Source organism: Anolis carolinensis, chromosome 2 (genome assembly GCF_035594765.1).
Source record: "Anolis carolinensis isolate JA03-04 chromosome 2, rAnoCar3.1.pri, whole genome shotgun sequence".
Taxonomy (NCBI): Eukaryota; Metazoa; Chordata; class Lepidosauria; order Squamata; family Dactyloidae; genus Anolis; species Anolis carolinensis.
Genome location: NC_085842.1, coordinates 38441212 through 39369995, shown reverse-complemented (window position 1 = coordinate 39369995; position 928784 = coordinate 38441212). Strand labels below are relative to the sequence as shown.

Genomic DNA, 928784 nt, shown 5'->3' with positions numbered 1-928784 from the left:
GTGAAGGGAAGTCATAGGGAAGAGGGAGCAAGCTTGTTTTCTGCTGCCCTGCAGACTAGGACACGGAACAATGGCTTCAAACTACAGGAAAGGAGATTCCACCTGAACATCAGGAAGAACTTCCTCACTGTGAGAGCTGTTCGACAGTGGAACTCTCTCCCCGGGGCCGTGGTGGAGGCTCCTTCCTTGGAGGCTTTTAAACAGAGGCTGGATGGCCATCTGTCGGGGGTGCTTTGAATGCGATTTCCTGCTTCTTAGCAGGGGGTTGGACTAGATGGCCCATGTGGTCTCTTCCAACTCTACTATTCTATGATTCTATGATTCTATGAACAACAACAACAACAATAGCTACAATAACAACTACAACTCAGGCCAAAACACATTTTGATGCCTCAAAGATTTGACCCATTTTTTGGTATATTTGACCTGCTGATTCCAAAAAACGGCACCTGCTTCCCTCCATTAGCTCTAGTTTTTTGAGATAGAGAACATATGACATGTGTCAGTCTTTATCTGCTTGCCCATAGAAAATTATAATAACAATATATAAGAAACTAGATATTGATGCATTCTATTGAATGCAATTTTCTGGATCAGTACTGCAAATAACCCCAGGAACAGACCTAAAAACCAAGACACTAAGAAAAACCCTTTTTTGGGTTGGGCTGTGTAATAATACTGTGTAATAACTACCATAGAACCATTAAATCACTTGGAGACAGCTACATGTTATCCCATTATTCAGCAGTTTTTTTTGATGGTTCTACTCTATTTGGAATAAACCATCAGGATTCCAACTTCAGTGTGATCTGACTGTAGCAGCCATGTTGGTTGGGGCATTCTGAAAGTAGGAGTCCAAAAACGTAATGTTCCCAAGCTGTGTCACTGCTATAATTTTATGTGTGTCTACCTAGGAGAAAAATCACACATACCTCACTAGACATTTGAACTGGCTGACCCTGCTTAGCTTCCAGTCCTGTTTATTTGCACCAAGATGGAGCTCCTGGAATACCTCCAGTGCAGAAATCTGTCTTGTTTTGAGTCTTATTGGAGAGAAGAAGAGGGTGGGGGAGATGGGTGACAGAACCTGGCCTTTTTCCTCAGTTACTGACATTAGTTACTACTCAAAAGCCCTGCTGGGCATCCACTTCATTTGGGAGCGAATCCAGCCTCACACCAGCTCTAATAGCACTGTGCTTGGCTCCGTCAAATTCTCTCTCATCTCTTGAAGTCCAGCTAAGCTCTCCTTCTTTGGCAGTGTTAATTCATGGAGCATGGAGACTGGAAATGCAAGCAAATTGACACATGTCACCACCTATTAATCCAATTTGTTTCAAATTTCAGCAGTTGACTTCCTCCTCCCTCCCACAAAGCATGTTTCTTGGCCTAAAGGAGTTGTAGGATTCTGCTCTCCCCTGCCGTCTTACCCGCCCACCCCCTCCCACCCAGTTCCCCATGTTTAACGGGCAATTGTTGTTTTCTTCACGGTTCAGAGTCATGAGCAATGTGCGTATATTTGGCCTGTGTGTACTGTTTTTTATCTGCTTTGGAAGAATGAAGCATTGAAGAAGGGGGCACGTTCACTGTTTAAGGATTATGTTTCAGACCAGATGAAGACATGCAAAGACCCTAAATTATGCTAAATTTAAAGGGCTCCATAGAAATCTTGAAATGTTGTATTTTGTAACTTGTTTATGCTTTGAAGCCCCTTAAGTTGTAATTTACTTGAGTATAAACGTTGCACTTAAAGTGCTGACACCACAGCTTTGTTTGCTGGTGTGAAACTGCCACAGTTCTTCATTCTCCACATTATGGTTCTTTTGTATTGCCTCCCATTACCTGAAAATGAGCAGAGATAATTTATTAACCAATTTATGACCAACTTTCAAGGAACAATATGCATACAGTTTTTAATGTTGCCAAAGGAATAGCGTGGGGTAATCCAAGAACAGGAAGGCTGCATCTCACAGAATTCCTCATTGCAACTCCCATGGATACTCAACAACCTTCCCAACTCCCCTTCCAAAGCAACCAATCAACTAGCCATCCAAGCAGTCTCATGGCTCAGCTGTTGGATTAAAAGAAAGCCAAACTCCTTCCTCCCCTTATAAAATCATGTCCTCCATGCCTTTCTCCTCATATAGAATCACCCTGTATGCAACTGGTCAGATGATGCAGCTCAGAACTGATCTTGCAGCAGGAGATTGGTGCCTGGGCTTCCAGAATTTGTTTAATGATAGATCTTCAGGAATTATGGGTACCAGTGTAAAACACACTGGATTAGAAATGGTAGCAAGGTTGTCATATCTCTGGTTCAAGTAGATATATCTAGAATCTGGTTGTACCCAGGTTCTAGGCATGCCAGCCAGTGCCTATTTGGGTCTTCACATGACCTGGATTCACTACATTCAGGAAACTGTTGACTGACATTTCCACCAACACCAATGCAAACAATTTTCTATGTAAGAAGGAATTGCAACATGAACCCTGCTTCGGCCTGTCACATTAGAGATTGCTCGTGGGAAAGCTGAAATCTTCAGTCAACTGTTTTCTATGATCGGGTATAGACCTCTGTTGCTCACAGTGGCTGCTACCTGGTAAGTGAGAATGAAGGGGAGGGAGGGGAGATTGGACAGGAAGATACTACTAAGGTAGTTATGCATTCATAACTGCCTTATGGAATTCCAACCCAGGTTTTTCTATTCCCAGTACAACACTTTATACTGGTAGTAAGCACTCCTGACCATCACATCTACCTGGATTGACATGTGGAGAAATGGATCAAAGAGCACCACATTGCAAACACCATCCAGAACTGGTTGGACCCTTGATGGCAAGCCCCTCTGACTTGTCTGGATTCAATTTCAATTTGTGTTTCTTCATCCAGCCTATTTCCTCCTCCAGGTCATGAGAATATCATGTTTATACCTAGTACCAGGATAAGTTTTCCAGATGAAACATCTGTCTATGGTGGAAAATTAGAATAACATATAAAGATGTCACAGAACAAAATTCTACTCTGCCTAAGCAAAAGCCATCTCTTTTTGCCAAGTACACCATGTACTGAACTCAGTGATACCGAGGGAATTGGTACAAGATAACAACAATTCTGTATCAGGTGCTTAATTAAGTATGTATATTGGTGTGGGTGTGTACATACATACACAAATACACAGATGCATAAATGTATTGTATGTATTATGCATATTTATATGCTTCTGTTTATCACTATACATTGTGAATATGGATATATTTTTCTTTTTCCTTTTCTGTATTTTCCTCAGATATCTGGCATGTCTTTCTCCATATATGGCAAAAATCTTTGTCCCTCCTTCTGCACACTATTAACAATAGTTAGGCAATGTGCTACTGCTGCTTTTCTTTAAGTGTTCCTCTGCTAGTGTCGCTTCCCAGTATTGCTGCTATCCAATGAGTTTGTTTCTGAAGAGTCTCTATTACTCTCACCCTTGGAACTACAGGTTCAGTTCTGGTGATACAAAGAGGAAGAAATGCTTCTTAGTTTGATTTCTCCACTTTGCATCTTCGGTTTTGGATGACCCGATTAGGAGTCAACTCTCCTGATAGAATGACTTTCAACCTGTCACAGACAGAACGCCACCAGATAAGATTCAACACAGTTTATTAAGGATACAGAACCAAAAATGCCCGTAAAAGACAAAGGGCTAGGCAAAGACTCGCCTTCAATATGAAAAGACACTAAAAAACAGTTCAAAAGATAAACCGGATTAAACGGGAGTTTAATCCGGGTTAAACCAAAAATGCTTACTTCAGCCTGGCTCTTAAAACAAACAAAAACTGGTAAACTAAGATTCAATGAAACGTAAATAACTGGCAGCAGATTACTCTCTGCTACTCAACAGCTGTGGTTGATTAACTAAGTTGTTACTCCTCCGTGCAGCAAGCGAACTCCGGGTCCAAACACATCAATCAGGGCAGAAGCAGTCAGCAGGGTCCCAATCCGGTCCAAGGTCGAAGGCCAGGTACAGATGTCTTTAGTTCACCAGTTCCACTGATAATCACAGAAGGGATAGTCCGAGGTCGTAGTCAGTCAGTCAGTCAGTCCAGCGTCAATCCAGAGTAGGCAATTAATGTCCGTCAAAAAGACGACGGAGGTCCAAGCTATTAAGATTAAACACAAGTTGCACAGGAAAAGCCCACACAGTTCCTCCTGCCGTCTATGCCCAGTGTCCTTGGTAACTTACGTATTCAGCAAACGAATCACACCCGTCTTCAGGAAATTCCCAACAAGAGCCCAAGTGTTCGTCCAGATTACCTTGCCCAACGCAATTAGCCCTGGATTCTAAACCCCATTTTATGCCAGTTTACAACTCCTCATCGCTGTCAGCTGTTACCCTAATTCCAGGTGCCTCATCATCCTCCTCCTCATCAGAGCTAAAACACCTTTGACTACGCCCCACAGCATCCCCAGCTGTGGATCCTGTCCCATCCCTCCAGCTCGTCCACGGGTCTAATCCTGCAGCTCCCCAGTTGCCTCCCATACTATCATTGCCGGTGGCACCCAAATCCTCCCTCACACGAGTCCATTCCATATCATCCTCCTCTGAGCTAACCATCTCTTCCTCCATTCCCTCGGTAAAACCCTCAAAGGAGTCTTCGTCAGTTGGTTCTGCAAATAAGTCCCGCAGCCGTTTCCTTTCTCGCTCCTCAAGAGAGTCTGACTCCCGAGGAGTCTTACGACCACGTCTCCCAGTATCGGAGCCATAAGGCTCAACCATAACACAACCTCTCTGACACAATCAAACCCCTCACTACATAAAGATGTACATCTCAGTGAACAAACATTAATTTAAATTATAGGCTGAGATCCTGCATCAAAAGCTACAATATTGTAGTTATGCTCCATTTCCTAACCTGACTCCTTAACACTGGCAAGGCAAACTAAGGCCCTGGGGCCAAATGCGGCCCCCTGGGCGCCTGTAACACCCCTAAGCAGCGCGAACACTGGAAACCAACACGGAGGCCAATAAACAATCTAATATCTTTATTAAAGCAATAAAAATTCTAAAGAAAAATAAGAAGAATATATAGTCCAGCAGTTGACCTTTTAGCGAAGATCAAAATTAGTCCAATAAAATGAAGTTATATGTCCAGTATTAGAGTCCAAAGTCTATAAACCAAATAACCGAAACACACTCAAACTCCTTGGAAGTTTGATTGGGGAAAGAGCAAGGTTTCACAGGGAGATTCTTGAAGTAAAGTCCAGAACAAGGATTCAAGGCTAGGCATGGTATTTCGTGGTGGATCTGAAATGCAGTCCAAACTTGGCAAGGAGTGGAACACAACTCCCGGTCTACTCGTGAGTAAGCGCACCGAAGGGCCACTTGGAAGCTCAGGAACAAGAGACGATGTTCTTCTATGAATAGTCACGTTGACACCGCAATAGGGAAAGCTCAGTGCAGAACTTTTATGGAAGTTCAAGAGCTCCCCCCAAGCAGGTGTTTGACTCCCCAAATCTTCCCAGAGAACGGAGCTGTTTCAACATCGTATCAGATGCCTGCCTCCCCGAAACTTCCCAAGGGAAACGGTTTAGTCACAATCGTCTCTCTCCGCTAATCTCACGCTTCGCCTTAAAAACTGCTTTTGGGAGCTATGTGTTTTGAGAAAAGCCTTCCTATCAAACACCAAGCTTTCCGGAGAAACAGGCTCTGTTTCAAGGGTGTCCCTAATTGGCTCTGGCACAAAAATGTCAACAGGAGACATCTGGAATGGAACAGAATCTTGCTGAGATGGAAAAAAGCCCAAATCCTCTTCAGTTTGATCTATGATGGTTGTGGGATCATGGGGCAAAGGTCCCTGAGACATCACAGCGCCTACTTCAGGGCCTCCTCATTTTTCCTGTCCTCTTGACATAAGGACGCCCGCTGCATCCTTATGCAGAATGAATGAGGGAGAAAGGCACACAGCAGCTGAGAACCCTCTGGAGCACTCCCAGCCACCATGTGTCTTGCCCTCCTCCCAGCATAAGGATGGTACAAGCCTCAGATGTCGCTTTTCTCGCCTCCTTCCAGCCCGAAGATCAAGGGAGGAGTTTTGGGGAGGAGGATCATGGCAATCGCCACATGTCTCGTTTTCCTCCTGGCATAAGGATGGGGTTAGCATCCCTGTCCTTATGCCAGGAAGACAACCTCAGGATGACCAGAGCCCTGCCCCACCCCCTCCTGGTCCCTCCCTCTCTCTCCCAAACCTGTTCCACCCAGCATGTGCCCACCCACCCACCCTCCCAGTCCAGCCCTCCTGGCCGGGCCCACAATGCGGCCCCAAGGCAAAAAAAGTTTACCCATGCCTGCCTTAACCCTATCTTTAAAGCCAATCAACCATCCCAAATCATGCTGGAGGACCTACAAATGCAGATAAAAGTGTTCTCTCTAGGAATCTCTAGGTCCTCGTGCTCTAGAGATTCCTAGATATAGATCAAATCTGTGAACCATCAGGTCTGCAAAAGTTAAATCCGCAAATGCAGGGGGGGGGGGGTCTTTTTAAAATTAGTATCAGTGCACTTTCCAACTCAGAACAATAACTGTCAATCATTGATACCTGGCAAATTTAGATTTTTTTTAATCCAGATAAGCGTAATCACTTCTGCCCTCTGCCTTATTTTTTCCATCCCTGCTTTTTTGGAACATGGCTTTTAAGATGAAACTCTAGGTCAGATGCCGTGCGATCTCCATTCAGATTTGCATTTACTGTAACAATGCAAATTATGAGCTGGAGAGACCAGGAATGAAATGCAGAGATTACAAGCAATCGGCTGGCAAAGCCCTGTGCCATGATGAAAGTGGCTTGCAAGTCAAAACAAAGGGAAACACCGAGCAACAAATTAGTCCTGGGCTGCAGCTAATATGGAGATCAAGCCGATTAAAATTAATACATGCAACAATGATGGTGGAGGGAGGGATGACCCTGGAATAATGTGAACCCTTAAGGAGATTAAGTCAATAACAGGTGCCAGAAATACAAAAATTAGATTGTGGGTAAAGGGGGGAGACCTCAGAAGCTGAGAGATGGGCAAGGCAATTGCAAAGAACAACATGATTTTGCTGCGCCCATCACAGACATGTTGGCTCATTTGCTATTCAACAAAGACAGTCACTGGAATAAACAAACATGTTGTGACTTATTTGTCTGACTGGGAAGACAGACCAGGTGGTCAGATTGGATCAGACTGACATGAAGGTTGTTTTTTGGAAACAGGCGAAGTTTATTGCTGATCTCACTGAGGGTTCATAATAGGATAGTGCATCTAGAGCAATTCCTGCCCCTCCAGCCTATATATGAGCCACCACAGACTATCCACAAGGGTTTGCCACTATTGCTCTCTGCACTATGTAGATCCTTACAAAATGGCACAAGGGCAGATTGGGGATCTGCATATAAGACCTGAAAGAACTGAAGCATGAGAGGAGAACAATCATGAAAACACTGAATAGCAAGGATATCTGAAGGAAAGCAGACAGACATCAAGAAATAGTCATGGGAGGCCATATGTGACTCAAAAAAATAGAGATGGCATCCTGTTAGTGACATACACCAGAAAAATCCTGCCATATATTTTCTTGGTCAATACAGATGTAGGAATTTGCTATCCCCTTTGCATCATTCCAACTCATAACCCGCCTGCTGGAGCAGGGAACAGCGGAGAAGCATCCAGCTATATGTCTACATAAGTAGTTCTCAACCTGTGGGTCCCCAGGTGTTTTGGCCTACAACTCCCAAAAATCCCATCCAGTTTACCAGCTGTTAGGATTTCTTGGAGTTGAAGGCCAAAACATCTGGGGACTCACAGGTTTAGAGCCACTGCTCTACAGTATAATGACCAGAACATCCTTTGGGATCTTCTAAGGATCTTCTAGGGCACACAACTGGATTTTTTTCTGCCACCTACCCATGCTCCGGTGGCCACTAAATATCTATGGCAGCATAGGTGTTATGTGAGTCCAGCAAGAATAGATAAAAGAAATGCAGTTTGATCTATGTGGAAATTAGACTACTTCTCCACAACGAGGATCTCTGTCCAGGAGCCAATCCTTTGCCAACCATCCCAGAGCTTTACCCCAAAACCTCATTCAACTTAGGGAAGTCTTCTTCTCTGCTCTATTGCTGCCTGGGGTAGAGCAAATGGACATAAGAGGGAGGGTCTTCTCAGGATGGGTGCCCAATTTACAACAGCTTGACTAAAGAGGTGTGACACCCCCTCCCCTCCAAACATTGGCCCATCAACAGGAAGTGAAGATGAATTCATGTCACACAAAAAAAGCATTCTTCTCATTTGGCCTCTATCTTTTGACAGATTAGCAGTTGGTTTGTGCTTGCAGTTTTCTATGGTGCAATCAGTTCTTTTAGACATCGTTAAGTACATTTGGCATCCAAAGGCAGGAGATGAGCCTTTAAATAAATAGCAATAAAACACCCTAGATAGTGTTTACAACACTTTGGATTTAAAAATAAGAGAATGCACTGCATCTCTATGAAGGGAAAATGTTTTCAAAGAAATTAAATAGGAGAGTAAATTTACAGCTAAGAGGAAGGCTGCAGGGAATACTCATGGGTTGCCTAAAAGCACCTTCCGTGTTTGAGAAAAAAAGAATCTTCAAACACTTTTCAAAGGTGATGATGGAGGGAAAAGGCTGTCTGCGGGGAACTGCTCTCTTTGTGGCACGTCCTGTGAAGCTCATTTTGGCTTCCTGGCTCCCATTGTTTCAAACACCACCCACAGCATGACTGGTGAGTATCAGTCCTGGAACAGCAGCCGCAGCCGCCACCTGTCTCTCGATGTCTCCACAAACTGTTGGTAGAAACAGCATCTGCTGGACTTCACAGCCTCATATCCACACAACATTGTCCTGGATGTGGCATCAAGAGTAGGAGGCCTTCAGTTCCAAAGCATTACAGACAGGTGATAAGAAATTTTTGAAGATATCACAGCCATCTTAGGTGGTCCAGAGACCAAAAGTCTTTTCATATTCAAGCTCAACTTTCAACTAAGTTTCAGAAGTGATAATGGTGGTGGTAGAGGAGGAGTTAAGCAGCATTGATGTTTAACCTAGAGTAGCTATCATAACTAGGGCAGAAACAAAGCACCATTAGAGATGTCTGCTGCTCATAGTCATCCCCACTATGGTTTTGAAAAGTTATATTTTGGGACTACAATTCCCAAGATTTGTCAGTTAGCATAATCCATATCCACTGGAGGATTCTGGGAGCTGTAGACCATAGAATCCTAGAACCATAGAATCATAGAGTTGGAAGAGACCCATGGATCATCTAGTCCAACAACCTACCATGCAGGAAAAGCATAATCAAAGTACCCCCAACAGATGCCATCCAGCCTCTGTTTAAATCAGCATTTCTCAACCTGGAGGTTGGGACCCGGGGGGGGGGGGGGTCATGCAGGGGGTGTCAGAGTGGTCACCAAAGACCACCAGAAAACACATATTTCTGATGGTCTTAGGAACCCCTTTGGCAGCGAAGGCTGAATATCTCTCCACCTGTCCTTCCCTTCAACGTCTATTTTCCACATACTCCACCAGTGTTCGAATTTGGGTATATTGAGTATTCATGCCAAGTTTGGTCCACATTCATCATTGTTTGGAATCCACAGTGCTCTCTGGATGTAGGTGAAGTACAGCTCCAAAACTCAAGGTCAATGCCCACCAAACCCTTCCAATATTTCCTGTTGGTCATGGGAGTTCTGTGTGCCAAGACTGATTCAATTCCATTGTTGGTGGAGTTAGAATGCTCTTTGATTGTAGATTAATTATAAATCCCAGCAACTACAACTCCCAAATGGCAAAATTAGTTGGGTGAACTCGATCCCCCCCCCTCCAACCCCACCAGCATTCAAGTTTGGATGTATCAGGTATTTATGCCAAATTTGGTCCAGTGAATGAAGCTACATCCTGCATATCAGATATTTACCTTATGATTCATAACAGTAGCAAAATTACAGTTATGAAGTAACAACGAAAATAATTTTATGGTTGGGGGTCACCACAACATGAGGAACTGTATTAAGGGGTCACGGCATTAGGAAGGTTGAGAGCCACTGGTTTAAATCCTCCAAGGAAAGAGCCTCCACCACACTCTGAGGCAGAGAGTTCCATTGCTGAACAGCTCTTACAGTCAGGAAGTTCTTCCTAATGTTCAGGTGGAGTTGCCTTTCCTGTCATTTGAACCCATTGCTCCAAGTCCTAATCAAACCAAAAAGGAAGACATGCTTGTGCTCTTGCCCAACTCACAAAAGCTTTTTCCTAAAGAATCAAAAGTGAAATGAGGAGAATATATTTATAGGTAAAAGAAGAGAACAGAAATCCAGGCATGTAACAAAATAAAAATAGCACAGTAACTTAGCTGAGACTCTGATAGAGACAGAACATGCAATATCAGGGCATGTTTCCAAGAGAAAATTGTAAGGAAGCTACCACACCATTTGGCAGGTAAGTTTATCTCCATCAAGAGAGAAGAGCAGCCCACTCTCCAAGCATTTGACAAGGACAGCTTCAAACATCTTCCTAATTAAAAGCTGATGCCACAGCCTCATTGCTCCTTGATGAAAAGGGAAAGGATGTAGAAGAAATGACAATGCTTTTTCTTCTTGACATTTAAAGTGATACCTCAACTAGATGCACTGACAATCGGTCTCATGTTGGAATCATTGTTGCAGATCTCCAAAATGCCCCATTGACGGGATAAATTCAGCAATTTTTAAAAACCTTTGCCTGTAACACTTTAGGAAACCTTAGGAATGTTAATTTTTGGACTATTGTTCCTGAGGTAGTAGCCCAAAAATATAACTTTTCCAAGAAGTTGAAAGATGGGAATAAGAGCTAGACATATGCAGGTTGAGCATCTTTTATCCAGAATTCCAAAATCCAAAATTGTCCACATGGGTGGCTGAGATAGTGACACCCTTGTTTTCTGGTGGTTCCATGTACACAAACATATTTCATGCACAAAATTATTAAAATATTGCATAAAATTTCATTTGGGCTATGTGCATTAGTTATACATGAAATAAATGTACTTTGTATATAGACTTGGGTCTCATCTACAAGATGGCTTGTCATGTATGTATATACAAATTCAGGCATTCCAGAATTTAAAACCAAAACCATAATACTTCTGATCCCAAGCCTTTTGGATAAGGGATATTCAACCTGTACAGAAATATGAGCTGACCATACATTTAAAAGTATATGTTTAAAGCTAGTATACATAAAATATCCATACTGTTGTCGTGTGCCTTCAAGATATTTCTGATTTATGAGAACCCTATGATGAACCTAACACTAAGTGTTCTTGGCATGATTTGCTTGGAGGCGATTTGCCTTCGCCTTCTTCCAATGTTGAACAGGATTGTCCACTCAGTTTCCATGGCTAAAAATGAATTCAAACATTGGTTTCCAGCATCATAGTCCAACATTCAAACCACTACACTACCTTGGACCCCGTTCATGCACAGTGAAAGTCATGAGATCTTTCTCATCATTGAACAATGGGTGGTGAATGTTTGTTCTTTGAACTTCGAAGTATTGTGGGAGAGGGGGTTGCAAAGTAAAAGCACTCAGGATCTGACACCATTATCCCTCTGTTACATTCAACAGCACAGGATGTAACTTGAAAAACCATCCTACATCCACACATACAGTAGAGTCTCACTTATCCAAGCTTCACTTATCTAAGGTTTTGTATTATCCAAGGCAGTCTGCCTTTTAGTAGTCATTGTTTTTGTAGTAAATGTTGCAATGTTTTGGTGCTAAATTCGTAAATACAGTAATTACTACATAACATTACTGTGTATTGAACTGCTTTTTCTGTCAATTTCTTGTAAAACATGATGTTTTGGTGCTTAATTTGTAAAATCATAATGTAATTTTATGTTTAATAGGCTTTTTTCTTAATCCCTCCTTATTATCCAAGATTTTCGCTTATCCAATGTTCTGCCGGCCCGTTTATCTTGGATAAGTGAGACTCTACTGTACCAAAGATTTATCTAATACAAGATTAATATATTGGAACACCTCCAATCAAAAAGGGGTAAACACTGAACACGCCACAAGAAAGCATTAACTACATGCCACCACAAACAGTTGAACCAGAGGGTTTCTTTCCAAAAAGGCCCAACATACCTGAATCATCGGTTTCTGATGGATGAAACACAGTTTTAGATCTAAAGAGGTCTTAGGCCCCTTCTACACTGCCATATAATCCAGATTATCAAAGCAGATAATCCACATGATGTGCTTTGAACTGGATTATATGAGTCTAAATTGCCATATAATCCAGTTCAAAGCTGTTAATCTGTATTTTATTTGGCAGTGTAGAAGGAGCCTTAAATATTAAAGTGAGGATAATTTTCCATGAAAAGAACAATGTAACTCTTCATGCCCATGTAAATGGTATTGGCATCATGAAAGTGAAACGATCTGTCATTTAATTAACTTAGGTTTGTGCCTCAGCTATCAGGTAGCAGGACAGGAATTACATGCAATTTTCTGCTCCAGGTGACAAAGACTGGAGTCCTGTTGATTAGTCCCAACTAGAATAAACAATTTGAATCATTTTTTCAACCAGCTCAGAGCCAACATGGTGCAGTGGTCTGAGTTTTGGACAAGGACTTTGGAAAATCGAGGTATGAATTTCTACTCAGCTACTGAAACCCACTGAGTGGCCTTGGGCAACCCATATTCTTTCACAACAAGGCAAAGGCAACCCCTACTCCCAACCAAAACTTGCCAAAGAAACCACAAGAAAAAACAAGCCTTTGGGTCTCCCCCAGTAGGATACAACTTGAAGGCATACAGTAACAAGAAAATTTACACATAGGTGAATTGAACTCATGCAGTCTAAATGAAATTAACAATGGATGTATGTCCCTGGGTTTGCTTTAGGGTCATTATACATTGGGAATGACATGAAGGCACCCAACAACAACAAATCCTGTCTGAAAGTAGTATCATTTGCAATCGTTATTTGGTTCTGGTGTTGGTGGCTAGACCTGACACAGGCCCCTTCCTTCACAGCTCTATAAAATCCACATTGAACTGGATTATATGGCAGTGTGAAATCAGATAACCCAGTTCAAAGTAGATATTGTGGGTAATCTGGGTTATATGTCCGTGTGGAAGAGTCCTGAATGTATGGTGTTGGACTGGCTGGCTTGATCAAGAAGAGGAAGCTCACATATGAATATTTGTAGACAGCAATGTTTAGAGAGTTTAGATTCTGGAACTTGAAGAGGATTCTGAAATTTAATGAAGGGTCCAAATGACTCCAATAAATTAAGGTGCCTACTATGAACAGCTAGGTGTTTGGAAGGCAGTATGCCAAATTGGAGGATACATATATTGTTGAATTCCAGCTACCATCATTTTGGATCATGCTGACAGGGACTGAAGGGAGTTGAAATCCAATATCTGAAGGGAGTCAGATTCCCCATTCCTGCCGAAGAAGACAGAAGCCCAGGGCAAATTCAAATAGCCTTGAGAGATGGATGTTGGCTTCTTAATTTATAGTTCAAAACTATTTCAGTAAACTTGTAATATCTATTGTCACAATTGCATTTTTAATGTGGCCAGAACTCTTTATGTGTGCATAAGTGCTGTAATCCTGGTGCTATGAATTTCTGGCTGCTATTTCCATTAATTCCTGGGACCAATCCCCTTTGCAACAGACAGAAACAAGGCTTGTGGTGCAATTTCCACAACCAGGGAGATCACTGGATTATGGGAATGGCAGCCAGCCATTTCCAGATAAATAGGAGAACAGACCCCAGTTAATCACAGCGGCTACTTCCTGACACTTACCAGATTGGGGGACTTTCATGGTCCTTACATAGGCCCTAACCTACAGACGTAAGGATCATAAATATGTCACAGTCTCTAACTGCAGGTTACACATTCATAACTGCTATACAGGAGTTATAGCAGCTATACAGAGAAACAAATGTATATTACCCAATGCTACACTAATAACAAATACTCTAATTCCATCATTTCTGAATCTTAATCCCCAATCCTGGCAGTCATTTGAGAAATCAGTCATTCTCTGGATACGTGAACAAATTAGGATTATGGTGAGAAATGCTATTAACATTACAGCATTTTCATGCCAAACAGTATTTATTCCCCCAATATTTCCAGTGTTCCAGTCTAACTGGAAGTGTACACACAGGTTCCCAGTTATGTGTGTAGCCCCAAAATTGTGACACCTATGATAGTTCTATGATGCAGTGAGAAAAACACATAATAGCATATCAACAAAAACAGAGGGCTTCTTTACTTACCACAAGGAACTGACGATATTACATGAACTGATGTTCAAATAGGATCTGCCAACATTCAAACTGGGAGCCAGATATTCCTTGGAAATCTGCAGCTCAAGACTTGGAAATGAGAACTGCAAAAAATCATTCTTCCATCAAATTTCACACATACCAACACAGAAGTAAACTATTGCCTTCTAAAGATGTGAAAAACAGCTTTTGTCTGTGGAAGATCAAGGTTCAATATTGACTGGTCATTGAGCCCTTCCTGACTTAATATAGCTGCTGGTGAAAGCTCTCTTTCCATGTTTCAACTATCAATACTCAGCCTCAAAGGGAGAGAAGAGCAGCCTGCATATACTGGAATGAAAGCTCTCCTCCACCAGCAGCCATTTTTCCTCGTATGGCCTGATTTTTAGATTGTGTAAATATGAAGGTAGGGAACTTTCAAATCAGGTTATTAATAAGCTGGAACGTGTCCAGGGAAGGACAACCAAAATGATCAAAGGTTTGGAAGCCAAGCCCTATGAGGAACACCTTAGGTATTGGCAAAAAGAAGGGACATGATAACCATGTTCAAGTTTTTGAAAGGATCTCTCATTAAGGAGGGAGCAAGCTTATTTTCTGCTGCTCTGTGGGACACGGAGCAATGGATTTAAACTACAGGAAAAGAGATTCCCCCTGAACATTAGGAAGAATATCCTGGCATAAGAACTGTTTAGTAGTGGGGTGTGCTGCTTTGGCGTGGGGTGGAGTCTCCTTCTCTGGAGGTTTTGAAGCAAAGGCTGGATGCTCATCTGTCAGGAGTGCTTCGATTGTGTTTTCCTGCATGGCAGAATGGGGTTGGACTGGATGTCCCTTGCAGTCTCTTCCGATTCTATGATTCTAACTGCTTTAAATATGTTGCATTTTAATAGTTTGTTACTCCTCATTTTGATCCATGGGGAGGGGAAGATAATTCGGGGGTGCTTTGAATGCGATTTCCTGCTTCTTGGCAGGGGGTTGGACTGGATGGCCCATGAGGTTTCTTCCAACTCTACTATTCTATGATTCTATGATTCTATAAGAAAGGATGGTGATGATGCCAGAAAGAGTCAGTGTGCTTTTAGGAGCTTTCAGCAAAGGCAGATCTTCTCCCAAACTGAATCTCTGGAGGAATGCATCCCCTGTGGCAAGGCTAGCTCTGCTCCTTGGGGACACATCTCTTGATTAGGCTACAGCACATATGGTGAGTGAGAAGTAATGTATTGAAAAACCTCTGCGCACAGCAAACCAGTTTATTTGAAGAACTGCATTCTTCCATATGAGTTCACCTCTGTTTTGAGATCTTCATGAATACATCTGGTAGGAACATGAGGAGAGGATCTTCTGGGTGGCCGCTCCCATGTCCCAGGACTCCCTTCAGAGAGAGGTGACATTAGCACCTTCCTTGTTAGCTTTCATAAGCAAGTTAAGAGGAGATTTTTGTTTTAGCAGATCTCTGCTCAAAGGAACTGAGTCTCATAGAACTCTACTGTGCATTCTACCTGGATTTTGTTTATTTAAATATAGCTATGTTTTTAACTCATTTTGATTTTATGGATAGTTTATATGTTTAACTTTTGTTTTTGATAACTTTTTGAGTTATGGTTCTTTAAACTATTGTTAGCCACCTTAAGCAGCTTAACATAAAAAGCATTAATATACCATTTAAAATATACAAATGTGCAAATATTAAGACAGAATTAAATATAAACAGTATTTTAAAAATCAGTTAAAATCAATTAAAACGTATTCAAGTTAAAACCATTGCACCTTAGAGACTGAGAGACGAAATGGTAGTATAAGCATCTGAGGAAGTACACTGAGGGTACATTGCAGAATTATTTCAGTTGAACACCATTTTAACTGCCATGACTCAAAGCTCTTCGGCAGGGAGATGGAGTGACAGCACCTCACCCCCACCCCACCCCCATCTGTGGCCAGAACTGAGCACAAGCCTCCAAGATGCCGAAGGTGGGAAAAGCCTATATATACCTCTATCTATGTACAATTGTCTGTCTTGTCAGGTGTATAAATGGCATTGAATGTTTGCTGCATATGTATGTTCTGTGATCTGCCCTGAGTCCTCTTCAGGGTGAGAAGGGTGGAATATAAATACTGTAAATAAATAAATAATAAATAAAATAATTCTGGTGCATTCAAGGAATCAGAAGAAGACCATGATTTGGAAGGACAACTATAAAGGAATCAAGAGAGATCCTGAAGTGTAAAGGCTTATTGTGGAATAATCAAGTTAGGGATTGTCCATTCCATGGTATTTCCAATTTCTATTTATGGTTGTGAAAACTAGACAGTGAAGAAAAGTAATAGGAAGAAAGTCAAATAATCTAACATGTGGTGCTGGAGAAGAGTTCTGGAAATATTGTGTACTCTTAAAGATAAACAAGTGGACCCCAGAGTAAATCAAGCCTGAATTCTCCCTAGAAATCTAGATAGCTAGCACTGAAAATGTGGTACTTTGGACACATGATGAGAAGGCATGTCTGCTGGAGCAATTGAGGTCAGTGGGGCTTACTCGTGCAGGCTTATCTTGTCCTGTCGAAGGCTTTCATGGCCGGGATCACAGGGTTGTTGTATGTCTTTCGGGCTGTGTGGCCATGTTCCAGAAGCATTCTCTCCTGACGTTTCGCCCACATCTATGGCAGGCATCCTCAGAGGTTGTGAGGTATACCTCACAACCTCTGAGGATGCCATGCCATAGATGTGGGCGAAACGTCAGGAGAGAATGCTTCTGGAACATGGCCACACAGCCCGAAAGACATACAACAACCCTTATCTTGTCCATTCACCAATAAGCCCCACTGACTTCAGGAGGACTCATTCCTAGCATGTGTGCATGTATTGCACTCCTGAAGTCCTCTGCAGTCCAGTGAGGCAAAGACAAATTTCCCAGCCTCAAAATGTCCTGAAACCAGGACAACCTTAGATGTGTAGATGATACTACTGTCATGGCTGAAAGCGACAAGTAGCTGAGGAGCCTTATAACCAAGGTGAAAGAAGAAAGTGCAAAAACTGGGTTGCAGTTAAACATCAAGAAAACCAAGATCATGGCAACCAGACTGATTGATAACTGGCAAACAGAGGGAGAAAACGTGGAGGCAGTGACAGACTTTATAATTCTAGGCGCAAAGATTACTGCAGACACAGACTGCAGCCAGGAAATCGGAAGACGTTTACTTTTTGGGAGGAGAGCAATTACCAGCTTTGATAAAATAGTGAAGAGTAGAGAAATCACATTGGCAACGAAGGTCCACAGTTAAAGCAATGGTATTCCCCAAAGTAACCTATGGGTAAGAGAGCTGGACCATAAGGAAGGCTAAGCAAAGGAAGATAGACACTTTTGAACTGTGGTGTTGGAGGAAAATCCTGAGATGTATTGGACCACAAGAAGATCCACCCAGTCCATACTCCAGGAGATAGTGCCTGACTGAACACTGGAGGGAAGGATATTAGAGGCAAAGATGAAGCACTTTGTCCAGATATCCTTGAAGTGACTGGCTTGACCTTGAAGGAGCTGGGGGTGGTGATGTCCAACAGGGAGTTCTGGCGTGGGCTAGTCCATGAGGTCGTGAAGAGTCGGAAGCAACTGAAGGAATAAACAACAGGTCATTGAATGGTTAATGGCCATTCAAGGGGAAGAAGGGTTAGAGCAGGCATCCTAAAACTGCAGCCCTGCAGTTGTTTGGTCCTCCAACTTCCAAAAGCCCTATCCAGCTTGTTCAATGGTCACTGTGAGGATTTCTGGGTAGAGAGACAGAGAAAAGGAGGAGATTGATCTAGTCAGGAGAGAGAGCTGTTATAAATATATTCAGGGACCAAGGATACAGCTACTCTGTAGAAGCAATGCAGTTTGACCAACTTTAACTGCCATGGTTCAATGCTAAGCAATTTGGTGAGGCACCTTCTTTGGTAGAGAAGGTTAAAGCCCTTTAAAAAAACTACAATTCTCAGAATTCCCTAACATTAAACTATGGAAGTTAAAGTGGTGTCAAACTGAGTTAACTTTCCAGTGCAGATGCACCCTAAGAAGGAGGAGGAGGAGAGCAATCCTATCCAGGCTCGCTAGTTAAAGGTACTACCCCAAGCACACATTTACCTGTGAGCAAGTCCTGTTGAACAACCCCCTGAACTGATTCCACTAGAAGGGTGGAATCAACATTGATAGAGAAGAACTATTATTCATTTTTCATGTTGCCAGGTCCTTGAAAATTACTTTCCTCACCAATTCTGAAAGATCCTCAGATCGAGGACTCTTACTAGCACAACGTGTGTTTTCCGTGTCTTCAGTGAAGTTTACGTGTGCGTAGGATAGACTCTAGACAGCTCAAGAACAATGCCTCTATTCATATTCTTAGTGCTAAAGCATTTAGTATATATGCTACTGAAAATGTCTGAGGAAAATCAATTTATACAAGAGGCCATTTTTGCCAGATCATTGCACATGTCCCCCTGGGCTTCTGCTCCAAATACACCATTGGATTCAATAGATCTTGTTTCCAGGTAGACCCTGGGCAGGCTCCCGCTGCTAAAGGAGGAGAGGATGTTGGCTTTAGTTATAAAAGATGGTAATTCCTGCTGCAAATTGGGTGACCATTTAAACAAGAAGTCATAGAATCACAGAATTGGAAGGGCCACCCAATTCAACCCCATTATACCATGCGGGAACATACAGGAACATACAATCAAAGCACTCCCAATAGATGGTCATCCAGCCTCTGTTCAATTTTAGTTTGTGAATTTTATCTGCATTTATCAGTGAACTTTAACCTGCATTTTAACTCTGTGTCCTGTATTTTAATAGTATTTTATCTCTTTATTTTAATGATGTGGTCCCCACCTCGAGCCGCAATGAGAGGTGGGTAACAAACTTATTATTATTGTTACTATTATTATTATTGCTTTCATCATGTTATAGTTGCACCCTTCATTCGCTTGCCTGCACATCCTTCCCCTTTCCAGCTACAAGGGATTTCACTTGACTGTATATGGATTTTTTTCACCACATAATAGTCTCACCTCCCTTTTTTCAGCCAAAAGGAGGATAAAAAGTGCAACTATTATACAATGAAATACAGTATTGCACTGCTAAACAGTGCTTAAGATTCAGAAAAGTCCTCCTAACATTTAGGTAGAATCTCTTTTCCTCCATTGCTCCATGTCCTAGTTTCAAAAGGAGCAGGTCAGATATTTAAACATGGCTATCATGCCCCCTCTCGGCCTTCTTTTCTCCAGGCGAAATGTACCCAGCTCCCCCAGACACTCCTCATCGGGCTTGGTTTCCTGACATTTGACCATTTTTGTCATCCTCCCGTGAACACATTCAAGCTTGTCAGCAATATCACTCTTGATTACGGTGCCCAGAACTAAGCACAATATTCCAGGTAAGGTCTGACCAAAGCAAAATAGAGTGGGACTATGACTTTTATCAATATATAATTGTATTGCCTTTTTTAGATGCCACATCACACTGTTGACTCATGTTCAAATCCCATGATGTCAAATAAAATTAGCTCCCTGTAGTGCCTGGAAAAAACCTAATGAACTCATAAAATCATAGAGTTAGAAGAGACCACATGGGCCATCTAGTCCAACCCCCTGCCATGCATAAAAAGCACAAAGTACCCCTGACAGATGGTCACCCAACTTCTATTTTAAAAGCCTCCAAAGAAGGAGCTTCCACCACCATCTGAGGCAGTGAGTTCCACTGCTGAATAGCTCTTATAGTCAGAAAGTTCTTCCTAATGTTCAGGAGGAATCTTCTTTTATGTAATTTGAACCCATTGCTCGAGTCTTCGTTTCCAGGATGACAAAAAACAAGCCTGCTCCTTCATCCTTATGACATCCTTCCAAATATTTATACATGGCTATAATGTCTCATCTCAACCATCTCTTCTGCATGTTAAACATACCCAGCTCTTTAAGACTCTCCTCATAGAGCCTGATCTCCAGATCTTTGATCATTTTAGTTGCCCTCCTCTGGACACCTTCCAGCTTGTCAATATCTCTTTTGAACTGTGGTGCCCAGAACTAGACACAGTATTCCAGGTGAGGTCTAACCAAAGCAGAATGATGGGGCACCATGACTTGATCTAAACACTATAACCCTTTTGATCCAGCCTAAAATCCCATTGGCTTTTTTAGCTGCTGCATCACATTGTTGGCTCATGTTCAACTTGTTTCCACTAAGACTCCTAGATCTTTTTCACATGCACTGTTGTCAAGCCAGGCACCACCCTTCCTCTATCGGTGTGTTTCATGTTTTCTGCCTAAGTGAAGTATCTTACACTTTTTTTGTTGATGTCAGTTTTGGCCCAACTCTCTACTCTTAAGGTTTAAAATTCTGGTCCTGTCTTTTGGAGTATTAGAAATCCCTACCAATTTGATGTCAACTGCAAACCTGATAAGTTTGCTCTCTAAACCTTCATCCAAGTTATTAATAAAGATGTTGAACAGTACTGGGCCCAGGATGAACCTTGTGGCACTCCATTAGTCACTTCCTTCCAGGATGAAGAGGAACCATTGGTGAGCACTCTTTGGTCAGTTAACCAATTACAAACCATCTAAGAGTAGCATTGTCTGGCCCACATTTTACTTGTTTGTTTTCCAGAAGATCATTGAGAATCTTGTTGAAGGTCTTTCTGAAATCAAGATATGCTGCATCTACAACATTCCCTCCATCTACCAAGCTTGTAACTGTATTGAAAAAATAACTAAGTCTGGAATGTTTTTGAGAAATCCATGTTGACTTTTAGTGTTCACAGCATTCTTTTCTAAGTGATTGTAGACTGCCTCCTTAATGATCTGCTCCAGAATCTTTCCTGGTATTGATGTCAGGCTGACTGAATGGTAATTGTTTGGGTCCTCTTTTTTCCCCCTTGTTGAAGATAGGGACAACATTTTCCCTCCTCTGGTCAGCTTGGACTTCTCCCATTTTTCATGAATTCTCAAAAATTATTTCCAGTCAATAAATTCCATCTTGTTTTAGAACAGTACTATAGGCAATGGAGAGGAGAACTCTACTGAACTGAGTGGGCTTGCTTCGGAGTAAACAGGTTTTGGCACCCTCTGCAAATACGCAAGTGAGGATTAAAAAAAGAGAGAGATCCCTGAGAGAAAGCCTACTTGCTGGTACAGTCTCCAGCATATGCTCGCCAAAGGCAGAAAGGAAAGGAAAGAGGTTTGTAGGAAGCTGTTAAAAGCCCATTTTAGGCAACCTAGGGCCTGACCTGTCAAAAACTATGGAACCAGATTAAATCTGGATTGACTGCTGTCACAATAGTTTCAGCTTTTGGGGGAATAGGCTGATGAAGGCAGTCCACTTTTAGGGACACAAGGGTTTCCCCTTTCCCAAATGTTTGTGTGTTTGTGTGTGTGAGAGGGGGGGGGAGCTTCTCAAATGAATGTGTCACCTTCTGGCTTTTCAAGAATGCTGTCTCTTCCAAATACAAAATCTCCTTTTTCCTTCCTCTCAGATCTCTCTAGCATTGCAAAGGTCTGGTGAAATCCACTTGGGATCTGATGCCATTCCCTTGAATAAGTACCTCACTACAAATCTCAGGATAGCCTCACACTTTGGTGGGTACAATCCCTGCAAGAAATTCTCCCTGGGCCACTGAATATGGGCTGAATGTGTTCAAATGATACATGGAGCAAACCCCCCTCACAGGAACTGTTTAGATTCAATTTAATTAGTTGGAAAAGGCATGGTTTACAGCCTCAGTTCCTGTCTGTAGGGCATACACCCCTTTTTCCTGAGGCTGGATCTATCCTGACGGCCTGACTATATAATGCAGTTTGAGATGCATTAAACTGCATTATATAGTCAGTGTAGATCCATGCAGTGCAATTCAATGCAATTTATGAATGAATGGTATGGTTTTACACTGACCATATAATACAGTTCAATGTAGTTCAAACTGTATTACATGGTCAGAGTAGAACCAGCCAAAGTCAGGTGACTTTGGTGTGTGTGTGTGTGTGTGTGTGTGTGTGTGTGTATATATATATATATATGGGCCCCTGATGGCACAGTGCGTTAAAGCACTGAGCTGCTGAACTTGCGGACCAAAAGGTCCCAGGTTCAAATCCCGAGAGCGGAATGAGCGCCCGCTGTTAGCCCCAGCTCCTGCCAACCTAGCAGTTCGAAAACATGCAAATGTGAGTAGATCAATAGGTACCGCTCTGGCGGGAAGGTAACGGCACTCCATGCAGTCATGCCAGCCACATGACATTGGAGGTGTCTACGGACAAGGCCAGCTCTTCGGCTTAGAAATGGAGATGAGCACCAACCCCCAGAGTCGGTCATGACTGGACTTAAAGTCAGGGGAAACCTTTACCTTGTGTGTGTGTGTGTATGTATGTGTGTGTGTGTGTATATATATACATATACATATACATATATATATATATGGTGCTACTTTCTTCTGGTTGTTATTGTTGCTCTCTATAATCCCCAACCATGAGGTTATCAGAGAGATTGAGCTCCTCTTCACCAGAAGGCTGCCCCTATTTTTTGAGAGTATCATGCGGAACTTTACTCTTGATTCACTTTTCCTTAAAGAGATGACCTGTGTATTATTATGCACAGCTGTATATACATAAGTTTGGTATATTTTGCTGCTACTTTGCATAGGTCTAGGAAGGCGGTTGGATATTACTGAATATTGAATGTTCTCAATTTTCCACCTTGCGTGTACTTTGCAGTTATTATTGAGGAGATTCATCTCCTATTTTAAATGACCTAATAGGTCGCACACTCCAACAACAACAACATCTTGGTGCCTTGGTTTTTATACCTGTTCCTGGGGATATTCAGGGTACTGGTTCAGAAAAATACATTGAATTGCCTGCACCTGCTCTAATGTCTTAGATATGGTTATCATGGTTTTCTATGAGTGACCAGAGAGTGACTGATTGATGGCATATGCTCTGTATCTAAAAAATCAGTGTCGATAGGGGGAAAACTTGTGCCATTTTTGGAATCAGCAGGTCAGATATACCCAGAAACAAGGCACCAAAATGTGTGGCACCAAAATGTGTGTTGGGCAGTGTCATTGAACAAATATGAACATGCTTTTGAGAACTTAAACCTGTTGCGTTTAATATATGAGATTTGGTGAATCTCTTTGAAAGAAGATCTCATGGCACACTAAGGCAGAAGGCAAAACAGAAAAACCAGCCACCTTCCCCCTACTTAGAGTCTAGCAGACAAAAGAACCCAACTTAGGTAAAAGGTATAAAAAGGTGTTTACCCACAGCTTGTGCATAATCACACAGAGATTCAGCTTCTTAAGATAAGGTGAAAGAGAAATCGAGTTTTTCATAGTATCAGGAAGGCTGAAGTGTCTCATTCAGGGAGGTTTGCTCCCCATGTGCTTAATGAGGGTCAGAGAGAGAAGAGTTGAGTGGGCAAACCCATGCAGCTCCAGGGAAAACAAAGGCGTGTGTACCTGATTCTTGAGAAGAGAGGCTGTGAACTAACAAACAAACAAACAAACAAACTGTCAACATGCTTTTGTAAACTCTCATAGGCTCTAACTGCCAGTGAGCTGAGCATGCAAAGGTTGCTCTCTCCAACATTTCATGTTGGTGACATACTTTTGAAACAGCTGATAATGCACAAATATCTATAATAGTACAGAAAAATAATGTATGTGTATACACTCTTGTAACAATCCCAAGAAATGTAATACAATTCAGGTTTCTACAACTCTATATTAAAGTAATTCTCTTCAAACTATATTGCATATAACAAAATTGCTTTCAGGATTTCATAAACAAAGGTACAATATCCATGTCATTCCTTTGAATATTTTACTACAATTGACATTGGCCCAAGATTCTACGCAACTCCAGGAATAAAATGGACTTGGTTGTCTCTTTTTGTCTGTTATTTACTTTTGATATAGTATACTTTGTGAGAGTATGACATGGATATTGTACCTTTGTTTATGAAATCCTGAAAGCAATTTTGTTATATGCAATATAGTTTGAAGATAATTACTTTAATTTAGAGTTGTAGAAACCTGAATTGTATTACATTTCTTGGGATTGTTACAAGAGTGTATACACATACATTATTTTTCTGTATACTTTTGAAACAGGCATCATTTCGCAACACAGTAATCTGGTTTTACTAGCAAACACAAAGTCAAACCAACTCTTTGTAAGAGATACAAACTTATATCCCATTAAACCTTTCATTTATATATATATTTAAAATATATGATTTATTGGTGATTTCACATAGACTCCTTACATTTGTGCTGGAAAGCTCTGGTCTAGGGTGGTACAGGGTGACAAAGGCAAGGACAAACAGACTGAATGATAACTTTTATCCTAGAGCTGTGGCTATGTTGAACTCCATGGTTTCGCACTGATGTGGCATTGGAGGCTGTGTGGTGATGGGGGTGAGGCATGGGTTTGTTGTTTTATTATTTGTGCGGGGGAAGTCCTTGTATAATAGCACCATGCCATTTCCTGCTTCTCAGCAGGGGGTTGGACTGGATGTTCCATGAGGTCTCTTCCAACTCTATCATTCTATGATTCTATGATTCAATAATTCTATGACAAATAAAACTATTTTATTCTATACCAACTCATTATACTATGTAACAAAATTTGAAAAAATCCGTTCCTCGTTTGAGGTGTTACTACCTGTTTAATTGTGTGGTACCTACTTTGAAAGTAGTTGTTATACTCTAGAAACTTGGTTTTTGTGGCTGCCACAAACTATGTTGACTTAGTTGCTGTGAGTTTTCTGGGCTGTATGGCCATGTTCCAGAAGCATTCTCTCCTGAGGTTTTGCCTGCATCTATGACAGGTATCCTTAGAGGTTGTGAGGTCTGTTGGAAACTAGACCAATGGGATTAATATATCTGTGGAAAGTTCAGGTTGGGAGAAAGATCTCTTGTCTATTGGAGGCAAGTGTGAATGTTGCAAATGGCCAGCGTGATTAGCATTTAATAGTCTTGCAGTTTCAAAGCCTGGCTGCTTCTTGCCTGAGGGAATCCTTTGTTGTGAGGTGTTAGCTGGCCCTGATTGTTTCATGTCTGGAATTCCCATGTCTTCTGAGTGTTTTTCTTTATTTACTGTCCTGGTTTTAGAGGTTTTTAATACTGCTAGCCAGATTTTGTTCATTTTCATGGTTTCCTCCTTTCTATTGAAATTGTCCACATGCTTGTGGATTTCAATGGCATCTCTGTGTAGTCTGACATGGTGGTTGTCAGAGTAGTCCAGTATTTTGTGTTCTCAAATAATATGCTGTGCCCAGGTTGATTCATCAAGTGTTCTGCTATGGCTGACTTTTCTGGTTGACTTAGTCTGCGGTGCCTTTCCTGTTCCTTGATTCGTGTCTGGGCAATGCTGTGTCACAGCTGCGCAGTATATGGTAGATTTCTGCACTCTAACAACCACCAAGTCAGACTACACAGAGAAGCCATTGAAATCCAGAAGCATGTGGATTTCAGATTTTTTTTTAGTGGGTCTGTAGATAGTTTGTAGGTTGTGTTTCTTCATCAGCTTCCCAATGCAATCAGTGGTTCCCTTGATGTATAGTAAGAACACTTTTCCTCTGGGTGGATCTTTGTCCTTACTCTCATGGCTTGTTCTTGGCCTTGCAACTCTTCTGATGTCTGTGGTGGGGTATCCATTGGCCTGTAGAACCCAGTTTCTGTGGTTCGGTTCACAGGAGGTTTGCAGTTTTTTGTTGTTGTTTTTTGTTTGTTGTTTTTTTTTCCAAGGTCTGCCAAGGCTTTGATTATGCTTCTTTTTTTTTCCTTGGGTGATGGTTGGGGTTTTTATGTATTATTATTATTATTATTATTATTATTATTATTATTATTATTAAACTTTATTTGTACCCAAGGCCTCAACACACAATATAACAATACAAACAAAGGCAAATTAAAAGAATTAAAACAGTATAAACCACAAGCAATAACAATACGCTAAAACGCAATAGAACTGTAGGTATCTATCCGTGTGTATAAGTTTTCTGTAAACTGTGTGTCCCAATTGTTAATTTGGTTTGTGGATAACTAGGACTTCTAGAAATGGCAGTATTCCTTCATTATCTTTTTCCATGGTTAATTGGATGTTTGGGTGGATGCTGTTGAGGTGGTCCAGGAACAACAGTTTGTGGCAAGGCTCAGACCGCCTTGTAATTAGTGGTCTGTGTGGTTTGCTGTTCCTCACACTTCCATGTTGCAGACTCCACTTTGTAGCCCCATTTCTTAAGGTTGTCTCTGCACCTCGTGGTGCCAGAATGCAGTCTGTCAGTGCCTTCCATGTTGCCCAGTCCTCTGTGTGTGTTGGGGGCGGGGGGAGTCTCTCATCCAGTCTCAGTCATAGATTGAGGTTTTGGGTTTTAGTCTGCCATTTTGGACTTTTGCTTGCTGAGGCGTTCCTGCGAATATCTCTATAGATCTTAGAAAGCTATTTCTTGAGTTAAGGCATTGGCGTGCTGGCTGATATCCGAACAGGGGATGGGCTGGAGATGTCACTGCCTTGGTCCTTTCATTGTTGGCTGTCAGGTGGTGCAATACCTGTTCAACAGTATAATTTCTCCAGTGGTGTGAGGCATAGGCATCCTGTGACAATGTGGCATGTCTCATTAAGGGCCACATCCACTGTTTTAACGTAGTGAGATGTGTTCCACACTGGGCATGCATACTCAACAGCAGAGTAGCAAAGCGCAAGGGCAGATGTCTTTGCTGTGTCTGGTTGTGATCCCCAGGTTTTGCCAGTCAGCTTTCGTGTGATATTAGTTCTAGCACCCACTTTTTACTTGATATGCAAGCAGTGCTTCTTGTAGGTCAGAGTGTGGTCCAGGGTTGTGACTCTATGAGATAGTCACTGAAAAACTATAGCAAAATGTGCAAGTTTTTGCACTTTGATAAGCTTTGTCCCTGTTTTATGGTAGAACCAATTAGGAAATGACATTGATAACTCAGAAACAAAAATCGGGTTAAATATGTAGTGTTATGTGACAGTGTAGATGGGGCCCTAAGATGCACTGAGGTGAAAAGGGAGAGTACATCTGCACTAGAGATCGAATGTGATTTGATCCCACTTGAACTGCGCTGGTTCAGTGCTACTTTGACCAGCTCTTGAGCCCTCTCTGCTCAAGGTGCCTCCCCGAACTACAAATCCGAATCGAGGGATAGAAGAAAACACGGGTCCGCCCTCTGCGTGGGTCCCGGGTCTCCTTCGGCGGCGTCTCCGCGCGGGGCGAAGAAGGCGGCTGGCAGGCAGCGCGGCGCTTTTCTCGCGTGGGAGAGACGGGGAGCGGCTCCTTTCTTTCTTTCTTTCTTCCACCCTCCGCCGTCTTCGGGGAAACCAAAAGGCGCGGGCGAGGCGTTTCAAACCCAAATAGTCTCCCCGCCTCGCCGCAGATGGGCCGGGGGCGGGGTGAGGGATTTTTTTAAGTGGGGGGGGGGAGAGAGAGAGATTGAGATTGAGAGACCTGGGGGACGGGAAGGAGAAGCTGGCGGTGGAGAAGAAATGCTCCAGACAGGGCTTTCCTCGCGCGCTTCGGGTGCGGCTACACTGGGGGATTAATACAGTTTGACCCCACTTGAACTGCCCGGGCTCAAGGCTGTGGAGTCCTCGGGATCCCAGCACTCTTGCAAAACGACAGCTCCTGTGATTTTATGGCTTGGGAGTTAAGAGTGGTGTCAAATTGTAGATCAGGCATGGGCCAACTTGGGTCCTCCAGATGTTTTGGACTTCAACTCCCACCATTCCTCACAGCCTCAGGCCCCTTCCTTTTCCCCCTCGGCCGCTTAAGCGGCCGAGAGGGAAAAGGAAAGGGCCTGAGGCTGTGAGGAATGGTGGGAGTTGAAGTCCAAAACACCTGGAGGACCCAAGTTGGCCCATACCTGTTATAGATGCATCCCTAGCTTGTAAGGCATTCCTTGTGGGAACACTGCTTTTAGGAATCAGAACCTCCAAATCCAGCCAAAGACGGAGCCCCAAGGCGATGGGTGTTCTGGGTGTCCAATTTGCATCACAAAAACCCCACTTCCGGCCTAGGTTTCCAACCCTAACCCTCGCCGTTACTACTACAGATAATAAAACAGCCCAACCAAAAAAAAATTTTTTTTCCTAGTGTCTTCATTTTTAGACCTGTTCCTGGGGTTACTTGGGTTGCTGATTCAGACAATCGCATTGGATAGACCACATCAGCTCAAGGCTATTAAATATGGTTTTCTGTGGGCGAGCAGAGGGGGTTGGTGCTCATCTCCATTTCTAAGCCAAAGAGCTGGCGTTGTCCGTAGACACCTCCAAGGTCATGTTGCCGGCATAACTGTATGGAACGCAGTTACCTTCCCGCCAGAGCGGGAAGATTATTGAGCATGGTGATCAGATCATGATATGAATAAACATGACAGTTTAAATAATAAATGTAAGGCCTTCTAGTGGACCACCCTAAGAATTTCAGGGGGGGGGGGGCTGAAGCCCCTCAAGTCCCCCCCCCCACTACATGCCTGGTCCCTGGTCAAAAAAAAAAAAAAAGGTTGGGAACCACTGATTTAACCCCAAGAAGTGCTCAGTTAAGGACTTCATACGGATGGAAGAGCCCAAGAAGGAAGGGAAAGGAAGAAAGGAAGGGGAAGGAGGGAGAGGAAGAAGGATGAAGAGAGAGGGGAAAAAAGGAAGGGAGGAAAAAGAAGGAGGGAAGGAAAAGAAGGGGAAGAATGGGGAAGGAAAGAAGGGAGGAAGTAGGGAGGGAGGAAGAAAGGGAGGAAGGGAAAGGAGGGAAGGGAAGGGAAGGGAAAGGAAAGGAAGGGGAAGGAAGGAAGGAAGGAAGGGAGGGAGGGAGGGAGGGAGGGAGGAAGGGAGGGAGGGAGGGAGAGGAAAAGAAAACGGAGTGAAAAGGAAGGAAAGAAGGAAAGAGAAAGGGAGGGAGGAAAAGGAAGGGAAAGAAAAGAAGGGGAGAAAGGAAAGAAAGGAAGAAAAGAGAGGGGGAGGAGTAAGAGGAGGAGGAAAAGAAGGAAAGAGAGATGGAGGGGAGAAAAAGAAGGGAGGAGGGAGGGAGAGGAAGGAAAGAAGAAGGGGGTGAAAGAGGGACTGATGAAAGAAAGGGAGGAAGGGAAGATAAAACGGGAAAGAAAAAGGAGGGAAAGAAGGAAGGAAAAGGAAGAGTGGGAAGCCCTCTCCCTCTGGGGAAAGCTACTGCGACAGGTCAGAGATCTCCCCGTCAATCTCTTTGCCCACCCGCTGGCCTAGTCCTCCCCCTCCACCCCATTCCTAGAAGCCCAAAGTGTGACTGGTTTACGTTTCCCAAAAGGGCAGCTTTACGCGCAATCCGTGGTCCTGTTACGCCATTAAACTTAACGATCTTCGTGGAAAGGATTTAGGCCTTTCCGGTGGAGCGGGGTGGGCTTCATCCCCTCTATATCTTTCTTGCCCAGGGATTACGGGTGCGTTGGCATTGTAGAATCCATGCCGTTTGACATGAATTGAACTGCCCTGGTTCAGTGCTACGGAATCCCGGGAAATGTAGTTTTACAAGGTCTTGGGTCTTCTCGGCCGATCAGTGCAAGAGCCTCTCCAAATGAGGAATCCTGTCCGTACCTTTGGGCCGTAGCAGTTAAATGGGTGCCAAACGGCATTAATTCTACAGGCTAGATGCACCCTACAGCAGATCCAATGCCAGCTCTACAAGGCACCACGATATATTTCCCTGGGAGAAAGTGTCCAGGAGTGGAGGGAATCTCCTTCCAGAAAAGCCCGACTTGGAAAGTGGATGGATGCTCTGTTTTGGTGCCCAAGGCGGAGGAAAGGAGGAAAGGGAACGAAGGAAGATGAAGAAGGGAAGAAATGGGAGGGAGGGAGTAAGAGAATAAAATGCGGAAAGTGGAAAAAGAAGGAAGGAAGGAAGGAAGGAAGGAAGGAAGGAAGGAAGGAAGGAAGGAAGGAAGGAAGGAAGGAAGGAAGGAAAAAGAACGAAGGAAGGAAGGAAAGAAGAGGGAGAAAGAAGAAAAGAGATGGGAGGAAGGAAAAATTAAAAGGATGAAGGATAAGGAAAACAGAAAGGAAGTATGGAAAATGAACATGGGAACAAATGGGAGGGAGGGAGTAAAGGAAGGAAAATGGAAAGAAAGGGGAGGGAGGAAGGGAAAGAAAGAAGGAAGGAAGGAAGGAAGGAAGGAAGGAAGGAAGGAAACGAAAGGAGAAAAGGGAGAGGGAGGAAAGGAAGGAAAAGGAAGAGGGAAAGGAAAAGGATGGAAGGAAGGAATGAAAAGGAAAGAAGGAAGGCACTAGATTGCTGTGAGTTTTCCAGGCTGTATGGCCATATTCCAGAAGCATTCTCTCCTGACGTTTCACCCACATCTATGGCAGGCATTTCCAGAGTTTGTGAGGAATATTGCAAACTAGGCAAGTGAGGTTGATATATCTGTGGAAGGTCCAGGGTGGGAGAAAGAACTCTTGTCTGTTGGAGGCAAGTGGAAATGTTTCAATTAATCACCTTGATTAGCATTGAAAAGCCTTGCAGTTTCAAAGCCTGGCTGCTTCCTGCCTGGGAGAATCCTTAGTTGGGAGGTGTTAACTGGCTCTGATTGCTTGGAATTCTGGAATTCGGCTGTCTTCAGAGTGTTATTTATTTACTGTCCTGGTTTTAGAGTTTTTGTAATACTGGTAGCCAGATTTTGTTCATTTTCATGGTTTCCTCCTTTCTCTTGAGATTGTCCACATGCTTGTGGATTTCAGTGGCTTCTCTGTGTGGTCTGACATGGTGGTTGTGAGAGTGGTCCAGCATTTCTGTATCCTCAAATAATAGGCTGTTTCCAGGTTGGTTCATCAGGTGCTCTGCTCTGGCTGACTTCTCTGGCTGAGTGAGTCTGCAGTGCCTTTCCTGATCCTTGATTCGTGCTTGGGCACTCTTCCTTTGGCGACGGAATCTACCAGATCTCTACTAGGACAGTAGATCCCGGAGTCGGTGGATTGTACCCACCAGCGGGAACCATGCGTTTCTTGCTTTTCAAAGGAGAGACCCCCAAGGCGGACCAGGCAGCTAAAAAGGCTAAAAAGAAAGCGGGCGGGCGTTTCCTGGGAGGGCGGGAGGACCCACGGCAACCGGGGCCTCTCTGAGGAATGGCCTCTGTTCAGCCTTATCCACGGGAAGGACGGAGAGCCCAGTGGAGACGTTCTCTTTCCGTGAACCGCTCTTTGAAAACACAGCATAAGAATAAAAGAAGGCAGATTGAAAAATCGAACAGCTCTGTGGCGCGCCTTCCAGTCGCTTCCAACTGAGGGCGACCCTCAAGCCACCCTATCAAAGGGTTTTCCTGCCCATATTTCTTTGCCTTGGCCTCCCTCTGAAGCTGAGAGAGTGTGACTCTCCCTAGGTCAACCCGGCAGAGGGTTCACACTCTGGTCTTCAGGGGTAGCATTCAGAGCCAAGGATGGATATGTTCAATGTGTTGTGGAAGGCTTTCACGGCCGGAATCAATTGATTGCTGTGTTTTCCGGGCTGTAGGGCCATACTCCTGAAATATTATTTCCTGACGTTTACGCCTGCATCTATGGCAGGCATCCTCAGAGGTTGCGAGGTCTGTTGGAAACTAAGCAAGTGTTCCATGTAGAAATTTGCTATGACAGAGCTGAGAGCAACCCAGTAATGATTGTGTTGTGGAAGGAAGGCATTCATGGCCAGAATCTCTGGGTTGCTGTGAGTTTTCTGGGCTGTATGGCCATAGGCGCTCCGATGCAGTCATGCCGGCCACATGACCTTGGAGGTGTTTACGGACAAAGCCGGCTCTTCGGCTTAGAAATGGAGATTAGCACCAACCCCCAGAGTCAGACATGACTGGACTTAACGTCAGGGGAAACCTTTACCTTTACTTATGGCCATACAGCTCAGAAAACTCACAGCAGCCCAACAATTATTGTGTGGTGGAAGGATTTCGTGGCCAGAATCACTGGATTGCTGTGAGTTTTTCGGGCTCTATGGCCATACAGTCCAGAAAACTCACAGCAACCCAATAATTATTGTGTGGTTGAAAGATTTCATGGTCGGGACGTTTCGCCCACATCTATGACAAGCATTCTCAGAGGTTGTGAGTTCTATTGGAAACTAGGCAAGTGGGGTTTATATATCTGTGGAAAGTCCAGAGTGGGAGAAAGAACTCTTGTCTGATGAAGGCAAGTGTGAATGTTGCCATTGGCCACCTTGATTAGCATCGAATGGCCTTGCAGCTTCAAGGTTTGGCTGCTTCCTAAGTGGGGAATCCTTTGTTGGGAGGTGTTAGCTGGCCTTGATTGTCTCCTGTCTGGAATTCCTCTGTTTTCAGAGCGTTATTCTTTATTTACTGCCCTAATGTTAGAGTTTTTTAATACTGGTGGCCAGATTTATGGAGTTTTTGGGTTCTTTGGAGGATACTCTCGATTATGTGATCTCTCTGGCCCCTCTACCCGCACTTCCTGTGGTTTGGTGGTACTGTAATATTAAAACGCCCTTCTGGAAGAGGAAACCCGCACACCACAAAAGGGATGAGAAAGTGGTAAAGGAAAGACAAGGAAAGGGATGAAGAGAGAGAAAAGGAGGAGGAGGAGAAAGAAAAACCGAAAAATGACTCTTTCCAGAACTTAAGTTTGAGAAGAGTCAGGTTTTTGTCAAATCAAGACTCGGGGTGTTCGCTTTTTTCAAAACTGCCCTCCCCCAATTAGAGATGTCTGTTTGTTTGTTTGTTTGTTTGTTTGTTTACTCCGTGTGTTTGCCTGAAACGGATCCGTTGGTCTTTTGGCCGATGTCGAAACTGAGAGAGAGAGAATGAGAGAATGAGAGAAAGCGCGTTAGGCGCTTCCCGAGTTGAATCCGGATCCCCGCCGCCAGGATCTCATTAAAGGCACCAGGCTTTCGTTTAAACGGCCCTCGGGGTGTCGGAGGCGGGGGGAGAAGAGGACAACGCTTGCACTTCGAAACACAAAAAAACCCCAAGCAAACCCCAACACATTGTCAGTCACTTGATCCTCCCGGCTCGCTTGTGCAAGGGATCTGATGGAGGACGCGTTACCCAAAGCCAAGGAAGAAAGCGAGGCTCTGATTCCTTCCAAATCCCACTCGTTCCCTTTCCATGCATTTCAGCAAAGGACAAGAGGGATCCTCTCATCTCTGCAGGCGTCTACCGTACACCAGGAAGCTGTGGACACGTCTACATAGGGACCACCAAACGCAACATTGACCAAACAGGAATCAAGGAACGTGAAAGGCACTGCAGACTAACTCAGCCGGAGAAAGCAGCAATAGCAGAACACTTGATGAACCAACCTGGATACAGCGTATTTTTGAGGACACAGAAATGCTGGAACACTCTAACAAACACCATGTCAGACTACACATACATACATAATTTTTTTTTTACGGTACATGGACCCACAGCTGTTAAGTGACTAACATAGAAGAGTTTACAGAACAGTCAAACCGGGGAAATTGCTTAACAAACACAAACTACGCAAAGTCAGGTAATAGAAGCCACTGAAATCCACAAGCAGGTGTACAATTTCAACAGAAAGGAGGAAACCATGAAAATGAACAAAATCTGGCTACTAGTATTTAAAAAAAGCTCTAAAATGAGGACAATAAATTAAAAAAACATATATGGCAGGCATCCTCTGAGGTTGTGAGGTCTGTTGGAAACTAGGCAAGTGGGGTTTATATATCTGTGGAAAGTCCAGGGTGGGAGAAAGAACTCTGGTCTGTTTGAGGCAAGTGTGAATGTTGCCATTGGCCAGCTTGATTAGCATCGAATAGCCTGGCAGCTTCAAAGCCTGGCTGCTACCTGCCTGGGGGATTCCACAAAACACAGAAATGTTGGACCACCCTAACAACGACCATGTCAGGCTTCACAGAGAAGCCATTGAAATCCACAGGCATGTAGACAATTTCAACAGAAAGGAGGAAACCATGAAAATGAACAAAATCTGGCTTCCAGCAGTGCTGTAGCCAAGGGGGGGGGGGGCTAGGGATCAATCCCCCCTTAATTTTTTAAGGTTTTTTTTATTTTAAAAAACTGGTTTACTCGTGAATTTTAACTGATTAACCAAATCCCCATGAGTGTCCACTGAAGTTTATCTGTCTTGAGTGTCCACTTAAGTCTATGAATGGAGCCTGATTTCTACATTATTTTGCGGTATGGGACTTACTCTTCATGATTTGCTAAAAAAAAAAAAGTTTCAACCCCCCCCCCCCCCCCCGAATTTTTTTCTGGCTATAACCCTGGCTACCAGTATTTTAAAAAGACTCTAAAATCAGGACAGTAAATAAAGAGCAACACTCAGAAAACAGGGGAATTCCAGACAGGAAACAATCAGGGCCAGATAACACCTCCCAACAAAAGATTCCCCCAGGCAGGAAGCAGCCAGACCTTGAAGATGCAACTCTAGTCAATGCTAATCAAGTTGGACAATTGCAACATTCACTCTTGCCTCCAACAGACAATAGTTCTTTCTCCCACCCTGGGCCTTCCACAGACATCTAAACCCCACTTGCCTAGTTTCCAACAGACCTCACAACATCTGAGGATGCCTGCTATAGATGTGAACGTCAGGACAGAATGTTTCAGGAACATGGCTATGCAGCCCGGAAAACCCTCAGCGAGCCTGCTTATGAGTTTATTTATCCCTTCCCCCTTCCCTTCTTCCCTCAGTACAAATAAACCCGGCTTCTTGGTGCTGTTTTCTAAGCGTCTCCCTTCACCCCCACGCGAAACCCATTCCCCGCCCAAAAAATACACACTCACACACACCACCAAGGGCTCAGACAGTTTCCAAACTGGGAAACAAGAGAGGGAGGGAGGGGGCTCTCTTTCCCTTCTCTCTCTCTCTCTCTTTCTTTCTTTCTTCCTTCCTCCCCCTCTCATCCCTCCAGACCGGAGTTGAGCATTGGGCTGGGGAAGGAAACCCTCTCTTGTGTGTGTGTGTGCGTGCGTGTCTTTCTCTCTCTCTCGTCCATCCCTCCGTGCCTCCCTCCCACTCCTCTGTGGCCAAAATCCCCTGTCATTCTGCTCCCAGGGACTCCATGTGACGCCCGCTTTCCCATGTAAGCGGCAGGGATCCGGCGCAGCGCTGGGGAAGCCCCGTCTGACGGCGCGCTCCGAAGGTAAGCAAAGCAAGCCCTTTCCTCTTTCAGATACTGATTCTCACACTCCTCAAAGACGAGGAAGAGGAGGAGGAGGAAGGGGTTCAACCCCCCCCCCCCGAAGGCTATCCGCAGGACTTGGCCGGTGACTTGGCTTCCTTTGCGCCCCTTCTCCTTCTCTTCCTGCCTTCCTTCCTTCCTTCCTTTCTTTGCTGAGCCGCAATCTGGTCTCTCCTGCGCGCCGGGCTCATTTGAATGTCAATGGGGAGGAGGAGGAGGAGGAGGAGAGGCTGGCTTTGGAGGGGGCCGAGGCAGAAAGAGAGGCGCCTTAAATGGATGGCTCTCCTCTCGCCCGCGTCGGAAAGGACTCGACTCTCCGCCTAAGCCTTGGCGCTTTCCGAGAGGTAGATATAGATATATAGATATATACCCTCGCCCCTTCCCTTCCTTTCTACCCCGGCTTCACCCTCTTTTCCCCACAAATGTATGGAGAATTCGTTTGGGAGAGGCCGGAGGGTCCCTTTTCCCTCTCTTCCCCAACTGCACCTCGTCCCCACATTAGCGTTTCCTCGCCTTTGCTTCCCTTTTTTGCCCAACTTTCCCCACAAATTGGTTAGGGTTTTCGTTTCTCCACTCCTTCCCCAACTTCATCCCTCCCCCAAATCGTTTGGGTGGTTTCCTTAACCCCCTTCCCTTCCCTTCTCCATTGTTCAGCCCTGGATCTCCTTCACCAACTTCTTCCAATAGTATAAATATATATTTTTGCTTTGCAGAAGCGTGGAAATCCCCTTTCTCAACTTGCCCTCGTCCCCGCAAACTCAGGCAAAGCTTTGCTTTGTAAAAGCAAGTAGGTCCCCTTTCCCTCTGCCCATCTTCTTCCAAATTTATTATTATTTCGTTTTGTGTTGTCGAAGGCTTTCATGGCCGGGATCACAGGGTTGTTGTGTGGGTGTTGCGTGTTTTCCGGGCTGTATGGGAAGCATTTTCTCCTGACGTTTCGCCCACATCTATGGCAGGCATCCTCAGAGGTTGTGAGGTCTTTTGGAAACTAGGAAAGGGGGGTTGTGAGGTAAAATAAATTGTTTTGTTTTGGAGTGGCAGGTGGGTCCGCTTCTGAATGCGATTTTCCTGCTTCTTGGGAGGGGCTTGGACTGGATGGCCCACGAGGTCTTTTCCAACTTTTCTTTTATTCTTCCCAAGCTCCACTCCCTCACCAAATTTATTAATATTTTTGTGTTGTCCAAACAATAGGCTTGCATGGCCGGAATCACTGGGTTGCTGTATGGGAAGCATTTTCTCCAGACGTTTCGCCCGCATCTATGGCAGGCATCCTCAGAGGTTGTGAGGTCTGTTGGAAACTAGGCAAGTGGGGTTTTATATATCTGTGGAAGGTCCCGCGTGGGAGAAAGAACTCTTGCCTGTCGGAGGCCAGCGTGGATGTTGCAATTAGCACTGAATAGCCTTGAGGGGAGGGACGGAGGAAAGGATGCCATCGGCTCTCCAAAATTCAAATAATGAATGACATTGGGGGAATTAGGGAAAGGGGGAAAGGGACCCACGGGTCTCTTCCAAACAAAACGAAAAAATATATATGTGTCCTTGGAGAGGAAGGAAAAAGAGGAAAGAGGACCCAAATGCCCCTCTAGAGTCGAAGTATAAATTGAGAGCGGGGAGCGGATCCACCCGCCTTTCCTAAACCAAGCCATATCAATCCATTTGGGGAACGGAGGAAGTTGCGGAAGGGGGAGAAGGAAGCCATTGAGACCTACTTGGCCCTCCAAAAAGAATAGATTTGGGAGAAGATAGGGGGAGGGAGGAAAGGGATTCACTGCCTCTTCAAAACAAAAAAATATTTTTAAAAATTGGTGGGGGAGTGGAGCTCGGGAAGAGGACTCATTAAAACAGTTCCTCATGTTGTGGTGACCCCCCCCCCCCCAAACCATAACATTATTTTCGTTGCTACTTCATAACTGTCATTATTCCGGTTTTCATGGCCGGAATCACTGGGTTGCAAGCGTTTCAAAGCTAATCAAGGTGGCCAATTTAAACATTCACGCTTGCCTCCAACAGACAAGAGTTCTTTCTTTCTCCCACCCTGGACCTTCCACAGATATATAAACCCCACTTGCCTAGTTTCCAACAGATCTCACAATCTCTGAGGATGCCTGACTAAGATGAGGGCGAAACGTAAGGAGAGACTGCTTCTGGATCATCGCCATACAGCCCGGAAAACTCACAGCAACCCGGTGATTCCGGCCATGAAAGCCTTCGACAACACATTCCCCTTTCATCGCTATTTTTTTTTAATTTTAGGGAGGCGGGTAGATCCCCTTCTCCCCTTTCTCCCCTTCCCTAACTCCCCCTCCCCAAAAATGTGTTAATCTTGCCGCTTTGCAAAGTCCTTTTTTCCCTGTCCCTCCTTTTTTTCCCCGAACTGCACCCACTCCCCAAATGGATGAATAGTTCTCCTTTGGAGAGCTTTCCTCCTTAACTTCCCCACAAATGTATACTTACTTACTCACGGATGCTTGTTTAGTAGTGGACGCTCTTCCCTTTCTTCTCTCCCTTTCCCTAACTCTTCCCCAAATTAATTTTTGTTTTGGAGAGGTTGGGGGGGGGGGGGGGAGAGAGAGAGAGAGAGAGAGAGAGAGAGAGAGAGAGAGAGAGAGATTTTTTCCTTTCCTTCCATCTCCCCTTTTCCCAATCTCACTATGTAACAAAATCTGAAGAAAAAAAAGAAACCCGTTCCTGGTTTGAAAGTGTTCTTTGCTGTTTTATGGTGCGGTACTTACTTTGAAAGTAGTTCTTATCCTCCAGAAACGTAGTTTTTGTGGCTGCCACAAACTATTTAGAATGGGTTGAGGAGATATTCATTGAAAAACTACAGAAAAAATGTGCTTCAGGTTGCAGTTTAATATATGTATTTGAGGATAGAACCAATTAGAAAACGAACAAAAAATCGTGTAACATAGTGTGTTTCAGTTGTGTAGTCGAAAGCTTTCATGGCCGGAATCACTGGGTTGCTGTGAGTTTTCCGGGCTGTATGACCATGTTCCAGAAGCATTCTTTTCTGACGTTTCGCCTGCATCTATGACAGGCATCCTCAGAAGTTGTGAGGTCTGTTGGAAACTAGGCAAGTGGGGTTTATATATCTGTGGAAGGTCCAGGGTCGGAGGAAGAACTCTTATTTGTTGGAAGTGTGAATGTTGTAGTTAATAACCTTGATTAGCATTGAATAGCCTTGCAGCTTCAAAGCCTGCCTGGAGGAATCCTTTGTTGGGAGGTGTTAGCTGGCCCTGCTTGTTTCATGTCTGGAATTCCCCTGTCTTCTGAGGGTTGTTTTTTATTTACTGTCTTGATTTTAGAGGGTTTTTTAATATTGGTAGCCAGATTTTGTTCATTTTCATGGTTTCCTCCTCCTTTCTGTTGAAATTGTCCGCATGCTTGTGGATTTCAGTGGCTTCTCTGTGTAGTCTGACACGGCAGTAGTTAGAGTGGTCCAGCATTTCTGTGTTCTCAAATCATATGCTGTGTCCAGGTTGGTTCATCAAGTGTTCTGCTATGGCTGACTTCTCTGGTTGGATTAGTCTGCAGTGCCTTTCATGTTCCTTGATTCGTGTCTGGGCAATGCTGCGTTTGGTGGTCCCTCTGTAGACTTGTCCACAGCTGCATGGTAGTAGCATTTGTTGGATTTTCTTAGCGGGTCTGTAGACAGTTTGTAGGCTGTGTTTCTTCATCAGCTTCCCCTTGCGGTCAGTGGTTCCCTTGAAGTATGGTAAGAACAATTTTCCTCTGGTGGATCTTTGTCTTTCTTCTCATGGCTTGTTCTTGGTCTTGCAGCTCTTCTGATGTCTGTGGTGGAGTCTCCATTGGCCTGGAGAGCCCAGTTTAGGTGGTTCATTTCACCTTAGAGGAGGTGGGGTCCGCAAATTCGTTTTGCAGGGTCTGCCAAGGCTTTGATTGTGATTTTTTTTTTTGGACTTGGGTAAAGGTTGGAGTTACTATCTATCTTTGTCTTTACCGGCTTTTTTTTTTGGCCCTTTTTTTCGTGTCAGGAGCGACTTGAGAAACTGCAAGTCGCTTCTGGTGTGAGAGAACTGGTCGTCTGCAAGGATCTTGCCCAGGGGACTCTGAGATGTTTTGATGTTTCACTATCCTGTGGGAGGCTTCTCTCATGTCCCATGATGGGGAGCTGGAGCTGACAGACGGGAGCTCACCCGCTCTCCTCTGAACCGCCAACCTGTCGGTCAGCAGTCCTGCCGGCACAAGGGTTTAATCCACTGCTCCACAGGGGGCTTCTTCCTTCAGAGGTGAAAGGATTTGACTCTGGGCCCTCTTTCTTCCTCATCCCCTTCCCAATGTCATTAATTTCGTAGAGCCGGTAAGTCCCCCAAGGCCATAGCCAGAAAAAAATGTTGGTGGGAGTTGAATTTTTTTTTTTAGCGAATCATGAAGAATGGGGGGGGGGGGGGTCATGAAGCGAATCATGAAGATTAGTTCCATAATGCAAAATAATTTAGAAATCAGGCTCCATGGGTAAACTTCAGTGGACACTCAAGACAGATAAACTTCAGTGGACACTCAGGACCAGGCCTGTAAAGGGGGGGGGGGGGTTAGGGGTTCAAAAGCCCCCCCCCCATTTTTTCAGATTTAAAAAAAACTGGTTTACTCATGAATTTTAACTGGTTGAGATAATCTGATCATGAATTTTAACTGGTTCCCCATGCTAAGTCTATGAGATGCAAAAAATTAAGGGTCCCTCCAAGCACTATCTCAAGCAGATATTGACAGGCCTGTAGAAGGGGGGGGGGGGCGTAGGGGTTCAACCCCCCTCCCCCGAAAATTTCAAAACTCCTTCCGAAAAAAATTTCTGGCTACGGCCCTCCTCAGGACAGATAAACTTCAGTGGCCATTCAAGACATAAACTTCAGTGGCCACTCAGGACAGATAAATTTCAGTGGCCACTCAGGACAGATAAACTTCAGTGAAACTCAAGACATAAACTTCAGTGGACACTCAGGACATAAACTTCAGTGGCCACTCAGGACAGATAAACTTCAGTGGCCACTCAAGACATAAACTTCAGTGGCCACTCAAGACATAAACTTCAGTGGACACTCAAGATATAAACTTCAGTGGACACTCACTGGGATTTGGTTAACCAGTTAAAATTCATGAAATAAACTGAAAAATTGGGAGCTCGAACCCCTAAACCGCCCCCCTCCTTGGCTACAGCCCTGGAGTCCCCTTCCCCTCCTACTCCGTCTCCACTTGGCATTCTGGACGTGTGTCCTGCGTGGGCTTGTCGTCCTCTTCTCCTACTTCTACTTCTCCTTCTTCTTCCCCTTCCAGGCGAGATGGCCTCCTCGGCCTCTCTGGAGACGGTCCTGCCCTCGGCCTGCTCCGTCCGCAGCGCGGCCCCCTCCTCCTCCTCCTCTTCCTCCTCCTCGTCGTCGTCGTCGTCGTCCAACCCGGCCAAGACGCTGGCCTTCTCCATCGAGAGGATCATGGCCAAGAGCTCGGCGGCGGCGGCGGTGGCGGCGGCGGTGGGAGCGGGATCCGGACCCGGAGGCTCTTCCCCGCCCGCGCCCGCCTTCGAGGCGCGCCCCCGCGGCCCTTCTCCGCCTCTCCTGCCGCCCAAGAAGCTGCTCGGCCTGGGCCCTCCGCTGCCTTGCGTGGTGCCCCTCCCGGGCTACGACCCGCCACCCAACAAGGCGCTGATGAACTACTCCGAGTTGTGGAAGAGCAGCCTCCGGAGCTGCGGCTCCTCGGCCTTGGGCGGCGGCGGCGGCGGCTTCTGCAAAGGCCTGTGCTGCAAAGACCCGCACCCGCACCACCGGCACCACCACCATCACCACCACCTCCCGGCCCCGCTGCCCCCTCCGCGCGTCATTAAGCCTCAAGTCATCCACCAGAGCCTCTCCGCGCCCGCCAACGGCTCCAGCCTCTACTACTTCAACTACTTGGAGGCCTCTTCCTACCCGCCCTCGGAGCTGCTCTTCACCTCGGGGCTGCTCCATCCCCAAAGTGCCGCCGCCGCAGCAGCCGCAGCCGCCGCCGCCGCGCTTTCCGCGCACCAGAAACTCTTCCTGCTGGAAAATGCCAAACTGGCCGCCTTGGGCCCGCCGCCCCCGCCCCCGCCTCCGCCGCCTCCGCCGCCTCCTCCGCCGGAAAAGTACCCCAGCGCCCATTATCCCCACAAAGAGCGCCTCCCGGGCCAGCTGGACCAAGTCATGAAGGAGAACCTGGGCGGAGGAGAGAGGCACGGGCTCAAGGGGCACCAGGGAAAGCTCGGGGGGCTCGGGGGCGCCCTCGGAGGAGGAGCAGGAGCAGCAGCAGGAGGAGGAGGAGGAGGCACGCCCGACGGGAAGCCCAAGAACTTCACCTGCGAAGTCTGCGGGAAGGTAAGCAAGAGGATGGATGGATGGTGGGATCTTTGAAGTGACAGGGAGCTCTGGCGTGGAATGGTCCATGAGGCCACGAAGAGTTGGGATCTTTGAAGTGACTGGCTTGACCTTGCAGGAACTGGGGGTTGCGCGACGGCCGACAGGGAGCTCTGGCTGAGGCCACGAGGAGTCCCAGATGACTGAGTGAATGAACACACACACAAGCAGAGGAGGAGGAGGAAGAACAAGAGGGAGGAGGAGGAAGAAGGGAAGAGGGAAGGGAGGGGGGGGGGGAGAAGCACTCCAAGGGACTTTCCTGGGGCATTTATTATTATTATTATTATTATTATTATTATTATTATTATTATTATTATTATATGACAGCAAACAAGATAGATATGCTGGATTTCAGATTTCATTTCACAAAATTACAAGTCGAACACTTCTCAAGTGTCTAGGACTGTGTGATGTATTTTCAGATGATGCGCGCAGTTCCCAGTAGGGTGGCCTTTTGCAGTTGGCAGATCGTGATTTTATTATTTTATTGTATGACACAGCAAACAAGATAGATATGCTGGATTTCGTTTCACAAAATCACAAGTCGAATACTTCCCAAGTGTCTAGGACTGTGTGATGTATATTATTAATATTTGTTGTGTCATACTATGTCGTTATGTGAATAATAATACTACTACAAATAAAAATAATAATGTAAAGATAAAGTTTTTTCCCCTGACATTTTTTTAAAAAAGCCAATGGGATTTTGGCCCACATAAATATAAGTATAGTGTCTAGATCCAGGAAAGTCATGCAACCCTTCTATTCTGCCTTGGTCAGACCACACCTGGAATAGGTAAAGGTAAACGTTTTCTCCTGACATTAAGTCTAGTCGTGTCCGACTCTAGGGGTTGGTGCTCGTCTCCATTTCTAAGCCGAAGAGCCGGCATTGTTCGTAGACACCTCCTAGGTCATGTGGCTGGCATGACTGCATGGAGCGCCTACTTTCCCGCCGGAGCGATACCTATTGATCTACTCACGTTTGCATGTTTTCTAACTGCTAAGTTGGCAGGAGCTGGGGCTAACAGCGGGAGCTCACCCCGCTCCCCGGATTCGAACCGCCAACCTTTCGCTCAGCAAGTTGGGTGCAGTGCCTAAAAACCTTGGCCTGCACTTAAACACAATGGGAGCTAACAAAACTACCATCGGTCAGCTGCAAAAGGCCACCCTCCTTGGATCTGCAGGCATTATTCGATCACTTGGGAAGTGTCCGACTTGTTTGCTGTGTACTCATCTTGTTGTGGCTATAATAATAATACATCACACAGTCCTAGACACTTGGGAAGTGTTCGATTTGTGATTTTGTGAAACGAAATCCAGCATATCTATCTTGTTTGCTGTGTCATAATAAAATAATAATAATAATAATAATAATAATAATAATAATAATAATAATAATAATAATAATGCATTCATTTGTTGCCCAGCTCTCCTTGCTGGCTCTAGGAAGATTACAACATGGTTAAAACAGATAAATGCTTCTGCTAAAGTACACACAACAAAGCTCGCCACTCATAAAATAATAGAACCAGGGCGTTGGGAGTCCCACCCCGTTTTGCCATGCGGGAAGACACAGTCAAAGTTCTCCTGACAGATGGCCACCCAGCCTCTCAAACTTCCAGAGAGTTACCAGGCAGCTTATTTCACTACCGCTGTGAGGAAAACCTTCAACACTAATATTTTTTCCCTGTAATTTGAATCCATTGCTCCATCCTGTCCTAGGCTCCAGAGCCGCAGAAATCAAATTGCCCCTCTCCTCAAAGTCACATCATTTCCAATATCCCAAGCGACTAAGCCTCTCTTCCTTCCCAGCCGCCAAACTCTTCCAATTTCCGTGGAGATGGAGCCGCGGTCTCTTTGAAATTGTCTCTCCGCATTTCTCCACGACGACTACGGCACCTACACTGTGGAATTAATGCAGTTTGGTGCGGCACCCCCAAAGGCGAAGGCGAAGGAGCTTGTACAATTACAACTCCCATGGTTCCGTAACATTGAGCCAAAGCAGTTAAAGCAGTGCCCAAGTGCATTCATTCTACAATGTAGATGCACCCCGTGGTCCTTAAATGGCACAAGCCTTATGGGCAGGAGGAGGTCATCAGTACCTACGGCCTATATTATTATCATCATCATCATCATCATCATCATCATCATCATCATTATCCTGTTGGTTAGCTACAAGTAGAGACGACCCTTCAAATTAATTGGCACAGTCTTCAAGGAGAGGGGGAGGACATCGCCATGCACTGTCTATTATTATTATTATTATTATTATTATTATTATTATTGATAATAATAATAATAATAATAATAATAATAATAATAATAACGACAAAGGCAGAGTATGACACAGAAAACGAGATATATATGCTGGATTTCCTATAATAATAATAATAATAATAATAATAATAATAATAATAATAATAATAATAACAACTAACTCAAGGGCACAGCAAACGAGATATATATGATGGATTTATTATTATTATTATTATTATTACTAACTCAAAGACAGAGTATGACACAGCAAACGAGATATATATGCTAGATTTATTATTATTATTGACACAAAGAGAGTGTGACACAACAAACGAGCTATATGCTGGATTCGTATTATCATTATTATTATTATTATTATTATTATTATTATTATTATTATTATTATTATTGCCGGATTTCTGTTGGTTAGCCCCCAATTGGCGCAGTCTTCCTAGTATTTTCCTATCGTTGTTGTTATTGTTGTTAGCTGGGGAAGGAGTTTACTCCAAGTAAATTGGTTGAATGTTTACAAAGCGCAGTTGGTGCAAGACTTTTGATACTATGTTTTAATCGTTTGAAAGGCTATTCTAATTGATACGTATATGTTTGTACAGTTTTATAATGTTGTGTTTACTGATATTGTTGTCTGAATCTGGCATTGAATTATTGCCATAGCTTGTGAGCCGGGCTGAGTCCACATTGGGGGGGGGGGGGTGTGTGAAAAGGGGGGGGGGGTATAAATGCAGTAAATGAATAGTACTCTGCTATATTTTGGTGGAATTGCCCTAAGTACGGAGGGTTATTTTGAGCCTAACAGCTCAGATTCCCTATTATTATTATTATTATTATTATTATTATTATTATTATTATTATTATTATTATTATTATGCAGCCAGAATCCTGTTGGTTCGCTCCGAGTAGAGCGGACCCTTTAAATCAGTTGCTGAAAAGTCAGTCCCTTGGTCCAGTCTATTCTGTTTGGGCCAAACAATAGGATTTTGACGGTTGCAGTGCTTTGCTAAACGAGGAGCCCTTAGTAGCTGAAATTTTTGATCTTCGGGTAAATAAAAAACCTGGAGAAGTGGAAGCCGGTTTTTCAAACATCCCACGCCTCCGTTTCTGGCTCTTGGCAAGAGATTTATTATTATTATTATTATTATTATTATTGGATTAATATGATTAATAATACACATCCGACTTTGATCTCTGGATTGGGTTTGGCGGGGCTTCAAACGTGTCCCGCTTGGGCGCCTCTCTCCTCCCCGCAGGTCTTCAACGCGCATTACAACCTCACCCGGCACATGCCTGTCCACACGGGAGCGCGGCCCTTCGTCTGCAAAGTCTGCGGGAAGGGCTTCCGCCAAGCCAGCACGCTCTGCCGGCACAAAATCATCCACACGCAGGTACGGAAACGGGACAAGGACGCGGGGTTGTGTGTGTGTGGGTCAGGAGTGACTTGAGAAACTGCAAGTCGCTCCTGGTGTGAGAGAACTGGCCGTCTGCAAGGATGTTGCCCAGGGGATGCTGGGATGTTTGACGTTTTACCATCCTGTGGGAGGCTTATCTCATGTCAGGGTATGCGGTGCTGGAGCTGACAGATGGGCGCTCACCCGCTCTCCCCGAATTCGGGTTGATCTATCGGTATAGTCACCTGTAATCCCCAAGGCAAACTTTAAACAATATCTCCTTTTCCTCATTCTTCTCCTTTATCTCCTCCTCCTGCTTCTTTTTCTCTTCCTTCTTATTCTCCATCTCCCTCTTCTTCTTCTCGTCCTCCTGCTTCTCTTTTTCCTTAATTCTATCCTTTACCTTCTCCTACTTCTCCTCTTCTTTCTCCTCCTCCTTTATCTCCTTCTCCCCATTCTTCACCTTTTCTTTCTCCCCCTGCGTCTTTTTCTCCTCCTCCTTACTCTCCAACTCTCTTCTTCTTCCTCTTCCTCTTCCTCTTCCTCTTCCTCTTCTTCTTCTCGTCATCCTGCTTCTCTTTTTCCTTCTTCCTCTCCTTTACCTTCGTTTACTCCTCCTCTTCTTTCTCCTCCTCCTCCTTTATCTCCTTCTCCCCATTCTTCACTTCTTCTTCTTCTTCCTCTTCCTCTTCCTCTTCCTCTTCCTCTCCTCCTCCTCCTCCTCCTTCCTCCTCCTCCTCCTCGTCCCCCTGCTTCTCTTTTTCCCTCTTCCTCTCCTTTACCTTCTCCTACTCCTTCTCTTCTTCCTTCTCTTCCTGGCTGCAGGAGAAGCCCCACAAGTGCAACCAGTGCGGGAAAGCCTTCAACCGGAGCTCCACGCTCAACACGCACATCCGGATCCACGCCGGCTACAAACCTTTCGTGTGTGAGTTTTGCGGCAAAGGATTCCACCAGAAAGGTATTCCGGGTGAAGCGCTGCTTCCATTCCGATCCTCGCCCGGGGTTGAAATAAGATACTTCCTTTTCCGAAGGGGACTTGGAGAGAGCTTTGGGGTTTTTTTGGAAAGGGAAACGCCGGTTTCGTTTGCATCCCGGAGAGGTTTGAAACAGGAGGGAGAATCCAAACGAATTCGGCATCTAGACTTGTTTTGCAGGCTGATTGAAGCGATTCCGGAGCAAAAAAGAAGGCACATTAACAAAAACAAACAAAGCTTTATTCGAAGTTGGAGGAGAATTAAGCACAGATGCTTCGATTCACTCAGTGGTTCCCAACCTTTGGGCCTCCGGGTGTTTTGGACTTCAGCTGTTAAACTGGCTGGGATTTCTGGAAGTTGAAGCCCAAAACACCTGGAGGCCCAAAGGTTAGGAACCACTCGATTAACTGAACGAAACTAAAGTTCCTCCTAAACCTAGGAACCGAATCGTTACCTTTAGTAACTAAATTAGGAAATATTCCCCTTTTTTTCTCCACTGGAGAAGTTTGGGAAAAAGTCAAACTCCACTTTCTGTGGAACCTGGCAGGAATATATTTTTTTCCCTGGGATGCTGTGAGTTCTCCGGGCTGTATGGCCATGTTCCAGAAGCATTCTCTCCTGACGTTTCACTCACATCTATGGCAGACATCGTTAGAGGTTGTGAGGTCTGTTGAAAACTAGGCAAATGGGGTTTGTATATCTGTGGAAGGTCCAGGGTGGGAGAAAGAACTCTTGTCTGTTTGAAGAAAGAGTGAATGGTGCAATTGGCCACCTTGATTAGCATTGAATGGCCTTGCAACTTCAAAGCCCGCCTTCTTCCTAAGGGAATCCACAGAACACAGACATGCTGGACCACTCTAACAACTATGTCAGACTACACAGAGATGCTATTGAAATCCACAAGCCTGTGGACACTTTCAACAGAAAAAGAAAACCATGAAAATGAACAAAATCTGGCTACCAGAAATTATAAAATCAGGACAATAAATAAAGAGCAACACTCCAAAGACAGGAGAATTCCAGACAAGAAACAATCAGGGCCAGCTAACACCTCCCCAGGCAGGAAGCAGCCAGACTTTGAAGCTGCAAGGCCATTCAGTGCTCATCAAGGTGGCCAATTGCAACATTCACTCTTGCCTTAAACAGACAAGAGTTTTTACTCCCAACCGGGTCATTCCACAGATATATAAACCCCCACTTGCCTAGTTTCCAACAGACCTCACAACTTCTGAGCATGCCTGCCATAGATGTGGTCAACTCAAAACGTCAGGAGAGAATGCCTCTGGAACAAGGTCATGCTGCCCGGAAAACTCACAGCAACCAGGGATTCCGGCCATGAAACGACAACACCGTATCTTATTTCTTTTCCTTGTTAGAAAATGGCTCGCCCAACGAGAACCGGTGTCCCCATTCCCTTCCTCTTCACCCGCCCCTCTCTTTTTCCCTTTTTTTTCTGGTCCTAATCCAGGGTCTCCCATTTGCTCTGGGTCAGGACGCTGACCCGGGCTCTAATTTTTTAATTCGTCGGTTGCCGGCTGCCTCGGCCTTGACGCAGACTGAGTTTGACAACTTCTTGACTGTCCCTTGCAGGACACTTCCTAATGAAGGCTTGCCACTGAAGTCCAGCGGTTGTGAGTGTGTGTATGTGAGTGTGTCTAAGAGAGGGAAGGAATGTGCCTGGGGACGTGTGGCTTTCTCCTAGATCCGAGAAAGACCCCACTTTATTTGGAAATCCCCTTTTTCCCCTATTCCCTAGTTCTTGTTTCCTTCTCTTCCTTTTCCAGACTCTGGACCTCCCCCTTAGAGCCCTGGTTCTCAACCTGCCTAATGCTCGACCTCATAATACAGGTCCTCATGTTGTGGTTGTTGTGGTAATCTCTGAGCGGTTAGACTCAATTTAACCCTCTTTGGGGGAGATTCCACCGGAAGTGTAGCAGAGTAGCAAAAAAGCAAAACTTTCAAATGCAACAGTTACTTACACGCTGTGAGCAATCGATTGCAGAGTCTCAGTAAAAGTTCAAAAGCATTTGTTTAGGTAAAAAGAATTCCATTGTGGATAGAAAGGCTTGGGAGCTGTCTAGTCTATTCTACATTGATTTGTAAGGAAAAATATGAAAGGAAAAAATAACAAACATCTAAATAGTTATATCTTGCCAGGAGAGACAGCAAGGTGCTGCTTGTTAGCTAGAAGAACAAAGGGAGAAGAGAAAACCAAAATGGTTCCAACCTCATGGTCCAGTTTATTGGGGCCATAAAAGACATTCTGACCAATGAGAAGTTAGTGTCCCTGGAGATTCACATTTCTACTAACTTCAAAGTAAGGGATGTGAGGTAAACAGGATAGAGTGAAACACACTAAAACCTATCTAGGCATGCTTTGGAAACAGGGAAAGGATTCCCTCAATCTAACTCTATCATCTATCTGACTACATTTAGACTTGAGTACTCCAGGGTGATTCCCAACAGTGGTGACCCCCAACCATAAAATTATTTTTGTTGCTACTTCATAACTGTAATTTTGCTACTGTTATGAATTGTAATGTAAATATCTGATACGCAGGATGTATTTTCAGTCACTGGAACTAACTTGGCACAAATACCTGATCTGTCCAAATTTGAATACTGGTAAAGTTGGGGCGGGGGTGATTTTGCCATTTGGGAGTTGTAGTTACTAGGATTCATAGTTCACCTACAATCAAAGAGCATTATGAACTCTATCAACTGAACCAAACTTGGCACAGAGAACTCCCATGACCAACAGAAAATACTGGAAGGGTTTGGTGGGCTCTGACCTTGAGTTTTGGAGTTGTAGTTCACCTACATCCAGAGTGCACTGTGGATTCAAACAATTATGGAACTGGATAAAACTTGGCAGGAATACTCAATATGCCCAAATGTGAACATTGGTGGGGTTTGGGCAAAATAGGCCTTGAAGGGAAGGACAGGCGGAGACATCTTCAGCCTTCTCTGCCAAGGGTGTTCCTAAAATCATCAGAAATATGTGTTTTCTGATGGTCTTTGGTGAGCCCTCTGGCACCCCCTCATGACCCCCAATTGAGAAATGCTGCCTTAGGTAGCATTTCATCCAGATCGAAACTAGCATCAAACTGTAGCCACCAGACATCACATTCCCACAAAAGTGCATGAAAGAAAATCCTTGATGCGCACCAGGACACTGTGACCTCAGATTGGTTCCAGGATTTTTCTGTGCAGTCACCTGCATGGTTAAATAATACACTTTCAAAGATCCTAATTTGAAGCTTAAGCGGCTGAGGGGGAAAGGAAAGGGCCTAAGTCTGTTAGAAATTGTGGAAGCTGAAGTTCAAAACACATAGTGGGCCCAAATTTGCCCAAGTCTGGTGTCGATGGAGCCTAAGAGCACATCTACCCTGACCATTTAAAGGTTGAAGGCAGTCTGAAAGTGGACTGTTTAAATGACACACACTGAGAGTGTACGCTGCAGTGCATTTTAAAGGATTTAAACAGATATATTAAGGAATTCTCCAAAATTGAGATCTTAATGCGCAACGGCAAGCATGGCAAAGCTGATTAAGTGCACTTCAGCAACCTGCATATCTGCACTGAGGTGGTGGGGAATTGGAAAAAGATCCTCCAGATCCTGTAACTGGGTCAAAGCCAGCCCCTGTCATGGCCATAAGTACCATCCAGGCCTTGAGTGGTTCCAGGACTTCCTTCTAATAAACCCCAGAACAAAATTATGATACTTCCTTTCTGCTAGTTTCACACAATATCCCCAACATAGGCCTATCCCTGCTTGTTCCTCTGGCATTTTTTGGACTACCGGGCTGTGGCGCAGCTGTTGAGCAGCTGCCTTAAATCACTCTGACCATGAGGTCATGAGTTCGAGGCCAGCCCGTGGCGGGGTGAGCACCCGTCAATTAAAAATAAAAAATAGCCCCTGCTCGTTGCTGACCTAGCAACCCGAAAGATAGTTGCATCTATCAAGTAGGAAATAAGGTACCACTAATAAAAAAAGTGGGGAGGCAAGATTAACTAATTTACGACCTGGAATGAGGAAGTGCCGTCAGTGTGGATGATGAAGCAGCTGCTCCCCCCTGTGGCCAGAATCGAACATCCCCTCAGAAGAAAGTTAACTTGCCTCTGCGTGTGTGTCTCTCAGTCTCTGTTTGATGTGTTTATGGGCATTGAATGTTTGCCCTATGTGTGTTATAATGTGATCCGCCCTGAGTCCCCTTCGGGGTGAGAAGGGCGGAATATAAATACTGTAAATAAATAAATAAATACCGAGAGCTGGGCTGTTGGAGATGCTGCAGTAGCGATTTTGGGATGGGTGTGGAATTTTAATGAATTTTAATATTTTAATGGGTTTAGTTGGCCTTTAAAATGTTATTGTTGTTGAGTTTCATCCCTGAACTGCACAAGTCTCTTGTGTCATCAAGTTTCCAGTCCTCAGTGAGTAGCTAGGCTAGAGACAGGGCTAAGGTGAGGGATTTCTTTCCATACATTCCTATGTATGTTTTCCCAAAAAGGGCTTTGTCGTTCATCCTCGATATAGCAATGGTATTCTGTGAGGGAACTTCCTCGTAAGTTTTATTGCCCTGGGCTGGCCATGTGGCCATTTTTCAGTCTTCTGCTTTTCTTTCTACCTATGGGGATGCACATTTTGCCTCTCTCAGTCTAGGCAAAATGTAGCTGCATGGACTTTTTACCCTTTGACCTCTTTAGAAGATCAGATTTAGTAGGCTAGTTAGCTCCATGCATTTCTTTTACTTCAATAAATATCTTTGAACCTAAAGTTTTGACTCTGCAATCCTAAGCCATCATGAGGAATACCATATCCTAGCTCCCTACACATATGTTTCTGCTGGTTATGAAGTTTACTTCTGGTACTCTGCTATATCTATGGTGGAATCACCCCAACTCAGGGTCATTTTTGAGCCGAACAGCTCAGATTCCCCAACTATTATCAATATTTTAGCTACTTTACATGGTTTTAATTCATATGGAGTCATAGTGATTTATTTATTTATTTATTATTTACAGTATTTATATTCCGCCCTTCTCACCCCGAAGGGGACTCAGGGCGGATCACATTGCACACATATAAGGCAAACATTCAGTGCCATAACACAGAACAGAGGCTGAAACAAACGCAGGCACGGGCTGGCCTCGAATTCATGACCTCTTGGTCAGAGTGATTTGTTGCAGCTGGTTGCTAACCAGCCTGCACCACAGCCTGGTCATCTGGAGTTCTTATATCAGAAGAAAGGTGGGATAAAAAATAATGTCAAAAATTAAAATAAATATTCCTTGCCCAACAGGGAACTACAAAAACCACAAGCTGACCCACAGCGGGGAGAAGCAGTACAAGTGCACCATCTGCAACAAGGCCTTCCACCAGATCTACAACCTGACCTTCCACATGCACACGCACAACGACAAGAAGCCCTTCACCTGCCTCACCTGTGGAAAGGGCTTCTGCAGGAACTTTGACTTGAAGAAACATGTGCGGAAGCTCCATGACCCCTCGGCTGCCCCCCTGTCCTCCACCAAGGAGCTCACCAGGACTGGGCCGCCCAGCTAAAAGAAGATGAATTGGGCAGCACTAGGTCCCAGTGGAGAAGGGCCTCCTCTCGCTTGAACCTCTGTGGCCACATCTACACAATGTGCACATGCCTGGGTGGTACTTACATGCACTGGAGAGGTCAACTGCAAGCTGGTTCCAGGATCTGCAGTATCTGGCTTCAGAGTTCCTCCTTGGGCTCATCTACACTAACATTATCATGCAGCTTGAAACCGGTTTTGCTGCGTGGGTGATTAAGATTGACAGGTCTGGAACTGGTTTGAGGTCAGGTGGGTGATTAGGTCAGGTGGGTGACACAGGCACTATAATTCAGCTTGGAATTGGTTCAAAAGAACCTGGTGATTAGATTGACATGTCTGGAACTAGTTTGAGGGTGATTACATTGACCATAGAACCTGACATCAAACCACTTTGCAAGGGTTTCTCCCCCATTTTTGGTAGAGATGCGCATCAGCGCACCAACTAACAGGGCCAGGTGTCTACAACGCAATTTCACCTGGACCTGGGATCCACTGCTGCAGTGCATTATTTGGCTGGTCAGAGTTTCCTGTGACTACTTTTAATGTGCTGTATACCTTTGAATGTGTGCTGCAGCGCACATTGGCAGCATGTATTGGGCTGACCTGTGGTTTTGAGTTGTTTCAAAATCAAATTATAGTGTCAGTGTAGATGAGGCCCTTTTCCCTTCATTGGTTTTGCCAAGTGATATGGTTTAACTTTGTACCTACCTGCGCTAATGCGCACCTAGCAACCTAATTCAGAGTATCCTAGGTGTGCCTATTCTGGTTTAAGGCCTTGAAGTGCATTCCTCCACTTGTAAGCCACCTTCACTCCACATTAAGAGGTCAGTGTAGATATGCCCTCTAGTCAATTAGTTCCACTGAAGCTGCTGAGACGAGGCCACTTTGGATGTAGGAGGGTCCATAGAGCCACGCACATATATTACACAGAGATATTTAAATATATATAAATATATAAATATATGTATATATGGCTAGTAAACTTATTTAAAACTTTGGATCTGAACTCTTGATCCAGGACTCACTAGAGAGCTGGGCCCTGCTCCTTCTACATATGTATATATGATTGTAAATTTAAATTTTAATGTACACTGGAATAACTGAGGAATATATCATCTATGAGGCAATAAAAAGTCACTTAATAGGAGTCTTATTTCTTCCTGATCTTTCAAGGGCTGTTTCGTTTTGATTAATTTCTTTTAATGAGCACTGGTTAAAATTTTTAAAAACATTGTTTTGTTGTGGAAGACTTTCATGGCCTGAATCACTGGGTTCCTGTGAGTTTTCTGGGCTGTAAAGCCATAAAGCCCAGAAAATTCACAGCAATCTAGTAATTATTGTGTTGTGGAAGCCTTTCATGGCCAGAATCACTGGGTTACTGTGAGTTTTCTGGGCTGTATGGCCTTACAGCTAAGAAAACTCATAGCAGCCCAATAATTATTGGGCTTTCATGGCCGGAATCACTGGATTGCTGTGAGTTTTCTGGTATGTGTGGCTATACAGTCTGGAAAACTCACAGCAACCCAATATTTATTGTGTTGTGGAAGGATTTCGTGGCTGGAATCATTGTGTTGCTCTGAGTTTTCTGGGTTGTATGGCCATGTGCCAGAAGCATTATCTCCTGACATTTCGCCCACATCTATGGCAGGTATTCTCTGAGGTTGTGAGGTTTGTTGGAAACTAAGCAAGTAGGGTTTATATATCTGTGGAAGGTCCAGGGTGGGTGAAAGAACTCTGGTCTGCTGGAGGCAAGTGTGAATGTTGCAATTGGCCACCTTGATCAGCATTGAATGGCCTTGCAGCTTAAAAGCCTGTCTGCTTCCTGTCTGGAGGGAATCCTTTGTTGGGAGGTGTTATTATTTGATTAAAAACAAACAATAATATTGTTTAGCAACAATTATTATTTGTTTACAAACTGAATTAAATGAACATGGGATAGGGTCTTCTTCCCAAGCTTTTGCCCCATCACAGAGGCACAGAACAGTGGGGAAGTGTGAATTGGATTTCAAGGTTAAACAAACTAAATCTGAAGTGGGCAGAAAGAACTGAAAGGAAGGATTCCACTGAACCAAGTGAGGTCAAACTGCATTCATTCTATAGTGTAGATGCATCCCTAGACAATTCTTCAAACCTGTTTTCTTTACAATTGGGAAATAAGGAGGGATTGAAAGTGTATATATGTGTGTGAAAGAGAGAGAGAATTTTTTTTAAAAAAAAATGGACAGAAATTCAGACAATCTGGGCTTGAAATGCCTGAACCAGAGCTTCCCTTCCCTAGGCGTCTGCCACCAACACCCACCACCATCCCTTCTTTTTGCCTCCTTTTTTTTGGATTTTCATTTTTGGGTTTGGGAGAGAAAAAACCTAACAACTTTGTCTCTCAATGGCTTCTTTCTAAGTATTACACCGGGGAAGAGGGAGGAAAAGGGGGACTGGAACTTAGATAAATAAATCATTGTTTTTATAGCATGTTCCAGTAAATTAGAAGCTGAGCTATTCCTCCAAACTGAAGTGGCTTTGAAGACTCGTGGGAGTAATTTATTTCTTGTGAAAATGGATTATTATTATTATTATTATTATTATTATTATTATTATTATTATGTAGTAATATACAACAGGGTGTCCCAATTGTTGCGTACATAGGGAAAACGGGAAATGATAGCTAAGTTTGTCTCTATTTACAAAATATGAATGACACAATTTCACAAAATTAAACATAACATATACGTACTGTAATATAAAATATTAGTTGTGTAAAGGCTTTCATGGCCAGAATCACTGGGTTGCTGTGAGTTTTCCAGGCTGTATGGCCCTGTTCCAGAAGCCTGGCTGTTTCCTGCCTGGGGGAATCCTTTGTTGGGTGGTGTTAGCTGGCCCTAATTGTTTCCTGTCTGGAATTCCCCTCTTCTGAGTGTTGTTCTTTATTTACTGTCCAGATTTTAGAGGGTTTTTTAAAATACTGGTAGTCAGATTTTGTTCATGCTTTCCTCCTTTCTCTTGAAATTGTTCTCATGTCTGTGGATTTCAGTGGCTTCTCTGTGTAATCTGACATGATGATTATTACAGTGGTCCAGCATTTCTGTGTTCTCCAATAATAATGTCCAGGTTGGTAGCCAGATTTTGTTCATTTTCATGGTTTCCTCCTTTCTGTTGAAGCAGCCAGGCCTTGAAGCTGCAAGGCTATTCAATGCTAGACATGAATAAATAAGGGCCAGCTAACACCTCCCAACAAAGGATTCCCCTCAGGCAGGAATCAGCCCTGCTTTGAAGCTGCAAGGCCGTTCAAATGCTAATCAAGGTGGCCAATTGCAACATTCACACTTGCCTTCAACAGACAAGGGTTCTTTCTCCCATCCTGGACCTTCCATAGATACATAAACCTCCCTTGCTTAGCTTCCAACAGACCTCACAACCTCTGAGGATACCTACCATAGATGTGGGCAAAACGTCAGGAGAGAATGCTTCTGGAACATGGCCAGAAAACTCACAGCAACCCAGTATAATATGAGTTTGTTATTTTTTCCTAGATATAGAAAGTTTTGGGACACCCTGTATATGAGTGTGTGTATAATAATATTATATATTATAATACATAATTTATATATATATTATATTATATATAATTATAATAATATATAATATATTATTATATTGTAATGTTATAATATTATAATCATTATCATTAATATATTTAATATTATAATATATAATCATATCATATATTACTATCATATATTATCATTAATATATTTAAAACGTGTTTGTTATAATTTATTATATACATTATATTATATATTATTTATTTATCTATATTATCTATATCTCGATCTCTATATATAGGATATTGCTATATTATACATTATTTATTTATCTGTATTATCTATATCTCGATCTCTGTATATAGGATCTTGCTCTGTTTGATACTGATTGAAAACTTCCCCACCCTTTGGTAGATGTTATATATATTTTATACTATTATTACCACCACTACTACTATTATTATTTTGTCTTAACCCCCCAACTCTCACCGAAAGGCTCTCACGCTTGCTTTGGGCGTAATGACCCAAATGAAGAGAGGCAACGGAGACCCTTCAAACCGCATTGATATATTAATCATGTAATCACCCACCCCGGGACCCTTTGATTGAACCCTCCAGCAAAGAGATGGATAATCAAGGGGTCCCTTCCCTCCCCTAAACGCCTCCTAATCTGCCCGTGTCGATTCTGCCCACCGGATTATTATCATAAATCATCATTATCGTCATTATCCCCACTCTTTTCGCCCGACCGCGCGCGTGCTGCTCAATCCACGCTCGCCAATGAAACGGAGAAACGAAGCGCCGCAATTGTCTGGGGGCCGCGCGGCCGGGCGCTCACCTTTAATTGAGTGGTTAAATGCTGGAAAGCGAGCGGGTTTAATCGAGAGCTGCGCAGAGCTGGCGGACTGAACCACTTTCAATAAAGCGGGGGACGGGACACATAAAACCCATCCGATCTCTTTTCTTTGGTTCCTCCTCGGTGGCGTTTTCACAATGCTTTTAATTGTGATTAGCTTTTTACCAAGTCCTAATGAAGGTCTCTTTAATTTCTTAACGAGGAAATTGTGATTACACCTGGGTGGCTGTGAGTTTTCCGGGCTGTATGGCCATGTTCCGAAAGCATTCCCTCTTGACGTTTCGCCCACATCTATGGCAGGCATCCTCAGAGGTTGTCGGGTTTGTTGGAAACTAAGGCAAGTGAGAAAATGTATTGTCGAAGGCTTTCATGGCCGGAATCACTGGGTTGCTGCGAGTCTTTCGGGGTGTACAGCCATGTTCCGGAAGCTTTCTCTCCTGACGTTTCGCCCACATTTGTGGCAGGCATCCTCAAAGGTTGTGAGGTTGTGAAACGTCTGGAGCATGGACTCACAGCAACCTAAGCAAGTGAGGTTTATCTATCTGTGGAAGGTCCAGGGTGGGAGAAAGAACTCTTGTCTGTGTTAATAGTGCAATTAATCACCTTGATTAGCATTGAAAAGCCTTGCAGCTTCAAAGCCTGGCTGATTCCTGCCTGGGGGAATCCTTTGTTGGGAGGTGTTAGCTGGCCCTGATGGTTTCTTGTCTGGAATTTCCCTGTTTTCCCCTGTGATTAAACTTACCACCAAACCCACCTATTAAAATCGCAGTTATCAGACAGGACCCTATTTTTAATATGATCTTTGCTGCAGAATTAACACAGTTTTACAGCACTTTAAGTGCCATGGCTCAAGGCAATGGTTTACAATAGTTTCACAATAGTGTGCTAGTCTTTAGCCAGGTCTTTAGCCATCTCTGCCAAGGAGTGATGTACAGATCCCTAGATTCCACAACATGGAGCTATAACAGTTTAAATAGTGTCAAACTACATTCATTCTATACTGTAGTTCAGGCAAAGTTTGTTCCTCCAAGTGTTTTGGACTATAATTCCCACAATTCCTAACAGCCGGTGCAAAAAAAAAAAAAAAACCCGACCCTAGCAGACCATGCAAAAAGAATCTGCAAACCCCACCTCCTCCAAGGAGAACTGAACCACCTAAACTGGGCTCAACAGGCCAATGGAGACTCCACCACAGGCATCAGAAGAGCTGCAAGACCAAGAACAAGCCACAAGCCCCAACCGTTGGGGCTCTATGTGTTTTGGACTTCAACTCCTAGAAATCCCAGCCAGCGCACCAGCTGTTAGGATCTGTTGGAGCTGAAGTCCAAAACACTCAGAGGCCCAAAGGTTGGGAACCACTGACCCAGAGGAAGGTGTTCTTAACCATACATCAGGGGAGCCACTGATCGCATGAAGAAACACCTACAAACTATCTACAGGCCCACAAAGAAAATCCAACAAATGCTGCATTCAGCAAAGGACAAGAGGGATCCTCTCACCTCTGCAGGAGTCTACCATATATCATGCAGCTGTGGACAAGTATACATAGGGACCACCAAATGCAGCAGCATTGCCCAAACACAAATCAAGGAACATGAAAGGCACTGTAGACTAACCCAACCAGAGAAGTCAGCCATAGCAGAGCACCTGATGAACCAACCTGGACACAGCATATTATTTGAGAACACAGAAATGCTGGACCACTCTCACAACTACCATGTCAGACTACACAGAGAAGCCACTGAAATCCAAAAGCATGTGGACAATTTCAACAGAAAGGAGGAAACCATGAAAATGAACAAAATCTGGTTTAAAAATTTCTTCAAATCGGGATAGTAAATAAAGAGCAACACTCTGAAGACAGGGGAATTCCAGACATGAATAAATTAGGGCCAGCTAACACCTCCCAACAAAGGATTCCTCCAGGCAGGAAGCAGTCATACCATGAAGCTGAAAGGCTAATCAATGCTAATCAAGGTAGCCAATTGCAACATTAACGCCTGCATCTAACAGACACGAGTTTTTTCTTCCACCCTGGACTTTCCACAGATATATGAACCCCACTTGCCTAGTTTCCAACAGACCTCACAACCTTTGAGGATGCCTGCCATAGATGTGGGTGAAATGTCAGGAAATAATGCTTTTGGAGCATGGCAATACAGCCCGGAAAGCTCACAGTAACCCAGTGGTTCCAGCCCTGAAAGCCTCCGTCAACACCTTAATACAGTTTTACAATGCCATGGCACAAAGCTTTGGTTTTATAGTCACACAAGGTCTTTAGCCATCTCTGCCAAGGAGAGATGTAAAAAAAAAAAACCCCTAGATTCCACAGCATTGAGCTATGGCAGTTTAAGTAGTGCCACTCTCTTCATTCCCTAGATGCACCCTTTTCTCTACCCTCTACCTGTCTGTCTGTCTTTATTTCCTGCTGTCTATCTCTCTATCTATCAGCTATTTATCTCTCAGTCAATCAATCAATCAATCAATCAGCATCTATCTATGTATCTCTTACAGTTCAATAATCCTGACATTATCTCATGCATAACTGACTAGACATTAACTTACCTAACCCTTTTTTTGCAGGCAGTCAAAACTAAATTTCTTCTTGAAACCTAAAATAATCTAGAAGGGGTGATGAATGGTTGGAGAAAGTGACTGCTCCCTTCAAAGCTATTCTTTTTTTTTCTTTTCTGGATTCAGAAAGGCACCCATGTCTTCTTTCAAACCTTCTGAGATGCCTTCTTGCTTGTGTGGCAGCTGCCTGGGTGGGTGCATACTTGGGCAGTCATGTCTTCTGAATGCTTTCATTGGGCAAATGTATACCATCTTAATTCAAATATTCAGGACTTCATAAAACCATCAGGTTTAGGTCTGATTGTTTAAAGCAGGAGAAGAGTCTCTTCCGTTGTCCAGATGTTATTGGATTGCAATTCCCAGCATTCACTGCTCAGCATTCAGTGGGAAGGAACAATGAGAGCGTAATCTGGCAACACCTTATTCAATGTGTTGTTGAAGGCTTTCATGGCCAGAATCACTGGGTTGCTGTGAGTTTTCTGGGCTGTAAGGCCATGTTCCAGAAACATTCTCTCATGACGTTTTGCCCACATCTACAGCAGGAGTCCTCAGATGTTGTGAGGTCTGTTGGAAACCACTATATCAGACCACACAGAGAAGCCATTGAAATCTACAAGCATGTGGACAATTTCAACAGAAAGGAGGAAACCATGAAAATGAACAAAATCTGGCTACTAGTATTTTAGAAAACTCTTCAGATCGGGATAGTAAATAAAGAACAACACTCTGAAGACAGGGGAATTCCAGACATGAAACAATCAGGGCCAGCTAACACCTCCCAACAAAGGATTCCCCCAGGCAGGAATTAGCTAGACTTTGAAGCTGAAAGGCTAATCAATGCTAATCAAGGTGGCCAATTGCAACATTAACACCTGCATCTAACAGATACGAGTTCTTTTTTCCACCCTGGACTTTCCACAGATATATGAACCCCACTTGCCTAGTTTCCAACAGACCTCACAACCTTTGAGGATGCCTGCCATAGATGTGGGTGAAACGTCAGGAAATAATGCTTTTGGAACATGGCCATACAGCAATCCAACACCTTGTTCATTTGGGTATCTGAAACAGGATGTTACACATTTGCCCAGAGAAAGTATTCAAAAGACAAAGTGTGCACATACCTCTTGAATATAATTGTCAGGCAGTCCTTTCGAATGAAGCACCATAAATATAAAGTTGCCTTATACAGACAGGCTGTCTAGTCCAAGTAATGCCTTCTCTCCCTCTTCCTGAGTGGCAAGCTGGCACTTTTTGAATACATAGCTGGCCCTCTTCCACTGAACCTTGGCCCTTCGGATATTTATTACATCACACAGACTCTAGCCATGATAGCTAAGAGCAGACAGCCTAAGTTCATTTTAAATGTGGCAATTGTTCTAGATCGGAGCACATGTACACAGCTGAATAGATCTCTTGGTGATTTGAAACAGACAAGTAATTATTTCTAGCTCCTGGATACAATACTGCACTAGTTGGAGGGTTGGAGCATCACACCACCTTGTATTTACGGTTAAATATACTATTTGTTAACATAGGTTTTCCCAATCCTTCTAAATGTAGTGCAACTGACAGTATCTGGAATGAGATATTAATGGATTTAATCCATTGTGAGCTGCCCCTGTTCCAGTGAACAGTATTTCAGAGCATTAAAAGGAAATCAAGAACTGTTCACTTTATAAGATGCAACAGGGAGTGCACCTACACTATTAAACCAGTTACACCACTTTATCTGCGTGGCTCAATGCTGTGCAATTCTGGAGTTTGTAGTTTGGTGAGGCACCAGCACTCTTTGGCAGAGAAGGCTAAAGAACTTGTGAAACTACAACTCTCGTGATCCCATAGCATTGGGCCATGGCAGTTCAAAGTGTCAAACTGCATTCATTCTGCAGTCTAGATGCACCCCTGGTCCTGGAGGAGATAAATACTGCTGTAAATAGTGGATTACCACATTGGCCTATATTCTGGGGTTCTTGAAAAGATGATCATGAATTCTTATCATGATCAAGGCATTTCAAAATTGTCATTGCACTGCTGATAGTAGCATGCTTTAAGTCTATGCTTATTAGGGCCTATTACCGATGGAAAATCAAGTGTGTGTCTATGTTTGCATGTATAAGTTATTCCAGTCTGAGATTCAGCAGTGAACAGGTGCTGGCCCTTTTGAACACTGTTTTGCATCTGGCCCTAGGTATGGTATGTGTGTATCTATGTCAGGATCCTACCAAACCAAAACTGAGCAGTCAAAGCTGCAGTATGACACAGACATCTACTCGCTAGAGTCACAGAATCATAGATTTGAAGGAGTCTCGCAAGTATTGACTCCAAGCCCCTGATCAATACAGGAGAGCTGTCCAGCCTCTTTTTGAAGATGTCTAAAGCAGTGGTTTTCAACCGGTGGGTCCCCAGATGTTTTGACCTACAGCTCCCAGAAATCCCAGCCAGTTTACCAGCTGTTGGGATTTCTGGAACTAGAAGGTCAAAACATCTTGGGACCACTGGTCTAAAGAAAATCCAAGTACCTTTCTAGGCCATTTGTTTCAATGTTAAACAGCTCTGACTATAACAAAATTCCTTCTAATGTTCAGTTGAAATCTACTCTTCTGTGCATTCAAACCCTTAGACCTGATCGTAATATCTGTGTTAGCAGAAAACCGGCCTGTACCCTCCTCTCTGCAACAGCTCTTGATATATTTAAAGGGGGCACTCATGAGTCCATCTTCCCTTTGCCAAGTTGAACACATCCAGCTCCTCCAACTTTTCCTCATGTTATATAGAGTTCTCTATAACTTTCATCATCTGCATTGTCCTCCTATGAACCTGTTCCAGCTTGTCTATATCCTTCTCAAAATTAAGTGCCCAGAACTGAACACAATACTCCGGCTGCAGCTTGACAAGCATGGAATATAGTGGGAGTATTATTTCTCTTGTCTTGGAAACTATGCTTCTATTATTGCAGGCCAAAATAGCATTTGCTTTCTTCGCTTCAGTGTCACACTGCTAGCTCATGTTCAATGTATTATCAATAATAATCCCAATGTCCTTTTTTGAAAGTAGTACTGCTGAGCCATGTATCCTGCCAGCCTACACCTGTGCATTTAGTTTTTGTGATCAAAATGTGGAATTTTGTGTTTTCTAGTTTATCTAGGTCTGCTCCTATCTAATGTATTAGCCACCCCACATGGTTTTGTATCATCCACAAACTTGATATGGATCCATCTCTCCATCAGACACATCTTTACCAAAAATGTGTTGTGGAAGGCTTTCATGGCCAGAATCACAGGGTTATTGTGAGTTTTTCAGGCTGTATGGCCATGTTCCAGCAGCATTCTCACTTAATGTTTCACCTGCATCTGTGGCTGGTATCTTCAGAGGTTCTGTTGGCAGTAAAGCACGTGGAGTGTATATATACCTATGGAAAGTCTAGGGTGAGAGAAAGAACCCTTGTCTGTTTAAAGCAAGTCTGAATGTTGCAATTAGCAAACTCAAATTAGTATTTGAGTAGCCATGAAGTATATATACCTTGACTTAGCAGCTTCATGGCTACTCAAATGTTAATTCAATTTTGCTAATTACAAAAGTCACACTTGCTTTAAACAGACACAGATTCTTTCTCCTACCCTGGACATTCCACAGGGGTGTGTGTGTGTGTGTGTGTGTGTGTATTTATTTATATTTATGTATACACACACACACACACACTATATATATATATATATACATACAACCCATTACTAAAAATGTTGAAGAGCAATGGTTCTGAGACAGAACTCAGAGCCACTTGAATTGAGACCTCTTTCCAGTTTGAAGCACAGCCATTGATGACAACTCTTGAGGACACAACTCTAGATTTTTCCTTGCTACTTTCTATGAGGATGGAAGATCAGAGGTGGGCAAAGTGCAAGGCTTAGGCTAAGTGTAATCCCAGTTTGTGACCCCTGAGGTCCTCCAGGAGTTCCCCAAAGTCCCCAATGCTTTCAAAAAAATTTTTGATGTCGATTTTTATACAGTGTGTTCATTAAAAAAAACAACAACCCTCCAAACCTCAGAGTCCCAAATAACCAAAATATTGACCAAAAGTATCATTATGTCACTTATGCATAATTATAACTGCCTGTCTGCTTGCTTATCTACTCAACTGTCCGCTTGCCTTTCTATCTATCGACAAATATGGTTGGGTTTTGAAATGCAGTTTGCCGTTCCATGGAGTACAGAAGAAGTACTGTACGTGCTGCAGTTGACACTGCAGAAAAAAAGAGAATGAACACAGTGTAATTTTGGTCAATGACACATTCCTGAAACAGGGTGATTTTTTTCTTTGAAAGCCAGTATTTGCCCTTGGATAACTCGGTTTAAATGAAAACTGATATTGATAAGTGAAAGAGAAAATTCCTCCATCCCTCATAGGAGAATTTGAAACCTGATTGTTTGAAATTTGACTCCTTGTACTGTACCTTGCAAATTAGATGTAAGCATACAGACCACTTACGCATCACTATTTGTTAGTCTACCATTTCTATAAAAGATAAGTATCCTAATTCTTTGATTATAAACCACATTTTTCACCCCATATAAACATCTCTAAAAATGAGATGTATCTTCAAATTGGGGGTGCTTTTTGACATATATAAAAAAGTTTTTTTCTGTTGGTGGTACTGAACTTAATGTGCACCGTATAACTGGTGTCTTAGAATTGATGAAATATGGGCAGGTTGATCTTAAACACATTTAGTTGGAAATAAATGGTTTTGCATTCAATGGGGATGTACTCCCTGGTGTAAACATTTAGGGGTGAGACCTTTGACCTAAATCGATTGTTAAAGCAAACTCACTGTACCAATGGGAGCATTTCTCAGTGGGTGTCTGTCATGGAATTGCATGGAATTAACTCTGGATTTAGATCTTCTTCTGCAATAACAGGCTTTAGACTTCTCAATTGCTGCAGTTGGGATTATTGGATTCTACAGAGAGCATAGCATGCTGGCAGATGGGTGGGTGGCAGAAGTTCCCATCCCAAAAGGTAACCTATACGAACTCATTTCCTCATCTCGGAATTGATGCATGCTTTCTTCTTGGTGACAATCAGAATTTATTTTATTTCATTTTTCCAAAGGTATTTTATTTTCCACATACACTACTTTACCTGGGAGAGGCCACAGGTAGCCTCAATGTCTTCTGCTGTAATGCAGTGTGTTTTATGGTTCAATTAAACTGACAGATAGCTCTCAGTTTGTTAATTTTCACTGAGTGCATCGTCTGTAAACATCTCTTTAGCCCCATCAAAACAATCCATGGTCTTTCGCAGGATTGGAATGTTCCTTTTGACTTCAGTCTCAACCTTCCATGACCCTCAACAGATTGCCTAAACTTCTAGGAAATATTTACTATTATTACTTAGACACATTTATTTAGCTCCAGCAGTGCTGAAACAACAACTCTACAAATGGAGACACATGCATTTAAGGGATTTTGACTTTGCTTTGATAATCTTCTGCAGCAGAGCAATGCACAAAATCTGTTGACTGCTCTGCTACATTTTCCTCCATTTTAGTCTGTGGCAAGGGAAGGAGAAGGAAGTGGGATTTAGAGAATAGCTAGAACATAATTTAAAGTATATTGATATTGAATTACATACTCCCTTCTGCATGTGTGCATATCCAAATGCACAATGACATTTGAACAGAAGTCCAACTGCTTGAAGTGTCTGCAAAAAACTATATGTGCTGTGAACAAAATCAACCTGCAATGAGAACAAGTGTTTTTGTAGAAATCCAGGAAGCTCCAGGCTTCGGAAAAGATGAAGAGGTAGGATGGTGTTACATTTTCAAAAGTTCCTTGCAATTTGTGATTTTCACCAGAGTTTGCAAAAGTTGCTATTTTAGATTATAACTCTTAGAATCCCATAATGGCCAGAAAGTTGCAAAATTCTATTTGTAGTCCAAAAATTTAATTTTTCAAGCTCTAATTTTTCATTTAGACTATAATGGATAAAAAAGCAACCCTCATCCTCTTTCACATCCTCAAAACAACAAAAACAACAATATAAATTTGGGAGGAAAAAAAATCAAAACCCTAGCTTTTTATCTCTGTCCCTTGCAAAATTGCCACCAGCTAGCTGCCCTGCCGCCAGGATTTAGTGCCTAGAAAACCGGCTGGCAGTTTACAGCATGCTTACAGCTGGGAGCCTTTTAAAGTTTCAAGAGGTGCTACTCCAAGCATTTTCTGTCTCATGGAGGTCTGAAAAAGGATAACTCATTCTGTATATTTCACACCAAGTCCTCGTCTCTGTTACACCTGGGAAGGTGATATTTCACATAGGGTTATAATTGCAGGAACTCAGACTAAATGTAGACACTTCAGTCACAATAGAAGAGATCAAGCAATGATGCCTCTCTCACCCAAGGAGTAGCATTTGGAGAGAGATTCGGGGAATTTTAACCATGTGTGTCCCAGGAGCTTGCACATTATGATTTATTGACACAGGAGACATCCTTGGAAGACTGACATAAACTTTTAGTTCTGACACAGAACTATTCATATGTTATGGGTGCAGGACATTTTTTGCTGTAAGATCGGCATTCCAAAAGTGTCCACTGCCAAAGTTAAACAGAGCAGAGCAGAAATTCAAAGGCGGTGGAGCCAAAGCAGAAGTGGCTGGAGTCTGCAAAGTGAGCCAAGGTCTTTATTAAACTTGGTGAGGTCTACATGTGGACCCCAAGCTGCTAGTTCCTCACCTCTGCCCTACTAAAAAAAATCCTTGAGACTATGATGCAATATGAAGCTACTTTAATCCATGGCAAGTGGTGCTGACTTGATGTCCATTGCTCCATTAGCACAACATTTGTCTGCTCCAGACAGAGGCGGTTCAACCACCAGGCCAACTAGGCAGTTGCCTGTGGCGCCATCTTGTTGGGGGCACCATCGAAGCAACTCCTGTCTCCTGCGGCCTGCCTCTGCAAGGTATTGAACTGCTTTTTCTGTTGATTTGTTGTAAAACATGATGTTTTAGTGCTTAATTTGTAAAATCCTAATGTAATTTGATGTTTAATAGGCTTTTCCTTAATCCCTCCTTATTATCAAACATTTTCGCTTATCCAACGCTTTTATTTTTCAGTGATTGGTTGGGGGGGGGGGCGCCAAAATTCTGTTCGCCTACACTTGAAAAATACCTAGGGCCGGCTCTGGCTCCAGAGGAACTTTTAGACTTCCAAATGTTTTGGATTCCATCTTACCTTGTCCCTTATACATGGAGTATTTGGGAGCTGAAGTTTAAAATGTCCAATGCGCCAAATATTCCTCATCCCTGAATTACTCTAGCATCTATAGCTGGTAGGAAGAGCTCTTAGAGATCTGCAAGAGAAGATCCTTCAGTGTCATGCATGGACAGAATGGCATGTGATACACACTCACCACCCTTTAATCCATAATGTACTTAGCTGAATTTGGATTCCAGTTTTTGTGGTCCTCCTTTAGAAGGGGACATGTACTCCTTCATTTCAAAACATGGTAAACCAACTCTGCTCAGTTTGGAAGGCATCTAGCTCATCCTATTAAGTAAGATGCTGCCCTTCCAAGTCCTAGTCTCCCGATTTCTTGACTGCAACCCCATTCCGGTTAATGACTGAGCCAAGATATGGAAAATCTTGAACTATTTCAATATATGTATTTTTAAATATTTACAGGTCATCTTTCTAAATGAAGTCTACTGAAAGCAGCAAACAAATACACTTATAAAATAAAAATGCAATAATATTTATTTATTTATTTATTTATTTACAGTATTTATATTCTGCCCCTCTCACCCCGAAGGGGACTCAGGGCAGATTACAATGAACATATGTATGGCAAACATTCAATGCCATCCGACAAACAACATACAGTATAGACACACACAGAGGCAATTTTAACATTTCCTGCTTTATGAGGGTATGCTCGATTCAGGCCACAGGGGGAGCTGTTGCTTCATCATCCACGAGTGACACTGAGTGCTGTACTTCCTCATTCCTTTCCACGTGCTGCTGGCAGTTTTATGGTGTTGTAAATTAGTTAAATTAGCCTCCCGCATAAAGCATACCAAAATTTCCTAGTTGACAGATGCAACTGTCTTTCGGGCTGCTTAGGTAAACAGCAACCCGGGCTATTTAATGGTTGGGGGCTTAACCCAACCCGGGCTTTGAACTCATGACCTCTCGGTCAGTAGTGATTTATTGCAGCTGGTTACTAGCCAGCTGCGCTACAGCCCGGCCCAATAGAATGGTATAATAACATTTTAAAATTAAAATTCGGCCAGTATCTCTTAATTTTTTTAGTGTCACAAGACAACTGTGAAAAAATACCATGAACAAAGCATTCCAAAAAGTTGATTTTCAAAACAATGTTAATAATCCAGTTGAGAGAGCAAACCACAAATTATTGTGAAACAAAGTACTATAAATAGGAGCTACGGAGAAGGATCTGGACCCAGTGTCCACCACTCTATGAAATTTTAAAGGCAGAACAGCAAGAGATAGACTGAGAAGGATAGGGTACTTCCCTGTAACATGATCATGTGTGCACTCACACAAATGGGTTATATGCACCTGCATAGTGCATCATTCAGAACTTTCTAAAGTTCTACAAAAGTGTTTTGGTGGTAGCCCTTCATCTATAAAACTGTGAACCATCCATGCACACCATGCCAGTACACCTCTTGACTAAAACTTCATTCCTTTGGATGCTACAGCAGGACACAACAAGGGCAGAATGGGTGTGGTTGGATGGATTTACAAATGACCACTCAAAAAGCTATAGCTACAAGTAAGCAACCTGTCCTTCTCCTTTGTGTTCACTATGACTTATACAAATGAGATACCAGCAAGCTACCAACCACAGGAGGTGTCATGGCACAGAGGAGAAAAGCATAGCCCTTTCAAACACAGCCTCTGCCGGAGACATGTCCAGTTTATGAGAGATGAAAGTCAGAGGCTATGACCAGGTAGCAGCTTTACAAATATCTTATGCAGGGACCTTTCTCAAGAATGCATCCAATGCTACCATCACCCTAGTTGAGTGACTTCTCTCTTGGGCAGGAGGCTATTCGCCTGCAAGTTCACAGGTCAGATGAATGGTCACTGCAACCCACTTGGAAAGACATTGTGGTGAGACATGAAGCATTTTCTTTGCAGATGAGTAACAGAATAAAAGTCTCTACATCTTCCTGAAAGAAGCCAAATCATCAACACAAAAAGCCAGAACCCTGAAGAAATACAGTACATGGAGTGAGCATCCCAGGTTACTGGTAGTGTTCAGTAGGAAAAGTGGAAAAATAATTGATTTGGATGGAAGGTAAAGGTAAAGGTTTTCCCCTGACATTAAGTCTATAGTCTTTGGGGTCGGTGCTCATCTCCATTTCTAAGGCGAAGAGCCGGAATTGTTCATAGACACCTCAAAGGTCATGTAGCCAGCATAACTGCATGGAGTGCTGTTACCTTCCCGCCAGAGTGGTACCTATTGACCTACTCACATTTGCATGTTTTTGAACTGCTAGGTTGGCAGAAGCTGCAGCTAACAGCAAGAGCTCACCCTGCTCCCCAGATTCGAATCACTGATCTTTCGGCCAGCAAGTTCAGCAGGTCAACAATTTAATCCACTGCACCACCAGGGGCTCCTGTTGGATGGAAAACAGCTGTCATATTTTGAGTATGGCCACTATAATAATGCACCCTTCATGCTTGTGAACAATGAAATCTTCCAGACCATTATCTAGACAGAACAGACGAAGTAAAGGAGGAACTTTACCTTGACCATGATATCTCATGCCTACACTGTTGATGCCAAGAACAAAGGCTCATCCTTTAAAATAGTCTGACTTGATGGAGTAGCTGAAATCTGAGGCTTTGGAAATTATTCAAAGATCTCCCCAACAGCACAGGTTGAGGCAATTTTTCAAGTGACAATGCCACAGAAATAAGCGTAATGCCCTCAAGGAATACATGGAACCAACTGAAATTGCTACCAACGTCTCTTTCTGTGCAGATTCCATCTGCACTGGATAACTAATGGTATCCCACTGAGATGGAGGAGTAGGATCCAAGCAGACTTGCAATGAAGACAAACATGAGAAAATTAATCCAAATGGTTCACCTTCTTATCCTTAGATCTCTTCTAGTTGTGCTTAAATTGAGACACAAATTCCATCTCTATTTTCTAGGAGTGGTCAGAAGTCGGACCCATGAAAACAATTTAGATTTGATTGGTGCAATGGACCAAGTAGGAGTCTTTACCATCTTGCATTTCACAGAAGCAACATCTGAAACATCTAGGACAGAGGTTCTCAACCTGTGGGTCCACAGATGTTTTAGCCTTCAACTCCCAGAAATCCTAACAGCTAGTAAACTGGCTGGGATTTCTGGGAGTTGTAGGCCAAAACACCTGGGGACCCACAGGTTGAGAACCACTGATCTAGGAAATCATGTAACAGCAACATAGATAGAAGAATCTGAAGAAAACCATAATTGTGGGTCTAGACAAACAGGAAGAGGTTATATATGTCAATATTGAGAAGTACTGGAAGCCTGAGTAGCCACTTTGAGAGCATTCTTGTATGTGAAGTCTCTCAGCCTCAAAGCCCCCTTTCACTCCTCAAGACATGGGTCACATCTACACTGACCACTGAGGGTGAAGGGCCAGCAAATCAGCTCAGTGGCAACTAAATGATGCATGAAGCAGATTCAGATTAATGTAGATCCAGGTTCCTTTAAAGGTGCTTTGAATCACACTAACTCATGTCGCAGGTTGCTCTGAATTCTCCCCCAAAATCCAGAGCACACGACAACTTTGAGCCCATATAAACAGATGAACTGGTTCTGAGATGGAATTGGCCGCATATGCTCACATGGAAAACTGGAGTGGGCAGATTGAAAGGAAATGTCCAGGAGCAGGGCATGGACTGGCTGGGTTCCTGAAGAGCAGGCCCGTAGCCAGGATTTTGATTGTGGGGGGGGAGGGGCTGGGATTTTGGTTGGGGGGGGGGGTGTGAGTCTGAGTGAGAGAGGATCTACTCTAGCAAACCTTTTGTATCGTTATCCCAATACCCCCCTTATGCATATGGGATATATTGAGCATGGTGATCAGATCATGATATGAATAAACATAACAGTTTAAATAATAAATGTAAGGCCTTCTTGCGGACCACCCTGAGAATTTGGGGGGGGGGGCTGAAGCCCCTCAAGCCTGCTGCTACATGCCTACTGAAGAGGAGTCCTTCCCAGTGCACTATTTTGTTATCTTGCAATGTTACGATTTTTAACTGTGTAGAATCGTATATTTTATTGTAAGCCCCCAAAGTGAGAAAGAAATAGTGCTCAACATAATAAATAAACATGGCACAGAGCCTATGTGTTGGTGGATAAGATGTCCTTCCATGTGGAAATGTACATGCAGCCTGTAGCAGTGAAGAAAAAAAGAAATCTAGCAGGTGTTATTTTATTTTATATATATATATTTCACACACACACACACACACACACACATACACACACACACACAGAGGGGTTAGGGAAGGGGAGAAAATCGCCTTCTTTCTGGGTGGGAAGTATTTGCTTTTGGTGACAGCAAACCCCAATCCCACAGGGCTGCTTTTCTCCCCACAACAAGGTGGGCTTGAACACTGATTCCATTCTTCTGTCCAAGGCGACTCTCAATATTAAAATGCTAAAATTGAGGGGGAGAGTATTTCTGTCAGACGCATACACACACACAAGGCTCCAATTATCTTTTCCCCCCACAAGATGTTTCTTCTGTCCATGACTGCTCACACTTCGGCAATCTTGCCAGCAAGCTTCAAATAATGTTGTGGGTTTTTTTAAAATAAAGGGTGGAGGGAATGGGGGGAGAGAAGAAAGAGAAACAAACCCTCTTCCAACGCCACAGTCATGAACACAACAGCTTGCGCAGGCCTAGTGCTTGGAAGGGTGGGGGGTTAGAGGTGCTTCTCTCTCTGCAAAGAGTGACACTTCCAACTTGCCAGCATTTGCAGGCGTGTTGAGGTTCTCCATCACCACCACTCCCAACCCGCCACGCCGCCTCCTCCTTTTATTGGAAAATAAATAAAAATCCAAATAAAGATCCCTTTCGGGAAGAGCAATGATGCTCGGAGAGATCCAAGCCTGGCCCCACTCTTGGAGTCCACCAAGTCGGGCAAACGTCCCCTTTGAGGACCAGGAGGGCTGGATCCTGGTTGCACTGGAGGTGGCAGGAGAGGAGAGGTTGGCCTGGCCTGGCCTGGCCTGGGAAGCAAGGCCCCCACGTTGCCCTTTTCCTGCACTCCCTTCTTCCAACGTCTGAGCAACCGGTCTTGCTGCAAGAAACATGTTAATTGCCAACGGAGCTCATTAAGGCCTCCCCATGCAAAACACAGCGAGGGAGATGAAACTGGACAAAAGCGCAATAATGAACTGTCAACAAGCGAGCCCATCGACAAGACCAGGAGCACTCAAGGAAGAGGCATTTAGAGGCAACAAAGGATTGTCTGGGACAGGAAGAAAGGACGACCTAGACTTTTGTTGAGTCAACACAATTGATTACAAATGAGAGATTAACAGGATAGCTGCGGAGGGTTTTTTCCCCCTTCTTTTTTTTTGGAAAGGAGGCAGAAGAGAAAAGTCCAATTAAGTCCACCGAATGTTAACTACATCGCTTTTTCCACCGCCAGCTCTGGAGAAATTCTCATTAAACCATCCCTGGCGATTGCCTCCTTCTTCTCTCTCCTCCCCCCCCCCCCCCAGCACCTTTTTTTTCCTTTTTGGAAAAGTAATTTGTCTCCCTGATGGAGCAGAGAAAGGGAGAGAAAGAAGCGCCAGTTCTTGGCACAATGAGCTTAGGAGACGCACTGCAAAGAGCCAAAGGGGGAGTTAATGAGCATCTGACAAGCCGCTTGGATCTAGGCCTGGCAGAACCGTGATGAAAAGATGGAATTGGCCAACAACTATTCTTTAGATCAAACATAAAAAGGCCAATCTGAAACAGGCCTGCTCAAAGCTGGTGGGGGGAAAAAGAAAAAAGAAAAAGGGAAAAACAGAAAAGAGAGGCCCGCTGTGGGTATGGAGAGGAGCCCTCAGCTGCCCTGATCGGGGTGGGAAATGCATTGGCATGAAGGGGGCGCATCCTTCAACGGGCCTGCCCCAGCTGGGGAAATGCACCGCAAAGCTTCCCAATTAGAGCATGAATGGGGATTTGCGGTCCTACTCCCTCAAGAGAGAGAGAGACAGAGATAATAAAATTCATGTAGTCTTGTTTAAAATCCTTCCTAAATGTCAAGCGATTGAGCCAAAGCCTTCTGGAAAGGGGCAGGGCTTTGCTTCCCGTCCCCTTCGTCTATTACTGCCCTGTTCCTCTCAGATTGTAAGATGGTGTTCATCTTGGGGAATCTCTGGCCTATGGTAGTAAAACTAGGTAAAGAGATGGATCATGTGGTGGAATAAAAAATCACACGTAGATCACATTTGGCCAGTCCGCTGAGAAAAAATATGCCACGCAGATGATCAGCAAAGAACAAGAAGTTTACTCTTCAAAATGCAGCACGACATATATACAGTCATACGAACAGTTGCACTGACCCACACAACGTCCTTTGAGAGAGATTCAAATAGTCCCTAGATGTCCATGTAAAAGGTCTTCTTTTAGCATCCCAGAAGCAAAACCTTCCATGGTAAGTTCCTGCACAGAAAATTACATGTAACTGTTGCCAAAACTCCCAGGCTCAGTTAGCTCCTGGGTGTAACCAAACCAATCAGCTTTGTGCTTTGCGTTTTCAGTTAACAAACTCACCAACTGATTTTACATGCTCTAACAGGTCATGTGATTTAAAGAGTCAAGACACAGAGAGAAAAGGTTAGCATCTTGGTAATTTTTGGTTGGAAGCACTACGGTTGGTGTCCCCCAGTGCGATAACCATGGTGTCACCCACATGGACCTCCTCTCAAAGCAAACCATACCACATTGTAGCTAAAGTGCTAGAAACATTGACACAATCAGTTATATATTGTACTAATAATAATAATAATAATAATAATAATAATAATAATAATAATAATAATAAATCTAGACTGGAACACAACACACCAGACATCATAGTTGTGGAAAAGAAGAAGGTTTGGATCATTGATGTTGCCATCCCAGGTGACAGTTGCATTGATGAAAAACAACAGGAAAAACTCAGCCGCTATCAGGACCTCAAGATTGAACTTCAAAGACTCTGGCAGAAACCAGTGCAGGTGGTCCCGGTGGTGATCGGCACATTGGGTGCTGTGCCAAAAGATCTCAGTCGGCAATTGGAAACAATAGACATTGACAAAATTACGATCTGCCAACTGCAAAAGGCCACTCTACTGGGATCTGTGCGCATCATCCGAAAATACATCACACAGTCTTAGACACTTGGGAAGTGTTCGACTTGTGATTTTGTGATACGAAATCCAGCATATCTATCTTGTTTGCTGGATCATACAATATAATAATAATAATAATAATAATAATAATAATAATAATAATAATAATAATAATAATAATAATTTTATTCTTATACCCTGCCACCATCTCCCTGAAGGGATTTGGAGTGACTTACATATGGGACAAAATGCCCACAAGACAAAAATACAAAACATCCATTAAAACAAGACACAGATAAAATAAAAAAAACATAGTAAAATATAAAAAACAGCAGTAATGAAAACAACAGCCAGTGCTTGTAGTGAATGCAAATGAAACCACATGATCTGAAACATCATTGCAACTGGATAATAATGACAACTCTGACCAGAGAGCATGAGCATTAGAAGGTTCAAAACGTCAGTTAGCCTATACTTTTTGTCTTGTAGGTATATTGATACAGCACATGTAAACTTTGTGGTCATATCTAGCTATAGGAATATTTTGCGGAAGGACTGCACAAAAATTTAAGAGACAGTCATGGTGGTGTCATCCCTCTGATGGTGTTACCAAGTGCAGTTTGCCCCCACCACTGATGCCATTGGAGACCTGTGGTTTCAAGAAATTCGGGACATAAAGAAGAAGTTGCCTGAACCTAAGTAGTTTTGGGCAGAAAGTAATGGTGTCACTATGGTTGGTCTTACCCAATGTAGTATCTCATGGGGTCACCCTCATGGACCTCCTCCCATATCAGACCACACCATAATATTGCAGCTAAAATACCAGATAACTTGACAAAATCAGTGACTATAAAATACCAGCACCACAAGATTGTACTTGGATAATAATGACACTTTTGACCGAAGCATTAGAAGGTTCAGAAAGTAAATCAGCATAGGCTTTCAGCTTTGTAGAAATACTGTTTTAGTGCATGTAAGCCAATATTTTGTGGTCATATCTAACTACAGGGATATTTTTATTAAAGAAATACTACATTTCTGCTGAAACACTGCACAGAAATGTTATAGACAGTCATTTTGGTGTTGCTCCCTGGTGTTGAATAAGGGCTTTCCTTTTTGCACTTCTAGTGAAACTGGTGTTAGTGTGGGAAATGATTGCGTTGGTATTTAATGGCTTCTTTAGCAGTTAAATACGTCTTTAGCAGCTGCATGTGCATGTGATGGTTAGTGTGAATTTAATAAGACTAGGAGCTACTGACTAAAAACATTAGTGTCTATATACATTTCTATGGATGGACCAATGTTGCATTTATTTTATTTAAAAATACCATTTTATCACACTATTCTAACAAAAAAAATAATCTCTCATGTTAGCATAATGCAATATGTTACAATTGAAACCAGTGCTTCTCAGGCTGATATAAGAAGCCAGCAATTATTTTTCAATACTGTGTTCGTGTCCATTGGGTACAATTGTTTCTTTCTTTCCTGGATATTTGAACTGGCAACCAATGGCTCAGAGATCTGCACTAGTCTACTCTGAGTAGCACTGATGTAATAGTGATAAGACACAAGGTGGAACTTGGTTTGTTTTAAATGGGGACCAAAGTGTTGTAGCCACCTTGAGTTCCCAAAGAAGGAAGGAAGGAAGGAAGGAAGGAGAAGGAAGGAAGGGAGGGAGGGAGGGAAAGAAACCTTCACCTTAACTCAATTGAAACTGTGTGCATGTGTATGTATCAGACGTGTGTCTTACCTAAACCTATTGAAATAAAAAGTATTTGGGGGGCGGGTAATAAAGTAGTATTGGCTTTACAAAATATCTGCTCGTGATGATGGAGATGAAAACTGCCAAAACAGATAAGGATCACATTGCAGTCTGCCATATTTGAATTTTCTTTTGGCAATGTGACTGAGATTATGAGTGCTGGCATTTGAAAACTTATCACTTACTACATCATTGGAAGGTATGAAGAATGCACAGCAATGCAGCATTTTACCTGACGGATGGTCAATAGGTCCAAGCAATAATGGAGAATCTGTACAGGTGTCAATGGCAATTGGACACCATATGTAGAACATATTTTCTGCTTGTGGAATATGCATGAAATCTGTCAGATGAGAGGTAAATTTCCTGAAATGCTGGCCCCGCTTCGGGGAAAGAGGAAGACTGGCTCAATTAAGACTGTCTCTTTTAGCAGAGTTCGCAAGTGGAAGTGTGGAGTCTCTTGTGTCTCTCTGAGACTAGATCTGGCAAACTAAAGCAGACAGGCATTATGCAAATTACCTAACTAAAGAAAACTTTTCTGGCTGCATTGGAAAGTACATGTCAAACATAAATACATACATTGCCTAGGCTACCTAGAGGAGAATTTCAAGTAAAGGGGAAGCTCAGCAGAGCTGATAATCATAATCTCGAAGGAGGAAGAAGAGAAAGAAAGGGAGGAGGGTCTTTTAGGTGGTTGCAGACACACCTGGAAGGTTTTTTTGGTCACCTGGGGTGCATGCTTAGATACATGGATGCATTGATCACCATATCCTTCTGCAATGTGCTTTACATTGGGATACCTCTATACCAAGTTTCGAAGTTCCTATTTGTTCAAAACACAGCAACCAGATCAGAGTGAGTATATTACACCTATACTAGAGTCACTCCACTGGCTGCCAATTAGTTTCCGGGCAAAGTACAGAGTGTTGGTTTTGACCTTTAAAGCCTTACATGGTTTGGGCCCAGGTTACTTAAAGAATCACCTTCTCCCATACAATCCACCCCACTCACTTCGGTCTTCTGCAGGGCGGCTACTCCAACCAGCCAGAACCTGATTGGCCACCATTACCCAGAGGACCTTTTCATCAGCCGCCCCAAGACTGTGGAACCACCTGCCAGATCAGCTGTCGGAATGTAAAACACAATCAAAGATCCATCTCTTCCAGCAGGCCTACCCAGTCCATTTAGTATAATTTCAAGAGCAGGAAGCACTTTATAGAGTTCAAGTTTACTTGCACCCTTATTTATTTCTGTTGTAGTAATTTAGAAACAAACTAACTAAGACCCATGCCATTGACCATAAAGGAATATGAAAAATCTCAAGTTATTTCTTGATATAAGTAAGCTGGTAGGAGAAAATGTCATTCTCCCCGTCATATACTTATTAATTCATCTCTGACTAAACAAGCAAGATTTGTTATTTCAGCCTCTCAGTAGAAGACTTTCTGTATCATAACTATGTCCTATCAGAGGACCCATTGTTCCACCTCCTGGTGTGATCATAGCAGAATATGTACTACGAAGAAGTCAGGAGTGTGTTGTACAAATGAAGACTCTGTGATGGAAGAGTGTGTTCCACTTTCCTGGACCATCCACTAATATGTACTTATTTATCATCACCAGTCCTGGCTTACGGCAGCTGTCTCAGGCAGCTGATTTTGAGTGTCATGAAAAGGAAGCAGATTGTTATTTCATTTAAGATTGCACTTACATTTTTATAGACAGGTGACTTTGTTTTTCTACCTCAGATACCCAAATACCATGTGTGTGCATGTGTGTGCAAGTTTTACCTCAGGCTGTAAGATGTTTTCGTCTGACACTGTTATTTATACTTATAAATAGAATACTTAATCAATCATTCATTATTTTTGTTCTTTTTGTTTTGTTTCTCACACATTTTCCTTAATATGAATTTCACAGACATAGAAGCAAAAAATCACAGCACTGGAAGGCAGCACAAGGATCATGCTACGCCCTGCCATTTGGCCATAAGAAATGGCCATAAACCTCTGAAAGTATTATTGGACACTTCCCCAGTCCAATATCGATTCTATAGTGCAAGTAGCCTTGTGAAATGAAATCGTTATGCAGTGAAGTAAGAGAAATGCTGCTGCCAGTTCCTATTCTTCCACTTTATTTATTATCATTTGTCCTAATGATAAGAAAATCCATCTTTTTTATTTCGGTACTATGTGTGCATTTCCACAGGCAACAGGAGGAAAATGGGACAGCTTAAAGAGCATGCATAAGTGAACTTATCTCTCAAAATGGGTGAAATATAATAAAATCACACTTTTTCTATTCCATGTTATATGGGTAGGGCAGCATACAATGAAGCACAGAAAAGATGGAGATGGAGAACATTTAATAATAGAAAGTCCTTACCCTTGATTCCAATTTCTACCTCTTTGACTCTTCCGGAGTTGGATTAGACGCTGCAAATATTTTTGATACGGTCACTTATTTTTTTTTATTAAACAGTATAACAAAGCTGTGTGTGAAAGGATAATCACAGTCCAGGTTCCAGGAGAGAAAATTCACTTTTTTTGGTTCAAAAAAAGAGACGAGACCAGGGAGTCTGGAGAAGCTGAAGACAACAACCTTGAAGATGACATGCAGCCCCATGGCTACACTTTGCCCAAAGATAAGAAGATAGGGATAGAACTATACTAAAAGGGAAAGAACTATGAAAATATGACCAGATTTGATTTGCAATGGCTCTTGACAGTGCTATTGATTTGAGGTTCTTCACCCTTCCCTGCACAATGGAGAAAGGAGTCAAGGCCCCTGAGATCTATCTGAGTGTGCTCCTTCCATCTTTTTTTATGGAATAAAGAACTCGGAAATTAACATTTGGACTTGGAGACCCCGCTCTAACATGATCAGAACCTGCCCCTTAATCGCTTATGCTGGCTTTTGGCATTACTGAGAGATGTTCCAGTGTGTCCTCACTTGCAACAGAAAGAGACATATTGCAGCAGCCAGGAGGTCTTGGCAATATGCTAGCTCTTCTTCCTAAACTGGCCTCACTATGACGATAAAAGGCATTTTGCGAGACAATGGTAAGCAAAGGAAGGAGATGTGTGCTCTTGGGTCAACTGATGTAGTAAGAGGAACACCCAAGAAGTCTTGGGTAGTCTCTTCTACAAAAATCCCATGAATTGCCAAGATGTCTTTCTCCACTTCCTCCCCTGCTTGCTTTTTTGGCAGTTGCCAAGCAGTCCTGCAGAAATAGAAGCATTTCGTGCACAGCCACCAGCCTCCTCCTTCTGATTCATTCTGTTAACAAAGTGAAGGTGGGGGGTGCATGGATGACACTCCACTTGCTTACATCGTACCATCACCAAAATCCATCCAGCACAAGGAGAAACTGGAGGCTGATGACTGCAGGCACAAAAGCACAATTGGATCCAGCAAATGGCTTGGCAATCAAGGATTTGGGGGTGGGAATGGGAATGGGGGAAGAGGAAGCGTCTGCAAATTTGATCATTGTAGGTCAATGCTGGCTCTAACAACACATTTTAAACATGGTTCATAGACAACACAGAGGCAGAGTGGCAGACTTCATTCAGGCACCAGATCAGCTCTCCCCCCTCACCCCCACTTTGCTCCCAATGGGGGATGTGTCGTCTATCTGACCTCCTGATCTCCTGTTTCCTTACGGTTATATCGTTATTAAGTGGTTAGGAATATACAATTCCCTCCAGGCCCTCTTTTTCTCATATTGAAAAGCAGACTGTTTCAGGTTGATGTGTGGCAAAAGTACAAATGAACGGAATTAACCTATGGAGCCAAATAGGTAGTTTAAGGGAATCAGCTTCCTTTTACAGCAGAAGTGGTATCAGTAACATATAAGTACAGAGTCTGCGAGCTGAAAATTATGGCTCATTATGGTTGACAAATGGTTATTAACCGAATGGGTCTTTATAAAGACTGCAGAATGGAAATGGGGCCATGTTAAAGGCGGGGATGGCTTCTTACAACGTTGCAATTTCTAAAGACTTTGGGGCTATTAGAGTCTGCCTCTCACATACACACCTTCTAATGATTAGCACAATAACTTTACTTCTGGACTAGGCAATGGCCGTCATTATAATGGGTGGGATGCTTATGGACAGCAATGCCTGGGCAAAAAGTGTCACTTCTCAGATTCCATGCTCCTATTATCTCTAAATTGCAGGAAGAACCTGGACATCAAGAGGTTTGACTGACTGTGCAATGCATTGTTCCATAAATCACTGCATCCATTCCATTGATGGAGGCTGAGCCACTTAGTGTCAGGGATGATTGTGAAGTTAGCACCTCATCACACCATTCTCCAGTAGTTAATATTTTCCCATGGAAATGAAAGCTTTTCATTTTATCCATTTCTATCAGAGAATGCAAAAGGTGAGGGAATCCAATGATTGCATTGTTGAAGGCTACCATGGCCAGAATCACAGGGTTGTTGTGTGTTTTCCAGGCTGAATGGCCATGTTCCAGAAGTATTCTCTCCTGACACTTCGCCCACATCCATGGCAGGCATCCTCAGAGGTTGTGAGGTATGCCTGCCATAGATGTGGGCGAAACGTCAGGAGAGAATACTTCTGGAACATGGCCATACATCCCGGAAAACACACAACAACCCAATCCAATGATTGATTACAGATCCTACTGCATTCAATTTTTTCCTCTTTGACTAGTCTTTTGGAGTACATTGTGATTAATCAACTAGTAAAAATATGAAGATGTTCATCAACAGATGGCAGGCCAGCAAGTGATGGATTGACCGTTGGGACTATGAATACAATGTTACATGAAACAGCTGTGATCTGGAGTATCGGAGGAGCTATCCATACCACTGAAATCACAGGCACTCAATTTTGTAAATTAGATAGCATATTTACCCACCCACCATATATATTTGAATAGGAGTATCATTGTTCCATCTGAAACAGTCCAGGCTAGAAACAGATTTGGTATTTCCTGTGCTGTTTTCAATTGTGTAGTGTCCTATCAGGTAAAGTTGTGATTGTGTCCCAAACAGTTCTACACACAATCATATTTTCCAGACAAGTATTCACATTTTCAATATCGGTCAAGTATATCTTGCTAACATTGAGATGTGGGGATTCCACACAATGAAAGGCAGGGCTGAAAAATTATCTTTCTGCCAAGCAACACTTAAGAAGAAAAGACTGATACAAATAATGGCGACAAAGAAACTGGAAGTTACACATACTCTTTGGGTATGAGATTATGCTCATTGCTGATATTGCTGAATGGCATGTACAATCATATTTTTATTCACATAGTACATTTCAGGTAATCTGCACATTACATAGATTGTGCGCAGTCAAAGAGTGACTCTGGTTGGCCAACACAAAATGAAGATGATCTGGCAAAAGTCAACAGGAAGTAAAAAAATTTATGACTAGGAAAACTTTTGAGGACTGAGAAATTGGAAGAAAACCATCTTCCCAACTTCACATTGGCATGTGGGGTTTCGAAACTAGTTTTTTCTAAAGAAGCCACCGTTACAAATCATTTTCAAAAAAGGAAGGGAAAGTTCCTTTGGGTCTCATAGGAAAAACATACACAAGTCTGAGAAGACAGTATACTCATTCCTGTCATAATAAATTATGATGTATCATGTTATCTGCATTTTGCCATCCCCTATATCAGGGTTTCTCAAATCTTTCCCACTTGCGACCCCTATCCATCTGAGAATTTTTACACGACCCCAGGTATATAAAATAGGCATAAAAGAAAAAACCCTGAAAATAAATCGTCATTTTCAAGGCTTGCTAAGTTGGCTGATTTTCCTTTTTGTGGAGTACGGCTGAAGCATTTTCTGCAGAATCCCCTGAAAATGCTGCAAGTTGTTGCTAACAGATTCATGTAAATGTCTAGGTGGCATTCAGAAACCTTGTACTGTTGCCAATTTTTTCGTGACCCCAATTTCGAGCCAAGGGGACCCCATTTGGGGTTGGGACCCACAGTTTAAGAAACAGTGCTTTGCACTAATTGCTAGGTTGCATATTTAATGTAATGAGATTCTTTTTTTAAAAAAGGTCTTGAAGTAAGCAAAAAATATATCAAATGCAAACCTGCCTCTTTAACATCACTTGATAAAGCAACCGAATACTCCATATATAGAACATACAGTATGGAAGGATTTATAGCAGCATTTCTTTGGGCCAAAAGGCAGCTATATGTAGTTCTCTCTTCAACAAAACAGGACTCTTCTTGAATCTTTCTCTGCCCCTCCCTTATCATCTTACCTTCCTGTTTTCTCTCTTTTCCAACTACTCAAGGAAAGATAACTTAATAGTTTGGAAAATGGCGGATCTAAAGAAACCAAGTGCTAGAGTAGCAGCTATGTTCTCAAAGCTTTTATTTTCCTCTCCCCCGCACGGAGTCATGTAAATTATAAGTCTAACATATTTTAGAAAAAGCTTAAGGAGATTGTCTGCAGAGATGCATGAAGACGAGATGTCTATGTCCTTTTGAAAAATCACCCCCAATGAGACAAAACTTGTGTTGTCTTCAGCCTCCTACATTCTGTGGCGTTTGTAAAACCCAGCCATGGATCAGCTTTTCATACTTTCTCCTTATTCAGTTACATGGCAGAGGACCAAATCTTGCAGAAGAAAACATTACCAACTTGTCTTCATGACAGAACACTGAGTAGGTATAAAATTGCGATGGTCTCTATGCCAGGTTTTGTTTTTGTTTTTTTGTGTTTCAAAAAAAGCTTCCCTGCTTCGAGGATGAAAGCCTAATTTGATATTTTTGTAGTTATATAACAGTAATATTTTGTGACATTTTGTATTGTGACACTATAGATGAAATTGTCATCGGACTGACACCCTTTACTGTTTATTCCTTAATTACAACTGTTAACAACACTGCAGAGAAGCGTGCTAATCTGCCATCACATATTATGAAAACAACGTTATTGTTACAAACACCAACACCCACTCAACAGGATAGATCTAAGATGGCAGTTTCTGTTAAAAAAATTAGAAAACCTGATTAGTTTAATGGACACTTCAGCAGGAAAGGGGGGAGAAAGTTGACAGCAAACTTCTAGCAGTCTTTTAAAAATGGAACCATTTGCGAAATGGCAATGTTAGAGGAATTCTTAGTATTTTTGAGTAATTGACACTTACATATTCAGGATAACAGAAGCAAGCAATGCAAATAGCCTGACATTTTGGGAGGTACATTGACACCTTTCACTCCTTTCAACCTTTGAGAAAATGTGGTTGTAGTATGCCTGCTCCCTCTGCTGGATGTGCCTGAAGCTACTGGCCTTTTGGGAACATCTCCTATCTTTAGCCCCAGTCTGTCCTCCAGGTACAACATATTGCTATCTCCCAGTTAATAACTTAAAGAGCAAAAGCTCAGCTCATGACATGAGCCAATTTTATCACTGGAAAGCAAAAGACAAGGTCGATTAACAGGGCAGCAAAAATGACTGCTTGGTTCCCCAGGTCGACCTCAACTCTCTCCCTTATTGAAATGTGTGTGTCTCCCTCGCCAATCTAGAGGAACAGGCCATTCTTCTTCACAAAGAACCCTTATACATAATCCATAGCAGTGTGGGGATATGTGGTTTTTTAAAAGAGCCGTTTTAAATAAATGAATATGCTATAACGCCAATATGATTCAGAACATTGCTCTTACATCAGGAAAACCCAGAATCCAAGTTTCAGCTTAAGCTGAGATTTGGCTGTATCTGTGGGAAGCCTTTGTTGCTACAAATGTTTTGAACACCTCTCATCCCTTTGGCTAGTTGAGGTTGACGGGAGCTGCAGAATGGAGCATCAAAGGTTTCCCACTCTGGTTCATCTTGGGCGAGCTTCTTAGATGCCGCTACACTAGAAATAGTGTAAAATAGAAATAGAAATTTAAAAAAAAATTCCGCTAAATAGAAATAGGGAGCCCCCGGTGCTGCAGAGGGTTAAACCACTGAGCTGCTGAACTTGCTGATCGAAAGGTCAGCAGTTTGAATCCGGGGAGCAGAGTGAGCTCCCGCTGTTAGCCGCAGCTTCTGCCAATGTAGCAGTTTGAAATGTTGGTAGATCAATAGATACTGCCTCTGCAGGAAGGTAATTGTGCTCCCAGCCACATGACCTAGGAGGTGTCTATGGACGACGCCGAGTCTTCATCTTAGAAATGAAGATGAGAACCAACCCCCAGAGTCTGACAAGACTAGACTTAATGTCAAGGGAAAGCATTTACCTTTATCTTACACTAAAAATAATGTAGCTTGACTACACTTTTACAATCATGGCTCAATGCAATGGAATACTGGGATTTGTAGTTGAGTGAGGCACTTGCACTCTTTGGAAGAGACCTTCTAAAACTGCAATGCCCAGGATTCCATAGCACTGAGCCATGGCAGTGAAAGTGGTGTCAAATTGCATCAATTCTAAAGTGCAGATAGTCTTTTTCCAACTCAGTTTAATTTACCTCAAAGGGTTATTGCGTGGGTAAAAAAAGAGTGCTGGAGAAAAAAATAGGAGTATCCAACCTATTATTCTTGGAGTCACAAGTTACCCTTTCAGTTCAAGTGGTTAAATATATTTGTGTCATTTTAAAGTTCTTCTTGTGAAAGCTGCACAGGTTTCTAATGATTTAGATGGATTAGGGCTTCCAATGAATTAAGAGTCCCAAGGAAATGCATGAGAAATGAGAAAATGTATATGGACACGGATTCATAATTTACACACACGGGATTACAAGCATCATTTGGGCGATTATGAACACACGATATGTCTAAGAGAAGCAATATACATTGGGCTGTTTTTATAGTCTGCTCAGTGCTGACATTTTTCAGCCTAGGTTATACTAAATTAAACATAAAGATGTGCAATGAATCTGTTTTTTAAAAAATATGGCAGCTTCTAATATGTCACTAAAGCAATGCAGTCTTTGGGTTGAAAAATTATTCTAACTCCTGCCCTAGATGTATATACATATGTACATACAAACACCTAGAAAGTAAGAATACCATGGGTGCTATTCTCTACCACTTATAATACATTTCTGTCCATGCATAAAATCTCTTGGTCTAACAGCCTAACTGTCTGTTACGCCTCACATTTCATACAAAATGGAAACTTCTTATCTTTGCCTTGCGTCTGGGCTTTGAGGACCTCCACACCTCCCACCCGCTACCACTTGTGAATTCCAAGATGCTCACTTGACAATACAGAAATCCACGTCCTTGGTAGTAAAGTACAAAAATGCATATATAGCTCTTAACCTGTTGTTTATACTCCACATCTCCGAACTGCCGAACGAAGCTTACAGAAAGAAGGCTGGCATTACTATTCATTTCAAGATGTGAAAAACCGTAGACGTGCTTGTTTTTTTTAAAAAAGATGTTATTTTGAGGAAATATGTTCGCATAAAAATGCCTCCTCTGATATGGTCTTCTGTTGCTGCATACATTGTTAAAGAACGGATCCCTCGCACAAAGCCTTGCACATTCAATGCTGCAGAATTCTAAAAAATCCTATGGTTAAACCCTGTCACAGCAGATGGATTGCATTGGAAATACTCTAAGAAAGCAGAATATTGTGTCCACAGACCAAATGTGACTGAGAAGGAAGGCGCGTGATTAGGATGAAAGCAAATGAACAAATTCGGGGGGTCCCCACTTGAGCCTCCATTGTTTGGGATTCTATTGAGCCAACAGCCACCCATTTTATGTTCAACTTGCCAACATGCTGCGAAGCACATGCCCTCCCATGAAGAACATTTTCTTAAGGGACAGACAATCTGATTGAGGTCTGCTTCCACTTTTATTAGGAAAAGATGAAGTATGAGTGACAGAGTTCACATTATTTCTCCATCTCGGCAAAGCAGATGAGCAGCTGAATTCCCCTCCTGTAGTTTTTCTTCCATGCTTGAAATGAAAGTCACTTCCATGTAGGTAATAACTCTTTGGTGAAGAGCTACCGAATGCACTTTTAGAATTAATGGTGCTTATCCAACAAATATTTAACAGAGCTGCTTTATGATCCAATATTTGGAGGCCTGCTCAAGAGCCCAGTCAGATTTTTGGTTTTTATTTATCTTGGCACCGATCCTTTTTGGGGACTTGTGTCCTGCTTTGCCAACTTAATGGTTTTAACACCAATTGGGGCTTGCGTCTTTCCTAAAAAAAATGGCTCCCAGTTTGGAATTGCCTCTTCTACTTTTGCCCAGTAAAGAGTCTGAAAAGATATAAAATGACACACAATTTCACTTTGCTCCTTGACATAATGTTTACTAGCCGTTCAACAAAACAATCTGAACATACAATGTGTTATTAAAGCTTTTTTTATGTGTGAAGTAATTGAGAAAAGGCCAAATGACTTTGGTGCTCAATCTCAAATCCCTCAATTATACAATATAATGGAGGCTGGAGGGATTTCAATGCCCAGAGTAAATTTGCAATGATTGGTTGTGCCCTCTTGTGGTGAATGGAGTATTAGAATGGTAATCCTTGAACTGTGTAATTGTTTCCTTAAGCTATGCAGCAGTTGTTTCTCTGAACCACAATACTAGTCCCAAATTCTTATTATAATCCTTTTTTAAAAGAATGGTAATCATTTGGGCCTAAAATGGCTTGGCATTTGCATAAAAATACACTGTATTTTTAACCCAATAGCTGGAAATTATTGGGTTAAAATAGTTTTGAGGATAAAGTATGCAATTGCATACAATAAGCTTACAGTGTCAAAGGAATGGCATTAAACTTGGAGAACTGTTCAGACAGTCTACAAACTATATCTGGTTTCAAAAGTGGTGATGCTCTAAGGATCTGGTGGATAAGTCACTTGCACTGCCTCCTAAGTCTAGACCTATCCTAATATTTCCCTCCACATAGTGATATACAGAGAATGGTAGGACAGACCTGCAAAAGATACTTTGGTTTTTAATTCAAAGGCACATGTGGGGAGTCAGATATTCTGAACGTAAAAAGTTTTTGGAACTACATTTAAGAATCAATATTTGTAAAATGTATTCACTGATGGAAAACAGTGCCCAGAATAAATAGCATTTTTAGATTAGGGGATTAAATTAAATAATAGGATATTATTTATTTTTTTATTTACTCCATTTATACCCCACCTCTCTCCCCCATAGGGGATTCAAGGTGGCTTACAACTCTGGCAAGATTCAATGTCGCTTAAAACATAGTAATAAAACATATCCCATCAATTAAAACCAATTAAAACAATTGGGCAAATAAAACATATAGAACAAAACAGATTAAAAACATATAAAGTGCATAATTCTATTCATCCATAATCCTTATTCAGACTGTGTCAAAATCCATAATAACTTATTCTTCAAACGCTTATGTACAAAGCCAGGTATTTAGTTTTTTTCTGAAAACCAGACGAGATGGAGCCTGCCTGATGTCACTGAGGAGGGAGTGCCACAGCCAACGGGCCACCACTGAGAAGGCCCTTTCTCTCGTCTGCAGCAATCGTGCTTGCGAAGGGGGTGGGACCGAAAGCAGGGCATCCCCAGCCAATCTTAAGGCTCTTGTTGGCTCATAAGAGGAATTATTAGAATCCTAACCTGATCTAAGTGTCTCCCCTTGAGTCTAGCTACCAACCCTTTTCTTCACTCCTCCCAGGTCTCTCCTAATTCATCTAATTCAGATCTCCATCCCATCTTTTCATCCACTACTACTTCTTTCTCAACTGACTTTCTAAAAATGACAACTTTGCCCCAGAGCCAACTACCCTTTCATCAGACTATTTTGCTGTCAACTCTCCTTCATATCATTGTTTTGTGAGAGGAGCCATGCAAATTCACTGGGACTCTGGATGTCATTCAGATAATCACCTTAAGCTTCTGAAGTGCCTCCAAAACTCAGTGTAGGCCATGGACAATCCCATTCTTCCCTCCTGAACTCCAAGCAGAAGAGGCCACCTGGCCATTGCCTGTACAGTGCTCTGCTATTGTGGGACTGGGAATATATCAAAGAAAAGCATATTCTGTATGAATCCCAGACTTTCTTTCAAACATGGAGGAAAGGATTGTCCTATACAGTTACACTGTGCTTTGGATGTACACTGGCACACAATGGAATCTGACTGAGGAGACAATACTGTCTCTAATATTTTATTGCAGACTGATTCCTTTAGCCTTACCTCGAGATTAACAATATCGGGATGTAGAAGTAAGTGTTCTCGTGAATGTAGCTTCTTCTCTGCTGCTTCAATATCCTGTAACATATGAAGGACCCTTGTTAAATAACACTTCCAGAACTCAAATATATGTAAACAAATCATGCAAGTCAAAACATATTGCATATTTTCTTATCCAATCGCATCTTACTTATCTGACCGCATCTCCTCATGCCAACCTGCCCAATCCCTAAGATTGTCAGGGGAGACCCTACTCTTGTTTCCGTCACCATCCCAAATGTGGTTGGTGGCAAAGAGAGAGATGGCCTTCTCGGTGGCCGCCCCGAACCTTTGGAATACCCTCCCCAAGGAAAAAAAAGTACCCTCTCTTTCTTCCTTCAAAAAGCAGCTGAAAACCTTTCTGTTTAGGCAAGCCTTCAGTGAAGAAACCTAGACAGAAGTATCAGGAAAGCTAGTTTTTATCGACTGGAGCAAAGTACAATATGATCTGACAAGACTCCACATTAAAGTATATTGTTTTAAAAATGCATATTTATGTTTATTGATTGTTTTATATCTTTATATATGTGTTTTAATTGCTGTTGTTTTGTACTGTATTTAATATGTTGGAAGCTGCTTTGGGTACCTTTGTGGGAGAAAAGTGTGATATAAATAAATAAATAAATAAATAAATAATAATTATTATTTAGTAACCATGCAAGTCAAATATATTTCTATACATTTGTTACGGCTGTATGCTCCCAAGTCATTTCTGACTTATGATGATCCTAAGGCAAACCTATCACAGGCTTTTCTTGATTTGTTTGGAGGGGGGTTGGTCATTGCTTTCCTGAGGCTGAGAGACTATGACTTTCAGGATTTTCCCTGGCTGAGCAGTGACACAAGAATTGTAACTATACTTTCTTTTTCATGAGTCAGACATGAACTGGATTGCTGTTCCAGCTCTACTTGCCACACTTTCAGAAAGACATATCCAGAAGAAACTATGGAGAGGTATCATGATACTACTCTTCAAACAGCTGAAGTTCAGAGAACCATAAAAGTTGGAAGAGTCTCCAAGGGCCATGCAGTCCAACCCTGGTCATGCAAGATGCATGTCTCTGTTTAAAAGCCTCCAAAGAAGGAGTTTCCATCACACACTGAGGCAGTGAGTTCCACTGTTGAACAGCTCTTACAGTCAGGGAGTTCTTCCTAATGTTCAGGTAGAATCTCCTTTCCTGTATTGAGAACCCATATAAGATGTTACATATACGATAACAAAGATTGCTGCCTCAAAAAGCAGGATTACATCCAATAGGCTTGCAATCAAAGAAGAGCAGTTTGAGAAGCTGGAAAAAGTCAAATATGAAATCCACAACATTTTCAACATTAGGTTGACTATTAGGTTCTTAATCATAAGAACATTTATCAACAGAAACAATTCCTTGGAAGAAGACTTTGGTAGAGATTTTTGTTCATAGTGTGTCAGCTTTATCTGGGGGATCCTGTTGGCCTGGATTTCCTGCTTCTGTTGTCAGATAGGACTACATGGCGTATAAAGCTTACATCGCTGCTTTCTGAGAAATGTCTGAATCTCTCTAATGTGGTTATCATTTTATAAGACAAATCCTTGAAAAAAAGAACGTTCATGAATGAGGTCAATACGAAGGTGATTTCAAATGAATCTGCTCTCTGCTGACAAACACACTTAATGGTGCAAAAATTGTTCTTATTGCTGAGGTACTTTTTGTTGAGACCCCGACTGCATGATTTGAACTGCATACGCTGGGGGCAATTTACAGTTAAGATGATTCACAGTTTGGAGCAAAAGCATTTGCTGCACACATGTGATGAAGCCAATATTCTTCCCCAAAGAAAGCCATGAAAGTAACAAAGCCAGAAAGAAAGACAGCAATTTTGCTCAAGCTCTTCCCTGCTCAAGACAAAGATGACTTGCTAATATGCATTCATAACATGTGCACAAAGATGTAGAAAGGCAGCAAGCTGTTCACCAGACATTCAAACTCCAATGAAAACTCACCTCTATTAGCTTTTCTTAGGAAATTTGCACATGGGCTTCCACTTCCATGTGCTGGGTTCACAGAGAACTAGACTCATTTTGAGAGGGGGAGGAAGCGCCTCCTTGAAACTGCAACACTCCCCCTTTTTCCCATGGGCTTTCATACACAAACATTAAAGAGATCAAGCGCAGGCCTTTTGGGCAATTTGAGAGAGATGGGAAGGGGCGTGGGAGTGGGGTGTGAAGGAGCCGGTGCTGAACAGAAATGGAAGAAGGGAGTATAGCAGATGGCATCGTCGGGAGCAGAGAGTGAGTGTGAAGAGTAAGGCATCTTTCAAAATTAAGTTTAAAAAAATAAGAAGGAAATTCCCCAAAGGGACTTCCCATAATTCCCAAAGCATGGCAGCGGAGAAGAATAGGGATCCTATGATAACAGGATCAACAAGACAGGGTGCGCCCAGTGAGCCATGGCGACACTTGGGATACCACTGTACCTAAAAGCCACCCTCCTGATAGAGAAAAGGGACTGTGGGATCAGGACCAAATTTCCTACAGAGAGCAACAAAAAAAGTGACCATCTGAGTGACTGCTAACATGCCAAGACAGGAGAGAAGATGCCAGTTAACTTTCCTTCCTTCCCACACTAATGCATTTATAGCAGTGTAAGACCCTCCTGATCTCCCAAAGAGGGGGGAGTTCACCATGTCAGACTAACAGCTCCAGAAACTAAATGACACCGCAGATGCAGCATGAAACGTAGACACCGAGAACTCCTATCAAAATGTTTCTTCTCTGATCTGAAGGGGAGCCACTGCCATTATCTGAGACCACAGTATCTTGGTGATGTAGAGTACTGCCTCTTAAACTGTGGGTCCCGATCCCAAATGGAGTCCCCTTAGCTCAATGTTGAGGTCAGCAATAAAACTTTGCTGAACTTTTGTCTGTTTTAGACATGTACACAACTCTGTAGTGCAGTGTTCACAGTGGACTCTGCAGAAGATGCTTCAGCTGTACTTCATAAAAAGGAAAATCAGTCTGTTTAGCAAGCATTGCAAATGCTGATTTGCTATTAGTAAATGTTTGATTTTTTATACCATGTTACACACCTTTACACCCGGGGTTATGTAAAAAATTCTCAGGCCAAAAGGGTTCGCAGATGAAAACGTTTAAGAAGCTCTGGTCTAGAGTATTACATAGCAGATAATCATATTTGTTAACGGCAGAATGTTCTGATCTGCAGTAAGGTTTCAGTAACTCTTCCCTCTATTCAATCTAAACCTTTAATTTAGGGTAAGAAGTGTGATTTTGCGGCAAAGCACATGCTTTTTACATAGAAAGGTCCCCTCTTTGATCCCTAAAACCTTCATGAAGGGCTGGAGAAACTGCTGCCTGAATTCCTGGAGAGCTGCTCCCGAACAGGGTCAACAATACTGAGCTCGATCAAATAATCTGACTCACTAACAGGCAGTTTCCTGGGTTTCTAAAAGGACATTTATGATGGTAGGAAAGGAAAGTACTTTGGGGCAAGAAAAAATGGTACTGGCTTGTGTTGATTTTAGCTGAGAAGGGCATTTGGAAGGGCCTACTCACCAGATGTGTCTTTTTGTTGCTCCTATGCAGTTATAGCACATTTTGAAATCCTTTGTCATACAGAATACTGATTTAATGACAGGCACTGACAGAAATTGTTGCTAGAAGCTGAAATATGCCTTTAGCAGGAAAATTATGCTATTGAAAGATTAGATGGCACCTTTGCATGTTGCTGAGAGCATGCGGCAGCCATCTCTCCACCCCACCCCACTCCCCTTTAAGGCTTGGTGACAGGGTTTGCTTTTGGCAATTCTTTTCAATATTTTAAAAGTCAGCAGTACAGACGGTGTTTGGCATTTTACGTCCAGTTTTGTGTACAATGTGTTTTCAAATGCTGCAATTTTATAAAAGTTTCACAGACAGCTGGGAATACAGGGACAAAAAATGCATCAATCCACATTCAGTTCACCTCTTAAACACTACTTACCTGACGCTGATAGTTGAAAAGCCTACAAATCTATAATGCTGCCAGAATAATGCTTTTATTGATTTTAAATACTTACAGAAAAACTTCAGTATTAGCTATAAAGCCTTTAAAAGCTTATTTTATGCCTCATATAATTTTTCCAACTAAATAGAACACACACCGTTATCTTCGGCACATTTTGATCCTTGAGCTTTCATTTCATCATTACTACAATCTCTAGCTGAAAGACAGTGGTTGAAGTTCAATAAGCATGTGAATCCACATAACCAATGATTCAAATCCCACATGCTGCCTTTCATATCAGTTCTGAATAATAGCAATCTAATGCTGAGCAATGGTAAGATTGGATACTGTCAGACCCAGAGATGGCTTTAGCATGTTGTTTCATTGATTCTTCTGAAAAATAAGTTTTGAAAAGTGTTTTTGCCACTCTACATAACGTAGGATCACCCACCAGACGTTTTTTAAAATAAAAAAACACAGAAGGTAGAGGTTAGGAATATAAACCTTAAGCTGACACTTGTGGTGTTTGACAGAAATGGCTAGCTCTGCCAACCATACTGCCCCCTCTGTTTTATTTTAAAGAGAGATTATGGCATGTCAAGAGTCCAAAGGACAGAATGCCTCCATTTCTCTAACAACATAGTATCGACACACGTAGTTTTTGCTCTTGATGGTGAAAAAGTATATTAACTGTGTGAATGGAGAATGTCATTTATGATGATTTCATAACAAACTGATTTTCAGTCTAGCTGCTTCCCTGTCCAGAAAACTATATAGGGACAGTAAATATCCCAATGATTTTAGATTGACAGTCTGATACTTTCTAAAAATAAAATTTAAAAAACCACGAAACTCAGATCCCACTTAATTTCAAGCACAGTACTGCAGCTCTTCTTGAATGCCAAATAATCAACTTACTCTCGTTTTCTTATTCTTCTTTGTTTAATAAAACCAATAGACCATGCCAAATAAGAATATTTCTGTTTCAACCATTTGCTAGTTTTGGAACGAGAAATTTTCAGTTGTTACCAAGAGAGCAAGAATAACTGTTCTTGCAGTTAAAAACAAAATTGAGATCTTTTCACTCCATTTCATTTGAAGGCAGGGAAATACAATGACACCTCATCATGGCATCGGTGTGTTTTTGAGAAAGCCAAATCAACAACTCCCCACATGGTAACTGTGAAATGTACAATGTCTGCTCTTGGGAACAATTTTCTGAAGTTGGCACAAAAATCTGAACCTTATTTTCAAGGTTCTAATATAATATTCTGCGTGGAACTCGTTCCTGTTTTATTTTGTTATCAGAAAGCATCTGCAGTGCTGCATGCCTGTTAAAGCCAGAATAAAATTAATACATCTAAACACACTAATGCTACCGTTTCCTGCCAGACAATTTATTTTGATGGTCATACATATGCTTTTATTTTTTCCACAAATGTTCTAACATTTCTGACACTTGAGGAAATTAGTTAGAGCAACATGACGGTAGACAGAGAAAATTATCGTTAATTATAAATATTTATCCTATAGGTGCATTAGCAGTCTATAGTGGTAGCGACCATTTTAACAGGCACAACTGTTATCTTCTTTAAATTAGTTACTAAAAATACACATGACATAAAATATCTTTGAACAATTTCAATAAAGTGGCCTATGTTTTCGTCCTCTGATTTCACAGTGATCTTCTGTAAATAACATAATCTATGGAAATAGGTATACATAATGAACCTGATTGCTGTAATTATTGATATTGAACCACTAGGTCCTATACAGTATGTCGATATAAATGGGTTTATCTGATATAAAATGTGGACAATTATGGAAGGTCAGTCCTATTAAAACACGATAACAAGTAATTCCCCCATCTGTGACTCCAGCTCCATTTTTTTTTCCTTTTTAAAGATCACATCGGGACTTCTCCAAGTGATAAGCTGCTCTTTCTATCAAAACACAGCCAAATGCCAGTTCCTGTGAAGAACTACGAGTCCCATCATGTGCAAATTTCCCTTTCGGCTCCAGACAGAAATAATCTCATATGCACTGAACTGAAATATGCACAAGAAGGTTACAGAACCCTCCGCTCCAAAAAGAGCAGAGTGGATGAGTGGGTGATCTGTCATAACATGTTTAGAACAAAGCAATTAGAGGGAAGTAATTTCCCATTTTTCAAAGAACGAGGTGACACATCCCGAGTCTTTGAGGCTGCGCTACCCCAGGGAAGTCTCTAGAAAAATAAAACAAAGGCACACTGTCACAAAACATGACACCACACAACATGTAACAGAAGAGCAACAAGGTGAATGTTAAAAGGCATGGTTGAAAATGCATCTGTATCTGCATCTCTGCAAGAAACAAAGCACACATGGCTCAAAAAAAAGAAAAGAAAGAAAGATGGGGAATCATGATGTATTGCCGTTAAGAAGCCTAGTGGTTAACAAATATATGGTGGAGAATAAAAGCAGCTGACCAGCTAGCTTCTTATTTGAAAAGGAAAAAAGCTGACATACCAGAACAACAAAAGACACATCTTTCATGCCCAAAAGGATTCTTGTGTTTATATTCGTCTAAAGGGAAGAGTCAGTAATCAGCCAGTTGGAAATGGTTTCCTTAGAGACAGTAGAACCTGCTGAATTCCAGCCAGAAGAAAGAAAGAAAGATGCTAAGATTTCTCATGCCTTGGCTCCCTCCTAGAGAAATGTTTTGTCATAAAATTTGTGGGGCTAGGCTTTACAGGAAGGGGTGAGCGAGTGTGAAAAAAATAACATGAGCTCATAAGCACCTTCTTTGCAAGTGCCCAGAGGATCCTTACTAAGTGTACTGTCTTAAGATAAAGAGTTCAATCTCATGGCCTAGAGCATGCTCACACTCTTTTTGCATCTCACTGCTAAGTGCTTTAGACATGGCAAGTTGAAATCATGTCCAACTGGCAAAAATAAAATAAAAATAAATCTTTAAGACCTAAGAAGCTGGCAGTCATTTCTCATTTTACTCCGGACTTCATCTTTGTTCTTGAAAGAGTCCTGGGCCAAAATGTAGCCTTGGAAGCTTCTGCTCATATAAAAAAGGCCCACTTGCACTCATTGATACTATGATGGCAACATTACTTCATTTTTCAGAAAAGCAAGCAAACAAACAAACAGTACCTAGTGCCATGACAAGAGAAGGACAGACGTTATTCTTAATGCCTATGGTAAACAGATGCTTTCTTCTCTCTCTCTCTCTCTCTCTCTCTACATATATATCAATGGTATCAATGCACACCTATAAGTAGAATGTATATGACTGCAATTTCATACAACATTTGGTATTAGCAAAATATGTTCACTGCTTTGGACATAGGGAAGAGCAATCTTCATCAATAAGGTTCACACTGGATACATGTACATGATGTGTTGCCATTGAATCTCGTATGGAATTTCCCAATGGACAGTCTCACTTTAGGCATTAGGAAGACAAACAGTTTGCCACTAGTGGTATGTTAAGACTGGGTTTTGACTGCATACAAGGCTAAGCTTTGTGGAAATAGAGACTGTATTGCCCATACTTAAATGAATCTGAAACCAGACTGCAAATACAAATGGTTTTGGTTTTTTAAAAGAATTATCCTTTCTCTTCCAGAGACTAAAAGAGCCAGACAACCAGAAAGCATACTTTCACAGTATGGACTGGTTTTAATTATGATGCTTGTAAGGTGTACTCCATTGTGGGCTTCAAGGATTATGTACTTCGATTACATAGTTTTCATTGTTACTATTACTGAAACAGTTTTACCAGTTTTGTTTCCATGCATCAAGTAGCTATTCCAATTATGCCAGATCTGGTGAACTTCTGACATAATTTTATGAACTATTTTCACAGTGCCATCTCATTGAGGTTTACAAGCTGCAAGAGGATAGGATTTTAAACCAAGAGGGTTTTTAATTTATCCGTCTTAGTGTATGGGTCAAATGCATATATGTATTTATTACAGGAACACAAATGTAAGCTAAGTTATAGCATAATATGGGGATCAGGGGGTTATGCACAAGCTTTCACAAAGAGAGTGTGTTTTTATGAAGAATTTGGGCGCAGTAAGAGAAGTAGATTCCTTACATGAATGGCAGCAGAAGAGAACTAATAGCAGGAGATGTTTAGACAGTTTACTTATTATTTGTAGTTTTAGATTGTTTTAATTGTTAGGAATTATTTGATCAGTATGCTGTCCTAAAATCTTTTGGTATAGGGCAGGATATAAATATTTCAATAAAGAAATACAGATTATAAGAAACAGGAACAGTGGCCTAGTCCAGCAAGACAGTTCTTATGTTCCTAACAGCCTGTTCCATCTTTCCTGTGATAGGGAGAATATAAGGAAGAGTTAAAGACAGAGCAAGGTTAAACTTCTTTTCTATTTCCTTTGGCATTTGATCATAAATTGGTTAGTCACCACTTGAGGAGTCAGCAGAAATTCATGCCTCAAAATGTCACAGGGAGATCTGAATATACAGCTACTGATTAAAAGTCAGGGAAACTTACAGCTAAAAGTACTACATTTCTTTTATGAGCTGCATCAGCTTCTTGCATTTGCCATGTCTTTTCAGCTTCTTTGTCTCCTCGATGACTCTCCATCTGCTGAAGCAACACCAATCTCTGAGACAGGCTAGAAAAGGGAAACATTCTGATAAGTTGGCAGACCAATCTTTCCACACAACATTCAGAAAGACAACCACTCTTTACCCTCCACCCAGCCTTCCTCTAGTTATGTTGAATACAGTGTGGGTGCACTGAAGGAGGGGAAGCACAGAAAGTCCTTTCCTTGCTGTGCTCCCATGGAGAAAGTAACCATCATGTTTTACAATAAGCAGTCTCTGTGCACAGTTGAAACATCCAGAACTGAACACTACAGAAGAAATTGGCTTGGGACACAGTGTTAGGAATCTGTAGCATTACTAGATTAATCAGTTTTTGCAGTTATATGTAGCTCGGCAGATTGAAGCAATATCATGTTTAGAAGGAAGGTTGTTCTGTTCCTAACCTGAGCTTCACCATTGCTTTAACTGATTTGGTTTTTTAAATTATGTACTCCTTTCACTTCCTTGCAATAAAGATTGCTCACACATACTCAGATATATTTGTTCTTCCAGAAATGGGCTTGGTTCTTTCAGAGAAGGGAACACATTTTTCCTATATTTCTCCTATATTCCAAAGTTTCATTGCTATTTCCAGTTTGCTTGCCAGGTTCCAACATGATCAACCTTTCCAGCATAATATCCCTAGATTAGTTGCTTTCTCCTTACTTAATGAGGAGGATAGTGTTGCATTCTCAGAGATAATCTCCCACAGAGAAATCATTAGTAAGAGATTTAATTAAGAATACAGAGAAGTGGAACTGAGACAGGTCTGATGACTGCATGGTGACTTGCCTGGTGTGAAAGTTGTAGGCATCATGATTTGTTTAAGAAGGATGCTAGTGTGAATCAATAGATGTGCTATATGCTGGTAGCAACAACATTATGAAACACTGCCATGAGACTCTGGAGCTACGATGCTGGAATTTGGGACCATCAAGGTTGGAGTGTCACAAATGTTACTGGTTCCAAAACAGAGACACTTGATTATGTGGTCATAATGAATGCGATATTGGAAGGAATGCTTGTCTATATGCACCAGGATAAGCTTCACTTGTACAGAAGAGGAAAGCTGGTGCTTGATTTAAAATGCTGGATATCTTGAACTTGCAATTAAAAGGATTACAGAAACATTCTAAATTATCTTTTGAGATGAAGTGAAGAAAACCTGTGATATGTCTACCTTATATAGTCATGCATAAGTCTCCAAATTTTAATCAAAAAATAAACTCCCAAAACCTGTGCACATGTCAGTGTGAGTTCTGAATCTCAATTGTTGTTGTGTGTTTTCCAGGCTGTATGACCATGTTCCAGAAGCATTTTCTTTTCTTTTCTTTTCTGGAATAATGTCCACTACAGAATCAATGCAGATGGGAATACCAGGCTCCAAAATCAATTCAGCACTAGAAATGTGTAACTATAGGCCTGATAAAAACAGTGATGATGATACTCAGGTAGAGAATTGAATAAGGGAGTCAGGAAAAGAAGAAAATATTCTAGTAATGGGTGACTTCAGTTATCTTCATGTAAGATGGATAAATGGATGTTATCCACATAACTATTTGGTTCTTGATGACTATCATTTGCCGAACATATATTTAGAGGCATTTCCTACTATTGGAACTCAAAAAAGTTACTTTTTGGATGACAACTCCAGTAGAGATCTGCAGCTAGCATTGAAGTTGTAATCCCCCTGTTATGGTTGAGCCTTCTGGCTCCGGTACTAGGAGACGTGGTCGTAAGACTCCTCGAGAGTCAGACTCTTTTGAGGAGCGTGAAAGGAAACGGCTCCGGGACTTATTTGCAGAACCAACAGATGAAGACTCATTTGAGGGTTTTACCGAGGGAATGGAGGAAGAGATGGTTAGCTCAGAGGAGGATGACATGGAGTGGACTCGTGTGAGGGAGGATTTGGGTGTCACCGGCAATGATAGCATGGGAGGCAATTGGCGGGTTGCAGGATCAGACCCATGGACGGGCTGGAGGGATGGAGCGGGATCCACAGCTGGGGATGCTGTGGGGCGTAGTCAAAGGTGTTTTAGCTCTGATGAGGATGATGATGATGAGGCACCTGGAATTAGGATAGCAGCTGACAGCGATGAGGAGTTATGAACTGGGATAAAATGGGGTTTAGGATCAATGGCTAATTGCGTTGGGCAAGGTAATCTGGACGAACGCTTGGGCTCTTGTTGGGGAACTTCCTGAAGACGGGTGTGATTCGTTGCTGGATACGTAAGTTACCAAGGACACTGGGCATAGACGGCGGGAGGAACTGTGTGGGGTTTTTCTGTGCAACTTGTGTTTAATCTTGATAGCTTGGACCTCCGTCGTCTTTTTGACGGACATTAATTACCTACTCTGGATTGACGCTGGACTGACTGACTGACTACGACCCTGGACTATCCCTTCTGTGGCTATCGGTGGAACTTGTGGACGTCTGCACTTGGCTTTCGACCTTGGACCGGATTGGGACCCGTGCTGACCGTCGTTACCCTGATTGATGTGCCTGGACCCGGATTTCGCTCGTTGCACGGAGGAGTAAACAGCCTGAGTTACTCATCTGTAGCTTTTGAGTAGCAGAGAGGAATCTGCTGCCAGTTTTTGTGTTCATTTTGACCTCTGTTTTCCAACTTTTGTTTGTTTAAATTGTCAGGCTGAAGTAAGCACTTTTGTTTTAATCCGGATTAAACTCCTGTTTAATCCGGTTTATCCTTTCGAACCGTTTTAATTCAAACGGAGCTGTTTCTGTTACTTTTCACATTGAAGACAAGTGTTTGCCTAGTCCTTTGCTTCCTACGGGCATTTTTTAGTTCTGTAACTTTAATAAACTGTGTTGTACTCTATTTGGTGGCGTTCTGTCTATGACACCCCCCCCCAAAAAAATTCCAAGCTTTCTTGTGCTGCTCATTTTTTATTGGAGATTGAAAGGATTGAAGTTGGAATTTTCTACTAAACACCATGTGCCCTGACGCTAAGCTACAGTCTTTTCTCTTTAGTGAAATAAATAGCTTTGGTTACTGAAGATGAATTAGTATCAATTGCAGCCAGTTTTTCTTTAAACCAAGGACTTCATGTTTTGAACAATATTGCTGTGATTATCTTTTTCGCCTAAATTAATTCAGTCTATTAAGTCACTACTTCTTTTTACACCCACAACAATTTGTATTGCTTTGTTGTACTTTGCAAGGTCTGCTGTTTCCTCTTTGAGAATAAACTATCAGAAGTGCACACAGAGTTTTCACAGATTTTCTGTACTAACTTATGACAAATTTGGTACTATTTTTACCCTCTCCTAAATATTAATAGTTTCCCTGGCTTTTCAACCGCTGAAACACAAGAAGGCAGAATGTTTGCATTGTCAAATCTGTCAGAGTTCTTCATATCACAGAAACAGAGCTGGAAATAATTCAGCACTCTAGATGTTATTGGACTACAAGTCCCATAACCAACGATGAGGAAAAACAATAGATCAAGCTCAAGGCATCTGGAAGGTCATAGCATTTCCATCCTTAGGATATTTATGTTAACAGGGACTGGCAGTGGCCACAGTATTAAATGGCGAAGTAATTAAACATATACAAAATGATTAAATGTAAGTTGTCCTCGTACAAAAAAGCAGCATGGCTTCCATAAAGCAAACTCCAGCCACATAAACCTTTTCAAGTTCTTTTAGAGTGTCAGCCAATATGCAGCAAAATAGAACTCTGACCTCATTGAGTTTTCTAAGTTCTTTGAGAGTTCCTAAGCAACCTTAGCAGTCAGTGCTGAAAAAACAAGTGCTCTTATTAATTAATAACAGGTTAAAGCAAAGGGAGGACAGTGTAGGAGTAAACTGACAGTTCTTTCAGTAGAGGAAAAAGGAAGAGGTTATTCTAAGAACCCATACAAGAACATGCAGTTTAACATCTAATAAATGATCTGGAGATAGTGGTGTTCAGAAAAATCTCTTTAAACTGGGTTAATGGGCACAAAAAAGGCAAATGGGATTCAACTTAAGAAGGTTCAAACAATACTTACTACATATATGCTGATATGCATGTGTGTGTGTGTGTGTGTGTGTGTGTATACATAGGCATGCATGTATATGTGTGTGTGGTCTAAGCTGGCAGTGACTAATCACCCAATCCCAGCAGGTCTGAGGCAAACAAAAGGAGATACTTCTTTACACAACACACAATGAAGCCATGTAATTCACTGCCACAACATCTGATAACAGTTGGTAGCACAAAGGGCTTTAAAACCAGATTAAACAAATGTGCATAGGTCAAGTTTACCAATGTCTATTGGGACTATAACTCTGAAGATACATGTCACTAAATTCCAGTTGCAGAGGAAAAACAGTAGTGAAAAGGTATATCCTAAAACCTGTTGGCTTTTGCTGGCAATCTTTGGCTTACTTGGGTTGGCACAATATCCTTGCAAACACTTTCATGCATGTGTCAATGTGTTATATGGCATGTTTGGAATTTGTCTTAAAAACAGAGTAGACTGGCTATAAGGAATATAGGTTTCAAATTTCCTTTGAATGAATTCAATCTGTGGGTGGTGGAATCTGTGTATGCGGAATCCGTGGTTACAAACTGTTGTTTCTTAGAGGAGTATATTTTCCACATCAGTGACATGGAAGAAGGTCTAGTACCCAAGACATCCCCTTGGTCAAATCACTGGGTAAGCGACAGGAAAGAATTCAGTCATATAAATAGTTACAGAAGCCACTAATGAGGTCTCCCAATGTATCACTTTGTTAGTCTAATACTGCAAGAATGTTTTTCTTGTAAGAGCAGAATGATCTCTTAGACGCTCTTTTGTTCTTTTTCCTGCCTTTTGTCCAAGCCTTAACAGTATGCATCTAGTCTACAAATATCTAGATCCAGAAGAGCTGACAATGCCATGAAATAAGAAGATGCTGTCCCAACCCAAATTCATCAACAGTAGATGGAGTTCAGCACTCGGACTTCTGTTCACATTTGTTATTTAAAAGAGGTTCTGTTTCTGCTTTAAAATACTTCTGGATGTCGATTTGCTGAAACCACTGAGCTAAGGCTGATCCTCACTCAGCTTATTTTAAGTTGAAATCAGTATCTTGAGCACAGAACTTAGGATTTTAGCCAAAGAATCTCATCAGCCTATTCTCTTTCCTGTTCCGGTTCAGAGAATTCATGCTAGCGTGTTCTTTCCTTAGATGTTTGCCAAAAGTCTCCTGCTATCTCTACTGCTTCAATCAGAGTTGCTCTGTAAGACTGTCTAACTAGGCTAAAGAGAAGGAAAGCTTATGCAGAGGGAGGCAGGGAGGGGACGATTAATGAAAAAATTAGCTCTTCCCTGCAACAAACTATTTGAAATGTTTCCTTGAGCTTTCCTTGACCCATGAAACTTCTCCACTAAGCATTTTTTTCTTCCTATTTTATTTCTCAGCACACTTCAAACTCCAAATGGTACATCTTCAACTCCTGCCAACTTTTGGAATTGCAATCCATCCCTTTATAGCTCACCCAGACCTGATTCTTTCAGTAAACATCTTGAAACATTATGCAGCCATTTTATTCACATATAATAATTTAATATAATAACAATAATAATTTATTTCTTATACCCCACCTCCATCTCCCCAAGGGGACTCGGAGCGGCTTACATGGGGACAAAGCCCTAAAAACAACAGTTGATATATGCATAAAACAAGAAAAATACAGAATTAAAATACATAACAAAAACCAAACAATTTTAAACTTTAAGATAAGCACATAACATATCAGTTAGGCAAGGGGGTGGGGTTGTATAGGATTACATGGGAGGGGCAGAATTGTGCAACATGATTAGTGGAACCAGAGTGGGGTAAAGTGCTAGGAGCCGGCAAGGCGATTTGGACTGTATGGTGAAAGTGCAGCTAATTATTCGAAAGCACATTGAAAGAGCCACTTTTCAAGCTTTTTCGGAATGTGGTTAGGGTCGGTGCTAGTCTGATCTCCCTGGGGAGGGAGTTCCAGAGCTGGGGGGCCACCACCAAGAAGACCACCACTGAGAAGGCCCGAGAAGAAAAAATACTTTTTCTAATAACCCGGCAACACTGGGTACCTACATACTAGCTTTGGGTACCCAGTGTTGCCAGTTATTAGAAAAAGTATTTTTTTTTCTTTTACAAAATGCATAAGGTTGTGGGTGAACTCACATCATACCAGGTTAACCCCAAAAAACGCCATCAGTACTTAAAGTTTATTATATTGGGCAAGTTTGCTCTGGATGCATCATCAATAAGGTATAGTATGCTCTCTGTCTGTAGGGTAAACTACAACTCCCACTATAGTGCGTCAGTCCCCTCAAACCCTTCCAGTAGGTTGAGTTAGTCATGGGGTTCTGTGTGCCATGTTTGGTCCAGGTCCATCATCGGTGGAGGTCAATTTCCCTGCCTGTGAGTGAACTACAATTCCCAGAAAGGAAGGTTAGTTCCGCCCCCATACCCCTCCAATAATCAAATTTCGGCATATCAGGCATGTATGCCAAGTTTGGTCCAGAGCCTTCATGGTTTGGGTTCACAGTGCTCTCGGGATGTAGGTGAACTACAACTCCCCCAAAACAAGGTGAATTTTCCCCAAAGACCTCCAGTATTTTTTGCTGGTCATGGGGGCTCTGTGTGTCAAGTTTGGTTCAATCCCATCTTTGGTGGAGGTCAGAGTGCTCATTGATTGCAGGTAAACTATAAATCCCAGTACCTACACCTCCAAAATGTCTAGGCCAATTCCCCTCAAAACCCACCAATATTCAAATTTGGGCATATCAGGTATGCATGTCAAGTTTGGTCCAGATCCATCATTGTTTGGGTTCATAGTAGGATATAGGTGAACTACAACTCCTCTAACTCCCCCCAAAGACCTCCAGTATTTTTGTTGGTCATGGGGGTTCTGTTTGCCAAGTTAGTTCCAGGTACATCATTTCTGGAGTTCAGAGTGCTCTTAGATTGCAGATGAACTATACATTCCAGTACCTATAACTCCTATAAATCACGGTGAATTCTCCCTAAACCTCTCTAGTATGTTCAGTTACTGATGAATTCCTATTTGCTGTGTGCCATAGGAAATAATAGTAAAGGTTTAAGGGAGAGGCAGGGGGCAGGGTCATGCAAATTCCACACCAATGAAGAGAATAAGAAACATTGGGATGTCTGTGGTGTTGGAAACACATAAAATCTAGGATGAAATTGTTCTCGTCTGAAAGCCTTCACTTGGATAGTGGGCAGTATGGTGTTTGTGGAGGACATTGGCAGGGCTCTTTGACATGTTCATGACTCTCGCTATAACCTGCAATATAATTGGAGGGAGGGCCGTTGGTGTCTCCTGAGTCCCCAGCTACACATGTCTTCACTTTTATTATGTGTATAGATAGTTATCATTTTAAAAGCTCTACCATAGAATTTGCCACTTCCTAATATAATAATCATAAATATCTTGATCATAAATATCTTGATGCTCATGCATTCAATAAAACTTGCCCAGTGAAGCAGCACTGGGAGGATGTGGTTTACTAGGGACAAGGTGTCTAAGGATGCTATTGCCAAAGTTCAAATATTCCATGTCTCTCCAGAGCATGCCTGAGAGACAAAGGCACCCAGCTGGCTATTTTAGGTGACTCTTTTCATGGAACCCTTGTTTGAAAACCCTCCATTATAGATTACTTTCTGCACAAGGATACACAATTATTTAAAATATGGGCGAAACACGCCTAATAATGTCAACTTGTAACCTTTAAATAAGATGTTTTATCGACCAGATTGTATTTTGAGTTCCAAGATGAAGAACTATGTTGATTTTTTTTCATGTCAGGAGCAACTTGAGAAACTACAAGTTGCTTCTGGTGTGATAGAATTGACCGTCTGCAAGGACGTTGCCTAGGGAATGCCCGGATGTTTGCAGTTTTTACCATCCTTGTGGTAGAATTCTCTCGTATTGAAATGAGACTCTACAGATTTCAGAAGCCAAATCCAATTGCTCAGCTGAAATGTAATTGGAAAGTTCAATCTTCGTGTTGAATCTGAAAGACAGCACTGGCAGCAGAGCTCCCCCTACAGGCAATATTTTCCTTTGTCTTTAAAAGAAACAAATTCGAATTTCACTGGTGAGATATTCCTCTAAGAAACTAAAGTTGGCCCTCTGTATCCACAGATTCTGCACACACAGATTCCATCACCCATAAATTGAAAATATTAAAATAATTCAATGATGTGGCCATTTTATAAATGGGAAACTGTTTTCCTACCATGTTTTATGTAATTTGAATAGCTCTTGTACAGAAAACCTTTTGCAAAAACTGTGCATCGAAAAAAGCTATGTTAAAATAATTGCTGGTATCTGTAAAGTACATGTGATTTTGATATCCATGGAAGTCTTAGAACTTATTACACAGTTTGAATTGCATTATATGGTCAGTGTAGACTTATATAATGCAGCTTAAATGAGTCTACACTGACCATATAATACAGTTTCAAACAGTTAATATGGCAATGTAGATGGAGCCTTGGAACTAAAACTCAACAGATACCCAAGACTGACTGCATTGCCTTTTCTGGATTACAGAGTTACAAACATCTTCCATGCAGAACTGCCCTTTTGTTTTTCATTTGTAAACTATATGGGATGACAAAAGTGTTCTGTTAAAATGTAAAGTGGCCTAAATGTACTGTACTCTCTTTTTTCTTCACTTTTCTTTAAAAACTTGTTCTCACTCTTTCGTTGTAAAGTCTTGAAAATTATAATAAAAATTTAAAAAAAGTAAAGTGGCCAAGTAAAACATTTGAATTTTTTTAGCTGTTCATGTCAATCACTCATTTTCTAAATAATACCTTGGAATCTAATTAAATGAACTCATTTTTTTCTAGGATATCTTCTGAAACAAGCACTTACATTTCGTCATGTCTTTTAGCAAGCTGAACTTCTCGTGCTAAATAGGATGCCATCTTTGGTCATGGAAAGAAGACTCCAGTTTTACAACTCTGGTAAAGAAAAGAAGGAAAAGTAACTTGTAAAGAAAGCTAAACTAGGCTTATGTTTTTGGGGGTGGGGATCTGCCTCCTGCCTTTTGATCTATGAAAAAAAGACAAAAGGAAAAATAAGAAAGATAAAAAATAGAACCTTGAGATGCAGATCAGAATTATGCTTAGAAAAACCACACCAAATGTTCCAGCAATGGACATGTCAAATCTAATATCAAACTGGGCTGCATACAGAACCACTTTAGCAAATTCTTGCAACACAAAAGTATTGTAAATTGATTGCTGAGATTTTTTTCTAAGTCTACTCTATAACACTATGGGTCTTCGGGGAGAGGCAGTATAGAAATGTCCCAAATAAATAAAAAATAAATAATAAACCTAAATGCACTCAGCATATTCATGCTTTCAGCAGAATGATTTTTTTTATCGTGTCAGAAGCAACTTGCAAGTCACTTCTGGTGTGAGAGAATTGGCCGTCTACAGAGACATTGTCCAGGGGATGCCAGATGTGTTACTGGGAGGATCCCCGCAAGTTAGAGCTGATAGAAGGAAGCTCATTCTGTCGAACTGGCAACCTTCAGGTCCGCAACCCAACCTTTGGGTCAGCAGTTCACAAGGGTTTAACCCAGTGGTTCTCAACCTGTGGGTCTCCAGGTGTTTTGACACACAACTCTAAGAAATCCCAGCCAGTTTGCCAGCTATTAGTGGGGTTGGTGGGGACAAGGGCTTTCTCGGTGGTGGCCTCCCTGCCTTTGGAACCCCCTTCCCAAAGAGATAAGGCAAGCCCAGTCATTATCCTCCTTCTGCAGGTATCTGAAAGCCTGGTGGTTCCAGCAGGCCTTTGAAAATGATAATCCCAGACCCTAACCTGGCGTCCAGATAAGGCCCCGCCTTGCACTTTACCCACTTCCCAGCCCTCTGATACCTTGATACCTCGTTGCACTAGCCTTGTCTTCTTATAGCTCCCAGCAGGCCTTGAGATTGAATAACCTAGGCCTTATCAGTTTGCACGATATCTATCCCTCGGGTCTATGTTTTGTTGCATTAGCCCTGGCCCAGGCTTTTACAGTGTCTAGGCCCACTCTGGAATGGTGACCATTGGTAGCTGAATTCACCCAAATGGAATAGTTCGGAAACTGGTTTTAAATTTTAATTTTGAAAGAGTATATTTGTTTTAATAGTAACTAATGTCTATTTTTTATTACGCTGTGTTGTAAGTTCTTCTGTGTTGGTATTTAATGCTTTACCAATATTGGAAACCGCTCTGAGTTCCTTTTGAGGAAATAGAGCAGTATAGAAATAAAGTTTTGTTTTCGTTGTTGTTGAATCCATTGCACCCTCGCAGCAATGTTGACATGCTTTTCTGTATCAGATGGGACATTTGGAAACAATAGACATTGACACAATCATGATCTGACAACTGCAAAAGGCCACCCTACTGGGATCTGTGCGCATCATCCGAAAATACATCACACAGTCCTAGACACTTGGGAAGTGTTTGCCTTGTGATTTTGTGATACAAAATCTATCATATTTATCTTGTTTGCTGTGTCATAATAAAATAATAATAATAGCAGTCATTATTGTATGTCATTATTGTATGACACAGCAAACAAGACGAAATCCAGCATATCTATCTTGTTTGCTGTGTCATACAATAATAATAATGATAATAATAGCAGAAACCCCAGGGGCCATCCAGTTCAACTCCCTTCTGCTATGCAGGAAAAGCACAATCAAAGCACCCCCTGGCTGGTGGGAGGAAAATAGGGTTTTGGAAGCAAGGAAGATGGTTGGGGGGGGGGGGGATCTGGGCAGCAAGGGAGGGGGCAAGGGGAAAAGGCTTTTGACAGCAAGGGAGGGGGAGGAACAGGAGAGAGGAGGAAAGCAGGGAGGGAACTGTGAAGCCCTTTGATTTGCTTCACAGAGCCCCAAGGGATCCACGGAACACAGTTTGAGAACCACTGGTTTAGTCAATAGAGTGGGATCTGAAGGAGAGGTGGGTAAGAAATGCCAGTAAACCCATAATTATTATTTTTAGATACTAGGCTTGTGGATAGGGTGTCTGACTTAAAAATGTCCTTTAACCTATTCCCAACCTCAGAGCCATAAGTGCTGTTGGACTGAAATTCTCATTATCCCCGGTCTGCGTGGTGGGTAATTGTATAATCAACTGGATGGGAGTTGTCATTCAGTAACAACTGGGGACCCAAACTGGGTAAAAAACAAAAGAGCACCAACACTATGTAAAAAAATCTTCTCCATCCATGGATCCAGTGGTCCTTTAAGTGGTGCTTCTATTGCTAACAAAAACTGGCTTGTAGATTACCATCCCACTGACCTGTAAAATCTTCCATATTCCTAGCGGTGATATCCAACAAGCCCAGCAGCGTATGGATATTGAACTGCCTTATAGTAAAGGTAAGTCTAGTCGTGTCCAGATCTGGGGGTTGGCGCTCATCTCCATTTCTATGCCAAAGTGTCGGCATTGTCTGTAGACACCTCCAAGGTTATGTGGCCGGCATGACTGCATGGAGTGCCATTACCTTCCCACCGAAGCGGTACCTATTGATCTACAGTAGAGTCTCACTTATCCAAGCTAAACGGGTCAGCCGAAGCTTGGATAAGCGAATATCTTGGATAATAAGGAGAGATTAAGGAAAAACCTATTAAACATCAAATTAGGTTATGATTTTACAAATTAAGCACCAAAACATCATGTTATATAACAAATTTGACAGAAAAAGTAGTTCAATACGCAGTAATGTTATGTTGTAATTACTGTATTTATGAATTTAGTACCAAAATATCATTATATATTGAAAACATTGACTACAAAAAAGGCTTGGATAATCCAGAAGCTTGGATGAGCGAGGTTTGGATAAGTGAGACTCTACTGTACTTACATTTGCATGTTTTTGAACTGCTAGGTTGGCAGAAGCTGGGGATAACAGTGGAAGCTCACTCCGCTACCCAGATTCAAACCAGTAACCTTTCAGTCAGCAAATTCAGCAGCTCAGCAGTTTAACCCACTGCGCCACCAGGTAACTGCCTTACTTACCACTATTTCACCTACAGAATGGTCAGTTCTCACTAATTTTCTTGATTCCATCCTTGTTTCACGTAACTGGACTGTCTTGATGCTGATGTGGCCCTCAATGGAAATGTCTTTGACACCCCTGGACTAGACCTTTATGCACATAATTCCTGACCCACCTCTTCTAATGAAAAAGACCATAAAGAAAAAGACCTGCCCACATTTGCAGTTTTGACTTTTGTGGATTTGATTACAAATGTTATCTCTGGGTTTCTCTCAATCCTCCAGTGGGACTCTATGGTCAACTTCCAGCAGACGTTGACCACAAAGTTGTGCTGGAAGACCTAGAAATTCCTAGTTTTAAAAAAGGCAATTTCTTGCTTCACTTTTCATTTTTTTTAATGGAGGTCCTTGTATCCTTAACTCCAGCAAGCGTGGATGGCTTGGTAAATAGAAGGCAGTAGGAAATAAGATCGCATCACAGCTGGAGAGACTCAGGATGCATCTACACTGTAGCATGAATGAAGTTTAACTCTGCGTTAAATGCCAGGGCTCAGTGCTATGGGATCCTGGGAGTTGTAGTTTTGCAAGGTTTTAGTCTTCTGTCAAATAGTGGTGATGCCTCACCAAACTACAAATCCCAGGATTCCACAGCATTGAACCAGAGCAGTTCAAGTGGTGTTAAACTGTATTCATTCTAAAGGGTAAAAATGCAGTCTTCATCTAAGCACACCCCCGCAACTGGGAATTCGCTCTTCCGTTCTCCCTTTAAACTGCCTCTGTGGAACGTATCATTAAGGAGAACAAGTGGCGTGCAAGCATGATCTCAGCGCACCCCCGCAATTGGGAATGCGCTCTTCTGCTTTCCCTTCAAGCTGTCCCTATGGAACGTACCATTAGGGAGGAAAGGGGGGAGAGTTCTAAAAGCATTAAAAGCATAGATAACAACGGCAAGAGGGGAGGCAACCCAGCTCAAGCTCAATAGGCCTGTAGAAGATACCATAAAGAGAAAAGCGGGGGGGGGGGTGCAGTAAGCAAAGTGGGTCATACCACTATGATGGAGAAAAGCAGCAGCTGCTTCCTCTTCACTCCATTCACTCCCGCTTTGGTGAGATGATCCAATAGCCAGCGCCCCAGCCTCGTGATGTCACCACGATGGTGCACGGGAGAGGGGGGACGGGGACCGGATGACCGCTGAGGCTGATCTCATTGGTCCATCCGCCTAAAAAGGGGCGCGGCTATAGCAAGGCGCGTAAACATTCTTCTTCTTTGACGTCGCTCTGCGAGCGCCAGCTCGCGCTGGTCGCTGAGCAACGGAAAAGGGGCGGGGCATATAGTTTGAAGCGTTTGGATGAAGGAGAGAGAGATATTACTCCAAGGAAAGGAAAAGGCTGAGGCAAATTCGAGGAATTATTTTTTGTCGTACTTTAATGTGTCTTGTTTTGTGCCCTCGCACTGTGAAATGGCAGTAGTTCAAGATTCTCTCTTAACTGAAAAAAAACAAAAACGTTTATATGCTATATACATATATACATATACAGTAGAGTCTCACTTATCCAACGTTCTGGATTATCCAAGGCATTTTTGTAGTCAATGTTTTCAATACATCGTAATATTTTGGTGCTAAATTCGTAAATACAGTAATTACTACATAGCATTACTGTGTATTGAACTACTTTTTCTGTCAAATTTGTTGTATAACATGATGTTTTGGTGCTTAATTTGTAAAATCATAACCTATTTTGATGTTTAATAGGCTTTTTCTTAATCTCTCCTTATTATCCAACATATTAACTTATCCAACGTTCTGCCGGCCCATTTATGTTGGATAAATGAGACTCTACTGTGTGTGTGTGTGTGTGTGTGTGTGTGTATGTATATGTGTGTGTGTGTATGTGTATGTATGTGTGTATATATCTATATATATAAAAGGATAAAGTTGTTTGCACAGTGACTATAACAACAAAACTAAACGTCCCAGAAATACAAAACTTGGCAACACAATGCAAAAGCCTTGCCTCCCGGTTACAACAACACAACCACACCACAAAACCACAATTCGGACCCACAAAACTCACAACAACGCATCATGACTATAACAACACAACTAAACGCCCCAGGAATACAAAACTTGGCAACACAATGCAAAAGCCTTGCCTCCCAGTTGTAACAACACAACCACACCACAAAACCACAATCCGGACCCACAAAACTCACAACAACGCATCGTGACTATAACAACACAACTAAACCGGATGACCATCTGTCTGAGGGGTTTGGGTGGGGTCTTCCTCCATGACAAAAAGAAAGAAAGGGGTTGGACTGGATGCAAACTACAAATCCCAGCAGCCCATGGCATGGAGTTCATGCATTTCAATGAGAGGCCTGTTCCTTCTCCCTTTCCCCGCCATCCAACCCATTGACCCAGTTCCATGGCTCCGCAGGCAGGAAAGGCTGGGACGGATAGAACGAAGGAAGGAGGGAGGGAAGGGAAGCGAAGGAACGCCAAGGACAAGAGCCCTCCCTCTCTGCCCGGAAGGCCAAGAGCAAAAGGGAGAGAAAGACCATTGATCCGGTTATATTTACCCTCCTTTCTGACCAGTGTGTTCTTATCAGCGAGCTCAGGATCGGAGCAGAGAAAAGGAACAGCATAGGAATAAAGGAAACAAGGAGAGCACCCACTCTATCTATCCATCCACTCACCCACTAATAATAAACACCTACACAGGCAAGAATCAGCCATGCACTGAGGCTACAAGGCCATTCAGTGCTCATCTACCTCCCCAATCCCTACATTCACACTTGGCCTCCAAAAAAAACAATTACAACAATGACAATGACAACAACAACAACAACAACAAGAATCAACACCTTCACAGGCAAGAAACAGCCAGGCACTGAAGCTGAGAGGCCAGTCAGTGCTACACCGGGCCTCCAAAAAAACAATACAGTAGCATCTAACTTATCCAATCTTCATCACCACAACAACAATAAAAATAAACACCTACACAGGCGAAAAAAAAAAAAGATTATTCTACCACAATAAAAATATAAACCACACTCAGCAGAAGCAGACGTCTCGATTAACAACAAAACAAAGACAACAGGGATCTCAAGCAATTATCAATCAACACAAAAATTGAAGAAGGTAACAGACTTCAAATACTACTACTAATGTGAATATAAAGAAGGGTGGAGGTCACAGCATAAATACAACCTAATGTAGACTGACCAACACCACCAGACTAAGCCACAGCAACGCGTGGCTGGGCACAGCTAGTATATATATATACTGGCTGGAAAATGCCATCCTCTGTCCTGAGTACCAGAATATATATATATATATATATATATATATATATATATATATATATATATATATCTCAAACTGCATTAATTATACAGTGTAGAAAAGAAAAGTGCTGTAACTTTGTAAAAAAGTAGCATTGCTGCTGCTCTGGAACTTTTATTGCTGGCTGGAAAATGCCATCCTCTGTCCTGAGTACCAGAATATATATATATATAAATATATATATATACAACACAGAATATATATATATATATATATATATATATATATATATATATTATTTTCTGGTTCTCAGGACAGAGGATGGCATTTTCCAGCCAGCAATAAAAGTTCCAGAGCAGCAGCAATGCTACTTTTTTACAAAGTTACAGCACTTTTCTTTTCTACACTGTATAATTAATGCAGTTTGACACCACTTCAACTTCCATTGTTTAATACTATGAAACTCAGGGAGTTTTTAGTTTTGCAAGGCCTTTGGTAAAATACAGTTGGCGTTAAGAAACTAGATTATATGGCAGTGTAGGTGAAGCCTCAAAGGGCCCAGAACTCTTCCTTCCCCTCTCTTTCTTTCCTTCCTTCCTTCTTTCCTTCCTTCTTTCTCTTTTTTCTTTCCTTTCCTCTTTTCATTCCCCTTTCCTTTCTCTTTTCATCCCTCCTTTTTCTTCCTTCTGTTCCTCTTTTCCCTTCTTTTCCATCTTGTTCTTTCTTTCTTTCCTCTTTTCTAATTTTTTTTCATGTCAGGAGCAACTTGAGTCGCTGCTGGAGCGACTCAATACTAATACTAATACAATTCTAATACTCGATCTGCTTTGTTTTTTTTCTATCCCTCTGAAGCCTGTCTCTTTATGCCTTCTTTTTTATCCCCTTTCTCTTCCCTTCTTCCCCTTTCTTCCCTTTCCTCATACCTTTCCCTCTTTCCTTTCTCTTCCTTTCCTTTTTCCTCCTCTCTTCTCCTCTTTCTCTTCCTTTCACCCCCTCCCTTGCTTATCCTTCCCTTTCTCCTTCCCTCATAACATAAGTAACCTTTCTTACTTATGGCAGGTGATAGAGGGCCACTTTACCTACCAAGGTATGAGGGTAGGGAAAGAAAAAAAGTGAAGAGAAAAAGGAGAAAGAAAGAATGAAGGAAGGAAGGGAGGGAACAATGCCTCCTTTTCTATTACTCTGAGGCACTGTTCCCTCCCTTCCTCCTTTCTTTGTTCTCTTACCTTTCCTCATACCTTTCTCCCTTTCCTTTCTCTTCCTTTCTTCATTTTCCTTCATTCTTCCCTCCGTTCCCCTCCCTCTTTCTCTTCTTTTCATCTCCCTCCCTTTCTTAACCTTTTTCTCTTTCTTTCTTTCCTCCCTTTCTTTCTCTCATACACAAGTAACTTTTCTTCCCGAGGCAGGTGATAGAGGGCCACTTTACCTAGCAAGGTATGAGGATAGGGAAGGAAAAGAAGGAAGAAAATGAGAGATAGAAAGAACATAGAAAGGAAGGGAGGGAACAATGCTTCTTTTTCTATCCCTCTGAAGGCCCTTCCAGACAGACCCTGTATCCCAGGATATATTCTCAAGTTTTCTGTTTATCCCAGATTATCTGGCAGTGCGGACTCACCTAATCCAGTTTAAAGCAGAAAAACTGGGATCAGATCCTGGGATATAGGGCCTCCTGGGGCCCCTTCCACATAGCTGAATAAAATCCCACATTATCTGCTTTGAACTGGAATATATGGCAGTGTGGACTCAGATAACCCAGTTCAAAGCAGATAATGTGGGGTTTTCTGCCTTGATATTCTGGGATATAGGGCTGTGTGGAAGGGCCCTGGAAGGACCTCAAGGCACTGTTCCCTCCTTCCCTTCCTCCTCCGTACTTTCTCCCCTTTCTCTTCCCGTCTTTTTATTCTCTTCCGTCATACCTTTCAACCTCTCCTTTCTCTTCCTTTCCTCCTTTTCCTTTCTTCCCCCCTCCCTTTCTCTTCCTTTCATCACCCTTCGTTTTTTACCCTTCTTTTTCTCTGTTGTTCCTCCCTTTCTTTCCCTCATACACAATTAACCTTTCTTTCTTAGGCAAGTGATAGAGGGCCACTTCACCTACCTCCTTTTCTATTCTCTGAGGCATTGTTCCCTCCCTTCCTCCTCCTTCCTTTCCTCCTTTCCCTTCTTTCTTCCTTTCCTCCTTTCCCTTCTTTCTTTCTTTCCTTCCTTCTTTCCTTCCTCCCTTCCTTCCTTCCCTCCCTCTGTTCTTCTTCCCCTTCCTTTCATAGCTTTCTTTATCTCCCCCCCCCATTCTTTCCTTCACACAGTAGTAGTCTAGCAGCCGCTGCCAATCTGATTCACTCCGTTTCTTTCCCAGGAAGGTGATAATTTGTGTGGGACACTGAGTTTTCCAGGCTGTATGGCCATGTTTCCTGATGTTTTCACCTGCATCTATGGCAGTCATCCTAAGAGGTTGTGAGGTTTGTTAGAAACTAGGCAATTGGGGTTTATATATCTGTAGAAGGCCCAGAGTGGGAGAAAGAACTCGTGTCTGTTTGAAACAGGTGCGAATGTTGCAATTGGCCACCTTGATTTGCATTGAATATCCTTTCAGCTTCAAGGGCTCGCTGCTTCCTGCCTGGGAGAATCCTTTTGTCACGCTCACTTCAACGGATCAGTCTGAACGCAGATCAAAGATAGCTGCTCTCAAATCCAATCTTTATTGAAGAATACATGACTTTGGAAAAGTCGAGAATGACCTAATGTTTACATACAGTCAATTTTATCACTTCTGATGCAACGTAATAGCACACGCAAATATCATCATCAAACCCCACCCTCCGGATCACATTACTACCATTCCCACACACTACATCAATTATAATTGTTTATACTTTCAACCCTGAGTTCCCAGGCTCATTTTATCTTCTCCCGCCAGGTGCTTGCAGGGTTGTTTTATGTTATGAAGCCAGATTCAGGGCTTGGAAATCCAGCCCTGGGATTTGGCTCCATGACATGGCGCCCTCGTTTTCTTCGTCCTCCTCTCCGGTTCTTCTTTCATCATAGTCCTGAAACAAATCAAACAATAACTCTATGTGTCCATTTTGTCCAAAGTCCCCATATACTTTTTCAGTAAGCTGCGATGGAATACTGGGTGTATTTTCCCTAAACTTTTTGGCAATGCCAACTGGAAAGTTACTTCATTGATAACACCCTGTATTCTGAATGGTCCAATATATTTGGGGCCCAATTTTCTCGAAGGTAGCCCCAATTTGATGTTTTGGGTACTTAACCACACTAGATCTCCTTTATCCAATTTTTCGCCTTCCACCCTCTTTCTGTCTGCGAACGCTTTATACTTTTTGTGTGCTTCCTTTAAGGATGCAGTCACTTGACTCCAGCATTCTAGCATTTGCGTTTTCCATTTTCCTGCCTCTGTTTCCTCATTCTCTGTCCATCTTGGCAACTGGGGCAAAGGCTGTATCTCATACCCGTAAACTACTTCAAAGGGGGTTTTATTTGTTGCTGAATGTATAGTCGAATTAAAAGCTAGTTCTGCAAAAGCCAACCACCTAGACCAGTCATTTTGTCTCATGTTGGAGTACATTCGAAGGAACTGCCCAAGTGTCTGCTGAGTACGTTCTACTGCCCCGTTTGTCATGGGGTGAAAAGCAGAACTTAGACTCCTTTCTGCTCCTAGCATTTCCAAGAATTTTTCCCAAAATTTTGCTGTGAATTGTACTCCTCTGTCACTGACCACTCTACTGGGACATCCATGCAGTTTGTAAATATGGTTTATGTACAATTCAGCTAGTTTCTCGGCCGATGGCAGTTTCGTCAGTGCTATAAAGTGGGCCTGTTTAGAAAACAGGTCTAATACTGTCCAAATATAACGATGTCCTTTGCTAACCGGCAGTTCCCCCACAAAGTCCATAGCTACACATTCCCAAGGCCTGGTAGGTTCCGCTACTGTTTGTAATAATCCCATAGGCTTCCCTCCTCTCGATTTATTTCTGGCACAATCATCACATTGAACAACATGATTCTTTATGTCCTTCCTCATTCCTGGCCACCAACAATGTTTTGCTATTGCCTTCGTTGTTTTTGTAATTCCTGTATGACCAGCGCTCTGGTTATTGTGAAAACGATGCAAAATCTTAATCCTTAATATTGCTGGGATATACAGTTTCTTGTTAACAAACCAAAATCCCCCCTTCTGCTCCCCCTTTTCTGCGTTGGATGCGATCCACTGATCTCCTTCATAAGACTGTTTCAGTTCGTTTCCCCAATTATCTTCCCCGTCGAGTTCAACAATAGCCGTGTTCTCCTTTTGGGTTTGCGCTCTTGTCCTGACAGCTAAGCCCCATTGTTTATCAGAGAATATTGTCCCCTCTTTTGCTGTGGTTATGCCTTCGTGTTGAGGCATGCGTGAAAGAGCATCTGCCAAGACATTCTGCTTCCCTTGAAAAAATTTTAATTGGAAATCGAACCTGCTGAAGTATTGCGCCCATCTAATTTGTTTGGGGGACAATTTTCGAGGAGACTTTAAATACTGGAGGTTCTTATGGTCAGACCAAATTTCAAATGGGATTCCGCTTCCTTCGAGGAAGTGTCGCCAGCATTCTAAGGCTTTTAATATGGCTAATGCCTCTTTTTCCCATATTGGCCAACATTTTTCAGTTTCGCTGAACTTCCGGGACAAATATCCACAGGGTTTTAAGTTCCCATTTTGATCTTTTTGCAATAGTACTGCCCCGTACGCACAGTCTGAGGCATCGCAATGGATTATGAAAGGGCTTCTGATATCTGGATGTTTTAGGATGGGTCCTTCTGTGAAGCATTCTTTTAGTGTTTCGAATGCCTTTTGGCATTCTGGCGTCCAACTCAGTTTGGCGCCAGGAGCTTTTACTTTTGCTGTCTCCCCTTTCCCTTTTGTTTTTAAAAGTTCAGTAAGGGGTGCGGTTATTTGCGCGAAGCCTTTTATGAAGGATCTATAAAAATTTGCAAACCCCAGGAATGATTGCAATTGCCTCCTTGTTTGAGGTACTCCCCATTCTTTTACATCTGATACTTTAGCTGGATCCATAGCTAACCCTTCTGGAGATATCCTATACCCCAGAAAGTCAATTTGAGTTTTATTAAATTCACATTTGGACAGTTTTGCGTACAGCTTTGCTTCTCTTAGTCTCTGCAACACTTCCCGGACCAATTTCACGTGCTTTTCCTTATCTTCGCTCACAATCAAGATATCATCAAGGAATATGAATACCCCTCTGTACAACAATGGGTGTAGTATTTCATTTATAAGCTGCATAAAGCAACCGCCTCCGTTTTTTAATCCGAAAGGCAAAATTTTATATTCAAAATGGCCGAATGCGCAGGAAAATGCAGTTTTCCAAGTATCCTCCGGTTTGATTCTTAATTTATGATATGCTTCAATTAAATCCAGTTTAGTAAATATGCTCCCTTTCTTCAATACGGTAATTAAATCCTTTACTAAGGGCATAGGGTATTTATTGTCCTTAGTAATTGCATTTAAATTTCGATAATCAATGCACAATCTTAGGGAGTTGTCTTTCTTTCTCCTAAACAACACTGGGGCCCCGAGAGGAGAATTGGATGGCTTAATGAAGCCTCGCGCCAGGTTTTTATCAATATATTTCCTCAATTCCTCCTTCTCCTGCACAGACATGGGATACACTTTTGGTTTTGGTAAGTTTGCTCCTGGGGTTATTTCAATTTCTACTTCTATATTCCTTTTGGGAGGTAATTTACTTGCTTCTTTCTGATTGAAAACATCCACAAAGTCTCTGTATTCAGGTGGCAATAGCTGTGGGTCTATTTCACCTGCTTCATCTCCCTCGTCCTCCTCTTCTGCAATTTTGCTTATCTCCCATTGCGTCTGCTGTTCTTTAAATGCTAGGCTCTTTCCTCTCCAATCTACTTCAGGATTAGCCTGTTCGAGCCATGGTATCCCTAATATTACGTGGTATGCGGCAATAGGGGCTATCACAAAGGATATTCTTCCTTCCCATTTGCCTATTTTACATGGGACCCCCCGTATTTCCTTTGTAGATACTTCCCCAGCAGCAACTGATCCATCTAGCTGCGAAAATGCAATTGGGGAGTCAAGCGCCATCTGCTGGCACTTCAGCGCTCCTGCTAGTTCCGGAGTTATAATGTTCCTAGAACAACCACAATCCACGAATGCCTTGCAGGTGGCCCGATTCTCTAGCCCCGAGATGCAGATTGGCACTACTATCATGCGTTTGTCCCGACTCACCAGTTTTTCCGAAGATTCTGGGGCTTGCACCTCCTCCTCCGCACGCCTCCCGGTTGCTGGCTTGGGTTTTGAGGGTTTTGGTGGTTCCCCCTTCCGTGCCCAACATTCTGCTGCTCGATGGCCCGTCTTCCCACACACAAAGCATCCCGGTTTAGGTTTGTTGTCGTCTCCTCTGGAGGGAATCCCCGGCCTCCCTCCGGACCTTTCCTGCTTCCTCGTTTCTCCTCGGCCTCTTGCCACCGGTCTTTGCTGGCCGCCGCTGCTCCTGAAGCGCTTCACTTGGGCCAGGGTGGACTCAACGCGCCCCGCTAGTTGAATCCATCCCTGGAGCGTTTCGGGGTCATCTCTGTGCGCTGCCCAGCTGAAAACCTCGGGGCGTAGTCCCTCTTTAAATATTTCCACTTTGGTCACTTCAGACCACTCTGGTACCCTTTCCGCGAGGTGGAGGAATTCCTCTGCGTACTCGGGCACCGTTTTGTCCCTCTGCTTTATTCCTTTAAGCTGGTCTCGAGCCCTCAATTGCTCTAGCCGGTCTCTGAACCGGTTTTCCAGTGCGGCGAGGAAGCGGGGCACTGACCTCAGGCATGGGTCGCGTCTGGCATGTAGTTGCACATACCAGCTTGCAGCTCCTCTCTTTAGTGTGTTGCCGATGGCTCGAACCCTGCTTGCTTCGGAGGGGAATGTGTGTGCATTGTCTTCCATGTATCCTCTGATGCTAATTAGAAAAAAGTTCAATTCAGCTGATTCCCCTCCGTATTCTAGTTTGAGATCTTCCCTCCTTGGCATCCATTCTGCGGCCCGTTGGTGCTGTCTGGGAGGCAGGGGGAAGGGTTGCATCGGGTTACCTTGGACGGCCCCTCTGAACACGCCGCGCCCCACTCCGGTGGCCATTCTGCGCGGCTCCCGAAATTCTGCCGCCGCTGTCGGCCCTTCCACCCATCCGCATACGGGCCTCGCTGTAGCCCCCGCATCTCGTCTTCCCTCGTCGTACAGCACATTATCCTCCTCTTCCTGGATCTCCTGCTCCTCTCCGCCTTCGTCTGCTAATCCACTGGACCCGATCCCTGGCCCTAGTGGTCTTTCCACCCCGACGCCCATTCGGGGGGTTGGGAGCTCTGTTGGAGATGGCGGCCTCAGAGTTCCCAGAGCTCGCTGGCGCTCCACTTCGCGTGCCATTCTGTCTCGGAACTCCAGCTCCTGCCAATATTCCTCATCTCCCTCGCCCCTCGCCGCCACGGGACTCTGCGTTGATGCTCGCTGGCCCCTCTGGCTCCAATCTCCTTCTTTACTTGGCTCTCTCTCGGCGCCATATCGGATGGGCTCCTTTTGGAGATTCTCTTCCAATAGTGGCACCAACCTCCCTACGGTTTCCGACAGCCTGGATAAATTTGTTTCCAGGATGGATAACCGCAGGGCCACGGTCTCCGGCATGCTTCCTCCAGATCCCCAACTGGTTTCCGCAGCCGCAGAGACGCCTCTTCCTCCCCTGGGAATCCTCTGGGTCACGCCGTCCGGCCTGGGGTACCCCGTAGAGGAAGCTATGGCTTGCAGCGTCTCTTCTCCCAACGGCCGGGCCCCTTGCAAAGGCCTCCCTGCTCCATTTGGGCTTTGATCTCCTTCTCCACTCATTATCACTTCACTGCGAATTCCGCAGGAGGGTGAGAACGGGATTCTCGACTTAAATGTCACGCTCACTTCAACGGATCAGTCTGAACGCAGATCAAAGATAGCTGCTCTCAAATCCAATCTTTATTGAAGAATACATGACTTTGGAAAAGTCGAGAATGACCTAATGTTTACATACAGTCAATTTTATCACTTCTGATGCAACGTAATAGCACACGCAAATATCATCATCAAACCCCACCCTCCGGATCACATTACTACCATTCCCACACACTACATCAATTATAATTGTTTATACTTTCAACCCTGAGTTCCCAGGCTCATTTTATCTTCTCCCGCCAGGTGCTTGCAGGGTTGTTTTATGTTATGAAGCCAGATTCAGGGCTTGGAAATCCAGCCCTGGGATTTGGCTCCATGACACCTTTGTTGGGAGGTGTTAAAAGGTAAAGGTTTTCCCTTGACGATAAGTCCAGTCGTGACCGACTCTGGGGGTTAGTGCTCATCTCCATTTCTAAGCCGAAGAGCCGGCATTGTCCGTAGACACCTCCAAGGTCATGTGGCCGGCATGACTGCATGGAGCGCCGTTACCTTCCCGCCGGAGCGGTACCTATTGATCTACTCGCATTGGCATGTTTTCGGACTGCTAAGTTGGCAGGAGCTGGAGCTAACAGCGGCTGCTGCCGCTGCTCCCGGAGTTTGAACCTGGGACCTTTTGGTCTGCAAGTTCAGCAGCTCAGTGCTTTAACGCACTTTGCCACCGGGAGGTGTTAGCTGGTCCTTTTTTATTCATGTCTGGAATTCCTCTGTTTTCTGAGTGTTCTTCTTTATGTACTGTCCTGATTTTAGAGTTTTTTTTAATACTGGTAGCCAGATTTTATTCATTTTCAAATTAGACCAAATTAGGTCCAGATCCATCAAGCTTTTTTGATACAAACCAAATAACACTATGTTTTATTTTTGTTTCTGGGTTATAAATGCCATTTTCTAATTGGTTCTATCATAAAAACAGGGGAAAAGTTTATCAAACTGTAAAAAAAACCCCACAGTGTTTTTGCAGGACATCCTTCATCACGTTTTGTTATAGTTTTTCAGTGAATAGACTCTCAGCCAATTCAATATAGTTTGTGGCAGCCACAAAAGCCAAGTTATGGTTATTATTATTATTATTATTATTATTATTATAAAATGCAACTTGAGTATCCACAGATCTAGATATGTGTGGGTGGGGCAGGGAGGCTATGAATACTGAGTGAATACCAAGGGCCTACTGCATTCAAAAGATCAAATACCAAAACATTATTGGTCCTAAGCATTTTGGAGGGATATTCATCCTGTATTTTCCATGCCCAATTAGTATGTTTTTCATATTGTTTTAGGTGTTATTTGCTCCTTAGATTGTTGTTGCCACCAGTTTTGGTAATCCATGGGGTTATCCAGAAAACGGCGAGCCTTAGCTATAGTTCATGTGTTGCGCCAATACAGTTGAATAATAATAATAATAATACATTTTATTACCCGCCTCTCATGATGGCTTGAGGTGGGGTACAACAAAGTCAAAACATAGGAACATAAAATAATACAATAAAATACATAGATAAAAACACACCAATGTAAAAACATACATCAAACACATATGCAAAATTCACATATAGCAGCAGTAGAATGGAAATCAAACTCATGATTGAAAGTTGACTGGGTGGGTCTACCGGAAGACATGGGTCTTCAGTTTCAATAGGACTGTTTCTTGTTTCTTTCACATGGTGCGATTATATCACAATGATTCTACTTTAAGTTCCATAGCTAAATCCTATGATATCCTAGGGTTTATCATTTGAGGAGACACTAGAGGAACTTTTTACACTAGAGTCCCCCTCTCAACTGCAAATTACAGGATTCTGTATATCGAAAGGTGAAATCATAGTGTTACAGTGGTATAATATGAAAGGGGTTGAGGATATTCCATTCCATCCCACATCTGCTCTGGTACACACTGGAGAATTGATGCAGTTTGATGCCACTTTAACTGCCATGGCTCAATGCCATGGAGTCATGGCAATTGTTTTATAATAATAATAATAATAATAATAATAATAATAATAATAATAATAATAATAACAACAACAACTTCTTTATTTTTATACCCTGCCCCATCTCCTCGAAGGGACTCGGGGCGGCTTACATGGGGCCTTGCCCGATAAAACAATCAAATATCAAAACACAGCAATAGAACAATTATACAATAAAAACATCAATATCAATAAAAACAATCATTAAATTCAACATAAAACATACAATATTAACACAGGAGACTAATTCATAGAACCCAGGCAAAGTGCAGAATGGGCCAAAATTGTAAAGACTTTACAAAGTCTTTAGCCTTTTTTGGCCAAAGAGATCTATCTGGTGCCTCACCCAAACTACAAATCCCATGATTCTATAGCATTGAGCCATGGCAGTTAGCAGTGTCAAACTGCATTAATGTAGGTTTTTTTTTTTTGAAATTTTGCAAAATAGAGTTTCAGTGAGTTGATTAATACAGTGCTTCCTTCTTGTGCATGGATGGTGCTATTTTGCCTACATAATGACTGGCACTCAAAAAACTGAGATAGCTGTTAATATATGATGCCACATAAAACCATGCCAGGAATGGTCACACATTGCCTTTCATATCTAGGATTGGGTGTCTGCCTAACTGAGGTTGCAATTAGTAAGTGTGACTTTTGATTAAATATGCCTAGCCTTATGTTGAAAGGCAGTTCTAAGCTCAGTATCAAGAGAGCAGTCACGGAATCCTATGCAGATCTTCTCAGAATTAAGTATAATGGGATGGAATAAGTTTGACTTTCTGCTTCATGAGATATTAGTTTCCTTATTATACCTTTCTTGACCCTGCCATGCTTATTGATATATTGGCCCTAGAAGGGAATCAGCATTTTTAAATATTAATCATATATGTTCACAACAATGAGAACACACTATCAATGTCTAACTAGAATTGTATGAAAGTCTTTTAAAGTAGACCTTCCCTTTATGAAGTTTTCTTTGCTGGATTTGTGTTTTCTCATAAATGAATGGACACTGTTTCTTGCTCTTGTCATAACCTTTCCCATTTGTGTTAATACAGATTGTAAACAGTGGGGAGGATAAGAAAGCCCTATGAATGTGTATCTTGTACCCACCCTCTCCTTCAAATTGTATTGACTGCAAAAACCTCTGTGCTTATTTGCGAAGTCAGTCACCTAGTGTATAATGAGGACAGTGCAAGCTTGACATATACTGATTAAAATGAACTACTGTATATACTCATGTATACGTCTCGAAATTTCAGTGAAGAAATCAATCCCCCAAACCTTGGTTGACTTATCTATGGGTCAAAGTAAGTACCGTACCTTGACTTATCAACAATTGAACCACACCCTTTTGAGTACAGTGGCAAATAGTGAGAGCTTATTTTTTAAAGCAAAACCTGCACACTGTCTGTAGTTTCCCTGAAACAGTATGGTTGGAGGGCGGCATATTCAGGCCTCTGTTTCTGAGAAGCGGAGTTCCCTGCCTCTCAAAATGGCAAAGTAGAAACCAATCCATTGTTCAACAGCCAGAAAAGGAGCAATTGCTCCACTGATTTCTTTCTCCTTCACTCCTCATTCCATTTTCTTTTGCATCATATCTACTATACTGTAAGTCTGCAGGTAGGAGCTGTCTTATCATTTAATTTCCATACATATGCAGTGCTTTGAAAGTAATAACACACATAGTTAACAGTTAACTGTTCCCTAGATAGTGGCTCATAGTGTTGAATATGGTAAATCATATAAAAAATTTGAACTGCTCCAGTCACAGCTATATAACTAAACATGTACTTGGGCAATTGTTCAATTAGTGCCAAACCTCTAAAATGATAAACAGGAAGAGAGGGGAACAACATAGTACTGTACTTTTAAAAGGGAAATAATTTTATTTTGAATAGAGGCATCTCATGGGAAAATCTAATCTCAGATAGGCAGAGAATATTTTAATCCATCACACAGTATGTGAATATTAAGAATAGTGTAATAAAATTTATGAACTTTTAAAATGAGAACAGTTATTGAGATAGCAAATTGTGATTATCCAACTCCTTCTCTGCCCTCCATAAACTTTAAGATTAGAAGGAAAGGCCCCCATAGCAAAACATACATTTTGTCATTTTCTGTGTTCCATATCACAGGTAACATCTAGATGCACGCAGATGAACTTCTGTTAGTTCATATAAGACATTCCTCTCCCTCCTCTGGTTAAAAGTGGCGAGTAAATCTTTAAATAACTCATTAAAACACAGTTTTAGCTGTTGGCATATCACAGCCTCCTTGATCAAACAGAAATTAAAAGATTGACACTCAACACTATGGCCTATGGTCTGCTGATCTTTGGCTGGCTGCACCATCATAAAAGAATATTGTCAGGCTCAATGGGGAAGAACAAGACTTGTGGAGAATTTTATCCATAGAGATTAGATGAAGGAAGAAAGATTTATAGTGGCAAATAGGCTCAAATTCTGTAGCTGGATCTTTCCTCATAGACAGAAGTCTAATTTGGAAGGCCATGGTGTGTGTTGTTTGCAGCTTCAGAAGTCTGTGAAATGCACTATGATAAAGGATTATTTTTATCAACTCTTGTTAACAATGAAAGGATGATGTTCTTTCCTGTGGTAGTAATAAGCTTCTGCTGGTAATAATCTTTTGTGAGCCTTTGTTGCTTTCTACCACAAAGTACAGGGTGACTGACATGTAATCTCTAAGTACATTGATTGGTTTTACTGCATCAAAAAGTATAAAGTATCATAAATAAATATTATGAAATATTATAAATGAGTATTATCAATAAGTGGGACAATTGATTTCAGTGAGATGTGTTGTAATAAGACACAGATTGGACATCAGAAATAGCAATATTAAAAATTCTACTGAGGGGCACTCTTCAGTCTCCCAGGATCTAGAGGTTGGAATCCTGTTGGTGTGCTCTGCCATTGTGAATATACTGGTGAAGGGGCTGGCAGTAGAACAAAGATCACAAGCACTGTACCTAAGGAGGAAGAAAACCATTGAGAAATAGGCTGCTTGGAGACACAGATTTAGTGTGCCGCAGCTGCACAATTCTGGAAAAAGTGCAACCATTAGTGTAGTGTGCCAGTAGGATTTCATACCCTCTCAATATTTTCAGATTTAAAAATAGGAACATGTAAGGAACCAAGCAACATCACATTGTGGTCAAGATGGCAAAAGTTACTGATGGAAAAGAAAGGGCGAGCTAGGAGATGTTGCAGCAGTCCACCTTTAGCAGTTTACAAGGAAGAACAAGATTTACCCTCTTCCCTGCTGCTTAGTCAATTTAGCGTCAACTACTTTTGCACTTTGAACTCAATCTGGAGCAATTTATGTAAGTTGAGGACAAAGAGGATGTGAAGGAGAAGAGAAAGTGGGTCTTTTAAAATGCAGTCAAAAAAGTGCGATGACAGGATTAATCAGGACTGTCCCTGATAGATGGAGAGTATGAAATGGAATCCTTGTCTTCATGATAGACATTCTTGAAGAAAAAAAATATATTGAAAGACAAATACCAACAGTAATTCACCAAATAAGAATTCAATAATAGGTTTAACTTTTGCTTCTGTAGGTAGCATAGGGACAAAGACTTTTTGTTATGCTGGATGCATCGGTTACGTCTCCTGTGTGTGGATGTCTGTGTTACCACTCGGGGCCCATACAGACAGCCACTTTAACACAGGAGTTCCCACAATTAAAAGGGAGCTATCCAGATGACATCCCAGAGAAACATGAATTAATTCGCCATAAACCAGAAAAAACCAGGTTTGTGGGGAATTAATTTGTTGGTTTATTTTGCACCACTCTAATGTAGGTCAAGTGAGTTATTTTACTTTTAAAAGAGGTTTTGGGGTTTTGGGGGGATTTGGGGGAGGGGGTTTGGGTGTCCAGGTGTTCTCCTGGAAATATCCAGGAGCGCATTGGGACAAACACCCCAGAAAGCACACGCTGGGATATTTGTGGATGAGGACCTGGGAAACGCAAATGTTCCCAGGTTAAAGGGCTGTCTGGATGCACCCTCAGATGCTAGTTCTTAAAGTAAGTGTTGCTGTTGGTTTTTGTTTTGTTTGTTTTTTTTTGCATTTTTTGTCATCTGATTGATAACAATGTGTATATGCGTCTGCTATGGATGTAGGCTATGACATGAATTCAAACAGCCATGGCTTCAAAATATTTTTCAAATTCCACAAAACAAAACTTGATTTATTCAATTCTAGCTCATCAACTAATGTAATGTGCACCTCAATTTTCAAAACCTTGAAACCAAAATAAGTATTTGCTGGCAAATGTAATGCGCAGTGGTGAAAACTGCACTTTTTGTAATTTGTTCCAAAAAAAATGTGCATTACAGTTACTACATGCTTAGGATTTTTCTTTTAAAAAGGGTTTTAGAACATCAAAGCTTCCAACGATGAAAAGCCAGAGAAACAGGTAAACCTTCTTTCAAGTAACCTCTCCTGTTTGTCCCACCTCAGCTTCCCTAGGTGAATTATTTCTATAAGAGTCCACATAAGATTCTTTCCTCCCCAGTGTTATCTCCAAAATTTTAAATACATACAGTAGAGTCTCACTTATCCAACATAAACGGGCCGGCAGAATGTTGGATAAGCGAATATGTTGGATAATACAGAGGCATTAAGGAAAAGCCTATTAAACATCAAATTAGGTTATGATTTTACAAATTAAGCACCAAAACATCATGTTAGACAACAAATTTGGCAGAAAAAGTAGTTCAGTACGCAGTAATGCTATGTAGTAATTACTGTATTTATGAATTTAGCACCAAAATATCACGATATATTGAAAACATTGACTACAAAAATGCGTTGGATAATCCAGAACGTTGGATAAGCGAGTGTTGGATAAGTGAAACTCTACTGTATATGTTAAGGTCACTGCGTAACAGGAGATTCATTTCGGTTAGATGTTTCTGATAGATTTCCTACAGACTAAGGTGTATGGTAGCCACATTTTGAAAAAAAATCAAGCATCTTAAATCTGAAATCCAATAAGAAATATTTTCCTCAGAAACTTGAAATTGTCTGCCTCCAATTGTCCACATTTTTATCCTAAATGTCCTTTAAAGGGACATGGGTTAATTTTAACACTAGGTGGCAGTTAAACACAACTAACAATCAAAAATAGCTTTAAACTATCACAGCAGGAAACATTGATATTCAACTCGCTGTTAATTGTATTCTCCAAAAGATGTCATGGACCAGCATTTTCAGATGTATACAAATAATTACAGACAAGTGAAATAAAATGTTTAAGTATATAATGCATGATATATCATTTTGGCTTGTAATATGGTACCTACCACTGCTCTTTTTATGGTGATAGTATTTCAGTTTGTCATTTTTACTAGCATTTAGCACAGCACATTTTATTGTTATGTGCTTTCATTTATCATTGCCAATTGTTGCCATATGCCACTTCTTTTTTTAAAAGAGGGGTTCTGATGTGTATATGTGTTGTATAGGAACTTCTGAGTTGTTTCCCAAGATATAGAGTTAAAGAGCATTATATTTTCAATGTGCATCCATTCGTTTCTTCATATATATGTAAATATCTGAGAGAAATGTGGGTTTCTTGTGTATGTATATCAAGGACATGCATATGAGGAATGCATGTTTTCATCTTGTATCACATAGCTTTGTGAATGGCTAGTGTGGGCACTTGATTTTTCAAGCTAAGTAAAGATAGGTTTGTTGGAAGAGAAACCACTGGAAGACCAGCGCAAGCTGTTTTGTGGTTTTTTAGAAGTGATATGGTATGTCTACTTGACTTCCTACATTATGCTTCCTCCTTCCTCAGCCAGGATTTCTCCATTTCTGTTTCTCATTTTAAAGATAAGCACAGGATATTAATGTAATAAGCAGGCTGCATTATAGATATAGACGGTATGGTTCAGGTGCCAAGCAAGGTACTAAGAACAAAACTAAATAAAATCAAGAGACAAACATAGCACCTCTGCTGATAAGAGTAAGGGTGCATTTGCATTGTAGAATTAGGGCAGTTTGGCACTACTTTACTATTGCCATGGCTCAATGCTATAGAATCACAGGAGTAGTAGTTTTACAAGGTATTTAGTCTTCTCTACCAAAGAGTGAGTCACAAAACTACAGACTCCAGGATTCCATAGCATTGAGTCATGGCAATTAAAGTTGTGTCCTGATGGGATCCCTGCTGAAATCTTCAAAACGGGTGGACCTGAGCTGATACAACAACTCCACCAGCTCATTGAAAAGGTGTGGGTGACCAAGAAAATCCCAGCAGACTTCAAAGATGCCACCATCATCACCCTTTTCAAGAAAGGAGATAGAACAGACTGCGGTAATATCATGGTATCTCCCTCCTAACCTCCACTGCAAAATCCTTGCAAGAATCCTTGCAAACCGCCTTCTCCCTGTCTCAGAAGACACCCTCCCAGAATCCCAGAATGGCTTCCGTCCCTCTAGAGGAACAGTGGATATGATCTTCACTGCTTGACAGCTCCAAGAAAAATGCAGGGAACAAAACCAACCTCTGTACATGGCATTCATTGACCTTGCAAAGGCATTTGACACAGTGAATCGCAGCGCTCTCTGGAACATCCTCCAAAAAATCGAGTGCCCTGACAAATTTGTGAACATCCTGCGGCTCCTCCATGATGACATGATGGCAACAGTCTTGGACAGCAACGGCTCCCAAAGTGACCCATTTAAGGTGGAATCAGGTGTCAAGCAGGGATGTGTTATTGCCCCTACCTTATTTTCTATCTTCATTGCTATGATACTTCACCTTGTTGATGGGAAGCTTCCCACTGGTGTGGAAATCATCTATCAGACAGATGGCAAGCTATTTAACCTCAGCAGACTGAGAGCCAAAACCAAGGTCACCACAACATCTGTTATAGAACTCCAATATGCCAATGACAACGTAGTCTGTGCACACTCAGAAGAAGACCTACAAGCCACTCTAAACACCTTCGCAGAAGCATACGAGAAGCTCGGCCTCTCATTGAACATCAAGAAAACCAAAGTGCTCTTCCAACAGGCACCAGCTAATCCCTCTTCAATGCCAGGAATACAGCTTAATGGTGTAACATTAGAAAATGACCATTTCCACTACCTTGGTAGCCACCTCTCCACAAAAGTCAACATTGACACTGAAATACAACACCGCCTGAGCTCTGCGAGCGCAGCATTTTTCAGAATGAAGCAGAGAGTGTTTGATGACCAGGACATCCGTAGAGATACCAAGGTGCTTGTTTATAAAGCCATTGTCCTCCCAACCCTGCTCTATGCCTGTGAAACGTGGATAGTCTACAGATGTCACACTCAACTCCTGGAGCGTTTACATCAGCGTTGCCTCAGAAAAATCCTGCAAATCTCTTGGGAAGACAGGCAGACAAATGTCAGTGTGCTGGAAGAAGCAAAGACCACCAGCATTGAAGCGATGCTCCTACGCCATCAACTCCGCTGGACTGGCCACGTTGTCCGATTGCCTGATCACCGTCTCCCAAAGCAGTTGCTCTACTCTGAACTCAAGAACAGGAAACGTAATGTTGGTGGGCAGGAAAAGAGATTTAAAGATGGGCTTAAAGCCAACCTTAAAAACTGGCATAGACACTGAGGACTGGGAAGCCCTGGCCCTTGAGCGCTCTAATTGGAGGTCAGCTTTGACCAGCAGTGCTGCGGAGTTCGAAGAGGCACGAATGGAGGGCTTAAGGGAGAAACGTGCCAAGAGGAAGGAGCGTCAAGCCAACCCTGACCGGGACTGCCTTCCACCTGGAAACTGATGTCCTCACTGCGGGAGAACATGCAGATCAAGAATAGGTCTCTTCAGCCATCTATGGACACCCCCCCAAGATGGAAGACAATCATCCTCGAACTACGAGGGATCGCCTAAGTAAGTAAGTAAGTATTATTATTATTATTATTATTAATTTATTTTTATTATTATTTTATTATGTCACAGCAAGCAAGATAGATATGCTGGATTTCGTATCAGAAAATCACAAGTCGAACACTTCCCAAGTGTCTAGGACTGTGTGATGTATTTTCGGATGATGCGTGCAGATCCCAGTTGGGTGGCCTTTTGCAGTTGGCAGATTGTAATTTTGTCAATGTCTATTGTTTCCAAATGCCGGCTGAGATCTTTTGGCATGGCATCCAATGTGCCGATCACCACCGGGACCACCTGTACTGGTTTCTGCCAGAGTCGTCGTCTTCTTCTTCTTCTTCTTCTTCTTCTTCTTCTTCTTATTATTATTATTATTATTATTATTATTATTATATTTATTCCTACACTGCTTTATCCCTCCCGAAGGAGACTCAAAGCAGCATAACATAAAAGCATACAATTTAAAATACAGATATGCAAACATTAAAACAATTAAATATAAACAGTATTTCAAAATTCAGAGTTAAAATCAATTGAAACATATTCAAAAATAAAAACCACAGCAACCCTCTGATTTGATCTTAAAAATATTTATCTTTAAAAGCCTGTCTGAATAAAAGGGTTTTAGCCTGCTGCCAGAAGGACAGCAGAGAGGGAGCCTTTTTGGCTTCCTTGGGCAGGGACTTCCAGTGTCGAGGGGCAGCCACCAAGAAGGCTCTCTCTCTCTCTCGTTCCCACCAACCAAGCTTGAAATGGAGATGGGACAGAGAGAAGGACCTTTCCTGAAGATCTTAGAGCCCGGGCAGATTCATACAAGTGGATGTGGTCAGTCAAATAGTCTGGACCTGAACCGTCTAGCACTATAAAGGTAACAACCAGCACTTTGAATTGTGCTTGGAAACAGACTGGCAGCCAGTGGAGCTCCAGTTCACAACCTGGCTGCAGCTCTTTGGACCAGCTGAAGTTTCTGAGCACATTTTAGAGGCAGCCCCACATAGAACACATTACAGTAATCCAGATGGGATGTAACTAAGGCATGTGCCTCTGTGGCCAGGTCTGGCTTTTCAAACTGCATTCATTCTACAGTGTTGATGCATTCTTAGTTGATCTGTTTTATTCCCTACTCAGGCTTAAAATAATAGGACTGCTATTCTGTTTTGCATCTTTCAGTAGCTTTTGATAGCCTTGTCATAGTATTTTTTGGAAACAGCTCTGGTGTTTGGGAGTAGGAGGCACTGTGTTATGATAGTTCTCTCCTGTCTACAGAGCTGGTTTCATGGAGTGGCACTGGAGAATCCCAACCCATCCCAATGTGTAATGATACAGGCTTCCTTATTATCCTCCATGCAGTTTCATATCTATATGGAGATACTGATGAGGTAGGTTATTCATTGTTTCAGGATTGGATATCCTTAATATACAATAACATTCAGCTCTGCTGTCTTGTCAGAATCAGTTGGAGCAATGTCCGGAGTCCTGTAATGGGGATAACGAGAGCAAATAAACTAAAGGCTAAGAAGGTACTCTGTAGCTGATGGTTCCTAGTTCTGAGGATTGTTTAGCCAGCCTACCCTCAGTGGGATTGCCCTCTTCCTGAGAGAGGAGATGCATTGCTGGGGGGAGAATTTCAAGATCCAACTCAGAAACTGGAGGCCATGTGAAATCAGTGACTATAAGTTGCATTGTGACTAATGACACAGCTGGACCCAAGCCAAAAGAACGTTCAGCTGTTGATGTGTTCAGAAGTGAAAAAATAGCCCAAAGATGGGAATCCCATATTATGGGAATATGAAAAGGGAGAAAAACAACATGGGAAACCTAGACATAGTAAAATGAGAAATGGTATGTAGAAGCATTACAATATTTGGGGTAAGTCAAAGTGGGCAGGAGTGGGGCATTTTGAGAGATAATTATACAGCATTTTACTCAGGAAATGAAAATAAAAATCAGTTGGCATTTAATACTGGGGAGGGATTTATTTATTGTGTCAGAAGCGAACCGAGGGTACAAGTTGTAATGTATTTGAAAATACAAAGTTTTTTAAGAAACAACAACTTGGCATTATACTAAATGTCCTTTGACCAGTAGCTGGCCACTTGGAGTGCTTTTAAAAGGTCCTCCATGTGGCAAGGCTCAGACTGCATTGTAATAGGTGGTCAGTGGTTTGCTCATGGGACATGAGCGAAGCCTCCCTGCAGGATCATGATACAACCGGGCGTCCCCTGGACAATGTCTTTGTAGATGGCTGATTCTCTCACAACCAGAAGCGACTTGCAACATGCAACCAAACATAATGGGGAGGGATGTAACAAAGGTATTAAAAGGATATACAGTAGAATCTCACTTATCCAACACTCATCCAATGTTCTGGATTATCCAACGCATTTTTGTAGTCAATGTTTTCAATACATCATGATATTTTGGTGTTAAATTCGTAAATACAGTAATTACTACATAGCATTACTGCGTATTGAACTACTTTTTCTGTCAAATTTGTTGTATAACATGATGTTTTGGTGCTTAACCTGTAAAATCATTATCTAATTTGATGTTTAATAGGCTTTTCCGTAATCTCTCCTTATTATCCAACATATTTGTTAACCAACGTTCTGCCGGCCCGTTTACGTTGGATAAGCGAGACTCTATTGTAATTCAAATTGGTCTACATAATATCCGTAAGAAAACTCATCAGTATAAAGACAGTTCAAGATTCTGCCCCTTCTACCTTCTTCCCCTCCTGTGTTGATAGTGTGCAAGCTAATAACTTTTGAACTCGGTTTGCATCAACTGAGGAAAGCTGGGGACAAAGTGGGAGTGTGATAGGAGGAGAAATGAACAGGAATATTTTAAAAGCAGCTGAAAAAGTTTAAAAAAGTGGTAGAGCATTAATGTCATGATTGGAAATGTTGCCTCAGTGATTTAGGAGTGATGCCGTTTTTAATTTCTGATTGGTGTTCATTTATTTTCTTGCTTAAACCTTGTTCTGCCTATGTATAATTTGAGCAGGTTATATGAGAACGTACTTGATTCTTTATTGTCTTGGAGTATAAAGCGTCATCAATTACATCCCAGTCTGCATCCACCATTTGTGTGCAGCCCAACTATCAGAGTCTCCCCAATAATGATTTAGTGACCACAGAGGGAAGGAGGATACTAAGGGAGCATCCAGCTGTATTTCTGTAGCTGGATGGACAGAGGTGGTCCATTAAGATGATGCCTGTTTTGTTTGTCTGGCTGTAGCAATACAGTTAAACAGCCTACTCTCTTGACCACCCACACTATAGCAGCTGAAACATATGTTGTGCATGTAGGGATTATTAAACATAGGACCATTAAAAATCACGTAACAGGCATAACAGAATCCCAACCATCATGTTTCATATCAGGATAGTAGGTGTGCAAATGGCCAGACACTCAGTGATACTTTATGGTGTAGCAGATATTCTTTGGACTTACAATACTGTTGCTCAAGTAAACAAGGGGACAGAACAGATAATAATTGGTTGTATCCAACTGGGTTTTATAGAAGGTTCTGGCTCCCACAGAGTTTTGTGAAAAATGAGAGTGGGAAATGATTTTGATGCAGGCACTTCAAAGAAAAGGAGGAATCACTGAAAATCACTGTCTTTGAAATAGTGTTCTGGAAAATCCTTGGTTTTCTCAAATAAGTAACAGCAAAAAGCATTTCTTGAAAGACTGGATTCCTCCCACTGTCAAACATCCTGTAAAACAGGGTTAGGGTACTTCAATCCGCAGAGTGAAATCTGCCTTTTGGTCCCTACTGTTTACCTAGTCTTCTTCAGATGTACCTTCTTCACAAAACTATCATTTGTTAGTTCCCACTTCAAAAAACATTTTTTTTTGTCATTATGAAAAGGAGAAATGAATTTGTCGAGGATTACATAATGATAGTAAGACCTATAAGCTAAAACACTTTAATATGTTTGATCTCATCTATTTGCCTCTGGCCCTTCCATCACTCTAATGTAGTGCCTAAGAACTTTTTTGAAGTCAAATCCAGGCCCCAAGCAGGAAGAAACTGTCCATCCTAAAATGTGTAGCCAAAGGGAAAGAAGGGTATCCAATCAGTTCATGTGTAGCAATGGTAAAGTTCAAGAGGCTTAACAAATATTCTCCATGAGCCCAGATCAGTTCTTCTTAAGTGATTTGATATGGGGAACCAGCATTTTCCCACCAGTCTGCATTGTAGCAGCACTGTACTTCAGTTCATTATTAGTTTATTTTTTGTTTCCTGAAAACTCTCCAGGAACTGGCAGCGGTCCTCCATCTGCCACTTTGAGTAGCACTGCCTTAGATCATTCAGCAAATTCGTTTACAACATTTTGAAGTTTTGTTGTATGCATAATAGGGGTTTTCTGCTTCATAATACAATACTCAAACATTTGAAAATTTTGGAGGCAGTTTTAGAATTCTCCTGCAGGAATGGGACAAATCTGGACACATCCTTAGAGGACAGATCGAAATAGATCCTTGTGGGTGAGTGTGAGTCTAGCAGGCCACATTTTTCTATGCTTTTTATCAAATAGTGAGGATGCTTTTATTTCAGCAGAATTTTAATATATAACACTCAGTTTTATCGCTGCCTATTTTAAAGTCTTTCACTATTGTTACTGTCTTTCACTATTGTTACTGTTATGCTTTGGTTTTTGTTTTTTTTAAAAAAAGTGGTCATAGAATCAGAGAGTTGAAAGAAACTATAAAGGGTATTCAGTTCAGCTCCCTGCCATGTAGAAATACATAATCAAAGCACTCTCAAAAGGTGACCATACATACTCTGCTTAGAAATCCCCAGATAAGACTTGAACACACTCCGAGGCAGCATATTGCCTGTACCAATGTATGAGTAAAGGTAAATTAGCCAAGCTATGGCTAATGATAGTTTGTGCTCTGATGAAGCCAGTGTTAGTGCCTGCCAGACCTCCTGGAGATACGGATATTCCATAAGTAGGTGCTGCAATTAGATTTTTGTATAATGTAAGTTATGGTACAACACAATTGTAGGGCACCGAAAAATACTCCTTCAGCTGTTCTTTTTATTCTGGCAGGTATATACTGAAAAATTATATTCAAAGTGTCAAGATTTCTTCCTTTTTCCTTTCTCATCCACTCTCCTCTTTGCACATTAACAAACCAGTCTCTGTTCAAAGTGGCACACAGAATTCCGGATCAGATTTTATGTTTGAAATGTATATTTTTAATTTATAATGTATTTTAATAGTTTAAACTGTTTTATGTGCTGTTTTATATTGGTTTGTATGGGCATCTAATTGTTGCCACTGTTGTAAGCCGCCCTGAGTCCCTTCGGGTGAGAAGGGCGGGATATAAATGTGAGAAATAAATAAATAAAATAAATAAAAAATATTCCACTGCCGAACGCCTCTTACTGTCCGGAAGTTCTTGTTTAGGTTGAATCTCTTTTTATGCAATTTGAATCCATTTGTTTGGACATGGCTACCATGACAGCTCTTAATCTTCTCTAAGGGCATCGTTTCTAGACCTTTTTTCATTTGATTGCCCTTCTCTGGGCACGTTCCAGTTTGTTGTTATCCTTCTTGCTTGGCGGCGCCCAGAATTAGGCAAGGTCTGATCAAAGCAGAATAGAGTGAAACTATTATTTTCTTTGTTCTAGATGTGCGGATCTCAAACTGTGCTCCATGGAGCCTTTAGGGCTCCAGGATGCACAGTCAGGGGATCCATGGGGATCCCACAGGGTCCCCCTTCCCCCTGCCTAGGAAGCATACTTCCTGTGAAGCCCTGCTGCCACAAGAGGTTTCCCCGCCGCCACCTGAGGCTTCATACGCTGCACTGGGGCACAGACCCTTTCCCCTGTCCCTCGCAGCCCAGAGCCTTTTCCATGCCATCCAACCCTTCCCCCTCCATCTCTGCCCAGACTCTTTTTCTTGCTGTTCCGACCCTCCCCCTGCTTTCCTTGTTTTCAAAACCCATTTCCCACTCACTTCTCAGGGGGTGTTTTTCCTGCAAAGGTTTCTGCTATTATTATTATTATTATTATTATTATTATTATTATTATTATTATTACAAAGGCTAGGTGGCTATGTGTTTGGAATGCTTTGATTGTGTTTTCCTGTATGGCAGAAGGGGATTGGACTGTATGGCCCCTGGGGTCTGCCACTGACAATTTAAATATAGCATTGTTCTTTATTGCCTTTTTTTGTCCTGCGTGAATTAGTTCACACAAGCACTCTATTTGACACTGGTCCAGCCCATGCCTTATATATATGCATAATATATAATATAATATATAAACATTTTTTTGGGCTCCATGAGAAACTTTTGCTTCAAAAAGGGCTCAATGGCTGAAAAAGAACCCCTGATTTAACATTATAGTTCTGTTGATACATATGGGAATTTTGTTGGCTTTTTAAGCTGCCAACTCACAGTGTTGACTTATGTTCAGCTTGTTGTCTACTAAGACTTCTAGATGCCTTTCACATATACTGTTGTTAAGTCAGGTGTCACCCTTTCAATATTTGTGCATTTCATTTTTTTCTACCTGGTTATATTGTTTGTTCTTTGTTACTGTTTTTCAAAATTAGTCTCAGTGGTACATTTATATTATATGGTTTGTGCTTTGGGTACATTTACTTCTGGAGTGAGACATAAAACTACTTTTATTGTAGGCAGAATCTGTTAATTCGGAGCTAGAAGTATGACCAGAGTTTTCTGTACATCAGTTTTAAAAGATAACATTGTTATAGTCTATAATAATGGTAATATACCACATATGGACATGTAAAGTCATAGGGAAACCTAAATGACTTCCTCAGGCATGTTCCTAAATGTTTTTTTACTCAGAGTAGCAAATTGCATGAGATTGCTGGTGTAATTCTCTTTCGATTCTAGTTTCCTGAATTTAAGTATTTGAAAAAATAGTTTCATTTCAGAAGCTGCTGTAATGTAAGCCACACTTCCTTTATTAAATTGTAGTACCAGGCTGTTAATGTTATTGGCAAAAGGTTAAAGAAATAAACATCAAAAAGCCTTCGTTGCAGCTGTGAAGAACAATAATTACAATTAACCACTATGGTGAGGATTTCAACTACTAAAATAATCTTACTGGCTATAAAATTAGTTTAGAAGTAAGAAACCTAGATAGAGAATTATTTCAGATGTTCAAATTGAAGGAGTCCGCCCAAAGAGCATTCTGTAATGGACATTATATCTTTTAAACAATGGCTCTTAAGTAAAGGACTTCACCTCTGAATGTCTATTCTGGGAACGATCAACCAATAAAGGGAAAAAGAGCCATTGAAAACTCTTTGAAAGCTGGTAGTGCAACTTAGCAAGTATTTATTAGATTAAGACACTCTGCCTCAGCATTGCTTTTGCCTTAACACACAGAATGGCTAACAGTGATATTATATGGAACATTAATGCTTTACACTGACAAGGAAAGATGTCAAGAGTGCAGGTACTAGAAAATCAGTAGACTTCCACCTCTGGGTCTAGAATAATAGTGCTAAAATCCATTTCAAATTGATTTTTTTGTATGATGCTTGTAGAAGTGGCAGAGCAGAAAGTAGCCTAACAGTACTTGGCACTCAGGAGAGGAATGTAAGAGGTCTGTATAGTGAAAGAAGATATTTTGTATAATTTTGGATGTGGGGAAAAGAATTTATACATTCTTAGAAAATGTAAGTCAAGGAAGAAAGTGTATAGATGAGAACATGATGCTTTACAACTGGATACATATGAATGCATGGTCATCTAAACCACTGGTTCTTTGTAATTTAAACTGAACAGATGATAAAACTACTTAGTGAACAGGGCTAAGAATTTAACTGGAGAAGTTTTAATACTCTGCAAGGCATCTATCACTAGAAAAAGAGGGAGAGACATCATTTGCCACTTCTCTCCATTCCCTAGCAGTGGGAGAGAAATAATTTATATAATTTCTATCTTGGGAGGGCCTTGAATCTTATCCAGAGCCTTTTCTACTCTGTCTGTCTCACTCCCCTGATCTGTAAATTTTCCCTAAGCTTCAACTTTGGGGAAGTGATGCAGAGGAGTGTAAAAAGATCTGTGGTGCTGGAGAATTGGAGCTACAAGATCAAGTTTTCCTTGTAAAAGTTGGAGCTTCTTCTGATGCATCATATGGCTCCTGGATTCTGTGAAAGGAAACGTTAATTGCAGTCTACTATATTTAGGCAGACTTAAATGATATGGACCGAAGGGTTGCAGGTTTGAATCTAGGGAGCAGAGTGAGTGCCCGCTGTTAGCCCCAGCTTCTGCCAACCTAGCAGCTTGAAAACATGCAAATGTGAGTAGATCAATAGGTACCGCTCTAGCGGGAAGGTAATGCCGCTCCATGCAGTCATGCTGGCCACATGACCTTGGAAGTGTCTATGGACAACGCTGGCTCTTCGGCTTAGAAACGGAGATGAGCACCAACCCCCAGAGTCGGACATGACTGGACTTAATGTCAGGGGAAACCTTTACCTTTACCTTAAATGATACTTGTTTCTTGCACAAAAATCAAGTCAAAGGTCTATAGGACAGTATTAAAGTTATTACATTATGATTCCAGATAGTGTGCCTTTTTTATTCCACACCCTTTTGGGTTTTACAAACTGTACAGGACATTGGATGGTTTTTATAATTTCAAAAGAAAAAAAATACACTTTCTATGGAAGCCAGCCAGTTAGGCAGAGTTGGGTCTCATGCTATTAACTATTTAACATTATGGTTAAGGATAGAAACAGGGACTTGTACCTTTTTTTGTCTCAGGTACAAATTAATCTGGCCTCCTATGGGTGTCATACACCTTGATTTTGGGGATGTGAATGGTGCCATTTGCTGTTCTACTTCAGATAGCAAAATACCTTGGATCATCCAAGTGGGAATATCTGACCATAAGAAGAATGATAAGACTTAGAATTCTAAATTAGGAAGTCATCAGGGAGCACTGATTGTTATCAGTGAAAAGAAACAAACCACAGGTAAATTCCACCTGAACATTAGGAAGAACTTCCTCACTGTGAGAACTGTTCGGCAGTGGAACTCTCTCCCCTGGCCTGTGGTGGAGGCTCCTTCTTTGGAAGCTTTTAAGCAGAGGCTGGATGGCCATCTGTTGAGGGTGCTTTGAATGCGATTTCCTGCTTCTTGGCAGGGGGTTGGACTGGATGGCTCATGAGGTCTCTTCCAACTCTATTATTCTATGATTCTATGAGTTACTAAAGACAAATTTGCTGTGAACACAGCAGGGAACTGACAGGCATCCAATGGAGCTAATACAACAATATGAATCAACATTCTTTTAGAAAACCAATGTCTTCTGAAAATGCACCATATGGCTTTTAAACCCTTGGCATTCTGAATGGTGTGTGTCTTTAAGCTGCTTCGACTCATGGAACCCCTAAAACAAATGTATCAGAGCGTTTTCTTGGCAAGATTTATTCACAGAGGGTTTGTCTTTGCCTTCCTCTGAGATTCAGAGAGTGTGACCTGAACAAGGCTACTCAGTGGGTTTTCTTGCCTGAGCAGGGAACCAAACCTGTGTAAATGTTATTTTTTAAGCATGATTAAATATGGTTGTCAATACTGCCTGAAAACTTTAAAAGCTAAATTTCTGTTATGGTATCTCCATAGTGTTTTTTACTATGTGCCTTACAGAAACAAAGTTGCCAATATCAAAAAGGCCCTGAAAGCACATGGGACTTGCAGAGCTATAGGACATTACTCTGAACACTTCCTGTAAAAGCTCTAGGAAGCAGGACAGACTGATTTCACTAGGTTTATCCAAGGGTCTTTATATGTGCCAACTGAGAAATGAATACAATTTTCCCTCCTCAAGACCCAGTATTTTTTCTCAACTGCATACTTGCTCTTCACCAGTTGCATTTGTCCAGGTAATATACTTGCAGCTGTGTTAGACATAGAATTAATTCATAGGAAGGCTCAATTGCACAATGTAGTTCATTTTGTGCAGAAAATTAAGGTCACAGAATGTGATCCTCCCTTGCTTATTACATGCTACCAAAATTTAATTGGAACAGGGACACCAGAGCAGAAACTTTTCTGTTTGATATACTACTCCAATGTTTCCTCCTCCTCCTTGCATAAATGCTGAGATCTAGTTTCATTCTGTGAGGTGTTCTGTATGAGTAATGGCCTAAAACAGCAGATGCAAGCTTTATCTATCTCCATCTGCTTTGTAATTGGAAGGTACACACTGATTTTCCCAAGTCATAAATTGCAACTGCATTTCTCTTATTTTAAAAATGTATTGCACCAGCCAAAAAAGGCTCTTGTGTCTGTGTTTAGACCAGGATGTATGATACATGCATAGATGCACACATGGATTTCTTACGTTGGACTGGGGGCAAAAACTGTTTAAATGTAGAATAGGGAAAACACCAACCAACTATAGTAAATACATCAAAAACCATACTTTATTTTATGTATAGCAATACAATTTACATATTAAATAACACTATAATAGAATGTTTTGATATACCTTTAAACATAACAAAAAGGAAATTCTTCAAGTTACAAAAAGGAAAAAAACAAATCAAAAAATTAATAACTTCCCCAAACCAAACACCACATTTCCCCAATGGATCAATGAGACAAAACTTATTCAGTGACTGGTTAAGTCTAATTCCTATTGCACACACTGACAATGGAATTGAAAGAAAATCCAGCATTGACAATCACTGTCCCAAAGAAATAATATGTGTTGAATTTTTTAAATTTTTTTTGGAATGTGATGGTATTTCACTACTTCAATACACATAAAGTATGTATTCACATATCCACCACAAAAGGGAAAAAAACTATGAAGAAGTTGAAACTAGAAAAAAATTAGCTTTATATGAAAATATAAAATTCTATGATTATATACCATAGATACAAAGTTCTCAGAAGATGCTTATTCAAGCAACAAAATATTTACAGTTTTAATGAGTTCTGCTATTTAAAAATGAAGGAAATGAAGAGAATGGATAGAGGTGGATACTTAGTTCTTTAGAAACGATGGCTGCTTGCTAGTTTCAAAGGTCCTAACAAAAGAAAGGTCACTACCCCAAATGTTGGAGAGTTGTGACATTTTATAAAATTGACTGTCTCCTCTTTTGGAGACATGTTTATTCTTAAAACTCAAGACATTTTTCTTGAAATTAATTATCCTCTGTAGAAAAGGCTTCCCTTTGCAAATATCTAACAAAAATACTAAAAACAGTCGAACACCTAAGACAGTGTCTGAGGCCAAGTCTTTTTGTTGTGGTTTCTTTGTGTACTCTCTCTCCCTGTTTTGTTTTGCATGCCTTCCCTATACAAATAAGCAAAGCCAATGTAGTATACATTGTTTATAATGGCAACCAAGAAAGCTCAAAGGAGCGACAGGTCAGAGTAGAGAATTACTTCTCGAACAGAAAAGAAATGAAATGCAATGGATAAGCAATGAGGCATTTCCTCTTCATAAAATTCACTGGCACCATTTAAACATAACTATCTATCAGAGACATGGGTAGCAGAAGAGAATGAATTTTGGGGCCATGACTGCTAAGTCATTATCAACACAATTCTGTATGTGTCTGGTCAAAAATAATTCTTCCAATGAGCTTCAGTAGATTTTACTGCAAGGATATGATTATGGCATTGTAACTGAAGACTATTCTCCCTTTTATCTTTTTTTACTTTCTGTTCAGAATTAGAATCATGTTTCTTTGGTCAAACTGATAGCACTACTTTAAAATACAACAGCAGTATTGTAAAAATAGTATTCATAACATGTCATTGTGCTATCATTAAAAAAGGGACAGTATTTTGGTTGTATTACAAGTAGTCTCCTTCATTTTCAAGAAATCATCCAGAAAAATAAAAGAAGCAAACATGCTTTTTCGGTTATAGTTTGCTTACTCTTAGATTTCAACTAATGTCTCTCCATTGTGTGTGCGTGTGTGCGTGTATAGACTCTCTTATACACACTTTCTCCACTTGCTGTTTCTATTCAAAGTTTAAATAGGCAGAGGAAAAGCATTTTTGTCTCTCCTGCTACGCTATGCATGTCTGATGAATTTACTTTATTAATGTCCATGCTCACAAAATCAAAAAGTAAAACATGTATTTGCACTACCAAGGCTGTATTGCTAGAATGCCAACAAAGGGAGATATTATAAAAATACTTTGGACAGCATCCTGATCAGTATTTATGATGCTGTAAGACTTAAAACTTCATAAATATTGGGATTCACATTTGTAGTGGTTGTACCAATACAATAACAAAAAATGTTGCCCCTCACTCCACTTTAGAAGCCAGGCAGCTTCTTCGCCAACATTGAAGTGAAGAGAAGCATTTAACCCTCTTCCTATGGCTGCCTGTTGCAAAGCATCTCACTGCCAAAAGAGACCTGGAAGCAATTAATAGAATCATAGTGTTGATTCGCAAGAGATCCAGTCCAACCCTCTGCCATACCAGTGCTTCAAGAATCCAAATGTTGCTACATCTGTCTAGCTTCTAAGGTGGATGTTGAGGTGACATATTGGGAGAACATCACCATCTCCTGATGCTGAATATCAACCTTGGTTATTTTCTTTTGCTAATAGATCTGGATATAAAGACATACAATTTTGTATGGCTTTGTGGTGATAATCTAAATTCAGAAGGAAGTGAATATGAGTGTCCAGGTTTATTTCTAGACTAATTAGAAAACAAGTTGGAAAAAACCTGATGTTTACAAATTAATGCAATGTCATAAGGAAGTATTTTCTGCCTTATGATGTATATAGAACTTCAGTCCAGTAAGGACAAGTGGTAGTATATAATTAAAATTCTAAATCTGTGAATATTTTTCATATATATATAGAGTTCCAACTCATTAACAAGATTAACAAATTTTCTTCCTCTACTTTTTCCAAATCTGTCAAGTTATATTTATGTGGAATATAGCTGAGAGAAAGCGTTGAATTCCTCATTTCCAGCTCATACTAATGATCCTATTCTGCTGCTGTTTGCATAACCAAAATATGAGTGAATCCAGGCAATGGATAGGCCCTATTTGTTTGGCTCTTATTTTTTTTTTTAGATTTGGGCTCATAGTTCTACACAGCTGCTTTAGGACAAGCTAGGAATTCTAACCTGAAGCTGAGAACTGTAGTCTTTTAATGTCACGGTAAATCTATATTATGACATTTCTTGACTTTTACTTGGAACAGCAAACTGTTCTTCCTAAATGCATCTTTGCTAATCACCTCTTTTCCTGCTAATTGCAGCCTGTTTTCTGTAAGCAGGTAAAAAGAAGGGTTATGAATATTAAATGAATCTATATATTTATGAATCAGTTTATGCATAAATGTTAAAAGAAACATCCTGAAATGACAATTCAGATTGTGTTGGCTTTGCAGAGCAGTTTAACTTTACTGGCCAATATTTTGACTTAAAACCCACATTCTGTCTTTCTCTCTCCCGTTCCGTCTCCCATACTCAAACTTGCAGGACTTAGTATAGATTTAAAGGAATTTACTTAATTGTAGCCAGGCAGTCTTGTCACAAACATATTCATTTTCCTCTGCAGTATCCCATCCACAAAACAAGTTTAAAATGAAAAGTTAGCAACAAAGTCAAATTAATTTCAGGGAAAACAACCCTCTTTTAAATATTCAGTCAGTCATTTCTTGCCACAGAATTTTGGATGTGAAATGATCAATATTCATCTCATGCTCAAAAGTTGTAATTTCCTGAAGCAGCGCCCATTGCCAGCAATGGGAGCACTGCAGTCCCTGATGCCAATGCAAGCAAGTGTGCCTCAGTCTTGGCAGAAGCAGTATAGATGGCAGAATTTGAAAGGGGGTTGAGTGCAGCTTCTGGAAAGTCAATCTGAGGTATGACACAATGTAATGGTTTAATTAAGCCCCTCTCTGGTGAGTGTCCCTTAATGCAATCTATTAATGGGGGGCACTAGATCTTGTGTGTGTTCTAATATACACAAAAAACCCCAAAGACCTCAATGGATTTGTCAAATAATGAAGTAGGATCTTCCTGCGGCTTTGCATTGTAGGTTCTTGAATGCCACATTAATAATTTCATCCAAAAATCTAAAATGGGCAGTAATGTGAGAGAGGAGCATGACTATGTGATTACAAATAATTACAAACTGCTGTTTGGTGGATCAGTTTAAGAATAGCTGTTACTTTGTGGCACCAGTTTCCGACTGATCTGATTCTTTTCACACCTCATTACAATTTAGCAAGAAGTATTTCAAGAAGTAAGCATCTGGTTAAGAAAAAAACAGGATTTGAATAGGCTTGAGGAGAAACTAGAGGATGGAATAGACACTTCAGCTCCTCTGGCAATATCAACAATTCTGAATTCTTCTGAATAAACTGTTCTAGATTTCTTGACTTTTTATGGCAAAGGATTAGACATGTAGCTTGTTTGGTGCAATCTTGATTTCTTCTTAGGAAGAAATCCATGAAAACAATAGGTCATATCTATAGAGGTAATATAATAGAGCTCTGTTTTTGTTTTGTTCATTTAAGTGATGACCATTTATATTAGCATTACCTGATTGTGTGTACATTTCAATGTATGTCCTTTTTTTTTTTTTTTACTATTTCATACATTTGCAGAGAAAACAGCTGAAATCATTCCAAAAGATCATTTGCCCTGTTTGGTCCTGTGGGTATAGACTTAGAATGCATTTCAGCCTATACATTGTAATGACATAGATGCCTACTATTTGCACAGCAATTCCTGTAATATTCAGAATGATTTGTACAAGTGTTTGAGGTTAAATGCACATACCATATATACTCATGCATAAGTTGACCTCATGTATAAGTTGAAGGTAGGTTTTGGGGGCAAACTAAGTATTTTGATCTGTAGATACATCAAGGGTCATATTATTAATTACACAAGCATTTTTTATTGTATCTTAACTGTGTTTTAACTTATATCCATCATACCATATTTAATTGTATTATAACTGTTTTTAATTTTTGAATTTGCTGTTTTTAAATTTATTGGGTTGTGTCATGTCATTGCCTTGAGTCCCCATGAGAAGAAAAGAGGGGAAGAAATAAAGTAAAGAATAATAACTATTATTATTCATCAGAGAGGGGAATGTGCCAGTGCCAAACACACCTTGGTACCACTGCTACTACTTTACTGCACAGCTATTCATAAAGACCAGAAGTGGTGCGTTAGTGGAGACAGCATAAGGGATCAATGCTGTCCAAGAATGAAGTAAATGCTTGATTTTCACCACTCTGTTCAAAGAAATGATGGTTCCCTTTTTTGATAAGTGTTAAGGTACAGTACTTACATTGACCTAGAATGCGTTGGCTCAGGTTTTCAGTGATTATTTAACTAAAATTTCTAGATTTATACATGAGTATATACAGTAGTTTTGTAAGTGTTAATGTTGCTGCATTATTAGAAAATGTTACATTCCCTGGCTGGCATGGAGGAACAATCCATGTACTCTCGGGTTATCCCTCCGTGTCATCTATTGATGTGGAGAATAAGCCCAGAGTATATAGATTGCCCCTGTCATTCAAGAATGACCATTCACAGTAATTCAGTTGTTTTCAATGATTTATTTTCAAAATGAGCGGTTCAAGGTGGGCTTGGATCTATAGACAATTATATGGTGTTATTAGAACATACAGTAACTTAGTTCTCACTGGATTGGTAAATGTGTGCTTGTGCCATTTCAGAGCTGTGGGGTGGGTATCATATGGTAGGACAAAATGGCAGAAGGCAGCTAAGCTAGACCTACCTACATAGCTAAACCTCTAGGCCAGTTTTTTTCTCTCCTGTTACATTATGGGAGTCCCCAAATGCAGTCTGAAATGGTACAGTCAAAGTGACACTCCTATCATTCCAGTGACAGATAGATCAATATCTGTATTGTCTGATCATGAATAATCACAGCCTCTTCTATGAGTGATAACTAGTGGAGAAATAAGTAATAAAATCTGTAGGTAGGAGGAGCCCGTATTCTTGGTCTCTGTGGCCACCAGTCCTTACCTAAATAATTGCATATTTGGGGGTCTTTCTCAAAGAAACCAATTCAGTTTGAAACTCAGAGCACTAGCTGCTTCTACTTGATTAATTTGGGCAGTCATGATTCATTTTAGCCAGTAAAACTCTTGCTGCTAATTATATTGAGAGCTACTTACAGGGAGCAAAGTCCACTCTTCTAATCTTTCTCCAGCGAGCATTCATTTTTCATATATACAGTATATTGACTGCAAATGGTTTTGGCAATGAAACCAAGTCCCCCACTGGAATTTAATTTGTTAATATGTAAGCACATAACTGAACTATATCGAAAGTTTTGAAAAGCAGCAGCTGCAAACAGCATCTTAAAATCATCTGAAACAAGGATTTACATTTTTGGCTAATCAGTGGCAACGAGTTTCCTTGGATTTGAAATAGATTAAGGCTGCAATCCTGTATAGACACCTGGAATAAGGCCCATGACTCAGTCTGACTTAGTCCCGAGTACATGTGAATAGAATAATGCTGTATAGTATACGTGTAATATGTGGGAATGAAACTAAGCAAACTGGAGATGTATGCTAAATAATTTGGTTTCCAAAAAGAGTGTAATGTTATAGGTAGTTTTTTATTAGATCGCTTCACCAGTAATATGGATCAGTATGTTTTAGCACTGAAGTATGAAAATTATACACCCATAAAAATGGCATCTAATAGCTATGAAATTAAGAATCCCATTCTCCATCATGTAACATACTGTACAGATAGAGTTCCTGTTCCAGAAGAATTAAGGAAATATCTGTGTGAAATTGTGAATATGCGATAATTAGCAATATTGCCACTTAAATGCTTTCAGAATAAAAAGACTTGATTGTACACTGTTGCACCTTTTAGTATTAAACTGTCTATTATGGAATCATGGTCAAATATTTTCCATATTGAAATAAAAATCTTATTAAGAACAATTGGGGGCTCGGTGAAGTTATATAAGACTGATTCTTAGATCTGAATTGTTCTTTGTTTGGGGAATGTAATTATTTGTGTTACATAGAAAACAATCCTTAGGTCTCCATGTAAACAAAAGAAAAACCCAAAAGAATGTAAAACAGTTACTCAACCTACACTTGCACTTCAGTCTAGCTAGTGTTCATCCCAGCAATCTTTCCCCACCCCCAAAATTAAAGAATACTCATCCATGTTACCGCAATACAGAAGACCTATAACAATTACCAAACTTACGATATATGAAAATTAAACAAGTAAGTATTTGACGGTGTTGAAGAGTACAGCATTTTCTTGTATTAAAAAATGAATCCCGGTCTAGTACTCAAAACTTCAGAGTCAAGGCTCATAGTAATTAACAAAACTTCATGGCATTTCAACTAATTAGTATCATGTTTGTTGTCATGGAATGTCATCAGGGTTTGTTTGCTTGCTTGCTTTTGTATTACAACTTTATAGGCAGTTAACACTGATCATATAGTGCAAACTAGATAAAATTGCGTTTCACTGTGTGAAATAAACAGAGGTGCAAATGCTCAGTAGGATACCATTAAGACATAAAATGGCAAAAATAAATATCAAAACTTTTTATCAGTGTAAAAAAGTAACTGGGTTATTGTATAACCTAGAGTCTGGCAAAAAAGGCCTCAAAAAGTACACTCAGTCTTCAGAAATCCCACAAATTAAGTGCCTTTTTAATATTCAAATTAGACAAGAGACTCCATGCTTTCTGCAGGATCAGATTCGTCGTTGGCCATAACGGCACCATTTTTGTCCAGTGCCATGGGGCCATTTCCATTTTCTTTAGTGCTGACCAGGCTTAGCATTGCTTTGTAAAGAAATTGGTACTGCTCCTGGAACGGAAAGACCAGAAAGTTTTTTTAAAAAAAAAATCATACAGACTTAATTCTGTTATTACTTGTCATGTCCAGGAGGTTTCTGTTAATATGTCAGCTCTCCCAGAGTCTGATAGTTCCTCAAACAACTTTGTCAGATTTGTATTATGAATATTATTGTCTTATTTTTAAGTCCTTTTCGAAAACTTTGTTTCCCATGAAAGTAATCTTTACTCCCATCTCATTTTCCTGATATTGTCCCATTCAGTTTTATGTTAAAAGAAAAACAAAAACATTGTACAATAGCAATTCTTTACAGCTTAACATGTAAGCAAGTAACCAGATAGTAATGGCAGCACCACCTACGTGGATACTTTTTATTCTTTATTTTTCTATTAGACTATTTTAAAAACCCTCTTTTTTTAATACATCGAGACTCCATCTGTTCTATTAGGTGGCATCAGTTCTAGTTGCTTTTTATCTACTATTCTAGACTATACTTACAGGATCTAAAAAGGAGAGATAATTTCCATCAAAGATGTACAAAAAACCAGACCTGAAATCATGTTTACTGCTGCACTGAGGCTCTCAATTGTGTAGATAAATTTGACAACATTTGTACTGTTTTCAGGTAAAAGCAGATAAACAATTAGGCAATACATGTATACATGTATCCTTAGGAGTAGGTCCCATTGTAGGTCCCTCATTGAAGCCCTGTGCGTGGGGATTGGGAACTACATAATGCATAGGTGTAAATTTCCGTGAACATATTTCCATGGAGTGGCTACTTTGTAAAGAAGATCATTGTATTATAGATGTACAGACTTACAATGTCTGTGAATACTCCAGGCCTCATCAGATTGATCATCTTTGCCACCTGGAAAACATCAACAGCATTTTCATTCTCCAGTTGCTGGGATAGGGTGGTAAGGGCACATAAAGTTCCAGCTGCCACTGCTCCATATCTGCAAATGTACAGAAACATTGCATTCAGACACTCGTAGGTGAACCATGGGAACCTCCTGTCAAAAAGTAATGAAAATTTTATGTCCCCATGACAGCTTTAGTTTTCTTGGATTTGCACTTTATATTCGCTGTCAGATAGATGTACCTGTGCTTGGGATTAGTTTGGTGTTGTATTAATAAATAAAATACATGATGATGTAGCTGAGTGCACCAAAGGAAAATGTTCATTTTCAGCTACATTTCCTCAGATTGCATTAAAAATGGAACATATATTATGTATTAAAGCATAAAAATAAAAATCAGTGAAGATAACAAATAATACAAAAAGCAATTTACAGAAGATATGAGTCAGCACTTCTAGAAACAGGGTGGGTGTTTTGCTCTCATGAAATGCCCAAATCAATAACCGTCTTAATTTTGTAAAGCAATTCTGAATACTGCAAGAGCAGCAAAAGCACTCGAAAAAATAGGTGAGAGCTAAAAGTGGCCACAGCTAAATATAGCTGAAAGCACCTGTGTTTTACATTGTACTTTAGCAAATCAAAATATGGAAAAATAAATATGCATAGATCCCTAGATCACCCCTTTTACAGGGATTACATGGAAGTCCCATCTGTGCAAGGTAGCAGCACATTTGAGTATGGTACTGTCAACATCTCTGAAGAAGAGAAGCAAAAAATAAATACAGGAAGTCCCCGAGTTATACACACCCAGCTTACAAACAACTCATAGTTAAGAATGGTGGTGAGACAACAGGAAGTGAGAGAAGTCTACCCTTTGGAAGGAACATTCACCCCTGGAAGAGTTATCATGGGGAAAAGGCGTTTCCACTGAAGCTTTATCACCAATCCTTGTTTCCATAACAAGCCAAATTTCTCAAACTTCAATTATCACAGGGATAGAAAGTGTGGTGAACAGGGCCACACACAGCAAAACAACCACCACAAGGATATTAACCTATGCTATCCAAAGCCTCTATATATATGTATATATGCACACACACACTTTGGTATATAGAGAGTTACACTTAAAAATGTACCTGTTCTGGCTCACATACAAATTCACTTTAAGAACAAACCTACAGAAATTATCTTATTTGTAACTTGGGGACTCCCTGAAAAAGCTATTTGGAATCAGCCCTTTCACTAGTTGATTGCTATTTGGGCCAGATTTCTTGAATGTTTCTTCAATATACAGTTCTTGCACATCAGGACAGAATGTGTGAGAGAAGTGGTGGTTAAAGAAACATAATAGCTATGGAGCTACAGGATCTGTTTCTGAAAAGGCAACATTTTATACACTAAAGCCTTATGGAGCAGAACTGAGAAGACAATACCTGTGGAAGGTCCACAGCTCAATGAAAAGTTACATGTGTTTCACACAGAACACCTTGAGTTGACTTCATGGCATATCAAATGAAAGGATCTCTGATAGAAAACCTAGGAGAGACATCTACCTGAGATCTTGAAAAGTTGCGGCAACTTAGTATATGGGGGCCAGTGATTTGAATCAGTGTGAATATCAAGCCTAAGATCTTGGATGCAAAGGTAAGCATGGAAATGAGACAGAATTAAAGCTTTCTTAGCAGATGGAATGAGAGGGTAAAATCTGGTATATCGTATTGTACATTAGAGACATACACCAAAAAATCTGTCAAGATCTATCGAGACTATAAAAATGTTTACTTTCACATTGGATGGAACCCTCCCCCCCCCCGGAGAGTTTAGGTGCTTAATTTCCCTCAGTTTAGCGCTGAAACCACAGTGTGCAATGTGGGGTTGTTCAGACTGTGTTTGTGATGGAGTTGCTTCTGTGTTCCTCCAATATGAACATCTTTTGTATCTTTATAACACTGTCATTATTGTTACTATCCTACAGAGCACCATGGGGACATACAGTACATTCTTCAACTGTAATTGGATGGCAACAGTAATAATTCCTTCCCATTGACTGTTGGCTAGGGTTGCCAGTGATAAGAAGACATATCAGGACTGGGCAATCTTCAGCCTGACAAATAGTGATGATTATGTTTAGCATACATCACTGAAAGGTATTTCAGCTACTTATACTAACTGACTTACAGTGTAAAATACAGAAAATAAATGATTGCATTATTTAAAAGAAAGAGCATCTTTGTATAAGTAGGCAACATCTAGAACATACACACACAGTAGTAGTAGTAGTAGTAATAATAATAATTCACACACATAAATAATATTCTATCTTAAGTCCACTGTGTTCTTTCTTATGCAATCTATGCTTATGATCTGATGGAGATACATACTCATCATGAACAATGGTTGGGCCATCTCTTGTTAAGGCCTCTTCCTTAATGACATTGATAAGTTCAAAGGTACTGCTTATTGGAGCATCTGGGTTTGGCCATTTGGGGCACTGAAAATGACGTACTTCCAAAACATAGTCATCCTGAAACGAAAGCCAATCTAGGTATTAACAATTTAATTCTACTGTTTTGCTTAGACTGCACATCAATTTACAAACATCACATCTGTTTTGGTCTTTGAAATTAAAAGTCAGTCGACCAATCTTCTGATTATTATTGATGATTAATATCTTGTTCCTCTTCCAAACAAGGAAGAACTGTCTTTCCATATGAAAGTGAGTTCAACTTATTTATGTCTTAAAGTAGGGGTTCCCCAACTTATTTGGCCTACTGCCCCCCTTTTAGAAAAAAATTACTCAACTCCTCCCTGAAACTCTACCTTCTTTAAGCAAACAGAAGGATGTAATGACACATTTGTGTTCTTTTATGAATCTGTATTTCTACTTATGTCCTACAACATAGTAAATAAAGATTTTGTAACTAAGACACCTGAAGCTTGGAATTTAAAAATATTTATTATAATCAACAATAGTAACATTCACATTACACACAGAAAACTAAGATAACAATGATAATATTAAACACAGCAAATAGCATTAACCAATGAGAAGAATGAACCTGGAATCCTGTTGGCATATCCTCTTGTTATCTTTGTATATGTATTTTGGGGTAAGTGTGCAAAGAGTTATTTATATACTGCTCCCCAAATCATGCAACTGATTTTTCCCATGTCAGAGAACATTTCCATGGCCATTCAGCGTGGAGGAGATAGCATCTGGTAGCAGTTCTGTGGTCATGAGAAGGGAGAAGACCTTATCATCCTGGATTTGTAGTGAGGACACATGGCTGTGATGGAGTCTGGCTGGATGGCATGCTCCCTACGCTCAGATATGGGAGTAATTGGATGTTGCCTAGGTGGTTTTTGCTCTCTCCTAGCCACTCGCTGGCTGAGACAGTGTGCTTTTGCATGAAAAGATTGGTTGGCTCTGTGGTAGAAAGGGAAGAGGGATGAAGTGTGCTGGCAAAGTGTTACGTTCCGCTAGGGTGATGAAATGATCTCTATTAGATTTCTCTTCAGGCAAATGAATGCCTCCAGTTCATAAAGAGGAAGACAATGAAAGCCCTGCCAGCTTTAGAATGAAAAAAATGCATTGTTGGCAGTGGCTGTTCCCTCATATAATTAAAAAGAGAAGGAGATTCTTGGTACTGCTGCATTGCTTTTCTTGCAGCCACCTAAGATACTCTCCAGATGTTGTTCAGAACTGGCAAACAGATTCAAGCCAGCTTACAATTTATGGAAACAGGTGCCCTTCTGCAGAATCTGTGGGGAAATCACCCCATGGATTAACAATTCAATTACTGTATATACTCGAGTATAAGCCTAGTTTTTCAGCCCTTTTTTTAAGACTGAAAAAGCCCCCCCCTCGGCTTATACTCGGGTGAGGGTCCTGGTTGGCTTATATTTGGCTCAGCTTGTACTCGAGAATATATAGTACATTTATTATTTTTCTCTATTATTGTTGCTACTATTACATTTATTTTGCTCTATTTTTATTATTATTATTATTAATAATACATTTATTATTTCACTCTAATATTATTATTATTGCATTTATTATTTTACTCTATTTATTATTACATGTACAGTAGAGTCTCACTTATCCAACACTCACTTATCCAATGTTCTGGATTATCCAACGCATTTTTGTAGTCAATGTTTTCAATACATCGTGATATTTTGGTGCTAAATTCGTAAATACAGTAATTACTACATAGCATTACTGTGTATTGAACTACTTTTTCTGTCAAATTTGTTGTATAACATGATGTTTTGGTGCTTAATTTGTAAAATCATAACCTAATTTGATGTTTAATAGGCTTTTCCTTAATCCCTCCTTATTATCCAACATATTTGCTTATCCAACATTCTGCCGGCCCGTTTATGTTGGATAAGTGAGACTCTACTGAGTTGGACAGTCTTATCTTAAATTTGAGCTTTATGTAAATATTAAAAAACATTTAACTTACAGATGCCTCAATTAATGTAATTTTATTGGTATCTATTTTTATTTCTGAAATTTACCACCCTCGGCTTATACTGGAGTCAATGTTTTCCCAGTTTTTTGTGGTAAAATTAGGTGCCTTGGCTTATATTTGGATCGGCTTATACTCGAGTATATATGGTAATTCAATTTCAGTAAAATTCACCTTAGGCCCAGATATAATAGCTGCATATGACAATGATTACTTAAATATGCAGACCTAGTGACTATACTCTTAACCTATAAAAGGAACTCTGAATTACCTTGTACCGGGTTGTTGAACGATGGAACTTCGAACAAAACTTTAAACAAGAGAAGCAAAAGTGTCAGTAATCCAGCCCTGTGTCCTGAGGGTAAGATAGGGTTTTTTTTGCCAGCCATTCAGAGATCCACCTATGCAACATACACAGGAATTTTCAAATTTTTCTGCTACACTGCATGGTGCAGGCCAACCTGCGACCCATGGATGCTTATGAATGTAGCCCAACACAAAATCATAGGAGAACTTAAAACATTAAGATTTATTTTTTGTAACTTGAGCGTGAACGTTATAGATGACAAGGAATAATCAGAGTATGTTATGTCCACAAATATTAGTATTATCTGTAATTTGCATTATAATTGCAAACTGTTTTGCCAGAAGATCTGCTCGATGATTTTAAAAGACTCTCTGAATAATTAGGATTATTATAAGATAACCTTTTTTTGCTTATCTGTGGTGGCAAATAGAACAAAAATGATGCATGGCCCTATTTTTGTATGCTCATTATTATTATTGTTGTTGTTTTTTATGTGTGGCCCAATACAATTATTCTTCCAGTGTGGTTCAGGTAAGCCAAAGGTCAGACACCCCTGGCATACTGGTTGAATTGCCTAAAAGTTGAGGCAGTCTATAGTTAACTCCATGTTTTGTCTTGGTCTTCTCAGTCACAATCTTCGCTCTCTCTCTGGGCTGCTCTCTAGACTTGCAATGTGCACCCCAGTATTGGAGTGATGAAGGAACAAAATGCAGAATAAGGTGCAAACAGCTTGCTACCATACCTACTAGTAAGTAGATCTTCTTTCAGTTTTTTGCATATGGAACTATTGAGATGGTCATGAAAGAAAAAAAAACTTCCAGCAATTAAATACTCTATTCTGCCATGGAATATTAAAGTGAAGTTAGTATTTCCCCAATAGGGACTTCATAACAATATCATTGCCACCTATGAGCGTCATTAGGCTCATGTGAGACAAACAGCAGCAGTTTTCACCAGTTCCTGAGACATGTCTAGGGAAGAGCTAGTACAGACTTCCCCTTGGTTTCTAAAGGGAGAGACTGAGCAGTCCCTTTGTAAAAGAGAAATTGGGATTATGATGTTATTCTTGCTTGAGAAGCAGTTTCCCTTTGGGATCAGATCAAAACTGAAAACTTACTGTTTTCTATGGAAATGCCAAACTGATATTGACACAAACCTCCAGGGGAAGAGGAAGTGTAGCTGATAACAAGTCCACCTTGCCCAAATAGAGATATTAAACCAATCTCCCTAAAAATACTCTTCTCGGTAGCACTTTGAATGTCACAGATGCCAGGTTCACCTCTGGAGAATGTTTTATATACCTGAGTAGCCTCAAGGATAAAGTCATGGATGATGATCTGCTCCTCATTAGAGAGGCACAGCCTGTCTTTGCTGATAAGGGTCACAGTAAATGCTTCACAATTCATGGATTCCTCCCGACTTGGCCAGTACACAAACTCATCTTCTGCCTGAAGATAAGTGAACCAAACAGAAGACATATGGTTTTCATAATAATTCTTTTAACATTTTACCAGGGTAAATTCAAAGAATCGAAGTGTGGCTTAATAATCGGGATCACAAACTGATTTTCCATAAAATAATTTTGTCAGCAAAATAACTACCATAGAAACGCTGAGATTTCTAACAGGGCAAATTTAAATGTTTAATAGGGAAATGCACATTTTAGAACATTTATACAAATATATTTCACTTGGGTATAAGACAAAAATATAATAATGTCCAATGCTTGATGTCATATGATTTAAGGCAAGCAGGCACCTGTATAAAGCCCTAATAACTAAGTTATCCTTCATGTATATTCTGCTTCTACACAATAGCAGAAAGCCTTCAACAATACAATAGTAGTTTTATTTCAAAACTTCAAATCTGTAACAAAGATTTCCAGGCCTAGAGTGATGGACCATATATACATTTTCACAATAAGCTGAATGAAAGAGAATTATTAAAGTAATTAAAAGTTCTAATAACCCTGAAAAATAAATGTTAAATTTGTTAAAGATACTGCTTATATTCATTTTTAGAATCAAAATCATTTTTAAAAAAATATAAAAAACATTACTAGCGGTGATCCAAAAGGATATGAATCTGGTATGTAAAAGGATTCATTGTCTTGTGCCTTCAAGTCATTTCCAACTTACAGTGACACTAGTGTGAACCTATCATGGAGTTTTCTTGGTAATATTTGTTTAGAGCCTTCTCAGAGGCAGAGTGTGTGTGGTTAGCCCAAGGTCACCCAGTGGCTTTCCATGGCTGAGCAGGAATCTAAACCCTGATCTCCAAAATTGTACTTTGTCACCTTAAATCATTACACAATGCCCACTCATGTAAAATTATACCTGAAAGGGGCAGTGCAACTTTGCTCGGTTATTAAACTGCCAAGATTCTATTTCTTCACAAGGCACAGATAAACTGGAATCAGTACCTTAAAAATAGTAATGACCACCAACTATTCTGGGAATTGGACAAATTTGTGGGAGATCAGTGGCTGCTGGTCAAAGATTTATATGCTTTCTCCTTATTACAGTAGAGTCTCACTTATCCAACATTCGCTTATCCAACGTTCTGGATTATCCAACGCATTTTTTTAGTCAATGTTTTCAATACATCGTGATATTTTGGTGCTAAATTCGTAAATACAGTAATTACTACGTAGCATTACTGTATATTGAACTACCTTTTCTGTCAAATGTATTGTATAACATGATGTTTTAGTGCTTAATTTGTAAAATCATAACCTAATTTGGTGTTTAATAGGCTTCTCCTTAATCTCTCCTTATTATCCAACATATTCGCTTATCCAACGTTCTGCCGGCCCGTTTATGTTGGATAAGTGAGACTCTACTGTACCAGGAGCAATTTGCTCCATGATACCAGTTTCCAAGGGACTATTCTCAGCAGAAGAAATTTAAAAAAATACACATTTATTTGTTTAATACAATAAGGGCAGGGAGATTTTTGGCTCTCATGATTGGTGGGTTGATCAAAGCAGTGTGCACAAAACTAGACATTTCCATATTGATGCTGGTGGAAGATTTAGCAATTTTGTTCCCCCGCACCCACCCAACTTAGAATTTCTTTGGTCATTTGTAACTTACAGAGTTGCTAACTGAGACATCAAGTATACTTTCCCTTTGAAACACCGCCAGTATGTTGCTAAGTGGCCCAGTTCTTGCTCCCTGCTGTGTTACATCATTAATATACAGCGTGCAGAATTAAACAACTTACTAAACTCTGGTTATCTGGAAGCATGACAATGATCTGCGCATTGTGATCCCAGATCATTCTCCAGAAATCTTTAGTTGTGTGTGGCAGGGGATGCTGTGTGATGATGAACTCGTTGCTCCGGTAGTAGCCCTTTGAAAGCAGAGATCATTTCATATTCAGTGAATAGAGTATTTGGGGAACATTAAACTTCATGGATGAGAACAGACAAAACTAGTTGTTAGATTGCTGAATGTTTAAAGCTCCCTGCTGGGTTAATTTACCCTAACAAAAATAATGGATAACATGTCAAAGAAAAATATGCTCGACAAACATATACCATTTAACTCAATACTTTGCACCAGGAATGGCAACCTACTGAGCACAGAGAACCATAGTGGAAACAGATATGATGAGTGGCAGCTAACATTTGTTTACACTAATTAAAAATAATGAGCTCCGGGGCATTCCTATTGGATGCACTGCATTCTTTCTGTGATGCCACTTAGTCCATTGCTGGTACAATAAGTATCACTTAGAATGTTTATGAAAATTTCTCCAGTCGGATGAGATAGTAAATAATGTACCATATGCAACAATGAAAAACTGCATCATCAGTTAATAGGGTATCATGGATCACAGAGAAAATAAAGTTGGAAGGGACTTCAAGGGCCATTTATTCCAACACCTGCCTTTGCAGGAATGCAAATGTGAAGCATCCCTGACAGATGGCCATCTAACCTCCATTTAAATAATTCCAATAGAGGAGATTTCACTCCTCTCTGAGGGAATCTATGTTAAACAATTCTTACTATTAGGAAGTCTCCCTAATATTGAATTGGCACTTCCTTGCTTGTAATTTAAATCCATTGGTTAGACATGTGGGGCATGGCTCATTCCCAGAGCTTGGAATAATCAGGTTGGAAAGAGCCCCAACAACCTGCCTCCTGGCAGTGCAAGAATCTATCATTAAGCACATCTGAGAGGTGACCATCTAACCCAGGGGTGGGCAATGTGTGGTCTAAAATGTCCACTGGCAGCGTGGGGTGCATTTTCACCACTTATCTCCTAGAGCAGGCAGTTGTTTCGGCCCTCCAGTTGTTTTGGACTGTAATTCTCAGAAATCCCAGCCAGCTTACCGGCTGTTTGGAATTGTGTGAGTTAAAGTCCAAAACGCCTGGAGGGCGGAAGTTTGCCCATGTCTGTCCTAGAGGCAACTAAGGACAGGTTTTTTTTTTAAAAAAAAACTTAATTTTATTATATTTTTTGCAGGAGCAGGTGCAGTTCTCTCAAGTTCTCTTAGGAGGGTAATACTTCCCCGTAACTTTCCACAATCACTCATTAATGTTCTAACCTTTTTACAGCTCTAGTTCCTAGCTAGCAAGGCCACTGTTAATTGGGAGATACTGGGAGTTGCAGTCAAAAATGACATTACTGAGTTCAGAATATTGCTCCTGTGCATACAACTCATAGAGCTATGATTAAAAAAGGCTGCTGCTATACAAATTTTATAGCATACTGGCCATTGCCTCAATTGGGAGATATATGGAGGACCTTTAATTCCAGACACTCACTGGCTCACTGGAGCAAACATCTGCCTGGCCAAGTGCCGGCAAGGGAATGAGAGTTAGATTTCACTGAGCCCTAGGGAAAATAGCTCCTCTGAGCTCTTATGAGAATGGAAATTATTTTCTAAACCAAATTTATGATCGTTAATATTGCTTTACATGGTGCTCTTTTTTGAAGTGGCATCACTGTATTTGAACACAAGGCAAAATTCCTGTAATCATCTCTAGATACTGAAACTGTTATTTTCCACTGATTTATTCACAATGAAATGTTGATTTTCTTACCATGATATAAGAGGCATTAATGTAATCAGTCCCCTTCATTCCAGGTAATGGTGCTAATCCCACTCTTGCTCGCTCGGCTTCAGCATTGGGGAAAAAAGGCATCAAAAATCACAACCACAACACTAACACCATAACAGAATACTTAGTTTAGCCTGGGTAAGCTCAAAAAATAATATGTGTTGTTGTGAGTTTTCTGGGCTGTATGGCCATGAAAGCCTTCAATAACACATAATAACATGTTGTTTTTTTTAAAATGCATACATGTAGCACCAATTTGAAGCCCCTCAATCTTTTGAGCTCAAAGAAGATAACATATTTTTAAGTGTGTAAATGTAGCACCAGTTTGAAGCCTCTTTACAATTGAAGACCCTCAATCATTTTATATTTGTTCCAGGTTTGATCCAGATTCATCAAGACATGGAGGATTTGGACCAAACAAGGCACATGGTATATACACACACCTTGATTTATATACTATATAGATTGCTATTGTTCCAGTAGGAAAAGATAATTTCTAGAAAATATTTCCTGAAAAGAAAACCTGTATTGATTTGATGATGGTTATTGAAACATTACTTTAAAAATTATTTCATCAGTATGTAAAGTTGTTACAGGAATGTCCGCAGACTCTAAAAATTCTGATATGCATTTATATATAGGAATGTTTTAACTGGTATCTAAGGTTGATCCTAGAACCCGGAGTTATATTTAAAGAGAGCTTCAACCCAGTGACACAGAACAGTCCAATTCACCGCATGGACCACTCCATGCAAATATAGTTTAGAATTGAGCAGAAAGAATGTAGGCAGGGTAACAATCAAACTTGAAGATATTATTATCTTACATGGCACTACTGATGAGTTCCTATTCTTTTCTTTATTGCAGTCCTTCTGGGCGCTGAAGCACTCCACATATTTTGCATTGCACTGCATAACCAGCTAAGATATTTAAATAAAGCAGAAACAAGTTTGATTAATTCTTTTGTCATTCTTTAAATCACACATAAAAACATATATATGTAGAAACAGGCATTTTACTGGGCTGGCAGGGGGGACCTTGCCTTCCTGAAAAAACAAATTGTATTGCTAGATTTGACAAAATCATTTAAAATGGCGAGGGGGTCTGAATCTTCTACATAGAGAAAGGTGTATATACAAATCCTTTCATGCCCTCAAAGTATAGTTCTTATCTATAGAACACAGAAGAATTTAAATGCCTTTCAAATCAAGGATGCATAATGGTGTAGTAGCTTGAGTTTTGGATTATGATTCTGGAGACCAGGGTTGAAATGTTCTCCTGATCATGAAACTGCTGGGCAAATCATGCTCTCCCAGCTTCAGAGGGAGTTAATGGCAAACCTCTTCTGAACAAATCCCACCCCAACTCATAAAACCCTAACTCTTGTCCCATAGGAAGAAAGTAGTCTTAATATCCAAACCAATTAAAAAACACTCTAGGTTTATAATCAGGATATAACCAAAATATGGCTACTCTCTTGCTGATTTAATTTGTCTGTGCTTTTCAAAAATCTGGATCGTTTTGTTTCCCATTAAAAAAGCAGCAAGGTTGTAGGAAAATAAAGGATCTTGCCTTGAACTGTTTCTCTAGTCGAGTCTTGCCCCCAATTCCAGGTATGAGGATGCTATTAACATAGCTGTGTATATGGTTGGCAGAAACTTCAGTCTCTTTCCCAAGAATGGCTTCCAGCAAGGCATCGTGAATGAAAACATACTGTTCCTGGAATGACCAGAATAAACAAGGTGTGAACAAAACCCAAGTTCACTGAATTAGATGGAGCTTTAGGAAACTACATCATTAGATAATCCCATTTAAGACAACTTTTCAGTCCCTTTCTGGTATTTTGTTTAACATGCATATTTATACCTGTTTTTCTTTTACTTCTTTCACTTTTCTTAATGATGAGAATTCTGTTTCCATTCTTTACAATATTTCAATCTCTCTCCCCCCCCCCCCCCGCAATCAACATTTTTCTTTTAATACATTAAAAAATGTATTTTAGCTTTTAAAAAAGGTAACGTAGTGGTAATGATTTCCATCAAATTAAAACATATTATGTCAATCTTCATGAAAACACCCTGCAACCTATCCACACATTTCTTTTGAGTCCAGTCTCCACTGATTAAGAACCCCACTCTGAGTGGAAGATGCACTGGACAAATTATTCTATATGTAGCAAATTGTAACAAGTGAACAACTTTACAGCAATGACAATAAATGTATTTCTGTATTTTTACCTCTGTCTGGACGAGGTAGTTGCGCTGTGTCCTGATGTGTTTCAAGAAACCCAGGACATTCACTGTGCTTTTGTCTTTTATCTGTTGCAGCATACTGTCTATAACAATGTAGGTACCAGTTCTGCCAACGCCAGCACTGACAGACACAGAAAGGATAAAAAAGAAAGGCCAGATAAATACTTATGCAAGATTGCAATACCATGATTGAATGTTTATTCAGACCCAGGTTTTTTTCTTTGCTAAGGACCTCATCACATTAAAGCTTGAATCCACTTTAAATCCACTTAAGGGAGGGGGCTTTAAATAGCTCAGCCAGACAGGTCCTGGTCCTCACCAAACTACAAACTGCAGAATTCTGCAGGAGGCAGAAACCGGATTTAAAGTGGATTTATGCTGTAGTGTGATGAGGCAGTAAGAAAAAGCAAGTTCCCCCACGGCACTAATGGAAGGGGATTCCTGAAAGTCCTCCACCATCAAGAAGCCTCTCTGGAAATGTTACACAGAGAGTTGGATATCCTACGTAATAATATGAGCTATAATATATAGGTAGCTGTGAGAGAAGAAGGATCCACTCACATAAGCAGCTTCAACCAGGTATATGTGTGTGATGACACACACACACACAAGGTATACTGTGTGTGTGTTGATCCACTCTTTACCCTCAGCTGCCTACACTAGTCAGGATGAGTCTTTGACCCTCTGTATAGCATTTCCAGAGGAAACTTAGTTCACGGAGGAAGGAGGGAGCAGAGAAATTTGCTTCCTGCAAGACCTTTTTCGATTTTCTGTATACTGTGATGGGAAGCTTTCAGTTTTATCTTGTTAAGCAGGCTGACTGAAAGATTTGCATTTGAGGAATGGTTTTTAGTTAAATGGGAAACAAAATTCTAGACTTATGGCTGCATGCCAAAGCTCTGAAGTATTTGCATGGTACTCAAAATATATAGTTCAGTTCTTGTGTATTGTATGGATTTGTGCAATCTTTCTTTTTTGTTCTCTTCTTTTTATATATATCAAATGTATCAATTGTCTGTTCTAGTGAAGCATTCATATTCAAGGAGAGAAACAGCCTCTCCAAGGTTAATGCTAAAAGGCAGATTAGCATGGGCTCCATTGGTGGTGTTCATTTTTTGGTTTGTGAAAAATAAGACTACACAAGAATGCTAACATCTAGGAATCCAGGAATTATGTGTAGGACAAGCTACCTCAAAAATCCTTTTAACCAGGATAGAAGAACTCCAATGCACTGAGATATTCATTTATGGTAATTGCTTTTGCCTGAACATAGAAGTATTTATTTGTGTTGAAAGATTCCCCCCCCCCCCCCGCGACAAGAGTATATGCAGACCAGCTTACAAAAATATCATACAAACAATACAGCATGTCAAAAGTACAATATCTTTAAAAGCTGAGAAATTAAAATGTGTCCACTTGGTGAATTCTTTTGCTGAATCTGCTGCTGGAAAACAGAATTATGTAAAGTACTGGGATTCTTGAGAAAAGGGGTGCCAACTGCTTTAGTCACATATGTTGATGACAGTGAAACATTAGAATATGGAATTCTGTAGTTACAATTCTTGACTTGGAGGGAGAACAGTTATGAAGATATGACACCAACTGCAGCCAAGGCTTAAGTGAGTGAACAGGGGGAGGGCAACAGTTCCTATGATGGGGAATTATTCAGAGGGGGAGGAAAACTGAACATACAACAACAGTGACAACATGGTGGCATTTTGGCAGTGGGGCACAGAAGTGTTCAGGGTGCATTGCTCACCATTACTCTACCCTTCTATGAAAATTCAGTCATTTTGCAGTGAATTATAGAATTCCCAGTTATTGATAAGATATACATAGTGACTTGCCTTTCGTTCTGATGTTTTATAGGAAAATTTCATCCAACAATAAGGTGAACTTTACTTGTGACACTGTGGCTTGGGAGACTTAGGATGAAACCTCGGTTCTGCCATAGATTTTACTGAACAGTCTTGGGAAGTTGCAATTTCTCAGACCCAATTTTCTGTCATATGCTCCCTTCCCCCAGTTACCAGGAGGCATGAAATAAATTGTGAAGCACTTAGTGCACTTCTAAAATAATAGCTACACACACTCTAAGATATGGCACATATGCATTATTAACCCCATGTTGCCCACAAAATGAAACTGCCCACATCCAGGTATACCTGCAATGCACGATCACAGGGCCCATATCAGCAGTTCTGGCTGCAGAAGATCTTCTCACAAATGTCAGCACTGGCAGTGCATACTCAGGCACACCCATATCAGGCCACTGTGTGTAATGGTACTGAATGACTGTCCTTTCATTCTGACGTCCTTTAGGATTTCCCTTTTGATCCAGAATGCATGGCAAAGATGTAAGGAGAGAGAAGAAAAACATTAGTTGGCTACTGGATCATGCCATACTTGTGCAAGTGACAAGCTTTACCCAATACCTATAATCCTTTTCACTTCAAAGACATAAATGTATTAGTCTGGAATATGAATATGCAAAGGAATCTTGTAGCACCTTCAAGATGAAATGCGAGAAGAAAGTTGGTAGCGTAAGCTTATTGAAAAGTTTTTTTTAATGCTACACTTTAGCTCCCAACAAAACTCACCTAAAACACACATAGTTCTAATCCTTAACCCCTTTGTTTGACTTGTTTATCTGAATTGTATTCTGATTGATGGCAATGCACTATGGTCAAGTTTCAGAGTCCATGTCATAGAGCAAATGTGCAAAAGTTAGAGACTATTAAATAGAGCTATACAATCAATAAATCACTTTATTTATATTCCCTTTTTTGCTCAATACTAGTATTCTAGTCTCTTAATTTGCTTGAATAGGATTCTTCACTCTGAGCATTTTGCCCTATTTGTTGAAGTTTCTCGTGTTCAGAACATCATAAAGTTCTCAGAAGGTTTTTATTCCAAGTACTTAAGATGCCTGTATTATTTACCAAGTAAGTCCAAAGTTGATATTTAATTACTTAATTTACACATCCTAGCTATGCTCTTTTTTAACGCAAGCCACACTATAATGATGTTCCTCACCTTTTTCATTTTTGCATTCCTGACTGTGAAACGTCGGACTGTATAGCAAGCATGTACTTTTGTGCTCTTCAGGGTGACAATGATGTTTCCATATTCTTCACTGTTTTCTGTTGGCCAGTATTGGTCACATTTTCTCTGAGGAAAGAAGAGGTAGAATGGAATTAGAACTGGATTCTGAAGCAGGCAACAGATGGATTAATACGTGTTAGAAATCTGGATAGTTTTTTTAGATCAGTAGATGAACTTTAGCACTCTTTCTTCTCCAGATTCTTGCCCCTTTTAACTCAATTTCTCTCCTTTCTTGAGAAAGCTACCAGGAATATGGGCTTTCCTTTGATGAAGGTCTTCTCCAAAAATGCCTTGAAAGGGATATGTAGCTAGTGAATCCACTTCCCTTCTTGCATGGAGAACCCAAGAAAATGCCTGGATAGGACTTGTGACTACTACTGAAGTGAGGAGGAATGAATGGTCTTGACAGTAACAAAGTACAATTTCCTATTATTTTGTGGTTTATGTAATCGTTTACATTATAGTTAAAAGAAATAAATTCTATGCCGTCACAGATCTGAAAAAATGCATTCATGGTGAAATGTGAAAAAAATGGTTGCTAAAAAGCAGTATTGCTCTTACTCTTCCTTTTTCCACAAGGTTTGTAATCATGACGATAATTCCAGTGTTTTGCTCCCAAATCATTCTCCAGAAATCTTCAAATGTTGACTTCAAAGGTCCCTGGGTGGCAATGTAGGCTTTTGCTTTGTTGTAACCCTTCAAAGAAAACCACAATGCAAAGCAAGATGAAAGTATCTGCATGTCAGTCATATTAATAATGTATACACATTGCTGAGATAGATGCCCTTCGTGCTGAATGTTTGAGGAGTTTGAAGAGTTAGTAAACAAACAAAAAAGTCTCTCTACAAGCACTAATAGCTTCTGTTCCTTCCATAGGACAGCTATTTCTCAAAGGAGACAAGAAAGCAAAAATACAAAACCAGAACCTACGTCGACATAATTGGCATTAATGTAGTCACTGTGCTTCGAGTCTTTTCCTGGTAAAGGTCTTAGCTTCACTCTACTGTGATCATCTGCAGGAAATATAAAATACAAAAAACACAAGGTACATATTAGAAAGTCATATTTCTGGAATTTGCTTTCTACAAAATTAATAAACCTTTCCTTTTATCTGCTCCAGAACAAGGAAGAGTCCAGAGAATCTGCACCATTTCCTGACCAGAAAATAGTGACAGTGATACTCAGCAAGTGATCAAGAAGTATTGATTTTTTTCCCCTTGAAAGACATTAAAATGTGACAGACCCATTAGCAAATGTGGGAGGCCACAGAATCCCAAGGATCATAAAATTAGCACTTGGGTGAAATCAAGTGAATGACGACAAAAGGCATCTGTTTAGTGGCATGGGGAAAATACAATTTCTTCTCACACACTGGCTCTTCAAATATCAAATCTCTAGGGGATCCAGTTTGGGGAGCGGTGGAGTTCCATTACACAAGCCCTTTGAGGCAAAATTGCATCACTCCCATTGATTTATGACAGTTGTTCCTTAAAATCATTTTTCAGAGATTAACATGTTAGGGTAAAATGGGAATTTAATCTAGAATATTCGAATACAAAATATTTGGCCAGGTGTGCTCTTTCTAATAAATCCATAAGCATCTAATGCTAGACTATGAATGTCACCTCCCTCTGAAAGCACACTTGAGAGGGTGATTCTGTCCCTTTGATGAAAACTAATTTCAGTTGTTTGAGGTAGCCCCACACTAGGAACACCAGCATTCATGCAAGAGGCATACTTTTTTGCTGCTGTCGTTAACAGATTTATTCAAGGCCTTTATTACTACTCACATGCTAAAATGTTGATATATCTGTTTTTGTGCTTGTTGTCAGGGTGATTGGAATGTTCAGCGGTGATGTTCATGTCGGATGTACAACGCTGCACTTCCTTTTAAGAAAACAATTAAATTGGAAAAGGCAGATGAGCGCAAAACATTTTGTTTGTCTCATTTTGCAAACAGCTCATTCAGAACACATTGAAATGCTGGGGTGTAATTGATTTTTCTTCTCCCTTGAGTATTCTTCCAGCACAGTGCAGTTTAAACATCTTGTTGCTCTATTAAGAATGCTGCCTGGCTCCTCTGTATCTGATCAAATTCTTGGTGATTAAAATTCAATCTGGTGCAAAATCCCTCACGAAGCATTTAGAGTTGTCCATCTTTCTCTGAACAGCAACCTGCAAAGACTACAGTGTGGTCAGAGACCTTTTGCTAATCTTTGCCCATGGCCTTTTTGCAATTTGGACACATTCACAAGCTATTCAAAACTATTCAAACCAGCAATTTGTCAGTTTTTTTAAAAAAAAATACTGGGCCAGTTTTGTGCTTCAGGGCAAAAGGCACTTGAGTAAAAATATAGTGGTCTTGAGGAAATGTCAAGTGGACAGGTAGAGCATATAATGCAATTTTTCTTAAACCGCCCCCCCCCCCCCCAGGACACAGAATTTAACACAAACTGAATTCCTAGCTTATCAAAAGAGTCCCAGTGTCAACAAGGGTCAAAATATATAGTTCAGAGTAAAGTCATATATAAAAAGTATCTCATTGAGATTCCTTGAAATACACTTCTGAAATGAGAAAAAGCAATCAAACGAAAGACTGTTATGGTATATATTTTCTACAGTAGTAAATACAATGCCACAAAGTGTGTAGTATCTTCCAATTCAGCACATCCACATCATAAAATAAAATGTTCAAGAGCCATTTTAAAATACTATTATTCTCTTTTTCAAGGAAAGAGTGATTCCCTCCATATTGGATCTCATCTCAGTGCAAATGGGTTACAATATTTGCAAGCGCTACCTTTTTAATATCTCGTTTTCATCAATATCCTAACATCAAATATTGCTAAGTGAACTAACACAAAAGTATACCTTCCTGCATTCCAGTTACCATTGGCTCTCCATATCCATGGATTCAACCATCATGGATTAAATTACCCACAGCTTTAAATAAAATCTCAAAAGCAAACTCTGATTAGGTCATTTTATGCAAGGGATGGCTTTTTTTTTTTACTATGCCATTGTGTATATTGGGACTTGACCACCCACAGATTTTGGTATCCATGGAAGGGGATGGGGTCCTGGATACAAACCCCAGTGGATACCAAGGGCCTACTGTAATTAGAAACTTTAAACTCTGGAATTTATTTAAAATAATTTCAATAAAGTATTAAAACGATTCAATAATAGCTGTATCTTATACTCAGTTCTTGCTTGTATGTCTAGCTGTCCAGTTACACTTCATCTGCTATTCTCCCATTTCTGCAGGGTACCCACTGTTCTCAGTCCGCCTAAGAGTTACAGTGATATCAAATTGCTTGACACTTTGGGCATCACATGCTAAGACAGAATCTTCTTAATAAGGCAAGTCATTAGTACAGCACAGCTGCTGCAAATAAAAGATCAGGAGTTAAGAGGTAAAGGGAGTTATCAAAGGAAATGTTGGGGGGGGGGGCAGCAGATGTAACCAGGAGTTCAGGATTATGCAGAAATGTCATTAAAGACCTGCACAGCTATTTGTAGGCTCCCCTGGTAATATCCCTTCCCAAAACATTTATATATGTATTGAAAATGCAAAGTATCACAGATCCAAGTAAATAAGGGCATTTATTTCCCCAAGGCAATGAAAGTTCTTTTCCATGGGAAGCAAGCTATTTGGAAAAAACAAACAAACAGCGAATGTAAGGGAATATGAGCGCTAAACCTTTGGCTCAATTGGTTGAAAAAACTTCATGTCTATTGTGAGTTTTTCACATGCATTATGTAGATCAAGGGGTCCTGCCATTCTGCTCCATAGATGTACCTTGACATATGAATTTAATTCATTCTGTGTCCAAGCTCGTAACTCAATTTGCTCATATGTCAAATCAAACATTCCCATTCAAATGAATTGAAATGATAATAATTCATTCCAGCCTCCCAAAAACAACACTAATTTTTTAATGGATTAGATCCAAAGGTGAGCAGTCTGTGTGTCCTCCCTCTCTCCTTTCTCCTCTTTCCCTCCTTTCCTTCCCTCCATTCTTTCTTCCTTCTCCTGCGTATGTGGGGGAATTCTGCATGGGAGGGGTGCACATACGTGCTCGGATTTGGGGAGAAGGGCTGCATGTGCACACGCTGGCTGCCTCCCTCTTGTGCCCAAAACGGCAGTGGATGTGATGACTCATGGGCCATGTAGTCCCGTTCCTAACGCTGTTGTGACAGATGAAGAGGAAAACTTGGGTTTTCCACCATTTCAGCCAGAATTGGAACTTTCCCAGCCTGAATTGGAGCCCTTGCACCTGCAAGAGGTTTGCCTTCCAGAAATCTGCCAAACAAGCCCTGAGTCAGAATCTCCCCCATTTTCTCGCCGTAGTTATTATCAACAACAAAAAGGAGTTCAGCAGGCTAATCGCAGAAGCCTGAGAATCGCAGCCAGGCATTCAGCTGATTAAGACTGCTTCCATGAGAAATTCTAGGGAGTCATGCATCTGGACACAGAGATTGACTTTCGGTTCTGATTCCCCAGAGAAGTGTTCTTTGGTGGGAAAACGAGACCCTATTTAGGTTCCTTGCCCCGAAGGAATCTTGCGGAGTCAATTCGTCAGCTACTGGAGTAGGCTGTGTGTGGACAGCGCTATTCCCGTTTCCAAGCCTCGTTCCTGTTTCCAAGCCTTCGTTCACGTTTCCAGCCTTGTTTCTGCTTCACGGACCTTGCCTTGTTTCCTAGGACTCAGCCTTGCCTTCCAGGACCTTGCCTTGCTTCCCGGACCTTGCCAAGTAATTACCACGGATCTTGTCCCTGTTCCTCGTTCCTTGTTGCCTTGAATCAAGCTATTTCCTTGCCTTGCCTAAGTTTCATGGACTAAAGGACCTTGTCATCTCCCCTCACTTTGCTTGGCAAAGTGAGTGTTTCGGTTACTGGATTACAACTTTGGACCTTACTATTTCATATTGGACATTGTTTTCCTGGACTATATTTGACCTTTCCTGAAAGGACATCTTCTGAACTATATTCTACACTTATTTTTATTGCCTTTACTTATTTCCTTAATAAAGATATTAGATAGATTCTGGCCTCTGTGTATGGTTATTGGTGCTCTGCAGCCTGGGTCGTGACAGTGGAGGAGGCAGCAATCATTGTTTGACAGCCAGCTGATAAAAAGAAGCAAAAGTCTTCAAGCACAAAAACAAAAGTTCCAGTTTTTGTGAACACTGAAAATTCCTTAAGCACACTGAGAAAGTAAGTTTGTACAAAAGATTTCTTTTCATTTTAACAAAGAAACCTAGAAGATAAATTGTGAAAGAAGGTCAGATCCCTTACTTTCTCCTCCTGAAGCGTCTCCCTTATACATAAATATTCAGCTCATAAAAAGAGCGCAGGAAAAAACTACCTAGAAGAACATTCCAAACTAACCAATTTATTTCAGAATAAGGCATAATGGACTACACTACAGCACACTTATATATCTCATTTCTAGTATAAGCCAAACAAATGATAAAGGTTGTCAGTTCCTCAATGTCTACTCTACCACTTCTAAAACCACAACTGCTTCCCATTCATTCAAATTATTAGAAATTACACAGAGTTTAGGGGAAAAAACTAAGATGAGTTTGTTTTCAAGTATAGAAAAGTAGAATTCACACTAAATTCTGTGCTAGTCAGGTCTTGTCTATATACAGTTTGGGCACCTCATATTGAAGAGATAAGTTGGAGCAGGTTCAGAGAAGGGCAATGATGATTATAAGAGTTGTGGAAAACAATACAGGAAAGGTTGAAAGAACTGGCAAAGTTCTTGGTAATAGGAAGACCAAGGGGTGACATGATTGCATTCTTCAAATATCTTAAAGGCTGTCACAGAGAGGTGTGGCAAGGGCTGTTCTCTGCTGCCTCAGAGGGCAGCACCAGGTCTGATGGTTTTAAGTTACAGGAGAGCAGACTTTGATTGAACATCAGAAGGACCTTCTTGACTGTAAGAACACTTTGGCATGGAACCAATTGCCTAAAGAGGTGTGGATTTTCCTTCTCTGGATATCTTCAAAAGAGGCTAGACATACCTGCTGGGGTTGCTATAACTGGAGATCTTTCATTAAATAGGGAGTTGGCCTTGATGGTCCATGAAGCCCCATTCAACTGTATGATTCTATAACTCTAACATGGTTACAATGCTGGGAGTCTTTTCAGTTCATAAAAAAAATGAGCAAGAAAGTAGTTGAAGCCAAAGAGTGGCAGATTCAGGACAATAAATGGAAGTACTTTTTCACACCCAGTGTAGTGTTAACTATGGAATTCATTACTACAAGGCAGTTTTTACTTGGTGCTCATGAATTCTCATGTCACAATCTATTTTAAAAATGGCTTTAAATTGCCTTTCTGTAATTTATTATGATGATGATTATTTTTTACCTTGCATCATCAATGTTTTTGACATTTTATGCAGTAAAGTAAAACAAAAGTAAAGTAAATGTCTTGAGTACAATTTAATTTTTGTTGACCCAGTGCCTTTCTACTATAAAATTTACTGATCCAATTTTATTGTACACTGTACAATAGAAATAATTTCAACAAAGCTAGTGCAATTTTATGCTTGCTCCAAAAAAAGCTAACAGAATTCAGTATTTGCAATGGGATTAGCCTACTATAATTCTAAATAATGCACAGAAAATTGATCAGTTGCCATTGTTCTTGAAGGATTTCCTGAAAAGAGCTGGTTTCTAAGGTCAGTAAATTTAATTAACCTTACTAATGCTTAGAGCTTATGGTTTTCTCCACTGTATTGAAGTTTCAGTTGACATGAACATAACTAATAGAGAGGGGAGATGAAAATATGTGTTTTACGAAAAGAGAACCTGGTCACAATTGACCGTTTCTGTAAAGATTATGAACATGAGAAAATCTAATTTTAGCTCCAAAACATAATAGCTTTTGTTAGTTACATACTCTAGAAGAAATGTTAGAGTTGAACTATAAAAGGACTTAATCCAAAATGCGTATCACAGGGGTGTTCATCTGCCTTCTTGCAGTACATAAAGAGCTAACATAGTGGAATGAAGCCAAATTCAAAGCTATACTCATACCAGAAATTTATTGGATAATTTTGAGACAGTCACTCAACCTAATCTTATAAGATGATTATAAAACACATGTATGTGTATCTTTAAAAAGGGGTGGAATAAAGTACATTGCAAATACTATTATAATATATTTCCTGTTAGTAGAGTTTGGCCTCCTGATGTCCATGTGATCTAAAAACAGATGGACAGTTGAGTTTTCTACCAAGGAAATAAGATCTAATGTTTATTACAATCATTTTTAACTGAAATTGAGGACTACATAAAGCAGACAAGGTCTTATTTGCTGAAGAGAAAATTATTCTAGCTGTTCTTGAAAAAGTTTATTTTTCATTTAGAAAAAAATATTGTAGGGTTGCTAAAGTTTTTGTTAAGAATTGTTGGGAAAAAACACAACAAATGTGATGATAGGATAAACTAGGGTTTCAAGGAAATATTATTCCTCCAAGTTTTGAACTGCAGTTTCATTTGCAGATGGTATGGCCAACTTAGAACACATTTGTAGAAAATAAGAATCTTGCTAATCATTGTTCATTGACTTAATGGTTATTTCCTGAAAACTTACAAATGTGATTTTATATGTTATCTAACACCTGACCCATGTCTTCTTTTAATGGGTTATTGACCACAGACAACAATCAATAGCAGACCTGCACAACATGTGGCCCTCCAGGTCTTTGGGACTCCAGTTCCCAGAAGCCCTAGCCAGCTACTCCAGTGCTCAGGATTTCAGGGAGCAGAAGTCCAAAACATCTGGAGGGCCACATGTTGTGCAGTCCTGTTCTACAGGCTTTCACCTGAAAACTGTGTAAGTCCCCTGCAGACTATCCTCAAAGTAGGAAGATCAGGAGTAGAGAGAGCAGAGCTAACAACCCTGTGCTCCATGCTTATGTTGAACAGAGCTAATATTTATTTCACATCCCCCTCACAATAAAAACAACAGAAATCCTATCCAGCATTTATGGATGATGTTGCATCAGAAACTACAAATAATCTTGGGGCACTTTAAAGACTAGTACTTTTATTATGGCGTATTGTATGGACTTCATGTTTGAATTTTGAACGTGACACAAATACTACCTATTTTATAGTTTTAAAATTAAAACAAAGTTTTCTTCTGTCACAATTTTAACTGAATTACACCTTAGTTTAAATCTACAGTTTGCATTTCTTTTGCCTGTATGCTACTAACAACAGGAAGAAACATGGAGAAGGACTATAATAACCCTTCCTATTCTTAGAAAATAAAGAACTCTTACTATCAAGCTGTGAGTCTAATAATCTTAATGCAGGATCAATGGGGTATAAGCCATTAGTGCCAACATATAGGATTCTGAAGGAAAGGCTTTATGGTTAGTAAGACATGTTGTGATACCAACTCTAGCATTTTTTTTCTTATTTGCTTTTAATCTCTTCAGGGTGGCTATGATAATGATTAATTTTTTCTTGGTGTTCAACTTCTGTGAACATTAATATTGTTTCAAGAGAAGTAGCTGCAATTCATGTTGTCCATTGAAATGTATTGCCAATAACTCTGGAATCCAGTGCCTTTGGTTTTAATTGGCCTTTAGTCATAGTTAAAACAATGCTGTGCCATTATAGCTAATTTAGCTTTTAATTATATTGTCTGTGTTAACCTTGATTGGGGTTTAATATGCACAGGTTTAATGACTCATTCATTTTCAATGTCCCTCTGAAACAAGTTGCTGATTAGTTTTATAAACTTCAAATATTCTTTTGCTAAATTTATGTGTAAAATCTAATTGTTACATGTCTAATAACATGACATAATGAGCTAGAAATTTTCCACAAACAGCTGATTGCACAGACATCCTGATATAACTTCAGACAAGTCAAAAATTATGATCCTGAGACCAGCTAAATCATTGGTGTCCCTGTTAGTCTACAGCAGTGGTTCCCAAACTTATTTGGCCTACCGCCCCCTTTCCAGAAAAAATATTACTCAGTGCCCCCTGAAAAGGGGGCGTGACTTAGAGGGGTGGGCATGGCTCCTGATCAAGAGGGCGGGGCTGAGCCTCTCCCCTAGTCTAAGATGCAGGGCTGGGAGGGGGAGGGGGAGGTGGGCGGGGCCACAAATGGGCGGCCAGGACTGGGATGGGTGGAGTTACAAGCTCTGAGGCAGGGCTGAGCTTCTATCCCTGTCCTGCGGAGCCTGCCAGGACACAGGGGACGGGGCTAGAGGAGGGGGTGAGGCCTCTTCCCAAGTGCCTGATGGGGCTGAACCTCTATACCCCACCCCCGTGTTCTAACAAGAGCCCCAGGGGAGGTGAACAGAGGCTCAGCCCTTTCTCGTGCTCTTGGGAAGAAGCCCCACCCCCACCCACAGACTCGCCCTTTAGTCCTAAAAGACCTCTCAGGAGAGGTATAGAGGCTCAGCTCTGTCTCAGGCTCTTGGAAGGAGGCCCCGCCCCTGCCCCTAGCTCTACCCTCTGTGTCCCAACAAGCGCCTCAGGAGAGGTATAGATTCCCAGCCCTGTCTTGGGCTCTTGGGAAGAAGCCACACCCACTCCTCTAGCTCCGCCCCCTGTGTCCTAACAGGCGCCTTAGGTGCTCTGCCCTGTCTCCGGCACTTGGGAAGAGGCCCCACCCCTCCCCTGGCCCCACCCCTGTGTCCTAATAGGTGCCATCACTGCCCCCCTGGATTGCTGCAGCGCCCACCAGGGGGTGGTAGCACCCACTTTGGGAATCACTGGTCTACAGAAACTGACTAATACACATACAAACATATACTAAGGAAGCAGTAATAATGTACACATGCAAAAGCTGAGGTTCAAAGAAGGACCAGAGAACTCTAGAACATCTAGTGGACAAAAAAGGCTCAAGAAATCCAGTACTTTGCAGATGTCCATGATGCACGGGGGTTCTTTAACACCACAAAGGTCATCTATGGCCCAGCAAATCATGGCATACACCCTCTACGTTCTTCAGATGGAACCAAACTTCTGAAGGATAAATAATAAATTGCACTACATTGGAAAGAGCACTAACATAACCTCCTTAACTGCAGCTCCAACCTGGCCAAAGAGGTTATCTCACAAATCCCACAAAAACAAACCAGGAATGAGCTTGCAGTACTGCCTAGTTTGGAGGAAGTCAGCAAAGCCATCAGTCAACTAAAAAATAACAAAACCAGCTGACCTGATGGAATCTCTGCCAAAATATTTAAAGAGGGTGGACCTGACACAACAACTCCACCAGCTCATTGAAAAAGTGTGGGCGACTGAGAAAATCCCAGCAGACTTCAAGGATGCCACTATCATCGCTCTTTTAAAAAAGGGGGAAAGAACAGACTGTGGAAACTATCGAGGTATCTCCCTTCTAACCTATGCTGGGAAAATCCTTGCAAGAATCCTTGCAAACTGCCTCCTACCTATCTCAGAAGACATCCTCCCAGAACAGCTTCCGCCCCTTGAGAGAAACAGTAGATATGATCTTCAGTGCATGACAGCTCCAAGAAAAATGCAGGGAACAAAATCACACTCTGTACATGTTACTCATTGACCTTGCAAAGGCATTTGACACAGTGAATCACAGCGCTCTCTGGACCATCCTCCAAAAAATTAGATGCCCTGACAAATTTGCAAACACCCTGCAGCTCCTCCATGATGACAACAGTCTTAGACAGCAATGTCTCTCAAAGTGAATCATGTAAGGTGGAATCAGGTGTTAAACATGGGAGTGTTATTGCCCCAACCTTATTCTACATCTTCATCACTATGATACTGCACTTGGTTGATGGGAAGCTACCCACTAGTGTGGAAATCTATTAGACAGATGCCACGTTATTTACTCTCAGCAGACTGAAAGTCAAAATCAAGGTCACAACATCTGCTATGGAACTCCAATATGCTGATGATAATGTAGCCTGTGCTCATACAGAAGAAGACCTACAAACCACTCTAAACACCTTTGCAGAAGCATAACGAAAGCCTGGCCTCTCAATGAACATCAAGAAAACCAAAGTGCTCTTTCAACATGCACCAGCCAATCCTCCTGAAATGCCAGAAATACAGTTTAATGGTGTATCATTAGAAAATGTTGACCATTTCAGCTCCCTTGGCAGCAACCTCTCCACAAAAGTCAACATTGACACTGAAATACAACACTGAATGCAGCATTTTTCCGAATGAAGCAGAGAGTATTTGCGGATCGGGACATTCGTAGGGATACCAAGATGCTTATTTATAAAGCTATTGTCCTCCCAACCCTGTTATATGTCTGTGAAACGTGGACTGTCTACAGACGTTACACTCAACTTCTGGAACGATTTCATAGGCACTGGAATTTAACAGCAGTGGCTGAGGAGAGGAGAGAATATTGGAAAACAAAGGTTTTTTCAGTTTATAAAGGAAAGAATCAGCACAGTGGGCTTTCACTTCAGACTTCCAGTTGGAACTGAATCTCAGTGCCTAGGTCTCCACAGGCAGAACACAATGCTAGGAAGATTATATTCTCTACTACTAATCTTTATAGCAGCAGAGTTTACCAAACCACTAATGTATTCAAGGCAAAGCAATTGACAGTGTTCCAAAATCCAACACATATTATAAACATTCAGTACCAGCTCTTTGGGGATTCCTTGTTTTATCCTATTTCATGAAATATGAAGGACAGAAGTAAGACAATCTTTTCCTCCTAACATTCTAGTTTGAGCCAGATTAAGATTTCCCAGGGGAGAAGGGAGGAAGGACTTTTGCATTAAGAGGGGCAAATATTCTTCTCACACATAAATTCCCCATTGGCAAGTACATTCAGACCTTCTAGAAGGTTGCCAAAATGCAGGAAGAAAACACTGGAGCTGAGAAGCATACAAAATAAATGAACGTAGAATTTTCTGACAGAGAGCAAGAGAACCACAATCCAAATAAAGACAATGCTCTATCACTATCAAGTTGACAGATATTCAAGGCAACTTTAGTTTGTAGATTTGGATGACCATCCAGATGTTTTAGGCTATAATTCTAATAATCCATTACTACTAGACATGCTGGAATGGGATTGTGGGAAACGTTTGGAGGGAAGGCAGGTCTCCTGTAGATCATGGTTTGGGGTAAGAGGAAGGAAATTTTGGACAATTGGTTCCACAAGAAGCAGGGCCCATTCAGACCATGTGATTCCCACTGATTTCCTTCTTTCTCCCTTTTAAGACTGTATGTTAAAACTCTTCCTTTGTACTTGCAGCAACTGAGACTTTTCATGCCTATATCTGGAAGCTGTTAACATAGAACATTATTTCAGAAAGGCAGATATTTAGTTCAGTCCCAAGACCTGCTGCAAAAACACTCCAAGCATAAATGAATGTCTTGGAGATCTCATCATACTTATATGAAGGCAGAGCTCTTTCTGATAGGGGCAGATTTTATATAAAAGGATTTATACAAACTTAGACACCAAGTTGGGGAAACACTCTAAGCTTATTATGACCAACTTTCACCAAGCAGGCAAAGTTTCTGAGAGATTTCACACATAGAGAATAGTAGTTCAAAATGGCACCATCATCAAAATATTCATTCAGTCCTTATATATCACAGACAAAACTTCTGAAATAACTATTTTAGGTTTCCCTGTCCACTGTTGGGTCCCACTGTTGGGAAAAACTAGTAAGACTGGTCAAGACATAAAAGACACACTGGACAAAACTAAAGAAGCCTACCACACACGAAGGCAATAGACTTCTTCCACCATTATTCTCCTCTGACTAGTACACAAATGAAAGCATTCTTTCGTCCTGAAGGCATACGTAGCTGTCATGTTTAGCAAACACTGGTTTATATTTAATTATTTGTTCCTACTTAAAAAGACCCATTTACTCAATGGGAACTTATTTAAATTCATTGACTCAATTGATTTAGTAGAGCTGAGACTAACAATTGGATTTAAGCCAATCATAGTCGATCCCTCGATGAAATTATCCAATTTCTTTTCAAAGCTTTTTAATTGGTCAGCTGGAAACCTTGTAACATATGGAGAACTTAATTGTTGCTCTTGGGTTACTAGTACCCATTGATTCCTCTTGACCATGGTACTGAGAGGGTCAAGAAGAGTCAATAGATACCAATAACACTAGGCCGGCCAGAATCCTGAACGGGATCTTGTTAACAGCTTGTTTATTTTAACTTATTTTGTACCGTGGGTTGTATGTTGTATGTATGTCTATGTGCTAAATGTTTTGATACGGCCGATGGGCTAATCAATTTTAAAAAAAGTGATACCAATAACCCATAGACTGAGGGGCTGTCATAATGAATGGCTCCCTGTTCAAGGAAGATGTAGGTTTGGAAAACAATGTACTCAACCTTGCTTGGCTCATACTCAGCTTCTGAACTACTTATTCAAGTTAACCCTATGAACAGAGAAGATGACATGGAAGTCCAGAAACAAAGAGACCACCACGCCTTATCCAGAAGCACAAGACCAGCTAACCTTGATCTCGGTCTCTGAGGAAAAATCCACATTTTTCACATCCTCCAGATTACTGGAAGGCAACCCTTGAGAACTTCTCTAAAACTGAATTAGGTTCAATGGCAGAAAAGGTTCGCCCACTCTCAACCTACAGGATTGTTTCAAATTCTCCAAGGGAAAAAAAAGATTTGGTTTTGAGATCACAGCTGGAAAATGATTATATTCCTTTTTAATTGAGATGCACTACTTCAGAAATCAAATGAATAGACAAAACAGTCTTTACTGAGTAGCAGGCAGCATGGGAGATAGACATTTTGAAGAGCTATTTTAGTAATACATTTCCCTGCTGCATGATACAGACAGAAGCTGCCTGGCTTTTGGTTAATGCAGTGATTTGGCAGACAGATGAAGCAAAGCCTTCTTTAAGTCAGTGCAAGTTTACAGATGTGTAGCTGATTATTTTGAATAATTAAATGGTGTCAGAACCAGCTGTGATGAATAGGACTGGGGTCTCAATTCATAAATAATTGAGGAGACGGCATTGCATTTGATGATCCCCATCAAATTCAACTCTCCCGAGGATAAATGTTTGTCCTGAATACCATCAACATTGTTAAATGCCTCAATATCCCTGTTCAGTCATCCAGCCAACAGTCAATTTAACTAAATCACTTTTAACACCTCGCACAGCCGCTGTCCTCATGAATACAAAATGCGTATGACTGGCACAACAGGGATGTTTATTCCCTGATTTTTTTTATTTGCCGTGGATTTTTAAAATTAAAATGGTGCAGTTATATCATAAAGCCTATAACCAAAAGGAAGGAAGAACTTGCACAAAAGAGCCATGTTAAGGACAATGGTTGCAGCAGCCTTATCTTTATCATACTGAGCCAAGGGGGCATGCAGGATCCAACTAGCAATTTTTGCTGATATCTTGTTTGTAAATACAGCTGCCTTTTATGACTCAGTCGTGGTATTTTTTATTACTTGGTTATTACAGCATATCAAGCCCCCAAACCACATTTCTCTCCTCTCTCGCCCTGGTGGAGATGGCACTACAGCTGCATGCTATTTTTGGCCCAGAAGGCTTGAAGATCCCGCCTTCCTGACAGTATTTTCAAAGCCCAATTGTGAACAGGCTGAAATAAAGGCACCCGGGGGGGGGGGGCAGTTAATGTTGGCTTTTGCAAACATGTTTTCTGTTGATTAGAGCCTAAGTCTGCCACAATTATTAAGCATGAAATAGTGTTTATAGAAGCCACAGAAGGCCGTAAACTCACACATGAGCCAGTTGTATAGCCAGCTGCAAAACTGTGAGTGCTTCTGTGCTGAAATTGTAAATGCCCTTGCATCTCATGGTTCCCTCTTTCAGTCTCTAATTCCGAACACTTTCCCCTGTTTTGCACTCTTCTGGCACTACAGGAATTTGATTATGTCAATTAATTTGCTTTGCCTTTATGTGCATTGTTCAAGTAAGAAATCATTAATATATTTCTCAGAGATCTATATATTTCAACTTTTTGAACTTCCAAAAGCATGGCAGGGGGTGAGTGGATGGTCCTTGCAGTCTCTTCCATCTCTATGATTCTAGAGTAACAAGCCTTGCCAATAACCATTTTCAACATAGTTTAATCAACATAACATTTTGGGTAGCACAGTTGTGTAGATATATATTATTTGTTCTAGGCCCAGGTTACAATGCACCAAGTCTTGAAAAAAATCTTTAAAAACAGGTAACAAGGAAATAGTTTGCCTGTACTGCTAGTTTCGTTCCTCCTTAGTTTCCCATTATGAGGCTGATAATTCTAAGGAGCCCCAATCTCTAAATGCAGCCCTCAAACCATTATCACACACCAACTGTTCACAGCAGCCTAAAAAAAGCCTTCCTCTGTTCTTTCCGTTTCTTTTTCAGCAGGTCTAGAGGCAAAAAAGTTGCTCTTATGCAATGTCTTATGCCCACTTACCTGAAAAACAGGCTCACTGATTTCTATGGGGTTTTTTTCTAAGTAGGCAAGTGGAGGTGTGATAAGTGTCTTTCCCCTCTCTTGTATCAGGCCCAAGCAATTACTGAATCATGCACATGCAGTTTCTCCTTCCTCATCTAAGACTGCTTTCAAAACAGAATCTAAACACTATGAAGAATATTTTTATGCTAAGGGCTTCTGAGAAAACGCTGAAAATTCAAAAGTTCAATGTCCCCACATACCTCAAAGTCTTCTGAGAATCCATGCTGGTTGTTGGCATATAGTTCACCAATATGCTTAACAAACTGTTTGACAGGAACAGCTTCCATGTCATCTGCAAAATGAAAAAAAGACATTCAGCTCTATAGTTTCTATTTTCCATTAACAAAGCCAGGTGTATTCCCTGAAAGGTTTGTAACACCATCTCTGTCTAATTTCAGTTTTCTAATAAAATTGATTCTTGGACTATATGAAAGACTATTATTATTTTTCCAACGTGGCAGGAAATGGTAACATCTTTGTGCCCATTGGCTACAACTACTCTTTTCCTGGAAAACGTTGGCAGACCAGCACTCAATGGCTTGCAAACCAGTCCAGGTGCCCCTCAGTTTGAATTGCATCAGTTTAGTTGACATTAACCAAAGATAACATGCATTCAGATAACACATAACTAAGTGGGTACTTAAAGTGGTGTAGCTATTACTTTAGATAGTGGCTTTCCATTCATAAGTGAACTGCAGTTGTAAGTTGACATAGCCACTAGTGAAGGCTGATGGGAATGCCATCCAACAAAACCTGGGGAGTCTCTCCTGTTCGAGGCTAACAGCTTTCATCATATGCCATGCTTCTTGCTGCTTGCCAAGATCTCATTTTGTTGATGCTACTGATATTGGAAATGATTATTTAATGGCATCTATTTTGGGATGGAAGAAAGAAAATTGATTCAGACAGAGGAAACATAGTATCCTTGTGCTGGTTGGTAATGAATATACTTTAAAATAGTTGATTTGGGTTGCATATATATATTGCATTGGTTGGGTTTACTTATAGAATGACAAAGGAATTACCAAGTATCTTCATGAGAATACTTTTTGGGTATTGGTAATATATAATAGTAGGATAACTTATGCCTATATTGCATGCGTATTTTACATATTTGGCTATACTTTATTATCAGAGAACAATCCAAAAAGCAGTTATATATTTAAAAGTCCCAGTGAAGACTCTCCCATTGTGTTCAGTTGTACTGTATCTAATTTCTACTACTAAAATGAAAACAGCTGGGTTAAACCATTTTGATAGGAAAACCGAATAGATGACCTAACTATACAGCTTTGAAATATTCCTGTGGACTGTGCCTTGTATGCTTATTGAGAATATGTTGTGTTTTAATAGGAAATTCTATAGTCTGAATAAAAATTACAGATGCCCTTGAATCTTTATGATAATGCTGGATGCAAAGAAACTATTTCCTTGTCTTTCTGGTAAATATCACATACTATTTGCCTCTGAAATCTGGGGAAATCTGAGCTTACACTTGCTAACAGACTTCTTCTTTAACATACAATTATTATCTCTTAATAACATGAGGAAACATTCTTTCAAAAATTCAGACTGGAAATAATAATTTCGTATATGTCATATGACGTATTTTTTGTCAAAATGGATGAAGGGTAAAAAATCTCCTGTAGAATTTTACTCAGCCAAGAATCAGAATTACTGCCATATATCCATGCACACCAGTTTTACCATGTTTTTGTTTTTCAAATTCAGTATGTTGCAAAATTATGATTTAGACACAAACAACAGAGAACAACACTAATATGTAGACAATTCACGTCTGGTTGCTTTTTTGTTGAACTTTTCTCTGACCCCACTGTAGACCTGTGCCCTTTGTGGAGTTGGCACGTTACAAGCCCCACTCAGGCATTCAAATAGCATAACATAAATGCATGAACAGAGGAAGAAGGCCACCCTGACTCTCTCATCAGGGTCCTCTTCACTTGGATAGTCACACTATGGAGAAATGAGCCTTCTCTACAAGTAGAGGCTCTCTGCAAGACACAAAATATTGCTTCTTTTTGTGGATTGTATGAGAGCCTCACACTGCAAAGATTCTTTTCAGATGATCACACTCTTTTTCCAGATGAAAAAAAATGGTATCTCTGAAATACGTGGGAATCAATTGAGACATTACTTCTATGTATTTCAGTAGGTTTACTCCAAGTATGTAGAAGCCTAGATGTATTTTGGTACACTTAGGAATCACAGACTCCTGGACACTCCCCAATTATTTGTAATATAAGATGGTTGGAAAAAGGTCACAAGTAGCTTCCTAATTAAAGAATAGAGTCAAACTACCATGCTGAAGCCAAATATCTATATATGTATCTTCCAGACCCCAATTGTGTTCTGGCAATGATGTCCTTGTTCTCCAATTCAGATTTTCCTCTCTCTTTTCCCCACTCTCTTCTTGGTTTGATTCATCTTGTCTTATGTGTTCTGGCCCATCTTGTCCTACATATTCTGGTCCATCTTGTCCTACGTGTTCTGGCCCATCCTCTTCTTCTTCCCTTTCATCTTCATTTCTGTCTAAACAACAAATAAGGGACCCAGGCATCACTCCTGGCAAGTTGCCCATCCTGTCCTATTAATTTGACCAACAGTGTAAAGGTCAATGTTGACATCGAACACCATGTAACATCATAATGAGATGATCACAACATCACCCCTATCTTGACTGAGTTGCTAGCAGATTAAGGACTTCATCAGGCAGTTTTCCTCCTCCATTTCTATATACTTCAAAGACAGTTCAAAGATGGACTTCCACTGAGGCCATCAAAGGATGCAGGTGGTTGCTCATGAGACTCCATTTCCACAGCATGGAACTCCATCTCCACACCATGTAAAAATGGGAGCATTGTAAACCCAGGCAAAAACTGACTCCACTCCATTGCATGCACACAAAAATGCCTAAAATGGGTATCTGTCCATGGGATAGGAAGTGGTGGATGTCTCCACTTACACTCCGTTTTATGAAGTGTCCCCCATGATCCTTCTGTGCCTTAGTTGTTTAAAGATAATGTGGATCCTACTGAAAGAAGTGTTTCAAATATGTGCTGGTCTGCTCTAGAGGAGAAATGTAAAGAGATCCCATTGAAAAGACTGCTTGAAAACTGTTTGCCAGCCTTTGTGATGGGAAATAAAAAGGATGGTTGATCTAGAAAGGAGAGGAAGTGATCCTGTGTGATGGGTGTGAGTAAATTCTCCATCCTCCCTCCATTGGGATGAGGTCCTAAGAAACACAGAACATGAACCAAATCATCTGCTGCTTGACAGATTTTCTCCTTGAAAACATGGCATTTTCTCAAAAGTCCAAAGAGATATCTGTCACAGTGTAAAAGGAAAATAAATAGAATAATGGGGGAAAAGGAACCTGGTAAAACTTTCAAGATTAACTCATTTATTTTACCAGGAGCTTTCATGAATATTAATCCACTTCTTCAGATGCATTGAGAGTCTCAGCATGAATAAGTGCTCAATTATGTGACCTTGAGATTTAACATCACAATATTACGATTTAACATTCTGATCTACCAAATGTGACTGATGTAGACTTGCAGAGTCTACACTTGAAACAAAAAACTGCCACTTCACATTCATTTTGCCTCTCCCCCCCCCCCCTTTGCCTCCAAAAATAATCTAGGCAATTATTTCATATAGTCTGCCAATATCAGGAGCACTCTATCGTGGAAAAAATGTATCCTAAGACATAAGTAGATCTTGAGAGTTCCACATTCCAAGTCGTTGTCTGAAAGATGCCATCCTATTCTTTGAAGGCATTTGATCTTCTTTGCTCACATATTCTAGATAGCTCCTGAAACACATAAGGCTAAGAGAGCATATAAGCAAAGTACTTCCTCTTAACTAATAGCCACTGTTAATTTTATTTCTCATTTCATGATGAATGTGCTTCAGAGACCATAACACTTTTAGTCTACTGAAGAGATTAATGAAATCCTATACAAGCTAATTAGGAAACTTAACAGTTGATCAGTGCATATTCCCATTTGAGCAATTAGCTTTTTCTTTGCTTAAAATCAGCCCAGAATTCATTTAGTGTCAGAATGGGGGCAAAACCTACCCATTAGTCTCAAGATTTAAGAAATGGAAGATTTCGTAACACCATTGTATTTATTGTTCTCTCCCTACTGAATTTTGTGATTTGTAGTTTTGTGAGATATTTAACTTTCTCTGTCTGATGCCACAACAAACTAGAAATCCCAACATTCTATAGCATTTAGCTAAGGTGATTAAAAGTAGTGACAAACTACTATAATTCTACAGTGTGGATACACAAGGTAGGATTAAAGTTGTGTTTAGCTGTAAAACAGCATATTTAATAAGTAAGGAAGTATATGGATTACAAATAGCTAGTGTACTATGTCCATGAGGTATGGTTTAAAACAGTCTCTTCTCATTAGCTGATAAAAACAGCTCATTTGGCAGGGTACAACATAGTTAAAACAGAAAGGTAAAACAAAAAACTATTAAAACCCATATAACAAATACACACAGGTACAATGCAGTTTAAAATGTACCAATAAAATGCAGGTTAAAATGCACAAGTTAAAATGCAGGTTACATTTCACAAGACTGGGTAGGCATGTCAGTCTTGTGTCTTAAATTCTGACAGCTTGCAACTCACAAGTGATAACAACAGACACACTAATGGACTCGACTGTTCCATGTCATGTTCATTCTCTTTTGCTAAATCTAGGTAATCTTCAAAGTGTTCCCTAATGAACAGAAGAGCAGAATGGAAAGTGAATTACATCCTTTTCCTGATCTAAAGTTATGCTGCACCACTATGGCTTTGAGACTTTCACCAGCCATTTTATCAGAAATTAACTGATTTGTACTTATTTTGTCCCTAGCAAAATCATATTATGTCTATTAGAAAAGATCTCATTTCAAACATTAAAATTAAATCTTTAAAACTAACTTTAACTGTTAAGACAAATTATGGGAGCTTTTACAAACTTCCTCAATTTTCTCTGAGGAAGTGTGTGATCCTTTCCTGTCTGTCTTTAGAGGAGATCTGGGTTTAAAGAAAGGGCTTAAGGAATCTCACTTCTTGGGATCCTTTTCCTTTTAGTGGCTGCTTACCTCCCTGCACTCAACATGTAAACTGAAAAGCAGACGATTTCGACAACCACTGATCTGTTTCAGCTAGTAAAAAAAATGGCGGTGAAGCCCATGCTATTACGGGCTTACAAACCAGCCGAACAAGCCGAAGACAAATGTCCAAAACGAATCCATGCACAAGCCTAGTAATTAGACTTACAGTATCATTTTGTAAATGCAAAAAGGAAATCAACAAAAAACTGTGGCATCTAAAACTCTAATACTTTATTTCTGTGGACTGTAGATGGCTTAAGACATCCTGAAGACTAACAAATAACATATATTTTCATGGGCAAGAGTCCATGAAATACAAAATTTAAACACTGAATGTATACATGGTATATAAGACAAGTTAGAGTATACATTCCCAAGCATATGAAAACATGTATGACTCTTAGCTACCAACAGAGAGAGATGGACTGCTGTCCCTCAGAATGTTAATCTGTTAATTAATAATAATAATAATAATAATAATAATAATAATAATAATAATGCTTTATTTATATTCCGCCCTATTCCCCCTGAGGGGACTCAGGGTGGATTCCAGCATACACAACACAAGGCAAAAATTCAATGCCTAGAAACACAGAAAAAGTAAATGCTTTCCCTTTTCTGGCTCTTGAGCGGTGGTGCTCAACTCCAGCTCTGGGGGTGGTGCTCATCCCCATTTCTAAGTCGAAGAGCCTGAGTTGTCGGTAGACACATCCTAGGATATGTGGCCGGTATGACTGCATGGAGTGCCATTTAACTTCCCCCTATTGATCTACTCACATTTGCATGTTTTCGAACTGCTAGGTTAGCAAAAGCTGGGGGTAACAGCGGGTGCTCACCCCATCCTGAAGATTTGAACAGCCAACCTTCCAGTCACCAAGTGCAGCAGCTCAGTGGTTTAACCCATTGAGCCACCGCTATACATAATGTATCGTATAGTGAAGTTAATTTATACCACCAACATTTGGACAGTATTGGTTCTATTACATTCCAATTATTGACTGAGAGACCAACTGTGTTGCTGTTGATTATATACAAGGAAAATGTGAACTAAGAGTAAACCTCAGCAAAATATTCTCATGTCAGTGTGTACTGCATTGGAGGCGCTGCCTAGAGTGAAGTCTAGAAAAAGTTACCATGAGAAAGATAAGTTCATCTAAATCCCACCAAAAACATTAAGACTTCAAACCACTGTGAAATACTTAACAACACTACTTTGTACATGTCTATAGGACTGTGCTTATAATGCTATATGTGATTCTTATTGGTTCTGTTCTAATGCTCAGCCTTCTTTTACAAGAAGAGGTAGAGCAAAAAAGAAAAAAAGAAAAAAGAAAATGATGAGTAACGCCTGGTCACTTTACTTCCATCAAGATGTAATCTAATGTAGTACTGTGCCAACAGACCTGAAAGAAGGGGATGTGAAATACAGATACAATGTAGACAGAATTGAACCTGAGTACATAAAACGGACCACTCCATTATTATAAAAAGTAGACGTTATATAAGTCAACCCTCTTGAATGTGCAAAACAGAAATGGGATAACTTTGTGGACAATCCAAAATAACCCCATGGGGAAAAATATTTCATTAAAACATAACCTTCAACTGAAAGAAGCTCCCAGAATAGTTTGCAAAATGAAAAGGTTTGACCAGAAAATCTTTGATATGAAAAGGCACTGGATCCATTTTTAACTTTTTTCAGCATGGGCTATGGAGTAATAATGATTTTTTTCCCATGTCAGGAGCGACTTGAGAAAATGCAAGTTGCTTCTGTTGTGAGAGAATTAGCCATCTGCAAGGACATTGCCCAGGAGACGTCCGGATGTTTTTACCATCCTTGTTGGAGGCTTCTCTCATGTCCCTACATGAGGAGCTGGAGCTGACAGAGGGAGCTCATTTGCACTCTCCCTGGGTTGGATTCAAGTGTTTCACTCACTGCGCCACTGGGGACTCCTGATACAATAATGATGCAATGTAATAGTTTCAAAGTTAAAAGCGGGAAATCAATGGAAATTTCTCAATTCATACTCAGATTGCGAAACAGTTTGGCCAGTAACACAGTGCAAAGAATAATTAGGAAATGTGCGCAATGACAATTGGAAAAGCCATGGTGTATGATTTTTGGATCATATGATTTTAATATTTATATTAGGATGTTTTTAATGCTTTGTCTTAGTGTTTAAATGTTGTATATGCCTATGTTTAATGGTATAAATGATTTTAATGTATAGTTATATGTCCATGTCTAGTTACTAAGATTTTTATTATATGTATTTTGGCACTAAATACTTGCCATTAGTATGTTGTAAACCGCTTTGAGTTCCCCCCGGGGTGAAATATACTAAATAAATAAATTAAAAAATCAGTGTTTTCCTCAGGGGCTCAAACTATTTGAGGAAAGGTGGAGGAAAAGGAGGCAAACCAACATCAAATAGGAGAAAGTGGATTGATCAGTGTTCTCATCAGCTGCTATCAGCTTGGACAGCACTCAGATAATGGAATATTGGAAATACTGAAGTGGAATATTGGGAATACTGGAATATGCAGGGATTCAGACCTCAGAAAACTGGAAATAATCAGTTGTCAGTTATATAACCAGCTAAGCACATGTAAATGATTTATATGCCCAATAATAAATGATTGCGACTTAATGAAAGATAATTGCTCTTTACGCAGTGTAAAATATTCATTTTAGTTGATTTTATACAGTATGTTTCAAAAAGATGGACCTGATTTGAAATCATTATTTATTTGCAACCATGAACTGGCCATGAATGAAACCCTTGCCATTTGAAAGGATGGGGCATAGAATTTCAATAGATCACAGCTAGATGCCTTTCCCAGCACACAAACTGCTCCTAGCCTAAGTCATTTGCAAGATGGAAAACCTGCAACATAAGGCTTAATGAGATCTCAATTTGCGGGGTTATTCTTTTTAGATATGTTTCTGGCTCAAAATGGTTAGTAAAACTTGATAACTCATTGAACTATTTGTAACTTATTTTGTAATTGTAACATGTTGCCAACATGAAATATATTGCTTTGAAATTGTGTCCATTATTTTGAAACAACCTGTAGTTATGGCTACATAGCCTCACTATATGGTAGAGGGGGAAGATCACAGGTTTCTCATGCTGGCTCAAGCTGTGCAGGGATTACCTGTTTCCACCCCCAAGAAGGGGAGGAGGACTGTGTACTTTGTATCATAGGCAGCTGTATTGTTGCATTCAGATCTTTTGGAAAAAATGCCTAAAACGAAATATTCTGCTTCTCCTTAAGAAAGCAAAAAGCACTACCATTTGAAAAACTGCAACTATAATTATCACTAATGAGAGGTGTGCAAAGACACACTTTCATCATCAGCCCAGCTCTATCTTGCAGATTTAAGGCCGTGGCTTTCCTGATTGAGTCTATCAATCCAGAATATAGTTCTTCCTTTTCTCCTGCTACCTTCTTCTTTCCAAGAATTGTTGTCTTTTCTAGTAGGTCATCTCTTCTCACAGAATATACAAAGTTCAACAGTGTCCATTTAGTCATTTTGGCTTCTAGAGAGGGTTCAGGCCTAATTTGATCTAAGATCTACTAAATGGTCCATGGTATTCTCAGAATTTTTATCCAGTACTACATTTTATGTGAATTGATTTTCTTCCTATTAGCTATGTTCATTCTCCAGCTTTCACAACCATACATGGCATGGACAAGACTAACTTTAGTATTCAATAAAATGCCTTAATACTTCAGAATTTTATTTAGCTTTCACAGCTGAACTTCCAAATCCTAGTGTTTATCTGAATTCTTGACTGTAGTCTCCATTCTGATGAGTGACTGAGTCAATGTATGGAAAATCTTGAACTGTTTCAATGTCATCATGGTTTACTTTAAAGTTATGTAGATAATCTGTGGTTAATATTTTGGCTTCTTCATGTCCAATTGTAAACTTGGCTTTGCACTTTTTTCCTTCACTTTTTCCTTCACTTTCTTCAGTAATCATTCCAAGTCTTAGCTATTTTCTGCTAGTTGCATAGTGTCATCTTTATCTCTTACATTGTTGATGTTCCTTCCCCCAATTTTCACACCTCCTTCCTCTGAATGTAATTATGCCCTATGTGTGATATACACGTTAAACTGATCATAGTCTTGTCTTATTCCCATGCCAAGTGGAAAGCATTCAGTTTCTCCATATTCTGTTCTAACCTCTTATCTTGACTACACGACAATGAAATGTTGTGGCACATCCATTCCTTTAAGGATGATCCATAGTTTTTCCATGAGCTATACAATCAAAGGCTTTGCTATAATACATAAAGCACAGGGAGATTTTCTTTTTAAATTCTTTTAGCATGCTCCACTAGAATCATAGAATCATAGAGTTAGAAGAGACCACTTGGGCCATTTAGTCCAACCCCCTGCCATGCAGAAAAAGCACAAAGTATCTTTGCAGTATAAACCCTAGTACCTCTTCCTTTCCTAAACCCAGCTTGGACATCTGGCATCTTTCATTCCATATATGGTAAAAGTATTTGTTGTAAACTTTGAGTATCACTTTGCTTATGTGGGAAAATAATGCAATGGCCCTAAGTAATTACTATAAAAATAACTTTCCAGACTCTGTTTCAAAAGCATCCCTGAGCTTTTATCACAATGCATGCGCATCTTTGTTTCTGTGGATAATAATAGTTTGCTGGTACTGATGGGAGTACCAACAAACTGTTTTGTTTTGTTTTTTATAATGTAGATGGGCATTTTATTATTATCTGATCTATTTTTACTTGTTTTGAAATTACAAATCTACAATGAAAAAATCCATGACTAGCTTCATGAAAAGGTTACAGGATCAAACAAAGAGAAATATGAAACAAAGAAAGCAAGGAGGAGCATGTGTATGTGTGTGTGTGTGTGTGTGTGTGCGCGCGCACAAAATGGTTGGCCCACTTAATATTGTTTAATAGGTCTGTCAAGCAGGCACAGTTTTTCTCTTCTCCCCAGGGGCAGGATCCCAGATGAGACTTATGCTTTTTTGATTTATATTGTGTGTAATAGCTGGAGGGCCAACTGAGCTAATGATCCTGTCTGTGCCTCCTTGTTTCTTTAGATTGCACAGTAGAGATAGTTATGCATTGTAATTAGGAGTCTGAGCTCCAGAACATAATGTGCATAGATTAGTGCATGCCTATAGGTTATTTAGTTTCATGCTCAACAATGAAATAGTACATTTATACCGCTGAAAGTAAAGCATATAGGTTATTAGATAATTTTGCACTTGTGGCCTACTGAAATTCTATTATATTGTAAAGCATTTTGAGCTTCCAAGGATCTCAGAAAGCTCCCACTGGGTTAGTTTTTATTTTTTAAAAAAGAAAAATTCAAAAGTATTTCACACTTTTAGATAAACGGGCTTAAATTGTCTCCACTGTAGCTGTACAACCAAACAAAATTAGGTTCACTCAGTTCAATGAAATAGATGTACAGCTCCATAGGGACGCATTTAACTATCCATTTAAGACTACTGCCTAGGGTATCACCAGATAATAAGATTACTTTAAGGAACTAGCGTATGTTAAAATGTCATTTATACTTTACTTCTAGAATCAATAAAGCATAGATTATGTTCTCACATTTCTGGATATCTCCAAAGTTCAAAAGAGCTATCATTTTATCAACATTGTATGAGAATCAAAGGGAAGATTTTTTTCCATTTAACCTTTAAAAGAGCTTTGCAGCAAAACGACCATATAGGAGTTAAAAGTGATGGGCAGGCAGGTGCGAAGAGCACTCAGTAAATTGCTCAGGGCAATGGGATTTGAAGTTATTTCAGGTCTGGTGGGGAAGCTTGCAAAAGGCTCCAGGCAGAAGTCAGGGCTATTCTCTTAGGTCAAGAAAGGGTTGGATTGTGCGCAGGCACATGTTCATTTCTCTATAGATATCTACAGTGTTCCCTCACTTATCGCGGGGGTTAGGTTCCAGGACCACCTGCAATAAGTGAAAATCTGCAAAGTAGGGACGCTATATATTTATACATTATTTTAGCAGTTATTTAACACTATTTTAAGTCTTTATCAACCAATCGTGTGTTGATAAATTGCCTCCTTCTCACATTGCCACTTGGGCTCCTTTTCTCTCCCTTCGGCTTCTCCTTCCTCCCTTCCTTAGGCTGTAAATTGTAATTTTTTATGATTTATAATATTATTTTAGAGTTTATTGAAAAACCGCAAAACAGCGAATCCACAAAAAGCAAACCGCGAAGTAGTGAGGGAACACTGTATATCTATATGCACATTTCTGAACTTCAAGTTTTAATGCACTATCTTGTCATTCATTCATTATTTCATTCATTTATAAACGTCAGTTTGCTTTAGTTGTGCACTCCCATACAACTACAGACTCAGACCTTCCCATTCTAAGACTGTGAAAATCAATGAATCCCAAATGCAGTAGGCTAGGACTCCCCAGTTATAGGCAACTCTGACATGATGGTACTAATTGGATAGTGCATGTGAAGGAAAGCTGTGTCAGAATAGTTTATTGGTAGAACATTTCTGCAGACAATCCTATAAGGAAGACTGAATGGCAATTAGGAATAGGGCTAACCACTCTCAGAAAAGCAATATTTAACATATTTCAAGTGATTTTTCCATGTCTATGTGCAAAAAAAAATTACTTCATAAATGTCATCACATGAATATCAAGGGGCACAACAGCTGAAGAGTCAACCTAAAGTTGTCCACTTTTATTTTACACAATTTTGTACTACCATATTTAACTTGGGCTCATGCCTTAGACATAATCTCAGAGTGGTCATACTTGTTAAGCTTAAAAGAGAGTCAGAAAGAAAACAAAAGTTAACAACAACAACAACATCAGCAACAACAACATTGTTTTTAGCAGGAAAGAGTTTTGCATGCCAGAAATCCAAGGTTCAATCTTAACATCATCACAGATTTACAAGGTCTTCTCAAAGAGTTTGAGAAGGATGTCTCCTCTGAGGATGCCTGCCATATATGTGGGCAAACGTCAGGAAAGAATGCTTCTGGAACATGGCCATATAGCCCGGAAAACACACAACAACCCTCTTTTCAAAGACTTCAGAGGAGACTATCTGGAAAAGCCTCCTGCCTGACACTTGGAGAGCAGTTGCTGGCCATTGAAGACAATACTGAGCAACACTGATCGATCAGTGGCCTCAAGTAGCAGAAGAAAACTTCCCATGTATCTATGAAAGATCCCATTCAACCCTCAAAACATGTTTCTACCTGACTAAAATGATACAATAATGCACAAAGAAACTAAAATGAAAGGAATATAATTATATTATGATAGCTTTTATAGGCTTCCTTCCTATGAGGTCTTTAGATATTGCCAAAAGGAGTAAAAAGCAGTCCTCTCAGCCTCTGGAGTTCTACTTATTTGGACAATCAGCTCTCCCAAATCTTGACCTACCAGCCATATTAGCCAAGGCTTCTGGGAACTGAAATACAAAACTCTGGAGGATCAAAGGCTGAGAACTGTTGCAGGACGGAATGCTCAATTTTTTTACATTTACTGTTGAGAGCCATTCTGTATAGACTTACGCCATACTCCTGGACATAACAATATTGACAACTGTAAGACAGATGATGAGGCAGCCAACATGGAGTAGTGATTTGAGATTTAATTATGGTCCTTGACACTAGGGCTAAAAGTCCCGCTCAGCTATTGAAACACACTGGATGACCTTAGGCAAGTCACACTCGCTCAGCCTTAGAAGAAGACAATGGCAAAACTGCTTCTGAACAAATATTTCCAAGGAAACCCTGTGACAGGCTTGCCTTAAGGTCATCATACATTAGAAATGGTCTGAAGGCACACAACAAAAGGACAGATGATGAATAGCTCTGATAATTGTAGTTTCTAAAACCAAACCAAATCTACTCTAATAGAGACTCTAAGCATGTTTCAATATACATACGTGCCTTCAGGTCGCCTGTCAACTAATGACCCTATGAATTTCATAGGTTTTTCTCAGGCAATGAATATTCAGAGGTGATTTTACAATTTCCTTCCTCTGAAATATAACTTACAGCACCTAGTGTCCCATATGAGTACTAACCAGGAATGACCATGTTTAGTTTCCATGCTCATCGATGGAAGATCCCGTGCCTTTAAAGTATTTAATCTTACTTCTGTTTATTCAGAAGTAGATCCCACAAAGTTCAATGGGTTTTACTCTTCCACAGTACGTCTACTTAACAATTGCATCAAAAAGTGATGTCGCTATTTACCACACTTGCTTATCAGCATACCAACTTATACCAAGATCCCACTGGGCTGCTAATGGTTTGTTAGGATTTAGCTATAGAGAAGAGAACACACCTTTTCTAGACAGGCCACAGCATGGTACGCAGAAACCCACACTTAATTCCATTATTTTCACAACCAGAGTGCCCCAATTCTATGCACACTTGTCTAGAACTGAATGAATAATACCACAAAACTTAATAGAACTTCATTCATAGGGTTGTGCCTAACACTTCCATTTTTTAGATGTTACAGGCTGGTGAAGATCTGGTCTTTGAGTTGTTGTGAACAAGAAGTAGTATGGGCCCTTAGTGACGAGGCAATGACACTCTGGAAAGATGAGGCATATAAACCAAGTGGAAACTTGAATGGGGTAGTCATGTTAGCAAACTGCAACAGAGCCTTTGTGGCATCTTAAAGATGAAGCCAAAGGCCATCAAATTTGTCCATCTCATCCAGACAGAAGTAAAATGGTAGTTGTCTTTCTATGGATCTCTCACCATACCAATACACCATTTTAGAAGACAAGTATTACCGTAAAACACAAAATATTTAAAAGCATAAAAAGACCAGTAATTGAGCAGGTGATATACTAATGCAGGGCATATAATACACATCATGACTTGCTACATGAATTCAGACAGTTGCCTCCAAATCAATTAAGTCAAGAGGTTGGGCCTTCCTTACCTGGAATGGGAATAATGGGAATGGTTTCGTTTGGCACCACTCGAGGTGAACTGCTGTCTTCCACATAGAAGTGAGCTGTCTGGAAACATTTTCTGTGAATGGAACAGAAATGTCATCAGTTCTTTCAGACTTCTGTGATAAAGTTGCCCATGCTGAGCATATTTGGCAAGGAAGATTGTGTGCTTTCTCCCCTCTCCTCCCCCACTCCACCCACAACCACATATAAAGTTATATTTGTACCTTTGCAATGCCTATGACCTTCAACTGGATACTAAAACGTACTGAGATCTTGCACCACAAAGCAAACAACTCATTTGGAGTTGTTTCTTATCTGTTATTAAACATACTGTTACAGGCAGTTTTTATCTGTCCTTAAACACAGTTCTTAAACATACAATTGTTCAGGAAGTTTGGCAGCTGAAACTTGAGACTACTCTAGTGCACACTTGCAAAGTAAAATGCCAGTGTCAATTATTTCTACTGGAGAACAACAGCCTTTTCTCAAGAGAGAATTAAAACAACACAATGTTCCATCTTAAGCAGAAGTGCATTTCATAACACGGGGTTGGAGAATGGCCTGCATCCAGAGAATACAAACAGCTGGAGTTATAGCCTCAACAAGAAACAACTTTGCCTCATTAAACTCCTTGCTGCTTTGCCATGCCTTCCCCAGACTCCTCCTCCTCCTGCAAAACCAGCAGAATCACAGATGCTACTAAGCAAACTCCTGTGGAGATGTCGACTCAGCCCACTCCCATCCCAAAAAGGGACTCCAGGCAGGACAGAACACAAGTCAAAACCAGTGTTTCCTGAACATCCACATCTAGGACTTGAATCTCCCTCCTCAGCACTTTTGAATTTGATCTGGGCATGCTTCCTTTTACCTGTACTTAATGCAAAGTAGGGAGCACAAGCTGGTCATCACGGAGAAGGCACTGAGGAGAAGAGCATCCAGGGATCCAATGAGCCTCTGCATGGTGATGCTAAGTAAAGGCAGGGTTTTCCAAGAGCGGTGGTGGCGGAGGCAAGGCAGCGTCACTGGCTCATTGCTGCCTTAATGAGCTGCTTGAGGCTGGGACTGAATATTTAATGAGCCTTGCTCAGCATGAGCCGCTATTGTGGCAAGCAAAGGGGCTGCTCTCAGCTGTCAGGAGTACTGAACAATAGCCTGGACGAAGCAGCCGCCTCGGAGTTCCCTGCTTCTTGCCTGGATTAATGAACTGCTTCTCCACACCTGTGCAGGGCCTTTCATGGGGTTCACTTGTTGCAACACATGCACGTGCAAGGGGCTGACTTGGCTTGTAAAGGGTAGTAGCGTGTTCTCTCCCCCCTTTTGTGCCACCCATCCTGGCTTCTGGAATTAGGGCCAAGCAGAAAAACCCACACTGTCCTGTCAACTTTGCTGACTCTGTCAAAGCAATTTGTACTGCTATTGTTTGCAGCACAGAGTTACATAGCAGAGGGCTTTCCGGAAAGCAGGGGGAGCAGAGAGAGGGCAATGCAACTCACACAACTTTTCAAAGGCCATGCAAATCCTTTTCAAGGAGTTAAGAGAGCGCACAGAGGTGCTCTATTTGGAGGGTGAGTTTTAGGAATTGTATTGACATTAAAGTGAGTGCCACTAGGTCAGCTCATAAAAAGATAGAGTTCTGTTAATGGTTTTCAAGGTTTTGAAACTTGACAACTCTTGGGGCACATCTACACTGACCACTTAAGTCAACTTCAAACCAGTATTGAAGAAAATGATTTCACTGTGCAGTTGATGACAAGGAAATTCTGAAACTGGTTTGAGGCCCAGATGGTGATTACACAAACCACTGAACACTGATGTGCATTAAGGAATTTTCTTTGCGGACTTTTGTGGGAGTCTGCTATCTAGCGACTGCAATTTGTTATTAAATTGTCAGTGTAGATGGGCTCAGGTAAACTTTACTTTTACCTTCTTATCTTTCTCCCAGGAACCAATGGCAAATGAGTGTCCTGTATGAAGAGCCTGGAAATTTTACTTTTTTGGACTACAAGGGCTAGTCACCATGCTGGCTAGGGCAATCTAGGAACCATAGTCTTGATAGTCTTTTCCATATACTGGTCATCCAGGTGAGCATCTGGAGATATCCTTACATGCAACTGTATGCAGGCAGCATAACACTTATTTGTGAGATAAATGGAAAACTACCTCATTTCTGTCTGTTCTATTTTATTCTAATACACTCTGTCTCACCCTCTCATCCATTCATTTACCCCTCCTGCCAATAACATTATCTGCAAGAAAAAAGCAGCAGCTGTTTCGGAGCCCCTTTCATCTCCAAACGCATTTAGGATGATGAACCAAAAAGAAGGCAGCCAACCCACAAATCCCCTGAGGGTCAGCGATGGCTCCCTGAAAGTGAGTATTTACTTCACACAGAAGTGATGGATGGGGAAAGGGGCACATCCTTCCCTAGACCAAGAATGGGAGAAGTGCATCCCATTAATGCCATCATGGCATCCGAAGCCTCCTATTAGTCAAGTTCCAGAGCCTCCCCGTTTTTAATAATAATTTTTGACAAGATATCAGAATGAAAATTGGCCCAGAATCACACCCACAAGTCCACAAATGTGTGGAAACATGCAATCTTTACTCATTTGCCCTCAGAACCCTGTCCCACCTATCAAATTTTCTCCCTATATTTCACCTAAAAATAGTACTATCCCAATTGCCATTTTGGAGGAATAGTAGGAGGAAAATAAGTTATTTTGAAACAGGGGAGACATGAGGGGGTTGGGGTGAAAACTGCCCCAATTCCTATATTTTTGTCCATTCTGCCCTACACATGTGGGTCACCTGACTCATCCCTAGAAATTTCATGGCTCATTTATACTACATTTAGGGGTATCCACTGCAGCATACATCCTTGTCTTGAGCTCATAGCTTTCAGAGGCAGCTCAGGGCAGGAAAAGTTTGAAGTTCTTCTCAGTGGTTGTTCCCACACGGTGGAACTGCCTTTCAAGGGAGAGTCCCTTTCTTACTTTTCATAATTTCTCTCTGCTGACAGGCAAAGACTGTTTGTAAAGTTTCACAAGGTCTTTAAGCTTCGCTGTCAAACAGTGTTGGTGCCTCACTAAACTACAGTTCCCACAATTCCATATTATTGAGCTATAGCATTTAAATTAGTGTTGAACTGCATTAATTCTATAGTGTAAATGCACTACTAGTATCATTTTACTATATGCTAGAATTGATTTTATATTCTTGTTTATCCATGTTTTGTGTTTTCTATTTAGTTGTGTTTTAATACATAAGCTTATCACATTTTAACTATGTTTTATGGATCTTACCATGAGCCACTTTGGATTCCATTTTAAAGATCAATCAAATGGATAAACAGATTGTGTAAATTTGTTATGCATATACATTTAGCCTTGGGATGCCCAACCACATATTTCATCCTTCCCTGACTTAAAGGAGTTTAGAGGAAACAAACTTATGGGTTACTCTGTTTTTTTGCCTTTTGCTACAGATGTGAGCTTTTGATCACGTCTGCATCAAGATTTGAACTCAAAGTTATCCAGGTTCAAGTCTCACACTCCATTCAATGACACCACAAAGACCTTCAGGACTATCATAACAGGGCCATCTGGCAAGCCCCATTGCTGTGCACTTATAGCACTTTATAAATAATGAAAACCACGGCAGCAAAATTCATAGAATGGCTGAAACAATATGCAGCCACCAAAGATCACATTTCACGGCATGGTTTTATTCAAAGCAGACGGCAATTGCTTCCAGGCAGACTGTCTTTTAATGAATGTACTTTCTTTAATCTGATACTCAGGACTGAACTAATGTTTGGGAGTCCAAGATACGTGATGCATAACGAAATATTCCTACACAATTAGTTTGTTTCATCCCTGAATAGCTTGGCTGATCCTCCCTTCAACTCTTTATTTAAGAGGGGCATGGTTTCCACTTGGGCTGCCTGCCTTTATTTTGAACTATGAGCTCTCTGGGGGCATAAAGGGGAATACATCATAGGGGAAGGGCTATAAATATGGATTAGGTAGAATGTGCATGAATTTGATGCAGTCCAAATTTCCTCCTTTAGGGAAATAAGCAGAAAATCCATGGAGGGCGGCTTCTGACAGTATGCTCCTCATTTAGTATTTTAGATTTTCTTTACATAAAAAGTGATAGAAAAAACAGAAAAAAATAATCATGCCTCACTTACTATCCCTAGAGCATTCTATATAAAAGTAATCAGAGTCAACTATAAAAAAATAGTCTGGTACAATACTTTACATGTCCATATTGAGCATGGTTCATATAGGGGTTCAATATGATTAAGAAAAGGTTGAAACTGCTTTATTGAAATTTGTTACTGGATCACGCCAATGGCTCATAATGCTACCTGGTTAACTAATTAGGGGTTAGGTAATCACAGGGGTTCCTCGTAAATTCTCACCAAACGGGAGCCCTATGCTTATGTGGCTGGGAGCATGTCAAAGTAAAATTAGTGTGATTCATATTAATGCACAGGCCTAGTGTGGCAATGCACATACAATTCTGTTCCTTGAACAAAATGATTCCCTCTGTGTGGGTAGATCAGCATGCATGCACATATTAATATACTCATGTACAGCATGCCACAACAGCAAATGAGTTCCCAAGAACACAGAGAACTGAAACTGAATGGATGAAAAAGACCAGGAATTATTGACTGAAAATGGTCTGGAAGAGAGGCCTGACTGTATCAATTTGAGCAACATGGATTGCACATATCCAATCAGCTCTATCATTATATTTCAGCAATGAGCACATAGTAAAATGAAAGGAGATTTCAGAGGGTGGCTAAAAATTGTGTTACAGAATATTCTGAAGAAGACCTATGTTTCCAACCCATCAAGAACCATACAATACAGGTGAGACATGCTCCATGTTGAAGGGCAAAACTGGTGGTTTCCTTTGTGCAAGTAGTGTAATAAACATTACATATCAGTTAATGAAGATGAGGGACATTTTCATGTATGAGGGCAGGAAATCACCCCAAATGTCCTGTTGTGATAATGCTTAGCCAACTTTAATGATAAACAGAAAATGACATAAGAACGTAAGAGAAGCCAAGACTCCATCAGACCAAAAGGCTATCTAGACCAGTAAGGTTCTCATAGTGGCCAACCAGAAGCATCTAGGAAGCCCTGGAGCCCACAGTCCTAACTTCTTTGTACATAGACTTCCAATCCTGACGTTATATGTGTACATCCATTATGGTTAGCAGCTCTTATGTCCGTATCCTCCATTGTTTGAGTTTTGGACTAGAATTCCAAGTAGCCAGGATTTGCATTCTTGCGCAACCATGAAAAGACATAGAGATCACAGAGTTGCCCTGGATGACTTACACATTCCTAGAGAAGTGTTCTAGCAGGCTAATTTAAAAAAAAAAAAATCATGGTTTTTCCATTTTCACGAGGGTACTGCACATCTAACCTTCTGCTGACACACTGTATTATAAAATTCACATTAATTTACTTCATTTTCTGGATAAACCAAGTGAATGTGAAATTGTGTTGTCTAAGGCTTCAGCCCCAGCCTCTGAGGATGCCTGCCATAGATGTGGGCAAAACGTCTGGAGAGAATACTTCTGAAACACGGCCACACAGCCCGAAAGACATACAACAATCCTGAATGTGAAATTTATGGGACAAGACATTTATATTGCTGGGCATAAAGATTCAAAGTCTAAATTTCACCACAATATCTAAGGTGATATTTGAAAATGTTGGGAAGCAAGTTCAGTTAAAACAAGTTTGTAATTTAGCAGCCACATGGCATTGATCTGGGGATTTATTTTTGCCTATTTCTGATCAGGTAGCACTTATTGCCATGATACTTCATACTTCTAGAATGTTGAACATCAATGTTATGGTATTAAAGCTATGATTTTGAAGTTATTATAAGAGCCACAAAGACATGCTTTGCAGAACCCAAGACAACGGTATCTAGTCACTGGGACATGCTGTCCATGCCTGAATTAACTCCTAAGATATATATCTCAAGGTGAGAATATTGTGTAAGATGTCTATTGAGATGGAAAAGTGAACTCATTTTGAATGACTGCATTTGAATAAAGAGTTAACTCCTTGTGTAACTGGTCTATAGTCTTCCCTAAGTTGATGCTCTCATTTGGGTTTTTAATGATTATAAAACCCCCTGGCTGGACTTGTTGATAGTTGTAGCCCAGCATATCTACAGGGCACCACACTGAGGAAGGTTGTTTTCAATGAATCTGAATGAAATGAAATATTTTTAGTATTGAAGAAAGAAATTTACAATCACATAGCTGGAATGGCATTCTTCATTCTAATTCCAGAAAAATCCAGACAACCTACACATTTTCTGCAAATCACTGAGAACTCTGTTGTCTTTGAAAGAAACCAGTGTGTTTGCTGGAGAAGAACGATCATTCTCTTACTGCCACCTCCTCAGACTCCATATGCCTTATTTTTGTGGCTGGCTTTCCCCAGAGAACAATTACTGTGTGAGATCTCGGACACCAGGCATGCAATTGTGCATACAGGGGAAAAAAGAGGGTGTGTGACAGATTATACTTAGAAATTAAAGCCAAACAAAATAGGCATGGAATGAACATACAAAATTTTGAAAGTACCTACAGGGCAGAGGAAATTGGGAGGGAAATCCTTTCTTTTTCCAATATATCTTTGTAGCAAGACAAACAGAAATAATGTGTGTGCCCTCAAGTCGACTGTCGGCTTATAGCGATGTCATAGCTTTCATAAGGTCTTCTTAGGAAAGGAATATTTAGACATGGTTTTTCCAGGTCCTTCTTCTGATAGGACAGGGGTATTTTATTTTTAAATTATTTATTTATTTATTTACAGTATTTATATTCTGTCCTTCTCACCCCGAAGGGGACTCAGGGCGGATCACATTACACATATAAGGCAAACATTCAATACCTTAACATAGAACAAAGACAAAGACAAACGCAGGCTCCGAGCTGGCCTCGAACTCATGACCTCTTGGTCAGAATGATTTGTTGCAGCTGGCTGCAGCTGGATGCTCACCAGCCTGCGCCACAGCCCGAGACCCTGTTAGAATGTTCTTGTGCATGTATTCATGTTTCCAGTTGACTTATGGTAACTCCATGGATTTTATAGAGTTTAGGCAAGGAACTCAGAGGTGGCTTGCCAATTCTTTCCTCTGAAATATAGCTTACAGCACCTGGTATTCATTGGTGTTCCCCCAAGAATGTTCTCAAAACAATTACATGTCAAATTACAATAAAGGAGTTCTTTCACACTTGCATAAAAATATAAGTGTGAACCCAATGCACACCTATTCTGCTGTACTTTTGGATGTGCAAAACCATCCTATGTATACCCTAATACAGTGGTTCCCAAACTTATTTGGCCTACCGCCCCCTTTCCAGAAAAAATACTACCCAGTGCCTCCTGGAAAGGCGGGCGTGGCTTAAAGGGGTGGGCGTGGCTCCTGCTCAAGAGGGAGGGACTGAGCCTCTCCCCTAGTCCAAGATGCAGGGCTGCGAGGGGAGGTGGGCAGGGCCACAAATGGGCGGCCAGAACTGGGATGGGCGGAGTTAAGAGCTCTGAGGCAGGGTTGAGCTTCTATCCCTGTCCTGTGGCGCCTGCCAGGACATAGGAGGCGGGGCTGGAGGAGGGGGCAGGGCCTCTTCCCAAGTGCCTGACGGGGCTGAACCTCTATACCCCACCTCCGTGTTCTAACAAGCGCCTCAGGGGAGGTATACAGAGGCTCAGCCCTGTCTCGTGCTCTTGGGAAGAGGCCCTGCCCCCACCCCTAGCTCCACCCTCTGTGTCCCAACAAGCGCCTCAGGAGAGGTATAGATTCTCAGCCCTGTCTCAGGCTCTTGGGAAGATGCCACGGCCACTCCTCTAGCTCCTCTCCTTGTGTGTGCTAACCGGCGCCTCAGGTGCTCAGCCCTGTCTCCGGCACTTGGGAAGAGGCCCCCCCTCCTCTGGCCCCACCCCCATGTAGTAATAGGTGCCATCATTGCCCCCCTGGATCGCTCCAGCGCCCACCGGGGGACAGTAGCACCCACTTTGGGAATCACTGCTCTAATACAATGGACCGACGCAGAGCTTATTCCAGACATGAGGCGATACTTGACACAACGTTTGACACAGAGCTTTCCAAACATTCATGTAGGTATTTAGACGTGCATCATTTTGCAAAACAGTAATTCAGTTTTACTAGCAAACCAGAGGTTAAACCAGTACCTTATAAGAGATATGAACACATATATATGAAAACCTTTCATTTATGTATTTTAAAAATAGATGATTGCTGATTGTTTCACACAGACTCAAGAGATTTCTCATTACATTCATGTGACACACCTACACACTGCAGCTGACACACTAAAGTGCCATCACACAATTTGGAAATTCCTGGTGTGACATCTGCCTCATTGTACCTACTTGTAGGGCATCCCTCCACCTACTATGTTTGATGGAAAGCCAGAGAAGGATGGCCAAGGACAAGCATGCAAATTGGGGTCCCGTAGAGAACTCCACAGACTTCAGCTAATCCACATTTTTATAAACAATCATGTACTGATGCGGCCATGTGTAGTAGATACCTTGACATTAAAAACAACTCACAGACATATAATGACATATAAATTGGCAGTCATTCCTTAAGAGGTGTTCTCAGACCTAAAGTTTGAGGGATATAGATCAAGTCCAACCTGGAATTAAACAAAATTAGACATCACATTTAAGCTTCATTGAAGCCAATGGGAATTATAGACTGACAATCTGTTTGTCTGATTGGTTGACTGCGCTTTGGGATGACACCTGCCTGCAGTCTGTGCCGTATTAGGTAGGGTCATCACTCACCAACTTTTACGAGCAAACTGGGTGGGCTCTAGCAATTAAGAAAAAAGGAAGCCCACATGAGCAACCAAACTACTGAATATTAATGAGCACCTAGTCTGTCTGTGTGATATTCTGCTCATGGGGGAGACCATCTGTGTTTTCATTCAAAGAGGGAATAATGAGGTCCCAAAATACCATTTACTAACAGGATTTTGGTTTAAGGATCTGCTTGAAAGCTTCCAAAAGTGGCACAAGATCCACTGTGAGTAGGAAATCTTAAAACCCAAGAATTACATTAAGCAACCACATTTGAACTTCTATAATTAAATCCTTATAGTATACAGATTAGTATACCTGCACTTGATATAGATACAGTAAGGAAATGTCAAAGCATGAGAGAGAGGGAAAGAGGACAGAACTAACACCCTTGATTTGGAATTCTACTCCAAAAACCCAAAATCGTCCACATGGGTGACTGAGATAGAGCAATGTACACAAACTTTGTTTCATGCAAAGATTATTTATAAAATATTATTATTATAATATTTATTATTTTATAAAATGACCTTCATGCTATATATTTATATATGAAACATATATGAATTATGTGCTTAAACTTGACCCCCATCTCCAAAATATCTCATTATGTGTGCATGTAAACACATGTCTTCCAAAATCTGGAAAAAAATAAAATAAAATCCAAAATGCTTGTGGTTCCAAGCATTTTGAATAAGGGATGTTCAGCCTTTACCACACCTGCTTTTGCTGTTCTGGAATGCTTACCTAGACTATTTCTGACAATCCAAATTGCTCACATGGTGGGAAAGAGTTTTGGGTCAGCAAACAAAAGATATGAGGTCTGTTTAGTTTCTAAAATATTGGCAGGCATTAATGTAGTGAAACTGTGCTCACATTAAACAAATTAAAGCCCCATTCAATTTAAGAAATATTTACAAAGTTCACAGTATAATCATTTAATCTGTGTCATGTCATTTCAATAAAATTTATCCACATGCTGAAAACAAACCATTTCATCAATAGAAACATGATGTGCAGAAAAATATATTCCATGTTACTACTCTGATCAGCTTCTCTCCTTTTCCCTAGAAATCCACCAATTACTGTTTCAGATTCACAGACAATTGGCACTTGTCATGGATAACAAGAAGGAAGTCAGCTGAGGAAAGGAGAACCCACTCTTAAGACAATAAGAAAAAATTGAAAGCAAAATGCAATGTTTTCTCAGCACTTGGAAAGGTTACTTTATTGGACTACAACTTCCAGAGCCTTTCAACCAGCACATATCCATGCTTGGTGAGTGACTCTAGAGCTGTGGTTTAATATAAACAACTTTTTCCTTGCTGTATGCTTGTCCAAGAATGCTGATATTAGTATGGTTATTAGTATTAGTATCTGTGTCTCAAAATATCTTTCCATCCCAAGTCTTGTACTACCTGAAACAAGAGGCCAGCCAGTGAAACTGAATGGCAGTAAATACAAAATGGTATTGAGTATTTCAAAGAACACATAATTCACTGGGGCTCTTCAGTTCCACCAGTTTAAGAAGCTTTTTAAATGATTTAGATAATATCACAGATAGGGTATATGGACAGCTAACAGCCATGCTACTCCCGCATGGCTGGAAGCATTTTCTGAATCCATGATCATGAGTATATTAGAGTATTTTACACACTAGTGTCTATTCTGACTACTAATATCTCTCTAAGCTTTCAGTAAGAAATTTTCCTGAGACTTAGCTGGAGATACTAAAGATGGGCCTCAAACCTTTGGTTATATAGAGATATATACAGAGATATAACAGTATGTCACCATATAACGTACTGTTCTATTGACTTCACTAGATATGTACAGTGGGGCCTTGGTATCCATTGCGGTTTGGTTCCAGGATCCACTGTGGATAAAAAAAAAAAATCAATGGAAGCTCAAACCCTGAGCACAGTGGCAAAAAGGAAGAGCTTCATCCACCTTGAGAGAACATAAAAGAAGCACTGACCCCTGCTACTCTCTCCACAGAAGCCCTTCTGAATGCCGGGGTGGGAATATTCCGGACAGGGTTAGCTAGCTCATTGAGGCAGCATTGGTGCTTTTCTCCCTTCTCAGAATGACACTTGTCTAATCCATGGGACATATCAAAATCTATAATTTGGGCACCCAAAATTGTCCTCGGCTTATACAAAGGTCAACATGTACATGAGTATAGGATATTTCTCATTTCAAGCTCTGCTTGCTAGTGAAGGTTGGAATCCATTTAATGCAAGGGAGTTACCCATAATTGCATTGTCTTATCTCACATTTAAAGAGTGGAAGAAAAGAGATAAAGAAATGCAACACAGTTAGCCATCCATATCAATGAATTCTGTATCCAAGAATTCAACCATTCAGTTTAAAAAAAAAATCCAAAAGGCAAACTTTGTTTTTGACATTTTATATAAGGGATGCAATTTCACTATGTTATTTTGTATAATAGGACTTGAGCATCTTTGTATTTTGGCATTCCTGTGTGTATGTGTGTCCTGGAACTAAACCCCAGTGTTAACTGAATGTAAGAATGTGATGTACTCCATACTTTTAATCCCATCCTTTTCTGAAATGGTTTTAGATTCAAAATATCATTCTGCTGTGGGAATTTATTTATTATTATTTATTACATCACTTCTACCCCGCCCTTCTCACCCATCAGGGGACTCAGGGCGGCTTACAATATAAACATATATAAATCCATTGAGATTAAAAATTACAATAAAATTAAGAATATACATTAAAAATATACATAATTATAAATTTAAATATACATTTAAGGTGCTTTCCATGTCCAGGTGGGGTCTGTCAGTAGGTCATATATTCATATCTCATTTTTGCTGCTACTCATGCTCAAATGCCTGGTCCCATAACCACGTTTTTGATCTCTTTCGGAAAGACAGGAGGGAGGGACCCTGCCTGACTTCACTGGGGAGGGTGTTCCATAGGCGGAATTAAGACAGTTGTAATCTTCTTCTGAATACAAACACATCTAGAATGTACTAGGTTGGGCAAGCCTATCTTACTAAATGTTTACCATGAAGGTTATCACTTGAGATAGCTTGGAAAAGGTATTTTTCAGAGACCAACTCCCAGAATCCCTTAACTTCATGGATCTTAGGAGTTAAAGAGTTCAAACTTTTCCAATCTCTATGTACAGCTTGTTCAAAACTGGGACTCATATGGAGTAAAAATCTCCTGCTGTAAGGACAAAAGTTAGAATTCGTGCACAGTATGTTATAATGCAGTTCTCTCTAGTAGAGTCAAAAAGACTGCCCATGCATCCAGTGCTGTAATGCATTTAACAGGGCTCTCTGAATGCACGCAAACAGTGAGATAGCTCTAGCACAAAGATCTTTCTTCTGTCGTGCCAACAGTGTCCTTTGAGAATGGCAAAGACAATTGTGACCTCTTATTTGGGATGACACAATGTCCTTAGCAGTTGGCCGTTATTCTCTCTGTGACCTCTAGCACGACTGAAAAGAGTCAGACTCCCCCTCCATATTTTAAGCAGCATTTTGAACATCTGTGCAGCTTACAACTCAATGGCAAGTGAAAAGGTTTTGTCATAGAGATTTTCTGGAGAAAAAGAAAGGCATGCTCTCTGGACAATGAATTACCAATGAGTTGATATTTCTTTTTAACACCCCACCCCTCTATATATAAATGCTCTTTTATTAAACTACTTTAAAAAGTGGGAATGTTGGTACATCTGCAGTAATTTGACCTAAATTCATATATACAGTTGATTGACTTAAAACTGACTGAGAGAATGTGTTTTAAATTTTGAATATCATCTCTATTAAATCTGCCCTATTACTCTTCCCCACATTAATACCCTTCATCACAACTACAGCGTCAAAGAAGCCTTCATGCAAATGTCTGTCTCTGCAATCTGGGGACTTTCCAGGAAGCTTGCTTAGCAATAGAGGGAAAAGGCATAGCCAAGTATTTTAGCCAATTGGCTTCCAATGTGGGTGAGTGGAATTAATAGATGGCTGCAAACACTACAGCATCTGGCACACTAAATACATTAGATGTATTCATTTGAGATTCAAGGCATTAGGTTGTTTTGAGTTATGTTTTTGCTGAGTAGAGCTAATACATTATATATACGTTTGGCTGCATTTTATACCTTTCCATTTTGAGACCTGTTCTCCATCTTTATCTGTAACTCATAATGAACTGGAAATATTCAATCCCATTACAAGAGTTGTATTCTTTTAAAACCAGGAGGCCATCAATCTAGGCTATGCCTACACAACTTGGCAGTAGTAAGGGGCCAATATTAAAATAGGCTAAATGTCTTTGGGGACACTTGTCCTCCTTCTCCTTCTGTGTTCAGTCTTGATTAGATGCAGCTCCTCTAGTGACTCCCACTCCACTGTGTTATCCTCTCTCTTCCCCCCTCTCACCTTTCACAGAATAGGGAGGCATAGCCTGAAACTTCGCCCCATGCTCCACTCCACTGCAAGGATTATATGACACACCTTGCAGGAGGCAGAATACACTCAAGGGAACTGATGAGAGTGGGGGGGGGAGGGTAAATGTGGCCCATGGGTTGTATGTTGTGCAGATCTGGTCTAGGTCATTCCTCTTGCTCCATCTGTAGGGACCATGATTATGAGCCTGCAGCTCTTTCACACTATGCATTTATAGCACCGTGTTTCACTTCAACTGGCATGGCTCCAACTTATGGGATAGTAATCGGGTAAGGCGCTCTTAAAAGTGAAATCATTTTGCTATAGTTGTAGAGAGTGAAAGGGCCCTTGGAAGTCAGAGTTTAGAGACAAAAGCGAACCGACATTTTAATTATATATTTTAATTTCAAATGTGAGAGCTACTAAGTTCAGCTTCTCAAGAAGCACTAATGATTGTATAAAGGTAGTAAAGGGTCAAAAGATATATTGGATCAAAAGGGAGCCTGTGTCAAATCTCTTTTCTACGAAGTATTTGCATACACACACAAGAAAAGAGGACAGGGTGAAGAATCAAGGGCATCTTTGAAGTTTCAAATGTAGTCCCCAAACACATCCTTCTCAGACTATTAATGGGGAAGCATTTATTATTCAAAGAGCTGGCAAAATCAAGGCATAATGTAACTTTCATGGTTAGAATGATGAGTTTGTGGTAGCTCCTAATTACACAGAAAACACGAATTCCAAGATATTCACACAAGGGATATTTTAAATTAGAAGAATTGCATTGAAATTATAAGGACAAAGGAAACCAAGCTTTTTCTCCTGAGCAATTATCATGGTGGTAGAGGCTCACTAACAGAACGTGTGCTTGCCATACAAATGGTTCCAGGTTCAATTGCCATCATCCCCAAGTGGGTAGGGAAAGATGCTTGCATGATATCTGGAACGGATGATGCCAACCAGTGTGGAAATACCAAGAAAGATGCACCAAGTGACCTGATAACATTTTTATTATTATATTTTAGGACACATGTATTCTACTTAGACAAAATGTTTTATCCCTCTGCCCCAGTGTTGATGCTGAACATATGCAGAATTGTGATAATTAAAATAAAATAAAAAATTAACAATGTTTGAAGTCTGGGGTTGTTTCAAACATTAGGGTTTATGTTCAGTAGGCTCTCCACATTTGCTGGAATTAGGGGCACAGGGCCCCTGCAAAAGTTAAAAAAAAAGTGAATATAATAACACTGAAGGACTGCAAATGCTTAAAGAGGAGTTCTGTCTAGAAATCTCTATGTTTTCTAGTGGTGCTATGGTCGATGTCCATGCTAGAAGATCAAGAGATTCCTATAGAGAACATATTAATCAAATGTGCAAAAGTCAAACCCGCATATATGGAGGATTGAGTGTAGTAATGACGATCATATAGACAAAAGTTCACCTTCCCTCCCCAAATGGCACAAGGTGATGAATAGGGCTGCCCAGTTAGGCTATTCTAGGCCCTGTGATTTTAGGACCAAAACCAAGATCCACCAGCCTTGTGATGTAACAGTGGTGTATCCTGGTCATACCATAAGGATGATGCTATAAAGGACAGCCTCTGATGATGTCATTGAGAATGATTGTTCACATCAATCACAATTGTACAAAATATGCCATTCAATGTAAATAGTGTTTTCTTTTATTCACGTTCTCACTAGGAATCTCTAGGTCCTCCAGTGGGACTGTAAGGTAAGCATGGGAATACTTTGGCCCTCCAGGTGTTTTGAACTTCAAATCCCACAGTTCCTAACAGCTGGTAGAAATACTGGCTGTTAGGAATTGTGGAAGTTGAAGTCCAAAGCAATCCATGCCTGCTGTAAGATCAACTTCCAGTGGAACGTAACCATAGATTTGCACTTGAAAGACCTAGAGATTCTTAGAGAATACATTTTAATCAAATTCATGAATAATCATACCTACAGAAGTCAAGCCTGTAAACACGGATGGCTGACTGTAATGCCAAATAAAGTTGACTGTTTAATAAACCAAACTGACTGGCCCACCAAGCACCAATGCAATTGTGTTCATTCATTCAAATATGACCAAGATCCTTTAACCTGACTAACAGAAAAAGTAGGTTTGCAGGACTTTCTCTTTTAAGGGGAATGACAATAAACCATTCATAACACCAGCCAACACACATTTTGGTGCCTCAAATATTAGCCCTCGTTCTGGGTATATTTGACTTGCTGATTTAAATAATGGCACCAGTTTTTCCATATCAGCTCTTGGTTTTCAGGTGAACACATGCCATCTATCACTCAACATCTGATTGCCCATAGAAAATAATTATAACCATATCTAAGAAACTAGAACCGATGTGGTCTATCCAATGCAATTTTCTGAACCAGTGCTCCAAATAACCGAGGGAACAGAGCTAAAAACCAAGACACCAAGACATTTTTTTTGCTGGGCTTTGTAATCTAAACAGTATCTGGATACACGTTTGTGGAAAGGAATATCTAATTTCCTTCCCTCCTTTCCCTGTTCCTGTTATTAGAGAGTAGAATTTATTTTAAAGCCATGTATAAGCACTCTAGAGAAGGAAAACCCTGAACATGGGCAGTGCAAGTGATCCACGGCCAAACAGGTCCTGTTGCGGCAGCACAACATGTTCAAGCCTAGATCATCGCAGCTGACTAACAAATGAGTCATTTCGATTTCAGAGAGGCATGTGGAGGAATATACCGTGTTTAATTAGCTTGCCTTTTTCTTATTCCCCTCTGCCACGTTTCCCTTACCCCCGGTTGCAATGCACCGATGAAATGCAAAATCTGCCGGGGAGAACAAAGAGCATCCCCTTAGAGAGATACAGGAGCTCACTGCTGGCCAATGGAAATCAGAAAGTGTCCAAGGGAGGAGGAATCCCTGGCTCCAAATTAGCCCTTACCAGCCGATAATCACACAAGGCTGATAACCAGTTTGCTGACAATCTGCCGCTCAAAGACCTAATCGGAATGGCAGAACGGGCAGCCCAACATTGCGGCGCTTGTCGCTTTGTGAGCTCCTCTTCAGCAAAGCCACTTAAAGAGATATTAAACTGTAATTTTTAAAGGGGGCAGCAACAAAACGCCCACCCACGCACTCTGTGTTTTCTCATGCAGATGATATGATCAGCAGCCATCTCATTAATACTTATTTTCACCACTGAATCAGTTATATCGTTCAGCCCTGGTGTTGGATAGGAATGGGTGGAGAAAGCTAAGGAGGAAGTATGCCAAGACCGTTTGGAAAGCACAAACACATGCTGATAAACACAATAAACTGAAGAGCCCTCAAGGAAATATCAGGGTTTGATCATTCGCTGATGTGTGCATGAAGCAACTCTGCCTGTAAGGGATCTGCTTACCTCAAACATGAGCAAAAGGGCAATCTAAAAAGGATTTTAATTGATGTAAAAACACAGTGAAAGGCAGCTGAAAACCATTCTTCACTAGGGCCTAAAGCCTACTTAAAACAGAGAAACAATTTGGTGTCATCTGCAAACTTGATGATCATGCTTTCTAACTCTTCATCTAAGTCATTAATAAAGATGCAAAATAAGTGCTTTTAATTCAGAAATATTTGAGAAAATGACTGAGGCAACCGAGAAATGATGCAAATTTTGCACAGTTCTGTCCTTAAGCAAGTATAAGGATCTTGTAGTGCCCTTGAGTCTTAAATTGAGAGAATAAAGTTGGTATCATAAACTTTCATAGATTAACCACTATTTCATACTGCAAAATTATAACAGTTTGAAACTACTTTAACTCCTGTAACTCCATCCTATGGAATCCCAAGATTTGTAGTTTGCACCAGGACACTCTAACAAAGAAGGATAAATATTTTACAAAACTAGAAATCCCAGAAATCCATAACATTGAGCCATGACAGTTAATGTAGTGTCAAACAGCTCTAATTCTGCAGTGTAGCTACATCCTCAGTCTATTTTCTAAGGTGCTAAGTAAAAGGATAGCAATAGAGAGTGTTTTACACTTTTATTTCTTAACTAGTAATTGTTCTAAATTTTTTGCTATTTTCTGGTAACATTTTAAACTATTGTTTCTTCCCCCAATTTTCACACCTTCTTCTTCTGAGTCTTATCATGCTTATAATCTGTTCTGTATATGACGGTGATATACTATAGTTAGAAACCATGGTTATCTAGTTGGATACACAATTTATTTTCCAACAAGCTTAACAACTCGTTGGTCTGATTATATTTGAGAAATTGTAGTTAACTCTACTTACCCAACAAACAAAGACACAAATATCCATCTTTTCCATTAGGATTTGATCCAGCACTCCCTTTCCAGACAACAATTGCTTTTTTAATATACTGGATTAAATGGTCTCTGAAGTGCCCAATTGTTTCTAAGAAGATGCCAGGATACCATTGCCAGGTCCTTAATCACAAGGGCTCACAAACATTACCATTTCAGAAAATGCAGATGAGATTTACCCTCCTAGTACAAATTCAAGGCAAGCTTTATGTATGAGACAGTTTGGTGACACTAAATGTCCTATTTAAAATAAGTCCTTAATTCCCAAAGTTTATTATCAGATGTTCCAAACACATTTACAAGAGTCTAATGAATAGAATTAATATATCTTTAAAAAGGCCCTAATATGTATGCAAATGAAGAAAAAAGATGTCATTATCTTTTAAAAGATGCCCCTTCATTCTTTTAGAAAATATGCTTTGTGTCTGTAGGAAAAAAATTAATTCCTATCATCAGCATATTTAATTCAGGTATTTTCCATGTAAACAATAGTGTGACTCGAGCCATCTTCTACTTTATATTTAAATTCAGAACTTGAACACTATGTTAATTAAATACTCTATTTAATGATAAAAATGAAGAGCTAGGCTAATTTTAATTTGCAATTTCCCCTGATTATAATGTTTTCCTTTCGAAAGCAGAAATTGTATCTCCCACCTTTTAAGAAAATGAATAATTTAATCATTCCTATTTATTCACCTTTAAAAATATTTTAATTCTCCTTTTGAATAGGGACTGATTTTAATGGAGGTATAATTGGTTTTCTTGACAAAAAGGTTTTCATATTCATTTAAAAGTCACCACAGATAAATGTGATGATACATATTACAGTAATAAATAAATAAATAAATAAATTCATGAGAAAATCCAATTTATTTTAAAATGAATGGGCCCATGTTACTTTCATACATACAGAAAACGTAACATAATGTAAACGTTTATTCCTCCTCAGTTGGGTACCTAAAATGGTTTGAACAGTAGATTGCTGCTGACATTCAAGGCATGATATAAATCTCATCTGTTTGTTCAGTCTTTAAAAGCTGTTGCCTGTGTACCTAGCTTTCCCTTTCTCTCTCAGAGGTACAGGCTTCTACTCAGGATTGATTGATAAAGTTATGTGCATCTGCATTTGATCTCTGATCCGCTCCTGCATCCGCTTACATGTTCTGTTTGGTTGGGATGCCTTGCAAACGCATTTGAATGAATTTATGTTGGCAGAAATGTTTCAATAATGTTGTACAGCCATTTGGATTTTCCGTTTTGTATGTAAAATGGGAAAAAGTTATTGCTGTTTACTGCTGTCAAGTTGACCGACTTTTGCTGACCTCATGACTGGGAGTTCTCCAAGTCATTACCAACAGTCCTGTTCATGACTTGCAAACTTAGGGCTGTAGCTTCCTTTATTGAATCGATTCATCTGGAATGTGCTCTTCCCAGGGTTCATGTATAGCAATGGTTCCCAAAAACTAAAATATGGTCCGTGGCCTCACTGTTACTACACCATTGCAACAAGAGCGACTGGTCTCGCAAAATCCTCTTATAGTGCTGATGCAAGGGGGATGTCGGGTGGGGAGAGGCTGACTACCCATAAAAGGCACTACACCAAGCCTTCTGACTGCTGCTTCTCCTCCTCCCCCCTCCCCATGTGATGCCTGGAAGTGGGGGCGCCTTGGTGACTTCGTTTTTAAGCCTGTTCTTAGGGTTATTTGGGGTGCTGATTCAGAGAGTTGTATTGGATAGATCACATCAATTCGAGATTATTAACTATGGTTTTCTGTGGGTGAGCAAATGGCGACTACTGGATAGCATATGTTCTGTGTTCTGTATTATAAACTAGAGCTGATGTGGTTTATCCAATGCAATTTTCTAAATCAGCACCCCAAATAACCAAACCGAATCTAAAGTTGACCAAAAATTGATTCATAACCCTTTTGGTACTAATGTTGGACAGCGGTCCCTGGTCAAGTGTCCCTGGTCAAAAAAAGGTTGGGAACCACTGATGTATTCCGAGCAGTTTAGCCTAGTGTGAATATATACTGCGTCAACCCTGGATCTGACATAGTCATGCTGACTCTGAGGCTGTTGTTTACATGGCTGGGGAGCCCAGCTGCTCCACTGGGTTGGTATTCTTCTTACCCCCTCTGTGATATCAGGACATTGCTAACATTGGCCTGGCCATGTATGTGCCTCTGCCGAGGTTATAAGAGGGCATCCACGTGATAAGGAAGAAGGAAGGATATAGCCCCGCTCCTTCATGATGATTGTTCAGATGTCACATGAGGCACCCACAACAGTTAGGAGCTTGAATTGAGCTCTGTGCTTAGCAAGGAGTGGTGGCCACACAGCCATTCCTTTTCTCTGCATTCACAAATCAGGTATAATCTGTCTACACTGCCCTGAAGCACAGGCTACTCCAGATATTTCCACAAATTCTGGAGTATCCCCTCACTTTGCTGAAAACGGGACAAAACCAATTTAAACAAAAAACCTCAGGATACTTGCTGGAAGTAGGTGTGCATCATGAAGACCTCCAGCCTTCTATTAAAGACAGATCTGTTTTTTTGTTAGTGCAAACAAGCCCCTAATCTTTGGATGAGCAGGAAACAAGCTTGTTTCATCTTCAATATGACATCCTTTCAAATATTTAAACATGTCTGTTAAGGGCATTTTGAATTCTGATCCTGCCCTCTGCAGCTGAGTGAACTATGAACTGTGGCCTCCAAGAATCCTAGTCCGATACTCAAACCACTATACTACACCGACTTACTCTATATTTGATGCCCCGGCTTGCTTTATCATAGTGTAATTTAAACTAACTGGGATATCATTTTGCTTATATGAAGCTTGATAAAAAGCTACTGTTGTACCTGCTAAATGACATCCAATACTGGTATATTATATATTAAATCTCACAAGTATTGCAATTTTACAATTCCATTCTAGTTTCCAACTCCACTCAATTCTATATGTGAATTAGATTGATGGTGCTAGGAAAGTACAATGTGCTGTACCATTTCTGTAGGTGTACTGTGGAACTATAGTATGAGTGGAGGCTCCTTCTTTGGAGGCTTTTAAGCAGAGGCTGGATGGCCATCTGTCGGGGGTGCTTTGAATGAGATTTTCCTGCTTCTTGCAGGGGGTTGGACTGGATGGCCCGCGAGGTCTCTTCCAACTCTACGATTCTATGATTCTATATAAAATATACTCTGAAAGAAGAAAGCTAGCACAACTAGGAATGCACTGGACTAGAACACCTTCCTGTGATGTACTAGTTTTAAATTCAATGAAGATTTTATGGAGATATATCTAAAAAAAAATCTTATTTATGAAAACAATCAAAATTTCTCTACCTACAATCTGAAGTGGCATGGTCCTTGCAATCTGTCAGCTTACTGAGTTGTTTATATAGATCAGCTCAAACTATTTCAGTGCTGTAATTTTACATGCCAACTGTCTCACTCCAAAACATTGGATAACTGCATCTTTTTAATAGTTCTAATTTTTTAAAAAATATAGGTATTTTTAAGCCACCACTGTACACAAATGTGCCAGAGATGCTCCATGGTTTTGTCTCTCACTTAGGAATAAACTAAGCTTTTTGTATCTCCCAAACTAAAATATGACTTGAAACAGAACCATAAATCCGGGTCTTTGGTTTCCTATTTTTGCTATGTGATTTTTTGATTTAAAAATGTGCCAATACGCATTTGCATGAAAAACCAACACTATACAATGAAATTCATTAAAAAATTAGAAGCCCAAAATCACATAGAGCAGTGGTTCTCAACTTGTGGGTCCCCAGATGTTTTGGCTTTCAACTCCCAGAAATCCTAACAGCTAGCAAACTGGCTGGGATTTCTGGGAGTTGTAGGCCAAAACACCTGGGGACCCACAGGTATCAACATAGAAATTGATGCAGAAGCTAGAATGACCTTGAGATGAATGTTCTTATGATTGTGAAAGTCTCACAGACCAACAAATAGCTATTCACCATTGCTATGCAATCAACTAATAAACTTTTAAAAATCATTGTTTTATATTGTTCATGTACTGTACACTTACTATCTAGAGATCCCTGGTTAGTGGGATGTCTTAAAATACATAAATAGTAAATAAACAAGTAAATATTGAGGTTTCCTCAAAGGCTATTTATAAATATATATTGATACAAAGCATTCACAAGACTACGTCGGAAATATCTGGAAGAAGCAAACCATTCCATAACTTTCCTTCATAATATATAAACGTTGTAGGTAAAATGTTCTCTTATAACGGCAAGAATCATTTAACAAAATATCATCTTAGTCATCTTTTAAAATCTTCAGAAATGTAATGCCACATTTAAAGCAATGGAGCTAAACTGGAGCCAACTATTACTAGCTTGATACGTCTACATCTAATATGCCAGCTAGATAGGCTAACTAATTTTCTTTTTTAAAACTACATACTATAAGCAGCATTTTAGAACAAAGCACTTGCTACAAATCTATTTCATAGATATAAACAAATCAAAGGTTAGTAACATGTCCACCCATTTGATCTGAACAACCCTCACCTGTTCCCCTTCTTTCCTCTGTCCTGAGAAGAAGAGACTCCATGGAAATAGCGGGTCAAGCCCTTGGACTTTATTTTGTTACTCCCTCTAAACAAAGAGAGACAAAAAGTATATAAAACTTATAAACAGAGGTTCTTTGGCATATCCCAAATTAAGTAATGGAGACAGTTCTATCCATGTGGATTGACCTGTACAGATGTCCTGAGTCTTCCCAACTGTTTCATCATTAACCATTGTCTTCTATCTGTCATATTTTGAAAACCAGTACTACATTTCTCTGTTACTACAAGGCTTGTGGTCTGGTGGTCTTTCCCCATTCTAAGTTTTATCCACAATGAGATCAGTAACACGCCTCACCTCCCCCCAATTGAGCACATTGAGGAGATCTAGTGGAGTTAGATTATGAGATCTCCTATTCCTCACAAGACAGAATGGATATGGGAGATCTCACAATGGGTCATGCAAAGTAACTGATATATGTGTCATTGAGCAAAGATACTTGAATGGATATTTTGGATCTACTCGTAGTAGAAGGCAATTCACTCAAGAACAGAAAACATTTCTTCAATTTTAGTGAGATGAACTTTTAATAGTGATGACAAATTGCAAAATGTAAACTAACTAGAAATATAATGGCCAGTATTCTATATTAGCTACCTTGTTAAGTATATTATTTAACTAAACAACCATTCCTGGTCTGCCCCCAGATCTCATGGAAATGTCATTCATCTGTGATCACATTACTTGCAAAATTGACCTCTTTCTCCTCATGTAGCTGATGGTTAGCAAAGTAGGCTGTGAGGAGGGAAGTTACAAACATGGTAATAGTGTCACAATCGTGACTAAGTAGTGATTATGAATATGGAAGACCATCTGAAACTATTCTGTATTAGTTGCTAATTAGTCCATGAGTAATTTAGTAACTAAATAGCTTAAAGAGAATATTGGCCCAATTGCTCTAAAAATCATCAGAGCCAGTAATGATGTCTTAAGAGCAGAGGTGCCATCAGCACACAATTTTAGAGCAGAAGTTTAAGACTCTACCCCAGAGAATAAGAAGGATGTCTCCTTCTTATTGTGTGTATAGAAAATGTACCCTGTTGAACAATTAAATCTAGATTACTTAAGTGTACCATGGATGAGAAGCTTTGTCCTAGAGTGGGTGGGATTGCTCATGATTACTGGTGCCCCCCTCTCACTGCTATCTTCCCTTTTCACAAATCATGAGTGATCTTAGATTTAGTAGTATTTTATTATCTCAGGATAATGGTTGAGGTGGGGAATTTTTTAAAATTTTAATTTCAATCAGTTTCATCTTATTTTAAGATAGCCTTCCGTAAAGTACAAGGAAACAGCAATGATCAATCAAACTCTGGTAGTCCAGATAATAATTTACTGTAATACATTATACAAAAATACTTCTACATATGATACAGAAGCACTTTGAACTGTCATATATTCAAGCCAATGCTTTTAAAAATTCTATAAATCCCAGTAGAAATTGTGCCCTATGTCTTTTAGCTACTAAACTTAGACTGCATTGTTCTGTAGAACATGATATTCTACAGACTTTGGACAATAGCAGCAAAGGTTATTCTCTGCTCAATATTTCATCAGTCATATTGAATAATCTATGAGAAGATTCTCTCTTCTCAAAGGATACTGAAGATCGCAAAAGAAGTATAAGTCACGACCTATTCTTCCAAAACAAGGCAAAACCATTTTCCATACTGGTTTTCCTTCTTTTTTGTCAAATTAGTTAACAAAAGCTGACTTTATTCATATGGTTCAATGTAATTTAATTAACTGCTTTACACCCTGTTATTGCATCTCCAGTGTGTCAGTTATTGTCTGTATTGTTTTCAAGCAAGTATCATGCTACTAGAAACAATAAGGAAACTCAGAAAATTTTGACATACATGAACGCAAGCATGCATATTCAAACTATTTATTACAATAATCTTTAGTGATTGGGGGGGGGGCTGGGGGATTTAAGTGAGGATGAACTGCTTTGCTCAACAGCACTAAATAGATAACTCAAGATCAACTTAGCAGCAGGAGACTTGTTACTATAACAACTGAAAATTCCTGTGGTTTCTGGAAAAAAGAGCAGACTGCTGTTGAGTAGAAGGTTACAAGGAGTTTCTCCCATTAGGATAAATGTGATGAGGCTGCCACTGAAGACAGCTGCACTTTGCTAGGCAGGCCATTCAAGCTCAGAAGGAAAGGAGAAAGGATGTCACAAACCTCAGAGGACGGCTGTGAAATCAGAAAAGGACTCTTTGAATTTATTGTAATAAAGGAACATATCAACACCATCAGGGGAGAATAGCAGTGAACAAAAAAGACTGAGGCACTTCACCTCTCAAATCACATAAGTCTGTCTGAGAAAGGTGGATGAAGGAAACGGTACTTATTTCCTGTTTGTTGTCGACTGGTTTACTGTACCATTCACCTTATGGAGAAACCAAATGTTTGCCTATTTAGCCTCTTCCAAAGAGGACAATAGACTTCTATTGGTATAACTTTACCTCCCTCTGTAGTAATGTGGATATTACCGAGTGCAGATTTATTCTCCAGAACCATAGCACACAAAATGGGAAAATCGGTGACCTGCATTGGAATAGATTCCGTTTGTGAAAGACTTTTTTTTCAGGCTGAAAAACCAACACAAGACCTACATTATAAATCCTTCACCAGGCAAAGGAAAAGTTGACTCTGCTGCTGTATATAGGCCAAAACCATTGACAACAGATTTAATCACATCAGGACCAAACTCAAAGGGTATTTTATTTTATTTATTTTATTAGGGTATTTTATTTTATTTTATTTTATGCATATTTTCTTTTCTGACAATTGCTCAGCAACAGTTACTCATTTAGACATGGATACTGTCTAAAAGGACAGTTTCTTTTAGTCTGACAACAACCCATGGAGTAGGCTTCTTGTGAAAAATCTTAGGTTTTCTGACTAGCAGTCAGCCAGGAGGAACAGAGGGAAGAGTGAAAATAAACAAGCTACAATCTATTACACCACACAAATATACCCCTTTAATTTTCATGGTCACAACCAATGGAAACCTGAGGTTTGTGGTTTTGTGAGGGGCATTTAGACTTCTCAGAGGGTTCTAGTGCCATACCAAGCTGGAAACCCTCAAATTCTGTAGAATTCAGCCATGATCATTACAAGAATCATAGTGCTAGATTTTTGTGGCTTGAAATGGCCAAAGGTTTGCCAGGGACCAGTACCATATTTATGCCATGCTGTTATCATATGTGTGCAGTTTCCTGGAAGCCTGACACAGAGCAGTGGCCAATGGCTAGTGGACCAAAAATCCAAGATGACCACTTTGCAGTGCTGGGCAATAGGACTGTGCATTCTTGATGTTGTTGGGTGCCTTCAAGTCATTTCGGAAGAATGGTGATCCTAAGGAGACCCTACCATGAGACTTTCTAGGCAGAAGTTCTTCACAATGAGTTTGCCCTTGCCTTCATCTGAGAGTAGGAGTCGACCAAGGTCAGACATCCACTAGGATTCCATGGCTGAGCAGGGATTCAAATCCTGGTCTTCCAATCTCCTAATCCACCATCAACCACTACACCATGATGGCTCATGCACTCTCTATACTGGTGTAATCTAGGTTGAGTAGTCTGAGCCCCCTTAGCAGCTACATGCACCAAAAACGTTGAGAAAAAGCACACAATGTCTCGCAAAATCCTGCAACATTTTATGAATGCAACTAACTCACTTTGTTCTGTTTAAGGCAGCAGGTGTACTGCTCAAATTTTCAAGTCCTTTATGAAAACGTATTAGCTTTACATAGGCAGTCCAATTGCACAAATGATGTAATGTAATAGGGGTATGTTGGATCTCAGGGTTGGATGGGTGAAGTAATTCAGATGTGATTTGCGGTGACCAATGGGGGCAGGAGAATTAGAAAACCCAGAAGCTGTATTTGTGAATTAATTTCCTTCTCCTAGCTGGAAGTCAGAGCCTGCTATAATTCAGAAACCATTTAAGAGCTGCTGTGGTCTGAAATGTTAATTGCTTCTTGACATTCTCTACTTATTTCATGCTTCTGAGATACTGTTCTGTTTGCAAAGATTATACATACATATATATGCACATACGCACACATATATACACATACATATTGACTAAAGATTGTTAAGTCACACTGAATGGCTATTTAAATAAAATAATTTGTAATAAAAATTCCATTTGTGTCCATTTTTACAACATTTTATAAATATTTTTTAAAATAAAATAAATAGCATGTTGATCCAAGATCTGAATTCTCTGCATTTTGAAGACATTGCAATGAAAGGATTTGTCTTGCGATCTATAACTACTGAAAACATTATGACCAAAATGTGATGACTATGTGTTACTATGGATGTATAACTAATCAAAATATGTAGTCTGCTAAAGAGATGTGAAATAGACACAACTAAGTGTAAACCTGCATTTGTCAGAAAAGAAATATTACGTACCATTCTAACTGCCCAGAGGAAATGAATGAGAGAACATATAGGACAGATTAAAATTCAGCCCTCTCCATTGGCAGCAAAGGGCTATCTGGAATAGGAAGAAAAGTCCATGAGGGATTTTGTACATAGCCCATTGGTTTTCTGGTGTCATTCTGAATAGAGAGTATATTTTAAAAGGTTCTGTGTAAAGTTGTTCTTGTTGCTGTTGTTTTTGTTACTGTTGGACTGACGCTAGTCACTGAGCACAAATTTGTAAAACAAGAACTCTCAGAGCACCTTGAGTTCTCTAAAGAACCACAAGCTTTTAAGTTCTTCTTTACTTACAAGCATCTACAATTGCTTCTGGAACATGGCCATACAGCCCAGAAAACTCACAGCAACCCAGTGACTCCAGCCTGGAAAGCCTTTGATAACACATCTACAATTGCTTCAGCCAATTAATATCTGACGCAGTCAAAGGTTCAGTAGCTCCAAGGAGTAACTGATCTAAGTGAGGGATTCTAATAACCAAGTAAATAGTGGATTAGGGAGGCAATGATGCACAAAGGACTTGAGAGCCAGATTGCATGGCAGCATGACTCTGAGATTATGACAAACACATCTAACCTTCTCATAAGCATATTTTAAAGCAAGAATAATTACATGAAATAGGACTGAGCTGTAGAATGTTAAAGGTGTACTTTAGAAAAAGGGAAGGATGGGGTTATACTGGATGGCCCTTGAATCGTGTAATCTCTTCCATCACTATGATTTTATGACTTTCTACAGATTTTCAAAATTTTACTTTTGATTGAAATTTTCATGGTCCCCTAAACTCAGACCTGCTTGTTGCTAACTGGGAGTGTGACCCTAGTATAGCCCAAATAAAGGAACTTTTACAAGCTCTGAAATCAAGGGTTACTGAGTTCAAATGAATCATTCTGCTTGGTAAATCTGCAAAGGCTGGCAGGCTAAATTAATCAAATGTATAAAAAGAAATTTGTTTACCACTAATAGTAGAATTCGCAGATTGAAATATCTGTGTTATTTGTGAGGAACAAAGGATGACTATCAACATAGGATCATACGTGCAGATATTTCTCAGAAATTAGAAGCACAGTGCTTGGAATACAAAGGCTCATTGTTAGATATTGCAGGCTTTGAGCCACATGTCATGTTGACCCACTGTGCAGCTCAAAGAGGTGTGAAAAGGCCAGGTCAACATCACCCTAGAAACAGCCAGAAGCAGCAAATGAAAATAGAAAGCAATTTTTGCCTCTATCTCGTACCTTTTCTTCTAGGCTTTCTTAGCAACACACTGATCTTGAAAGTATTGCTGCTTCATCCCACTGCCAAGAATGACAAGCAGTGCTTTGTGCAGAGAACTTTACTCAACCTGTACAACAATTACAGCACATATTGTTTCCCTCTACATTTGTTATACACAAAGGATTGAAAGCTTCAGGAAATCACTCTAAAAAGTATAAGGAAGTTTTTGGAGTAATGCTACTTTCTGACACACTTGCTGGTCCTTTCCAAAGGTGGTCTTGTCTTGGAATAGGATCCCTGTACCATTGGTTAGAGCGGAGGTGAAGACTCTGTTACCTTCCAGTTTTAGCAGGATTTTATTTCGCATCAAGCTGAGTTGGCATCAATTGCGGCAAGGGATAAGGGAGTTGTAATCCAACAGTATCTAGAAGGTCACGGGTTTGCTACTCTTATACCCGCTGATGTTTCACAGATGAAGACTGGGGCATATGTGGTCAGGCAACATCAGTGTGTGGTCAAGATAGCTAAAGTTATTAATCAGGAAGAACATAGAAGCCAAGAAAGGCTGCAGAGGTTTGCTGTTGCCGGAGTCTATTGTGAAGAGCAAGACTCTGTTCCCTCTTCTAATCTCCCTCCTGTTGAGTAAACTGAGTGCAAAACACGTTTTCTGTTTGCAGTAATTTGTTCAGTTTGCAGTAATTAAAGTAAGCTGAGCTCAGAGGGGAAAGTGGGAACAGAAAGAAGCGAAAACATTTTAAAAACAGATTAAAAGTTGGATAACAAAGGATTAATCAGGACCGGAGGGTATGTGTTCTGGTGACTTTATTGAATTTCCTTAAACCCTTTATTTGCATTGCTGGACTAGCTGGAGAAAACAACAGTTTTTGTTGAGTTCAACTAGATTGTTTAATAGTTTCTAAACATGTTTAAAATTCCTGTTAATTATAACTGTTGATTATATCACATTTCTCCTGTTCTAAAACACTGGATAGCCTAGAATAAAATAATGCAATCACTATCTATCTATCTAGTTATCTAGCTAGCTAGCTACCCATCATCTATCTTATCTCCAATATATATTTAACTGGAGGGAGGAGGAAATGTTGTGAAGAGTAAGCATTAGCTTGGTATTAATCACTATCGTTCACGTAACTCAGGCTTCCTCTAACCCAGTGGTTCTCAACCTGTGGGTCCCCAGATGTTTTGGCCTCCAACTTCCAGAAATCCTAACAGCTGGTAAACTGGCTCGGATTTCTGGGAGTTGTAGGCCAAAACACTTGGGGACCCAACGGTTGAGAACCACTGCTCTAACCTGTTGTTGCTGTGGTATTTTAGTATTGGTCATGTTAGACAGGTTCACAGGGCTGGAGACTGATGAAGTTTGTTGCAACAGGATGTACCGTACCTGGAGTGTAACTATTCCTTCTCATAGAATGCTTTAACATTTTCTCTCCTACTAACTCTGATGTCATTAGTATCATAATTACTTATTCTCAACATATGGTATAATGCTTTTCATTTTTCTCTGTTCTGTACCTAACTTGTATGCTATTGATACCATCTGCATAAATGTCACTAACCTTTTTGGCCATCTTTCCTAGGAAAGCTTTTCTTTTCTTTTTCTTTTCTTTTGACAACAGTATGGGGATCACCAAAGAGCTTACCTGCAGCTTATCAGATACTTTCTCCATGAGACTCCAATGAATTACACCTAATACACCATGTTTATCATCACCTTTCATACTGGGACACCCCACTGCTATCTGGAATGATAATCTATGGAATCATGACTATTCAATTTTGTTTTTAAAATTAAAAGAGAAATATATAGGTTCTGGGTAATACTCACTTTTCCACAATTGCCCCCCCCCCCCCCACAGGATGTTCCTTGCAACAAAGCATGCTTGGTGACATGTTGGAAAGAAGCCAAGATTTGTGGCAACATCTCAATTTCAAGTCCATTACCAACAAAGGATAATTCAGAGGCCAAGCTGCGTTATGGTAATACAATCAATTAAGGCACCCAAAAAAACTCAGTTCTACACTATATCACAAGTTGATAGTTTTCATTATCTGAGTGGCCACAGTGATAAAGCAAAGCAAATTCCTGTATTAGATTTTTTTTTCTATCACTTCTGCATTTTGCTCAGGTTTCACAAAGTGGTAGGTAACCCTCTCTCAGAATTTGGAAATTTCACATTTTGGGGAGCACAGAACAGGCAGCCTAGGGCATTCTGGAAACTGTAATTTGTAAGATGCTCCTCCAGGAACATTAAACATTTTTGAAAACTTTGGAAGCTGAAGAAACTGGATCATGCCTTGTCTCCTATGATGAAAGCCCCATCTACACCACCATATAATGCAGTTTCTGGTCCTAGATAATCTGTTTTGAACGGGATTATATGGCAGTGTAAACACATATAATTCAATTCAAAGCAGATAATCTGGGATCAGATAATGAATTATGTGGCAGTGTAGATCCAGCCAAAAACAATGGCAAATGTGAGCCAATAACGCAAAATAAAATGAAGGAAGGATTCAAATGAGGCTCTGTATGTCTTCAAGCACTGAATGGGGCATGCAAGGTTTACTAAGAAGACTTGTCCCTACTGTTCACATGTGCAGCTTTGTTCCTTCTCATGTGTGCTAAATAAAAACATTGCAAGGAGTGCAGTTGGTAGAGGACAGATCTAGCTCCTGGTCTCATTTCATACGTCCCTGAATGTATATATATGCATGTGTATAATTTGCTCCCCACAAGCGCATAAGAAATGTAGTGCTCTGAAATTGTTGCAGTGCTCAAATAAATACTGTTACTGAGTGAGACATTGCTGGCTGTTTTGCTGATGAATATTGCCCCTACTTGACAACCTTTTGCTTGCCTGGTAGCTGGAGCTCCCTAAAATAATTTTGGGAACCCAGCATAATTGCGTTAGTGTTTCAGTTCCTAAAAGAGAAGCTGATGACTGGATGTGCTCAAGCACAAATACAGTTGGCCCTCCCTATCCACGGATTCTGCATCCATGGATTCAATCTACCACAGCTTGAAAAAAATTAATCCCAAAAGCAAATTTTGATTTTCCTTTATATAGATGGATGTCATTTTACTCTGATATTGTGGACGGGGGTGGATCTCCCAAAAGTCAACACCTTCAAATATCTTGGATTGACAATTACTTCAGATGGTAACCTTTTAGATGAAGTCACCACATGGATTAACACATCTTGGCTGAAATGGCACTCGGTAGCAGATGTACTCTGCGGCAAGAAGATGCCTGATCACCTAAAATCACAAATCTTTTGAACTGTCATAGGGCCTGCTGCAATATATGGAGCCAAATGTTTTTGCCAGCAACATTGCCTCAGGAAGCAGAACACTGCTATGTGTTATGGAGATGAAGATGCTATGATTTACAGTTGGTATCACATGCCTCAACCACATCTGCAATGAAGACATCTGGCAACGCTTTGGCATTGCTCCAAATGCAGACAAACTATGAGAATCACATCTCAGATGGCATGGTCATACCCTCCGAGGTGAAGAGGAGTCAATTTACAAGATTGCTCTTGATTTAGAAATGCCTTGCAAGAGACCAAAGGGGTGACTGAAGCAGCGCTGGCTGGACACGTTGCGCAACGACTGCTGGCCTACGCCCTGATCAGGCATCAGATGAAATGGCACCAAGTAACCAATAAAGCAGACCCTGCCATCAAGCAGGACAAACACTGAAGAAAAAGAAGAAGATTGCATATAATGGGCCTTGAGGATCCATGGATTTTGATATCCATGGGGTGCGGATCCAGGAACCAAACCCCGGCAGCCCACTATATGTAAAATTTTATTTAGATCTTTAGGATGCTAATCCAGAGAAGCAGAATACTTTTCTGTTCTTCCATCTGCTCTCTCACATGCTGGAAACCTTAAATTTAAAGGATTAAAGATTTTATTTCTTTCACAATGCCTTGCCAAAGGTGAACTTATTTTGTGTTTTATTATTCTTCCATCAAGAAATTAAAAGCAAGTTGAAGGAGAGACTAGTCAGTAAAAGCCACTTGGTCTAAGAGCCTTGTCACATTTAAGAAGAAATGTTCTTTATCAGTGGAAAAATATCCTTTAAAATATATTTTAAAATATATACTGCTGCTATTCATTGTATTGCTCCATTTCCTTTTTGAGAAGCAACAAGCCCATCTCAAATTCATTTTCATTTTATTCACTTGATGGCCTCATTTACAAAATGATTCCATGTGTTGCCCATTCCACTGTCTGTATATATTGTTTTCCTGGTATTTCGGTTTCAATATCTATTTCCTAACTTTTAAATTAGATTTGTGCTTGAAAATAAAACAAAACATTGTGACAGACTATTAATATTTTTCCTAAGGACAAAGAGTAAACGGAAGGGGAGCCATGGTGCATTATATAAAGCACAAATGATGCAAATGATGGTAGAAAGTGATAATACATACCAAACACTATCTAGTGTATGATTTACATTTTGGTAAACATGCATAGAATATGTAGCATATTTTGTTGTTCTATGAAACATCTGCAAGTGATATTTGTCTACAGCTCATCAAAAAAACCCCAGCCTGCTTTATAAAACAATACAATGAATTAATTTAGAGATGTATAAACCTGGTCTAGTAGCAACTTTCTATACAGACACTGAAGAATTGTATCAGTTATATAGCATCCGAAGATCCAAGGCTGAGAATCACCGCTTGAAGTTGACAGGCAGAGATTTTCCTCAATTTACTTGAAATTCCGAGACTGACCTTGGAACTTTCTACTTATATAGAGCATGCACCACTCATGGCTCTTTTTTCATGATACAAAACCCACAAAGTGGGAACAGAGAAGTATTGTTAAAGGTAACAAGTGAAACAGAAAAAAGAATTGTAAAGCATTTGCAATCACTTTATGTGGGTACTTTGAAAACACTCACCTCCAGTAAACTAGCACAGCAATAAGAAGAATGAGGCACACAAATGTCAAGGCTGAGACTACGATGAGGGGAATGATCCATTCCATTTTTCCAGGAGCTGGTCTTGTTGCCATACTGGAAATATTCTTGTCCGCTGCACATGAAGCAAATTATAACAATCAGAAACTATGCAAAAGAAAACTAACAGAGAATAATTTCATTAGATCTTTGAAGAATTCCTTTTGGGGAGACCACAGGCCCATCTATATGGGCACCTAAATCTGGGGCTGGTCTGAAACATCCGGACCCCGAAATTCTGCAGAGGTGTTTACCCCTCTTTGTTCCTGAATTGCAGTAGCAGGAAGAGGAATGTCCAGTTGGGCGGAACACACTTTAGCCCCTCTGTATGGTCATCCTTATCTTTGGCATTATGTCGCTGCCACAGTGGTCACAGAGCTCCAGAAAGCTCCTGACTGTCAGCCAAAGCCAGCAAAGGCACCTATGTGACTTGGTGAGAGGAGGGGTGAAAAGAGGGGGGGGGGCTCCATGACCGCTGTTGTGGTGACAAAGAATGCAGAAGGCAAGTGCCAGCTGTTTTTACAAGTGCCATCTCCTTTTCTCTGCACCATGGAGTACAGGAAAAAACGGATGGCAGCACTAACCCATCCTGGAGCATTCCTCAACTTCCATCCAGGAGTGACTTTTGGCCTGAGTCGAGTTTTGTGGCTGGTGTAGATAGGCCCAACAACTCTATGAATCTGGGAGTTGTATTCCAAAAAATCCTTCCAAGCATGACATTTTACACTTTGTAATAATTAGGTGTTCCCCACTCAGCATATATTGAAGAAAGTGTTCCAACAAACCATGCCCTTTGACAACATACAGTTGTAAGGACATCTTTTTAAACTTCCACATATTACATGTTTCATAGGTACAAATAAAAATATTAGGTACTTGCTTACAAATCATTTTTAAATAATTAATGGATTTTTCAAGATTGGAGTAATTGAAAACAAAGACCTAAGATGAAAAGACTGGCATTACTTAAGAAGTTTTAAAAAAACATTTTTAGTTCCACATTGACCCAGGTACAATATCCATAAATGTTGTACTCACTGTTTTTGTCATGGTGGACCAGATCTTGTAAGTTGCTTTTAATAAAAAGTAATACAATATCATGCTATCTACAACTGTGCACTGATAAAATTATATTCTTCTTAAACCTAACTTTCCAAGCTTTGTCAAGGACTATTTTCAATTTGTTTTCCTTTCCCCATCCACCACTCTATTAACAGTAATACTGTCGCACCTCAGGTTAGCTTCACCTTGCTGAACACACCAGACTATACACAGGTTGAAGTCTTTTGTAGTTTATTAGGAAATAGAAAATAAATAGTTCTTAAAAAGCAAAAGTAAAGATCCCAAAGATTGTTGCAAAACCAAGGCTATAAAGAATAATCCAAGGAAACATAAGGCATAAAACAAGGTTCCATGAATGCTTGACAAAGTCCCATAACTTGAATACACAAGACTGCAAGGTAATCCAAGAAAGCAAGAGCTAACTTCTACACTCCAAAATGAGATGTTGCTTTTGACAAAGATTTCTCGCCCAGTACACCCTTTAATATTCTCTGCACAGCATGAATGCATTTCTTTGGCCTCTGACCTCTTTCTCTTTCTTGTTTGCTATTCTAACACTCCTGCGCTGAAATTCCAAACGGCCAGCTCGATCCAGAGATTCTGTTTCGTCAAGGCCAGAGAGCTCATTAGCAGCAGCCTCTGTCTGCATGTTATCTAACCGGGTGCTGTCCTCCCTTTGCACCTGGCTAGCTTCGGTATCATCTTCAGTATCAACAACACCATTCCCTGCTGTGGGAATGTCTCTCTGCTCCTCATCTCTCACAGCAGGGAAACGCTGAACCTGAATCCCATAATTCCCATCAGAGTCATCTTGAACCTGAATCCCATCATCTTGAACATCAGGAACCTGAATCCCACAATCCCCATCAGAGTCACTCTGAGTCACAATAAATACTGTACTGCATAAATCATCTTTCGGTGTAGAATCTTCTTAGTGCAGATTGGTCTTTGCAGATGTTGATGGCTGATGAGCATTAAAATCTTATGTTGGAAAAAGCATGAGCTCATAGTTTCTAACCCAAGCTATATGCAAAATATCTTTCAAAACAAAACAAAAAACACAGCAAGATAGAGTGGATAGGAATGACACCATCACTTTAAACCAGTTTGAAACTTCCAAAGATTTCAATAAATTTAGTACAGGCAATCTCCATTCTATATTGATAGCTTGGTTGTCAGCTGGGAGACACACTGTCCTGAGCACATGTACACAAAAGCATATTACACATACATGAACATATGCCTCATACCTTCCCAAATCCTACTGTAAATTGCTGGAATGGGGAGGCTTTACCTTTGTTATTTTACTGACATGATAAAGGATTTATTTGACAGAAAACTCTTGAAGGTTTAAAAAGCATTGGGCAAAAGTGTACCGTGTTTCCCCTAAAATAAGACCTCCCCAAAAAATAAGACCTAGTAGGGCTTTGGGGGGACTGCCAAATATAAGGCCTCCCCTGAAAGTAAGACCTAGCAACTAAGGCTGCAGCAGAGTTCCATTGGGAAGCATGGCTGCAGGCAGAAGCAGCACTCATACACACCGGAGGGAGGGAGGGACAGAGAGTGCTTGCTGGCCTTGCCTTGCCTGTCCCCCAGCCTCCGTGGCTGCTGCTGCGCTGCCGTTTCTTCCTTCGGAGACAAGGCTCTGTCCTGGCCATGCTCCCTTCGCCCCCAAGGCTTCTGATTGACTCCTGGAGCCAGGGCAAGGGAAGGTGGGAGGGAAGGAAGAGGGCTTTCCACTCGTCCTGTCCTTTCTGCTTCTTAAAGGTACAGGACGTATTGGAATTCTCCTCTCATCCTTATTCCTATCCTATGCCATGAAACTTATTATTTTATACTATTATTCTATTACCATATTATTATCATCATATTCTGTTACTATTATTATATCCCATTATTATATTATCCTATTAATATATTTTATATCATTATATTGTATTTTTCTATTATTATATCATTATATTATTATTTTATTATTATTCTATTATATTTTCATATTATTATATTATTATATTCCATTTTATATTATCCTATTAATATATTTTATATCATTATATTCTATACTATCATTCTATTATATCATATTATTTTATTATTATTAGCATATTATGTTATTATTATTATATTCCATTTTATATTATCCTATTAATATATTTTATACCATTCTATTCCATTCTATTATTCTATTATATTATCCTATTATTATTATATTATTATGCTATTCTGTTATTATATCCCATTTTTATATTATACTATTAATACCATATTATTATCATATTATGTTATTATTATATCCTATGACTATATTATCTCATTAATATATTGTATATCATTATTTTATTATTATATTGTCATATTATTATTATAGTATATTATATTATTCATCATTCATGACTACATTGAAACTAGAATAGAGAGAAATCAGCATGGAAACCTTGTGAAACCTAATCTGCAAGAGGTACCATAGATTGTTGTACATGTAAATAATGGTAGTAACAAGAAATTCTTGATAGGATTCATAGTTTGTCTGGTTATGCTGGTTTGTGATGACAACTACTTTACAGTATATAATAAATGTTCATTTTGTTGTTCAACAATAAATGTGAGCTTTTCTTCATGGAAAAATAAGACATCCCCTGAAAATAAGACCTAGTGCATCTTTGGGAGCAAAAATTAATATAAGACCCTGTCTTATTTTTGGGGAAACAGGGTAGGTACTGAAACTGAAGATAAACATTGGGATGGTATATAGATTTGATTTCCAATGAGAACAATCTCAGACTCTTTAATGGAGCATAGTGTTAAAGACCTTCACAGGTAGTATCATGCACCAATTAGACCTAAATATAATAATTGCAATTTAGGAAAAATAAGTGTGGTTTTGATGCCTGGATAGTTATGCGCAATTGGGGTGGTCCTGCCAACTAGTTGAAAAGTCAGAAGTCTTTGAAAAAAATAAGTGTATTGACAGGGCCAACACTGCAATTCTCATCTATTATTAGATGACTCCGATTAATGATGATAGCCAAATAATAGTCAAATATTCACATTTATGTGTTCAGCAGTTCATTTAGAAATAGTTGCAAGCTGGAAAGGATTTCTTACTCTCTCTTTCTAGTCAGATGGAGAAGTATGCACTTTTACACTGATTACATATATTTACATTTATGAAGCTGATGAAGCATTGATGCACTGATTGCCCAGTCCAAAATGTCAAATAAAATACAAATGACATTTTAAAACAGTGTTTTATTACCATGTATTGAATATATCAATACAAATTCAGGCAACATTCACTCTTCTAGGTTGCATGCCAACTACTGGAATGATGCCTTCTTTTCTTAAATATCCTCACTGGAATAGATTCTGTAATTTTGTTAACTTTTATCTTTCTCTGTGGTTACAGATGTTTTGTCTGAGGCTGTGTTGCTATTGTTGGTTTAATCTTGTTGTTTTCTGTTGTTTTTGTCTAACTGTTACTGGAATGAAAAGTTTCAGTTCTTAAAAAAGAACTCTATCCTCAGGCTTTCAGTGCAAACTGAAACTACTTCTGGGAAACAACATTTTATTCAAGCAGAACCAAGCAGAAGTTTGTATCCTTTTAGTTTTACTTCCATCTTCTCTGGAGAGTTTTAAACATTTTTTTTGCAAAGCTACTTAGATTGTGTATTCCTGCACAGCAGGATGGGGTTGGGCTGGATGGATCTTGCGGTCTCGTTCAACTCTTAATGATTTTATGGACGTTTAGCTACATTTCATAGCCACAAGGGGATTGTTTCTTACCTTTGGCAGGAAAATGCCCTGCTCCCATATTTTATTTATTCATTTATACTTATTTATTGCACTTATATACCACTTTTCTCACCCCTGGGGGCGGGGGGGGGGGGTGGTGACTTAAAGTGGTTCACAGCATAATCAGTGGCAAAATTCAATGTTTCACATATAACATCACATATTAACAACATATAACAATAGAATTAAATCCATTAAAACAATAAAACTGTGATAGCTATCACAGACACAGCATAAAACATTTAGGCCTTGCAACACTCCCAGGTGTCTTTCCATATTTCTGTCATTTGCCAAATGCCTGCTTGAATAACCAAGTCTTGAGTTGTTTCCTAAATGCTAGGAGGGAGGGGGCCCGATCTGATCTCACTGAGGAAAGAGTTCCATGGCAAGGGACCACTACCGAGAAGGCCCTGTCAATCGTCCCCACCAATCACACCTGCAAAGGTGGCAGATCTTAACATTCTAGTTGGCTCATAAAGGGAGATGCGTTCAGACTGGAACTGTTTAATGATTTATAGGCCAAAGCCAGCACTTTGAATTTTGCTCGGTAGCAGACTGGCAGCCAATGAGGCAATGGGGGGTTGTATACTACCTCAGGTGAGGAACCTGGCTTCTAACCATTGCACTACTTGAAGCTTCCAAACAGTCTTTGGAACACTTAATATACATTTCTCACAGCACTTCCCCATACCTGGGAAAGCAATGAGGCTGGATCTATACTGACATATACTCCAGTTTTTGAATACAGATTATCTGCTTTGAATTGGATTATATGCATCTACACTGCCATATAATCCAGTTCAAATCAGACAATCTGGATTCAGAAACTGGGGTATATGGCAGTGTAGATCAGCTCTGAGATTAGACTGATTCTCTTCTTCAATCACACAGTCGTTTCCAACTCTTCGTGACCTCATGGACCAGTCCACGCCAGAGCTCCCTGTTAATTTACTATAACACCTGTCCCTATCCCAGAAATGTTGGGTATAGACAAATCACATGACAGAGACAACAACATCCCCATGTACCATAAAGTTCTTGGAAAACAGACCAAAGTGTTTTTAGCAGGCTTTCATAGAAGCAGTAATATTGTTAACCACTTCTTTGTGGCAAAGGAATGCCAATTTTTGCTGTGGAAAGAAGGGTAGGGAGAAACCAAGTGGGACAGAAGTGTAAAGATGTGAGGATTTTACAGGGAGGGTTTAAGTGGAAATTAGGAGCCACCTTGGACAATGAAGGTCTCTAATGTAGGAAATGTGGTCCATGGGCTGTCTACTGTCTGTCTTTGTAGTAAAAACACCAATAAAACTGTCGTTGCTCCTAAGCAATCTTCCCTGTCTTGCACTTTAATTCCCAATTAGTTCCAGATCCCATGCAATGTAAAGCAAAATATTATAACTTGGACATATAGTTTAACTCCCTTCATAAGTGTTTTCTATTTTACTGACCACTCATTATTTTTAGTGACATATTCCATTTTGTAATGCGTCCTTGCTACTTTCTGAAGTTAACTAGTAAATAACAGGCTTGGTAAAAACTGTCATCTGACTTCTATTTCAATTAACCACAGTGACTGATATTTAAATACATTGACATAGGCTTTTAATGTTTTAATTTATTCACCTTAAGCAACAGGAACTTCAAGGTTTTATTCTATGATCCAAGAGTTAATCCAAAATGTTACTTTTGAAGACTAAGGCTTTCTGTACACATGCATGAAAAATTCCTCTATCTCTCCTAGATTCTGCAATAATCCAAGAGTTAATATCTCCTCATTTAACTCATCTCGATTCTGCAGTAATCCAAGAGTTAATATCTCTTGGATTATTGCAGACTTTGGGTGAGTCTGCAATAATCCATGAATGAATACAGAAAGCCCTAGCCTTTCCAAGTAACATTTTGCTGTATAATTTAATTTTTGAAGCAACTGTTTTTTTTTTCAATTGGGCAAATTGTCTATTTGGGAAAAAACTATCTTGAAACTTTCAGTATCACTTTTTGCATTTTCCATCTGAAAGACTGAGGGTGCCATATGAATCCTCCAGCTATGTGCAAGGAAGATGTGTGTTGGCACCAGAGGATGATGTTTCCATTTTGGGCAGTGCAGCAAAGACTCATAAAGCCAGACACTATGTGGGAAGGACTCTGAAGTTAAGTCATAATGCATGATATCCCTGCACTACAGGAAACCAAAACACATGGTTCAGCAAAGCTTATCAAATACTATGTCGTACGTAGGATATCAAACAAGGTCTTTAGTGAATGTGATTAGAGTAAACCAAAACCTTGAAAAGGCCAGGAGAAAACAGATTTGCGGGGAGAACAAATATAAGAAATGACACTATAACCCAACTGTAATTTAATCTTAGCTCTAATTCTCAAACCTTGGGCTCTGTGAGAGCAAACCACCATTAATTCCAAGAACTAAGCTTATCATGTGCATAGTACAGTTTAGTTGGTTGGATTCTGGGCTGAAAGCATGGCAAATTCAATACAGGGTACGTTTATTTATTACAGTAGAGTCTCACTTACCCAAGCCTCACTTATCCAAGCCTCTGGATAATCCAATCCATTTTTGTAGTCAATGTTTTCAATATATCGTGATATTTTGGTGCTAAATTCATAAATACAGTAATTACAACATAACATTACTGCGTATTGAACTACTTTTTATGTCAAATTTGTTGTATAACATGTTATAGCATGTTTTTAACTTGTTCTTTTATCTGACTTTTATGGGAACTGCGATTCCCCTTTTCGGGCACCTGTGCCCATTTCTATATATTCTGGTCATAGACCGTAATAAATTGCTGAACTGAACTGTATAACATGATGTTTTGGTGCTAAATTCATAAATACAGTAATTACAACATAACATTACTGCGGATTGAACTACTTTTTCTGTCAAATTTGTTGTATAACATGATGTTTTGGTGCTTAATTTGTAAAATCATTACCTAATTGGATGTTTAATAGGCTTTTCCTTAATCCCTCCTTATTATCCAAGATATTCGCTTATCCAAGCTTCTGCCAGCCCGTTTAGCTTGGATAAGTGAGACTCTACTGGATTTAAATGTTGAGATCATTGTACAATAGAAATCTTAGAACTGTGCTCATAGAAAATGAAAATAGAAGGAAATGGCCTAAATGTAATTGCAATTCTCGATTAGAACAGACCCATTCATTCAGGAGAATTCACAACTTAACAATTGATTCCACACGTTTACTCTAATTGGGGATTCAAACTGGATTTAGATCAATGGTGCTGGTAAAAACATCCGTATCAAACATTAGGATAGCACCTTTGTGGAGTGCTTTAATTTTTTTTTAAAAAAACCCTCTAATTTCTCTTAAGAGAATGAGCATAATTATTGCGGTATGAGAGAGGGCATTACTGTTTCTACAGAGGCAACTCACATTGGAATATACTGTCTTGGCCAGGTTTACCTATCATGTTTGCAACTAAAACCAATATTTGAAAGAACAAAACTCCATACAGGTCCAACACTCTTTTTATTGGATTTACATACACCAACAGTACAGGAGAACAAAGAAAAAAGATTCAGAGAAAAGCGAGAGAAATTGCTAGAGTATTCTGTATGAACAGCATTGGTGAGAAAACCACTACCATCATCTTGCAGTCTTTTAGCTTTCTAAAGTACAGCAATGACGAAGGTCTTGTAAGATAATTATGCATGCCCAAATGCAATATCTAAAAATCAAGCCATTTAGTTTCTAATCATCTACAGATTCAATAAAGTATACAGCAACATTTCATCTCAGAGGCCGTATGCGTGACAGATATAAGGAATATAGGTCTCTGGTTTCTGCTTGAACCCGTGGAACGTAGAATCATAAGTAGCATGTTATTGCTTGCACTTTATCCTTAATAGAGAAAAGAGCCCAGAAATAATTAAAATTAATCTGTTATCGCTAATTCATTACCATTCTGACATTAATTTTTTAAAATTTGTTGTTCACTTGTTAAGAACTATTATGTTATTTTGAGCAATAATTAATGTTTCTCGTTACTTTAATTTGTTACTTGTCATTTTGGAGTTTAAATGATTCCTAAAAACATTAGCAACTTAGCAATCTGACAAACTAACTAATGATACAATTAAATCAACCTCATAAACTCTTTTTACCATCTGAGTGTTAAAAAATGTGTTGTCATTAATGCTTTTAATATGGATATCTTAATGCTAACACTAACATTTCCAAGATCTAGTAGAGGAAAGGATGTCCAACAAATTCTCTGCACTTTATTATTGCTTCAGATCTTTACGAACTCCACAAGTTCTCCTTTGTCTTCACAGTGCAAGCCTATACTTTTTCCCATTATGATTACATTGGGCCCTCGATATCCGCTGCGTTTTGCTTCTAGGATCCCCCATGGATACCAAAATCCATGGATGATCAATTCCTATTGCATATAATGGCTGTAGTAAAATGGCATACTTTATATAAAATGGCAAAATCTGTATTATGTCTGTTTTGAACAATTTGAAGCTGTTGGTACAGAATGCATGGGTATGGAGGGCCAACTTCATATGAAATAATCAACAAATCTTACCAAGGAAATATAGCCTTTCCACAAAAAGAAAAACCCACAGGTAACTGGAAAGCAAGAGAAGAGAAATAAGAGAATAGACTGAAAGCTGTTTGTAAATACCTATAATTACTACTACTGTTACTACCATCATCATCACACAAAAAAATCCTGACTATGAAGAAGGTAATCCTAAAATATGAAGACATAGCTCCTTCTTAGTTATGGACTTTCTGCAGGACTTCTGTCTGGAGATATCTATGACTGCATTAAGTCATATGTTCTCCCAGACATTTAAATGAACATTGTTATATTAGTCGCTGCTAGTGAATATTTTAAAATATTATTTTTGGTAAGTGATTTGTTTTAAAATTGTTTATATTTCATGCAGGTTCATCATATGTTAGATACATTTTGCTCTGCTATACAATGCTATGGTCTTGAAAGCATGTCTAAGAAATAAAGTAACAACAGTTAGTAAGTGAGTCCCCTTTGGGGTAAGAAAGGCGGGGTATAAATGGGGCAAATAAATAAATAAGCCCCTTGACCAAAGTTGGTCTTCTGAATAAATATGTAGAAAATGTGCTGTTAGATATCCACTGACTCACAAAGATAAGCATGCCTAAATAATTAATGCTAATCAGGGAGTTATAGACAGAGAGGAGAGTGATGAGAAACCTACATTTTTGAGTACCTGTGAATGACAACAAATAAGCAGACACAACACATCATTTCCGGGAATTGATTAATATAATGTTTCCTAAAAGTAGTGTTAGGTGTGGCAATTCATCTTATGTTCTACTTCTACAAATTAAAGCAAAATTAATATACAGCAATAGATACTGTCTATCTAAAGTCAATTTTGACAGACGGGTTTAGAGAAGTGGCTCTTAATTCTACTGTGTTGGAGAGTTATCTGTAAATTACAACATCAAAAATACAATGGTGGTTGCTTAACATTTATTATAATGCCAGTAATGTGTTCTTGTATAGAACCAACATGGGCTCTGGTGTACGTAAAAGTATCCTAAGCAACACAATCAAATATAAAGATAAATTATAGGCTTAGAAGTGTTTGGGAACAAGGAGTTAAGGACGAATTATGCAATAAAAGTCAATACACAACAAGGATGAAGTATGCAATAGAAGTCAATACACAATATTTAAGGAACGTGAAGGTTGAAGCAAGTGTTTCTCAATAGTTACAGAGGTATCACAGAAGCCTTAATTTTAGAAGGATGAGGAGCATGAATTGAAATAAATCTGGGAGGGACACTGCTGGATATGACTTATAAAGCCTGACATGTCTCAGGTTCACGTAATTTGGCAGACTGTATCTCGCTATATGAGCCTCCCAGGCTCTGACGTCCTCAGAAGCCCTCTCCATGTTCCACTGCCATTGCAAGCACAGTTGGTGGGGACATGAGAGAGCGGCTGGATCTACACTGCCATATAATTCAGTTCAAAGTAGATAATCTGCTTTGAACCCGCCTATGGAATGCCCTCCCAAGTGAAGTCAGGCAGGCTTCCTCTCTCCTTTCCTTCCGTAAAAGAGTTAAGACTTGGTTGTGGGACCGGGCTTTCGGACAATAGAGGCAGCATCAACTATAACATATGTTTTAGGATTTAAGTGACAGACCCGATTTTGAACTCAAATGCGCCTAAATGTATGTTTATATGTGTATTTATGAATGTTTTAATCAAAGTTTTAAACTGAATTGAAATGTTATTGTAATTGTTTATATATGTGTTTTATATTGTAAGTCGCCCTGAGTCCCCTTATTGGGTGAGAAGGGCGGGGTAGAAATGCTGTAATAAAATAAATAAATAAACAATAAAATAGTCTGGATTCAGAAACTGGCGGCAGCTTAGACAGAGCCAGGGCCTCCTTGGTGACTATCCTTTCTTGTTCACCTTCCAACAGCAGGCCAAAATAATTTTTTAAATGATTTAGTTAAATTCATTTTTTATTTTTTATCTTTATATGCTTTTAATGGTATAACATTTTAAGTTGTTAGCTGCTTTGTGTCTCAATCTGGAAACAACCCCAGGTTGTTTCCAGATTGAGCACTACTACTACTACTAATATCATCGTCATCGTCATCATCATCATCATCTCAGAATCAGGTTTTGCTTCCTCTTTCAGCAAGATCCCTTAATAGCACTCTCAAGCCCTGCTATAGGTTCCACCTGTGAATTTAGCATTTGTAACACAGTTATACAGTCAGCCCTTCACATTTGCTGCAGTTAGGGGTACAGAACCCCTGAGAAAGTTAAAAACCATAAATAAAGAAGTTGCTATTTTGTTGACTCGAGAGATCGCCTCTCTAAGAACTTGACAACATGACTCTATGGTCAAGATTTTTCTGGAATCTGATCGCAAAATTGCACTGGAGGACGTAGAGAGTTTTGGAGAGGTACTCTCTCTAGAAATCTCTTTCTCCAGCATGACTAAAGGGAGCTGGCCATAGATTTCTAGAGAGAACATTTTCAATCAAATACATAAATACTCAAATCTGCAAAAGTAAAACTACAAACGTGGAGGGATGACTGTATCTTGTATGTATAGTGAGACATAAGATTGGTGATAGGCACAAAGCATGAAAATGTGCTTACTGATAGTTATCTTTAAAAAATATCTCAGAACACCTATTCCCACTTTACCATAACAGCCGTAGCTTATAGTGAAAAATGTAAAAAGAATTAAAGAGCCCTTTAAGACTTTGAAATTATAAGATAATTGTATTTTAAAGGTTCTGCTTTGGGATAAATTAAGTGTATGAACTGCTGTACTGTTATTCAAAGTTAAAATCTGAATATCTTCAAAGGGCTTGGCTGCTCGCAGCTGTGGTCATAAAAACATTAATTTGGACATATTTCATTTTATTTTGATGAAATACATGTTCTGGGTATGTTTGTGTAGGATGGTAGTCTTACAAATTCATGACCCACTGAACATTTCACTGATTTGTGATGAGCATTTGACTATAAGCATTATTGGAAAATTATTGAAAAACCCAGTGCATAGAACATTCTGTACCATGCATTTTATTTCCTGAAGTACGATCCACTATAAAGTGCAAGTCCCAATTTTGTACACTTTACCTTTAATATTAAGATTTTAAAATAATGGTAGAGAAGTAAAAGCAAAATAAATAAATAAATATAATGCATATAGCAGTGCATAAACTATGCAATAAAGTGTGTTGTATCAAGATTGCAACCTGGCTGGAACAAATCTACACTAACCTTTCATACCACAGTTTATAGGAGCTATGGGTGGACTTTAAATTTTATATGAACTGTATATTAGCAAAACATGGCAATTGTTCAGTTTGATTTAAATTTGCCCCAGTTAATCTGTTTTGGATATAATAATAGGGAGACCCCGATGGTGCTGAGCTGCTGAACTTGCGGACAGAAAGGTTGCAAGTTCGAATCCGGTGAGCAGAGTGAGCACTCGCTGTTAGCCCCAGCTTCTGCCAACTTAGCAGTTCGAAAATATGCAAACGTGAGTAGTTCAATAGGTACCACTCCGGCGGGAAGGTAACGGCGCTCCATGCAGTCATGCCGGTCACATGACCTTGGAGATGTCTATGAACAACGCCGGCTCTTCGGCTTAGAAATGGAGATGAGCACCAACCCCCAGAGTCGGACACGACTGGGCGTAATGTCAGGGGAAAACCTTTTCCTTTACCTGATTTAATGTTATGTGTATAATCACTGGATTCAAGAAATCCCTACCCCCAGTGCTGGCATGGCCATATGAAAAGTATAAGCTTTTGCTCCCCTGTTCAAATAACTATTGTTTAGTTCAGGGGTGAAATTGCAAGGATGTTTTTTTCAGCGAATACTATTCACAACAAAGGCAGCAAAAGACAGAACACAGGCCTATTGGTTGACTTATCTACTGGTCAATGTCAGTACTGTACCTTAACACCAGAGCCGGTCCAACAATGAGGCGAATTAAGCGGTCACTTGGGGCGCAAAACATACGGGGGCGCAGTTGAGACTGCTTTTTCTGTTGATTTCTTGTAAAGCATGATGTTTTGGTGCTTAATTTGTAAAATCTTAATGTAATTTGATGTTTAATAAGCTTTTCCTTAATCCCTCCTTATTATCCAACATTTTCGCTTATCCAACGCTTTTACTTTTCAATGATTGGTTTGGGGGGATACCAAAATTCTGTTCGCCTATACTTGAAAAATACCTAGGGCTGGCTCTGCATAACACTTATATAAAAAGGGAACTATCTTCTTCTTTGAGTAGAATGGCAAAAAGCAAGCACTTACTCCACCCCATGAGAAGCTAAAAGAAACACCAAACCTGTCTACTCACTCCTCTGTGGTGCCTGTTCTGGTCTTTTTGAATCTCTGGGTGGGGAAATGGCAATGGCAACTAGGGACGATTGGTCTCAAATTGTCATTGTTGCTTCCCCCTCTCTGTGGAACAACCCTTGATGTATTTCATAGGTCATATCAACACCCATAATTTTTGCCCACAAACCTGTCCTTGACTTATACATGAGTCAACTTATACATGAATATATAGTAATACTAATTCAAGTAAAATTCAAAGCATAATTAATGCAGTTTAAAATAACTGTACAGATTTAGAATCCCATTAACATTCCATAGTGCAGTTTTAAATTTGTTATTCTGTGAACTTAAAGAGCATATTTCTTATAATATTGTATTCCGATGTGCTTTCGGAGAGTAACTATTACACACTTCTTTTGTTACTCCCCCCAACATCTATCCTCTAGATCAGGGGTCCTCAAACTTTTTAAGCCGAGGGCCGGTCCACAAACCTTCAGACTGTTGAGGGGCCGGATTATCATTTGGAAAAAAAAATACAAACAAATTCCGATGCACACTGCACATGTCTTATTTGTAGCGCAAAAACAACAAGAAGAACAATGAAATAACAATACAATATTTAAAAATAAAAACAATTTTAATCAACATACATTGATCAGGATTTCAATGGGAAGTGTGGTCCTGCTTCTGGCCAATGAGATAGTCAAGTTAATTAGGATTGTTGCTGTTGTTGTTGTTGTTGTTGTTGTTGTTGTTGTGTGCCTTCAAGTCATTTCAGAGTTTGGGCGAGCCTAAGTCTAAAATTTATTTATTTATTTATTTACTGCATTTATTTACTACATTTGTATCACACCCTTCTCACCCCAAAGAGGACTCAGAGTGGCTTACAAATTATATGTACATACAATATATTATATTATTAGCATAGCACAATATTAGCATTATATATTACTATCTTGAACTATACCACTATACTGTAATATTATTAGTAATATTATATGTAATATAGAACATATAATTAATATTATTATATGGTATTATTATTAGTGTTATATTGTATTACATTATAATATTATTATCAATATTATATGTATATACAATATATTATATTATAAAACTGAGTGTGGGGGCCAGGTAAATGACCTTGGAGGGCCGCATCCGGCCCCCGGGCCTTAGTTTGGGGACCCCTGCTCTAGATTGTTTTTCTATCTTATGTCCCTGTTCCCCGTGGTTGTATTCTTATCCTTTTCTCACCCCAAGTTTTAACTAAGTGTCTCATGCGGCCCGCCCTGTTATATTGGTTTTCTTTTTTTGATTTTGTGTTGCACTGTACATGATTACTTATTGTATTGTTTAATTGTATTATGATATGTTGTTTTTATATTTTGCTATATTGTACTGTTCTCGGCATGGCCCCATGTAAGCCGCCCCGAGTCCCCGTTGGGGAGATGGTGGCAGGGTATAAATAAAGTTTATTATTATTATTATTATTATTATTATTATTATTATTATTATTATTATTTTCCAGATATGAAAATAGTTCATCACAAACTGGGCTGTGGAGCATTATCCAAACAATTTGCTTTTGATCTCTCTCTTATTTAATTTAATCCAGAAGAGAGAAAAAGAAAGCAATTAATCTTTGGTCACTAGTACACTGGACAGAAAGGCTTTTGGACTCTATTGTGATACTAGAAGTACAGATTATTCTTTGAAACTGATTGACAGTAATTGTGCATTGTCTGAAGAAGTACTTTCCATTGTGTTCCCTGAAAGAATTAATTTCTGAAATTAATTGGTACAAGACATAGTGATGATGGCAATTATTTTACTTGGACAATTGGTAGAGAATGGTTCAATTAATAGCTACTTTATTAGTTTATTTTACATTTAATCCTGTCTTTCCTCTAATGATCTTAAGGCACAAAATCTTGTGCTACTCTTCTTCAGTTTAGCCTAACAATAACACAATGAGCAAAAGTAGGATGAGTATATATGACTGGCCCACGGTCACCCGTGACTTTCATGGCTCAGAACCTGAATCTGAATCCTCTGTCTCCCAGCCCAAAATTTTAACCACTATTCCCCTTCACAATGTTTTTGTTTGGAACATTCATCCAGGTGCTTTGAATGCGATTTCCTGCTTCTTGGCAGGGGGCTGGACTGGATGGCCCGTGAGGTCTCTTCCAACTCTACTATTCTATGATTCTATGATACTATCTAGCATGAGAAGTCTGACTTGTGGGTCCTGCTTATGGGTTTCACAGCTATTTGGTTGATTGCTGCAGGAAACTTAAAGCATATTGGAGAACTTTGCTTTGATCACAGACTGGGCAAGGTTACTTTCTTCACCTACAGTTCCCAGAACCTTTTAGATGGACTACTGAATAATACTGAAGACAATGTACATTCAACAGAAAGACATACAGGCAGTCCCCAAGTTAAAATCATCCAACTTACAAATAGTTAAGAATGAGGGTGGGACAACAGGAAGTGAGAGAAATCTACCCCTCGGAAGGGAAATTTACTCCTGAAAGAGTTATCATAGTGAAAAAGGTTCACCACTTTATCACCAATCAATTTTCCACAACAGGCCAAATGTTTCAAAATCCAATTCTCACAGGGACAGAAAGTAAAAGGAACCGTGGTGGCGCAATGTATTAAACCCTTGGGCCAGCTGAACTACTGATTTGAAGGTTGGTTTGTTGACCTGAATGTTGGCGGTTCAAATCTGTGAGATGGGATGTCCCCACAACTCTGGCTTGCGGGGACATGAGAGAAGCTTCCCAGCAACACATCCAGGCATCTCCTGGGCAATGTCTCTGTAGACGGCCAATTCTCTCACACTAGCAGCGACTTGCAGTATGTTCTCAAGTCACTTCTGACATGATAGGGATAGAAAGTGAGATGAAATCTTCTGAACAGGGGCATAAATAGCAAAATAACCACAGGGGTGTTAACCCTTATGCTATCCAAACTATGAGTTACACTTTAAAAATGTACCTTTCTGACTTACAAACAAATTCAACTTAAGAACAAACCTACAAAACGTATCTTGTTGATAACTTGCGGACTGAATGTAGATCCCATTAGTTCTTCACATTTCAATAACAAAAACCCAGCGTTTTCAGCTTTTTGGTTTTAAACAAAGGCTGCTCAGCAGCCACTAACATACTTTTTGCAGCTTTGCCCATTTTTTTAAAGGGTGAAGAAACTCCAGTTTTGCTAAGAAATGCAAACACTTTTCGGTGGCATATGCCACTGCTGAATTAATTCAGTTTGCCTTTTACTAGCTTGGAATTCATCCCAGTAGGAAGGAATGAAAAAAAAAGAGCTACACACAAATATTACAGTGTGTCTGCTTCAGGTACATTCCAATCCAATCACTGGCATTTCAAAAACCGTTTCTCCACAAACAAAATGCATGGCTTATCCACAGTAATTCCCACCCAAAGAAAATCTCATTCAGCGGTTTTCATCCATTTTCAAATATATATCAGACTGTTAAGTGTGTGTGTTGGGAAGGCATTATGGACAAAGGTTAAGATGAGAAAAGATGATTAGATGAGGATATTAATCTATGGTTTCCCTGGCTGCCTATCATAATAGGCCTGAAAATAAACATGCACTTCTTCTTTGTAAGTAACACCACTCAGGATAACAAGTGATAAATATGGGAAACAACAACCATCTTGGGAAATATAGACCTGCATGAAAATCCTCCTCCAGTCCCCTTCTTGATACTCCCAAAAACAACAATGCTATGGATAATGTGTAATTTTCATTTTTCTAAGAACCATTTCAGATAGACGCTACCAAATAAAATCTTATTGTACTGCAAGAACATTTGTTTATTCCTTTAGCCAGAGGACACTCATAAAAATACAAGAGCATGAACTCCTATGAGCGGAATTATAAGGAGAAAATACAAACAGATCACTGCATCTTCTGAGACAGTAGAAGCCTTTGCTGTAATAGGAGACATTTGGGGCTTTAGGAAAAACATAAACATTGACTAGCTAAAATGCTTTACTCACAGTAATATAACAGGCAGTGGCAGAAGATGCTGTTTTCCATTTAGATTGCAGGTATTAACTCTCCTCTCCCTGAACACCTTAGGATGTCTTTATTCTCCTTGTTTAGACTAGCAACACTTTTCTACTGTGTCATATTGAATGTACACAGTCTGCTGGAAAAATCTGGTCTGATTCTTTCGTTTACCTGCTTACAAACCATCTAGAGCGACCAAAAGCTTTTGCAAGCTGCTGTGCAAATACTTAAGAATCACAAGAAAGTATAATGTAATAATTCTTGCCACATATGGAGAAAGGGGGAAAGAGAAACCTCACAGATGCTTAATTATCCTAATGAGGCTATCTCCAAAGGCACAACGTCAGGCTTACTTCATAAATCTCCATACAACTGAAAGCCATGCAATTCCCCTTAAATATAAATGAACCTTAACAACTACCCATCTTGGTAGACCACAAGGGCTGTGACTTTTGGGGCTCCTGGAAGTAGGATGGGTAGTAGATCAACAGTATCCCAGTTCTTTCCTCCTCCTCTTTTTTCATTTTTCCTCTTCCTCTTCCTCTTCCTCCTCCTCCTCCTCCTCCTCCTCCTCCTCCTCCTCTTGTCTTCTCTTCTGTACTGTCATACTCCAGAGCCTTATTATTTTTTATTTATTTGTTAATTAAAACATTTATATTCTGCCCTTTTCACCCCGAAGGGGACTCAGGGCAGAGCACAACATATAAACGGCAAACATTCAATGTCGGAACATTAAATAAGCTATAAATACATAAACATTAAAATAGTTATCTCCATTTAAAATCAATTGTTTAAAATCATCTCAGGTCAGCCATACTGGATCTGGTCAGCAGGGTGAAATTCCTATTGCTGCCATTATTGCACTGTCCCAAACCCATGGTCCCACAGCCAAATTTTGACCATCTTCCTAAAGGACAGGAGGGCGGGGGCTGATCTAATATCGCCAGGGAGAGAGTTCCATAGGCAAGGGGAGATCACTGAGAAGGCCCTCTCTCTCATCCCTGCCAATCTCACCTGTGACAGTGACAGGACAGAGAGCAGGGCCTCCCCGAAAGAGCTTAATCTCCATGGTGGTTCGTGGAGGAAGATGCATTCTGATAGGTAGATCAGGCCGAGGCCATTTAGGGATTTATAGGCCAAAGCCTATAAAGGCTGGGGAAAATGGAAGGGAAAAGGAAGAGAGGCCAACCAAGGGCAAGATGGATGGATGGTATCCTTGAAGTGACTGGCTTGACCTTGAAGGAACTGGGGACGGCAAAGGCCGACAGGAAGCTCTAGTTTGGGCTGGTCCATGAGGTCACGAAGAGTCAGAAGTGACTGAACGAATAAACAACAACAGGCCAAAGCCAACACTTTGAATTGCGACTGGTAGCAAACAGGCAGCCAGTGGAGATGACGTAACATGGGAGTTGTGTGCTCCCTGTACACCGGCCCAGTCATTACTGTGGATGCCTTGCGTTGGACTATTTGAAGCTTCCGAACAGTCTTCAAGGGTAACCCCATGTAATAATAATAATAATAAACTTTATTTATACCCCGCCACCATCTCCCCAACGGGGACTCGGGGTGGCTTACATGGGGCCATGCCCAGAACAATACAATATAACAGAATATAAAAAGAACAACAAATCATAACACATTGAACAATACAATAAATGATAATATACATTACAACGCAAAATCAGAAGAACAATAAAAACAAGAGCGGGCCACATAAACACTAAGTTAAAACTCGGGGTGAGAAAAGAAATAAGAGTAAAAACCACAAAGAACAGGGTCATAAAATAGTGGTGCAATCTGGAGGATAGATATTAGAGAAGAGCAACAGAGAAGATGTATGTAGTAATTATCTCCAAAAGCACAACGGAAGAGCCATGTTTTCAGGTCTTTCTTAAAGGCTGCTAATGTGGGGGCTTGCCTAATCTCAACGGGCAGTGAGTTCCACAATGTAAAATGCATTGTAGTAGTCTATCCTAGATGTAATGACAGTGTGGCCCACTGTGGCTAAGTCTGACTTCCCAAGGTACAGGCGCAACTGCCACACAAGTTTTAATTGTGTGAAAGCCCCCCTAGCCACCGCCATGACCTGAGGTTCCAGGCTCAGCAATGAGTCTAGGAGGACTCCCAACTGCGAAATTGGGTCTTCAAGGGGAGTATAACCTTGAAGTAGCCTTGCTACTGACCAGGAGGACCTCTGACTCAAACAGCACACCAGGTTGGAAAAATCAGCAAGCAGTTTATTGTAGCATATATATAAGCAAAGCAATAAAAAGTAGTAAAACAGTATGAATCCAAAATCCAAGATAATCCAGAACCTTTAGCAGGAAACCAGGTCCATCAGTACATAGGAAACCATACAACAAGGCACATGAAAGCAAGAGATCAAAATAGCAGGAACTACCAGGCAAAAACTCAATCTCGGCAATAGCTTGATACATGGAACTTGGAGAGCTTGGAAATGAAACCAGCATGTCTTAGAGACGCTGACTCGACTGAAATATTAGTTTCCCATGAATCAATATAAACCCTTTCCAAAAGCCAAAACTGACAGAAAAGTATTCTTTCTCACTCTCTCACTAGATAATGGGTTGCTATCTCCCCTTTGCTGTAAACGAGCAGAACACCTGAGATTCTGACAGTGCTGTCTCTGTTTACTAAAACTCGGCTTTCTGTTCAAGGTTTCGCTACCCTCTTCCCCAGCATCTGCCACAGCAATCTCAGCATAATTTTCAGGCTGCTCTGTGAAAATCAGTGAAAGGTCTTTCCCAGAAATATGACCTTGCTTAGGCTCTTGCTCAGTCCTCTCTTCTGAACTTAACTCTGGCCCGAGCCCATCATCAGGACCAGCATCCCAATTCCCATTATGCATATCAACATGAACATCATTCCCATCATCCTGATCATCATTGCCATCATGAACATCAGACACAATCAGAGACTGAACAGGCTGACATACAACATGTTCTCATTTTCTCCCATGACTGAGACGCCAAGCGGCTTTGACTCAGATCACCTACAAACATCAACTGTGGCCAAGATGGATAGACAGTAAGGCTCACCTAGGTTTTGTGTAGGATTGTGTGGATCCCAAATGAATTTCACAACAGATAGTCAAGCTTTCCATTCCCAAAATTTCCCATATATATAACCAGCTTCACTTATGTAGAATAGGCATATCAACATTATTATTATTTTATTGTTGTTTATTCATTCAGTCACTTCCGATTCTTTGTGACCTCATGGACCAGCCCATGCCAGAGCTCTCTGTCAGCCGTCGCCACCCCCTGCTCCTTCAAGGTCAAGCCAGTTATTTCAAGGATACCACCCATCCTTATTATTAGACTCTGCTTTTTCCCTACCAAAGCGACTTGCAATAAAAACTATAACAATGTGTGAATTAAAACCTAGCACATACTAACGTTAAAAAAGATTAAACACTGGAATATTAAAAATCAACAGTTAAAACCATTAAAACCTTTGAAACAATTTAAAGTCCTTGCTGGTTTTGATAACACTAGGCTGGACACTCAGGAGTGCTTGTATTGATGACTCTTTTCATTCCACTATTCTATAATCTAATGGCAGTTCCATCAGCTGGAAATCTCCTGACTAGACTTCTATAATTCATTCTATGTAGGGCTAGCCTTGAAGATGATCCAGAAGCAATAGTTAGTGCAATATGCAGCAACTCAATTGCTGACTGGAGTGCCGTATTAACACAATGGCACATTGGACTGGTTGATATTACGTCTCCAGTTTGAGTCCAAAGTGCTTGTAATGACATTCAAAGTCCTAAACGACTAGACACTCTGATACCTGAAGCAAAGGCCTTTCTTTATATGTCTGAAGTCTGATGACCAGTGAGGTCAACATATTCTGTGAATTTGATTTTAATCTATTTAAATTATTTCCAAATTTTATTATGTTTATGTCAATCTTATAAGTTTATTAAAAACTCACAATATAGTGCAGAACATGCCTTATTTACTTGAATCTAATGCTCACCTTGTTTAGCTAAATTACCTCACCAAAATTAAGGTGTGCATTAGATTAGCATAATATGGTAATCTCAGTGCTGAGCCCAAGCAAAAGGGGAAGCTTCTTCAGGAGTTACACCTGGAGCTCCATCTTTACAAGGACATCCATAGGTATGATCACAACTTGGAAAATTATATTCCTGTTACTTATTACAGTGCTTAATAAGAAATTTGTTATCCTTACTCATGACATTTAGACAACACAACTTGTTGCATTGCTCAGACGTTTGCTTATTCTGTACTTTCCTCATCCCCCCCCCCCCCAAGAAATCATAGAATCATAGAGTTGGAAGAGATCACATGGGCCATCTAGTCCAACCCCCTGCCATGCATGAAAAGCACAATCAAAGTATCCCTGATAGTTGGCCATCCAGTTTCCAAGGAAGGAGCTTCCATAACACTCCCAGGCAGAAGATTTCGCTGTTGGATAGCTTGTATGGTCAGGAGGTTATTACTAATGTTCAGGTGGAATCTCCTTTCCTCATGGCTCCTAGTTTCAAGGAAAGCAGAAAACAAGTCTGCTCCCTCTTCCTCATTACACCCTTTCACATATTTATACATGGCTATCATGTCTTCTTCCAGCCTTCTCTTCTGCAGGCTAAACATACACAGTTCTTTAAGACGCTCCTCACAGGGCATGGTCTACAGACTTTAATCATTTTAGTCAACCTCTTTTGGACACCTTCCAACTTGTCAATATCTCTTTAAAACTGTGGTGCCCAGAACTGAACACAGTATTCCAGATGAGGTCTAAACAAAGCAGAATAGCGAGGCACCATGACTTCCCTTGATCTAGACACTATACTCCTTTTGTTGCAGCTCAAAATCTCATTAACTTTTTAAGCTGCTGCATCACACTGTTGGCTCACATTCAACTTGTTGTCCATAAAGACTCCAAGATCTTTCTCACATGGACTGTTGTTGAGCCAGGCATCACCTATCCTATATCTTTGCATTGCATTTTTTCTGTCTACCTGTAGTATCTTACATTTGTCCTTGTTGAAATTCATTTTGTTAGTTTTGGTCATTTTGAATTCTGATCCTGTTCTCTGGAGTATTAGCTATCTCTCCTAATTTGGTGCTGTCTGCAAACTTGATAAGCACACCATCTAAACCCTCATCCAAGTCATTAATAAAGATGTTGAACAGAACTGGGCTCAGGAGCAAACCCTGTGGCACTCCACTAGTCACTTCTATCCAGGATGAAGAGGAATCATTGGTGAGCACCCTTTGGGCTTGGTCGCTTAACCAATTACAGATCCACCTAATAGTAGTATCGTCTAGCCCACATTTGACTGGTTTGCTTGCAAGAAAGTCATGGGGACTTTGTTGAAGGCCTTACTGAAATCAAGATATGCTACATCCACAGCATTCCCTGAATCTACCAAGCTTGTAATTCTATTAAAAAAGAGATAAGATTAGTCTGACATGACTTGTTTTTGAGAAATCCATGCTGACTTTTAGTAATCACAGCATTCTTTTCTAAGTGATTGCAGATTGCCTCCTTAATGGTCTGAATCTTTCCTGGTATTGATGTCAGGCTGACTGGACGGTAATTGTTTGGAAATCAGTTAAGGAACAGCATCACATTTGAAAACTTCTTGTCAAAATGCCCCAAAATATCCTTATAAAGTAACTTCAAAAAGAAATTACAGAAGTTGCACTAATAATGTTACTTCACGCCATTTGCAATGTTATTTCAGGAATGCACCAAAGCACCATCCATAAAGACAATGTTACTTCTAATTCACTGCTTCCGAGCTCTAGACAGAACATCAGTGTTTGATTAGCGAAACTTTTCAGTGACAGGTATTTTTACAAGGCATTATGTTTCAAAAAGAAAATTCATCTCTCCTTAAAAAAAGTTTAAAAGCTCAATCATATATTTTTGGCCTCTGCCTATACCAATTGAGAGATTACTTCAATGCAGGCAATACAGAATAGGCAGCACATTAATGGGGCCTCAGGTTGGCAGTGATGCATGATAATCATTTAGTGCAGACAATGCTCCAGGCCCAGCAAGATGGAAAAACTTAAAAGCAAAAAAGGAAAATATGGCTTCTGTGAAATGCAGAAAAAGACATTTCATGCATTCTAAAACAAAGTACTAATGTCTGTTTGAATTTTTAAAGCTTCTGTTATTGTTAAAAATCATACATTGATAATAGGACTATTTCACACAACATTTATGCCAATGGTACCTGATACTATCATTTTGATATAGGTGGGAGATGCTCCATTCAGCAGCTATTTCCTAGTGGTCACCGGGCCATTATTCTACCTTCTTAGTGACCGCATATTTTTCCATACCTCCATCAACTCTTTCTTCCTGATGGTTTACAGCACTGCCATCATATGGCAAATGATTCATGTACTGCCATGATAGCCTTTGTTTAACAGGTCCCTTAAGAAGGTATTGAACTTCTACCATTATAACCAATCAATGAAATGGAATATAGTACTTGGAAAAGAGGTTTATAAAATGAATCACATTGACCAGGAGCTTGTCTACACCAGGGCTTCTTAAACCTTTCCCACTTACAATCCCTTTCTGTCTGAGATTTTTTTTCATGACCCATTTCCGGCCAAGAAATTATTACACAATCCCAGGTATATAGGTATATAAAATAGGTATAAAAAGTAAACTTTTACTGATAATAAATCAGCATTTGAAATATTTGCTAAACAGGCTGTCTTTTTTAAAAAGTACTGCTGAAGCATTCTCTGCAGAGTCCACTGTAAACACTGCATGTTGTTGCTAACAGATTCCTCTAAATGTCTAAATGGTATTCAGAAATCTTTTGCTTGTTGTCAAACCTCAACACCGAGCTAAGGGGACCCCATTTGGAAATGGGATCACCTCTGCTTCTTAAACTATGAAAATAATCCAGCTGCAATTCAGTTTATTTAGCCCTGGAGCTGCACTTAATTCACGCAGTTAATGCCATACCTATGTAGCATTGGAATTGTATTGCACTCCATATCCCAGCTTGGAATAGAGTTGGGCCTGGATATCGTTTCATCTGTTTCTTTTCGTGTATTTGTACCATTCTGTCAGTTTGGATGGCATGGAACAGTACAACCCCCTCCGGAACTGAAAGAGTAGTGAAACGAAAAAAGGGGGGAAACGGTCGGCTGATTTTTGGTATGCCGGCTGGCAGGGCCTACAGTCAAGCATCAGGCTCTCAATGCTTGTAGGCCCGGCAGGCAGGGCCTACAGTTGAGAGCTTGACGCTCATAAGCCTGGCAGCCAAGGCTTACAGTGGATCGGGCGCTGGGCCTGCTCAGATGTAGGCCCTGGTGCTTTGCCACCCAAGGTCCAAAAATCTTCATTTTTTTCAGACCCAGGGCAGAAAAGCTCATTTGTATAGGCGCCTGTTTTCGGAAACAGCGGATGGAAACGGAAATGGGGCCATATGAATAGGACAAACAGAAACGGATAGATTCCATACAAATGCACAAAACTACTTTGAAATCAATACTATTTCTGTTTCTTCCTTTCTTCAAAAGTGATTTGCTTGCTACTGCCTTCCTGGCCAAGCAGCTTCAGGAATAGTTTTGCTAGAGAAGTTGTTTGTTTAGAAGTTAGAACAAGGTGTGCAGCCATGAAATCAGTGGTGAGGAGGTAGGCCCTCATTGCTGATCTCATGGCTGGTCACCTTGTTCTAAGCAAGTGACTTCTCCAGCAGAAAGGCAGCAGAAAAGGAGAGTCAGGGACCTCCCCCTCCTTGGCTGCTTCCCAGTGCAAAAATAAGGAGAACATATTAACAAAATGCAATCAAATCTTCAAAAGTTAAAATTGTAAATGTGGAAGATTGACTGTATAAGAATTTTTTCATGCTGAAGAGCCCTTCTCCCAGCATGACAGTTGAAAGAGAAATCAGGACAACATGGCTTGGAATATAAATGAGAGACTACGGATGCATCTACATTGTAGGTTTAATGCAATTTGACCTGATCTTAACTGCCATTGCTCAATGCTATGAAATCATGGGAGATGTAGTTTGGCAAAGAAGGCTAAATATCTTTTAAAACTACATTTCTCAGGTTTCAATAGCATTGAGCCTGCCTGTATAAGGATTTCAAACCAGTCAATACGCTTTGCAGAAAAGATATGACTTTTCCATAGAAGAAAGGAAATTCTAAAAAGGGAAGGAAAACAATCCTTATGGACACTAGATCACTTTGGGATTCTCCAGGAAAAACCAGTCTGCCCTCTGCAGGTTTATAGGCGATTATGCAACTACTATCATCCATTCCACCATAATATAAAATGACTCTTGTGGATACTACATTCCTAACTACTATTATTGGTGCTACTTCTACATAGAATTATATAGGTCTGGGTTGTTAGGTCCAAGACATCTAGTAAGATTTGGCCATATATTTACTTCTTTCCTATCTTCCGGGTCTATGACTTTTTCCTATAGAGTCTCTATGTGGTAGGTAAAAAGGAGGGAAGAAAGGAATATAGCAGCACCTTAAAGACATTTTAAAAAATCAAAACGGGCTTTTGTGGATATAAATCTGCAAGACTACTATGGCTACTATGTAGTAGTATAGGTAATGTTTCTGAGACTCTCTTGGAAGATCATCAGGAATTCAATCAGTATACTAAGACAGCTTATTTCTAAATTTACTTACTATATTTTATACTTTGTTTTATCAGATACAATCCTGGTAACTATAGTCTATCACAGACAAGCACTCAAAACAACCTTAACTGTCTTAAATTTCCAGAATCCTTTCTAGAGTTAGGATTGTGCACATATGTTTCTGTGAAAGATGGTGTTTTATCAGCCTTTTGTAAATTGCCTGGTATGACAGAAGATGTCAAAAGAAAAAGACAGGACACTAGGCAGTGTTCTACTTTTCATGTGAAAGTGCTCTTTGAAATCTTGGGTGAATACCATCTGGTCTTGGTTAATCGTCATTCTTTAAATCAGCGAATTTACTCTAAAATCTGTCCTATGAATACTTCAACATTTCTTCCAATTCACCACCCAAGAAGAATAGTTCAAGTGTTGGCTATTCTTCTATACCTTCTTTTGTGGCACAAGATGCAAAGAACTCATTTATCCTGTCATCCATGAGTGCTCCTCTTATACATTGGAGGTCTAACAGCTGTACTCATTCTTTTGCAGGATTCTTGCTTCTAATATATTTCAAAAATACCGTGGTAGGTATAAACATAGCTGCTGCTTCTTCAAATTCAATTTTATTACAAACTTACAACACAGTTTCCAGAAATTGTGTTCTTGCTTTTCCTAACATGGATTATACTTCTACTCTTTAAAGGAAGGTGTTTTATCTCTTTTAAGCTTCTATTTTGTTTTCACACAACAGGTTTTTTTTTGCATACACAAACACACAGCACACCTATACCACACAGTCACACTTGAATTTGAACAGAACAGCCTTGAATTTGCGTTGTGACATATGATAAACATTTGCTTGGTAAGACATACAAACTTCTGTGAAAAAATTGAGTTGGAAAGAGGAACAGGTCAAGGATTGTATCCTAAGGTGGTTTCAGAATTTTGGGTCTTAATATTCATGGAACACATTAGGAAAAATGTGGCCAAAGGGAGTGAAATTCACATTGCTTTATGATCCTGAGGAGAATATTTATAAAATATTGCACCATTGGTATTTGACCCCAGGAAACTGGTCCAAATGCATAAAGGGGTTTGGATATTTTATGATAAGTGGGGGAAGACTAAATCCCTTTCATCGTAATTAGATGGAAAGGATTTTAAATGGTAATGCTCAACTGAAACAAGAATTGTTTTTTATTGGGATTGATTGATGATTATATGGAGAAGAAACATGAAAAATTACTAAAATATAGTATTGGCAGATAGAGTGAACGGAGGTAATAGGCTTGGGAGAGGGGAGGGGAAAAGAGCAGGAGTTGGGTGAATGTGAGGTGAGGTTTATAATACTCTATCCAGAGACTCACGGACCTCCCATTTGATTCTACAATGTATGCCTACATATAACATGCAAGGAGAACTTAACTCACTCTCTTACTTCAGCTCATACTCAAAACCCTGCCTTAGTATCAGCTGGCACAGTCCCTTCTTGCTGCTGTTGTGCTCCTCCTTGCCAGCACCACAATCCTGCCCAACCCAGCTCTTTCTTCCTCCATTTCATCCATTTCCCTGCATGTGTGTTCCCTCCGCCCACCCAGGGATCCACACACCCCCTGCCCTCCTTCCTTCCATTCTCCTTGTCTGATCCCAACTAGAGATATTCACAGCTTCTCCGCTTTTGCAGGGACTTGCACTCCTAACCCCACAAAAGCTGAGGGATGACTCTATTGACCTTAAAACTAGCCAACATAGACTTGATGTGTTCCTAGTTGCTCAGAAACAAATTTCTAGATTACTGGGTGCACTGCGAATTTTGAAATAAGCTACTACATTACTAGAAAGATATGGGCAACTGCCATAGTCCATATCGCTCCCGAACGTCCCCTCTCACTGCGTAGAGTCGCGTCGACTCCTTGGTTCACCGAGGAGCTGGCTGTGATGAAACGTAGGAGGAGGGGACTAGAGTGCATCTGGAGGAAATCTCAGGACGTGTCCGACCAAGCACGGGCTAAAGCCGCTATTAAGGCTTACTCCGTGGCTCTGCGAGCAGCCAGGAAAGATTTCACGACTGCCCGCATAGCGTCTGCAGCCAACAGGCCATCGGAGTTGTTCCGAGTTGTTGGGGAGCTCCTGCGGCCTCCCGAGGCCCAGGGGTTTCCTGATGACCTGGCAACTCGGTGCAGCGATTTCGCGCACCATTTTGCAGGCAAAGTTGCTCAGATATGCCGTGAGTTGGACTCCAGCTTAACTGTGGTCCCAGCGGAGGTAACCGAGGTACCTGTCTGTGCGATCTTATGGGATTCTTTCCGGCTTGTTCTTCCTGATGACGTGGAGGGGATTCTTGGGTCTGTGAGGGCGACCACCTGCGCTCTGGATCCTTGTCCTTCTTGGCTGGTGAAGCTGGCCAAAGATGGGTTGTTGGATTGGTTTGTGGCTGTTATAAATGCCTCCCTGGTTCAAGGGTCAGTTCCATCCTGCTTTAAGCAGGCGGTAGTAAAACCATTATTAAAAAAGACCTCGTTAGACCCATCTGTATGTAACAACTACAGGCCAATTTCCAACCTCCCATTTCTGGGCAAGGTTCTGGAGCGGGTGGTTGCTACGCAGCTCCAGGAGTTCCTCGATGACACCGATTTTCTGGACCGCTCGCAGTCTGGCTTCAGGCCTGGGCACAGCACCGAGACGGCTTTGGTCGCCCTGGTGGATGACCTCCGCAGGGAGCTGGACAGGGGGAGTGTGACCCTGCTGGTTCTCTTGGACATCTCAGCGGCTTTCGATACCATCGACCATGGTATCCTTCTGTGGAGGCTCGCCGGGGTGGGACTCGGTGGCACAGTTCTGCTGTGGCTTCGGTCCTTCCTGGAGGGCCGTTCCCAGATGGTGAAGCTGGGGGAAACCTGCTCGGACCCCTGGCCATTGACCTGTGGGGTCCCGCAAGGGTCTATTCTATCCCCCATGCTATTTAACATCTACATGAAACCACTGGGAGAGGTCATCCGGAGTTTTGGAGGGTGTTGCCATCTCTACGCAGATGACACACAAATCCACTACTCATTTCCATCTAACTCCAAGGAAGCCCCTCGGATGCTGAACCAGTGCCTGGCTGCTGTGGCGGACTGGATGAGGAGGAACAAGCTGAGGATCAATCCTGACAAGACAGAGGCCCTCCTGGTCAGTCGCTCGTCGGATCGGGGTATTGGGTGGCAACCTGTGCTGGACGGGGTTGCACTCCCCCTGAAATCACAGGTCCGCAGTTTGGGGGTCCTCCTGGATTCAGCGTTGACGCTTGAAGCGCAGGTGTCGGCGGTGGCCGGGAGGGCTTTTGCACAACTCAAACTTGTGCGCCAACTGCGACCATACCTCGTGAAGTCTGACTTGACCACGGTGGTCCATGCCCTAGTTACCTCTAGACTGGACTACTGTAATGCGCTCTACGTGGGGCTTCCCTTGAAGACGGCTCGGAAATTACAACTGGTCCAACGCTCGGCTGCCAGATTAATAACTGGGGCGAATTACAGGGAGAGATCTACTCCCCTGTTTAAGGAGCTCCACTGGCTTCCGTTCATGTTCCGATCCCAATTCAAGGTGCAGACCATCATATATAAAGCCCTAAACGGTTTGGGACCCACCTACCTTCGTGACCGTATCTCCTACCATAAACCTGCCCGATCTCTGCGATCGTCAGGGGAGGCCCTCCTGTCGCCACTGCCTTTATCCCAGACCCGCCTTGTAGGAACTAGGGAGAGGGCCTTTTCTGCTGTGGCCCCCCGTTTATGGAACTCATTGCCCATTGAAATCAGGCAAGCCCCCACTCTTTCAGACTTTAGGAAAGATCTAAAAACATGGCTCTTCCGATGTGCTTTCGGAGAGTAACTGTTACATGCTTTTGTTACGCCCCCATTATTTATCCTCTAGACTGTCTGCTATCTTTTCCTTAGTTCCCTGTGGTTTTATTCTTATCCTTTTTCTTATCCTTTTCTCACCCCGAGTTTTAACTGAGTGTTAGTGCGGCCTGCCCTGTTATATTGCTCTTTGGATTTTGTGTTGTATTGTATATGATTCTTTATTGTATTGTTGTAGTTGTATTATGATATGTTGTTTTATATTGTGTTATATTGTATTTTTCCCGGGCATGGCCCCATGTAAGCCGCCCCGAGTCCCCATTGGGGAGATGGTGGCGGGGTATAAATAAAGTTTTATTATTATTATTATTATATTCCTCCCCCAGCATACACTTGGCTATCCATTCAGGTTTTATGATATTCCTGTTTTTGTAATCTTGATACTAATCTCTATATTGGAAAATTAATGACTGAAATAATAATTAGAGAGTAAAGTTAATGGCTGAAAATTACGATACATTGTAAGAATTTTTCATTATCAGCATGTCGAAACATGAAGCTTCACACTGTTCGTAAGGTTGGTTTATCTACAGAATGTGCAATAGAACTAATGAAAGAGTGAATCAAGTGGATAATTGTGCAACACTTCAAAAATAGCTGAAAAGCACCTGCAATGTTTCATTGTTATGAAAAATTCTGGTTCTCTTTCAGTCCCCTAACACCATTTTTGCCCACCCATCAATAACAACTTACCTGGATTAATAGTAATAAATCTGTTATCTTTTGGTAACGTTGTCACTGATGCTGTGTCGGGTCTTCGTGGAATTTCACGAGTATATTGTTCATCTGTGAACGCTGGTGGCACTTGGGTGGATGAGACTATTTCAAACTGAGTGTCTATTTCTGTAATTCCTTCTCCTTTGGGCGTCCTACCCGTTGGGAGAATGTTTTGGCTTTGCTCTCGATCAGGTATGGTTTTATTCCCTCCCTCCTCCGTAGTTCTGTTGGGAGCAAGAGTGGTATTTGTAACCTCACTGTTATCCTGTACATCAGCAGCCTCTGTCGTCGCACTCTTTTCTTTCTTTTCTGAATCCTTTTCCCTTTCTTCTTCATGCTCTCTTTCTCCATCCTCACTTTCACTTTTCTCATCCTTCTCTCCATCCTCTGCTCCTTCATTGTCTTTTGGGAGAGCAGAATCACTGTCTGGTCCTGGAGAAGACAATGCCTCAGTAGTGGCCACAACTGGCCTAGCGGACTGCTTGTTGGAAGAAGCAGATGTTGGGAGTCGAGTTGGCCAAACAGTACTAGGAAAAGAGGAAATACCACTCCCGCTAAACCCAAGGCCGGCAAGCAAGGTGCTGGTGACCACTGAAGCCACTGTTGCTTGGCTCCCGCTAGAAGAAGGCCCCATCCCAGTGGCCATGGACACAAAAGAAAAGGGGAGGCCAGAGGAGGTCCAAGTAGAAGATCCAGAACTGATGGGAGCCATGTCGGCTGAAGGTGCCGGCGAAGCTGTAGGCTTGAAGAAATCACCAGGGGGAACAAGAGAAGAAAACACAGCAGAGAGAGCATCAGTAGAGGTACCTGACATGCTACCTCGGCTCTTTTTTCCTTTTGTTTTCCTTTTCTTTCCAAACACTCCATTGTGCCCATTATTCTGTTTAAATAAGACAAGTATATTTAAGCCATTGTAGTTAAATCTAGCTGGCAAAAACATGAAGTTTCACAAGACAAAACAGCACAGACTGCATAAAACAACTATATTTTGTTTTAAATAGGACATTGTACATTTTTTGTATTTAACATGAAATACCAAGTAGGGCACGGAAATGGATTTGAAAGACCCTAGCATTGTTGTCCCCCACCCCCAAGCTTGCAGGTACAATTCATCAAAACCTAAGCTCTTCTAAATCTGATTGGTTTCACTGAGAGTTAAGATGCACATACTTAAACCCTTCCCCCTGAAATAAATGAGATCAAGGAAAACAATAGCTTGTGTGTATACTATTCATAAAACATGAAACACTTTTCAATTATGTTGTCTCCTTTTCTTTCCTTTAGGGGGTTTCTTGTGTGAATTCCTCTCTGCTAAAATATTTTACTTACTTCAGCAAATATGATGACACAATAGTTTTATTCTACTTTTCATTTTTTCCTAATGTTCCATTAACATTTTTCTTTGCCTGTAATTTTACTATATTTAGCAACTGTATTCATTGGTTATTAAAGGCATGAAATTTGTGACATTAGACACTTAACTGTTCTCCCTCAAATAGCAACATCAGTGCTATACTGAGATAATAATCTCTGTCCTGATTTGGTGTATCCAGGGCTTCATCTCCATTTAAGGAAAGGTCAACATATGTATACGAGGTTGACATGCCTATGTTGGAAAGAATGGCATGTCCAAGAAGATATTATAGTGCTGAACTAAGATTGTGATAGTAAGTCTTTTTAGAAATGGAATCATAGTTGATTCAGCTATTTCATGTTCTAATGGACAGAACAGAAGAGGTAAAAGACATAGAGAGGAAAGAAATATAGTAATGCTGAGAATGTCCCCATTCATTATTGCTATTAGACCTCTAAACAGATTTTCTCCATACTATCATTATGTTCCCCACAGTTGTCTACTCTATGAATCTGTAAAATTTATTGCATAATTCAGTTAAATAATGAAAGTTGAACCTCCCTTATCTTGGAAATCTGAAATCCAAAATACTACAAAAATGTGAGTGGAGAAGATCTTTGTTTTCTGATGGTTCAGTGTATACCATTGAACTTAACTTCATGCTCAAAAAACTTTTGTATGAAATTAGCTTCAGTATAAGAGGGATGTAAAGAGATACACTGCTCTTTTTGAATCTTGCCACAGTAAATCTCCATGCTTGCTTACTATGACTACCTCACTAAAACTGAAAAGGAATTTGGAACATCTGGCACATTGCAAGGATGTTTGGTTTATTTTTTTTTACAAAAACTGCTGACTGCGCAATTGCTCTTAAAATCTGCGTAGCCTTTTGCAGTTCCAAATGAGACGAAGTCAAACCAAAACTAAAATGCTGAGTATGTACTCATGTATTGATTCAGCCCCTAGGTTCCTGGATGTTTTTAAATACTCTTCAGTGCATTATTTATTGTGCACAAATTTTTTACACAAGTTCTAATGACTTAATACACATAAATGCAGCAGCATTGCCCCAGGACAATGTGTTGCTTCTCTGAAGTAATATTGAGTCAACTGAGGATGAAAGACAACTCAGAGCTCTTAATCAAAACCCTTGCAAATCCTTCAATTCTAAAATTTGTTTAGAGATTTACTACATTATGCTGCCATCTGCTGGATGAAATTATCACACAAACTTTTATATTTCAATAATTCATTTCACTTACCACTCCTGTTTTTACTATTCTGGTCCCTTCGAAAATCCGAGTTGTGTTATCTGGTGGTGTGGAAAGAGGGAAGCAGAAAGAGAATGAGAATAATTAACTAGATTGTACAACTGGAAAAATGGCACACACACACACATATAGTGCCCTCTATCTAGAAATTTCTGGGCGAAATCAAACATGAAGCGATTTAAGAGGGGAAAAGACCAGGTCATTATTAATGTGTGCTGCCATATGCTACATTACTCATACTGAAAAATAATATGCAGATACTTAAGACTCAGGTTTTTCCTTTCTTGATTGTCACATTGTAGATGTTCAAGTTTCTGACTATTATTCTGGTATACTTCTAAAAGCAAGCAAATACACAGTACAAGATTTTGAATCACCACTAATCCCACAAAACTGCTAGAATCATAATCCCCTTGCCTCTCCTGTCCAACTGCTTCTTATATCTTACCATAATGATGCTCTACGTCTAGGGCAAGGGTGAAAAAGCTCTGTTTCTGTAATTAAAATAAAAGCGTAATCACTCCTAACACAACTACCTCACCTTGAATTTGGACCAGGAAATATTCAGAATCTCAACCAATACATATACAAAGGGCACTCAAGTCAAACCGGGACTTTTGAGTTTATAAAATGAAAGAACAAATTTCAAAGAGTGGAAACTTCATTTATTGTTCGACATATTCCCCTGCTACATTTATACATATTCCAGCATTTAACGAATGCCTGGAAAGCTTCGGCATAGAAAGATTTCCCAATATGCCTGGCTGGCTGCTTCACTTCATCATCAGTGCTGAAATGATGACCTCCAAGGAACTCTTTTAGGGGTTCAAATCACAAGTAGAAATCACTTGGAGTGAGGTACGGACTGTAAGTGGGAAGTGGCAATACTTCCCATCCGAGCTGCTGTAATGTGCACATAGTGTGGTGATCAGTATGAGCTTGTACGTTGTCCTGGAGAAACAGGACACCCTTAGTGATCAAACTAGGCTGTTTTTTCTGCAGACACATATGCACATCATTCAGAACACGACATTACTCAGAGTGCGCAAACTATTTGAAAATGCAAATGTTTGTGAATTATTGTGTTCCCCGTTCCCACAAAAGATCAATCTCTTGTACAATTTCATGACAGGTTATATGTCGACTCGCCAGGATCAGGTGTTTTATGTGCTGAATGTTCACAGGAATGATTGCGGTGGGCTGAGAACCACCACTACCAGTATAATCACTGATGGACATACGGCCATCTTTGAAAAGTTCACACCATTCAAATAGTGTCTCATCATTGTACTATGCTTGAAGTCTTCTGTACATATCTGCAGGTTTTAAGCCTTCATCGACAAGAAACTTCATCAGCACAGAACTGATGTCCCTGAATTTTGGCAGCAAAGAATATGACACAGGACAGAACCCACAGTGAGAAGAGTTCATTTTCTTCCCACAGTTTGAAGGTGAACAAACTCAATATTTTGAGAGCTTGTCATTCTATGAATCATACTAGCAAAAGCTTCCTCCTTTGAATGATGTATTTACTAACTGCATGTGACTGTGAGTTGAGGTAAGCATTCTTCACCAACACCATGCCACAAAAGCCTGCAACAGTAAATCGTAACTATCAATGTATACTGTAAGGGAAAGTTACAAAAGAACAGAAAAATCACATGGTTTTACCTTGAAAAAGCATTGTCTGGCTAAAATCACTGCGCATGTCATTTCGGCAAACTGCTTGAACTCTGAACAGATAAAGGATGTCAGGTGAGACATGGCTAATGATGGCTTTCTGTTTAAAAAAAATAGATATTATTCAGTGTTATCCCTCCCGACAGAAATGATCAATCTGCAAAACAGAAATAATACTTAAAGCACATTTTACAGGAAGGGAAAGCTCGCTTAAAAAAGAGAGAAACTGATCTCATTGGTCTGAATCTGAATGAAGGATTTATATAACTCTTGGGCAGGAGCAAAACGTCAACGTTTATGGAAAAATAAGCAAGGCCCTCCACCATGAAAATGGAAATTATATTATCTGATATATATCAACGTGGCCTAATTTCCTCCTGCCACAGGAATACCTGCCCACATAGGAGAAGCAGTGGCTTTGCAAGGCAGAACTGTCACACAACTTGTCTCTGGCTCAGTGTGCTGTATCTCATAATAATGCTCAAAGGAGCCCATTTCCATCTCTCTATCACACTGTCCTAATGAGACCAAACGTATTTACACATGTTCCAATAATGGAATTGATAAAGCAGCTGAAAATTAATTTTCAAAGAAGGAAGTAGGGATTTGATATTATATCCCTTTGCCACATGTGATTCATTCAGGTGTTTTTAAAGTCTGTAGACTCTTTGAATTGAGGAGGGTTAGTGAGGGACAAAGGGTGCATCTGCACTGTAGAATTGATGCGGTTTGACACTGCTTTAACTGCCATGGCGCAATGCCCGGGCTGTGGCGCAGGCTGATGAAGCAATCAACTGCAACAAATCACTCTGACCAAGAGGTAATGAGTTCGAGGCCAGCTCGGAGCTGCGTTTGTCTCTGTCTTTGTTCTATGTTAAGGCATTGAATGTTTGCCTTATATGTGTGATGTGATCCGCCCTGAGTCCCCTTCGGGGTGAGAAGGGTGGAATATAAATACTGTAAATAAAATAAATAAAATAAATGCTGTGGAATCACGAGAGCTGTAATTTTACATGCTCTTTAATCTTCTTTGCCAAATAGTGATGGTACCCTCTACAGAGATATAAATCCCAGAATGCCATAGTATTGAGCCATAGCAGTTAAAGTTGTGTCCAATAACATTAATTCTACAGTGTAGAGGCAACCAAAGATGTAAGCACTGGCTTCCAACATCATTCTTACTGCTCCCCAAGTGCAAAGGATGACACATAACTTTCTGCAGCAAATGGGATCCTCTAACTTTAAAAGCTTTACATGAAGTTTCAAGCTGTTATCTTTCAAAGTTTTACATTGCTCAAAAAGCCTCTACAGATGTCTTCTATGGATGGCATGTGAAAGCAATGGAGGGGAGTAGAGCTAGCATGGTTTCCTCCACTGCCTTTCCTCCTGTGTAGAACCCACATGCTTTTAAATTGACTGAACAGGGTATCGTTATATTATGTTTGATACAAAAGGTCTCTGCGACCTTCTGACACAACTTGCCTTGGTGTGATTCAGAAGCTATTACAAGCCTGTCAAGAAAAGGCTTACAGGATGTGCTCCGTCAAGCCCATGAGATCTTTGTCTGTGTAATCAAAGTTTACTTTAAGTAGGAATTTCACAGTAACTATTCTGGCTGTTCTTGAATAAGTTTTTGTTGCAAGCATGAAAATACTTTTCTGGGGTCACATACGGGTTGAAGGCAGGTTTCGGGAAAGACAGTGTGAAATGAGATTCTTCTCATCAAAATGAGCTCTCTAGCTATTCAAATAACTTCAGAATTCTTTCACTAGATTCTCAAATTAATATGTAAAAATGTTGGTTAGCTGACACAACTGTTCATGGTTTTGGCTCAAAGGAAAATGTTTCCTCTTTGTAGGGATGTTGCTACTTTTGTTCTTGAAGGAAGCAGCAAATAATTTAGCAATTTTCTTCTCACTGCGAGAAAGCTTTTGAAATTGTGTAAATTGAGATTTTTCCTTCTGCTGCTATTTTTTGTAAAGCTGTGAATATCCCTAAACAGTTGTTCACAGAACTATTAGCAATTAACAGGATGTCAAGAGACGATGGGATAAAATGGCATAATGGGGATAGGTGAATGTTTTCATTGGAGTAGAAGAAATATGGTGGTCAATACCAAAGACCAGATATCCTGATGAAATGATCTAGGAATCAACAACTTGTCTTGCAATAAATACTTTGTCCAATTAGAAAAGTGATAAAAAATAGTCTTATAACTGTTAGAAGAACTGGCATGCATACATCTACAGTATTTGTGTCTGAACCATGAAGGTCAGTTCTGCCCTTTATGAATTAGGTATTAATTAGGTACAGTTGTTTGCTGACCCTGGCGACTTCTCAAATATAGTGGCCTCTTCCACACCTTGTGGACTAATGCGTGGATTGGCTGGTAGTTATCCTTTAGACTATACACGCCTTTCAATATTAAAATGCCATTCTTGGCTCTAAAGTGTTTAAAAATGCAGATTAATTCCTATGTATGAATGATATGGACCAAAAATTAGACAGATTCCTCCAGTCTTCTATGACCCTTGGCTGATAGGGGTTTTTTGTGTCAGGAGTGACTTAAGAAACTGCAAGTAGCTTCTGGTGTGAGAGAATTGTCTGTCTGCAAGGATGTTGCCTAGGGGATGCCTGGATGTTTGATGTTTTACCATCCTTATGGGAGGCTTCTCTCATGTCCCTGCATGGGGAGCTGGAGCTGAGAGAGGGAGCTCACCCACTCTCCCCGGATTTGAACCGCCGACCTGTCAGTCAGCAGTCCTGCTGGCACAAGGGTTTAACCCATTGCACCACTGGAGGCTCCACCCTTGGCTGATCAATGATGGTGAAGATGTCCCATCCTACTTCCAGCTTTCTTTCTACAGAGGCAAAGAAATAGGGAGCACAGAAAAATATACATGAGGAGTGACACCAGAAAAGCCAGGAAATGGAGATTGGGGATGAACACAACACAACACAACACAACATTGACTTGGATTGGCATTCTTTTGGTCACAGACTGGTGCTTTGTGGTTCTTACGTGTCAGTCATTATCACATCTTTAATAGCTGATCAACCAATTATGAAAAAATAAAAATGAAGGAAAATTGTGCACCATCTATTCCTTGGGAGGTATGCCACATATTTGTAACTGGAATTTTTTTCTAATTAATAAACTCTATTTTTATTAATAATCAAAAGAGAAAAACAATATCCCTTCAGTCTGTAAAATGATGACAAGTTTGAAATTACCATGCAGCTCTAACCTTGGGCACCTTTCAAAAGATTACTTTCTGATTTCATGAAGCACATCACACCCTAATGCGACCTAGATAACAACGTCTAGTGGGGGAAAATTGAAAATATAAATGGAAATTAAGTGAAAGAACTTCAGTCTCGGGAAGAATAAGAGACATATTATCCTATAACTGATTGAATGGTACCCAGGAAGTGTGTATTTGCAAAGAAGTACAAAAGATAACCGTCATTAGAAATTTCATTCATTGCGGCTACATTTTTATGTGCATATACAATTACCAATTTCATTATTCCAGAAGCTTGCTTTGATTAACAATAAACTGAGTTCTTTCAAAAATGGAATATGTCACTTTCATTCTATACACATGGAATTTTAAAGACTTTACAGTTGTCAGTTGCCTCTAGAGAGATATTCCAAAAAGCACACAGACTGCTGCTCCTTGTGCTTATGTTTCTTGCAGAATCTGAGACACTCCATTACATAGGCACATCTGCTATAGGACAGATAGTTCTGAAGGCCAAGAAGAATGGATGTGCTAAAGTGAACACTCACAGAAATATTGCCAATGCCATTTTCACATTAGGATCTATTGGCCTTTGTAAAGAGAGCTTTCATTTGGTGCAAAGAAACAGGGTGGCTGGACACCTATCCCCTTCTGCAGTCAACAGCTTCCAAAGTGGATGAGTCCTCATTTTGTTAAAGGAGGAAAAATCCACTTGGTTTCATGCAAAGAAAGAATCAGTTTTAGATGCTTTCATGTTGTGGAATGGTGAGCAGAACCCAACTAATACTGCTCATGTTTAAAAATGGAATTAAGTGGAATCATAAATTTAGCTTAAGCCCCATTTGATTCACATCCCTACCTTCTACTGAGGAAAGACAGAGTAAGGCTATCTTAACACTAATGGCAATTTCTGATGCTGTGGTTTTACCAGGTCCTTGTCACTGTCCTTGGTGAAAGTCTTCTCCTTTTCATCTTCATTTTTAGTCCAGCTGTAGGAAATCATATAGTTCATAATGGGAGGATGATAGATCATCTCTGGTTGATTCCAGGTCACCAGCAAGGCTGTTCTGTTTACTGATTTTACTTTCATGTTGACAGGAGGAGTACTGCAGACTAAAAAAAAGGACAAATTATGAATATGACAAGAATCTAAATTAGGGAAAAACAAAAGGCACATTATTTCCTCTTAGGTTGAGGGAGAATGATCTGCCCAGAGGGTTTTGAGGACTGAGCAGGCATTTGTTTTTTGTCTCCTATAATCTTAGTCCCACAAATCTGAACAAATGTTGTCACGAAAGCCTTGTTCACCTTAGAGTTGACATCATTAAAAGATTACTTGAAAACACACAACGGCCTAGTGAATTTCATGGGTAAATAGTGATCTGAACCTGTCTCCCTGTTCCTCATCCTAAGCTGCCTATGGTGCCTGTCAATGTCATAGGATGAGAGTGCTTCAATTCATGCAACATGTTGCTGTTGTGTGCCTTCAAGTCATTTCTGAATTATGGTAACCCAAGGCAAATCTATCCTCAGTGAGAGATAGGAGATTGTCACTGCCTTATCTTCCTCTAAGACTGAAGGGTGTGATTTCACCAAAGTCAACCATTGCATTTCCATGGTCAAACAGGGATTTGAACCCTGATCTCCCAGAGTCTTAGTCCAGCACTGATTGCCCTATTTGGCACAATGGATATGCATGTTAACATATGAAGCACTACCAACCATACTACAGGAATTTCTCCCAGGAATGCTACTTAACAAGTGCTAAGTGAACAATTTCTGGAATTAGAAAACAACTAGAGACACAGATCATATTAATTAACTGTAGATCAACAGAGGAAGCTGATAGTAAATATATCCATGTTCTAGCTGGAAGCAAGCAAAGTGAATAATTTGTGTGTGAAATAAGAAATATGCTCATTTACAACAACTCAATGGGTTTCCCCCCAGCTTAAGCAACTGAAGTGTAAACATCTTGATGGAGAACACTAGGTGGCACTAATAGGCAAGTGATGGAGGGCCGTGATTTTCCTACCATTAAAGACTGTGATTTTTAAGATTAGGAAACTGTGATTCACCAAAATAAAATCAGGACAGATTCTCAAACGTTTCTGTCCAATTCTAAGCTTAGAACTTTGGAGGAAGGTAGGCAGTCCTGTGTATTAGCTGACAATGGAAATTCAAGTCTTCACTCACTACTTCACATACACATATAATGCTTTTCAAGAGTTTAGTGCACTTTCCACACACTGTCTCAAAGATCCCCATGAGAGCTTTTTGAGGGAGGGCAGTATTCACACTGCCTCTGTTGCAACTTGAGGTTAGGATGCTAAGCCACAGCAGTGCTTGATCAGAGTTAGAAGGTGCTAGATAGTGTGGCATATGACCTGTATGAAATCCTTGTGGGAAATTCAGTACAACTCATCAAGCTCTGCAAAATCCTACTAAGTCCTCAGACATGCCCTGCAAATTGTGGCTAAAAACCCATGCTTTTCAATAAAAGATGAAATCATCAAAGTTGAAAACATCATACAGCTGTTTTCTTTCTGTTTTGGGAAGACACCCTGAAATGACAAAATCCACACAAAACCCCCTACAATTTATCAAGAGCTGAACAGTATTGCCTATGATACCCCAGGGAGATTGTCACCTCCCAATCTCTGAATTATGCCCATTCCTGTACTAGATCCTAAGATAGCACCAACATGAAACACAATCATATAAACCCTTGGGGAACATTTTTGCCTGTGAAGGGTTGTGCCAACATGCAAACAAGAGCAGGCCTGCACTTTTGAGACAAAACTGTGTCATAAAAGCCTCAGATTTTCTTCTCTAGATCTAGACCAGTGGTTCTCAACATGTGGGTCCCCAGATGTTTTGGCCTTCAACTCCCAGAAATCCTAACAGCTGGTAAACTGGCTGATATTTCTGGGAGTTGTAGGCCAAAACATCTGGGGACCCATGGGTTGAGAACCAGTGGTCTAGACAATGGGATCTGAGCATGGGAAACACCTACAAAACTTCATTTTGTTAGTTTCGGCCCATCTGTCTAGTCTGTCAAGATTGAATTCTGCTCCTGTCTTCTGGAGTGTTGGCTATCCCTCCCAGTTTGGTGTCATCTGCAAACTTGATGATCGTGCCTTCGAACCCTTCGTCTAAGTCATTAATAAATATGTTAAAGAGAACCGTGCCGCAGGCTTCCGTCCTGGGCCCGGTTCTCTTTAACATATTTATTAACGACTTAGACGAAGGGTTCGAAGGCACGATCATCAAGTTTGCAGATGACACCAAACTGGGAGGGATAGCCAACACTCCAGAAGACAGGAGCAGAATTCAAAACGATCTTGACAGACTAGAGAGATGGGCCGAAACTAACAAAATGAAGTTCAACAGGGATAAATGCAAGATACTTCATTTCGGCAGAAAAAATGGGGGACGCCTGGCTAGACAGCAGTACATGTGAAAAAGATCTTGGAGTCCTTGTGGACAACAAATTAAACATGAGCCAGCAATGTGATGCGGCTGCTAAGAAAGTCAATGGGATTCTGGCCTGCATCAATAGGGGTATAGCATCTAGATCCAGGGAAGTCATGCTACCCCTCTATTCTGCCTTGGTCAGCCCACACCTGGAATACTGTGTCCAATTCTGCGCACCGCAGTTGAAGGGAGATGTTGACAAGCTGGAATGTGTCCAGAGGAGGGCAACTAAAATGATCAAAGGTCTAGAGAGCAAGCCCTATGAGGAGCGGCTTAAAGAACTGGGCATGTTTGGTCTGCAGAAGAGAAGGCTAAGAGGAGACATGATAGCCATGTACAAATATGTGAGGGGAAGTCATAGGGAGGAGGGAGCAAGCTTGTTTTCTGCTGCCCTGCAGACTAGGATGCGGAACAATGGCTTCAAACTACAGGAAAGGAGATTCCACCTGAACATCAGGAAGAACTTCCTCACTGTGAGGGCTGTTCGGCAGTGGAACTCTCTCCCCCAGACTGTGGTGGAAGCTCCTTCTTTGGAAGCTTTTAAACAGAGGCTGGATGGCCATCTGTCGGGGGTGCTTTGAATGCGATTTCCTGCTTCTTGGCAGGGGCTTGGACTGGATGGCCCATGAGGTCTCTTCCAACTCTACTATTCTATGATTCTATGAAGGGCCCTAACATGGATTTCTGAAGCAACTGACAACATACTGTGGAGTAGCCCCAAGTGCTGATCTCTAAGCATAGACTTTATCTGCATATTGGATTAGCAGAATAATGAATTCACACATCAAAATGTTTCTATGAGGTTTCATTCTGCCTTTTCACTTTGCCATTTTGCAAGTAATTTCACCCCATTCATCACCCCCTGGTTAAGTAATGTTAACAGGAGGGCAACCAGATAAATAGGGCCCCAGGCAAACTGCTAAGCATCTCTTGCTAGGATGGAATACAACATATTCCTATGGTGCTCTGCAGTTCCCTGTAGTAGACTTGGGTAGTAGTCAAAGTTGATGCGATCCAATCTTTTTTATTGAACCCTTAGATCTACCAACAAGAGGCAAGCGCAAAAGGCACATATCTAAAATTGCTGCTTTGAATCTCCTTGTGGAGAGAAAAATTGGGGGTATAAATAAACATAACAACAACAACAACATAATATTTCAGAATATGAGCTTTCAAATTGCTTCTGAATACCAGACCTTTAAAACACTCATACAAAATCACTCCATATTGCACCAGATTTTCTTACATTAAATTACCCCATACAAGATTATCCAGAGACATGTTCATTGCATTGGTCTATCTTGGATGATAGATAAGGAGGAGTTCTTTTGGTGCTGTTCATCTCTACAGAAGGAGGAAGGGTATCCTGCACTCCCTAATGTATCCAACCTGTGCTTTACTAGAAAGCTTTATAGAGAAACCTTCATTATCTACATGCTTTTCTTAGCCATTACATACCGCATCCTTAATTATCTTAAGGAAAGGTTGACTATGATAGGCATTAACTAGAGTATTTGGTGTGGAAAAAAATAAGCATACGGTTTATTAATTTAACTAAACCCTTTCAGGACACAATAGAACCAAAAATGCTTGACCTATAATTCTACCTGATGATTCAATTAAGGTGATACATAATAAGGTAGCTAAAAAGATACCCAATTCACGAAGGACAGAATGACTTAAGAACCATGCAGTAATATGGTGAGCTAAATAATCAGTGGTCTACACATTTTCCATGTTGCTGTTTTTAGTCTTCCTGTCATTATCATAATTGTGTCCAAAGACAAAATGTTCTCTTCCTACCTTCAATTTTAGTAGGGTTCAATAGGTTCAACAACTGAATAGAAAACTTTGAAAGTAGTGGCCTCTTCTGCTTTGTAAGTTTTAGGGATGCTTTAGCTGTAAATACCTGCACTAGCAAGTGGTTGGAATAGATATTCTTGTGGTTTCTTTTGCCTCTGTAATTTTCTGATGCCAGGTCAGCCACATTCTCCCAGAAAAAGGCAAAGGTGATGAGAGTTGGGGAGGGCTGGGGACAATTGTGTTGTTTTTTTACATTCACAGTTTCAATTTAATATTTAAACACGCAAGGCTTAAGCATGCATTCAAGCCTTTCAAACATGGAAAGTGAAAACATTGTGGTTACTTCTGGATTGAAGAGAATGAGAACTTCTTTGTGCCTATGTAAACTACTCTTAGTGAGCTCAGAAATCAACCTATTTACAGTGATGTTGGGTAAATGAAGAATGTTTAACATGTTACATCTGACCCAAAGCATGGTAACTAACAACCTTTACTAAAGACATTTTTGAATGCATGCTCACTGATCACTGCCACAAATAGTTTGCTGGAAGTAATCTGGAGCAGAGAGTAGAACTCTTGGGGTTTGGTGGAAGCTCTTTCTTTCGAGGCTTTTAAATAGAGACTGAATGGTCATCTGTTGGGGGTACTTTGTGCTTTTCCTGCAGGGCAGGGGGTTGGAATTGATGGCCCATGTGGTGTCTTCCAACTCTGCGATTCTAAGTAATTACACTGCTTTAATTCAGGGTGTGTAGCTGCAGAGAGGGAGAGGGCATTTTTCACTTCTGTCCCATGCCAGTATACCTACCATACCCAGAAGTTACAGTGTATCAGTTCTGGTTTCATTTTCAGGTTGTTTTTTTTGAGGGGGGGGGAATTTAAAAAAATCTTGATAATATGGAGGTTTGAGGGGTAAATATGCTATGTTTTGTATTGGTAATACATTTTGGATAGCTCAGAGTGGAAAAACAAATCCCATAATAATAATAATAATAATAATAATAATAATAATAATAATAATAATAATAATAAGACATATGAGATTATTACACAGCAAACAAGAGCACTATGCTGGCTTTTGTATTGGATCACACGTTGGACACTTCCCAAGTGTCTAGGACTGTGTGATGCATTGGTGAATAATGTGTGCAGATCTGAGTAGGGTGACAGCTGTCAGATTGCGATTTTTGTAGCGCCAATTGTTTTTAAGTTTTGGCCAAGGTCTTTAGGCACTGCACCCAGTGTGCCGATCACCACCAGGACCACCTTTACTGTCTTTGCAGTTCGATCTTTAAATTCCCATATCATGTGAGAGGATGATGATGATGAGGATTATTATTATTATTATTTCTGGAGATTGAAAGGGTTTCAGGGACATCAGTTTGGCATATAGCTCACAAACTGCATGTTGCCTACCTTGGTCTTGATGTGTGTGTTTTCAGCCTCTGACATGGGACAGCATCAAGGGATACTGAGCAGTGGATTTGACAAGAAATGCCATTGCTCTGTTGTCTTCATTTACAGTTAAGAAGCAGTTAAAAGATGCCATTTCAACTAAAGTGAGTCTTGATTTCACAGATTCTGGGATTATACACTGGTCTTAACATTTTTCTGCCTCTGGGCACTAGAGAGATTTCTAAAATCAAAGTCAGAACCATAAATTTGAGCAAATACTATGTGGAGAAAGCTCAACATAACTATTCCCTGAGGCTTCTGATTGAGAAAGTTCACACATATCCTTTAATACCCAAAAAAGACTGATCAGGGGGATGGGAGCAGAAAAAAATTCCCAGTCCCACATCTATTTCTTAAGGGAAAGGCTATTTATTTAATTAATGTATACCATCTTTCCGCCACTATAAAACCTAAACGGATTAACAATGAAGATTAAAAAATAGTTTAAACAGTATGCAATGCAAAAGTTAACAAGTGTTAATCAACCAATCCAATGAAAGCACTAGTTGAAAAACATTAAAATTGATTCAAGACACAGTAACATATATTAAAGAAAACAATGTGTACACTGAACATTCTTCTGCCGTAACCAATTAAAGACTAAAAGCCTGTTTCAATAAAAAGATCTTTGCCTACTGGTGAAGAGATCAGAAAGGAGGCCAAGCAAGCCTTCAATAGGAGAGAATTCCCACAGTATTCTTTGGTAATTCTTTATTGTGAACAATGATGATGGTAATGGTAATCACAGTGACAATTTCACTGCTGCAAGAATAATACAGTTGGCTCTCATATTTGTGGGTCTGACATTCGTGTGATTAATTATTTGTGGGTTTGATATTATCTCTCAGCATCTCTACGTAGAATCATAGATTATAGAATCACTGAGTAGGAAGAGACTTCATGGGCCATCCAGTCCAACCCCCTGCAAGAAGCAGGAAAATCTCATTCAAAGCACCCCCGGCAGCCTCAGCTTAAAAGCCTCCAAAGAAGGAGCCTCCGCCACACTCCAGAGCAGAGAGTTCTACTGCCAAACAGCTCTCACAGTGAGGAAGCTCTTTCTAATGTTCAGGTAGAAACCCCTTTCCTATAGTTTGAAGCCATTATTTCGCATCCTAGTCTCCAGGGCAGCAGAAAACAAGCTTGCTCCCTCCTCCCTATGACTTCCCCTCACATATTTGTACATGGCTATCATGTCTTCTCTCAGCCTTCTCTTCTGCAGGCTAAACATGCCCAGCTCTTTAAACCGTTCCTCATAGGGCTTGTTCTCCAGACCCTTGATCATTTTAGTCACCCTCCTCTGGACACTTTCCAGCTTGTCAACATCTCCTTTCAATTGCTGTGCCCAGAATTGGACACAGGATTCCAGGTGTGGTCTGACCAAGGCAGAATAGAGGGGTAGCATGACTTCCATGGATCTAGACACTATACTCCTATTGATGCAGGCCAAAATCCCATTGGCTTTTTTACCGCTGCATCACATTGTAGGCTCATGTTTAACTTGTTGTCCATGAGGACTCCAAGATCTTTTTCACACAAACTGCTATGGAAGCAGGCGTCCCCCATTCTGTATCTTTACCTTTCATTTTTTCTGCCTAAATGGAGTACTTTGCATTTGTCCCTGTTGAACTTCATTTTGTTAGGTTCGGCCCATCTCTCTAATCTGTTAAGATCGTTTCGGATTCTGCTCCTGTCTTCTGGAATACTGGCTATTCCTCCCAGTTTGGTGTCGTCTGCAAACTTGATTATCTTCCAGTGCTGGAGGACCTAGAGATTTTACAGAGGTGTTCTGTCAGGAAAAAAACTATGCCCCTAGCTCCAGCTAATGCATATGGCAGGCTATATTACATTATAATTATGGATATGCCAACATAATTCCAATATCAAATTGGGCTTCCCAAATATCCAGAAAAGGTTTTGACCTGCATAGGGGTGGCAACAGGAAAATGAATTTACCCCCTCCCAATTTCACCAAAACTACTGTTCTATTAGTGGGTGATTCTCACTGGATTTTGGCTATGATTCCTATTTAGCATATTACTTGTGCCTTAATAAGAGGCAAAGCTCAAGCTGTATCATTGTGAGAGCAATGGGTTCAAATTACAGGAAAGAAGATTCCACCTGAACTTTAAAGAGTTTCCTGACTATAGGAGCTGTTCAACAGCTGTTCAACAGTGGAACTCATTGCCTTAGAGTGTGATGTGCCTCCTTTTCAGGAGGTTTTAAGCAGAGGCTGGATGGCCATCTGTTTATGAAATGGAGCAAAAGAACTGTGAAAAGAAGTCACATTACTTACATGCAAATAAATCTAAATCACATGTGTCAATTGCAAGGCCTGCAGGCCAAACCCAGCCCATCATGCCATTTTGTGTGGTCCTCCAGATGCTGGGCTACAGTTCCTATATTCCTTCTCATTAGACATCATGACTAGAGCTGATGAGAGTTTTGGTACAGTAATATCAGGAAGACTGCATAAAAACTAAAGAGCACTGGCCACTATGTAAAAATATATATAGTTGGGCTTCTATATCCATGGATTCTATGGCCCCTTGAAGGCAACAATAAGGCTAATGTGGACCTCAATTAAAATGAGTTTGACATTTCTGTTTTAAATATTTCTTTCCTTCCCATTGGTTTCACTTGAGGCACCACTTTTTTCTTTTCCATGTTTAGTTGAGCCTTGGCATTCTGTAAGAAACCTGTTGTTCACCATGACAGATTCTGTCTATCATAGAAACAAATTTTCCTCATGCAAGAACATAGATGCTATTCTTCTTCTATAGTTCCCATAACTACAAGAAAGATCTTGCTCATATTTCACACAGGGGACAGATCCAGACATCCTCAACTTGCTGTCACACATAGTATATGATAAGCTATATTTAGTTCATAGTGCTAGACATAAAAGAAAGAACTATGAGAACAGATGGAATACTTTTTTAAAAGTCTTTCAGGTTTCTTGATTATTTATATGTGTTTGTCAACATATTTGTTGTACTAAAGAGTGCACTTAAAGCTCCAGGCACCTTAAAGCTAATCTTGATGTTCCAAGCAACATTCTTATCAAATTTAGAGGAAGAAACAAATGTAGGGAACATTGTATTTCCATACAAACGGTTTCAAATTTCTTTCTGCTCAGGTTTGTACCTATAGAAAATTCCAAGGAGTGACAATGCTCCAATAAGAATAAATAATACCTTCAGATACTTTAAAGTACAGTTATTTATTTCAAAATATGTTAATTGGCATAAAAATGTATTTTTCAAGTACATAGGGGGCCCTCAGAATCTACTGGGGTTGGGTTCCAGAACCCCTAAGGATACCAAAATCCATGGATGATGAAGTGCCACGATATACAATGGTGTAGTAAAATGGCGCACAACTACAATGAGTGCCAGAGAGAGCCTGATGATCTGTGAAATGGCAGGAGACTATAGCAGAGTAAGTCTACACATCAGTATAGTGTTTGGCATGTGCCAAAATCATGGTTTTATTTTTGGAATCCCACCTCCCTAATATTTTTGAGCCATTTTTGGTAGAATCTGTTGATGAAAAATCCACAGACACAGAGGACCGACTATATTGAGAAGCTGTGATGAGACGAATCTGGGACTGACAAGAGTCTGCAGTGCAAGACTCTTTCGGTGCAAAGTTTACACATAGCTGAATTTCCTGCATATATAACAGTATTGCGACGTAGAACTATAATTTTCTGCACAGAAAAAAATCTGTTTACGCAATAAACAACCTTGAGCAAGTTTTTTGTAGAAAAACTCTACAACTGTGAATAAGTTGTGAAAAGTACACAGTTTTCGAAGACATTCTTACAGTAGAAATAACATTGCTAAAATTATATATTGCGTCCTTTAAGAAAACAAATAATGAAAAATTACATCCCTGTCCAACTCCCATGACTCGCTCTGCTGATTGGGATAATGGGAGCTGAAATTCACCAATATACAACAAGCTATGTAATCCCTATATATAGCTTATGCCCCCACTTCTTACATTTCAAAGACATATTCTGCTCATTCTAGCGAAAATGATTTAAAAGAAGGCAAATAGCAGATTAACTGATATATGGACATTATTTTAGCAAATTATTATTTTCTAAAGCAGGGGAAGGAACTGAGCAAAAGGTAGACTGGGATCTACTGGGAGACCATGGATTGAAATGCAGTAAAACAGCAAAAGCTTTTGACTCCCAATTGTATTAAAAAATACCAACACATAAAATAGGCTTCTCTACTCCGAAATGAAGAGTGCTTGGGGAAAAGCAGGGAGCAGGTTATGGCTGAAAGAAACATGAACTCAGTTCCACTGCTCTGTACAATTATTGGATTCCTGGAGCATGTGACCCAAGGTTCCCTGTTCGTTATTTCAAAAGAGTGTATCTGGCTCCTAAAATTACTTTTTTAAAGCTCCAGCTGGCAGATTTTGGGGTTTTGTTTTTAAGAAATCAATTCTGCATGCATGCCCATATATGTTCTAATGCATGTCTTACTGTCCAATTTCTAAGTTACTGGAAGGTATTATAAAGAGCAGGGAGGAGGGATATTTGGTCTTCCATGAAGTTACTGGACCATGATTTCCATTATCTCTCCCAAATCAGTTGCCTTGATCTGATATGGTCCAACAATATCTGAAGGGTTTCAAGTTCCCTAGCCATGATATAGAGAATAAAAAACATGGCATTCCATTCTTTGGCTGAGATTAAAGTAACAACACAAATATGGGAAATGAAAATGAAAATGAAAAGCATATGAGAAGACAGCAGGAATCATATGAAATCTATGCATGAAGTAGCATAAAACAAACAACAAGATGAAACAACACTGAAAGATGTTATGTCCGATGCAAGGCATGTTCTGAAAAGCATACAGGAGATAGAAGATAGAAAACCTGAAGGACGAAGGAGGAGAACTCACATGGAATACTTGAGAAAAATCTCCTTTGCTGATTCGGAATCAATGCTACTTGGTTGGTGCAAATGTTGTAAATTATAACTGTTCATTAACTAAGCCTAGGATCACAATTAAAGGTGGCACTCGAAGGCAAATCCCTACTGATGACAAGCAGAGACTCGAGCAAAGGGCAATCAGGCGTCTTTGGTAAGCAATCAGGCATCTGTGCCAGAAAACTCTGATGTCAAGAGCACCCCTCATGGGATTTTCAGGTAAGTGTTGTGAAGTTTGGGAAAGCAGAGTTAATGAGGCCCAAGGCTTTCACAATAATAAAGCAAATATGCTTCTATAAGCAACAGATTGCCACCCTAAATTAGAGATACTATGCCACAGAATTTACTATAACAGAGGGACCATGGTACCCTAAACCTATAACTGGTTTATATCCAAGAACCTGGCCCCTATTTTTTGACATTTTATTATTTACAACAACAATAATAGTGTCCTTTTCACACAATAAATAGAATTTATACATTGAATATTAAATGATGAATTGGGTTACAGCCAACTCTTGGTAGCTTACACATTAGGTGCCAAAAATACGACGGTGCAATAATAAATTTTCTTGATATTGCCTGTTAAGGATTAATCAATGTTAAATCTACACATATAAGCATTTACTCCATTATAGACTGGGGAAGATGGACACAATCCCATGTCTCACTATGTGTATGACACTTATAGGATGCTACTACCTACCACACAGATAGGGGTTGTACTTTAAACACAAGAACTCAATAGAAAGGTGTAAGTCAGGGGTTCTCAACGTGGGGTCCCCAGATGTCTTTGGCCTTCAACTCCCAGAAATCCTAACAGATGGTAAACTGGCTGGGATTTCTGGAGTTGTAGGCCAAAAACATATGGGGAGCCCAGGTTGAAAACCACTGCTGTAGGTCATTATTCAATATTCCCCATTTGTAATTTAAAATATCAATACCATGAAATGTTTGATGCTGTTACTGTCACAAAGGCCAAGTGGAGAAAGAGTACCCAGTGACACAATGGGAAGAGAGATTTAACTCTTGCAATGAGAATCTGTATTAGCAGTAGATCTGAAGTTACTCTCTGATGTCACCAATCTATATGGTTTCTCCTCTGACCAGTAGATTTAGTACGGCAAGGAGACGTCAAAGCATCACAATGCCTGCCAGTTGCATCATAGTATCGTTTGATCAACTAATGTGCATCACCAATAAAATTATTTACTTTTATCTCATAGTTATGTGCCATTTCTTAACAACAAAATAATTCTCAAAGTGGGCAACAGAACACAAGGCGGTTTTATGTTAGTAAAGATACTCATAATCTCATTAGGAAAAGTCTTCTTCATGCAGATCTTCTGTCCTAGAGCAAAGTCTCTTTCATCTTTCATCTAACACTAACTGGGAGGACTCCAGGGTGAAACCTATGGCCAGAGGAGATTTTTGTTGTTGTTTAGAAGGATAGGGTTTATTTCTATGGACAGCTCATTCCATAGGCATTTTACAGATACTTAATTTCATGTTACTGAAAGGCGTGAATTACTATGGTTTGAGGGTTAAGGATAGTTCTAGATTTTGGACCTAAAGGCGACTCACAACTCTGACAATATTAAACTTCCAAAAATGATGCTTTCCTAGCAAAATTATGAACAAGACCGTGCTGGTATTGACAGACATTAATAAAGGCTGGAAAACAGTTTGCTATTTTGTAATCCACAGCCCACTTATTCTGGAGTAGAGTAATAAAATAAAAGTATATGGCACTAAAGTGGGTTGTGGCCGTTCTCCATTACTTAATCTGGGATGTGTGAGTTTATTTACTGCATTTCAGACTAGAATCAATAAATCATATGAGAGCTGAGGTTATCGTGGCTGACAGATCAGATTTGTACATCACTTTCAGATCTAAAATGCTGCAAAGAAGTCACGTTTTCACCTTCTTGACAATTTTAAGAGCCACTCTTGATTTATAGTGACAGGAGACAGAAAATAAAACAACATACTCCAGAAAATAAAAATGGCTTACCACAGTATCTAAGAGGCACCAAAGCCTGGGAAACCAAATGATCAAGGTGCTAAGAATCCCTTTACAGCACTCCTGAAATTTCTCTATTTATGTGTTTCTCCTGACAACTGGTTTGAGGGCCTCCTATGTAGCTTAAATCTAAACTTTATTAGGTGTTGTTGTGTGCCTTCAAGTCATTTCTGACTTACAGTGACCCTGAGATGAATCCATCATAGGGTTTTCTTGGAAAGATTTGTTTAGAGGGAGTTTGCCATGGCCCTCCTCTAGGGCTGACTGCAACTTTTGTAGATTATCCAGTGGGTTGCCATAGCTAAGTGGGATTAGAAATCTGGTTTGCAAATTCCTGGACCAACAATCAAATCATTCCAGTTCCAATGATTAAGTGAAGTGCACTATACTTCAGCATTGGAATCAGACTGAAAAAGCATCACATGTTTACTATACTTACTTGAGTCTAATGCACATCTTTTTTTGGCTAGACACATTGCCATAATTAGGGTGTGTATTAGTATTGAATATTACAGTAATCTAAGTGCCAAGCCAAAGGAAATGGGGAGGTTGCTTCAGAAGCACTATGTGGCTTGCAGACACAGAGCAGTCATGGTGAAAAGAAGGAAAAGACACAGAGAAGGAAGCTACTTGCTTTTAAAACATTATCTGCCTCCCTGCCCCAAGGATAGACTGCTACTAAAGCCAAATGGAGGGCTTGGGAGGTGGGGAAGAAGTCTGGCCAGAGGGGGAGGGAGGGAGAGAGAGGAGAGGCTGCAGTCATTGTTGAACTTGGCCCCATAAAGTGATTTTTTTCAGTTCCTTCATTTGAAATATAACCTACACCAATTGGTATTCATTGAGGGCCTCCCTTTCAAATATTAACTACCACTGACCCTGCTTAGTTTCCAAAATCGGGTAGAACTGACTTATCTTGTTCCACTTAAAGAACCCCTGCAGAATTCTTGGGCTTGCAGTTCAGATCGAACCCAGATCTTCTCTAGCTGAGAAGGGTGAAAGTTCCTCCTTACACTACAAGCCCCAGGATTCTGTAGGAGGCAGCCGCGGGATTGAAATTGGGTGCACACTTTAAATCCTATTTTTTAGTGTGATTGCCTTTGGAGTATTTAGTTCCCATAATTATTTTCAGTAAGTCAAAGGAGTTTTTCAAGAGATTTGCTTGTGGTCCGCTTTTGCAGCTCCAAGTAGATTTGTGAGCTACAGTCTAGGACCCCAGCATAGCCCTCCTGGGATACAACTACATTGAAGAATTAATGCAGGTTGACACCACGTTTAAATGCCATGGCTCAACACTTTGTAATCCTGGAAGTTGTAGTTTGGTGAGGCACCAGAATTCTTTGGCAGAGAACGCTAAAGACCTTGTAAACTATTGCCCCCATGAATCCATAGCATTGAGCCATAGCAGTGAAAGCAGTGTCAGATTGCAAGTACTTTGGAATCACCTACAATGCACCTATAATGTAACAAATGTATGCTGTTTGGTAACACTTTAAATGCCATTATTTAGTGTACAGAATCCTGGGATTTTCAGTTTTGGGAGGCACCAGTTCTATTCGGCAGAGAAGGCTAAAGAATTCGTAGAACTACAACTCACAGGATTCCATAGCATTGAGCCAGGGCAATTAAAGTGGTGTCAAACTGCATTCATTCTACAGTACAGATTTACCCAAGGAGGCTGGGGCAGGGTGAACAGTAGATGCTCCTTGAGGAAAGGGGTATTTCTCTGGTTTTCCTTTCCATTGCTGGAAGATTTGGTGTCTTAACACTTTGGTTTTTAAAGAAGAGATTGTAAGCATGAATGTATGTAATGCACATATTTTTTTGGCCAAATTACAAAGAGTGCATATTCAGTTTCAAAGTTTTGAAAATTGAGGTGTGCATTAGATTTGATAGTGCACAAGATATGGGTCTGAGAGGGGGAAACAGAGTGGCGGAGGGAGCATGATTGTTGCTGCTACTGCTTTTTTGGCACTTGACAGTGCGTGAGGCTTGAATCCCCTGGAAGGCTCCAGTTCAGTCTCCCACTTCCCTCCAGCGAAAAAGCGGAAGGGAAGGGGAAGGGTCTCCTTTTCCTTGGAAGCCCGCATTACCATAGCAAGAAGTAGTTCTTCCTTGCGACAGGCTTTTCCAAAGCCTTGCTGCGAGGAAAGACTTGGCTTTCTGACGGCGAGAGGGATGAAAGGACGACAGCTAGATGCTCAGACATCCAATCAGGCACTTGGCTAACAGGAGGAGAAGAGATCTGGGTTGTTGTGAGTTTTCCAGGCTGTCTGGCCATGTTCCAGAAACATTCTCTCCTGATGTCTCACCCACATCTATGGCAGGCATCCTCAGAGGTTGTGAGGTCTATGAGAAAGTAGGCAAGGGAGGTGTATATTATTATTGTTCTTGTTGTTTATTCATTTCTTATTCGTTGCTTTTTTTTTCTCTCATGGGTGGGACTCAAAATTAATGCTCTTTTATTATACCATATCTCTCCATATCTGACTCCTTGCAGTTCCAGAGGCTCCAAAGGGGAATAGGGAAATGCTACCCTCCAGGAGAGTAATGTGAACATGACGTAACCACTTTTATTTATATAATGACAGCACATTCTATAATTTGATGTTTAATAGGCTTTTCCTTAATCCCCCCTTATTATCCAACATTTTCGCTTATCCAATGTTGTGCTGGCCCGTTTATGTTGGATAAGTGAAACTCTACAGTATGTACTTAAAATAGGTCTAAAAATCAAACATTTTCTGATGACAATCAACATTTACAGGATGATTTTCCTTTTTATGAAGTACAGCTGAAGCATCTTCTATAGAGACCACTGTAAACACTGCACAACACATTCGTGTAAATGTCTAAAACAGCTACTAGGTGACGTTCATAAAGGTTTTACTGTTGCCCAATTGTTAGGGATCCCAACATTGAGCTAAGGGAAGCTGTGATTTATATAATTCCCCAAGTTCCTGAAGGTTGTTGAACAGAAACATCTGCATCTAACAGAGGTTCTATCATTGAGCTACAGTCCTCTCTACGGTTTGACATAAACGCCAGCAAAGCATTTATTGCTTCATATTCATGCTCTGTGAAAGACTTACAATTCTCATCCCACTGGATCAGAATCGTATCATGATCATGATCTTGGCTGTTGTGATCCAGAGATAATGGTACTGTTGGAGACTAAGGCCCTTTCCACACAGCTGAATAAAATCCCACATTATTTGCTTTGAACTGGGATATATGGCAGTGTGGACTCAGATAACCCAGTTCAAAGCAGATATTGTGGGTTATTCTGCCTTGATATTCTGAGTTATATGGCTGTGTGGTAGGACCCTCAGAGACAAATGTTGCCTAAAGTCACAAAATCAGAGCTCAGGTGAGACTTGAATGAAAACACAATTGGTGAAAATCTAAAGGGAAATTAATCTTTGACTGTTGCCAGGCAGAAATCTTTTCAAGGATTTGCAGATATCTAAAGCGATGGCTAAGCAGAAGTGTGCAGTGTCTGTGAGTGTGCATGATGTTCCTTTATGAAGAACAATGGCAATTGTAGCATCCCTGCCCCTTCTCTTGAAATCTTGACTCTGATAGAATTGGGCAGATCTTTATAATTTTAAATTGGCAGACATACTTTTTTTTATTCTCACATGAAAGATGAAACAATTTTATCAATTTTTCTCCCACCTGCAAGATGGTCCTTAAATGTAGTTTTCAAGAACTACAGCTATTTGAATTCCAGGACATAACCTGCTTGAAAAAAATGTAGCTTGTATCTGTGTGCAGAAAATGACAATGTTGTGCAGTAATGCTATTTTCTTCGTAGGAAACTACATTTCTGTGCAGAAAATGTCATTTTCTGCCCCCTCTCTCTAACCACAGAATAAATCCTCAACTGTGCAGGATTTCTTCTCAGTGGAGTTTTCCAACACTCACAAAACCACTTTACTGTTTGAATTTTTGCAAATAATCTTTCAGTCCCCAGTATACGCCATGTTTTATTGAACTGGTCATAATTCAGCTAAAGAAATAAAGGGTAAAACAATGCATTTGCATAAGAGTTCTCTCCTGTTAATAATAAATCTGTTCCCTTGCTTCCATGTGCAGACCCTGTTGTTACTCACTTGTGAGAATAAACTGGAATGCAGAATGGATTTGAAATCTCTTGTAAATTAACCCTCATTCAGAGAAAAGCAACATACCTTCCAGGAACGTTTGTGCAGCTAAATAACTTTCACTGCAATTTATAATTAATTTCAGCTAGGATTTATGAGACCCAGTTTCACAAGTCAACTTTAGTCATGCAAAGTGAGTTCCTCTCTTTCTCTGTCCCTCTCATAAAGACTTCCCACCCACTCCAATTAAAAGGCTACGTGGCAGGCATATCAGAACACACCAGACATGCTGATCTTCCTGGAAGGACAGAGAAGGCAAAAAAAGAAAACCAGGGAAGGTGAGGAATCCGCTAATTAAGAGGGGAAAACTTCATTGGATGTCCCTCAAAGTACAGTGTACCCTCACTTTTCGCGGGGTTAGGTTCCAGGCCTGCCCGCGAAAAGTGAAAAACCGCGAAGTAGCGACACTCTATTTATTTCAATAAATATAGCCCCCTCCCTCCCTCTTTTCCTCTTTTAACGTACTGTACTGTATTTGTTGTTGTTCCTGAGGCGATGAGATGCAGGCAGGGCCTACTGGTGCTGCCTGCAGGCAGCTGAGGAGGAAGCGCAGGCCGGGTCATGTGCCTCAAACTGAGTCCTTTTGTGCCTGTGAGGGGAGGGCGGGCCGGATGGGAAAATCCGCGAAACAGCAAATCCGCAAAACCCAAAGCGCAAATTAGCGAGGGAGCACTGTATTACAATCCACAACATTATGGGGGACTGCAACATTTTATGTAGTATCCTTACAAACTATGAAAACATAATACAATAGGTTGCTCTAGCAAACAATAAAGAAGGGCAAGGAACGCATGGGAAATACCAGAAAGCAGGGCAAATTGCACAGGTTAATCCCAGTAGCAGCAGACTGCACAAAGATGAGCTGGCGAGTATCGACCTTTTTCCACTGATACAATCAACAAGGAGGTTGAGGTGCAATTGCACAATGCTATACTTATTTGCCCCCAGTGGAGTAGTAGGTTAAAGCCTTGTGACTTGAAGGTTGGGCTGCTGATCTGCAAGCTGCCACGTTTGAATCCCACCCGGGGAGAGCGCGGATGAGCTCCCTCTATCAGCTCCAGCTCCATGCAAGGACATGAGAGAAGCCTCCCACAAGGATGGTAAAAACATCAAAACATCTGGGCGTCCTCTGGGCAATGTCCTTGCAGACGGCCAATTCTCTCACTCCAGAAGCGACTTGCAGTTTCTCAAGTTGCTCATGACACGAAAAAAACCCCCTGAAATAATGAGTTGCAAGAGACCTTCCAAATGTTTGGCACTGTAGCTTAATATACTGAACTTAGTGGCTGAATGAAGATGAACTTTCACTTGTGAATTGTGCTATGAAGTTATTTTATTTATATGTCAATGATTGAGGAATACTCCATTTCATTCCTTGCTCACTTTTGCTGAGGCAAGGACTATGAAGAGTCACTTTGCTGTCTCTTGTAAACGAATATGTCATTGCTGTTCCCTCTTGAGGGATGTGTGATAATTCATTTTAGATCAGTAACAATGGAAATATGCATGTCTTTTTAACTTCAAAAAAATACACATAGTGCAGTTGTTCATTTAGCATATAGACCGTTCTGAGATAAATGGATTACACTTGTCACTAGAGATGCAGATAACCACAAACAAGTTACCCCAGAATGAACCAATCTCCAATCACCAATCATTATTCCATGTTTTCCTCTAGAGGTCTGAATGGGTGACTCTTGGACAAACTGAAACTAATCAGACCATAAGTATAAATGGTTAGCTCATCCATTGGCCATGAAATTTGCCTAGAACCCTGTTGGTGCCTAAATACCCCAAATGTAGCAGGTTCTGATTGATCTTCCATGATAATCAGGTTTAAACCTGGCTAGTGCTTGGATGAGAGATTGCTAATGAATACCAAGTGTTGTGGGCTATTTTTCAGAGGACGGAACTGGCAAAATCACCACTGAGTAGTCATTGCCTAAAACCCCTTCTACACTGCCATATAATCCAGATTATCAAAGCACATTGAAGTGGATTATATGAGTTTTCACTACCATAATCAGTTCCAAATGTAGATGGGGCTAAGAAAACCTTAGTAAAATCACGGGACTGGGATAAATTGACAAGTGACTTGAAGGCACACTTAGGCTGGATCTACACTGCTATATAATCTAGGTCAAAATAGATAATTTGGATTTTATATGACAGAGTAGATGTGGCCACAGACACATATCTGTTGGTTAGTCTCATCTATGCTGTTACCACTGTTGCTGTCATGTTTCTGATTAATGGTGATTCTAAAATGATTTATTTATTTTATCTTGGTATGATTTATTTGAAAGGGGGTTGCCTTTGCTTTACCTTGTGGCTGAGAGAATTTGACTTCCCAGCAGGTTTCTATGGCTGAGAGAAAATTTGAACCCTGATATCCAGATTTGTAATACAGTATAATACTCAAACCATTACACTACACTGACTCTTCTCAATTGTAACTCATATACATAGGTAAACCCTAGAATTTAATGGCTCTATCTAGTTGAGACTAAACTAAGACTTAGGTCTATATCTGCAACAAAAATGGGTCAAACCTCCAAGTTTTATTGGGTAGTATATACTCATAACAAAATTCCTGCTAAGAGCAATAACCAAGACTGAGGTTGGTGTGTTTCTAAGAGGGATAGAACAAAATCTCCCAACTGGTTCATAGTCAACTGTTTGCAGCGAAAGCTTCCTCTCTTGCTCAAAGAGAATGAAGTATATGCTCCCACCAAAGATTTTCAGGCAGAGGCGTGCAAACACTTTGGATACTGTATGTGATATATCTCGGATTGTTAAGTTCACAGCCTCATCACAATCATGCAGCAGTGTCTGTTATGCCTACCCACACAAAAACTTTCTGTGTGAATTACATCTTACAGGTGGCTTTGCTCAGATGAAATTAGTCATCTCCCGAAAGCTTTGGAAAACTTCAATCAAAGAGATAGCTTTTGCTTCAAATAGCCTGTGACCAGGCATTCTGAAGTGCAAAGGAGTATTTTTGGTTTAGACTGAACGTAAAATAGACAGAATCCTGTTAGTTCACCATGCTAGCCTAAGTGCAACTTGTGTAGATATAGGCAGCTGAGTTCAAAAAGTGAAGGTCCCAGTGCACTATTAGCCTTCTCTCGCCACTTTTGCATGGCCTGGGAAAAGTGTAAACATTAGCACAGAGCACCAACATGATTCTGGTCCTCAATTTACAAATCTTTGCTGATCTCTAACTATGAAAAAATGATTTGATCCCCCCCCCCCCCACACACACACACACATACACATTATAGTGTGTGATGAAAATCAGAGGCTTCATTAAGTAGGAAGACTTCTCCCTATTAAACCTTTGGTAAGTTGGGGACAATGTGTCATAGCAGTTTGAGAGTTGGATTTGGGTCTTCAGTATTTTTGATATTCCTGCTCAGTCATGAAAACTCACTGAGTGTCCCTGGCCAAGTTACATGCTCTTAGCCCTAGAAAACCCTGTGATAGCTTTGTTGTAAGGCTACTTGAAAGAATGCAATACTAAAGTTAGTAATTATACTGAGAACTTTTTGAAGTGGCAAGTCACATTCTTTTTTCTGTGTATAAAAATAAGCGAGTTTCATCTATTCCAAGTTTCTTGGAAGCAGATTGGCATGTAAGCATGGGAAACACTCCAAACATATTTTAACAGTTAACACACACATATATATTTAAAATCTTGTCTTGGGCCAAGTGGCATCCTTTGCTTCTTCCCATGCTCTTAAAAAGGAAAGAATTATGGCATTATTACGGCTGTTTGTTTGTTTTTTGGCCTTAAACTTTCAGAAGAGAAAATGGGCAACATGGGTAGGAACATAACATTTTTTCATGATGATGGTCTTCAGCAAATTTAGCAGAATGGAAATCAGGCACTGTGAGTTTATAGACCAAAGGAAGATTCAGGTAAGTGGTATTGGAGGCAGCTTTTATAGATATAGGAGCTAAATGTTACTGTCAAGGTTAACCACTACCCAGGCAAACCACAAACCCGATGAGAAGCATTGGCGGTCCGAAATGTCTAGAGAAGTCAGTGTCTTTATTGTGTGATTGGAGTGAAATCCAAACCTCATATGCATCATCTGATGTGTAAAAAAAAGCAGCACAAAAAATATCTGAAGGTTTCCCAATCTCAGAACCCAAGAGGATCAGTACTATGGTAGATGGATGTACAGCTTCTCTAGAAAAGCGGTAGACAACTTCAATTGATTCAGGGAGCAATTAGCTCCTTTGAAATCTATCACAGCCTATGTCCCCACCCAAAAAGATTTCTTCCTCCATTTATTACAAAAGCATACATGACTAGAAGTTTACTTTTGGTTATGAAGCCACCCTGAAAGACCTCCTTAAAACTATAACAAGGTCCTGTAACCCTGACCTTCCAAAGTGGCAATTCTCTCTTCCCAATTTTCTAGTGATAAGGGGTGTTTCCAAGCTGCAAAAAGAAGTAGAGGGTAAACTATGGCCCATGTTCAAAAAATGGCACATCCTTATGTGAGACCACATAAGACAACAGTAGTGGATCAAGATTGGGCAAATTTCCTGTTTCTCAGACCCACTGTGGGCTAAAATTTCACTTTTTTAAAAAAAAAATGCGAACACAACCCATTCAAAGAGCAAATTGCCATTTGCAGAGAATGCTGGGGCAGACAATCCATCCTTTTTTGTGTGTCCAGAAAAAGGGAGGATCGGGGAAGTTGAAGGAGTGTTTAAAAAAACCCCGAGGAATGCATAGTACCCTTGCTGTAGGACTGGATGGGTGTAACCACCACCTACTCTATGGAGCTCTTTCTAGATTGGATAAAGAGTCTCAAAAAAACACAAAAAACCTATTGTGGCCAGAAGCCAGAGATCTGAATAGAGTGAATAAAAATATATACATGGCTTTTGGCATCAGCCATCACGACAAGACATTTACAAAAGCAGTAAAGCATTTGAAATACCACACAACAGATTACCAAAGTGGTCTTGAAAATAAAAACAAGTCCATTTAGTCACTTTAATATAATGTAAGCTATTACGTTTTGTTACTGCCCTGTAGCGAGCAGCTTCCCACCAATAAATATTAATGCTTCTGAATGAAGATGCAACATCAATTCTAATGTCTCATAACCACAGAGCCATTACTATGGTTATGAAATGCTTCATTTTGGATTAACAATATTCTTAAGTTCACTTGCAATTTTACTTGTTTCTCCCAAAGCTATTGTTTCCATGAGCATATGTATGCATTGGCATGCAAAGTGAATATCAAAGTATTCCTCTAATGGGTCTTTCAGTGCAAAAAAAAATGGCCATGGTCTGTTTATTTTGTCCAGGTCTGATCTCCACAAGGCAGATGTCTTCTGAGGACAAACCACATGAATTCATTTTGTGTGTTTTGGATAAGCCATGGATCTAGCAAGAACATGTAGTATCTTACTATGTTACTATTAATATTTCTTAATGTTCAGCTACTACTGGAACCAATCTTGGCTGAAAAGCAGGGTATACATAAATTACAGTGGGGTTTACTCAGGAAAACCTCAATCATTTTTGACACAAACTAAATGGGTTTCAAATGAAAGCAAGCAAGAGGATTGGTGCAACAGCATCACTGGGCCCTTCCACACAGCCCTATATCCCAGAATATCATGGCAGAAAATCCCACAATATCTGCTTTGAACTGAGTTATTGGAGACCATACTGCCATATATCTGCCATATATCCCAGTTCAAAGCAGAAAACGTGGGGCTTTATTCAGCTGTGTGGAAGGGCCCACCAGAAGACATAGCACATTTTTTAAAAGCCATTTAAGCAGAAAGTGTCCTTCGTTTAAGATTTCTGCTTTTTTAAAGCAGTTTTCTGGAAATAAATGCTTAGGGAAAAAAGAGACCTCATTGCAATCTCTGCAAGGACAACAAAATCACTAGCAGTGGAAAGCATTAACTGCCCTATGAATGAGATATGTGCTCTGTTTTTGGTTTGGTTTGAAATCATGGAGGACTTTGCCTAAAGCAATCATGTGGATAAGATATTAAGTCACAAGTAATGAAGAGAAACAAGATAGGTCATAAAATTCTTGTGGCGGAAGCATTTAATCTGTTGTCTTTGGGTATGGGCCTAAATACCCTAAAGGAAACAGATCCCACCTGATTTTGAGAGCTAAGCAGGGTCACCTCTGGTTAGAACTTGGATGGCAGATTGCTAATGAATATTTGGTGCTCTTGGATATATTTGAGAAGAAAGAAGTAGCTTTTTCTTTTGTTTGAGTTGTAATGTGTGCATGTGTGTGACTGGAGACTATTATGATGCAAAAAAAGTTTTGGTTTTTTTTTTTTTTGCCTAAGAAAACACTAGGAAATGTTTAGGGCATCAAAAGGTGACTTGAAGGCATATACACACACTCTGTGTACCACTCTAGTTCAAGAATTCTGAATGGTATAGTACAAAACCCCCCAACTTTTCCAACCTTAGATACCATTGTAGCTTGAAAATGAATCTGCTTTTTACGCTAGGAGAGATTTGCCCAATGTTCTCAGTTAAAAGATAAAGACAGATAGGTTCAATTTCCTGAGATTACGTAATATCCTGATCTTACCTTCTTTCTCATTTCTTGCTTTTAGATTATGAAAATACAAGTCTGATTCCCCAGACTTTTTATAACTGGTTTAATGCTTGACTACATGGTAAGAAGTGTTTAAAGAAAGTATATTAACCAAATGTGTAACAATATATTTACAGATACCTGCTTATTAATTCCTAAATATTCAGAGCTTGGAAAAATTAGTTTTTGGTTCTAGTATCCCACAGCCATCATTAGCCAGTGAGAGTTCTGACAACTGCAGTCCAAAAAGTCATTTACCCAAGATCTACAAATGCTTGCAAATAAACATAAAGCCACAACACACTTTTGCTTGTTCTTCATGGACAACCGAACTCTACCTTTGGAGGCTTCAGTACCAAGAGGATTTTCAAAGATGCTGGTTGAGACTTGGTTCCAAGCATCCTTCACAGCAGACTTGGAAACTACCCTGTTGTTCAGACTCTGTTGAGGCCGGAAATTATTCCTCAGATATTCCACGGATTTGACGTGGTCTTGCTGTTCTGTGGTAAATATGGAATAAAAGGCTTCCAGCTGAACGCAGCAGCCATCAGGATGAGTAGAAGTGGGAAAAAAGAAAAGAAAAGAAAGGGGGTGGGAGGGAAGGACATTAATTAGAAAAACAATGTGGTGAAATCTGGGCAGCTGATAAGAATGCAAAATGGCAGGAAGTACTGATGCCAAGACTGATAAATCAAACAGGAAACCAGGCTGCCCGCTGACATCACTGCCAACAGCCTTATCTAGCCCCATTTCTATTCTGCCAAGCAGCAGAAAAAACACTTCAGAAACCCTCTGCAAAGTTAATCTCTGTGAGAGGAAAGAAAAAGATTCTTCTCCAGTCCCTGTTTACTGGTTACATTTACAAATATATACAGCTCTTTCTTTTGTTTGAGCTGTAACGTGTGCATGTGTGTGACTGGGGTGCTATTATGATGCCAAACAGGGCCACACATTGATTTTCTGCATAATATAAATCACAGCTCAGCATACAGCCATTGCATTTTCCCATTATTTGTATTTATAGCTGTATCTTGAACAACCAGCAGTTCCTAGAGTGCAGGTGCCCACTCTGCTGCACATTATAGATACAATAAAAGCTGGACCCTGGTAGACAAAGATAACAAACCCAGACAGCGAGGGGAGCTACCACTCTGATGAAAGGGTGGAATGCTATATTTTGAGTTTGCTATTGATCTAAGCTAGCCTTCCCCAATTGTGATCCTCCTAATAAGATGGACTACATTTCCAATCATCTTCCACATCTGTAATCCAACACATCTGGAGAATGTAAGGTGGGTTAAAGCTGCTTGAACCACTGAGACACATTATTGTCATATTTTAAGTGCCTTTGCAGAGGTTTTATTCTCCAGAATAGTCTAACAATTTGATCCTAACTCAGAAGTTAGTCCCAATGAATGCTATCTTGCAATAGGTATGTTTAGCATTGCAACTGATTAGGAGAAGTAAGAACAGATTACTTACCTGTAACTATAGTTCCTCAAGTGGTCATCCATGCCTTCATACAAATGGGTTTTTGCACCTGTACAAAGAGTCCAACTGGACAGTTCTACACCTCACTAGCTTGGCGAGAATCCCACCTGTTTCTATCAGCCAAAACTACTGCTCTCCCAGTCCCACTGCAAAATATAAAGGGGCCTGAAAGATAGGGTGTGTAAGGGCAGAGATGACCACTCAAAAAGCTACTGTTACAGGTAAGCAACCTGTTCTTCTTCATGGTCTTTGTGCCTCAATCACAGAAGATCTATCAATAGGAATAGTAGGCTGGAGGGTAGTCTTGAACATTCTTTGGTATTATGTATCAGTTGCCACCATGAAAATCCGAGATTGGACAAAGGCCACCATCCTTTTTGGGACCATAAAATGCTAAGAAAATTATCAGTTACTTCTGTAATGATTTGGAATTTTTGCCACAGCATCCTTTAGTAGTAAGGTAGTAATCTTGTCTATCTGGGATCTGGATGGAAAGGACGAGGAAATGGGAGGAAGCACTGTATGAAGGTAATGGATGACCACTTGAGGAACTACAGTTATTGGAACCAATACAATCAGCTTACCATTCAATCATCTGTACTGTCAAATATAGATGCCTCTATTGAAAAAAGCAGTGCTGTAAGGGTTTGCATAAAATCTGTGATGGTGACTTGGACCTGGACTTAGACATTTGCAGGAGGACTTGAAGGTACATTACTGCTGAGGCGGCACATTGAAGGCAATTTTTTCACTGTCCACCTGATATTGAAAGCTATTCCATGATCTAATCTGCTCTAGCATCAATCAGACCTTCTCCATCAAAAAGCAGATCTTCAATTTGACACCTGGTGTCCTCCCAAGAGCCCACAGAGCAGAGTTATGCATAAAACAATTGGCAACAGCCCTTGACCTCACCTTGACAGTACAGATGATTGAGTGGTGAGCTGATTGTATTGGTTGCATCACCAGAAAATGGGTCTCTTCCTGGAAGAGCAGAAGCTCATTCTGCTGTTCATGTGGAAGATGTGAAATGAAGGAGAACATCTTGTCACAGAGGCACTGTTTGTATGTGGACATGCAGGCCTGCATGTTGGTCATGCGTATTTTCAGGGCTGCAGAAAAGTACAAGGTAGCTCTCAAAGATGTTCAGATGACCGCCTTCTCTGTCAGCTGATATCAAATGATTGACTGAGACACCTCCATAAGACAGAATTCATAATCTGGAAGTTGAAGAGCAAAGAAGTCCCCTCTTTCTGTGTTTTATAGAAGCCTTCCAGATATTGAGAAGTTAGTGGCAATGACGCTGGTTTAAGCCAGGATTGTCTGATGGAATCCTAGAAAGTGGGCGGCAGAAGAATCATAGCTGGAGTAGAAGTCAATCATTTGGGGACTGGAGCTGGTGAAGGTATGTTTTCCAGCCCAAGAGACTTGATCATGTAAGCAAACATCTTGATTTCTTCAAGAAGATGATGTCAAGGCTACTTAGCTTTAGAACATTCAAACTGGGGTCTGTGCGATTGCGAAAATTGTTTTTTGTGAGACACAGAGATCATGAATAGGAACATGCATTCATTGGAAAGAATTAAGTAAAAGAACGCAACATGAAATGCAAAGCAAATGCATGTACAAATGCTTTTGACACAAACTTTAAAATGTTATATTTTGCCACTTCTTGAACTATCTTCATGAATAAATCTGAAGACAGTTGTGATTTTCCTGTAATCTTTAGGCCCTTGAAAACATCTGCTTGGTACAGATCAAAACACTGATTTTTAATATTTTTCCATTACTAACCTATAAAAATTCTCTATATTTTTCAAAATAATAAATGTAATTTAGTTTTTCTAATTTTTTCTTTAAAAATAAATGTGTAGTAACATAGCAAATATAAAACTGTAAACAATTGTGGCCAGAAAAGTATAAACACTTGGAGGTAATTTTTTTCTTTAGAAATGGGAAGGGCTGTAGCTGAAGAGCTGTCAGATTCCTCAGTCCAATAGTCTGCCTTCCTCTCTCCCAGGGAAAGAAAATCTCTCTCTCTCTTTTTGGGGGTTTGCCGGAAGGAGTCTGCTTTTCTGCCTTGACTCAGGAATTCAACTGGGGATAATGCAGTGAGCTTCTCACCTGCCTTTTGATGAACATTTCCTGAACTGTGTTCTTTTATACTCTTTCCCAGTTAGCTGAAATTTTGTGAAGAGAAAAAGGACATTCCTGCTTTCCACTGGGAAGGCTGGGCTTTGTGAGTTTCAATTTCATATGCTTAAGTCAGTGTAAGATTAAAGAAAGAGGCATGGATTGCCAGGAAGTGAAGTCTAAAAATGGAATAGCTATATATTCAACATGCTTGCTATTGAAATGCAGGTTGAGCATCCCTTATCTGAAATCCTTTGGACCAGAAGTGTTTTTTATTTTGTGATTTTTTAAAAAAAGTTGCATATACATAATGAAATATCTAGGAGTTAGGAAATATGTTGGGGGATAAGTGGAATTTTTAAATGATATAGCTGTCATTTTTCATTTGGTAATAAGGAACACTTCAACATACAGCAGAGTCTCACTTATCCAAGCCTCGCTTATCCAAGCTTCTGGATTATCCAGGCCATTTTTGTAGTCAATGTTTTCAATATATCGTGATATTTTGGTGCTAAATTCGTAAATACAGTAATTACAACATAACATTACTGCATATTGAACTACTTTTTCTGTCAATTTTGTTGTATACCATGATGTTTTGGTGCATAATTTGTAAAATCATAACCTAATTTGATGTTTAATAGGCTTTTCCTTAATCCCTCCTTATTATCCAAGATATTCGCTTATCCAAGCTTCTGCCGGCCCGTTTAGCTTGGATTAGTGAGACTCTACTGTATATACTATGAGAGCCACAACCATCAACTAGGTTACAACCAAATTTCCTGGTGGAGAGAAAATGTTGGGTATCCTTGTCATCCTCCTCCCTAAATCATTTAATCTCACTTATTTTGTCATAACCCAGGAGGACTTTGTTTATAGCTCTTCAAAATATCCAACATGTGCAGGTATCATCTTTTGTAAACCATGTTCTATATCTATATATAATTAAAATTAATACAAGATTATTCACAGAATTGGTTGGGCTCGCTAGACTACATTAGACTTTCAGAATTCCCCTCCGCCTCCCTGAATATATTTCCAAGTTGTGGTCGGTTGAATCCATAGAAGCAAAAATCATGGGCATGAAAGGTCAACTGTACTATATTTTAAATTAACTACATTCAGGAAACCTGGAAGGGTTGTTTGTTCGTTTGTTTGTTCGCTGATTTAGAATAGCTCTAACAATCCAACTACAGACAAGCCAACATTTGTTGGCATTTAATTGGAGCATAACTAGACTGATGTTGGAGTTTATCTATATGGGCAGCACACAATTATTCAATTTTAAAAGCTAGACTCCAAAACCTAAACTCTAGTGCCAAAGAGAAGCAAAGCAAAATGAAAAAGGTCTGTTAATGTGATTCAATCCAATCCTTGACAACAGCAGACATTGAAGACAGGATAGTTTAAGTGGTTAAAAAAGGCAAATGATCTTGGTGTGTCCTTTGAGAGAAATGATTGAGAAGCAGCGGGGAAACGGATGGCTTGATGCTTTCATTTGCCTCAATCATGTGAGGGTTGCTGAATATTTACACTCATTCATTCAGATAAATCGGTGACTTTTAGACTCTTAGACAGTTCCAGCCAAGATGCCTCTTGCAGTGGGGTATATTATTATCATGAGCAAATAAAAGGCAGAACAGGTTTCAGCAAGGAGACATTTTGAAAACAAAAGTTTTAAATGTCAAAGCCTTTTTAATTGTTAAAACACTTAGCTGCATTTCCACGTTATTACTCTGGGATGCCTCTCAAACGAAAATGCCACTCATTGCCTTGATCTACAAGAAGGTCTCTTGTGCATTCATTTTTGGAATCTGTACATCAATTCAGAGGTATGTAACAGGAACCTTACACCATTGTTAGCTAATAATAATGAGGAGAGCAGATCAATGAAATGCTTGGGACTAGACATGTTTCGGATTTTATAATACTTGCATTTCACTTATGTACTTAATGGGATGACTTTGAGATGGGACCCAAATCCACATACAACATTCACTGATGTTTCATATACATCTTATTATACACATAGCCAGAAGGCTAAAACTATGGCTTCCATCATTCCATACCATTGAACCAAAGCAGTTCAAGTGGTGTCAAACTGTATTAATTTGACTGTGCAGATGCACCCTAAGGTCACAACAAGATAAAAACCCTTAGCAAATCTTTGATGGTATAAACCTACCTGGCGATAAGAGATGGGAACAGGCATCCGAAAAACTATCCACTCCACAATCTCGCTGCAAGGTGGGGTAGTCAGGGACCCTGCATACCGATAGTAACTTCCCAGAGATGCAGGCAGGATATCTCTTAACACGAAAGGATCCAAGAAGGTCTCTTTCTCTGGAAAACAAGCACAGAAATATGAAATGGAATCAAATGGTGTAACTTCACAGCAATGTTTAGAGCAAAGGTTCTAAATCTTGTTTGCTTTAACCTTTCAGGAAAAAAAAACGTATTCAGCATCCCCTTCTTTAAGCGAACAAACAAAAATATGTGGTAACAAATTTGCGTTCTTTTATGTACCCATATTTCTATCTACATCCTATAGCATGGTAAATTAAGATTATAGAAAGACTCATTGAATATTGAAATTATAAAGGTTATAAAGGAAATTATTAAAATGAACCACATTACACAGAAAACTAATATAATATTCACATTAAAGCAAAAATTATGAATAAACTTAAAAATAATCCTTGAGAAAGATGAACCTGGTGCACTGCTATCAATTTATAAATATTTGAATTTTTTTCAGCAGCATGAATTTAAAAATTAAGTATTTATTGCACGCATGCGATTGTTAACTGCTTATCACACAATTAAGAAATAATCTAAACTGTATTTTATATATGTTGCCTATTTATAGTACAGTATTGCAAGCAAGTCATTAGATGTACAAATTCCTGCCAAAGCATGCTGGACTTTCAGATAACGCACAACACACTCGCCTGCCAACAGATAGATTATAACTTGCATTTTGTGTGTTCACATGGAAAATTATGTAATCACTACAATTTTCACTCTGTTACACAACAGATGAAACATGTATGAAGGGTTTTTCAGATTTTTTTTCTTTCGTTCTTTCTGTTTCAGCCACCCCCTTATTTTTATTCAATTCTGCCACATTGCACCAGAGGGTACAACTACACCTATGGATTGTTCCAGCGCCCTCACTGGGGCAGTATTACCGATTTTGGTTTGGAGCATAGAAAGATCAGACGACATGCAGAAGTCATCCATAACTGAGTCTAACTGAGTTGTAATAGGATGATGCTCAGTTAGCTTAGCCATTGTATTCATTTTTCTTAAAATCTACTTTCTAAATTTGCTTCAAATGACAGACATGGCCAGTAGTCAAAAACTCTTCCATGTTATACGATTACTGTATTTCCCTCTGCTTAAAGACAGCAAATTACATTGATACTGAAGTTAACATACTCCTGCATTTTTGCATTCCTCTGGTCATTATGCTGTGCACATATGAAAATGTTCTCTCAAGTGTTGTACGCTCTCTAACCCTTTAGAGTGCTTCACAATGGAGGAGCAGCACTTTAAAAAGTATGCTTCCATACGCCCAACCCTGCTCCTGCAATGAAACAGGTCCCAATCAATTCCTCCCAAATAAAAGAAAAAGATGGCAAGGCCACAATTTGTTCAAGAAAACCCAACGGAATTGTAAATTTGCAGTTCCATTCTTTTTCAATTGCCATCCTCTTAACCCTGCTGGCATTCACACTTGCAGAAATTCAAGAGTTAAAATGAACATCTTCATAACGCTTTTCTGTATGCAAAGCATCATTCCACAATGGTCAATTCATTCACCGCCAGAAGTAATGCTCAGGGATTTTGAGTATAAAACCGCAATGTATTGCTATTCAAATCAGGCCTGCCAAATCCAGGTCAAATCTTTTATTAGACAGGCTACACTGATAGTTTAAATTTGTGGCAAATATGATTTCCTCAGGCAGAACATGGATGAGCAAGTTGTTCAGCACTGGAACAGTATTTTTTATATCAGACATGTATTCTAAGCTAGACGTTCTACTAAACTTCACATTTTAAGCGCATTTAATTAGCATGATATAAATATACCATTTTTAAAAACCTTGATGTATGAATTTAGATGATGTGTTACACTTGTGCTTTAATATTATGACTATGAAACAACCTTGAAGAGAGGAGCAAAAGAGATAAAATGTGATAAATATAAAAAAGAGCCACCAAAAGAACAGGAAATAACACAAAAATATACTTGCATTAGCAAACGATATCCTCAGGATTTCATTTACAAAGGTAAGAATAAGGAGATTGGTTTAAAATATTTGACTAGTATGGGACAAAAAAAAACCCTAAATGTTGTATATAGTAGCTGAACTATTAGCTAGAATGTTTATTTTCCATTGTAAAAACATGGATATCATATCAACGTTTTTTCCCAAGCATTTTTTAAAAATCTTGGCAAAAAACAAAGTAGCTTTAGGGGACATTTAAGGCTTCAGGAGATTCCACCTGAACATTAGGAAGAACTTCCTCACAGTGAGAGATGTTCAGCAGTGGAACTCTCTGCCCCGGAGTGTGGTGGAGGCTTCTTCTTTGGAGGCTTTTAAACAGAGGCTGGATTGGCCCCATCTATTGGGGGGGGGTGTGCTTTGAATGTGATTTTCCTGATTCTTGGCAGGGGGGTTGTACTGGATGGACCATAAGGTCTCTTCCAACTCTATGATTCTATGATTCATAAATCTTATAGTGAGGCAAATTATAATTCATATGTTCGTGAGTGCCATGGTCATTCTTCCCAGAGTAGAACTATTCAAGGACTGTAGAATTAATATAGCTTGACACTACTTGAACTGCCATGACTCAATGGTATGGAACAATGGAAGCTGCAGATTTACAAAGTCTTTAGCCTTCTCTGCCAAAGAATGCTATTGTCTCATCAAACTGCAGTTCCCTTAATTCCATCGCATTGAGTCATGGCAGTCAAAGTGGTGTCAAAACATATTATTTCTACAGTGTAGATGCACCAAGTCTTCCCTTGCGGCTATTTGTTTGTGTTGGACTTTGTGCTTGGCTCTAAATTCCCAAATGAAACCTTATCCAGCCTACATCATAGTAAACTCACCATCTGGAACAAGATGCTATAAACAAGAGTCATTTCACAATGAGTCAAAAACCACCTGCAGCCAGATCAGAGTCTATCTTGACTGTTTAAGTTGTGTGGTCAAGAATAAAATGAAATGAAAGAGAGAGGACGGGAGTTTTGAATTCATCAAACTGGCAAATATGTTCCACATGATTCATATAAAAGGTTCTGGGATGTGTTGGTTTTATCACATATTACAGATTAGAAGGTGCATCGTTCGAATACTTTTCCTCAGCAGTCTTAATTCTCTGACATTTATCCTCTTTGCTAGAAATTTACATCTTGGAGAAACAAAACAAACATTTAAAGGGGGACGAAACAGTATTGGCAAGGACAGATCTCTGCTTCTCTTTCACAGCTGTTCCCCGTGGTTCTCATGATTAACTGGCCAAATCCCCCACGATTGCCACGAAAAAGGTAACAGCAAGGTTCTTATTAAGTGCTTTATATCTACAGTTGGTCCCTCCAATGGCGCCTCTCCCATGCTGTGCAAGCTTATTTTCCTTCTTATCTGGATTCTGCTTGATAAATTTAGTCAGGTAGGAAACAACAAGATAATCTGGCTTGACTTTCATCAGTATTCTGTAATCTTTGGATGATTCCGCTCCTCTCTCTGACTTATTGGAATATTATACATATTCAGCTAGGGCTGTTGTTTCAGCATTGTCCCAGGCTCCAAATCAAGTAAAAACCTAAGAACAAGGGTGTATCTACACAATAGAATTAATGCAGTTCAACACCACTTCAATTGCCATGGCTCAATGCTATGGAATCCTGTGATTAGATGTTTGGTGAGGCACCAGTACTCTTTGGCAGAGCAGACTAAAGACCGTGTTAAACTACAACTCCCGGGGATTCCATAATACTGAGCTGTGGTAGTTATAGCGGTATCAAAATGCATTAATGTTACAGTGTAGATCAGGTATTGGCAAACTTTTCAAAAAGGGGGCCACGTGTTGGGCTGGGGCTGGATGGCCAGGCCAGGAGGGGGGGACGAGGGTTAACACAGGGTCGGGGGCCAGTTGGTAAAGGGGGGAGGCTGGGGGTGGTTGGCATGGGGGGGGGGGGAGAGGGGTTCACACGCAGCTGTGCAGCACTCTCAGGATGGCCCCACACAGCCATGTGTGCCAGCAGGGCGCTCCTGCGGCTTGCCATGTGCTCCTGTGAAGAGGAGGACTTACACACAGCTGTGCAGAGCTCTCAGGAGAGCTCTGCTGAGCTGTGTGTGACTGGGAGGGCTGGGGCCCAGGCTGGGGTTATGCCATGTGACTGGGGGCCAGACTGGGGCTAGAGCTAAAAGTCCAAAGGCCCGCGGGCCTGAGTTTACCCATGCCTGGTGTAGATGCACTCCTAGAGACAGAATCTGGTGATGTCATTACGCACTATGCATTAAGTACAGATGGCTATTCAAACATAGACAGAACATATTTTTCTATTTAGAAATTGAGGCTGCCATATAATGCAATTGGAACTGCATTACATGGTCAACGTAGGCATAAATAACGCAGTTCAGTGCTGTTCAAACTGAATCATATGGGACTACACCAGGCATGGACAAACTTTCATCTTCCAGGTGTTTTGAACTTCAACTCCCATAATTCCTAACAGCCGGTAGGCTGTAAAGAATTGTGGGAGTTGAAGCCCAAAACACCTGGAGGGGCAGAGTTTGCCCATGCCTGGTCTACACTAATCATATAAAGGTACAGGTTTCCCCGATGTTAAGTCCAGTTGTGACTGACTCTGGAGGTTTGTGATGACTCATGGGCCTTGTAGTCCTGCTCATGACATTGTAATGCCTGATGAAGAAGAAAACTTGGGTTTTTTACCTTCCCAGTCAGAACTGGAATCTTCTCAGCCAGATCTTTCCCAGGCAGATCTGGGAACCTTGCACCTGCAAGAAAGTTGTGTCCCAGAAGTATGTCAAACAAACCCTGAGCCTACATCTCCCGTGTTCTCTCGCCATGAGTTTTGTAAACAACAGAGGGGTTTGGAAGCAGCTTCGCGCAGGAGTGCGAGGATAGCAGCTAAGAATGTACCCAATTAAGTCTGCTTTTCGTGAGAATCTTTAAGGAGTCAGACATCTGGTCTCAGAGTTTAGCTTTCGTTTCTGGTTCCCAGAGAACTGCTTCGGCGGGAAAGTTAGACTCTATATAGGTGTTTTACCCGCGTAGTAACTTCGCGGAGTCAATTCGTCAGCCTCCGGAGCGAGTTGTGTCTGGACAGCGCGCTCCGATTCAAGCCTCGTTCCTGCTCAAGCCTTGCCTTGTTTCCAGCCTCCGCTCCTGTTTCCCAGCCTTTGTTTACCTACGGATCTTGCCTTGTTCCCAGGACTAACCCTTGCCTTGTTTCACGGATTTTACCAAGTTATTCCACGGACCTTGTTCTTGTTCCTCGTTACCTTGTTCCACGTTTCAAGCCTTGTTTCAAGTATCAAGTTATTTCCTAGCCTTGCTCAAGTTCATGGACTAAAGGACCTTGTCATCTCCCCTCACTTTGCCTGGCAAAGTGAGTGTTTCGGTTATTGGATTACAACTTTGGACCTTAATATTCCATATTGGACATTGTTTCTTTGGACTAATTTTGACCTTTCCTGAAAGGTCTGCTTCTGGACTAACTTTTACATTTGCTTTTACTAACTTTATATATTTCCTTAATAAAGATATTAGATAGAATCTGGCCTCTGCGTATGGTTATTGGTGCTCTGTAGCCTGGGTCGTGACAGTTTGACTCCGCCACCCTAAGCACCAATTAACCTCGGCCAGAATGTCTACCGGAACCGTACCTGGGCCGAGCGGCCAGCCGATTACCTACACCATCGACAAGGATGAGGTGGACCGAATCCGTGATAAGCTCAATGCACAGGATGGGGAAATAAAGGGTTTGAAGGAACGCGGAATCCGTCTTCCGGCCATGGCGTTGCCAACCAAGTTTACTGGAGAAGCTTCTAAGGTTCATGTTTTCCGTCGCCAATGCCAAGCTTATCTAGAGGCCCGTGATGCCGAGTTTCCCCAGGAAGACATCAAGGTGGCGTGGATTTACAGTCTCCTAGACGGGCCAGCGGCTAACTGGGCGACGGCTCTGTTCGACCAAGCCTCCCCACATCTAAGGTCAGCGCAACATTTCTTGGACCACCTTAAGGCGACCTGGGGAATCGAGGACAATTTGGAGGCCGCCGGGCACAAACTCCGCCGCCTCTTCCAAGGAGACAGACCCATGTCTCAGTACATAGCCGAGTTCCGAGTGCTGGCCCACAACACCGGCTGGAACGATGTTGCCCTCAGAGGACAATTTCGGGAGGGTCTCAACATTGAAATGCTGGAGGAAATCTCCAAGGTGGATCCTCCCCAAACGCTGGAAGCACTCATCGATCAATGTTTACGGGCTGAAGTCATGATTGCCAACAGAAAACAGTGGGTCCGAGGCCAGAGCGGTAGAGCTGGGGCAAAACCCTCCGCTCCCGCCAGCGTTCAGCCGCGTCCAGTGTGGAGACCCCCACCACCATCCCCATACCCCAGAGGGAGCGAGGAGGTGCCGATGCAGTTGGGCAATGTGCGTCCCAGATTAGATGCCGCCGAGAAGGCCCGCCGCCAACGCCTAAATCTCTGCTGGTATTGCGGGAATGGGGGTCATTTCGCCAGAGAGTGCCCAGCCAAAGGGAAGCCCGCCGCCCGTCTTGCGGCGGCGTCCTCCACGGAGACGATGGCGTCTGAGGCGGCTGGCACACAGCCGGCGGGGGAAGCCAACGACCGGGCGTAGAGAGGCTCGCCAACCCGGTCAAGAAACCCGTTCAAGAGCCGCCAACCGGGGTCCTGTTCCTTCTAGTGGTCACCTTATGGTCAGCAAAAAGGGGACCCGTCATGATCCACGCCATGATAGACTCAGGAGCTACCAACAATTTCATTGATAGAGAGTATGCCGACTCTCTGGGATTACAATATCATGACTTCAAGAATGCCCGTGTGGTGCAAGCCATTGATGGTCGCCCTCTCAAGACGGGCCCCGTAAGCCAGTGGTCGGAACCCACCAGGATGTGGATAAGGGAACATATGGAAGAGATTTCCTTCTTTGTTACTGAGGTTCCCCATTTCCCTGTGATTTTGGGGATTCCATGGCTGACACTTCACGACCCAAGCATCTCCTGGTCCAACAGAGAACTGCAGTTTGCTTCAAAGTACTGCCAAAATCATTGCCTCGTAGCCAAGGTCTGCCATGCCACAGACACCGAGCCCATTATCACTTTGCCAAAGAAGTACTCCGAGTATTGGGATGTATTCAATGAAAAAGAAGCCGAAAGGTTACCCCCACATAGACCTTATGACTGTGCCATTGACTTGGTGGAGGGGGCCCCGATCCCGCGAGGGCATCTCTACTCCCTGACTGAACCAGAGCAAGAAGCTCTCAGGGAATTCATAGAGACAAACCTTCGCAAGGGATTCATCAGACCCTCTCAATCCCCAGCCGCCTCCCCAGTGATGTTTGTGAAGAAGAAGTCAGGGGAATTACGCTTGGTGGTGGACTACAGAGCATTGAATAATATCACCAAGCGGAACAGCTACCCCCTGCCCTTAATCTCGGATCTACTAGACCGACTTCGAGGAGCCAAGGTTTACACCAAGCTGGATCTACGGGGAGCTTACAACTTAGTTCGCATCAGAGAAGGAGACGAGTGGAAGACCGCCTTCCAGACTAAATTCGGATTATTCGAGTCCCGAGTTATGAATTATGGATTATGCGGAGCTCCCGCAACGTTCCAGCATTTTGTCAATGACATTTTCCAGGACTATCTAGATAGGTTCTTGATAATCTACCTGGACGATTTTTTGGTGTTTTCTAGATCACAATCAGAACATGAGAACCACGTCAAAATGGTGTTACAACGATTGCGGGATCATGGACTTTATGCCAAGCTGGAAAAATGCGCTTTTGATCTACAAGAGGTAGATTTCCTTGGATACCGTATCTCGCCTCTAGGGCTCTCCATGGATCCAGCCAAGGTTTCCGCAGTATTGGAATGGCGGGCGCCAACTAACAAGAAGGAGGTGCAGCGATTCTTGGGGTTCGCGAACTACTACCGCAAGTTCATTCCAGATTTTGCCCGCTGGTCTGACCCAATCACTAGCTGCATCCGTGGAAAACGGCCCTTCCGCTGGACTGATCAAGCAGAGAAAGGGTTCCAGCAACTAAAGAAATTATTCACATCCCAGCCAATCCTTCAGCATCCAGATCCTGAAACCCTTTTTGTGGTGCAAGCGGACGCCTCTGATGTGGCAATTGGGGCTGTGCTCCTACAACCGGTGGGAGATCACCTTCATCCTTGTGCTTATTATTCTCGTCAACTAACCGCACCAGAGAGGAACTATACCATTTGGGAAAAAGAACTATTAGCCATAAAGGCAGCTTTTGAAACTTGGAGACATTGGCTAGAAGGGGCCAAATTTCCCATTGAAGTCCACACTGATCATCGGAATCTAGAACATCTAAGAACTGCCCGCAAGCTAAATCAAAGGCAGCAACGTTGGGCTTTATTCTTTGAACGTTTCAACTTCCAGATTCATTATGTGACCCCAGCCCAAACCAAGCAAGCAGACGCCCTGTCACGTAAACCGGAATACGCTGCAGGACGCAAGGAGACCTTTGAATCCCAACTACTACAACCCGAGAACTTTGCCACGCTCACAGTGGGGAACACCAAATCCACTCCCATTGATTCAACTCCCCCTAATCCAGGGCCCATCTGTGCTCAAGAAATCAGGGCTAGTCAGCAAGCAGATGCCTGGGCGCAGGACCAACTTCGTCAAGGTCTGCACTTTCCCTTTTCGCTTAAAGATGGACTGCTTTGCTATAGAAATCATGTTTATATCCCACCCGGACCGGGCAGGGAAAAAGTACTTCGTCTGTGTCATGACTGCAAACCAGCAGGGCATTTCGGACTATTTAAAACCATGCACTTGATCCTAAGAGATTTCTGGTGGCCCAAGATCCGCAAGGATGTGGAAAAATATGTTAACACCTGCCCAGTATGCCAGCGCTCCAAGATAAGAAGGGAGAAGCCCTCAGGGCTTCTACACCCCCTTCCTAACCCATCTCGCCCATGGGAAATAATTTCTGCGGATTTTATCACTGACTTACCACCTTCCTGTGGATTCACCACGATCCTAGTGGTGGTGGACCTTTTCACCAAGTTAGCCCATTTCATTCCCTGTGAAGGTCTTCCCACGGCCCAAGAGACTGCAGATTTATTCCTCCAACATGTTTTCAGACTACATGGATTGCCCAAGAGTTTGGTCACAGACCGTGGATCCCAATTCACCTCTCGTTTCTGGAAGGCACTACAAAAACTATTGGGCATAGACTCTCGTTTATCTTCAGCTCATCACCCCCAAACGGATGGGCAAACGGAGCGCACCAATGCCACTTTGGAACAGTACCTTCGCTGTTATGTAAACTACCAACAGGACAATTGGGCTTCTCTGTTACCACTGTCGGAGTTTGCCTACAACAATGGAGTCCAGGCTTCTACAAAAGAAACGCCGTTCTTTGCAAACTACGGCTTCCATCCACGTTTCTTTCCCCCTGTCATTGAAACTTCAGAAGTTCCCGCAGCAGAAGATTGGCTGCAGGAACTCACAGCGGTGCAACAACTTTTGCTCCAGCAACTGGAACAAGCCAAGGAGGACTATAAACGTCACGCGGACAAACATCGCCAGCCGGGCCCCGAAATCAAGGTAGGAGATCGGGTTTTTCTGTCCACTCGCTTTTTGCCCTCCCACCGCCCTTGCCGGAAGTTAGATGCCCGTTTCATTGGCCCCTATCCAGTGGTGGCGCAATTAAACCCCGTGACTTTCAAACTCCAACTTCCACGTTCAATGCGCATTCACCCAGTGTTTCACCGCTCCCTGCTCCTTCCGGCGGATGGTGTGCGGCCAGATGTAGACCGGCCGGCCCCCGTCCCTATTTTGGTGGATGGGGAGGACGAGTTCGAGGTTCAGGACATTTTAGATTCTCGCTTTCACCGCCGCCGCCTGCAATATCTCATTGACTGGGTGGGTTTTGGCCCTGAGGAACGCTCTTGGGAAGACGCCTCCACAGTCCATGCTCCTGATCTAACCCGTCGCTTTCATCAAACCTATCCCGCCAAGCCACGACCTCGCGCCTCGGGGAGAGAGTCCCAGTTTGGGAGGGGCCTTGAGGAGGGGGATAGTGTGATGACTCATGGGCCTTGTAGTCCTGCTCATGACATTGTAATGCCTGATGAAGAAGAAAACTTGGGTTTTTTACCTTCCCAGTCAGAACTGGAATCTTCTCAGCCAGATCTTTCCCAGGCAGATCTGGGAACCTTGCACCTGCAAGAAAGTTGTGTCCCAGAAGTATGTCAAACAAACCCTGAGCCTACATCTCCCGTGTTCTCTCGCCATGAGTTTTGTAAACAACAGAGGGGTTTGGAAGCAGCTTCGCGCAGGAGTGCGAGGATAGCAGCTAAGAATGTACCCAATTAAGTCTGCTTTTCGTGAGAATCTTTAAGGAGTCAGACATCTGGTCTCAGAGTTTAGCTTTCGTTTCTGGTTCCCAGAGAACTGCTTCGGCGGGAAAGTTAGACTCTATATAGGTGTTTTACCCGCGTAGTAACTTCGCGGAGTCAATTCGTCAGCCTCCGGAGCGAGTTGTGTCTGGACAGCGCGCTCCGATTCAAGCCTCGTTCCTGCTCAAGCCTTGCCTTGTTTCCAGCCTCCGCTCCTGTTTCCCAGCCTTTGTTTACCTACGGATCTTGCCTTGTTCCCAGGACTAACCCTTGCCTTGTTTCACGGATTTTACCAAGTTATTCCACGGACCTTGTTCTTGTTCCTCGTTACCTTGTTCCACGTTTCAAGCCTTGTTTCAAGTATCAAGTTATTTCCTAGCCTTGCTCAAGTTCATGGACTAAAGGACCTTGTCATCTCCCCTCACTTTGCCTGGCAAAGTGAGTGTTTCGGTTATTGGATTACAACTTTGGACCTTAATATTCCATATTGGACATTGTTTCTTTGGACTAATTTTGACCTTTCCTGAAAGGTCTGCTTCTGGACTAACTTTTACATTTGCTTTTACTAACTTTATATATTTCCTTAATAAAGATATTAGATAGAATCTGGCCTCTGCGTATGGTTATTGGTGCTCTGTAGCCTGGGTCGTGACAAGGTTGGTGCTCATCTCCATTTCTAAGCTGAAGAGCTGGCGTTGTCTGTAGACACCTCTAAGGTCATGTGGCCGGCATGACTGCATGGAGCGCCGTTACCTTCCCACCGGAGCGGTACCTATTGATCTACTCACATTTGTATGTTTTTGAACTGCTAGGTTGGCAGGAGCTACACTAATCATATAATGTAGTGTAAATAGCAGTGTATGCCAGCCTAAGACAGAACTCTTGGATAAAGCTGTTGTTCCCCGGTCCAAGATGAAATAGGGGTTTCATTCCATATCAGCTACTTAGAGAAATGGGGTAAGAAATGTTTAATCTAACTGACTTTACCTAACCTGACTTTACCTAACCAGAAGATGGATGCAAGGCAGTCAGAAAAGGAAGTCTAAGTGCTACACTGACTGAAAGGTAAAAAGGAAGCTAAGTGAACTTGTAGAACTTCTAGAACAGGGGTTCTTAATTTTTTTGTTCCATGGGCCCCTTTGCCAATCAGATGAAAACCACGGACCCCTCATCAGAATGTAGCAGCAGATACTTTTATGGCACTCAATAGCAGCATGACTTCAAATCAAATTTCAGGATTATTCAGAATGACCTTTTACAACTTTCCCACAATTTCCATACTGTATAACCTAACATGATGCAACCACTACCTAACAACTACCATAATTTCAATTTATTTTTTGAGATATGCAGCAACTGTAATGTGATATAAATGAATACTACAGTAATTTACTGCTTATATTCATGAGTGAAGGAAATGCTAGATTTCAGTTAGAGGTCAAGAAAAAGACAATGAATTTATTTATTTTTTCAATTCAAGCTCACGGACCCCCTGAAATCATACCATTTCAGAACAAATGAAACACAGTATGTCTTCACACAAAGCATTCAGGGGTTCATTGCCAAAAACAAATTCCTGGAGAATTGTTTCGTCAATTGCATTACAAATGATGATAGGTAAATAAATACACAAGGCAAAGTCACATATTGCTGCATATCTGGCTTACTGAATTAGATAACACATGTTGTGTTAATATGATATCTTTTCCTCAAAGCGGTCATACTGTGGCTCAGGCCAAGAAAAACTAAATATTCAAGGTATCCTAAATGTACTGAACATCCAAGTGGTTGATAGGAAAACACAATCTCTCCTCCTCTGGCCTCAGGGTACTTCTCACATTCAATTTTCCTAGAGAGAGATAATCTCATGCAGAAGATGCACTTACCCAATGTGCAAAATGCACCATGAGTGCCTTTCATCCTTCATTTCATTTTCAAAATAGGCTGCTAATTGGCATACTCAGAAATCTTGCCAAACTGTAACCATAGATGAGGGGGATAAAATCAGAAGTGTGCAATTGGCATTTGCTTTGGGGATAGGAGCGCAGAGGAAATTTCTCCTCCTAGCCTCAAAACAAAATAAGATACAGAACGATCATCTATTTGCACACAATGGAGAACAGTACAATTATGGAATCAACCCAATGTCATTCATTGATCTTTGCTTTGCTATGGCATAAGCATACTGAATTTCTCTACCCTCTTCCATAAGGGAAGGAGATTACTCGTGTGTTTGTTTGTTTTTCGTCTTCCTTTCCAAGAATTGAAACTTTCATTTTTGTCTTCAGGTCATTGCAAGGGCATCCTATGCAAGTTCTAGGTATGTGATACCCAAGAGTCTGGTAAGTTATCCATTCCCTTCTGTCACAGACAAGCCTAGACATGATGGTGTCATTTAGACTTATTTCATGCTTTTGTTGTTACCACCTCACACTTGGGTTAAATTATCAATTTTATTCTGAGAAATACAGCAAGGACACAATGCTTCAAGTCTATCAAGAATGAGGGAGACTTGGGAAATCATACATAGCAACTGAAGGACACTCTTAGCTAATGATGTATGTATGTCCACAAAATTGGAAGGAATGACTCCTATAGGAACCCTTGATACAAGCATATGACTACCAGAACACCACAAGACAGTATTTTTATATTAATTCTCTGGCATTAAACAGTATCCAAGTGAAGCACTGCCTGGACAGACTTTGATTTGTTTTGAGTACTTTTACCTATTTTGCAATGCTCAGTTGGCCAGCTTTAACTTCACGGAGTAGACATGAACATCTCTGAGGTTCTTTCATCCCACAGAGTCAAACTGTACTGCCTCAGTTGGGGAATGCGGTCCCTTTGGAAGCTTGACTGGTGCTAATACTACTCTTGTTTTAATGCTAAGTTAAAACTTGACAATTCAGCCATGTACTTTAAGTTCATGGATTTGTCTCTGATATATCCATCCATGGTTTTGTTCTACTTGATCTGTCAAATTGCTGCAAATGTTTATAAAGTGTTATAAAATGTGTGAATTAATTTAGATTAGGGATGTCAAAATCTTTTTCATCGAGAGCCACATCAGGCTATGGTTATCTTCAAAGGGTTGATGGTAATTGTAAAGCTGTATAAATGTAACTATATTGTCCTGGCATTGAAAACTTCGTGGGCCACATAAAATGGTCCGGATTCACCACATGGACCGTGTGTTTGACATGTGATATTAGGATTATCTTAAGGTATTGTACTATATCCTAAAATCTGATAAAATGAATGAATAAAAATGAGTTGCTGATTCTCAATCTGGTAGCTTGGGGGCAAAATAGTTGAGCAACGGAGGGGGGGGGGTTGCAAAGGGAAATCTGGATACTACAGACGGTTGTTTCCTGTAAATCCATGTCTAGCAGACTGTCCAGGCCAGTCCGCCAGTCTGATTAGCACCAGAAAGCTTTCTCAATGGCAAGTGGATCCCCTTAAACATTAGACAATCTACTGCTGATTTCAAATTAAAAATAATAACTAAAATTCAATTATAACAATCTGTATTTACATTTATATCTACTGTACATTGCTAGTAATACGTACAATATATGTACACTGGAATTACTAATTACTAAAAATATGCATGTATTTTGCAATAATTTTCATTTTAACAATTAATTATTTCTTACAAGGATTACATGATAGTTTTAGAGTTGTCGGCGGGTCCCCTTTGTCCACCACTGAAAACCATGGTATATCTCTCCCCTACTACTGTTCCTCTGATTAGAACCAGAAACAGCTAAGCAATTTGAGTGCTTCTCAACTGTTTCCCATACTAATCTGCTAGGAAGATGGGAGGGACCTTCAGGCCACATGGATGTCGACCACAGGTGCATAACACATTGGTTACACCTGCGACCTTCAGCACACAGTAGATGCCAAGAATTCTCACCACCACAATATTCTAGAGAAGTCTTAATAGACATGAATGTTCTACCAACACTGTATGAAATAAATCAATATTTATGTTTGAAAATAAGGAGATAATGCAATGGAAATATTAATATTAAGGGAAGCTCTGCATACTACAGTGCAAAGAGAGAAATAGCAACATAATCTCAATATGTGGAAATTCCCTAAGGATTTTAGCAGTTCTTTTGTATGTCCAAATATTGTATCCTCATCAACACCTAGAAACTCTGTTTTCACGCTTGTTGAGTTGCATTTGTTCCCATCTTAAAACTTAGGATGACTTCTAATTTGTGTTCAGTACTCAAAATCATACATTGTATTTCAAAAGCTGGACCAATGTATTACATAAAACACTATGCAAATGTGCATTACTCTTTTATCTAAGAGCAAAGCTCATATTCTGCTTCCGAAGATTTTTTTTGGTACCATATGCTGACAATATTCTATTTTAATAATTAATCGTTCATCAAAAGAAAGATGAGCAGGAATGCTAAATTCAAAGTTATTCAGATTGCAAAAATGAATAATGCATGACTTTTATATTAAATACACACTGTAATGTGTAGTCTACATTTCATCTAAGCTTGCCTGTCTTCCATTTTTAAACATTTTGAACTAAAATATGAATTATCAACCAAGAGAAAGTTATTTAGACAAAGGACAGCCTTATTTGAATGCAAACGGGAAGTATCCTGCTATGATTAAATTTCGGTTATCAATTAGATGGAATTTATATTAAATGTCTGGCAAGACATAATCAGTTCTCAGAAGACAGCACCTCTTGCAGCAGGAAAGAAGGCACTGTTGCTGTCACACAATGCAAGAAGGGTGAACAGGTTCACAAATTCTTGATAAGATCTCTGGACATGCTGTCTCCATCAAATAAGGGTTAAGCATATCTTATCCAAAATGCTTTGGAACTGAAGTGTATTGGATTTCTTTGAAATTTGGAATATCTGCATTGCATATACGGTATATACATATGAGATATTTTGGATGTTGCAATCTAAATTGAAAATCATGTATGTTTCATGTACATCTTATACACAGCCTGACACAATATTTTAAATATTTTTATCATGTTTCTTATAGGGAATATTTATTTAACAAAAAAAAATTGGAATCTAAAAGAAAGAGAAGAGCTAGGCATCAACTATTGGTTTCAGTTTCATTAACTACAAAATAGATTCATAAAAGATGCTAACGTAGGCTTTGAAGAAACGGAATTTAAGATGGGGTGCATTTTCGATATGGGAAACAAGGGCCTAATCTCCAGATTATATAAATACATTCTAGAGTACAATTTAGAAGACAATATAATAAAGCTTGTCATGACCTCTTGGGCCAGATACTTGGGGGAAAACATAGAATTAAGAGAAATGGGAGCATCTCTGGAAAAAAGGATTTAAATTCTCAATAGCAGGGTTCATTGGAGAGAACAGATACAAAATGTTTTCCAGAAGCTATATAACCCCAGAGTTACTAGTTAAAATGGACAAAACCCATGAAGGGGATTACTGGTGATGTAAAAAACTGAAGGGTACTTTTTTTCCTTGTTTGGTGGTCATGCCCAATAGTATCAAATTTTTAGAAAGGTGTAGTTATGGAATCAAATAATATACTCACCAGTAAGGTTAAGAAAAGCTCAGTAATGTGCCTTCTAGGTCTATTTAGAGAGGATATAAATCAGAAAGATAAAGACATATGCCAATATTGCTTTGTCACAGCAAGAATGGTTATAGCTAAATCATGGAAGAGAGAAAGAGAACCACTCAAGAGTGATTGGAGAGAAAAATTAATAGATCATATACAAATGGCCAAGCTGTCTAATGGTCTTTGAGGTAAAAAAAAAAAAAGATGAGTTTGTAAACAAATGGCGGCTGGCCTTCACATATCTTCAAAAGAAGGCAAAAGTTAACTTTAAGGATGCTGCAAGGCGAACTATTTAAAGAACTTATATGGGTAGGTATTATAGGGTATAGGTATCATAGTGAGCAGGGATGGAAGTCCAAGGTGGTGTGTTCATGGGTGCGGGGATGGAGAGACTGTATTGCCTACTGTGTTTGTTACTGTCTCTGTATGTTGTGTGCTCTGTTTGTAAATGGATTTCATTTTTTTCTTCTTTTTTAAACTATTTTTTTTTTTAGGGAACCATGATAGCTACTTTTGAAGAATGCAAAAGAAAAAGTTATGTTGTTTAAAAATTGAATGAATGGCGATCAACTATTTATGGGGGACTGAAGCTAATTACTTTTTAAACAGTACACACCTATGCTATGAACAGGAAGCTGTCTTAAATGAAACCAGGCTATTGGTCCATCGAACTCAGTGTTGTCTACTGGACTTCCACGATTTCAATAGAGAAGTTTCCCAGTCCCATATGAGATGTTTGAATTGTTCTTGGAATCTTGGGCATCAAAAGTAGGTGCTCTATTGCTCAGTTATGACTAGTAAAAAGGGCTGAGATAAACTTACGAGTTGATTCAGAATGGAACAATTTTTTCAATGCAAAGGGCTGTCTTTTAATTAGAATGCAAAAATACAGGGTTTCTTCTCAATGGTAGCACAGAGCCAAAATTTGTATGAATAGTTCTAATTTGCTCATGTTCGTGAACCATAGATGCATTCAATGACTAATTCATTGTTGCTAATAGCTTATGCACAATCCTTTGTGATGTGCATGTGTACTAAATGTAAGTCCATCCTTCCAGAAAAGTGAATTGCTCTTTGTGATAGAAAGCCATCCTGAGTGATAAAGGATACTTGGTGATGAATTACCCTTACCCAAGGTCATGGCCATAAAGCAACATCAGGTGAAGCAAAGACTTTTTGTGGGCTTTCAATCTATACCATGCTTCTCTTTCCATTAAAATAATGTTTCTGGATAAGATTGGCCAAGGGGATACTAATGGGATGTAGAGCCTTTTCCTTCCAAGCCAACAGCCTTCTAAAAGCTATAAGTGAATACTATTTGCTAGTTGGTAACAGATGAAGATGGACTCTGGCCATTTTCCTTTGTACAAAAGGTCCAGATCAGCTGGGGGACGGGAACAGGGACGGGGGGATGCTCAATAACAGCATCTATTAGTTACCTCAGCAGAAAGTGCTAAATGGCACATAATAAAGAAGCTCTGAGCCTTAATACTCAAACACTTATAATCCAGCAGCCTGTTACTTTCAGAATTGCAGTTTCATTTAGATAACTGCACTTCACCCATTTTTTTAAAAAACCTTTTTTTAATTCAGTGAGCTTTTGCTAATGCTACTTTGACTAAAGAAAAGGGGGGCAGCAAGATAGATTTGTGCTTTTCCCTGTGGGATAGATGGTTCAGTAAAGTTATTAACGTTTTCACATGTATTTGTGATTCAGTTATATATCGTCTGCTGAAGAGCACTGCAGTTCTGGCTCGGTTAGTGTTCGGTAGTATGCTTCAAATAATCAACCCCAGGGGAGACACTTATTTGTTTAGATATAAATGTTTCAAAGGTGAAAAACCAAGCCCTATGCAGACTTCCAATGTCTCCACATAAGGTCCTCAACTATTCATGCATATGGGGGAGGACCTATCCACTCAAGTCAGCTTCCATTAATGGTCCGCATGTGTAGAATCATAAGTAAGCCTATGGAAGCCCCATACCAGAAAAATCAGTGAGGTGAACTGGTTAAAGCATTGGAATCTGACTGTGGAGATCAGGGTTCACATCCCTGCTTGACCATGGAAAGCTAATGGGTGACCTTGGGCAAGTCACATGCTCTAAGCCTTAGAGGATGGTAAAGCAAACCCCCTCTGAATAAATTTTGAAGAGAAAATCCCATTACAGGTTGTGATAAGGTAAAAATGACTTCAAGGCACAACAATCACCATAACAAACGGATGTTTGTTAGGATACTGTACTAGCATATATTGCATATTCTGCTATGCCTGAAGGCTGGGCACACCACAGAGGATAATGATTCTCAACCCTAGATTCTTTGAACATATAGTTACAGAGTATGAACCAAAAGATATTAGGAAGTATGTTAATCATTCTGATACCTGAGGAGTAATAGAAAGCCCCAGAATCTTCCTCTTTTGGATTTTGTTATACAAGCAAGGTTTTTGGAAGTAGGGCCAAGACAAGGGTAAGCATGGTTTAGTAGTTTAAGTATTGCACTGTGACTCCTGGACTCCAATCCCTGCTTAGCCATGGAAATCCACACAAGTCATAAGCTTTCAACCTCAGACGATGGCAATGGCAAATAATCTTTGAGCAATTTTTTCCCAAGAAAACCTTATGAAACCTTAAGATTGCCATAAAACAGAAGCAAACTGAAGGCATACAACAGCAGCAAGGATTAGGAGCACGTTGCTTATTTTTTAAATCCAAAAGCAGGTTGAAAAAAACACAAGGGACGAACCAACAACTCAGCAATTTAGGTGTCATTATAATAAAGGTATTAGACTCATGTGCAGGACTGGAGAAATCTGGGTTTTCCTCTTCCCTAAGCAAGCTCAGAAGGCAATCATCTGCACTCCAAGCCAGACAAGAGAACAAAGGAGAAAGAAACTGATCAGTATTTGTAAAAATCAACTGTGGAGATTACACATTACAGACTACAGGTTTTATTAAGACTGATTAAAATTTCAAAAGTATGTGCAGGCATTTTTCAGAATTGTTCATTGGTTTCAGTCAGTGTGGTCCAACCTTTAGTTACCTGAGGGCCAATCAAACTTTAGTATAGGAATATGAGGGCTAGAGACATTCCAGAAAGAAAACGAATTATATATTGTAAGTAAGCAGTAAGAAGGGTAAACAATTTTTTTCCAAATGTTAAATTAAAATATTTTTTCAGTAAGAAGGGCAAGGACCAATAAAAATGAATTGCTGAGCCGCATGTGACCCATGGCCCACGGGTTGGACCACACTAGTTTAAGACATTAAAAATAAATAAAAAGAAGGGAGAGCATGATTAGAATTTTTTTAAAAGTCAGATGCATCTTCCATTATTATGAGACTTCCTGGATAGAGGTTATGTAGCTCCATCCAGGAAGTCTGGGTAGGCCACAAGAAGATACTTATGTACACCACAACCTCAAATGTCCTTTTCAAAATCCACTGGTAATTTATATGTAGAGACCTAGATGACATCATAAGGGATAATGTAAAATCTCAGGCAGTATAATGATGCAGCTTTATACAATGTGCCATTCTATATCAATTTCTCTATTTTCCACAACACCGTTTTTTCTGATACATGACAGCCATCTTGGCAGTTTCCTGCACAGGCTCTTCTTTCTCATCAAACCTAATTTTCTTCTAGGAGAAATTGGATCCTAAGCATGTTTACTGAGAAGTTTCGCTGGATTCTGGCGAGACTTGATCCCTAGAACATGTGTTTACGATTGTAGACTTATAGCTCAATGTTATATATGTTCACCGAAGAATAAATACCAAGGTATTTAATAGGGTTTCCTCCCTGTCCCGCCTGCAGCACATGAGTACAGGCTTCCTCTACCTACCTTTTCAATACTTGGGATATAATCAAGTTCATATCAGTATGCATCCAATATTTTTAAAGTATTGGATGCATACTGTATTGGGGCAGGATGCATAATGACTCCATCACACCTGATTGTTACGATTCTTACACTGTGAAAATACTGTACTTTAACTCATTACACCACGGAAGACTGGCTGCTCCCAATCCATTCATATGCCTCCCTACATCACCTTTTAAAAAATAAATAAATACATCTAATATTGAGCATTGATGTAGCCTGGAAGTCTTGAATTACAGTTCTTGCGAGATTTTAGCTGACAGAATGCACACCAATTTTCCGATCTCATGTAAAAATAGCACTCCAGCAATTTATAAAATGATAGTAAATAAAAAAACATAATTAGAATCTCATCTGCAATTAGTTTTGCAACGTTTTGCAGACAGATTCCAACGGATTATTGATAGAATGGGACAGACATCATGTGATAGTATCTCTTTGGAATGTGTCCAAACATCTCAGAAATTGAGTATATCTCAATGTGATAAAGTCCTTGAAAATTACAGAGACATTCAATTAATTTGACAGGAAGTCCCTCATTTTAGCAGCTGTTCTTGTCTATGGAGGGTGCATTGGACTACTTGTGAACATTTGTATGGCCCCAAGTCTTGCCTATGGAAAGCGTGGAACCCCTTGAATGACTTTTGAATGGGTACAAAACACTTTTTTAAAAAGTGATATACCATAGTGTGCTTTTCTGTTGCCAAAATGCATTTGTAAGCTGACAAAACCAGGGTTTCACTTTTCAACTGATTTCACTTTCTGATAGCAGCCTGGTCCCTAACCATCAGATAAGTGAAGGCTCCCTATAGAGTAATGACAAATAAAGATTATGTGGATTCAGACTGATCTATGATTACTTACAATTTCAGAGCAACACTTGGCTTTCAGAAGTCAGGTTTCTATAGGGTATACTTAACAGGATAAGATCATTTAAAAACAGCCATTGAATTTGCTGCACTTCATTTATTCTTACTAATTAACACAACAGTGGTTATTTGCAAAAGGCAGTGAAGCTTGCATTATTTTTAAGTGCCTCCTTTAATGCTTCTAACAGAAAATTAATAATTATCACAGAGGCATCATCAACAAATAAGAAAATGTGACAATAAAACTATAGAGATACCTCCATTTTGATAAACAGAGCTGTTATTTTGGGATTTTTCACAAGGGCAAACAACTAGTACAACCTGAAGGAAATATACTTGAGGTCAATGGGCATTAGTAAGGGGGGAGTGAATATCAATATCCACCTCCTGGTTTTTCTTCAAGCACAACACTCAAGTAGTTTAATTAACAGGTAAATAGAAAAGTGTGAAGACTCTAGGGCCATAAACATAATTTTTGTGGGCTGAAACTGAGAATTAGCATTCAAGGGGAAGAAGGGGCATGCATCCTACAAGAAAATTAATTCTTTATTTCAATATGACTTCTGGTTCTTGATAAAAGATAAAGGTTTCCCCCTGACATTATGTCTAGTCATGGCTGACACTAGGGGTTGATGCTCATCTCCATTCTAAGCCGAAGAGCCACCGTTGTCCGTAGACACCTCCAAGGTCACGTGGCCGGCATGACTGCATGGAGCGCCATTACCATTCCAGGGGCTCCTTGGTTCTTGATACTGACTATGAAAACATAATGTTCTGTCTTCACCTTGTGATTGGGCTTACCATAAGATTCATGGTATTTCAGTATTTTCTTGTCTATGCAGACTATCTGTTACTTTTTAAACTCCATTGAAGGTGGAGTTGATGACCACATAAACTCTTTTTGGGAGCTACAAGCCCAGTATCTCCCAGCCAGCATAGCTAGGGGATTTTGGCAATTGTGGAAAGAAAAAGCAGGGCATAAATAAACATAACATTAGTACAAGGAATGTTACTAACTGGCAACCTTCTGACTTCTTAATTATTCACATGCTGCAGCTGGGTTATAAAATCAATTTATCAAATTAAATAAACATATGCCATTAGCAAGATTGTAAGCAACTACTCATTGACCATGGCTGGTTTCATCCAACCAAAGTAATCTTTAGTATTCCTGTCTCCTTACTTTGCTAATAGGGAAATATTACATTTTTTTTTAAAAAAAACCCCTACTTTTAACAGGAATAATCACTGTTTCCTTCACAGATAATAATCTTTCCTGAATTAGAGGGTTGTTGTATGTCTTTCGGGCTGTATGGCCACACAGCCCGAAAGACATACAACAACCCTGTGATCCCGGCCATGAAAGCCTTCGACAACACATTTCCTGAATTAAGTGGATACTGTTTTCTACAGCATGGAAAAATTTGTCAAAACTTTAATAGATTAAAATTTTCAGCAGCCAATTTGGAATTTATTATTTTGAGTAACAATAAATATTTTATATTATGCTAATTTAGACATCCATGTGGATTGGTTTTTTTGCTCATTTTAATAATTTGAAATTATTTTTATTGATGTATGTAAATATCTGTCCTTTTAAAAATTAACCACTAACACAAAGGATTAATTCACAATTTTCAGTTAATATTTGAAGGTTAGCAGATTTGATAATTCAGTGCAAAAATTTATGTACTAATACTATGGGTTTCAACTTCTGCAATTTTTTGTGTTAACTGACCAGCTCACTGTTTGCCACTTTTGAGGATGCTGAAAATGATCTACTCCAGATGTCAAATATTCTAGGGAGGCTACCATATAGATCATGATGTACAGCTCTCTGATGGCTGAAAATGGACTACTCCTGCACTACAATATGCTTCCAAATTGTAGCACAAGATGGGTGGCACCCTGACACAAAAGCCAGGTCTAGAAAATAAATTGCATTGATTAAAACAGAGAGTATTTCACAGCACCAGGAAAATAAATGTTGCTTCCTTTTAGCTGTATTCTTGTTTCTTGGGAACTAAAATCTCTCAACATCACACAGACGAAATGGCATATCTACACAGAGTTAGCAAATAACTGAGAACAATGAAGGAAAAAGAAAAAAAAATGCAAAGTTATTGTTATGCCGTCTCTATTTCACTAGCAACTGTTCCAAAGATAATACTGAAATATAAAAATGTTTCTATCATTTTCTAGTAAGGGTGGGTCACTTGTGGCCTTCCAGGTGCTGTTAGACTGCAACTTCTATCATCCCTAGACTGTGTTGGATAGTCAACACTGAGTCATAGTCAAATGACTTTTGGAGAGCTACAACCTACTCACCAATACTTGTAATAAGATTGAATTTGCATAATTATATCCACAAATGTATTTGATAAATTTGACAGTTATGCAGAATCAGGCAGAGAACTGAACTTTATAAGATAGAATTATTAAGTGTCTTGGCTACGGAAAAATGAAATCAACATGGTTGACATCTGGCAAATGAAGCAAAATATCAAGAAGCATAGCCATTCTCAAAATCCCTCTTAGTATAAATTTTGTTGGGACTACCATGCAGCAAGAAACTCCTTTATCACATGCCATGGTCCTTTTGACTGCAAGTTAAATATCAAAAATCAGACACATTAAATCCATCTGTATGTTAAAAGTTCAGTCCAATTTGACCATTTATGTGTGCAACGGAGACTGTTAAAGTAGCAAGGAAAGCAAAATAATTATTCCAGATTAAATTGGCTAATTCCATTTCTGTTGCCAAACTACAATGGAGTATTGATATATGCAAAATTAGTACAGACTTAAAAAGCATTGGAAGTAATATGACTGCCAGCAAAACCCCTATTCATATTCACTTGAAGCATATCCCACTAAATTTAGTAAAAGTTATTTTCAAGCGAGTTTGCATAGAACTTATATGAAATTCTGCTGTAGTTCAATTTTCTGCTAGAAACATGGTCATATAAACATGGTGCATATTATTTCTGCTGAATACTCTCCTCTCCTTTTGTTGTATGAACATTATCAAGTTAATTTCTTCTTCTAGCAAACTTAAGCATTTTAAAGTTTACTGCAATATTTTTTGTTGTTATTGTAGTATTATGGACAGTAAACTCACTTTATATTAATCAGAGCTGGTTAATGTCTTTCTTAAACTAACCCAAATATCAGAAAACTATATGAGATTGCAAAGTTCTTCAATACTCCTCTTTGGATTGTTAAAAAACTTAGAGTATGTGGAAAGAAATAACACTTTCAAAAATGTGGCCTGATTATTCTGACTCTGCTGGAGTTTCTGCCAAGATGGAGACCCCAGGTTGAGCAAAGAGCACAAAAATATCAGTTCACACTCAGTGTTATTTGGTGAGGCACACAGTCCAAGCCTGAGAGAAACAAAACCATAGGATGCATCTACTTTGTAGAACTGATGCAGTATGACACCACTTTAACTACCTTTTGGTGGAGCCCCCGGTGGCGTAGTGGATTAAAGCCTTGTGATTTGAAGGTTGGGTTGCTGATCTGAAAGCTGCCAGGTTCAAATCCCACCCGGGGAAAGCATGGATGAGCTCCCTCTATCAGCTCCAGCTCCATGTGGGGACACGAGAGAAGCCTCCCACAAGGATGATAAAAACATCAAAACATCCGGGCGTCCCCTGGGCAACTTCCTTGCAGACGGCCAATTCTTTCACACCAGAAGCGACTTGCAGTTTCTCAAGTCGCTCCTGACATGAAAAAAAACAAAAACAAAACTACCTTTTGGTGACAAATCGGACCGTCATGTTATTTTCAAAGGAATAAATACAGCAAACATTTATACAACTTCTTGGACCTCTCTTTTTGTCTAGGAGGAAGAACTAGACCCCATAAGCCGAGGAAGTGTTAAAGGAGAAGTTGGATACTACCGTAATATTGTAGCTGCAAAATGTTGGCACTGAATTCAAAATTGTGGAATTGAATGAGAACAAGGGTAACCTAGCTAAGTGAGCATTTATAATCTCTATAGTTTAAATCCAGTTTTGTCCCAATTAGCATAACCTGGATACATCAAAAAAATTACGTAAAGTGTTGGATAACCCACTTTCCACTGATCTTCAGTTGGGACTATCAACTGTAATTAGTCTTATAATTCTATGATATTGTTTTTTTTAATGCACCATAGGTGCATTTTCTTTTTCAATACTATTGGCATGAAATAAATATCAGCATGAAATAAAAGAGGGAAAACATTTCCATAAAGATGGTGTTTTATCTAAGAAATTAACTGTATATAGGCTCTTGAGATATGTAGGTGAATCAGACTGAGATTTATGGACAGCTCTGACTTCTTTCATATCTACTACTTGGATCAGAGAAAACGAGAAAATTATTATTTGAATTGCCAAGTGTTTCTGTGACTCCTGTGAAGTGCTCTGATGGTCTCACAAAAGAAATACAATCAATACAGTTGACTTGAAAATGAATTAAAATGTTGATGTTCTAATTCTATATTAAAATATATAATTTCTAAACTCAGAAGAACAAGGCAAGTAGGCTATATTAAACTCACTTTTTACAATATTAAATAGTGTACTTGTCAGTATCACTGAAATGCTCAAAAGTACCATGAAATATTTAACGCTGCATGAAATCAGAATAACACAACCCTTGATTTCGTTTTTACAATATTGCTATTTATTCTTAATATTTCTAAATCCAAACCTCTTAAGAGCAATAATTGATGTAACATTCTGAATTGTAGCAGATGGATTCGGTTAAGATCTCTTCTCAAATAGAATCTAATGGTGCAGTTTAAAAAGCATATATACAAAGCATGCTGATATTATTAAGTTCATAAAGCAAAAATATACAGTGCCCTCAGGTACTCCCTTACTTTTGTAAGCTTTCTACTCTTCAGATACTCAGATAATTTGCTTTAAGTTATACAGTGCCGATACTAGTTGTTTCTTAGGAATAAAGGCATAAGACATATACTTTTTTTCGTGTCAGGAGCAACGGGAGTTGCTTCTGGAGTCAGAGAATTGGCCGTCTGCAAGGATGTTGCCCAGGTGACACCCGGATGTTTTGATGTTTTACCATCCTTATGGGAGGCTTCTCTCATGTCCCCACATGGAGCTGGAGCTGATAGAGAGAGCTCATCCGCGCTCTCCCCGGGTGGGATTCGAACCTGGCAGCCTTCAGGTCAGCAACCCAACCTTCAAGTCACAAGGCTTTTATCCCCTAGGCCACCGGAGGCTCCAACACATACACTAATCTCTAAAGTGACCTGATGTATACATCGGGAATAGGTTTCAGGGCCAAAATTATGAATTTTATTATGATCCATAAATAAGTCATGGGTCATTCCACAAAGAAGGAAGAGCACTGATATAGTCCAGGGGCCAACCACCCCAGCTGCCATCACCATTTCCCCATCTAGGCATTCAAAAAAGCCAGAAGTGGTACCATGTTGGAGAGAGTGGAGGGAGTCAGACATCTTTTAGGGTTTCCTAGGATGGACTAAGCGCTCACCTTTCGCCTCAGAGAAAGAAATGGTTCCGATATATACATCACGAGGTAGAGTACTCACACTGACCCATGAATAAGAGCTTTTTGGATTGATGCTTTAACTAAAATTTCTAGACTTATATAGGAGTATATAAGATAGATCAAATTCTAAGCCTTGTGAAGCACCAATGCATGGAGGGATTATAGAAAACAGAACAAGGCCCTGTTGCCAAGTATCGAGGAGAATCAATTGCATCCAACTCTGTCCCTCGGTGCACATAGCCTCCTTTCCTCCTTGTCCTCTGCATGTATCTATTTTAAAAGTTTTTAAAATAAAAAATAAAAAGGGCATTGGGGTAGAGGCAATGGCATACTAAAGTGGGACCATAGGAGTTATCCATGACAGGTGGAAACAATAAGAGTTTGCTCAGTGAACAGCCACTGGATGTCATCAAAAGGTTATTGAATTGACTAGAAAATTCCCACTAACTTGCACCATCCAAGACAGCAAGGAGACTAGCTATTTTTGAATCAGGATGCTCATTGCCATGTAACTATTTCAGAGGTGGTTTCTCCTTAAGATTGGTTCAGCTCATTTTCCTGTTGGAGGAGAGGAGCAAATTGTGATTCTCACATGCTTAAATCAATGTGTGCAGCACCCAAAATCATTTTGATACCTGAGGCTGAAGAACCTGCTAGCACCCTACCCCACACGCACAGCAGAAATGCAATATAGTAATGACAAAATAACTACAGTAGAGTCTCACTAATCCAAGCCCCGCTTATCCAAGCCTCTGGATAATCCAAGCCATTTTTGTAGTCAATGTTTTCAAAATATCGTGATATTTTGGTGCTAAATTCGTAAATACAGTAATTACAACATAACATTACTGCGTATTGAACTACTTTTTCTGTCAAATTTGTTGTATAACATGATGTTTTGGTGCTTAATTTGTAAAATCATAACTTAATTTGATGTTTAATAGGCTTTTCCTTAATCCCTCCTTATTATCCAAGATATTCGCTTATCCAAGCTTCTGCCGGCCCGTTTAGCTTGGATAAGTGAGACTCTACTGTAGTTCATTCATAAACTACTTGAAACCTACCACTTTTGCCTCTCTCCATGAAAGAAAACTAGCAATATTTATTTTTATTCTTAATCAAAATGCTAGGTTATTGGGGACATTGAAGCATTTCTCATAAAAACTAAGCCTACTACAACGTACATAAGAGTTCCAGGAACTGAATCCCAAGAGATGAAGAAAAAAGACAATTCTCAACAGCAGTCACTAATTCTGCATTGATTTTTATGTTGACATTTCTCTATCATCATTATCAAGCTGGTGACAGTGTGAAGGGCACAGTTATTTATGTTCCATCAAATTAGTCAGTAATTCAAATCCCCAATGAAAACTATAGCCAAGATATTTCCCACTCCTGCAGAATATGATTCTGACATTACAAATCTATACTAATCACTGGAAGGACATGGGAAAGTGAGAAAACTTTGATGAAAGGAGATGTACATGAGACTGCTATTAATAACAGGAACAGACAAATGTTTCATATACATCTTGGTTAAAGGCAGTTTATGTGAATAAGCAGCACAGATTGCCTGCACTGAGAAAGAGCCAATCATTTAGACAATGACAAACTAGAAAACCTAATGTTACCAGTGACACCATTCACTTGGGGTTTGATTTTTTTACTAATATTTCTAGACTTTTACAAGAGTAAAAGAAAATAGGGTAGTTGTAGGAGGCCCTGGTGGTGCAGCAGATTAAACTGCTGAGCTGCTGAGCTTGCTGACCAAAAGGTTGGTGGTTTGAATCTGGGGAGTGGGGTGAGCTCCTGCTGTTAACCCCAGCTTCTGCCAACCTAGCAGTTTGAAAACATGCAAATGTGAGCAGAGCAATAGGTACTCCTCCAGTGGGAAGGTAACGGTGCTCCATGCAGTCATGCCGGCCACATGACCTTGGAGGTGTCTACGGGCAATGCTGGCTCTTCAACTCAGAAATGGAGATGAGCACCAACCCACATACTCAACTAGACTTAATGATAGGGGAAAACCTTTACTTTTACCTAAATGGGGCAGTTAGTCCATGAGACCTTTCCATCTACATTTCGTAAATCATGCTATTTTGTAGTATGCTGGGAGCTGACCATTCCTTTGCATGCCCCACATCATTTGAATTCTACTCAACATGTTCAAATGTACTTAAATGTGTGTGGATGCAAGCCAAGATATATCTACACTGAATTCATAAAACACCTGGATTGCTAAATCTGAGATCTATTGGCCAAAAACACTTAAGAACCTGTCTGAAAGCCCTCTGGACACTGGCTACTTTGCAGAGAAGCTAGAACATGTATGAGTTCTTAATCAGATTAAATATAGAACTCTAGAGTGAAGAAATACGGATACACCTTTTTGCACTGAAGAAGAGGCATGCCACTATTCCATCTACCCCTGAAAAGCGTATTAAATGTTCTGAAACACAAGGAGCTATAGTTGAAACTAGAAGGAAACAGCTTGCATGTCTGCATTTTCCTCTCTTTATTTTTCTTATGGACCCACAGGCCATCTGACAGTTTTAAAAGCAGAGCTTTATAGTACGTATCTTGAATGATCTGGATAGCACAGTGAGAACAAAATGACACAATCATCAGCATGAAATCTAATCCATCGCTAAATCTTTGGAATGCTTGCCATTCACATTGCAGAATGATAGCAGTTTGACTTCATTTTAACTGCCATGGCTATATCCTATGAAATGCTGGGATTTGTCATTGGTTGTGGCACCAGAGCTCTCTGATAGAGAAGCGTAAATATTTCACAAAACTAAAACCCTGCAAATTCCATAGTACTGAGCCCTGGTGGTTAACATGGTGTCAAACTGCTATCATTCTGCACTGTGGATATACAGCCTTTGTTATTATAAATTGACATGGAGTCATACAGTCCTCTAGGCTCAAATTTGCAGCATTCCTTACTGATATGCCAACTTGGACTAATGCTCTCTCTCACCCCCAAAATACACGAGGTTCTCCCGTATGTGTGTATGCACCTTAAAGTCTCCTGGTGATTTATGAAGAGCTCATGAATTTTTTTATAACTTTTAAGGTAAGGAATACTCATATTACATATAAAAAATAGGCAACTGTGGCATAACAAGAAAAACCAATACACACAATACTTTTTTTTTTGGTCCATCTACCTCTTGTAGCATTCAAGGCCTGCTCCAATGTGCTATTTTAATGTATGAAAATACATCTCATGACATTAGGACAGAAACAGCTATCCATAAAGTTTTTGTTGTGAGGCTTATTACCAAGATAAGCAAACCAGGTTAAAATCACTTTATCTTTTTTTGATATTCAGTGTGAATTGTGATGATTATTTAAGCCCACACAGTACTAGCTGTACACAAAAGGTAGTATGTGAACAAAAGATCAAAGGTTTGCAGATGAATCAATATCTACCTACCTACCTACCAACCTATCTTTACAAAATCCCAGTGTGGATCAAGCATATTGAGTAGTTGCTAGTGCAGCTGTTTCATTCATTAAGTATAAAACAGATATAACAAAAATGTAGAAACATATAAAAAGTTACTGTTGAAATATAATTGTACTATCTATAGAATTATTTCAAATATATTTATTTAAAATGGTTTAAAATGTTGGAATCAATTTAGAACACTAAAGAATGTTGTCTGAGATGGAATATTGTTTGACATTACAATACTTTTTTTTTTTTACATTTGTACGTAAGGTCATCAATATCTAACACCTTTGAGACCAATTAATGAATCCATACCAAAATTCTTTGAAGAACTGAAAATAAGATAATGGTCGACTACAGGTTGAGAATCCTTCAAATGAAGTTATTTGAACCAGAAGTGCTTTGGATTTTGGGGTGGGTTTTTAAAAATACATAATGAGATATCTTGGAGATGAGCCCCAAGAATGAACACAGAAGTCATATCCTGATGGTAATTTTATATAAATATTTTAATAATTGTGTGCAAGAAACAAAGTTTGTGCATACTGATTCATAAGAAAGCAGTGGTGTCAGTATCTCAGCCATCCATGTGGAAAGAAATTGGATTTCGGACTATTTCAGGTGAGGGATACTCAACCTGTATACTGTTCTGTTCTCCTGGTATAGCGACTTTTTGATGACTACTCTTGTTAGAGAAAGTATGAACACAATAATTCCAAGTTACTTGGAATAAACCCATTGATATATTTGCAGAGGATAGAAGAAATGTAGAAAAGGAACTCTGAAACCTGCACCATGCATCTATTAGAAAAAGGATTGTGGTCCCATATACACTGACCTTTAAATACAGCTTCAAAGTGGTATTGAAGAAAGTGGTTTCACTGTGCAGGTGATTTATATAGGAAATTCTGGAACCAGTTTGAGGCCCAAATAGTCATTATACAAATAACAGAGCCCTGGTGCACATTAAGGCTTTTCTTTTGTGTGACTTTGGGGAGTTGGTGGTCTAGCCACTGCCATTTGAAGCTAGCTTTGGACTGGTTTAAATGGTCAAAGCAGATTGGGCCTCAACCCTTCTGAGGTTGGACTGAAGAATAATCTTCTAAAGAACTGGATGGATTAAACGCTGGATAAGTAAGACATGAAAAAATGGATGACATATGATGCTGAAGAAAATATTATCTATTGAGAAAGTTGAATTCTCAGGAGGGAAATAGATAGTTAAAAAAAGGTGGGTGGGTTTATGACTGTAGACCAAGGTGTCAAAAAGGCATGGGGTTGTAAAGTCAACAGACTATACAAGCAGTTCCCAAGTTATGAACAAGATAAGTTCTTTAGATTTGTTCTTAAGATGAATTTGTTTGTAAGTCAGAACAGGTACATTTTAAAAGTGTAACTTCAGCCAAACATATATATTCTTTAGCTTTCGATAGCATAGGGAAGGGCTAACACCCTGTGGTGTTACTTTTGATGTTTGTGCCCCTGTTTAAAAGGTTTCATTCACTTTCTGTCCTTGTGATATATAATTATGAAAAAGTTGGCTTGTTGTGGAAAAAAGGATTGGCAATAAATTCGCCTTCAGAGGGGTGAAATTCTCTCACTTCCTGTTGTCTCATCTCCACTTGTAACTAGGAGACATTTGTAATCAGATGTTTGTAACTTGGGGACTGTATGTATTAGGAGTGATAACTGGGTGGCCCTTAAGATGTTATTGGAAGGCAATTGTCAGAATTTCTCACCATTAGATATGGTAGATAGGGCTGCTACATCTGGAAAGCCACATTATTCCCACCTCTGGACCAAATCCTCAGAAGGAAGAGGGCATTTGTGATTTCTGTTGTTCATTCCAGAATAATGATGTCCTTATCTGGGACATCATGACTCAAGCTAAAATGCAAGGGATTAGGTGGCGAATCTGAATTTAACACACAGCTTTGAGCTAACCAATTCTCTGGATGAAAGCTTAGGACATTATTGTAGATTTTCTTTGGTCAACGGTAAATCACTGCTTTGTAGAGTTTGACACTCAAATCGAATGAAGGAAGAAATATTATTTTGTTAAGCTAGCCAAGATACATTTATTGCACTCTACCTAAACCCCAGGAAAAGAAAGTGTTCTACATTCTCATATAATGAAGAAAACAATGTTTCCTTCTGTCTTATTTTTAGATTTTTATTGGGAAGCAGGTTTCTCAAACACATCCATTCATTTCTCCACTTGAGATTGGAGCACCTATTGCGAGGGAAGTAAAATATACATCTATTGCCCACTCGGATTCTGCTCTGTGCAGACAACTCCAGGACTGACAAATGATTATTATGTGAGTAAGGAAAGAGTTTACTAGACCATTTTTTAAAAAGGGGGATGAAGTATAACTGCAAGATACAAGTATGATTAGGCACCAGCAGGTATTCCTGCAGCAGATGGAAAAGAAATGGGATCGCTTCAATCATCTTTGAGTGGGTTGAAACCTTGAAATACAGAATAGGTAGGTTGAAAGACTAAGAAATATTCTGGGTCACTGAAATTGTAGGGTTGACGATAGTGTCAAATTATGTAATCGCCACAATAGCTCAATTTACTTTTCCTGGTTTTTTAAATGCCAAACTCTTCCGTTGCCCAGTGGAAACTAGATAATAACACCTATTTCTGTAGAAAACACCATGGGTTTCAACTCGGGATGTAGGTTTTATTTCACACCCAAAGGCTGCAATTTATAAATGGAAACAAACCTATGGAAAAATCTGTAAATGAAGGCCTCGTCTTGTGTTATCACTGAACCCCTATTTTTCTCTTTCACTAGATTTGTTAGCATCCACAGCAACAACATTAAATGGATCTGAAAGCAGAGCAATTAATCCAGAATCCTATTTGCTTTAATCTAGCACTGTCAACTGGTTTTAGATTTCCAGTCAAGAAGAAAAAAAGTTTGTTAAGCTCCACAGCACAAGCTAATGTGTAAAGACAATCCCCAGGAAAAAAGGTGTGAAGATGTTTTATAGATGGAACAGAGATTTATTAGGGTACCTAACTCTGTTCCTGCAGATGCCTCGTGAATTATAATGAGATTATTAAAACTTTACATATCATTACATAAAAAATGCGACAAGAGTGCTTTTGAAATTAGGCCCTGCCTCGCTGTAATTGCTAATGGTGCATTACCAATGATAAGGCTCTGCGAAAAATTCTCAATAAAAACCTCTTCAAAAATTAAAGATATATTTATTTAATGACCTGCTCTGAGTTCAAGGATAATAGGTTTATGTGCATCAGGATAGCTGAATAATTATATTTATGTCAGTAATAGCAAGATGTTCTCTTGCTGCAAACATTAATTAATTTTCACAGATAGTTAATTTTCTGTTTCATTATCAGCTCACTAAATTTGAGAGACAAACAATTTATAAACAAATACAAAACTTTGAAGAGAGCAAGTATACCTAAAGCAAATAGAAAAACGGCTCTAAGAGTGACAGAAATAGTAATATGCTCATTTGTTAATTTAAAAAAAAATCATTTGCAATAAACATATACCAAAACTCTATCTAAAAAGGATACGTTTCCTAGCATTAGCCTAAACCTATTTCTAGGTGACAAATGAGTTTCGACTTTATGCTAACAGAGTAATAGCTTCAGTGCCCTTAAACATCAGTACATGAAAAATATGTGCCTCAGTATGTCCTCTGAAAGGGTGACCCATTCCATTAAGGACAATATTCTAAGCCTTCTACTTTTCTCAGCAAAAGGTAACTTTAAGTATCCACTTACCATGATGGACGACACCCTTCAACCCGTGGATAATAGGTTCCAGTGCTGGATTATCCCTCTGGTTGACCTATATGTAAAGGATAGAGGATTGGTTATATCTGGCACTAAACTAAAGCAGTGTCTCAATTGAATCTTCTAAAGGAGAGGAGAAAGAAAGATGTTATCTAGCAAGTGGCTTGGTTCTTACCTAGCTTACATTTAAAGCCGGTCCTCCCCAAACAATGAACACATAAGATTTATAATGTAATAAAACAACTGAAAGAGGTTAAATCAAAAAGAAATCCTCAGAAGGCATTAAAACATTAGGCATATCATCATAACCCAGGGTGGGAAGAGTTGATAGCTCTGCACTTACTGCTTTCACTGCTACAGATAAAAATGTCCTGGATAAATATAGAAATATCAAGTTATCAAAGAAGAGTCCCTTTTTTTCCAGATAGGCGTCTTAGAAGGAATATAACAGAGAGTTCAGCTGAAGTCAATTGAGCTGCTGGATTACAAGGAAAGGTCTAACAGCATTGTATGAATTGTATTTATTTGATCTTCTGAATTAATAGGGCACATATCTGTCCTTTCACAATACCTTAGTGCTCCAGTTTCATTGAACTAGAGCACAGCATTATATAGCATGGAATACATAAAAATCAGTGATGATCCAAGATAAATCAACAATGCAGCAATTTCAGAGGAATTTAATTAAGATTTTTGTAGCTGGCTGTTCACATGCAGCACTTTGCTATAAAAGTCCTTTGTCAGCCCTCAAGTTGCAGCAATAGTTCGGTGCCAAAACAGACTTTTGTTTTAAGATATCTACTCTGTTTTGTACTAGAATTCAGATATCTGTGGGGACCAAAATAAATGACCCACTTCATTTTAAGATCCATACACTATATAGATAATGTGCACCAGAATTACGATAAATCTACACTATGGATTGGTGTAGATTCTAAAACAAAACAACAAATTGGCCAGCAGAACTCCAGCAAGTCCTGATTTAAAAGCAACCAATGAAAGGTTAGTCTCATGCATTTGCTTCAAATGCAAACTACGAGTTCTTCAAACTCGTATATAAATAATTTCAGCAAGAGTCAGAAGGTACCTAAACTGATTTCCTCAAAGGGTTGTAGTGTGTTTTCTGGGCTGTATGGCCATGTTCCAGAAGTATTATCTCCTGACATTTCACCCACATCTATGGCAGGCATATCTCCGAGGATGCCTGCCATAGATGTGGGCAAAACATCAGGAGAGAATGCTTCTGGAACATGACCATACAGCCCGGAAATCACACAACAACCTTATGATTCGAGCCTTCGAGAACACATTGATTTCCTCAAAACTTATGTAGATAACACAGGGACTTATTTTGTCCCTGTGTTATCTACGCAGGGATAAAATATACACTAAACACAAACACATGAATGAATGCAGAAACTCTACCTACTTTTTAAAAAGTAAACAACTTTGGGAGCTTTGAACTCTTGTTGCCCTACCTTTTCTGTTTTCATTATAATAATACCTTCCCAACCTTCTTTTTCCCGAAGGTGATTCAGACATATATATTCAGACATACCGTGTTTCCCCGAAAATAAGACAGTGTCTTATATTAATTTTTGCTCCCAAAGATGCGCTAGGTCTTATTTTCAGGGTATGTCTTATTTTTCCATGAAGAAGAATTCACATTTATTGTTGAACAAAAAAATGAACAGTTATTATATACTGTACAGTAGTTGTCATCACAAACCAGCATAACCAGTCAAACTGTGAATGCTATCAAGAATTTCTTGTTACTACCATTATTTCCATGTACAACACTCTATGGTACGTACATTTACCAATCCTGCATGCTCTGGTGTTCTGTTCAGCAGGCATGCTTCCAAACAAAAACTTTGCTAAGTCTTACTTTCGGGGGGAGGCCTTATATTTAGCAATTCAGCAAAACCTCTACTAGGTCTTATTTTCTGGGGATGTCTTATTTTAGGGGAAACGGAGTATCTATATCTCTATCTATCTATCTATCTATCTATCTATCTATCTATCTATCTATATCTGAATCACTCCTAAATTTAAGACACAAGGCATATCTGGAACCCTTGAAGAATTAAAATGATGTCCAGAAAAAAAGGCAATACAGATAATGGAAAAACAAGAGTGAATCTCTCTTGTCCCAGTCTCTCTCCCTCTGCTTCTTCAGTAAGAATTTTTCCTTCTGAAGCAGATTTTCTTTAGAAAAATAGCAAATTTGTTAATTCATAATAAGTGTAATATGTAGTTCAGCCAGGTTGACTACAGAATGTTGACAAAACCATTAATGTCATTGTTTCTTCCTCATTATGGCCTTGAATTTTTACCTTTTAAAGAAAGAAAGCAGAAAACAGAATGAGAACTAGTGTTAGACGCAGCTTACAACTAGCTTAGTTACTTCTGTAGTTTTCACACTCATTTTCTTGTTTTCAAAGAGTGTTTTTCTCACTTATGTTGACGTGTGGCAAACCTATACAAACAAAAAGTAGGAAGCTGAAGTCTAAGAGAAATGAATACTCACCTGAGTGTCAAATAAACATACCGAAAATACGGGTAGGCTTGTCTTCCACAGTTGCAGGAAATGTTTACATTGAGCAGACTGTTACAGAGTAAGATTTTAAAGTGACCAATATTTTGAAAACCCTTCATGCCAAGCTGTCATCTTTACATACTTTTGGAAGCTATTTGCAGCCCATAGGAACTGTACTGGGAGAGTTTCCATCACAAGTCAGTTCATTCTGTACTTTTCTCCTTGTGATGCCTATATTCAGGAAAGAAGTCATTTGTCTGCATCGTTTATACCTTTTGTGCATTTCCCTTTGAATGAAATGCCCATAATTGCTAGGAAATCGCTATTTTTCTGGGACTACTGTGTGTGAGAGGCTCAGATTTTTCTGTTCAATAACGCATACATAAAACGTTATTATAATACAAATCTCTGCCCCATATCCATTACTTGTTTCAGATTCACTTATTACTATGAGCAGCCAGCTGCACACCTGACAAACAGAGTAGTGGTTATGCACAAAAATGATTATTATTCATCATCCTTTGCTCAGCAAATGCATTCAAGAGTGGAATTGCAACAATGTAGTTCACCACCAAAGCCCAACTTCAGTAGAAAAAGAAAGGAAAAAAATGATTCACAGGAAAATTATAATTTGCTTCTATGCTTTTAATTCTACGGTGTCTTTAATCTTCTTAAAGGAGGCAGATAAGTAACCACCACTTTCCTCATAGTAAAAAAAGTATAAGCAAATATAGCCTTATGGTTTGAGTACTGTTACGCTGTTTCCAGTGCTAACAAGACTTTTTCACCTTAGGGTAAATGTACAAAGGTAAATCAAACAAGTGAAATCTCTTTGTTTATCCCCTTTTCTTGCTGTATTTGCTCCCCAGTGAACACACAATTGACTTAGGAAGAGCGAACAGCCAGCACTTAATGTGCTGCATACAAAGAGGCACCCAATTTACAACTCACAACTTAAGAACCTTATTATAAGCTTAACTGGCCACATTACTATACTGCAAAAGAGGGCATAATGCATTATTTTAGAGAGACTATCTGGGCAATCTCAACAGGGGGGACAAAATTAGAGGTATCTTTAACTGATATGAATCACTGGATGCAGAACCACAAACACACAGAGGAATATGGCTAATATAGATATGGTTGTTAAATATGCCTAATTATACTACAACCACTAAAACAAAAATCTGAAAAGTTTGCTGGAAAGGCTAGATTTTTGTTTGGTGAAAAGCCAGTGTTCAACACATTTCATGTACACGGTTTTTGGGGGATTGGGGCACTGAACAGCATGGCTGCCAATATGGAGAAAGATTTGTTCTGTGCTTGCCACTGTGAAGGGTGGGATCTAGAGGAAACGTCTATCACTCGAAAGGCACCAGCAGTCCTAGCTCTGGCATGAAGCACCCTGACTCAATTCTACTGAAACGTGGTGTTCTACCAAGTAACACAGCAAAATGACATGGATCTGAGGAAGCGGGCAGCACTCCATGAAAGCACATGCCAAATAAAAATGATTTGTCCTGAAGACAAGGCTATTATGTTGTTGTTTGGTGGAGTGTGAGCTTTCTTTTAAGCTAGGGTGGGGAGGAAGAAGAGTTATGTAAGAATTAATTTAGTTATATAAAACAATCTCAAACTATGCAGATATCCTGAGATATCTCTAGTGCAATCAGGAAGAGAAGGTGGAAGCTGTGAGTTACTGATAAGGCATAGGTGTAAAACACACACACACACACATGTACCTACACATTCCCATGCCTGTTCCTTTGAGTTAGCCACAGTCCAGAAAATGGAAGCTCAAGAAAATGGGAATGGAAAAGGAAGTACTGTCACATGTGGGGTCAAGCTCAAGGCATTATGCTGGCAAAGGACAAGATAGCATTCCATCTTCCCTGTTCCACATAAAGAAGCTGATGGGTCTGGTCCCTGAATCTTAGTCCAACATAAGGAATGGAACAGTTTTTCAACAACATTGGAACAACATTGGAAGGCAGCAGGCGATTTATGGGGTGGAGGATAGGCTATGTGGCTAACGTATCTTCTCACTACAACAGAAGACCTAGAAGGAATTATTTAAAGATTGCTTATGCTTTCCCCTCCCACAATATTTGAGGCAGTCACCTTACTCTGGGTTGTTTACATTGCAGAACTAATGCAGTTTGACACCACTACAACTCCTGTGGTTCAATGCTATGATATCCTAGAAATTGTAATTTGATGAACCTCCAACCCTCTTTGGTAGAGAAGGCTAAAGACCTTGTAAAACTACAACTCCTGTGATTCCATAGCATTGGTCCATGGCAGTTAAAGTGGTGTGAAACCAGAATGGTTGGTTAGTTATCTCTGAGATCCACAATTAACCTATTCACCAACTTTTCTCTCTTTCCAATGTTTCCCAGCTGTGGGACCGGAGCTTTGCTCAGTTTAAAGCCAAGCCAGAACCTGTGACAGAGCTAGTTCTTCACCAATTGGGCATGAAATGCCCATTTTCCTTCCTATTCCTATCCCCAAAATTCTAGCTGCTTTCAGGAAGTAATGAACTTGAAGCAATTGCTTGCAAGCTCATTAAATGACCTCCAGTACAGTATTAAAAAGCCTTTCCAAAGAGACAAGTTACACACATCACCTAGTCTACTGAAATCTAAAATGAATTGCTATGTTTTTGCAGTGCCTCTCCTCAAGCCTCTCCTCCTCCAAAGCAAATTATAATTTACTCTTTTTCCCCCACCGTGCAACTTTTGGCCCTTGACTTGGAAACCAATAATCTTCAATCTTTCAAATCTTACCCATCTGCTAAGTATAACAGCCAAGACAACTGGCATGCCAAGAATTGGATAAAGCCAGCTGCTTCTGTAGCATCTCAGCACTAATACTCAGAGATTATCCTTTGAGAACTCTACACTTACTCGATATTTTCACAAAGTAACAATTTAAACCGTACCGAAGATATCTGTTTGCATGTTTATTTGTTCACTTCTCCAAGGAATTCGAAGCTGTGATTTAGTCTCAAAATAAATTAGACTAAGAGATAAAACTCCATTTAGTAATTTTTTCTGGCTTAATAAGATTTTGTAACCACATATTTCAGCTGCATGCAAAATAAGCTTTATAGATCCTGTGCCACAAAGGATACATGCTCTACAATTCACAGTATGTACTCTGACCTGAAATAGTAATCCATGGAAAGATGGCTAGGAGAATCACAGTTGATAAAGGATGCAAAGCTTTAGTCAAGAGCACAATTCCTTTGGCAATGACTTCAATATCATCAGATAATATAAATCAGGGACTCTTAAGCAAAGGAAGCAATCCATTAGTAGAACTTCACTTGGTTAGAAAATGTCTGCTTTCTAGAATATTTTCATTTTGAGATAGCTTATTATCTTCTTCAGAAATATTATGGGAAAACTGAAAGTCCTTGATTCTGCTCTGAACTCAGTCATTGTACACGTGTTTTCCACTGAAAAGACTCAAATCCAAATTTCTTTCAAGGTTTAATTTCTTCGTCCAGCTCCTTCTCGTTCTCAGTCTCACAGTGTGTCCAATTTGTCTGCAATTCTTGACCTCAAACATGGCAGAACATGTGAAAAGCTGCCATTTGAAAGCCCCTCCACATGGGAAGTGCAATGAACGAAGCAATGCAAAATATCCCTTTTCAGTTATCCTCTCATGTCTACAGACTCAGGAGTAAATTAACTTTCTACAGTTTATATCAATAAGAGGCGCTAAGTAGTGTAATAAAGATTTAATTTATCCACAGTAAATGGGATGGTTGTAAAAGGGACACATTCACATTTTCATTGTCAATCTGAAATCATTGACTCCAGTGTTAAATGCCAGTAACAATAATCAGAGCAGTTTGCTGCTGATGAAGCAAGGGTTCAAACCATTGCTGTTCAGTACACTGCAGTGTTGCAGTACCTATTTTAATTTTCAATAGAATCCCCAAATCCATCAACTGGAGCCTGGGGCAAAAATTGCCTACAAAGTTAAAGAATCATAGGGTTGTTGTATGTCTTTCGGGCTGTGTGGCCATGTTCCAGAAGCATTCTCTCCTGACGTTTCGCCCACATCTATGGCAGGCATCCTCAGAGGTCACAACCTCTGAGGATGCCTGCCATAGATGTGGGCGAAACGTCAGGAGAGAATGCTTCTGGAACATGGCCACACAGCCCGAAAGACATACAACAACCCTGTGATCCCGGCCATGAAAGCCTTCGACAACATAAAGAATCATAATCTACCAAGTGTCCATCTTCATCCTAGCAAGGCTAGCATCCTTGTAACATGTTGTTAACATGCAACCAATTATCTAGCCATACTGATTTTGTAAAGAAATGGAACAATCTACTTTTCTCACAAGAGAAAAAAAACCTATGAAAGAGAACATGATTTTTGAGCCACAGACAATATTTTTGATCAAACTCTTACTGATTGAATGATGGGTTTTATAGTATAGTGAAGCATCAGCCCTCTGGAAGAGAAGGCTAAAGACTTTGCAAAACTACAATTCCCACTATTTCATAGCACTGACACATGGCAGTTAACTCTACAGTGAACATGCACCCTTTGTTGAAATGACAGGTGCATGAATTAATGCCATTTCAACTGCCATAACACAATTCTATGGAATCACAAGGGTTGAAGTTTTACAAGGTCTTTAGCCTTCTTTGTCAAAGAGTGTGCTGGTATCTCATCAAACTTCCATCCCTAGGGTTCCATAACATTGAAACATAGCAGTTAAAGTGGTGTCGAACTGCATTAATTCTACAGTGAACATGAACTATAGAAGTAACCCATGACACTGAATGGAGAAATAGTTATGGTTGTTCCTGGTGTTATCTCAAAGCAAAGCAATTGATACAGTAATTAAACATTTTTACTTTTCTAGGAGAAAGAGGAGAAACAAGAAGAGTGATCCAAATAGATGTCAGATCATAAAGTGAACCTGTAGCTATTTTACAACTATTGTCAAAAGCAATGGCAAACAAACAAACAAACAATAATGATGTATTGGGTATATATTAAGCTGCTGTCACAACAATAATTTCGCTTTCAGTGACTCAAAGCCAAATGCCACTGCATCACAGATGGGATGCTTGATTCCTTCAGCTTTCAGCTGCTAACAAGCCTGAATCAAGCAAGAGGAACACATTTGGGTTAAGAGTAAGAAAGGTTGAAAAGGCCCCAAGCTTTCGTCGTTATGCAAGCATGTTCATTCAACTGTGTTCACACTGTTTTATGGACTGCACTGTTTCCAAAGGTAGGAGAAAATCCTAATGGCTTCTCAAATGATTACGTTAAATAGAATAATGGGTATGCATCGATCCTTCTAGCTAATTCCCCTTCAAATAATACATCACCCTGAATGAGAGCTTTTGCAGTGATGTATTAACTTAATTCACCGTCACAGCATTAGGAAAAGTATTTAACATGAGATATTAACTAGCAGTGCCAAAGAAAAGGTTACAATTATTTTGCAGGTTATGCTAAAATGGTTTTAAGAGCCACTGAGCACATTTAATATAATTTAGAAGGCCTTATGTACATCAGGTTTTCTGACATCCTTCAATGAGGAATGGAAGAAATCACAGCGTGTCCCGGCTTCACGTGGAATACCATCATTCTCATGTGAAGGAGGCCATTTGACCTTTTTCCAAAGTTGAAGCCAAAAAGCACAACAAGCTTTTATCTACCAGAATCATTTCAGAGTTCAAATAAGGGCTCCTCTGTTTGGCAATGAACTTCAATTTTTTCTTAAGGAAACCAATACTAGTTTGTTCAGGTCAACTGTTGTGATCTAATAGTCTCCCTGAGCAGCTAGGATTATATGTATGATAATTACTGTGGAAGATTATTCTACGTTTGTAAGTGCCTGCTAAAGTGGATGATGCCAGAAAAAGTTGTAGTGACTTACTGCTTTGTTAGGAGATACTGTGAAATGTATACAGTGATGAAGATATTAAATTGGGGATTAAAGGATGTTTCTAGCTTGGATTATTAGGATGAGGAGGAAGATATATGTTGGGGGATATATTTTAAAATGTTCATTTGAGAAGAAGAGAATGAAGTTAAGAGATAGCTGTTTTCCTGCACATTTACTCGATCGTTGTGAATTGTTCGGCACTAAAATATGAAGTCTGAAGAACAGATTCCAATGGAGCCAGCATCTTTTTCTTCATTTTTGTTAAAACAGGGAGCAATTCTGAACCTACAGAATAAACGCAGAGTATACAACTGTAATTAATTATATGTAAATTGTTGATTGCCAATATAATAATGATTTTTAAAATAATTCTGAAACATCCAAAATATACATAGAGTCACAGAGTTGGAAGAGACCACAAGAGTCATCCAATCCAACCCCATTCTGCCATTCAGGTACAGACAAAAGACGGCCATTCAACCTTTGCTTAAAAACCTCCAGAGAAGGAGACTCTACCATGCTTTAGGAGGCAGCACATTCCACTGTTGAACAACTTTAACCAGTCAGAAAATCCTTTCTAATATTCAGGTGGAATTTCTTTTCCAATGGTTTGAATCTATTGCTCTTTGTTCTAGGATGTCATTGGACAGACAGGAGGAAACTGGGGGAAGCTGAGGGAACTGTCTAATATCTCCAGTCTTTCCTAGTCTTCAGGGATGACCAGCCATCCCATATGCTTACTGCTCCTTTCCCCATCTTCACCACACTTTTCTCCACATTCTGCTTCTTAGAGTCAGGTAACACCCAACTTCTGAAGATGGTCTTTGGGCTTTGTTTCCATGTGCTTAGAAAACAGGGTGCAACTGCGTCTCACTGGAAGTGCCCTTACATCATGTGCCTGGAGCCCAAAGACTTCCTGATGAGGTCCCTAGTTTCCGGAGAAGAAGAAAATAAGCTTGCCCAATGCGGCAACAGTTCACATATTTAAACATGACTATCATGTCTCCTCTCAGCCTTTTGTACAAGTTAAACAAACACAGCTTCCTAAGCCACTCCTCATAGGGCTTCGTTTCCATAACTTTGATAATTTTGTTTACAGTTCTCTAGACACATCCCAGCTTGTCATTCTTGAATTGTGGTGCCCAGAACTGGACCCAGTATTTCCAGGTGATGTCTGACCAAAGCAGAATAGAGTGGGACTGTTACTTCTGTCAGTGTAGACCAGATCTGCATGACATGTGGCTCTCCAAAGGATTTTATGTGGCCTGTGAAAAATGTAGAGGATGTGAATGAAAGTGCAGATGTAATAAGTGCTTTGCCCATGCATAATTTGTGCCTCGCAAGTTATGTTATAATATGATTTATTTGCAAAACAGTTATAATATAGTTTATTTGCAAAACCTTTACTTGGAAAGTGAGGCACTAAAAATCTATCTACAGTTCATAGAAAATTAGCTTATTTTAATTTTGGCACCACCTATTGCCATGTTATGTAGGTCTAATCTAGACACTATACTATTAATGCACCCTCACATTGGCTTTTTTAGTGGACACATAACACCGCTGTACAAATTATTGCGATACATCTGTAGGCTAATACCATTTGCAAATATACTCCAGACAATTCCTTTGGGTACTTTTTAGGAAAAGCTAAAAACCTGGCTTTTCCAGCAGACCTTTGGTGAATGATTCCTCGCCCTCTTGACAGGGCTTGTCCTTGTGATCAGTACCATATCTGTTGCACTTTATTCTACTCCTTCAGCTGGAAATAGCTCCTATGTTTACCTTATCCCAAGTCCCTTACCAATTGTAGCAGTTTGGCTACCTACTTCACTCTCTAGTTTACAATCTTCACTCTATGCACTTTTACCAGCCCAGTTCGCTTTTATGAGCTTGCTTGGGTTTTTAACTATTTGTGTTACTTTTGATGTGATTGTTATTTTATTATGTTCTACAGGGATCTGTATTTTATTTGAATGTGTTTACTTACAATGATTTTAATCAGCTGGGCTTGGCCCCATGTAAGCCACCCGAGTCCCTTCAGGGAGATGGAGCAGGGGTATAAAAATATTGTTGTTGTTGTTGTTGTTGTTGTTGTTGTTGTTGTTGTTATTATTATTATTATTATTATTATTATTATTATTATTATTATTATTATTATTTTACTCTAGTCCAGAAGAACTAGACACTGTAAGATTGAAAATACCCCATATAGGAATTTTAGATCCAGATTCCATCTTAGAAGCTGCCTCTGTCTAACACATTTTCATTGAGATATATTTTTGGATTAGGCATAACTTCTATTATGCTTTGTAAATTCTTTTGTTCCTCCCACCTCACCAGATTGGTGCCAAACACTCATCCCTGCATTCAGGACTTTTATCAAAGTCTCAGGAAGCCTCATGTAACCTTTATGATTAAAATCATCTAGGGATTTCCAGCTAAAATAATATATTAAAACACCCATTCCCCATGCATTTTTCTCCCTGGATTTAATTCTGTGTTCTATTTTATCGTCTCTGTATAATCTTTTCACAGAGGATTATTATTATTATTATTCTAAACTAGTAGTTGCGCGATCAAAATACCAGTTATCGGTAACATTCATCCAACAACCACCTTTCATCTCATGTTCTGGAGGCCACAATCTGCTGTTCTCATCCACCTTGTGTGCTTAGTACATTGCAGAAATTGGCCTGCTGTGTTCTGTAAACTATTATGGAGATTACATGGCTTTTGGAGTTGCCAAAGTAATGCTTTTCCGAGACACAGATATATTATAAGAGCCTCTTTTCCGCCCTGCAGTTTCTTAGCGCCAAACCCTGTTTTCATATCTGTAGGACTACTGTTTGATGACAACGAAAATGTAACTAATTACATACCCCTTTTGTTTTTCCCCCCATTTTCAGCAAAATAGCTGTTTGGTCAAATTTTAAGGGAAATAGCTGGTCTTTCTCTTTTTTATTTTGGGCAGATTGTACTGGCACCAAAATACAACCATATTTGAGTTCCGTCCCTCCCTCAATGAGTATTGGGAATGCACTGTATTGCTGATGCTGGTTTTTATAATTTAGGCTTCATCCTGATAAAATGTTACCCCCCAGTGTGCAATTTTTCCAGCTACCCTGTTGGTGGTATTGAAAGATGTAGCACACTGCTGCTTAAATAAATAGGCTTCTGCGTGTGGCATGATTTTCTTGAAGGAAAGCAAAGAAGTTGCAGAACCACCAGGATTCAGCTGGATAGACTTTCAGGGTTTCTTCCTCACTCTTTGTTTAGCTTCAAAGTGTGCATTCTCTCCAACAACCATTCTAGTACTAATGTTTCAGTGTCCCCTTTTCTGCAGTCATTCAAAGCTTCATAACTACAGTTTATGGAGTCTCATGCTTAGCCACAATCCTATATCCTATCTGCTGACTGGAGAGTTGGCAGTTTAAAGCCGCGAGTGGGGGGGGGGGCTCCTGCTATTAGCCCTAGCTCTTCCAACCTAGCAGTTTGAATGCATGCAATATGAGTAGATCAACAGGTACCGCCTTGGCAGGAAGGTAAAAGGGTGCCACATGCAAACATGCCGGCAACACGACTGGAGATGTCTACGGACAACAGACTCCTTGGCATGGACAGATGGAACAAGAGCACCTCCCCATGGCTGGAGTTGAGCATTGCCTCCAGACGCTGGAGATGAAAGGGGAGGCCTTTACCTTCGTCTGTGTATTGTATGTCGTTGTTGTTCACTGTCTAAAAGGCATTGAATGTTTGCTTTATATGTGTATACTGTAATCCGCTTGGAGTCTCTCCGAGGAGATAAAACAGAATATAAATAAAGTGTATTATTATATGAACATGTGAATAAGAACTGGGACTAAATACATTCCCATTCATGTGCCAGCTTCAGCGCAAATATCTTGACTCATATTAATCCTGGTATTCTTGTTGCACATGAACTGGGGAACTGTCCAAATGCTGCTTATATGGTTTATATAAACATGTTTGGCTTGCTCCAGATGCTGGCTTGTTAACAGAAGTTAAAATATGTATCCTGAAGGTGGAACACGTCAGAAGGAGAGGACAAAAGAGCGAGGAAGACACATTCAACAATAATGTTCATTTCTGGTTTCAAAAGCTAAAGTCTATGGAGATATAAACAGTCATTTCAACCAGCATACCTTTTGTTTTCTCTGTTTCTGATCACTGTTATATCTTTTCATCACTGTGGAACATGGCAAAATATTAAACTCAGTGACAGTTCCTACATCAGTGAAGCAGCGAATCCACTATGGGCTTAAGTCTTAAATTTAAAGAGACTATCTAAGCTACGGAACTTGTTTGGTAGATAAAATCTGTATAATGAACATCTCCTTTAAAATTCAGTCTAAAATCTAGAGACCATCCACACTGTAGCATTATAGCAGATTGACACTATTTCTGTTGTCACAATAGAGAAGGTAAATATTTTACAAAACTACAAATTTCAGAATTCTATAGTATTAAACCATGGCAATAAATGTGTCAGTGTATATACAGTGTTCTCTCGCTACTTCACGGTTCACTTATCGCAGACTCGCTCTTTCGCGGGGAAATTATTTATTTATTTATCCCCCCCCCCCGCCGCTTCTCCTCAGGGCTGCCCCCTTGCTTCGTGCCTGGCATGTTCCTCTGGCTGCCTCTGCTCCTGCAGCCAGGGAGAAAGGAATGCCACTCTGCCCGCCCAGTCCTCCACGAGTCCTGCCCCCTCTTCCAAGTCCTCCACATTTCCAACATGGCCCGGTGGAGCGGTGGCAGAAGCACCTGGCCACCTCTTCCAGGCTCCTGCCGCCTGGCCTCACTCTCTCACCCACCCACTCTCCCTCCCTCGCTCGCTTGCTTGCTCACTGACCTTTTTCCCTGGCTGCAAGAGAAGAAGCAGCCAGAGGAACATGCCAGGCATGAAGCAAGAAGGCAACCCTGAGGAGAAGCAGCAATTGAGTAAATAAATAAATATTAAATATTCAAATAATAATAGCATCCCTACTTTGCAGATTTTCACTTATCGCGGGTGGTCCTAGAACATAACACTGTATAGCCCTACAGAGGTTTAATTGTTCCTATTTTCAGGATAGGGTTCAGCACACTGGATAGCTCTTTAAGAGCTTAGACCAAAGCCTTCCAAACTGTGTGTTGTGATACATTAGTGTGTTGGTTGCAGTGCGTACATGGGTCACACAAACGTAACAGAAAAAACTTCTGGGTATGAATTAAGTAATGAATCAGATATTTAAATATATATAAATGAAAGATTTGCATGATACATGTTGTGTCCCCATACATTTTGTTATTACAATTTATGTATGTGTCTCTTATAAGGGTTTGTTTACTCTTTGGTTTGCTGGTAAAACATAATTACTGTGTCGTGAAATGAGGCATGTCTAAAAAACGTGTCACCAATATGAAATGTTTGGAAAGGTCTGGTTTAGACTAAAACCCAGAGTGGATCAATAATAATAATAATAATAATAATAATAATAATAATAATAATAATAATAAAACAACTTTATTTCTACCCCGCCACCATCTCCCAAAAGGGACTTGGGACGGCTTACAAAGCACTCATAATGTAACAATACATACGGTACAATAAATACAGATACATTAATATCAAAGGAAAACATAATTCACATCATCAATACATTATCACAGTAAAATCAATCAACTCATCCCATTGCATTGAAGGTGTAAGCTACTACTGTTTAAACAATTCAAAATGGAGTTAATTTACATTTTTCTCTTATAGAAGAAATTCTTATAGAGATTAATGCCCTTCCAGGAAGCCGTGTTTAATATTTTGTGACTATTACTGCATTTTTGCATATTGAAAATTGTCTTTCAGCCATTACTGTTTCCTTCATGCTTTGGAATAGGTTACTAAAGGAGCTGCAACTATTATGAAAATGGATTGGGCAGAATATGGGAATAGCAAGAGGAAAAAAACAAGAAATCACCACTTAGCTAACTTACTCCACACAATTTTGCAGAACACCAGATAATTCAACATAACAGCATTGCATTTTATTGTTGCTATGTGCCTTCAAGTCATTTCTGATTTATAACAGTCACGAGGCAAACCTATCATGGGGTTTCCTTGGCAAGATTTGTTCAGAGGGGGGTTGCCATTGCCTTTCTCTGAGACTGAGAGAGGAGGTTTCATGGCTGAGTAAGAATTTGAACCATGGTCTCTAGAGTCGTAGTCCAAACCTCAAAGCACTATGCCACACTGCATTTCAGTCAGAGATCTTGTATCTATTGCACAGAAGAATGTGGCTTTCTAAATATTGGATGGCAACTCCCATAATTTCATGCACTTTCCTGGACTAAGGAGTGGTGTAGAGTAACAACTTTGTCCACCTTAGTAATAGAACATGCATGGGTGTCCATGCAGTTCTGCAGGAGTCGTCTGGAGTGTCATATAAGCTTCTTTCCTAGACCTACATCCAAATTCCAGAGATTAAAATGTGACCTTCTGTTCACAAACATGTGTTTTGACTGTGGTCTCCAAGATCTAAAACATCAGCAAAACCCAACATGAGTGCATCTAATAATCCCATGTTTAATATGTCACTCCGACTTCCACTTTGTAACACTGATCTACTTCAGATGTAACAGGACACCAAAATCCAGCTTGTGTTTCACTTGCTTTTTAAGGTGTTCGTGTTGTTGTAAGAACAGAGAAACTACTGGCTCCTCTCCTTAACATGCCTCCGGAGAGCATTGGCATCGATCTTTAAGTGCTAAATGTGAAGGTCTGAAATGAACGGAGTTTCCTTTGTAAGGTCTTGCCATAATCAACATAGCAATTGTGGGTGACTGCGGAAGTAGTAGTTCAGGAGTATCTGGAGGAATACCACTGAACTACAGTAAACACATTTCCTTTTTAGACCACTACACTCAGCCCAGGGCATCTGGCATCAGGTCCAGAAAGAAATTTGTAGTCAGCAAAGGCGTGTTCATCTGGTATTAAACAGGAATGCCCTGCTCACAGTTCAAGCCTTATGTGTTCACTTAGTTTTTAAGTGTTTCCATCCAACTTCCATTGCAGCTAGAAATTTAAAATCCTTCCCTCTGTATTTTCTTTCTCCCGAACATCCTGCTTTCCCCATGCTTAAGTATTTAGTTTTGAACTAGTCCATGAACTAAGCAACAGCTTTAGCAATGAAGGAAAATTATCATGCAGGCCTATGAGGAGTGGCTGAGGGAGCTTTTAGCTTGGAGAAAAGAAGGCTGAGAGGAGACCTGAGAGCCATGTTTAAATATCTGAAAGGATGTCACATTGTGGAAGGGCAAAGCTTATTTTCTGCTGCTCCAGAGACTAGGACATGGAGCAATGGATTTAGATTATAGGAAAAAAAGTTTCCACCTAAACATCAGGAAGATCTTTTTGATAGTGGAACATGATGTCTGGGAGTGTGGTGGAGTCTCCTTCCATTGAGGTTTTTAAGCAGAGGCTGAATGGCCATCTGCTGGGAGTGCTTTGATTGTGTGGTTCTGCATGGCAGAATGGGGTTGGATTGGATGGCCATTGTGGTCTCTTCCAGCTCTATGATTCTATTATTTTAGCTATGTAAATATTCTCTCAGAGCTCTTCAGCTTCTTCAGAAGTTGCTGTACCAAAGGATAATTGTTGGTATAAGTTGCAAATTTAAATTTTATATCACATGGTGCAATGCTGCATACAACAGAAAAGGGTCAAGTGCAAAGATATTAAGGCATTCTTATTTGGATTGACCTAACAATTTGTTTTCGCTTTCTCATAGACACTTCCAAGTGAGTGGGTGCTACATTATACTTGACAAAGGACATTTTGAGATGATTGTATGAAAAGCTCAGGGAACAGGGTTATTTGTTCTTCTCAAAATACAACAAAGAACTACAAAGGCAGCTGTGATGTATTTATCTCGAGTTCATCTCTATTACAGAAGAATGGTGATTGGTTTGAAAACTATTCAGTTCAAGTGAATATCAGTGGCCATAGTGTTTGGTAAAATAGTTTTAAAACTATAATGCTTACTCTCTGGCTTCTCTCATTCCTTCTACTCATAATTTCCTGTGGCACAGATGTGCTATTTATACCATCCCTATCCTGTTGGATGACAAAGAGGAGTAATGTACCTATGGATGTTCCTCCTTTTATTGGTAGTAAACCAAAGTAAAATGAAAGTAATTTTTTGCTACTATTCATTAGAAGTAAAGAGCGATGTTGTTGGGATATGCAGTGGGTTTTTGGTATCTGCTGGTGTTTGGAGTATCCGCATGGATACTATTCTTAGTTTGATAAAAAATAAGTTACTCTTCATGGAGAAAAGAAGAAGAAAATGCTGGAGAAATTCTGGTGCCTTGTTGTTGTTCAGTTGTTGTTCCGACTCTTTATGACCTCATGGACTAGCCCACGCCAGAGCTCCCTGTCGGTCGTCACCTCCCCCAGCTCCTTCAAGGTCAAGCCAGTCACTTCAAGGATACCATCCATCCATCTTGCTCCTGGTCGGCCTCTCTTCCTTTTTCCTTCCATTTTCCCCAGCATCATTCTCTTCTCTAAGCTTTTCTGCTTTCTCATTATGTGGCCAAAGTACTGCATCTTTGACTATAATATCCTTCCCTCCAGTGAGCAGTCGGACATTATTTCCTGGAGTATGGACTGGTTTGATTTTCTTGTGGTCAAAGATACTCTCAGAATTTTCCTCCCAACACCACAGTTCAAAAGCATCTATCTTCCTTTGCTCAGCCTTCCTTATGGTCCAGCTCTCGCATAGTTTACTACAGGGAATACCACTGCTTTAACTATGCGGACCTTTGTTGCCAATGTGATGTCTCTGCTCTTCACTATTTTATTGAGATTGGTCATTGCTCTCCTCCCAAGAAGTAAACATCTGATTTCCTGGTTGCAGTCTGTGTCTGCAGTAATCTTTGCACCTAGAAATACAAAGTCTGTCACTACTTCCATGTTTTCTCCTTCTATTTGCCAGTTATCAATCAGCCTGGTTGCCATAATCTTGGTTTTCTTTATGTTTAACTGCAACCCAGCTTTTGCACTTTTTTCTTTACCGTGGTAATAAGGCTTCTCAGCTCCTCCTCACTTTCAGCCATCAAAGTGGTATCATCTGCACATCTAAGGTTATTAATGTTTCTTACAGCAATTTAGAATCATAGAATCATAGAATCATAGAATAGTAGAGTTGGAAGAGACCTCATGGGCCATCTAGTCCAACCCCCCGCTAAGAAGCAGGAAATCGCATTCAAAGTACCCCCGACAGATGGCCATCCAGCCTCTGCTTAAAAGCTTCCAAAGAAGGAGCCTCCACCACAGTCTGGGGGAGAGAGTTCCACTGCCGAACAGCCCTCACAGTGAGGAAGTTCTTCCTAATGTTCAGGTGGAATCTCCTTTCCTGTAGTTTGAAGCCATTGTTCCATGTCCTAGTTTGCAGGGCAGCAGAAAACAAGCTTGCTCCCTCATCCCTATGACTTCCCCTCACGTATTTGTACATGGCTATCATGTCTCCTCTCAGCCTTCTCTTCTGCAGGCTAAACATGCCCAGCTCTTTAAGCTGCTCCTCATAGGGCTTGTTCTCCAGACCCTTAATCATTTTAGTCTCCCTCCTCTGGAAGCTTTCTAGCTTGTCAACATCTCCCTTCAACTGCGGTGCCCAAAATTGGACACAGTATTCCAGGTGTGGTCTGACCAAGGCAGAATAGAGGGGGAGCATGACTTCCCTGGATCTAGACGCTATTCCCCTATTGATGCAGGCCAGAATCCCGTTGGCTTTTTTAGCTGCCGCATCACATTGTAGGCTCATGTTTAACTTGTTGTCCACGAGGACTCCAAGGTCTTTTTCGCACACACTGCTGTCAAGCCAGGCGTCCCCCATTCTGTATCTTTGATTTCCATTTTTTCTGCCGAAGTGAAGTATCTTGCATTTGTCCCTGTTGAACTTCATTTTGTTAGTTTCGGCCCATTTCTCTAGTCTGTCAAGATCGTTTTGATTTCTGCTCCTGTCTTCTGGAGTGTTAGCTATCCCAGTTTGGTGTCGTCTGCAAACTTGATGATCGTGCCTTCTAACCCTTCGTCTAAGTCGTTAATAAAGATGTTGAACAGAACTGGGCCCAGGATGGAACCCTGCGGCACTCTACTTGTCACTTCTTTCCATGATGAAGACGACGCATTGGTGAGCACCCTTTGGGTTCGTTCGCTTAGCCAATTACAGATCCACCTAACCGTAGTTTTGTCTAGCCCACATTTAACTAGTTTGTTTGCCAGAAGGTCGTGGGGGACTTTGTCGAAGGCCTTACTGAAATCCAGGTAGGCTACATCCACAGCATTCCCTGTATCAACCCAACTCGTAACTCTATCGAAAAAAGAGATCAGATTAGTCTGGCATGACTTGTTTTTGGTAAATCCGTGTTGACTATTAGCAATGACCGCATTTGTTTCTAAGTGTTTGCAGACCACTTCCTTAATGATCTTTTCCAGAATCTTGCCTGGTATCGATGTGAGGCTGACCGGACGGTAATTGTTTGGGTCGTTCTTTTTTCCCTTCTTGAAGATAGGGACCACATTCGCCCTCCTCCAATCTGCTGGGACTTCTACTGTTCTCCAAGAACTCTCGAAGATGATTGCCAGTGGCTCTGAAATAACTTCCGCTAGTTCCTTCAATACTCTTGGATGTAGCTGATCTGGCCCTGGCGACTTGAATTCGTTTAGAGTGGCCAGGTGTTCCTGGACAACTTGTTTCCCTATTTGGGGTTAGATTTCCCCCAATCCTTCATCCATTCCATGTTGCTGAGGTTGAAGAGGGCTTTCTTTTTGTGAGAAGACCGAGGCAAAGAAGGCATTAAGCAGTTCTGCCTTTTCCCTATCCCCAGTCACCATCACCCCATCTTCTCCTTGCAGTGGCCCTATCGCCTCCTTTTTCTTCCTTTTTCTACCAACATAAGCAAAAAAACCTTTTTTGTTGTTTTTTATGTCCCTGGCAAGCCTGAGCTCATTTTGCGCTTTAGCCTTGCAAACCTTTTCCCTACAGGTGTTGGCTATACGTTTGAATTCTTCTTTGGTGATTTCTCCCCTTTTCCACTTCTTGTGCATGTCACTTTTGAGATTTAGCTCAGTTAGTTCTTTGGACATCCATTCTGGCTTCTTTGCATTTGTCTTATTTTTCTTCTTTGTTGGCACTGTTTGCATTTGCGCCTTGAGTATTTCACTTTTGAAAAACTCCCATCCATCCTTAACTCCCTTGTTTTTTAATATTGGCGTCCATGGAATGCCGCTCAGTAATTCCTTCATTTTTTGGAAGTCAGCTCTCTTAAAGTCCAAAATGCGTGTTTGACTTGTCTTAGTTTCAGCATTCCTTTGTATTGCAAACTCCAGGAGCACATGGTCACTTGCCCCTAAGGATCCAACCACTTCAACTGTATTGATCAGGTCTTCCACATTTGTTAAGATTAGATCAAGAGTTGCTGATCCCCTTGTTGCCTCTTCTACCTTCTGGACCATAAAATTGTCTGCAAGGCAAGTGAGGAATTTGTTGGACTTTGTACTCTTGGCCGAGTTTGTTTTCCAGCAGATATCGGGATAATTGAAATCGCCCATGACTACTATATCTCTTCTTTGTGCCTGTTTGGTCAGCTGTTGACAGAAAGCTTCATCAAGTCCTTCATCCTGACTCGGAGGTCTATAGTAGACACCCACGACAAGGTCTTTTTGAGTTCCCTTGATTCTTATCCAGATGCTTTCAAGCTGGCTTCCCGGATTACAGTCTGGCATTTCTTCTGCAACGTAACTGTTTTTGACATATAAAGCTACTCCCCCTCCTCTCCCCTTTGTTCTATTTCTGTGAAAGAGGTTATAGCCCTCAATGGTTAAATTCCAGTGATGGGAGTCATCCCACCAGGTTTCAGTGATGCCTATGACGTCGTATGTGTGGTGCTGTGCTAAGAGTTGGAGTTCGTCTTGCTTATTTCCCATGCTCTGAGCATTAGTGTAAAGACATGTAAGCCCCTGTGACCTCCCCTTGAGCTGTTTATTTGGGATTATTGTGCTCTCTGTACTTGGTCCTTGCTGTGTTTGTGCAGTCCTCCATTAAGCCTTTTGGCGGTTCCCTGTAGTCGTGGGTAATATAGTGTTCGCCAGGCTGTTGTTCCCCTCCTCCAGTGGATCTAGTTTAAAGTGCTCCTGATGAGGTTTGTGAGTCTGTGTGCAAAAAGATGTTTTCCTGCTTGTGTGAGATGCACCCCATCGCTTGCCAGTAGTCCATCCTCTTGGAAGAGTAGACCATGGTCAAGGAAGCCAAAATGTTCCTCTTGACACCATTTTCTGAGCCAGTTATTGACCTGTACTATTTTTCCGGCCCTTGTAGAGCCATGTCCTACAACGGGGAGGAGGGATGAAAAGATCACATGTACATTATACAGTTTTAGCTTTGTTCCCAGAGCTCGAAAATCATTTGTGATCTTTTGAAAAGTATTCCTAGCGGTGTCATTGGTACCTACATGAATCAACATAAGGTGGGGAGGGTGATGGGGCTTTAGGAGCCTGCTGAGCCTCTGAGTGATATGGTGTATTTTTGCCCCCGGGAGGCAGCATGTTTCTCGAGCCATCCCATCCGGTCTGGAAATGATGGCTTACGTTCCTCTAAGGAGGGAGTCACCTACTACCAAGACCTGTTTCCTTTGAGGATTGACAGGGTCCCTTTTGTGCAAGACAGTGTGTATGTCCCCTGAAGAGTGTTCCTGTTGAAGTGAATCATGCATGTGTAAAGTGTTGTCCTCCTCCTCAACACCCCCAGTGCATTCATCAATGACAATCCATTGAGATACATCCGAGAGCCCATTACTCTCCCAAGGATGTTTCCTGTTGCTTCTGGTCTACGATTGGGGATGGAGCATTTGCATGATTACATAAGTGTGAAGGTGGTGATGCACTGTCCCCAGCATTGGATTTGTCAAGCCCTGCACGTCACATGATATGTTCTGCATAAAAGTTGAATAGGTAGGGTGAAAGTACGCAGCCCTGCTATATTCCTATCCCAATCTTGAACCAGTAAGAACTGTGGTCTGTTCTTACCTTTGCTACTTGGTCATTATACAGATTCCTCAGAAGAAAGACAAAGTGACTCGGTATCCTCATATCACCAAGAACTTGCCACATAGTCAAAGGCTTTAGAATAGTCAATAAAACAGAAACAATAAAACAGAGGGGAGCAGAAGAATGTGTTTGAATGTCTTTTGTTATACAAATTCATCTTGGGCAGCCTGTGGACTTTGAGATTTTGCTGTTTCTGTTATTGTTGTTGTTGTTGTTGCCCTGGGGAAGATGCCAAGAGATATTTTATCCTGAATTTGGGTTTTGACATTTTAGGAAGTACTCATAACCAGTACAGTGTTCCTGTCAAGGACAGAACGCCACAAGATCAAAGATAACAGAGTTTATTGGATTTACAGAACTCAAAATGCCCGTAAAAGACAAGGGCTAGGCAACGCTGGCCTTAAAAAGCAAAAAGGGGCAAGAAAAACGTTCAAAAGATAAACCGGATTAAACCGGAGTTTAATCCGGACAAAATCAAAACAGCTTGCTTCAGCCTGAGAATAAACAAAACAGAAACTGGTGAACAAAGAGTTCAAAAGAATGTAACTAATTGGCAGCAGATGCTTCTCTGCTGCCAGCACTATGTTTTGAGTAACTTAGCAGTTACTCCTCCACACAGCAGGCGAGGTTCCAATACAAACACAACAGCCGAGGATTGAAGCAGTAGCGTAGTCCCAGTTCTTTCCGAAGGTCGTAAGGCAGAAGCAGACGTTTGTAGTTCACCAAGTCCAGGTAGGAGAATCCGAGCCCGTAGTCAGTTCAGTCCGTAAATCCAGAGTAGCAGATGGCGTCCGTCAAGAAGACGACGGAAGGTCAAAGATATTGAGATTAAGCAGAGGTTGCACAAACAAAAGCCCACACAATTCCTCCCGCTGTCTGAACCCAAATTCCAAAACAACTTACGTAGTCAGCACACGAAACACACCCGTCTTCAGGAAAACGTCCCACACAGATCCCAAGCGTTCGTCCAGATTACCTTGCCCAACGCAATTTGCAATTGCTCCCAAACCCCATTTTATGCCAGTTACAAATCCTCATCACTATCAGCTGCCCTCCTTAACCCGGGCGTTTCCTCATCACTTTCCTCATCAGAGCTGGAACACCTCTGACTACGCCCCACAGCATCCCCAGCTGTGGATCCCGTCCCATCCCTCCAGCTTGTCCATGGGTCTAGTCCTGAAGGTCCCCAATCATCTTCCATCCCATCATTGCCAGTGGCACCCAATTCCTCCCTTACCCGAGTCCAATCCATCTCATCCTCTTCCGAGCTCACCACCTCTTCCTCCATTCTCTCTGTAAACCCCTCAAAAGAATCCTCGTCAGATGGTTCTGCAAAGATATCTCGCAGCCTCTTTCTTTCTCGCTCCTCGAGAGTATCTGACTCTCGAGGAGTCTTACGCCCACGCTTCCCAGTAGCAGAGCCATGAGGCTCAATCATAACAGTTCCCTCACTACTTTGTTGTTCACTTTTCACGGATTCGCTATGTTGCAGTTTTTCAATAAACTCTAAAAGAGTTTATTAAAAAAATTACAAGTTACAGCCTAAGGAAGGGAGGAAGGAGAAGCCAAAGGGAGAGAAAAGGCACACAAGCGGCAACGGGAGGAGAAGGAGGTGATTTATCAACACACAATTGGTTGATAAAGACTGAAAACAGTGTATAACTACCCTGTTTCCCCTAAAATAAGACATCCTCAGAAAATAAGACCTAGTAGAAGTTTTGCTAAGTTGCTAAATATAAGGCCTTCCCTGAAAGTAAGACCTAGCAAAGGTTTTGTTTGGAAGCATGTCTGCTGAACAGAACACCAGAGCATGCGGGATAGAGTGTTGTACATGGAAATAATGGTAGTAACAAGAAATTCTTGATAGGATTCAGTTTGTCTGGTTCTGTTGGTTTGTGATGACAATTATTGTACAGTATATAATAAATGTACATTTTTTTTGTTCAACAATAAGTGTGAATTCTTCTTCATGGAAAAATAAGACATCCCCTGAAAATAAGACCTAGAGCATCTTTGGGAGCAAAAATTAATATAAGACACTGTCTTATTTTCGGGGAAACACGGTACTAAAATTATGTATAAATATTAAAATAAATATAGTGTCCCTATTTCACGGATTTTCACTTATTGCGGGCGGTCCTGGAACCTAACCCCAGTGATAAGTGAGGGAACACTGTAAGGCTAAAAACTGGTGGAAAAATATACAAAAGGGTGAGAAGTGTGCACAATATATCCTTGGCCAGCTCTCAATTATAAGGTAAACTCAAAACACCAATAATATTTTTTGGAAATTGCAGGAGAGATTTTGGTACAGCTTTAGGCTTCTACCTTATTCCTGGTGTTGGACATAACACTGTTTCCTGTCAAACCCACAATAGGACTTGCGGGGAAGAAAAGCATTCTGTGTAAATATCTGGAATGCAATAAAGATATATCCATAACTTGTTCTTGCTGAATGCCTTCAAGTCATTTCCAACTTATCACGACTCTAAGGCAAATCTATCAAATGTTTTTCTGGGTCTGAGAGTATATGACCCCACCAACAAGTCAAACCCTACTCTCCAATCAAAGCCCACTCTACTTTCCAATCATAGCCCAAACATCATTGGCTCACTATTTTTTATATAGACTTCTTTTTCTTATCATCATCATCATCATCATCATTTTTATTTATATCCCACTTTTTCTCTCGACAAGGAGACTCAAAGCATCTTCAAAGCATTGTTATGTTGATGAGGCAGTGTAATTTTTAACCAAGGCTGGATGGCCATCTGTTGGGGGTGCTTTGAATGCGATTTCCTGCTTCTTAGCGGGGGGTTGGATTAGATGGCCCATGAGGTCTCTTCCAACTCTACTATTCTATGATTCTATGATTCAAGTGTTCAGGTCAAGATAGGTTCTATTTCCATTTTTTTCAACAAGCCACTATCCCTTTCTTTTTGCTTTTCTTCACTGATGTTCTTATCAGCAATATGTCAGGGAATTGATGGCTAGTGCTGACTGGGAGGGGGAGGGGGGTTAGAGGTAAACCCCACTTCTTCAATGACATGTTACTGTTTCTAAAGCTGATTTGGATCCTAGACAACCCTCAAAATCCCACTGCATGGTGAGATTTAAAATTAATAAACCAACAAAGTCAATGTAAGTTCTTGGGATAGCAGCCCATGCTACATTCTGTCCAGCTGTCTGCTATTCAGATCTCTGTTAATTTTACATCTGTCAGTTCAATTTTAGGCGCATTTACCTGGAAGTAAGACCTATAATGTCCATTGCGGCCAACACCCATGTTTCATGCTTTGGAAGCATCTTTATTTGGAAATGTGTCAGTTTTATTCCATCCAGCTAAGGAAACTATGTTTATGGTGCCTACCCTGTCATATTTGTTCTGCTCCCCCATCCTTTGCCATAATGATGTTACACTCTAGCCTTAACTGAGAGAGCGTGACTTGCTCAAGGTCACTCAGTGGGTTTCCATGGTCAAGAAGGGATCTTAACTCTGGACTCCAGAGTTGTGGCCCAATGTTTACACCATTTCACCACACTGACTCTCTTCTTTGATGGTGCCTTAGTATTCTGCTGGGTATCTATAATAGAATAGAATAGCTTTATTGTTACTGTGCTATTGCACAACGAAATTAAATGACCTCCCCAGCACCCGTCACAAAACTACATACCCATCCCTCCATACCCCAGTTACCACCATACAACCCCCAATGCCACATCAATGCAAAACCATGGAGTTCAACATAGTCACAGCTCTTGGACAAAAGCTACCTCTCAGGCTGTTTGTCCTTGTCTTCGTCACCCTGTACCATTTGCCAGATGGTAATAATTCAAAAAGAGAATATGCCGGGTGAGATAAATCCCCCAAAAGGCTCTGAGCTTTCTTAAGGCTGTGGGACCTATAAAGTTCTTCCAAAGAACTTTATAGTTCTCCTTTACAGGAGCAGAATTCAAAACAGTGTATGGGCTGAAACTAACAAAATGAAGTTCAACAGGGACAAATGCAAGATAAATGTCAGGAGAGAATACTTCTGGAACATGGCCACACAGCCCGAAAGACATACAACAACCCAAATGCAAGATACTCCACTTAGGCAGAAAAAAATGAAATGCAAAGATACAGAATTGGGGGGGGGGGGGTGCATGGCTCAACAGCAGTATGTGTGAAAAAGATCTTGGAGTCCTCATAGACAACAAGTTAAACATGAGCCTACAATATGATGCAGCAGCAAAAAAAAAAAAGCCAATGTGATTTTGACCTGCATAAATAAGAGTATAGTGTCTAGATCCAGGGAAGTTATGCTACCCTTCTATTCTGCCTTGGTCAGACCACACCAGGAATCACACTGTGTCCAATACTAGGAACTGCAATTGAAGGGAGATGTTGACAAGCTGGAAAGTGTCCAGAGGAGGGTGACTAAAATGATTAAAGGTCTGGAGAACAAGCCCCATGAGGAGCGGCTTAAAGAGCTGGGCATGTTTAGTCTGCAGAAGAGAAGGCTGAGCGGAGACATGATAGCCATGTATAAATACGTGAGGGGAAGTCATAGAGAGGAGGGAGCAAGCTTGTTTTCTGCTGCCCTGGAGACTAGGACACAGAACAATGGCTTCAAACTACAGGAAAGAAGATTCCATCTGAACATTAGGAAGAACTTCCTCACTGTGAGAGCTGTTCGACAGTGGAACTCTCTTCCCCGGACTGTGGTGGAGGCTCCTTCTTTGGAGGCTTTTAAGCAGAGGCTGGATGGCCATCTTTTGGGGGTGTTTTGAATGTGATTTTCCTGCTTCTTGGCAGGGGGTTGGACTGGATGGCCCGTGAGGTCTCTTCCAACTCTATGATTCTATTATTCTAAGAGGGGAGAAGGCAACCAATGATCCTCTGTGCAGAAGTGGTCACCCTTTGGAGTGCCTTCATGTCTTCCACTGTGCAGTTACCAAATACCGACAGCATCATTTTTTCACTGCCTAACAGACAATACAATATATGCTGCTCCTAGAAAATGAGAATGGTGTAAAGATTAATGTGTCTATAAGTGTGAGCTTTGGATAGCTCAAATGCTAAAATGTGCCTTCTTCAATGTTTGCAGGAAATGATCACCATAATTGTTTTTCCAACCGCTGCTTGGACATGAAATGAATTCCAATTAAAGGATAAACAGTTCTACGGCAAAAGATGATAAACTTATTTACCCGTAAAACCAAGAATGGGCAACAGACTCTTACAAGAACTTTATAAAACTAGTCATAATAATTTTGATCTCATCCCATACAGCCCAGTCTTTGTTTTTGTTTTGAATATCATGTTTATATAGGGAAGAAGGGCTGTATGATTTCAAAAGCAAATATTATTTGAGGTATGATAAATTTCTGGAGAAGTGTACAGAAGTCGGTGATGACTGTTTGCTTAGTGTGATCACTGGCAACAAATTGGCAGAGACAGGATGCTAAATAAATAAATGCAGGAATACCTGTTAAACTAGACTTGAATTTACTTTAGACAGATGTACAGGGAGTTTAAAACTTCCTTACAAATTGAATTACCATATATATCCATGTATAGGTTGATCTCATATACAATATGAAGGCAGGTTTTGGGGCTGCGACATTGGATTTTGCCATGACCCATGGATAGGTTGAGGGTAAAAGCTAGGAGCATGTTTTTCTATATGTTGGCTCACTAATAAATCAAAATGAAGATTGTTCTCAAGAAAGCAGAAGACTGGCAGCTGTGAAGAAATGAGGTAAGATTTTGGAGTATTGAGTTACATAACTGAAGACAAAACACAGATCATATATGCCAGTAGTTCACAACCTTCCTAATGCCACGGCCTCTTGATACAGTTCCTCGTGTTGTGGTGACTCCCAACCATGAAATTATTTTTGTTGCTACTTCCTAACTGTAATTTTGCTACCGTTATCAATTTTAATGTAAATATATGATATGCAGGGTGTATTTTCATTCACTGAACCAAATTTGGCAAAAAATACTTGGTACGCCCAAATTTGAATACTGATGGGGTTGGAAGGGGGGGGGGTTGATTTTGTCATTTGGGAGTTGTAGTTGCTGGGATTTATAGTTCACCTACAATCAAAGAGCATTCTGAACTTTACCAATGAACCAAACTTGGCACACAGAACTCCCATACTGGAAGTGTTTGGTGAGCACTGACCTTGAGTTTTGGAGTTGTAGTTCACCTAAACCAGAGAGCACTGAGGACTCAAACAATGACGGATCAGGACCAAACTTGGCACAAATACTCAACATGCCCAAATTTGAACACTGGTGGAGTTTGAGGAAAATAGACCTTAACATTTGGGAGTTATAGTTGCTGGGATTTATAGTTTACCTACAATCAGAGCCCCTTGAACCCCACCAACGATAGAATTGGGGCAAACTTCCCACACAGAACCATGACCAACAGAAAATACTGGTCTTTGGTGACCCATCTGACACCCTCCTCCCGATCCTGCCAGGGGTCCTGACCCCCAGGTTGAGAAATGCTGACATACGCCATAGTATTCTCAGTTTTTCTCCATGGTTGTGAAATATAGGTAGTGCAGAAAAATAACAGGATGAGAATAAACCCATTTGAAATGTGGATGCTGAAAAGAAGACTTCCACCCTATAGATAGAATTCACTATAGATGAATTACTAGATGTGTTCTTGAGCAAATTATGCCTGAACTCTGAACAAAAGGATAAAATGAGACTGTTGTCATGTGGACATATCATGAGGTTATATGACTCATTTTAAAAAGCCAATAATCCTTGATAAACTGAAAGGCAATAGGAAAGAGGAGAACGGTATTGAAGGTGGGGAGACTCAATCAAGAAAGCTATCTCCCTGAGTGTGCAAGACCTTACTAGGGCTGTTAACAATGAAGTATCTTCGAGTTCCCGCGTTCACAGATGTGACATCTATCTATATTACATCTTCAAGGTCTCACTAAATCCAAAGGGAGAAGCAGGTTAGGAAGGAGGAAGAAGAGGAGGAGGAAATGAAGGATGAAGAAGAGGATGATGATGATAATGAAGAAGAGGAAGAAGAGAGAGGAGAAGGAAAGGAATCAATGTGTTTTGTTGTGAGTGTTGACACATTTATATCATAGCACAGGTGCCTGCCACATCCAGGGATTTAAAGAAATACCGTAACTATAAAGAAACAATCTAAGTTACTTCTGAAAATCAGTAGTTTATTTTTAAAAGAATAACTACTAATTACTTTTAAAGTAACTTTTCAAGTTTTTGTTCTGTCTTCTAATATGTTCTTTTTTCTTCTGAATATCTCTGATAAATGGGGAAAGCAAACCTTTATGGCAGGTGGAGAAACTCTGCCGTTACCCTAGTTTTCTTCCCAAAAAACCATGGCGTCACATATCTCTGCCTGGCTGTATAGTAACCCCATATCAATTGGAGCAGCTGCTCTCCTGCTCCACAAAATTCATGCAGAAATCTCTCATCCTAGCCCATTTCATTTCATAATACGTGATAGCAGCCACAGAACCACAGCTGTACATAAAAGAGACTGTAACTAAACAGGAACATTTTGCACTTGTGTTATTAACAGATGTTTTTCTGAGTTTAACCATGCAATTACAGATTTAAATGTTTAATTATGGTAAAAAAGAGGATAAGAAGCAAAGTTCACATTTACACGAAGAAAAAAGCCAATAAATTACAATTTGAAGACATTTATCCATCATCTGCAGTCAGTTTTATGCCGTGTTAATATTAGTTAGTAAAAACACCTTTTACATTCAAGGACCATTTTAGTTAACTATTGGAAGAAATTTAATAAATAATATATGTTTTTGTACATCTTTTCTTCCAGAAGAATTACTTTGGAAAAAGACTCTAGCACCATTTTAGAATTGTATTTTATTGGCATTGAAAATATCTACCACCTTGTTGCCCAGTAGGATTTGGTATGCTATCAGAGCAAGTCTGTTCAGGAAAAATGTGATACTTTTAGTCTTAGAGATGCAGCAGACAGACAACCTGCAAATTAGGTAATATTTTAATTGTAATCAGTTGTTGCTAAAGTGCATTAAGCCACAACAGCATCCAGTGAGGCAAGTGTGGGCCATTCATGGGTTTTGAGAAGTTGTGTTGTAATTTCCACCACCCATAACCACACTCTATGCAAGTTAGGGCTGTGTATTTTGCTGTCTAAATGCCTGCTTAAGATATGTCATGTGTAGACCCAGTCATATCTTGCCCCAACACTACTCATTGTTTCCTATCCCTAGGTTCCTTCTATGCTAGTATTTACTGCAGATCCTACCAGGGAGCATTCATTTAGAGCAGTAGTTCTCAACCTGTGGGTCCCCAGATATTTTGGCCTTCAACTCTCAGAAATCCTAACAGCTGGTAAACTGGTTGGGATTTCTGGGAGTTGTAGGTCAAAACACCTGGGGACCCACAGGTTGAGAACCACTAATTTAGAACTAGGACATTATGAAGAACATAAAATAAATACAGACTGTTGCAACAATATGCTTAGTGCTGCTAAAACCAATTTGTTTACATTCATAAGCTATAGGAATCAAAGTAACATGTGTCTGTTTTTGTATGTTGTGCGTCCCATACTTTCATTAAACTAAGGTGCCTGAAAACTGGCATGTTTATTAAAGGGAATGTGGTGAGACTGCTCCACAGACTTAGCAATAATTGATACTGATGTGCTCATGTTTGAAGTACCAGCTTCAACCACTAGGGGGTAGACTTTTAAAATCAGTGCATAGGTTTGCTGTCATTAGAGTTTGTAAATAAAGGAGACTTTGTCATAGGGCTATCCCTGTCTTCTGATGTTGGGACCCCTTTTTCATAGTATACAGGTGTCAAGTCCCTTACTTAGGAAGCTATAGGAATATACTATACCTAATGTTGCTCATGCCTGCTCAGGACAGGATGAGCACAATTTATTCAAGTGTAACAGCTCTATAAGTCTGCTATAAGGCTTTGGTATATTAAGCTAAGTACTATTCCTATTTATACTATTCTAACTATGATAAAAAAATTCAATGCAAAATTCAATTTTGTCCATTCACATTTCTATTTGTAATGCAAGCCAATCTTCACTTTATGGATAGCCAATCATACTAAGTAATTCTTAATTAACACTATCTGAATGCATTTTACACTGGTCTAAATAATGAACTCAATGGATCTGAAGTACATAATTAGTTCTAGTTTTCACGGTTGTGCAAAGAAAAATAATGACCTTTACTGACTCAGAATAAATAAAGCAATGCATGTCCAACATTGTTATAAATATTGTAGTGAACATATTTTCTGAACATGGATCTTTATATAGTCAAAATGAACGATCTATATGTTAAAGAGGTTTTTTAGCTGAGTAGGTGAAAGCCATAGGTAGGTTTCTGGAACATGGCCATACAGCCCAGAAAACACACAACAACCCTGTGATTCCAGCTATGAAAGTCTTCGACAATCATAAGTAGTAGCCATGGGACATAAGCATGCTCAGTGGACATTGATGGGCTGGGGACAGGATCAACGAGACTGGTGGATATAAAACAGCTTATCCATAAAGTATATGGCCTTCAAAACTGAGAGAAACAACTTGTTTTCAACTTCGTTTCACGAGTCCCATTTATACATACATACACACACACACACGCACACACACATCAAATCACCTTTGTTTTTACTGTGTGCCTTCATGTCATTTCCAACACATTGGGGGGGGGGGGTTAGCTACAGTCTTCCTCTGAGGCTGAGAAGGTATGGCTTGCTCAAAGTCACCCAGTGAGATTCCAAGCTCAAGTGGGAGTTTGAACTCTGATCTCTGGGAATTCAAGTCCAAAATTACCACACTAGCTTTCTATTCACCCCCATTACATCATGTATATTTTCCATCCTCTTATTCTTGTTCTGTTTTGACTCACTTTGTTCCTGTTCTGCTCCTTGTCATTTCTCTTCTAATATTTCACCAAATAGTTAATTTTATAAATATGCAAAATAAATAATATTGTAATCAGAACAATGCATGCAAATTTAAAAGTTGTTTAATTAACAGTATTTATTCGGAGTGCCAATTTTAGGACTCCAAAAATATTCTTTAGGAAGGGGAGGACACTTTCAGAACAACAAATAAGTTAGTCTGGAATGCCTTGTATTTTTGTTATCATGATGGCTATATACAATCAGTCTCAGACCCCTAGATAGCAAAACAAGTGTGTGTGTGTGTGTGTGTGAATAAAGTACAATCTAAAAATTGCATCCACTTTGCCTTGTACTTGTTCTCACAACAGTGAGTTATGATTTAATGTTACATCAAATTCAAGCACTTGAGGAAAGCCTAGTGGTTTGCCTTTTGACAAGCTGGATTTTATTATGGAGCTGTCGTTAAGGTTGTTCAGACTTGGTGTAGCCAAACCAGTGCCAGAACTTCACATGAATATACCGAATTATTATGCATTTTCAACAAAAGGCAACACTGCTGGTTCTGGTGTGAAACATAACAGCTATTTTCTTTTAGGAAGTCAGAAGGAATGTTCAGGTTTTATTAATTTATCCTGTCAGAAGCAATTTGAGAATACAGTTATAATGTATAGAAAAACCACAAATCAAGTTTGACATTGTACTAAATTTTCTTTGACCAGAAGCTGGCCACTTGGAGTGCCTCTGGTGTCACTGTGAGAAGGCCCTCCATTGTGCATGTGGTAGAGCTCAGACTGCATTGTAGTAAGTGGTCTGTGATTAACTTTTCTCCACACTCGTATGTTGTTGACTTCACTTTGTAGCCCCATTTCTTAAGGTTAGCTCTACATCTCATGGTGCAGATGAAAAAATACTATAGCTTTCTATAGGGCAACTGGTCATGAAATGGCAGGGAGAAAGGTTGTAAACTGCCCTGAGTCCTTCCGGAGAGATGGGGTGGGGTATAAAAATCATGATTATTATTATTAAGATGAGAAAAAGACAAAGTTGCTGTTGACTAATCTTTGTATTTATACAGGAAACCTCCACCAATCTGATGGGACAAGGGCAGAGCTTTCCAAACTGTGTGTCACAACACATTAGTGTGTTGGCTGCATTGTGGACCTGCGTCGAGTGAATATGATGAGAAACCTCTGAGTCTATATGAAGTAAGTAATAAATCATACGTTTATCAAAATATAAATGAAAGGTTTTCACACATTTTGTTATTACAGTTTGTGTCCGTATTACTTATGAAGGTTTGGTTTAACTTCCGTTTGCTAAGAAAACTGAATTATCGTGTCACAAAATGATGCATGAATAAAACTGGTAGGTATGTCACCAACACAAAATGTCTGGAAAGCTCTGTGTCAGGCACTGCGTAAGGCTGTCAGAAAGTAGAATTGGTTAAAAAGTAGAACCTGGATCCTTTTAACTTGCAAATGTGCTTTGTCCCCTGAAAAATGTAAACAAAATACTATAAATCACGTTTGAATGTGTGATAAAGTTTAAAAGGCTTTTGCCTGTATTCAAACATTATTCAGGGAGGTGTCCACTCTTTCCAATTGCAAGCCCTGGGACTGTGCAATCCCAAGCGATCCTCTTAGGCAACAATAACTGACCAAAGTGTGGATCCCTCTTGTCTGTAATTTACAAATATTGAAAGAGTGATTCACCCAAAAACAAGGCATCAAAAGGTAGGAGGAGCCTGTATACAGTTTCTAGCTGACTGCTTTGCATAATACTTATTTCTTTGTTTAACTACACAGCATTAACTTCAAAAAGGACTAGCTTTGGGATCTGGGTGTTGATATTAGTGGAATTGGTGCTACCCAGGGATCCTTTAATGTTTTGCTGCTGTTTTGTATCCTTTACTCACACTGGACTAAGCATATCCAGGCAGCTGCCAGGGCTACAGCAAAGCCATCAAATCACAATGGCAGACAGCTGTGCATCACCAATCATTTTTGAATTTCCCACCATTCCCTGCAGCAAATCATACATCGGGGCATTGTGGGTAATTAAATTGGCATGAAGTTTGCAGCTGCCAGTAAGCCCACAGGCTCTCACTGATGTTAGTTGGGCCAAAAATGCTTAAAGTGTCAAGAGCCGTAATTTGTGGCAAAGCATAAAATGCAAAAAAGTATAACTACAGTTAGGGAATGTCTATCTAATTTCTTTTATTCTAATCATTCTAATCAGCAGGCATCCTGGTTATCAATCTCCCAAATCATAATATGACTGCTGTGACTGACTACTGTAATTTGTACTTATTAGATGCCCAAGTATTATTTGTAAAACTCTGCTAATGAAACATCCCCATAAAGAACAGGCAATCAAACTGGATATCTTCTGCTGTAAGGCCACAAAAGTAATTTCTATTAAAGGCACGGCAGATTTAATTCGTAGAGTAACAAATGACTGCATTGCAAGTGCAGACATTAATAGGGTCTATAAATATTCCTATGCTGCCTTCACTTCCCAGCATTAGAAAATAAAAAAAGGGTTTATTCAATAAGAAAAGTGTAAATAGATACTGAACAATGAAAATATTTTTTTAAACAAACCTAAAAGAAATAGAAGGACTAAGGGTGTAAAAGGAAAATAGTCAATTAATTAATGATCCCAACATTAACATTATCTAAGTATCAAATGCCATCACAATTTTGGGGGGAAAGAGATTATGCAGAAATACTACATTTATTGAGAAGACAGATATATTGAGAGATACCTAGTTTTCATACAAATGTTTCTCAAAACAACTTTTGTGGGATATTCCCCATGTAGAATAATTGCATTGGTTTAATAGCTCTGGTTTAATAAACAAAAACCATACAGTGGATTTGGAAACCGTAACACAAACCACAGCTAATGCATGATATGTACACTGCATTCCCCCCCTCTGCAAAGACACAGGGCTTTGTAATGAAGGAAAGCTGTTCTTACAAGAGCAAGGGAAAAGTGATAATTGTCTCAAAGTGACCAGAAGGTCAAATTGACAAAGCTGCCATGGTATTCACTGAAATAATCCCCTTCTGTCCACAACAGCACATGTAAAATGAATAGAAACACGGATGAGTAAATATACAAAGTGCTCAGCCAAATCCAACTATGCATGGGTGGTTTTAATCCATGGCAAAGGAAGAGCGAGCAAACATCATCATAAGTCCATGGCAGCACATGTTATTTTTATATATTACTTTCTGTGTTTCCCGCAATGATCTCAGGAAAGCCTTTGTGGTTTTCCAAGAACTTTATAAGATCACTTTGGGGGGGGGGGGGGGGGAGAGAGAGAGAGCCCAAAAAGTCACCATGTGATTATCATGGCTCCATAAACAGTGATGTTCCTAGTCCCAGTCCAATGCTCTAACCCAGTGGTTCTCAATTTTTTTTTTGACCAGGGACCACTCTGACCAGGGACCACTCTCCAACATTAGTACCAAAAGGGCTACAAATCAGTTTTTGGTCAACTTTAGATTCGTTTAGGTTATTTGGGATGCTGATTCAAAAAACTGCATTAAAGAGACCACATCAGCTCTAGTTTGTTAAACAGAACTTATGCCATCCAGTAGTCACCATCTGCTTGGCCACAGAAAGCTGTCTAAAAAGGTAAAGGTTTCCCCTGATGTTAAGTCCAGTCATGTCTGACTCTGGAGGTTGGTGCTCATCTCCATTTCTAAGCCGAAGAGCCGGTGTTGTCCGTAGACACCTCCAAGGTCATGTGGCCGGCATGACTGCATGGAGCGCTGTTACCTTCCCGCCAGAACGGTACCTATTGATCTACTCACATTGGCATGTTTTCGAACCGCTAGGTTGGTAGGAGCTGGAGCTAATAGCAGCCGCTCATGCCGCTCCCGGGGTTTGAAACTGGGACCTTTCGGTCTATCCAATACAATTTTCTGAATCAGCAGCCCAAATAACACCAGGAACAAACTTAAAAACGAAGACACCAAGGCGCCCCTGCTTCCAGGTGCCACATGGGTGGCTCCGCTCAGAGGGGAGGGAGGAGGAGGAGAAGCAGCAGCCAGGAGGCTTGCTGTCACGCCTTTCATGGGTAGTCAGCCTCTCCCTTCCCGACATCCTTGTTGCCTCGGCATTATAAGAGTGTTTCGTGAGGCAAGTTTCTCTCGTTGCAACAGTGTAGTAATGGTAACAGACCATATTTTAGTTCTTGGGGACCAATGGTGATCCACTTACCACAGGTTTGGAACCATTACTCTAACTACAATATCACACTGGATATAAACGAAAGCAAACGCTGAATGGGGCTAAATAAAGGATATCCCATTAATCTGGCTCCCATTAAGGAAATTTGCCCTGGCACTTTACTATTGTTCTCCATCCCTAGTTCATTTCCCCATCCTAGTTCGCCCACCCCACGCACTTTATGCTGACTTATGTACTTTATTCATCTGCCCGAATTTAAAGAGAGTTGCGTCAGTCTGCGCATTCTTACCTGGGATTGGACCTTTCACAGGCTCGCTGATGATTAGGTCAAGATTGTTCTCATGTTTTATATCTATGTTATTTTAAATTTTGTTGATTATTATGTTCTATTGTAATGATGTATGTTTTTATTCTTGATTTTACAATGTTATGATGTAGAGTGGGCTCGTTCCCTATGTAAGCTGCTCCGAGTCCCCGTTGAGAGATGGAGGCGGGATACAAAAATAAAGTTGTTGTTGTTGTTGTTGTTGTTGTTGTTGTTGTTATCCAATGCTTAGCCATTCAAGACTGTTTTTCTAACTTATTGCATCAAATATTTAACACCCCACATTAAATCTGTGACAATGTGTTAAGCCCTATGAAAAAATATTGCAATTCCCACCTTATGGATGTGTCTTAGATTCTTAATTATAGATGCCAAAAAACTGAAAGGGGGGAAATGTTTTTAATCCATTTCACTTATTTTTCTAACAGGAGCAGCAGACAAACCGATTCTACTGTTAGCAAGGACCACAGCCATCTCATTTTAATATAGAATGATATTTCTGCACTAACTGGAAACAAGTTACAAAAAAATTCAGAAAACTTTACAGCACATCACCACTTTCCTATTAAGAAAGTATTTTTTCTCCTGACTTTTCTAGTGGTTTCAGCTCCATTTCCCCCCAGTCGTATGCCCAATTATTCAGTCACTAAATGCAGCTGAAATGCAGACTTTAATGTTACAAAAAAGGTTTGAAATCCAGAAGAGCTGCCACAAATATTACTCTCCCTAAAGAGATCAATTTTGCATACAGGCTTGCAAATGAACACAGGGGAATTTCTTTTGAATTTTAACATCTTCATAGGAAGTGGCAGAAAATAGGCCTATCTGAATTGATTTGATTGGCAATTTAAAACACTAGAAACACATATGCAAGACCAGTTCCAGCATGGCATTGTACACGATGTTTTAACTTCAATGGGATAATCAATTTCTTACTTCTTTCATGACCCCACTTTCCGAGCACCTCTTTGAAGCATTTATCCAGCTCTGGTGCACCTTGTACCTGTGTTTGAAAGACAGATTTGTACAAATATGATACTATAGCTAGCAAAATTAATAGAGAGCATGGCCATGTATGGATCACACACACACATGCTTCAAACCTACATTGGAATATGAACTAACAGTTTTCGCTGAGATTTCTTTTTCTGAGTAGAAAGTGAATACATTGGGACCCTGGGCACATCTACACTTAATGCAGTTTGAAAGCAGCTTGACAGCTGTTTGTATGCTGCAAACACGCATTACGGAACTCTTTAAAACCTTTAAACTGGGATAAGCAGTCGAGGAATACTCAAAAATACAGCTGTTAATGCACTTTAGAAGGCTTTAGTATAAACCACATTTCACAGTAAAAGGGATTATAAGGGACAGGGCACTCCTGCGATCCACACATGTGCATTACAGCAGGGGGAGGTTTTTTTTTAAACCCCATATTCTCCATGGCTGTCTATAGCCACAGATCCTGAAACTGGTTTGAAGTCAGCCTCTGTGGTGTGAGGAGTCACCATCCAGACCTTGAACTGGTTCAAGGATCTGGAATGTAGTTTTCCTAACAGTGAAGATTTCTGGTATGCTAGTTTCACCTTGGATTAAGTCTTCAGTGTATACGTGCTCCCCAAACGATGGTTCCCTATCGTTTTATTTACTTGCATCTGACAAGATGCCTTGGTCCTTCAGCATGACTCTAAGGCAGAGCTTTCCAAGCTGTGTGTTGCAACACACTAGGTGTGTCGCTGGTAGTCCACAGGTGTGTTGCCCTGAGTGAGATCTGTGCATTGGGGCATCTGGGCTGTGCCTTGCTGTGCCACTCAACTTCCTGCTGGCTGTCCTGCTGCCGCTGCCAATGACAAAAGGTTCATCCGCCTGTCACCACTGCTCTAACCCTGACTCCTGTTGAGCTGGCCCTGGCCCTGCAGTGGTCCCTCACTGTCACACATCAAAATGTCTGTGGATGGGATCCATGTTAGCAGGTATTTCAATGCAATCTTGAAGAACATCTCCATATGTAGGACAATACAATAATCCAATCTAGAAATAATTAAAGCATGATTGAAAACAGCTAGATCAGAGCTTTCCAAATTCTGTGTTGCTACACATTTATGTGATGACCACAGTGTATAATGTGTCACATGAACATAACAAGAAACATTTGGGTCTATGTGAAATAAGCAATAAAATATATTTTTGAAAGTATACATGAAAGGTGTACATGAGATATGTTGTGTCCTATTACTACAATTCCTATATGTGTCCATATCTCTTATAAGGGGTTAATTTAATCTCCGGTTTGCTAGTAAAACTGAATTACTATGTTGTGAAAGGATGCATGTCTAAAAAGCGTCTCACCAACATGAGGAGTTTGGAAAGCTATGCTATAAGGTATGCTGTCTTCTGTCTAGTAGTGAAGACAAAATCAGTGATATCCTGAGTTGCTCTGGAAATTTTGACATTGACATGGACAATAAAATCACCCAATGTCTTGGGGGTTCCACAGCACTTAGTCCCAGCTCAAAAGTGGAGGCTAATGAGCAGAAGAGTCTGTCAACAGAATCCTTAATATGATAAAACAAATTTTTTTTGTTTACTGCTAGAGGTAGATAGAGAGATTTCTTGTTCCATGTATTAAAGAAATGCCTGGCTGTAGTCACAGCACACACTGTGCTGGGGGGAAAGGGACAATTTACTGTCATATCTCAGGCTGGATCAACACTGCCCTATATCCCAGGATATGATCCCAGATGATCTGCTTTGAACTGAGTTATATGTGTCTACACTGCCAAATAGTCTAGGATAAGGAGATAATATGGGAACAGATCCTGTAATACAGAGTAGTGTAGCTCCAGCCTAAGTCCTAATCTTTTCCTACACATTTTTTTCTGGAAGAAAGAGGGTGAAGTTGGGAATAAATCTCCCCTGAATTCTCTTCCCAGAGAGAAAACCATGCAGCATTCCATTATTCGGGAGGAAATCTCTTATCAGACATTGAGGGGAAAACACTGCATATCTCTTTTAAACTAATTTAGAAGTGCCTACAGATTTCCTGAACCAGAGATTCAGGACAACTCGAAAGATTGATTAGTATAATAAGACAAACATCCAAATTGATCTTGCATCCCTGTGTTCTCTGCAAAGACATTATTATCAGGTCTTTTAGAGTTGCATTCCACAAGAGGATTTTAAATTAAAGTACAATCTTTTCTAAATTCTGCAGCCAAGTCTCAGTTTCAATACTCCTGTGTCTTTCTGTACATAAAAGGGGAGGGAGTGATTTGGGGGCACAAAGGAAGATAGTAGATTACCTTTGTGCTCTGCACAGTCAGCCCATGGATAGAAAAGTTTTAAACACAGCAGGCTGCAACCATTATGATCCAAAGGCGGCAAATGCCTGTTGGCAGAATATAGGCAGGGAAAAAGGTGATTGTTTCCAAGGGCAATATTTATACCTGACACCTCCCAACACTCTCCTTGGCACACTTGCACAAACACAGCTCTCCTGAAATATGTGTACTTGTGCCAGTACAATTCAGTCATCAGTCACTCCTCAGGAAGCTGGCTACTAGTTCTCAATGAACCAAGGCTTTTTCTGAAGTCAGGGATGTTGTTACAATTCGTAAAAGACTTAGGCAATTGTGACATGCAAATAGCCAACTAAGGATATGGGAATAAAATTTGTAGAGTAGAGTACAGTTAATACAATGAGAGTTAGGCAAGATCATGGTCCAGAATCAGAGTCCAAAAGGAAAAAGGGGGAATCGACCAGACTGCAGTTACAATGTATAGAAGTTCAAATTCAGACATAGGTGAGACTTGGCTGAGGTCTTACAACAGTGGTGACTTCCAGATGATTGGGGACCACAACTCCCAGTCAGGAACCCTGAGAGTTGTGCCATATCCCATTGTGAGGTATTATGAGAGCTGCAGTTCCATTAGGTGCCCTTTCAGCCTCAGAGTAAGGTAAAAGCAAGCCTCTCTTTGAACAAGCCTTGCTAAGAAAACACAGTGATAGATTTACCTTTGGGTTGTCATAGTCAGAAACAACATGAAGGCACACAAGAAGGTTCCTTTTAAAACTGCAGCCTCAAAATCATAAAATCTATTTCTTGTTAAAGACAAAGCTCATACTTGAAGAGTCTTGGCTACAAACCCATTGGTTATAAAACATGTTGCAAGTCTGGGTGAGCTTTTTAGCATCTTAAACCAACCAAAGGGGATGATGAGGCAAGTGACACAAGCTAGAGTCCCATGAACTGCACGCAGGTCATTAAAAATGAAATTACAGTGATTTTAGTAAAATTGATTCACAGAAAAATAGCACCTTTTGATGAATATCTCTTTTTCTAAAAAAGAAAGAAAAATAAGCATTTGGAGTTACAAATTCAAAGAAAAAATTATCAGCCTTCAAAGAGACTGAGCAATAGTAACAAAGTGGCACACTTTGCAAGAAAATGAGAATAAAATGAGAGTCATACATAGTCATTAGATGTATAGTCACTCGATGATCTTCTTGAGCATTATAAAGAGATCAAATATCTCCAGAATGTGGAGTGAGACAGCAAAAAAACCCCCAAAAAAAACTGCACAGCAGGGTTCCTGTAAGCATATGATAAGAACAGGAATGAGCATCCAATGAAGTGATCGTTCTGTGTCACATCATCATGCATACAACATTTCTGTATACTGTATATTTTTCCATGAAAGCTAGCTTCCATATTCTTTGATGCCACTAGAAGCAGACAGGGATTCTGTGATGAACTCTGGCCAAGATCCAGCTATGAATTTCTACTGGAACCTGCCTGCTGCTGCTGCCACAATCAGCAATTATACCTTCCTCATACAGTCCCTTGTTTGCATTTAAAAATTTATTTGAAATCTTAGGCAGCCTTCTGGAACAGGCTTTTGGCAAGATAGGCTTCAGTTGTTACTTTTGGTGGTAGTGCACGTGGAAATATACCATTAGATCTTGGCCCAGATGTCATGAAATCGTCACAAAAACAACAAAAGCCAATGTCAGAAAATCCAAGGACTTGATTATACATGTATTTCATTTCATGATTAAATTTCCTCTCTTTTCTCAATAAGATTATGTTTGCTCACATGATCATCAGAAATGAAGATCCAAGTTAATCAGCTATTCCATAACTGCGGAGTTTCACTTCCAAAGTAAGAAGCGAGTAAGCAGGAGCTATTAAATTGCTCCTGACTTATTTTTGTGTAATAATAATGCTAATAACATTTTTAAAAATTAAGTGGCTCTTTATTTAATTAGCTCTGGACTGACATATATGAAAGGGAAGGAAACCCTAAAAATTGAGTATCCCTTAGCCAGAATTATGAAATCCAAAATCCTACAAAATCCAAATTATCCAACTTGAGAGAGGGACAGCTTTGCTTTCTGATAGTTCAGTGTACATAAACTTAATTTCTTGGGGGGAATACCGGTATTTAATAATATTGTGCATAAAATTATCTTCAGGCTATGTGTGTAACTTTTGTATGCAACATAAATAGGAGCCCCCAGATGGCGTAGTGGACTAAGTGACTTGAAGGTTGGGTTGCTGACCTGAAAGCTGCCAGGTTCGAATCCCACCTGGGGAGAGTTTGGATGAGCTCCCTCTATCAGCTCCAGCTCCATGCAGGGACATGAGAGAAGCCTCCCACAAGGATGGTAAAAACATCAAAAAACATCCGGGCATCCCCTGGGCAACGTCCTTGCAGACGGCCAATTCTCTCACTCCAGAAGCAACTCCGGTTGCTTCTGACACGAAAAAAAAATGCAACATAAATAAATGTCTTATTTTGACTTCGGGTTCATCTCAAAGATCACTCATTTTGTATACTGAGCTATTCCAAAACCTGAAAAAAATCCAAAATATGGAATAAGCATTTCCAATAAGGCAGGCTTGTCCAACCTTACTTAAAACATTTTTTGTATGATTTTTGTGTGTGACTCAACTGCGCGGTTCTCAAGTGCAAACACTATAGACAACAACGGAACGGAATGGAATAATCAGAGTATATTACATCTACAAATACTGGAGCATTAACCATAATTTGCATTATAATTGCAAGCAGTTTGACAAGAAGATCTGCTCAATAATTTTAAAAGACCCTTCAAACAGCACATAAATTAGTATGCAACAACTTTTTTGTTTATCTGCAGTGGCAGATATCACTGACCTCATCAGCTGTCATTTAGTGTACTTTATGAGTAGCCCAAGGCAATTCTTCTTCCAACGTGGCCCAGGTAAGCCAAAAAGTATGGGATAACCTTCAACTAGCTTAGAAAATAACTGTGTGCCTTGATTTCAGGAGCTTTCCTCCAGAAAAATAATCTGCCACCCAGCATGTTTCTTTCCCCGAGCACATGAGGGTTAAAGTTGTTCAGATAGAAAGTTTCACCTCCATCCTGGGAAGATAATGTGAACATCTACTCTGGAATGTTAGCTGGGCTGCAACAAGTAACCTTGAATCACATACACCATGCAAACTGATCTGACACTCTTTATATTGAACTGCATGAAAGCTGAACTCAAGGTCTCAATTCCTGGTTCTTTACTTTTTATTGGATATATTGGGTAAGGCAATTCTTCTTCAAAGGAAGAAACAAAGGAATGTTGGAAGCTTACTTTAGATAAAGGTGAACTTTACAGGTAAGCATTAGCAATACAGTAGAATCTTGGTTATCCGACTTCCACTCATTAGACACTCCGTATTATCCAACAGGTCTTAGCAAGGAGGAGGGAGAGGGGAAAAGAAGGTAAGTGAGAGAGGGAGGCAGGCAGGCTGAAAAGGCAACAATGGCAGTAGAAGCAGGAGCCTGTCCGCCTCTTCCAGGCTCTCTTTTTGCCACCACTGTCACTTTTGCCTGCCCTCCCCCCCCCCCCCTGCTCACTCACTCACTCACCTGCCCTCTTTTTCCCTCTTCCTCCTCCTTGCTAAAATCCAGTTGGTGAGTGAGAAAGGGAGGGAGGGCAGGCTGCAAAGGCGACAGTGGTGGCAGAAAGAGGAGCCTGGAAGAGGTGGCCAGACTCCTGCTTCTGCTGCTGCCTTTGCCATCCGCCCTCTCTCACTTGCTAATCACCGGTCCGGGTCTTAGCGGCAAAGGCGGTGGTGGCAGTGGCGGCAGAATCAGGATTTGGCCCGGTGAGTGAGCGAGTGTGAGCAAGGGGGGCCTTGCCCTCCCTATTATCCAACAATTTCGCTTATCCAACATTCTGCCCACCCGTTTATGTCGGCTAACCAAGACTCTACTGTACCAACAAGCAGAAGATCTCTAGAGCAGTGTTTCCAAACTGTGTGTGTTGGCTGCAGTGTGTAGGTGTGTTGCACAAACAAACAAGAAACTTCTGAGTCTGTGTAAAATAAGCAATAAATTATATATGTTAAAAATACAAATGAAAGGTTTTCATGAAATATGTTGTGCCTCCCCCCCCCCCCCCATATATCTTGTTCTTACATTTTATATGTCTATATCTCTTGTAAGGGCTTGGTTCAACCGTGGTTTGCTAATAAAACTGAATTACTGTGTTGCAAAATGATGAATGTCTAAAAAGTGTGTCACCAACATGAAATGATTGGAAAGCTCCGTTCTGATGTTCAGAAAGAAGATGCTGCTTGTGGAAGAAAAAAATAATTCAAAATACATTGATAGTCAAATATACTCAATAGTATTAATATTGACTGATTTTTTTAACAGTCAGCATTATCTCTTAGCAGAATTGTAAATATGTCATAGAAATGACTTGTACATTATCAAATATTTTATAAATATTACCGTACTTACATCTCGTTGCAGGTGTGCATGACTGGGAACTAAATAAATTTTCTTTTCAGCTTCATAGAAGGAATGTAGGCTAGAATTCTTTATAAAACAGTAAAGTCTCTTGCAGAGATGTTTTTATAGAGTTGCTCCATTCTCAGTGTGTAAGTTAACTCCTACTATCTACAGGCAGATTGCATTCTTACAGCTTTTTCTTTCTATTTAACCTTGCAATTTTATTCATTCACCAGGTCAGCTGTGCTGACAGCTGAGCTGAAGAAAGCAACCTTTCTAAGCAAAGCTAACAGTGGAAGAAAATGTCAAAATTACAGCCCACAAGGAGTCACAATCAAGAGCCTGGGCAGAGAAATTTCATCCACAGTATATATGGGTATGAATCAATTTAATTCACAGTACACTGAATTCTAATGGACTGTGTTCATAGTGTTATGCTTTGTTTTTGATTGTATATATTCAACTCTTTGGTAAAAAGAGTGTTATAAATCGCCATTCTTGTTGTTGCTACTACTGCAACTACTATTATCATAGTATGACCCCTGTACTGTGGGATGACACTGCAGTATGATCTAATTGCATCTGATAAAATGGGTCCTCTCTAGAAAGTCTGTAGGTCCTCCAGACACTTCTATGATATGCTTCTGCTGGAAGTCATGCTGGAGGACCTAGCAAATTCCTGTAGGGCAGTGGTTCTCAACCTGTGGGTCCCTAGATGTTTTGGCCTTTAACTCCCAGAAATCCTAACAGCTGGTAAACTGGCTGGGATTTCTGGGAGTTGTAGGCCAAAACACCTGGGGACCCACAGGTTGAGAACTACTCCTGTAGGGAAAACCTCCTAGGGATTTTCTGTATCCTCCAGCAGGATTCGATCGCAACCTCTAATGGAAGCCATTCATTTCAATAGGGTACACTATTATCCATGGTCTCCTGATAAATTCAAGAAAGCATTCTCCATGGATATTAGGGTTGCACTGTGTTATAACACTTATCTATACCAATATATAAAAGTCAAAGTATGCATGTATATTTGTTTGTTTGTACTACAAAGGCTGTTTCTAGATGACGAGGTCCTCTGTGATGTCACTGGGAAATGAAAGGTGACATGAGTATGAGGGGGAGGGAAGATAAAAAGGAAGGAGGGGCCGAGTTTCAATGAGTTAAACTGCTGAGTTGCTGAACTTGCTGGCCAGGAGGTTGGCAGTTCAAATCTGAGGGATGGGGTGAGCTCCCACTTTTAGCCCCAACTTCTACCAACTTAGCAGTTCGAAAACATGTGAATAGATCAATACATATCACCTCGGAAGGAAGAAAACAGTGCTCCATGCAGTTCTGCCAGCCACATGACTTTGGAGGTGTCTATGGACAATGCTGGTTCTTCAACTTAGATATGGAGATGAACACCACCCACCAGAGCAGGAGATGAACATGACCTAGGAGGTGTCTACAGATAATGCAGGCTCTTTGGCTTAGAAATGGAGATCAACATGATATAGGAGGTGTTTACAAATACTGCAGGCTCTTTGGCTTAGAAATGGAGATGAGCACCACCCCTCAGAGCCAGAAGGGGAAGTCTTTACCTTTATCTGTGTTATGATTGTTTTTAGGAGTTGAATGCTTGCCTTTGTATTTGTGTATGCTGGAATCCGCCCTGAGTCCCCTCGGGGAGATAGGGCGGAATACAAATAAAGTATTATTATTATTGAGCCCCAATGGCAAAGTGTGTTAAAGCGCTGAGCTGCTGAACTTGCAGACCGAAAGGTCCCAGGTTCAAACCCCGGGAGCGGCATGAGTGGCTGCTGTTAGCTCCAGCTCCTGCCAACCTAGCAGTTCGAAAACATGCCAATGTGAGTAGATCAATAGGTACCGCTCCGGCGGGAAGGTAACGACACTCCATGCAGTCATGCTGGCCACATGACCTTGGAGGTGTCTACGGACAACGCCAGCTCTTCGGCTTAGAAATGGAGATGAGCACCAACCCCCAGAGTCAGACATGAGTGGACTTAACGTCAGGGGAAACCTTTACCTTTATTATTATTATTATTATTATTATTATTATTATTATTATTATTATTATTATTATTATTATTATTATTATGGAGGGAATTGAAAGAAAGAGAAAGAAGAAAAGAGAAAGGAAGAAAGAGGGAAGGGAGAGAGAAAAAATATAAGAAAAAGAATGGAAAAAAATGGGGAAGGTACATGAAGGAAATGGTAGAAAGAAAGAAATAGCCACAAAGAGAACCTGTCCACCATTACCAGAGTGTTGCCATGAAGACATTGTGAGGTCTTCTTGGAGCGTGAGAAAGCAGAAAGCAGACGGGCAGTGGCCACTCCAACACTCAATCCATGTCAGGTATATATGCTAGTAGTACAATAAAGCTTTGATTGAGTCTGACTCAAAATGCACCTACCTGAGCTCTGAAATCTTCATAAAAGGCCTTTAAATTCCTTCTACCACCTACACAACTATAACTGGTAGGAACACAAAAGCGAATCTTCTCTCAGGCTTTGAAACTCCCTCCCTAGAGATTATGCACGTGATTCCCCCTTGGTGTCCTTTAGTTGGCAGGTTAAAATATTTCTACTGCAAGAGCTTTTAATAGTGTGCTACTCTAGGGATTTTTATCTTTTTGGGTTTTAATGGATTTAACTGTATAAATCACATTAAAACAATAGCGTGTTATGTTTTCATTACACATGCTTTCATCCATATCTGTTTTAATTTTTCTAAGACACCTTAGAAAAATGTGGTATATAAGTAACTAAACTGATAATGATAACCTAAGAATTTACCATTTGGAATTCCAAACGTGTTCCTTAAATTTCACTCCTCTTGAAACAACACAGAAACCCAATCTACTTATATGTCTGTTCCAGAGCTTGGACAAGTTATTTTTTGACTATGGAATCCCCTATTCACGTCACAGTGGCTAAGTGATTCTGGGAGCTGTAGTACAATAAGCAACTTTTTCAGACTTTGATCCACTGTGCCAGTTTTGTGTATTCTGATGAGGAGCAGGCTTTCCAAAATGCCACACACAGGACTTTCCCACCACCTGTTATCTTATTCTTTTACACTATGACACCAGGGAACAATCCTTGCACAGACTATATATAACAGCAAGCCACCTCGGAGCCTCTCTTAAAAGCTGGAAATTGGGATATAAATCTTTCTAGCAGTGAACCAAATGCATCATAATCTTTGTTATTACCAAATATAAATGAAAAGAAAGTAAAAATAACTTTCACTTGCTCCATTTCAAGCCCAGCATAGTGGCTCTTGGCAACTATGTCCTTGAAACCTTGTGTACTTGTTAAGAAAACTTATATATATATGAAGATGAATGATTACGTGAAGCAAAAATGAGAGTTCTTCATTATTTAAAGAGTCACCAATAATTATGCAGTACAGTGTTAACACCCACTTAATATAGTAAATAGTGGATATGATTAGCATGTTTCAAATAGTGATGAAAAATATGACCCAGGAAGCCACTGATTTGAGTCATGCATTAAACACAGATTTATTAGGGGGCTAGAAAGCACTTTTGGGGGGGGGGGATATGAAGGGAAAAAATTCCAAAGTTTCACTGAGGAGCAATAGGGCTCACAATAGCAGTTGTGTAATAATAATAACAACAATAATAATAATAATAATAATAGTAATAATAGAACTTTATTTGTATTCTGTCCTATCTCCCCAAGGGGACTCAGGACGGATTCCAACATATAACTGTAAACATTCAATGCCTCCATAAAACAAAACAAATACTGACATAAAATCCCAGAGAAACCCTGCATATGAAAATAACATTAAAACCTAACATAAGTTTAACATCAAATTAAAGCCTAAGATCAGTAAATTAAACCTAACATCAATAGATTAAACTACACATAATAAAATGAAATTATATAATGACATAAAATCCAAACAGACATCCAGATTAATTTACAACATCCAACTAGAGTTCACAAAACAGTGTGCGTTGGTTGTGTAGTCAAATGATGGTCACTGGGCTGGCGTGGACTAGGTAAAGGTAAACGTTTTCCCCTGACGTTAAGTCCAGTCATGTTCGACTCTGGGGGTTGGTGTTCATCACCATTTCTAAGCTGAAGAGCTGGCGTTGTCCATAGACACCTCCAAGGTCTTGTGGCCAGCATGACTGCATGGAGCGCTGTTATGTTCCCGCCGGAGCGGTACCTATTGATCTACTCACATTTGCATGTTTTCGAACTGCTAGGTTGGCAGGAGCTTGGGCTAACAGTGGGCACTCATTCCGCATCCGGGATTTGAACCTGGGACCTTTTGGACTAGGAAGGTTCAAATACGATATAGTTCTCAGCCAGGGGCCCAGTAGTGATCTCTCATTATCTAATCCTCCTCCTCTCCATATGCTAGTGAGCATAAGTAGGTCTTCAGTTGTTTTTTGAAGAAGAGAAAGAAGAGGGCCAGCTTTATTTCTTTAGGGAGGGAGTTCCAGAGGTGGTGGTGGTGGTGGTGGTGGGGGGGTGACCATGGAGAAGGCTCTCTATCTCGTTCCCACCAGCCATACTTGAGATGGGGGTGGGACCGAGAGCAGGGCCTCTTCCGTTGACCGGAGTGTCCAGGCTGGTTTGTAAGGGGAGCTGTGCCTACCTATTTTGAATTCTTTTAGATAGTTTTAATTCAGTATTTGGTTTTAATACAACTTACCACTTGATCACACGGAGATTGGGAAGCGTTCTAGCATGCTGCCAGGATGCTTCCTTGGCGGAGCCCTCTGGACGACATCACACAATGTAATGCTACTTCTGGCAGGGCTCCGTAGAGAAGCATCCTGGTAGTGTGCTAGGATATTTCCCTGGAAACATGGGAGGCTTCCCGTGTTCCATAGGAAAGAACCGAGGGAAGCCAGGTGACAATGCTTTCCCCCATGTGCTGGGGAAAGCGGTGCAGTGGACCATGTGGAGCAACAGATTCCCTCTAGAACTGGTTTGATGTCTTGATGTTGTTTATATACACCACAGAGGCTGGCCTCTTAACTGTTTCCAGCATCCACAGTATCCACAGCTTCATGGCCATGGAGGAATCTTTTTTTTCACCTCCTCCCAGCACAAAGCACATGAATGCTAAAGTGCTCAGCCCTGAATCAGTTTTACCATGCAATGTGGTTTACACTTAGGTGCACTCATGCGTATTATGCGCTCAATTTCAGTGCATCCCTCAACTCTGCTCATTCTGACTCAAAGCCCTTAATATGCATTGAAGGATGCTTCATCTAATCACTGCACTGCCAAGCCGCCTTGGAACTGCATTAAATGGTGAGTATAGAAGTGCCCTATGTTTAATCTACATCTAATATACATACCCCATTAAAAATTGTGCATGAAATAAAAAGTATTAGAAAGTCAATGTGTTACTCTCTCAGCCACCCATGTGGACAATTTTGGCTATTTCGGATTTCTGGATAAGGGATGCCCAGCCATGAAGTACTGGTGCTTCATGAACAGCTTAACCAACTTCCTCCTTTTCTGCACACAATGAAAATGAGAAGTCGCTATCAAGAAAATTAAAAGGGTGTTTAATAGTTTGATATCATCCCAGGGGAATTCAGTGCTAACTCTTTACAGGTCAAGATGACTTTAGCACTATTTCTGTTCAGCAGTTATATCTCTTTTTAAATTAGAGGTTGTGCTGTGTGCCAGGAAAAATTTTAATAAGAGACTGTCGTCACATTCAATGATAGTTGCATGTGTGTGTATGAGCTTTGAAATCACCTGCTGATTTACGGCAACCTTATCCATTTCACAGGGTTTTCTTGGGCAAGGAATATTCAGAGGTGGTCATCCATACTTAAAAAAAACTACAGAAAAGTATTAACCTTTTCTTGTTTGGATCTTTCCAGTGAGAACTTACAGAGAAATCTCAGTAATATTAAGAATATTTCTCTAATGTTGCATAAAACAAGGTTAAGAGAGAAGCATTCAACCTATAATAGCATAGGGAGAAACCTTTTATTTCATGAGGTCTTCCCAAGATATGGTTCAGTAGCTCTCACTCAGTGAGACGCTGCTGCATGCAATATGCAACAGAGATTACAACCACAATGGAAACCAAATGGAGCATAGAAATAGCCTACAGGAACTCAGGCAAATACATTTTGATATTCAGCCTGACTTTCAAAACCTTGTGTTAGTTGAAACTCTCAATACCAGTCACTTTAATTATACACCAAGTTTATTCTGCATTGTATTCCTTTAAAAAATGTTAAAATGGGTAATGAAACAGAACCGTGATGTGAAATTGTATAGTTTTTCTAAGGTGTTGCAAAAGAATAACCACTTTACCACATCTGCTGAGATTACACTGTATGAGTATTTCACAAGAGAAAGTGTTTAAACCCGTCATATTTCTTCCCCATCATTCAGATAAGTGTTGGCTGGGGAAGACCTGTGCTAGGCAGGTCAGAGTCTGAGCGACTGATAGTAAGACTGAAAGACAGCTTAAATGCAAGGAATGATATGGTTAAATAAAAGATTATCCTTTCTATAATAAATCCAGAAATAATTCATTTTTTTGTCCATATAATAGATCACAGAACAACAAGATCACAATTCCCAGTAATGGAGGTGACTGCAACTCATTCCTCGTATCAGCCATATGTTTTGTGGTCAACTTCATCTCTTAATATGAAAGTTCCAAATAGGCTTCTTATCCATCTATAATATACAATATAGCCATGAAATTCTCAGAAATTCTCAGCTCCTTTCTGCCCCACGTTCCTCTTATACTAGGCTACTTGACTCATTTTTACAAATAAATTATCATGTAGAGAAATAATTCAGCCCATTTTTCCCTCAGCTATATCCATCCTTAGTGGGACCGTGATGGTGCAGCAGGTCAAACCGCGAAGCTCCAGAACTTACTGACCGGAAAGCCAGTGAGCTCCCGTTGTTAGCCCCAGCTTCTGCCAACCTAGCAGTTCAAAAACGTGCAAATGTAAGCAGATCAATAGGTATAGGTATAGCTTTAGCAGGAAGGTAACAACACTTCATGGAGTCATGTCGGTCACACAACCTAGGGGGCATCTACAGACAACGCCTGCACTTTGGCTTAGAAATGGAGATGAGCACCATACCTCAGAGTTGGACGTGACTAGACTTAATGTCAAGGGGAAACCTTTACTTTTACCTTATATCCATCCTTATATAGACTGTTTCAATTTATTTATAACATTTTATCCTACCTTATCATAGACCCAAGGGATGCATCTTTGATTTACCCTGCCCTTATCCACACAAAGATTGACTTTAGAGATAAACATATAATACCATGGTTTATAACAATTACACATAGGTTCTCTGAGGTTAGAAATAGGTTAATAAACAAAAGAAGAAGCCTATCACTCTAATTACAGTGGTGGAAATTCATTTAGTCTCAACTACAATAAACGTATTTAATCAACAGGATCTAAATACAGGCTCATTATGAACTTCCCAGTGATTCAATGGGATTACTCTAGTTGGGGTGAACAACTGGATACAACCTACACACACACACACACACACACACACACACACACACACACACACACAGCGAGAGAGAGAGAGAGAGAGAGAGAGAGAGAGAGAGAGAGAGAGAGGGAGGGAGGGAGGGAGAGCGGGCGCTTGGGAAATTAATTACTTTTGGGACAAGAACTCCCTGAAAAAAGCAGCATCAAATAATTATTTCTAACTATATTTAATTATTGCTCTTGTATGTTTCTGTATATGTGCCTTCAAGTCATCTGTTGACTTCTGGTTGACCCCATTAATTTCATAGGGTTTTCTTAGGCAAGATATACTCAGAGATGGATTCACCAATTCCTTCCACTGTAATGCAGCCTACAGTGCCTGGTTTTCATTGGAGTCCCTCCATCCAAGGACTAACCAGGGCTGCTCCAAGATCAGATGAAATCTGGTGCCTTAGGATCAGTTAAATTGAACCTCACTAAGCAACTGCAATGAATCACTGCAATGAATCACTCTGACCAGGAGGTCATGAGTTCGAGGCCCGCTCGGAGCCTATGTTTGTCTGTCTTTGTTCTGTGTTAAAAAGGCATTGAATGTTTGCCTATATGTGTAATGTGATCCGCCCTGAGTCCCCTTTGGGGTGAGAAGGGCGGAATATAAATGCTGTAAATAAATAAATAAATAAGTGCTGCTTTTATAGCATGTTCGCTACTTTAAAGAAAAGAAAATGTGAACATCAGGTGATAGTATGGTGAAAAATAATATGACCCTTTGTAGATTATCCATGTAGTGCTAAGTGCGTCTTCTTAGTACTTGGCCTCCAAAAACTCACTTCATTAAAAGATTGGCTGCTACATGCTCTTTGGCTACATTATAAATACACATATCGAATGAGTGCAGACTTCACACAAAACAATGTTTTCACCTTTTCTTGTTTCTGTGACCGAATTAATTCAGTGCATTATCTTCTTAGTTGTTAGAACACTCTGTTTAATGTCAAGTGGTTTATTTTTACTGGAATCTGGTTGAAATTAACAGAAAGTCACAGTAAACAGAATTTTTAATATTGATTAGGTTTTGCTTCCAGTTAATGAAAGCAGGCAAGGGGACAAAAATAGCAGCATGTCTTATAGGGAAGAGATCCTGTTGTGTGTTAATGGTGGCAGTATGAATCCTGGTAGAAGTGGAGGAAAGCCATCGCTGGAGAGCCACAAAGAAAAGAAGTTAGATTCAGCATCCTTGTCATCTGGAAAGCAGACTACAGTCAACCTTCTACATTTGTGGGTTTAGCTTTTGGGGATCTGAATATTTGCAGATTTGATTAATATGGTCTATATAGGTCCTCCGGTGGGACTCTATGGTCTATTCCTAGTGGAACTAGACCAGAGTCATACTCAATGATCTAGAACTTCATAGAGAGGTGTTCCTCAGATTATTATTATTATTTTTTTGTATTTTATTCATGGTTTTTCCCCTTTAATAGGGTTTTTCACCCCAGACAATGATCAGAAAGAACCTGCCTTCTTTTTTTCTCCCAGCTATATAGTCGAGATAAAAGTGTACCAACATAATTTAAGTGGTAAGGAGCTATTTTTACTGAGCATTGGTTCCAAAAAAAGCAACTATTGTACAATTCCCAATTCAGCTTTCCCTCACATATTCCTTCAAAAGAATGCTGCTACATCTTGTGCTGTTGCAGCTTCTAACAACTGAAGATGTAGGTACATTGCCTTTGCTGTTTAGTTCTTGCCTTAAACAAAGGAGTTCATAGAATCATATAGAGTTCATATAAGAAACCACCAGGGCCATCCAGCCCAAACTCCTGCCATGCAGGAATACAGAATCAAAGTATTCCTGAGATATGGCCAAGCAGCCTCTGCCTTAAAAAGTTCATAGAAGGAGACTCCATATGACACAGTTATTGTAGTTTAATTCTCATCGCTGCATCCAATGCAATCATGGAGTTTGTAGACCTCCCTGCTGGAATTTCTAAATACTTCTCCCTAAATTCCAAATCCCTGGATCCCATAGAACACTATTGAAATCAAACCTATGTAGTGTGAAAGGACCCCAAGATTGTTGGGTGTTCATTTCCCAACACACTGCTAGAATGAGGGACTCATTTCTGGCTGGGACTTTAGTGGGGACAAATAGTTCATGTCCTTCAATCTCCTACACTGGCAATTTGAAGGAAAAGTGGAAAACAGAAAGATAAACAGAAAACCCTGCACTTGAGGGCTGAACTATGCTGCTGACTCAATGTGCACTTTTGCATTTCTTGTTGAAGCTCTGCATCTAAGAGACTCTCAAGCTTTAGATTCTAATCACATAATTTTTGTCATGTTAGTATTTTTAAGTCTATTGCACATGTTTTTATATACATTTTAACAAATTAAGTAGCTAAGAAAGTGTAAAATATAAGGAGTTTTTTCCAAAACAAAAATACAGACAAGGCAGGTATCTCCCACTCCCAAAGTCTGAGTCTCCTTTGAGACTTGTTACCCTGAAAGGCATAGCTTATGTGAAGATGAACTTGTGGCAGCTTGCTCGAATACAGCTGGACCATCACTTTCACCTCAATTTATCCTCTACTCGGAAAAGGAAAACCATTTCTCCAATATAATGAGACAAAGGAGTTGAACACCACTCCAATTTGACTTGACCTGTCAGCCATCATAAGCAGTGGCCCTTGCAAAGTACCACGAGTTCTCAGGTGAGCTGAACCTGCAAATGAGCTAACTGAACATTCGTATCCTGGCAAAAAGCATTTCGGTAGAAGGGGCTCCATAAATCCACTGACTTGGAAAAACCAGTTTCCTTGAGAAATTTAGTTACCATGACAATTTATAATAAGATACCACTATAGGGAGAAAAAAAGGAGAGGGGAGGAAGAAGGACAGGGAAACTGACTGACGACATTGATTAATATGCTGGCAAGCTGCATCTGAATTTAAAGTTTTCCTCCAGCCAAACCAACCCGTTAATATTCCGAGAACCTGAGCAACCTGCTTCAACAGCAAGGTAAGTTCTATGATAAATGTGTTCTCCAATCTGTGCAGCAGTCAGGCAGCTATAAAAATCAGAATAATTCATGCAAAGATTTCCATTATGTTTCTAAACATACTTATTTACATTTTAAATCACACAGCAGACAATATAAAATATCCTTCATTTGGACAGGTGTGAATGAGAAAACAGATGCGTCCATTAAGCTAGAAACAATTCAATGAGCAACAACAACAAGAGGAAGGAAAAGCAGAATGGGTTGGAGGCTTTGTCACGACTTGACTTTAGGACTAAGGGTCATTTTGAAGCTTACCTGAAAAAAGACAGCCATCGCTCCTATTATTCTTTTCTCTTGGACAGCTGATCCAAAGCTGTCAAAGTCATCAGGATTGTAGAAATAAATCTGCATCTGTTAAAAAAATAGTAGAAAGGGCCATTGTTGAGTAACTGAGGTCAGGATGAAGCAGTGTATATATACGTTGCACTGACACTCAGGAGACTTGAGAGTAAATCTCTGACTAACCTGTGAAGTCTGCTGGATGAATTCTGGAGAAATACCTCTCAGTTCTGATTTTCTTTTCCTCTCTTACTTTATTGCAGTTGTAAAGATTAGATGAATGTGCCCCCATGAGTTAAAAGCACTTCAAAGTGGATGCCACAAGAATTATTCATCATAATAAATATACAAACCTTTTCACAGCGTTGTAGCATGTATTTTTAACCAAGATCTAAACATAAAGACTACAGTGAACCCAAATGCTCATTTCCAGATCTCTGTATTCAGTTATATTTCTGATCATAACTGCTACTTGAAAAACAGTAGCATATATGGCAAACTAAATATTCTTGGATTTTACAGATATGATTATTCACAATTCATTAACATATGCAAGTTCCTCCTACTTTTCTTCAGACATGGATCAGCACAGGCAATGTTTTCAACCTGGTTCTCACCAGTCATGTTGGACATATATCCTATTCTAACCATTCACACACATGATTAATGACCGGAAAGGGTGCTGTACAGACATTTCAGCAATAACAACTTTGTTGTTATTGTTAACTGCTACCAAGTCTACTTTGACTTATGTGATGCCATAAATCATAGATTTTCAAGTAACCCTATTATCTACAGTCTTGCTCAGGCTTTGCAGCCTCCGAGGTGTTGCTTCTTTGATTGAGTCCATCATCTAGAATGTGGTCTTCTTCATTCCCTACTGCCTTCTACCTTACCACACATTATTGTCTTTTCTTGTGAGTCATGTTTTCTCTCGATATGGTCAAGGAATGACAGTTTAAGTCAGTGGTTCTCAACCTGTGGGTCTCCAGATGTTTTGGCCCACAACTCTCAGAAATCCCAGCCAGTTTACCAACTGTAAGGATTTCTGGGAGTTGAAGGCCAAAACATCTTAGGACCCACAGGTTGAGAACCACTGGTTTAAGTCATCTTGACTTATAGAAAAAGTTCATGCTTGATTTATCCTAAGCACCATCTATTTGTCTTGTTAGCAGTCTACAATATCCATGGAACTCTTCTCCAGCAACACAATTCAAATTAGTTATTTTTTTTCCTACCAGCTTCTTCACTGTCATAACCATACATAGAAATGGGAAATACAATGGTATGGGCCATCTTAACTTTAATATTCAATGCTATATCATGACACTTCAGGATCTTATCTAGTACTTTCATCGCAAATCTTCTGAGGTAGACTATAACATTTCTGAATCCTCACACTTGGAAAACCTAAGGTTGTGTAAAGCTTATATAGAGTCTTCTAAAGATGGTTCTTCTTTACTTTGAATGGTTTTTCTTTACTTTGATTGTGCAAATAAAATACAAGTTACAGAAATACCATTTTAAGGCTTTTAAAATAAGGTTTATAACTTCAAAAGTTCTTACACATATTACATGACCCTCAGGTTAAGGAGCCAATGTTTGCTTCCACAGAAAATCTCTAGTGTTCAGAAGAGACCCAAGTAGTAAATAAAGAGTACATTTGAGGAAAACCGATGCTAGGCTGAACAGTTGTCATGGAGCCACATTAATGAGCTATGGTGATGTATTGCTTACGTAAATATGAAAGCAATCAAGAAACAGCTTTACTCCATCTGCTCTCCTACAGAAGCCATTCTAATTTATTAACAGGAATGCACTACAAATTAGGGCATGCATAGAGGCAGCAACATGTGGATGGCCTTCTGTGCTATATAATCAACACCTGTGCATTGACTGCTCTTACATTTACAAACCCTTAGAGTAATAGCAACACCTGCAGTTCAGTATCATTCCTCTACCGCCGTGGAAGGGCTTCATTCCTATGCCTGCTTCTCTGGTGCTCCGAACAGAAGCATCACATTATTGGCAATTTCCACAAGAATAATCTGGTGCAGTGAGGTCACAATAAGTGATGCATACACTAGATAGGGAATTGGATTGAAATAATATGTTCTGAAGTTATCTTAACCATATGTGATTTGGTTTCTGCGTAGCGTAGGAAGTTGCTATGTACTACGGGTACATTCACATTGTATCATTAATGCTCTTTGACATCACGTTTACTGCCATGGCATACTGCTATGGAATCGTGGGAGTTGTAGGTCTTTAACCTTCTCAGCCAAAGGGTGCTGAGACTTCACCACAGTACAACTTCCATAGCATTGAGCCAATGCACTGAGAGTGGTATCAAACTACATTAATTCTACAGTGTGGATGCTCCCCTGTCAGCTAAACAACCAAAGAGCAGCAACATACTCAGAACACATTTGCTCTGTGCCAAATAAAGAACATATAACACAACAAAGTATATATCAATAATTTTAAAACAAAAAATGAAGTCATACCCACATCTACATTAAATATATTTCTTTTAATATATGCATAAGGACAGGTTGCTTACCTGTAACCATGTTTCTTCGAGTGTACTCTGTGAATTCACACTAATGGAGAGGCTGCGCCTGCGCAGGTCCCAACGGAAAACTCTTCCCAAGCTGAAGTTTAAATTTTGGCGGTAGCCACGCCCCTCCGTCCCCGGAGGGCATAAAAGGCAGCCCTCGGCGTCTCCTCCCCAGTTCCTACGCCGCTAAGGCAACGAGAAAGGAAGAGGGTTTGCCAGAGGGGAAGGAAGGGCGGGCTTGTGTGAATTCACAGAGTACACTCGAAGAAACATGGTTACAGGTAAGCAACCTGTCCTTTTTCTTCGTGTACTCTGTGAATGCACACTAATGGAGACTAGCAAGCTTAGGTCTCGGAGGCGGGCTAAGCAAACCCTGACAACGAGAAAATGTCCAAACATATGTTTATTAAACATCAAAACATGGTCCGAGGACCCATCAAAATATTGCATTAACACACGCCAAACACCGAGAGCAACCCGGTAAGGCATGATATAACCATTTAAGAGCACATGTGTAAGTAGGAACATCATTCCCCCAAGGGGGGAAGGCAGTTGCAAATAAGGCACAAATTGTCAAAGAGAACAGTGCAAACATGTACCGAACAGGAAATCGACAAAAGAGTCGCATGAGAAAACATCCACAGAGAAGTCATAAATGCATAAGGTTTAGGACAAGCATGAAGATAAAACTGCCCTAGCAAAGGCTGAATCCTTTAAAGTTTTTTGGTCTACCCTATAGTGAGACACAAATGTAAGGGGGTTGGACCAGATCACTGTCCTGCAAATGGAGTCCAGGGGGATGCCCCTTAGGAAGGCAGTCGACGTGGAGAGACCTCTCGTCGAACGCGGGCGAACCGACGGAGGGGGAGGTCGTTTGGCTAGTTCATAGGCCAGTTCAATGGCCTGAGCGATCCAATGGGACAGTCTTTGCGAAGAAATAGGATTGCCCAGTTTATCTGGAGCATGGGCCACAAAAAGTTTTGGGGTCTTTCGAATGTCCTTAGTACGGTCCCGGTAGAAAAGAAGTGCTCTACGCACATCAAGGAGGTGCAGTCTCCGCTCAAGGGGAGACGAGGGGTCTGGGAAGAAGGCGGGAAGGACAATGTCCTGGTTAAGGTGAAAGGCCGAGACCACCTTGGGAAGGAAGGTGATGTCCGGACGGAGAACGGCGCGGTCATGATGAAAACGGAGGTAAGGTTCATCAACCCGAAGGGCCGCCAGCTCCGAGGGTCTGCGCGCTGAGGTTATGGCCACCAGGAAGGCAACTTTCCAAGAAAGGAGACGTAGGTCGGTCGAAGCCAATGGTTCAAAAGGCGAGGCAGTGAGCTGGGAAAGCACGAGCTCGAGGTTCCACCCCGGAGTAGGAGGTTGAGACGGTGGGCAGATGTTGTTGTACCCTTTCAAGAAGGTTTTGACAAGGTGATCGGAGAACAACGACGGTCTACCATGTTGTTGAAAACACCAGGATAGAACGGCCAAGTAAGATTTCATAGAAGCAAGAGAAAGTTTTTGGTCTGCCAGAGACATAAGGAAGTCCAGCACAATCGGTACCGAGGTTGGGAAGGCAGTAATTCCCCGGGAGCGAAGAAAGGAACGAAAGCGAGAGACTTTATAAGTGTAGGCCCTGGTTGTAGCCGGCTTGTGAGCTGCGCGGAGGACCTCCTGTAGGTTCTGCGGGAGGGAGGTCAGGCGAGAATCCTCCAAGCAGTGAGATGTAGAGAGGGGAGATCCGGGTGCAGGATCTGGCCGTTCTCCCTGGACAAGAGATGAGGTAGAAGGGGCAGAGTGAAGAAGTTCGCTCTGGAGAGATGAAGAAGAGCCGGGAACCAAGGTTGACGAGGCCAGGCTGGAGCTATCAGGATCGCCGACGTCGGTACCAACCGGAGTTTCTGTAGGACCTTTGGTATGAGAGGAAAAGGCGGAAAGAGGTAGATCGGTTCCGCCGACCAGTCCAGAAGGAAGGCGTCTCCCAGGCAGCCTGGAGAGGAGGACGGGGGAAGTCTTGCCCCGTATCGAGGCAGCTGAGCATTCTGGGGAGAAGCGAAAAGGTCTAGAGTGGGGAAGCCCCATTTGCGAAAAAGAGAAAGAAGAGTCTCGGGGTCGAGCATCCACTCGTGGGAGGAAGTCGTCATCCTGCTGAGGGCGTCTGCCAAGTTGTTCTGGATCCCGGGAAGGTGAATCGCCGAGATTTGGATGTTGCGGGCTATGCACCAATACCACAGCTGGGAGGAGAGGAGCATCAGCTTCCTTGAACCCGTGCCGCCCTGTTTGTTGATGTAGAAGACTGCTACTGTGTTGTCTGATTGGACGAGGACAGATCTTTGGGAGATCAGGCGGGAGAAGGCTTTCAGAGCCTTGAAGATAGCAAGGAGTTCCAGAAAGTTTATGTGATTGGCCTTCTCGGAGGGAGACCAGAGGCCTCGAACAGTGAGACCCTTCATGTGGGCTCCCCAGCCGAAATTGGATGAGTCCGTGGTTATGGTGGTGGAGGGGGGAATCGGGTGGAACGGGAGACCCCTGCAGACGTTGGAGAGGGATTTCCACCAGAGAAGCGACCGACAAACGTGGGGCGGGACCGAGAGAAACCTTGAGTTGGGGTGGCGAAACGGCTTGAAAACGTCTATAAACCACCTCTGCAGGGTCCGGAGATGGAGCCTGGCAAACGGGGTCGTGAGGACTGTGGAGGCCATGTGGCCAAGCAGTACCTGGATGGATCGAGCCCGAACCCTCCGGTGGGTCTCGCAGAAGATGATTTGTTGGCGAAGGGCTAGAAACCTGTCGAACGGGAGAGAGACAGTCCGAGCGATTGAGTCGAACAGGGCACCGATGAAGCGAATTTTGTTCGACGGGGTGAGGTGAGATTTGTCGTGGTTTAGCTGGAGACCGAGAGATTCTAGAAGAGAGAGGGTGTAGTCGACGTGACGTCGGAGGAGGGCAGGGTCGGATTCGACCAGAAGCCAGTCGTCTAGATAAGGGAAGACTGTGATCCCCTGGAGCCGGAGGTGGGCAGCCACAACAGCGACGACCTTGGTAAAGACCCTTGGGGCCGTAACGAGGCCAAAGGGTAAAACGGTGAACTGGTAGGTTTGGTCGAGAACTTTGAAACATAGGAAGCGCCTGTGGGCTTCTCGAATCGCTACGTGGAAGTAAGCGTCTCGTAGGTCTATAGACACAAAGTAGTCCCCGCGTTGAAGCATCGGGAGGATGGAGGCGATGGACACCATCCTGAACTTGGTCGGACGTATGAAGGTATTGAGCATACGTAAGTCCAGAATGGGGCGGAGGTCCCCGCCTCTCTTCGGGACCGTGAAGTATCTGGAGAAGAAGCTTTGAGGGTCCCGTACCGATGGAGAGGGCCGAATAGCCCCTTTGGCGAGGAGGGCGTCGACCTCTGCAAGAATTTCTCGAGAAGGGTTGGAGAGGAGAACCTGTCCCGTGGGCGGGAGCCCCTCGAACTCTAAGGCATAGCCTTCTTGGACAATTTTGAGAACCCAGGCATCTGAAGTAATAGATTTCCAACGGTGAAAGAAGGGAGCCAGGCGGTCCAGAAAGAGACCATGAGGTTGATTTGGCGGAAGAGAGAGGTGCAGAGGAGTGAGAGCCGCATCGGTACCGAAGAAAGAGTCTCTGGAGGGAGAGATGGCGTCAGGAGCGCCGGTGAGGTTGACCAGCGGTGGGGGTGGTACGGCCGCGTTGTCTCTGCGGCTGAGCCGCCCGTCGAGGGTGTTGGCGGTTCTGGTTGTTCGATACCGAGGGACGCCTGAAGGATTGTTGGCGGTAAGAGGGAGGCGGGAAGCGCCGAAAACGTTGAGGAAACCACTTGGTGCGGTGTGTTTGGGGTTGGTCACCACATTTAGTGGCCAGAACTTTAAAGTCATGGTTGGTTTTGAGCTTGTCATCCGTACCGGAATTAAAGAGGCCCATGGCATCGAAGGGGAGGTCTTCGATGACTTGCCTGGAGGAGGAAGACAAGCCGGACGACCTCAGCCAGGCGTGGCGACGAATGGCAATGGCGTGGGCGATCATTTTGCCGGCCGTGTCGCCCGTATGCTTAGCCATCTGGATTTGATGATGTGCTAGCGAGTCGGCCTCTTGTTGGAGGGTGGACATGACGGACCGGTCTTCATCAGACAATTTAGAGAAGAAGGGCTGAGCTTTTTCCCAAAGGATCTGCTGGTATGCCCCCATACAGGCCCCATAGTTCGCCATTCTACAGAGTAGAAGGGCTCCGGAATAGAGCTTCCGACCGACCGCGTCAAACCTCTTGCCCTCTCTGTCTGCAGGGGTAGTGGATTCGCGACCGGAAGACTGAGAAGCTTTAACGACCATGGAGTTCGGGTCGGGATGGTGTTTAAGCCATTCTAAAGTGTCGTCATCTGTACGATACCAAGACTCGATCCTCTTCGAGGTAGGAGGGATCGAGGAAGGAGTCTTCCACGAAGATTGGATGACATCTAGGAGATAAGGCAAAAATGGCAACAGCGTGGCTGGAGGGGCCTGGGCTTGGACCCGTTTGAAGACCGGGTCAGTCACTGCCTTGGAAGTCTGCTTGATTTCTAGACCCAGGGCATCAGCCATTCTAATCATTTGCTCGGAGAAGGCCCGAATGTTGTCGGTAGGCGAAGGAGGGTCCACCTCATAGGCGTCATGAGGAGGAGAGAGATCAAGGCCTAGAGATACCACCGAGGCCGAGAGAGCAGAATCAGGGCGATCTATATCGATCTCATCGTCCCCAGCCCCTTGAGGGGACTGAGGGGGAGATGACAACACAGTCTCTGGTGGCGGCAAAGCCTCAAGAGCAGGAGCCATCTGTGGCCGAGTTTCTTTGGAGGCCGAGGCCTGGGCCGCTCGAGCCAGGCGAGTGGTCTGTCTACCCCGTTCCGGTGTTGAGGTCGGGGGAAAAAGCTGTTGACGAGACGAACGATGAGAGACAGCAGGTCGAGGAGATGGCACCCTGACCACTGTCTGAGTGGAGTGGTGGGGTGAGTCCTGCAACTCGCCATCAGAAAGTTGCTGAGGAGAAGGTTGGCGAGGTCGCTGAGCGGGAGCGATCGGAGAGGATCTTCTAGAAGAAGTCGCCGAAGAAAGGACGTCCATCTTGGAGGAAGCAGAAGAGGAAGAGCGTTGGGTTGCCCTCTTCTTAGCGAGCGGTTGTTTCGATGGAACCCTCAGGGATTTACCCGGTGTGGGAGGGACCATTGCTGAGTCGGATTGGGTCCGACGAGCTTCCTCATGAGCCCTTTTGAAGGCGATCTTCATCGCAGAGGTCGACGGAGGAGCCCCGAGATGGGATCGAGCCGAGGATACGGAAGCCACCGAGCTCGATGTCGAGGAAGGGCCGACCCGACCAGAACGTGTCGACACCGTGGCCGTGGTGAGTGTGCACGGTGGTTTAGCGGCTTTAGACGATCTGGAGGCTCTGGACGCCTTAGACGAGACCGAGGGAGCTTTAGCTGTTGGAGCCGACATCGATCCCGGATTAAGCGGCGGCTTCGTGCCCGAAGTCGACGGAGCGGGTTCAGGGGCAAGCGATTTTTCGTAGAGCGCCGCTCTAAGCCTCGCGGCTCTATTTTTCCTAGCCTGAGCCGTTAGGGCCAGGCAGAAACGGCAGGTACCGACGACATGTGCCTCCCCGAGGCAGTAGAGGCACTTGGCGTGGCCGTCGGAATCAGGAATTTTAGCGGCGCACTGAGTGCAACGCTTGAAGCGAGTCGTAGACATGAGAATCCGAAGTGAACCTTGCGGCGGAAAAAAAGGAACTGGGGAGGAGACGCCGAGGGCTGCCTTTTATGCCCTCCGGGGACGGAGGGGCGTGGCTACCGCCAAAATTTAAACTTCAGCTTGGGAAGAGTTTTCCGTTGGGACCTGCGCAGGCGCAGCCTCTCCATTAGTGTGCATTCACAGAGTACACGAAGAAAAAACTGTAAGTATAGTCATAAACATATATAAGGAGCCCCAATGGCGCAGTGGGTTAAACCCTTGTGCCAGCAGGACTGATGACTTGAAGGCTGGGTTGCTGACCTGAAGGTTGCCGGTTCGACTATAACCCAGGGAGAGTGTAGATGAGCTCTCTCTATTAGCTCCAGCTCCATGTGAGGAGATGAGAAAAGCCTCCCAAAAGGATGGTAAAACATCAGAACAGCCAGGCATTCCCTGGGCAATATCCTTGCAGACAGCCAATTATCTCACACCAGAAGCGACTTGCAATTTCTCAAGTCACTCCTGACACACACACACAAAACTTGTATAGGGCCATTTAAAGAACGTTCTCCTTAGGTTCTTCTATACTTTGTGCAAATAAAATAGAAATTACCAAAATACAGTTTTAAGGCTTGTTGAGTAAGGTTTATACTCTTTACACATACAGTAGAGTCTCACTTATCCAACATAAATGGGCCGGCAGAATGTTAGATAAGCAAATATGTTGGATAATAAGGAGGGATTAAGGAAAAGCCTATTAAACATTAAATTAGGTTATGATTTTACAAATTAAGCACCAAAACATCATGTTATACAACAAATTTGACAGAAAAAGTAGTTCAATACGCAGTAATGCTATGCAGTAATTACTGTATTTACAAATTTAGCACCAAAATATCACGATGTATTGAAAACACTGACTACAAAAAAGCGTTGGATAATCCAGAACGCTGGATAAGTGAGACTCTACTGTATTTCATGATCCTCACGTTAAGGAGCCAATATTTATGGTATGTACTATACGAGTATTCAAAAATAATATTCTAGGCTACATGCAACATGAACAAAAATTCCACCGATGAGGCTTAACATTTAATGCATTGGACACCAATGGTTGATGCATAATTGACTTCCGGTTCATGTCCCATTTCCTATATGAGCTTCTCCAGGTGCTAGTCTTTCTAAATCAGTGGTTCTCAACCTGTGGGTCCCCAGATGTTTTGGCCTTCAACTCCCAGAAATCATAACATATAGCAAACTGGTTGGGATTTCTGGGAGTTGTAGGCCGAAACACCTAGGGGCTCACTGGTCTAAATAAAAACAGAGATACTACTTAGTGGAACAAGGGGAAGATTCAGTTCAAAGACATGAAAACATGACTCCGCTAGAAGCTTATACTCTTGCAACATGGGAAGGCAACAGCCACCTCATGACATCACATCAGTACTACCCGCATGCAACTCTGATCACTTCTTTTAGGTATATTGTTCTCATTTGTATTATTTGAAAAATGAGTGTTCTGTCTGTTGAAATAATAACATATATAATCACATTCCTTCTCCAGAATATTTACTCCCAAATACTTGAGAATTTAATTTATTTCAAAATAACATATCTGATTTCTCACTTGCTTCTCAGGAAACAGCACTTTTTGCTGCCGAATAAATCCCAAGCAGGTGGTTTTTGTCTTCTCCACTGATAACTTTATATATTTATGCAGCTTCCCTTCTGAAGCATGAAGCCATTAAACAAGTTACTTATTTAAAGGTGTTTATCTGAAACAGCTGTCATGTGCAAGGTCTTCTTTAAAGGTAACAAACATAATCTAACTGTACAGTTAGCCCCAAGATAGAGAATGTGTCTCATATAAAGATCCATTCTGTCTCCCTTTGAAGGAACAAAAAGGAATGGTCATCACAATTGTATTGGTGTGGAATTACTTAATCTACATACAACAAACAATTTTAAATCACTGTGAATGTGTTTGTGCTTCTAAAAAGCAGTCACAAGAGAGATGTCACTAATTTGTTTTTGTCTTCCACAGATGTTTAGATACACAAATCGTTACACTTCTCAAAGTTTTTCTGACATAAAACACGCCAGATGGGCATGTGATGACATATACTGTCCTCTTTAATGGTATAATTAGAAGGTAAAAAAATGGTTTAACTGAGATGCCCTGTTCCCTGAAGTGGTGAAAGGAGTCAGAACACAATAGTTCTCCTCATTTTAAGGGCCCTTGAATAATTTCAAGACTTTTACAGGAGACAATGTCAGAATGGACCAAAATATCCCTTGTATTTCTGATTTCTAAAACCACTCCAAGAGTGTGCTTTTCAAGCCACAACACAACTAACTATATCACAATAAATTTAAATTACTTTCAAAATAGTATATGAAAGTGATGAATAATGCAACAAACACCTTATATGAGTAGCTAGACTCAGTCAGGTTGTTGTCTGGGTACCATATTAGCATTTTCTTCTTATCTTCTGTCAATGCGGAATAGGTAATACCTCCAGGAAAATTGTTTCAGAACTTTTTCATCCTGTCTTGTCTTCTATCACTTCTGATGTATTCTCAGATTATAAAAAGACCTCTTAGGGGAGTAAAAGAACACAAAGAGAAGCCAAAATTGCCCCCACTAGAGGATGCATGAACATTTAGAGTAAAAAGACACAAAATTTAGAAGACTCAAAAATTGGATGTGGCATAACATCTGATCAACACAGATTGGCACAATTTTGGTGAGGTTTTAGACAGCAGCCTATTTTGGTTTGACCAGGGAGTGCAGCCGGGATTATCCGAATTCAAATCATGTGGTTTTCCACTGAGTAATAGCCCTTTGGAGCCCCCAGTGGTGCACTGGGTTGAACCACTGAGCTGCTGAACTTCCTGACTGAAAGGTCAACTGTTCGAATCCAGGGAGTGAGCTCCCACTGTTAGCCCCAGCTTCTGCCAACCTAGCAGTTCGAAAACATGCAAATGTGAGTAGTTCAATAGGTACCACTCTGGCGGGAAGGCAATGGTGCTCCATGCAGTCATGCCAGCCACATGACCTAGGAGATTTCTATGGACAATACCGGCTCTTCGGCTTAGAAATGGAAATGAGCACCAACCCCCAGAGTCGGATACAACTAGACTTAATGTCAAGGGAAAACCTTTACCTAATACCCCTTTCCATACATTTTCTGTAGTATCTGAGATACATTAGTGCAGGTGGATAAAAATAGCACTCCAGCACATCACTGGACTGTTGTTCCCAACATTCTTCCTCACTGCCCAAGCTGGCTATGATAGAAGCCACAGTTATATCTCAGTTGTATGAAACAAGGGAGTTGGATCTATTTTACAACTGGATCCCTGTAGAAAAGAGTATGTCCAATTAACTTTAACAATTCTAACATCAATTTCTTATAAGTTCTAGTACCTACAGCACATTCTTCTTCACTTCCTTGTATCATAAGTGTGTCTAAACAACACTGGAATGTGGTCAAGATGGGAAATTGTATCCATGAGGAAGAACAGACAAATAAGCAAAGACGATGGGAAACCGCAGGATCATTGGATCATGCTACAACAGTGAATACAAAGACACTCAAAACTCTAAAAAATAATGCTGGGTTAGATGGGTAGAACTTTGGGTGGCATGCTTGGGCCCAATGGTGCCATATGGACAGGACTTTGGGGCCCAAGTCTGTGATCCAACTGAAAAGAATTAAAAGCAAGGGCAACAAATATGGAATAACCACATCACCACATTTTGACCTAGGTAAAATGATACCCAATCCCATCTAAATTTTAGTCAGCACTGTTACTTATTTCTAAACTCTAATGGAAGTTTGGGTGTGAATGATAATAAAGTTCTATACTTAGGGGCAAGGAACCAGCTGAGGTTCAGGGATCTCCTCCACTCATCTTTGCCAGACCGTGTGGGGTTTCAAATATCCACTGCAAGGATTTGGAGGCTACCCACCGCTTCACTGTACCACCCATTCCTTAAAAAAAATCTTAACTTTATACTCTTTAGGGTATGCCACTCCCTATTCACACTTTTATTCTCCAGAGAGACCTTTTTATGAGTAGGATTTAATTTCCTTTATTTTTAAAAGAAATCACTTATAGCTCTAAAACAATGAGGCTTGAATATGGTTAATCATATGGTGAAATTGTTCCCCATGCTCTCAAATTACCTTGGCGTGTCATGCGTGATTTGAATTTTTTAAAAAATTTTTTTACAAATCTCAAAATGCCTTTGGGGAGCCTACGGGATGCACTTTTTCCACACTTGCTCTAAACTGTACCTAACTATGCCACTGCTTCGCCCATCTTTTATCTTTTTATCTCCTGATAAAGACCATGGAAATTCAGCAGAGAATACATTTGCCTGGCAGAGCTGGAGGATACATTTTAATTGTTTTGCCTTCATATTCCCAGCCTCATAGATCCCTGGCAATCTCTTACAAATTAACAGCCTCCAGGTTTGGACCATTCTCAATTTATACAAGAAATTCAACATGAGACATTCATGCGCTGGTGTTAAAATTAAAAACAACTTGGTTTAGGTTACACTGCTTGCGCTCCATTCATCTGAAACAAATAAAGCAAATCCTAAGTAACAGCATTCAGTGACATGTCTTATTCACAGTGAACTAACATCCAAATAAAAATATTCTCAGATAATATTCCTCTAACATATCATGGCAGAAAAAAATCAATAAACTCAGGATATTCAGGTGTCGAATGCATTTCAAGCTATCTTTGCACATAATGTTTTAAAGAAGTAGATATTTGTGTAAGAGTAAAGAGTGTCATGAGTTGAGACTTAATCCTCATCTACTCCAGCTACATCCCTGGCTATTCTGGAGTGTTATGTTCTGGACTGGCTCCAAATTGACTGTGATGATGGTCACACACATCAGGCTGAACCGTCTGTGTTAGGATCCAGATGGCTGGAGACTATATTGGCCACCTGGGTTGGCCCTTTCATTGTATGTCATTGTTGCTGCTCCTCGCTGGTTATGGTGGTCTCTATGAGCACCTGGCCATTGAGATTGCATCTGCTGAGATCATAATGGGTCGCCTTGATGATCAGTAAAGAAGGATATAGAGTGACCTTTTCTGATTGACTTCAGCAGATGTAACCACAATAGTCACATGCTTGCAGGAAGCTCCATGGCCTGCAAGGAGTGGTGGTAGCGATACACAGACAACCCATCCCCTTCCCTGCAGTGTTTTTGTTTATATTGAGAATAAATTGAGCCAAAATAGATTGATCTAGTTATTGAAATGGCTACAAAGCTCATGTATGCTTGTTCCGTTAAAAACTCCGAAGTATCCCGACTTTGATTACTGAGGAGCAAAGTTGGGACAAGAGCTACAAACTACAGATACTTACTAGAAATTGCCATGCATCATGAAACTACTAATGCCGAATTTTGGTTCAATATGGCTGGGGGGAGGGCGTTATACAGATGGCCTTATTACAGGAAATTTATATTTTTGAGGACTTGATATCCATCTCCCATAAGCCTTTGATATTCATCTCCCATCAGCAGAGGCCTCCAGCTTGCTCCTGCTTCCAACAGTGGCAAGTCACATATGTTTGGGGAGCTTATAATGAGGTTATGAAAGAACACTCCTCCCTAGTTCAGACATAATGGAAATCAATGGCTTTCTGAGCTTTGATGAGCCTGAGACTTCATCAATTCCCTTGTCTTCACCTGTTTCACACCCACACGACATGTTAGAAAAATTCTGCTTCGGTTTTTAAGCAGCCACGATTCATGAAGCTTAGGGAACTGTGGCTGATTAGGGAATACAAATATGGTTTCAAATTCTGACTCAAGAATTACATTAGTGTACAATAAAGTTAAACGCAGTGCTGGTCAGAAATATGAAACAGGATATGCTCAATTGCTTGGTGTCATGTGGGTAGATACTCTGGACAACCAGTTCTACACCTGAATGCTGTTGCTGCACATAATGAATGGCTTTGGGATAACTGAGGCTGTGGTATATTTAGAAATGCCTGGCTGGTTTGCTATCTTTCCTCAGCTAATTACCAAATTTGTAAATATAGTTTTTGTAGCAAACAAATCCCTGAGTGTCTCCTCTTTACTCACAAGGAAATTGTACAAAGTACATAACTCAGTGAATTTGATGTTGTTATTAACTGCTGTCTAATCATCTTCAGCTTAAGATGACCCTATGAATTAAACACCTGCAAGTATCAATAACCCTGCTCAAGTCTTTAAAACTCAACGTTGAGACGTACTTGACAGAATCAATTCACCTGTAATGTCAACTTCCTCTTTTCTTATACCTGCCTCCTTGCCAAGCATTATTGCCTTGTCTTTTGGGTAATGTCTCCTCATGATATGCCTAAGGGACGATAGTCATCGAGCCATAGGGAGGGGTGAGTGACAAATAAAATCTATTATTATCCTTATCATCCTCTTGGCTCAGGGTGGGCTCAGGCTTGATTTGCTATAGTGCTCATTTATTTGTCTTTTTGGCAGTCCAGGGTATCCATAGAACTCCCTTCCAGCACACTCAACGTGGTTATTGAGTCTCCAGTGACACGTTCCATCTAATGTGAGTGAGAACAAATATATCTCAATGGAATGGAATCAGAAATCCAGTGTTTATGAGCAATTCTATTACCCTTACCTATTCAAAAGTATCATACAATCTAGTTGCATTCTTTAAAAAGTCTATAAGCTCTTCAAAACAATTCAGTGCTATGATGAACAAGCCAGCTTAATGCAGAGGGAATAGTTAAGTAGGCTGCTGGGGAGTCAAAATATTTGGAGAAGAAGATAGGACTAAAAAGGACTCCGAGCACAGAATACTGAAGAAAGTAGTCTGAACAATTTGCTTTGATTCAGTGGAGCTAAGTATTGAACAGACTAATCTTTAATTATTATTACTTTTCTCAGCTGTAGTGTGGGAAGGAATTTGCTGTGGGATGTGAAATCCCTTGCTCGGAACCAAATAGTATGCAAAGTCTCTATATCCATGTAACTAATTTCTTTGTGAGGGTTTAAGCATAGCAAACTATTTAGGGAATTCAAAGTTTTATCACAGTGCATTCGATTACTTGTAGTTGTGAGATAAACGAACAAATGCAAGCATGACTTTGCAATGTGAATCCTATTTTAAAAATAAATGTAGGTACCTAATGGAGTAATCACTTTTTGGCTACTATCCTGCACAGAATTTAGTATATTTAAGCCCTTTGGTTTCGGTGGGCTTAAGCATACTTAGCAATGTGCTGGACTTTGGTTTATCTTTTATAGTAGGCTTACTTAGTGATAAAATTATAAAATCTGAAGGACTAGGAATTCCAATGGTCCATAAGGGGTGGGGGGGGGAGGGGAAAGATAGTAATTTTTCTAACCTATGCTATATGTACGCAATACATTTCTACTCTACCACTTCAGTGTGGTCCGGAAGTGACCAGGATATGCAGAGCATGAATGTCTAAGACTTTAAAGAGCACACACACATACACACACACCTCAAGAAAAACAGCCTAGCTGTGATGGCCATAGTACCTATACATGGAACAGCTGAGATCTACACGGATGTGGGAAGAACACATTCATAGATATTCAAGGTAGTAACTATGTATAAGGGTAAAAAAGATCAATCATCATCACACTGACCAATAGGGGACTCATGATAGCTTACAAAGAACCAGATGCATATAAAGTTCATATCACACAAATGTCAAAACATCATTAAACTATTATAAAAGATTAAACAAAAGGTAAAAGTATAACTTTTTTTTTTACGAAGGACTGTCAAAGGAAAAAGCCATCAACTGCAGATAGAAGAATAGCAAGGACACCAGTCTAGATTCTCTGTGAAGGAGTTTCTAGTCCTAGGAGCAGCACCAGAACACACCCCATGCAACGTTCATGCTCCAGATGTAAGAATGAGAGTGAAAGGATAGAGATAAACTCAAAACACATGATTGAAGTCTATAATTGTTTCATATGATGCATTAAAGTAAAGGTAAAGGTTTTCCCCTGATATTAAGTCTAGTCGTGTCCGACTGTGGAGGTTGGTGCCCATCTCAATTTCTAAGCTGAAGAGCCGGCGTTGTCTGTAGACACCTCCAAGGTCATGTGGCTGGAGCAATACCTATTGATCTACTCACATTTGCATGTTTTCTAACTGCTAGTTTGTTCGAAGGAGAGGAGAGATTTTTGTGAAGTGAGTATGTTTCTGAAATATCCAGAGGATTCTGAGGTATGTAATGAGCCAACCAGACTGGAAGCAGTGCAAAAGTGCAAACTAAACAGCCTTCCAGACAACTTCCCACATTAACTGTATGTGTGCCTCAAAACTTCCAGCCACAACACAAAGTATAATGGGGCACAGATTCATGTATGCCAGCCATGCTGGGACTATTCAGGAATCAGTTTGTTCCATTGCTGCTTGTAAACTAGTTGTATGGCTCCAAGACTGTCTCTAGATACTTTGCTGCCTGAGGTGGAACATTACGTTCCAAGTCAAGGCATATGCATAACACGAAAGCCAGATCATTTATGATGACAGATTAGGCACAAACTCCCACAAGTACATTTTGCCATCCTTAGCAGTAAAAACGCAGTAACCAGTGTAGTATCACGGTACATACCTATTTATACGTCAAGCTCATTTATACACCGAGGGCAAGTTTTGAAGCCAAAATTATGGATTTTGATGTGACCATGGATAAGTCAAGGGTCATTTTGAGGAGAGGGTAATGCACCAGTGCTGGTTCAAGGGGTTGATCTTCCCGGGCATATAAAAAGGTCAAAAGTGGTGCCACAATAGAGACAGTAAACAGGAACAATGCTTCTTTTAGGGTTCTCTTGGAACAACTAAGCTCTCCCCTTTTGCCACTCTACTTATAGCCATACCTGGGACAGATTCAGATGAGATCTCAAAGGAACTGCCTTTGTTTCTAAGAATGGAGAAACACATTTACTACCTTTTCATGTCTTTGGGTTCTGTACATTTCATGGTCAGCAAGGGAGATGGCTTTATTTCCCTCAAACCCTTCCTTCACCACCATCTTAAACTCAGCATTAGTATCTGCAATTCTGTTACATTCCATCATCACATTTCTTCCCATGTAATAACTCTTTAATATCCATGCACACTGAAGCAGCCCATAAGCTTTGAAAACATCTATATAATTTATTTTGTGTCTTTTGGGTTATCAACACAATGCATTTTTAAAATTCTGCTATATTTTGCACATGGCCAATATAACTAATGCCTGGATATATTCCATGTAAGAGTACGCAAAGAAACCGAAATTAAGATTTTTAGAACACATAGAGCTGCTGTATAGGGCAGTCGAATTCAATAGTGTGTTAATTTCATATGTAAATACAAATGATTTTAACAGCTTTAGTGTTTATGCTTTCCACAACATCAAACTTTTTATCCCCCCTCCTCAAATTGCTTTGTACTCAGAGTAACAACCATATGATTCACCATGAAATGAAGTCTGGAAAATCGTTTTGGATAAATAGAACTATAAATTCAATAGAATTTCCATGACAACATAGACTGCAACACTATGCCGCAAATAAATCCTTATAAATCATTCAAAATCAAGAAGAAATCTGCAATAAGTCTTCTGTTTCAAAGCACACAAGAGCTGTGAATTACAGTGTTGTGGTTATTACTTCACTAGAGATTTACATGTTCACTCCTTTCGCCTTTATAGGTTTTGTTGTGTATGACAAGAGTTCTTCCAAGTTCAGTCAACACTGATAGTAGAAACAGGTGACTTTTGTGATACATAGCAAGGCACATACACACACATTCACTTATACAGTTAACACACATTCACAGGTCAAAGCCTTAGTGGGTAGATGAATGATGATACTCCTGAAATTCAAATAAGATATAGGATGTGTTAGGTTTAGAAAGGTGTTTTGTTTTTGTAATTTTGTTGTTTATTTGTTCAGTTGCTTCCGACTCGGCACCACCCCCAGCTCCTTCAAGGTCAAGCCAGTTCCTTCAAGGATACCATCCATCCATCTTGCCCTTGGTCGGTCCCCTCTTCCTTTTTAGATTAATTGTTGTAAATAATCTTGTTTAAAACCACCAATGATTAACATTGAAAGGAATGTCCTACACAATTCGAAGGACCGCCAATGGGCAATCTTAGGGGAACTTCAAGACTGGTAGCTATTTAAAAGTGCAAATTACTGCAAAATCAGAAAAAAGTCTGAAGTAACCATGTGGAAGCATCTGCACAAATCAAATTCCTCTTGAAATCCTATTAACCATCTTCTTATGCATGAAAGATGCAGATAAAGTTTCCCAGAAGTTGCTCCATAAAGCTGTTGAACTTTCCTGGGATGCCAAGATTAAGAGCTAGGAATGTACCTGATTTTTAAACAGACTTCCAGTATGTATATTCTCAGACTTCAATGGGCCCAGACCTAGGGTGTGGTGGTCAAAATAAGCAAATAATTAAGATTAACATGCTACAACCTCATCTTTTTAAGAAAGCAATTGTTAAAGATATCTTCCATAAACTTCCCATAGCACAATTCTTGGGCTTTGGAACCACATGAAGGTCTTCCTGCCAGGAAACAAAATATCACTCAGGGCAGCCAAACCCTCAAAGACTATTGCCTTCTTGAGGAAAAGCCAGTTAATGCAACATACCAAGACACAGCAAGTGTTTTGATAAAAGCCAACACATTGGCAGTGAGGAAGGAAACTGTCTGAAATGTGAATTTCAAAGATCACCCAAGAGGCACTGCAGTTGATAGAATTTGTCTTCAAAGTCAACAGAAATTGACTTGAGATGTCCAAGCTCTTTTGAGTGACACACCTCTTCCTAAAGGGTCACTAAAGGACAAAGAACATTTACTGGAACAAAGACACTGAAAGAGTGCATTGCTTTGCCACATAGCTCCCAGCCAAAACCTTAAATGCTCTTGAGAAATTTAATGTTTCACATGATTCAAAGATCTGTCAAAATCACACAGTTGGAGGTAGCAGACACAAAGAATATTATGTGATAACATTATCTTCTTCCTCAGCTCTTCAGCAAGGTTCAATGAGCCCTTAGAATAAAATGCCCAAGGGCTGAATGTCAGGGAATCACACGCGGCCCATTCAGCAACTGACCCATTCTGCGTTTTGCTCAGGTCCTATTGAAACTGCATTGTATAATCAGTGTAGACATGTATAATGCAGTTCAATGCAGTTAAACTGCATTATATGAGTTTACACTGACCATTAATGCTGTTTCAATTTACATTATAGGCAGTGTAGATGGGGCCTCAGACTCAGATGTGAGACATGTATGCTACTCTAGGCTACCATAAAGCCCTGGTTGCCTTATAAAGTAAATGTGAACACAATGGATGTGTTTATAAGCATAAACCTATAACCACTAGTGCTTGGGAAGGAACCAAAACACATGCTTTCCAAATAGCCAGGTGCAATCATCCGGTATCTCCAGTTAAAGATTTAAAAAGACATTGATAGTAAAGACTGAGACACAGGAGAGTCAATGCACAGCACAGTGGACTTCTTAGATCAATACTTTTAACCTACACAAAAGACAACTTCATGTTACACTTTGCTAACTTTCTGTGATAGACATGAGCTATAAACTGCCTTTCAAAAATATATGGGAAAATTTAATGTAGGCGATGTTTGACATGCTAGATGGCATGTCAATCATGTGACATTTGTAGAAATCTTTTTTCACAGAATATTGACACTTTAAGAGGTATCTGCTGTTGTAACTTCAACATATTCTATTTAGAAGTTTAGAAGGCTAAACTTGTATTAAGTCAGACCACTGGCTCATCTATCTGAGCATCATTTGTACTAACTGGCAGAGGTCTTGCAGAGTTACACAAAGAAATCTTTTCAATCCTCTCTAGGATTGCACCTTCTACATGCAAAATTGATGGTTGACCATTAATTCTGCTTATGAAAAATCACAATGTAAGATAATGTTAAAAGTCTTTTGAACTAAAACTTGTTTTGATAACACTTCACGGGGCTCTATGTGTCCAAAGGTTTTTTAATTTTTATATTATTCTATTCTATTTTTTTTTCTTTTTACTCCGGTTTCCATCTGGTTGCCTACTACTACACTGGAGTACATACTAAGCAAGGCTGATGACTCAAGGAACACTCAATTAGCTGTTTACACCTCAGAGCTACTCTGGAGCACAATTCTCTGCTAAAGCAGCACAAATCTTAAGGCAAGGAACAGCAGATGGTGTAAGGACTGTAGATAAAGACGAAGTATAACTTTAACATCAAACATCAAAGATAATCTGTAATCCAACCATAGGTTTGCTTTATCAGAGACATTGCAGTAACTCCATCAAACACCAAGTAACTTTTGTCAACTAATACCTACAACTCTTGGTTGTCTAGAGACTGTGGCTTTATTTTACAAGAGTCATTGTAATTAGAACAAGGCAGGCCTACAGAAACAGTGACAAACCCCTGTCTCCATTAATATCATCTCCACCTCCTAGGAAAAGAAAGAAAACAAAACAAACAGAGATAAAAGTCTACTTCTCCCCCATAGTTAAAATGGAGCCGGAGCAAGAACATAATTCCCTCACAGCTTCTCCTCTAGACTGGATCTTAGATCACTGTTGGGTAATTTTTAACCCTTATGAGAACTCAGGCATAAGTATAGCTGAGGAGTTTGCCTTCGCCACTGTTGATCTGGATAATCTGGACGGTAAGGGGTGTGTGTGCAGGAGGTATGTTTTAACATTTCCTGATGAAGATGATGAGGTTCCTATCAATATAACAGAGGGGGACCTGGAATCAAAACTAACATCAGAGGCCCTCAAAGAACCACCCATCACAGAGGATCTGGTCAATCAATTAACCAGTCTGAACTCCGATCAAGCTATTAAGTACTATCTTGCAGAAACCATATACATTAGAGTACTTTCACTGATTTCTGGATAAGTCAAATGGGATTGTCCTTGGGTGTTACACAAATCCATAATTTTGTCCCCCTAGCCTGTTCTCAAGGTGGACTTACATACAAGTCTATATAATAACTTTCAGAAACCAAGTTTTACTGTAGGCCATGCAGACCAGACACAGCTGAAGTGGGAAAAGTTGACACAAGTGTTTTCCTGCACCGTTCTAGTTCATCAGCTCATGAAATGATATGACTCTGCATGGGGAGTTCATTATAGACATATGCAGTATAAATTACGGCTGTCTTTGCCTCTACATCTGTTGACTTCCTACCATAATCCATACTGCACACGCTTGTGATGAAATCTCCATGCAAAACCATGCTATTTCATGAACTGATGAACTAGAATGACACACAAATAGTTTTCTTCTCCTTCCTTCCTAAAAGTTTACTCCATAAAAACCACTAAGATATACTGGATTTACACTCAGCAAAATTAGCAAAGCACTTTGTTAAATGTACTCTGTTCTTAGTCAGAAGTGAAATCTTGCAATGTATTAATATTACCACAATTTGACCACCAATCATTAACAAAAAGTTTCATTATTCTTCGATATTTGAAGAATGCATGTTGTCCAGGCTTTTGGGAAGAGTAAAATTAAATAAGTGGGTGGCTGTGAGTTTTCCAGGCTGTATGGTCATGTTCCAGAAGCATTCTCTCCTAGAACATGGTCATGCAGCCCAGAAAAATCACAGCAACCCAGTGATTTCAGCCATAGAAGCCTTCAAGAACACAAATTAAATAAGACTGGATTGTGCAATTAAGAATCCCCTTAAATATAACAGAGCACAAGTGACCCATAAACATATCTGAGGATATGATCCTAAAAAGTAAGGCGCTAGGGTGGTGCAACTGAAAACGTCCTCCACTTGGTACCTGTCTCCATTCAGATGGCAGGTACAAACAGGGAGGGAATCTAATAGGACAATATTTGACAGATTTTCATTTCATTTCTTTTACCCTGCCCTGGCACCTCAGTATCACAATTCTTTAAATTAATTAATTAAAATAAAAAGGTAGATTGATACAAAGTCCTCATTCCAAACCAGTCACCCTTATGAGTTTCTCATGACCACTTGGATTTTTCACTGATGGAAAATACACATATGCACAATTTAGATTTAAACAAATGCCTTTTCTATTCTCTTGCTGCCCCTAAAAACCCCTCCAGTCTTCCCCTCCCCAATATAGCTTGTCAAAATGGCATTAATTTATGTTTCTCTGTGAAATAAGCTCATACAGGATGTTTTACTGTTTTAACCACAGAGAGAACACTTCTGTAAAGGAGCCAAACTGTCCACCGCAGAAGGGAGGTTTCCTTTATTTCTCAAGCCCATCTCCGGACTCTCTGTGCATAACCAACATTATGGCCTCTAATTTGGATAGCTCAGCCTGGCTGAAATGTTTGCTTTGGCTTAGCCCTGATGACTACAAAGCAGCACACCTAGCTTGAACTGTCTTCCAACAGGAGTTACACAACCAGAACCTTATCAGAGTAATCAGGAAAGCAGCTTGCATACCTAATTGCCATTCTTTCAGCATGTGAAGCTGCTTACACTTCAGCCTATAATGTCTACCAAGAGGAAGCTGCTGTGTTTCGTGTTTACTTTAGACAAGTACAAAAAGAAAGGATCAAGGGCCTGAGGAGCCAAACTCCATGAGGTGTCAACAGAGTGCCCTGAATAATACATAAAGCAGCTACACTCTTATCCCTAAAACCACAGGTGTGAACCAGATGTCATGCTTATCTCCTCTTGAGATTACAGCAAACAAAATTCATGCCTGCTGCATACAAATTGAACTGTGGCTCAGGAAGCCTGAAATATATTAAAAGCCTGGCACTGAAGTTCAAAACACAGGTAATGACTAGCAGATTGCCAAGTTCTGCGGAGAGTGTCTTAAAAGTATTTTTCATATCAAAGTTTGTGGTTTGGCTTTCCTTTTTTAAAACTCTTGCTTGAGTGGTTCTATAGATCATTGTTATTGCCGTTATTGTTATTCCTGATTTATCAGTCTCTCTACAACTCCCCACATATAACAATATCTTGAAATAGTATACAGCCTCCAAAAATACTATTAAACAGCCATTTAAATGCAAAACATTAAATATTCAAAACAACCTTTGGTTCAAACGTTTTAAACTAGAGGTTCAAAATGCAGTTGTCAGACTGGGCAGCGCTCTTAGTTCAGAATCACATTGGTGGAATGATGGGTATTTAACAAGAGCCTAAAATTTGCCACAGTTGGGACCTCCTGAATGCTAGATAAGTATTTGTATTTGGCTGCTTGCGGTGGTGGAAGACATACCAAAAGGTAGATTTGGCCATATATAAGGTATATTTCGAGGTTATCATTAAAATGATGTTGTTGACATATATAAACGATAGATGTTTACTGGGTTGCTGTGGGTCTTTCAGGCTGTATGGCCATGTTCCAGAAGCTTTCTATCCTGACCTTTCGCCCACATCTGTGACAGGCATCCTCAGAGGTTGTGAGGTATGTTGGAAAGTACAGTATCAGAACAGTAAATAAATATATGATTATGTCATAAAGATATGAATCGTATACTGAGACGTATCATACAAAACATATTAAGCAAAGTTCTCCTATATTCTTGTGTTTTTCCTATTTTTTTTTTAAACGAAGCCAATCGTGTCGATGAGCCAGCCTGACATTTGGTTTTCTAAACATTCTTGCACTCTAAAGGGGGCATCTGTAACGTTGTACAACAGACATCAGAAGGAACACCAGCTGTCATAAATGGCAACAGATTTTATTCTGAAGTTGACACTTGGCTCTGGCTCTCCACTTGTCCATTACTCCTTATTTTCTTCTGTCATTCGCTCCATCAAAAAGTAGTTACTATCAGTCGATGAGCACCCGAAAAATGCGGATTATATACACAGTTTACTGATTGTGAATCTGTGACATGTATGAAAAAGGGAAATATACCTGTGACCGTGGCAAAAAGCCCAAGCCTGCCAAGCTGTCTTCAAATTAGAGAGTTAGCACTTATTCTTGCCAAAAGCAGCTGAACCAGAAAGAAAGAGCACGGCCAAAAATTCTACACAGCTGTTGGTTGTCAGGGAGGACAGTGCCATTGCTCTTTGCATCTATTTTATTGTCCTGCTGCAACATCTCTTTCATATTTTCATTTCCAAGCCTCAAGGTAGATGTTAACAAGGCGGCTAAAGTTCTTTTGTCCATCGTAGCCAATGTTTAATTCTCATTAGAGTTAATGAAGGGAGTCTCAAATGACCACAGAATCACATGATCACTGTAATCAAATGCAAAATACAGTCCTCATTCTGCGTCTATCCCTGGACTTTCTCCCGGTCTCTAATCCATTGAGCACAACACTCTGAAAGCAGTCCCAGCTAAGGCTGTGTTTTCCCAGCTGAGGGGCGTCTTTGTCAAAGAGAGAGGCTGTTTCCTATTCTTTCCAGATGTTGCACCCAACACTGCTCTGCTGGCATAAAATTGCCTTCTCAGATTACTAAAAGCTCACCATAATTGCTTCTTATTGGGAAATTCACCACAAAGAGCAGATGGTTTATTTATACTCAGAAAAAGAAGCCACACTTTGTAGTTGCAGTACTTGGTCAAAATGACCCAGAACCACATCTCAAAGTCACACCATATTATGTCCTCATAGACTGCTATGAATTGTATTATTTATCATTCCATGAAAATGCATCTGTGCTACAACTTCCTGGACTCTGGGGTTCAATGTTCATGCCTGAAACCCAGCATAAAAGAAGCAGGCCAAGAGAGTATCTTTGGATAAACCTGCTCTTTCCTCATTCTGTAAAACTTGCAATTACTGTAGGGTACACAGTTGCTGTTGCCCATGGTGTTAGCAAATAAGGACAGTTATTTCATGGAAGTTATGATTCCCAGAATTCCTCAGGCAGCATGACCACTGGATTCGAGTTTCAGTTTTTTTAAAAACCCTTCAACTGCTAAACAGGAAATCTGCATAAAGCTAAAAAGAAAAATTCTAAGGATAAGTCAATGAAGGATAGCTGAAAGACTATATAAGGATATTATGATGAAAAAAAACTCTTGAAAGGAAGATGGGAAATCAAAATAGTTTTTTTTCTTTTTCTTCTATTTACTTTCTCTTGCTTTTTGCTCCCTTCCCTCTTTTTTCCCCTCCTTTTCTTTATATAACATTTGTTCTCACACGTTCATTGTATATATCACTGGAAACTTCAATAAAAACTATCTATTAAAAAAACTAAAAAGAAAAACTACCATATATACCTATGCATAAATTAACCTCATGTATTACTTGAGGGCAGGCTTTGGAGCTAAAATTACAGACTTTGATGTGACCTGTGGATAAGCCGAATGTCATTTCATAGAGAGGGGAAAGCGCCAGTGCCACTTCAAGGGGTTTGTCACTCTTACCCACCACAACCACCATCAATTTCCTACTCAGGCATTCAAAAAGGCCAGAAGCAGCATTGCAGTGGAGGAAGGTGAGCAGGTCAGTGCTTCATTTGGATTCGCCCAGGACAGACTAAGCTCTTTCCTCCTGTTACTCTATTCAGAGAAGGGGATGATTCCTTTTTTGGTAAGATTTAAGGTACAAAACTCACATTAATTCAAGGATAAATTGACCCAGGTTTTTGTGGTCCACTTTTGACTAAAATGTCTAGACTTATACATGGGCTTATATATAGTACTTCTTGGAAGTTATGACTCCTAAAATTCCTCAAGCCACCTGGTCCCTAGGCAAGGCAGGTTCTGGAGGCTACAGTTCAGAAAACTCCCTTTCCCAACCTCTGAATAGAAAATGTACATGAAATTGAACAAACAGAAAAGCTGAGTTTTGAACAATTAGCACATGCAGCTAATTGTTCCAAAACTGTCTCCTGGATGCTCAAGCAGAGTGTGTGCACACCTACTGTGCTCAAGCATGAACATTTGTTCAGTGGAAAGTTCTCAGTTTTTGAGATGCCACTTGATTTATTTATATTTCATCTTTTCATATTTAGTGAGATCAAGGCAATCCTTGAGGTCTCTTTCCCATAATTCATTTAAACAAAATTCCAGTGAAGTAGGTTAGCTTTAGATCAGTGGTTCGCAACCTGTGGGTCCCCAGGTGTTTGGGCCTACAACTCCTAGAAATAGGGTTGTTGTGTGTTTTCTAGGCTGTATGGCCATGTTCCAGAAGCATTCTCTCCTGACATTTTGCCCACATCTAAGGCAGGCATCCTCAGAGGTTGTGAGATATACAGTAGAGTCTCACTTATCCAACACCCACTTATCCAATGTTCTGGATTATCCAAGCCATTTTTGTAGTCAATGTTTTCAATATATTGTGATATTTTGGTGCTAAATTTGTAAATACAGTAATTACTACGTAGCATTACTGCATATTGAACTACTTTTTCTGTCAAATTTGTTGTATAACATGATGTTTGGGTGCTTAATTTATAAAATCATAACCTAATTTGATGTCTAATAGGCTTCTCCTTAATCTCTCCTTATTATCCAACATATTCGCTTATCCAATGTTCTGCCGGCCCGTTTATGTTGGATAAGTGAGACTCTACTGTATTGGAAAAAACTAACCAAGGAAGGTTTATATATCTGTGGAAGGTCCAGGTTCTGTGATTCCAGCCATGAAAGTCTTCAACAACACTCCCAGAAATCCCAGCCAGTTTATCAGCTGTTAGGATTTTTATGGGAGTTGAAGGCCAAAACATCTGGGGACCCACAGGTTGAGGACCACAGCTTTAGACGCACTGAATAGCCCAAGATCCCTTGGTGACCTTTTTGCCTGGATGTGGGAGCTCACCATTCTTAACCAAATGCCCCAATGGTCACATCCGACTGTGGCTTGTAATTTCTGTCAAAAGGTATAGATATTTTTATAGTTTGTAAGCCACTTTGAGTCCCCTTCCAGAGAGAAAATCAGGATAGAAATAAGTAAATGAATAAATAAATAGTCAAGGAGAAGTTCATTGAGCAGCTGAATACAGTGTGCTTCTCTCATCTATATCTGTGTGACATTAGCATTATTGGCTGAATCCAGTGAGGCAGTGTGCTTGGTACAATTGGTTCTCTTTGTGACTGTATGTCAGAATTAGGTCATGTCAACCTGCAGTTCTAAATAAGAAGCATTTTTAGAACAGAATTAATTTTGCGACTGGCAGACTGAAATCACTTCTACTTCCTCAAAGGGATGGAAATTAAAAACCTAAGATCACCCACAATTCTACATTGGCATTAATCAAATCATGCCCACTCTCAATAGAAGAAAGAAGAGATTCAGATAATTGCTATTATCTCTACTCATTTGCTTGCTGCCATATCTGCTATTTTATAGCCCAAATGTTCTTATTTGTTAACACTAACATACCCAGGAGAGCATTTTACCAATGCCACATTTCAACATCTACAATTAAATCTGGTCCTTTTTTCAGAACTGACACTTGTTCATGTTTGCTTCTGCAGTTGATGTTTTCAATATATATAATCATTGTTGGCGCCTTACACGTGATACATTGATTTTCTCACTGTTAATAGAGCTGACACTAGTAGGTGCTGAATGCCACAGTCCCTTGAGCCATTTAAGATAATGTGGAGGCAGGAGCTCACTAATAAGAACGAACAATAATACTAAATATCATAATATGGAATCATTCATGATGAGGTCTCTTAATACTTAAATACTGCACACACTGAAGACATTTACACAACAAGGAGGAGATGAATGCTCAAAAACATGCTTTTGAGTAATAACCCTCTTGCGACGGCACCAATTGCTAAATATTGCCTCTGCTTAATAGCACACAGCTCTTAAGGAACGAAAAATGCTGAGGCCTATTAAATTGCTCGCAAACGTAACAAAGATTATGATAAATATTGTAGCCCGGGCTTCAGTATTGCAGTGGATAAGAAATGAAGTAATTTTGTCTCACTTGTTATCAGACATCTCATAAACCAGAGCGACAGAAAGAATAAGAGGGGAATAACTAGGAGGTTTCTCCCACTTGCTTGACAGGATGGGAGCAGCATCAATTTCTCTCTTAAAGGAATGGTGAAATCCTATGTTCTTAGTGTATCATTAGCCGCTCGCCCAAACAAGTATAGATCTGCTTTCATAACCTGTTGATTCTGGAAATGCTTGTCAAGGATGTGCTGGGGAAATGATTCCTTGTTCTCACAAACTGTTTCTTGACTTACACAAAATTCTTGCTGCAGTCAAATGCCCATTTTCATTGACAGCCAATTTATACAAACTCTTTGTACACAGCCTTTAGAATAAGGCAGCAGAGCAGAATGATAATGAGGGAGAGCTGCACAGCTGCATCATCATCTCTGGAAAAAACAGCCCAGCTTCAGCCCAAATCTGGCCATTGGCTTCTTGGAAGAAAGAAATAAAAGAATCTCTGGGTTTTTTCCTTGAGCAAAGATGTCTAGTGGGTCTCTGGAAACATTAGATGTTTCTGTCTCTAATCTCTCTTTCGTCCTGTGTTATTGTCTTGACTGGTGTCGCTCTCTGCTCCACCAGGGAGCTTTTTGGTCTGAGATTCCTGTCCTGAACCTAAATTCAACACATTGCCATGAAAACAACCTCTGCTTAATACTAAATCCATCCCATTGCATCCAGAATGCAGTTCTAATGGGTTTCTCAACACTCTAAAACTGGGCTTTTAGCTTGCATAGAGGTCTTTTCCTGTTTCCACAGGATTTTATAGTTCTGTAAATAGATTTTCAACACTGGATTCTGACTTTGTTCTCAAATCCCATTTCTGGTTTGTCAATATCCACAATTCCTCTTTGGTTCTAGATAGTGGCTTGCTTTAACTAGCCCTGTGTCCCATTTCATCCTCCGATCATAACTATTTGGCAACCTAGACTTCAGCAGCCTGGCTCACAGAAGACTGTTGCCCACAGTACATCAATCTGAAACTAGTTCAACTGGAAATAGAAGAGAAAAATACATCACATGTGTGGTTTAGAATGGAGTACCTACTTTAACATAGTATTACCATAGCACAGTATGTGTGACTTGGCAGCTTAGCAGCCAGTTTCACAATATGTGAAGAACTTACCAAAAAGGCTTCCAACGCATTTCCTTTAACAGCACTGGCTCCCTTATGGTTTTTGGTTGGGCTGTATGAATACCAATTTCAAAAACCTCTATCCCTTTTGTGATTTATGCATTTAGTCCACCAGAGTGCTTGGTGTCTGGCAGAGTCCAAAAAGTAGGCCCATGCCCCAAAAGGTACGTACAGTAAAAAATTGTTCACTTGCAGTGAAAACAGAGAAAGGGGAAGCAAGAGGCAAAGAGAAAAGACACTTAAGTAGTTTGGTTAACCTACACTAGACCAGGGTTGAGGAGAAGCAATACTTTCCATTCAAATATGGGTTTGTTTGTTTTTTTGGTTAGGGTGATATCACATCATTCTGCTTTGCAGAACTCTATAGTGGATTGCAATACCCAAAACAGACTTAGCATTAATACATACCGAAAGACATGAAGATAAGCTTCTCTATACATAAGGAATGTGGAACCTCTGAATGTCCAGATGTTGTTGGACTCTAGTTACTATTAGCATGGTTGTCTTGACTTGTAAAATGGTAATAGTATGCTTTTTGTATAATATGCTCTCTCTTGTTTTGACTTGCAACATTGGATAACATGCTTTTAGTCTATGTTATTTTCGTGAATTAAAATTGTTATAACTATTAAATTTATTTTATAGTAATAATAATAATAATAATAATAATAATAATAATAATAAAAACTTTATACCCCGCCACCATCTCCCCGGCGGGGACTCGGGGCGGCTTACATGGGGCCATGCCCAGAGCAAAACAATATAACAAGTATAAATACAACATAATATAGAGCAATAAACGATACAGTAAGTAATAATATACAATATACACTACAACGCAATCACAAAAACAGTAAAAACAGGGCCGGCAGCATGAATACAAAAATTAAAACTCTGGTGAGAAAGATAAAGGGAATGGAGACCACGGGGAGCAGGGATATACGAGAGTGGAACCGACTAGAGGAAAGATGTTGGAGAGGAACAAGAAGAAGAATAAAAACAGTTACTCTCCAAAAGCACAGCGGAAGAGCCATGTTTTTAAATCTTTTTTAAAAGCTAACAGAGTGGAAGCTTGCCTAATCTCAATGGGCAGTGAGTTCCACAGTCGAGGGGCCACAGCAGAAAAGGCCCTCTCCCTAGTACCCACAAGGCGGGCCTGGGATATAGGGAGTGGCGTAAGGAGGGCCTCCCCAGATGATCGAAGAGATCGGGCAGGTTTATAGTGGGAGATACGGTCATGAAGGTAGGTGGGTCCCAAACCGTTTAGGGCTTTATAAGTGATGGTCTGCACCTTGAATTGGGACCGGAAGATGAACGGCAGCAACAATAACAGCACCATAAATATTAGAAGCAACAAGAAGCAAAAGCTTGAGTGGCCAGCAACTTGAAGTAATTCTGCCTTTTTCTATATTAATCAGACACTGTTTCATTCAAGCTGTTAGAAGTGTTGGAGATAGCATTATGTAGATGAGTAAGATCTGGCTATAAAAACCAGTGTGGTATAGTAGATTTGAATGTTGGATTAGAATTGGAGATCAGTTGCTTGGCCATGGAAACCCACTGAGTGACCTTAGACTAGTCATGCTCTACCTCAGCCTCAGAGGAAGGCAAATGCATTCCTTCCCAAACAAATTCTGTGATAGATTCATGTTAGGGCCACCATAAATTGGAAAAGACTTGAAGATACACAACAACAGCAGTTTGCTTATCCTAAGGATTGGAATGGATCATAGGGAAGGAATAAGAAAATGAGATAGTTGGTCTTTCATTTATTTTGACTGGTGTATTTTGACTGTGCAGCATTTCTGGATGTATACAATAAAAGCAATAATTTCCCATGTATCTACTCTCTGATCCCTTGGGATAAACACGGATGTGTGATCAGTTAAGAGGAATAGTGCATTTCGGCTACTACATAAATGAACTGACATACAATAAGTCTGTCATATCCAAACATAAATAAGGTAATAAAATCCTAGGATAGCTTTTACAGTAGTTGTTAATGAAAAATGTAATCTTAGATATATGTAATATAGTCTCTTTTAGTGGATCCATATTATGCCATATTTTGGTTGTAGTGACAGACAGAACAAGGAGCACCTGTACAGGTAAATTTCACAGAATATATTCAACAGTGTTTGCCTCTTTCTCTTGATATAAATTAACAATAACCAACTAAATAAGAATTAGCCTGCATGACATATTAGTGTGATATAGCAGAGAAGTTAATTTCAAATCTAACCCAGGTCTTAGAGTCATAGAAACATAGAATTACAAAGAATCACAAGGACAGTGCAGTCCAACTCAATTTTGCTGTGTAGGGACATCCAATCAAAGCACTAGCAAAGTAGCAATAGATCACCATTCAGTCTCTGCTTTGACCCAATAAGCATTCCTAGGCCAGGGATGGGAATCAGATGGCCCTCCAGATGTTGTTGGACTATACCACCCATGATTCTTCAACATTGCCTGGGCTCACTAGAGTGTTTGGGCTTGTGTCCAGAGGGCAGGATGCTTCTCACCACTTCCCTAGGCCATCAATAGTATTTTTAGCTTCAGCTTCTCATTTGTAAAATGGACATCTTACAAATAAGTTATTTAATTAAGATTGTTATGTATGTAACATTTAGGTGCAAGTCGGTTACAGCATATAAAGTAATAGACTACCAAATGAAAGACTTTACTAACAACTCTAAAAATTAAATCTCCTGATAGACTTTTTGAGAAAGAAAGATGTTACAATAGCCATTAGTTTTGATTGTTAATTTGGATTGAATATAAGAAGTGTAATATACAGTTTATTACGAGTGACATGGGAATGTTGTACATATGTGTATAACAGAAAATATACTTTTAGATAAATGTGTAGTTCATCTTGTAGTATATGTATTTTTCGTTCTTTTTTCTTTTTCTTTCATTTTTGTGTAAGTTGCTAGTTGTTATTTAGTTAGGTTAGTTATTTTTTTAGTTGAGTGATAGAGGCTTGTTAGTAATTGTTATTAATTAGTTGTTTGGTATATTTTTATATAGGTAAACCCAAGGAAAAGCATTCAAAACCCTAAAACATATTGTAATCCCATGTCAGGGTACTACCAGCAATTTGAGTTGATTAGTTCCCACTTGCAAATAATCTGTATTTTCTTTCTCTATTTTGCCTCTTTACTCCGACATCCTCACAATCTGTCCCTCAGCTATATAGAGTCAAACAATTCACCGCAAATAATTTAGAAACTGACCTCCTTTCCGATACATGGAGACAACAGTGAGAATTTTCCAGAGGAAAAAAATCTAGGACAAATGTAATTCATTATCTGACAACAGCATTTCTATCTTCACAAACAAAAGGTGAAATACAAAGATAAGCATATTGATCTTTGGCTTTCAATGTGAATTGAGAGCTTCATCTTCAGATAATGGGGTGATGAATTCGAATAGTTCTTCACCTTTCTAGGCTTCTGCTACAATAGATGTTCTATACATCCTGCAAGCTTGGGAATCATTGTGTATTGTTTTTAAATCTTCCATATGGTTGTATTTTTTTAGGTTTTATATTACATTTTGTGTATTGTTTTTATTGCTATTAGCCTTGGGTCTCTTTTTAAGAGACAAAGCGGGATAGTTTGTTGTTGTTGTTGTTGTTGTTGTTATTATTATTATTAGATACACAACAAGATTAGTACACAGCAAAAAAGATCACTATGCTGACTGTTTTATTGGATCACACGTCGGACACTTCCCTAGCGTGTAGGACTACGTGATGTATTGAGGAATAATGTGTGCAGATCCGATTAGGATGGCCTTTTGCAGCTGACATGATGATTTCAATTAGGTACTACTAATTGGCAGCCCTCCCCCCCCCCCATTTTTGGGGCGGTGACTTTGGTTCTGTTCAAGATCATAGCAAGTCCACTTAACACAGGTGATAAATAAATCAAATGAGAGCAATAAAGGCACATTTTAAGGAACTGAGCACTCTTTCAAATGTTCCTACAATCCATTATAAATAAACTCAGAATTGAACAATTCAACTGCAATTAGCAATTCTAACGTAGATAATAGCTTTCCCCAACCAGGGAGGTAACTGTTTCCTCTTCTTGTTTTCAAGGCTTAAAAGGATCAGACTTGTCGGTAATGCCTGAGCCCCCTAGTTGTTGGTTCATTTAAATTTTTTCTTATGTGAGTGATTTCCCATTTGAGAAAATGCTATTTTTAATGACATGGAATAACATTAATTGGTTGTGATGGGAAGTAAACTCTGAATTAAACACTGCATAAGTAATTCACATCTTTCCATCTGGGAAACTTCCTCCAGAGTTGAAAATATGCACTCTAGATCAAAACTTAACACATATTATTCAACTATTTACTTGAGAAACTGGATGATTTGATAATGCATACACACCATTAACAACACACTGGCAGCTGTGACTCCTGATTACATATATTAGTAATTTAACTTAAGTCACAATTTATATTCTGAAACCTACAAATCTTTTCCCTTTCATCTTGAATTAGAACACTTGTGGTTATAAAGGACTGGAAGCACAGATATGAATGGGCTGGAAGCAGCCTATATAGAGTATACAATTTATTCTGTTTTCTTTCTCAAAGTGGAAAATCAGAAAGTCTCATGAAACATTTTCTTCCCATATATCAGGGTAGCCAAATGAGAACAAAATGAGGGTCATTCCCTTTGCTAAATGCCACACAATGCAACTGGAGTTGCGAATGTGTTACTTTCAGGTCCAAATCAGATTTTTCTGATTTTAGCTTGTCCTGGTTGTGGGGGATTCCATGATGGGTGGGGGGATAGAGATGACAGTAGGACCCAAATTGCAAATTTAACAAAACAATTAAATAACTTTTCTATTAATAACACAAAGTTAAATGTACTTAAAACACATTTAAATCATAACTATAAATATATAAAAGCTCTGCCTAAAAAGTATCTGCTTGCCAATGGAGAGAAAACAGGGCACACATAAACCTCCTAAGGTGGGGAATTCGACAACCTAGAAGCAGCCTCTTTTGTTTTCTTGCAAATATGCCTATGATGATGATGAGTTCAACAGACCTCCTTAAGTCTTGGCCAAATGTTTAGCAGTTTTTGGGGGGAAAATGAGGAGGGGGGTCTGTAACGAATGGAATAGCTGTAGCTTAGCCTGTGAGTTGTGTTTTGTGTATAAATCAATACAGGTGAAATCATCAAGACTTCATTCATGTAATAAACTGTATGACTGCAAACAAACAATCAGAAGACTCTATTTTCAAACATATATGAACCTGAGATGGTGCCATTTCAAGGTGACATAAAGAACTGTGATTTAAATCAAAGATATGTCAAAATAGTCCTTGAGGTCAAATTTTGATCTTTGGTTCCCATCAACCCTAACTGGCCTAACCAGTGGTGAAGAATGAGAGGAGTTGTCATCCAAAAATGTTTGGAGGCCCACAATTTTATATGGCCCAGTCTAAATCCATCATTAATTCCAAGTGGAGTGGGCTCATTAAAGGAATGGAATGTATACTTTTGTTGACCTACTCAGTTCCCAAGAAGTCTTTGGATCTTCCTCTCATTAAGGTTAAATATGGGATTCAGACTAAAAGATTTACATTTCTCCCTTGAACAACAAGCACCACATCTGTGCACTGATGAGCTGGAATGTCAAAGCTAACTCTAAGCAAGGAAGTTTATGTTTATAGGAAAATGTATTGTGCTCCCTGGAGGGGCAGAGGGCAGATAAATTAGAGAGCTAGCCAAATTTGGATTCAGCATTCCCAGCATAGAGCTCTTATCCAACCACACAATCCCCCTGCAGACACTTTACCAAATCAATCAGAATTCTGTCATTCAGTAAAGGATTATCAATTCTCCCACTTCAGAAATAGAAATTCAGAAAATTAAATATATGAATACTTTTATACATTTTAAGACATGTTCACAACATATTAAAAATCTAGCTATGAAATATATTAAATAAGTAATAAAGCAAATCCATAAATAAAGTCAATGAAATGAACCAGAAGGCTCATTAAAGTAAGAGTATGTTCTAGAGCTAGGCTACTCAAAGTGATGGTTTGCAGACTAGTGTCCAGTCATAAGCCATCATCTATCGGTCCTTTGAGTGTATTCAAGAAGGACAGCAAGAATTATAACTCATGAGCACAAATATACTTGTCCTTGATACAGTGGAGGCTTATATGCACAGACCTCCTTATTCACTATGAATGGACTGCAGGCTGTACCCATGACACACAGTAGCTGCCAGTGAATACTGCAAGGTTTTTTAAAGCTTTAAACTGACTTTGCCCTATTTTTGACAAGGTCAGGACATACTCCATGGCATGATGGAAACTCCAGAGTACTGTATCTGGTACTTTGGGGAAGGCTGAAAAGTGGGATCAAGTTCTCTCCCTGCTTCTTGCTGTTTGCACGGGTAGAGATTCTCCATTTTGGCACCAACCCATGATGCCTTTGTTGATATAAGAATGGGGTGCCTGTGGCCACCAGTGATGGCCAGGGGCTTGGCCAGAGCTTCATGTTCAGCTAGGACGAAAAGCAAGATGGTGGAGACAGTCTGAACAATGAACCCAGATTAGGCATGGACATGTTGGATCCAGGGATGCTCTAGGGTAGATTTACACTGGGTTAAACAGCCCAGTCTAGATGAGCCCTAGAAAAGAAAAAAAAGTTGATCTTCACACTATCTAGATTAAGAAAGACTATAATATACAGGGATGAAAGCAGAGAGACAGAGCACTGCTGCTTTTGGTGTCAGGTGTTGCTCATCCTTCATAAGGTCTAGTTCCAGGCTCACTTTTTCTAAAGGGAAAAATACAAAGAATCATGCAGAGGCAGGTTTTTCCCCTGACTGTACTACATAATAAATAGAAAAGCATAATGGAAGAATATATTATGCTTGCCTATGTTTTCTATCTTTTCTGTTCTGTTTTTTTAAACTGCATCAAAAAAATCTAGCAGACAATGGAAATAAGTTTTGCTATTTCACCATGCCTCCTGGATATCAAGTGATAAGTTCAGAGCGGAGAACTATTTGCTGCACTTTATTTTTTTAAAAAGGCTCTAAAATAAACCATCTTTTACTTAAGAAAAAAGGAGGGGGGCTTCCCACCCTATTTATCTCCCTGTAAAATGAGCTTCTAGCTTCAAACATCAGTGTGCAGCAATGGAGAGCAGTGCAGGAATAACAAACCTAAGGATAAAAATCATTCATCTGCAGCAATTCAGTCTGAACTGTAGGATACATTATTTTGATTCAGTCACATCTAATTTCTTAAATCATGAAAATTGGCTGCTTGGACATTATTGAGATACACTGAGAACTCAACTCTTCCATACAATTCTCACAAAGGACCACAAACTTTGAAAACACAATAAAGCAAATTAAAAGCTACAAAAACTCCTAGAATCAGTAAACTAGTTATACAGTACACTAGAACTTGAGCAACCCAAACTCTCAAGCAGTAGCAATAAAAATCAAAGTTATAATACATTCACAAAGGTGTTTTATAATGAAGTAAATGTGTTACATTATGCTTGCCTTTATTTGATTTAATTACTATATTTCAATATAAATATCAATAGTTTATGATATAGTATAGTATAGGGTATAGTAAAGGTAAAGGTTTTCCCCAGACGTTAAGTCCAGTTGTGACCGACTCTGGGGGTTGGTGCTCATCTCCATTTCTAAGCCGAAGAGCCGGCGTTGTCCGTAGACACCTCCAAGGTCATGTGACCACATGGAGCGCCGTTACCTTCCCGCCGGAGCGGCACCTATTGATCTGCTCACATTTGCATGTTTTCAAACTGCTAGGTTGGCAGGAGCTGGGGTTAACAGCGGGCGCTCATTCCGCTCCTGGGATTTGCACCTGGGACCTTTTGGTCTGCAAGTTCAGCAGCTCAGCGCTTTAACACACTGCGCCGCCACCAGGGGCCATGGGGTATAGTACCAGCAATGTCTATTTGTAGTAACATTCAAGCAAACAGAAACTACATTTTTCTGGCATCTACCAATCCCTATGGGTGCCAATTAACTGAGAGTCTACTACGGTATATATTACTTTGGGTTGCTAGATTTTCAAGGCATAGTGATATAATTAAATAAGGGATAAAGCTAATGGTAAACACAGAAGGTTGTGAGGTCCTATTAGAAGTCACCCTTTTCAATAAAGCCAGTCAAATATGTTCTTAAATTGTAATCCTATCCAAACATCCCTGGCATTCAGCCCTCTGGAGTAATTGGAACTGATGTCTGAGTGAGCAAAAACAGGTAAAGTATAGTCCTCTAGATTTTGTTTAGTTGGGTTTTTCATCTGCCCTAAGTCCTAGCCAGTGGTGATGAATATTGGGTATTTCAGTCTAACCATATCTAGAGGACCTCAGTTTTCATGCTCTGACATACAGGATTAAACTTTTAATATGATTCATCCTTAGGAAAAAGTAACCATGCAAAAAAGGTAGCAAATGTGTTCACAATGGGCTACCTTTTCTTGAGTTAGAAAGGTTGCACCTATGCAGAAGAACATTGTAGTCAGATTTTCAGGGTTTTTTAAAAAAAATCTGATTTACTCATGAATTTTAACTGGTTAACCAAATCCCCATGAGTGTCCACTGAAGTTTATCGAAGAAGCTTGATTCCTAAATTATTTTGCATTATAGAACTACTCTTCATGATTTGCTAAAAAAAAAAAAAAGTTTCCACCCCCCCTGAATTTTTTTCTGGCTTGGGCCCCCTGCTTGTACTTGATTTGTTTCCATAGACAATTCAAAGTGGAGATTATCACCTAAAAAGCCATATATAACTGTTTGATAGACTGTATCTCCCCACAAGCCTACCCAGGCCCTGGGATCCTGAGGAGAGATCCTTTTCTCAATTCCACCACCATTTGCAGGGGCATATGTTGGGGATATGAGGCAGGGTCTTCTTGGTAGCTTCTTCTAGGCTCTGGAACTGCCTTTCTAGAGGGAAGGAGGTTAGGTTGGCCCCCTCTTTGCTGCTCTTTTCTTAACAGACAAAGATGTATTCAGACAAACTTCTGAGAATCTTTTAAAGACAGGACTTTGTTTGATTTAATTTGTTTGATTTATAAAATTGCTCTTTATCATTTTTATTGTAGCGTTTACATTGTTTTCAAATATGAACGACAGCTTAATTCCAGATTAATGCTGATCTTCCGAATGTCTTGATTCTATTTTAATTTATAAAGCTACTTGAATCCCAGTGTTGTGGGAAAGGTAGGGCATAAATTGAGAGAATGATGATGATGTAAATAATTAGAAGAAGCAACAGCAACAATATCACTTCAGATTACAGCTGAGGCCTTTTGCTTTCCAACACAAAAACCATCCCTTGCACATTGTAAAGCATAGAGTTGGAAGGCACCTTGTGGATCATGGTGCTAGAATATTTGTCTCATGTACATGGGTGCATCTACACTAGTTTGATGCCACTCAAATTGCCATGGCTCAGTGCTATGGAATCCTGGGATTTGTCACCAGTGCTCTTTGGCAGAGAAGGCTGAAGACCTTGTAAAATTTCAACTTGCATGATTCCATAGCAGTAAGTGGTGTCGAACTGAATTTATTCTCAATTTTAGAATGGCAAGGCTTTTTAATACAATGTAGCTACCCTTTCTATGTTGCCTGCATCTTCAGAAAGAAATAATTCAGACCAATAGAATGGACCCCATTTTAGTAAGCACAAGGCAACTTTCACCATACCATCACATACGCAACAGAAGAGTGTAGTTGGCATTACAGCCTTTCTGCTATTTCTGATGGATGTATATGGAATTGAATATCTTCAGCCGAAGAATTTCCCAGTAAAGAGACAACTCTCCCCACTAAATAACTCCAGCACTGGACACATGCATTAATCAGTACCTAAGGAGACCCATATGCCTAGAGGACATTTGTGCTTAAAAGTTGTATCTGCATGCAGTTCTCTTCCAATTGTGTCTCTTCTCTATTTGTCTTTGTCTATTAAACTGGAAAGCCTGAGGATAGGACCTGTCTCTAACCTTATTTATTGTACAGCTATTTGTTTTGAAACCAAACAACTACAAAATATACTCAGATTCTTAAGCACATGCAGGGTTTGGGGAAGTTTATAATATATATATATATATATATATATATATATATATATATATATATATATATATATTTAAAATAATTGAACATTGGTTAGAAATGTATATGTAATTGGAGATTTTGAAAGGCTACTGGCACAAAAGAGGAGGTTACTCTTAATTCAGGCCAAAAGGGTTTAGTCACACAATTTTTGCATAGCCAGGCAGAAAATCAGAGGGAGATGGAAACTAAAACAGATGAATCATAACAAAGCAAGATCTTTTCAGCTGACTATGGGGGTGTTTATAGAGGACATTAAAGAGCTGACCATATAAAATACCCATTGGTTATCAAAACAAAAATAAATTGTACAATGTATTTCTAGAGGTCTGCCAACTGTGGGTTTTCCGGGGTTGGTTGATGCATCAAACTAATAAAATTGCAATAATTAGCAAACAGAAGGATACAAGTTTGTTACTCCTGTTGGGAGGAGTTCCTTCCTTCTCTTCCCGACATTTAAAGTTTTGAATTCTACACTGCTGCAGACTTTGAAAAAATAATAATTAAAATCGTATTTGGTAAAGAACCTTTTATCCATAATTTTTTATGTCCAGTGAATTAGCTTCTTACTTAACCAAGCTGCTGCTTCTGCTTTCTTAGGAACTGTCCAAACCTAAATTTTAGTTTTGTTGACTGATCGATTGCCAGCTTCTTTTCTTACAACAGTAGCTGGCATAAAATGAGAACAAGCAGCAGGGAACCATTCATGCTGTAGCTTCTTCAGCTGCACATGGGACTTTAGAAGCAAACAAAACTCTGCAAGTGCTCAGTTCAACAAACCCTGATTTTTTAAAAAAAGCAGGGCAGAATTCAAACCAATCTATTTCTGAATCTTCTCTCTCCGTTGGTAACCCAGCTCTCCCACAAAGTTTACAAAGATGCCTTTCATGTCATCTTGTGTTCCATGATTTCTTGCCGACATCTGACCGATGGGATATTCTCCATCTCCTGGCCTTAACTGATCAAATGCAGGTAGAATTGGTGATTCTTAGGAAGTGGGGATTGGTTCATTGAGCCTTTATTTCTGTAGTATTGAGATGCTCCCAGATGGGACGGTGCAACTAAAGTACTAAGTTGCATGTGGGTATCAATCATGCTCTTGACCAACTCATTTGATGTGAAAGTCATGGCACCTTTTGTTAAAGTTGAGCCAATGTCAAGACTAGGTAAAAGTCTACACTGACTACTTAAGTCAGTTTCAAACCAGTACTGATGAAAGTGATTTCATTGTGAAGATGAACTCCTGAAACCAGTTTGAGGTCCGGATGATGATTACAAAAACCACAATGCACTGATGTGCATTAAGGGCTTTCTTTTGCCTCCCTTTTTGGGCTATTGTTGTTTAGCCATTGCAGTTTGAAGCAAGCTTCAAACTGCATCACATGGTCAGTGCAGATAGGGCTTAGAAAGAAATACTAAGTTGCCTTTTACAAGTAGGAGTCCTTGTAACTTTTTGAAATAGATTGTCAAATCTTCAAGTATAAAGTGCACAGTACACAGCACAACAGAAGTAAAAAGTGCAGTAAATCCCAAAATATAAATACTTCCGAAACTTGGTAGTCACACTTGCAAAATGGCTGAACATTTTTTTTGTCAGAAACTCAGTATATCTTCCACAAGAAAGCATGAGCACACTGTCCAACTGTTAACATTCAGTTGTCCTTCTAAACTAGATTAGCCACATTTACTACTATCACTTGAGTTGTACTCAAATAGGGATTTTTCAGACTGATGTTATAGTTTGAAACAAAAAGTGGAATCTGGGTGTAAAGCTAAGTACTTCATTGTTAATTTAATGGGCCCCCCAACTGAAGAAGTGCTGATCTGGAGCAATTGGCAACATGCCCAACAACAACACTTGCTTGTAAACAATAGGGCAGAATTTTGAAGAGTTTCGGCTCAAACATAGGCAATGACTTCATAGATGCAGTATAAATGTGCTAATAAAGAAAGATGTATTATCATGCACTTGCTTCTGTTGATCATTTTTAGCATGATGGAATGATGCCCACAGATCCCAATTATATGTATGAAGTTTCTTTTGTAACATTACAGTTGTCCTTCTACATTTGCTGTTGTCACTTTTGAGGATTTGATCAATTATGGATTGGATTAAAATCTTCTTTCTAAAAATCTTCTGATATATATTTTTATTGATTACATTTAAAACTAACATTAAAACTAAAACAGAGAATTTCTAAAAATCTTTAGTCTGTGACTCCATGGCCAACTTCCACTAGTTATGCTGGAGGGCCTAGAGATTTTAGAGACACATCTCTGGCAATCCCTAGGTCCTCCAACATGAATCTATGGCCAGCATTCAGTAGAAGTTAACCATAGAAATTCTCAAAGAAATTATCCCTCAGGCATAATAATAATAATAGCAATAATAAGTATTGGAGAATGAGCACGCAAAGATACTGTTGGACTTCCGAATCCAGATTGACAAAGTTCTGGAACACAACACACCAGACATCACAGTTGTGGAAAAGAAAAAGTTTTGGATCATTGATGTTGCCATCCCAGGTGACAGTCACATTGACGAAAAACAACAGGAAAAACTCAGCCACTATCAGGACCTCAAGATTGAACTTCAAAGACTCTGGCAGAAACCACAGTACAGGTGGTCCCGGTGGTGATCGGCACACTGGGTGCCATGCCAAAAGATCTCAGCCAGCATTTGGAAACAATAGACATTGACAAAATCACAATCTACCAGCTGCAAAAGGCCACTCTACTGGGATTGGCACGCATCATCCAAAAATACATCACACAGTCCTAGACGCTTGGGAAGTGTTTGACTTGTGATTTTGTGATATGAAATCCAGCGTATCTATCTTGTTTTCTGTGTCATAATAAAATAATAATAATACCTTTATTCAAGGTTTTTCACTTTCACAAGGGACCAATGACAGTGGAAAGCTGACTGTATGAGTTATCTGCATGCTACACCATACGTTGTATACTGCAGTGCATAAGAACAGGCTCAAAACAGCTGCATATTTGATTTCTTCAGTGTTTGGGTTTATTAACTAACACCTTAGCTATCTGTCCATGAAATGAAGAGCTAATGTTCTGCCAGTAGAAAGGCAGAGCAAGATTTGTTCAGGCTTGCAGGTGCGGCATGCAAGTTCAAGGTCATCATTTAATTCATGCAACCTGATCCAGAATTCCCCTGAGCTATTTTACCACACTTTTCTACTATAGTAAACCATGTTTTAGAATTTGGCAGGCAAGCTGTTCTGTCTATCAGAATAATTTACAGATGGTGTCTATGTGACACAACATATTTATTGTGCAATATTCTTAGGCTATGTAATTTTCCCTGAGGCTAATGCTGCCTGTACATTTGGCAAAAGGTAGATGAAATTACTTGCTCTTCCAAAACTGTTCATTCACAAAACTGTTTCCTAAACAAAAGTGAACAGACTAAAGAATAACAATAAATACAAGTAGAAACTCTATCTCCTTTTAAAACTGCAAGACGAAGCACACCGAATTGGATCTTTGATCACAGATGCTATTTTTGAACTTTCATTTTGTTCGCAATATTCATTCCCCTATCCTTCAGCTCTGTACACTATGTTTCTTTTCCCCCCTTTTCTTGAATCAAACTATTGTGCTTAGGCTTTTGCTTATTTATGATCCCTTTTTCTGGACCAAGAGCTCAATAAAATGCTTTCGGGGGATTTTTATCTTTATTTTTTCCAGGTAGTTGCATACATAAGTGAACCATTAAAATGGAATCAGTTCAGTGAATCAAACTGAATGACAAAGTAAAAGGAGTAAAAATGCCTCCCAAAGCAACAAGCACATTACTTATTTCTTTCATGCATTCTGAAGGCATTTTCATCATCCCTACGTCTCCTGAAAGGGTGGGTACATATTTCAATTCCAAAACTCTGAAGAGAGGTTTCATCTATTAATTAACAATGGCTGGATCTTCCTGGATCTTTTGGTTGCCTAGCCAAAACCAGATTTTCTATTAGCTGATTTTTTGGGGGGCGGGGGGCGGATCTGAGTACTCAACGAAATTCAGATACCAATAACGGATCACTCTCCAGTCGAATTGCACAAGCCTACTGGACAGATGACTAAAGAGTGACTGTTCTTGTAGGTTTTCCCATACATTATCTTCAACTTACAAAGACAGCTAGAGAATAATATGGCTTCTAGCATCTCTTACAGTCATGCAAAAAGTCGATTAAAGATTTACATAGTCCTCAACAGATTGCCAATTCAAACATGTAACTGTCAATTCTCATCATTATCAAGGGACACATATTTATCCTGCTTCTTTGTAAGCATCCTAAGAACACACAAAAGGAAAAGAGGTGAGAGGGCAGTCCACATTTTCTGCCTTGTGAAAATAATGAAAATCTGTAATCTCAGCAAACAAAGATGTTATGCATCAAGTCAGGTGAATGTGCTGCAGCTAGCCATCTATCTGCAATTTTATACAATGTAGGAGTTGGGCATGGTTCTCATTAAAACAATTCTACAGTTAACATCAAGCTAACAAATGAAAGTAGGGGTTTCTCCTGTGGTGAGTGCAAGCCAACATTCAGTCAAGAAGCGACTAATGTTACTATTATAAAATGATAAATGTCACAGTTATAATCAGAATTCTTCAAGGGCTCTAGTGCTTTTGCTTTTATGCTGAAAGCCAAAACATTAATAAAGCAATTGAAGTAGTCGCATTTAAGTCTATGAATGTCAGTTGCAAGGTTCCACATATGTCACTTTGTAATAATAAAAGACTGCAAATATAGTGCTAGGGCCAAACACTGCTATTTTTATTTTTTTATTAGGAAGCAGCAAGGATAGTAATGCAAGTGAGTAGAAGAGAAAAATGAAGACAATGTCAATTAATCAACTTCCCTGGTGACATTTTAATACCTTATTGGTACAATTATCCCAAAAATGGCCTCAAAGGATCATCATACCTGCCTTTTTCAGAGTTCATTTTTCACTGAAGTTAACAAGCAACCTTTCTGATTGGCTTTCATCTTGGAAAGTACTTTTATCCCTTTCTTCTAATGAAGAATGGAAGAACTTAAAGTGTGAATATCAGGTGTGCCTAAATACAAGATGTTCACAGCAGTTTCTTCCATACACAGCACCTTAGAGGATGTTACTCCCTCCGTTCCTTTATTTTCTGTATTCACTGTGATAACCTTTCCAAAGCAGTGAGAACATAACAGAAAAAAAGGAGCTGGCTAACAGCCAACTCTTATGAAGGCCTGCTTATGAGTAATGGCTTTCTTGAGAATATAAGTCTTACCATAGCAAAGCATTGGAAGTGACTAGACCTTATAATAAGAAGCGGCTAACCCTCTTTATTCTTTCTGCCATATCCTCTTCCTCACAGCAGGCTATTGTTCCTACAAAAAACATGAGGCTGTGTGTCAGGATTGTGTCAGTGACACTTGCTGTAAGATTAATAATTCTGTTGGGAATGACTGCCCTGTGTATAGTTGGGGTGGAGAATCACCCATAATATATCCTCTTTTAAGTCATACAGCAGTCTCACTTATCCAACATAAATGGGCCGGCAGAATGTTGGATAAGCGAATATGTTGGATAATAAGGAGGCATTAAAGAAAAGCCTATTAAACATCAAATTAGGTTATGATTTTACAAATGAAGCACAAAAAGATCATGTTAGACAACAAATTTGGCAGAAAAAGTAGTTCGAATCTACGAATTAGTCTCCTGTTTTTAACACCCTATCCTGCTTGTTGATTTTAATGATTGTTTTTATTAATGTTGATGTCTTTTACTGGGATAATTGTTTTATTGCTTTGTTACTGTTTTGTTTGTTTTATCGGGCCTGGCCCCATGTAAGCCACCCCGAGTCCCTTCGGGGAGATGGGGCGGGGTATAAAAATAAAGTTATTATTATTATTATTATTCGATACGCAGTAATGTTATGTTGTAATTACTGTATTTACGAATTTAGCACCAAAATATCATGATATATTGAAAACATTGACTACTAAAATGCGTTGGATAATCCAGAACATTGGATAAGCAAGTGTTGGATAAGTGAGACTCTACTGTACATGTTATGGTTGAGCCTTCTGGCTCCGATACTAGGAGACGGGGTCATAAGACTCCTCGAGAGTCAGACTCTTTTGAGGAGCGCGAAAGGAAACGGCTCCGGGACTTATTTGCAGAACCAACAGATGAAGACTCATTTGAGGGTTTTACCGAGCGAATGGAGGAAGGGATGGTTAGCTCAGAGGAGGATGACATGGAGTGGACTCGTGTAAGGGAGGATTTGGGTGTCACCGGCAATGATAGTATGGGAGACGATTGGCGGGTTGCAGGATCAGACCCATGGACGGGCTGGAGGGATGGAGCGGGATCCACAGCTGGGGATGCTGTGGGGCGTAGTCAAAGGTGTTTTAGCTCTGATGAGGATGATGATGATGAGGCACCTGGAATTAGGATAGCAGCTGACAGCGATGAGGAGTTATGAACTGGGATAAAATGGGGTTTAGGATCAATGGCTAATTGCGTTGGGCAAAGTAATCTGGACGAACGCTTGGGCTCTTGTTGGGGAACTTCCTGAAGACGGGTGTGATTCGTTGCTGGATACGTAAGTTACCAAGGACACTGGGCATAGACGGCGGGAGGAACTGTGTGGGGTTTTTCTGTGCAACTTGTGTTTAATCTTGATAGCTTGGACCTCCGTCGTCTTTTTGACGGACATTAATTACCTACTCTGGATTGACGCTGGACTGACTGACTGACTACGACCTTGGACTATCCCTTCTGTGGCTATCGGTGGAACTTGTGGAACTTTAGACGTCTGCGCTTGGCTTTCGACCTTGGACCGGATTGGGACCCTGCTGACCGCCGTTACCCTGATTGATGTGCCTGGACCTGGATTTCGCTCGTTGCATGGAGGAGTAAACAGCCTGAGTTACTCATCTGTAGCTTTTGAGTAGCAGAGAGGAATCTGCTGCCAGTTTTTTGTGTTCATTTTGACCTCTGTTTACCAACTTTTGTTTATTTAAATTGCCAGGCTGAAGTAAGCACTTTTGATTTAATCCGGATTAAACTCCTGTTTAATCCGGTTTATTCTTTCGAACCGTTTTAATTCAAACGGAGCTGTTTCTGTTACTTTTCACACTGAAGACAAGTGTTTGCCTAGTCCTTTGTTTCCTACGGGCATTTTTTAGTTCTGTAACCTCAATAAACTGTGTTGTACTCTATTTGGCGGCGTTCTGTCTTTGACAGTACATCTTTTTATTATTTTTAACTGTTTTTTACCAATAGTTTAGAGTGAAAAGGCAGACAATACCTATGACAGATAGATAGACATTTAGCAGTCAATACAGCCAGCTAGGCAAGAACAAGGCAAATGAAGAAGCTGAACAGAAGTCTTGCAAAATGTGTAGATTGTCCAGCTGGAAAGCTGGGCTTCAGATAAAAGCAGATATACCAGGTATAGTAGAGTCAATGTTAGAAGGATCTGAGAGAGTTTGCTTGCTTCACTTGTGAGGTAGAGGTAATTCTAGACTATGCATTTTGATATGTTCCAGCTGATAACTTCTTCAGATGCGGGATACTGTGCTTAGAATGCCAATATTGCCTCACACTAATACGGGTTTATGAACGGGTACGGGTTTATGAACAGTACCTCCTGCCAACAATAGTTTGTTTGACAACCTTATCTTCTTAACATTCCAATGGGACAGCCCCAAACCTTAATCCAATTAAATGCTTATATCTCACCAATGGAAACTAGTCTACCACTGTATGCATTGTTTTAGCTTGAAAGACCTTCTGACTATGAGCCTAGCCCTTAGGGGATACCACTTTACTCAGATTCCCAAGGAAATGATCATATTTCTAAGTTCTGGAAAGCTATGTCTGGTAAAGTCATGACTGAATTACCAAGAACAAAGATGAATCACTAAGAATTCAAATCCAGTAGAAAAAGGTCAAGCACAGCAGGGGCTGAATTTTTCAAAAAGGGAGCTCAGCCAAGGTTAGATAATGTTAACAACACAAGGAATAGACAGCATCACCAAGATTTCAAAATGAAAATGATTGAGAAATGAGTCAAGTCCAACTTGCAAGTTGTTCCAACAACCAACACACTCAAACAACCTCGAGAAAGGCTTGGGTTTCTTAGAGGCAACTATCTCTTTCCATACTATATGATACTTTCTCCCTTAGATGGGTCTACTTTTCAAATCTGTAGCTATCATGGAAGGTGGCTGTGGGGACTTTTGTACTACTGTCCTTGATAACTGGGTGTGACAATATGGCTTCCTCCAGAATCAGGGCCTCTGGACCCAAGGACTGAGAAAAGAAAGATGCCCCCTTGACCATATCTTCTTCTGGATATGAAATGTGTCTGTCAGAAACTTTTATTAGAGGAAGGGAAATCAAAATTCTAGGCCATGATATGTTGGGCCTTTCAAAACATCATTTGAGATTGATCAATTACATATGGTGTACTAAAATAGATGATTGCAATGTACAGTCTTTGCTTTCTCTGTATGTGCAACAGTTTATTTTTTCATTTTTGCGACTGAATTATCCATAGGCTTCTAAGTGCAGATGAGAGTCATTACCTTTCAGTTCTCTGGGAAAGACTGCAAAAAAGATCTTTAATACTACTTCAGATTGTGAAAATGTGTAGGTGGTTAAAGGGTCTTAAGGGAGGGCTAATCTCTTGTGATCTTGTCAGCACTACCTGAAAAAAAAGCAATTTTAGAGCACTTGCATTTCAGTCCCACCTGCTCTTAAGGTGTCTCAGAGATGGTTCATAGATTGAACTAAAACTGGGAAGGAAGAACAAGGTGTTTTACACTCCTACTTTCCTTTCTTCTGTTACTTCCAGAAAATCAGGGCTTGATGGTTTCACATGTTATGTGAATGCCACTATACATATTACATCAAACTTCTCTGAAACATAGGTCCTTTCAACCTGTTTATAGCACAATACATTCTGCTTGACCGTTTATTTTTATATGTATAATACTCTACATATGTTGTTTTGAAACAGAAAGATCAAACCCTCTTTTGGGGCAGCAAAATATATTAAATGGAGGCACAAGGAGCATTTGAACCCTGTTGAACTGGTGCTGTGATCCTCAAAGCAGCAGGATAGAAGGATGCAACTAGACCACAAGAGTTAAAGATCCCCTGCAATGGAAGACTATCATAATTTATATGTGGCATGCTCATAGGTTCAATTCAGTTAAAAGGATTTGCAAAGGGGCGGTCCTGTTAATCTGTTGCGGCCAAAGCCATATTCATTATGGTGGCACCAAATAAAATGTTTTATTATAAGCTTTGAGAGCTAAAACCAAATGCAAATGGAATGATAAGACTGCATATAAGATTGCCTTGGGAATTATACGACTGCTCCTCTCTGAGCATTATGGGAAGCTGCCCTATAGTGAGTCAGACCACTGGGGCCTGTTCTGCCTGCCTGCCTGCCTGCCTATCTAGCTAGCTAGCTTTGGATAGCATCGTGAAGGGTTAACACCCCTGTGGGGTGTGTTTTGCTGTCCTTGCCCCTGTTCAGAAGACTTCACCTCCCTTTCTGTCTCTCTGAGAATTGGATTTTGAAAACATATGGCTTGTTGTGGAAACAAGGATTTGTAATAAAGCTTCAGTGGAGACACCTTTTCCGCATTATAACTCTTTCAGAAGTGATTTTCCCTTCCTGATAGATTTTTCTCACTTCCTGTTGTCTCGCCCCAGTTCTTAACTATGAGTCATTTGCAAGTCGGATGCTTTTAACTCTGGGATTGCATGTACTGTCAACTCTGACTGTTAGTGGCTCCCTAGGATTTCAGACTGTATTTCCCTCTTTGCTTTGCTGGATATTCTTAGTATTCCTTAGTATTTCCTATCCAAGTACTAACCTTTCCCAGCTTTGCTTTGTGCCTTAAATCAGATGAGATAGGGTATGTTTAAGGGTGATATGGTAGTGTCCATATGAGAAAGGACCTTTACCTATTACAGTTGCTCCCTTCGAAGAGGCATTGCAATTCATTTCTTTTTCAGTGGCAGTCAAATACTCGTTTTCTAAAAACATACAAATATACTGTAGGTGCTTACATGTTTTATTTTCCTATGGTGTGTAATCATATTAATTCAATCAACAATACTAAACTATTATCATTTTAAAAAAACTTCGCTTATATGTGTGTTTTAGCACCAACATTTGATGAATTGCTCCCTGTATAAGTTGATATGCTACTTTTACTAGCTGCATTATTTGTGCTTCTTTATTTCTTGGTTATTTCAGCATGTGATTTGACCCAATAAACTTATGTTTTAATATTTTATTTACTATTTGCCACTCCTGAGAATATTTTCATTGCAAAGCAATTCAAACATAATGTAACACAATAAATAAGTGGACCCTGGTCCTTATAGTACGTGTCGCAATAAAATATCAAAGCCTTGAAAGTTTCCAGAATAAATTCAAAAGGGTGTCTCAAAAAAGAAAAAAAAAGTTTGAGAAGCATGGAGTTAATCTATTAAGAAGATTGAGGGGAGAAAGCTGCAATTTGGTTCTTGTTGCAATGCAATGCCATGGTGTGAGATAGCAAGGAGTTCAGGCTGGCAGCTCTTATATAAAAATGGATGATGTCTGCAAGGATTCTGTTACACCTTTGACTAGCATTGGTGGAATGAGGCCATTCTGTGGCAGCAGATGCAGAGAAATAGCGGCAAAGTTTTGAAAGACAGAGCTATGTGTCACATGGCATATCCAGCACCCCAAATCTAGTATATTAATGCAAGTGCAGTGGAACATGCTCTCCCACTTACTGTGTTGCAGAAAGATTTCAATGGCTACTCCCTGCTGTTGGCAGGTTGGCCACTTCCATCCTCTCTGCGTGCATCTCAACGGTGGAATTAGTGCAGTTTTGCACCACTTTAACTGTCATGGCTCACTGCAATGGAATCATGAGAGTTGTAGTTTTACAAGATCTTTAGCTTTCTCTGATAAAGGTTGCTGGTGCCTTACCAAGCTACAACTCCCAGGATTCCATAGCATTGAGTCATGGAAGTTAAGGTGGTATCAAACTGCACTATTCCTATAGTAGAAGCAGCCCCGAATTAGAGGACTGGCAATTCTCAGAATCTGGTCTCTTTTCATCCGTGCTCAAGGCAAGGAGGAGGAATCTCACAGCAAAAGAAGTGCCTTGGAAAGTCCATATATTTTCTTCACACATTAAACTGAGTGTTTTTGTTAGTTTGTAAGGCATATTCTGTGCAACTGTGGCTGATGCTTAGGGTATCACTAGGGCTGTTCCTTGTAACATCACATTTCTAGAATCATGAAATGCTAGGTTTCAGATTCTGGCCCTGAGACCTCCGGCTTTGGGGTAGTCCTAACCTGGCAGCTGTACTACCGTGTTTCCCCGAAAATAAGACATAAGTCTTATATTAATTTTTGCCAAGGAAGGCACGTGCACCTTTCCCTCTTTCTCCTTCGTGGTGCCGTTATATTTGGCAATTCACCAAGACCTCTACTAGGTCTTATTTTCAGGGAATGTCTTATTTTTGGGGAAACACAGGAGAAGCTATTAGTACACTGGCTATAAGGTATACTTCACCAGCTTTATACAAGATCTTGGCTGGTTAATGAGCTACAGTAAAAACCACTGAACTTGGCCACTTCTACATTGCCATATAATCTATATTATCAAAGCAGATAATCTATAGTATCTGTTTTGAACTGGATTATATGAGTCTACACTGCCATATAATCCAGTTCAAAGCAGATAATCTGGATTTTAAATGGCAATGTAGATGTCAACAGGAGCCATGTCATGTCCATAGAATGCCAGGCTCATAGCATAAACATTTTTAGCATATTCTGATGGGCCTGGATCAATACAGCATACAAGTAAAAGTCAACACTGTTTTTGGGGAGATTTTTACAATACCATAATGCGGGAAACAGATTTGCATCCTAACTTTCCTTCCTTCCACAGCTTTTATAGTGGAGGTTGCTGAGATTCCCCTTTTGCTCTACAGCCTTTTGCTCCTCTCTGATTCAATTCTCGGGTCAGGAAACCTTTGGAAATGAGTGAGGATAGAAAATGTGGAAGGGTATTGCTATACATGACAACTGCAGCAAGAATTATCTATGCTCAAAGATGGACAGACTCAATTATTCTGAAACAATAGAATTTGCTTATGAAAATAAGTGAACATGCAAAAATGGATAAACTTACTGTGTTAATCAAGGAGAAATCTCTAACCAACTTTGAGAAAGACTGGGTCTCATTCATTGTGTTCCTCCTGCAAAGATGCGGCCAGGCCTCCATCACTGTTTTTTTTTTTTTTAATGGACTAGAAGAATGTCATTATATGGAGAAAGGATGTATCAATGGTTCTTTTTCATTTTAATGGATGTACAATATTGAGAGGCTATAACCATCAGACAGAGAATGCAGAGCCCTTAGATTAGATAATGTAGATTGTATGTAGTTAATGTTTTCTGACGCTTTGAATGTACAAGTAGTACTAATATATTTTCTTTTATTCTAGAGAAAGTATTTTAACTTTATTTTTGTTTTTTAGTTTGCTTGTTTGTACGTTTGTTTGTATGTATTAATTTGCTTAAAAATTAAGGGAAGATGAAAATGAACCAGGATGTTTTGTACCACAGATGGAGGAGGAAGTTGGCAAGAGTTAACTAGTTTATTATGTGATAAGAGCAACATGAGATTCAAACAATAGATTTTGAGTTTGATTGCTAATGAGACACAGTGATTCAAAAGGCAAAGGCCTGCCGAGCAGCTATAATAAGGTTTTATTACACCAAATGAGGACAATATGTCCCTCCCCCCACAATAAAAATCTTTAATGCCCAAATAGCCTCTAAACTCTTCTTTGATGCAGCCATATGGTATGAAAATTCGACTGTAAACCTAGACAGAGTGTAAGTAAGGTTCATAAGAGTTCTTCTAAATGTGCCTTCTTGTGTACCAAATGCAGTCCTGCTCCTAGAAACGTGTGAAATGCCCATTGAGTACTAAAGCCTGGACTGTGAAAATGAACATATGGTTAAAAACAATGGTATTTAATTGGGAACAGGTTTACTACATCTCCTCCCCATGAAGCCACCAAACCCCTTTCGGTGAGGAGGACTGAACGGAAAGCAGCTCAATTGGACTATCTGCATACCTTTTGCTTGATTTGGGATTCAAAATGGCACAAGAATCCCTGAAGCAAATGTTGTGGGACATTGCCCTGGGAGAGCTTAGAGCCTGCTCACATTCACTCTGCTCCCCCAGAGTCTTAAACATGCCATACCGAGAACCATTTAAGACATGTGAATACCTAAAAAGTCTTACAGTGATCAAATATCACAGATTATTTACAAAGGCGAGACTAAAGGTATTTCCATCAATGCTGCTAAGAGGTAGATTGTCTGGAACTCCTTACTCCCAAAGACTATGCCCCTGTGAAGGAAATGAAGTAGAAACAATAGAGCACATTTTATTGAAGTGCCAATATTACACAGTGTAATGTAGCCAACTTTTATATCCAATTTTGTCCCACATGGCCAGCCATCCCCCACGGGGGATTGTTAGATATCTTTTAGAGGACAAGTGCCACATAGTGACAAAATTCCTCACAGTGGAAACAAAGCTGAGAAAGAAACTAACCTCGGATAGGGATATTACTTGAGACAATGTATACAATAGAGTCTCACTTATCCAACTTCCGCTTATCCAACATTCTGGATTATCCAACACAGTCTGCTTTTAAGTAGTCAATGTTTTTGTAGTCAATGTTTTCATTTCATTGCGATATTTTGGTGCTAAATTCATACATGCAGTAATTGCTACATAACGTTACCATGCATTGAATTGCTTTTAGTGTTGATTTGTTGTAAAACATGATATTTCAGTACCTAATTTGTAAAATCATACTGTAATTTGACATTTAATAGGCTTTCCTTTAATCCCTCCTTATTATCCAACATTTCCGCTTATCCAACATTCTGCCGGCCCGTTTATGTTCTGCCGGCTCGTTTATGTTGGATAAGTGAGACTCTAGTGTATTAATTTTGGATAATAAGATGGGAGAGTTTATTAATGACTGTTTGTTCACTGATGGGTCTATGGACAGTAATAAATATTGTTGTTGGGATTGCTAATGATAGAATATGTAAATACGTTTACTTATTTCAGTTTGAAATATTTGCCCCAACTTTTGCTCACTCTTAGAAGCAACATAGAAAATCATAGAATTAATATGTAATAATACAAAGCCAACAAATCCCATCTGATCTGGGAAGCTGAACTATGCTTAGTACTTATATGGAAGATTGCCAACAAATACCAGAAGTATATTTCAGAGGAAGGTACTAACAAAACCAGCTTGAGTATTTCTTGCCTAAGAAAACCCTATGAAATCTATTGAGTCACCATAAACGGACAGGCAACTTGAAGGCACATATACATACAAACAGACATAGTCCAAATTACAAAAGTAACCTGCAGCAACCCTAAATTCAAGCTACCCGATAGTTATTAGCTTTCTCCAAGGTGATGATGTACAAACATGTTTAATTATAGCCCTACATCATCCACAAGCATAGGCTTTACAAATCATAGAATCACAGAGCTGGAAGAGACCACAAGGGTCATCCAGTCCAACCCCCTTCTGCCATGCAGGAAGACACAGGTCTCTTCTACATGGCCATGTAAAATCCAGATTATCTGCTTTGAACTTGATTATATATATATATATTTTCATGTCAGGAGCGACTTGAGAAACTGCAAATTGCTTCTGGTGTGAGAGAATTGGCCGTCTGCAAGGACATTGCCCAGGGGACGCCCAGATGTTTTGATGTTTTTACCATCCTTGTGGGAGGCTTCTCTCATGTCCCCGCATAGAACTGGAGCTGATAGAGGGAGCTCATCCACGATCTCTCCAGGTTGGATTCGAATTGGCAACCTTCAGGTCAGCAACCCAACCTTTAAGTCAGCAGTCCTGCTGGCACAAGGGTTTAACCCATTGCACCACTGGGGCCTCCTTAACTTGATTATATGGCAGTGTAGACTCATATAATCCAGCTCAAAGCAGATAATGTGGATTATTTGCTTTGATGATCTGCATTATATGGCAGTGTAGAAGGGGCCAGACTCGACTGACCCCTGATAGATAACCATGCAGTCTGTGCTTAAAGAGAAGACTTAGGGCTGATGGTATTTTAGTCTAAAATTAATGTGAAGGGTTCCATATTAAAGAAAAAAGAGACACGCAATTTTAAAACATCCTGCCCAGTCACTGACTGCTAAATGGGTATAACTTTTCTTTGATTACTGTGTGGTGCAAAATGGGAAGCTAGTGAAGCATAATTACTGCAATCATTCAGCATGCTAATGTTGTCTTCCGCACCCTTCTCTTTTCCCCCCCCACAACATCCCTTAAGTCCGTTATTAACAATGGGATTTAATGAAAACCATACATTTCACAATGAGTGCCTGGCTGTGAGTGGCAGATTTGTTTGGAAAGAGGATTACTCCCTTCCAGGAAAATGATGGGAGATTAAATCATTAAAAATGTATGACGTTTAATTAGTTTGTCATTGACCGAACAGTGAATGTTTGTGCAGATGTGTGTTTGTGAGTGCGGAATCTCTCAACAAAACATAATGTGAGATTAATAAAGGATCTCCCGGAAAGACAAATGCTTGTACTGTCGTTTCAGGTACTTGTAACTTGTGGCCTTAAGCTGTATGCTTTTAAATGAATTTGTTACCTGCCCTGATCTCTTAAGAGGAAAGATGGGGAATATATTATCACTATGAAATACAAGAGAGAGACTGCAACAGGTTGATTCACTATAATGGTTTGGATTTCAGTAACTGTAAATAGAGATTCCCTTTTAAGGGGGTTGCTTTCGTAAGATGGTGAAGTTTGTCAAATCCAGCTAACTCAAAGCAGGAGTGGGAGAGACTCCACCTAATGCCCAAATAATTAGTGTTGTTGAAATAACACCATTATGATGATAAAGGCATATCTCAATAACAATGTCTCTGACAAAGAATCTCCTTTTTTTGCAAAGTGTTTTTATGACCACTTGCCTCCCCCTTTTCCTTCTTGTCCTCTGTCTAGCTAGATATTTTTAGCAGCATCAGCACTGGAAGTATTGTGAAGGAGGGCTTGAGAAAGGCATACTTCCAGTATTGTTTTGCAATGGTGTTTCTGTAGTAAACAATGCAGTAAATCTTCAGCTGGGCAAGAGTCGGATTCTGTTTGAGCTGATCCTACTGAAGCCATATGTAACTATCTGCCTACAAAAGGTAAGGTAAACAGTACTTGCCTCTAGAAGCCCATACTCAGAACATGTGAATAACAAAACAGAGGGGGGGAAATTGAACAGATAAGCCTGCCTCACCAATTAACCCCAGTATGTTTTTAAAAACATAGATGAATACATTTGGCAACTAAAATGAAAATAATAATGTAAGCGGAGGTTGGTGAAAGAAAAAAATCATTTTGAATGAAGCTTTCAATTGGTCTCTAGAAGGTTCAATAATTACACTATGTAACAAAATTTGAAACATTTTCTTTTCCTTGTTTGAAAGTGTTATTTCCTGTTTAATTGTGCAGTACTTACTTTGAAAGTAATGGTTATACTCCAGAAACTTTGTTTTTGTGACTGCCAGTTTTAACCTTTCAATGTGCCATTTTTAACCTTTTGTGCAGACCGTAAACACAAAGTTTCTGCAGTTTAACAAACTTTTTCTATGTTTTTATGATAGAACCAATTAGGAAATGACATTTATAACCCAGAAACAAAAATCATGTTACATAGTGTTGTTTATGCAAAGCTTACTTGAGCTGTCATTTCATTTCAAATGTGAATATTGTGAGTTTTGAATTTTAAAAGGCTGTAGAAACACGCTGAACTGTTCTTCATCTTTGTGCTGTACTTCTTCTGTGAAAGAAGTAACACCCAGGACCACATCTATTTCATTAACTGAGGCATACATATATTCAGATTACAAACAAAATTTGGCTTTAAGGTGTATTATTAGGGCTTTCAATTTCAACTCAAGAACGAAAATGCCAGGAAATTGCAGATGTTGAAAGCCACATCTATGATAGGCAGCATGTTATTTAAACAGTCTTGGAATCTTGGTCTGGTTTGGTATGCTATGCTGTTTTAAGTTCAAGCTTATGGAATAGAATGAATCATTTAGCAAGATGGACAAAAGGAAGATCTAGTTTGGGTAAATGGCCTTGGGTCATTTGTTACATAGTCTATAACATTTTTTTATTCTTTTGTGTCAGGAGCAACTTGAGAAAATGCAAGTTGCTTCTGGTGTGAGCGAATTGGTCATCTGTAAGGACATTGCCCAGGGGAGGCCCAATTTTTTTTTATGTTCTACCATCCTTGTGGAAGGCTTCTCTCAGGTCCCTGCATGGGGAGCTGGAGCTGACAGAGGGAGCTCATCCGCGCTCTCCCCTGATTTGAACTGGCAACCTTCAACTCATCAGTTATCCCGGCACAAGGGTTTAGCCCATTACGCCACTGGGGGCTTCACGGCCTATAACATGACCAAAGATTCATGGCTGTATAGATTTTTATAAAGGGGGCTTTTAAGCAAAGGCTGGATGGCCATCTGTCGGGGTGGTTTGAATGCAATTTTTCTGCTTCTTGGTAGGGTGATGGACTGGATGGCCCACGAGGTCTCTTCCAACTCTATGATTCTAAGATAAAGAGCATCGCCCTGCCTCTCCAGTGCCTTGGAGCTGAATGGTTATCAGTAGCAGAGTGATGGACCTATATTTCACTTTTCTGTTCAATGCAGCGGACACATATTCCATTCAGTTTTCTATACTCACTACTCTTACACTGTCATGGTTCATAATAATTTTCTTGCCAAAAATCTTGATGTCTTGATTATAATGATTTTCTATGGGCGAGCAGATGAAGACTAGTATATAACATGTGTTTTGTATCTCAAAAAATAGAACTGATAGGGGAAAACTGGTGCCATTCTTGGAATCAGCGAGTCAAACATACCCAGAAACAGTTCTAACATTTGAGGCACTGAAATGTGTGTTGGCCAATGATATGTGTGTACACTATGTTGGCAAATGAAATAATATTACACCTGTTGTAGTGTGTGGCTGTTCATATTCATGTTAAGTTTCTGAGTATTCCATACGTTGTCTTCTCTTAACCAATGCATAATTTGATATTGAGGGTTGGGGTGCACGTTAGAAGCTGCTTGTTAGAGCAATTAATTGCCCAGTAGACAATGGTACAATGTAATCTCATTAGTTAGGCATTTAGAGATACCATGTTGTGATTGATTTATGCAGTTATTTTGAGAAAGCCAACTGCCCAAGGTCTTTCTCATGTGAAAGTTGGAGAAATGGGAAAAATAATGTTTTACTTGCTTGACTAACAGAAGAAAAGACTGTGAAAAGTGTAAGGTATGGTACATTTTGACAAATGGCAAAATAATCAGTCAAGGATTTGAAATGTGCAAATAATAAAAGTGGTAATATTCAGAAGGTTGCCAGTTCGGCAATGACTGTAGGTATTTCCTGTTGTTTTAAAATAAAACTTTTCTACCTCAAAGTGACTTTATATTTGAAACAGAAGGGCCTACAACTGACACTTTCACACAATTAGTTGAGCTGTTGTCATACCACAAATGCTCATAAATATTCTAATTCGTAAAAATAAATTGTTAATGTAAAATGGGATAAAGAGGACTGTATAGTGGTACAAGGACAAACAAGACTACTGTACCGAGTGTCCAGATGCTTATTTGTTTCAACCTGCATTAAATTGTAGGCATCTTAATTGGTCACATATTGTGGTGATAGTGAATGGTTAAGAAGTCTGAAGCTTGAATTACAACTAACAGCAATTCTTCCGAGGCTTTATGTTTGATGGGGATGAGCAGGAAAGAGCGACTGCCCTTGTGTCTCACATAGCCATTTATTTAGTAATGTTGGACTAGATCACGTGTCAGACTCAAGGCTCATGGGGTACATCTGGCCCTCCATGTCATTTTATGTGTCCAACCAGATGATGTACTACAACTCCTGGATTCCTCATCATTAGATATCATGACTAGAGATGGTGGTAGTTGTGAAACAGTAACATCCGGAAGGCTGCAGTTTGTTCTGTTTATTCAGGAAAGTGGGATTTGAATGTAGTTACAAGGCTTGTAGATAAGATGTCTGATTTGAAAATGCCCTTTAACATTTCCCCAACCTCAGAGCCACAAGTGCTGTTGCAAATCCCATCATCCCAAGTCCACATGATGGACAATCAAAAGTGATTGGAGGAAAAGCTAAGGAGCACCAATCACTAGGTAAACACACACACACTATCCACAGCTTTTCTGTCCACAAATTCAACGGCTCTTGGAAGGCAACCATAAGGCTGATGTAGCCCTCAATGAAAATAAGTTTTATACCCCCCCCCCTACGACTACATGAATGTCCAGCATGATCATACGTAACACAAAAGATATGGAAAAATGAATTGTTAATTTGAATATGTATATAAATCTTCAAGTTTGTTTTCCATGCTAAACCTCAAACTTCAAGAAACGTACGTTTCTGCTCTAGCCATCATTTGCACAACTGGAATGATTAGGCATGAATGTGAAGGCAAGATGACTGAGAAGAGATTGGCAAAGAAGGAAAGGGGTTTATTAATGCTATTTGTAACATGCACATCAAGGTGTTCCGATCCTTGCTAAAAAACCAAAATATTCTATTAGAGCTAGGCAAAGCTGGCATGACATAGCACCTTTAGTACGGTGTTAGGCAGTAATTAACTTGTTCGAGATAAAACAGTAGGCAACTGTGAAATATTTAAACACCATTTTCCCCCTGACCTAAGTGCCACTTGCATAAAACAATTCCACCTGGTGCATCGATAATTGTTGCCAGCTGAATAATATTCCAATCTAACACTTGTCTCTTACTTACATATACTATGCCCCTCATTACACTACGTAACAAAATTTGATTTTTTCCCCCTGTTCCTGGGGTGAAAGTGTTATTCCTGCTTAATTGTGCAGTACTTACTTTGAAAGTAGTTGTTATAATCCAGAAACTTTGTTTTTTGTGGCTGCCACAAAAACCAATGTTGAATTGGTTGAGACTCTATGAGATATTCATTGAAAAACTGTAACAAAATGTGCTGCAGGATGTCCCACAGAAAGAAAGTTTTTGCAATTTAAAAAATATTTTCCATGATTTTATGATAGAACCGATTAGGAAATGACATTTATAACACAGGAACAAAAATTGTGTTACATAGTGTTATTCACGGGTTCAATATCCATAGTTTCATTTTACTTGTACAAAAAAAACCCTCTCTCCTAGAAATGTTTGTGATTCTCTCTAGGCCGTTCACTGTTATTCTATGGCATGCTTTAAGTGCAAGTATGGTCAAAATATAGTGCTTGATTATCTAGGATTTCAGGTATACTTGGAGGTATGTTTGTGTTTTGGAACATATCACCTGTGGGTACTGGGGCTGTATTATACCAACATTTTCACAGCTAAGACCATTCTCGAGGGATCTTTATAACTCAGGTATTACCAAATATTTTCCCCATTATATATTGTAACTGGTAGCTTAGAAAGTTAAGGGGATCTTTGCCTGTCCAACAATCAATGGATTATAGCTCCCACCTGCCCTAGTAAGCACAACAAATGGAGATAATAAGAATTGCATCCCAGTTGTTTTTACTTAACTGCTGTTAATTGATTTTTATCTTTTCAAGAGCACGTTTTAACTGCTCTACTGTGAATAGTTTAATTCTGTTTCAATGTGGACATTTATATGTTTCTGGCTACACTGTACTTGTTATAAAATGTAATTCTTGAGTCCCAATTTTGTGGCAAAAATTGGCCATATCAAAATAATAATCACAATATAACAAAAATCGTAATTCTAATATGGATGAAACCATCTACCAGAGGAGCTCTTGCGAAATATGTGTCTGAGAGATGTCAATAATTTCCATATAATATCCTACAATTTTACCAAGATAACTTAGAATCACATTTCCATGAAGAAAAAGCTAAGTATCTTTTTCTTAGGTTTCTTAATAATAACTGCTTAGTGAATTCCTTAATGCTTACATAATCTTGATTTATTAATACTAGACATTGTTAACTAAGTCACTGGTCTGTCTCATGCTCATTTAAAACTTAGATATGTTTTAAATGAACTATAAAAGAGTTGGTAATGTAACGATGCAATGTATTAAATTTACGGTTATTGCATTTTATTGTTTGTGTTCTGTAAAGCACCTTGAGTATACTTTACTGTGAAAATACAGTGTAAGAATAAATTCAGCACACCAAAACTTTCTTCCTAGTATGCATGCTCATTTTAGGTTTTTTTCTCCCTCTAATTTAAACTGAAAGTATCCACAACCTCAAAGGTTTGGATTCAGGAGCTATACTTTCTTGGGTTCCACAGTCCAGTATTTTTAATAAGTTTTATGGATATGAAAGTATATAAATAGAAGGCAAAAATATGACACAGCAACATATATGTAAGCAAATAAATGGCTCCCACCACAGCTTCTACGACCCCCTTGTAAGCTGGCAATTCACTTGTATTAAGCACAGGAGAGTCATGGGGTCTTAAATAAGTATGACACTGCGGTCAAGCAAAGTGATTCTTTTTGATGGAAAGCTATTGCATTTGTACCCTGAAAGACACAGTGGTGATACTCTCACACATTGCAATGAACTATGGATCAAGAAGACTGTTCTCCATAACATAAGGAGGATAGAAAACAATGTGAATGCAAAACAAATTTGAATTCTCTGTCATTCTTTCTAGGTGAAAAAGTATAATCAAACCTTACAGAGCTTACATTAATAGGAGTATAGTGACTAGATCGAGAAAAGTCATAGTCCCACTCTATTCTACTTTGGTCAGACTTCATCTGGAATAACACAGTGTCCATTTCTGGGCACTGCAATCCAAGATGAATACTGACAAGCCGGAAAATGTCCAGAGAAGGGTGACCAAAATGATAGAAGGTTTGGAAACCAAGCCCTATGAGGAACAGCTTAGGGAGCAGGGTATGTTTAGCTTGGAAAAAAGGAGGCTGAGAGGTGTGATGACTCATGGGCCATGTAGTCCCGTTCCTGGTACTATTGTGGCAGATGAAGAGGAAAACTTGGGTTTCCCACCGTTTCAGCCAGAATTGGAGCCCTTGCACCTGCAAGATGTTTGCCCACAAGAAGTCAGCCAAACAAGCCTTGAGCAGAAATCTCCCCCATTTTCTCGCCGGGATAATTATAATCGAGATAGAGGCGCTAGGGAGGCGAATCGCAGGAGCGCCAGGATTGCTGCCAGACAATTAGCTGATTAAGCCTGTTTCCCTTGGGAAATCTTAAGGAGTCATGCATCTGGACACAGTATGGGTTTCGTTTCTTGTTCCCCAGGGAAAGTGTTCCTTGGCGGGAAAACAAGATCCTATATAGGTGTTTACCCGCAAAGAAATCCTTGCGGAGTCAATTCGTCAGCTTCGGGAGTAAGATTGTGTGTGGACTACGCTACTCCAGTTCCCTCGGACCTTGTTCTAGTTCCAAGCCTGCCTTGTCCCCGGATCTTGCCACGGACCTCGTTCTTGCTTCTTGCCTCTTGTTGCCACGTATCAAGCCTTGTTTGCCAAGAATCTAGTTTGCTTCCAGCCTTGTTGTCAAGCTCCATTGGACTAAAGGACCCTGTCATTTCCCCACACTTTGCTTGGCAAAGTGTGTGTTTCGGTTTTTGGATTATAACTTTGGACTCTAATATCACATATTGGACATTGTTCTCCTGGACTATATTTGACCTTTCCTGAAGGGACTACTTCTGAACTATATTCTTCACTTGTTTTTATTGACTTTATATATTCCTTTAATAAAGATATTAGATAGTTTCTGGCCTCTGCGCATGGTTATTGGTGCTCTGCAGCCTGGGTCCTGACAAGAGGGGACATGAGAGCCGTGTTTAAATATTTGAAAGGATGTCACACTGAGGAAGGGCCAAGCTTGTTTTCTGCTGATCTGGAGACAAAGGACCTCTTCAGGACCGTTTTGGGCTGTGCCATTTTGCTAACAGATGCCTGTGAAAGGGAAGGCACATAGGGTGGCTCATAGCGTCCCGCACGCCCTTCCTCCTCCCATTATACGGTGGGGATGGGAGAAAAGGCAGCAACGTGCATAGCCCCACGGCCCTTGACCCCATCATATGAGGAAAAGGGGAGGAAAGTGCGAGTAGCTCCGTTGGAGTTACCCAAAACACACTTTCCTTACCATCATGGTGGAGGAAGTGCCTTCCGGCTGTGTGTCATCTGATGGCGCATGGCAGGCCCCATCTAAGCCGTGAATAAAGCGGCAAAACGGGGCTATTTTGTTGTGTGTGAAGAGATCATAGGATACAAAGCAATGGATTCAAATTGCAGCCAACATCCATGGGCCATATCAAAATCTATAAATTTTGCCCCCAAACTCGCCTTCGCCTCATAAATGAGGACAACTTATATATAAGTATATACAATATTTTTGCTGGATTTTTAAAATCATTACTATCTCTGAAGCTATCCCTAGCACTGAAATTCAGATAGAAGCCTTTTTTTTTTAAATGCACGTTTTAAAGTGTATGCATGCTGATAGCACTGTATAAATTACAAAATAACATTGAATGTGCTTTACTATGTTGAATCACAGCCAGTCTTCCTCAGATGCCAACATATTCTATCTGCCTTTTAAATGTTGCACTGTAAACACTAAGGGAAAATAAATACTTAAAAAGTAACAGTGCAATCTTAAATCGAGTTGGGAAAGGAGACAAAGTTATGGGAGAAGTGACATAGCTATGCTTAAATGATGTTGGCTGAAATGGAGGTCAGCTACTTCTCTGTAAATTTGCAGGCCACTTCAGAATATAAAGCTTTCCCCACAACTATGGCTGGATAGTCCTGAAAAGTAATACAGTATCTGCTGTGGCTCCTAAGGATATTTACACACACAGCCTGCCCATAAAGGACTGTTTTTAGCGCTTCTTTCCATGCATGTGAAGAAGCAGACTAAGGACCACTTCACATGAGCTGAAAGAGATGGCGACAACGGTTTTTTTTCACTTTCGCCATGGAACCCACCCATCACACACTGGAAAAGTACTTTTGGGTGGCTCCATGGCAAAAGTGAAAAAAAGATCATGCCACTGCCAAAAAAATTGCTGGCGGCTGACGATGGGAGGCTTCCCATCTTTCCATAAGGCAAGTTGGGTTTAGCTGGCTTAAGTAGGCTTCCTACCGTGTGATGAGGTCGGGGAAGCTGGGACAGTGCAGGGTGTGGGACGGGAACTGCCAAAATCACAGTGATTAGCAGTGATATTCGGTGATTCCAGCGGCGCATATGAAGAAGTCCTTAGACACCATCCACACTGCAAAACTGTAGCAGTTTTGCACCGCTTTAACCACCATTGCTGAATCCTATGGAATCCTGGACTTGTAGTTTCTCGAGGTGACATAAAGGGGTAAAAACCAAGTAAAACTAAAAATCCCAGAAGTCCATCACATGAATTTTCTGTCAAACTAAGACAATTCTGCACTGTGGATACAGGCTTAGTCTAAGAAGGCATCTTAGGCAACTTCATTCTCTCGTTTCCGACAATATCCCTTTGCATACTGAGAATTCCTCCTACTATTCCTTTGTACACACACAAACTATCTATACTGTCTATATACAGCTATCTATCCCTCCCAAGAGCCAGAGTCTTGATTTTGTTAATATTTAGTACTGGACACATTGCAGGAAAGAAGAACTGAAAATAGGCAAGCCAACTAAAACTTTTGACAGGTGTCTTTGAAAAAGCAAAAACAAAACCAATAGCATGGACAGCAGGGTGCCAGTCAGAAAGGAAGAGAGATCAAGGATAGATGCTAAGATTCCCCCCTCTAGTTATTTTTAGCAGTAATGGTAAAGGAAGAGGTTATCTGATGTATTTTGCTCTCTTGCACTGAAAAGGCAGATTTAGGGAGTTTATAAGTTCCTGAAAGAGTGAGGGTTAGGCAATTACCCTTCCACCTTTTAAATAACATACTGTCACAAGTCAGTCAATTTCTAAGATATTTGATCTTTTTCTAGCTACTGAAGCACCTTAAGATGAATGAGGGAAAAAATTCTGCATAATTTAACAGACCTGCAAACTAATCAACACGTGATCTTTTTATATGTAACTATGAAAGGTAAACATCTATTACAGCAATTGTCAAATCCCATTCCACTCCAAATGTAACTAAAGTCAATGTCAGCATGGATATTTACATGGTGGTTGATTTATAATGCATAGGCATATTATTTACTGTTTTGAGCAGCCATCATTAAATAATAAATGTGTGGATTACCCAAAATCATTTCCAGCCTCAATAATGAATGTGAAACTGAACAGAACATTATCTAAGTGTCATAGAAGAAGTGCATAATGCATAACTAGCAACAAAGACAAATGGACAAGGAAAATAAAGAGTCATATCTGATTATTTACAATATTGACTTCCAATATGGTTCCATTGTGCCATCAAAGCGTAGAAGCAAAGGAATAAGTAAGCACTTACAAAGCGAGAAGCACAGTTCCTTCAGTTTTATTAGACTATTAAAAGGAATAATCAGCATCGGGATACGATGGTTAAAGTTTCATAACTTATTTATTTTCTTTTACAATGCAGTAGAGCAAAATCGTCGTTTTCCTACACTGCAGTGCTTGAACAACAGTTCAGTTCTGTTAAATGTTTTGTAAGGTACCAGAGCATGTCTGATCTTGCAAGCCAAGCAGTGTCATCCCTTGGTTAGTATTTGGATGGGAGACTGCCAATGAATACTAATTGCTGTAGGCTGCATTTCAGAGGAAGGAAACCACCTCAGATTACAGGCAGGAAGTGAGAGAAATCTACCCCTCGAAAGGGAAGTTATCATGGTGAAAAGGTGTCTCCATTGAAGCTTTATCACCAGTCCTTGACACTTCTGCAAGTGATTTGAAAAAAACAGTTCTTGTTTCTACAACAAGCCAATTTTTTTCAAAATCCAATTATCACAGGGACAGAAAGTGAGTGAAATCTTATGAACAGGGGCACAGACCGCAAGGCAAACACCACAGAGGTGTTAACCCTTCCTTATACTATCCAGTGTGTGTGTTGATGCAGTTACACTTAAAATGTACTTGTTCTGACTTAAATTCAAATTCAGCTACAGAAACTATCTTGCTTGCAACTTGGGGACTACAATACAAAGGAAAGAATCACGAGCTATGTCCCATTTCTCTGGATTCAGCAGAGGAAAACCTGGATTAGTATTTTCTTAAGGCCAATTTCTCATTTGCTTTTCCATGTCAAGCACAGAAAACTAAAAAGCAGCCCCATCATCTAACATGCTACATCAAAATTATCCCATTGTCTGGTACCGTAAGAGGTTCATCAGCATTAACTGGCTTATTAACAATACATTTCTGCTCCATTTCAGGATTCATCTACACTGCAGATGTGAGTAATATTTGCAATATGTATTATTCTTGATGAAAAGTGCTGTTTCAACAAGCCAAGAAGGACTGGTAAGAAACTGTCACCATCCAGAAGAGTTCTTGCCTTCAGTTAAAAAAAATGCATTGAGGTTTTCGGTTTTTGTGTAAACACATTTGTGTAAAATTATGGCATTATTTTTTGTGAAGCAAAAAGTTCTGGCTAATTTATAAAACATGATAATATTTTATAATAAATACAGTAGAGTCTCGCTTATCTGACCTTGCGTCTTATCCAACGCTCTTATCCAACACCCCGCCCCCTTTTCCTCCAGCATTTACCCTCTAGAAACCATGTTTTTGGTTTCTTTCTTTCTTCCCATTTTTGCCGGTACCACTGTGCGGACTCCAAAGGAGGAGCCAGAGTATAATGGTTCTGCCTCTCTTTTCCCCCTCCGCACACAGCAATAGTTCAGTCCGAGTTGGAAAGAGGGGCTGTGGCCATGCAGATGTTTGTAGGAAATACGGGAAGAGAAAAGAATGAAGGTGGGCAGTTGTCTTGAGGATTTGTGTAAGTGTACTATTTACCTTTTCATTACAATTCCTTGTTTGTTGTTCTTTTTCTATCAGTGGTGAGTGAGTTCTCTCCTTGTGTCTGGAATACCAAACAGAAGGAGAATTCACTCACCACTGATCATTGCCAGGATAGAGATATTGTCAAGGACAGAACGCCACAAGATCAAAGATAACAGAGTTTATTGGATTTACAGAACTCAAAATGCCCGTAAAAGACAAGGGCAAGGCAACTTTAGCCTTTAAAAACAAAAAGGGGCAAGAAAAACGTTCAAAAGATAAACCGGATTAAACCGGAGTTTAATCCGGGTAAAATCAAAACAGCTTGCTTCAGCCTGGGGATAAACAAACAGAAGCTGGGAAACAAAGAGTTCAAAAGAATGCAACTAATTGGCAGCAGATGCCTCTCTGCTGCCAGCACTATGTTTTGAGTAACTAGAAGTCACTCCTTCACACAGCAAGGCAAATTTCCAATACAAACTCAGCAGCCAAGGATTGAAGCAGTAGCGTAGTCCCAGTTCGTTCCGTAGGTCGAGAGGCAGAATCAGACGTTTGCAGTTTTCCAAGTTCAATAGGAGAAAGCGAGCCTGTAGTCAGTTTTCAGTCCGTAAATCCAGAGTAGCAGATGGCGTCCGTCAAGAAGACGACGGAAGGTCAAAGCTATTGAGATTAAGCAGAGGTTTTGCACAAACAAAAGCCCACACAATTCCTCCCGCCGTCTGAACCCAAATTCCAAAACAACTTACGTATCAGCACACGAAAACACACCAGTCTTCAGGAAAGCGTCCCACACAGATCCCAAGCGTTCGTCCAGATTACCTTGCCCAACGCAATTTGCAATTGCTCCCAAGCCTCATTTTATGCCAGTTACAACTCCTCATCACTATCAGCTGCCCTCCTTAACCCGGGCGTTTCCTCATCACTTTCCTCATCAGAGCTGGAACACCTCTGACTACGCCCCACAGCATCCCCAGCTGTGGATCCCGTCCCATCCCTCCAGCTTGTCCATGGGTCTAATCCTGAAGGTCCCCATTCATCTTCCATCCCATTATTGCCAGTGGCACCCAACTCCTCCCTTACCCGAGTCCAATCCATCTCATCCTCTTCCGAGCTAACCAGCTCTTCCTCCATTCTCTCCGTGAACCCCTTAAAAGACTCTTCGTCAGATGGTTCTGCAAAGATATCTCGCAGCCTCTTTCTTTCTCGCTCCTCGAGAGTATCTGACTCTCGAGGAGTCTTACGTCCACGTCTGCCAGAAGCAGAGCCATGAGGCTCAATCATAACACTATCCCCTCTCACAAAGGCCTCCTCCCCCGAAGGCGGAGAGGTGGCAGTGATATCCTCCGCTATAGCATTACGACGACTGGAGGTATCCAATTTCAACAGCGAATGATGGAACACTGGATGGACCTTTAAACTAGACGGTAAACGCAAACGAAACGCAACGGAAGAAATCTTTTTAATTATAGGAAAGGGACCCAAATACCGAGGCGCAAACTTTCCCCCAGCCTGTTTAAGATGCTTGGAAGACAACCACACCAAATCCCCTTCTTCCAACTCCTCCCCTGCCTGCCTGCGGCGGTCGGCCTGAGTCTTTTGCGTTGCCTTAGCTTCCAACAGTAAGCGACGGGCAACATCATGCAACGCAGCCATTTCCGAGGAGCGGTACACAGGGTCAGAAGAGACCACATTGGTCGACGGCGCCACACCTCCCCGTGGGTGAAAACCATAAGTCAGTTCAAATGGCGTATGCTGACTAGACGTGTGCACCGCATTGTTGTAAGCAAACTCCGCCACCAGTAGCCACTTCACCCAAGCAGTGGGTTGATCTAAACAAAAACAACGTAAATATTGCTCTAAGAGCCCATTAACCCGTTCCGACTGACCATCCGTTTGCGGATGAAACGCTGAAGAGATGTTTAACTTAGTACCTAAGCACTCATGGAAGTGTTTCCAAAAGCGTGACACAAATTGTGGAGCCCTATCCGAAATAATCACCTCAGGAGCTCCGTGCAAACGGTAGATGTGCTTAGTAAACAATAAGGCCAACGTAGGGGCCGCCGGAATGGTCGAACAAGGAATAAAATGAGCCAGCTTGCTAAATAAATCCACCACCACCCAAATACAAGTATAACCCCCAGACTTAGGCAAATCTGAAATGAAATCCATGGAAATGATTTGCCATGGCCTCTCAGGAACAGGTAGAGACGACAACAACCCTCTAGGGCGCCCAACAGGCGTCTTACTCTGCTGGCAAACAGCGCAGCTGTCACAAAAGTGCAGAATGTCTTGCCGCATCTTTGGCCACCAGTAGCTCCTGGTAATGAGCTGCACGGTCTTGAATCTGCCAAAGTGCCCAGCCATGGGTTCATCATGGTGGGCTCTAATTACCTCTAACCTGAGGGCCCCCACTGGTACATAGACCTGCCCCCTGCGTACCAATACTCCGTCTTGGTCTTGTAGGTGAGGCAGTATTGTACGGTTACCTGCTGACAACAGCATGAGTTGTTCCTGAGTCCACACATCTTCTCTTTGAGCCTCAATGATCTGGTCATGTAACCCGGGCTCATTATCTACAACACATAGAGAGGCAGTAGGCAAGATGGTTTGACATACTACCTGCTCATTGGTCTTAAACTCCGGCTTGCGGGACAAGGCATCGGCCCGCAAGTTTGCCTTCCCTTCCACAAATTGCACCTTGAAGTTAAACCTGGAGAAAAACAAAGCCCATCGGATTTGACGCTGGTTTAACTTTTTAGCTGTTTGTAAGTGCTCCAAATTCTTATGATCAGACCTGACCACGATTTGGTGTCGCGCCCCTTCTAGCCAGTGCCGCCACACCTCAAACGCCACCTTAATCGCCAACAACTCCTTCTCCCATATGGTATAGTTCTGCTCAAATGGTGTTAGTTGCCGCGAATAAAATCCACAGGGACGCAAGGTCCCTGAAGAATCTTTCTGAGACAATACAGCCCCCAACGCGTAGCTAGAAGCGTCCGCTTCTACCACGAACGGTTTGTCTACATCAGGGTGTGTTAGTATGTTGTCTGATTGAAAGCTAGATTTTAGTTGCAAAAACGCGTCGTGAGCTTCCCGCCCCCACACAAATGGCTGCGTCAAAGGCACCGTGAGCTTGGCAAAATTCGGGATAAACTCCCGGTAGTAATTAGCGAACCCTAAGAACCTTTGCACATCCTTCTTGGTCTTGAGCTCCTGCCATGAGTTGACTGCGTCAACCTTATGTGGGTCCATTTTAAGTTCCCTACCTGACACTACATGACCTAGGAACTCCACTTCAGGCACATGAAAGACGCACTTGGAAGCCTTGGCGAAGAGCCCACTAGCCCGCAGGCGGTGCAGAACCTGCTTGACATGCTGACGATGTTCTTTCTCGTCCTTAGAAAAAATCAAGATATCATCCAAATAAACTACCACAAATTGATCAATTAGGTCCCTAAACACATCGTTTATGAACCTCTGGAAGACCGCGGGCGCATTGCAAAGTCCGAAAGGCATGACTCGGAACTCGTGGCATCCGAAACACGTGTTAAATGCCGTCTTCCATTCATCACCTTCCCGTATTCTGATTAAGTTATACGCCCCCCGCAGATCAAGCTTGGTAAAGACCTTAGCCCCTTGCACCCTTGATAGCAGTTCCGAGATTAAAGGTAGCGGGTACCTATCCCGAATGGTGTATTTGTTAAGGATACGATAGTCGCAAACCAACCTAAGGTCCCCAGTCTTCTTGGCCACAAAGAATACCGGCGCCACAGTTGGAGAGCTAGATGGGCGAATAAACCCCTTGGCTAAATTCTCATCTAGGAACTCTCGTAAAGCTTGCCTTTCCGGTACAGTCAAGGCGTACAGCCTTCCCGCTGGCAATCTTGCACCTTCCGCTAGTTTAATGGCGCAATCATACGGCCTATGCGGCGGTAACTTGTCCGCTTCCTTTTTACAGAATACATCAGCGAACTCCCCATACTCATCAGGCACTCCCTCCATATCAGGCTGAGTAGTATTCAGAGTACAACAACCCTGCCTCTTTAAGGTCAACTTACGTGCCACCCAATCCACTTGTGGATTTACTACGGCTAGCCAATCCATCCCCAAGATCACGTCGTATCTGGGCAAGCTCGTAATATCCCACACAAACGTTCCCGTTACTCCCTGCACTTCCCACATTACTGCTGAGGTCTCATGGTTAACCACCCCAGTCTCCAATAGTCTCCCATCCGCACCTTCCACCCACACGTCGCATGCCTTGCGCACTATAGGAATGCCATGCTTCCTAGCAAACTCAATATCTACGTAAGAGACCGTAGCCCCTGAGTCCAGCAGTGCCAAAGTAGAAACAAGTTCCTTTCCCCCAACAGATAACGTAATGGGTACGAAAACATGCTTCTTCCCCTCAGCTGACTGCTTTAGAAGCCCTAATGCGTTGGACTCACGTCGCACTAGGGCTGGCCTTTTCCCGACAGCTGGGAAGGTTTCACATTACAGTTTTTGGCAAAATGCCCAGCATTCCCACAGTACAAACACAACCCCAGCTGCCTCCTACGGTTCTTTTCTTCAGTAGACAGCTTTTTAAAGACCCCAAGCCCCATAGGCTCTTCCCCCATCACCACAGGTGCCTTGGTTACATGCATAGGTGGCGCACACATTGCTTTTGAGTGCTTACGGGACTCGAACCTGGCGTCCAAACGCAGCACTTTAGCTACTAAGGCATCCCAATTTTCAGCCGGCTCCAAGCGTGCCAATTCGTCCTGGAGGTAATCACTTAAACCAGCAGTAAACAAAAGCATGAATGCATTTTCCCCCCAATCCAGCTGGTGACGGTACAAATTAAACTTATTTAAGTAATCCAAAACAGTCCCCTTTCCCTGTTTCAACCGATACAGAGCCCACCCAGCATTCTCCGTACGGAGGGGATCCCCAAAAGTGTCAGTTAGAAGCTTCTTGAAATTATTCAAATTGTCTTTGACTGGGTCATTTCCCAAAATCAAATTGGTGGCCCATTGTCCTGCAGGACCAGTCAACAAACTCAAAATAAATGCCACCTTGCTAGTGTCCGTAGGGTAAGCATGAGCACTGAGCTGAGAAAAATAAAGCTCAACTTGTGCCAAAAAAGTTGGCAGTTTGCACCTGGATCCGTCAAAGCGTTCAGGGGTCAAAACATGTCCTTTAACAGCATGGGCTGCTTGACTGACGTTAAAGGCCGCCTGTAATTGGTCAAACTTAGCCTTTAACTCATCCATCGTCTTCCTGACGAGATTTATTACTGCAGTAAACTTTTTTATGGGCGTTGGGCAATCTGTCAAGGACAGAACGCCACAAGATCAAAGATAACAGAGTTTATTGGATTTACAGAACTCAAAATGCCCGTAAAAGACAAGGGCAAGGCAACTTTAGCCTTTAAAAACAAAAAGGGGCAAGAAAAACGTTCAAAAGATAAACCGGATTAAACCGGAGTTTAATCCGGGTAAAATCAAAACAGCTTGCTTCAGCCTGGGGATAAACAAACAGAAGCTGGGAAACAAAGAGTTCAAAAGAATGCAACTAATTGGCAGCAGATGCCTCTCTGCTGCCAGCACTATGTTTTGAGTAACTAGAAGTCACTCCTTCACACAGCAAGGCAAATTTCCAATACAAACTCAGCAGCCAAGGATTGAAGCAGTAGCGTAGTCCCAGTTCGTTCCGTAGGTCGAGAGGCAGAATCAGACGTTTGCAGTTTTCCAAGTTCAATAGGAGAAAGCGAGCCTGTAGTCAGTTTTCAGTCCGTAAATCCAGAGTAGCAGATGGCGTCCGTCAAGAAGACGACGGAAGGTCAAAGCTATTGAGATTAAGCAGAGGTTTTGCACAAACAAAAGCCCACACAATTCCTCCCGCCGTCTGAACCCAAATTCCAAAACAACTTACGTATCAGCACACGAAAACACACCAGTCTTCAGGAAAGCGTCCCACACAGATCCCAAGCGTTCGTCCAGATTACCTTGCCCAACGCAATTTGCAATTGCTCCCAAGCCTCATTTTATGCCAGTTACAACTCCTCATCACTATCAGCTGCCCTCCTTAACCCGGGCGTTTCCTCATCACTTTCCTCATCAGAGCTGGAACACCTCTGACTACGCCCCACAGCATCCCCAGCTGTGGATCCCGTCCCATCCCTCCAGCTTGTCCATGGGTCTAATCCTGAAGGTCCCCATTCATCTTCCATCCCATTATTGCCAGTGGCACCCAACTCCTCCCTTACCCGAGTCCAATCCATCTCATCCTCTTCCGAGCTAACCAGCTCTTCCTCCATTCTCTCCGTGAACCCCTTAAAAGACTCTTCGTCAGATGGTTCTGCAAAGATATCTCGCAGCCTCTTTCTTTCTCGCTCCTCGAGAGTATCTGACTCTCGAGGAGTCTTACGTCCACGTCTGCCAGAAGCAGAGCCATGAGGCTCAATCATAACAGATATGGACTTCAACTCCCAAAAGCTTCTGCATTATCCGACATTTTCATTTAACCCAACGTTCTGCCAGCCCGTTTATGTCGGATAAACTAGACTATACTGTAGCTAGAAAAGTTCTACTATGCAAGAGCAAAAAGTCTTGTGACCAATAGAAAGTGTTACTTGTCTTGCATGCCATTTCTCATTTCAACACAGCTAAATAGAAGAGATGATTTACCCTGATGTTATGTGAATTAAATTTCTGATCTCTACCACAGAAGAATGAGCAAATGTTAGAATATGAATCAATTACTATAAAAGATTTCAGCCTTAATCAGAGAAATGAAGCTGTGACAGTTAAGTTGGTCCGAACTTGCAATAGAGGTATATCCTCTGGGCTTACTCCAATTGCTAGTCACAAATAGAGTATACTTGTTGAGTCAATTGGTTATTTCTCAAATCGTTCCCTTTGGAGTCTTGTTCTTATAAAAGAAAGCACAGCTTGCAAAAAAAAGAAAAAAGGGAAAAAAAGGGGGAAAAAGAGAGGCTTTTTTGTGTGTGTCATCTTGGCTTTGGACTACGATTCCCAGAATCTGACCTAATTGTATTTCTTTAAGTATCAAGTATTTCCGAAAATTATGTTGGCAATCCAATAGGGCACACAATTAATAAATATGAAGCTCCATTTAAAAACAAACAACTCCCCATCCAACAATGTTATTTTATCCAGAAGCAAAAGTTATCCTTTCATTTTATATTCTCTGGAAGTTAATTATTTTAATTGTTCTGTGAGCCTCATTAACTAAAGGTTTCTTGGCTAAGTCCATTTAATTTCAAAATTGCACACAAAAACCTAATGAATGTCATCTTGGCAGTAATGCTGTCCTTTTCAGGGCCATAAAGTATTTCTGAGAATAAGAGCAGAGGGATAATAAATGAATACCTACAATTTGGATTTAAGAGTTTCAATATCTAAAGTATTAAGAAACTCAAAATGTTTCAAGACATTTGCCATTCTTAAGCTCAAGAGCCTTCCAATAGCTTAGAAATAACTGTCCTTACATAAATTACATGGCAACAACTAATGTTACAGGATCAGGGTCACACAAACCTGTCCAATCATCTGCCCTATTCATTGCACTAGCAGTCCCAACATCAGTATTGCTGTCATTGTGTGCCTTCATTTTTGAGTTATGATGATCCAAAGACAAATCTCTCATGAGTTTCAAGGACATTGTATTCAAATAGGGAGTCCACGGAAGAATGGCTATAGTTGTGATGATTGGAGTGGGAGATTAGAAATTGTTTCTAATCTATACTGAGACGCAGAATCATAAATAAAGTCATAGAATCTTAGAGTTGGAAGAGACCATCCAGTCCAACTCTGTTCTACCATTCAAGAACACAGAATCAAACCACCCCTGGCAGATGGCCATCCAGCCTCTACTTAAAAACTTCCAGTGAAGGAGATTCAACAATGCTCTAAAGCAGCATATTCCATTGCAAAACAACTCTGAACATTAGGAAGTTCTTCCTAATGTTTAGGTGGAATCTCCTTCCCTGAAATTTGAATGCCATTGCTCCGTGTCCTAGTCTCCCGGGCAACAGGTCTAACCAAAGCAGAATACAGTAGGACTATGACTTCCCTTAATCTCAACGCTACTATTGATGCAGCCTGGAATCACATTACCTTTTTAAGCTGCAACATCACACTGCTGACTCATGTTCAATTTCTGACCTACTAAGACTCCTAGATCCCCCTCACATAGACTGTTCTTGTGCCAGGTGTCACCTATATCTGTGCTTTTCATTTTTATTGACAGTGTATAGTATAGTACTTTCTCCTTGTTGAAATCAATTTTGTTAGTTTTGGCCCAGCTCTCTAATTTGTTAAAATCATTTTAAATTCTGACCCTGTCTTCTAGGACATGGAAATTCTTGTGTAACCTTGGGTCAGTCACTTTGTCTTAACCTGATTTACCTAACCAGGTTGTTGCAAAAAATAAATGGGAAGGCTGACAGAATCTATACTGCTTTGTGTTCATTAGATGGAAGGAATCGTTCTAAAAATAACTAAAAATGATTACTAAAAGACAGGAGGGCCAGGTTGCTTGTATGTCTATCTTATTTATTATTGTAACATCTTTTAGTTAATGATTTAATTGTATTAAATCTGAAACAGTTTAATAATTTCAGCAACTTTATTTCTATGTTAATATTTATCTTTCTGTATGTTATTAATTGAATAGCTTTTCAAGTTGTGAGCAACTCTGGATCTCAGTCCTGGGAGAATATGGGCTATAAATAAAAATCATCATCATCATCATCATCATCATCATCATCATCATCATCATCATCATCCCAGAATATTCAGTTGGCAGATTTCAGAAAAATCATGCTCTCCACAGGTTTGCTATTTCTATAAATATTAAAAGAAAACCTTCCTAAGAATACTGCAAAGTATGGACACATGATGATACCAGTACTTATATGTGGTCAAACATAATCAATTAACATTTTTTCAGACCCTCCAAACCACACTGTGTATTTTCAGTCTATACATTTCTGTAATAATTAAAGGTGTTGCCCTTTGGTTAGAATTAAATCTGTATGGACAGAACATAAGGCACTTCTGCTTGTAGGATACATGATCTGAGACATTTAGTGGAAAAACAAAAGCCTGTAATTTTATTTTTTTTACTCACTTTGCTCCCTGCCCCCTCGTTTCAACAGGAATAAACAACAAGAAAAATGCATAGCCTTAGTAGCATGTTAAATACAAGTTGCAGCGAGGTGACTCTAATTCCCAAGAAGGTGTGTCACACCTGCTTTTAGCAAATCGATTTACTCATTGTCCAAAATGCCTATCATCCCTAAAGGCAATTCTCCCACCTATCATCACAGACCAGGGGTCCATCTCCATTCAGAAGAACATTACTCTTGTCAAATAAATTGAAGGTCCTATTCAAATCACAGCTTCCTGCCAACTCTGATCTTTCATTCCATCTTTCACACCATAATCTGCTTAAATGGAAGAAAAACTGCTAGGGAAGAAATGCTGAACCTTCCAAGTAAGCCTGGAGGAGAATCATAGCTGTCAGTCTGCATGTCTCAGCAAAGTGCCCATCAATAATGGAATAGAGAGACAGGTATGTGAGTAGGGAGGGGAGAAGGCTGCCCTTATAATAATGCATGAGGAGGACAGACACCATGGCAGATTTCCATTCCTCTACCTGCAGGGAATAGGCACCTGAACCTTTCAGGTGCCTGAGGGACTGCAAAGATGTCTGCTTCCACGGATAATTCTTTCAAGGAGAGAGGTAATTTGTATGCTAGGATGAGTAACAGGATATGGCAAATAATTCAACAGAATTAAAGAATTACAGGACTTGGAATCCATCTGAATTCCTTAGCAAGGTCTCCATGGACGCCACTGATTAGTCAAAATAATTGCAGGCAAAGCTTAAGATGGCTATTTTTAAATCCAGGATCAGGACTTCTATCCACCCCTTATGCTTCTTTGGCTCAACAATTAATAGATCCCTTTCCACCTAGAGATCAATATGTCCCCTGTTAAAATTACTGTACCTCCACTGCTCCCACAGCAGCAGTGGCTATACAATAGTAGTCCATGACTGACCATGGCCAGCTTCTTCAGTCTGTAAAATGCATTTTATAATAGCTACTTCATTGGGGGAGGAGGTAATTTGGAGGGCAATTTACAAACAGTTAGGAAAGGTATGGGGGAAATGAGAGCACTCAGTAGCAGAGATCATGCATTAGTGTTGGGCTGTCAAACTCTATAAATACTAGATGGGGATTAACATAATTGTCTGGATCTAAAAGAACTCCTTCAGATTATCCCAATGGGATGCTTTACTCCCCCCATTTAAATCACTTGACCTTCACTCCATATTGCTGTTTTTAAATGCTTTTTTCATAGAGGGAGCTGTTCTCCATAGACTTAAAACATAGACCTAGGCTCATGGCACTAGTTTTATGGTTGTTTAGATCCTAAGGTAAAGATAAAGGTTTTCCCCTGACATTAAGTTTAGTACTGTCTGACTCTGGGGGATGATACTCATCTGCATTTCTAAGATGAAGAGCCAGTGCTGTCCGTGGACGTCTTCAAGATCATGTGGCCAGCATGACTTCATGGAGCACCATTACCTTCTCTCCAAAGCAGTATCTATTGATCTACCCACATTTGCATGTTTTCGAACTACTAGGTTGGCAGAAGTTGGGGCTAACTGCGGGAGCCCAACCGGGTCCCCGGACTAGAACTGATGACCTTTCAGTAACCAAGGTGCTGAAACTTATCCCCAAATTAGATTCAGTACTTTGAATAGCTCATGTAAAGTTCAGACTAATACCCCAAGCAGATACTTCAGTGATACAAACGCCACTAGCTGTCATGGTCACTATTTACTGGATTTGATAAATTAAATTGATTTCTTTCTTCATGTTGTGGAAGAAACAGAGGGTAAAAGCAGGACTATCATCAGACTAAAATGTGGAATGGATTGTTGTTGTTGTTGTTGTTAGCTTCTGACAGTGGAGCCTTGGGTTGCATCATGGATATATTATGAATTAGAGTTCTAGGCATAAGGGTAATCTATCTATCTATCTATCTATCTATCTATCTATCTATCTATCTATCTATCTATCTATCTAAAATGAGTAAAACTGGCCAACTAATGACCTTGGGCAGGTTTATTTTAGGATATGGGAACAGACAAATAGCAGGGTGGGGTGAAAGACTAAAAAAAAAACTCAAGGAAAGATGGAGAGCCACTAAAGAGTCACAGAGTACTGGGCAGAGGGTAAAGGTTTGTGATGTGATAAGGCAAGGAAAATAGAGGAAAACATTACAACAAGCAAGGAGAAAATCGCAAAACATAAACCAGGGGTTTAATTGAGATGAAGTGCTCTCATGCACTTCATCTCAATTTGCAAAACAATGAGCAATTACTTTTTTGGACTATAACTCCCAGAACCTTCACCCAGCACGCTCCAAGACCTAAATGAATAGCAAGCATATATGCAGGGGCCCTGCTTTTCTTCATTCTACATTTTTCCAAGTAAACAAATTAGTTATCTTGTGAGCTTGGGATCATCTCTCCATTATAACTTCATGCTGCTGTAAGCATCACTGATCCTACTATATTTTATACTCCACCCGGTATTCATTCACTCTTTTAATCATCATCTCCTTATACATGGAGAACACAGGGATAAATCTCACTCACTGAAACATCAAAGTGGAAGTTGGATACATTAAACAAGGTGCTGGAGTACACAAAAGATCTTTCACTTGGAGATTGTTACAGCATAGACAATCTCTTGGATCTTGAACCATTATATTACTCCGCTAAAACAAGTAGAAATTAGCCAGAGGACAAAATACTATTTCAGGGATAAGGCTTCAGTGAATTGATTTTTAAGTACTATTATCTGATGGCTATCTTTGATTGTCAGGTAAAACTTGCATTGGTGCGATAAAAGAGATGATAGGTCAATGAGTTTTGAAAATTATCCGTACTAATTATACACAAACCAGGCATTTTATCTGATTTGGGATGATTGCCAAATCTTCAGCTTCACGCAACCATAATCCTCTTCTACCAGCTGTCTTTGTCACATGAAAATAAACTGTTTGGGGATACAAGGGGGAGAATGTGAGGTGACAGCCCCTTCTGTTTTGATTCCCCATTTTCAAAATCAATTGCAGGGTGCTTTATTACTCCGATCTCCAAAGCAGTATATCAGTAAAGAGAGCCTTCAATTGCTAATCGCTGCAAGTGCACCCAATTTTTGCTACCAATGTAGTATGAAAGATCTTTTGAAACATACCAACATTACGCTCCCCATTCTTGAGTTGGGATTATAGTAACTGTTTTGGGAGACAGTGATCAGGCATCCGGACAACGTGGCCAGTCCAGCAGAGTTGATGGCGTAGGAGAATCACTTCAGTGCTGGTGCCTTGTTTCTTCCAACACACTGATATTTGTCCACCTGTCTTCCCAAGAGATTAGCAGGATTTTTCAGAGGCAACGCTTATGGAATCGTTCCAGGACTTGAGTGTGACGTCTGTAGACAGATCACGTTTTGCAGGCGTATAACAGAGTTGGGAGGACAGTAGCTGTATAAGCAAGCATTTTGGTATCCCTATGAATGTCCCAATCCTCAAACACCTCTGCTTTGGTTTCCTCGATGTTCAATGAGAGGCCAAGCTTCTCGTATGCTTCTGCAAATGTGTTTAGAGTAGCTTGTAGGTCTTCTTCTGAATGCGCACAGACAATGTTATCATCAGCATATTGGAGTTCTATAACAGATATTTTTGTGACCTTGGTTTTGGCTTTCAATCTGCTGAACTTGCCATCTGTCGATAGATGATTTCCACTCTGGTGGGAAGCTTCCCATCAACAAGATTAAGTATCATAGCGATGAAGATGGAAAATAAGGTTGGGGCAATAACAGTGCCCCAACTGTACTTTGTAGTCTCTTCCCAATCACCAAATGACACTAATGCACTCAATCATATCAAAGACTCTCTGCATGTGCATATGTGTGAAAAATTTCACATGATTTTCAGGAAAAAAAGTTGTAATAGCCCTCTCACCACCAACATTTGATAGAGTAATTGCTTGTACAACATACAGCTCATTTTCCCTGGTTGCATGCAAACAAATCCTGCAAGATGTACTTTGGAGATGTCAAGTATGACATAAGAATTGTAATGCTTTTAAATGATAGACTCTATAGATCCAATATTAGCTGACAAATTTAAACCAAGGTGTGCCATTTTCCCTTATACAATGACAATTTGTAACCGTTTGCAATTTCATCCCAATACTGACCTTTTAATAAGTCTTCAGTAATTGCTCATTTATACCTATATTTTTAATTCCATTGACAGAAAACACATCCAAAGTGTCCCTGCTTTGTGACTCTGACTTTTTAAACTTAACATTTTATCTCATGTTGGCTCTCTAGTACTGAACAATCCAGTCTTTCAAGCAATAGCACCACTGTATCTGTTGTCTTCTATTAAATAGGCTTTCTAACTCTGTCAAATTCTCCAGCCTCCAGTATTGATTTTTCTCCCATTCAAAATAACTCCTTCCTAATAGGAACCTGCTGTCAGTTTTATCTAATATCCTCACCTCCAAGAGATCACTCCTGTTCTCAACAGTTCCTTCTCCCCCACTCACAATAGACTGATTAAACTTGTACAAAATAGGAATTACAATGAGATAAGATACCTAACTTTTAGTCTATCATTATATCATAATTGCAGGGTAGCAGCACTGACACATGGCTGGAGGTGAACTTCTAGGGAAAGAAAAAACTATTAATGGTGCTGTGCCCAATGGAAGGATCCTTCAAAATGAAATTCAACATGCACTTTGACATCTGAGTGATTGAAAGACATTTGCCTCTGGCAGACAGGAAGATGACAATGCTGTAAAACATACTATGCTGTTCCACTCTAGGTTCCTTTCTTAGACTTTGTAAAAGCTATCCTGTAGACCAGGGGTCCTCAAACTTTTTAAGCCGAGGGCCGGTCCACAATCCTTCAGACTGTTGAGGGGCCGGATTATCATTTGAAAAAAAAAAATACAAATAAATTCTGATTCACACTGCACATGTCTTATTTGTAGTGCAAAACAACAACAACAAGAACAATGAAAGAACAATACAATATTTAAAAATAAAAATAATTTTAACCAACATACATTTATCAGGATTTCAATGGGAAGTGTGCTTCTGCTTCTGGCCAATGAGATAGTCAAGTTAATTAGGGTTGTTGTTTGTTGTTGTTGTTGTTGTTGTTGTTGTTGTTGTTGTGTGCCTTCAAGTCATTTCAGACTTTGGGCGAGCCTAAGTCTAAAATGTATTTATTTATTATTTATTTATTTACTGCATTTATTTACTACATTTGTATCACACCCTTCTCACCCCAAAGGGGACTCAGAGTGACTTACAAATTATATGTACATACAATATATTATATTATTAGCATAGCACAGTATTAGCATTATATATTACTTTATTGAACTATACTATAATATTATTAGTAATATTATATGTAATAAAGAATATATAATTAATATTATTATATGGTATTATTATTAGTGTTACATTGTATTACATTATAATATTATTATCAATATATTATATTATAATACTGAGGGCGGGGGCCAGGTAAATGACCTCGGAGGGCCGCATCCGGCCCCCGGGCCTTAGTTTGGGGACCCCTGCTGTAGACCATTAACCCAGCTCCACAACACATTTAAATTTCAAACCATATTCTCTCACTTCCTTTTAATTATCAAAAGGGATTCACAGAAAAGATCAGCCAGATGGAGATTAAATATTTCACAACTGGCAAAAGAAACATTCCGCTTTAAAATGGAACATTTATTGCAGAAAAAAATCATTAATTAAAGACTCAATCCATTCCCTGGTTTCACGGTGGAAAACACAGGAGACAAGCACAAGAGGAAAGGTCCACCAACTATGACTTCAAGGAGAGTACAAAATGCTAGATAATAACAAGAATACCAATTTAAATAAACAGTGGTCTTGGGCAGAAGGGAAACCCAAACTAAATTCCTTTCATGCCTTAAAATTAGACCACACTGAATTCTTTACGAGAAAAATCTCAAGATGTTCATCCAAGCAAAGGGAACACACAGAGGGAGAGACAGAAGGAAGCCAAGAAGACAAGATAGTTTCAGATTATGTTGCCTTACTAGAATACTTTTTATGAATCAATGTGTTCAAACTGCATCATATAATATATGGCTATCTTTATACTTATAACTATATGACTGAAAGGAACTACTTGTCATTAGATGCTATGAAAGATCATTTACCTTTTCTCCCTAGTTGGCTCTCACTCACAAAAATATCCATAAAATAGATCAACCTTGGTCTTTCACTAGTCAATCTACCATTAACTTGGGCTAGAAAACTTTTAGAGTTAGGTTGGCATTCATTAGCCACCCAAAGAAGGTTCAAAAGCTGCAGCCTTGATGTATCTTATTTTTTTTTAATAGAGTGTGTGTATGTGTATGGCCAACAATGCCACCCACGCCATCTAGAAGCATGGATACGATTTAACTCCTCCCTCTGCAGGCCATTTTGAGACCAGAAAATATTTTTTAAAAAAACAGGGGGTAAACTAGTTCAGTTTTGGATCTAGTCTGAAATAACCAAAATGTGGAAACAGTTGTCTTTTATTTCTCTAAGAAACATCAACAAATTGGAATGGAGGGCAGGGGGCACGGGGAGGCTCAAAAGCAGAATTAATTGTTGCATTCCCACAACTTTTAAACCAATATAGTTTTCATTGAATATACAGGTTGACTGTCCCTTATATGAAATGTTTTGGATTTCTCCAGGTTTTGGAATGGCCATATTTACATATACATGCATAATTAGATATTTTGAGGATGGGATCCAAATCTAAACACAAAATTCATGCATGTTTCCTATACACTTTATACAAAAAGGCCTGCTGGTAATTTTGTACAATATTTTAAATAATTTTGTGCTCGGAACAAAGTTTGGGTACATTGAATCATCAGAAAGCAAAGGTGTCATTAGCTCAATCATCCATGTAGACAATTCTGAATTTTGAAGTATATTGGGTTTTGGAATTCTGGATAAGGGATGATAAACCTGTATATCCAATTTTATACCTTCAGTCTTTATTGTCTCTTCACTATGTGGGGACTGTGTAGAATGTAAATAAAACTCACCAAAAATGTTTCTATGCTTTCATTAATTTCAAGTGCACATTTGGCATCCAATATTCTTGATTGATTGCAATCATCATGTGAGCAGAAAATGCCTACTTTATTTTTTTCTGGTCTGAATACTGTTTTCGATATAAATGGACCTTACACAGAGAATATGAAATACACTGTGTTATGATGAGAGCATTAATGAATCAAGACCAGTTTGGTCAATCCTGGTTGCCACTGGCTCTCCAGGCTTTCAAAAGCTATTTTTCAAGTTAGTGAGGGGGGATTTTAGAGAGCATATCTGCCCTTTTGTTTCACGTCTCTATATCTTTCTTTGATTTGTGTACTCAAGTCTTTTTGTTTCTTTCCTGCCTGCAGAGGTAACTTTCCCCTTCTTCCAAAAGTTAGTTAATTCTTTGTCTTCCTTGGTCTGGGAAGTGTGTGTCCACAAGGGTCTTGCCTCAGGATGGACCACCAACCAAAATCCACACGAGAGTCAGGCTTAGGGGCTCTTCTACTGAAATTTAGGTCATCTTATTTTGTCTATCTCCTTTCCCATCCCAAGATGGATTTCCCAAAACAATATTTTTTTATTTTCCTTTTTTGAACCTTACAACAGCATCCTGAGTATTTTCTCCTGTTTTCTTCCACAAGCTCATAGTACACAGATTAAACAACATTACACTTGATATAGATACAAAATATTTCTGAAAAGAACAGGAATAGGTTCCTACTCTATCTAAAAGAAGATTAGTTCAACTTACTTCACCATACTTTTTATTCAGAATTAACAATACTTAAATGTGAAATGAAATTATAAATTTGAGTAAATCTAGCATAAATGTGCCTGTATATATCTGGGCTGTGAACCCCAGTGGTTGCCAACCTTTGGTCCTCAAGACATTTAGACTTTGGTACTTTGGTTCCCAGTTGGCCAAGTCGGAAATACCTGGATGAACATTTAGGAATGGCTGCCCTGGACATTGTGCAACTTAGTTTTTCTTCAACATTACAAGAAGAGAAATCCAACTGACAAATCTGGATTGTATCGTGATTTTGCATGTTCCATTGCTGTACAAAATTAGCTAGCTGAAAATCAACACAGAATTCTTTTCGGTACGTTTTGAAGGCCTGCGAGATATTATGCTCTTTTTAGCATAATTTATGGGATGCATATCCCACTGGCAAAATTTCTAATGATTTCTGTGTTTTTAACAGCACAACCCCCACCCCAATTCTCAATACCAAGTCACACACCATCTTCTTGGCCACTAGTGGGGGCTTCCATTAAGTACACTGAGACTAATGAAAGTAGTTTCACAGGCAGTTTCATATGCATTTGATATATCCATGCCTTCTAGTGCTTGTTCACCAAAATAAGACACAAAACCATGGTTTGAAGCCAGTTTACAATTCTGGTTTAGAAGGAAAAATGCAAACCATCAACTCAATGTGATGCACTCATCTTGCTGAAACTAAGGAGATTTGATGGGCTATCCCATATAAACTAGGACACTTTTGAGTCACAAGAAAATGAAAGTTTATACCTTGGAGTATAATAGTTAACTATGGTGTGCACTAAAAAGAAATTGTCTATTTCAATTTGAGTGTATAAAGAAATGCATTAAATCAAGGTAGATTTGTATAATACAAAATAATGGCCTGATCTTGCATGTGCTCCAGATTAATATGTCTTTTCCTTGCATATGCTTTTCTTCAAACACAACAAACTGGGTTGAATTGGGGTTTTTTTTAAAAAAAAATGCCATTAAAAACAGGAAGGAAGACATCAGGAAAAGGGCAAATGGGTAAAACTGAAAAGCCTTTTAAAAGGAGATGCTTGTTAGAGAGCCTAGCCCTAACACGGTAAGCATGCTAATTTAAAGGATGGAAGGGATTAGGTCTCCATGGCATGCTTGCAGCATGGTCCTTGGAACAAGATTCTCATTTACTAAGTAAATTACTGTACATTATTGTATAATGGTGTTCACATTATAACTGACAATTAGAACCATTAAGACGAAAGCTCATAAACAGCTGAAAGCTCACATCAAATTAACACAGCCATGATTGAAATCACTCTTCTGATTTCTGCTCTTCACAGACATAATCAGCATCTTGCATAGAAATGAACAGGCAATGAGCAAAATCGCAGCCATGCTGCGGCAGAGGTGCAAGCTCCGCTAATAGAGAGGTTCATGGTCTTGCCTACATAATTATGATTATTGAACACATTGTGTCCTTTCTGTACAAACGCTCTTCTGCCGAAGCAGCAGGAAACGTATCAGTTATCAGGCAACGTGCTATTCTCCCGAGTCTCACAAGACTCAACAGGTTCTTAATGAGGAAACTCTTGAATCTGTGTTGGTTTACTAAGCACTACAAAACCCAGAACTTAATTCAACACTGGCACTGTTGTAACAGCCTTGACTAATCCATCGTCTTCTCAAGGGACTAGGGGTACAACTGTTGGATTTCAAACACTGATTGCAAATTATTAACTAATCTCAGTTTTATAATTCTAAATGAGTACTTTCTAAACTTTTAATAATTGAGGGGAAAATATTTTCTGTTGTTCCCAGATTAAAAATGGAGTCATGCTTCACCTAAGCCAGTGTCTGCCATCAGTAATGGATTGAATGGGGGGAAGCAAACTGAAACTTAATTCAGACAAGATAGAGGTACTCCTGGTCAGTCGGAAAGCAGATCAGAGAATAGGAATCCAGCCTGTGCTGGATGGGGTTACACTTCCCATGAAGACACAGCTCTGCAGTTTGGGGGTACTCCTGTATTCATCATTGAACCTGGAGGCCCAGGTATCAGCAGTGGCCAAAAAGGCCTTTGCACAATTAAAACTTTTGTGCCAACTGCACCCATTCCTTGATAGGTCAGATATGGCCATGATACATGCCTTAAGACCTCATTACATGGTCCTTAAGCCGGGGGACAACGGGGAAATTTTATTTATTTACAGCATTTTTATCCCGCCCTTCTCACCCGAGGGGACTCAGGGCGGCTTACAAAGATTGGCAAAATCCAATGCCCAAAATACAGTCATTAAATCCCTCTAGCAGCACGGCAAATCTGTCTGGCAGTGGGGGAAACGGGAATGAAGCATCCCACATCACCAGCATCACCCCCTTCCTCATCACACAGGGGAAACCGTCACCGCCCAGCTTCCCCCGGCACTGTCTCTGGCTTAGAATCATAGAATCGTAGAGTTGGAAGAGACCTCACGGGTCATCCAATCCAACCCCCTGCAAGAAGCAGGGAAATCTCATTCAAAGCACCCCCGACAGATGGGTGCTTTGGTAATGAGAACATGGGTAGCCATCCATGTTCGCAGGGCTCCATCCTACAATGGTTCCAGAATAACTTCCTCCCTACTGTTCTTCTGGCAGGCTAATTTTTTTTTATTCTGGCAGGCTTTAAAAGAAGAAGGTTTTTAAAATCAAGTCGGAGGGTGCTGATGTCTTTAGCTTTGAATATGTTTTTAATCAGTTTAAAGGATTTTAACTGTTAATTTTTAATTAATACCACTGATGTTTAATTCAATTTTGTTTGTATATTTTTGGATTTTAAACTGTATTTAAATGCTTTTAATATAAGCCCCTTTGAGTCGCCTTTGTAGAGAGAGAGAAAGTGGGGTATAAAAAGAAGGAGGAGGAGGAGCAGGAGGAGAAGGTAAGCACAAGCATAGTCAGTTGCAGAGGAAAGGGCTGTCAGACGTTATCTCACAGAGTGCCACTGTATAGAAATGTAAATTCATAGCTCCCCTATGTGTCTAAATTCCTTGCATTCAAAGTAGGTTTGTTGAAATTAGTTCTCATAGAAATCAATGAAACAAAGTAGAAAGGATATAAATTTAAACCAATGATTTAAGTGGGAACAAGGAGGAATGAAGGCCTTTTCTTCACAGGGAAAAAATCCTACTCATTGTGAATTGACCATTGGCAGTAATTATGATGTAGTGTCTGTTAAGTATCCTAGGGGTTTTTTTTCCGCTATCATTTGATTTTGCCGTGTTAGACAAAATCTGAGATACTCCAATTTGCTTGAAAATCTAGGCTTCAGGGAAATCTGGGCAGCTAGGTAAGGTCTGATCCAGTCTCATCCACTGAACAGACTATTAGTCATTGCAGGGAAAGGGGATGGGTCATGTTCATGTCATTGCCACTAGCCAGCCACTGAACTCCATCCAAGAATTTGGCCACTGGCTGTCAGCAAAGAAGATGAGGGATTGGCCCCTTGCTTCTTGCTGGACACATGAGCACCCTGTTCTAGATATTAGCAGAGGTAATCCAGGCACCTTGAAGGCGCTCCATGACCAGGTAGGAGGGGTGGCAGGAATGACACAAAGGCAGTGAAAGCCCACAGGGGAAGATATAGTCCAGGCTGTCTGGGCAATGGTCCAAATCCATTACAAAGCTGCTGGATTTGGGGCTGCTCCAGCCCAGAATTACACTGGACTAACCTGGTCAGTGTAGATGAGACCTTTGTCTGGATCCCTAGTATCTTGGCTAAATTGCTTTAAAATTATGCAGTAACAGTTATGCATACTCTCTGAAAGTGGTACTTCTAATCTGGGAAGAAAGGAGAATCATACTGAACGAAAATGTCCAATTTTGGGGAGAAAAGCAAAAAATATAAAATCAATACATAAATATATAAAAGGCAATCCCACAGCAAAAACTAATGTCATACCATGAATTTTGTAAACTATAATTCACTTTATCCATCCATGATGCATCAGGATGTATGTTACTTATGCCTCAATGATGGAGAAGTGATAGGTAAATGAATATTCATGTTGTTACTGTGTGTTAAGGCACTGTATACTTTCACCAGAACTTGAAAAAAAAATTGGCAGAGAGTAAGCAGCTGTATGTTGTGCAGGTCTCACTTAAATGGTAATCCAGAGGATTCTTCGTATTTGTTGACTTTTGTTCCAGGGCCCCCCATGGACATCAAAATCAATGGATTCTCAAGTCATACTACAGATAGTGGCAAAATAAAATGGTGTCCTATATGCAGAACAGCAAAATCAATGTTTTAGAATTGGGTTGGGATATAGGGGGTTGATTATATCCCTGTACAGATATAGTGAAACCGTGAGAATGGGACTGTGGTTTTGCCTGAGCTTCAAGCAAGCTAAGTCACATCAAATGGTAAGAAAGCTACATTTCTTGTCTGAGCTGAAGACAGATGCCTGCCTACTGGTTGCAATTTCCAAATGCTCTGACAGAATGCTGGTATAATCTGTAGAGTTTACTTTCTCTAACAGTAGCTATGCCAAATGAACCACAATGCTGAATTAAGTTTGAAAAATGTCTGAAATGTATGCTGTAAGATGCTAGCAGCCTATTCTGTATATTGTACATTGTTTTACCTTATTTTTAAAAATAAGGTAAAATATGTATTGGAAATGTTGAAATGCGGCTGAATATAAGTAAACGTCTGAATGACATGAGACAAGGCCTTCACTAGATGAAACCTGAACCATTTTGCAGTACAAAATACTACATATTTTGCCATGGTAAAATAGTGCAAACATCACGTGCCTTGTAAGTTAAATTGTTCCTTGCAGGAAGATAATATTTCTAGGCCTATGTAATGTATATGAAAGCAATATGCTTAACCTATGTAAAATCTATGATAAGATTTATAAACCTAGAATCTGAAAGGTCTATAAAAGCTAATGAGCCTAGACTGAACTATCAATGCAAGAGTATGATGCTCCCCAGGAGTGTATAAACATATAAGCTAATTGCTTTACTTAATAAATTTAAAAGAGATTATAAAGCTGCATGTTTATTCTCCTGTTGTGAAAATTCCATGAAATTCCAAATTTTAAAGGCAAAGGTTGGAATTGATTGGCTTACTGGACAATATTGCTCTTTGCAAAGCCTTGGGAGGTTAAGTTGGAAAAACCATGTTATCCTAGCTAGACACAGACATGGGGAGAAGAAACTTCAACCCCTCAACTACTAAACAGTGGTGAGGAAATTATGTTTGTTTTCAACATCAAAACAAGTAAAATTAGTGTGGAGATACCACAATTCATTTGAATATTGCATAGGGTTAGGAGAAAGTTATACAAAATATAACAGCATGAAATAGGCAATGATGACAAATATGACTGTTTTCATTAGCCTATATTGCAAGGATTCACTGTGCTACAACAATCGGTAATAATGTTTTTACTGAGTTTTACTGAGTGTCATGTTTAAATTTATTGTTTTTTTCTAATTTGGAATTTTTATTATAATGAGTATGTTATTGTCATTTTATACTTTTGATATTAGTGAAGTAGTTGTAGCATTGAATGTTTGCCATTTATATTTAACCGACCTGAGTCTCTCTGGGGAGAGAGGGCGGTCTAGAAATAAAGATAAAATTAAAATAGATTAACACTTTATAACATTGTCCAATAATAATAATAACGAAATCCAGCATATCTATCTTGTTTGCTGTGTCATACAATAAAATAATAATAATAATAATAATAATAATAATAATAATAATAATAATAATAATAATAATAATAATAGGTTTATTTGTACACTACTCTATCTCACTGAAGGGACTCACTCATTTTTATTTTAGTTGCAAGGTGATGATGGAGGATGTGGGGTTTCATAACCAGAGGCTTTGAAACTTTTCATCACAAGTTTTGTTTGGAAAATTTTTTTTTATCTATGGCATCCCAGACAGACACAAACCCAAATTTGGCTGCTCATCAAGTACAAAATGATGTTCCTCTTGATTCTGCATAGTGCTGGGACTGGAAGGAAGGAAGGGTGTTAGCGTTTTTACTTAAGACACCTTTCTTTCCAGGAAACATGCTATAAGCAAACATGTGCATAAGATGGATGCTTTAGAAAAAATGAAAAAGAGCACAACAAGTGGATAAATGCATTGCCTTCGATCTAATTAGTCTTCAGAGAACATGATGAAAAGGATGTTCACATATCTCCTATCTCCTAATTTAACTTATAAATCACTCACACAAATATGATCCAGATGGGCTCAAATGAAGGAAATCAATTAAATCACAATACCGTACCACCTGATGTATTAGTTGTGATGATCAAAACACAAACAGAATAGCCAAACAATAAAGTTCAGTCTCATGTCTGACATTTCGAAGTAGATTTGGTTTTCTGTACACTTCCAAGCCCTGCCCATAGCCTTGGCACTCCCTACAACAAGCACGAATGACATGAATTTTGTTTTCCAGCAAATGCATGTACAAGCTCTGTGATCGCAGAGCAAACTCTATAGATGAAGCAGATTTGTCAACTTTCCCCAGTGGAGCAGTTTTGGAACTAATGTGTGCTTCGTTCCTTCCGCATCTGGTTTCTCAATTAGGTTCCGATAACATTTTGCTTTCAAGTGCTCTAAGAGGAGAACAGTGCCAAACCTGGAGGACAACTCCAGAAATATCTGACCTTTGCCTATGGGCCACCAGACATCAGTAGACCATCACTGCTGCTATTGTTTTCCCTTTATAGGTTTCCTAGAAATGGAGCTTCCAGCATGTGGTATGGCCTTATTTGGCAGGAAGGTTTCATTGTCAGGCAATTAGCATGTCAACAAGTCCCTGCACGTCGAACTACAATTAGCTTTACAGACTAAATGCTGGAACTGCATACAGACATTCCTTATACATAATGAATTTGGGGATCAATTGTGGAAGGCTCTAAGTACACAACAGTCGAGGGAGAAGACTATATACTTTCTTAAAGGGCTATTCTCAAAGGATTCATTACTGGGATAGTTTTACCTTGCATCGATTCCTTTCACCATAAACATTATCATCTGCTTTTTCCATAGCTTATATGCTTAATTCTCTAACCAATCATATCTCTGTACAAATGGCCTGCCCTTAGTTTTTGCTATAGAAAATATTTCAGTGTGGACCGACATAAGTGTGCCATTTTTAATCATTATTGTACATAATTTTCTCATTTTCAAAAGAAATACATAACCCCATTTCCAAAAGAAGTGAAAATAACATTCATGAAATGTAGATATTCAGTGGGACTACATAATTATGAGGAAGTCAGTCCAATTCAGTGTTTCTGCTCATTATCTAGGTTAAGGCAAAATTCAGTATTTCCGTACAAACAAAACGATGCTCCGCTCTTGCACAATTATCTCTACGCAGAATGTACCATTGGCAAAGGAAAATAATATTTAAGACCCAACTTTGTTTACTCAGTATTATGCAAGGGTGAGGACCTTAAAACTCAGTTCTGATTATTGTATCAGGTCTCGACTGCAATTCTGATCTAGTTAGTAATTTCAGCCAAATATTATGTTTTAAAGTATGTTTGTATAGAAACAAAGAAGCATAGTTAAGCCTGCACGCATGTGTATACACTTGTTCATACAAACCATTCTCATGTATACATCTAAAAAATTAGAAAAAAAATCAACACTCCCTCCCCCAAATGGGTTGAGTTATCCACAGTCAATGTGGTTACTCTACCTTAACTCTTGTCAATAAAGAACCTAAAAGAAACAATGACCACCTCCACTCTCTCTGCTTTTTTAATTGTCATGACAAGGAAATAGTGGTAGTGACCAGGAAAAGCTGGCCAAAGGTGGCACTGTTTCTTTTCCCTCTCTGTAGAATTATAATTGACTTGTCCACGGATTACATCAAAATCTAAATCTATAATTTTAGCTGCCAAAACCTAGTCTTGAATTATACATGAGGTTGATTTAGTCTCTTTCTTCAGCTTAAGGATCTGATATGGTAAGAGCACAATCAGGATCTTACTTTCATGATCTCATTTCAATTTACTACAATGAGTTCTATCTAGCAGCCTTCCTCTGCATAAGAACATGAAAAACTGACAGAAGTGGGACTGCAGTGCAAAGCTTCACAGTCATGGTATCTTCCAGATTACAAAACTAGACCAGTGATCTCTGCACAATTTTGATAGCTCATCTTTATAACCCACAGTTATTACAAACTACAGTGCTATGGAGAAATATTCACTTCCCACGCCCCACTTTCCCACTTTTTGTTGTGTCACAGTCTGAAACTGATCTGGATTTAATTGATTTTGTTACCACTTAATGTACACAAAATACTCAGAGTTGTATTAAACCTTTTAAGGTGTCAATGCTTGTGCATTGTTTGGCACTGCTATGACTTTGACATGTCATTACAAACCACATGTGCTTCTGTTTATAATTAGGCAATTCAAATGCTGAAGTACAGAATTTAATAAAACCTAGTTCTTTGGGTCATGGTAACCCAATCTGTGATGCACGTAACTCAAAGAGGGAGAAGGAGTCTATACAGATTGTCTGCTTTCATAAGTCCTTGGCTGGCAACCTGTTCAATATTTGTAAGACTGTAAGCCAGACTTTTAGGTTCCATACTTATAATCATTTTTATGTATTTTTTATTTATTTTATCATAACTCAAAACATTTGTTATATATCATTTGTTATACAGCAGACACATAATATTCAAGTGTGAAAATAACAGTAGATGCAAAAAAAAAAGTATTACATTTTGTATTGAACATGCTTATAATTGTTAACAATTGACAAAATCTGCTCGTAAGTCAGGGAACATCCCTAGCAAAGGGTGCAAAGATTTGGCAAAATGATGATGAGGGTGTTACAACAAAGCTACAGCAGGATACCAAGGGGTCTTTTCATCTCCCCATCTCAAAATGTCATTTAACTGGAAGAATGTGGCAGTAATTATTTCTGCAATGGCTTGGAATCCTTTTGACTGGGGCACTGTCTGGATAAAGACATAGGCTTTTGGGGGACAGGAGGGAGAGGCACATTGGCATATGTAGCTAGGAGGAGAGAGCTTCATTGCTATAACTATTTCTGTCAATGTGGGATCTTATCCTATGTCTTTTGTCCACCAGCATTTTTTGCAACAACTCTCACAGTCAGCCTGACACAGAGCTATACAACTAACTAGGAATCTCTTTACGATACCTTGGTCCTGTAACTACAATGCTAAGCATAAAATCAATCTATTTTGTTCTGTTTTAAAATGTAACTTCAGAACAAGAAATTAAGAAATTTCATGGTTCGTTGCCGGTATCTATTTAAATATTTCAGTGGTTCTCAACCTATGGGCCCACAAGTGTTTCGGCCTACAACTCCCAGAAATCCCAGCCAGTTTACCAGCTGTTAGGATTTCTGGGAATTCAAGGCCAAAACATCTGGGGACCCACAGGTTATGAAGACAGCTAGAGCAAACCCATTAAATCAATGGTAACAAGTTAAATTCCATTGTTTTGGTGGGTTTATTCTAGCCAAGAATAAGAATTGTATTGAGACCTAAACTTTCAGTACATAGAAAGAACTGCAAAGTATACAACCATTAATCTCCTACTGGTCCTATACGCAAGCAATATGTTAAACCAATATGTTTTTCATTACAAAAGTGTGAATATGATTGCTTTCAACTAACCTCAACAGGGAATCTCCTCCCATTGATGCTGTGTTCTGAGCCAGCTGAGCCGTTACTTTGACCCCAGTGAAACTCAATTTTCTCAGCTTTGAATCTGCCTGGGAGTCCAGCACCGCTGATGAAGTAATCATCTTTTAGAAGGATGGCAACTGAAAGAAGAAGGAGAAATAAAAAGTGGACAAGATTGAAAACATTTCTGCTACAGTTGTCAGCTATGAATCTGCTATAACTTATTACAGGGACAATATGGACATTCTTTTAGGCACACATAAATGCACAATATGAGAAGGATTTCCAGTCCTTGTCACTATTTATTCAAAGGCCCTGTTTCATGACATAGTTGTAAAGACTGTACACTCCCATACATTCAGTAGCATTTCCAGAAAATGGAGTGTCTTTACTTCAACACATCAAACATTCGCTGATTGTAGAAGTTAAGGGGATGGATGCAACCATGTCATGCTAGGGATCTTCAGTTAGGACTTGGAAAGAATTTGGCTTGAAACGGTGGGCAGTCTCAGCCAGTCAGAATTGATAATGCCAGTTTAGACAGACCAATGCTTTGATTCAACATATCATGGTCTCTTATGTTCCTACCCATGGCATCTTGAAATCATGGAGCTGGCTAAGGTTAGTGGAGATGATTTTATCACTTCCTTCCATGCAGTCTTTACCACCCTAATGAATATCTGACTGTTCCAGTAAGAACAAGCTTATTAGGCTTCAGGATTTAAATTTTCTTCATATAGCAATTTTTCTATCATTTTATGCTCACAGTTGAATTGTTTTCATTAAGAGCTAGCATGGAAATAAGATTTACAATGCAGACATAAAAATAATTTTTGAAGGCGTGCATTGAAAGTAATTAATTCCTTTTCTAACAGCTAAGCTATGATTACATTATGCTTAACTTACGAAGGCATAGCTTGATTCCTTTCATGATAGAGCCGTAACTTCGTAGTTATTTTAAATCGTTACAGGATGGCCTCACCATGTAGTTAATTTGAATAGTTATGCGGTTATGTGAAGATGGAATACAGCACAAGCTGTGCCTTTTGCTGATAAATGAAAAACATTCAGTTATTTAAAAAATAATTAAAAGCAGGGCTTTTCTTTGCAAAAAAGAAAAGAAAAGAAAATGTACCATGTTTCTTATTTCCCCAAAATACGTACATATAGGGTTGTTGCCAATACATTACTGGACCACACAAACCTAACATTCTCTGTATGCCTTATGATCATATTACTTCTACTTGTGTCATCTGTATCCAGTCCCAACTCAAATCCTTCAAATAACCTCTTTGCCATTTTTATTAAACAAAAACCTAACTGATGTGGATGTCACAAGTCTTGACTGTGCCTTGACAAGTCTGGGAATGCAACTCATTATTTTCAAACAATGACTAAAAGTATTTTGGATTTCTTGGATCAAGCAAAGAATTACTTTTTAAACACTGGAATTACTTTTTAGGAGTAGGAATTGCAAAGCTAACATTACATTTTAAAAGTCACTTTCTAAATTCTGTCCAAATGAGAACAAAATGTTAGAAAGGAAAACAGAAATGACCTTTCTTTCAAAGTCTCTTAACATCATTCAAAACCTTCCAAAACCTTAACTGTTCTTTTGATGCCTGTATCACTGTGGCAGCTCTTTGGTACCTTGAAGTAGATTGTGCCATATTTCTTCATTTCTCATTCAATACTAGGAGTATGCATGTGTGCTTTCAAGTTACCTGCTGATTTATGGAGACCCCATGAATTTCTTAGTTTACTCAGAGTGGGGCTTACCATTCTTTCCTCTTAAATATAGTCTACAGCACCTGGTATTTGTTGCTGGTCTCCCATCCAAGTACTAAGCAGGGCTGAGTATGCTAAACTTAATCAGACAGGATCTGTACCATTCAAATATTGAGTCCTGAGCTGGTACATTGAGTCACCAGTTCAGGTGCATAATTTTATATTGTTTACTGTTCAGCTATCCTGTAAATATTTGTACATAAATTGAGTTTCTTAGGGCAAAAATATGGATTTTAATTTGATCCATAGATACGTCTAGGGTCATTCCATGGAGGGAGGGAAGTATCAGTACTGTTTCAGGGGACATACCCTTGGCCGTGACTGTCATTTCCGTATTGAGACATTCAAAATGGCCAGAAGTGGCAATTTGACAAAGAGTAGAGGGGGTAAGTGCTTCGTTTATGTTCTCCTGGAATGAACTAACCTCTTGCCTTTCATCGCTTTACTCAAAGAAGAGGGTGGTTTCTTTTCTTTTATAAGAATTATGGTACAGTATTCATACTGACTCATGGATAAGTCAATCCAGCTTTTATTGATTTTTGACTAATATTTCTAGACTTATACATTAGTATATACTAGGTAAGTACATTTTTATGCTTCCCTTATAACAATTACGTTCCACCCACATAATTGTCAGATTCTCATTTCTGTTGATGAAGTGTCCCAACTTGATACTATTTGCAGATCTATGACACATGAACGCTCATTGATGAAGTTTTGAATAAAGGTATCATATAAAATAAATTTCAAGAATGATCCTGAAAAATCTTGACACATTATCTTTCTTTAGCTTAAATAAATCTAATCTTTTTTACTTTTTTGTCACATGTTTTAAATCAGTGTGGTCCCACCTTTAGTTACCCAAGGGCCAGTCAAACTTTAATATAGGAATGTGAGGGACAGACATTCCAGAAAGAAAACGAATTGCATATTGCATTCAAAAACTTAAAGTAGTAAGAAGGGTAATTGATTTTTTCCAAACGTTAAATTAAAATATTTTTCCAGTAAGAAGGGCAAGGGCCAACAAAAATGAATTGGTGGGCTGGATGCGGCCCACAAGCTGCAGATTGGACCACACTGTTTTGAATCATAGAATCATAGAATCATAGAGCATCCTTATTTTCATATTACATAACAAGCAGGTCAAGACTTTTTCTGCAAGCAGGCATTTAGAGAAGGATAAGGGACATGTTGTTGGGAAGCTAGTGGGTAGGATTGGGGGGGGGGGGGGGGTTGAGTGTTTTAAAATGCATTTTAATTGCATTTGTTGTATTTTAACTGGATTTTTAACCTAACACACACAGTACTGATTTTTTTAAAAAATTGTATTTGCTTTTTTTAAATTTGAGCAGTGTGTGACTGTTTGCCGGGGAGAGAGGGCGGGTTAAAAATAAAGTTTATTATTATCATTGCCACCTAGAGTCCCCTCGGAAAGAAAGGTAGGGTATAAATAAAGCAAATAATAAATACATTAAAAATTGGTAACATTTGAAGAGTTAGCATAACATTCAATATGGTACAGAAAGGATGTAGTTGTATTAATCTGGAATACCAATCTTGTACCGAAGGAAGCTGATAGCATCTTTTTTGGACTACTCCCTCGTTATTGGTGTTACCTACCTGTGGTTAATCTACGCTACATTATTTTTACTGAATTCCCCCCTAAACTATTCCTTATAATTTAAGAAGCACATAAAACTACTATTTTTATTGTTCAAAAGCAGCTCTTAGATATTTTTATTTGGCATAATTCCCACTCATATTAAAAATTACCTTGTATTTGTAACTGATTAATAATATGCAATAAAAAGTAACCAGCCATATACTCAAAGGAAATAGTAGTAAGGTCATGGGATCTCCAATATAATATCTTACCAAATAAAATCTTTGGTAGACAAAAATATTCCACAATGAGAAAAAAACAAAAAAACAAAATAGCCCATTTAGAGTACATCCCCACCCTTATAGCCTATTTTCTTTTATATATATATTTTATTTTTAGAAAACCACAGTCTTCTGTGGGTACAGGGGCAATTTCATAATATTCCACCATTTTAAGACTACGGAGCTCAAAGCTACAGGTAACAATATGTAACTCTCTGTGTTGAAACAAACTCAATTGGAATAGTGCATAAAGTGTCAGGGGTATGGTGAATCTGTTCTGAGTTTTGTTCCATACTATGGATGAACAAATGGGTTGCTGAACCATATCTCCAAAGCATGTGCAGCACTTTGGATAGCTCCCTTAAAGCCTGGAAGCAGGATTGACTGCATTTCTGACAATGGCTTGGTCACCACTGCTACATTGTGTTCAAACAGCCATACTCCCTGGAAACTGGGCGTGCAGTTGGAGCCTTTTGCTTCAGCTGATCTACTGTGTGGTTTCAAAAAATGAGTAACAGGTAAAATAGATATAACTATTGCCAGACTATATATGTAGGAGGAGCACTGTTCAGATTAGCTTCCAAATTGCAAACAGATTCACACAAGATAGGGGTGATAAACCATTCACTTGGTCTTAGGACTCGCATACTTAGTACCCCAAATGCTGTAAAAAGTAGTAGATCTGTTACTAAGAATAAACAAAGCAAATTATGTAAGCAGGTGTGGAGTTAAGAACAGGATTGCCGTGAAAGTCAAACTGCACTGTTGCATCAGAGTCATAATGTGAAATGAATCCATTTTATCCATTTGCAGACATGATTTTCACATGATTTTATCTCTCCAGTAAGAAAGTCAATTTTCATTAACAGCAGCTAGCTGCAGAGATAAAACGCCAGAGCCCGTGTGACAATATCAAAGGGGACTTTGCATGAAACTCCGCCACTCTTAATTCAAAGAGATCTTCTCATGCATTTGAATTTTCCAGCTGTGTAATCAAAAAAATCTACATGGCTGAGAGTGTGCTTTGGCAAAGTGCTTTAGAAAGAAAATATCCTCACAAAATTGCCATATATAGCAATTATGGACTAACACACTCACTCAACCAGTTGATTTTGAACATTTTCTATGAAGCTCTAAGGTGCAGAAAGACAAAGACTGAAATCCACAATTTCAAATCCACCAACCACTGGAATCAATACTCTAAACCCAACTGCTAATTTCAAATAATGTAAAAGTAGAGGTAAAGGTTTTCCCCTGACGTTAAGTCCAGTCGTGTCTGACTCTGGGGTTGGTGCTCATCTCTATTTCTAAGCTGAAGAGCCAGCATTGTCTGCAGACGCCTCCAAGGTCATGTGGTCGGCATGACTGCATGAAGCACCATTACCTTCCTGCTGAAGAGGTACCTACTGATCTACTCACATTTGCATGTTTTCGAACTGCTAGGTTGGCAGAAGTTGGGGCTAACAGCGGGTGCTCACTCTGCTCACCGGATTCGAACCTGTGACCTTTCAGTCCACAAGTTCAGCAGCTCAGCGCTTTAACACGCTGTGCCACTAATCAGTTAAATCTATATTCTATATACTCAAGTATAAGTCTAGAAATTTTCATCAATACATTAACCAAGAAAAACTGGGTTGACTTATCACTGGGTCGATCTGTGTGATGTATCTCAACTCCTTATTTTAAAAGAAACCATCCTTTTCTCTGAATAGAGTGGCAAATGGCAAGAGCTTAGTCCATCCCAGGATAACCTAAAAAAAAAAAAAGGACTGACACCCCCCCCCCCCCTCTACTCTCTCTGGTCTGGTGTCACTTCTGGCCTTTTTAAATGGCTCATTGGGGAAATGGCAGCAGCAACCAGGAGTGTTCCTCTTCTCTACACAATCAACCTTGACTTATCAATGGATCATACAGCAATCCAAACCTTTGGCACACAAACCTACTGTTGAATAGTACATGGGGTGAACTTATACATGAACATATACAACAAGTGTTGACTTATCAAGTTTCCATTGATTCAACAGGTCTGTTGTAGCTGCGACTGACACTTAAATTCCATGAGTTATTAATACTCTATACTCATTTTCTGACCCATCCAGTAGGTCCATTAGATGAGGGCTTCTTAAAACTTTTTTCACTCATGACCCCTTTCTGCCAGAGAACATTTCAAGTGACTCCAGATATATATAGATATATAAAAATGGAATCTTAATTGAAAATAGATCAGCATGTGCATGACTTGCTAAACAGGCTGATTTCCCTTTTTGTGGAATAGAGCTGAAGTATATTATGCAGAGTCTACTGTAAACATGATACATTATTGTTAAACTTATGCAAATAGGTGGAGTTCAGAAACCTTTTACTGTTGCCAAATTTTTCATGACCCCAATATTGAGCTAAGGCAGTGGTTCTCAACCTGTGGGTCCCCAAATGTTTTGGCCCAGGAATCCTAACAGCTAGTAAACATGCTGGGATTTCTGGGAGTTGTAGACCAAAACACTTTGGGACTCACAGGTTGAGAACCACAGAGTTAAGGGGTCCTCATTAGGAGTTGGGACTCATAGTTTAAGAAGCAGTGCATTAGTAAAATATGTTTAGATGGGAGTGGACACAATACTGTAAAAATCATCTGGAAAGGGGTACATCCTTAAAACTCTTGAGTGAAAAATAATACATAGAAAGCCTTTTCGAAGCAAGGAAATATCTTGTCTTTCAGACATTAAGAGCAGCTGATACAGCTCCAAAAATAAAAGGGGTTATCCTTACAGACTCTTGATATTTAATAACTGAATGTCAGAACAAACTTAAGGTTTGGCATAATTAAGTTATTTACCTTCCATTTGTGCAAAAAAAAAAATCTTCAACTATGATCGTCATTTTTTCCCTATGAAATATTTGGCTAAGACCTCCCTTACCCCTGCAAACAGCAAAGAAGTGGTTTTAGCAATATGAGTGACTATGAGAAAGTCAGATTCTCTCAGTTTAGAGAAAAGCAAAGGCACCCCCCCCCCCCTCACCCCAAGAAAGCCCTGGGATAGGTTCACCGCAGGGCTTCCAAAAGTCAGAAATGACTTGAAGGCACACATACTATATGTGTGAATGAATGAAATGAAGACCAACCAAATGACCTCTCATGGCATCCAACAAATAGAATTCTAAATGAAATCCCTCACAACCATCGCATTGGGTGGAAGACTCTTGGGTTACCTATATTAGATTTTTTTAAAAAAAACTGTTGGGAGAAAAAAGACTGTGCAAACATAATTGACTCTGAGACAGAGATAGTATTTGAGGCTTTTTTTCAAAGTGTGCTTTACGGACAGTATGACAAGAAAGGAGGCTCCTGTGATTCTCTTACAATGCACAGAGGGATTCAGCTGCATTGTATAAATATTTGATGACATCTAAATCATTTATGACTCTGTCAGGGGTCATTTTCCTTGTTTTAGATTAATAATTAAAAGGATAATTAGGAGGATGTACAATCTGAAATGTTCATCTAATTGTTCATTTTATAGTGTCTCTTATAAGGCTGTATAAGATCTCAAAGCCTGTCTGTCTCTCTTCCTCTCTCACCCTCTCTCACACACAGACACAGATACAGACAAAGATGCAGACTGCTCCTGTTATTTAGTAAAATCACCTTCAATCATGTTATGGCCATGAAGTATTTATTGCTGGACTACCTATGGCTTGTGGCAATATACACAAAATCTGGATATTTGGATAGGTTAGGTAAGGGTAAAGGTTTTCCCCTGACACTAAGTCTAGTCATGTCCAACTCTGAGGGTTGGTGCTCATCTCCATTTCTAAGCTGGAGAGTTGGCGTTGTCCGTAGACAACTCCAAGGTCATGTGGCCGGTATGACCACATGGAGCACTGTTACCTTCCCGCCGAAGCGGGTACCTATAGATCTACTCACATTTGCATGTTTTCAAACTGCTAGGTTGGCAGAAGCTGGGCCTAACAATGGGAGCTCACCCCGCTCCCTGGATTTGAACCACCAATCTTTTGGTCAGCAAGTACAGCAATGTACTTTTTACTGAAAGTGAAAATCAACAACAGAGAAAAACATTTAAATCACAAACAGTCAGACACAAAGAAACACATACACACTACTGAACACATCTATTTATTTCAATATTTCTGCCATGATAACTAATATACAATTTTTTAAACTGTAGATTGGCATACCCAGCATTCAATTTTTCTCTTTAGTAAGGCTTGAATTTGAAGTATTAAAACACCAATGTTATCAGTGTTTTGCTTTTCTGAAAAAGCCTTAAAGAGCTTTTTCCCTTCAAATTTTTGACTTTTAAAATGTTTTGCATGTTGGCAATGGGGCTAAGAGCTGCTATTACTTAATTTTGAAAAGAAAACTTGGTGCATTTCAACATTGCATGGGCTTAGTTGTAAAACACATAGATCCCTGCCAAGGTGCTAAGCTTTTATGTTTGTCATGTGTTGGAGCCTACAAGAGCTCCAAGTGCCTAACAGGTTTTTTATCTTCCTGAAATTGGTTTTTCAGATATTGAAGCAAAACATAAATTGTTTAGTTTTGAGGTTCCGAATTTTTAAATATCAGGCTGAATCCACATAAGTACTACAGCTCCAGTGTGGTGTATCCTGCCCCAATGTAACCACATGAATGCTACCCTCACTTGTTTTAATCCAAACTCATTTTGATCTTGGAAGCCATATATTTTCCCTATCTGAAGTCACATCAGTATGAAAAGGTATTTATATCATGTCTCATGTGTTCACTATATTGGATTATTTTAGATCACACAACTGCAGCAGCTGCAGTGCTATCAATGGGGAAATGTATGTGCCTAGACTACAATACTATGTGAATATATGCATATCTGTATCAATCACCAGCTTTCCTTGTTTTTCCTGTCCATTTTACCTGGATATTCTCTTGCCTGCTTTTTTTTCTTTTCCCTCTTAGATCCATGGGGAGCTTTCCACCCCTCTGTGTGCATGCATAAATATGCATGCATGTGTGCCTTGAGAATTAAATGTTTTCATTCAGGTCAAATCACAGCAATGTAAAGTTTCCCCATGACCTTCCCTCAAAATTAACAAAAAGGAAAAGCAAAAGGCGAAAGATTTATACGATCTGAAGAGAAACCAGAGTATGAATTATGAAAGGGAAATATGATATTATATCAATTCAGGAAACACATATTTCTCAGAGACATGGAGCACACTTGGTCAATAAAAGTTTGGGGAATGAATTCTATGCATCAGACATTAAAAAAAAAAGAGGGGTGGTCACATATGTAAATAATAACATTCCCGCAGAATTGAGATTTAAGGATACAGAAGGGAGGGCGGTTGGAGTGGAAATTACAATAGATAATCAAAAAATACTAATTTGTAATATATACGCCCCTAATGGGCCGAAGATAAAATTTGTAAAATATCTCCGGGAACAAATATTGAATACACATTTGGAAAACGTGATTATCTTAGGTGATTTTAATGGAGTCATAGACCCTAAAATGGACAAATCGATAAATAAAAGAAGGAGTAAAGACACACAAAGCACTCTTCCCAAAAACTTTATATCACTAAAAGAAGAATTTGATCTACTGGATGTATGGAGACTGAGAAACCCAAATGTTAAAGATTATACCTTTTTTTCTTGCAGACACGCAGTTTGGTCCAGAATCGATATGATTTGGGCCACAAGAACTCTATTCACAAAAATGGATAAGATTTTCATTCTACCAAGAGACAAATCTGATCACTGTGCGATAGAGATGACTTTAAACCACAAGAGAACCCCACCCAATTGGAGATTTGATGACAGTCTGATGAGGAAAGCGGAAGATATTCAGAGATATAAAATACTCTCCAAGGAATACTTTGAACTGAATGATAGCCCAGAAATCAAGGATGCTACACTCTGGGATACTTATAAAGCGGTAATCAGAGGCCACTTAATACAACAAAAAGCCAGAATGAAAAAGGAAAAAACAAAGAAACTTGATGAGTTAAATCTGGAAATTGGGAAAAAAGAAATTATACTGAAGAAATCACCAAATAATAGCGAGGTATCAAAAGAATTAAAAATCTTGATAAAAGAAAAGTATAGACTAGAATTGGAGGAAACAGCCAAACAATTAAGATTTATCAAACAAAATAATTTCGAGAACGCCAATAAGCCAGGAGCATGGCTGATGAGAAAAATACGAAAGAAAAGACAGAATCAACAAATAACACAAATCAAGAAAGAAGATAAAATTATTACAAAAGACGATGAAATCCTCCAAGAATTTGAAAAATTTTACTCACAATTGTATAAAGAAGAGACCATTGACCCGACGAAAATAGTGCAATACCTTGGGAACCAGAAGTTAGAGAAAATTACGGAGGATCAGAGAGGAATCTTAAATAAAGAGATTTCGGAAAAAGAAGTAAAGAATGCAATAAGATCATTGAAATTAAACAAGGCACCAGGTCCTGATGGCTTCACGGCAGGATTTTACAAAACAATGCAAGAGGAGATAGTGGCATATCTGAAAAGAGTAATGAATAAAGTATTGCAGAACAAAGAATTCCCGGACACATGGAGAGACGCAGAAATAATTGTAATACCTAAGGAAGACCAAGACACCACAAATGTGAGGAATTACCGGCCTATCTCACTATTAAATTTGGATTATAAAATATTTACAGGTATATTGGCGAATAGATTTAAAGAATTTCTCCTAAATTGGGTGGGCCAAGATCAAACTGGATTTTTACCAGGGAGGAAAATGAGTGAAAATGTCAGATGCATTTTAGACATTATAGAATACTATGAATGGAATCATCAGAAAGAACTAGCACTTCTCTCCATTGACGCTGAGAAAGCCTTTGACAACTTAAATTGGTCTTTTTTTAAATTGTTATTTAAAGAGATAGATATTGGCTTTCAGTTCTATAATGCGATAGATACTATATACGAGGACCAAAGGGCTAAAATTAGGATCAATGGGCAGCACTCACAAAATATTAAAATTGGAAAGGGGGTGAGACAGGGATGTCCCTTATCGCCTTTAATTTTTATTTTCGCCTTAGAAGTCCTATTAAAAAATTTAAAAAAGGATCAAAAGCTGAAAGGTACAAAAATAGGGACTCATGAATTTAAAATAAGGGCCTTTGCAGACGATATTATCTGTATTATCGAAGACCCAAGATCAAAGTTACAGTCGTGGTTGTCCAAAATTCAGGATTACGGGGAAGTTGCTGGATTTTATATAAACAAGAAGAAATCTAAGATTTTAACAAAAAATATATCTAAGACAAATCAAGAAATCATACAAAACATGACAGGAATTTCAGTCTCGAAGAAAATCAAATACTTGGGAATATGGTTGACGGCTAAAAACGCGTATCTATTGGAGAACAATTATAATGTAAAATGGAAAGAAATCAAAAAAGACTTACAAAAATGGCAACATTTAAACATTTCACTACTGGGTAGGATTGCAACGATAAAAATGAACATCTTACCAAAAATTTTGTACCTTTTTCAAACTCTACCCATAATTAGGACAATTAAAACATTCACAGATTGGAATAAAGATCTCTCGAAATTTATTTGGAATGGCAAGAAACCTAGAATAAAATATGCAACGATGACAGACAAAAAAGATAGAGGAGGATTTGGCCTCCCTAATTTTAGACTTTACTTTGAAGCCTGTGCACTGTCATGGATTAAGGACTGGTGTAATCTAAAGCGGGAACACATCCTAAATTTAGAAGGCTTTGACCTGAGGCGGGGATGGCATGCGTACATATGGTACGATAAGAAACAAATAGAGAAAAATTTTGGGAATCATTTCATCCGCTCCGCCCTAATAAAAGTATGGGAAAAATATAAAAGATTTATGTATGTTCGGACCCCATTATGGATATCGCCGTTAGAAGAAAATAGCAGGAAAATATTAGGCTGGCCTGAATGGCCAACCTATAAAGAAATTCTATACAAGAGAGATGACAGTTATCAGATAAAACCTTTGAAACAAATTAAAAAGAAATACAAAAACTTGACTTGGCTTCAGTATGCCCAAATAAAGCAAAAATTTGTGGGGGATAATGAAACTGGCTTCACTACAAATGAGAACTTTTGGGATAAGATCCTTCAAAATGATAAGAAAGAAATAACTAAGATATATGAAAGATTATTGGATTGGACGAACGCAACTGATGAAGTCAAAAGCTGTATGTTAAAATGGGCCAAGAACTTTGGCAGATCAATAAGTATGGAGGAGTGGGAAATCTTATGGAAAAAGAAACAAAAATATACCTACGCGTGGGACTTAAAGGAGAACTGGTTAAAATCATTTCACAGGTGGTATATTACACCGAAAAAATTAGGAGAAATGTACAAAGAAACGCAAAACACCTGTTGGAAATGTAAGACTCATATTGGTTCATACTTTCATTGCTGGTGGTCATGCTCAGAAACAGGGAAATATTGGAAAATGATACACGTAGAATCTCAAAAAATACTAAAGAAAACATTCCCATTAAAACCAGAATATTACTTACTGGGGCTGACAGACTCGGAAACAAATTTCAATTTAAATGAAGATAAAATCTTTACATACATCTCCACGGCAGCAAGGATTATCTTTGCGAAATATTGGAAACAACAAGGCGTTCCAACTAAAGATGAATGGCTAGGGAAAATTGATGACATTAGAGACATGGACGAATTAACATTTCTGTTAAGATCCTATAGAGTACAATCAACAAATAAGACTGACTGGAAATTATTTAGGGATTATAGGGCAACTAATATTACTTAATCTCCTTGTTTTTTTTTATTGGAAATTGGTAAAATGATTAGAAGACATAGGTTCTACCAGGACAGGACATTAATATAATATAAGTTAATTAGATTCTCATAAGGGACGAATGGAAGGACAAACATGTTATATGTGTATTAGTGTTTCCTTTTTTTTTGTGCAATCTATATATATATATATATATATATATATATATATATATGTATTTTAAATCTCTCAACCTTTTTCTTTTCATTAGTATTATTATCACTCTTTTTTCCCTACAAAAAAAAAAAAACAAAAAACAAAAAAACAAAAACAAAAAGGAAAAGCTACAGAATGGAACAGTTGGTTTATACACCTATGGCACCAACCCAGAAAAAAATCACAGCCAGATTCTCTCCATGTTTCTTTCTCATTGAAAGGAAGTTGTACTGGCTGGGTGGGTCTAATAACCCTTGCTAGTTCAGTCTTGTGGGAGGGGAGAAGGGGACAGGGGAAAGAAGGGGCAGGAAGGAGGAAAAGTGGTATGCGAGTCTCTGGGAAACATATAGACAACAGAGTAAGGGACAAAAGGAGCTTTTAATAGAGAGACCTACAGTCCTCATTATTGACCCACCAAGTCTAAGATCGCACATGAAACAGGAAAGGGATGAGGCCCATCCTTCCTCCCAAACATGTTTCAAAATCGAGCAGTTAAGCTATCACTTTGAAAAAGGAAAAACTGTTCTACTATCATAGCTTTTGATTTGTTTGTTTTTTAGTAGGACCTTAGACAAAAACACCATGCTCACAAGCTTTGCACGTAGAGCTTCCAGGATAAGAGACAAATAAACTAGTTCCAGTATCACATCTCTGTCCAGCAGATTGAACTAAATGAAGGTAATTTTAATCCCTTTGCCACTGTTATCCACTCTTCCTTACCTATGGGCTATGTTTGCCTGCAGTGTTCATGGGGCAGTTCCATTTGGGGCTTCTCCTTATTGGGTTTGTCCCCATACTAACCTCATCACCAGTCTCCTTCCTCAGAATGAGAGAAGGAGAAACAAACGGTGTCCTTTCAGCAGCTGGGCAGCTACTTTCTAGAGATCCTATACATCCTTCTTTGCACAGGAAAGATGGTGAGGAAGGATTTCACCAGCTTGCATTAGTCCAGACAGTTACAGAACCTTATGACGTTATGAAACGTTTCAGAATTACTTTGAATTGGTCCCAACACATGATGCTTGCCCCATCCTGTCAATATTCCATTGGAATCTGTCTGCAAAGCATCAGAGAAACGGATTATTGCAGACATTTTGATGACCCTGTTAAAACAGAGACAGGTCCTGGTTTTGGGGCTTATTTGGTGGACCCACAGACCCATCGAGACCAACACTGGATGGGAAGGGGAAACACAAGCAGCTTTCTCTTCCTCCTGTCCCACTTTCCACTTTGTAAACCCACAAATTATCCTTTTATGAAGACATCACACCGCCATGTGAAAGGTCTCCATCAAAACACCACACCACATGTTAGCAACATCCAGTGAACAAAATGAAGATAAAAGAAATCATGGTCCTCATTTCATAAAATTTATGAGCTATGAAAAATATAGTGTCCTACCTGTTAACACAGGACTTCACTTCTAAAGCACTCAGTAAATGTGATGCTTCCTTAATAGCGGCATTTCCATTTCTCTTGATATTTGAGCATTTCAGCAAGTCTCGTGTGGCATAACTAAATCTGTTCTTTGCCTCCTCACATTCATATAATTGAATAGTATACTACTTAATAAAATAAAACTACTGCAGAAGATTTTACTTCAGTGAAGTTTATAGCATATGCAGAGAGGGGGTCATCAGATTACAGCAGAAATAAATTTAGTTGGATTTTCATTATTCTAAAGAGTATTTAAAACATTTAAAAGCACAACTATATTCCCATTTAATTGTTTTTGTAATTCCAAAACATGTGCACACAGGGTATGAGTGTTTCACTATATGAATTCTACATGGACAGGGCTAGGGTTTATGGCAAGAGGAAATTCAGAGAATCTGCCTCCATATTCCCACAGAAATATAAAGGGTAAAATAAACAGATCTGGAACATTAAAGAGCACAGGAATGTGTAGGTTGGTGAACAGAGCATCTACTCTGAGTTTTGCCAGCTCCTTCCTCTGAAATATAGCCTACAGCACCTGTCAATATTTTCTGGTATCCCATCTAAGTACTGTCCAGGGCTGAGACTGTTTAGCTCCAAAGATCTGAAGGGATCCAGAGTAACTTAAATAAATGGGTTTTCCATAAATTCCTGTTAGTTCATTATGTTTCCATTATATTAGTACTTTAATAGTGAATTGCCTTGTTTACTACCAGACAATATATCAAGATTAGAGATCTTGTCAGAATATATTAACTGAAGACATTTATGCTGAGTTTATAAAAACCATTAAAAGGTAATTACATATGTCCTAGTCTAACTATTCACATACATGATTAATAACTGGAAGCGGAGCTCTACAGACATTTCAAGCTAATGTATGGACAAGCTTTGTTGTTGTTGTTGTTGTTAAGTGTCAGCAAGTAAATTTCATAACATGGTGACCCTATGAATGAGATACCTCCAACTGCATAGTCTTGCTGACTATGGTCGTAGTTTTCTTTATTGAGAATGCACCTGCTCTGTGGTGTTCTTCTTTTCCTATTGCCTTCTACTTCTATCATTATCTTTTCTAGTGAAAGTTATGTCTTTGCATGCTGTAGCCAAAGTATGGGCCTCAGTTTGGTCTTCTTGGAATCTAGGGTGAGTTGAGACTTGATTTGCTATATGACCCATTTATTATTCTTTTTAGCACCTCACAGTACCCATAGAAGTCTTCTTCAGCACCACATTTCAAATGAGTTGATTTTCTCCCTGTCAGTTTTATTCACTATCTAGCTTTCACAACCAGAAGACAGCTTGAAAACCCTATGATGGGTAGACTTCTGGAACAATATTCCTGGGGGAAAGTCAGAGGGTTCAGATTTGCAAACTATGATTCCAAACCAAATGAATAAATGCTCAACCAGGGCTAAAGTTAACCATGGATGAAAAATCAGTTATATAAACAACCATTTTTAAAAAAGAAAAAAATGTACTCCTTACCAGTTTTCCCAGTATTTTTCATCCAAGTCTTATTTGAAGATTCATTATCAAAACCAACTAGATGTATTTCTTGATATTCTTCTCCAACGTGTGTCTGATGATCAATGATGTCTATTGGAGACTGGTGAGTTCTCCCACAGTCCGAATTTGAACTAACCCAGTGCTCAGGACCGTATGCACCTGTTTAAAAGAAAATAGATATTCTATGTAATGATGGCTCAAACAACAAGACAGATGAAAGATCCACCTAAATGAGCTCATCTGCATCCCAAATTTTGCAGTTTATTGTGTTTATAAAACTATAATTCTGTAGCTAATTTGCTTTTTTTATAGAGTGTTCATTTCTAAAAACAGTTTGCTACTACATTTTATAGTACAATTCGCATATGCATGATATCAAAAGAAGAGAAGTCCAAGCATATGTCGATAGACAGATTCCAGCATCAAAGCCAATTAATTTACAAATCTAAAGTAATAAATGCTATGAGATGAACATTTTGAAGATGGCATTCTGTTTTTATTTTAAATGTTTATGAGGAGACACGTATTTAACAAACACGATTTATATAAATGTTTTATAAAATATAAAATCAAGATGGAAGACTGTAATTGAATCTATTTGTTGCTAATGATTTCAATTAACGGTTAGTTTTTCTGTCCAGCAACACTTGACTGGAGTTTTAATTGAAACTGATCTTCCACTGCAGATTTCAAATTCATTCTTATTCTGAGTGGCTCATGCTCCAGACACCACTGTCTTGCCAAAAGTAAAAGAAAGGAAAAGAAAAGAAATCTGTATCATTACTGAAGGAAATAGAACACTCTCTCCAGCTTGCAGGTATTGATTACCTATTCCCTACATCCAAAGCACAGTACCATTTCCATTTTACACTGTAACGTCTTTTTTCTCCTTCAGTATGGTGTATTTTGTGTAAGACACAAAAAAGCATCACAACCGTCATTTGCATTTATTTGGGCAAGTAGACATTAAACATGAAGGACATTTAAAACTTTTGCTTTAAACAAACAGTTTAAAATAAAAAAGAATGTTGCATTTAGTAAGGACTGCATTAGTCACAGGTTGAGTATCCCTAATTCAAAATGCCTGTCAGTAGCAGTGCTTTGGATTTCTGATTTTTTTTTCATATTTTGGAACACCTACTTTGGAGTATATGTATGTAATGAGATATCTTGGAGATAGAATCCAAATGTAAACCTGAAATTCATTTATGCTGCATCTACTCCCTATACACATAAGAATCATATATAAGCAGTCCCCAAGGTATGTACAAGATAGGTTCTGCAGGTTTGTTCTTAAGCTGAATACACACACACACACACACAAGCATAAGCTTTGGATGTCATATTTATTTATTTATTGCACTTGTATACCGCTACTCCCAATTTGGCTCGGAGCAGTTTACAGAGTTAGATTAAACAATACAATTGGCTTTAAATAACAATAATAACAGAACATAACCCCAAATTTTTCACATAGAGAAGGGTTAATACCCCTGTGGTGTTTATTTTGCTGTCTGTGCCCCTGTTCAGAAGATTTAACCTTACTTTCTGTCCCTGAGATAATTGGATATTGAAAAAATTGGCTTGTTGTGGAAACAGGGATTGGTGAGAAAGCTTGAGTGGAGACACCTTTCCCCCATGATAACTCTTTCAGGAGTGGATCTCCCTTCATAGGGGAAGATTTCTCTCACTTCATGTTGTCTCAGCCCCGTTCTTAACTATGAGTTATTCCTAAGTCAGATGTTTGTAAGTTGGGGACTTCTTGTATAGGAAAGATGTTTTGGGAAGATTTACATATTAGCATAACAATCCATGAAAACAGAAATGCACCCCAGCCTCGTGTTCTGATCAATTTATATGGAAATTGAGTCTTTATTACTTTGGCTGCTAGAAATAGGCAATAGAAGTAGCTATCTGTATCTTGGTATGAGCTACATTATGTTCTTACTTCATTAGACCCCAAATGTGATAATTTTCAATTAAAACATATTATGAAAGAAAATGCCAATGCCGACAAAAGCCCTATTTCTATCTCCATGTTCACAGCTGGAACCAGAATACTAAACCACTGGTACAATGCAGCCTTCTCTGACTGAGTAATCTCCAGATCTGTTAGATTCTCAGACTAACAGATCTTGGCTCCAGATTAGGGAAAGCTAGTCCAATCCACCCAAAAGGCAGTTCTTCTATTGCATGTTAACTGTGAACTCTTTCCCAAATTGACTTTTTGTCACGGGCAATATTTCCTTCTACAGAGAAGGGGAGGAAGAATCCTTGGCTGGACTTTCAGGAATTCACCTTTTTTCTTCCAGCCAAAGACTTCTAAGAGTATTTTTAATAACAGGTTCTTTAACGCAATGCTGTCTTTAAAGAGAATCCAAAAATAGCTTGTTTTCTTATTTGCTACTGTACATTCCAAATAATGATTCCACCCCACTAATGAAAACCCATTAAAATAATGAATTCCATCTAGATCTAATTAAAGCTAATATAAACTTTTAAATGCACCCCAGTCAAATATTTTTTGCCAAACTTATAGATTAAATATATAAATTTAAAAAGTAGTATTAACACCCAGTCACTTAAATTTCCTTCATTTCCATTAACTTTCCAATTACCAGTTTTCTATAAAGTGGCTGTCTGCATATGTTTCTTCACACAATAGGAGCTCTTCATTCCCAAAGTAACCGGATACCTTTTGCTTTTCAAGTGCTTTGTAATGCACACCATATATTTGGCAGTGAATGAAGTCCCAGAAATGGCATTTCTTTCTTTGCGTTTACTTGCATACTTGCACAAATACCCTTTCTATGAACACTGCAGTACTCTAAAGGCTATTCTTTAATCTTACTTTTTATGCTGATCTAAGTAAAACCAGGACAACACAATTGCTTGTATTCTCAGCTGCATATAACAGCAGCATTGGCAAAATGACCCTATCATTTGATGCCAACCATTGCCATTAAAGAACAATTACTACAAAACACATTGTGCACAGCCAAACCAGGAAGAGTCTGGCCCTGGGGCAAGCAGTACAGATCACTGTAATATAGAACAGCATCACAAAGTTACCATTTGGACCAAACCCATTGTTTAACTCAGCACATTCTCTATTTACTAGGCCTTCACACAATGGCCTTCTGAACATCATGCTGGCGGGGAGCAAGTATTTTCTGGTTAGGATTGCTTTTATACTATGAGACAGCTTTATTGTACTGGTACATAGAACCCAGATGGAAACACTCACAGCAGGCTGCCAAGAGATGGCATGGCTGCAGATGTAGGTCATTGCTAATTCCATATAACCCTGCAGGCTCATCGGCACAGGATACCACAGTCTCTGAAAATTTCACTTGCTTTTTTGAAGTTTTGATCTGGCACTGCTACTGCACAAATGTGTCCCTGCACACTACCAGGCCTTAAGGCTCTTTTTAGGAGCCAAAAGTTGGTACATCCATTCACTAGTCTGGCAGAAAAGGGAATAAAATGGCAGCTTTCCTTCACATAACTTTGCTAATATGGTCTTTCCAACCATTTTGTTTGATAAAATGACAGACACTCCATCTGGGCCACTGAGATAATTTGCTACTGATCTGCCAGATCTGTCACATTAAAAAAAAATACTCGGTACAATCAAGCTCAATTTAGGGGGAACTTATTGAAACGACAATGCCATTTTAGTCTGTTTAAAAATTCAGATGTTCAAACACATTTACAAAATTTCTGGATTGACAATGACTGTTGTCCATTCGTCAATAAGTACAGAAACAGGAAATGCCCACGGCGAACATCTTCCCAGTTGATACCTATATTTGATTGCATTTGGGGCAAGTTCCACAACAACAGCATTAAAACGAACTAACATATCACCACATTAGAGAACATTGTTCCTGCTGTCAATGTAAGTTTCAAAGAAATTTTAATTCATAAATTTTACAATTGCTTTATGCATATGGACTTAAGAGTGAGGCACAGATGTACCATTGTGGATATACTTCTGATAAGCAGATGTTATGGATAGAAAGCTAGAAGCTGGGGAAAATACTGTAGCCTGCTCCTGTGTAGGGTTAGATGAATGATGGGGAATGAGTCCTCATGGACGTCTCATCTCCAAGTGTCTAAACTTTTGTCCTTTTAAAATGTCCATGACTTTTGCACAGTAATGTGAAAGTAAGAAGAGGTCTCTGTAAACACATTCAACTGAATGTGGTTGCAGAATTCCCATTATCAGGAAATGTGATCAAATCCCCGATAGTGGGAGGTCTATAACTGTGGGAAGAGCCCTAAAGAAACATATGTCTTCACTGCATGAATGTCTATGATGCTGTTAATTGGATGGAAACATCTTGAGGTGGAGGTTATTGATCGTTACATATGCTCAATATATCATTCTTAAACTGGGGGCCCTGATCCCAAATGGGATCCCCTTTGATCCTTTTGAATGCCACCCATTCACACAAATCTGTCAGGAACAACATGCAGTGTTTACAGTGGACTCTACAGAAAATGTTTCTGCTGTACTCTACCAAAAGAAAAGTCAGCCTGTTTAGAAAGGCTTGAAAATGCTGATTTATTATCAGTAAATGCTTAATTTTATACCTATTATATATACGTATATACCTGAGGTGGCGGGAAAAGGTTTCAGGTGGGAAAGGGTCACGAGTGGGAAAAGTTTAAGAAGCCCTGCTTTAGATTATTGAGTAAACAAACACTGGAATAGAGTTTATGTGCTGTCACTGAACATATTGGATCTCTCCCTACCCCAGAGTTAAATGTCCCTGATGTGATCACTGATAATTTGGAAAATTTACTGTTTTTAAAAAGGGGGAAACAGCAAGAGAGGGAAATGTGGTAGATTTTGATTTCACTCGAAGAATATTTCTAACAATAAAGTGCTGAAATATGTAGCATGTAGCACTTTACAGAACTCTGTGCACCTATTTGAACAATGCTTGCACAGCAGGGACAATAAAATTAATAAGCAGAACTTACTGGAAAGGAAAATAAGTTACTGCCTCAAATATGAACATCAGCAGCAACTTAGTGTGACTAAAACAATTCCCATTTTCTAGTTTTCATAATTTCCTTCATTTAAAAAACACTCTAAAGAAACTGGGTACTTCACAAAATGCTCAATCTTGGTAGTTTGCTACAATGACTTTTTGTAATTTGCTACCACTTGCTTCTTTTAATAAAGGGGGTAGGGTCTTAAAACAAATCATGAAAGATTCAGGATGAATTGAGTCCAATGGGACTTCCTGACAAGTACAATGTTTTGTTTTATTTTATCTCTTCTTTTCTATTTTGGTCTTGGAAGTATACATTGAATAAGACTTCAGATTTGTATGACTGGATTTGACCAAGGTCCATTTAGTCCAGCAACATGAGCCGAAACTAGTGATTAGTCCCAAACAGAACACAACCACAGAATCAGTGCCACTTACATAAACACTAACATAACACAAATTTAGTGGGTATATTTTGGGTCAGGCTACCAATTAGATTTAACCCCATGTTTCTAACTGAAGTTCCCGGAAATGAAAGCTGGACTCCTGTATCAATTAGTTAAGTTGAGCCAGGAACATATACCTAACAAAGTAATCCCAACAGGTCTGACCCTGACCACTACCTGATGCAAAGATTATTCATCCACAGTTCTATCACTGCCAAAATAGAGCTCCCTCTCCATGCAGCCAATGTATGTAAAGTAGGTTTGAAGGTAACTTAAGATTGTGACAATAGTGACTCAGAAATCATCCACACTGCACAAGTATAGCAATTTGAAAACACTTCAATTGCCTTAGCTCCATCCTATGGAATCTTAGGATTTGTAGTGTGCTGTGGCACAGGGCTCTGTGACAGAAAAAGGCAAATGTGACAGAAAAGGGGGCCGGGCTGTGGCGCAGCTGTTGAGCAGCTGCCTTAAATCACTCTGACCATGAGGTCATGAGTTCGAGGCCAGCCCGTGGCGGGGTGAGCACCCGTCAATTAAAAATAAAAAAAAATAGCCCCTGCTCGTTGCTGACCTAGCAACCCGAAAGATAGTTGCATCTATCAAGTAGGAGATAAGGTACCACTAATAAAAAAAAGTGGGGAGGCAAGATTAACTAATTTACGACCTGGTATGAGGAAGTGCCGTCAGTGTGGATGATGAAGCAGCTGCTCCCCCCTGTGGCCAGAATCGAACATCCCCTCAGAAGAAAGTTAACTTGCCTCTGCGTGTGTGTCTCTCAGTCTCTGTTTGATGTGTTTATGGGCATTGAATGTTTGCCCTATGTGTGTTATAATGTGATCCGCCCTGAGTCCCCTTCGGGGTGAGAAGGGCGGAATATAAATACTGTAAATAAATAAATAAATAAATAAATATTTCACAAAATTACAAATCTTTCAGTGGCATTGCATGGAGCCATGGTAGCTAATGTGGTGTCAAAATGGCTATAATTCTTCAGTGTGCACACAGCAAGTAGAGAATATAAAAAGAGTTGTCTAGATTTAGTCTTTCATAACTGTTTTGTATTTACAACCGCTAGTCACAACCTGGTTTTACACAAGCTGGTTTTACACAATCGTCTGATTTATGTTTTCCTGATTATATTTTTAAAAACCGGAGGGGGGGGGGAGAGAGGGAGAAATAGAATGAATATAGGGTGGCATCAACAATAAGAAGAAAAAGCTTCTACCAATAACTTTCATGGAGAAATGTACATTTAAATTCAAAGTAAAATTCCAATTATCATTTGATATTATCAGCTCCTGTTAATGTGACAGCATCTTATATTTGAGAAAGCATGAAAGACGGATATTCACGGGTGTCGATTTTAAAACAAGGATGTTAATTATCAGTTGGCTGTGAAGTGCTCGCTTTGCCTTAGCTGCATCTCCAAGTCTTCTTAATTCAGATCACAAAGGTAGAGCAAAGCAGACAATCCTGCTATTATAGAGACAGTTTATAAGCAACACCTGAGTAATTAGCATTTGCTGAATATTGACCTGATAGAAGGAAGATAGTTTTAAGAGTTAGGAGGAAAGCTTTTTTTCCATCTTGGGGCCTTTAAATAGTGTTGATGCGACAACAGATTATTCAATCCAACTGTCCCTTAGTCTGATATTCAGAAACATAATAGCTCCCAAGATGTTTTACAAGCTATTGCCAGCTCTTATTTAATGACACTTAATACTCCCGGAGCCTGGCTTTCATTAGCATTCTTTCCATATCCCAATCATTAATGTGAAAGCAGAATGAACCGGAGCAAATAATAAGATGCTAAATAGCACTGTTGTTTCTTTTGGATTCCTTTAAGGTCTACAGCAGATGTGACTGGAGTAATACCTGACACAGCCATTATTAACTTAATTTTAAACAATAAATATTCCCCTTTTGCTTTCATGGTGGAGCAGAGCAAATGACACTGTTGACCTCTATCCTACAATTGGATAAAGATTGAGAGATTGGTGTTTTGAAAAGTCTTGACCTTTTCTCTTTTGGGGGGATCGTGTTAGACCCAACCGTCAGAAATGTGTTAGCTTCTTAATTCTACAGCCAAGCCCGAAAATCAGCTGACCAAATGGCTACCACTCCCCCCTTTTTTCATTTTACTGTTGTTGTTTTTCTGTTCAGGAGGGGGTTGTACTGTTCCATGCAATCCAAATGGAAGGAACAGTACAAAACCATGAAAGAAACAGATAAAACAGGATTTGGGCCCAATTCTAATACAATTGGCAACCAAAGCAACAAAAAGCAACTGGGATCTATCCAGAATGACATTTTCTCAGCTATCCTTTTCTCAGTAGTATCCTTTTTGCTAGAGAATGAAGTGTACACCAGGTATGCTCCCTATGTATCACTCCCATGTATCAATCAGAGTAATGCCAATTTGGCAATGACTGCTGTGTCTGAGCATCTTACATACCACCACCCATGTAGAAGTGCTAATAACTCATGTCTTAATAGCCCCTTCATATATATCATACTGAGTGTTTGAGGGAGGCTTACAAACAGTGTCTATCAGCAAAGCAAACTCTTCAAAACATTCAGTAAACCCACATATTAACAAATTACAACAAGTTAAGCTGATTTTAACAGCTAAGAAGTTAAGACTGCTAAGAGTTTGGAAAAGTTCCAATGAACATTTAAAGCAGGCTTTCTTCATATGCATTGGACTAAACCCCTGCTCATGTCTCTCCACTGTGACCCATCCAGCAAGTAGGGAAGATTAATTCGATAAATAATTAATTCTTGCTTGAGATTATTGCTGAAAAGACAGTGCATGTGTGCTACACTTCTTTTTCATGTATTTTTGTGTGATGGGTGATGAGACGCACAATGTTCTCTTTTGAATGCTACTTCTAAATGCTACAAAGAGGAAGAATGAGCCCCTCTCTGTGTTTAAAACTTCCATGTAATATAGGTCTCTTTAGATACAAATCCAATGCTCCTGGGGTCTCAAATGGGCCTTGCTGAAATTCTCTGGGTGGTCATGTCCCTTCCCCAATACACTGTAATCTGGTGGTTTCCACTGCTTGAGTGTGGCTGTAGCAACCTCCTGCAGCTGAGGTGTTGCTGGACTTGTAATGTTCCCCCCCCCCCCAGTGCCCCTAGATTTTTGACCCCTCCTATCAGACTCCCCCCCCCCCCCAGTCCCATAACTGCTTTGTTAAAAATGTTTATAAACAGTAGGTTTTTTTTTCTTTTATTTTCTGTTTCCTAATCTCCTTTATGACTGCCTCTCTAGGGAACTGTTTCCCCATCCCAGGGCATTTGTGCCCCTTTCTGTGCTGGTCATGGACCGTAATAAAGTCTTGGTTGATTTTTTTTCCCATCCAAAACATTGAATTACTGGCAGTAAACTCTTAAACTAAAGAATGTGAGTATTTTGCTCCGCTCCTTTGTCTTTAGCCCCTTCCACTACTATAATGTGACCTGCCTCCAAAATTAAGCTCCAACTACTGAAAGTGAATTTTACTTTTTGGTTAGAAGATCCCTCCCTCGTCTTATAAACTATAGGAGAACGTATTGACATTGGCCAGTCAGACAAAACATTCATTCACTAACTGTAAAATTGAGTCTTAAATTATTACTGATCTATGGACCATCCATTTATAGACCAAATCGTGTGTGGACATGTATTCACAATCCAACTTGTTTTTCTTTCCCATCTACTTCCATTTATTACAAATGGATGAATTGCCCATTTCTCCCATCCTCTAACACACACACACACACACACACACACACATATATATATATAATTTCATTTTCAGAAGAGCTGATGTTTTCCAGACTAAAGCGCAACTAGGTGTCCTCTCTTTATTTATTTAAAGATCTTTGGAAAAACAAACTCAGACAACATCTGCAAGGTACTCTCTAGCTTCTGAAAGGCTCAAATCTAAGCATTCAGGCATCCCTTCAGCAGAAGGACAACTCAAAATCAAACACAGAGGGAATCTTTAAGGTCACAGTAGTAAATCGAAGTGCTGCACCCACCATGTAGGCACTTTACTGTTTTGCAATCCAGGGCCCTGCTGCTGACATTAAAAGTGTACTGGAGCTCCTGCTTCCCTCTTCTAATTAGCTTGTTTGAGATTCTCCTCTTCAGTGGTGGATAAAGTGGATACTAAATATAGCCACAGTGAGTAGGGAGCCAACCAACGGAGGGATGAAATAATGACTGCCCTCCAAATGTAGGGCAGTGTCTTAGGTTCTTTCCATAGGATTGCCTGGCTATGACCCTTTGAGGAGACATTAGAGACAAGAGGCCGTTACAGAGGCCTGAACTGGGATATTCCCACTACTGTGCTGTTCTAGTTTTCCTCAAGACTTCATGCTTCTTTGCCAGTTCTGAAACTACTCAAACTCTCTTATATGCCTTTATAGCACTATAACCAGGACAGCATCAAAAAATGCTTCATTGCAAGGTATATATACTTGAAACTGTGTGTATTCCAGCATAAAGACTAAAACTGGAAGTAGCAAATTACAATTGAGTGTATTAACTTATATAAGTTAGGCTTGTGCCAGATCAATCTCAAAGGAACACTTTGAAATCTAATATAATAAGTGCTGATCTATTAGATCAGTAATAGATTCTACTTAGTTTTACAATGTAATTGTAACAACCATTTTATGGGATTTTTATAAATGTTTTGCCAGGATTTTAGAAAAGAGTTTTATGCTGTCCTCCGATCAATCCTAAACCTGAACACCTCAGGGGAAAAGAAAGAGCATCACACTGAGTAGTAATCACAACAAAGCACCTTTAACCATTATGACAAGCAACAGGGAGCAGATTACTTTTAAAAAATAAAGGTTTTAAGCTCGATCCAAACTAAATCCCCAAGTACCATATCTGAGAAATATGGCTCCAAAAATACAAGCATAAAAAATAATAGTCCACACAGATTGGGTGCTAAAAAGATTGACTCCTTCAGTCACAGATGCAATCATTTAATAGTATAGATGTGATCATTTAATGCAGTTTTAAACTGGTAATGAAGAAAGCGATTCCATTATGCAGATGATTACAGAGGAAATCCTTTACGGTTTGGGTCCAGCCTATTTGCGTGACCACATCTCCCCCTATGAGCCCCCTTGGGCCCTAAGGTCCTCTGGGATGCCCTTCTAACAGTCCCACCATCCTCACAAGTATGTTTGGTGGGAACACGGGAAAGGGCCTTCTCGGTGATGGCGCCCCAGCTCTGGAATACTCTCCCCCCAAAAAATTAGACAGGCCTCCTCCCTAGTTTCCTTTAGGAAAGAACTTTAGGAAAGAACGTGGAAGCAGGCATTCGAAAATGGTTGATCATAATTCTATTGTGATGGTGGTTTATAGCTGCACCAATGCCAACTGGCCTGAGCTGGTTTTGCCTCTGGCCGTGTTTAAATCCAGCAGGAATTTGAAATTTGTGTTATTTTATTATATTATTATTATGTCAATTTGTTGGGTCTTTTGACATTGTTGTTATGTATTATGTTTTTATTTTGTATTTAATTTTATATTGTGGTTTATTCTCTGTTAGGTTTTTAATATTATCGTTTATGTATCATGTTGTAATTCTATGTTTTGCGCTGTGTTTTTACTTCTTGTAAGCCGCCCCGAGTCCTGTTTGGAGAGGGGGCGGGATATAAATATAGATGATGATGATGATGATGATGATTACATCCTGAAACCAGTATGAGGCCCAATGGTAGTTACACAATCCACAGAACACTGATGGGCATTAAGGGCTTTCCTTCATGTGCTTTTGTGGGAGTTTGTTGACTGATGGGCACAGTTTGATGGGCACAGGTTTTTTTGTTTGTTTTTTTAAACCCCAAACGTGGGCTTGAACAGAATATACTCATTCCAAAGATGTGGAAGTTTGATAGGCAGCAAGTATGCTTTCCACTGATACCTCCTCTCCCTCCTGGTTCAACTGTGCAGCTGCGATGAAGCACAGGTTGACACCGCAGAGTCCTGGCAGCATCTTGTTGGCAAGGATGCATTTGATGGGAAAATATTAATGACTCTGGCAGGCAAAGCACTTGCAACCCTGTCTGCTAGCTTTTTGCACGCATACCCTGAAGCATACTCACTGTGCTACCTGCTATTAGATTTATATTGGTGGCTGTGGAGCACTTGCTGAATTGTTTGACTTGCGGAGGGTTGTCATTGCCACCATATTCTCTTAAGATAGAATGATCTGTCTATTTAAAAAAATAACACTATACCTGAGCTTGCTGGGAGAAGGAAGAATCAGCTATTATCGGGGAACTTTAAAAGTTTTTTTAAAGAAAACTACAGCAATGTTTTGGTAGCGATGCTAATCTTCATATCAGTACACAGCCATACCTGGCCTTATCTGCACTGCCAATTCCCAGCTGACAGAGTAGATTCATTAACAACACAATCTCTGGTGACTGAAATGAAGTCTCATTCTTCCTATCACCGGTGCCGTGCTGTTTGTTGTTGCCTCTCACTGTGCACACAAGTAATTAACTTACCATGCTCCACTAGCTTCTGACACACTACTTGGCATAGAAAAATTTGCCGGCAGGTAGTTAAGGATGCAGCCCGGTTTCCAGTCAAACAAACTTTGCCAGAAAGAGATTGGTTTTTAGAGGAGGAAAAGGGAGGGGATCAACTTCACACTGATGCAACCTGGAAAATCATATAATAGGCCCCAATTAAGGCTTGTGGGAGTGGAAGGGAATAATTACAGGAATATTTATGTGGCATATCAGAGCACTTCAACTACTTTGCTATCTTTATCTTTGTCATCCTTTTGCTGACCCTTAAAGACATGCCACTCCTATTATCCAGATTTTGAATGCAAAGGGACTGAGGCTGAGGGAACAATGTTTGTCCTAGGATGCACCTACATTGACATCACTTTAACTGCCCCAACTCAATGCTATGGAATCCTCGGATTTTTAGTTTGGTGAGGCACCAGCACTACTTGATAGAGAAAGCATCCAACTCCCATGATTCAATAGCATTGAGCCATGACAGTTAAAGTGGTGTCAAACTGCATTAATTCCACAGTGTAGATGCACCCCTAGTGAAACCTATTGGTTCAGTTCACATTCACTATCCCATCATAGATGTAAAAGCAGTACCCTGCTCACTAAATCCTCTTCTGAGGTAAGGCAGATTATTCTCTTTTAGTATAAATGTAGGTTCTAGCCATGAATTCAAATGTTTGTCTTGGTTTGCCTTCCGCAAGACCACATCTTCCAAATGTGATGGACTACAAACCCTACCATCCCTATCATCCTGAAAAACCGGTGGGTGGCAATAGGTATTGCTATATCCTTTGGGCATCTGGATGGTGCCAGGAAGGAAGGCTGATCTATGGTTTGGTTTCCAAAGCATAGTTTGTTCAATGCTTGTAGTTTTATTCTTTATTAACTGCATTTGTATCTTATATCACATTCAATGAGCTCAAGGCATCATACATTAGTTTCTTCCTCTATATCAGCGATTCTCAACCTGCAGGTCCCCAGATGTTTTGGCCTTCAATTCTCAGAAATCCTAACAGCTGGTAAATTGGCTGGGATTTCTGGAAGTTGTAGGTCAAAATATCTGGGGACCCGCAGGTTGAGAACCACTGCTCTATATGAAAGCATCCTCTTATATGTGAAACAATTATTTAAGGAACACAAGATCCTACAATTGTTCATTATAGTTTATTCTGTTTACAGTGAAAACTTCTGTTTATTTGCAATACATTGTATAAAGTCACAGTTCCATAATGTTGTGCATTTCCACGTGAGTACAGAACACAACTTTGACAAACAAATGTGTCTGAGCTTAATTCTTCTTCAGGGATGTCTGTGGGAAGCAGTTGATATGGGCCCATGTATCCCTTCTGAATTTTAAAACAAACCTTTGCTTTCTTTTTCTTCTTAACGTGGCAATATAGCTTTGCGGCAAGCTGTCATTTAAGCTGTGGAACAAGTTGCCATGAATGACAACTTCTGGGCAAACAGCCCAGGAAATAATAATGTAATTTAAAGAAGCCCATCTAGAAGCTTAACAAATATTCATCTCCTCTGGAGGAGGACATTTAGTACTAAACATTTTCCTACATTGAAAAGGAGGCTTCTACATTTGCAAAGACATGGACCTCATCCCAAAGATCTGTATATGCACCAGTGTTCAGCACTGTCAACCTTTAACAGCACGGATCATGTGTGTGTTGATTGCTTATTCATTGCTTCCCTGTTTGCCTAGTTCTGCACCCAGAATCCTGATCCAATTGCCAGATAAATGCCAAGTATGATTCTGAAAACTGGGGATGGAAAGGCAGTAGTTGCACCAAATGACAACACTTTCATGCACATATTTCCTGACCAAAAAAGGGTCAGAGCAGCAGGAGAGTCCTAGAAATGGTCCTGATCCATAACATGTAGCTTTGTAACCCTGAGGGTTAAAGAACAATGAAAATGGCACTCTTGATAGAATAATTTCAGCAGCTGCGACTTTAAGAAACACTTATAATTGCAGGCAAAGTGTTACACTCACACAAGTTAACTCTGCACAGCTCCAGGGAGAATATCAAGTATTTTATTTTAATCAACACCTCACCAATTTACTCAAAACACAAGGAACCTGTTTTTGTTTTTTTCAGGGAAATGTGAGAAAATGGGGAGAGCTGTCAGTGAAAGGATAAATATAAACTACATTGTGCAAACAGTTTATCTATCCAAAGACAGATAGACAAACAGACAGATGCATCACTAAAATAGATGCAGAACAGAATATATCAATTTTTATTTGAAGGAAAGTGCTATTTGAAATCTCATACTGGTAACGTAAGGCATCATCATCTTTAATTGTCGAGAAAACAATCCTACCAAAAGCAGACAAGTACGCATATACCGTACTTATGTGTGCTCACGTACACTTTCAGCATGTTAGTATCTTAAAGTAAAACCAAATTGATAGGCTTTTGCTAAGTAATTCTACATACCTTTTAAATGTATTCCTTATGATGCTTCTATGCGTTTACAGATAATTCACTAGTCAATGAACAAACAAATATGCACCAGAAACTTTAAAACAATATATTGGGAGAGTATTGATCCAATTGCCCAGTTTCATTGGATTGACTAATATTTGTCTTTCTTTCCTTGTAACCCAAACAACTGGCACACCATGCATCCTTTGCTTTTTGAAGGTTTTTTTTCCCCCTGGTTGGCATTGATTAGATCCTGCACATCTCAGTTCCCTGCCACTCCTTCCCTTTATTGTGTAACTAGGGTTAGAAAGAAATCTCAACATAAACACCATAATCAGACCAACAGATTACCAAGGAAGAGGAGGAGTTACTGTGATTCGGCACATTTTCACCTTGTTAACAGGAAGAATTCTTCCTGGGAGACATGATTTCAAAAGTTATGTAACCAGTTACCCTAAATAATTAAATCTATTTATTCCTTCCAATCAAGTCTTCTCTTAAATTTTTGTTTATCACCTTTCAGAAAAAAACTGGGACATTTCGGAATATAGGTTAGCTAATTATGTTAAGAAACCCCATTTCTGAGATATGCAGTTCAGAAATGTCTGTGGCTGTTCTTACTTGTGTTAAAAACAATTTCTTCAGTGTTTGAGAGCCTGCATGATGCAGGGGTTTGAGTGCTCTGGAGACAAACATTTGAATTTTCAGTCAGCCATGAAAACATTTAGGGTGACCTTGGCCAAGTCAGATTCCCATAGCCTCTGTAAACGGCAATGGGAAACCCTTTCGGAACAAATCTTGAAAAGAAAATCCCATGATAGGTTCACTATAGGTTCACCATAAGTTGGAAATAACTTGAAGGCACACAACATGGGTGCTCTGAATGAGATTTTCCTGCTTCTTGGTGGGGGATTAGACTGGATGTCCCATGAGGACTCTTCCAACTCTATGATTTTATGATTCTATGATTCTATGAACGTTTGGTGAGAATAGTATCACAAAGGAATTAATTTGCTAAGATTACTGTAAATTATATTCACATACATGCAAAACATATTCAGCTTTATTGTTTCAATCAAACTTTTGAACTATTGTGCTATTTTTCTTTTTAATTACTATATATTCACATCTAGCTGCTTCAAGCTAAGAAACAGGATTTAATCTAGTTCTAACTATGTTCTGTAGGTTCATTTTCTTCTATCAAATGGTGTTAGGCATGATCGCTGAAAACTGCCCAGTGCCTTACCAACAGAATATTAATCTGTTTCTATATCCCATAAACAGGCTAAAACATGGACATTTATATCTCACTGGGTTTTATCTTCAAACACCAGCACCAATATTCATTCCTTCAAATTCATGTCAACCAAACAGAACATGCAGAAAGGGATCAGAAATCAAATGCAGATGCACATAACTTTATTGACAAATGCAGTGTAAAAACCTGTACCTCTGAAAGAAAAAGACAACCGGTTTTAAAGGCTGAACAAACAGATGAAATTTATATCAACAGCTATCTGCTGTTCAAACTACTTCAGCTATTTTCTGCTGGATCATACTTTCTTTTCCAGCAGGCTTGGTAAGTGAGGCACTTCAGTTCATTAAACATCATCCTGCCCTCTGTCATTATCCTATGCTGCACCTCAAATAAATTATACTGTACAAAATAGCAAAGAGGTATTTTATAAAACACATTTTATGGAGCTCGAAGAAATACTCTTCCTAGCCAAAAAAAAAAAAGTCAAAGAGAAACTTTTAAGAGCACAATGGTGTGATACACAGAAACCCACTTCAAAAATTGGGCTCCCATCACCGCCGACAGGGAGCTCTGGCGTGGACTGGTCGATGAGGTCAAGAAGTCGGAAGTGACTGAACAAATAAACAACAACAACAACAAGGTTGGCAGAAGCTGGGGCTAACAGCAGGAGCTCACCCCACTCCCCGGATTTGAGCCACTGACCTTTGGGACAGCAAGTTCAGCAGCTCAGTTGTTTAACCTACTGCATCACTGGGGGCTCCTGTAAATTAACCGTATTCCTTAGTGGAGATGTTTTCACATTTCGAATGCATGCAAATGAGCAGAAATGTTGATGGGATGAATCTCTCTACCAACACGAAAGTACCAACACGAAAGAACAGTGGACGCCCCAAGTGCAATTCTAACAAGCATGCAACCAGCTCATGTGGAATCCACAAAAATCTGCCTACACTGTGTCAATCAAGTATTCATTCTGCAGCAAATCAGAATTTGGAAAAGCTACTTTTTTGGACTATAGCTCTTGGAAAATCCCCAGGCAGAATGGAAATATAGTTTTAAAAATTGTAGAGCAGACTAGTCTGCTAGCAGAATATCCAGAAAGACTTGAGACAATTCACAATCTATTTTAGAAATAGACTGACAAAGCAGAAGAAGAACAACCTGTGAATTCAAGGATTTGCTTGTCAATACAGAGAAACTGCCAAAAGGTTTGTTGTTAAAAGTCTGTCTAATTCTACATTCTTTCCTTCTGTACCTAACCACCAAAAATATAATTAAAATTAAATCAAATCAAACAATGCAAATTGCAATCTGTCATCCCTTGTTCTAGCACTGCATCGTTAGTATTAAAAATTATACAGTGTTGTATAATTATTAATCAAGAAAGTCTGGATCTCAAATACAGAAACGTTGACAACAGGAAAAATGATCTCAATAGTTGTCATTTAGCTAGAAATAAAGGTGTAATGTAAGGAATGAAATGATGTTCTAGAAAATCAACCAGAGAAAGATAGATTGTGAATGTTTACAAAAATAGCAACGTTCAGGTATTGTATATGAGAACCCATATGACATGCCATAGGATACACCAAGACAGCCTATTTTTGCTTTGAATAGTCTTAGATTGTCTTTTTTTCTCACAACAAGCAGACTTATGTATACAGATAATTTTGCTAACCTTTAGAAGGAATTATTTGCCTGAATCTCACTGTTACAAGTCAGAGGGTTCATGTGCATAATGACTCCTTGTTCAACTCTTTGTTTCCAGTGGAGCTGATCTAGTTGGGAATAACCAATAGAATTCTATATTTCTTTTTGCAGCACTGTTTTGAGAGGTAGAGATAAATGATTTTTTTCATTCTCACTCTCTAATCTATAAACTGTAGTTCAACCGTAATGAATCCCAGGACTGTGAACATGTTATTAAGGGGAAGGCACCACATAATGAAAACAAGAACATTACAGAAAGGAGGCATAAAAGCTATTCAACACAAGCATCGGCAAGAACAAATCGGTCAATTTAGTAAATTAATAAATCAATCCATTACTTAGAAGGCTTGTTGCAAAAAGGAATGCTTTGATTTTGGCCCAAAAAGAAGGCAAGATTGACATCAAGCTTGTCTCCCACAAGAGGGGAGCCTAATATTTTGTTTTAGCTATTCTTCTCATATGCCAACATAAGAGTTGATGTTTTGGAAGATTGTCAAATGACACACCAACATGTTAACCTACTCTACACCCTTAAATCTGATAAGGTAATCCACACAGGTTTATACGGAGCCTTTAAAGTGCCAGGTTAGGCAAATATTAACAAAAAGAGACAAAGGAATCTATATGAATCTTGGTTAAAAATGCAGTGATGATCAGTAGGAGCCAACATAGGTTTATCAAAGACAAATCCTGATAAATTAATCTTATTTTTTCCTGATAAATTAATCTTATTTTTTCCATTCAAGTCAGTTGTTTAGTAGATTGTGAGAATGCTGTGGATGTACATATATCTGGATTTCTGCAAATCATTTAATAAGATCCACCATAAATTAGCAAACTTATTAAATGTGGAATAGATGGGAACACCGTTCGATGGATCCACAACTTGTTGGAAAACCATGCTCAAAGAGTCATCATCAATAGCTGTGCTTTGAACTGGAAGAAAGTCTCCAGTGCAGTACCTCAGGGCAGGCCTACTGCTGCCCCCAAAGACAGAACCAGGTCTGATATTTTTAATTTACAGGAAAGTGGATTTTGATTGAAGATTAGCTGGAACTACATGACAGTGGGAGCGACTTGACAGTGTAACAAATTGTTTAGAGGGGTTTTGGAAGTCTCCTTCTTTGGAGGTCTTCAAGAAGAAGCTGGATAGTTACCTGCTTGGAATGGTTTAGCTGAAGAACTCAATGGCCACTAGGCTCTTTCCAACTCAGTCCATCATCACATGATTCCTCTCCAAATCGCCTGAATGCCAAATGGAATTACAAGCTTGGTCAACCAATACAAAAAAAAGTGATGTAGTTACTTTGTAAATGCATCACTTCCAATGCTTCTTGCTTGGGGAAGAGCCATTTAGTACTACAGGAATTGCTAGTGGCTGTTTTCAGACCTCCTCCATGGACAGATGGAGCAGCAATCATAATCACTGCAGGCTCACAATAATATTGTCTCGGACCATAATGCCATGCATTGCATACTATTGCCAAGATTTAGCATAATCATGTCATGTTGAAAAGATAATTCTTTTAAGATTAGACTTTTTGGAAGCAAAGAAGCATGATAGATAATCTAAGATAATATTAGCTTTCATCACTTCTTTGATTTTCACAGCAATTAAATTCAAAGGAAAACAAAGAAGAACCACACTTCAGAAAGGAATGTATCTATTCTGATTTAGTTTTTGTTTTTGTATATAATGGTAAATGAGAGAATTCTGTAAAGACAACTAATTAAAATGATCTGTTACAGCAACACACTATAACAATTCCCTTGAATTTCCATGCTTACAGTCACACTGAATATCTTTTAGAATTAAAAGTTAATATTAGATTATTTTGGGGGGGGGGGGGAATAACTATCCACATCAGAAAAGCAGTGATATAGTAGCCAAGCAATATTAAAGAAGCATGAATGCAGCATGAATGTAATTTTTGTCCATTACAGAGATGAAGTCACATATCGGTAGGGCAAAGCATACAATCACAAGACTCTGCAATGTAATTGACTGCTGGGTACATCAGGCCTCAGTCAAACCAAAGCCCATCTGCCATGTAATGAATGCAACTTTTGTAGGAAGTAACACAGTCTGACTGCCAATGTGCTTATCGATGTTGTTGTGGCTGAGGATCCATCATTGTTATGTTTAAAAAGCGGTTATCTCTGATAAAATACTCCCTTTGGACTGCTCAGAGGGTATCATGCCTAGAACCCAGAGAACTGCATATATCTCTAAATGGAGATGAGCACCAACCCCCAGAGTCTGACATGACTGGACTTAACCTCAAGGGAAACCTTTACCTTTACCTATTGGCTCTATTTAAAACTAACAGTTCTTGTTTGGGGAAAGCAACAAGAGAGTGAAGTATCTGAGCACCTGCAGAATACACTTAAGGTTTCCAGTAGTCTTTTGTTCTTCTAGCTCTTCAAAGCAACAAACTTTCAGCCTTGGCATAGTAATGCTGCTGGGAAGAAATGCCCGCTTAGTACCTGCTCTGATAACTATCACAGGGTTTCCAGGCCAGGAAGCAGCAGTGCCTGCAAGGCAGCCCTGTCGCTAGCAGCACTTCCTTCAGGCTAATAGGAGGAATCACATAGGCTCAGAGACAGAGCACAGACAAAAATGAAGAAGTGTTCAGGGCAGATATAACTCACATTCCTTAAAAATAAGTCTAGGAAAAAAATAGCCACATCCCACTACCACCCAAAAAGGTTGTAACATTTCTGATTTCTACAATTTCAGGAAAGCTGGACAGGTTTTTTTTTGTTTTTTTTTGTTTTGGTTTAGGCGATCCCTCGTAGTTTGAGGATGATGGTCCTCCATTTCTTGGAAGACGCCTGTGCGTGATTTTTTTTTTAATGTGTGGAGGTCGGTGCACGGCCGGTCAACACACAGTCTTCACAGATTGAGGTCCCAGCAGTGGTGTGATTAACACAACGAGAGTGGCTTCTCAGTCTGTTGCAGCCTTCTTCCACCTTCACACCCGTTGTAACATGAACCATGTTATCATCCGCCTGCTCCGCTGTTGAGGTCTTTGGGTCTTCGGATTGTGCTTGGTCTGGATCCTCCCCTGTGGCCACTCCTGGGAGTGTGTGACTCCTGTGCTTGTGCCCGCAGGTTCATTGGAACACGCAAGCCCCCTCACCATGTCAAGGTGACAATGGAGGAAGTTGCTAAGAAGAAAATATGGTGCTGGAGAAGCATTCTATGGACTATAAAAAAGACAAAGAAATGGGTTCTAGAGGAAGGTAAAGTAAAGGTAAAGGTTTTCCCCTGACATTAAGTACAGTCGTGTCCAACTCTGGGGGTTCATACTCATGTCCATTTCTAAGCTGAAGAGCCTGCATTGTCCGTAGACACCTCTAAGGTCATGTGGCCGGCATGACTGCATGGAGCGCCGTTACCTTCCCATCAGAGCGGTACCTATTGATCTACTCACATTTGCATGTTTTCGAACTGCTAGGTTGCCAGAAGTTGGGGCTAACAGCGGGCGCTCATTCCGCTCCCCAGATTCGAACCTGCGACCTTTCAGTCTGTAAATTCAGCAGCTCAGAGCTTTAACACACTGCGCCACTGGAGCCTCCTCTAAAGGAAATGAAACCTAAATTCTCCCTACAAGCCTGGACAAATAAACTGAAAATGCAGTATATCATACATATCATGAGTATGCACTACAAATTAGAAAAAATAATAATGTTTGGAAAGCTGGGAGGCAGTATGAAAAGAGGAATGGCACACTACAAGTGCCTTGACTCGATTAAAGAAGCAACAACCTTATATTTGTAAGACCTAGGCAAGGTTTAATGATGATTGGAAATAATAATAATAATAATAATAATAATAATAATAATAATAATAATCATAATCATAATAACAATAACAACAACTTTATTTTTATACCCCGCCTCCATCTCCCCCAAAGGGGACTCAGGGCAGCTTACATGGGGCCAAGCCCAGATAAAAACAAAAGAAATACAAAATGCATCATTAGACGAAAAACATACACAATTAAAAAAAGATTTAAACATTAACCTATAAAGATAAATAACAAACTTAATAAAACATGAATTAAAAATGGTGAAGTTGTAAAAACAGACTGGGTAAATGCACCGTGTAAAATGTGTAAACACGAAGTAACTGCTAGCTAAAGTGCTGTAAATTCGTGGGACAGCGATTTGGGATGGGAGAAACCATGTGTGTATATCGAGATTAACCAAGAAAAAAAATGTCCATGGTCTCTCATTTAGTATACATTGAAGTTGACTTGATGACAAATAATAACAAACAGCAAAGTAAATGAATGAGAACATAAGTGGTTTGAATGTTGGGCAACTGCTCTAGAGGACAGGATTCGAATTTTCGCGCATGGCGCATCCACTTGGTGACCGTGAATTTATCATATTCTCTCACCCCCATGTGAAGGCAAAGGCAACCCCCTTTCTGAAGAAATTATGCCAAGTGATAGATCTGCCTTAGGGTTGCCATAAACTGGAAATGATTTAAAGGCACACAAACAAACAAAAAACAACCTTCAGAGGAAGTGGGTAATACTCAAGGGACAGCATTTGCTTTGCATGTTCCAAAGTCTATTCCAGGAATCTCCAATTAAAAAGATCTGTGGGAACAGAGCTAAAAAGACTTTTACTTCAGGAAGGAGGAGTATATTACAAACAACGTATGAAAATGGCACTGAAAACTACTTTATGTTATCTTCACATCCTGCCACTAGACCCCAGGAGAGCAACAACAGCAAAAATCCCCACTGCTGTTCTAGGAGCTGGCAGGCTTGGAATTTAATTTTCCAAGAGACACTCGAGCTGTCCCACAGCCCTTGGATTTCATCTTCTTTAACGTGTACTGTACACATTTCAGGCAAAAAAGTAGACAGAACCAGTTATTAATTCTTGTGAATGATACCACCATTCATAAAGATGAGGGAGAGCCAGATATGTTTGATATTTCAGCTTTCAATACGACTGGAGTCCTGACAAGTAGAGTTGCAGAAGATTCAAGACCAGAAGTTCTGGCTTTTCAAAAGCTGAGAAATAATGTGTGTACACCTTTCATACACAAAGGAATATTGCTATAGTTTTTTTCTAAATACACAGCCTGAACAAATCCTAAAGTTTCATCCAGGATCAGAGATCATTCTTCAACAAATGGCTGATTCCGATAATTGTGGAGGCTGTACACAAGTTTCAGAAACCTTTGATGCTCCAGGGATAGCTGATCCTGCTTAAGCGAACAAACACTGTGATGCTAACAGCAACAAAGCAAAGGGAGCAAGAGGTTCTTGGATAAGCGCAAATCAGGCTCAGATAAATCTAGCATTAAAGATTTGGCTGATGGCCATCAGGCACAAAGTTCTCTTGGAACATATGCCTGAAATCTGTATATCATATGCATACATAATAAACCCACCAACAGATTAGTATTGTTATCCTATCTGATGAGCTCTCTTTGTGATCTTTTTCTCTTTCTTTTGCCTTAAGCAGCATTTGATTATAATTTTTCAGACTTAGTGGATGGCAGTGGATGAGAGAACTACTTAGCTAAGTCAATGAATGGAGAGAGAGGGAGAGAGAGAGAGGGAGAGGGAAAGGGAAAAGAAGGAACAATGCACATGTTTGGGAATGGGGACTTTCAGGCACATGGGGCAGTAAACAATAGGCATTAGAATGCAAAACCCGTAAACAACTAAGAGTGGTAGAAAAGTCAGGTAAGAGAACATAAGGCTTGAAGGTCAAATTGTAAACAATGGTGGGAGAAGGGGGGGGGGGGGGGCTATACTCTTGGTTGGTTTCCCGGATCTCAAAATCCATGGATGCTCAAATCCATGGATGCTCAAATCTTATCTCTGAAGGGGATGAGTCTACCTATTGAGATGAGGTGGATTGGCTGCTCTTGTGGTGCAGGGACAACAATCTGGTTCTTAACATCAATAAGACCAAGGAGCTCATAGTGGACTATTGAAAGAGCAGACCAGAAATTCATTCCTAGGTCATAAATGGTGACCAAGTGGAGCAGGTGGCCCATTTTCAGTTCCCGGGTGTCACTGTGAAGAAGGATCTGACCTGGGGGCACTCATACGGTAGTGTTGGTTAAGAGGGCCCAGCAGATACTGTTCTACCTGAGACTTCTAAAGAACCATCTACTAAATGAAAAACTGCTGGTGACTATCTACAACTGTGCTATAGAGATTGTCCTAACCTACTGCATCTGCGTATGGTTTGGTAACTGCATAGTGACAGATAGAAAGACACTCCAAAGGGTCACCCCTTCTGCACAGAGAGTCACTGGTTACCCTCTCCCCTCTTTGGAAGAACTTTATAGGTCCCACAGCCTTAAGAAAGCTCAGAGCATTCTTGGGGATCCATCTCACCCGGCATATTCTTTTTTTGAATTATTGCCATCTGGCAGATGGTACAGGGTGACAAAGATAAGAACAAACAAACTAGGCTTTTATCCTAGAGCCGTGGCTATGTTGGAGTCCATGGTTTCACATGGATGTGGCATTGGGGGCTGTGTGGTGGTGGTTGGGGTCTGGAGGGATGGGTGTGTTGTTTTGTGTTGAGTACTGGGGAAGACATTTACTTTCATTGTGCAATAGAACAATGACAATAAAGCTATTCTATTCTATATAAAGGCATAGAAAAATTGTGTCCCTTACAGAAAATAGCAAAACCCAGGTCATTTTTTTGGAATTATTTTTTAAAAAACATTTTCAACCCATGGATGGTGCAATCTGTGCATTCAGAATCTGTGAATAGAGGGCTGACTGTACAATGGTTTAAAATCTATTTTGCATCCACATTCTTACAGAAAGTTGAAAGTTCATGATCAAGAAAAGAATTGTCATCAGAAAAAAAAACACTAAAAGAAGCACACAAAAACAAGGGTAGCATCTGAGAAGCAGGTTCTCTACAGTTAGAAGAAGGAATTTATACTTTATTGTAGGTTAAGACATTCTGGCTAAGAGTAAGTATTGTAGCAGCAGCCAAAATTCCTTTCCAGAGGGCTTCAAAGATTGTCATGCACCACTCTAATCCTAATTGCTAGAGGGCAAGGTAAAGGTAAAGGCTTCCCCTGACGTTAAGTCCAGTCATGTCTGACTCTGGGGGTTGGTGTTCATCTCCATTTCTAAGCTGAAGAGCCGGCATTGTCCGTAGACACCTCCAAGGTCATGTGGCTGGCATGACTGCATGGAGCACCGTTACCTTCCCACCGGAGAGATACATATTGATCTACTCACTTTGGCATGTTTTCGAACTGCTAGGTTGGCAGAAGCTGGAGCAACAGCGGGCGCTCACACCGCTCCTGGGATTTGAACCTGGGACCTTTCGGTCTGCAAGTTCAGCAGCTCAGTGCTTTAACACACTTCGCCATCGGGGCTCCTTTGCTAGAGGGCACTCAGTACTTTTTTGAAGATTTCCACTCCTATGTACTGATCCATAGTATGTGGACAACTTCGCCCCTTTTTTCTCTCACTGGGAAGAATGCAGAGAATCTACCAGAAGGAGGGAATTAACAGTGGGTCCACACTTACGGAATATCCTTCCCAAAGAATCTCACTACAGACTCATATTTCTTTCCCCCATCTATTAAAATAATCTATTACACATACCCACACGAAAAATCTTGATGTCTTGGTTTCTAGGTCTGTTCCTGGGGTTACCTGCGGTACTGATTCAGAAAATTGCATTGGACAGACTGCATCTGCTCTAGTTTCTTAGATATGGTTCTCATGATTTTCTATGGGTGAGCAGATGAAGACTAGAATACAACATATGCTAAATGTGTTTTATATCTTGAATACTAGAGCTGATAGAGGAAAACTGGTTCAATTGTTGAAATCAGTAGGTCAAAAACAGGAGTAAAATTCGAGGCACCAAAATGTGTGTTGGACAGTGTTATTTTATGTCTGTGTTGTTTTGATAGCTTAACTTTACTGGTCTGTATTAGCTGGGTTTAGCTCTTTAGTTGATACTGTATTTATTGCAATAGCTTTTGTGGTATTTTTAAGATTTTTGGTAGATTTTATGGTATACATTTAAGATAACTGTACAATTTCTTTAAAAGACACATATAGACTTGCTTTATAGCAGTGATTCCAACATGTGGTCCGTGGACCACCAGTGGTCCCCAAGAACTGAAATATGGTCTGCGGCCTCACTATTACTACACTGTTTCAACGGGAGCGAATGATTTCACGAAACCCTCTTAATAGTGCCGAGGCAACAGGGATGTGGGGGGGGGGGGAGAGGCTGACTACCCACAAAAGGTGTGACAACAAACCTCTTGATTGCTGCTTCTCCTCCTCCTCCCTTCCCCTGAGCAATGCTGTTCCACGTGGAGCCTGGAAAAGGGGGGTGCTTTGGTGTCTTCGTTTTTAGGCCTGTTCCTGGCATTATTTGGGGTGCTGATTCAGCAAATTGCATTGGATAAACCACATCAGCTCTAGATTATTAAATATGGTTTTCTGTGGGCGAGCAGATGGTGACTACTGGATGGCATATGTTCTGTAACAGAAACTAGAACTGATGTGGTCTATCCAATGCCATTTTCTGCATCAACACCCCAAATAATTAAACCAAACCTAAAATTGACCAAAACTTATTCGTAACCCTTTTAATACTATTGTTGGAGAGTGGTCCCTGGTCAAAGTGGTTTCTGGTCAAAAAAAAGGTGGGGAAACACTGCTGTATAGGCATTTTATAATACAATCTACCCTCCACATTTGTTGAGCTTAGCTGCAGAGGACCTTCCTGAAAGTAAAAAACAGTGAAGTCCTCCCCCCCCCCCCCCCCACTCCAAGCACACACAGTATTTCTTTTACCTGGGCGAATACCTTCCTAGGAGGTTGAGCATAGAATGGAACTGGATAACCAAAAAAATTCCTAGAGTGAACATTTTTAATTATATCGACGAACATTCAAATCTGCAAAAGTCAAACCCGTATGTATGGAAGGCTGACTCTAAATTTTATAAAAATGTTTCATATTAAAGCTTAAGTAAAATTACTAGAAATGTTCATTTTCAGTTCTACAAACAGATGTACCTGAAACATAAATTCATTTCCAGATAAAAGAACTCAAAATTTCCTGCCATTAGCTTTGAAATGTGAAATGAATTTAGACATTTATGACTGAAGAAAGCTCTTTAACGAGATAAGCACCATCAAAGCAGAGCAGAATAAAATCTAATGTCGAAAACTATTCATTAGATGATGCCTAATTGTCCTTGTTTCAGCTGGCAGCAAGGCAGAAATTATTCTGACAAGTTTAAAAAATCTGTCTTGAAAATTGCACAGTTTGCTTTGTTCACATGATGAAAATGTGACTTTGTGTACCCTGCAAATTTCAGACTTTCAACTGAACGTTTCCCACCTGAAATGGGACAGCTAACCTATATATTGGGATTTTAAAAGTAAGAGAAATGCAGTTTATAGTAATGCAAACTATTCAGTCCAGAGATTCTGCAAAATAATCTTGGAATAAACAGCCAAATCAATCAATGCATCTGTATGAGTTTTAATATTTCTTCTTTCTAAGCACTTCCCATGCACTATCCTCATGAAATAATTATTATTCAGCATCTATAGGAAATATATTAGAATCTGGCAGTAGTGCACTTTCCGGTTCTAATCTGTATGGCAATATTTTAATTTAGAATTAAATTTAAACTCCTTACAGTTGAACAGCCAGAGCTACACATGCCAGATTTTTCAAGCAGGCATTTACAGAGCAGCAATATCCCTGCACACGTTCCATTTCTGCAGCTTAAGAGATGATGTGATCTACCTTAAACGGCAGTTCATCAATTCCTGGATGACAGCTAATGTTTCTGCATATTTTAGTGATATTGAAGCACATGTTAATGGTTGCAGACACATTTGAACACAAACCCCTACAATGTAGAAATCAATAATTCACAGATTTTTAAACCAGAAGGGACTGGTATGATTCATCTTATGAATAAATCCTGCACAAAAGTGCTAAGATGTGGAGAGCTGATCTTTATAGCTGAGGCACCATAATAATTCTTTAAATGCTCAAGGAAATCGACTACTGTCACCTTTCTTTGGCACTTGCCACTTTGGGAATGCTACAACATAATTAGGATGGGAAGGAGATTGGTCTGCAGTTCCTGGCCCCATTTTCTTTCAACTATCTTTTGTTCTATCAAACAAAAGTAGTATTTGTAGAAATGTCAGAACCGTATTGTCAAATGCTACCTAATGACGATGCTAGTTTTCAACTTTGCAACAAAATAGCAGCAGTAATAATACTGCTGCTATTTTGTTGCCCGGGCTGTGGTGCAGGCCGTTGAGCAGCCACCTGCAGCCAGCTGCAACAAATCACTCTGACCAAGAGGTCATGAGTTCAAGGCCAGCTCGGAGTCTGTGTTTGTCTTCTGTCTTTGTTCTATGTTAAGGCATTGAATGTTTGCCTTATATGTGTAATATGATCCGCCCTGAGTCCCCTTCAGGGTGAGAAGGGTGGAATATAAATACTGTAAATAAATAAATAGAGCTGATGAGGTTTGTCCAATGTCAAAAAACCCTCCATCTCCACAAATGCTGGGTTGCTGAACCTGCTGAGGCCAGAACAAAAGGCAGACAGTACGAAAGCAGCTGTTTGTGATTTCCTGATGTTTAAAGGTCTGTATCCTTTTTCACCTGATCAGAGGAATATACATAATGTGTAGCTGAATTCCACAGAGTTCTTCTGAGTCTGTATATCCTTTCCTGATTACTTTAGCTAGATATTACAGCTTGAATCCTGTCAACTAATGTAAAAATAGTTGCACCAGAGGTTGTACTTTCTAAGAGACTCTACAGTTGTTGTTGCTTGTGAATCCAGTTCTTCTGAAAGTATATATACAACCCTCTTACATTCAGGATTTATTGACTAGGGAGCTAATCGAGTGTTGAGCAATGTTCAAAGGCATAGCACCTTTTGAACAATTAGGTAAACTGTGGATCCCAGTGTAATTGTGCTAATGTATATATACATTATACTAAATTATGTAAGATCTTGGCCTTTATGCCTCCTCATTATTCTCCCTGAAGGCCAGTAAATTCTGCTATCTGCAATGCATTTTTCCTCCCCTCAATGAAAGTTGGTTGTAGTGAAGTGAATTTTTCTCTTTCTTGAGAATTATAAGATCCCCTTATCTTATAGTATAGATATATTTAGCCATTGTAATACTTCTCAGTTCAAATGTCATTAATATTTAAATTTATGTGTGCATGTGATTCTGCAAAAGAGTTCACTCTGTATCTCGGACATGAAACCTATCAGGAGTTAACTGAAAACATCTTGATGTCTTTGGCAGTACAAATTTTCCATTTTCCTTTCCATGCAAGAAACTAGAAGCACTTGTTATAGCATAGACCAGTAGTTCTCAACTTGTGGGTCCCCAGATGTTTTGGGTTTCAACTCCCAGAAATCCTAACAGCTGGTAAACTGGCTGGGATTTCTGGGAGTTGTAGGCTAAAACATCTGGGGACCCACAGGTTGAGAACCACTGGCATAGACATTCACCTATACATGAGAAAGGATGCCAAAGTACACAGACCAAACAATTTTGAATGCAGAGGATGAGAGCTTCAATCCTTGTTTTATCAGAATATCTTTATAGTTGCTTTCATACAGGGCTTATAGCTCTGGTGGTGACTATGATCTATAGAAGTATGTTCTGGCATTGTCTTTTCTCCTTACGCTGAGTGAAGTCTACTGGAGGGCACTGGACTGGTCTAGGCCTTATGTCCCCATTTTGTCGCCTATTAAGGATTTAAATGTGATTTGAACAGAGCAGAAGACAACCTGTGGTGAGAGCTCTGCGTGAGGTCAGGTTTCACATCATGAGAGCAGATGAGTTTAGTGGCTAAGTACTAGCTGCTCCTCATTTCACACTCCAAGGTTCAAGTGGCAGGATTTCATCTCTGCAAGAGCTCTACGCAAACTCCTCCTGTCCTTTACCTGCATTCCAGAACCCAAATGTCTAGACTATAGAAGGCAGGGAGGAAAAAAAACCCTCCACTTTTTAAGCTTGCACATTTGAATGCAAAATAGTAAACGCTGACTGACTACAGATTTCAGAAGTTTGGCAAGGGTACGTGGGTTGAACATGTTTCTCTAGCAGTTGTCTTAATAGCAGATGGTGCAATGTTACTGGAGCGTTTTGTGTTTCCTTTAAACTGAATCCATAGTGGTAGCATACATTAAAAGAAGCATATGTAGAATTAATTTTTAAAAACAGAAACAGGAAGTGTCATTGTTGTAACAACATATTAAAAATGTATAAATACTGTTCACTGTAAACACAAGAATACAAGCTGAGATTTTGCTTCCTTTTTAGAAAATGATCAAATGCATAACTATATGAAAGTTGGTTCCCAGGGTAGAGCTCTGAATTATAAGTCCTATTCTTTGTTAAGAAGAAATCATAAAACAGGAAGGCAACAATTAAGTAAAAGGCAGTGCTAGGATATCTGATTTTATAAAATGTGGCACGACTTTGTTTTATACACAAGTCAGAAAAATATTCAACATCCATCAAACTCCTTTCTTGGACTTTAGAAAAGAGAGGAAACGTGAATTTTAGTACAAAGAATCACAAAGGAAATCTCAAAGCCATTAATCTTTTTTATATTTGTAATTGTAAAGTTTAAAAAGAGAATGTGTTAAATATACTATCCCCATTTCAATAATTATACAAGTAGTTCAATATCACATCCTTTTTTCTTTCTTTTAAACAAATATTTTGTTTTCCATCATTGTATTTGGAAAATCAATGCATATTATTTTAAGATAATACTGGGGAAAGAAACAATCTCTTAGTTTCTAAGTATACCTGAGTTATGCTCACAATCTTAACTAATGTAAATTCTCATTTAAGCAAAAACAACTGTCCTAGGATTCCCCATAGTCTCATCATGCATTCATAAAGCAGGGCTCTATTTTCCTATGTATTTTAAAAGGTGCTTACTATTCCAAATATGTTCATCATGATAGTCATTAGCTAATGGCCTCATCTTCCTAAGAGGCAATAATCAACATTAAAAATCAATTTATTTAACATTTGCTTCACATAAACATGAGAAAAGCCAATAATAATGTAAACCCAAGGTCACAAATTAAACGGAAATCCAATTTAGAATATATTTTTTCAAAGACTAATGGTATTTTTTAAAAGAAGACATACATTCAAACAAATATATTGTTTTACAGCAGAATAAATTGTGCCTGATATTCTATAATACTTTTCACTCTACATATACTCAAGTGTGTATGAAGCTAGTTTATACAGGGTCAGACTTTCCCCCATATATTTAGCTCAATCAACATTGTCCATCCAGATGGGTAAAACCAACATCAGGAATAAGAATGATCCCCCCGCCCCCATGCAAGCTGTTGCAGAACTGCAAGAAGCCTAACAATAAATAAATAAATAAATAAATAAATAAATAATTTATTCATCTCTCCTGATGGCTCGAGGCCAGATACAACAAAGTCAAAAACAAATGAAAATAAAATATATAAATAAATTACATAGATAAAAACACAAAAATCTAAAAACTTGCATCAAACACAGGTACAGAATTGATGTATAGTAGCAATAGAATGCAAATCAAAACTCATGAAAGTTGGCTAGGTAGGCTCTGCTGGAAGAGATGGGTCTTCAATTGCATTTTAAATTCCAACACCTCATTTAACTGTCAGAGTTCTTCTGGCAAGTCATTCCACAGTCTTGGGGCGGCCAATGAAAAGGTCCTCTGGGTAACTGTTGCCAGTTGGGTTCTGGCTGATTGGCATAAGCGTTCTCTATCGAACCTAAATGTCCTAAAGGACAAATTGTGCAGGAGAAGGTGATCCCTTCTAGACTCAAACCATTTAGGACTTTAAAGGTCAAAACCAACACTTTGTACTTTGCCCAGAAACTTATTGGCAACCAGTGGAGTGACTTTAATATGGGTGTAATATGCTCGCTCCTCGTTGTTCCTGTAACCAACTTTGGAGTTTCCAAACTTGGTTCAGAGATATCTCAATGTACAGCACATTGCAGAAGTCCAACATTGAAGTTACACACACACACACACAGGTGTTTGTTTGTATTTGTAGACATACCATTACTATAATACCAATTGTATATTACTGACACTACTACATGTTATGGAGTCCCCGGTAGCACAGTGGATTAAACCACTGAGCTGCTGAATTTGCTGACCAAAGGGTTGGTGGTTCGAATCCAGGGAGCGGAATGAGCTCCCGCTGTCAGCTCCAGCTTTGGATAACCTAACAGTTCGAAAACATGTAAATGTGACTAGATCAATAGGTACTGCTCTGGCAGGAAGGTAACGGTGCTCCATGCAGTCATGCCGGCTACATGACTGGCTCTTCGGCTTGGAAATGGAGATGAGCACCGACTCCTAGAGTCAGGCACAACTAGACGTAATGTCAGAGGAAAACCTTTACCTTTACTACGTTATTTGTATTTTCATATATTTCTGAATATGTTGTTTGGGCCTTACAGCGATACTTCTTGTCTTCAAGATAGTTATTTTAGGTAACTTCCTGCATTGTCTCATTATTTGTTATTATCATTGAGCCATGGATGCTCCTGGAGTAGAACATGTCCAGCTGCTCTGATTCTGGTCTGGCTATTTCATCTTAATTTTTAATTTATAAGTTTAATTCCAAACACTGACATCTATAGGACATGCATATATATTCAAATACAGTATGTGTCTCAGTCTCAATTCGCTGCCATTTTGAATTGGCATGTCTAGATTGGGACAATGCTATCTTAATCCATTTAGTACAAAGCAAGTTTGGGTGACCCCAGTTTATGGCTGGTTGATTCACTGAGCCATTAGAAAAGTTTCCAATTCTCCTCATGACATGTTTGTATTGTTTAATCAAACTACTGATAAATGCCTTCTTTTCACTCGAATTGATTTCTTTTCAAACCTCAGCTTTTCCACCTGATTTGTTAAGTACCTGCAGAGTTCACATCTTGCTGACTGGAGATCAACCCTGCTTTCATTCTCTCTCCATTTCCCCCTCCAGGCTATCAGATTTCACTGCAGGTTATTCATTGGCCAATTGTTAGAGCTTATTTTAGTACTTAAAAGGAGTATTGAATGAATGGCTTTTAATTATTCCACTGGAGTCTGCTTTTACAGTGGCTATAGAGTTCTGCACATGCGGAGATATAATGCTCTCGGAAAGCACTGAAAAACCCATCCCCCAGTTGCTCCCTGACAGCTGCCACTGTCAGAAATTTTAAATTACATTTGAATAAAATAAATAGAGCCTACAAGGGCTCTTTAAGCTGCATATATGCAAAACACTTCCTGCTTATCCTGCGTGCCAGGAGAAGGATTTTCTCTCATTCTGCCCATTTAGATTTGCTGTTTTTATCCAATATACCAATAATGAACGTATTTCCAACATGCTATCTGCTTGCAGCCAAACTATGTACTACAGTGTGCAAGCACACCTTCAAGTCACCTGTTGATGTATGACAATCCCACTATTTTCATATGCTTTTTAGGCAAGGAATACTCAGAGATTGTTTTGCCAGTTTGGTCCTCTGAAACATAGCCTACAGCCCCTAGTATTCATTGGTGATCTCCGATCCAAGCTCACTTTGCTTAGCTTCCAACATCAGACAAAATCTGGTGCCTTTGTGAGATTTAGGGCAAAATACCATCTTTCATACACAAGAGGGTGTTCGCTGCATCAGTAAGAGCTTGGGGGAAAAGCATACACATACAATTTAATAAGATAAGGTATCTAACCTCATAGCCAAAAACATCTGGTTAGCCACCATGTGAAACAGAATGCTGTACTTTTAGATACAACAATTCAGCCGCAGCTTTCCTGCCTAGCACGCACTCTCAAGCTCCAGATTGGATATTTCCGTTGATATTCAAAATTGTAAAGGAATTTCAGTTTGTTAGACTCAAAACGTATATTGTTTTACTGATATATTTATGCTGATTGCAAATTATTTCTTACTGCACATTTTTCTTATGCAAGCTACCATGAGATTTATGCTTTCAAAAAGGTCCAAAACCATAACCTGGAAAATTACTTTATTATTAAGTGATATAAAAATTTGCAAAATTCCAAAAAGTAGTTATTTTCTATTGATGCAAAAACCACAACCACCACCCAATCGGTCATTACAGTCTGCCTGCCATATTCTGTGTTGTTGCATGAGAAAACCAGCACTGGGTCCTTGGGATGTCTAGTTTACCTGGGCCAGGTCCCCACTCACTGAAGTCTCCTCCCCCCCCCTCTTTTTTCTTCTTCCTCCCCCTCCTTTCCTTCCATTCTTCCTCCTTCCCTTCCTTTCTTTCTCCTTTCCTCCCTCTTTTCCTTCCTTTTCCCTTTTTCTTCCTTCCTCACTTTTTTTCTTTCCTCCTTTTCTTCCCCCTTTTTCTTCCTTCCTCACTCTTTTTTCCTTTCCCCCTTTTCTTCCATTCTGACTTCCTTCCTTACCCTTTTCCCTCTGGGAAGCCTGGCTTGTTAAAGGTACTTTGGAAAACTATGTCTCTCATGTATATAATTTTCCCTAAATGCTCCATGTCTTTTCCTATGTGTTCCTATTTTGCCTATATGTTGTGTTAACCTAATGTTTTATGCTCCTGAGATCCCCATTCCTTCCCTTGTTCCTGAACCCAAAGATGTCTTGCATCCCACACAATTGCATAGCCTGGGGAAAAGAAACCAAGCTGGGAATTTCCTCATCAATTCCCAACCTCACCCATCTCTTGCACTTCATCTGGACATTGTAACACAATAGCTTACCCAGGCAGGGCAATCACCTCTCCCCACCCTTGGGGAAGAACCAATTTCACCACCTGCACCTTTGATGAACGGGACCTCTCACATCGGAAGGAAATCAGCATGTCTACAGCCAAAACCATCCTCTGTCATTTTTGCAGGATTGTATTACTATATGATGTTTTGTTTTTCTGGAGTCTGGAATCGCCAGCCAGCCCTATTAATTGGCCATGCCATATTCATCTCATAAGACAATAACATTCCTGGGTAGGGCCAGAAAATGCCCTCAATCACTTTGTTATTTTTCCTGTTCAGTAAAAGAAACCCCATTCATTGACACTTAATCATCCCTTGTTCCCAGCCCACACTGGCCAACCAAGCCCCTCTCTGTGACTGGTCAGAATTAGAGGCTTGGCTGCAACCTATGTATAAAAAGGGCTATGAAACTGTATTCTGTATGCTATCTACTTTGAGAATGTATCACTAGCTAGCATCTTATCTGCAGATAATAAAATCTTCCTTGGCTGAAAATCACCTTCTTTCCTTGCTTGCTGGCTAATTTCAATTGGGCCTAATCTGAATGCTCACCATAGCAGGAACTTACTTAAAATGGGCAGCTCAGGTAAATCACTTGCCTGGGTTTCTGCCAACAGGTATCTTCCTGGTGTCACTGCCAGGGGTTGCCTCCTAAAATGAGGTCAACAATATCAATGAAATCAACCATCCATGTCTTGAAAATATTTCTAAAATCCAAAAAGCAGCCCTTGATTTTGCCATTCTATATAACAGGTACCATTTACTACACAGTTGTATCCATAATGGGACCAGCATTTATGAGTTTTGGTATCTGTGGGGGTTCCTGGAGCCAAATCCCAATTATTAAGGTTCCCCAAAATGCTCCTCAAGCATTTTAGCACTACTAAAATAATGAGTACAAATTATAATTACATTGGGGGGAGGGGGAGAAGTGGCAATATCTGTTGTAATTTGTATGTGTATTTTTATGTGTTATAAATATGATTTCACTCTTGTTAAATAACGTGTTGCAGCTAAGCTTCTTACTGTCAAGAAATTACTATTAATTTCTGGACAGCAGTAAATATTAAAATTCAAACCTGAAGGTTTGTAAGATCTTTTGCAAAAGCCTGAAAATATCCCTAATAGCCATTTCATTTTCAGTGTGTGACTTGAAAAATAATTTGAACATTAAAGTGCAATGATAATCTATTTCAACAATCAAAAGGATGAAACACAGCCAATAGGATATGAAAATCTGTCTCAAGTTTCATATTACATGGATTTTTTGAACACTGTAATGAAGTTTTAATACCTTTGGAAACTGCCCTCTATTCTCAAAAGGAGTTTTTTAAAAAATAAAATATAGTTTGCATTTTTGCTATTGTTCAGCATTACTGATCAAGTAAAAAAGATTGCAAACTGTGAAAGGTGGAACTCTCTTTATCAAATAAATAAATAATAATAAATACCCGAAATAAAGAAGTAAAATCTCAACAGGAAATAATGTAATGGCAGTTCTTAGCAACGTGCAACATGCTATAACTGTTATCAATATTGCTATTCAAATTTGACTGCAAAAGTATTTTAATTATGCTTGTCATTTTAAATGTTAGGTTGATGCTCAGTAGCCTGAGCTGCATTTAGTTGAATGCACTTATCTCTCACAGCATTAGACAAAACAGCCATTTTTGGCTATCTGAGGAAAGGCTCAGTCAGTCAAGGAAAATACTGTGTTCATGTGCATGTGGTAAAGTATTATTCAGACATTAGGTCTTTCTGATGGTGAGGACTGCACCAGCAACCCAAGAATAAGTTCTTGGGGTGCATGCACCTTGAGAACACATTTTTGCTCTTCCAAATTCTGGGCATTACTCGTCTGTCTTTCCCTTTACTTTTACTTCTTCCTCCAAGTCCCATCTTCTATTGTGTGCAGACTAGAAGAAAGACCTATTCCAAAATCAACTTCTGTAATCAGGATGCCTGCAATTTGGACTTTGTGGGGCTGCCAAAAAGCACATGAGTCCTGTTGATGTGACTAGCCAGAAGACCAATACTTTTCTAATTCTCTTTTCAGGGTCAATTTCGTATCTGGTGCTGTTCTTTTTGTCACGTGTTGTTTCTCAGCTCAGCGGTGGCGATGATAGTTATTGGTGTCCCTACTATCTAGTGCAAAAAATTTTCAGCTAATGGTGGGGTTCTTGGGGAACAGACTTTTCAACTTTCATCTAATTCCAACTCAGGGTGATAGGTCTCAAAGGTTGTCAAAGAGGAATGGATGCTGCTGCCAAAGTGTATGAGATAGGCCAGAAATGTTGGTTTACTGTTTTTACACTGCAACTCTCTCAATGAGAATACTGCAGCAACACTTTGGTTAAGAGGATCAGGTACTTACTACTTAGTTACTTAGGCAATCCCTCGTAGTTCGAGGAGGATTGTCTTCCATCTTTGGTGTTGTGATGACTCATGGGCCATGTAGTCCCGTTCCTAGCGCTGTTGTGACAGATGAAGAGGAAAACTTGGGTTTTCCACCGTTTCAGCCAGAATTGGAATTTTCCCAGCCTGAATTAGAGCCCTTGCACCTGCAGGAGGTTTGCCTTCCAGAAATCTGCCAAACAAGCCCTGAGTCAAAATCTCCCCCATTATCTCGCCGTAACTATTATCAACAACAAAAAGGAGTTCAACAGGCTAATCGCAGAAGCCTGAGAATCGCAGCCAGGCATTCAGCTGATTAAGACTGCTTTCATGAGAAACTTTAGGGAGTCATGCATCTGGACACAGAGATTGACTTTCGGTTCTGGTTCCCCAGAGAAGTGTTCTTTGGTGGGAAAACGAGACCCTATTTAGGTTCTTCGCCCCGTAGGAATTTTGCGGAGTCAATTCGTCAGCTACTGGAGTAGGTTGTGTGTGGACAGCGCTACTCCCGTTTCCAAGCCTTCGTTCCTGTTTCCAAGCCTTCGTTCCCGTTTCCAAGCCTTCGTTCACGTTTCCAGCCTTGTTTTGCTTCACGGACCTTGCCTTGCTTTCCAGGACCTTGCCTTGCTTTCCAGGACCTTGCCAAGTATTTACCACGGATCTTGTCCCTGTTCCTCGTACCTTGTTGCCTTGTATCAAGCCTTGTGTTCCAAGAATCAAGTTTACTTCCTAGCCTTACATCAAGTTTCTTGGACTAAGAACCTTGTCATCTCCCCTCACTTTGCTTGGCAAAGTGAGTGTTTCGGTTACTGGATTACAACTTTGGACCTTAATATTTTATATTGGACATTGTTTTCCTGGACTATAATTGACCTTTCCTGAAAGGTCTTCTTCTGAACTATATTCTACACTTATTTTTATTGCCTTTACTTATTTCCTTAATAAAGATATTAGATAGATTCTGGCCTCTGTGTATGGTTATTGGTGCCCTGCAGCCTGGGTCGTGACAGGTGTCTTGGGGGTGGGTTCTTAGGTGGCTGAAGAGACCTATTCTTGATCTGCATGTTCTCCCGTAGTGAGGACATCGGTTTCAAGGTGGAAGGCGGTCCCAGTCAGGATTGGCTTGACGGGCCTTCCTCTTGGCACGTTTATCCTTTAAGCCCTCCATTCCTGCCTCTTCGAACTCCGCAGCACTGCTGGTCACAGCTGACCTCCAATTAGAGCGCTCAAGGTCCAGGGCTTCCCAGTTCTCAGTGTCTGTGCCAAAGTTTTTAAGGTTGGCTTTAAGTCCATCTTTAAATCTCTTTTCCTGCCCACCAACATTACGTTTCCTGTTCTTAAGTTCGGAGTAGAGTTCGGGCATTCGGACAACAGGGTCAGTCCAGCGGACTTGATGGCGTAGGAGCATCGCTTCAATGCTGGTGGTCTTTGCTTCTTCCAGCACGCTGACATTTGTCCGCCTGTCTTCCCAAGAGATTTGCAGGATTTTTCTGAGGCAACACTGATGGAAACGCTCCAGGAGTTGAGTGTGACGTCTGTAGACCGTCCACGTTTCATAGGCGTAGAGAGGTTTGGGAGGACAATGGCTTTATAAACAAGCACCTTGGTATCTCTACGGATGTCCCGATCATCAAACACTCTCTGCTTCATTCTGAAAAATGTCGCACTCACAGAGCTCAGGTGGTGTTGTATTTCAGTGTCGATGTTGACTTTTGTAGAGAGGTGGCTGCCAAGGTAGCGGAAATGGTCAACATTTTCTAATATTACACCATTAAGTTGTATTCCTGGCATTGCAGAGGGATTAACTGGTGCCTGTTGGAAGAGCACTTTGGTTTTCTCAATGTTCAATGAGAGGCTGAGCTTCTCGTATGCTTCTGCAAAGGTGTTTAGAGTGGCTTGTAGGTCTTCTTCTGAGTGCGCACAGACTACATTGTCATCGGCATATTGGAGTTCTATAACAGATGTTGTGGTGACCTTGGTTTTGGCTCTCAGTCTGCTGAGGTTAAATAGCTTGCCATCTGTCCGATAGATAATTTCCACACCAATGGGAAGCTTCTCATCAACAAGGTGAAGTATCATAGCGATGAAGATGGAAAATAAGGTGGGGGCAATGACACATCCCTGCTTGACACCTGATTCCACCTTAAATGGGTCACTTTGAGAGCCGTTGCTGCCCAAGACTGTTGCCATCATGTCATCATGGAGGAGCCGCAGGATGTTCACAAATTTGTCAGGGCACCCGATTTTTTGGAGGATGGTCCAGAGAGCGCTGCTATTCACTGTGTCAAATGCCTTTGCAAGGTCAATGAATGTCATGTACAGAGGTTGGTTTTGTTCCCTGCATTTTTCTTGGAGCTGTCATGCAGTGAAGATCATGTCCACTGTTCCTCTGGAGGGACGGAAGCCGTTCTGGAATTCTGGGAGGGTGTTTTCTGAAACAGGGAGAAGGCGGTTTGCAAGGATTCTTGTGAGAATTTTCCCAGTGGAAGTTAGAAGGGAGATACCTCGATAGTTCCCGCAGTCTGTTCTGTCCCCTTTCTTTAAAAGGGTGATGATGGTGGCATCCTTCTTTGGACCTCAGCTTTTGCACTAGCATAGATATTTTTCTTAGCAGCACAGTTGGTGTCTCTCTGCCATGTTTGGAAGGCTTTCCTTTTGTTATCAATTAGCTATTGGATTTCTTTGTCGTTATCGTCAAACCAGTCTTGATGTTTCTTAGTTTGGTATCCAATGGTTTCTTCACAGGCTGTGATGATGGAGGTCTTCAGTTTGTTCCAATGTTTCTCAACATTTTCTGGGTGTTCTGTGGGTAGATGATCCTTGAGTGTTCTTTGGAGAAGGGCTCGTTTGGAGGGCTCCTGAAGGGCTTGAGTGTTCATTTTGCACCTTGTTTTTCTTCCGTGGAGTCTGTGTTTGGGGACGATCTAGATAGCCATGATGGATCAGATTAACCTGTGGTCTGTCCAGCAGGTATCATTGCAGTCAACAGGATCAGGTATCATTGTAGTCAAACTCACCACACTGCTGAAATTTGTAGGCAGTGACAGTAGTGCTAAGGTGGGGCATGGCTGGCATTTTAGTGGGGTTTTTTTTTTTGCCATATTCTTTCCCCCATTGTACTTTAAATGTACTGGTCACTGAAGGCATTCTACCAGTGTGGGACTGGTACATCTCCAATTTGCTCACAACTGCAATAACAGTTTGCTTTGCCCTCATTTCAACTTGTGTTCCCTAAAGGTATGAAGAAATCTGCTTGTCAGTCAAGTTTATGAACCCCATAAAGTGTTTATAGTGTCTGTTAGAGAACAAAAAATGTTTTAAAACCTTCCATAGATTTAATTATATCTGGCTTTTTATTCCTGGAGATCTGTCTCTAGGGCATAGTCTGTGTTAACCGATTTTGATGCAGTCTCTTGTTAGAATTTTAATAACAGTTAAAGCATTTTTCCCATTCCCATACCCCAATTCATGCTATCTTATCCTATCTCAAATAATCTATTGCTAGATAGCCCTGTTCTAAACATCAAAATTTCAAGTAATTACGGTGCCTTTAAAAAAACAAACATTTTAATCAAGTTATAGTGAAAAATGTATATTTCGGTTTCAATATGTCATGGCAAGTTACCCTATATTCTCAAGAGTAAGTCTAGAAATTTTAGTCACAAAAGCAATCCCCAAAACTTCAGGTTGATGTGTCCATGGGTCAATTTGAGTACTGTACCTTAACTCTTATTATAGAAGGAACCATCTCCTTCTCAGAGTAGAGTGTAGAAAGATGAGAGTCCAGTCCATCCCAAGAGCATTTAAATAAAGCACACAACCCCATGGTCTTTTTGAATGCCTGAGTGAAGAAATATCAGGAGTGAAGCAAAGGCAGCAGGCCCCTTGAGGTATCATTGATGCTTTCCAATTTCCATGGAACAACTCTCAACATATCCCTGGGTCATATCAAAAGCCACATTTTTGGCCTAAAACCTGTCCTTAAATTATACATGAGTATATACAGTATAATTACAGGTTGAGTATACTCATAGAATGATAGAATCATAGAATAGTAGAGTTGGAAGAGACCTCATGGGCCTTCCAGTCCAACCCCCTGCCAAGAAGCAGGAAATCGCATTCAAAGCACCCCCGACAGATGGCCATCCAGCCTCTGCTTAAAAGCCTCCAAGGAAGGAGCCTCCACCACAGCCCGGGGGAGAGAGTTCCACTGTCGAACAGCCCTCACAGTGAGGAAGTTCTTCCTGATGTTCAGGTGGAATCTCCTTTCCTGTAGTTTGAAGCCATTGTTCCGTGTCCTAGTCTGCAGGGCAGCAGAAAACAAGCTTGCTCCCTCCTCCCTATGACATCCCTTCACGTATTTGTACATGGCTATCATGTCTCCTCTCAGCCTTCTCTTCTGCAGGCTAAACATGCCAAGCTCTTTAAGCCGCTCCTCATAGGGCTTGTTCTCCAGACCCTTAATCATTTTAGTCGCCCTCTTCTGGACGCTTTCCAGCTTGTCAACATCTCCCTTCAACTGTGGTGCCCAGAATTGGACGCAGTATTCCAGGTGTGGTCTGACCAAGGCAGAATAGAGGGGGAGCATGACTTCCCTGGATCTAGACGCTATACCCCTATTTATGCAGGCCAGAATCCCGTTGGCTTTTTTGGCTGCTGCATCACATTGTTGGCTCATGTTTAACTTGTTGTCCACGAGGACTCCAAGGTCTTTTTCGCACACACTGCTGTCAAGCCAGGAGTCCCCCATTCTGTATCTTTGATTTCCATTTTTTCTGCTGAAATGAAGTATCTTGCATTTGTCCCTGTTGAACTTCATTTTGTTAGTTTCAGCCCATCTCTCTAGTCTGTCAAGATCGTTTTGAATTGTGCTCCTGTCTTCTGGAGTGTTGGCTATCCCTCCCAGTTTTGTGTCGTCTGCAAACTTGATGATCGTGCCTTCTAACCCTTCGTCTAAGTCGTTAATAAAGATGTTGAACAGAACTGGGCCCAGGACAGAGCCCTGCGGCACTCCACTTGTCACTTCTTTCCATGATGAAGACGACGCATTGGTGAGCACCCTTTGGGTTCGTTCGCTTAGCCAATTACAGATCCACCTAACCGTAGTTTTGTCTAGCCCACATTTTACTAGTTTATTTGCCAGAAGGTCGTGGGGGACTTTGTCGAAGGCCTTACTGAAATCCAGGTAGGCTACATCCACAGTATTCCCTGTATTGACCCAACTCGTAACTCTATCGAAAAAAGAGATCAGATTAGTCTGGCATGACTTGTTTTTGGTAAATCCGTGTTGACTATTAGCAATGACCGTATTTGTTTCTAAGTGTTCGCAGACCACTTTCTTGATGATCTTTTCCAGAATCTTGCCTGGTATCGATGTGAGGCTGACCGGACGGTAATTGTTTGGGTCGTTCTTTTTTCCCTTTTTGAAGATAGGGACCACATTCGCCCTCCTCCAATCTGCTGGGACTTCTCCCGTTCTCCAAGAACTCTCGAAGATAATTGCTAGTGGTTCTGAAATAACTTCCGCTAATTCCTTCAATACTCTTGGATGTAGCTGATCTGGCCCTGGGGACTTGAATTCGTTTAGAGAGGCCAGGTGTTCCTGGACAACTTGTTTCCCTATTTGGGGTTGGATTTCCCCCAATCCTTCGTCCATTCCATGTTGCTGAGGTTGAAGATGGCTTTCTTTTTGTGAGAAGACCGAGGCAAAGAAGGCATTGAGCAGTTCTGCCCTGTACCCTGTTTCTCCGAAAATAAGACATCCCCAAAAAATAAGACCTAGCAGAGGTTTTGCTGAATTGCTAAATATAAGGCATCCCCTGAAAGTAAGACCTAGCAAAGCTTTTGTTTGGAAGCATGCCCGGCACCAGCCAAACAAAACACCATAGCATGCAGGGATTGGTAAATGTACATACCAGTTGTATATGGAAATAATGGTAGTAACAAGAAATTCTTGACAGGAGTCACAGTTTGTTTGGTTTAGTTATGTTGGTTTGTGATGACAACTACTGTACAGTATATAATATATGTTCATTTTTTTGTTCAACAACAAATGTGAATTCTTCTTCATGGAATAATAAGACATCCCCTGAAAATAAGACCTAGCACATCTTTGGGAGTAAAAAATAATATAAGACACTGTCTTATTTTCGGGGAAACACGGTACTTATCCAGGATCTTCAAATCCAACATACTTTGAAATCTAAAACTGTACACGTGGATGGCTAAGATAGTACACCTTCTGCTTTCTAATAACTCAATAAAAACAAACTTTGTCTCAGGCACAACATTGTTAAAATATTGCATATAAAATTAACTTAATATGGGTAGGGCTCTACAGGCTAAGATCACTGGGAGTGATGGGACTTGCAATCAGACAACATAGGAAGGACCACACATTCTCCATGACCACCACAAATAACTAGCAAAGACATTTTAAAATTCATGGCCTATCTTGTCTCTGGACATACAACAACTGAGTTCTTATTCGGCACCACTGCTCTAAAGTATAATCACAAATGCAACAATAATCATCATGTTCTTGTAAAGGTAAACCTTTTACTTGGAAATTTATGAGAGAACCTTTAAAAATGTGATCCCTGGCTCTCTATGTTACAAAAATATATTGCTTATTGACAAATGACAAACCAAACAGACTTCTAAATCACATTACAGTTAATCACACGCTCTTCAATCAGCCAGGAGAGTACAAGCCATAGTAATATATAATCCTCACACTTTGTCCTGAATGTCAAAAGTTTCTGCCACTGACAAACCAATGAGGGAAACTAATTGTGAGCCAAAGACCCTCCAGTGAACAGCTTCTCCTTCTAATATATAGGTAAAGCATCATCAACGACGACAAGAAAAAAGACAGACCCATCACCATTCATCAAAGCAGCTATGACAGTGAGTTGACCCTCACTTACTCATGACTCAAGCCACAAAGGACAATGTAGATCGATAACAGAACCTTGAATAGTTGCCTGCAACTGAACATGTATTTATCAAAATGTCATTACTCCTAGTTCACATACCTAAGCAAGTTGTCAACCTTCCCCTAAAGCAGTCATAGTATTTATCTTTGAGAAATTTGTAGAAGGCATAGTGATTGACATAGGGAGTTATGGTAGTCACTGAAAGTTGGGAGGGTGGGACTATCAACACTCATCAGTAATGACTGCTACACATCACCTGTAGTATCAAAAGCCATATGCTTCTATATATCATTTGTTGGGAGCACAAGATAGAAGGTGCATTTTCCCATGAGCAATGACTTGTCTTTGATTTTATCCACATTAGCTCTTCTTGCAATATTATTTATAGACATAGCTGGGTTAGCCTGGATCAGTATTGCAAAGGAATAATAATAATAATAATAATAATAATAATAATAATAATAATAATACTTTAATCATACCCCACTCTATCTCCCAGTGAATCTTATAGCACCTTTGAGACTAAATGAAAGAAATAAGTTAGTAGCAAAAGCTTTTGTAGATAAAAATCTATGACATCAGATGTAAAATCAGATGTAAAATCTTTGTCTCGGTTAGTCTCCACGGTGCAACAAGATTCCTTTGCATACTTCTTGTTATGTACTCTGGGTAGCAATGTGGTGCTCATAGGAGCAGATATGCCCTTGAGACACTTCCAGTGACACTCACCAAGTTGTCAATCTCCCTCTACAGTTAAGTTCACATCACATCAAAGCAATCAGCTTATTTTCTCATTAATGCCTCTGAGACCCACTAGGGCCCAAGATATATCCTTTGAAAGGGGAGAGAATAAGGAGCTGAGAACAGCTCTTTGCCTTTGAAACATTCCCAAATATCTGAAAAAAGAGAGACTCTCCAATGCTACTACCTGGCTAGCTGATGCAGGTGGGGGATATTAGGAACAACAATATGGATAATGAAAGAAACATGTAGGCTATAGTTGGCCATGAGGGCACCCTGAAAGTCTGAGCAGTAGGCCTCTCAGCTGTATAGTTTCAGTTTAGATATAACATTGTTGATGGAGTTGGTGTTATGTACAATGCCCTAAAATCTTCTCTGAAAGGAAAGACAGCTCACAAAATTTTAAAACAAGAATAGGAATGTCAGCCCAGTGCTGGGACTGGGGGGACTAAGGGGCTAAAGAGAACACAGTGGGTTGTCAGTGAAGGCTGGAGAACTCCTAAGGGGTCAAGAAAGCCTGGAAGCACAAGTAGAAAGTATAGGTCTGGGTGACAGGTCTTTTGGAAACCAGTATTGGATTTGTGAGACAAATACAAGGACAACTCAACTCTCTGAAGAGGTGGATCTCACATAGGATCTCTGTGCTCCTGTGACATTTCAAGTCTTAAAGGAACCAAAACCCCAGGCAAATCTCATGATGAGGGATGACTCACTGTGAGATGAAAACTTTACTCTGTGGCTCAGTGTTTAGCCTAGGGAACTAAGGACAATGAGGAGGAAGAGTGTCATGTTAGCTGTGATGCCACCAAATCCCATGCATTTGGTATATAAGGCGTATGGTGGGTGCCGAGATGGCACCTATTTCAAACACAGAGTTTTGGACATCCTACATCAGTCTTATATGGAGTAAGATCCTAGAACACCTGGTAAACCTAGTGTTAAGGATGAAGACAGAAGTTTGGGCACTGTTATAATTAACATCTATACAATGCTTTTTCTCCAAAACTGGGAATCAAGGTGGCTTACTAAAGTATAGATTCTAGCAAGGTAAAATGGAGGAATAGGAGGAGCTGGTTCAGAGTTTGGGGAAAGTGGACACTATGGAGGAACATAGGTGTTTCTCAAGTGGAGTGTGTGAATTTTCTGTCTTCCCCCAATAACCTCTAACCATTTCGTATTGTGGTGGTTTTCTGGAACAGAAAACAGGAGAATTAAAGCTGGCTGTTTCTCTTGCAATCTCATTAGTTTCCCTCTACCATGTTTCAAACTGGCCGCACCTATCACTATAGCCTTTTAAAAAAGCTACAAAGCCATGATGGTCCACACATTACTTTTGCAGTATTCCAAATCCAACCCCTAGTCCTACAAGTTGAAAATTCTACATTGCATAATGCTTGAGAACAGAGGTGGAAAAATGTTTCCTATGAAAAATCATTGAAACATGGGGCTACAGGGAATGAATGTAATTTGCAGAAGTAAATCTATCTTTTCTTCTACGCTCCATCCCCACTTTTCTGTATTTCACAGAGTTCCACATGAACGAACAGGGAGAAATCCAGAGATTGTGCAGAAAAAGGCCTTAAACTCGTTTGGTGCCAACAGTCATATGAAATTTTGTCTGAAGACCAGAGATTTCCCATGACAACTTGAGTAGAATAGACCTCCAGATTTTTGAACTAGACTTCTCACAATAGCCAAGTGTTTTTCTTAAGATGTAGGAAAACTCTAAAGCATCTGGTAGGCCTCCTGCCCACTTTTCTAATATGTAGTGGTGAAAGGTATGAAAAGTGTTTCAGTTTTATAGAACCAATGTTGATGAAATATTTAATAGTGCCAAAGAGTTAAAAAAAAAAGTCTGAGCTCATCACTCCTAAGAAAAGCTTAATTAAGTGGATACCAATGATATCAGAACTATTGTGGCAGGAATAACACTCAAAACAGTTCAAAATTATTCAGGTACTATAAAAAATTGGCCTAGCATAAGCAACGCCAACTGGCAGCCCGCAGGCTGGATGTGATCACCAAGGAAATTTTATCTGTTTCCTGGCAGCACTATGAATTTTTAATCAAGGTGTCCTAAAATGTTTGCCCACAGTTTCACTCACAGGAAAAAGTGGTAAGGAAAAGACACTTTAATGTTGTCTCACTTTCCTCTGGATTTTATCTGTACTACATTTGCTCTATGTAAACACATGCCACTTTTAGAGCATTTGCTCTAGATATTTCATTATGGAATCAGAACCCTTGGTGATTAGGATGGTATTTGTTGATAATAATATCTGTAACCTCTCTCAAGGAAGAAGAGCGAGCCCAAAAATGCTGTAACTGAAAAGTGCTTTTGCACCTCACAATGAGCCATGCTTTTACAATTTGTAGCTTAAACCATTAAATGCACTGTAAACAACAAGTGCATTGTCTTCATGAATTCTGGTTTGTTTCGATCTTGACACTTCTGTCAACTCCTGTTTCTGGAGGTTCGGTTGGACAAACAACCCAGAGAAAAGCATTTGAACAACGCTCCATACAACAAAATCAATTCATAAGCCAACATTAAGCCATGAACTCAGGGTTATGGCAGTTAATAGGCCTTGTTAATGGAGAGGTTCTTTCATCACAACAAGTTAGATTTCAACAAGCCACTGAATGTTGTGATGCATGAACATGATTAGTGCTAGTATGGTTTGATCTGCGTTCCAAATTGAAGGGGAGAGGCTTAGCAAATAAACAGCCCAACCTTCTGGATAAATAACCCAACCTTCTTGACAAACTGGAAAGTGTCCAGAGGAGGGCAACTAAAATGATTAAGGGTCTGGAGAACAAGCCCTATGAAGAGTGGCTTAAAGAGCTCGGCATGTGTAGCTTGCAGAAGAGAAGGCTGAGAGGAGACATGATAGCCATGTATAAATATGTGAGGGGAAGTCATAGGGAGGAGGGAGCAAGCTTGTTTTCTGCTGCCCTGTAGACTAGGATGCGGAACAATGGCTTTAAACTACAGAAAGGAGATTCCACCTGAACATTAGGAAGAACTTCCTCACTGTGAGAACTGTTCGGCAGTGGAACACTCTGCCCTGGAGTGTGATGGAGGCTCCTTCTTTGGGGGAGGCTTTTAAGCAGAGGCTGGATGGCCATCTGTCGGGAGTGCTTTGAATGTGATTTTCTTGCTTCTTGGCAGGGGCTTGGAATGGATAGCCCATGTGGTCTCTTCCAACTCTATGATTCTATGATTCTTCTCAAGAGGTTTTTTTTAAATCACTGAATGCACAGGCAAGTTACCTTTTTTTAATCAGAAAATTTCACAAATGTTACAGATTTGAAAATACCACACTCCAAACATGGCATGTACTGCTCAGGGTCTTTATAGAAGATCACTACATATTTAGATCCAAACTCACAAGTTCACTTACGAAACTGCCAACACTATTCCCAGCAGGTACAATCTGCTGAGTATCAAGTACATGGTGATACAAAAAAAGTAGAATACCTTATATAAAGCACCATATCCTTATTTACACAAGAAAGTAACATGAAAAGGCAAGTCACTAGAGCCAGATGAACTAAATCCAAGAGTATTTGGAGGAACTAGCAGAAGTCATTTCAGAACCACTGGCAATAATCTTTTTTTGATACAGTTATAAGTAGAGTTGGGCCCAAATCCCGTTTCACCTGTTTCTTTTGAGGTTTTGTACCGTTTCTACAAGGAGAAATGTAGGGTACTTTACTTAAGCAGAAAAAAAATGAAATTGAAAGATACAGGATGGGTGATGCCTGGCTCGACAACAGACCATGTGAAAAATTTCTTGGGGTCTTAGTGGACAAGTTAAACATGAGCCAAAAATGTGATGCTGCAGCTAAAAAAGTCAATGCGATTTGAGATGCATCAAAAAGGAGTATTGAGAGAAGCAATTGTGCCTCTCTTTTCTGCTTTGGTTAGATCTCACCTGGAATCACGCTGTATCCAATTCTGGGTACCACAATTCCAGAGGTATATTGACAAGCTGGAGCGTATCCAGAGGAGGGGAACCAAATGATCAAAGGTCTGGAGACCATGCCCTATGAGGAGCAGCTTAAAGAGTTAGCCTACTGAAGAGAAGGTTGAGAAGAGACATGATAGCCATGTATAAATATTGAAAAGATGTCATGAGGAAGAAAGAGCAGGTTTGTTTTCTGCTGCCCTGGAAACTAGAGTTCAGAGCAATGGGCTCAAATTACAGGAAACGAGATTCCACCTGAACATTGGGAAAGACTTTCTGACTGTAAGAGCTGATGAGCAGTGGAACTCTCTACTTCGGAGTGTGGAGGATTTTAAACAGAGACTGGATGGCCATCTGTCAGAGATTACATGGCAGGGGGTTGGACTAGATAGCCAATGTGGTCTCCTCCAACTCTTTCTATGATTCTATGATTCTAAGTAGAAATCTTACATATTGATTTAATGCTACACCACTTGTTATAAAGAATCTTTACTCTTTGACCAAAATTAAGATCAAAAGTGGGTTTTTGTGTCCATGTGTATGCTTTTATTGTACTACATATAAATATCTTTGCATTAGTAAAGATAAATATATCCTTACTGTGTTGTCGAAGGCTGATGAAATACAACCTACAAACTATCTACAGATCCACTAAGAAAATCCAACAAATGTCACGTTCAGCAAACAAGAGGGATCTTCTCACTTCTGCAAGAGTCTACTGTATACCTTGCAACTGTGGACAAGTCTACATAAGGACCACCAAATGTGGCGCCCAAACACCAATCGAGCAAAATGAAAGGCACTGCAGACTAGTTCAACCAGAGAAGTCAGCCATAGCAGAGCACTTGATGTTCCAACTTGGACACAGCATTTATATTTGAGAACACAGAAATGCTGGACCACGCTACAACCTCTATGTCGGACTACACAGAGAAGCCATTGAAATCCACAAACATGTGGACTATTTCAACAGAAAGGAGGGAACCATGAAAATGAACAAAATCTGGCTATCAATATTTTAAAAACTCCAAAACCAGGACAGCAAATAAAGAACAACACTCTGAAAACAGGGGAATTCCAGACATAAAACAATCAGGGCCAGCTAACACCTCCCAACAAAAGATTCCCCCAGGCAGGAATCAGCCAGGCTTCGAAAATGTAAGGCTATTAAATGCTAAACAAGGTGATTAATCACAACATTCACACTTGCCTCCAACAGACAAGAGTTCTTTCTCCCAACCTGGACTTTCCATAGATATATAAACCTCACTGACTTAGTTTCCAATACAGTATACCTCTCTTCTGAAGATGCTTGCCATAGATGTAGGTGTAACGTCAGGAGAAAATGCTTCTGGAACATGGTCATACAGCCCGGAAAACTCACAGCAACCCTATATCCTTACTGGTAAATTGCAATAATATTAAACTTGCTAGATGTATACTGGAAGGCTAGGAAGATCAAAAATCATTTTAACACATTATTGCCACAAACAAGCAGGAGTACTGTATATTCAAATGTCTACAGTTATCTGTTTCCAATAGACTCTTCCTGGAGTAATTATTATACAGCAATTTTTTGTGGATTCATATTCCCTCACTTCTGCAAGCTTCTGACTTTACAATTGAGCCTTAGAAAGGTATAATAGTATAGTGATTGGCTGAGATTTAGATTTGCAATCAGATGTAAATGGCAATTCAATCTTTTCTGTGATGGAGAGCTGAATGCATAACTTAAGGAATTCCATTATGGGAACAAAACTGATAAATAAAGTTAGCAATACATCTACATAACTCCTATGAGGGGAATTTTTTTTTTCATTCACAGTGTTTAGAAGTTATATCAGTTATCATAAAACCAGAAAGTTAAACTATATGCAAATAGTAGAATGGAAGTGTGTGAGTCATATGTGGCATAAAACAAGACTACGCATATTAGAACTGTGAAAAGAACAAGTATTTAAAGACCATGATGTAATCATCAGACAATCTGGGGGCTCTTTTAAAATAGTTAAGCTGGATCCACCTACTGAACCGGCTCCCAAAATTAGAATATTAATCTCAGAATTAAATGACTGATCCTTACTTATTCTAAATGACTGATTCTAATTCCATAGCACTTTAAAACTGATTCCAATTCACAACAAGCCATAAGCTGTTTCACTAGTAGGTAGGGCTGCCAGCTTTGCAAAAAAAAAGAAAGAAAAAAGAAAAAAGAAAAAAGAAAAAAGAAAGAAAGAAAGAAAGAAAGAAAGAAAGAAAAAGAAAAGAAAAGAAAAGAAAAAGGGAAGTGGTTTGGGATACAAAGAAACAAAAATAAAGATTATCTCTGTGCAATATTAAAAGGAGCAGATCTCAGCAGATGGTTGTGAGTCGCTTATTTGGCTGGTGCATGATCTAATTGCTCTCCTAGCAGGAACAGTAGAAGATGAACCAGTGGGAGACATTAAACTAAGATAAAGTCCATTACACATAAGAATCCAAGCACTGTGGCGAAGTTTCACAACACACAACGCCTAAAAGCAACATGATCTTCAATAGGGTCGTCAAAAAAGGTAGGACTGAATGTGGTGCTTGGAGCAAAGAGATAAGGGACCACTATTACCCTTTTACCATCGCATAAAGTTTATTTCTTTGCATTTCATCCTTCTCCCATGGAGTACAGGACTGCATCCTAGAGGTGTGTGCAGTATTTGTTCCATTTGTTTCATTCAGGTATTCATTTCATACCGTCCTTTCGGATGGCATGAAACGAAAGAGTCCATTTTTGGATAAAACAAAAGATGAATGAAAGAGAAAGTTGCACTGTTTCAGTTTCTTTGTTTGGTTTTTGGGCCGCGTAGGTTTCTTCAGGGAGTTCTTCTGCATGCGTCAGAGGAGAAGGAGGTGATGTTTGGGGCTTTTGACCAATCAGAGGCCAAGGAAACTGTGATGTAGCCAGGGTATTTGATGAGGCGACCGCCCCCAAAGTGCCCATTGTGAAACAAATGAAACAAAATGGACGATTCCATAAAAATGCACAAGACTACTGCATCCATGGCCCAGTGGTTTTATCTTCATTTTATCTTCATTTACAACAAATGTATGAGTAGAATCTGGTGCCCAACGTACTCCCAAAGGCATCCAGGAATTAAAGATTAGCTTTATAGCTTCAAGGAGCAAACTTGAACTTGAACCTACATCTCTTGAGTCAAAATATAATGTTCTATCCACTCCTTTACAATGGCTAATAATTTCATATAATTCTCAGCAGCAATGACAAAAATACTGTAGAACAGAACAAACTATCAGAAGCCCCAGAAACTATTTTGAAGATGGCATGAGGAGTCTAGAAGCACAAGGCAGGTAAAGCAGACTAGGAATAATTGATTTCTGAGAGCAGATTAGGATTAATTGATTTCTGAAAGATCTGCTATAGGTCACAAAATGTTCTGGTTCTCAATGTGTCACAGCAAAAACATTTTTAAAAGTACTACCACCTAAATTAGGTTGTTGGAAAAGAACACTTGTGAGAAATGTAGGAATTGATTTTTGTGTTTAAAAATTGTGATCTTGGCTTGGATACTAATAATTAATTCCCTCAGGTATGTGCTCAGGGGATCTGTAACCTTAATTCTTAGTATTTCCCAATCTACCAGAGCTTTGATTTTTGAACCTTTTTCAAACTTGCAGGCCTCAGGGTACTAGTCGAGAAGAGAAGAAAAGAGAAGGGAAGGGACGAGAAGGATTCTCATAGGCTGAAGACTAGTGATCAGAGGTATAAAGTGTGATAAATATATTATTGAACTCACCACTACTTTGCCTCTTAGAGAAATGCAATTGTAAGTATTAAGAGCCATTAATGTAGAAGAATCACATCTTAAGAGATTACTTGAGTAATCTGCCCTGATATTAAACCACCTCACACTATATCAAACACCACAAAACTAGAATATTGTCTCAAATAATTGTAACTTGGCATCTATCACCTTAATTAAAATATCTATACCTGTCATGCAGGTTGTTTGTTTTTTTCTTTCTGACACATGTCACATATATGTGCATATATATTTTCAAAAGGAAGTGGTGGCAGAAAAGAAAAAGAACCCCACAATTGTTTCCTTAAAAACTGTCTTGTTGAAGCTCAACTTTGGGTTGAATAACTGACAAAGGGATGGACTGATATGAAATGTATATTTATATTTAAATGATTACATTTACCAACATGAAGGATGGAGTGGATCATTTATTCCCAGTGCAAACCAAACAGCTTCAGAGGAACAGTTATAGCAATATCACTGAAGGGGAAAGGGTTCATTCTCCCCTACTCATTGAGATCTCTCTGCACCAGTCGCCACTTGTGAGGATTTGATTTTTTTTAGAAGTGTGTACAATGAGTGCTGCACATACACTAGGGCAGGCATGGGCAAACTAAGGCCTGGGGGCTGGATGCGGCCCCCTGGGCACCTACCTCAGGCCCTCATTTTCTCTATCCTCTTGGCATAAGGATGCCTGCCACATCCTAATCCAGAAAGGATGGGGGATGAAGGCACGCAGCAGGTGAGAGCCCTCTGGAGCGCTCTCGGGTGAAGCTTGTCTCACCCTTCCCCCAGCTGAGAGGACAGTCTGAAGATCGAGGGAGAAGGATCAGGGCATTTGCCACATGTCTCGTTTTTCTCCTGGCATAAGGATGGGGTGAGTATCCCTGTCCTTATGCTAGGAGGACAACCTGAGGATGACCCAGGCTCTTGCCCCATCCTCTCCTGGTCCCTCCCTCTCTCCGGCCGTCTCCCTCCCGGGCCTGGCCCTCGTGGTCAAGCCCACAATGCGGCCCCAAGGCAAAAATGTTTGCCCATGCCTGCACTAGGGACACAAATCCCTGCAAAAAAAAAAAACAAACCCTAGGAATTTATCTCTGAATCTCTAAGTCATGCAGCAGAACTCTATGTCCAGGTCTGCTAGAAACTGGCCAGAGAGTCATTCTTGAAGACTAGAGATTCCTGGGGGGGCTGGGGGGGAGATAATCAAATGCATAAATATGCAAATAGGCAAAAGTCAACCCCATAAATGAAAAGGCCTGGCTACACATTAAATGAAAAAAATCCATTTAACTTTAATATTGCATCTAGACTGGCCTGAAGATAAGGTTGGCACCATAATAAGAGTGGGTCAGGAAGAGATGCAGGGATCTGCGCACTAACAATGAAAAGCGAGATGAGAGCCTAATGTGCTACGCAAGCACACTTTTCCTTTACTTTTTTCCTGCCACCATTCCCACTCTTTATTCCCTCTTCCTCATTCTAGCCAAGAGATTACCATTGAGCAGCTTGAAGGGCCTCTCTCTCACTTTCAGATTTATTTCAGTACCCATAACCTAGGAAAGACCTCATAATCTATTTATCCAAGCTAAATATCAAATGACACAAACATTATCACTAGACTGAATGCTGCCCTACATAAAAGCCATCTCTGCATCCTCCAGCAATCCAGAGCATTGTCAGGGTCACTTAATCCTGGTGGGTTATCACCACTATCCATCTGCTCATCTTCTTTCTCACCCTTAAAGCTCTCACACAGTCCCTGATGATTTCTTGCCTTGACTACCAGAGTTATCATTCTTCTGTTTCCAAGACTCTTGCTTCCTCTCAATTCCCTCGCCTTATTCCACCCTCCATTTCACACTAGAGTGTCTATTTAAAGATGGAACATTAGCTTTTCACTGGGCACAGGATTATTTTCCTACAGATTGCTCTACTACTATCAGATTAAGAAGTGGAAACCTTTGTCCCAGAGCGGCAAAGTTCTTGGGTTTGGCTTAGAAATCTTGAAATAGGAGAGACGAGCAGGACTTACACGCATACATCTTTTCCCTCAAAATAGTACCATAAGCCACTTCACGTCAGAAAAGCAGCAGTAAACAACATGGCTACTCTACTTTTCCCCCCCATTTTTGGACATGGACAGCATTAAATAAATGTTCAAAGCTACACACCTAGCAAAGCTTTAAGGAATACAACTTTGCTTGTTTCTCTTCTAATCCCAATGTCAATTCTTGAAAGAGATACTGATAAAGTAACTGTGACCATTCACAAAAACTAGAGAAGGTTGCTACACTCTTAAAGAGTTGGGCAGAAATGGAAATTTCAGCAGGGACATCCTGCCTTACAAATCAAACACGTTGAAATTCTCTCTTCAATGCAAATTTTAATGTTAATTTGTCCATTCAGTAATACTGAAGGCATTCTATCCAGATCAAATGAGAAGGAACCTTCCTCCCACAAACTCTAGAAGTGTAAGGAAGAGGCAGGAAAGGAGAAGGAGCTAATGCATAATGCCAACCTTTGATTCACATGTTTGCCTCACCCTGCACCCCCACCCAGCCAGCCCATTAGCCTCAGATGCCTCAGTGTTGCTCCGCATCCGACTGGACTTAATCTGGTCCTTGCATAGCCACTGGGAGTTTAAGGAAGAGGAGGAGCATAAGGATGAAAGTCCATAGCCACAAGCCAAGGTGGGCTGAATATAGTAAAAGTGGCCAGTTACATGAAAAATGGGTGAGGAATGATACAGTCATCCCTTCACCTTCACTGGGACTAGGGGCATGGGATCCCAAGTTGTTGTTTTTTTTCATGTCAGGAGCAACTTGAGAAACTGCAAGTCACTTCTGATGTGAAAGAATTGACCATCTGCAAGGATGTTGCCCAGGATGTTTGATGCGTTACCATCCTGTGGGAGGCCTCTCTCATATCCTGCATGGGAAACTGGAGCTGACAGACAGGAGCTCACCCCGCTCCCCAGATTCAAACTGCTGACCTTTTGGTCAGCTGTCCTACCAGCACAAAGGTTTAACCCATTGCGCCACCAGGGGCTCCCTGTGAAAATGAAAACCTTCACCAGATACAGGTTGATCCTCCCTTATTTGGAAATCTGAAATCCAAAATATTCCTAAAACTGAAACCTTTTGCAGCCACCCACCCACCTGTCCAGTGTCTGTTAATGATAGTACGTGGAAAGATATGTAAAGGTAAAGGTTTTCCCTGACATTATGTCTAGTCGTATCCGATTCTGGGGGTTGGTGCTCATCTCCATTTCTAAGCCGAAGAACCGGCATTGTCCGTAGACACCTCCTATGTCATGTGGCCAGCATGACTGCATGGAGCACCCTTACCTTCCCGCAGAAGCGGTACCTATTGATCTACTCACATTGGCATGTTTTCGAACTGCTAGGTTGGCAGAAGCTGGGACTAATAGTGGGAGCTCCTTCCACTCCCTGGATTTGAACCACCGACCTTTCGGTCAGCAAGTTCAGCAGCTCAGCGGTTTAACTCAGTGCACCACCAGGGGCTCCAATGGAAGGATAAGCATGCTGGAAATGGACAGCAAGGATGAGTGAAGAGTGACCCATTGGCTGCACCTTTATCTACCCCTCTCCCTTCTAAGCTACTTTGTTAAAAGGGCAGAAAATGTGCTGACAACACCTGGGACATCTGTTTGTTTGTTTTGCAGGAGGCTTGTGCAAGCAGAGTCCTTCCCTTTCTTTTATTTCCACCATCATATAACTGACAATCTGTAAAAACAAAAACAAAAACAAAAAATTGTGGTCCCATATCTTTCAGATGAGGGAAACTCAACCAAATTTTTGATTTTCATAAACTGTACCTCTCCTTTAAAATCTTTCATTAAAAACTTCTACACACAAAGCTCTGCCACTTTTGAAGTTTCTGAAGTTAATACAAAGCTGTAAAGTGAACTGCAACAGCATTGATGCTCACAGTGAAATGCTGAGCCACAGAAGTGTTAGGAAGCCCTGACACACCAGGTGACTGAGACATTTAAATCAACCACCAATACCCAAGTGCCAAAAAACAGGGTTCTAAAAATAAAAGTGGAACTTTTTTATCTGATCGTCAACATTATTATCATTGCAGGGACATTTCTAACAGCTCAGTTTTGGTCTGAGTAGCTTGCACACTTTTAAGCATAACCCATCAAACACGCCCACACAGCACGCTCCAATTCTCTCCATTTCATCCTTTGGCAGTCTTAAAAATAACCAAACACAAACAATGTGCTTGGTCTTTTCAATAAGGTTCTGTTGATGCATAAAATGAGAACAAAGAAGCAAGGCTCACTAAGGACTTTAAATTTAATTATTCCCTTGTATTTCATTATTGCTTTATTGCAACTTAAAGCAAGAGTGTTGCTGACAGCCAAAGTGCCTGGTACATATTCCTGATTGTTCCTGGGACTCTACCTGTGCTGTTAATATGTATTTTTTAAAATTCTGAACAAAACACAACAGGTGCCTCAAATTATTTTTGATGCATTAATGATTGTAACATTGATGCTGCCTCCATTCAAAGCAAAGAAATAATAGTATGCAAAAGGAACAATGTTCCATGGAGTTGCTTGTCATTAAGAATTTCAAATAAGAGAGGCATTGAGTTAATATGTTTTGCTTAATACATTAATGGACACATATGTAGTATTGTGCCTAAGACACCAGTTGTTTCCAAGATACCTTTTGTGTGGATCATCCAAATTGGGAGTTTAACACTGAAATCATCACCTTTCAGGAAACTAATCCAAACACACAAGGAAAAAATGTTCAATCATGGGGCAATTTCTCTCAATTAAAGATCTTTCCACAAAGGAATACAAACAATTGAAAAACATAAGGAAACCAAGTAAGCTGCTCACTTTGCAAATAAATGGTTTGTTCGTCTATATGGGAAATAACGTTAGAATCAAATTGGTGCTGAATGTTTTTTTTAAAATAGATGATTAAATGGGGATGGAATTGGTATTATAAATCAAGCCTGTTTCCTCTTCAGAGACCATATATTTCCCATAATAGGATTTTTCAAATAAAGGATAATGCTTGAAAATGGTGGATAACCTGGTAGACATTCCTTTTATGCAAGATCCGTATTTGATTTGTGTTATTTCCACAGAACAGCACTCTTTACACACCATAAACATTTGACATATTTAGGTGTCTAGATATGGTAATAGGAAATGTCAGGTTAAACAAGCGAAAGCGTGAAGGCAAAAATAGTTTAAGAATGAAGGTGTACAGGAGTGTACATTGACTTCGATTATGCTGGCAATCAATCATTGAGTTTGGGCAGAACTGTGACATTTTATTATATCTGGAAAATGTCATGGTACAGTTGATATCTTTACAGAAACTTACAAAGCTTGAAAACATATATGGCATTTCAACATTTGCTTTTTTATGATATGAAAAGTGACAATGCTCCTGCAAAAAAACCCAATAACTCAGAAGCACCTAGTTTGATGCTACCAGACATATACTTTGTGGTCCAGAATTAGTTCAAATTCTTGAAATGTGATTTCTAATCCTACTTACATATTTTCATTAGTGAAACAAGAAACAGTATTCAGTGAAAAGTAGGAAACATCGTGAGTCTGCCTACTGCATCAGCAATGGATGTTTGCTGCCGGCAAATGACTCCAATCCATTAGACCAGTGGTTCTCAACCTGTGCACAACTAGATGTCTTGGCCTTCTACTCCCAGAAATCCTAACAGCTGGTGAACTGGCTGCCATTTCTGGGAGTTGTAGGCCAAAACACCTGGGGACTCACAAGTTGAGAACCACCACATTAGGCCAATCTTCAAGACCTATGGCAACCTAATACAGATTAGAAGCTTCAACTTCAGACAGGATGTTGAAGGACTTCAGTATTCCAGTGCCTACAATAAACCCTTTAAGACTCTGTATTAAGTAGAATATGTAAATTAGAGGTATCCTACACCTATGAAAGTCATTTTCAAGCTATAGCGACCCTATGGTGATTCAAACATTGGACTACAACTCTCAAGATCACCCAACCATAAAGCCCATTGGGTGATCTTGCACAAACTGCACGGTCTCCACTTCAGAGAAAGACAATGGCAACCTCTTCTGAACAAATCTTGGCAACTTGTACAAAGTTTGCCCAAGGTCACATCGTAGATGTCATGACTGAGTGCTTTCCAGAATGGTAGTCCAGTACTCAAACTGCTATACAACACTGACACTAAGAAATGAAGAAATGGGGGAGGGGAACAGAAATGAAGATAATTAAACAGTCATAATCATTAATTTTCAGGCTGATAGGCCTTGGTCATTCTTCTCTGCAATTGCCTCAAAGACAATTATGTTCCTTAGTTCCCAGTAATCAGAACAAGGCCTTGCCCAAATTATTTTGCTCCTTGGATGCAGTAGCAAACAGCAAATGACCACACACACACCCACATCAAGAAGTGCAGAACCTAATGCCAATCAGGTAATTTGGGCATGAAAATACTCAAGTGCCTTTCCAGTATTTGCAGTAGGCATAAACAAAAAGCAAAATTAAAGAACTAACAATTTGCTCTCCTTTCATAACATCCAAAATCTGATGCCTGGGGTAACTATGTCTACCGAAATATGAAAGCCCATGCAGTCATGCCGGCCACATGACCTTGGAGATATCTATGGACAACGCCGACTCTTCGGCTTAGAAATGGAGATGAGCACCAACCCCCAGAGTCAGTCACGACTGGACCTAATGTCAGGGGAAAACTTTTACCCTTTAACCTAAATATGAAGACTCTCGCATATAATAATAATAATAATAATAAAACTTTATTTATACCCCGCCACCATCTCCCCAACGTATGATGGTTCACAAAAGACAAGACAAAGGCTTTTATTATGTGTAGAGGATTTCAGGAACAACCAAACAGTGAAGCTTATGTGACCTCATCTGTTAGTCTTGTCAAGTGAACAAACATGAGTGCATTAGATTCAAGTTCACAGAAAGATGACAAAACCAGGAGGAAGAGAAGGTGTCTGAGTACATGAGGTCCACAGTAGTATTGTCTCTCCTAAATCAATCTTTGCTTATTACATATCACCTTTCATCTTGGCAGATATACCAAAAACATAAAGAATAAAACAGATGTTTCTCTTCTAACTGAACTCAAAAACCACAGTATATAACTGATTATCATAAGTTCCTATCCATGCCATCAAAATCAAATCATATCAATTGATTTCACTTCACATTATACCTTGTATGAATTGTTTCACATTATGTCCTAAATTAAGAGATCACTTGTATTCACTGTTTTATTCTGAGTTTTATATTGTTGTTACATGCTTATGTGTTTTATTTAATTGTATTTTATTCTATGTCTTATTTCATGTCTTGCTTTTAGGCATCTTGTACCTTGTATAAGCCGCCCCTGGTCTCTTCAGGGATATGGTGGCGGGATACAACAATAAAGTCTTTGCTGTTGTTGTTATACATGGAATATGAGTCTAGCATCAATTTTAAACTAACTGCCAATATATATTATATTGTTTGTTGCTTGCATTCCTGGATAAAGAACTGTATATCTTAATGTCTATATAGCTAAATAGATATCAATATAAATATATTAGCTGAGCATGTTATATCTGGAATTCCAAAATCCATAATACCCCAAAACCCCAGATTGTCCACATGGGTGGCTGAGATAGTGATATCTTTGCTTTCTGAGAGAAAAATGTACACAAACTTTGTTCATGCAAAACAAAAGTATTAAAAGTATTATATAAAATTACCTTCAGGCTATATGTATGCATATAGAACATACATGAATTGTGTGTTTAAACTTGGGCTCCATCTACAAACTATCTCATTATGTACAATTATGCAAATTCAGGTATTCATTAAAAATCCAAAGCACTTCTGTTCCCAAGTATTTTGGATCAGGGTATACTAGAAAGTTATGGTCCTAACCAATCTTAAAAGAAGCAGGTTTCTATAATGCAAGAATTCTTCACAGTGGCTCAGAAAGAAACACAAAATCAGAGTTTTTCCTGACCAGAAAGGTCCACATGGCCTTTGCTATAGGATCTGCTAAGGGATGTTTTTGTACTTATTTGAAAACATGTCATGTTGGTAACACGGCTTATTTTTTTTAATGCTATTATTCAATTTCTGTCTTCCAAAAAGTTATTAGACATTGTTTTATATTATAAAGACATTTTAAAAGTGCAAAAAAGTATAGTCTGGTAGAGAGGTTGTCTCTGATTCTTCCAAATTGTATGTTTATCTTATTAGATCATAACATTTGTCCTAGAGTGGCATTTGGGCTGAACCAGATATGTTTGGTTCACCTCCCAGCCTGAGGCTGGCAAAGAACAGACATGTGGCATCATTTTCCGCATACTACGCCAGCAAAAATGAGTTTCCACCAATGTGATAGATAATTTTCCAAGAGGACATTGGATGCAACACCAGAATGGAGGCATTAGAATGGTTTGATCAGGTATTTATACTGCCTACACAATAATGACAATAATTTAAATTGTAATTAAAATGAAATGGTTTCTACCTTCTCTGAAGTGTGATGAGTATTTCAGTAATAAAGTAAGTTCACCAGTGTTCTACTGATCACTCTTTGTTTTGTCAATTGTTTCACAAAAATCCAATCTCCCTGAACCACACGCCTAACATGGTCAATACATGTCTGGGGATGGACAAGAATAGGGAGTGGACAAGGGGGTTTCTATCCCAGACAAATATTAAGTTCTGCAATGTGGAGACATGTACCTTTGGTGTTACAGCTGCCATCCATGAGAGCCTAAGCCTAGGCAAGTGTTGTGTGTTTGAGCAGTGGTGATGGCAGAAGCAGAGGAGAAGGCAATGCCAGCAATAATCAAATATTCCTGAAAGCAGAGATGATGATGACGACGATGATGATTGTCTCACTTTCCTCTCCTAAAGGAGACTCAAAACAATACTAAAAACAATATGAGAAAGTCTCAAGATCCAACCAATATTCTATTTTATTTTCAGCAGATTAGCATTTGGGGTAAGTTAAATAAATAGCTCGGATACAAGCAGTGTTTTGAGCCCTATTTTCCCCATACATCCTGTTATTTTTGGAGCACAAATTACCACAACATGGACTTTTTAGAACTACAACTATCACAATATAGTAGAAGTTATTATAATCCCCTTGCTACACAGCGTCACCAAATAAGAAACCCAGGTCTTAAACCAATAGTAAGTTCCAGCTAAGACGATCCTTTGAATCAATTGCTCCTTAATAGGTCAATCTTGATTCAATGATTATATCCTAATTGTAATTTTTAGATGATTTTGTTTCAATTTGGTATCTTATTAATTACTTCATATTTTCATTGGTCCTAATAATGGCACTGCCCTATTTTAAGGTTTGAGATATTAATTTAACAGCTCCCAGTGTATTTTGGGCTGTGTTAATAGTTTTCAATTTAGTGTAAAGGTCAGGGGACTTTTTCTTAATTGTATACCATTGTTGTTGGAACCCATCTGAACCAATAGGTGAGACTCCCAACACACCTACTGACAGCCAATCTTGGAGATGAAGCAACAAGTGTGCTGCAAAACAGTTGATACGAGTATATGGTATACAAAACCCTTTAAATTAGAATTGAAGTAAAACTGACCTTAACAGATGTAGGGAAGTGTAGATAGTAGATAGCTATATAACTAGATAATAGATTCTACTTCTTTGAATAACAGCCAAATTAATATATACCATTATTGTGTTCTTCAGTAATGTCAGTTACTCTGGTCTCCCCATTCCCCATTTTATTTTGGAGATGCCTCATAAATCTATATATTTAATCTGGCATCCAAGACCTAACATTGCTTAACATGAAACTGGTTTCAGATACACAGCTGTAGCATGGCCTTGCCTCCCCAACTCATCGCAGAAAAAGACATTTCCAAAGAACACAGAGATTTTCAAAGAGGCCAAGAAGGTGCAGCTTTCCCATGGGTCTACATTTTCCCTCTCTCACCAAACTTGAAAAACTAGAATTTGATGATTTCTTCACTTCCATTCACATGCATTGATAAGCCACAAAATTATCTCAAATGTCTAGGTCTAGAATCCAGATACATCTGTGTGAGAACAGTATATTCCTTTGGAAACGGATATGTATAATTTTTACTACCTTATGCAGTACAGGATTACACTCCACCATGCAGATCCAAGTGAGTATTGAAGGACTCTCACCCAAGAAGATGATTAAGATTCAAGGTTGTCTTTACAAATATTTGCTCCCACCCTAAATGATTTCTGTAGAAGGCATGTCCCATTACAATTCCTCTTCATGATTTGGATGCATGGAGAAAGAACATTTTATTTTGCTACTGCCTTTTGCAGTGTGCACCTAGACTGATAAAATTCCCTCATAGTTTTCTGTTGCTAAGCACTTCCATCAAAGGCTGTAATGAAGAAATGCCTTGCTTCAATATGCTTTTCTGTTTACATTTTGCAGTACGAATTGAAGTAAGCTTCTGGGTGGATTACTAGATGTGAGTAATATTCTAATCTTAGCATGCTACAGGTTGAGCATCCAAGAATCCAAAATGCTTTAAATTTACAAATGGTCCAGACAGATAGCTGAAATAGTGAATCCTTTTTGTGTAACTTTGTTTAATGCACAAAATTATGAAAAAAGTCGTATAAAGTTCTAGCTGTGTATATAAGGGGCACATGAGCTATTAATATGTTAATGTGACATAATATACATTTCCAAGATATCTCATTATGTATGAATATGCAAATACAGGTATCCCAAATCTGAACAAAAAAATCCAAATCCAAAACACTTCTAATCTGAAGCATTTCAGATAAGGGATCAATCTAGTCTTATGGTGCATCTACATTGTAGAATTATTTGCATTTGACACTACTTCAACTTAATGCTATGGACTCCTGGGACATTTCTGGTGAGACACAAGCATTCTTGGGTAAAAAGACACTCAACCTACAACTCCCAGGACTCCATATCATTAAGCAATGGCAGTTAGTTGTGTCAAATTGCATTAATTCTGCAGTGTATATGCACCCTTACGTACACCTAAATATTTGCTTCAGACTTCAAGAAAGACACTAGAACAACCTCTCTGGCTCTCTCTCCTCCATGGAAAGATGAGACAAAAGATCAATTTACAAAATACAAGACAAATAGTACTCAGAACTCCATTCTTTAGTGAAGTCATCTGCTTGCTCCATGTGTGCCCAAAAGCAGAAGTTTGATGCTAATTTCCTGTGATGTATTTCCCAATAATCTATGGCTATGAGCGTGAGCACTGACAGGAAGAAGTGTTGTATTTCACAGCCCCACCGGAGAAGACAGTTTTAAGATCATTTATTTAATTATGCAAATGCTGCTCTCGTGACAACTAGAAGCAGGCTCAAAGTGAAAACCCTGTGCTCAATAATGTAGCTCATACCCAACTGAAGATGCATTGCCAACTGCATTCTTTCCGGCTTTGTAGACATCATTATAGCTTTGCAGCAGCACTGCAAAGTTAAGAATACTAATACCAACTCTTCAAGTTTTGCCACTTTTTTTTCATGTATCAGTCAGAGACCAAGTGCTCTTTATGTATATCTTGTAATTGGTTATTCTCCATGAGGGGACAGGAGGATGAGAGACAAAAATAATGTCAATTTTGATTTTGCTCAAATGCCATTCGTTTCTGAATGTGGGTGGATAATACACTGCATTTTCCTCATATGAGATGACCAAGTTATCAACAGTGGAATGAAATGGGGAGAAAAAAAACCCACAACCTTACAGTTGCTAAGCCAAGTGTTTAAATTGATACAAGGAAGACAGTTGTTGTAAGGGATGTGGGTGGGAGTCATTTTATTATGCTTCACCAAATACATCCTGCACTGTTGTCCCAGCCTTTGTTTACAATAGGTCATGAGACTTTATTTTCTTCTTTCCATACAGAGCTGTAACAATTTTCCCTTATTTATGCACATTTCCCCATTATGCGTTTCTGTGTATTTTTCAATAGGGTTCACTTTGTATGCTTCTTCGAATCATGCTACAAGTCTTCCAAATGCAGGTATTTAAAAGCAAGATGTCGTTTTAAACAACGAGTTCCAGAATGTGCTAAATGGATAATTTCAGGAAGAACCTCAGCTACAATAAAATCATTTTTCATGCCTAACTGTATTTCAACAGAACCAGGGACAACTTCTCAGAATCCAAAGCTGCTGGCAGCAACAGCAGCATTTTAAAAGGGCTTATTTACACAGCATCATTTCTCTCTGTGTATCCAGAATTATGCTAACCATTATTTGCTTCATTTTCTATTCAATATCTACCCCATAAAAATATTCTAATTAAAGTGGAGCTATATAAATAAATGCCCTAGGCAGAAAGGCATTACAAAAATGCCTCAATTTGAGTTAGAAATCCACTCAGAGTGTTATCATCATTCTGTTTCTCTGTCCAGAGTGGATTTTCCAGGTCTTTCATTAAGCCTTTCACAATAATGCAACTCTGCCTGATCATAATGGTACTCTCTAATTTCAGAAAGCCTCATCCCAATATGAAATGTCATTGTCAGGTATATGTAACACTATCTATCTAACCTCTTGTAAGCTTTCAAACCTGCAAACCTGCAAATGATAGCAATTTCTAGATGTGTCTGGGCTGCTCAATGAATCATAGAATCATAGGGTTGGAAGAGACCTCATGGGCCATCTAGTCAAACCCCCTGCCAAGAAGCAGGAAATCGCATTCAAAGTCCCCCAGACAGATAATCATCTAGCCTCTGTTTAAAAGCCTCCAAAGAAGGCACCTCCACCACACTCCAGGGCAGAGAGTTCCACTGTTGAACAGCTCTCACAGATAGGAAGTTCCTTCTAAAGTTCAAGTGGAATCTCCTTTCTTGTAGTTTGAAGCCACTGTTCTGCGTCCTAGTCTCCAGACTAGTCTCCTAGTCTCCCTCCTCCCTATGCCTTCCCCTCAAATATTTATACATGGCCGGCCATTACATCTCCTCTCAGCCTTCTTTTCTGCAGGTTAAACATGCCCACCTCTTTAAGCCGCTCTTCATAGGGCTTGTTCTCCAGAACCAAAGAATCATTGTCAAAGGTTAATGGAAATGTAACTTAATATATCTAAAATGGTGAATGCAAGACAAGTGAAAGCTGAGATAAAAGAGAAAAGCTATAATGAAATAGGTTGAGTATGCATTTGTGCTACTATATCTAGAGTTCACCTGGCTGCTTGAAGGAAGCACAACAAACATCAAAATGAAATCAGGAATGGATTTGGTTCTGCTCTCAGATATATTTCTGATTACATAATCAAAATTTGTACGCAACTGTGAAAAAAATAAAACAACAGCTTTTTAGTTACTCCTCCATCTTTCCATCTGAACTTTACATGGACTGGACACAAATATACAGTATATTTGAAATTCACAAACAAAAGAAAAGTTGGAGTAACCTATCAACTGGAACATCTGAAAATAATGTTCTCCCACTCATCATTAATAACTCAGGATATGCTTAATAGATGCTCACTTCAGTTCCTGTATAGCAAGAGTTCTTAACAGGGATCCATGGAAAGATTTCAGAGATCTGTATGTTTGAACCGAAAACAAACAACTTATTGTCTTTATTTTCTCTAATCTCTGACTGAAATTTAGCATTTCTCTCATATCAGGAACTGAAATTGTGGGGAAGATATGCAACGCAATTATAAATAAACCTAAAATTTAAAGACATTCTAATGTTGAGTGTTATAAAACTATTTGCCAGTATGTTCTGAGAGAGGGTCTTTGTTTTTCACCTGCTGACCAAGAAGTCCCTGGAGCAAAAAGGGTTAAGAATACCTGTTATATAAGGAGCAAACTGAGAGAAAAATGAAGTAAATAAATATATAAAATTAACAGAACTGAAATGTTTCTTTTAAAGAGTAATACAAATAACTAACTAGTTTCCATCCTAATATAGTTCTTTATCAGAAAGAAAGAACTCTATTACAGAGGATCTCCTTCCTTTGAATGTCAAGAGTCCAAGTGTCTAGAGTCATAATAATAATAATACTAATTTTTATTATTATTTTATTTTTTACTCGCCTCTCCTCACGGCTTGAGCAGATGCCATGTTTAAAGTCTGCCAACCCTCTGCTTAGGTCACATAAATCACTTTGATTCTGGCTCCAAATTATTAGCACACTTCTGACCTTGATTAAAGCTTCGACAAAACTATATATGTCAATACAGCTGGTAAGAGAAGACATTAATAAAAGCAAATCAAATTCTTATCTCTGGTATGCATTCCCCTTATCTAATGGACTCCTATTGAATGCCAATCATTTCTTGATATGTCAGTGCCCCTTTCCCCCTTTTGCATATCTGCCAAGACAATTTTCACACAAATTGCTCTTTGTGCCCATTATTTGAAACCCACCAAACCCTGGCCACTCACCTCCCCTCAAAACAAGTGTCCACACGGCATGCTCCTCATTCAAACACTTGGATTTGATTCCAAGTTACCAAGACGATAATAGACTTTATTCTAATTGGATTGTTTGCAATGAGCCAATTTAAGTGTTAAACGCTAAGAATTATTCAGCATGACATAGCAACGCAATGATCTGAATCACTTCAGGGCAGAAGGCTACTTAAGGCCTGAAACGTAATAAGGCAATGCACATCTTTCTTTGGCACGAGTCCACAAGCCTAAATTCATTCTGAAGTAACAGCTGCAACATACCCACAAAGCATTAGATAATATTCTGGAATGCAGTAGCTAGAAGCCAACACACCTGATTAAAAGGATTAAATTAAAAACACACCATCTTTCAGGTATAATCTTGTATTAAAGGAGTTGAATATAATTAAATTATGGGCTTTATAGGTTTGGGGCATCATTTGATAACATGTTTTGTGAATGTGAAGAAACCTCAATGGGAAGAATCCTGGACTTCATAGTTTTGAATTGATTCTGTACAAAATTCTCTCATGGTTATTTTCCAGAAAAAAAATGATCTGCACTGGAAACATCATTTTCTGGACAGAAGATAATTCTTCTGTGCATAGAAATTATTTTTAGTACAGAAAAATGGTCAACTAAAACTATTTTCTAAACAAATCAACCTGTAACATTTGTAGACTAAAACAATCAATTATAGCATATTATGTTCAGAAGGTTATATTTCTGTGTTTAACTGGTTTTTCTGAGCAGAAAATGCTGTTTGCTACAGTTTTATGTTCAAAACAAACACCTGCAAATTTTACACAGAATAAATTCTGAATAGTGAATGCACTTTGAAAAAGATGTGGTTTTGCAAATACTATTTTGAAGCAGGAGGAAAATTGCTAGGATTGCTCATTACTTCATTTGAGAAGTAGTGAATAATTACATCCCAAATGGTACCTTACTGCTTTCTGTTCATACAATATAATATACTATATGCTGGGGAAAATGGAAGGAAAAAGAAAGAGGAGCCAACCAAGGGCAAGATGGATGGATGGTATCCTTGCAGTGACTAGCTTGACCTTGAAGGAGCTGGGGGTGGCAATGGCTGACAGAGAGCTCTGGCATGGGTTGGTCCAGGAGGTCACGAAGAGTTGGGAGTGACTGAACGAACAAACAACAACACAGATCTACTGCATTCCTCTATTCTAAGATGTGATTGATTTAATAAATCTTATTTAGTTACCATTTATAGTTGTATTTAGGCCATTTTCCAATTTTAAAATACCAAAAACACTTTCCTAAATTGCTCTACTAAGTCACTGCTTCTTAAACTGAGGGTCCTGGCTACAAAGCTCAGTGTTGGAGTCACGAAAAAGTTGGACACAGAAAAGGTTTCTGAATGCCATCTATTTACACAAATCTGTTAGCAAAAACAACATACAGTGTTTTACAGCGAACTCTGTAGAAAATGCTCCAGCTGTACTCCACAAAAAGAAAAAAAACAACCTGTTTAGCAAAACTTGAAAATGCTAATTTATTCCCAGTAAATGTTTGATTTATATATCTACTGTATTTTGTATACCTATATCACGTAAATCTTTCTTGGGTGGAAAGGAGTCACAAGTGGAGAAAGTTTAAGAAATCCTGTTGCAAATTAATACATTCTAGTGATCAAACATGCACTGTTGTTTTAAAAACCACATGAAACAGTATGATGGAGGTTAAAAAATTAAATGGAAGTCCTCCTTTGTTGATTCAAATCATTACATGGATCTATCCCAGGGGTCCCCAAACTTTTTAAACAGGAGGCCAGTTCACGATCCTTCGGACCATTGGAGGGCCGGACTATAGTTGGCCACCGAGCAATAATAATTAACAACAACAACAACAATAAAGAGGGTTGGAAGAGACCCTTTGGGCCATTGAGTCCAATCCCCTTCTGCCTTTGTGCGCCAAAAGCACAAGCAAAGCACCCCTGACAGATGGCCACCCAGCTTCAATGTATAATAATAATAATAATAATAATAATAATAATAATAATAATAATAATAATGGTCGTAAGAGAAGAAGAGACCCCTTGGGTCATTTAGCCCAACCCCCTTCTGCCCTTGTGCCTTGGGGGCCGGATAAATAGCTTTGATGGGCCGCATCTGGCCCCCAGGCCTTAGTTTGGGGACCCCTGATCTATCCTGTTGATAATCCTATTGCTTTAAAAACACCAAAAGACCATGCCAAAATTGGGGTGCATCTTAGAATCACTAACACGGTAAAGTGCTAATGTGCCGGCAGGTGGGCAAACACAGGAGAGGAAGAAGGAGTGCACGCCAGCCTCCCTCTCTGCTCTAAGTTTCTGTTGCCTTTGCTGCCTCCTCCTCCTCTTCCGCTCGCACAGTCTCGCCAGATCCAGGGCAGCCCCCACTGGCTATGTGCCACCTTCACCCTCCTCAGGCAGCACTAGTGGGTAGAGGACCAGTTGTGCCTGGTACAAGGAAAGGAGCCTCACCAGCAGCAGAAGGTGGTGGCTCTGGCTCTGGCGAGTAGAGGTGAAGGGAGCAGGCATCAGGAGCGGAAGAAGTGGCGGAGACATCATGGGGTACACTGCCGTTGCCTCTCCGGTGATAGTTTTCTATCTACTACTAATGCAGATGCACTTCTTCCTTTAAATTGATTATTTGAAAATTCAATAGTAAAGCTGTATGTCAGACAAAGGCCTGCCTTCTCAAGAGAAAAATGATGCAGAGCCAAAGTTACAGCACAATAGCTATTACCTATGAGTTCTACCCAGGACAAATGTGCACACAAGGTAAATAATCAATTTTTGTCTCAGACAATCATAATCTACAAGGCACTCACCAGAAGAGCTACAGTGCTACAACACTCATATAATTTGGTAGCCATCTTTTCCTCTTTCTCAGTGCTGAGAAGAATGAGAGCAGGAGACAAGGGGATTAGAACAATTAATTATTTGGCAGCTTGCCTGTACAGGCGTCCAACATTCTTCATCTGGTGGTTACATGAAATGGTATGTATATTTTTCTTTGATAACTAGGGCGACATTAGAGAATAAAGGCTATAGGGAAAGTCATTTCCCACAACTGCCAAACCAACACTGTATTGTCATAAAATGGGGGATCAGAAAAGCTAAGAGCAATAGGTAAACATGAGATTATAAATGATCAAGGTGAAGAACTTAGGGGACTTTTTCAGTGTTATTGCTTTGTGTCTTAGCATGCTGAGAAATGGATTGCCATTTCTACATTATACGATATATGCATATTTAATAAAACTAGGGATGGAATTAAATATATATATATAAATATTGGGGTTGGAGTGGATACTCCTCATGGTCTCGTCCAACTTCATGATTCCATATGGGGAGAGATGGTGAGCAAAAAAGGCATTTTCACTGCATTTTAGTGCCCTTTCAATGTAACACACATACATTTGGGGAAAAACTAGCTTTAACATATACTTTTAACTCTCAGAAACAAAAACTTTGCACACACTTGGGCACATGAGGGAATAAGGCAGATATTATAATGCTGTGGTACAATTAATGCACTTTTGAGGAGCTGAAAGCCATCAAACCACACAAGTGTTATTAACACTCTTTAAGAATTGATTTCATGTATTATACATGGGAAAAACATATAACGTCTTGAGATGTGAGGCAAAACCAGCTGCTCCTCCAATTCTAAACTTATATATATATATAATAGGATAATTATTTTAATAGGCCCAGCTAGATTTTAATAGCAAATTAAATGCTAGTTTGTTTAGTAGACCTGGAAATCAGATTCTTATTCATTCCTTAGCTCTCAAGATGCTTTGGACTACAACTCCCAAAATTCCGTACCATTCCACATGTTGGTTAGGTTATCTGAAAGATGAAAGCCAAAACATCTAGAGGCCAAAGTCTGCCCATCTGCCCATAACTGCAGTCATTTTCTATGTGTTATGTTATAGGTAGGTACAATGCTTTCCATAATATGGCATAGAATCATAGAATAATAAAGTTAGAAAAGACCATGTGGCCATCTAGTCCAATACCCTGCCATTCAGGAAAAGCACAATCAAAGTACACCTGACAGATGGCCACCCAGCTGCTATTTAAAAGCTTCCAAGGAAGGAGTTTCCACAACACTCCCAGGCAGAGTTCCACTGCTGAATAATTAGGAAGTTCTTCCTAATCTTCAGGTGGAATCTCCTTTCCTGCAGTTTGAACCCATTTCTCCAAGTCCTAGTTTCAAGGGCAACAGAAAACAACTCCATCTTCCTTATGGCATCCTTTTCACATATTTATACATGGTTATCATGTCTCCTCCCAAACTTCTCTTCTGCAGGCTAAACATGCCCAGTTCTTTAAGACGATCCTCATAGGGCATAGTCTCCAGAACTTTGATCATGTTAGTTGTTCTCCTTTGGACACCTTCCAGCTTGTCAATACCTCTTTTGAACTGTAGTGCCCAGATTTGGACACAGTATTCCAGGTGAGGTCTAACCAAAGCAGAATACAAAGGTACCATAACTTTGCTCAATCTAGACACTATACTCCTTTTGATGCAGCCCAAAATCCCATTGGCCTTTTTAGCTGCTGCATCACACTGTTGGCTCATGTTCAACTTGTTGTCTATGAAGACTCCAAGATCGGGGTATTGGGTGGCAACCTGTGCTTGACGGGGTCGCACTCCCCCTGAAAGTGCAGGTCTGCAGCTTGGGGGTCCTCCTGGATTCGGGGCTGACTCTTGAGGTCCAGGTGTCGGCCGTGGCCGGGAGGGCCTTTGCACAACTAAAACTTGTGCACCAGCTGCGACCATACCTCGAGAAGTCTGATCTGACCACGGTGGTCCATGCCTTAGTTACCGCTAGACTGGATTATTGCAATGTGCTCTACCTGGGGCTGCCTTTGAAGACGGCCCGGAAATTACAATTAGTACAACGTCCGGCAGCCAGGCTTCTAACCTGAGCGAATTACAGGGTGTGTTCAACACCTCTGTTTAAGGAGCTCCACTGGCTGCCGTTTATTTTCCGGGCCCAATTCAAGGTGCAGGTTATCACTTACAAAGCCCTAAACGGTTTGGGACCCACCTACCTTAGAGACCGCATCTCCCCCTATGAACCTGCACGTTCTCTTCGCTCGTCGGGGGAGGCCCTCCTCTCACTCCCACCACCTTCGCAGTCGTGGTTGGTGGGGATGAGAGAGAGAGGGCCTTCTCTGTCGTGGCCCCCCGACTTTGGAACTCGCTCCCCAGGGAGATCAGGCAGGCCCCTACCCTCCTCTCCTTCCGGAAGAGCCTAAAAACCTGGCTCTTCCAAAAGGCCTTCGATGATTAATTATTGTAGGTTCGAACTATCTGCCCACTCAACAATAGCATACTTTGCCATTATTATCTTGCACTTTATTGACTACTTTAGCTATGAAACTACCTCTCCCATTTTGAAATATTCTGCACTTTGGCCCAGATCCGTGTTTTAGTCTCCCATTTTTAACATTTTATGCTGTATGTTGATTTTTATGACTGTTTTATTGATGCTGATGTTTTATTGTTGGGATATTTGTTCATTGTTTTATTGCTGTTTGTGTCGGGCAAGGCCCCATGTAAGCCTCTTCGAGTCCCTCTAGGGAGATGGGGCGGGGTATAAAAATAAAGTTATTATTATATTATTATTATTATCTTTCTAACATGGACTGTTGTTGAGCCAGGTATCTTGTATCTGCATTTAATTTTTTCTGCCTAAGTGTAGCAGCTTAAATTTGTCCTTGTTGAAATTCGTTTTGTTAGTTTTGCCCCAGGTCTCTAATATGTTAAGGTCATTTTGAATTCCGATCCTATCCTCTGGAGTATTAGTTATCCCTCCTAATTTGGTGTCATCTGTAACTTGATAAGCACACCATCTAAACCCTCATCCAAGTCATTAATAAAGATGCTGAACAGTACCGGGCCCAGGATCAAACCCTGCAGCACTCCAGTAGTCCCTTCTTTCCAGGATGAAAAGGAATCATTGGTGAGAATCCTTTGGATTCGGTCACTTAACCAATTACAGATCCACCTAACAGGAGCATTGCCTAGCCCACACTTGGCTTGTTTACTTGCAAGAAGGTCATGGAGGAATTTGTTGAAGGCCTTACTGAAATTAAGATATGCTACATTTATTTGTTTGTTTGTTTGTTTGTTTGTTTCCCACATTTGTACCCCACTCTTCTCATCCCGAAGGGGAGTCAGGACAGCCTTACAACAGACAACAATTCAATGCCAGCAACATACAATTCCAAAAATAACCATTACAATTAAAATACAAAAAGTTAAAATTATTAAAACATCAATTAAAATCACACAAATTCAAATGATAGTCCAAGGCCTGTCCCATTTGTCAATTATATTAATTCATTCGCATTATTACGCTGTTTCGATTACTTCTTGAATGCTTGGTCCCACAGCCATGTTTTAAATTTTTCCTGAAGGTCAGGAGGAAGAGGACTGACCTGGTTTCATTGGGGAGGGAGTTCTATAGATGAGGGGCCACCACTGAGAAGGCCCTGTCTCTCATCTCCACCAGTCATGCTTGCAAAGGAGGTGAGACGGAGAACAGGGCCTCCCCCAATAAGGTTGATAATAGAGGGAGGTAGATAATAGAGGGAGATACGTTCAGACAGGTAAGCTTGGCCGGAAACATTTAGGGCTTTTATAGGCTAAAGCCAGCACTTTGAATTGTGCTCGGAAGCAAATTGGCAGCCTGTGGAGCTGACATAGCAGGGGGGTTGTACGCTCCTTGTACGTCACTCCAGTGAGCAACTTGGCTGCCGCCCATTGGACCATTTGAAGCTTCTGAACAGTTTTCAAAGGCAACCTCACATAGAGCGTGTTGCAGTAATCTATTCAGGATGTAACAAGAGCATGGATCACGTGGCATTCCCTGCATCTACCAAACTTGTGACTCTATCGAGTCAATTACTTCTATAATTTGATTTCAATATGTTTTATGTTCTCTTATTTGAAATAAAGTAAGAAAAGACTAGTTAATGTTACCCCACTGATCACTAACAATAGTTTTGAATACTTAGGTAGTTGTCTGAGGAGTTCTCATAGTGGCAAGGAAACTCAGTGGTCCCCAAGTATTTTGCACTAAAGCTCTCTAAATCTCCAGGCAGGGGTTTCAATGTTCAGGGAAATATAAGAGTTGAGCTTATAAAAAAGAGAGGACCATAAATCGAGTGGACAAGGCATTCAAAAGAGTGACAACATTTCATATTTGAAATATAAACAATGTCTTCTAGAGGATGACACATATTTTCTGTGCATAAGCTTTGGCTTCTTTGTCTCAGCTCAGTCTTATATCCAACTCGAGCAGACAGTCTGATGAGAAGTGAAGGGCAAGTATTTGGAGGGAAAGATGCACCCTGATGGAATTTTAGTTGCAGAGCCAGGCTGTAGCTCTACAGCAGGCACAATAAATCCCTGCTCTGTAACCCTCATTTTCCTGCAGCATTCATTATCCAACTCAACAGCAGGAAGAACACTCTGGCACCAAAACAAGCAAGCAGGTTGGAAATAAATAGCTGCTCTCTGGAACTGCACACACCCCATTTCCAAGTTGACTAAATACTGTATACACTGCAGAGAGAGGGTTCTGCACTGCTCCTTCTGCAACAGCAACACACAAAGCAGTCCATGCTGTGGTTCCCCAGCATTGTACAGCAACAGCCAAGCAGGAATGAACTTACTTGGATCATTGCCCCAAATCAGTCATTCTCCCAATCATCTGGACTCCAGAGCTATGGCCAGAGATTTCAAGCCAGTGTGATAGCTTTCTAGTAGCAGGATCAAAGACTTAATTGATTTAGACCCATGGCTATGGGAATGCAATACAGTGGAGAGATGTTCGATTATTCTCATAACCCATTTTACTGACAGGCTCTTAACTAGTTCAACTTTAAGCAAATAAGCTATTTGTAAGCTTTCTGTGAGTTCATGTAGGCTGAGCAAATTTCAGATGAGTAAGCAAAACCGAATTCTAAATACACCAGGCACTGTGGTACATGAATTCTTAATTACATTTCAACTTAAATTCCAAAAGCTAACAGAAACTATATACAAAATGTCAACTTGACTTTCCAAAAATATTGTTTTTAAACAAAGAACATTAAATATTTATACTTGGTTTTACTGTTACCACAATAATGCTCCAATAAAATCATTAGGTTGCTACATACAATGGGGGGAAATTCTGTATTCTTGTTTTACCTCTCATTATATGACAGAAATAATCATCCTTGAGAATGACATTGTCTAACAGAGAAGAGATATCCACAGCTCACTGGCAGAGTCATGCTTTGCATACAAAAGGTCTCAGGTTACAATGCCTGGAATTCACAGCACAGAGGATCAAGAATCTTAATCGTTATCATCATCAATTAATGGTGACAACTCTTCTCTGTCTGAGACTCTGCAGAGCTGCTACCAGCCAGAAGAAAGTAGACAATACTGGGGTGGGCAAAAAAATTTCTTATATTTTCCTATATTCCTCTGATGCCGTAAAATCAGGAAGTAGATATTTGGGAGATAAGCAAGGTGATCTATATCATGGTTGTCAATGAATCAACAAGCCCAATTCAATTCATATGAGTCAGCATATGAAGTTCTAAAAGTTTCAGGATGGTGGTACAACATAATCCAGTGTTAACCTAAGATGTGGGATCAGATGGACAAGTTCTGCTTGAGGTGCTTTAGAGTACTGTGGCTACCAAACCACCACACAGAAGTTCCTTGTTGGAGCAGTCTGGTTGTGGAACTGCTTTCTGGTGGTCTTCAGTATTTTATACTTTCAGACACCAATAAAACATATCCATTTCTATAATAATTTTATTTTTTGCCCGCCTTTCCTCATGGCTCGAGGCAGGTTACAGCATTACTAAAACATAAGCAAACACATAAACATTTTAAAACACTCCGTAAAATAAACATATTAAAACATACCTCCATAAAATACATATTCAAATACACAAAACAAAAACAAGGCATACAGTGGAGTTCAAAATTCACCATTAAAACTGTCTGCATAGGCCTGCCGGAAGAGATAGGCCTTCACTTGTATCTTAAATTCTGACAGCTTTCATAAGCTTTCATGGAATAAGCAAACATTTGTCTTCACTGTTTGTTTTGCTATTGTATTTTAGAAGATATCTGTAATTTAAGATATTTGCAATGATCAAGATTAGTAATTTGCTATTTCAGATCATTTTTGGTATTAGTAATTTGTGATTTGAACTCTGAGTTCTTATGTAAAAGAAAGGAGTGCTATATTAACTAAATGGCAAAATAACCTCCAAGCACCAGATCCTGTCTGATCTTGGAAGCTAAGCATGGTCAGTCCTCGTAAAACTTAAGGAGAGGCCAGCAAATACCAGGTGCTATGGGCTATATTTCACAGAAAGGAACTGGTAAAACCACTTCTGAATATTCCTTCTCAAAGACAACTCGATAAAATTAATGGGGATCTTCATATGTTGACTGGTAATGTTCAGGCCTGTGAAGCCTCTGAGGATGAGGATAAAAGGACTTTTTGGTGGGGATGGGGTTTTTCCTTCTGTGGTGTCACAGAAACTTTCCTTGGATGATGGGAATGTTACAGTTAGAACTGCTTTTAGGGAAACAGAAAGTGATTTTCATGAGAATCTGCCAGGGACTGACTCTGAAAGGAATGTGGAGGAGAAAGGAACTCTACCCATAACTCAACCATTACAGTTCCAAAGAGATAGCACTAAGCAGAGACAACTACGTTGTTCCTAGAGGCTAAAAAATAAGCAAAGAGAATCCAGGTGTGAGAAAGAGTGATGTCATGGGTAAGAATTAGAATTCTTAAGCAATCTGCAACAATGTTCATTGTGAGATCAACACTGGATTTTCATGTGCCTAGTTCCCTGTTTTGGTTTTAGAGTTTTGCCTTTGATTCTGTGTCCTGTTTTCCTATTTAAGATCATATACTCTCAATTGGATTACAGTTCTTTGGCTCATGTTTTCAAGCCTTTGAATTATAGTTCTTTGTTTAAGTTTTTGAACCCTTGGATTACAGTTTGTTTTTATCTTTTAAGGAATTAAGTTCAGAGTTGGTCAATGCTGACTGCTATATCAAAGAATATCAACTTTATGGAGGTTATTCTGAAAATGCTTTTAAAGTCTGGTTCTTAAATGTACCTTGGTGATTGCCTATTCTAATTATTCTGGAATAACTTTTGGGTTATTGCTTATTCATTTTTGAACTTGCCTTTTCTATTACATACTCTTTAAAAATAAACTTCTTACTTATTGTTGATTATCTTTTAACTGTGTGGTATTTGGCTGAAAATGAGTCACACAGGTCGCTGGGATTCAACAGGTGAGTTGAAGGCAGACACATAAACAGGAAAATTGAATAAAGAAATGACACACTGTTACCTTAATTTGAACACTCCGAACCTTTGTTAGGTTTACAGCTAAAAGGCAGATGGTATATCACACTACTAGTTTCCCTTTTTCCATAAGCATGCAGTAGCAGGTAGAAAGCAAGGAGTAGCTACTTCATCATGCTATGGAGGTGATGTTAGGGCTCTCAAAGGCTATGCCACTTGAGCACAAGCTCTAGCTGGCTCTACTTCATATAGTATAAATTCATTATCAAGCAAAATATACTAGTTGTTTTGACTTGAATTTATGCTTCATTTAGATTTTACACTTTAGAAATTAAAACACAGGCGATAGACTGCCACCCAGCCTGAACACATTGCTTGGAATGAAGACCCATCAGTATTTATCAGTCTAAATCTTTAAAACGTGGCTCCGTCATTTTTTTTAAAAAAGGAGGCAGAGAGATATTTCACTAGCAAGAAATAAAGCAAGAAAGACGAAATCATCTTGAGTTGAAGATGGAGTCAAAGGTGGGTTCAGAAACTAATTACTAGTTGCTATATAGTTGAACAAAACTGTACTAACTTCTCTGTACTTCCAAGACAGTTCTATGCAACTTGAAGTCTCCTGATGGAGGCTGGTTTGGCATAACATATCAGCCTAACATTTGGCAGCTTAATATTTATAATATTTTAATATTTAGGGAGGGACTGTGACTTAGTGATAAAGCATCTGCTTTGCATAAAGGAAGTCCTAGATTCATTCACTGGCATCTTGAAGGAAAGATGGCAACGGCCCTTGTCTGAAACCTTGGTACAAGTCAGTGTTGATAAATAGAAGGTTTCATCAATGTAAGGCAGATTCTTAAGTCAGGTTGGTTGTTTCTTGCCTATGAACTTTATAGATATGGCACATGAACTAATGTAGACTTTTGATTGAAATAAATTTCTGCTGAAATGTAGAAGCCTGGATCATTTATTACATTTACTTGCTTGCATCAATTAAGTTCTCCATCCCTAGTCAAAACAAGCAATCACATACTTTGGCCCACCACTGGGATTTGAAGATTCAAGTAACATCGATATAGCTTGCATTATTTTTGAATCAGTATCATTCATTTTTATGTAAATTAATGATAATAAATATGTGCCATTATCAACAGACTTTCCATTATGGTCCATTTAACCTCATAAAATATAATTGATTCCTATTTGCTCTATATCTGATTTGTAGTCAGGGCTAATTTTTGATCTGTGTCATGAAAAGGACAACCAACTAAAGAAGCAATGTAAGCCTCTGCAGGGTGAAGTGCCTTGATTTTAAAGACTTCTGCTTCTCTCAGTAAATGCATGTATTCACATACATTTTATCTTGGTTTTTGTTTTGCCTTGTCACGCTTTGAGCAAGCTACAGTTCTCCAGTTGTAACGGAGAACTATGGATAGTTAAATGAAAGCAGAAGTATTCAAATAAAAAAGCATGGAAATGTTCTGAGATAGGAACTGTTTGCAATTTGAGACCTTCCAAAGACTATGGTTGATATTTAAGAGAGTGGTAAGTATTATCATTATAAGATAAGCTTTACTAATTGTAAGCAAAAGGAAAGCATCACAAATCTTTAACTAAGCATTCAACATCCCCAAACAGCAAGTGATAGAAATATCCTCCTATACAATGAACATATATTCTCAAGGCCAAAGCATCCTAGTCCCATGGCTAGGTAATAACCCCTTGAAGAACTCCTTCTGGGCAACCAAATGGAAGATGGATCTTGAAAATTATATTCATTTATACAAAGGAAGGAACATAGCAGCCAAAACTTCTACAGTGTCTCTCAATGAGAAACTATGGTTTCCCACTATATTTAAACTGAGCCATTTACTCAAGTTTCTCAGCCCTTGAAATATGTAATTACTGAGGAAGCCTATGATGCCATCATCTTGCTTTCCTTCACCAGAGAGGTACACATCTTGTAAAAGTTCAACTACTGATGATTCTTGAAGATATAGTAAAAAAAGGAATATTTCATAGCTCCAGTCCCTTGGAACAGCCACTCAGTTACTGAACGGTGCTTGCACTCTAGTTAATTTTGCAGTACTAGTTGAAGGAATTATTTCTGTGCATATATAATAGAGATGGTTTGAAATCCAAGAACTGCTAATCATCCGGAAGTTTCCTTCCTTTGTTTGCTCATCTAGCTCATTTAATCTAAATGTAAAACAATGTTAACCTCTTAACTCAAGTCTTAACTGCTAAATGTAGTGGAGTTAAATAAATCCTTTATTTACACTGGCCTGGTATCAAGTACTTCCGAAGTTGAGAATTTGTATTACTACGTAGGAAACAAAAAGAATGGGTGAAAAAATCTGTAAAATGAATGCTGCTCTTTTGTATTCACCTGGGGATACTAACTTGGAGTGAACTATAGCCCTACAAAGTAGCACTTTGCTCCACCTTATCTTCATGCTTCCTCTTAGGTCGAAGTCAAAGGACCAAACTGTGACACCAGGCAGCTGTTAACAATTTCTAAAGAAAGCATTTCAGCCAATTTGTGTTTCCAAAAAACAGAAAAGAAAAGAAAAAATCTGTTTTTTTAAATCTGTTTTTTTGCCCACATGACCATAAGGAATAGATGGCAAAAACAAATGACAAAGCAAAACAAGTTGAATTGGCCTAAAGGTTAATATTGGCTCCAAGGAAGAACAAAGACACCATCTGCCTTTTTCAATGTCTACTCTTAGCAAAAGCAAAACAGACACAAATACATAGACTAACCACTGTGATCATTAAATAGCCTGGCTACAACTAAGGGTTATACCATTACCAGTTTAGTTAAAATGGAAGATTTTGCCAACCTGTCCAACAGTCAGGAAGGCACTGCTTGCCCAGAGGTTACCATTATTATGTAGTATTTATTTATTATTTCATTTATTTAATTTATATCTCACATTTCTTCTGACAAGGCAGTTTCAAACCAGCTCACAACAATTTAAAGCAAACATGTTGTTTTAAAGGACACAGACAGGCAGAACGCAGTGGCAAAGCAGATGGAATTCCTCAACTTATGACAGCGCCTATGTTTTTGAGATACTCCTGAATTACAGGCAAAAGGAATCTAAGCCAGATGTCAGAGCAACTATTTACAGAAGCCTGCTTCATTGCCAAAAGAAAAGTGAGATTAATCACTCCAACCTGACATGTTTGCAGTGTTTATGCCAAGAATCCAGGTATTACAGACTGATGGAGATGGAAAACTATGAAGGAATTTAACAATTTTTGGTGAGTGAGCTTTAGCATTCTTCCTGATCATGAGACGATCACTTCGTTGGACATGGTGTTTGTGTTCTAGATATGCTTTCAATAAACATGCATCAGGACAACAAGAATGTAGATATCCTATGCTATAGTTGGTTCCAATTTCACTAATACTTTGGATAGTAAAAGAATGGATCAGAATGCTTCCATATTCTACCAAAAATGTAGAGGACTAATCTACATATCAGTTAAACCACTTGAACGTGGTATTTGCCTTTTATTTTCAGGTTATTTCTCTTTGGGAAGTAGGGTAGATTTTTTAATTTATTTTGAAATTGGATCTGGGGCCTCTGCTTTTTCTCTGGTATTAGTGTTATGTTTATATTTATCTTGTAGAAGTAGATTGAGACTTTCCTAGGGAAACTGGCTCATTCATTCTCATCTCACTTCTTTCCTCCTGGCTTCTCTGTCATAAGGTTCATTAGACAGGCAAAATATACTGAGCAGTTGCAGAGCAATACTTGAATTCTATAGTCTCAAGTTGACTTTTTAAAAGTTTTAAACTTTTAAAAGTCCATCTTATACTACTTCTGGGGCATTGTAGATATTGCTCAATCTGAAAAGAACTTGGCAAATCTTGCTCTTGTCAGATCTAAAGGGGGAAGACAATGTAGACAATACTTGTCAAACTGCTGAAGTTCACTTATTAAAACTTAATATCCTACAAATAAGTAATTGATCAAAAAGTAATTGATATTTCAAAACTGGCATTTGCAGACAAACATCAGCATTTTAGAAGAAGCAAAGTAAACCAGCACTGAAGCAATGATTCTTCAACATCAACTTTGCTGGACTGGCCACTAATCACTATCTTCCAAAGCAGTTACTTTATTCTCAGCTCAAGAATGGAAAATGGAATGTTGGTGGATACCAAAAGAGATCTAAAGATAAACTTAAAGTTAACCTTATAATTAACTGGAAACTGGGTAGCCCTGGCCCTCAAGTGTTCTAACTGGATGTCAGTGGTTACAAATGATGTGATGGATTTTGAAGAGGCATGAATACAGAGTGAGAGGGAGAAATGTGCCAAGAGGAAAGCACATCAAGTAAACTCTTCTTGTGACCATTTTCCATCTAGAAATCTATGTTCTCATTGTGAAAGACTATGCATAACCAGAATTGGTCTCTATAGACACTTATGGAACTACCACCAAGACTCTACTCTTGGAAGACAATCATATTCAGCCACAAGCATATAGTCTCTGGGGTTTGGATCCAGGACAACGCATGGCTACTAAAACCCATGAATGCTTAGGTCCAATTCTAAAAAAATGGATACCAAAATCCATAAATGCTCAAGTTTCATTATATACAATGGGGTAGCAAAATGGTATCAAGGTTTGCTTTCCAGATTTTTTTTTTGTGGGTGATTGATTCCATATACACAGAATCTGTGGATACTAAGAGTCTACTGTACCACCTTCAAACCATCCTTTCGTACAGCACCATGTTTCATATCAATTAACTGAGCAATATTCTGAGAAAAGATTGCTGTAGCTGCCCTGTAACCTTTCCCCAAAACTTTATTTCTGGCAACAAGAGTGGATTGTAGTTCATCTGACCCAACCACAACAGATAGTCACAGCATTGGCCCTATATACTCAGCTTTTAAAATATAGAATCGCTTGGGGATCTCATTCTGGCTATGTTTTAATAGCACTTCTGTCTTTCTGTACTCTGTGAAATAAACTGTTTAGGTCACTCAAGGCAGTGCCCGATGTTATAAATTATGATAAATTATGAGAAATTCTGAAATCTGAGATCAGTTCATCAATGGAATCGAAATAATAGAACCAGGGTTGCAAAAAACTTTAAAATCTTGACAAAAATAATGCTACATAGAGATAGTGCACCTGAACTATCATTAAACCACACCAACATTTGGAAAGGTAAGTAAAATATATAGTATAAAGAGCAGACACTCCTAAAAAACCTATTATCCCTACTATACTATGTCTAAACTAAAATAATTAGAAAAAACAACCATTCCGCAGTTTGAATTTACAAAAGAAGTCAAGGAATTTTATCTCTGAGCATTAGGCCCCAGAGCAAGATTATTCTGCATCTATGAGGATTCAGATTTATATCCTTTCTACCTGAATTGCAGTTTTAAACTCTAGGAATTTCTGGCATTTTGTCACCTTTAAACAGAAAATCACTTTGAAAGCATTTCAGTACTGTTCTTAAGTATGTAACACAATTCTGCTTCTCAAAATGTCTTTTTCTTTCTGTCTCTAAATTGCTAGAATAAAAGTTTATTTGAATTTATAGCCAACTGTCATGCTGTGTATTACTTTCCTAAATGTCCTAAGCAAGCAAAAATCTACTATCATTATAAGAAAAATTCAACGCAATGATAATGCTTTGTACTCTCTACAGGATGTGTCTCCTGGAAGATATACATTTTTTTGCGTTGAAAGCAGGTGAAATCAACTTGTCCCATTAATCATGTGTGTGTGTGTGTGTGTGTGTCTGTCTATCTATCTATCTATCTATCTATCTATCTATCTATCTATCTATCTATCTATCTGCCTTCTAAGGACTTATTTGGATGCTCTTTCCACGTGTGTGCTGAAATCTGCGACTCTATTGTGGACTTGCCACTAGGCACAAATTGAACCTGACAAGAAACATAACTTTTCAAATGAAAAGAAAAATTACTAGCCATTATTTTTCTGTCAATAGCTGAACATGTTCAATTTCCATCAAAGCAACTGCAGCTGTTTAAATAAAATATATTCAACACACAATGCAGACTGAAATAGTTTTGCCTGGAATTAAATTACACTATGGGTGAATTATGTTGCTACCCCAATAGGTTAGGCTGCAATGAAATGATTATAGCATGATCCACTGAAGCATAAGCCATGATCTAAAGAAACACACGGGCCAATTATGTATTCAAAAGTGGCATTCTGCTTTCAAAACAAAGGGCTGGCAGCGTTCTTGTGCATGTTTTCTTGGCTGAACATAAACTAGATTGCTGTCTCACAGCCTGTATCTTCAGAAATGAATAAAATGCTGTGGCTGTTATCCAGCAAATATCCGTCCCAAATATGTCCCATTGGAAATAAAGTACTGAAAGTTTTAGAACAAGCATTGTTTGACTAACTCTGGTTCCTGTTATTTCAAAGGGCGTTACCTGCAACAAGTATTGCTGGGTTCTGCATGTAAGACATACATAGACATCCTACATATGTATAGGCACACAAGACAAAATGTAGAACTACCTTTTCCCCACTTGACCTGAGACCTTCCGACAAATACCATCACCTTCTGAGGTTAGGTGGATTGTGTTGATACTCTTTGGACACCCAAATCTGGCCCGTTCTCTCCAAAAGAATTTACTTAACTTCAAATTTATTGTTTTTCCAAAGCAAAGCTTTAAAAACAATTCAATCAAGCATTTAAACATCTGAGGGTATAACTGTTGACATTTAATTATTGGATTGAAAACTGCTGACGGAACAGAAATGAAATAGGAATAAATGGTTGGTTCTCAGCAGAAGTAATGCAAGCAATGATGAATAGGCCTTTTTAACTTACTTATGAATAATCTGCCATTAGGATTTAGGAGTGAGGTGGCAAACTTTACCTGTGCCACTACATTACAGTATTTAGGATGGTAAGAACAGTAACAGACTGTGAAAAGTTCCAAAGGATATTAGCAAATTGGGAGACTGGGCAGGAAAATAGTCCAGCCAGATTTATTCCTTGATTGTACTGTTTTTCTTTGCTTTTATTGTTGCATTTCATTGTTTTGGCCTTTGGACTAGCAGAGGCTTCCAATTCCACAAGAGTTAGAAGCTCCATTCTACTACCTCAAGTGTTTCTCTCCCCCCCCCCTCTCGCTCCCCTTTTTCCTGGGTGGGAGGCAGACTGCCTTGGATAATACAGAACGTTGGATGAGCAAAGGCTGGATAGGCCTTGTAAAAGAATCATTACCCCCACAACAACAAAAGCAGCCAGTTTTGCTGCAGATATAAAACAAACACACTTTCTTACATGGAAAGGAGGGGACAATACAAATACGAAAACTATCCAATACAATTGTAAAACACAGTATTCAGGTAGAAACATAAAACCAAAGCAGTATGATATAAAGAAAGCATACAAATTACATGCAAACAAAATACAGAAGAGTATGAAGTAATCTTAAACAAAAATTCTCAAATCTCTGGGAAATTGTGAGGCAAATTTAGTTACTCAACCACATACATACAATAGAAAACAAACTATGTGAATATTTCTCAAGTCCATTTTGTGAGCAAACATTACCTATTGTATGGGTCTTCTTCTTTTCGTGTCAGGAGCAACTTAAGTCGCTTCTGGAATAAGAGAATTGGCCGTCTGCAAGGACGTTGCCCAGGGGACGCCCGGATGTTTTGATGTTTTTACCATCCTTGTGGGAGGCTTCTCTCATTTCCCCGCATGGAGCTGATAGACGGAGCTCATCCGCGCTCTCTCTGGGTGGGATTCGAACCTGGCAGCCTTCAGGTCAGCAATCCAACCTTCAAGTCACGAGGCTTTAATCCACTCCGCCACCGGTAGGCATTGTATGGGTGAGGGTATCTGACTGGTTGTGTTATTAGGAGGGGTTTAGTGCTTAGCCAAATCTGTCTAGATTTCTTATTAGTACATAATACACTTCTACAACTGGAGAAATGTTGACTTTCCCAAAATATACCGGGTTACATTAACCCGAATAACAGTGTTATACATTTTAACACACATGCAGATGTAAATGTATCCCAATTAGAGCTTCTTCACCTCTACAACATCGTATCTCCAGGGCTTAAGTAAGCAACTTCATCAACAGTAGTTGATAATGACATGTCACTTATCAAGATAATAGTCTGGGTGCTGTAATAACATCTGTTACATTCCTGTGTTAGAAAACTGGGAACATAGTTTTTGAACACATCAAATTCTACTTTTAATTACCCTGTTGCACCTTCTGTTCTGCTATTAGCCAGCATTAACCAATAGGTCATTTTCAAGCATAAAAAGATATAAAATTGTTCCTAGGTAGTTAAACATTTCCATGGGAACAAAACCAAGAAAAAGAATTGTTCATGTGAAGTCAACCCTCACAGAGAATTAATAAAATTGTCTCATGTGTAATTCTAGAGTTCCAGCTCTAATGAATTCTCTCAAGAGAAGTTTTATGAAACCAAATGATCAATTTCGGAGCAAAGAAGTGCAAAAATTGGACAAATTGCATATTCCAGGTTTACTGCCAGAATGTAAATATAGCAGCATGATGTAATATTTTACAAGTAGGATTATATCTTGAGAAATTGCTTCCTGTTATGTAACAATGGTAAACTTTTTTTTACCATGATTCTTCTAAATGCAGAACTAAATTCTAGGTATTACCACCAGGAACTGTGATTATGTAATTTCATTTGCTGCATTAGGACCCAATGACCTTAACAAAATGGCTCTTTCTATTTGTGACTTTTACGAGTCTGTTCTAATTTACCACAATCTATTGGCCAGCCAGTAAAACATTTCTCTCACTTTCCCACCACTTTGCTATCATCCCTGGGAAACATAATGCCTTATTTAAATGGAGATGAGGCTAGAAGTGTAAGCTAGAGATGGATGGCCTCAGCCAACCTACAGATTTTTGCATTAGCCAGAGGCAGAATAACTCTGACAGGTCACTTCTGTGCATTCCTGTCAGGGGATGGTTCCTTCTGGTATAGTTGAAGTTCAACCTTGTTTTAAACTGTCCCAAGTGATGCAACTTCAACAGGCACTGATTTATTGATGCTGTGTCTACTCTTTTGCCATTATTACAGTTCAGAATGTGCAATCGGGATGGGCAAGATTTTGGATTTCTGAACCATAGCTTCTCTCATATATATGAACAAAAATGGGCTACAAAAGATTAAAACATGTTGGTTGATTGCTAAACATAAGAACCAGCAAAGCTAACACCATGCAGAAAGACAGCCTAGATATTAGTAGTAACAATAGTAGCAATAATAGCAATGCATTGTATTTGTTATCCGCCTCTCCTAATGACACAAAAACATAAAAAATACTACTAGTAGTATTGATAGCCTGCTTCTTCTCTCCCAAAGGAGACTCAATTTGGGAATTTATTTTTAACAAAAAAATCACCAATCTTTTTTATATGGGCATCATATCTCTTCCTCCATCTGGGGAGATGGCTTTAATTTTTGAATGTGTCTAGCCCTTAAAGCTGTAGGGGTAAAATCACCAGTAAAATGTCAGAAGCCAGATGGTCAGGAGAGACTGTGAAAGATCCCAATGACCCTGTTGCCTTGATCTTGTCCCACAAGAGAAGAAAAGTGCAAAAAGCCAACTGAGCTTCCTTGGCATAATTTGAAATACAGTGTTCCCTCACTTATCGCTGGGGTTAGGTTCCAGGACCACCCGCAATAAGTAAAAATCCACAAATTAGAGACACTGTATTTATTTTAATATTTATACATTATTTTAGTAGTTATACACTATTTTAAGTCTTTATCAACCAATCGTGTATTGATAAATCGCCTCCTTCTCCCGTTGCTGCTTGGGCTCCTTTTCTCTCCCTTTGGCTTCTCCTTCCTCCCTTTCTTAGGCTGTAAATTGTAATTTTTTATGATTTATAATAGTCTTTTAGACTTTATTGAAAAACCGTGAAACAGCAAATCTGAGAAAAGTGAACCATGAAGTAGTGAGGGAACACTGTAGTGTAAAAAGCATCAAAGACTGATGTGACATTAATAACTGTAAGTTTAACTAGCCATCTATTTCTATTTGCTTTGGGAAGCAACTAAGAGATATAAGAGAGTAAACATAAGATTGTTTCTGGCTAGGTATTATCTTTTTCTCACTTGCTCTGCTTTCTCCACTATAGCAATAGACATAATTCTCAACAGTATGTTTACTTGTCAGGAGAATCTTGGGAGAGCCATTCATATATGTATATTTCTTGCTGTGGGCTTCCATACAACGTATGGTGATCCTAAGGTGGGCCTATCGTGGGAGTTTCTTAACAAGATTTGTTCAGAGTCTTTGCCTTTGCTTTCCTCTGAAGACTCTCCTATGACTTGGTCAAGATCATGCAGTGGATTTCCAAGCTGGGTTTTGAACACTGGTCTCCTACCACTACACACACCGGCTCTCCATATATGGACAAATGTGCAATATACACTTTGGATCAGTAGTGGCTGCTGTCAATGCATCTACTTTGAGCTTTAGTCAGAATTTTAAAAAAGTTATCCAAGGTGTTGAACCTATTTTGAAGATGGGTTTAACACTACAGGTTTTTGAGGTATCCTTCAGCAGATTCCCCACTGACAATCATCAATGCATTGAATCTTGATGTTAGATTGAAGTACATATGATATGAGGGACATATGAGATCTATTATCTTCCACAATGCTGAAAGACACGAAAAGGTATTTAAATCCAAGACTATGATGAGAATTTGTCTATGTGCACTGGGTGGCAGACAGAATTCACCTATGTTCGCTGGGTGGGACTGCGGCCTTTGGTGAGCAGTGTTATAAATACCGCACTTCTCTTGTTCCTGCTGTTGAAATCTGAATAATTAAAGACTGAATCATAGACAAGTTCCATACTTTCTTCTCTGTCATCCTCACTCTCTTCAACCGCAACCTTTATATTAGTTCTGTTGCACCTCTTGAATGAATGGCAAACAAATGTAAACCCTTTCTGAATTTTGTGGCTAAATGCCATGTTACCCAGAGACACACATCTCAGAGTGCATTCATATGCTACAGAATCCCCTGTTAATTAGGCTATAGTAAATCGGCTTTTCCCAGTTTCTCAGGCAACCTTTATCAACTGGGCATGAATACTTGACAATAGTACACAAATTACATATATTCATGCAACCACTATGGATCTAGATGCTTAATTCATAAACAGAAAAAGAACACATATTAGAATTGTTAATTATCTCTTATAATTATGACAACTAAGAATTTTAGCAGAATACAAATTGCACTTCCAAATTTTAGTCCTAAACAGAATATATCCAGTGAACCAATGGGAACTTGGTAAGTCAATACTTAAGGTAAGTTTCGTTGATTCAATGGGTTCAATCTAGTTGAAACTATAACTTGGATTAGTGTGATCATAGAATTTTGTGCAAATAAGAGCCTTATCACAAAGACCAGGCAAAGTGCAGCTCCCACTTGGCGACGCTTCCCCCATCACATGTGGGAAACATTGCCTAAGCACTGAGGATCCCTGCTGGCTCCATTGGAGCCAGCACAACACAGGAAGGCTCTCATGTTGGGAGGGAAGCATCATACAATGCTTCCACTTATATGAGCTGGTCACTGACTATAATAAAAGTTTATTACTTACTAATGCTTCCATTCCACTTGAGGACGAGGCCTCTGTCTGAAGTCCAGAGACATTGTGGGATGGACTGCCAGTGAAGCATCCTACATCCTCCTAAAGTTTCATCTGGTGAGGCCATATGTGACCTGACAAATTATGAATGGAATTAGTGGTTTCAATAGAGGTGGAGCAAGAGTGGCCCTTCTAATTATTCATTTCCATGATTTGATGCCCCTTCTTCCTCCTGACATACAATTTACTGCAATTGTTGAGGGGGACAGGGAGATTGATGACATGCCTGATATAGATCCCTAGCTACATCTTCTACATAAGGGCATACACCAAAAACAATTCCAAATCTTGGGTCCACAGACAGCTAGAACTTGAACTGTCCCAAATCAGCATGGCCAGAGATTGAGGACAATGGAAGCTGCAACCCAACATATGGTTAGCTAAGATAAGGAACCATTCATCAGCCAGATTTTAAAACAATATCTGATCTGACACAAAGCTTAGATTTGAATTCTTATACTTCAGTATCTTACTCAATGAGTTTGGTAGTATTATCACAGTGATCCAGTAATTTTGATTTTTATATTTTGTATCAAAACTCACATCAGCACAGTAATTAAATTGCATAGATTCTTGCTATCACCTCAGAGAAGCCAAGTTGGCAGCAAAATTGCCCAACGAGAAACATGCAGTTCCTGCTAGAACAGGTGCAGGAGACAGGAAACAATATTGTGATCTATACTTAAACTGAATTTTCTGCTACAGTTTCTTGTTCTTTACACTAGCAGAACCACCTGGTTCCAGATCATGGGAAAAAAACTCATGTTTCAGTGTGTTCCTATCCTTATTACTCCAAAAAGGATGAGTATAATGTTGAAATGGGACTTTAATCCAACCTCTCATTAAATATCGGGCTATGATCCACTTCAGTTGTGCCACATGGATGGAACCTGAAGATGATTTTCAGAGGAAATTAGTGACTGCAACTCAGTTACTACAAACTCAGCTAAAGTTTGAAGCAGAAGAGAAGCAGTCACTGATTTAAATCATGACAGTGGAGGAATATTAATCAATAATATCCAACAGTGAAGAGGGAGAGGAAGAATAAGCTTGAAATATTTTACATCAGCCACTTTAAAAAGATAGTAAATACTAATTAGCATTAAGTAAAATCTTTATAATACCTAGGAGGGTATTTCAAAGCCTTTGATCACCCATCTAAACTGTCTTTTGCACTAGACAATTATGTATACTTACAGTCAAGGGCACAGTTGTGATACTGATTTATCTAAACACATATATTAAGTAATAAAACTCATTTAAGAGCTTATAGTTACTTGTGCTTCATGACAAAAACAAATTTTATGCTGTTTGGTTGGCAGCAGCATGAAGGCTCCAAGGACACAGTATCAGTGAATTTATTTTCATATTGTCCATTCTTTGCTTACCTTTTGTCTTCTAACCATACTTGCTCCCACCCTGCTTTCTTTTCCAAATTGTATGCTGACCTTGTCTAGTCTTGATTGAAAACCCCTACTGTTGAAAATAAACAATATATACTTCTGACTTTTACTAAATATGTTTATAATAATTTGCCAAAAAATCCATGCAAAAGAGTGATTTCAATGCTGACAGTGTATATGGGATTATTGACTTGTCAAGAACCTAACATGAAAAGTCTTCAAGGTGATGCTGATCAAGACCCACATTCATAGTAAGAGCAAAAGTAGTACTAAGACTAATGACTGTTTTCTGTCATAACTACAACAATTTTATTTGTTGTACCATTTTAGACTGAATTCTCAGAAATGTTAACCTTCTCCATAGGTTTCAATGGATTGCAGAACGGGGAAATGATTTTGCTAACATGGGGTTGGGGCAGCTGTGTGCGATCAGAAGTCATATGAATTAATACAACGGGAGTTGAAGGCATAGAGGTTGTGGAAACTCACACTGCTTTGGAAGTCATCAGAAATAAGAAGAATATTATTTAGAAAGCCACAGTCATTCAGAATAGACAATACGGATTTAGATGTACCAATAATCTGACAGTGTCGGCATAAAGCATGTTTAATACTAGTCAAATAATGTTTACAATAATGGTCATCACTCTTGTTATTCAAAAAACATTCACTACCCAGACATTTCTAACCCTTTAACCTAAAATGGTAGCTTTTGCATACAAGGACATCTGTTCTTCCACGGAAACATGTCTTCTGCCATTGACTGAAATCTGTAGTTCATTATTTTTATTACTACTACTACTACTACTACTACTATCCCACTTTTTCTCTCCCAAAGGAAACTCAAAGCTGCCAATCTCCTAAAGGTTCTTAATGAAGTTTACCAAATGCAAGATGGATTACCTGAACACAATATTAATTGAAAACTCAAAAGAAGAAAGCAAGGCTAGCATACTTTGTGCCTTTGACCTTGGCTTAAAGAAAGAGGTGCATTTTCTGAGCCTTCACAATCTAAAAAAATCTGAAGATATCTAGCTATGAAAATAAAATGAAGGGGTTGTAGCACTGCAGTAGAGTACATGATTTCTATTATGAAGGTCTTATGTTTAGCTCCCAACATTCCCAGATAGAAGAAACAATTTCTGTTTGAAACTGGAGAGCGAGTTAACGCTACCAACAAGTGTTTTGGTTCATAAAGATTACATTTGTCCAAGTAAATATACTGTAATCCAACTTTTATAAAAAGAGGACAAAATGTCCACATTTACAAACTGAGAAACATAGCAAAAGTAGTGAACATTGGCAAGGCTTCTTCGCTGTATACAAAATAAAACACATTAATTCAGTCCAGCAGTTAATCCCAGTTGCTGCACAAGTAATGTGTGAAATGATGTGAAAAGACATTACAGTATGTCAGCCTCAATTACTCTAACATCTTATAATGGTGTGGCTAGATTAGGGGAAGATATGTAATTAGTTCCACATTTAGGGCAAGCGAGACGTCAACTCAATTCAGACGACATCCAGATTATGGTTTGTGGGGTTTAACAATTGTTTAGTGTAACATCCAAATTGGCAAATGATATTTATTGTCATCTTTTTATTCGGAGTCTGCTTCGCTGTGAGGGCTAAATGGAAGGAAGACAAAAATGACCCAGGCTCCTCACAATCATGTTTCCTGAACATGTCATTCTCCGTGGTCTAAACATGGGACCTGCTTTCTTTTCTTTTCTTGTTTCTTTTAAAAGGGAACCTTGAAATTCACCAACCAGAGTTACCTCTGAGCCCAGGTATCTGTTCTGAACACTGGAATATAAGAGCCCCAAAATAAAATTATATCATAATATTTGTTTGTGGATTTATATCCCACTCTTCAGCCACAAATATTCTCACAGTGCTGCTGGAACATGGCCATACAACTCAAAAAACAAAGCAATCCAGTTCTCACAGTGGCTTACAAATTGTTAATTTGACAGTTTCCTACCCTTGGGCTTACCATCTAAATAAGACAAGACACATTTTACAGTATGCTTCCAGCCCAAGTAAAATGAAAACAGGGCTCACTATTCTCTACAGTTTCAGGTATCAATGAGATGGTTTGGGGACAAATCTCCTGTGAATACAGGGACCATGCTAGGTTTTCTTACAGTCAGCCAAAAAAATATGAAGGCTTTCATATAATCAAAATAATCTCTCTCCCCTCCACATATTCAATTAACAATTACAGTCAGAATACAATAACTGAAAGGATCTCACAGTCCTTCCAATAGAAAAGCAATTCTTGCTTTCCCAAAACCTTTTTTTATTTGAACAGTAGAGTCGGAAATTATTTTGTTGTTGCTTTATTCAACAATGAGGAGACAAAATCCTTCCAGAACTGCTGCTCAAAACCGTTCATATCATAGTCTGCAAGACATTTCTTAATGTGCTATATGATACTATGGAAAACAAATTCATCTATGCAGCATGTTGAAAATGGCCTCTGGACCTGCTCATTTTTAGGCTTTTGTTCTACAAACCTCATTTTGCAAATGCAGACTACTCTAAATATGAAGTATGATGTACCAAGGGAGTGGACAGGGATAAGGCAGGTTGAAAATGGGAAATGTCAATTTTAATGCTTTCCTCCACAAATTAGCTCCTGGCAGCTGCTGCTATTGTTTTTTTTTTATTGGTTCTAGTTCAGCCTGTTTCTTTATTATGCTAATCTTATACTTGCAGAGGTGTTTTAACATCTAGCAGGGCATTTAATAATGAAATCATAACGTACATCTGCAAAGGGTCTATTCTATATCCAGGATCCAGTATGGTGTAGTGGACTGAACACTGGAGACCAGGGTCCAAATCCCTGCACATCGATGGAAACCCTCTGGATAACATTTGGCAAAACAGTCCCTGAGCCTCAGAGGAAGATGAAGGCAAACCCAGCTTGGACAAATCATGCCAAGAAATCTCCACGATAGGGTCACTGTAAATTGGAAATGACTTGAAGGCACACAAAAACGACAACAGGAGTCTCCTGCTTCCATCTGCTTTCCCTCCTTCACACAGCTGTCTATGCAACTGCTGCTCATTTTTAAAAAATATGTTGATATTGATGCTCTTTTTTATTATTCTTATGAGAAATATTTATTGAATTGTTTAACATGAGTTATTATGGATAGCAATTGTTTATACACTCTGAGGCTGGTTTTGCTTTGCTGTACACCTCTGTGAGCTAAATGGATATGGAATAATAAAGAAATTGTTGTAAACTATAGAAATACTTAGCTGTTTGTTGAGTAAATGCAATCAATTCTATTTATTTATTTTCCTTACTACATTTATATTTTTACTTTTCCGCACAATGGTGTACAAGATAGCTAACATGAAAAACTATGCAATAGTATAAACTAATCCTATAAAACATACTATATGCCAAACAAGAAGATAAAAGAGATATATAGTATTAGTGGTCAGGCCAGCTATGCAAGTAAATTCCATTCTTCAAGATACATTTACGTATTTATTCCCTTAGTGACGTTTCAAGTGGCACAGGACCAATTTATCTGCATATCATATTTCCACAGAGCGAATGTTTGCAACAAATATAAATACAATTACACCTAGTATTTTGAAAAGTAGTATACAACAAAAACACATTAATAAAATATGAAACAAAACTAATTTAACTAACTCTAGTTTAAAAACTCAATTTCAAAATATCCATTAAGAGTTACTACTGTTAATTATAATAAAGAACGATGGGAACAAATGGATTTTAAAAATCCACATCAAAGCAGTCACATACGTTGTACATATTCTGGGAGGAATTCCAAAAGGTAAGAAACATCATTGAGAAGGTCCTCTCTGTAGCTCCGGCCAATCTTATTAATGGGGCTAGAGGAAGAGACAAATCTATTCTCAGCCATTTTAGATCCAGAATGTGCATTCAGTCCAATCATACATTTAGGGATTTATCTTTTCATTGGTAATTATGTATTTCTGAAGTTCTTGTTCCAACCCGCCTGAGATAAGGTTTCAACCTTCCAAACCACCAACTGACAAACAGTTTTCTAGATCAGGTAGAATTTTTTTGTTTGTTTGTGAGGAATTTGCCTGGCACTTCGCGGATAAAGTCTTCCGGAACTGTTCCGAGCTGGATGCCAGGTTTAATACAGTGTCTATGGATGTAACTTGGGCACCTGCTTGTCCCGTTTTAATGGATTCCTTTCAATTGGTTCAATCTGAGGATATGGACAGGATCCTTGGAGAGGTGAGGGCTACCACGTGGATCCTAGAACCTTGTCTTTCATGGCTGATCAAGCAGAGTGGGTAAAGATGGTGGCTAACACCTCTTTGACCCAAGGCGTATTACCATCAAGCCTGAAAGAGGCTATAGTTAGACCAATTCTGAAAAAGCCATCCCTACACCACCAGTTGATGAATAACTATCGTCCAGTATCAAACCTCCCCTTTCTGGGGAAGGTTTTGGAGCGTGTGGTAGCATCACAACTCCAGGTGTTCCTGGATGACATGGATTATCTAAATCCACCCCAGTCCGGGTTCAGACCTGCTATGGTACTGAGACGGCTTTGATCACGTTGGTAGATGATCTACACAGAGAACTAGATGGGGGAGTGTGTCCCTACTGGTTCTCTTGGACCTCTCAGAGGCTTTCGATACCATCGACCATGTTATCCTCCTGGATCATGTCACGGGAATGGGGCTAGGAGGCACTATCTTGCAGTGGCTCCGGTCCTTCCTTGAGGGTCGGGTCCAGAGGATGGGGGACTCCTGCTTGGCCCATGGCCTTTGTCCTGTGGGGTCCTGCAGGGTTCTGTACTGTCCCCCATGTTATTGAACATCTACATGAAACTGCTGGGAGAGATGATCAGGAGTTTTCAGGTTTGGTCCCATCTGTATGCAGATGACACCCAACTCTACTACTCTTTTCCATCTAATGCCAAGGATGCTGTCCTGACCTTAAACTGGTGTCTGTCAGCTGTGATGGTCTGGATGAAGATGAACAATTTGAAACTGAATCCTGATAAGAGAGAGGTACTCCTGGTCCATCATAGGGCCGATCAGGGTACAGGGTTGCAACCTGTGCTGACGGGGTCACACTCTCCCTGAAATCACAGGTCCACAGTCTGGGACTCCTTCTGGATTCAGAGCTGACCCTGGAGGCCCAGGGGGCCTTTCCGGTGGTTGCCCCATGGCTCTGTAACTCACTTCCTAATTTAAAATGGCTCCCTCCCTGCTATCGTTCAGGAACCAAGTAAAAACTTTGAACTAGACCTTTGGCAATGGACATGACTATGGCCTAAATGAACTGATATTTGATGAGGTTTTTAATCTATTTTAAATATATTTTAATCTATTGACTGTTTAACTGTGTTTCTATGTTTAGATGTGGGTCTTTATTATTTTTATATATAGGATTCTGTCTATGCTGCTGCTGTTTTTTGTTGTATGTCATGTGGTTGTTTTTTGTTTTGTTTTTTGCTTTTTGCTTTTTACATGTTCTGTGCCACTTTTGAGTCTCGATTCAGGAGAAAACCAGGATATAATAAACAAACAAACAAACAAACAAACAATTGTTTTTGGGGAGAGTTATCTTATGTGGAGGACAGACGCCCACCCCTCAAATAGACCCGTATCATATTTGTGTCCATTGGCTAAAACTGTGTCTTTCTTTCCTGAAATCATGCAGCGGCTAATGGTTTGAACACTGCCCTACCTCCGAAACAATATATATTTATGATTTTTTAAAAAAGTGGGGTGGAACCTTGAAGGGTAAATACTTCAGTTTAAGAATGAGATGCAATGAATGTCTCCTTTCTTCTTTCCATCTAAAGAAGTCTGCTTCTATTTAAACTATCTAAAACATCTATCTACCTGTCTGCCTATATATAATGTCAAATTGAAATAAACAGTCAAGTTGCTTCAAGATGTGTAAGGCTATTTAAATGGAAACTGTTACCATTCGTCTCGGACTGCCAGTGTGAAATCTCAGAAGATGGGAAATTCAGTACGAATAAATGACAAGGTATATGTGTGCAGTCATTTTGTATGGTACTTTGAAATGTCAGCCTAGCAATGAACAAATGGGAACACCATTTTTCTAAAGCTTTCATGCACAAACAATAGACAAAAGTCTACAGCTACTATGTTCCAAAGCAAAAAACAAATGCATCATGCTTAAATTTGATAGTAGGGGTACAGAAATGCACCAGAACAGGATTTCTTAAACTTCCTCCACTTGCAACCCCTTTCCAACAAATACATTTTTATATGGCTCCAAGTATATAGATACATAAAACAGGTATAGAAATCAAACATGTGCTGATAAGAAATCAGCATTTGCAAGGTTTGATAAACAGGTCGATTTTCCTTTTTATGAAGTCCAGCTGAAACATTTTCTACAGAGTCTACTGTAAAAAAAACACTGCATGTTGTTGCCAGCAGATTTGTGTAAATGTCTAGGTGGCATTCAGAAATCTTTTACGGTTGCCAAAAGTTTTGCAACTCCGACATTGAGCTAAGGCGACCCCATTTAAGAAGCAGTGCACTACTGGAATCGAGGAAGGGACTGCTACATCAAAAGACTATTTTGTTCAGTGCCCCAAGTTCCCAAGACCAGCTGAAGTTCATACAAGCACAGAATCTTGGACTTGGAAAGGACCGCAAACATCTATTCCAAAAGCTCCAAAGAAGAGAAGTCCCTCACCCTCTATAGCCTGCTGTTCTACTTCAAACAGCTCTTATGGTAAATAAGATAATGTTTAGGTGGATTCTCTTTTCTTGTTATTTGAATCCATTGCTTTTAGTCTATGGAGCAGCAGTAAACAAGTCTGCTCCATCTTCTACACACATCCCTTTAAAGATGGTCATTATATAATCTCTTGTTCTTATTTTCTCCAAGCTAAGTATCTCCAGCTTCCTACACTATTCCTCATAAGGCTTGTTTTTCAGATCTTGAATATCTTGAAAATCCTTCTCTGAATGTGCTTCACCTTCTCCATAACCTTCTTGACTTCTGCTGCCCAGAACTGGACACAGTCTTCCAGATTAGGTCCGTTCAAAGCAAAATAGAGAGACACTATTACTTCTTTTAATTTGGATACTATACTTCTATTGATGGAGGTTACCATTGCAATGGTTTTTCCAGCTGCTACATCACACTGTTGAGTTATATTTAGCTTGTGTTCTGTTAAGACTCTTAAAACCTTTTTACATGTATTGCTTTCAGGTCAGAGATCATTCTTCCTATTTTTGTGCATTCCATTTTTCATGCTTAGTTGTAATATCATACATTTATCATTTGTTTTGTTAGTTTTGCCCCAGGTCTCCAATCTGTCAAGATCATTTTAGATACAGATTCCATCATCTGGAGTATGATATGTTCACCACCCGCACCATCCCGACAGTATCTTCTGCAAATCTGATAAACATGCATTCTTTTCCATCATCTAAATCAGTATTTATAAAGCTTCTGAACAATACTGTGTAAGATAACATCTTACATCATTATTCCATGTTGGGAGCAAGTTAATAGTTCTTTTAACATTTAATAAATGTAGTATAGCTCACCGTTTTCAAAAGTTAAGTAAGTAATTTGGTTTGTGATATTGAGCACTTTCAAAACTAGATGCTTAAAGACCAGTTACTCCAAATAAACAAGAGTAGCATGCAGGATCAAGTTGAGTATAATTTTTAAAGTACAAATTCTACAAACATACTTCAGAAGCAAACTTTGTGAGGGAACCAGCATGTTGCTATGGTTTGTCTATTGGATTAGGACTCTGGGAAATCAGAATTAAAATCCCTGCTCAGTTATGGAAATCCAAGGCAAGTCACAATATCTCAGGATAGAGGAAGACAATAAGAAATTTTCTCTGACTAAATCCTGCTAAGAAAACTCTAGGATAGGGTCTCAGTAAGCCGTAAAGATATGCAACTGACTTCATAACTTAGACTATCCCAAAATAAAAAACAAAACAAAAGGAAATCAGCAGCACTTGGAGAAACTACAGGGAAATATCCTCCTTCCAAATAAACCTGTTCTATGGAAATAATCATGTGGATGCAAGCAATTTGCACCCATCTTCACATATACTGCAAGAAAGATATAAAGGATACACAAATATCTTCATCCACCATCCCTAAGAGAAAGACTTTTATTTTGCTACAAAAGCATATAATCAGGCATTGTTTAAATTCCTCATGGCTTTATAGACATACTGCATACATTTCTGATTGAGCCGTGGAGCTCATCATTTACCACTGAGGAGAGCACTGCATATCATTTAAATATCTTGCTTAATGTTAGAAACTAATACTAAAATATGGGAAAGAAACCTGTGGCACCTCTTGGAGAAAAAAAATTGCAGCACCACTTGAAGAAAAAAAATGGCTCACTCTGAAATCCCAATTTTAACAACAGAAATCTCAGGAATTACTTCGGCAAGTTAATGAGCCCTGTCAGCCATTCAAATTAAGCACTCTATTGTGCAAGGAGCTAATTATGCTGAGATTAAACCCAGAGAGTGATGGGGACATTTACAGTATTTCCAGCAATTAGAACAGCTCTCAGTTCTGAAGAACACAACTTGTATTTCATAATATTGAGAAACACCACAGTTAACTCAATAAAAATGGTTATGCAAAGTTCATGAATGTGGACAAGACTAGCTCCCATTTTTTGTTTTGTTTTCTTTTACTTTGCTGCATAATCTGTGTTCTAGAATGTAGCTGAAGTCTAAAATGTGGAACAATGGATTCAAACTACAACAAAAGAGATTCCACTTATAGAGTCATGGAATCATAGAAATGGAAGAGACCTCATGGCCCATCCAGTCCAACCCCCTGCCAAGAAGCAGGGAAATCGCATTCAAAGCACCCTCGACAGATGATCATCCAGCCTTTGCTTAAAAGCCTCCAAAGAAGGAGCCTCCACCACGGCCCGGGGGAGAGAGTTCCACTGCTGAACAGCAGTTAGGAAGTCCTTCCTAATGTTCAAGCGGAATCTCCTTTCCTGTAGTTTAAAGCCGTTGTTCCGCGTCCTAGTCTCCAGGACAGCAGAAAACAAGCTTGCTCCCTCCTCCCTTTAACTTCCTCCTCACATATTTATACATGGCTTTCATTGTCTCCTCTCAGCCTTCTCTTCTGTAAAAATTAAGAAGCCTTCTCTTCTTTAAATTAAGAAGAATCCTGATGTTCGACAGTGGAATAGGCTGCTTCCAAGTATAGTGGAGTCTCCTCCACACCTCTTATTTTTTCTAAATAGTTACGTCCAAGGTCTGGATAAACAAACACAAGTGATTTTACCTGCAAATATAATGGAAACTGGCCACAGTCGGCCTTTGTAGATGCCTTTCACTGATCTTTTAAACTAACAGACAAATGCTTCCTCACACAAGAAAAATGTCAGTATTCTACAGGCACTAATGATGAAGCAAGATTCATTCACTGTCTTAAAGGAATCCCTCTAAGAGTTTTCTCTCTGTCTTTGGCTACCCTCTTTTCATGAGTCCCTCCTGTTACATCTATGCCCCAATTACTTCATTGCCTACAGCTCCAAAGCAGGAATTGCTAGGTATCTAAGAATACTCTGAAAATGTTTAAGTACAATTATGTAACTGACTTCAGTGACCTAATAACTACTTTGCACTAATACGGATTTCAGACTATAATGTCAAAAGTGTGGGAAATATTGAGAATAATGTTAAGTGTGTTTAGAGTCAATGCAAATGAATGTCAGGTTTTCTGCTTTTGCTGCAACAGGCTAATACAGGCAGCCTCTGGAAACATTGTTATATATGTATTGAAGCATCTACTTCATTTGAAAATGTATTTTCTTATTGTCAGACAAAACTGGTTCCTATAAATATATTTAGTCAGAAGATCCTAAAGCTGTAATGAAGCACAGCCCAACAATGAATACTCTTGTGGCATATCTGGTTCATTTCTTTCCTCCAATCCCCAGACAGTTTTTCCCCTCCCACCTTTTAGGAAGATAGGCAGCACTTAACAAATTGAAATAACCAGGGATGCATTTTGTTTTGTTTTTCACTCTTACAATTGAATGTCATACACATCACAATGATTTTCTGTCAAGGCAAGACATTAAAAATAATCAATTGTAATATAAGATTTTTGCGTATAACAACATGAAACATCTCCCAGGAAACATCTGAAGGGAATTGGCTATTTTTTTTTCCATTTTTTCCATCACTTTAGTCTGGTTATTAGTAAATATTTTCATTTACTTTCAGTTTAGATAATAGGGCTTAAGCTATATGGAGTAAAGCATATATTTTTTAAAATGTTGATGAATATTATCTGTCCCAATTCCTTCAAAGTCTAACTAAATGCATTTTGAGACTTCACCTCTCTCACATGCACACACACAAACACATTTTTCATGTTTTATCTGCACCTCTATTCATTATGCTCACAGGTTAGGAAAATCCAGTCTTTTATTCCTTGACATTTAACAGAATAGATTTCAACCTCCTTGCTGAATATTATTTAAAGCAAAGCGAGACTTCCTAGAAATGGTATTACTTTTTGTTCACTGGCTGTCTAATATATACTGTGATTGTTTTGTTTGCTCATTTTTGTATTTTGCATATGATTATTTCATCATGACCCTTGACAGCTAATTTAGTAGCTTCCCAGATTGTTATATTAGCATATGTCTCATTTAATGTTTTTCTTCTGAACCTTTTGTCATTACACAAAAGAGTTAATCTCTTCTCTGTACTCAGGCATCATCTATTCTTCTTAAATAAGAACTTTGAAAATCTTAAAGATACATCTATTTAGTATCACTCCACCGACAATCAATTAGCATCTAAAAGTAACCACCTTGCATTGTAAGTCTTAATTAATTATGGGAGGAAATAAATATGAGCTCAGTAGTTCTGAAAAGTTCCACAGATCTTTGCTACTTTCATATCAGGTGCATGGGGATTAATATATTACTATTTGTTGGAAATTAGAAAGAAAAGCATTCTTTAGCCCAGTGATTCCCAAACTTATTTGGCCTACAGCCCTCTTTCCAGAAAAAATAAACACCCCCTTGAAGGGCTTAGAGGGGTGGGCGTGGCTCCTGCTCAAGAGGGCGGGGCTGAGCCTTTCCCTTAGTCCAAGATGCAGGGCTGTGAGGGGAGGTGGGCAGGGCCACAAAAGGGCGGCCAGGACTGGGATGGGCGGAGTTACGAGCTCTGAGGCAGGGCTGAGCTTCTATCCCTGTCCTGCGGCGGCTGCCAGTACACAGGAGGCGGGGCTAGAGGAGTGGGTGGGGCCTCTTCCCAAGTGCCTGACGGGGCCAAACCTCTATACCCCGCCCCCGTGTTCTAACAAGCGCCTCAGGGGAGGTATACAGAGGCTCAGCCCTGTCTCACGCTCTTGGGAAGAAGCCCCGTGCCCACCTCTAGCCCCGCCCTTTAGTCTTAAAAGTCCTCTCAGGAGAGGTATAGAGGCTCAGCCCTGTCTCAGGCTCTTGGAAGGAGGCCCCACCCCCTTCCCTTGCTCCACCCTCTGTGTCCCAACAAGCGCCTCAGGAGAGGTATAGATTCTCAGCCCTGTCTTGGGCTCTTGGGAAGAAGCCACACTCACTCCTCTAGCTCAGCCCCCTGTGTGTCCTAACAGGCGGCTCAGGTGCTCAGCCCTGCCTCCGGCACTTGGAAAGAGGCCCCGCCCCTCCTCTGGCCGCACCCCCGTGTCCTCATAGGTGCCATCATCGCCCCCCTGGATTGCTCCAGCACCCACCGGGGGGCGATAGCGCCCACTTTGGGACTCACTGCTTTAGCCATTCATAAAGTAAACATGTTACTGAGTTTTACTTCTTTAATAAAAAATTTAGTAACAGAAATAGAAATATAATGGATAAGTTCCAGAATAAGAACAAGGGCAAGAACAAGGAAGTGGAGGAAGGAGGAAATACAGGAGGAGAGAGGAGGAAGAGGTGGTAGCGGTTCAAGATGTTTCAGTAAACATAGCAGACTGTTTCAAGATTGGGAAAGGAGTACGGCAGGGCTGTATACTATCGCCCTACCTATTCAATTTGTATGCAGAACACATCATGCAATTTGCGGGGCTTGACGAATTCAAGGCTGGAATTAAAATTTCTGGAAGAAAGATTAACAACCTTAGGTATGCAGATGATACCACTCTGATGGCTCAAAGTGAGGAAGAGCTGAGGAGCCTTATCACTAAGGTGAAAGAAGAAAGTGCAAAAGCCGGGCTGCAGTTAAACATCAAGAAAACCAAGATCATGGCAACCAGACCGATTGACAACTGGCAAATAGAGGGAGAAAACGTGGAGGCAGTGACAGACTTTATATTTCTAGGCGCGAAGATCACTGCAGATGCAGACTGCAGCCAGGAAATCAGAAGACCTTTACTTCTTGGGAGGAGAGCAATGGCCAACCTTGATAAAATAGTGAAGAGCAGAGACATCACACTGGGCATGAAGGTCCGCATACTCAAAGCAATGATATTCCCCATAGTAACCTATGGATGCGAGAGTTGGACTGTAAGGAAGGCTGAGCGAAGGAAGATAGACGCTTTTGAACTCTGGTGCTGGAGGAAAATCCTGAGAGTGCCTTGGACCGCAAGAAGATCCAACCAGTCCATCCTCCAGGAAATAATGCCCGACTGCTCACTGGAGGGAAGGATATTAGAGGCAAAGTTGAAGTATTTTGGCCACATCATGAGAAGACAGGAAAGCCTGGAGAAGATCATGATGGTGTGGGAAATGGAAGGACAAAGGAAGAGAGGCTGACCAAGGGCGAGATGGATGGACGGTATCCTTGAAGTGACTGGATCCTCGAAGGAACTGGGGGTGGTGACGGCCGACAGGGAGCTCTGCCGTGGAATGGTCCTTGAGGTCACGAAGAGTTGAAAACGACTGAATGAGTGAGACGACGACGATGCACAATTGACACTATGCACATGTGAAATGAAAAAACTAGGTTGGGTAAGTCTTGCAAAATAAACACAAACCACTTTGACTCTTCTAGAGACCACCTGACAGTTTTTTCTAAAACATATCCTAATGGTAGGATGCATTTTTGTCTTTCATTTTCCACTTTCTAAAAAGTTAGGTCGACTTATCCATGAGTAAATGTAATACTAATTACTGTATTTTAAGTCTTGTTGAAAAATGAACTATCCCTTCTCTGAGTAGTGTGTATTGCATAACCTATTGGAAAATAACTTCACCCTATTTATGGGCACATATCCTTTTGGGAAATGTGAATCTCCATGAATATGTGGAGACCATCTTTTGAAAAACACTAGTCAAGAAAAGCATGACCTTGTTAGAAGTCAACTCGTTGAACAAGTGATATTCACAAGCATTAATGTAATGGCATGCAGGTAACTCAGCTTTTAAACTGAAGAACCATGTCTTTAAATTGCCAAGGATAAAGACATGCCACTACAAAAATATATTCAGTTAGTAAAGGATGGTTGTTTCTTTGCAGCTAAAGTTGTCCAGAAGACATAGACCCTAAAACCTCCTAGTTTAAAATATGCACTCAGATTAAAAACAAAAAGCAAAGTCTTATTTGGAAAATATCTTATTTACCCACAAACATCTTTTATTAATTCACCATACAGGCACATTTCTTATTAAAATTCAGTTATAGATAGGATGTAGCTTCTCTGTATTAAGAACACAGGATATAATAATAGTCCATAGTCTTTATTATAATTGTACTCACTGAAATTCATAATCATACTGTATCCATTGAGGTTGTAAAGCATACTCTTCTATTAATGTCCAAACAGCAACGTGCTTTCATTGAAGACCAACCACATACATGCTTCCACCACCACTGAGGTCTGATGCAAGACTGAATACAAAAATGGAGTCCTGAGTCTGCACATGCTCAGTACAATCACATGTTTACAACTCCTCCCACACCAGAGGCACAAACTGGCAAATCAACATACACATAGAATACAGGTTAGCAAATATATACATTAACAAATAAATAATAAAAGGCTTGGGAGGTTGCAAAAGGCAAGAGCTTAGTCCGTCCTAACTATATTTCTAATGTCAAAGAGAATTAAAAATTCTCCGAGTTAAACACCGGTATTTTATGATCTTGTAAAGAAATTATCCTGACCATTTGTGGATTCATCAACAAGCAGTTTCTTCTGGCTTGGTCTATACAGGTTAGCCTCAAACAGCTGCATTTTTTTTGTATTTTAAGGGGCCTTTTAAAACTATGGTGTAATTAATACTACTACACACACACCAAATACTACTACTACTAAATATATACATACACACCAAATACTAAAAATGCAGTCCACCATATTTTGTGTGCACCTAAATTGTTCTAGTGTAGGTGGATTTTTGACAGGATGAACAAATGCAACCTTGTACATCTCTGAAAAGGAGAGCAAAGAGTTTAAAAAAACAGTTGTGTCTCAATGCCATATATCTCCATGAAGGTTCTTTTAGAAACATGCCACACTGCAAGAGACTGGAACACAACGCTCAAGAATAATATCTACCTTTGTATTACTTTAAAAATAAATCACTACCAGCAAATCGAAGATATTAAACAGAAGGAAGCAAAAAGAAAGCAAATGTTTTTGAGTTTGATGCCTGCAAAATCTTTTGTTTCAAAAGCAAACAGGCAAACAATTAATCTTAGGACCTCATCAGATGGGCAGGGAGAAAGTGGGGGAAAGCAGAAGGAACCATTCTTCTTCCGTCTTTCCCTGTCTTCTGGGATGGCCTCCCATCCCACGTGGTATCCTGTCCTTTCCACATTTCCTTCATTTCTTCTTCAATTAGGAGTCAGGTAACACCCAACTTCTCCAAAGGAACTCTGGGCTCCATTTCTTCACACTGCCAAAACGGATCACCACGGAATCCCACTGGAAGTAGCCCTGCATCATGTAATGAGCTTCGTAGGAGAAACAGGGAGAAAACACACAGAAGACTGCATCTCATAAGGTCCTTCTTCCAAGACATCTATCATGTCACTGGGACAATAAATCTACTCTAGGTTTTAATCCAAAACCTTAGTATAATTAATATTATTTAATACTAAAAAATAAATGTCAAATACTAAAAAATTAATTTGTCATCTTTTGTGGACACCTAGCTTGTTCAAATATAGGTAGATTTGAGATGTTTGGATAACTCTAAGGAAGAGCAAATTCAACTTTGGACAATTCTGAAAAGACTCAGGATGTTGCAAACTATCCCAAACAGGATCAGCCTTTGAATAATTCCTTTAAAGTTCAGACTAAAACTCAGAATTAATTCATCACCGCACCAACAAAAAAAATCACTTCTAGCCAAAATCTGACAGCTAAGGATTCTGAAAGGTTGTTCATATATTCCAAGAGAAGGGTAAAGGTGATGAAAAAGCAGTCAGATCAAGAAACCAGAGACAATGGTAGCCGTTCTCCCTACTGTTCTTCTCTACCTTTGCTTTGTTTAAGGTGATGACAGGCAGAAAATCCCAGTTATCTCATATGTCTATGTCAGTTGGCACTTTAAACCTCATTTTTCAGGGCAAGGTATGGTATCTTCTCAGTCAGCTTTGAATTTATTGCAATATTAAGTTATAAAGGAGAGATAAATGTCGGAAGCAGTCAAGTTTCCAGTTTGGAAAACAACAGTCATCTCAGCTTGATCTTAGTACAAGATTCCCATCCCTATTCTTCTCTATATTGTACTACATACAGAAGATCTCATATATTTCTTGTAACTGGAACACTAATTTGAGTTGTAGACAAGAATTAATTTTAATAATGGCCAAAACACCATAGTATGAGTTAAACAGTATAAAATATACATGATAATATTGAATGTGATTCTTTGACCAAACAGAGTACAATCATTCTCAGATCCCCATCATGAGTGATATGAACTAACTAAAAACAACCAAGTAATCAAAGAACGGCGCTCCATGCAGTCATGCCGGCCACATGACCTTCGAGGTGTCTACGGACAACGCCGAGTCTTCGGCTTAGAAATGGAGATGAGCACCAACCCCCAGAGTCAGACATGACTGGACTTAACGTCAGGGGAAACCTTTACCTTTTTAATCAAAGAACTTAGATGTTCTAATTTAACCAAACAAAATGGGATAATTTAATTAAATTTATATTTAATACAGAGATTGATCTGTTCGAACAAACATTTACTTAATTGTTAGGTAAACATATTAAATAATTTTAAAATTAATTAAATAACTGCAATAGCACAAAACCAGCAAAATTGACCCTTCACGCATGGTTCTTTCCCAAAATTCTCATCTTCTTAGATTTTTGCAAAACTACGTATTTCTTTACTCATTTCCCCAGTTCCAAGGTTTAAGTAATAAAATTCAAACTATTCACTCAAGAGTAGCACCATAAAGTAAATTGAATTAAGAGATTTTGAGATTAGCAGTCTCACTAACTAAATTCCTTATATCTCATTTTTTTTTAAAAAGGATAAGGATCCCTACTATTGAAACCAGACATTTCTGTAACTCACATTTGGAAGTAAAGAAAGCAAGCTGGAGTTTTAATGATGGGATGGGTGAGAAATAGTGTTTTCAAAAGTTTTGTGAAGCTGTTGCTTTTTCTTCAAAGCACGGATGGGGCTGGGGGAAGAAAAACCATGAATGGCATTTTTCAGCTTCAGTCTGGTAAGACTTATAGTGCAGGCATCTAATTCAGATCTAAATGCCATTTTATCATCAACAAAATAGTTATAATTCTCGCCATCTAATATAAATGGAAATTAATTAGAATTTTAGCTTATGGATGCTTAACACATTAAGCCTTTTCTACTGATTTTCCTATATTTGAAATCACTAGCTCAGGTACAGCACTACCGGTATAATATCATGAGTTCCAAAAGATTATGAATTAAGTATAACTGTTCAGTAACTCCAATTGAGGTCACTCTACTTCATGGAAATTAAGAGACTCACATGGAACAAATTGTTTTTAATCAGAAGGCAGTGACAACAAGGTCAACAAATCCTGCTCCCCTGCCCAAATCATTGCACTAGTTTTGGGACAGGTAATTAAAATAGTTAAATGCAATTTTCAATCATATACCTTTAACATTATGATTTGTCTTCTGTTAAATGAGCTAACAATTCAGATTACTCTAGTTAAGAAGAAAAGGGTTAAAGAAAAATTCAAAACAAAGGTTGACTGAATGTTAAGTGAGGAGGCAGGGTGTGACTTAATTGCTAACCCCAATGGTTTTAGGTGGGAAATGATGCCCTTCTGTGAAATTACATTGCTTTAATTGGTATAGACTGCAGTTCCCAAACAGAAAAGTGATAAAAATAAACAGAAGGACCTGAGAGAAGGGGGGGGGGGGGGAGAGAGAACACGGAGGAAGGAATGCTGTTTTAGAAAAGGAAATGCATCATATCATTATGGACATTTTGGCCAAAATCCAGTTCATATTTAAACATGCTTCAATTTTACAGATTCCAGTAATATTTACATGCAGGATATTTTATGCAGCCCTCTGGTCTTGACCTGAAAGGAGTTGATGCAATAACCTTGCTGATGTTAATCAGGTCTGGGCCTGATTAATGTCTAAGAACATTGAGTACAATGGATGAATGGTCTTAGGGCTTGTCTACATTGACCCCAAACCCCATATTCACTGTGACTCAACCACCGCCTGTCTTTATAATGCACAGCAGTTTTAAGTATCACAGGATTTTTCTTAGCTATACACAGAATTTTCTCCATTTTAAGAAAAGTCTGGAGTTTTCTGGAAGCTCCGGAGTACCCCAGGGATTCAAGGCAGCCTGGACAATGGGACTGGGTCTAATATAGACTGATCCACTGTCCAAACTGGAAACAGGCATCATCACCTCCCTATACTGATCAGTACAGGCAAAAGGAATAGATTGTGCACATGAAACCAATGTCACCACTCTGAGTCAGCCACAGAACTCTATTTCTGCCATCATGGGTACCTTTGCTGACATCAGAATTGGGTGCCTGCAAAATCAGCAATAAGAAGTTGATTTCATCCCCATTCTTCTTGCTGATTGTATGGATGTCCCATTCTGACATCCGTAGAGGCAACTGTGTTGACCAGCTGCTCTGATGGAGCTCCATGGTTGGTTATGGTCAATGGTGACACAGAGGAGATGACAGTTCATTGCAGCAGATGCAGTCCTGGGCTGTCTGGACAATGGTCTTGAATTCAGAACAAAGATGCTGGATCTGGAGCTGCTCTGGGGAGATTTATGGTTAAATTGCATAGTGTAGATCAGATCAGGCATGGGCAAACTAAGGCCCGGGGGCCAGATGTGCCCACTCCCTGGGTGCTTACCTCAGGCCCTCATTTTCCCTGTCCTCTTGGCATAAGGACATGATGGCTTGCTGTATTCTTATGCAAAAAGGACGAGGGAGGAAAGCCTCTGGCGTGCTCTCAACCACTGCATGTCTCATCCTCTTCCCGGCATAAGGACGGTGCGAGCAGCCCTGTCCTTATGCTGGGAGGAAGGTACACAGTGGTTGAGAGCCCTCCGGAGGATAGCCCGGGATCGAGAGAGGAATATGGGCAACTTGCCTATAACACACACAATCCTGCTTGGTCACTTCACTCATCAAGAGATGGATCAACAGCAAAGACTTGCCACCACATGCACTAGTTGCGGCATGTTCACCTTCTTTGCACAACAACTACTCAACTACACCTGCACCAAGTGTAAATAGATGACTCTGATGGAGCAGAGGATCCAACAACTCGTATTAAGACCCTTAAGGACATTCAGGTACTCGAGCTCTTCTTGGACACTGCACAACACGCTGCTGTAGATCTGCAACCTGCATCACACCAACACCACCATGATCAGGAACCTTATGGGGAGATCAACTCAAAGGTAGACAACCCTCAGGCTTGAAAGGAGGTCACCTATAGAAAGAGACACAGGACCAGGCAGCCTCCGCAGAATACTTCTGCTCAGCTGGATTTACACAACAGATTCCAAATTCTTACACCACTAACATACAATCAGGAAACACATCTTGTGGAGGACCACAGTTACTTAGATACCACTCAGTGGGCCACTCTTGATCAATGCGCAGGGGATAGCCCTGACGGGGACAGTGCATCACCACATTCACACTTATGTAATAATGTAAATGCTCCATCCCCAATCGTAGACCAGGCACAACAGGAACACCCTTGGGAGAGTGATGGGCTCTCGGACGCATCTCTATGGATTGTCATTGATGAATGCACTGGGGATGTTGAGGAGGAGGACAACACTTTACACCTACATGATTCACTTCAACAGGAACACTCTTCAGGGGACATACACACTGTCTTGCACAAAAGGGGACATATACACTGTCTTGCCAATCCTCAAAGGAAACAGGTCTTGGTAGTAGGTGACTCCCTCCTTAGAGGAACGGAAGCCATCATTTCCAGTCCGGATGGGATGGCTCAAGAAATATGCTGCCTCCCGGGGGCAAAAATACACCATATCACTCAGAGGCTCACCAGGCTCCTAAAGCCTCATCACCCTCCCCACCTTATGTTGATTCATGTAGGAACTAATAACACCGCTAGGCATACTTTTCAAAAGATCACAAACGATTTTTGAGCTCTAGGAACAAAGCTAAAACTGTGTAATGTACATGTGATCTTTTCATCCCTCCTCCCCATTGTAGGACAAGCTTGTTTTCTGCTGCCCTGCAGACTAGGACACGGAACAATGGCTTCAAACTCCAGGAAAGGAGATTCCACCTGAACATCAGGAAGAACTTCCTCACTGTGAGAGCTGTTCGGCAGTGGAACTCTCTCCCCCGGACTGTGGTGGAGGCTCCTTCTTTGGAGGCTTTTAAGCAGAGGCTGGATGGCCATCTGTCGGGGGTGCTTTGAATGCGATTTCCTGCTTCATGCAGGGGGTTGGACTGGATGGCCCATGAGGTCTCTTCCAACTCTACTATTCTATGATTCTATGATTCTAGGAGGATTGGGGCAATCGTCACATGTCTCATTTCTTCCTGGTAAAAGGATGGGGTGACCAGCCCTGTCCTTATGCCAGGTGTACAACCTGAGGATGACATGGCTCTGCCCCGCTCTCTCCCAGGCTCTCTCCCTCTCGGGCCCGTCATACCCAGCATGTTCCTGGCCACCCTCCCTCCTGGCCCGGCCCTCTTAGCTGGGCCCACAATGAGGCCTCAAGGCAAAAAAGTTTGCCCATGCCTGGTGTAGATGAATCCTTAGTCAGCCATTGAGATCAAAGCTTCTATAATGGATAGCTCATTTAAAGTTCCAACTAAAACCCAAAAGAGAACTCCTCCACAGACACGGGAGCCATCACTCTCCACCAAGAAACAGAGCACGAAGGCAGGATATGTGGTTTGCATGCAGATGATCCTAGCTAGGCAAGAATATCCTTCTTTCCTGCACCATTTTCCAAAGAAATGTTGAAGCACAAATTGCCAGCAGCATTACCTTATGAAAAGTCTGAGAACAGTTGCTCTACGTGAAGGTACTGAGATGGGTGTGGAGACTTTCTTTACATGTTTCTCCCTTAATAAGAGGAAAGCCAGCTCAATAAGCAGCTATAAATAGAGATCCAAATTAGCTTCTAATAGCTAGTGTCAGCACACTGTAAATAGCCAAATCTGTCATGATCTACCAAGGTGTAGCGCTACTAGGATATGTTTAGTTTGCCCCATTCTAGGTTGTTTGATGGGAGCTTAGGGAGAAGGCCAATGGATTTATTTATCCTGTAAATGATGAGAAAAAAATTGTACAGACTGAGAGATAATTATATGGATTTAGCATACTTCACAAGCTTGTGAGAAAATTATGCCTTTGTTGTTAGTACAGAGATTGGACCTATTGTTTCGTTTCATTTTGCTTTCAAAACAAAGCCATTACATTCTGACAATTGAATGAAATGTGCTTTTTTTGGAAACTATTTAACCATATCCCTCTGTATTTTTCTCTTACAGCTTCATCAACCCATTTCTAATTCATTTTGCAGGTTTACTCAAACAGCTGTGCCAAAGCTGCAATTATGAATTAAATGAAAGCAACTAAAATCAGTTGATTTTCAAAGACTTCAAAGCACAGAGCAACTTTTGTTTTTTCAACACTGATGGCTTAAAGGTAATAATTTTATCTGAAGGAAATGATGGGGCCACATGAAAATATGGAAATAAAAATGGAGAATGTGACCACATAAACCTCACAATTAAATTTTTGTTCATTCTGTAAGGAGATACAGCTACATTCCAAATCATCTGAGAGTCAATATGCTTTTGGGTCAGTTTGAAAGAGTTTCAAGTCAGCAACCTAGCAAGGAAAATGTGTTCAGGAAAAATCCTATAAATTACAACTACTCTCAGAATGTTAGTACAAAGAAAGAGTGAGGATTGTAGACAAGAGGGTCTATGCTGCTGTTATGTGGCTTCAAGTCATGTCTGACTTACGGTAACCCTAACCATGGGGTTTTTTTTTGGGGGGGGGGATTCGTTCAGAGGGGGTTTGCTTTTGCCTTTCTCTGAGGCTGAGTGAATGTGACTTGTCTAAGGCCATCCATGACTGAGTGACTTGTCTAAGGGTTTCCATGACTGAGTGGGAATTTGAACACTGCCACTGTCCTAGTCCAACATCCAAACTACTACATTACACCGGCTCCATATTAATACGAAATATGCAAAGATGGAGTCAACCAAGAGTAACCACAAGTATAGTGGTCAAGGTGTAAGACTACAACACAATATTTTGCTGCGTACTCAATAGTAAATCTCTTTCAGTTGAGTAGGACTTACTCTGAGAAAAACTTGTGCAAATGGCAAGTTTAGCCTGACTTGCCTGGCAGGTCTAAACTACATTTTCTATTGGGATGGGGTGAAAGTTTGTATATGCATATGAATGTGCATAAATTCTATATATACTGCCTTTGATTCAATGGAATAAAAAAGGTGAATAGAAGAGTACTGAATAAAGTGGCATGATAGTATAATAGCTGCAGTTTGTATACATTCAACCCAGAATGAACAACACTAATAAATGTTTCTATGCCAATGAGGAAGCTCCTGGCTGAGCTAATTAGATCCTCAAGTATTTAGATTCCACATTGCAATTGAGTCTGGTTGCATTCTGGTGTGTTTAGAGTGCAAATAATGGATTGAAGGGGCTCAATAAATCAGTTCCTTTAGTTTAAATTAAATGCTCCCTTTCTACCCCCTTACTGAGAGTAAGATTGGGTGGCAGCACTATATTTCCAATATGAGATCTGTTACGTTAAATGAATATGCAATCACACCCCCTGCCTTGACTCCTGATTAAATCTTCTGTAAATCTTCACAAGAGACCTGTAAATCCAGTATGACTCACTTTGGAGATGAAAATGACTTGGCCTATGTCATGGCACTTTCGGAAACAACAAATACAGTATATGAATATTTATACAGGTTGATCATCCTTTGTCTGGAATTTTGAAATCTGAAATACTCCAAAATGCTGTTAGGATTGCTGGGAATTGAAGGCTAAAATATCTGGGGACCCACAGGTTGAGAACCACTGATATAGATTATCTGTTGCATTCCAAAACTTGAAGTACCAAAAGTAACAAGTCACTTTAGTGCAAAGTTATGAAGAGATAATGCTTAAACCTGTCCTCCCAAAAAAAAAAAAACTGTGGAAGGGGTTGTTGGGAATTCCTGAGGGTCAGGCATCATCTAATCCTGAGTGGCATTGGGAAAACTTGCATAGGTATTAAAGGCTTCAGGCTACTTCATAGCAGAATCTACACTACTATCACATGGGTCCTGCCACCTCAGCAGCTATTTTGAGACACTGTAAAACAGCATTTGTAAGATAACTCACACTATCTTTTATGTTGTCAATTCCAATAAATGTCAAGAAAATTAAGATGAAAGATACTGATTTCAGTGCAAACCTGAATAGAGTTGCTATTTTTAAAAAGCACGTGTTCCTTAATGTCCAAATCTGCTTTCACCATGTATATTTTGACTCCCGGCACATCCTGAGACAGAATTATACTACTGTACTTTTCAAACATCATGCTTTCATCCTCATTATTTTATACATTTCAATTCCAACCATATAATCATGCCAGACTTCACGGGCTGTATCACTTTTCTTAGAATTCATTTACAAGTTTTACATAAAAGTTTCACTAAGCTTCTTTAGTTGAATGTTTTCAAACAAACAAAGAAAAGAATGAGGCTTCTGTGTCTGAGAAACTGTCTATATGTAATCTCTTTTGTATAATGCTTTTCCATACCAATATCCCAAGTGCCGTTTTAAAATAAGAATTATTGTTAGCTTTGCAAGGGTCATTTTTCTTATTTCTTCTAGTACATTTCTTAAAGTGAGAAACAAGAAAACATGCTTTAAAAGTATACATCAAAAGAAAATATTATAAGTACATACAGAGTGGAAAGAAAGTTACATGCATGTCAAATGTGTAATCAAGCATAGGAAGGAACAGAGCTAGAACTCATAACAGTTTACATAAGTGCTAATATTTGATGCACATCAAGGGATATTTCTGATAACAGAGAAAACTTAAGAGGCTTAATATTTACCTGTCCAGGCAAAAATGTCATGTAAAATTCAAAACTGAGCAGATATCAATCTTCTCACTCTATAGCACTGTTCACTCATTATTTCCATATTTTCCACCAACAGGCAGGGAGTAGAGCATTCTGGTTCCACCATCCCATTCATTAACTTTCAACATGATAGAAAACTAGCAAGAGATGTCATAAAGGAAAGAAGAGAGCCAAAACACTTTTTGAACATGCTGACACACCACACACACACACACATACAATAATAAGTTCACAGACCTTGTAATTTCCATGGTCACAGAATCAGACTTTTTGCAGTCTTGGTTGAAACCAGTGACTCAATTGTAGTCTATTTGCTTAAAGTTACATGTCCTACCCTGTTTCCCCGAAAATAAGACATCCCCAAAAAATAAGACCTAGTAGAAGTTTTGCTGTATTGCTAAATATAAGGCCTGCCCTGAAAGTAATACCTAGCAAAGTTTTTGCTTGGAAACATGCCCAGTGCCTGACAAACAGAACACCAGAGCATGTAGGATTGGTAAATGTACATACCAGTTGTACATGGAAATAAAGGTAGTAAAAAGAAATTCTTGATAGGATTCAAAGTTTGTTTGGTTATGTTGGTTTGTGATGACAACTACTGTACAGTATATAATAAATGTTCATTTTTTGTTCAACAATAAATGTGAATTCTTCTTCATGGAAAAATAAGACATCCCCTGAAAATAAGACCTAGCACATCTTTGGGAGCAAAAATTAATATAAGACACTGTCTCATTTTTGGAGAAACACGGTATCCAAATCTATTCTCTTAAAGTTACATGTCATCAGACAAATAGGGCTCTGTACAAAGAGCAACACAGAATGAATATTATAGGTAGATGCACTGTATAAATCTAGAAATCAAGTCAACATATGCACTGATACCAGTAGATTACAAAAACCCAAAGAATTGTTATTAGAACAGGAAACTTATTGAAATCTCAACTGCACTTGCATCAAATTATCTCTGCAACATGGGACAGCAATTGAATTAGCATATTTCTAATTATCTCAGTGGCTACAGCAAACAAAACCCTCCTGGAGGTGGCAAATACACTGGAACCAGATAAGAGAAAAATTATAAAACTACCCCAAGGACTTTTGCCAGGGGAGGAGTTGAATATAATTCAAAAAATTAGTGTATAAAATCATATTGACCTACATAGAGCCTAAAGGCACACCCATTCACTAATGTCCCACAGGTCAGTACAGATAATACAGAAGATGAGGTGGCAGATGTCTTTCGCAAACAATAATGGAACCGTAAATTAATAAATTGAATATTTAATATAATTGAATTAAATTATGGATACTATACATATAAGTGCCATTGTAAAATGGGTGAAAGGTTTCAGGTCAAAACCCACTGAACCTTATAACAGGGTCACCATAAGACAGAATTTACTTGAAAATGCAGAACAAAAAGAAATCTCCTCCTGTATTTTAGAAGTCAAAACTGTTATTTGGACAATGGACAACATTATTGTGAGATATCAATACAAGAATACTGCCACTTGTATAAATGTGATAATTAGGAAGAGTCTAATAAAAGGATAGAGCTTCATGATTACTTTAAGTGTGAAATTTTCTACTTAATTATGGGTTTTGATACAACAGAAAACACAGTTTTAAGGAGTGTTTTCTTTTTAAAAGGGTCTATATTTAGCATGTCTGGTTTTGTTTCTAAATTGTATCTGCTAGAATCGTATTAAGTCAAGAAAGAAATATGTGTTGCACCCACAAGCAAGTGCTGATATGTAATAAAACTATAACAGAGGCATTAAGAAGTAAATTTCTTACAGCTACAAGCATCCCTTTCTTCTCCCGTCATTTGACCTAATAAATCCAGCAATGCATATAACCCCGGCCATATATCTATATAGTCAAGGCTGGCACAAGAGGCACATTTTGTTTGCTATCCAAAAAAACAAAAACAAAAACAAAAAAGCTTGGTACAATTGGTTTCATTGGGACCAGATGCAGTAATACAACCAAACCACTTCGCCAATAAGAAGGTGCCAAGGCAGCATTTTGCCACAATTCCCCAGACCTCTATTCAGTAGAACTGTGACATTCTAAGTAAGAAGATTCAATTAAACTGATTCTCTGGGCTTTTTCGCCTGGCACTACATGAACTCTCTCACTTCTTATCAGCATAAACCAGATATTTATTATAACAATAAGGACATTTTAGCCTAACTGTTTCACATTCACTGAAGCCCTCCGATATAAAACAATATCATTTACTTTCCTACAATGCCATCTGAAGAGGCATATTGAGGCGGTAAAAGGTTAAGTTCCATTAAAGTTAATGGCTTGTACTCCCCCGCCCCCCCCCCCCCCCCCAAATGATATTTCTGGCCCCAAAAAACTTTGATTTATACTATCATATTGGCCCAATTAATTCTACCGGAAAGTGCAGGTAAAAAAAAGAAAAAGAAAAGGACCCTATTTTTTTCTCCAAATTGAGACTGCCTAATTTGTAGAAATTAACATATTATGCAAATCAGGTCATAGATCGAGAAAAGGTTAAGCCAGCCCCACAATTTTGGCACCCAAATCCCCTTCTCTCAGTTCTCTTTCACCGATAAGAAAGAGGCCACTGAGCTTCCCTGCCCACTATTTACTTGTCATAACACAACCGCAAGGTGACCTGCAGTAATAATATGGAGTTGAAATCTCAAAGGCTAAATAAAATCTAAGACAATTTATATTGCAAGAGGTTGGAGTCTAGTAAAATTAATCCTGAACTCACCTCACGTCGACCTATGTATTCTTCATAACCGGTCCTCTCTTCTCTAGGGTTTGCCCATTTCTTTTTACCGTATCCCTTTGCTTTGTGCACTTCTGTACTTTCTCTTGCCGTAAGTCTTGACACGTTTCAGTATCATTTTTTTAACATCTGATTCTGAATTACTTACATTATGCGAGTAGACACAGGTTAACATCCTGGTTTTCAGATACAGAATTTGCAAGGCAGATTTTCTTTTCCATTAAATAGTGCTGATAATTCTTCACTACCAGCTCAGAGGTATACTGTCCTCCAGTCTATACTTTACTCTTTTCAAATTAAAGAGTAATTTTGTCCTGTTCATACGTAGTATAAAAACAGAGGGACTGTCTACACCTGGGGGGAAAATCCTTATCCGCACCATATTTTCCCAATCCGTTTAATTCCTGTGTTTGCCCCATTAGCAGTATGCACATTGTGGTGAGTTCACGCTAAGCAGCCATATGTGTCTCCTGGGCAAACACACCTTGATGTAAGCTTGCTTTCAGAAAACTCCTCTCATTTTGATTACTGATGGCCACATGGCAGTAGTTGCTTCACTTTTTTCTTCTTCCTATCATAAATGGAAATATACATATTTCTACCTAAGGCATGGATGTCAAACTCATTTTCAGTGAGGGTTACATCAGCCCTATGGGTGCCTTCGAAGGGCCATTGAATCCATTGATGGGGAATCCATGGATACAGAGGGCCAATTATAGGTTTTACCCAATTTGGATCCCCAGATGTTACTTAATGACAGCTATATAATAATAATAATAATAATAATAATAATAATAACTATTATAACAACAATAACAATAATAAACTTTATTTATATCCCGCCCTATCTCTGCATGGGGACTCAGGACGGTTCACAGCATTCAGTGGCAAACATCCAATGCTGTAAAGTGCAACCAGAAATAAAACAACCATAATTCCAATTAAGCGCATTAAACAACATCAAGCAATAGTGAAACATTACAACAAATTAGGAATCACATAACTAACTGTACCTAATGAACACTTAAGGGCAGGACTTAAAATTGGGACTAATAAGAGAGTTAAAACATGAAATTTAAAAGCCGGAGTAATAAGCCATCAAAAGCAACTCCCATCACTTCTGATTATCCATCATGAGGACCAGGGATAATGGGAATTGCAACCTAATAGCACTTGTGGTTCTGAGGTTGGGAAAAGGTTAAATGACATTTTAAAGTCAGACATTATATCCATAAGCCTTGCATCTAAATTTAAACCCTCTTCTCCTGATGAAACAGAATAATTTGCAGTTTTCCAGATGTTACGATATTACAATTCCCATTAGCTCTAGTCATAATGTCTAATAATGAGAAATAAAGGAGTCATAGTCCATCACCTAGAAGGCCACATAAAATGACATGGCGGGCCAAATTTGACACATGTGACCTAAGGTATGTTTAACCATCCATGCAGATGTGTGCTATTGCTGATATACAAATATACTACTCTGCAAGTATCTGCTTACACATGTCTTTAATGAAAATCGGCAGACAACTGATAATTAAAAATTCAACTGTGACCAATGTAACTTCCTGGCAGGAATGATCATATGACTTGTTGGCCCTAGTCAGCTCCCACCAACCAATTCAGGCCAATCCTAACTCCTTACATAACTCCAATGAACAATATAAAACCTGGAACTCATCTGGATCGTCCGCCAACATATGAGGCATGGGATAAAGGGCAGTTCTTTTAAAAGTGGTTTAAGGGCTAAAAAATCATTTGGGATGTGAATCATCGTGAATGTCATGTGTCAGGGCAGCAGCCAATATGAGTATGATTTTTTTGCCTCCTAGACAGGAACAAAAGTGATCTATAAACAGCTGCCTTGATCTGTGAAAGGAAAAAAAAAGTTTCCTCTGATAGAGAAAGCCTTTGTAAAATAGGGTGTTCCTAACTTCCCCTTATTGCTTTAAACACACACACACACACACACACACACACATAGAAATCAGCTATTGGGATATTTCTGAAATATTGTGGGATATGACTCAGAAAAAAGCAACTGTAAAAAAGGAGTTGATGAAAATTGCTTTCCTTTTTCTTGAACAAAGGAATCATTTTGTTAGCAGCTATTCAAAACATATTCCTAAAGCTGGGACAAATAGCTATGGCAGAAATATTAGTGCATCAATTTAAGCAGGCTAAAGATAGAGCTAAAAGATATTACTCCTCAGTAACACAGCATTACTTCACTTTATATATGAATCAGAGGCATACTTAAGTAATGTTTATTAAAGCCACTCTTCAGATTATGGAAAAGAAATTAAATACAAACTGTCATTAGAAAGATCTATGCAGAAAACTTCCAAGCAACTAATGAATTTCACTTACAGTTTTATTTTGCAATGGAACACAAAAGACGGTATCTTCTGTAAATAAGCAAATTTAAGCATGATGTAACTGTCTTACTTAAAGCCTCATCTGTCTGTCTGTCTGTCCTTATTTTTGAATTCTGAACATTAATAATAGTTTAATAAATATTATAGGGAACATATAATGGGCTCTCAGTATTTGTGGGGAGATTGGTTCTCGGACCACAAAGCATGTTCAAGCACCTCTTTAAAATGGAACAGGGCAGCAGCAGGGGAGATGGCAAGCCCCATCTGCCAAGTATGACACATTCTTTGAGCCTCCCTACCTCCTCAGCTTCCATCAGCTTTTTGTCTTCAAGGCTCTACTCCTTGTTACCCTATGTAATTTTTAATAGGAGTTTGTAAGCCTTCCCTTGAGTTTACAGGAAGCCAAACAAGGCTTACAGACAAACTGCGAAACCTCACAAGACTTGCAGATCAACTGAAAATATGAGGCAAGGATCATAAGCCCTACTGAAAATGGCATAGGGAAGCAGCAAAGGTGGTGGCAAATCCAATCACCACCTGCTTCTGCTTTGTGAAGAAACCTGAACACCTCGAAAACAGAAACAGGGGACTGGTGTGCTCCCCATTATGGATTCAAATATTTGATTCTATGAATCCACAATCTCAATCTCAAAGGCAGAAGCTGGCATGTTCTCCATCGTGAATTGAAATATGTATACATTTGATTCTATGGTGATGGAATTCGTGGATCATGAGCCTATGGATACAGCTGACCTACTATATCTTTCAGAAGGCACAGAGTGCAAAATAGTGTGCCTTTATATTCATATACATTAGAAATGAAGTGGTAATTTATCTTCTGAATCTAAGGTACTGCTCCATCTTTTAGTTACTCCTGATGCATCTTAACATATGCCCCTCAGTAGCAAAGATGGGAAGCTTGATTCACAAAGACAACCAATGCTTATATCTTTAAATACTGAATAATTAGAAATCCTAATTTAAAATAATATCAAGATTTTTAGAGCATTTTTCAGATATATTGCCCGGGTATAAAAGATAAATGAATATGCCTAGTGATGCCTGTTAAATTCTGGTTTGTTATTACATCTAAATCTCTTCCAACAAATAAAACATGGTTTTATCATCTAGCCATAGAAACAGTTGCTTGTTAAAGAATTTTATAAATTCTGGATTATCTTTAAAATGAGGAATTCTTTAATAACCCAAGTGCATACTTGGTCTCTAGTGTACTTCTCCACATATTCATATTTAAAGGGAGCTTACAAAGGGGCTGGAAAAAATAAACTAGAAATTGGGAAAACAAGCTGTATTTTGGTAAGTTGTCTGCAGGACAAATTAATACCTTAAATACCATATGCTGGCTGATGTAAACCATGACTTAGCATGATATAAGAAATCAATCATGCCATGCTGTTCCATTATTTTATGTGGAAATATGAAGGTTGAAAGCATTCTTAAAAGAAATTGTGGAATTACTGGGGAACAGTGGGTCGAATACAAATCTGCAAGACTTGTGCAGTATTTGGTACCTCCTCTTGTCATCTTGCATTAATAACATTAGGAGACTAAATATGAGAAGGAAAGACCAATACATTGAATACTTCATTGCCCCCAAAATTCGTATATTACCTATTGTTTGCTGATGCTGTGAGAGACTGAAAATCCTTCACAGATGTCAAATAATATGTGCCACGAAGGTCAAAGTTTATTTTTTACATTGTGATTCTAGTTCCTATGTTGTCTGTGATACACTGTATTATAACAATAAACGAAGTCTTTGTAAGCAGAGTACTTTGTACAATGTCACTTTTAAACTGCTGAGAACTTTTGACTAAATCTAAACTTCCTGCAACAGAGGAAGCATTCCAAATGCTTCTATCCTGGATAACTTTGGGTGAAAATAGAGGTTTCCTGTTCTAGGGAGGTATCCAAAACCTCCTAAGAGGAAGTCTGGAAAATTAATCTTTTGAGTGTTGTTTGAAGAAATATGTTTGGAGTATTTCCCATTAGAAAAGGAAATGGGCTTGTCTGATCTGGAGTCCTCTTTATTTCTCCAAGAAAATAAACAACCCAAACAACTTAAAAACTGGAAAGCACCATAAAACTGAAGGACAGGGTTTTTAAAAATCTAGACACTATAAATTAGCTTTAAGTGTACAGTCTGAAAGGAATAAAATATGCTTAAATCAGAGCTCAAATGAAGTAATTAGCTTAATGTATAGTCAGAAAGAAAGAGAAAGACCCATTTTAAATAATATAGTGAATAGGGACTTTCTAGAATAACAACTAATCTTTTGTGATAAAATCACACTTTAGTTTTATATGAGCAGAATACAAATGCTTTCCCCATGATTTGAAGGGAAGCAACAGCACACTAAAGAGATCTCCTAGACAGGAAGAATTGCTTAATGTTTGCAATAGCTTAGTCTCCTTCACAATGATATATTATCGGAGTGTTTTCTAATGTTTCCACTGCCAAGCTTGACAAGCATATGCTGCCGAAATGAACTGGTACAAGCAAATGAACTACAGCTGCCACTGAAAGTGTCTTTCCAGCACAGTATGCTCCGTCATATATGTTTGAAAGTGTATTGTGTCATATATATGTGACAGCTAACAAGCTGCCAGTACTAACACTGGAATAGTCACCCTTGCCAACTAGTGCAACTGGATGAACAAGAGTAGGTACACCACATTTTATTGAGGGGAGGCAAAAAATAAAGTGGATACAACAAATAAAAAGACAGACCAAGGTCAGAACATACTGAGGCTAAGCAAATAAACTGGTCAGATGGGATAAAGGAAAACAGACTTTCAACTTTAAGGTGTTTACAAATATGGGTTGAGCAACATTTTTTTAGAATTCCAAAATACTCCAAATTTGTCCATATAAATGATTGAGCAAGTGACACCTTTCTTATTCATGCACAAAATTATTAAAATGTGTTGTATGAAATTAGCATTGGGTTATGTGTATAAGTTGCATATGAAACATAAATGAATTTCACGTTCAGACTTGGGCCACACTGCTGAGATATTTCATTATGTATGTATATGAAAATACAAATATTCCAAAATCCAAAAATACAGTTCCAGTCCCAAGCATTTTGCATAAGGGATTTTCAGCCTGGTCTGATAAGACAGATAGACTTATAGGCAACTGCCTTCTCCTTCCCTGCACTGTCTTATCAATAGTTAAGATCTTTAAGTTTCCAAGTGGGGTCTTGTAAGCGGTCATTCTCAGAGAAGCATTTATTTTACATGTTTATAGCATTCAATATTACGAATAGTAGTCACATCACGGCTTTGAAAAATGCAGGAGAAAGGTAGGTCAGGGGTCCCCAAACTAAGGCCTGCGGGCCGGATGTGGCCCTCCAAGGTCCTTTACCTAGCCCCCGCCCTAAACTTTAGACAGGGTTGCCCTAAGTCTGAAACAACTTGAAGGCACACAACAGAAATCCTAATTCACTTGACTATCTCATCAGCCAAAAGCAGGCCCACACTTCCCATTGAAATACTGGTAAGTTTATGTTGGTTAAATTGTTCTTCATCTTAAATACAGTAGAGTCTTATCCAACATAAACAGGCCAGCAGAATGTTGGATAAGCAAAAATGTTGCATAATAAGGAGGGATTAAGGAAAAGCCTATTAAACATCAAATTACTGTATGATTTTACAAATTAAGCATCAAAACATCATGTTTTACAACCAATCAACAGAAAAAGCAGTTCAATTCACGGTAACGTTATGTATTTACAAATTTAGCACCAAATCATTGCAATGTATTGAAAACATTGACTATAAAAACACTGGCTACTAACAAATTGACTACAAATAAAAATAGAACTGCATAAAATGAACTGGCAGTAACAACATTATCGGAAGTTAAATCTGTAAAAAGTTCAGTCCTTACTGTCTAGACAAATAAGTGTGGATCCAGGCAGGAGGCAGACTGCATTGGATAATCCAGAATGTGGGATAAACGAATGTTGGATAAGTGAGACTCTACTGTATTGTATTGTTCTTTCATATTTTTGCATTACAAATAATATATGTGCAGTGTGCATAGAAATTTGTTCATGTTTTTTTAAACTATAGTCCAGTCCCACAACAATCTGAAGAACTATGAACTGGCCCTCTGTTTAAAATGTTTGAGGATTCTTGATGTAAGTGAACCTCACTTCTATGCAGAAGAGAAAACTCTTTGTATAATTAGTGTTAGAAAGAGTGGTAGCTTCCCCTAAAAAAGAGCCTTACAGAGGAAATGCAACTACAGTAGAGTCTCACTTATCCAACACTCGCTTATCCAACGTTCTGGATTATCCAACGCATTTTTGTAGTCAATGTTTTCAATATATTGTGATATTTTGGTGCTACATTCATAAATACAGTAATTACTACATAGCATTACTGCATATTGAACTACTTTTTCTGCCAAATTTGTTGTCTAACATGTTTTGGTGCTTCATTTGTAAAATCATAACCTAATTTAATGTTTAATAGGTTTTTCCTTAATGCCTCCTTATTATCCAACATATTCGCTTATCCAACATTCTACTGGCCCGTTTATGTTGGATAAGTGAGACTCTACTGTATAAGAAAACGATGTTTTGTCATTAAAAAATCTCCCAAGAAGTCTGCAAGAAAAGGTGATAACTTACCAGGACCACAGCTGTTCATTGCTATAAAGTTCAATTTGAAGGTGATATTAACCTGGCAAATAGACACACTGACATGAACGTCCTAATCTCTGGATAGATTTGTTCGTAAAACAAGCAAGTACATCATCTTCTCAAACAAGAAGGTGACAGTGTCAGTTTTCCTATCTTTTCTCTTCCCCTTCATTCCTTATAATATAATTTTCAGTGTGTACACTGTGCAACTCCATTCAAGTACTTTCAAGTAGTTTTACCCATCTCAGAAGTCATTATTTTATGTCAGCTGCCAGCATATGCGGAAAAGCACGAATGTGAATATTTGCTCTAAATGGGAAACAGGAAAGGTTAGTATGCTTTAATTTGGCACTGCAAGGGGAAAATATTTGTACCCCAAAACCAAGAAGCATCTCAAATTCTGTGATGCAGATAGACCATTCAAATGGATCGTGAACACTAAGAGACAGCAGAAAACCAATAATTCATCTTCAGTACTCTCTGCTACAATAAGATTATCCCCAAGGGTATCATTTTAAAGTAAGATTTCAGGTAAATTATTGAACTCTACAGTTCAATGCTAAATGTACTGAAAAATAGAGAGAACTTTCTCTCAGTACAATGAACACCTCTGAAGGAGGTGTTTTGTGTTGCCATTACTTCACAATACACAATACATCACAGTGGGCCTGAGAGACGAGAAGAGCATTCCACTTTATTTATTTATTTATTTACAGCATTTATATTCCGCCCTTCTCACCCCGAAGGGGACTCAGGGCGGATCACATTACACATATAGGCAAACATTCAGTGCCTTTTAACATAGAACAAAGACAAACAAACATAGGCTCCGAGCTGGGCTTGAACTCATGACCTCCTAGTCAGAGTGATTCATTGCAGATAATTGCACTGGCTTGCTCTCCCGCCTGTGCCACTTTATGTGTTTAACTATACAATTTAAAGAAATCTTACTTGGATGTGTAATTGTTGTACAAGCAGCTGTTTAACTCTCTTTACTGAAGTTAATGGCACCTGATACATTTTGACTTTGGAAAGACAATCCAACAGTCTGTCTGAAAGACGTTGAATATTGTTTGATCTGAAAACAAAAATAGTAGGTCCAAACAAATGAATTGCCCCGTTTCATTGCAAAATACAGTTTTAGTAGTTGTAAGAACAATTTTTGAACATCATATCAAAATGTGGTGCTTGTTCCCAAAAAGGACCAAAGCCATCTGAACATATTTCACAGGAATCTGGGGAAAATGTGCTGAGAATGTATATTCTTTCATTATAATGTAATTATCCAAACCCTGTGCCGAAATGATTTGACACATTTTGATAGTTTTGTACTGTGCATAATCTTCTACTCCTTTTTCAATTTCATTTGGATTTGGTGCCCTTTAGAAACAAACTCCACAAATGGAAAGAAGTAGGAGAACAATGTACCACCACATTTGTTTTTTTGCATGAAACCAGAAAAACAATGTGAAATTTGAACACTGGAATTTATGCCATAAACGAACAATAACATGGTCAGACATATTCTCTAGGTACCACAAAATAATACAGTATGTCCCTGGCATCTGTGGGACCTTTCTCCCTTCATATATATGTAAAACTATAGATCATAGTGAAGTTTATATTTTGACCATACTTGATCCAAAAGCATACCATAGAACTGTAGTAGAGCACTACTTCGTAAATAGTGGGTCCTGACTCCAAATGGGGTCTCCTTAGCTCGATGATGGGGTCCCAAAATTTGACAACAATGAAAGTTTTCTGAATGTGACCTAGTGGCTGTTTTAGACATTTATATGCATCTGTTAGCAACAACATGCCATTTCACTGTGGACTCTGCAGAAGATGCTTCAGCTGTACTTCATATAAAGGAAAATCCACCTGTTTAGCAAGCCTTGCAATGGTGATTTGTTGTATCAGGAAATGTTTGGCTTTTATACCTATTTTATATACCTATACACTCAAGGTAAAGTAAAAAAAAATCTCAGTCATTTCATGGGAAAATTTAGGCTTTCTACAAATCTACCAGCAAGCATGCAACAGGGATGGGTGGTCCAAACTTCTCTCTATCACATCCATGTTGAAAATTGCTTTCTCCTTCAGCTCCAGATAAAATCTTTTCTATCAACTTTTTTCTATGAATCCCAAATACTACCATACAGAAATTCTGTATTTTGAAGGAGGAAACATCAAGTTTACATTCATGAGAGATTGCCTGGGTTCATTAAATGTCAAAACACTTCCATCAATCAATTTATTTATATACCTCCTTTTCCCCAAGAATGAACTCAAGGCAGCTTGCACAACAAAAAAAGTTTGTTGAACCCTTGGACTCTCCTTTCATAAAGCATCAAGCAAGCACAATAAATCCATTTTTTTCCATTTTGTTTCAGATTCTTGCCTCTGTTGTAATACTGCACACGGTTTCAAGTTTTTCTTTTGTTCCTTCTGTTTAGTGTGAAAGCCAAACACACTGGCTTTCATAAGCATTTTCTGTTTGGTTTCCTCCATCTTGGTGTTATACTTGAGGGAGTTCTAATAAGAAGTTAAGGAGGAAGCAGTTTCCTACACAAAATGCCTTAGGTTAGTTCAATGCCCCATTAGGTCATTTAATAGCTTCTTGTCTGCAAGGTTTTCTGTGTGAGCAGAAATCGGGGGGAAAATGGATGGAAACTGAAATGTTATTAGTACCCCTTTGAATTTAACCCAATAATCTGTATAGCTTTCAAATCGCTGCTCAAACAGAAAACACTCTTCCTGATTCTGCTAATTATGATTACAATTGCAAAAAACCCTAATATTTTAATTATTGCACAAAATAGCCCCAGAAAAAAAAACTGAAACAGTACCTCTCAGGGGGAAATGCATATATAACTATTTGAAAGACATTTTTATTGGAAGGAAATGAATGACTTGATTTAAGCTTTAAGATTTCACACTATTTCAGCCCAACTCTGCTGGGCTTTCCAAGATTCTGTACGCAATCAGCAATTAATTTTTCTTTTCCTTGATATTCCCACTTAAAGAAGAGATTCATCCCCATTGGTTTTAATGTATTCTAAACACTCACGCTCATTTAAATGTCTCACTAAATAGAAAATGATGGGGAAAGAGTAGCATAGGGCTTTTCTATGCTGCCCTTGGGTGTTCTGTAGCTTGTCTGAGGTCAACAGAGGCCTTCAGAATGAACTCCGTTCAAGCAGATTAATTAGTAATCTCCACTTTGCTCCCATTGCCTCCCTATATGTCAGTTATCTGTTCCAGCCTTTCTCTTCAGGGTCTAACTCATTAGATAGGTTCTTACTAGAAGGTGAAATGGGAAATACCATAAAGGCAGAGTAGGAATTTTTGCGGTTAGTGCAATAGCAAAACACTTGTGGGCACATGTAATCCTTCATGTGGTTGGAACGCAATTCACAAAACCATCATTTAGCTGATACTAAGGGAAAATGACAGTTGTAGTCCCTCAATGGAGAGCCACATGTTTATATCTGTCTTCTAAAAGCCCCTGTTTTACAGTACATAGAGACTGCAGTGGCAGACAAAATAAAATTCTCTGAATATTATGTGTACAGTGTTCCTTCATTACTTCGCGGTTCAGTTTTTGCGGATTTGCTGTTTCACGGTTTTTCAATAAACTCTAAAAGACTATTATAAATCATAAAAAATTACAATTTACAGCCTAAGGAAGGGAGAAGCCGAAGGGAGAGAAAAGGAGCCCAAGCAGCAACGGGAGGAAAAGGAGGCGATAACACGTTTGGTTGATAAAGACTTAAAATAGTGTATAACTACTAAAATAATGTATAAATATTAAAATAAATATAGTCCCTATTTTGCGGATTTTCACTTCCTGGAACTTAACCCCTGGAATAAGTGGGGGAACACTGTACATGTTCTAGCTCTTTGCGTTTTCAACTGGTTTTAAATAGTTAGCTATACCTAAACTAGAAGTTTTAAAATGCAAAGGTCAGGGTAGTGATTTTAAATACAGTTTTCTAGGAAATCATCTTCATGGTCCTAGAGTGTGATATCTATAAACCGATACTGTCTCCCTTTTCCACTAATGTTCTTGAATCCACACACAGTTTTATCAGAGTGTATTTCAGGTAAGATTTGTCACAGGATGACCTCCATTATGTACATAACCTAGGTATGGATTGCACCACAGGTTTCACTCTCTAAAATCCATCCCTTCCAAGGGAGGTCATTTTGTCAGGAATAAACGTTCCAAATCAAAATACCATTCAGCAGTTCAAAAGCAGGTCCTCATTAAGCACCAGTTTGATTGCTGTGATGTTTTGTGATTTTCTATCCAGTGCTATTTCCTTCTGCCTGTGCACCAACAGAAATAACGAGAAAATACTCATACATAGTATTTTGGTTAGCAAGATGCCCAAAGCTTCAGGTTCCTTATCTACAAGTGGCAATCTGAGAATGGATTTAACAGTTTTGATTAGTGTATCTAATTTTGGGGTATGGAATTATTGTGCTCAATAATCGTGTTTTGAGATATTAAATTAATGCTGTGGTATCCTGTTGTTTGTTTGCAGATTTAAAATAATAAACTAACACGCAGAGCGAGAACTTGCTGAAAACATTTCTTTAGACTTTAAGTTGAGTTATTTTAAAAATAGAAATGACAAACAGGAACCCTAGGAATTTGGCAAGAACACAATGTTTATGCATGATCATGGGGCAAATGCAGAATAACAGCATGACATGCAGCTCTTCCTGAATGTTAAAAAAGCACTTGAGTATTATAACTATTCTCCAGCTTTGCTCAGATAATTTCACTATCTCGTCGCTATATTACCTTGTAAGAGGTACACTTAGTCTTTGTAACACTTGCACAGTAGACAAACTCAAAGGAAAAACAATAGAATCCTGAAATCACATTACCCTTTTCAAACCATAAACAAATTTTAAAGAGAATATTTTTTACTCATTGGTAAAAACACAAATTTAATAGAGAGAGAAAAAGATGAAGATACTCAACACACAAAACCAAGAGAAAAAAGCATGACTGGCTAAGATGTTTTGCTAGCTCAGGTAGAAACAGCAAACCATGTCAGGCCAGGTTATTCTGACACAAGGCAAAATCTTCTCATTTCAAGCAGTAGAAATATAAAAAGCAATTAACAGTTTGATACTTCAGTTAATGTGACTCAAGGCCATATCAGGTCAAATAAGCTCTCTGTGTGGGACAACCACCTCATAAATGCCCTCCACCTTTGGCATAAGTGTCATTAAAGACGTACCATAAGACTTAAATCCAACTGTTCCTTCCAAGTAGAGTAGACACCCTGAATCAGCTGAACTTCTGACTTACAAAGTTCCAATTGATTCAGCGAGTCTCTTCTACTTGGGAACAATGACTGGGTTAAGGCCTATGAGCAAGAAAGCTCAAAACATATTCCAGAAATTGGAATCATATGGAACTTCAGGTGTCGAATTGGCACGTCCCACATTTTTCACTATTGGCTGGACTGCCTAGGCATGTTAGGGGCTTCAGCTGACAATGTCTGAAAGACAACACAATTCCCACCAATATGAAGGAAGTATAAAATAAATGAATTCCTAGTCATAACAGATTTAGGGGAAAGTTAATAAATTTTCCAATGTTTTATCTGGGTTGAAAGAGTACTCTCTCTACACTCTAATATTCTTGAAACATCAAAACCATTCAGGCATACGTTTAGTCATCTTTAAAATTATAATGACATAAAAATAATTCTCAAGAAATGCTAGCAAAATGGCTAGTGGAATTTAGCATATTCTGGGAAACATACAGATAGGGCAACAAATATGCTTCTGAATCCAAATTGATTCAAACTGATTCAAATGATCACCTGAGACCATCTAATTCATTGTTATACAACTTGTCCTATATGGGCCAACTTCCTTTCCTAACCAAGATGCCAAATTTCTGAGACATGTTGTTCACTCACATTGCCTTCATGCCCTTTCTCCCCATTCTTCTTTTGCCTCTTGGTAATCTGGCATTTAAAAATCTACATTCCACTGAACCTGCCTCCTGCTCACTACTAAATACTAAATCTATAGAGATATGCTTCTAGACACTAATAAATATGCTGCTGTCATAGCTAGCAAACCTATTAATCAGAGTAACAAGAGGATGGTAACAATGTTGTAGGTGTTTTTTTTAACCCAAATTAATACTGCATTACTCTGAGACAATGTGTGGGACATCGCCTCATAAAATTGCAAATATTAAAAAGAAATAAATTGGAAAAATGAGGACTTTTGTATCTGTATTTATACACAGCAGAAACAAATTCTCACTCTTCTACTGTGAGCAGCTGTCTAACTTCTCTACATCACAATTTCCAAAATTATGAAAATGCTCTATATCTCCCACTGTTTCCTCAGTGGGAAGGTCATTTAGGACAGAAACCATTGCAGATGATATTATATTGATATTTTACATTATAGCTTACATACATATATGGAACACTGTGTTGTACTAGCATGGAATATTTTTAACATTTTGGCATCAAAAAAGTGAAGACTAGAAGGTTAGAATTATGGGATTCAAGAAATGGGTGAAAATAAGGGCTAGGTTCTGTCCCTTTAATTCTTAAAAGACAAATCTGGGCCACTTGGAGTTTCCAAAACTGACCTTGATTATTCAAATGTCACATAGCATTAAATTAGTTAAGATAATAGGAATTTGTGGACAATCAAGGTAATTTCCAACGCAATTAACCAGTGTCAAGAAACATGACCCTGTTTCAGATAACAGGGTGCGTGAATAATTGAGACTAGAGAAATCAGATGGTTGTTCCTTATTACTTTTCTGTCTACAATAGGGCAAGGGTGCTCTGTGAAAAGTAAAGTTTCCAAGATCAAAAGAACACAAGTTATCTATTTCAAAACATAAAAAGGACTACTAAAAGGACCTTTAAACAAAGCTACAAAAACAATTCCCTATACTGAGATTTATGCAGAGCTCACCACTTCTGCTTGTGAAGAAAGATAATAAAAGACTTTGTAAGATTCTCAAGACAGATAGACTGAGCTAAATTCTCTCATTTGGGAACTCAGATTTAGATGAAATGGCACTTGCACCTGAAGCCAGTTGAATGTGACAGGTTCCCAGTATTTGATCTTAGTATTGACTGACCACAGCCCAATTAGACCTGCCTAATTGGTCTTTCCTAATCAAAGAGCACTGACACGAAGAAGCAGCTTTGCCAATCTGGGTAGCATTTCTCAGGATGCCGACTGTTTGCTTGAACTCTGCATGATTACAGGCACTGATATGAATATCACTGGAAGTGGTTTGAGGGAAACAGAGGAAAATGAAAGAACATGTTATAAAATGTTTCATGCTGTCCTATAATGCACACAGGAACATTTGTCTAGTTGTCTAGCTAGATATCTCAGAAGCAGGCAAAATATGAATCATGGGCTATATATGATTCCCGAGACAAAACGCAATCACCTGGTGCCTTTAAAAAAGTTTTTAAAATCTTGGTATTTTTCTCCCCCCCTCAAAAAAAAACCCTAGCTCTTAAAAAGACCTGAACCTGCCTCCTCTATCAGTCAAAAATTGCTGGATCTTGGGACCAGCTTCCAATTTAAACTCTGACTAATTTTCAGTTAATCTGTGGGATTCTCACAAGTAATTAAGTACTGTAGTAGTTTGAAGGTAAAAAATCACCCCAAAATATATATGTAAGGGCTCTGGCATGGCTGTGCAGCCCACTGAATGGGTGCTAAAAATTGGCCCCTCTTACCTCTTCAATTGTCCACCTCTATCCACACACACACACACAAACTGATGTCCTTTCTGAAAGTTTATAAAAACCAAACAAGCAAAACTAGAACATTTGTACATACAGTAGGCTCCCTTTCCCGCAGTTTCACTTTTCATGTTCTCAGTTACCCGCAGTAATTGAAAACATTAAATCCCAGAAATAAACAAGCCAGCAGCAGATAAAAACACCATCACTGGACCCAGGTCCTGCTTTGCTGAGCAACAGAGGGTGAGAGCTCTACTTTAGAACTTCTGCTTGGGGCCAACTTGACCAAACTTACTGGGCGTGGGCCCCACAGCTGTGCCATCTCACCTGACAAGCTCAAGATTCTGGGTTTATGTGCAATCCACTTATGGTAAGCCAATCAATAAGATCTTGGGGCTCTAGGACTTTTATCAACATGGATAGAGACACCTCTATCCATGAGAAAAAAACATCCCCATCTACTTCCCCAAGGACCTCATATCACAGTTTACACTGCCCGCCCCCCATGAAGACCTGGGCTGTGCCTGAACTGTATCCAGAGGAGTCCTTATTTGTGATGATGTGGGAATCTTTGGGAGGGCATAAAGACTGGGGCTAGATATTGTGGGGAGGGAATTGGGAGGCAGGTGGGGGGAGGGGAATGGTAACCAAACCTTTTTACCTTGGTCCTTTTTAACTTGTGGAATTGTGCAATATAAGAATTCTAATTCAGCCAGCGCCTTAAACACTCTGACACTACATCTGCCCTGTTGGCTGGTCGCAAACTGCCTTTACATTTAATGTTTTAACTGTTTACTAATATTAGATCTATTAGTAAGCATGTCCTAAATGTTTGATTTATATATTTAATTTCTATTTTTTGTTATTTTTAAGTTGTTCAATAAGTACACCTGATGTTGTTCATTGCTCTTTGCTGTTAGACGCTGAGACTGCGTTTAAAGAAAATCGAAGCCTTACTGTGGTTGCCTCTAACATCTAGATGCCAAATTGCCTTCAAGGACCCCTCCATCGTCCCTTTCTCCTCATACCTTGTGGGAAGAACTTTTCTGGGATCAGCTTACTGTAAAACCTGAGGCCTCCACCTGAGCCTGGGCAGAGAACACCATCAGTTGCTGGCTTATTTCCATTCCAGCCGGAGTGTGGGGCACAGAGTCGCTGTGCCAGCTGCTGTTTTACACTGCTGGCCGGTTCCTGCAGCTGCGTCCTGCAGTGTTAGCCATTGCCTATCAGTGTCGGTCAGTTTCTGCCAATAGCCACCATTTCCCACTGCACCGCTGTGCCAACCACCGTTTCCCGCTGCCACCACCATTGCCCGCTGCCGGCCATTTCGCCTTGTTTTGCCATCATGGGCTTATTGACTGGACCCAGCTTGGAACGGCAGCTCCATCATCGCGGTGGGTGGCAGGATGATCTTCGTTGCTGCCACTGATTATCATTGTGGGCGCTGTGTGGAGAAGGAGGGCTTTTGGAGTCTAGCCGCCAGTGACCTGGCTGTGGTTTGTTTGTTTCATCTGGGCCAAAGACCTAACTATTGCTGTGTCAGCGTGGGCAGTTTGCTGCCCCCAGTTGGGGAGTTCCATCCTCCATCATCCATAAGACCGAAAGCACAATTCCACTCCTTGGGGCCCTACCACTGCATTGTGTTAGCCCGATAAGTAACTATATTGACTGGGTCTGAGCGCTGCCTGCCCTACCAGCCTTATCTAACCTTTTTTTGGCTGCTTTGGTATCCGGGTTTACCTGAGGATATATTGATTTCATCTACTAGACCAACATCTGGACCAGCACTTTATCTTACTGCTATAATTGCTACAATTTATTGCTCTATTGTTTATTGCTGCTAACATCTGCTATGAAATTCCACCTGACTTTTATGAATTGTGTTTAGTCCTATAATATGACGCTGCTAGTGGAGGGCTAGGGAGGGTTGCCCGTGGAGTTTTGGGGAGAGGGGGCCTGTTACCGACCCAGTATATAGCCATAACCCGTCCTGATTTTTATATCATAGCACTGAGTCACTTTATTTCTTAAAATTGTATAACGCTGCGTTAGCTACTGGCATTTAATTGAGAACCCATTATTGTTTTTAGCTCTCCATGAGCCCCTCTCCCTGTGAGTTTTATGGGAACCTATGAACTAGACCCCCCTGTCTTTGCACTGTGCACTTTAATATCAAGCTAAGGAGGGGGGGGGAGTTACAAAGCTTTTTAGTGCACTTTATTCTAGTAACTCCTAAAGGGGGGGGGGGAGAAAGGAGTGGCTTGTCTACATCTATAGCCAGTGTTCTTGTCTCCAGCTATAGCCAGTGTTAGCCAGATGTTAGAGAATAGGGAGAGGGGCCATGTAGAGGGAGGGGGGATGTCCGCTAGCCGAGGAGCCCCCATTGAAGTTATTCAGGGGAGGAGGAGATGCGGGAAAAGGAGACCAAAATTAATTCGGCCTAGGGAGAGATTTCTTGTAGATTTAAAACGGTCTCCTGATATGGTAAATTTGGATAGCCGGGCTGGCGGTCCCTTCGGACTAAAGGTGGTGCTGTTGAACGCCAGGTCTGCAAATGGAAAAACCGCAATTATCCAGGATCTTATCCTGGATGAACGGGCAGACCTGGCGTGCATAACGGAGACCTGGCTGGATGAGGCGGGTGGGGTTAATCTCACCCAACTCTGTCCTCCTGGGTACTCCGTGCAGCACCAACCAAGATCCGGAGGGAGGGGAGGCGGAGTCGCAGTGGTCTACAAGGATTCCATCCCCCTGACCAGGTGCCCCATCCCGCAGTCAACCTTGTTTGAATGTGTCCACCTGAGGGTGGGTGACCGGGACAGATTAGGGATTCTGCTAGTGTACCGACCACCCCGCTGCACTACAGTCTCCCTGCCTGAGCTAGCGGGGATGGTCTCGGGCCTGGCGTTGGAGTCCCAGCGGCTTATTGTGCTGGGGGACTTCAATGTCCATGCGGAGGCCACCCTGACTGGCGCAGCTCAGGACTTCATGGCCACCATGGCAACCATGGGGCTGTCCCAAGTGGTATCTGGTCCCACCCACAGAGCAGGGCACACACTTGACTTGGTTTTCTGCCAGGGATGGGAGGAAGGTGGTGGTGTGGAGGAGCTCACCATCACTCCTTTGCCATGGACCGACCATCACCTGATCAGGTTTAGACTCGCTGTGCCCCCCAACCTCCGCAGGGGTGGAGGACCTAATAAAATGGTCCGCCCCCGGAGGCTTATGGATCCGGATGGATTCCTGACGGCTCTTGGGGAGTTTCCCGCTGCCTCGGTTGGTGATCCTGTCGATGCTCTGGTTGCCCTCTGGAACAAGGAGGCGACTAGGGCAATAGACACGATTGCTCCGGAACGTCCCCTCTCGAGTACCCGAGCTAAACCATCTCCTTGGTTCACCGAGGAGTTGGCAGCGATGAAGCGAAAGAAGAGGGGTCTAGAGCGCGTGTGGCGTTTGAAGCAGAACGAACCAGACCGAGCACGGCTGTGCCTTTATTTAAAGGCATACGCCGCGGCAATAGATGCTGCTAAGAATGTTTTCTTTGCAGCTAATATTGCGTCCGCAAAGAACCGTCCGGCAGAGCTGTTCCGAGTTGTTAGAGGTTTGTTGAATCCCATCTCTCAAGATGGGATCCCTGACAACTCGGCAGCCCGCTGTGAAGCATTTGCTCAGTTCTTTGCGGACAAAGTCGCTCTGATCCGCTCTAGCTTTGACACCATATTAATGGCAGCTTCCGAGGATGTAACACGAGCTCCTGCTTGTCCTATTTTGATGGATTCATTTCAATTGGTTGAGCTCGAGGATGTGGACAAGGTGCTTGGAGAGGCAAAGGCTACCACATGCATCCTAGACCCCTGCCCATCCTGGCTGGTGAGAGAAGCCAGAGGGGGATTGGCCGAGTGGGTGAAGGTGGTGGTGAATGCCTCCCTTCGGGAAGGCATTGTTCCAGCGAGCCTTAAATTGGCTGTGATCAAACCGCTGTTGAAGAAGCCATCACTAGATCCCACTCAATTGGACAGCTATCGGCCTATTTCCAATCTCCCCTTTTTGGGCAAGGTCCTGGAACGTGTGGTGGCTGCGCAACTCCAGGCATTCTTGGTTGACACTGATTTTCTGGATCCGGCGCAGTCTGGCTTCAGGCCGGGGCATGGCACCGAGACAGCCTTGGTCGCCTTAGTCGATGATCTACGCCGGGAACTGGACAGGGGGAGTGTGTCCCTGCTGGTTCTGCTGGACCTCTCAGCGGCCTTCGATACCGTCGATCACGGTATCCTTCTGGGACGCCTCGCAGGAATGGGACTTGGAGGTACTGTTCTGCAGTGGCTCCACTCATTCCTGGAGGGTCGGTCCCAGATGGTGTCATTGGGGGACGCCTGCTCGGCCCCACAACCGTTGACTTGTGGGGTCCCGCAGGGGTCAGTACTGTCCCCCATGTTGTTTAACATCTACATGAAGCCGTTGGGAGAGATCATTCGGAGTTTCGGGGTCCGGTGTCATCTGTACGCAGATGATGTCCAGCTCTGTCACTCCTTCCCACCTGTCACTAAGGAGGCTGTCCAGGTCCTGAACCGGTGTCTGGCCGCTGTGTCGGACTGGATGAGGGCTAACAAATTGAAACTGAATCCAGACAAGACAGAGGTCCTTCTGGTCAGTCGCAGGGCTGAACGGGGAATAGGGTTACAGCCTGTGTTGGACGGGGTCGCACTCCCCCTGAAGACACAGGTTCGCAGTCTGGGGGTTCTCTTGGACTCATCGCTGAGCCTGGAGCCTCAGGTTTCAGCGGTGGCCGGGAGAGCCTTCGCACAACTCCGCCTTGTGCGCCAGCTGCGCCCGTTCCTTGGGAGGTCTGACTTGGCCACGGTGGTCCACGCTCTGGTTACAGCTCGTTTGGATTACTGCAACGCGCTCTACGTGGGGCTGCCTTTGAAGACGGCCCGGAAGCTCCAGCTAGTACAACGGGCGGCAGCCAGATTAATAACTGGGGCGGCTTACAGGGAGCGTACTACCCCCCTGCTAAGCCAGCTCCACTGGCTGCCAATATGCTACCGAGCCCAATTCAAAGTGCTGGTTTTGACCTACAAAGCCCTAAACGGTTCTGGTCCAATTTACCTGTCCGAACGCATCTCCTCCTATGAGCCCACGAGAACCTTAAGATCATCCGGGGAGGCCCTGCTCTCGATCCCACCGGCCTCACAAGCACGGCTGGTGGGGACGAGAGACAGGGCCTTCTCGGTGGCGGCCCCTCGGCTGTGGAACTCCCTCCCCAGTGACATCCGGCAGGCTCCATCCCTTTTGGGGTTCAGGAAGAAGCTGAAGACCTGGCTATGCGCGCAAGCGTTTAATGAATGAACTCAGTTAGCATTGACATGGATCGGATTAAGGCTTTTGCACAAGGTCTGATGGATGATTGGTATATATATTTGGTGTTGCATTGTTTTAAATCTTATATATTGTATTTTATTATGTTATTTAATTATTTTAACTGTTTTATTCTTATTTTATTGTATTATGATGTACTGGTAGTGATCCTACCAGTTGTGTAAGCCGCCCTGAGTCCCCTCGGGGAGAAGGGCGGGGTAGAAATATTGGAAATAAATAAATAAATAAATTTTGTTTATGATTTCATCTGTTTGTTATGTTTTCACATATATGGCTGGCATTGAATTTTGCCATTATGTTGTAAACTGCTTTGAGTCCCCCCCACAGGGGTGAGAAAAGTGGTATATAAATGCAGCAAATAAATAAATAAATAAACAATACATACACATGCACTTTATATTGCATGCTGTTCTGAGTAGAGTGATGAAATCGCATGCCATCCCATCTGGAACATAACTTATTTTCTTCGCAGTACAGTATACCCACACTGTATAGGCTACCTGCTTATTAGATCATAGATAAGTATGTATCTGAACAAATATAGTACAAATAGGATTTGATACTATACATACTTTCAAGCAATCACCTCCCATGGATGTTCCTCCCATGGATGTGGGGAAGGGGCTACTGTATTCTCTGTGATAGCTTGCTCAGCTTTTTCTATTCTTTACTACTCCCTGTAGCAATCCTAATTCAAATCAACACAGTTGTCATTAGCATCCCTAATGGGTCGCCTTCTACAAAGAGTACAATAAATATTAGAATTCCATAAGATGGAAACATGGCATGTAAAGAGGAAATGTATTAGTACAGTGAATCATCAGTATCTGATGGGGTTTGGTTCCAGGGTCTCCCATGATACTAAAATCTGTAGATGCTCAAGTCTCACTATATATAATATCATAGTAAAATTGGTGTTCCTTATATAAGGTTTGCTTTTGTGATTTTTCCGGGGTGTGTGTGTGGGGGGGGGGGGGGTATGTTCAAGCCATGAATGGCTGAATCCATGGATATAGAAGGCTGACTGTATAACTGTGTAACCCTCTTCCCAACTATTTCTTGCTATTTCTAAATTTCCCCAACCTTAATTATTCTTAGATTTGACTATCTAGCAGGGCTGGAAACGACCTTGCTGTCCTTGAGGTTTAGAACACTGCTAAATTGCTCAGATGGTGCTGGGGTAGTGGGACCAATGATCTGTCTCAGTGCAAGCCAACTTCATAAGACAAAGATGAGTGGTTCTGAGCATACACAGGTGCACAGGGTAGCTTTCCTGTGCTACTCCATCATCTAAAAACCAGCCCGCAGCCTCTGAGACTCAGAGTATGGAATACTGGGACAGATGGCATGATATGTTCCACAGACACCTCTAAGAAGAAGAAAATAGATCTGATAGTAATACCTGCTATGCTACTGGCATAGCAGAGATAATGTCATTGTGTTGTTTTACAAGGCTATAATCCACTTCCCTTGTGGAGATAAACTACCAGGATGAGCAAGGACTAAGTTATTGGCTTGTAAAACAGCAGGATGATAGCATTATTATATAAATTAATGACATTTAGTGGGGGGTTTTTTTTGCAACAGTTGCATGTTCCTGATGAGCCTTAAGAATGCACTACACATTCCCACTTACTTCGCTGTAGGGGTGAAGGAGAAATAGGAGCAAAGACAGGGCCGGCCGGAGATATTTTTAAATGTTAAGCGGGGGTGCTAAAAAGCGCCCCCGCCACCGGCCCCGCCTCCGACGCCCTGGCCCCGCCCAGCGTGCCCTGGCCCCGCCTCCCACGCTGTGTGGGAGGCGGGGCCAGGGCGAATAGTGCGGGGGGCGGGGCCAGAGTTGGCCCCGCCCCCCGCCCAGCGTGCCCTGGCCGCGACCAGGAAGTAAGGCCCGAATGGCCTAGCTGCGCTGTGCGCGTGCGCACAGCACAGCTAGGCCATTTTGCCCTTAGTAACAAACTAAGGGCAAAAATGGCTTATCTGGCTGTGCGCATGCGCACAGCCAGATAAGCCATTTTTGCCCTTAGTTTGTTACTAAGGGCAAATGGCCTAGCTGTGCTGTGCGCACGCGCACAGCGCAGCTAGGCCATTCGGGCCTGACTTCCTGGTCGCGGCCGGCGACCGCCCGGGCGATCGCCGGCCGCGACCAGGAAGTCAGGCCCGAATGGGCTATCTGCGCTGTGCGCACGGGCACAGCGCAGATAGCCCATTCGGGCCTGACTTCCTGGTCGCGGCCGGCGATCGCCCGGGCGGTCGCCGGCCGCGACCAGGAAGTCAGGCCCGAATGGCCTAGCTGTGCTGTGCGCGTGCGCACAGCACAGCTAGGCCATTTTGCCCTTAGTAACAAACTAAGGGCAAAAATGGCTTATCTGGCTGTGCGCATGCGCACAGCACAGATAGGCCATTTTTGCCCTTAGTTTGTTACTAAGGGCAAAATGGCCTAGGTGCTTGGCGCGGGCGCGGGGATTGAAGCCCCGCGGGCCCGCGCCAACACCGGAGGCGTCGGTGGCGCTACGGGTCGCTGTCGACGCCTCGACAGCGCCCCTAGCAGCCAGCGCCCGAGGCGGCCGCGTCAGCGGCCGCCTAGTAACAACCGGCCCTGAGCAAAGAACACAGGTGAACACTTTGTACACACACAAATATACACAGACCAAACTATTGCAAACAACTAGGGGTGCATATGATAGTGTTTTCTGCTTCTCCTTCAGTATCAAGAGAATGGGAAAGTAAAACATTTCTCATTTGTAAGATAATTTAGGGGATCAAATCATGGAACTGCATTTGAATAATAATAATTCAGTTACTCTGCAGGGCTGGGAAATAACTCTCTTCCCCTTTGTTACTCTTGCTCACTTATTAATGTAAGGAACTGAAGCTTTACTGAAGAATAGCTCAAACAATCAACAAAATCAGACCAGGCATAGCTAAGACATAGTAAACAAGATCTCGGTTGATAAACTTGCTATGGCTGTATTGGCAGTAATTTGATCCAAATATCAGCAAAAGTCAACTTCAAATTATTGCAACTGGGTACAAAACACAGCTTTTTTTTAGATAGTACCCCACGAAAGGAATGACTTTGGCTCTATGTGAACACACAAGCTTGTAAGCATAACACAAGGTCAAGATGTTTTCCCTTGTGGTGTTGTTTGAATCAGTGATTAATATAAGTGAAGCATGACAAATAGCCATCACTCTACAGCTTCAGCAACCAAGGCCCAGGCAGGTTTGCTTGGAGGATGGAAAGGTCATTCATTAGTCAGGCTGAACAAACATGTGGCAGATTTGTGATAAATAACAGTCATTACAGAATTACAATGCACACTGGGCATTCCTATTCCATGCTTGTATAAAATACTGCATATTTATCCTTCAACACAGCTTAGAACAGGGCTTCTTAATTTTTTTCCCACTTGAAACCACTTTCTGTCTGAGAGATTTTTATGTGACCCCAGGTATATAGTTATATAAAGTAGGTATAAAAATCAAAAATTAACTGATAATAAATCAGCATTTGCAAGGCTTGCTAAGCAGGCTGATTTTGCTTTTTGTAGAGTACAGCTGAAGCATTTTCTGCAGAGTACACTGTAAACACTGCACATTGTCGCTAACAGATTTGTGTAAATGAGTGGCATTCAGAAACCTTTTCCAGATGTTTTGGACTATAAGATGCAGCAAGCATGGGCAGTGATCAGAGATTATGGGAGTTACAGTCCAAAGAATCTAGCAGGCACTACCTGGAAGAGGCTGGTTGACTACATATACAGTAGAGTCTCACTTATCCAAGTTTCTGGATTATCCAAGCCATTTTTGTAGTCAATGTTTTCAATATATCATGATATTTTGGTGCTAAATTCGTAAACACAGTAATTACAACATAACATTACTGCATATTGAACTGCTTTTTCTGTCATATTTGTTCTAAAACATGATGTTTTGGTGCTTAATTTGTAAAATCATAACCTAATTTGATGTTAAATAGGCTTTTCCTTAATCCCTCCTTATTATCCAAGTTATTCGCTTATCCAAGCTTCTGCCGGCCCATTTAGCTTGGATAAGTGAGACTCTACTGTATGATCAATACTAGTATTTGTTCAGGTTTAGAACATATGAGATCAAGCCCATTTCTTTGTAGGAATAGCAGAGTAGTGATCCTTTTCAAGATTGCTCCTTCTTCCCTCCAATCCTGACTGTATGTATGTGATTTACACACAGAGAGAGAACAACATTGAACACTGTACATGAAAACCTCTTCCATTACATATCACTGTAATGGGGACTGGGTGATTCAGCAGAAAATCTTGCCAGAACAGTTGTTATGTTGAAATCAATGGGAATGGGAGCAGTGGGGGGACGGACTAGGCATTTGGATCTAGTTTTCAGCAGCATTTTAATGACCACCATCAAATACTCTAACATGTAACATTCTCTATTGTAATGTATTAGAATAAAAATAAATACCGTGATATCATAATGTGAACTTGTTTTGTGAGATAAACAACTGTCAACAAAACTTCCTGAAAATTATAGTTGCTCAGCATGCTGGACAAAATGAAAGAATTAGTATGGTGATAACCTAGAAGAATGATAATACAATAAACCAAATGTCATAACCACCACATAATCCTGGGTGAGATGGCTGAACTGGATGAACAATAGAGGAAGCTGAGCATGTTTAGCTTGTAGAAGATAAGACTGAGAAGTGACGTGAAAGCTATCTTTAAATATTGGAAATAATGTCACATCAAAGATGGAGAAAACTTATTTTCTGCAGCTCTGAAGACTAGACCCAATGGATTCATATTACAAGAAAAGATATTCTAATTAGGGTGGAACTTCTTTACTGTAGACTGCATGAGAGGATAGTGGATTCTCTTATTGGAGGTCTTTATAAAGAGATAGGATGGGCATTGTCAAGAATGGTTTAGTTGTGCATTCATGTAGGCAGATGGCTGAACTAGATGGCATTATGACTTTGATTTTACAAAGAATGCAATTAAGCCCCAAAAGAAAAACTGATCATTCAGTCGCATTCTGACTAATGAGCCAGACCTTTCTGCTGTCCTCGATGTTTGTTATTTAGCAGATGGGCATTTTCTTTGATAAGCTAATGATGACTAGAAATTCAGATACCATCCAACACATCAGGTTTCCCAACCTGCTTCCTACAATACACCATCTTTCACCATATTGTTGGAATGTTTAATTTTTTTAAATTGTGTTTTAATATATTTCTGATTCACAAATAGATACTAAATTGTATTGGAACTCCCACATTCTAAGACAATTTTATCATTTACAATTCAATAAACTAATAGCCAGAAACATACCACAGATGAGGTTCACTTGAGTAGCAATGTATTTAAAAAACCAGCATGGCAAAATCCATATAAAAGTCAGTTCCATACAAAGAGTAGGTCAAGTTTTTAAAGGCTGCTGCTGCTGTGTATGTTCCAGCAAGATATAATTACTTTTCTAATCAAGAATTCACTGCAAGGCAAGAGGGGAGAATTTCCTGGTCACTGAAAGCCATGTCAATTCAACATTTGTACACTGGGACTTGAGCTGCTCGCATGAAATTCAATAGCTGAGAAGTAAGAGGAAACATTTTTCTGCCATGTAAAACAGTTTCCAATAGATGTCATAAGCAGTCCATGCATAGGACTACCTGTTTAAAAAATGAATCAATTCCAGATAGATTTTCTTGCCTTTAAAGATCAGTGTGTTATTTTAAGAACCCAACATATGGTGCATCATATCCAAGAATTGTCAGATTAAAAATAGATCCTTATTTTTGATTTAGCGGAATAGAAGAAAACCATTTCCATGGAATCAGTTGCCCTTCTAGCAGTCTGTTTGATAGCCACTCAAACGTTAATTTTATTGAATGCAATAGTTTACTCTGAGGTAAGTGGGTATAAGTTTGTAATCTTATTTAATAAATAATTCTGGAAATCTAAACTTCAGTATGTGCTTTCCCCAAATACTAGAAATGCGCATGTCATAGCATATGACATGCATCATACTCAATAGCAGAGTTTACATTCTATTTCATACAATGTTATTGTTTAAATTAGATAGAAAACACTTCGTCTAGTTCCGTCTGTCATGTAGGCTTAATAATGAATAAGCACCTATGGACAGTTAGGTAGTCCAGATCCTTCAAGATGTCTAACCTGAGTGATGTGCACTTGCATCAGTTTTGGATTTTGAATGTATACAAATTCAGAAGCAGATTTGGGGACTTGGGGTACATCTACAATGTAGAATTAATGCATTTTGACACCACTTTAACTGCCGTGGTTCAATGCTATGGAATCATAGAGAATTTTGGTGAGACACTAGCACTCTTTAGCACAGAAGGCTACAGACCTTATCCAACTACAACTCCTGAGATTCTATAACTTTGAGCCATGGCAGTTAAAGCGGTGTCTAGTTGCATTATTTCTACAGCATAGATGCATCCTTGAAGATGCTGGTATTTTGTTGGTCCTCTAACACTGAATGTTTTCCAAGAGAAATGCACCTTGTGAAGGTAAATTTCAAAAGTGGGGGAGAAAACACAAAATAATGTGATTGCAAATGCCAGCTAAGCATGAATACCAAGATCTGACCCAGTTGTAGCTATATAGGATAAATATTTTGTCTGAATATTTACTTTAAAAACTATTTCCCTTTTAAAAACATAAATAGTGCGCAAAAATATACTAATACCATATTGAGCATAAGAACGTTATCACATAAATGAATGGTGTTATGTTTCCCAAACAAAAATTTTGCTGTCTTATAGAATCTCAAGGAAGGACAATCACAAGGGGATTGCTTGTTTTGTGTTTTGGGCTGAGAAGGGTTATTCAAAATGTGTTTGCTTCACCAGAACATAAAGGTTAATACACAGAAGACTGTCAAAGATTTTCTCACAGGTAAAGTTGAAAAGGTAAGGGAGAACATTTGCAGTATCTGGAAACTGAATCCTTGGCTAAAATTAAGATCAAAATCTTTGCTCCATTAGTTCTTACAGCGTAAGTGGAATACAGAATACCCCGAAGGATGCTGCTCCTGAACTATCTCCATTTCCTTAACCATCTGGTTTAGATTTCTTGTCTTGCTGGTCTTTGCAAAGATAGGGATATTTCCTTGGATACAAAGAATCTTTTTTTTCCCCCTAAAGTCAATATTTTTTTCACGATAAGGTGAGAGATTTTATTACATAAAAACCTAAAATACAAAGCAAGAGGTAAACATTTAATTTTTGCTTCCTTTATAGTTATTCTGATAATACCCACCCATCTAGATAAAAAAAAGATCCAAATTGTATTCTAAATAAACTTGTCTCTCATACCATGCTAAGCTTGAATTTTATCTTTATACCCTGGAATATTTACAAATAATACACAGGCCCTTCCCTGCTGCCTCACTCATCCTTTTGCATGAACAAAGCATACCTGGATTCAGAACTTAAACTTAGCTTTCCCTTGAGCCCCAACCTGGAAACCATGGCTATATTCTTCTAAACAAACCAAGAACTATCTTCACATCCTTGTTTAAACCAAGTTGCCAAGCTTGTCTTGTTTGGGAGAGATTCAAGGCCCTTTCAAATTAGCACATAGCTAGATACCAAGACTAACCATACTTTTCTGATTAGTATTTCGCACTCCTGAGAAGGGAGGAGTAAAGCAATAGTAGATAAGCAGGATTCACTTCCAGACTACTTGTGAATATTCTGATTAGATTAAGATTATTATTTTTCATGCTACTACATATGTATGAATACTGTTGATTCCACCCTCCATCAACAGAAACCTCTCCATTCACCCTACAAGTTTAAGAAAGCATTAAAAGATGATATTGTTACTCTACGGCACAATCCTCTATCCAGATTCAGAAACTGAGGTGTCAGAGTAGCATCTGTCTTTTGTATCAAAGTTCTCCTCCCTTATAAATAGCAGTTTGTATTTTCCCCTTCTCCCAAAGCATTTAATGTATGAATATATTTTAAACACGCTCTAATGTAACAACTGTTTCTCTTTTGTCAACCAGTAAAAATATATCTTTTCATGTTTCCGTGCATCACCACCACACACCAATGGACATTATAGCTCTTATTCCAGAGGGATTGTTCCATCAAAGGGCCATAGCCAGATCTGTTTTGTGTTTTTTTTCTCTTTTAAAGCACAAACAAATGGATAAAGAATGAGACATAACTAATCAAGCTCTCTAATATCACTTTGACCTGATCTGACCTGCCTCATAAAAATACCCTTATGGTAAAAATGATAAACACCAACATATCGGCTGGTCTATTGTCTTCTACACCCCTGAAGACTGCAGTCACTTTCACAAATAACAGAATACTTAGATTACTATGGGGAAGCTTCTTACATATACCATTTATTTGGTCTCTTCATTTTTGCCAATACATGAACAATAATAATAATAATAATAATAATAATAATAATAATAATAATAATAAAACTTTATTTATACCCCGCCACCATCTCCCCAACGGGGACTCGGGGCGGCTCACATGGGGCCATGCCCAAGACAATACAATAAACAAAATATAAAAACAACATATCAAAATACAATTAAACAATACAAGAATAACACTACACAGTACAGAACAAAATCAAAGCAAAACGTAGCATAACATAACAAGGGCGGGCCGCATGGACACAAAGTTAAAAACTCGGGGTAAGAAGAGATAAGAATAAAACCATGGGGAACAGGGTCTACAGAATAGATGTTGGGGGGAGAAACAAAGGAGGTATATACAGTTACTCTCCGAAAGCACACCGGAAGAGCCATGTTTTTAAATCTTTCCTAAAGGCTAAAAGAGTGGGGGCTTGCCTGATCTCAATGGGCAGTGAGTTCCATAAACGGGGGGCCACAGCAGAAAAGGCCCTCTCCCTTGTTCCCACAAGGCGGGCCTGAGATAAAGGCAGTGGTGACAGGAGGGCCTCCCCAGATGATCGAAGGGCTCGGGCAGGTTTATGGTAGGAGATACGGTCACGAAGGTAGGCGGGTCCCAAACCGTTTAGGGCTTTATAAATGATGGTCTGCACCTTGAATTGGGACCGGAAAATGAACGGCAGCCAGTGGAGCTCCTTAAACAAGGGAGTAGATCTCTCCCTGTAACTCGCTCCCGTTATTAATCTGGCCGCCGAGCGTTGGACCAATTGTAGTTTCCGGGCCGTCTTCAAGGGAAGCCCCACATAGAGCGCATTACAGTAGTCCAGTCTAGAGGTAACTAAGGCGTGCACCACCGTGGTCAAGTCAGACTTCACGAGGTATGGTCGCAGTTGGCGCACAAGTTTGAGTTGTGCAAAAGCCCTCCCGGCCACCGCCGACACCTGAGCCTCAAGCGTCAACGCTGAATCCAGGAGGACCCCCAAACTGCGGACCTGTGATTTCAGGGGGAGTGCAACCCCGTCCAGCACAGTTTGCCACCCAATACCCCGATCCGACGAGTGACTGACCAGGAGGGCCTCTGTCTTGTCGGGATCGATCCTCAGCTTGTTCCTCCTCATCCAGTCCGCCACAGCGGCCAGGCACTGGTTCAGCATCCGAGGGGCTTCCTTGGAGTCAGATGGGAACGAGTAGTGGATTTGCGTGTCATCTGCGTAGAGATGGCAACGCCCTCCAAAACTCCGGATGACCTCTCCCAGCGGTTTCATGTAGATGTTGAAAAGCATGGGGGATAGAATAGACCCTTGCGGGACCCCACAGGTCAAAGGCCAGGGGTCCGAGCAGGTGTCCCCCAGCTTCACCATCTGGGAACGGCCCTCCAGGAAGGACCGGAGCCACTGCAGAACAGTGCCACCAAGCCCCATCCCAGACAGCCGTCCCAGAAGGATACCATGGTCGATGGTATCGAAAGCCGCTGAGATGTCCAAGAGAACCAGCAGGGTCAAACTCCCCCTGTCCAGTTCCCTGCGGAGGTCATCCACCAAGGCGACCAAAGCCGTCTCGGTACTGTGCCCAGGCCTGAAGCCAGACTGCGAGCAGTCCAGAAAATCAGTGTCATCGAGGAACCCCTGGAGCTGCGTGGCAACCACCCGCTCCAGAACCTTGCCCAAAAATGGGAGGTTGGAAATTGGTCTGTAGTTGTTACATACGGATGGGTCTAACGAGGACTTTTTAAGTAGCGGTTTTACTACCGCCTGCTTAAAGCAGGATGGAACTGACCCCTGGCTCAAAGAGGCATTTATTATAGCCACAAACCAATCCAACAGCCCTTCTTTGGCCAGCTTAACCAGCCAAGAGGGACAAGGATCCACAGCGCAAGTGGTCGCCCTCACAGACCCAAGAATCCCCTCCACGTCATCAGGAAGAACAAGCTGGAAAGAATCCCACAAGATCGAACAGACAGGTACCTCGGTTACCTCCGCTGGAACTACAATTAAACTGGAGTCCAAGTCACGGCGTATCTGAGCAACTTTGCCTGCAAAATGGTGCGCGAAATCGCTGCACCTGGCTGCCAAGTCATCGGGGAGCCCCTGGGCCTCAGGAGGCCGCAGAAACTCTCCCACAACTCGGAACAGCTCAGTTGGCCTATTGGCCGCAGACGCTATGCGAGCAGTCGTGAAAGCTTTCCTGGCTGCTCGCAAAGCCACGGAGTAAGCCTTAATAGCGGCTTTAGCCCGTGCTTGGTCGGACATGTCCTGAGATTTCCTCCAGATGCACTCTAGTCCCCTCCTCGTACGCTTCATCACAGATTGAGTATCTCTTATACAAAATGCTTTGAATCAGAAGCCCTTTGTATTTCAGCTTCTTTTGGATTTCATAAAATTTGCATATATATAATGCGACATCATAGAGATGGGATCCAAGTCTCAACATGAAATTCATTTATGTTTCATATATACCTTATACCTATAAGCTGAAGATAATTGTATGCACAAGAATTTTATGCAGAATGCTTTTAAACACAATAATTATTTTGTGTATGAAACAAAGTTTACATATATTGAACCACCAACAAACAATGGCTTCATTACCTCACCACCCATGTCGACAATTTTGAACTATGCAATATTCTGGATTTTGAATTTCTGGATACGAAATACTCAGTCTGTACGTTTCATAACACCTGTCTTTCTGCATCAAGTTTATTGGACAAGTTTATTGGTGAACGCCAACCATTAATAATGGTGTTTTTGATAAACAAACACAGGATTAATACATTCCTTTCAGGGCGCCTAGGAGAAATGCATCTTGAAAATGCTTTTATATCACTTCAGGAGAAGAACGTCTGAGAAAATTTATAAATCACTAAATTATAGCTTGGAATAGCCTTTACTCTGATATACTGAAAAGTTTAAGCAAAGTTATGCGGCTGTCACAGTTGGGCCCATTCTCCTATTGTTTCTGTGTGAAGTCACCACTTCTGAGATCCTAGGCTGGCTGGCTGCTTTTGTATACCCTGAAGCTCCTCTTCCTCCTGAGGAGTCAATCTACTCCATGCCAATGAGAATAACTACACCACTGTTGATGAAACAAAATGATCAAGAGCCAGGAGCAGGCATTCTACAACATAGCTCATAGTCCTGTGTTGTACCCACACTACACAGATGTAACACTTTGATCACATTTTAATTGATTTGGCTCCAGCATGAAGAATCCTGGGATCAAGCCAGAGGTATAGATATAAAACGAGTTACTCAGAATTGTCTGCCACAGAATTGTCAGGGGCATTGACTAAAGAAGCATTATCAACATGGGGTGCTATAATCTTTTGCCTAATGTGTCAGGGATTGGTGACAAAATTGCCTCTATTATCTACAACTGTCTATTTCCTGGAAACACTCTGTAAACAAACAGATGATGGCTCATGGATCATCACCAGTCCACTATCTTCTGGGATATAGAATTTTCTCACCACACGACAAATATCAGGATTTTATAGGGCAAAACTAATATAGTGAAAGTAACATCAAACTACTACGGCAGAGCAATATGAAAACCACCACTCATGTTGCCAGCATCCCATAGCCCCTCACTTGGGGCATATACTGCTGGAGACTCTAGAACAGAGGTGTCAAATACATTTTTACTGAGGACCACATCAGCCTTATGGTTACCTCCAAAGGGCTGTTGAATCCATGAATGGAGAAATTATGGATACAGAGGGTCAATTTTAATATTTTTATGTTGGTGCTCTTTAGCTTTTAACCCAATTTGGGCTCCCAGGTGTTATTTGAACAACAACTGCCATCACTTTTAATTATCCACCATGTAAATTGGGGATAATGGGAATTGCAACCCAACAGTATTTGTGGCTGTTTTATGTTTGACCCAAAATGTATTTGTACTTATGAATTTAGTTATATTTCTCTAACTACGATCAATCTTTGAAAACTGTGCAGTCGTCAACAACTTGCAGCAAGGAGGAAAGGGTGAAATTATTCATTCTAGCCTGTGGAAACAACATTTATGAATTTTTACATCCCTAGTTTACATACTGAGTTTAGAAGAACCTTGCGCTACTCTCATGTTGGGGCTCAATGAGAATGGTACTGCTCACATGCCAGCTTTCTTCTCAGGCTTTTTCAATGCACGAAAATTGGGACAAAGCTAATCCAAACAACCAACATTAAAGATTACCTCATTCTTGGAAGCTACTAGATACCAATGACTGGTTGCTTGTTATTTATTTATTCTTACAATATTTAAGTGTAATTAGGTAACATCTCAATTGTAATTTAGTCCAATTAGTCCAACGGGAGGCAGCCAGGTTGATAACTGGAGCAACGTACAAGGAGCGTACCACCCCTCTGCTACATCAGTTCCACTGGCTGCCAATCAGCTACTGAGCACAATTCAAAGTGCTGGCTTTAGCCTATAAAGCGCTAAATGGTTCCGGCCCAGTTTACCTGTCCGGACGTGTCTCCCCCATGACCCATCGCGGAATCTAAGATCTTCCGGGGAGACCCTGCTCTCGGTCCCGCAGCCTCACAGGTGTGGCTGGTGGGGACAAGGGACAGGGCCTTTGCAGTGGTGCCCCCTCACCTATGGAACACCCTCCCAAATGAAATTAGACATGCTCTCTCCCTCCTGTCTTTCTGAAAAAGAATGAAAACATGGTTATGGGACCAGGCCTTTGAGCAAGAGTAGCAGAAGAAATGAGATACGATAATTATACGACTCACTGATTGCCCCCACTTGGACTTGAAACGCGCCTGAATGTATATTTATATGTATAACTATGTAGGTTTTTTAATGTAAGCTCTCAATTTTAATGTAATTTTTAATCTAAATGGATTTTTAAATGTGATATAAATTGTTTTAATGTATATGTTCATGTTGTAAGCCGCCCTGAGTCCCCTGAGGGGTGAGAAGGGCAGGGTAGAAATGATGTAATAAATAAATAAATAAATAAATAAATAATTTAAATTATTGTGTTTTGTAGTGTAACAACATAGATTTCTTTATTTCTTTTTAAGTTATGGGGGTATAGCTTGCTTAAACTGTAGTCTAACAAAAAGTTCAAGTATTGGCTTGTGCTGTTGTTCTGTGCTCCACTATGAATCCTGAGTGGACAGCAAGGTATATAAAGGAGAATGTAGTCTGTGTCATTAGTGTGTGGAAAGCAGAATTCAGGATTTTTAAACCTAATATTAAATTATGCATTTAATTTATTTTATTATGTATTGCCCATATTTGTTATTTTTTAACTGATGTTTTACTTGGTATATGTGTTACAATATACTCTCATGTATAAGTCATCCTCATGTTTAAGTTGACGGCAGCTTTTTTAGCCAAAATTATGAATCTTGATATGACTCGTGGATAACTCAAAAATAATTCCACAGAGAGGGTCAGTTAACCCTTGGCCGCCACCACTTTCTTACCTAAGCATTCAAAAAGGTCAGAAGCCACAGTGCAAAGAGCCGGGGGGGGGGGGGGGGGAGTGTCAATGTTTCTTTTAGGTTCTTTTGGGATGGGTTATGCTCTCACATTTTTCCACTCTACTCAAATAATGGAATGGTTCATTTTTTTTTGTTAAGAGTTAAGCTACAGTGCTCACATTGACCTCTGGATATATTAATCCAGGTTTTTGGGGATGATGTTTTGACTGAAAATCTTAGACTTCTACATGAGTATATACAGTTACATATTTTAAAATGCTGGTATATGCTGAATTTTAATATGTTGTAGTTCCCTGCCTCATTCCAGGGGAAAGGCAAGAAGATGATGATGATGGTGATGTAATATTTTAATAAAGGGTTTCACATTTTTATACACACTCACGCACACACAAACTCCTTTACTATAAATGTAGTTAAGTACAGTAGAGTCTCGCTTATCCAACCTTCGCTTATCCAACGTTCTGTATTTTCCAACACAGTCTGCCTTTTAGTAGTCAATGTTTTTGTAGTAAATGTTGTGATATTTTGGTGCTAAATTCGTAAATACCATAATTACTACATAACATTACCATGTATTGAACTGCATTTTCTATCAATTTGTTGTAAAACATGATGTTTTGGTTCTTAATTTGTAAAATCATAATATAATTTTATGTTTAATAGGCTTTTCCTTAATCCCTCTTTATCATCCAACATTTTCACTCATCCAAAGTTCTGCTGGCCCGTTTATGTTGGATAAGCGAGATTCTACTGTAGTAGTGATTCCCTGGATGATTTTTTTTCAAGCTCTTCAATCAAACATCAACCATGTAACCTATTAAGAGGACACCAGCTAACAAATTGTTTTCAATGTAGCCAAATGAAGTACAAAAATCTACCCAGAAAACTGGCAATTAGTATGGAAAACATACTGGGGAGAGGGTGGAGAAAGGGCAGAAATGGCCTGCATTGATTTTATGTCTGTTTTAAAAATATGCTGTGACTTCAGCTGCAGTGCTGCAGATGCCAAATTAAGGTGTGCTTTTTTCAGAATAAAATTGGCAGTTATCATTTTATTCCCAAAATATAGGTATACCTCTGTCAACAAAGTGGATTATTCCTGGGTATAATGTCTTTAACAGAAATTCTAATACTAGAAGCAGAAAAAAATGGAAGGGATGGGTTATTACAAAACAAAAGTGAAGAGGAGTTTGGGAAGAATAGTGGGGTTTCAATAAATAAAAAAGTACATACAGTAGAGTCTCACTTATCCAAGCCTCTGGATTATCCAAGCCATTTCTGAAGTCAATGTTTTCAATATATCGTGATATTTTGGTTTAAAAAATGCAGGAAGCGTATTTATGCAGCTAATTAACGAAGTACTCCACCCGTTGTTACACAGGGGAGTCTATGTCTTCCTAGATGACATATTAATAAGAGGGGAAAACAAACAGCAGCATGTTCAATTGGTGAGGTAAGTACTCCAAAAGCTAAGAGAAGCAAAACTCTATGCCAAGATAGCTAAATGCGAATTCAACAAAGACCAAATAGACTTCCTGGGGTACAGAATTTCATCCCAAGGGATAGCCATGGATCCCGCAAAGGTGGAGGATGTAAAAGGGTGGGAGGCCTCCAAAACCCGTAAACAACTGCAGTCCTTCCTTGGGTTTGCGAATTTCTACCGGACGTTTGTGAAAGACTTTGCACAACTGACACTACCACTGACCGATCTGCTAAAGACAAAAGGGAGGGGGGAAACGACCAGAGTAAAGGCTCCGGGGGCCAAGCTGGCGTGGATGAGGGAATGCCAAGAGGCCTTTGAAGCCCTAAAGGAAAAATTTACAGAGGAACCGGTGTTGCAACACCCTGATATATCCAAGCAATTTGTTGTACATTGCGACGCCTCCGATTGTGCATATGGGGCGGTCCTGTTGCAAAAGGACCGGGAGGGTAACCTAAAACCATGCGGGTACCTGTCGCGAAAATTCAATGATGTAGAGAAGCGCTGGCCGATTTGGGAAAGGGAAGCACTAGCCATCTTGAGAGCACTGGAATGCTGGAGGCACCTTTTGGAAGGAAGCGGGACCCCTTTTGAGGTGTGGTCTGACCATAAAAACTTACAATACCTGAGGTCCCCTCGCAACTGTCCCCTAAACAAATGAGATGGGCCCAATATTTCAGTAGATTCGACTTCCAATTGAAATTTTTCCAGGGGAAACATAATGTACTGACTGACGCGCTCTCACACATGCCTCAGCATGAGGTGGGGCCCCAAGACTCCGAGGGAGGGATATTTTCAGACAAACAGTGGAGCCTAGCGGTCACAACCAGAGCACAAGCAGAAAGAGAAAATAAACTCACGGCCGTCAAGGCGGAGGGGGAAACATGGGAGAAGGAATTAAAGCAAGCGTATCAGGGGGATGCCTGGTTGATTTCCAATGAGAGGAAGGGGGAACTGCATGGAGGTTTGATGTTTGTCAACAAAAAGCTGTACATTCCTGAAAAGTTGCGGCCAGAAATGTTGAAACGGTATCATGACAGCAAAGGGGCGGGCCATCTGGGGCTTACAAAAACCATAAAGCTATTAGCAAGGCAATGTTGGTGGCCGGGGATGAGGGGGGATGTGAAGTCACACATCGCCAAATGTGATCTGTGTGCAGAAAACAAAACACCCCCAGGGAAACCACAAGGGCTGTTACAAACTGTAGTAGAACCCACGAGACCGTGGGAATGCATAGCGATGGATTTTGTGGGCGAACTACCCCCTAGCCGGGGGTGTCGATACATTTGGACTGTTTTGGACCTGTTTTCCAAACAAGCCCACTTTGTGCCGCTGCAGAAACTCCCCTCGGCTGAGAAACTCGCCGAGCTGTATATTAAACACATTTATCGCCTGCATGGGTGCCCCGAGAAGGTGATTAGCGATAGGGGGGTCCAGTTCACAGCGAGATTTTGGGGGAAGTTCTTACAGATGCTGGGGGCGGAGAGGAGCCTGAGCTCAGCGTTCCACCCTATGACCAACGGGGGGGTCGAACGCACGCAGCAGACGCTGGGGCAGTTCCTGAGAATATATTCCAACCGCAGGCAGAACGACTGGGCCGAACTGTTACCTTTCGCTGAGGTAGCCTTTAACGGGGCGATGCACTCCGCCACGGGGAGATCCCCCTTTGAGATTGTATACGGCCAAGAAGTGGCGCCGTTCCCAAAGCTACCCGAGTGGAAAGAGGAGGGGGAGTTCGAAGGCAGGGAATGGCAAACGAGGATCAGAGCTGGGTGGCAGGATGTGGCGGCGGCACTGAGGGAAACGCAGCGAAAGTACAAACTATTTGCTGACCGAAAGCACAGGGAGGGGGAGACATTTGAGGAGGAGGACTTGGTTTGGCTGAGTACAAAAAACCTGAGTCTGGGGTTCCCCTCCAAAAAGTTGAGCCCGCGTTACATAGGCCCCTTCAGAGTCTCAAAGAGGATCAACGAGGTCACCTACCAACTGAAACTACCAAAGGATCTAGGGAAGGTACACCCGGTATTCCATTGTAGCTTGCTCAAGAAATACAGGGGTACGTTGGACAATGGAGAATCGTAGATGTGTTGGTTGTTTCTTTCCAGGAGGAGGAGGAAGAAGAGGAGGAGGACACCATGTCAGGACCCATGTTTCCCGGGCCTTCACATTGGCGCCGGGAATCAGGCCCCTCACATTCCCGCACATTCCTGGACTGATAAGCAGGCCGGGGCCGGCCTTGATACACCAACGGACAAAGGAGGTTTTTGGCGGGCACTATGCGCGGGTTTTTCACCAAGCGGGAATTGCATGTTTGAATGTGGGAGGAGGGTATATAAAGGGACCCGAGGGCATCACCCAGCACTCTTGGCTTCTTATGCGTCAGTTATCCTTCAGTAAACGTTCACCTTGTTTACGCACCGGTCTCGCGTCTTCATTCTCGAGCGGCTGGAGTGAGCTGACACATGTTATGTGGGCCAACTTTTCATCCAAAACTAATATTATGTGCATGTGAAAAGAAGCAACCCTGTCAAATAAGCCTTAGATAAATAAACAAAAATGTTCTGAATTGTCCAGAAACCACCTGAAGTTTCCATATATACTCAGTAAAACAGTGGTTCTCAACCAATGGGTCCCCAGGTTTTTTGGCCTACAACTCTCAGAAATCCCAGCTAGCTTACCAGCTATTAGGATTTCTGGGAGTTGAAGGCCAAAACATCTGGAGACCCACAGGTTGAGAAACACTGCAGTATGAAATTCTGTAGGTAGCAACAACTTGCCTTGTCTATTATAGGGAAGTATGCACAGCGTCAGTAAGATAAAATAGAGTAGAATTGCATTCTTGCCTAAGTATAGGTTTAGTACACTATTTACTAAGGACACACTACTGCACCCCAATAATGAAAATCTCCTTTGCTTTATCCTCCCAATGCTACTAAATAATAATAATAATAATAATAATAATAATAATAATAATAATAATAATAATAATAATAAACACGTCAAGCTATTCTGGGATGCCCGAATTCAGACTGACAGAGTTTTGAAGCATAATACTCCTGATCTCACGATTGTGTTAAAAAACAAAGTATGGTTCATCATTGTTGCAATCCCAGGCAGCAACAGGATTGAAGAGAAGCAACTGGAAAAGCTGACACTATATGAGGACTGAAAGATCGAATTGCAAAGACTCTGACACAAGCCAGTAAAGGTAGTCTCAGTGGTGATCGGCACACTGGCTGCAGTGGCTGAAGACCTTGGCCTGCACTTAAACACAATCGGCGCTCACAAAATTACCATCTGCCAGCTGCAAAAGAACATCCACACTTGGATCTGCACACATTATTCGCCGATACATCACACAGTCCTAGACACTTGGGAAGTGTCTGTCATGTGATCCAACACAATAGCCAGCATAGTGATCTTGTTTGCTGTGTATTAATCTTGTTGTATATCAAATAATAACGATAATGATAATACCCTTCCAGCTAAACTGTCGACAAGAAAAGATAGGGCTAGACAGGAGTAATTTTTTTTAACAAAAGATCTTCTTTGACAGTTTGTTATGTATTTTACTTTTATTTACGTTTTTTATCCCACCTTTCTCCCAATATAGGGCTAGTTAAGACATGCCTGTATTAGAAAGGACGTCAATTAATGTATCTAACTTATTTTGTTACACCAGATCTTTAAAAAAGAACTGCATTTTGTTGTGCCAGATCTTTAAACATTTTGGATAGAGTTTGCAACCTATACCTAAAGATCAGAGCTTCATTTCTAGCCACCTAAAAAGGATGAACATTTGAATTCTGGGCACTAGAGATGAGAGCATTAATGCAAATTGTCCTATTCCAAATGGCATACTTTTGTGTTGTTGAGGAGATGTAAGTCAAAATGTGGAAAAAAAATTCTTCCCAAACTTTTCTTCAGACAAACTTTGCTGCTCTTCCTCAAAGGATTAGCCAAAGAGCCACAAGGGAAAATTAACTGTAGCACTGTGATGAAAACTGCACAGCAGGATTTGGTTCCAGCAAGGCGCCGATAGTTTAAGTTACTGTAGCACAGATTTCTGATAGCAGAGGGAGGGTAGCTTTGACCAAAGTACAATTATAAAAGCGCTGTCAAAAGCAAATAACCTTTTAGGGAGAAGTCAATGTTCAAAATGGCATAACAGAAAAACAGGTATATCACTTTACAGGAGTAGGCTCCCTGAGGGTGTTATGATTTTTTGCAGCATCGTTTTTCATGGTACGGGTGTGCTCTAATCAAAGCACTATTTTACAAAGGCTTCTGCAAAGTACATCAAATGGAAACTCTTGTGAAGGAAAAGACTCTTTAAAACATTGACTAGATATCTCTGTATCCCCAACATGAGGCACTTTCCTTATTAGGATCTATGTAGATAACTGATATCTATCATGATTTGTTAAATAGATAGGCACTCATTGCCATGCAGTCCTCTGTTAAAAAGCTGTATTAGCATTTAGAGATGGTGAAGCTCATCTCAGGGTGACTTAAGCTGGGAGAGGGGTTAAAAAACTAATACAGTACGGCCCATAGGACCAATATTAGAAGTTTCACTTCCCCAGAGAAAATATCTTTTCTCCGGGATTTCTCTTAAGTTCTCCAGATGATTCTATGGTTTGCTTCCACTGGAAGTTACAATTTGCTTTATTATTTATTTTAAGTTAAGAACTTGGTACATTTAATTCCTATCTCTGATATCTCACAATTACATTATTGGAAAATATCAAAAAAGCAATTCTGGATAAGACCAAAAACCTATCTAGTCCAGCATTTTGTCAACATACAGCAACACAGTTAACTGAATTGGGTTTCAATTGGTAAGGCATACTGAAGAGGTCGTTTTACCAGTTCCTTCAGTTGACCCTAACATTTAGCTAAGGGAACCCCATTTGGGGTCGGGCCTCACATTTTAAGATGCAGTGGCCTAGAGTCCCTCTTTTTTGTTAGTTGTCTCCCATTCAAGTACTAACAAGAGGTGATCCTGCTTAACTTCTGAAATCAAACTGGATCTGGTGCCTTTAGGCTACAGTGGATGACAGCATAGCTACGAGGAGCTCACATGCAAGTCAGGAGAGCGACAACACTAGCCTACTATTGGGTGTTCCCAAGCAAATGATGCCTCTGATCCCACAGGCAGTATACAGCTATCATACCTCACAGCTAATTATCTCGTTTTTCCTAAGGTTTTCACATTTCAGAATCCAGCCTTCATAAATCTGATTTGTTTGATTCCTTAAAGACCTGTGTGTGGATAGAATATATATAGATATAGATATGAACACTAACTAGTAAGATTTGCTATGCTATTACTCCACACATCAAAAGCTGAGAAATTGCTTCAAGAACTTCTCTTAAGCACACAAGTAGGAACGATAAAAGCATAGGTCACTCTAAACTGGATTAGAAAATGCATCTGGGAAATCAGGTCTCCAATGTTGAACCCAGAAAGCACGATTTTATTAAAAGTGTATGCCATTTTAATATGACAGTAATTCAGTGAGACAGACTTATTTTAAAGAAGTGCCCTGGATTTATGATCTTGATTACCTTTGCAGAGTCTTCAACTATATTCTTGAAGGTGTAATTTTTTCATTATTCTCCAGCAAACTATCAACTTGGCTATATTTTTGTGTTGGTCAACTTTGAGATATTTTCTAAGCTTAAAAAAACAAGCTTTTGCATTACTGACAATTATAAACTATTTTGATGCCAGGTGTGGGAAACAATTTCCCATGCATTTCATATGTAAAGTAAACAAGTTATAAACATATTTAATGAATAATATTTAATGAAGCATTGGTTTCACTCTGGAATAGTTACGGAAGGATACTTTTAAGTTACATTGGACAGCAGTTACATGCACAATATAAAGAAATATTTATACTTCTTAACGAGATGCCTCTCCCTGTTTTTTTTTTCTTTTTGCAACATACAAAACAGAAATTAGACCAATGCTTTTTCAATAGTGGAGCTAAGCCTCACCTCTTAATCCCAATAATGACTCCAAAATGGCATGAAGCCACCAAAATAATATTGGGTAAACACAAAACATAATTTCCCCTCCTTGTGTACTTAAAAAAATATAGATTTTGTTTTGAGATTTACACTGAATATTTTATAGGCAATTGAAATGATCATATTTTCATATTCTACATCTCAAAGACTCTCCTAAAAACATGAAAACAGCCCAGAAAATTGTGTAAGAGTATTGTAAAGTGGTAAGGAGGAGGAGACACTAAGCTGAGCACCACCTGGTTGTCTCTTGCTTCCGCTGACAAGAGCTAAGAAGGAGCCTAGTGGCTAGTTTCAAAGACAGCTGCCAATTTCACCCCAAACCATGTTAGTGATATATAGTGCAACTCCTGAATCCCAGACTTCAAGTAGATATGGGAAACCACTTATAATAGTGAACCCTATTGAAATGAAGGACATATGTTCCAAGAATACAGTCAAAATGCACCAGATAACCTAGAAAATGCCTAGAGAAGTCATATTTTGTTGGGCACTGATAAATGAAACTGCAGATACTAGCCCACAGATACAGGGGTCATATAGTAAAGGACAACTGGATATCCCCAGGGTGCTGAACTTATGTTAAAAGTCAAAGAAAAACTTGGAGTGGATTTACCTTGCTATGGAAATGGAACCCAGTCATCACTGTGGGAACAATGGGAGTACCTAAACAAAGCATGGAGTCTTCCTTTTTAGTCAATTGGTTGTGCTACTAGGCAAAGAGCAGCTTACCTTATCTAGTTAGTTCTGACAAACCAGAAAAGAGACAACTGATATAATAAACAGACTTGAACTTCTTCTGCAAGAATTATCAAGTAGTACACAACAAATCACTACTTGTAAATAATAATTACTGGCTAGGTGTGTTGCATGAACAAAACATACATGTTGATGCCACATAAAATTGGCAAGTTTTTTTGAGTTGGCAACAATGGCAAAAGTTTGTTGTTCTTACCCATACTCTTTATTTAGATCTATATAATACTTTGTTTACATGTATCATGTATGATATGATAGACCAGAATATCTTTGTGGTAACAGTAATTCATAAACTAAACATTACACCACTTGTTTCGGTTATTTAGATTATTGACAAAACCAATTGTTAAGTGATATATGAACAATATGCTTAGTGATATGTATTTAGAGCCTTTTTTTGGCACCCATGCATCAGTATTGAGATCTGCTTATCTTCCACTGAATCTCTTTTTCTGGTGTCTGTCTCAAAAAACTCAAACACTCCCCTGCTGTTATTCAGTGTAGGTTATTTTCATTTTCACAAGGTCGCATCATGCTATTTTGTAATTGTAGCTTGGAAAGAAAACAATTACATGCGCAGTGATTAAAAGCTGCCTATCACTCATATGTTTATTTATGCAGAATTAAAAGATCTCACCAGTTCACAGAGGTAACAAGAAACGGCCTCCTTTTTAAGTATTTGGTATCAATTTGACTCAGTAGGTGGTTGCGCTGACAGGACTCTGATTGTTGCCCTATGTATAACAGAGCATTCAGCTCGTGCAATCTGCCATTTCTGAAAGTCGTTACCCCACCTTCCTTTCTAATATCATTCAATCATGTATACATAATATAATTGGATTCCCTCATTACTGTCTACAGATTCCAAGCTGAAAGCCATAAATGATTTCTCATTCTTGGTAGACTGAGTTTGCATTACTGCCTACACTCTTTCTGATACAAATTCATGAAATCAGAATTATCCTATAAAATATGCCCTCACTAGGAATGTTCGAGGTCCTCCGGGTGATTCTAGGGTATGTCTGCCCTGAAAGTGACCAAAGAGTTGCCATAGATGACCTAGCAAATTACTGGAGGACATATTTTGTAGGATGCATGCGGTGACACCATAAATTTTTAAAGGAATTCTCTAGGTCATCCAACATTACTCTACACTACAGTAACTTCCAATGGAAGTCATCCATTTCAATAAGGTTCACTATCATCCAAGGTTTTCTGTCTCCACAGTAAGCTAAGGAATATATCCTCCATAGAGGTTATACTGAACCACAAGTTGGTGTTGCCCTCCTCTAATGTTAAGGGAATATCACTTGCCCAATGTTACCCCAAGAAACAGTGCTTCCCCCCACCCCACCCTCACACAAAACACCAAAGTTTATATACTATATACAGAATACAGAATAATGTGCAAATACTTGATGAAAACTTTTACAAACATTTCCATTACTGTATTATTTGTTTCTGTGTTCCCTGTGTGTTGGAAAACATTTTCAGCCAAAAATGAATAATGGTGAATATTCTTTCCATCCCTAGTCTATAGAGGTCCTGGAGGAGAACACCATCACTGTGTATCTTGTTGGATGAACCTTGGATGCACCCTTGTCCAATCTTGGCCACTCCATAGGCATGTGTAGAGCATAGCCACAAAGCCACAAAGATCATCTACGGACCAAGAAACCATGGCATAGAGCCTCTACGCTCATCAAATGGAACCAAACTTCTGAAGGACAAAACATCAATTGCACTATGTTGGAAAGACCACTACCAGAACCTGCTAAATCGCAGCTCCAATGTGGCCGAAGAGGTTCTCTCACAAATCCCGCAACAACAAGCCAAGGATGAGCTTGCAGCACTGCCTAGTTTGGAAGAAGTCGGCAATGCCATCAGCCAACAAAACAACAACATAGCTAGCGGACCTGATGGGAATCCCTGCTGAAATCTTCAAAGAGGGTGAACCTGAGCTGATACAACAACTCCACCAGCTCACTGAAAAAGTGTGGGTGACCGAGAAAATCCCAGCAGACTTCAAAGATGCCACCATCATCACCCTCTTTAAGAAAGGGATAGAACAGACTGTGGAAACTATTGCGGTATTTCCCTTCTAACCTCCACTGGGAAAATTCTCACAAGAATCCTTGCAAATCGCCTTCTCCCTGTTTCAGAAGACACCCTCTCAGAATACCAGAACGGCTTCCACCCCTCCAGAGGAACAGTAGACATGATCTTCACTGTACGACAGCTCCAAGAAAAATGCAGGGAACAAAACCTACCTCTGTACATTGCATTCATTGACCTTGCAAAGGCATTCGACACAGTGAATTGCAGCACTCTCTGCACCATCCTCCAAAAAATCGGGCGTCCTGACAAATTTGTGAACATCTTGCGGCTCCTCCATGATTACATGATGGCAACAGTCTTAGACAGCAACGGCTCCCAAAGTGACCCATTTAAGGTGGAATCAGGTGTCAAGCAGAGATGTGTTATTGCCCCTACCTTATTTTCCATCTTCATCGCTATGATACTTCACCTTGTTGATGGGAAGCTTCCCACCGGAGTGGAAATCATCTATCAGACAGATGGCAAGCTATTTAACCTCAGCATACTGAAAGCCAAAACCAAGGCCGCCGCAACATCTGTTATAGAACTCCAATATGCCGATGACAACGTAGTCTGTGCGCACTCAGAAGAAGACCTCTCTAAACACCTTTGCAGAAGCATACGAGAAGCTCGGCCTCTCATTGAACATAGAGAAAACCAAAGTTAATTATTTTAACTGTTTTATTCTTATTTTATTGTATTATGACGTACTGGTAGTGATCCTACCAGTTGTGTAAGCCGCCCTGAGTCCCCTCGGGGAGAAGGGCGGGGTAGAAATATTAGAAATAAATAAATAAAAATAAAAAGTGCTCTTCCAACAGGCACCAGCTAATCCCTCCGCAATGCCAGGAATACAACTTAATGGTGTAACATTAGAAAATGTTGACCATTTCTGCTATCTTGGCAGCCACCTCTCCACAAAAGTCAACATCGACAATGAAATACAACACCACCTGAGCTCTGCGAGTGCAGCATTTCTCAGAATGAAGCAGAGAGTGTTTGATTATCGGGACATCCATAGAGATACCATGGTGCTTGTTTATAAAGCCATTGTCCTCCTAACCCTGCTCTACGCCTGCGAAATGGGACGGTCTACAGACGTCACGCTCAACTCCTAGAGCGTTTCCATCAGCATTGCCTCAGAAAAATCCTGCAAATCTCTTGGGAAGACAGACGGACAATTGTCAGCATGCTGGAAGAAGCAAAGACCACCAGCACTGAAGCGATGCTCCTACGCCATCAACTTCGCTGGACTGGCCACGTTATCCAAATGCCCGATCACCATTTCCCAAAGCAGTTACTCTACTCCCAACTCAAGAACGGGAAACGTAATGTTGGTGGGCAGGAAAAGAGATTTAAAGATGGGCTCAAAGCCAACCTTAAAAACTGTGGCATAGACACTGAGAACTGGGAAGCCCTGGCTCTTGAGCGCTCTAATTGGAAGTCAGATGTGACCAGCAGTGCTGCGGAGTTCGAAGAGGCAGGAATGGAGGGCTTAAGGGAGAAACGTGCCAAGAGGAAGGCCCATCAAGCCAACCCTGACCAGGACCGCCTTCCACCTGGAAACTGATGTCCTCACTGCGGTAGAACATGCAGATCAAGAATAGGTCTCTTCAGCCACCTACAGACACACCCCCAAGACAATAGAGATGGAAGACAATCATCCTCGAACTATGAGGGATCGCCTAAGTAAGTAAATAAGTAGAGCATAAAAATGGTAAAGCTCAGGATGAGGACAGGAAGGCTAACTCCTTATTGCAAGAGTATTAAAGTTTCCCTCTTGTATTGTTTTAAACGCATTTTTTCATCTAGGAAATTTGATAAAAGAAAAATGCTTCAGTCTACCAATATTATATTTTTGTTAGGAAAAATGTATGTATATTATTGAGTTGGGAAGTCCAGAGGAATATTGAATGCTTGCCAATTTTATGCTTTATGTTTGGAAGCCGCCACGAGTCTTTCAGGGAGAGAGAGTGGGTTAAAATACTTGTATATTATTATTATTATTATTATTATTATTATTATTATTATTATTAGCACAACTTTTAATTGTTCATCTTCTTTTGGGCTTGTTCAGGTGATTGTCTGTATTTGTGAAACATATTGATTAAGACAAAGCCATTAAGAAGTTAACAAACAACTTCACATAGAACCCCGAGATAGAGCAAATACTATTCATCACTGTCTTCTCCTACACCTGCTTCAGTGAGAAATAGTGGCATTTGTACCATGCTATGTGGTCCAACAACTACACTTAACAGCTTAGATAATAGCAGATACTATAATTTTGTATTGCAAAAGCTTTTTAACTCTCTTTGTCCTCTGTGTCATTCACGTCTGTCCTTCCATTTGGCCACTGCAAACCAATCAATAAAAATGTACTAAAAAGAAGCAATACCATATCAGTAAGTAATATGCTTCTTAATAACCAAGCAAAAAGGTTGAAATGGTTAACATAGCTTTCTCTGTCCTTGGGGCATGCTCAGGAAAGGAGAATTACTGATTTGCATTGATTTCTTTCTTGATGGTAAATTTCAGGCTGAAAGAAAATACTCAAACAAAAAGGAAATGAGACTGAAGTCCGAAATAAAGCTATTGGATATATCATGAGGTAATAAGACTCCATGCAAAAGATGATCACACTTGGTAAAGCGGAAGGCAGAAAAAAGGAGGTCAGGTAGGTTGAATCACCAAAGGAAACTACAGTCCTGGATATCAAGAACTAAGGGCCCTTCTACATTGGCCAATATCCTGAGATACATAAAAGGTTTATCAGAGGCATCCAAACAAAGCCTCAGGTAAACCCAGATTAATTTGACACTTACAAAGATTTGGACTCTTGCAAAGATCTGTATCTATGCAGGTGCCAGGCCTGTGGGGTGTCAAATGCCATTGTCCTGGGGGTCAACCCCATCATTCCAGTTCTTTGGGCTCCTGGACCCTGAAGAAGTGGGACAGTGCCAACCTCCTCCCTCCCCCCAGCTCCCCATTTCCCCCTTAAAACTTACCTGAGGGATCTGCCACAATACAGGCCCCTCCAGAGTACTCCTGACAAGTAAAAATGACACATCGTTTTTTGTGCGTCAGGCGTACTCTCCAGAGGAGCCTGCACTGCCAGGAGCCCCCTCAGGTAAGTTTCTGAGAGGGGAGAAATGGGGGGCTGGGGATGGCTAGATGCCCTCCCGGGTCAACCTTTGATCAACTACATTAATTCTACAGTGCAGACACACCCTAACATGGCTACTTGTTTGAAAACTACTATAAGATTAAACATTAGTCAGTGTTGCATTTCAGAAGCACAAATAGACGGGGCAAGATGGTAGTTGTTGGAGGTATATCTTAATGTATTAAGATTATATAACTCTTTTTGAAACTTTCATAATACAAAATTTTAAAAGTCAAATAGCTCTGTAGCTCAGAGGTTGCTCCGGATAGTCCAGAAAGAAATATTTTCCTTCTGCGAAAGTTGTCAAGATAACTGTGGATTTAAAACTACAGTTTTAAATCCACAGCTTTTTGAAAAATGACAGTAAAATAAATTAACATTAAAACATATGGAGTAAAGTTGAGAATGCCGTATCCTATGAGTATTATAAACAATAGAACATGTTCTCAAAAATATCCAACAAGAAAAAATGTTAGAAGGAATCAATCATCCATTTTTGTGCTTTATGTGAACCATTTTCACAACAGTACACATTTTTCAAATAAGAAAGCCAATTCAATGAAATTCTATTTGAAAGAATACTAAGCACATGGTACTCATGAGAAATCAATAGCACACGGGAAATGCAGAAAAATGTAATTTAAATGTAGAATCCTGAAGTATCGTGATAAACAATTAATTCTATACCACAGGTATCTATAATTTAACTCATAAATTATAAACACTAAAAGTCCAAGATTTAAAATACTATTTTGAGTGCCTTTCATACACAATTATGACCTGAAGGGATAATCTAAAATAATATGTGGATAAAAAGTGTTAACATTCTTATTAAAGCTGCCTATCATTACACTGGGCTAAACCAGAAATTTTAAGTTAAATTATTTTAATACAGGAGAGGGATATAAAGAAGAGAGGTGTTTCAGCAAACCACTCACCTTTCTGCCTGAGTCAATAAATAATAGCTTATCCAGACTTATCTGCTGACCAGATAATTCAATCAATGAAAAAATAAAGGTGACAGAGGAGAACAAGATAATCCTAAGAGATGTTCTTAGCTGCTCTTTATTCAAACTGTCAAAAACGTTCTAAAGTAGGCAGTAGTGTCTATTTATGTGACTTTAAAGTCGATAAAACATGGTAAAATATGATAGTGATAGATGCTATTGTTCTATTGTTTGCTTAACACTGGCAATTTGGTCAGAAAACAGCTACTGTGGGCATTACGAAAGCACACACTAAATTCAACCTCTCCATTTCCTTATTGTTGAGCTGCAATCTTATGCAAAGGAAGAAACAAAGGAAAGAAATGCAAGGTGAGCTATTGGAAGTGAGAAGCTCTTTATGTTGACCACACAGAAAATGTAAAGCATGCTGTGCACAATGTAACACAATGCAAACATGAATATATAATTCACACCTTTTATTTATAGACATGCAGGAGTTTATATTTAGTTTTGAGTCATCTTTAAAAAGTAGAACTTAAGTTCAACGGTTAGCCTTTGCTGGCTAGAATAAACACACTGAACCAATTGGAAAATGGCATAGCAAAACTTCTGTAACTTCCATTGCTCAATGAGTCCATTCTTGTCAGGACTAACAACTGAATTTAGACTTCTAATTTTTAATTATTGAAAATTTCTTCATATATTGCTCAATGCAGTGACAAAAACCTGAATTTAAATCTCTAATTTTAAATTATTAAAAATTTCTTCATATATCGTTCAAAGCAGTGAAAAAGAAAGGTGCAAAAGAGGGGAGATTATGTTCCCATCAATGATACCTGAAATGCTTTGACAAGAGATGACAGATATCAAATGCAAGACTCATACTTAGTGAATCATATCCACCTATCCAGGTATGACCTCTTCTAAGGTCCATTTCTTAAACAGAATGGCATATAATGTTGTCATGACGATATTAACTGTAGACACTGACTGGTAACAGATATCAATAGTGTACAGGGATGACGGAAAACAAGGAAGAAATCAGCTTTAAAACATACACACTATTATTGCTGGCTATGGGTTAAGAATCTCTTTTGCACTCGTTCTTCCCTTCTGTGTACCCATCAACTCTGTTTGTAACATGGTTCATTTTTAACCTACAATAATATGTCAAAATGCCATTCTTCTGATAAAGGTACCAACACAAAGAGAGGAAGCAGCTTCAGCATAATTGTTCTTTTCTAGTAAAAGTTGCAAGGGAGAGCAAATAAGTTGTCCACCAACTCATTTTTTTAAAAAGAGTAGGTAATGTATTAAATTATTTTTGTGGTTATTTTTATTCTTTAAAAAATCACCACCACCAAATGACAAGCATGTAAAAATTTCACAATATCAAAACTTCTTCACAGTAATTAACAACTTCACAATCACCTTAGCATGGATATGTACTTCAGCACACATCAATGAAGTGAAATTTACTCTGGGGAAGACGTTACATAAAAAAAACATTCTGTTAGGGCTGTTGACATTCTCAAATCTCCTTTCAGAGTGATATATTTGTTTTAAGCATATATTGCAAAAATCTGCTTTAAAAGAACTTTTGGCTACCAAGTTCCAGTATGTAAGATACAGCAAAGTAGTTTACACCTTTACTCAGAACCGAGTGCAATAAGACATACTGTAAAATAAATAGGTATGGAATCACAGCTTAAATCAGAGGTCAGAATTCACTGGAGTCCACACATTTTTGGCTCCTCCAGAGCTCACTGAATCAGGCATACTGGTCATCTCTGGGGTCATTTGAGATATTTTAAAAATATTAATATTGCCATTTCAGAGTGGGATCCCCAAAAGTGCTAAGGGCATTAGGGGTACTCATAGTGGTTCCCATAAGCGATATTGGACCCCCCCCCCCCACAAGGGCCACATACTTCCTGAAGGCCACACAATCCATGCTTCTAGTCTAAAGGTTTGTTTTTAAGCCACCTTTTAGACAAAGGTCTCTGAAATAACATAGAGAATATAAAATGTGAAATAATCAAAAGAAGTAAAACAAAAACCACAAGATATTTTATTAAAGCTGCAAGAAGCAATAAACTAGGAGAAATGTCAAAATAACTTTTCTTCTTAAACATTCTTATAGCAGAAGATTCAAAGCCACATGGCAAGAATATAGGAAGAGATATCCAAGTGTGCATCAGCCTTGTTTGTCTAACGACCTCATCAAACAGGGCTTCCTTCAGCAACATACGCCAGTTCAACCCTAGTGTACCCATGAAGGCCGCTGACTCCCATTTCATGATGCAGGGAAACCTCCAGAAGGACTCCATTGGTAAACAAGTGTGAACTGGCAAATGGCACTATGGCGGCAACACAGGAGGCTTCCCGTGTTGTACCAGAAACAATTTTGGGGAGGGGAATCGCAGCCGGCATTTCCCCCAGTGGGATCGGCTCAGCCAGGTGATGCAGGGCATCGTGCGACGGATTCCCCACGCCCACCAACAGCAGTCACCGGATTTGCCACAATATGTGGCAATTCCACCGGCCCATGTGAAGAGGTCATGAATCAGCTATTAGTGCAGACAAACAATCTTATGAAAATGTCAAGAGACAAACTAAAAGTGTTCCACTCCCAATAACTATTGGTACCTGATGCCAGTACCAATTTTGGCATGCACCTATCTCAAGTGCTTGGGGAAATGGTTTCCTGGAGTATTAATAGGATTATTAACCTATTCCATGATAGCCACATTTGGCCGTTTTAAAATTTTTATCTAAAAAGGAAAACAAAACTTTTATTAGCATGAAATCCTTGGATGCACTTCAGGGGAACCCTGTCTTGCAAACTGAACAAGTGAATGTTTGCCAGAAAACAGCGTCTCAAGACAGTGTCTGTCTGGAACCATGTTACTTGTTACTAGGATACAACTGAGAAGAATATCTGCAAAGATAGTGAGCGAGTCCTGGAAGCTGCTCATATTCACAATTTATGTTGCTTATTAAACTTAGCACTAGTAAGCAGCATTATTTGCAAATATGAACTCCAAATAATTGGAAGTGTCTCACTGTAAGATCCTTTGAAGATCTCATCTGAATACAAAACGTATGCAATATTTCTACATCAGATTAACATAAGAACAGTAAACTTCATACCAGAGTTAGCTTTGACACATAGGCATAAAAACAATTTCCCCTCTGCTACTGTTGAACAATTAGCAATGACAGACATTTGATGACTCTTCCAGGTACCTGTCACAGAGTTAGATAGTGAAAAGAGTCAAAAGTGCTAACTTAAAGAGGTTTGCAAGCAAAACAAAACCAGAAAACTAAATATACATATACAATCATAGAGTTGGAAGAGACTGCATGGGCCATCTAGTCCAACCCCCTGTCTAAGGTTGTACAGAAACTTGATAGCTCTTGAAAAAGCCCCTGGGGGAGAAGGGCGGCATATAAAATAAATAAATAAATAAATAACCATGACCGTCATATAGGTAAATTAAACTCAAATGCATGAAATAGTCCAAGACCATTATATACCAAGGCAGCGGAGAATTCCATACTGGAAGTAATAGAAGCACATTTCCCCAGATGACACAGAGGGGTATCTTCTGTAGCTACTTGTTCCATCCCTGCTCATTGGCATTAACACATTGTAATGTTGGATGAGATAGTAAATTGAATTCACTTAAGCAGTAAAGGAAAAATTTAGACTCCTAAAATATGCTAAGAAAGGAAGCAAGCTGGATGTATGAATGAAATCATGTAAACTTGGCCATTTACAGTTTAATGTAACAGTATGGCATCACAGCTGTGTCTCCAATCCATGCATTTTGTGCTCTTGTAGAGATGAGTCGAAAAATATCTTCTTAAAGGAAGTGCATGTAATTGAACCTCATTCCATTCTACTCCACACAGGGATGTGAATTCAGTGAAAAAAATAGACCTGGAAACTTTTCTGGAAACTTCAAGCACTCTGAATAGTGTTATCTGATTTATTATGTTTGATTTAAGCATTTTATACAAACTAATTCAAAGCTTAATGCAAAATTATTCTATTGGATTATTCATAATAATGTGAATGGAAAGGCATATACTTTTGTTATATTACACATATCAGCAGTTTGACTTTCTTTGGCACTATTTATCAGGTTCATTTTGTGGTGAGAAAAATGTCACAATGCACAACTAACTAAAAATTCCATTTCATTAAAGAAATTATTGAATACAACAAATGACACAACTATGAACAAACATAGGTTGGTTGGTTTGTGTGTGTGTGCAGTGCACACACACACATTTTTTTTCTATAAAAATATAGGATGGGGAAATTTCCCATGAAAAAAATCTTTAATAGATCTCTTAACTCCACCTCTGCACATTGTGGCAATCGGAACCAAGTCTGCAACCACCATGAGTTTTATCCATCCTTTGAAAAAACAAGCAGCTAGTTGAAAGATCTATAGTTGAAATATCTATAGAGTTTCTTTTATCCAAATGTTTGGAACTAGAATTATTTCGGTTTTGGCTTTTTTTCAAATTTCGGAATACCTCTATTTGCATATATGTGCATAATTAGAAATCATGGAGGTGGGACTCATGTCTAAATATAGTTTATACACATATCCTGAAGGCAATTTTATAGATATTTTAAATAATTTTGTACATGAAGCAAAGTTTGTGTTACCATCAAAGGTGTCACTATTTCAGCCACCTATTTGGACAATGTTAGATTATGAAATTTTCGATAAAGAAAACTCAACCCACTATCAAGGCATTTTCCTGATTTTCTCTGATGACAGCTACATTTCTCAGAATAGCAGGGTACCAAATCCACTTTCAGTTTTAACAGTCACTCTTCCTTAAACTCCTTTGGACTGTACAGAAACTCTCCAAATATTGAATCCCTTTCAGGAATAGGGTCCAACACCTGGATGACTCCCATACAATTCAGAAACCCTATGAGAAAAGCCATAAAAGTAAGAGAAGATTTATCACTTTCAGTGCACAACCACGGCCATTGAACATATTAAAAAGGGATTCGTACTCCTCTTTCCAAGTGCTCAAGAAAAAGCAAGTACTGAGTAGACAAATTCTCTTTTGCAGAGAAAAGAAGGCTTTGTCAGAGTATATATTTGAATCCAAGGGAATCCTGGTGATCAATAACATATCTGTTGCACTTTATTCTACTCCTTCAGTTGGAAACAATTCCTATGTTTACCTCATCCCAAGCCCCTTACCAAAGATAGTAGTTTCGGGTTACCTACTTCTTTCTCTAGTTTACATTCCATACTGTATGCACTTTCTCTGGCCCAGTTCATTTTTGTGAGCTTCCTCGGGTTTTTTATCTAACCATGTTTATTGCTGATGTGATTATGTTTTATTGATATGTTTTTACTTCAATGTGTTTTATTACAATGATTGTAACCACCTGGGCTTGGCCCCGTGTAAGCTGCCCCGAGTCCCTTTGAGGAGATGGAGGCAGGGTATAAAATAAATTATTATTATTATTATTATTATTATTATTATTGACATAACAACATAGTATGACACATCGAACAAGATAGATATGCTGGATTTCGTATCACAAAATCACAAGTCGAACACTTCCAAGCATTTAGGACTGTGTAATGTATTTTCGGATGATGCGTGCAGATCCCAGTAGGGTGGCCTTTTGCAGTTGACAGATCGTAATTTTGTCAATGTCTATTGTTTCCAAATGCCAGCTGAGATCTTTTGGCACAGCACCCAGTGTACCGATTACCACCGGGACCACCTGTACTGGTTTCTGCCAGAGTCTTTGAAGTTCAATCTTGAGGTCCTGATAGCGGCTGAGTTTTTCCTGTTGTTTTTCATCAATTCGACTGTCACCTGGTATGGCGACATCAATAATCCAAACCTTTTTCTTTTCCACAACTGTGATGTCTGGTGTGTTGTGTTCCAGAACTTTGTCAGTCTGGATTCGAAAGTCCCACAATATTTTTGCGTGTTCATTTTCCACGACCTTTGCAGGTTTGTCATCCCACCAGTTCTTTACTGCAGGGAGGTGGTACTTGAGGCATAAGTTCCAATGAATCATTTGGGCCACATAATTGTGCCTCTGTTTGTAGTCTGTCTGTGCAATTTTCTTACAGCAACTGAGGATATGATCAATGGTTTCGTCAGTTTCCTTGCACAGTCTGCATTTTATTTATTTTATTTATTTATTTTTCAAACTTATATGCCGCCACTCCCCTAGGGCTCGGGGCGGCTTACAAGAACAGGCTAAAATCAACAATTTTTTAAAAAAATCTTTAAAACATCTTTAAAAACATCTTAAAAACATCCTAAAAGCACCTTTTAAAACATCAATAACAGAACTCAAAAGCCTGCCGAAACAGGTGTGTCTTACATGCCCTACGGATTTTGGGTCATCAGCTGATATTTCGATCTTGGCCTTGATTGCATTTGTTCTTATGGCTTGCCTTCTGTCTCCTTCTTTATTATTATTATTGGAAGAAATAACACAAAGGTTAAGTTTGGTTGCATATGTTCACTTGTTAAGACAATGTGTGAATCAGTACCAGGGATATAGCACTACCAGAATTGATGGGATTCCCACATGGGACAATTTGATTAACAGAAATTATTTTCCTAGATTTGTTTCCTCTGACTTTAACACCAATATGTGGGCAGACAGACTTCCTTGTATTGTTTGAAGTTATCACTAATGTAATACAAAGTATTTTAGCAGGACTTTGTCTTCCATGTGCAATTACATTTCATTAATGTCTTGAAATAAGGTCTGGTAAAGAAAAAAGCTACTAAAACTGGTCTGTTGATAAGGAGTTAAAGGTCTACCTGCATTTTGGGATTCTTCTTCGGGAACTAATGAGGGGACAGTTATGATGAGTGCCTTTACTTGAAAATTTACCACAATAACAAGTATTGGATCACAGAATATTTGGATATGTGATGGGATTCACTCTGTGAATTGGAGTAGACACAATCTTCGTGTGATATTTTTGCATGTAAATGTTGACCTGCCAAGATCATTATCATTACAAATATGTATACTGAGCAGAGAAATGGTTCACACAAATCAACTTTAAATGGAGACATTCTTGTTGTGTGCCATCCTTTGCACATCATCGCAGTTACTTGTCAAAATTTGTGCTAATGGGTTTTGCCTTTGCCTTCCTCTGTGGACTAAGAGTGAGTTTCCATGACAAGTGGGTTTCCATGGACAAGCAGGGATTCAAACTGGTCTCCAAAGATTTAGTCCTACGCTCAAACCACTACATCATGCTGGCTCTCATCAGACAGTTTTGTCCCACTGGAAAATACACAGGATGTTGTGCTAATGAGTATGGGCTGATTGGAACTTTTTCTTGTTTATACTAAAAAGGGTGTGATTTCCCATCCTACCTGAATCAATTCAGTTCATTATTTTCCCACCATTTTGGCAGTTTGAAGACATGCAGAAACAATACACAATTTAGATCTATGATAAATCATAAATCATAAAGAAGTGCCTCTCCTATCTCATGTACATGTATGGATGCTCACCAGCAGAGAAACACACACTGAAGGGGAAGTAATTAAACCATGGTATTCTGAATCCAAAGGAAACAGGTTTTATTTGGAGTAATGGTTGAATTTCCTTCCTTCCTGAGATTCCCGCCTGAGAGTGACCTGATTGCCAGATGCTTAAAGGAAAACCATTCCTTTCTATTACTAGACTGCTCTCTGTATGGCAAGGTTAAGTTCTTGTTCCATGCCTATTTTAAAACTTCAAATAGATTGAAGCAAAAGGGCAATTTTTATAGCAGGAAGAACAACTTTGTGATGTTTTTACACTCTTAAAGGCATGTGCACCCTAAATATTAATATTTTAGCAATATATTTCTAACAATTCCAACTTTTCCCCTAGGATATGCAATTGTGTTAGATATATTTTAGGCTTTTTGTTTTGTTCTATTAAAATTAATACAAACACACAATACCAAGCGATATCATTCTGAAATACCAAAATAATCAGTATAGATTCCATTTTTCTTCCCCTTCCTCTTTCTCAATGACACAAAATAACCTCCCCAATATATAAAAATAAATAGGAAAAAGTAAAGAAAAATAAAGTTTTACATTTTATAAAAAAAATTCAATTAAAACAAAATTATAATTTAATATAATAAGTATATGTTATAAATACTATGCAGAGCCCCAACTTTTTCAATCTTTTAAAGAAATTCCCTCTTTCATGCTTCCAAAACAGTATTATTTTCGCTCAAACTATATACAGTTAGTTCTCCAAATCTGAGCATCCCAAATTTTAAGGGAGAGTCCCTCATTTCAGGAAAATGTACTGTGTCCTGGGGGATCACTGGCCAGGAAGCGAGAAAGGGGCAGAGGGACATCAATTTCCTAAGATAAGGAGGAGGAGGAGCTCAGGAGAGGGGGAAGGGAAAGGGATGGGGCCCTCATTGGTTGAGGCACTGGAAATTTCGTCCCCAGAAATTCCTGCCCAGAAGCCTACTCCCCCCCCCCCCCATGTCTCTTATTTTGAAGGCTACCTGGAAAATTTATACATTGCTTTTATCTATGCATGCAAAACAAAATCAGAGAAAGGGATGAGCCTAGTTTAAATAGACTTGGTTTTGTGGCTTCTGAAAGTGATTAAAAAGTAAAACATGGTGAGAACTGCATACTAACTGTAGTGGATTTATTTATAAAATATACAGCTAGAATAATAGGTAGCACTACCACATTTTAGTAGGATCTACAGAAAATAATAACATCTAAAGAGAAGACTACACTTAGAAAGTTAATGCACTTACTAAAAAACCAAAAGAGGAGAGAAACAAAAGACTGCTACTAAACCTTATTAAATACAGAGATGACTGTGTCTAATTTCTATGGAAGTATTTGTTCTTTGAGAAAGGTTACTTGTTTGATCTTGTTCAGCGTGGCCATGATTTGAATGAGTGAAGCCTCTGGACAATTTTCAAGGGCAATACCAATAACAGTTAACCTCAAAAGCAGCAAAACGGATGGCAAAAGTCAGGCTGCCTTGTTTCATAAAAGGAGGGATAGACAAAATTATTGAAAATCGTTTTATGATCCAGATGGCACTTGGGAATCAATAAGTGAAGGCAGATGCAGTAGTTTCTTTGAGCTGTGAATTCCAACAAAAGTACAATGAATCATTCACCAACAGTCTCCATATCTTCTTTAAACTGAGCTTCAGTTTATTAGTTCTCATTCAGCCAATTAACTGGGCCAGGTACTTCATGAGTGGATGAATGGACAGACATACAGATAAAATAATACGTGAATACAGTTTTACAGTAAACATTTAGTAAGATAGGTTTGTGGTTGTGTATTATCAACAGCAAAAAAATGCACAGATAATGAAGACAGAACTTCTTAACCAGTTCTGTACATAATTATCCCCAGTTTGATTTCCTCATTTTTTTTCCATACAAAACTTCCCTTGGCCCTTCCATAATGGTGAAAGTTAGTGACAAAGCACTGATATATATTGTCATTTTGTAGCCAGATATATGAATATTACATTAGTTGAGTTATCACTATAGGGTTCTGACCTTCAGCTATCCCATTTTCAAGTCATTTATTTTCATGCTATTAAACTATTCCCCATCATATCAAAGAAACTGTCAAGACAAGGTTAAGTTCTTCTGACTGTTTAAATCAAAAGAAACAACAATATGAAGACATCATGGGCTGTAACAATACTGTCAAACACATTACCTAATTAAATTTTGTTTACTAATCTGACAAAAACAACATCATTGCCAGATCTCTTTAAGCCTCCTTTAAAAGTTATTAAAGAGCATTTGCACCACCTATCCTTAATATCCTTTGTATTGATGAATTAATAATCTGAATATTCTTTGAATATTGGATTTCTATAATATTTTCATTGTAATCATAAATGTACAGAACGTTAATTGGCAACATTGCTTCCAAAGCGCTGTTTTCCCCAAAGGCTTCATTATCTTATTTATTTCATTTAATTTGCAACCTGTCTTTCTCCTAGTGCAAAACCCCAGGTATTTCCAAGGTTATCTTTGACAACACTCTCCATTGCCACGTGAGCCAAGTGTCCCATTTTTGCTTTAATGATAAGGATAACTCTTAATGACATAACTGTTAGGTGTTAGTGTGCTATAGACTAGATTAAAATATGGTAAAATTATGAACCGTCAGTAGAATATTATACCTGATTCCATGTGATTCTTATGTAGATGTCTATCACACAGAAGATAGAGTTTAGGACAAAATCTATGGATAACTACAGCAAAGCTTGTTTTAAAGGAGCAGAACTGGTCGATTTCAAATAAAAAATGAGGATTAAAAACACAATTTTGGATTTAATTTCTATAAACTGACTTTTCCTCCAAGAAAAGGGCTTTCTCAATCTCCTTTCCTGCTGTAGCAGAGTGCTTTTTGACTTGGCACCATCTTCCCACTATCACCTTAGAAAGACTGCACAGAGAAATCCAGGAGACAGCAGAATGAAAGCCTTCTCTGGAAGCAACTGTAATCATGAATCAGTTATAATGGCAGGGATTTTTCAAATAACGAAGAAGAACACTACTCAAAGCTGAAGAATAAGCAGGTCTTATTTCTGTTGTGTCACATGGAAGCAAAAACAGTAACCAGGACAGAGCATTTTAATGCATAAAATTAGGCAGAGAAATTATAAAATATTCTGGGCTTGTAATTAATGTGCTAGTTTCATTTTAGTACCATTCCTCCATCTATAACTAATGATCCAGATTCCTTCCTGATAGCAAACTGCAGAATTTGCAGTTTTTCTCCAATTATCGTCACAGATATTTCCTTCCCTACTTTAAACATGAAATGTCATATTTAGTTGGTATATATGCTTCATGGACAATCTTCTAACAATTAATTTAAGTCAAGCATCTTTTTTTAGGTGAACATAGATTCCTTCTGTATGTATTCTAAGTAAACATTTTTATTATTTCAGGCAAGTGTGCTGTTTTTGGAAGCTGTAAGACTGCAAATCTACCTTGGTGTTGTGGTTTGTGTTTTGGATTAGGATTACGGGACGCCCAGGTTTTCTAACATCACACTAGTTGTACAATACATTATACCTTTCAGAACCTAGTGGAGAATGGAGCCCCCGGTGGCACAGTGGGTGAAACCCCTGAAGGTTGGGTTGCAGACCTGAAGGTTGCCGGTTCAAATCCAAACTGGGGAGAGCGTGGATGAGCTCCCTCTATCAGCTGCAGCTCCATGCAGGGAAAAGAGAGAAGCCTCCGACAAGGATCGTTAAAACATCAAAACATCTGGGCCTTCCCTGGGCAACGTCCTTGCAGACGACCAATTCCCTCACACCCGAAGCAACTTTCAGTTTCTCCAGTCACTCCTGACATGAAAAAAAAAACCTAGTGAAGAAAATCAACCACTCCCAAAATGGAAAACTCCCTAAATCTCGCTTTCATTACAAATTTATAAGTGTTTGTTCTAGATCCGCAAAGTGGCAGATTAGAACCCACAGTCTGAACACATGAAAAGACATTGGTTGCAATTTCATTCTTCAATTGAAGAAACAAAGCTATTTATTTAGTTATTAATTTTTACTTTGATCCCTTCCAACTTTAAAAGTTCTGGATCAGAAAATGTGAGAACCAAGTGTCACATACACATTTTACCTTTAAAACATTCTGTAAATATTGTCATCTCCCCTATACATACTTCTCAAAGTATATCCCTGAACAAGTTTTAATTTTCTTTTAAACCTTAAACCGAGAAAATATTTAAATACAATATACACAGATCACTACACTCCGTATATTTGAAAGAGAGTTACCTGCTGAATTATCACATGTGATTGCTCCAGAATCTTTCTGAAGTCTCAAATGTTGTCTGCACTCACAACCATCTGGTTTTCCATATGCTGCACTTTATACTCAGCATTTTGAACAACTCATGCAACTTTCAACAGCTAGCAAGTGACATTGTGTCTTCCCAAATGCACCCAAAGCATTTATCTAATTGAAGATTTCTATTTAGATTTTCCACCAAATTCTTCTTTCACTTGCATTTATTCATTCAGATTCACGTGCCTGCTAGTGAAATCCCATACATTCTTTCCACGTTATCATTTTCCACAAGAGATACTGGCATCGCTTTGGATTAAGCAAACGATAAAAAAGAATCTTCAAGTCTGGCCAATTCGTTTAAACTGTAAGATCTTGAAAGACCCTTCTTAAGTTATCCAAGGCATGGAGCCTACTTAATCTTTTCTTTAAAGTGAAAAGGGTTCATGCAATTGGATTTGCTATATTATTCATATTCAGTACTGAGTCAAAGAAAAAAAAATCAGGCAGGAAGGAAATTTAGAATCCTATTAGAATTCTCAATCACCTTTTCCTATTGGTATTGTGGAATAAGCACCTTAAAACAAATATTGAATTTTTACTTGAAACATTAACATGTAGCCCACAAGCAAATTTTATATTCCAGAGCGTTTGCTCACAAGCTTCACGAGCCGCTAACAATGAATTAAAATTAAGCTCCGAACGCAATATTCCTTTGTCAGTTCCTTGTTCAGAGGGAGCTGTGTTCACTCACTAAATCTGTCCCTGGCCTCTGGGAGGATCCAATGCCAGTTCTGAAATGCAAAATCATTTTCTTCTCCTTATTAAGAAAGTAAACAACAGAACCAATTATTTCTTTATTGAAATTGCTATGCTTTTTGATGTAGGAATAGATCTTAAAGCATGCTTTGATCTTCCCTCACTCTTTTTTCCACCCCTTTTCTCTGCTAGTGCATAATCCATGGGTATAGCTAAATATCACTGTCTGATACGTCCCATTTCCTTCACAAAACTGTATCTGTTGGGCTTGATCACAGACACTATACTTGGCAAACCACTCTTTTCAGGTGATTAATGCAAGTGACACGTCCCGCACAGTGTTGAGTGCAGACTTTGTTCCTTATTTTGTAAAAATGAAATTTTCAAACTAATGACAAGGTATATTGACAGATTCCTAAGCACGTTATCTGTTGTCTTAGTTCTGAATCAATACCACAAGGACTCTCTGCTTATCTGGTAAGGATTTCCATTATCTCTCGAAATGGGAGAAAGGAGAGACACATTAAAGGTTCTGAAAGAATCAGTGCAAGTATACATCATCTTTAACTTAAACTTTATATTAAAAAAATGTAGACGAGCATGGAAAAGGCAATAATTATATAACTTCTCAACCTCTTATGTTGCTATAGATCATGGGATCCCAACATGTCTGCAGACTAGTAAATGGTGTCCCTTGTGCTCAGAAAAAAATTAAATGTGCCAAATCAGAATAGTCGAGATGTAACTATAGTCCATAGCAAAAAATCGAACCTACCTGTGCAAACTTTAGAACAGGTCATTGTTTTTCACAGAAAAAAGTGTTTCTTGTTAAACTTTTTCTACCTGCAACCCCTTTTGGGCCAATAAATTTTTATGTGACGCTGGGTATATAGGTACAGTAGAGCCTCGGTTAACCGAACCCCGGTTACTCAAGGCTCTGTGTCACCCGAGGTGCCGCAGGAGGGGGCTCCCTCTCCCCCCTCTCCCTCTCATTCTCTTGAGCGAAGGGAGCTTGAGAGGAAAAGAGGGAGAGGGAGGAGGGAGCACCCCGGAAGCGCCCTGCCGCTCCCTCTCCTCTCAAGTGAAGGGAGCTCGAGAGAAGAGAGAGAGGAGGAAGCACCCTGGAAGCGCCCCACGATCGCTGCTGCAGAGATCATGTGGTGCTTCCCAAGGGGCGAGGGCTCACTGAGTGACGTCTCCCCGGACCTCCCTCAGACAGGCCCTTGCTGGAGGAAACTCTTTCCTCCAGCAAGGGACTGACCGAGGGAGATCCGGGGCACGCTTCGCAGTTCTCGGAGGGACAAGCCCTTGCTCCAGCTGGAGCAAGGGCTTGTCCCTCTGAGAAACGAGGAGGTGCCTCGGGTTTTCCTTGGCCAAGCCCTTGTTGGGGGAAACTCTTTCCTCCAGCAAGGGCCTAGCCAAGGGAGATCCGGGGCCTCCCTATTAACCAAGGAGTTCGGTTATCCGAGATTGGGCCCGCCCCATTATCTCGGATAACCGAGACTCTACTGTATGTAAAATAGGTATTAAAATGAAACATTTACTGTTGACAAATAAGCATTTTAAAGGCTTGCTAAACAGGCTGGTTTTCCTTTTTATGAAGTACAGCTGAAGCATTGTCTGCAGAGTCCACTGTGAAAACTGCATGTTGTTGCCAACAGACTTATGTAAATGTTTAAAACAGCTACTAGGCGACATTCAGAAAACTTTTACTGCTGCCAAATTTTTCAGGACCCAAGCATTGAGCTATGGGCATCCCATCTGGGTTTGACAAGGTAAAGCAAGAGAGTCATTTTAAGTTGCGGAAAGAGGTATGTATCCCAATTCTCACATTTCCATGAAGTATGATGAACTCCATGCACCTCACATTTATTGACAGTTTTGATGGACAGGCATACTCAAATTTTGGCTTTCAATTTAGTGGCAGAATGTTAGCATTTTTGTACTACTGCTCTCCAGTAACATAGCCAGTGATCAGTTTTAAGGTCTAGGTTATCTTTTCGAAACCAGAGTAGGGTCTTATAAGCATCTTTTATAATAGTGTTAGATTTTAATTTATATCCTAACCCAATGTAAACACTGTATTAATGTGGATGAATGATTGTAAGGTGAGATTCTACACTGGTCACTGACTGTAAATAAATATTTGATTTAGCCAATGACCATGCAAGTCAGAGTCCAAGTACTAAAAATATTCACCAATATGAATGACTTTGGTCCTCCATTTTTTAAAAGGATTGCTAGTATATTTCTCACTTGCCTGCAGTCCCTTGAGTTTCCTGACACATTATGCACGAAAGCTCTTGCTTGAAATATGATAATGCACACTGGCAAAATGTATACTCAACATGCCCATATGAAATACTTTACCTGAATAAGGGCTTTACCATGTTTGACAAACTAGGCAAAGCATAAATAATGCTATGCATTTAAGTGCTCTCTATGCTGTTATCATCACAATGGATTTCATATAGGTGATAGGGAGCATTTTCCTCCACTTTTTCATTCATGGATTAAGGTAACTAAGAATTGCAATTCAGTCATGTCTCAGGTTTCCGATATAGTTGATTTTATTTGCTCATTTTTTTTCCTGCTACCAAAAGACACACTTGAGACCAAAATAAACGAAGTATGGATTTTAAAAATAGACGGCCCTCCATCCACATGGATTCTGTATCCACAAAGTCAACCATGTATGTCTTGAAAATGCCCCCAAAAAAACCTTCCAAAAAGCAAGCATCTATTTTGTCATTTTATACAAGGAGATTATTTTACCACTGTATAAAACATAACTTGGGCATCCACATATTTTGGTGAGTAGGTGACTTTGAACCAAATTCCAGCAGGTACAAAACAGCCCACCGTAAAGCATTAAATTTTACTGATTTAATATTTTCCTTTCTGATACAGCTCCCCTTAGTAACAAACCCTTCATTAGCTAAACACAGATTGTTAAAATTCTATTAATTACAGTTTAGGCACAATTTAAGGCAATATATTTATCACTGCTATTGTGTAAACTAATATATCCAATGAGAAGCTATTTAGTGTCTTGTTAATTCTGCCTAGGAGATATAAATAGTTCACACACTAGTAACTTCTGTTACCTGCCTACCCAATTATAAACTGTGCAAAAATAGAAATAAATATAACACTGTATGCATAGACTGAGAATTTCTCATTACAATATATACAATATTGATAAATTTATTTTCCTGTGCCAGTATTATTTTATTCAGCAGTGTTTGGCCCACTCTTTTAAAGCACGAGACAGGAAAAACAACAAAAATATACTGTCTCTAAAATGGAGAAACTTTGGTGCACCTAATATCATGGATCACAATCCCCATATTTCCTTAGCACTTGCTATATGATACGATGTAGGCGGATAGAAACTGTAGGCTAAAACCTCTGGATGGGCAAATCCCCCACCACTGATTTAAACAAATTCTAGATAAATATTTGACTTATGTGGACACATGTTGCTTTCATTTTTATCTAGACACATGGGAAGAAAAAACATAAGGATCTGGATGTTAAAAAAAATCCCAAAAGCTGTGTTGATTTTGGAAATGGAGATGCCAATAATTGGTTTCAGGGACAGGAGGGAGGAGGCCTTAAAGTGTTTTTTTGGCAATTACAGAAAGGCAATTTTGTTATGGCTTTCCATCTAAGACCTATTGTACAATTTGTAGCGGACAAACATAGCCTTTCACCTCTGAGAAACTTTTGTTGTAATTAACCCCTCTGGGAACTAAGTAAAAAATATAGTTAATTCTATGTCTCCCATTTCGATAACTGATCCTTTTTATATTGTTAAGGAAATGTGCAGACTGTCCTTGAACATAGAAATAGAGCAGGTTATTAACTGAAATAATTATAATTTGCAGGTGAAGTACTGGAGGCAAAATATATTATTGATCTGAGCGAATCAAAACATCATCTTCTGTAGGCAGAGCTGTATAAGAAATATACTTGGAAACTGTGACTCAGCATCAAAAATACGAGGATTTCTTTAAAATATGTTCTTATGATATACACACGTGCGTGAGTTATGATTTTGCAAAATTAAATTTTTGAGTGTTAAATTTTCTACCCAGATTGACAATGCTTTAAGTAACAGTTCATCCCTTGATTATCTTTCAGGATGATAGGCATGAAGTATTTACACACCCATATTTCACACAATGACAGACATGGGCTATCATCCATCACTTTTTACATTTCTAATCATAACATTTCATGCCCTAATTCACAGATCCATACCCCATTAAAAACCCTTTCCCTGAATAAGTTTCAAAATACAGTCTTTGACTTAAAACTTTAATATATACTTAGATTTAAAAACTGCTGCTGAATAATCCAGTGAAGTGCATTTTAATGTTTAAGAATGTCCCCTACAATTACATTAAAAGATTTGAAGAATGTACTAAATTTTAAATATCATAATACTAGCATTCTTTAAAAGCAAGAAATGTTTAAATATGTACATCTCATCTCATATAGGGAGTCATAAAGAAACTCAAACAGTCCCCACTTACCCCTTAAAACATTGGAGATATGTATTTTAAAACACAGACATCTAAAAATATGAATATGGGAAGAAGACACAGTGGATTCAGTTCTAGGAGAAAACAAAAGTCACAGTTCAGACATTTTAGTCCTGATCCTTCAAACTATGGTTCAAAAGAGGCATCCACACTCATCATTCTTTCTTATACATAATACTTCCTATTTTCTTGCAAAATCACAGTTTGCACTTACATCTGGGAAACTGGGAAAACAATGTTTTACATCAGTGCTTCCTGTGAACAATGATATGAAGTCATACATTGAAGAAACTCTGCAAAACATGATTTGGTAGCAGCCTTTATTAGTATTAGACAATGCTTTGTCTGAAATTTACCAGTGTTTCTGCACAAAACAATAATGTACAAATTTTGTGCCAAGCAAGTCCCAAACTGCAAATACTCTTTGAAAACTGGGAAGAAAATATTCAAAATTAGTAATTGCTTCCTTCAAGAAGAGACTTGGTGAAGAATTGCATCCCGAGTTTAGAAGTTCACATCACAAACAAAAGTTTTTCTCTTACATGGGAATAAACACACTATCATTTGAAAACCAGCACTATTATAGAAGAAAAGCGTAATGGCACGCGCTTTCTGATAAGTATCTCAATTTCAAGTCCGCATAAGGAAAAACAATTATCAATAAGAAGTCCTGTAAATTGTGAAAACCTTCAGGTAGGTATCGTTGGGGAAATAACATCAACTCTGTCTAACAACAGATTAGGTTCTGGGCAGCAGAGTCACTTTTCACATCCCAAGGGTGTGAAAGGACCCAGCAGTGACATGAGTGAAGCCACACAAGGCACTAGAAAATCAAGGGTGGTCACATTAAATATAATGTGATTTTAGCTTCCAGTGACTACCGAAAACATGTAACCTACTTTTTATATTTGAGGCTAATATGGACACAGCCAGTACAGGTCACGTTCTGGCTTCTCAGAAGGGTAGGGATTCACCACCCCCTCTCTTTTGTTCTTCTGGGAATTTACAGATTTACAAAATGGATTTCAATAGAGTTATACTTACTTCTTTATTTAGTGAAACTTTATTCTTGAACTCAAAAAATTCAAGTCCAAAAGCTCAAGCTGCGGAGAATAAAAATCAATATAGACAAGACTCTTGAACCAAGTTAAACAAGTTTACATTTTAAAATATTCAAAAAGCCTAGGGATTTTTTAAAAGGTCTTGACTTGGCACTGAAAATGACTTATATAGAAAAAGCACTAGGTGAACTTCTCTGTGCAAAGTATCTAAAAATGCTAGATATTCAAATTAGAGTTCTATATCCATGAAAATGATGGACTCAAAATTCAGTGGGACTTCTGAGTATGTATGAAAAGCTATGATTAGGTGAAGATCCTATTGAGAGCCAGCATAACTACATAGGACAGTAGAATTAAAAACACAAAGCTGGTAGACTGGTGAAGGGTGGAAAGGAGTATATCTAGACATCATTTGCAGAGAACCATGGACTATGTAACACCTGAGGAAAACTTACATTTAGGAGGTTTCAGAGTCCTCCTAATTACAGCCCATAAGCTGTACATAGTATTTAGTGGTCTATACCAGAATTGGCAGGTATAAGAAAAATTACTTCCCCAGGAAAAGAGAGCTGCACCCAACAATGCTCCCCACCACCAATCCCACCCTAAAGTCCCCAAAATGCATCACTTTGCCATCTAAGTGGCTTGGGGGGCATTTCAAGTGTCAAAGGTCATTTCATGCCAAGGAGAACTCTTTTTCATATCATGCAGTGACAGGGAAGTTTTTAAAAACATTATCCTGACTTTAAAACTGACTGAGAGGGACAGAAAATGCCCAGGTCTCTTAAATGTTGTTTAGGAGCATTGTTGACCCCCCCCAAGGAACACAAAAAGAGTATTTCGGAGCATGATTTACCCCTGAGAAGCACATTGTAAGATCTGAGTGCTGTACATCTAAGCCTATACTGAATTCCAGTCAATGGCTTTCCAGGGGACAAACGCTTTCTTTGTTAGTGTTGTTTGGAGAGGCATAGGACTGAATCTGCAATGAATCTAAGCTAATGCCCCTTTCCAGGTCAGAGACCAGATGCTATAAAATACATAATTTGAGTTATTTGACTTTTAAAATTTAGAATATTGACTTCCCCTGCCTTGGTAAAAGCAAGCATAATTTTCTGGTATCAGCTGGAAAAATTGCTAAGGAAGAAGAGATATGTACAGTCATATTGATTCAGGAATACAAGTTACTATTGGAAACATATTTCAAGCACCATTAATTCAGTGAGTGTTAATACCACATGCAAACGCTTTTAAAACATGAACTATTTTAAAAATAAATAAAGTGCCTCATGCTGCACTAGGTACTCCACAAGAAAAGGAAATTACATACCTGTCTATGGCTGGCAACACATAGTAATTAAGAATACAAAAGGGCATTTGGGAATGGGAACAAAACAAAATTTTGTTTTATTTTTCCAGTTCTTCCTATATGCTTCGGGTCCAATCTAGCTTTGAGACCGCATCTTTTTCTATGAACCGGCACGGGCTTTAAGATCTATTGGGGAGGCCCTCATCTCGGTTCCACCTCCATCTCAAGTGTGGTTGGTGGGGATGGGAAAGAGGGCCTTCTCGGTGGTGACCCCACGGCTTTGGAATGTCCTCACAGGGGAGATCAGGCTAGCCCTCATTCTTTGAACCTTCTGCACACAACTAAAGACCTGGCTTTTCTGACAAGCCTTCAATCATGTTTAGGCTCTCTAATAATACATTTGAGGACTTTTAGATTCTTAGATTAACACTTTATAATTCTGAGATTGAATACTACTGTTTTACCTACAGCAATTGCAGTATTTTATTGATTTTACCAGGGGGTACTGTGAATTTATGATGTTGTATTTGACTGTTTATTGTCTATGTTTTGTTTTGCACTTGTTGTATTTTGTATGTCACCTTGAGTGTTCTGTGAGCTGCCCCGAGTCCCTCTGGGAGATGATGGCGGGATATAAATAAAGTATTATCATTTTTTTATTATTCCTAGAAATGGCTTGAACTCTAAAAGGGCACAAATGTCAAGTAGCAGATATATCAAAGAAAAAGTTTTACTTCATGATAGGAACTGTCTCAGTAGAACTCAGATTTGTAAAAGGAATTTCTGGGACAGAAACGTTAAGTTCACCCATGAAATTTCTGCCAACTGAGCTTTTTCAAATGAATATTAGATACTTAAGTGTGTAAATAACTCATCCAAAGTCTTCAGAAACTCTAGTCAACTGAAATTTGAAGAGTAATAGAAAAATACCTTAATACAATGGAGACAATAACATTTAGAATGAGAACACCACTTCCTATAAAAAATAATGAAAATGCATTCATATGCATGAGTGTGTATAAAGAGTCTAATTAGTCAATGTATGGAGGCTTCTGAGTAGTAGTTGAGAGAAGCCAAGTTGCCACTATCTGAATGTCAGGAGTCCTTGTCAGAAGAAGGAAATGAACAAGTAACACACTGAGAGCTGGAATGTTAATCGGGATCCAAAGTGAACTTGTAACAGAAACCTGCTAGAAGGGATTTATTTATTATTTACAGCATTTATATTCTGCCCTTCTCACCCCGAAGGGGACTCAGGGCGAATCACATTACACATATAGGCAAACATTCAATGCCTTTTAACATAGAACAAAGACAAACAAATATAGGCTCTGAGCGGGGCTCGAACTCATGACCTCCTGGTCAGAGTGATTCATTGCAGTTAATTGCACTGGCTTGCTCTCCCGCCTGCGCCACAATCCTGATTTAGTTGGATCAGGATTTGTTTCTAGTGTTTGGCTTGAGCTACTTCATGGCTTATAATGCTGCAGGATACCATCTCCACCCAGTTTTTCAGCCGTATTTAGTTAATGGGTTCTCAGATGGTCAACTCCCACAAGGACCTTGACTGAAGCCACATGCTGTGTCTGACATGGAAACACATTTCCTCCTGCTGCACAAACCTAAGTTGGTTTGACTAAGAGAAAGGGGTCATCGTTGCTCTTTGCCTGTCTGACTGGGTGTCAGTTGGGTGTCTACTGGCCTTTCAGCTAAGCTTCACTTTCCTGGTGTGATCTCTTGTATCTTGGAGGAACAGGAATGAATAGTCCAATGCTATGTCTTGTCGAAGGCTTTCATGGCCAGAATCACAGGGTTGTTGTGTGTTTTCCAGGTTGTATGGCCATGTCCGATGCTACCAAGACAAAATAAATGATGAATTTCTGGGTCTTCATTCTTCTCCATGTTCACTGAAGTGCTGCAGTGGCCATGGCACAAATCCAAAACTTCTAACAAAACCTTCCTGGTTATCACCAAAGTGCAATCCAGTTTAGCATTCTGTTTCCTACAACAGCCAACGTCTTCCATCTCTTTGCAGTACAGTCATTAGAGGACCTGATGCAGCTATGATGTAGCAGAGGAAATGTGGGGAATTAGCTATAAAACACTACAACTGTTTTTAAAGGATTTAATGTGATACAGGCAGCTCTGGAGTCTACCCTCTCCTTGGTTAAGTAATCATAGCCAATTGAATGATCTGAACGTGAACAGGCTGAACTAGAAAAACAGTTTGGGCAGTAAGCAACAGTAAACCAAAGATCCAGACAGCTTTGAGGTATCTGTTGATAGACCTCTCAATACACAATGGTATTAGTTAACTAGGGTTTTGATCAGTTGAGAAAAACAAGTCAAGTGAAAAATTACACCCTAACTGTCACATTAAAAATGTAGTGGTCCACCAAACACTGAAAAAGTAAAACAGGCAGGATAGGATGCCAGATGAATAGTGAAATTATGTGATATAATTTCCAGTTACTTGGAGCACATTAGTGTGGCCTGCAAAGGGGGGGGGGGGGGAGTTAAAAATGAAAAAAAATCCCTTCCAAATATTCTCAGCCAGGATTATTCACTAGTTCTATTTAGAGGTTGTGCTTGTGTTTCTTGGTGGTGAGATTTGGTGCAGTCAATGTCATATAATGCCTTAACCTGACATAGACTGTCAACTAATAATCGGAGTCCCTGGTGGCACAAAGGGTTAAACCCTGGTGCCAGCAGGACTGATGACTTGAAGGTTGGGTTGCTGACCTGAAGGTTGCTGGTTCGAATACAACCTGGGGAGAGCATGGATGAGCTCCCTCATGCAGGGACATGAGAGATGCCTCCCACAAGGATGGTAAAAACATTTGGGCATCCCCTAGGCAACGTCCTTGCAGATGGCCAATTCTCTCACACCAGAAGCGGCTTGCAGTTTCTCAAGTGGCTCCTGATACACACACACACACACACACACACACACACACACACACACACAAACTAATGATCACCTCACCAAGTTATTTTTAAGGGAGGAACTGAAACTGAAAATTCAAAATAGCTTCCTAGTGACTTCATATGTGTCTGCGTGCATGTATACACCTGTATATCTGTGCAGGACAGAGTTTGTATATGTGTACTATATTTTTTTACAAGTGTCTGGGGATGAGGCTTTTTGAGGGGCTGTCTGAATCTTACATTTTTCACAGATTAAAAATTAATATGAATTATATGAATTATAAACACATATCCTGTCACATCTGGTATTCCAAAAATTGCTTGAGGTTTCAAAGTGTATGCCATATCCACATTTAATAATATCTCATGCCATATTTATCAGTGTTTGCCAATATGAGAATAACTTATTTATCTCTATCATACCCTGATAAAGGAATCTCTGTTTCTGCAGACCTGCCCAAACTCTAAAGATCTTCAAGGAAGACTATCTCTTAGTCCCACCACCATCACAAACATGTTTGGGGAGGACTTTTCTCAGTGAATTTTCCCAGGTTATCCTTTCCATGGGAGGTCCAGTTGGCTTCCCTCCCTGTTTGCTTTTCACCTGTAGATACTTTTTTATTTAGGGGTTTCAGTATGTTGCAGCAGATAGAGCTTTTAAATGGGCAAAATGATGTGCTTCTATTTGATTAAGTTTAAATGGGTTTTTAAAAATAAGTTAATGTGCTTTTAAAAATGGCCTTGAACTTCTATTTTTATCTCGTTTCCAAAATAAATTGGCTTTTTAGTTTTGATTTGGCTGCAATCTGTCTTGAGTCCCAAGCTATGAGGTGGGGTGGAAGTTAACTCAATAAATAACATTCTTCAATCTCAAGATACTGGATTTTGTCTCAATAGGGGAAATATTAACTAGTGGGAGCTAATGGGATGGGTCTTAACCCTTTACAGTTTTCCCTTCCAATAAAAGTAACACACTTTCATTTGAATAACAATGAGCATGTCTTACCTATAAAATACCTAACAGATTTTTGAGATGTAACTATAGAGACTTCTTGAGAAATTAAATGTTCTATGCCTAGGTAAAGGTTATCTAATTTTGCATAGGTCTCAATAGATGCTACTTTGCCACTGCTACTAATGATTTGAAAATGTCTATGCTTTACTACCTTTTGTCCTGGGGTCAGGACCAAGAAGATGAGTGGCTCTTTCCTGCATGAATTTCCCTCCAGAGCATTTTATTCTAACAACAGAAGTAGCATCTTGGACAAAACGTGGCTTAATACCACTTTTCTTCCCTGTTATGATCTGTAATAGCTTTGCCTGATAAAAAAGCCAGCAACATTTTGAAAGCTTCCATGATGTATTTTGTGCCTTTTAGTTGGCTCAGTAAGGGTATCACGGTTTGTGGATTTTGTTCTAAATATCAGCAGAAAGGATCTCTGAGACATTGCTTTCCCTGCACTAACATTTCTATTTTGTCCTGAAAAGACGTAGCCTTGACATAGACCTAGAATCATAGAGTTGGAAGAAACCCCAAGGGCCATCCAGTCCAATGCCATTCTGTCATGCAGGAACATCCATCACAGCACAACAAATGAATTTCTAATTCAAACAGCCATGTTTCGTAAGGGACCTAGTTGGTTTCTGTCCCAGTTCTGAGGATGACACAAGGGAGCTGTTAATGCGAGCCTCTCTCATCATCTAAACTGCAATCACCAGGATAACCAGACCTAATTCACACAACATTATCATGAAACAATTGTTAACACTGTTTCTCGATACCGCAAAGGCATGTACCATTCACTTTAAAAGCAACCTGCCAATTTTACCCACCTTTTGGGAACTACATCAAACATCTAAAAATACTGTCACTTGACAAGAAAATTGTTTGTAAAAGTCTTTCAAAGTGATAAAACGCAAATAGGTCCTCTTCACCCCCTTCGTCTTCTTAAGCAAGGGCACTGCCTTAAATAATTCCCTATTTGAAGTGGCTGCCAAGTCAAGTGTAAAAATTGACAGCAATAGTGAAATTATCTAATTTTGCAGGATATGAATGATATACTTGGCCATTTATTCATTTATTTATTTATTCACCCATGCAAAAATATACCTGTAAGATTATCTACCCACTCTCATTTATGGATTTTCTCATTAAATGCCCATCTGGTTGCATCTTTCTATACAAGGTTCAGTCAAAAGTTATATTCCTAAGGAAACCAAATGTTGAAAGGATGGTGCACCACTTTAAATGAACATCATTCTAGGAAAACAATGCATAAATATATTTTTAGATTACTTCCCTTAGTTTACTAATAATAATGGGTTACTCGGTGACCGAAACAACTAGGTTCTAAGATTTTTTCAGTCCAGCAAATCTGTTTAATTAGAGATTCAGGAAAAATATTATTCAGGAAAAATAGTGCAGTGAAAGACCAATTCCAGGCACAACATTGCTGCTTAGAAACTAATCTTACTCCACAAAGGGAAAGGATTTTATCACACAAATCCATTATTCTGCTGCAGTTGCACCATCATTAATACATACCGAGCTGAGCACCTTCAATATCACACCTTTATTCAATTGCATAATTGAGCTAATTCACCAGATCATGATACCGTAATAGTACTTCCTCATACCCTTGTAACCCGACTTCCCAAACTACAGATGTTCCTTAATTTTATTTTTAGAGCAATTCCGCAATTCAAGTTTTGGGAGCGGGAGGCAAATATAATACATATCACTTGACAAGATGACACATGTGACCAAGCTGTTGTTAGAAGGCTCTGGTATAGGTTCTTGGTGGAATATAATTTTGTTTTGTAGGAATGTCGATCAAACCTGTCCATATAACCTTCAACAACTGGGGGGGGGGGGGAGGGGGGAATCCTGCATTTTGTTACTTAGAATATGGAAGTCCTAGCTATGATTAGGCAGGCATTAAAAAGTGAAGGCATTTACACACTTTAGTTAATAAGAGCTATATACACGTCATTGAAAAATTAGACAGATCAATTAGCCTAACCGAATAAAGTCATTACCCTGACAAATAAAGGAAGAGAGGTTATTCTAATGAAGACTGAAGGCCCTGATTAATTATTGCAATTAATTCATATATTAATTGTGAATATAAAAATGCAGATGGACTGTCTGCATAGTAAGAGCTCTGTGGATTTAGGCCCCTATAAACCCACTCGTCCTCTTCGTTCATCCGATAGGGCCCTTCTATCGCTCCCGCCACCATCCCAGGCTCGGTTGGCGGGGACGAGGGAGCAGGTCTTTTCTATTGTTGCTCCCCGGATCTGGAATTCCCTTCCAGAGGAAATCCGGCAAGCACCCACCCTGGCTTCCTTCAAAAAGCTGCTTAAAACCTGGCTCTTCCGCTGTGCCCTTGGAAACCGAGCCCATAGCTATAGTAGTTGCACAGGCCATCTCTTTGACCTGTAACACTGTAATTTATTCCTCTGCCCCAAAGCATCTTAGAATATAACATTGCATTTTAGTTCTAGTGGCCCATCCAGGCCATCCTCTCCTCCATCCCAGTGGTCTTTCTTCTTCTTCTTCTGTGATTCATATGTTATTTGAGTGATTACATTGCTTCTGTTTATGTGATTATTTTAGGCAATTGTTATGTTTTTTGTTGTTCTTTGTATTCTTATAGCGTTTTATAGTGTTTTCAGTGTTTTATTGTACAATGTTTTATGCTGATTTTATATTGGAAACCACCCTGAGTCCCTTTTGGGAGAGAGGGCGGTATACAAATAAACTTTTACTTACTTACTTTCTTACTTACAGTACCATATTCACATGCAAAGATAAACCAGATTTGCTGATCACAAGAAGTATGCAAGCAGACATTGTATGATTGTCTCTGCATGTCTCCTTCCACTATGACTGTGAGCTCTTTGTCAAGAAAAATGTAGTGCTATGTACAAGATTCCTGACTAGTCCTATGAATTCAAATGGCAAACCAGTTCTATGTGACATGTTTAACCATATGCTCCAAAACTGTCCCTTATGGCAGCATCTATTTATAGCCCTCTGTTTGCAGTGTAGGTAGCTATAGTTATGGAAAGTATTACAACTAGTCATAGGGCTTTTAGCTCTAGCTTCTTTCTATCCAGAGAAGGTGCATAGCTTAGTATTATAGTTACATACTTAAGTCATTTCTGATTTATGGCAACCCAGAGGGCCCACCCACACAGCCCTATATCACAGAATATCAAGGCAGAAAATCCCACATTATCTGAGTGTAGACTGACATAACCCAGTTCAAAGCAGATATTGTGGGATTTTCTGCCTTGATATTCTGGGATATAGGACTGTGTGGAATGGCCCTGAAACAAACCTATCACAGGTTTTCTTGAGAACTCCTCTGAGGTTACCCAAGGCCACGTCATGGGTTTCCATGAACAAGGAGTTTTGAACCTTGGTCTGACGCTCAACCATTACACCATTCTAAACTCTTACTTACTCCATGCTTTTGGCACTGATATTCATGGAGGAGGAAAAATATATGTTATTTTCCTGATTGCTACCCTTGTCAGTTTCTCCTAGTTGTTGTAATGAAAGAAACCACTGCTTATTGTCTTATTCTAATAATTGGTTTTATTCTATTTTGTTTGCTTTTCTTATTGCAAACTGATTCAAAATGCTCATAAACACCAAAATGCAGTCTACAATTATGCTTGGAAAAATATATAAATATAATTTATATCTGATCAGAAATTTATATACCACGTATCATCCTTTCTCCTCCCCTCCCCACCCCCCAAAAAACGTATCCCTGCTAATATGAGCTAGTTAATCACTTTTAAAATATGGGGGGAGGAGAGACGATACCATAGAATTATGCTAGGGGGCATAGAGTATGCTTAGAAAGGACCTATTTTTCAGACATGGGTAAATGAAACTGTGGATACAGGGTATATACTGTAATACCACCCCACTAATAAAGTGATGCGGCTGCTTAAAAAGCCAACGGAGTTTTGACCTGCATCAATAGGAGTATAGTGTCTAGATCCAGGGAAGTAATACTACCCCTCTATTCTGCCTTCGTCAGACCAAACCTGGAATACTGTGTCCAATTCTGGGCACCGCAATTGAAGGGAGATGTTGACAAGCTGGAATGTGTCCAGAGGAGGGCAACTAAAATGATCAAGGGTCTGGAGAACAAGCCATATGAGGAGCGGCTTAAAGAACTGGGAATGTTTAGTCTGCAGAAGAGAAGGCTGAGAGGAGACATGATAGCCATGTATACATACGTGAGGGGAAGTCATAGGGAGGAGGGAGCAAGCTTGTTTTCTGCTGCCCTGGAGACTAGGACACAGAAAAATGGCTTCAAGCTACAGGAAAAGACATTTCATCTGAACATCAGGAAGAACTTCCTCACTGTAAGAGCTGTTTGGCAGTGGAACTCTCTGCCCCGGTGTATGGTGGAGGCTCCTTCTTTGGAGGCTTTTAAGCAGAGGCTGGATGGCCATCTGTCGGGGGTGCTTTGAATGTGATCTCCTGCTTCTTGGCAGGGGGTTGGACTGGATGGCCCATGAGGTCTCTTCCAACTCTACTATTCTATGATCCGTCCCCCATTCCCCCCCCTCCCGTTTCTAGAATTCTTTCATGAAGGTCCATAGCTCCTGCTTCCTGTCTCCACATCACTCACTGTATTGGTATGCTGTTGCCACACCCCCATAGCTTTCTTTTTCACCAAGAATGATAACCAATCAGTAGTGTGCAATGATAAGCATGATGATCTGCAGCCTATCAAGGTAAATTATAACCCTTTATCAAACTGTGTATTAAAACTATGATGTTAACTCTCATATTTTAAATTTTAAAAAATGATTGTGACACCCTCTAAATCAGGGGTCCCCAAACTAAGGCCCGGGGGCCGGATGCGGCCCATCGAAGCCATTTATCCGGCCCCCATGGCACAAGGGCATAAGGGGGTTGGGCTAAATCACCCAAGGGTCTTCTCTTACAACCCTTATTATTATTATTAATTATTATTATTATTATTATTATTATTATTATTATTATTATTATGGCTGGGTGGCCATCTCTTAGGGTTGCTTTGCGTGTGCAGAAGGGGGTTGGACTCAATGGCCCAAGAGGTCTCTTCCAACCCTCATTATTATTATTATTATTATTATTATTATTATTATTATTATTATTATTATTATTAACATTGAGGCTGGGTGGCCATCTGTGAGGGGTGCTTTGCTTGTGCTTTTGGTGCCAGAGGCAGAAGGGGGGTTGACTCAATGGCCCAAGGAGTCTCTTCCAACCCTCTTTATTATTATTATTGCTGTTATTATTATTATTGTTATTATTTATGCTCGGTGGCCAACTATAGTCCGGCCCTCCAATGGTCCGAAGAATTGTGAACTGGCCCCCTGTTTAAAAAGTTTGGGGACCCCTGCTCTAAATGATTAAAATACCATCTATGTATCACCATCATGATTTTGGCTATTCCATAAAAAGGAATTGTTGCACTAATGAATACAAGACCCCGGAAATGCTCTCATTCTCATTACACAAATATTTTCCATCTGCTGTTTTAAACTGTTTTGATATTTATTGACTCCTGTGATGCCATTAATGACTTTATAGTTTGAATTATATCAGTGAAATTTGTAGCTCCTTTGAGTGCTTCTTTAATGGACAAGCTGGATAAAAATGAAATAAATCAGACTAAAAAAATAAGAAACATAAATACCCTCACTGACTGAGCAATTATGCTGTCTCAGCATTGAAGATTCTCTCTCTCGGTGCATGGTGATTTTGTTCCTATGTTGTTCATTCTGGGTACATTCCCAAGCACTGAACATTGTTGTGGCATTAGAACTACGAGAAATAATTTGCTCATTTAAGGCTGTGAACAGATTATCTGGTGTAAGCAGCCCCAGATCCAGTGACCCTATACTAAATATAAGGCTTGGGCTGTGGCGCAGGCTGGAGAGCAGCTGCAATCAATCACTGCAATGAATCACTCTGACCAGGAGGTCATGAGTTCGAGGCCCGGCTAGGAGACTATGTTTGTTTGTCTTTGTTCTATGTTAAAAGGCATTGAATGTTTGCCTATATGTGTAATGTGATCCACCCTGAGTCCCCTTCAGGGTGAGAAGGGCGGAATATAAATGCTGCAAATAAATAAATAAATAAATAAATCCAAGGCCATGGCCCAAATGGCTTGGGACTATATTGGTCCTGTTGTGCTGTCATCTCGTCTTCTGTGTTGCTGCTGTTGCTCCTAGCTAGCCATGGAGCTCCTCACCAGTTTCTGGCCATCAGATGTCATATATGTGCTATCTAAACAGTGCAGACATATAACCAGAAAGAAGGAGGGAGTTGTTCTCCCCTCCTTGCTCACTGTATAGGCACCCTATTTTGACATTATAGATATGTATTGCAAGATCCATGGTGGGATGGGGTGTCAGCGGTGATGACGTGAGTCACCCCCTTCCCTTGTACTGATCAGTTGATTATTGTCTGTATGGGCAGAGGATCACTCTGAAATGATCCAGACTGCTGAAAAATCCTAAGATATTCCAAAGTTTCCAGTTAACTTCCCAAAGCAGGGTATACTCAGGATTAAATCTCCAAAACCCAAGATACACACCATTCATTTCTTTGTGATGTAAAGATTGTCAGCAGAACACCTGTGGTGAGTCCATGTTTTTAAAACAGTGTAGACAAATCCTAAGACTGGGAAAGGGGTTGTGAAAACTTCCACGTAACACTTTCAGGCTATTTTTGGATTTTAATATGGATTTTTTAAAAATAGAGATAGATAACTTTCCAAGGAAAAAAAGATTTGGGTGTTTCAGTTAGTGCCAGATTTAGGAAAAATGAGACCCTGTGCTAATTTATGAGGTGCCTTACTTGAGCCCTGAAGGAGGTATGCCTGCACTGCCTGTTTTGTGGCACATTCCCATAGACTATCAACTCTATCATTATGTATGGAATTGCTCCAAAACAGAGCACCTTCAAATTTAGAATTTCACCACATAAGCAAAAATAATCGTAATGTTTTTGGCAGGAAGGAAGATAAGCCCCCCTGGCCAACGAGGCTCAGTACTTAAGCACACCTAAGCACAATGGTAAATCCAGCACTGATTCCAGTTTTCCTTGCAGGCTTAGGATGTCCTGCTTTTGCCACTAACAAATGTATGGTCTCTATTTTCTGTCTATTCAATTAGAACAACAAAAGGTAGGGGAACCACTCATTCAGAATTCCTCACTGCCTGGGTTCTGTTACTTCACAACTGATCCCATCGATCTAGTGATTTCTGTACAAGTGATTAGAAACATTTGATAGCTCCCTGTAGCCCACAGCATCCAAACTCTTAGAGCATATTTTAAAACAGACACACAGAGCTAGATCAGCATTAAGCATCATTTCTCGATATCAGCTATTACAGTTGTTGCCTTAGGCACACTCTGTGGCCATAAACTGAAGGGAAAGCACACACTTTTTAACACTCATTCTCACAGTATATATATATGTTTGTGTGTGTGTGTAGAATATATAGTCTGTAAAACACACACACAAAACTTAATATTCTAATGATAATTTTACTAGGTACTACTAGCCTGTTCGTAATAAAGAATCACTTCATCATAGATGAGGAAGGTTCTGCCTCAGTGTAATAGAAAGAAACAGCTGCAAACCTCATCTCATTGAGCAGTATTCCAAATCAAGATATCCACAATCCACCCCCTGACATCTCTGTTGTCCATCATAATGAAAATCTAGCTCTGTTTGCTCCAATGGAACTAAATAATTAAAAATAAAAAGGTATTAAAGAAAATCCCTCCAGGAAACAGACACGTGGGCAGGTGATAAAATACATTTGTTTTCATGTCAAATATAGTTGGTCTGTTTCCTTTTACTTCTGCCTGCAAAAGCGATATTCTTCCTTAATCATCAACCTACATATCAGAGGCATAAGAAGAAATTGACACTGATTCGTGAATTCTTAATACAGCTTTATTTCTGTTCACAGGTCTTAATTTTGTACTCTGGCTAAGTACAATTGTAAATTTGCTTGCACTCAGTGGTGGCTTTTGGAGAAGAAGGGCAAGTGTATCATACCAAAATGCTGAAGTGGGGTACCCCACTACTTGAACTCTATGCATCTAGTCATCTATGCATTCATTTGATGCAAAATTGGAACAGGAATGCTTTGCATTAAATTTATCAACATGAAAGAATAAAATCATGTGTCCAAAATGTGAGAAAGATAAATGTGATACCAGAGTATTATGTGGTTTCCAGGCTGCATGGCTGTGTTCTGCTAGAACACGGCCACACAGTCCAGAAACTACACAACACTCCAGTGATTTCGGCCATGAAAGCCTTTGACAATACAAATGTGATACCCCTTTACAGCAATGACTTTTACTCCAGCATCTGCTGCAGTTAATATAAGAACAATGAATAGCAGGTACAGGAGATTTATGAGTGCATGCTTACTATGTGTTTTGAAATGTTGTGGATTTGATTATTTGTGGATTTGACTAATATGGTTTCTCTAGAAATCTCATGGTCTTCCAGTGTGACTCTGTGTTCTGGAGGACCTAAAGATTTCTAGAAAAACACTTCCAGCGCAATTCTATGGTCAACTTCTGGTGAACCTAAAGATTCCTAAAAAGAAGTAGAAGTATTTAGAGTACAATACCCTCTATTCTCTATAAACGGGCTGTCGACTCTGGCTACCTCAGTCACTTTTATTGTATTGGAAATTATAATTTCATTTTCAGAAAAAGTGAAATTAAGTTCAGTTCATAAAAATACCCTAGAAAGCATGAAATTTAGTGACAATTATATCAGAACTGAATCCAATAAAGAGATTATCCTGTGAAATTCAAGAAATGGAAAATTCCTCTACTGTCAATATTGACCATCTTTTTAGATTTAAAATTATATTTCAGAAAAAAATATGTTCAAAAAATACTGAACACTATTATGTCTGCTTAGAAAGAATTGATCCGCAATTAAACATTAGAATACAAGCACATGTATTCCATGCAAGTATTGCATATGGGTGCATGTGTTCACTGGTCATTCAGGCTCAATGTATTAAGCTTTTATTTGAAAAAGAAATGGTATTTGTAGAAGCGTGTGTATTTGTGTCATGTGTGTATTATTGCAACTTGGAATTTAATTCAATTGACAATCAAAACAGCAAGATCTTGCATGCCTTTACTGCATCTAAAAGGCTCATACTCAAAGACAAATATTCAGGATTTATGATCTTCCTGCCTTAACACCTTGTGTAGTTTATAGATGTCTACCACAATATATGTATTTGTGAATATATGGTGGATTTATGTATGTATTCAGCCCACTTTCATATCCTCTTCATTTCTTTTCTCCTTCTCTTCTCCCTCTTTTCCTTCCATCTATATATTTATATTATAAATATTTCATTTTTAAATCACATCTCTTCTTATGTTTGAGGAAACCCTACAATCATCAGGGATTGTTATTCTTTAAGAGTAGCCAATATTTGGTGGGCTAAGAACCACTCTAAATTTCAAGGGAGAATAGGACTAATGGGTAGGAAACAAATATCAAACTAAATAAATAAATTTACCGCCTCATTTACAGCTGCAGATATCAGCAGCTGCTCAGCAGCTCAGCTGGAAACAAGTTTTCCTGCTGGGAATCACAGTTCACTTTGCCCTGATACACTAGTGCTTCATCCATATGGCACCACAAAGTGGCTTTCATATGGCTGTCCACCATGCTCTCTGGATAGCCTCCAAAATGACTCTTGACAACTGTTTAGAATATTTCCCTTTCAATGAAGTTACATATAATACTGTGCCATTTCTTAAATGAGACGAAACCAAGCAAATCAACCTCCCCAAATTGATCACAATAAATCCTCTGGCAAGAACTGACAGATTTTTCCATTCTGCTTTTAGTCCCACATCTACCCTTATTGGGATCACATTTATCCATATTCTAATCAACAATGATAACCAATTAGGTAACAATAGCTAGAACTATACTTACTTTTAAAAAGAAAAAGTCACTACTGATTTGATGTGAAACAAAACAACTGGTCCCTTTCTTCCACTGCCATCTACAACCCAGAAATTATTCAATATATAAAAGAGAAATATTGAGATGGAAAACCAGAAAACCACCAAAAATCAAGAATAAATAGAGATCATTTGTTATATATTCCTAAAAGTGCAATGAACAAAAGAGTATTTTTTGTCAGTCAGATATGTGTATGGAAAGTACTCCAATACAAAAAAATTTAAAAAAACTGTGCAAAAATAAACTTTAGAAGAGGAGAACAACTGTCACACACAAAGAAAAGCTTAATAATATGCATCACCAGTTAATAAAACATTCTGAAAGGCAAACTACTTAACGGAGTTTTGAAATATGTGGCTAAATGCTTTCTTAAATACTTTTTCCCCCTATATAAAATGATGAAATGAATCTTCAAAACACATTTTCGGTAATAAAAACTAAATAAATATGCCATTCATCACTTAAGGTTCCATTTTCCTTCTGGTGAGACAAAAAGGTAGACACAGACTATCCATTTCAACTGTTTATTAATGTATATCTCCGCTCTTGCTGCACCATATTATTTTAGGAAAGAGAAATATATTCAAGGTGTAATGCAGATTTATCATAAGAATGGGCACAATTCCAGAGAACGGTGAAGTTAATTTAAAACTTCATGGTTGCAAAAGAATGTAAAGATAGCATGTTCAACTGTGGGTTGGATTGTCCCCAATATTTTAAATTCTGCTAACAATAGTTATAGATTTGAGTGGGAGCTCTTCAAGCTGACAAACGATACAGAGCTGTGCTTTGATATATGATCCAACAAAGATACAGATCCCTTGTGTTGAGGAGTTAGAAATAAATTGGTGAAGAAGGTAGGATAGGAAAGATTTATCTTTCTTTCATGGAGAGGTGAAGGAAACTGGTGAGAGAAGGAAACGTTCAAAAAAGAGAGGGAAAGGGTTGGTTGACAGAAAAAAAGGAGAAAAGGCTGTGCAGAAAGAAGAAAAGGGGGATCCTATCTGATTTTTAACCAGTCCCACAGGCCATTAACTTCAAGTCCAATCTTACTTCTGAGAGATTATTCACAAGTGAATGCAGTCCTCCAAAGCAAACCTGTTCCACTTCAATGGCATAAATCACCACTTCTTGTGATCAACACTGGAGATAATTCCTAATCCCATCCCGTTCCATGAAATTTACATTTTTTAAAACATTTATGTAACATTTGAAGAGGAAGCAAGTGTTAAACTTTGAATGTAAAAACATTCATATAATTTTGTCAACTTTGATGAGAAACCATGTCTCAAAAAAAGGTCAACCATTGAGAAATTTTTATTTCCAGCAAGACAGTAAAAATACTGGGCACATAGAAGACTGCGCTCTGGCACCATGAAATGCAGAGCCAACCTTAAGAAATGAGGCCACAAAGTGGAGTCCACGACATGCAAGTGTGGAGAAGAGCAAACCACAGGCCACCTACTACAATGCAGTCTGAGCCCCGCCACATGCACAATGGAGGACCTTCTTATAGCAACACCAGAGGCACTCCAAGTGGCCGGCTACTGATCAAAGGACATTTAGTATAAAGCCAAGTTTTAATTTTGTTTGTGTTTTTAAATACATTACAATAGTACTCTCAGTTCATTTCTGATATGATAAATAAATAGTAAAAATACTATTTCCTGCATTTACTGTCATCAACAATAACTAATAAAATAAAATGGAATTATAAACATTGTTTTGCACAAATTCTGGATGGATTTCTGCAGGACATTTTATTTGCATAAAAAAACACATTTGTTCAAACAAAGGTTTTAGCATAAAATATTTCCTAAAATGTTTGCAAAAAGTTTCCTACATTGCAAATGACAATTGGAAAAAATGCACAGCTCTCATAATCTTGCCTAGTAAAAAGAAAACATTTCATTTTTTTCTTTCACACATGCAAGAATGAAATAAATGACGATTTACATTCCTAATCTGAGCTTCTGTGACAGTATAATGGAGAAATGTCTCATCAGTTATGCAAAGCTTTATATTGAGAATGCTACATATAATTTTGTGCTGCAAAGCTGGCACCAAAAAAAGGTCTTTTTTCTTAGTAAGTTGTTTCCCCTCCTTTAATACATCAGTCTGATTTGGTTTCAAATTGAAGAGTTAATTATAAGCTGTTTTCTAAAGCAGATATTTAAAAACTATGTTCGTAAGATAGGCACTTGAGTAAGTCTGAAGGGGTCCAGAAATTAAGTCTTAAGTCTTGCTTAGTTTTCTCCATACCTCACAACCTCTGAGGATGCCTGCCATAGATGTGGGCGAAACGTCAGGAGAGAATGCTTCTGGAACATGGCCACACAGCCCGAAAGACATACAACAACCCAATTAAGTCTTTGTCTTTGCAGCGTAGCTTCATAGGAATCCTAGCTTCTTAGGCAGTATGGTACACAGAGAGATCTCATTTATGTTTATTAATGTGGAATAATTATTTCCTCCGTGTTCTATTGCACAGAATACCTATTCACAAGCATACACTGAAAGTTTTCTCTCAGTATGAGACACAAAGAAGCTTACACTGTAGGTTAAAACAAAAAAACTAAAACATTCCAGTGCAAACATTTAAACAGGTTAAACAATTACAACATAAATGTGAAATACTTAAAACACATGATAATGTATTACATATTTTAAAAGGTACCTTCTTAACATATCCTTCTGTCACCAACCACTTAAAGCAGGAGTCCTCAAACTTTTTAAGCAGAGGGCCGGTCCACAATCCTTCAGACTGTTGAGGGGCCGGATTATCATTTGAAAAAAAAATACAAACAAATTCCGATGCACCCTGCACATGTCTTATTTGTAGTGCAAAAACAACAACAACAACAACAATGAAAGAACAATACAATATTTAAAAATAAAAACATTTTAACCAACATACATTGATCAGGATTTCAATGGGAAGTGTGGTCCTGCTTGTTAATTAAGGTTGTTGTTGTTGTTGTTGTTGTTGTGTGCCTTCAAGTCATTTCAGACTTTGGGTGAGGCTAAGTCTAAAATGTATTTATTTATTATTTATTTATTTACTGCATTTATTTACTACATTTGTATCACACCCTTCTCACCCCAAAGGGGACTCAGAGTGGCTTGTAAATTATATGTACATACATTATATTATATTATTAGCATAGCACAATATTAGCATTATATATTACTATATTGAACTATATCACTATATTGTAATATTATTAGTAATATTATAAGTAATATAGAATATATAATTAATATTATTAAATGGTATTATTATTAGTGTTATATTGTATTACATTATAATATTATTATCAATATTATATGTACATACAATATATTTTATTATTAGCATAGCACAATATTAGTATTATATATTACTATATTGAACTATACCACTATATTGTAATATTATAAGTAATATTATAAGTAATATAGAATATATAATTAATATTATTATATGGTATTATTATTAGCGTTATATTGTATTACATTATAATATTATTATCAATATTATATGTATATACAATATATTATATTATAAAACTGAGGGCGGGGGCCAGGTAAATGACCTCGGAGGGCCGCATCCGGCCCCCGGGCCTTAGTTTGGGGACCCCTGACTTAAAGGCTAGATGCCTATTCAGATACGCAGGTCTTTGTCAGATGGTGCAATAAAAGCGGAGGGGGAAACCAAGCTTTCCTTAGAAGGGAGTTCCGTGATCTAGCAGAAGCCACTAATAAGGTCTTTCTGTGTCTTCACTAGACATGCCTATGAAAGTGGTGGGATGGAGAGAAACACTTCCCTCAAAGATGTTAACGTTTCGACATGCTCATATGGGAAGATACCAGCTTTCAGAAAGAGTGGACCTAACAGGTTTTATAGTCATAACCAGCACTCTGAATTGTTTCCTGAAATGAATATGAAGCTGTTTCAGCAAGGAGTTATATGTTGGTCCACTTTGCTACCATGGTTTAAGAATGTTCAGAGAATACTGAATTCGAAAAGCTATCTAGATCCCGTATGAACGAGGAGAAAGTGAGGATAGAAAGATGAATTTGAGTGTAGGTCCCATTTTCAGGATTGGTATAAGAAATGCACGAATAGAAGGATGATGACATCTATCCTAAGAAGATCACTGTCTCCTCCCATGTGTTTATGTGTACTCTACTGTATTTGTTGGACAAATAAACAGTAGTGGGATTCACTCCACTAGACAACCAAAACCAGTTTTTAAAGATAGCTTTCACCCATATTAAGCCATCCAAGGCTTAAGATTAGTATCAGAGACTCTATTAAACACTCTGTAGTTGGCAAACATTTGGCTGACATCAGAGACAGAGTCTTTTCGCTGGTTAGAATCATAGAGTTGGAAGAGTTTGGCCATCAAGTCCAGCCCCCTGCAATACAGGAAAAGCACATTCAAAGTACCTCTAATAGATGACCATCCAGCATCTGTTTAGACTCCAAAGAGAGAGCTTTCACCATACTCCAAGGCAGAGAATACTACTGTTGAACAACTGTTACGGTCAGGAAGTTCTTCCTAATGTTTAGGTGGAATCCCCTTTTCTCTAATTTGAACCCATGGCTCTGAGTCCTAGGCTCCAGGGCAGCAGAAAACTAGCCTTATGACAGCATCAACATATTGAAACATGGCTTTCTTGTCTCCTCTCAACCTTCTCTTGTGCAATCTAAAAACACCCAGCTCTTTAAGCCACTCATCATAGGACTTGGCCTCCTGACCTTTGATCATTTTAGTCACACTCCTCTGGACATGTTCCAGCTTGTCAATATTCCTCTTGAATTGTGGTGCCCAGAATTGGACACAGTATTCCAGGTGAAGTCTGACAAAAACAGAATAGAGGGGCAACATTCCTTCCCTTGAACTAGACACTATACTCGTTTTGATGCAACCCAAAATCCCATGGGTTTGTTTTTTTTAGCTGCTGCATCACATTGTTGGCTCACATTCAGACTGTTGTCACCTAAAATTCCAAGATCTTTTTCACATGTATTATTGTCAAGCCAGGCCTCACCCATCCTGTATCTGTGCATTTCATTTTTCTGCCTAAGTTGTATTAAAGTAGTTCTCTTCTCAAGAAATCCAAGGTTGTTTCTTTTTTCCACTGTGCTTTAAATTTGCCAGGTTTGGAACTAAATGAAAACTATGGCAACCAGGATCAGAAGTAATCAGGTTTGAAATTATGGTCTGAAATCCCAGTATCTTTTGTCCCAACAATCAGATTATCATGGTTTTGACAAAATGAGAAACTATTATTGAGTCCATCAATTTTCAATCAAAGCACGATGAAGAGAGAGATGAAGGCAATATGTACAGACGTGGGACTTACTATATATTGCAAATACTTTAACCCAAATTGGGTCACTGAACTGTTTTTAAAAAATATTTAAAATTTAACCGTTACTACACATTTTTTGAAAATATTTGTGAGACTATCTTGTACAAAACATAAATTATGTCCCAATCATATCATTTTGTTTGTAAATAATATTTTGCTTGCAAGCAGGTCAAAAACCTGAATTTCTGACCCAGCTTCACAGCTCCCCTCACCACAAAAAAAAGGGGGGGGGGGGGAAACAAACATCTATACATTAAAAATAATTTGCTTTCTAAATGCTATGAGTCATATTATCTTAGAGAGAAGGTTGCAAATCTTGATCTCTTACTGCATCAACTCATTTTCTATGAAATGCTGCTTTCTGGAAAATAAGATGTCACCTCTACTTGTATCTTGCAAATAAGAAGTAGTTCTCATGCTACAAAAATGTTAGCCAGTACTATTTTTCAGTGAAAGCTGAACAAAACTTCAAAATGAAATACAGAGCAAGAAAGCAACAGGTCAGAAAACACAAGCGTCCTGAACAAATTAAGCACTTAAAACATACGAAAAAAGTTGTAGAAGGTCTGTTAGTTACAAACAGAACTAATGCATTATAGTGAGATGGAACTGAAAGCACATTTGTTCTAAACTGAGAGAGCTAAGCAATATGAGACCATTGTCTGAATAATGGAAGAAAATGAGTTGCAAAACAGGCGTTTGAATGATAAGAATCTTACAATTGAATACTGAATGTTGAAAATCCATTAGGAGCTAAGAATATTTCTACTGACAAGAATAAGGCACACTCTCTTATTGTGTATAATGCTGTTCAATGTAACCAGTGGACAATAAGTGGGGATGGGCATAAATTCAAGAGGAACATAGATAATCATGGCATACAAGACTGATGAAAAATGAAAGGCAAGTGTCAAAACACTTCACTACAATTGTGGTGCTGCCATGAAAATCAGCAGAGAAAAAGAAAGCATGTTTGGGAAATAACCAAAAAGACTGCCTCTGGTAAATACTTCAATGTTACTACTAATTAAAACACAACGCCCAAAATTAAAAGGAGAGTAATGAGTACACGAGGAAGATCTTCACTTGTTTGTTCCTTCTTGACTTGCCTTTTGTTCCTTCTTGGCAACACCCATCTCTATGGCACTGAAAACTGATGCCACAAAAACCGCAAGTAGCCAACTCTCAACTGTTTGTAGCCTCAGACAGAGTAGCGAGTGGTGTAAACATGCACCCCACTCTACCCCACCCCAAAAAACCTAATGTGATCCAGGTTATTTTGGTAGCTCAGCCAGAAAAGGCCTTAAGTAAAATTTCTAAATGAAAATTTACTATGTCTTCTTATGAAATCTGCTGCTTTAGGCATATGTCTCACTCTAATTAATGGTGGAATTGGCTATGCTGATTGTCTGCATACATTGTCTGCATACATGGTCCTCTTCCGGGTGAGCATATTTCTTCTTTTGATTCTGACACATTATTGTTGTACACATTATCTCCAGAGTCTGCATCATTCTTGTGCTGTCCAGCCTAACTCACCTGAGTATGCCCAGTAAAGATCCCCAGATGCCTTCCGCCGCCGGATCTGTACTGAACTGCCATGTCTGCTTTCATGAAGGGAGCCATCATAACCTTCAATCAAAGCTGGTGGGAGAAGAAGCAACATAAGCAATCAACCAAGTGTCAATCACTGACAGAAAATTAAATTGTTTAGACATTACTAGAATTATTAGATCAGCAGATCAACAGCCTCCATAAAGCTGAAAATACACAACAGTTATTACACTGATGAATTAATCATTTGTGTGACAGTATTTCCCTGCCCTCCCTGCCAGAGCAAACTCATTGCTAGAAATGACACCTCAACAAGATCTACCTGAGACATAAGGATGAATAACCTACTAGCAATAAACCAGCAGAATGCTCTCCTGACAAATGCCACCTGGGGAAGACAGCTACTTGCAAACCAAAGGTTTTGTTTAGGTTAGCAGCAAAGACAAGTATTCAGTTCAGTGTTAACTGGGAAGCCCGGACATATTTCGAAAGGCAGCTATCGCATGGCACTGACATCTTGAGACGACAAATATATGTACAGGTTGAGTATTTTGTATCCAAAATACTTGGAACCAGAAGTATTTGGGATTTCATATTACTGTTGTTGTTTTTATTGATGTCATTACTATTAGTATTATTAATGGATTTTGGAATTGTTTCATACATGCCACGTAATAGCCTGAAGGTAGTTTTATACACAACACTTTTCATAATTTTGCGCATGAAACAAAGTTTGTATACATTGAGACATCAATATGTGGGCATTTTGAATACAAAACACTCAACCTGTATAATACAAGTAGTCAAGATGGAGACGAGACCTGTTTGATTTTTATCTTAACACAAATGTGTCTCATTCTGCAAGCCTGAAATAATACACAAACTAGAATTTAACAATGTTTCAGCATTTACAGTTTCCAAATTTTGCAATGGAGTTTTCCAACATAAGTGTTCAAAAATGTGTATTCTCAAAGTAATATATTAGGGAATCTTGCAATATATTAGCAACATTGCTGGAAAATATGTATATAAAGAACCATTGGATACAAAGCCCCCAGAGTAAGAGAAATCTACACAAGAATGTATACATATTTTCATGCAAACTTTTTTAATCAAAAAGTTTAGGGCAAAAATAATCAAAGGAAGCCTAGTGAATTGTCTGGGATAGTTAGAAATACCAACAGCACCAAATTTATCCTCATTGCCTGAAAAGAGTACTTCATACACTCCTTCAGACAAATGCCTACTTGAGCCGCTCATCTAATAATAATTAATGTTACAATAGAGTCTCGCTTATCCAACCTACATTTATCCAACATTCTGGATTATCCAACACAGTTTGCCTCCCACCCAGATCCATAACGTTACTGTGTATTGAACTGCTTTTTCTGTCAATTTGTTGTAAAACATTATGTTTTGGTGCTTAATTTGTAAATTAATAATGTAATTTGATGTTTGATAGGCTTTTCCTTAATCCCTCCTTTTTATCCAACATTTTCGCTTATCCAACATTCTGCAGGCCTGTTTATGTTGGATAAGTGAGACTCTACTGTCAGCTCACCACAGCCGCTCCTGAATGAACACACGAGACTCTCTGTGGTATCACCAGGAACTTTTACTGTAGGAAACATGAACATCAGAAAAGCCAAGAATGGGAGGCTCCGGCCAACCCTCCTTTATATACCCTCCCCCTCATTTGAACAGTCTCTTCCCGCTCAGTAAAACCCCGCGCAAATTCCCCGCCAAGTCCATCAGCCGTTTCTCCTCCGAGTCCTGGGACGCAGGTGTCTTATCAATGTCAGTGACCCTGAAACTCAGAGCCACATCCAGGCTCTAGTAGCAGGGTTCTGACATGGCGTCCTCCTCCCCTTCGTCCTGGAAGGAAAAGATTAAACACAACTATTGTTCTCCGCTGTCCAGAGTTCCTTTATACTTTTTTAACAGGCTGCAATGGAATACCGGGTGTACCTTTCCTAGGTCCTTTGGTAGCCTCAGCTCATAGGTCACTTCGTTTATTCTTTTTGCTACCCTGAATGGCCCTATATAGCGTGGAGCCAATTTCTTGGATGGGAACCCCAATTTCAGGTTTTTTGTGCTCAGCCAAACCAGATCTCCTTCGCCCAATTTGTCCCCCTCTCGGCGCCTACGATCCGCAAAGAGCTTGTACTTCTTTTGTGTTTCCCGCAATGCCTCTACCACGGTTTGCCACCCTTGCTTGATTTTGGCCGGCCATTCCTCGTCGGTCTGGCCCTCCCCTTCCTTCCACTCGGGTAGCCTGGGGAAAGGTGCCACCTCCTGTCCGTATACTATTTCGAATGGGGCACGACCTGTGGCCGAATGTACGGCCCCGTTAAAAGCCATCTCAGCAAACGGAAGAAGGTCCGCCCAATCATCCTGTCTATAATTGGTGTACATCCTTAAGAATTGGCACAGTGTCTGTTGGGTACGTTCGACCCCCCCGTTGGTCGCGGGATGAAAGGCCGAGCTCAGGTTCCTTTCTGCTCCTAACAGCTGTAAGAATTTTCCCCAAAATTTTGCAGTAAATTGGACTCCCCGGTCACTAATTATCTTGTCGGGACACCCATGTAGGCGATATACATGCTTCACATACAAATCAGCAAGTTTTTCCGCTGAAGGGAGTTTTGGCAGAGCCACAAAGTGTGCCTGTTTTGAGAATAGGTCCAATATTGTCCAAATGTATCTGTGGCCTCTGCTGGGGGGTAGTTCGCCTACAAAATCCATGGCTACGCATTCCCATGGCCTCATGGGCTCCACCACCTTCTGCAATAGCCCCTGGGGCTTCCCCGGTGGTGTTTTTCCCTCTGCACATAATTCACACTGCGTGACGTATCCCCTGGCGTCTTTCCTCATTCCGGGCCACCAGCATTGTTTGGCCAACAGTTTAATAGTCCTGGTGGGGCCTAGATGACCCGCACCCTTGTTATCATGGTACTTCCTTAACATTTCTCGTCTTAAACATTCAGGAATATACAATTTCTTATTTACAAACACCAAATCCCCACACAATTCTCCCTTTTCTTTGTTTGTTTGTAACCATTTGTCCATTCCATACGCTCGCTTCAACTCTTCCTCCCATATTTCTCCTCCCCCCGTGGAAATGGCAGTACGTTTGTTTTCTTTGGCCGCTTGTGCTCGAGTTAGTACTGCCAGGCCCCATTGCTTATCAAGAAAAATACTCCCTTCAGATTCCTGAATTCCTCCCCCGTGCTGAGGCATCCGAGAGAGAGCGTCAGCGAGTATATTATGTTTCCCCTGGAAGAATCTGAGTCTGAAATCAAAACGGCTGAAATATTGGGCCCATCTAATTTGCTTCGCTGATAGTTTACGAGGGGATCTTAGATACTGTAAATTTCTATGGTCAGTCCACACCTCAAACGGTGTTCCACTTCCTTCCAGAAAGTGTCTCCAGCACTCTAGTGCTTTTAGAATCGCTAAGGCTTCTCTCTCCCAAATCGGCCAGTTTTTTTCTGTATCGCTAAACTTTTTTGACAGATAGCCACATGGCTTCAGGTTCCCCCCCTCGTCTTTCTGTAGCAGAACTGCCCCATATGCCCGGTCTGACGCATCGCAATGTAATACAAAGGCTTTAGACATATCAGGGTGCTGTAGGACAGGCTCCTCAGTAAAACGCTTTTTAAGGGCTTCGAAAGCTTCCTGGCATTCTATTGTCCAGGTCAGTTTGGCCCCTGGGGCCTTCACTTTGGCTGTTTCTCCCCTACCTTTAGTCTTTAACAAATCCGTTAATGGCAAAGTGAGGCGCGCAAAGTCCTTGATAAATGTTCTATAGAAGTTTGCGAACCCTAGGAAGGATTGCAGCTGCTTCCGTGTTTTGGGGGCTTCCCACCCCCTCACGTCTTCTACCTTCGCAGGGTCCATCGCCACTCCCTGGGAGGAAATCCTATACCCCAGAAAGTCTATCTGGTCTTTATTGAACTCGCACTTGGCAAGCTTCGCATACAGTTTTGCTTCTCTCAACTTTTGCAGGACTTCCCTGACTAGTTCTATGTGTTGCTCCTTAGTCCGAGATACTAACAATATGTCATCTAAAAAAACAAAGACTCCCTTGTACAACAATGGATGCAACACTTCGTTGATTAATTGCATGAACGCGGCGCCTCCGCCGCACAAACCGAAAGGGAGCACACGATAATTGAATAATCCGAATGCACAGGAGAAGGCCGTCTTCCACCTGTCCTCTGGTTTAATCTGCAATTTATGGTACGCTTCAATTAAGTCCAATTTAGTGAATATCTGTCCCTCCGATAACTGGGCGATCAAGTCCTTCACTAAAGGTAGGGGGTATTTATTTCCAGAACTGATTGCATTCAGGCCCCTGTAGTCAATGCAGAGCCTCAGCGTTTGGTCCTTTTTGCGCCTGAACAACACAGGCGCCCCTAGAGGGGAATTTGAAGGCTCTATGAAACCCCTCGCTAGGTTTTTATCAATGTATTTTCTCAGTTCCTCCTTTTCCCTAGCCGACATTGGGTATATTTTTGCCTTAGGAAGCTCTGCTCCTGGGACTAGCTCTATCTTCACTTCAACTCTCCGCTTCGGTGGGAAACTGTCTGCTTCCTTCTCATCAAATACGTCCACAAAATCCCGATACTCTGGGGGTAATTTATCTGCCAGTTCTGCTATCCTGATAGAGTCTTCCTCCCCCCTTTTCCCCGGCTCCCTTTCCACTTCCTGGCCCCCTCCTTCCAACTTCATCCTGAAGATCATGCTCTTATCCTCCCAGTTGATTTGCGGGTTGGCCTGCCCCAGCCATGGCATGCCTAGTATAACATTATAGCTGGCTATTTGTGATATCACAAATGACACCTTTCCTTCCCAACTCCCTATCTTACACTTTACATCTTCGGCACTGTACTTAGCTAATGATCCCGATGCTGTGGATCCGTCCAACTGCGAAAAAGCTATTGGGGATTCTAGGTTCGTTCTTTCGCATCCCAATCCCTCGGCTAATTCAGGGGAGATGATGTTCCTGGAACATCCACAATCCACAAATGCTTTGCAGGTTGCTTGTTTGCTGCCACTTTCCAGCTGAATGGGGACCACTATCATGGCTTTGTCCTGACTTACCAACCCCCCCGAGTGGTGCCTCATCGGTGGTTCTTCCTCGGCGCGTTTCCCTGCCACGGCTCTTGGTTTGGGCGGGCCTCCGCCTTCCCCTTTTCTCTGCCAGCACTCGGCAGCCCTGTGGCCCAAACGGCCGCACACGAAGCAGCCCCTCCTGCTGGTGCTCACGTTCCCTGTCGGCACCGTTCTCCTCCCGGCTGGGGTTGATCCCTCCTTCCGGCTCCCCTCTTTCATCTGCGGCCGCTGCTGTAGCCCTCCTCGGTGCCTCCTCGCCTGGGCCAGCGATGTCTCGATGCGCCCCGCCAGCTGAATCCATCCGCGCAGTGTGTCAGGCTCATCACGATGCACCGCCCAGGAGAGGATCTCCCGCCTGAGCCCCTCTTTGAAGAGTTCTATCTTTGTCACTGCAGACCATTCCGGCACCTTTTCAGCGAGGCATTGGAACTCCTCCGCATACTCAGATACCGACCTCTGCCCCTGGGAGACGGTCTTCAACTCCTCCCTCGCCCGGATCTGCTCCAGTGGATCTCGGAAACGGGTCTCCAGGGCCCCCATAAAGCGTCGGAGTGACCCCAGACATGGGTCGCGCCGCGCGTGTAGTTGAACGTACCAGCTGGCCGCTCCCCTCTTCAACACTGCACCAATGGCCCGTACCCGGCTGGATTCCGTTCTAAAAGTGTGGGCATTGTCCTCCATATAGCCCCTCACCGTGGTCAGGAAAAAATCCAGTTCAGAGGACTCTCCCCCAAACTCGATCCTTAGTTCCTCTCGTCTCGGTAGGGGTCCCTGTGGTGGCAATCCCCAATTCTCCGCCCGTCGCAAGCCCCCTTGCGGGCCAGTGGGCCCCGCTGCTGCTTCCCTTTGTCCTGTGCCACGCCCGGCATTCGCCAGGGGCACCAGGGTCTCAGTTGGGAGCGTAGCCGGGATTCTCGGAGGCTTTTCCCCTTCGTCGTCACTCTCCTCCACCCGCGTCAGGCTCGTTTGGATCTTGGGCCGGGCACCGGGCTCCTTTCGCATTTCCCTTCCCTTCGGTGCTGGGAGGTCTGCAAAGCCCTGGCTGCTTCCCATGCTCACGTCCCACATTGAGCTAGCCCGGAGTTCCCTTCCTCGCTCCGGCTCCGCCAAAACCGCCAGGCGCTCCATCGCCCTCGACATCACTGCCAGGGTGGTCTCCATCGCCGACATCCTCTCCTCCAGAAACACCATCTTTTGCGGGCCTGGGGAAGGTGAACCTTCCTCTCCTCCGGTGCTATCTCCCCGCACCACTCCGCGCCTCTGGGTTACCCCATTTGGCTGGGCATAAGCGGTGGATGACGCCAGGGCCGCCAGCTGGTGGAACTCAGCGTCCGTCTCGGGAGTGGCCCTTTCCGACCTTCCTCCTCCGGCGCCCAAGAGCTCTTCATCCTCCACTTGCATGTTACACCTCACCGCTACAGCGGGATGGTGTCCGTATTTCTTGGCTTAGTGTCAGCTCACCACAGCCGCTCCTGAATGAACACACGAGACTCTCTGTGGTATCACCAGGAACTTTTACTGTAGGAAACATGAACATCAGAAAAGCCAAGAATGGGAGGCTCCGGCCAACCCTCCTTTATATACCCTCCCCCTCATTTGAACAGTCTCTTCCCGCTCAGTAAAACCCCGCGCAAATTCCCCGCCAAGTCCATCAGCCGTTTCTCCTCCGAGTCCTGGGACGCAGGTGTCTTATCAATGTCAGTGACCCTGAAACTCAGAGCCACATCCAGGCTCTAGTAGCAGGGTTCTGACACTCTACTGTAATTATAATAACTTTATTTTTCTATCCCACCTCCATCTGCCCGCAGGGACCCGGGGTGGCTAAAACGGGGCCAAGCCCTAAGAACAAACAATGAGCAAAATAAAGTACATTTAAAACATCTGAGATTAATGTTATAACACTGGACAGTGGCCCACCTCCAAAACAATCACAGTTATACCTCTTGACAGTTATACTACTGATGGTTAAAAAAACTTTTTTTCTTCCCAACTTTTCTCCTACTGAAGGTGTCAGGGTCTAATTTGGGTATGAAGACAACAGTTCAGATGGAGAATTCAAGAACAGCTTATTATACCATAAGCCTATAGTGTTCCTGTTAGATTTGGCAAAAGAAACCAATAGCAAGTAAGGATGATGTTGTTTTCAATGTCTTCTAATCAGAAGACTATTACAGACCAAACCACTGAACAGGTGCACCATCAATTAACACCCTCTTCATTCTACCAAGGAATCTATTTGTATACATAAATTCTTTCACATGCTTACAAATTTAGTGTATAAAATACAACCTACCATGAAAGAGGGCATGGTACACAAACCTCCTATGGCAGCAAGCAAAGTTTAAATCAATTTAAACATTTTAAATATTAAGAATGGTTATTCAGGTTTTTTAATACATAAAATAATGTTTCACAGTATTAATTTTTTTTAATGTCAAGAGCGACTTGAGAAACTGCAAGTCACTTCTGGTGCGAGAGAATTGGCCGTCTGCAAGGACGTTGCCCAAGCTTCTCTCATGTCCCCACATGGAGCTGGAGATGACAGAGGGAGCTAATTCGCGCGCTCTCCGGGTTGGATTCAAACCGGCAACCTTCAGGTCAGCAACCCAACCTTCAAGTCAGCATTTTTTTTCATTGAAACAAAAAAGCCCTCCAGATTTTGGTTTTGTTCTTTTTCAGCTTGGAATTTGTCCCAATACTAGATTAGCAAGAAAACAATGTTTTCACTTTCTCCCTATCCAAACACATGGATCTCTCCACTGAGCTACTTATATTTACCAGATCCTTAACACCTCCTTCTATAAAAACCAAATACGAAACAAAAGAAATGTACTTTGACTTCCAGAAAAATTAGTAGAATTTGACTTATTAAGAATAATAATGAGAGAGGGGCTTTCTATACTGTACTTTTAAAGAGCAATCCAGATTACTGTTCCACACATTTTATTTATTTTATTTTATTTGCATTCTTACTTTCTTTTAAATGTCCTGGTTTTGTGAGAGGCATGAAAATCTTTGTTTATTGCTTCTATACACTTGGCTGAGCAGAATTGGAGACGTGGGACTTCAAAAATGCCAGAAAGATTGCTTGAGAAAGGAACGAAGCTCCCTTTCATGATATGCCATACACAGTGGAAGTTCCTGCCCACATTAAGCATAAACCAAACAGAATACTTTTCATTAAAAATAAATTGCAAATCATAATCCTGGAGGACCAGACTGGGCTAACCCTGACTCAAAAGAAATTGCCATCTCTGTTAGTTAAATCAGGAGTCTGAATGTAAATATTCAAAGACTCCAGTACTGCTTTTATATAAAAAAAAGGCTTGATTATTCTAAAGGCACCAGATCCTGTCCGTTCTTGCAAACCATAAAGGGTCAGCCCTAGTTAGTACTTGGATGGAAGACTGCCAATGAACACAAAGTGCTTGTGTTCATTGGCAGTCTTCCATCCAAGTACTATACAGATATGTCAGAGGTGGAAACAGGCCAAACCACCTCTGAATTTTCCTCACCTAGGGAAACTATGAAATTGATGAAGTCACCACAAATCAACAGGCAACTTGAAGGCTCAGGTATTGACTACTCCTTCCCCCAACTCCCCTCAAAAAACCAAGAAGACAGGAGCTAAATAATTCAAAGCTTGATCAGTGTGGCACCCCTCTTGCTTCTGCTACAGAGAGCAACTGAGCAACCAACGAAGAGTGGAGACCAGAAAGACTAGAGTATGCTGCTGTCATGAGGTCTGTAGTAATCTTACACTTAGATCCAATTGCAGTACCCAACAAGAGTAGATTCAGTGTGTCAATGGAATATATGCAATTGTTCACTTGGCATTCAACAGTTGACTCAACTGGGCTGGTTTTGTTGGATGTAGGCCAAACCATTCCACCTAAAATACTTATTTCAAACCGATGGTAATGCAACCCTCCTCAAGTAGTATGTCCATTATCTGCATTCTTCCATACACTAATTGTGAGAACCCTTTCCAAATAATGTTTAGCCTTGTCAGAATAGAGTAGGCAGCAGGATATCCAAGCACTCCAATGACTTTCAACCAAGCAAGACCTTGAGGATGTTCCAAATGGTTTCCATGTGTGGAGGGCATTTGAATAGTATATACAGTATGGCTCAGTTATCTGCTGGAAATATACTCCCAAGAAACACACAGATACCAGTGATTTCTATATTTTGACTATATTTGGACCAGAAGCATATTACAGAATAACATCGGAGAACATAAGGAACCACTTCCAGGAGTGAGTATTTTTTTGGGTCTAAAGTAACAGAAACCATGGATATCAGGTCTATGGACAAAGGGTTCATTTTGTACTTTCTGTTATGTGAATTTGTTACTGCAATCACTTTCAATCAACCAGCCAACATGGACCAAAGTCTCTAGTTCATATTGTCACATTATAACAGTGATTCTCAACCTGTGGATCCCTAGATGTTTTGGCCTTCAACTCCTAAAAATCTTAACAGCTGGTAAACTGGCTGGGATTTCTGAGAATTGAAGGCCAAAACACCTGTGGACCCACAGGTTGAGAACTACTGCACTACAACAATCTGCAGAAAATGCATTCATTGTAGCTGGTTTATCACTCAGCCCTGGGTGCACAGAGGAGCATAAGAATATAAGTAGTCTTGATTACAGCAAAGACAAGTCACTACTTAAAATTTCTTAGGGAATGGAGAAGTCCTTCCTATTCAGTTTTATTCCCCACTTCTCTAGATTGCTCAATTAAAACCCAAGAGTGCTGGAATTAATCAAATAAGGATAGTGTATACTGGCATATGGTTTTCTTCAAGCTTTAACAGCATTGAAAAATGTACCCAACCCCAGTAAACCAAAGAACAAAATATATTGGCCAAAATGCATTTAAACATCAGAACTGTAGCTATACACTGCTATATAATCAAGTTTTGGAATTCAGATGAACTGCATTAAATTGGATTATAGGGCAGTATAGACTCATACAATCCAGTTCAATGCAGTTAATTTGCATTCTGAAACTGGATTATATGACAGTGTAGATCCAGCCTGTAACTTATAGTACTGATCCAACATATTAAGGTAAACAGTGGTAGGAATCCCTTAAATTGGGAGATAATTTAAGTAAGGGAAAGCATGGATGTACATTTGACACTATATAGACTTTGTCCCTCTGCCATTCCATCATTATCACAAAGGAACATGAAGGGATCTGATACACACACACACACACACACACACACAAACCCAACATCAAATATGCATGGTGGCATATTTCTGTCCTGTTTGACAAAAAGGAAATGCAGTGGCTAATCATTCCTTAGTCACAACTGCTCCACAAGACTCTTCAACGGCACAAGGGTAAAGCGAACAGGTTTAAACCATTTATAGATTCTGAGGAGAAAACACTCTGTCAGCACTCAAAATTTAATCAATTGTAAAATCCTTTGTACTTGGAGCCTGAGTAGTCAAAGAATGGCAGCATGGCAATTCTATGGTACGGCTATGAATCATGCTATTGATTTCCAGTATCTTCTGTGCAAAATTAAATTATGCAAATCCAGCCCTTTATGAATCCTTTACTTTAGTGGTGTGAAATTGAGCACTTGCCTAAGTCAGCATCTTATTTATGCAATTAAAAATTTGATGCTCCTTTGAAAATGTGTAGTTTCACTCCCCTCCTCAGGGACTCCCCTAATAGCTATAAATCTAAGTTTGTAAGAGGTAAGCAGTTGTAACACAGAAGGGTGCTACTTTGCCAGACTAACTAGAGAGGAAATAGAGGCTGGGATTTTGCTCTAATGAACTTAGTATTAAGTATCCTACAAAACATGTACATAAAGGATCAAAACAAGCCACAGTATTAATATATTTTTCATCCTGTCAGTTAACTAAACAGGAAGACAGCCGCTAAGATGGGAATGGGTTGCGTTGTTCTCCTTTACCTGGGAAAATAGAGGATTGCACAATGTCATGCCTGCACCCTCTCTCAAAAGGTATTTTCCCCCATGGACAAAATGAGGCTTGGGGTACCATTCAGCATGCTGCCACGTTCCTCTACTCGCTTTTCTTAAGCTTCGAGAAAGCTTCCTTCAGCATATGGGAAACTTTCTTTTAAAAAAAGAAAAAGAAAGCAACTAAAATAGGAAGGTCACCTTAATTTGCAGAAAGGCCAGGAGTTTGCTTCTAGATGCCTACAATTTTACAGATAATCAAAATACCACCAATTATGGCAAAATGATAAGTCACATCCCCTTGGGTACTCGGGGTCATAGCACTATTATTCCTTTCTTGGCAAAAAAAAATCCAAGCCTTCTCAAACATAGGGAGTTGCTGGTATGAGTCTTATATTTGCAACAAAAAAGTAATGGAGCAACGGATGACACCTGTTGGGCCACACTTTGTCTACTCTCCTCTTGATAGGTTCATTACTGTTAGCCAAGCCAAGCTCTACTGAATTAGTAGTAGATTGTAAGTGACTAGGAAACACTGTGTTTTTTCACCTGATTCAACCATCACTTATTTATCTATTGAAAATTAAAGCAAACACAAAGGCCAGTTCAGCCTGACAAACCTCACAGAGATGCTTTGGAGAAGAATTTAATGATGTACACCAGGCATGGGCAAACTAATGCCTGGGGGGCAGATGTGGCCCCCTGGGTGCTTACCTCAGGCCCTCCTCCTTTTCCCTGTCCTTTTGGCATAAGGACATGTCGGCCCACTGTGACCTTATACCAAAAAAATGGGGAAGGAAGGCACACAGCAGCTGAGAGCCCTCTGGAGTGCTCTCAGCCACTGCGTGTCTCGCTCTCCTCCTGGCATAAGGACAGTGTGAGTGGCCTTATCCTTATCCCAAGAGGACAGCTCAAGGAAGGTACATTGGGGCTGAGAGCCCTCCAGAGCACTCTCAGCCACTGCCTGTATTGTCCAAGAATCCGGGCAGTCGCCACGTATCCTGTGCCTTCCTCCCAGCATAAGGATGAGGCAAGCAGCCCTGGCCTTATACTGGGAGGACAACCTGAGGATGACCCAGGCCTCGCCTTGCCACCTCCTGGCCCCGCTCTCTCCCAGGCCCTACCCCTTACAGGACCACCCCATCCAGCATATGAATGCCCCCCCTCCCGCTGCCCAGCCCAACCCTCTCAGCCAGGCCCACAAAAAGTTTGCCCATACCTGATGTATACCATTTTGAACTGAGCCAGCCAGCCAAATATCTTCCACATTTCCCCCATTCACCCTTCTCTTGATATCATTTCACACTGCAAAATGATTTTTATATCTGATACCATTTAAACTTCCAAGGCTACATACTTTAGGATCCTGGGATGTGTAGTTTAGGTGGCTAAGGCTCTGTGATACAAAATTCTAGTTATGTCATGAAACCACAGATTTCAGGATTCCATTGGATTAACCGATGGCAGTTAACATGAAACCACTATATTATAACTGTGTAATGTGGTAGCGCAACTAGTAACTCTTCTCAAACCAACAGACCAAGCATGTTCAGTCTTTATTGTGAATTGTTCGTTTTTCTCAAAAAAATCGTTGCACTGTGGTAAACCTTGTGTTCACCTTTGCCCCAAATTCTACGGAGACACTCACTTTTGTAGATGAGAACGGTGATGCATTAGCCAGGTAAGAATACATCCTTGGAGAACAAGTTTGCTATTACTATACAAGGGTTACCACTTGGTTAAAGAATGGTAATTTCTCTGACAAATAAATCCCATGAGGAAAAGGCATCCTAAACTAAGAAAGACAGTCTGGTTTGGTGGAGGGAATGCTATACAAAAACTATGGAGACCTCATTCAGGTTACCTAATCTACTTCACAGGGATCTTGTAAGTATAAAATATTTGTTTCTTAGAGGTACAGTAGGACATAAAAGTAATGAAAAAATCAGCATGTCCAAATGTAACCTATGGCAGTTCGTCATTTATCTGACCATAGGATACCAGGCAACACAGAATGGGATCAGGTTTTGAGAGTAAACAAAAAGCCCTGAAAATAATGTATCAGCATAATACATAGCTTGAACGTTATTTCCACTTTATAGATTTTAAAAATCTGTGGCATCAAATACTCTATGCCATGAAAAAATGGTTAAACTAGTAACATATTTTATATTTCTACCTTTTCAAATCTTTTCATTTTCATGGTTTGCTAAACCACACTTGCTAGTTCACTAAATAACACCATCAGATGATCCCATTTCTGTTTTCCATCTACTGACTTTATTTATTTATTTTTTAAAATGTGTATCACTATATAGGAATTGAAAAGACAACACAATTCAAAAGGCCACATATGCTTCTTTTATTCAGAATTTTGAAAATGAAAATATGCCAGACATGTCCAATTTATTTTTGAGCACATGCTGGCAAACAACTCCGACATAAAATAAGTGTGAGGCCCTGGGAAACGTTTATTGTCAATTCTGTAGCTTTGAGCCATCTTGCAGTCTTAAAATTACCAGTTTCCAGGTCTCCTATTATAATCCAAAACTAACTTTCCCCAATTAATTAGCAGTCCTGCGTGTGAAGATTATAACACATATGGAGTATCGCCTAAAGGCCTAGGCCAACAAAAGAGGAAGAAAAGAGAGCTGGGGAGGATAAAACTGCATGGGTTTTTCATGGATCGGGTGACCCTGAAGCGAGATTGAGAAATGGGGGCAGCTGCCAGAAATTGTAAAAAAGAACACAAAGATTAGATTAGCCTTCTATCCACAAACAGTAATGACATGTTAGTGTTTTTCTTCCTTAGAAAATGGAACCGGGACTTCTTTATTAATGTATTGTGTTTAATCCGTTGTAGAAGACTTGAAGGAAGGTTCTGGCTTGCCTTCTGATCAGATGGGGAATATAAGAAAGTCAGTCCTGTCTGTATTTGGAGAATATAGATTCAAGGACTACAGACTCCTGAAGAGTCACTGAAGTTGTGGAAGGGGGACTTTGTGGAATCCATGAAGCTTCATGAATGGCTAGAAGGCAACGGGGATAGCAGGGAGGGAATGGAAGTGTAAGGTAGACCAAGATAATGTTTGAAGGATCTAGGGGTGGCTGCAGCCGACAAGGAGCTCTAGCGTGGGCTGGTCCATGAGGTCACAAAGAATCGGAAGCGACTGAATGAATAAACAACAAAACAGCAGCCTGGAAAAATAAAGGAGTTCAAAAGTGCTGTCTTCAGAAATAAAAAGTTGAAAATAATCTACAAAGAGCAAAAGCCACTTTCCCCCATGCACATCCTTGGAGCTTGAATATTCTTCAGTTTCTGTATATGTTACAGTGGGGTAAAATCTGGATTTGAAAAGTGGGGGGTGGGAGAGAGACTGAACAACATGGGGAGAAAAATGTATTCAGTACCAAGTAAAATGAAACGTTACCATTAGGCATGCAGCAAAGTGACACAGTCAAAATGTTTCCCTTTTTTCGTGTCAGGAGCAACTTGAGAAACCTCAAAGATGATGCCCAGGGGTGTCCGGATGTTTTACCATATTGTGGGAGGCTTCTCTCTTGTCCCCACATGGGAAGCTGGAGCTGAAAGATGGGAGCTCACCCCATTCTCCAGATTGGAACTGCCGACCTTTTGGTCAACAGTCCTGCCGGCACAAGGATTTAACCCAATGCGCCACCCTCTAAGGCTGAATGGTTCCCTGTTGTATTTGCTATGTTCACAGTCCCATTTTCACATCCCGTGTCTTTTCTTTGGATGCTGAAATGCTATTTCTCAATGCTTTCAACTACTGTTTTATGTCATTGCAGTGCTAGAAATTTTGGGACTGAACAAACATTTCATGGCAAGAGCAAAATTTTTACTGAAAGAACTATGCTCTAATTTTGTCCCCTCCTTTGCTAGACCTTGGTTACCATTTAATCAAGCTTAAATGTAGAATTGTACAGCTTTACACGTCATTTCCATTTCAGCATGTCGGCTCCAAAAGTATGTCAAGGCATTGATAGGAAAGCATTTGGGGTTATAGGGCAGGTAGATAGCTGGAGAAGCAGCCATCTGATAGCAGGCTTGAAGCAAAGTAGGGGAAACCTGGAGATAAGCAAGGCTTACTAAATGAAAACCTTCTATAAATAGCACTGGATTCATACTTCACAAACTCCGATTCCCTAACTGAAATTCTTAGCACCTCTTTTGTCAGATGCTTGAACTTAAGTCCAATAGGAAGCTTTGAGCAATTACCACCCTTCTTAATAGCTGTAATATGGACTTAGTTATTGTCACACTAAAGTTTCTGTAATGGTTATTTATGTGGAACAAGAAATCTCACTATTTGCAGATTCAAGTATTCTTCTCATGCTCAATATCCTCTTACTTTAATGAATCTTAAATGTCAGATCTGACACACTGTCTAAAACGTCTTGTGTCACATATCTATAGTCAGGGGAAGCCTATCCTATTTATTTAAGATTCTAATCAGGGGCACGTTTTCTTCATCTCATATTAAAAATTTCAATCAACTAGATTTGATAAGTGTTCTCATCGGTAAAATAAGACAATTCCTCTCTGAATATCTTTGCTGACATTCAGTTCCTTTTTAAAACAAAAATGGGTTTTCTGCACTTATAGTTTGAACATAAAGTATTACACTATTTGCACATCAGATTCTTTGCAGATTATCATTTAGACTTCATATCTCAGTCATTAGTACAAAGTAGAAAAATCTCAAAGCTAATCGCTCTGACTTTACTATTGAATGTGTTCACAATTTATTTTGGATGTTTGAATTACTCCCAGCTACATTTCCTACCAAACTATCTTAACAGAAACCCTGCTATGTTAAAGTGATTGCACAATTAAACAGACTCTTAGATCAGCTTGGACCCATAACATATGCATGTATAGCACTTCAATAAGTGTAGGTCTCTGCACACAATTCTTGATCAGCAATACTATGTGTCGTTATGAGTTAACCTTGTGTAAGGTAACAAAAACAGGGTTGCAGCTGAATATTAAGAAAACAAAAAAAAATGACCACAGGTGATTTACATAACTTTAAAGCAGACAATGAGGACATTGAGGTCATTAAAGATTTCCTATACCTTGGCTCAATCATCAGTCAAAATCAAGAAATCTGAAGACTAGGACTTGGAAGGGCAGCTAAGAAGGAACAAAGCAAGAACTTCAAGTATAAACACACATTTTTTTGTGTCAGGAGTGACGAGAAGCTTCTGGTGAGAGAGAATTGGCCATCTGCAAGAACGTTGCCGAGGGGATGCCCAGATGTTTTGATGTTTTACCATCCTTATGGGAGGCTTCTCTCACATCCCCGCATGGAGCTGGAGCTGATAGAGGGAGCTCATCCATGCTCTCCCCGGGTTGGATTCAAACCAGCAACCTTCAGGTCAGCAACCCAACCTTCAAGTCATCAGTCCTGCCAGCACAACAGTTTAACCCACTGTGCCACCGGGAGCTCCATAAACACACATAATCAAGTAGCAAAGTCAGGATTGCCCATGGCACGGTATTCACATTTTTTATCTATGGTTGTAAAAGTGGACAGTGGAAAAATCTCATTTGAAATGTGGTGCTACGGGGGAGTTCTGCAGATACTGTAACCTCCCAAAAAGTAAATAAACAGGTCTTGGGGCAAATCAAGCCTGAACTCATCCAAGATGACTAAGTTCAGACTATCATATTTTGAGCATATCATGAGAAGGCATGATTTACAAGAAAGGACAATAAGGCTTGGCAAAGTACAAAGTGGTAAAAAAAAACAAACCACATTCCAGATGGATAGATTCAATCAAGGAAGCCACATCCTTGAGTTTGCAAGCCCTCAGCAAAGTGATTTGGAGATCTCTCACTCATAGAGTCACGATAAAGGAAAGTAGACTTGACAGCAGTTAACAAGAGGTAGCTAAAGTTATTAACATGAGTATTAATTGTGTTCAGGATTTAGATCAGAATGACATCAACTCACATCTTCTATATAGTGTTTAATTTGATACCTAGACTCATACTTATGTAATAAGGTATAATTTCAGGCTCACCACCCTTGCTATCTCAAATTAAACACACTTGCGTATGTCTTTGCAGTTAACATATTTTGGGCTATGTGTACCTGAGTGCTTCTATGACATATTTTTGGAGAGTTTTCAGAAATGATTTGTCTAAGTTCATGATCTTAAAAGCTGCTATATCTTTATGTTTAACAGCTAACAAAAAACTCAAAGGACCAAATAAATATAATATTAAGTAAACTGTTGGTGAAAAGATTTAAGGTACGATGGATTAATCAAAACCATTTACCAGACTTGAATATCTAGTATGCCTGACTATGAATTGTGTGTGAGCCTGGTCCCCTATTCTGAACTACTTTAAAGTCTCTACAGTAAGAATAACATAAAAGGAATTCCTTCAGCTAACTATCATTAGTTGTGGCCCCTTCCCAAGACACAGGTAAAATAAATTACAAATAGCTGGGCTGGTGAAATACAAAGAGTACTTCCATTGTTGGTTCTACCAACAACAGCATGAAACACTGCTGGACTTCCTACCACTGTGCTATAGAGAGTGTCCTAACCTACTGCATCTGCACACGGTTTGGTAACTGCACAGTGGCAGATAGGAAGGCACTCCAAAGGGTCACCACTTCTGTACAGCGAATCATTGGTTGCCCTCTCCCCTCTTTGGAAGAACTTTAAAGGTCCCATGGCCTTAAGAAAGCTCAGAGAATTCATCTCACCCAGAATCTTCTTTTTTGTTTAATTGTTGCCATCTGGCAGACAGTACAGAGTGACAAAGACAAGGACAAACAGACTGAGTGATAACTTTTATGCTAGATCTGTGGCTATGTTGAACTCCATGGTTTCCCACTGATGTGGCATTGGGGACTATACGGTGGTGGTTGGGGTGTGGAGGGATGGATGTGTTTTTGTAATGTATGCTGGAGAAGGCATTTAATTTCATTGTACAATAGTACAATGACAATAAAACTACTATATTCTATTATGTTCTATATTGTGAAGAAATCTTGTGAAAGCGTGTGTGGACTTTTCCAGCAATTTTACTCTTAGGATGCTCAGGATTACATTAGTTTAGAACAATGCTTTTCAGGATCAGGGAAACATTCAAACAAAAGGAAATAATTCTAGATAGTTTGTTACATACATGAATACTCTAAAGATAACAGATCCTGTCTGATCTTGGAAGCTATTGGACCCAAGTTATTGGAAGCATTTGGATGTTATATCACCAATGAATACCCATTGTTGTACATTATATTTCAGAGGAAGGAACTGGCAAAACCACCCCTGAATTTCCTCACCTAAGAAAACACTATGAAATTAGGGGGGTCGCCATAAGTCAACAGGTGATTTGAAAACACATGCATACCATTGAGATGATAGGAAATAATTTATAAGAGGAAATGCACAAACTGGAGAGTTGTTCCCAACAGCAACTTATTCTCATGTTGGTCTGGTATTGAATCCATTCTATAAATTGAAGGCTAACTTTAAAGAATCTACTTTAAGTATGTCATGCAGCACGTTTCACAGCTCCTTCCCATTTTGGGACACAACTGGTTCAACCCACTAACTAAGAAGCTCCAGCCATTACTGCCCTGTTCCTGATCTCACTCCAATGAGAATCCTGAAAGCATTACATTGGTTTGATGCATTTGACTGTATCAATCATTCCCAATCCTCTAGGTCCGTGGTTCTCAACCTGTGGGTCCCCAGGTGTTTTGGCCTACAACTCCCAGAAATCCCAGCCAGTTTACCAGCGGTTAGGATTTCTGGGAGTTGAAGCCAAAACATCTGGGGACCCACAGGTTGAGAACCATTGCTCTAGGTATTTTGGACTGCAGCTCCCAGAGTCCCTGATCATTGCTCAAGGCAGCTGAGACGTCTGGGAATTGAATTTCAAAGCATCTAAAGAACTTAATTTTAGGAATCGCTTGAATCACTTGACTATATCAAACTGTATGAATCATGGGCAAATGATCTAATGAAACCCCAAAATGTCACTCAAGGGAAGACCCTGCTGAGATGCTTCCATTGGCTGCTGCCAGCTGATCGAGACTTTCTAGCTCTCCCCACAGGTGCAAGCACCTGCCTAAGGTGGTACAAATTCATCAAACTGGGGCATGATTGTTATACAGTGTACCATGATCCAGTTCTTCCAAAATCTGCTCTTCTTCTAGATGTCTCATGCTATGCACACAAACCCTATCAATCTTGCAATGATGCAAAACCCCCAGGCTGTAGGTTATCTTATTCTTTAATGTCTCCAACAGTAAGCATCTATCGATTTTTAGAAATTAAATCTTTAGAACCAATGTTATTTATCCCTGCCAGGTATTCAAATCTCCTAAGATCTCTCTGTGAAAATATATGGCAATGTCACAGAATGATATTGAAACAGTGGGACCTCATCCAGATCAGCTTTAAGGTTTTTTTTCCTATGAGATCAACTATACGAGATCAAAATGTACCAGTAGTTTTTCATGTGAGATCAAATATATGACTTTCGAAAACGTTCACATCTTTTCTTTAACCTATCAAGTAAATGTTCTTTGTTCCCTACCAAGTTCCAAAAGTGAATGAAAGAAACTAAAATCTTGTATTGTGTCTTGTTTCTGCCTTCCCCACATTTTAGAAGTATTTGCTACCCAGTGGCATGTTAAGAGGGTGGTGGGTCACTTTTAGCGATTAATCTCATTTGTAAAGGGTCACCAAAGATGTCTAACCATACTCCTAAAGCACGATAGTTCTTTCAGAATAAACCTTGAGTAGATTCATCACCTCACTGAAAGGAAAGTCATCAGTGTCAATTGTCACTATTACTGGTTTAAGTAAGATGTCATCATCACCATCGGTGATTTCTCGTGTCTGAGTATGATTGCTAAGTGTAGGGTCTTGGGGTTGGGTCCATAGGTGACTGTAGAGACCTATTTTCGACCAAAAATTACTCCCAAATGCTCCTGAACAACCATCAGAAGACACATGAAAGGTTTTTTATCATATCTTTGGATCTTTCCAACTTATTTTGGGTCCAAGAGAGCATTTTTGCAACAGAAAGTGATTTCCAGCCCACTTCCCTATTGTAAAAAAAAAAGCCTGAAATTGCATGATGAAAGCAAAAACATGACCAAAAAACCCACATGTTTGGTGGCATCTGGGGAGAAAATTTTGATTTTCTTTTCCAGGTCCATCATCTCTCATGTTGATGTTGCCTATTGGCTGCCCTGAGATCTTTTTGATACTGTTCAAAATAAAAATGTTTTAATAAATAAATAGTAGGTGCTTTGATGTTTCCCTAGTTACACCTAGAAATGTCCCTAAGGGTGTTAGGAGGAGGAAGGCGATAATGATCTCTACTTTTAAAACACAATTTGGTAGGGTGAAGAGATGAGAATAATCAAACACTGTTTTTTTCTACAACTCAGCAGTACAGGATACAGTTCCGGATATAACTAGAATTCATTACACATTGATCAAGAGTTTAATTAGAATGTCTGCAACCTCCTCCCATATTAGATCTTAATAAGGTGACTAAATGCAGACCTTGTAACTCCAACATCAACTCCCTCCCCGTTCTTTATTTACTCATTAGCCAAATAAAGACATTTGAGGATGTGAAAATTAATGCATTCCTTTGTGATCTCTGGTTTGGGTCAAATACAGATGTCCTGATTCTGGAAAATTCCTTACCAGCAGAACTATGCCTTACTTTCAATATGAATATGAAATCACTAAGAAGAAACTGCTAACTATTGTATATGTTCATGCATAAATCTAGAAAGTTTTGGTGGAAAAATTGATTGGGTCAATGTAAGTACTGTAACTTATTTGTATATTTAAATATGGCTTTTCTCCCCTCATCCTCCCCAATTAAACTCCAAATTGAATATTCAGTATATAGCTTCCTGAATTTTGCTAAGAAAGGAAATTCTGCTTGTCACTTTGTTGCCGTGGAACTGTGTTACTATGGTTAAGCAAGCTACCATTTGTGATGTCGTTCATCTTGGGCATATAAATGACCTAGGAAACAACAGCTCAGATATGAGAGAAATTTAACAAATATGCTTAGGTTTATTCTGGCATTCCTGGAATTGGTTTAGTTCTCATGCTGCACAAAATACCATTTAAAGTGGACAAGAAAAATGATCAAGCAAAAGGGAATGACAAGTTATGGTCGAGAGTTCCAATTGGTACCACAGAAGACTTTAAATCCCTGGAATGTTGTCAAGTCTGAAATCACAAGACTGGAAAGGATTCATTCTGCCAATTTGTCAAATAATGCAGATGTGTGCAACCAGAAAAAATATTGCTTTTTCCAGCAAGAAGACAAGCTTGGAGAAGATCTGCATCAGCACAGCTGCCATGGATTTAGCCAGCCATATCATGCTTCTTTAAATGTAGGATGCTATTTAGAGAAGTTACAACTTGATGTAGAAGAATTGAGAAAAGGCATCCAGAAGCTACAAAGTTCTAGATCTGAAAAAATCAGTGACCCAAGATCAAGGCAAAGTTGGGATGATGAAATGTTCAGAACAGTAAAGATTCCAAAACCAAATGACATGTCCTATACAATGAAAGTAATCATTTGTCGGGATTACAGATTTCACCCACTTCCTCGTTTTGGAAGAGGAAAGAAATCAACACGTAAGTTCAAAGCCAGGAATCTGAACAAATGGCAAGACCTGGCCCATATTCAATTCCGGAGATGCCTTGGTAAAACTGACATTCCCCTTCACGAACGATTCTCTCTCAACTACTGACACTCAAGAAATATCTGGCTCAAGTTATTCCAGCCTTAATAATGTTTTCAAAGACTACGCCACTACATTCAACACGTCTTTCAGAATTAAAGTTTGATGAGTAAAAACAAGTAAGAATGTTGTGTTATTATCCACATTGTATTTGAAATGCTATGAGCAGGGATGGGCAGAAGCTAAATTGGGAGAAATAGCTCTCTTTCAGTAGAGCGGCAATGACTTCTGATTCCCAGGTGTTTAACAATAAAAACACCAACACCCTAAATTATACTTCTGAACTGGGCTAATAGGAGTTTTTTGTATGGAAGGATTATGTGTTCTCTTAAATCCCAGTATTCAAATCACAACAGGACTTTAGATTCTGCCATTCTAAATGTTGTGTATTGGCACCAGGCTCCAGCCAATGGACATCTTGGCTCTATATGCCTTTATTGAGGGCCAAATCTCCCTTTATAATCCTAATAGAACTCTGATCATCAGGAAAAGTCCAAGCTCTGTCCTACCACTATTACAAGTTGGCTGTTTCCAGAATTTGGGGCTCCCTCCTTAGATAAACTATTACGACCCCCTCCCTGCTCTCTATCCACCATTAAGTCCAAACATTCTTATGTTGTCAGGCTTTTAGAAACCAACTTGGATTGGTGGGCTGAGCTGTGGTGTGGTTTATACAGTACTAGATATATGCCTGGCATTGCCCAGGGTTCATTGAGATTGCTGCCCATCTACTTTCTCCCTTCTCCAGCTCTGAGAGGCTTATTCACAATGTCTTTATGACAACACTGTCAATGCAGGATCTCTTTGTGGCTCTTTCTTTCCTTCCTCCATTTCCCTCATACACCTTATTTCTCTCTTTTTTCTTTCTTTACTTCTTCCCTTGCTTTCCAGCATACACTTTCCTACTCTTCTTCCTTCCTTCTTTCCTCTTCCTTTCTTTTTTGAATTTCCCTCCCTTAATTCATTCTCTTCTTCCTTCCCTTCCTTTCTCTTCCTTTCCTTTATTTATTCCCTTCATGCCTTTACCCTTTTCTTTCTCTTCCTTTCTTCCCTCCTTTTTCTTTCTTCACCCCTCCCTCTCTTCCATGCATCCTCCTTTTTTCCCTTGTTTTTATTTCTTTCCTTCCTTCCTTCTGGTCTGTCCTCTTCCCATTTTCCCCTCATAGACACGCAGCCAAGCCATTTAACTCCTTCTTTGCCAGTTAGATCACAGAAGACCTCTTCAAGTAGCAATAGCCAATCCTTCACCTAGCCACAGCTGATAGACTTCGATCTTTGTTTTTCCTCTCTGCTCTATGCCTGAAGTGGTGGCTATTTTAGTTCAAACCCCTACATTATTTTAAATTGGATAATGAGAGGTACGTTTACCACATTTGGTCCCGGTCCATCAAGCCTTGAAGAAGTCTTTGTGATACAAACAAACCAACCAACAGGCAGACATATATATGTGCATACTGATTTTATACATCCGGAGATGCCCTGGTAAGGTCTTTTGTAATGCTATTTATAACAAATACTATAGTCATTGTTTGCTTTTGTTTTTATGAATGCTCCCATTAGAAAATGCATAAGGATCTAGGTGAAGCGCAACTCCCAGAATCATGGATCAATTTCCCCCAAACTCCACCAGTATTCAAAGTTGGCCATGTTGGCCAAGTTTGGTTTCGATTTTTATTAGATAGGTATGTTGGTAGGTAGGCAGGTGACACACTCAAAAAGCCTCTGATAAGGAAGCCCCTTTTTACCAAGTTTTTCTTATATCTATACCTTTTCTTCTATAGCTGGAATGTGTTTTTAGCGGTGGTGGAACAGAGAGGATATGAAGGAGGGCTACAGATACAGATTTTTTGCTATCAGTTTGCAGCTGTGAGTCTACCATAAACAACGCAATAATGTTCGAGCTGAGAAAGAATGGGCTTTCAGCCTACCCAATCCTACTGTCATTGTGTGAGTCCATTTACAATAGGCAAGGTAGAAAGTAGATGCCAGGCAAAGAATCAATTATTGAGCATGTATAAACAGAAAAACAAACCGCCGGGGGGGAGGGGGGAGAGTGAATAATGCTTCCATCCCCTCCCTACTTTCAGTCCTAAATATTTTTCTCTCATTATCTATGTATTCCTAAATCTACATCTCTTCACATCTCTTCAAAGTACTCTTCTTTGTACTCTCTAAAAAAAGGTTTGGTACGGGCGGAAGAAATAACATAGAAAAAATAGGGATAGGTAAGTTTCTATGTCACAAGAAAGAAGAGCAATTCAGTGTGTTCTCATGATCACATATGCCACCTCTAGCCCCCGATTCAAGCATAGCCTACTTTCTTCCAATGCTATACAGACAAATGTAGAGGACTCACAAAAAGCATCAGCAGAAAGATCTGAGCATATCTGAAAAAGCAATCATCCCCCTTTAAATCTTACTATTGAGAAATTCCCTTGCTGCTTCTCCTTCAACCATTATTACTTTTCAAATATAATTTCATGAGTTCCATAAACTGCTCTTAAATGCAGAGCATGAGAAATTTGAGAAAAGCTAAATGGCAATTGTGAATTTCAAGATGAAAAATAGTGAACGATAACCATAGTGCCATGGGAACAAAGGAGGCACTCTGAAGTTCTCATTACCTACTGCCTGATTCCCATAACTAGAAATGCCAGGGACTGAGCCTAGGACCTTTTGTGTGCAGAGACGTTGTTCTAATACTTAAACGTAGCTCCTGACCTGTCACACAATGTGAGGAAGAACCAACAGCTAATTTTTTCTTCTACCTATGGAGTAAAAACATGGAAATTGCACTATGACAATAGGTGACAAGAGCTACAAGAGACTAACTAACTTCTCTAACCCTTAGAGACTAACTTAAAGAACAAAACTGGTAGCATAAGCTTTCAGAGACTGAGCCTAACTCTCCAGAGTCATTGTCCAACTCTCAAACCACTACACCATGCTGTCTTAGACACTGCATAAATATTCACTGAGAAAGCCTTAGGTTTTACTTCAAACTTGTCTACATTTGTTTTCCAAAATCTGTATGGTGAAAAGGGGAAAACATATATTTTGTATGTAAGCATTGGTTTTAAGTTTCTACTACTCTGAAAATGCATATTGGAACATTAAGCCTTCCATTATGGCTTCTCAATATGCACACACATATGCATAGACTTCACGTCCAAATGGCATGCACACTTCTCTGAAAACTTTTTCTGTTGGTTAAGGGGCTTTGGGAACTATTTTCCAAAAGATAACTTTTCCAAATTCCGAAGCTTCTTTCCTGTGATGATATACACCTACATAAAACCGTTTGTGCCAGTCAGGCAATGCCTCTGGAACAAACAAAAGCTGTTGAGTGGGTCATACCCATTCACTCCACGTCCTGATGCACGGTTAAAGAGGGGCTGAAGAAACAGGCTGAGAAGGGACCTTGGTAAGTTACACAATAGCTCCTTCCTATAGAAGATTGCTCTCAAATGCCCTTCATTGTGGCGAAAATAATGCCTTTGGCAGATTTTTGACAGCAGAGAAATTGAGAGGGTTGTGAGGTATGAGTAAGTACAATTTTTCCAAGGTCAAAGATGGAAAGCAGGCCAGAATGGAAAAAATTGCATGTATTCAGCAGGATCAAAGAGTTTGTGTAATATCTATTGGAATTCAGTGCATATTATTGTTCTTATATGATTTTATTAAAAGGTAGAATATATATTTGTTTATTGTTAGCTACTTAACAATTGGGAGAAAGGCAGGATATACCATACACACACACACACACACACACACACACACAAATCATGAATTCATAAATTTTTCCAACCTATGATCTACTTAGTCAATAACAATATTAATGACACTCATTGGATGTTCTTGAGACACAACTTACTACAGGTTTCTTCACATTTATTTACATGTGTCACTCTCATACTTCCCATCAAATCCTTTTCAGATTCGACTTCAGCTTTTAATTAAATTTAAATTTATCTAGCTGCTAAGTGGGAAGCTACTTATAATGTCATCTTATCATATTGCCCTTTTCTCAAATACCTCTAGAATCATCTGTTTTTATTGACTGACAAGTTTCATTCAGTCATTTATTTTCTCTGTTACAATGCACTGAATGAACCCCCAAAAGCAAATTTTAAATCTGTAGACAAAATTAAACCAAAATAGCAGAATGGGAAAACTAGATATGCGTGGGTTAAATGAAATGCAGTGTTTTAGCTGACATGGGAGATATTCTTAATACCTAAACCTCTGTTGTATTTCTTTCTTTATAACAGGATCAGCGGATCTAAAAAAAAAAAGAAAAAAAAAGGGGTGGGTGGGAACAAAATCAAACATGGGCTCTAAGAAAGTACACAATACATTAACTAGAACATACAGGACACCCCCAAGTTACAAACATCTGACTTGCAAACAATTCATATTTAAGAACAAGGGTGAGACAAAAGGAAATGAGAGAAATTGACCCCTTGCAAGGGAAATTTACTCCTGAAAGAGTTATCATGGGGAAAAGGGGTCTCCACTGAAGCTTTATCACCGATCCTTGTTTCCACGAAAAGCCAAATTTTCCAAAATCCAATTATCACAGGGGCAGCAAGTTAGGTGAAATCTTCTGAACAGGGGCACAGACAGCAAAACAAACACCACACGGGTGTTAACTCTTCCCTATGCTACCCAAAGATAGATAGATAGATAGATAGATAGATAGATAGATAGATAGATAGATAGATAGATAGATAGATATTTGGAGTTAAACTTTAAAATGTATATGTTTTGACTTACATACGAATTCAACTTAAGTAGAAACTTAACTCATTGTAACTTCAGAACTGCCTGTATTTGCATATTCTACAAATGTATATTAGCTTCTTCCTACGAAAACCGTGTGTCACATGGAAATCTTAGGGTGGCATGGGCTGCAGTGCAGGGAAAGTGGTAGTTTCGGGAGTGAACTATAACCCTACAACAGAGATGTCTAAAGTTGCATATACACTGTGGAATAAATGCACTTTGACATTAGTTTATCTGTCATAGCTGAATGCTATGGAATCATGAGTGTTATAATTTAATTATTTGGCAGAGAAGGCTCATCGAACAACAAACTCCAGGATCCAGCATTGAGACACTGTAGTTAAAGTGGTATCAAATTACATTAATTCTACAGTATTGTGCACCCTCTGACTCTCATCAAAGTTACAAATCCAGGATTCCATAAGATAAAGCCATGACAATTAAATTGAGATCCATCTATCTATATATATAATAAAAGTGAATGTTTGTATGTTTGTGTCAGCGTTTTGATTGGTCGGGCGGTGTATGTGCTCGCGTTTTGATTGGCCTGGCGGTGTGGAGGAGCTCACCATCGCTCCTTTGCCATGGACCGACCATCACCTGATCAGGTTTAGAATCACTGCGCCCCCCAACCTCCGCAGGGGTGGAGGACCCAAAATGGTCCGCCCCAGGAGGCTTATGGATCTGGATGGATTCCTGACGGCTCTTGGGGAATTTCCCGCCACCTCGGCTGGTGACCCTGTCGATGCTCTGGTCGCCCTCTGGAACAAGGAGGCGGCTAGGGCAATAGACACGGTCGCTCCGGAACGTCCCCTCTCAAGTACCCGAGCTAAACCATCTCCTTGGTTCACCGAGGAGTTGGCAGCGATGAAGCGAAAGAAGAGGGGACTAGAGGGTGTGTGGCGTTCGGAGCCAAGCGAGCCAAACCGAACACGGCTGTGTTCCTATCTTAGGGCATATGCCGCGGCAATAGATGCTGCAAAGAACATTTTCTTTGCAGCTAATATTGCGTCTGCAAAGAACCGTCCGGCGGAGCTGTCCCGAGTTGTCAGAGGTTTGTTATATCCCGTCCCTCAAGACGGGATCCCTGACAACTCGGCAGCCCGCTGTGAAGCATTTGCTCGGTTCTTTGCGGACAAAGTCGCTTTGATCCGTTCTGGCTTTGACACCATATTAACGGCAGTCTCCGAGGATGTAGCAAGAGCACCTGCTTGTCCTATTTTGATGGATTCGTTTCAATTGGTTCAGCCTGAGGACGTGGACAAGGTGCTTGGAGAGGTGAGGGCTACCACATGCATCCTAGACCCCTGCCCATCCTGGCTAGTGAGAGAAGCCAGAGGGGGATTGGCCGAGTGGGTGAAGGTGGTGGTGAATGCCTCCCTTCGGGAAGGCATATTTCCAGCGAGCCTTAAATTGGCTGTGATCAAACCGCTGTTGAAGAAGCCATCACTGGACCCCACTCAATTGGATAGCTATCGACCTATTTCCAATCTCCCCTTTTTGGGCAAGGTCGTGGAACGTGTGGTGGCCGCACAACTGCAGGCATTCTTGGTTGACACTGATTTTCTAGATCCGGCGCAGTCTGGTTTCAGGCCAGGGCATGGTACCGAGACAGCCTTGGTCGCCTTAGTCGATGATCTACGCCGGGAACTGGACAGGGGGAGTGTGTCCCTGCTGGTTCTGCTGGACCTCTCAGCGGCCTTCGATACCGTCGATCACGGTATCCTTCTGGGGCGCCTTGCCGGGATGGGTCTCGGAGGTACTGTTTTGCAGTGGCTCCGGTCCTTCCTGGAGGGGCGTTCCCAGATGGTGTCATTGGGGGACACCTGCTCGGCCCCACAACCATTGACTTGTGGGGTCCCGCAGGGTTCAGTACTGTCCCCCATGTTGTTCAACATATACATGAAGCCGCTGGGAGAGATCATCAGGAGTTTCGGGGTTCGGTGTCATCTGTACGCAGATGATGTCCAGCTCTGTCACTCCTTCCCACCTGTCACTAAGGAGGCTGTTCAGGTCCTGAACCGGTGTCTGGCCTCTGTGTCGGACTGGATGAGGGCGAACAAATTGAAACTGAATCCAGACAAGACAGAGGTCCTCCTGGTCAGTCGCAAGGCTGAACAGGGAATAGGGTTACAGCCTGTGTTGGACGGGGTCGCACTCCCCCTGAAGACACAGGTTCGCAGTCTGGGGGTTCTCCTGGACTCATCGCTGAGCCTGGAGCCCCAGGTCTCGGCGGTGGCCAGGGGAGCCTTTGCACAACTAAGACTTGTGCGCCAGCTGCGCCCGTTCCTTGGGAGGTCTGACTTGGCCACGGTGGTCCACGCTCTGGTTACATCCCGTTTGGACTACTGCAACGCTCTCTACGTGGGGTTGCCTTTGAAGACGGCCCGGAAGCTCCAATTAGTACAACGGGCGGCAGCCAGATTAATAACTGGGGCGGCTTATAGGGAGCGTACCACCTCCCTACTTAGCCAGCTCCACTGGCTGCCGATATGCTACCGAGCCCAATTCAAAGTGCTGGTTTTGACCTATAAAGCCCTAAACGGTTCTGGCCCAATCTACTTGTCCGAACGTATCTCCTCCTATGAGCCAGGAAGATCCCTAAGGTCATCTGGAGAGGCCCTGCTCTCGGTCCCGCCTGCCTCACAGGCACGGCTGGTGGGGACAAGGGACAGAGCCTTCTCGGTGGTGGCTCCCCGGCTGTGGAACACCCTCCCCAGAGAAATACGGCAAGCCCCAACCCTTTTGAGTTTTAGAAAAGCCCTGAAAACATGGCTATGTGCCCAGGCTTTTGAAGATTAAACGATAATGACGACCCGGACTGATTTACGGCTACAGCACGAGGATTTTGGAGGAATGGATTTTAATCATATGTTTTTATATTTTTTATATTGTTTTAATTGTTTTATTGGATTTTTATAGCTGTTTTAATTATGTATAGGCATCGAATTGTTGCCAATTTTGTACGCCGCCCTGAGTCCCTTCGGGTGAGAAGGGCGGGATATAAATGTTGGAAATAAATAAATAAATAAATAAATAATATGGATCAGCTTTCTAATTGGCCGGCCGGAATATGGGCCAGCTCTGATTGGCTGCCACTTTCACAGGCCAATGGGACCGCTGAGGCAAAAACTACTACCAACTGGCTTCGTTCGGCCTACTTATCTCCTCAGAACGAAGCTAGCTCTGGGAGAGTTAACAGCCTCGGCCTACACTTTGGTAATCCAAAACACCACTGGGACCACCAGGAAGACCGGAGCTGGACCAAACCTGACACACATAACCCCTACGACCCATGAACCCACTGACAACGGATCTGGACCACATAGACCCAACATGCCCAACTGTCAGACTGATAATAAAAAACTTTGGTTCTAAGAATTACAGTTCACTCACACATTCACAGCATTCTGAATCCAACTAATGATGGAAAATAATTATGTTTTAATGCTTCCTTTTCAACAATGTTTGTGGGTATGTTTATGAAAACTCTACCCCCTCACCTCACCTCCTTCAGCGCTTCTACTGACAGGCTGCTAGGCCCGGCTAGGCCAAAGGCGGGGGCCATCTTCACCCCTTAATACTGTTCCAAAGAAGACAGGTTTTCCCTGGCTCATTGGGACATAGTATTATTCACAGCACACTAAAGAGAAAATAATGACTATCTTTTAAATCTTTCCTTTTAAGGATGGTTTACTCCCCCCCCCCCCCCCCAGTTTTTACTGAGGCAAAAAACTACCACAGAGCAGGCTTTGGCCTACTCACTCTAACAGGCCTGACACATACAGTCCCCATGGCCTACTATACACCCGGGCACTGTTTGGGGTGGGATTGACCATGGATGATGGACTTGCATATGGGAGTTGTAGTTCACCTGCCCCCACTGAACCCCGCTATGTCTTATTTATACTACTATTGCTTGACGTTACTTTTATGTTTTATTTATATGGTGGATGTTAGCACGTGGCTTCATGACCTCGCAAGCCACTTTGGGTCCATTGCAGAAAGACGGGGGAGAAATATCAGAAATAAATAAATAAATAAATAAATAAATGTCTCAATGGTATGTATGGTTGGAATGACCTTCTGTCGGGAGGGCTTGAATGGACTCTTCCTTTGTGGCAGATGGGGCTGGACTGGATGACCTTCAAAGACCCCTTTCAAATCTAGGACTCTATTTATCTCCCAATCGTATGTATGACTGGATGGCCATCTGTCAGGAGGGCTTGGATGGTGTCTTCCTTTACAGCAGAAGGGGCTGGACTGGATGACCTTCAAAGACCCCTTTCAAATCTAGGACTCTATCTCCCAATCGCATTTATGACTGGATGGCCATCTGTCGGGAGGGCTTGGATGGTGTCTTCCTCTATGGCAGAAGGGGGTTCAACTAGATGGCCTTTGGGCACCCCTTCTAACTCTAGGATTCTATGGAAGCCTTTAAACCAGGCACGGGCCAACTTGGGCCCTCCAGGTGTTTTGGACTCCAACTCCCACAATTCCAGACAGCCTACCCCATGATGCGCTTTATGTCCTGGTGCCGTTTGCGGGATGATGGACCATGGGTGATGGGATACTTTCAATCACTATGATTCCCACAGGCCACTGCGATGCCCACCAGTGACGGAACTGGACCAAACTTGGCACACAGATGGGACATGTAGTACCTTCACTCTCTTCTTGAGACCACAGCAACTGCTACAAATGACAGAACTGAACCAAATCTGGTATATATATCCCAAATGACACACTTTATATGTTGCAGCAGTTTGGGGGAGGACAGACCAAGGACGATGGGAGTTGCAGTACCTTCATCCAATTCACCTCCCACAGGCCACTGTGATTCCCATGAATGACGAAACTGTACCAAACTTGATACACAGGTGTAATGTGGCCCCCTTTACGTCCTGATCCGGTTTGGTGCAGCATGGACCATGGATGATGGGATTTGCAGTACCCTCACCCGATTCACCTCCCACGGACCACTGTGATACCCATGAAAGACAAAACTGTACCATACTTGACACACAGGTGCAATGTCACACAATTTATGTCCTGGTGTTGTTTGCAGAAGAATGCACCAAGGATGATGGGATTTCCAGTACTTTCATCCAATTCACCTCCCACAGACCACTGTGATCCCCATGAATGATGAAACTGTACTAAACTTGACATATAGGTGCAGTGTGGCCCACTTTACGTCCTCCTATCATTTGAGGGAACAACAGACCATGGATGATGGGATTGACAGCATCTTCACTCACTTCCCCAGACCACTGCGACCCCCACCAATGTCTGATCAAGACCAAACTTGACATATCGAGTCCCCATGACCTGCTTTACATCCCGGAGCTGTTTGGAGGGGGATCGACCATGGACTTGCATATGGGAGTTGTAGTTCACCCATACCAACTAAAGCCAACTGACACTGGATCGAGACTAAACTTGGAACAAAGGCAAACAATTCCGTTCTCAAATAACCCGGGCACCGCCGGGCCCCCAAGCTAGTATTCTATAAAAATGGAGTATAGATAACACTCTAATTCAGCAAAGGTAGAATATTGCACGCATGATGTGCAGGAATAGAAATGAATTAGACAGATTCATATCCTACTAGATTCAGCATATTTCAGGAAATGTTTATTTTACAAAATTAGACTGTGCTGAAATCTCAATGATATTTCTCCACGTATTCATCAAATAAACAGATTTTAAGATAGGAACCATTTCAGAATAGATAACATTTAGCAAATATATTTTATTTATTAACAAGATTTCCCTGACTGATCTAGCCAACCATTAATAACTCTCAGCTGTGACATTATGCTACTATTAATACAAGAACCACAAAGTTTGTATGTTGGGAATAGATTCTCAACCCAAGCTAGACAGCTCAGTAATACTACAGCTACAAATAAAGAAAAAAATAGAACTTCTTCTGCCTCTGAACAGGTATAGTTAGGGAGGTCATATGTCATAATTTACAGAGGATAGCCCTCTTTCTCTAGGTCTTTTCAAAGATAAGTGTAAGAAGGGAGAGGACAGGATTTGAAGATGCCTATCTACAATTAAATAGTACGTCGGCTGGAGACTGATGCTGGCATAGAGTATTCCCTCAGTGCAAAATAACTATCTGCAGATGGAGATATGCAACACCAATACTATGCAAACACCCTGTGAAATGGCAACACACACCAGTCATTGGGTTCCATTGTACAATATAAAACTTAAAGGACAATGTACAACTACAAGGAAACAGTGCTGTACCAGTAGTAACTCTTTTTTTTGCCAATTTAGCAGAATGAAATACTTCTGTTGCAATGTAGCAAATAATTCACTCTGCACGATTTCCACATATGTGTCACCAACAGGATGCCAGTTTTTGAGTGTATAACGCAATTACATGATCTCTATCCCTTCTACCGCTCTAGTAAAATACACAATACTTCTACTTCAAGTCATCACAGGTGATGATTTTTTTCCCCAATACAGTAGCTGTTTTTAATGTATTTTGGGGTGCTGATGCCTATAAAGCCAGCATACATTTTTTTAAAGTTTTTTGATCCTCAATTTTCCAGGGCTTATGATAACACACACATGTACAGTCTCTTTCTCAGACCTCACAATTTTAGGCAAATCATTGTAATCTAAATAGATTTATTAGATTTGATAGCTACTTGCTCATTAGGCATGCAGAAAACTTTCCCACATTAAGGTGTGGGTTTTTTGTAAGCCTGGGATAACTGTGTACTGGAAACTAAATTTGTGTACTAGGAAATGAACTCAGCCCAAATGTCTTGGACATAACTCTCTTTTTCAATTATTTTAACGTTGCCAAAGCCTAACTTGGCCATTGTGACTTGTCAAACAAAAGCTGCTCATCTGTGCATATGAGTTACTTATTCATCAATGAGGACTAGGACCAGGGGTGGACAAATAGATAGATAAAAGCCAAATCAGGAAGGAACCAACTCTAGAGATGAGCCAAAGCACAACGGCCTTATCAGTAAATCATCAGACTTATTACAGACATCACAAAAGACCCCATTTAGGAAACTTCAATATTTTTTTAACAATGCAGATTAAAACGGCAGCTTGGAGCTCTTGAAACAGAGAGGTTGCCAGGATCACTTGGGGATGCCTCTAGGTAATTAGTGCCAGTGCCATTTCTAATTTACTCGACTGCTCAAACTGTTTCATGGGCAATGATATTGGGACCCGTGGAGTTCACTGGCATCACCAGATGAACTGGCACAAAAAACAGGCTGAGAAGGCCAAATGTCCCACTGTGCCAGAGAGGAATTCCATTGTTGTCATTCATTACATGGAGCAAAACATTTTGTCTCTGGCTCAAGAAGTCCTAATGGACAGACCTCCCTCCAAGGGCTCTGGATTGCCAAGAGAACTTAGCAGACGCAACGTTCATTCTGTAGGGGAAGTGTACTGTAACAGCAGGAGTAATAGGCTCCTTTTGGCACGGTTGGCACCAGGCAAGAGCACAGAAGCATGCTGGCTACCACATTGCTTCTTCCTTTGCTTCTTCCTCCCCTGGCTAGGAGGCGGAACAAAGGTAGGCTGAGGGAGGGGAACTGAGATAACAGAAGGAAATATCCTTTTCCCGATGATCCTTCCTTATGGAGACCAAGCCTTGTGTGCAACCAACTCCTTCTTCAGAATGTCAACATGAAGGGGCAGGGATGGAGTACAAGAATAATTATCATAGGTAAGAAACAACTTAAAAAGTTGATTTTTCCTACAGTTTGGTTCTGTAAAAACTTCCAAAATGGCTTCCAATATTGTACAATGCAGAATAATCCTTCAAGCAGAACTATCCTAAAACAATTAAAAACGACATTGAAACACTGAAAGTACAATTCCACAGAGATCAATCCTCATCGAAACATGAAAGGAAACACCAGTAAGTTCTACTTTGATGTACATCCCATTGACTTCAATCTGGTTTGTTGTCTGAAAGACTCGGAAACAAAATGCTCAGAAGCAATATTTTTTAAAAAAATATTTTCACTAGGTCCTAAAGGGGTCTAATAGTTGATGTTAGCCAAGCCTCTTTGGGAACTATTATTTATGAATATAGGATCTAATACAATATTGCACTTTTCATTTCATTCACATTTGTTACTGAGCCCAAATAGCAAATTATGTCTGTTCACCCCAAATGTAAGATTTTCTATCATCACCAGGAATATGCATTAGCTTTGGGAAGGTTGCACTAGAAGGAGTTATCTCATGATTTACTTTGTAAAATTCCAGATACACAGTCCACCTATTACACAGTCTGAACGCTGAAAAGATAATAGTTGATACACATACATAAGGAAATGCTTTAACAATAAAATGGGTGTGCTGTATTAAAAAGGGAAAAGTAAATAAAACAATAGTTTATTATTGTTCTGTTTTGCTTGTGCTTTATATTATGGTATACTTGTGTAAGTGGAAAAGGGTTTTCCTATATATCAAATTATACACATTCATGTAAAGTAGGGATAAATAAGCAAATATTTGTTTGATTGCAACTCTGTAATACTTCACTCTGCTGCTAATAATATTTAAGTGCCATTTCTCTCTTAAAATAGACTCAACGCAGCTATTATACCCTCCAACAGGGCCACATATTCCTCACCCCTTTTCAAGAATCTTTAATCAAAAGCCTAACTAGAATGTTTACTTGGTCCCATTAATTATTACACACAGTTCTCAAACACATTATAATCCTTTGCATTTTTTCCACTTTGAATGTGCTTTTCCTCCATGGCAGGGGGTTGGATTAGATGGCCCATGCGGTCTCCTCCAACTCTTACTTACTTAGGTGATCCCTCGTTATCCGAGTATGATGGTCCTCCAAGTGTAGTGTCTTGGTGGTGGGTACATAGGTGACTGTGGATTCCTATTCCTGCTCAATATATATTCCTATATTCTTCCACAGTGAGGGCATCGGATTCCAGATGGAAGGTGGTCCTGGTCAGGGTTGGCTTGACGCGCCTTCCTCTTAGCACATTTCTCTCTTTCGTTCTCCACTCATGCCTCTTAGAATTCCACAGCACCGCTGGTCACAGTTGACCTCAAGTTAGAGGACTCAAGGGCCAGGGCTTTTCAGTTCGCAGTGTCTATGCCACAGTTTTTAAGGTTACAGTAGAGTCTCACTTATCCAAGCTAAATGGGCCGGCAGAAGCTTGGATAAGCGAATATCTTGGATAATAAGGAGGGACTAAGGAAAAGCCGATTAAACATCAAATTAGGTTAAGATTTTACAAATTAAGCACCAAAACATCATGTTATACAACAAACTGGACAGAAAAAGTAATTCAATACGCAGTAATGTTATGTTGTAATTACTGTATTTACGAATTTAGAACCAAAATATCACGATATATTGAAAATATTGACTACAAAAATGGCTTGGATTATCCAGAGGCTTGGATAAGCGAGGCTTGGATTAGTGAGACTCTACTGTACCTATAAGCCCATCTTTAAATCTCTTTTCCTGCCCACCAACATTACGTTTCCAGTTTTTGAGTTGGAAGTAGAGTAACTGCTTTGGGAGACAGTGATCGGGCATTCGGACAACATGGCCAGTCCAGCGGAGTTGATGGCGAAGGAGCATCGCTTCAATGCTGGTGGTCTTTGCTTCTTCTAGTACAATAACATTTGTCCACCTGTCTTCCCGAGAGATTTTCAGGATTTTTCGGAGGCAACTATGGTGGAATTGTTCCAGAAGTTGAGTGTGACGACTGTAGACTGTCCACGTTTCACAGGCATATGACAGGGTTAGGAGGACAATAGTTTTATAAACAAGCACCTTGGTGTCCCTGCGGATGTCCCGATCCTCAAACACTCTCTGCTTCATTTAGAAGAATGCTGCACTTGCAGAGCTCAGGCAGTGTTGTATTTCAGTGTCAATGTTGACTTTTGTGGAGAGGTGGCTGCCAAGGTAGCAGAAAGAGTCAACATTTTCTAATGTTACACCATTAAGCTGTATTCCTGGCATTGCAGATTCGATGATTCTATGATTCAATTAAAACTAGCCCACACTTCTCAGGTTCTACATTTTGTTCTCTTTTGTCTCATAGCAACAGTGAAGGCCTAAATTGTTCATTAGAGATGTGAAATCAAAACATGTTTAAGCCCCCATTAAAAGATCTAAATATCAGAAGATTTGAACTCACTGAAAAGAAATAACTTTTCTCAGTTTCTTAATGGAAATTTTCAAGGAAAAAAAATCTATTAGCATCCTTTACAGATTGAAAATTATGTTGTTACTTTAGTACCTGAAATGTATTATATTTGTTTTGAAATATAATTGGGGGGAGTTGCAAATCTTCACATTTCTAGCTTTCTAACACAACTCAATCGGGAGAAACTAGATATGAACATTTAAGTACAGAAAGTAACTTTTTGGAGTATATTTTTATACCCATTAGAAATCTACACATTTAGAAAAATCTGCATTGATCATTGGGCGCCAGTATCACTTCTTGGTACACTGGATCATTTAGATAGGATTAATTTGTAGGCCAGGATTAGCTATGTACACTGAAAGTAATTTTCGACCTCCCTCATACTATTCATGAAAAATTCAACTGAACTGACAAGAGAATACGCAAAACATAAAGGGAAGACAGTCTTTAGAGCACTTCTCAAGAAAATAAAAAGCAATTAAATGACCTTACTCCATCACATTTTCTCCACATTCAAGCCTCAAAGAGAAATGCCTAATATTTACCATTATTTTTCCTTGCAACTGGCTAATATCACTACTTCTCAGTATAATCCAAGGACCCTTTTGGCTCCTTCAGTGCAAGCAGAGTCAATTAGGGGGAAAACAAATGCACAAGGCAAATTGATGCCTTTCATGAAAGGGTCAGCCCTGGAGCCCTCCAACTTCTCACACCCATTACCTTAAAAATTTAAGAAAGGCACCCAAGGCAAAGAAAGTCTCCAGCCTCAACTGATCTCATGGCCTCTGTTCCTTAATTCACCCTGCTGTAATTAGGTACAGTAGCATACAGCAGCGCTAGTCAACCTTTCAGGAAGAAAATAATGGAGCTTTAATGGGGTTATTTGGGGCTCTATTTTTCACTGTGTGCTGCAAAATCACATTGGTTCTCACTTCACTTAATACATGACGTTAACAATTAACACAAACATACATAACCCAAAACCCTGAAAATACAACAACCTTATGTCACCCGCGAATACGAAAGAGGTTCCCCTTCTTGGACCCATTTCTGCCCATGCAATCACATTAGTGATTGGGGGGGGGGGGGGCATTGCTAGTATACTTCCTCCCTTGTGTGTCAATCAACATCTCTTCGAAAAGTCTGGATAAAACTCCATTTAGTTAGCTTTATCCAGCATTAATGTTAATGAAGAGGTCACGAAGGTGAGAGAAGAAGACGAAGGAGAGAAATGTGGCTGATATTTTCAGTACATCTAATCTGCTTCAGCTGAGACAGGGAGTAGCAGTATGATTTTTTGTCTGAGTAATTTTGCAGCGCATCAGTAATTGGATGGAATCAGTGGAACGCAGAACGAAGTGACACCCAGAGACGTTAGTAAAACTATATACCAAGTAACATTTTTCACATATCTAAATTAAGCTTTATTAGGTCATTTGGAAAAGATGTTGACTGACACACAAGGGAGGAAGTGCCATATAAACCAGGTATGGGTTAGCCCAGGCCCAGGGACCGGATGCAACATCTTGGGGTCTTTTCTCAGGACCTCCTCTCTCTCACTATCCTATCCTTCCTTCCTTCTCTTTTTCCTTCCTCCTTTTCTCCTAGGGGATGTTTACCTGGGAGAAGAGATGGTAGAGAGGGAACGTGAGAACCATGTTTCAAAATTTGATGGGGTGACCCCTGGGGAGGAGGAGAAAAGCTAACTTTCTGCTGCTCTAGAGGCCAGGGCACAAGGGAGCAATGGTTTCAAATGGTAGAGAAAGAAAGTCAACTGAAAAGATTAGGATGAACTTCCTGAGAGTAAGAGCTGTTGGAGACTGGCATAGGCTGCCTGGGAGTGTAGTGGAATTTCCTTCTTTGAAGGCCTTTTCCACAGAGGCTGTCTACTAGGAGTGCTTTGATTGTGCCTTCTTGCATGGCACAGGGGTGGACTGGATGGCCCCTGAGGGTCTCTTCCAACTCTAGGATTGCAGGATGATATATCAGGAGTAGACAATATGGAGTCTCGTGGATATACTTTTTCTCTCCCATCCACCATCTCATCCTGATGAAGGATAACCCTTTTGGGATCCAAACATTTCCTATCTTTCCTTCACTTTCTGCCTCCAAGAGAGAAGAGGAAGGGGAGGAAAGGACAGAAAGGGCATTTGGGGAGAACTGTCTCCCTCCTGGCCCGCCCGCCCCTCTCCAGTTCACCATGCGGCCCCCAAGTTAGAAAGTCTGCCCATGCCTGATATCAACTCACATATATGTCGACTTCAGTTTGAGGGAAGGTTTGGGGGGCCAAAATTATGTATTTTGATATGATGTGTGGGTATGTCGAGGATCAGTCTGCAAAGAAGGGAAAGAACCAATTATGTCTTGGGGCCAGCTGTTAATGGTCCCTGCCAACATTTTCCTGCCCAGTGTTTTTAAAAAAAAAAAAAAAAACTGGGAGTACAATCACAGCATAAAGAACAAAGGGGATCAGTGATCTGACTAAATCCAAATCTCAGAGAATCTAAGTTCTGAATGGCACGGAGCAGGTAAATGTGTAGAGTTCATTGACATGATTAAAGCAACACTATAGGTAGCTGGGGCTAGCATGCTCTTCTCCTCCCATGTCAACTTAAACCCTTTCTGAATGCCTGAACAGGGGCTGAAGTGTGGCTGAATTCAAGAGCTCTTCTTTCCAGATAAAGTGTGTAAAAGACCACAGCCTTAACAAGATTATAAATAAGCAATTCAGAAATGCAAGGCAGTACCAGAGGTACTGATATGCAAGGCAATTTTCAAGTGGCATCCATTATGTTGTATGCACAATTAAGGTTTCACCTCACAGAAAGAAGAAATGTGAATACTAATACAATGAGGTGTCAACAGAGTCCAACACATTATGCGCAACTTTGAAAGGGAGATGTCTTCATATTGTTATCAAATAGATCCAACGATACATCTCGAAATGCATACTTCAAGGAGAGGTAAATTGCATTTACAGTGCCACAAATATTAAAACAGGCCAAGCACTCTCAGGCTGATGTATGGGATGGGATCATAGGTGATCTATTTAATAAGTAAAGGACTTCAAATCACAACATAGTTCAAGAACCAATCACCAACATCTGATTATTTGTACACACTCTCTTCACACTCAAAGTCTCGGTCAATCAATGGCTGCCAGTCTTTTGATGACAAACAGCTGGAACCAGACCCAAAAAAAATGTGTACGTAGTAAGAGCATCCATAGTTCTTTCCTGCTGCACTTTAGTTTTTCAGTGCTCCTTGCATATAGTTGGCCCCTCTTCCTATCAGAGAATTTAAGACATCACTAAAAATTACATTAATACTTAAAAGTTATGACCTGAGCCATTATAAAAAGGACATTATAAAAAGAAATAGCTCCACAGACTCGGTAAGTACATCTTCTTGGAAGGACACATCATTAGTTTCATCCAGTACAAGAGATATGAGAAATTAACCTGACATCACACTATCATGCTTAGCCAAAAGCTGCTTCTTATCTGTGACGCTTAAGACTACAGCCAAACTATTCAACAAGCAAGACAGACAGAGAATATATAGATATTTTAGTCATAAATGTCAAGATTGATATTGTTTAAACTGTGTACATTGGGAATAACTCCAATAATACCAATGGAGTGATAAATATTACATTCTATGGAGTGGGCTATTCATGCAGTATCAGGAGATTCACAAATACTTCATATTACTTTTATATCACATTCTCAGAAACTGCAGGGTTGTGTCATTCTGAAAATTACACTGTGTATATTAACTCTTTACATATACTGTATATATCAAATTGATCCACTTCTTTAAAAAGTTTTAAAAGCCTGAAGAATCTACACCAGTTTTCAATATTTCCTAGCTACAGCAGTTGCCATGGCTGGTGGGGAAGTGAATCTACCAATTATTATTTCCAAAAGGTTTTTCAAGTGTGTACAAAGGCACTGTGATCTGTTGCGATGGCTGTAATTTGGGCATATATTTAGAATACAATTAAATATTAAAACACAGTTAACCAAATGATCATATCAAAACACTGCTGAGTTCCATTAACCTCAGAAAGGGCTACACAAGACTACTTTCTCTCCTGAAAAGTGCTCACAACCTATGCTTTTTCTGTTTAAAAGACAGGCAGGTATCATGTCAGCTTGGTCACTGCTGGAGAGGACTATTCTGAGATCTTTCATCTAATAACTATTAACCTAGCCCTGGCTCAAAACTGGCCTTTCCAGCATGAAAGACATACACTGCCTAGGTAGAAGTATAGTTCAACATTGGCCAAGAATATCATTTGCCAGCTTCACTGCTCAAAAGTGAGTTTAATGGGCACTCAACTTCTAAGAAGCCAAAGGAACCAGGCAGGCATGTGGAAAAGTAGGCAGCTTGGCAATTAGCTTGGTAGATAATGTTGTTCTATCAGAAGAAGCCAAAGCATTTCCCCAATAATGAATATCTATAAATTTCCTTGTCTTCGATTAAAAGGGATATTCCAACATGTCCAGGCATGCCTTAAAACATGACAACTGCCCTGAGATGGCTTGTATTTCAGGCATTTCCGTAAAAACATCATGAAGGACTTTTAGCACACGCACAAATGACACAATTCTGGCAGACAATATAGGAGGAAACACGCAATAGTAGGGAGGGATGTTTCTATATTTTTAGCTCTTACATGCAATAATAGAATAAATGAAATTTTAAATCTCTGCTCCCTGCTGGCTTTTATTGTGGGAGAAAAACAGTTTTGGTTTTAGTTTGGTCTTCCTATTTTGGTTTCTCTGGAACAAGGCATATGTAGCGTGAAAGGCCAGTTTTTGGACTGATGTCTGCCTATCACTACCCTGTTTCCCTGAAAATAAGACATCCTCGGAAAATAAGATCTAGTAGAGGTTTTGCTAAATTGCTAAATATAAGGCCTCCCTCAAAAGTAAGACCTAGCAAAGTTTTGTTTGAAAGCATGCCCGGCGCCAAACATCATCATCATCATCATTTAATTACTTATTAATCGCCCTCCATCCAAGATGCTCTAGGCGATTTACAAGATAAAATTGTAAAGGATAAAAATACATACATACAAATATTGATAAAATTAACATAGATTAAAAGCTCTAGTAAAGAGCCAGAACACCAGAGCATGCAGGATTGGTAAATGTACATACATACTAGTTGTACATGGAAATAATGGTAGTAACAAGAAATTCTTTACAGGATTCACAGTTTGTCTGGTTATGTTGGTTTGTGATGACAACTACTGTACACTACAGTATATAATAAATGTTCAATTTTTTTGTTCAACAATAAATGTGAATTTGTCTTCATGTAAAAATAAGACATCCCCTGAAAATAAGACCTAGCACATCTATGGGAGCAAAATTTAATATAAGACACTGTCTTATATTTGGGGAAACATGGTAGTGGTACATTGTGGTGAGGTGGCGAGTCAAATACAAGACCATCTAGGACTATGAAAACCTTAATGCAGTCCTGATGGAAGGCTGCTTATAAAATAAAACAATCTCTCAATTAAAATGCCATTTTTCCAACCACTCCCCCACTTTTCTCCTGGGATTAGAAATGGAAATTGTTGATTTTCCCAATTCCCAACAGATGTCGAAGAAAAGGCATTGGCATTTCTTCCTACAGTGTCAAAACATTTGGATTTTTCTTTCAAGCAAAGTTAAGAAAACTCATTCTAATGTTTTAAAACTGCGAATTTTCAAGGAATGCAGTTTTACTCAGAACTGTGCAACTTCTTGACAAACAACTGCACAAGTTGGTGGTCTACCTTGGGCATGACTGTTTCACTGTCCAAAAACCAAAAATTGGTTTTTAACAAAAGCAAGGATTTTTAACAAAAGCAAGGGCATAGAATGCCCTACACCTTTTTGAATCCAGTACTATAAAAAGAAGCTTACTTTCCTAGAAAAAAACTGCAGTTCATTTCAGTGTCTGTTGAGTTCAGGCCAGTTCAAAGTACAGAATGCTCTCTGGCCTTCAGTGACTTTTCCTTCCCTTCCACCACGGTGGCTGAAGTACACAACAGCAACCGATAAATTGCTTTCCTCATTTTAGAGTCTAAAGGACAAAGGAGATATGCAAGAGTTGTAAAGCCAAAAGTACATAACAATCAACTGTCTCACGGCACAATTTTAGCATTGGCAGACTTATCTAGTCGATTACAGCCCTGATTAATCATAAAGTGTTAAATCTGCAATGCATCCATAAATCTATAAACACATATGTGCATGCGTGCACACACTGTAAACATTGAGGTCAGAGAGAGCTGAAACACAGAAAGTACAGACAGTGATAATTACCGTATTAAGAACAGTCAGTCACAAGAGGGCTGTTAGAAAATAAAAACAAACATTCTTACATTGGCAATTAACATAGTGTCAATTTTTAGGAACAAAAGATTGTTCAAGTGGTTCAAGACTGAGCTGAAACTTTTGAAAGACAAGAAAGTTCAATCTTGGGATGGGGCAGCTCCCACTGACCCACCATCAACATTTCCAGGTATGTTGGGTCCCGCTCCACATCTCTCCGTCCCGCCTCCCAATGTAGTCTGAAGCAGATTTCTATACACATTAAATTGGTCATGCCCTATAACACAGAACTTGGTTTTAGAAGCAGTCCCAACTACAAGGAGTACTTTACTTACAGTATATTCAGTAGAACATACACAAAATCTTGTTTCAGGTCCGCATATGAAAGGGCAGCACTCATTGTGTACAGGCTCTGCATGTAAGCCTCCTGACTCAGAAATTGTCTAAAGTACTGCTATGTAATATGGGGGTCCTCTTTATTCAACACTGGGGTCACGAAAAAAGTTGGCAACATTAAAATGTTTCTGAACACCATTCAAATTTTACACAAATCTGTTACTAACAGTGTGAATCATTTACAATGAACTCAGCAGAAAATGCTTTAGCTGTTCACCATAAAAAGGAAAACCAGCTTGTTTAGTAAGTCTTGAAATACTGATTTATTATCAGTAAATGTTTGAATGTTACACCTACTTTATATACCTATATACTGGGATCAAGTAAATACATATCGGGCAGAAAGAGGTTGCAAGTGGACAATGTTTAAGAAGCCCTGGTTGAAAACACATGTGCCAAATGCAAGGACCGTGGGCTGAATTTTGCCCGCCACTTCATTTTATATTGCCTGAGAGGCTTTCAGTGCCAGGGCAACAAAGTTACATTTACACCGTATTATAATTACAAATGGCCCTTTGAAGGCAAGCATAAGGATGATGTGGCTCTCAGTGAAAACAAGTTTGACATCCCTGGTTATAAACTGACCCTTTAGAACTTGGCACTGTCTTTTCCCAGCCAATACTAGCCCTGAAGGGACTCTGAACACCACACATTTCATCCATATCGTAGTGAGATCATCATAATCAGACACCCATTTCTCATTACTTTCAGACACAAGGCAATCCCACTTTTTCTTTCCTGGCTTGCATGCAGATATATGTATTTTTGGTTAAGGAGGGGTGTGCCTATATACTTTATTTATTGTGCCAGAAGCAAATTGAGAATACAGTTATAATGTACTAGCTGTGCCCGGCCACACGTTGCTGTGGCGAAGTCTGGTGGTCTGGGAAATAAAGTATTGAGGAATTGGTGGTAGTTAAGGTCAAGGGTAAAGGTTTTCCCCAGAGATTAAGTCCAGTCGTGTCTTACTCTGGAGGTTGGTGCTCATCTCCATTTCTAAGCCGAAGAGCCGGCATTGTCCGTAGACTCCTCCAAGGTCATGTGGGATGACTACATGGAGCGGCATTACCTTCCCGCCGGAGCAGTACCATTTGCATGTTTTCGAACTTCTGGGTTGGCAGAAGCTGGGGCTAACAGTGGGGGCTCTCTCCGCTCCCCCAATTCAGTCCAGAAGTTCAGCAGCTCAGCGCTTTAATACACTGCGCCATCAGGGGATATTATTTCCTAAAGGTTGTGAATATACAATATTTCTGATTGGTTTTTTTTGTTTGTTGGAGGCAAGTATGAATGCTGCAATTAGGAAAAATGATTAGGATGTAATGGCCTTGCAGCTTTAAAGCCTGGCTGTTTCCTCCCTGAGTTAATTTTTTGTTGGGAGGTGTTAGCTGGCCCTGATTGTTTCCTGTCTGGAATTCCCTTGTTTTCAGAGTGGTGTTGTTTGCGATATTTTATGTGCTTCTACTGTCTGTGGCCCTGAGAAAACAGAGGATTTTCCAGACTTTGATGATGGGAATACTTTGTTGGGAGGTGTTAGCTGGCCCTGATTGTTTCCTGTCTGGAATTCCCTTGTTTTCAGAGTGGTGTTTTATATTTTATGTGCTTCTACTGTCTGTGGCCCTGAGAAAACAGAGGATTTTCCAGACTTTGATGATGGGAATACTTTGTTGGGAGGTGTTAGCTGGCCCTGATTCTTTCCTGTTTGGAATTCTCTTGTTTTCAGAGTGGTGTTGTTTGCGATATTTTATGTGCTTCTACTGTCTGTGGCCCTGAGAAAACAGGATTTGCCAGACTTTGATGATGGGAATACTTTGTTGGGAGGTGTTAGCTGGCCCTGATTGTTTCCTGTCTGGAATTCCCCTGTTTATTTACTGTCCTGGTTTTAGAGATTATATTGTTCTGCATTATTCTATCCCAGTAATTATTTCATATTAAAGAAGAATCTCACTTATCCAACATTCGCTTATACAATGTTCTGGATTATCCAACGCAGTCTGCCTTTTCATAATCAATGTTTTTGTAGTCAGTGTTTTAAATTCATTGTGATATTTTAGTGGTAAATTTGTAAATACAGTACAGTAGAGTCTCACTTATCCAACATAAACGGGCCGGCAGAACGTTGGATAAGTGAATATGTTGGATAATGAGGAATTAAGGATAACCCTATTAAACATCAAATTAGGTTATGATTTTACAAATTAAGCACCAAAACATCATGTAATACAACCAATTTGACAGAAAAAGTAGTTCAATACGCAGTAATGCTATATAGTAATTACTGTATTTATGAATTTAGCACCAAAATATCATGATATATTGAAAGCATTGACTACAAAAATGCGTTGGATAATCCAGAACGTTGGATAAGCGAGTGTTAGATAAGTGAGACTCTACTGTAAATACTACATAGCATTACTGCGCATGGAACTACTTTTTCTGTCAAATTTGTTGTATAATATGATGTTTTGGTGCTTAATTTGTATAACGATTACCTAATTTGATGTTTAATTGGCTTTCCTGAATCCCTTCTTATTATCCAACATATTCACTTATCCTGCCAGCCTGTTTATAAGTGAGACTATACTGTATATTTCTAATCTTATATTATCTGCTTAGAACTGGATTATCTGAGGCCCCTTCTACACAGCTGTATAAAATGCACACTGAAGTGGATTATATGGTAGTGTGGAGTCAAGATAATCCAGTGCAAAGCAGATAATATAAGATTATAAATGGGTTATATAGCTGTGTGGAAGGGCCTTGAGTCTACACTGCCATATAATCCAGTGCAAATTAGATAATCTGTGGAAGAAGTCTAAGTGAGGCCTAAATCTGCCTGTCTCCTAACTGAAACCTGGCTGTACCTTGGCTGGTTGCTAGGCAACCAAGTGGGCAGAGATTAGCCCTCTAAACTGGCAGCAATTGGATAAAAAAAATTATTGCTCTCCCTCTAATTAGGACTTTATTTTTCTTTTCTTTTTGTTGTATCAACCTTGAGGCGTGGATGATGGGTTGTGTTGTCAAATTTTGAGGTTGGGGGGCCTGTACTTTTGTTGTTTTGTGAATTGCCGTGATGCCATCACTCTTTTATATATATAGATAAAACACCATAAAGAAAATTTCAAAATTTGGATTATGCTAAATTTCCTTTGACGAGAAGCTGGCCACTTCAAGTGACTCTGGTGTCGCTGTAAGAAGGTCCTCCATTGTGCATGTGGCAGGGCTCAAACTGCATTGTAGTAGGTGGTCTGTGATTTGCTCTTCTCCGTACTCGCATGTTGTGGACTCTACTTTGTAGCCCCATTTCTTAAGATTGACTCTGAATCCCGTGGTACCAGAGCGCCAGTCTTCTGTGTGACCAGGAGGAAGTTTCTCATCCAGTATCAGGCATAGGTTCCAGGATTTAGCCTGCCACTTTTGGACTCTTGCTTGCTGAGGTGTTCCTGTGAGTATCTCTGTAGATCTTAGAAAACTATTTATTGATTTAAGATGTTGACATGATGGCTGAAATCCAAATAGAGGATGGTCTGGAGATGTCAATACCCTGGTCCTTTCATTACTGGCTGCTATGGTACTTCCTGATGGATATCAGGTGGTGCAATACCAGCTAAACAGTATAATTTCTCCAGTGGTGTAGGGTGTACACATTGTGTGATAATGTCTCATTAAGAGCCACATCCACTGTTTTAATATGGTGATATGTATTCCATACTGGGCATGCATATTCAGCAACAGAGTAGCAAAGTGCAAGGGAAGATGTCTCCATTGTCTCTGGTTGTGATCCCCCAAGTTGTGCCAGTCAGCTTTCATATGATATTATTTCTAGCACCCACTTTTTACTTGATAGTCAAGCTGTGCTTCTTGTAAGTCAGAGCACAGTCAAGAGTGACTCCAATATATTTTGGCATGCTGTAATGCTCCAGTGAGATTCCTTCCCAGGTAATCCTCAGAGTTCGAGATGCTTCTCTGTTCTTAAGATGAAAAGCACACGTCTGCATTTTAGATGGATTAGGATGCCAATATGCTGATATAAAGATATACACACAAACCCATATTCATTTCTTTTAAGTACATATTTAAAATTTAACCCATGAAAACATCTTTTTGGTGGGAATGCTCAACTCCTACCAACCAGTTCCAGGCACCACTAACTCTTCCAAAGCAGAGCAATTCTACCTGGAGGGTTAGCCATATACCTTAAAGTCCAGATTTTCCATAAAACCAGATTTTCCATAAAACCAAAGAACAGCATTGCAAATGAATTGTCAAGAACATCTTATGTCATGATCTCAGTGACTATGCAGTAAGTAAATCCAGCTATCCAGTAATATTTTATCACATGAATTTGTCAGGATTATAAGGAAAAGCCTGTCAAAGCGAGAAAACCTGCTTGTATCACAAATCTTACAGCCACAGTTCAGTTAGCCTCTACCCTCCCACCCCCACCTCTCGCTCTTTCTCTCTGCCTACTTCAAAAACTCTAGCAAATTATGAACAAGTAGCTCAGAGGAAAGTAAGAAAACCTGTGATAATTTTACCATAACAGAGCCAACTTGAAGGCAAACCATAATAACCCAACATGGTAGTTCTCAGACTTGTCCTTGTCAGTGAGCCATTCATTTCCAGAATTTGGCCACCTTCCAAGGAAGTGGTAGAAGTATAGTACTGATCCCTGATATGTTAGTGAAGAAAGTCTACTGGTGCCACCACTCAAACACCAAATAGTCTGAGAAAAACTAGTGTACAACCTCTGAAGTTACCTGGAGAAAAGATAATGTAATGCAATTCAATAAAATAAATTGTCTTGCAGATGTTACATATGGAGAGCACTTTGAGATCATCCAAGTAACTCCAGGGAAAACACCACATTCGTTGAGAATCCACCCAGAGCCAAACTGTCCTTCCTTTGCAACCGTCTAAGAGAGCACAGGAAATGGCTTGGAGCTAATTCTGCTTGATATGTTGCCTCTGGCAGCAGGAACATAAAGGGCAGAAAACGGCCTCAAAAGAACTCCAGAGAGCAAAGACAGAATTAGTTACAGCAACTGCCTTGACATTAGATATATACACTGTGTGACTTATCAACAATATGATCTGTGGAGAGGGAAGGCGGACATTAAGCGGATGCTCGCTGCCATCTGTCGGAAGGCATGAATTGTTCCCCCTCTTGCTTCCATACATTCAAACAATAGTAAGGAGTCTGCATCATTTGTTTCATGCTCATTAAACACTGCGGAAGATGCCAAATCAGGAGGGATAGTACACTCCAGGGAGACATGGGAGAAGTCAGAAAGGTGTAACAATTTGGCATACTCAGAGAAATGGGTAAATGTGATTGGGATGGTATAAGATGGAGATATGCAGGGTTATGTATCTAGGGAGAAATAATCATCCATGTAGATATAAAATGGAAAATTGCTATTCCGGAAGATTTAAATGCCAGAAAAGAGAAATTAAAGAGGGAGAGAATGCATAAAGAATTGGAAGGGAATGCCAACTTCGGAACCAGGTGTGCTGTTGAGGTGGGAGAAGCAAACATCATCTTGACCTCTATGTGCCACTTCTAAGAAATCAACAAAACTAGGACAAGTCTCTGCTAGGATTAATAGGCATTATCATATGCAAGGCTAGGCAGTTTGTTTCCAAGTCCCATAAATATGACAGCTTTCAGAGAATCAAAAAAAAATCACCAAGTATTAAAATATCAGGATAAGTTATTTATGGAGAAAGAGAAGTGATCAAGATTCCTCCCTAATCTTCCAAGCAACCACAAATCCTCATGATTGTCATGACCTGTCATTGAGTCTTGATGTTATCCAGGTTTACTAAGTCTGAGAAGCAGCAAGGGGTTTTTTTTATTTTTTTAAAGTAAAAACATTTCTAAGAGTCTAAAGTAAAATTATCCCATCTTCTTATCTTAAATTATTATACTTGCTTTATTGCATCTGCTGATATACCCACATGCACAAACAAACACATACTATACAGTAGACTTTCAGTTAACAGGCACTTACGGAGATTGGTAGATGCTGAATATGTATAGCTTCTGGTTGCTTGAAAGTTACTATCAAACATAGGCCTAAATAATACTATACTCCATACAATACTGTACTATACTATAAACTTTGTACTGACTTTATATTAATACTAGCTGTGCCCATCCACACGTTGCTGTGGCAAAGTGGTGGTGGCATTGGTTAAAAATTGTTGTGTAATTTTTATTTGACGTTATTTGTAAATTTTTAAATTAATTTTATTGTAAGTTATCTTTTTATTTTTTATATTTTATTATTTTCTTGTATTATTTTTAGTTATTTTCTGTTATTATAGTATTTTATTGTATTAATTTTTTAATGTTTTAAATTATTTTTTTGTGTTTTTTATTATTTTTTATTGGGTTGCTAGGAAACCAAGTTGGAGGAGCTTAGCCTTCTAACTGGCAGCAATTGGATAAAAGCAATTATTCCTCTCTCTCTAATTAGGACTTTATTTTTCTTTTCTTTTTGTTGTATCAACCTAGAGCTGTGGATGATGGGTTGTGTTGTCAAATTTCGAGGTTGGGGGGCCTCTAGTTTTGTTGTTTTGTGGGTCGCCGTGATGCCATCACTCTTTTATATATATAGATTGAAAGGCAGCAATTAAAAACAAATTAAGACAAATAAATGCAAACTTAATTTAAACTGACAGTTTTATTGTGTTATAAAAACTGATTTTACAGTATTAAAATTGATTTTATTATTTTCTGAAATTACCAGTTGCTGGAGGGGTCTAGTTGCCTGAATTTTGGTTCACTGAGAGTCTACTGTAAAAGGCTATTTGAATTACTTTTTTGGACTATGTCTCGCAAATCGTAGTGACCATGATGGGTCGGGGGGAGTACTTGAAATTACATTCCAAAAAGCAACCTTTTTAATAATAATAATAATAATAATAATAATAACAACTTCATTTTTGTACCCCGCCTCCATCTCCCCGAAGAGACTCGAGGTGGCTAACATGGGGCCAAGCCCAAGTAATTACAGTAGAACACAGTAGAATACATACATAACACAACATCATCAGCAGATAAAAAAGAGCACAGTAAAAACACAATTATGCACAATGACATAGTAAAATAATAAAATAGTAACAATAACATAATAAAAACATAATTTAAAAGCAAAACAGGAATTAAACAAGAGCAAACTAGGCCAAGGTGTGACAGGTGTATGGTGTAAACCCGATGGGTGAGGTAGATAGATAAAAGTGCAGCATTTAATTGAAGACTTGGGGTGGGATAAACGATGATGTTATTTTAAAAGTTCTAGTTATTTTAAATGTTTTAAACTGAGAATAGATGGGATGGATGGATGAACATAGTCTCCTGAACTCTGTCTCATAAAACATACCTTGCCCCATTGATATATATCTTCAGATAGTTTGATAGTTCCTGGAGTTTGCTCTATCCTTTTCCCACACACAACACTCCAACACACTATTCTTTCCCACAAAGGGCAGAATGAAAGAAGGAAAGCCCAAGTTGAGGTAGTTGGCAGTAGGTTGAATAAGGCATTTCTGCTGCCTTTTGTAGGCTTTAGTCAGCTGGGAAAGAAAAGGAGGGGATTTCCATTCCCAATGCTATTAATCTGCTTGTTACTACAAACATTTAATTCACTTTACAAAATAGTGCTAATGAACTGTGCGCTTTGCTCCCCTTCTCCGAAATGCCTAACAACTTCAGTGCTTAGTGTGCAGGTCACATCCTTCTTTAAAGAAATAGCATCACTCTCTTTAGGCTCCATTCACCCTCAGGCAACACAAGGGCTGCTGTTAAGTTAAATAGAAGCACACAACTAAATTCTGCACAAACCAAAGCCCTCGACCAGGAACACTGCCAAGCAAGCCTGTCGACAATAGTGGGTCTCTCCGTTTGAAAGGAGTTTTTGGTAGAAGTTTTAATTATAACCGGACTTTGATTCTACCCCTTTCTCCACTCCCGCCACCCCCCATGATCAGTATGAGATTGCTGTCCAAAATGTACTCTGTTGCCCTTGGAAAGCTTCCCATTATATAACTTGTTCCAAAGACTGGCACAACCCATGCTGAGCTGGCAAAATATACCTGGCTGTTCAGAATGGCTGACTTTCTGGGTCTTCAGATGCTCAGGCTTGGGATTATAAAATCTACGCAGCTTGGAAAAGTTTCTTTTTGAATGACAGTTCCTTGCGTTTCCTGCCAGCATGGCAGCTGCCAAGATGGTTGGCAGAGCAAAGAAGTCTAGTTTTTAAAAGTATTTTTTACCATGCTCAGTGTATATATTTGTCAGGATGTTTAAAAGCTAAGAAAAGGGCAAAGCTACGCAAAAGAATTCCCCAGCTGTTGTTTTTTATGGGCACCACAATTGCCATTTCTGCATTTCATGTGCCTTTCACATTGTATAACGTAATGCTGCTCTTTTCCCATTCTACATCTAGAAAGAGCACTAAAAATAAGTTTATCCTTGCCTACCGCACTGTAAAAATAATCCTTTAGGAAACATTTTCCTTTCGTTACAGGCCGGACGCTCCATTTTGTGTATATTTTGCAAAATTCAAGTCCCTGTAGCCTGTGTAGTGGAAGATAAAAAAGAAAATAAGTGTGACTGATGTCTTCATAGAGTAAAAAGTAAAACATCTGTGTGTCAGACAGAAAGGTATTAAAAATATAGGCTTACTATCTGGTTCAGACACTTAACCCAAAATATAAGATAAAATACAACATAGGGCGGCAAAATTCCCATTTCTGCTTTATAACATGTATTGCAGTCCTATATCTGTCTACAGCAAAGTAAACACCAGTCAGATTGACAGGAGTTACTCCAGGCTTGGTAGGTTTAGGCTTATCACAAATTCCTGCAGTAGCTAATGCTGAAAAACACTAGGTGACCAACAACATCTGAAGGGTCCCATAATTCTCATCCATATTTTAAACCTGGACATTTTTGCAATCCATTTTTAATTTTCAAAGGAAAATGACACTGATATTTTTAACAGTAGCATATCATGTCAAGCACTCCTTCCTGCCCTCCTCATTTTATTTTTAGCTTTGGAGCCATTAAACACATAATGTATTGGTATAGTTGTTCCCTTTTCTGAGCTGGAATGAGAAGTTGCTTCTCAATTTCTGTCTGGTGCTGTCGTTTTGAAGTTTGACATCCATTTTGCAACTCATAATGAAGTCAATTCAGTATGGGCACTTCAAGATTGCCTTCAAGGCTCTCAAGCAGAACTACAGCTCTTGACGGTACAGTATTCTACAAACAGCAAAATGAATTGGAACCAAGTTAACTTCTGTACATTTCTAAATGTTCACTTGGGCCATCTCTATTGGGACTCGAGACAAATTACAGTTGTGATTTAATTTAAAACTTTTTTTTAAAAAAGAAAATTGCATCATGCATCAGCAACAAAACTACACTTGGACCAAGTTGTTCAGCTCTCAGTGCTGTACCTATCCCCTTGTTCTCGAGATTTCTTTCACCACTGTGCCCATTTTCTCCAGCTGAACAATACTATGGGGGAGGTTGGCCTACACTCCACAGTTTCTGTGAACAGCATGTGCCAAATGAAATGTTATGCAACCAGTGTTCAAGAGGTATGCAAAAGAACGGGTTGTTCCCTTGAGGGGATATCTATCATTCACAGCACAACCAGAGGAGATAAGCCTTCAGTGACCAGGTGTGAAATTACTCTATGTTTGCTGGAGTTGGCTAAAACAGGAGACGGGAGGAGGGTAGCTGTGGAAAGCAGATCACATGGAGAAAACATTAGAATACTGGCGAGTCCTCACAGCATGTTTTCCTGTGTCTTTGGCTATGCTAACACCCCAAAGCAGCTGCATTCTAACAACATTTGTGGATTTTCTAGCTTTTTTATTGATATTGTTGTTGTGTTCTAGTCTGACAAAGGAGATATAAAAGAATCTATTTCATACTATAAGCTGTCCTTTGTTTCTTTGTTGTTGATTTTTTGAGGGGGGTTGCTTCTGGGCAGTACATGATTCACATCCCATGAATGACAGCAGCATAAAGCTTACGAGTGCATCTACACTGTAGAATTAATGCAGCTCTAGGCTACTTTAGCTGCCATGATTGATTACTATGGAAACATGGGAGTTGGAGTTTGGAGAGGGACCAGCACACTTTGGCACTGAAGTGTAAAGATCTTGTAAAACTACAACTCCCACAATTCCATAGTATTGAGCCATGGCATTTAAAGTGCTGTCAAGATGCATTAATACAGTGCACATTTACCCTTAGAACTCTTTGAGAAGCTGAAACAGGAAAATAGCAACCAAATTGGGTGATTGGTTCCCCCTAGTTCAATACGGTCTATTGCACAGTGAATGGCAAGACAGATGTTTGGGGATTCCAGTAGAAGTCTTTACCAATTCTACTTGAAATGCTATGAACTATATCTGGAAACATTTGCATGCAAGGCAAATACTCTGCCACTGACTCGGCATCTTTTTGGAAATGCTCTAGCCTCCTTGAATTTCCCCAGATGACTACAGATGAAGAAAACAACATCCACTATCAGGTTAAGGAGTAGATCTGGGGTAATGTTTATAATTATGCTGTTATATTATGTTTTTAAATGTATGTTAATCCTTGTTGTGATATGTTGTCTTCTTATGTAAGACGCCCCAAGTCCCTTTGGGTAGATGGAGGCGGGGTATAAGAATAAAGTTGTTATTGTTGTTGTTATTATTATTATTATTATTAATAATAATAATAATAATAATAATAATAGTAATAATCCTTTCATCCTGAGTCTTCAGCCTAATTCAGATCTTTTATTTTGCCAGTTATAGGTACAATTATTGCAGATGCTGGAACCAAACCAATGCCAAAATGCATATATGACTCAACAGACATAAACACACACTTCCCATCAAGTGTCAAGATCATAGCTGGCACCATTAGAAATATAGTGAATCCAGAATTGTGCTTCCGTCTCAGAAAGAACACCTAAATCAGACATACTACCAGTCTTGCTAGAAGGAAAGGCGAACAACAACTGAAAGGCCGTTATCCTGACATATTCCAGTTTTACGTTAAATCAAGTGTGCCCATGCCTATCATTTCTCTAAACATTCATTTGTATGTGATTGCAGGATTTTAAGATTTTAATGCCTGACTTCTCACCAAAGCAAATGATTTACTAAATGAAAAAAGATGCACCAACCTCCATGAGCATTAATCTCAACAGCCTGGAAAGAGTTATGCTTCCGGGAAAACATGAAATTCAAATGAACTTCTGCAAGTGCAGTTCACACTATTATGGCTGAGCCAAAGTAGCTGTGGGTGCTTTTCAGAAATGCCTCCTTTTTAGAGGGGGCTGCAATCCATCTAGTACTTTTGCAGTGACTAGAAACAGAGGTGGCAAAGGTCAAACATAAAGTCTTCAAACTTGCTGAAAACTTATGGGCCAAGCTGGAGAGAGAGCACCCATCTTACCACTGCAAGAGGAAGACAAACCTTTTTGAATTACTGGACACCATCAATGTCACCCATAGAGAATGAGGACAAAGGAATGACCTCATTCTCACTTGGTTTTGGGGCCCCACATATCATTAAAAAATCATAGTGACTACGTGGCGTGTTGGTGATCAGCATTTTGAATAATGGTAGAGCACAACCGAGTTTGAGGTCATCTCAGGTTCTGTTTATTGCTTTGGCTTTAAAGGGATTTCTAATGATTGCACACAGAGAGAGGGGGGAAACTAAAGCAAAAGAATTCAATGCCAAAGTAGTTTGCTAATGACTTTCAGCTACCATAGCCTATAGAGTGTTTTCAAATCATCTGAAGAAAAGGGAATGAATATGGCCTTTCAGAACCTTCCATGAAGCAAGCCAGCGAGAAAGAGAGGATGCTGGAGGGCACTGGTATAAACTTCTTAACGACAAAATATTCCCTCCTAATTAAGCCAAAGCAAGCTTGTGGTGATCCTCTCAGAACTCTCTAGAGAAGACCGGGGAACTATGGAAAAGTTACTGAATAAAAATTCTGCTCCTAAAGGCTATTCCCAGTAAATCACAATGCAAAAATCTTATGGAAGGAAATTACCTCCCATGTCCACCCAATTAAGTCTTAGAATGTCGATAATTTAACAGTAGACGTTGGTTCGTTGCTGCTCAAAAGCTACAGCAGCAAATGGAGTACAATACAGCTTCATATTTAAAAAGCAATAAAACGCCTATAGTAAAATAATAACATTCCTAATAATATGCCATTATTTCGATAATAATTTTAATTTAATTAGCATACTGCAAGTGCAGCATATTTGTTTCAGTACCAAGCACAACAATTAGCCCATTATTTAGTAACAACAAGATCCTATTATCTCGGAGAGAAAATAGGATTAATACAATGATAAACCATCTGTCTACTTTTAAAAAATGCCAGTGGCAGATTAAACCTGGTCATTGGCGTTACCACATTAGTGTAGCAGAAGTTCCTTTCACTGATAAGCATTCATTCCAAAATTATTATATATATTCCCACACTTTGATGTGCTCTTAATTCCCTTGAAATTCTCAATAGGCCCACTTTTCGATTCTGTGATGTTCATTGATGTATTTTATAATGTTTTTTATTTCCTTGGTTTAATTGTTTTTAATTATATTGTTTTTGTTACGTGTTTTAATTTTGTACCTTGAATTCTGTTTTTTGGGGCTTGATCCCCATGTAAGCCGCCCCAAGTCCCTTCAGGAAGATGGAGACAGGTTATAACAATAAAGTTGTTGTTGTTGTTGTTGTTGTTGTTATTTAATTAATTAATTATTTTATAACCCACTTTTCACCTCCAGAGAAGATACTCCAGAGAAGTATACATGTTATCTTACTGCAGCAAAAACAGATTATTGTGATACCTAAAAGACCAATGGATTTATTAAAATGTAAACTTTTGCCCATTCAAGTGAACTGCAGCAGATGAAACTTGCTTGTGCAACACACACACACACACACACACACACACACACACGTAAGACTCCCGGTTCACCAGAACACAGGACATAATACTGCATTCACAAAGCTACTTTTATAATGCAGTAATAGTTAATTCCCACCATGTAAATGCAATTGATATAGACTTCTTTATTATGATATAACTCTTTTTAAGAGTTAATGTGGTATAGCGGTTCAAGCATTGGACTAGGATGCAGCCACAGAAATCTACTGAGTGGCCCTGGGCAGGTTACACTCTCTCAGCCCCAGAGAGGAGCAATCACAATTCAGCTCTGAAGAAATTTTGCCAAGGAAACTTTGTGATAGGGTCACCTTAGCATTCCCATCAGTTGGAAATGACTTCAAGGCACACAATAACCACAAAAATCATTTCCTGCTATTTTTTTTTAAATTTCTGGTCTGCTGCAGCTAAAATAATGAAGAATTTTGTGGCATCCTAAAGATTAGTGAGTTTTATTTTGCACAGCCTTTCATGAACTACAGCCCATTTTACCAGGTTGCCTCAATGGGCAGATTACTGCACATGTTATCGGATTAAAATATGTAATTCATGGGGTGAATGAGATAATTATCAATGTGGGAAGTTTTTGCATTTGTATTCACTTTCATCCTTATCTTAACAAATAGCAATTGGCTAGTAGCACAGACAGCCTAGTACAGATCATTTGCATATGGAATATAATGAAAAGTTGAATAGGACAAACAGCATTAAACCAGACCATTTTCTTGTTTAAATAAAACATTTAATCTGCACCTCTGGAAAGAAATCACGCTTTGCTTTTTTTCTTGGCAATTACTGGTGTTTGCCCTTACTTTCCTCTGCATTTCTCCCTGTGACTCATAAGGCATTACTGTCTCCCATGATATTCCCATAGGCTCAATGAAAATATCCCACCCCAAACCTCTGTGCATGACAAAATGATGTCGTTGTCACCCTTGTCGTTACTGTCATAGTTCTTGTTGTTTTCTTTCTTGTTGCTGTGGCTGCCACAACCAGGAATATAAATGGCCACTTTACAAGGCTTTCCTCTCCCCAATTATTCCCACAACAACACTGTATGCTGTGTTTGCTGATGGATAGTGACTGGCCCACCGTCACATCAGACGCTCCCTGACCAAGTAGGGATTTGAACTGGATTCTCCTTGTTCCAAAAGCACTATTCTCTTTCAGTATACTGTGATGGACTTGAGAGATCCATCACACTATACTGGATCTCTCAGGAAAATTCTTACTAGAGAAATGTTAACAAGGATGAAATGTAGTGGTAGAAAAAAACTGCAACACTTAATATATTGTATTTGCATGATATACAAATCAGATGCTCAGATTTAAGAAGTTGAATAGGATTAAGGTCTAGAGACCAAGCCCTATGAGGAACGGCTGAGAAAGTTTGACTCAGAGAAGAGAAGGTTGAGAGGGGACATGAGAGCCATGGTTAAACATTTGGAAAGGAAGTCAAATAGAGGAGAGCCAAGGTTGTTTTCTGCTGCTCCAGAGACTAGGACACAGAGCAATGGATTCAATCTGCACGCAAAGAGATTCCACCTAAAGATTAGGAAGAACTTCCTGCTAAGAGCTATTAAGCAATGGAGTATGCTGTCTCAGAATGTGATGGAGTCTCCTTCTACGAAGATTTTTAAGAGGAGGATGGTTAGACAACTGTCAAGGATCCTCTGATTGTGTATTCCCTCATGGAAGAACGGGGTTGGACTGGATGGCCTTTGAGGTGTCTTGCAACCCTATGATTCTATGGTTACCCTCAATTGCATCTATCATTTTGTTTTTTATCTGTTAAAGAGGTGTGTGCAACAATATAGGGGGCAGTCCCAACCCACTTTTTTTTGGGCATCTGTTAAATAGAGATGATCAACCTTCACTTATCCAATATTTATTAATACATAACATTACTGTATATCATATGCAATAATTATGCTGGTCTAATAAGAAAACAGAACAATAGAATCTCTAAAATCAGGACACTAAATACAAAACAACACCCAGAAGACAGGGCAATTCCAGACAGGGGAATTCCAGACAGGAAACAATCACACCAAGATAACACCTCCCAAAAAAAGGATTCCCTCAACCAGGAAACAGCCAGGCCTCGAACCTGCAAGGCCATTCAATGCTAATCAAGGTAACTAATTGGAACATTCATACTTGCTACACTCAGACTATTCATTACTATTCGACCTGCCCAGCCAACAATTCCACAAGGTAGAAAGCAGTCAGGCTTCCAAGCAGCAAGACTATTCACTCCTCTTCAACCTGCCCAACCAAGATTTCCCCTACATGAAAAACCCTCACGTTTGGAAGCCATCAGGGCACTTCGTCCCATTTAACCAGCCCAAGCAAGGAGACCCCAATATAGAAAGCGTCCAGGCTTACAAGCAGCGAGGCTATTCAGTGCAATTCCAATTGGCCACAGCAACGCGTGGCAAGGTACAGCTAGTCTCTTAATAAAGCAAAAAATAAATAAATAGGAGATACATATAAAGGATTAAGAACACAATACTATACAAGTCTACCCAAAAGTATATTGCACTGAGTTCAGTTTGGGTTAGTTTGCAGTCTAAAAGTTAACTCTTTGACTGTCAGCCAAATCATGACTACTATATAGTGCAGCTAAAGATGTTCACACAGGTCAGTGATCAGCCATTGATTATTGACTGACTGTTAGGCAAATTTAGCTTTGCAAAATCTAGAACAGTGACTGACCTATATGAGCAAAGTCCTTCATGGGTGGATGGGACGTGCCAGGATTGATAATGGGATTCAGGCTGTGTCCTAGAAATGTATCCGGCCTTTAGCCTGTAGCATCAGTGCACATTTTAGTAGAATATAACAATGCTCAATGATTTATGCACTGGTGTTTCTAAAATGTTCCTAGAACTTTTTAAAAACTAAGTCTCAGCACAACTTTATTTCAAAATTCACCATGACTTTGTTTTAGAAAATAAAGGTTTATAGTTTATACATTAATATTATTTCAAATATTCTGTTATTAATATTTTATAAAAAGTAGTTCATATTAAATATTTTCCATGTTTTATTTCTAAACATAAAAGAAACATAACAGCATCACTTTAAATACACCTAAGAATCCAAACAATTGTCTCGGTCAATTTTTCTGGAACTGAATTATTTACCATGCACTTTTCCCCACCCTGATTTACATCTATTTAAGTGCACCTTTCTGTAAAAACAACAAAACAAACTCATAAAACAGCAAAGCAAACACCAAGATAATCAAAAATATATTTAAAATAGAAAAACACAACAATACCATTAACACAATGAGAAAACTGAGATTACAAGGCTGTGTTTTAACACTCTTTCTTAAAACAGTGAGAATGAACATGAACTATAATTTCTATCAGAATGCATGCCCCAGTTTAGGTAACTAAAAGGGAAACTCTCTTCAGCATGACTGCCAAACTAGCTTCTGCATGTAAGAGTATCCACAAAAGAGTTTCACCTTTAGAGCTCAATGACGGAAAGGTTTTCCCCACCACCAGCGCCCCAGTCCCTAATTACTTTGTTGTTAGGGCTTAAATACCTTAAGGGCATCAGACGTCTGATCTTGGAATTTAAGCTGATTTATCTCTGATCCCTCTGAATATTTCTTGTCTAAGAAAATACTATTATAAATTTCACAACTGAGCATGTACCCGAACACATACACAATTTTGTGTAGATTTGGGCTTTTTTTTTCCACTTTGTTTGGCCAAGACATTTGTTCCCAGTCTCCACACTGTATATTAGCACTGCTGGTTTCCTCTTGGACTTTATACTATACTCGCTTGGGGACCCGGCAGTGCCCGGGTTATTATAAGAAGGCATTGTTTGTTTTGGGATGTTAGGCAGTAAGTTTGGTCCAGATCTGCCGTTGGCTGGGTTCAGTGCTGTCTGGATAAGGGTGAATTACAAATCCCAGGTCTGAGGTCAATCCCCCCTTAAAAGTTTGACACTTTTAAGGTTTCTACTTTGCTTAAAACTGAAGTCTCTTTCAACATACAGAGCAGTATCACTTCCACCACATACTTCTCTGTTGTTCTACTATATCTGTGTCCAGAGACAACCATCTCACACTAGTTCTTTCCATAGCTCACATGCTGCTCCTTATATCTCTTAAAACCAAGCTGTCCAACTCTCCTATTCTCCTTGAAGTATTCTTTGAAATATGAGGGAAGTTTCACAATAAACCACTGGAATTAATTCAATTTCAGTGTGCTCCCTTCAGTACTAATCTCAGAGTTCAACACATATTTCCCATACATTGAATGGTGAATTTGATCACACCATGCAAAATATGTGGCCTGTCAGTGAATTACAGCTTTTCCCTCCTTCGCCATTTTCAAATGCATATTGGATAAATGAAAATGTGATGTGAAGCAAGATGATAAAGTGCAAGAGAATTCACTCCCATTTTCTGCTTTTCATCTCACTCCCAAGAGTCAAAATGCCATTGCCTCTGAGCATACTCAGTCCTCATGGAAGGGTTTATGCCATTTCCTCTCAAGATTTTATGTACTTGTGGATTCCTCAAACCTGCTGATGTAAGTTTTTGTGCATGCATGGATTACAAAAAGATTAGCAATCTAAGAAATGAGATAATTATAAAAAATACATACAGGACAGTAACTCTGTATCCCTCCAGATATATGTATATAGTTGGACTTTTTATTGTTGGACTACAACTCCCTTGTCAACACAGCCCGAGATGAGGAATGCTTGAAGCTGCTCTTCAGATAACGTTGAACTGCCTTTTATGAGGACATTTTATCAGAAAGTCTTGGTCTTTTAAATGAAATCCTTTTGGCTAGTCACTGTTTGCCTGCCCATAACTTTTAGTTACTTTATTTCCTACAGGCTTGGCTCTAAAACCAGTGAAGATAAACAATTCCATCAGCAAACCATTCCGCTCCAGACAAAGGTTGGTAAATCAATACACATTTAATTATATCTATTGTTCTATAACCAATGCTTGCAAACAGACTCTCATATTCCTTTCCTTACGTGTTTCTCTCTCTTCTCAGTTTCTCTCAAGTGAAAGCATAAACGTCTAGCTCTGAAATCTCTTTAAAGTTTTATACATTGAACAAGATTTATATAGGCCATAATTTACCTCACTCCCGTGTGAAGCACTGAGCGGTCTTATAAAAATAATTACACCAGAAATGTTTATGAATTATAGCATGCAGGACCAACTTTAGCACCAAGTGACTCAGTGCATCCTTCTGAGGCAGCAGTTTGCAAGGTGCCTACATATCTATACAGAAGCAAATGGGGGAAAATTGTGTGTGCTTCAGTGCGAAGTTGGGTGGAAAATCATGCTGTCATACTTGCACACTGAGGTATCTGCTGTATGTAAAAATCTATTAAGTATTTCAAACAACTAGCTTCACATTTCCAGGTGCTCAAATGCTCAGAGCTTTTCCAACTTTGATCCTGCAGATGTGCAAGAGAAAACAAACAAACATAAAATGTCAAATTCTCTAGAGCAGCGGTCCCCAAACTAAGGCCTGGGGGTCAGATGCAGTCCTCTGAAGTCATTTATCTGCCCCCCCCCCCACCCTCAGTTTTAGACTCAGGCTCACCCTAAGTCTGAAATGACTTGAATGCACACAACAACAATCCTAATTAACTTGACTATCTCGTTGGCCAGAAGCAGGCCCACACTTCCCATTGAAATCCTGATAGGTTTATGTTGGTTAAAATTGTTCTTATTTTTAAATATTGTATTGTTTTTTCTTTGTTTTTGTTTTTTTGTTTTTTTTGCACTACAAATAAGACATGTGCAGTGTGCGTAGGAATTTGTGTTTTCTGTTTTTCAAACTATAGTCTGGTCCTCCAACACTCTGAGGGACTGTGGACCTCTGCTTAAAAAATTTGAGGACCCCTGCTCTAGAGTAAGGATGAGGAGCGCACATACCATGTTGATGAACCATCATTCCTATCATGACTCACCATTGGCCTGGCTAATTAAGACTGATAAAACCTGGAATTCAGCAACATCTTGAAGTACACAGGACCCTGAATCCTGCTCAGAGACAATTCAATTCAAGGAGGATACCGAGAAGCTGGGACATGTCCAGGGGAGGGTGGCCAAAATGATAAAAGGTCTGGAAACCAAGCTCTATGAGCAGTGGCATTCTGAGAACTGGGTATGTTTAAGCTGGAGAAGAGAAAGTTAAGAGGTGATGTGATAACCATGTTTAAATACTTGAAAAGATGTCATATGGAAGACGGTGTCAGCTTCTTTTCTGCTACTCCAGAGACTAGGATACGGAGCAACAAATTCAAACTACTGGAAATGTGATTCCACCTAAATATTAGGAAGAATGTCTTGACAATAAGAGCTGTTAATCTTTATAATAGACTGACTCAGAGAGTGATGGAGGCTTGTTCTCTGAAGGTTTTTAAGCAGAGGCATACTTTGGTTGTGTATTCCTGCATGACAGAATGGGGTTGGACTGGATGGCCCTTGTGGTCACATTAAACTCTATGACTCTAAGGAGCAGGCAACAAGCAATAAGGAAGAACAGACTCTTCTAAATGCACACAGATGTGAGTCACTGATGAGCGAGCAGCCACCCACTGAGTAGTATGACAATCAGAAAGGGGGAGAAATTGTGGCCTTGGCTTTAGTAAACATAGGTTCAATAAAATCCTTTAAGGCTGTGACAAATATCAGCCTCAGAAGGGTGGGGGAAGACAGCGGGTTTCACCTGGACAATACTATCAAATTTCCTCTGCAGGCAGAACTGAAATATCAAAACTTCCTTTCCTTCACAATTCACTGGAAAATTACACTTTTTCCTAAAGCAATAATATCTCCTCAAGTTCCTTAGTGAATGTAAATTCGGTTCAGCTATATATAAAATGTGGACTGAAAAAAAACAATATGCATTAAGAAAACTGTCATCTTGAGATTCCAACAGTAATTTTTTTTGCAAGTCAGCATACCAGTTGTTACTCTCAATTATTGTTATCTGCAACTGAAGAGGCTTATGCTTACCCATGAAAGCTTGTGCCACAGCAGACATGGACCAAGAATAGCTTCTATGAGCTTTCCATCAAACCATTTTTGCATGGAACATGTTTTCTTTGCTTGTTCAGCTTTTACATTTGGAGACTGATCTGAAATGGGTGCAGCAGTGACACCACCAGTGAAGCAACACAAAAGATTATACCTGTGCCAGGGATGGATATACTAGAGTCCTAAGGGTCATTTTATTCTCAGTGCTATACATTTCAACTTGCTGAAAAAGAAGGGAGATCTGTTTCTTAGATGCTGAGTTATTCTGGGCAACAGCTCCATGTCATTCAGCAAGGATCAGCACACATTTGGGTTATAACATATTAACAATGCAATGTGAAAAGTAACACAAATAACATCGGGTATCACACCCCCTGCCATGTTGTACACTGTCTTTCATAATAATCTAAGATCATCCTGCAAGATCAGAGCAGAGGGCTATCTAATCCAGTTCAGTTTGGACTGCAGTTTCCTTTGCCAGTTGCTGTAGTCCAAAAAATGCAAGCTTTCCAATCTCAGACTTATCCTGTTTCCCTAGAGTGAAAACAGAAGCAGGGCAACAGCTCACTCCCACTTTTACTTCCTTCAGTACCAGTATTTAGAGTCATGCTGCTTCTGACTCTGAAAGTAGCCACTTTTAATTAATTTGGACACGGTTCACAAGAGCTCCTCTCAAGTTCTGAGTGCCAAGAATCTGCCCTACATGCTAACTATAAACTCACTCTCAGGCCACAATCCTGCATGGCTCAGCATAGCACTATAGTTCTGCATGTGGAACTACATTATGCCAAACAATTTATCACCTACCCACCCTGGATGCACTGTAGACCCACTGAAACCCCTGATGACCAATCTTCCTGGTGAGAAGCCAAGTGCAAAGTGATTACACTGCCCATGATGTCTGCCAGGGTCTCGCCGGAGGTCTCAGTGGCTGATGTAATCATTTTGCAAATACTTCTGTGATCCCTCTTCTCACCATTCAGGAAACTTCCAACAGTTCCATTTAGTTTAATGGTTTTTAAATGCCTAGTTGTGCTATCAATTTGTAATCTGTGGTGCTTACGGTGACAGCAAGGTGATGGAAAACACGGGTAAATGATACCTTACCCAAAATCCTTGGTCCATAAATATTTGGAGTTTTGGATTTCTTTGGGTTTTGAAATACAGTAGAGTCTCATTTATCCAACACTCGCTTATCCAACGTTCTGGATTATCCAACACATTTTTGTTGTCAATGTTTTCAACACATCGTGATATTTTGGTGCTAAATTCGTAAATACAGTCATTACTACATAGCATTATTACGTATTGAACTACTTTTTCTGTCAAATTTGTTGTATAACATGATGTTTTGCTGCTTAATTTGTAAAATCATAACCTAATTTGATGTTTAATAGGCTTTTCCTTAATCTCTCCTTATTATCCAACATATTCGCTTATCCAACATTCTGCCAGACCGTTTACATTGGATAAGCGAGACTCTACTGTACTTGTATTTGGACATACATACATAATGAGTTACAGTAGTTATGGGACCCAGATCTAAACATGAAATTCATTTATGTTTCATGTAAATGTTTAGACACATAGCCTGAAGGCATTATTGTTAATAATTTTGTGACTGAAACAGGTTGTGTACATTGAACCACCAGAACGCTAATGCATCACTATCTCAGCCATGCATGTGGACAATGTGGGATTTTAGGCTATTTCAGATTTTAGAATTACAGATAAGGAATACTTAATCTGTATTGACAATTGTTAATTTGTATAATGCTCTTCCACATAAAACATTTCTTCTTTACCTTTTGACGAGTCTTACTAAGTAGAAGGCTCTTCTGTCTGATGCTAAACTATGGCTTGCCACTACACCCACTGAAGTATAGGGCTAAATTCAGCTGAAATGCTAACCTGTAGTTTTAGAAATGCCAATATTAGATCTATGTTTTTCATAACTGAGTTTTGAACTAATGGAAGAGAAAATGGAGACTGACTGCAAATCTTCCAATGATCTACAAGCAGATCACAACACATTTCCCATCTGCCCACTATTATTTATTTACAATATTTATATTCCGCCGTTCTCGCTCTGAAGGGGACTCAAGGAGGATCACAATGTACACATACATGGCAAACATTCAATGCCATAGGCATATGACACACAGAGACACAGAGGCTATTCAACATTCCAGCTTCTAGCTTTATGAGGTATGCTCGATTCCGGCCACAGGAGGAGCTGCTGCTTCATCATCCACTGTGATGCAGTCCTGGATTACTTCCCTCATCTTCTGGCATGCATGCTGCTGGACATTTTTACAGTGACGTAAATTAGTTGAATTAGCCTCCCCACATAAACGGTCCATAAATTTCCTACTTGACAGATGCAACTGTCTTTCAGGTTGCTTAGGTAAACAACGAGCTGGGGCATTTAATGGTCGGTGGCTATTTAATGGCCGGTCACTCAATCTGACCCAGGCTTCGAACTCATGACCTCTTGGTCAGTAGTGATTTATTGCAGCTGGCTACTAACTAGCTGTGCCACTACCGAATGTCAAGACTGTTTTTGCTGGGTAGCTAGGATTTTAGCTGTTCTAAACATTTTCCATTAAACATCATGTAGTAACTGAACCATTCAGAATGTTATCTGATTAAAAAAAAAACAGTGCAGGAATATTAATTATCCCAACAGCATGAAACTGCACATTTTTAGTAATCTGCATATTCTGAAATGTCATATTCTGCCTGGGGCTATCACATGGCTTCCAGATAGTTTGGACATTTATTGAACACTGAAGAACAAGCTAGAGCCACAGCAGAGATGGTAAACACAGTCACTAACAGAGACATCTCTGGCCAGTTCACAACGATTCATGTGAGGTCCTTCTGTTGGGACAGCAGGGAATAAATTCTAATAACCCATCTGTGACAATGCAAATGGCTCTCCCGGCAGACATTCCACATCCCAAAGTTAAAATATAATAGCATTTGCTGAATTGCTAGTAAATGGTACCTAAACAGATGGGATATTTTTAAATACCTCCAGCAAAATTTTCTCAATTCATTGTTGATAGAAATTGGTGCCTTGTTTTGTTTTTGAAATATTTAACTACAGTTAATGATTCTTAATCAAGCGAAACAATTTATTTTTTGCAGACAGGGATATGAGAACATTTCACAAAAGAAGGATGTGTGGATGTGAAAGATACAGAAAAAAGAGAGAGGGACCGAACTCTGAAGATATGTATCCCCAAGATGAACTGCACTATACATGAGTTTTTAAGGTCAGAAGAGGCAGTCTCCTTGGCACTGAAGAGAATCTTAGAAAGAGGAACTTGACCTCTGAAATGTACACAATGCCCACTAAAACCTTCCCTTCAAGGTCCGTAAGATACTATATTGAAGTGAAGCAAAACATAAACCCTTTGCTTCACTTTCAATCTGTTGAAACCTCAGTCTTAACTGGCTGAGAGCTCACATCAGCAGGCATACATTATTCATTCCCTAGTTTGTAGATTTAACTTTTCTGTCCTCCTCCTGCCAGCAAACTCTTCCATCAATTCTGTGCCAATTCTTGGAAAAGTGGATTTCAAACAAGAAAAACAAAGACTAAGGCTCAGCTTAGATGTAATGTCAGAACATGACTTGGCATCACAGCAATGTACTTCCCATTTCCTTTTTCACCTCCATTATAAGCTTCTGCTTGCTGTTTGCAAGAAAATACAGTTTTGTTTCATCTCTATAAAGAACCCATGGTTTGTGCAAATCCCATATCATTAAACCACTATTTCCAGTGCTGGCATCCGAAGCATGGTTTCAATAAACTTAAGATTTGTTGAAATGTAACAAAAGCTTTAAAACACATTCTCGTGAGAACCAGCAAGAGACTTCAGGATAATGTAACTTCATAACTGGTGACCTCAAAGACGCAGCCCACTTGGAGACAATATTAAACAAGAATTTATAAACATGATTATAGGTTTCAGATAGCAAACAAATATGTGGTTAATATAAAACAGGAATGCAATGGTTGTATGGAGTGGAAGAGTTTGAAGTTCATTGTTGTTATTTCCTTAAATGCTAACCATGGTTTAACATTAGATCTAATGCTCTATTCTGCATCTCTAGGATCTCAGTTTTAAGTGTTGTCACTCAACATCACAATATGTCTTAAATAGTAAAGCTCCCCCTGATTCCCAAAGTGACATTGTATGAGAATGGGGAGGTTAATGCAAACTACTCACTGTGGCACAATGCTAATTACCTGTCTCCACACTAAGATGGTTCAAAATAACATTTCATTTTAAACATAAGTCCATTTGCAACTTATAGTTATCATAAAGCTAACTGAAATATTCAAATGCCAAACACAACATCGCTTTTCATCCAAAGACACTTTTAAACAAGCTTTTGCAGGGAATATTGCAAGAGTATGAATGAGCTCACCCAATAATTCTGCAAACCACCATATTTATATTCATTGTTCTTGGCACACACCAATAGGTTTTTATTTGTATTATGGCTGCATAAGAGATTTTTATCTAGTTGTGGAAAAATGATGCTTTATAGTTAAACATGGCAGAAGGTTCTGACTTGGCAGAAGGAACAGAGTCATAGAATCATAGAATTGGAAGGGACCTCATGGGCCATTTAATCCAACCCAGGACCCAATAAAGGATCTCCAGGTAAAGTATCCTCAACAGGTTGCTGGTCAGCCTCTTTTTAAAGATGTCTAGAGAAGGGGACCCCACTATCTCTCTAGGCAATTTATTCCATTGCCAAACTGCTGTTACAGTCAAGAAGTCCTTTCTAATGTTTAATCGAAACACTCTCCTGTAAATCCAAACCATAAGACCTGCTCCTATCCTCTGGCACAACACAGAACTATTGGTCCCCTCCTTCCAAAGATAGTTCAAAGTATGTAAAAAGGGCAATAATATCACCCCTGTCTTCTCTTCACAAAGATGAACAAGCCCAGCTCCTTCAATCTGTTCTGATGTTTGCTTCTCCATATCTTATCATCTTCGTCACTCTTCTCTGAATCTAATCCAACTTGTCTATATCCTTCTAAAAATGAGATCTCTAGAAATGAACACAATACTCCAGATGAGTCCTGACCAGCAGAGAATGTAGGGAGAATATTATATCCCCATGACTTATAAACAATGCTTAGAATCATAGAATCATAAGGTTTGAAGAGACCACATGAGCCATCTAGTCCAACCCCCTGCCATCTAGGAAAAGCATGATCAAAGTATCCCTAACAAATGGCCATCCAGCCTGTTTAAAAATTTCCAAGGAGCTTCCATCACACTCCGAGGCAGAGAGTTCCACAGTTGAACAGCTCATAAAGTCTGGAAGTTCTTCCCAATGTTCAAGTGGAATCTCTTTTCCTGTAATTTGAATCAATTGCTCCTAGTCCAAGGGAAGCAGAAAACAAGTCTTTTTTGCTGCCAGCATCACATTACTGGCTCATGTTCAACTTACGATCAATACAATCCCAATATCCTTTTCACACGCAATACTGTTGAGCAGTGTATCCCTCATTCTATATCTGTACATTTCCTTTTTATGGCCTAATTTTAAAAATTTCATTTGTCTATTTCATTTTATTAATATTTGACCAACTTTCTAGTTTGTCTATGTCTTTTTGAAATCTCTTCTCATTTTCCAATGTGTTATGTACCTGCCACCCCAAGTTTTTTGTCATCTTCAAATTTGATAAGGATGCCATCGACCTCACCATTTTAATCACTGATAAAATGTTGAAGAGTAATGACCCCAGGACAGAACCCGGAGGCACTCTTTGAACTGTTTTCCAACTAGTTATGGATCCATCTGACAGTGTTCTCACTGATTCCACATTTAATCAGTTACTAATTAAAACATTATGGGGGACTTTCTCCAATGCTTTGATGAAATTCAGGTAAGTAACATCCACAGCATTCCCACTACCTACTAAACTGGTAACATGGATTAAAAATGTAAGATTAGCTTGGCAGAATGTGTTCTTGACCAACCATTATTTGGTTCCTACTGATCACTGCACTGTCATCAAGATACTTCCAAACTTCCCTGTATAATCCTTTTAAATATTTTGTCAATTAATTTTATCAGGCTGGCTGGCCTCTAGTTTCCTTGATTTCTTTTTCACCTTTTTTTTAAATTGGGAGGCAATGTTTGCCCTTCTCCAGTCCTTTGTCCTCTCACCAGTTCTTCAGGATTCCTCAAATATGATGCCAAGGGGCTCAGAGAGTATATCAGCACATTTCTTCAGGACTTTTAAAATGGATAAGAAAAATTAAAATGGGAGATGGAGCGATATGATCTCACACTTTATTTCTCCTCCAATTGCTATTTTACTGAACTCAGGGTGGGGAGGCAGTCCACATGAAACAACTCATGGGAATTCCAGAATGTGTGGCCTTGTGTTTTGAAAGACAATTTTCTGCATGTAATATCTATAAAGAAAGTAGGATTTAATGCTTAAGATACCTGAGGTGGGATGTGTGAAGGATCATGTACTACCCTCCATCTGTATACCGAGGCCTATTACTGCCTATTTTCTATTAAACTAATCGCTGTTCACAGCTGCAAATTTATTCAAACCAGGTGGAAGACAGATGTTAATGTTTTGACATTGGTGTTAACAATACAGAATTCAAAACTAGCCTAATGTTGTTGCATTTCACAAACTCAGAAGTGACCAGATGGCAGTGGTCAAAGCCTTATGAGGCTTAAAGACACAGACAAATCTACCTCTCAGATACACAAGACTTAAAGAAATTACTTTTCAAGAAAAGAGGCAAATGCCTAAAAGATAAAGACATTTTATTGCAACTCTCTGTGCTGGGATTTTCAAAACTCTCCATGTTGAACTGAATGATATGAGGATGGCAGGAGAGAAATTTTATAGAAAGGCTACTGAATCTCACTGCTATTCATATATTGTGTTAAATGACAACAAGAACAAGGAAAGCAGGGAATGCTTTTATTTGACCGGGCAGTGGTATAGGTATAAGAGAGTTTGGTTTGTATTAAAGAAGTGGGTAATATAAGCTGCCCAGACACTGGAACAGATGGTTTATATAAACAGTGAGTGTTATAGAGCAGACACACACACGCACACAAAATGCTTTCCATGGTACAGATATACACTTATATCTATAATTATTTTGGATAATACTTTTATCAGTCTATCCTTTGGATTCTGTTCCTATCTTCAAATGTGTTCGCCACCTCTCTACATTTTGTGTGCTCTGAATATTTGATAAGGATTTTCTCTGCACCAAAATCTAAATAACAGCTCTTCAGACCCTTAGCTCAATGTTGGGGTCACAACATTAACACAAATCTGTTAGCAACACTATGCAATGCTTACAATTAGACTCTGCAGAAAGTGACTGTATTCTACAAAAAAGAATATTAGCCTCTTTAGCAAGCCTTGCAAATGCTGATGTAATATCAATAAATGTTTAATTTTTATACCTATTTTATATAACAACATATCCAGGGTCATGTAAAAATTTCGCCGGCAGAAAGGGGTCATGAGTGGAAAAAAATTTAAAAGCCCCGATCTCAATCATTGAAACACACATGGACATACATACATTAAAAAAACAATAACAATTGACAGATCTGCAAAAGCATGAAATCATCTTGTTAAGAACATTAATGTCAATTTAAGGAATATAAACCTCCACATTTGTGGAAGATAGGAATCAAAATGTGGTGGCAATGGGATGAACATCAAAAGCCATTAAAATAGTCAAGGAATATTTAAAGTGGGGCGAGGATGTGGGAATGTAGGAGGGTTTCCATGCTTTGCAATGTGAATGATCACATTCTGCTTGTATTTGTTCATTTTAATAAAACACTCAGTTCTGCTTTTTAATGATACAATAATTTAGATTAAATTGATACATCAAAGTGCCTCTGGTAATTTGAAATGAGATCATACAGCTACTTAGTAGAAGAAGAAGAACTGATAGTTTTTCATTGCCATTGCTTTCATCAGCCCTTTCATCTACCCATCTTTGTGTATACAACATACCTTTCCTCAACAACAAAAAATACATTGTTGGGATATAGTCTTCCAATACCTTCTGTACTCAGTGGAGCTAAATGTAGCATAGCCATCTATACTGAGGTACATGTTTCTATCTGACATCTAATAGCTCCCATTGAGCTCATAACCAGGGACGAGAAGGAAAGGGCACTCTGAGTGATTTGGGAAAAGGCACTCAAAATCAATGCTACACAGCCAAAACTGAAATATAAGCATTCAAATTACATCTTTTATAATGCAATAAAAATATAAAATGTGTCAACTGCTAGTCCATCATCCCAAGGTCTTTTGAGGTCATGGTCAGAGCATTGGAAGCCTGGATTGACTTCTCAAGTGAATAATTGAAAAGAACACTGCCTGTATGCTTCTCTTTGCCTGACTGGCACTGGCCTTTCTCATTTGCTTTGTTTATTGAAAGCTGAACTTTTGAGAAAGAGCTTAGGGATATCCTGACACGCAAACTGTACAGTAAACCTCAGCAGGCCATTAACAGTACCAGATCTCTGCTGATCTAGGAGGCTAAAAGGGTTAGCTCTGGTTAGTACTGGGATGTGAGATAGCCAACCAATATCAAGTTCTATAGGCTATCTAGTAATTCTTCCACATTTGTGGAGGTTATGGGCACAGAGTCCCTGTGAAAGTGAGGAAAATGTGAATATAAATAAAAATCAAAACACTCTAGGCATTCCTAGGTCCTTTAACCTCCGCTAGAAGTTGACCATAACATCGAACTGGAAGACCTAGAAATGCCTACACAGAACATTTTTTCAATTGTGTCTAGGGCAGAGGCAGATGCATATGCAAATACATAAATCTGTGAACAATCTAATCCTTATATGCTTAATACGCAAATGTGAAGGGACAACAATGAATTTCATGTGTAGACTATATTTCAGAAGAAGACTTTGGCAAAACAATCTCTGAGTATTCCTTGCCTGGGCAAACCCTATGAGATTCATGGGGTTGCCAAAAGTTGACAGGTGAATCATAGACACCAGCATATTCCCTTTCAAAGAAAAATTAACATGGTTTTGGAGCAAGCTATAAAATCAAGGAAACTCCTTCAGAGCTCTCAGGAAGGCTTTGTTATCACTTGAGTTCCCAGGTGGCCAAATCTACGTGCAGGACTGGAATTCATTGGTCCACCTAGACATGTAAAACTAGAGTATGACATTGCAGAAAAACTGTACTACTAGGAATCAACGTTTTTACCATACTTTTGCTTAGCAAATCAAGCCAAGGGAGGTGGGGAACAAAGGAGAAAGCATCCAAAACAACAAAACTGTTCTCCTTTATTCATTTTTGGTTGCCTCTTGGCTAAAGGACTCAATATTGTATATCTGGGTTATGTGCATTTTTATCTGTTTTACAAAATACATTTGTACAAGTACTGTGAATATAACAAAAGAGAAAAAAGAGAGTGCATACCCTTGAACCAAGATCTTAGCAATTCATGGAAAGTTCTAGAAAGCAGATGCCACTGTTTGCACATTTCCATCTGTAATACCCAGTGTGTCATCAGAAAGGACATGAAGGCACAGAGATTCCTCTTGAGGGTTTTGCTCATTCCCCACAAGTGCCTACAGATGCCACCAAGGACATGGTTGCCCCAGGCACATTTCCATAAAAGAGCCTTCAACTGACATTGGTATTTCCTCTATTCTTTCTGTGATGTATTTTCAGAATTAAAAGGAAGGCTGGCAGGCTTTTCTAAGTGATATTTGGGCAGGGTTTACCTGAAGATTGATTTGTGATGTTTCTTTCCTTTCTGCCTGACTCATGGCATCAACAATGAAGGAATGATTGACGTTAGGAGAGATAGAAAGGAGACTGTGAACCAAGAATCTACAATCTTCTCAAAGGACTCTAAGGGAACTGCCAAGCACATATTATTGTGCAGAAGCTTTTTTGACTTTGGCCTCTAAACTCATTACTCTGAACAAAAGAACAGGTCGCGTGCAGTCATGCATAGTTACTTTCAAAATGTCACCATGCTCAGCTTTCATATGAAGGGATTTTTCCTATGTTTATTCTCAGAAACTGCATCCCTACTCCTTCTTCATCCGTTTTTATGAGAGCGTTATATGCCTGGAAGGCAAGTACACACATCAGCACCTGGAATCCTTATATAAATATATGGCTGAATCTGGGCAAGTTTCAAATGTGACAGATTTCCGATGCAGCTTTACACTGGTTGTGTAGGAAAAATAAGTGCATGAAATGAAACAGAGTCGTTTGCTACAGGAGACATGCAGGTTTCTATCAAAGCATAGACTGCTATCCTGTAGGAATATATAGCAATTACAACAGCTGAGCTATGAAACTTTATTAAATTGCATTTGAGTCGTGGTGTCGGCAAAACATCACACACACACACATGTATTCACATTCATCTGTATCACAACTCTATCAATAATTAATATTCATTCCTTTTTATCTTTGTTACTTGAAGTTTTTTCCCAGCATACAGCCATACACCAAAATCCCTTGTACCGTATAAGCCTTACTGAAAAGATAAAATGGCCTATAAACAATTGGCTCGCCTATATGTTTGCCAAGAAGCTGATTATATGCATCCATGAAACTTTCACCCAGCCATGAAATCAGTGTACATTAAAAGCAAAATAAAAAAAACAGCTTTGGGAAGCAGCATGTTGTTGTTATTGTTGTTGTTCAAGTTAGGAACACTTTTTTTAAAAAGAGAGAGAGAGAGAGAGATCCCAGCACAAACACACTGTTATTTGAAACTAGTTGAATAATGTGCTGAGAGATCACATGGTGGAATTTTACATGGTCTCGTGAGGCCTCCAAATAAATAAATATCATAACCAAGCAGATCTGAGGGCTTTGCCTGAAATCTTATTAATCACTGGAGGAAGGCTGCCATATGGTGTAAAGATGGAGTTCTCTAGAAGCACACAGTGGAACAATAGGTAGCTGGCTGCTAACAGAACAAAGGGTGTAGGGGAGGAAAACAGCAGCTCCTAAATTGTACAACACATATGTCTATAGATTATTCATTAGATGCCTGAGTATACTCTGGCACATTTCTAATTACTGAAGTTCATTAGAGAACAGGACTTTCTCGAGCTGAACTGGAAAACTTTCATCCTTTCATTACAAGAATAATTGAAATCTCGTTTCCATTAAATTTTAAGTTGGCTTTAAATATCCTTCTCCTGGAATATAAACAACATATAATTTCATGCCTGCATGGGCCAGCGAATAAGAATTCCATACACTATATTTGATGGGTCATCCAATCTATAAAGCAAATAGAATAAAGTCTTGTCTTGAAATAAGCAGGCTCAAAAGATGCTGGCAATATGGTGCCCAGTGAAAAGGTGGAAAGCAGTTCAAAACAATGCAGATTGTTTGTGCAAAATGGAAACAGAATTAGTGTGACAAATCAGTGAATTATTCAAACCATGACTGGCAGAAAGGAAAATCAGGTGACAGAGCAAGGTAAGATTTTTGCTTCACGGCCTAACCAAGACAAGCTGAAAATCGCATCCCCCCCCCCCCCCCTCAAAGAAACACTAATTAACCATTGAGAGGTTGATATTTTGGTAATGAAAGAGCTGGAAGTATACACAACAGAAAACAAAGTATAAAGTTAATTACTGAAAAATCTTAGTATCCATTAAAAAAAAACAATTTGAAAGCTCACAGATACAAAGAAAAGTTCTGTAAGGTATTTACAGTGGACCCTCAGTATCCAATAGGATTCCAGGACCCCCTGTAGATACCAAATCCTTTAAATATTTTGCATTTGTCATTTTGCAAAACAGTACAATGATGATTAAGGTATTACATGCATTCATGTCACTTTTTCTTTCAAATTATTTGGATTTTAAAAGCTTATTTTGGGGAAATTCACTATAAATTCTAAACCTTTTCAGTACTTCTTTTTTTGAACCCCCACCCCTAGTCATTCGGAAGCCCACCGAATGACCCCGGATAAGTCATACACTCTCAATTTAAGAAGACCTCATAATAGGTCTACCTCAGGGTTTGTCACAAGTTGGAAATCACTTGAAGGCACATAACAGCAACAGCAAAGCAAAACAAAACATGTTTCTGCTAAAAATGGTGTAACTTTAATAGTGATGACTTGTGGGGTGTGGGGGGGAGACTTTGTAATGAGTTACACAATTGCTATGTTCAATCTCAGTGTCTGCAGTTGAAATCCCCATAACCAGCTGAACATTTCCTAAATTGGCCTTTTCATGTTATTTCCTAGAAAGGTAATTTAAATTTTTAATCTTGCACTCAACCTGAGTGGGTAACAAGCACCAGCAGCTGGACAGTCTAACAACCTAATCTTGCATATGTCCTCTTTGTCCTCTGCAGACTTATGCTGTCTTCAAATTCTGTTCCAAAGAGTCAAAATATTATCCCATTTTAAAACATCATCTGCATAACTAGGACTATACCAGTTCATATTATATTTCATGCAGAACATCAAAATCAGCTGATCTGCCCCCACAGGCTATAAAGAATGAAGGGAATCTCGTTGCCTTTAGTGGGGATTACATGCACAAAAAGAGCTCTTGCATTAGCAGACTTCTGTTTGTGGGTTTTAGCAGCTTTGACTGATTTGATTATCTCTCCTTCTTTATGTCGCATAAAAGCCTATAAAACAGCATGTGTGTGTGCACATGTGTATAAAACAGTGTGTATGTGTTCATAGCAAGATTACGAGGAGGGACTCTGACATTTTTTTTATTCATAGGAAACCATTATGATAGAACCCATTTTCTGCTTAGTGGACATATATGTAAAGATATTCTGAGAAGGAATTATCTGCTTTGATTTTGGTGACATTACATTACCTTAACTTAGAATAGGAGTCTGTGGGGTCAACTTTCTTCCCCAAACCATCCTCATAGGTTGCACATACACAGGTCTAAATAGCTCAACTTCCCTTTGTAGAACTTCTCAAAATGGGAAACTGAAGTGAAGACCTGCCTGTTTCTCTTGCCATTTTGAAGGGGGCTGCAGACGAAAGTGGAGGCATTTAGAACTGGTCTGGGGTTCTGGGCACACGACTATTTTCACATGTTTCCATGCACTGGACAATTTGGGACAAAAAATTGCCTAAAATCATGATCTTTTTTTTTTAATGGGAGGAGCTTTGGAGAAATGGTGAAGGAGCAGAAATTAATAGTCATCAACTATTACGATGCAACAACCAAGAGATATGCCCATTTTGCCAAGAGCAAAACCTGACACTGCTACTCAAAAAGGATTATTTTATAATCTTTCTAGCTTCAACTCAGCCACTCAGCTAAAAGATCTCAACTGAATCCCATTTATATAAATATGTCTCTCATCCAATCAAACCAAATTCTTAGATATTGATGTTACGCACCAAGAACAGTTGGGTCTTGATTGCCTTCCATCCTCACCACATCAGTCAGTAACCCTATACAGTAGGATTTGTTGTAACCTGGTCATTTACTTTCATTTTCCATCAAGGATTCAAGGTAATCTCTATTCATAATTATGTTGGCTACAGGCCTGGAACTAGCATGAGTCAATTCTCATAACATAATACCATGCATTCCAACTTCATAGATTTAAGGCCAGCAAATATAATACCAAAATAATTGCAACCTGTAGCATACCGTTACCCATCCATGAGCACAGAACATCAACATGGAGAAATATATCTTCATATATCTTCCTATATGTGACTGCCTGAACTGCCAAAATTTTTGTATCCAACCATCATTGACAGTGTCCTAAACTGTGAAACTCTGTCCCACGGTAAACTAAATTAGCACCTTCCTTTTGTTTAAACAAGGTTTTGGAATTTAACTGGGTGTTACAGAAAAGTATTTTAATGCAATATGCTATATTTTCTTTTGTATTTTATGTACATTTTAAACTGTCTACTTTTTAAAAAGATACTATTTATTGTGTTAACAATATTTTGTTCTAATCTTATCCTGGAAGCTACCTTGGGGCCCATACTGGGAGATGGACTACATATAAATTAAATGGCTGGGCAAAATACAGTTTCAAGCTCTCTAGATGTGAATGGAGTTTCAGTACAAAATATCTAAAACTGTGTTTTTCAACCTGTGTGTCCAAATGTTTTGACCTTCATCTCCCAGAAATCCTAACAGCTGGAAAACTGGTTGGGATTTCTGGGAGTTGTAGGTCAAAACATCTGGGGACCCACAGTTTGAGAACCACTGTTCTAAAAGGTATAATTTGGGAAAGGCTGTTTGTTATATATAGCAAGAGAGTAATGTGACCACAAAATCTTATATGTCTCTGCATATTACATCTCTGAACATAAAAGACATGGAATCTCAGGGATAGGAAATAAGTGGCACTCCAAACACTATACTGAAATTCTGATCAGCCTGAGTTGGCACTGCCAATTTCCAGAAATAATATGAGTTAGAGTTTAATAAAAGTTGTAAATTGGTATGATTCCCATTTGTGTGCTAGAAATGCAGGTTCAGTATTACTTATCAGAGAAGCTTGGGCTGAGAAGTACATTTTCAATCTCTTTCCAGATTTATGAATACTGTGATGTCTCATGGGCCTTGTAGTCCCGTTCCTAGTGCTATTGTGGCAGACGAAGAGGAAAACTTGGGATTCCCACCGATTCAGCCAGAATCGGAGCCCCTGCACCTGGAGGATGTTTGCCCTCAAGAAGTCAGCCAAACAAGCCTTGGGCAGAATTCTCCCCCGTTTTCTCGAAGGGACAATTATAATAGAGATAGAGGAAATAGGGAGGCGAATCGCCGGAGCGCCAGAATCGCAGCCAAACAATTAGCTGATTAGGTTTGCTTCCCTTGGGAAATTCTAAGGAGTCATGCATCTGGACAGAGTTGGGTTTCACTTCTAGTTCTCCAGGGAAAGTGTTCCTCTGGCGGGAAACGAGACCCTATTTAGGTGTTTTGCCGCGAAGGAAACCTTGCGGAGTCAACTCGTCAGCTCGAGGAGTGAGATCGTGTGTGGACTATGCAACTCCAGTTCCTTGTTTCCAAGACCAAGTTCCAAGCCTGCCTTGTTCCCCGGACCTCGTCACGGACCCTGTTCTTGTTTCTTGTTGCCTTGTATCAAGCCTTGTTTTGCCAAGAATCTAGTTTGGTTCCAGCCTTGTTGTCAAGTTCCATGGACTAAAGGACCTTGTCATTTCCCCACACTTTGCTCGGCAAAGTGTGTGTTTCGGTTATTGGATTATAACTTTGGACCTTAATATCACTTATTGGACATTATTTTCCTGGACTATATTTGACCTTTCCTGAAAGGTCTATTTCTGAACTTTATTCTTCACTTGTTTTTATTGACTTTATATATTCCTTTAATAAAGATATTAGATAGAATCCGGCCTCTGTGCATGGTTATTGGTGCTCTGTAGCCTGGGTCCTGACAGTTTGACTCCACCACCCTAAGCACCAAATAACCTCAGGCCAGGATGTCTACAGGAACCGGGGTGGAAGCCCAACCACTCAGCTACACCATTTCCAAGGACGAATTCGACAGAATCTGTGATACACTCTGTACGCAGGAGGGAGAAATACGGGGCTTGAAGGAACGCGGTGTTCGGCTCCCTGCCCTAGCGCTCCCAACCAAGTTTTCTGGAGAAGCCTCCAAGGTCCATGTCTTCCGTCGCCAGTGCCAGGCGTACATAGAAGCCCACCACCCGCCTGGCGGCGGCGTCCTCCGCGGAGGCAGAAGCGGCCGCGGTGACTGAAACCAAGCCGGCGGGGGAAGCCAGCGACCGGGCATAGAGAGGCTCGACAACCCGGTCAAAAACCCCGCTCAAGAGCCGCAAACCGGGGTCCTATTTCTCCTGGTGATTACGCTGTGGTCAGTGAAAAAGGGACCCGTCATGATCCATGCCATGATAGACTCAGGGGCAACAAACAATTTCATCGACAGAGAGTATGCCGACTCTCTGGGATTACAATATCACGATTTCAAGAATGCCAGGGTGGTGCAAGCCATAGATGGTCGTCCCCTAAAGACGGGCCCAGTAAGCCAATGGACTGAACCCACCAGGATGTGGATAAGGGAACACATGGAAGAAATTTCCTTCTTCGTTACTGAGGTTCCCCACTTCCCTGTGATTTTGGGGATTCCATGGCTGACGCTCCACGACCCAAACATCTCCTGGTCCAACAGAGAACTACAGTTTGCCAAAACCATTGTCTAGTAGCCAAGGTCTAGTAGCCAATATTCGGACTTTTGGGACGTTTTCAATGAAAAGGAAGCCGAAAAACTGCCCCCACATAGACCCTACGACTGTGCCATTGACTTGGTGGAGGGGCCCCCGATTCCGCGAGGACATCTCTACTCCCTGACTGAACCAGAGCAAGAAGCTCTCAGGGAGTTCATAGAGTCAAACCTCCGCAAGGGGTTCATCAGACCCTCTCAATCCCCAGCTGCTTCCCCAGTAATGTTTGTGAAAAAGAAGTCAGGGGACCTACGCTTGGTTGTGGACTATAGAGCATTGAACAATATCACGAAGCGGAACCGCTACCCCCTGCCTTTGATCTCGGACCTATTAGACCGGCTTCGTGGGGCCAAGGTTTACACCAAGCTGGATCTCCGGGGGGCTTACAATCTAGTTCGCATCAGAGAAGGGGACGAATGGAAAACCGCCTTTCAGACCAAATTCGGATTATTCGAGTCCCTAGTCATGAATTACGGATTATCCGGAGCTCCCGCAACATTCCAGCATTTTGTCAACGATATCTTCCAGGATTATCTAGGTCGGTTCTTGATCATATACTTGGACGATTTTTTGGTGTTTTCTAGATCAGAATCGGAGCATGAGAAATACGTCAGAATGGTGCTACAACGATTGCGGGATCATGGACTATATGCCAAGTTAGAAAAATGCGCTTTTGATCTGCAAGAAGTAGACTTCCTGGGGTACCGCGTCTCGCCTCTAGGGCTCTCCATGGACCCGGCAAAGGTCTCAGCAATATTGGAATGGCGGGCGCCAACCAACAAGAAGGAAGTGCAGCGCTTCTTGGGGTTCGCAAACTACTACCGCAAATTCATCCCAGACTTCGCTCGCTGGTCTGACCCAATCACCAGCTGCATCCGTGGGAAACAGCCTTTCCGCTGGACGGAGCAAGCAGAGAAAGGGTTCCAGCAACTAAAGAAGTTATTCACGACCCAGCCAATTCTTCAGCACCCTGATCCTAAAACCCCTTTTGTTGTACAGGCTGACGCCTCTGATGTGGCAATTGGGGCTATACTCATGCAACCAGTGGGAGAGCATCTCCATCCTTGTGCCTATTACTCCCGTCAACTAACAGCCCCAGAGAGGAATTACACTATTTGGGAGAAAGAACTTTTGGCCATAAAGGCAGCTTTTGAAAATTGGAGACATTGGTTAGAAGGGGCCAAATTTCCCATTGAGGTTCATACTGACCATCGTAATTTGGAACATCTAAGAACTGCACGAAAACTAAATCAAAGGCAGCAGCGCTGGGCTTTGTTCTTTGAACGTTTTAACTTCCAGATCCATTATGTAACCCCGGCCCAGACCAAACAGGCAGATGCTCTATCACGGAAACCAGAGTATGCTGCAGGACGCAGAGAGACCTTCGAATCTCGATTGCTGCAACCCAAGAACTTTGCGACGCTCACAGTGGGAAACACCAAATCCACTTCAATTGAACCAACTCCCTCTAACCCAGAACCCCTTTGCGCTCAAGAAATTAGAGCCAGTCAGCAAGCGGATGCCTGGGCTCAAGAACAGATTCGCCAAGGACTACGTTTCCCTTTCTCACTTAAGGATGGGCTATTATGCTACAGAAATCATGTTTACATCCCTCCAGGTCCAGGCAGAGAAAAGGCACTTCATCTGTGTCATGACTGCAAGCCAGCAGGGCATTTTGGGCTTTTCAAAACCATGCACTTGATCCTACGGGATTTCTGGTGGCCCAAGATCCGCAAGGATGTGGAGAAATATGTCAATACCTGCCCGGTATGCCAGCGTTCCAAGACAAGAAGGGAGAAGCTGTCAGGGCTACTGCATCCCCTTCCTACTCCATCTCGCCCATGGGAGATAATTTCTGCGGATTTTATCACTGACCTACCACCCTCCCTTGGATATACACGATCCTAGTGGTGGTGGACCTTTTTACCAAACTGGCTCATTTTGTTCCCTGTGATGGCCTTCCCACGGCCAAAGAGACTGCAGATTTATTCCTTCAACATATTTTCCGGCTACATGGATTGCCCAAGAGTCTAGTCACTGACCGTGGATCTCAATTCACCTCTCGGTTCTGGAAGGCACTGCAACAACTACTGGGCATAGACTCTCGTTTATCTTCAGCTCACCATCCCCAAACAGATGGGCAAACGGAGCGCACCAATGCCACTTTGGAACAATACCTTCACTGTTATGTAAACTATCAACAGGACAATTGGGCGTCCCTATTACCTCTGTCAGAGTTTGCCTACAACAACGGTGTCCAGGCTTAAACTAAGGAAACCCCGTTCTTTGCAAACTACGGTTTCCATCCACGTTTCTTTCCTTCTGTCATTGAAACCTCAGAAGTCCCCGCAGCGGAGGACTGGCTGCAAGAACTCACAGCGGTGCAGCAACTATTGCTCCAGCAACTGGACCAAGCCAAGGAGGACTATAAACGCCACGCTGACAGTCATCGCCAGCCGGGCCCCGAAATCAAGGTAGGAGATCGAGTTCTGTTGTCCACTCGCTTTTTGCCCTCCCACCGTCCCTGCCGGAAGCTAGATGCCCGTTTCATTGGTCCCTTCCCAGTGGTGGCGCAACTTAACCCCGTGACTTTCAAACTCCAACTTCCGCGCTCCATGCGCATTCATCCGGTGTTCCACCGTTCCCTGCTCCTTCCGGCGGATGGGGTACGCCCCGATGTGGACTGGCCGGCCCCCGCCCCTGTTTTGGTGGACGGGGAGGAGGAATTCGAGGTTCAGGACATTTTGGATTCTCGCTTTCATCGCCGCCGCCTTCAGTATCTCATTGACTGGGCGGGTTTTAGCCCCGAAGAATGCTCTTGGGAAGACGCTTCCACAGTCCATGCCCCCGACTTAGTCCGCCGCTTCCATCAGACCTACCCTGCCAAACCGCAGCCCCGCGCCCTGCGGAGAGGGCCCATGTTGGAGAGGGGCCTTGAGGAGGGGGATAGTGTGATGTCTCATGGGCCTTGTAGTCCCGTTCCTAGTGCTATTGTGGCAGACGAAGAGGAAAACTTGGGATTCCCACCGATTCAGCCAGAATCGGAGCCCCTGCACCTGGAGGATGTTTGCCCTCAAGAAGTCAGCCAAACAAGCCTTGGGCAGAATTCTCCCCCGTTTTCTCGAAGGGACAATTATAATAGAGATAGAGGAAATAGGGAGGCGAATCGCCGGAGCGCCAGAATCGCAGCCAAACAATTAGCTGATTAGGTTTGCTTCCCTTGGGAAATTCTAAGGAGTCATGCATCTGGACAGAGTTGGGTTTCACTTCTAGTTCTCCAGGGAAAGTGTTCCTCTGGCGGGAAACGAGACCCTATTTAGGTGTTTTGCCGCGAAGGAAACCTTGTGGAGTCAACTCGTCAGCTCGAGGAGTGAGATCGTGTGTGGACTACGCAACTCCAGTTCCTTGTTTCCAAGACCAAGTTCCAAGCCTGCCTTGTTCCCCGGACCTCGTCACGGACCCTGTTCTTGTTTCTTGTTGCCTCATATCAAGCCTTGTTTTGCCAAGAATCTAGTTTGGTTCCAGCCTTGTTGTCAAGTTCCATGGACTAAAGGACCTTGTCATTTCCCCACACTTTGCTCAGCAAATTGTGTGTTTCGGTTATTGGATTATAACTTTGGACCTTAATATCACTTATTGGACATTATTTTCCTGGACTATATTTGACCTTTCCTGAAAGGTCTATTTCTGAACTTTATTCTTCACTTGTTTTTATTGACTTTATATATTCCTTTAATAAAGATATTAGATAGAATCCGGCCTCTGCGCATGGTTATTGGTGCTCTGTAGCCTGGGTCCTGACAAATACCTGTATTTGTATATAAATACATCATGAGTTATTTTGTAGATGGTACTCAAATCTAAACATGAAATTTCTTTGTTTTTCATATAAAACCTATACACAAATTCTAAAAGTTTTTGTCATAACTTTTAATAATTGTGCTTGAAAAAAATGTTTGTTTACAATGAACCATCAGAAAGCAGACGTGAAAAAGTTTGTTTACAATGAATCATCAGAATCATCTTAGTCACTCATGGACAATTTGAGATTTTGAAGTATTTCAGATTTAAGAATTATGGATAAGTGATGTTCAACAAGTACAACTTTATCTTTTTAACAAAGTAGAAAACAGAAAGATGTGATGAAGAATGGGATGAAATACGTATAAACAAAGGGGGAGAAAAAGAAAAAATACTCATAGGTAGGTTGCGTGTGAGTAGTATGTCTGAATTTTAACTGCATTTGTAATAGATGGTAAGTACCCAACATTAGTTATCTAAATATATCTTAAAGTGCCAGATTCTGTCTGACCTTGAACGCCAAGCAGAGTTGCCTCTTGGGAGACCACCAGCAAATACCAGATGATACAATCTATATGTGATAGGAAGGAACTGACAAAACCACCTCTGAGTATTTCTAGTTTTTTTTTAAAAAAATCCTCATAAAATTCATGAGGTTGCCATAAATTGACAGGCAACATGAAGGCACACAAAGACACACACAACTATGTTAGTTATAACCCTTATTAGCTGGGCTCCCATCACTGAATAAACACATCCATGACAATTCATAACACAATGCTAGATGCAAACCGCATTACTTATTTACCAGCCATATAAATGAGACATTTAGAAATTGTACTGAGCAACTTATTTCCGAATGTGATTCAAATTCAAATCGGCAGGAGTCAGATAGGATGCCCTCCCGTTGTTGTTATTACAAAAAATAAAATCTGCCATCAAAATGAGAAATGAACGATAGAAAAAAGGTGTGTTATTCCCCTTCAAGCTTACATAATTATTGGCTTTATTCTGATTTTACGAACCTTTTTTCCAGCAGCTAACATCTATGGCACTCACACCCTCTGCTTGCTTGTCTTCTGCTGGCTCTTGGCTGTTCTGATTATTTTTCCTTTGTACTCTCTCCCTCTTTTTGTTGTTGTTTAAATTCCAATGAGTTGGGCTTATCTGTGTGCTTTTATTTCCCTACAGTGGTAAAACTCTATTATGATGCTTGGCAGACAATTTAAATGGCTGCAACAATCATCTCGGAAAAGGAAAATCTGCTTCCACAAAAACCTACTTGACTAAATATTCTGTTCTGAACAAAGGACAAAAACCCATAATCCCCAAGATCTAAATTAAACCAGAAAAGAAGAAAAAAATCTTTCTCCCTGTAGCATCTTCATCTTTGCATTTGCCATGATACACTGTATGAAGAAGCAATCTGTTAATCAGCAACACGAGGAGGACCATGATTTTCACATCACCCTATAGTGGTGTCGGTACCACCTTAGTAAACCAATTAAAAAATAATATTTTATGGTGATTTTTCAGCCAAAAAAAGTATTTCAAAACCATTATAGTTTTATCTCCCCAATGTTAAAAGCCCCTCTAAACCCCATAAATTAATAAAATCTGCAATTGCAAGTGATATGTGATACTGGTTCCAGATATATTAGGCATATTGGAGCAACTCTCCAGAGCCCCGTGGGACAAAAATAGACCCCTGCCTTCTTTTTTCATTAACCAATCCTTCCCAAAATTAATTGATCTATTGATCTATCTGTCACTCTGTCTGTCTGTCTGTCTGTCTGTCTGTTCATCCATCCATCCATCCATCCATCATCACATTTGTGCATCACTTTTTTTTTAATATTTTAATGCACAACATTCTATATCTCACCTTTCTTTCAATGTAGAATTAAAGAAAATGTTATAATTCCATGGGTTTCCAAAAGTATTTTCCATCCTCACCTGGAATACTATATTCAATTCTGCGCATCACAATCCAAGAAGCATATTGACAAGCTGGAATGTGTCCAGAGAAGAGCGACCAAAACGATCAAACATCTTAAGGAGTTGGGATGTTTAGCTTGGAGAAAAGAAAGCTGAGAAGGGACATGATAGCTATGTTTAAATATTTGAAAAACTGTCACTCTGAAGGGGGGGGGGGGGGGTAAGCTTGTTGCTCTAGAGCAGTGATTCCCATCCATTGGTCCTCCAGATGTTTTGGACTTCAGCTTCCACAATTCCTAACAGCTGGTAAATTGGCTGGATTTCTGGAAGTTGAAGTCCAAAGCAACTGAAGGACCAAAGGTTGGGAACCACTGCTCTAGAGATTGGCACACAAAACAATAGATTCAAATTGTAAGGAAAAAAATCCACTAAATATTAGGGAGACGTTCCTGGTGGTAAGAGATATTTGGCAGTGGAATATGCTGCCTTCAAGTGTGGTGGCCTCCTCTGGAGATTCTTAAGCAGAGGCTGGATGGCCATCTATCGAGGGTAATTTAATTGTATTTTCTTATACATCAGGTGGTTGAACTGAATGACCCTTGGAGTTTCTTCCAATTCTATGATTCTATGATCCAAGTACACAGCAAACCTAAACTTGTCTGTCCTTATCCCATGTGATGTGCCAGATCTACAGATGAATCCTATTGCTTCAAACTGCATAGTTGAGGCAGAGGGAGAGATTGTTTAAATTATCTGCTAAAGAACACTAATGCAAGAAATAAAGGTCCATGGTAGATTGATTTAAAAGCTATGGAAGTAGTCTTTGCTTATTTCATTTTTAGTCAAGAGAATGAAACATTACTAAGGCTTTCCTCCCAGTGGTCAGGATAATGAGAGTTCTTGAGCATTTGCCAAAGGGCTTGAAATGGTTTTGAACACAGTTAAGTTTCTGAACAAAATAATATTGTTCTTGCTGATGAAAAGCTTTGGCCTTTTCACTTGCACACACAAGTGGTTGACTAATACTTTTCGTCAAGGTCTCTTGATTTTCCAAGATGCATAATGACAGGAAAAGTTGGAGATACAGCCAGTCCTTTCCCATTTACAGGACTAACCTTTGCAGTTTTGATTATTCAAGGATTATATTAATACATCTCTCGAAATTTCCAAGTTCTCCAGGATGATTATATGGTCACCTTCCAGTGGAGGATCTCTCAGATGAAAGGAAAGTGTTTTTATTTGCTATTTTTCCAGTTTCACAGAGTTCTACACCTCTAAAACTACAGTAAAAGTTGAGAGCCTACTGTACTCCTTAAAAGGCCTATTTAAATTACAGATTTAAATTAAAGTTCTCTGTGATATGTTTTTATGTCTTTCCTGCACAATGGTGCAAATCTATTCACTAACTCATGGTATTTTATACCCCAAAATTTTTTACCTACATTGTTGCCCTTGGGCAACCAGATTTTGCTTCTCTGGTCTATTAAGCATCCTTTTTGTGTATAAAGGTAATCTCTTTGGAGTGTTTTAGAATAAGATTTTCTTCAGATTGGGATCCAAAAAAATTCTGTGATTAATAGCTCAATCCTATACACGTTTACATAGAAATAAGGTCTACAGAGTTCAATGAGATGCACTCCAAATTAATGAGGTATTAGCATTGCTACCCCAAAAGATGTACATTTAAGTGTTTTAGTTTGTCTTTTCTGTTTTGCTCATTTCTGCTCTACTCTGTCTTCATCCAGCCTTACCCTCACGAAAATGAGATGGAAAGCAAAAATGAAATGGCCATGAAAACTGATAGATCAAAGTATGATTTGATAGCTAGCTACTGTGCAAACTAGATTAGCTTCATTTCATCAGATTAAAATGTAATGCCTGTTTCTAGTAGATAAGCATACAAATATTCATTTCTGTGAAGTGGTAAAATGGTTTGTGCAGATCTTAGAAATATCGAGGTAAAGGGCTTCAGAGGACTCTAACCACCGATACATCCCATTTTGGACTCATCCTAATATGGTTCTTCCGTGTGTATACACTTTCAAGTAACCTATCAACTGATGGCGACCCCATAAATTTCATAGAATTTTCCTAAACAAGAAATTCTCCAAGGTGGTTTTACCAGTTTCTTCCTCTGAGATACTGCCTAAAATGCCTGGAATTCTCTTGTGGTCTCCCATTCAAGTACTAAGGAGGTCTAACCCTACTTAGCTTCCAAGATCAGATGGGATCTGGTGCCTTTAATATATTTATTCTCCTTACCAAGCTTAATGCTAACTTTAGAAAACAGAGATGGCGTTCTTTCATTTGCTGAGATATTTCACTAATTGATTTGCCAGATAGCAGTACATATGGCTGCATATTAATATAAAATACCTTGACAATGTTTTCCTAATGCTCTCATTTGTCATGTAATAGAGAGCTAAGTGCATACAGCTTCAGTCTAATGGAAAGATTGATATAAACATATTAAAACGAAAAGCTGTTCTACTGAATTCCAGTAGGCCAACACCTTCTGTCATAAATTCTTAAATAGAATTATAGTAAAATTATATCAGAGATTAATTATAAATCAAGTCAGAATTGATTTTGTTCTTACTACTTTTTTCAACAAACCAGTATGTTTTAGTGATGAAAGCTGTTCCATAACTTCTCAGGCTAAAAGCAACCACACAAGGTTGAGAAAAGATAAAACAGAGGTCAGAAAGAGCCATGGAAACTGTGTTGAATTTCTTGAAGGAAGGAAAAGATACAAATAAAATACAATAAACAAAAGTTCTCCAAAACGTAACAGCAAATAAGCTTATTTATAAATTGCAAAACTGAAGTTGAGAAGAAGAAAAAAATATTATCCAAATCATGGAAGATTAGTAACTAAAGCCAATTTTCTTTTCATCCAACATGGCATCATGTTTAAGGATTTGGTCAAATGTTTAAGACTCAGTGCTCTGAGGTTCAATTCCTACTTGTGTCCTGGAAGGTGCCTTATCATAAGGCACGGTGAATACCCCAGTCTGAAACTGGCCGAATTATCACAAACTCTGTATTTAGGTCCCAAAGAGGCACAGCTCAGTGGGGAAATGGGCTCTTATAGGCAAAAGTCTCCAGATTCAGCCCACTGTGTCTTCCATTGTAAAAGATGTAACATGGCCGATAATAATGGAAATCTTATCCTGTAACCCTGAGGAGCTGCTACCAGTGAAGTCAGAAAGAATTGGGCTAAATGGGAACATAGTCAACAGTGATAAATAAGGCAGTTTCGTATGTTCCTGTGACATGCAACATCCACTCATAACACTGGGGGAAAAACTCCTAAATCCTTTTGTTAAGCCAGCTAGCATGAGACAGGTTGTTCCTTGGAACTAAAAGCACTTGCCAGTCCAGATTCATCATATATCATCTCATTTTAGAGTTAATGCCTACATCCAATTTTTGTCTTGAGCTAATAGACCAACCAAATCAATGTAATTTACATAGTCTTGATCTACTAATTCCCATTGATTCCAAGGGTTTGCTGCAGTTGGGACTGATGCCTGAATTCAGACCACTGCTTCCTTGCAAGGAAGTTGATTTATACTAGCTGAGGTTATTTGTTTAATACCGTCAACTCAGACTGGTAGTGGCTTAGGCAAAATCTTACCCACTGAATGAAACTTTTAATAGGAAGTCAAGAATTGAATTGGTACCTTCTATACACTGAAGTTCCACTACTGAGCTACAGCTCTTCCCCATGCATGGAAATGGTCCCTCTCAATTTACACTGTGTATCAACAGCTTTCAAACGAAGGGGGGTCAATAAGTCGTCTCTGGGCCAGAATCCACTAGTAAAACAACTGGACGTTCGGCCAGCAAGAAATATTGAAATCAGCTGCACTTACTTTTCTGTCCATCCATCTCATATTTTCCACAATAACCTGTCCCATACCAACATACATTGGATACAGTCAAGTAAATGAACTTTCCTATTTGTCACTACAGTAGAGTCTCACTTATCCAACATAAACAGGTCAGCAGAACGTTGGATAAGCAAATATGTTGGATAATAAGGAGGGATTAAGGAAAAGCCTATTAAACATCAAATTAGGTTATGATTTTACAAATTAAGCACCAAAACATCATGTTATACAACCAATTTGACAGAAAAAGTAGTTTAATACGAAATAATGCTATGTAGTAATTACTGTATTTACAAATTTAGTACCAAAATATCATGATTTATTGAAAACATCGACTACAAAAATGCGTTGGATAATCCAGAACGTTGGATAAGCGAGTATTGGATAAGTGAGACTCTACTGTATTTGCATCATCGTTATTACAGAATCAACTGTTCAGCATTATTTTCCCTAATTCATTAATTTAAATGTTTGTGGCAGCTGGTGATTCCCATGTCAGTGTGATAGTAAATTTGTTCCAGGTTATAGTCCCAATTTAAAAGGGGTTATCCATTTGCTTGGTTCAATTTTAGGGAGAAATTGCACCTTGGGTCATTCTTTTCAAATCTGGATTAAAATCCATGATGGATTCGATTCATCAGATCACGAAGGCCCCATCTACATTGCCAAATAATGCAGTCTGAAACAGCACTATATAGTCAGTGTAGACTTGTATGATGCAGTTCAATGCAGTTAAATTGAATTATGTGTCTACACTGACAAATTGTGTCTACACTGACAAATTAATACAGTTTCAAGCAGCATTATATGGCAGCGTTGATGGGGAAGTCACCAGCCACACTGGTTTAGACATGAAGGCATTTTATCCAAGCGTGTCTTTCATAAATTAGAAAGTAAGTTCAACATCCTGGCCAGAGAGTTTGCGGGAATTTCTTTTAATCTTAGCCATGCAACTTGAAGGCCAAATGTCTGGGACTCCTTTCATTTACTTGCTTTAACAGAATACAGATGAGAAATAGGAAATATTTTTTTTCTTCCTCTGCAGTGCTAAGCTCGGAAAATCCACCATTCAACCCTTAAACATTTATAAAGGGAATATCCACTGTATTTAACTGCAAGGGTATCACTCTCTCCAAAGGATTCAAGGAAAGTGAAGGTCAAAATGAAGGAAAACATACGAAGGTGAAACTGTCCCTAAGTGGGATAAGCGAGAAGGAAGCCCATATACAATAGGCTCGCCTTTTTCTCTGGTGCTAAATTCTACATTCTTTCATTCCTGTTTTACCACAATTCATGCAGATGCTTGAAGCAGCCTGAACACCATCTCACCCATCCGCCCCCAACCTCTACACACAAAACCCAAAGCTCCTCTCTGCAGATGGTCATTAGCATTGCAGCTGCTTTACTAGCATTCGTCGGGCTAAAAATAGCAAGTTGCAAAACTCTGAAGGCTGAACCTGGCCCGGAGTACATACTTGGGGGGGGGGGGAACACCCTTGACCAGCACACCACAAAGGAGCCATTCACAGACACCTGGGCAACCGCAACCCTGCAATGGCAGCCTTCCCTGTCTGGGCCGACGGAAACATCCCACTTCCACACTGGCAGGCGGAGACGATTCAGCAAAACATCACAGGAAGGTGGTAGTTTATTTCTGAACCATAAATAGGGATTATTATAACTGCTGTGCCCTTCCCACAAGGAGTTCAGAGCAGACCTTCAAAAAGGATGATAGGGTTTTGTTTGCATCATAAAATCCTCAAAACAGCACACCCATTGACCACACTGATGGGGATTCCTGGTTGCTATGTTCAAAAAATAATTTTTTCAAGCCTTTGTTCAGAAAAACATCTGTTTCCCACAGCTACAGTGCACTGCATAGAGGACAGCCTGGTTGATCCACCCTGTTATCTAGTTATTTTGATTTGGGAATAAAAGGGTATTTAAGAGATTACTCTAAATTCTGCATTTGGTCCCCAACATATTTTAAGTTGCAAAAAACTTTGAAAAGACTTTTTGCCCTTGAAACATGGCACAAAAATGTGAAGTTAATACAGAATCAAATAACTTTTTTTGTAAATATACCTTATTTACAAAAAAAGTTATTTGATTCTGTATTAACTTGCTGGATTTATAGTTCACTTTTTTCTAGGATGGGATCCAAGGCATCGTATGGATTTGTGCCTGGTTTCCTTGCATCACTCTTACTATCCTATGCAAATGACTGCTGTATAATATTCTTTAACCTGGTCACCATCATATCTATTGGCTAGAAAATTATGACAAATGATGCAGTCCAATACCCTGCAATAGTGAGCTCTGTCCTTTATGTAGTTCTCTGCCATACAGTTATCTTAATGTTTTGTATATTTTCAGGTGTCCATTTCTGTATTTATCTGATAGTAGGCTACTGTATTCTGCCTCATTGTTTGAAAATGTTGACAAATGATTTGGTTCCCTTCCCCCTCCCCCCCACTTCTTCAGCCAACGAACTCAGGATATGTATCTCCTCCTCACACACATACAAAACATCCCTGTGAGACAGGCTAAGTGACAGTGGGTGACAGACTCCACCACATCTAGCAAGCTGAAATGAAAAATTCAATTCAACTCTACTGTCAAAGACTTTCACAGCAAGAATCACTGGGGTGTTGTGTGGTTTCCAGGCTGTATGGCTGTGTTCTAGCAGCTTTTTCTCCTGATGCTTTGCTTGCATCTGTGGATAGTATCTTCAGAGGATCAACCCAACTTTCCATAATCTCAGCCTAGTTATCTATTCATCACACTAAACTAGCTCTTTGTCATCCAAACATGCAGATCATGTCCAAATTTGGTGTATAGTGAGTCTTGATTCTGTGCTGAAATTTGGTTCCAGGACCTCATATAGACATTAAAATCCATGGATGATCAAGTCCCATTATATACATTGGCACAGTTTCCCTAATATACAATGGCAAAATCAAGGTTCCTTTTTGGAATTAAAAAAATATTTTTAAGACATGGATGGCTGTATCCATGAATACAGTATCTGTAGATAATGAGGGACAATTGCACGTGATAGTAAGTTGTTACCATGAAGCAGCAGAAACCAACCCGGAACAGGCTGAGGGTGTATCTACTCTGCAGAAGTAATACAGTCTGACACCACATTAATGCTACAGAACCCTGGGATTTGTAATTTGGTGACTCATCTTCGGCAGATAAGATCAAAAACCTTCTAAAACTCTAACTCCTAGGAATCTGTGGGGAACCCATAGGTATGGCTATTAAAGTGGTATCAAACTGCATTAATTCTACAGTATAGATGCACCCTGAGTCACCTAAACCAGGCTGTAAGTAAAGAGCAACATTAAGCAACCCAAGCACAAAAGATAATCTACACTTTCAGAAGCGGGTTGGGGAGCAAACATGGAAGGTGAAAACCCAACATGACCTTGACCAAAAAAATAGTGCTTTAACTGAGCCAATAATAATTTTTTGTTTCATAAATGTCAGTTTCTGGAAGTCTCACGCCAAACATTGCACAAAAAGCCACTCTAGTCTCGATTACAGACTATGTTAGATTCATGCAAACACTGCAATGCATGTTAACTATATCTGCTGAAATGGTAACTATGGGGATAGGCCAATTAGTTTCTATGCGCTTATGATGTATTTCTGGCACTGAGCTCAGTTTTTAACATGTTTTCCAGTACTGGGCATCAGAAGAAAAAAGAGGAGTCCACCCAGAAAAAAGCAATCCTTTAAAAGGAATCTTGAAACAGTGGATTATATAAGGCTAAAATAGCAGTGTGACCTAAAGCCACTTTAAGGACTAACAAAATCATTTCCAGTAAAAGTTTCAATGGGCTGCATTCAATTTCAAAAGTGGGCTGTAGTGCACTAAGAAAGTAAGATGTTACAGGTCTAGATTTTTTTTTTAACATAATCTAAATCACAAACAATCCAGAACTGCAGTCAGTAATACCCGCCTAAAACTGAGGCTCAGTTAAGTAGAAAGTGCAACAACATATATTTATTTATGGGGTTTTATGTGCCACTTTATAGCCTATATACCACCCTAAATCGAGCTCACACATCAAACAAGACTAAAAGCAACAGTACAATAATTTTAAAAATTCAAGGCCTCAAAAATTTAAATCATAATGAAAATTTAAAATTAAGCTTGATGGATAGATAGATGGATCATCTTATAAAAATATTATTTAGTCAAATGCTAGTCAAAGAGTGCAGGTAGTCTCATTGCTTCTTCCCTCCTGGAAATCCTATTCCTCTGAAGTCCTAGTCCTGCAGCTCCGGCATCCATGAGATTTCAATTAAAAAAAAAAAAAAGACGAAAAGAGACAGAGGAAAAGAGAAACACACAGTAGAAAATATCTACAAATTCAGGCTGCAGCGTCTGTCTGGCTTGCATTTGCAACATCCTGTTTACAGTCGCGCTTGGATGGCAAGCAAAGCAGATGCTATAAAAGCTCATAAAGTAAATAAATATAAATAAATAAGATTATGTCACTGCAAATGAAATGATTGCAAGTGTGCGAGGAATATGTAATCAGGGAGGATCAGATGAATTACTAAGCAGCAAAGATTCTTAATGCAGAGCACAACAGTCCATAGTAAAGAAAAGATGGTGATCAAAATGCATGCTCAATAGCACTACTTGCACAATACAATCTGTGGGGCTGCAAAAAGCACTGTCAGGCAACTGAAGACCAACAACAGACCCACAATGTAAAATCAAATCCACCAAGAAACAGCAATTCACACATATTTGTATCTTCCACCTTTGAGACCCACATAATTATCTCTATGTCTGTATCCATTTGCTGTATAGCTAGCCTTCCATATCTGTGGGTTTGACTTTTGTGGATTTGATTATTCATGGATTTGACGTTCTCTCTAGGAATCTCCAGATCTTCCAATGTGTAACTGTATGGTTAATTTTCACTGGAAATTGCCTAGTCATACTGACTTTCACAGCTTGTGATCACCAGAAATTTGCATGCTTGCACTCTCTCCTCCTCTCTGCCACCCTCCACCCGCAACCCCAGTCCTGCCCATTCCCCAAATGTCCCTGCACATTGGGTATCCACAGGGGTTTGGTTCCAGGATCCCCCCCCCCCTTTGTGGATACCAACAATTGTGGATGTTCCCGTCCCATTACATGCCATAGTATAATAAAATAGTGACTCTAATATAAAATGGCAAAATCCAGGTTTATTATTGAAACTGTTTTGGCAGGAGGGTGTTCAAGCTGTAGGTGACTGAAAACATGGGTGCAAATCAGTGGACACAAAAGCCCAACTTTACTCCCCCAATGCTGACAGGTATCACATTGTTATTGCCTAGCATTTCCAAATGAGCGTATGTGGCAGCAGGTGAGGGAAAGGATCTTGGTCTGAAAACTTGAGGAGGGGAGCCTATATCTACCTTTCCCTATTTTGCATCTTAAAATTATAGGCTGCCAATTAGTTTTTCTGAAACTTCATATGCTCTGCATTTAAGAGTAGCTTATGGAACTCATGAAGTTATGTTTGAAAACTAAAAGCATTTGAAGGAGAAGGAGCAAAAGAATTTAGAAACAAAGGCTTACAGGGGCCATGATTGCTGCTTCAAATACATTCAAATCTTTCTCTGACTTTTATGGGAGAATATAAAGAGCTGCTGGCAGTCTGGACAGACAAATGTTATTTATTTCCAGATGTTCTTTACTTCAGTGCTTTCCAAAACTATCCTTGGAGGTTTGAGAGCTTGAAAAAGTTATGATGGCTCTCAGAATACAATTCCTAGGAGCAGATCTTAAGGGTATCAGGAGGAATAAAGAGGGGAGAAGTAATTGCCCTTCCTGCTTTCACTGACAGATGCAGTTCCATCAGAAGAAATTTCCTGTTGGGTTTCTCCAAGAATGGAATCTGATTGATGTTAAACTAATAGATAAAATAATAAATGCATTGTATTAAGTTATGCTAACATGTAGGGACAAGGTCAACAGAACCAAAAGGTCGTGTCAAAAATTCTGTGGACTTTCTATACCCGAAATAGGACCTCATACTGTCAGTCCCCTACATTTGTTGGGGTTAGAGGCATGTGGCTCCCACCAAATAATCAAAAAACACTTTTTTTACCTGAGAGAACAACTTGCTAGGGATTTCTAAGCCCTCCAGCACAACTTTGCAATTAATATGCCTGATCACAATTTACACTGGAAAACCTAAAGTTTCCAAGAGAAAACATTTTTAGTAAATCTGTGAATAATCAAATCTGCCAAAGTCAAACCCACAAATATGAAAGGCATGTTGTACTTTTTGTACCAAGACACGAGTTTTGATACCTATGTGCATGTACATAGAGACAATCAGAGTTCCTTACACTAAAAATAAAACAGCAGCCCCTTAACAATAGGCAGACATGTTAGGCTACATGGACATATTAATAACCCAAGTTCCACAATCTTGGTCATACAGCCAGGATTTTGAGAGTGCTTGAGACCCGTCATTCCAAGTATCCGGCTTCGGTGACCAGATGTTATTTCAACGCTTTTTAAAGTGGCTCTACTGTTCCACTGTTTCCTTCCTGTCTAGTGTCCGCCCAAAGTCAACTAAAAATAGTCAGGAACTGGCCTCCTGTTTTGGCAGCCTGGATCCAAAATCAGATTTTAACGGAGAGTACAGAAGCATCAAGGGAGAGAACATGATTCTTGCTTCATTTATTTGTCAGAACAAGATGGCATTTCACTTGCACTGACAACATCTCAGATCCCCTTATGACAGATAGTAATGATGTTCCAATTCACTCCAAATGCATACTAAAAGAATATGCACTGTGGAGAAGCCTGTTCAAAGGAAACAAAACTTTTTCTTTCAACTTAATTAGCATTAGATATTTTCATTATAAATAAACATTTACATACATGAACGCTTCTGAAGATAATCTTCAAAGTGTAAAATGTTGTTCAGTTCAACTATCATTTCTGCTACGTGCCTTCAAATTATTTCTGACTTATGGATACTCTAAAGTAAACCCATCAAGGGGTTTTCTTGACAGAAATTATTCTTGTTTGTCCTTGCCATCCTCTGAGTCTGAGTGAGTATGACTTGCCCACAGACACATACTGGGTTTCCATGGCTAAGTGGGGATTGGTCATGGAAACCCACAAGGTGACCTTGGTCTCCCAGTGCCTTAGAACTTTGTCATATGATCTGTTTGTTGTACATTGCACTGGGTTCATTCTGTGTTTGGTCCTTCCTAATCACATAACACTGCGACTCTCTTGTTATTGCACTGAATATCCATCATTACTGGATCACATCTTTCCCTTGGTTCTGGTAATAGTTCCGTTCTGCTATAGTTCCCCAGTATTCATGTGGTGTGAGTGGACATGGCTATCCTCTTCTCCATCGCCCTGTCTCCAAGAAAAGTGAAGTCGGTCTTCTTTACTCTATTTCATGGGCTTTATATTATTTTAAAAAAACATTTGCTTTGCTGTAATTGCACAATTTTGCAATGCCATGGGGAGTGACCAGTATGTTGCAATTATGCAATTACAGCAGCATTCTCCATTTACAAGATGTGTTGAAACTATGCAACTGTTTCACAAATAGAAAAAAAAATTAAGCAGTGTGCATGAGTTGTGAAGGATGAACATGGGTTAACAAGGCAGGGACAAGCGAGACACGGGACAAGCGGAAGAACTGATTGCGGTAATGTTTATCATCAAAGTTGCCATAATGCTTTTGGAAAGGTACAGAATTGATTATTTCCATATCTGTATAGTTCTATTTGCTTAAACAACTCGATTGCTGTGAGACAACAGCCTGGTGTGATAAAGCCCTAGTTCAACATTCAAACTAGTATATCAAACTGGCTCTCTGCCCACTTCAGTCACGTTATTTATCCTCCTAAGCATCCTTGGAGATTTTATTGGCTGCAGAGCTTGAAAAGTTATGATGGCTCTCAGAATACAATTCCTAGAAGCAGGTTTTGAAGGAATAGAGGAATGAAGAGGGGTGAAGTAATTGCTTCTACTGATTCCACTGACAGAAGCAGTTCCATCACCAGAAATAGCCTATTAGGTTTCTCCCTGTATCTTTTTTTCACTACAAGACACTGAAAACTGATTAATATGAAATCTACAGGCAAGAGGAATAAATATATGATATTTAGCTACCACTGGAGCTAGTCAGCAGGGACAAAACCAACACAACTAAAACCTCATGTCAAAAATTCTAGGGGTTTTCTATTCCCAAAGTAGGCCCTTATACAGTTTGTATGAAGAAATGTTGAATTTTGAAACCAATATGAATTATGCACATAAAGCAAATGAGCATGTGTTTTCCTATTTTGCATGCTACATTTTGTTCCCAGGATTATTCAGTCTGTATATTCAGATGCATAGCAAATATCCTACTCAATCCCCACTAGATTTCATGAGAGGACCACATACATTTCAAGCCTATCTTCACAACTGTTGGAGCTATAAAGCTTCATCAGAAAAAATAATGAAAGTTGAGATGCCATGAATTCAAAAAATAATATACAAATGTATGCACGGTACTTCTAGTACACATCATTTTGCATATTCAGGACTATGCTTAGGTGATGAAAATAATCTGTGGTTTAATCGCCTATACCTTAAATTGCCCAAATTATTACCTGTGCTTGAATTTCACTATATTGCTTTAATGACATCATTTTCTCATTTGGTGACAAAATACTGAAGCATCTAACTGGTCCTGCTTATCTCAAGTGTTTCTATGACATCACAGCAGCAAAAATATATTGTATGTATGATTATCTGTCTGTTTGTACCACAAAGGCTATTGCTAGGTGAAGTGGCCCTATATGATATCACTGGATTAGCTGTCTTTATGTGAAGAATGGGCTGTCGCTAGGTGAAGTGGCCTTCTGGGATGTCACTAGGAAAGATATGTACTTCTGAATGAGGGAAAGAGAAAAAAGGAAAGAGTCACAAAGAGAGCTTTCCTAACATTGCCAGAGACATTGTGAAGCAGGCAATCTCAGAGCTGGAGAACGGAGAAAGGAGGCAGACAGTGGTTCCAATGACACTCAGACAATACTTATGCTAGTAATAAACTAAATATATGTGTTAGTACTGATGGATGACCAAAAGCACAGTAATATATGTAACAGTGAAAGGAATTAGGCAAGGCAAGGAGAGGAAGCGTGAACAATGAAAAAAAAACTCCAAAAACACTTAAGCCAGGTGGTTTCTCCTGTTACTGTAAGCAGCAAGTATAAACCCATGAATTAAATATAGTTATATAAAATCACTGAACAATGGTAGCGTATAAATGCATCTATGGCACAAAAATGCTATTTCTTGCTTTTTTGTTATTAACACAACTTCAAGGCATTTCCAACTCACTATTCACACAAATGAAAGCAAACGGTTTGGTAATTATATGTGTTTTTTTCTTTTCAAAAATACTACCATTTAAAGAAAACTGTATTGATGAAGGTATTTTGGTCTCTGCAGCTGTGAGAAACGTGTTTTGGCTTTAGGTTTTATCCACAACTATCCTATATGAGTTTTACTCATATTTTTAAATTGAAAACTAAACCTAATTCCAGTCAATGGGTTTTGATCCTGCTTAAGAGTTCATAGAATGGAAGTCTTAGTGATTTCATTTGGAATAAATATCCACACTCTTGCCATTTTAATGTCCAGATGATTCTTTATAAGTCTTCATTAAGTAGTATTACATTTTTGTTATTTTTATTTAACACTCTACTTGGCACGTTATTCAGATTGTTAGGTGTCTATTTGAAGACCAGAAAGCATGTTCCTTTCAGGACTGACAGACATCCTTGATTGTGAGAAATGTCCTTCATTTGATGGTTGGGAAGGTTTTCCTTTTATACAGATTGAACCAGATGGCAATAAAAACTGTATTTTTGTGGGGGAGCTTTCATACGGATGGAAACATGTACACCATGTAATTTATGAATATGGAAAATATGTTAATTTCACAGACAAATACATGACTGGGATAACTGAAATCAATACTTTCATTTAGTGTTTTTGTATAATAGAAACTTGTTCTTAGCTACTTCCTGGGTTCTGCATGTTATGAATTTTGACAGTCCCTTATTGCTGTTTTGAAAAGCTGGCAATACTACATGACAGTGTGAATTTGAAGTGCACATGCAAAACCAAACAAAACACACCTAACCATCTGCTCAGCCGTCATATTCGAGGAAGAACACTCAATTGGTCTATGCATCAGCTCTTGGCGTGGAGCTTTGTGCCATATGGGCTTAAGACCATTGAGAAGGGCTCTCGCCTATTGGTAGAGCTAAAGCTTTTATGTGCAGACGTTCATAGGTTTAATTCTTCGCATTGCCCACTACAGCTCTGAAATTACAGAGAGCTGTGCAGTTTGGAGCAGGTGCTGGAAGGTTGAATTTGCTTCTAAAAAAAACCTAATTCAACTTCAGTTATTACATGTGATTGTCCAGATCTAGTTTGTATTTAACAAGCCTGACTCTACTGAGCTCATCGTCAGTGTAATCTTACGATGAGTGGGAAGGACCATGTGAATACTCAAAATTTGAAATGGTAAGAGACCCCAGGGCTATCCTGTCCAATCCCTTTCTTCCATGGAGGAACACATAATCAAAGTAGTCCCAATGGATGACCATGCAGCCTCTATTTAAAAACCTCCAGAGGAGGAGATTCCAAAGCACTCTAAAGAAGCATATTCTATTCCCAAACAGCTCTTACTGCCAAGAAGTTCTTCTTAAAAGTTAGGTGTAATCTCTTATCCTGCAGTTTGAATCCATTATTCTGTGTTCTAGCAGCAGAAAACTAGCTTGCCCCCTCCTCAATATGGCATCCTCTCAAATACTTAAGCATGGCTATCATGTCCCATCTCAACCTTCTCTTGAGAGGGGTTGAAATTCATTCAGTCCACCGAACTAAATCACACATTCATAACTAACATGGCAGCTGGAAAGAAGTTATCACAACAACATTCCCTGAATTTCATGACATCTAGGGAAATAATGTACACAATATTGTGTATGAGGGGAAAGAGCATGCAAAAAGGTATATATTCAGAGAAAGAGCTTACAAAAACTATTTCGAAATATCTGTTCACATGAAGATATATAAACTATAAGGTTACAAACAGTTTGGTCCATCTGTACCCAAGATTAATTCTTGATAAACCACTCCAGAATATAGATAGTCCACATAGATAGGCTGATTACTATTGTATGCTTAACACTTGGAAGTCTTATCTAAACCCACTGAACTAACTACTAAATAGCAAATCTACAATTATCTGAATCCCATTGTTTCAAAAGGCCTACTACGTATAGAATTCGGGTATGGTCTCTAATGGTATTCAGTTTTCAACTTTCTTGAACCAAAAAATAAAAAGAGACCTGAAAAACAGCTATCACAAACATCTCTATGAGATTTGAACTTGACCCAAGAAGACTGTAAATATTTGCAGTGGGTCTCCAGCTTTAAACGAAAAGTGAGTGAGCTTTCACAGCTCTGCACACAGTAAAACAGTGACATCTAAATCCTTCCACTTTTTAAAATGTGTGTTCAGTTAGGCTGATGATTCTCAGGATAGAAACACTCTTTTTATATCACCAATTTCAGCAAACCAGAAGCAGTAAATGTTAAGATCGTCTGATGAAACTTCCATTTTAATTTTCTATACCGAACTATAATTTACATTACTTCATTAACATTCCTGATTTATAATACCACACTGCCAAATATACTTTGATTAGCAACACTTGGGGAAAATATATAAATAAAACAAGCAAAAGGTGAATTTTTGATTAGCCTTAGCATGGGAATAGGAGTTGTTCCAGAGATGGGAGGGAAACACGTCTTTTGAAAGAACCAAGATTCAAAGCAGTAAATATTCCTTCAAAACTAGGCCAGACTTGAGCTTAATATGTACCGAATAAATATTCTGTCAATTAGAGATGTGCAAGTAAAAAAGCTTTACATTACGGCTTATAGCAATTTCAGATAAAGAGCCTGTGTGGTGGAGTGAATCCAGCTAATAAATGATTGGAGTAGTGAAACATATTTTTAGTGCAAGATAGCAAACATCTTGAAAAACACTTCAGAGGCATATATATATATATATATATATATATATATATATATATATGGTGACTTTCTTCCAAGATCTCATTAAGTCTCAAGCAAGAAACTATGACATGCAGTACTGAACAAGATTCATGGCGTAACCTTTGGGGAACAGGGATAAAACGAGCTATACTTCTCTTTAATTTTTTCTTCATAATTTGTTTGATCAAAAAAGGTTTCTCCCTACTCAGCACACATCATTATTTTTTCCAAAATTAAAGCATGGAAAATAGCTTTCAGCAATATCATTGGGTGCCACACCCTAGAAATGATAAAAAAATAAAGGCAACCTGTTGCATAATGATAAAATGTTGAATTAGAGAATTTGGCCACTTTGACAAAATTCTCTATGTAATATTCAAAGCTTACAAGAAGTCTGATAATGCAAATAATGTAATCACAATAGTACTGCAGAAAATATGTGCCATGATTCCACTCAAGCTATTACTGTGCCTATATATAAACCAGGAAGCCTGGAACAATTTCCCTTATCTAGGTATTTTTTAAGCAGTCAAGAGATTGGTTGGCTTCTTTTAAAAGCCTATCTTCTCATGTAATGAAAGCAAATGTGTAGGGAATAACAACCAGTCCTGTAAAGGTTCTCTTTCCTTGTATGTTCTACCATACTGCAAGCCTAAAAGAAAACCAGAGGCTAAAATCAGCAGACTCTTTCTCTTTAAAGAGAAAGTACAGCAGATGTCTGTCATATTCAGGTTACGTATCTTTTATCTGAAATGCTTGGGACCAAAAGTGTTTTGGATTTTTAAAAATGTTGCAATAACCATTTTTGAAATATATTGGAGAACAACCCAATTCTAAACACAAAATTCATTTATGATTCATATACACCTTATACACATAGCCTGAATGTAATTTTATACAACTTTGTTAATTTTTAATTGTGTCAGAAGCGACTTGAAAACATACTGCACTTTGCTTCTGATGTGAGAGAATTCGCTGTCTACAGAGATGTTGCCCAGGGGACGCCCAGATGTGTTAACTGGGAGGCTTCTCTTATGTCCCTGCATGCTAGAGCTGACAGATGGGAGCTCACCCCACCTCACGGATTCAAATCAGCAACCTTCAAGTCAGCAACCCAACCTTCAGAACAGCAGCTCAGCCAGCACAAGGGTTTAACCGACTGTGCCACCACGGCTCCAATATTATTAATATTAATAATAATTTTGTGTACATTCAACCATCAGAAAGCAAAGGTGTCACTGTCTCAACCACTCATACAGACAATTTCAGATTTGGCAGATTCCCAATAAGAGATGCTTAATCTGTATTAAACATTTCTATGCCACCTTTTCAACAGGGTCGTCCATTGTCATAAAGAAAACACAATTTAAACACATACACAGCTCCATCAATGGGTTGGAAAAGCCTCTGGAGACATGGGTGGTATTGGCTTATAGGCTAGAAAGCAAGAGAGAGAGAGAGAGAGAGAGAGAGAGAGAGAGAGAGAGAGAGAGAGAATGTGCTTTAAGGGCAATATCTAGGCTTACCATTCTGAGACTTCGTTTGATTCTCTTTAGAACAATGGGCTTTCAGGCATTATTTTCCCATTATTGTTTATTTGATTTCGATCCTACCTATTAATCACCACTCACAGAAACTTCCCAAGAGACAATTCACTTTTTTTTTTTTTTTAAAAAAAAGGAAAACAAAATTCTGGAGGCACTGATAATTGCAGAGACATGTTTGGAAGTGTTATTTTAATGGCTGAGGGCCTTAAGAGTTCCATTTGCAGCAGAAAAATGTCAAAAAGTTCCATTTGTAATTATTTTGGGGGAAAAACTGCATTTATAATATATCAAATTTGTTACTTTCATGCCAAAGCAAGCTATATATAAAATTTCTGTTCTTTGAGTAGCAAAATAACTTGCAATCTATAAGATTTAATTTTTTAATTTTTTTTCAAAAACTTGCCTGGGGGTGGGAGGTCTTTAAAAATAGGATAAAAATTGGTGGGATTTCCACAACTTCAATTTGTGAAAATTTTACATATTTGGTTCTCCATGACAATAACTATGCTGCACTGGACCCATAAGAGTTAAGTTCAGTATTGCTATTACTTGAGTTTCCTTGCTGTGTCCTCTTTCCGATTATAAAATGATGCCTTCTTTCTAGTAAAACATCCAAAGTGGACCCTAAAATGTATTTTAAAAGATAAATTAACTCCTGGATTGTAGAAATATTAAAGTGAATTCTTCAAAAGTGTTTCACCACATTGCCACAACTGGTTATCACATTTGTGCAATTCAGAGAAGATGGATTTCTCAACTGAATGCATCAACTTTAAGCAGAATTGAAGGAGAGGACGAGGACCATCTTATCTAGACAACCTCGGTGCCCTCGGTGGCATAGTGGATTAAAGCCTCATGACTTGAAGGTTGGGTTGCTGACCTGAAGGCTGCCAAGTTCGAATCCCACCCGGGGAGAGCGCGGATGAGCTCCCTATATCAACTCCAGCTCCATGCGGGGACATGAGAGAAGCCTCCCACAAGGATGGTAAAAAGATCAAAAACATCCAGGTGTCCCCTGGGCAACGTCCTTGCAGACGGCCAATTATCTCACTCCAGAAGCGACTCAAGTTGCTCCTGACATGAAAAAAAAATCTAGACAACCAACACTGGGCAATAATACTTAACATCTCACTAAACTCGCTTCCTGTACTAGTCCTCTTTTCTTTCAGACACTGACAACCTGGATTTTTCACTTTGGTTCAAATTCCATCCACACATTCTATTCCTGCCTTCTCTTCCATCATTTATTTATTTTTATTTATTACAATATTTATATCCCGCCCTTCTCACCTAATAGAGGACTCAGGGTGGCTTACAATAAAACACATATATAAAATTGTACAATACATTGTGAATCAATTAAAAAGTTGTTAAATTATATCAGACATTCATAAAAACACTTATAAAATACAGATGGGCATGTTTGAGACTAAAAGATTGGGTCTGTCAATTGAGTTGCAGCTTACATAATAATAATTAGTGCTGCTAATTGTTATTCGAAAGCCTAGCCCCACAACCAAGTTTTGACTTTCCTACGGAAAGATAGGAGGGAGGGAGCCTGCCTGACTTCGCTTGGGAGGGCGTTCCATAGGCGGGGAGCCACTACTGAAAAGGCCCTGTCTCTCGTCCCCACCAGCCGCACCTGTGAGGCTGACGGGACCACCAGCAGGGCCTCACCTGACAATCTTAAGCTTAGAGGTAAGTCGTAGCGGGAGATACGTTCGGACAGATAAGCTGGGCCTTACCCTCCCAAAAATGGTCCAGAGGAGATGTTCTCTGAAGGGTGGACAGATCTCATCAGATTGTTACTTCGATAAAAACCACACCCAGCTTCACTAAGTACACTTTGTATGACTTCAGAAACAAGTTCAAATCAATGATAGTAATGTAGCAGAAGACATAGCTTGTATGCCAGTTGTATCCCAGCTTGATTCTGTGATAATGAGACCATGAACTCCAACTTCAAAGCATGAAATCATTATTGTCACACAGAGCTCTTAAGATAAAGGTTAACTAGTTTGCAGTGACTTAACATACTTTTTTTGTGTTAATGAACAAAGAGGTAAAAGCATGGGAAAATATTCAATTCTACTCCCATATGTGTTTGTAGGCATTTTCCGGAATCTCATGTTAATCCAAAGCTTTATTCCTCCAGATCAATTAACAGACTAATTAGCAACCAACACTCCGGTAGATTAAATTCAGTGGTTAGTGCTTTAAATGCATATTCAAAGGGTGGAAACTAATTTTTAAGTTTTAATATAAACTTAATTGTGTGGACAACAATGTGGTTAATGTATGTTGCAAATGAAGCAGTGAAGAGTTAACAACTCAAGAACATTTTCTATTTAAGAGCATGTCCAATATCTCAAGATGGAAGCATTAAAGGATATTAGCAATATAGAAATGGTAATCAAAATTAGACAAGTATATGTAAAGGCCTAGTCTGTTTTTGAACAGCAAGTCTGACTACACAATGGGATAGATTCACAAATATATACGCACACGCACACACACACACGCACACAAACACAAGTCCTGGTGTAGCAGCTTGAACATTAGGCTAGGACTCTGAAGACCAAAGTTAGAATCTCTCTTTGACCATGGAAACCTACTGGGTAACCTTGAACAACTCTTTCAACCTCAGAGGAAGCCAAAGGCAAACCCACTCTGAACAAATATTACCAAGAAAACCAGGAGGTATGGTTGCCTTAAAATCACTGTAGCTTAGAAAGATTTGAAGGCAGACAATAACTAAATATCTGACCTGAACTGGAGCCTTTTACCAAATAGCAATGCCATTAATATATAAGTAGGTCCCACTGTTAAAATGGGACAAGGAAGGAGTGGCAGGCTATGGACCATTGTCAGTAACCATGCCATGGAACAAGCCCATCTCTCAATTGAAGGCAAACCAATTCAGTAACAGATTATTAAATAAAATGAATGTATGGGATCTTAAGACTACAGAAAGCTTCACTAAAATGGTAGCTGGAGTGGGTGGAAGTAAGCTGCAATGCCTTAGTGAGAAAAGACTAAGCTGAGTTCATCCAATTTGAACTCCAAGTACTCAAGTCAATCTGAATGAACAATAAACATTACGGTACGGAACTAGAGGGCCCTTCTTCATGCAGGCAAGATCTCAAAATATAATTAGAATTACAGATGGCCACTTCTGCTTTTCCAAAAGATAAACCCAGACGCTGTGCAGAATAGTAACAGCTCCATTCAATAAAGCCTCTCCAGATTCTACAGGTATCTTTAGGTGACCTTAAGGAATTCAGAAAGGCCTGGCACTAATATGGCAGCAGATCCCATCTTAGCTAAGCAGGGTCATCTATAGTCAGTAGGATAGAGACCACAAACAAATACCAGGTGCTATAGGAAGGAATTGGCAAAACCACCTCTGAATAGTCCTTGCCAAAAATGCCTATGAAATTCATGTAATCGCCGTAAATCAAGAAGTGACCTGGGGATACACATACATACACACACACAAAAAAATGTGTGATACATATTTTTCTCAATCTTAGCCCCACACTCAACAAGTTATAAATATCCCTTATGCAAAAGAGCAATGCGTTTGAAAGGGCTTTTAGCTTATAGCTCTTCATTTCACTATGTATTTACAACATGCAGTTATATTTACTAGTGATTGTAGGTTTGATTTCCATGTTTATGTACAAGTGAAAATTTATAACCCAACATTTCCAAGGAAACATCTTGCAGAATGCTTGATTTGATAATTAGTAGACAAAAGAACACAAGCAAGGAGATAATGTTTCTGAACAAGTAGTGCTTTATCCATTTCATGCATTATGGATGTCAGAGAACTGTCACCAGCACCAGAGACTCGGCAGCTCCCTACAGGCACGAGATCCGTGTGATAGGAAAGGCTGCGATCAAGTACTCCTAGACAAACAAGTAGGCTGCACAAATCTAGCATGTGCACATAGAAAGTAATGCAAGGTTTGAACGCCAAACTGCTGTCACATTTAGTCAAGAAATAGCAACACTTGCCAAAAGGTAAAAGAAAACTATCTGTGAAACTGGCAACCCACACATCCAGGCTGTAGCTACAATGAATAACACAAAACAGCATTTATTTTCAATTCTAGCAGGAGGAAGCTGAGGAACACTACCTCTAGGGAGGAAAGTATGCAAAGGCTGATTTAGTGTGTGTTCCATTAAAAGTCAGTAAGGACAGCTACAATATATCCATTTTCAATGTTAGAATGGGAATGGAAGGCAAATTACAAGTACCTGACATGTTCTCCTTGAATCAGCAGGGGATTCAGGACCTCTACGGTGTATCAGAATGAAACTGAGAGAAGAGTCTGTGTTTGTTAAGGACCAAAAAAGGATGCAATCATTTTAAGACACACTCAACAAATGGGTATCACCTCAAGGCTAACCTAAATCCAGATAACATTTTTTTCTCCAGCAATATAAATGAACTTTATTTTTTCCACTATACTAACAAATTCCATGCACTTCTGGTTGATTTTGAAGATAAGCTTTTAATTCAGAAAATCTGTAATTGTTGTGTCATTAGCTGCCAAATCTGGAAACCATAATACAAGGGAAAACATCCTAGAAGTACATCTGTTATTTTTAAACTCTCTCAGAAAGAATATTACAGCCCAGTTCAGTCATTCACTTGAAGTGTATGTATGTAGCATCGAAAATATACTAATGTCTAAGTCAACCTGATGTATACATTGAGGCAGGTTTTGGAGCCAAAATTATGGATTTGGGTACAACTCATGGACAAGTCGAGGATCATTCTGAAGAAAGGGGAAAGCACCAACGGCACCTCAAGGAGAATGGCCACCCCTGGCTGCTACAAAAAGTCCAAAAGTGGCATTGCAGCAGAGAGAATAGATTGGTGCTTCTTTCAGGTTCTCCCAGGATGAACTAAGCCCTTGGCTTTCAATACTCTACTTAGAGAAAAAGATAGTTTCTTTTTATCAATTGAAGTATCTATGGATAAGTCAACCTAGGCTTTTGGGGTTGATTAAAAAAATCTATATAAGGTAGGTTCTGCCCCCCAACATCCACAAGTTAGATGTGTGTGCTTTGAAAAGGGCTATGTAATCTGGCAATTCCTGCTCACAAGAGCTTTGTGACCACAATCAGATGAATGAGTCCCCTTCAGAACTCACACACAATGTACAGTAGAGTCTCACTTATCCAAGCTAAACGGGCCGGCAGAAGCTTGGATAAGTGAATATCTTGGATATTAAGGAGGGATTAAGGAAAAGCCTATTAAACATCAAATTAGGTTATGATTTTACAAATTAAGCACCAAAACATCATGTTATACAACAAATTTGGCAGAAAATGTAATTCAATACACAGTAAAGTTATGTTGTAATTACTGTATTTACGAATTTAGCACCAAAATATCACGATATATTGAAAACATTGACTACAAAAATGGCTTGGATTATCCAGAGGCTTGGATAAGCGAGGCTTGGATTAGTGAGACTCTACTGTATATTCCATGTACTTGGGGATGTTGGAGGAAGCAGGACTTACACTCCCATTTATGTTTTTGTCCCCAATTTTTAGTCAGGCAAAACCTTGACAAAATTCATTGTTCATTATTAAAGGCAGGGTTTCTACTGTATATTCCTTAAACACAAATCATATTTACTAAATCACCATTCTTGGTTAGAGGTAATTTTTGCACTGGGATTTTTTTTTTTACGTGGACTGGTAAAACAGAGGAAACAAAAGAAAATACAGAATCAAGACCAAGTCCCATTGATTTCTACTGAAATCAGTAAAAACTGGAAGCTCAAGACCAACATGAGTTCCACTTAGTTGAACAACTTGCTTCCAAGTGTGTATATCACCACAAATATACTGTAACAGCAGAAAAATCCTCTGACTTCATCACTGGACCATGCTTCTAGCCCCAGTTCTCCATTTCTAGCCAAGACTGCATCTCCAAGGCCAGTTCCTTGGTGCATGACTGGTTTCCATAAAAGTTAAGTATCTAAGTCTTTGAACTATCTATTTGCCTAATTATTTTAAGTTGCAATTCTATGGAGGCATGGAAATTAAATTCATGAAATTGAACTCTAAGACTCCATTTGCCCCAACAGTTTAAGTTGGTTTTAGACACTTCTTTACAGCTGTAAAGGCTTTTGCTACAGCAGCATCTGTGGTGGATAGAGGTTAATGCTACATAAATGAAACATTACAAATCCCTGTAACGCTATAAGCAAGATGGTATTTTTTTCAACTCATAGTTATAAATAGATATAAAATCTCTGTCCAAGTTATTTTCATGTAATACCTCTCTGCTGGAAACAAATTCTATTAAATACCATCAAACATCTTACCGGGACAGATGAAGCCTCTTTTTGCTAAACAAAACACACACATTTCCCTATTAAAAGCTAAGTGTTTGAAGATATTTTAATGTATTCGAGACATCAGACAGATATCATGGAATGATTAGCACCTCTTGAAAGATATACACCGTCCTTTGTAAGTTACTGCAGTAACTCTCCTTTTAGGCTCTATGGGTTAGAACTCATTATATGACTGATCCTGATCTTCACATCTCCAAAATATGGTCAATCAGGCATCCCTCAGTGAAGACTTTGCATATAATTCAATTATAAATCAATCTGCATTAATATGCATTTCAAGGCACATGGCTCTGAATAAAATGGAACAACTTTGTCATACTAGAACAGATACTTGGTATTATTAAGCATGCCTCTTTCCTATCACATATGGGAAGATGAGCATTCATTTCATTGTGGCAGTTTGGCACTGTAAAGCAAAGAACACACCAAACACTAACTTAGAACACCAGTTTGGGGCACACAGCTTCAGAGATCTCTGTTTCAAAGCCAACAAAGGTTGTAAAGGGAGAATCTGTACCGGAGTGGCAAAATCTAATTTAGGACAAGTTACCAAGTTAAATAGGGCCCCTATTGACGCAATGGGTTAAACCCTTGTGCCAGCAGGACTACTAACCAACAGATCAGTGGTTCGAATTCGGGGAGAGCAGGTGACCTCCCTCTGTCAGGATGGTAAAACATCAAACATACAAGCATCCCCTGGACAATGTCCTTGCTGATGGCCAATTCTTTCACACCAGAAGCGACTTGCAGCTTCTCAAGTTGCTTCTGACACGAAAAAAAAAAAAAACCAAGTTAAGTGCATCCTTGAGAAAATGTACTCTATTTCTTCCTTACCCTATGACAAGCCACTGGAGCAGAGATGGGCAGTTGCCAAGCATTGTTATAGCTGCCAGGCTGCAGTCCTGTGTGTACTCTATGTTACAAGAAATTTGTGGTGCAATGCAATAAAAAAATGGAAAAGGCTTTGTCAGTAATCCACTTGATTTTTATACTTCCTGTGATGCTACTTCATCACAGGCCAAATTTATAAGTCTACAACCAATTTATGTAGCTTTCTCCAACTATTCACGAAGGGAAAGGTGAAAACTCAGCAGAACATTGGCTTTGCTTAAAGCAGTAGTGGCTAACCTTTTGTCCTCCAGGTGTTTGGGACTCCAACTCCCAGAAGGCCTGGCCAGCTTGACCAATGGTCAGGAATTCTGGGACCTGAAGTCCAAAACACCTACAGGCCCAGAGGTTGGATACAACTGGATTAAAGCACATCAACAGATTAATCTTCAACATCTTCTCTTTGAGGAGATCAGGGAGCAGGAACTTTTCTTAAGGCTATATTGAGTGATTGTTAGTCAAAATAGACAATACAGTACTAGGTGGACAAGTTATCTACCTTTGTAAATTGATGGGCATATTTTTTTCGTGTCACGAGCGACTTGTGAAACTGCATATGAAGTATAATATTAATGCTATTTGAGTAGGCCTACATATGGAACACTATAGCCACCCACCTTCCCAACACTGCCTCACAGCAGTAGCAAAATCATTTGCAGGATGCAACATTATCTATGTTAACACTATTGGATAAGCTCAACAAAGGACAGGTCAATTTTACCAAAGGTATTACTTGAGGCTTTTAACTTGGTGTGCAGCCAGCAGAAGGGCTCGAACATCAAAGTTAATGATACCAAATTCTCTGTGATTGGTACAAATTATGCACACTGGGAAAACAGGCATTAACTTGCTTAATATGCATTATTTTCACATTTTGGAGACAAATACATGCAGAGCTGCCAAATTCGAAATGAGATCCTGTTTCGTCTTGGCCACAAAATGCAAAATATCTTAGAGAACAGTGGGGAAAGTTGGTATGCAGAATTTAATTTCAGCAGACATGCTCAGAGGAAAGAGAGCCTACCCCTAAGACAAATTCATTGAGGATTTGTTGACTGAATGAACAAACAGCTTTATCGTTACTGAAGATTACATTCATACATCCTGTCTTTAAAATATCTCCCAAGGCAGCTAACAAAGCCATTAAAGCATTACGACATTCTACTTCATAAGAACAAGAGCAAAACCAATTAAGTCAGAATAAACTTTATCAGAAAGCACATTGCACCATCCAAGTAAGCACATGCTAAACATTTAGAATTATGTCAGAAGGCTATGAGCAACAAAGATGGGTCCCTTTTGGGAGCCCACTCTACAAGAATAGTGCCAAAACTCTGAAGTCTCTCTTCCTTATATCCCCCCATCAGCATCTGGAACAGTTACAATCCTGGGTTGAAGATTCTGAAAGTTACAGACCTCCAGAAAAGTTAATCACCTTTTCTAACCTCTGCCATTATCTCAAAAAGTGGAGGAATGAAGAGAAGGACCTTTGGTATTGGTGCTACCAATTGCTAGGAGACACATGCTAGGCAGCCCAAATCTGGAGTTCATAACTTCCAGATGTGGGCTTCACAGAAGCATCTGATTGGCCACTACAGAAAACAGGAAGATTGACAAAATAGCTAGAATGGAAGGATAACTAACTTGCAAAGTCTTTCCTCCAATGCAATTCAATGACCTCCAAATTTGATAGTTATAATTTATGGCTGTATGCACCGCAAACACTGAGGGGATTTGACTGTTTGGGATATTTTAGGTCTATTTGCAAAGAAATCAAAGGAAGCGGGAAAGTTATCCTTGCAGCTAAGGGATCTAAATACAAAGCAATTTTAATTGGAAAGCCTGATCAAATTTGGGCCAAACATCACAAAGGCAATGTTTTAATAAAGTTAATCTTTACAAGGAATCCATTACTTCACCTCCCAACTGCATAATTCTTTGAATATCCAGTTGGCAATAATTTGCTTGAAAAGTGCCAGAAGGTCAAAACGTCCCCAGATCAAATGAGTAAACACACAAACATCTACTGTGCAATATCGAAAACGTTCCACGAGCCCAAACCATACTGTAACAAAACAGGGTTTCAGCCAACTAAATGCAGTCAACAACAGCAACCACAAAGTTTTCCACAACTGAGATTATGGTGATAAAACAAGTAACTGGGCACTGATTTGATTTTCATTACTCCAAACTGACAGCAAAGTGATTTCTCAAGTTAACAAGTAAAGAAGAGAAGAGAAAGGGGGGGGGGGTCTTCTTTAATCTCTCTGCAGAGCCTGGGCAGGTTTATGTATGGAGGAGATAATTAAATTTATTAACTGTTAGTGAACTTCTTTTCAGCACTGGTGCACTCTTCAAATTGAGGCTCTCATAGATAATACAGTACTCTTCAACTGCCAACCAAGTGCTACATTCAGACTTACTATAAAATGACTCTATTATTCTGATATAACCTCGATCCTATCTAACTACTATCCTTTAATACCTGGATGTGAGGGTGATCTGGCTGCGACATCTGTCACCCCATTGATCGCCAGGCTAGATTCGGTTGATCTGGCTGGCTAGAAGGGTATCCCCTTCCTCCCTCACCGCTCCATGTGCGTCCCTCCCGAAGCTGCGTGCTCGGTGGAAGAGGATGACGTTCCAGGTATAGAAGGAGTGTACCGAGGTCTCCAGTCTTCGGTCCCAAGTATACAATAGCTGTGCTCCCCTGCTAGAACCTCCAAACAAGCTCTATCCCTCAATACAGAGAACTATGAAAATACACCATCTTAAATGAAATGGGCATACAACTGTAGATAAACTCTTAGCAAGTACAGAGTTTTCTCCTATCTGCAACAAATGCTCCTCAAGTATCTCTGCTACATATATAATTACATGGGAGATCGCTGTGAAACTTTACAAAGTAAGGTCTCTACATCTCCCTAATTGCGTGTGCGCAAGTGTGTGTGTGTGTTAAAATTAAATGCTATCCAATTCCAAGTTTACTTTACAATGGAAGGATACATAACAGAACTTAAACCATGCATTTTGTAAGGTAGAATTCAGATCTTCAGACTGAATATCTAGCAGCCCATAAGCCAAACATGGTTTGTAAGGTTTGGGGTTAGACATCTCCCCCTCTCTGAAACATCATTTTTCAGAAGGTAAATGGGCCAGGAAAGCCAAAGAGCTCCTTGAGGGCATAGCTCAGTGAACTTCAACTTTCCCATTCCCAACAGAGGAGCTTGAACTCAGCTGGAGAAGCCATTTTGGTGCTTCCTTACTTTCTTCAATTGGGAAAGGCATCAGGAAAGCAAAGTATTTCCCAAATCTCAATGGCAGATGGTGTCACCCATGTAAATGGAGCTGTGAACCCATAGCACATTTAATGTGAACTGTATAAGAGCTGTCTATATGAACCTTACCATCAGAATAAGGTTGCTTTACAATTCTGGATTAATGCTTTGATTCACCACCCATCTATTTATGGGAGAGTTCAATATATCAGAAGACTCAATATCTCACAAATATAGAGGTCACCAATTACCACAGTCTGGTAGGAAGCCCTATTGAATAATATGGATCTTACTTTCAAATATAATCAGGAATGCACCTGGACTCTTAGGAAGTTGCAAATCTAACAATTGGTACTGTGTGAAAGAATAAGCTTCTTTCAGGCAAACACAACTGGCCATGACACATGGTATATACAATGTTCCCTCAATTATCGTGGGGGTTAGGTTAGAGGACCGCCCGCAATAAGTGAAAATCCGTGAATTAGGGACGCTATATATTTAGACATTATTTTAGTAGTTATACACTCTTTTAAGTCTTTATCAACCAATCGTATGTTGATAAATCGCCTCCTTCTCCTCTTGTTGCCACTTGGGCTCCTTTCCTGATCTCTCTGGGGAGGGTGTGGAACACCCTCCCCAGAGAGATCAGACAAGTTTCAACTCTTTTGGGCTTTAGAAGAGCCCTAAAAACATGGCTATGTGCCCAGGCTTTTAACGAATAAACAATAAAGATGACACAGACTGACCTATGGATAAGGCACGAGGTTTTCGGATGAACAGATGTGAGCACATATATTTTTAAAATTTATATACTGTAATTTTATATTGTATTTAATTGTTTTTTAACTGATTTTATGTACTGTTGATTGATTTTGTATAGGCATCTAATTGTACCAGTGTTGTAAGCCACCCTGAGTCCCTTCGGGTGAGAAGGGCGGGATATAAATATTGGAAATAAATAAATAAATAAATTTTCTATCCCTTCGGCTTCTCCTTCCTCCCTTCCTTAGGCTGTAAACTGTAATGTTTATGATTTATAATATTCTTTTAGAGTTTATTGAAAAACCACAAAACAGCAAATCTGCGAAGTAGTGAGGGAACACTGTACATAATACTATGAAGCTTTAATAGATACTTTTCCAAGGAACTACATGTAACTCCAGGGTGGAGGAGCAAAATCTACATAATACATATGTACATGAACTTCATATACTTGCAAAAAGAGTTACTGGGATATAGATTGCCACAAGTGAAGAATGTACCAGTGATGTTTGTTTTGCCAGTGTAATACTGTCAAAGCTTTGTTGAATGAGCCAATTTCAAGCTGTTGATATAGTTCAGACCTTGGCAACTCTCTAATCTTCTTGAAGCTTTAGCTTTTGATTGCATTTGTTTTCTCTGCAAATAGTCATCTGCTCAAGTTACCTCAAAGTAAGGATATATCTAAAAACCACTATTTATTATAGATGAGGTTCACAGCTGTGCAAAAATATTTTATAAAATGAGACACATAACCCAATTTTTCTCTTTTTTGAGATGCACACCAAAAGGAAAGTACTTTCCAATTTAAATGTACTACATGGAAATTAAAAAAAAACATCCCAAGACACCAAGCTGACTCTTCCTCACTGTATAAAGCTATTATTCAGGCACTGCAGCACTTTTGTGCCTAAATAAGGGTTTTCAGCAACTAAACTTCAGCACCTTTAACAACTATTGGGTACAAACAAGGTGGGAAATGGGGTTCTTGACAACAGCTGTGCCAAAACTCAAGGAGAACTACCCCAAAACCTGACCCACCATCTGTTGTTAGGACTCTATCTATTGTCCATGACTGGTTAGAGATAATAAGATCTGTACTCCAAAAGCATATTAGGCAAAGATCTGTCATTCCCAAACCTGTTCCTCAGCGCCTAGAAATCCTGCCAGTTTGGCCAATGATCAAGGATTCAAGCTGATGTCAAAAACACCTGGAAGATCAAAGATTGAGAACCAATGGTCTAGGGGAATCCACAGTTGTTACTACTTATTCCTTCTGCATTCTTGCATTTATTACAAATGTAGACACACACATTTCCCAAATTATAACCACACCAAAACTCATCAAGCACACAGATCAGCATCCCTTATTCCTATTCATGTCACCAATGACATGGCCAAGGACACTTTTGAGCACATCACTACTGATTATAAAGTGTTGGGCAGGAATGTTGTAGATGTCGTTTATCTAGATTTCAGTGAAGTGCCTTAGAGTGCTGCCCTAGGGCCATTACTGTTCAACATTTTTATCAGTGATTTAGGTGATAGAGTAGAAAGAATCCTTATCACGTTTGCAGATAACACAAAACTGGGAAGAGTGACTGTCAAACGGAATATAGGGACAGAATTCAAAAGAAATAGAAAACTAAACATTCGCACATTGCAATTTAGTGGAAACAGATACAAAAATATACATTTATACCACAAAAAATAAGTGTAAGTTCAATGTATGGCTCAGCACAGTCACATGCAAAAAAGGACTTTGAATTATTGTGAATTATTGTAAACTGGACAAAAACAAATTATATTTTATACTTTAATCTTCATTAACAGAAACACAATTTTCAATCTGAGAAAAGCAGATTTTCTATGTTTTCTATGTTGGTGAGGCATCATCTGGAGTATTATATTTTAGTGTGTCCATTGGGTGTGCCTCATTTTAAGGCAAATGTAGGTATGTTAGAACAGGTTCAGAAAAGGGCAAGAGGAATGATAAGAGGTGCAGAGAACAAAACATATAAGGGTGGAGTGAAAGAGCTGGGCATGTTCAGTTTGGTGAAGAAAAGACTGAGGTGTGACATGATTGCACTCTTTAAATATCTCAAGAGTTATTACAGAGAGAAGGGAGCAACTCCTGTTCTCTGCTGCCCCACAAGGTAGGGTTAGGTTTAATGAAGTTATAGGACTATAGATTAGGAAAAAAATCTGGTCAGTAAGAGTGGTGCATCAATAGAATTGTCTAGAGAGGTAGTGGGTGTTGTATGTCAGCCTGTCCAGCCTGTGATTTTGTCTGATGTTCATGATGGGAATGATGTTCCTGTTGATGGGCTCGGGCCGCAGTTAAGAAGAGAGGCCTGAGCATGGTTACATTTGTGGGAAAGATCTTTCACCACTTTTCTCAGAGAAACAGCCTGAAAGTGATTCTGAGATTGCTTTGCCAGGTGCTGACAATAGTGAATCCTTGGACAGAAAGCAAAGTCTTAGTAAGCACAGGCAAAAACTTCAGAAGCTCAGACGCTCTGCTCGTTTACAACAAAGGAAAGATAACAACCAATTATCTAGGGGGAAAGTGAGAAAAAATGCTTTCCTGTCAGTTTTGGTTTTAGGAAAGGGTTTATAATGATTCATGGAAGAGTAGTATCCCAGTCGAGTCAACGTCTTTTAACCTTGCTGGTTTCATTTCCAAGTGCTCCAAGTTCCATGTATCAAGCTGTTGTCAAGTTTAAGTTTTTGCCTGAGAGTTTCTGCTGTTTTGGTTTCCTTGTTTTCATGTGCCTTGCTTCATGGATTTATATGTAATATTGGACCTGGCTTTCTTCTGAAGTTCTATGGATAATCTTGTATTTTGGGTTGATACTTTATTACTATTTTTATTGCTTTGCCTACATATATTCTACAATCAATGGCTTGCTGATCATACCAACCTGATTTTCTGTTTCAAATCAGAGGGTTTCTGCTCTGGAGTGTGACAGTAGGATTTCCTTCTCTGGACATTTTCAAAAAACAGATTAAGCAGGTACCTGCTGAAAAGGCTTTAGAATTAGATGGAGATGTTTTACTTGGTGATCCTTCATCAAGCAAGGGATTGGACAAAATTTATATAGATAATGCAATGTCCCTCAATAAGCTAACTGTAAGGCAGAGTTAACCTATTCAAGCAAGGGTTTCAAATGGTCATAGGGATTATGGAACCCTCCAGGTGCAAACTGCAACTGCTAGTATTCCTCATCATTAACTTGGCTAGCTAAAGCCAATGCAAGCTGAATTCCAGCAACATCTGGAAGGCCTTGCTTTGCCCACCCTTTCCTTACAACAATGCAACTTTAATTCAAAGCAATATGTATACTGTTAGAAGCTTTCCCTAGAGTTCTAATTTGGTTCATCTGCTCTCTTCACAGAGGTCATGAATAAAAACAGTTCACTTTCCCCTATGGCAGGATGAAGGGAGGAAACAAACGCACCTTTGAGCAATTACACGCTACCCTTGCCACACACCCCCCCCCCCTAAGTGAATGGGCAGATCAAAGGCTAGGGCAGCAGGTGTTTGAAAACCCAATACTTGATAGTTACAAAGCAATATTTCAACACAATGGACAATGCCAGCTAAGCTGTAGAAAAATCTGTCAGCAAAAAAGGGGAAAAGAATGATTACAACCATTATGTGGAGTGGAAAATGCCACAAATTGTTATGACCAATCACAATGCCACCTTCACTGAGACAACGTTACTTGCATAAAAGGAGAAGATGAGACAATAGCTCCCGGCTGGGGTGTAGAAGTAGCACCAGATGTAGGCTCCTCACCATGAAGAAGAGGACCCAACAGAACATCTGTGGCCAGTTAGAAAATAGGAAATATACGGTACAATCTCTTTCACTCAGCACCACAATTGAGTCAAGAAAGATCAAGGGGAAAGGACTGGTCAGGTGAAGGTAAACTCCAGTGTAGAGGTGGACACACATTGATCTGAGAGTAAACAAGTATACAGTACAGAGGAGCTTAAGAAATTTACAATTTTTCTACATTCATGGAGGTAATTTATCACAACCCCCACGATAGTTGAGGACCAATTGTATGTACAATCCCCTACCTTTGTACAAGGAAATCTGGAGACACTTGGAAATCCTATCATTTCCATTCCAGTATTGTGCACCCATGCCCTACTTCTTTTTTAAGAAACTTAAGATCAAGCAACACAAAGTCCAGCAAAGACTACAGTAGCCTTGAGTGTCTTGTTCAAGGACTCAGACTTATTTTAATAAAGGGTTGAGCTCCCATCCTCAAGCATGTCTTAACTAAAGCTAAAAACTCAAGAGTCAAAGGTACTTGAAATGAGATTAAAATGAATGAATGGCAGGTAATTAAAAGCTCTAAAGGTGTAATTAATTTGCATTGTTATCTTGCATAAAACCCAAAGGAAAGGATTTTTATACCTGCTTTATTAAGGAGCACCCTCTGGCTATCTGGTTGGAAGGTTTTATCTCACTTCTCCTTCTTCTTTAGTGATTAATTACGAAGTTGATACATCAAAATTACATTTTGTCATCACGAATTATACATGAAAGCTGCCAGCAAGTGCTTAGAATTGGCTAACAAGTTTTATGCTGTTTTAAAAAAATTGATGGCTAAGTTAAGAGTGGGAAAAACCCCTTCTCCATCTCAGTAAAGTGAGCTTTGAACAAGCACACAATTCTTTCAAAAGATATGTTAACAAACCAGAGTCTATGGCAGCCTTCCCATATTTGAAACCCTCCAGATTACAACTTTCAGCTCCAATCAGAATGGCTGATGATATTTAAGAAGAATGAATTATTATTTCCTCTTTTGTCTAGCCCAGAAAGTGAGTGGTAATTATATCAGAACAAGCCAGGATATTTAGACAATATTGAACCAAAGTTTACTATTCTAGTTGGTCCTGAAGTTGTTATCTGTAGTTTCCTGGTACAATTCATTTAAAATTTTGTTGTCTCTGTCAAGCACAGAAAGAAAGGCTTTTTAAAGCTGAAATGTGAACATATTAGCTGCATCAATTTAATGCTTTTAAATAGCAAAATGGGAATCCAGAATTTCATTAAGCAATCAAATGACTTACTCTTATATAGTAATCTATCTGGAACCTACCGAAGACTTTGTACCAGAATATAGTGTTTTAATATTATAGCTGTGTGTGCATTAAGGTGTGCTTTATGTTCTCTATTTTTAACATTATTATTAAAAATAATGTTAAAAAATAATATTTCCCTGTTGTTAGGGATTCCTCTTCTTCAGAAGAGGAAGGGGAGCAGGAAAGTGTTCATGAATCTGAGGGTGAGTTGGAATCTGAAGAGGAGATTTTGCAAGTATCCACATTTCAGGAGAGGTGAAAGGAAACAGAGCAGAGACGTCATTTAGCTAGATTAGCTGCTAGAAATGCAGCTGAGTAATTGGGAACTGCCCTAGCAGCTGTGAGGGGACTCAGGGCTATAAAGCAGAAGCAAGTACAGCCAACTTTTAGTGGTAACAAACTGACGAATGCCTAAGCCTTTGCTCCCCTTGTGCCTGCTTCGAGTCTACATCTGGGAAACTGCTCCTAAGGATTTATTGCCGTTTCTTTGTCTGAAGTGAGACTGCTACTTGACTTGGGAATTGATCAGAGACTAAGAACTGTGTTTGCCCTAAGACTTTGCTTTCTTTTGCATAATACCACTGAGTGTGCTATTCTTTTATGTTTTGCTGAAGTAAAGCAGTTTTCATTTACTTGCCACACTGTTTTAAGGCTGTTTCTGAAAGACAAAACAGGGCACCTGCGAAATAAAAATTCACAGGGAAAGGTAAATTAGCAAAAGGTGCAAACCTTGGTCTGTGGTATTCCACTTTAAACCACTGTTTCAGGTTCTTGATAAATGGATGCTTACAAAGCATAGTTTGTCAATTCTGCTCATCATATGAAATTACTGTTAACTTCCTTAAGCACCCTTTGGTATCATTTCTGAACTGAGCCAATAAAGAAAATGGTTCTATTGTGCCTGTAAGGCCACAAAATCAACGTGAAAGATATTCTACAGCTGAACACAGTAGTATCCTTTTCCTTCCACTGTGAAGTAAATTGTCTTCAAAATGTAATAAGAGGTATCAAACTAAAAGTGAAGAGTATAGAAATAAAGGACAATTTTTCATGCTGCTTCAAATTCTGTGCTTTGAATGTATTCTTTCCTTTGCTCAACAGTGAATGCTTCCTATTAGGATTTTTAATTCCATTTCCTCCTAATCATCTCTTTTGCTTGTGCACACTAGATAACATTTGTATGTATATAGTCTTGGTGGATTTACGGAGTTGACAAAAGCGACAAAATAAACAGTAATCTAGCTGCCAGCAGAATTAGCTGTTTGGCTTTGCTCTTTATATTTATTTGTTCTAAATGGATGCTGCCTCACGAATTAGCTAGCTCGAGGAGTGAAAAGTTCACTTGCTCACTTGGAAACAGCTTTGTACCCAATTCTCGATGTGGTCCAGATAAGTTTAGACCAGTGGTTCTCAACCTGGGGTCCCCAGATATTTTTGGCCTACAATTCCCAGAAATCCCAGCCAGTTTTACCAGCTGTTCGGATTTCTGGGAGTTGAAGGCCATAAACATCTGGGGACCCCAGGTTGAGAACCACTGGTTTAGACTGTAACTCTCATCACCCTTGGAAGGCCCAGCTGGAAAATGGTTGCTGGAGTGAAAGGTTTGGACTCTCCATCTCCAAAGTGAAAGGACAAGTGAGTACAGACAGCCCTCCACATTCACTGCGGTTAGGGGCACAGGAACTACATGAAAGTGAAAAAAAAAACCAATGAAAGAAATCCTGTCTAATAATTTGCAGGACTTGCAACACAACGCTTATGGTATAATTTCAATGGAGGGCCCTTCCACACAGCCATATAGCCCAGAATATCAAGGCGGAAAATCTCACAATATCTGCTTTGAACTGGATTATTTGAGTCCACACTGTCATATAGTCCAGTTCTACGCGGAAAATGTGGGATTTTATTCAGCTGTGTGGAAGGGGCCTGATAGGTCAATGCTAAAAGAGGAATCCAATGTGAAGGCAGTGAGGAGAGGCAGATGCAAGAGGTTCCCACCCCATTTCTTCTGCCTTGCCCAAACTAGGAAAACAAAGGCAACCCTTCCTTCTTTCCTTCCTAAGCGCCTAAAGTAGAACGGAGTAGCGACTGTCATTTTAAAGATGGGCATTTCTTCACAGGCTTCTCTGCAGAAAGACTGCAGTGACCATTTTAAATAGGGGCTCCCTCGTGCAGTCGTGCGTTCTTACTCTGTTAAGTTTGCTAATAATGCATCCCATTTACCAATAATTTATTTTAGTAGGGTAACATGAATGTAAACCACACCATTTTAAAAACATTCTCACAGAAATTACATAAACTATTGCGGGGGGGGGGGGGGAGATAACCTATTCTCGGTCCTGGAAATAGAAGGCAGCATAAACATATGTTTCAAAATTCATAGTTAATGGCAGAACAAAAAAGAAATGGATTCCTGAAGCTGAAAGTGTTTCACAATCTAACAATAAATCTTTAAATAGAAAAATAAACAACAAGAAGCAATATCATACTTTAATATAAAATACTGGCCCCTTGCCATAGACAAACATTAAAATATGATAAAATATGAAATCTCAAAAGGGCGAGGAACAAGCAATATAGTTTGTTTAAAGTGTAATGCAGATGGATGATAGAGAGATAAATAGGCAAAATAATGAACTTCTGAAGCCTGTAAATATATGATGGAGCCATCAGGCTGAAATAGTTGGAAGCTATTGAAGTAAATGAAAGTATGAGAGAAAGAGAGATGTGACTTTCTGCTAACCCCTTTCGCTTATGCAGTAATGTCTTCTGTAGCTTCTAACAGTGGCAAATAGGATTTGTACAAGCCATAACCCATGCACTTCTAGAATACTAAAAAGCTCTGGCTTAGATGCATAATTTTTGTTTTCAACTACTGTATCTCTGAAATACCAATTTTAAAGTAATGGATTCCAGGCTTTTCAATATGCACAAATATTATCTTTTCTTATGGGATACCTTCAGAATGTTAACTGTTGAGGAATGTGAAAAATACTAAAATGTTTTCACCAGAGCTATAGCCAGAGGGTTTAATGGTTCAAATCCCCCTCAAAATGGGTGTGGTTAAAAAAAAATTCTTTGCAACCTCTGAACTTAAAGACATAATAAAATTAACCTGGGATCTCATCTTTGTTGGGTTTGATCTCAGAGTTCAACAAAGGATAATAAAACCTACTTTGAGGATCGGGAACCTCCTGCCCATTGACAGGATTAGCTGAGTGGCCTACTCAGATAAGCAAAGGCTCGCAGTCCAAATGCATTGATGATGGAGATATGAAAACACAATAGCAGTCAAATTTATCACTGCTCTCCTGAACATAAGCCAACACTGACAGGTTTGAACCTGCTGTGAATCCCACAAAATATTTCTTCGAAGATTCAATGTTTCTAGAATTTACGTTTTGTGGATTCCAAAATGAAACCTGATCTGTTCACTGAAGCAGACAAAAACTGAAATCATGCACTCCCCCATCATCTAAGTCTCACCAAGACAGGTTTTAATCTGCTCATTATTACTAGTTCAAGAACTCTACATGCTTTCAACAGAATCTACACTAAACCCCTTGCCCTTTTTATCTCTTGCAAACCTGAGATCACAAAAGTAATATAAAGTCAGAAGCTCTAAGAAGATATTGCTTCCCTGTTGACTCAAGATTGCTTCCAAGCTGCTCTGCACACAAAAGGTATCAGCCATATCATTGTGGGGACCTTTTCAACTTTCCAGCCACAAAGGACAGAAGAGCAGAAAGAACAGCTGGAGAATGGGGTAAATGTGAACAAAACCGTTTGGTGCTTCTCCTTTGTCTCAGTGCTTTTGAATTCCTCTTAATGGATTGCTCCTATAAATATTTAATTAACACCATGTTTGTGTTTTCATGAAAGAAAAATACAAGCGCAGAACACACAAACATACACTGCAAACTTTCAAAAATGAAAAATTTCATAAACAGCAGCACCAAGGGAAACCAAGTTCGGCTGATACATAATGCCTTGTTAATTCTTTCCTCGAAGTTACCAAACAGCTGAGGGTGGGGAGAATTGCAAGCAAAATTTGTTTAGATGAGAGTTAACATTTTCCCCTCACAGTATGTTCATGAGCATATGGAGCGTTTGGGGCTGGAAATTAGTGAAGTAACAGATGCGCATTTCAGTAAAATGGCTTCTGCCCAGTAGCACAATTCTTTTGGTATTACTGCAATGCTTTGCAGGTGTCTTAGCAAAAGCAATGACCTGTTATCATCTTGTCAGGCAAGTGTGGGGGAAGGAGAGGAAGAGAGAGAAAAGGAAGAGACAAAGATGGGAGCAGGGAATCTAGGTTGCCTTTACTCTCAATTCAGGTTCTGGTCTGTTGTATTGTATATAGAAAAAATGTGACTATTTTTTTGTCTCAGTCTAGAGATCCTTGATGACAGAAGGGGGGCACATGTTTGCTGCTGGCATATGGATCTCCGTTGCTGAACAGATGGTTGATGCTATCGTCTTTGACAGCACTGCTCACCTGTAGTGTGGTGAGCAGACAATAAAATGGGAGGGAGTATCAACCACCACAACCTGAGGTGCATTTACCTCCAACAGGTGTTCTAAGCATTTCTATTTGATATTATTTGGGCCTAGCAAATCTTGAGTCATGGTCTCCATAGAGATGCAGGAAATTCCATGTCAAAACTGGCTTCAACAAATGGATTCCAGATCTACTGGATGTTATCCTAGACATAGTATGGTTTTCTTTAATTTTGCTTGCAGCATCATAGCTAGAAGATCGATTGTTGGAAAACGAGATGTTTCTACACAGCGCCATTTTGGATAACCACATGAAAAATACTATCTTTGCCTCATGATGAAAAGCCATTCATTCATGCTACAATTAAGAAATAATTAAGAGGTCAGAAATAAGGTTGAACATTGCAAAAGCCACCACTGTATGGCTATCAGCCTCCTCCCAGTAGACATCAAGGAAAAGTTCGATGAGAACCACCACTTCTCTTAACGTTCCTCCAGCAACAGTAAGAATATCCCTGTGGGCACCAAAATCAGGCAATCCCAACTGGATGGCCCCCCATGAGGGTCTTCTTCCAGGGGCAAACCAAGAATGGGCAATGTGGGAGTTCCTGAACAGACTCAGATGTGGAGATGGCAGATCAAAAGACGACCTGGCAAAATGGCACTACCTAGAAGAATCCTCCACCTTGTGCAACTGTGGAGAACAAACAACTCAGTATCTGTATGTATGCTCACAATATCTTGACTCATGCAGAGAGAAAGAACTGTATAAAGCTACAGACAATGCAGACACTGTTGATTGTTTTGGGTCCAATATTATTTAGCTGTTTGGGCTTCCTTTATTCTATCAGTGTTATACTTATTTATTTATGCAATGCTTTTGACACAAAATAAATAAATAAATGCTGCAACTAGGAATTTTGTTTCTGTTGTCAAAGTTGACTTTGATTTAAAAGGCAGTGATTCTCAACCTGGGGTCCCCAGATGTTTTTGGCCTTCAACTCCCAGAAATCCTAGATGGTTTGCTCTAGATGATTTGCAAAGTATGGTTAAAATGAAGGAACAAGAAAGGATGAGCAAGGAGGCAGACTGTGGACATCTTAACTTAATGAGAGAAGTTATCATCTGAACAGAACCACTTTTAACCTCCCCTGAACTAGTATTTCCATATCATTAGTCCCTTCATAAATGGCAAATCAGTTTTATAAAATAACTGAAGCTCTTTTCTCATTTCAGACATTCAGCAAAGGTCTTATATACAACTGCAACTAATGAGAAGTGACCTGCAGCCACATCACACCTTTTCCTTAGTATACTAAGAAAAATAAAATGCCCTTTATGTCACTAAATAAAAGTACCATGGAGAGGACAATTTTTAAATGGTTGAATAAAAATCAAGAGCAACTTTGGCAGCATGAAAATCCATACCGCCACCACTTCGCTTTTTTAACCAGTTGTTTATTCGTTCAGCCGCTTCCGACTCTTTGTGATCTCATGGACCAGCCCACACCAGAGCTTCCTTTTAGCCATCGCCACCCCCAGGTCATGCCAGTCACTTCAAGGATAATATCCAGTCATCTTGCCCTTGGTCGGCCCCTCTTCCTTTTTCCTTCCATTTTCCCCATAATTTTTCTCTTCTTTTATCTTTACTGTTTTCTCATTATGTGGACAAAGTACTTTAGCTTTGCCTCTAATATCCTTCCCTCCAGTGGGCAGTTGGGCTTTATTCCCTGGAGTATGGACTGGTTTGATATTCTCGCAGTCAAAGGCACTCTCAGAATTTTCCTCCAACACCACAGTTCAAAAGCTTCTATCTTCCTTCGCTCAGTCTTCCTTATGCTCCAGCTCTTGCATCCATAGTTTACTATGAAGAATACCATTGCTTTAACGATGCGGGTCTTTGTTGCCATTGTGTCTCTACTCTTAACTGTTTTATCAAGATTGGTCATTGCTCTCTTCCCAAAAAGTACAGGTCTTCTGATTCCTGGCTGCCGTCTGCATCCACAATAATTTTCCCACCTAGAAATTTTTGCACCTAGAAAGTCTGTCACTACCTCCATGTTTTCTCCCTCTATTTGCCAGTTATCAATCAGTCTGGTTATCATAATCTTGGGATGTTTAATGGCAACCCAGCATTAGCACTTTCTTTAACCAGTAGGCATAGGCATATAATATATGCACTGGATGAATCTGGAGCCATTCAAATAATAATCTGCCAACATGTTTGGGGTAATACAATTTTAGAACCTTTGAAGGCTCACCAAGAAAATTATCTTAGCAGTCAAGATAGAAGCAAATGTCTATCTTATCTTAAGTACCACTGCTTTGCAAAAACTAAAGTATGCATTTATTCTAATAATGAGTTGAAATGGGGAAGCTTGCGTTGTGAACATTTTGCCTCCCTACAGATTGCTCCCTTCCCCACTCTTTCCAATGATTTCTCACATCCCTTTCAAATATGTACAGCAAATTGCCCCCAGTGAGGCCATCACACAGTCAAAAGTGGTCGACTACATCGTCACGCAAATACACTATGTTGGCTAAGTGATCCCTGATTGGCTAGAATGGTACAGTAGGGAGAAAAAGCTGTTCAAATATAATAGCATAATGCTAAGCATCAGCATTATTAATTGGTAAAACCAATAACTCCAAAGACGCACAAAGAAATGTGTAACAGGTAGGAAATTGGTAGGGCTTCAAGAACATTTTATGTCTTCAAAAACAGGAGATTCACAGCAAAAACTTCACATTACAAATTTCCATGCAAAACTAATTTGTTCTTCCTTTGTTCTTCACATTTCTAATGAAATCACATAATAAGGATTCTATATCTCCTGTAAAATGGAACAGCTTTAAAGAAGTAACTGGATTTAAATGTAAATTTTTAAACTCTGGGGCCTCTAGGCATTTGATTGACAGAAAGAGTTGCATCAAACCTAAATCTGAGCTTTTCTCTCAAAGCCTCCTTTTCAACACTTCAGTACTTTTTAGTATATGCTGAAAGCCTTGTGCTACTTGGTGACAAACTATCAGAAAATACACTGTGTAATTCTTTCTAATAAATTAAGCATGAACTTCTCAGTGAACTAGCAGAGTGGATGCACAACTGTATTCTATGAAAAATTACAAGTTGCACCAATGAATTTTATGAAAAAGTTTATCTTTTAAAGCAGACACATTGATGCTAAAATATTCTGCCATGTTTAAGCAGTGAAAGGAGTATACAAGAGGCCTGGGTATATGAACTGCCAAATCTTGCTTTACCTACAGAACATGGAACCAACCTAATATGAAATCTAGAAGGTTTAATTGAAGCCAAAGTCCCAGACTTTGGGAAGAGGGAAGAAGGTCTTGTCAGCTTCTACCATCCATATGCCAAGAAGGTGAAGAGTTCTGCAGGAAGATCAGTTTTGTAGCACAACCCAATCTCAACATAACCACCCACAATACTTCTGGTTGTAGAAACATACTGCTGCAGCCTAAGCTACAGCAAGAAATATAAGTGAAATATAGTAGCATCAAAGTAATGAACCTGCCCTAACACTAGCCATGATAAGACTCTTTGCTAAATCTGCTTGATGTTGTGTTCCATCTAAAATGCAGCAATCTTTATTAAGCAAATGTAGACTTTTACACTAGGGATGCATATTTGATGTGTTTAGAAATTAATCCCCCACTCTTTTAATTAAAAATAAATCCTTCAAAACAGCTTTCAAAAAGAGTTTACAAAATAAATCACACAATAAAAACAGTCAAAATTACTAAAATCTGTTCCATACAAGGGCAAGAAACAGGGAAACAAAATGTTCACTAATGTCAAAAGCCAAAATAAATAGAAATGGCTTGATAGATCACTGAAACCGAAAAACAAGGAAGCTAAGAAGCCATCGGCACAGTCTGGGTCTCACAACATAAAACGTCTTGCTACATTTCACAATCTGAATTATGAAAGTGGACAGATGAGTAACAGGGCCACAGGTTCTGAACACAATGGTTTAGCAGGATTATATAGCATGAGGTGGTTCTTGAAATATCCTGCTCTTGAGTGTGATGTCTCATGGGCCTTGTAGTCCCGTTCCTAGTACTATTGTGGCAGACGAAGAGGAAAACATGGGATTTCCACCGGTTCAGCCAGAATCGGAGCCCCTGCACCTGGAGGATGTTTGCCCTCAAGAAGTCAGCCAAACAAGCCTTGGGCAGAATTCTCCCCCGTTTTCCCGAAAGGACAATTATAATAGAGATAGAGGAGCTAGGGAGGCTAATCGCCGGAGCCTCAGAATCACAGCCAAACAATTAGCTGATTAGGTCTGCTTCCCTTGGGAAATTCTAAGGAGTCATGCATCTGGACGGAGTTGGGTTTCACTTCTCGTTCTCCAGGGAAAGTGTTCTTCTGGCGGGAAACGAGACCCTATTTAGGTGTTTTGCCGCAAAGGAAACCTTGCGGAGTCAACTCGTCAGCTTGAGGAGTGAGATCGTGTGTGGACTTCGTAACCCCAGTTCCTTGTTTCCCGGACCAAGTTCCAAGCCTGCCTTGTTTCACGTTTGCCCGCGGACCTCGCCACGGACCTTGTTCTTGCTTCTTGTTTGCCTCGTATCAAGTCTTGTTTAGCCAAGAATCTAGTTTGTTTTCCAGCCTTGTTGTCAAGCTTCAATGGACTAAAAGACCTTGTCATCTCCCCACACTGTTGCTTGGCAAAGTGTGTGTTTCGGTTAATGGATTATAACTTTAGACTCTAATATCACATATTGGACATTATTTTCCTGGACTATATTTGACCTTTCCTGAAAGGTCTACATCTGAACTATATTCTTCACTTGTTTTTATTGACTTTATATATTCCTTTAATAAAGATATTAGATAGAATCCGGCCTCTGCGCATGGTTATTGGTGTTCTGTAGCCTGGGTCTTGACATTGAGTTACGTTAGGACAGTGGTTCCCAATCTTTAGTCCTCCAAACGATTTAGACTTGAGCTATCAGAAATCCCACTTAGCTTGACCAAAGGTCATGCATTCTGTGAAATGAAATCTAAAAGGACCAAAGTTTGGGAACTACTGCATGAAAACACTGAAGAGTAAAAATCAAACATTCCAGCCCAACTCTTGTTTTTCTCCTCCTAGTTTAGCAGGACTTTCTCTTCAAAAAGCACGCTTCAGAGTTTGGCTTTAGACAGCTTATATTCAAATGGTTCCAAGGGGATGGCCTGTGTTATCAGTCCAAAAAGCAGATTCACAATCTTAAAAGAACCAATAGATCTGCACAGCCACTTATCTCTTCTCCCTGGTGCATTGTATTGAGCTGTCAGCTGTTCCGGCCACTGGCTGACTTTCCTTGGCCATCTGCAAAGTGTTCTGTTGTCATTGAATTATTTTATAAATAATGAACAGCAACAAAGAATTCCCCAAACATGGTATAGCCGATCTGCAGATTCCTAAAATGTCTGCCAAGATATGTTTTCGTTCTGTCTGAAAGTCTCTGTGTGGTTTAGTAAACTGCAGTCTGAAATAACCCCCAGCCATCTCTCTCCTCTTCCACTGAAATACCTCCACTGTGAGCAAGTCATTTAATCCTACCTTGAGCCTAATACAAGTCAGTGGGAATAGGCCGGTGCCTGTTGTTTGCATACCTATTACTTGCCATTAGCCGTTAACACGCACTCATCCAGCTAGCCTATTCTACTTTCACAGTCACCTGCCTATAGATAATTTCCCCTTTTGCTAAGCCACACAGTTGGGAAAAAGCAATGGCTGAATGAATGACCATCACAAATCCATTTGGGCCCCATCATTATCAGTTCAAACTGCAACCAAATCCCATTTCCCCTTTGCAAATTCAATTCGCATCTATAGCCCCATACATCACTGGCTGCTCGTGTTTGCTGCCTCATTTTTTATGAGAGGGAAAAATTGAAAGATTACTGCCAACATATAATAGTCAAACTGCATTTTCAATTCCCTAACACATGTGCTTCAGGCAGTGGCGGGAGGAAAAGGAGAATACGATGCAAATGAAGGGACTGTTATCAACTATATATTACCCTAGTGACACTGCACTGCTGTCTATCACAACTGACAAACCTGGGAAAAGGTGCGGATGAGGGGGAAAAAGGATTGTGCTGTCATTCAAGCAACTTCTTTCATTCCCCTATTGAACATCCGCTTTACTCTTCCCAAAGGTTTCTGGGCTGTTTAAAGGTCACGTACTAAAATTAAACTGTGATCTTTCCATTCATGTTTCACTAGTCTTCATTAGCAAAGACTCATCGCAATAGACTACATCTAAGCAATTGCAACTGTTTGTTGTTAATGAGGTGCTTCTTCAACAGATAAGTGAAGTAACATAGTTGGTGGTGTGGGCAGCGGTGAGAAAACTACCATCCTCGACAGAGGAGATAGCTGTGCACAGAAGGTGCATCAATGGGATTGGCAATCACATCTCAGTGTAAAGTTGGCTCTTGGAAGGAAAGAGGAAAAGGGACATAGACAACGGCATCTTAGTGTTTACAAAATCAAATCAAATGGGAATGGGATAAAATGGAGCATTCTAAATACTTCAGCTCTGGGAAAACATTTCATTTTTATTTCAGTTTGCCCTTGCTGAAGGGAGAAAAACTAAAACAAGGTAATCTGTGAGCCCCGACAGTTCAGAAATTGGAAACTCTAGGGTTTACTGGGTTTTGCCCATGAATCAACTTCACTTCTACTGCATGGACTTTGCTCAGATATTTGGCAATCCTGCTCAGAAGAAAATGTCATCTGGAAAAGGGAAACATCTTAGATGCTGTTTCCTAAAAGAAAAATATAAGACAGATTTTAGCACAGTAGTATGTGAATATAAGAAGATTCTGTCTTTTCTGGACCAGCCAAAGACTGATTGGTTCCAGATGGACAACAATATAACCCCCCAAGAATCCTGATCACTAGCCATACAGCTGAGATTATGGGAGATACAGCACAAACATTTATGGGTGGAGGTTGTGAACGGCTGATTTCAAAACCAAAATGTACTAACAGGAATTTGAACGTTTCTAGTTTAAGTACAGAGGCAAGCATCCTTTTCCCCAATATGTGTGTGCCATATCTACTAGTAAAAGCATACAATTTCCGGACATGGAGACTTCATCTATCCAGATTTACTTTGGCTTTCTGATTGTATTCCCCACCTCAACTGAGGTAATGACAATATCAGCACCACATTTTATTTATACTTGCTAGTTATACTTGCTAATCTGCAGCTGTCTGATTATAGTTGGATCCATTGGAATGGGTCTGCTGGGCTGCCCAAAATGCCCTCCAACAGGAAATGGCTAGAGGTCCCCTTCCATTTTAGGAGAACTGGGAGACTGTTAACAGAATGTTAAATAGTGGGAGGAGAGACCATAAATTGTTGCTCTGGGACAAGAATGGGAAGATTTCTAGGACAGACAATTCATCCTTTTTGTTTATTTGTTAAAACAGGAAAGGGGTGGTCCATGTATTCTGAAAGATCAAGCACTTCAAAACTGGCATGCCGCCCTAAAAATACCCACCTTTGTTAAAAATCAAAGGAAGGGAAGAAATGATACTTCTGCAAGCAAATAGACACATACATAGCTGCTGGCATCCTGTTAACATACATGCAGCCAAGTCTCTTTTTGGAGGGGACAGAGATGGCTTGCCCTTGTGTTCTGTGCAAAATCTTCCACCTGCCAAACACTGTTGATCCTTCTTAACAGAGGGAAAGGGATGAGAGGTGATTCATGCCATGAAGACCTGGCTGCTCTGAGCTGCGAAGGGAAAGAAAAATCAGGTACATTTCATTTGAAAGCACACCCACATTTTTGCCCCCAACTGAACTGTGGCCAGATGCTTCTCTATGGTCTGAATTGTCTCCCTGCTCCCACCACTTCCCCTTCCCACTAGTAAGAGACAGAGGCCCCTTTCAGGGTTAAGATCTGTTGGGTGGCTGCAGAATCCAAAATTGCATGTACAGAGCTACACTGACATGTAAGATCTAAGTTAAAGAGATATTTCAATCCGACTGAAGAACAGAGAGATGCTGGAGGAGAATCCATTATGTGAGTTGCTGATGTAAATACCAAATGGATCATCACAGTGAGTAACAAAATCAAAACTAATGGTAAGTGCCATTCTTGCATCACAACACAACTCTTTTCCATTAATTTGTCCACTATCTTTTAAAATTGACCCAAAGAGAAAGTCTACAGACGACCTGGACAGATTTATGGCTAAAGCACGAGGATATTGGATGAACTGATTTTAACAATATGTTTTATATTTTTATACTGTATTAATTGTTTGTAATGGATTTTATTTACTTCTATGTTTTAATTATGTGTCGGCATTGAATTGTTGCCAATTGTGTACGCCGCCCTGAGTCCCTTCAGGTGAGAAGGGCGGGATGTAACTGTTGGAAATAAATAAATACATACATACATTTTGAGATGTAGCATGTGCATAAAGCACACTTCATCAACAAGGACATGATGGCATATCTCTAACCTGGTTGTCACTTCCAAATATTCCAGCACTTGCAGCACATTTTTGCACGTAAAGTGTCAAAAGAGCACCCAACCCACTCTCTTCCTCTTTCTTTTTTAATGATGTAAAAGGATAAAAAGAATGCCAAACTCTCTTCTAGAATAAGTGACTATTTCATGTCAATTCATAGTGAGGCAGGCTTTGATTAGTCCTTTGAGGATTCATCAGAAGAACATAAGAAGAGCCCTGCTGGAACAGAGCAAAAGCCTCCCCAGACCAGCTTCCTGTTTCCCACAGTGGCCCACCAGATACCTATGGAAAGTCCACAAGCCAGGGCATGAGGGTAATAGTTGTCTCCCACTGATGCTCCCCAGCAACTGGAACTCAAAAGGCACATTGCTTTGAATCTACAGGTAGGAGAGAAGCATCTTGATTAGATACCCGAAACAACTTCATTCTTCATTAATCTTTCAGATCGTCATTTAAAGCCATCTAAGTTACCAGTTAACACTATATTAATTGACAATTAATTCCACAGTTTAGCTGTTCTCTTTCATCTGACATCTATTGCCCATCACTCCCAGCTTCCTTAGAGGATCTCAGTCTTAGGTATAAAATGTGAAAACCAGCCTTCGCTCTTTCCCTACGTTTTCTCAACCTTCTGATTCTATGGTGTAATTTCACATTTAGGAATTTGTAGATGGAAGAAATTTCACAAGGGTACAGTGATATGATCACTTGTTTGTACTTTCTTTTTTAGATTACATGACCTCAATATTGGCAAGTCACTAGTAAAGTGTGTGTACCTACCTATTTATATCTACAATGCATGCTTTTCCAACAGAAGCAGTAATTATGTACATCATTGTTCAGTGTGCCAGAGCAATGTGTTTTTTAAACGTCAAAAATGCTCCACAGAAGTCACATGTTATCAGAAACCCACAACACAAGAAACAGTGGGGAAGAGACAACCTACAGTCATCTGCAAAAACCCACACATCTCCCCTTTTTTAACCAAAGGACCAACTCCATAGTGAACCCAGAGTAAGTATCATGCAGCCTATAAAACAGTGCCAGTTTTAATCAGTCACAGGGGACAGAGAGCTCTGAAACATTCTTTCTGTAAGATTAGAGAAGCAAAAAGCATTCAAACAATATTCTAGGTTCCTGAAGTTAAGGCTGTTTTGGTGTAGTTATGAGTCTTCCATTCCACCAGTGATATTTTTAGAAGCACTGCGCAGGACCAGACCATTTACATAATTCAGGAAACTAATAGTTACAAAAAGATAAGGAAGGAAAAAGTAGAAAGGAAGAGGCCATATACCTAGAAACTGATAGGAAAGCAATATCCCTTCATCACTGTTGCTCCCAAGCAATCCATATTGAAACGTGTGCTGTCTCTGAAACCCATTTGAAGTTGCATATCCCCAGCATTACTAGTAGCCATTGACAAGACATATTCTCTACACATTTCATGGAGAACTTACAAGTTGGTCCAAGGCAGTGATTGTTATGAGAGTACAGGCAGTCGCCACGTTACAAACATCTGATTCACAAACAATTCATAAGATCAGGGTTGAGAGAACAGGAAGTGAAAGGAATCTACCCTTGGAAAGAAAATTCCCTCCTGAAAGAGTTATCATGGGGAAAAGGTGTCTCAACTGAAGCTTTATCACCAATCCTTGTTTACACAACCTGCCAAAATTTTCAAAATCCAATTGTCACAGGGACTGACAGTGAGGTGAAATCTTCTGAACAGACTGAACACATACAGTAAAACAAACACCAAAGCAGTGTCAACCTTTCCCTATGCTATCCAAAGCTTATATATAGATGGAGTTACACTTTATGTACCTGTTCCAACCTACATACAAATTCAACTTAAGACCAAAATTACAGAAACTATTTTGTTTGTAACTTGGGGACTGCCTGTATATATGAATATCAGCAACTATCCTTCACCTTATACTGTCTCTCCTTACCTCCTGACTGCTCCACAAAACCCCTGTATCCTTTATCATCCTTTTTACATCCCTCCCAAGAAGATTGACTATTCTCCCCACTCTCTTATGCAGTTGATTCATAATGTCCGGATATGTGCTAAGATAAGATGTGTGTCTTAAGCTGATAAAATCAACCATTGTCAAACCAAGTCTGGCATCCCTTATGCACTAACAGGATATCAGACATAGGTTCACTCCACGCCTAAATATGTGGAGGAAGTATTTGGTTCTTGTGATAGCACTCTATGATATCAACTGCTTGGACCTCAGTTGATCTTGGTAAAAGACATCTTCAGTCTGCACTTGGCGACTGAGAGCATAGCCACTTCTTTGACCCCCCCCCCCACACACACACACACACACATCTCCAGCACCATTGGAATAGCCATAAGCAGGGGCTATTACAATGAAACAGTAAGTCCTAGGATAGTATCAAGAGAGTCATAGTGAAGCTTAACAATGTAAGATCTTGGTCAGGGTCCTGCAACAAAACATAACAAAGCAGTGCACAGCAAAGCAAGTAAATAAAAGGATCCAAAGGAGTATTTTTTGAATTATAATTATCAGAAGAGCAGAGAACACCAGAGAGGGGAGTGGGGGAGGCCTCCCACTCATTTTGAAGGTCCATTCTCTCCTCTACAGCCCAGAGATTTGCAGAGATAGTTTTTAGCAGGACTAATTAAAATCCTTTCATTAAGGCCACTGAGTGTCTAAGGGAAAAAATATTACCCTCCTCTTCGCATAACCTCATTTGGCACTCTTTTCAGAAAACATTCTGCAGAAGAACTAAATGCTGCCTCTCCAATGGCACAAGAATTGTTTCCATCAAAGATTTTTAAATGAAGTGGGTTTTTTCTACCTTATATTCTTGTGAATAATAATTACAACAGCTTCCCTCAGGTGAAAAGCCAATTTACATAGAGGATGTGTTTTTAAGAGTGTAGCATGCATATCTTTCACAGGGGAGAAATCTGAAAGACCAAAATCCATACAGGGCACTCTTCTCAGCGAATAGCAACAAATATTTAAAAACTCAATTGTTAATCATAGTTGTACTGAAAGCAAATGTAACCACCATTACATTTTAACAAAGCAATTGTTATATAACTGAATGCTTATAGATATTTGTAATTTTCATGAGGTAGTCTAAAGATTGGTGGCTAACAAATTAAGGTCTCATAGAGGGCAAAGCCATCTGTGATATTGCCTGCAGTTAAGATTGGGTTAGAGTTTTTAAAGTATCTGTTGGGAAATTTAGGCATGGAAAGCATCTTTAAAAGTTTTTTATTTTTTATTTGCTGTTTCACCAATATAGGTATTTTATTGATTTAATGATTATGGTATTACTTTCTTCCTTTCCCGGAACCACCAATGTTTATTCAAAGGCAGTATATATCCATAAAACAATTTCTGAGAGAACAAAAAAAGAAATACACCATCCTGAATTGTATTGACTAATCACATCTAAAATACATTCATTGGTTCAATGGAATGTATATAAACTTTGATTTACTCTATTTATTTATTTCCCCTATTGACACCCCACCTTTCTCTACCTCAAAGGGGAATCAAGGCAGCTTACATATGGCAAATATTTAATGCCTTAAACACATACAAAACATAAGCTTAAAATAAATTCAATTAAAATTAATAATATTAAACATTTAAAAACATTACATTCAATATCAAAATCACGCCATCCAGAAATCGTAATGTAAAGCTGTTCTGTAGTCACTGCACATATTCCTAACCTATTATTGCACTGCACTATTCTCCAAAAGCCTCATCCCAGAGCCAGGTTTTTACTTTCCTTCTGAAGGCTAGGAGAGTGGGGGCTGATCTAATGTCACTAGGAAGGGAGTTCCACGGCTGAGGGGCCACCACCGAGAAGGTCCTGTCTATCGTCCCTGTCAGTCATGCATGCGAACCAGGCGGGACTGAGAGCAGGGCCTCCCCAGACAATCTTAATCTCCAAGGTGGTTCATAGGGGGAGATACGTTCAGACAGGTAAAATGGGCCGGAACCATTTAGGGATTTATAGACTAAAGTCAGCACTTTGAATTGTGCTTGCTAGCAGACTGGCAGCCAGTGGAGCTGATGCAACAGAGAAGTTGTGTGCTCCATATACGCTGCTCCGGTGTGCAACTTGGCTGCTGCCCGATGGACCAAATGAAGCTTTCGAACTGTTTTCAAAGGCAACCTCAGGTAGAGCACATTGCAGTCATCTATCCAGGATGTAAAAAGAGTATGGACCACCATGGCCAAGTCTGACTTCCTAAGATATGGGCGCAACTGGTGCATAAGTTTTAGTTGTGGAAGAGGTCCCCTGGCCACCACCGAAACCTGGGGTTCCAGGCTCAGCAGTGAGCCCAGGAAAACTCCCAAGCTGAGAACCTGCGTCTTCAGTGGGAGTGTAACCATTCCAACACAGGCTGTAACCCTATACCCTGTTTGGCTTTTCAATCGACCAGAAGGACCTCTCTCATCTGGATTCAATTTCAATTTGTTCACCCTCATCCAGTCTGACACAGATGCCAAGCACCAGTTCAGGACCTGAACAGCCTCCTTACTCTGTTTCCCTGAAAATAAGTCATCCCCTGAAAATAAGACCTAGATGAGGTTTGGGGCAATTGCCAAATATAAGACTTCCCCCAAAAGAAAGACTTAGGAAGAGCGAGCCGCTACTGCCACCGCCAAGGAAGAGTGAAGGAGGAGGGAAAGGCAAGCGCTTTTCCGTCCTTCTCCTTCCCTTCCTCAGCGGCGACAGCTCCCTTTTGCTCCTCTGCCAGGAAAGGGAAGGAGAAGGAGGGAAAGCCAAGCACTTTTCCGTCCTTCCCTTCCCCAGCAGCAACAGCTCCCTCTTGCTCCTCTGCCAAGGAAGGAGGAGGAGGGAACAAAATAAGACATTCCCTTAAAATAAGACCTAGTGTGTCTTTGGGGAGAAAAAATAATATAAGCACTGTCTTATTTTCCAGGAAACACGGTAGTAACAGGTGGGAAAGAATGACAGAGTTGGGCATCATCTGCATACAGATGACACTGTATTCCGAAACTGTAAATGATATCTCCCAATGGCTTCATATACATGTTTAACAACATCGGGGCCTTTACTGAGACCTGCGGGACCCCACAAAACAATGGTTGTGGGGCTGAGCAGGTGTCTCCCAACAACACCTTCTGGGAGCGACCCTCCAGAAAGACCGGAGCCACTGCAAAACAGTACCTTCAAGTCCCATACCTGAAAGGCGTCCTAGAAGGATACCGTCGTCAATGGTATTGAAGGCAACTGAAAGGTCCAGGAGAAATAACATGAAAACACTCCCCCTGTCCAGTTCCCGGTGTAGCTCATCTACTAAGGTGACCAAGGCTGTTTCAGTTCCGTGTCTCAGTCTAGGTAATCAGTGTCTGCCAAGAATATAGGGCAAGATGTTTCAGTTGGAACAAATGTTCAACACAAGTGTAGAGCATAGAAACTATGACCAAAAGCATGTTGCTTAGTTTTTATGTAATGGGTCACACGGGCTTGTTTTTCTAGGTACATTTTCTGTGTTACTTCTGCATACACATTTCTTAGAAGAGTAAGCGGGAGGAAAAGCAACCCACTGGATTGTCTTCCCAGAATTATCTGTATTCTAGGGGCCCTTCCACAAAGCCAAAAAACGCAGAATATCAAGCCAAATGAGCCACAATATCTGCTTTGAACTGGATTATCTTAGTCTGCACTATCATATAATCCATATAGATTTTATATAGCTGTGTGGAAGGGGCCAAAGACACCCCTTCCAGAGCAACTTGGCTGTGAGATGCCGCATCCCACTTCTAAAGCTATGCACTGGAGAAAATAGCCCACAGCTTTCTTTTATCACCAGTGTTCCTGACTTTTCTCTCCTTCCCTCCGCGCAGCTGGGCTTGTGGACTTTTTTGTCATGTTATCACTTAACTGCACCAGTGTAGTCTTGAACAACAGCGATGTGTTTTTTTTTTGTTTCTTTGATTTGCAGCTTTCAGAACTGCCTACTTGCTACTCATGCTCCCTACTCACTAGTTAAGTTCACGTCCAAGGAATACTGAGCACAGAAGCAAATCTGAACAAAATGTATTTAGCATTATTTTCCATTTACAGCATTCTGGGGAATCTATGCCTTTAGAAGCATTAAAACACCTTAGCATTAAAAACACAATTTATCTTGAAACACATTTTCACAGATCTGAGAAGATGCCGCACTGACAACTCTTAAACCTGCCACAGTCTCAATTCTCCATTAACACAAAGCCTCTGGCAGTGTAAAAGGAATTGACAGCAAAAAAGAACACTTTTACTCAAAGTAAGCTGCAAAAAAGGAACCCTCTGATGAGCAATTAACTGTGTACACCTTGACAAGAAGCAAGCAAAAGGAGGCCGTCCCGTCTCACTGACAAGATCTATAGAGCAATCATTATTACAGACCTGAAAGCGAACGCCTTAAGAGCACGAGGCTGGCAAGTGGCTGCAGTCATAATACTCATAAAGGCACATTAAACTGTGTCAATATCAGGCAATGTGGGAAAGCAGACAATACATCAGGATGAGATCTCCACCTTTAACAAGTGCATACCTTGAAGTCAAATCACACACAGCCTATTTATCTTTAAAGGCAAAGAAAGGCCTCTTTCATAATGATAATAACATGGAAGAAGTGTCTTACTGTACTTAGATTAAATATCCTAGCAGCACTCAATTTTTCGAGATCTGTATTAACTTTACAGGGTGGCTTAATAACCTTTTACTTGGCGAATCTTTTCACACTGTCATATTCAGCTTATCTAATTTAACCAGAGTGTCTTCCCTTGATAGGCACATACACCTTTAATTAAAAAGGTACCAATATCTGCTCATGTGGGGAAATAGTCCTTCAGTCCTTTAGATTCTGGAGCACATGTCATGAATTTTCTAGTCTGCCAAGAACAGATAAAATTTCCGGAATAACTCTGCTTTTTAGCAGGCAATGCTGCATCTACATTCGAGCTTGGAAAATCTATTTCAGATTGTACCTTCAGAGTTTCCCTGCCAGCATGCCTAGAAGTCATGCTGGCAGTGGGATTCAGGGAAATCCAAAGAAAAGTAAAGAGAAGAAAATAGTTCCTAGCTCTGATTTTTACTCAATTCTGACATGTTCTATCTTTACAAATATTTATTTGATTTCTATCCTGCCAAAATTGGGACTTAGAGCAGCTTACCACATAATTCAAACAGATAAAAAAATATATAAGCATGCCCATAAACAAATATGAAAAGTTCACATTTGAAAAGCTATTAAACATTGCACAATATGATTTTACTGTTGATTTTTTTTTAAAAAAAATGTAATACACACTAATTTTTTAAACACAGCACCAACATTTAAAGCCCTTTCTTTTCTCCATAACAAGTGAATGTTAAAAACATTTTGGATGAAAAGGACTCTTTCCTGCTGTCAAAAGGATGACAGGCTGGAAACCTGTCAAGCCTTCTTAGAAAAAGGTTTTCAGAGCCTGGAAGCAGCTACTTAGGTCTTTTCTTACATCCCTGCCACATGTGTCAAAAATAAGCCTTATTTCACTTTATACAGAACAGGAAATGTAGGAAGTTGCATTATGCCAGAGGATGGTCAGATACAGATACCAGGCATTTAGACCAATGTTTGTTTACTCTTGCTAGCAGCAGCTCTGCAATATTTGAAGCTCAATCAAATTGTTTCATTACATCACATAACCATTTCTCTCAAAGTATATATACAGTAGACTCTTGCTTATCCAACCTTCGCTTATCCAATGTTCTGTATTATCCAACGCAGGCTGCCTCCCACCCGGATCCACAGCTGTTTCTCTAGGCAGCAATGTGCAGTGGGCCAACACGCCCAACAACAACACAAGTGCAGCCACACTGCAAAACAAGTGGCAGACTTGTTGTACAACATGATGTTTTGGTGCTTAATTTGTAAAATCATAATGTAATTTGATGTTTAATAGGCTTTTCCTTAATTCCTCCTTATTAGCCAACATTTTTCTTATCCAACGTCCTGCCGGCCCGTTTATGTTGGATAAGCGAGACTCTACTGTACTAGGGACTGGACCTGGGACTTTTTATAAATAAAGTATGTGATTGGTGGTAACGGTAACGTTGTAGTCATAGTTGGGATATATATCTACATTAGCCCTCCATATCAACAAGAGGGCAGACCACCGTTTGCATTCACAGATTCAACCGAACATTGTTTGAAACAATGTTCAATAAGCAAACTTTAATTTTGCCACACATTGAGCATTAAGCTGATGTGTAGGCATATCCCGATATAGCTCCCTGCAATTTCAAAGACCCTCGAGGTCTCTCAGGCACTCGTTTGAATGGTGCATCACTTTATATAAGGAATTCAATTTAACATGCCATTGTATATTATGGGAGTTGAACATCCACACTCTTTGGATATGTAGGTGAACCCTGGAACCAAGCCCCAGCTGATAATTTTCCTAAGGTTTCAGAAGTAGTTCAGAATTAAAACAGGGGGCTCTGGAATAATAAATAATAATAACTATATTTTTATACCCCGCCCCATCTCCCCGGAGGTAATCGGAGCGGCTTACATGGGGCCATGCCCGACAACAATACAGCAGCAGCAATAAAACAATAAAACAAATATCGAGAATAAAACAAATGTTGCATCAATAAAACGTCAACATCAGTAAACAGTCATAAAAGTCGGCATACACTCGTTTTTCCACAAAGTTACTGGTTTGCAGCAGCATTACATAAAATAGGGATTTGCCACAGAATCAGCATATTTCTGTGCAAACAAAACCAAGGAAATCTATGGATTATGAGGTTGCTGGGGCACCACGTGCAAGAAGGAATCCTCCTGTAAGATGAACCATGTTACTTCTTTGCTTAAATCAGTAATTGATAGAATGAACTAATCAATACCAAAAGGACAGATATACAAAAAAAAAGAGAGAAATAGGAGGAGTACTCTAACAATATAGCAAGGATCAGGTAGTTTGTCAAACACTTCAAGCGGAGAATCTTTTCTGATCCCAGATGCCCTATATTTTCCATGTGAGTTAGTGTCAGAAGGATCAAGGAAAAGTGTATTTATATGGAGAATAGGCTATATCGAGCACCATTTATCATATAGAACACCTGGTTCTACTCTTATTTTCCAATGTCCTGGCTTGATATGGAAAATAAGAAGTACTTGGATAAACTCTAAACTATCTCTTGGTCTGCATCGAGGTTGGTCATAATGTAGCCCTCCATATATGTTTGACTGCAAATTCCAGAAGCCTTAGTTAATAGAACAAATGTAGAAAACATAATTCAATTCTGAATGTCTATACCTGGAACCTATTCATCCTACAGAATAAGATACAGAATCATATTCCATTTTAATTGCAACAGGTCCATCTTATGGAATTCTTGAATTGGTAATGTAGGAAGTCTCAATGACAGAACTCCAGTGCCACAACAAATTACAGATCTCAGGATTCCATAGGATGGAACCATGGCAGTTTAAGTGAAATTATAGCAATATAATTATGCAAATGAATCTGCAAAATATACTTATTCCACTAGGGGCCTCTGGCGGCGCAGTGCGTTAAACCCTTGTGTCGGCAGCTGACTTGAAGGTTGGGTTGCTGACCTGAAGTTTGCTGGTTCTAATCCAACCCAGGGAGAGTGCAGATGAGCGCCAGGTCCCACAAGGATGGCAAAAACATCAAAACATCTAGGTGTACCCTGGGCAACGTCCTTCCTGACAGCCAATTCTCTCACACCAGAAGCGACTTGCAGTTTCTCAAGTCGCTCCTGACACACACACAAAAACTTATTCCATCTAAAATTCATTTGGGCTTCCCCACTTCCGAATCTGATGGGTGTCTATGCAAGAGCTTGATAATTCCTGGCAAGAAGTGAGATGTAGCAATGAGGAGAGACACGGGCGTGTATAGGGATATGTCAGTAAAGGAAATAACCTGAGGCCATAAAGGTGAAATAGACACTTATGCAAGAAACAGAAGTTGTACTACCTGAACCTTGAAGAAAGATAAAGGCTGGCTTTTAACTCCTGCCTCCTTTTCTTAAAGAGCTCCAGGCATTTGACACCTCGCTGTCTCTCCTCCCTCTTTTTTCTCTGAAATCTCATTACAAAGAAGGGAATAAAAATCTACCTGGTGCAGTAATTGGAATGGATTTCAATAGGTAATTCATTGGGAGGGTGACTCCGTTTGTGCACTAAACACCTCCTCTTCCCGTTCATAAAAACAGAGGATCCCTTTCACCTCAGCATGTCGTGTTCTAATTGTGACAACGGAGGAGCTGGATAATTCATTTCAAATTGCTGATCCAGCCATGGGGGAATATTAATGCCTAAATATTTTACACATCATGATGCCTACTTAAAAATGAAAACTTAGTATACAGGGAGCTGGTTCTTCCTACTTGGCAGGATATTAATACTTCCCAGTGCCTGGGAATATTTTGCTTTTCACAAAGCAAAGTGCCCCTGGAGGGACCATGGGGTTCTTTTTATACCACTAGACAATGAATTAAGGGGATTTGTTACTGCGTGGGCAGACCAATATTTGTATTTCAGTCCTCGCCATCATGCCTGAAAATATTCTGATTATCCTTTCCTTTTTCCCTATGCAATCTACAATTAGAGTGAAAGGAAAGCTATAGCATGCTCTTGGTTATACATTGCCACAGCTCTAGTAGTTTAGACCAACCTCTCTCTTTAAAATAGGTTACAGTAAAATTAAAAAATAAAATAAACCACTGGCTTTCTCTCAGCAGTCTTTCTTCTTATTCAAGCCTGCTCATGAAATAATTCAAATCCCTCTGTGGTAATCTCCAATTATTTTTGGAAGCCGACAGTGGATTTCTTTTTTAGGCAAGGGCTGAGCACGGGGCTCCATAACGTTTACACATTCTTGAGCAAATAATTCCTAAGAGCTTGAGCAACAAGGTGGCCGAGTTATTTTCAAAGCTGATCAAGGGATCACCAATGGGCTAGAGAAGAGTTTCTCAAACTGTGTTCTTCCAGATGTTTTGGACTTACGCTCCCACCATTCCTAACAGCTGGTAAAGCTTGCTGGGATTTCGAGGGCTGAAATCCAAAACACCTGAAGGAGAACAGTTTGAGAAATACTGGTCTAGAGCAGTGCTTCTTGAATTGTGGGTCCCAATGCCCAATGAGTCCCTTTAACTCAATGCTGGGGTCACAATTTTTCTCCTGAACATCACCGAGTGGCAAGTTTAGACATTTTACAAATCTGCTGTGCAGTGTTTACAGTCGACTCTGCAGAAGATGCCTCAGCTGTACTTCATAAGAAGGAAAATCAGTGCATTTAGCAAACCTTGCAAATGTTGATTTGTTATCGGTAACTGTTTGCTTTTTATACCTATTTTATATAAATGGAATCATGTAAAAATTTCTCTGAGTTCGGTTGAGAAAAGGAGAATCCCTTCCACAGACATATTTTGCAGCTGGCATTCCCCACTAATGCTCATTTGAAGCGTATTTGAAAACTTAAAATGGTTCAAAAGGCTGCAGCCAGATTGCTAACTGGCACTGGCTATAGGGAGCACACAACTCCTTTGTTGCAAAAAGCTCAGGTTGCTGGTCCATTTCCAGGCACAATTCAAAGTACTGATTTTGAATTATAAAGCCCTTAGGTCCAAGTTATTTGAACGACCGTTTTATTCCATAATCATAATAATTGTAATATTAATATTTTTTATTTATTACCCACTTCTCCTTAAGGAGAATAAACCTGCCTGTGCTTTCATATTGGCTGGATTATCTTGACAAGATTTATTCTGAGAGGGTTGCCTTTTCTTCCTTTTAGGCTGGGAGCTTCCAGAGTCGCCATCCAACATTCAAACTCTACCAAAAACCATTGATACCCATTTTTCCTTCTGACTTTCCAAGTGCCATCTATTCCTGCCTGGTGCTGTTCATTTTCACAATACTATTTCAACTGATAATTTATTGTCTTTGTAACCTCTGGCTGGTTTTTATAATCTTTTTGAGTCAGCATTTGTTACAAATACATTACAACTGTTGTGGCACAGTAAAACAATGGGGAGTTCAGTGCCCTAAGAATTAGCTTTTGTTTTGTTTCATAGAAGGTAATGTTTTAGCTTATTCCAGGCAATTCTCTCCATTAGCAATATTTTAACATAGATTACAATGCTCACTTAGAAATCCACTATTTGCTTTTCAGTGTTATGGCCTGTACAACAAACATGTAGCTATTTGAGACTAAAAATATGTTTGTTTCTTTTCACATTTTCCAGTTGGGGGTGAAAGGATTATTTTATACTGCAAACCTATACTTATTTAATCAGAAGCATAAAATTACTTACTTGAGGCTGTCATACATCGGTTACACCATGAGATGACATGAGGCATTAGAAAAGGTGACAACGCTTGGTAAAATGGAAAGTAGTAAGACAAGAAGGAAGCTGCACTTACACATGGGTTGATTCAATCAAAGAAACTATGACCTGATTTGCAAGACCTGAGCTGGGTAGTTCATGATCTTGGAAATCTCCCAGTCATAGGCTCAGCAAAAATAAAAAAAAACAACACAATGGTAAATATCAACCAAAATCCCACTGTATTCAGTAGTGGATACTATTCAATTATCCAGGCAGAGGCCACTAAGGAGCACTAGTCCATTTTATGGGGGTGGAAGGTGGATTGAAGGAGGAAAACCATTTTCCCGTTTTCCTGTTATTCCCCCCCCCCCTTGTCCCTGTCTTGAAAACAACCCTTGTTTGTGAAATGGGAAGGGGGGGAGGGGGAATAACTAGCAAAAACAGGGGAAATGGTTTTCCTCCTTCAACTCGAACCCATAAAATGGACTATCCTTCTCTCTCTAGCACCCTCTAGTGGCCTCCATCCCGACAATGGAACAGTACCCAATGGTGTATTTAGGTTGGTTTCAGTGATACGTTTCGGTTACAGTCCCAATCTGTCAGCATGAGGGATGAAAATGGTGTCCAAGTGATAACATGTTTAAACCAGCCTGTACATTCATGCTTCCTCATCACAATTAATCAACTTACACTTAGATAGCAATTTCATATTCACTAACATAGAAGCTGCCCCTATCTAACACGATAAGACTTCCCACCAGACAGGACCGGGGGCCCATTTGGGACAGATTTTGACGGGTTGTGTGAAAAGGAAGAGAGAAATGAAAAGCTGTATTCCACCCTATGTTTCTCAAATTTCCGATGACTGAGAAGTTTCTGCAGGTGGATTCAAGACCTGGCTGATGATAACAGTACCACTTGTAAGCCGCCCTGAGTCCCCTTGGGTGAGAAGGGTGGGGTATAAATAATTGAAATAAATAAATACCAAGCTATAGAGGAAGATCTTCATTACTATACTCCGGTAAACCTCAGTGAAGGCATATATCAGCATGTCATAGGGCAGGGACAGGGAAACTGATTCTTCAGGTGTTGATGAACTCAAAATCCCATCAACCCATCACAATCCAGTCTATGAGGACACAGTGGAAGCAACAGTTCCTTAACCTTTGGAGGGATGAAGATTCCGCTCCCCTATGGCAAAGTCTTTCTGCTTCACCAGGGGAAACATGAAAGCTTTGCCCTTTCCAATGTTGAGCTTCTGTGTTAGAGAAGATGTTTTAAGAATCAAGAGGATTTTCATTTGCCATAGGGAGAGCAAAGAGTTTAGTGGCTCCCTAGTCTGCAAATCAAACCTGAGGTTGGGGAAGAAAGAATCCCCATGTTCCAAGCCCCAGGGAAGCTCCAACAAGGAATGAACCTTGTCATTCAATGTTAAATATGGAAAAGACAATTCTTGTAAAATTGTATTCACAATTACAACTACTGTAAAAATGGCCCCAAAAACACAAAGAAAAAAACCCACAGATCTGTACGTGCCAAGGATGGGAAAAAACAAGGATAAAAAAACATAGACATGCTGCTGTGATCTGTTTTACAGTCACAGGCAGGGGAGCTGTTCGAACAGGGTCAGACTTTTGTTTATACTACTTATTTCTCTTCTGACACACGTCACTAAATAGACCCAAGGGAAATATGGACTGATTCATCAATGTTTCTAGCTAGACAGAGAGCTGGCTAATGGCTTTATTGATTCCTTGCTTTGGTATACATTATATAGTGTGCTGGATCAAGCGGTCCATATTGTAAAAAGAATTGGTGTTGTTGGCCAAACAGCATAAGTCATTTGTAACTTATGAGAAAGACAAGAGAACTCTCTACAGCGTGAGCCAAGAACATATTTTCTGGGTGTGGAGCAGCAAGTGTCAAGTTTCAAAAACAGGCCACGGTTTTGCATTCTCCCCTGTTGCTAATGCTGAACACACCACTTTACTTATTTTCTTTTAGAAGGAAGCCATGTTACTCCTTTTTGATACAACTGAGCATTTCCTTTTGGTTGTCACACCTGAAGGAGGCCCAATTGACAGGCGAAGTTTTTAAATGATGTACAGATTAGCCCTGTGCTTTAGCAAGTCAACGTGATACTAACAAAAGAGAAAAAACTGGAGCGGTAAGTTTTAAAACTTACATACCAAAGAACGCCAGTATTTTTTGGTCAGTTAAAACACCCCATAGATTTCTCAAAACTAATTTGAGCAGTATGATCATAGGAGTTGGAAATGTCAAAATCATAGTATTCCAAATGCTAACAATGAGTGGCACATCATGGCCCAAAATATAGTTGACAATCAATAACAGTCCTTAAAAATCAAAGCACAAGACCCTAAAGCTCAGCTGTACATAAGCCATCACTTATCTGATAAGGACTGGAGCTCTATCAGAAAGTGGAATCAGTTGGAAAGTGGAATCAGGTAATTTTCACTTGCAAGTGCATTTTGACTGCTGAAAAGCTTAACTAATACATTATTTACCATTCCTGAATGTGTGATAAAACAAAAAAAAGCTTTTGCACACATTCAAAAATGATCCATCAAGGCTCCACTCTGTCCATGCATATGCGGTCCCAGGCAAGGCTCACAGCAAGATCTGACAAAAGAGTGAACACCTCATCAAATTAATGGAACTTGTCAAAAGGAAGGAAGCCCTGTATATAGCACAAGAAAAAAGATTCCACTTAAAAGTTTAGGAAGAATTTTCTTACATTGTCGTAAGAGCCGTCCAACAATGAATAGACAGCTTTGGAGTCTCCTTTGGACTCTCATTTCAAACTCTTTAAACCAGTGGTACTCAACCTGTGGGCCACAAGAACAAAAATCTGGCCTGCAAACATCCTTCCTCTTTATTTTATTTCCTCTCCTTTCTACAGAGCTGACCATTGCATTGCATAGACCACATCAGCTATAGATGATTAAATATGGTTTTCTGTGGGCGAGCAGATGGTGACTACTGGATGGCATATGTTCTGTATCAGAAACTAGAGCTGATGTGGTCTATCCAATGCAATTTTCTGAATCAGCACCCCAAATAACCAAACTGAATCTAAAGTTGACCAAAAACTGATTCGTAACCCTTTTGGTACTAATGTTGGAGGGTGATCCCTGGTCAAAGTGGGCCCTGGTCAAAAAAAGGTTGGGAACCACTGCTTTAAACAGAGGGTGAATGTTCATTTTTCAAGATTGCTTCAACTGGGCATTTCTACATGGCAGGGGATTTTATCGGATAGCCCTTGTAGTACCATCCAGCTCAATGATTCTATGTGAGCACACAATTCCCATGTTATTCAGCTAATTCTTACACTTCTATTCACTTACATAGTGCTGTAGTCAAAATGTGTATATTTCTAAAAAGAGCTCTCTTGATCAAGAATCAAGTGGAATATTTAAATTTTGTGATATGTGGCCTTTTGGAAATCCACATAATTAGAAACAGAACAGTGCTCCTAGACAGGTGGGACTGAGTTTGTACCTCCTCTGACAAACTGTTGCAGCTCCTCAAGAAGCTTGGCATTTCATTTTAAGAGCCAGGTGACAGTGACTTTTTACGTCAGACATAAAACTGCTCATCTCGAGCTGACTTCAAGGGAATCATTCCTTTCTTCCTCTTTGATCAGTACATCACCAGTATTAATTAGGTTCTGAAGCAACAAAAATGAAAAGAGAGCAATCACATCCCCTTCCATATAATGATGCCAGAAATAGTGCAAGAACTGAAAACCAACCAAAACCAGTAGGAAAACTAAACCCGACCAAGGTGGTTCTACTCTTCTATATTTTGTTGAAATCGTTTTAAATATCAAAATGGAATATTCTAAAAACACAATTATGACCACCACCACTGAATCTGGTTAACTTTTTAAATAAAAAGGACATGTAAACTGTATCAGCCTTGGATGTACAACAAAAAACAACTCATGATTTCAGTGCAAGGAAGGTTACTCATTAAAAGTGTTGGCTTCATAACCCAAGGGATGCTGCTGTACTCATCCACAGAGGTGATACTGCATTAACAGATGTGTACGCTTTCACAAATAATGCTCATAGTTTTACCATTAGGCTTAGGATTCTCTTCTCAAGGCCACTGGGAAAACAACAAGAAGATCTTTTCCATATTGTTATAATTTTTATTCCATTCTAGGTGCCTTTTTCTAAAGCAGAGAATTTACAGGTAAAATAAATAAACATTAAAACATGTTGTTGAAGGCTTCGATAGCCGGAATCACAGCAACCCAAAAATTAAAATAATTTTAGCAATATAAAGTAACACCTTCCTTCTCTCCTCCCTCCCTCCCAATACCGAACGAATTATAGGAGCAGTCAAATAGAAAATATTTTGAAATTGGCCAATTATATTCTATGAGATGTCGGGGAGTTCCAATATGACACCGGGTTCTTGGCCTCTACTGGGGTTTTGTTCCAATACTCCCAGTAGATATCAAAATCCGTGGATGCTCATGGCTCAGCATATACAATGGCATAATAAAATTGTGTCTCTTATATAAATTGTCACAATTTGTTTACTGGACTTTTTTAAAATTACTAGCCATGGGTGGTTGCATCCATGGGCACAAAACCAGTGGCTCAAAAGACCACCTGGCTGTGGACCACAATTGGAAAGGCCCTTTGTCACTGTCTTCCAAGCCTTTCTCTAAGGAGAAACTTTGGGAATGCTTCATCACAAAAGGATATCTTTCTTGACCAAATGTACAAATAAATGGAAAGAGCTACTGGAAAATAGAACCTTTGGTCAATGATAAGTGGAACTTACCTGCAGAAAGCACTGATATCATACCACTAAATGGATGACATTTTAGTTGGTCACAAAGGATAAATAAGGCTAGAAAACTGCTATAATGCACTCAACTTGAGAAAAACATAGGTAAAAAAGTTTAAACTCTAGCTTAGCCCTGTACATAACTTGAGGGCTCCAGGAAAGCTATCCCCAGCCCCCAGTCCTAACTATCTAGAAAACAGAAAGTAATAATAGGACATAATGGGAAGAATCCTCAGCATTACAATACTCTTCTCAAAATTAATGAGCTAAGGAATATAACAACACTTGCACACACCAATAATCTGCCAAGATGGCTTTTGGAGAATGAAGTGAATCTCCAGAGAAAACTGACAAGACTTGCTAAGGGGGAACTCAACATAAGCTTCCTTCTGACAAGAAACACACCATCATTCTCTTTCAATTCAGTGTTACATACCTTAACTCTGAGAGACTGCTGAGAGAATTTATTTTTCTGGAGGCTTATTGATCCCCAGGAACCTTGCCCATTGGGAACAAAACAAGTAGCCTTGTTCAAGCTCTCTTTAGTCTGTTCCTCCGCTGATCAGCTTCTTCTAAAATCGCCTTCCTTCAATGTGGTGCCTTATAGATGTTTTAAAAATCAGCCCAATAGTCAAGGATCATAGGAGTTGTACTCCAAAATATTTGTCTGGAAGCTACCTTATTGGTGAAGGGTACCATATTGTGGGTTAGGTCTCTTCTTTCACCAACCTTAGTACAATTAATGAAGCCACTGACAGAAAAGTTTCTTTTTACACCTACTTGACTCTTGCCTTCCCATTTCTCCTCATCTTCTAAGTGGAAGTTTCTTTTGGCAGCATCAGTATAGAGAAAACTGTGAAGATAGGCTGGAGAAACTCCGATTTTTAATGCCAAACAATGCAATAAAGCATTGTCTGTAACAATAAAGCTTGACCTGTGAAAGAAAGAGCCACTAACCCAGTGGTTCTCAACCTGGGGGTCCCCAGATGTCTTGGCCTTCAACTCCCAGAAATCCGAACAACTGGTAAAGTGGCCTAAAACATCTGGGGACCCCAGGTTAAGAACCACTGCTCTAACCTAACTGAGCCTACCTGTAACATATATAATAGAAAAGGTAAACCACAGCTGCCTCTTGAATCCATTGAATAGTATAACAGCAAAACAGAGAGAAAAGGGGATTAGCCTGCTTCCTCCAGCATAATTTAAAAAACAAAACTCTGTCTGTTTAGCCACCAAAAATGGAAATTCTATGGAAAGTGGAGGCTGTTGAATCCATCCCTTCCATTCAAGCCATCCATCTATAGGGTTCTTAAACACTGCCTCCTTTTGGAATGTTTGAATGGTAAATAAACTCCTCCATATCTTCCTCTGCTCAAATCATTCATGTTCTTTGCCTGCCTTGGAGGTACAGGCGACAGACCTCTCCTACCGGGAACACTGCTAGAGAGGCTGCCATCACCTGAATATAAGCATCTTTGTTATTTCTCCAAAATATACCCTTTCTGTGGCAGAAATCAAAGTAAGCTGCACAAATTGCAGCATGCTCTAATTTCAGGTTGGACATCTTATGATTAAAGACCACAGCTTGCATTAACTGGTGTTACCAAAAGGCACAAAAGATAACAACATTTTCACACACAGATGTGTGCCATATGGATTTGGAAAGAAAGAAACACTCCTACTTATTCTAAAATGTTGGTTTATCATTCTCTTGCCTTCAAACCTAGCCCTTCTCTCTCATGAGACACATACAATCCATTCAACATAGACATGAAAACACATTTACGTGGATAAAAGAAAGGAATTATATGTGGACAGCACAAGACAGACAGAAGGGAAAGAGGTTCATGGGGCAATTGAGTTTTGTAGAAGATTTAAACAAGGCAGGGTCATCAAGAAACAAGTTACAGAGGATCGTAGTATCCACTGTAGTTTGGATTCAAGACCCACCATGGATGTTGATGTTAAAGTCCCATTTTTTATCGTGTCAGAAGCAAATTGAGAATACAGTTATAATGTATAAAAAAACACAAAGTTGAAAACTTGGCATTAAGCTAAATTTTATTTAACGAGAAACTGGCCACTTCAAGTGCCTCTGGTGTCGCTGTAAGAACATCCTCCATTGTGCATGTGGCTGGGCTCAGGCTGCATTGTAGTAAGTGGTCTGTGGTTTGCTCTTCTCCACACTCGCATGTCGTGGACTCCACTTTATAGCCCCATTTTTTTAAGATTCCCATGATACACAAGAGTATAATTAAATGATGTCTTTTATATAAAATTGCAAAATCAAGGTTTGGTCTTGGGAAGTTTTTAAAAAAATATTCTCAAGACATGAGTGATGGAAATCTGGATGAATCCATGGATACAGAGGGCTGGCTGTATTTCAGAGATTTGTTTCCCTTCCAGATAAATTCCAAAAACTAAGATAATTTGCTCTTTCTTCACTTTTTATAAAAAGTTTTGAGAATATGACAAGAATGCTCTGTTCCTAGAATAAAACCCTTCCTTTTTGTTTTAGAAGAAAGTATAAATTGGTATTTCATTGTGGGTTTTGAAAAAAAAAATACTCTGCACAAACATGTTAAGACTAACATCAAACTTCTTACTAATTAATCCAGAGGGATTTTGCAGCAAATTATAGAGAAAATAAAATAAGAAACAAGTTTTTTTTTTAAAAAAAAAAACTGAAACAAATTAAAGATAGTAATTCTGAAAAAAATAACCCAAAGTACAACACAAATAAAACACTTCTTAGGTTCAGCAGCCCTAAGGACTTCTGGAATTAAAGATTTTACACATATTCTGAGGAGGAACAGCAAGTCAGCCTAATGAACACTACTTAGGCAAGGAATTCTGTTCAGCAAAGGCACAAAGAAGCAGAAGGTGATGGTCTCTTGACATATTTCAGATGCTGAGAAGACCCTAAGTCTTCTTTAAGGGATCATAAGGGACAGGATGGAAAGCAAAGCTAGTACTATGAATGGGGTCAGCCAGTACAGAGCTTAAAGGGTTCGGTGTTAAATGGTCTCTTAACAAGTAACAATAAAAACAAATACACTGCTTTGTTCTGAACTTGCTGACCAGTTGTACCTCAAGCTTTCCCACCAACTATGTTAAAGGAAAAACCACAATCTTCCCCCATATTATCACTATACTGTTCATTCAATCACTCACTTTGTACTTGAACAAGCAGCTAACACTATTACCTATAAAGCCATCCAACCAAATCCCTGACCCTGAAACTCTTCCGCGAGTGAGATAATGCCTGGACTACCTATGCTGCCTTGCACTAACCGTAACTCTCCACTGATTCACTGATTATAGGTTATATCCCACAGCGTACAAGCAGAAGTCTGCTCAGGCAATGAAAACATCCCTTTTCTTGCACACTGCTCCTACATCTTCTCAATACAATCTCTCTCAACCCTCCAGAACAGATTGAGGTTCTGCAGGGCTGGAGAAAATGAAATCCCTCCTGCTGATATTGCCTATTCCACTGATGGATGACACAGCTAGATACAAGACATGGATGTGAGCTCTGGATGCAAAAACTGGCATCTCTTAGTAACGCCTGAAGTTATCAAAAATAGGTGAATTCCTAAGCAAGTTGATAGGACAATTTACATAGATGAGATAGCAATGAAGGTTTTTTATTATTATTATTATTATTATTATTTAAAACATTTATGTTCCACCCTTCTCATCCCAAAAGGGGACTCAGAGCAGAGCACAACATATATACAGCAAACATTCAATGCTGGAACATAAATAAACTATAAATACATAAGCACTAAAATCAGTTATCTCCACTTTAAAATCAATTGTATATAACCATCATATGTTTACATTCATCTGCCACAGGGACTTTATATATTTCAATACAAACATGAAGACAAGGTAGTTCTTCCAGCTTCTTTTAGGCTCTAATTTACAAAAATAGAAGCAAGAGAAGCAATTAATTGTTAAATACTATCAGTATCTTCTCCCTGGGTCACGCAACATTGTATACACACACATGCACATGAATGGAAGAAGTTCAATGTTGACACAAATGAAATTGAAATTCCACAGCATTATGGTTATTCTTAGTATCTGGGTAAAAGATAAGCTGAACGAACTGTTGCATCTGGCATCACTGCAGAAGATAAAGGCCAAGTGTGAACTGATACTTTGTGGAAGGAAGCTTGAGGAACTGAGACAAAGATTGGGAAAGGATGCTATAACTTTCTGAAAAATGAAAGAAGTAGAAACTGGGGGGCACCCAATAAAGCATGCAGCAGAAATAATAATAATATAATAACTTTATTTTTATACCCCGCCTCTATCTCCCCAAAGGGGACTCAGGGCGGCTTACATGGGGCCAAGCCCGAATAAAAACAATAGCAATATAAAACACAACAAAAGACAAAAGACATGCACAATTATAAAAATTTAAACATTAGCCAATAAAAACAAATGACAAGAACTAATAAAAACATGGATTAAAACGGAGAGATTGTAAAAGTAGACTGGATAAGGTGCACCATATAAATATTGTAAACACGAGGTGACTGATAAAAGTGCTGCAAATTTTTGGAAGTGCAAATTGGGATGGGAATAGAGACATGTCTCGAAATACTTATTGGGTGGCTGTTTTATTAGTAAGAAAATGCAGATTCCTTATCCAGATTTCTGAAATTTGGTTTACCTGCTGATCTTCACATACTTAAGTATTCATATACAATTTGGGCATCTCTTATCTGGAATTCCAAAAGACAAATGAGTCAGAAATCCAAAATTGTCTACATGAGTGACTAAGATACTGCTTTCTGATGGTTCAATGTACACAAATAATGCACAAGATTGAGGGGGGGGGAACACATTGTGTATAAAATTACTTTCAAATGCTATGTGTATAAGATGTATGTGAAACATCTGTGAATGTCATGTTTAGAAGTGGGTGCCATCTCCAATATATCTCATTGTGTATGTTTATGCAAATACAGGTACAGTGTTCCCTCCTTACTTTGCGGTCCGCTTTTCACTCCCTCACTGCTTTGCGGGTTTTTTTCTGAGCGGCGGTGCCTGCCAGTTTCCCTTTTGCGCATGCGCCCTCCCGTCTTGTCAGCGTACAGCTGGGCCACTCTGGATGCCGATGAGAGGGAGGCATATGTGCAAAAAGGAAACTGGCAGGCGCCAGAGAGGAGGGCGGCAAGAAGAAGTGCAGGAAGAAGGCTTGCGAAGGGGAGAAAGGCCACCTAACTACTAATATAATGCATAAATATTAAAATAAATATAGCGCCCCAACTTCGCGGATTTTCACTTATTGCGGGTGGTCCTGGAACGTAACCCCCGCAATAAGTGAGAGAACACTGTATTCCAAAATCTGAAAAATCCAACACGTTTGTATTCTCAGGCATTTCAGACAAGGGATACTCAACCTGTAGATAGTTTGCATAACTTTAAAGTGGTTTATGAAGACACAAATAAGTTTGATACCTGATTTCAATCCAACAATTTCATTTCACTATCCACCATGCGAACAGATTACTGCCCAAGGTAGGCCTTTGGTTTGAATCCGTTACAGCTCTTGTTTTTGTTCTTTTAAACTTCGATGAGACCAACAGAGAAGTAGACTAATTTAACAACAGCAGTATTATTTATGATCTCATCAACAAGGTGGGCATTACATGCACCTCTTGAGGTTAGTTAACTGCAGTTTCCAGGATTCTCCCCCGCTGCTTGGATTTCTGGAACTTGCAATCCAAGTATATGTGGAGGTTTGCATGATTCTTACCCCTGTTTTACAGCATTAGACTGTCAAAACAAAAGAGCTGTATCTACCTTGCAGATTTTTTAATCTAAATATCAGAAGGAAAAAAATTACACCAAGATTCAATGCTTCCTCTTGGTTTCTCCAACTACCCATGCCCAAAATGGAGTTTCATATGTTTTGAGACTCCAATTCTCATTATCCTCAGCCAGTAGGCACTGGGAGTGGGTGGCTATGTGCCTTTTACTTATGTATTTCACCCTTTCAATAGAAATTCTTACCTGAAGACCACAATCATCATGCAGACAGCCACCTTCATAGTTGCACCAAAGAAAAATAGCATATTTGATTTTCCCCATGTACATCAAGCCATGTTATACAGCAGACAGGCCTTTTTTAAAAAGGAGAGAGAAAACAGCTAAAGCTTTGCTTTCCTCTGGGTAAAACAGAAATCCTTTCAAAAAATGTTACTAAAAAAGAAAGGGAAGAGAAAGAAAAAAACCCAACTGTATAAACAACTGTCAACAAGGAAACATGAGGTGTCAAACAGACTCACTATGCCTTTACATCAGAGGCAACCTTGCAAAATGACAAGGAATCACCCCCAAAGAGTGCATTGTCTTGCACAATTCACAGCCGAAGTGGCATACATTAACATATAGGCATGTATACAGATGAGCATGTAAACCAAGCTGAAGATGCCAAAATCCTCATCCTCTTATCATATTTTATTGGAATGAATGGCTTCAACGGGCTTTAATCTTAGGTCTATAGTCTTATGCTTTCATCTATATAATTTAACTAAGTTGTATCCTACCAAGGATCTCATGGTGGTGCAGCGGATTGAACTGCTGAGCTGCTGAATTTGCTGATCGATAGGTCGGCAGTTTGAATCCAGGGAGCAGGCTGAGCTCCCGCTGTTAGCCCCAGCTTCTGCCAACCTAGCAGTTTGAAAACATGCAAATGTGAGTAGATCAATAGGTACTGTTCCACTGAGAAAGTAACGGCACTCCATGCAGTCATGCCAGCCACATGACTACGAACAACGCTGGCTCTTCAGCTTAGAAATGTATGAACACCAACCCCCAGGGTTGGACACAACTAGATTTAATGTAGAGGAAAAACCTTTATCAACCAAAAGCCTTCAGGAGAGATGGGCAACAAGTTGTTGCTGTTGTTGTTGTTGCTGTTGTTGTTGTTATTATTATTATTATTATTATTATGACACAGCAAACAAGATAGATATGCTGGATTTTGTTTCACAAAATCACAAGTCGAACACTTCCCAGTCTGCATTTTGGGTCATCAGCTGATTTTTCGATCTTGGCCTTAATTGCATTTGTTCTGATGGCTTGCTCCTGGGCTGCAAGGATCAGGCCTTCTGTCTCCTTTTTCAGTGTCCCATTCGTGAGCCATATTATTTAGTTTTGTCTTCCATACCTCTTGTCATCCTCTTTGCCCATCTCTGAATCTTCTTCGAGGTACTAAAGAAATAGCAAAGAGCAGCAGTTCTCCTGATATTTGCTAGGTTGTCCATACCAGGAGTGGCTAATTGTGTGGAAGTTGCAATTTTCCTTCCTAGACCATATTCCTCCAAAGCAAACTCAAATATCTCTGTTTTCCTCTACAACAGTGGTTCCCAACCTTTAGGCCTCCAAATGTTTTGAACTTCAACTCCCAGATATCCCAGCCAGCTTACCAGCTATTAGGAACTGTGGGAGCTGAAGTCCAAAACACCTGAAGGCCCAAAGGTAGGGAACCACTGCTCTACAAGATCCTCTCAAAATAACAGTGATATTGCGTCTCTCCCTGTTATCATTTGAGAGCAGCTGCAGAGAAAAAATGAGGCATTTAGTAATAGTATGAAATGGTTCTATGGGTGAATTTGGGTATTGGGTATGTTGGCAAATTTTTGCAGTGGCTTTCTGCGTAGTTTGGAGTCACACTCTACCAAAAAGTTCACCCAATTTTGAAATAAATTGGGGGCTGGAGGCTTTCTGGAAGGGATGAAGGACCACAAAAAATGGGGTCTAGTGGCCAAATGTGAGTCACAGGTCACACTATGTCCATCCGTGGTCTGTACTATAGACCACTGCTTCTTAAACTGTGGGCCCTGATCCCAAATGGGGTCCCGAAAAATTTGACCTCAGTAAAAGATTTCTGAACATCACCTTAGTGGCTGTTTTAGACTTTTACACAAATCTGTTGTGCCGTGTTGTGGACTCTGAGGAAAATGCTTCAGCTCTACTTCATAAAAAGGAAAATTAGCCTGTTTTGCAAGCCTTAAACATGCTGATTTTTCACCAGTAAACGTGTGATTTTGATATTTATTTTATATACTTATAAGCAGAGAGTCACATAAAAATTTATCTGGCCAAAAAGGGTCATGAGTGGAAAAGTTTAAGAGGTCCTGCTATAGATAAGTGAGACTTCCTTGAAACTTCTAAAAGTTAAACCATTCCAAAACACATATGGCTGATTGTAAACCTAAAAAGGTTATCAAGAGCAAGTATTGTCCTGTATTTCCCATAAAACAAAGTCTTTCCATCTCTCCCACACATACATACTGACAACATATACACCACAGAGCAAAACATTCTAGAATCACACATTTTTCATCCAAGATTTTAGAATGATAACAATGAATTTATTCACAGTAAATGAACCGAGAAACACTTCTTTTGTGAACAGAAACCATTTAAAGACAAATCACAGTTTCCAACCATACTGTCACTGAGCCCACACCCTTAGCACTTACTTAAATAGCTAAAAGAATTTTTAAAAGGTGTTACACTGGAGCACAAACAGACATACAAAAACCACACAATCTGATGCAACTGCAAGAAGACCCACGGGCATAGAAGAAAGGACAAATAAACAACTAATTTTAGAAGCTTGAACACTTAATTAACGATACTCACCAATTAGAATATGATGCAACATGTATCAACAGGCAGGTTAACATTTTGTAAGTTCTGCCCTATTTGAAGAACTGAAGGACCACATATTCCTACAATGGGGGTTTTCTTTCATTTTTAATCAACTTGCAAACACTTTTACCATGAAAATTAATTCAGTCTGCATTAGCAATGTGCAAACTTTAACAAGATCTCTACTTTACATGTCTTGTTTGCTCTATTCTGTAATTTTTCCAAGCTTCTGAAAAATGTGGTCCAGGGGCATATTTATATATTTTTTTCACTGATATAAAGAGTGTGTATATATGTGTGTGTTAATGGAACCCCGGTGGTGAAGTGCGTTAAAGCACTGAGCTGGAGACCGAAAGGTCCCAGGTTCAAACCCCAGAAGCAGCGTGAGCGGCCGCTGTTAGCTCCAGCTCCTGCCAACCTAGCAGTTCGAAAACATGCCAATGTGAGTAGATCAATAGGTACCGCTCCGGCGGGAAGGTAACGGCGCTCCATGCAGTCATGCCAGCCACATGACTTTGGAGGTGTCTACGGACAACGCCGACTCTTCGGCTTAGAAATGGAGATGAGCACCAACCCCCAGAGTCAGACATGACTGGACTTAACGTCAGGGGAAACCTTTACCTTTTTTTTATGTATGTGTGTGTATACGTACACATACACACACAAATACTTTTCATTCCCCCCACATGGAATTTCTCAGAAATGGGCTAACGAATTTAAAATCAATATTAATCACTAAAATTAAATAAAATACAACAGCAACTCACAACTATGGATTATCCATGAACACCCGTCTCCTCCTCCTCCTCCTCCTTCTTCTTCTTCTTCTTCTTATGATGATGACACACTTTAGTCCCAAAACTGGGACCCAAAGCTGCTCGCAATATTATAAACTATACAATTTAAAAGCCTGCAAAATGTAAATAAGTACTGTAATTATTAAAACAAGTAAACACTATTTGAAAGAACTCCTAACAGTCTTAAAAGTGTTTAGATTGTTTCTGGAATTTCTGAAAGGTTAAATTTTTTTTAAGTTTTCATCTTTTTATTAGTTTAATTGGCTTTTATTTGTTCAATGTCTTGGAATCCTGTGCAAGGTGGGAGGCAATACAGAAATACTTTGAATAATAAAAATAATAATCAAAGTCTTAAAATAAAAGAACACATATGTACTACTTGTGATAAGACAGCATAGTTTGGCCACTACCACCATATTTATATCCATGGGCCTATTCATATTTATGGCTGCTTTATAGCCTTTCTGGGAGGATTTACCATCACAAGCATTGCAGATGACAAGTATAAAAAGTCTCTGCTGGTATGGTGTATTGGGAATATCCTAGCCACCTAAATTCACCTCACCTCTTCTTTGTCAGTTTGGCACCAGGAAAAATTAGAATAAACATGATTTCATGTAGCAGAGCTTGCCAAGGAGATCAAAATAGGTGGACAGTCATACGGTAATTATTTCTGCAGTTGGACAGAAGTCACATTTCTTTCCACACTGCCATTGAAATATTTGGAACCAACTGCTGAATCCACATATGAAATTCTTGTGCCTAGATTGCCTGGTCAGGAGAGGAGAAGACAACTGCCATGTCAATCCTGGTTTCCAAACATTACTTATAAGAAAGGGGAATGGCGCCACAGTCTGCCGTGCATTTAGGATCAAGGGATACACTGGTTGCCTATTTTGTTGTTACAGAGAGTTAAAAAAGGGAAAAGTAGCTCCAGCTACAATAACGAATACTCAAAAGTACAATGCTGCACTCCAAGTGCACCAAGAACAGACAGATGAGGCAATAAAGTAATTATTTTATGACCCTCTCACCCTTAAAGCCAGGGGTTCTTAGCCAGAGTCCAAAGACCGCAATTTGTGGTAGTCCACGGAATTGGAAAAAAAACCTTATTTTCTTTATTTTCTCTTACCTCATTCACTTTTGAATGTATGCAATAAATTACAGCATTATTCATTTCATATCACATTACAATTGTTGCATATTTCAAAAAATCGATTGCACTCATCCACAGTTTGAAATGATTGTGAGACCTAACGCTAGATCACATAAGTACAAATGGCTGTACTGGGAGAATGACTATACAGTTGGCTCTCCATACCCACAGCTTCAACCATCCATGGCTTGAAAATATTTTTTAAATCCCAAAGGGTAACCTTGCTTTGATACAAAGAGCACAATTCTGCATCCACAAATGTTCGATTCAGGACCTCATGTGGTCCTGAATCAAAGCCCATGGGGAAACCAAGCATGCACTATAATTCCCTTCCTATTCAATCCCATTCTCAACCCCTTTCTCAGCAGCTTCTCTTAATAAAAAGAGAAGAGGGAACTTTTTTCTGAGATATTGATCTGTCCATAACTCTGCAACATTAACAGTAATGTTGCACTTATTTGTTTGATGACACAAAATATGCAGGTTTATATACCCAAGCTGTACATACAGCCAACAAATAGATTTACAATTGTTCACAGAATCATGGGGCACTTCATAAAATGTAGAGTAAGCAAGGCTGTGGAGGTAGTGTGCCAAGCCTTCAAATCCAACTCCTCTTCAACCATATCTCCTTCCTGTATGGTAAATTATATTAATTTGCAATAATAAATTTACTGTAGTGAAATGGTAGCTGCAAGGCATTTCATCACCACAATGTAAATCACCAAGCTACTTAGATTCATAGAACATGAAATGCAATTATATGATTAAGCATCAAATGTAAGTATTAAAGGAAATATTTACCATACATTGTAGTACTACTGTATGTTTTTTATTTTGAAACCAGAGTCAGATTTAGTATCTTTCTATCTATTCCACTCAAAATTGTTTTTCATCCTGATTCACTCCAATGCTTACTCCACAGTCTTAATCTTAAGATTAAACACTTTAAAAAGAGATAGAGTTGTGAAATAGTTTGAGTATTGTACTGGGATTTTGAGAGACCAGGACTGAAATCCCTGCTCAGCCATAGAAATTCACTGGATAACCTTTGGCAAATCACACTCTCTCAGCCTTAGAGGAAGGCTAAATAAATACTGCCAGGAAAACCCAATGACACAGTCCCTATACATCAGAAAGTGTACATGTGAGAAGACATGATCTTCCATGTAATTTGTTTTTTAAGTACTTTGCTGTTAGTTTCACACTGTATAAATTTGTGTATAAATCTAGAATGTTTAGTCCAAATTAGTCCAAAAATGATACACCCAAAACTTGGATCAATTTATCCATGGGTCAATGTAAGTACTGTACCTTAACCCTTACCCAAAAAAGGGAAACATTCTCTTTTCCAGGGGTCCCCAAACTAAGGCCCTCCAATGTCATTTACCTGGCCCCTGTCCTAAACATTAGACTTAGGGTTGACCTAAGTCTGAAACGACTCCAAGACACACAAAAAACAACAATCCTAATTTTGGACTATTTCATCATAGTCCGGGCCCCCATCAGTCTGAGGGACCGTGAACTGGCCCTCCACTTTAAAAGTTTGAGGACCCCTGTTCTCCTCTAAGTGGCAAAAGGTGATAACATAGTCCATCCCAGGAGAACCTAAAAGAAACACCAACCCCATATACTTTCCTCACTAGAGTGCTGCTTCTGGCCTTTTGGGGAAAATGGTAGTAATGTCCAGGGCAAGTCAGCAGCACTAGGGTTTCTCCCTCTCCATGACTTATCCATGGATCATATTAACATCCTTAATTTTCATTTTTGTGTCAGGAGCGATTTGAGAAACTGCAAGTCGCTTCTGGTGTGAGAGAATTGGCCATCTGCAAGGATGTTGCCCAGGGGTTGCCCAGATGTTTTGATGTTTTTACTATCTTTGTGAAAGGCTTCTCTCATGTCCCTGCATGGAGCTGATAGAGGGAGCTCATTCACGCTCTCCCCGGGTTGGATTCAAACTGGCAATCTTCAGGTCAGCAACCCAACCTTCCAAGTCATCAGTTTAACCCACTGTACCACCAAGGGCTCCCCCATCTTTAATGCTGCCCCCAAGACTGTGATTGACTTATACAGGAAGTTGAGTTACATGAATATACAGTATATCTTCAGGTCATGGGCATATAACACAAACAACCAAGTGCTTTAAAACCAAGTCCACATAAGATAATATATTCCTACACATATCCATTCCCACAAAAACAATAGTGAAACACACACAAAAACCTTCTCCATCCTCCACCAAAAATCCAGCATCTTCCTCTATGGAATGCTTCCAAGAACACAACTGCAGAAAAGAAGCGACTTCTACTCGACTATGTGTCCACAGGAGGAAAGGGAACGAGACGGACAGTTTTCTGCTTTTGTTTCAGGACTCAAAACTACATCATGTGTTTCCTGGGCAATGGATTCCCGCAGAAATAAGAATATACTCTTTTCTCAGGGCCCAGGTGAGCAGAGAACAAACAAGCAGATCATCCAATATTTCACCCATAATCTTTCCAAACAAACATGCTTCACAAACAGTGTCTCCTCCCTGAATCCACAAATCAATAGTTAAAGAAAAAAAGTTTGTTTATTAGATAAAGGATAAAGCCAGTCCTTGCTCTCTTCATCAAATATTTTTGGCAAGATTAAGACTTCAGAACAACCAAGGGCAATAATCCCTGTTATGGAAGCCTTTTGTTTTTAATTAGAGGCAAGAGGAATTCTATCAGCATTTCTTTAAAAGTGCAAAGGGAGAGAGGAGCCATACAAATGTTTCTTTTGCCTGCAAGGAAAAAAAAAACCTGAGACAGTCAGTTGATTCTGGTCTCCAAGAAGAAAGCTGTCAGAAGAAGGGCTTTTAAGAAAATGTTCTGGAGAAGACAGGCATGTTCTTCATGAGAAAGAAGGAAATCAAAACAAGACCAAGGGGGGAAATCACCCACAGCTGCTAGAGGACTACAGACTATCCACTATTCTGCTGTTAAATACCACTGTCGTTCATCTTTGCTCAAGGTCTCAGTAAAAGCATAGAAAGAAATTTTCTTATAGCCGCTTCTCTAGTTTAAACATGAAAGTCTCCAAATACCATAGACTTCTTTCACAATTGTGAACGTACATGCAAGCACACACACTCTTCTCTTTTTCTTCTGCTCTCCAATATGTAGGCTACATATGCCATATGTAGGCTACAAAAAAAAAAACCAACAATCCTGAAGCTCCATCACAATTCAGATTGCAGGACTAACAGCAGGTGTATGTCGGGTCCAGCTTCCTAATTCTACAAAATGGTGCATCATCTAGATTACTTGACACTTAAGAATCCAAATACTGAAGTTACTAAGCAGATTGGTATGTATTTTCTAGTTGCCACACACATGTGCAAAAATATTGAAATATACCCAGATATTTTCCCCCAAGACTATTACTTCAACTAAACGGCAACACATTCCAATAGCTGCCAAGTCCTTTCCACTCACTGTAAGTGTAGAATAATTATATAGATTTTACAGTTAGGTGCAAGCGTGCAGACTGGCTCTCTTTTCCCATCCAACATTTAAGCAGGCATATTCTTCTGTGGCCAAGCATATTATACGGTAAGCTCATTATAGTAAACCTACCAAATCTTCCAGGGTTTAAAATGCAGTGAACTGCTTACCTCAGATGGATTTGTTATCCGCAACTCTGCCATTTTACCCTTTAACCAGTTTAGTTTTAAGCAAGTCTTCCACTTGATTAAACAGATCTTATTTGAGCCATTGTATAACTGTAAATAGTCTCAGAACAGCACACAGACCCAAGCAAGTAGCTCAAGGGTGGAACCAAACACAACATACACACATACACATATACTGATATACAGAGTGAGTGTCTTTATATACAAGCCTTATATTTTCAGAGCGATCATGGCAGAACTGAAATCAAAAAGGCTAACCAGTCATGAAAAAGAAAGAGACAGAAATTGGCTGCTGACAGAAATGGAGTAGACACTATAAGGGAGAATATTATTTATTAAATTTTAGTGAGCACTCCACATGGAAAATGCCAAATCCAAAATACTCCAAAAGCCCAAATTGTCTACATGGGTGAGTGAGGCAGTGACACCTTTGGCTTCTGAAGATTCAATGTACACAAACTTTGTTCAATGCACACAATTATGAAAAATATGAAAATAACTGTATGCATACAGTAAATGTGAAACATTTTTCTGTTTTTTAGACCTCTATCCCATCTCTGAGATATCACATGTGTACATGTGTTTATGTTGTTGTTTATTTTGTTCAATTATGTTGTTCGGGCTTTTGCCCCATGTAAGCCACCCCAAGTCCCCGCGGGGAGATGGTGGTGGGGTATACGTTTTATTATTATTGTATGACATAGCAAACTAGATAGATATGCTGGATTTCGTTTCACAAAATCACAAGTCGAACACTTCCCAAGTGTCTAGGACTGTGTGATGTATTTTCGGATGATGCGCGCAGATCCCAGTAGGGTGGCTTTTTGAAGTTGGCAGATCTGATTGAATTTTGTCAATGCCTATTGTTTCCAAATCCGGCTGAGATCTTTTAGCATGGCACCCAGTGTGCCCATCACCACCGGGACCACCTGCACTGGTTTCTGCCAGAGTCTTTGAAGTTCAATCTTGAGGTCCTGATAGCGGCTGAGTTTTTTCTGTTGTTTTTCATCAATGCGACTGTCACCTGGGATGGCAACATCAATGATTCAAACCTTTTTCTTTTCCACAACTGTGATGTCTGGTGTGTTGTGTTCCAGAACTTTGTCAGTCTGGATTCGGAAGTCCCACAGTATCTTTGTGTGCTCATTCTCCAATACTTTTGCAGGTTTGTGATCTCACCAGTTCTTTGCTGCTGGGAGGTGGTACTTGAGGCATAAGTTCCAATTAATCATTTGGGCCACATAGTTGTGCCTCTATTTGTAGTCTGTCTGTGCGATTTTCTTACAGCAGCTGAGGATATGATCAATGGTTTCGTCGGTTTCCTTGCAGAGTCTGCATTTTGGGTCATCAGCTGATTTTTCGATCTTGGTCTTAATTGCATTTGTTCTGATGGCTTGCTCCTGGGCTGCAAGGATCAGGCCTTCTGTCTCCTTCTTCAGGGTCCCATTTGTGAGCCATAGCCAGGTCTTCTCCTTGTCACCTTTTCCTTCAATTTTGTCAAGGAACTTTCCATGCAATGTTTTGTTATGCCAGCTGTCAGCTCTAGTTTGTAGTGCGGTTTTCTTTTACTGGTTTTTTTGTCTGATGTGCTTTGAGGAGTTTCTGATTTTTGACTTCAATCAAAGCAGGTTCTTCACTTTGCTTTACATATTCTGCCAGGGCATGTTCTTCTTCTTTGACTGCTTGTTTTACTTGTAAGAGTCCTCTGCCCCCTGATCTTCTAGGCAGATATAGCCGGTCAATATCACTGCGAGGGTGCAGTGAATGATGAATAGTCATGAGTTTTCTTGTTTTTCTGTCCAAATTGTTCAGTTCCGCCTGTGTCCAATTTATAATGCCAGCAGTATATCTTATGACAGGAATGGCCCAGCTGTTTATGGCCTTGATGGTGTTGCCTCCATAGAGCTTGCTTTTGAGAATTTTTCTGACCCTTTGTGTGTATTCTTTATGGACCACAGTCTTCACATGTTCATGCTTGATGTTGTTCAGCTGTAATATGCCCAGATATTTATAGGCCTCGGGCTGGTGACACTTTATTGTTTGGCCATTAAGCATATTTATGCCCTCACTTTCAATGATTTTTCCCTTCTTCAATGCAATAATAATAATAATAATAATAATAATAATAATAATAATAATAATTGAAACACAACAAGATGAGTCCACAACAGACATCATTATTATTATTATTATTACTACTACTACATGTGTGCAAATATATATTCCAAAATCCCCCCAAAAAAATCCAAACTCAAAAACACTTCCAGATAAGGGATGCTCAACCTGTATTGACAGCTACTGCCTTTTTAAAAAATTACAATACTTCATTCTTTTCCACAATAATTTCCAAGTACCAGTGAGTTCCATAATCCATTTTTTTTCAGCTCATGACATTGCCTCAGAAAATAGTGGCATAGCATTCACATTTGAGGCTTTGTTTTTTCAATTCTGAAACTGCATCATCATTTGAATGTTGGGCGATGACTGCAGAACATGGTCCAAATCTCTTCTTGGCCTTGAAAACACACTCTTGGCCTCAAATAACCCTGCGATAGTTTTATAAGTAGGAAACGGCTTGAAGGCACACAACAATGAAGTACAGAAAACTTACATTTCTTTTTCTCCACTTCAGTATACCTCTCAAAAGGATCAATGGGCATCTCCTATTATTTTTTCTCTCTTTCCTTTTTCACATCTGTCATGAAACTATCCTCCCACGCTGCCAGTTTCTTCCATTTCTCTGTAGTTTGTGGTGAAGGTACTATGAATACCACTTAAAAGTGGAATGGTGGCACTAAATCCCCAATCCATGGTTTAAAGAACATTGATTTGTTACATTTTTAAAGAAAATGTCAGTCAAGAGAGGGTTTGGAGCTTCTATATGTATGACACTGGTGAAAATGAATGGTCTTCACATAAAAACATAGAATATATTCAAAGGATTTCTGCAAAAAAAATCTGACCCTATCTGCTAACTAATTCATTGGGAGCATCTTTCTAAAACCAAAAAGGTTTTCTCATTAGTTAATCTCATCAGTCAATTCAGTCATGTAAGCCCTTGTATTAAATTCAGTGAGCTATGCTGCATTAGAAATAAGTAAGAGAGAGCAAGAAAATAACATAAAAGTATCACATCAATTTACTTTCAGTTTTACATTAAATAGGATATTGTCATGGTGTTTTTTAAAGATATTTTACTTGCCAACCTGTTTGCCAGATGAAAATTTCATTCAGCAACTGAGATGTTTTTTGCATCATATTTTACTTATAATTGCTAACCTGTGGGTACTCAGGCTGTGAAGCTTTCAATATGCATAAATCAAGCAAACAAGGAAGGAAAGATTATTTTATTGCAAACATGAGAGATAAATGCATTTTCTCTCAATCTCAGTTTTACTGGACAAATTAGACAATGGCAAATAACTTCAAAAAGAGAGCCACCAATCTAAATCAAGCAATCAGTCATGAAAGTAGAGAACCAAAAGCAAATTTCAAAAACTGTGATCCTCAATAGCACACCTGGATTAAATTCAGCAGGTCTCATGACAAACAAGAACTGTGATTTGCTAGAGTATGAAACCATTGCTAACATCAGTACCATTTTATATACATACGCAGATTATGTTATTCATTTGTATCCCACATTTCTCCCAATAATGGGACTCAAGGCTGCTTCCAACATACTGAAAACAATGAGATAGTAAAGTTAATTAGGATTCTTGTTGTTGTGTGCTTTCAAGTTGTTCCGGACTTAGGGCTACCTAACGTCTAAAGTTTAGAGCAAGAGCTGCATAAATCATTTTAGGGGGCTGCATCCGGCCCACGGGCCTTAAGTTTGGGGACCCCTGGTCTATACTTTCAAAACCCATGAAATTAATTAAGTTTACATACAAACAACACAGCACAGTACATAGACAGCATAGTACACCATTAAAAGCTCATGCCAGACAGTTTATAAAAAGCTAATGGCAAAATAATGTTATGACTTGCTTGTTCGTTTGTTTTTTGTTTGTTTGTTTGTTTGTTTTGGTGTCAGGAGCAACTTGAGAAGCTGCAAGTCTGCTAGAAGAAGGGAACAGTCAACCTAAAGAATGGTTGCTTACCTGTAACCATGATTCTTCTAGTGGTCATCCGTTAAATCTGCACATATGGTATTCTGCTGTACAGATGCATCAGAATACCATATGTATGATTTTACAGAGACCATGAAGGAGAAAATCCCTTCCTTGGAAGTCCCCAAGTCTGGGAACAGTTACTGAAGAAGACCCTTCTCTGGTTCCTACCAAATAACCTCAAGATGGTGGACTGAACTGTTAAGGATCAATATTGTTATCTATATTTTTCGACATTTCTTGACATTACAGCTGTGGAGACGATGCACATCTGCATTCCAGACTTCAGCACTAAAGCATGAAGGACAAAAATACATAGTTATAGATTCAAAGGGCAGAAATAAACCATGTCATTTTAGATACCTCACTTCCTTGTTCACACTGAGAAGCTATTTTTACTGTCCCCAAGGACAGAAGAAAGATTTGCTCACTGACATTCAGAGTAAGGAATGTTACTCCCAGAAAGTAAGTTATTGCACTGCTTGTGATTTAACTTGAAAGCCAGGTCCATGACATTATTGTTACTCGGTCTGGGACTGTAAATGGTTGTGTTAGTAATGAATTAACCAATGTGTTAAGTTTTGTTCTGAGGTTGGAAGAAAAAATCTAGCTGAAAAACAACGATCCATCTGATTCTGAAAATGTGTCACTGTTGTCATGCGTATTTTTACACACCAAAACCATGTTACATCTCTCTAAATGGTTAGTAACACTCTGAGAATCCTTGCAAGACTGCTAACAGTGTAATTCCCATGGTGATCTATAAAGCTACAGCACTAGACTACCCTCAAATAATAATAATTTTATGTATTACCCATCTCTCTCTATGGCTCAAAGTGGGGTACAACATGGTTAAAACAGACAAATACAACACAGTTAAAATGCATATATCAAAACACACACAGCAAAAACCAACACCAACAATTAATCCTTAATTCCTGCTGTCATGGGAGTTTTGAGCTAAGCAGAATTGACTGGAGTTCTCTACTACAAATACTATAAATCCCAGGATTTTTTAAAGGATGGAATCATCACAGTTGAACAGTTCTAAATAACCCCATATACTCATGTATAAGTGTTTGTTACAATAATCCATGAAATAACCTGGGTTGACTTATCCAAGGATCCACGTTGAGTACTGTACCTTCACTCTTAAATCAAACAAAATGCACCACATAAAAGAAGAACCTCTACTCTTTGCACCAGTGGTTCCCAACCTTTGGGCCTCCAGATGTTTTGGACTTCAACTCCCAGAAATCCCAGCCAGCTTATCAGTTGTTACGAACTGTGACAGCTGAAGTCCAAAATGCCTGGAGGTGCAAAGGTTGGGAACCACTGCTCTAACCATGATGTCATTTCTGGTCTTTGTCAATGACTGGTTAGGAAAATGGCAGTAGTGGTTTGTTTGAATGCGGGGTGGCTAAACTTATCCAAAGGTCCTATCAAAATCCAGAATTTTGCCCCTAAACTTGCCCTTCATGACCATGACTTATACAAGAATATGTACAGTAATCTAATTATATAATAGATATGCTTTAAGGAAAATATCCAATTAAAGTGTTCCATATTTGTTGGGACTATGTCATATTGATCACAAACTGGAAAGATTAGTGCAAGGTTGGATAGCTTCTGAAAGCTTGTGATCCCATTCCCTCCTACTAAAATATCCAGGGGGACACACCATGTTGCCACAGTGCCAGAAATCAGCAACAAAGTATACATAAAAATAGCATGTTTCCCATGCAAGTTGCTGTTTGCCTCTTAAATAAAACACACACACACACCCAAAACACATTGTTTACGTTCCAATTTGTTTTTTGGAGTAAGAAAGCACAGGTAGGTTGGGTGTGCAGGGAATGTCAACCTGTTTTGATGGCAAAAATGTGCTTTTAAATGAAAAATGCTCCCTTTGGGGCAACAGCAGATGGCACAAAACCCCACAGACAGATGGTCCATGCATCCTAGAGTAAGGAGAGAAGTAAAGTCCTGTAATTGGATTTAATGAAGACTAGTCTTAAAATGATACAAAATGCCAAGCTGAGTGGACAAATATTAGACCACTCAAAGGTAGTTCGGTTGTTAAGAAGTTGGAGAACAAATAAAGCTTTTATTACATCAGTGCTCAAACTACGTAGCTGGGTAATAAAGGTTTTGAATAAAGTTTCAACATTATATCATGAAAAGAAGAACACCAATAAAAAGTCCTTGTCCGTCTTTCAAGAAAGATGGGTCAATAACCATTCTGTACTAGAAGGCAAAGCAATATCTTCAAGGTAACATTGTGAAAGCTGGCTTTCAAACATCAGGAGAAGTGTATGTTATTGATATCTAGTGCACTGGATCAAGATATTGGTATTCGCTACTCAGAAAAATCTCTGGAGGGAAAACACAAGAAGCAAGATCTTTTAAAATATATTACATATTATATTCCATGTTATATATCCAAAGATTTATCACAGCGGCAGCAGCTAGTGGGGGAGGAAACTGAAAGCTTATGTAGTTTTAAAGCCCCATATAATTAAGCCTGGCAAAAAATAAAAAGATTGCAAGCAGGAATACATAATCATAAAGTATCGCAGCTTGGTGTGAACATAGCAGCAATTAATAATATATTTCCCAGTAATAAAGTGAAAACTGTAGTAACTTAAAAGCAAACAGAAATTAGACTCCCTCGTAATTTCAACCATTATAGGCTTCAGCATATTAAGAGACAAATTTTTATTACAATACCCTTAGGCTCAGGAAAGTCCGCATGGCCATATGTAATAACAACAACAAGATAGTATCTAGTACAAAATACAAAAGCCAGAGTAGAGGCGTCATCCTTTTAGGATGAAGCCTTTAGGTTGTGTCCAGAGGAAGACGACTGAAATGATCAAGGGTCTGGAGAACAAGCCCTATGAGGAGCGGCTTAAAGAACTGGGCATGTTTAGCCTGCAGAAGAGAAGGCCAAGAGAAGACAATGATGGCCATGTATAAATATGTGAGGGGAAGTCAGAGAGGAGGAAGCAAGCTTGTTTTCTACAGTCCTGGAGACTAGGATGCAAAACAATGGCTTCAAACTACAGGAAAGGAGATTCCACCTGAACATTAAGAAGGTCTTCACTGTGAGAGCTGTTCTGCAGTGGAACTCTCTGGCCCGGTGTGTGGTGGAGGCTTCTTCTTTGGAGGCTTTCAAACATAAGCTGGATGGCCATCTGTCAGGGGTGCTTTGAATGAGATTTTCCTGCTTCTTGGCAGGACTGGACGGCCCACGAGATATCTTCCAACATTGTAATTCTAAGATTCTAGGAGGGATTGGGTTTTTTGCTCTTATAACTGCACAGAGTCAGAATACGTATGCATACACACAATGTACATGTACAGGGAAAGGTTCAAAATTGTAGCATAAGGTTTTGAAGACAGGATTACTGGTAACAGCTGCTCACAATAAATACCTCAAGCCCAGCAGAAGAAATGAGAGCTTGAAAAAGTAACTTTCTGAATTACTGCTCCCAGAACCACACAGCCAGCTGGTTAGGAACTCTTAAAAGCTATAATCCAGCTCTGAGTTCTGTGGAGCGTTTCAAACATTACAGCTGTCATCCAGGATTTGATCCTGGATGAGGGGGCAGATCTGGCATGCATCACTGAGACATGGCTGGATGAGCTGGGAGGTGTGAATCTCACCCAGCTGTGTCCTCCTGGTTTCGGGGTGCATCAACAGGCCAGAGTTGGGGGGCGGGGAGGAGGAGTTGCGGTGATCTTTCGGCAGTCCATCGCCCTGATCAGATGCGCCGTTCCACAATCTCCGAGGTTCGACTGTGTCTTCCTGAAGGTGGGAGCCCGAGACAGCTTGGGGATTCTGTTGGTGTACCGTCCACCCCGCGACCCAGCAGTCTCTCTGTCCGAGCTAGCAGATGTGGTCTCCAATGCGGCCCTTGTCTCCCAACAACTGATAGTTTTGGGAGACTTTAACATTCATGCCGAGTCCACATTGACAGGTGCAGCTCAGGATTTCATGATTGCCATGACAACCATGGGGCTGTCTCAAGTTATATCAGGGCCCACACATCAGGCAGGACACACCTTGGACCTTGTTTTTGTTGTGGACGGTGGGACAGTCAGAGTGGAAGAGCAAAATATTCTTCCATTGTCATAGTCTGACCATCATCTGATCTGTTTAAGTATCGCCGTGCCTTCTAACCTCCACAGGGGTGGTGCACCCATTAAGATGGTCCGCCCCAGGAGACTGATGGATCCGGATGGACTTCTGAGGTCTCTTGGGGATCTTCCTGTCCTGGAGACTGGCGATCCTGTCGATGTCCTGGTTGATCGCTATAATAGTGAGCTATCAAGGGCATTGGACACGATCGCTCCCGAACGTCCCCTCTCACTGCGTAGAGTCGCGTCGACTCCTTGGTTTACCGAGGAGTTGGCTGTGATGAAGCGTAGGAGGAGGGGACTAGAGTGCATCTGGAGGAAATCTCGGGACGTGTCCGACCAAGCACGGGCTAAAGCCGCTATTAAGGCGTATTTCGTGGCTCTGCGAGCAGCCAGGAAAGTTTTCACGACTGCCCGCATAGTGTCTGCAGCCAACAGGCCATCGGAGTTGTTCCGAGTTGTGGGGGAGCTCCTGCGGCCTCCTGAGGCCCAGGGGCTTCCCGATGACTTGGCAACTGGGTGCAGCGATTTCGCGCACCATTTTGCAGGCAAAGTTGCTCAGATACGCCTTGAGCTAGACTCCAGTTCAATTGTGGTCTCAGCGGAGGTAACCGAGGTACCTGTCTGTTCGATCTTATGGGATTCTTTCCGGCTTGTTCTTCCTGATGACGTGGAGGGGATTCTTGGGTCTGTGAGGGCGACCACCTGCGCTCTGGATCCTTGTCCCTCTTGGCTGGTCAAGCTGGCCAAAGATGGGTTGTTGGATTGGTTTGTGACCATAATAAATGCTTCTCTGGTTCAGGGGTCAGTTCCATCCTACTTTAAGCAGGCGGTAGTAAAACCACTACTAAAAAAGCCCTCGCTTGATCCATCTATTTGTAACAACTACAGACCAATCTCCAACCTCCCGTTTTTGGGCAAGGTTCTGGAGCGGGTGGTTGCCACGCAGCTCCAGGAGTTCCTCGATGACACTGATTTTCTGGACCGCTCGCAGTCTGGCTTCAGGCCTGGGCACAATACCGAGACGGCTCTGGTCGCCTTGGTGGATGACCTCCGCAGGGAGCTGGACAGGGGGAGTGTGACCCTGCTGGTTCTCTTGGACATCTCAGCGGCTTTCGATACCATCGACCATGGTATCCTTCTGGGGAGGCTCTCCGGGATGGGGCTTGGTGGCACGGTTCTGCAGTGGCTCCGGTCCTTCCTGGAGGGTCGTTCCCAGATGGTGAAGCTGGGGGATACCTGCTCGGACCCCTGGCCATTGACCTGTGGGGTCCCGCAAGGGTCTATTTTATCCCCCATGCTATTTAACATCTACATGAAACCGTTGGGAGAGGTCATCCGGAGTTTTGGAGGGTGTTGCCATCTCTACGCAGATGACACACAAATCCACTACTCATTTCCATCTAACTCCAAGGAAGCCCCTCAGATTCTGAACCAGTGCCTGGCCGCTGTGGCGGACTGGATGAGGAGGAACAAGCTGAGGATCAATCCTGACAAGACAGAGGCCCTCCTGGTCAGTCGTCCGTCTGATCGGGGTATTGGGTGGCAACCTGTGCTGGACGGGGTTGCACTCCCCCTGAAATCACAGGTCCGCAGTTTGGGGGTCCTCCTGGATTCAGCGTTGACGCTTGAGGCTCAGGTGTCGGCGGTGGCCGGGAGGGCCTTCGCACAACTCAAACTTGTGCGCCAACTGCAACCATACCTCGTGAAGTCTGACTTGACCACGGTGGTGCATGCCTTAGTTACCTCTAGACTGGACTACTGTAATGCGCTCTACGTGGGGCTTCCCTTGAAGACGGCCCGGAAACTACAATTGGTCCAGCGCTCGGCGGCCAGATTAATAACAGGGGCGAGCTACAGGGAACGATCTACTCCCCTGTTTAAAGAGCTCCACTGGCTGCCGTTCACTTTCCGGTCCCAATTCAAGGTGCAGACCATCATCTATAAAGCCCTAAACGGTTTGGGACCCACCTACCTTAGTGACCGTATCTCCTACCATAAACCTGCTCATTCCCTTCGTTCATCCGGGGAGGCCTTCCTTTCGCCACTGCCTCTGTCCCAGGCCCGTCTTGTGGGAACGAGGGAGAGGGCTTTTTCTGCGGTGGCCCCCCGACTGTGGAATTCATTGCCCACTGAGATTAGGCAAGCCCCCACCTTGTTAGCCTTTAAGAAAGATCTAAAAACATGGCTTTTCCGATGTTCCTTTGGGGAGTAAATGTAATATATCACTCTGGCTATTCCCCTTGGATTTTATCCTTTAGACTGCTTGACCATTTTATTTCCCTGTTTCCCTTATTCCTATGTCTCTCTCTCCCGAGTTTTTAATTAAGTGTTCATGTGGCCTGCCCTGGTTTTCATTGTTTTCTCCGATTTGTGTTGTAATATATATACGATGTTTTTGCACTGTTATATTGTGTTATGATTTGCTGTTTATTTTGTTATATTGTATGGTGTCTGGGCATGGCCCCATGTAAGCCGCCCCGAGTCCCCATTGGGGAGATGGTGGCGGGGTATAAATAAAGTTTTATTATTATTATTATTATGAAGCAAAGCTAGACCTAAAAATGGATATGCAATCAACAGGGAGTAGCTACTAATCACTCCACGACGACACATGTACATGTCTTTGCAGGTGCTTGTTTCTCATATTTACTCAGTTGACGTTTTCCTATATGCATCTAAAAAGCTATATTGTGATAAGTAGCCCCAAGACAGAAAGTCACACAGAGTAGAGTGAATTTATGTCATTCCCCCATCACCATTTGCTTATCTGCCTTTTTCAAAATTGCACAAACTATTTATGAACTCAGCAGTGCCTTTGAGATTGAAAAGTTGATGTGCAGGGCACTGTTTAATCAAGAAGTGGAAGAATTTGCAGAATATGTTTCCCTCTCTTTAAAGGCTTAGCTCTTTCCTGCTTGCAAACACAAAGAAAATTTAAGCTCTTCCTAAAATGGAAACAAAATTAAAAATAACAAAAACAAGAACAGACATTTAGTGAAGTGAAGATCTGCAAAATTTAGCAACAATTGTCTAGATAAGCAGGACTCCTGGGTGTAGCAGACTTTGACTCTAGTGACTACTAATTCGATTAGACAACCTAAAGTCAATAAAGTCCAAAAAGTCAATGTGCAAAGTTCACATAATACAGATTGGCACATTGCACAAATCAAAGTAAAAAAGATAAAGCATAAAAGATAATATATTTCTGACGTTTAAGTACAACATACATGCTGCTTTCTCTTCCATTATTGTGCTATCCATGGAAGCTTCAGATAGTGGGCTTAGGAACATCAAAAGCCATACTGGATCAGAATAAAAGTCTATCTAGTTTAGTGTTTTTTGTTTTTGTTTTGCACAAGTGGCTACAAAAGTCTACATACAGGACAGAACAGCAATAGATTTCTTCCACATCTTTGTTCTTGTATTTCTTCAAGTTATTGCTGACTTGCCGTGATCCTAATGGGAGTTTATCCGTTTTCTTGGCCAGGTTTACTCAGGGGAGGTTTGCCATTGCCGTCTTCTGATGTGTCACTTGCCTAAGGTCTCCCAGTGGGTTTCTATGCCTGCATAGGGGCTTCAACCCTGGTCTTGTAGAGTCTGGTCCAACATTCACCTCTACTTCTGGTGCAATATCGCTGCCTTGCAGCGTTTTAATTTTTGTATACTTTTTATCATGTTTTAATTGTTTTGTTTTATAGTATATTTGTTGCTGGCCCTCGTGGCAGAATGTAAGCCGCTTTGAGTCCCCTCGGGGAGAAGGGCGGGGTATAAATGCATGTAATAAATAAATAAAATAAATAATACCTCTCATTACTGCCTATATGCTAGGGATCAAAATAGAGGTAAGTTGCTTTTCTTGCTCTTCTCTTCTCCCTTTTTTCAAGCCTTATCCACACCGAACAAAGCTCATTGAGTTACTGTGAGTTTTCCAGAATGTATGACCATGTTCCAGAAGCATTTTCTCCTGGAGTTCCGCCCATATCTATGGCAGGCATCCTCAGAGGTCAGACCTCTGAAACATGGCCATACAGCCCAGAAAAATCACAGCAACCCAGAGATTCCTACCATGAAAGCCTTCGACAACAAGAACAGGTTTTGGGGGTTGATTTGTCAGGTTTTTTAATTAATACAGAAGTATATACTGTATTTTCTCTAGATCTGGAGAAAACCACCAAACTAGAGTGAGGATTGGAAAAACTCATTAAACATAATGCTGTTAGGAACTTATAATAACATAGGTTAAGTACTACTTCCAGGACATGAGTCAGTTTGTTCCTGAACTCCATTTGCTATATGTGGTAGAAGTAGTACAACACTAGAAACTGCCAAGCCTTGTAAGACTTTTATATATAGTAAGCCCCGATTAAAAATGGCTGCTGCCCCTCAAGTATCCAAAATGGTAAGTGCACCACATGCTTTGAACTACCCCACATTTTTACTGAATAGCACTCGGGCCGAAAAAGAAAATAAGGAAGGAGTAAGAGCTGCTTTCCTTTTCTGGTTTGGGCAACGGAGGGATAATTGGGTGGGATCATGGGAGGGATAATAGGGTGGGATTCTGCCTCTTGTCACTGCATTTGCCCTGGGTCCCTAATAGACAAAGGTTACTTTGTGTTGTCAAAGGTTTTAGATGTGGGCAAAACGTCAGGAGACAATGCTTCTGGAACATGGCCATACAACCTGGAAAACTCACAACAACCCAAAGGTTACTTTCCTTATGTTTCTCCATCTTTTTTTTCAGACCACATTTTCATTCCTCACCAATATTTCTTTCTCTACCTATATGTAGACCTTTTAAGATCAGCAATACAACCCCTCAGATAAGCAGATCCTCTCCTTCTCTTTAGTCCTTCCTAAATTTGTTCTGTCTATGGATTTTTAAAAGGAGAGGAAAAATCTTATTTGTTGCATTCCTAAATTGTACACTCAACTCAGTCACGGTCATTGCAAAATCCCTAATTATGGTTCCAAAAATCTGCCCTCAAGGGCAACTTATACATAAGTATAGACAGTAGCATCATTAGGCACATGTGTGGCCAGTTGCCTGGAACAGTGGTCTCCATGTTTCTGCGAACCTTAACAAGACAGTTCCAACTAGCATGTGTGCCTCTTTTAAGTGCAGCCATAGAACACTTAAAATTAGAGCTAACGTGATTTCTAGGAGCTATCAGCCTGCTAAGTGTGGCTCTGATCATAACATGCAGCATCTTAAAGTGGTTTTCATAAATGAATACAAAGAACAAGACTACTCGTTGTGTGATTCAGAAAAAAGCCTAAGCTCTCATTAAAATGCATAAGGGTCTTTTTTATAAAAAAAAAAAATCCCAAATCTTACTGATAGAACCCCAGCTCTCCAAACATCTGACAATTTGCAAGCATTTCTGAAGTGGAGCAGACAATATACAACAAGCTTACTGATGTTAATTTCTTTCTTCCCAAGGGACTTCACAATGTTCTCAGTATTTTATGTCTTCCAGCCAAAACATCTCATCAAGAACATCAAGAGCCCACAGAAGAGGGTGACAGGCAGCCATTCAACATGAAGGCTCTGCATCAGATTACTTATGCAAATGCTTCGCATAAAAAATTATTTTCCCAATAAACAAGAAGGCTTATTGCAGTTGTTGTTTAAGCACCAAAAGCAGAAAAGGAAGAGATGGCAAAATCAAAAACAAACAAAAAAAACTCTCAAAGAATTTACTATTCTGAACCTAAAGTATATAGAACCTTCTTCCTGAGATTAGAAACATTATTTTTGGAGGGTAACTAACTACCATAATATCAGGTGACCATAAAGACAGGTGATTCAAGGAGCTGCTATCCAAACCTCAACCCTCCTAAGTCCTGCTTTCTTCCATGTAAGTAGCTTCACAAATGCGAAGCACAATGACTCATAGAATCGTAGAGTTGGAAGACACCTCACGGGCCATCCAGTCCAACCCCCTGCCAAGAAGCAGGAAAATAACATTCAAGGCTCCACCGACAGATGGCCATCCAGCCTCTGCTTAAAAGCCTCCAAAGAAAGAGCTTCCACCACACTCTAGGGCAGAGAGTTCCACTGCTGAACAGCTTTCACAGTTAGGAAGTTCTTCCTAATGTTCAGGTGGAACACTGCATGAAAACTCTATTACCAGTATCCAATTTTTTACCATACACTGATATTATCTTTCTAGTTTTAGATGTGCTAATATTTTTCCCTCCCTTTCATAGAACGCTGCAGTACTTTTTTAAAGATACTGTACATAGGTTTCCAAGTCTGGTCAAAGGTTTCAAAAGCTACATCCTGGCATCATTAACTGCTAGAAAAAAAATAGCCTTTCAAAAACAGAGGATATCAAAATCCTTCATTCAGCTTTACCTCTGAAGCCTCTAGCCTACTGACTGCTCATCTACCACTGGCTGGGAAAAAAATAGAAGAGAGACATTTGACACTGTTAATCTACAAGGACTTCATTAGACACTTCCGGAAATATAAAGTATGTGTGTAGCGGGGGTTGAAACATTCAAAACTGCAGGCATCATTAAAATATAAGATGTGTCATCTCCATAAAGTTACAGGAGTAACACAAGTCTTGGAGGCCCCTCTCCTGTGCATTCCACACTTTCACAAAGGCACATTCGCAAGAGCAATCTTTTCATGTGCAGATAAAAATTAAATAAGTCCACTTTCTGTTGCTGAAAAAAGTACTTGTATGGGTTGCTGTGAGTTTTCTTGGTTATATGGCCATGTTCCAGGCGCATTCTTTCCTGACGTTTTGCCCACATCTATGGCTGGCATCCTCAGAGGTTGTGAGGTCTGCTGGAAACTAGGCAAGTGAGGTTTATATATCTGTGGAATGTCCAGGGTGGAAGAAGGAAATCTTGCCTGCCTGAGGCAAGTGTGAATGTTGCAACTGGCCACCCGGATTGCAACATTCACACTTGCCTCAAACAGACAAAAGAGTTCTTTCTCCCACCCTGCATATTCCACAGATATATAAACCCAAGTCAACACGGTCAGCTAACACAATCAGGGCCAGTTAACACCACCCAACAAAGGATTCCCCTAGGCAGGAAGCAGCCAGGCTTTGAAGCTGCAAGGCTATTTAATGCTAATCAATCTGACCAATTTTAATATTCACACTTGCCTCAAGCAGACAAGAGTTCTTGCTCCCACCCTGAACATTCCACATATATAAACTCCACTTGCCTAGTTTCCAATATATCTCACAACCTCTGAGGATGCCTGCCATAGAGGTGGGTGAAAAAGTCAGGAGATCATGCTTCTGGAACATGGACATATAGTTCGGAAAACTCACAGCAACCCAGTGATTCTGGCCATGACAGCTTTTGACAACTGTACTCATACAGCTTACAAGAACACTAATTGGGAAATAACAAAATAATAAAATAAAGGTTATCCAAAGTGCTTGGAACCAGAAGTGGTTTTTTTTCTTCAGTTTTTGGAATGCCTGTAACTGCATATACATATATAATGAGATATGTTAGAAATGGGACCCATATCTAAACGTAGCATTCATTAATATTTCACATGCACCTTACACACATAACCTGAAGGTAATTTTGTGCAATATTTTTAATAATCTTCTTTATGTACACTGAACCACCCAAAAGTAAAGTGTCGCTATCTCAGCCACTCACATGGACAATTTTGGATTTCGGGATTCAAGAGAAAGTATACTCAACCTGTTTGCAATTCCTATTGAGAACATTAACATAAATAAGACACAATATCATATATCACAATCAGTATATGAAAATATAGAACTGAAAATATATGTTGTATTCCAAAATAATTTCCAAGAAGGCCCCCAGAGGAAAAATGCTAATTTATTGAGGGTATTTAAACCCCACTTTCTAGTCAAAAAGACACCCAAAAAGAGAAGGGTAAAAGATGGTATACATATAGAGCAAGAAGAACAATCAATATTAATTTGTACAACAGTACAGGTAGCAATCTAGCAAGACATTAGATTTCAATGGTCTTAAGCACATGGATTATACCCACTGTACGCCAACGAATATCATAGGAAGGAACTTGGCCAAGAAACACCTATGAAATCAATGTGGTCTCCATAAACCGACAGATGACTTGAAAACACAGGCAGACACACACATCTAAAATAGTCTTAAGCAAAAAATAATGGGTTTCTGTGACGAAAATAGACCACTCTCCCACTGGCAAGTGTAAGGGCCAAATTAAGCATATTTTAGTTATCAACTCTAAATGTGTGCTATCCTATCCAGATCACGGCTCTAAAGTCCCCCTGATGTCAGGATGATTCAAGCATGCTTAACCATGTGCCGCACTGTGTCGAATCTAGTAATTTTGAGACTGCAGGTATTCAGCGTGTCGGAACTTTGTGACCTACTAAGTGTTCTGAATAAAGAATGCAGCGTGAGTGAGAAAAAGGAAACTTTGCAGTTTTAAAACTGTTTATTGGTAAATGCTCTCATTTTTCTTTCTGAGAAAGAAGGGATATCTCATGTGTGTGCACACACATAAAAGTACACCAAGGCTTCAGCCCAGAACACAAGACAGCCCTACTTCCATGTAAGCATGCACATGAATGTACTATGGAATACGCAATGGCAAAGAAGAACAAACTGCCCAATTTCCATAAAATATGGAAACAGTCTATGATATCTAATATAAACATATCATTTCACTAATTAAACAATACTAGTTTTACACATACACCTCTTATTAAATAGATAAACTTTAGTGATGTTATTTGTACAAACCACCAAAGCTTACAAGCATAATGAAAGAAAAATTGTGCCAGTACAACATATTTACGCAAAGGCAACACAGCTGTGAGCCCAAGGGTCATCACGATATCTGTCTGCCTCTGATATAGAAATTATTTTCTGTCTTCTATGCCCACCAAATACGCTTGCAGTAAAACCCTGCTGCATAAATAGAAGTCCACTGATTTAATAGCCACACATTTATTTCAAGATAGACTACTCAAAAAGCTCAGTGGAAATAACTTTAGCGTAGAAGGGCATAGAAGTAATACCATTAGGATAGTAAGAACATGCTTCCTTAACCCTTTACTGGCCACAAAGTAAAGAAAGAGAAAAGAATGAAGTGCTATAAAGCCTCTCCAATGGGTACATTACAGGTGGGGAACCATGCAATCTCCAGTTGCTGTTCAACTACAATTACCAGCATTCCTTACCACTACATTATACAGGCTGGGGCTACTAGAGCTTGGAGTCCAACAACAACTGGAGGATTGTTGCTGGGGTCTTCCCATCATAAGCAATCACAAAACTAACAGGCAGTCCCCAGCTTATGAACAAGACAGGTTCTACAGTGTAGGTAGGTAGGTAGGTAGGCAGGCAGATAAATAGATATTAACTATGGATAGCATAGGGAAGGGTTAACACCCCTGTGGTGTTTGTTTTGCTGTATGTGCCTCTGTTCAGAAAATTTCACCTCACTTCCCCTCCCTGTGATAAATGGATTTTGGAAAATTTTGGCTCCTTGTGGAAACAAGGATTGCAGAGAAAGCTTCATAGGAGACACCTTTTCCCCATGATAACTCTTTCAGAAGTGTTATCATGGGTAGATTTCTCTCAATTCCTGTTGTCTTACTGCTGTTTGTAATTATGAGTCATTTGTTTGTAATGCAGGGACTGCCTATACCTGCAAAACTTCTACACATTCTGTTCCTGAAATAGGTTCAGGATTTCTGTGAGCATTCTCACCCACAACCGTTCCATGGGCATCAGCATTTAGCTAAGTTTCCAGTCGGTGTTATTAATCTTATGGTAGCCCTCTCAAGCCTTAAAGTTTCGGTAATATTTGGAACCATTTCTCTGGGTGAGCCTATGAACAGCATTTGTCTAATAATGTAACTCAGGTCCCTTCGCATCAATAGCAAAAGCTGTAGACTCTTTAAAGGCCCGGACGGATAATACCACAGCCTTTGAATGACCATTTCAGAAGCAGGTTTTGCCTGTTTATTTTAGATCTTACATGGATTCTGCTAGAAAAAAGTCATAGAGTCATTAATTTGGGCTGATCTGCTAAGCCCATTACATGTGTATGTGCCAGACTTGAGACCCATGGATTTCACAAAGATTTCTTAGGCAAAGAATGTTCAGTAGTGGTTTACCAATTCCTTCCTCTGAAATGCGTAGTAAACTATTCATTTTGTAATGTTAGGACACTGATAGTAGTGGTCAGCCAGCGTAGTAATGGACACATTGGGTTGCTGTGAGTTTTCCAGGCTGCATGGCCATGAGAAGCATTCCCTTCTGACGTTTCACCCACATCTATGGCAGGCATCCTAAGAGGTTGTGAGGTCTGTTGGAAACTAGGCAAGTGGGGTTTATATGTCTGTGGAATAAAGAGCAACATTAAAAAAATGGGAATTCCAGGCAGGAAAGAATCAGGGCCAGCTAATACCTCCCAACAAAGGATTCACTCAAGCTAGAAGCAGCCAGGCTTTTCAATGCTAATCAAAGTGGCAAATTGCAACATTCACACTTGTCTCAAACAGACAAGGTTTCTGTCTCCCACCCGGGTCATTCCACAGATAAATAAACCTCACTTGCCTAGTTTCCAACAGACCTCACAACCTTTGAGGATGCCTGCCATGGATGTAGGCAAAACGTCAGGAAAGAATGCATCTGGAACATGGCCATACAGCCCAGAAAACTCACAGCAACTCAGTAATTCTGGCAATGAAAGCCTTCAACAACACAATGCACACATTGTTTACCAATCACCACTCTGGGTCTGACATGATCAGCATCCAACATCCTGCTTTCATTCTTCTACAAGATGACCTCTTCTGTGGACCTGACTCGAGCACCCCTCGATCCCAATCTGCATGCAATGCAATATTAAGGGTCCCACAAGTTTTTATTAGAATGAAAAGCCACCCAAACACATGCCTCCCATTACGCTGTTCTTCTACGGGTGTGGGTCAATAATGCATGAAGGATTACCTAATTCAGATTCCCGGGATATAAATTCTCAATTTTTACAATGGTGCCCTATTAAACCAACATCAGTGCTTGTTTTCTTGAAGTGCTCTGACAGCCTGCCTTCTACATGTAATTACTGTACAATATATACCAGAATCAGAAAGAGAGGCTTCACTTGGAAAGATGAAATCGAGAAGAAATCAATACAAAGAAGATAAATGTTTCTTCTCCAGAGCTTTGGAATTTCAAACAGGGGAAAGTTTTAAACCCTCTTTTTTCTCCTTTCCCCTCTATCGCTCTCACTCGTATATTTTGAATTGACATTTGTTCTTTGTTCTAGGGAGGTGCTACAATAAGAGATATCGGGAATACTACTGAATCATTAGTATAGATGTCTGGTTTGATCTTTCACACAACAATCCTTTGCAAACAAGTTACTTGGGCTTACTCTGCCAGCAAATGTCTATACTGGATTACAGCATCTATTTTGCAAGTCTTCACTCCCCCTGCCAAACTTTTATTTCAACCTATAAAAGAATTCAGGACAAAAAATGGCATCAAAAAGGTCAATGTCACAAAACTTTCTGCTTTTAATAATAGCTATAAAGAAGCACTAATAAAAATTATTAAAAGCCTAATAAAACAAACCGCAGTAGGGGGAGGAGGCTGAAAATGGATGAAAGGAGGTGCCAAAGGGTGCATATGGGTAGAGGCACCCTATGCTGTGCCTAGAGAGTTCTGTAAAGTTAGCTGAATTTCCAAAAAAAACCCCAAAAAAAACCCCAAACATATTTATTTATTTACTGTACTTACACCCCGCCCTTCTCACCCTCGAAGGAGGACTCAGAGTGGCTTACAAACTATGGCAATAATTCAATGCCAGATTCAGACAACTAGATCAGTAGAACACAATATTATAAAACTATAAAAACATATCAAACATATTAAAGTAATCAAAAGTATTGCACCCACTGAGCTTTGTAAACATTGAACAAATCACTTTGCCGTTCTTCCATCATATGTATGGGTCATATTAATCCCTAAAGGCTTGCTTAAATAGTCAGATCTTAAGATTCTCCCTAAAGCTTGAAAGAAGAGGCACAAATTGAAAAAGACCATGGCAGAGGCAGCCCTATTTAATTTATGGGCTTAACCCAAAGGAAATATGCATTGGACGCACTTCTTCGTTTAAAGTCCAATCCTGCTCCGAGTTCAATGGGTCTTACTTCCAGGTAATTTGCAGTACATACAACGCACACATTTATTTGGCAGTAAATCTCTTCATTCTACATTAGGAATAACTTCCTGATAGCAAGAGCTATTTAACAGTGTGATATGCTGCCTCAAATTATGGTGGGCGTCTCCTTCTCTGGAGGTTTTCAAGCACAGGATGGATGGCAATCTGTCAGGAGTGTTCAAGTTGGGTGTTCATGCATAGCAAAATGGGATTAGACTGCATTGCCCTCATGGTCTTTTTAACTCTATGATGGGTTAAAGCCTTGTGCAGGCAGGACTCCTGACCTACAGGCCAGTGGTTCAAATTCAGGGAGAGTGGGTAAGCTCCCTCTGTCAGTTCCAGCTCCATATGCGGGGACATAAGAGAAGCCTCCCACAGGATGGTAAAACATCAAACATCCGGGCGTCCCCTGGGCAACATCCTTGCAGACGGCCAGTTCTCTCACACCAGAAGCAACTTGCAGTTTCTCAAGTCACTCCTGACATGAAAAAAACCTTATGATTCAATATTCTGAGTACACACATAAGGACTGGATTGTTCAATAAGTTGATCAGCTAAGACTTTGAGCAGTACATGCACCAAGGTTGGAGAAATAATATACAGTAGTAAGAAAAACAGGGCTATTTCTTCAAGCAGTTTGCCAGGTATTAATTCCTTCATATACACTTCCCAAAGAGGCTCAGAATGGAAATAAATTATATTCTACAGAACTGCATTCATAGGTAATATGGAGACTTTAAATATCAAGGTAAGCATCAGACAGTTCTCTTTCCAGCTGTGCTGAGCAACGCTGTGCTGGAATTAATACAACAACAGACAGGAACAGACAGTAATTCCACACCTTCTCTAAAACAGGGATGAGTTAATGCTAGCTTTAAGAACAGCTCTTATCAAGAGATCTGTGTGCATACGTTGGGGGACTTTGGGGATATGTGTTGAACACAATCCAGAAAAAAGAGCTCAGCACTGCCTCTATTGGTCCATCTGTGTTATTGTACATGGAAGGGGGTGTTAAAAGAGCCATATACACACACAACCACACTTCCACTTCCTCCAAGCTTCCCTGGCATCTTTAACTTTTGCTAGCCCCAGGCTTCCTTTATAAAAAGGGAAGAGTGAGTAAGTTCCCTGGCTGCGCTTTGCAACTCCTGGAAAAAGCTTCCCTTGAACTGATGCTTCCAAGATGCCCAAGGAGGGAGCCAGAAAAGAAAACCGTACACTCTCTGCCCGCACCCACTCCCATATTAGCACATTATGAAGCAGGAGGCTCAGGCAAACACCCAGCTGCCTGGCACGGATCTGGGGTATCCCTGGTTCCCGAGAAGCACAAGGAAAAGAGAGGCTAGGGGAAGCCCTGCTCCATCACAGCCTAAGGTTGCAGAATCCTTCCCTTCCATCCCAAAAGCAGAATTTTAACCTTCTCCCAACCCTAAAGCTGCAATATTTCCCCCCAAACCAGCCAATCAAGGTCAAGGATGTGAGGCTACCATGCAAGCCAGGCTGAATCAAGGTGTGGAGAACTGCTGCAGGTGGAAAGGGAAAAAGTCAGGAAGGTGGAAACGTAAGAGAGGGGACCCAGTTCTGACCAACACCCAACTGGATGACGGTGGGAGCATTTTAAGCCCTTGAAGCACCAAAGCTGGAATGCACGCTTGTACAAACATAGAGCCTTTTGAATCGGCTTTGAAATTTGCACACACACACAGCTGGCATTTCTACCCAGCGATGCCCAGCTCTCTGCCTAGGGAAGCAATGCGCCAAAGCCAAGCTCTCAGCAGCGCAGAGGCAAGGCTAGAAAAGGGCAAAAAGGGTTGGGTAGTGTGTGCGCATTTTGTATGGTTCCCAACGCCTTCTCTAATATATTTTGAAAAAGAAGTCCAGGGAAGTGCCCAGGCATTTGTCCTCCCAATCCTGAAAGCCACCAAGCAGGGAGAAGTCTTTTTTTTGGGACAGGAGAGGAGGAGGAAAGGCTTTGAAAGAGGCAATCCCAATACACACAAGCACACATATATAAGGGAGAAACAGGTCTAGCAGGCAACCTAACACACACATATACATATAGGCGAAGCAGACATAGACATTGCCAGGAATAGATAGGATTGCAAAGGAGGAGAGGGAGGCACGGCTGCCTCTATTCCCCATTGATGGGGATGGAGCAAACCAAGGAACTGGATGCAGGCTAACTAGAGAGAAAAGAGGGAGTGAATCAAGAGGGCAGAAGTTGGGTTGCTGTGAGTTATCCGAGCTGTATGGCTATGTTCCAGAAGCATACTCTTCTGATGTTCCACCCACATCTATGGCAGGCATTCTCAGAGGTTGAGAGGTATATCGGAAACTAGGCAAGTGGGATATATGTATCTGTAGAAGGTCCAGGGTGGGAGAAAGAACTCTTTGTCTGTTGGAGGCAAGTGTGAATGTTGTAATTAATCACCTTAATTAGTATTTAATGGCCTAGCAGCTTCAAGGCCTGGCTGATCCCTACCTTATGCAGAGAAGTCATTGAAATCCACAAGCATGTGGAAAATTTCAACAGAAAGGAGGAAACCAAGAAAATGCACTAAATCTGGCCACCAGTATTTTAAAAAACTCTAAAATCAGGACAGTAAATAAATAACAACACTCTGGAAACAGGGAAATTCCAGACATGAAACAATCAGGGCCAGCTAACACCTCCCAACAAAGGATCCCTCAGGAAGAAATCAGCCAGGTTTTGAAGCTGCAAGGCTTTTCAATGCTAGTCAAGGTGATTAATTGCAACATTCACACTTGCCTCCAACAGACAAAGAGTTCTCTCTCCCACCCTGGACCTTCCACAGATATATAAAACCCCACTTGCCTAGTTTCCAACAGACCTCACAACCTCCAAGGATGCCTGCCATAGATAGGTGTGGGAGAAACGTCAGGAGAGAATGCTTCTGGAACATGGCCATACAGCCTGGAAAATTCAAAGCAACCCAGGGCCCTTCCATGCAGCCCTATATCCCAGAATATCAAGGCAGAAAATCCCATATTATCTGCTTTGAACTGGAATATATAGCAGTGTGGACTCAGATAACCCAGTTCAAAGCAGATAACTCTGGGATTTTCTGTCTTGATATTCTGGGTTATATAGCTGTATAGAAGGGCCCCTAGTCATTCTGGCTGTGAAAGCCTTCCACAACACACAGAGCAGAAGTTGTCCAGAGTGTGTGTAGGGAAAGGGCTTGAGGAGGGGATGCCTTCCTTTCCTCCTCTCCATGAAATCAAACCAGCTCCTTCCAGCTTGGAGCCACTCAAAGGGTGTAAAGATCGAGGGCCCTTCCACACAGCCCTATATCCCAGAACATCCAGGTAGAAAACCCCACTATATCTGCTTTGAACTGGGTTAACTGAGAGCCCTTCCACACAGCCCCATATCCCACAACATCCAGGCAGAAAACCCCACTGTATCTGCTTTGAACTGGGTTAACTGAGAGCCCTTCCACACAGCCCTATATCCCAGAACATCCAGGTAGAAAACCCCACTATATCTGCTTTGAACTGGGTTAACTGAGAGCCCTTCCACACAGCCCCATATCCCACAACATCCAGGCAGAAAACCCCACTGTATCTGCTTTGAACTGGGTTAACTGAGAGCCCTTCCACACAGCCCTATATCCCAGAACATCAAGGCAGAAAATCCTACACTATTTGAGTGTAGATAACCCAGTTCAAAGCAAATATTGTGGGGGTTTCTGCCTTGATATTCTGGGACATAGGGCTGTGTGGAAGGGCCCCGAGTAGAAGGGTAGTAGCAGCTGTAGTAACAGTCATCCTAATGAATGCTCCCCCCCCTTAAAAATTCCCACACACATCCGTTTTTGGAGAGAGAGAGACACATACACACACAACTGAAAGCAACCGTAGGGTCGTGTCAAAGAAACGCAGAAAAACCAAACACAGGGGAAAGGGATCGGTTGGAAATCCCAGCCTCCCACCCAAAAGATCTGAAGATTTCCACTCACCGGGGAAGCACACCACGTAATGGAGCACGGAGACGGTGATTTTGAAGAAAAAGATCCAGCAACACGGTTGCAGTAGCCTCCGCATGTCCAAAGCCGAACATCGAAAAAAGCAAAAAGGGGGGAGAGGGATTGGGTCTTCTTCTCTTTGAAGTATTGAGATGTGGAGAGAAAGGGGGAGAGGCTTCAGGAGAGAGAGCTTCTCCACTCGGGGGGACCCGGGCACGCCAACAAAAGCCCCAAAACTTGCCGGAAAGGGCGCAAAAACTTGCACGCTAGGCTGGAAACAAAGGAAGGGAGGCCGGTTCTAAGATAGGGGGGTTGGAAAATATATATGGAAATGGGAGACAAGAGTCAAGGGTCCTTCCAGTCCAAGCCACCCAAAAAACAAGCAACGCTGGGCGCTCGAGTTTGCTTCGCTTCCTTCTTCCCAAAGCTGTGCGTAAAAAGATGCCTCGCTTTGCTGTGCGTAAAAGAGGGATTTGTGTTTTTAAGGGAGTCCCAGAGTTCGGCTCCAAAGGAGCAAGGCTTTCACAACTTCCTGGCGACGATCCGGAGCAGGATCCGAGCAAAAGCCCCCCTTTCTCTCTCTCTCTCCCTGGCGGGGCTCTTCAGGCGGGTTGCTCCCGGGAAGGCCAGCGCGCCGAAGAAGGCATTCTTGGAGAGAGGAGGCGAAAGAAAAGGCGCAAAGCCAAAGCGAGGTCCTTCTTCCTTCTCTCTCTCTCTCCGAACCGCCGCCGCTGCTTCTTCTTCTAATTCAGCAGGAGCGGAGGGTCCTTCTTCCCGGCGCAGAGCTCAGTCCATCCCGCGGCTGGAAGGCGAGGAAGCGGCCGAGGAAGCGAGCCAAGGGCGAGAACCACAGCCAGAGCCGGAGCCGCGGCTGGAAGCTTTCCATTCTTCCCGGCAGGAAGTCTCCATCCAAGAGGCGAGCCGGGAGCCTGGCGGAGACTTTAAAGCGCGCAGAGAGAGAGGAGAGGAAGGGAAAGGCGCGGGCGCGCGCAAAAGGGGAAGGCCGGGAGGCGGGGGCGCGCACACACTCAAGAGGGAGGGGGATCCATGGGGGGGGGTCTGGTGCGCGCTCTCGACGCTCTTAAAGGGGCCTCCTCGCCTTTTTGTTTGTCTCTAAAGCGCGCAAGCTCCAGCCTCCCAACTTGGGGAGGGTGCATGTTTAGGCACGCTTTGGATTTGTTTTTACCCCCTCGCTTGGTTTGGTTTTGATCCCCCTCCCTTGCACCCCGACTTGACGTTGGATTATTGTTATAATAATAATAATAATAACTGTATTTTTATACAGGGACTCGGGGCGGCTTACATGGGGCCTGGCCCGATAAAACAAACAAATAACAGTAACAAAGCAATAAAACAATTATCCCAGTAAAAAACACCAACATCAATAAAAACAATCATTAAAATCAACAAGCAGGATACAGTGTTAAAAACAGGAGACTAATTCGTAGATCCCAGGCAAAATGCAGAGCGTTACGAAATGGGAAAAGGAAATTTCACAGTTGGACAATAAAGTGCGGTATAAAATGGCAAGACAACAACAATGGGACTATTATGGAATGGACAGATAGATCAATCCAGCAACAACTAAACATCGAAGGCCTTTTGGAACAGCCAGGTTTTTAAGCTCCTCCGGAAGGAGAGGAGGGTAGGGGCCTGCCTGATCTCTCTAGTTAGAGAGTTCCAAAGCCGGGGGGCCACGACGGAGAAGGCCCTCTCTCTCGTCCCCACCAACCGTGACTGTGAGGGTGGTGGGAGCGAGAGAAGGGCCTCCCCCGACGAGCGGAGAGAACGTGTGGGTTCATAGAGGGAGATGTGGTCTCTAAGGTAGGTGGGTCCCAAACCGTTTAGGGCTTTGTAGGTGATAACCTGCACCTTGAATTGTTACAGTAGAGTCTCGCTTATCCAACGTTCTGGTTTATCCAACACATTTTTGTAGTCAATGTTTTCAATACATCGTGATATTTTAGTGCTAAATTCGTAAATACAGTAATTACAACATAACATTACTGCATATTGAACTACTTTTTCTGCCAAATTTGTTGTATAACCTGATGTTTTGGTGCTTAATTTGTAAAATAATAACCTGATTTGATGTTTAATAGGCTTTTCCTTAATGCCTCCTTATTATCCAACATATTTGCTTATCCAACATTCTGCCGGCCCGTTTATGTTGGATAAGTGAGACTCTACTGTATTTTTTTTTTTCATGATACGAAGGCTTCCCATTTTAATGTATTGGCATGGTTTTCATTTGCATAGTGTCCTCACACGGAGGACAAGGTTTGTTTTCTGCTGCTCTGCATGGTCAAAGGTTTCCATAGTGTTGTCTTTTGAGCTGTGTGGCCATGTTCCAGAAGTATTCTCTCCTGACGTTTCACCCACATCTATGGCAAGCATCCTCAGAGGTTGTGAGGCATGGAGAGACTAGGCAAGGAAGGTAAATATATATCTGTGTTGTATGAGAGTGTGTTTCCATAGCCGAGTAGGGCTTTGAACCTTGGTCTCTGAAGATGCATCTACCCAGACATGGGCAAACTTCGGCCCTCCAGGTGTTTGGACTTCAGGCTTAGGAATTGTGGGAGTTGGAGTCCAAAACACATGGAGGGCCAAAGTTTGCCCATGCCTGATCTACCCTAGAATCATAGAATAGTAGAGCTGGAAGAGACCTCATGGGCCATCCAGTCCAACCCCCTGCCAAGAAGCAGGAAATTGCATTCAAAGCACCCCTGACAGATGGCCACCCAGCCTCTGCTTAAAAACCTGTGGAACAGTGGTTCCCAACTTTTTTTAATATATAATGTTTATTTATTTTCATTCATTCAAATATACATACATTGCAAGTGTTTGTTGCATACAGTGCAATACTTTCATCTATTAGTCTTTCATAATCATTTCTCAGACAATATATTTTCAATAAGGGGTCACAGTCTTCTATTTGAATAGTACATATAAAAATATTATAAGTTCCAAATTAATATCTGTTTCCTCCCTGCCTTCAGTCTATTAGCTTCCTCTATGTACATTTTTAGATTAATTTTACATTGAGATGTTGGATCATTGGTTGCCATTCATTAACAAAGTTCTCTAAAGATTCTCCTCTTAAGTGTATCATTATTTTGTCCATCATCAGCAACTCTATAATATATTGTTCTAGTTCTGCTAAGGGAGGTACCTCTGAGGTTTTCCAATATCTAGCGTATACTATCCGAGCTGCCACTGTCACGTAAAACAAAATTCTTCCATATTTCCTTTCCAATTCTTCGAGCATGTTCAAAAGGTACATTTGTGGTGTCATTTTAAAATTTGTATTTAATATCTTTTCTAGATGTACATGAATCTGTTTCCAGTAACTGTTTACTTTGTTGCATGACCACCACAGGTGGTAAAATGTGCCTTTTTCTTTCTCACATTTCCAGCATTTATAGGTGCAATTGTACATCTTCTCTCTGGAGGGAGATACCACCGCAAGTGCATTTTGTAAATGTTTTCTTTTAGGTTTTGACATGCTCTGTACTTCATTCTTCTACTCCATGTTTTTTCCCATTGGGCCATTTTTATCTCTTGGCTGATGTTTTGAGCTCATCTAACCATTGAGTCCTTTACTACTTCCTCTTCTGTGTGCCAAGTCAGTAAGTTTTTGACTAGGGATCTCTTGACCAGGTACCAGTCTCCAACATTACTACCAAAATAGTCTTGAATTGGATTGGCTTTTTGGCTGCTGCATCATGCTGTTCACTCATGTGCAGCTCTGTTGTCTACTAAGAACCCTAGACCTTTTTCACATGTGCTATGTATTATATATTATATATTTGCATTTTTATTGCCTAGATGTCATTCCATATCTTTAGGTTAAGGTTTTCCCCTCACATTAAGTCCAGTCTTGTCCGACGCTGGGGGTTGGTGCTCATTTCCATTTCTAAGCTGAAGAGCTGGTGTTGTCCATAGACACCTCCTAGATCATGTGGCCGCCATGACTGCATGGAGTGTCATTACCACAGTTCCTATTGATCTCACATTTGCCTGTTTTCGAACTGCTAGGTTAGCAGAAGCTGGAGTTAATAGCAGGAGCTCACTCTGCTCCCCGGATTCAAACCACCTTTTGATCAGCAAGTTCAGCAGCTCAGTGGTTTAATCTGCTGCGTCACCGGGGGCTCCACCAAAAGGGTTACGAATCAGTTTTTGGTCAACTTTAGATTCAGTTTGGTTATTTGGGGTGCAGATTCAGAAAATTGCATTGGATAGACCACCTCCAATAAGCTTGATCACAGAAAACCATATAACAACAACAACAACAACAACAACAACAATAACAATAACTTTATTTTTGTACTCCGCTTCCATCTCCCCAAAGGGACTCAGGGCAGCTTACTTGGGGCCAAGCCCAGATAATTACAATAAACAGAAAGTAAAACACATCATAATAAAATACAAAATTGAACACATTGGCATATTAAATTAAAGTGGTGGGTATAATATAGTTAGACATAATTTAGATACCAGAATAAAAATCATAAAAACAGACTGGGCCAAAGTGCACAGAGTGAAAGTTGTAAATACAAGGGATAAGGTAGATGACTAAAGTGCTACAATCATTAAGAAACTTGGAATAAGGTGGACACTGGAGCTATTTCCAACTGATGGAATAGTGTAAAGTGCATCAAATAAATTAGTGGTCACTGGGACGGGATCTATTATGAGGATGACAATTCATTAAATAATCTGGAGCTGATGTGGTCTATCCAATGCAATTTTCTGAATCAGCAGCCCAAATAATTCCAGGAACAAACCTAAAAATGAAAACACCAAGAAAATAATTGTTTGGGCTGTGTTATTATCCATAGTAGTAACTGTGAGGCCACGGACCATATTTTAGTTTTTGTAGACAACTGGTGTCCCACAGACCACAGGTTGGGAACCCCTGCTGTAGAATGAAGGCAGGCTGGATCTACACTGCTCTATATCCCAGTATCTGCATTGAACTGGATTATATGAGTACACTGCTGGATCATCTGGGATAAGATAATAACCTGGGATCAGATCCTGGGATATAGGCTGCTTGGAAGGGGCCCAAGTTTGATGCCAGTTCAACTGCTCTGTCTCAATGTTGTGAGATCCTGAAAGTTGTAGTTTTGCAAAACATTTAGCCTTTCCTGGCAAAGAGGGCTGGTGCCTCACCAAACTGCAAACCCCAGGATTCCACAGCAATGAGCCATTATAGTTCAAGTGGTGTCAAACTACATTCATTTTGCAGTGTAGATGCTCCTCTGGGCAACACAGTGTGTTTCTCTGCATAGGCCGCATTATGCCTTAATTCTGGCTGTGTAGGATAATGGAACAGTACAATATATATATATATATATATATATATATATATATATATATATATACATACACACATACACACACACACACACACACACACACACACACATATACACACACATATACATATACATACATTATACATACAAATGTTAGTTTTAATCTGCATAATGTCCTCACAGTTAGGAGGGGACAAGTTCGCTTTCTGTTTCTCTGGTGACTGAGGGCCCTTCCACACAGCCATATAACCCAGAATATCAAAGCAGAAAATCCCACAATATCTTCTTTGAACTAGGTTATCTTAGTCCATGTTGACATATATTCTAGTTTAGAGCAGAACATGTGGGTTTTTATTCATCTGTGTGGAAGGGGCCTAAGACACAAAACTACAGATTCAAATAGCAAAAAAAAAGATTCTACCTAAACATTAGAAAGAATTTCCTGACAGCTTTCGGGCCCTTCCACACAGCCATATAACTCAGAATATCAAGTCAGATAATCTCACAATATCTGCTTTGAACTGAATTATCTGAGTCAACACTGCCATATATTCCAGTTCAGTGTGGATTTTATACTGCTGTATAGAAGAGGCCTCAGAGCAGGGGCAGCTGAAGCTATAAGCCAGGTAAGCCACTGCGGGTGGCGTAAAATCCGCTTGAGGCGCTATGGCCTGGAGCGCCCAGAGAGGGTTGCAAGAGTGCCTCCTCGCATCCTGGTTCAGTGCCAGCGCCTGGCCCTTGGTGCTCGGCTCAGAGCACTCAGCCTCAGCCTGGAAGGGAAGGGAAGGGGGAGGACCTGCCTGAATGACTGGCAGCCCCTGGCTGTCCATCATTCAGGCAACTCCGCCCCCTTCCCTTCCCGGCTGAGCGCTCTGAGCCCAGCAGCGACAGCCAGTCCTTGGTGCTGAACCGGGATGTGGGGGGGATGCGCAGCTGGCCCAGCCAGGGACAGTCATCCCAGTTCAGCGCCAAGGCCTGGCCATCGCTGCTGGGCGCAGAGCGCTCTGCCGGGAAGGGAAGGGGGTCGAGCCGCCTGAATGATGGACAGCCAGGTGCATCATTATTATTATTTCTTGATCATCTGGAAAAAAAATACCTTCTACCTTTTATTTTTCAGTGATTGGTTTGGGGGGAGCACCAAAATACTGTTTGCTTACACTTTAAAATTACCTAGGGCCGGCCCTGCCTCAGAGAATAGTAAGGTCTCCTTCTCTGGAAGTATTTTGAGGCTGGATGGCCATGTGTCAGGAGGACTTTGGCCCCATTCACACAGCTGTATAAAATCCACATTGAACTGGATTATATGGCAGCGTGGACTCAGATAATCCGGTTCAAAGCAGATATTGTGGCTTATCTGCTTTGATATTCTGGTTACATGGCTGTCTTTCTGCATGGCAGGGGGTTGAACTGGGTGGCCCCGGTGGACTCTTCCAAATTCTATGATATTTAGCCGCCTTGAGTCCCTATATTAGTAGAAGGTGGGATAGAAAAATAAAACAATGAAATTAAAAAAAAAAACATATCTCCCTCCCCCCCCCCCCCCCGCTCTCCCAATTCCTTTTACATTCAAAGCCAACCAGAGCAACTTCCTATTTGCATAGGATTTACTAAACTAATATCTGTGCCGCTACTGTTGCATTTGTACCCAGTGTCCAGCAAGGTGCCTCTCACACACCTGAGATTTGTAGTTTTTTTGAGGCATCATTCTTCTTTGGCAGAGAAGCTAAAGACCTTGTAAAACTCAAACTCCAAGGAATCTATAGCATATAGCCAAGGCATTCATTCTACAGTGTAGATCAGGCATGGGCAAACTTTGGCCCTCCAATTGTTTTCAAGAGGGAGGCAAAGGCAAACCCCCCTCTGAATAAATCTTGCCAAGAAACCCCCCTAAGACCTCTTCCACACAGCTGTATAAAATCCACATTGAATTGGATTATATGACAGTTTGGACAGAATGTGACTTGCACACACAGGATCAAACACTTGCACACACAGGATGGGTGTATTTAACATTTAGGTGCATATAAACTGTCGAATTAATGCAATCTGATCCCACTTTAACAATTATGATTCAATGCTATGGAATCACAGAAGCTGCAGTTTTGCATTGCCTTTAGCCCAGTAGTTCTCAACCTGTGGGTCCCCAGGTGTTTTGGCCTACACCTCCCAGAAATTCCAGCCAGTTTACCAGCTGTTAGGATTTCTGGAAGTTGAAGGCCAAAACATCTGGGGACCCACATGATTGAGAACCACTGCTTTAGCCTTCTCTACCAGCATGCTGGCCTCACCATATTGCAAATTACATCAAATGGAGTAATGGCAGTTTAAGTGGTATTTAATTCTACAGTGTAAATGTGCTCTTGGTTGTGTCACTGATGTATCTACACTGACCACTTAATGTGGACTGAAGGTGGTTCTAAAGCCCAGTGTCCAAATAACGTATGGAACAAACGCATGCAGGAAACGCGTTTCTGAGGCCTAAAACCAGGATAAGTAAAATCAAGGAATGCTTCAAAATAGGTTGCTTAATGCACTTCAACGCACTAAGGTGTAAATATTATTGCATGGCAAAACTGATTCAAAGAGGGGGAGGAGCCTCCAGGAGAATGTGAACACCATGATGTTGTGGATCCTGGAACTAGGTCAGAGCCAAACTCCCAAAGTAAATATGAGAATTTAAAAAAAATAACATTACAACTTTGTGTCATGAAGCATAAAAATTAAAACACAATTAAAATTGCAGTTAAAAACTACCCAGTCCACAATTCCACTCACAATACCCCCAATTTGACACTAATTTAACTGTCATGACTCAGTGCTATGGAATCCTGGGAGTTTCAGCTTGGTGAGACATTAGCACTGTTTAGCACAGAAAGCTGAAGACCTTGTGAAGTTACAACTCCAAGGATTCCATCCCATTCCACCATGACCCTTCAAGTAGTGCCAAAATTGTATTAATCCTACAGTATAGATGCACCCTTACACACTCACACTGCTTCATCTTGTTGATGGGAAGCTTCCCACCAGAGTGGAAATCATCTGTTGAACAGATGGCAAGCTATTGCCATCAGCAGATTGAAAGCCAAAACCAAAGTCACAACAACATCTGTTATAGAACTCCAATATGCCAATAATAACGTAGTCTGTGCACATTCAGAAGACCTACAAGCCACTCTAAACACCATTGCAGAAGCATACGAAAAGCTCAACCTCTTATTGAACATCGAGAAAACCAAAGTGCTCTTCCAGCAGGCACTAGTCAATTTTTCTGCAATGCCAGAAATACAGCTTAAGGGTGTAATGTTAGAAAATGTTGAAAATTTCTGCTACCTTGGCAGCCACCTCTCTACAAAAATCAACATTGACACTGAAATACAACACTGCCTCAGCTCTGTGAGTGCAGCATTTTCTGAATGAAGCAGAGAGTGTTTTAGGATCGGGACATCCATAGGGATATCAAGGTGCTTGTTTATAGAGCTATTCTTCTCCCAACCCTGTTATATGTCTGTGAAACATGGACTGTCTACAGGCATCACACTCAACTCTTGGAATGATTCCATCAGTGTTGCCTTTGAAAAATCCTGCAACTCTCTTGTGAAGATAGGGTCAGTGTGCTGGAAGAAGCAAAGACTACTAGCATTGAAGCGATGCTCCTACACCATCAACTCTACTGGACTGGCCACATTGTCCGAATGCCTGATCAGTGCCTCCCAAAGCAGTTACTCTACTCCCAACTCAAGTATGGAAAACAGAATGTTGGTGGGCAGGAAAAGAGATTTAAAGATGGGCTTAAAGCTAAACTTTAAAATGTGGCATAGACACTGAGACCTGGGAGGCCTGGCCCTTGCACGCTCTTACTGGAGGTCAGCTGGGACCAGCAGTGCTGTTAAATCTGAAGAGGCACAAATGGAGAATGAAAGGGAGAAATGTGCCAAGAGGAAGGTGTGTCAAGCCAACCCTGACCAGAACCCCCTTCCATCTGGAAACCAATGTCCACACTGTGGATGAACATGTGGGTGAAGAATAGGGCTCTACAGTCATCTACGTATCCACTGCCAAGACACTTCACTTGGAAGGCTATCATACTCAGACAACGAGGGATCACTTAAGTAAAGTAAAGCAAGTAAGCATTTTCCAGTGAATGAACAGAGCAACCAAGCTGCATCAGGCAAACACACTGATTACGGTATATAGCACAGAGCTTTTCAAACATTTCATGTTGGTGACACACCTTTTTAGGCAGGCATCACTTTGTGACACAGATGTTCAGCTTTACTAGTAAAGCGGGAGTTAAACCAACTGCTTATAAGAGATACAGGCATACATAAATTGTAATAATGGAATGTAGGGACACACATACAAGATATGGCATGAAAACCTTTCATTTATAAATATTTAAAAATATAAGATTGATTGCGTATTTCTCATAGTAGACTCAGAGGTGTCTCCTTACATTCGTGTGACACTCCTACTCATTGCAGTCCACACTCAGCTTGGAAAGCTCTCCCTCCCCCTTTCTCATTCCCTTCCTCTCTTGCACACACACACACATACACACACACTCTCTCTCTCACACACACACACTTCCTTTCTGCCTGGGAAAATCTGCGGATTCATTCCAGATCTTTTCCCCAGCCTTTTTGCAAAAGCAAGCCAGAGCGCATGTTTCCAATTTCCCAACAGCAGGGGGGCTTAAACCAATATCGATCTCTTTTAAAACACTGGGGGAGAGCTTTCTTAACTGGAGCCGTGTGTGTATATGTGTGTGTGTGTATTTCCCCCCTTGATTTGACAGAACGGTTCTAAATGCATCATGTCCTAGGTGTTCAAACCCCTCTCCCCCAACCACAGGATTTTGAAGCCAGATCCCTGCCTCTCTTAGAAGATCCCAGAGGTTAAAAGGAACCGACTCCAGCCCGGATCGGAAAGCAAGAGAGCCCAGAGGCTGAGTTGATCTCTGGCAAGATAAAGAGGGAGTGATTTCCTTTTCAGTCCTTTTAAATAATAATATATTTTTTAAAAAAAGCGTTCTGGAGGAAATGCCTTATCTGTAATGAGTTTTGTCCCTTCCTTTCCAGGGGGAAGATTTTTATCAAGGTTTAGTTACAAGCAGTGCAGTATTTTGCCTTTATGCTGCTGCTAACTAGTGCCTGGGAGCTGCTAGGTTTCTTCCCCCTGATGAAATGTGTAATTGAGTCAAGGTAATCTGCCATTTTTTTTTTAAAAAAGAAAAATTATAAAACAACCCTTATCTAAATTGTATCTCTTTGAAGGGTCTTGTACAATGCTACCTCCGGTGCACACCAAGATGAGTTTCCTTCCTTCTTTCTCTTTCTTTTTTTCAAGTGCAAATGATTATTATTTGTGAGAATGCCATTGCTTTTGGTTGGTAACTGGGAATTCACACAATAATATTTTGAAAAGCTACATTTATAGGGCTATATTAACCAAGTGATGGTTTGGACATGTGTATCTTGAATCGTCCAGTCATCCACTACAGGGTGCTTCAAAAGGATCCTTCTGTGGATGACTGGACTATTACGTATTATTTTTGCTCCTAGTACTACTATTTTGCCTTCCTTTAAGACTGATACAGTGTGACTCAACCAGTGCGAATCCCATATAGTGTTTGGGACCCTCTAAACTAGGGGTTCTCAAACCTTTTCAGCTTCAGAGACCTTTTTAAAGCAAAAGTTTATTGTGATGCCCCAATAAATGTTTATATATTATATTATTTATAATGTGTATGTGTGTGTGTGCATATGTATATGTATATATATATGTGTGTGTGTGTGTGTGTGTATATACACACATATATATAAGGCATGGGCCAGGCTAGTGGCAGATAGATGGAGTGTTTGTATGAGCTTATTCACACAATGCACAAAAAGGAAAAGAAAAGAACAATGCAATATTTAAAATGAGTAACAATTTTAACCTACATAAACTTACCAGTATTTCAGTGGAAGACCTCAGGGGCCACACAGTCCAACCCCCTTCTGCCACGCAGGAAAGACACAAAATATCCCCAACAGATGGCCATCCAGCCTTTCGAATAATAATAACAACAACAACAACAACAACAATAATAATAAGAAACAATAGGCATTGACAAAATTACAATCTGCCAGCTTCAAAAAGCCACCCTACTGGGGTCTGCACGTATCATCTGAAAATACATCACACAATCCTAGACACTTGGGAAGTGTTCGACTTGTGATTTTGTAATACGAAATCCAGCATATCTATTCTGTTTGATGTATCATACAATAATAATAATAATAATAATAATAATAACAACCCCAGGGACCATACAGTCCAACCCCCTTCTGCCATGCAGGAAAAACACAATCAAAACACCCCTAACAGATGGCTATCCAGCCTTTGTAATGATGATGATGATGGCGGCGGCGGCAACCCCAGGGACCATTCAGTCCAACCCCCTTCTGCCACAGAGAAAAAACACAAAAATCCCCAGCAGATGACCATCCAGCTTATGTTATAATGATGATGATGATGATGATGACAGGAGAAACCCCAGGGGCCATATAGTCCAATCCCCTTCTGCCCGGCAGGAAAAACACAATCAAAGCACCTTCTGAGCGATGGGAGGGAAATAGGCTTTTGGTGGCAAGGAAGGGGGTGGAACAGGAAAAAGGAGGCAAAGTGAGAAGGGGGACAAGGAGGAGGGAGGCAGAGTAGGGACGTCACCATGATGGAAATAATTGAGAAAAAGAGAGAAGGTTGTGCTAGGTCCAGCCGGTGGTCACGGAGAAACCATCCTTTACGCAAAAGCAAGCAGGCAGGCAGGGTTGTGGCGCGTGCGCAATGGTGAGGCTGGCATACCGGTAGCAGGGGAGAAGGAGAATGAGGGAGGAAGCACAGAGCCCCTCATTCAGGTTCACAGAGCCTCAAGGGCTCCGCAGAGCACACTTTGAGAACCGTTTCTCTAGACCCTCTAGATGAGGCATGGGCAAACATTTTTCTCTTAGGGCCACATTGTGGGAGGGGGGCTGGATACACGCTGGGCGGGCCTGAGAGGTGAAGAGTCTGTGAGAGCGTGTGGCCAGGAGCAGGGAGAGCAGAGCCTCAGTCATCCTCAAGTTGTCCTTCCAGCATAAGGATGGGGCTACTCATCCTATCCTTATACCAGGAGGAAGGTGGGACACACAGCAACTGCCCCGATCCTCCCCCACCCCATTCCCCCCCCTTCTCAGGCTGTCCTCTTGGCATTATGCCAGGAGGAGGATGAGATAGGCAGCTCCGGGGGACTCTCAGCTGCTGCGTGCCTTCTTTGAGCTGTCCTCCCAGCATAAAAATGGGGACACACGTACAGTCCTTATGCCGAGAGGAGGTCAAGACACAGGGTGTCTGAGAGCTCCAGAGAGCTCTCAGCTACTATGTGCTTTCCCCATCTTTTTGGCATAAGAATGTGGTGGGCTGCCGTGTTCTGCCAAGAAGACCGGGAAAATGAGGAGGGCCTGGAGTAAGCACCCAGAGGGCTGCATCTGACCCCTGAGCCTTAGTTTGCCTGTGCCTGCTCTAGACCTCTTCCCAAAATTAATGTTAAAATTATTTTAAAATTAATAAAATTGCTCCAAGGAGTTTTCCATTTAGCATTTTATTCTGGTTTCAGCAAATTAGTATGGTGTAGTGGTTTGAGTATTGGATTATGGTTCTGGAAATTAAGGAACGAATTACCGCTCAGTCATAGAAGCCTATTGGGTGAACTTGGTTGAGTTGCACTGACTCAGTCTTAAAGGAAGATGAAGGCAAACCCTTCTCTGAACTAATTTTACCAAGAAAACACAATGGATTCATCTTAGGGCTGCCATAAATAGGAAATGACTTGAACACATAAAACAACCAAGAAGCCTAAATAACCAAACAGCACGAGATACCACCTCATATTGGAAGTTAAGCAGGTCATCTCTGGTTAAAACTCTGATGAAAGACTGCCAACAAACACCAGTTGTGTAAGCCAAATTTCAGAAGGAGGAACTGGGAAAAAATATCACCTCTGAGTATTACTTGCCCAAAAAAACTCTATGAAATTCAGAGTGTGGACAGGCAATTTGAAGGCACACATACTGTTTCGTGTCCATCTTCACCCAAAATGAGCTAAAAATCAGCTTCATTCCAACAACAGACTTTTTTATTTGTTTGATGCATATCCTGGCCTTTTCCCAATAGGACCTAAAGCGGTTTACAATAAAATAATTAAAAATGATTAAAACCTCTTCCCAGAATGATCAATTCTGTTTCCAAATAATTGCACTTGTGTGGTCTGCCAAGGGCTGGAAGGAGCTGAAAATGACCGTCTAGTCTTCAGACTGTGCCCAACCCTTTTATAAACCAATAATCTCAATAATGTATTGTGACTGTGATGTTGGGTTTTCTTATATCTGGCAGTGTGGCTATCCTTATTTGGAAATATACTCCTTTTTATGCAAATTAAATTGGGTTGAATGTCTAAGTAAACAAGTTTTGGGTTAAAATATTAGTAAATCTTTTAAAGTAGGACATTCTGAAATGATCTTTGATGAAATATGTCTCTATAAAACTAGTGTGTTGTTACATGCCTTCAAGTCAACTCTGAGTCAATCCTGTCATGGTTTTCTTGGCAAGAGTTATTCAGAGGATGTCAACGAGTGAGCCAAGTGTGACTTCTGTAAGGTCACCTAATAAAATCCCATATTTTCTGCTTTGAACTGGGATATATGGTAGTGTGGACTCAGATATCCCAATTCAAAGCAGATACTGTGATATTTTCTGCCTTGATATTCTGGGTTATATTTATTTATGGCAAGGATTTATATCCCGCCCTTCTCACCGCTGAGACTTATATGGCTGTGTGGAAGGGCCCTATGTTTCCATGGCTAAGCAGAGACATGAACTCTGGTTTTCCAGAGTCTAGGGGTGGATCTACACTGATCCATAACACCAATGACTATAGAGGGAAGAGGGAAGCCCCACCACCTAGTGATATCAAACATGGTGACACCAGCTGGAGCAATGGAGCAATGAGAGAGAGAGCAGTGAGAGGAGTTTTACTGGCTCATTCTGATGAGAGTTTAGTGTCCAAGAATGTCTGAAGGGACACATCATATTCATTCCTGCCTTAATGACTATTCCATCTAAGGCCCTTCCACACAGCTGAATAAAATCCCACATTTTCTGCTTTGAACTGAAATATATGGCAGTGTGGACTCGGATAACCCAGTTCAAAGCAGATATTGTGGGATTTTCTGCCTTGATATTCTGGGTTATATAGCTGTATAGAAGGGCCCTTAGTATCATCCCAGAGCCTCTAGATATTGGAGAATCTACTGAGAAGCAAAGCTTCCAGACTTAGACCATGCCTTGACATGAGTTTGAGCTCTGTGTCCATGTCTTATGTGTTTTTATCTCCCATCTTGTTCCTCAGCAGGCACCTGTTCCTGGTTTCTTTAAAGTGTTTAGTATTGTATATTTTTAGAACTGGATAAGACCTTTGAAATCATGCTATTTCTACCACTCTTTTGTTCTGTTTGCACTGACTAAACTGCTCAACTAGTTTCTTGAGCCTGCATGGACTTCTGGTAGCTCTACTTTAGCTCCTTCCCTGCAACTCATCTGCACCTTCTGGCTTGTAAGTTTCCCACCCACTACAAGAAGCATACATAATTCTATGGAGCAATTCCTCTCTCTCATTTCATAATAATTTTTGATCCAGTTATTTTTAGGAATGTGCCATTTTCTCAGTATTTTCTAGTACAGAGTTGTAGCCAAGCAGAGATTGGAAAAGTCAACTTACTGGATTACAGAATGCAAAACTTCTCTCTAATTTCCTCAGCCAACATGCTCACTAGTTATGCTAGCTAGATCCTGGTAGTTATTGTCCTGAAAAAAGGTGGAAGCAGAAGAAAAAGGGGGGGGAGCAAGGAAATAATCTTCTAACGTATTTGCTCTTCCACCTTCCTCCTCTACCATCACATGGATATGATCCCCTTCCCTAATTCTTCATAATATTTCAGAGTCTGCATATGATAACTTTATATAAGACATAACATATAGCCTTTGTTATGTAGGCGTCACTCTTAGTTTTGTACTCCGTCTTTTCTGGTTATCTATCGTGTCAGAAGTGAATCGAGGGTATAAGTTGTAAGGTATTTGAAAACACAAAGTTAAACAAAACTTGGCATTATACTAAATGTCCTTTAACCAGTAGCTGGCCACTTGGAGTGACTCTGGTGCTGCTGTAAGAAGGTCCTCCATTGTGCATGTGGCAGGGCTCAGGCTGCATTGTTATAGGTGGTCTATGCTTTGCTTTTCTCCACACTCGCATGTTGTAACCCCATTTCTTAATGTTGGCTCTGCATCTTGTGGTGCCAGAGCGCAGTTTGTTCAATGGCTTCCAAGTCGCCCAGTCTTTTGTGTGCCCAGGAGGGAGTCTCTCATTCGGCGTCAGCCACTGATTGAGGTTCCGGGTTTTAGCCTGCCACTTTTGGACTCTCACTTGCTGAGGTGTTTCTGCGAGTATCTGTAGATCTTGATTTCAGGCATTGGCGTGCTGGCTGATATCCGAACAGGGGATGGGCCAGAGATGTCAATGCCTTGGTCTTTTCATTGCTGGCTGCTTCTTCCCAGCAGATGGCAGGTGGTGCAATGCCGGATAAACATTATCATTTCTCCAGTGGTGTGGGCATAGACATCCTGTGATAATGCAGCATGTCTCATTAACAGACACATCTACTGTTTTACCGTGGTGATATATATTCCACACTGGGCATGCATATTCAGCATCAGAATAGCAAAGTACAAGGGCAGATGTCTTCACTGTGTCTGGTTAAATTATTAAACCGGGTACTATGAGACTATGGGTGCATCTACACTGCCATATAATCCAGTTTTAGAATGTAGATTAATTGCATTGAACTGGATTATATGAGTCTACACTACACTACACTTAAACTATACAGAGTTTAAACACTGTTTAAACTGTTAAATGCAAGTAATCTGCATTCTGATGCTTTATATGGCAGTGTATATCCAGGTGACGATTCTGAATCCTGGACAGGGCACACAAGTGTTGACTGAGTGATAGAGATACTAGGACTTCCCATATTTGCATGAAGCAAACGTTTCACTGGCACTTTAATATCTATGAAACATTTTCAGCAGGTTGGGTTCTTTTTGGATCACGGTCCCCCAAATCCCCCAGTCAGCATGACCAATAGAGTATTTTGGGACTGGTTATCCAAAAGATAACCTCCAAGCTCTGATATGAAAGGGTTTCAAATGCATATATCTAGTACAAAAGGTTCAGAGCAGAAGACACATACTGTAATTCAGTTTTCCTTGAAGCTATAGTTCAATCATTATCATTTAATTGGCAAATATCAAATTGAAAATCTATCGTGATGTTGTAATTTTTCTTTCCGGATTAACAATTTGGTTGGGTTGAGGAGCCATAAAGATGTACAAAAAGGTCTGGTGAAGGGAAGCAAACAAGATTAAGCAGTTAGCTATTTCCTTTCGAGTATCTCTTGCCTATGGCACATTGTTATCAACAAGAGGTAGGTACAAATAGTCCCTTTAACTGTTCAAATAGAGAAAGCTGTATAAAGGCCATGTTCTGTTTACCACTTTGATGCTTTGCAGCTGGAAAGAAAGTCTCTTGCTGAGCCGAGCCAATTCTCTCCCCTGTGCTTAAAATAATAGCTTCTAACTGTATATAAGGTGGAACTGAAAATTAAGATATGACATAATAAAATATAGCTTGATCGCACTGTTGCAATTGCTGAAATACATTATTGACCATGAAATGCAGTAGGCAACATCAAGGTGAAGAAAATAAACTTGCCGCCTCTCTCTGTTTGGTTTGCAATCCACGGAAAGGAAAAAGTGATAACTTATCTTTTATTTTCACTGTTTAAACAGGTATTTTTTCTTTTACTGCTGCCTTCATCAGCATATGGATATCACTCCCGGGAATGAAATGAAAGTCTGTTAATGTATTTGATCAGACAAGGGAAATGATAGAAAACTGAAACAGAGATTCACATTTGTCATTTGTATGAATTAGCTAAGAAAGTGGAAAGGGGCAGCAAAATGTTGCAAGGAATTCCGAGATGAGAGAGTTTATTGAAGTAGACAGATATTAACAGTATTAATAATGTCTAAAGTTGACCTATTAATGGATATGAAGAACTGGCTTGCAATGAAGAGGAAAAAGATGAATTATTATCATTACAACTTAGCAATGCTTAAAGTAAAACTCAACTTCTGACAGGTTTGTATTAAGACAATTCCCTTTAAAAATGGGCAATGATTTTGAATGCTTGATCAAAAAAGAGTCTTATTAAATATTTTGGGGGCAAAGTACATTGTCCTAAAATTGAGAAAGCAACTATTCACATTGTGGAGTTTGTTTCAAAAAAATACCAGATCTAAAGGAAAAAAGAAAAGAAAAGAAAAATGAACACATAGTTGGCTCAGAGTACAACATTGTGTACAGATCCAAACGATCAAAATGTATCAAATCACTTCAGTGCAGGGCTTGGAAAATTGCATCTTATAGAAAAAAAAGTATATTATCAACACATTTTTTCCAAATTCCTATAAAATTGGTTCAGTTGGATTTGGTACTTTTGGAAACAAGCTCCACCTTTAGATGCTATGACCTGGGTGCAGTGGTTGGATAATTGAGAAAGCCAGCACACTTGATTGTGAAAACCTTGACATAGTATTATGTCAGGAAAATAAGCATACCTGACAGATAAACTCTAATGTTGGTACCCATTGCATATTCTAGTTTCTGCTATGTAGTCAATGTGAATAGTTTCCTAGTTTTAATACAAAATCAAATAATATTTCAGTGATACTTATGGAGACATTTGGGAGATTTACATTTTCCCTCTTCTCCAATGTTGTGAATAGGTCGTCCCATATAGATTACTGCAATGCACTATACGTGGAGTTACCTTTGAAGACTGTTTGGAAGCTTCAGTTGAGCCAATGGGCAGCAGCCAGGTTGTTTACCGGAGTGGCGTATAGGAAGCACCCAACTACCCTGTTGTGCCAACTCCACTGACTGCCAGTGTGCTACTGAGCACAATTCAAAGTGCTGAGTTTAGCCTATAAAGCCCTAAATGGTTCTAGCTCAGCTTACCTGTCTGAACATATCTTCTCCTATGAACCACTTTGGAGATTGAGATCATCTGAGGAGGCCCTGCTCTCGGTCCCACCTGCTTCACAAGCGGGGATAAGAGACAAGGCCTTCTCAGTGGTGGCTCCTCAGTTGTGGAACTCCCTCCCTAGCGATATTTGATCAACCCTCTCCCTCCTAGCCTTTAGAAGAAGAGTAAAGACCTTACTGGGAACAGGCCTTTGAAAAATAGTGCAGTGCAATAATAGATTTGGAATATGTACAATGACTATGAAATGGCCTTGGACTACGATTTCTGGATGGCGTGATTTTAATATTGAATGTAATGTTTTAAATGTTTAACATGTATTAATTTTAATTTAATTTATTTTTAAGCTTAATGTTTTGTACGTGTTTTAAGGCATTGAATAATTGCCATATGTAAGCCGCCTTGAGTCCCCTTTGGGGTAGAGAAAGGTGGGGTATAAATAGGGCAAGTAAATAAATAAATAATATAATAATAACTTTTTTTTTAACCCTGCCTCCATCTCCCCGGAAGGACTCAGAATGGCTTACATATGGAACAAGGTGCCTAAAACAGCGCATAAAATAAACACACAGTACAATACAAAATAAAACCACTAGTATATAAAGCAACTGTTTGAACTATTTGCCAATAACCTATAATACTCAAAGTTCCCATTTACAGGTCAATTGGGTGAAAATCTGGTTAACTTAAGTTATGTGTTGTAGAAGGCTTTAATGGCCGGAATCATTGGGTTGCTGTGAGTTTTCTGGGCTTGTTTCAACACACTAGGAACATAAAGTATCATTTGATTCTGGCTCAGTTGATGGACCCACACTTTAAACTGAACAGATGCTTTGGCTGAAGATACTTTACTATTAGTATGGAAGCAGTCCTCACTTTTCCACTCCGAACGTCATTGTATTTATAGAGAAGGTCTTCAAGGAGAATACAATCGTGATCAGAAGATACACAACCTCCACACAACTGGGAATTCTGGCTTATCCTGGTCTCTTGGGCAAAAACAAGAGAACCGAGAGAGAGAGAGAGAGAGAGCTCTTGTATTAATGATCTATGATGAGCAACTTAGAGAGCTAGGATATGTTTAGCTTGGAGAAGAGATGGTTAAGAGGTGACATTATAGCTATGTTTAAATATTTGACAAGACATCATGTTGAAGATGGAACAAGTTTGTTTCCTGCTGCTTAAGAGATTAGTACATAGAGCAATGGATTCAAACTACAGGAAAGGAGAGTCCACATAAACATTAGGAAGTACTTTCTGAGGTTAAGGACTGTTCAACAGTGTAATATGTTACATGTGGTACATTCTTTTTCTTCAGAGGTTTTAAATAGAGGCTGGATGGCTATCTGTTGGGAGTATTTTGATTGTACATTTCTGCATTGCAATGCAACTGGAAGACCCTTTTGGTGTCTTCAGCTCTGTGATTTTAGAATTCTATTTCTGTGTTTGTAGATGCAAAGCATGTTAATGTAATTCTCCAGTTCAGAAACACCCTATGCTTTAAAGGCGGGATAGGGTATTATGTTACCCTCCAGATGTTGGACTTCAAGTCCCACCATCAGCAGTGGTGAAGAATGCTGATGACTGCAGATCAACCACATCTGGAAAGCTACACAATTCCCTATCTTCCTTTTAGAGTCTAACTAGAAAGATTCTGAAGAATGTTCATTCTCAAACTTGGACAAAAAGAACTGCCAAGAGGCAGTGCGAGCAAGTAGGGAAAACAGATGCACACAAGGATTTTGAGCAAATGAAGCAGCTTAGCAGCATGACAGCCAAATAGAAGAGTTCTAGGCTTTATGGAAGAGCGGGTTGATGAAAGACTTGAAAAAATGGAAAGTGCACATCAGACAAGAGTTCAATGATAAAAAACCCACTATTAAGTGTAGAACTGAGTCATTAAGTAAGGACAATTTGAATTCCAAAACAAAAGTCTGAGTGACTTTCTTGTCAGTGGCCAGCATGGCACCCATATTTCTGTCTTGCAAAAAATGATACTGTGAAAGGAGCCAAGAAGCTTGCTATTTTTAAGGTTTAGGAACTGCAGCCAGGAAAGCAATAACACCTTCGAAATTCTGTTTTCTATACAACTATTAGTGATCCTCTCCAGTTTTCACTCTGGCAACAGTAACTTTTAATCAGGCCTGCTTTTTTTGTTTGCTTAAAGTCTTAACACACACCACCCTTCAACAAAACTTGCTTGCAGAGCACCTCTCAACCCATCTGTTTGCCAGATGGAGAAAGAACCACACCCACCTGGAAAAGCTGCTAACAAAGACTCTGTGTTGATAGTATAAAGCATGCTATAAATCAAATCAATTAATATATCTCCTGAAAGATAGTGGTAGCTGGATCTTTTCAAAACATGTTGTAGCATTTCCGATAGGTGAGATATATCACAAGACAGATTTCTTTAGAATGTCTAACTTCAACTAGCATAGAACCAATGAATTAATCAAATGTCTGTTAAGGATTGACGTACCATTAATTCAATAGCTCTACTCTAGTTGTAAAACCACTGAGCTATGTAAAACCACTGAGCTGTTGAACTTGCTGAAAGGTTGGCGGTCCAAATCTGGAGAGCGGAGTGAGCTCCCGCTGTTAGCTCCAGCTTCTGCCAACCTAGCAGTTTGAAAACTTGCAAATATGAGTAGATCAATAGGTATCGCTCTGGTGGGAAGGTAACGGTGCTCCATGCTCCATATGACCTTGGAGGTGTCTACAGACAATGCTAGTTCTTCGGCCTAGAAATGGAGATGAGCACCACCCCCAGAGTCGGACACGACTAGACTTAATGACAGAGGAAAACCTTTACCTATGTATGTAAGATTTTCCCGTTTGAGGTAAGTACTATCAATATTTGGAGAGCCAGCCTGGTGTAATAGTTTGAGTGTTGGACTAGGATACTAGAGGAACAGGATTGCATCTGTACTGTACAATTAATGTAGTTTGACACCCCTTTGCCATGGTTCAATATTATGGTCTTCTGTGATTTATAGTTTGGGGAGGCATGAGGACTCTGGCAAAGAAGGCTAGAGACCTTGTAAAACTACAATTCCCATGATTCCATAACATGGAGCCTTCAGCCTTGGTAAGTTAAAGTGATATCAAATTGCATTAATTCTACCATATACATGCACCCCTTGGTTCAGAACCCCACTTGGCTAGGGAGATCCATTGGATGGGCAAGTCACACTCTTTCAGCATCAGTGGAAGTGAAGACAAATGCTCTTTGAACCAATTCCATTTAGAAAACCTCATGATAGCTTCATCTTTGGATTACCATAAACCAGAAATTACTTGAAGGCACACAACAATGGAAACGGCAGGAACTGGTATTTAAATTTCAGTTTATGCTAACCAAGATTGAGGAAAGCAACAGCACTATTGTCCATTATGAGAATATACATTCCTCATCTCAAAGCTTCATGTGTCAGAAGAAAAAAACCTCAGGGAAGCATGAGAGTCAATACAAAAAGAGCAAAATAAAAGCATATATTGCCTTTTCTTGAGCTCTTAATACTAAAATATGTTAATAGATAAAATGCATGAGCTCCACATCTGCAATGTATTCTGCTTTGCAATGCATTAAATTCCAGAAACATTCTGATAGCTGGAAAGGCTTCCCAGAAGAACGACAAAGCCGATAAAAGTTCTACATGGCCAGTCATATGAAGAAATGCCTAAGAATTGGAATATTAAAGGTGATGGCGGTATTAGTGGGGAATATGTTGGCAGTTTTCAAATAGTCAAAAGAATAGCAAAAGAAAGCAAGCCTTTTCATCCTATTTCTTTTCAGTGGCCCAAGAAACAAAAATACAGGAAGGAAAACTGATTTAGAGAAATTACCATGATGTTAAGAAAAAAATCTTTGACAATAGTATGAGGTATAATACTATTAAGAATATTTTTAGCTAGGGGGTTGGAAGCAAACCCTAGTTACTCCCTTTTTTCATCTGTTATCCTTTTATTGTTTTTTATATAGTTTAGATAAAGGCAGTGTGTAGTGTAACTGTATTAATCCTTAAATATATGTTGTATTGTAAAAAAAAGTTTTTGTGCTGATATATGTGTTTGTGTTTAATACAGATATTATATACTCTTCTCAAACTTCTCCAAACTTGCTTGTTGGTAAGCAGAGGATGAGAGGAAGACAATGGCAAACCTGCTCTAAAGAAATGTTGCCTTGTGATAAGTTCACTTTAGGGTGACCATAAGTCGTAAACAACTTGAAGTCTCACTAGAAGAATAGAGGATAAGCCATCACTAGCCGAGTCCATCTTTACACCTTCTTTTAAAGAAGAAAAAAACCTGCCAGAAGAAGCTACAAGTTTATTTTATTTTATACTTTTTAAATCACCCTCAGCCCTCCAGGCCCCTGAGGTGACGTAAAGGCAAAGGTAAAGGTTTTCCCCTGACATTAAATCTAGTCATGTCTGAGTTTGAGATTGGTACTCATCTCCATTTCTAAGCCAAAGAGCCAGTATTGTCCGTAGATGCCTCCAAGGTCATGTGGTCGGCATGACTGCATGGAGTGCCATTACCTTCCTGCCAGAGCAGTACCTATTGATCTACTCAAATGTGCATGTTTACGAACTGCTAGGTTGACAGAAGCTGGGGCTAACAGCGAGAGTTCACCCTGCTCCCTTGATTCGAATCACCAACCTTTCTGTCAGCAAGTTCAGCAGCTCAGCAGTTTAATCTGCTGCACCACCGGGGGCTTCCCAGTGACATACACCAGGTAAAAACATTTAAAGTACTGAACATCAGCAAAACAAACATTTATTTATTTATTTATTTATTTATTTGCGACATTTATATACTGCCCTTCTCACCCCGAAGGGGACTCAGGGCGGCTTACAAGTATATATACATACAATATATTATATTATACAACTATATCGCAATATTATTAGTAATATTGCATGTAATATAAATATACAATTATAATAGTGAATTTTAATTATTATTACATTTTATTACATCATAATATTATTATTAATATTACATGTATATACAATGTATTATAATATTAGTATAGTATAATATTATTATATATCATTATATCATTAAATTGATACAGGAGACATGGTGGAAAGATGTCTTCCCGGCCCCACCTTCTTCATTCTGCTCCAGATATAAAACTAGCATAGCATGTTATTGCGGATAGGGGCCTCTAGCTGATGTAAAGAGACAAGATGGAACTGTCCTCATGGCTCCCTCTTAGCTCTGGCACCCGAGCGTCAGTTGGAGATGGTGGGAGGGGCCTCAGCTGATGTAAAAAGACAAGATGGAACTGTCTTCATGGCTCTCTCTTAGCTCTGGCACCCGAGCGTCAGTTGGAGATGGTGGGAGGGGCCTCAGCTGATGTAAAAAGACAAGATGGAACTGTCTTCATGGCTCTCTCTTAGCTCTGGCACCCGAGCGTCAGTTGGAGATGGTGGGAGGGGCCTCAGCTGATGTAAAAAGACAAGATGGAACTGTCTTCATGGCTCTCTCTTAGCTCTGGCACCCGAGCGTCAGTTGGAGATGGTGGGAGGGGCCTCAGCTGATGTAAAAAGACAAGATGGAACTGTCTTCATGGCTCTCTCTTAGCTCTGGCACCCGAGCGTCAGTTGGAGATGGTGGGAGGGGCCTCAGCTGATGTAAAAAGACAAGATGGAACTGTCTTCATGGCTCCCTCTTAGCTCTGGCACCCGAGTGTCAGTTGGAGATGGTGGGAGGGGCCTCAGCTGATGTAAAAAGACAAGATGGAACTGTCTTCATGGCTCTCTCTTAGCTCTGGCACCCGAGTGTCAGTTGGAGATGGTGGGAGGGGCCTCAGCTGATGTAAAAAGACAAGATGGAACTGTCTTCATGGCTCTCTCTTAGCTCTGGCACCCGAGTGTCAGTTGGAGATGGTGGGAGGGGCCTCAGCTGATGTAAAAAGACAAGATGGAACTGTCTTCATGGCTCTCTCTTAGCTCTGGCACCCGAGTGTCAGTTGGAGATGGTGGGAGGGGCCTCAGCTGATGTAAAAAGACAAGATGGAACTGTCCTCATGGCTCCCTCTTAGCTCTGGCACCCGAGTGTCAGTTGTTATTAAACTCTGTAATATAGTTTAATATTTTATGACATAGGAAGGACAGGGATATGGGAATCAAACTTACCTTGCAAAGGAAATGCTTCTTAGGACTGTATCAGACAAAGCAGGGGAAAATGAGAGAAAGCGGAGGGAGCCGTCTTACCCTGTTCCCTTCCCTCTTTCCCTGTCTTCTGGGATGGCCAGCCATCTCACATGCTTACTGTGCCTTTCCCCTGCTTTCTGCTGCTTGGAGTCTAGGAACATAGAAGCGAAGCCTAGGAGCCATCTGATGGAGTCATTAGAGAAGTCAAGAAGGAGTGGATAAAATTGGAGGGGGGAGGGGGAGAGATATACAAGGAACTTGTTTACACAGACAAAACAAATCTGTTTGGCGACTTATTGAGCTGCTTTTGGTCTCTATGTGATGAGAAACGTGGGGTACAAATTATCATCATCATCATCATCATCATCATCATCATCATCAAGGGTCTGGAGAATAAATCCTATGAGGAGCAGCTTAAAAAACTGGTCATGTTTAGCCTGCAGAAGAGAAGACTGAGGGGAGATGTGCCGTTGCGCCTGGGGCTGTACTCTTAGTGAAAGAGGCATGGACGTGACATCTTTCCCCAGGGGATTGCTTCTTGCCCTCCTTTAGGGAAACTGGAACTCCCAAGGACCAAAACACTGTAGTTAACTCAAAAACTGGGTTTATTGTTCACAAAGGGGGTAAAAGAAAACATACATTACAGTCTTTGGTTGTTTAAGTCCATGAAGCTTGTCCAGATCCCTCTTTCTCTGGCTGTGAATGCCGGAGCAAACTCAGCCTCAGTCCAATGACCTATATCTGAAGACAAGAGTCTTCCTCTGTTGCCAAAGGACTGATGTGAAGGCGCTTGAGACTCCTCAACGTTGTTCAGGTTGGCCCTGAACATGAAGTGTGAGTCCCAAGGGTAAGAACCTCAGAATTGGTGCTGAGAGGTAACTTTTGAAGGGCTTTCAGAGCCAAGCCTCTCTTTCACGTCCATCCGATAGAGTGGAATGAAAAGGAGGAAACACAGTCCTACTCCAGGAAGAGGTGGAGCCAAACAGTTTTGCTGAGTGAGCAATATAACAGGTACAAACAACATTGATTGACAGATATAAATAACCAATCCAACTCCATTTACAGGGTAAGGGCAAAATCAGGCATGATACAACAATTCAAATCTTGAAACTTATAGTTCCAACATATAGATGGCGCCACTCGCGCCGTCACAGGAGACATGATAGCCATGTATAAATATGTGAAGAGAAGTCATAGGGAGGAGGGAGCAAGCTTGTTTTCTGCTGCCCTGCAGACTAGGACGCGGAACAATGGCTTCAAACTACAGGAAAGGAGATTCCACCTGAACATTAGGAAGAACTTCAGCACTGGAACTCTCTGCCCTGGAGTGTGGTGGAGGCTCCTTCTTTGGAGGCTATTAAGCAGAGGCTGGATGGCCATCTGTCGGGGGTGCTTTGAATGCGATTTCCTGCTTCTTAGCGGGGGGTTGGACTGGATGGCTCATGAGGTCTCTTCCAACTCTATGATTCTATGATTCTATGATTCTATAATAATAATAATGATGATGATGATGATGATGATGATGATGATGTCAGCTGCAAAGGACTACCCTACTTAGATCTGCCTGCATTATTCACTGATGCATTACATAGTCCTAGACACTTGGGAAGTGTCTGACGTATGATCCAATACAATAGCCTGCATAGTGATCTTGTTTACTGTGTATTAATCTTGTTGTGTAAATAATAATAATAATAATAATAATAATAATAATAATAATAATAATAAACCTTGCAGCGATCCCATTAATGCCACACACATCGCAGACATCATGGTGAGAGCCCCACACATTCTCCCATGCCAAATTCGCCTTCCTGTTGGAGGCATTCCATATTTTTAATTCTTTGCATTAATTTTGACCACATAGCCATGGATGCTCTGTTTTTACCCCCCATCACGGATGCGAATAAATGTATTTTCTATTAAGTAGAGGTGTGCCAATGTTATACTGATATATGAGTAGCATCCATGTATACAAACTTTCTTTAATAAAAAATAAAAGAAAAATTCAACTTGGGAAAGAGCCACTTCCTGGTGGGAATATTCATTTCCACCAACTAGTTCTATCTCCCAATCTCACACCAAAACAATGCCACCTGGAGAGATGGCCACATGTCTAAAAGTTTGGATTTTCTGTAAAGCCTCAGAATAAATAGCAAGTTGTTTTTTTTAATTAATTCCAAATAAATTCATTCAAAACTATTCATCATTACATTGTGTGTCAGAATCAGGGCACCTTCAAGGTGAGTACAATTTTTAACTATTCTGACTAGACTAACCCAAGGAAGGAGGAAAGGTATCCTGTGATGGATACTTCAGCTAGTGCTGAAGGTCTAGGAGATTGCAAGGTCTAGGAGAAAGGAGCAGGAATGGTGACGGGTAATGCACTTGCTTGTTTGTAAGCAGAAGATGAGAGGAAGACAAAGGCAAACTAGCTCTGAAGAAGACGACTTTCATCACAAAAACCTGGATGGCTGAGATAAAAGAATGGCAGCTGTGCTCACACAAGGTTTCACCACTGAACCAATTTAAACAAAGTTTCAAATATTATTTTTGGACTGTATCTCCTGTGGCTATGTTACCTTGGGGGTTTTTTAGAAGTGTAATCCAAAAAGTTTTTTAAAAGTAAAAATCCCAAAAGTAAAGCAAAGGAAGACAAAACCTTTTTTTAATAAAAAAAAGTTCAGAACATAATCATGGTAAATATGTGAAGTTTTTTTGGATCATAGAAAGCATGCATCTGAACACCAGCCACTGGGGAGCATGTTAATGTGTTCATGCCCTACTTAGATTTGTGAAGGTCTAGAAGAAAAAAACGGGAAAATGCATAGTTGTGATCTGCGACTGGGAGATTCCCTTGACTTCCTTGTCATGGTCACATCCCTTTGTACTAATGTTTAAATACATAGTGACTTCCTTCAGAAATGGAGACATATTGGTTACATCACCTCTTAAGTGGTTCTCAACCTGTGGGTCCCCAGTTGTTTTGGCCTACAAAACCCAGAAATACCAGCCAGTTTGCCAGCTGTTAGGATTTCTGGGAGTTGAAAGCCAAAACATCTGGCAATGAGAACCACTGTCTTAAGGCAAAGGCATGAATCTTGTAGATGTCCAGATGTTGCTGGACTACAATTCCTGACATTCTTCCTCAATGCCTATCCTAATCTAGTCTGCTGGGATTCAGAGTTCAACGAGACCTGGAAGTCACGTAATTTCTACTCCTGGTTTAAAAGTATATCATACATTTAAGCACTAGTGCAATTCCATGAAATGGGGTTAAATTCAACCGCTACTCTGAGTACTCTTTATGCATAACTCCGACCATTGCCTTAAGGAAACTATATATCTCATAGCCTCTGACACCTCAGTGTCACAATGTGATGTAGAAAATGGAGAGGCAAAATTCTTTCCTTGCCCACTTACTTGCCTGTCTTGCTTTTGAAGACGATCTCCTTTTTAATGTATTGAAAGCAATGTGTATTCAGGATTTTATACATTCCCCTCTGCTGCAAGATGAATGTGAATTTCTCCCAGTTAGCACATGATGCCTTTTTTGTTGACGTGCACTGTATTAGTTTCCTAAATCCTCTTAAAATAACAAGGATTTTATGAAATGAAATAATTCCATCCCGAGAGCATACGTTACATCAAACCTTCCAAAAGAAGGAAAAAAAGGACTTATTTAACAACAGTTGCTATATCAAAATGCCAGGAGAAATAAAATGAAGGGGGAAGAAAAGAAGGGACGTGAAAGGGAATGTTTTACACTAAATGTGCTTGTGTACCAGTCTCATTTGGAAGGTCTCTTGGCAGCGTGAGGGCTATATCTAATTCAGGTTAATCAAGTATACCTAAATGTGATAAGCTGCCTCCAAACATGTATTCCACTATTCCAGTACTCAAGGCTAAAACTGAAAGACTTAGGACCTTGTTACTTGAAGGAATGCTTTTGATTATATGCATCTGCTTAAGGTATGAGGTCTTCTGTGTGCCATGAGGGAGAACCCACCAAGGGTGCATCTACACCAGGCATGAATAAACTTCCTCCCTCCAGGTGTTTTGGAAGTCAACTCCCACAATTCCTAATAGTTTATCAGCTGTTAGGAATTATAGGAGTTGAACTTGAAAACACCTGGAGGGCTGAAGTTTGTCCATGCCTGAACTACAATGTAAAATTAATGCCATTTGGCATTAGTTATGGGAGTTATACATTACAAGATCTTTAGCCTTCTCTACCAAAGAGTGATGGTGGCTCACCAAACTATAAGTCCTAGGATTTCATAGCATTTTGCTATGACAGTTAAAATAATGCATACAGTCTGCTATATAGAGCTAATTGTAGAGTGGCCTCTCCTTATGGGTTCATTGGACACATGTTAATTCAATCCTGTTGCACCCCAACGAAGGTCCACCTTGCTCTTAACACACACCACTAAGACAGACTTGGTATAAACAGTTTATTGATAAAAGGTAGCAAAAGGTAAGGTAAAACTACAACAAGCAAATGCAATAATCAAAATAGAATCCAAAGTCCCAGAAAACAGTAAGTAAATCCTTAGATGTCAAGGCTTAAAACAGGAACATGATCTTCAAGGCAAAAATCCTAGGTACATGATGCAAACAGGAACATGAAGGCAAAATCCAAGGTACATGATACGAACAGGGACACGAAGGCAAAATACTTTCCCAAAATTCATAGACAAAACCTGAACTAGAACTTGAGGCTTGAAACAGGATCAAAGCAGAAGATCTTGCTCTGAAAGCAAAGTTGCTTGATCTGAGATGCTCTTCCTGCATCTTCTCTATTTACCCATTTTTGCAAGACATGAACACATTCCTTTGCCCTTGAACTCCCCCCTTCCTTGCAGAAATCCTGAGAGAATGCCGGGGAAACCTGGTTCTCAAGAGTAACCTCATCTCTCTGTCTAATTGCTGCTCTCTCTCATTATCACTATCTGAAAGTGAAACACCTGGCAATTGTTGACTTCCCTCATCCCATCCAGAAGGCTGAAATCTCTCCCCACTGGGTCATACTGCTCTGAAGCCTCTGCTATCTCATCTTGGCTCCCTGCCTGTGGCACACTCAAAGCTTCTTGCTGCTGCTGCTCAAACTGCACAACATTTTCAGACTGTAAAACCCCAAATCTTCCTTCATCATCAGACTAAGCCACAACAATTCTGGTGTCAAGTTAGAACTTGATGTTTTAATAAAGCTTTTGGTGTCTATCGATTTCATCCAAATTGCTTACCCTGCTTTTCAAAATGTTTAATTTGTTTTTCATTGTTTAAACTGAGTTTAATGTAAATAATAACAATAATAATAATAAGTGGCTTACAACATATTAAAATCACATAAACAACAATCAGAGTACATCAATAATATAAGCATAATAAGGTAAACAAGTTAAGTAAAACAATCACAGTATAAATTCAAGTTCATATCGAGACATATATTATACTCTACTCCAGTCCATAACGTATGAAGTTCCTGTCATTCCTGATTAATTTTGTTCGCTAAATTCCTGTTTAAACAGGAAGGTTTTTAGCTGGTTCTTAAAAGAACCAACTAAAAACCTTCCTGTTTAGAGATATGAATATACAGGGTGGAATATTTATTTATTTATTTACAGCATTTCTATTCCGCCCTTCTCACCCCGAAGGGGACTCAGGGCGGATCACATTATTCACATATAGGCAAACATTCAGTGCCTTTTAACATAGAACAAAGACAGACAAACATAGGCTCCGAGCGGGCCTCGAACTTATGACCTCCTGGTCAGAGTGATTCATTGCAGTGATTCATTGCAGCTGGTCTCCAGCCTGCGCCACAGCCCGAGCCCAATATTTTAATTCTTTGTTTTCCTTCATAGCTATTGTAGAGTGCCTCTGAAACCCTGAAGTCCCTTAACATTTCAGAAGCTAGGAAATGAGAAAGTCAAGATTCATAATATCTTGTAGCTTCCATGTCAGTGGATTGATAAATCATCACTGGGTTTTATTATAGACCACTGTTTCTTAAATTGTGGGTCCCGACCCCAAATGGAGTCTCCTTAGCTCAGTGTTGGGATCATGAAAAATTTGGCAACAGAAAAGGGTTTCTTAACATCATCCATTTACACAAATCTATTAGCAACAGCATACAGTATTTACAATGGACTTGACAAAAAATGCCTTAGTTGTACTCCTCAAAAAGGAAAATCAGCCAGTTTAGCAAGCCTTGTAAATGCTGATATGCTATTATCAGTACATTTTTGATTTTTAAACCTTTTTTATATACCTATATACCTAATGCAACAATTTATTCGTCGGAAAAGGGTCACAAATGGAAAAGGTTTTAGAAGCCCTGGTTTAGACTGTACTTCAGTACTTTGGGCAACTCCCTGAAAGGAGTTCCCAACCTTTGGTCCTCCAGGTGTTTTGGACTTCCGCTCCCACAATTCCTAACAGCTGGTAAGATGGCTAGGATTTCCGGGAGTTGAGGTTCAAAACACCTGGAGGGCCAAAGGTTGAGAACCACTGCTCTGTTGGCATGGAAGCCACCATCTGCCACTGAACCAAGCATGTGTCATTTATGGCATTTTCAATTGATTATAATTTATAGAAAAATGTAAACCTTAAATATGGTTAATCCAAACTATGTTTCTGGGTTACATGTGAAACCAGATACTGTGTCCCCATTTGTAAAGCTTCACATTAGACTTCCTATTCTGCTGTCATTTAAGGTGGTTCTAGGAGAATATTCTAAAATTTAAAAGTCCCACATCAGAAATAAGAAATTATGATGTCCTTTAGTATTGGGATCAATTGACATAATTTTTGAAAGAAACACTTCCTGAATGAGGTTGCCCCAAATTATGAAATATTCAACGGAGGCTAAGTTTTGGGTCCCACTACCTAGGAAGGATTGTTTCTCAGTACATGAGACAGGGCTCCCTCTGTAGTAGCAGTCAGTTGTGGAACTCCCTTCAATTCAATTCAGGTGTCTGCCATGCGCTTTGAGTTTCCAAACTGTATTATTCCATTTTTGCCTTTGATTTTAAAACTGTATTTCAAAATTAACATTCAATTTTTTTTAAAAAAATAGTGTTTTGTACTCTTTAATTTTTACTCACTTACTAGATGTTATTGAATGACAACTCCCATCATTTTGTATTAACTGCCATATGGACAGGGGATAAAGGTAATTGCAATCCAATGTACTTCTGGCTCTGAGGTTGAAGAAAGGTCAAAAGGCATCATATCCACAAGCCTTTTCTCTTAATTCAAACTCCACTATCCTTACTAAATAGAACAAACTGCAGCCTTCCAGATGATACTGTATCACAACTCCCTTTGGATCTAATCATGATGTCTAATGATGAGGAATGCAGGAGTTGTAGTCCAGCATCTGGAGTGCCACATAAAATGACATGGCAGGACAAATTTGGCCCTTGGGTTTTGTGTTTGACACATGTGCTTTAGAACACAAGAAATTGGGCTTCTCTAAGTTTCATCATTCACTATGAGTTGAAAATACTATTTATTGCATTGTGGAGAAGACAGTGGTGGTAAGGCAATAAATGCATCAAGCAATAAATGTATCCTGATACGGATTATCATCAGACACACACAAAAGATCAGATTACGAGGATGTGCGAGATGTCAGCATTACTCACAGCCCTTCATGATGGCTCTGTTTAGTGTTTGGTCAGTGTATGAAGAGGTTTTCTTAATACTGATATAATAACTGCTCCAGGAGGCAAATGGGCACAGCTCCCACGGCCTCCTGGCATACCTTCAAAGCAGCATTTGAAGAGATTTTCACTTATCTCTAGGCTGTGTGTTTGTAACAGTTACTCCCTCCCTCCTCCCCATCTCCACAAGTGCAGGGTGTCTGTATCTGAACACCATTCTGCTCACCGTAATGACAGGAGAGATAATCTTTGGCAAATGTTAGAGCCTGTCATGCTGAAACAGGCCTTTGACTGTCAACCAGCTCCAGTGGGGATGAGATAAAATAGCATGAAAACAGGGCTCTTTACCTTGGGATATAACCAGTTCCCAATAATTAACTCAATCTGTTTAGTTTTGATTAGGTGGTTTAGGGAAGGGTAGGAAGCACTGTGGATAACAAACAGCTTCTCCCTTTGGGTACTAAGCCCAGAAACATGTTGGTGACATTTGTGATGTTCTGTTTCACAGACATTCCAAGGACTTTCTCAAAAGGTGGCTAATTTATTTGCATGTATCTGAAATTAAAACTGATCTCCAACATCAAAAGCCTCAAAAACATTGGTCTGCTCGCTCTCACACACACTCCTTCTCTTCTTACTCTTATTTATCTCTTTCCAAGTTCCACCCACTCAACATTATTACCTCCCCACTTTGTTGCCTACAAAATGTAACAATCCCTTAAAAACACAACACACATTGTTGGAAATAGCAACCTTCTAAAAGCCTCCTATACTAGTTATTTGTTATGTATATAATTCAGATTGCTTACTATATTGTATGAATATTTTTATATGCAGTTTTCTCCTTAACTCTATGTTCTTTGAGATTTGGGAGAGACTACAGACCGTGTGACCAGATCTGGGACTATTCAGACTGAGACTCTATTTTAGAAGTCCGGTTTGCATCAGAAGCAGTGCAGTTTAGAAGTAAAGTCAGTGTCAGTATGCTGCAGTGTGTAGTCAGTCTGTATTGAGTCAATGTTCAGTAATTTATTAGACTGAAGAGAGTGTTAGTCTGTATGCAACAAAGAAGGGACTGGGACAGAATGCTTTAGAGAACTTACTGTTTAAACTCTCAGCCAATAAGAAATGTAACTGTATGCTGAATACATGAAGTCTGTAAGTAAATCAACTATGTTACTGTTAATGAAAACTACCTATTTTTGGTCTTTTGAGAGCATGATTTCAAACCAAATATATTTTATGGGAGAGTAGATGTTTTGGGCAACTGAAATAACACTTCTAAAAATCTGCTATAGATTTTGTGCATTATAAAATTTTTGTTTCTAACAGTTTGGAGAGATAACCAGGTCTAACAACTGAGAAGCCTAATTAGCCTTGCATGAATACTAGTGGATATTTACCACTAAGGAGTATTTAACTCATCTCAGGAATATCATACTTAACAAAAGTGTTATGATCATTCCAAATAGTGTGAATGCCAATTAATCTCCAAAGGATCACGTTTCCAAAAGGCTATGGAATTTTCTGATTTTCCAAAAGGCTATGGTCTCTAAAAGGATCACGCCTTTCCAAAGTACATGAGGATGAAATTAATTAGAACTTTCCAAACAGAGCTTCCAAAATTATTTACACCGTTGATTTTCACAATGAGGTGTGCAAATGTCTGTCAGTCAGTACAGTTGGTAGTGCTTCTAGATAGTTTTCTAAATGATTGAAGAACAGGTGCAAGGGGTGCATGGTGCCATACACCAAACAAGAAGGTAACAAGTGCCCTACTGGGAGGTAATACCTAACAAACCTTGAACAGGGTTTTTTGCTCTGGAACATTTCATTGAAAGTCCCTGATATTTGATCCCCGATAGGCTATTGTTTATAGGCAGTAATGTCACTAGGGGTGCAAATCTCACGGGGTGACACCATCAGAGTGGGTGACATCCAAATGGCTATCTATAAAATTTTGTCCAGCATTTCAGCTGAACTTTCTTACATTTTATAAACATGTCCCCATAGTTGGATATAACCACAAAAACATTTTTCACAAGCCCAGTATCCAGGTATGTCAATATATCTAAAGGATAAAACTCACTACTAATTTATTTTCGGAAGCTTCTAATGTACATGCCCTCTGAACAGAGCTGTCATTATTACCTGGTTACAATGACATTCCGAATGACATTATTTCATCTGCACATGCAACAAGCAAATACTATTATTTTTGTTGTTGCTGTGTGCTTTTTGTCAAACTTTTTGGTATTTTAATTGCAGTACTGTGGTATGATCTGGAAGGAGGAGGTGCAGTGAGGTGACACCATTGTAGATCATTCCAATTTGGTTTTCTTCTTCTATCTATATCAGGCACGGGCAAACTAAAGCCTGGGGGCTGGATGCGACCCCCTGGGCGCTTACCTCAGGCCCTCCTCATTTTACATGTTCTCTTGACATAAGGACATGGTGGCCCCCTGTGTCTTTTTGCCAAAAAGATGGGGGAAGAAGGCACATAGCAACTGAGAGCCCTCTGGAGTGCTCTCAGCCACCGTGTGCCCCAGTCTCCTCCCGGCATAAGCATGGTGTGAGCTACCCCATCCTTATGTCGGGAGGATGGCTCAAGGAAGGCATGCAGTAGCTGAGAGCCCTCCGAAGCACATTCAGCCACCGCCTGTCTCATCCCCCTCTCAACATAATGCCAAGAGGACAGCCCGAGGATTGGGGGAGGAGGATGGAAAGGAGGATTGAGGAAGTTGCCATGTGTCCAACCTTTCCTCCCAGCATAAGGATGGGACGAGCAGCCCCATCCTTATGCTGGGAGGACAACCTGAGGATGACCCGGTCCTTGCCCTGCCCCCTCCTGACCACATCCTTTCCCAGACCCTCTCCACCCAGCGTGTGCCCAGCCCTTCTCCCTCCTGGTCCATCCCTCCCAGCCAAGGCAAAAAAGTTTTTTCCATGCCTGTCTAGACCCATCTCTTTTCAAAATAGATGGAAGGGTCCCTTAAGGTTAACAACAAAGCTAGAAGGAGTATTTAACTATGTAACAAAACAAAACAACAAGAGACCCTGTTAATTTCTCCTCATCAAAGATCTGCAAAGTATGATTATTTTATTTTTAAATGTAATGGGAAATCATGAGTAGAAATGGTACTTAAAAACGACATAGTGACAAATGTGAAAAGATAACTGCGGCATCATCCATCAAAGGTGTCAGCTCCTAAATTAAAAGAATTTGGGAAGAGGGAACTTGAAGAAGATGTGGTAAAAGATTAATTCACACCAATGAAATATTGAGATGCCATAACTGTGCCTGGAGGCACATTACAGTGAAAGGTTACTTCTTGTACAAACAAAACGTGGAATGTATTCTTAAGCTTGTCAGAACTTTAAGGAGGGAGGATTCAAAAGATCTCCTTGTGTGAGGATTCATTTCCATGCTAGATACTGAGGCTATCTCTCTCCTTGGTTCCAATTTTTATCAGCCCTGGTTGTCAGAAGCCCATTCGGAGACTGATTCTACCACAAGGGGGAGTGCCTGCTTGGCCAAAGTTTCTCTCTTTTTTAAAGACGAAGAGTCTTCCTTTGAAACTTGGTTCTCCGCTGTTGTAGCTCGTCCCTGCCAGCAGCTGTCAAATGAAACAAAGAAACATCTTAAACAGCAGTCTGCATTTGTAATATTACAGTATTTCAATTCCAAAGACACAAGGAAACACTGGGGATTTTTTTTTAAAATATGAAGGTTACATACTGTCGCTAAAGGTTAGCTGTGTTGAAATGTTTGTTAACTTTACTTACTCTGTCAATGAGTTTTGAGATGGAAAATTAAACCCAAGGGCTAATATTCAAAGGTGTATATTTTATTCTTGCCAGCACTGGGATGTCACGACTCTCTAGTTCCTTGTTTGCTGCTAATCCGTAAAGAAAGAGCAAATAAAGTGTGGCATGAGAATTGGATTCAAAGACATTGCTGTTTTAAACTGAAATATCAGTATGCAAAGGGATCTTCTAGCACCTTAGAGACTAACTGGGGGTGAAGCTACACTGCAGAATTAAGGCTGTTAATAGTCATGGCTGAATTCTGTGGAATCCTGGGATCTGTGGTTTGGTGAGGCACCAGATCTTGTAAAACTATGGCTCCCAAGATTCATAACATTAGAGTTATAGCAGTTAAAATGGTTTAAACTGCATTAAGTCTATAGTGTGGTAGATACAGCCTAAGAGAAAGAACTTGGTTATATAAGCTTTCATAGACAGTGTATTTCCTCAACGAGCCTTCTTCCTCAGATGCATGGATAAAATGAGTCTATTTCCTCAGATGATTCCTCAGTGAGTTTCCAAGTCTGAGCAAGGATTTGAACCCTAGTTTCCCAGAATCTTAGTCCAACACTCAAACTACTACACTATGATGGCTGTTTGCAGAATTTCTACAAATGAGTTATGGCTGCTCACATGATTATGATGTCTAGAATGGATGTCGTTTGTTCTGAGAAACATCTAAGCACAATTTCTCTAAGCTAGTGGTTCTTAACTTAGGGTCGTCATATTTTTTTTTTGCCTATAACTCCCAGAAATCCCAGCCAGTTTACCAGCTGTCAGGATTTCTGGGAGTTGAAGGCCAAAAACCTCTGGGGACCCCAGGTTGAGAACCACTGCTCTAAGCTTTCCATTTAAGTGGTGGCAACTGGTGGTTTCCATGTCAGTAGGGTGATGAATGCATTCCAACTTGTAACCTGGAGTTGGATGGAGCTCTCCAAGATCATGCACCCTATTGGCAAAGTTGGTTCTGTACCTTGGAGAGTTCCTTTAAAGTTTGCACTAAAGCTCAGAGCAGATTCCCACACCATTGACATGGAAGCACTTCTTCAAGGATTGGAATCAGATTTCTTTTGGCCTTCCACTACTCAGGGATATCTGGGTCATGAGTGGAACCCAGAGGAATCACTATGGTTGATGTCACCCAGTGTGATAATTCATGATGGACCTTCTTCCATACCAGACTGTACCACAATATTGCAGCTAAAATACCAGGAAATTTGATGAAATTAGTGAAAACATTCAGCAGCAACAAAAACAACTAATTCAAGTAATTCAAAGCATCACTGCAATTGGATAATGATAGCATACTAGAAGATTCAAAATGTAAAACCCACATTCTTCACGTAAGCTTTCAAAAAATCATTCAGTTTGATTTTTTCATTTGTTCCATCTCCCAGCAGAATCAAGTTTGATCAGGGTAGAGAAAGTTCTCAGCAAGACCATTGCCATTTTACTCTCTCCATGTCATATGTCCACACATATTGGCCTATTCTCATACATTTTAAGAGACTGCACAGGCATGTTTCTTCATTCTGTTTAGAAATTGGGAAATAATTGCTTATGTCACTTTTGTGATGGGGATGAGAATAGCCTGGAAGAAGAATAAAATCAAGAACCTCCTGCCTATTTGGGAGAGAGCAGAAAGTCCAACAGCAGCTGCAACTAAGCCGCTAAAATTAAATCAATGTGAGGAAGTTGCTCAGAAAATTATAAGTATAGCAGCATGAACATGGCAACAACTTGATAAGTTAAGTATGATCACAGATGACAACCAAGAAAGGAAGCTGGAAAGACAACCAATGAGGGAAACCACATTAGGCATATTTCTATGTATATATTCCAGAAAGGAAGAAGGAAAGGGAGGGGGAAAAGGAAACAGATTGAATAATATCTGTTCAGGAGTGAGGGGTTATATTGTTCTCTGTCCCAGTACTGATAGTGAGTAAAACAAGTCCATGTGCTCTGAGTGGAGCAGAAATTGTTCAAAGGTATGATAGGGACATCTTGGAATGGACTCCTGTGTGGACTGGGCCCCTATTGGGATATTTATTTACAGTATTTATATTCCACCCTTCTTACCCCAAAGGGGACTCAGGGCGGATCACATTACACATATAAGGCAAACATTCAATGCCTTAACATAGAACAAAGACAAAGACAAACATGGGGCTCCGAGCTGGCCTCGAACTCATGACCTCTTGGTCAGAGTGATTTGTTGCACTGGCTGCAGCTGGTTGCTCCACAGCCTGTGCCACAGCCCGGGCCCAATATGACTCATATCTTCCCTGACCATGGCTTAGATAAAGGTAAAGGCTTCCCCTGACATCCCTTCCCCTGAGTTTAGTCATGTGCAACTCTGGAGGGTTTCTAAGCCAAAGAGTTGGCATTGCCCATTGACACCTCCAAGGTCATCTGGCTGGTATGACTGCATGGAGTGCGGTTACCTTCCTGCTGAAGAGGTACCTATTGATCTACTCACATTTGCATGTTTGTGAACTGCTAGGTTGGCAGAAGCTGAGGCTAACAGTGGGAGCTCACCCCGCTCCCTGGATTCGAACTGCCGACCAAGTTCAGCAACTCAGCGGTTTAACTTGCTACACCACCGGGTGCTCTGCTGACCATGACTTAATGTTATGGAATCCTGGGAAATGTAGTTTAGCCTTCTTTGCTAACAAATACTGATGCCAAACTACGGCTCCCAGAATTCCATGGCATTGATGCAGTTTAAGTGATGTCAGACTACAGTGTAGATGAACCTTTAGTCCACCCACTGCAACATTCTAGCTCTCTAAAAGACAAAATACTGTCTTGTTTTGAGCTAAGTGTCAGATGTGCAGATGAGGAAGTGGTCACACTGTTTATCTCCATGCTGTGAAATGTTTTCACTTGCTGACTTTTCTGTGTCAAAGGCAAAAGAGCAGTTGAACTGTTGGAAAGCCAATTTATAAATGCTGCAAATGTCACTAAATTAACGTCACAGATTTATCAAATAGATGCAGACAAAACAGCGTGATGTGGCAGATACTGAGAAGACCAGAATCTAAATCCCCATACTGACATAAGCTGACTGGGAGGTCTCTGCATCACTGCCAGCCCGATAAACAGCTGCTTGAGGCCAATGGTGACCCTTTCCTTCAGACTGCTTCCCTGGGAGTAAATCATATTGAAATTAGTGGGGTTTATTTCTGGGTAGTCCTGATTAGGATGCCTGTGTTGCTCCCTCCCTCCCTGTCTCTCTCTCACACATACTTAGGAAAGAAGAAGCGGAAAGATCCAAAAGAAAAAGAAGAGAGAATGTTAAAAGGAACAGAAATAGATAAATAGAAAAAAAAATCTGGGGGAAAATAGGAGGAAGATAGATGAAAAAAGAGGCAGAAAATAAGAGAAATAGAAGCGAGGAGTTTCGTGTTGAGACACAGCAAAAATGCAAAAGGAAGCCAAGGTTTCTCTTTTCACTGCTGAGTTGCTGGAATCTTGCTGCCAAAGGACTTGCCTGCTTCTGCCACCACCTCTTATCTGTCTCCTATTGATAGACATGATGTAGCATTTAGCATAATATAGGCTGGGTACTACAACTGATCCTAGCTGAAATAGAATGGGGTGTTAGGGAGTACAGAGTAGGCAGAGGCAATGGTAGGTCTTCAATGAAGTTCTGCCAAAGCAAATCCCTTTGCCCAATGGTGGAGCTGGCCCTGTGTTTGGTAATGTCCTGGATCGTCCTCATGTTTACTGTGAAAATCAAATGGGCTAATCACTTGTTCCTGAACATCCTGACATGAAGGATGGAATGCAAGGTTGGATTTCTGCAATGTGTTGTACATTGGGTTATTTCTGTACCAAGCTGAGAAACTCCTGCTAGTTCAAAACATTGCAGCCAGATTGACCATGGGAAAAATCTAGGAAGGAGCATATTACACCTATACCAGAATCACTCCACTGGTTGCCACTTAGTTTCTGGGCAAAGTTCAAAATGTTCATTAAAAGCCCAACATGACTTGGGTCAAGGTTACCTGCAGGATCATCTTCTCCTAGACCAATGGTTCTCACCCTGTGGATCCCCAAGTGCTTTGGCCTACAACTCCCAGAAATCCCAACCAGTTTACCAGCTGTTAGGGTTCTGAGAGTTGAAGGCCAAAACATTTGGGACCCACAGGTAGAGAACCACTGTCCTATACAATCTGCCCAGACATTGAGGTCCTCTGGGGGGCACTTACTCCAACCAGTCAGAACATGACTGTCAACTCTCATCCAGAGGACCTTTTCATTGGTCACCCCTGGACTGTGGAATGACTAGCCAGAAGATATCTGATAGCTAAATAAGCCATCAAAATTTAAGAGACAATTTAAGACCCATCTCTTCTGGAAGGCCTACCCAATCAATTTTAAAGTATGAATTTTGTTTTATTTTATTCATGTCAGGAGCAACTTGAGAAACTGCAAATCGCTTCTGGTGTGAGAGAATTGGCTGTCTGCAAGGACGTTGCCTAGGGAACACCCAGATGTTTTGATATTTTACCATCCTAGTGGGAGACTTCTCTCATGTCCCCACATGAAGCTGGAGCTGATAGAGGGAGTTCATCCGCCCTTTTTCCAGGTTGGATTCGAACTGGCAACCTTCAGGTCAGCAATCCAACCTTCAAGTCATCAGTTCTGCTGGCACAAGGGTTTAACCCACTGCATCACCGGGGGCTCCAATCGAGATTATATTAGTATTGTGTTTTAATCTTTGAATTAATCTTAATATATGTGCTTTATGGTATTGCGTTTTATCTCTGTGTTTTAATTGTGCTCTACCCCACCTCAAGCCATGAGGAGAGACAGATAAAATTGTTGTTGTTGTTGTTTTTGTTATTATATGCAGCAGTATAAGATTCTGTGTTGAAAAATGTTCAGACTCTAGGGAAAAAAGACTATCACATTTTTTCAACAAATAATTTAAATACTGACATAGTTTTTTATTTGAAGGGTGATGAAAAGAATATCCCCAAAGATTCTGTGTATAATCTTTGCAGTTTCCCAGTTGTTTTATGCTTTTGCTGTCTTCTGAATCATTCACTTTCACTCAAATCCTTTGCTGCATGATATTAGTGTGGTCATAATCTATTTCACTGGAATAGTATCCAATGAAAAAAGCACAAACTGTTGGCAGAGGTTGGCCAGGCTTTCTGCTGAAAAGTCGACAAGGTTTGCCACCTCCCCTCCCTTTCCATTGAATGAATGGAGACTAGACAAGCTGAAACAGAACGAATGCATTTACAAGTGCGATGTCTGAAGGTCCTGAGAATTATGCCGCCGGAGCCAGCTGAATTGCAGCCAAAGCAATCAAGCACTCTGTTTTACAGAAAAAGCAAGAGGAGGGGGAGTGAGAGTGGGTCATTTGGCATGAAAACAGGAACAGCGATGACCAGGTTAACAACGTTTGAGACAATTTTGTATGATAGAGTGAAATCTTTAAACAAATCACAAAGTAGGCAATGCCCCATTTGGGAGCCATAGTTAGTTCTGTGTCTGAGCATTGCTTACGCTTGGCAGGCCAGCTGCAGCAATAGTTCTGTGAATGAATCCTACCTGCTCACATCACAGACGTAGGCTGTAATACTATATGTACTTTATCTGGAAATGGGTCCCATTGATCCAAAGCTGGGAAAATTACTTTGAAGACAACTGAATATCATTGTGCACAAAAGCTGTACATAACCAAGAGATGTCCTTCAGAATCAATCTACCATTGTGCACAGTTATGCTGCTTTTAAGAAATGTATTTTAATTTTTGTAATAAAATAGTGGCACTTAAGATTAATTAGAAACAAATTGCAGTCAGCTCTCTATATCCACAGATTCTGTATCCACGGGTAATGTAACAACAACAACAACAACAACAACAACAACAATGAATCTTTATTTGTATTCTGTGTTTCTCCCTCAATGGGAGCCAAAGCTGTTCACAACATTGTAAAAACAATCCTAGTCAAAATACATACACAGCAAAACCTATAAAGCCAATTTTACAATAAGGAATAAATAAAACACAATTAAAACAATCCAAAGCTTGAAAATATTTTTAAAAATTTAAAAAGGACATTTGTTATTTTATATAAAGAGTATCATTTTATATAATGAGACTTGAGCTTCTAATTGTTTTAGGTCTTTGCTATGTCTCCTGCATGATTCATTTCTGCCCACGTCCTTTGTTAAATGATATTAGCATGGTGCTAAACTATTTTGCTGGGATGGTATCCAATGAAGCAGCAGGAAACATTGAAGAACCATTGCCACCTTTGTAACCATGGAGGGTTCTTGGAACTAAACACTAGTGGATACCAAGCATCCACGGTAAAAACAAATTAGACAAAAAAATCTTTAAAATAATAACAAGAATTAAAACTGTTTAAGCTATCAAAATAATTTGTTCACATGAAAATGGCTTAAAATGCCATTTTGATGGAATGGGCCTTGGCACCTTTCTAAAAGCAATGAGAGTGGGAACGGATTATATTTCTGAAGGAAGTGCGTTCTGCAAACTGGGAACAGCGGAGAAGAAAGCCCTTTCCCACATACCTGTCAATTGAGCCTCTACAGGCGATGGTACTCTCAAGAGAGCCCTTCTGGAAGAACTTGAAATCCAAATAGTTTCATAATAAGACAGGTAGTCCCTGAGTGGATGGCTTCAGTACATCAATACATTCATCCTTGTTAATAGTAACGTTTCAAGTGCTACACTGAAATCCACAAGACTTACTGCCAAGTAGAAATGCATAGGCTGGCATCCTGTCAGTGATATTCACATGTGAAAACTGTGACTTATTCTGTAGCCCAATGTACACCATCCAAAACCTCCTCCTTTGGCATCTGTCAAGCCCCAGGAAGGATTGTTGCTTACGAGAGGAGTGAATGAAGAAGCAGTTCAAATGTTGTAGCTGTGAGGGCAGGAATAGGAGGGAGAACACCTTTAACCAGGCTCCCATTTCCTTCTACCTTTGGACCTAGACCAGTCAGTTCATCATCTGCACAGGGCCGTAGTCTGCATCTCACTTTTTCTTCAGCCACACTGATAATGATCTGATAGGGTTCTTCTTTTAAGAGTCAGCAACTCAGGGGAAACGTTTAGGTGGGGTGAAAAAGACTAGAGGATAAACACTCTTTATACCTTGTCCAGAAACACACAGGTAATTGCATGAGTGAAGCATTATCTTCCATCTCCTTAATGCAAAATCTCAACCATGGATGAGTGGCACTCTTAAAGTGCAGTCCTCTAAGGCATTGCTTCTTAAACCTCAAATGGGGTTCTGA

The 928784-nt window shown here is 40.0% G+C and overlaps 5 protein-coding genes and 1 long non-coding RNA gene across 10 annotated transcripts; 1 reads left to right on the top strand and 5 right to left on the bottom strand.

The window, feature by feature from the left end:
* Window positions 1–3623: 3623 nt before the first annotated feature.
* LOC134295985 (uncharacterized) lies at window positions 3624–4491 on the bottom strand. The gene is made up of 2 exons (XR_010002520.1): window positions 4224–4491; window positions 3624–4140 (listed from the first exon to the last, which is right to left on the bottom strand). It is a non-coding gene; the product is annotated as an uncharacterized LOC134295985 (long non-coding RNA).
* Window positions 4492–35489: 30998 nt separating this feature from the next.
* Window positions 35490–53241, top strand: fezf2 (FEZ family zinc finger 2). Its single transcript, XM_062969660.1, has 5 exons — window positions 35490–35833; window positions 40782–41833; window positions 45397–45531; window positions 46360–46492; window positions 51812–53241. Exons 2-5 carry the CDS (start codon window positions 40787–40789, stop codon window positions 52072–52074), a joined length of 1578 nt encoding a protein of 525 aa, XP_062825730.1. The 5' UTR covers window positions 35490–35833; window positions 40782–40786; the 3' UTR covers window positions 52075–53241.
* A 13558-nt stretch (window positions 53242–66799) lies between these two features.
* Window positions 66800–109269, bottom strand: cep15 (centrosomal protein 15). 3 transcript variants are annotated; one of them, XM_062969659.1, is made up of 5 exons: window positions 109034–109254; window positions 104858–104946; window positions 95875–95998; window positions 87341–87415; window positions 66800–68709 (listed from the first exon to the last, which is right to left on the bottom strand). In XM_062969659.1, the coding sequence occupies exons 2-5, from the start codon at window positions 104908–104910 to the stop codon at window positions 68668–68670; spliced, it is 294 nt and encodes a 97-aa protein (XP_062825729.1). In that variant the 5' UTR covers window positions 104911–104946; window positions 109034–109254; the 3' UTR covers window positions 66800–68667. The 3 variants fall into 3 exon arrangements, with proteins under 3 accessions (XP_062825729.1, XP_003223629.1, XP_062825728.1); XM_003223581.4 differs by lacking the exon at window positions 66800–68709 and adding an exon at window positions 84973–85405 and having other exon boundaries at window positions 109034–109269; XM_062969658.1 differs by lacking the exons at window positions 66800–68709; window positions 109034–109254 and adding exons at window positions 84973–85405; window positions 107288–107517.
* Window positions 109270–139543: 30274 nt separating this feature from the next.
* ptprg (protein tyrosine phosphatase receptor type G) lies at window positions 139544–886323 on the bottom strand. 3 transcript variants are annotated; one of them, XM_062973782.1, is made up of 30 exons: window positions 885343–886323; window positions 696845–696949; window positions 491445–491624; window positions 475852–476000; window positions 382596–382691; window positions 327983–328049; window positions 294391–294548; window positions 288920–289112; window positions 265037–265221; window positions 260855–260963; window positions 259175–259224; window positions 256535–257438; window positions 225476–225608; window positions 214789–214875; window positions 192614–192705; window positions 178714–178805; window positions 164822–164918; window positions 163962–164044; window positions 163593–163727; window positions 162963–163097; window positions 162092–162255; window positions 159912–160047; window positions 159247–159393; window positions 158501–158594; window positions 157657–157733; window positions 155828–155956; window positions 153904–154050; window positions 150202–150344; window positions 147781–147916; window positions 139544–146969 (listed from the first exon to the last, which is right to left on the bottom strand). In XM_062973782.1, the coding sequence occupies exons 1-30, from the start codon at window positions 885425–885427 to the stop codon at window positions 146823–146825; spliced, it is 4455 nt and encodes a 1484-aa protein (XP_062829852.1). In that variant the 5' UTR covers window positions 885428–886323; the 3' UTR covers window positions 139544–146822. The 3 variants fall into 3 exon arrangements, with proteins under 3 accessions (XP_062829852.1, XP_062829853.1, XP_062829854.1); XM_062973783.1 differs by having other exon boundaries at window positions 256535–257300; window positions 885343–886322; XM_062973784.1 differs by lacking the exon at window positions 214789–214875 and having other exon boundaries at window positions 256535–257300; window positions 885343–886321.
* LOC134297096 (uncharacterized) lies at window positions 344299–382589 on the bottom strand. Its single transcript, XM_062973786.1, has 2 exons — window positions 371792–382589; window positions 344299–365008 (listed from the first exon to the last, which is right to left on the bottom strand). The coding sequence occupies exon 2, from the start codon at window positions 348443–348445 to the stop codon at window positions 347228–347230; it is 1218 nt and encodes a 405-aa protein (XP_062829856.1). The 5' UTR covers window positions 348446–365008; window positions 371792–382589; the 3' UTR covers window positions 344299–347227.
* Window positions 698455–724060, bottom strand: LOC134297095 (uncharacterized). Its single transcript, XM_062973785.1, has 2 exons — window positions 701963–724060; window positions 698455–698734 (listed from the first exon to the last, which is right to left on the bottom strand). Exons 1-2 carry the CDS (start codon window positions 703373–703375, stop codon window positions 698693–698695), a joined length of 1455 nt encoding a protein of 484 aa, XP_062829855.1. The 5' UTR covers window positions 703376–724060; the 3' UTR covers window positions 698455–698692.
* Window positions 886324–928784: the final 42461 nt, after the last annotated feature.

Coding starts and splice junctions, on each gene's coding strand:
- LOC134297096 (XM_062973786.1), bottom strand. CDS start 348,445: ATGGGAAATAAGCAAGACGAACTCCAACTCTTAGCACAGCACCACACA.
- ptprg (XM_062973782.1), bottom strand. CDS start 885,427: ATGCGGAGGCTACTGCAACCGTGTTGCTGGATCTTTTTCTTCAAAATC. Junction 214,876..225,475: donor GCTGTGCTAGTTTACTGGAG/GTGAGTGTTTTC, acceptor CTCTTTGTTTAG/AGGGAGTAACAAAATAAAGT. Junction 154,051..155,827: donor TTCCAGATAACCAGAGTTTA/GTAAGTTGTTTA, acceptor ACTTATCTTCAG/GCAGAAGATGAGTTTGTGTA.
- cep15 (XM_003223581.4), bottom strand. CDS start 104,910: ATGGCATCCTATTTAGCACGAGAAGTTCAGCTTGCTAAAAGACATGAC. Junction 95,999..104,857: donor GCTAAAAGACATGACGAAAT/GTAAGTGCTTGT, acceptor TCCCTTTTCTAG/CCTGTCTCAGAGATTGGTGT. Junction 85,406..87,340: donor CCGATATTGTTAATCTCGAG/GTAAGGCTAAAG, acceptor ATATCTTTTCAG/ACTCTTTACTGGGCAAAAGT.
- LOC134297095 (XM_062973785.1), bottom strand. CDS start 703,375: ATGCAAGTGGAGGATGAAGAGCTCTTGGGCGCCGGAGGAGGAAGGTCG. Junction 698,735..701,962: donor GGCACCACTCGGGGGGGTTG/GTAAGTCAGGAC, acceptor TTTTCCTTCCAG/GACGAAGGGGAGGAGGACGC.
- fezf2 (XM_062969660.1), top strand. CDS start 40,787: ATGGCCTCCTCGGCCTCTCTGGAGACGGTCCTGCCCTCGGCCTGCTCC. Junction 45,532..46,359: donor ACAAAATCATCCACACGCAG/GTACGGAAACGG, acceptor TCCTGGCTGCAG/GAGAAGCCCCACAAGTGCAA. Junction 46,493..51,811: donor CAAAGGATTCCACCAGAAAG/GTATTCCGGGTG, acceptor CTTGCCCAACAG/GGAACTACAAAAACCACAAG.